The following is a 999228-nucleotide window of genomic DNA, read 5'->3' as shown; positions in this document are numbered from 1 at the left end:
ATAGGCTACAAAGTGTGGTCCCCAAATCAACAGCATCTGCACTACGGGGACAGCTCTGTTCGAAATACAGATTATCAGGCCCCACCCAAATCTACAGATCCCAGACTCGGGATGGAGCTCAGGAATCTAGTTTCACAAGCCTGGCGGGTGATTCTGACCCCTGCTAAAGTTTGAAAACCACTGCGTAGGATGTGCTAAACAGATAATGAGGAAAGAGTATCCCCTTCAATTTACAATGTTTATTGAAACAGTGCTCAGGATTTAAAAACAAATTAAATGAACTAACAGGCAAAACCCAAAAAAATCAAAATATCCAAGAAAAAGGAGCTTGTTTAAATAAATTAGGGCATATCTATAAAAACAGAAAGTCATGTAACCAGTAAAAATACTGATGAGGATGAATTTTCTTTTAATTAAAAGAAATAACAAATCCACTCTTATTTTTAAAAAGTATTAATAGTGATTACCTCTGTAGAGGTGAGATTTTAGATATTTTAAAAAATGAGTATATACTTACGACTATTGTTGTAAGATCACTATTGTGAGAAGAAAAGTTTAAAAAAAATGTCTCTAAATCCATTCATAAGACTGAGACTAGTTTTTCACCATCAAGTGACTACATTGGTTAATATATGAAATCCCAAAGAAAGGGACAACGGACGTTGTAAAATTAACTAGGTAGAAAAGAAAAAAAATAAATAAAGGGCAAAACAGCCAAAAATGTGTGGGGAGATCATAACCACGAGTGCCCTGTTTGATCCTCAACCAGTTGCCTCCCCTTTTGGAGAGTTTCCCATCTGAACACTGAAGAGTTGCACTTTCCAAAATGGATCTGAAATTTTAGTGCCAACAATTGAAATCGGTGGCTTGGGCTGGTGGGTAGGAACTAGGAAGGCAAATTCTATTCCTGGAGCCTCTGTTCTCAAGAGCTCCTGCCTCCAGCTTCTTTGAGCTTCCTGGGAGACCCGGGCTCAGATTTCCCACTTTCATACAACAACTGGCTTTTTGGTGATATGCTTTAAAGCTCCTGTCTAAGAAAAAACTCTAAAGAGGTGGGGTTTTTTTTTTGTTTTTTGTTTTTTTTTTTAAAGTAACTTGAGTTTGAGTAAGTGGCTAATGATATGTTCAGTGGTTGATGCACCAGTCAGGTTAGGTTAGGTTTTGCTGAGGTAACGTAACATCAAATATGCAGTGACTTATCATGAGGGAAGCTAAGTTTTGCTCCCACTACATGTCCAGCATGGGGAGGCAGGGGACTCTGCTGCACACAGGCATTCTACACCAGCCTGTGAAGCACGCATCTCTGCACTAGGCCTTCAAGTTTTGCCAGGGCACCAGAAGAGCGTGTACAGAGAGTGATGCAAAGGGTCTAAAATGCGTCCACTCAGAGGTGACACACATTAAGTCCACTCACATTTATTGGCCAAAGCAAGTCACATGGTCATGCTCAACGTAAAGGGGATGGGAAAGGACCATGTGTACCCAGAAGGAGAGGAGAACGAGAAACACTGGTGAACAGCAGCAATGTCTACCATAGTGAGCCATCAACAAGCAGGTACAATGCGCCCATCTCTTGGGCAGGGAGGGTGACTGACTCATCCTGGTTTGCTCAGGATTTCTGCACTTTTAGCTCTGAAAGTCCCATGTCTCCTCAGTCCTGGGTCCACTGGGATGATTGGTCACCCTTTGGGCAAGGCATGGTGAAAGTACAAGGGAAAGAGACTCAGTTCTTGCCCTTGAATTAGTTATAATCTGCTTCCCCCCCCTACATTAGACCTATACATAGAAAAAGAGGGGGAATAATACAAAACAGATTATAAAGCTAATGTTAAGTTATGGTAAGTATTAGTATTAAAAGAAGAAAAGAAACCATGGTGGATAGAGTTAGGGAAGGAGGACTTCCTGGAGGAATACCAGTGCCAAAGGATGTTCATGCTGAAAGGAATCCTACAATCACAGGTTGGCTTCTGTTGCTTGTAACTAAGACAAATTTCTATAATAATTTCCCTTCTAGGTGTTTGTGCAGTCTATGTTTTTGTCTTACCAGAAATGGGGAGATCACTACCCATCTTCCCATATCTAGGGGAAGAGGAGAAGCAGAAAGGAGCAATTACAAGGGGGAGGAAGAGCATGAGTCCAGTCAGGGTAGAGGGTGGAGGCTGGGGAGCTGGGGGATGAGGAATTAGAGCTGGTGGCTAGGTTGTGTGTAAGGGGACAAAAGTCGGGGATGGGGCGGGATCTGTGCCACCCTTCTCTGTGGTTATAGTTCCACTTAACACCAAGCAGCAGCTCAAATGCCCTCTCCTCCCGAAAGCCTGTGGCACCTGTTCCACAGGTCTCTTGGCACACGCATGGTTTTCCTCCAAGTTATACTTGTTTGCGGGCTCTGTGTGTCCTCCCTCGTAGACTAAGGGTGACACAGCTCCCCCCTCCTTACCCACCCGGTACTTAGTAGATTGTGGCAGAGACTTCCATTCTTCCCTCTTCCTTAGTTATAGAACCATCCTATTCTCCGGGCAGCAATGTGTGGACTAACGGGGTACTTGCCCAGCTTCCCTTGCATCTAGGGTCTAGGGTGGCTGGTGATATGTAAAGGGAAATTACTGGCGGGGGCTTCCAGGAAAACTTATTTTTTTTAAGTGAGAGAGAGAGAGGAGAGGCAGAAGGAGAGGTAGAGGTAGACAGAGAATCCCAAGCAGGCTCCATGCCCAGCACAGAGCCCAACACGGGGCGGATCCCAGGATCCCAAGATCACAACCAGAGCTGAAATCAAGAGTTAGAGGCTCAACCCACTGAGCCACCCAGGCGCCCCTCCAGGAAAATTTCTAATAAGGAAATGACTCAGCTGGGAAGAGGGCTCCCCCTTTTCCTTGACCCCACCCCTTTTTCCTGCCTGGAATACAGACATGATGGCTGACTTCCAGCAGCCATGTTATTACCCAGAGCAAAAAGATAGGAGCCTGGATCTCTGACGAATTTATCGAGCCCGCATAGCAGCCTTGATCAGTTACTTCCTAATTTTTTCGCACAATAGAATAAAAAACAAATTTGTTTAAGCCACTGCCACTGAGATTCTGTCACTAGCAGCAGAAGGCAATTTCTAACCAATTCATAGGTCACTAATTAAGGTTTATTATATGGAACTTAATTAGAATATTTTCCTTTTGGAGACCCCAACTTCAGTTCTGAAGGTAGGAAGTGAGACTCTGCTGAGGAAGGTTTGCCAGAACTTTGATGGAAATATTGGTTTTGATAGCTTCCTCTTAAAATTATATATAAGAGAAAAAAATGAGAGAAAACATAAATTTTTGAGCCTTTAGGCTTTTTGTTGTTGTTAAGTAAGGTCTACCCCAAGGTGGGCTTGAACTCATGACTCTGGGGTCCTGTGTAGCATGTTCTACTGACTGAGCCGACCAGGCACCCTGAGTCTTTGGGCTTCTACTGAAGTATTTCTCAAGGCATGGGCACGCTCATGCACTTTGGAATCCTCTGGAGTCCTCCCTCCTTTCCTCCCTCTTTTTATGTATCAGGAACTGGCGAATCGAGTCTAAGGAATTTTCATACTAAAGTTTGAGCCTTATGGCTCCAGTGGTTGTGGTGGGTCATCATCTCACCAGGGAGTCGAGTTGCTACCTTAATTATATTGGATTGTGTTGAACTGAATTAATGGGGAAGTTTTTGGAAAGGAGAACGGAGCCTGAGTAATGCTAATTAGCGAGAAGCCACCTCTGCCCGTTTTCCCAGGAGCCCTGTGGCTTGGGATTTGGGGCTGTCTTGGGAGAGCAGGCAGGTAAGAGTCACTTTACCATTTCTTTATCAAGAGTTGATGCATATCAGTAATCTGGTTAGTGCTCTCTCTGTCGGATGAAGTTCAGATGGAAGTTCTCAAGGATCTTAGATGTAACACAGACTAGCAGAGGCGTAACATCCCGCAGGGATTTTCTCCAAGGAAAACTGCCCAGCACTTTAAGTGGGTTCTAGGGTCTGCAAACTACTAGTAATGAACAGGAGTGGACATGTCTTCACATCAGTGGTTCTTAAATGTGGTTCAGGGATTGGCGGCACCCCATCTCCTGGGAAATTGTTAGAAATTCTTGTCCCCACCCCCAACCAGCTGAATCAGAAACGCTGGGTGCGGCGCGCAGGCATCTGTGTTGTACAAGTCCTTCAGGTCAGTTGGCTGTGGGCTTATGTTTGAGTAGCTTTGACCTTTATGTCCTCTTCATGACTGATGGCGATTTTTTAAAAAATGGGTAGAGGGATGAGGTAGAGAGGGAGGTCCAGGGCTCAGTGAGTCTATGTGTGAGCCCCATTTTCCATGTTTGGGACATCCTTGGCTGGGCTGGTGTCTAGGTCTCCCCTTCCTATAACCTCCATGTGAAACTCAGGGGACTGTGCTGTGGGTTCTGAGCCAGGCCCTGAGTCATTTCACCTCTAGAACTAAGAGTGAGTCCTTCTGGAGGGAGTCCTCTGATGACCAGTTTGCTGATTTAAATGTAACTGAAACGAGCAGGACTGCAGCCCTAGCTGGGGGCTTTCCGGATCAGAGATGGATATTCACATGTCTGGCGCGCCTAAGTCTGAAATGGACATTCCCTCCCACGTGCCCCGTTGTCCCCCTTATCAGAGGATGGCTCGTACCTTCTGCAGGTTTCTACCCGATATCATGTTCTTGATTCCATTCCATTTCAGACATATTTACTGTATCCTTGTTGGTGGGATCACAGTTTGTCACAGCCCACCTCATTCTTCAGTTTGGAAAATGAGCACTTGTCCACCTATGTCAGTCGCTATGTATTCACAACTTAAGCCACCCTTTCCCAACAGATGACTGCCCCATCCCCGCCTCCCAGTCCTCCTAGCCCTGATGCCACCCTCCTTGCTCCATCCCAACGAGAGCATCTTACCTGTGGGAAAGTAACTGGAATGAGAGTCAGAAGATGGTGAAGACGACACTCGGCTTCCCAAGACCAAAACTGGAACACGTGATTTGACAAATGAATTTGTGACATTTATATATTTTTTATTGACTGGATTCTATTCATTCATTTACTCTTTAGCAATATATTGGAATTTCTGGGATACCTAAACAGTTTACAGGGACAAGGAAATCAAATATTGGTAAATGGGAGGGGCCCAGAACACATGTGAGAAATGATGCAGGGCCAAGGCTTAAAACCTAAATGTCTACAGGGCGGGATAGGTACATGAATGAGGAGGGGGCCAGCAGGAGATGGGGGTGGGGTGCAAACTGGGGATAGCCATCTAAAAGGAGCACTGGTGGGTGTGCTGCAGTGGATGGGGGTTGGAAGGTTGTGAAGGCCCAGGCTGGCCTGGCTTTCCAATTGTTCCAGAGAAACTAGAAATCCGTCTTTGTTTTATTTTGGTTTTTAATGTAAAATCTGCCCCCTCAAACCATCATGCAAACTAAACAAAATACTTGCAGAAGGTTACGTTACAGGGGTGCCTGGTGGCTCAGGTCATGATCCCAGGGTCCCGGGATCGAGCCCTGCGTCAGGCTCTCTGCTCAGCAGAGAGCCTGTTTCTCTCTCTGTTCCTCACCCACTTGTGCTCTCTCTCTCTCTTTCAAATAAAATAAACAAAATCTTAAAAAAAAATAAAAAGGTTACCCTGCCCCCGGTATACAAGTAATGTAACAAGGGGTATGAAAAAATACCATGAAGCAGGAGGAGTAACAAATTCTGTCTGGGAGAGAGCAGCGCAGGACTGGCTTCCCCAAGGGTGTGATGTTTGAGGGGGGCTGGGCAGATTAAGTAGGGGTTCTTCTTGTCAAGAAAGTGATGGATGTAGCTAACCTTACTGTGGTGGTAATTTTGCGATATATACATGTATAAAATTAAAATTAAAAAAAAGAAAGAAAGAGTAGGGAAGAGCTTTCAGGCCTGGTGCTATGTGGGTTTTCAGGGGGGCTCAGTGGCTCAGTGTGGCTGGAGGGCTGGCGAATGCGGGGAGCGAGGGAGGTGCAGATAGGTAGGAGAGACCTTGAAGGCCCAGCTTTTACCTTGCCCTGTGGGCAGTGGGAGCGGCATGATGAGACTGGTGTTATTAATGGTCACTGGGGGCTCTGGAGGAGGGTAGACAGAGCGCTCTGGCCTAGAGCTGTCAAATATCTACCGGAATGGTTCAGGAGAAAACTGGTGCTGACCCAACAGGCACTTCAGTCCAAGAGGACAGCAGCCCCCAGGTCCAGCTCAGGCCCTGCCCTCTCTGAGCTCCCAGCCTGATATAATATGGTAACTACGGTGGGCAGGCGCTGCAGAGTATGGGGCGCCCGCCGGGTAGGCGGAGAGCAGTTTCCTCCCCTCTTAGCCTGGGAGGTGGCAGCCAGCAGCCAGCAGCCAGCAGTGTTGTGGTTACCAGGGCCTTGGGTTACAACACATGTTTGTTTTTTTAAAAAAACGTTGCAATACCTTTTAAATCAGGGCCCTGGACAGGATCCAAGGACAGTAGCAAGGACCAGCCCCTTGGCACTCCTTAAAGAAGCAGCCGCAGAGGTGGTAGCCTCAGGAGCCTGGATTTCTGGAAGAGCCTGAGTCCAGGCAGGACTTGGAAGCTGGGGCAAGCCTGGAAGCAGATCATATCTCCAGCTCACCCCATTCCCCCTCTTCCTTCCTCAAGGCACTTTTGCATCCACAAGGCATTTGAAGATGACCGGTCTCCCAAGCTGTCTTGAAAAACCAGAGGCAGTGGGTGGAGGCATCCAGGAATGTAAAGTCCATCTCTTTGGGAGGAAAGACCTTCCCACTGGTCCAAGATTCAGGGGTCTAGTTTTTTTTTGTTTTTGTTTTTTAAGATTTTATTTATTTATTTGACAGAGAGAGAGACGGCCAGATAGAGAGGGAACACAAGCAGGGGGAGTGGGAGAGGAAGAAGCAGGCTCCCAGTGGAGGAGCCTGATGTGGGGCTCGATCCCATAATGCCAGGATCACGCCCTGAGCCGAAGGCAGACGCTTAACAACTGAGCCACCCAGGCACCCCTCAGGGGTCTAGTTTGACAGGAAGTGAGTGCCCCATGGCAAGAGGTATGCAAACAGTGGTGCCCATTGGTAGGGCATGTTAGAGAAGGCATGCAAGGATCTGCTGGGGTAGAGATCCTGAAACAAGGGATGCTCCGATCCATTCTCATTACCACGGGAAGAGATCTTTGTTGTGGTCCCTTTTCAGAGACAGAACTTATTCCTCAAACGAGTCGATACTGGGATTCAAGACACTTTCATTCTGGTGCACTGTTGGTGGGAACGTAAAATGGTGCAATCACTATGGAAAACAGTGTGGAATTTCCTTTCAAAATTAAAAATACGGTAATATGATCCAGTAATCTCACTTCTGGATATATATCCAAAAGAACTGAAATCAGGTGTCTGATGTCTGCACACCCATGTTTATTGCAACATTATTCACAATAGTTAAGATATGGAAACAACCCAAATGTCCACCGACAGAATAGGTAAAGAAAATGTGGTACGTGCATACAGTGGACTACGAGCCTGGAGAAAGAAGGACATTCTGCCGCTTGTGCCAACACGGATGGCCCTGAAGGACATCGCGCTGAGTGAAATAAACCAGTCACAGAGGGACAGGTCCTGCAGGATTCTGCTTCTCTGTGGAGCCTCAGCTAGGCAAACGCAGAAGCAGAGAGTAGCGAGGTGGTTCTCGAGATCTGGGGTGCAACACCGTGCCTAGAGTTAGCAACTCTCAATGGTGCACGTCAACGTTTGTTAACAGCGGGGCTCTTACGCTAAGTGTTCTCACCACAAAAACAAAAGGAAAAATAAACGAGCACAAGGAGACTTTGGGAAGTGATGGATATGTTTCTCACCTTGACTGTGGTGATGGTTTCAGGGGTATGTGCATATGCCCAAACTCATGGAATTGTACACATTAAAAATGTGCAGTTCTTTCTGCATGGATTATACCTCAAGAAAGTTGTTTTTATTTATTTTATTTAAAGATTTTATTTATTAGAGAGAGAGCACAAACATCAGTCAGAGGGAGAAGCCAGCCCTCTCCCCCCCCCCGCCCCGAACAAGGAGCCCAATGAGGACTCAATCCCAGGACCCTGGGATCATGACCTGAGCTGAAGACAGATGCTTAACCGACTGAGCCACCCAGGCATCCCAAGAAAGTTGTGTTTTTTTTTTTTTTTTAAAGAGACTTTCATTCTGATCCTTGGCTTGCTACTGATTTGCATTTTGACCGTGGATTAATTCACATGCATTCACTTCTCTGGCCTCACATCCCTGCCCCATGTTTGACCCAGTGCCTGGCATGGAGTGAACTCAAGCAAAGATTTGTTGAACACATGATGAATGGATTAATTGATTGGATTGGGTCTGAAGTTGGATCGGGATCCATGGGCTTCAGAGGTTACGCGAACCTCTTGAAATTTCATTCACAATTGTGTATGTATGAATGGTCCCATTTTTTCCTGGATACGGTCAATCGCTTTAGTCACCATTACTATCATTTATTGATGATTTATGACGATACGCTGAAGTCTACATCCTTTATCACATGTAATCATCAGGAGCCACCCACTGTATGAAACTGAAAACCCAGGTTCGAGGAGTGTTAAGGACTTGCTTAGGGTCATATGCCGGATCAGACAGTTGTCAGCCAGACTTCCCAACCTGAGCTCTAAACCACTGTGAAGAATCACTCCAGCTTCTCAAAGAAATATGTGACCCAGAAGGCCAAGAGAAAACATTCTAAGACCCCCAAGAGCTTTATTTCTTTGCAGGACTGTGGGGAATGGGGGACAAAGGGTGGAGGTGGAGGACAGAAGCAACCAGCGGGAGCAGGACAGCGCCCACGCCAGCAAGTCTGCTATTTAGAGCAGCCCCAGAGCCCCCAGAAAGGATGATAAGGGGGCAGGCAGGGGAAAGCAGTTGTAAAAGGAGCCCGAGGAGGGGGAGGGGGCTATCTCCTCCCCCGCCCCTGCTGCCTCCAGCTCACTCTGTCGCCTGATGTCTAAATAAGGCTTACAGGCACATTCTAGGCAGCTAAAAATAAACTCCTGCTCCCCCTCCTGCCCTTGGGCTCTGGCGACCTCCCCAGCCCCGTCAGGGTTCCCCTGGGCAGGACGAGCTCTCCGGAGCACGCCCTCTGAGCTATAGAATCGTGCTCCGCTGGGGACCCTGGGGTTCTGATGGGTGTTCTTCCTGCTGCAAGAGAGATCCTACACGTCGGGATTCCTGAGTCCTACTCTTGGCTCTGCCCTAACAAACCTGGACAAGTCCCTCTTTTCTCTGAACTCAGTCTTCACTCAGATAAAATGCGGGCATTGGAATAATGATATAAAACCCTGGCATTTTTGAATGAAGTCGGGATCCCACACTCTGGGGTTAAAGTTCAGTTTGTCCACGGAGGTTCTTTAGGGTACATCTGTCTGGCAGACTTATTTTTAGCTCACGCGGTATTTTATAACGATCTGAATTAGCTGCCCACACTTAACGATTTGAAGAATTCACATAAAGTTTTGTCTTTCCAGCTTCCCTTGAAAAATCAGATCTGTCCACACTGGGCTGGCTCGTAGGCCAACAAAAGCTCGAATTGGGTAACGGCCGCCCCCTGCCGGCTGGATGGATGTACTACAGATGGCCGCCTACAGGCTCACCCAGGTTTCCGCCCAGCCCTGCAAGCAGCAAGACCGTGTGAGGAGCTCTGGAGCGCTGGCGGTGAGTACTCAGAGCGCGGGCCCATTCAGTTTTGCTTCGCCAGGCACGAGACCCTTTCATTGCTCTACCCGGTAAACACTTGTTGAATGAATGTGCGAGACAGCTAATGGAATGCTTTGAAAACTGTAAAGGACTCGTGTAGAGGTTGGGACGATGGTCCTGGCTAGCAGAAGTCTGGTGCCAGCCAGGGCTTTGCTAGCCCCTGCCCCAGAGTCCAGGTCCCAGGTTCTAATGATGTGGGAAACAAAGGCAGAAGGAAATGTTGATAAAATTAAATGTCCTTATAACCTGCAGCGCATGGACAAATACTTGAGGCAGGCAGAGTATAACCTTCTTCCTGGAAGCTCCCAGCAGTCTTAAAGCCTTGCTAGAGGGAAAAAAACCTTGGTTTGACTATAACAAGGCTTCAGGTTTCCTGCATCTTCTTTTAGCATATGAAAATCCTTTTGGAACTTCCCTTATCTTTATTTCCCTCAGCCCCAAAGTATATCATCCGTTGCTCTTTACAATCCTGGGGCGGCAGCTGCTCTTTCTGCCCGTGGGTCCTGTCCCTGGGCTTTAATAAAACCACCTTTTTGCGCCAAAGAAGTCTCAAGAATTTTTTCTTGGTCTTCGGGTCCGGACCCCACCAACCTCACCTGTATTCCAAAACTACATCACTAAGAAGCTGCAAGATTCTTATACTCCCACCCCCAACCCCCAACCCTGTTGGGAGTTACCAGACAATTAAGGTTCTTTTAAAGACATTGCCTGGACCTCCTGAGAAATCAGGGGGATTGTCCTTGGTTGGAAAATTACTGACAGAAACAGCCAAGGTCTGTTAGACTCAATCTTTCAGAGCTACCTCGGAGACAAGTGCAGGGGAGCAGAGAAAGCAGCAGGAGGGACGAAGGGTAGGAAAGGTAGAGCAGAGCTTTTTAAAGAACAGGCTTCTGGTCAGCCTGCTTGGATTCACCCAACTCACTGGAGCTGGACGCTGCTTCTGGACTGACCCTCAGACGTCATGAAAGCCATCTCGCCTCAACATGCAGTAGCGTAATGTGCAGAGAAGAGAACCCAGGAACGCCAGGCTGTGTCTTTCCTGCTCTGTCTCAGTAAACCAGGAGGAGTCACCCGACACCTTCCTTGGAAGGAAGCAGTGACTCTGTATCCTATCTCTGCCACTCAATGGTGGAGGAAAGTCAGTCAGTCTGGACCCTTGCTACTCTCATTGTGGTCCTCAGACCAGCAGCGTTGGCTTCAAGGGGAGTTTGTTAGAAATGCACATTCTTGGGCTCCACCTCAGACCTGGGGAATCATAATCTCCATTTTAACAAGATCCCAGGTGTTCTGCGTGCATTTTACCGTTAGGTAAAAGCAGCTTTAGACCAGTGGTTCTCAGTGTTGGCTTCACCTTAGAATCCCCTCGGGGGACTTTTAAAAATGCTGATGTCTGGGATGCCTGGGTGGCTCAGTTGGTTAGGCATTCAGCTCTTGATTTCGGCTCAGGTCATGATCTCAGGGTCGTGAGATTGAGCCCTCCATTGGGCTCCACCCTCAGTGGAGAGTCTGCTTGAGATTCTCTCCTTCTCCCTCTGCCTCTCCCCCACAAAATCAATCAATCAATCAATCAATTTTTTTTAAATGCTGGTGTCTGGGTCCCACCCTCGGGGGCAGCCTGGGCATGGGCTCTCAGGTAATTTGTTAAAGCTCCTCGGGTGATCTCAGTGTGTGCCAGTACTGAGACCACAGCTCTAGGCAAAGGCTCTAAGGCGATGAGAATCTTTCGGAGTCAGAGCCATGCAAATTTGTACAGGGGCCTCCCACCCTGGACCCTCAGACTCAGGCTGGTGGGGGAGGTCAGGTCGGCCTGGCTGGTGCTCAGAGGCACCTTCCCCTAGCAGCCAGACCAGGCCAACCCCTGCCCCCCAGGTCATTGTCAGGCTACCAGGTGTTCAGGTTTCAGACGGGTGGGGTGAGAAGCAGGTGGTGCTCCTCTGAGCTCCGCAATCCCGCCCAGCGGTGTGGCTCTGACCCGGGAGACTAGAAGGCATTGCCTAAAGTCAGAAATACCACTTACCATTTAGAGAAAAATTTTTGGCTTCAATGTGAAACTGTTCATTGCCTAGAGCATCCCCTTCCAATATGTGCTTGTGATTCTATGGGCGGCGGCCTGTCCCTTTCATTGCCTCTGAAGTTGGAGATAACGCATGACACTGGAAAATCCTCTTGCTTCGGGACATGTAAATGCTTGTCCTGCGGAGGTTAAATCGACTTCTCTCATCTACCGTGGAAGAGGCAGCTTTGCCTCCATTTGCACATTTACCTCAATATTCCTGATCTACAAATGGGTTTATTCTTTAGACTTTCCTTTGCACGGGTTGCAGCATCCGTATCCCTCACTGAAGAAGTTAAATAAAATCTCTCACGTGTGCTCATTTTCTATCTGTATGAGAGCTACGATTTTACCTTCTTTTTGACAATGACCCTTTACTAACAAGCATAGCCACATTTAAAACCAGATGTCCAGACTGCACCTGGGCAGAAATGAGAGTTGAGAACCACCTACCCACCGGGGCTGTGGAGACTGTGGAGCTCAGATCCCCCAGAAGGGGGCGATGACAGACAGCTCAGTTTCAATGCACTGTTGCCCATGGGAGCACAGGCTGGTGTGTCCAGATTCTCTGATTTTTTCAGAAAAAGTTGGAAATCCACAATTTAAGGAGGAATCACTGGTTTTTATTATGCATTGGCAACTACGTACATTTCTAAGAAACACCATACAAACAAATCGTGAGTTTGAGGCTGGTGTTGCCTGTCTGGTGACTTCTGATCTGACTCAGTGCCTGCTTCATATGCATTTAAAGTGGTAAGCACTCCTCATTGCACTCTGGGCACTCACCATTCCAGCCTCTGCACATGCAGGGCCTCCAGCAACACTGACTCACCGCACAGGGGCACGGCTGGCAGGTCATGCTGGGCCATGTTATTCCAGGGCTCAGGTCCAGTCACTCCTCTAGGAAGCCCATGACCAAGAACGTTAGAGCGATAACAATTTCCAGTTTTCCAACCCGTCACTCCTAGGATGTGATTTCTTTAAGGACAGGAGCGTTGTTTTAATAATTGCCATTTTTATGTATGTGTACAACTCTCATTGGCCAGGTGCTTCTCATCACCGGATGTCACTCTTGGCTACATATTTGCATTGTCTGGAATTAAACAATGTACTGAGGCCAGATATTTAGATGTAACTGGTCTGGAGTGTGGGCGTGGGGGTAGGGATTTTTAAAAGCTCCCTCGATGATGGTGGTGTGCAGCCCCCGCTGGGAAGCACAGCCTGCCTGATGGTCTTGACCATATTTACGTTTCCCACTGGCTTTTACCCCAGATGTTTTTCAATTCTCCCAAGGATGATCAAAGACTGTCCCCGCAGAGAATTCCTACCCGACTCAAGAAGTCCAGCCTGCCATACTTGGTATTTGTTGTCTTCCGGTATAATTACTCTTAGATAGTATCTTGTTTATGTCCTTACTTGCCGACTGCCTTTCTGGAATGGACTTCGTTGGGGGTGGGGCTGGGATTATAACAGTGGGGGCAGGACCTTTATATAGCTCAAATCTTTCTATAGTTTAAATCTGTAAGTATTTGTTGAATGAGTAAATAGTTTAGCACTGACAAGTAGTTGTTTATTATTATTATCATTATTATTTTAATCTTTGTTTTGTTTTCCAAATGAGGAAGCTAAGGCCAGAGAGGATAAGGCCCCTTCCTAGGCTCTCACTGGACAAAGGCCTGGGTCCACCTGCTGTGGAGCAAGTGCTCTGAACAAGATAGTGTCCTTGTAGTTTCACCTGCCACCTTGGTTATGGTCTTTGTTTCCAGTCACTGTGTCTGTGGCTTTCCAGCATCTCCTCCAAGGCCCTTCAGATGGAGGTCAAATACTCTCATCCACAAGGAATGTGCCAGCTCACTGAGAGATCCTCCAAGATGGCTGGGAGCATTAACCTTTGATGTCCAAGATCAATAGGGCTTGTGTGAAGGAGTGTACCTGAGGCTCAGAGACTGGAGTGGGGAGGAAGTGGGTAAAGGGGTTGAAGGGCCTTGGCAGGTGCAAAGATGGAGAAAGAATGATGCTGCAAGGGAGTCAGTGCAGCCCCCTTCCTATTTCCCAGTGAGGTTCCAGGGCAGACTAGCACTGGCTTCCAGTTCCCCTATCTACCACCCACACAGCCACCAAGGAGTATAGCCACATGGGCATCTCTCATCCCACTGTGGGATTAGCTTCAGGAGAAGTGAGTTCAAATTTTTCTTTTGCTCTGGGTCATTGGACAAATCCTCTACCTCAAGGAGCCTGAAAATGTGCTTGCATATAATGAAGAGGCTGTTCTAGATGAGAGAAGGAAGAGCTTGTCAGAATAGGAAGAAGGTATGCAATTTAAAAAGCATATCAACTTTAGCCATTCTGACAGGTGTGAGGTGGTATCTTATTGTAGTTCTGATTTGTATTTCCCTGATGATGAGTGATGTTGAGCATCTTTTCATGTGTCTGTTGGACATCTGGATGTCTTCTTTGGAAAAATGTCTATTCATGTCTTCTGCCCATTTTTAATTGGATTATTTGTTTTGGGGGTGTTGAGTTTGATAAGTTCTTTAGATATTTTGACTACTAACCTTTTATCAGATAACTCTCTTGCAAATATCTTCTCCCATTCTGTAGGTTGCCTTTTAGTTTTGTTGATTGTTTCCTTCACTGCACAGAATTTTTTTATTTTGACGTAGTCTCAATAGTTTATTTTTGTTTTTGTTTCCCTTGCCTCAGGAGACATATCTAGAAAGAAGTTGCTATGGCTGGTGTCAAAGAGGTTGCTGCCTGTGTTCTCCTCTAGGATTTTGGCAGTTTCCTGTCTTACATTTAGGCCTTTCATCCATTTTGAATTTATCTTTGTGTACGATGTAAGAAAGTGGTCCAGTTTCATTCTTCTACATGTTTCTGTCCAGTTTTCCCAACACCATCTGTTGAAGAGACTGTCTTTTCCCATTGGATATTTTTTTCTGTTTTGTTGAAGATTAACTGACTATATAGTTATGGGTTTATTTCTGGGTTTTCTGTTCTGTTCTGTTGATCTGTGTGTCTATTTTTGTGCCAGTACCATACTGTTTTGATTACTACGGCTTCATAATATAGGTTGGAATCTGGAATTGTGATGCTGCCAGCTTTGCTTTTCCTTTTCAAGATTGCTTTGGCTGTTTGGAGTGTTTGTGGTTCCACACAAATGTTAGGATTGTTTGTTCTATCTCTGTGAAAAATGCTAAACAACAGGTGCTGGCGAGGATGTGGAGAAAGAGGAACCCTCCTACACTGTTGGGAATGCAAACTGGTGCAGCCACTCTGGAAAAAAGTGTGGAGTTTCCTCAAGACATTAAAAACAGAACTACCCTATGATCAGCAGTTGTACTACTAGGTATTTACCCAAAGAATACAAAAATACTAATTCAAAGGGATACATGCACCCTGATGTTTATAGTAGCATTATCTGCAATAGCCAAATCATGGAAACAGCTCAAGTGTCCATTGACTGATGACTGGATAAAGATGTGGTAGATATACACAATGGAATATTACTCAGCCACGAAAAAGAATGGAATCTTGCCATTTGCGATGATATGGATGGAGCTAGTGTGTATTATGTTAAGCAAAGTAAGTAAGTCAGAGAAAGGCAAATACCATATAATTTCCCTCATATGTGGAATTTAAGAAACAAAACAAACAAGCGAAGGGGGAAAAAAAGAGAGACAGTTAAGAAACAGACTCTGATGGGGATTAAGAAGGACACCTGCTGTGATGAGCACTGGGTGATATATGGAAGTGATGAATTACTATATTGTACATCTGAAAGTAATATTATACTATGTTAACTAACTGGAATTTAAACAAAAACTTAACAAAAGCATATTAAACAATCAGGTAAAGTCTGGAGCTGAGTTAATAGTAAGGTGCCAATGCCAATTTCTTAGTTTTTATAAAAATACCCTGATCTTTTTTTAAAATTTAAAATTAATTAGTTAAGGCTGAAGAGTCCAAGATGGTGAAGGAGTAAGAGAACTTAATTTTGTCTGGTCCCAAGAACTCAGCGAGATAGCTATCAAATCATTCCGAACACCTGAGAACTCAACCAGAGATCTAAGAAAAGGATAGCTGCAAGTGTGTACGATTAGAAAAGTGACTTCTGCAAGAATGACAAGACAGAAAAACTCACCTCAAAAACGAGAACAAGAGGCAGTACTGACTGCCAGGGACCTAATCAGTATAGACATACGTAAGATGTCGGGACTAGAGTTCAGAATAACAATTATAAAGATACTAGCTGGGCTTGAAAAAAGCATAGAAGACTAGAGAATCGCTTTCTGGAGAAAAAAGAACTAAAATCTAACCAAGCCAATATCAAAAAGGCTATTAATGAGATGCGGTAAAAAATGAAGGCTCTAACTGCTGGGATAAATGAGGCAGAAAAGAGAATGTGATATAGAAGACAAAATGATGGAGAATAGAAAGCTGAGAAAAAGAGAGAGAAACAAATACTGGATCATGAGGGGAGAACTCAAGAGAAAAATCTTTGACAAAGCAGGAAAGAATATCCAATGGAAAAAAGACAGTCTCTTCAACAAATGGTGCTGGGAAAATTGGACAGCCACATGCAGAAGAATGAAACTGGACCATTTCCTTACACCATACAAAAAAATAGACTCAAAATGGATAAAAGACCTAAATGTGAGACAGGAATCCATCAAATCCCAGAGGAGAACACAGGCAGCAACCTCTTCAACCTCAGCCACAGCAACTTCTTCCTGGACACATCGCCAAAGGCAAGGGAAACAGGGGCAAAAATGAACTATTGGGACTTAATCAAGATAAAAAGCTTTGCACAGCAAAGGAACCAGTTGACAAAACCAAAAGACAACCGACAGAATGGGAGGAAGATATTTGCAAATGACATATCAGATAAAGGTATCCAAAATCTATAAAGAACTTATCAAACTCAACACCCAAAGAACAAATAATCCGATCAAGAAGTGGGCAGAAGACATGAACAGACATTTCTGCAAAGAAGACACGCAAATGGCAAAGTGCTCAACTTCACTTGGCATAAGGGAAATACAAATCAAAACCACAATGAGATACCACCTCACACCAGTCAGAATTGCTAACGAGAGATGTTGTTGAGGATGAGGAAAAAGGGGAACCCTCCTACACTGTTGGTGGGAATGCAAACTGGTGCAGCCACTCTGGAAAACAGTATGGAGGTTCCTCAAAAATTGAAAATAGAGATACCCTATGACTCAGCAATTGCATTACTGGGTATTTACCCCAAAGATACAAATGTAGTGATCTGAAGGGGCACCTGCACCCCAATGTTTATAGCAGCAATGTCCACAATAGCCAAACTATGGAAAGAGCCCAGATGTCCATCGACAGATGAATGGACAAAGAAGATGTGAGATATATATATATATATATATATATATATATATATATATATATATATATATATACACATATACATATATATATATATAATCTAACATATATATGTATATATATTAGAATACTACTCAGCCATCAAAAAAAGAAATCTTGGGTATTGTGCTAAGCGAAATAAGTCAATCAGAGAAAGACAATTATCACATGATCTCACCGATATGTGGAATTTGAGAAACAAGGTAGAGGATCATAGGGGAAGAGAGGAAACAATGAAACAAGATGAAACCAGAGAGGAAGACAAACCATAAGAGAGACTCTTAACCATAAGAAACCTAAGAAACCGTAAGAGGGTTGCTGGAGGGGAGGAGGGTTAGGGATGGAGTAACTGAGTGACGGACATTAAGGAGGGCATGTGATGTAATGAGCACTGGGTATTATGTAAGACTGATGAATCACAGGCCTGTATGTCTGAAAGCAATAATATGTTATGTTAATTGATTGAATTTAAATAAAAAATGTTTAAAAAATACGACAATGCTTTTAAAATAAGATTTTTTAAAAAGCGAATTAGTTAACTTCTAGTAGAGTTTAGTGATTTATCAGTTGTGTATAACACCCCGTGCTCATTACATCAAGTGATAAAAATACCCTGATATCTTAATGTTAACAATGGGGAAATTGGTAGAGTTCTGTACTAGTTTTGCAACTTTTCTGTAAATTTAAAATTAATTCCAAAATTAAAAAAAATGTATAAAAAGAGATGATGAGTTAAGTTTTAAATTCTACTCATGCGTTCATTTATTCAACCAAGATAGGTTGCTTATTATGTGTGAGGTCCTAAGTACATGTTAATGACCAAAAGTCATGAACAGACATTTCTTCAAAGAAGACACACAAATGGCAAACCCCGCTGTGGGGTTTACCATCTAGTGGTGATTTGGCGGGAATAATATATCCCTATGGCTTTTTTAAAAAGCAAAACTCAACTACAAAGCGTTAGAGCTTAACAAAATCTTGGTTGTGGGCTATATAAGCAGAACCCTTGCTCTATCACTCCCTAGCTTTGTGACCTTGGCAAAGCTAACCTCACCGCCTGCGTTTTCCTCAGTGTTAAGATGGGGCAAAAAAAAAAGAGATTCCCTCATAGGTGTTTAACAGTGCTTAGCATGCATTAAAGCACTTACTCTCGGTTATTACAATTATGATTACAATCATTAAAAAGACACAGTGATTCGTAGCATGGATACAGGAGAGCATAATATGAACAGGGAGCGTGACATTTGGTCAAAGAATGCACCCGGGTTTAAAACAAAAAAGCTTTTCAGGCAGCGACTGGCCGCGTGACTTTAGACAGGGCAGCTCCTCCCCGCCCCCACGCTCCGCCCCTGCGCTCCGGCCCCGCCCCTTTCGGCCTCAGGCTCCGCCGTCGCGGGTCAGAAGCTGGGGCTTGATGCCCACGCCCAGAGGGAGGGGCTGAATCCGGAGGGACAGCCCGGCTGGAGTCCCGAGAGGTCTGTCTGACACCAGGCCCCGAAATCTCACAGCCCCCGCCGGGCGGAGCAAACCCGGAAGCGGCCGCGCTCAGTTTTGCATAGCAATGACCAGCTTTGCATAACCAGTGAAGGCAAGCATTTAAAGGCGCCGCCGCTGCCACAGACCTGGTAGTCTCGCGCAGACCCACTGTTCGCGATGATCCCACAGATGCAGGCTCTGCTCCTGATGGCCTTGGGCCTGCTGCTCGCCGGCCCTGCGGCCCAGGCACACGTCGTCTTTAACCAGGTGAGCCCCCGTCTCCTTTCGGCCGTCGGCTTCCAGCTTACCGGCCCAGTTGGGGTGGGATTATGGGGGCGGCTACTCCGGTTTCTAGAATTCCTTCTCCTCAATAGAGCCTCCCAGAGTCACTAACTGTGGGACTCTGAGTGGGTCCTTTTCTCTGTCTGAGTTTCGGTTAAGTCATCTGTACAGCGAAGGTGGGCGTTAGGCCTTGTCTGCTCCAGACTTTCGGGGCAGGGGTGATCTCCCTCAGGTCTCTCTTGGCCTCGTCTTTCTGAACATCTGAGTGAGATCTGGCGGCACTGCAAGGCTAAGGAACTGCTCCCAGGCCCAGAGACTCAGCCTTGTTTACCTGCCCCCCCTTACACCCCCTATAAGAAGGCCTGACACCTGTCTCTTCCCCTTCTGTACTGCTCTGTGGCTCAGCTCGTCCTGATGGGTGGGCGGGTTTGAGAGGCTTGTTCTTCTGGTGATAGAGATCCAGCCCTGTGACCTACTGCTTCTATTTAAGGTCACGAAGAGTCTCCAGCTTCTTCCTTCACTTTTCACTCACCCCACGCTCCACATGCTTGGAAAAGGGAAGTTCTGTCGTCTGAGACCTGGAAAAGCCTACTTCCACTGCCTTTTTGCTGCACAGCTGTGGGCACGACACAGATGGTCTCTTCATCTGTAAAATGGGCATGATGATACCAACCTGCCTTTCTCAGATGGGTGTGGATGAAGGGAAATGCTTTTATGGGTAGAAAGGCTCTAAAATTTTAAACAAGTCAAGTGATACAAGCCAGTAGGCTTGGCCTCACCCTGCCCCAGGGGCAAGGGGTCCATTTTATTTTTCCTGTTGAATGAAGGCATAAGGACCTCTTGGCCTTATTTGCTCAGAGAATTCCCAGTTTGTCCCTGAGTGGAGGTTGAGAATGTTTCTCTTGGTTCCAGGGCTGCCCGCTATGAGGTGGAGTCTGGCTAGAGCTCTACATCCCCATTCTCTTATATGTCTTGGCCATGGATACTATCCCAGACCAGAGGGCTTTAGATAGATCAGCAGTTTTGGGGAGGCCCTGAGACATCATAGAGTTCACCCACCTCGCTCAGGCCCCTTTCTCTTATATGTCTTGGCCATGGATACTATCCCAGACCAGAGGGCTTTAGATAGATCAGCAGTTTTGGGGAGGCCCTGAGACATCATAGAGTTCACCCACCTCGCTCAGGCCCCTAGAGGATATGGGCTTTCCTACCATTGTATAGCAAGAGGCACTTTGTTTCCTCTGGGACCATGGGCCAGATAAAGGCAGTGGGGTGATAGTGATCATTTAAGCATCTAGAAACTTGAGTTTTATTTCCTTTTCTAGCATTAACCAGTCTCTTGTCACTGGGCTGTGGCCAGCATTAGACAGTGGGGAGAATGTCTAATCCCGTGCTAGGCATACAGTAGGTGCTTAATAGACTCTGTGACACTGTGTAATGACTGTCATTTATTGTACACATACTCTGTGCTTTGTGTTGAGTTGTGTGCTCTTTTTTCTAATAAGCTTTTTTGGGGGAATACTTTTATTTATTTATTTTTAAGATTTTATTTATTTATTTGTCAGAGAAAGAACAAGAGAGAGAGCACAAGCGGGGGGAGTATCAGGCAGAGGGAGAAGCAGACTCCCCGCTGAGCAAGGAGCCCAATGCAAGACTCCATCCCAGGACCCTGAGATCATGACCTGAGCTGAAGGCAGATGCTTAACTGACCAAGCCACCCAGGCGTCCCTGGGGGAATAATTTTAGATTTACAGAAAAGTTGTGGAGATAGTGTAGAGTTCTCATATACGCCTCACCCAGTTTCCCCTAGCGTTAACATCTCCTATTACCGTTGTGCGTTTGTTCGAACTGAGAAACTAACATTGGTTCATCACCATGAACTAAACTCTAGACTTCATTTGGATTTTACCAGTTTTCCCATGAATGTCCTCTTTCTGTTCCAGGATCCAGTCCAGGGTGCCACAGTGCCTTTGTCATCAGGTCTCTCCAGCTTCCTCTGGTCTGTGGCAGCTTCTCAGTCTTGTGTTTTCATGGTTTGACAGTCTTGAGGAGTGGTGACCTGTACTTTCTGTACAGACTTCTCTTTTTCCCAGTAGCCCTGTGAGAAGATATAATTATGCCCATTTAATAGATTGAGGAAACTGAACCTCAAGAGGGTAACTTCACCCAATGTTTTCAGCTGGTATGAGCAGCTGAGGTATGATTGGAACCCAGGTCTGTGACGTATACCCATATTTTTGCCTCCAGAGTTCTACCTTTCCCCTCTGCCCTATGTTGCCTCTTCCCACGTGTTGGCCTATACTGGGGATGGTAAATACAGTAGTCTCCCCCTTTTCTGTGGTTTTGCTCTCTGTGGCCTGGAAGCCCAGTATGGAAGCGGAGGATCCTCCTTCTGACATCATCGGAAGGCTAGTAGTAGCCTAATGTTATATCACAATGCCTGTGTCATTCCCCTCCCCTCATCTCAACAGACAGGCACTTTCTCGTCTCACGTCATCAACAAGAAAAAGGGTGAGTGCAGTATAGTGGATACTTAGAGAGGCCACATTCACATAACTTTTATTACAGTACATTATAATTGTTCTACTTTATATTAGTTATGGTTCTTAATCTCTCACTGTGCCCAATTTATAAACTAAACTTGATCATAGGTATGTATAAAAAGAAAGTATGCATAGAAAACAAACATAGAATATATAGGGTTCAGTGCTATCTCTGGTTTCAGGCATACACTGGGGATCTTGGGACATATCCTACACAGATAAGAATAACTGCTCTGCCAGGTCTGGCCCCTACTGGGCATTGCTAATCCTTCATGCCTCCTTTTCCAGATGAGACTGGACCCAGCTGCAGAAATCATTGCCACAGAAACCTCTGGTCAGGCAATGGGAAACCATGTTGTTTTGCCTCCCTCAGGGCCTGAAGGAAAGGGAGCTTGGGGGAAGGGAGGGAATTCTTCATCTCCAACAGGACATTCAAGAGAGCTGCCCCAGCCTGGAATGAGTCCTCGATGTGAAGCAGGTTGCCTCAGCACCTGTGAAAGCAGCCCCAGAAAATGGCTAGTCCTCCTACCAACCCTCCAGCCCACCTCTTAAGTCCAGGCATTCTTTCATTTGACAGTGGCCTCTGAACTGGTCTCCCCCTTCCAGACTTGTCCCTCTCCAATCCATTCTCAACCATAAACCGGAGCATGGCACTCTCTTGCAGTGGGGTTCCATTGCATTATAGTAAATCCAGGGTCCCAATTATGACCTGCGAGGTCATACATTAAATGACCTTGCCACGCCTCCAGCCTCATCCGTGTCAGTCATCTGCTACACCTAGCCCAATGGCCTTGTAGTGCCCAGACCAGCTAAGCTTCCTACCACAGGGCCTTTGCCCATGTTGTCTCTGCCTGGAGAGAACATTCTTTCTCTCTGTGCTTACATGGCTAACTCCTCATCCTGCAGGAGTCCAGCTTAAGTATCGTTTCCTTACCACCTTATTTAAGCAAGCCCTTTGTTGCTGTCAACATGACCTCTGTGCATTTCTTTTCTGGCACTCAGAAATCATGGTGCGTAATACTTATTGGCATTAGACTCTAAGCTCCTCAAGGCAGGGCAAGAACATTTCTAATTGTTTACCACTACTAACACAGACTTAACCCAGGGCTTGCCATCATTGCTCCCTAAATATTTGTGGGATGAATACTGAAGGAAACATTTATTGGTACCTACCCTGGGTAAGGGGCTGTGGGGCATGAGGGCATGAATCAGACCCTGTCTTGTTTTTCTTACTCATGTCATGACATTTCATTCCAAGGGACAGAAACCCATTCCAAGAAGCTCAAGTAAAGGGAAGTTTACTCCAGGTATACAAGGAATCTCATGGAACTAATGGCAGGAAGTGGAGGCTGGGCCATATAATGGCTTTCATTCTGTGAGCCAGCCCATGCTTTGGGCCTGGCATCGTGCGAAGAGCTTCACATGCACGCTCTCATCCTCACAATCGCCCTAAGAGGAAAGTATAAAGCCTTCACTTCAAAGATGTGCCAAGGGGAAACTGACCTATAGAATCATGTGATATGGTGGCTGTGCCACGCTTGTTGACTCAAGTTCTGATTTACCCTCTGTCTCACTCCAGAGTCATGCCTTTCACTGCTACCTCATACTGCCTATTTAGACGGGAGTGGGGGTGGGGAGGGGACACTTCTGTTCTCTCTTCCAGAGACCAGCAGAGCCCGTAGTTCTTGCCTCTTCCCAAACTTTGGCTTGGTCGTGGGTCACAGGTCTAGGTGTTGTGGCCTCATCCCAAAGGTTATGACTCAGTGACAGCACAAAGTCCTCTAAGTGATTTTTGCTTCAACCTCCATTTCGCAGAGGCAGAGAGAATCTGTCAGCCTAGCTTGGGTTAGGTGTTTTCTTTCAGCCCAGTTAGCTATGTTGATGATGGGGTCAGCTTGGGGGTGTAGGGCTGGCTGGTTTTCCTTCTAAGATGGGATGTGCATGGTGGGAATGCCTAAAGTGTCTCTTAGATGGCCTTCAGGGGGGCTGGGAAAGGGGTGAGTGGGCGGGCAGAGTCTGCACAATATACCAAGTTGTTAAAGATCATAGACAAGTAGGCAGGGTTCTGTGGGAGTGGGGAGTAAGTGGTATTGTGTAGCCGGACAAGATGGTGGAATCCGGAGACCTCTGGGGGATGTGGATGAAGAAGAGGGAGTGGCTCAGCAGAGGTGAGGAAGGTGATTCAGATGGGGCAGGGCATGGACAATAGGCTGGGAGGCAGGAAGCACTGGTTAGGATTGGGGAAGCTTGTTCACTAGGGTTCATCAACAAGTCCCCTCTGGGGGTCTCTCTAAGGGTGTCCTATTCCCTCCCTGGGCTGATTGCATACCCCTTAACAGTGGGGTTTTCCACTGTGTTAAGTTTCCTATTGTTCCTGGCCCTGGATTGGGCATGGGGTGTGACATGAATAAGATCCTGGGTGTGGAGCTGCAAAGGTGAATCCTCCAGGAGCTTCTCTCTAAGGAGATACCAGAACTGGCTGGAGAGGGGTTGGGGGCTGGGAGTGGGAGGTCAGAGAAGGTACACACCAAGGGCAGATGTGGCTAGTCACCTGTTTTAAAGCTCAAGGTCTGGTATATTGTGCTTTATAGATTACAGCACACTTTGGGGAGATTGTATCTTTTGGGTCTTTTAGTATAGTACTACCTAGGAAAAGGGTACCACAAGGGTTATCCTGGGCTTACAGATACGGAGTTGCAGATAAAGCTCAGGGAGGGGAGGTACCTTGCCCAATATCACACCATCAGTAGCCTGTTCTGTTGATGCTTCTGACCTGTGAGGGTTCCTTTTGTCAATGTTTCTTTTCTTTCTGCCGGATTTTTCCTTGGCCATCCCAGCTGGGTAGCTTTTCCTGGGAGAACTGCGATGTTGAGAAGGACCCTGTGGTGCTCAGAAGCTTGACTCTGGAACCTGACCCTATTGCCCTTCCTGGGAACATAACCGTCAGCTCCGAGATCCAGATCGGTGTCCCCCTCAGAAGTCCTCAGAAGGTGAGCCTGGGTGTGGGCAGGGTTGGGGAGGTGCTGGAGGGGAGGTGCCGGGGGCCAGCTGGCAGGGGCCCTGTGGGATGTATGTTCGGGCACCTGTGAGTAATTTTGCAATCCTGGATTTCCCAGATAGATTCATAGACTGTCTAAGAGCTCCAGTTGGGCAATGTTGTTGTGGTGCTGTTGTTAATTATAAAACAGACACATCACTTAGTAAGTATCGTATAGTCACTTTAGAAATCACAAATTGTCAAAAGGCGGGGAGAAATATATCACCTGAAATCTCACTACCCAGTGATAAGGGGTAAGCACTTTTAACATTTGGTAGGTGAGGCTTTGGAACTGTCCCCCATATAATCACATATAACACACATATTAATTTTTGAATGGATATGTATGAAAAAAAGAAGCAGTGCTCCTTGTAAATGTCCTGCAATGTCACTTCTCAGGAGATAGTCATGGTTAGCTATTTACATGATTGTCAGAATGTTTTCTACATTTGTAAATATATGTACATTTATACTTGTGGGTTTTTATGGCATGTGCTATTAAACTTACTTCTTTTGGCATCATCCTATAGGTTCTATACCTCTTTCTATGGCATTTGGCATCAATCTACCTAATTTTTTTTTTTTTTAAGATTTCATTTATTTATTTGACAGAGAGAGAGCACAAGCAGGGAGAGTGGCAGGCAGAGGGAGAGGGAGAAGCAGGCTCCCCGCTGAGCACAGAGCCTGACACGACACTGGGCTCCATCCCAGGACCCTGGGATCATGACCTGAACCAAAGGTGGACACTTAACCTACTAAACCACCCAGGCGCCCCTACCTAATTCTTTTTAATGGCGGAAATATTCTGTTGTAGATCTGTCCTCGTGTACTTAACAAATCTATTGTCAGACATTTAGTTTGTTTCTGTGGTAGCTTTTTGTCTGTTTGGCTTTGTTTATTTTTTGGCTGTTAGAAATACCTTTGCTGAAATTATCCTTGCAGTGTATCTTTTTGTCCTTCTCTGACTATCTAGACACAGACTTTTTAGGTCTTTAGATACAGATTGCCAGAGTGCCTTCAGATGTTTGAACCCATGTATCCTCTCCAACAGATTGGCCAGCAACAGGTTTGCCTTTTTCCATAAATTTGTTGATTCTGAGCATTTTCTAATAATGTTTTCCACTATTTTATGTCATCCCTAGTGAGGTTCGATGTCTTTTCATTAATTCTGTTGCCTTTTGTATTTACTTTGGGATTGGCCAGTTCGATCATGTCTGTTTCCTCTTTTGGGGGTGGCTATTTACATGCTTTTCAACAGAACCATAAAGGCTTTCCACTTATCTATTGTAACACCATGCATTGTAGTCCTTCTCACTACTTTGAATTGCTGCCTTATAACATATTCTTATATGCCCTTCAGCTTGTCTTGGTGCAGATCTATTCTGGCACGAGTTTTATTCTGATTCTTTACAAGGTTTCTGGTTTGGAATCTATCCCTGTAACTACCCTTCCACCTGGTCAAATCACAGCCTCTACCGCATAGGTTGCTTGTGGACAATTACTGAGTTAATAATGTGGAAAGTGCTGTGCACAGGACCTGGCCCACAAGACCTGCTCAGAACACATTAACTCTTGTTAATAGTTCAATTACTGTCAGTCTTTCCCTGCAGCCCCTGGGACCCGGACAGAAGCCCCGGATATATGTGGACTGCTCTCGGGCCCTGCCTTCCTCGGTACCTCCTTCCAAGTCTTCTCCAGACGAGATCCTTGCATTTTGTTTAGCTGAACTTCAACTGATAATGTAGCAGGGTCCCACAAATGCCATTTCCGTGCTCCTTCTGCTGAGCCCAGGGTGCAGGACTCTCTGACAGGTGCTCTCCTGCCACTGTTACGCAAAACGCTGGCATTTCCATGACACCGTGCATCTGTCTTGGAAGGAAAAAACTGGCGATCTCCTGCCCTCAGCCTGCTTTCCTTGGCTTCTTTGAAGGCCATTAAGATGGACACCCCCCCTTTCCTATTATTTAATTACCTGTCATAAATTTGGGCCATTGCACTTTTTAAAAACTGCGCTCCGATTCCCTCTGTTCATTCCCTTCCCCCTACAATTCTCTTCTATATTTTTGGTTTAGTTCTTTTACTTCTCAGGTAATGTGCGTATTAGCTATTAAATGAAAGCCTCTGAACACTGTAGGAGAAGAGATGATTAGCCTCGTTTTACAGATAAAGGACACTGAGGCTCATAGAAGGGTGCAGTTTGCCCCAGGTCCCATGGTTATTAGCACATTCAAGGCTGGGTGTCTTTATGTTGTGTTGTCCCCTGTTCCTGAACTCTTTCAGGCAGGGAGGTGGACTTAGTGCTTGGTGTGTTTGTAGGAGAGTGCTCCAGAACTTTCCCTTGCTCAGCAGAGACCCCTCGGGAGAGTGCCCGGACTCCAGCCCCCATACGAGCCTGGAGGCCTCAATGGTTCCAACTCTTGTTACTGAGGCCCAGAGAGCAGAGTGAGTGGTCCAGGCCCACAGCCTGTTAGCAAGAGAGCCAGCCCATTCTCTCTTCCTCTGACCTTGCTGAAGTGGAATTTTTTTAAATCCAGATCTCATCTCGGACCTGGATGGACTTAATCCCAGCTGCAATGTTGAGAAGCTGGATGCCCTGGATTCCATGAGCCATGGGCAAGACTGGGGCCACCCAGGAGCTCCTCTTTTCCTCTTTTCACTTGTTTTGTAGGATTCGGCATAATTTATAACTCCCTTTTGCAGGCAGTCTCTCAAGTTCCAGTCTCTGGGACCCTGGTTTTCCCATCCTCAGGAATCCTAAATCGCTGCTTTATTCGGCATATACGCTTATTTGGGGCTTTTAGACGTGGCTTTCAGGCCTGATGGTTTGGACTTCCCCCCTCTAAAATCATGTACCTGCAGTGCCCCTGCCTGAGGCCTGTGGCCTTTATAACTGCCCCCTTCCCAATGCCTCACATGGCTCCCCTTCAGTTGCTATCAGTGTGTCTTTATCTAGAGGCCCTGTGTGCCTATCCATGTGGGAGAGGCCAAGAGAAATCATTTCAACCTGTAAGAAATTTTAACTCTTAGGATGTCAGAATGGGTAGGTGTCTTGGAGATCATGAGGTCCAAATATTCCATTGTCAGGATGGAGGAGTGGAGACCTGATGGGGAAGGGACTTGCTTACGGGCCCTGGCAGGTGCAGGGCTCCTGTCCTGATTACCTGTCAGTGCTTCTGTCTGTCTTGTTGTGGGGACAGGTCCCGTGACAGAAGTTTATTTAGATCGAGCTACCTAATTGCCACAGAAGTCTTGGGCTAGAGATATTGACAGTACCTTATTATCTAGCCTTGCTTGCTTTCCTGAGCCATAGGACCAAGTAGGTTGAAAACAAGGGCTGGGAAATGAGCCATGGTTTGCAGTCCCCAAATGGTAGGCATGGCTGTTGCCTCAAAAGTGTCTGTTGCCTTACATTCCGTGCACCCCCACTGAGTACCTCTGATGCTGTGCTTGTCCTATGTGGGGGAGGCATGGCTCCTGGTAGATACAGCCCCACAGGCTTCTAGCCTGATGGGAGGACCCTAGGCAGGACTTGACCCCCACTGGTCCCCTCATCTGGGCGTTTCTGCTCAGGGCATAACTGACTCAACCATTTTTCTTGGGATATTGGTGAAACGAGGGGAGGGGAGACGGTATTGGCTGAGGGAGAAGGTAGGACAGAAGGTCCTGCAGGAATTAATGTTTGGATTTCAGGCACTGTGCCAAGTGTTTCATGGGCACTGTCTCACTTGATGGGATCTTGTGAGAGAGATAGGCATGTCCTGCTTTTGGAGATAAGGGAACGGAAACTGAGAGAAGGAGCTCCAGGCAAAGGCGCAGTACTAGGATGTGACAGGATTAGCTTTCCAACCCAGGCCCTGTGGTTCTTCCTAGCCAAAGGGGCTGGAGCAGGCTTGGCAGGAGAGCAGAGAGGATGCCTGGGAGGGGACTGTGTGTGAGTAGGGGTGAGGGATGCTGTGTGTGTCAGCAGAGCGAGATGAGGTCAGCAAGGGAGGCCATTTGAGTTTGTCCACCCAGGATCCAGAGTATACTAAAGTCTCCCTTCCTCCTGGACCTGGATCCTGACATCTAGGGCAGTTGGAAGACTGAGTCCACAACCTGGGGAGCCAGCCCGAGCCCAGCAGGCTCTAGGGGGGAATAAGCACCTATCCAGGATTTGTCTCTTAAACACAAAAGTCCTAAATCAAGTGAGCCTGGAGGCTGGGAAACATGGAATTGCTAAGATGTCAGAACTGAAAGGGATCTTAACATTGTGGTTTCCCTGCCATAACATCCACAAGGAATCAGATGCTTGAGTGAGCTAACTTCCTCCTGCCCTTTCCTTACTGTTTTCCCTTGATACATTTTGGGGAGTTGAGGGCACGAACATGGTCGAGAGAGACAACTCACTTAGTGAATGCCTGGCACACACCAGGCACAACTGGGACTGTCTGCCTTGAAGTCCCGGCCACTTCTGGGTCGGCTGCAACTTCTAGAACAGGAATAGCATCATGATGGCATGGAGGTGTGAAGCACATCATAGATCTTCTCGTCCAGCTTCTCTCTGGATGTAGGGCTCCTTTGGTGGCTTCCCCGACTGAGTCCAGGGAGCCCACAACTTCTTGGAGTAGTTCTGTCTGTGGCAACCTAGCTATCTGTAATGGTTAAGAAGACCTTCCTTTATATCAATCCCAAAGTGATCTCCCTATAAATTCCTATTGTTTTGAATTCTGTCTTGGGGCGCCTGAGTGGCTCAGTCAGTTAAGCGTCTGCCTTTGGCTCAGGTCATGATCTCAGGGTCCTGGAATTGAGCCCCACATCAGGCTCCCTGCTCAGTGGTGAGTCTGCTGCTCCCTCTCTCTCTGTAATCTTTCTTGCTCTCACTCTCTCTCAAGTAAATAAATTAAAAAATCTTAAAAAAAATAAATTCTGTGCTTGATGGCTATACAGAGAAAATTTGATCCAAGGATAGAAAATAGGTTTCTGTTCCAATCGGCTGGCAGGAGCTGAGATCCTACACAGACAAGGGCTCTGAAGCCAAGACTGGGCTGAGAAGGGAAGTCTAGGAAGTGATGCTAGTTAGCCAATTAGCAGTTAGATGACAAGTTCATTTCAAATCCAGTGTTACCTTCCACTGATGGTAGTAACACCATAAAGAATTCCAAGACTGTGGTTCAGTGAAGGGGAAAAAAAAAAATCACAGCAATGATTAATACCTGCCACGGTCACAGGGAAAGTTACCATTGGGATACGTGCCACCTTATTGTCACTTCTGGATCAGAGTATCTCCAAGACCCCATCCGATGAAAAATTCTGTGATTAAAATAAAATGCTGATCTTTTAAGAGGTAGAAGGGCTGTGATGTTTGCCTTGGAATTCATACTGATTCAAACTCTTTCTCACTAGCTGGAATTACATATAGAGAAGGAAGTGGGCGGCTTCTGGGCCAAAGTCCCATGTGTGGAACAACTTGGTAGCTGCAGCTATGAAGACTTCTGCCAAACACTTGATTCTTTAATTCCCCCTGGACAGTCCTGCCCAGAGCCCCTGCACACCTATGGGCTTCCCTGCCACTGTGGCGTCCAAGCAGTAAGTACTTAGGAAAGGAGAGTATTATTTCTGTGGCTGGCGTAAAGACATGGGGTTTGGAGAGAAGGGTTCTTGCATTCTCCTCCTGCAGATCTGGATGTCTGTGGGTGTACATTGGTGTGATCTATCCCGAATTGCTTATGTCGGGGGGCCTTGGTTTATCCATCTGTGAATTGGGAGACTTGAACTGCATTGTGACCTCCAGTGCCCGTGAGCTGTAACATTCCATGCCCTGTAGTACTCTGGCAATCTCTAATCTCCTGTGGCTCTCAGGAGAGTGGGAAGAGGGGCAGTTCATGGCTGCCGTCTTACAGGAGAGTTCCAGGAGAGTCCCATCAGTAGGCTCCCACTGACCTGTGATCCATTGGTTTTCCCGCAGGGCATCTATTCACTGCCCCGGACCGAGTTCACCCTGCCCAAGATGGAGCTGCCCAGCTGGCTCAGCTCCGGGTCCTACCGCATCAAGAGCATCCTCAGCAGTGATGGGGAACGTCTGGGCTGTGTCAAGATCTTTGCCTCTCTGAAGGGCAAATAATGTGGTGGCACCAGCCACAGCAGAATGAAGGGGTATGAGGAAGATGTCCCTCTTCTTCTGTCTTGCATTTGCCAAGGTGAAATTCTGTCCCCCTTCAAGCCCCTTTCTACAATGATGTCACTTCCCTCACTGAAAATCATTTTGTGCCACCGATGTTTTAGGCATGGGCAGGCAGCCCTAGCCTCAGGAGGAGCTCGGCAGTTCTAGATGGCCCACTACACCTGCCAGGCCGGCCGCTTCATTTTCCTCCTCCAACCTATGATTTTCTGTCTTAACACCTTAACTTGTTTTCTGAATAATCGAGGAATGGGACTAATATATTTTGAGACCCCAAGTTCAGACTGACCCAGTCTTGGTTTCCTGAAGTACCTTCATGATTTTCTTGAATTTTTTTTTTTTTTTTTTTTTTTGGTCATGGAGTTAAAAGCAGAATGAGAGTATTAACAGTTTTTGTTTTACTCCAGTCCCCTCTTACAATGAAGGGACTGAAGTAATTCACCTTAGTCTCTTCCTCCATTAACGTCTGTGATTAATTCAGTTTTCTTTTCTAGATTTGCCCAATGAACAGTGAGGCATAGCGTATCCTGGGGAGGTAGGGCACGTGGTGGAGGGCTTCACTGGGAGAGGTATTTAATAATGCTCTATGTATTGCAACTAATGAATCATTGAACTTTACATAAAAAACCAGGGATGTACTGTATGGTTACTAACATAATATAATAAAAAAATATTTAAAAAAAATAAGGAATCTTTAAAATAACCAGAAGACAAATGACACCAAATTAATAAAAGTGTAGATCAAAAAAAAAAAAAAAAAAAAGAATGCTCTATGTATTTAAGATAGTTTACAAACTCTCATGCTTCCTGGGCCAAGCATGAGACCTAAACGAGTGAGGATGACCACAAGGAACATATTACTTCCAGACATGTCCTTTTCCCCCTTTGTGTAGCAGCTCTTATCCACTGTTACTAGGCAGCTGAGGTCCAGTCTTGAGCTTGGGCTATTATCAGGGATGATGGGGCCTGAGTTGAATAGAGAGGGTGCCTGCATTCAGCCCTTAGGGGCAGCTGCTATGTAGTGGTGGCAGCTGGTGCCACATGAGAATGCTGTGGGCCCAGTATTACCAAATAGTCTCAACTTTTTTTCCTTGGAGAAGCCAGAAATCCAGACTTTTATATGAAATCTTACAGTTTTTAGATATTGACAACTAATTATTTTTTAAAACACTATGCAGGCCAAAAGGGCCAAACAGACTTGTCAGGGGGGAAATCTGGCCCAGTGTGGCCAGTTTGCCACCTCTGATGTAAGAACGTGCATTTCTTCTCCTTTCGGTCTTGAGACAACTCCTCCAATGCCGTTTCTTCCTCCCTAGGGCCAAATCCATAGTGTCTGACCCACAGAGCAGGCTCTTCCAGGGCTCGGGGAGGGGGAGGCAGCCTCTCAGAGATGTGAGCTGCCCCAGCCTAGGAATGTTGTCGGGGTGAATGGGGTAACCACTGAAGAGTTGGAACCCACCAGCAGCTGCTCTGTGGAGCAAGGATCCCACGAAAAGGGGTAAACTCACATCAGGTGCCTGGGTTTGTCCATCATCCTGTCCTCCACGACAGCCTACTGACCCATGGATCGCTCCCAGCTTCTGGGCTCATTTGAAGCCTGGAATGGCAATAAAGCTTTTTAACTTCCTGAGAATTCCTCCTTGTCTTGGCTGCCTATTTGTCCGTCTTGGGATTTTAGGAGCTTGTTTGCGGTGGGCTGTTCCTGCTGGAAGGGTTGGTTATGGCGGCACAGATGAGCCGAGGTGATTCCAGGGACTGTCTCTTCTGTTTCCACCTTGTGAGCTGCTTGTTATCCCTGCTTCATTCGGCCTCGCCACTGTCCGGTGTCCTGGGTTTGCTTTTTTGCTTTCCTATTACTCTGTGACCATGCCAGTCTTTACCCCTTTTGGCTTTTTTGGCTTGATTCTCAGAGTTGTTCTCAGTTCATATCCTAGAATGGAATCTCATTAGCTCAGTCTATCTTTCCATGTCATGCCAGGCTCTTGGGTCAAATGTTCCCCCAGGTCTCATTGGGGAGGGGACAAAAAAAATCTCAATTCACAGGCAAAATAGACTTTAAGGAATGGTACTGAGCCAACTCAAAGCCATTTAGAAAAAGTTGAAAATAGATTCATACTTCACACCATATGCAGAATAAACTCCAAATGGATCCAGGGTCTAAATGTCAGAAAATGAAACCATACAAGTACTAAAAGAAAACAGGTGAAAAACCCAGAGGTGATAAAAGATTGATACATTTGACTACATTAAAAGAAAAAAAGTTGCTGCTTAAGAAATACCATAAAGTCAAAAGACTGGAAGAAAACATTTACAGCACATATCATAGACAAAGTGTTAATATTTCTAAATTATAAAAGAATGAAACATTCAAGGGAATAAAAACCTAATAGAAAAACTGAGAAAAAACATGAGTAGACAACTCTCCTCTCTCTCACACACACTCACACTAACATGTAAAAATGGCCCTTCAACATGAAAAATGTACAAACTTACCCATGATTAGAGAAATGTCAATTGAAACAATAGAGAGAATGTCACATCTCAGACTGGTGAACAATGGAAGTACAACCACACAGCTAGGCAAGGCTATAGGGAGACAGACATCCCTACACCGCTGGTGGGAATGCAAAGTGGTACAATTCTTGACAGGATTTTGTCAGTACCTAACCAAACTTCAAAAACGCTTACTCTTTGACCCAACATTCCACCACTGGGAATTCCCTCTGAAGACACACTTCCAGCAATACAAAAACACGCCCGCACATGATTATTCATTGCAGCACTGTGACCACAAAGACTGGAAATGTAAATGTCTATAAGAAAGTGAGTGAATAAACCACAGTATGTCCACACTGAGTACTTTAGCTATAAAAAAGAATGTGGAAGAGGCTCAGAGAACCCCCCTCAAAATCAATAAAAATAAGTCAACACCCCAACATCTAATAGTAAAACTTACAAATCTCAGACACAAAGAGAAAATCCTGAAAGCAGCTTGAGACAAGAGGTCTGTAACCTACAACGGTAGAAGCATTAGATTGGTAGCAGACCTATCCACAGAGACCTGGCAGACCAGAAAGGACTGGCATGATATATTCAGGGTACAATAACAAGAAAAATATGCAGCCAAGAATGCTTTATCCAGCTAGGCTGTCATTGAAAATAGGAGGAGAGATAAAAAGCTTCCAGGATAAACAAACTAAAAGAATTTGCAATCACCAAACCAGCCCTACAATAATATTGAAAGGGGTCCTCTAAACAGAGAGCCCCAGGGTAACATAGACCAGAAATATACAGTAACAGTCACCTTACAGGCAATACGATGGCACTAAATTCATATCTTTCAAAAGTTACCTTGAATGTAAATGGGCTAAATGCCCCAATCAAAAGACACAGGGTATCAGATTGGATAAAAAAGCAAGACCCATCCATATGCTGTCTGCAAGTCACTCATTTTAGACCCAAAGACACCTCCAGATTTAAAGTGAGGGGGTGGAAAATCATTTGTCACGCTAATGAATATCAAAAGAAAGCTGGGGGTGGCAATCCTTACATCAGACAAATTAGATTTTAAACCAAAGACTGCAATAAGAGATGAGGAAGGACATGATATCATACTTAAAGGGTCTATCCAACAAGAAGATCTAATAAGTGTAAATATTTATGGCCCTAACATGGGAGCACCCAAATATATAAGCCAATTAATAACAAAATCAAAGAAACACATCGATAATAATATGATAATAGTAGGGGACTTTAACACCCCCCTCGGTGCAATGGACAGGTCATCTAAGCAAAAGATCAACAAGGAAATAAGGGCTTTAAATAACACACTGGTTGAGATGGACCTCACAGATATATTCAGAACATTCTATCCCAAAGGTACAGAATACAAATTCTTCTCCACTGCACATGGAACATTCTCCAGAATAGACCACATCCTGGGTCACAAATCAGGTCTCAATTGTTACCAAAAGATTGGCATCATTCCCTGCATATTTTTGGACAACGATGCTTTGAAACTGGAACTCAATCACAAGAGGAAAGTTGGAAAGAACTCAAATACGTCGAGGCTAAAGAGCATCCTACTAAAGAATGAATGGGTCAACCAAGAAATTAAAGAAGAATTTAAAAAATTCATGGAAACAAATGAAACTGAAAATACAACTGTTCAAAATCTTTGGGATGCACAAAGGCAGTCCTAAGAGGGAAGTATATAGTAATACAAGCCTTTCTCAAGAAACAAGAAAGATCTCAAATATGTAACCTAACCCTACACCTAAAGGAGCTGGAGAAAGAACAGCAAATAAGGCCTAAACCTAGTAGTAGTAGAGAAATAATAAAGATCAGGGCAGAAATCAATGAAACAGAAACCAAAAGAATAATAGAACAGATCTACAAAAGTAGGAGCCGGTTCTTTGAAAGAATTAATAAGATTGATGAACCCCTGGCCAGAGTTATCAAAATGAAAAGAGAAAGGACCCAAATAAACAAAATCATGAATGAAAGAGGAGAGATCACAACCAATGCCAAAGAAATACAAACAATTATAAGAACATATTATGAGAAATTATATGCCAATAAATTAGACAATCTAGAAGGAACGGGAGCGTTTCTAGAGATGTATAAACTACCAAAACTGAAGCAGGAAGGAAAAGAAAACCTGAGCGGACCCATAACCAGCAAGGAAATTGAAGCAGTAATCAAAAATCTCCCAACAAACAAGAGCACAGGGCCAGATGGCTTCCCAGGGGAATTCTACCAAATATTGACAGACGAATTAATACCTATTCTTCCGAAACTGTTCCAAAAAATAGAAACGGAAGGAAAACTTTCAAACTCATTTTATGAGAGCAGTATTACCTTGATCCCCAAACCAGACAAAGACCCCACCAAAAAGGAGAATTACAGACCAATATCCCTGATGAACGTGGATGCAAATATTCTCACCAAGATTCTAGCCAATAGGACCCAACAGTACATTAAAAGGATTATTCACCATGACCAAGTGGGATTTATGCCTGGGCTGCAAGGTTGGCTCAACATCCGCAAATCAATCAATGTGATACACTACATTAATAAAAGAAAGTACAAGAACCATATGATCCTCTCAATAGATGCAGAAAAAACATTTGACAAAGTACAGCATCCTTTCTTGATTAAAACTCTTCACAGTGTAGGGATAGAGGGTATATACCTCAATATCATGAAAGCCATGTATAAAAAACCCACAGCAAATATAATTCTCAATGGGGAAAAACTGAGAGCTTTTCCCCTAAAGTCAGGAACATGGCCGGGATGTCCACTATCACCACTTTTGTTCAACATAGTACTGGAAGTCTTAGCCTCAGCAATCAAACAACAAAAAGAAATAAAAGACATTGAAATCAGCAAAGAAGTCGTCAAACTCTCACTCTTTGCAGAGGATATGATACTCTATGTGGAAAACACAAAAGACTCCACCCCAAAATTGCTAGAACTCATACAGGAATTCAGCAAAGTGGCAGGATATAAAATCAATGCACAGAAATCAGTTGCATTTCTATACACCAACAATGAGACAGAAGAACGAGAAATTAAGGAGTTGATCCCATTTACATTTGCACCAAAAACCATAAGATACCTAAGAATAAATCTAACCAAAGAGGCGAAGAATCTGTACTCAGAAAACTATAGAATACTCATGAAAGAAATTGAGGAAGACACAAAGAAGTGGAAAAACGTTCCATGCTCACAGATTGGAAGAACAAATATTGTGAAAATGTGTATGTTACCTGGAGCAATCTACACATTCAATGCAATCCCTATCAAAATACCATCATTTTTTTTCACAGAGCTGAAACAAATAATCCTAAAATTTGTATGGAACCAGAAAAGACCCCGAATAGCAGAGGAATGTTGAAAAAGAAAACCAAGCTGTGGCATCACAATGCCAGACTTCAAGCTCTATTACAAAGCTGTAATCATCTAGACAATATGGTACTGGGACAAAAACAGACACATAGATCAATGGAACAGCATAGAGAGCCCAGAAATGGACCCTAAACTCTATGGTCAACTAATCTTTGACAAAGCAGTAAAGAATATCCAATGGGGAAAAGACAGTCTCTTCAACAAATGGTATTGGGAAAATTGGACAGCCACATGCGGAAGAATGAAACTGGACCATTTCCTTACATCATACACAAAAATATACTCAAAATGGATGAAAGACCTATTGTGAGACAGGAATCCATCAAAATCCTTGAGGAGAACTCAAGCAGCAACCTCTTTGACCTTGGCCACAGCAACTTCTTCCTGGACACATCACCAAAGGCAAGGGAAGCAAGGGTAAAAATGAACTGTATACACAATGGAATATTATGCTGCCATCAAAAATGAAGTCTAACCATTTGCAATGACATGGATGGAACTAGAGGGTATTATGCTAAGCGAAATAAGTCAATTAGAGAAAGACAATTATCATATGATCTCTCTGGTATGTGGAATTTGAGAAACAAGGCAGAGGATCATAGGGGAAGAGAGGAAAAAATGAAACAAGAAGAAATCGGAGAGGGAGACAAACCATAAGAGACTCTTAATCTCGGGAAACAAACTGAGGGATGTTGGAGTGGAGGAGACGGGAGGGATGGGGTGGCTGGGTGATGGACATTGAGGAGGGTATGTGTTGTGATGAGTGCTGTGTATTGTGTAAGACTGAGAAATCACAGACCTGGACCCCTGGAGCAAAAAATACATTATATGTTAATAAAACAAAAGAATGAGGAAGATCTTTGAATTGATATGGAGTTATTTCCAGGATATAGTGTTACGTGCAAAGTTCAGAGAAGTGTAATGTGCTACTTTTCACGTAAGACAGAAGGGGTGGATATAAATAAATATATGTGCATTTGCTCATTAGTAAATATGAGCCAGGACCAATGAGATTGTTTTGTGTAACTGTGACTCTTAGAACCATAACAATGTTCCTCACACCCAGAACATGATTAAGATCATCCAGGAGATGAGGGAAATTCAATATGGAATACAAACAATAACAAACGAATTGTATTTCAAATGAACTCAACTGCATTGAAGGAGGTGAGTAAGAAAGGTAACTAACTGAAGTTATAGTATTTCAATGGGATACTATAAAGCTAAAGACCAATGGATCTGCACACAAATATTGGGCTCGAATTAGTCAATCTGTTTTTCACAGGAGTAGGGGTCAGCAATTCTGAAAATATGTGTATGTTAGGATTGAAAAAATAAATATATTGTGGGTAATGAGAGCATCGGGGCATACTGAAAGGGCACGGGAGCCAACTTGAAGGAGTTTTCAATGGTCAAATCTTGGACATTTTGAGCAATAAAATAAATAATGACAGTAATGCATTCTAATCCATTGAATTAAAGAAAAATCCATGAGTCTATTCACAATAGAATCACAGTTAAATGTAGAAGGAATGTCAGGAAAAGAAAAAAAAAATCACCCTTAGGTAAATAACATTGTAATAACAAGGAATACCTATGGATACTAAAATCATTGGGTCAAAGTATGATTAAAAACAGGATTTTGCAGGGTGCCTGGGTGGCTCAGTTGGTTAAGCAACCGACCCTTATTTGGGCTCAGGTCATGATCTCAGGGTCAAATCGAGCTCCCCATTGGGCTCCACACTCAGCAGGGATGTGCTTGAGATTCTGTCTCTCCCCATCTCCTCCCACTCTCCCCATCCCAGCTCGTGTGTTCATGCCCTCTCTTTCTCTCTAAAACAAAACAAAACAAAACAAAACAAAACAAAAAAGGATTTTCATGGTTTCAAGGTGTTTCCTTACAAGATACGAAGTGCAAAGGGGAAAACAGTCACTTTTTAGTGAGAAAACTGGCAGACGCCATCTTAACCAAATGTACATCACTAAGTTAACATCACTAGTAATAAGACATTGACCGTGTGCACCTCCTGATATGGTGCACTGATGAAGCACAATGAAACTGCTGTGGTCTTGTCAAAAATGGGTTAACCTCAGTGAGAAGAAAAGAGGAGACAAACCCAAATTGAGAGACACTACAAAGTGAATGGCAGTGTTCTTCAAAAGTGTGGGGCCATGAACAATAAGGAAAGACTGAGGAACAGTCACAGATTAGAGAGAATAAAGAAACTGTGGGCTCTTGAATTGGATGCTGGATTAGAAAAAGGCCCAGAAACAGGATTTCACCTATGTTACTTACTTGGCTTTGACCCTTGTATTAGGGTTCTGTAAGATGTTAACATTAGAAAGCTAGGTGAAAGGTATATTGGGAACTTTGTATTATTTTTGCCACCTTGAATTTTTTTCAAAGGAAAAAGTTGTAAAAATATATTGCTGAAGTTCCCATTTGGAGGGACAAAAAGGTTATGCGCTAGCTCTCATGCAACTTCAGTCCAGGAAGGGAGACAAACAAATAAATACCGCAACTGTGATGTGTTACAAAATAGTAGTTCCTGGGGACTGCAGAGTCTGGGTGGGTGCGTGAAGTCAGAGAGGGTTTTCTTGAGGAAGTGGTAGCTGACATCTGAGAAATGAGGAGGAATGAATCAGGGAAAGAGAGGAATAGTGTATGTGGAAGCTCCGCAGCTAGGGGGAACATGGTGTTTTAGGAAACTCGACAAGGGCTGTTAAGACTGGAAGGAAAAGGTGCTGCTGCTGCTGCAGGAAGAAGCTGGAGAGGTGGAGAGGCACCAGATCACCCAGGGCCTTGCAATTGGGTTTTTGCCAGTTTTTGCCAAAGCGGCACAGACAGTGGAGAATTTATCCTCCATTGTTGCAACTAGACTGATCAGTTTGGGTCCTGTCGGTGATCTTCAGAGTGCTGATTGCCATCAGAGAGTGTAAGCAGTACCGGTCACCTGGTGCCTGAGGTTCCTTGTCTGGTAGCTTAACAGCCTGACCTGTAAGTCCAGCTTCTTAAGTTGGAGTCCTCCTGAAGATCTTCCCTTCTAAGAGTCCTATCACCTCAATTTCACTTTCAAGTGGTATTGGCATACCAGGCAGAAGTTCTGCCCCCTCACCCATTTTCTTTATCTTTGAACTCAGGGACTTGCTTGAGGCTCTCCTGTGTAGGTTTGAGTCAGCCTGGACATTGTTTGTCAAGAACAAATTTTGTGCGTCCCTAGGAATTTGCCTTTCAGTTTCGTTGCCAGGGACACTGTGACTTATAAACCGTTGCACTTGTGTCACTAATGTACACTTGGAGTCAAGTGACTCTGAATGCCTCCATTTCACGTAGGTGACTTCTGTTGCCCAACAGCCCCCCCGCCCCAGGCAGGGCTTGTGTTGCCTGAGCAATCTCAACATGAGTTCTGTAGCAACCCCAGTTCTCTTATTGCTCCTTCTTTCAGTGGGCTTGCCGAAGACCAAAGAAACCTCTCTTTAAAATGATTTTGTGTATCATTCCACTCTACACCCCAACCGTAGTCCAGCTCTATCATTTTAAGGCCGATCACATTTGTCCAGCAGAGAACTGCAATGGGAAATATTTCTGAAGGTCTTGGGCAGGGGCAGGAATCCCCCTCCATCCTCAGTATCCTCTAAAATATCTCTATTCCAGCTCCTGGGTCCCAGTTTTTGCCAAAGAAGCACGTAGCCGCAGAGAATTCAGCCTACATCGTTGCAACTGGAATGGCCAGTTCGGGTCCTATCAGTGATCTTCAGAACGTAAGTTGCAATCAGATAGTGTGTGTCGCGCCAGTCATATGGTGCCTGACGTTCATTGTCTGGTGGCTTACTTCCCTAATCTGATTTTGCATTGCTTTATTTTGCATGCAAACCTTAGTGCCAAAGTAGGTTATCCACTATCTGTAGATTGTTCAATGCTATGAGAAGCGGAGATTCTTGCATTCCTTTTTCCAGAGCTTCTTTTGCAATCCAGGGTCTATTAACTTCATGGACTTTGTGATTGCTCTCGAAATTGCACATAAAACTTAGCACGTGTGCATATATGTGAATTTTATGAAGGAGGATCTATGGCTTCCATTAGAATCTCAACAAGGTGTATGACCATCCCCTACCCTAAAGTCATAAACCATACTGTCTTATCTGCATTTTATCGCTCTATATTCTATAAGAAGGCTTCATGTATTTCTCAAAGCCTCACTTTTTCCACGCTTGTGGTCTGGGTCTCCAAAGAGCAAAGATTTTATTATTGGGTTAAAGCTTTCTTATCTAGTAATAGGATGCTCCGCTCTACCTCCCTTTCTTTCATAGCTACTTAACATCTCCTCCAAGAGCTTGTTGCTTGACATCTGACCATTGGTAAATGGATGATGATGCACTGTGAATGAGAACTCTGCTAATTCCAGCTGGGATTCCTGGTGTTTCATAGCATCAATCATGTTATAGAAGGGGGGGCTGAAAAGTGACATTACCTAGAAGTATTCATTATACTGTACATTTGTGCTTTATGTACTTTCCCATATGAGTTAAAAATAAATTTTGTTAACATTGTATTTCCATAATAGTGAAACAAATCATTACAATTTCTCCTCACATGAAGTTTCTTTAATTGTGAATTAATACATTACTGTTAAAAATACAGTAACACAGGCAAGCAAAAAAAAAAAAAAGCATTGAATTTCACTCCTAACTCAATCAACTTGGTGAAAATAACGTTTTATGTTCTGCATACCCTTCAAAAGTGCTTGACTATATATGCAAATGACTTCTTTTTAAAAAAGAACCAAAATTGAATCATGCTTCACATTTTTAGCAGCTGTATTGGGGTACAGTTAATATTAGACTGCACATATCTAAAGTGTATAATTGGTAAGTTTTGAAATATATACACACCCCTGGGAAACCATCCTCACAATCAAAATTATGAACACATTATCCATAACATTCAATAGTTTCCTCATGCCCCTCTGTAATACCTCCCACTCACTCTACCCACCCCTTCCCCTTTCAGAAACCAGATTTGCTTTCTGTCGCTACAGAACAGGTTGCATTTTCTACTATGCTAAAGCTACCATGAACATTTATGTACAAGTCTTTTCATAGGTATTTGCTTCCTTTTATGGGAGTTCCGGTTCCTCCACATCTTTGCCAACACTAGTATGGTCAATCTTTTAAATTTTATGTATACAGTGGTATCTCATCATGGCTTTTATTTGGATTTCCCTAATTACTAATGATGTTGAAAATATTCTCATATGCGTATTTCCCATCCATATATCTCCTTTGGTAATGGGTCTATTCAAACCTTTGCCTATTAAAAAAAATAAGTTGTTTCCTTATCACTGGGCTTTGAGAGTTCTTCATGTATTCTGGGTATGAGTGTTTCAATAGACATAACTTTGCAACAATTTTCTCTCAGACTGTGGCTTTTCCTTCCATCCTTTCAACAGTGTCTTTTGAAGAGCAAAAGTTTTAATTTTGATGAAGTCCACTTTAGTGATTTGTTCTTTAATGGATTGTGCTTTGGGTGTTGTAGCTAAGAAATCTTTGCTTAACCCAAGGTCACAAAATTTTTCTCCTATGATTTCTTCTAAAAATTCTATAGTTTTAGGTTTTATATTTAGGCCTAATATCCATAGGTCTATTTTGAGTTGATTAATATATATAATGTAAAGTATGGATTTTTTTTGGCATATTGATATCCAATTTTTGTAGTTCCATTTCTTGAAAAGGCAGTCCTTTCCTACTACTTTGCCTCTGCACCTTTGTCAAAAATCAGTTGCCCACATATGGGTAGAATTTATTCTGGGCTCTATTCTGGTCTATTCATCTATTTGTCTGTCTTGGCACCAACACTATGCAGTTTTGCTTACTATAGCTTTGTTATAATTCTTGAAATCAGACAGTGTTAGCTCTTGATCTTTGTTCTTTTTTTCAAAGATATTTTGGCTATTCTAGGTCCTTTACATTTTCATGTGAATTTTAGAATCAGTTCGTCAACTTAAAAAAAAAAAAAAGCCTGCTGAATTTGGTGAGAATTGATCTTAACCACAAAGAGTCTTCTGAGTCATTAACAAAGTGTACCTCTCCATTTATTTAATTTCCTTTAGCAATATATTATTGTCTTTATGAAGATTGTATAGTCTTTAACAGATGTTTCATATCTTTCATCAGATTTATCCCCCATTATTGCACATTTTTGATGTAATTATAAGTGCAATTTCTGATTGTTCTCAGCTAGTACAGAGAAATACAACTGGATTTTGTATATTGACCCTGTGTCCTGAAGCTTTGCAAACCAATTAGTAGTAGCTTCTTTTGTAGATTCCATTTGGTTTTCTATATTGGTATCATGCCATCTTCATAAAGACATAAAGACAGTTCTTTCTTTCTTTGATCTGGATGCCATTTATTTCATTTTCTTGCCTAATTTCATTGTCTAGATATCTGGCACAATATTGAATAGAAGCGGTGAGAGTAGATGTCTCTGATTTGCTTCTGATCTTTCTTACAGGGAAAGCATTCAATTTTTTCCATCAAGTATGACATTAGCTGTAGGTTTTCATAGATGCTTTTTACCAGTTGTGAAAGTTCCCTTCTATTCCTAGGTGCTGGGAGTTTTATATTAAGAATAGATGTTGGATTTTGCCAAATTCTTTTCTGTGTCTATTGAGATAATTATTTATTTCTCTTTTTTAGTTTGTTAATAATGGTGAATTACACTGATTTCAAATATTAAACCAACCCTTTATTCCTAGGACAAATCCAATTCTGCCCTGATGCATTACCCTTTTAATATATTGTTGAATTTGATTTGCTAAAATTTCATTTGCAATTTTTACATGTATGTCCATGAAACATTTTGATCTGTAACTTTATTTTCTCCTAATGTCTTTGTCTAGTTTTAGTCTGCATACTGTTTTTAATAAACCAGCCTTTTCCCACTGATCAATCACAAATATATTTGCCTATCAATAGATGTATTTTTGCAATGTGTGGGGACATCGCACCATTTTATTTTGGATGAGTCATAATTTAACCTAACGTTGGATTTGTGTTTCCAACTTTTTAACATTATAAAAAATACAAGCTCTCCTTTTGCATAAATTTTTGCAAACACAAAACATACTTAGGATAAATTCCCAGGATTAGTGGGTCAGAGCGCCACATATTTAAAAACTTATGTATTATAAAATTGTCCCTCAGAAAAGCCATAACAATGTATACTCCCAACTGCAGAGTACGAGGTTGTCTGTTTTTCAAAACCCTTTCTAAAACTAGGTATAATTTTTTTTAAGTAGGTCAGTAGTCCTTGCACACGATGAAATCCTTCTCTCTCACACAAATTGCACAGCCTCTTCAGCCTAAACAGTTCTAAGTGGCCTTCAGATATGAGAGAAAAAAGAGAGAGAAAGAGATAATGTCCTTCTAGGTAGGGAAGTCACCATAATGACAGATTGCTAAGAAATATGTTGGTATCCTTTACCCTACTTCTGGTAGGCCCACATCTCCAGGGCAATAGTATGGCTTGCTAGATGGCAAACATTTTGATTTTCACACATGTGGTTGAAGGATAAATTAATTTCTTTTTTTCACTTTCAGAATGTTAGATCTAGATGAACCCTTAACAACCAATTAGTCCAGTCCCTCATTTCATAGATGCGAAAACTGAGACAGAGAGGGAAGAACTTGCCCAGGATCCCATAGGGAATTAGTGGCAGAGCCAAATGGTTGGATAAAATTACTGCTAAGTTCTGTTTTTGTTCTGTCTGTGACTCTTCCACTTAGAAGAACATTCAAATAGAAAACCCTACTTCCCCCAACATCCACTTCTCTAACTCTTGCACTCTAAGGGAAGCAACTGCAGAAGGTAGAAAACAATTGCTTTTGCATTTACATTTATGCTTGGTCTGTTTCCAGGGATATCATGGGCAAATGACATCACTTTTCCTAGTAAATGAGGCTGATGATACAAATGGTTGAATGTGGTTTTGGTTCATAGGTACAAAAGACCTCTGAGGAAAGCCAAAACCAAAAAACGCATGGTCTGAGAGGAATGAGTACTGACGTGTGTCACGTACATTTCTCTTAGAAAGACGAAGAAGTCGCTAATTAATATAGAGATGTTGGGGTTTGATGAATGTATATAACACCCACAATGGAAGTCAAGTTGGGGAGGGAAGGGAGCGTTATTAGAATAAAAATATATAATTATGCATAGACACCTGTGGAGTTGGTTATGGAATGGTTGATGGGTTGGATCAACTCATAGAGGGCTTGGTATGTTCCAAATACACACCCCAAAAGGCCCAGGATGCTGATTATGATGTCCTTTGTAATGGTGACACAGCTCATGTCTTCAGCATAAAAGGTGATGAGCTCCAGGAGGGGTGGGATGATGAGGGCCAGGGCACTGCTGCTCACAGAGCCCACAAAGGAGATGACCAGGTCCAGGCGGGGGATGAGGATGGCTGAGACACCTGCAGAGAGAGAAGAAATTTAGAATCACTGATTGTTCCTGCAAGAAAGAAGTTCAGAAACCAACCATTTCTTTGGAGCCTTATAATCCCACGGATGCCAGACCATTTTGGAAATGTGGGAAAGAGTCCCATTGCAGATATGAGCAGTAGGTCAGGCACTGTGGTTCTGGACTCCCCCCTCTGTTTTAAAAGCCAATATAGGGGCGCCTGGGTGGCTCAGTCGTTAAGCGTGTGCGTTCGGCTCAGGGCGTGATACCAGAGTCCTGGGATCGAGCCCTACATCAGGCTCCTTCACTGGGAACCTGCTTCTTCCTCTCCCACTCCCCCTGCTTGTGTTCCCTCTCTCACTGGCTGTCTCTCTCTGTGTCAAATAAATAAATAAAATCTTTAAAAAAAAATAAAAGCCAATATAGATGCTCTCCTTTTATGTTCTATCTATTCGGTTTTTCACATATAATCGTTATTAGAAAGGCTCCTCTACCACCTATTATCACCTTCTCATTAAAAAGATGGGAGAATCTAGAGTTCTGGAGGGAATGGGATGTGGCCAAGGTCACACATTCTCTGAGATGGGAATCCATCGAACACCTGTCTAAGGCTCTTTCCACTCTCCTATGCTGCATCCCTTGTATATGAAAGAACTTGTACATCATAGGAGCTCTCACCCAGACATGGAATCTACTGTGAATTTGTACTACTCTACAAAATACAAACACTGTCTAGAAGCAAGAATGAATAAAAAACGAGAGATGGCTTTGTTGTCAGAATCTCAGCTACTTGTTTTCTTACTCCTAGAATGATTCTGGTAATTAAAAAGAACATAAAACATGAAGACAGCAATAGCTGCCCCCTCCGCATCTCTTCTAAAACACCATCTTCTTAAATCTTTTATACAGATGATGAACATACATCATGAATTTTCCAGGGGCGTCCAATTTCAATAATGTATGAATGAATATACTACTTCTGTGATTTCACTTTGCATAACTGTATGATTTTCCTATGAACAAATTAGGGAAAAACTGTCCTGGAAAGCACTCATACTAGCTCGCTGGATTTGAAGAAAACCTCACCTCTCTCTGAAATTGCTGCAACAAATCCAATCAGAGAATGAGAGAAACTCATCAACTCTCGCAGTTGAGAATTTGTCACCCCCTCTGATGGGATGGTTCCATCTACAGCTTTCCCTTCTCAGATATTTAATAAATTGTGCCTGGAGGAGGCACAGAGAAGAATCTGTTCTCCAGGAGATCTCACACTGACAGGGCAGAGAAAATATTTTAAAGGAAAGCTATAATGCAAGGTAGACTGGAGGAGTTCTCTATCAAGATCCTATTTGGTCATGCCAACTCACTGCTCACAGACTTTCCATGGCTCTCCATTTCCTGATCTCCTTAGATCAAGGTCTCTGACAACTTGGGCACTGCCAGGTCCTCTGGCTTCATGTTTTATCACTGCCCACTGTTTTTAGTTCTCCAAAGAGGCCATACGTAAGTACTTGCCTCAGATCTGTGCACAGCCTACTTCCTACACGTGGTACATTCTTCATTCTTCCTTCTACCTTCTACTTATGTCTAAGGTCTATTTTATTTTATTTTATTTTATTTTATTTTATTTTATTTTATTTTATTTATTTGAGAGAGAGGGAAAGAGAGAGAGAGAGAGAGAGAGCACAAGCAGGTGGAGGGGCAGAGGGAGAGAGAGAAACAGACCCACTGCTGAGGAGGTAGCCTGATGCGGGGCTCCATCCCAGAAACCTGGGATCATGAGCTAAACTGAAGGCAGACGCTCAACCAACTGAGCCACCAGGCGCCCCTATCTCTTAGGTCTTAACTGAAATATCTCTCCACTGGAGAGGACTCCCTGACCTGGCCTCAGCTAAAGTATAGGACCTTCTAATGTGTTCTCAGAGCACCCTCTTCTTATCTTAACCATCATAGGGTACATCATTAGGTACCATCTTAACATTCATCACAATGTGTTTAATTATTTCCTTGCATATATTTCTTACTCAACATGTCTTCTTTATTATTCATTATGGTATCCCCAGTGCCTGGCACAATGCCAGACATACAGTAGGTGCTCAGCAAATGACTGTTGAATGAAGGAAGGATAATGGAATTGACAGCCAAATAAAGGAGGAGGAAGGGGTCATCCGGCATATAACAGAAGCAGGGCCTGTCATTAGACGGTCAGCTCTGTCTAGCACTGCCTTTCCTGATCTCAGGTGGCCTGAACTACTCAGGTTTTCTCTTCAACTCAGACCCTTCTTATTAGGAATGATCTCAAAACAATAGAGCTACAGGTCCTTAATGTCTTGGTACAGACCGGAAACTCTGTAATACCTTAAGCCAGCAGGTGTGTTGTTTCTGCTTCTAGAAATCCACTGACGTGCAGCATAACATCTGATAGCATATTCTCCTGCTGGAAGGCTCCAACAATCACACAGTTTCTCCTGACCTTGAACCGAAACTGCATTTCCTCAACTTTAAACTCTGACTCCTGGAATCTTTAAGACTAAATTTTCTCTCTCTCTTGCACAATATACCACAGGTGTTTGAGGACAGATAAAGAAGTTCCCCAAGCCTTTGCTTCTCCAGGCAGAACGTCCCTAGTTCTTTCCCTCTTTCCTCATGGGGTACCTTTTCTGATGTTCTTTCTCTGGACATGCTTCAGAGAAAAAAGTCCCCAGCCCTGTTCATGATGTTTCCCAAACATCTACAACAGTGCCTAATGTAGAATGAATGAGTGAATCAATGAATGAAGAAAGCGTTAAGGAAGGAAGATGGGAGGAGGAGAGGAAAAAAGATTGCACCCAAAAAATGATCTCCAAGACTTTAACAATCAGCCCCTTGTTTTCTCCTACAGTTCAAGGCCACTTTATGATAAGGGACTTGATCTTAATTTATGACAGGAAGGAATACGGCACACGATGGAAAACAGGCTTAGGTGCTATACAACTTGTGCTCAATTCCCAGCTCTGTCACTTAGCAGCTATATGATTTGAGTGTGTTACCTAAACTCTCTAGGCCATTTTTCCTCAAGTTGGTAATATTATGTTGCTAGGCTGCCATGAGCAATGTCAGTATGGCGCCTGGCATCCAGCAGTCACATAAGAATATGATTGAATGAATGGTACTTCTTTCTCCTATAAACCAGCCAATGGATACTTCCATGTGTAAGCCCATTTTTCAGGTGGAAAGTTGAGGTTCAGGGAGGTGAAGTACCTTGGCCAAGGTCACAAAGAAGGTAAGTGGCAAAGCCAGTGACAGGGGAGTAGATGCCAATGTGACTAGCAGACACAGCTTGGGGAAAAGAGTGCCCTTTTATCCTACTCACAGGTCAGACAGACCAAGGCTGTGCGGACAGACAGGTCTATAAACAGTGTCCAGCTCTCTGACACCTGGGAGATGACAAAGGGGATGATGATCTCGGCTGGCACCTGGAACTGGAGGGCGTAGGTGAAGAAGATGCCGATGGAGTACATCAGCTTGACCGACTGGTACAGCCTGCAGGCAGATGGATAGGACGTGAAATTTGATGTGGCTCCTGGGCAGGGCCATTCAGGACTCATTCAATGCTCAGAAGCTGGTACCTGCCACTGAGTTACAGAACTGGCTCAGGCCTGACCTGCCATCAGAGCCACCTGGGAAGCTCATTAAAAGTACACATTCCCGGAGATTTGGATCCAATAGGCCTGTACAGGCCTATTATTCTTTTACTTTCTGGGTATTTATTCTTTTACTTTATTCTTTATTTACCTTATTCTTTTACTTTATTTTTTTTACTTTTACTTTTAGTCTTTAACTTTCTTAAAAAGTTCTATCTACATAGAGTAAAATTCCTAGTTCAAAAGTCATAGTGAAAATCTTCCCTCCCACCCTTGATTCCCATTCTTCTTTCCATAGGCAGCTCCTCTAATAATTTTCTTGTAGCGCTTTCAGAAAGAATTAGTGTATATAAAAGCTTATACCGAATGTAGGTAGACCTATACACACACCATAACATCCTCTACACACTACTAAGCTCCATTTTTGTTCATTCAATATTTCTTGGAGATTGTTTCTTATCAGTGACCTTGGCCAAGATACTTCACCTCCCTGAACCTCAACTTTCCACCTGAAAAATGGGCTTACACACACAGAGATTTGGCTTTTCTATTTATTAGCCGCTTGGTATTCCAATTGCATAGATACTCTATAATTTTTTTTGACCAGTCCCCAATTAATGGGTATTTAGATTATTCCCAGTCTTTTGCTAGTAAACAATGCTGCAAAATACATTCTGTTACTTAGGTATCTATGCACATTAAACATACAACCTGAGAGGTAAAAATGCTGGCTAAAAGTATCTGTGATTTAAACTTTGGATAGCTATTGACATATTTCCCCTTTGTTGTCATAGCATATTGGAATGCTTGCTTCCCCGTGTCCTTGTCAAAACACAATGTGTGAACGCGTGTTGGTCTTTGCCATTCTGTTTTTTCTGGCATTTTATTGTGAGGGAAACAAAGTATTTTTTCAAATATATAAAATGGCATTTAAAAAATCTGCTTGTGAACTGTGTGCTCATGCCCATTTTTTTCTTGGGTTGTTGGTCTTTTTCTTATTGGGAAGGGGTATTTATCTAAGGCTCCTCTGGGGAATCTGGTGGCCAGCCAGGTTCAGAGCAGATGTGAAGTTCTCATGCTACCTGATGCCCAGGTTTTCCAGCTGATGTCCCCCACAAGGAAAGTGCCCTGTCCAAGGTAGCCAATGGCAGCTTGAATGGCCCAGAATAGGAACAGCATATTAGAATGATATCCTACTTGCATAAAGTAAATTATGACTTCAAAGAAATTCCACATTATTACCCCACCTAGTCATTACCACAACACAATGAGGTGGGTTGAGCTGGTGGTATTTTTCTTATTTTATAGCTGTGGCCTTGTGGGAAATGAATACCCTACCACTCTACTCACCTCTGAAAGAACCAGGCTGTGGGGAGACATAACAATGACAATAGCTAATACTTGACAAGTACTTACTATGTGCCAGGCATTTTTCTTTTCTTTTTTTTTTTTAAGCAGGCTCCAAACCCAGCATGGAGCCCAATGTGGGTCTTGAACTCGTGACCCTGAGATCAAGACCTAAGCTGAGATCAACAGTTGGACGCTTAACCAACTGAGCCACCTAGTTGCCCCTGTGCCGAACACTTTTCTAAGCAATATGTATATATTAAGCCAGTTAATCCTCACAGTCACTCCCCGAGATAACTCGACAGTCATTTATTTATGCTCTTCATTAATACTTCCCGTTCTTCCACGCAGTGGTAGAATTTCACTTCCTTGCCCTTTGGATGAGATGTGGCCATGGACTTCCTCTGACCGATGAATTGCAAGCAGAGGAGATGTATGTCACTTCCCAGGGAAACCATTAGCAGCTTCACGGTGAGGGGCATGATTCACTGCGCTCTCTGCCATGGCAACATTTGAGGGAGTGGCTGTCTCATCATTCTGTGTCCTTGAGTGGGGATGGTGCAGAGCCGAGCCCCATCCACCCCATAATGGGCATGTAGCACAGGATTAAGCATTTGTGTGTGTTCAGCCATTGAGATTTTGGAGTCGTTTATTACTGAAGCATAACCAACCCTATACACATAGGCGTTAGTATAATCTCCATTTTCCTGACGATGGAAATGAGGTCTGCAAGATTAGGTAGCTTGTCCAAGGTCACGTAAGAACCAGGATGTGAATGCCTTTATTTAGCTTTAGAACCTGTGCTCTTCAACACTTGGCGCTACTGACTGCTTAGTCGCAACGCACTCACTATCCTGACAGAATAACGATAATAGCTAACACTCGATGAATGCTGCGTGCCAGCCCCCCAGATGTTAGCTGGATGAATGAGTGGATGAGTAAATGAATGAGTGATCAAATGTAAGAACTCCAAACTAAATTCCAACTGGGGCATAACAATGGCAGCCTAGGTCCATTTCTGGAACTGGGGGCCTGAGTAGTGGTCCATCTGCAGGACCCTCGATCATTATTCTGGAGTTATACTTTTTGTTGTTGCTGTTTATGTTTCCCAAACACTCCCAGATCATTCTGTTTTAGGGTATTTGAACCATAGAGTCAGACAGGTTCAGTGTTAAGTTTCAGCTTCTCACAAACAATGTGAGCTGGGAAAGCTCCATACAGCCTCTCCAAATAGCAACTTCTTCATCTAGTGAATGGACTTGATAATAATTATGCTAACTCATAGGGCTATTGTGAGGGCTTAACCAGATAATGCACAATGCCTGGATTAGTAAACCTACTAATAATCATCCTACTAATACTGGCAGTTAATATATGGTGCTAGTGACAATGCAAAGGAAAGCCACATTCTGTTGCTAACGCTCAGATCCCATGACTCTACTCCCCTCATCACCCCAGGCAGGCAGGGACATACCAGCAATTGGGCAAGTTGAGGGTGATGCTGGCCTGGGTGTTGGACCCAAACTTCATGTAGCCCAGTGTCCCCAGGCAGATGTAGAGGATGATGACAACGGACATCCCCAAGTACAGAACAAAAGAAAACTGTTGTGGATGCTTCATCTGATTTTTGAGAGGCAGAACCTAAAGGTAAAAAGGAGGTTGAGAAAGAAAAGGTAGTCAGAGATGTGGCCCCTCGTGAAGGAGAAGGCTTCCCCTGTGGGCACAGATGTCCTTGTCCAGGTGGCCCAGGGTCAGGAAGGGCCACACTCCTTTTTATTTTCTTTCACTCTCTATTGCCAGGAGTGCCCTACTCCGGCTGGACTAATGAGTACATTTGCACTCAGTCTTCAAGGCTGAGTGGTGCATGGAGTGGTTGGTGCCCAGGACAGGTCCTGATTTTCCCTTCTACCAGGAAAAGATCATATGCTACACTTTTCATAAATACTTTCAGACATCTGGAACCACTGGCTTCCCCAGAGGGCACCAGGGACCATTCACCAAACCCCATATCCATCTTACCGTACCAACGCCTTCAAATGTGAAGATGGCTGTACCAAAAAACAGCAAGAAGGTCTTCCAGCTTGCCATCAAGGGGAGGCTGCTGGGATCTGGAATCTCCTAAAAGGAAGTAGAAGGGCATTGGTTTTGCCATGGTTTTAGATTTGTCCTCTAACTTTTCCTGGTAGAAAGTTGGCCCACACCTGCCATCAGCAGAGACAGTCATGAGCACCTGTGAGATAGCTAGAGCTGAATCAACCTTCTTATCTTTAAAAAAGTTCTTGGGGTGCCTGGGTGGCTCAGTCGGTTAAGCATCCAAAGATTTTATTTATTTATTTATTTGACAGAGAGAGAGAGAGCGAGAGAGAGAGAGAGCGCGCGCGCATGAGAATGGGGAGCAGCAGCAGGAGAGGGAGAAGCAGGCTCCCCGCCAAGCTGGAAGCCTGATGTGGGGCTCCATCCCTGGACTCTGGGATCATGACCTGAGCCAAAGGCAGGTGGCCAACCAGCTGAGCTACCCAGGTTCCCAAGCATCCAACTCTCGAGTGTAGACCAGAAGTTCATTCCTTCTTAAGGAAACCATGGCATGTATTTACCACATTTTGATTTACCACATTTTTACATGTAGGCCAAGTGGAACCCAGGGAGGAGAAGGGAGTTGCTTGAGGCTACTCTGCAAGGTAGTGGCCCAGCCCAGATGAGAATTCAGGTCTCCTGTCTTCCCATTCTCCAATGCCTCTTTCTCATTACTTCTACTACAGCAGCAATGTGCATGCAGAGAGAATGGTTCTTTTAATAGACTCCTGTGGTGGGCAAAATAATGGCTCTTTCCCAGAGATGTCAGTGTCCTAGTCCCTGGAACCTGTGAATCTGTTATGTTACATGGCAAGGGAGAATTAAGTTTTCAGACTGAATTCAGGTTGCTAATCAGCTGACCTTAAAAGAAGGAGATTATCTTGGGTCATCTGGGTGGGTCCAATGTATTAACAAGGGCCTTTAAAAGTGGAAGAGGGGATCAAAAGAGAGAACTAGAGAGATGGTGGCATGGGAAAGACTCAGCCTTGTATTGCTGACTTTGGAGATGGAAAGTCGCCATAAGCCAAAGCATGTGATCGGCCTCTAGAACCTGGAACAGGCAAGAAAATAGATTCCCCCATAAGCTTCCAGAAAGAAACCCAGCCCTGCTGACACCTCAACTTTATCCCAGTGAGACCTCCAGAACTGTAAGATAAATTTGTGTTGTTTTAAATGGCTAGATTTATGATAATTTGTTACAGCAGCAATAGGAAACTAATATAGCCCCAAAGACTTTCAGATTCAAAGAAATGAAGATATAATGGTGGAATTTCAGGGCCTGTGATAATAGCAAAGCACGGGCTTGGGAGGCAAACTGATGGGAATTAGTGAAAAAATTAATTTCTGCTTATCAGTTTCCTTGTCTATAAGCTGAGTACTTACAAAATATAAAACATAAAATAGTATCACTGGAAAGATTCAATGAGTTAATGTATGTTAAGAACTTGACACCAAGTAAATAAAATTTCTTTATCATATATGCATCCCTTGTCAACCTACCACTGTTACAACTTTTGTTGGTTATTAGTTGAGGTTTATTTCCCCGAGTGAATGTGACCTCTATGAGAGCAGATATGCCACCAGTTTCACCTACCGCCGAATCCCAGGGCCTTGCACCATGCCTGGATCACAGAAAGTATTCAATAACTAATTGTCAAATGACTCACTGTTATCCAGCGTGACGACAATGATGATGATGTCAATTAGCTCTTATAGCTTGTGGGGCCAAAGCGTTACGGATGTCACTTTAGCAGGTGCTGCTCAGAGCTGGTCACCTTCCTCACCTTCACCTGCCCATAATGATACTAACCTTCCCCAGGTGTCTTAGAACCCCTTCTGTAGTCGGTTTCAGGCACAGACCTGTATAATATACTCAAAGATGAGAGCCATGCTCCCCAGGGTGGTGACGTTGGCCAGCGTCGAGAAGATGGACAGCATCCTGAGGTTCTGGATAAACACCAACAGGACCAGGAAGGGCAAGATTGTCAGCATGTAGAAGCGAATGTCCAGGATGGGGGTCAGCACCAGGATCTTCCTGGGTTGGCAGTTGTTGGAGGTCATGTGGGCTTCTTCCACCATCTGATGTAGACATAATGAGGGGCAGTGGAGTTAGAGTTGTCAGATTAAATACAAAATGCCCAGTTAAGTTTCTATCTCAGATAATTAACAAGTAACTTTTTAGTAAAGTACGTCCCAAATATTCCGTAAGACATACTCATAGTTAAAAAAAAAATTGTTCTGTACCTGAAATTCCAATTTAACTGGGCATTGTGTGTGTGTGTGTGTGTTTTTTGTTTTTTTTTTGTTTTTTGCCAAATCTGGTGACCCCAACTGTGGTGCCCATGACTGTGACAATAAGAAACCCTCAGAATCTAAAAATCTCCTTTTGTCATCTTACCCAACCTCTTCTTCCCTGTCAGATGATTTCCTTTCATATACTCAGAGAATGGAAGTTGATTACACAAGAATATCTTCTCTAACTTTAGATAGCCCTTAAAGTTAGAAAGCTCTGAATACTGAGCAAAATCTATCTGCTTGAATATTTCATCCACAACACTTGTCATAGTTCTGGCTGTTTGAATGCACAAAACCAATTATGTTCCCTTTATTCCATGAAGCCGAGAAAGAACGCTATGATTGATTCATAATGCCTCTTGGGAATGCAATGAGGGCAAGATTGCAGCTTGTTTGTCTCATATTTAGTTGGTTGTCTTCTATGTGACAACCTGAGATACCAAAAGTGAATCTCACCAACACTTTTCAGGCTAAAAATTCTCAATTATTTCTGATTGGACATGATTACAAGCCTCTCTTTCCATCCTGGCTACCCTCCTCAGATGTTGCTTTGGCTTCTCAATAATCCTCTTAATAAGTGATTTCCAGGACTGAGAGAACTCCCAAGTAGTCTGATGCGGAATGACAAATGAAACCATCTCCTCCCAAGATCTGAATGCTATGATTTTGCTAATGCAGCCCTAGCAGCGGAATGTCTGCTTTTCTCCCACTCTGCCCAGAAGAGTCCTCTTCACCTGTTGTAAGTTGTCTGCCATAAACATAAAATAAACACTGCAGAATCCCAGCTGGGTGGTGATTAGTAAGAAGCTGACAGTGTACCTGAACAGGAAAAGAAGAGACAGCCAGAGGGAGAAAACAAATTAGTTTTTTAAATGTATTTCTTTTTATTTTTTGAAATGATTATTTCTGTTGTTATTATTTTTAATACTTAGCTACATTTTCTTATTTTGAAAATTTTCAAGCCTACAGAAACAATTGAAAGACTGGTATAATTAACATCCATATGTCCTTTAACTAAATATGCTAATTGTTAACTTTTGGCCCTGATTATATAAATATGTACGTGTATGCGAATGCATGTATTCATCCACACACACATCCATTCTTTTTCAGACCCACCTGAAGGTCAATTGCAGATATTATAATACTTCAACCTTAACTCCCTCAGCATATCCCTCTTGAGGCTATGATATCCAGAAAATCAACTTTAATGTCCTCAAATATATAGTCCATATTTTAAATGACCCAATTGTCTCCAAAATATCTTTTAAGGTGTTATTTATTTTTTGGATCAGGATTTAATCGAGGTTTATATATTGCATGTAGCTATGTCTCTAGTCTTTATCCATGTAGACAAGCCCTGTGAACATCCACATTCTTTGGTTTTCCATGACATTGGTTTTTTGGGCAAGAATTCAGGCCAATTGTCTTGTAGAATGTCCCACACCGTGGACTTGGTGATTGCTTCCTCATGATTAGATTCAGGTAAGTATATTTGGCAAGCATACCACATAGGTGATTTTTGGTACTTTTCCCATCATATTGGGATGCCCATGGTGTCCTGTGGCTCCACTGCGATGACAAGTGTCAGACATCTCTATTGCAAATGCACATTTCCCTCATTATAATTTGGAAGTAAACTTTGAGATGGCATGAATATCCTGTTCCTCTCCAACCAAGGGTTTTAACATTCCTTGGTGATCCTTGTCTGAATCAGTTATTTCATCGGTGACAGGGTGATGGTTTTCTTATTCTATCTGACATTTTTTCTAAATTTATCAGTTGGCATTTAAGAAAGATACATTCTTCCTCTTTTTTGGTATCACAAAAAAAAATCCCACATTAATTTTTAAAATTTAGCATATTATACTCTATTATTGTCATTATTGTTTTGTGTTCTTCAATTGTCCCAAATTTGGAGATGCATTTGTTGTTTAAGAGAACAAAAATATGTTCCTCTACTTAGATTGGTTTAGACGAGATTGGGTGCGTTCAGGGTAGTATGGCCTTAGATCAGTGGTTTTCAAAGTTGGGTAGCAGTACCACTTGCATCAGAATTACCTGAGGTTTATGCAAAAAATACAGATTCCTGATTCTCGTCAGGAACCTATCAAATCAGAGGCTCGGTGGTATCATGTGAGACCAGGATAGAGATGTTTTCTCTCTTTATTATGGAATTTTTCAAACATATACAAAAGAAATGACAATAATCCATGACTCCTCATCTGCCAATCCCAGCTTCAACAATTATTAACTTTTTGCCAGTCCTCTTCTATTCCTTTACCCCTACCACACACATGCTTATTTGTTGGAGTATTGGTAGCAAACTAGAGAATTAAAAGCACTTCATCTGTAAATAACTCCATACGCAACTCTAATAGATAAGGACATATATATATTATGTATACAGCATGCCATTATCACCCCTTGCAAAATTAGTAATAATTTCTTTATATCATTTAATAATAGTCCATATTCAGATTTCTCTAATTGTCTTAAAAATATCTCTTTTACTGCTGGTTTCTAAACAAGTCTATACATTGCATTTTGTTATTACTGCTATATCTCTTAAGTTTTTAAAACTGCTACATTCCCCTTGCTCTGCTTTCTTTTTTTCCCTTGCAGCTTTTAACTTTTTAGGGGGTGTTGATGATACCAGATAATTTATCCTATAGTATGTTCCACTTCCTGGATTTGGTTGATGACTTCTTCATAATGTCAGTTAATGTGTTTCTCTATCCCCCGTGTTGCCTGTAAACTGATATTAGATCTAGCATCTTGACTAGGTTGAAGTTCTTTATTTATCTCTCTGGCAAGGATATTTCCGTGATGACACTCTGTACTCCGTACTGTATCCCATTAAAAGACACACTGTGTCTGGCAATCGCATGTCTAGACATGAGATGCTATGATTACCCGCGGTCAGGTGGTGTCAGTGTTGTCTTCCTTTATAAAGTTTCCCAGTGACTTTTCACTTACTGGCTTGAACATCCGTTGATGATTGTTGCCTATATCAAGCTCCCAGGTATCCCTTAGCATGCTAAAAATTACAAGTCATTGTTTAAAATATGTTCCCAACTCTTTTTCAGTTACTGGGCCTCCCAAGAAATGGTACAATGTAATGGGTGGGAGCTAGATGCTCAGGATTCTAGTTCTTGCTCTGCCACTAAATTCCCATGTAACGTTGGGCAGTTTTATTGCCCTATCTGGGCTTTATATTTCTCCATTGAATAGGCGTGGATATAGTGGCCTCTAAGGACCCTTCTTACCCAAAAGTTTTATTCAGGGGGTCATAGAAACATAAACCTTGGTGAGAAAGGATGAGCGCTTGTGAGTCATTCATTATTACTGCCCCATGACCTCACCTGTCTGATAATCAGTGTCTCCTGATCAAGAGAGTGATGACCTACTCAGAGTCCCAAGAGAGGAGCTGCAGAAGGGATTTTGGCAGCCACAATACTGACTCACTACCACCTGAAGGGCTCTGCTGGGAAAGGCTGAAATGTTAGGTTTGGGTCAAATTTCTGTGCAACCACTATCTATACTTGTTTGTGTACATGTTATTTTTTTTTTTCCTTATGAGCCTTGGTCATCTCATATTTCCAGGACAATGAAGACCCTCCCTGCCTATCTACAAAGTCAAGGAGATGATTAGAGGAGCTAAGACACAGAAAGCATCTTGTATATGAGACACTTTTTATCAAGCAAGGGAGCAAGCCTGAATGTTCACCATTAGAGGAAGGCTTAAATGAAACTATGGCACATGTCCCCACTGAGGAACATCGTGAGCCTTAAAAAATAATCAGGTAAGCCCAGCACCATCCTTAGCTGCCACAGGACACCATGAAGCTGCTGCCAGTCTTGGAGCCTAGAGACAAGTCCAAGGAAGCAACATGATACACCTTGACCAACCCCTGCCCCCAACCCCGAGACAGCTCCTGTGCTCAGGTTGGCCACAGTCACTCATATTTACCCCCAGTTAGTGATGCCAAAAGAGGGAAGCTCTTCATTGTTGGGGGAGCAGATCCAAGCAAGAGCTTCTCAGATTTGCACAGCACAGGTCCAGGAACACACCAGTGGGATGTAGCCACCCTGGAGGGCCTCTTGCCCCATTATAAGCATGCCAGCTTATGCACCTCATAGCATCTGAGTGTTTGGAGGTGTTGACTAGTCAGGAGACTGAAATTGCCTACAAGTTCTGAATCCTGAAACTAGGACTTTGGGACCATGTCGGAGGAAAGCAGCAACCCCCTCCCCTGCACCATCCCCAAGAACATTCCACACATCATCTGCAGCCATTAGAAACCAGTTGTATGTCTTTGTGGGTGGAGAGAGAGGTGCCCAGCCCATGCGAGCTGTGAAGTATGTGTTTCACACAGACACTCTGACCTGGTCACAGGCAGACACACTTGGAAAACCTCCATCCCTGTGGCATGGTCATGTGATGGAGGCAGCAGGGGACAAAGCTCTTCATCCGTGGAGGCTTGGCAGGGGACAAATTCTATGACAACGTCCATTGTACTGATATAAGTGACATGAAGTGGCAGAAGCTAAGTCCCACTGGGGCACCTCCCATAGGCTGTGCTGCCCACTCAGCTGAGGTTGTGGGGAAACACCTGTATATCTTTGGAGAGGTGATGCCCCTAGGGGCACTGGACACTATGTACCAGTATCACGTAGGGAAGCAGCACTGGATGAACCTTGCTTAAATATGAAATTTTCTACCACCTGGATGTTCCGATCATTCTATGTGTGTCATTCCATGGCCAGTGATGTGTACTTCTGAGAAAGAAGATTCAAATTCTCTCACTCTGAACTGTGATACTGAGAAAGGGGCTTCCGCTGACAAAGGAATGACCCAAGGTGGTGACTCGCATGAAGAAAGTCAGACTCACACAGCTCTGTTTTGCATTTGGTGGGATGAATACAGAAGGGGAGATCTATAGTGATTGCATTGACCATAGTTGACTAATAAATCCCATATTCTTATTAAATGACAAAAAAAATAATCAGGTAGATTTCTATGTCCCAGTGTGGAGAGAAATTAGAGACATATTGTTAGATGAAAGGGCAAATTTCAAAAACAAAATTATAATTAGTGTACAAGAAAATGCAAAATGAAGTCTGTATTTCCACTCACACACGTATTTTCACATAAATGCAGAGACAAAGAGTATTTACTAACTAGGTATCGGTGGTTACTTATTGGGTGAAGAGTGGGATGGGGATGGAGTTATCAGAGAAGATTCTCTGTATTGTTCGAAGGTTTGTAATAACAACACACACCCTTAACCCTGTGTAACTAGGAACAAAGGAAGATCAGGTGAGGATTATTATTGTTCTTACTACTCCCACCACTACTACTACAACATCTATGAATACTACCTGCCCCACACCGAGTGGGTCCTCAGCCAGGCGTTTGGGCAGGTTTCCAGGCTGTACATCATGGCCTCTCCGTAGTTCACAAACGTCTTTTGCAATCTAGGGAAAGTGCAAACAATGTATAACTTAAAACATTTTTGTTAAAGGTATACTTTACTACCAAAGTGAGTCATTATTATATATTCCGTGTGTTAGCACGGAACATTCTGGAAATTTTCTAGCAATGGTATTCACAAGATAATATTTTATAACACACTTTTACAACTTTCAGGAGACTGCCTTTTTTTCTTTTTTGTAGTTGCTTTCTTAAACACCAGTATTTAAGTGAAAAAAGATTTTTAAGGACACAGTAGCTTTGCATTGACTTTAGTCTACAAACCAAGAAAGAGTGGTCATGAAAGGTGTGAGGTGTGCAAACTTAGTCAGGGGGAGGAGGAAGTAGAAGAAAGGGAATGGGTATTGCCAAGCTAGTGATGGTTGTTCTTGGACTTTATTCCCTCCTTCCCACTGCTGAAGGTGTTGGAACATTTGAGATGCCTGCCTCAGACCAGGTCCCATGCAAACATGGTACATAGGCTCCTGCCTAGCACTCCCGTAGGAAGTGACACCCAAGTTGCATTCTGTCTTGTCCCTCTGCCTTAGATGGCCCTTCCTAAGGGTGGGGAAGGCCCTACTGAGGAACCGTCTGTGAACAGTGGGAGCAGCAGCAGGTGGCTGAGGGATGGATCCCCACTGCTAACTGCGTGCTTGAGGGGAGTAGTTGGGAGAGGGAAAGAGACCCAGACTTGGGTCTTGGTTTTAAATCCCAAACCGCCCCCCCCACCTTAAAAGGCTGAGAGACCTTGAGCAAGTCTCTTTAGACTTCTGAGCCTCAGCATTTTTCACACACAGTCTGGGTTTGGGGGAGGAGACGGTGAGCAATGAATATGGAGACATGCTGGAAACATGGCATAATTCTATTTTTATTATTGTTCATTGTGCTTGGCATTCCCATAGAAATGAGGTCACATTGCATAGGAGTGGCAAATTCATTAGTCTGAGGGTTACAAATTCAAAAGATATGGGGCCAGTGAGGTATCAGTGATATGGGGAGAAGGGCTGGTGTACCACAGAAGGGGGAGGAGTAGAGACCATGGCAAGCCCCTGGCACACATCCTGTTGTAAGAGGGATTGACCAGGACTCGGTTCCCCCTGAGCAATGAAGGAATGAGATCCCAAAGATGCCAGATTGTCTAATTGGCAAGGAGAAGGTGGAGTTTGGTTTTTTTCCTAATGTGAAACCTCCAGGTTTTTAAACATAGGCTAGAACAAAAACAAAACAAAAATTGCGAAGCTCTTGGGTCATCAGTCGGTAACCTCTACATTAGAAAAAAATGAAAACAAAAACAAGTCATCAAAAAAAAAAATCAGGGGGCACCTGGGTGGCTCAGCCAGTTAAGCATCTGCCTTCAGCTCAGGTCATGATTTTGGGGTCCTGGGATTGAGTCCTGCATCAGGTTCCTTGCTCAGTGGGGAGTCTGCTTCTCCCTCTGCTCCCCTCCAACCCCTCATGCTCTCTCTCTCCTGAATAAATAAAATCTTTAAAAAAAATCAGGAAAAAACTTATCAAGAATGGCTTAGGCATCAGAAACATACAAGGTGATATAATTGTCCCAGCAAATGTGAAGGGAGAGAAGATTTGCAGAATGGTTGGAATGGATCCCACAGGCCTTAGAATACTGGCTCGGCCACTTCCTAGCTGTGTGACCCTGAGCAAGGCATTTAATCCACCTAGGTCTCAGTTTACTCATGTGTAAGATTGGGATAATAATAGTGCCTGCCATAAAATTTTACTGTAAGGAGTAAATAAAAGAAGGCTTGTAAACTCTGGCCATGCACCTCGCACATGTAATCGTGCAATACATTTAATTGTTGAATAAGTAAATGCTCTTAAAAGTGTTTTGCAAGCTGGAAAGTGCCCTACAAGTTAGGTGTGACTGATGTATATTCCAGGTACACCTGTTTGGGTTTGATAATTTGGCTTTATGAGGAATTTCAATTACTATCTCTACTTTGACCTATGGGGAGTTCCTGCATATCTACAAGGACCCCTTTCGATTTGCGTGCTTCCGGAGCAGCTAAGTGTTGCAGATAGAGAGCCACCAGGCAGTTTACTGTAAGGTATTACTAATCACCCATGAATTGTTGGTTTGTAAATACGAAACTCTCAGCAATGTTTGTCTTCATTGGATTTTGTCTTCTCTTTCAGGATTTTTTTTTTTTTTTGCGTTTAAGTTTCCGATATGGAAACACTGAGTATTGTATGTATGCTTTATTAATGACTGGAGTCATTGTGAATTATTCATTTCAACTATGTTTTTTGCTGTTACCGAGTGGTTCCAGAAAGGGCTTACCTGGAACAAATTACCCTTACAAGGTGTGTGTCTTGGAGTTGGGGGGAGGGTGGGCGTGGGGAGATAAGAGGGGAAGAAGGGCATCCTAAGTATCTCGCATATTCACAGTAGTTTACAGAGCATGCTTCAATCTTTTATCACTATTGATCTTTCCAGGTACAGCCATTTAGGGTCAGAGGGTGCAGGAACTTGACAGTCATCCAGCAGGTTAGCAGAGTTGAGCTGGGACCTAGGAGTTTCCAGTTGGGATTGTAACACCCTCTCCACCACCTCTACAGAACCTAGAGCAGTAAGTGCGGTGGCTGGAGAAGTGGCTGGTTAATTGGGTCAGCGGCCAAAGGAAACTCAACACAGATGGGACCTGGCATTGGGGGGAGAGAGAGGCGGGATTCTCACCTCTGACTGAGGTGATGGGCGCAGTTCAACAGGATGACCATGCAGTGCACAGTGAGGATCCCGATGGCCAGCAGGCTGATAGGACCCACCTGGAGGGAAAGAGACGTAGGGACAGTGAGCCATACACTGGTCCTTCCCATAACTGGCCCTCTCCCAGTCTGAGAGCTAGGGCCCCTCTCATCATAAAGCTGCCTCTGGGATGGAGGTCCTTGCCTGAATGTCCTTGTGCCCCTAAACACTCTAGTTCGAATGCCCTTCTTAACATCACTGCAAAGTAGTTGGCCAATCTCTGCTAGGGTGCTTCCCATGACTACCCCACCACCTCCACAGACAGCCCATGCCTTTCCTCATCTGCCTTGGGTTCTGCCTTCTAGATGCTTCTTTCCTTTTTCACACTCCAATCCTCACCTCCTCCAAGATACTTGAAGACCAAGGTTTCTCTTAGGACTTGGTTCTCTTCCTCTAGCATAGAGTTGCCAACGGGGACATTAGTGATATTTTGGACCAGATGATTCTTTGTTGCGGAGGCCTTCTTGTGCATTGTAGGATGTTCAGCATATTCGTTGGCCTTTATTCAAGGGTCAGCAGCAATCCCTTTCCCCATGAGTTGTGACAACTGAGAATGCCTCTAGACACTGTAAATGTCTTGGGAGGTGTGTGTGCAAAATTCCCCAGTTGAGAATCATTGCTCTAGTATGTCTAATTTGTCATTAGCCCTATTATTTTTTAAAGATTGTACATATTTAAGGTGTACAACATGACAATTTGACATACATATACATAGTGAAATGCTTACTGCTGTCAAGCTAATAAAACTATCTTATCCTCACATAGTTTCCATTTTTTGTGTGATGAGATTAAAAAACAGAACTCATTATTAATCCTAATCTCTCAGATATGATCAGAGGAACATAGAGTAAAGGGGACTCCCTCATCTCCTCTGTGCTGGACACTTGTGCCTTTATAGATGTGACCCGATGTAACATTACCACAAAGTTACAAATGAGAGATCAAGAGCACCCCTAGATTTTGCTAGACCATAGCCTCCATATAACAGAGACTTCTGACCTTGTTACTTCTATATTCCCAAGGCCTAAGAATGCACATAGTAGGTGCTCAGTATGTATTTCTCAAATAAATTATGGTCAGAAGTTCTGGTGGGAGATGAAGGGCAGAGAAATCATTGAATGATTCTTAGGAAGCAAAAATGAGAGGACAACAGAGCTATCTTCAACAGCTAATTCCACAGTGGCAAAGACAGTTTGGCTGAGGGCCATGTGGTAATAATACTCTTCAGAGGTTCTAGAACCCTGAGGATTTCAAAAGGGGAGAGTCTCATCTAGTGGGGTCGTAACTGCCACAGATTGCAAGTCTCGTCAGGAGAAGCCAGAGTCTTGTCATGCCTTCTTTTGACATGCGGGCCACTTACCAGGCCTGGAGAGAAGGAGAAATTAGCATCATCTAAATGGAAATCATATATTTGGCATCAAGTCAATTCCATAGACATGAATTGGGACTTCCTGTGTGTCAGTCTCTATAGCACATACTGTGAGGAGGTGTAAAAATACATCAGAGAGTTCCTGCCCTCAGGGCTTTCAGGTAAGTGAGGAAGGTTGGTATTCAAAAAATTGTGTCTCTTTGTAAGAATTCTGTAAGAATTCTGGGTGAGGTAGATATAAGTTCTAGAAAAACACAAGGGGAAGGTGGGATTAATTTTAATAGGAAACAGTTAAAGTTTCACAAAGGAGGCAGATTTCAAAAGACAGAAACAAGGGAGAAGGAACAGAAGCCGAGAGAGAGGCGGGATGACACAGGGTGTCAGGGGACTGGAAAGGCCTTCACTACCCTCCTCTTCTCTGTCTCTCCTCCTCTCCCAGCCACTTTCTTGGTTAACCTCATGGTTTGAAACAAGAGCCAGTGCTCACATGTCTGCAGGGACCAGGCTGCTAAGGTAAATGAATGAAATGGGACGGGTACAGTTCTAGGGACTGGGGTGGACTATGGCGAAGTGGATTGCATACCAGTATGTGAGTATGGTGGATCTTTAAGAATAGTGCTGATGTGGGGGAACTGGATGAAGAGGGTCAAGAGGTACAAACTTCTGGTTATGAGATAAACAGGTACAACGTGATGACCATAGTTAATACTGCTGTATGGTATGCCTGAAAGTTGCAAAGTACATGATAAATAGTATATATACATGTAGGTGAAGAGATGGATGTTAACCAAACTTATTGTGGTAATCATTTTGCAATATATGTATACCAAGTCATTATGTGGTACACCTTAAGCTTATATGGTACTGTATGTCATTTATATCTCAATAAAACTGGGGAGGGGAATAAGAGTAATGACCTGTCTCCTCTAGGAACACTCCCTTTGGCTCCAGGCTGGCTCCAGTAAATTGATGCCAAGAGGCACGTTTCTTATTGCAGAGGGTACCCCCAAATTGCTCATTGATAAACAGTGCAGAGGTCTTAGGGGCCCACTACCTCTTTCCTTCTTTCCCCCAAATGGGTAAACCTAGTTTCCATTGCACAGGTCCCTCTTACCAATAAGCCGGCATTTTTCATGGCCAACGGAAGCCCCAGGAGCCCTGTGCCAATGTTGCATTTCAATAAATGGATCAATGTTTGCATGATCCTATAGGGGGAGAGTAGGGAGACAAGAGGGTATGTTAGTGGACAGGAAAAGTGACCCAAAGCTCAGGTCCTTCCAGCATCTCCAGCACACTCTGTTGGGAAGAGGGACAAAACCAAATGAAGTGGACCCTGGAACATCTGATTCAGGGCTGGTGCTAATTTAGGTGACCTACCAAATATTTAACACACAATAGACTCTAATGAAAAGATTAACAATTGCTACCATTCTGGATAACTCCCTAGGAGCCGTTTATGCATTAATTCATCCAATGATCTCTTTCATAACTCATTCACTCACATAATATTTATTGAGACCTACTAGCTGCTTGGATTTTAGATGAACAGTGAACAAAATTAATAGTAATTTTCTCAATTTCTAGAGTAATTCTTGATGCCAGGTCATTTATTAATTTCACTCACTGGTTTTAGTTCACTTCATCCATTTACTCAACCAACATTCCATGAACTATTTCCATGCTCTGCATTGGATACAACTTAATAAGAATTGTTACTGTGCCTACAGAATGCTTATTATGTGCCTGGCAGGGTGCTGGGTACCAGGGTTCTAAACACTCTCCATGCCCGTGCTCCTGCCCAGGCACCACCCATCCACTGGGAAGGGGGAAGGTGGGACAGGATCAGGAAAAAATATTCAAGAAGGAACTGAAAGAAATGAAAATCTGAGTGCAAGAGCAATGAACTCAGGGTAAGGAGCCCTGAGTTCTGAGTTCTAGCTCTGCCATTAACCTATGAAGTTTGGTCACTTCTTTGGAAAGACCCTTAGCTGCTTACATCTTCTGTCTCTTCATCTGCCAAAAGAGAGAGAGAAGAAAGGAATAATTCTTGCCCTTACTTCCAGGGAAGTGGTTAAGAATCTGAAGAGGTAATGACATGCTAAATCTTGGAATCATGAAGTACTTCTAAGATGTGAGGCAATCATCACCACCACCACCATCATCACCATCCTCTTCACCATCTGCATCACTACCACCTTCGGTCTGACCTTATGGTGCTCACCTCCTAGAATGACTCCCTTGAAGGGGAAGCTGAGCTGGGTTGATAGAAAAAAGGCAAGTAAGGGCTGGTTTAAGCAGGTAGAGGTGTCCCCTCCTCCTGGAATAAAAGGGACCTTGAGGAGGCCATTGAAGGTACCTCCTTGTGCAGTCTTAAAACTGTCTAGAGGAAGCCTACCTTTGGTCACAGAGCGAGTCCCTTAGAGACCGTGCTCATGTCTCCAGGCCTTTGTCCCATTGGTTAGGGAGTTAGGGCTGTGTCCAATTTTACTGTTCAAAACCGACCTGGGAGAGGGTTGGGGCTAAGAGAACAGGGTAGGCTGTTAGGACCCCCTGACTTCCCGAATCTTCATTATTTTGGTCTATTCACCTGAGGATGGCGGGAGGGGCACCTGTTTTCCCTTCACTCCAAGAGGCCATTTTTATGGCTTTATTTCTTTGTAACTGCAATTACTGGAAAATATCTCAAAGCAAAAAACAAAACAAAACACTACTTTTTATGTTTTGTCAATTTCTTGGTAGTGATTTCTCCAACAGATGTGCTCTTCTCCCCCCTTCCTGCCCTCTGTCCTTCCATTCCTTACTTCTTGCCCACAGCAGTGTCTTGTCCAAGTTGGATCAGATCTCCTGGAAAAGATGAGACCAACTTTTGGAGAAGCCAGGTGCACTAGCTAATTGCATTATAGATCAGGGCCTTGGAGAGTAAAACACAGGTTAGGATTTAAAAAAAAATAACTTTTTTTTCCTTGAGAAATGACACATTCCCATCATAAAACAAAATACCAAAATTTCACTAATTGGAAATAACCACTGTTAGCATTTTGACTAGCATTCCTCTGGGCATTTGTTTTTAAAGGTACACACTTTGACACATGCAGAACCATTATAATACTGTATCCTAAATTAATTTTCTTTATGAATAGTATGTCCTACACATTTTCCACAAACAGATTTCCTTCATCACTTGCAATGACCGTATTGCATTCTACTGTATGTGTGTACCATACTTTATTTAAATAATGTCTTATCATTTCCAAATTGTCAATAGTATAACCCATGCTTCAGTAAAATTGTCATGCATGCATACCTGTGTTATTCTCTCATTAGGAAAAATTCCTAGAAGTGGTATTTATTGATCAAAGGATATACGTATTTGTATCTGTGCTTAAGAAATACCTAAGTAACACACAGTATGAAATTCAAAAGGTAAAACAAAAACAAGAACCAAAAACCATATCAGTGAATATAAATCTCTCTGCCTCTCGGTCTCCCAATTCTCTTACCCCCAAACCGCCACTGCTTACAGCTCTGTGTGTGTATATGTGTATACTTTCAAAGGAAGCATATGCCAAGTAAGTATTTGTGTATTTTATATAAATAGGTGTTTGGATTTGACATACATTACAACATTGCCATTTGGAAAGGTACCAGTTTAATTCTTCCTAGAAGGACAAGCGAGGGCATTTCATGATGTCCTTATCCACACTGGCTATTGCCATTTACAATCTCATTACACCCAAGGTTATTATCTGATCTGATTACTGGATAATAGTCTTATTGGCAATAAAGTTCTAAGAAAAAGTTCCATGTGTCTGAGTTTATAGCAGTAAAAGTGAGGACATGGGCCTAGGTGGTGACCTTTTGTTCCCTGGGTAGGTTTGTAGGAAGGAGGGAGGGAGGGAAGATGAATAATAGCAGATGCAGAGAGAGAGGACAGCAGTCTAAAACTATGAAAGGGCAAGCAGCCAGCCTATGATAAAAATTGTCCCTAGAATCAAGCTCATGTTGGGATGGCTACTCTATTTGGGTTCTCTGCAAAAACTAGGAGATAAGCCCATAGCCACATGATCAACCTTCTTAGATTTGGCTTTCATCTTTCCTCCATGCATCTCCTGTTCAGTGGGGCTAAGGGTGTAAGGAAGAGAGAAGTAGGCAGATGTGGCCCAGAGCTGTGATGGCAGCAGCACCTGACCTCAGGTCTGGAAGGACAATGCGGCCACTTACGACAATCCATTGGCTTCCTCAGCAGGATGGATGTTCTCTGAAGCAACACGGCCCCTACTCTCCGAGAGTGACTTGGACCCATTGTCCAAGGAGCTGGGACCACTGCTGAAGTCCTTTCCAAGCAGTGACGTCTTCAACATGGTGGGTAGGGGGTGGCAGCTCAGGGCGAAGGCCTGTAACAGCCCTGAACCAGCCTCCCATGGGTTTTTCTCCAGAGAAATCAGGGCTGCAGGCCCAAGATGCTGGTTCCTGTTTCCCGAGGCTGCCTGATCCAGACTGAAGCCCAAATGTGCAGATCAGTGGAGCGCTGGTGGCAGGGCAAGCTGATGTTGACTATGCCTCACCTGGCTTTTGGGGGACTTAAGAGAGTCTCATCTCAGCATGACCCTCAGTGCCCCTCACAATTGGACGACCACACGCCAGGACTCACCTGGGCTTCCAGTTCCTCCCAGGTCAGGGCAAAGCCCTCCCAGGGCTACAGGGCAAAGTGAACAGTGTGACTGGGAGGAGGAAGTCACCATTGGACTGCAGGTCCTGGTGCCTGGATGTGGGGCCAGGCTCAGCGCTTGTCTACCTCTGCGAGGAGGAAGCCAGAGCTACCTCACAATGAAGGCTGCCCGGCCAATAAGGTGCTGCAGAATCTCAGGATGCAGGTGTGGCCCAACCAAGACTGACCCATCCACCACCTTCCCTCGGTGGGAATGAAGAGCAGCTTTTAAGGCCCAGTTCAAATGCTGCTTGCTCAGAATTTCTGTACAGAAAGGGTGTATGTTCTGTACCTACTTGGAAGGGAGTACAAGCAAACTTTTAAAAAAATCATTGGTTCAACAAATATCTATTGAGCACCTAAGATACCCTTGGCACTGTTCTCCCTGATGGGAATACGTTAGGGTAGGAACTTATTACAATCTCATGGAACTACAGTCTAGTGAGGAGACAGACAATAAACAAATATGTCAAGTTGTGTTAGTTGGTAGTAAGTACTACAGAGAAAAATAAAGGAATAAAGGGGAATGGGAAGTGTTGGCTGGGGGGAGGGTTGCAATCCTAGATGGGGTAGTCAGAGAGAGCCTCACTGAGAAAGTGACTTCTGAGTAAAAGGCTGAATGGAATGAGGGACATGTCTTGTGTATGTCTTGGGTAAGAAACTTAAAGCAGAGGAAACAGTAAGTGCAAAGGTCCTGAGGTAGAAGAGGGCTTGCGAATTTTGGGAATGGTAAAAGGCCATGTGGCTGGCTCAGCATGCGCAAAGGAGAGGGGAGATGAGTAGAGTGGACATATGTCTGGTTTGCCCAGGACTGTGCTGGTGTGTTTGTTGCCCTGGCATAATTACCAACAGTGCCTCTTTTCATTATCGAAAGTGTCCTCGTTCAGATGATAAATTACATGGTCACACTAGAGATGCAGTTAATGTAAGAAGAAGTAAAAGGAAGATGGATGGAACGGGATGGGTAGGATCTTATAGGTCACTATAATGCCTTTAATTTTTACCCTGAGATGAGGAATCATGGAAGGGTTGAGAAGAGAAGTGACATGACTTGCATTTTAACAGGATCTCTCAGGGCCATTGGGTTGGGAGCAGACTGAAGGAGGGCAAGGGCCAATGCAGGGAGATAATCAGGAGACTACTGCGATGAGCCAGGTGCCCGTCAACAGTGGTTTAGACTGGGGTGGTAGCTAAAGAGATGGTGAGAAGCGCCTAAAGTCTGGGTACTTTAAAAGGTAAAGCCAAGAGGATGTGCTGAGGGATGGACGTGAGGCAGGGTATAGAAGAGATGGAGGGGTCAAGATGATGCCAAGAATTTAGACATAAAGGGAAGGATGGTGCTGGCGCACACAAGCCTTGTCTTGAAGATGTCTTTGCAGAGAAAGCCCGGGTACACCGTACTTGGCCTGCATGTTCATTTGGGATCTAGACAGGCTACTACTTATGAAGATTATGGGAGCCATGTGCTGCCCATGTTAACTCAGTACTGCTGCAAAATCTGCTCCCAGAGTCGCCTCCTTCCCCAGAATGTCCAATGAGACCTCTCCTTCCTCTGATGACCCAAAGGCTTTTTCTCAAGTTGGAAAGAGTTTCCCCTCCCCTGCTGCATTTAGTCACTGCCTTAATACTTTCTAGTGAAATGTCTACTCCACATTAGGCACTGCAGGCTTAGCAACAAACACTTTCAGGGAGTCTACACTTGAGTGGAAAGTAGGAAGATGATACTGCACATGTAAGCTAGACAGTGAGAGATGGTAATGAGTCCCCAATCACCCAGGGAGGACAACTGTGAACATTTGGACGTGCTTCCGTATTTGCACACATCCCACCACTGAATTACCGTGTAATAAAAATAATTGTGTTACACATAACATAAAATTGATCATCTTAACCATTTTTAAGTGTGCAGTTCAGTAATGTTAAATAATCCCCAATGTTGGGCAACCAATCTCCAGCCCTCTTTTCTTCTTGCAAAACTGAACCTCTGTCTCCATTAAACTGCAGCCTGCTCCCCTCTCTCACTCCCACCATTCTATGTTTCTAGGAGTCTGACTACCCCAGGTACCTCATAAAACTGGAATAATGCATTATTTGTCTTTTTGTGACTGGCTTATTTCACTGGACACATTTTTCCTCTTTTTCACTTTGACCATACCATTTGAGGTCCCTCTTGGGCCCTACAAAGTGAGGGGTGTTGGTGCACAACTGTGTGAGTCTTGAACCCAACTATATGTTTAATCATCAGCAACTTATTTCCTATCTTTCAGCCTGTTTCCTTATCTGAAAATAGGGACAATGACAGTACATATCTCCTAGTGTGGTTGGAAGGATTAAGTGAGATAATCCCATGCAAAACACAGTAAGTGCTCGGTGAGGGAAGGAAGAAAGGATTTTCCAATTCTTGATTCAAGAGCAAGCTCCACAAGTTAAAGAATCAGATGGGATGGGGTGGGGGTGGAGGGCGTGTGTGTGTGTGTGTGTGTGTGTGTGTGTGTGTGTGTGTATAAACCAGTGCCAAACAAAAAAAAAAATTTAATATCCTTACCACTCAAGCACAATTCTAGCAATTGGTATTTCTTTAGTGTTGCTGATAATTACTAATGAGTCTCCCCAGCTTACTTTTCTTGGTCACACCTATATTACTAAATTTATTTTTTCTTTTCAAAATTGAACTTTAGCCAGATTAGTCTAAATGATAAGACTGACCTGAGCATCTTACACAGTAGGGGCTTGTCCCTGGCCAATGAGTGTGACCATTTTTTAATAACAGAGGACAATCTTAAACTGAGCAAGGCTGGTTGAGGTGATGGTGGAATAGGCTATGAATGCCCTGCATCCCAGCAGGTACTCTGCAGTCTATGGGATCTGGGTGTGGTCTGCTGGCCCTTCACTTACCTGAGTGGGGCTGATATGCATGAAGTACCTTTTTGAAGTCTAGCAGGTAGAAAGTAAAACACAAAAGGAGCAGACCAGGATTTAGGAATTAGGGCAGACACTCTCCCCCAACATCTTCCCTAGGCCATACAGGAAGGATCATGGTTGAAAATAAGGAGGAAAAGGGCTTTTTCAAATATTCTCTTAAAATGAAGGTAGAGACAAGCATGGGACATTCCCATAAATTACAGGAAGTATGATGAGAAACTCTCTCCCCTGGGAATATAGATCTGCCTATAATATCTACTCGGTTATTTGGGGGCGTTTTCCTAATTCTAGTGATTTTAGGGAGGAAGGAGAAACACTACCTGGAAGGTTGAGATGGTGTTTCAGGTTGGCTGGCTCCAGCTACCAGCCAAGCTCAGACATGAGAAAAGGCCCAGGACTGTCAAGGAAGCAGGTCGGAGTGGAAGGAGGGCAAGATTCAGTGTCAGGAGACCCAAGTTCTACTCGACATCCAGGTCAATGGCGCCACCTGTGGAAAGCCATACTTAGTACTCCAGAGCAATTAGTGTCCCTCTGCCCTTATAAGGACCAATGATGCTATCAGTTTAGTAGATTACCTGTAATTCTTCCCCAGTGGATAGTGAACTAGCTTTTTGAGGGCAGGGATGCTTGTCTCATTGGTTTATCTCCTTTAGAGTGAGTATCAGTTAACTTTTCCTGCATAAAAACTCCCACACTTTTTGGCTTAAAACCACATTTATTATTTCTCACAATTCTGTGGATCATCTGGGCAATTCTTATGAGCTGGGTCAGCCTGGCTGGGGCTGGGTGTAGTCTACGCGGCTTCCCTTGTGTGTCTTGAAGTGGGCAGGCTGTTTGATCTGAGGGATGGGTTCAACCGGGATGATTCACTTCTGCTCCACGTGGCCTCTCGTCCTCCAGGAGGCTAGCTCAGGCTTCTTCACCTGGTGGTCATGGCTCCTCAGCACAGTGAGAAACGAAAGTCCTGATGCACAAGCTATCACCAAACCTCTGCTTGCATCACAGTTGGCCCAAATAAGTCACAAGGGCAAGACCAGATTCAAGGGGCAGAGACACAGGTTTCACCTCTTGCTGAGAGGAGATGCAAAGTCATGTTGTCAAGAGGAATTTGTGGCCATTTTTGCAACCCACTCTAAGAACCTTGAACTATGCTTGACAAACAGTAGGCAGAATGCTTGTTGCAAGAATTAAGAGGTAAGTAATGTCAGATACTGTAATAGTATTGCCCACTCCCCTCCCCTCTGCCACTGACACATCTACTTCCACATCTATTTACTGTTGGCATCTTTGAACTGGGCCAAAACTTTATCCAGTGTTTAGAAAGTTTATTGCCCTTGACTTAAATATGATGGCTCCTTTCTGAGAGTTGCAGCTCACACTGGACCTCTTTGCCCTATCTATTTTGTCATAGGAGTTGTGTATACCTTGTTGGATTATAGGTTATGTCCCCTAGTCTATGTTCTCCGAATAGATCTGGAAAAGAAGAAACCCTTTGTCTACCAGATCCGAGTCAGCATTAGCCAGCTGCACCTCCTTCTGCCAGTTGCTGTCACTTGCTTTCCCCCTGGTGGCCCCTTCTTGCATAGCACCACCCAAGGTACAAAGTCCACCTTCTGAATTGCCAAGAAATTGGATGAATCAAGAGCCTTCCATGGGAGACTCCCAACTTAAGGGAAAGCTAAAGATGGAAAGAAAAGTAATAAAACAAATTTGTAAATGATCATCTAGACCCTGTAGCTGGTGAGTCCTTGCTTGCTTCACCGTGACTTGGCCCAGAAAAAAGATAAAGAGGCAAAATAAAGGTAAAGCATACAAAAGATATCCATATCAGTAAAAGTCAGGTGCTGGCGGGTTAGGAGCAGTGCCATTCTCACTGAATAAAAGCGGTGGAGTTGGAAAAGGTGAGGGGGTGTCCCGAGAGGATCAGCTCGTCCAGGGCCTGGTAGGTCCCCGTCACAAAGCCCACGAAGCCCAGGATGCTGATCAGGGTGTCCTTGGCGATGGTGAGGGGGCTCATGCCCTCCGAGTAGTAGGTGGTGATCTCTAGGAGGGGCGGGATGATGAGGGCCAGGGCACTGCTGCTCACGGAGCCTACCAGGGAGAGGACCAGGTCCAGGCGGGGGATGAGGATGGCCAAGGCACCTGTGGAAGATGATATGGGACACATGGATCTTCGAGACTTAGTTAAGCTTTCCAAGCTTGGTTTTAGAATCCTTTTCTTAAAACATAAATGAGTTGTTTCTCATTTTTAGTTACGTAAGGAAAAACTGTAAGTCCTATAATACTCCAATCATGTTCACTAGAGGCTATGCATTAAAAATTTGGTGTGTCTCCTAATAAATTCTCCAAAATATGCATTCATATTGTTGGGAAGAGAAATCTTCCCTCTCCCTACTTTTAGGTTCAATGATTGGAGGAGCGGGGACTGGGGATTTATTGACAGTAGACAAAATTAACAGGACAAAAGACAGAGTTTACTTAGGGCTAGGGAGCCTTCAGAGGAGTTGGCTCCCAGAACAGCCAAAGATAGGGGTTCACATGCCCATTACATAAGGGGAAAGGCGGAGGCAGAAACAGCATATGTAAGAACAAGTGGAAGTTATGACTGGTTCAGATAGTTTATTTAGGGAATTACTCGGTCTGTGATGATGGTTAGTCTCCTTTCTGGCCGAAAACCTTCCAGAGAGGGGATTTATGGAGGCTGTACTTTGTCAGAAGGTCTTGCTTAATTCAGCAAAGGAAGTTCAGGTAAGGATTTGCTTTTCCCCTCCCTGTAGCTGCTGTTTGTTCAAATGTTTTTAGCTTAAAGTAATTTTTATGCCTCTGGGGCACACTTCAAATCCCCACATTATTCAATAATGATTAAGGGGTACCTGGGGGGCTCAGTCGGTTGAGTGTCCAACTCTTAGTTTCAGCTCAGGTTGTGGTCTCGGGGTGGTGGGATCCAGCCCCATATCGGCCTCCCTGCTCAGCAGGAGTCTGCTTGTCCCTCTCCCTCTGATCTTCCCCCCACTCTTTCTCTCAAATAAATAAATAGAATATTTTTCAAAAGACAATGATTAAGCTCTTAATAAATAACATTAAATAACAGTTCTGGGAACTGTCCCATCTGTTTGGGACATATCAACGTACAAAAGATGCAAAACTTTTTAAAAACGCCTTCATAGAGTTAACACTTTAGTGATTAACACGACGACACGCACCTCTTACTTGCAAATGATTAGACTGTGAAATTATTTATAGGAGAAGGGTCTTCAGTTGGAACAAGATTGCAGGGTCTCATTAAAAGAATGTCTTCTCCAGGTTTTAGTACATGTCAGAAAACAAACAAACACCAGAAGCTAAAGATTTTGAAATTATCTATTTTTTCATAGGATGCTTTATAGGCCTGGGCTTCCATATTTTTTATTTGACTTGTTGGAAGATTTTCACCAAGAAAGCCTTGGAAGCCTCTCCAGGCTTCCTGTGGAGGAGAAGTGTGGTATATCAGAACCAAAACAGGTCTGGGAGGCAGGATTCTGGCTTCCCCTTGTGTGGCCTTGGGTTAGGTCCCTACATCTTCCTCAGCTTGTTTCCTCCTCTGCAAAATGGGCATAAATGCTATATTTATCCTTTTAGGTGTTATGGTTCACATTGCAAATGGTGTTCAAGTTTTAAACGCACTATAACTCAGAAAAGTTATCTTTATTGTTATTTCAATTTATTTCCTCATTTGTCTGGATTGGGGCAATGCATGCAGAAGCTATAGGCTTCAGGAATTATTATCTTCATATTTAGGACAAATGCCTCGATCTCTCTGGAGTCTCTAAGGTTCCGAATGGCAGTGTCCCTGCTTCCTGGGGTAAACTGGGAACAAATCATTTCAAAGAAGGAAAACTGGTGTCCACTGAACTGCATGGGTTGGTCTGGTCCAGCAAGAAGCAAGAATCTCCCTAAGGAGGAGTCTTAGGATCACAATTAAAAGGAGCCTTAAGGAGAGTCAGGGAACACCACACTCTGTACAGGAATCTCTATCCTCTTTCACCGCTGCTATAACACTTGCAGAAGCGGGGCACCCTGGATCATGGGGCCTGGGGCATGAGGAGGACTGTGAGGGGTGAGCGGGGCCAGCTGAAGCCCAGGGGGCAAGTCCGGCTCACTGCTGCCGGTGGGGAATGTGATCCTAGGCTTGCCAAACCATTTTAATTGCTCCCCCCCACTGCAAAACATTAGAAATTTGGATTTGTATGTGAGATCTCGAACATTTTAAATGTTGGCACAAGTTTATACAACACTCTGAGGCTCGGAAACACACCTCTACTATCAGATTAGACTAAATGGCCACTGACCTCTGTCTCAGGGGTGAAGGGTGCTGACTCCAGACTCAGATGATGTGGGTTCAAATCCAAGATCTGGCACTTCCTGGCCAATTACTTATCGCTCCCTGCTTCAGTTTTCTCATTTGTAAAGGGAAGCTTATCATAGTCCTACCTCATAAGAGTTCCTGCAGGGCTGAAGGAAATACTATGAAATTCAGTCTAAAAAGAGCACAGTGGCTGGTACACAGTAGGTATTTAATAAATATCAGGTCTTATCCTTATGATTATTATTCAACCAGCTGTGTCACTCCCTCAGGCTGGACACCTGTGAATCTGACTAATTAGGTACATGGAAGAATTAGGTTGTCCCAGAGGCTTACATGAATTAATACTTGTAAAGCTTTAGTAGAGTTCTTGAAATACAATTAGTGCTCAATCAATGCTGGTTATCAGGACTACCCGTCACCATCTGGCGGACTCCTGACAGCCCTCAGCAAAAGAGCAACATTTGGCTCAGCTGTGTACTCACATGTCAGGCAGACCATGGCGAGGCGGATAGACAAGTCCAGAGGCAGTGCCCAGCGCTTTGACACCTGTGAGGTGGCAAAGGGGATGATGATTTCTGCAGGGACATAGAACTGCAGGGCGTAGGTGCACAGGATCCCAACGACATACAGGAGCTTGACCGACTGGTACAGCCTGCAGGACAAACCAGAGCAATGCTCGCTAAGGCCATCACGCTCAGGCACCTGGCCTCCTTGGAACATTAACCTTTGACCTCAGGATCGTCCCTTGGTCTCCAGTTTCCTTGTCCGAAAACAATGGGCAGGGATTTCCCAGAGCCAAGAGGGAGTCACTGCAGAGCACCAGGTGAAAACAGAGTAAGGTATCATGGATTCGAATGGCAACAGAGGGTCATCTCTAAAGAAAAACAATCTTGAGTGTGGCTACATGTGACACCTTCACAAACCACTTATCACTTGATGGTCAATTTTAGATTTGAGGAACTAGAGGCTCAGGCCAGCTACTTTGCCCAGGGAGACACAAGTGGTAAGTAGTGAAGACCAAAAAACCTGGCTCTAAAACATAGCAATCCCTTGTGATCTAATGTCAGTCCTTAGCAATTCTCTGGATTCCCCCAAGGCTCTTGGCACATAACAGGCCTTCAGCACATGCTTCTAGTAGGTTGAGAGAACTGCAGAGTCCTGAATCCTTGGGGGGAAGAAGCAGTCTACAAATAGGGTTGGGTGGGGGTTGGGAGGTAAAAGGAGAGGCCGGGTTACTTGCAGGCCTTGGACTAGGGGCAGAGACAGGGTGTGATGGGGGGTGTTGAGTTTTACCAAAGCCTTTTTTGACTTATGGAGTTAGGACTTTTTCCTTTATTCCATTAATGTGGTAGCTGCATCTCACATGTTTAGTAAACCTGTGTGTGTGTGTGTGTGTGTGTATGGGGGCTGGGGAGCCATTCCTTAGAAAGATTAACTTCCACATTTCTGAGTTCCTTGCTCACACTAGTCCTGCTGCCTGAAACACCACTTCACTCCATTTCTGTCCCATCTTTTGAGGTGGACTGCATGCTTGATGAATGACATCTACCACCTTGGGAAAGGAGCCCCATTTAGGCAAATTAAGCCTCCAAGTGACCGTTAAAAAGACAGGCATCCTGTAATTAATGACATGCCTCGATGTGGGAGACAGTGCTGCACAATGCAATATGGGTTCATGTGTCCATTTAAATGTGGTACTGTTGAAGTCTGGGTCAGCTCACTGTTGCATGAATTAGGTGCATTTGAACATAGAATTTTTACAGTGGTCTTCCCAAATTGTTTCTTGCTTTACTACTTTTTCATCCTAGCTACTCTAACTCGGAAGATGTGAACCCTTGGCTGTGGCAAGCAAGGCTTGTAGCACAGGCCTTGGGAAATGTAATCCCAGATGAGTGTTGCCACCCACCAACTCCTCTTTCTGTCTCTTGTTCTCCCTGAGGGCCCCTCCCTTCTCTCCTTAGGTGACCAAGAACTGTCACTTCTCTCTCTTCCTAAATCATGTCCTTCTTCATACTGAGCTATCAAGGCCTCACTCAAAATGGCAGGCTATTGAAGGAGAAGCTCCTTGGACAGAGAAACCAGAGCCCAGGGTTTTAAAGACAGCTCTGCTTCTCACTGTGAAGGCCCTCTAGACCTTAGTTTGCCATCTATGGAAGGGAGGAGGGAGTCACCCACACATTCCCACCAAGCCCTGAGTCCCCACCACATGGGAGCCTGTGAAGTTACCAGCAGTTGGGTAGGTTAAGGGTTATGCTGGCCTTGATGTCATCTCCAAACCGCAGGTAGCCCAGAGACCCAATGCCGATGTATAGGGCAGTGATGATGGACATTCCCAGTGACAGGATGGCTGGGAAGCGGCGGGCATCCTTCATCTTGTTTTCTAGGGGCAGAACCTACAGAAGGATCATAGTGTAAAAAGAGAGAAGGAGAAAGAGGAACATGAACAAAAGAAAGGCATGCCACTTCTGAGTATATCATAAAAGAATTGGAAGTAGGGACTTGAATAGGTATTTGTACAACTATGTTCATAGCAGCATCATTTACAATAGCCAAAAGGCAGAAGCAACCCAAGTGTCCACTGATGGATAAATGGATACACGAAGATGGTATATACTTATAATAGATATTAACCAGCCTTTAAAAAGAAGGAAATTCTGACACATGCCATAACATGGATGAACACTGAGGTCATTACACTCAGTGAAATAAGCCAGTCACAAAATGACACGTACTGCATGATCCCATTTACATGAGGTACCTGAAGTTGTCAAATTCAGAGAGTCAAAGAGGAGCATGGTGGTTTCCAGGGACTCAGGGAGGGGCAAATGAACAGTTATTGTTCAATGGGTACAGAGTTTTGCAGGACCAAAAGATGGATGGTGGTGATGGTTGCACAATAATGGGCGTGTACTTAACGTCACTGAACTGTATGCTTAAAAATGGTTGAGATGGTAAATTTTATGTTAGGTATATTTTACCACAATAGATGAGAAAAAAGGGAAGAAAGGAAGGAAGACCTGGAATCACAAGATGAGCCCTGGACCATCAGAGCTGGAAGGGCCCTTCTTCAGGTTGTGCAGACCAAGGAGCTCAGCCCCTGACACAGCCTGATCTGGCCAGCAGATGCATTTTGTTTGGCCAGCATAGGCTTTTAGACAATTGAAGGTGAATGCCTTTGGGCAAACTATTCTTACCCCATTCACCCGGCCCACATCTCCCCCTCATACGGACATACACCTGGTTTCTTCACTCACATTGCCTTCTAAAGGCATTTGAGTTTGAGACTTCCAATTCTAGTGCATTCGCTGCTCTCTGCTCAGATAGGAAGGCTGCGACTCAGGTTACACAGCGGACTGTGGCAGAGCTGGGACTGGAGGTTCCTGGTTCCCCAGTAGGACATTTCCCTATACAACCTGTTCTCGGGTTCCTTCTTCCCCAGATGTATACCTGGCTCTGAGAGAATCCAAGTTGAGACAGACTACCAGGAGCCTGCTGGGCATCCCAAGGTCACTTCTGTTTTTGGAACCAACCTTTTGGCTTCTCATACCATAAATTCCTCCTTAGGCTTCTATTGGCTGACAGCCCCCCTCCACCTTCTCCTTCTCCTTGATCAGGCCATGGGCTAAAGCACACTTTGCATGCATCATTAGGCTGATCTGTGCCTCAGTTTCTTTATCTGAAAATTTAGCTATTGGAATTTTTTTGAGATTTATATGAGCACCAATGGCATACAGTAAGGGCTTAGTAAATGTCAACCATTCCTATTTTTTAATACTGTGAAGACTACATCTCTATGAAGATGGTGCTTGTATAATTCTTATTTTACAGACAAGGAAAACAAGACTCTGAAGATGGAGTAACTTGCCCCAAGTTACAGAGCTTGAAAGTTGCAGAGTGAGGCTGCAGACTGGGGCTGTCCTCCGAAGTTCAAGTACTTGCTTCTTCCCAATCTCCAGCATTGGATATATTTATTACTCAGTTGGACCTGAGCGTCTACTCCCTTGTACCGTTAACTCCTTTTTTGTCCTATATGCATGTCAACCCCCATGCAAATGGAAAATACTTGAAGGGAACGCCATGTCAAGGTCATCATTGTGCCTTTCGACTTTCCTCCAGATTAAGGGCAATTTCCTAGTAGCAGTTGGTGCTCAGGAAAACGTCCAGGGGATTATGTGGAGAGTGAAAAATCCAACCTGAGCTTTCCTACCCTGCAATACATTTTCACTGCATAAATTCTCTAGGCTAAAAATTACCTTTTTTACCCGGTAGCTGGCTTTCTCCTTTTCTCCTCCCACAGTCAATCAAATTGATAAATGGCCATTTACAAAAAGTGCTAAAGTCCCTGGAGTGGGAGTAAGGAGCACCTGGTTTTAGCCACAGCTGCTGCTGTTCCCAGCTGGTGACCTGGCTCGAGTCCCTTTCCTCCTCAGGGCTTAGGCTCTTCTTCTGTAAAGTTGGGAGACTGGGCTAGAAGATTTCTAGAGCTAATGTGAACTGATACTAATCATCATTAGTACATAGTAGGTGTTCAATACTTACTGAACAATTACTACCATCATTTAGTTGGGGAATTAGAGTTCAGAGAGTAACTCATGGCCAAAATAAGATTCCAACATATCCTGCTTCCAAAGTCATTTGCTCAACCACTGCACTCTGCTTTTTGCCATGACTATCCGGAATTCTAAATATAAAGAGCTTGCACTTTCATTAAGATGGTGTAGGCACATTCCACCATAGCTCTCTCACTGATTAAAATTAAAAGCCCTGGGAAGAATACATAAAACAACTAGCTATGGACTCTGAAAAGTATATGATAGCATGTGGATTGATCAAAACCAGTAAAAATGACCATTATGGTACCGGGTTTCTTGATTTTTTTTCTTCCTGTATCTCCCAATTTAGACTCAAGAGGACCTCAAATCCTAGAATCCTATGCAGTGGATGGAGACAGAAAAAAGTCCAAGAGAAACCCTCTTTCTGGCCAGAGGACATAGAATAGAGGCCCCTGTGAGAGAGACAGTACGGAGGGGGCCCCTAGTTTTTTTGTTTCCTTTCTTACTCTCAAGACCACACTCCCAAGGCAAGTCCCAGTCACAAAGCAGCATCCTGGTATATCAGTGACTGTGGTGGTCACACAGGCACCTAAAAATCCAACACAAATTTTTCTCTTTGAGCAAAAGAACTAGCAAAGGGGGCTTTGGGAGTCCAAAGAATGTGGGGCTAAATCAGCTCTGGTACATAATTTTCAGGATCCAATGCAAAATGAAAATGCAGGGCCTCTCGTTCAAAAATTAAGAATTTCAAGATGATGAAAGCAGAGTATTAAACCTTGTGGGACCCTTCCAAAGGCAGGTCTCTTTGTGACTGCATAGGTTGCATATCTATGAAGCAGGCCCTGGAAGGAATCGCTGTTCATTCACTCATTCATTCATTCATTCATTCATTCATTCATTCATTTATTTTTATTTTAGTTTTTCCCTCTCTCTTTCCTCTCAGTGCTTAACCCCAGTCAGACTCAGTCACAGGAAGTGCATAGCACTATAGGGAGGCTATAACTCTGGCTTTCTAGCCAGAAAACCAGAAAACTAGAAGCCCCTGGAAGCTGGTGAGTATACAGGAAAACATGGATAAGAGGATGCTGGAGAAAGTGGTCCCCTAAATCTGTGAGTGAAGTCCTGGGCTCTGCCCTAAGTTGTGAATGTGTGGGAGTGATGTGAAGCATCAAAGCATTGTTTAAAACCACATTGAGTTACCACCTTACACCAGTTAGAATGGCAAAAATGGACAAGGCAAGAAACAACAAATGTTGGAGAGGATGTGGAGAAAGGGGAACGCTCTTACAATGTTGGTGGGAATGCAAGCTGGTACAGCCACTTTGGAAAAAAATGTGGAGGTTCCTCAAAAAGTTAAAAAATAGAGCTACCCTATGACCCAGCAATTGTACTACTGGGTATTTACCCCAAAGATACAGATATAGTGAAAAGAAGGGCCATATGCACTCCAATGTTTACAGCAGCAATGTCCACAATAGCCAAATTGTGGAAGGAGCCAAGATGCCCTTCAACAGAGGAATGGATAAAGAAGATGTGGTCCATATATACAATGGAATATTACTCAGCCATCAGAAAGGATGATTACACAACATTTGCATCAATGTGGATGGGACTGGAGGAGATTACACTAAGTGAAATAAGTCAAGCAGAGAAAGACAATTATCATATGGTTTCACTTATTTGTGGAACATAAGGAATAGCAGGGAGATCATTCGGAGAAGGAAGGGAAAAATGAAGGGGGGGAATTCAGAGGGGGAGATGAACCACGAGAGACTATGGACTTTGGGAAACAAACTGAGGGTTTTAGAGGGGAGGGGAGTGGGGGGATGGGCTAGCCCCGTGAAGGGTATTAAGAAGCGCACGTACTATATGCAGCACTGGGTGTTATACACAAGCAATGAATCATGGAACATTACATCAAAAGCTAATGATGTACTGTATGGTGACTAACATATCATAATAATTAAAAAAAAATAAAGAAATGAAAGAAGACCCAAATAAATGGAAAGACATTCCATGTTCATGGATTGAAAGACAACACTGTTAAAGTTTTTACAAAGATGCAAAGGCAATTCAACAGAAAATAGACAGTCTCTTCAACAGATGATGCTGGAACAATTGGGCAACCTATTAAAAAAAGAACTACAACATACAAACACCTTTATCAAAAATTAACTCAGAATGGATCGTAGATCTAAATGTACAATGAAAACTACAAAATATTTAGAAGAAAACATAGGAGAAAATCTTTGTGAACTTGGGTCAGGCAAAGTGTTTTTAGATAAAACACTAAAAGCAGGATCCATAAAATGAAAATTTTGATATATTGGACTTCATCAAATTTAAAACATTTGCTCCATGAAAGGCACTGTTAAGAGAACAAAAAGACAAGCTACAGACTACAGAAAATATTTGCAATTATATATCCAATAAAGGACTTGCGTTTGTAATATATAAAGAATTCTTAAAACTCAACAGCTCAGTTTTTTAAAAGTGTGCAAGAGACTGGAACAGATACTTCACCAAAGAGGATATACAGATGACAAGCCCACAAAATGATGATCAAAATCATTGGTCATTAATAAAATGCAAATTAAGATCACAATCAAATACTACTACGAACCTATTAGAATAGCAGAATAAAAAAAACGCTGACAGGACATTGAAGAACTAGCAATGATGCAGAACAAGTAGAATGTTCATCCATTCCAGCGGGAAAGCAAAATGGTACAGCCATTATGAAACCCTGTGTGGCAGTGTGTTATAAAGTTAAACAACACACATTAATATGTGACTAGCAAACCTACTCCTAGAAATGAAAACATAGGTTCACACAAAATCCTGTACACAAATGCTTGCTTATAAGCATTATTCATAATTGTCAAAAACTAGAAACAACCTAACTGTTCTTCAGCAGGTGAGTTGATAAGCAAATCATGGTGTTGCCGGTACAGCGGGCACTCAGCAATAGAAAGCAAGGAGCTACCGATGCATGCAACAACACAGGTGATCTTACACGCGGTCTCAAAAGGTTACATCCTGCATGATCCCAGGTATGTGACATTCTGGAAAAGACAGAACGATAGAGACAGAACAGAAGGTGGTTCCCAGGGGTTAGTGGGAGGTGAGAAACTGACTACAACGGGACAGCACGAGGGAATTTTTGTTGGTGAGGGAGCTGTTCTGTGTCCTGACTGTGGCACATCTATGACTTTACTCATTTCAAAAACTTACAGAAATGTACACCCTCCCCCCCACCAAAGTGAATTGTACTATATGCAAATTAAAAGTAAACAAAATTACATACACAGCACTATCCTTCCTCAAGTGTGAAACACAAACTATGTAATAAACCATTGTAAATATATCGTACTTCCCAGCTTAAAACTCCTTTTGTTTGTTTCATTAAATCCTGTAAATTGTATACCTCCATTTGCCTTGAATTTAAAGGATTAGGAAACACATGTTGGTATGAAGATAAATGTCTAATAGATGTATTGGGACAAGAGGTTACTTTCTCCTGTGTGCACACGGAAACAAAGAAACCCAGAGTTCCCGGCTCCTGTTCAGAAGGCCACCCACAGCACAGGGGAAAGATTACCCAATTCAAACCTTACCACACCAATGCTTTCAAATGAAAAAATGGCTGTTCCAAAGAAGAGAGGGTAGGTCTTCCAACTTGCTATCAGCGGCAACTGGCTGGGGTCTGGAATTTCCTACAGGAAAGAGAAGTGAAATAAGACCTTAACTCTCAAAGGTGCTTTGGTTCATTTAAGAGGAGAGTATTCCAAGAGTAGACCTAAATTAAAACAAAACAAAACAAAAGGAATGCCAAGAATTCAGAAAACTTCAAAATGAAGTAGGCATCAAAGTTGATTTGAACACGTACAACATGGAAGAGCCAGAGGACAGAAACATTGAGGTATTGTCAAAGTACTGAAGGGTCAGTACCTCATGGGGGGATTACCAGAATCCTCCAGAAGAAAACCTTACACACCACAGGTTGGTACCAGCCTAAAGTGCCCATGGACACTTGGAATGTACCAGTGGTTATGGGTGACAGAAACTGCTGTGACTGTAGTTAGTCATATTCTTGGGAGTCCAAAGTAATTAGATATGAAAGTCCCCTTTTCTTCAATGAGCTATAAACTGAAGGGAAAGAAAGTGTGTGGAATAAATATGTTATATACCCTGTGACCTGAATGGGACAGTAATTACCGAGCCATTTCTCTAACTGGGCGACTTCAGGAATGGTCCAAAAATGAATCGAAGGTAGCTGTCTTATTAGGAAATTCAATTTTGTAGAATTTATCGATGTTGCCTTAAGGAAGATAAGACCTATTTGTAGTTACCATAAAATATTTGACTAATTTGTTATTTTTACTAAATTCCATGGACAAGATAACTTTTTTCTTGTGACTTCTGAAAGATAAAAACATCTGAATGGTATGAGAGATATGCTAAGGGCCTTCTGGGTTTAATTTCTGTGTAGTCTTGTCCAGCAAACAAACATTAGAAAGGATACAAAAGTAGGAAATTGAGAGAAAATCAAAATCCACAACTCAACCTTGAAGGTGTTGTAATTTGCATTATGATAGGTTTGCTTTCCTCTGAGACTATGCCTCTGTGACTAAGTATTATTATTGTTCTCTCTTGAGTTCCTATGGGTAATTTTGGACACCTGAAATTGTAGCCTAGAGGATGTGAGACTACGGGTAACTTGGTAAGTTTCAGCTTTAGTAGGAGATCCTGCTTTTCATTTGCCTTTTGCTGCTATCCAACCATTATAGGAATGGTCTGTGGTTCACCAATTGAGATGTTTTCCTTGCAAAGCAAAATTTCTTTCAAAGGTCAGAATTTGACAAGGGTTGGAGGAGCAACATAAAAGAGGACCTATCCAGAAGAATGAGATTGCACAGAGACATCTTTGTGGAAATAGTGGTACGACGGTAGGAGACCGAAGAGTGAGGTACACACCTACCCTCGGGACTGGCCCTAGGGAGGTATCAGGCTATTCTTGATAAAAGGCTCTGCCCAGTGGGGGAGTCAGGTGTGTGGTGTGCACTAACCTGGACGATGTACTGGGTGATGATCATCAAGCTGACCAGCATGCTGATGTTGGCCAACATGGAGAAGATGGTCAAGACCCTGAGGTTCCGGATGAGGACCAGCAGCACCAGGAAGGGCAGGAAGGACAGCATGTAGAGTCGAGAGTCCATGGTGGGCGTCAGAATCACTGTCTCGTTATAATGGCAGTTGTTGGTGGTCCCATTAACTGCTTCCACTACCTGAGGAAGGAATGGGAAAAGCAAGGGGAACATTCAATACATCTACCGGCGACTTGATTAGCTTAGTGCCTGGCCCATAATCAAACTCCCTCACAAAAAGCTTGTCTCACATGCCAGGGCCTCACAGTGAGTTAGTTAGACTTTCTTTTGGTTATAACCAAAAAACCCATCACTTACTGTTCCTTAATTGGACTGATGCTGGCATTTGAGTGGGAGAATTATTCCTTGTGAGGACTGGACCATTCAGTGAAGGGTATTTAGCATCCCTGGACCCCCTAGTAAGAGCTATTTGCATCCCCCAATCTTTGTGATAAACAAGAAACACCCCTCTGCACACAGTACAAACACCCCCTGGCAAAGTCAGGCGGGATGGGGTAGGAGAGGGATGGTACTACCCTTATTTAGAATCAGCCTGACTTAATGGGTACAGTCTTACTGTGCAAGCAATACTGCAGAACACCGCAGAACAATTAGACACTAGAATTGGGCAAGAAGATGATATAAAAACAGTGATGATCTCAGTACACATTGGTAGTCAGGGTAATGTCCTGGAATATATTCATCTATGCGTTTTCTGTACCATATTACAAATTACATGTATTATACTCATCCTTTTCTTTTTTACACAAGACTGCAACTACAGCATATGCTCTTATTTTGAAATCTCCTTTTCACTTAAGAACACACCACGATTACTTAAATGAACCATTAAGTCTTATTTCTTTCTGATTCCTTACCTTCTGATTCCTTGCAATAGGAAAAGTACTTGAAACATTAGCCGGCATTCATGGCCCTCCATCATGGGCCCCATTCAACCTTGAAGGCTCTTCCTCTCCCAAAGTCCACACCTTCTTCTACAACCAATTTTATTGCCTCTCCTGAGCCAGGCCTGTACATTCCTATCTCCATGTGTTCACTCCTCCCTTCCTGGCTGCCACCCCTTCTTCTCGAACCTGTCCTTCAACACCCAGCTTGGACAAACCTCTGCAAGGGAGCCTTCCCTTGCTGCAATGATCTTTCCCGGCCCCCACACATTTCTGTCCCTTAAGTTCACCATGAAGCGGTCTTGCCTTCAGAGTGTTGTTAGTGGTGTCCTGACCCAGCACCAAAATATATTCAGAGCTAACTCGTTTGCTTTAGAACACATCCTACTTAGCCTGCGAACTCTTGGAGAGAATGCTTGCCTTGTCTCTAGACAGATGACAACGTTCTACTGATAGTAGATTGATTTCCAAGCGGCAATCTGGTGACATGTTTTTAGAGCTTTTAAACAATCACTCTTTGACCCAGTAATTTTACTTTAAGGAATATATGCCAAAGAAATAAAGGGGTGTACAAAGACTTCCACAGATTATAGTAGAAAAACAAAGGGAAACCAATAAAATATCCAACGTTGGAGACTACGTCCTGGCCAGTCTGTGTGATGAAATATTATGAAACTGGTAAAAATTACATTAAAAAATGTAAGGACAAAAAAAATGTAAGGACATTATAAAATGCTAACCAGCTAATTCTAACTTAAAACAATAACCATGAGTGGTTGAATTAATAATAATTTCCTTCCTTCCTTCCTCCCTCCCTTCCTTCCTTCCTTCCTTCCTTCCTTCCTTCCTTCCTTCCTTCCTTCCATATTTTTTTAAGTAGGCTCCGTGCCCAGCATGGAGTCCAACAGGGGCTTGAACTCGCAACCCTGAGATCAAGACATGAGCTGAGATCAAGAGTCAGATGTTTATCTAACTGAGCCACCCAGGTGCCCCAATTTTGTTTCATTTTGAAAAGTAATATAGCATAGTGTTCAAGAACTTGAGCTCTGATGTCAAAAGGCCTGGATTTTTAACCTTGGCTCTGTGATCTTCTATACATTACAAAGTTTATAGCTTCAGTTTTCTCATCTGCAAAACAGGAATAGCCACAGTGCCTACAGTGATACGGCCACGGAGAGAAATAAATGGGGGAAAGCATTATGTAATGCTCCCTGTTTCTGACACACAATAGCAGCTAACTCTGAATGCATGTTTTTTCCCTTTTTTCTCATTTCTTTACATTTCTAAATTTCTGGTATTACTATAAGCAAAAAAAAAAAAAAGAGCTCTAAAAAATAATTTCTTTTTTAAGCTTACTGATTGACTAAGGATGGCCTTTGTTATTACCCACAATATTTTGCTTAAATTGCTACAAGATAACTTCTGGGCTAGATCAAAACAACTTCCTGGAGACCACAACTGTTAAACCAGAGGTTAAGCAGCTAAAGGTAGATAAAGATGGTCCAAGATTAGGTATCATCCCAAAAGAGCCCATATCAGTCTTAGGAGAGTTAAGGATGATTAGGACGCAAGGCAAGACAACTGACAAAATCCAAGGTTTCTTTCAGCTCAGTTTTAGTGACGGGCTTTGAGAACAGGTCCAAGATACTGGGAAAAAGTAACCACTTGTAGAACAGATAAGTGAACTGGGGAAGTCTGGATTCTTTCATAACATCTAGTTTAACTTCCTTTGTTGTACTGATGAGGACTCTAGGAGCCCAAAAGAAGGAGCCAGATTTGCTGAACAACGAACAGAGGACCCTCCTTTTCCACATCCTTTCCCCTTCCACCTTCTCTAGAAGACTCTACCTGTTTTAAATTATCAGCCAGAAACACAACGTACACACAGCAGAAGCCCAGCTGGGTGACTATAAGGAAGAAGCTCACGATACTCCTGGAAGAGAGGAGAGAGAAAGAAAACATGTTATAAAAGAAGAGTTGGTTTGTCATTTCTATTTCTGTCCCCAGGGGTTGGTGACCCTGTACCAGCATCCTGGCTTCTGCTAACGCAATCGACAATGGGGCAGTAAGAAGCGAGGTAACAGTAGTTCTTTAAAAAAAAAAAAAGTTTCTCAACCACCCTCACACTCCCAGCTCAGCAAGTGGAGGAATTCTTCATGGTCGGGAACTTCCCCCTACACCTGGCTCTGTGGCATTCCTCATAATTGATACTAATTGATGGAGGGAAGTAGGCACGCCATTTTTATTAGCTATCATTAACATGAAAATTTTTTCTACCATCTGCCAGACACCATATTAGGCTCTGAGGAAACACAAATAACATATAGTCTCCTCCTTGAGTGGTTCATAGATTAGTGACCAAACAAGAATATGGCACTAAGGGCCACGGTGAAAAGGACATTTTATCCTAATTAGAGAACAGATAGCCTTCATAGAAAAACAGGTACCCGAGCGGGAGTCCCTTGGGAAGGGGAAGAAACAGAGACATTTTTTAAAAGACGAGGAGGAGGAGATGGAGAGGAAGGAGTGAGGAAGGCATTTCAGCAGAGGAGGATTCGGCAGATTTCTCTGGCTGTGGGGAATCCACTGAAGGGGCAAGACTCAGGATGGGTAGACCGCATAGCAGATTCCTACAATAACAGAGGTGTCCAGCAGCCTGGACAAAGACATGGTCATTAGGAGAAGAGAATTAAAGCACTTTAAGAGGTACTAGGAAGCTAGAACTTAACATAACTTGGTAACCACTAACATCTGGGGGAAAGGAAAAGAAATGATCGAAGGTTCCTGATAGGCTTTGGCTCGGACAATGAAATGAACCGGAGGGAAGGAACAGGTTTTAGGGGAAGGGGAAGAACTGACACATTTAGTATCTGAATTGTTGAGCCTGAGGCACCTACAGGAGATGACTATGTATGAGGGTCAAGAACTGTTGGTTTGTCAGTAATGGAGAAAGCCTTGAGAAGGCAGGTCAGTGGTGGGGAGTGTGCAGAGGGAGAAGAAGAGAAGGCCATGTTCCAAACCCTAGAGAACACCAATGTTTAAAGGGCAGACAGGAACAAAGGAGCCTGCAATGAAAGCAAAGGGCTGGCCACAAAGGTAGGTGGGAAACCAGGGGTGGGGAAGGGTTTAACTGGAGCCAAGGGAGGAGAAAACATCAGAAGAAGAGAATAGTCAATTGTACCCACACTGTTGAGAGGTTCTCCAGGGCAAAGAAGGTGCAATAAGGAGGTCTTTTAGGACACTGGTGGAAAGAACTTCAACAGAAGTCTAAGGACAGAAAAGCCAGGTGACCCACGGAAGAGGTGTGAACCAGATGAACAGAAGTCAAGTCAGAGGGTGTGCTGTTCTTTCACAGAGTTCAGTGTGAGCTCCAGTCTTGATGGTGCCCATTCTGTTCATCATCATAGAGCCATTGTCACAACCTGTCCTGACACACTGCGGGTGTTCAGTGGCTAGCTGCTGAATAAGCAGCTGCTGAACAGGAGATAGGATGGTGGCTAGAGGACAGTGCAAGGTCCAGGAAATTTTATGAGTTTATTTTACTATTTTCAAGATAGAGATATGTGAACAATTTAAATGTTAAGAGGAAGAGCCCATAGATCCCAAAAGAAGTTCAAGTTATAGGAGAGGAGATGATTAGTGGAGCTAGGTCCCTAAAAAGAGCAGGAAAAGCTGCTTTATATGTCGAATGATGGGTAGAAGGATTCGAAGAGTAAGTGACAGGCAAAGCTTCCTCTTGGGTCACACACTGGGAAAATTCTGGTTATTGTCCCAAAGGCTTCCTAGTCTGCTCAGAGGCCGTATTTATTGATTCAGTACATGAATGGGCTTTGGGCCAAGGGAGGTGTCAGAGCCACACTGCTCTGCAGACTATATTTCGTGAGAGGGCACACAGCAGGGCTGTAATGGTTTAGAGTATCACAATTCAAGAGAGACTTTGACCTAGATGGTACTCAGAAAAAAGTATATAGATGGGGTGGGCCCAGGCCTGAAAACGAAGAGCAGATTTAGTCCCAAGTACCGAGGATGGAGGGGCTTGACTTGTTCTGTGTCAGCCCTGAAAGCAAAAGGCAGGAGTCGCGGGAGGAGGACGTCAGCTCAGCAAAGGGTCCTAAACATCTTGTGTTATTTTTACACTTTTCTTCTTACTATAAACTCTCTCCCTAAGGAACGTCTTCTGCCCCCTGGCTTCGTGGCTGATGACTTCAGGTCTGTATGCCCTGCATGAAGACAGGTTCAAACCTATACATATCACTACCCACTTGACATCTCCACTTGAACCTCAAACCCAATTTGTCTAAACTAAAAGTCATCAGAAATCTGAGTCAACCTTGACTTTCCTTTTTCCCACCGTCCTGGGACCCAAAGCATAACCAAATTTGCTTGTCTCCATTCCCACTGCTACCAGTTTGGTCCCAGCTGTCATGGCTATCTGCGTGGACGTTGCCAATAGCCCCCATGGGTCTGACTTAATCTACGATTGCTCGCTTACAATGTATTCTCCTAACAGAAGCCGGAAAGATCTTTAAACAATGCAAATATGATCACTTGCCTGATTAAAACCCTCAGTGGCTTCTTCTTTGTTTTAAAGAAAGAAACAAAAACTTTTAGGAGGGTCTAAAATGTACAGGTTGCATGGACCCCTGGATCCTTCTTCAGCTTCATCTCCTTGACTCTGCCCTCAAGCTCCCCGTCACTCTATCTTGAAACTGTCATGCCTTCTGTCTTGCTTCAGACCTTCACGCTCTGCTCTTTCATTTTCCTGGAAGGCTGTCCAGGCTCCTGCCCACTTTCCCCTGGGTCATTCCTTACCCTTAAGAATTCCTTCTCTCAGGGCTCATCTCAACTGTCGTGTCCTAGGAAGCCCACATGAGCCCACACATGTAGCCTTACCTGCTCGATAGCAGCTAGTAATTCCTTCCTTCATCACACTCATCCCAGTGGTTATTAAGTGACTGTCTCCTAAACCGTGTAATGCTTGTCTTTCCCACTGGATTATGTGTGCTGTGAGAACAAAGCCTGTTTGCCTTGCTCCCCACAGTATTTCCAGGGCCTGGTCCATAGTACGACAGGATAAATATAGTTTAATAAGTAAGTGAATACTATTAAAGCTGCATAACAAAGGAATGAGCACGCTGTCACTGGGAGGATACAAGGAGGGGGACTGGATCAGGAAGTTTGCCAGTGAACCCCTTCCATGTGGAAAGCCCAACATTCTGTGCCACCTGAGCCAGCTTTCCAGGGAAGAAGGCATCCCTGCCAGCCGCATTTCCTCCTCCTGTCGCTCACTCCTCTTCGGGCAGAGCAAGAACAAGGTACCTTCCCCAGCGGGCGTGGGTCCGCAGCCAGGTGCTGGGGCTGGCTTCCAGTCCGTACATCACCGTGTCGCCATAGTCCATGAAGGGCTTGTTTAGCCTGTAGGAGAAAGTTCATACATAGTTACCAAGATGGGGTTTAACTTCAGGTCCTGTACTAAAAAGTCAGGAGACACACAGCAAGGCAGGACCCAGCTGGAGTAGAAAAAACACTGGGCAGAGACCCAAGTTCTGGTTCAGACTTAGACACCTGGCAGTATTTCCCGGATGGCTTGTTTTCCTTACCTGTCAAGTGGGGTGGTTACTACATAACCAGGGTAATAAAGCACACTTTGCATGGCTACAGTAGTTTTCACATCCATGATCCCCAATGGATTCTCATCACAATTATCTGAGACAAGGTGAGGCATGGATTGTTTGTGGCCGATTTACAGATGAGCCAAGCAGATAATCACAGTGGCCTGATTGAGATCACCTAACGAGTCACGTGGCAGAGCCTCACCTTAGGTCTCTGTCCCAAATGATTTTCTCTTTTTCTTAGCCTTGTTGGAAGAAAGAAGTACACTCTTGTTTTATGTAGGATGTTTCTGGGACATCCCTGAGAACTGAGTACCAAAACAATCGACATGAAGATGCTGTTTTCCTCACCTGTGGCAGAAGCGCTGGGCACACCGGACCAGGATGTGCATACAGTGGCAGGAGATGAACCCCATGGCCAGCAAACTGAGCGGGCCCATCTGAAGGCAGGGGGAGCCAAGGGAAATGGGAAGAGAGAAGAGAATGGGTTTATGAAGAACACTTCAAGGAGAGATTTGGTAGCACAGATACCATTTAGCACTCAAGGAACTTTCTGGCAAACTGGTTTGCAAGTCCTTTTTGGCAGCAGCAACTATTCTTTCAAATATAATGTCAAGTAGTATGCCAGTAAAGTACATAAAGCAGTTACAATGGGTATTGTGGTGGGAGTGGAGGACTAGGGATTCTGACCCCTGGTGGCCTCTGAGGTGCCCCTGAGAACTAGTGCTTCATTGGGCACAACCGGAAAACTCGTCATCATCCAACCCCTGCATTCTACAAGGGAGAAAACTGAGCCCCAGAGAAGGGACAAATGACTCACCAGGACCACTCAAAGTCTGTGGCCGAGCCAGAACTCAAACCGTGGCTAGATGTCTAGACTTCAAGTCTGGACCAAGCTGCCTCCCAGAACGACTGCTTCTTGCTAGTCATTATAAACTCTGAGAGCTTCTCCTCCCACTTCCCCTGCTACAACCCAGTCATGCTGGCCCCACCTGCGGCAGCCCCTCTTACCAGGATGCCTGCATTCTTCACAGCCAGGGGTAGTCCCAGGATCCCTGTACCCATGTTGCCTTTCACCAGGTGAACCAAGGTCTGGAATGCTCTAAAGGAGAGGAAGGAGACACGAGGGTGTAGGTGCATGAAGGTGAGGAGGTCCAATAGGCATTCCCTCATGGCATGCCAGTGATGGGGTTTTGCACCTGAGTTCAGCTGGATAACTGGGCTCCTGGCCATCTCTCAGTCCTCGTAGCCTTGACTGGCACCCAGAACCTCTGGGTCTCCTATAGGGTGACCAACCATCTCAGTTTGCCAAAACTGTCCCGGTTTTAGCAGCTAACACTCGACGTATGCCATGCTAGTATTTACTATATAATAGATACTATGCTAAGTACTTTACCTGTATTACCTCATTTAATCCTCTTGTCAAGACTAGGAAGTAGCTTATTGCCTTTATTTTGCTGATGAGAAAACTGAGGCATAGAGATTTTTTTTTAAATGACTTGTCCAAAGATATACTGGGGTGTCATGATTTGAACTCAGAAATGCCTCACAGACCCTGTTCTTCACCCCACGTCTATGGGACCACCTCCCAGAAATAGGCCCAGAGAGATACATAAAGGGAAAAAATCCCATTTTGTAACGAAGGAAATGGAAACTCAGAAAGGGGATGGCCCAAGATCATAAAACTAGTAGCTGAGACAGGATTGAACTCAAAGAAAAGAGAAAGGGCCAGCAGCAAAGAGACTTCATGGTGATTCTGAATTAAAAAGGTCAGATGACTTGGGTCCCCTGATGGGGTCTGTTGAGACAGGGTCATTTGGGGATTGGCTCCAGAGGAATTTTTTGGCCCTCAGGCCAGGACCTCAAGCTGGGGAAAGGCATGTCTTCTCCCAACAAAAACAAAAATAAAAACTTAGACCCCCTCTTTAAGACAGATGGGAAGGTGGTCAGAAGGACACCTTCAGGGACAAGTTCCAGGGAGGTACCCTCTGTGTTGATGAATCCCAGAACAATCTATTACTATACCTCTTTGTACCTGGACCGGGTTCAAGCAAGGTGAGTGTTGGGTTTATATCCACAACTTTAGACACATCGGAAATTCCCTGGGAGAGCCTTTCAGTGAGGACACTGACTATGAGGGGCACCAGAGGTATTCTGGAAGGAGCCTGGTCTCTGAGGTTGGACGAACCAGGGATTAAATCCCAAGGCCACTATTTAACTAGCTGTGTCATCTTGGGCAACAGGTCTACTTTTCTGAGCCTCTGTAAATGTTGGGAGGAATGATATTTTGAGGATTGCCCCAACCACCCTTATCTTTATGTTAATCCCTAGATGCTCTAGCTTTCTGAGGATCTGCCCATCAATTTGTTATGGGTTAAAGAGAACAATTGAGGGAGAAAGTGGGTGGAGACTCCCGGGCCCTTCTCTCTCCCTGTGGGTGTCAACATCACTGACAGAGCACTTGTGCCCTACGGCCCTCCAATAATGGGCTTGTTTTGCAACAAGGAGAGGGTCAACAGGTCACTTTAGAAATTTCTAAACAAAGGACTCAGGAAATCAGAATTTAACTTTGGGCCATACAGCCAACTTAAAAACTTAGTGTGGTGAGCTGGGCAGAGCACTGGGCTGGGAGGCAGGAGACCCGTATTTTAGCCCCAACTCCTTTGGTGACCTTGGACCTTCAAGGTATTCGCAGTGGCCAGCTTGTAAGGGTGCTGTGTTTGGGGGCTTTATGCGCAAATCACCTTTGCGGCCATCCTGGGAGGAGTGAAATATCATTTCACAGAGGAGAAACTGGGGCAGACAGTTCTGCTACTTGCTTGAGCCGGTTAGCCGCTAAGTGGGCTTCTGAACCCGGGTGAGCTGACCTGAGTTCCATGCTTGCCCAACTTGTTTCTCTTCAGCGCCAAACTGGGAGGGCCCCTCTAGTTCTCTCATGCTTTATGTCTTTGATTCTTCAGTAGTTGAAATTGCCACCAAATCACATGTCAGTTTAGGACACAAGAGCTAGTTGGTTCCCCCAAGGCCTCTGATTGAGAAATATCCCTGCTCCTTAGTGGATGGCCCCAAGGCCTGGAGAGTTCATTCTCAGTGTCAGGAATTCACAGCCCCCAGGACTAGCTCCCGAGGGCAACTGAACCCTGTTAGGTGTGCTGACAATGGAAAGGGACTTCGCCAGCCCTTGTGGTAACTTCTCCCTCCTTGCTGCACACCCCTCCTGACAGATGTAATTCCCACAGGCGGCCTCTTTAAATTCGCACTGCCACCTGTTTCCCCCTGTTTTGCATATGGGGGACACCAAGGCTGGGGGAAGGGAAGGTGCAGAATCACTAGTTGAGTGCAGGTGTTCTCTCTACCAGTGCTGTCAACATTTTCTTCTTAAAGCAGCAGCACTCTCCAGCAGGCCACTCACCCACATTTCCTAAGTGAATCGGCCACTCTGCTTAAGGGGTCGAGGTGGAGGTTGCTGAGCCCTGTAGCGTGGCTTCCCCACCTAAACTGCTTCTGCAGACCCTTCCTGCTCATGGTTTGCAAGCCTCTCCCACCCCCCCACACCCCAGGGAGGTGGAAGAAAGTCTTCCACATGCTGTGCTTTTGATGTCCTCACAACTGAAGTACAGGCCAAAGTAGAGGCCAGAGTAACTGGAGGAAGGAGGCAGAGAGGAGTCAATGCCTGGTTGTCAGTGAGGTCCAGTTTTAAGCTCAGATCTCACCTGCTTGGAGAAGGTAGGGATTCTGCCAATGATCAGGATTGCCCAGGAACAAAACTGACTTAGGGCCAGCACTGGATTCCAGCGCCCATCCTGCCAATGACCCAGTGCGTGGCCTGGGGTAACTGGGCCTTAGTGTTCCCATCCGCACCTGTTGAGTGCAGGACCATGAGAGCCTAGGACTTTCTGAGTCACCGCTCCTGCCTCTGTAAGCTCTCAGCCTGACTCAGTCTCTGCCTGCACTTTTCTTAACCTTGGTTTTCCCCTCTGCATAATGGGTTGGAGGTCAGACACAGCCACGCCAGGGTTTTGTCAGTGCAAGCTTGCAGGCTCGGAGGCAGAAATTGGGGTGGCAGAAAAAAACACTCACGTTATGCCCTTGGTCTTCTCTAAGCCTGGTGACTCGGAAGGGCGTCCATCCCAGAAACTGGAGTCCTTGCTCTGCAGCTTCTTGGCACTTTTGGGAGGGGACCTGAGGTCCAGTTTGAGGTCAACAGTGCCCTGGGGTTCCCTGGCACTCTTTGTCACAGGCATGACTGCTTCCGAGAAAGGGCCCTGGGTGTTGAGGAGGTCTGCTCTGGAAGGAGGCAAGCAGGAAGGTGTCCGTCAGGTGCAAAGCCCAGATCAGCAGCCCAGGCCGCAGCATGCTCTGGCCGAGCTGGAATGAGGCCCCGCCTACCTCCCCCAGAGTATGCTCCTCCTGCCCAAAGAAGCAGCTCCGTGCAAGAGAAGGGGGAGCAGAAGAGGCAGGAAGGGATTTGAGAGGGGAGTCACCCACCTCACCTCATAGCAGTGACTGCCATACCCCTCCTTTTCATAACTAACACGTATGAAGCACTTCACTAAGGAACAGACATTCTCCTGAGTGCTTTACCTGTATTTTCTCATTTAATCCTATAAATTAAATAATGAAAAAATCAGATTCTGTACTAAAGGGACCTGCCCAAGTTCACACAACTAGAAAGTGACAGAGTAGGGATCGGTGCCCAACTCGGCAGGCTTTTTAACTAACACCCTATTTCTGTCTCCAAGAGAATACCTCCATACCCCATCTCCTTATTCATCCCAAGTCAGGGGCTCCACTTCCCACTGGCTGACATCTGTTATAAGGCATCCTTCTGGGAGATCCCCTTCCCTGGGAAAAGTTGGGGGAAAACGGAGCAAGCACTCACTCACCTCCAGCTGCTTCTTAGCTTTTGTGAGGCTCCAGGGAGAAAGCAGTGGGAGTTCTTTGGCAAAACGGCAGAGATTGTACAACCCCCAGCCACATTTCACTGGGTAGGACACTGACACCAGGAGAGCACGTGATTTGCCTAAGGTCGCACATGACATTCAGGATAGAACTCCGCAGCTAAAGAAGGCCTTGCGGGGGTTTCTCTAGTGTTTCATTCTCTGTCATTATCTCTGCTTCAGTGACAGATGAACGGGCCAAGATTTCCTCCTTCCTCAAAATTATAGCATTTTACTCAAGCCAGACCTCTCTCCGTACCATCATCTCGAGTGCCAAGAGCTTTACTCCAATGATCTCTCAGCTAACTAGCATCCAAGACAGATTTGTCCGGCCCCTCCCTTACATGGGACCTCTTCCAAGGTCCTGTGTGCAATTTTGAATTTGTAATTTTGTATTCCTTTTCTTAAAGAGGCCCTCTCCACCCCTTACCAGTAACCCCCACCCCCACCCAAGTGATACAAGCTTCAGGCTCCAAAAAGCCTGGCTCCTTCTCTGGGTAGCGTTGTCATTCTGTTTTTACAGATGTGGAAACTGAGGCTTAGGGAGGTATAGAATAGCTTGCCCGAGGTCGCCGCTCACCTTTGGCAGAGACCCAAATCTACCCCAGCCAGATCTTTCTGTCTCTGAAGTCTGTGGCTGTGACCACCACACTGACCTCTTGGTTTGAATCCTGGCCCCACCCTTCAAGTTTCTTGCCCTGAATTGACTGAGACATTTGCGTGGTTTGAGGAATGTCCTCTCTTCACTCATCTGGCAGCATTACGTGGCAGCATTCCTGGTCTGTTGGGCGGCAGGCTTCATCCTCGGTCTGCTCATTTGCAGCGCTGAGATTCAGTAATTCAATTCTAATCTCGGCTCTCATCCCACCAACAGATCTTTGTTCCCGCTTAGGCAACAAGATGGATGAGTAAGATTGTTAAGGAGCTTGAGATGTTTAGATATGGGGCTATCTCCTGTTTTCCTCCCCAGGTTGTGAGAAGCCTGAGTTAATCTTCAGACCTTTGAGAAAGGAGCTGCTGGAATATGGGAATTTGCTAGGGCTGTTCCCAGACGTCCTCAGCTACAAGGAAACTTGCAAAGCACTGCCTGCAGACATCCCACATGTCATACCACCTGTCAGCAGGCAAGAGGGCTCCTTCCAGGTGGGGGCCTCCCAAGCAAGCCCTTTAAGACTGGCCCAGGCATCGGTAGCTCTCGGTTCCACTGCGGCTCTTACATGAAGCTGGGAAAGGTATGGTTTCTCTTTCCCCCAACTTTGTGAAATGGGTGCTAGGTTGTAGGGGACTTCAGAAGCACTGAGGACCCTAGGGCCTGTGCTTTTCATCTCCCCTGGCCACTGAGCTGCAGGCCCAGCCTCCCTTGGGTTGGAGTACACAGCTCTTGTGTGAGCACAGCCTACTCACTTGGCATTGCCCTGGTGGGTGGAACAAATGGGATTTAAATAATGATAATAATCTTTTATGACCCTTTAGAGTAAACAGAGGGCCTTGTTTCTTTCACTCTCTGACGGCCCTTTTGAAAGCTAGCGTGTATCAGAATCATCTGGGGAGGTAAGAAGGCACAGAGAGCCTCTGACTCATTGAAGTAGGGGGGAATCTGGGCCTTTGCATTTTGACCAAGTTCCCCAGGTGGTTCGGACGCTGGCCAGAGTTTGAGTTCCACTGGGCTATGGGGTAAAAGTCATTGTCCGCTTTTAATAGATTAGAGGCTGGAAAGTGCTTTGCCTGACATTGTAGGACTTGGCGGGAACGAACACAAAGCTTTCCTTCAGGTAGGAAGTTGGAGACTGTAGAAGCAACACTAAAACCCCTACCCAGATGGGAATTCATTGCCCATCCTTGTTCCCCCAGGGTAGGTCTTCACAGCCTGTGGCTGATTACTATGACTCTCTCTGCACAACAGTGGCAATAATCATAACTCACTACAGTGAGTCTCTTCTGTGTGCTAACTCGAGACTAAGTGCATTACACGAGGAAGGCACCATTATCACCCCCACTTTACAGATGAGGAAATGAGGCTTAAGGAGGTTACTTGACTTGCCTAAGGCACTAAAGGCTGAGCTCTGATGTGAATCCAGGCCTCTTGGAATGTGCCTCTGGAGCTGTAATTTATCCCCGTGTGCCTTGATGATGCTTAATGTGTACCAGAAACTCCAAAATAAAAACAGTAACAATAACAAATCCTTCCATGCACATAATTTATGTGGTTGAAGACTTCGGGATTTCATGCAGCTATCAAATTTCCAGATGAATTTTAGGGACTGGCATAGATAGCCAAATTCTCATTTTTCTATGTAAGTATCTCAAAAGAGTCATTTCTTGGGGCACCTGGGTGGCTCAGTTAGTTAAGCATTTGCCTTTGGCTCAGGTCATGATCCTGGAGTTCCAGGATCAAGCCCCACATCGGGCTTCCTGCTCAGTGGGGAGTCTGCTTCTCGACCTCTCCCTCTGCCTGACGCTTGTGTTCTCTCTCTCACTCTCTATGTCTCTTTCTCAAATAAATAAATAAATAAATAAATAAAATCTTTAAAAAAAAAAAGGTCATTTCTTAAAAGAAAGAATATTTCAATCCCCAAAAGCTGGAAGGATACAATCCCAGGATAAAGGACAATGTTTTTAATGCTAAAAGTACTCCTCCCCCTTTCTGGCGGGTCACTGTTCTGGACCTTGGTGAAATGCTGACAAGGGTGTCTCTACCTCTCTAGGCAGGAGTGAGAAAAGGGACAAGTACAGTGCCTAGATCACCATCAGTGCCCCAGATAGGAGAGCTAGCTTTTTTTTTTTTTGAGAGAGAGAGAGAACGCATGCGCGCGCGCGCACACACACACACACACACACACACACACACACACACACACACGCACGAGCTGGGGGAGGGGCAGAGAGAGAGGGAAAGAATCTTAAGCAGACTCTGAGCGCAGAACCCAAAGCAAGGCTCGATCCCACAACCCTGAGATCATGACCTGAGCTGAAATCAAGAGTCGCTGACTGAGCCACCCAGGTGCCCCTAGGGGAGCTACTTTTCTTCTACCATTTTATCACTAGAGGGAACTCGAAAGGTCATCTGGCTGAGTTGTACTATCTTGCCCCTCAGGGAACTGAGGCCCAGAGAGGGAAGGGACACGGTGAATTAATGGTGGGGCCATGGCGGGGCCAAGACTATGACCCAGTTCAGGTCCCCTGATTTCCCAGTGCTGCAGCTTTCACCATTTCCCAGACTCCTTGAAACACAGCACAGATGAGAAGTTTCATTCATTCATTTAACCAATAATTACCAAGCCCCTGCCATGTGCCAAGTGCTATGGCCCTAATGGGAAGAAGGTAATGAACAAACACAACAAGCGCCTATGTCTCAGTGAAAGCCGCACCACAAAATACGACAGGCCGGGTGGCTTCAACACAGACATTTACCTCCTCGCAGCTCTGGACGCTGAAGTCCCAGATCAAGGCCTGGCAGGCTCAGGTCCTGGGGAAAGCTCTCCTGCTGGCTTGCAGAAAGCTGCTTTCCCTGTGTTCTCACATGGTCTTCCTTGGTGTGCGTGCATGGAGAGAGAGTGCGTTCCCTCTCCAGTGTCTCTTAATAAGAACATTAATCCTATTGGATCAGGGACCCACCCTTGTGACTCCATTTCACCTAAACTACTGCCTTGGAGGCCCCATCTCCGAATACAGCCATGCTGGGAGGGAGGGGGGTTAGGGTTTCAAAATCTGAATGTTGGGGGACCCAAACATTCAGTCCATGACAACCTGCCAGATGACTCACGGTCTAGTGTGGGAGCCAGAGGACGGAGTGCAGGGGACGGAGGCCAGAGGAGGGCAGAGGCAGGCGGGGGCCATGCAGGTCATGTAAAGAGTCTGGATGTTATTTGAAGTGTGCTCTGCAAGATCTGTGTGGAGAATGGGTCACCCAAGAGCAAGAGATGAGGCAGGGAGACCTCTGAGGAAGTGACTACAGACTGAGAGATTGGATCTGGGCCTGGGCTGCTGGGGTGCTGGTGGAGATGTAGAGAAGTGTGCATGTGTGTGCAAACACGCACGCATGCACACGTGTGTGTGTGTGTGTGTGTGTGTGTGTAGAGAGAGAGAGATAAGGACAGACAAAGGCCCGGGCAATGATACCATGAGTTTTCATGAAAATACTGTATCAGGTCTAATCTCCAAAGGTCCACCAGCCTTACCATGCCATTTTGAACATTTAAAACTATCCCTCAGAACTCCTAGATGGCCTAAAAATGTATTTGTGTCAGCAGGCATGGATTCTGACACATTTCTAGGTTTCTGAACTTGAGGGGGCGTGCGAATCAGGGAGGGGGAGAAGGTCAGAGGCTTCAGCAAGTGGCTTCTGGTGGGCAGGAATGAGGACACAATGGGGCCTCTTTCCCCTGCTGCAGGTGTCAGCTCTGCTCACACTACCCTACCCAGTGTGAGGTGTGTTCAGCCCAGTTTGTTTTCAGTAGCTCATAATGATAATGATGGTGATGGTGGTGGTAATAATAATACCATAATGAGAGCTTCCGCTTATTGGCCATTTCCTACGTGCCAGGTACTTAACACTCATGTTACTTAATACTTATAGCAGTCCTTCACCCCCGTGGCCCTCTCCCTCATCCAGGCCAGCACCGCCTCTCACTTGGAAGACAGCAAGAGCACCCTAAGGAGTTTCCTTGCCTCCCTCTTTCCCACCTAAAAATCTACGTCCTCATAGTAACTAGTGATGACACCACTTCCCTGCCTAAACTTCCCACTGCTCCGAATTGCCCTGAGAATATAATCTAGACTCCACACCATGGCTCGCAAGGCCCCTGCTGCCCTCCTAAAGTCCCCTTGTTCGTCCCTCTCCCTAGAACAGGCCACCCCCCCACACACACACCAACTGCCGTTCTGTTCTCCAGAACTCTGTCCTTTCCTCCACTTGCTCCTCCCTGTGCCTGCACTGATCCTCTGCATTTTGCGTTGCTGGTCTTAGCTGGAGTTTCTTCTCCTCCAAGGGCCTCCCCTGACCTCCCTCTGCCACCTAGTTATTGAATCCCGCACCCACTGTTTACCCTCATGTTGTTTTACACAATCTGCAACTGTCTTGCTTATGTACTCGCTTCCTCTCACTAGAATTTCAGCTCTGTAAAGTGGGAAGGCCTTGGTCCCCTGCAGTCCCCACTGCTTAGGGCTGGTCCATGGTAGGCTCTCAAAAAATATCTGATGAATGAATGTATTATTGTTCCTATTCAACAGATGGAATAGGGCTTGCAGAGGTAAAGTTCCTTGCGCCTGCCTATATTAGTTTCCTTTGGCTGCCTTAAGACATTGCCAACAAACTTAGTGGCTTAAAACATCACAATCTTACGCTCTTAGAGTTCTGGATGCCAGCCTAAAATTAGTTTCAGTGAACTAAAGTCAAGGTGTCAGCAGGGCCACGTACCCTCCAGAGGGTCTAGGAGAATCCATTTCCTTGTCTTTCCCAGCTTCTAGAGCTGCATTGCTTGCCTTCCTGGACCTTCCTGCATCTTCATGTGGTGGCTGCTCTTTCTGACTCAGCCTCTATCACATGCTTTTCTTCTCTTTTGCCCGTCATCAAATCTCCCCCTACCTCCCTCTTAGAAAGATACTTGTGATTCATTTAGGGCCACCTAGATAATCAGGATAATCTCATCTTGAGTATCTTAATTTAACCATGTCTGCAAAGTGCCATATAAAGGAGCATTCACAGATTCTGGGATTTGGAGGTGGATATCTTTGGGGCCATTATTCACCTGATTACCTTATACAGCCAATCACCAAATTCAGATCTGTCTGACTTCAGAAGCAAACTGTTGACCTTAAGTTGTAGTGTTTACATAGAGGCATTTCTTTTCCCTGGCTGGGTTAGTGTACCTAGCACAGCGTTGTACATACAATTACCTCTCACTTACTGCTCATCAAATAAATGTAACAGTCTCCCTTGGGGCATTAGAGCTTTTCTCATTCAGGTAAGACTAAAGACTCAGATGTGGCTTCTGGGCCAACCCATTTTCCTTGTCTATCTACCCAAAGCAGATACTACTGATGAATCTGGCTCAATTTGCCTTCTTCCTTAGTTCCTTATCTACCACTTGATGACTTTGTGGTTGTTTTGTCCCATTTTCCTTCCCCTTTCCCTCCTCTTGCTACCTCCCCTTTCATCTTCTGCCCGTTTCTCACTCCCTCTCTTTCCTTCGGTCCTTCCTCCCTTTTTATTCTTAGATGTTACAGACTTGTAGAACCCGAAGCACAGACGAGTTTCTTCATTCTATAGATCATGAAACTGAGGCTCAGAGAGAGGAAACGATCATACACAAAGACACACTGTGTTTGGGATGGAGCCAAGAGAAGAACCTAAAATATGGGTCTCAGTTCAGGAACTGTCTACCCAAACCTGATACTGTCTTGAAAATAATTTTTTTATCATTAATACACTTTATGTTTTAAAGTAGTTTAAGGTTCACAGTAAAACTGAGTAGAAAGCAGAGTTCTCATTATAACCCCTGACCTCAAACACTCAAAGCTTCCAGCCTTCCCCACTATCAACATCCCCCACCAGGGGGGTACATTTGTTACAATTGATGAACTTACAGTGACACATCATTATCACCCCAAATCCATAGATCACATTAGAGTTTAATCTTGGTGTTGTACATTCTGTGGGTTTGGACAAATGTATAATGACAAGTAGCCACCATTATATTATCATACAGGAGAGTTTTTCTGTCCTAAAGATCCTCTGCCTATTCCTCCCTCCCTCCCCCTAACCCCTGGCAACCACTGATCTTTTTACCGTCTCCATAGTTTTGCCTTTCCCAGAATGCATGTAATTGAAATCATTCAGTATATAGACTTTACAGACTGTCTTCTTTCCCCAAGTAATACTTAAGGTTCCTCCATGTCTTTTCATGGCTTGATAGACCATTTCTTTTTAGTACTGAATAATATTGCACTATCTGGATGAATTACAGTTTATCTACCCATTCACCTACTGAAGGGCATTTTGATTGCTTCCAAGCTCTTGCAATTATGAATACACCTGTGTGGATGTTATAAACATCTGTGTGGATGTTTTTGTGTGGACCTAAGTTTTCAACTGATTTGGGTAAATACTCTCATCATGAAATGATGTCCTTGTTTTATTAGGTCTGGTTTGAGGAACAGCTATTCTGGAGGAAATGATTTCTTACCTAGATAAATACCTGCACTTCAGACAAGTCCCTGTGCTTCTCTGTGCATAATCACGTGAGCTAAAATGACCTTGGAGAACACAGAGTCCAACCTCCTTATTTATATACGGGGAAACAGGCCCAGGCAGATGGATTCTGCCCTGAATCTGGGGCCCGACCTTTCAGCTGGGGTTGGAGGTCACTGGACTGAGCTCTACTTTGGTAGGAGGACAGGAAGGAGGGATGATCCTAGGGCTACTTCCCTTTTTTCTCAGTCACTCTATCAATAGTCCTGGCACTAGCTGCTATTGACCAGATTGGGACACATGCACAGGCCTGAACCAGCTCCTGTAACTCTGATGGCCCAGGATTGGGTTATCTGTTCACCCCTGGAGTGGGGGACAGTGTCAGCCTTGGAACTATGTACGTGGGGGGGGGGGGTGGCAGAAGTGGTTTTCCCAAGGAAAATCAGGAAATAACTACCAGAAGAAGGGAGGATGGCTGCTGGGCAGCAGAAAGAAATGCTCATCACACAGGAGAAATAAAACTTGAACATTAGGAGCCATAATGCAAGGGACACCGTTGTAAGACCTCTCTATTGATCAAAGATAGGCTCACTAAAATAACAGTGACATAGCACTGGAAGTTAACTTGGTGATATTTATTGAAACTTTGAAAAGCACATTCCCTTTAACTTAGCAATTCAATTTCTAAGAGTCTATCCTGCAGAGACTCACGCACAGCTGTACACCACAGTGTTTACTGTAACATTATCTGTCCCAGCAAAAGATCAGAGACATCCTGCATGTACATCAAGGGGATTGTGATTAAATAAACTATTGTAATTCTATCAAGTAAAATGTTGCTGCAGCTGTTAAAAAGATTCAAGTACATCTGTACATACTAATGTGGAGGGATGTCCAGGGTATATTATTGTGAAATAGGAAATGTTCACCTAAGTATAACATAATCCCTTTTTTCTAAAAATAAGAAGTCACATACACATACAAACACAAATACCCACCCACACATAGAAAAACACACATGCATACACACACACTGCTATGGTCTGTATGTGTCCCCCTGAAATTCATATGTTGAAATCCTAATGGCCAGTGTGGTGGTGTTAAGAGGTGAGGCCGTTGGGAGGTGATTAGGTCATGAGGGTGGAGCCCTTCTGAGTGAGATTAGTGCCCTTATAATAGACACCCCAGAGAGCTCCCTTGTCCCTTCTACCACATGAGGATACAATGAGAAGTCTGCAGCCTGGACGAAGGCCCTCAGCTGATCATGCCACTACCCTGGTCTTGGACTTCTAGCCTCCAGAAGTGTGAAAAATGAAGTTCTGTCATTTATAAGTCACCTACTCTGTGGTATTTTTGTTACAGCAGCATGCATGGACTAAGACCCACACATCCCACACCATGTTTGTATGTGCTGGTGAAGGTCTGGAAGAATTGATAATAGTAGCCATGTAAGTGGAGACACAGGGCTAGAAGCAGGGGTGGGAACTTCACGTTTTAATTTCAATGCTTTAATTTTTAAAGACATATATGTTATTTTTGCAACAAAAACCAAACTTGAAAAGGATATGTTAAAGTACAGGGTGGCTCTGATGAAGTGCTGGAAGAAAAAGAGGTGTGAGAAGTCTACTGAATACTCACATCCCATCAGAGCAGGAGACGATCAGCTCTAGGGGGAGCAGGGCTGTGTGTTGGTGGTGAGCTCTGCATTCCTTTCCGTTCTGAGTGCCGCGTCCCACACGTAGTAGATACCTCTGCTGCACTCTCTTCCCTGCAGTTCCCCTCTCAGGATGGGCTCTCCTCCTGCACTTCTGCAAGGAGAAATGCACATACTAAAGTCTAACTTCAAGCCACTCTCCCATCCATTCAGACAAAGAAGGAAGCAGGTCGACAAAATCCTCCCATAGTGAGGTTAACTGCTGGGTTTTAGGTTGTGGTTAACCCGTCTTCTTGGATGCAGTTCTCTGCTATAAATTCAATAAAAAATGTGTTGCAGAACTGGGGACAAGTTTCTTTCTCAAATTTAACTTCAGAGGTATCTTTTCCCCTCTACCCGCTTGTGATTCCTTGTTCAAAGGTGAGGATCATTAAGGACGAAAAAAAGAGGAAGGTAATTAGGGTCCAAGGAGAGAGATCCAGCAGCTAGTATTTACCCAGGCAGGGTGCTCCTGTGGGGACAGGACTATGCAGTTCCCCAGGAAGTAACCCATCCAGAATCCTGTTGATGTCAACACATGTTCCCTGAGAAATATCGCCATTCCCACCTAATTAATAGCCATTAGTGACTGTGGTCCTCAAGCTTCAATGGGCAGGCAACCACTTCAGAAGCTGGTTAACATACTGATTCGCGGGGCCCACCCCTTAATGTTGATGTAGGAAGCTACGTTTTTACAAGTGCCTCAATGATTCGAATGCAGTCATGTGAGAGATGGTATGTGTGACATTACTCAGTCTTAGAGCTATAAAACACATGTCAAACTGATGATTTCCTTTCTCCAGAGCAATGGCAGCTGTTTAAACCACGATGCCTTCAGCTTCAAACATTTCCACACCTTCCTGAGTTGGTTAACTTGGACACAACATCCTTGAATGTTCTAGATCTCTCCTGGCCATCCCGCTCAACCTACATCTCTAATGCATCGTTTCCTGATGCAAAAAAAGAGTTGCAAGAAAAATGTAAACTTAAAAGGACATTTTTGAGCTTTAATTTTTAAGATTTCTTTATTCATTTGAGAGACACAGAGAGAGTGCGAGCGAGAGCACCGCATGGAGGAGGGTCAGAAGGAGAGGGAGAAGCAGGGAGTCTGGCTCAATTCCAGGACCCCAGGATCATGACCTGAGCTGAAGGCAAACACTTAACTGACTGAGCCACCCATGCATCCATAAAAGGAAATTTTTAAGAGGCAATTTCTGGAGGAGGCATCTTTCTCTCCTATTCTAATGTTCCTGTGAGAGACTAACCAAGGAATCCCATTTTCAAATAGCTTCATTGTTATAATTTACATAATTTACATATAAAATTCATCCATTGCAAGTGTACAAATAAATGATTTTAGTAAATCTATAGTTGTACAATCATCACCACAAGCCAGTCTGGAACGTTTCCATCACCCCAGAAAGTCTCCTCCTGTCCATTTGCAGCTAATCCTCAGTTCTACCTCCCTGAGCCCTAGCCAACTATTTACCTGCTCTTTGTCTCTATAAATTTGCCTTTTCTAGACATCTCACATAAATGGATTCACACAATATGTAGTCTTTTGCATTTGGCTTCTTTCACTTAGCATAATATTTTTGAGGTTTATCCATGGTGTAGCGTGTATCAATAGTCTGTTCCTTTGCATTGTTGAATGATACCCCGTTTCATGCACATGCCACATGGTTTATCCATTTACCAATTGATGGACATTTGGACTGTATCCAGTTTGAGTCTATTATGAGTAATGCTGCTATGAACATTTGCAAATACATCACTGTGTGGACACATGTGTTTTCATTTTTCTTGGATTAATACTTCTTAAAAATTTATTTATTTGACAGAGAGAGAGAACAAATAAGCAGCAGAGGGCGAGGGAGAAGCAGGAGGGAGTCTGATGCTGGCTCGATCCCAGGACCCTGAGATCATGACCTGAGCCAAAGCAGACACTTAACCAGCTGAGGCACCCAAGTGCCCCTTGGATTAATACTTAGAGCTGTAGAATTTCTAGGTTGTATGGTGAGTATAGGTTTCACTTTATCAAAACTACCAAACTGTTTTTCAAAGTGATTGCAACTATTTTACATTCCCATTAGCAGTTCACAAGAGTTCCAGTTTCTCCACATCCTCATCAATACTTGGTACTGTCCGTCTTTTCAATTATGGTCATTCTGATGGATGGATAGTGAGATTCCATTTTAATTATAATATAGAATTATACACTGTTGATGCTATTATGGATCTTAGAGTTTCAATTCTCTCATTTTAGGTAAGACAACCCAGAAAGAAGTGAAAGAACTTGCTCAAGGTTACTGAGAGACCCAGTCAGGGTTCTTTAGTTGTGAATGTCAGAAAACTAGTCTAATGTGACTTAAACAAAAAGAAAACTGGCCCAGGGAACTGGGAAGTACAAGGTGCACCTGCATCAGGCACCCATGGAAGAAGGCACTCCAGTGGTATCAACAGGCTTCTCCATCTCTTGAAACTTCATTTTCTTCTGCTTGAGATGTGCTTCTGCTGAGCATCTGGGTTTAGTAATGCCAGCACAAAGATCCCCCTTTCCTGGTATCACTGATCAAAGCCCCTGGATCACATGACCACCTTGGAACAAAAAACTATGTGCAGGGGAGTGACCACACTGACTACCAAGCTTGGGTCATGTGCCCACTCCTGGAGTCAAGGTGGAGACTGTCCTTCTGAACTCACCATGGACTGGGAGAGAAAGGGTGGTTCCTTAAGGCAAAATAAGGGCATTGTTTCTAGTACGAGGGAAAGGATGCTGGGTAGGCAGACCTTCCACATATTCACTCCCCTACAGAGCTGAAAGTAGTCCTGGAACTAAAAACCCAGTTCTATTCGAATCTCCACTCAGTGCAGTTCCCCTGAGTCAAGCTGCTGCTCATGTTATTTAGATGTTAAGCTAGTGCTCAGCTCCATCTTCATCTGGCTGAAGTGACCAATGATTGCAAACCCATTATCATTCCTGTCTCTACTTGATAGGCTCAGGGAAAGCAACTAGTTCAGGGGGCTACAGAAGGCTGAAGGCTGAAGACAAGGCCCCAACTGGCCCCAACAACTGGGGGCAGGAGAGGTGGAGGCCAGCCTCTTGTTAAGAAGACTGAGTGTGCAGAGCAAAGAGGGCTTAGAATGGGTACTCAGAGATCTAGCCAACCCTCCCATTTTACAGATGGGGAAATTGAGTCCCAGAGAAAAATCACTGAAGTCATGCAGCTGAGGTAGTTTCAGGGTGTAATGGTTCTGAGCATGGGCTTCAGTGCCTATTAGGCCAGTGTTTAAATTCTGGCTCTGCCACTTACTAACCATATGACTTAGACCATAACCTAAGCGTTCTCTCTTATAAAATGGAGGAGATACCATTTACTTTATGGGGTTCTGAGGATGACTTAATGAGATAATGTGTGGGATGCATTTTGTACATTGCCTGGCCCGCAGCAAGCCTGGATCAATGGTGCCTGCTCCTGGGGTTGCTACAACCAGGTCTCCTGGATCACAGTTCAGTGTCTTGTCAGCTATTAGGACAAGAGATAAGTTAGCCTGGCTCGAAGAAAAGTAGGTTCCCATCCTGCCTTTCTGGCCCTTGGAGGAGGAAACAGCAAAACAGTAAGAATCACTGACATTGGTAGAGCACTTTATCTTTTCAAAGTATGCTTGCCCACATTCCTTCACTTGTTTTCCACAACATTCTGAGGTGGGTGATGCTGGATTCTTTAACCACATTTGTAAAATGGAGGCACCTGAGGGTATGTGGCCTGGCCCAGATCAGGTGGGAGTAAATGACAGAGCTGAGGATTAAAACACAGATCTTCTGACCCCATTTCTGCCCAGTGCCATGGAGGTCTCATAAAAATAGCTACTAGCAATGAAAGGAGGATCTTTGCTCAAACAAGTCTAGAATGTCAGTTTAAGGAGTGAAGGGAAAAGTGTCAAGTTGAAAACTAGTCACTCTTCCACAGTGCCAGTGGAGCTGGGAAAGGTGAGAGTGTCTCCTGGCTGGATCAGCTTGTCTGGGGCTTGGCTGGTCCCTACCACAAAGCTCACAAAGCCCAGGATGCTGATCAGGGTGTCCCTGGTGATGATAAGGCGCTCACCCTCTCTGAGTAGTAGGTGGTGATCTCTAGGAGGGGTAGAATGAGGAGGACCAGGGCACTGCTGTTCACGGACCTGACTGGGTCCAGCTTGGGGATCAGGATGACCACAGAATCCCGTAGCTGAAGAAGATACCTGATTTCCAACGTCCCTAGAGAGAACTCACCTATAGTAACAGAATCCTAGCGTGGCAGAGTGTTAGAAAACATTTCACTGGACCGCAGAGAGGATCTCTTCATCCTGCTTATAATACTTTATGGGCACAGGTTATTTTCGTGGGACAACTTCAGTGTGGCTATATTGAGGCTGCAATTCGATAAAGCCTGAAATACAAATCAATAAACTTCTGGTCTTTTGCAAAATTACCAAGTTATGTAGAAAATACTTCTCACCCTGTTCTTTAGCTTTATTTCCTCTTCCCCATACTTTTCTCCTATACTCCCTGGGGTAGACCTGGGAGTGAGACACACTCAGGAATGAGGAAAGAAACAAGTCTCTTCAACCATCACATGGAAAGAAAAGCTGATGTTTGTGGGTTTTGATGTATTAATAACAAAATGTCCTCTGAGTCAAAATGACTACAGAATATTTGGGGTTTTTTTGTTTTACGAAATATAATTGACATATAGCACTACATAAGTTTAAGGTAAAGAACATAATGATTTGATTTACATATCATAAAATGATTACCACAATAAGTAAAGATGAAGGTTTTGTATCTTATATAGATACAAAAAAAAAAAAAGAAAAAGAAAAAGTATTTTTTTCCTTTATAATGAGAACTCTTAGGATTTATTCTCTTAACAGCTTTCACATATACCACACAGCAGTGTTATCTATGGTCACCATGCTGTATATCACATCCCCAGTACTCACCTACCTAAAACTGGAAATCTGTACCTTTTGACAACCTTCACTCAATTCCCCACCCCCTGCTTCTGGTAACCACAAATCTGATCTCTTTTCGATAAGTTTGTTTTTTGTTGTTGCTGTTGTTGTTTGGATTCCACATATAGGTGGGATCGCAGAGTATTTCTTTTTCTGTCTGACTTATTTCACTTAGCATAATGTCCTCAAGGTCCATCTGCATTGTCATAAATGCCAGAACTTCCTCCATTTTTATGGCTGAATATATTCTATTCTATATACGTACAACATATACCAAATATACATATATATATATATATATATATATATATATATATATATACACACACACACACACACCCTACATATACACATATATGTTATTTTTGTTGCAAAAGGGAGCAGGGATCACCTCTGATTGAGAATCACTGGTATAAGTAAAAAGGGAAGATAAATAAATTCAGTTCAGGGAGGGGCTCTGCATGGACCAATGACAATCATTCCTTATATTTGTATAGAACTTTTGAGTTTTTATGTAATCTGGCTTTCTAAAAAATCTATTCAATGTAGAAAAATTGGAAAATATACATAGAAAGTGTATACACAATTCTACCACCTAGAGATCAACTGTTATCCTCCTCTCGGGACACACACATACAAAACACACACACTCACCAATTCACACACACACACACCCACACACCCACACACATTCATTTTTTACAAATGGCACTGCATAATATACATTGTCTTACTATATGTTTTTCTCAGTTAATATATCATTAGCATTTTTAAAGTTTACATTATGGCGTTTTAAAGCCTAAAAAGGAAACAGAACAGGAATGGATTCCACTTCAGAGATGAGATCACTGAGGTTTAGTGAGGTTAAAATAACCTCTAGTTAATAATAATAATCTGCCTTATTATTGGCTCCAACTATCAACAAAGACTTGGAAAAGCAAATTTAATAAAAAGAGATGTTCAAGAAGGTTAGGGAATAGACTTGTTTTTTATCCCTTCCTTTTGAGAAGGAACTAAGACTCCATACCCAGTAACATTATCTGACACTTTAGAGAAGACAAGTGTTTACTGATCTTCCTTAGATTCTCTTCTTTCAATCAGTGGCTATGTCATTCCTGGTATATGTGGGGGTGAAGGTCAGGGAGAGGAGAGACCCTACTTTTTTGTGACTGACACTTTGATCAGGGACTGGCCTCCCTCTACTGGTGCATTAACACCATCATCCCTCCTGAGGGAGGACAGCATCTTCCCTTTGAACTCAGCGGCCTTGTGAGCTGGTGAATGCCCTTCCCTGGAGGTATTCAAGTTCTAAAGTTCAACTCTAAAATCCTATGAATTTTTTTTGAACCCTAGTGTCCAAGATTCCATGATGATAAGCTTCTAGAATTCTGAGATTCTGTGACTCTAGCAGAGAATCTCTAGGTTGTTATCCTGGTTGTCCTCTACAAAAGGCTACTCTCACAAACTGATTCAGCTCCAAGACTGCTCTCCACCATCCCAGAAGGCCAAAAGAATTGAGAGCATGACTATTTCTGAGTACTTCATGGCATTTCTGAAATCGATTTGGACAAAATGTGTGAACAAATGGAGAATTCAGTGGAGAGATGGAAACTATAAAAATAGTAAAAAAAATACTATGAAGAATTTTTGATAGGATATAAAGAATTTTTTTTATAGGATTAGCAGTAGACTCAAAAGAGCCAAGGAAAGAGTCTGTGAACTTGAGGATAGGTCCATGAGAATTATCCAAATTGAAATACAAAAAGAAAAAAGAGTGAAAAAAACCCTGGAACATCAAAGAACTATGAGACAATATAAAACAGTCTAACATATCAGTAATTGGAATCCCAGAGGGAGAGGAAAGAATGTGGCAACAGAAATATTTGAAGAAATCATGGCCAAGAATTTTCATAAAATAATTAAAGACATACAACTGCAGATCAAGAAATTCAGAGAAAATCACCAAGACAGAATAGGATAAACACCAACAGCCCCTGCTCCTCCACACACACTCTCACTCCCTTAGACACACCATATTCTAACTAATAAAAACCAAAAATAAAGAGAAAACCTGAAAGCAGCCAGGGGAAAAAGACATGTACCTACTGAGGATGAAATATAAGAAATGTAGCATCCTCATCAGAAATCATACAAACCAGAAGACAATGAATGACATCTTGAAAGTGCTAACACATAAACAGTCTCAACTCAGAGAAAATATTTTTCAAAAATGAAGGAGAAATAAAGACTTTTTTTTGGACAAGGAAAAACTGAGATAATTCATTACCAGTGGATCTGTGCTATAAGAAGTGTTAAAAGAAATTCTTCGGGAAGAAGGAATATGATGACAGGAAGTTATGGATCTACAAAAAAGAAATAAAGATCTCTGGAAATAGTTAAAGGAAAGGTAAATACAAAAGATATTTTTTCCTTATTTTTAAAGAGACTGGATTATCTAAAGCAGGGATCAGCAAACTATGGCCTGTGGGCTATTTTCATGCACAAACTTTTATTGGAACACAGCCATGCCCATTAATTTATGTATTGTCTATGGCTGCTCTGAGTTACAATGGCTGAGTTAAATAGTTGAGGTATAGGCTATATGGGCTGAAAGCCTAAAATATCTACCATCAGGCCTTTAAAAAAAAAAAAGTCTGGCTATCCCTGGTTTAAAGCAAAACCAGTAGCAATATATTATGGTTTTATAGCATATATAAAAACAAATATATAACAAAACAGCACAAAAATGGGAGGAAGGACTTGGTGGTACACTATTATCAGGTTCTTATACTACACATGAAATGGTATAATATTATTTGAAAAAAACCTGTGATTAATTAAAGATGTATATTACAAAACCTAGGGCAACTCCTAAAAAAGTTGAAAGAGGTAAATATAATAAGGTGAAATCTTAAAAAATACTCAATCCAAAAGCAAGTGGAAAGAAGAAAAAGCAAACAAAGAGCAGATGGAATAGAAAACAATTAGCAAGATGGCAGGATGGATTTTAATCCAACCATATCAATAATTAAATAAAAATGGTCTACACACACCAATTGTAAGAGATAGCCAAACTGACTCTACAAGCAAGATCCAACTAACTGCTGTCTACAAGAAACCCACTTAATTGTAAAGACAGAAATCTGTTAAAATTAAGGGGAAAAATGTATTCCATGCAAACACCAATTTAAAGAAACCTGGAGTGGCTGTATTAATATTAGACAAAGTAGATTCTGAACAAAGAATATTGCCAGAGATAAAGAGAGACATTATATAGTGATGAGGGTGTCAGTTCATCAAGACAAATCTAAATGGCGGGGCGCCTGGGTGGCTATGTTAGTTAAGCATCTGCCTTCGGCTCAGATCATGATCTCAGGGTCCTGGGATGGAGCCCTGCATCAGGCTCCCTGCTCATCGGGGAGCCTGCTTCTCCTTCTCCCACTCTTGCTCTCTCTGTCAAATAAATAAATAAAATCTTAAAAAAAAGAGACAAATCTAAATGATATAAATGAGCACATATCTAACAATGACTCTTCCAAATATGTGAAGCCAAAACTGATGGATTTGAAAGAACAGACAAATCCACAAGAGTATTTGGAGACTTCAATACTCCTCTCCCAGTAATTGACAGAATAAAGGTGGAAAATCAGTAAGGATTTACAAGACCTGAACAACACCACCCATCACGTTGACCTACTTAATATTTATAGAATGTTCCATTTAACACTGGCAGAATACACATTCTTGTCAAGTGCGCATGGAGCACAGACCAAGATAAACTATATTCTCGGCTGTAAAACAAACCCACATATTGGAATCACACAGAAAGAATGTTCTCTGACAAAAATGGAATTAAATTATAAATCAATAACAGAAAGATAGCAGAAAAACCACCAAATATTTGGAAATTGAACAACACACTTCTAAATAACCCATGCATCGAAGAGAAAGTTGTAAGGATAATCAGAACCCTATTTCTGCTTTGATGTGCCATCCCTCTCTCACTGCATGGGGGTCTTGGAGGCACTGTCAATCAGAATGCCCCAACCTCCCTCATCCAATGAATGGGCTTGTGTGATTGAACTCTATCTCCATAGAATTTGCATCTTAAGCAGAGAGCACAGGATAGGAAAGGGTTGAAGGAAATTCATCCCAGAGGCATTCTCTTAATTCCTCTGACTTTAATCTCAGGCTCTCCCTGGTTTCTGTCTTCTTCAAGGTTTGCTTCTCCAAATCCCTTTGTTTCAGTTTAAGTCATCCAGAGTTGTATTTTGTTTCTTACCACCAAAGCTCCCCTTAGGTTTGGCTTAATTCCACAGACATGTTCTCTGCCTGAAATGTCATACTGTCCTGGGGAAGCTCTGGGAGCCTGACTTCTGGAAACTTTCAGGGCCTGCAAGGCTTCCTGCCTTTTACTCACATATCAGACAGACCACAGCAGTGAGGGTGCCTGGGTCTACTGTGAAGGCCCAGAGCTTCAGTGAAGGGCACATGATCTCCACAGTTGTGTGTCCTGCAGGGGTATGAGGCAGATACTCCCCAGAGAGAGGAACCTGACAGACTGGTACAACCTTTGAAAGGCAAAGGGGATCAGGAGAGATCTATCTGTAGATACCAGCAGCCTCTGGAGAGCGTGCTGCCGGACAGCAGGGAAACCAGTTTTGCCAGATTGAGGGGCAGAAATGGGGAATTGTCAAAACTGCTCTGAATAATCCCTTAAACACCCTAAAATACAGCAATGTGTTTAGAGGCCATATAATACAAATATATCTAGGCATTAAAGTCCTACTCAAGAAAGAGAAGCAAGAGCCTCAGTCTATGAAGGGACTGAGACCTACAGAGAAAGTGCAGGATTCATATTTCCCATCTCACCTTCTTCAGGGCCATCTATCCAATGAGTGGGGATGATGGGTGAAACGGCCAGCCTTGTAAAAATAGAACTCTCCCTCTTTCATAATCAAATTTGCATGAGGTCAGAGTATATGATGTGGATGTTTGAAAAACTAGGTAGAGTTGCAGGAGCTCTAAAACCTAATTCATCCTCTATCATTAACTACTTAAAAAAAACTTTTTTTTAAGTATAGGTCACTTTACTTCTGAACTTCACTGGCCTCATCTGTAAAATGGGGATATACTCTGTACCTGCTAAAAGGCAGGGGCTGGATCTGATGGTCTCTGACCATAAAATGTTAAACACATGGGACTTCTTTTTATCAAGAATAGAAAAAAAAAACACACTACTTTTTAGTGGACATAAGGCAGAGAAAAGATGAGTGATTATGTTACTATAATGCTCAAAAAGACCTTAATGGTATCTCATTGACGATAAGAAAGAGTGTCAAACTGAGCCTGAGATTAAAAGCCATCATATTTCAAGTGCGATTTCCCACCGCCTCATCTCAAACAGTCCCTGCCTTGGTCCCCACCCCCCATGCTCAACACTGCAACTGTACCAGACAATGAGAGCCAGCCCCTGAGTGAGCGTGAGACATACCCTTGGCAACAGTGCCTCTGCACGCACTCTTCCCTCCACCAAGAATGCCTTTTCCTCCATTCCTAATCTGTCACATTCCTGCTCATCGTTCAAGTGTCAGAGGCCCCTGTGAAGCCTCTCTGCTCCCTGGTCAAGATTAACTGTCCTTTTGAGTTCTCATAACACTTGGTGCTCATCCAGGTCCCAAAGCCTCTCACATGGAATACGAATTGGTTGTGTGTGTGTGTCAGCCTTTCCACAAGGCTAGATAATGTGGCCAAATGGTGTCAGGACTCCTTGACCTGGTACTGTTATCTCCCTTGGCACATGGGGCTATGTTAAGGACAAATGAGATCATGCCTGTAAACCACTTGGGAAACGCTCAGTAAATTCCTGTATTCTTTCTTTTCATTGTATTAATGATGAGTGTGAATTACTCATTCAAAATGAAATCCAAGCTATCGCATCACGTTTCTAAATTTTTATTATTTATACGTTAGATTAAGCATGTGAATTCTTGTTTTTCGTTTTTTTTTTTTTTTTTTTTTTTTAGAGAGAGTGCAAGTGGGGGTGGGGGCAGAGGGAGAGGGAGAGAATTTTAAGTAGGCTCCACATCCAGCACAGAGCCCAACAGGCAGGGGTGGGGGAGAGGCTCAGTCTTGTGACCCTGAGATAATGACCTGAGCCAAAATCAATAGTCGGACACTTAACTGACTGAGCCACGCAGGTGTCCCTTAATTTCTGTTCTTTAGGGCCATAACTTACAGTAGCCAAAAATCAATTAGAGGTCACGCACAAAGAAAAAAATGTATCTTGGTTAGCTTTTTTTTTTTTTTAAGGGAATCACATGCATGGGATTGTATTTACAGGGGAAGATAATAATAATGAAAATTTATTGAGTTGCTTCTGTGTGATCATCACTGTGCTAAGTTCTTTATTAAATTTATATAGAATATTCCTGAGGATGTTATTGCAAGGGTAAAGCAGGGAGCAGAATCCAAGGCGGGGTCTAAGTACCTGAGAACCTGAGCACTTCTGGGAAGTCAAGATGGCAAGCAAAAGAGAAAAGAAGCTGTTAACCACCCTCTAGTGATATCCCATTTACCACCTTTGTAATGATCACCTTCTCTGGGTTTTAAGAATGTCTCTCAAATAATCTGTGGTCCTCAGATCTGACTGTGATTCTGATCTGTGTTAATGTGCCTTGGATGGATTAACTGATCCAGCAGGCAGCACCCCATCAGTTAGCAGCGGTCACCCCATCCCCACTCTCAGTCCGCTAGGTTCAGGGTGCTCCTGACCCACTCTGGCAAGGCACAGGATCCAGGCCAGCCAGTCAGTATATTTCATCTACTGACCATGGGATTGGTTCAGAACGGACATATGACTCCAGCTGCAGGGATCAGAATTCATTCCAAGGACTTTATGGACCTTTTGGAAAAGAAGAAATTCTCTTTACATGGGTCTGATGGGAGAATGGCCTATAACCGAGAGGCTGTCAGCAGTTATCTGCTACTGTATACGGTAATGTGAACAGTCTACTTGATAAAGCCCATGCAGAGGAAAACAAACTGAGAGATAAAAGACAGGCAGAGTTCTGCTGATACCACTTAAACAGCTGGATCCAGCTGTGCCTGAAATTAGCTATAAGCATGGACTTCTCTTCTCTTTTTTTAAAACTTGGGCCAGACTGGATTGGTTTTCAGTCACTTGCAAATGAAAGAGATCGGGTTAATACAACAGTCGAAGTTGGGAGGGCACTTAGAAAGCATTTAGTCTAATCCCTGTGTTGGGTAGATGGGGAAACTGAAGTACATAGGAAGAGGAAAATACCCTGTCCAGAACATAAGAGAATTAATGGCTGTGCTGGACAAGAATCCAGATCTCTTGATCTACCCATTCCACCTCTCTCCAGGGTGCAGGTTCCTGGCATCTCTTCTCCACGCTGAAGACCGGATCCACATTCATGCTCTTGCTACTCCCCTCTGGTAAGGGGAAGCTAGGCCAGGCCCACCCTGCACATCATCCTTTTGGCTCTGAAGCCTGAACTCATTCACCGGCAGTTGGAGAGGTTGAGGGTGATGCTTGCCTGGGTGGTGGCCCCAAACTTGAGGTAGCCCACGGCTATGTCCAGGGTGGTGATGTCGAACATCCTTCCACAGAGGATGAGTGGGAACTGAGTATGGTTCTGCATCTTGTTCTCCAGAGGCAAAACCTGTGAACACAGGGGCCATAATTACACAGTGGCCCCCAGTTATGTAGAGAACCCATTTACCCACTGTTTCTTATTCTAAATTCCTTCATCGTAGCCAAAATAAAGCTTGAGAGAGAAAAACAAACTCAAAGACATGGCACCACTAGGTACAAGGAACTACTGAATTCCAACAGTATCAGTTACTGAAAAGACCTGAAAGGTCTTCTAGTCCAGCCATCCATACTTGAGTGTCCTCTTCCATGCTCAGGAAAGGCTCTACCTCTGAGCAGCTTTGTGGCCCATGGATGATGATGATGATGATGATGATGATGATGATGATGATGATGGTGATTGCCATTACAGAAAAATCTCAGAATGTACAAGCTGGTGTCTTTGCAGGAGTTGTGCTTCTGCACACAGCCCACTAGGGAGAGCACCATCCCTAATTTCAGGTCTGGAAGGTGACCTTCCAGCAAGAACAGGTGTATGGCCTGCAGGATAATTTTGGATTTCTTTTGCTTGGAGTGTAGAGGGGAGACTACCTTACACACCATAATAGGCAACTCCTGACTGAAGGATGGAAAAAGAATATAGATTTTACTGAAGAAATGTTTCCTAATTTGTGGTGTTTGTGTCTAGAAAAATCTGTACACAGTCTTGCTTTATTACAGTTCCAGCTCTCTGTGACCTGTGATTCTGTGTCTCAGAGTAGCAACATGGGGGCATAAGCCCTGGACAAGAGTTCAGGAAGTGTGTGTGTGTGTGTGTGTGTGTGTGTGTGTGTGTGTGTGTGTGTAGGGAAGGAGGGAACAGTGGAGGAGTTGGTAGCAGGGAGACCCAGTGACATTCCTGTCAAAGGAGAACTAACGGAGATACTGTTTGGAAGAAAAGAGGAAGATGAGAAGTGGCATCTGAGAGGAGAAATGCATTGATCGGTAGGCTGGAAGGGGAGGACTTAAGCCTTGGCTTTGGAATTTCAGTGCCTTATGTGCTTAGACAAGCCTTGTCACTTCTAGTCCCTGGTTTCATTATCTTTGAATGGATGTGAGCACCACTTCAAGTGGGGGATAAAATTCTGATCTGTATCTTTATTTGGAAGTATTTCAGGCTTATGAAAAAGTTGCAAGAATATAGCCTTATACCCTACCCATATACCCTTCACCAGATTCCCCAAAGGTTAGCACTTTACTTTATCACCATCTTCTCTCTATATGTGGGTGTGGGATATATATATTCCCACACATAGATATATGTATGTATGTGTGTGTGTATAATTTTTTCTGAGGTATATGATGTAGCTGGTTTGTATTAAGTACTGTGTTCCTCTTGTGATTTCATTCACAGGGTTCTGAGGATAAAAAATATATTTGAAAACCATTGCTAAATTCCCTTGTAGTGCTGGCTTTTTAAGTAATTTTTCTCAGGCTGCATTAAAATATTCTAGCACCCAAAAGTGTGGATGAAGGACATAGCAAAGTAAATAGTAAATGTTTAATATGGAGACCATGTGTTTAAGTAGGTTGACTTGTTGGCTGGGATTGTCATAAAGAGATTTTCAGTTCTCTTATTTTACAGATGGGTAAAAAAAGGCTCATTGAAAAGAGAAGATTTGCCCAACATCCCACAGCTTTCTGTCAGATGTTTTTCTCTAGCATGTTAGTATTCTCTCACTCACATTTGGTGAAGGACTGGTGAAACAAGGTAATAATGATGGTGACTTACTTTGTGCCAACAACATGCTATTTTACCTACATTATCTCACTGAGCCCTTATAACATCCTTGCTTTGCAGGTATTATAAGCCCATTTTACAGATGAGGAAACTGAGGCTCACAGAGGTGTTAAATAGTTTGCCCAGGATCACACAGCTTGAAAAGACGAAGCCAGCCTCAAACCCATGTGTGTTGACTCCACAGCCAGTGCCCCTCACCTAGACTATCCTGCTTCCTCACTCTCATCGGGGTGGGGATCCTCACTCCATCTCCAACCTTACCACCCCAATAATTTGGAAAGCAAAGATGGCTGTCCTGAAGAACAAAGGGTGGGTCTTTCAGTTTGCCACTAGGGGTCTGGGATTTCCTGGCAGAGAAACCCAGGAGGGGTCGGGGGGGGGGGGAGGGATGATAACGGTTATGATCAAACTGTCCTTGAGAAAACACAATGGAAATCTAGCACACAGAGAGCCAGCCAGCCTGCAGAGTTCTACACTGTGTTCAACCTTCTGCTGGCCCACACCCTTGGTGGATGGACTTTGTTTAAGAGGACGGAGGCAGTAGGAAATTCAGGACAGAATTGAGAGCAAGGGGGGCTGAGTTCTAGAGCAGAAATCACCAGGCAAGTGTCTGGGACTCAGTTTCTCCATGTGTAAAGTGTGCCAGGGAACTGGGTGGAGTGGGGGTAGAAGTTGGCCTTCTGCCCTCAGCCACTGTAACCAATAACCTGGGGTCAGTGAGAGAATGAGGGAGTTGGAAGGGCACAGATGCCAAGCCCTCTGATCTGATGTCCTAACGATACAGATGGTGAGCCTGAGGCTCCGAGAAGTGATCCTATGACGAAGGTTCCTCTCTAACACAGATGTGAGCCGCTAATATTTCTTAGTTCTTTATAAGGTGCCAGGCACATGCTAAATTCTTTAAATGTACTGTGTAATTCTCACCATGACCCTACAGATTAGGGATTATTATCTTCATTTTAAAGATAAGAAAATCCAGGCTTGGCACCTCTCTAGCTTTGGTTTCTCCTTCCATTAAGCAAGGAAGTTGAACTAAAACAGCATGTCTGAAACTTCAGTCATTCATCATACGTGTGTTCCACCTATTTAATTTTTCTCCATAAGTCAATGTTTTAAAACAAAATTGATTTTAAAAAGTATTATAATGCAATTCTAAATTGCTATGAGTAGAAGAGGATGCATTAATACAAATACATAATTAAGAAAATGAACAAGTATCACCTAATCCTCTCCCCCCTAAACTCATGACACACACCACCAGAAGTATGGAAACATGTTTTAAAAAACCAGTGAATTAAATGATCTCTACGTCCAGTCCTGTCTCTGCCTCTGTAAGAACACGGAATCCTGGAGTCTGGTGAGGCCTGACAGCTTAAGAACAATGCTCTTCAAGAGACACCAGCCATGAAAAGGAACACCTTAAAAATGCAATTGCAAACAAGATGATCTCTAGGTTATTTACAGCAAACTGGTCTCCAGGAGCCTCTGAAGGTACTTTATTCTTTCTGGGAGCAGAGAGACCTTCCAGACAGGGCGACCTGAAGAGGTGAGTAGGGGCTTTCACTGTTGCTCAGGCATGGGGGCGGGGAGGGTGGTCCACAAGAGATAGAGACCATCTGGAGTTCACATGCAGTAACCTTTCCTTATCTTGCTTTTGGTTACTGAAAAAAAGAAACAGGGGCAGCTATCTGAGCTCAGTCCCGATTGGGATTTGACAGGCTTTGCATCTACTATAGGGCTCAGACCCCATAACATGCATGTATATAAGGTGTTTTGGAGCTTTGTGACTCAGAGTGTGGTCGGAGGCCCAGCAGCATTGGCCTCACCTCCTCATGTAGGGAGCATGTTAGGAGTACAGATTCTCAGGCCCCACTCAGATCCCCTGAATCAGAACCCGCACTGTCACAAGGTCCCTAGCTGGTTTGTACGCACACTGGAGTTTGCACGGCCCTGCTCTGAGAGGCTGCTAATGCTGCTGGTCCCAAGACCATGGGCATAGCAGTGCTTCAGAGCAGTCACCCCAATGCTTGGCCCATCATCACTATCAGCTGGGTAATTAAAGACAAAACACAAAAAACAAAAAGTCCCAAAGATTCCTGGACTCTAATTCCAAAGATTCAGATCCACTACAACTAAAGGAGGGCCTGGGAATCTGTAATTAAACAGGATTGCAAGGTGATTCTGCTGCTTAGCCAGGTTTGGGGGAGGTAACAGCTTACATTTAATGGTACTAAGTTCCAGACAGGGGCCCAAGCTCTTCACATCTCTTAATCTGTTTGACCCTCAGAATAGCCTTAGGAGATGGGTACTAGTATCACTCCCATTTCCCAGATGGGAAAACTGAGGCACAAAAAAGTGAGATAACTTTTCAAAATTGAAATGGGGGAGCTATAAATAGAATTCAGGTCACCTGTCCTGAGTACTGGCAGATGATTAACAGCACCCCTGGTTTCTATCTCCTAGCTACCAGTAGACAGAACCGTCCTAGTTGTGACATCCAAAAATGTCTCCATGAACTGCCAAATGTCCCTGGGGGGCAAATTGCCCCCACTTCAGAACCACTGCTCTAGAGTCTATACCTGAACCCTCTTAACTTGCTCTGCTGCCTGTCTGAGAACCACTGGGTTTTCACAAAGTAGTTTTATATCATAACAGCCTAATAAGGTAAGAACTGTTAGCTTGATTTTAAAAAAGCATTTTATTCAGGGTCACATGGCTTGTGAGTTGCAAAGCTAGGACTCAAATCCACATTTCAGGCCTTTCCTTGATTGACTCTACACATGCTGGATGTCTGGGGGAAGGTTTTGTGCCTTGTGGGTGAGCGAAATTGAAGGCTAGGGACAGACTACGCCCAATCTTTATTCTCCATTTCCTTTTTCTTTCTTCAAGGTTGTCGAGGATATCTATGGGATTATCTGCTCAGCAACCCTCCTTCCACACTCTGAAGTGGCCTGACCCCTTTGTATCAGTTACAGTTTCCATGAGTGCTTCTCCCCACTACAGTTAATTGGTTCAGGGGTGACATCTGACCCAAGCTGAACCAGTGAATTCTTTCCCTGGATTTTTGGGATCAGCGAGAACTCAGATTTGTTTCCTTCCAGTGCCAGAAATGGTAAAATCTAAAACCTAAGACCTGTGGACAGAGCTGGTTCGCATCAAGAGAAAGAAAGCCAATACACAGAGCCAACCAGAGCAGAGGCCTCAGAAGCCCTGAGTGGCCTGACTCCTGGGTTTGTGCTACTCCCAAAGCCTGACTGCCTTGGGGTCCTTCTTGGGGCCTGGCTATTCCATGAAAGTTCCCTGTAGGATCATTCTCCTACACTCTCCTTTTCCCCCCAGTTACTTAGTTGAGTTGAATAAGAGTCCTTATTAGTTTGTCCCTGATAACAAAATACCTACTTGCTGGGGGGGGGGGACCCCTTCTTGGTATCAGTAATCTGCTCCTAAAATTTCATGATCTGTGCAAACATGCTAAAAATCAAGTTCCTATTATTTTGAATGGGAAAAGCTATGTCACATGACACAACAACAGCAAACACGTGACCAATTTTTGAAACGTAAGTAAAACTCAGTAAAATGTCTATATGTAAGCAACGAACTATGATGTTTGGCTATAAATGTTTACAATGTGATACTCAGCACAAATTAATGTGGCTGTTACAGAAAGTTGCTGTATTTACAGTTAACATCTTCCACATCCTCTTTGTGGACATTTGTTCCGCTTTCTAAGCTGTGTGGGATTCTAACATTTGATTGTGTCTGCAATATGAAACACTGTAAGAGATGCCTCAAGACTTCTCACAGATTGTTTGGTAAATCTGCTATATTGAGTTTGGGGACATAAATGTAAATGTTACCTATATAAACAGAGTACAGAAAAGTTGGAGTGGCAGAAATACATTCATTCTATGCAGTTTGGGCTTAAAAAAAATAAAGAGGTGTTCTCTTAAGAAAACAGTGGAAAAAATGTTCTGAGAGACGATCCTGTATATATGTCAAACAGTGCAGACACAAAAAACACATCCCAACCTGAAATTTCCTTCTGAGAGGAAATCATCTACAGTCTGTAGAGTATGTTTCCAGAATTTTGTTCCACACACACCTGTGCATGCGTGTGCGCACGCCCCCCACCCCCCATCTACTAAGAGGATGGCTTGGGGTGGGGCACCTGCCTGGGAGAGCTGCTGGAAGATGAGGACGAGGATTCCGAGCAGGAGAGAGCTGGCCAGCATGGAGAAGGTCCGAAGGCCAGGGAAGTTCAGGATGAACACCAGGGACACCAGGAAAAGGGAGTGTCCACACTGCGCAGATGCGGACGTCCAGCCACGGTGGGCATGGGAGGCAAGAGCGCTCTGCCCTGCAGTCCCTGTGGTCCCATTGGCTGTTGATAAGCTACAGAGAAGAAAGGATGACGTGAACTTCAGCTAGACCAGCCAGTCCCCGCCCCCATGCCCTCCGGCCTTTCCCGCCAACCTTCAGCCCTCAGAAGGGCCAAGCCACTGGAGGTTTCTTTTGTAGAACATTCCCCTTCTCTCTCAACCTTCTCTTAGTGACTGCTCAGCCTTCAGACACAATGCCCCGCAAACCCGATCAAGCCTCTCCACTAGATAAGAGCACCTAGTCCATTTCCTCAATAGGGTTTATCACAGGCTGTGATTTTACACTGGCTTAGTATGGTTAAATGTTGATCTTTCCCACTAGATGTAGGTGTCCAGTTTGCTTAGGGCCGTATTGTTGGCACAGTGACCAGCACATGGTTGATAGTTAAGATCTATTTGTTGAATGAATGAATAAATTGAAAGAGAGCATTTAATGAAATTCTGAACAGAGACAGAGAGGTAGCCCAGATACTTCACTTTTTTAAAATAAAGGTTTTATTTTATGATGATAGAAAATATTTGTGGTTAAAAATTTAGAAAACAAAGAAACAAAGCAAAATTATCTCTAAAGATTCTCTGTCTTGTTTATAAGAGCAATAACATAAACTAAAATAGACATAACCCAAATGTCAATAACGACTTGGTAAATAAATCATCTATGATGAATTTAGAGTGGATCATTAAGCAAGAAAAAAAAGTAAATGGTACATCAATATCATAGTTTGAAAAGAATGATTACTACATAGGATACTTGAATATTCATAAAAAAAACCTTGAAAAACGATTCACATAACTTTTAATGGTGTGTTTTTGCAGGGGAGAGATTTATAGGGATCTTTAACTCGATAATGTTTAGGTTACCATTTGATTTTGTTTAAGAAAGAGCTGTGCTGGTTTTGTGTTCTGAAGGGATAAAATCAACCATAATGATTTAAAAATGAAGATAAGGGACGCCTGGGTGGCTCAGTTGGTTAAGCGTCTGCCTTTAGCGTGGGTCATGATCCCCGGGTTCTGGGATTGAATCCCGCATCATTGGGCCCCTTGCTCAGCGGGGGTCCTGCTTCTCCCTCTGCCTGCCACTCGTCCTGCTTGCGTGCTCTCTCTCTCTGACAAATAAATGAATAAAATCTTTTAAAAAAATAAAAATGAAGATAAAATATACACCTGTAGGTTCATCTCAGAGAGGTAACTGCTGTTACTATTTTAGACACTATATATAGTTAGGCACTTGTATGTATACACAGGCAGACATAGATATTTACAAAAGTGGAACTAAATGTACGCAGTACCTTGTAGCTGCCATTATAGCAGGCTGTATCACTGAAGTTTGTTTCAGCACCAGGGCCTGAAGAACTATTGCTGAAAATACACACCTAACAAATATTTATAAGCAAATACTTTGCTTTAATAGTGCCAGAGGAAATATTCTAATCTCAGTGAGCTCACAAGCTAGTTATAAAAAAGGAATGTGGACACATAACTATATTTAAGAGAAGCTATATATGTATATATACACATATATATGTATATATAGATACATACATATGTATATATAGATGTGTATATATTTATATATGTGTGTGTATATATACATATATATAGTTTTATATATATATATATATATATATATATATATAGTTGAATTAAGAAGGGAAAAATAAGGTAGCAATTCTGCTATGTGGATCAGGGAATGATACCCAGAGGAGGATGGGTGTTTAGATGCCTGGAGATGTGTGGAGGAGGAAGGATATTGCATGTGGGAAGAATAGCATAAGTAATTACTCAGGGGTGGGAAAAGACAGGATATATTTGGGAACAATAGATAGCACAGCTGTGTTTGAGCATAGGACACATATAGAAGAGAAGTGGAAGGTTGGGCTGGAGGGTAGGTGAGTGCCAGGTGACCCAGAGTCTTGTGAGCCAGATGAAGGTCTCCAAGAGAGAGAATATTTTCAAGGTGTGCTTGGTTTTATCTGCCGCTGCTCTGAGGTAGGGACCTGGAAGTTCCAAAGCAAAGGCTGAATTATTTAAGCTTTCACTAACTTGGTTGATTTGGAGAAAGCTGCTCAAAGCTTAAGCTGGGCTATCTCTGCCATCTGTGTTTTTGCTCCAGGGCTCTGCTTACTTACAGGTATCTGTCACAAACATAAGGAACACACAGAAGCCCAGGTGATCCACAACCAGGAAGAAGAACACGATGTACCCAGGTGTTGGGAGGAGATTATTTGTTATAAAAAGAAGGACGGCAGAGAGAATATGGGGCCACCTAATGTGCTGTGTTATCCTCCCCTACCTCACCTCTCCTACGTGGGTGCCCTTGCTACCCTGCAGCCATGGCGAGGAAGCCTTGTGATAGCCTCAATTCTCCTCCAGCTCCAGAAGGGACAGGAATGACCCTGGCAGGCTCATTACACCTTTGTCCAGGTATGTTTTCAGCCAGAACCTTTGTGTCCACATAGTTATGGAGTCAAGAGGACTTGCCTTGTCCTCCCTATCCCAACACCTGCTGTCCAATCTCATGTGCTTGGAGAAGGAAGGCTCTGTCCCCCTGCAAATTCCAACTGACTTGACTTGGACACTGAAGATTTGCTCAGCATGGGCCGTCCCTTCCCCCATGAAATGAATCTGCTTCCATTCTTACCCCTCCAATCTGTGCTCCACACAGCGGCTCAAGTGTTCTTTATAAAATTTCTTGGTTCTATCATGCCCTTCCTCTGCTTAAGGAGGGGGCTTTTCTCTGTTCTTGAAATAACATTCTAACACATGATTGGCTCCTGCCTGCCTTTCCATTCTTTCCCTCTATATCTCTTCCTCCTCGGAATGTTTCACCAGCTTCTGGACTCTGAGCTCTTCCCACTTTGCTGCCATTTGTGATACCATTCCCTAAGGAAGCTCTTCCCACGCCTCTTCAAGTGGTTGCTTTTACTTGTACTTTAGATCTTGGCTTAAACCTTACCTCTTTAGACAGGTTTTCCCCAACCCACTATAGCTCTTATCCTAATTCATAATTATACTTCTTTTTTGCTAGGTCATAAAACTCCATCAAGGTAGGGATCACGACTGTGTTCTTCATCCCCGTCTCCTTAGCACCTAGCATGTTTCCTGGGTCTAGAGTGGGTACTCGGCTGATACTTGTTCAGTGAGAGAGTGAATGAATGAATGAGTGAATGGGACCCTGATTTCTCAGTGAATGGACTTATCTTCTAGAAAGTAGATGGAGTCCACCTGACTTTGAGTCACTGCACGCTGGCTGGCATCCCCTGGTGTTCAGGGTCATGAGCCATCTCAGACTCGCCCAAGGCCTCCTCAGCCTGACCCTTTCTGCTTACACGCACCTTCTATTTTCTGAGCCCTGGCTACTGCACAGCCACTGGAGCTTGCGGGTCTCCACCACCCATGTCCTACACTCTGGTCCCAGCTTGCCTTGCACCTTTGCTCTTTCTGTTTAACCAAGTCCACGATTAACAGAACGAGTAGCTTTGCGTAAAGATGTTCACAGAGTACCCCAAATCACAACTACATCAAAATGGGATATCAAAATGTATTTCTTACAAATGATTGCCGGTAAATGTTTTACCCCAGCATAATATCCACTGAATTGAGAGTGATTTATTTCACACTGTGAAAGCAGTATATAATAGCTTCATCATTTAATCTTTTGAAATCTAATGACTACAGAATAGTGGGCAGTGGGGTGAGGGGGAGGAAGAAGAGCTGGCAAAGACACCATAGCCCTGCTATCAAAATGTCCCCTGACTGCCAGGAGAGGTGACTGCAAACTCTAGCCACCAAGAATCAGTTCATCTACACTCAGAGTAACTAGCAGTTATTCTTTTTTCCGGGAGCACTAGGAGCTGACAGCATTTATATAACATGTTTGCCCAGAGTTGTGACTTTCAGCCTGTTAGGATTCACTGTGTACCTTTGGGCAAGTCGTTCCCTGTCTGGAAGGATCAGTTTCTCCATCTGCTCTTTTAGGGTGCTGGGTTATAGAAGCTCCTGGCTCTGACCCTGTAAGAATCCATCTGGACCCGTGTGCAAGCCTTGAGTCTTGGTTATTGTTCCATTGCTGTCTTCCTTTTAGGATTAAAGAAAATTCTCCAGTTAAGCACAGGAAATGTCAATTTTTTATATATTAATTTGCTCCTAGAAGCTTTTACAGTCAACACGGCACAGTCATTTCTTTAGGGAAGTGTTTTGCAAAGTTTTACATGCATCAGAACTATCTGGAGGTCTTGTTAAAATACAGATTGCTGGGCCCCATCTCCAGAGTTTCTGATTTAGTAGGTCTTGGATGGGGCCAAAAAATGTGCATTTCTAACAAGTTCCCAGGTGACACTGATACAGCAGCTGGATTGGGGACCAACTTTGAGAACTGCTTTAGGACATCCAAAAGTGTTGATATTAATTAGGTATATGTTTCCAGAGGGACAGATATCAACATTGGGCCAGAGGCTCTCTGGGACCTCATTGGGACTCACCATCCTATCCTATTCCAAGCAAGGAAAGGACAATGTACCACTCCCGGGGGCATGGTCCCAGAGCCAGGTACAGGGGCTGGCCGCCAGTGTTGCATCATCATACCCCCATGGTTCCTAAAGGGCTCATTAAGTCTAAGGGAGAGAATGCAGGAAATGGGTCTTTGTTGGGTTCAGAAGTATATTATGGGGAGAAAGCAAGGTCTTTCTTTAGCACAAGGCTGAACGGAAAGATGAATGGTAGATGTATGGCAGAAATGATAGGTGCCAACACACACTGGTGCCCACTCTGCCTCCTCCTTTTCCCTGAAGGGTTCCAAAAATTGTTTACAACTCACTAAACATTTAGTGAGGCCACTGAGTGTTTGCAGCTGTGCAAGGCACTAGGGTACATGTTATTGAATAAGAGACACAGGGCACCATCCTCCTGGAGCTGTTGGCCAAAGTGGATTAATGAGTCACATGTACTCACTGAACGCATGGGGACACTCAGTCCCAGAGGGGGCGGGGCACATGTCCAAAGCCACACATCTAGCTGGGGCAGCGTCAAGACTTGACCTCAGGTATCCTGGCTCCCACCACAGTGATTTTCCTTTTATACCCTGCTGCTTCCTTGAGAGCACACAAATTGCTGGTCTTTGTGCTAGTGATTAAGATTATCATGCATGCTACCCCTTGGTACAGTGATTTTTACCAGGAGTACAGGGGCTCATACTCCTATAGGCTAATCAGAATTTCAGGGAAATATAACAAGGAATATGACTTTCTTTCCATTTAATTAAAAAATACAGCAGTGATGAACACATATTATAAAAAGGTTAAATGGTACAGATAAAAGGAACATCCCTATTCATATCCTCCCCTGCCACATCCCATTTTAATTCTCCTTACTTCTTTCCTCTAAAGTAGCTACTTTTAACAGTGTGGTATGCTCAAATCCAGACCTTTTGTATGTATTTGTAAATATTATATACTTTATAAACATTGTATGTATGGTTTGTAAAAACGAATTTTGAAAAGCATACTTAATATTATTTTTAAAATTGTGTGTGGAAAGTGACAAAGGACACTACTTTTGTGATAGAAACTGCAAAGAGAAAAAACAAATAAGTTCTTGGCTGGTGGGGCATGACTGAGTGGCCTTGTTCTGGGATGCACATAAAGAAAGTGGCAGTACACTGGACAAAACATGGCAGTGGAACTGTAGCAAAGGATGTCTTGTTCACAAGGAGGTTTGAAGGCTCTCACTTGTGGCAGAAGTGATGGGCACAGCTACCAGGATACCCATACAGTACATGGCCACAAGGCCTATTACTAGCAGGCTGACAGGACCTAGCTTCAGATGGGGATGTGAGCAGAAGGAAGAGAGTTGAGTAGGTATGTTAGGATGAAAACACAAGACAAAAATTGATATATATATATTTTTTTTTTTTTGAGAGAGAGAGAGCCTGCGTGGGTGGGGAGGGGTGGAGGGAGAAGGAGAGAGACAATCCCAAGCAGGCTCCATGCACAGCATGGAGTCTGATAAGGGGCTTGATCTCATGACACTGAGATCATGACCTGAGTTGAAATCAAGAGTTGAACACTTGACTGACTGAGCCACTGAGGTGTCCCCAAAATGCATTTGTCAAGAGAATGGGAAGACAAGCCACGGATGGGGAGAAAATATTTGCAAAAGACATAATGGAAAAAGGACTGTTATTTCCATTAAAACTTAATAAAAAAGAGAACAACCCAATTAACAAATGGGCAAACGACCTGAACAGATACCACACCAAGAAAGATAAACAGCAGGCAAATAAGCATAGGAAAGATATTCCACATCCTCTATCATCTGGGAATTGCAAACTTAAACATGGCGGTACCACTACACACCTATTAGAATGGCCAAAATCCAGAACACTGACAACATCAAATTTTAGCAAGGATGTGGGGCAATAGGAACTCTCATTGCTGGTGGGAATGCAAAGCAGTACAGCCACTTTGGAATACAGTTTGGGAGTTTCTCACAAAACTAAATATATTCTTAATATATGATTCAGCAATCATGTTTCTTGGTATTTACTCAAATGAGCTACAAACTTCTGTCAACACAAAGATCTATACATGGATACTTATAGCAGCTTTATTCCTAATTGTCAAAACTTGGAAGCAACCATTATGTCCTCCAGTAGGTGAATAGATAAACTGTGGTACATCCAGACACTGGAATATTATTCAGCACTATTAAAAAATGAGCTTTTGGGGTACCTGGATGGCTCAGTCAGTTGAGCATCTGGCTAGTAATTTCAGCTCAGGTCATGATCTCACGGTCCTGCGATTAAGCCGTGTCAGGCTCCCCATTTAGCAGGAAGTCTGCTTGGGATTCTCTCCCTCTGCCTCAACCCCTGCTGTGCACTCTCTCTCTCTAAAAAATAAGTAAATCTTTCAAAGAAATGAGCTATCAAACCATAAAAGACATGGGAGAAACTTAAATGTGTATTACTAAGTGAAAAAGCCAATATGAGAAGATTAGTTACTGTATGATTCCAACTATATCACATTCTGGAAAAGGCAAAACTAAGGGGACAGTAAAAAGATCATTGTTTGCTAGGAGTGAGGGGGAGGGAGGGTTAGGTAGAACACAGAGGATTTCTAACACAATGATATTATTTTGTGTGATAACACAGTGGTGGACACCTGTCATACATTTATTCAAACCCATAGAACATACCACACCAAGTTTACTAATGTAAACTATGGATTTTGGGTAACACATGGTAACTCTGGTTGAGGATGCTGATAGTGGAGAGACTGAGAATGTGTTATGGCAGGGGGTATATGGGAACTCTGTACTTTCTGCTCAATACGGCTATGAACTTAAAACTGCTCTAAAAAAATTAAGTCTATGAAAACAAAACAAAACAAAAAACCTGAATATTTAAGAAATGTATACAGAGGGATTATGAATTCTACAGTTTGATATTATTATTGATACGAGTATATAATTAGTCTCACGTGGACCGAAATAAAACACTAGAGAGTAGACCAGATCTGGAGCAGTTAAGTGGCCAGGAGGAAAGCAGAAATATGATAAGGAAGGGGCCCTAACCCCTCTGTCATGGGCTCCATCAGAACACTGGAGACTCACAGGATACTAGACAGCTATATACATTTGCGTTTCTGGTAACTGCAAATAAAATTATGTTAACCATTTTTTTTAAAGTGGGAGGGTGAGTCTAGGATTTGTAACCCCACCCCCACCCCCACCCCCACCCCCGTGCGGCTTGTGGGTCAATGGAATGGACCCTGTGTTGGAAACTCAGTGCCTGGTCTCCATCCTGGCACTGCCTCTAGTTTCCTGAGTCAGGTGAGGTGATGCTGGTGGGAGCAGGGGGTGGCCTAGCTCCTACTTCACTCTCTGGGCTGTGTCTCCAGGCTCTGGCTGGCACAAGCAGAAGTGAGTTTGATGTGCATTGACTCTCCTGAATCCATTGTTCATTCTTGTTTCCTTGGCACAGATGGCAACCCTGGATCTAATTGTACCCAGGGTTCCAGGACAGGAGGCCTGATCTTAACTTGGAGTGTTTTGGGGACAGGTGATAAAGAACATTTCCTCTGCCTTCCTTGTGATCTCATAAAATGGGTCAGGTTGTGACAGAAAACCCATGGGAAGCCAGCACCAGACTCAGACCTGCCCTGCACAGGCTCTGAGGGAGAAATCCCAGGTGTAAGTGCTACCCACATGATGCTTAATAACCAGTGTGTCATGTACCTATTCAACACCTCCAAAAGCAATAGGATTTATTCTGACAATTCCACTTACAGCTCAGAGATGGGAGAGCTTGCCCAAGGTCACATAGCTACCCTGGAAATAGCAGAGCCGGGATAGGAGTGAGTGCATTTTTCTATTGTCTTCGCACAGGTCGTCTGGCAAGCTCAGAGGTCATCTAGCTCAACGTTCTCTTCCCTCACATAAAATGCTTTAATTGCTCCTACTACAGTCAATGCTCAAACACTCTAGAGACAAACCTTAGGCCGACAAGTGCCTTAAAGGACAGATGATAGTTTATCTTCTTTAAAAACCTTTGGCACTAACACAACCTTCTTTAAAACTCCTTCTAAGATTCAACCACACTCATTCCCCTAAAAATCTTCCCTCACCTGCAATTTAAGAGATTGATAAAGAGGCTATTTCCTCTGTCCAATCATTCATTCTGAAAACATTTACTGGCTCCTTGTGCCCAGGATTAGGCTTGGGAGGATTCAGAGGTAATTGAGGCCTGGTGATGGTCCTCAGGCTACTTACTGTCTGGGCAGCCGGTCAGACCCATGCTAGAATTAGCTAACCTTTTCAGCAAACGATTACTATGTGCCAGGCACTGTGTTAAGTGCTTTGCATGGCTTAACTTAATTGGTCCTTAACAACAATCATCTGAAGTAGAAACTACTGTTATACCCATTTGACAGATCAGAAAATTGAGGCTAAGACAGGTTTAGTAACTTGTCCCAGGTTACACAGCTAGTAAGTGGCAGAGCTGGGATCTGGAGTCATTTTCATCTGACTCCAAAACAGGTGCTCATTTCCACAGTGTTCTACTGACTCAGATCAAAGTCAAACCTGAGATTCTTTGATTCTGCTGGAAAGGCTTGGTCTGTCTTCTTCAGTGTCCTCACTGGCAACACCATTTCTCCAAAGAGTAGCTTAGATGCTACCTCTAACACAAGCTTTCCCTGCTTTCACCATCTGGAAAGAATACCTTACTCTTCTGAACCCTTGTAGAACACTGACTTCACTCATGCCATTCTCTGTGGGATTTTGGCTATATCTTCCTCCATGAACTCTGAGAGCCTTAGAAGCAGGGACATAATGGTGTCTCATGTTCATTGTTGTAACCCCATGATGCCTGGGTCCTCAATAATGTTGAATGAAAGGATCCCTACAAAATTATGCTTATAATTGAAAGCATTGTCTTCTGCCCCTAACACAACTTCCCTACACCTCTCTTTGCCTGTCTGAAATGGAGAAGAGCTCAGATTTCGCTCTTTGAGTTACTGAAAAGAAGGAAAGAATTCTCACAAAAGTCTCGAGGTACAAGATCCTAGACCCAGGAGCTCCTTTTGGGGAGGAAGGGATACTTACGAGATCCCACTGGTCTCCTCCAGACAACAGGAGTCCTGGTGGGAGAGTGGCTGAGCCCTGCCTGGGAGCCCCGGGGGCATTCCTTGGGCTGCACCATTCAGGGACTGGCTGCTGGTGGAAGTGGCCCGAGCCTCAGGCGGGTGAACACCTCACTCTTTAGCTCCAAACGCTATTGTGGGTGTGGGGTTAGGAGCCTCCACGACTTTGGCAGAAGCTTGAGCAAGAATAGCTTTGGCACGTAGGAGCTGCAAGGCCCAGCTCTTGGCTGCTTGAGCCTTAGCAGCCTCAGGAACCTAAATACAGCTGCACCCCCTGGCCTGGGGTGATGCCGGCTCTCTGCTCCTTTGGAAGAACAGAAGACCAAAGACATGAATGGGAGGATGAATGCACTTCTCCACTCACACGGAGACTCCCCACAGTTGCTCTAAGAGTCTGTTGTTCTTTTCTTTCTTCCTTCCCGCCACCAATACTGGTTGACTACCCATGTGCCAGGCACTTTGCTGGATGCTAAGAACCCACTGGTTCCAGGCAGTGTGGTGCCTGCTTTCCATGAGCTTAGTTGGACATCATGAATATTTATCAGGGCTTCTCATAAATAAGTAAAACATTTCAACTGTAGTCAGTGCTCTGAAGACTTCTGTGTAATAAAGCAGATACTCTTGCAAAGGGGTCAGCAAAGGTTTTCCTGAGGAAGAGGGAAGTCCCCTGCGTGGCAATATTCTTTTCACTTCTTTGCCCTAATTAAAATGTGGCTCTGCTGAGGTCGCCACTTCCTCTGCAGGTCACTGCTTCTAAATAGTTTGCCCTCCACCCTGCCTTAGACACCCACTGCCCTCATCATACCCTAGACTTTGTCGTCACCAAAGATTGGACCACCTTCAAAATCTCTACTGTAAGCATCCTGTTCTTTGGGTGGCTTACGCACTCCTATTGGTCCATCTTACGTCCACTAGCTTGCAGACTGTACCAGATCTTTATCATCAGGGCCTCTAGTCTGCCGGGGCTGTTTTGCTACCTATCTGCCCCTAGTCCTCTCGTATCCTCACTCCCATTTTTACCTAGTGATTGGACAGTCATTGCTGTCACTTCTGCTACACACTCACACCGATCTTGTCCCTCTCCTTGTATTGTGTCTAACTTTCAAAGCCATGACACATCTAACACTGGTTAAATGCACCTTTGCCTCTACTTTGAGATTGTACTCAAGCAGTTGAATGTGGTGAGAGAAAAATACACAGATTTGCCAACTGGTTGCATCTCAAATTTATGAACACAAACCTCAAGTAGGTCCTAGCACTGCTGGGGAAATCTATAACTTGTTTATGTTCCTCTCCCATTCTTCAGGAGGACTATTTCTTATCTCTTCTCACAATGACTCCCAGCTGTTGGCATTGTTCTTACTTCATTGAGGAAGTAGAAGCAATCAGAAGAGAACTTCCTTATCCTCTGGCCGTTAAATCTATCCACTGACTGTGTCTGAATCCATATACCGGATTTTCTCCCATGAAAATAAGAGAGCCATCCTCATCTGTCTTAAGTCTCTACCTTGAACACTGATCTCATCCCCTTTCCTTTACTTACACAAGCTTTGATTTGACATGATCCTTCCCTCTCTCGGACCATTAAAATTTCCCTTCCTATTGCCTTGTTCTAATGAACATATAAACAGAGTAAATTTTCTCTCATCTCTGTTCTCTTTCATAGCAAAACTCCTTGAAAAAGTTATTTCTACTCACTCTCTCCAATTTCTCATTTTCCATTCTCCTGAATCTACTGTGGCAGACTTTGATCCTTATTACTTCACTGAAACTGTTCTTGTCAAGGGTAACAATACCTCCCGTTCCAAAATCCAATGGCTCAACCTTAGTTCTCTTTTTGTCTTAGCAGGAGTAGAAATTTCAGTCCTCTCTACACTTATCTACCTGGTGGATAAACTCTGAGGTGCCACCTCTCTTGATATGGCATTTGTGCTCTTGTATATCCCCTCTCCAGTGTGGGTCAGATCTGTTCTGGCTTCTGACCAATAGAATGTGACAAGGGTGATGGGATGTCACTTTTCTGATTACATTATGTCGTATACGATTTTACCTTACTAGCAGACTCTCTCTAGAGGCCTCAAAGTCTAGCTGGCTTCGGGGAAGTGACACTGTTAGAAGGCCCACATGGCTAGGTGCTGAGGGCCAGCAAGAAGCTGACAGCCAATGAGAGGCTGGGTCCTTCAGTCCTATAATAGCAAGTAAATTAAATGTGCCAACAGCCTGAGTGAGCTTGGAGGAAGATTCTTTGCCAATTGTGCTTCCAGATGAGAATGCAGCACAGCTAACACCTGCCTGCAGCCTTGCGATCCCTGTAAGCAGAAGACCTATTTAAGCTATGCATGAACTCCTGATGCACAGAAACCATGAGACAATAAATGTAAGTTATTTTAAGCCACTAAGCTTGTGATAATTTACTACACAGCAATAGAAAACTAATATAACCACTCATCTTTTATATACGGTTGTTGCTATGTTTTTTTCCATAATGGCATTTTATATTGGGTTTTTTAAGAACTCAGATACAATTTGTTTGCATATTAAACAGGTACCATTCTGTGCCTTCATATGGCAAATGATAACCACAGAACACTAGGGTCTAAGTGAGGAGTCATAGGAGAACCTAGAGGTTCTCACACTTACTACCAAGTGTAACCTTGAACAAATAATTTTGTCTCTCTGCGGCTGATTTCCCATGTGTAAAATGAATGGGTTGTAGCAGACCATGTCAAAGAAACTCTGAAACTCTGAGGTGTGATAACTGATGACTCTGTGGCTGACCTAGGACCCGCCCAGTCATCTTTGGAAGGAGGAAGACAGCTGAAGCAGGGTAAAGGACTCACAGAGCTGGAAGATTTAGGAGATGAACTTCCTTCCCCTATTCATTTCATTAGTGAGAAGCTGAAGCCCAGACCGAAAGGAACTTGCTAGTCAATGGCAGAGCTGGCCCCAGCCTTTTCCTTTGGGCTCCTATGCCAATGCTTTTTCAGTAGCAACAGGAGGCCTTTCTCTCTTCTAAGCTCTACCAGGCCCTTTGTTAGCATTGTGAGGTAAACCCAAGGTCTGCCCGCCCTACAGATGGGGCTTGAGGGTGTTCTCCAGATCTCTTAAAGTGCCTGGGCCCAATCCTGGGAATATTCCTCGTCCAACAGTGCTTTCTCCTGCCTTATTTCAGGAGGACCTACCAGTTGGCCCTGTCTTGTGCCAAGGAGGCTGTTGGAGAGTAAAAGGTTAGGGGAGGGTCTGTGGGTGAGGTGGAATCTGTGAGCAGGTAAGAGTGGGGGCTACAGCTTTGGAGAACCTGAGCTCAATAAGCTCTTGGAGGCTTCCCCCAACACAAGCTTACTTTAAAAATTAAAACTCAAAATAAAATATACGTGCCCAGGCAGGGTTAAATTATTAGTTTTTTAACCAAAGTATTTATAATAAAAAAACTAGAGTCTCCTTATCTAACCCTCTCCATGCCGAGTCCCTCTTTCTGGGGCTAAACTTTTTTAAATCAGTTTTTTGTTCCAGTTCTTTAGTTTTCCATCTCTCTGTATGATATACTTTAATATCTTTCAACTTATCAATATGATGTTAGATGAAAATTTATACCTGTTTTAGTTATTATTTACCTTTGTAACTTGAAATTATATAAGCATAAATAGAAATTTATTGTAAATTATAAATATTTGTATCGGTTTCCTTTTGCTGTTGCAACAAATTACCATAAACACAGTGGATTAAAACAACACAAACTTATTCTCGTATAGTTCTGGAGGTCAGAAGTCCTAAAATCAAGATGTTGGCAAGGCTCTGTTCTTTCTGGAGGCTCTAAGAAGAGTTTGCTTCCTTGTTTTCCCGGCTTCTAGAGGCCTCCCATGTTCCCTTGGCATGTAGCTCCTTCCTTCATCTCCAAACCCAGTAGAATAGCATCTTCTCTCTTCTCTGACCTTCCTGCCTCCCTCTTTTAAGAACCCTTGTAATTACATTAGGTCCACCCAGAGAATCCAGGATAATCTCCTCACCTCAAGATCCTTAATTTAATCAAATCTACAAAGTCCTTTTTGCTATCCAAGGTAATATATTCTCAGGTTGTGCAGATTAGGATGTGGACATATCTGGGGGCCATAATTCTGCCTTCTCTACCATACATCCCAGTTTCCCTGGGACAGTCCCACTATATGCCTATTGTCCTGATGCAAATATTAATACAACTCTTTTCATTCTCAAAAGTGTCTCCATTTCAAACGATACAACACCCTACTTAACCAGTGTTTCCCCATCTCTTTTTATATTATAACACATGTAGAAAGTGATAGCATTTTATAGATCCTCAAGATAAAAGAACAAGCCTGCTTATGGCTAGAGGTAACTGTCTCAGGAGCTCCAGCCACCTTAGGACCTGCCTGGCTGCTTCAAGGGGTAGCAGGATCAATACCTCAGCACCCTATAACCCATTTATGGTACCCCATTGGCCATCAAACACCATTGGGAAAGTCTTCCTTACCTTAAAACAATATGTTTAAAGTCTATTCTTGCGATGCCCTCCTGTGCGAGCAGCATTTGGTTCCAATGAGTATAGCTGGGGCTCACGCACATGATTGATGCTCCTGTCATTGTAATCCCGCTGGTTAATTCAGGTTGTCAGACTGATGGACCCCTTGCCATCTTTTCACATATGCCTCCCAGTTCTGTGCCTGCAGAATTTGCTGTCCCTCAAATGCTCTCCCTCAAATGCTCTCCCAGGCATCAGAGTGTTGGCATTGGTGGCACAACAGTCCTACTGGACTCATAGGAGGGGCTTTTGAAGAGCTTGCACAATTTTTCTCTGGTACTCCAGAGTGCATAAGTCTCTTAGCTTTGTGGCATATTTTTCTTCTTTAAACATACTTTGTTTACCATAGAAATATTAGAGGTAAACATCTTATCATCATTACTGCCTTTGGGATCATAAAAAAAACAAAAACGCAATAGCTTGGCAAAGAGGCACATTACAGTGTGTTGACTGGGCACCAGCACTTTTCCTACATACTTAGGCTGATATTTGTTTACTCAGCAGGGTCCTTGCTTTAATTGCTGCCTTTCATTTCCACTCTGTTTCTCATTTACTTGGTGGGATGTACTCTCCTTAGTCATCAGCGTGTCATGTCATGATGGTGTTTGGTCTTTGTTACAGAAATTTTATCTCTTCTAATATACCCAAATTAAGGATTTTAAAATTAATTTTCAGCACTTGTGCCACTTAACGAATCCTTGAATTGTATTGTTATGGCTTACAGAACATTTTAAATTATACTGATGATGAATGCTTATATTACAGCTAATAATTACCCATACCACCCACGGAAGTTCCATGTGACCAGTGGCATTTCTTTCTGGATTCTCACAGGAGTGGGTGGGGACCTCTGTGTCCCAGCCGAGGTGGCCACTGTGTGGCAGTAACAGTGTAACACACATTATAGCTTCCTTCTGAGCATCAGTCTGGCTATTATGAGATACTTTGTAGAATGTTAGATTTGGGTGGGATTCTAATGTTGTAAAGTCTGCATACAAAGTGGAACTTTACTACTATTTTCATATCCTGCTATCTTAAATTCATGTAATTCAGATACGTATACAGACTGTGTTGTGTGTATATGCACCCTGTTTTATTTTTCTTAACAAAATGTGATCATTCTCTGTTATTTTATTGTCCTTTTATGAGGTGGGGGCCAAGGGCTCGGAAGCTGGAGTGAAGAGACACATGATGTGTGTGTGACTCTGGGCGCCTCTTTCCTCAATTCCTCTACCAAAGGGTGAGGGACCAGACTCACTGATCCCTAGAGGCCTGCTCTTGCCATTGTCTTCCTGGTCTAGTAGAAGGCGGCATATTCTTCCTGTGGTTCAGGCCAAAATATTTGTTTCCCCTCTCTCATAGTCCATTTCCTATCCATCGACATTTGACATTTCCAATCTACCATAAAAATATTTTCAGAAACCGACCACTTCTCACCACCTTCACTGTGGTTTTTCTTGTCAAATCACCACACTCTTATTCCAGATTATAGCAACGGCCTCCAGACTGGTCTCCCCCTTCTGCCCTTGCCTATATCAACCCAACAGACAGAGCATCCTTCTAAACCCAAGTCAGATCACAGCATTCCTCTGCTCAAATTCCTCCAGTATCTTCCCATTCAACTCAGAGTAAAAGCAAAGTCCTTAAAATGGCTCACAGAGCTTTACAGAGCTTTCACCCACTTGTTCTTGCTCTGACCTAATTTACTTTTTTTCCAGTAGCATACTCTGCTATGGCCACACTGACCTCCTTGTATTCATTTAATTCCAGTATAGTTAATGTACACTGAGTACAGGATTAGTCTCAGGTGTACAGTATAGTGAATCAACACCTCCATACATGACTCAGTGCTCATCATGGTAAGTGTGCTCTTAATCCCCTTCACCTATTTCACGCATCACCTCACCTACCTCCCTTTTGGTAATTATCAGTTTGTTCTCTATGGTTAAGAATCTGTTTATTGGCTTGTCTCTTTTTTCCTTTGTTCATTTGTTTTGTTTCTTAAATTGCACATATAAGTGAAATCATCATATGGTATCTGTCTTTCTCTGGCTTATTTCATTTAGCAATATATCCTCTAGATCCATCCATGTTGCCACAAATGGCCATATTTCATTCTTTTTCATGGCTGAGTAATATTCCATTATATATGCATATGTATATGTGTGTGTGTGTGTGTATATATATATATATATATATACATACACACACACACACACACACACACGCACACACACATACATCACATCTTCTTTTTCCATTCATCTATCAATGGACACTTGGGCTGCTACCATAATTAGGCTATTGGAAATTATGTTATAATAAACATAGGGGTGCATATGTCTTTTCAAATTAGTGTTTTTGTATTCTTTGGGAAAATACCCAGTAGTAGAATTACTGGACCATATGGTGATTCTATTTTTAATTTTTGAAGAGCCTTTCCACAGTGGATGTGCCAGTTTGCATTCCTACCAACAGTGCATGACAGTTCTGCTTTCTCCAAATTCTCACCAACAGTTGTCGTTTCTTGTGTTTTTGATTTTAGCCATTCTATCCAGTGTGAGGTGATATCTCATTGTGGTTTTGATTTGCATTTCCCTGATGATGAGTGATGTTAAGCATCTTTTCATAAGTCTGTGGGCCATCTGTATGTCTTCTTTGGAGATCTGTCTGTTCATGTTATCTGACCATTTTTAAATTGGATTTCTTAAATGGTGTTGAGTTGATGTGTTCTTTATATATTTCAGATACTGACCCGTTATTGAACATACCATTTGCAAATATCTTCTCCCATTCAGTAGGTTGTCTTTTAGTTTTGTTGATTGTTTCCTTTGCTGTGCAGAAGCTTTTTATTTTGATGTAGTCCCAAAAAGTTTATTTTTGCTTTTATTTCTCTTGCCTCAGGAGACAGAACTAGAAAAATATTGCTACAAGCAGATGTCAGAGAAATTACTGCCTGTGCTCTCTTCTAGGATTTTTATGGTTTCAGGTCTCACATTTAGGTCTTTAATCCAGTTTGAGTTTATTTTTGTGTATGGTGTAAGAAAGCGGTCCAGTTTCATTCTTTTGCTTGTAGCTCTCCAGTTTTCCCAGCACCATTTTTGGAAGAGACTATCTTTTCCCCACTGGATATTCTTGCCTCCTTTGTCATAGATTAGTTGACCATATAATCTTGGGTTGATTTCTGGGCTCTTTATTCTGTTCCATTGATCTATGTGTCTAATTTTGTGCCAGTACCAACCATCTTGATTACTACAGCTTTGTAGTACATCTTGAAAACTGGGATTGTGATACCTCCAGTTTTGTTCTTCCTTTTTAAGACTATTTTGGCTATTTGAGGTCTTTTGTGATTCCATACAAATTTTAGGATTTTAGGACTTTTTGTTCTAGTTCTGTAAAAAATACCGCTGGTATTTTGATAGGAACAAATAACAATATTTGTTCTCCCAATCCATGAGCATGGGATGGTTTTCCGTTTCTTTGTGTCATCTTTAATTTCTTTTACCAATGTCTTATAGTTTTCAGAGTACAGATCTTTCACCTCCTTGGTCAGGTTTATTTCTAGGTATTTTATGCTTTTTGGTGCAATTGAAAATGGGATTATTTTCTTAATTTCCCTTTTTGCTACTTCATTATTAGTGTAGAGAAATGCAACAGATTTCTATATATTGATTTTGTGTCCTGTGACCTTACTGAATTCATTTATCAGTTCTAGTAGTTTTTTGGTGGAGTCTCTAGGGTTTTCTATATACAGTATCATACATACTGACCTCCTTTTAACTTTTCAAATAGGCTAGGCACATTCCCTCCTGGGGCCTTAGCCCTTGCTATTCTCTCTGCCCAGAATGCTCTTCTCAAAGAAATGCACAGGGCTTGTTTCCTCACCTACTTTAGGGCTTTGTTTAGATACCACCAGTGGTATCTTCCCTGACTATTTAAAGAGACTGAAATCCCTCCTCTCTGCCCCCAGACACCCTCTCCCACTTTCCTGATTTTTCTCCATAATAGGTATACCTGCTGACATGGTATGTATATTACTTATTTATTTGTGTTGTCTATCTCCCCTCAATCAAATGTAAGCTTCACAAGGGCAGGGATTTTTGTTAATTTTGTTCACTGTTCTAGTCCCAGGGCCCAGCACAGAGATAATAAATATTTATTAATGAAAAATAATGCATTTCCTTATCCTTATCTTCTTACTCTTCCATTTGATTCTTCATTTTAGTCATTACATTTTTAACTTCCAAGAGCTGTTTTTTTCCCCTCAGAATATTTTTTTAAAAGCAGCATTTTTGCTGTTCTTCTCATGCCATGATTGCAACAACTTATCTCTCTTTGATTATTCTTTTATCTTAGAGATTTTCCTTGGATGTCTGGTAATCTCATTAACACTTTATTTTATTTTTTTAAATAATTTTTTATTAGGTTATGTTAGTCATTAACACTTTAAAACCAACCTTTAGGGGTACAATTTATTTACAATCAAGTTAACATATTTTAATTGTCCAGGTAATGGCTTTTGACAAATGTATAAACCCACATAACCAGCATCCCAATCAATAAATAGAATATTAGTGTCACTCCAGAAAGTTCTCTGTGTCCCTTTGAATCCAATCCCCACTCCACACATCCCAAGCAACCATTGTTCAGCTTTCTGTCACTAGACTTGGTCTTGCTCATTCTATAAATTTATATAAATCGAATCATATAGTATGCAGTTTTTTGTATCTGGCTTCTTCCATTGAGCATAATGAGATTCATCCACATTTTTGCATATATCAATGGTTCCTTTCTGCTCTATATGCCATGGTTTGCTTATCAGTTCACCTATTGATAAATATGTAGGTTTTTACTAATTTAGCTTTATTGAGCTGTCTGCTGTGAAAATACAAGTCTGTGTGGACAACAGCCTGGACAAAGGTGAGGCAAGCCAAGAAACCTAGGTCACAAAATTTAAGGAGGCACTCATTCTTGGGCTCATGTAAGTACCAACCCTGCACCTGTACAACTCTGAAAGTGAGTGCCTCCTTAAATTTCCCACTTGAGTCACTTCGCTTCCCTCACCCTAGTCCAGGCCCTGGTGTGGATAAACATTTTGATTTTTCCTCGGTAAATACTTAGGAGTGGAATCGCTGGATCATAGGAGAGTTACGTGTTTAACTTCGTAAAAAAGGAAACTGTCAGACAGCTTTCCAAAGTGGTTGCATCATTGTACACTCCTACCAGCAGCTGATGAGACTTCCAGTTGCTCTACATCCTCACCAACAAGTGTATTTCCAGTCTTTTCTGTTCTGCTGCCACAGAACAATTGCTTCTTGTAAATATGGCTCATACCTGTGATTCTTGTTGTCATCCTCATCTTCTTTGCTTCCCTAATCCAAACCAGATTCAGGAGAGCTTTTGCTGAACTGTTTCCATGCCCACTGTTGCAAACAAAAGAAATAGAGCCCTGCAGCTCTAAGTGAGCTCTTCATCTTCAGGAAGAGTGTTTTCAATGGTGCATTTCTGAGATCTGCCCCCACTGGGTCCCTTAACTTCTCTCTGAGTTTCTGTTCCATTCTCCTTCACAGCACCTGTCTGATCTCAGCTGCTTTTGTTAGCCTTTACACGTATTTTGGTACCTGTGGATTCTATCTTCTACCTTTGCTGAAAATAGAGTTTTCAAAGTTTTTCCTTTTTGCTTTTGCATAGTTTTCTAAGAGTAAAAGAGTTAAAGTGCTTCTTTATGTATTCATATAAACTTTATTTGCATTTCTGAGTAAACTGTGGAAGCAGAGGTAGAGATATATATAGTTGGAAGGAGATATAATCGTGTTAATTTCTAATTAGGACTGCCTAATGATAAGGTTGATCGAATCCTAACAGTATCTGAAAATGATGCGACCTTTTTTCAAGAGACTCTCTAGTAAGACTGTGGTGGCCAGGTATAACAAAGAATCCTTATTATAGTCAATGCATCTCAGGAGCAAATTGGGGAAGGCAAATTCCCACTTGCATCAGTAATTCCAACAGAGAGTTCTGTGGTTCTCATAGGATCTGGCTTTCTTGACTAAGACATTAGAAAGGGCCATAGAATCAATGAAATGGAGGTGACATGGGCTCAGAAGCATTCCAAGCATAGTTCCTGCCACCCAGAAATGAACTGGTGGGTTCTTCCAGGAATGGAATGAACTCACTGCCCTTCCGATTTAAACTGAGTGTGAACCTGCGTTTTTTTCTCTTCCCTGGTGAAATGAACCAACTGGGGTATAGTTTTAAAAACATATGCACAGGTTCTAGAACATACAAAGATTTTAAATGTATGTATAAAAGTAATGTATGTTTATAAAATAATTTAGACAGTATAGACAGTGAAGAGTAAAAGTAAGTACTGTTATTCATGATTCTAGATTTTAACACCACAAATCTCTGTATATCTCTCTATACAAATATTCCTATAAATACATAATTATAGGGTATAGAGAACAACACTCACATGCTGGTAACTGTAATTCTTTGGAGAAGAGAGTGAATTTGGGAGAAGGGAAATCTTCACTATTTATATACTTACATATTGTCTAACATTTCTAATACTAAGAATATATCCGTGTATTATATAATTTTTACTATATTATCAGCTTTATAGAGGCATAATTGACATAAAATAAACTGCATATATTTTTAAAATTTTATGTATTTATTTTAACTGCATGTATTGAATGTGTATAATTTGATAACTTAAAATCTATATTCACTTGTGAAACCATCACCACAATCAAGGTAATGAAAATATTTGTCACCTGAAAGTTTCCTTACAACTTTTCATAATCTCTCCTCTCCTGACCTCCCCACCCACTCCCAGGCAACCACTGATATGTTTTCTATCACTGAAGATTATTTAACATCTAGTATATGAGATAAGTGGAATATGTTTCCTAACTTCTTTTACTCAGCATAATTATTTTAAGATTTATCCATCTTGTAGCTGTATCAGTGGTTTATTCTTTTTTGTGTCTGAGTAGTTATGTAATTTTAATTTTATTTATTTATTTTTTAGTTACATAATTTTTAAAGGAAAAATTCAGGGAGAAGGAGGTAAGAGAAGGCTAGATAACACATACGCCTCAAACACTGAAGTGTTGCCATCCATTTTAAAATGTTACTTAAATTTTTAAATATATTAAAAAGATAATGTTGCCTTACCTCACAGTCCCATTTCCAGGAGCAACCACGAATGAATTTGTGTAAGCTTCGAAAAACCTGACTGGGTGATTTTCTAAAAGATGCATCTTTTTAAATTATAAAAGCAACATATGCTCCCCGCGACGTGTTAAGGAAAACACCGCGTGCGTAGACAGGAGCCCAGAGCTCAGGGGGCAGAGCTGACGGGAGTCGCCGGCCGCGCTCTGAGATCAACGCCCCGCCCAGTTGCCCCAGGCCCCGGACCCCGGGAGCACGGCCCTGACTGCAGTGGCAGCAACAGGTCGCCAGGTGGTGCTGCGGCGCCGGGCTCCGGAGCTTCGTGACTGGAGGGGAGCCACCGCGCGCGGGAGCACGTGATCCGGGTCTCCTGCTCGGGCTCCCGGATCACGTGACGAGGCCCGGAAGCCGCGGGTCCCGGCAGCTGAGGGGGATGGCTGGGGCTCCGCGCTGAGGCGAGGACAGGTGGGCTGCGCCGAAGCGGGAGCCAGAGTCGGAGCGGAGCCCGAGCCGGAGCTCGAGGGGTGAGTCCGCGCGCTGACGGGTCGGGGCTGGGGGCGAGTCACCGCCTAAGGCGGGACCCACGTCGCCTTCCTCTGGGGCGCAGCGGATGCTCCGGGTCAGGCACTGACCGGCTTGGGGTGCGGGTCCGAGTCTCCTCGGCTCCGCCGCCTCAGCCGCGGTAAGATGCGGGCACCCCCCCGGGATGAGGCGAACTGGAGGCACTGTCTCCCTTGACCTCCTCTTGCTGTTTGACAGGTGGGGAAACTGAGGTACCGAGGTGCGAAGGGTCACCCAGACGATCAGGCAGGGCTTCTTCCACGCTTCCCAAAGGAGCCCAGTCTCCTCGGGCAAGTCGCCGCCCTCTGTGGGAGCCCTGTTGGGGACTTGCGAATAGTGGGTCTTTGGGTCAGAGAATACCAGAACTGGGACCTCCCCCCGCCCTGGGAAGTCATCTGGTGCAACCCCCTTCCAGGACAGTTGGGGAAATAGAGGCTCGGTGCTTGCCTAAGGTCACCCAGTGAGCTAGTGGCATCCCTGCGACTAGAATCCAAGTCTCCCCACGCTCCAGCAGCTGTTCGCTTTTCCCCACACTGCCTCCTGCGGACGACTTGACACGTGAAAAGGCACCGTTTTCCTGTCTTCTCTTCTGGCGCTCCCTTTTTTAGCTCCGCATTCTCCATCTCTCGGATTGGCTTGGCTCTGGGTGTGGTTCCCTGTTTCAGTGTTCAGGATTTTTTCTGCAGCCTCATCATTCTGTAGGTTTTCCTTATACCGTCCTGCAATTTTGTGTAAATGGTGCTGAAATATGAAAAAGGAATTGGGAATATGCTCCTGGGAGGGTAGGTGGCTGGCTCCCAGCAGGGGTTGTGGAGAGCCCTGGCATTAACTTGAAGAATGTAAAGCCCTGGGCTGTAGTTTTTCAGTAACTTGTCTCATTTGGGGAATGTTGGTTATTTGGATGCAGTCATTTGAGGCTTGCTGAAATGAGATAGCAGCATGGGGTAATGGAAGGAACCGAGATTGGGGAATTGGTGGATTTTGTTCTAACTCTGACACTTGCTTTGCAGCCTTGGGTGACTCCCATCCTGGAGTGGGTTTAGGTTTCCCAGCCTGTACAGTGATGGATCCCTAAGGACGTTTTCTGCTCTGACATTCTGTGCATCTAGCTCTGTTTGTCTTCTAATCCAAGTGAGTTTTCCCCTGTGTACATTACTGTCGCCTTGCGACAAGGGTTAATCCAGTTGTCCAGGAAGCAGTCTCCTTACTTCACGTATTTCTAGGTTACCATGAAATCCTCCTCTGTCTTCTTTTTTTTTTTTTTTAAAGATTTTTTATTTATTTATTTGACAGAGATAGAGACAGCCAGCGAGAGAGGGAACACAAGTAGGGGGAGTGGGAGAGGAAGAAGCAGGCTCATAGAGGAGGAACCTGACGTGGGGCTCGATCCCGGAACGCCGGGATCACGCCCTGAGCCGAAGGCAGACGCTTTAACCGCTGTGCCACCCAGGCGCCCCCCTCCTCTGTCTTTTTATCTCTATATTAAGTTCAATCTAAATGTTGACAGCTGAAAATGATTTTGACTGTCTCTAATTACTTTAAACATGATCAAGGCCCTCTTGACTCTTGTCGAGAGCCTAGTCTACAGTAATTAACTTGTACATTTAGAGTATGTTTTCTTTAAAGATGTTTTTGTGGAGGAAGTAAAGGGACACAAAGGATGGTCTTTTGCTCTGAGTTTGAGACTGTGGGGTGGAGGCTGTATGAAGAAGAGGCTGTTATGATGCCGGTATTAAGTCTCTCTTCTTTTGTTTTCTGATTGTGCCATTTATAATGACCTGCTGTTGAGTCCTTATTTTCCCTTTAAACCATGTAGCTGTTCATTCAGCCTCATCTCTCTGGCAGCTTGAAGTGCTCAGAGCTGTCTTTTGTCTATTTTAAAGGCAGATTCTGTTTCTTCTGCAATATTCCAGAGAATACGACAAGGACCAATGGATGCAAGTCCCAAAAGGGGAGTGGTTTTTGGGTGAGCATAAGAACTTTCAAAGAATAAGAGCTCTTTCATGTTGCAGCAAGGAGCATGGAGGTCCATGTCACTGGAGATAATTGTCGTTGGGCAGTTGCTTTTGGAAATGGTATAGATTACATTATTGTGTTGGATAGAGCTTTGGACTAGATAAAGTTTGAGGTTTTCTTCCAACTCAGGAGTTCCGTGAAATTCTAGGACTGGACTTGTTAGCATGTAGACTGTGAAGTAGAGTGGGTGTCCACTTCTGTGACTGCTTTATTTTTCCCCTTGCCTCAGACAACTACTTTCTCTTATGTTAAGTACTCTTGTTGTTGTTGTTTTTAATTCCTCCTCCTTTCTCCAGGGAGTGTCTCGATTCTTCAAATGCTTGCTCTCTCTTCCAAGGTCAGATGCTGAAGAGTCATTGTGCTGTTAATGATACATTTCTTCTTTCCACCGTGACCGGAAAGCAAGATCCTAGAACTGGGCTGAGTGAATGGACTTTGGTTTCTACTTGGCTGGCGTAGCTCTGATAACCCCTTCCAGAAGTCTGTGACTGACTGACCACTAACACGTAGGCTAGCTTTTCTCTTTGTTCCGCAGAGGAGACTCACACTGAGCCTTTTTACCTCAACGTAGGCCTTGGAGGAATCCTGATCTTCCCTCCTTAAAGCCTTACTGGATCTAAGCACACAAAGCTAGCTCTGTTTTATGTGTGTGGGGTCCCATGGATGAGACATTTTGAATGTGTCAAAACAGAAACCACATGATGTTGCATTTGGTGCCATCTCTTCTTTTATCTCCCAAATATTTCTCTTGGAAGCCTTGACACCCAGGGCCAGTTCTCAATGGCCCTCTCTAGTAGGAAATACTCCTCTGTGCTTCCCTATTCCGTGGAATGTGTCTATCTGTGTTACTGGGATGCTCATGGCACATAGACCACCATTTCCAAGGTGGAGACCTAGCTCAGCTCTCTAGGGTGATGAAATGGAGAAGAACTGCAGAACTGCAAGTTTGCATAGTGAACTTTCTGACTTCCTGCTCTTGAACTTCTCTATGGTGATAATTGCATCTAGCTCTGAACTCATGTACTTTTTATTATGCAGAATTCTTCCTGCACACCTGATCTTGCCCCTGTCTTGTTCCAAGGGAGATTGCAGGGAGGATAGATAATTTATGGTGTGATAGAAACATGGACTGAGAATCTGGTATGTTGTATTCTTATCCCACATCTTTAACCAGCTGGGCCTTGGTTTTCTCACCTTTGAATGAGAAGCTGGGGCTTTAGATCTTCTGTAGGTCATGCCTGGTCCTAACGTTAGTGGTTTTTATGATTGTGAGTAAAAAGTGAGCGTGTTTGTCTCATCAGCCCCTCCTGTGGAGAGCCTGCTGAGGTCAGCAGCTGCTTTGCGGCTGCCCTCTCACCAGACTCTTTTCTGCAGGAGTCAAATTATGGAATGTACTTCTGTGGTAGGTTAAATGGAGTTTTATCTGATGCCGTTTAAAAACAAATCTTGTGGAAATTAGAAATTTTCACTTTCCTCCTTGTAGACCACACATAGCAACACAGTCTGTGTCCTTGTTCATGACTTTGGAATTCCAGCAATAGAGAAGAGAAAAATGCATCTAGAGAATTTGCTGTTTCTCTGGGTTCCAAAGTCTAACCCAATGTAATTGTTTCAGAATAATGGGTGGCACTTGTAGTCTGCAGATATCACCAATCCATGAACTCTGGTAGGAGGTGAGGCCTGGCATGTACCTATCATAATAAGATCATATGTATTTTTCTAGTGCCTAGTATAAATCCACCTGTAATCAAGATCATTTAGGAAGCTGGTTAAAAATAAAAATGCTCAGAGTGAATCAGATTGGGCTGAGAAGTCTGTTTGGTTTTTTTAAGCGGTTTTATTGAGATATAATTCACATGGCATGGCATACAGTTCAGCCATTTAAAATGTACAATTCAGTGGTTTTTAGTATATTCACAGAGGAGTGTGACTATCACCAAAATCAATTTTAGAACCTTTCCATCACCCCAAAAGAAACTGTTCTTAGGTGTCACCTGCTAATTCCCTACCCCAAACCCTAGGCAACTACTACTCTGTTTTGTGTTCTGGACTTTCATATGAACAAAGTCGTATAATATATGGTGCTCTGTGACTGACTTTTTTCGATTAGAATAATATTTTCAAGGTTCACCCATGTGGCCCCATGTATCAGTATTTAATTTCTTTTTATTGCTAAGTAATATTTTATCAATATACCACGTTTCATTTATCCATTCATCAGGTTTGTTTTTACATTTTGGCTCTTAGGAATAATGCTGCTGTGAACATTTGTGTACCACGTTTTTCTGTGGACATACATTTTCATTTCAGGATATACCTAGGAGTAGAGTTGCTGGGTCATATGGTAAGTATGTTTTGAGGAACTGCAAGACTGTTGTCCATAGTGGCTGCACCATTTTACATTCCCACCAACTGTGTTAGAGTGTTCTCATTTCTCCACAGCTTCACCAGTATTTATTATTATCTGTCTTTGATTTTAGCCATCTTGATGGATATGAAGTAGTTTTGATTTGCATTTACCTGATGGCTAATGATATTGGGTATCTTTTCGTGTGATTATTGGACATTTTGACATCTTTGGCAAAATGATTATTCAGATGCTTTGCCTATTTTTTAATTGGATTGACTTTTTATTATTGAGTTGTAATAGTTCTTTATATTTTCTGGATATAAGTCTCTTCTCAGAAATATGATTTGCAGAAATTTTCTCCCATTGTGTGGGTTTTCACTCTCCTGATGGTGTCTTTTGAGGCACAAACATTTTTAATTTCGATAATCTCTAATTTACCTATTTTTTTCTTATTTTTGCTTGCGCCTTTTCTGTCATATGTAAGAAACCATTACGTAATCCGAGGTCATGAAGATTTATGCTTATGTTTTTTCCTAAGAGTTTTATAGTTTAACTCCTGTGTTTAGGTCTTGGATCCATTTTGAGTTAATTTTTGCCTATGGTGTGAGGTAGAGTTCCAACTTCATTCTTTGTATATGAATATCCAGTAGTCCCAGCATGATTTGTTGAAAAGACAGTTCGTTCCCCATTGAATTATCTTGTCACCCTTGTCAAAAATCAGTTGACCCATAGATGTGAGGGTTTATTTCTGGACTCTCAATTCTGTTCCATTGATCTATGTGTCTATCCTTATGCTAGTACCATATCGTCTTGATTACTATAGTTTTGTACTGAGTTTTGAAATTGGGAAGTCCTCCAACTTTGTTCTTCTTTTCCAAAATTGTTTTGGCTAATGTGAGCCTCTTGAATTTCCACGTGAATTTTTAGACTCAGCATGTCAATTTCTGCAAAAAAGCAACTGGGATTTGGATAGGAATTCAGCCGAATCTGTAGGTCAGTTTGGGGAATATTGCCATCTTAACAACATTGAATCTTCTAATTCGTGAACATTGGGATATTTTTTCAATTTTTTAGGCCTTTAATTTCTTTCAACAATATTTCATAGTTTTCATGTGCAAGTCTTACACATGCTTGGTTTAAATTTATTCCTAAGAATTTTATTCTTTTTGACGCTATTATAAACAGAACTGTTTTCTCAATTTAATTTTCAGATTGTTCATTGCAAGTGCATAGAAACAAACTGGTTTTTGTATACTGATCTTGTGTCTTACAACTCTGCTTAATTTACTAATTCTCCTAGTTTTCAGTGGATAATTTTTTATATGTTTACAAGTCACCCTTAAAAGTATTGTTTAGTTTTTGGTGATGAAGCTGAATAGTACTTTAGTAGTGCCTCTCCCTCTCTCCATTCCTTTTTCCTCCCCTGACCTTCCCATATGCCCCCAAAGAGAGCTATAAATATATATAAATAGATTCTCTTTCCCTTGTTGGAATTGTCCTTGTTTATTGTACTGAATTTGGAATAGAAACCAATCAGTAAACTCTTAGATGGTTATTTTGAGAACATTTTATGTATTTTCAAAAGTGAGTAAATATGAGGCTGTTAGGTGGATGAAAGATGCTCAGTTTTTATTTTGCTGGAAATTAAAGAAATGTAAAATAAAACAGTACAAGGAACAACCTGTCCGTTTAAAAGAACAAAAATTAAAATGATAAAAGCCAACATTGGCAAGAGTTATGAAGAAACAGTCATGTCCATATATTGCTAGTGATGCTGTAGGTTAGTTCAACTGTTTGTATGTCAGGAACCATAAAAATGAACTTATTCACCTAGTTCTAGGCCAAAGATATGTCTCAAAAATTAAAAACTATTTGTATGAATTCTTAATTAGCTGTGATATAAGAGATTAAAAAAAAGAAAGCATAAGCCTCAAATCAACAGTTGGGAGCTAGTGAAGCAAATAATTATATCAGTATAATGATGGACCATTATATTGCAACAAAACATAATTAGTATGTGTACTGTACGGATTCAAGGAAGGATAGATATGAAATAAGCGGGAAAACCTTAAAATAATGAGGATATTGATAACTAAAAAAATAGGTTATGTAAGAAAAAAGAAAATTTGTTAAGGTTATACATATAGCTGATATTTCAGTGCAATTGTGGTTGAATGTATACTTGAAAAAAAATATTTTTCCACCAAACATGCTTTTCTTAGTTTGTAGTGGTTCACCCTTTTGGGTCTAAATATCTAACAAAAATTTTGACTTTGTGTTGATGGGCCACATGTATAAACTCTCTTCTTTGTCCTCCAGAACCTGAAGGACAAGCTTGTCCTGAATTGTCACATATTATGTCCCTCATGTTAACAGTTAGCAGGTGCTATTAAAATCTCCCACAGGGCAGGACTCACAATTGCACAAGAGATTTGGAAACCAGGTTTCATCAAAGGGAGCCCAGCGCAGGGTGGCCTTGGAGGCCAACACTCAGTGGGGACAGCTAGAGTGCAAGAGAAGGTAGCCTTTGTTGCAGAAAGAGCCACAGAAGGAATTCCAGGAGGGACTGCACCTACTCCCTCTATAGTGCTTGGATCCCTACTTCACAGCTTTGAGAAAGGCCTTCTTCTTGGACTTTCCTAGGAATGGGGAGCACGTTGTCTTCCAGATCAGTCTGTTCCATTGGACAACTCCTTTTGATGAAGATTCTTCCTTGTGTCTAGCCAAAGACCTGCCTCCCTCTACTTTCCACCTACTGATCCTATTTCTGACTCATCTTCGCTGTCCCACAGGACAAGTCTTATCCATAGGACAGCTTTTAAAAGCAGTTTTTATACCTGCCAAGTTGTCATTTCTCAATGTTGAACCTTCTCAGTGCCTCTAGTCATCCCCCCTCAGGCTGGTCTTGAGCCCTGGCTATGCCACAGTTGCTTATTCCCTTACTAGTGTACTGCCTGGAACAGAATACAGTGCACGGCAAAAACAAGCGGTGCTATCATCTACCTGCGGTTCTGACGCTTGTGCAACCTAGAATTAGCTGATTTGGCATCTATTATGAAATCATTGACTTCTGTCAAGCTTATCATCAGCTAAAACTCATAAGTAGTGTTATTTTTTTCTTTTCAACATGCATAGAGTTGCCAAGCCACATCTGCCACATCCTGCAGTTGTTTCTCAGACTTTAGATCTATAGATTCTAGCTTCTATTGGAGCAGTTTCTTAGCAATATTCTGCTGGGGGGGTGGATAACTTTTTATACACAATGTAAAGAAGCCTCTTTACAGTATTTGAAATAAATTGAGCGTCTGGGCCAAGTAAGCAATAAAGTGGTTTCTTGGTTGTTGGGAGGGGTAGGGGAACTTGTCAGTCCCTGTATCCTGTCCCTTCTCCCTCAGTAATGTGCAGGATTCATCTGGAAGGCCCTATTCCTCAGACACTTTGGTATGTTGGAAAAGACTAGAAATTAACTGTTGTTTGCCTAGATGATTACATTGGTCGATTCCTGGAGTATTAGTACTAGAGAGATACTGAGAGGTCTTTCAGTTCATTGCCCCTTACCCCTTGCTGCACATTTGGGGGTAAATAAAGAGAACTGTTCCATGTTACTAAGGAAACTGGCGATAAAGTCAGCCTCAGAACCCAGGCCTTCTGACATACATAGACACTGACCTATTAGCTTTGCTTGGATAGCATCTTTCAACTGCTCATGTTAAGATACTTTATAGATATTTTTCCTCCTAGCCCTCTTATGAGTTTAATTGCCCCAGAGCTAGATGACTTCTTTGAATCCTTCCAATATGTGAGTAAATGATGCCCTCTTAGATATTTAACGAAGTCACTCTGCTGGTAAAGCTGGGCAGGATCCTTTCTGGGACTTCCAGAGCCTTTACTTGCTTTCTGCCAGGCACTTTCCCTGTGGGATTATGTGGGTCCACTCTTCGTTACGGTCAGTGGGAGAAAATGAGAGACCCTTAAGGGTCTCTTAAGGGTCAGAGTAGGGCCAGTTTCCAAAGAGTCTCCTGGGACTTGACCTGGGGGAGCACTCAGCACAGAGCTATCCTCTGGCAGCGAGTGTTGGGGGTTGGACAGGATGGAGTGTTTTGATGACTGACAGAGATCCTGCGTCTTCACCAGGTGTCTGAGACAGTGCATCAGACTCACGGTGGGCTTCAGCCGCATGCTGGGGGAGAGCCCGCTTATAGGCAGGCAGTTGTGCCAGTCTGCCAAGTGTCAGGAGGATTTTTATTTGTAATTTTTAAGGTACATGTACTTTTCTTTCCTCACTTGCTTGCAGATTCTTGGGGGGCAGGAAGTTGACTCTGTTTCATTATAATATTCCCTCGTTGCAAGTGGCAGTGCCTTCAGTAGACTTCTAGGTTCAGGCAGGGCAGCAGGATATATGTTTATTGCTTTGCTGCTACCTGCTTTTAGTAGAGCAGGTTCCTTCATCGTTTGGGGGGTTGAGTCTTCATTTGTAAAATGATCAGTTTGGAGTGACCGCTGAGGGCTCTTTTAGCAATAGTGTCTAGGGTTCTGTGGGCTTACAGAACTCCCAAAATGTATCCTTATTGTGTGGCTCAGAGAAGTTGTTGTTCTTCTCTATTCTGCAGTAGCATTACTGAGAAGGTTCACCCTGGAGACAATACCCTCACCATCCTTCCCCAGCACACAACAGAAAGGGTTTCTTTTTTCACGGTCTTTACAAAGTTGGCGAATCCATAAAAATAAAAAAGAAGGGGAGGAGGGGAGGTGTTGAAATGAGGGCCAGTGGTGAGCCCTCTCATGCTCCTGCTCTTCCCTCTGAGCTGCTTGCAATTCTGGTTTATTGCAAGATAAGAGTCCTTGGGCCAGGGGAGGAGGTTCACTGGTGACCTCCAAAGAATACAGGATGGGCCAGAGGTCATGGTGGAGAGAGAGAGGAGGTGATCTGTGGCTCTGGAACCTGGTGGGGAATCTGAGAAGAAATGGATGATATGGAGGGGATTTCTTGAATGCAACAAGGTCCTTTTTCTAATGCATGCAGGAGAAAAATAAGATGCTGCGAGGACTATTCAGGTTCTCATCCTCTGAGAGCTTCACTCTGGGGAAGATGGACATAGATACAATCTAACTGTTGTTCAGTGTTCAAAGAAATCAGCTCAAAGGAGAATATAGTTACTCCCAACCTAAGGAACAGGGAAGGCTTCCTGGAAGCACCTGTCTGCATCTTCCCCCACCCATCCCACGCAGTGCCTCACCTTTGCTCTGTCCAGGTGTGTGGTGGCAAATTTAGAAATTTATGAGTGGGGCACTGAGAAGGTTGGGAGACAGAAGCCAAGTGAGCTCAGCCCGCCCTTGTGTACTTTGCACTTTTCCCATTTCCCTTGGTATCAGGCACTGTCACTGTACTTAACTCATAGTGCAGCTGTCACTGAGCTGCTGTGACAATGGCTGCTTCTGCCCCAGAGCCCACCACAGACTTGGAGCTAAAGGCCCCAGCAACTGGTGGTCTTAGCACTGACCCTGTCCCCCCAGCTACCATGTCCACGCAGAGACTTCGGAATGAGGACTACCATGACTACAGCTCCACGGATGTGAGCCCAGAGGAAAGCCCATCTGAAGGCCTAAACAACTTCTCTTCCCAGGGCTCCTACCAGCGGTTTGGGGAAAGCAACAGCACAACGTGAGTAGCTATTTCTTCTTCCCTCCTGGGTGTGATTGATGTTTTTGTGTTCTGTATTAGTAAGATAGTCTCCCTTAGAGGTATTTTTGCTTCCCCATTTTATCAATTCCCCATTTTAAAAATGGAAGGAAGATATAAAGAGATTGGGTGAGTAACAGCTCTGAGACTTGAGTTCCTTGCTGGCCACTCTCCCTCCCATCTGTTTTATATTCTTTGCTCCTTCCAGCTGTGTTGGTCCCAGAAGGCTGGTGCTGAACATAAGAGAAACTTCTAGAGAGAACATTCTCTTAATTCAGAACCATGGATCATCTATGCTAGAACCGCAAATACCTCCTGGGCTCTATTGGAAGCTTCATTTGCAGGGTCTCACCCAGACCTCTGTCCCCATCACCAAACAGCCAGTTCATTTGGCTGAAGAAGTGGTAAGAGGAAGGAAGGAATAATTTCTCCTGCACTTAAAAAATTCAAGAGGTCGAGGGGTGCTTGGGTGGCTCAGTCAGTTAAGCATCCAACTCTTGATTTTAGCTCTGGGTCATGATCTCAGGGTTGTGAGATAGAGCCTCACATTGGGCTCCACACTGGGCATGGAGCCTGCTTAAGATTCTCTCTTTCCCTCTCCCTCTGCTCCTCCCCTCCCCACTCTCTCTCTTTCCCCCTTCTCTCTTAAAAAAAAAATTCAAGAGGTTGAGAAGATGTCTGCTTTGCATTCCCTAGGGAAGGGTAAGTCTTACCTCTGGAAACTGAATCCCATGACTTATCTGGGTGGAATTTGGCCCCTTCTGGGCCTTTGTTTCCCCAAATGTAAGAGAAAATTAAGAACCCCACTGTGAAGCTATGCTGACTGCTACTGACCCGCTTGACTTAGAAGATTCAGAGGAGGGTTTTCTACCCCTTTGAGTTCTCTGACTCAGTCCTGAATCTCAACAGACCCCTGATATTTTCTCTAAATCCCAGCATTCCATCTTTTTTGGCCCTTCTGTTTATTCCCCAAGCTTAACTGTTATCCTCTCTGTGTTCCCTTGTGGGTTGGGTGTGACTTATCGAGGGATCCTTTATGTGCTAGACTTATGATGTCCCGTGTGACTGCCCAATCCAACTATTGAAGCTTCTGTTGGAGGTCATTACTGGTGAAGCTCCCACTGGCTGCAGTCTCTCCTAGAGCAGGGCATTTTCTCTTGTGAACTGGGATAGAGCTAGAGGATATGGTATGTCCACATTAACACTAGCTGATTTCTGCTCCTAAAGATTCAGTCTCTATAGCTTATTTCTCATGGGACATGCTTTTGTAGATTCCCCCATTTGCTTACAGTGTTGGCTGATGGGAAAGATGGCATAGAGAACAACTGGCAGCAGTGAGGACCATCTTTCCCCTGTTTTCCCTGACCTGTCCATCCAGTTGGCTTCCCCCAGCCAGAAGGAGCTCCAGGTGCACCCAATGGCATGTGATAGCTTCCCTTCAGAAGTCATACTCATTGTGAAATACTTTTCTGAGCTGCTCTCTCTATAGTTTCCCTTTCTGTTTTTGCTCCTTCTTGTTCTCAGGCATCAGCTTGTCTGTGCAATGCTTGCCATATGGGGTCTAAATTTTCATTTTTAAGGGACCTCTCTGAAGTTCAAAAGCAACCACTAGCAACTTCAGGATGGTAGTTCATAGGTTTTGTATGTATTGAAAGTAATATGTGCCTATTAGCTATTCTGATGATCTTTTTTTCACATTGGGTTATAACTAGTAGTCAACCTAAAATTATTTCTCCTTGCTTGTTAAGAATTGAGAAAATCAGGAGATACCTTCCTTGGGCTTGTATTGGGATGTTTTCCAGGGTATGGTTTGTTGTGAGGGCCCATCCTGCCCTAATACTGTGGTATACGGGTCAAGGAAAGCCCATCTGTAAATGAGGTCAGGTATCACAAGTGACCTAGGGAAAGTACTCCCTTGGACTTGGAGGGTTGGTTGAGTACTTGCCTGGAGCCCGGATCCACATAAGCATTTATGTGTAGAAAACGTGCCAGGTGTATTTCAGGTGTAAGCTGATTCAGGTGACTGTGTTAGCTCTCGTGAATCTCTGATATGTCAGAGTGTTAAGAGATAAGCTTTTGAGCTGGATTTCTTGTCTACTGTGCCTTGCCCCACCCTGTTATCTACTTTGCAAAGGAGCAAAGAATGCAGAACAGAGTACAAGGAACAAAATACAAGGAATAAAGTACATGCATGCGCATAACAGGCTCTTCTAAGGGTTAGAGGTTCAGTGAAAGTCTCTATTCGAGGGTGCAAATAGGAACTCCAGACACATCTATAATGGTGTGTTTAGTGAGGTTATTTCCTAACACTTGATATTGTCAAGCTATTGACTGCTTTGACAACAGCCTCATTTTATTCTATTGGGCAAGTTTTTCTTATTGTTGCCCTGTTGGGTCACGTTATACCAGCTGTTGATTGAGCTTTGGTACTTTTTCCCCGAGCTGGCAGGCTGAGAAACCAGTTAACTGAAACTGGCTTTCTCTAGGTTATCTAGGGCAGCCGTTTGCAAAGTGTGGTCTTCAGATCCTTTGGGGTTTCCGAGACCATTTCAAGAAGTCTGTGAAATTGAAGCTATTTTCATAATAATGCTAAGATGTTATTTGTCTTTCACTGTGTTGACATTTACACGGATGGGTCAGCAGCAGTGGTGGGTAAAATTGCTGGTACAATAGCATAAACTGGGGCAGCGCCACCAACTTACGCTGGTCATCATCTTTTTTTGCTGCCACGCGTGTACAAAGAATCAGCCAGTTTCACTTAAGCAGGTCCTTGGTGAAGCAGTCAAATTACTCATTTTATTACTTAATGCTTCAGTACAGGGTTTTAAGTAATCTGCGTGACCAAATGGGAAGTAGACATGAAATACTTCTGCGTACCAAATATGATACTTGTCGCAAGGACAAGACCTTGAGTGATTATTGGAATTGTGAACTGAACTAGCTGCTTTTTTTTTCGTAGAACACTATTTTTGCTAGGAAGAACTAGTGAACAATAGGTTATTCAGACCTGAGTATTTGACAGTACTGAGTACTTCATTTCTTGAAAATGAAAGGAATGAGACCATCACCTCAAGAAAAACAGTCAGTGGTATTTGTTGCCCACAATAAAATTTGAGCTTTCAAACAAAACTAGAAGAAAACTAGTATCCAGCACTGTGAGCTTGACACCTTCCCTCTACTTAAAGACTTCTGATAAGATCAGTGATATGAATAAATGTGATTTTTTTCAGATATTGTATAATGAAACGTGCCAGCATTTGGAAGATCTGCATAATTCAGGGAACCAGTATCTTCCAAATGGCCAGTGTGATACTAGAAAATTGTGCATGAGGGGCGCCTGGGTGGCTCAGTCGTTAAGCATCTGCCTTCAGCTCAGGGCGTGATCCCAGGGTCCTGGGATCGAGCCCCACATCGGCTCCTCCGCTAGGAGCCTGCTTCTTTCTCTCCCATCCCCCTGCTTGTGTTCCCTCTCTCACCAGCTGTCTCTCTCTCTCTGTCAAATAAATAAATAAATCTTTAAAAAAAAAGAAAGAAAGAAAATTGTGCATGAGTAAAAGATCCATTTGAAGGCAAGATCACAAGTATGTTTTAATGTGATAGGATATCGGAAAGTTCAGACTGCACATCATCACTAACTTCTAAGAAACAGCCTGTGTCGAATTTCAATGTAGTATCAAAGGAAAATTACAATTGTCTAAAGAGACTATTAAAACACGTTCCTACTGCATGTCTGTATGAGGACAGATTTTCTTCATGTACTTCAACCAAAACAACATATCACAACAAATTGAATGCAGAAGTAGATAATCCTGCTGTCAAGGAAGACATTAAACAGGTTTGCAGAAAAAGTAAATTAGCGCCAGTTTTTATTTTGTAAAATAGAATTACTTTTCATTAAAAATCTGTTATTTTAAAAAATAATAACAATTTAAGGGGCGCGTGGGTTGCTCAGTTGGTTAAGTGTCTGTCTTTGGCTTGGGTTGTGATCCCAGCGTCCTGGGATCAAGCCCCTTGTTGGACTCAGTGTTGTACCTGCGTCTCCCTCTCCCTCTGCCCTTCCACCCCTTATGCTCTTTCACTTACTCTCTCTTGCTGTCTCAAATAAATGGATAAAAATCTTTAAAAAATAATAGTTTTTAAAATCCGTTATATTTGCATGTAATTTTGTTATTTTAATTAATTCTTTTAAAAAATTTTTCAATTTTAACTTGCAGTAGGTATCACCAGACATAATTCATATAAGCAAAAGCTATTTGGTATCCTCAATAATTTATAAGTGTATAAAGGGCTTCCAAGATGAAAAAGTGTAAAAACTACTGATTTCGAACATAAACAGAGCTATAGAGATTTTCAAGGTTCCCTTCCTATACACCCCCTAGTTAAGACTTTGTAGTCCATGGAGTTGATTTTGTGATACTCTGTGGTTTTGGGTGATCCAAGCTTGAGGCCATTGATTAAAAAGAATAATGTTGGCCAGTTGCCTAGAATCCTGGTGTTTTAGAGCTGAAGAGACGTTGGAAAGTATGCTGTCCTATCCAGTCCCCTACTCTACAGCTGAGACAAAGGTCCAGACAAGGGAGGGGAATTGTTATACGGGGTTACTGGCAGAGCCAGGGCTAGAAGGGACCTGATCCCCTACAAAACACAGCTCAGAGGCATTTTGGGGAGGCCTCTAGTAGGGAAGTGAGTTTGCTACAATGCTTACCTTTGCCTGAAGTGGATTAAACATTTGCTCAGATAGACATTTGATTGGCCCATCATCCTGCCCATAATCTCTTGGTCACTTGGCTGCTGATAATGGAGGAGTCACCCCTGTACCCTTGCAGTCCTTAAGCTATTTCTTCAGCATAGTCCAGGAGAGTGCTTAGCCTCTTCTCATTTAGATTCAAAGATACTTTCTTGATCCTTCCTGAAAAGCTTGGGAATGGTAAGAAGGTCAAGAGGTTTTCTTCCTGGAGGTAGGAGAAAGGTTACCAAAAGTAAAATTCCATTCCAGAGAGCATAGATAGGTCATATTTATTATGGTCTTTACGAGTTAACACATGTTATTTGCTTTCAGTTTCTACTGAATTGCAGATGTGAAGAAATATATGGAAGCATCATCTAGGAGTGATTTAGGGTATTTGTGCAGAAGAATTTCCAGACAGTGCCAGGGGCCAAACCTTGAATGAGTCTGTGATTGGGGGCAAAGTGATGCTGTATTTGACCTGTTTTGTATCCTGGAGGTAACAGGATAGAAAATGTGGCAGATGAGGATACTTCTCTGCTGCCAGTCCTTTGAGGAGTTCCCATTCTCTACAGGATGCTCACCGTCACCCCACCCAAGTGACCACAAAACTGACACACTCCTCTGTGTTGGTGCCCCAAGTCTCTCCCTAGACTTGTGTTCCCAGGCCTTTCTTCCCCACAGGCACACTGGCAAGCTCTGCCTATCCTGCTGGGCTCAGCTTGGTCTCCCCTAGAACCCTCACCTGCCTCCCCCTCCCTGAGCACTGTTCCTGGGCACTTCTTAAGAAGACATCTTTCTATCTGGGTGGTTATTAATGTATCTGCCTTATTTTCATTGAGACATTATTAATTTTTAGAGACTGAGGTCTGTATCTGATTCATATTTACTTCTACCACTGTATTAACACAATGTTTTACATATAACAGTATTTGCTGAGTGAAAAAATGAATGAGGATGCATGAGAGGCTTTATAATTACAGCTTGAGGTGGACAGTCTGTATAACAGGTGAGGGGAAAATCTGTCCTCGAGGCGATAAACTAGGTGACATTTGAAGAGGGCTTCTCCAATCCTAGGACTCTGGCATTTGACTTTTTTTGAATACAAAGTACACCAGGGACTGGCCGATTGTGATACCATATTCCTTTTAATCTGTTTACTTTGCATAAAATTTTCTGTTATGGATTCTAGTCTTCTATTTTTTATTTCCCTCATCCTCTCACACCAGTGTCTGTCCTTCACACTTATGCTTGTCGTCCTCTGTTGCAGTTTTGAATCTGAGTCTTTACAGTGGACAGCTTTGGTGAAACCCGGGCCAGAGCCACTAGGAAAGGATGAAGTGCCTACAGAGAGCCCTGGTGTCCCTCTGTTCTAATCTCCAAAAAGCTGGGGTTCTTGGAGATGCCTCAGGGCACAGAGCTTACAGCTTACAGAGCTTACAGAGGCCACGAGAGGGCTCGGGGGTCAAACTGCCTGGGCTTGCATCCTGGGTTTTGAAATGAAACTCTTTACTGGGTGTGTGACCTTGAGCAAGTGTCTTCTTCCTCATCCATAAAATAAAATGAATACATATCTCATAGGGTTGTTGTTGAAATTGAATGAGATAATGCATGAAAGCACTTAGCACAGTGTTATATGATTAATAAATGTTAGCTATCATTATTGTTAACATGCCCTTCTCTACTTTCTTCCCACTTCAGATGGTTCCAGACTTTGATCCACCTGTTAAAAGGCAACATTGGCACAGGACTCCTGGGGCTGCCTCTGGCAGTGAAAAATGCTGGCATCTTGGTAAGGGTCTGCATTGGCGGAGGGAAGTATCATGACAAATTTTAAGAGATGGTGTGTGTTTTTTTAAATCTATTTCATTTAAAACTTTTAAAAATGGAAAGCTTTTTAAATTCAGCTGAGAAAGAGCAAAATTCAGGTGTTTATTCACTTAAACATATTTATTGAGGGCCTTCTGTGTGTTGGATGTTGTTCTAGGCTCTGAATATTATTGGTGAATAAAAAAGAGAGAGATTCTTGCCCTCACGGAGCTTACCTTGTGGTGAGGAGGATGTATTTAAAATGTCTATCAATAATATTAACTAATGAATTAGTAACAGAAGTCTGTTAGTTTTCTACGTAGTCCTTCCACACCCCACCGCTAGGAGGCCAACTCTAAAAATTTTACTTTTTCCTTTATGATTCATCCCCTATAGCCTATAATCTAAAGCCATTTGGTTTCTCTTAGAACAAGAGATAGCTCAGAGCTGTGGATTGCCCTTAGCTAAGGGCTGTTTTCCCTGATCTGGCATTGCTCTAATGAGAACTTTCCCCTTCCCTCCACCCCTTCACCTGTCTCATCTTCCCAGATCACAGGAGCCTTCTGTTCGGCTGATTTATAGCTGTCTTGGAACAGCCTTATCTTGTGTCATTCTTCTCCATGAGGTTAACTCTTTTGAAGGCATGCTAAGGTTCAGGTGGTGCCCTTCTCACCAGGCTAATCTCCACTATCACATTTCTTTCTCTAGTGCTGTGTCACTGGAAGGTGCCTTAGTAGCATTTTGATCATTCCCAAATCCAGTCTCCCTTGGGCTCACTTCTAATTCTACCTGCTTGTCTCTCTCTCTCTTGTCCGCAACACCTGTCTCCAGATGGGTCCCCTCAGCCTGCTGGTGATAGGCATCGTAGCTGTGCACTGCATGAGTATCCTGGTGAAATGTGCTCACCACTTCTGCCGCAGGTGAGAGCCCTCTGGGCTGCCGAATTGTCCCTTTGGGTTCTGTTACCAGCACTGAAAGAGAGGACTTAGGCAGAACACTCTAAATTCTTTGTGCCAGCCGAAGGTGGCTGCTAATGATTGCAGCAGTCCTTTTCCCTGGTTATTTTTGTGTTCTTTTTCAGTTTGTTGTCATCTGTCATATTTACTTATGTCCAGTGGACAGAGACCACATTCTACTTCCATGTGCTTTGTAGTATTTACCCCACTGAAATGATTCTACCAGATGGTTGTTAATTATAAGAAAGTAACTGGCCTGTCAACATTTTCTGGTCCTTGACAGCATTAGATACAGGACTCAGTGGTTTCTCCAGGGTAACAGGTGGGGAACTGGCCCAGGTCTCGGTGAGTTACCTTTGTTCTGTCACTTATTGTCAAACCCACACACTCTGCCCTTCCTCCCAGACTAAACAAGCCCTTTGTGGACTATGGGGAGACAGTGATGTACGGACTGGAATCCAGCCCCAGCTCCTGGCTCCGGAACCACGCACACTGGGGAAGGTAACCAGTTTTCTTTTTCGTTACTGCTGTGAACTCCCAGAGCAGAGGCCTTCAGACAGGGTGGTGAGATGTGGCAGATGGTGTGAGCAGTGGAAAGAGCATTGGGTCTGTGGGTTTGGCATCTAGCTCAGATCTGCCAGCAATCATCTGGTGACCTTGGCTCTGTGACCCCTTTCTTCTCTGGTCCTCGGTTTCCTCATTGATAAACTGGCTGTTCCAGCTTTGGCAGTCTATGACCAGTGATTATTTTTTAATTCACTCATATGTTCAGTAAAGGTTTTTAAGCCCTCTCTTATAAGTGGTGCAGAACAATTCTACATATTGGGAGGGGGCATCCTCCTGGGGTAGATTTTGTGGTCCTGGCCCTCTAGGGATTTGTAGTCTCTATAAGGAGAAGGATGTGTGGGAGACATGAGGACAAGAGATCAGGAATAGTCTATACCAGTAGAGAGAATATCACGAGCTAGAAGTGTATCCTAGGAGCTCAGACAGGGAGGAGATTTAAGTACTGTTGCCTGTTGCAGATGAGAAGTGCACATGATAGGTGTTTTAAGGGCAGGACACTGGGCAGGAGAAAGAAGTCTTCAAGGAAGAGATGAGGTGAGCTAGAACCAATGGTTTATTGGGAAAAGACACATTTCAAGAGGTGGGGAGTGTTTGGAAATTTCTCCTTATGGTAACTTTTCAGATGCCTAGAGGGAAATAGTCTAATTTTTGTTTCCTGTTTGAGGAAATGATATGTTTATAGATAGAGAATTGATATCATCAGGGGCCGAATCCTTTTCTATTCTTTTTTCTTTTTTTTTTTAAAGATTTATTTATTTATTGGAGAAAGAGGTAGAAAGAGAGTGCATTTGTGTGCATGAGGGTGGACAGAGGGAAAGAAAGGATCTCAAGCAGACTCCCCGCTGAGCATGGAGCCCGATGCGGGGCTTCATCTCATGACCCTGAGATCATGACCTGTGCCGAAATCAAGAGTTGGATGCTAACCGACTGGGCCACCCAGACACCCCTCTGTTCTTTTTAAATTGAACTACATTAAAGCTCTGTTTTCCAGGAAAACTCCTTCTTGTGGTCATTGGGAGGCTTTTATAGTTCACACATAGTCAATTTCCTCCTGCGATGCAGGTTTATTTTGCGATTCTTTCAGCAGGATCATTCTCTGTGACTGGGAGAAGCCGTTGTGCCAAGTGGCCACCATTGGTTGGCTGTTGGCTGTTTGGTTGTTGATTGATTCTTTCTTCCCTACCTCCCTCCCTCCCTCCTTTCTATCCTTTCTTCTCTTCTCTCCTATCTTCCCCTCTGTTTTTCTCTCTTTCTCCCTAACTCCCACCCCTCTCTCCCCATCCCTCCACCTTCCTTCCTTATTCCCTTACTTCCTTTCTTTAATGAAGTTAATGTGTGTTCATGGTAAAAAAAAATTTTTTTGAGCAAAATAGATATTCATAAAGTGAAAAATAAAAATATATGCTGGTCACAGTTGCATGGGTATACTTCTGGAATTTTCTGTATGTCTGCAAACATACACATGTTCTTAATCTTTTTTTACACAAATTGACCATACTATGCATACTGTTTGGAATTTTTTTTTTTTCTGTTAAAGGTCCTAGACATATCTATCAGCACATATAATTTTAACAAATTCTTTTTCCCTGCTGTATACTGCTCCATTTAAGAATGGTCTTTCATTTAATCATTTTCCTTTTGATGACCCTTTAGGTTATCACCAACTATTGTTGTAACAGTGCTTCCACCAGCAATCTGTTCTGGTACATCTATTACTGTGTACTTATGTGAGCGTAGGTTGGTTCTTGGGTCCAAGTTAATAGAAAGAGATCGTGAAGGGGTCTACTTCCTAGGTTTTATGCTGAGGGTTCCCTATAGCTTTAGAACAAACAGTGTGCAGATGGCATAGTCAGGCTGTGGGAAGGGAGAGGCCAAGGAACTGGTCTGTGGTCGTGGTATGTGTGCTCCACTCTGGCCATTCTGATTTCGGGATTGCGTGACCCCATGCAGCATTCTACATAAGACATAGGAAGGGAGATACCACACAGATAGGACCTTCTTCACCTTCCTCCAAAGCTGCAGACTGGTGGCACCTAGCACAATTTTCCTTTTATCAGGGTGTACTCATCCTTGTCACCCGGTGGGTAGGGTCTGTGATGACCTGGGAAAACCTGGGAAAAAGCACTGTTCACACACCTATCTCTCTGGGAATCTTGTTTTTTATCCTCCTGATCTTTGTATTCTTCCCTTCCCCATCTTGCAGGCACATTGTGGACTTCTTCCTGATCGTCACACAGCTGGGATTCTGCTGTGTCTATTTTGTCTTTCTGGCTGACAACTTTAAACAGGTAGAGCCCTGGTTTAAAGAAAAAAATGAGATGAGTGGACTTTTAGTTTAGGGTTCCTTCTAAGCCAGTTTTGGTCAACAAAAGAAATAAAATTTTAACATTTTACATAGAAGAGTGTCTTTTAATTTCATCTAAAGACCTAGGGCATTGAGAAACTTCAAGATATCTTGTCTATCCTCCTGTCTTTAGGTAAGTTATGATCAAACTCAGCTGAGACAGTTGGGTTGCTGATACAGTCATGAAGATCTCAGAAGATGGTTTACTGACTACGAACTTCTCTATGGCCTTCAGTTAGGAGTCCCTTTTGGTGGAAGGTCCACTGGCCTTTGCCATTCTTGAGGCTTTTTCTGTTGTATTTCTTCCCCTCAATTTAGGTGATAGAAGCAGCCAATGGGACCACCAACAACTGCCACAACAATGAGACAGTGATTCTGACGCCCACCATGGACTCGCGACTCTACATGCTCTCCTTCCTGCCCTTCTTGGTGCTGCTGGTTTTTGTCAGGAACCTCCGAGTCCTGTCCATCTTCTCTCTGTTGGCCAACATCACCATGCTGGTTAGCCTGGTTATGCTCTACCAGTTCATTGTCCAGGTAAGAGCCAAGGTTCTCCCTCTGCCTGTTATATAATCAAAGAAGCAAACAAAAGAAGTAATTGGGACATAAATAGGGATTTGTTACTTATGCATGGTATATTTAGATTAGGGGTTCTCAGCTTTGGCACTAGTGACATTTTGGGCCAGATAATTTTTTGTCACAGGGGGTTATCCTGTGCAACATGGCATGTTTAGCAGCATCCCTTGTTTCTACCTACTAGGTGCTAGTAGCTGCCATGCCCCAAGTTATGACAACCAAAAATGTCCCCATTGGAAAATGTTCTGGGGGGGCGGGGGCGGTGGTGTATGTGTGTGCAAAATCATCCCCATTGAGATCACTGATTAGTCTTTTCTCCAATTGGATAGTTAATACATGAATCATTGTATAATAGGAAAATAGAAGAATATTAAGGTGAAAACAAAAATCAACTTCTCTAACTTAATATTTAGATAAAATAATTCCTTACTACTCCAGTCATATATTTATTTGTCAGAATTAAAAATCCAGTTATTGTCCCCCCCCCTTACATAGCCCATGGGGGCAGGTGTGTAGGTAGTACAAGAGACGACATCTGTAAGTTGATGGGTAGAAGACCAGGCTGAGAAAAATGTGCCCTCAAACACTGTGGCTCTTTATGGATGAGACAGTGCATTTTGCCAAGACTTGAGAAAAGGATAAGAGTGAAAGCCGGTGAATAAAAGCATAACTTTAAAAAAGGTATTTAAATTTAATCCCTAAAGAACTCATCAGTACTTATTCATTAAAATGCAGACAGGGGCGGGGCGCCTGGGTGGCACAGCGGTTAAGCGGCTGCCTTCAGCTCAGGGCGTGATCCCAGCGTTATGGGATCGAGCCCCACATCAGGTTCCTCTGCTATGAGCCTGCTTCTTCCTCTCCCACTCCCCCTGCTTGTGTTCCCTCTCTTGCTGGCTGTCTCTATCTCTGTCGAATAAATAAATAAAACCTTTAAAAAAAAAATGCAGATGGGGAGCCTGGGTGGCACAGCGGTTAAGCGTCTGCCTTTGGCTCAGGATGTGATCCCAGCGTTGTGGGATCGAGCCCCACATCAAGCTCTTCCGCTATGAGCCTGCTGCTTCCTCTCCCACTCCCCCTGCTTGTGTTCCCTCTCTCACTGGCTGTCTCTATCTCTGTTGAATAAATAAATAAAATCTTTTAAAAAAATAAAAATAAAAAAATAAAATAAAATGCAGACAACACAAGTGTTGAAAACCACATGTCCACCCTGAGTCTCTTTCTCTCAGGGACTTAAGGTATGTGATTGGTCTGTTTCTGTCTAGGTCTTACGAATGTATCTACAAATTATATTAGTATGCAGAGAAGTATATAAAACAAAAGTATGTCTTGTTTTGTTTTTAACATAGTTCAAAAATTACTAGATGTATTATTCATCTACCTTGCTTTTTTACCCTTGACAATGCCTCAGGGAGCTTTCCATGTTGATACACATAGTTTTACCTCATTCTTTTTAATTGCTGCATAGTATTTCAGAGAATAGATGTGCCATTGTTTATTGAACCAGTCCCCAATCAGTGGACTGTCAGGTCATATATAATTTTTAATGTTATATTAGTGTTATGACAGTGAGTATTCTTAGGCCTTCCTTTTTGTAGACATGTATAAATACTTCTCCAAGGTGTTTATCTAGAGGTGTAGCTGCTAAAGAGTGTGCACTTTTGAGTTTTTATCTTGCCGGGTTGCTTTTTCAAAAGCTGTTTAGCAATATAGACTCCCTTCCATGTGCATAAGTAGTCAGCACTAGATGTATCAATCTTTTTAATTTCGGCCAGTCTGACAGGTGAACATTGACTCATTTTCACATGGTCTGCTTAACCGTGACGCAGTCACTCACTGATACGGTTTCTAGGAATACGGTGCATTGTAAAATAACACTTCCTGCACTGAGGATATGACATAATGAGTTTAGATTAACATTGTACTCAGTGAGCATTTACTGGTTTTCCTCTGGCTTAGGAAGTCAGATAGGTGGCAGATATTGACTCTTCTTCTGCAGAACTGATTTTTAAAAACAAAATTAACTGCTGTCCATAACCTGTTTTTTATGGGAATGGAAGGAGGGCCCGTGAATGCATGATTGACCATTTCCAGAGAGTTTCTTTCTCTGCCTCTGGCAAATTAAATTAAAACAAGGAAGGGTAAATAAACGCATGATTTAACTTTGTAATTAGAGATCTCAATCAGTGCCGGGGACACAACACACTGGACATTAAAGGGAGCAAGGCCACCTCACACAGACGCGCACACGTGCTGCGTTTAGTTTGAAAGCACTGCGGTGGTTGCTGTGAACAGAGGGCTGGGATGGGAGTGTGGGTTCCGACAGTGTCTCAGTCCCAGGTGAAGGCGGTGTCCGTTCAGAGCATTGTCTGCGTCATGCAACCGGCACCTGCGGATGAGGCAGCCCTGCTGATTTCTTAAAAGCGAGTGTGAGCCTGCCTCTGGGCTCAGGCAGGAGCCATGTGTGATCACGCAGTGCTCTCTGCTCTGGGGGAAGCTGGGGAGGATGGTGGTTTGGCTCTGCATCAAGTAGCTTCATTTTGATGTGGTGTATAGGTGTGTAAGATGCTCCCTTTGGGTCACTTTTGTTGCCATTGCTGTTGTTACTGCTGTCTTGTCTTGGCATTTTCTCCCGCTGTCCGGTGTTTCTGAATTTTTTCCCAGCTCCGAGCATGTGTGTGACTGGTGCTCTTGCTCCTCATGCACACGCCAGCCCAGGAAGCTGACTGAGGCCTTTCACCTGTGCAGGTTTCCCCATATCTTGATCACCTGGACTGACAGATGGCACCCAGAGGGGGCTCCCAGTAAATGTATTTATCACTGCATTTCCTTAATTCTGAAATGCAGTTCTTTCACATTTATGTTTCCAAAATTGGAGTACATCTTGCATCCTCATGTACATTGAACAGAATTTTCTCAAAAAGCTATTATCACTGAAATTAATAGTATCATAAAATTGAGGAGACAATATGTTGATAATGAGCTGATTTTAATGTGTTTCTTTGCACATTAAACTTTTTTCGTTTAATGGGTTGGGCTCCAGGTCAGTAGCAATCATTAAGTATGTAGAATTATAAATTTTTTCTGCTGGTCTCATTCACACTAGTATCCCCAGACATGTATTCTGAAATTCCCTCTCTGATACCTCAGCCAGATCTGATGTATAAACCTGGGCAATAGTCACCCACTAATCAATAGATCGTTCCTGTTTCCAGGAACTTAAGTTGCACTGTGATTCAGGAATAATTACAGGGCAATTTCACTCTTTGTCTCATTGTAGAGCAAAAATATTTCTTAGTCTGTCTTCATTCCATGTATTGAAATAGTTCTTATAAAGAGATCTTTATTAGCAGGGCCTCAGGAAAAAAAAAAGATTTTTTAAATTATTTATATTTTAGGGAAAATATAGTGGAATTGCTTTGAAAACATTCAAAGAGAAGCCTATTACAGAGATCTTAGTAGATCTTTTTCACTGATATTATTCTGTTATACTGTTAGAGCGTGCCCCATATTTATCTACCTCTTTAGTTTTTAACCTCTGTAGTTAAATCAGTTTTAAAACATGGTAAAGGCAGTTTTAAAATCACTTCTTATTTAATGTAAGCAGTGTATGCACGTGGTTGAAAAAGTCACATTCTGAAAGGACAGAAGCTTCTGTCCCATTCTGAGTCCTGTTCCTTACTGTCCCATTACTGGATGTTATTGTTCAGTGTTGAGCCAGGGAGGATTCTTTGTCTGCACCTCCTTGCTTGTGCATCTTTACATTGTACCGGCAATTAACAATTTCCTTGCTTTTTATTTGCCTCTATTTTTAAATGCTCTTTTTTTTGCTATTTTGTCCTTAAATGTTCCAGTACTCCTGTTACGTGTTTATTAGTACAATTTTTCAAGTGTCCAAACTCATTCACAAGAATTAAGAGAAGAAAGAAAGAAAAAGAGAAAGGAAGAAAGAAAAGCAGAGAAAAAAAGGAAAAGAGCTCTTTTAAAAATCTTCCACCTTTCCTTCCAGCTTTATCTGTGTGGAGTGTTTATGTAGTTGTATTATAGTGAATATGTAAATTTAAAACGTTAATGTTCTCTCTATTATTTCATAAACAGTTTTTCATGTGCTACTTAGTTATTTCAATTTTTACTTTTAAAATAGTGCATAATATTCTATGGTATGGTTGATGTGCAGTAAGCTAACTAGTTTCACTTGTTTGGGAATATTTAGGTTGTTTTTAATTACTATTAAATAACTTTGCTCTAATTTTTTTATATTTTGATTTTTTTTCCTACTTGGATTAAATTTCTGGGTATGGGATTACCTGATGAAAGAATGTAACTATTTTTATGCAAGCTTCAACATTTGAGTTTTTTATAGTACACTGGGCTATAGTCTTTTTATAGTACACTGGGCTAAAGCAGGTAGGGTTTTCTCAGCCTGAAGGGAAAAAAATACAAAAGCTAAATGTCCCCCAAATCATCTCTCAGATGTCAGACTTTCTCCATTCAAAGGATCTTGGATTTAGGAAGAGGTATGACATCTGACGTTGGAGTTCAAATCTCGAATCTCTGTATAACCTTTACTTGGTTTTATTTTCTCTTTCAGAATATCCCAGACCCCAGCGGCCTCCCCTTGGTGGCACCCTGGAAGACCTACCCTTTGTTTTTTGGCACGGCCATTTTTGCATTTGAAGGCATTGGGATGGTAAGAGTTGCACTGTGATGAGCTGTTGTCCTTGGTGTCCTTGAGGTCTGTTTGATGGAAGGCTGAGGAAATGCTATTAGCAATTATCTTCTGAAACTTACTGGCCAGTTAATCAACAGCATTTCAGGGATTCCACTGGAGTTTCCCAGCTCTAGCTTTTGAAAATAAATTGTATGTGATTTAAGAACATTTACATTCAAACCCCCTGTGTTGTACAGTCATCCCCTATGTGTGCAGTAAGCAGTAATACATGGCAACTGGGAATGCAGGGTCTAGAGTCAGACTGACTTGGGAGAAGTTCTGGCTCTGCCAAGGAGTAGCTGTGTCACCTTTGTAAGGACGAAACTTCTCTGAGCCTTCATTGTTTGATTCTGAAAAGTGAACTTAATGATTAATAGTTGTTAGGATTAAATAAGATATGTATGGCTTTGCTTAGTCCCTGACACATAGCGAGTGTTAAATAATTTTTATTTTTGTTAATAATGCTATTGATTTTATTATTAAATTAATAAATATGCAAATTATCTCTCTGTCCTGGAACATTGATGTGTCATATTTTTTTGTGTGTAGATAAATAGGCTTAGCTTTCACTCCTGGCTTAGCTTCCCCCATTGTTGCTGTGATTTTACCCAATTCTTCTCCTTAAGGAGAGGAATTTGCCACTTAGTTGTACCTAATTTGATTTTTATTTATGTTTTTCATAGTAAAGGTCCAGAATTCTTCTCTGAAGAAAATTATTAGTTCTGCTGGTCAAGAGCTTAGAAAAGGGAAGACACTTTTCGTTTTGTGGAATATCTTTTTTCCCTCTTTTGATTTCTCTATCACTTTATATTCTTTTAAGAAAACCTAGAAGCTGGACAGATTTTTTTGTCAAAATACTAAGAAATTGCCCCAGTAATATTGATGGAATGAGTTAAGGCTCTAACATCATAGGGGAGGCTTTCTAAGTGATCAGTGTGTAAGTTGTTGTCCTGACTTTTAACACTTTTCCCTTTGCTCTTTTTTGGGGCTTCTCGAATGTTCCTCTGCTGCTGGGTCTGAGGCCTGAAATGGCCCGTGTTGTAGCAGTGAGAAAGAGGCCCCAAGTACATGGGACTGGAAAGAAGAGATTGAATTAAGTGTGGAAAGCTGCCTGGAGACCCTGGGTTCTTAAGCATTGTACTGAATATATCACTTTTCCCTAACAGCGTAGTGCAGAAGTTGCTTTTTGCATCATTTCATCAGCCAAGGCTTGGAAATGGAGTTATTCTGTAATCATCATTATCTGTTACTTCAAGATTTCTCTGTGTTTTCTATTTTTATAAGGGAGAAAACACAGCTGTTTTGACTCTTAGTTTGGACTTGAGGGTTGTTGAGTGTGTCCGGTGAAGGGCCCCTGCTCACTGTTTTTTCATTGCACTCTCTCTGTGTTTGTGCCACTGGCCCAGGCCTGACAGACATGCAGGAGATGGGCTGCCTGCCCTCTGGCTCTCTAGACTCCATAAAAGGTAATGGAAGGAAAGCTTACAAACTTTATAATTGGATGTGGACCAATTGCAGCTTGAGACCCCTGAGCTGGGAGGGGGTACAATGCTGAGGCCCAGTTGGAAGTGCGGAGCTGTGGCGCCCCTCACAGCACTGGGCCTGCAGCAGGCCCTTGGCGTCTGCCAGGGTGTGTCTGGCACAGACCCACGCTGCCTCATGGCCGCAGGTGGTTGAGGAAACGCTGTGTCATGACAAGATCAAAGATGGTTTGTGGGGCAGCTAGACATTGCCCTGCATTGCTTTTCCTTGTCAGCCATGCCAGATGCAGTAGATAGCCGGTTGTGAAGCTTGTCAATCACACCTTCTGTTTTCCCTGTGCCTAAAAGAACCAGTCTTCAAAGGGGCCTTTGCTTTGCTTTGGAATGTCCTCTGCTGTGAGGGAAAGGGCAGCAAGGTCAGTGGTTTGGAATAGGAATATGGAAAGTGTGTTTTGTTGTATATTTTGCGAGCCTGAATCTCTCCATCCTGTAATTTGTGACTCCCTCAGCACCCCCGCTTCTCTAAGTCAGAGGTTTAATGTCACTGCTGGCACCTGCCCTTTTGGAGGTAAGGAAACAGTTTCCAGGAACTAGAGTGGCAGTTTTCCCTGACCTATGTTTTGCATTCTTTGGACAGGTTAGCAGAGCTGTGATCTCAGACGATGTCTGTTCTCCATTGTGCTGGGTGGGCATGACACAGCTGCCGTGTGGCTGTGCCAAGGGGCAGAGAGCACCCCCAGCCCATGGGGACCCTGGAGCAGGATTTCAGAGTGCTGGCCTGGGCAGGAGTCCCGGGGCCCAATCCTGCCTGCCCTTGCCCTCAGGACTTCCCCACTTCCACACGGAAAGCAGGGTATCCCCTCCAGCTCTGAGGAAATGCCTTTGTTTATCTGTCTAGTAAAGGATAGATGTGCTTTTGGGGAATCCTAGAGATAAAGCAGTTACTTTTTCTGAGAAGATTACAATTTATTTTGGCCACTAATGTTACTTTTTCCTCTGTTTTCCCTTCTCTCTTACTACTCTAATAGGTTCTGCCCCTTGAAAACAAAATGAAGGATCCCCAGAAATTTCCGCTCATCCTGTACGTGGGAATGGCCATCGTCACTGCCCTCTACATCAGTCTGGGGTGTCTGGGGTACCTGCAATTTGGAGCTAATATCCAAGGGAGCATAACCCTCAACCTGCCCAATTGCTGGTATGTGGGGGAAGATGGAAGTCTGGCAACACTGGATTTTTTTTTTTTTTAATTAATGGGTCAGAATGTGGGTTTTCCTCTACTTAGACCTTAAATTAGCTCACTTCACTTTAGCCCACTGCTGCCACCCCCACCCCACCCCCAGGCTAGCACCGTCCCTCCTTGGCTTCCCACTGAGCCTTTTGACTCATCCACCTATCTCAGTCTTACTCCTTCTTCATACCTGTTCTCCCATTACCTGTATGAGCCATCTCAGACTCAAGTCAGTTGTGCATCCCCTTGTTGAGAGCCCTGAGGGGCTTCCCTTTGCTCCTCTGAGAGGCGAAACCTTTACAGTGCCTGTCAGTCCCACTCTGGCTCTAGCTCTACCTGTACCTCATTCCTACTTGGCCAGGAAGACTTAGTCTAGGAGTCAGTCTTTTTTGAGAAACTGTTTCTGCTGTCTTACCCACAACTTCCAGTCTAGGTCAGATGCTCCTTTCTTCTGCTCTTCTGGGATCCCATTCGGACCCTAGCCTAAACCTTATTCCATAGTACTGTAATTGTCCATTTACCCAAACTGTGATCTCCCTACACGGTAAGCTCTGGGAGGGCAGGGCTCCTTTGCACCCCAGCACTTGACACAGTGCCTGGTACATGATCATTACCCAGGGGATGACTTTTGAATGAAAAGGAGGACTAAATGCGGGGACTGAGCATCTTATGAATGAGGAGATGTTCTCAGGAAGCAGCTGGTGCGCAGAGGATAGAGGCGATCTGCCATGTCCAGCTCTGTGGCTTTGGGCACGTCACAGCTGTTCACCGCCTCAGCTCCCACTTCTGGGAACAGGGAATAGTCATTTCTTCCTGCCAGGATTGTCACAAAGACCAAATGTTATGCATAAGAAAGCACTTTGTAATCCTATTCTGGTGCTATCAGAAGGAGGACACTGCGCTGAGCTGCTGCTTTGTTTGGAGGAGGAATTCCTGTGGAGGTACATGCCAAATGGATTCATTATCAAGTGACCGATACTCCATTCCTCCCTGGAAATCTGAGCCTGGAAAGGCCAAGTATCCCATCAGTTTACCTTAAACATTCCAAATGGGCAGGGAGAGAGGAGCGCGAAATGAGTAGGTTCCCAACTTCTGCTGTGCCTCTCCCCTGTGGCAGTCACTGACTGGATGGCGTGCAGGTGGAGGCCTGTCACCATGGATGAGGGCTTGGGGGGAGCCCTTCTGTATCTCACTTTGCTTAGCTCTTGGTTACTGTATTGCACGGCAACACTGAGACATATTGAAATGCTAACTAAAAAGGTAGCTGTCGCGGTACCTTAGTAGCTCAGTTGGTTTAACATCTGCCTTTAGCTCAACTCATGATCTCAGTGTCCTGGGTTTGAGTCACATGACAGGCTCCCTGCTCAGCGGGGAGTCTGCTTCTCCTTCTCCCTTTGCCCCTCCCCACCAGTCATGCGCTCACGCGCACATGCACGCGCTCTCACTCTCTCTCTCTCAAATAAATAAATAAATAAATAAATAAATAAATAAATAAATAAATAAAACCTTTAAGAAAAATAAAAAAGTAGCTGTCACAGGGTGTGTCTGAAGCAACATTTCTCTTTTGGAGATTAGAATTTCATTCTGGAGGGCAGCTGAGCAGACACTAAGCTTGTTGAGTGCTCTGGGGATCAGAAGGACCTTTCAGGCTGGCCTGGTTGACCTGCCCGTGCATGTTTTTAGAGCTCCAATCAGTAAGGCATTGTGCAAGGACAGGCGGAGAAAATTGAGGAAAACATTTATTCAGCAGTGCTGTTGGTGTTTAGCACAGGACACCCTAACCAGCAGGGGTCTGGGGACAAGATCTGTGGGGTGGCCAGCCAAGTGGTATCCTTGCAATAGGCTATTGTTTTCAGAAAGTCTTTCTCTTTCACTCTGATGCCTGCTTTTAAATTTCCAAATGTTCCTGCCCTTTCAAGAGCCAGGTGGTAGCTTGGCATAACTGAAGATAAATGGATCAGCAGGAACAAAAGCAGTCCACATAATCCGAAGCCATAGATAAGCACCTGTCTTCTTTCCTCTGATACTCCAAACCCAGCTACTCTAATCTTTCCGCCTCCATTCGGGTGCAATTTATTTAGCTGTCCCTGCAGGTGACTGTCCTGCTTCCAGACTTCCCGGCACTCCAGAAGGCTTTGGTGTTGTACTGAGTTTAATTATAGAGCCACCAGCTGATTTTTCCAAAGCCTTTTTATTTTCTATTCTTGGAGCAAGTAAGACCCTTTGTCAAACTCAGTCTCTCTGAGGGTGTTCTCCTGTTTATAGCATAAGAATATATTCTAGGTATTAAGTTCAACCACAGAGAAATTCAGTGCACATTATACACAATATAATTACTACTTTTAAATAGATTTCCAACGAGGTGGGAGAGGCCTGTGTTTCTTGCTGCCTAATGCATGAGGGTCCTGTTTGAAGTGGAACTTTGCTAAGGGGCAGGGTGGCCTTCCCTTTTAATATTTGTGTCAGATCCATGAGTACTTATGGGGATCAGACTTGTTTTCTACCCTGCACAGTCCTGTCATGAGATGAGATAGAGATATTGGATGATGACATAATGGTCTCCCCGGGAAGCCTCATGTGAAGCTGCGGTAGGGAGACAGCCACAGTGGAGTGGAAAGATGGGTTTTGTTCCTGCTTCTTGGCTGTGTGGTCGCTGTCTCATTCTGGGGAACACTGAATTGGAGGGGAAGGATATAAAAAGACCTGTTATATTTTAATTTTTGAAAGGACATATGTCCCTGGTAAAGATTCCAGATGTTCAGAGTGTATACAGAATATGTTTGTTTTCATTTGCCTCCCCCAAAGTCCCCAGTGTTACAGTTGCCCATTTTAGAGGCAGCCATATTACCAGTTTCTTGTATTTCCTTTTGGAAATACTTAGAGTATGTAAGAATGTCATATGTATGTGTATGTGAGGGGAAATGTTTTTCCCTTCTTTTTCCTTTTCCTTTTTTTTTTTTTTTTTTTTTGGACAATTTGTAGCACACTGTAGACACTGTTTCTTCACCCGTTTTTCACTTACTATTCTATCACAGAGCTAGCTCCATACCAGCACCTATAGTTCTGCCTCATACTTTTTAAAAGCTGTATGGGACACCATGATTTATTTAGCTAGTTCCCCACTGGTTAACATTTAATCTGCTTTCAGTCTTTCTTACTTAAATAATGCTGCAGTGACATATTTTGAGTGTAAATTTTTTGTGCACATGTGCAAACATATCTGCAGGATAAATCCCTAGACTTGAAATTGCTGGGTCCAAAGGACCACATGCATTTGTGACTTGGATAGATATGGCCTCTTCACCGTGACACTGTTTTGCCCTCTCACTGCTTGTGCACGTGGAAGCAGAGTAGGCCTTTGAACCTGTCTTGGCTCTCTCCCCAGGCTGTACCAGTCGGTCAAGCTGCTATATTCCATTGGCATCTTCTTCACCTATGCCCTCCAGTTCTACGTCCCAGCTGAGATCATCATCCCTTTCTTCGTGTCCCGCGTTCCCGAGCATTGGGAGCTGGTGGTAGACCTGTTCGTGCGCACCGTGCTGGTCTGCCTGACCTGTGAGTAGAAGACAAGATACTTGCTTTGTTTGTTTGCTTTCCCAAAGGGCATCCGGTCCCCAGGGCTTTCTTGAACGAGAGCCTATTGGAGTGAAACAGTTGTAGTGTGTCAGCAGGAAACTTGGCCTGCTGTCTCAGGTGCAGAGTTGAGGCCTGGCTAGGTGGTGAAGTGAATTGATTATCTATGTGCTCTAAAGGACATGGGAATGAGAACAGTAGTTTGTTTGTGGACACAGCATAAAATAGTACGGTGATGGTCATAATTCATAATAAATATATAAAATTACTATCCCATGTCCTTGGGATAAAATAAGGTAAAAGTCTAAAGAGAGCCATTTAACTCATATGCATATGAGTGTAGGTTACCTTAATAGCAGCTGCGTGTTTATTTGTGTTTTCAAATAATCATTTTCCATTGTGACAGTCTATTCCCTTAGATTTCATTTTGAGCCTACATGATACTATACTAGACATTTACTAAATGTGTTTCTTAGAAAATCTGTATGGATTAACCTAGGTGTTTCATTTTTTACTTTGTGTTTTATTCCTCCTCCCTGACCACACACCCAGGAGTGTGAGTTAAGAGACAAGATATTATTCTATTTTCTGTTGGTTGAAACCAGTATACATTTTAAAATAAAAATAAATACTTCTTTTTTTCTTTTTCTTTTTCTTTTTGGTAGCTTCTATGAGTTGATAAGAATAGAGAACCTCTGAATAGATTGGTCTATAACATCTAATTTAAATTTCTAGGAGATTTGCAACTTCTTTCCAGATTGAAGTGCTGGAATCTAGGTTTCACTTTTTGGCTATGTTTGGCTTTTTATTTTATTTTTTAAAATTGTATTGTTTTGGGGAAAGAAATGTCTTGGTTTATTATATTGAGACTTCCCTGGGAATTTCTTAAATTATCCAGTCCAAGCCTCTATCTTTGGAATAAAGATAGGTCTCTATGATTTTTAAATTGAACCAGAATGGAGTGTTTTAGGGATAAATGGTGTGAAAGTTGTCTTGCATTTGACCATAGTCTGGAAAATCAGAAATGACTTTATGGGTTGACTACTAGCAAGAGGAGGGCAGTAGAGGTTAGACATGGGAAATAGACTTGTGCCTATTCCAGAATGGACCTCCTCAGGGAATAGCCTAGTGCCTGTCCCAGAATAAGCCTCTTCAAGGTAACAGATGAGTGCCTATCCAAGAATGGACTTCTTCCAAGGAACGGAATAATAGCTATCCCAGATGGGCCTCCTCAAGGAAACACACTAGTGCCTATCCCAGAAACAACCTCCTCAGAGAATAGACTAGTGCCTATCCTGAAAAGGCCTTCTTTAGTGCCTGTTCCAGAATGGACCTCCTTACGGGAACAAACTAGTGCCTATCCCAGAATGGTCCTTCTCCAGAAAATAGCCTAGTGCCTGTTCCAGAATGGACCTTCTCAGGGAACAGCCTAATGCCTATCTCAGAATGAACCTCTTCAAGGGGATAGACTGGTGGCTATACCAGATAGGACCTCCTCAAGGGAACTGAATAGTGCCTATCGCAGAATGCATCTCCTCAAGAAACAGACTAGTTCCTATCCCGAAATGAACTTCCTCAAGGGAACGGACTAATGCCTGTCCTGGAATAGAGTTCTTCAAGCCACTTGCAGTTCTCTTTCTCATTGTACTTCAAGGGTGTGGGTCAAGCTCAGTGTCCTGGATCTTTGTATGGAAGGAACTCCCTAGAGCTAAGGAACTGAATGCCTTCCCAGGACCTTGTGATTTAATGTTTGGCAGCATTCTATCTAAGGATTTGTTACAGGATGGGTCTGGGTAGGAGCCAGACAGAGGGTGGACCACTTGGATTTGCCAACTCCAGCAAGCTGATGGCAACAAAGAATCTCACTTCTCCTTGTATGTAGCCTCTGTTTGGCAGACCTTCTGGCCCTGTCTAGTCCAGCCTATAGGAAAAGCCCACTCAGCAGCTAATCCAGTGCCCAGAGCTACCTATAGGCCACTGTTGCCCCAGAGCAACTGAAGAGGAAAGAATGTGACGTATCTTGCTTTTACAGTAATTTGCCTTAATATGTGCTAAGGTACTCTGGATTTTGCTCCTGTCTTCTGCCTGCAACTCCCAATGCTTTGACGCAGATGTATATGTTTCTCTGTGGATGGATTTCCTCTAAGTGTTGAAGAGACAGCTTTCATGTGTGCAGTGTTTATGATGTCAACTTTCAGTGCTCCCATTCTGGAATCCAAAGGGCGTTGGAAGAAAGAGTGGGGATGGTTCAGATAATTGGCTTTTTTCAAAGTGGTTCCTCTAGAAAAGGTAGGTCTGTCTAGGTAAAATGTGTTCTAACTGCCTAAACACCAACTTCTCCCTGCCTGAAGAGCTGGGGCAGTGATGCTGGGCCTGATTCCTCTCCTGGCCCCATTTTCTTCTCAAGCCTGGCTTAGCCTCCGGTAGCATATGTCTTGCTTCCTGCCAGGTTTCTTTCCACTGCACCCCACAGGAGCCACCAGTCTCTGATTCACAGACCTCGTGCTATCCTTAGATGTCTCTTGGTTTTTGCTTCGCTTTTCCTGACTGTGTCTGGGGGTTTCATCTCTCTTAGAAAGCGTGATGCTCAAAGGATACAAGCTGGTTTTGATCTTCAAGCTCACTCAGTTATTTTCCCCTTCTGTGATCTGTTGTGACTTAGCATTGCACGGTCAGCCTATTAAATGATGCAGCCTCTTCATCTCTGAGCACTCGGGCTTCTCTTACTTCCCTGGAGACTTTGAAGTGATTGTGGGATTGAGGAGAGGCATTTCACTGTAACTCCAACTTAAATATATTTATGTGAGTTTATTTTGTTTTTGTTTTTTTCTGTACTTTCAGATCTTTTCTGCTTAAGGTTAATTGGTTTATGATTTTAGAACTTTGCTAGAACTGATTGTTTTCAGTTATACCCATAAATTTTAATAGCAGATTGTTTTATTGCTATTTATGGTGTTTTCTTGTCCTTTCCCCCAACTTTTCCTCCTCTTCCTCACCCTCCAGCCCCCCAAGGGGAACAGGGGAATTTGGTCCAGAGTCATTTTTTTTCCATTTGTAATTTACCTTTCTCACCACTCTTCTGCATTCCCCAAAGACTGCTGTGTCTACTTTTTGGTGCTTAATTTCAGACTGTTGGAGAGGAGGGGAAGGGGGAATATGTGTGTCAGGGAATGGTGCTCATTTTGTTGTGATTGCATATGGAACAGTGTTTATTTCTGGCCCATATGTTTGAATTGCACTTAGCAGGTCACCTATGTGCAGAGTTTGTGTAGGAGGAGAGGCTGGAAGACGCTGGCTCCAGAGGGAGTTCAGAGGTATAGGAAGAGTGGTTTCTTCAGGTTCCATGAGGCATTAACCTGTCCTTCAGGGGTTTGTGCTAATTCTCTGTGGCATTTGCCACGTGAAACATCTTACTTCAGTGAAGTGTGAACATTTCAAAAACCTATTGTTGAAGATGTTATAACATAAAGCCGTATCAATTAAAAGGCCTGTTTGGACTGGAATGCATAGCTGTAGAACATTCCAAACAGCCAGACCCTATCGAATATGAATCTTCCAGGTCCAAACAGAGTGGCTTCTTGGCACCTTTTGGCCTCTCACACTTCTCCATCCTGCAGCTGCAGAGACAAAGGGCAGCAGTGTTAATGAGCTGTGCACCCTGCCCCCCCCCCCCCGCCCCCAGCGAACCCTCCTGAGCTAGGCCTCAGGTTCCTCAGCTGTAAGACGTGCAGGGTATCTGATTGCTAAGGCTTCTCTCAAGTCTAAACTGTGATTCTGCACAACTGCTTCAAGCCTGATTTTAAATTCCTACCAAAATATTGCTCAAAAAAAGAAAGTTAATGTAAAAACATTTCAAGAATGTCTAGATATGGGGTTATTGAAAAAGAAATTCTAAATATCCCACTGACTTAAAATGATTTTTTTTTTGCATTTTCTCTTCTGTGTTACTCCTCATGGGTGCATGTTGCAATCATAGTATACACAGAACTTTGTCTTTTGCTTTTTATTTGATATATCATGAATATGCATATCCTTCATAAATATTTTCACGACCACATGATATTCCATTATATTGGTGTATTGTATTTTCTAAGCTGCTCCTTTAGTGTTGGACATGTAGATTGTTTTCCTTGCTTTTATACTTTTAATTTATACTCCCACTAAGTGAGATTATGTATTGTGTTCAAGACTGTTGTTAATTTTCAAGGTAGCTTTCTAGACATTTTAGAGTAACACAGGTAGGCTTCACCAGCATCAATCGCAGTGAAACAGCAGAAAGAGCTTCTGGGCACAGGGCTGTAGGTGTCCAACGTATTTCTGTAAGTGTGTTTGTTCTCTTAAGTGTTTTCTCTTCTCTAGTGCATAAGTCAGCTTTTCTGTTGCTGGTCTAAAACCACAGGCTCCAGAAACCCAATCAGTTACTTCTCTGAACATGGTCATTTGCCTCGTGTTACTTCAGCAGTTAAAAGATCATATTTTTAGTGTCTCTTAACCCAAAGGGAAGATGTTTTGTAATACCATTGGGCTAATCACGTGGGCTAGCTGAGTTGTCCTCAGTCCCCCATTGCTGTACATGCCACAGCCAGGCTGCTGCAGAGGGTGGTGACTTGCCAGTTAGGAGTGTGCTATCTTCCTCTTTGTATGGGATGCTCTTGTGAGGGAGCAAGGAGGGAGTAGGGGCAGGATATTCCTGGTTGGCTGCTTCCTGAGGTCTCTACCTTCTTTCTCTTTCTAGAGGGCTTTAACTCAGAGTAAAGACGTTTAATGCTAGAAGAGGTTTTGGTTGCTCCCACATCTTTTCTAAATACCTGATTCCTGTCTCTGGAATTAGCTAAAACTAGTTTGCCGCAGTTTGCGTGGGGACAAAACAGGTACCCCTGCAATTTGAGCCCTTGGGGCTATTTGTGCTAATTTGGTTGGGTCCTCTTCTTCCCCCGGCATATTAGTCGGAGGCTCACAATTCTTGCCTTCTCCCCATCCCTTCCCCATTATCTATCTCCAGTGTCAGGCTTTATTTGGGGTTCAGTTGTGGTGTCTGGTCCAGTTAGGACAGGAGGAGGGCCTTCCCTTTGCAGCCCTGTGATCCTGGCTTTAAGAGAAGAGAAAAGTGTAGCCGCTTTTAAAAGAGATTTTTGTTAAGCAAGCTTATCTCGTATGTCCTCTGTAGTAAAAACAAAGACAAGTTTTTAGATTGCTTTTAAAATGTCATGATGAAGTAGAACATCTCTGTCTAATCTGAGAAAAGATTACAATCACACAAGCTTCTGTTGCTGTTTCCACTTAATTCTTATCATAGAGTTGAGCACATCTGACCTCACTTAAGTCGTATTGCAAAGTACCATATGTCCTCCAGGTTAATGGGAGGGAGGGGGGATGGCAGACTCAGAGCCGGGAGGAACTGGGGAGGTCATCTGACTTCTCTCCTCCTCGGGCTCATTGTCTCTGATGAAGGTCTCCTTTCTCTTGAGTGGACTGGAGCATTCATGGAGACCAGGGGCTGGCACCGGAAGAATAACTCACACTCCTTTCATGGCAGAAAACCAGGCAGGCTGGTGGCTGTGTTTTTGGCACAACCATGTGTCCTAGGAGAGGAATCCCATTGCTTTGCTGTGCTACCATTGAGTGGTACATGGTGCTTCCCAGTTGACAGTGAGCTGAGGGACATATCCCAGAACACATTCCTAAGTGACTAAACCTGCATTGTTTAGTTCCTTAACATTTCAGAGCTGGATGAGACTCGAGTGACCATTCAGTGGTACAGTCATGGGTGACCGAGCTGAGACTCCAAATGGTGAGCTTATTTGTGCTAGGACTGGTGGTTGCATTAGCTCACATTTATGAAGCATTCATTGTGCGCTTAGTGCTCTAAGTTCTTTATGTGAATGATCTCATTTGACTATCCCTATTCAGCAGTAGTTTAAGTAGCTGGCTGGTTAGTGGTAGAACTGAGATTGGAGCCCAGGTTCTGAATCCAGAGCCTACACTCTTAACCACCTTCCTGTACCAGCTTCTCCTAGGGCTCAGTTCTGATTGCTGCCTCAGTGCTATTGCCACCCCACTACTCACTTGAATTGGAACCATGGGAGCCATCACCATGAGGTTGACATTAGGCAGATGCAGACCGAGACCCCAGAGAGGGCAGGTGTCCTTTTCTGGGTCACATAGCAGATCAACTCTTACTGAGCATTTGGTTGTGATGAGAAAGCTATTTTGTCATCAGCTTTCTATATTTTTAACTTTCCTCCAGATTCAACTCTGAAGATCTGAGGGATATCACCAACTCTATTTAGAAAGAGCTAAGAGCCGAAGCAGACTATTTTTAACTTGGAGGGCAAGTTAAAAGCCTATACTTTCTGTGGACTTTCTGAAGGCTTCAGAACAGTGAAGGTGTTAATGGATACTTGCCATTATGGTTGGACACTAGAATAAGGAAAGAGGAAGGGATTGCCCCCAGGCTGTAAAACCATGGCAGAGGCAGATCTGAGACTCAGTATCCTTGTATTCCCTTTTGTCATCAGGCTTCAAAACCCTTGTCTTACTTCTTTAACAAAGCAGAGAGAGGTCAGGGCTGATTATATACCAATTCTCTGCTAAACGATTGCAGTGTATCCCTGTGAGTGTTAACCCAGCATCTGACTCCTCCCGTTCTTCACAGACAGGATCTTTCTGCTGATCAGCCAGCTCCCCTCTTCTCCCTCCTGCGGGTATCATTCTGCATTTTCTTAATTGTCAGCTCTGTGATGTGACTGTACCAGGGACTTGAAGTCCTGGATTCTAGTCTCAGGTCTGTCACTTTCTATCATTTAACCTCTCTGGGAACAATAGTAATGTTGTAAAGTTGTACCCATGGACCCAAGGCAGATTCGGCCAATGAGTGGCTGCTTCACAATGCTATCTACCAGACGCTAGATGTTCTGCTGTGATGGAAGTGTTCTGGGTCTGTGCTGTCCAGGATGGTAGCCATTAGGCACAGGTAGCTGTTAAATCCTTGAAAGGTGGCCAGTGTGAACAAGGAACTGAATTCATTTAAGTTGACATAGCTTCAGAATAAATATGAGACAGGAGATGAATTTGTCCCTCCCCTGGTAAGTCTTGGACCCACATGCCTCTCCTCTTACTGCAGGGAGTGCTATTCCCATTTAAAAGCAAGCACTTCTCATCAAACCTGGCTTCTAAATGCAACCCAGTCCTTTTGTCTGTAGCTCAGCCAAAGAAGAAGTGATCAATGCAGACAGTCCATCAGAGGAGTAAAATTGACCTGATGGAAGATTGGCTGCCTTGGACTGAGGTGTTCTGGCAATCTCACCACTGTGGTGCCTTCCTCAGAACGACTTGGCTACATTGCTTTATGAAATGGAGTTGGAATGGAAGCCCCCATATAAGATATAACTGATGGGAATCAGGTCAGGGATGTGCTCTGGATCCCAGTCTCAATGCTAAGGACCTCCAGTTGTGGGGAAGACTATTTGTCAAAATACATTTGATTGCTAATGAGTTAATGATGCACTTTTCATGGGCAACAATATATATACTAGCAATGATTATATGAACTGTATCAGGAGCCTGTTGTATGCCAAGCCTTGTGTTAAGTCCCTGTGTCAGCTCACTTCATCATCATCATATCTCTGTGATGCAGGAGCCATTTGTATCCTCATTTTGCCAACAAGAAAACCAGGGAATATACAGGGGCTGTAACTTCCCCCAGTGTCAAGTAGGCAGAGTCAGGATTCAAACACAAGAGCCTAATTCCAGAGCCCATAATCCTCCATAAATTTGTGAAACATTGGCCTTCATTCCCCACCTCCAGTGGAAAGCTGAGTCAGATGGGAATGGTGGGATCAGTGGGCACTGGAGTAAGTGCAGTCAGTGAAGCCTCCTTCCGTATTGGGATAGCAGGGCAGCCATGGCTGGGGTATGAAAGCTGATGGGATTTCCTAATGCAGCGTACCATTCTTCATCACTTCCACCTCCTTCACATACACCCGTGCCTAAGTTTCAGGTGTGGGAGCCACTACCTTGTCCTGGCACAGGCATGTAGTCATTGTGTGGGGCCTGGCTCCTCAGGTCAGCCTGCACATGGAACTGCTTCTACTTGCCCTATAGGGAAATGCTCTGTGAAATGGGGTTTATCACATTGTTCCAGAAGGACGGCTTTTTTCCCCCTATTTTATTCCTTGTCCGTTGAGTAGAGATGTTTGTGTTGGAGGGACCCTCAGTGGTACGAAAATGACCAGTTGCTCAGAAATAGTCCACCTCCCTTTCTGCTCCAGCCTCTCTCCTCTGATAGGGACCAGACCACCCTGGAATGTAATTTTGTTCCTTTGCTTCAGAAAGATGGAAGTCATGTCCTGTAGCAGGAAAAGCTGAAAGCCAGGAGATCTGGGTTCCAGTCCCAGTTCTGCCAGCCTTGCAGTGAGACCCAGGTTGTTCCACACCTGTGGGCATTTGTTTTCTCTTCTGTGGAATGAGAGATTGGACTGGATAATGTCTGTTTCTACAGAGCTCTCCATTCGAGAGGAAGGACACTTGCTAAATTTGCTCAACAGTGAGGAGGTCTCTTCCAGCTCTAGGCAGTCTTGAACAGGTGTGTCCTCTCTCCTGCAGGCATCTTGGCCATCCTCATCCCCCGCCTGGACCTGGTCATCTCCCTGGTGGGGTCCGTGAGCAGCAGTGCCCTGGCCCTCATCATCCCACCCCTCCTGGAGATCACCACCTACTACTCGGAGGGCATGAGCCCCCTCACCATCGCCAAGGACGCCCTGATCAGCATCCTGGGCTTCGTGGGCTTTGTGGTGGGGACCTATGAGGCCCTCTACGAGCTGATCCAGCCAAGCAGTGCTCCCATCTTCATCAACTCCACCAGTGCCTTTGTATAGTGATCTGGGTGCATTCCCTGCAGCTGCCCACCCCACCCCTGTATGTTCCCTAGCACCTGGCCCCAGAGCCTTAGGTAGGGGTCAGGCTCTGGGGAAAGGCAAGGTTGCTGTCGGGGAACCCCTCTACCTGACACCTCGGTACCCTGGGCCAGGTGGGGCTGAGGGCAGGGGAGGGAGTGGGTAGCAGATATGCAGAAGTCCCTCTTAGTGGCCGTGCCATCCCTGTTCATTTGTACTTAATTTAACCCAGAACTTTTCAACTTTTTTCCCTCATCATGTCTCCTCCCTTACTGCCCCCCCTCCTTCTGACCCACCTCACCCAAATTATTCCTATTGCACAGCTCACTTTATTTAAAAATCTTAGCATCCCCCACCTCATGTTTTCTCGTTTCCAGGCCCAGGCCTGGATTAAATGAGTGGGAACCCCCTCTCCTTATAAGGCTGGGCCTATCTCTTTCTCAGACCTCTCCCAAATATTTTACCTCAGTATCCTCCTACCTATTTAAGTCTCCAGGAGGTGTCTGGACCTACCTAGTAGTTTAAAACCAGTCCCCAAAGCTGGAGCTTTTAATCTTACTCTCTCTGGCTTGTGACCCTGGACAACACCTTCTCAGAATTCCTCATGTGGGTCACAATGTTGTATTCTTAGTTGCTTTAGCTTCTGAAAGATATCAAGTGCTGCCTAAATTGAAAATATTTATATTTTATTTAAAATTAGCTTCTGTTTTTAGACTCTGTCTCTAGATCTGGGGTTATTGTGAATTGTTCCTTCCTCAGTAAACTTTTACTAGGCTTCTCCTGCTGAAGAGAAACTTGCTCCAGGAAATGTGTGCTTAGGTCCTCAGCACTGTTGGCTGAGTACCTCAAAGGTTTTAATCAGGATCATCTAAATGTGTACCTCTGTAGGGAGGCATGCGCTTTGCCTCCCACTGACCAGCCTGATTTCACGTTGAGAAGTTATGAAGGACTCAGGATACGTTTGCCAGTGCATGAGGCCAAGGAAAAGGTGGCCAAGTGCGATGTGGTCCTGTCCACAGGAGGCTTATTAAATGGTCGCTTTGTGCATTCAGACCTGTTTTTCAGCCTCAGCCCCTGATAGGCACAGGGCCCAGTAACGTTTTGTTGCCAGCATGTCAGGAAGACACCCACACTTTGCCATGGATGAGAAGATGAGGCCAGTGTGCACAGAAAGCATGAAATTCAGTTCATAGAATTAAGAAGCAGCTGGTCTGACACTATGTGTGGTGCTTGGTTGTTTACAATCAACGAGGGCCAGGGCAGAAGCAGTGCCCCGCCCCAAGCTGCCTCCATGACCTAGACTTCTTTTTTTTTTTTTTTAAAGATTTATTTATTTATTCGATAGAGATAGAGACAGCCAGCGAGAGAGGGAACACAAGCAGGGGAAGTGGGAGAGGAAGCAGCAGGCTCATAGCGGAGGAGCCCGATGTGGGGCTCGATCCCATAACGCCGGGATCACGCCCTGAGCCGAAGGCAGACACCTAACCGCTGTGCCACCCAGGTGCCCCATGACCTAGACTTCTAAAGGGAATCACTTGGTAGGGACTTAGGTCCCCTGTGTTCTAAACACTAATTGTGACCCCGCCCCTCCCCTGCATGCCTCCCTGAGTGCCAGAAATAGCCTCAGGGTTGGCTCACCTCAAGGTCAGCCTTCAGATTTGGGAACAAACTGCAGAGAAAGATGCGTTGCCTTGGTTTTGGCTGCTGCTTCTGCCCTCTTGGTGTGAGAACTATTTCAGGAGGGCATTCATTAGCTCTCCATCCCCTGGGCTGTGTGTGTGTGTGTGTGTGTGTGTGTACGCGTGCACACGCGTGTGTATTCATGCACGTGGAATGGGGGCGTGCTGTCCTCCACTGCTCTCCCCAGGCTCTTGCTTCCTTGGAGATGCAGTTTGCCCTGCAAATTAGAGAGCAGCACAACTTCATCAGGGGTCTTGTTTTTCTGTGTTTCACCAAAGCTCATAAGGGCTGTGACCCCCCACACCCCAGCCCTAGCTTTTTCTTTCTCTTCTTTTCCAAAGCCACATTCTCATTGCAGTGACTCCTAACCTACTAATAATTTATTAACTTAGGGAGATGTGATCAGTTGTGACTTGGTCTCCCTTAGGAGAATGATACTTTTCACCCACCCTTTCTGTGGTCACCAGCAGGTGCTTATATGACTGAGGCTCTAGCTGGATGTGGCAGCGGTCCTGCCCTGTGAAGCCTCAGGCCTAGAAGTCACCAAAGTGGGTTCAAGGATTGTCCTCTTCTTTGTGCAAGCTCCAGGCTCCAGCCATCTTTCCACGGCAGTCCTGAGAGTTGTTTGCAGTAAGAAGGCGTTTGCCAGTAGAAAGATCAGATGTGTGTCCTGCCCACAGCTTCTGTGCTGGAAGCTTCTGTGAGTTGGGGAACTGCTAGAGGTTGTTTCTTGTCCAGGTGGGAATTAAGACTGAACCTGAGGACTAGGCAGTACAAAACTGTGGTCCCCTGGCCCCAGGTCTTTGCAAAATGCAAATTATTGCTTCAGGGCTCCTGGCCTGGAAAATGTGGTGTGTAGGAGTGATGGCACTAGCCTTGGGGCTTCTGGAAGCTAATTTGGCATGGCTGTCTCCTTTTTGGTTCTTTTTCCTGTGCTCCTGCTGCTTCAGAAGACCTAGGCAGGGTGGATCCTGTCAGAGGGCCTTTCCGGTTGTGCACTTAGGTGTCAAGTAAAGAGTCAGCCAGAAGATGGAAGTGAGAGGAAGCCCCCTTTCTTCTCCTAGAAGCAGCCCTCTGAGCCAGCTCAGGGAAGTTTAATCTTCTGCCCACGAGGCTTCTTCAGTCAGGGAGCCTGCCCTGGTTTCTTCCCATTGCTCGTTAGGAACCAGCTGCCCAGCTTCTCCCTGCACCCTGCTCTGGTGCCTGGTAAAAAGGGCCCAGCATAAGCAGAAGTCTGATCAAGAACAACAGAGCAAGGCTCTCTGAAGTGTGAGGATGCATCTGCGGGACCAGAGGCAAAACATGGGACTTTTTGGCCCTATACTGTTAGGCACTGTGTCCTTCCCCCAGGCTCCCCAGTGCAGCCTCAGATTTCCATTAGCCCTGAGGTAGCTTCTCCAAGCCCCTTGTTCCCTCCTGTAAATGCTGCTGTTGGGAGATTTCCAACTCTCTTTTGGCAGCGTACCTCCTCTTATATGCAGGTATTTGCTGGGAAGAGCATGATCTGGCATCTTCTGTTTAATTTTCCTAGAAGTTGTCACCGTTCACAAGTGTCATTATTTATATTGTGCTGCTGTCTGTCTGCTGTGAGCCCTTCAGCTGCACAAACACTGGCCAGGTGTATGTGAATGTATGGCGTGTCTTAGCTCAGAACCCACAGCTCACGCCCTCCCTTTCTGCCCCTCACCTCTTCAGCCAAATTTATTGGCTGGTGCTCACTGCTTCCTCTACCCTCATGAAAGGTATACTTCACCATTTTTTCAGTTGTCTTTAAGTGATGATCCCAGAAAGGAACCTTAGGAAATCTGTCCCCCTTCCCTATTCTCCTGGCTTACTTTTTTCTTCATAAATGTCTCCCTTCCGAAATTGTAGCATATCATCTTTGTTTAACACTACATATTCACTGCATGTTTTTTAGAAGTGTAAAATCTCACTTTATGTCTGTTTACAGCTCTCTCTGTTCACTCATCACTCACAGCCAAGGGGTCCATATCAGTGGGTTTTATTTCGTAGCTGATTGGATGTTAAGGCGGGCCCCAGCATCTGCCCTGATCGGAACACAAAGCTACTTCCTGACAGCAGAGACACAAAGTGCCAGTGGCATGATGTGATTAGGGAGTTGGCTCCAAGTCTGCCTTAGAATTAAATTTTCCGAAGTACATTACAAATCTCCAAGACCATTAGGGGAAAAGGAGAGGGTGTGGTTTGTCTTTGAAATCATGGTCAGTACTTTTAGACAATTTAATTAGTCCTGCTGTTTGCAAGGCTATTTGCTTTGACAGCATCAGCTTGTCATATTTCTTCCCTGTTCTTTGTACCACTGGGCCATTCTCAGGCCAGGGGATGTAAGTGGTGCTGATATGTGGTTACCAGAGTGGGAAGTGGGGGATGAGGGTGCAGGGTGCCTATTTTAAGCCGTGTTCTTTTGTTTAAATCAGGGTGATGCTGGGGAAGCTGTTCTGTTTTAGTGAACAAGAAAATTATGTAACTCTCTTGTAAACCATGTCAATGAATGTGTGAATAAGACAAATATGAGAAACTGCCATCCCTAGGTCTTGGTAACCAGACAGTACTGCGTATATTATCCTGTGTATGTGCCTACATGGATGTCTATTTCTCGCATGGTATGTGTAGAGATGTAGACCATGCAGGAGCTCACAGAAGAATTTGTTTTGGGTTCTGCACATGGATTATGTGTTAAACTTTTCTTTTATCAATAAATGAGTTTTATTTTTTATTTTTGAGAGGTTGCGGTCTGCATCTTTGTTTTTGCCTTTTTTTCTTTTTAAATATCACTCAGATCTCTTTGGTAGATATTACTAGGTCAAAATGTTTGTAGTTTATGTCACAGCACTCCTCCAGGGGAGTAGTGCAAACAGTAAAACCACCTATGGAATTGAGAGCTCCCAAGAAAGGGGCCAGGTAGTTGTTTTTCTGTTAGACAATCCTGCTTTTCTTGAAAACTTGAGTAGGAGCTCTCAACCCTGTCTGTGTATATCAGATGACTGTACTTGAAAGGGACGATGGTTAGTTTCACCTGTTAACATGGCTGGGCTATAATGTTGAATAACCCAATTATTCAATCAAACACTAAGTGCAGCTCTGAAGTTATTTTGTAGATGTGGTTGATGTCTACAATCAGTTACCTTTAAATAAAAGTTTATTCACAAAATGTGGGTGGGCCTCATCCAATCAGTTGAAGGGCCTTAAGAAGAAAACTGAGGTTTCAGTGAGGAAGAAGAAATTCTGCCTCAAGACTGCAGCATCAGCTCTTGTACAAGAGTTGCTAGCCTGCTAGCCTGCCCTATAAATCTTGGACTTGCCAGCCCTGACCATCACTTAAGCCAATTCCTTGAATTCCCACCCCCTCCATGTATATACGTATGTATATTTGAAGTGGAGAGATTGATTTCAGGACAGTGGAACAGATGACTCCTGTCCCCTGTTGTCACATTAAGAGGGAAAACAAGACCATATGAGCTGCCTCTTAGGTGATCTGAAAACCAATCTTGGGTGGCTACTGAATTAGACTCATTGAAAAGCAGAGGCCTCAAGGTACACTACTGAAGTATAACACTTTACAGAGAGAGGAAGACAGGGAACATATTATGACTACTTTGGATTATCAATATTATTTCTGGAACTGGGGGGTCACAGGGATTCAGTGACTGTTCCAAGTCACCAACCAGTAAGTGGCAGAATTAGGATACACACCATAGCAAGCCCTATGATTCCAGAAGCCAAATGCTTCTGAAAGGCACTGACTGCCTCCCCCTCTTTGTTACAGCTCAAGAGGGAGGTCCATCTTTAGGGATTATTGTGAGGGTTAGAGAGAATGTTCTAAATTTCCTGGCATGAGAGCTTATAAAGCATTTTCTGAAATATTAGCCAAATTGAAGAAAACCAAGACTCAGAAGCAGTTTTACTGGTTTTGTGGGTTTGCATCCATTCATTATAGTTATATCTTTCTCACTTCCTTTGTGGAGAGCATTCAAAACTTTTTAGATTGTTCACCTCTTCACATGTTTGTTCCTGCTCATGTTTACTCTTAATGGCTATAACCCCTCCTTCCAGGTAACAAGGGCCCTCGAGGTGAGCCCAACTGCCCTGCTGGAGGCATAAATTGAGTGACAGTGGGCTGAATTTGGACCCTAAACTTGGGGCTCTTTGCTAAGCAGGCTTGCTTCCTCAGACTCTGCCTGTTGCAGATGTATGCAAGAAACTGGGTGTATCTTTAACTGGTGCACTTTACTGGACCCTTGGTCATTGGTCTCTGCCCCACCCCCCATTTAGGGGGAAAAATTGGAGTATTATCTACATGTAATAAAATTCACCTGTTTCCTAAGTGTACAGTTTAATGAATTTTGACAAGTGCATTTGACTACCATTTCAATCAAGATATGAATGTTTATTTTACTCTAAAAAGTTCCCTTGTGCTCCTTTGCAGTCAGTTCCATTACCATGCCCACTTGGCCCTTGGCAACAACTGATCTGATTTTTCCATCTCTAGTTTTGCCTTTTCTAGAATATCATATAAATGCAACCATTAAGTATGGAGTCCTTTCTGCGTGGCTTCTTTGACTTAGCATAATGCTTTCTATATTCATCTGTATCATCCCTTGTATCATTAGGTTTATTTCTTTTCATTGCTGAATAATATCCCATTGTATGAATGAACCATAACTTGTTTATTCATTCACCAATTATTGGACATTTGGGTTGCTTCCAGTTTTCAGCTATGATGAATAAAGCTGCTATAAATATTTGTGTACAGACCTTTGTGGGGACATATGTTTTCATTTCTCTTGGGTAAATACCTAGGAGTGGAATTGTGGGTTTGTATGGTAAGTGTATACTAACTTTATAAGAAATTGGAAAATTGTTTTTCCAGAGTGACTCTGCTGTTTTGGATTCCTACCAACAATTTTAAAAAGCTCCAGTTGCTGCATATGCTCACCAATACTTCATATTATGGTCTTTTAAATTTTAGCCGGCTTAATGGGTATATAGTAGTACCTCTTTGTGGTTTTAATGACTAATGATGTCCTGCACCTTTTCCTGACTTATTTGCCATTGGTCTTCTTTAATGATGTATTTTAAAATTTAGCCTTCTTAAAAATTTTAAAGCTTTTTGTTTTGAAGTAATTATGGATTCACGGGTACAAAGTAATGTATGGGGAGGTCCAGCACACCCTTCTTCCAGTCTCCCCCAGTGTTAAAATCTTGTATAACTATAGTACATGACCAAAACCAGGAAACTGACATTGGCACAATATATAGAGCTCATTCAGATTTCTCCAGTCACATATGCACTCATTTGCCTGTGTGTGTTTGCATGTTTGCATGTGCAGCTGTAAGCACTTTTATCATATGTGTAGCTTCCACCACCACTAAGTCAAGATGCTTACCTGTGCCATCACCACAAGACTCCTTCATGCTGCCCCTATAGAGACACACTCACCTCCTGTGCTCCCCCCCACATCCCAACCTTGGGCAACCACTAATCTGTTCTTCATCTCTATGTTACTTCACAAATGTCATATAAATTGAATTACACAGTATTGTATCCTTTTGAGATTAGCTTCTTCCACTTAGTATAATTTCCTTGATGATAGTTCAAGTTGCTGCCTATATTAATAGTTTGTCTTTTTTTATTGCAAAGTCATATTCCATGGTATGGATGTACCACAGTTGGTTAAACCATTCACCCATGGAAAGAAATCTGCATCATTTCCAGGTCTGGCTCTTACAGATAAAGCTGCTATAAATATTCATTCGGGTACAAGTTACTGCATGAAAATAAGTTTTTATTTCTGTGGCATATATATCCAAGAATGCAATTGCTGAGTTGTATGTAAGCCCATTTTTAGTTTTAAAAGGAACTTCCAAACCATTTTCCAGAGTGGCCGTACCATTTTACATTTCTACCAGCAATGTGTGAGTGACTCAGTTTCTCCACATCCTAGTCAGCATTTGGTATTGTCATTATTTTTTATTTTAGCCATTTATCAGATCTTGTAAATGCTTTGTTGGATGTACACCTAAGTATTTAATTTTCTTTGGAGCAGTTATAAGTGGTAATGTGTTTTTAATTTCGATTTCCATGTGTTCATTGGTAGTCTGTAGAAATGCAACTGATTTTTGCATGTTAATCTTGTGTCCTATAGCTTGTCTATACTCAGTAGTTCTATGAGTTCTTGTCTAGATTTCTTGGGATGTTCTGTGCAGACAGTCATGTTGTTTGCATATAGAGGTAGTTGCATTTCCTTTTTTCCCCATTCTGTATACTTTTTTTTTTTCTTACTGCAATGGCTACAATTTCTGGCATTATGTTAAAAAAAGAATTGGTGACAGTAAACATTCTAGTCTTGTCTCTGATCTTACAGAGAGGACATTCAGTCTCTCACCCTTAAGTATGATATAAGCTCTAAGATTTTTATGGAAGTTTCTGTCTATTTCTGTCCTGAGAGATTTAAAAAAAAAATCATGAATAGGTGAATTTTGTCAAGTTTTTTTCTTCATCAACTGACATGGTCTTTCAATTTCTCTTTTTTCACTTACTGATATGTGGGTTAAATTGATTTTTCAGTATCAAACCAGACTTGCTTACCTGGATTAAGTCCTCCTTAGTCATGTTGTATTTTTCTCTTTATATATTGTTGGATTATCTACTGTTTTGTTCTCATGCTGATATTTACTCTGACAAATGTAGACTCCAGAATGGTGCCTTTTGGTAAATGAGCAAAACCATATGCCATAACTGCTATTCTTGGCATAAGTGTACTTTTGCCTCAGGCCAGGTTCCCAGCTGCTGTAGTGCTCCATAAAGCCTGCATGTGTTTCCTTAGGACAGTTTCTCAACTTTGGTATTATGTACATTTTGGGGTAAATAAATGTTGTGGAGAATGTCCTGTGAATTGTAGGAAGTTTAGCAACATCCCTGGTCTCTAGCCACTAAATGCCAGTTGTGGCAATCCAAAGTATCTCCAGACATTGCCAAAGGTACCCTTGTGTGGGGGGTGGGGGTGGGAATCATCCCCCGCTCCTATTGAGAACTACTGCATTAATACATTTAGGCTCCTTCTTACCTCTAGCTGGAGGGATGTTTTTTTTATCTTGGCCATGGAACGAAGGTAAGTGTGTGGTAATGGATACTGCAAAAAGATCTGCCTTTTTAATAGTAGTGATAAAATATATAACATCTTTTGAGCCTTAACAATGCCAACTATGCTAGGCACATTACCTATATCATCTCTTCTAGTACTTACATCCAGTGAGGAAAGGTGCTGGTAATATCCCCACTTTGCAGACTGAGGCATAAAAGGTTAAATAACCAAGATCACACATTTTCTAAGTGGTGGAGCCGGGTCTGTCTGACTGCAAACTTCGTACTGCCCCTGAGATCTGCCTTCCTGCCACTAACTCTGTCACTCACAACCCTCAGTGGACAGGGGACATTTCCGGGCCCCAGGCTGGATGCCTAAGTCCTCCCATACTCCAACCCCAACATATCAGGACTACCCACCATTGTCCAATACTTAAAACCTCTAGGCTTTTGTTCTGGGCTTTTCCCTTAGCCTGGCTGGCCCTTCTCTCTGAGCTAAATCTGAAGCTCAATTTTAAGATCCAGCTCAGATGGCTGCTCCTCTTTAGAACCTTCCCTGGCTACGTTAGTCATAACTTATCCCTCCTCAGCAGAGCAGTAACATCCCTTCTCTGGTTAGCCTCCTCTCTACTTAGCTAGAGAGCTGTGACTACTTGGCCACTCTCTAGATCATGGGCAGCTTGAGGCATTGATCAGATTGGGCTTGATCTCCCAGTGCTTGTTTGTGAGGGCTAATCTTGTATCTGGAATTAGCGGGTTACTAAATTCACTGCGGTTTCCTTTAGTAGGGAATGGAGCCTGGCCTCTAAGGAGTGGACATTGCTACATATTCTTTTAGTTTTGTATCAGTCTAACCAAGCAGTTTCCTTGGTTGGACCCTGTAGATTTGTTGAGGAATCTTAAGAAAATTCTAAAGGCTTGTCTTTTCCCAGTTGGGTCCTTGAGAAAGTTCCTGCTCTTTACTCGGTGAGACCTCCTGTGCCTCTCCTCAAGACAGAGCTAGCAGAGGCTGCCCGAGATCTTCTAAAGTCTGTCCTTAGACACTGAAGTGTGGGTTGTTGTCCAGCACCTGCGCCCAGATGCCCTCGTAGGCTGGCATTCACCAGTTCACCAAGGGATATCAGGATGCACCAGCTGTTTTATACCAAACTAGCCATGGGCCTTGGGCAAATCACTCTGTATCTCCAAACTTTATAGACTGTATTTTTCTCCTTCTATCTTCTAGAATCTCTATTATCTTTAGTCTGAAAGAGAATGGTTTCCCTCCCCAAGGCCTTGGGCTCTGCCCTTCTTTACCCAGATACTCATTTTGAGGTTCTAGCCATGGCCTAAGTCCTCCCCCCAAGATCTCATGTGTCCCCCGCAGAGCACTGTTCTAATTTCTCTGTTAGGCCTTGATAAACCCATGTGATGGTGTAGTTGTGCAGGCCTCCTCCACAGCCCTCTGAATGAGTGGGCTCACAACTCCTTTGCTGTTGTCCAGTGAATTCCAGCTGCCCTTCCACCCTGGATGTGGTTGTAAGTCCTCCCTTCCACCTGTTCTGGTTGCTCTCTAGCAATGCTCAAGGTTGCTATAGCACTCTTAATGTCCAGCCTTAGAACTAGATACAGGATCACACAAGTGGCTTGGGATTGAGCCCCAGGTTTGAGCTGATTCCATCTCCCAGGATCCAGACACTTTGGCTATTCATACCACTTAGAATTATGGTGACGCTCTTGGCCTGTGAACTCATTAGATTAAGCCCTCTCAGTCCTCCTTGCTGCTTTTCCTCCATCCCCTGATGTCCTGTGTCTACAGTTTGTCTCATGAACCCAAATGTAAAGCAAAGATAGGAAGTCACACAGCCCCAGATTAAATCCTGGCCCTGTCACCCGTGAACTGGGTGACCTCACTTTGTCACTAACATAAGTTACAAGCCACTTAATTTATGTGTGTCTCTGTCCCTCCACCTGTGAATGGAGATGACAGTACTTACCTCATGGGGTTTTTGTGAGGATTAAATGAGACAAGACCTGTCAAGGGCTTGTACAGCACCTGTCATATAGCAAGTACCAGTGAGTGGTGGTAGTGAAGATGATTATGGTGAACTGTAAAAATGCCCAGCCTGGAAGTCAGGAAACTTGTGTCTCTGCCTTTCTTTGCCACTGTTACTCTGTGTAAGACTCGGGACGTTTGGAACCAGAGCCGCAGGGACTTGAGATGGGAGAACTTCCCTGAAAACCTTTGAATCTATCACAGCCCAGTAGGCTGAGTCTTGATCCCAGCGCGCCCTCTGGTGCTTGACATGTGAAGGTGCAGGCTCGGGAAGACAAAGGGAAGGAGGGGCCTGTCCTGGAAAGATGGGCTGGGTGGAGAGAGGTTCCCCCTTCCAGAAGAAGGAAAGCAAGTTGTGTTGTAGGGCGATAACCAGGCTGGGTGCAGACCTGAATGTGGGTCTCATCTCTGTGAAGTTCCACCTGTAGGACTTCAGACAAACCCTTCTCCTCTGTGGGTCTTGGGATGAGGAAAGTCCGGAATGAAGATACACTAGATCAGCATTTCCCAAAGATGATTTAGCAGACCCTGGACAGTCATTTTAAAAGTTTGAATGTTCCCACCAGCAATGTAGGAGGGATCCCCTTTCTCCACATCCTCTCCAACACTTGTTGTTTCCTGCCTTGTCAATTTTTGCCATTCTAACTGGTGTAAGGTGGTATCTCAGTGTGGTTTTGATTTGAATTTCCCTGATGGCCAATGATTTTGAACATTTTACATGTGTCTGTTAGCCATTTGTATGTCTTCATTGGAAAAGTGTCTGTTCATATCTTCTGCCCATTTTTTGATTTGTTTATTTGTTTCTTGTGTATTGAGTTTGAGAAGTTCTTTGTAGATCTTGGATACCAGTCTTTTATCTGTAGTGTCATTTGCAAATATATTCTCCCATTCTGTGGGCTGCCTCTTAGTTTTTTTGACTGTTTCCTTGGCTGTGCAGAAGTTTTATCTTGATAAAGTCCCACAAGTTCATTTTTTCTTTTGTTTTCTTGCTTTTGGAGATGTGTCATGAAAAAAGTTGCTGTGGCCAATGTCAAAGAGGTTGCAGCCTATGTTCTCCTCCAGGATTTTGATGGATTCCTGTCTCACATCGAGGTCTTTCATCCATTTGGAGTTTATCTTTGTGTATGGTGTGAGAGAGTGGTCAAATTTCATTCTTTTGCATGTAGCTGTCCAATTTTCCCAGCACCATTTGTTGAAGAGACTGTCTTTTTTCCACTGGATGTTTTTTCCTGCTTTGTCAAAGATTAGTTGCCCAAAGAGCCGAGGGTCCATTTCTGGGTTCTCTATTCTGTTCCATTGGTCTGTCTGTTTTTGTGCCAGTACCATGCTGTCTTTGTGATCACAGCTTTGTAGTACAGCTTAAAATCCAGCAACATGATGCCCCCCGCTTTGTTTTTCCTTTTCAACAATTCCTTGGCAATTCGGGGTCTTTTCTGGTTCCACACAAATTTAAGGGCTGTTTGTTCCAGTTCTTTGAAAAATATCATTGGTATTTTGATTGGGATGGCATTGAAAGTGTAGATTGTTCTGGGTAGCATAGACATTTTAACTATATTAATTCTTCTGATCCATGAGCATGGAATATTTTTCCATCTTTTTATGTCTTCTTCAGTGTCTTTCAAGAGTGATTTGTAGTTTCTAGAATATAGATCCTTTACATCTCTGGTTAAGTTAATTCTGAGATAACGTATGATTTTTGGTGCTATTGTAAATGGAATGGATTCCCTGATTTCTGTTTCTTCAGTCTCATAGTTCGTGTATAGAAATGCAACTGATTTCTGAGCATTGATTTTGTATCCCGCCACATTACTGAATTGCTCTATAATTTCTAGTAGTTTGGGGGGTGGATTCTTTTGGGTTTTCTATATAGAGTATCATGTCATCTGCGAAGAGAGACAGTTTGACTTCTTTGCCGATTTTTATCCCTTTTTGTTGTCTGATTGCTGTTGCAAGGACTTCTAGTACTATGTTGAATAATAATGGCAAGAGTGGGCATCCTTGTCGTGTTCCTGATCTTGAGGGAAAGTCTTCCAGCTTTTCCCCATTGAGAATGATATCTGATGTAGGCTTTTCATAGATGGTTTTTATGAAATTGAGGAATGTACCCTCTATCCCTACACTCTGAAGGGTTTTAATCAGGAAAGGATGATGTATTTTGTCAAATGCTTTTTCTTTTTTTTTTTCTTTTAATGTTTTTTTATTATATTATGTTAGTCACCATACAGTACATCCCTGGTTTCCGATGTAAAGATGCTTCATTAATTGCGTATAATGTCAAATGCTTTTTCTGCATCAGTTGAGAGGATCGTATGGTTCTTGACTCTTTTTTTGTTGATAAGATCTATCACACTGATCGATTTGCGAATGTTGAACCACCCTTGCATCCCAGGGATGAATCCCACTTGGTTGTGATGGATAATCCTTTTAATGTACTGTTGGATCCTATTAGCTAGGATCTTGTTGAGAATTTTGGCGTCCATATTCATCAGTGATATCGGTCTGTAATTCTCCTTTTTGATGGGGTCTTTGCCTGGTTTGGGAATCAAGGTAATACTGGCCTCATAGAATGAGGTTGGTAGTTTTCCTTCTATTTTTTGAAACAGCTTCAGGAGAATAGGTATCATTTCTTCTTTGAATGTTTGGTAGCATTCCCTGGGGAATCCGTCAGGCCCTGGACTCTTATTTTTGAGATAATGCTAAGCGAAATAAGTCAAGCAGAGAAAGACAATTATCATATGGTTTCACTCATTTATGGAACATAAGAAGTAGGAAGATCGGTAGGAGAAGAAAGGGAAGAAGAAAGGGGGGCGGTAAACAGAAGGGGGAATGAACCATGAGAGACTATGGACTCTGGGAAACAAACTGAGGGCTTCAGAGGGAAGGGGGGTGGGGGAATGGGATAGCCCGGTGATGGGTAGTAAGGAGGGCATGTATTGCATGGTGCACTGGGTGTTATATGCAGGTAATGAATCATGGAACTTTACATCAAAAACTAGGGATGTACTGTATGGTGACTAACATAATACAATAAAAAATATTATTATAAAAAAATAAAAATAAAAAAACTGAGACCCAAAAAAATAAAAAATAAAAAAAAGTCTGAATGTTTATGTGTTTCCATGTGTTCTAGAAAAAAATAGTAACTTTCAAGTCCTTTAGTTTATGGATATGTCATTTTAAGGTGAATAAAAATATTTATTAAAAATTGGAATGCACTAAAAGAAAATTAGTAAGTAAATAACTATACAGGTGGTATTAGGACAAAATTATAAAAACGGTAAGCAAAACAACAGAAGTCTGGGTAACACTGGACTAGCTTATGTGTGATTTCCTGCACGGTTCTGATAAGTTAATCTTATCTACACACTATCTGGTATTATTTCCTAGTACAATGGTCACCATTTATTGTTTATGCTTCTAAACAACAGGAAGCCAACTCACACCTGCCCGAGGCCCCATTGGTGCATGGCAGAGGGGTTTGGAACCGAGCCTGTCTGGCCCCAGAGCCACAGTGTGCTGTGGTGCCTCTCATGGATGTGCCTTCTCTGCCCACCTGCCCTGGGAACTCAGTGCAGGGACTGGGCTTTCCAGTTTCGGTGTCACCTGCAAGACCTGTGTCACAGTTGCCCAGTGATGTTTACGTCCAGCTAGGCCTCAGGAGGGAGCTGTGGAGCAGCAGCCGCAGGATGGCTCTGGGCACTAGGAGGGCTGGCTTCCCAAGGCCTGTGCTATAAAGCTTATTCTCCCCATCCAGTGCAAGGTGTTGTAGAGGGTGCTGGCCAGGGTCACCAGCCCTGAAGTTTTGTCCCAGGCCATTCACTCACCTGCTGATTAGTGGTCTTGTCCACTAACTGCAGGCAGTTGTGTTGGAATTAGAGGTGTTTTCCCTGAAGAGTGTTCTGGGCCCTGCCCCCAGAGGTTCTGATTTTCTGTCTGGCTTTGGGACTCACAGATCTATATTTTAGCCATTTTGCTAGGTTTGGGAATCATGATGCTTGATGACCTTAGCAGTCCCTTCTAGCCCCCAAATTCCATGAACCTCAGCTTGGAAAGGCCCATAGACCCTCGTGCCCTTCCCCAACCCAACCCCAAACAGGATAAATGACGTACAAAATAACCGTAAAAAAAAAGACACTTTATTATTAAAAAAAAAAAAAAAACACACACACACAAATGTCCAGTGAAACTGTGTGTCCGGTCACTCACACACGCAGTTACACACAGCTGCAGGCTACTCCACAAATATGCCCTCACCCACACAGCTCCCTGTCTTAAGCAATAGCCCTGTGGGTGAGAGTCTCTATTGCTCTTTTTTTTGACTTTTGCTTCCAGAAATAACACAAATGAAAAGTCAGTGGACCGGAGAAAGGAACTGGTAGGGGTGGGAGTGGCAAGGCCACCAGAATTCTCCGGTCCCTGCCACTCCTGGCTACATACACTCTACACGTGGACACACATACTATACATGAGGTGCCCACATGTGCAGACACGTGCCCACATTGACCCTCCATGCATAGGGTTGAGTCACTGTAGGTAACACTTAGATTCGCAGGCATCTGAGATGGAGGGGGAGGAAAAGGCAGAGTGTCCAGCCTGGACACTGATGTCCAGCTCCACGTCTCCACCCTGCCCTGATGCCCTGAACAGGGAGCTCTTGGTTCCTTGTGTCTAGGGAAGAAAAATCCCTTTGGGGCAACTCATCCAGACAGCAAGGTTGAAAAGTGCCTAAGAATTTTAAAAATGAAGAATCATGTCCTTCTTGCCTTTGGCCCAAAGTGCTTGAGAAACTTGGGGTGAAGAACCCAGAGTTCCATGAGGTCTGAATTCTTTAACAAAGAAGGTTCAGGGCTGCAGGAATCCTGGCAGGCCCTGGCTGGTGGACAGTCATAGGACTTAAAGAGGTGGAGCAAGTTCCTTGGACTCTGAACGAGAGGAGTGGGGCCCCAGGAGACTGAGGCCAAGTGACGCTCCTCAGGAGCCCTTGTCGCCCCAGGTCTAGCACAGTGCCTCACACAGAGCAGATGCTGCAATTATGTGTGAATGAGGCAGGTGACTTGGTGACCTGCTCACCTGCTGCTCACCTCTCAGCCCCTAGAGGATACCTTGTGGCCCTCCAGGGTCAGAGGACAAGCTACCTTGTCTCTGTAGCTGATGTAGTAGTTGCCTGTTGAGTGAACTTGCCTCTGCCTCCAGAATGGAGCTGTGGGCAGGTGTAAGAATGCTCCCTGACAGAGCTGCCTCCCTGGGGACTGAGAGATGGCAGTCAATGAGATATGCTGCCTCTTGCCCATCCCAGGAATCAGTTAGTCCTGGTTTTCCAGGGTTAACTGTTCTGTACATCCCCTTCCTGCTGGGGGCCCTCGTGCTGTTTTTGGAGCTCCACCCTCAGCTTCCCTCCATCCTCAGTGACTCACTGGGGGTCTGCAAGAGCACATTTCAAGGTATGGCAGCCTGGACTGGGAATGGGGGCCTCCCTCCCAGTTTGTCAGCCATGCTCAACTCACTCCTACAAGACAGGAGAAAGGTGCCAAGTCCTTGGCCTCCTACCTGCCTTCCTCTGAGGACAGCTAGAACATAACCTCCTCACAGCTTCCATAATCACTCTCCACCATGTCAGAGCCCTCATAGTTGGGGGGAGCCTGGGTCTGGCCCCGCCCTGTGGAATGCCCACCCCCAACCTCACAGTCAGCATAAGAGGGCCCAGCCCGGCTAAGGCGCATACTCACCCCTTTGTAGCCCCCCTCTGCCAGGCAGGGCCCTCCCCCTGCCTGCTGGAACTGTGAGTGGTAGTAGCTGATGGCCGTGTACTCGTTGAGACAGGGGGCCAGCAGGTGTTCCCGGGGACTGGGGGGCCGTGGGGGCATCAGATCTTCTAGGTTCTGGTTGCTGTAACGGGGTGGGAGGGGTGCCCTCTTGTTTTCCAGCTCCAGTGGGAAGGGGAAGCCGCCATAGAGGCCAGTGGGGTCCGGCATCACAGGTGGGATCTGGTGGTGGTGAGGCGATGGCGAAAGAGGGCCAGGGGTCACTTCAGAGTGGGGGTATTCCCAGCGTTCCTTCCTGGAGTAAGTAGGGGGCCAGACTGTAGTTCCACCTGGGCACACTGAAAATGACAAGATAGGGTGAGCACTGAGTTTCCCTGGTGAAGGTTTCAGTGGGCCTTATAGCTGCTATATATAACTCAGCATGTGGTAGAAACGGGCAAAAGAGTGGGTGGGTATGTGGCCATCAATGTGTGTTGTCTCTGGCAGCTTGGATTGATATCTAGAATTCAACGGGGCCAACTTCAAGGCCAGAGGTTTAACCCAAAGCCAGCTCATATTGCAAATCTGTGCCAGTGATCTAAGAGTCAGTGAATAAGGGAAGAATGTGGATGACTCCATGCAACCTGTTCGCCTCTGCTGGAGACAGCAACTCCATCCCAACTCCTACTGGTGACTTCTTTCTCCTTAACTGAAGGAAACAGACACACAATTTGGACTGGGGAGTGTGATGGCATCTGTTACAGAGGGTGATTAAATGAGATGTGGCTTGGAAGATTGGAGACCAGGCATCCTTGGTCCTTGCTCTGTCCCTGCTACTGAATAGTTGGGTGAGTTAGAACAAGTTACTGTGTCTTTATGGGCCCCAATTACCCAATCAGCAAAAAGTTTATGAAAATACCTTCTTTAACTATTGGTGAATAAGCCAGAAAATATAAAGTGCTTTACAAATTCACCTCCTTTTGAGCCAAAGATGAGAGTGAGGTGAAGACCCCTCCTCTAGGTCAGTCAGGTCTGGCCCAAGGCTGCCATACCTCCAGATTGGGTGACCAGACGCTTGGACTACTGCTCTTTCCTTTCCTGGAAAAGCACAAAGGAACAGAAGCCCCCCCCCCCCTTTCACCCCAGGGATCCCATTTACCCCTATCTAGGGTCTACAGGTCTGCCATAGAAACCAATCCTGTGGAGTGAGTTGGAATTGAGAGGAGGGGATCATGGTGCGGTGTAATGAGCCACAGATTCTGATTTCAGAGACCTGGCATTTGGTCCAGCCCACCAGTGCACTGTGACCTTGAGCACATCCCTTCATATCCTATCCCAAGGGATTGGACTGGATGGTGGTCTCACATAATGGAGTATTTAGGTCTATCACCCTATTCCATCAATTCCAGAGGCTAAGGGCCTCTGGCTATACTGACCTGTCTCTTCTCCTGACCATGTCCTCTTAATGATGGACTCGTTGTCAGAGTGGGAAGGGACTGCAGCTGGCGGGAGTCTGGGAGGCACACTGCAAACCACTGGCCGCTGCTTAGAGCTGGGTCCAAAAGTGACAAGTTCATTTGGAACTGAGGTCTTGCTGGGCTCCAGTTGGTTCAGGTTGTTGCAGGAGCTGGTGCTCAGCGGGTTGAGCTCGATGGCAGGCATAGTTTGGGTGTCAACACCAACACTCCTGGCCAGGAGGTCTGGATCCTCCATGGCCACGGGCTTGTGGGACTTGCAACGGCGGCAGTAGAAGAGGAGACCAATGGTGCTTAAAATGATAAACAGCAAGGCCACTATGATGATCAGAATCTCCTGCTGCCCCCAGTCGCCCCTTGTGATCTCAGGGGTGACTAGGCAGTGTCCTTCTGAGCAGCCCCTTGCTTCCATTTCACATCTGCAGAGAGAGAAGTAGTTGGGGGTTTGAGTCACCATACTTCCCTTTCCATGTCCCCTCTCACAAAGATTTATAGGCCCTTGAACTCAAGCCTACCTTCTCTAATTTTCCACAAACACACACACACACACACACACACACACACACACACACACACCCAGGAAAAGAAAATGGATGATAACGATCACACAATCAACATCAGAGCCTTGCATCTTCCACTAGGAAGGTGTGGGTCAGTTACAACTTCATTCATAACCATTTGGAATCTAGGCTCTAGGCACATCCGTTATTTCCCATTCCTGTGATCTAGGCATCGGATATATGCTCCACCACTGAGGTGAGAGTTATAGCCACATACTGTGGTGGAGGCAGCCAACGTACCCAGCTGTCCTCAGCAATAATATCAGAATCCCAGATACAAGTCAGCAGCACCCAGCCATGGCAGCTGGGCACCAGTGTTGCCCGCTGTTCTCCAGGAGGTCACAGGAACCCAGTGTGGTCTTGCATAGACCCTCCATTGGACAACGGTTCAGAGTGAGCACTTGGAATTGTATGACCTCCCAGGTCACCGTCAGCTTGGCATTCCATGGTGTAAGGCCTAGGAGGCTTCCGTGGCCAGTTTCATCCATGTTTGAGGGATATTAAGAAAGGCTCCCTTCATCCTACTTGAGTCCCAGTGTCTAAAATTTCACCACCAACACTTTGTCCTTTTGAGTTAGACATCGTCCTCCCCACGTTCCTCTTTTAAATTGCAGATACCACCACTTTCAGCCAGGAAGTATCCTGCTAACAGACCTACTGCAGAGTGAGGTGTGCAGTGGCGCCAGAAATGCCAGGTGCTGAGAGAAAGGACTTGGGTCATAAACACAAAGGGGGATTTGGACAAGCCCTTTCCTTCTCTGGGCCTCAGTTTCCCCATCTGTAAACTGAGTGGGTGAACTACATCATTGGCTCTCTTATGCACACGCTGACAGCAAGGAGATCCCTTGGGAGCTTGTTATAGATAGAATCTCAGGCCTCATTCCTTGGAGATTGTGATATAGTTGGTCCAGAAATCTGTATTTTTCACAAGTATCCCTGATGATTTTTTAAAGGCTCCCAAAGTGGAGAGCCATAAAACCAGGTAATTACCAAGCCTCTTTACCTCTAGGATTCTAGGGATCTAAGGATTCTTGCAGTCCCCCAGGCCAGCATAATACAAGGCATAGGTAGCTTGCAGTGGGGTTTGAGACCCAGAGCAGTGTTTGTACCTAGTGGAGTCATTGTCCCCAGGCCACTGTCTGGGGAGTAAGAACCCTCCTTCCCTGAGTGTTCTGTTGCAGGCGGTTAGAGGGAGAAGCTTCGGCACATGGAAAAGGCCGAGACGCCAGGTTGCTGGAGCACTCAGCTCCCGGTCTCCCATTGGCTTCTCTGGAGATCAGAGTGCGGAGGTCGTTCCCTAATGGTGCCAAACCAAGGGTGAGGAGCCAAAGGCAGGTGGCTTCACCTGTGCTTACCTGTCTCCCATATAAGGGTGAGGACAGTTACAGGAGGCACCTTCAGGGGACGAGATGCAAGTGCCACCTTCCAGGCAGGGTGTTGAAGTGCAGTTCTCCTTTCTTTGTTCACAGTGCCTCCCCAAGAACTGGGGGGGACACTTGCAGACATAGCCTGGGAGGGAGGGCAAGAGGGAAGAGAGTCAGGCAGCTGCAGGGTGAGAGGCCCTCCAGGACAGAGGGGAGGCCTCAGTGTGGCTGCAGAGGCGCATGTCCATGTTTAGTTATTGAGTGCCTCCTTCTGTGACAAGCACTGGTGCCCTGCTGGACAAGAAGACGTGATCCCGGCCTCCAACGACATATAGTCTACAGAGAACAGGCATCTAAAGAACAGTAATCATCCTAGACAACACTTATTCAGTGCTAGTCACCGTGCTAACAATCTGCATGTATCAGCCCATTTGAGCCTCATGACAAATCTGAAATTATTTACTGTTATCCTCATCAGTGAACCAGGTACAAGTTGATGGCAGGTGAGGAGATGAGGCACAGAGAATGCATGACATTTGCTCAAGATCACCCAGCAAGTAAATGGCAAATTTGGGATTCAGACCTATCGAACCAGTTGTGTATAGTATCAGTATATTAGTAATTATCATAAAACGACAGAAACGTTTTATGTACAGAGCCTAGCAAGCCAAGGGAGAGTAGAGACTGCAAGGCCAGGGAGGTGGGAAGGGTCAGAACATCCCTATGAGCCAGATGCAGGAATTAAGAATTAGGACTCTATCTTAACAGCAAGGGGAAGCCGCCGCAAGGTTCCAAGCAGGAAAGTGATGCACTCAGACCTGCTTTGCATAAAGGTCACTCTGGTGCCCTGCTGGAAGGCACGGGTGAAGGGAGAGAAGGGAGAGAGAAGGAAGAGAGCAGGGAGATAGCTGGCCCAAGGGTGAGAGATGACAGCTGCCTGGTAGTATGGACAGACAGAAGTGATGGACCTCTTAGATATTCTGCAGATGGAAACGACAGTACTATTACCAGGCAAAAATGAGAACAGGGGATAATGCCGAGTGTTGACAGAGACACAGGATCCTCGTGCACTCCTGGTGGAAGTGCAGCTGCTGTGGCCATGCTGAGGAAAAGTTTGGCCCTAGTTAGTCAAAATAATGATTTATGTTCTCTGGGTATGTGAATTTTATCCCTGGGCATGGTGTGTGTGTGTGTGTGTGTGTGTGTGTGTGTGTGTGTGTGAAGGAAGTTCTCGTACAGGTTCACAAGAAGATATGTATGAGGATATTCGTGCAGCATTGTTGACGGAAGTGGGGTGTTGAAGCTCCCAGGGTATTCCTTGCTAGCTGAGTAGAGAGGGAAGGTGTGAGTGCATGCACACACACCGGGGTACGGAGCCACAATAAAAGCAATGAATATGAATTGTGGCAGCGTGGACGGAAAACTGTAAAAAAAATTATATATCACATATAATTAGAAATTCAAGTATGTGTAAAACCAGTAATACACATTTTGCAAAAACTCATTTAAAAACTTTATTTGCCTATGGATTTGAGGAGGGGGAAAGGCAGCTGAGCATAGAGTAAAGGGGAATATAAAAGAGAAACTTGGCACGGACCGATCATAACACGAAGGTGTGTGATGAACTCAACCTGTGGCATCAGAGGTCCCTGTTCATGCTGGTCCCCCATCCAAACAAGTAGAAAGAAAGTTAGTCCTTGTTGAGGGAGAACAAAGACTCTTGGCTTCCATTAGTGTAAACCTAGTGGATCCCAACCTGTCACTCATGAGATAGTAAGGGAAAGGGAGAGTCATTTGGTATCAGGGGGAGGAGTGCTGCACTGAGATCTGCACCCCAAATGCATCTCTCTCACTTAATAGCCATGTGACCTTGGGTGAGTTCCTTCACCCATCTGGGTATCCCTTACATAGACCAGCAGTTTCCTGTGCTGTAAAATGGAGGCACTGACATCTTTCTTTCAACCCCTCTCTCCCTCATGGGGCTATGCTGAAGGAATATACTTTGTAAACTCTCCAGTGATATATGATTGCTAGTTCAACTTGCTGGGGTGTTCTGAAGAGCCTCCTGGGATAAGCCTTGGAATCATTTCCAGCCCTTACCTGCCCCGCGGGTCTGTGAGCACTTGCCACCATTGAGACATGGGTTTTGGCTGCAGTCATCACTGTACGAGCAGCACTGGGTGAGGGCCTGCCTCTCTTGCAAGCCTGATGCTTTCTTGCCATGGACCAGAAGCTCCAGTTCCTCTCCATTGATCATGACCCCATCCAGGCAGCCTTCAAAACCCTGGGACACAATTGGGGAAGAATGCAAGAGAACAAGGCCGCCCAGAAAGAGGTCTCCTTCAGGCCTGAGACCCTGGCAGTTCTCTGGGAGTACAAGGGAGGCGTTGCCTGAGCTGTCAGCCAACAAGCGAATGGAAGTGTCTGTCTCCTCCACCACAATGGAGTGCCACTCTTGATCATTCACGTGGAGCCAGGAGGAAAGCTTTCCATAGAAACCACCTGGGCAACGGTATTCCAGCTGGACCACTCCATCAGCCAGCTGCAAAGAAAACCCAAATGTCCATCAGCAAAGCCAAGAAGTCCTTATAAAAAGCACTGCTAACAGGCTACCAGTGCAAAGCACATTGGTTGTATTTTCATGGGTGGGAGAGGTAGTGTTTGAGGATTTTCAAGACTATTGTCTTTGTAGAGTTTAAAGGCCCTCAAAGTGCTGTTCTGTCTATGGTCTCATTTGGCCCTTACCATACTCCATGGGATGGTCTGGGCAGGGATGGCATCTCCATTTCACAGATAAGGAAACTGAGGCCCAGAGAAACCTTGCCGACTGAGACTGTTTCTTTGGATTCTTCTTTGTAGGCCTCTCCCATGTTCTACACCCCTCAAATTGGCCCTCAAGAACACCAAAACCCTCCCTCACTCCCACTCTCTTATTCAACAGTTCTGCAGTTCTCACAGCAGGTCTCCAAGACCTTTCCAGGGGACCCACAAGGGGAACCCCTTTTTATAATAATCCTAAAACATTATTTGCCTTTTCTATTCTCATTCTCTCACAAATACGCAGTTATTTCCAGACATGTGCTATCACAACAGATGAATGCAGAAGTAGATATGAAAATCCAGCTGTCTACTATAAAGCCATGCATAAGAGAGATTCGCAAAAATGTAAAACAGTGCCACCCTTTTCTTAATTTTGGAAAATGTAACTATTGTTCACAATAATATGGTATTTATGTCAACATGTAATAGGTTTCTTGCTTTTTTTAATGAATTAATAAATAAAGATTTTAACATTTCTCGGTTTTAATTTCTAATACTGAAAATATTGATAGCTCTAACCTACATTAACGAAACCTCCCTGTGATCTTCAATTATTTTTAAGAGTGTGAAAAGTCCGGAAATCAAGAAGTCTAAGAACCACTAGGTTAAATCACTTTAGTTTACTTCACCCCAAGAGGTAGGACAACTATTGTCTCTCTGGGTTGCATAGAGCTTTCTCTGGGTGAAATTGAAAATCCAATCCAATGTTTTACAGAAGTTAGCCATTTGTACATCACCTTCCCAATTTTGCCCTGGTTGAACACTACCTATACAGTTAGTTACTTAAAAGGAAACTTACTGTTACTACAGTATGTAGACTCAAAACATTGTCCTTAAATCACTCCTTTCACTTAGCTAGTACCACAAATCCATTGGTCGCACCATCTCTTCATTGTCTCTCAACCTCTATAAGGTTCTCACCCCTCTCCTCATCCAGCTTAAATTCCATAGCCAAACTCCTGCCCTCTCTTACTTGAAAGAACTCACTTGGGAAACCCACATAGCTGGAGGAAAACATGCAACCTTGATTATCGACCTCCCTTTAATTTCACGGCTGCAAGCTTCAAATGAGCCCTTCGTGGTCCCTAATTATGGTGCTCTCTTCCTTGGTTTACTCTCCCACTTGACTGTTTTCACAACTTCTCTCTCCTCGGACCCCTGATGCTCTCCTCCTCATCCTTGCTCTCAGCAATCAGGTGGGGACTTGCAGGCACTCTTACCACTACATCTCTCCACCTTGGTGGAAGCCAGTCTTTCCATTCATGCACTCGGCCCCACCCCCTTACCTCCTCAAGGACAAGTTTCCATTGACACTCCTTTCTCTTCCCTACATCTTTGTTTGTTCATTCTCTACCATTCCAGTCATCACACAAACATGCTGTTAAGGCTCTAATCTTAAGTTGTGTTGAACCCACTTCTACCACCAGAGATCACCTTCTTTCTTTGCTCCCTCTTTGCAGCAAAATTCCACCCCCCCTCACCCACCATGATACTGAAACCACTGGTGCCAGGTTATTTAGTGACCTCCATGTTGCCAAGTCCAATGATTAATATCACTTCCCATCTCACTTGACCTCTCAGTAGCACTTTATCAGCTGGTCACTCCTTCCTTCATGGTACGTGTTCTTCATTCAGCTTCCGGGATACAATACTCTTGGTTTTCCTCCAACATCAGTCGTTGCACCTTTTCAGTCTCCTTTGTTGTATCTTTCTTTTCCCCCAGACATCTCTATTTGGAGTGTCACAAGGATGAATCCTTGATCTACTTTTTTTTCAATCTACACTCCTTGGTGATTTCATCCAGTTTCATGGCTTTCCATACTAAGTATATGCTGAAGGCTCCCAGATTTTCATCTCTATCCCAGACCTTTCTCACAGACACTAGACTTGTTTATCCAGCTCCACTTGGAAGTCTAATAGGCATCTCAAACTTACATCTCCAAAACTGAACTTCTGATCTTCCAACCAAACCTGCTCTACCCATATCCTTCCCCAGGTCTGTTGGCAGCAACTCCATTCCTTCTAATTAATGAGACCCAAATCTTACTCCTTGCTTTCTCTCCCAGCCCTCATTCAATTCATCAGGAAATCCTGTTGGTTTTACCTTCAAAAATCTATCTAGAATCTCAGCTCTTCTTCCCAGTTCACTCATTACCCTGATCTAGACCACCACCATCTCTCACCTGAATTATCGCAGTAGCCTCGTGGGTGGGTCTCTGCTTTTATCCTTGTTTCTCTAAAGTTGTTTATCAACACAGGAGCCATGATGACCCTTTTCAGTATGTTGCATCATGTCAGTTCTCTGCTCAAACCTTCTCATGCCCTCCATTTTGCTCAGAATAAAAGCCAAAGTCCTTCAATGGCCTATGAGAACTTGCTATTCCCTCATCCCATTGTATCTCTGACCCCAACTCCTACTACTACTGTCTCCCTTGCTTACTTTACTCACGGCATATACACATCTGGGCTTTTCCTTAAACATGCAAAGCATTCTCCTACCAAAAGGTTTTTGCATTGCTATTCCCTCTACCTAGAATGCTGTTCCTCCAGATGTCTACCTAGCTAATTTCCTTACCCCCTTCATAGTATGGTTCAGTTGCCAACTCAGTGAAGCCTTCCCTGATCACCTTACTTAAAATTGCAACTTCCCACAGTCCTGATCCCCCTTAATCTTTCTTTTAAGCCAAAGCACTTACCACATTTAGACAAACTATAATTTCTGAGTTATTATGTTTATGTTTATTGTCAGTCTTCCCCTGTAGGGTGAAAGCTCTAAGAGGGATTTTTGTGTTATTCACTGATGAGACCCAAGCACCTAGAACAGTGCCTGTCACTTTGCAGATGCTCAATAAATATTTATTGAATAATTAATTTCTAACTAACTGCCAAAGTCTGCTTGTTCTTTGTCAGAATGGGAGACTGGCTTTTGTGTTGGAGGTGTTAAAATCAGGCAGGCAATCCCATTCCCCCCAGAGTCCATAGTCTCTCATGCTTCATTCCCCCTTCGGATTACCCCCCCTTTCTTTATCCCTTTCTTCTCCTACTGATCTTCCTAGTTCTTATGTTCCATAGATGAGAGAAACCATATGATAGTTGTCTTTCTCTGCTTGACTTATTTCACTTAGCATTATCTCCTCCAGTGCCATCCATGTTGCAGCAAATGTTGAGAAATCATTCTTTTTGATAGCTGAGTAATATTCCATTGTGTATATGGACCACATCTTCTTAATCCAGTCATCTGTTGAAGGGCATCTCGGCTCCTTCCACAATTTAGCTATTGTGGACAATGCTGCTATGAACATTGGGGTGCATATGGCCCTTCTCTTCACTACGTCTGTATCTTTGGGGTAAATACCCAGTAGTGCAATGGCTGGATCATATGGTAGCTCCATTTTCAACTTTTTAAGGGACCTCCACACTGTTTTCCAGAGTGGCTGTACCAACTTGCATTCCCACCAACAATGTAGGAGGGATCCCCTTTCTCCACATCCTCTCCAACAATTGTTGTTTCTTGCCTTGTCCATTTTTGCCATTCTCACTGGCATAAGGTGGTATCTCAGTGTGGTTTTGATTTGAATTTCCCTGATGGCTAATGATTTTGAACATTTTTTCATGTGTCTGTTAGCCATTTGTATGTCTTCATTGGAAAAGTGTCTATTCATATCTTCTGCCCATTTTATGATTTGTTTATTTGTTTCTTGTGTATTGAGTTTGAGTTCTTTGTAGATCTTGGATACCAGTCTTTTATCTGTAGTGTCATTTCCAAATATATTCTCCCATTCCGTGGGCTGCCTCTTAGTTTTTTTGACTGTTTCCTTGGCAGTGCAGAAGCTTTTTATCTTGATGAAGTCCCACAAGTTCATTTTATCTTTTTTTTAATGTTTTTTTATTATGTTAGTCACCATACAGTACATCCGTGGTTTCTGATATAAATTTCAATGATTCATTAGTTGCATATAACACCCAGTGCACCATGCAATACGTGCCCTCCTTACTACCCATCACCAGTCTATCCCATTCCCCCCACCCCCCTCCCCTCTGAAGCCCTCAGTTTGTTTCTCATAGTCCATAGTCTCTCATGCTTCATTCTTTTGTTTCTCTTGCCTTTGGAGATGTGTCATGGGATAGGCTGGTGATGGGTAGTAAGGAGGGCACGTATTGCATGGTGCACTGGGTGTTACACACAACTAATGAGTCATCAAACTTTACATCAAAAACCAGGGATGTACTGTATGGTGACTAATATAATATAATAAAAAATATAATAAAAAAATGAAAATAAACATAAATTTGATTCATTAAAAAAAATAAAATAAAATCAGGCAGGCAAACCGAGACGTTCTACAAGATGTAATCAGGACTAAAAGACCATGAGAAAGGAAATTCATTTTAAGTTACATGTGATTCCATGTAACTTAATGCCAGGTTTGTAGTCTTGAGCACCCCAGTGGTAGCCAGCCTCCCACCCATCTTGGAAAACACTGGTCTGTTACTCGGCAAAAGAACTCTGAGAAACAAACTGAGGGCTTCAGAGGGGAGGGGGGTGGGGGAATGGGATAGGCTGGTGATGGGTACTAAGGAGGGTGTTATACGCAACTAATGAATCAGGGAACTTCACATCAAAAACCAGGGATGTACTGTATGGTGACTAACATAATATAATAAAAAATATTATTATATAAAAAAAAAGATTCACATACACACACACACACACACACACACACACACAAAGGTAATAAAACAAAAAACAAACCCACCATGACTAGGTGGCCTCCCATTTCTCCCTCTGTCTTTAGGCTCTCTCTCCTCCCACAGAGCAGCCCAACTCGTTGTCTTTGGCTGTATATCTCCGGGTGGGGGCTTGGGCCATCACAACTGGGAAGTCTTGTGTCTTGTGTCTTAACCCCATAGTCACACACAGCATCCCTGAAAACCACGCAGGGTTTTCTTTGCCAGAAATTGGGTTTCATGGCTGTTCCTCAGGCTGTCCACACCTCCCTAGCCTGGCATGCCCACATGAAATCTCTCAGGCTGGCAGTGCCTTACCTTCAGGGAGACATACACTGTCTCATTGCTGAACAGAAGAATAGCCTGTGATTGGAGTGTTTTCAGGCGGAAACGGATATGCCAGCTCTCTGCCTCTGGAAGACTGTACCGCCCAAAGCTTCGTCCGCTGAATCTTGTGGCAGTACCTGTAGAAGCAACCAGAGATGTCAGCTCCACATGAAGAGGTCCCCACAGAGTCCTTGAACTGACTTTGTCTCATTCAATCCTTGGGTGACTTGCTCACATTTTATAGATGAAGAAGTGAGGCTTCTTGGCGGGCGGTGCAAGGAGGGGATAACCTGTCTAGGGTCATGCAGCCAGACAGAGGCCATCACCCTGCACACCTTCTTTTGGCCCCAGAGACCCTTGGCTTGGGTCCCAGCTTGAGTCAGAACTATGAGCTCAAACCATTAAGAAAGCAAGAATCAAGCCAGAAATGTTACCAATGAAATGTGTGGAAATCAAAATTTCTATCCTACATAGTTTCTGTGTCATTTCTGACATCACTGGGGGGAAGAAGGAGGCAGAATTGGAGAGGATTCTGCATATATGTGTGATTTCAAGAATACCACAAAGGTCATTTGCCTCAAGATCTCCCTTCATCATTTGGAGTGTAACCGTTGGAGAAGCGCATAACCAGGTAAAGCGCTGCTGAGAGGTCGAGAGTCACTGTGATCAAGAAAGGGGTGCAAAGTTCTGTGAAGTCCCGCATGTGCACCCCCTGTAGCAACTGCTAGCACATATTTGCAGAGTCAGGAGGCTCCACTTCAACTTGACGTTCTCCAGCTTACTTGGCCATGGGACCCTCTTATGTGGACCACCTCTTCCAAGCCCTAGGAAATAGCATTCTGCAGGCCCGCCTTGGGAAATGCTGTGTTATATATATTAAGCACTACCCTCCCCAGAAGTGAGTTCAGTTGTTAAATCCCTAAAACCTCAATGTGAATAGGCTTATCAATGGTAAGGCAAGAGGAGGAGCTGTATAGGCCCCAGATAGCCCAGATTGTTGAAGAGAGGGAACAAAAGCCAAGAAGAGAAGGAAGAGCCAAGAAGCCCAAGGCGCATGGGATTTCAAGATCCTAAGAGTCTGTCCTACATTAGATCTAAAATTCTCTGCTGTGGGGCGCCTGGGTGGCACAGCGGTTAAGCGTCTGCCTTCAGCTCAGGGCGTGATCCCGGCGATCTGGGATCGAGCCCCACATCAGGCTCTTCCACTATGAGCCTGCTTCTTCCTCTCCCACTCCCCCTGCTTGTGTTCCCTCTCTCGCTGGCTGTCTCTATCTCTGTCGAATAAATAAATAAGATCTTTAAAAAAAATAAAATAAAATTCTCTGCTGTGGGCAATTCCATTGTAGTAGGTCATCACTGGATGGGATATTGAAGATGATCTGGATCATCTAGGAATTCCCAGACCTGGCTGAATATCAGCTGGAGAGAATTTTAAGATACAGAATGCCAGGCTCTACCCTCTGAGAGTATGACTCAGTAGTTCTGGAGGCGCATGAGAATCTGCATTTTAAAAATCTCCCTACAGTGGGTGTAGCAACTGGAAGCGAGACCCAGGGGAGCTCCTGAGAAGCTGGTCATGTTGTAACCCTTGGTATAGGTGCCAGTTACACGGGTGTATTTGGTTTGTGAAAACTAGTTGAGCTGTACACTATGGCACATGGGCCTTTCTGCATGCTGTATTTCACCAAAATGTTTTTAAAAACAACAAAACCCTCTCCTCCAAGTGATTCTGGTGATTGGAGAGCCAGCCTCTCTAGTATTTCTCAAAGTGCAGCCCTTGGACCACTTGCTTCAGAATTGCCTGAGGTGCTGGTTAAAAAATGCCAATTCCAAGGAGACAAAGAGTGAGAGAGAGGGAGAGGGAGAGAGACCAAGAAACAGACTGTCAACTATAGAGAACAAACTGATGGTTACCAGAGGGGAGTGGATGGGGGATGGGTGAAATAGGTGAAGGGGATTAAGAGTACAATTATTGTGGGGCGCCTGGGTAGCGCAGTTGTTAAAGCGTCTGCCTTCGGCTCAGGGCGTGATCCCAGCGTTATGGGATCGAGCCCCACATCTGGCTCCTCTGCTATGAGCCTGCTTCTTCCTCTCCCACTCCCCCTGCTGTGTTCCCTCTCTCGCTGGCTGTCTCTGTCAAATAAATAAATAAAATCTTTAAAAAAAAAAAAAAAGTACAATTATCGTGATGAGCACGGAGTGAGGTACAGAATTGTTGAATCGCTATATTGTATACCTGAAACTAATACAACACTGTATGCTATAATACTGGGATTAAAATAAAAACTTCATAAAAAATGCCAATTCTAGGCCTCCCCCAAGACCTTCTAAATAATACACTCTGGAGGTGACACACAGGAGCAAGTCTCTTTAAAACCACACTCCCCAGATGATGTGGCACAAGCATGGATTTTAGACTCTCTGGTGTCTTTTGCCAGGTGACCAAGAGAGAACCTTCAGCCATCACAGCTTTCCTTGTGGGCAACTCTGGAGCAAGAGACACTGAAGGGAAACACCCCCACCCCCCGCCCCATAAACACACACACACCAAGAGCAACTCACCCAACCTAAATACAGTGGGACTGGAGAAAGTGCACAAATCTTTAGAGAAAGAACAGGGGGAACCCATAAAGGGTAGGCCAGGCCAGGCAGGGGGTGATGATGAACTGGAGACAATGTCATTTTCCTTTTGCCAATGCTCCTGAGCTGGTCCAGGGTATGGATTCTTGATGCCAGGGTTGTTGGGGTGAATCTGCAGGAAGAAACTGACTCCCTATGGAGTGCAGCGAAGAGCTCAGGCTTTAGCGTGGGACACACAGGTATTTAGATAACAAGCCCTTCACTGGAGCCCGTGCAGTTTCAGGTAAACCAAAAGAATCCCCATCCCTCAGTTTCAACTGTAGTTGGAACTAATAACCCTGCTTCGTACGGTGTTGGTGACAATCAGTTTAGGTAACATATATAATGCCTGGCACATGGCAGAGTCCTAGCAATGACTGCTACCATGTGAATGACAGCCATCACGGACAGGTCCTTATGGGCCAGACAAAGGTTAAGTGCTTTTATATCCATTAAGTAATTTACTCCCCAAACCAACTCCAGAAGGCAGATGATAATATTTTCATTATTTTATAGATGAGAATCTACAGCTCAGAGGATTTAGTAACCAACCCAAGGTTACACAGCTAGTAAGAGGTGGAGCTGGAGTTAAAATCTGAGCTAAGTCTTGAGGTTATAGCCATATGGCTATAGTAATAATAGTAGTACTATTAGTAACTCATGTTAGTGACCGCTTCCTCTCTTTGTATCAGGCACTTTTCTAAACAAGTCCTTGATATTTAACACTCGTTTAATCCCTATAACAGTCCAAAGACACAGAGAGGCTAGATAATTTTCCCAGGTCACTTGGCTAGCAAGTGGCAGAGCTGGGATTTAAACCCAGGCAGTCTGATGCCGGACTCTGGGGTTTCAGTCATCATGCTAACTGCCTCTTGTATCCTTACCGTTATTTTTGGAACCCCAGAAAGTGGCCAGGAGTAGGGTGCTATTCCATGACTAGATTTTGTGAGGCCAATACCTATCCCGTGGTGGCCTGTGGCCTTTAGCCCTGCTAAAACTCCCCTGTAACTACCTCATAGGGCCTCCCTGGGATCTCCATCCCTACAGTCAGTCTGGCTGAGCCCTACAGTGCTGATTGTCTTGGGGAAGCCCGTTCCTCACCATTGCAGGAGCAGCTCCTCTCCAGGCGGTGCCGTGGGGTCAGGATGCTGAGCCTGGCTGTGCTGTATGTGGGCCCCACCCTGGGGTCCAGGTGCACCGTCTCTTGGCACATTTGACCCTGGCAGCTGGGGCCCTGGCAGGGCACCACAGGCATGGCTGACCTCATCTGAATTCCCACCAAGTGCTCCATCTCCTTGGCTGAACGAGTGATGATGGATGCCAGCTCCTGGAGCTTGTAGAAGGTTCCAGAATGCCCCTCAAAGACCAGGAGCACATCTACCCCAGCTGTGGCCTCTGCAGGCTGAAGGCTGGCCAGGTGGATGTTAGCTCGTTTGATGTCCAGTTTGTTGCTGAGGAACCTCTGCAGGTTCCTCCAGTGGTCGCTCACCAGCTCCTCCGGGGTGAGGTGGTGGAAGCCCATCCACATGGCCTGCTGCAGAGCCTCTCGCCCCACATGCCACACATGGACGTGGACCCCAGCAGTGGCGGTAAAGGTCCCATCACTAACTGTGACGTTGAATGCATAGCGGCCACGAGGCAAGCCCTGGGCGGCGATAATCTTGCCATCAGGTGCGCCCACTGAGAAGTGCCTGGCCAGGGTGTCCTCTTGTGCCAGGCTGTAGGTCAGTGTGTCCTGTGGGTCTCGGTCTGTGGCATGGATTTTGCCTACCATACCACCCTGGAACTCCTCCTCCCCGATGGTGATGAAGATCTCCAGCGGTAGGGCAGAGGGTGGGTAGTGGCTCTGCTCCGTGACATGCACTCTGACGGACGTCGAAGACGAGAGGGGAGGGATGCCACTGTCTGACACCTGTGGGCAAAACAAGCACTGCCATTACCACAGGACTGCAGCTGTCTGTGGCCCAAACAAGTCCGGGCCTCCTGGGGCAGCCACGTTTCTCTGCTTGAGACATCACAATCGAAAAAGAGAACAGTAACTCCAAAGCACTGACGGTCTTGTGGAGGCAGTTATATTCCATACCACACAGTAAAACTTAACTCCATTTCGTCATCTTGACAGCTCTCTGAGCCTCTTCCTAAATCTCTCCAGCCACTCACACTCACACCTCCTTCCTCTCCAATGTACCTCATTCTGTCTCTTTCTTTAAGTGAGTCATCAAATGTCTCTTCATGATTCCAGTATGCATTCTTTGTGGCCCCTGTCAGCCTAAGGAGGTTGTCTTTGGGATCCCCCTTTACTGTGTGATTGGGGTCAGGGTGTGCATTTCTTCCTCAGGCTAGCCAACAAGTACTTAGTGCTTTCTACAGGCCAGGCCCTCTGCTGTGATCGGGAGAAAAGAGACCATCAGTACATTACTAAATAAACAAGAGAATGTCAGACATGGATAAAGTGCTGTAAAGGAGATACATGGAGCATAGGACAGAGATCTGAAGAGTGAAAGGGTCCTAACTCAGATCAGGTAGGAGGGAAGTCATGACACTTGAGGATGAGGTGACACTTGAACTGAGTCCTCAGGGATGAGAAGAGGTGAGGAGCGGAGGTGACAAAAGGAACAGCAAGTGTCAAGCCCCAGAGTAGAAAGAATGTGGTGAGCTCGATGGGGCAGAAGGGCCACGGCTGCTGGAGCGAGTGGGCAGGGCTGAGGGCCAGAGTGGGGCACAAGGGAGGCCGCCCCGTCACTGATGGGCTGAGGAGCACAAGGTCGGGTTTTATGTCAGAGCCATGAAAAGCCATGGAAGGTTTTAACAAGGCCATGCTATGACCTCAGTTAAGCAAGGAAAAGAATGTAAATAAAAAATGCCTTTTCCTTTCATATTTTGCCAAGCGTCCCTGCAACTTTCCAGATTAGCAAGGACGAAGTTTTCTTCAGTGACTTTATCACTTTCACAGCTGTCACCAGGGGTCTCCACAACTTTCCGTACAGTAATACCTTGTTCACGTGTATTGCAGTGCTTTGAGTGAGTGAACAAGTTGTGAAATTACACCTAGTGCTGGGATTTGTGTATAACAAAGGTGGGATAGCAATAGCAGCAACAGTAATTAATACTGCTGCTAAGTATAACATATAGCTGGCATCATCTGAGTGCAGACTGTATGCCTGGTCACTTCTAATGCTTCTGATGCATGATACGAGATATCATATCAACCCTAACCCTAACCTTTATTATGAGATAGATACCACAAAGTCTCCCATTTTACAAAAGCTATCACTGAGGCTCAGAGGTCAAGTAACTAGCCTAAGGTCATACAGCAGATAAGGCCAGAGCAGAATCTGAGCCTGTGTCCATAGTCCGTTTCTTTGCTGGCGTCTAGTGCCTCCCAGTGAACAAAAGCAGACATACAAGCCAAATGCAAGAGACGGTGATGCCAATAGTTATGTCTGGATCAGGAGACAGAGTTCATCGTTTCCTAAGCAATCATGTCCATGCCCTTAGCTTTGAGAACCCTCTGTGTTAGCCCACACCTGTCCCCTGAGCTGCAGACTCCCATTCCCAACTACCTACTGGACACCTTCATGTCGATGTCTCATGGGCACCTAAAAGGTGACATGTGTGAAACGGAGTCCTCATTTTACCCCATAAACGTGTCCTTTCCCCACCTCACCATCCTTCCAGCCTCAGCAATGGCTCTACCGCACAGTCTTCACTAGAGTCTGGAACCTGGGAATCACCCCTGATTCTTCTCTCTCTCCCCATATCCAGTCTATCACCGACTCCTGGTTATTTCCATGCAGAGCTTGTCCCTAGTCTGTCCACTTCTTGCATCTTCATTATCAGCTCAAGGTTTCTGCACCACTCTCTCCAGCTGGAATTGGAAGTAATACTAAAAGTTTTAGCAAGGCTTATAATTAGGGTGGCTGTACATCCTGGTTTGCCCAGATCAGTCTTGATTTTTTTTTTAAATGATTTTTTATTATATTATGTTAGTCACCATACAGTACATCCCCGGTTTCCGATGTAAGGCTCGATGATTCATTAGTTGTGTATAACACCCAGTGCACCATGCAATACGTGCCCTCCTTACTACCCATCACCGGTCTATCCCATTCCCCCACCCCCCTCCCCTCTGAAGTCCTCAGTTTGTTTCTCATAGCAGTCTTGATTTTTTACCGATTGATCCTGTTGTGGCTTGGTGATCGCCAAACTTTTTTTAGTGCTTCTCTCCCTCTCAAGTGTGACGCAGTGTAGACCTCAAGTAGTATGGTCACCCAAGCTATGAGGCCTCCATGATCCACACAACCCATTTCTTCAGCTTTATTCCTATTAAGATCACTATGATGACCATATTGGCCCCATCTCAATCCACTTCAAGCTCCTTCCCAACTCAAGATGTTGGCTTATCTTGTTCCTGCTTGTGACATTCTCCTGTATGTTTTTCAAACGGCTGGCTCCGCAGGTCCCAGCTCAAATGTCCCTTCCTCATGATGGCAGCCACACTCTGAATATGGCTCCCTTGTGCCTTATGAGCCTCTCATCGCTTTCTTTCTTCATCTGCTTATTGTTTATCTCCATGACTAGAATCAAAAGCCCACATGGACAGGGATCATCCCCTCACTTCCCCTTGCTATATGACTAGCAGCAAGCATAGGGCCTGGCACAGGATGGGTGCTCAATATTTGTTGAAAGACTTAGCAAATCACTGACTGGCTAGCTGGATGAATGAATAGATATATCATCCTGAGCCCAGAGAAGTTCACAGAATAACAGGATTCACTAGGACTTGAGATTTAGGAAAGGGATTTTGAAACAATAAAATGAAGAACAAATGTTTAAATACCATTTGACCACTTACCTTTGGCTATTCTCACTCTACCCTTTGCAATACCACCACGACCCCTAAACATGTATATATCTTCTCCATTTTGGACCACACACCAGTTCCTGTGAGGTTCAGAGAGCTGTCCTGGCCAAACTCAAGGAGTTAGAGCCAGGGTGAGGATATTGTTCTGCCCAGAAGCTGTGCAGGAATTCAGAGGTTAGGCTCCAGGGTCAGAGTATTTGGTCTGAAGCAACCCACCTCTGCCACTTATTGGTAGTATTACTACCAGTCACTCAACCTCCCTGTGCCTCAGTTACCACATCTCTAAAGTGGGGGTGCTAACTGCCCCTCCCTAAAGCATGTTGTGAGGGTTTAATACAGTAATGCATGTGATGCACTTAGCCCAGTCCCCAGCACCTAGGAAGAGCTCTGTACATTTTCTCCTAATAATACAAGCACTGGTAGTGCTTTCGCCAGCACATTACTGTCCCCGTGGTTACCAGCAGTGGCCCAACCCAGCTCTTACCTTGATCTGAAGCTGATACCATTCCTGGACTCTCCTGCTTAGGCCCACAGTGGTCACTAGCCATCCATCAGGGGTCACTCGGAAGGCAGAGCCATCATTCCCGTTGGTGATTCGGAATGAGTAGGGGGGACCATTCTCTGGGGAGTCCGGGTCACTCAGGATCAGCTGCAGAACTTTGCTGCCAATGGGTGAGTTCTCCTGAGACAGAGCGTGCCAGGAAATCAAAGAGCAAAATGAGCTCCAGTCTTTCCTTTCGCATCTTTCTGGATCCCCTTATCTGTGATGAGTCCTCAGCACTGTGGCTGCTCTCAGGCTATGTCTGAACTTCGAGCTATCATTCATTCATTCTGCCAGCCTGTGAATTTGTTGTTAGCTTCGCCAGTCTAAATCAGGAGCTTCCTGAGGGCAGTGCTGGGTCTTAGAAACAAAGCCCATTAAGGCAGGAAGGGTCCTTAGAGTCCCTTTATGCTATAGAAGGTGACTTGCTCAAGGTCACATAGCTGATAATTCTTGTATATAAATTAGTTAGTGCCTGGGATCTATGCGGAACTTTTGTGATTCATAGGGTCAACTGAACACCTATAAATGGTTTCCTGCTTAGAAGACCAATGGAACACACAACTCAACGAAAAAAATTAAAAATGAGTAAGCATTCAACTAAGAAAAATTGATTCCCTGGGTACTGTTCAAGTCTCTGTTCTATAGTGTGGGAATTAAGTATCTATAACACAGTGGTTGTTAACTGTCTTTTTTGCAACAAAATTTTATCTACAAACAATCTTATGGACAGAAACTAATGGTTGCCTATCCAACAGACATTCCTCTCTTCCTTTCTTACAAAACCCGACTTTTGTTCAGGTGTGGGGTAACAATATCCTCAGAAAAGATATGCCCTCATTAAGAAGAGATGGACTGGGGCACCTGGGAGGCTCAAGGCGGTTAAGTGTCCAACTCTTGATTTCAGCTCAGGTCCTGATCTCAGGGTTGTGAGATTGAGCCCTGCCTCAGTCTCTGCTCACTGGGCATGGAGGCTGCTTAAGATTCTCTCTCTCCTTCTGCCTCTCCCCACTCATGCTCTCTCCCTCTCCCTCTCAAAAAAAAAAAAAAAAAAGGAGAGAGATGGAGATTATAATTGGTCTAAGTCAGTTATAAAATCTGGTTCCCTGTGCCAGTTTTTGGTTTAATGGTGATCATGTAATCTGGTTCTGATCACTGGAGAAGTCAACCAGGTGAGGGTTCTGAGAAGCTTTCTTCTTTGATAAAAATAGATCCTGGGGCCGGGGTGGGGGACGGGAGTCCTTTTCTGTTTGCCTTTGAAGATGGTTAGACAAGGATATGATGCTGGAGCTGCAGCAGCCATTTTTTAACCATGAGAATGAAGGTGGGGGAATTTCAGAGAAGCTAGCCCAAAGCTGTGATACTGTTTTTCTGCCAAAATAACCAGTTCTGGAATAGAACTTAATACCATCACACCTTTTGTTATATGAAATAATAAACCCTTATTATTTAATGACATTTTAGTCAGATAATCTGTTATTGGCAGCCAAAGAATCCTAACTAACTAATACTCATAATATACAAAGAAGTAAAAGTGAAGTGACTCTGGCTGATACATAGCAGGACCCAGGATTCTCCCTTCCTATCCTCTTCCTCAACTCCCTCACATCTTATGGTCACAATTCCTATTGAATCCCTAGGCAATCTCCAGATCCCATTTGTAAACCATTGGTATGATGGAAATAGCTCAGGGATCTGGAAAATCATCTGGTTTAAATCCCAAGTTTGCCACATTTTAGCTATGGTACATTTCTTTTTTTTTTTTTTAAGATTTTATTTATTTATTTGACAGAGATAGAGACAGCCAGCGAGAGAGGGAACACAAGCAGGGGGAATGGGAGAGGAAGAAGCAGGCTTCCAGCAGAGGACCTTAAGTGGGGCTCGATCCCAGAACGCCAGGATCACACCCTGAGCCGAAGGCAGACACTTAACGACTGAGCCACCCAGGCGCCCCTAGGTATGGTACATTTCTGTACCTCCATTTAAAAAATCCGTAAAGTGGGCAGAGTAGGCCCCCTTATCCACAGTGATATGTTCTAAGACTCCCAGTGGATACCTGAAACCATGAATAGTATCACATCATTTATACTGAGTTTTCTATACATACATCTCTATGATAAAGTTTAATTTATCAATTAGTCACAGTAAGAGATTAACAGCAATAACTAATGATAAAATAGAAAATTATAACAATATACTATAATAATAGTTATGTGAGTGTGATCTCCCTTTCTCAAAATATCTGTACTCCCCCATTCTTCTTGTGATGATGTGCAGATGATAAGATGCCTATGTGGTGAGATGAAGTGAGATGAGTGACATAGGCACACAGAATGTGTGATGTACATTAGGCTACTATGGACCTTGTGATGATATGTTAGAGAGGGAACATCAGCTTCTGGAATGTGGTTGATGAGGCGTCAGCCTGACTGAAACCACAGAAAGCAAAACCACAGATAAGGGGGGACTACTGTACTACCTGATTCATGTAGCTGGGTGAGTCGCAAATGAGGTAATGGATGTGGAAGTGCCTAGCACAGTGCCTGATTATTTTTAATTCCGTAATTCATAGTCCCCTTTAGCAGGCTGTGTTGCCATTAGGGATATCAGTGTCAAGGTCACAGCCACTGTAGACTGATAGCGGTGGTGAGCACCATCCATTAGGAGGGAAACGAAGGGAGGAAGGCTTCAGGATGTCTTTGGAAGCTCAAGTGTACCTGGACAGAGGTGCTGTAGTTGAGCTGGAAGAATCTCGGTGGGTTATCATTGACATCAACCACTTGGATAGCAATGTCTGTGTCCTCATGCAGTGGAGGCCGCCCGTTGTCTGTGGCTCGGAGCCTCAGGGAATAGCTAGGAGTCTATAGCAAGATGGCAGTGGAGAGTTAGCAATAAGACCCCTCAGTTCTGCCCCAACTAATGTTTTCAGAAAAATAAGATGGAGACACTCCCCTATGCCCGACTCCATTACCCACCCATGCTATTTTAGGGTCCAGGTTTTGGACCAGGAAGAAATAGGTTTGATTTCCAGTTCCACCGCTTACCACCTGTGAGAACTTGGGAAGATGACTAAACATCTGTGAGGATATCAGGACCCACCCACTAGGATTAATTTAAGTACCAAATGGCATAATGTATACAAAGCACTTAGCAAAGTTCCTGGCACAGATCCTGTGCTCAATAAATGATAATTTACTATAATGATCTAATGATTCCTGGTCAATAGTAAGCAGCTAGCCTGAGCTCTTCCAGTCAAGGTTAAGGGTCACTTAGTCCTCTCCTGCCTCTGGCCTCACAGACCACAGAGACCACACAGGGAAAACAAGTGTGGGACACTGAGTACAAGTCTGGAGAAGTCAGCAGGGGTGTTGACCACAGTTCATCCTCTGGACCTGCATCAGGGCCATATCTCTGCTCTGATAAACTTAGATTGTGCCCCTCCCACATGACTCACCTGTTCCCAATCCAGGGCCTTGGCCACCTGTAGCTCCCCCTTCTTGGGGTGGACAGAGAAGTGCCCAAGCTGGTTCCCTCCTATCAGGCTGTAGGTGATGACACTATTTGCAGGTCCATCTTCATCAGTCGCTGACACCTGCAGCAGAGGGAGGGTAGTTGTTAATCGAGGGCAAGAGGGACCAGAAAGGAATATTGGCCCCTAGGAGTACAAGGAGACAGCTATGTCCCCACTCCAATGACTCCCATTAGGCGGGCAGTCCCTGGACCACAGTCATCCCTACCAAAGGAATGTCTTCATTTTCTATCCCAGTATAGATTTCAGCATGCCATGGTTCATTCATTTACTCATTCACTCATACTGGCAGGGTGCTAGGTCCTGAAGTAGTAGGTGAGGGATGTGCCAAAATGAATATGCACACAGGAAGTTTAATGTCTAATTTTATTGGTAATTCTAATTTGGGGCAAAGTATGATCAGCCTTAAGAGAGCACAGAGAATGAGGTGGTAAATTCTACCTGGGAAGATTAGCAAAGCATTCATAAGCCTCAGAAGGATAAGGAGGGCTTCTGGGAATGGAGCCAATATTCCAGGCTTGAACCCAGAATGTGTGAAAGTGCAGAGACTGTTTAAAGAAAGGCTCAACTTCCTGTGTGGTTGGAGCATAGGATGCGTGTCAGAGAGTAGAAGGAGATAAGACCAGAAGGCAGAATAAAGAGGGGTCATAGAGAACCTTAAATATGGGCATACAGAGTTTGTTTTCACTCTATGTAGTGGGGAGCAATTACATGTTTAAATGCAAAGAGGTGTTATTTGGTGCTTCTCCCCCTACACAACACTAATACTCCAGGCCCTTCCCAGACCTTGGAGCCTCCGGTAGTCCTCTGGGGTCTCTCCTATGCCCCGTTCTATCAATACCTGATCTAGACCTTATCAAACATAGCCCTGAGACCCTCTGTCATGAGAAACAGTTTGGCCAAGTGGCTGCAAGTCAGAGTTAAGTGTATTGTGTATAAATTGATAAACTAACCCATGCTTGTAGACATGTGGGGGGGATAAAAACCCATCCAAGTCCATGCCCCCCAAAGGGCAAAGTTGTGGGTCCTTACTGTGAGCACGACGTCACCTACGATGGCATTCTCTAAGACCCTTGTGCTGTACAGATCCTGAAGGAATCTGGGTCGGTGTTCATTGACATCAGTGATGTTGACCACGATTGTGGTCATGTCACTGAGAGAGGAAGAGCCTTTCCGGGTGCATTCTATGGATAGGAAGAACTTGGGGCTTGTCTCAAAGTCCAGGCTCTTGTTGACATACAGGATCCCTGAGGAAACAAGAGATGATGGGAGCAATGAAGCATTTGGGACTGCAAAGGCAGAGGTCTGAGGGGTCTTGAGCCAAACCCCAGGAGAGGCAGCTCAACAGGGTTGGGACAGACAGATCTCCTCCATCATCTCCTCTATCTCCTCCATAATCTCTTCCATTTTCTCCTCCACCATCTCCATCATCTCCACCATGTCCTCCATCATCTCTTTCATCTCCTCCATCATCTTATCCTTCATCTTTTACATCACCCTCTTTGTTTTGTTTCCCCATTACCTTCCCCCTCCTCCATCTCCTCTCATCTTCGTTATTGCCATCTCAACAGTAGTGTTTCCATCATTTATTTCTATAATATTTCGTTGAAGTCTCCTTTAAATCTATAATATTAAATCTTTCTCATGTAGATCAATAATAATTCTGTAGAGTAGGAACAACTGTGGTTCACATTTTCTAAGTGAGTCAACTGATGCTCCCAACAGGTAAGTGACCTGCCCAAGTTCACCCAGCTAGTAAATGACAAAACTTAGATTATAAAGAGTATTATAATACCCAAAATTGTTGAATGAACTGCTAGGGCATAGATTTATTTTTCTGAAATTTGGAAAAAAATAAGGATTTATCATACTGTTCCTGGATAACCAAATATTTAATGGTAGAAAACTCTTCTTTATGAAAGAGTTTCAGTTAGTAAATAAATGAGGAATGATAAAATCAGAAGATCACCATTTTGCCCCCCTAATGAAATAATGTATCTAGGAAATAATCATCTAAGGTTGCTAAAACCATGAGAAGGACAGCTGATGAAGAACTCTATAATGGATGGCTCAGGCTGACAACATGCAAGCCCATTGTCAATCTTAACCTCAGGAAAACCTATCAGTTTTTATATGCCTCCCAACAGAGTGCCAACTACAACCCAGCATCATCCATGAAGCACTGTTGCCATGAAATTAAGCTTGAACCTGATCAAGGTCTTTAATCCAAATGTCATTTATAAGAAATATAGGGGCTAGAGAGATATATGACATCAAAAAGATAAAGCTACTAGTCAATCCAAAATAGAAAAAATTCTGCCTGACACATAACCCAAGTTTCATTAGTTAGGTGTGGGGGAGAATAGAAAGGGAGAGGAAAATGTTAGAAATTAACTTAAAATACTGCCTGTCAACCAAATGCAATATGTATGCGTGGGGGTGGTGGCAAAGGGCAAATGTGAAATCAGACGGGCATACGTTGACAATTACAGAAGCTGGGTGATGGGAACATAGGGTTCATGACACTGTCCTCTCTATTTTTTTTATATGTTTAGAGTCTCCATAGTAAACCATTAAAAAATACTGCTTGACAATAAGACAGCTGCTCTAGGAGGTAGAGAGTATGATTGCAAGGGTGCTTTGGGAAGGAATCTGACCTGGGCAGCCTCTGAGGCCCTTCCACGAGGTTCTGTGAGTCTGACTTAGACTCTTCTGTGGCTAAGAGGAAAGAAGAGACCGTTTCCTAGTTCTCTTCATGAGAATAAGGGGAGAATCGGGGGTGCTGGGATAATTGGGGAGGGCTGTAGGAGGGAAGCAGGTAGCCCTGCCCTGGGAAGCTTATGCCCCAGATTCCAGCAAGTGCTTCGTCAGCCAAGGACAGAGAGTGGCCTCAGCCTCCAAGGGCTGGGCCTGAGCTGGGACCATGAAACTACAAACTGTAAGAGGAGAGTGCATTGCTGAACATCCTGGATGGGGACGTGAAGGAATAAAGGGGTTCCCCACATAAGCTGGCCCCATGGTGGAAGAGGGACGTGGGACCTGGAGAGATACAGCATGAAGAACGAACCAAAGGGTTTTGCCCTGGGAGGGTCTGCATGGGGTACACACACCCCATATGTGAAGAAGTCAGTGTTCCCCAAGACCCTGTGTGTGCAGGTGCATGTAGGGGGTGGGGCTGCCTCAGGCACTGGCTCACCTGTGCGGGCATCCAGGCGGAACCTCCCCTGCTCGTTCCCGCTGACCACACGGTAGCCAGTCTTCTCGGCGCTGGGGCGAGTGAGGGTGGCCAGCTGCAGCACCTCTGTGCCAAGCTGGGCGTCCTCGGGTACCTGCACACTATGCTCAGTGTTCAGGAACACAGGCAGATAGTCATCAAGGCCTACCACTGAGACAGTGACTGTGCCCAGAGTGGACAGTGGTATCGGGGTTCCCAGGTCAGAGGCACGGACAGTGAGCTCCAGTGCTTCCTGTGGCCTGACCCGTAGTGGCTTCTCCAGCCGAATCACACCCGTGGTGGCCTCAATGGAAAAATGGCCTTCAGCAGAGTCCGTCAGAGAGTAAACCACCTGGGCATTGGCACCTGTTGGGGAGACCAAGGGCATGGTTCATATTGAGAGACCCTCCTCTGGCCCCACCTGCAGTGAGCTTTCTAGCCGCAGGAGGGCCTGGGGTCCCCATAAAGGCTAATATGCTCAGGCTGTGTTAAGAGTGAGAATCTTTCAGTGGGAGATTCTTCACCAGGGGGTTCAAGGCCTCATAGAAAGCTTCTGGGGCTGGGGCATCTGCAAACCTATAAAATTATCTGAAAATGTTTACGTGGGGATTAGAGTCCAGGGCCAGCTCATAAAATGAAACTTGTGCGAGGTCAAAACCATCAATAGAGAGTTAGTTCCTCGGTTTGATAGAACAATTCTATATCTTGATGGTGGTGGTGGTTACACGACGCTCTATGTGAGTTAAAATTGAATAAAATTGAATAGATCTATACACACAGACATGTGCTCACATGCACACATTCAAATGAGTGCATATAAAAACTAGTGAAATCTGAATAAGGCTTATAGTCTGGTTACCAGTAATGTCCCATTACCAGTTTCCTGCGACAGCTAAAATGCCACCATTGGGGGAAGCTGGCTGAGCGGTGCAGGGGCCTCTCAGTACTATTTTTGCAACTTCCTAGGAGTCTATAATTATGTCAAAATAAAAAGTTAAGGAAACACACATACCCATGGAAAGGTCTTGGCTCAGATTCTGTTATGTTCTTTGGTTGTGTACGAGATGAAGCAGTAGGGGCCATTGTGTATGAAGAACACCAGTACTGAATGCTTAGCAGTGAGATCCTCACCCAGTGGGAGGAAGGCATGCCCGGAGGCTGAGGGTCTCACATCTCATATAGACATGGAGATACACACCCTTGTGGTGGAATGGTGGCAGGAACTGCCAATTAGAATAGTGGAATTTACATAAATTAAATGTGCATACCATGCAATTCCCCCATATATACATTTTTCTGGAAAGACCATAATTTTTCTAGAGAAAGGGAGCTTCTGGTCAGGCGACATTGGAATATCTGGGTGGAATATTTGGAGTAGAATAATAACACTTTTGAAGGATTAGTGGTAAACTGGTACAAGGCCACTGGATGTGTCCTAGAAAGAAGGTGTGAGTAGAAGCATGTTATTGAAGAAACTAGGTCTCCTGTACCCAGAAAGGAAAGCTTGGGGCTGGAGCAGATAATCACCACCTCCCAGCCTTGGAAGGGCCATCGTGGGTGGAAGTCTAGAAGATGTATATGACTACAAAGGGCCGGACCAGGACTGATGGGTGCCAGCTCAAAATAGGTAGCACTTGATAATTATCTGAGGTACCACAGAAGGTCAGTAGGGAGCTGCTAGGAAGTAGGGAGGTACCATGGAAGGTAGGTGAGTAGTTGCCTATGGAGTAGGGAGCCTCCTGTCCCTGGAAGTGTTCAAGTACTAGCTAGTGAGCACTATAGGGCCTAATAGCCTTAGATGCCTCTGCTCTATTTGCCCTCTCTAGAACCCCTACATCCCTCCAAAAATCTCACATCTCCTTCAATGCCAAGCTAAAACTCAAGAAAATTGGACATATGTGCTGTATATATATAAATATATATACACGTATATATGCACACACAAAAAAATGCTTTATGGTAGCAGAAGTTATAATTGGTACAATATGGAACAAATACCTAATTTGCCTTATAAATTCTAAAGAAAAGGAATTAACTCTAGTGCAAATAATGTCATTAAAATTCAAATGGAAAATACTGAAAATGATGCTGCTTTATTGTATAGAAAATGGATTAAAACTTAATAGGCTTAGTAGAGTTTGTGCCAAAAATTCCTTTCTTGTGGCAAATTAATTGGAGTTGAATAGTTCTGATTGGTGTATTTCAGATTAGATGTTGTATTTAAAATGTCCTTGAGGGCAAATGGCAGAATTGAAAGGGCTCCAGGCCTGAGAGCCAGTGAGAAACAATGAGGCTGAAAGGCCCTGTACCAGCCTCAAAACATTGCCCAAATCTTTTGTCACCTAGCACTTAGGTATGTGGTTTGTGGGCAAACATTTTCTTCTTGTGAGTGTTCATAGACTCAGGAAGGAGGCAGAGTCCTTGCTGCATCCCAGATCAATACACAAAGAACCAAACCCTCACCCCAGGTGACCCTGTGAGCGAATGGCCTCCAATCCTTCTCCTCACCTTGGTCAGGATCCCGGGCCAACACCACAGCCACAGGGGTCTTAACTGTGGTGTTGTCGAAGACAGCCACAGCACAGTGGCTGGGGAAGAAATGGGGGGCGTTGTCATTCACATCCTCCACATGGAGAATCACGTCTGCCTGGCATGATTGGCCACCTCCATCCGTTGCCTTGGCAACAAGGCTGTACGTATCCTTCTTCTCTCGGTCCAGGGGTGTAAGGGTGGTCAGCTCCCCTGGCCGGAGAAACGACAGCAGGTGAGCTTTCCCTGGGGGACATTACTCCAGCACTTGCCTTGTAGGTATCTATGCAAGACAACCACAGGCACACAGGGTTTTGTCACTCTGTGACAAAAAGGGGTCAGAGAAAAAGGGTCAGTCCTGCCTACATACAGTTAGGAAAGGAGTTCAGTGAACCACACCTGCCTACCTCCCTAATTCTCCAGATGCGCTCCACCACCATATCATCAATTTAAGATCCTCACCAACAAGTTACAAAGAGGCACAACATTTTTATAGGGCAAGGAGGCAATTTCTAACAAAACATAAAATGTGTTTATCCTTTGGTCCACAATTACACATCTAGGAGTATATCCTACGGAATAATCCACCCAAGGATAAAAATATGTATATAAAGATATTCTCTGCAGCATTGTTTATAATAGCAGCATACTGAAAAGACCCTGTATGTCTTTCTCAAAAAGGGACTGGTTGAATATATTATGGTTTAGCCATACAGTAAAATACTGTGCAGCCCAGAAGGAATTACAATAGAGTTTTATGTAATGCCTTGTTATTACTTCCAAGGTGTTGCTATGTGAAGAAAAAAAAAAAAGTCACAAAATAGTATTCTAGAGTGCTTATCTTTGAGGAGGGGCTGGTTATCATATAGACTTTCCAATTTCTGCATAATACACACCTACAGTGTTTGTATTTTTGTACAACGAGCATGTATTATTTCTATATTGAGAAAAACCACCCAGTTTTTTTTTTTTTAAGACCCCACCAATCATCCTGCAGCTGAAAAAACAGCATCAGAGAGAGATTAGGTAACCTACCTGGGGTGACTCAGCATGCCCATGCTGGAATGAGAAAGGACAATGTTGTCTCTTATCTGTCCAGACAGCTTCCTGGGACACCACTCTCACCTGCCACCTCCCAGCTCAGGAATCTCCAAGCCATCCTTTGAGCTACTGGTTCTAAGCCAAGTTCAGCAGCTGGCCCTCTGTGACCTTGGCCTTCTGAGTTGCCTGTCCCCACGCCCTCCCCCATAGCAGCAAGACAGGGATCCCACTGTGGGGCTGCTCTTCCAAAGGAAGCAGACTCACGCTGTCTTCTCCACCAGACTCTCACAGCCCAACCTCTCCTAGGCATTGGTGGTCTACCCTGCAGGGCTCTCTGCTTCCACCTCTGTGCTTTGTCCTCTAATAATAATGACAATGGCAACCATATCTACTGAACTTTTATTATGTGCCAGATCTGAGCTAGACTTCTATATACTTCATCTCTTGGGATTTTTACAATAATACATTGAGGTCTGCAACATATGCATCTTGAGATCATGTCCTTGACCATGAAGCTCACCTGCCTAAATTCTCTAATGGCTCTAAAGGAGGGATTTGCACCCCCACCCCCACCCCTTGGCCTCTCTCCTCCCCTTTGTGCACCAGTTTCTGGCCTTCCATCAGGACCTCAGATGTATATACTCTTCCCTAAAACAAAGTCCGTGTATAAATTCTCTTTCTGCCTTAAGTATCCATCCCTAGTACTCCCTTAACTCTGCTCCCAAGCCTCCCTCCCCACTCCTGTCAAACCTCCCCTTAGCATCCTGCATTTTTTCTTAACTCAGCAAATTTCAAACCACTGATTCAATGACTACCTTTCCCACAGACCCAGTTCTTATCTGTCTGTTGATTACGTCCCCACCATCTAGTACAATGCTTGGTACATGGTGCCAGTATGTTTGCTGAGTGAATGGATAGATGGATAGGTGAATCCCTGTTTCTTCTCCAAGGAACCTAGCATGGTATTGGGCACTGTTATTCATTAATAAGTTCTTAGTTTGATCCTGAAGCTCAGGAAACCCACCTGTATGAGGATCCAGCTTAAATTCATCTGCCCCAGGACCATGCAGAGAATATGTGATCTGAGCATTGGTATCAGAATCCAAGTCTGTTGCAGAAACTTTCAAAATGAAGTGTCCTGGAGATGTATCTTCACTGACTTTGCCAGTGTAGAGAAGCTGGAAATGGAAAACAAAGAAGGAGATTGTGGGAGATACATCTAGATCGAGAGAGAAGCCAAATGATAGAGAGGGAGACAGAAGCAGAGAGAGAGAGAGATCAGAGAGCAAGATGGGGAGAGGGAAAGAGAGAGAAACAGGGCAGGGGTGAAACAGAGAGAATAAGATGAAACATGCAAGGAAATGGAGATTAAAAACAAGGAGCAGGATGACAAGAGGACTAGTCAGAAAAGACAGAATGAGAGAAATTCCACCACTGAAAACCCACACTAGAAGGACAAGCTACCACCTACTCCACAGGGACTCTTTGAGGCTTCTGGGTGAGTTTGATGAGATGGGCCCGATATGAGGCATTCTGGAAGGTGTCAGGCCAAGCCACTCACTCCAGGCCAGGCATCCTGGTCTCTGTGGTGAGGCCATGCTGTCAGGCTCACCCCCTGCCTACACCCCAAGACAGACCCTTGACTGTTTAAGTCAGGTCTGGACCCCAATGGCCCACAGGGCCTGACCCACCCTCCAAAGTGCTGCAGGTACTTTCATAGCAGGGGATGTGGCACAGGGAAAAGGCTGGAGCTCCCTGGAAGCCCAGTGTTTCTATAGCTGCTGTCTCTGGGCACAGGCTCCAAGCAAACTGATTTCCCCCACTGTAGGGTGTGGGTGAGTATGAACCCCTGTATGTCCTCTGGATGGAGGCTTTGGGCCTGGGTAGGCTGTGTAGAGAAAGACTCCCCAGGTCTCTTTTTCCTGGCTCTAGTGATGCTGTTGACCACCCCTGGGAAGGCCAGGGTAGGTTTGATCCCGGCCTCTTCCAGCATGGGGAGGATGCAGGCTGGTTATAAGGATGGCTAAGGGGAAAGGATGGCCACCCTCCTCCCCAAAAACGCTGCTCTTCTGAGACCACCCAAAAGGTGGTCATCTTGGATCCTGCAAAGGCATTTTCCATGCATCCTGATAACATAGGTTCTGTTTTTCTACTATGATTTTATGTGGTTGGAGTGTAAAAGACAGAGGAAGAAAAGGTGATGGGACATATGTATTTTTTTGTGTTATAAGGTCTGTGTTGCATATATCTGTGCAAATAAGTGAAGTGTATATATGCAATGCACGTGTAAGTATGTTTGTGTGAGTCATATATGTATACTTCCATATATGGATGGGTATACAGATGGATGAATGTTGTGAGTATGTAGGTGTATGCTTATGGATCTGTGTGTATATACATATTGGTATCTGCATGTATATATAGAGTTATAGATGATCCTCTGTGTATGTGTATATGGGGGAGTGTGTGTAAGTTTGCATTTATGTATATATACTGAATGGCTGGATTTTACATAAATTTGAATTATTGTTATTTAAAATGTTACAAGAGTAAAATGTTAATAGTTTAACTTTATCTGAAAATTTTGAGGTAATGCAAATCTCCCAAAGTTAAAAATTATTTACTGTGTTTTTAAAAATATGTTTAAACGCAAAGCCTCCGGGACAATGATTGTTCATTTATGTCCTCTAAGAACACAGTTCCTTTCCTAACACACACAGACAAGCACACACATACCACCACCACCATTCAACATTTGTTTTCACGGGAAATTTAGGGTTGCAAAGGAAGCAAAAACGGTAACTGCCTGTCTGCATGTTTGTGTGTACATATAACCTCAAGGAGGCATCTGTGGTGGTTTGTTTTACCCATGTAGATGTGGGGATGTGCATAATATGGGCATGGGGTTAGTGTGAGCTGTCTCTGGGGGCAGTTCTCTTTGGATGTATTTGATAATGAGCTATGCTAACAAGCTGAGTGGTGGTGGGGTTTCCCACTGGGCACAGCAGACTGGAGAATGAAGAAGTTACTTTACTTCTGGATGTATTTTGTAGAGAAGTAGACTTTTGAAGGGAGTGTAGGGGGAGAAGTATGGACCAAGCGTTCTAAAGAGCTTGGTGACATCCTTATGCCAGGGGTGGAGGGGAAGAATTGCCTAGAATGCCTGCCTAGGGCACTAGTCTGAGGCTAGCTGGGGAGAAGCCAGGGCTGATCAGTGATGCCCAGCCTCAGAGATGCCCAGCCTTTCTCCTTCCTCTTGGCCTTCACTCCAGCTTCTTTGCCTCCAATGCCACCTCATCCTCACAAGGCTCTCACCTGTGAGCACTGCGGGCTGTTATCATTGATGTCCAGGACAAAGATCTCTACAAGGACCGAAGCTTGGAACTTGCCATCGGAAGCAGTGATTCTGAGCAAGTACTTGGCCATGTGCTCACGGTCCAGGGTCTTCCTTGAGAAAATCCTCCACTTATCTCCAGCTTGGCTGATGCCAAACTGGCCCAAGGGATCTCCCTCTAAAAAGATAGAACAGAGCTTCCAGAAGTCAAGGAATAGGAATGAACCAGGTTTGTTCCATAGGTGGCTGCCCACAGGACACTTTTTTTAGGATTGCTAGGAAAGACAGAAATCTCCTGCCTTAACTAGGGACCCACCGTTCTATATTGAGTCAGTTATTTGGTGTTTTGAAGGTTCTTCTGACTTCAAAGGCCTCCTATTAAATGGAATTATCACTGTGAGAAACTCCACTCTAAAATATATAGCTCAGGAGCAGGTTTCTTATTTTTTTGTTCTTTGGAAAGCACTGGGGGAACTTAAAAGGAAGCACATTTCAATTTTATACAAGAACCTTCTGATATCTAGTATCTGTTCAACAGTGGAGGAGTGGGAAGTGATTGACAACACTAAGCTCTCTGAGGTTTTAATTTGCAAATGAGGACACAGACTAAGTGGAGGTTCCCATGAATCACTAGGTTTGCTTCTGAGTCATCTTTCCTTGACACCAATCACTGATAGAGGAGATGGATTTATGAGATTCCAAGATTCCAGAGTTCCAAGACTCAACTATTCCAGGAATTGATGATCTATTGATATTTATTCTATTACTCAAAGATGTTAAGACTTTGTGTTTTTTAGAGTCTGGTTTTATTAGATGATAAAAGTCTATCTCCCTAAGTTTCCATATTTCAAATGACTCTGATCCAGGATCTGTTTCCATAGGAGTCTATGATTCTTGGTTGGAACTTCAGGTTCATTAACTTCCTGTTAGAGAGCTGTGATAGCAGAAGGAGCCATGTCTATGGGGATGGGATGACATGGCACCCGGGAGAGGGAGAAAGGGACATTGAGAAGTAAAGAAACTCTTTTTTGGCCACTGGCTAGCTGGTTCAGCCACTGGACAGGGGTTGGGGTGATTTAGGTTTGCAATAGGTATCCACTGGGGAAAATAGCTCATAGGGTGTGGTTTTAATCCCAGATCTGACTCAAGCTTGGAGGGTGACCTTGGTTGAGTTTCTGCACCTATCTGCGCTTTGGTTTTCCTGTGTTTGAAATGAGGGGATTGAGCTGGAATCATATCTATAGAAGTGTTTTCACTCTAACACTTAAATCTTGTGATTGACTTAAGGAGTGTTTCTAGTATCCACAGCTTGCTCTAGGCAGAATACGCTCCACAAGGACAGTCAAATGACAGAGTTTTCAGGGATCACACCATTATTGATGTCTTCTTCATCCTCTAGAAGCTAACTGAGAGCATTTATAGTATCTCCCTTCTATTCTGTCTACTCCACCTAAAGAAATAAGAAATCCTCTCTACAAAACACTTTCCAATTTATAGGAGGCTCTCAAGAGCCTTTTCAAGTTAGATCTTAGCAGCATCATCGTAAGGTGAATGAGAACAGGCATGCAAAGTCTATAGATGAAGCAGCTGAGGTCCTGGGAGGTTAATCGATTTACCCAAGGTCACATTGCTAATAGGTGGCAGAACCAGAACTTAAGCCCATGTCTTAGGGCACCTCTTACTATACTTTTTTCAATGTACCCCAGTGCTTCCATTCCAAGACAGTTATCCTTACCTGTGATATAGCAGGTGACCTGTCTGTTCTGCTCAGAGATATCAGCATCCAAGGTTTGAAGAGTGACCACAAGTTCACCAGGTTCACTATTCTCAACCACAGATCCTCTGTAGTCTTCAGAAGCAAATCGGGGAGCATTGTCATTCTCATCTGTAATGGAGACTTCAACCAGAACAGAAGAAGACAGCTGGATGGTCCTTCCATGGTCATAGGCCACCACATAAAAGTGGTAGGTCTGGTGGGTCTCACAGTCAAGTTCCTGGAGTGTGGTGATCCAGCCAGTCTCACTGTCAATGGCAAAGAGCTCATGGATATTGCTACCAGGGTCCACTGGCAGCCTGTAGCTCACCTGGCCATCATTGCCAGTGTCCTGGTCATTGGCAGTCACCTGAATGACTGAGGTCCCCACTGGCATATTCTCAGTGAGAACAGCCTTATAGGGATCAGCCTCAAATATAGGCCTATTGTCATTGACATCCTTCACTTGGATATTGACAGAGACCAAGGAAACCAAGTGAGTGTCATTATGGGGACAATGTGCCATTAAATCAATCTGGTACCATTTGGTGGACTCATAGTCCATGGCCTTTCTCACCTTTAGAACTCCTGTGTTTCGGTCCAAGGAGAAGACACCATCCTTGTTGCTCTCTGGTGTGGTGCCCTGTACTAGACTATAGATGACTGGATCTTGAGCAGCCACAGCTTTAACAGAACCAATTTCAGACCCTTCTGGAAGATCTTCAGATGCAGAAAAAGTATACAGAGGTTCAGAAAATTTGGGCAAGGACACTTCATTAGGAACTACCTGAAGCCGTAACAGCACCAGGGAGTTCCAGTGAGGAGGGCCCCCATCTTGGGCTTTGATTTTTAAGTCAAAGGCCCGATTTTCCAATCCCACCAAGCTCTCCTTCACCTTGACAACACCAGTAGTTGGGTTGACTTCAATGACCTCTTCATCCAAGTCTTCCATTGAGTCCACTGAGTAGGTGACATCTGCATTCTGACCCTCATCTGCATCATAGGCCAACACCTGGATAACTGGGGAATCTTTACTGACATTGGATTGAATGGACACTGTGTACTCAGATGCTTTAAATTGTGGAGGGTTGTCATTTTCATCTGTCAGGATGATCTTCACAGTGCAGAAGGCCACTCTTCCTCCTCCATCCTGAGCCATGACTTTAATAGCAATAACTCTTTCTGTTGAATTTTCCCGATCCAGTTTCTGCAGAGTGGTGATCTGGCCATTGGGGTTTATGGAGAACTTCTCACCTGCTAGTTTATTGATGATGGTATAATCTACAGTGCCATAGGGACCACTGTCTTTGTCTATGGCTAGCAACTCAATGACCTTCGTTCCCACCTTTGCATTCTCTGCTAATTCTGCCTCGTAAACATGCTGCTGGAACTCTGGGCTATACTTGTTGGCATTTGTAGTGTTGATATACACTGGCACAGTTGCTTGGAAGACCCCATCAGAAGCACCTATCCTCAAATTGTAAGAAGAGTCCAGGTGCTTTTTGCAAAGGTTGAACATAGAAATTATTCCTGATGAGCTGTTAATGGAGAAGTGCCTGTCCTGATTGCCAGAAAGAATCAGGTACTCCAGATGGGAGGTGTCCCTGCTGTCGGGGTCAAGAGCTTGGACTTTAAGAACCAGGTGTCCACAGGTTGCCAGCTCACTGACATTGGCTTCATACTGAGGTTGCCTGAACTCTGGGGGGTTATCATTGATGTCAGATACATTAACAACCACAAGGGTTTCACCAGTGAGTGGGGGGTCTCCTCTATCCATGGCCCTGACCTTCACATGAAAGTGTTGTTGAGTTTCATAATCCAGCTCTTGAACTGTGGACATCTCCCCTGTGCTCCCATTGATCTGGAAGAATTTGGAAATATCTGAACCATCCTCTACGATCTGATAGGAAACATCACGGTTCTGCCCTGAATCCTGATCAGAAGCCAACAGTTGGATCACAGGGGTCTGAGCAGGCAAGCCTTCTGAGATTGAAGTAGTGTAGACCAATTGAGAGAAAGTGGGAGGATTATCATTGATGTCCTCCACCAGGACTTCCACTGTGGCTTCAGAAAATGACCCCAGAGCTGTGTCTGTGGCTCTGACTGTGAACACATGTTTGGTCTTAGACTCATAGTCCAAAGGGCCTGTTACTGTTAGAACACCAGTCTTAAAGTCAGTGGTGAACAGCATCAAGGGCTCTTCCTCCACAATGTTGTAAATGAGTCGGAGTCCCTCTGGACTTCGGGCCTGGGTGTGGAGAATTGGCGTATAGAGTGTGATATTTTCAGGCACTCTTACTTTGTAGTAAGGACTCTGAAATAGTGGGTTGGATTTATTTCTCACGGTGACAAGTACTTCTCCCTCAGTCTGGAGGGATGGGGTTCCTCCATCCTGAGCAATGACTTTGAGGTGATACTTATTTAAAGCTTGATAATCAAAGGGTTTCTTCAGTGATATGTCCCCAAGATAGGGGTCAATTCGAAAATATGCATAATCTTCTGCAAATGCATATGTGACCGCACCGTTTACCCCCAAGTCCTGGTCAGTGGCAGATACCTGAAAGAGGACATCCCCTGGCTCTGTGCCATCTTGGATAATCGTATAGTAGGGCAGATGCTTAAATCGAGGGGGATTGTCATTGACATCCTCAACAGAGACTCTGACCAGAGCCTGAGCCACCCGCTGAGGGGTCCGATTGTCCCTCAATTCCACTGCCACCTCATAAGTGTCCTGCTCTTCTCTGTCAAACACCACACCTCTTGTCTGCAACACACCTGCTGACTTGACCATATGAAACATGTCTGTGCCATTCAATAGGAAGTAGGAAAGAGTGTCATTCAAATGATTGCCCTGGGCACCAAGAATCACCAGTGCCTTTCTATCCTGTAAATTCTCCTTCACTCTTGCCCTATAGACAATCTGATCAAACTGTAAGCTTGTGTTAAGGGCTTGTGTCAAAAAAATTTTTACGATTGCAGTATCTTGATACAGGCCATCAGAAGCTCTGATGGTGAGCTCCCGAGAGACCCCCAGGAAAGCAGGATTCAACACAGATATACGACCTGTGATTGGATGGATGGCAACAGCTTCATCAACATTGCCAGTTTTGATGCTATAATTGACTTCTGAGTCATCATCGCTGGCCCGCACGACGAGGAGCTCCATACCCTGATGAATGGGCTTCACTACGGCTACTTCATATACATGGTCTGAGAACCTGGGAGGAGAGTCATTTACATCTCTGATATTGATGATGACCTGGACAGGCCTGGAGGCAAACAAGATAGGGTTTCCTTGGTCATGGACATAGACACTGAATTGGAAAGAGGGCATGCTCTCATAATCCATCTCTGATATGATGATTAGAGTTCCCATGCTGGGATCAATCTTGAAAAGCTTCAAAGCCTCTGGCTCCAAAATTTCATAGACCAACAAGGAATTAGCTCCTTCGTCACTGTCAGAGGCACGAATCACAAGGGGGTTGTTGGTTTCATCCATGATCATGCTGTACAGTGGAGCTGCTTCACTAACTTGGCCCACAAAATTGGACTTTAAGAACATGGGAGCATTGTCATTTTCATCAATGATGTAAACAAGAGCCATGACATCAGTAAATGCACCTGCCATATTGCTGCCTCGGATTTTCAGCTGGTAAGATGAAATTTTCTCATGGTCCAGTTTCTTCTGGGTGGAAATGAGGCCAGAATATGAGTTCATGGAGAATACACCATCCTTGTTTCCCTCTCTTAACTCATAGGTAACTTCTGAGGAGCTTATAGCTGATACAAGGAGGATTGGGGAGCCAACAGGGATTGATTCAGGGATCTCTACAAAGTACTCAGCTTTGGAGAAGATGGGGGCACTGCTATCTGAGGGGTAGACATTAATGATCACTGTAGCCAGGTCATGCCACTGTGGGGAGCCTTGATCTTCTGCCTTGACTGTCAGACTATACCGGGCATGATTTGCCTGATCAAGTTTCTGGGCCAGAGTGATGATGCCTAGCAGGGCATTGATGTTGAAGAAACCCTCGCTGTTCCCTGAAACAAAAGACAAGACAAACTGAAATTTACCACATGTTCAAGAGATACTTTCCAGATCAGTAAAGAGGCTATCACACAAAACTTGTACAGGACAAAATCTACATCCCTTGTTACCCTGAATTTAGTTATGATATAGTATATATGGAAGATACTGTTTTATAAAATACCCTACATCATGCACATGGTACGTACTCCATAAATGGCAGTTTCAGTGATCACTCAGTTTTGGGGTCACAACTTAAGCTGCAAACCAAAGCTGCAGAAGGTCTTGAAAGCAAAGAAAGGAAACATATGCTTTGTAGGAAAAGCACACTCCTCTCTGTATTTCAGCGGTCAGACTTTAAAACACTACTCTCTCTGTTCCCTGGGTAGTCTATGGTGGAAAGATCTGTCCGTGTCAGGCTTGGGGGTTGAATGGGACGAGGTAAATGGGGAGGGAATGGATAGAACACCCAGACCTTGAGGCTCCTGATCAAATGCCCTTTCTACCACACCTGGATTTCCTAAACTTTAGGCATTCTCACATTGTCTTTACAAGTTTTTTCAATACCCAGCTTCTACCTTTACTATTTTGTACAATTATTGAATGGATATTTTCCTTTAAATTGACTCATTTTCTTAAATTTAAAATATTTTAACAGGCAACTTTTGTATTGCTACTTTAAAAAAGAAAATCATTATTGCTTGCCGTAAATCAGAGGTTACCATAGCTACAAGTCAGTAGGAAAAAATATCTTATTAAAATCTAGGTAAAATCTATTTCTTGCTAAAGGATGTAAGCCTGAGACCTATCCTCTTTCTGTGGTAAAAACAAAGAGTAGCAAGTATTAGGGAAGAATTAAAGAGTTTCTATTATCCAGGAAAGCTTCGTCCTTGACTAATCAGGAAGCCCAAATGAGAATCAAGGGGGAGTACTTTCTCCACATCTGATCGCCTATTTTTTGTAGGCCTTTTAAAATTTAGTATTTATTTTGATACATGCATAATAACATTTCAAATTTAAGTTTTAAAGAAAGTTATGGTTATACAACATTATATGATTCACAAAAAATAATGTTGAAAATTAATTGTATTTCCCTAAAAAATAGTGTCTCGAAATTTATTACAGTTTTTTAAGCCTGACCTTATTTAGACAGCAACAGTTCGTTCGTTCGTTCCTTCCTTCCTCCCTCCCTCCCTCTCTCTTTCTTTTTATGGTAAGAACAGATAATATATCTACCTCTTAACAAATGTTTAAGGATATAGCACAGTATTGTTAACTATAAGCACAATGTCATACAGCAGGTCTCTAGAATTTCATCTTTCATAACTGACACTCCCCCCAGTTTTATTGAGATATAATTGACATATAATGTTGTGTTGGTTTAAGGTGTACAACATAATGATTTCATATTGCAAAGTGATTGCCAAAGTAAGTTAGCTAACATCCATCATCTCACATAGGCACATTTTTTTTTCTTGTGATGAGATGATTACCTATTTAATGCCATGACTCAGTAACATCTGAATAATTCTGCTCACCACCAGGGGTACAGGTCTTCCACCCAGGGAAGTATTGCTCTTTACCATTCTTATGCTGTTTATGACTGGTGCGTATTTTATTATTTCAATGGGTAACAAATAGCCAGGCTTCATCATAAAACATTCCATCTCATTCCCCCCCCACTCATGGAAGCCATTCTCCAGCTGACTAGTGAGGTGATCTCCCAATTTGCCCATGTGATACAAACCCTAAGTTCTGTTAAAGAACACAGTTTCAATAGGTAGACTGCAGTTTAAAAGTAGTTCTATTAAAAGTAGCCAAGTAGACTACCCAAGCATAATTATAATTTATGTTATACTGCTGAGAGAAAAAATCGGGGCACAAAATTATATATTCACTTCAATCTTACTATGGCAAAAATATGCACCAAAAAGATAAGAGGGAAATACACGAAATTATTTTGTCTGTGCTGAAAACTGTGGCCGAGTGCTATTTTCTTCTTTATATATTCCTGCTTCTCTCATGTTTTAAAAAATGAGCATGTGTTACTTCTATAATCAGAAGAATATTTGAAAACGAATCTTAACTTATCTGGAAAATAAAATTAGTACCTCCATCAGTGGGGTTGTCAATGAGATAAAAGATGTGAATATGCTTCATAAATCACAAAAAGTAAGAAATTAATGAGTTAATTTGTATTATTGTTCTTCAGTGATGCATAGATTTCTGCTGCATGGCAAGGTATAACAACTTCTGTTTCTTAAAAAAAATACAAAAGCTCTGATTTCTGGAAAGTATATAAGCAATAAATGAACATTATGCTCTGTGAGAGCAGAAAGCAAGTCATATTCACTTTGTCTCTCCACAACATCTAGCTCTAAGGAATATTAACTTTATTAAAGATAATAATTATTAACTGTCATTAATTATGAATTATCAAACATTAAAAGTATCATTAATAATTAGTTGGTACTAGATATTGCCCTTTTTGTTTCTTTAAATATGTATAATTAACACTTATCAATGAAAACAATAAACCCTTGGCATTCATACAATATTTTACAGTTTACAACATATATTAACATACATTTTCTCTTTTAATCTTTACAAAGACTTTCTGGCACAGGGAATATTGCTCCCATTTTTGAGAGGGGAAAACCATAAAACATATGAAATCATGATACGGCCTTAATGAAAATGTTACCCCTAAATGTAATTCCTACAGCTGTGCCATACATCGTATAAGGTATCTATAGGTCCCTTCTATTGTAAAGACACAAAGATACTACATTTTAAAATGTTATGTGGACTTCATAAGCATCCTTTACAAATACGGTTGTTGGTATATATAATATGTATATAAATTCTTCCATAACTTAAGTAGGCCCTTAGTTACTATTCTTACCATCTTTGGAAGTGCATTAAGTTAGGTTATTATAATCCCAGAGAACACTCTAGAAATGGTATTTGCCAAAGCTTAGAGAACCTGGCATTTGATTAACTTGCAAATTCATGCCTCTGGTGCTTTTTCTTATTGTCAGAGACTCTTCCCTCTTGCTCCGGACTCATGGCCAAGCCTCTCACCTTTGAGGAGGGAGTAGTGGACCTCAGCATTGGCTCCCCGGTCACCATCCATGGCTCGGACCTGGAGCAGCTCTGTGCCAGGGGCTGTGGTGTCAGGAACACTTGCCTCATAGTGGAGCTGGGTAAAGTGGGGTGGGTGGAGGTTTCCATCCTCCACGTAAATGGACACCCACACAAAGTTCCTCTTGATGGGCATCTCCTGGTCTCGGACCTATGGGCCCAAGGGGATAATGCCATGAGCAGCAAATAGAATGGGAGGAGGCAGGGTTAAATTAAGGCCAATGAAATAGAATACCAGTGAAAAATATACCTAATTGTAACTCTCTGTATCCGTTTAAATTTTGCACTCATTTATGCTCTCTTTTTTAAAAAAAAATTATAAATTAGTGATTATTAGGCTTAGCTATTGTCATGGATAATCCCACTTTAGAAGAAAGGTAGAAATAAGCACAGAAACAGTATTTTCCAAATTAGGTCTCAGAGACTATTAGTTCTTCAAGATGTTAACATGTTACACAGCAGGAAAAATTCTATGGTCAACTAAATTTAGGGGGCACTGAATTAAATGAAGTTAAAGTTTTCTTTGCTGCAGGACTTTGCAGAGCCTTTAATGTGTATTTATGTGGCCAGAGGTTGATAAACTAGCACATAAAACCCTGCACCTTGAATCAGGGAGACTGGCTTTGATTCTGGTTCCATCATTAAGAACTGTTGGTGAACAAGTCTCTGTCCCTCTGTGGGCCTCAGGTGTAAGATGAGAGAAGTGGGTTGGGTCAGGGCTGGGACACAGTGAGACACATGAGGCACACAGGGCGTAGACTGAAGGAGGCTACCTCTCGGGGTCACAAAAGTGTGGCACAGAACCCTGAAAGTGAGTCCTTCTTCAATGTTGTGCCCCACACACCTCACTTCCTCACCCCAGTGCTTGCTCTAGGGGGAGATAGTCTCTGGTCTCCTTCCCAGCTCTGATACCATGTCAGTCCACATTGTGGTCATGCAGTCATGGAGCAGGGAGAGAACTACTGGGGGTATTTGGAGTGAGCCCAGAGAAAGCTGGGGTTGCAGGAGCTTTCTTAGCAGCCGTCCCCTCTTCTTTACTCTCAGGCATCCCTTATGGATGGCACCCCTGGCCAGCTGTGAAATGTCACATCTCATGTCATGGGTCATCATGAGCATCAGTACACCTGGCTCGTCAGGGGAAAGGAAACCTTCAGCATGCCTCTGTGCATGTCCACCCCCACACATCCACATGCAAGTGCATCTTTCCCTGATTTCTCAGTTTACTCACCATAACTGTCAGCGTGTGCTGGGAGGGGCCCAAGCCCAGATCCAACTTCCCCACAGTTACCAGGACACCGCTGCTTGGATCCAGCTGGAAGAGACTGGCACTGCCAGGGTCTTGGCTACCATGTATGGTGTAGATGAGGCCCTTGCCCTTGTCTGGGTCTGTGGCGTGGACTCGAAGGAGCTCCACCCCAGGCAGTGTATCCTGGGGAACTCTGACTTCATAATGAGCCTCCAGAAACTGGGGCCGATGGTGGTTAACATTAGCAATCATGAAGATGTAGACCTAGGGAGGAGAATGAGAGAGAAGGTAGACTGTAAGCTCTAGGGGGTCAGCGACCTTGTCTGTCTAGTTCTTTACCATATCGTCTGTGCCTAGCACTGTGCTTGGCACACAGCCATCACTCAATAAATATTTGTTGAATGAATGGTAAGATTTCAAAATCACAAGGCTTTGAAATAACATTCGGTCTAGTGGTTTTCAAAAGCAATTCAGGTTCAAAGGGCCTTTTCTTCAAGTGAAATTTTTTGTGAAATTCCAACATCTGAAACAGATAAAACTCTGGCTGAAACCATGGTAGAAATCCAGGGCCCTACTTACCATCGTTCCTCATACCCATGGTAGCTCCTATGAAACTCTATCTTTAACTGAAAACTGCTCATTTAGACAAAGCCCTTCATTACACAGAGATCCACAGTGGAAACAAGAATTGTCCCAAGAGCACAGAAGTGGAAAGTGTATCAGGTAAGACTGGAAGGCAAAACCTTGATTCCAAATTCAGTGCCCTCTGAAGTACACCACATCCACTGAAAGCCTTCGGTAGCTTCATCCCAACCGAGGAGGCCTCCCATCCCCTCTCAGTTCAGCGGTCCCTGGGGAGGCCTCTAACCTGAGTGGCAATGGTGTGGGACCCATCAGTCACCTCCACGGTCAAGTTATAGCTCGACCTCCTCCTTGTGTCAAGAGGCTTGGCGATGATAATGCTGCCTGTGGTCTTCTCAATATCAAAGTCCATGTCTTTGTCACCACCTGGAGTGGGAGCAGGGGGAAAGCACACGCACCCTCAGTGATGGAGGCAGTAGTAGTACCCCAGGGTTCGGCTGGCTAATTTAGAGGAGGTGGTAGTATAGATCCTGTCAAGTTTTGTCAATTTTTTAAAGATCTAAGTGATGACACAGAAAAAGGTAAACTTATAAGGACTGAAGAGTGCCAGAGGAAGTTCAGTTTTTGCCATAGAATGTGTTCTGCTGTCAGGACTGAAGCAGACAGGAGTAATGGAGCTCTATCTCATGGCTTATAGGAGTGTTTGCAGAGTCTAAAGGTGCCTATATGCAGGAAAGAATGAATCTAACTTTGTTCAACAATACTGATTTCATAAAGTATAAGAATCTAAAATATAGCATTAACATGCAGCTATTTAAATGTGTATTAAATAGAGATCTGTTTAGTGGCATGGAAATATGTTCACATTATATTATAAGAGGTTATAAAACAATACTTTAATATAACCCTAAGTGTGTGTGTGTGTGTGTGTGTGTGTGTGTGTGTGTGTGTGTGTTTATGTGTAAAGGCAAGTGACTAAACAGAAAGACATCAATATTCTAGCAGTGGATTATCTTCTGACTGGTGGGAGTTTTGGTGATTTCAATTTTCTTCTCACACTCAGTGGTGTTTCCTAAATGATCTACCAAGTACACGTGTTAATTTTGTACAAAAGAAAAAAGCCAAACAAGAACAGTGAATCAGAATTGAAAGCAGATCCAGGAGGTCAAAAAGCTTGGGACAGGTGTACATCCAATCTCTGAACCAGGCTGAGAATCTCTATAATAGGACTCCATGGTTCATGTGGTACTGAAACTCTCAGAGATTCTTAACCTGGAACACCTGGTGCGTTTCAGAGAATCTATAAATCCTTATATTTGTATGCAAATGTGTGTGTGTGCATGTGTGTGTACATGCACATCTTTCTGGGAAGAGGGCCTGAACATTCGTTAGATTCCCAATGATTGATCAGATTCCCAAAGGGGTCTGTGATTCTCCTCTCCCTAGATATTTTAACAAAATCTTGGTTTAGAGACAGAAGGGAATTTCAGAGAAGACCATGAGAGCTTGGACCCAAGTGTCTCCTATAAAGAGAATGGACACTTTCCCCCGATTGTGAGGCTGGAACCTGGGATTAGAACATTAAGCGTGGCCCCAGGATACAGCAGTCCTCAGGCTCCTGGTGAATGAAGTCAGCTCTGCATGGATCTCACATTGAGGCAGGAGAGGAAACACAAAACTCATGCTTTCTCCTGAGTCTTCCAGGCCCTTGGAGTAACTGAGTAGAGTCTAACTCTAGCTGGGGGAGCACCAGTGAGGCCATGGAGGTACTCCCTGAGATCATAACTGGTGTGGAAGGCAAATTTGGCAGAAGTGGTTCTTCTGCTCACCTGCTGCCCTGGAGAATAAGGAAGAGACAGTCACCACTCATAGCCAAAGGTGGGGCTGCTGGGGAGCATGACCTGAATGAGAGTGCTCAGAAGGACTATGCTGTGAGGGCCAGGGCTGGGCTATAAGGATGGGAGGGGCTGCCCATCTAGGGCTCTCACCGGAGATGTTGAACCAGAAGAGACCGGGTCTGCCCTCCACACTGATGACGCCCACCATGTGGTTCACGGGGTCCGTCTCCATGACTGTAAAGCTGTAGTGGGGCTCGTCAAAGGCCAGTGGTATGGAGGAGGACCGGGGCTGGGGGATCCACTCGATGTGTAGCCGGACACTGGCTGAAAGTGGTGGCTGCCCACTGTCTGTTGCTTTGATCTAAAAAGAAGCCAAACCTGAAGTTGAGTCTTTGTCTGTAGGGTTGGGGCCAAGAAATAAGAAGACCCGGGTGGTCAGCCAGCAGATACAGCACGCTGTGAGTGGTGGAGCTGGACTTTTAGCCACTCGTCCATTCATTTACCACACGGCTAAAGGCTCACTGTAAACAGGCACCATGCTAGTTGCTGCAGGCACAGTGGTGAACAAAACAAATAACCTGTCTTCCAGAACTTCATGCATAGTGAAAAAATAATCAGAGCCACCATTAACTGAAGCCTTACTGTGTGCCTGTTCCTGAGCTAGACTTATCATATATGGGCCCTTCTTAACAACCATAAACATAAACCAAATAGAATTTATGGAGCTCTCACTAGTATCTGGCCTGCTGTAAGAGCAGTATGTGCAATATCTAATTTAATTCTCATGACAGCCCTGAGAGAGGTACCATTATATCTCCCTTTTGTAGGATGAAATGCACTCAGCATGGTGAATTCAGCTGCCTGGGATCATCCGCCTGCCCAGCAATGAGGCTGGGGCTGGATTCAGGCTGTCAGACATGAGAGTCCATGTCTTAGCAACTTGTTATGTTGGTTTCCTACAAGGAAAATGTTCTTATCCCCATTTTACAGGTGACAAAACAAAGTCTCAAAGAGGTTCAGTGACTTGTCCAAAGTCACACAGGTATAAAATGGCAGAACAAGGGTCGGGACCCCGGCTCACCTCCAAAGTCTATGCTACTCTCACCAAAATCCTTACCTCTAAGAAGAGAGATTTCCCAGGCAAAGAACCTTATTGCCTTCAAAGAGAAAGGCCCAGAATTCTGATGCTTTGGCTGATGTCAGGGCTCCCATTTCTCTCGGAGAAAGCCAGGGAGGGGAGTATCACCTCCACCATGCCTGATGGCTGTTTCCCTTCTCCTGTACCCTCAAAGAAAATCCCTAAGCAGTTATGACACCACCCCACCCCACCCCGCAGCCTCCATCCCCTCCTCACCGTGAGGATGTTGTACTCTCCGGCTGTGAAGGTGCTGCTGGATGACACCATGCCTGTGACTGGGTCAATACTGAAGCTCCCCTCATCACTCTCCTCGATATTGTAGGTGACCCTGCCATTGAGACCCTCATCAGGGTCTGAAGCCACCAGCCTGTACACAGGCCCGGGGGTGGCCGGGCTCAGCCTCTCTGGAAGGCGGACATTGAAGAGCTTATGGGAGAACACAGGGGGGTTGTCATTGACATCTAAGATGCGTACCACCACCCTGGAGGTGGACTTTAAGGAGGGTTCCCCGTTGTCCAGCACAGTCACCTGGGGACAGAATAGAGTATGAATTGCCAAATGCAAAGCAGTGAGTGTGCATTGTCACCCCCTGCAACCCTACCAGTACCCCTGCCTTCCACAGCCTGGAAATACTAGTCTGTTCTTTGGTATATGCTTGTGATTTTTATTATCATAACTTCACCTACTTGGAACCCAGCTCTCTGGTAAACTCGCCCACAGGAAAGCCAGCAAGAACAGAGAAGGAAACCAGAAAGAATTGGAAGAAAACAAAGCCACAGAGGCTCTAGAGAAAAGCTGGTACTCTTTACTCAGGGGGCCCATGGGCCATTTCTCGGAGACCATTTACTTTTTATTTGCTTGTAATTCTCATAAGCTTTGTTCTCCGGTTTCCTTAAGCTACTGGAGGTTAGAAAAAAACAAATGAGAAGATGTTTATGAAGGAGTGGATGGTACCTTTTGAGTCAGATATGTAGACCGATGCATGAAATGAAATCCAGAGGGAGAGAAAAGGCACTAAGACAATTTCAGAATCAGGGGCTATTACATGTAGTGGCAAATCATCCCATGCATCAATAGCCCCAAGGGCATCCTACAAGATAGGACATTTCCACTCTAAGTGGTTTTGAATTTTTAAAATATTTTGGTATTTAAAGAGAAGTACCTCTACTGAAATAGGGAGAATGCCTCAGTCCCTAGAAGGTCATGTAGTAGCTGCTTACTAGTAATACCTATTTCTGACAAAGGGAATGTGCAGACCTGGGAGCAGAGAAAGCCAATTTATTTCAGTTCTGCTGAAGAATGTGTGTCCCTCCCACTTGATGTCTTTAAGACTAGAAGAAATGCCTGTTCATCAGTTATGGATCTTTCCAGAGGGGGCATAACTAGATTCCTTCTGATTTACTCCCCTCTTATCTGATTTACTGACTCCTCTTGTCAGTCAGAAATGGGCACCGGGGATATTTACATGATTTTAGAAATATCCTAGAACCCACAGATCTAGAGAACAAAGGTTTGGGCTTTCATCTGGGCTCAGCTACTGACCTAGTGCTTGACCTGGGGTGACTCTCTCTCTGGCTGTAGGAATGGGCTGGAAACCAGACTCATAGCATGTGTGCACCACTCCCTCTTCCCACACTCACCACAGCCTTTACTAATCAATCAGTGCTTCCTGCCTAGCCCAGACGTGGTTTCAGATTCCTTCCCTTCCCAGTGCTGGAGAGCCAGGGAAGTCCCTGAGAGTCTTCACCACCAACCACACACGGCAAGACTCAGCTTAAGAAACTCCTCCGCCCTGAGCCCAGCACCCTCCTCAGCCACAGTGCTTGAAGTCGAGTGTGGCCCCAAAGCCTGGCTTAGCTTTCACTTGGACTGCTTCAGGAGGTTTTTGAATCCCGTGAATGAGTTCACACCATTACTCACCTCCAGGATATGTTCATCCTTGTTCTCTCTGTCCAGCTGCCGGGCTGTGGATAGGAGACCTGGGGGAGAGGTGGAAGGAGGGAGACCTGAGCAAAGGGTTCCCAGGGCCACTTTCTTGGGAGTGAGTTCGCAGATACATCCAAATCATAGGGCAGAATTTTTCTGGTCTTTGAAGAACAAGGACATTTAGGGGGAATGGGACTCTGGAGAAGGAGAAAGGGAAATGAGGAAGTGAGGAAGCGGGAGAGTACAGCAGAGATCATAGGATCAGCAGAGGTTACACCTACGTCCCGCCTTCACCATTAGGAGGAATGCTGTGCACAATGTACTAAGTGGGGGGAGGGGGAGGCAGCTTGTGTCCTCTGGGCTCCTCTCAGCTTGCCTGTAAATTGAGGAAGGTGGATTTGGTTATCTGTAGGTCTAGTTTTAATTTTCTGCAGCACTACAGCTATAAATTGAGGCCACCTGAGGCTGCAAAGGAGAGAAGGTGCCGGTTCTCTGCAGGCATCAGGGAAATCAAGATGGAGGTTATGCAAGAAGGGCATCTAAGCCCACATTCAAAGCGGTCAGGGCTGGGTAGGGAAGGTCTCTTAAATGAAAGCAGACAGATAGAGGTCAGTGGGTCATCTGAAACTTTCTGTAAGTTTTTAAAATCTTGTTTAGGCAATTAAATAATGGAGTAATGAAGTGTGGGGATGAGGGTTCAGTGAGGGGTGAGGGAGGGGGATTCGGTGTTGGGGTGGAGCCTCCAGTGCTGGAAATGGGAGCATGTGTGAGGAATGGCCTCTGTTAGTTAAGTGTTCTTGTCTTGGGCAGTAGAACCAAGTCACCAGTAGAACCAAGCTCCCTCTGTCCTCTGAGCACTCTCGGCCTGACTTTATCTTCCCTGACTGAGGGCACGGCATGGGGGGAAGCAGAGAAGGTCTCTGGAAAGCCCACAGCCAGAGGCCCTTCCAGTCAGAGAAGAAAGACACATTCTGCTGGGACAGTGTGAATATTGTCCCAGGTAACCCCACCTAGCTCATCCCCAAGATGAGGGACCTGACAAGGAAGGACCCAGGATCTAGGGAGCCCCCCAGAGGAGTGCAGGGACGAGAGGGCCTCACCTGGTAAACCTTCCCTCTGGCTCCGTGCTGGCTTTCCTCCCAGTACCTTCTCTCTCTCCATCCCCTCTTATCCTTTTCTCTCCTATCTCTCTCTGTCTCTCCCTCACCATCATCCTTCTCTCTTCCTTACTCTGCTCTTCCGCTCTCCCTTCCCCCTGTTTACCTCTCTGAATCTCACACATTCTTTCTCTGTCTCTCTGGTTTTTCTTCTCTCTCTCCTTTCTCTCACCACCATATCCCCTGACCTTCTAAAAGCCAGTGTCCCTGGAATTGCTGTCCATGGCTTCTGGGTCATTGCCTCTGTTGTCAGCCTGTTTCCCCTTTCTGAGGTCAGTGTCCGGATTCTCAGGAAGTGCTGTGTAGAACGGGGACGTGGCAGAGCCACCCCACAGTGCTGTGTGAGGGCCCACTGAGTGCCCTTCCTGGCATGAGGTGGGCCCTCATCATTTTTCTCTCCAAACAGATGTTTCCCGTTATCCATCTCAGGCCCATCTTTGACTTTTCCTCATCCAGTGATTTTCCAACCACTTTCAATTCCACTTCTAATGGATTCCAGATTCTTCTACGCCATTCACCCTGACCCACCACAGTTTAGGTCTTACCCCAACCACCTGCCCAGCTCCCTCTCCCTCAGGATCCTAACATCCAACACTCGTGGAGCTCCTGCTTGTCCAGATGTTCCTCCAAGCTCTTTCTCTCTCTCTTTCTCAACTCATCGAATCTTCACAACCACGCAGGAGGGGGCCATTATCATCTGCACTTCACTGGTGGGAAAACTCAGGCATAGAGCAACTGAGTAACTGTCTGGAGATCTCACAGTGAATAAGTGAGAGGAATGGGATCTGCCTGTAGACAACTGACCTACTTGCTGGCTCGTCCTCCCTGCTGGCTATTGCTCGCGTGGCTCTCCCTGCCCAGGTACCCTCGCAGGCTGCTGCCTGTCAGTCCTCCTCACCCTTTGGCTCAGCATGACCACCCCTGCTCCATGCAGCCCTTGCTACTCCATCACACTGAGCAGCTCCTTCTCTCCTCTGAGCACTCGTGGCACCGTGTCTACGTGTATTTTATAACGGGCTCCTTTGCACTGACTCGTTCATTTTTTTTATATACAAATCTTGATGGTCATGATGGATCGAATTCCTCCAGGCCTGAAACTGTGTTCGTTATCTTCACGTCTCAACATAGCGCATAGTTTAAATGCTTCATAAGAGCAGACACCTTTAAACATTTGCTGAATGAATGAATGAAGCTCAGGCTTCCCTAGAGATTGTAGATGCTGGTAGAGATCCATTCATTCATTTCCCTCTTATTTATTGAGGTGCTATTGGCGCCAGGTACTGAAGATATTATAGAAGGCAAAAATAGTCAAGGTTCCTTTTCTAGAAAGCCTTTGAAGGTTAGTGAAGGACAGGGACAGTTAATGAAATAATCATATGAATGAATACAATGTTCTATGTGATAAGTGTTTAAAAAAGAAAGGAGTGGATGGTGCTAGGAGATGTATTGTAGTATCAGGAAAAACTCCTCTCAAGAAAGAACAGCTGGGCTAGGATCCAAAAGAAGGGCAGGAGTTAGCCAGACAAAAGGAGAGGAGAAGAAACTTCTGGAATAAAGTACAGCGTGTGCAAAGGCCGTGTGCCAGGACAAGCATGGAAACAGGCCATGTGGCTGAAAGCAGAGATTGGCAGGGTGAGAAAGGCAAGATGAAGCCCAAAAGGTCAGCACAGGCCATGTCAGACACAAGTGTGTGAGACATGATAGGACCTGACTTTATCTTAAGGATATGGGGAAACCATCCAAGGTATCCAAGCAAGGAATGGGACAATATAATGGTGGTGATAAGAAAGGTGGGCTGGGGGCTCCACTGCTGACTTATTATTTTGTTTTTAAATATTCATGCTGGTTAAAATTTCTTCTCCTCAACTGCGGGAAGACTAAGAACATCTCTGCTCTCTGGGGCATTTTGCCAGACCCTGTGTCAGGGAACTCTTGACAGGGGCACATATTGCATGGTGCACTGGGTGTTATACGCAAGTAATGAATCATGGAACATTACATCAAAACTATGGATATACTGTATGGTGACTAACATAACATAATAAAAAATTATTGTAAAAAAAAAAGACAGTAAACAGAATAGGGATTTGGAAGTTGCTGAGAAGCCAGTGCCTTGGGTGAGAGATCTCTTCTTTCTTCTTTAAGGGGAAGGATAGGATGGGCCCAGGTAAAGAGCCAGCTTAAGCCTATTTTCCAGGGTGAAAGGGTCCTTCTGAGGTCAAAAGTTAACAGGAAAGGCTCCAAACAAATGTCCCTGTGCAAATAGACACTCATGTCCTCCACCCACAGTCTGTCCCAGGATTTCCAGTCTCATGCTCCTCTTCATTTCCTTTTGTCTTAAAGATGGGGGACTAATTTTCTCCCTTTCTACCTCCTCCAATCTCGCCAGGGTTCTGTCTTTCCAAGAGTCAATTGTTGGAGGGGAGCCTGGGGGCTCAGCTGGTAGAGTATCCGCTCTTGGTTTCAGCTCAGGTCATGATCTCGGATGGGATCGAGCCCTGAGTTGGGCTCTGCGCTCAGTGGAGAGTCCTCTTGAGATTCTCTCTCTTTCCCTCAGCCCCTCCCCGTGCTCACGTGTGCTCCCGCTCGTGCTCTCTCGCTCTCTCAAATAAATAAATAAATCTTAAAAAAAAAAAAAAAGGAGTGCATTGTTGGAGCCAGAGAATAGGATCTTGGGTTCGGAGGAGAAAGCATCAGCCTCCTCTACTATAGGATTGTTGTTCATCCTCTAGGAGGAAGATACGGCCTTGGAGACGTATCCACAGTAGTGGGAGCTAGCTCTCAGATTCCAATACCAACGGGAGCCAGGCCAATAGCATAGATTCAGGGAGCAGGCTGGGAATAGTACAACGGGGAGTGAAGCAACCGTGGGGACCAGAGGACATGCACCTGCTCTGCATAGAAAGCTGCTGTTGGCTCCAGGCAGTTGCAGCCCTGTACAAATGTGGGGTCAGTGTGGCCAGATCTCCTAGTTTTTTATGAACAACCAGAAATCTGGAGTGTTTTATGGAATTTTCTAATATTTAAATGCTGGCAACAACTTGAAAGGTCATTGTTTAAAACTTGTGCAAGCCAAATAAAGCACCTCTGTGGGCTATGTCTGGCTCACTGCTGCAAGCTTGTGGCCTCTGGATTCCTCTAGACCATCCAGTGTCCTTGCCCCAGATGGCCTTGGCCCAAGAATAGACATTTGTGGGATGGTTGACACCAGCGAAGTGACTCTCCATTGCCACCACTCTGTGGGCAGGCTTGAGATCAGTTTAGAATGAGGGTTAAGAGATTCAATCTGTGGCTGTGACTCAGGGGAGGGGTGGGTTTGGGAGCACTCAGAGGTCTGAAGTAGTCCCAGCTTGACCACCAGGCAACCTGTCTACCTTCCCTAGGCCCTGAGGAAAGAAAGGCAACATAGAAAGAGACAAACTTTATAAAGCAGTAGTTCTCAAACTTAGCACACATAAGAATCCTCTGGATATTTTGTTATATAAAATATGGATTTCTGGGCCCCACCCTGTGTTCTGATTCAGTAGGTGTAAGGTGGGGCCTCAGAATTTGAATTTCTAACAAGTTCATAGGTGATGCTGATGATGATGCTGGTCTAGGACCAAACTTTGAAAAGCACCCAATTCACCCAGATTTCTGAGATCCTTACCTGTGAGAGGATGAATAACAAAGAATCCCATGTTGTTCCCACTGGTGATGTTGAAGGTCAGCTTCCCTTTGGAGCTGGAGTCTGGGTCCCGGGCATCCAGCTGAAGCACAGAGGTGTGCAAGGGTGCATCCTCCCGGACGGAGGGGTAGAACACGGGTCTGGACATCTGGGGTGGGTTGTCATTGACATCCGTAACCTCAATGTAGACTTCAGTTACAGATGAGAGAGGTATGGAACCCCTGTCCACTGCCAGTACCGTCAGCCAGTAGCAGGACACAAATTCTCGGTCCAGGGGTGCCAGAGTCTGAATCATACCTAGGGACAGTTGATCACCAAACCCAAAATATTTTAGAGCCCACAATAGCTTTAGAAATCACCTTACTTAATAGTCCCCAAATGGTACTATGGAAATAGGAATTCCACAAGAAAAGGGGACTGTTCCTAAATTGTCGTGGGAGCTGCTGAGTCAAACTCGGGCCATTCATATCCTTTTGTAGAGCCTCTTGGAGCCTTTCTCTGCTAAAATAGGCCCATGGAAATTGTCCTTAAACCAGTTCCTTCAAGTTTCAGGTATTATAGGTACCAATTTAAGAGTTAGGGATTTGATGAATAAATTGCTGTCCCCCTTTCCAGCATCTTCATGATTTCAGAGTCTTCATGTGTTCACTCACTCCACAAATTGCCTACTACAGGCCAGCACTGTTCTAGAGGTCAAGGGTCCAATAGTGAGCAAAAGAGGCTTGCGCCCTTAGTTCTCATGGGTCACACTCAGCTGGAAAGACTTGTGTGGAGAGGACAGGGCACAGGCTCATAACCATAGCGTGTCAAAGCTGAAGGAACCTCGTTCCTTTTCAGGTGGGGAGATAGAGGCCCAGAGAGAGGATGTGATTTGATCAAGATCATGTAGCAAGTGGGCAGAAGAGCCGGGTCTATCACTGACTCTTTGTCTAATGGTCTTTCTACCATATCACCCTGCCCTTCACCCTGGAAATAAATTGCCCATCAGATTGTAAGCTCTTGAGGACAGTGACCTACCTTTATTCACCTGGGATCTCCCCCAAAGTGCTTATCTCCAGAACCTCACAAGCAGAGGGTGCTTGCAAGTATTTGTTGAGTTGTACTTATTTTCTATGAAGCTTAAACGGAATAAATAAGTTGGTGCCACCTTTTTGGAGGGCAATTTGGAATTATCTGTTAACATTGAAAATACGCATTAACCTTTGACCCAGCAACTGCATTTTTAAGTTTTTCCTATAGAGACTGTGCATATGAGCAAAAGTATATGATCAAGGATGTTATATCTATATGACAGAATAAAATGCAGCCATTAAAAAAGAAGGGAAAATATTTATATGCACTGATATATAAGATATCCTGATGTTATGTTATGGGGAAAAAAGTGTTGCAGACTTAGTGTCTTTTGTATTATTTTCTCACATAATAAAATAAACAGCGATGATATAATAGATTCAAAGAAAAATTTACAAGATTATAGACCAAATTGTTAATAAAGACTATATCCAGGGAGGTGGGACACAAAAAAATGCATCCATTTTTAAATTATATATAAAAATTTATAACCATGATGCATTACTTCTATAAGCATATACATATATGTCATATACATAATAATTATATAATATATAATGTGTAATATGTAATATATCTGTGTATATAAATATATACATAGATGCCAATGAGATGGGTGATTTGACTTAAATGGACACACACACACACATACACACACCTCCAGTATGATAAAGATAAATTTAAAATAAAATAAAAGGGACAAGAAGGAGAGTCCCTATTTATTGCCTTTCTTTTTAGCCTGTAGCCTGCCTTCTTTCAGGACAGCCCCGGATCTCCTTAGGCCCATTGTCTCCCGCACCTGGCATTCCCATCCACCCCACTCCCAGTACCTGTGTCCTGGTTGATGGCAAAGGCTGCAAGGCTGGTGCCAGCCCTCAGGAAGTACTGGAGCTCCCCATCCAAGCCACTGTCATCATCGTGGGCAGCCACTACCATCACCTGAGTGCCTGAGGGGCTATTTTCCTGCACCTGGCCCTGGTGCACAAAGGAGACAAAGCGGGGAGGGTGGAGATTCTCATTCACATCCAGGACTATCACTTCCACGTGGCAGAGGGTCCTGCGGGCCAGGGGCCTCCCACTGTCACTGGCCCACAGGCTCAGATTGTATCCAGCCCGCCTCTCAAAATCCAGCTCTCTCTCCAGACTGAGTGCACCGGTCATTAGGTCCACGTGGAAGGTCCCATGGGCATCATCCAACAGGACATAACGCACTTCTCCTGCAGGGCCCTCATCAGGATCAGAGGCATCCAGAAATGTTAAAACAGTTCCTGGAGGCATGTCCTCTGGGACTTTCAGCCTGCTGAGTTCTGTGATGCATTGAGGAGAGTTGTCATTGGCATCTTCCAATGTGATTGTCAGGTCAGTGACAGAGAAGAGCTGGTGGCCCTTCCTGGGCTGATCCCTGGCCTCCACCTTGAGTATATATTGTGGTTCTGATTCCCGGTCCAGGTGTCCTGTGACAGCCAGTTCCCCAGTGAGGGGATGAAGGGAAAACTTCTCTGTAGGGCTTAGCAGGGTGTAGCGAACCCTCCCATTGTCATCTGAGTCAGCATCTTTTGCTTTCAATTCTGCAATTGTGGTTCCAACTTCTGTGTCCTCTGAGATGGTTATCTGGTACCCACCAGGAGGAAATCTGGGTGCGTTGTCATTCCAGTCTTTCACATTCACTGTTAGCAGCTTCCAGGATGACTTCCGGGGAGTACCCAGGTCATACACTGTTACATTGAGGATGTAGAAACTGGTGGCTTCATAGTCCAAAGGGGCAGCTACAGTTAGGAGCCCTGTCTCCAGCTCCATGTCAAAGCAGCCCTCCTCATTGCCATCTGCAATCACATAGACCAGCTTGCCATTAAAACCAGTATCAGAGTCAATGGCTGCTAGGTGGGCCAGGGAGGTATTGACAGGAACCCGCTCAAGGATGTCAATGGACTGTGGGAAGTGGTCCTCAAACTGGGGGGTATGATGATTGATCTGATATGCACTTAAGGAAATGAAGTCCTCATCATTAGAGTCCTGGTTCTGAAAACCAACAGAATGGAGGATGGTTTTTGTGAAATGTGTCAATACTCCTGTTTTATCACATGTTATAGGGACCTCAAAACGAGGGTCTTTTATTACAGTAACATTCAAAGTTGTGGGCGAGGCATAGTGTTTCCCATCTGAGGCTGTAATTTTCAGGTAATAATTGATGGGTTGACCAGTAGTGTGATTCATAAAAGAGCGTTTGAGGGATATCACTCCAGAGAAATGATTTAGATCAAAGTACTCTAATTCATTGCCTGACACAAACTCATATTTAAGGTTCTGAAGCTCATCCACATCTATAGCTGACACGGTCATTACAGATTTTCCTACTGGCCAGTCTTCACGGATAGACCCAGTGCAGTTGACTTGCTCAAACATAGGCTTGTTGTCATTCAAGTTCTTGAGCCTAAGAGATACAGATACTTCCTTTTCTTGGCGAAATGGGGATCCCCAATCTGATGCCCGTACCCGGAAGGTATAAATTCTTTTCATGAGCTCATAGTCCATGGGTTTGGAGGTGGAGATGATCCCCAGGTAAGGGTCGATAGAAAAGGGCACAGATTTTGGATGAGTGATGGAATAGGTAACATATCCATTCTCTCCATGATCCTGGTCTGTGGCAGTAACTGTCAGAATGCTGGTGCCTGGCGGGATATTCTCATCAAAGGTACCCTCATAGGAGGACCTGTTGAAAATGGGGGCATGGTTGTTACAGTCGACAATATTGATGACCACGGTGGTGGAGGCCAGGCCTGGTGAGGTTCTGATGTGTAGCTGGTAGTGGGCTCGGTCATGGAAGTCTATGAGCTTCGTGGTGGTGATGAGTCCAGTGCGAGCATTAAGTCTAAACCCCGCACTCTCTGAGGATGGCTTTAGAACATACTGCAGGTTGGGGAAGGCTCGGGTTACTTTCACCATCACCACGCGGCTCCCAGGAGGGGAAAACTCGCTAAGCTGCACTCTGTAAACAGCCTTCTCAAATTTAAGGGAAGTCAGTTTGGAAGGGGGTAGGTGAAAGCCCCTGATCTGGGAATAAACAAAAGGCCTGCTCCCACTCCTGGCCTGCAGGCTGAGGTTGAATCCATGAAGGTGCTCCAGCCAGTTGATGTCTTTGACCAACACCAAACTGAACTCATTGCTGTGGGCGTAAGACTTGGTGGTTTTGAAGTACTTTCCAGGGTCACCACCAACAATTTCAAGTGAGTCCACTTCAGCACCTGAGCTGTTTGCATCTACCATTACAATGGCATAGGTGGTACCCTCATTGCTGTCTGGTGGAGCCACCACCACCGAGGTGATGGCTGGGGGCTTCCTGAAGGCAGGCTCCACGTGGATGACGAGTGCAGCCAGATTACCAAAGCCATTGCCCTCTGAGATTTTCCTCATGCGGTCCACAGCCAGCACCTGGAGCTCATACCTCCCTCGCCAGGTGACGTTGAGCTTCCCAGCCAAGGTGACCACACCGCTAGTGGGATGGATGGCAAACATCTCAGACCTTGTGTTAAAGGCATAATAGAACTTGGCATTCTGGCCCAGATCAGCATCTGTTGCGGTCACCTTACAGATGGGGCTCTTGAGGGGCATGTCTTCAGAGATGGTGACTCGGTATGAAGGCGGGGAGAAGAGGGGCTTCAGGTCATTCTGGTCCAGGATGTGAACCACCACGCGGGTCAAAGCTTCTAACTCCAAGGTCTTCTCCGTGGCTTGGATGATGAGGGTGTAGCTGTCTCGCACCTCCCTGTTCAGAAGGGCCGTGTTGCTGCTCTTTGTCCTTATTCTCAGAAAACAGAAGTTACCCACCACATACTCCTCTGTTTTAAACACATTGGCCACGTCCCCGGAGATAATCCGGTATCTCACTGCCCACTGGGGCTCGGCCAAGTAAATGCCCATTTTCACAGAGCTCTCCACATAGGTCTTGGGGGCAGAGTTTTCATAGATGGTTGCATTATAGAGAGAGTGTGTGAAGCGCCAGGCGGAGGAGGAGACGAGACCTTCTCGGGGCTTCTCACAGGTTGTACAATGAAACAAGAAAATGAGAAAGCCCAAGAAGGCAATAATCATGATGGAAAAACTCCCGAAGCCCTAGGCAAAAAAAAAAAAAAAAAAAAAGGAAGAGTCTAAGTTAGGAAAGAAATGGCTCCTACTACTGTGGTTCTTAGCTGGGGTGATTTTGCCCCTCAGGGGACACTTGGCAATGTCTGAAGACATTTTCAGCTATCCCAGCTTGTGGGGGAGGGGGAGCTACTGGCATCTAGTGGATAGAGGCTGGGGTGCTGCTAAACATCCTACATCACACCGGACAGCCCCCCAACAACAAAAACTGATCCAGCCCCAAATGTCAATAGTGCTGAGGTTGAGAAACCCTGTATTTGAAGACTAATAGACTAGTTTAAGTGCTTTCTCAGGGGTATCTGGCAGATACAACACAGTCCTGACCACTTGACTCCTTTTCCCAAAAAACCTTCAATGGCTGCCCAGTGATGGTGGAATAGTTTCAACCAGGTACCCAAGCTTAGCAATCTGGCTCTAGGTACTTCCTACAGGACCCCTCCATCAAGGCTGAGGTCCAGCCAAACTGAGCTGCAGAAAAGCAAAGTGACCAAGATCATAGGCCTGGCATCAGGCCACTTGGCCATCAGCCCTGGCTCCACCACTTACTAGCTGGGTGACTTTTTGGGCAGGTTATTTAACCTCTGTGAGCCTTGATGTCCTCTTCTGTAGAATAGGGATAAGGATATTATCTACCTCATTGGACTTTCGTGAAAATTAAATGAAATAACAAAGGTAAATGACCCAGCAGAGTGCCTGGGACGTAGAAGTTCTAACTTAATATTGGCTATTATTAGTAATAGGAAACTCAGTTTCATAAAAGGAAGGGACCCATCCAGGGCCTTACAGCTAGGTAGAGGCAAAGCAAGAATTAGACCTGGGGCTCCTTGCATCATAGGCCAGGACCATTCCCCTATCCCAGGCTTACCTGCACCTGTCCCACCGCTAGTCCCTTTGGATAGGGCCTGATTCTGACTCATCCTGTAACTTTGAATCTCCTGGAATGTCAGAGCTACAATGGACCTTTGAGACATGGAGTTCTGACCCCACTCCTCATGTACAGATGGAGAAATAGAGCCCCAGAATGGGGATGAGGCTTGCCCCATTTCACATTGTGGGTGGCCAGGAAAGAACTAGTCCCTGGGAGTTGTTGAACTAGCCATGAATGAGTACTTCTCCCCCTAAGACCTGCTGTGGCTCCCATTCTCTCCTGTGCCATTTTCCACATGGCTTATCCCTGAACTACAGCCTGGGTTAAAGCTCCAGCCTGGGTTAAAAGTCCAACCTCAGGGTTAAGGACAGGGAGAAGATATAAGGGGAGTAGGGGAGGGCAGAGTTTGGTTGCCAAACTAGGCCTTCCAAAAGTAAAGCATGAGGCTGGTGCCTCACCTGCCCGTGAGAGTCTTGACTCCAAGGAGCTTGGCTGTCAGCCAGATGTGTGGAGCATTCCTGGATGAAACAGGCAAGACTTGTTTTTCCGGTTGCCTGGTTCTTCAAAGGCAAGGAAGAGTTAAACTCCTGGGGCAAGAGGGGAAAGGAGAGGCTTGCATCCTTGTGTTTCCAGAGTCCGAGGGAGCTGAATGCAGCTTCTTTAAAACCTTGCAGGGAGCATCCCAGCAAGGGAGGCAGGAGTGGAAAAGTCTGCCTAACTTGGGATCTACAAGCCTGTGACAGAAAAGAATTTGATTATGCCCCATCCTTCCAGCCTCCTATGGATGGCGTCCCAGGTCCAGCACTTCAGAGAAGAGGGAGCAGGAATGGAGGCAGATTCCACACTTGGGGTGTCTATTCCCCATCCTTCCTGCCCTCTACTCTTACCCCTCACAGCTGCAGCTCACAATGGAGCTGGCCCCAGGCAAAAGCCATATTCCCTCCATTCCACTCACCCCATCCCTGAAACAGTCTCCTGCAAGAGGGGGTGGACCTCTGAGTCACATGGACCCCAACCCCCCAGAGTGGCATTGTGTTGGAAGTTGAAGCCCCGAGGAAAAATGTGTTCTTACCCCAGTCCCAGGTCCACTCACTTTGCAGCCCAGCTAGCCTAGGGTGCATGCAGCTTCCCTGCTCGGCCTGCCCTGCTTTGCAGAAAGCTTCCTGCTCACCAGGTCAGCACCCGTGTAGGGCAGGCCCCAACAAGACACACCACTCAGCTGCTGCACCGGTGTCTTGCAGAGATGAGCTTAGGGAAGGGCGCAGGGGCAGGGTCTCCCTGGAAGGGGATAAGAAGCAAAGATAATGCACCTTTTGATGACGGTTGGTGAGCAGGGCTGTGTTCAAGCTGTAGGACCCACAGACCAGGCGAGTGGTTTGCTGAGGAAGGGTCTGTGTCTGGACATTTGTTTCTTGGCGCTATGCCTGGGCAAGTGAACAGGTTTGCAAGGTGCGGAGGCATGTCGGGTTCCCTGGGCTGCCCTCCCAGCCTACAGTACTTAGGACCATTATTTTGAAACATCTTATGAGGGGCGCCTGAGTGGCTCAGTCAGTTAAGCATCAGCCTTTGACTCAGGTCGTGATCCCGCAGACCTAGAATCGACCCCCACGTCCTGACTCTCTGCTCAGTGTAGAGTCTGCTTCTCCCTCTGCCCATCCCCCCCACTTGTGCTTGCTCTCTGTCTCTAATTCCTCTGTCAGATGAATAAATAAAATATTTTTTAAAAAATGAAAGAAATATCTTGTGAAAATATTAATCAATTCAGATCAATTTCCTTCTTAAAATTTTCCAGTGGCTTCGCATAGCATTCAGATTAAAATCTAAAGTCCTTACCATGGCCTACGAGGCCATGTGGGCCCACATGCCTGCCTGATTTTCTAATGATACCTCCCAGCACTCTCCCCATTGTTCATCAAGCTGCAGCCACCTGGGCCTCCTTTCTCCTCCACAAACATGCCAAACCAGGATCTGCCTCAGGGCCTTTGAACTTGCTGTTTCTCTTTACTTAAGATTCTCACATGGCTGGCTCCTTCTTGTTATCCTTCTTCCTGGCTCAGCTCTCAAATGTCACAATCTAACACCCAGTTTGATGTAACCTCCTTCCTAGCACCCTTCTTTATCATACCACCCCATTTTCTCCATGGCACTTAGCACCACTGGTATGTTCTTGCTAGTTTGTTTAGTGACTGTCTACTGCACTAGACACTGGGCTCTATGAAGACAAGAGCTTTGTATATCTTATTCGTGCATGAATTCCCAGTGCCTAGTACATAACCCTACTCAACAGTTGAAAAATGGAAGGATCTGGACTTAGGAAAGGCAATGACAGAATAAAAACTGAAAGAACCTTTAGTGATTAGCCTTTCCTTTCTGAAGCTGGAATATGAAGTCCCCCCAAAAGAAAGGAACTTGCATGGGATGCCTGGATGGCTCAGTCAGTTAAGCGTCTGCCTTCAGCTCAGGTCATGATCCCAGGGTCCTGGGATCAAGTTCCGCATCAGGCTCCCTGCTCAGTGGTGAGTCTGCTTTTCCCTCTCCCTCTGCCTGCCGCTCCCCCTGCTTGTGCTCATTTTCTCTCTCTCTGACAAATAAATAAATAAAATAAAATCTTAAAAAATAAAAAAGAAAGAAAGGGATTTGCCCAAAGTCACAGGGTAGGAACCAGAGCCAGGTTCTTTCCTCCAGACCACACTGCCAGAAAGAGAAGCTGTGGCTCTTTGTGAATCCGACCCCAACTACATAACCTTGGGTAAGCTAACCTCTTCAAACCTCTGTTTTCTCATCTGTAAGATGGGGCTATTAAGAGTACTGCTTTCCTAGGGTTTTATAAAGACTAAATAAATAAGATCATGCCCATTAATGTACTTAGCACAGTTCCTGGCCCATGGAAAAGCACTCAATAAATATTAGTTATTATGAGTTTGCAAAGCCAAGGCAGAATCAAAGCCTAAGGTTGGGGTGAGGGTGGGGTCCACGGAACCCTCTGGAGAAGGTCCAGGCTGTGCCCCAGCAGAGCAGGAAGCCGCTGGTCTCTGGTCGAGTCTAAGCTTGCTGGCCCAGCCACAGGCTGTTCTGCTAAGCTGCGAGCAGGCGCTTGTCTGGGGTGGGGCCTCCCGTTCTTGGCTCCTCAGACTCAGAGGAAAATCTGGATGTGGGTAAATGTGCACATTTGCAAGAGAGCACACACATACTTAGGTGGCAATTTTTTTTTTAACAAAATTAGGTGGCAATTTTTGGAGAGTTGTATGGATACATTAATGGTGTATGCCTGCTTGACAGAATGAATATGATATGAGCAAATAAGTTGGTAGCTATGGGGCTTGTGTGTGCACAGGTATGAGCAAGTGCAGGGGTGAGGGTTCATGAATGGACCCTTTTAGGATATATGTCTGAATCAAATAGGCCTCCTTGGAGCTCCCAGACCCCTCTCATAGATGGGGAAGAGAGCAGAAAGTGGTTCATAATGCAGTTTCTGGCTGTGTGACCTTGGGCAAGTGGCTTACCGTCTCTGGTTTTCATTTCTCTCCTTCATAATACCATTTTGAGAATGAAACCAGTTAATGTACATAAATGCTAAATATAGGATGTGACACAGTTTTCAACAAATATTACCAAGTATTATTACTTTTAGCAGCCAGCTCATACTACTGACCGCTGAGTTTGCAAATAATGAAAACTCTCAGATGTATTATCACGCGATCCCCCATCTGTTCTTCACGAGCTGATTTCCTCCAACTCAGTGCTGTAGGGCTTTAATGAGACCATGATGCACTTCACCCTGTGTTTCACCTCAGGGCTCCTGCTTCTCAGAATCTGGATTCCAACATTCAGAAACTTGGTGGTTGTGACATCCATGTCTTTATCCAAGTCACTGATAAAATGTCTACGCACAAGTGGGAGGAGCAATGGTCTGAGATCTTTCCTCATTCTTTTGGTTAGTGACCTCAAGTGCAATTCTGGAATGAGTCATCTCAGAATACAGAGGAGCCGTCACCGAGGAGCCCGGGCAGAGTCTGGGTGGCCACCTGTGAAGGATGGTGCTACTCTAGGGGGATACTTGCCCTTGGGGGAGATGAGAAGAGTTCTAGTAAGTCCCTTCCAACTCATACAGATATGATTCTTTGGCCTGTGCAGGCCTGTGGTCTCTATTACCCTAAAAGAGCCCTCAAAGGCAGGGAATGGATTTCCGCTGGCTGTTAATCAGGCTTGCACATGCACCAATGCTTGCTCAATGGTCCTTGTGGCAAGCTACCCTGGCTCTTGGGAGACCTGGATCAAAAGTCATTTGTTCTCTGGTGGCCTTGGTCAAGTCAGTCACCTAAGTCCTGTGAATGTCTTTCCTCCTCTGTAAGTGATATTCTGTCTGTTGGGTGAAGGGGCTGGAATGGATCCATGAATTCAGACCCCTCTATTGTTTTCAGGGGCAGAATCTCTTTTTTCCTAATGAAATTGTAAATAGATTAAAGCAGAGCTACACTATTAGGAGCAGGGGTGGAAAGCTAGGGCCCTGCCCACAGGCTTGCCCCTCACCCCACTGGGAAGCACAGGTTTGAAAAACTAGATAGTTGGTCTCTAGGAGCCCCTCCAGTTCTGACAAGCTGGGGCTCTGCTACTCTAACGTCCTTGTCCTGTCATAAAAAAGTCCTAAGACACACAGGTGGATGTGCTAGGATTCTAATGCACTATGATCTGTATTTGTAATGGCCCGTGTGCAGTGACTTTAGTCTTTAGTCCTAGAAGTCTGTGACTAATTCTGTTCCTTCCATGGAGAACCAGATGTACTTGGAGGAATTCAAAGCCAAATCAAACTCCCACTAAAGAAGCTTTTATCATATTTCTTCAAACTGTTAGGCTTTGTTTCTGGCAATGAATTCCTCCTCGTCACTCCCAGAAGTACCCAGGCACAGACCAGTGATGACATTCTCCCTTATGGCCCAACGCCTTTCCTTTTCCTAAGTATGTCCCAGATGTTCATTAGTAGCCCACATAATACTCCTAGGAAGCACATCTGCCCTTACTCCCACTTCTCAGATAAGGGACACTGAGATTTGCACAGCATACCCAAGGCCACCCAGAAAGGTGGTGGCTGAACTGAAAACACGCAACCAGACTTCCTGAACCTGGGTGCTCTGGATTTCCTAGGCTGTAGGAAGAAGCAATGAGATAGGATATTATTTAAAGTTTGGAGAGCCTTTCATGAAAGAAAGAGTCCCTTGATTCATTTTTCTGGATTGGAGAATGTCCACACTCCCCTCAAAATCCAAATGTAAATTTACCATGGATTTGGGTGCCCTCCGTAAGTATTTCCTGATCCCACTCACCTCCCCTCCATGGTGTCTGCCTCAGGCATCAGTGTTAGGGCTGGCTCTTGCTCCCTTTCAAGAAAGAATCCTAAATACATTCTATTTGTGACAATAGCTGAAAGGCGGGGAGGGACAGGAGGGATTGTGCCTTTGAACCAGAATTAAAATCATCAGTGAAAGAATACTGACATTCCAGGTAATTGCTAGTCATGAAGTCTTTAGCTACTGAAGTTATTTTTCCTCTTAGTAGTAGGGAGCCACTGAAGATTTTTGAGAAGAAGCAGGACCAGAAGAGAACTACATGCTGAGATCTTAAATCAGATCAACAGGGAGATTTTTTTCCATTGAAGACTCCCACTCTGGTATGGACTGGGCTTGAACAGCAACCCTACTGGGTTAAGCCAACTGAAATTCCCTGTGGGGAAAGAGGCTTGATTTACTTCTCAGAAACTTGGATGAACCCTTGAGTCATTTGCTAGTTTGTAGGCAGTCCCTGCCGGGTCCTCCTGTAACAAAACATGTCGAAGAACTGGACAGAAGCAGGAAAGGAGCCAGTGGCTTGAGCCCTTGATGGGTCGTATGACTTTGGGAAGGCCACAGAACCTCTTCTGAACCTCACTTTATCTGTCTGTAAACTGCAGGTAATAATAGCTACTCCTACCTACTTCCCAGGGCTGCAGGGGAGACAGACAACATGATAGGTGAACACACAGGGAGGAAAAGACGCAGAGGAACACCTTATTAGGACCAATAATGGCTTGGTAAATGGCAGCCCAAACCTCCAGCGGACTGAGAGGCTCTCAAGAGAGCTGTCAAAGGCCGGGTCTGCCCACACCTGAAATTAGAAGGCAGAGATGACTGACAAAGGAAGTCCTCACCTAGGACATGGGGGAAAGGGAGCTGGGACTGGGGGGCCCCTTCATCATTAGTATTCTGATATTATTGTTGATGGAGTATACTGTCATACCTACATGTAATCTGTAAATTCAAAAAAATCTGCATGCATTATCTCACTTGGTTTTGAGGGAGGGGGTGCAACACTGGGTAGAATTGATAGTCAAGAAAGTGGGCTCTGGAGTCAGATAGACCTGGTTTCAGATCCCAGCTCTACAGTTCACCAGCTGTGTGACCTTGGGCAGTTATGTCACCTCTCTGGTCCCAGTAAAAGGGATATGGTCTAAGTACTTATCTCACAGAGTTGCTGAGAAGGCTAAATGAGTCAATGCCTGACAAATAGCCAGGACTGGAATACACTCTGCGAGTTAATTATTGTACCAACATCACCATTATTATGACACTTATTATGAACCTCATTTTGTAAATGAGAAACTGAGGCTCAGGTAATTTGAAGGCTCTGCCTAGGTTCATCCACCTAATAGGTGATGGATTCAAGTGCCAGCCAAGAACTGGAATCCATACTCCAAGAAGGGAGACTCAGAGAGTGCTGGTGTAGCTGGAGCCAATTATTTAAAACAAGACTCTCCAAAAGAACTTTCTACAATGGTGGGAATGTTCTATATCGAAGTCCAGTATGGGAGCCACTAGCCATGTGTGGCTATCAAGGACTTGAAATGTGGCTGGTACAACTGAGGAACTGAGTTTATAATTTTATTTGATTTAAATAGCCACATGTGACTCCTGGCTACTGTATTGACCAGCTCAGCTCTAGAAAACATGGCACAGGAACCAGGAACCAGGGATGCTTGGGATTCAGAGAAGGATGAGGGGTCCACCTATCTAGTTGGCACAGTAGGCACACCCAGAGTCCATGGTACTTTTAGGGACCCCTGAAATATTTTAATTTCTATTAAATTCAGAAGAAAGAAAACAAACTTTTGGGTTGAAGAAAATATTTTCATATAGAAAAATATATTTACCATATATACCAACATTACCATAAGATATAACTTCTAATATTTTTTCATGGATGAAGGGGCTATAATGCTTAGGATCCTTGAACATCTTAATGGGACCCTGGGGAGATGGATATGTAAAGGAAACAAAGGGCTTCCAGGCACATGGGTTTTGAAGAAACAAAGGGACAAAGTGGGGAAGGATGAGAAAATGTTTTGTTATTGGGTCTCCTCTGCCAAAGTAATTCATTCATTCATTTATTCATTCAATACTTATTTACTGAGGGCCTACCCTGTGAGGGCATTCCAGAACAGAAAATAAGACAGATGAGGGCCTACTCTCATGGGGATTCTCTTCTAGTAGCAGAAAGAAAGAGATGATAAATCAGGGTGGTCAGGGGAGCCTTACATGACAAGGAGACTTTCGAGCAGGGCAAGGGCCAGAAGGTCTTCTTGAGAAGGAGTTTCAGGCAAAAAAGAACAGGCAGTGCAGAGCCCCCAAGGCAGGAACAAGGAGGTCGTGCACATAGACCAGAGGGAGCAAGCAGTCTCTGAAGTGTTGAGAGTGCTTCCCAGACACAGAGGGTCTTTCAGCTACTGTTTATCAGCAAGGTCAATTTTCTAATGGAAGAGAAACCTCTTCCACACTGTGAGGACGATAGCTGTAGGCATTCTAGTTCACAGACCCTGACACTCAGTGAGGCCCAGACAGAGCAAGATCTCTTCCTCTTGGGATCCCATATGGATCCACGGCCTTTGCATTTGGAGGTGTTATTACTATTATTAAATTATTACTGTTGTAAAAATACAGTAATGTTAACTACTATTCCACTAGGTGTTCAAAAAGTATGTGTGGAAAGAGGGAACTAGTCTCTGTATGTGTGCTGATCCCAGCCTATGTCCCAGGAGCTCCTTGCCAAAGCACCCTTCTACACACACACACACACACACACACACACACACACACACACACACACACACACATCCCTGGGTCTTTGTGACATCCCTTCTTTCCTTGCAATGATCTGTAACAAAGCTCAAGCAGCAGCTTGAACAACATCAATATAATAAACATAATTTCTATTCTGGGGCGCCTGAGTGGCTCAGTCAGTTAAGTGTCCAACTCTTGGTTTCGGCTCAAGTCATAATCTTGGGGTCATGAGATCAAGCCCTGCTTCAGGCTCTACACTGGGTGTGGAGCCTGCTTAAGACTCTCTCTCTGTCTCACTGCCTCTGCCCCTCCCCCGACTTGTGTGCACAAGCACTCTCTCTTTCTCTCTCTCAAAAAAGAAAAAAAAGGGAGTGATTTCTATTCCATAATTTGTATTACTGTCACCCTTTCCCCAGCAGTGGGTGCAGAGAGCTAACTGATGTGATGTCATTCAGAGGCTGAGGGGGGCAGTGCGGTGGGTGTGAGGTGGCAGGGAAGACAGAAGGTGGAGAATGCTGTGGACGCACCCCAACAACATGAATTTCCTGATCTTTTTCTATTCTGACACTGGCATGCTGGGCTGACTTCTCCGGGTCCCATCCTATGTGATCTGTATAATGAGGCCATCCAGCACAGCACCCCTCTCTATCCAGGCACAACAAGCTGCCTTCCCAGGAGCTAGCAGGCCCCAGAGCCACCAGTCAAGTGGACCCTGTTCCTCTTATCTGGCTCTGAGAAGCTTCTGGAATGGAAGCTTCCCATTGTTCCTTGTGCACGATACCATCGGCCACCCGTGGCCACTCCCGGTCAGGTCTACCTCTAACTCAGGCACCCCGGGGGTGGGGAGGCTACTATCAGCCACATCACATGGTGGTCGCCAGCTCAGGCTCGGGCCTAAGGCAGCCTGCTTTTGAGTTCCGCCTGGTTTGATGACCGTTGCTGGCTGTATGACCTGGAGTAAACTATTGAACCTGACTGAGTTTCAGCCTCTTCACATATAAATAGGAGAAGATAGTCATCAGGGTGTAGTGAGGCTCAGTTAAGATGAAGTGCCTAAGTCCTCACAATGGCTCACACATGAGCTGTCACCTGCAGACACTGTGATGAAGATGAGCCCCATTCCTTTGGTGTCAAGGGTCCTCGTTCACCCATCAGAGGGCCAGGCAGGAGACCCAGTGGGAGCTGAGCAAAACCCCCTCATTTTATGGGACCTCCACTTGCTTATCTGGGAATTGGGACTGGTACCTGCTCTCCTGCCTTAGTGCAGCTCACCCTCCACTGAGCTATTGTCGAGTGATGCCCTGAGCATGGTGAGGTTTGGGGAATGTGAAATGTTTACAGAGGTACAGACACTGGTCACAGCTGACATTTATTGAACTTTTACTATGTGCAGAGGCCCCATAGTAAGCACTTGGGATGCATTATAACTTTTAACCTTGCTCACAGCAACCCTATAATTATCCTCATTTTGCAGATGAGGTAAATAAGACTCAGAGAGGTTACCTAACTTTCAACGCACAGAGTGAGCATGTGGCCAAGGCAGGATTAAAATTCAGATCACCTGTGTGTGATCTGATCACGTGCCTCTCCATCCCCGGGGGTTGGAAATAGCACTTGGGAGAGAAGGATCATATAACCATGTGTTCTCTCAGCCCCACAAACACAGATTCTCAGCAAAGGCTCTATCTCCAGCCCTCCCTCTCCATCCCATTCCCTCTGGCCTGGTGCAGCCTAGCCATGCTGTCTGTCCAGCCAAGTCCAAACCCCTCTGAGCAGAACTGCCTAGGACAAAGCCAGCAGGCGGGCAGGCCTGGGCAGGCAGGGAGCGGCATTCTAGCAGTGGGGCACGGCAGGCAGTTCCGTTCTCTGAGGCCCCTGTCAGCAGTGCAGCTGGCTGAACCTGACTGCTGGGCTGGAGGCACGAAAGGGTTAGGGATGATTGCAAGCAGCAAGGTGCATACTAATGAGATGTAAACCAGCCCCTGCTGGTAGGCTCTGGGCCAAAGCCTAGAGTTCCACACTCAAGCCCCCTGAGCTCAGTTCATACCGATTTCCTCCTTCCGGAAGTAACTCTGTGCTCCACTCCTCCATGGCAGACACAGAACAGAACCACTGGGCCCCCTGTGTTCTTACTGGACAGGGCTGGCCATCGATTGGAACCAGTGGTTCCCACCATTGGGAATTCCCTGAGGGGGTGGGGGCGAGGGTTAAAAATACATATTTGCCAGCTCCACCCCAGATCTAGGAAACAAAATCATTAGGCGTGGGGCTTAGGAATAGAGTTCCCAGGGTGATTTTGGTGGGACTGGTGTTTGGGATCTGCTAAACAAGGTCATCTCTTCCTTTAGGATCCTGTGTTCTACCATGCCTCCTTTCAAAGTGGATATCCCATAGGTGGCTCTCTCCTAGGCCCTAGTGGAGAGGGGTGGGGAAGGGAGGAAAAGACTGCAAGCTCCTAGGAAGTGCTTCTCGAAAGTCAGTGTGTTAAAACTCACAGCCTCATCTCAGGAAGTCTGACTGAGTAGGGCTGCAGTGCACTCAAGTGCTCCCTGTCCCCTGTAGGTGGTCTGCTGACCACTGTGGGGGGAACACTGGCCCTCGGGCAAAGCAGACACAAGGTTATCTCTAGAGTCAATTAGAAGAGCAGACAAGAAAGGGAAAGTGACAGGTGTGATTCCCGTGTCCGACATTCACCTGAGAGTCTCTGAATCTGCAGATCTCTCTGTCCGTCAGCATCTCAGACCCCGGAGGCGATTGTTTATCTTGCTGTGGTCAGGCCTATCTATCTTCCGGATAGACACTCAGCCCCATGAACCATGTTCTACTTGCAGTAAATAGAACTGAACCGGACAATAAAAGGGTTTCCATCCACATGCATATACCTCATGACCCAGCAGACCCACTCTTAGGAGACACAACAGAAGCGTGCGTGCATACTCACCAAAGACTCACACAGAATCATCAGAGAAGCACTATGGTAATAGCCCCACAGTGGAAACACCCTGAACATCCACCAAGAGCAGAATGCAGGATGCTCATCTAAGGGAATACGAAGTCCCAACAGAAATGAAGTATTGCTCTAGGCAACAATAGAGATGAATCCCACTGACATAGTGTGGAGCAAAAGCAGCCATACGCAAAAGACTACATACTGTACTCTTCCAACTAGATAAAGGCAAACTTATCTGTGGATTGGAATAAGATAAAGCTGCCCTTGTGAGGGTGTTAGTGACTGGAAGGGGCACTAAGGGGCACAAAGGTGGTAATATTCTGTTTCATCTGGGAGCTTGGTTAGTTTCTGGAAAGTTCATTGAGCCATACACTTATGATTTGTGCATTTCTTGTATGCATATTATACTTCATTAAAAAGTTTTCTGAAAATGCTAGTAAAGGACTTCAAAGAACTTTTAATAAAAGGCAAGACACTGAAATAATAAAAGCATTCTGACTATAGCACATTGCACGGGATTTCATTACTTATGGGATCTTGGACTCTTCCTGCCCCAGGACCAGGAAGGAGAGAGTTCTCAGAAACCAAGAAGCACGGGAGCTGTGCCAGGACTTACCAGGACCATGCAACACCAAGGACTTAGCAGCTCCCTCTCCCACCCCTACTCGGCCCGCCCTCCACAGAACCGCAAGGTCAAGGCAAGCCCACTTTCCACCAGGTTCCCAGGCTCAGCTGGGTCCCCATTCACTGGGACTTACTTCCTGAAGCATTTTTCTATCCTCAGACCAGTTTTCTGGTCCGCTCTCTCATTTGATCCCCTCAAAGACCCTATGAGGGGAACAAAGAGTATTTTCATTTTATAGATAAGAAAGTTGAGACCCGGGGCGGGGGTGTGGTCAGAAGATTTGACCAAGGTCATACTGCCAGCAGTGGCCCAGTCAGGACTCAAATACAAGTCTTCAGATACCAAGCCCAACATTCCTTTGGCTACACCACAGATGGGCTCTTCTCAGGAATAGCCATGCTGACTGTAGCTTCATCACTTAGTGAGTACTTGCCTGTGGATGTCAGAGTCCTTCAACAACCCAAGGACGGAGGTACTATCATTGTATCCCCATTTTACAGATGAAAAAATTGAGAGTCAAGAAGTCCAAGTGCCTTGTCCCAGGTTAAGGGCCAGTAAGATGGCACGTGGATTGGAAAGATGGCCTCTCCAGAGTCCCAGCTCTGAAACACTAGTTTAGTGGTTCCCAAACCCAGCTGGACCTCACCTGGAGTTCCACTGGAGCTTGTGAAAATACAGATTCCCTGGCCCCACACCCAGATCCTACATTCTAGTGCTATAGACTCAGGATGGGGCTGAGGAATCTGTATTTTTTAAAAACAGCTCTAGGCATTTGGGTAGCTCAGCCCTAAACTAGGCTGCCACTGAAATAGGACAGTAAAAATAAAACAACTTAAAAGGTGAAGTTGCATTTACAACTTCCAAATTAACTCACTGAGGCTCTCTAACAATTAGAGTTCTCCTAACGATGGTACACAACCCCACAAGAAGGTATTTGACAACCGCCCAGCTGGCTGGGTAATCACTATGTTTGTGTGTGTGAGGGGGCGGGGGAGTGACTAGCAAGGAGCATCAGGAGGGCTCTTGGGGAGCTGGGGGTGTCTGCTTTGCTCTGGTTGCTGGTTAGCCACTGTTGTGTTCACTTGGTAAAATTCATCAAGTTGTAACTTACAACTGATGCACGTTGTTCTTGAATGTTTACAAGAAGGAAAAAATAGCACACAGTCAGAGACACTGTATAAGGAATCTTTACAGAGTAGAAACTTACAGGAGGGATCCAATAGGGTTCTTCTAAATTATGTGCTTCCAAGAGTTTGATTCTAGGATTTGAATTTTCCAAGATGCTGTGATTCTTTTGAATCAATTCCCAAGACTTCAGAAGCCCCCAAATCTGTCAGAGTGGCTAATGTTTAGCGAGCTTTTAATATGTGCTGGCTACTATGCTAACACCTTCTGTGAGGTAGATAGCGCTATATGCCCTGCACCCTCAGAGAGGTGAAGTGATATGTCCAAGGTCACAGACATGGACCCTGGCTCCAGAGCTCATGTGCCCAAGCCTGGCGCAATACTGGTATCAAGCTCTGCCACTTTCCAAGGCTAAGCTAGTAGGCATCTAAGATACTGCATTTTGTGCCACGCAGTCCTGTATTTGCTGAGAGGATCCAGAGGAAGGAAAGAGGGTGCTGCAGGTACAGACAGCAGCCCTGACCTGGGACACGTGAGCACAGGCACACTAACGTTACCCCACAGCTGGCAAGTACAGTCCTGCCCAGCTTGCACCCCGGCCAGCTGCTGTGGGCATTAGAGCCAAATGGGAGCTGGGAAATGGAGAATTCTCCACTGTGGGCTCCCTGCCCCCAGCAAGGGGATGGACAGGTGCCTCACAGGGGCCACTCCAGTCCCAGGAACGGGAAAAGACTCAGGACTGAGAGGTGGGAAGGGATTTCTCTTTTCCACAGGCTCCAAACTGGAAAATGTGTAAGGCATCACCTCTTTCAGAAGGAGATGAAATTTAGGAGATGATTTGTTAATCAGTGGGAATATCAGACATGTGCTTGCCCAAGGGGGAGAAAACAACATAACATTCTACTCCAATCCCCTTCCTTAAATTCCTGCTCCTCCCCACAGCCACGCACACCTACCCAAGGCACCCTCAACTTAACCTACCTCAACACAGTCCTCCAATATTTACAAAATAAAGGCCATGCTTCTACGATGATTTTCTGAAGTCCTTATGTTTTAAACAGACATATGAAAATATTTTCAGATGCAACTATATATCTAGGATTTGCTTCAGAATAATCTGATGATGGAAGAATTAGTGGAGGAAACACAATTGTCGAAGCTGAGTGGTTTTTTTATACTATTCTAACTTTTGTGTATTTCTGTAATTTCCCATTAATAAAGAAAATCATATAAATTACATTGAAAAAAAGCTATACTCCGTGGCCTGTCACATAAGGCCTTCAATGACCTGGCCCCATCCTACCTCTCAGTGCACGCCTCCAACTGTTCTCCACCCAGCTGATAATTTCCTGCACACACCGGCCATGCCTTGACACATGCTACTTTCTCTTTCTGAATTGCCTTTCCTACTTTTCGTTATTCAGACGTGAAAACTGACATTTAGTGCCAGCTCCTCCAAGAAGCCTTCCTTCATTGACTCTATAACTGGGCTGACTATCACTCCTCTGGGTCCCCAGGCCAGTCCCAGTTTGCCTTTATTTTACTACCTCCCTCAAGGTACTAAACCGTCCATTTATAGGCCTGCCTCCCCCAACCGTGAATCTCCGGGGGGTCTGACACACCTTCGCGCTCATTAGGTGTAGTGAAGTAAGTGCCCAGAGGACAGAAGCTGTGGGACGGAAGCTAAGTGGCTGAGCCTCGCCGAGTGTCTCCTGTCTCTACAAGGAGAACAGCACCGGCAGCAGCAGAGGAAGCTACTGGGTCACGCCTGCTGGCCTGCAGGGCAGTTATACAGAACAGAAGGGCCTTGTGAAATGGTCTAACCTGGCAACAGGCAGGTTAGTTATACAGAACAGAAGGGCCGGTGAATGAGAGCTCCCCTTTCCAGGTTTAAATCCCGTGCTCAGCAATGGCTCCCTGTCGGCTGCAAACGACCCAGGACACCATTACAAACTGGTCCGATTGATGAGGTTTATGTCCCTTGTCCCCTGTCCCCTGCCCCCTGAAGTGCGACTCAGCCTGGTTGTGGATCCCAAATTGCGTTCTGAGGCTGTGGAGATGATCCGCCAGCCTCCTCGATGGAGGGGCCGGAGGAGCCGACTAAGAAGCTATACCTTCCCGGCAGCGAGACGCGGAGGCAGGTGAAAAGGTGTGGGGAGTAGTCCTGCCTTCCCCGCTCACTTGCTGTGTGACCTCAGCCAAGTACTCAGCGTGCTCTGGCCAGGCTGCGGTGTCTCCATCTGTCTGATTCGATTATCACTAAGGATCCTTCTGCGCCCCGCTCTTATTGATCTGTGATTGGGTAGGCTAATGCTTAGTCCCTCGAAGTGACAGTTCTCATCTATGAATTAGAAATGAAGATTCATTCGTTCCCTCAGCAGCTATGCAATGAGCATCTTTGATGGGCCAGGCGCTGTGCTGGACATGGGGGCCAGAGCAGTGAGCAACACTTAGTAAGAGAGACAGTATCTGGAAAAAACTCTCAAATAATTATAACTGCAACTCTGATTTGTCTTACGAAGGAAAACCTGAGGGCGCCGTGCGCGGGTCTCCACCCGGGGGAAGCAGAGGGAGCTGGTTAATTGATGACCGTGAGCCTAATGAGTACGACCCTTGTGCTACATGCATGACCTCATTTAGATGTCACATCCATCTCTGAGAAAAGGACTATCACTAGTCCTCTTTCTCAAATTAGGAGACTGAGGTGTAGAGAAGTTGAGGCCCAGGTCACACAACTAATAATATCCAGGATTTGGAGCCACACGTGTCTTTGTAAGCCTGTCTAGAAACCCCCATTATACATGTAAGCATTAATACCATTAGCCATAGAAATAGTAGCACTGAGATTCTGAGCCAACTCAGCTTGTGCTGGGAACCCAGGAAGTATGGGAAACTTCCAGAGGCTCTGCCCTGTCCAGTTACAAAGGACTCCAAAAGGCAGGGCCCATTCAGGGGGCACAGAAGGTCCCTGATTGTACCGACATCATTGCCTGGTTTTCCTTGCCTCACATTCTACCCTGCCTGGTCCCACCTGGCCAGCAGGAGTGCCAGCACCATGGCCTGTCGTGGGACAGCTGGAAGGAGAACTTCTAGCCTGAGGTGAGTTCATTTGTACCCAGGGAAGAACGGGCAGGGAGCGGAGCATGGTGGCCCAACTCACAGAGGACTGGTGTAGAGCGAGCCTGGCCGCCCCTCCCTGTAGAAGGCACAGCCACAGCTGACTCGGAGGGGCTGGAGAATGTCCGTGCTCTTCTGGGTCTGTCTCCTGAGTCTTTAAGAAGACCACTAAGAGTCTTGGAGTCAGAGGGGGGTTCTAGGAAGAACTTGACTCCCTGTAGCTCCTCTTCCATTTTACAGATGAGAAACCTGAGGCCCAGGGGGCTCCTGGCTGAGGGGGTGTCACTGTTGCACTCTGTCAGGCTAGCCAGTGTCATGGACCGAGCACCTCCCTGCTACAGCATAACCTGTGGTCCGTGGAGAACACTGGGGGAAACCTGAGCTTGCCCCTGGGTTCTTCACCTGCAAAATAGACAGCCATTCCTGCTTTGCCTACCCAACAGGCTACTGGGGTGAATCAGTTAAGAATGGATCATAATATTAATCTAGCCACCTTTATTTTATATATAGGGAAATAGGCCCAAAGAGGTATGGACCCATCTTAGACCACACAGGCTGGGAGTTACAGAGACATGAATAATGAAATTCTCTTTCCATCCTCCTTCAAAAACTCACAATTTTCAAATGACCAGGCATACTCAGCCCAGTCCCTGAGCACAGGCAGCATCCAGCCAGTATCGACAGTAATAGTAACTATCAGTAGTGTTCTGCATTGAAGGCTCTGTTAATCTGCCCAGGCTCAGCTCTCCATCTGTAAAAGGAGCCCCGAGCCTGCTTCTCTACCTCCCTCCTCTCTCCTGAGCTGAGGCCACCAGTGCCAGAGTGTGGCAGGGGACAGAGGCAGCCCTTCTGAGCCCTTGGCAAACCCCAGCATGCTCTGCTGCTCCCCACATGGGGGCATATAGCACACCCTCTCTCCAGTGGAGGGCTGAACTCTGGCCTGGTGGCTCTGTTCAGCGTTCCACTCCAGCTCACCTGCCTCCAAAGATATGCATCAGATTCCTGCTTCCCCCAAGACAGGGGAACAGAACTGCTCCCACTCACCCCACCCCAGGGCTGCCTCTGGTGCCTCTCAGACTCACAGTCTTTTACAGTCCTTAGAGATAGTGAGCACCCCCATTTTATAGCCAGGAAAGCTGAGGTTCTAATCAGGGTACCTCAAGAGCCACACAAGAACCAGGGCTGGCCAAGTTTTCTGACTGTCCCTCAGGCCCTCCTTCCCTCCTCCACACCAGGTGGCTTTTCTGTAATAGGACTCCTTTGCCCCCCTGGACACACACAAGAAGCCAGCACCTCTTGTTTCCCTAGCCCCAGCACTTCCCCCCTAAAACCATGTAGGAAAATGTCACCACATCCCCCCGGAAGGCTCATCCCCAGAAAGCCCATAATAGACTTTCATTCTTCCAAGGACACGACTCCAACTTTTCACACGTGCAAATATGACCTTGCTCCTTCATGAAATCAAAATCCTGGCCTTGTCCATTGCTGGGCCCCAATCCCCAGCCCCCAGTCTGGGCTGGCTACATCTGTGGCTTCATTCAGTGTACCTAGGCACCTCGGGCCCAGGTGTCCCTGCCCTACCCCCACCATGCCCGCCCCTCTGAAATCCTGGTCCCGTCACCACCTTCCAAGAGCCTTGGAACGCCCCCACCTGCTCTGGAACAAGGCACAAGAATGGATTCGCTTTGCAGCCCCCTCCCCCAACCTCCCATCCTCCAGCAGTCCTTACCTATGCCCTTCAGGTAGGGGAGGGTGCCCCAGGGTGGGCTGCTGGGCTGGAGCCCTTTCCACGCACACCAGGCTGACAGGCTCCCGAGGGAGGTGCAGAGACTCAGAGCAGGAAAGCCGGACGCACTCGCACTCCGAAGAGGCTGCTGAGAAAGTTGGAGTAGGTGTGTCCCAGCCCAGGAGGAGGAGGAGGAAAAAGGAGGTGGGAGAATTGAGGCGGATCATCCCCTCCTGCCAGCTCTCTGTCTCACGGAGAGGGAGGGAGGAAGCCAACTGGTTTGTGGCCCAGAACTCACAGTGGGGAATCGAGTCATGGAAAATGATGGCTGGAAAGTTGCTGAGAAATCAGGCCCATCTCCACCTCCCTCCTGGGTTTGAAGGAGGGATAAACTGAGGCCCTAAACAGGTAGTACTCTCGGGGGGCACACAGAGACCATGAGGGGACTGGGGAAGGACCCGGGTTGCTAAGCTCTCGGCCAGTGTTCCCTCCACATTTCTCCCTGACACTGCAGATCTGAGACCACCCCCCCCACCCTCCCAGGCCCAGTTCAAAACCCTGGCGCTGCCACCTACGAGCTCAGTAACCTTAGGTAAGATACTGAGTTTAAGCCTCAGTTTCCTTTTTTGAAAAGATGGGGATAATAATAACTCTTACCTCATGAGGATTAAATGAGATAAAGATTAAATGGAAGTCACTTAGCAGAGAAAGTCTCCCACAAGAGGTAATTCTTCTTCTTACTGTTACTAGCGGTGACTTTCTCCATAAGCGGCTTAATGTCTCCAAGCTCTGGCTGCCCCTTCCGTGAAATGGGAGTAACAAGAATCCTGGCTTCATAAGGTTGTGCAGATTCACGGGATAGATAATGTGTGTAAAGTGCCAAGCACAGCGCCTGCATCTCACTGGGAAGCAAGACATCTTAGTTTTGGTACGATTTATGGGGTACCTCTCTGCTCTGGCTCTCCAAATGACTCTAATGTGCTCCCTGTGTTGAGAACCAGTGTTTTAAGGGAAGGGAAGAAAAGTCAGACAGGAATTAGCCCTCCTCTCGCTGCTGTGCTTTTTAGTTACAGAATGCATTCATTTGCTTGTTTTGTGTGAGGCTCTATACATACATTTTTCCAGGGACGGTACGTGGTGCTGGGGACATAGAGGTAAATGATACAGTTCCTGCTGCCCGCCCCCCAGAGCTGAAAATGGCTCTACAACCATCCTATCCAATCCATTCCCCGCTCCCCAGGACTTGCAGCCCCTCTGCAGCTTTCCTGGCAAATAAGAGAATCTTTGCTTGCATACCTCTAATTATAGGGAGCTCACTACCTCTCCCAGAAGTCAGTTCTGACTCTTGGCATCTTTGTCTGATGTTCAGCTGAGCCCCAACCCTTGAACCTGACAATAAACAAGAATTATACATGTCTTTATTATTACCGTTATTATAAGTTATGTGACCCAAGGCAGATGATTTAAATTTGCTAAGTCTCTGTTTCCTCGATTGTTAAATGGGCTGACAATTCCTGGGGCTGCTCAGAACAGATCTACTTTCTCTGCCATGTGACCACAACTGAGGGCTGGTTCCGTGGCTAAGACACCGTTTTCTAGAAGTTCAGGCTGGACCCTAAGCATAACTGGAAGTATTAAGGTTCTGGTCTTGGTGCTTATGAAGGAGTAATGAGGCTCTTGGCTATTTCCCAGCTCTTGGGAGCTATTCATTCAAACAGCCACTGTGGGCCGCATGCTTGGGGATCTGTCACCAGAGTCAGGGATGGCCATGGTACCAAGCAGGCTGCTGTGGTATGTTGCCCAAGACTTCCAGAGGATCTCCCCAGCTGGGGTGGGGGGATCCCCTAGGCCTCTCCCCTGGGCTGCCTCAGCCCTGGACGAGAGGCCTGGGGATATGCAGTGTGAGGGGAGCTCCAGTGGGAGGACTAACATGGGCAATTATCCACTTGACTGATTGCCACCCAAGTCTCCGAGTCTGGGCCGATTAGGCATTAACCCGAGGGAAGGTGGCTGAGTGGCCCCATGAGCCCTTTGACTAGTCATGTGTGGAGTGGCAGGTGGCTGTCTTCTGTCAGGTCCCTATCTGGGCCAAGGCTGGCCTCCAGCCTGTCCAGTGCAGGGACAGGCTGCAGCCTAGGGAGGGAAGGGAGGATGAATATTGGTATGGTTTGCAAAACCCCATAATGCCACTGACATTCATCCCCTCTCCACTTCCCCTGTCACTCCTGATCCAGGCCCTGGTCCTTCCTTCTGGCCCCAAGACCTGACTGCAGCGTCTGCTGGCCTCCAGTGACCCATGCACCAGGGAAGTTGGACTCCTCAGTGTCCCTCGAGCATACCTGGAGACTTCTCGTTCCTGAGCTCCTGCTCACAGCTTCCTGGACATCTCAGATTGTCCCTATCCATCTTGGTACAGCCCATAGGCCACCTGCCCTCCATGAGTTCCCCTGTCCATGCCCCAGACCTGAGTGAGAAGTATTAATAATAACAATAACAGCTAATCTTTGTGTCAGGCATTCAACTCAGCACTCTGCAGGGATTATCTCATTTTTCTGAATACCACCACAGTGGATTAGGCACTGTTATCATGTTCTACTTTTCAGATGAAGAAACTGAAGCTCAGAAAAGCTTTAATTACTTGCCCAAGGTCACAGGTCTAGACTAAGCTAAGTTTCAAGCTCCCATCTGTCTGCACTCCTGAACCACTGGGCTGCACTGTCCTGGGTCTGTCCCTCCCCCTGCAGCCCTCTGACTGAACCTCCTGTGTGACCCTCTGCTTTGGGTTCTACTTCTGTGTATGTCTCTCTTCACTTTAACCTCTGGCCCGCTCCACTGTAAGCTCCTTAGGGATGGATCTCTGTCGAACTCACTGGTTCTCAACCAAGACTGCATGTTGGCATCCCCGGCATCAGCTGGGTGGGCCCAGCACACCAGTGTTCCTACACAGCGCCAGGCACGTTGTAGGCAGTAAAAGGAATTACATCTGATCTGAATCTTCTGTAGGGACCTGTTTCCCTATGTCAACAAAGCAGGTGTTGAGCTCAGATCTTTAACTCCTAGCTCTGACGTTGTAAAATTCTAATATTCTTTACAGGGATGTTGTCGGCTTCTAAAGAGAGACCTATTGAATAGTCTCTGTCCACTTTCCCCCTACCTGCCTGAGGAAAGCCGTGTTACCCCTGTGGACAGGATGGGATCTTTCTCCTCCCTCCTAGATTTTCCTTTCCAGAGCAATCTGTCCACATTTGCCATGGGGCCGAGAGTATAAGGGCAGGGGAGGGGGTTTGCTGAGAAGTGATGAAAACTGACTAGGTGGCCAACTTCAGGGCGCGCATAAAGTCTGAAAGCACAGATCGTATTATTTTCGTTTTCAACAGACTGTACCCTTTCGATTCCTTTTGGGGCAGGCTAAAGTCTCAGGTTTCTTAAGTGAAAATCAGACACAAATCATCAGAGACAGATAGCATATCACAAATGCGTGTGCAGGGTCAGCTGACCAGCATCTAGGCTGGCCCAGGGTTGAAGGGTTCCCAGGGATCGGGACTTCCAGTGCTATGACCAGGACAGTCCCAAGGAAACAGGAATGGCGGTCACCCAGGTGGAGAGAACTACTGTATTCCTACGTTACCCGTGTGTGTTGCATACCCCGAGTAGGTGCCCAGTGAGTGGGGTCCAGCTGGGAAGACGAGCCTCGGGAGAAGATTCAGCTCACTGGGGACAGTTGGCTGAGGAACTGGCTACTTTGAGACAGTGTGTCAATGAACTTGAAATGCAGCTGTCATTTCCAGGGTGGGGGTGTCTTCCATCACTCCAGGGTGCCTTCTGTGTGACCCTGGAGAGGGTCACACAGCAGGATGGGAGTGAGGCTGGGAGACAGGTACAGAACAGAGACCCTGGAGTCTGGGCTGTGGACCTGTAGGCCTGAAAGGCTCCAGAGGCCTGGCTGTCAAAGGGACATGATGCCTTTAAGGAGGATGAAGTCATCGGGGGCCGAGGCCACCTGGCCCTGTGAGGGCTGCAGCCTGCAGCCGAGAGGGAGAAGCAGAAGGTGGAAGGCAGGTGGGCCATGGGGGCCGAGCCTGGGATGTCAGCTTCACAGCGGACAGACGGGACCCAGCAGGAGTTGGAACAGCCAGCCCTGGCGTTGCCTGGGGTGCTTGGGAATGTAATCAAACACTCAGCAGACCTGCTGGCCATGGGCATCTGGGCACCACCGGGCCCTCCAGCTCATCCTGACCCCCCGTTGGCAGTTCTGACGGGCTCCTGCCAGGAGAAGCGTCCGGCCTTGTTGGCCAGGCCGGTGAGCATGAGCTCATCTGCTGCCAATCCAGCCCTCAGTCGGCCTGCCCCAGGCTGGTGCTGGCAGGTGGGGCTCTGGTGCTGAGAGCTACTGGAGCCAGGCTGGCTGGTTCAGTGGCCTTGGTTAGGTCACCCCAATAAGAAGCTGGGATGGGGGGAGTCACTCTGAGGCCTTGAAACAGAGCCTCTGCTGTTATCCCCACCTTTACCTGCCCCCAGACTTGAGGCTCGGATGTGGTTCTGGCCAGGGAACCAGTACCTCTCCTATGTCCCCTTTTCCACAACCATGTACTACATTTCCAGCCTCATCTCCCCTTTCTCCCTCTTGTGTAGTAACAACAGCAATAATAATAATTGTGGTAATAATAACTGACGTTTGTTATAATTTATTAAGTGCTAGGCTAAGCATCATCTCCTAGGATCCTCAAATAAATCTTCCTGACGAGATACTATTATTTTCATTCTCATTTTGCAGAGGAAGGACCTGAGATTCAGAGTTTAAAGTGACTTGTCCAAGGTCACCATACCCTTAAACGGGAGAGCGAGAATTTGAGCTCAGTTTATGTAGTTCTAAAACCCATGCTTCTATCATGGAAATAATTTAACCAAGTGTGAAAGTAAACACTGAGGCCACTTCATCAACCATGAAAGTGGGATGTGTCCTCACTTCAGGCATGAGTCTGTTGATGGATCTTTTGCTGCTGCTGCTGCTGCTGCTGCTGCTGCTGGTGGTGGTGATAATGGCTGGGTTTTTTTTCTTCTCGTTATTTGTTTTAATTTTTAAACTGTTTCTAGGAAATAATTGTTGGCTGATGGCTTTATTTAATTCTAGAAGGCAAAGGGACATAACTGAGGACCCTTCCCAAGGCATATTTTAAGATCTCTATGTCAACATTTTATGGAATGACTTTATATACTTTTCTGTTAAAAGTTCTTCAAGGAAAACAACTTTATTTATTTAAACACACACACACACACACACACACACACACACACACACACACACACACATACATGCTTCTAGCCTCCCCCCTTATGTGATGCTCCAACCAAAACACAGGATTTGGATCTAAGGACTTGCCACCCACATTCAGAAAGGCCTCTCACTTAATTCAATGCTCTGCTGTCTCTGTCTCGGAATCTTGATAATTTGGCATCAGGGCCCAGCAGGTAATGCAGCCAGTTCAGCACATCGGCCAGCCTGCTGCTCCCCAGCCTTGACCCAGCACCCTCCCTTTGCTCATGCTGGGCCTCTGTCCAGACTGCCCTCCCCACTGCATCTACCTGGTTGTGCACCTACCTGGCCCATCAAAAGGCTGCCTGCTCATGGACATCTCTTAATCTCCCCCAACTGCTAGGGTTCCTGGGCCCTTGTGGAGCAGGCTGCCCTGTTCAGGTCTCACAGTGAGGTCAGGGCAGGAGATCACTGTGTGGTCCTCATCCCCCTTGCCGTATTTGTTGGGAGTGTGGAGCACAGGGTGAGGTTTGGACTTGAAATTAGACAGATGGATTCAATCCTAGCGTTGTCATCTGTGTGTGCAGCTGTGGCCTAGGACAAGTTACTTAGCCTCTCTGGGTAGCAATGTCCTCATCTGCCATATGGAGGTAGTAGTGATTATTATCTTGCAGGGCTTGTCAGGATTAAATAAGGGATGAATCAGTAAAACACTAAGCAGGGTGCCTGAGGCAACAAGTGGTCTTTTTCTGGATCAGTCTGGTGTCTAATTCATCTACGAATTTCCCATAGCTCTTTACATGGTGCTAAGGAAATGTGTGAGGTGCAGAGGATGGATAGATGCAAAATTGCTTTGGAAGTGCTGCAATGCCATGCATGTCGAGAAGTAGGATGTGATTTTACAGATGAAGAAACTGAGGCCCAGAGAGCTTTGCTAGCCTCCCTTCCTCCCCAACCTTGGTGCCTGGGTCCTCTGGGTCACTTGAAGGGCAGCAGGGCAGAGGCCCTCAGGGGCAGGAGTTTGCTCTCTGCTGCCTGAATTCCAGAGGCCGCTCTGGCAGCCCAGGCAGCCCTATCTCCCTCAGCAGCCACATTCCAGACATTCTGCCCAGGTTAGGAAGAGAGCGGCCCTGAGGCCTGGAACCCTGAGAACCCAGGCCTAGACAGAGGCCGCAGGATCTCCTGGAATCAGGGATCACTGGCCACACTGGCTTCCTCAGCACCCCAGGCCCTCCTCACAGGCCAGGCCTCAGGACTGGTTGTCCAGGGAAGGCTGCTCAGGGAAGACAGACTAGTAGCCCACTAGTTTTCTAACTTCAGACGTGTGGGAATCATCTGGTGGGAGGGGGACTTGTAGGAATCATCTGGTACCTTAAAAAGGCACATTCCAGGCCCCACCCCACCCCCATTACGGAGGGGCCCAGGATTCTGCTTCTTAAATGAGCCTCCAAGAGGGTGCGCAGCCAGGTTTAACAGCCGCTGATTCAGTCCCCTGCACAGGTGATCGATGATGAAGCTGAGGTCAGGAGGCAGAAGGGGTTGCTTAAAGTCATTGGCTCCAAGGCCGTCCTCACCAGAGCCACTGCTCCTTCTGGAAACAGGAAGCCCTCAGACACAAACCGCACAAGGGCCAGGGAATGCACAAGGGTGAAGGGCTGGAACAGGGCAGTTCAAAGAAAAGTTAGAAAGATGGGCAATATTTGCTCTTCTCACTCCACCACTGTCCTTCTGTTCCCTCCCCCCAACCAGAGGCTGCCAACTGGCCTGACACAGAACCCCAGTACCTCCCACTTTAATCTGGAAATACGTCTACCCCACCTGCATGTCTGCTCTCCTGGTGGCTTTCCTTCTCCTGTCACTGTGTATAAGAGAGAGCACCGCCTTGGAGTAAAACATCCCGAGCTCAGGTTCCAACTCAATCACTGCCATGCTGTGTGGTTTTAGACAAGTTCCTTACCCTCTCTGACTCCCAAGTTACCCATGTGTACAATGGTGGGCTAGACTAGCTTTTCTCAAAGTGCACTTCATGGATCAGCTGCACAGAAGCCCCCAGAAACCTGGCTAAAATGCAGATTCTCACACTTCCAATCAGATAAAATGGGCAAAAAAATTTGGAGACACCTTATTTAAATTTTGCATTTACACAAATAAAATATGATACATTTTCCTTGTGGAATAATAAAACATTACACTGAAGGTTAAAGCCCTCTTTGCCACCACCACAAATACCTTCTCCAAAGGCAACCAATATAATTATTTAGGTGTGTAATCTTTGTAGATATTTATATTCATACATAAATATACCAAAAGGAAATATACAGCATTTGGAGGTTTTTGTTTGTTTGGAGAAGGAGGGTGGCTGTTAACATAGCATCCTGTGTGTCATCCTGCAACATATTCACTCAACACTTTGTCTTGGGGTCTTTTCATGGAGTACACCTAGATCCACCCACACTTGGAGCTCTCCAGGTCATTCTGGGGCTCATTCAAGTTTGAGAACTTCTGAGCTAGATAAACACTGACATCACATCCTGTGAGTCTGATTTTAACATAGAGAAGGGGCAAAGTTAGCAGGATATTTCCCAGGAATGATCGAAAGTCTGGCCTAAATGGAGTGTCCTTGGAACTGGACTCCACCACTCAGATAGGGCCCTCTACTTCCCTTCCCTTCCCTTCCTCCTATTTCCTTTCCCTTCCCTTCCACTTCCCTCAGGGCCACACCCTCCTTCCCTTGACAGCCCCTGGTCACCCTGATGTCATCTGTGCAGGCGAGGACTGACTCAGGCTCTCCCTGCCACCCAGAAGGCAGCTCCCTATGGCTCCTGATGAGGCCTGACTGGTTTGACTTGGTAAGATAGTTCGTGGTTTCCCAACACCTCCTCTCTAGCGACTTTCAAGCACACACCGTCTGTCTCTGTGGGGAACTCGGGAGCTGTCTGGGTCTAGAGTAGCGACAGTCTCTTCACTGTCCTCAAGGCTCTGCCATAGCTGTGGGACCTTGAGCAAGCCCCTGTCCTTCTCAGAGCTTCCCTCTCCCCAACTGTAAAATAAGGCTGTAGTCCGTAATCTCTGTGCCTGACAAGTACATCTAGCAAGCAAATCTATGCAAGTTTTTTCGAATGAATAAAAAATGAAAAGTCCTTTCTAACTCCCAAGGACTAAGAATTCAAGGCAATCATTATGAGTAAAATACTTACCGTGTGCATAGCCCTAGACTAGGAACTGAGGGAGACAGAACCCTGGAAAAGAAATGATGCAAACAGCCTAGTTGGGGGTCCAGTTAGCCAGTCAATCAGTATTTCCCTGGAGTCTAGCATGGGGCAGGAATGGACGAGCCAAGTCAAAGCAGTCCAGAAAGGACCAGGGGTCTACTCACAAGCCATCGAGGAAGAGTGGGGGTCAGGAGAGAGGCAAATGGAAATTATGGTCACAAAGATGATGGGTCCTGCAGAAAGGTCAAAGGAGAAAGCATTCAGGGAGAAGATGAGGTATATAGAGAATGAAAGCAGGAGATAGAAGTAGGGAAAGTATGTGACACACGACAGGTTCTGAATAAATGTTTGCTAAATTGAATAGTTATAGAGACCAACTCATGATAAATGGATACATAGAAATAGATGAGTGCATTAAATAGATGACAGAAATAAGCAGATGAAAGTAAGTTAGCAATGCATGGATAGATGGACACACAGATCATGGATGGATGGATGGATGGATGGATGAGTGGGTGGGTGGATGGGCAAGCAGAGAGATAAATAATCACGGTCCAGGATTATTGGATTTTGGACCAGGTATCTAAGTTTAGATTTGGGCCCCTCTGCTTATTGACTCTTACTGGCCATGTAACCAATGAGGGTTTTGTGCTACAAACAGAGATGATCAGTCCAGTCGGCCACCTACCCCAGGGAATTATGAGAATTGCCTGAAATACTAGATGACAGCTCTGCATAAAGCTGCTTGCAATTGTCAGAGGATGGTGGTTAGAAGTGAATCTAAAGGACTTCTCAGCCCTAGTTTTACCTAAATAGGACAATGTGAGAGATTCATAAGGAACATAGTCGAAGATATTGTAACAACATTGTATGGTGGCAGATGGTAGTTATACTGGTGGTGAGCATAGTATAATGTATAGAGAAGTTGAATCACTATGTTGTACCACTGAAAATAATGTGACATTGTGTGTCATCTATACTCAAATTTTAAAAATTAAAAAAAAAAGAGTGACTGATAGAGGAACAGATGTGGGACCTGGAATTTATATTACACCCAGTAGGTCCTACTCCATCAAGTAACAGTTGAGCAAACCAAGGGCCTGGTGTTTTGGGACTGCTTGAGGTCAGCATCTGGCTTACACATTCTGTCTCACCATCCAAAGCATGCCACCCTCCCTGACACAGCCCCTCTGCTTCACTTCTTCAGAATTACCCTGATAAGCCAGCCTCGGGGGCAGTATGCAGAGCCCAGAAGTATCAGGATCACCTGGGTGCCCACGGACAAGCACAGATTATAGGGTCCCTCCCCTGTCCTCTAAATCAGAGTACTTGGATGTGCCCAGGTTGAGGATACCAAGCTGCTGTGGCTTGCCCAGTTTCACTGGTTGGTGTCTGGCAGAGTTGAGACTTGAACCCAGATCTCCTGCTGCCTATTCCAGGGCCCCTGCCAGTGCCTCCTGCCCAAGGGCCAGGAAAAGGCCCAAAGACCTCTCGATGGCCCTAAGCTCTGAGATTTCAGACCCCTCAGCAACTACCAGATATACGCTGCTCCAATTGCCTATGGCTTTTGAGCTAAGCCCACTGGCTTTCTCGAGGCTGCTGGTGGGATCCTTGAAAACCCAGGGATAAGGGAGGCCTAAGGGAGATAAGTGGTTCTTGTTCCTCCTCCCATCTGGCTGCTGCCCAGATGAAGGCCACTCTAATGCCTATAGTAAAGTCCCAGGCATGGAGCCACAGAGCCTTGCAGGAGAGGTACTCGCAGAACCCCCAGAGTGGTTTCCCACAGTGGTCTCAGCCATGGGTGCTCATTACAATAACCACCTGGGGGAGGCGCAGGGCGGGGGTGGGGGGGGAGTGGTGGCACTTTACAAAGTATCCGTGCCTGGGCCCAACCCAGAGAATCTGAATGCATCAGGATGAGGTGCAAGCCTGGGCATCAGACTGTGAGGACTCACCCTATGGTGCCAGTGTGGGGCCAGAACTGGGAAGCAGGGCTCAGAGGCATCTCCTCCCCAGGGACTTGCTGTGTTTCCAGCTGGAGTGCTAAGCAAGGAATCTCTATTTTCCAGATGGAGAAAATAAGACTCAGACATGTTAGGCAACATGTCTGAGAGCACATTTAAAAGGTGCAGAAATAGGGGCACCTGGGTGGTTCAGTTGGTTAAGCATTCGACTCTTGATTCTGGCTCAGGTCATGATCTCAGGGTTTTGAGATCCATGCCAGGCATGGAGCCTTTTTAAGATTCTCTCTCTCCTTCTCCCTCTGCCCCTCCACCCCTACTCCCCCAACTCACATTTCTCTCTCTAAAAAAAAAGAAAAAAGGTACAAAAATCAACCCTGGTTGGTATGAGCGGCACAGAGAATGAATGAGAGTGCAGGAGTTACAGTTAGACCTCCCCAAAGGAGAAAAACCAGGAAGGAGTGGGCAATCCACTCAGGCTGTCATCCCCAGAAGGACAGATGCCCCTCCTCTCAAGATCCAGATTGCTTAAGGGGGCCAGAGCTGGCTGAGCTTGGGTACCTTGCAGGGCTGGGATGAAGGGAGACTGACCCTGTGTTTGTTTGACCCTGAGAGGGGACGCATCCTTAAATTTTGCACCCTAGGGTGTCCTTCACCCTAGTGCTGAGCCAGGTCCCAGGCCTGCACCTTGTCCCAGGGTGGAGGGCACTTAGAGGGACAGCCCACTGAGACTGCATCAAATAGCACTGGATGCCTCCCCAAAGGACATTGGGATGCTGTTACTGAGAGGAAAGAAATAGATTCTGGGCAGGTGAAAATACAGGGGCTCACACCCAGGCTTTAGAGCAAAGCAGTTAAAAACATGAGTCTGGAGTTGACTGACTCTGGATTTAAATGCAGGGTCTCCCCTTACTATTTACTTGACTTCAGACAAATCCGCTTGCTCTCTGAGCCTCTGTGTGGTTATCTATAGATGCTAATAATGGTACTACCTGTTGATCTCTGTCTTCTGGCCCTTCATTCCATGTCCTCACCCCTATACCAGTGTTTTCCAATTTTCCAGTGAGATCATCTAACTGCAAGGGAGAGTGCATGTGGGTCCCTGGGTGTTTGGGAATAGAGTCTGAAACTACTCACAGCAAGTACTACCTTCTTTGAGACACAGAGCAGCCACACCACCAGCAAGTCCACGTGGGGCATATACCCCAGGAAGCCAGCGCCTATGTCCACAAATCATCATAGCAATGTCACTCATAACATCCAAAAACTGGACACAAGTCAAATATCCATTGGTAGTAAAATAGGTAAATGGACCAATACTGCATGACCAGGAAAAATAGCAACCCCCGCCACGGAGACATGGATGCCTCTCAGACAACATGCGGAGGGAAGGAAGCCAGACCCCAGACAGCATATGCTCTATCATACGTGGAGTTCAGCAACGGGCAACACTAATATTTGAGCTGTACTATAAAGATCAGTGAACTTTATTGTATGGTAACGCCAATTAAAAATTTTTTTAATTTAAAAAAAAGGAAAAGTATGTAATTTTTGCAATCTATCCAAATGTGTTTGTGCTTACTTTAACAATGATTTCTTCTGAAACATCTCAGTAAAATGGACTCTCCTGGCATATAGTTCTTGTTTGTTGGGTGTATGTCAGTCCCCCTTCCGGGTGCCCACCTGCCCTTGTAGGCACACTCCCCGATTAAGAAGCTCCTCTCCTCCACTCCAGTTTGCATGATTTCCATAAACCTAGGAAGCCACGAGTTGCAAACTAATGGTCCATGAGCCACAATCACCCCCCACCATGTTCTGTTTGACCCACTCTGTTTTTTTTTTTAATTTTTAATTTTTAATTTCAAAAAAAGCTTTAATTCATTGCCATTTTTAAAAATTGGGAATTTTTACAGAAAAACGCAGGCTCCTCTTGAAAGTTTGGATGATCTAAAAAGGGGGCATGTTGGCAGCAAAGCGCTAGAGCTCAGATGCTGCACATTTTCGATAGGATTCTAACGCATGAATCCCCCCCAGTCCCACCCGGCCTGCCTCACTCATTCTCTTGGCTTCTTCCCTGGCTCCTGCTAGTGTTTGAGTGTGTGTCCTTGCTCTCACCTCTGACTCAAACCTCTGCTACTCCCCATCCAAGTCCTTCCCGGGCTTCCATGTCCCTCCTTCAGAAAGCTTCCCAGAAAGGCCACCCAACACTGTCCTCTCCCTTCTAGTTCAGGGGTCCATAAACTACAGACTGTGGGCCAGTCCACCCCCACCTGTTTGTGTACTGCCTGTAAGCTAAGCATGGTGTTACATTTTTAAATGATTGAAGAACTCGAATCAAGGGTGATATTTTCTAATGTTGTAGTTGAAACCTCTGCATCTAATACTTAGTTTTATTGGAACGTAGTCACGATTGTTCATTATGGATTGTCTGTAACTGCTGTTGGGGTACCCCGGCAGAGGTGAGGAGCTGCCACAGAGACAAGGGTAAAATGCTTGCTATCTGGCTTTTTACAGAAGAAGTGAGCCGAACCCTGATCTGACTCCAGCCTTCCACAGGACTGTTGCTAGCTCGCCTTTACATACTTTGCTATTCGGATAATGTGATAATTTGCCCTGTCTTGTATTCTTTAATGAGATTGTGTCATAGGTCTCCTTCGTACCACTCCCTCCATGGTCTTCCCTCTGGTGGAGCCAATTGTTTTCTGCCTTAGGGGGTGGGACAGCAGGAAGAGCCTGAACCTCTGGAAGTGGGTTCAGAAAGGCTCTGAGGAAGTTGTCCAAGGAAAATGCCAAAGGAGACACCCGAATACCTACTTCCTCTTTCCATTGTCCCTGCTTATAGGAACCCTAGAACCCTAAGTTACTCGTCCTGGAAGGAACTTCAGAGCATCTTTCTTTCTCTTTTTTTAAGATTTTATTTATTTATTTGGGAGAGAGAGAGCACACAGGGAGAGGACCAGAGGGAGAGGGACAAGCAGACTGGACACTCCTCACGAAGCCAAACGGAGTGCTCCATCCCCGACCCTGAGATCATGACCTGAGCTGAAACCAAGAGGCAGACACTTAACTGACTGAGCCACCCAGGTGCCCCTTCAGAGCACCTTTCATCCATCCATCCATCCATCCATCCACTCACTCGCCCAACACTATTAGTTGCCACTGTATGTGGGGCATGGTGCTGGTTTGGACTGCAGGCTAAAACTTGGTTTCTGTCCCCAAGGAACATAGAGCTCAGTAGGTGAGACAGATGTCTCAAGACAAAGTTGTATTTTGGTGTGAAAATCCTTATAGCGAGATGTGAGCACACAGCCAAAAGAGATGCTAACTCTAATTCTTTAACTTCGTAACTGAAGAAAATGAGGTTAACCAGAGAAGGCAAGAAGCTTGCCTACAGTCACACTGCAAGTTAGTGACAGAACTGGAATTAGATCTTTCCCCAACTTCCACTTCTTGGCACTTGACTTTTTCATTCCTTCTTCCAGTCACTCAGTCAACAAATAGTATGGAGTTCCTCCCAAATGCCAAACACTACTTTGGGTGCTGGGCATGCGGTAGTGAGCAAGACAGACACATGTCCTGCCTGCCAAAGCTTCTGCTGGGGGCTGGAGACAGAAAATAAACACATCAGCAAATCAGTCAGTCAGATGGTTTTAGTGAGCTGTGTGCTTTAAAGAAAATAAAGCAGAGGGGTGCTCAGGTTGTGATCTCGGGGTCCTGGGATCCAGCCCCGCATCAGGCTCCCTGCTCAGCAGTAGCCTGCTTCTCCCACTGTCCCTCTCCCCGGCACCCCTGCCCCCTCTGCCTTGTGCTCTCTCTCTCTCAAATAAATAAATAAGTAAAATCTTTAAAAGAAAAAAAAAAAAGAAAGGAAGGAAGAAAATAAAGCAGAGCCAGGGCTAGAGTAGCTTGGAACTGCTCGGGTAAGATGGCCAGGGAAGGCTGCTCTGACCAGAGGACCCGTGAGGGGCCCCGGAGTGAGAAGGTGCCAGCGGCACAGATCTGAGAGGTGGTATTCTGGGCAGAAGGAGGAGCAACAGCCAGGCCTTGTCTTGTGCCACCTCCAAGATTCAACCCTTACTCCACTCTGACTAAAGAGAACCAAAAACTGGAAGAGTATTTCTCTTTTTGGGTTTTTCTTCAGTTTTTGCTTGTTTGGTGTCTGACTGCTATACTAGATGGTAGCCCCACAAAAGGGGGTACTGTGTGGGTCTTGGTCACCACTTTGTCCCCATGACATGACGGGGGGTGTTGATGTGAACAGAAGGGGAACATGGAGGGGAGGAAACACTGGTGAAGACGTGGAAAGTCGGAGGGTTTATGTCTAAGTACTCCACTGACAGCAAATGAGACTCTGCAAGATGCCAGTTGGTTACAAAAAAGTAACAAAGCCTCCTTCTCCCCTCCCATAATTGCCCCACTTAATTCATTAAAGGATTATCCCTGAGACTGGGGGAGGGGAGGGAGCCCAACCTGGGAGTTCTGGCAGCAGCACAACCTTTGTGAGGCAGCAGGGAGACCTGGGGACTCCCCACTGGGGCAGCAACAACCGGGTTGGGATCAGGGAGCCAAGGGTCTAACCCTAGCTCTGCCCCTGAGTGACTGTGTGACCTTGGGCAGGTATCCTCCCCTTTCTGGACCTCAATGCTCTCATCTGCACAATGAATAAGGATGGGGTAAGAAGAGCACCTTCAAACTATGCTTCGAGGAGCCCTAGGGTCCCAAAGAGGGGTTCTTAGGGTCCACTTTGCAGGGAGGGGCAGCAGAAGATAGACAGGACAGATTGAAGTGGGACACCCCCTTTTCAACCAGAACAGCCCGACTATAATCTGTTTCTCCCTCTGGGTTTCCTCATAAGGAGGTGATATGTGGAGTGATAATGAAAGCAAACATTGAGCCCTCACACCTTGTTGGGTGGATTCCATGCGATAATGCATGCCAAGGGCTTAGCGGAGTAACACGGCACAGTACCTGTATCATGAGGACGCACATGAGGACGCTGTTAGATAACTTGTCCAGGATCTGAACGAGGATGCAAACACTTACAGTCAGGCCCCTTTTAACTGCCCCTTGATCAAGAGGATGGATGTTTGGTATTAAGCTGGCAGGCTCTTGAGGGCTCCACTACTGACCAACACTGTGGCCCAGAGTACCTCGAGGGTTATTAAGGAGAGGATACGTGTGAGACGCTTACCATCATACTTGTGGCACAGGCTCAAGAATCATTAGCCATTATTATGATTATTAGTATCTTAATGTCATATGAAGACTGATTGCATTCCTAAAATGTGTTTGGAACCTACAGCTCTTCCAGCCCTGGCAGTCTCCTGCTCAGGGGGAGGGATGATGCTGTGGGTGGGTGGCACCCTGCCCTCCCAGGGGGAGAGGGGGGAGGGGAAGGGGTGGGTGGTGCCGGCCAGTAAAGAAGCATTCACTAGATTTTACAAAATGAGAAAAAGGACAAGCCAGTGAGATTTTCGTAAAGCTCACTTTATTTCATTTAAAGGACTGTGCTTGAATCAGAGATGAAGGCCTATCTAACACCAAATATGTCTGGTGAGCTTTGAGCACTCACCAAGTCCCAGACCTGTGTCACCTGACACAGATGTTCTTGTTTATTCTTCACCATATCCCCACATAACTGAGGAAACTGAGGTCACAGTCACTAATTTCCCCGAGATCCCGCAGCTGAAAAGCAGAAGAGCTGGGACTCACACTGAAGACCTCAGGACGCCAGAGCTCTGCACGCCTCTCTAATATGCTGTCCAACCTCAGGCCTGCTCTTATGTTTAACAGCTGTATTGAGACATAATTTATATCAAATTCACCTGTTTAAAGGGTGCAAGTCAGTGGTTTTCAGTTTATTTACAGAGTGATGCAACAATCCCCATAATCAAAGTTTCAAATATTTTCATCACCCTAAAAAGAAATCTCATACCCATTAGCAGTCTCCCTGATCCCCATCCTTCATCTCCAGCCCCTGCCAACCACTCATCTATGTTCTGTCTTTGCAGATTTGCCTATCCAGACATTGCAGATAAATGGAATCCTATTGTATGTGTTCTTTTGTTACTGGCTTATTTCACGGAGCAGGTTTTTGAGGTTCATCCGTGTGGTAGCATGTATCACTACTTCATTCCTTTCTATGGTGAAATAAAACTCCATTGTACGGGTATACCCTACTTTGTTTATCCACTCATCAGTTGATGGACATCTGGACTTATTCTACTTTTTCTACTTTTCCTACATTAGGAACAATGCTGCTATGAACATTTGTGTATGAGGCTTTTTGGTTTTTTGGAGGGTGTTTGTTTGTTTGTTTTTGAAGTAGGGTCATGCCCAGCTCATGCCCAACACGGGGCTTGAACTCACGACCCTGAGATCAAGACCTGAGCTGAGGTCAAGAGTCAGATGCTTAACCAACTGAGCCACCCAGGCACCCCTTTGTGTTTGTTTTTTATGGGGTTTTTTGTGGACATATGTTTTCATTTCTTGTGGGTAGATACCTAAGAATAGAATGGCTGTGTCATATGGTAATTCTGTCCTTAACATTTATCCTGCCAAACTGTTTCTCAAAGCAGCCATTTTCATTCCCACCAGCAGAATATAACGGTCCAATTCCTCTACAACATCCTTATCAACACTTGTTAATAACTGTCTTCTTGATCATCGCCAACCCAGTGGATGTGAAATAGTATCTTATTGCGGGTCTGATTTGTATTTCCCCAGTAATTAAAGATGCTGAGCATCTTTTCATGTACTTATTGACAATTTGTATTTCTTCTTTGGAGAAATGTCTGTTCAAATCCCTTGCCCATTTTTTAGTTAAGCTTTTCGTCTTTATGTTGTTGAGTTGTAAGAGTTCTTTATATATTCTGGATACAAGTCCCTCATCAGATATACAGTTTGCAAATATTTTTCCCAGTCTGTGGCTTGTCCTTTCACTTCTCAATCGTGTCATTTACAACACAAAAGTTTTCACTTTCATGATGTCCAATTTATCATTATTTTCCTTTATGATTTATGCTTTAGGGGTCGTATCTAGGAATCCATTGCCTAATCCACAATTGCAGAGATTTACCCCTATATTTTCTAAGAGCTAATAGCTCTTTAATTTAGGTCAAGGGTCCGTATTGAGCTAAGGTTTGTGTATATGAGATACAGGGGTGCAGATTCATTCTTTTATATTTGCATATCCAATCATCTCAGCACCATTTGTTGAAAAGGCTATTCTTTCCACATGGAATTGTCTTGGCACCCTCGTCACAATCAATGGACCATAAATGTCAGGGTTTATTTCTGGACTCTCCATTTTCTTCCATTGCTCCAGGTGCCTATTCTTAGCCAGTACCACACTGTCTTGATTACTATAGCTTTGTAAGTTTTAAAATCGGGAAGTATGAGTCCTTCACTTTTGCTCTTCTTTTTCAAGATTGTTTTTGGGTTTTCTGGGTCCTTCACATTTTTATATGAATTTTAGAATTAACTTGTCAAACTCTGCAAAAAAAAAAAAACAAAAAAACAAAAACAAAAAAACGGCTCCTACTTTTTAAAGTGTTCTCTTATGAAATATGGTGATAGGAAACAGTAATTTAAAAAAAAAATTTAATAACCCTATTTGGAGGGAAAAAAAAAAAGCAACCCTGTATTAGGTCCTCAAAATTGTGGGGGCATTTTTACCAATCTGTGAAATCCAAAAGTGACTCAGAAAGTCCTGGAGCATTGATCAGATTTTGAGGTAAGGCAGAATGTATGGTCCTGGGGAGGAGGAGGGAGATAGAAAACAGATGACATCAAGTGGAGTGGTGAGAGGCCCCTGAGCCCCTGTTTGTAATAGATCTAGGAGTGTCCTAAGGACAAGAGGTGGGACATGGAAGGTCCTGTTTGCATAAAAGGCCCACAAGGCTCCTGGGAAAAGTCACTGTCAGCAAAGGGAAAGGAGTGATCTGGGGTCCCGCCCAACATCTGATGGTCAGATGTATTTAACACTGACTGAGTACTTCTCCTGAACGAAGCCCTTCCTATGCAGCATCGCATTTACTGCTCCCCACAATCCTGGGAGTCATAGTTGCCCATTGAGGTGTCGAACACAGCACTGTCCAGCAGGAAGATCCTGTAAACCGCATATGTGATCTTAAATTGCCACCAGCCATGTTTAGAAAGTAAAAGGAAACAGATGAAAATTCATTCTGGTAATATATTTTTATTTAACTCTATGTATCCAAAATGTTATTTCCAACATGTAATCAATATCCAAACATTTATTAGTGGAGTATTTTTTGTTCCTACTTTCTTACTGACACTTTATTTTTTTTTTTTTTTAAAGATTTATTTATTTATTTATTTGACAGAGATAGAGACAGCCAGTGAGAGAGGGAACACAAGCAGGGGGAGTGGGAGAGGAAGAAGCAGGCTCATAGAGGAGGAGCCTGACGTGGGGCTCGAACCCGGAACGCCGGGATCACGCCCTGAGCCGAAGGCAGACGCTTTAACCGCTGTGCCACCCAGGCGCCCCTCTTACTGACACTTTAAAATCCAATGTGTTTTTATACATGTCCAGCACATCTTGACTTAAATGCTAAATATTTGATCTGTATTCGAATTTCACAAAATTTACACTTGAAAAGTAGCTTCACATTCCCATTATTTTAAGCACACTTAAAAGCAAACCAAATATCCGTTTTTAAATTTAAATTAATAAAAATTAAATAAAATTTAAAATCGTCCTCGGTCACACCAGCCAGATGTCAAATGCTTGATAGCCACACGTTAGTGGCTCCCCCATTGGACACACAGGCTGGCATTCCTGTGACACCATATGATGAGGGCAGTGACGAAGTCAGCTTGTCGAACACTGTATCCCTTGTTGTGTGGGCACATAGTAGGTAGTCTTAAACATTTATTAAATAATGCATAAATGGGTGAGTCAACAAGCAGACTGAGCTAATGAGCAAATGAAATAATGAGTAAAAAGCAAGCAAACTAGGCCAAATGCCTACAACAAGTAAATGGCAAGGAAGGAATTCAAAGCCAGGTCTGACTCATTCCGAAATCTATTGGCTGCAAGAAACATATGTGGACATAGGAAAGGAAAGCGGAAGCTTAGGCCATCGAGCCAAGGATCATCAGGGTGTCCTCCAGGCCCTGCCAGCCCTCCATAGGCCCCCTTTGGTCCACCTATCCTCCCTAACCTGCTGCACCACCTTTCTCCTGGCCAAGCTCTGGGGATGCTCCAGGAGCCCAGAGGATGAAAGGCTGGTAGGGGCAGGTGATACCATGAGCATGGTGACAGCCGGCTGCACCAAGCACAAGGACAGGGCTCTGGCCACGGGAAATGGGCACCAGCTGCACAGACAGAGCCCTCACTTGTCTTGAAATCAGCAAGACTGACCTCATATCTGGTCACAAGTCCTGGTGCTGATCCAAAACCAGAAGGAGAAGCCAAGGGAGACTTTAGTTTCAATCACAGGACTTCAGAGCTAGAAAGAATTGGAGGCACCATCTCATCCAGGACATTTATTTTGTAGATAGGAAACTGAGGCCCCGGAAAGGCAAAGTCCCATGCACGGTTGCACAATGAATGGTCTCTTTAAAAAGAAAGGCCTCGTCTTACTCTTGCTATTGCTGATGGTACCATTATTTCTTTTCTCTAAAATGATACCAGTTCCGGGTTCTCTTCCAGCCCCTGGCAGTTCTTCAGCTCCTTGCATCATGCTGGACCCCAGTGCTCTTAAGGGAGTAGCCACAGTGCCAGAAATCTCAACTGTTCCTGCTTTGAGCTTTTGCTGATGATTTTCTCTGCCTAAAATGCCTGTCCTCCCTTGCTCTTTACCACTGCCCCTCCTCCAAGAGTCTCAGCTTGGCTAGATAATACCCACCCCCAAGCCTGGGCTCTAATGTCTCTGACTCAATGCAGCTCCCTCTGTCCTCCTGAACTAATGCATCTCCTCCTGCCCGTATTCCATAAGACTGTCTACGGCAGCTGTTAGAAAATGGAGAAATCCCTGTGGCTTTACCTCCTTCGTCCAGGAGGGTGTCTGTGGCTGAGACCCTAAGTCTGGGAGGAAGTTGTGGAAATAAAGATTGGAAAGCAAGGTTGTGGCCAGATGGGAGAATGGGGCATGTTGTGAACAGTGAGAAGGGAGGAACTGGAGGCCCCGCGGTGTCTGTCTGGAGGGGGAGTCTGGAGATCCGGTCCTATAACGAGGACATTCTTTGGGGGCTTTCTTGATCCCATTTCATAAGAGACGGAAAACAACATCGTTGAAGACAGGCTCCCTGGCCTCCAAGCTTCAGATGTAGTAGAGGAGACTCACTTATTCATCCGTTCATTTAACAAGTGCTAACTGAGAGTTTCCCTTGTGCCAGCCACTGCCATAGGCACAGAGAGTAAAAGTAGGTTTGTGAGAGTGTGTGTGTGTGTTTGCAGAGGGGAAAGGATAAACACGTAGCTATTAATTCTTTCAATGTGCTAAGCACTGTTCTACATGCTAGGGATACAACTGTGGATAGGCAAGTATGTTCCTGCCTCGGGAAGTTCCTGTTCTGGTGTGAGAAGACAGATATTGAATAAGTCATGACAAGTTTGACAAGTTCAGTGCATTTTATGAAAGGAGTGTAAGGAGCACCATGGGAACACACAGCAGGGGAACCGATCTTGATCCAGTGCCCCAATGACGAAGCGACATTTCATCTACACCTCAGAGATGAACTACAAAGATTTCACAGACGAAATGTGAAACGTAAAGTGCAGGGTGCTTTGGGAGTGCGGCAGGAGGGCACAGAACTTCTACAGGGTTGAAAGGAAGGCCCCTTGGAGGAAGTGGCATCCAGTGATCACCTACACAGATATAATGATAATGGAATGTAGATCTAAGGAACAATGAAAACCGGTCACAGCAGATCTGAGCTTTCCCAAGGAAGTGATTTTTAAGATCTGAAACCTACATGGCAGTTAACTGGTGAGAAGTGAAAGACAGTGCAAGTGTTCCCAGCAATGGGACGGGCATATGCCAAAGCCCTGAGGTGGAGGGAGGACAGCTCTCTGGGAACTGTTTCTCTCCAAGCCCTTTGATGGGGATACACAGGTCCAAACTGTCAGTGAGAGCCAAGGGCTGCTCTCTGTACCCAGAGAGTGTTTGCGGTGCTCTGTCCACGGGGCTTTCCAGGCACTTAGAGGCATCTCCCTTGGGCCTAATCCTGGGTTAAGGTCATCCCTCCCTCTCTTGAAAGGGAGTTGAGACTCACAGAAAAAGCAAGGGACTTACCAAGGTTAGAGATAATCATGCTAATTAATCACTTACTAGGTTCCAGCTACTAGCTACTGTGCTCAGCTCTTTACTGTCAACACGAAGTAGAGACAATCATTGGTCTCATGTGACCAATGGGGAAACTGAGGCTCACAGAGGACATCTTGTCTAGGGTCACATGGCTAGATATCCCCAGAAATTTGGAACCCAGGTAGCTGACCCCAGAGAATATGCTCCTCTCCCGTGAGACTCTTTGGCAGAAGATGGCCAGAGTCCAGGTTCCCTGACACTCAGCCTTGTGCTTCTGCCATCGGGAGGCCTCCATATCCCTGTGACAAGACGGACTGACTTCAGGCAGGGCACTAAGCAAGAGTGTCAATGGAGGGTCCCAGGGCTTCAGTCCACCTGCCTTCCCTCCCTGCCCCTTGCTCTTCCACAAGGAAGGTGCTTACACCTCCTAGCTCAAGCTCCACCCACACCACCCTAACTCCTGCCAGCAAACAGCACCAATTTACCCCCCACATACCCTTTAGGGGTGCACAGCCTGCCCTTGGAGGAAGATGCCTGGTAGAGGCTCGCTGCACAGGCCTAAGAAAATAGCTGGGGGTCTTTGAACAAGAACTCCAGATCCTGGGTGCCCAGAATGTGATCAGGAAGTGGGGGTCATAGGCTTGGGGTGAACCATCCCATTGGCTCCACAGACTCTCGATTCCACGGGGAGAATGCAGCTGCAGGAGGGGCAGGCAGAGCCCAGCAGCTCCAGGGTAAGGGAAACCCTAACTGCAGACAATCCTGGGGTTACTGCTAAGTTCCCTCTTTGCTCCTATAAGGCAACTTTCCAGCAGGACGGATTGGTACACATTCCTTGTGCCCCTACAAGACACACAGCCCATACCCATACTTCCTCCAGGGCCCTTACGTAACAGTGACCCCCACCCCACACCAAAATCACCCCATCCCCGCCTCAGGTCATGCCCCAGCTTGTACAAACCACAGGCCTCATACTGCGCTAAGGCAGGATGAGTCAGGGGCAGAACTCAAGGTGCCAAGCCTGAGAAGCTGCTCAGAGCAAGGAAGAGGAAGCTCTGTGGCCCAGAGAGGAGTGAATCAGGCAGGAGTGGTTCAGATCCTGGTTTCCAGCCTCTACTCAGCAAATACCTGTAACAGCAAGGGATGTGGGAGAGGGACCCAGGCACACCTGGTTTGGGGTCAGTCATTGTTGAGGAAATGTTTTACCAGGAAAGTATGTAGATGGCGTCTCCAAAGTTGCTAAAACTGCAATTTGCTCATGGGGGGCAGGGAGGAATGGAAGAGAGCTTTGTTTGTGTGCATACGTGTGTGCCTTTGTGTGTGTACATATATGCATGTGTCTGTGTGTGATATGTGTGTGTGTGTGTCTGTCTGATGGGGGTACATGTCTATACATATGTCAGTGTATGCATATCTGTGGGCTTACAGTGTGGGGGGGGAGGTCTAGGTCACTCTGCCTATGCCTGTGTGGCTGTCCTGTAGGTCTATTTGTAGGTCTTTGCCTCTGTAATTTAGGTTGCATCTAAGTGCAGCTAGCAAGGGGCCCCCAATCTTGGTGCCTGGCAAACGATACTAGAACCTATCATCTCAACTACTACATTTGACTGCTTGCCCCTTGAGGACAGGCACCACTCGTGATTTTTCTCACTATTATGAGAACATATTAGACACAAAATACATATTTGTTGAATTAAAACTCAGAGAGGCCCCCACGTGGTTCACCTGCCTGGGAAGCCCCGGAAATCCCAAAGTCTCCCAGGGTGGGAGAGGAACGTCAGCCAGGCTGATCCCATTCCTAGCTCAGGACACAAGTCTCAGAGGACCCCTCCAACCTTCAGACTTTTGTTTGGTGTTCCCCTCTGGTCCAAAGGGGACCAGGGAACAGGGATCTAAGCTCTGCGGTAACCTTGCTGTGTGAACTTGAGAAGTCCCTTCCCCTCTCTGGACCTCAGGTTCCTCATCTGTTCACAGAGCAGGTTGGATTACAAACATCGAAGGCCACATCCAGTCTCAGCATGGTGTGGTTTTTACCTTCAAGCCCTTTGTTCAGTGGTCCCTGCCCAGCTAGACACTGGGTCCATGTAATTGCCTCTCAGAGCCTATTCTTGCTCCTTGTGTGGCCTCCCATGGTCCCCGCTCAGGCAGCAGGCAGAGGTCCTAACAAGTGCTGCTCTCCAAGGCTTCACACTGCTGCTGCGCTCTCTGCTATGTGTGCCCATGGGTCACCCCCAGGCATTAGAATTAAGAACACCTTTGCTAGAAACACACAGGTTGACATTTATAGGCTTGAGGAGGGAACATCTTGGGACAGTGGTGATGAAAACTGTAGTCCCCTAACACCTTGGCCTCTGGGCCTCTAGGGGAGGAAGCATTCTGTGAGCTCATTTTTCCAGAAAGTTGGGTTGGGGAGGGGGGAAGTGGGAGGTACCGCTGATGAAAATGCTAAAATTATCTTTTGTTTTAAGTGTTTCAGGTAGGAACCTTCCCTAGATGTATTACATGCTTCCCTGCCTTCTCAAACAAGAGGTGAAGCCTCATTTCATCTTCCCTTGATGACTCAGGGCCATTATAAAACATTAGTGATTGAATTGAGTTTTAATACAGCCGTGTCCTCAGGGCCATGCAGGTCTGTTAGGCTATTTTCACCTACACTGAAAAAGCCAGGCTTTCCTTTTTTGTATTTTATTATTGCTCAGTGACAGAGTGTTAGCTGTCACTTATTTCAGGGGCCCTTCTCTCTCCATTCTTTACAACAGTAAGTCTGTTAGATAAGTACATGCCTACACTGTGTAGAAAATGAGTCTCTCAACTCCAGGCCGTGGGGTTCTTTTATGAATAAAATACATGGTAGAATCCACTGTGACTACTCAGAAGCCTTTTTGTATCCAGCATTTCTTAGCCAAGTGACCCTAAAAAATATCTTTCTGTGGCTCAGCTTTCTGATCTATAAATAATAATATCTGCCTATAAAGATATTGCAACTGAACCTAAGGTTATATGCTACTAAAGCACTTAACACACAGCCTGGCAATAGTAACTACTCAATAAATATTATTTGCTTTTCTCTTTTTCCTTTTTTCCTTTTTTTTTTCTCCTAAGGAGCAAAAACAGGCTGGGTTGTTTTACTCTTAAGTAGGATTCTTGTCTGAGTTTTGGAAATCAGTGACATTGCTGGAGAGCTACTTGAGTGCTGTGTGAGTGAAATGACTCACTCCTAAAGAATGCTTTGAGCTGCAAATAACAGAAAATCCAACTAACAGTGGCTTAAACAAATAGGTGTTTGCTTTTATTCTATTACAAGAAACATACAGGCAGATACCTGTTGGCATTAGTTTAGTGGCTTAATAATGTGAGGACAGGTCCTCTGTAATTCTTTTGGCCTCTGCCTCATGGTCACAATGTGGCTGCTGCAATTCCAGTCATCACATCCTTTTTCAAGACAGGAAGAAGGAGAGAGGGTGATGCTGTCTACTTTCCCAAACACCTACCATCCAGCAGATTTCCCTTTGTTTTATGGTCTAGAACTGGGTCACATGGTCACTGTTAAGGCAAGGATTCTGAAAAACAAGAAACAGGGTTGTCACAATTAACTTAGATCAAACATCACATCTCTCATGGGACTTAACCACATTCTCTCCCTGCTCCTATCCCCCATCCAGGGTTCTGCTAGTAAGAAAGAAGGGGAAATGGAAATTGGGTCAACAGCTAACATTGTTTTTTCCAGTGAGTATCATAATTCTTTCATTGTCTTAATTAGGAAATTTTGATTGCAAGTGACAGAAAGCCAAATCAGACCAACTTAAGCAAAAATAATTGGATAGAGAGAGCAATTAATAGAAACAGGAATGAAAGAAGGAAAGGACATAATATTTTATTATTATAGATTGTTATATTTATTACACATAAATAAATTGACTTATATTCCTGAGAAGTCTAGGAATAGTTTGACTTTCGGGAAGTCTAGGACTGAATGTGCAAATAACACTGGCAGAAGTTTGCCCTTCTCTGCCTTTTGTCTGTTCTGCTTTTCATTTGCTTAATGATCAGGTAGATTCTCCTGACACCTGATGGTGCCTGAGAGCTCCAAATTCTCATTCTCCCAGGCTCTTGCCCAGTAGAAAAAAGAGTGAGTCATTTCTCCCTGTCGCTGTAAGCCAAAGTTCCAGGATAAATGTTAGTTGGCTGTGATTGGATCACAGGCCCATCCCTGAACCAATCACAGTGACCATAGGGAGTTCAGGGCTCTGATTGGTAAGGCAGGTCTCAGACCTAACACTGGAGCAGAGGTTGGGTCAGCTGCCCCAAACCACTGTTCAAAATTGGAGGTCAGAATGGGCTGGATGTTTCTTGGAAATCAGGTGTGGAACCAGAGGAAGAGGGAATGAACACAGAGCAGGCAGAGAGCTTTGCAGTTTCCATCATAGATCTATGAATTGGAAAAACAGGAATTCTGGCCTCGTCTTACAGTGGGCAAAACGGCCTTAGAAAGGCAAAATGACATGCCCAGAGCCATTTAGCTCATGGATGGTTAGGATGAATCCGGTGCATCTCGGCCCCCAGTGTTTCTCCTACACCACATCCTGAGCTGATGGACAACTGATCAACCCAGGGATTGTTCAGGGGCCATGGGACAAACTAGTCAGAGGAACCACCGAGAGAGACCACTGGTTCCGCATAGTGCTTTACGAAGCTCTTTTACCTCCATTGTCTTATTAGAGCTTCACACTACCCTGTGAGGAGGGCAGGCCCAGAGATAGATCCATTCTACGGAAAGAGAGGACAAGAAAGATGGTGATAGAGCACCCAGAGCAGAGGACTGCTAGTAACCCCTGCCATTTCTCCAGCACTTAGTTTGCGCCTGGCCCTGCATTATCTCATTCATCTCTCCACAGTGCTGTGAAGAAGGTACTATTAGCATTGTCTTTTGACAGACAGGTAGCTCAGATTCAGAAAAGTGAAACAACTTGCCCAAGATCACACAGTTAATAAGAAGAGAAGCTGGGGCTGGAAGCAAGTCTGTTTTAAAAAACTGGGCCCTAAATAAATAAAGGAGGCTCCACCCAAGCTGGGTTCTTAGTAAAAACAAACTGGCCTACGATCTAAGGATCGAAGGGGTAGACATTTGGGGTGCCTGGAAAGCCTGGCATAGGCAGGATGAGTATCAGGAAGGCAGCCCCAAAAAGCATCAACAAGGAGTCCCTTTTTCCTGCTTCATGACACCTGGAGTTATGCCCCCTCTGCTTTCCTTCTGTTCCTCCCCCCAACATTATCTATTCATGACAGCTTCAGCCCAAAGGTCTGTCCCCCAAAGTCCAGGGATCAGCTCAAGAGAGAGGATTTGGCTGGGAATCTTGGAACCTGCATTTGCGTCTATCCCTAGCTCGCTGGATGAACCTAAGAAAAGCCCCCTCTCTGGGCCTCAGTTTCCCCACCGGCAAAAGGAGCCAGTTGGACTCTGTAATCTCCAAAGGCACGTCCAGCTCCAGCCAGAATCATTGTCTCAGGTTCCAAGATTTCTCCACCCCTCATGGTAGCTTCAGATTTCTTGCCTGAGGGAAGAGCCCGGGCAAGTTGCTACAATTCAGCTCTCTCACAGCAGAGGCAGAGAGGCATGGCTCCCAGCCCAGCAAGGAGTTTTACCTAACCTCAGCAAGCTGAGCAAATCCCTGAGAACAAAAAGGGGAGAGGACCCGGAGAGGGAGGGGATTGGGAGAGTCTATTCCTGCCTTGCTGAGCCAACTTTAACCCCTTCCACCCTCCCCCAGCAGCGGGAAGGCGAGGAGGGATTCGGGGCAGGGCGTGCTTGGGCTTCTAGGAACTGCTCTGCGCCCAAAGCCAACTTTCCCTAAGGGAGGCCTCCCAGAGAGCAGCTGCAGCTGAAGATCTCATTTGTCCTTCATAGACCCAGACACAGGATGTCACAGTTGGAAAGAGCTGGGAAGGGCTGCACTCCCTCATTTGCAAGTCAGGAGGCAGAGGCCCAAAGAGGGGGAATAACTTGCTGGGGATCACCTAGCTTTAGACTCAGAGGGAGGAGCCTGGATCAGCACAGTGCCAAACACATAGATTAATAAAATTTGTTGAATGTCAGGAACCTAGGCCTCCTTGACTATACCATATTGCCTTTTAGGATTCTTAAAGTTTCCATCCCAAAATTAGAAGCAGATTGTTGAGGCCTGTCTATAAATTCCTCACTTGAACCTGCAGTGACTAATTCGCCCAGGAGTGTGGGATCAAACCCACTGTGGCTATTAAAATTTAATACAAAGTCCCAGTGCCTTGGGGCTGTGCTTTTTTATTAGCCCTGGAACAGGGTGAAGCCTGCATGATCAGTCAGGCTGAGCCAAGAATGCTCAAGAGTCCCATCCCTGAGAAGCTCTGGGGGAGTACTCTTCCCCTCTGGAGGCATCCTGGGGAAGACCTTCTGAAAAAGAAATATCTTTTTCCTGTATCAGCCTTAATCATAGGCAAAGCGGGGATCTCTGCAGCCGAGAGAAGTATGTACTAATACAGATCACTCCCCTGCCCCTACCATTTCCCCCCATACAACTGACATTCCACCCTTCATATGAGGCAGACTCTCAGGTCTCCCAAAAGCCTCTGTGAATGTATGTGTAACCCACAAGGGAAGAAGGGGATGGGGGTCCAGACTGTTGGTGAATTGTAAGCAGGGGGCATATTTTTGAGCTGGGAAAGCAGCCAGACTGCATAGAAATTGGGATTCTGGGCTCCTGCAGCCAGTGAGGGTGCACAGGCCAGGAGAAGGCTCTGGGTGACCTGAGCATGGCAGTGGGGATGCAGCATAGCTGCCTTACCTACACTGATTGGTTAATTGTGGGACTGATAGGACTATGGGATAGCAGGTGGCTTGTGAGCCCAGGGATGCCTTCTTGGCCCAGCCTCCCTGGGAGGTCCTTGGGAGAAGCACAAGCTCTAGGGACTATTCCTGACCATTATGAGCATCGCTTTGTGCCTGGCATTGTGCTAGGCATCAGGGGTGAAGCAACAAAACCCACATGGTTCCTGTCCTCGAAGACAATGATGAGTAGGAAACACAAAGGTCACCCTACTATATTTCAGATGTGCTCAAAAGCCAATGCTGAGCTCTTTGGCAAACTAGCCCCCACAGGGATCACTGAGCATGTTTAGTATTTATCGCTTATTAATTGTATCCCACATGCCTCTCCCTCTCTCACAAGCACATCCAGTCCATCAATGAGCCGTCTCAGCTCTACGTCCAAAACACACCCCTGAGCTCCACCTGCCCCTCACCCTAGATCCAGATGTCCTCTCTCCTCCTATGGATGGCCGTTCTTTCTGCCTCCTCTCTTGTCTCCCTTAACCTGGTCTCCAAGAAGCAGCCAGAATGACTTGTTCTAAGATGTAAGTCACTCTCCTCCTAAAACCTTCCACGGACGTCCCATAGCCCCTATAATGAAGTGCACACTGTGTACCAGAGCCCCTGGAGAAGACCTTCGTCCCCTATCTCCTGCCCACCAGACACTCTCCCCTTCTGACAGGCCTTCTTTCTGCTCCTTGAAGATAACACACTCGTTTCTTTCTCTGCACCCCTGCACTTGCTGCTCCTCCTTGGAATGTTGGTCTCAGCTCACTGTCACTCAGATCTCAACTCAAAAGTCACCTCCTCAGAGAGGCTCCCTTGACTACTCTAACCAAAGCCGCTGCCGTGGCTCACTCTGTCACATTCCCTTATTTTTATTGCTACAGTACTTACCAGTAACTGGAATCATCTTGTTTCTATGTTTATTGCCTGCCAATCACCATCCACTAGAAAGTATGCCCCTTCAGGGCAGGATTTCTATCTTATTTTTTCACAACAATTTACATAGCCCCTAGAACCCAGTGCCCAGTAGAGTCTTCAAAAATTTTTGTGGCCTCAGGGCACCTACGTGGCTCAGTCGGTTAAGTGTCCGACTCTTGATCTCAACTCAGGTCTTGATCTCAGGGTCCTGAGATTGAGTCCCTCACTGGGCTCCAGGCTGGGTGTGGACCCCACTTAAAAAAAAAAAATTCCAAAAAAAGAATTTTGTGGCCTCATTAAATGACTTGCCCAATGCTCAGACATACATTTTGGAAAGGAACGTAGAACTTAAATCCGTCTACCTATTTATCAGATGGGGAAATGAAGAAACAGAGAGAGACCAGGATTTGCCCAGTCATATGATCCATTCAGTCATTCCTATAAACTACTACATAGATAAGAGGAGGCAGCTGCAAGGATAGGAGAGGTACAGGTAGTGCCAATGGCCTGAGGCAGGACCTGTATAGGGAAGCAGGTAACAGATGAGTGAGGAGGAGAGACATGTGAGGTGAGGTGGCCAGGCAGGCAAAAGCCAGGCCAGGCAGATGCAGCTTGGAGGTTATTCCTCCTGAAGCGGGGAGGGGAATTATTCCTCCCCCTTGGGTAGGGTGCAGAGAGAGCCTGGAGACCAAGCAGGCACCCTCAAGAAGCCCAGAGTGAAGATCCCGGGGCTGAGCAAGTCCCCCGACATGTCTGCCAGGACATCAAAGGTGCTGTGGGCAGTGGAAGCCGCCTGTCTGAGCTCCGCTCGGCAGAGGGCTGCACCCAGAGCCCAGTTAGTGTGAAGGCAGCGGCGTCTGCGCAACGCCATCGGTGCTGCTGGTGTGCCGCGTGCCAAATTGCTACACGCTTAGTTACTCATGCCACAGGCTTTGAACCAATTTAGTGAGCAAAGAGGGTGGTTAACAAGGAGTAAACAATCTAAATGCCCATAATTACACTGGGGCTTTGCTGTAATACATCTAAGCCAAGAGGTGGGAGTGGGAGCAGGAGGAAACATGGGGTCTCCTCTTCTTTGTTCTCTGTGGTCTGCCCGGCTGAAATTTCTTCCAGCCAGCCTGCCCTGTCTCATAGTCTGATACGGCAGTCTGCAATTTTCTTGCCTTTTTATTTTCTATTGCTTTTTTCTGGTGGAGGAGGGGGTGCATGCTGGGTTCTAAGCATTACGATTACAGCAGAACAAAGCGAAGGGCCGTCTGTTGTGGAACTGACACTGTAGTCAGATCATCGACAGGTAAACAAATAACTATAAAATGCATACGTGAGACAAAGAACACTAATGTGATATAAGGGGAATAGGAGGGTTCCTGGGGGTCAGACGCAGTGTGTCCAGAGAAGTCATTCCTGCTAAGGGGACACTTGAACAGAGATGGGAAGGAAATCAGGGCTCAGCCATGCAGTTACCCTAGGGAAGAACATTCATGTAAAGGGTGTAACAAGTATGAAGGCACTGAAACGGACTTGTGGGCCTGGGCCAGCACGGCTGCCGCAGAGCGAGGCACGTTGTAGGACCCTTTGGGGTTACACAGCTACAGGGCCAGAGCGGGTTCCAGGTAGGCAGAACGGCATGTGGGAATTCCTCCAGAGAGAGAGAAGCACTCTCTGTTTTTCAAGGTATTTACCTTATTTGATCCCTAGAACAAAACTGTAAGGGTAAGAAGGGTCGATTTCTTTTTCCATTTCACAGCCGAAGACCTGAAGCTCTAGAATGTCCACCTGCTCAGCCAGGATCGCTAGCTTGCAGGTCAGATCTGAGGCTCTGCACATTCGTGAGCTTCCAAAACAAAAGCAGCTCTCAGGCAAGGCTCTGCCTGGGTTACAAAGTTCAGAGAAGAGCTAGGTGAACCAAACTGCCACACATGATACAGAGTGCTCTGTGGTGCGTCTGTGTAGAGTAGTCACACATCCCATAAGACTGGCGTAATTTAACCAACATGGCTGAAAAACATAGCTCCCATCTTTTGAAGAAACCTTTATAGAAACACTGAAAGTTAGAATCATGTTCATGTCAGATCCAAACTTAACATTTCTGGAATGAAATTCTTCTCAGGCGTATTTGTCCTTCGGAATTACTCCAAAAAGTTTCCCGCAGAGTTCCAGATAAAAGGCAATATGAAAGATTAAATTCAGATCGCCATCCAGAAGACCAGATTCCCCTGCAAGAGACATGTATACAGATCTTGCAAACATTTCCAGAAAGTTTTCTCTAGATCTGCCGTGATTGGGCATTTGTCTCCATGCCATCCGTGTTTACTGAATTTCTGATATTATTGTTACCGTCATTTTCATTATTTGGTTTCTATTTGTCACCATAGCGAGCGAGAACAACTAAATGGGTGGTCATGAAATTTGGCGGAAATGTTTGTGAGCTTCTTGTGTAAAATATAGGCTGTGTAGGAAACAACATTTTTTGGCAGGGCTCAAGTGGGGTGGGGGGAGAATCTCGAAGAGCCTTAGGGAGTCATCTTAGGCAATGGCAGAGTTACTGATCAAGAGCGACAAAGCCACAGACCTCAGGAAGCTGTAGAAAGAGAAATACAAGGAGGGATTTACAATTTAACCCCCATATTGCAAGTCACAAGGGCGGATGCTCTGAATCGCAGGCATTGATCTGTGATAGCGCTGGTTCTGCCATGGGCCACTCCACGTAGCGTGATCCAAGGATCTATTTCTTAATAATGCTAATGATACTGGCAAGCAGCCCCAGGACCACATCCCGAGGAGGCCTCCCTTGGAGCGTTATACCCATGTTACAATGATGGGGAAGCATTTCTGTTTAGTGAGTACAGTGGTTCTCAAGCTTTGTGGTCTCTGGACCCCTTTATACTCTTACCTTATTAAAACCGAGAAGAACATTCTAAGCATTTATGTGGCGATGTATTTAAAAAGTAACAATAAGCTTACCACATATTCATATAAGTATCCCTATGAAAATATTTTCAAAATTAAAGAAATAAGGAGAAGAGTGGCATTGTTGTACATTTTTTTTTAACAACTACAAGAGACACTTGGTTCTCCTCTCTGCTTGCTGTGATATCACAAATCATGTAGTTTCTGGAAAACTCTACAGTGCACTCATGAGAAAATGAGAGTAAAAAAGGCAAACAGGTTCTTAGTAATACTGAAATTTATGTTGACCTTATGGACCATGTCCAAGGGTCTCTGGGACCCCAGGGGTCCCCAGACCACTCCATGATGATCTCTGGTGTAGCAGTTGAAGCCAAACTTCTGGGACTTTGGGCGAGGCATCTAACTTCTCCATGCCTCAAGTTTCTTCCCTACAAAATGTGGATAATATTAGCTGTCGTCGTAAGGCTCTTATGACAATAAAGTGACTTACTATGGGTAAGTCAGTGCCAGCTCTGTAAACACTGGCTGTTCCTATCAGCCTCTCAAGAGCTGAGTGCATGAATTCATTGGTCCTCCAGCACAGAGCACAGAGTAGGCACTCGAAGACTCTGTCGTGAGTAAAAGACATACGCGAACCATTCTCTCATGTGAGAGGTCTCTGCGGCCCTTCCTGGGACTGAGGAAAGTCGGTTTTCTTGCCCCAATGAAATGAGCTAAACAGATCAGAGAGGCCAAGTGACTTAGTCACTTAGCAGTCACTTAGCAAATCCCACTGTACCCCTGTCACAGCCCAGCGAGGTCCTCCTCCATCCACACCTGGCCACCTGGAGAGGCCCCAGCGCACACTTGGAATGGAGATCCCTGTGGTATCTGATTTTGTCCTGATGTGAGATGTGCCCCCTCTGGAACCTCGTGGGCCAAAGCACACCTGCAGAGGGCCTCAGTTTAAGATGCCCAGGCTCTCTCCTCCCTCTGCTGTGCCATTCAGAGAGTGCTTCTGGTTATAATTACTTACTAACTTATCTGAGGGGATGGTCTCTTTTGTTTTGATGGTTGTCATGTCTGGGATGTGAGAGGGCCTCTTATAAATATTTGGGTGTTTGTTGAAGGAAAGAAGGAATAAAACTGTGTCTTTTTATTGACAAAAAGAGACAACTTGGATAGTTTTTCTAGATAAGTAGATGTTAGGGATAGTGGAGAGAGGAGGAGAGAATGGTAAAACATTAAAACAGAAAGAAAATTAAGCAAAGATATAGAGTCTCAAGAGTTAAGGTGGTGTCTACCCAGAGCCCGGGCTCTGCTTAGCTTTTAAAGCAATAATGATAATAATTGCAAGAATGGCTTACGGGTATTGAGAGCTTGCTGTGTGCCTGGCACCATGCTAAGCACTCTGCATGTCTTGTCTCACTGAATGCTCTCAAAGCCCTAGTCAGCAGATAATGCTGTTATTTCCCCTTAACACACTCAGGGAGCCTGAGTGCTCGAGTGACTCGCCTGACGTCCCCCAGCCAGCGAGTGGCACAGCATCGCAGTGGTATGTCTTGCAAGTCTTCGGGAATAGAATGCAGACTGGAGCGGGTGGAAGGAGGCTGGCATGAGAGGGCAGCAGGTTGGGGCACTAGGCAGCAGAGGAGACCCCATTGCAGGTGCTAGAAGTTCAATGTCTCTGGCTCTGCGCACAGGTGAGCCAAAGGGAGATGCTGCTGACATCTTAATTCTGCGACTCTGACACTGACTCAGGGCACCAGGTGCAGAGTCTGGGCATATCTCATTTTATAAGAGAGAACACTGAGCCTCAGAGAGGGAAAAGGACTTACCCAAGGTCACACAGCAAGTTCAAGCCCAGCCCAGTCACTTCTTCACCCCTGTGATTTTGGCACTCTGCCAAGTGCTCCTCTTCTGACTAAGACTCACACATTTGCCCCAGCCACCAGCTCTCCTGAGTCCCTGCCTCTCTGCAGAGAGGGTGGCGTGGGAAGAAGCAAAGCATGGCCTTCACTCTAGGCTTCCCCTCCCAGGGCCGGAAGGAGAGAGTGGTGGGGGCATGACCAGGCCTGCAGTGGCCGCCTGGGGTTCTCCACCACTGCTCCCCCCGCCCCCCAGAACAAAGCACTGTTAATGAGAGCAAATTACAAGCGCTCTGAGAATGGAAGGGGCCCTTTGATGGCTGGGGTAAGAGCGGGGATGAGAAGAGCCCCTTCTGTGTGCTCTCGTGCACACCCTTTCACCAGGGAGCAGGCTCGCACAGGACAATGCCCACAGAAGAATCCATCATTGTGGTCAGTGCTAGGGCTCCAGGTTGGACTTCTATCCCCCAGTTCCCAAGCCCAGCTACCATAAAAACAACAATTGGTGGTGGCCAGGCAGCTTGCAGAGTTCCCCAGTCATCCCAGACTTCAGTCTTAAAGCAGATTTGGGGGACAAGCTTCAGCATACCCCTAAACCCCTGAAGAATGGATCAGGGCTCTGAGGATTGCTATGCATCATCCCTTTGTCTGGTTAACTTTTCTCTCTGCGATGAGGGGGCCAATACAGTAATAATCACTAAGATGTATTAAGTTCTTAGTCTGGTACTAGCACAGTGCTAAGGGGCTACATATCTTAATCCCCACATACACCTATGAGATGGGAATTGCCAGAGCCCCCATTTTTGTAGCTTAACATAGTGGTTATCAAAGTACAGTCCCCATGCCAGTATCTCATGGAAACTTGTTAGAAATGCAAATTCCCAGGCCCCACTGCCTTACAGAGACTGAGCACCGGGTCAAGGCAGCAGGGTGGCAGGTGGTAGAGCCAGGAGTCAGACCCCGTTCTGGCTGCTCTGAGGCTCCCACGTCTCACCTCCAGCTGCACTGCCTGTGTCCTGCCATCCCCATGTCCCTTTGGTGAGACATTATGGCTGAGAGAGGCTGAAAGGAATTTCAGAAAGACAGCGTATTCCCTGGGGCACCGTCTCTAACTGGAAAAGATTACCAACAGCCTAAATGCCCCCTAGGACCCGGCTGGTTAAATCAGCTATGAGGCGTCCATGTGACGGAACATTGTACAGCTTTTTATAGAAATTGAATGGGAAAGTGTTTTATATACACTATGGAATGACCTCCATATTACAGTATTAAATAGTAAAAAGCTAAATGCTGAACTATATATGGGGGGGAAGCTACCATTTGTGTAAAAGGAGAGAATTTGTAAACCGATTTGTTGATACATACACACAAGTCTCTGAAAGAGAGAAAAGAACAGGCAACATAAGATCCCTTGGAGGTGAAGAAAACAGGGTTGTAGGAGGGGATTTTTCACATATGCTTTTATATGGATTGTCTGCACATATGATCACTAGAACACAATTCCTATGGAAAAGAAATAAGAGAGCATGGGGAGGGGACTGTGAGAAGACAGAGCAAGGACCAGGAAGGCTGAGGGCTTATAAAATGCCAGGCACTGGGCTATCTCTTTACATGCATTACCTCCTCTCATCCCCTCAACAAACCTGTGAGGTCGTTACTCTTCTTATCCCCATTTTGACATGAAAACAGAGTCACAGAGCTGGTTAGTAATGGAACTGGGATTTGAACGTCCATCTGTGTGACTCCAGAGCCCAAGCTTTAAATTACTTTATTCTATAAACATATACATTTTATTTATTTTAATGTAAATATTGAATATTTATATTTATTTTTTATATATGTTCACTTAAAACTCCCAACTCCCTTTCGAGAAAGTTATGATTTTTCCCCTTTATCAATAAGGAAATAGGGGCCCAGACAGGTGAAGTGCCTTGCCCAAGGTCACACAGCCAAAGCATGACTAACCAGAAAGAGAATCCCTAGAAAGGATGAACAACCTTGGGGCTGGTAGTCCAAGTTCCCAGGGGAAGAGACTCCTCCCCAATAAATTACAGGTGAAAGATTGTGATGTCCCTGTTAATAAAGGTAGGGAGTGCCCATCTCGTTAGCTCTTTCCCCAGTTCCAGGCACAGCGCCCAGTGTGTGCTGAGCACCTGAAACGTTGGGAGGAAGCAAGGAAATGAGGGATAACAATGCTGACCGGTGATCACCTCGGAAGAGGTTCTGTAGGTCAGCTGGGCCAGGTGGGCAAATCCAGGTCTAGAGATGCAGGGGCACTTGCTTACACTGGTTCAGTAAGGAATTCTAAGGAGACTGGACCTAAGGGTTGATGACGTTTCTTCATGATCCACTTACATTTAGCATTGTCGCAATCTTCTTCTGCCCTTCTCCTCTGCCCCAGTGAGGATAGGAGGGGAAAGGAATTGGGCATTTTGATTGGGGCAGGAGGAAATAAGCCATCATAAGGTTTGAGCCTGTGGGGAGGAGGGTCCCTCAGCAACTGTGGGGTAAAGGGAGGCAGTGAGTATAAATAAGAAGCTCAAAGGAGGCAGCTGAGATACAGACAAAGGCCAGTGGATTAGAAACCAAGGGACCTGGTTCTAGTGTCAGCTCTGTCTTTCACTAGCTGTGTGGTATGGGCGGGTCACTTCACCTCGGACCCTCAGTGTCTTCTGTTCGTGAAGGAGGCAGACAAGGAATGTACTAAGTGTGGCCCTGGGGGAAGGGAGGTCAGCAAAAGCCTCACAAGATAGGACAGTTTATTTCCCTTTAAGAAGTAAGGGACATCCACATGGATTTGGCTCCACACTATATTTGGAATGAAAAGAATAGCTGTTGGTAAGAAGCAAGTTGTCCAACATGCACCGACTGTCAGCAGCACCATTCTGCATCCTTAATAACTCTGCATGTTAAACTTTTGCTTTCTTTATTTTGAAGCATGCTTTCTTATGCACCCTCATTTGGGTCCCACAGCTGATGGAGGGCAGTGATCATGCAGTATTCATTACTTAATCCTTAAACCTAGGACACAGTGGTAGGTGGTGGATAAATGGATGGATGGATAGATGGGTGGATGGATGGATGGATGGATGGATGGATGGATGGACAGTTGAATATTTTCAAAACCCAAAGGAAAAATAATTCGGGTTCTAAGATAATACTTCTTAGAGAAGATAGATTTGGACTGTCTTCCAGGGTGGGTAGGATTTCAGCTAGGGAAGAACAAGGATGTTAGAGAGGAGGTGGTGTTTGGGGAGGTGAGAATAACCCAAGCTGAGGCATGGGGCAGGAGAGTTCAGGTGCTTGGCAACAATTATTGGCGGTCTGGGGTTGATGGAGCACAAAGAGGGCTGTGGTCCGAGATGCAGCTGAGAAAACAGAACCAGGCTAGGGCAGATCCTGAAAGTTGGGCAGAAGTGTCTGGACTCCTCCACCCTACAGGCAATGGAGCTCCACGGGAGTTTTTGTAAGGGAGGAGGGACCTGCTGGACCTGAGCTCCCTTCCCTGGCCTCATGTGAAAGGACAGGCTCCAGGCCAGGGCTGGAGTGGGCCTCACCGCTCGCTGGTGTTGGCCAGGCCTTCCTGAAGAGCTGCCCAGAACCAGGGTGAGAAGGGTTCCTGGCCAGGCCACACAGCTGCACACGGGCACCTGTGCCTCCCCATGCCGTGGGGCCAGACGCAGGGGGCTGTGGATCCTCCCACAGGGAAGGCCTCCCCCTAAGGAATGGCTGAAGTCATACCACATCACCTAGGTGCCCCCGGGCATCCACCCATCTGGCAAGTCTTACCCTCCCCATTCCCCCAAAGCACACCAGTAGGGCTGTCTGGGCTCCAGGGTCCCGTCTTGACTCGGAGTGGCTGGGTGATTTGGGCTAGTCTCTGCCTCTCTTTCAGTGGCCCTGCATTTCACAACTCCCAGGCATAATTGTCACGTGGAACACAATGAAAGGATGCCCCCAGAGTTGTGCGAGCCAACTGTTTCCTCAACTGTGCAAGCAAGGACAAAGTTCGGCATTCAAGTCTCACCGTGCCGCAGCCTGAGCAGGGCTTTGGGACAGGAGGAGGGATGGAGCCATGGCCTTTCCCGGATGCCAAAGATGGTGAGCAAGAAGAAGGTCTAGAAGCTGGTGGATAGCCAGTTCCTGAGAGCAACAGTGACCTCCTCCTCCAAAAGCCAGACCTGGATTTGTGTCCTTGACTCCATCCCTTCTCCTCTTTCCAACTACATATAACCTCTCTAGCCAAGTTTCCTGCAAGAATAAACCAGGGAGAAGAAAATGCACTTCATGAGGTCATTGTGAGCATTCATGTAAGTAACGCAAGTCAAGCGCCTAGCAGAGTGCCTAGCCCAGAATAGCAGCTCAATAAGCATTATGTTTGCCACTATTGTTGTTTTGTAAGACACCTTAAATGTATCCACCCTCAGGCATTCTCACTTTGACCTACCTAAGGTTCACAATAAGGTCCATCAGGGATGGGTCCAGAGCAGAACTCAGATGTGTGCTCAGGAAAAGCACAAAAGGGGTTCTAGGGAGTGAGAAAAAGAAAAGCAGGACACCTCCCCTCCCCACAAACAGAATGACCCCAATCTCCTGATGAACTCTAGAGGTAAACATAGCTACCCATGGAATTTGGCCAAAATTTAAGTTAAAGGAATGAAGCACTACTGTGAAATTCCAGGTAAGACAATGCAAAGAGGTTTTATTGTGCTTGCCCCCCAAAGTCAGGTTCTGGGAGTGGTACCCAGTCCTTGGGCTAGCCCCGACTCAACCTTCCATGGGGGTATGAGAAGGAATCAGCAGGAAAAACTGAGGGCCTTGGTGCTTTGCTGATTGCCATAGGCAAGCCGCTAACACCCTGCTGAGGAGCAGAGTCAAACCGTGCCCTGCCTTGCCCTGCCCTGCCCTGCCCCAGCTGCTGGGTGGAAGAAAGGGCCAGGTGTGGGGCCCAAAGGCAGAGAGGAGAGCTCCATCTGGTCTCTGGAGATTCTTAGAGTAGGAAAATCAGCAAGCAAATCCACCAGATATGACCCCTCAGACTTTTCTGTATTTTTAAATCTTTGGCATTTTTTACGTAATTAGAGAAAATAGTATTATATGTTACAAAACAATATTGGGCTGGTCTGAAATTCACAACACATGGTCTCTAATCCTGACCCTGCCATCAGGGGGCATCTTTGTAGTGTTAAACAAGTCACCCCCAACCCCCCACCTCACCCCATCCCCGCTTTGAGCCTTAGTTTTCCCCGCTATTTGGTAAGTGGGGATTCCCTCCTATTCTAATGGCCTGTACCTGTCAAACTGGTGTCAACATTAGGGAAGTGGGATTATAGATGCCTTTGCTTTTTCTTGTCATTTTCTTATTTTCCATACTTAAAATTTTTCTATTACTACTTTAAATCTGGAAGAAAGGCAACCACTAGAGAGTCACCACCTCCCCTCTCTTCCTCCTCTGTAGGAAACAAACCCCATATCGCTGGGTATTTGATAAAAATGGGTAGATTAAAACAGAGAGACCCCACACTTTGTCAGCCACTCAATGGGTCACCTGATTGGTCCCGTGATTCCACAAACCCAGAGCTCCAGGTTTCCAGAAAGCCAGAAGTGCTCTCTCACAAAGTCCATCTGGTACCCAGTTTCCTCACCTACAGCCTTAGGACCAAAGAGACAGGAAACTGCTCCAGATCGTGAGCGGACACATCCAAAACCCAGGCAGGTCTCAGACACCATTACGTTCTGTCACTCTGTGTCTCGCTGTCATTTCGAACTTACCCCCAAAAGTTGAAAGAATAGTGCAAGACATTCAAATAAACCTCTACCCAGATTCATCATTTGTTTACAGCCCCACTTTCTCTACCATTCCCTCCCCTGCACACACACACACACACACACACACACACACACACACACACACGTCTATTTGTATCTGAACCATTGAAGAGTAAGTCAAACATAGCAGTGTTTCAGTGTGTATTTTCTAAGTAAGAACATTCTCTGATATAACCACAGTATAGTGATCAAAATCAGGAAATTTAACTTGGATATAATACCATTATTTAATCCATGGTCCATATTTGAATTTCCTCACTCATTCCCCACTCAACCCCATCTCTACCTCAGAACCGGTTCGTATTTTTACTCAGTACCCCTGTGCCCAGGCACCCCTCCTTTCCACCCCAGGCAACATGAATAAGGCCTTTCATCCTTTCTATCCATCCTCTACCTCCGGCTTACTGCCCCTTTCCACTGCCCTCTCCACTAGGGCATGCCCAGACCAGACAGAACGGGAGGTGCTGCTGTGAGCCCTTCAGCTTGCCTCCTCTGTCCTGGGAGTGCAGACACTTAAGCCTCTGCCTCCAGCATGCCCAGCTGGGAGAGGTGAGTGGAAGGTCCCATGGAGCACATTCCAGTGCTCAGTAATGCTCACTGGCCTGGCCTGTCTGTCCCAAGGGACAAGGTAGGCAAGGCACATTGTCTGTGCTGAGAGCTTAAGTTCTATCTAGTTCTAGAGACAAAATCCACTCCTGTGAAAAATCCACACACTCCAAAATGTGTTTCAGTTAAGAGGGGTCTGAGACTGGAGAAAGAGCAAGAAGGAACTTTCTGGGTACCAGAAATGTTCTGTATGTGAGTGATGGTTACAGGGAAATTTTGCAATTTATGGAAAAATTGGTCAAGCTGTTATCATGAGGTGTTGACCCCTCGCTCTATGTATATCTCAATAAATAGTCTTATCTATATAAATCATGTGTGTGTGTGTGTGAGAGAGAGAGAGAGAGAGATATTAAGAATCTACAAGGTAGGACGCCTGGGTGACTCAGTCGGTTGAGCATCCCACTCTTGGTTTTGGCCCAGGTTGTGATCTCAGGGTGGTGAGATCGAGCCCTGCGTCAGGCTCCCCGCTCAGCGTGGAGTCCACTTGGGAGTCTCTCTCCCTCTCCCCCTGCCCCTCCTTCCCGTGCTCTCTCTCTCAAATAAATAAATCTTAAAAACAAAAAACAAAAACACCGAGTCTACAAGGTGGCACACGGCACAGTAGAGCAATGAAGCAGAGCTCCAAGAGGAAGGGGTAGCTTCTAGTGGTGTCCAGCCCACCTGGAGTGGCTCAACTCTGTCACTGTTTAGACACCAAATAAACTGTTGAATACACACATGAATTAATCTGGTACTATGACCATATTTCTTAGCATGGGAGGATGTTTATGATATTTTGTTAAATGGAATAAACAGGTTATGGAAGAGTATGTGAGAATGATCCTATTTGGGGGAATACTTGTGTTCACATATTTTTAAAATAGCTGGTCTGGAAGAGTGTACCAATTTTCTAATAAGGGTTCTCTCTGAGTAAAAAGATAAGGACAATTTCTTTTTTATTCCTTTTTTTTTTTTTGGTCACTTTGTACTTAAATTTTTTTTCACAGCAAATATGAACTATTTGAGTGAAAAAGCAAATACTTTTTAAAAATGATCCATAAAAAAGTGCCAGGGCAGCAGTGCAGGCCCCGAGCACGCTGGGGTTGCATGTGAGTCCATCTCTAAAGGGGGGTTATAGGAGGTAGTATGGCCCAAATTTATCTGACCAAAGACTTTGGGGAAATGCTGCCCTAAAAAGAAAAAGATAGGAGGATTCCGGATCCCTGATAATTGCACAGCACCATCACATCAATATGGAACCCATTGTGTCAAACGTCTGTATAAACAAGAAAAACAAACCTATGTGTAAGCTATGGATACTTGGCGTTTTTGCTATGCAGTGGAGCTGAATTTCGGTTGACAGGAGTTCACACAGGGCCAGGCACGTAGGAAGTGGTCAAAGACCCAACTGCTGATGTTTTCAGCTCTCCAGGGGGACACTGGCATCTTACCCCCAAACAGAAGCTACTCTCCCAGGCCTTCTGCACAGGGTTCCTGGGGCAGCTACGGGGAGCACAGAGCTCCTCCTCTGTCTCTGAGCTCCCAGTGAACAAGTTAGGGATGGAGTCGAGCTCTGGGGCTGCAAGTGGAAAGCCTGGAAGAAATCCCAGGCCAGGCATGTCAGAACCAAATGCATGTGGACTTGCCAGAGCCTGGAGAGTTTCTGCAACCACAGTGTCCAGCTCACCTGGGGCTGGCCCCCACTAAGGGCTGACAGCCCCTGGCTTCCGAGCAAGAGGAGAACTTAAAAGGCAACCACTCCAACCTCCAGCTGAGTGCCTATGCCCTCCCTAGCAGCCCCTCCAAGCAGTCCCCCACTCTCCATCTGAGTTCAGTGATGGGTAACTCCCTAGACTACTTCCCCAGACAGCCTGGCCCTCCTTCAAAGGATCCAGAGAAAGTTCTTTCTCATGTTGAGCTGTGGCTTCCCAGCTTTGGGCCCTGGCTCTGTTCTCCAGGACTGCACGAAGTGAGTTGTCCCTTCAAAATCACTCAGGTGTTGTAGGTGTTTCTCCATAATTAAAATAACAGTAACAAAAGCTACTGTGAATGTGGTATTTGCTGTGTGCCAGACACCATGCTAAGCACGTTACGTGTCTGATCTCATTTATTGCTCATAAGAGTCCCATGAGGGAGGGCTTACTTTTGTCCCCATTTTACAGATGAGGAGTCTGAGTCTCAGGAGAGATGGAGAGCCTTACCTAAGGTTGCTTTGCACAGCTGGGCCAGGAACTCAGACTTTTCAGAGCTTAACCGCTGTACTCAGCTACCTCCTATGCAAGCGCGTGCGCGCGCGCGCACACACACACACACACACACACACACACACACACACACACTCCTTCTCCAGCTGTATCCATAATGACAACTCTGCAATGCAGCCACAAAAAATCCTCATGTGGCTCAGAAGGGCCCAGAACCTTTCAAACAATTCTGTCTGCCTCTCCTCTGGCTCACCCACCTCTCCCTACCCTCAGTGCCTCCTAATCCAGCCTTCGGTTTCTCCTCACATCACTCCAAATAGCCCCTACTGTAGGGTAGGTGTGCCGTTTTTACCTCTCCAGCTGGCCTCCATCTCTCCGTATCGGGTGATTCTTTTTTTTTTTTTAAAGATTTTATTTATTTATTTATTCGACAGAGATAGAGACAGCCAGCGAGAGAGGGAACACAAGCAGGGGGAGTGGGAAAGGAAGAAGCAGGCTCACAGCGGAGGAGCCTGATGTGGGGCTCGATCCCATAACGCCAGGATCACGCCCTGAGCCGAAGGCAGACGCCCAACCGCTGTGCCACCCAGGTGCCCCCGTATCGGGTGATTCTAAGGGACCTGTGGGTCACAGTGCGCCCACCCAAACCACCAGCACACACAGCTCAGGCTAAGCCGGCTTTCTCACTTGCCTGTTGTGGCTCCAGTGATTGCTACACCAGTCCCATGACCTGACTGTGGCCGAGGAGAATCTTTGGCAGTCTCCTGGGGACTTTGGGAGGAAGAAACTTTCTCCGCCCCCATAGACTACTTGGATTAGTACATAAGATACAAACCTGGAGACACAAGCCCATTGTATTAATTTCCTATTGCTGTGGTAACAAGTTCCCACAAACTTGGTGGCTTAAAAGAACATGCATTTATTGTCTTATAGTTCTGGAGGTCAGAAGTCCTAAAACTAAGATGTTGGCTGGGTCACATTCCTTCTGGAAGCCTTAGGGAGTGATTCATTTCCTTGACTTTGCCAGCTTCTAGGGGCTATCTCCATTCCTTGGCTTATGGCTTGCTTATTCCTCTATCTTCAAGGCCAGTAGAGTGGCATCTTCAAAACACTCTCTTTCTCTGACCTCTGCTCCTGGCATCACATTTTCTTCTTCTATTGTGACCCTCCTGCCCACCTCTTATAAGACTTTCATGATTGCATTGGACTTACCTGGATAACCCATGATCATCTCCCCATCTCAAGATCCTTAACTTAATGATATATATAAAATCACTTTTACCATGTAAGGTAACACATTCACAAGTTGAGGATTAGGAATGGACATCTTTAAGAGGCTGTCATTCAGCCCACCACACCCATCCATGCAGAGGAAGCTTAGCAGCAACAAAAAAAAGAAGTCAACACCAACAGGCAAAGAGAGAAAAGCTAAGGGACAGAGAGAAAAGAGCCCTTGATCCAGCCGTACCTGAAATCCCAACTTGTGGGTTACATGAGCCAATGAATTCCCTTTTTGCTTAAGTGCATTTGATCTCAGTTTCTGTCACTTGCAACCTAATTTATTCCAACGCTATGCATGCTACTGACCAAGATTTCCCTAGCCAATTCAGTTCTTCAAGGGCAAGCTTGCTGAGTTATTGTCACAATAACCTTTCTTCACAAATCAAAATTGACACCCTAGTACAAGTACACATAGATGTTTGGGGAGGAAGGAGGACAGAATAGAAAAATTGAACAGAATTACCCTGGGAACCGAGGTGGAAGAGTACAAACAGCACTGCACTGGGAGTCAAAAGACTTGGGTTGTATCTGCATTCTGGTGGGAGAGATCTCAGGACAACATTACTGCTCTGCTCTTCCCCACGCTGTGCATATGAAGGATTACGTGGTTGAACATTACAGCTGCATCCCATTCTAACTTCTTTGTTTTCTAGTACATGATCCTGTTGACAGAGACCTTAGTGGTCAGAATACCCTTGTTGCTCTGTGTTTCTATCACACACAAAGGCATCACACCAAAAATGAAGGAGAATGCTGGGCTTTTGTGGTACATAGCCCGGGGCAATCGCTCTATCTCTTTCCCATCTCCTTCTCTTCCAGCTTTTGGCAGCAAAACAATGACTTTGAGAGAAAGCCAAGGAGGAGGAAAGGGAAAGAGGCAGCTGTTAAAAAAAAATTACACATATACACACATATAAAGCCCATCTACCATGCAGCCACCTGTACCCCTGACTGATTCACAATCCAGATGAGGGAATATTCTATGCTTGCTTAGTATGTTTCTCCATTTTTAGAATTGTTTTTTTTTTTTTTTTTTTGCAGTAACAACTCACTAATGTAGGGAATTTTAAGAATAAAGTTTTGTAGGGTTTCTTTCTTTTCCTTCTTTCTTTCTTTACTTTTCTTTTGTTCCTTCCTTCCTTCCATCTGTCCTTCCTTCCTTTCCTTCCTTCCTTCCCTCCTTCCTTTCTTCCTTTTCTCTCTCTCTCTTTCCTTCCTTCCTTCCTTCCTTCCTTCCTTCCTTCCTTCCTCCCTCCTTCTCTTTCTTTCTTTCTTTCTTTCTTTCTTTTTTCTTTCTTTCATCTTCCTTCCTTCCTTCCTTCCTTCCTTCCTTCCTTCCTTCCTTCCTCCCTCCCCCCTCCTTCCTCTTCCCCTTCTTTCTTTCTTTCTTTCTTTCTTTCTTTCTTTCTTTCTTCTTTCTTTCTTTCTTTCTTTCTTTCTTTCTTTCTTTCTTTCTTTTCTTTCGCGTGTGTTGTCAGGGGGAGAGGCCAGGCAGAATCCTGGGAATGGCCAGGGTGTAGCAACAATCCCACAAAGAGCAAGCACAGCCCATGCCCTGACTTCAGCACCATCCAGGCAGAGGAGAATTAGGGGCCTGGACTGTTCCGCTCCATAGGTGCTTGTGGTGGCACCATAGGGGGTGTGTTCTGTGCAAGAGATGTTGCACTTCCGACTCTACAAGGTGGCAGCCGAGCATTGCACTTTATTGTCTTGGGACAGTCATTTTCCCTGTTGGGCCTTAGTTTTCTCTTCTGCAAAATGAAAATATTGGACCAGAAATCAGTAAGAGTCTTTCCAGGAGACACAAAGGGACTTGTGGAGAGCTGGTAATGTTCTGTTTCTGGAACTGGGTACTGATCATATGGATGTGTTCAATTTGTGAAAATTCGTTGAGTTGTACATGTATGATTTGTGCACTTTTCTGTATTTATATTTTGCTTCAATAAAAAGCTTACATAAACAATAAAAAAGAGGGAACTGGGTGTGAGTAGATATGAAGCAAATGTAAGTGAATTGTGTAAGAATGCAGAAGAAAGGATGAAGGCAAGTCACAGCTCCCCACTTCGAGTGAAGCATGTTGGGAAAGAGAAGGAATATGGCCAAAACAGTCATTGTAACAGAAATGAGAAGTGTTGTGCCCTTTGGACACAGCCATTTGTTTCCTTTTGTCCAGTTTCAGATATGGTTTGATATCTTCATGTTTGATAGGGCAAATGAACAGAGAGAGTTTTGAGACATGCCTCTTTATTTAAGGTCTCCTTAAGAATGCTAGTGAGGTCTGGCGCTGGATAGATTCTGGGTTATCACAGCCTACGCACAGTCGGCTCCCTTGTTCCGGCCCCATTGCGCCAGGTCTGCTGGTGGCAAGAAGTAGGGGAAAAGGCAAGTCCCATAGAGCCTCTGGAGTTTGACTTGACCTTCAAGCAGTGGTTGCAATGTCACCATCACACTTAAAGGGGTCATGAATAGGGGTGCCTGGCTGGCTCAGTCAGTACAGCATGTAACTCTTGACCTTGGGGTTGTGAGTTTGAGCCCCACACTGGGAGTAGAGTTTACTTTAAAAATTAAAAAAAATAAAAATAAAGGGGTTGTGAATAAATCATCAGTGCAAAGTGGCTAGGGTTCACTCACTCCCTAAACATGTCCTGAGCACCTGCTCCATGCCAGGCACTCTTCTAGGGGCAAGGGACACAGCAGTGCATAAAACAGATTTAAAAAAAAATCCCTGCCCTTGGGGAGCATCCACAATTCACTATGTCACTTAATAGCTTTAAAGACTTATTTAATTTTTTTAGTTTGTGATAAAATAGTATAATATAAAATTCACCATTTTAACCATTTTTGAGTATAACCAGTTCAGGAGCGGTGAGTATATTTACACTGTTATGCAGCCAGTCTCCATAACTTTTTCATCTTGCAGGACTGAAGCTCTGTACCCATTAGACAGCAACTCCCCTTTGCCCCCTTCTCCCAGCCTCTGGCAAGTCCCACGTTACTCTTCTGCATCTGTAACACGAGGGAAATAGACAATCATGGTGACGTGGGTGGGGATCCAATAAGCAGTGGAGGTATGGGGCCACCTGTACAAAGTGCCAAGGGAGGAAAACAGCCCTTGCAGCTCAAAGGAAAGAAGCTGCCGGGGACCAGAATGGATTTTAGCTGAGCCTTTTGGAACAGATAGGCTTTGAATAGGGAGAGAAGAAGGAAAAACACTATGCACTTTGGAAACCTATTCAGCCAACCTCAACTAAGCCCTGGAGGCAGTTCCTGGCTTCATTTCCCTGCCTGGAGCAGCAAAGGCTGAATGGAACAAACCTCAACTACAGAACCAAGGGATGCTCAGGCCCAGGTCTACTGGTGACATTATTCTGTTCCATTGCGCTTCTCGGAGGTGTTTCTAGTTGTTGACTGCAGGGAGTAGGGTGTGGACAGTTCTGAGCCTTTTAGCTAGAATATCAGAGTCTTGCTGAACTTGCTTGTTTTCTGCCTGTTCCAGCTGTCCAAGCACTCTAGGTAGACCCCCGGGGTCTCCTTCACCTCATGCTCCAGGAGGGCAGGATGAATGAATGGGAGATTTGATGGGGTGGTGCAGCCCCCGGGGTGATGCAGACTGTTCCCCAGGCACAGGGGTGATAGCCAGGGTGGCCTGGGGAAACAGGGGATGGCCTCTCCCTCCTCAGCTTTCTAAATGCTGTCTGTCCCAAAACCTGAGCCTCGCTTTCCGCTACACCCAAACCACCCGTGGGACTGGTTCTCCCCAGCACAAAACAGCTCTTTGTTTGCTGCTTGTATTCATTTGTTGGCATCTGAACAGTTCTCTGTGGTTCCCATTTGAGGCCAGCCTGAGGCAAAATGAGATTGGCGGAGGTTGGCAGGGGTTCCACACCTCGCTTCCACTCTCCTGCCCCCGAGCCTAGACCCCCAAACTTCTCCCTTTACCACAAATGCCCCCACCACCACCCATGGAATTTTCTCGCCTCTCAGGGTCCCATCCTTCACTTTTCCACATCTGCTTACCTAAGAAACAAATCTCTTCTAAGGGATGAGATGTTGATAAAGTATTTCTGTTTTCATAGGAGTCTTCTACAGACACACTACCCTGACCCAGATGAAAGAAAAATGGTTAGGAATTTCAGGCATTGTAACGGGTTTCTCAGGGCAGATCAGACTGCCCCTCAAAGTACATTACCCACTCAGTTCTTTGTCTATACAACGGACACCGGGGCACACTGGCCTAGCAATTCTTAGTCTCAGCTCAACTACTAATGTCTGTGTCTTCTTCTTCTTTGGGAAAGTCTCAGTTTCCCCATCATTACAGTAGGAGCTGGATTGGGTCATTACTACCAGCCCCACCATTTATAAGCCTGTGCAGGCAGGGAGGGATAAAATGATACACTGACCCCAAAGAAAAGTTCTCTGTTTTTTAAGAACTCATGAAACTAGGGGACACTAAGTTTCCCCTGACTCTGTTTGCTCTCAGCTACTTGGGATGGCTTTCATCCAAGTACAACACTTTACAGTTTCAAAGGTGTCTTCCCTGCCCTGACTCAAGTCAATATTTATTGAACAAATAACTAAACCAGTCTATAAGGTCCCATGCACTGTGCTGACTCTATGGATATAAGCTTAATCTGTCAGCTGCTGGAAAATGGAAGAGATATTCAAAAGGAGCATTGCTCCTTGCGAATGGGACTTCGAATGTTAAGATGGGAGTGAACAGAAAGAGCCCATGCCTGAAAATAAGATGAATATTCAATAACAAGAAGCAGCCAACCTTGGGAAGGTCTAAAGGCAGCCTGTGCCAAGGCCCTGAGGCAGGAGCTAAGGCCACTAGACCTGTCTGGGGATCAGCAAGGTCAGTGTGTTTGCAACTTAGTAAGCCAGGCTGATGGTAGGACATAAAGTTAGAGAGGAAAATGAGGCTGGATCATGCAGAGAGATTTATGGGTTTTATTTTGGGTATTACAAGAAATAATTAGTTGTTTGTTGTGGGGGTTTTTTGTTTTGTTTTTTACGTTTTAAAAAGATCATACATGCAGCTTAGAATGGGCATCAGCACCGCTTTGTATCCCTCCTGGGCACCATTCACAGCACGAGCAGTGTAAAAGAGCCCCCCCACCCCGGAGTTGTGCAAGATAAAGCAGCCCTGCTTCTCCTCCCCAATCCCCATGAAACTTCAGGCACTCACGATCCCCCATGCTAAGTGGCTCTGGGATGGAAAGAGTCCGAGTCTTCCTCGGGGCTTTGATGGTGTCAATCCTCTGTCATCTTTGAGAAGCAGAGGGGAACTCTGGCCCCTCCAGTGTGTCTGCCCTGATCCCTGTAAGCACTCGCTTCTCCCAAACCCTTTCATGTGAGAGGTCGAGCCAAGTGGCAGCAGACGCTCCCTCACTCTCTCCTCCCTTCAAGCTGACACCCTCTAAGCCTTTAAGCAGCATGTAACCCCCTCGTCTCAGCGCCCCTTGGAAGGGAGCAGCCAGCAGATTAAGCGATTCTGGGATCCAGGCGCTGAGGAATTCGGGGCCTCTCAGGTTTCTTGGCAGGAGTTACAAGTACATGCAGAGACTCTTCTTCAGAACAAGTGAAAATAATTCCTTCCAGGGGCAGAAAAAGGCGTGCTTTTGGCAAAGGCCTGCATAAGATGTTATCTCAAGAGACCCTCATAGGAGCCCCTGGGAGGGAAGGCAGAAGTTGCTAAACCAGGTGGGAAAATGGATGGGCAGGCGGGGAAGGACTTACAAGGTTCCCACAGTGACTCGGGAACTGGAACTGGGGCGCCCTCACGTGAAGGGGCATTTAACTGTGGGACATTTGTAGCAGGGAATGGGGTACAGGCACGAAAGGAAGGAAGGAGGCAAATACACATCATTGCTGTGGAAAGATTACTAGTGATACTTTAAATTACAAGCAAAGCACATAATGAAATGTATAATATAATCCAATCTGTGTAACAAAAAGTATATATACAGGGGTGCCTGGCTGGCTCAGTCAGGACAGCATGGGACCCCACAATAGGTGTTGAGATTACTTAAATAAAACTTTTTTAAAAAGTATACACACACACACATACACACAAATATCTTTACATATTATATTACAGTATTTCTCCGGAGGGATGCCTGGGTGGCTCAGTCAGTTAAGCACATACCTTTGGCTCAGGTCATGGTCCCACAAGGTCCTGGGATCAAGACCCACATCGGGCTCCTTGCTCAGCAGGGAGTCTGCTTCTCCGTCTGCCCCTCCCCCCTGCTTGTGGTCTCGCTCTCTCACGTGCTCTCTCTCTCTCTCTCTCTCTCAAATAAATAAATAAAATTTAAAAAAAATAATAATAATGTTTCTCAGAGCACAGGGATGATGGCATTATAGGGCTTTGGGCTTCTCCTTCTTGAATCCCTTCACAGACTGCCACTGAAGTAGATGTGGAGGAAATCTCCAATCCCTCTTCCTCTCTGAGACTCAGTTTCCCTCACCTGTAGAATGGTGTGCCCCGCCTGGGGGGCGTGTGGTGGAGCAGAAGATCCCTCAGCGTCCTGAGAAAGGACAGGCCAGGCGGCTCCTGACAGACCTGGGAGGAGTCAGCGGCAAGACCTGGGACTTCCCATTTCTTGAGTCAGGCTTCCCCCTGCTGGTGTCAGGTAATACACAGCAAGCTTCCAAGAAACCGCTTCTCAGTGCTGGGGTAGTGCGCCCCCAACCCCAGGGGGGTCCTTTTGGAGTTGTGGGGTCAGCCACAGTTTCGGAGCACAGCCTGCATTTAGCGGGCAGTGGGAGAGACCAGGCGTCCTGCAGGGCACGCGACAGTCCCGCTCCATGAAGAATTATCTCATGAGCCGCATAACTTTCGAATTAACAAATGAAGGAATCCTGTTTCTAATGATCTGAGCCCGGAATCTAGCTCTCCTTGCATACATTAACAAAGCTGTTTGGGTTTTTGTTTGTCCTTGTTTTGTTTTGCTCTGCCTTAAGATATACTGAAGCGCAGCGACCCTAGGGGTTGATGGACGCTTGCACTTTGCTCTGCCTGGCACTTCACCAGGCTCCTTCCCTGCCGCATAAACTCCCGTCGTCAGCGGCCCTTGCGCGTTGTTACCATCTTGACCTACTCCTACCACTGGCTTTTGTAGCCCTGCCCTCGGCAAATGCGCGACCAAAGAGATCTGAGACTTCTTCTAACAGGTGGAGAACTGTGTATTACTAAATTAGCAGAGATCTAGGAAGTGCAGAGATTTCATCTTGTTTTGTTTTGTTTTTCCCAGCTTTGTTGAGATAGACAAATAACATAGGTAAGTTTAAGGTGTACAATAGGGATGATCTGATGCACGTATACATTGCAAAATGCATCCCCTCACAAAATTACCTCTATTTTGTGTGTGGCAGTAACATTTAAGATCTCTCTGAATAACTTTCAAGTATATCGCACAGTATTGTTAATTATAGTCACTGTGCTGTACATTAGATCCCCAGACCTTATTCATCATATAGCTTGGCATTTATAGTTTTTGACCAACATCTCTCCATTTCCCCCACTCCCCTGACCTGGGGGCAACCACCATTCTACTCTCAATTTCTTTGAGTTCGGCCTTTTTAGATCCCAGATATAAGCAAGCACCTACAATGTTTCTCCTTCGTCAGATTTATTTCACTTAACATAATGCCCTCAAGGTCCATCCATGTTGTCACAAAGAGCAGGATTTCCTTCTTTCTGTGGCTGAATAGTATCCCATCGTATATATAAACTACACATTCTTTATCCGTTGGCCCATTGATGGACACTTGGTTGTCTCCAGGCTTGGCTACTGTGAATAATGCTGCAATGAACATGGGGATGCAGATACCTCTTCAGGGTGGTGTTTCCATTTCCTTCAGATATATACCCGGAAGTGGATCATCTGGATCACGTGGTAGTTCTCTTCTTAATTTTTCAAGAAGTCCCCACACTGTCTTCCATAGTGGCTGCACCAACTTACATTCCCACTACCAGTGCACAAGGGTTTCCTGTTCTTCACCTTCTCGCTGATGCTTGTTACCTCCTGTCCTTCTGAGGACAGCCGTTCTAACAGGCGTGAGGTGGTATCTTTGTGCTATTGATTTGCATTTCCCTGATGATGAGTGATGTGGAGCACCTTTTCATGTACCTGTTGGCCACTTGAATATCTTCTTTGGAAAATTGTCTGTTCAAGTACTTTGCCCATTTTTAAGTCAGGTTGTTGGGGTTTTTGCTATTGAGTTGTATGCGTTTCTGATATATTTGGGGTTTTAATACCTTATCAGATGGACACTTTGCAGATATTTTCGCTTATTCTGTACGTTCCCTTTTCATTTTGCTGATTGTTTCCTTTGCTGTGCCGAAGCTTTTTAGTTTGATGAAGTCCCACTTATTTATTTTTGGTTCTGTCGCTTGTACTTTTGGTGTCAAATCTAAAAAATCTTTACCAAGACCAATATCAAGGAGTTTTTCCCCTGTATTTTCTCAGACCCTGATGTCTGCTTGCCTTTTTCCTCATTCCAAAGGCTTTCCCTACTCATGCCTTGCCCCGCCTCTCATTCATTCATTCATTCATTCACTCATTTAACAAATATTGACAGGGAGAACTTACTATGTTCCAAGACATGTGCTCAGGGCTAGGGGCACAACAGTGAGCAAAAGAGATCAGGTGCCCGTGTTCACAGACCTTGTATTTTGCATTGGGATGAGGGGGCCAGGGAACAAAAGTGAATAAACAAGATAATAATTACAGGTTGTGATTGTTGATATGAGGAGAGAAAATGGGAGTAAGAAGGGTAGACAAGCAAAGGTCTCTCTGAGGAGGCAGCATTTGAACTGAGACCTGAGAATGATGAAGAGGCAGGCACTAAGGAAAAGCTGGGGAAAGAGTGTAGTTCCAACAGAAGGCACAGCAAATGCAAAGGCCCTGAGGCAGGGCAGCACTTGTCATGTTTCAGGAACACAAGGAAGGCCACTGTGGCTAAAGTATAGTGACTGAGGGGTAGTGATAGGAGGCGGGGCTGAAGAGGTCATTTATTAGACACCAGCTGTGAACAAGACACAATCCTAGTCTCCCGGCACTTACTCTCCCATTTGCTCAGACTACTTACTCCCTGACTGTGATACTTACCCCTGCTTCTCTGAATCTTTCCCACCCTTCAAGACCAGGCCCTGTCCAGCTCACCCCAGAAATTTCCCTGATTCTCCCAACTCTTAGACATGGAGGGCAACCAATATGTATTTGGAAGTGGGCAGCTCTGTCCACTCTCTTGCCTCCTAAGCCAGTGTTTCTCAAACAGTGGTCTTCAGACCACCTGCATCAGAGTCCCCTAAAATGCTCCTAAGTTTTACAAGTATTTTTAGTGAAATATTTATGTTACAGCAAATAGAATAATGTATGTATTCCCATACTCACTATCTACTTTTTAAAACCTTATCGTTCATCTATATTTGCCTCAGTTCTGTTTTTGTTTCTTAAGAAATAAAATACAGGGGTGCCTGGGTGGCTCAGTAGGTTAAATGTCTGTCTTCAACTCAGGTCATGATCCCAGGGTCCTGGAATTGAGCCCCATGTCAGGCTCCCTGCTCAGCGGGGAGTCTGCTTCTCCCTCTGCCTGCCGCTCCCCCTGCTTGTGCTCTCTCACTCGCTCGCTCTCTCTCAAATAAATAAATAAATAAAATCTTAAGACAAAAGAAAGAAAGAAAGAAAGAAAGAAAGAAAGAAAGAAAGAAAGAAAGAGAAAGAAAGAAAGAAAGAAAGAAAGAAAGAAAATACATTACAAATACAGGTGAAGCCAAGTGTTTGTCAAAAGGGAAGATTCCAGGGCCCCAGACTAGATCTACTCAATGAGAATCTCTGGAAGTTCAGCTGGGAATGTGCATTTTTAACAACCCACCCTGCCTCATCTACCTATGCATCGAGAAGATAAACAATTGCTGATACGTACCAGTTAAAATCTGCCCCATCTCAGCAGCTTCCTGTTCTTCCTTATAGCCATCCCAGAGGGTCTCATCTTTGCTTTGTATCAGAATTACCTAGGGAATGTTTGTTTGTTTATTTATTTATTTATTTATTTATTTATTTATAATTGAAGTATAATTAGTATATAATGTCATATTAGTTTCAGGTGTAGAACATATTGATTCGACAATTCTACACATTATTCAATGCTCACCACAATAAGCATAGCTGGGGAATTTTGGAAATGCAGATTTCTTCCTAACCCAGGTTCCTCCCAACCTTGTAAATCAGATCGGGACAGGGATGTCAGGCATTTCTGTTACCAGAACATCAAAGGTGGGTTTTTGATGGTAGCAGGAATTGGGAATGACCCATCTCCCTTCTTCTGTTTGAAACACTCCTAGAATCATTGAAGACAGGATTCATATATCCTTTCACTCGCTCTCTCCCAGAATAATGTCAACAAACATTTCCCATGCCCCTGCTGAGTGCTGGGCAGAGCAGCAAGCAGAAGATGTTGGTCAGGGATGATGGTGAAGAAGTCCTGAACCATGTCTGGGTTGAAGTCCGAGCTCAGACGTTAGCACAGTGGATGGACTTGGAGGTCAAGTTGCCAGGTTTAGAAAAAAAGAAAAAAAAGAAAAGATAAGACACCTGGTTAAACTTGAAGTTCAGGTGCCTAACAAATCATTTATTAATAGAAATACGTCCTAGAGGGGGCATCTGGGTGGCTCAGTCAGTTAAGCGTCCGCTTTTGGCTCAGGTCATGATCCCAAAGTCCCGCGCTGGGCTCTCTGCTCAGCGAGGAGCCTGCTTCTCCCTCTCCCTCTGCCACTCCCCCTGCTTGTGCTCTCTCTCATGTCAAATAAGTGAATAAAATATTTTTTAAAAAAAAGAAAAAGAAGAAGAAGTGTGTCCTAAATGTTGCACGGGATGTACTCATACCAAAAAAAAAAAAAAGAAAGAAGAATCATCGTTTATCTGAAAGCAAAAGTAACTGGGAATCCTGTGTTTTATCTGACAACTCTACCCGAGGGAGTATCTTTCACTCCTGTGAGCCTCAGTTTCCCAATTTGGAAAATGAGGGGGTCGGGCTAGATGACTTCTATGGGTCCTTATGGCTTGGATGCTCCTGCAGTCAATTCAGACCCATTCCACAGCTCTGAGAGACTTTCTCCCCAGTCCCGCTAGGAGGCGCCCTTACCCTCCTCAAAGGCCTGGCGGCCTGTGACTCCTCCCGGAGACAAATGGGTCCCGCTGGCTCTGGGGAGCCGTCTGGAGACCAGGTTGTGAGGCCTCCATGGCCCTGGGGCCTTACTCATCCCTAGGACAGCCTGTTCACAAGGAAAGAAGGGGAAATCTCATAGACTCTCTGAAGATAAGGACTATCTCATCCAGCTCCCCTCTACCCTTATTTAGAAGCAGAGACTGGAGAAGGCACTGGTCCAAGCCCAAACCACAGGTCCAGAAACTAGACTCCTGTCTCCCTGACCAGGGCCCCTTTACCTCCTTAGGGGGCCTCATTTTTCTGTTTCCTGCTGGACGCATTTAACCCTTGCAGTCCTGTTGCAAAAACCATTACAGACACCAAGCAGTCCAGCACAGCCTAACAACAGGGAACCCTCAGAGCCCCTTCACAAAAGGAGTGTGGCCTTGAAGCAGGAGCTCTTACAACTGAGAGAGGACCAGAAACAAAGGATCAGTCGGGAGTGGGGGGGACATGGGGAAGGGTGGGCACCTCACATTTAAGTAGGAAGTATTAGTCTTTTTATTATCATTTGCTTCCTCTGTGTCAGACGCAATGACCTATGAGAGACCACTATTTTCAGACAAGAAACAAGCTCAAAGTTAGGTCATTGGACAGAAGGGTTCAACCCAGTTCTACAGCAGATATTCAGAAGGAAGGAGCCTTCTGTTACCAGGGACTCAGATGGTCTCCAAAGGACCCACACTGCTTTCACTGTGGAAATGATTTGCCCAAAGGGAGGGAGACCCCCCCACCCAAACTCTGGCCCAGGAGATGATTTTAGGAGAGTTACAGATTTGGCATTGCTTAACATTGAGTTAATTATAATTCAATTCTTTTGGGGCCATCTGCTTATCAAAGAGAAAAGCTCTTAGATTTTTTTCTTTTAATAAGAAACAGACCACCCTTCAAGCATGGGCCACATTCATAATTGCATAACATTGTTTTTTCACTGTATTTATATTTTTATTGTATTTATCTCTAAGGTTTATCTCTAGTTATGGTAAATCATGTTGATTTTCTACCTGAGGTAATGAAATAATTTCCTTTAAATATTAAGTTGTCTTGTTTTGTTTTGTTTTTTTTTTTTTAAAGATTTTATTTATTTATTTTGACAGAGATAGAGACAGCCAGCGAGAGAGGGAACACAAGCAGGGGGAGTGGGAGAGGAAGAAGCAGGCTCATAGCGGAGGAGCCTGATGTGGGGCTCGATCCCAGAACACCGGGATCACGCCCTGAGCCGAAGGCAGATGCTTAACCGCTGTGCCACCCAGGCGCCCCTGTCTTGTTTTGTTTTAAGTGATTTGATTTAAAGATAGGAAAGCACAAATAGGAGGCTATAGAAACACTGCCTTGAAGGATTCCAGATTCTGAGGGCCCCTGTTAACTGAGCAGATCAGTGGTTCTGCAGCCAGCAGGGGTGCAGCCCTGCCCTCCCAGGGCCCTGGGCTGATTCATGCCTCATGCCCCTCTGATGCTGCCTTGCCCTTGAGAAGCTCCCAGAGAGAGGCATTTCAATATGGGGGAGAAAGCTCTGGGGTCCAGTTTCCTCCTTTTCTCATTGTCTTATCACATGACCAAGTCACTCAACTTCCCTGAACCTCTTTGCTTGTCTGTAAGTTGGTGGCAGAGCGGTTATAATCATGCGTGCCATGCAGCCCACAGATAATCTGCCCTGGGCTAATCAAGGCATAAGGAGTTCATCCTGAGGTCCTGAGGTAAGAGGTCACATCTCCCTCCTTACCCAAACACTCTGTAAAGCCATGCTCCATCACATCTCCCTGCTCTATTTCCTTTATAGCTGGTGTTTCTACCTGAAATGGTATCATTCCTTAACTTGTGCCCTGTCTGCCTAGCCAGAAGGAAAGCTCCAAGGCAGCAGGGACCAGCACCTGCCCTACTCATGAGCATGTAGGACATGCTTTGCAAGCTGCAGACACCTGATAAATACCATCGAATGAATGAATGAGTGAGCCAATGCCAGAATTGACTTTAATCCGTCTCTGCTTGGATCCCTAGAGATTGAGACTACCAATTCTGAGCTTGCATTCCTCAAATGGCCAAGACCAAGCCAGTCAATTCCTCTCTCTTGAAAAAAGAGAACACCAGAATACAATTTGATTTTTTTTTATGAGTTGGTATTATTTTAGTGGTTTGAAAATCATTTGAAATAAAGGCGGGGGTGGGGGGAAACAACTTGGCGCCTGAAGACTCAGCTCTGTGGCCCATTGCAGCGGAGCATACTTTTTGAGCCTGTTTTTCCATCTCTAACGGGAGTCTTGAATTACTAGCCTGAGCCATCACACTAGCACCATGAACATGCGTGAACTTCGAAAAGTGCTCTGTGGATTTACAAGGTCATTAACTCTTTCCCAAATCAGAGTGCTCTTTTCAAAGCAAATCTACTCCTGTTTTTCTCTCTGGTTTAAAACCCTCCAATGACTTGCCAGTGCACAAAAAAAATCCAAACTCCTTACCATGGCTTATGAGACTGCACGGTCTGGCCTCTGCCCACCTCTTCAGCTTCATCCAATATGAACTACCCCTGACTTTGTGCACCAGCCATACCAGCTTGGGACTCACGTTGCTCCCCATTTACCTCAAAGCTTTTGCCCATCCTGTTCCCTCTGCCTGGAATGCTCTTTCCCTGCCCTTTCCCTGCTCTCTCCCTACTCCACACACTTAATCCCTTCTTTTCCTTTGTGGTTCAGCTCCGATTTTCTCAAGGAAGCCATGGAACAGCCCTGTCCAATAGAACTTTCCACAATGATGAAAACGTCTAGATCTACCCTGTTCAATAGGTAACCACTATTCACACGTGGCTAATGAGCCCTTGCAGTATCTAATGTGACTAAGGAACTGAAGTCTTAATTTTAATAAATTTAAACTTGAACCTAAATGGCCACACATGGTGGTGGCTCCCATGCGGACAGCGCTCTAGAGTAGTGCTCCGTCGCCCCTCGCACGTACCCATGCAGTGCTCTAGAGTAGTGCTCCGTCGCCCCTCGCACGTACCCATGCAGTGCTCTAGAGTAGTGCTCCGTCGCCCCTCGCACTTACTCATGCTTTCTCTTACTCTTCCTTTACTGCACTGCCCACTTCTTACCATTTATATTAAGTTGTGCAATTGCTTTTTTTTTAAGGTTTTTTAAAAATTTTGTTTCTAAGTAATCTCCTTACCCAACATGGGGCTTGAACTCACAACCCCAAGGTCAAGAGTTGCATGCTCTTACCAACCAAGCCAACCAGGCACCCCTAGTTGTGAAATTGTTCAATCTATTCCCCACTAGACTAGAAGTTCTAGAACAAATACTTTGTCTGCTTTGCCACAATGGAGTCTATCACCTGGCATGGGACCTGGTGTATAGTAGGTATATCATAAACATTTGTTTACTAAATGGATGGATGGATGGATGGATGGATGGATGGATGGATGGATGGACAAACTGTAAGAGACTCTAGAGAACAAACTGAGAGTTGATGGAGGGAGGTGGGTGGGAGATGGGCTAGGTGGGTGATGGGTATTAAGGAGGGCACTTGTTCTGAGGGACACAGGGTGCTGTATATAAGTAATGCATCACTGAATTCTACTCCTGAAACCAATAACACACTGTATGTTAACTAACTAAAACTTAAATAAAAATTTAAATAAATAAATAAATCGGTATGAGGGGGGAAAAAGAGGATGGATGGATGGTGGAAGGAGATAGTTGCTTAGCCCGGTGCTTCTGATAATGAAGTGCAGTGCTGAAAAACGTTCAGCACACAGTTCATAAAATTAAAAGTAAGTTTGGTGCACCTGGGAAGCACAGTCGGTTAAGCATCGAACTCCTGGTTTCGGCTCAGGTCGTGATCTCAGGGTCTTGAAATCAAGCCCTGGGTCAAGCTCCATGCTCAGGGGGAGTCTCCTTGAGAGTCTCTCACTCCCTCTCCCTCCACCCATCCCCGTGCTCTCTCTCTTCCTCTCAATAAATAAATAAAATCTTAAAAGTAAGCTAAACTTGTGCTTGTAGGAACCATACATTCCCTGTGTACAAATACGTCCCTTGTGTATAAAGACGCCTGTGTGTGCACTAAAGCATAGTAATGTGTTTGCAAAGGTTTGCAGTTGTGCAGTTGTGTGTAGACGTGCCCATCCGTGTATCTGTGTTGTCAGGGTAATGAGGTGTGTAAGACTGAGACACATGCAAAATCACACAGGAAGGGGCGCCTGGGTGGCTCAGCCATTAAGCGTCTGCCTTCGGCTCGGGGCATGATCCCAGGGTCCTGGGATCGAGCCCCACATCAGGCTCCCTGCTCTGCTGGAAGCCTGCTTCTTTCTCTCCCACTCCCTCTGCTTGTGTTCCCTCTCTCGCTGGCTATCTCTCTCTCTCTCAAATAAATAAATAAAATCTTAAAAAAAAAAAATCACACAGGAAGGCAGTTTCTAAGTCGTTACTTTTTATTTTGAAAGATTTGTCAAACTCCCCATGTCATGGTGAGAGTTTGTACGATTAATAAGAAGCAGCTTTTTCATGAAATGCTTGGAGGTGAACGAGTTCTCAGCCTGTGAGATCCGACCATCCCATTGACTTTGAAGTTTCTCTTGATTAACAGAAGAAAAAAAGGTGGGGAGAGGGAGAAAAGGAGGAACGTGCTAGAAACCGAGGGAAAGACCTCTTATGACAGCTATCCAAATGTGAAAAAAACAAAACAAAACAAAACCAATTCACCGACTCCACTTTTTCTACTTTACAATTTTCCACACCTCGCTCTTGATGTTGGCCTTTCTAGTCGAAACAGCCTCCCAGTCCCACATTTCCCAAAGACAGCTAGGAGGGGAGAAGCCCTGCAGGGTGTGGTGATCCACCTCCCAGGGGCCTGGCGGATTCCAGAGAGCTGATGATCCACCCCGGCTCCCAAAAGTTTGGACAAACAGCCTAACATGAAAAGAAAGGGCACTGAAAAATGAGCGGGTGGGGAATAGTGAGGAACTGGGCTTATGTGAGAATTGATATGTTTTCCTAACACAGACTCAGGTCTTTTCTCTGGGTGACAGCCTTGTTATCTGTGGTTCTGGCTGGTGGCTTCCGCAGGGCTTTCTCCCACTAGTCCCCTAGTCCCAGAAACATCCTTGCCAGCATCATGTGCCTGTTACTTCCCTTTGCCCACCTTCAGGCCATGCGGGGATGACCCCCTGGCAGCCAATACCTTGAAATAAAATGAACACAAAGACTAACTTGGTGAGTATTAGTTTCAAACCGAGAAATGGAGAGAAAATCTGAGGATGCAGGGTGTGTTGAAGGCAGACTTGAGCAGATCAAAGTTCCCACCCATACGCCACTAGGACACGAGGCAGCACAGCAAATGGCGAGAGAAAAATGAGACCGTTAGTGGGTGAGCAAGAGGCGTCGACAGCTGTGTTACCGCTAAGCTGTGTTACCGCTAAGAATGTCACGACTTGGGTTACAATGTCCATTTTTAGCACCGTTAATGTATTCGTGTAAATCTATATTAGCACCTTGTCCCCAGGCAGAACAACAAACCATCCAAACATTTTAAACATTGGGGGAAACAGGAAGGGGAAGATCAAAGAGGGAGGATCCGGTACTGCGGAAGGAGGCGTGGATTTAGATCACCAGATCCTTGTCGATATCCTCTGCAAAGCAAGACAAGGAAACAGAATCAGAAATGAGCCCTCCATGGGGGAAGACACGCTTCCCCAGCAGTCGGTGGGTCCCACCCATCCCCGGGCCAAGGGTCAGGGGACCAGCCCAAGGTCACCCAGGAAGTTGAAGACTGAGGACCTCGGTCTCCCTGCCCCTGGCCTGTTCCTGTCACTTGCACACGCTGCCAAGTTACACTTCCGTCCCCTCTCTAGGTACCTGCCAGCTCCCAAAATAGTGCTAGGCACAGACTGAGCGCTATGCTTGAGGAAGGGAAAGAGAAAGCAGATGAACAAGAAGCCACCGGACAGAGTGAGGCCCACCCAGACAGGGAGAGCAGAAAAAGGAGTTAACTAGGCACAGAGAACAGAGCTGGGCCAAGAGGATGGACACACAGACGACAGAGAGAATAGAGGGGAGGTGGGGAGAAGAAGGTGGCCCCTTTGCTCAGACACTCACTCTCCTTGATGCCGAAGCACCCGGCCCACTCGTCCAGGGCGATGTACTTGTCATGGTCCAGGTCACAGGTCTCAAAGAAGCGGGTGGTGCAGTGCTCCATGGGGATGAGGGGCGCACGCAGTGGGGCCAGCTCCGTGTGGGACAGGTACCTGCAGGCAAGAGGGAGAGGGCCTAAGGACACTCCACGAGAGACGGGGGAGTGAGCCTGCCCCGCGGGGTGGCAGGACAGGGCATGAAAGCAGAACAGGAAGCCAGGATCCTGGTCTACCCCCTCGCTGTACTGCTGACCTGCTATGGGACTTAGAGCAGACACTGCCCCACTCTGGGCCTCAGTTTCCCCACCATCAAAGGGTGGAGAGTTGACCATAATTTCTAAGAGCTCTTCCTGTTCTGAGATCCCATGGATTCATAAGAAAGGTCTCTTGGTGCATTTAACTGTTTCCTAATTGGCTGAGAATCGGGGCGAAGAAACTTAAAATAAAAATATTCTGCTATTGGTAGATCAAAATCTGCTATGAAACAACAATGCGTGCTTCTGGTGGACACACATTTATATAGCTACAAATGCATAGAAAAAAGTCTAAGGGCACCTGGGTGGCACAGTCGGTTAAGCATCGGACTCTTGATTTTGGCTAAGGTTACGATCTCAGGGTTGTGAGCTCCAACCCCACATCGGCTCCGTGCTGGGCGTGGAACCTGCTTAAGATTCTCTCTCTCCCTCTGCCCCTCCCCACCCCATGCTCTCTTTAAAAAAAAAAAAAAAAAAAAAAAAAAAAAACTCTGAAAAGAGATACTTCAAAATGATAACAGTGCTGCCTTCTGGGGAGAAGTGGGAAAGGACTGGGATTGGCAAGTGGGTCAAAAGAACTGAAACCTTCATAGAGCTTAAATTTTTGTATATCATCATGTGCAAGAGGGAGGCCTTCTCATTTCTCTCCCACTGTCCTTCATTCCTGTTCCTCCAGCCAGCTTTGACTCCAGAGCACATGTATGAATTTTTTCCTCATTTCCCAGAGCCCTCAACTAGTTGTCCTTAAAACACTCTTCCCCAAGGGCCACGCCATGACTCCAATTTTCTCCTAGCCCCCAGACCCCCTCACCCCACCCAACTTATGGAAGGAATCACACAATGTTTGAACTAGAAGGAATACTCCCTCCCCTTACATAGTATATCATTGGAAAAACTGAGGTCCCAAGAGGGGCAGGGACTCAGGCAAGGTCACCATGTAGCTCTGGGACAAGAAGAGGGGGCAAATGGATCCCCTGGCCTAGGCTGGAGCACTTTCCCAGATGCACAGTCCCTCTAGCCCCAGCTGGAAGCCTCTCTCCTGGTCCTTCCTTTGATGGGATCCAGTTGCTCAGCCTAAGCTCCAGATGTCCCCCTGACTTTTCCTCCCTCTCCCCAGTGAGTGACTCAGTTGGATCCCAGCCATGGAAAGAGCCTGGGAGAGCAGCAGCAGGGAGTTTCCCAGAGCTCAGGAGACCCCAGCCCCGAGGGATTGCCGACAGGGTGGGCGGGCTCCAGGCCATAGCCTGGACCAAGACCAAGGGGTGAGCCTCCAGAGAGGAGGACCCCTGTACAGAATGTGCTCCCCCAGGCACGTAAACAGGGTGGCCCGCCTTTCTATGCTCCTCCAAGAACGCACAGCAAGAGGAGATCAGAAAGCTGCGGCAAGGGTCGTGACAACCACTGCAGCTTCTGGGAGCCTTTTCACTTTTTCCTTCGATTGTGAGAAGCAGATCATCACCCACAGTGTGAGCGTCCCAGGGACAGGGACCGTGTCAGTTTTGATTACTGTTCAATCCCCCGCCTAGAACAGCGCTGGGCACATAATAGATGCTCAGTAAGTGTTCGTTCGCTGATAGCGCCTGCCTGCTCTTCCGTGGAGTTGCACGGCACTTCAGAACCATTTGGACAAGAGGCAAGAACAATTAAACCAAGGGCTTGCAGTGAGGATGTGATCGGCTCTGCGGATTTTTTAAGAACTCCCAGGGCCCATTTGCCCTGTTGGGGCTGGGTCTCCGGTCTTGCCGGAGGACCGCGAGCATGCAGGCTGCCCCACCTCGGCCCCACTGCCCCATGGAGTCTGCCCTCCTTCCTAGCTCGCTCTCCCTCAACTCATGGATACCCAAGGCCAGCATGCGCAGGGGTAAGGGGGGACTTTCAGTTCCTGCTGACTTCTGCTGCTTCTGGTGTGAAAATGCATTGTGGCTTTCTTCCCCTCGGGTGTGCATCTTTTCTCCTATGCCCGGCCCTTCCTGTCTCGGCCCCCACACAGACTGTGGGCTCCAGGGCTGGGAGCAGCAGAGGCTGCTGAGACGTTTTCCGGCCAGACCCGGTGCGCCTACCAGCCCTGATCTGTGACTCCGTCTACTCCAGTGACAAGCCAGAGCAGCCCCCCGTGATCCTGAGGGCCAGAGGTCTTACCCATCGATGGGGTGCTGGTCCAGCTGGCCAAACTGCCAGTGCACAGGGAAGATGTACATGTTGTAGTTCTTCTCGAAGTCCCGTGCCAGCAGCTCCACAGGGTGGTCTCCGGCCTCCAGGCGCTTCTCGTTCTCATGGATCTTCTTCACCTATGAGAGCAGACGCCATGTGACAAAGGGTCCAGGGGAGACGGTCCAGGCCAGTCAGGGCCCCTCCACCTTGGACAGTAGGCCAGAGCAGGAAGAGACCAGCCAAGACCCCTTGGTTCAAAGTAAGGGAAGGAAGTGGCGGAGACGGGTAGCAGCATCTCATCCACAAAAGTGGAGGCCCAGGGTGATCTCAAAGGGTTCTATCTCCATTGAGCTGCCTCATCAAACTCAGCTGGGGAGTGTGTTAAAATGCAGCTTCCTGGGCCTGGTTTCATGGGGACGCTGATTCTGTAGGCCCGAGGTGGGGCTCAGGAATCTGCACTTTATCAGTCCTCCCAGTGCTTGATAGATTCAGTAAAGTTTAAGATCCACAGACTCAGGGGCGCCTGGATGGCACAGTCGTTAAGCGTCTGCCTTCAGCTCAGGGCGTGATCCTGGCGTTCCGGGATCGAGCCCTACATCAGGCTCCTCCGCTAGGAGCCTGCTTCTTCCTCTCCCACTCCCCCTGCTTGTGTTCCCTCTCTTGCTGGCTGTCTCTGTCTCTGTCAAATAAATAAATAAAATCTTAAAAAAAAAAAAAAAAAAAAGATCCACAGACTCAGAAGGAAAAAGGAATAGGGCTGTTTGTGCCCCTTTTGTTTGACACTGGGCTAAACAAAGTCAGCAGGTCTCTTCATTACAGGACTTCTCAGAGTCTTCAAGAAGTGAATGTGTACTCTTGGCCTCCAAAGGCAGTGAGAAGTCTGTGTCCAGCACCCAGGATAAGGGTACTCGTCAGAGCTGGGGTGTAGGCTTACCCTCAGGGGCCTAGTTCTAGGAATGGGACTATGGATCTCAGCCAGCCTGGGGCCAGGAGCCATCTCGTTCAGTGCTAGGCAGCGACCCTGGAACAGGCTGGAAAGAGAGCACTTACTCGCAGCTTCTGCTTCTCATTCAGAAGGTTGTTGTCCTCATCCCTTTCATACAGAGTGACCAGGACGTTCTTGAGCCAGTCCCGCATGCGCAGGGGGAATTCAGTCAGCTCAGAGTCCAGGCAGGGAGGGATGTCTAGGGTCCAAAACATGAGCGTTGTCAGCACAGACCCGGACTCTCCATGCCTGAGGGCCAACATACTGGCTAGGCCACACTTCCCACCCCGGGGCCTCCTCCTACAGCCGTCTCAATCAGGCCTTGGCACAGTGAGTGGCTCGGCCTTTCTGGGCCAGTTTCTTCACACCACAGTGAGCACAGCAGACTGTGTGGAGGGAAGAATGCTCTGCAAATGGAGACGCAAAGACATGTCTGCTCTTCCCTTAGCCTGATCTGGCCTGCTGAGGAAATGGGTCACCCCAGAGACTCCTGCATCTCTCTGTGTGATGAGGCCTGAAAATAAAGGCCCCCAGGTCCCGTGCTGGTGATGCCAACCTTTGGGAGGAGTTCGAAGCTGTGAGGCTGAGGAACAAGATCTATCCATAGGCCCAGCTCAGCTGGGGTGGGGAGGTCAGGACTGCTTACCCACCAGAACCTTCTTTGTGATAATGATTCTATCCTAATCTTTGGAATTTAGAATCCCAGAATGTCAGACCAAGTCCACCCTCTTGTTGGACTTATTAAAGGTCAGCTTGGGGAGATGAGGCTTGCTCAAGGCCACATTATCAGAGCTCATCCACCATCCAGGGCATGTGGTTGTCCAAGGGCTTAGAGGCCTGTCCTTCCCTCATCCTAAGTCTAGGGACACTTCCCTCTGTGGTTAGGACCACCTTCTCCACTACCAGCTGGGGAATGGAAGGGAGCATCTGTGGGCGGCACACTAGGAGTTGGAGCAAGTGAGCAATATGCTGCAGAGGACAGCAAGAGCCACCTGGTAAAAGGCCCCTTGGCAGTCTCACGGCCCAAAGACTACCACCATTCCTCCCCCGGCCTCCTTCCTGTGCCTTATTTCACACCCTCGGCCCTATAACCAGGAGAGTGGGGCTGACCACAGGAGAACCTGGTTTTCTCCTCCACCGTTCTGCAGTCTGCACACCTGCAGCAGGTGAGTGACTCTCCCCAGTGCCATCTGGTGCCAGAATGTACCAGACACACAACATGAGTGTTATCTTGGGGGAGGACCGGCTGTGGCCTTGGGTGTTTCAAATGATAAGGAGACTGCCAGCACTAAAGGACTCACCTGGGCCAGTGGAATCTGCAGCTGGCATCACCAACAAAGCTAGACAGTATCCTGGCATCCCTTCCCCCAAACCCCTGACTCCTAGGTTTCTAGAAGAGGGCGATTAATCACAGGTCTCAAGGGGGCAGGTAGGAATGTGATGGGGTGAAAAGGCCAAGGACATGGCAACGCCGAGTAAGCACTGCGCCTAAGGGAACCGACAGGCATGCCCCATATTTTAAAGCATTCAAATTCAAATATTTTAAAAATAAACTTTATAGATCCAAGGGCTGCCTGGCTGGCTCAGTCAGAAGAGCACGTGACTCTTGATCTCAGGGTCATGAGTTCGAGCCCCACATTGGGTCTACGTAGAGATTACTTAAATAAATAAAAGTTAAAAACAAAAACCACTTTATAAGTCCAGATAGAACATCATTTTTGCTTTACAGTGTTGAAGCAGTAAAGATTTGGGTTAGCCGTATAGAAGAACATCCCCCTCATTAAAGAAAAAGAGTGAGTTGTCTTGGATGCTAGTGAGAGGCTCCAAAAATCCTCCCTGATCTTGTGCTTCCACAACTGCTCAGTCCTTCCTGGAAGGTGTCCTGAACGCAGAGTTGAGAGGAAGCTACTCATAGACAATCCTCTCATTTTATAAATGGCAATCCTGAGGCTCAGAGAGAAGACACTTGCCCAATGTCACACAGCATGGAGGGCGGCAGAGCCAGCATCAGTGCCAGCTCAGTGCTCTCTCCGTGAGCTGGGAGGCTGGAAGTACCCAAGGACAGACTCACATTTGCAAGGCCCGATGTAGTCCAGGTGGAGTTTGTGGCCCTTCTTGGTGCCCTCCAGAGTGCACTTGGTGGCAAAGAAGTGGCAGGAAGAGTCGAAGGTCTTGTTGTCATTGCTGCATACCTGTCGGGAAAGCAGAGATCTCCCCTTCATTCCCAAAGCCCTTCACTGGTACCACCATCTTTGCCCATTTCACAGATGGGGACACAAAGGGCCAAGCAAGGAATGTGATAAGCCCAAGATCAGACAGAGAGTTAGTGGTGGAGCTACAACAAGAACCCACTCTTGGGGCTCCCAGACCAATGTTCAGCCCATGCTGAGAGCCACTGTGGGTCTCTGAGCAGAGGTACGACTGAATCAGGCCGAGATTGGGAAAAACAAACCTGGCAGATCTGGAAAGGATGAATTAAAGATGGGAATGGCAGAAAGGCAGAGTGTACAGGAAAAATTAACACAAAAAGCCTGGGATTGTTATGCTTCGAAAGGCCTGCTTGTGCTGTTGGCCCTTGGCTGGCACCCAGGAACTTGGCTGGTAAACAAGTCCCTGCACTGCTATAAAACTTTCCACAGACAATAAGGACGCCTCACTGTGCCTAGACCGCTTGTACAAACAACACAGTTTATGCTGAACGTCTGCTTTCCTTCTGGGAGTCTGGAATTTGAGTACGTGGTAGGCAGCACTCAATGAAAACTTGGAGTGCTAAGTCGCTAATGGGCTTCCCTGAGCAGAAACGTTGCTCCCATGTGGCTGCATCTTCGTAGCTGGGAAAAAAGTGCATTTTGCGAGACCCCTCGTGGAGGTGGAGAAAGTAAGCAAGCCTGTACATGGATTCCTCCAGACTCTCCCTATGTCTTGTTCCATTACTATTTAGCTGTGTATGTTTAACATGTCACTGTAAGAAGTCTTTGCTGTGAGTACAACCCTACACTGAGTCATGTGAGTCCTCCTAATGAATCTCTGTACATGGGGGTGGCCAAGCAGAGGTGCCAAGGGCTGAACAATACAGTGGCAGTAAGTATCTGTGTTAGGAGGCAGGGAGCCTTGTATCACATCTCCTGTACCTACTTCCTTAGAATTGCTTATATATCACTGCCGAGGGAGAGTTGATGGGCACTGGTGACTAGTGGGATGGGCGTAAAGGGGTAAGGAGGAGGGAAGAATTGACAATGATGCTAAAATTTGGAGCCCAGAGGAGAAGTTGTATTAGAGAGAGACTAAAGATGAAGAACCCAGATAGGAGGTTGTGGGAACAATGCTGCTACCAGATTTGCTGTTCTGACAAAGGTCATCACTAGCATATTGGTTGCCATGAGTGCACACTCAATAAATAATTACACGGATGGGTAGATGGATGGATGGTTGGATAAATGAGTCCTATTGGAGGCAGAATGGATGGGTTTGAAAGGTTTTTTTAAATAGCGTATATTGGGGGGCACCTGGGTGGCTCAGTTGGTTAAGTGTCTGCCTTCGGCTCAGGTCATGATCCCAGGGTCCTGGGATCGAGCCCCTCATCGAGCTCACCTCTCAGTGAGGAGTCTGCTTCTCCCTCTGTCCCTCCCCCTACTCATGCTCTCTCTCTCTCAAGTAAATAAAATCTTTTAAAGAAATAAATAAATAGCATATATTGGGTAATAAGTACTACCTAACAAATCCCCACAACAGTCCTAAGAAATAAAGACTATTTCTATCCCCACTTTAGAGATGAGAAAGCTGAGACTTGGAAATGTTCTGCATTTGGCTAAGATCTCACAGCTAACAAGGGCGGAGATGGAGTCAACCTTCAGTCTGACCCCAGAACCCACGTTTTTGGACCTGATGCTTTGCTAGGCTGCTCCCAAGCAGAGAAAGCCCCTATCTCAGTGTCTGATGTTCTTGATGTATTCCTTTCTGGATCTGGTGTGGAGCTGGGAACCTGCTGGTGCTGAATAAATTCTTGCTGGTTGCTGGAGAAACCCAGTGACAGGCAGAGCCTTACCTGTACCTTCCTTCAGTGACTATCTAAAGAGGGGAATTTGAGACTGGAGCTGCCCCACAGAGCCACCAAGCCACCAGTGTTCTGGGCAGCCATTCCATGTTTGCAAGGGCCCGAGCCCCCAGCCCCCGGCCCTTACCTTCTCAAACTCGCCAATGGGGGCAGGGCAGCTGGTAGGGTCCTGGCACACGCACATGGGAGTGTTGTTCTCATCCAGCTCACACACTTTGCCATGTTTGCAGTGGTGGTTCTGGCAGGGGTCTGGTAGAGTACAAGGACATGTAGTTAGCACCACCGGGTCCACCCCAACCCACCCAGATGGATCCTTGGGCAGAACGCCTCCCCTGTGCCCCCACTCTGGGCTCCAGGCAGCCCCGAGTCCTCCTTTCTCTTCTGCTGAGCCCAGCAGTTGGCACTTAAAGGAGACATTGGCTCAGTCTGGGAATTAGAGATTCAGTGGGAGGTCAGAGTCAGGCACATTTTGGGGAGCTGAGGCTTAATCTGGGACCCAAGAGCACTGGATACCATATAACTCCCTTGAGGATTGAAGTAACCACTGTGTTCTCAGCTCTCTGTTCCTCAGTGACAGTGAGGCATTTTTGGATTATAAAATAAACTTTCAAGAATAAATAAAATAAACTTTCTAGAATGACTTGGAAAATCAGCTGTTGTCAGGGAGCCAGCTGCCAGGCCAAGCAAAACAGATTTAAGTGTCCCTGAGGGAAAAGGGAGAAGCGCCCTGAGGCCCACACTGAACAATAGAGCCCGGCTGTGTCTGGTAAACACCGGATGAGGGTGGGCCTGGAGGAGGGAAGGAACAGACTCAGTAGATGACCGTCTGCTCCAACAAAAACTCCGTGCCCTCAGGATGACAGCTCAATCTGGCCGTTTCCTCCTGAGGCATGATTTGGGGTATTTGAGTCATTCTTTGTTGGATGCCTGCCCTGCCAGGCACTGGGCCAAGAGCTCTTGTGCCTCAACTCATAACCCTCCAACAGCCATGGGATGAGGGTCTACCGTTTTCATCAGTCCTGTGTTAGAGATGAGGAAGCGGGGCTCAGAGAACTAAGCAGGCTGTCGGAGTGCACTCTCAGCAGGAGTCAACAAGTTTAGAGGCAAACATAGGTTGCTTTGCCTCCCAAGTCCATGCTGTTAACACCCCCTTGGGTATGATGCCTCTCTACGCTGTGGGATGGAGATGCCGGCACGGTGGTGGGGGTGGAGGTGGAGGCCCTAAGACATTTCTCTCTTTCTGGCACCAACTCCGAGCGTAGCATTCTATGAGCTCTGTTGGATTCCCAGGCCTTATTTCCTCACAGCTGTGTGCAAATCAAATAAGCTAATGAGTGTAAAACTCTTGGAGTTCCTTCAGGTCTGCACCCACTTGGGACATGGGCCAAGACAGAGGTCCTCGAGGAGTGCCGTGATCACATGGGACCTGTGACCTCAGTGGGAACATGAAATCCAACTTTGGCATCAGGGCAAATAACTGTAAGGGGGAGAAAGCCATCTCTAGCTTAGAAACATCCCTTCCTGACTCAGAGCATAGACAGCCTGGCTATACATAGATCATGCCCAGATTCCGGAGAAGATTCCCAACCTTTCAGTCAACACTTTCTCCTCCACAGCCCACCCTGCAGGGGGAAGCCCACCCTGAATTTCCTGGGGAAGGAACCTCACATAGACTGTCCCCATGCCCCAGGCTCAAGCAGCGGAGGGCAAAGCCTGGATACGACAAGACACGAGAAAGGGACCTACTTTCAGCCACCACCTCTTCTTCAGTTTCCTCAGCACCTTCATCAAATTCTCCTACTTCCACCTGCACGGGGTTGGCTCCCACAGGTCCCTGGGGTGGAGGGAGAAGGGTGAGTCAAATGGCCCCCACTCTCAGGGGGTAAACACTGGAGGGGACTTGCCTGGAGCTTTAGGTCCCACAAGAGGAGAGACAAGCTGGAAAGGTGTGCCAGGCCCAGGGCACAGGGAGCACAAATGCCAGAATCCAGAATTTCGATGGATTCTTACAGTCCCACCAAGATGCCTCAGAGGCCACCAGGGGTGTTAGGATAGGAGGGGTACTAAGCCCACCACCCCCGCCAGCTGTACCACAGCAGCTCCCCCTTTATGTTTAATGTATGGGGAGACTGTGGGTGATCACCTAAGAAAAACTGTCCCACAGCTTAAAAATAAAATATTTCAAAATCATAGTTCCCAACTCTAGGGTGCCATGGGAGGTTTGGGAAGCATTCAGGAATGCGTCAGGATTGGGGGACAGACGGGATTCACATCTGTGCTGTGTGTGCCCTGTGTGTGCAAATGCCCCGTTCCTGGGTCGAGACCCCACAGCACCCATCCGGTTTTCTTCAGGGAATGAATGTGGAGGTCTGTGCTCCCCACCCACCTACCTCTGCCACCTCAGCCACGGTTTCCTCTACCACCTCTGTCTCATCAGGCAGGGCTTCCTGTTGCTGTTGGGAAGAGAAAATGGGCTTCAGAGAGGTCAGGGCCAAGGCCAGCTTTGCCTCCGAAGTGCCTCCAGCCGGGAGAGCTAGGAGAGCAGCTCACTGGAGATCCCCAAGGCTGTGCCTCAGGGACTACCATGGGTGGGGTGGTGAGGGCAAAAGAGAAGCCGAACACAGAGGTCCTATAGAACTCTGGAGCACCCCCCTCCCTTTATATATTTTATATCTGAGGCATCTATCGAAGATTTAGCTTGGAAAAGCATTTCCATTGCTTTCAACTCCTATGAATCTGAAAACCACTGATGCAGACCAAGTCCTTTCAGCTTAGAGTGGGAAAACAGAGACCCACGGGGCAGGAATATCATGCATTTTAATAGATGCCACTATCTTCCCCATAAGTATGATATTATTATTATGATTTTGTGATTCCTTCTTGCCATGTCAACTTGGAGTAGGAAGAAGCAAGATAACATACAACTTTGAGGTGCCTGGCTACCTGGGGCTTCTTCTAAAAGTAAGGCTAACCCTGCCCAATCTTTTGGCAGACTCTTCCTGCCAGAATCTACCATCACTCACACCTCCTAGTGGAGAGAGGATGAGGGAATCAAGGGTTGAGAGAAACTGCCCCATGCTGCTTCCTCTCTCCTCCGGTAATGGCTTAGGGTTTAGGGTTGGATGACTACTACTGGCCCCCTGCCGGTAAGTCTTGGAGGGACTGGCTGTCCGTCAGGGTGCTCCACACTCCCCCGGCCAAGAAGCAGGGCCAGGACCCAAGCTCAACCAGATCAGTTCTCCTTGAATTGTTTTTAGATCTTCTTGGCACGTTTTTGCAAGATGTGAAACTGCTGGAGCAGATCCACTCAGATGGCAACATCTCCAAGACCGTCTATTTGTTCTTACCTCCCAGATCTTGAACCTGCCCTTTTCCAGTCCTGCCCAACACCTTTGATTTTATAATTTGCCCCTGTCTCCCTTCCCCCACTAATTTGGCCAGATTGGAGCCTGTTGCTTGCAACCAAACAGTCCTCACTGATTTGGAAACTAACCAGCCCTCTCTGTTCACTTTCTCCTTACATGGAAATCTCTCTTCCCCATACTCTCCATCCAGTGTCCTCAATTTTTCTCCTGTGCTTATTAGTGTAAGAAAAAACCTTTTTTAAAAAGAAGGCAAATAATGAGATAGGAAGTCCCTGACCCCTCCAAGCAGCCAGGGCCGGCAAATTTGGTGCCAGGGCTGGCGGTGGGAGGAAGACCAAGCAGATATGCTCCTGAGGTACTTACAGGGGCTGCCAAGGCCCTCCCGGCCAGGCAAAGGAGAAAGAAGATCCAGGCCCTCATGGTGCTGGGAACCCTGTGGGGGGACAGAGATTGAGAGTTGAGTGAACGGGGGTCTTCTTGATGGAGAACTCCTTCTGACTCTGAATTCCTGTCATGTGCAAGGTAATTTTAGATGGTGCATGTTAAGTTATAGTGAAAGATGCAAGAAAAATTTGCTTCTACTCAATTCTCTTCCAATTCCAACTGTACAAACAGAAAGCCTCAGTTTGGTGCTAGATGTCTTTAATACCTTTCTAGCACTCATCTATCTCCTTTGTAACAGAGCAGGCCTCTGGCTCAGAGCCCCCACAGGAAACTATATGCAGCTGGAATTCAATGAAGTTGTTTTGACTTCTTTGTGTTTATTTTTGTAGCTTCCTTCCATTTATGACAGAAGACTAAGATTTTTCCATTTATGGTAAAGATATAAAGTCTCTTTTGTCAGTATATTTATTGAAGTTTTTAAATAGTGGTTCAACAAAGGTGGTTGGCTAACTAGTCAAGCTTGGGCGACCCTGAGCCAGATCATCTTCAAGGGCCCTTAAATCCCTAATGTTCTAGGATTCTCTTTTTTTTTTCCCTCATCCCCCTAACCCTCCTCCTCTTCCTTTTCCTCCTCCTTCCTACCCCCTCTGAAAGAAGGGGGGGAAGTTAATAGGCAGAAACCTCCTGCCAGTTTGAGACAATGAGATCTACCTTCTAAAACAAAGAACAGTAGTCTTGGAGTGTGACCAGTGGAAACTCGAGGGTAGCCACATTTTTCTGTGCTCTACTCAGAAGGGACAGCACTTATCTGAATCCTCTAGGCAAACTATCCAAATACTTGCATGTGTTCATGTTTTCTCCTCTTTCCCCTTCACAGCTAAAGGATGTTGTTTGAGATCTAGAACATTCTTCTGCCCTGGTCACTGTTGAGACCTCACTCTCCAGATGCTGAGCTCTTCGCTCCAGAAATCTCATGACTGCAAGGGATTTGGGAATAGAATCTTCTCTGATGGTTCACTGCCATCTCTCACAGAAGAACTGTAGTGAGGACATTTTATTTCGTGTTCTCAGTAGATGGACTTCTATTTCCAAATAACTTTAGAAAGCTATCCCTTGTATGGATCTAAATGTGCTTCCCTCAAACTTCTGGTCTACTCTGTGCCTCCTCCTGTGGCTACACAAAACAAGAGTGCACCCTTGGCCCCGGAGAAGCATTTTGTCAAGGTGACCAGTGGCCATATCTTCCCTCTTTTGCCCCCACAAACTTCTATATTGGGCTCATCATCCCTAGTTCTTTTCAAGACTATTCAACTGACCAAGCACCTTGGTGGTACCCTGGCATCATGGAAAAAAACACTCGGCTTGGAATTAAATGCCAGGTGTCCCTGACCCGCCTCAAAACTGTCTGGGTGTATTGGTTAAATCACTTGTCCTCTCTAGACCTTGTCCCCCTTCCACTATTGTGAGGGTTAGACTAGGTAAACTTTGAGGTTGTAGGCTGGGTTCTTAAAATGCCTTTAAAATGTTGCAGGCACATGCTGGTATTGGCATGTATCATCGCCTGTGGCATAACCCTTCTTCACTTGGGTTATAGTATTTGAACAGTAGAAACAGGCAGAGGAAGAGTAGACTTCATACTGGCCCTTTATTGAATTAAAATAGACACAAAACCTCACCTCCTATTTCATGGCATGTGTATGAAATGAAACTAACAGAAATTGAGAGGAATCAGCCTGGGGGCCTGTCCTTGCTTCACCTTGGCTCCAAATCCCAGAGGAGTCCAGTCTTCCCTTTCTAGGCAGTTGTTCGAATGTTCCTGTTCCACACAGTTGTCTGCTTGTTCACTCCCGGGCCTAGAGGTGGAAAAATCTCCCTGCTTGCTTTCCCATTTGGAAGATATAAGCAAGACAACCCGGGCCTATGATTTTATGAATGGAACAGGAGAGAGAGCATCAATGGAGGACTTGTCTGAGACTGATTGAAGTCAAAGGGGCAGAGTGAGACTGGTAGCTAGATACACAAAAAGGTGTTGTCTGGGCTTCAATGACAGAAGTCATGTCATGGACTTGACTAGTCCCCTGCTAGGACTGGAAATGTAATAAGCTTCCGGTTGAAGAGCCAGGAAGACCAACATCACCAGAGTCTGTGTCCTTCATCTGAGCAGAGCAACCTTGCTCCCCCCTCTGACCATGCTACCCCCTCTCTGGCCAGCTCTGGTCAGCTTTTTTGTATGTCCTTTCTCCCCCTGCTTCCTGCCCTTCTTTTCCAGTGACACACTCACCCTTCCCACTGCTGGTTTTGCAGCCAGAACCAAAAAATAATTCTAAATCTTGTAGTGTTTTTCGTGTCTAAAGGCCTCACATACATGCTGTCCTCATGGAACCTCTGACACACTGGCAGACAAGGCAAGGGAGGGCCTTTAGTCCCACTTTCCCGATGAGACTGTGGTTGAGAGCAGGAAATCGTGCAACATTCAGGCCTCTTGCAAGTCAAACTGCCTTGACAAACTCCCTTCTCATGGAATTGGGTTGGGCCTAATAGGGATTATGTTCCATCTGGTGTGGGAGTGAAGGAGAAGGCAGAAAGCGACAGTGTTAAGAAAATGAGCCGAAATCTTAGAGAAAGAGTTATTTTCCAAATCTGGGGTTCTGCCCAGTGCCCAATGCCCCATTACCAGTCCCAGAACCCTTTCCCTCCATATGATGGGATGAGAGTCAAGGGGAACAGCTAGATGGTTCTTCTTGCACGGACATACTTCCTACACATGTGTAGGATCCCTCCTGAGGCTCTCTGAAACAGGTCTGGCACCCATCCGGCACAGCTCAGGGGGTGCAACAACAACCCCCGAGAGCTCAGAACATGGAGTCAAACCCCAGCATTTGGAACACATTGCCAATCAAACATAGATCTGGTATGCCTAGTGAAAATTTCAACAGCTTTGTAGAAATGACTAGTATTAAATGAAAACTCCCTCCTTTGTATCCCTTTAGCTCGTGATGATGCCTATGTCTATCCTTTCCAAAGTGTTTTGACAATTGAGCATCCCACTGGAGGCTCAAGGAGTGTCTTGTTGTTCCATAGAGCAGGTGGGAAGACTGAGGCCCAGAGAGGGGAGGAAATCTTCCGAGAGCCCCAGGGAGTGAGAGGCAGGGCTGAATGAGGTCCCGGGCAGCCCTGTTGCACCACTGGCCAGCTCTTCATCTCACACAGTTTCTCTTGGCGGCTGCTCCCTCTCAGGTGCTCACCTGAATGGAGCCCCGTTGGGCTGTGAACTGGCCCGAGGTGCAGGGAAAGTAGCCTGGGCCAGGGGAGGAACACGAGGTGTGTTTCCCTTGGCTTGGTGGTCATCAAACGCAGACACTGCTCACCCCCACCCCACCACCGCCTCCTCCCCCTGTTCCGTACATCAAGTCCCTTCCTTTTGCCTTTATTTGCTCTGGAGACGGCTGAAAACCCATCCTTGGCTGCCAGCAGGACCCGAAGCCGAGGTCACTTCTCTCTCTTTAGAAAGACTCTGGGGATGGAAAAGTACAGCCAGCCCCCCAGTTCATCTCCCTCAAAATATAAAGGGCCTCCTTCGGGCTTTCCCTGGACACGGAAAAGTCCCTTGTCAGAACTGGGGGAAATCTCAGAATTATGGAATTTTGTATTGCAAATCTTGCAATCGTAGGCTCTTACGAGCGTGAAGCACAGAATCTGAGTTGTAATCGTCAAATCCAATTTGAGTAGAAAGAGGTTTACGGAGCAGTGCAGTCTAATAGAACCCTTTGGAGATGATGAAATTATTCAATATCTGCATCGTCTATATATGGTAGCTACTGGCCACATGTTGTTGCCCAACACTTGAAATATTGCTAGTGTAAATGAACTGAATTTTTAATTAGATTTCATTTTAATTAATTTAAATTTAAGTAGCCACATGTGGGTAATGGCTACCACATCAGAGTAGTTATAAAGGTAACCAGTGGTTATGCAGAATGGTTATGCAATGTAGCATAAAGGTAAGCACATGGGCTCTGGAGACAGAATGTCCAGGTTCAAATCCTCGCTCTGCCAATTAGCAACCATGTGATCTTTAGAAAGTGACTCTCCCTCTCTGGGCCTCAATTCATTTCTCCATCTGTAAAATGGAAATAATACACCTACCTTGAAAGGCTCACGGGTGATTTATTTGAGAAAATACAAGAAGTAAACAATGTTGTTTGGAAGAGCATCTTAAAATCTGCAGATCCCAGAATCTCCATCCCCCTCAAGGATCCAGGGCAAGAATCCCAGCTCTTTGTCTGTGGCCCAGGGAGAAAGGGTGTTGGGGTGGAACAAAGGAGACATTGCTCCTCTTGGGGAAGGGGACACCCTCCCAGCCTCCAGAGAACACAGTGACGAAGGCTGGGCCCCAGGCTGGCCTCTTCGTTGGGCTGCTGGCGCAAACCAAGCATCCCTCTCCCACTGTTTGGCTTGGAAACAAGGGTTCCAAAAACACACGTTCCTGGTAAACAAGCCCAAAGAGAGAAAAACAAGTCTGGAAGCTAATAAAGGAACCCCCTCTGTGAGCCAGGCTCACCAGGGAGCTGGGACTTGGAAGGAGGTCCGAGCCAGGCCAGAGAGGCGCCACCGCAGCTGGTGCGACCACACTGGCACTCGTCGGGTAGCAAGCACAGCCTGCTCGGAGGTGGTCTCGTGACATGGACATCGTGAGTCCATGGGATGCAGTCTTGGCAACGCTGCTCCCAGCTCACTGTGCAAACTTCGGGAAGGCTCCTCTTCTCCCGGGACCACACCTGGCCCTGCCCCTCTGCACAATTAGGAGGTTGTTTTAGATCAGTGGTGTTCAAAATTATGTAAGCCCTCTCTTTCAGTGAGGTCTTCTGCGAAGTCCAATATTTGAAGCAGCTAAAAGCCTACTGCATTTGTTGAAACATGAATTCATTATAATCTGTTCAACGAATCAGCTTGAAATTAAAAAAACAAAAGCAGGTACAAGGCGAGTTGAGATGAGGCTGAAAGTCCTCCATACTCAGACACCCCTGAGAGGCTTGGAGCATCTCTAGGTTCTCCTGTGAATACAGTTTGAAGACCCTGGGGCAAGGTGGTCCCTGAGGTTTCTTGCAACCCTGACTTTCTAAGTCGGGTCAGGCAGAAGCCTTTCAGAGTATCACCACTCCCAACCTGTCCCTTGACTCTGCTTCCAATTTTAGCATTTCTTGCCAGAAGGGAAGAAGCTAAGGGAAAGTTTTAGGGTGTTATGGGTGCTCAAGCCTAGGAGTGAAGAAGTTCTGGGGCAACTCCAAGGCAGCCCTGGAGTTTGGGACTAGGATCAGCTTAACTGAGGTTCCATACAGGCATCTAAGCTGCCACGTTTCACTATTTCACAGTGGTTAGGAGAGGCCCAGGGTGGAGCTTCAGGCTTTCCTCCTTGGCTCCCTCTAGGGGCCACTGCTGCATCGGGGTGACCAGAAATGGAGGGGATGAGAAAGAACATCAGAATCCAGGCTGTCACATACCAAAGATAGCAACTACATGGTGAAAATTTCTCCACCTGCTCCTGCAGTGCATGTGGCAGACATTACTAATCGATCACATGACCTTTTCCCCTAAAGTGCGGGGTGGCATCTGAATCCTGAACGCGGCTCTTCTCGTAGCCACTACCAATGGACTGGTCTTGTCCAGCCAGGTAAAACCTCTTTGCCATGCTCCCAATTTTGGAGATAGAGGAATTAAGGCTCAGAGAGGGAAATAACTCACTCAACGGTCACACAGGAGGCTGGTATCAGTGCTAAACTTCCAGATGTTCAGAAACATCCAGATGTTCACCTTGTTTTGCTCTGTTTCTTTTCTCTTCTGATCAGTCTGGGGTCCTAATGCCATAACTAATATAAGATGACCCAGAGGGATCCCCAGATGAGATAGGTTACTATCAAGAAAGAACCCAGTTCTGGATAGAGTTGGTATCTCCATCCATAATTTTTTCTATAGACACCAAGCTCTATGTCTTGAGAAGTTAGGGTAGAGCTAATTTCCTGTCTAAGACATCTCTTCCTCCTGGATAAGAGGAGGCTGCTTTTCTAAATAATTCTGCCAAGTCACTGCTTGCTGGCTCTGGCTCTGCCCAGCCCAGCCATCCCTGAGTTCAGGGTTGGGGTCAGGATCCAGGCTCTGTGCTGTACAGAAAAGGTAGTAGCTTCATTAATCCCCAGGTTAGGCTGAAAGCTCAGCTCTAGCCCTCTCTTTCCTCCTTTAAAGACGGGTGAGGGGAAGAGCAGAGGAAGCATACCAGCAGCCACCTATGAGCCGGCATCGTGCTGCCCTCATGGCAAAGCTCTGCGGGCTGGGATAGGCCACACTGACCAGCAAAGAGAGAGAAAGTACTACTGTCACTGACCATCCACAGGCCTCGTCGCCTATAGACAGAAGTGTACAGGCGTGCAACCGAAGCGACCAGATGAAAATCATCAAAAAAAGAAAAAAAAAGTGAACATGTGGACATTTCTGAACATCTGGAAGTTAGGTTCAGACAGCAGTTGGCTGTGTGACCTTCAGTGATTATCCTCCCTCTCTGATCCTCAGTTTCTCTATCTGTAAAGCACAGCCAGTGATTTGGTCCTGTGTGTGTACAACACGTCTACCTCCTCGTCGTAACCTGCAGTTATGTCTGGCTCTGCACATCTGCGTGTGGCTACAAACGGCAGTCGCGTCTGTGCACCTGGTAGTGTGTCTATCACAGTGACCTATGGCCTTGAGGACCTCTGCATGAAGCCTCGTATCTGTCTTTGAGTGTCCACCTGGCTCAGCATCTGTCTGTCTGGGCCCATGCAAGTCAGCCCCAGGGTTTGTATGTGCATCAAGACGTATACCTGGAACTTGTCTGTGAGTCAACGTATGGCTCAGGGGGAGGCGTGTGAGAGCGTGACCTTCTGCGTTGACGCTCGTATGGAGGCATTTATTTTTAGCTGTGCTAGTGGGTGCCTGTTGGTAAAATCAATGTTTACAGTCTACATCCTTGTGGGTTTGCGTCCGTCCCCGTTGATCTCTGCACACTTGGCTACCTATCTAAGTAACCTTGAAAACCAAATAGTCTCCTGTTTACCTCACATCCTGAGCTCTTGCCTTTTCTCCACCATCCTTTCCTATTTATAGCTTATTTGCTATTGGTTGACAAATCTCTACAGATGGATAAAGATTTTAGCAGGACTGTTACACAACCCAAGATCCCTTAGCCCCTCCTCTCTCCTTTCCTTTCCAACTAGGGGGGCAGGGGCTAAAAACATGGGCCAGCTATTTCTTCTCATGAAAGCAACCTCTGGGATTTCAGTTTGCAGGACTTCAGACCTAAAGGACCCCTGGAGACCATCTAGATTCCCCATTTAACAGATTAGGAAACGGAGACCCAGAAAGGGGAAGGGTCTTACCCAATGTCACTCACTGTGAGTTATGACTTGCCTCTACCATCGCCTTTGCCAATGCTCTTTTCACACTGGAGGGTATAACACCCTTGGGAAATACGAAGGTGCCCGCGTCAAAATGGATTTAAACAACATTTATTTTGTTTAAATGTGCCTGTTAGCACTTTCAATAAAGAGAAGTTATACACAAACCCCAAGATGATAGAGCTGCCAGACGAAAAAGCTAGAAATGATTTCACCAAGTCTTTGGATGCCTTAAATTTATCAGTTCTAAAAACCCACTGCATGGGGGGGTTGGGGGCCACGATGTGCCAAGTGCTTCCTGCGTATCATCCCATTTCTTCCATACCCCTTCAAGCTGACGGTTGTTATTGCTCTTTAACCAAGGAATAAACTGGGGCTCAGAAAGCAGAATAGATTAGTTCAAGGTCAAATGGCACCTCCCAAACAGCAGTGCAACTAAAACTTAGGTCTTCAAACACCGGGTCAGGGAGGCTTATCACAGCCCCACGGCTGCCCCTGGGATCCTGGGAGATCAGCAGGGCAGGACCTAGAGTTTGCCATCCTGGTATTTGGGGATCGAGTGGGGTGGGGAACATTCAGACTGAGCCTGAGGTCTGAGAGTTTCCGTGTCCCCTCCCAGCCAGCAGGCAGAGACCCTGAAAAAAAGGTTACCGTGGCAACTCACATTCCTCCCAGAGTGAGTCATGGCAAAGAAGAGCCTTTCTGTGGGTGGGACTTGGAGAAAGTTTCAAAAGTTGATTCCTTCTCCAGGCACCCCTTCCCCCCTTCCCCCTCCCTTTGCTTCAGGCTTTGTCGATGTGGCAGCTGAGCCCTGTGAGTTAACCCTCTCTTCCCCCAACCACTCCCTTTCAAACTTGTTTATCCTCCTGCAAATATACATCTGCTTCCAGTCCCACACTCCATCTCCCACATCGTCATGCCCTCTGGCTCTTTGGGAAGTACATCCATTTGAGTATATCTTAAGACTAAAGGCTGTGAATACCTCTTGTTCTCGTTCCCTCCCTCTCTCTCTCATACACACACACACACACACACACACACACTACTACTACTACTACTACTACTATTACTACTATACACACAATTTTAAGTGGCTTGCAGATGTCTTAAAGCCCATTCAAAGGCCAGTCTGGATTCTGGTTTAAGAGACTTTCCCTTGAAAGTTTCAGATGACGTCAGGCTCCCCAAAGACCATCAAGTCCAACCTTCTTCCTTTATAGATAGGGAAACTAAGTTCGAAGGACTTCCTTACCTAAGACAGCACATAGAATGTGTGCCTTAAGTCGGCCAACCTACTTCTTATTTGTTTCTCACTCTCCCATCAGCACTTGCAAAAGATAGAAATTTAACCGTAGAGAATTGCTAGCAATAACATGTTCCCTGTGTTCTGTGTAGAATGCTGTCCTTTCTGGAGGAAAATGTGAACCTCTCTGTTCTCTCTTGGGCAGACTGGGCTTCCTTGAGGACATGCTTCATCTCAGTCCCCCCTTCTCCCTTGGTGTCCCTCAGACTCCAGGAAGTCCACTCACCAACCAGCCAAAGGAGCCAACGAAGGTAAAGACAGGAAAGAGTGTGTCCAAAGAGGACTTAATATCCTAAGAGGCTAGACACCATTTCCATGTAGAGTTTAGGCTTTCTAAACAAGGAGGTGTGAGAAGGTTGTCCTGGGACTCTCTCTGGCCTGCCTTCCCCCTTCTCTCCTTCTTGGAACATCCTCCACCACACCCAGCATCCCAGAGGACCCAGAGCCTTGGTTGAATGATTTCAGATGTTTGGGGTTTTCAGATCTACATACACTAAGCGCTACTGCCAGTGAGTTCCTGTGCTTACACCCAGGCAGCCCCGGCTGGGGACAATGCCTAACCTAGGAGTGACTGTCTGACGGTGCTATTTCAGAGTGCGTGTGTTGGAGGGGGAGGGGTCAGTGGGGGAGAATTCCAGGGAAACAGGAGCCTTCCCAGGGGTGCTGATTCAAGGGAGACCCCCCATTGGCCTTCCAGAGATCAATTTATCATTCATGTGAAGTTCCTTTTGGAAAACAGAACCCCCGACTGAAAACCAAGTCTAGGAAGTCTTCTCCTAGAATGCGGAGCACGACAGACGCTGGCTACCAGCCGTCCCCGTGCAGCTGTGACCTAATCAGATTCCTAGGAAAGCAGGCTGCCACATTTGCGCAAGGGAGCCCAGAGGCTAAGCCGGCAGCCTCTGAAACCAGAGAGGTGGGCACAGAGAGAGACAGAGAGAGAGAAAACACTCTCCCAAAAACACAATGAGATGATTTTCTGCAAACCTAAAAGGGAGACCAAGTCATACCACCTGAAAAGCAACAGGCAGTGGGTCCGTGGCTCCTGCCCTTAGTGGGAGCGGTGATGGAGCCCAAGGAGATGAGCACCCGTCCCTAACCCAGAGACCTCCCAGCACAGCTCCTCTTTCTGTACACAAACTGCAGGAGTGAACTAGGGGGTCGGGGCGGAGCAACCAGAGAAGGGAAAGGCCGGGCAGGGCTTGTGCATACCTCAGTGGCAGGCAGGCGGCTGGCGGAGTGCGCTCTGGGCAGTGTGAAGGTCTGCAGGAATGTGGAGGGTTTAGAGCCGGGCAACAGGAAACCACTCGGAGCTCTGGGCTGGGTCTGTCTCCCCTCCACCCCTCGGTCCCTCCTCCTGCTCCTCTGTCTCCTCCTTCTCCCCCTCCCCCTTCTCTCCACTGCCAAAGCAGGCTAGGTCTTCCATTTCTCTCCTCCTCTCCTTGTGGTGGGCTGTCCTGACCAGGCTCCCCAACCCTGCCTGCCTCATGGGTTCTGGGGCTGCTGCCAACACAGACTCATGGAGCGCCAGGGCTGGAAGGGTCCACAGGAATCATCTGGAACAACCTCTTCCTTGTTCAGAGGGGAACTGAAGCTTGGAAGGGGTAAGGGATTACCCAAAGGCCCCCAGGGGCAGAGCCAGGCCCAAGTGTCCTGACTTCATGACCAGTGATCTTTACAAGATGAGGCAATGTTGAGGAGGGCATTGCCAGTTCCAGGGGACTGTGACAAAGGCAAAGCCAAGACTCGCCTCTGTACAGACAAGAGAAGCTGCCTCTGGTGGCATCATCGCTGATGATGGGGGATGTGATCTAAAAATAACAACTCTGACTCTAGTTGCACCACGAATAGACATTTAAGAGATTTGCTTTCTAGCTGGGGAGTCTGTGTCATCAATAGAGAACAGATACGGTGACCAATGATAGTAATCATAGAAGTAACAATAGCCGAGGCTTACTGAGACTTCATATTCTTCACCAGCAACCCCTTGACTTAGATATTGTTATTGTGCCCATTTTACTAATAAGGAAACACGCTCAGTGAGGCTAAGTCGCTTGCCCAAGATCACCTGGTTTAAAGGGTCTAGGCAAGCTGAGTCTACCACAATTCAACTTGGTTCATTCTTATGCTGCATGAACTTCTTGGTGCAACAGGTCTTGGTTGAAACTTTATGAGAATATTGATGAATGTATGAATGTTTGTGAGTGCATTCCTAGAACTTTGTGAGACATGAGAATTCATATCTGGTCCTTGTCCTGCAGGAGCTTTGGATCTTGCCAAGAGGGCACGCCTTATGCATACACCCACTCACACGAGTGGTACAGACTCTGATGTTTATCCCAGGGTTCAGAGTGGAGGGATGCCTGGATTGGAGCAGTGGAGAAGGCTTGCTGGAATAGGTGGCTCTGGAAGCATGATTTGGCTTGAACAACATGGAAAGGGGAAGACAGAGAACGCTCTCATAAATTTCCACATGGTATGGCCTCTGCCTCTTGCCATCCTCTCCTCCTTGCTCTCTCTACTTCAGGTCACTGGCCTCTGTTCAGTTTTTCAACAACCCCAACCTGGTTCCTACCCCTGGTTCTTTGCACTTGCTCTTACCTCTGCCAAGACCAGTAGTTTATCTGAATGTCCTGTGCCTGGTCTCTCCTCATCATTCAGGTCTCTGTTATTATGTCATCTCCTAGAAGAGCACACCCTTTTCCCGACCACCCAACCAGAATCAGCCTCCTTGCTTCTCTCACGGGCAGAGTTTCACCAACTTACACAGGTCTTTCTTTCCTCCTGGCATTTGTCATGCTCAGAAACTGTCTCCCCCACCAGACGAATGATCCACAAGAGCAGGGAATCACATGTCATATTTGCTGCAATGCTCGAAGTGTCTAGAACAGCGGTCAACACAGAGCTGGCATTCACTCAATGAGGGGGTTGTCTTCTAATAGCATTCCAGCCTGGAATAGTGCCCAACACTAGTCTTCCAAAGACCCTCAAACCTACAAAAATTGATCATGAAAGTTTGGGTGTCTGCACATTTTTCTGCAGAGAAGGCCCATGGCTTTCTTCAGATTCTCAAAGGCACTAGTCAGGAATCCAAGAAAGGACCTCTGCTCCTCGTGCTCCCCAAAGCCTCTCCCTGATCCAGGGGCCAAGAGCTGATGCTCTGCCTTGGCTGCTCAATCCAGGCTGCCAGGCAGACTCCTCAGATATGTTTCGCCATCTGGACAGCTGCATATTTTTATACGATCGGTTGCTATAGCTCCCAAGCATCGTGGGGACTAAAATTAACTTAAGTGTTGTGTTTTTTCTTTATAAACTAAGATAATGTTTCTGATGAGAATGAGCCAATGGAACCATTCCCATGTGGCCTGTGCTTCAGGAACTGGAAAGCTGGCTGGAGCTAGGCTAACACTCCAGAACAGAGGTCCCATTCAGGGGCCACTCATAGGCACCCGTGGGGTTACCTTGAGCCAGGATCCCCCCGAGGAAAACTAGGTAGATTTTATGTCTAGGGTAAGAGCACCCTTGGGGAAGCAGGAGTCTCTGAAGCAGGAATGACTTTGACCTAGGAAGGGAAACTGCTAGGACTGAGACTGGTGGTCCTGTCACCACCAAGGGCTTTAGAGGAAGGGAAAGAAGTGCAACTGGGCCGGGTGTGGCCAACCTGGGTGTGAGTCCCTGCTCTGCCACTGAGTCAGTGAATGACTTTGGGCTCATCTCCTCCCCCACCTGAGCTACACCTTTTCTGTTTGTAAATAGATTGGACGGCATAATAGTAGTTTACAAACCAGAATTTATTAAACACACTGAACTAAGTCCTTTGTATATATTTTCAGATCTAACCTTTATGACATAGGAACTTTTATCCTCCCCATTTTATAGATGTGGAAAATGAGGTTCAGATCAGCTCAATAGTATACCCAAGCCCAGGTACCCAGCACGTGACAGTTCAGAGATTCAAAGCCAGGGTTGAGGGACACCAGACCCCAAGTGCTCAACCACAACACTACCTCCTCCTAAATTTCCCTCCAGCTCTGACATCTGTGGACCCTAGACCACACAATTTGGTACCCCTCTTCTTAGTTGAGAATGCTGCTTACTCAACATCAGCTTGAAAAATGACCTTGGGGTCCTCGCTGCCTCCCCTCCCACCCCGTCCAGCCATTCTCCAGCTTTGCTTTCTAGGTATTACCTACTCCACCTTGACCTTGCCCTTCCTGACCCAAGCACCCAGTTACAGCCTAAGAAGTCGAGGGTGTTTTACTAGCCACTGCCTTGGGAAAACCCACAGGGTGCCTGACATTCAGGCTCTCTATATGTCCAGAACTTCAGCTTATCAGCTCCCTCCCTCATCTGTTTATTGACTCCACTGCACTGGGGAAACAGCAGTAAGTAGGACAGAGACATTCTAACAGCTAAGGCGGGTAATGAACCTGTTTCAGGTTGTGATCAATTCTATGAAGGAGAGAAAGAGGATAAAATGAAAACAAAAACGTAATGGGGGGACTACTTCAGATAGCATAGTTAGGGTAGGCCTCTTGGAAGAGGCAAACTTGGAGAGAAAAGTTGATGGTGAGTCAGTGCGAAGGGCTGCAGGAGGAACATTGCCAGCAAGGGGAGAATAAATGCCAAGACCCTGGGGCAGGGAGAGGTTGGCCTCTTCAAGTAACTGAAAGTGTGCCTAGAACTGCCAATCATTGGAGATCCCCCTTTTCCTCCTGTTCCTCTTTCTTTTCTCCTTCCTCTTTCTCCTCTTCATTCCTACCATTTTTATACCCTTTCAGCCATTCTAAGTTTATTTCTTCGTGTAATATCTCAGTGAGTGACAGAGCAGTCCGGTGAGGAAGTCAGGGTAGGGCTTACAACTTATACTGTAGGTATGGGTAAACTGAGGGGAGCTGGAGCTCAGAGCCAGGTCTCCTGACCCCTGACCCAGAGGCAGATTCTCAACCCCACCAAGAACTTGCTTGTCTTTCTGCCAGACTCCAAAGTCTCTGTCACCTGCACCACCTGGGAGACCATCTCTGGAGCTGGACTAGGGCCAAGTGAGCAACCAGCGTTCCCACGTATGAACAGCAGTACCTGGACAGGGAGCAAGAGGTCTGAACTCTGGAAATAGATCAGGGTGTCTGTTGATTTGGTTTCTGGTAAGAAGGAAAGAGACCAAGCAGAAAGTTAAGTAAATAAAAACTGTGCCAAGAAACATCCCCTAAGGCCTTACATCAGAAACAGGGTCAGAAGCTCAGTGCTTCAGATCTCCAGGCCATAAATCCTGAATGAGCCTTCCAGGTAGGAAGATTGACAAATTGTGTGTGTGGAAACCCAAAGACCCCTGGGGGACCAGGTCCTGAAGGAAAAATTATGACTAAACGAGGAAGAAAGATAATAATTCCAGTAAGACTGAGCAAACACTGGGCCAAACATTTTCTATCCATTATCCCATTTAATTTTCACTTAATATAGACACTTAGGTAGTGTATTCATTTCCTCTTATTGCTGTAATAAATTACCACAAACTTGGTGACTTAAAACACACATTCATTACTTTAACAGTTCTGGAGGTCAGAGGTCCTAAAATCGAAGCGTTGAAGGCATAAGGGAAGGACCACTTCTTTGCCTTTTTCAGCTTCTAGAGGCTACTTGCTTTCCTTAGCTGGTGTCCTATCCAATGACACTCCAACCTCCCTTCCTTATCGCATCTGTTTCTGGACTTTGCCTCTCTTGCCTCCCTCTTACAAAGACTTGGGATTACATTGGGCCCATCGGATCATCTGTGGTAATCTTCCCATCTCACAACCCTTAATCCTCAAAGTCCCCTTGCTCATGTAAAATAACATATTTGCTGTTATGGGGACTGGGACACGGACACCTCTGGGGGGCTGTTATTTGGTCCACCTGCAGTAAATGCAATTACTATTCCCATTTCAAAGAGAAGGAGACAGGGGCGCCTGGGGGGCTCAGTCGGTTAAGCATCTACCTTCGGCTCAGGTCATGATCCTAAGGTCCTGGGATGGATCCCGGGCCCCTGCTCAGCAGGAAGCCTGCTTCTCCCTCTGCCTGCCGCTCCCCCTGCTTGTGCTCACTTTCTCTCTCTGATTAAAAAACAAAATTCAAAGATGAGGAAACAAAGGTTCAGAGAACTAAATCACTTGTTCAGAGCCCCACAGCTGGGGCTTAACTCCAGACCCCCTACTCTCCATTGCTTCTGTACGCACACCTCTGCCCACGCCACACTTTCAGTGAGGCTGCCTCCCTTCCCCCATCTGCCCCAAACCTACCCATCCTTCAAGATCAGGCTGCATCTCTCCTATTCTTCAAAGCTTAGAGCTGATAAACCTAGAAGCCCTGCTCAATCCTACACCTTCCCTACAAGGCTGAGGAATTTGAGGCTCATAGAGCCCAGGGTCAGTGTGAACGGCCGGGCTGGAGCCCTGGTCTCCCAACTCCAGGCCCAGGCTGAGGCCAGCTCTGACTGCTCCCAGTCTCTGGAGGCAGGGGCTGGACTTGCTGATCCCTTTGGGCTGAGGATTATGTATCAAAACTCTGAAATGCCCTCTTTGTGCTTCCAGCTCAAGGTCAAGGGTGCCGAGCTAGCAAGGCCTGGGTGCGTAAAGACTGACTCAGCCCGTCGTCTTGTTACTGTAGCTATCCCCAGGAAGGCCCTCCATTGGCTGAAGGGCACAAAAACCCCATTATCATCTGGCCTTCCGTCCCCTGGGCAGAGTGGCTGCTGACCCGGGCAAGGCTAAATAGAGAGGGGATGGAATTTCACTTCAGCCCTCTCCCCACTTATAATACTCCCCCCGAGCGTCTTCAGATTTTTTCCCTCAGCTCTTCACAGTTCACAAAGGACTTTCAAATTTTCTTCAAAGATTTTATTCATTCATTCATTCATTCATTCATTCATTTAGAGAGCATGAGCATGGGAAGGGCAGAGGGAGAGGAGAGAGAGAATCTCCAGCAGACTCCCTGCTGAGTGCAGACCTGGGCTCCATCTCATGACCCTGAGATCATGACCTGAGTGAAATCAAGAGCCGGACCCTTAACCAACTGAGCCACCCAGGCACCCCCACAGAGGACTTTCTACCCACAACCTTATCGAGCGGCACGGTTAGGCTGTAAGGTAGAAAAGTCAGGATGTGCTAAGCATGTGTTAGGCTGGAGCAGACGGTGTCACTCCAGGGCTTGCCCAAGATCACGAAGCTGGCCCATGGTGGAGCTGAAATGAAAAGTCCCAACTTAACAGCCTCCCCAAGTTTCCTTCCAGTGCACCTGCTGCCTCCACCCAGGGTTCCAGGGAGAGCTTGCTGAGGCATACCTCACAGAGCCCCATCCTTCACTGAGGTGACACATGGCTGCACTTTCTCATGTTGACACAAATCCACCCGAGGAGAAGTGCTAACCCAAGTTCCCGGGTGAATTCTGCCCTTAGTAGGGCCAGTGCTCTCAGGCCCTGCCCACAGTCTGTCCTGAAGCAGCTCATCTGTCCTCTCCACCTGGCTTTCCTTATCTGTAAAATGAGCATGATTACACTTGACCTTCCTGGGTACAAGGTCGGCATAACATTCAGGTGGGCATGGGTTTTAGAGAGCCGGTAAGAGGCCCAGCTTTGGAGTCAGATCTCTGGGCTTGGGTTCTATGGCAAGTCATTGAACTCTGGACACTTGGGGCACAGGATCTAACCTCCAGCTGCAGTTCCTCAAGGGTACAGGGTAAGCCCCCACTTACTAGGGTTCTTGTGAGGAGTCATGAGATCATCTGTGTCATACATTTGGCTCACCATGGCATATCCTGAGCTGCTCATAAATGTTCACTTTCTTATCATTAGAGCATGAGATTACTCAACATTTCCTGAAGTGTCTTCCACAAAATATTCGTCCTCTGGAAAAAGGGGGACCCTGGCTCCAGCAAGTTCGGGAAATGTGGTCTTTGCCTCCTTGCTCACGGATATTCCTGAGGCACATCGGAACATTAAAGCCTCTGAGAAGTTCTGCAGAAGAGAAACTGGTTGAACTCTGTTGAACCCATCCCAGAGCCCTCTTTTTCATGAATTTGTGAATGCGTCCCACAGAGCTTGTGCTCCATGAAGAACTCCTTAGGAAGTGTTTATTTGATCCAACGCCCTTGCCCTTTTTTTTTTTAAGATTTTATTTATTTATTTATTTGAGAGAGAGAGAGAGAGAGAGCATGAGAAGGGGGGAGGGACAGCGGGAGAGGGAGAAGCAGACTCCCGGCTGAGCAGTGAGCCCAATGCAGGACTTGATCCCAGGACCCCAGGATCATGACCTGAGCCGAAGGCAGATGCTCAACCGACTGAGCCACCCAGGCACTCCTTCCAACACCCTTGTCTTAAAAAGAAACTAAAGTCCTTGAAGGTGAAGTGACTTGTCCTGGCCAGTAAATGCAGAGCTGGGGCTCGACCCAACCTAATGAATTCTTTGGCCTCTTGCTCTTTCTATTAAACCACACTGAGAAAAATGCCTTCTGCTACTGATGTGTATGTGCACTCCCCAAATGTCAAAGATTTGTACAGTATTGTGTGGAACTGGCAGGTCCTTCAGCCTTTCTCCGGGGTTCTGTTTCCCTGACTGTCGGTGTGGGGCTCCCTCTGGCCTGGGCGGGGTTGGAGGAGCTCCGCAGTGGATTGGTTCTGTCTCCTCCCATCCCTGGCTCTGTCCTGTTGCAGCTGCTGGTCCAGGTCCAGGGAACACTCACACGCAGGCACCAATTTTCTTCTGAAACCCCACACGCCTGGAAGTCTTTTCTGAAGGAGGGGGAAAGCCCAATAACCCAACCCTCCAACGTGGCAGCTCCTAACTGTTGCCTGACGTGGCCCACAAACCAAACCTCTCTTCACTTTTAGTAGCTGTGTAACCAGGAGTGCGAAGGGCCCGCCAGCCCAGCGACGTGGCAGCGGTGACTCAGCCAACCTAGGGAACAGCCTGGGGGATGAGGAGGGAGAGCTGGACTAAGCGACTGAGCCCCTACCCCTCTTCTCCGATGATGGTCTCTTTTTTCCCACCATTTCCAAGGCTGAGGCCTCATTGTCCTCTTCTGAGGCTGATCCAGCACTGCCTCATGATGTCCTCTCTCCCCACTCCTGGATCTGACACCTTTCCTCAAGCAGGAGCTTCTAGTAAGGAATCTTCGTGATGTTCCATGTCGGTGGTGTTCAGACCGCCTTCTGTGCAGCTCTAGGAGCTCTGAGAAGGAGGGGGCAGATCTCTAGGCTCCCAGCCCATCCCTGCTTACACCAGAACTGCTATTTTTCATCTGACATATTGGACTTTTGCCTAAGATTTCATTTCTTTAAATTGTTTCACTCCTTAAGAAAAAAAAAAACTGAAATGCACAAATTTATTTTCAGCCCAACGGCTCTACCAGTGAAGAAAAAATGAACATGGAGAGAGAGGGTTATCTGCCCAAGAATACAGAGTATCACAAACACAAACTGTACTGGGCACCATGGGAAGGGGCAGGTTCCAAGAGCCATGTGTGAGCCCCGGAGGATGTCAGACCCACTCCCCAGAAGCTTGCAGTCTGCTTACCCTGGGTAGACAGCTGGTAGTGCCTACCTCCTCCCAGAAGCAGGAGAAAGGGTCTCTATCCCCTAGCCGGGTACATCCCTGGGGGACAAACCGGGGTTACTAGGCAGGCAAGCTCAGTGTCTTCAGGGACAGGCAAATGACAGATGTGAACATCCCTTCTAAGAAATACACCAGGACTAAACCAATAGGGCCTGAGCCACCTGGAGAGAATAAGCCCCACCCAGAGGCTTTCAGATCCCTCCTTCCCCCTTTTAAAGGTTTTCTCCTCAAGCAAAATTCATGTGCTGGAGAAATATCCACTTGGGCCACCAGTTTGGTACCTTCACTTATGGGGGCTGGATTCACCTTTCTTTAAGGGAATTAACCATCCCTCTTCTGTATTCTTCTGGGAGAAAGGCTAGCATCTAACCTCCTGGTTTGGAAAACTTGAAGGAGACCAAGTCTCTTGCTTCCTTCTCTTTCCTAATCTGTTCCTCTTCTCTTTCATCTTCTCATATCTCTTCTCTCTTTCCTTTTTTGTCTGGACCCTTCCTCTTTCTATCCTCCCCATCCTTTCAAAAAGAGCACTGGGCAAGGAGTCAAGAGACCTGGGCTCTTCACCCACTCCGTAAATGTCTTGGGCGAGTCTTCTCCCCTCTCTGGGTCTGAGTTTGCTCATTTGTAAAAGGACGGTGTTTCATAAGGTCATAATTTCCACACAGTGAGTGATGAGGACCAAGAGGACGAAGAGGCTCAGGTTCTTCCCCTAGAAGTCCCAGAGGCAGCTGGTGCTCAGCTGTTTTAGTAGGGGTCCATCATGTGAGCTAAGGGTTCTGCAGCCACTACAACTGGAAATTCCCTAGGTCATTTAATTGAAGGCCTTCCTGTCTTTAGATTCAGTGTTTCCTCTTCTTTTTCTCTTCCGTCTCCTGCTTCTCTCCCCCAACCGCCCCTGGATCCCTTGCTCAGTTCCTATGGTTTGCTAGCAGAGCTTATGATCCTTCAGGGTTGCAACCCTGAGTCTAACCTGCTATCTCTCTCAAGGCCGGGCTCTGTGATTTCACTTGCAACATAAAAGAAGAAAACATTTCTTTTCTGAAATCCTAGAACAATGAGGGACAGCCAAGGGCCACGATGAGTTGTAGCCAGCCACCTATCTCGGCCCCTGGTCCCAACACCGATCTCCAGCCCCCACTCGCCCCACTCCACTGCCTGCCTCCCAGCTGCATCCCAAGTTGGGTTATTCTCCTGATTCAGACATTTTTGTGGTGTGAAATCATCTCCGCCCCAGCCAGCTGAAACCGGGAGCTTGCTCACAGCCCACGGCAGCTGGCGGGCCCTCCCTTCCCCGCCACGTCCCACACCCTCAGCTCCTCTCCTCCAAGTGCTCAGAATTTCCACTTGATTTTCTTCCAGTCTTGAAATGAAATGCAGACAGAGTGCAAGGGCTTGTCGGACTCGGCTCTGTCCTCTCCCCATAGCTGCCGGTGCAGTTCCTGGCACATAGTTCACTCCAGGGTCCAAGTGGCTAAAATGAGCTGGTGAGATCAAGAGAGAAAAATAGAGCCAAAGGGAGAAAGAGACACTGACAGTCTGTCATGATCGGGAGGGAGACAGAGACAAGGAGGTAGACACGGGAAGAGACAGACACAGACACAGGTGTGGGGGAAACTTACCCCCAACTTAGCAGTAAGACAGAAAGGTGACTGCTTGTCCTTTCCACATCAGCCTGGAGCATGGTCTGATAGGCCCATCCAGGGACCACCTGCCCCTCTCAGAGACGCATTGTTGTTTGGCTCGCTGCTTACTACTGATGAGGACTCTGATTCTGTAGGTACATATTAACCTATAGGTTTCTGTCCAGTTAAAGGAAGAAGCTCAGAGGTGACAGTTTTGGTGCCTTTCAGGACATAACCCATTTTGTAGATGAATTCACTTTGAACCAGGTTTACCATCCTTACTCCCTCTTCAACAGGGTAAAGAAATCATTGAAACGTGCTCATTTTTCATCTAAGAGTTGCGTTTTTAACTTAAAAAAAACCCAATATTTTGGCAAGAGAGGCAGAAGTAGAATGAGACAGGAGAATGAGAACACTGACAGACACTGAGAGAGAGCAGGAGAAAGAGACAGAGACACAGAGAGGGGCGGCAGGCATGAGATCCAGTCAAACCCACATGCAGAGTCAGAGAGAAGATGGGGCGGCCACGCACAGGTGCACAACCGGAAGTAGCAGCAGCCTCTGGAGAGGGGAGGGGATGGAGTGGAAAACAGAGGTGAGAGGGGGACCTTCAAATTCATTTCTTATGAGTATTTATGCTTTTAAAATAGAGAATCAGACATAGAGGGAAAGGCAAAGAGCCTGGGAGAGAAGAAACCACCAAAGAGAGACAACATCAAGAGTCAGAGAAGCAGAGGAAGCCAGATTCTGATGGAAGGCTCCTGAGGGCAGGGACCATGCCTGGTTCCTGTTGGAGGCTGGCACAGTGCCGGAGGCAGAGAGGAAGACAGAGGAAGCAGAGGGGGCAAACATGGAGAAGGCAGGCAGAGGCGGACACGGACAGAGCAGGAACAAACAGGGCCAGGGGCAGGTGGAGGGACAGACAGGGGCCCTCTTTGATATTCTTCCCACTCTCGCCTTATTACTGTCCATTTTACACATTGCAGCTAGAATGATCCTTTTAAAATGCAAATCGCTTCATGTCCCTGCCCTGCTTAGAACACTTGCAGAATCCTATCCCCCCAATATCCATTTTCTAGCCAGTGAGATGTGTGGAGCTAGAGAGGGACCCTTTCAGGAATGTGAATCCCTTATGAAGTCCATCTTTTTTTTTTTTCTTTTTTCCTTTAAATCAAATTGTTGGGATGTCTGGGTGGTTCAGTTTTTAAGCGTCTGCCTTAGGCTCAGGTCATGATCCCAGGGTCATGGGATCAAGTCCCACATTGGGCTCCTTGCTCAGAGGGGAGCCTGCTTCTCCCTCTGCCTGCTAGCAGCTCCCCCTGCTTGTGCTCGCTCTATGACAAATAAATAAATTAAATATTTTAAAAAAATAAAAATAACTGTTTAAAAAGGTAATAAAATAAAATAAATCAAATTGTTTATATAGATAGGGGCCCCACTCCTCCCACCAAAAAATTTGGCCAAGGCTGTGTACACCCTAAAGGCAGCTCTGCCTCTGGCTAAATCCAAATGTCTCATGTGTTGTGAACTCTCCTCCTCGGATTCCTCATGTTCATTCTTGGCAGGCAGAGCAAACTAAGCTGGCCTCTTCATCTCTACTCCTTCCCAAGATGGCAGAAACTCACTTCTGGTGGATGAAAAGGGATGCCAAACAACAGAATTATTGTTAATTTCAGTAATACTTTGATTAGCATGTGGAAGTCCACCTCTTTTGCCCTTTCTTTCTTCCTTTTTCCTGCTGTCTGGAATTCAGATGCAATGGCTGGAGCACCAGCAGCTATTGTGGATCACAAAGCGACCTTAAGGATGGAAGCCATTAGCTAAGGTGATAGAGCAGAAAAAAAACAACAACAGCTTGGTGCCTGATGACTAAGGAGCTGCCATATCAACCCTGGAATTTTACCTGAGAAAGAAATAATTTTTATCTTGTTTAAGTCACTATTATTTTGAGGTTTTCTATTACATGCAGCCAAACTTAGTTCTAACTGATTTACCCTTAGTGCTTCCTATTCCATTAGAATAAAACCCAGATACTTTCTCTTGACCCTCAAAGCCTTATGTAAGCTGGTGCCAGCGTCCAGCTGCTCTCTCCCTTGCTTCATACTCTTTACATACCTTCTCTATGCCAAACATGATGGTTGTTTCCTACCTCAGGGACTTGACACTTGCTATTCCCCTGCCTGGAATGTTCCTAGCTCATATCTTCACAGACAAGCTACAACCCCCTCCCTCCCAGCCATCTGATCTCAGCTTGACTAATTCTTGAGAGAAACCTTCACTAGGCACCTAATCTCAATGGAATTCATTACCCACCCACAATCTCCAGTCATTCTACTATACCACCCTGGGGTATTTTCTTTATAGCACTAATCAGAAGATCAAATGAATTTGTGTGTTTATTTATGGGCTTGTTCTCTAGCTCACACTCCCCAGAATCTAAGCACCACCTGAGAAGGGACCTTTTCTGTCTTGGTCACTGATATAGTCCTTGTGCTTCACACAATACGTTGGTTTGACAGTGATGATTTTTCCATTATCAGGAACTAAACATATAAATTTTATGTTATGTTTGTTTTATCACCATTTAACAAAATCGGTCTTTGTCGATGCAAAGGTTAGAAATTTTAAGGCTTAATACTACAATTAGTATCAGAAAATTTACACTAATAGGTGTTAGAGTTAATTTTATTTTGATGTTTAACTACTGGCAAGGTCACACAATGTAATCTTTCCTAAGAACAATACATTAATTTTTTTAATGTACTTTTTTCCTCCTAAATAAAGGAGGAAATAACATTGAAAATGATTTCACAGAAAAATGAATTCACTATACAGAAGCCATGTGCTATGGACAGTAAAGGCATGACTCAGACATGAATTGTGCCCATGGTGACTGATCTTTGTATAGTTTAAAGATGCTAAGGAAAGTAGTCCCACCAAACCGTGAAAGCATTATGCTTAAGTGAAAGAGGCTGTCACAAAAGACCATATATTGCATGGTACCATGTATATGAAATGTCCAGAATAGGCAAATCTATAGAGAGAGAAGGAAGGTTAGTGGTTGCCTGGGAAGGGGGTGGGGGGCGTGGTCCTAGGGGGGATGGGAAATTGCTGCTAAAGGGTATGGGGTTTCTTTTTGAGGAGGAAAATATCCTAAAGCTGACTGTGGTGACGGTGGCACAACTCTGTGAATATGCACTGAATTATACACTTTAAATGGGTAAATTGTATGATGTATTACTTTGCCGGGGCTGCCACTACAAAGTACCACAGACTGGGGGGGCTTAAACAACAGAAATGTATTTTCTGCTAATTCTGGAGGCTAGATGTCTGAGATCAAGGTGTTGGCAGGCTTGGTTTCTTCTGAGGGCTCTCTCCTTGGCTTGTAGATGGCCGTCTTCTCCCTGTGTCTTCTCTCGGTCTTCCCGCCAAATTTCCTCTTAGAAAGACACCAGTTGTGTGCGATTAGAGCCCACCATAATGATCTCATTTTAACTTAACTATGTCTTTAAATACTCTGTCTCCAAGTAAGATCATATTCTGAGGTACTAAAGGTTAGGATTTCAACATATGGATTTGGGGGGACATAATTCAGCCTATAGCTATGATATGTGAATTATATATCACTAAAACAAGAAGGAAGGAAAGAAAGAAAGAAAGAAAGAAAGAAGAAAAAAAGAAGAAAGAAAGAAAAAAAGAGGGAGAAAGAGAGAGAGAAAGAAGGGAGGGAGGGAGGAAGGAAGGAGGGAGGAAGGAAGAAAAGGGGGCGAGAGAAACAAGGGAAGGATAGATTCACCTAGAGCAGAGGCACAGCATGCTGGGGGATTCAGGAGGGAGAGCTTGCTATTGCCTAGGTCCAGGGAATGACAGTAAGGATAGAAATGTGGGGACAAGCTGAGAGCTACCTCCAGGGTACTATGAGGAGTCTCTTGAACACAAATCTGATTATGTCACTCCCCTGCCTATACATTTCATTCCCTGCAGGCTATCCTACAAGCTCCATCAGGTGGCTGCAAGTCCCCGCATAACCTGGCCTCTCCAGCCTCCCAAGTGCTGGGTCAGGCACCTCCCCTACGGGCTCTGTAACTGTTTACTCACCTGTCTTCCCCACTGTACTGGGAGTTTCCAGAGGGAGAAACAGACCTTGTCTCCATTGTGTCCCTAGCATTTGCATGGCACCCAGCACAGAAGAAGGGCCCAGTCACTCATGGGAGTGAGTGTGATTGTATCTAGAGGTGGAGGCATGGACAGGCAGGGGGAATGCCTCCCTTTAGAACTGTCTCTTTTATCCCTCCCACCCCGCCAGTGGCACAGCTTTCTGCCTCCCTGGGTTCTTGGAGAGAAACTGAAGCTTCTCTGAGGTCATTGCTCAGCCCTTAGGCCCTGACTGGCCTGGGAGCCAGGGCCAGGGAGGGCTGGGACTGAACACAGGCAGGGACTCTTCCTCCATGTAAGGTCCTTCTCCAGTTTTCAACCCAGACGTTCAGCCCCAGTGACAGGCAGCGTCTCAGCTGGCCAAGGAATAAGAAAGAGGTGCCTGTGCTCCCTGGGAAGGTGTCCAAGGGTGTGGGTTGCAAGGTGGGGGAAGCAGTCGGTAGAATGCCCAGGAGAGCATGGGTCCGTTTCAGGGACTCTCAAACCCCTTCACCCCGTGACCTCCCAGGGCCTCTCCTGCTCTTTCCAATTAAAAATATCCTTTCCCTAACATTTCTCAGCAACTCTCAAAGGTCCAGAGGAAAGGCAGCCAGGGAGGGGCCAGGAGAGGGAAGAGGCCGTTACCTAAAATACAAGAGGGCAGGGGCGCCTGGGTGGCCTAGTCTTTAAGCATCTGCCTTTGGCTCAGGGTGTGATCCCAGCGTTCTGGGATCGAGCCCCGCATCAGGTTCCTCTGTTAAGAGCCTGCTTCTTCCTCTCCCACTCCCGCTGCTTGTGTTCCCTCTCTCGCTGCCTGTCTCTTTCTCCACCAAATAAATAAATAAAAATTCTTTAAAAAATAAAAATAAAATAAAATAAAATAAAATAAAATAAAATAAAATAAAATAAAATAAAATAAAATACAAGAGGGCAGTGCGGACCTTAGGAAGACTCCCAGACTTCTGTCACCTGGCACCATGTTCCCCTTTCTGCCACAGCCTCATAACACCTATCGTATTATTTGCTTTACTTCAACTTATTTTTTTTTAAACCTAAATATGTTGAATTTAGAGGAAAGTTTTGATCACTATTAAGTGGAAAAATAATCACTTGCTGGGCCGGCTGTGTCCATTCCTGTCTGCTCTGGGGCCGAGAGGTGGACCTGAAGCAGTGGTCTCCCATGGTCTCTGCTGCCATTTGGGATTGGTCAACGGGGAGCATCAGTGGGAGATTGGATAGTGAAAGAAGAGTGTGGTTGGAGTATTTGTTCCCCCAGCTCGTCCCTTGGGATCAGCAGAGACTGGCTGTGCTCCTCAGCCCCAGGGCCCGGCTCCTGTGGGAAGGCTCCTCTCTGGGTTCGAGAAACCACTTCTCCCCTTACCCCTCAGGCGCCTTGCATTTGCTGGCCCAGAGAAACTGCACCATCGCTGTGCTTTACCTCCATGGGGCCCGCATCTGTATGAATAGTCCCTTGATTCACTTATCAGGTTACTCATTTTGAAGTGCCATCTGTTCCTGGCAGCCACCTGACTGATACACCCTTCATCAATAGAACACAGTTGACACAGTGCTAATAAAAGTATGCTATCAAATTCTAATTCAACGTAAGAAGGAATGAAGAAGAATTTCTCCATAATGTTATAAAATGATCTTCAGGACATTTTAGGTGGAAAACAAACCAGCAACAACAAAAAACAAGTTGCAGAACAATGTTTAGAATGCAAGGGAGTAAGAAGTAAAAATATGCACAGTTGATCCTGGAACAGCACAGGTTTGAACTGCGCGTGTCCACTCACACATGGATTTTTCTCGATAAATACGGTGTAGCACTGTAAATGTACTTTCTCTTCTTTATAGTTTTCTTAAAAACATTTTCTTTTCTCTAGCTTACTTTATTGGAAGAATACAGTATACAATACATACAACATGAAAAATACGTGTTATTCAACTGTCTATGTTATTGGCAAGGTTTCCTGTCAAAGGCAGGGTATTTATAGTGAAATCTAGGGGAAAGTCAAAACTTATACTCGGATTTTCGACTCTGTGGGGGTGGGTGCCCTTAATCCCCACGTTGTTCAAGGGTTGACCGTCTATGTATTTCCTTATATTTTCAAAGAGAAACAAAAATTAATAGTATAGTTCCCTGACAGGGAGGGAAGAAAAAGGGTGTTGATAAAAGCTAGTTTTCTGAATATATCTTATTATATAGTTTTAACTTTGGAACTTTCAAATGTTTTATGTAATTAAAAAATACTAAAGCATATCAAAGACAAAAGAAAATTCTAAAAAAAGTATAGAAGCAAATAAGCCTAATTATATACCAAGTTGGTAGCATAACCATCCTGAGAATCATTATTTCAGGTAAATTTAAACCGTGTTTTAGCCACTCATCCTTAGTGAGATATATATTAAGGAATTTATATATTTAATAGTCTTATTCTTAGTATTAACTTCAGTATTTTGAAACTTAATAGGATAAACTAATTATATATGATAAACACATTATGTTAGTATCATTAGCAATCAACATATACAGCTTGAGAGATTGATTTTAAAATAAAAAACTAGGGGCACCTGGGTGGCACAGCGGTTGAGCGTCTGCCTTCAGCTCAGTGCGTGATCCCGGCGTTCTGGGATCGAGCCCCACATCAGGCTCCTCCACTATCAGCCTGCTTCTTCCTCTCCCACTCCCCCTGCTTGTGTTCCCTCTCTCGCTGGCTGTCTCTCTCTGTCGAATAAATAAATAAAATCTTTAAAAAATAAATAAATAAAAAATAAAAAACTAAATGAAAGGCTCCAGTCATCTGAGCTGGGAAATCAGCAGCCCTGAGCTCAGGATTTTCTTTCCCTCCCTTCTCCAGCACCCTTAGAGCAACCAATCCACTCCATTACTCTCCTTATTCTCACCAAGACATTCTAGGACAGCAAATGTTCAGTCACTCAGAGCCTTGCCTTCTGTAGGTACTTGATTACAGGAATCTGTAGCTAGTAGTTTGAGTAACTGTTTTGCCACCACATGCCAGGGACCACGGGTGTCCCCTTTAGCACTGGAAACAAGGTCATGAGTGCCTTTAAATCTTAGCTGACCAGATAATCAACTCAGAAAACCCATCGCTGAGATTCTGTTTCTCAGGAGCCACTTTCAGTACCAATCTGAATCTGACTGTACAGGAAATAGAAAGGGATAGAGGAACATATTTAAAATCACCACAAGGGGCGCCTGCTGGCTCAGTCAGTAAAGCCTGCAACCCTTAGTCTCAGGGTTGTGAGTTTAAACCCCATGTTGGGTGTGGAGATCACTTACAAATAAAATCTTTAAAAAAGATAATAAAATAAAATCACCACAAGATCCAACCACCACTAGTATCTGACCAGGCAAATCAAGAATGTGGGAAATTCTACAGGATAAATAACATAGTTTCTTTATTAAATAAATGGCATGAAAAGGGGGGGGCAATGTGTGGCCAGGAGGAACTCCAACAGATTAAATGAGACATAAGAATGAAGTGTAGGGGCGCCTGGGTGGCTCAGTTGGTTGAGGGTCCAACTCTTGATTTCGGCTCAGGTCATGATCTTGGGGTTGTGGGATGGAGCCCCAAGTCTGGCTCCGTGCTCAGTGGGGAATCTGCTTGGGATTCTCTCTCTCCCCCTCCTTCTGCCCCTCCCCCTGCTTGCATGCTCTCTCTAAATAAAATAAATAAAATCTAAAAAAATAATAATAAAGTGAAGTGTGTGGGTTTCTTTGTACCTTGATCACATCAACCAAATATAAATAAACATTTTTGAGATAATCTAGAAAAGTTGAACATAGGCTGGGTATTGGGTGATATTAAGAAGTTACTTTCAACAGTGTTTGGTGAGCTGAGGAATTGTAGCGAATTTGAAAAGAAAGTCCTTATCTGCTAGTGACACATACTGAACTATTTATGGGTGTAATGATATCATGTACGAGTTTTGTTTTGAAATACTCCTGAAAAACAGTGTGTGACGGGGTTGGTACGTAAAATAAGCCTGATAAAATGTTGAGAGTCACTGAAGCCGGGTGATGGGCACGTGGGAGGCTAGAGATTATTCTCCTTTTGCTTTGAAGCGTGCTTGAACATTTTCATGAAACTTTAAGATAACAATATTAAATTAAATTAATTGTTACTTGTGAAGTCCCTGAGCTTAAGTTTGTCTCCCTTGCTGTTAAGATTAGCAGGTGCTAGAGAGGCGGTAGCAATTCAATAGCTCCCAACTAAGACTTTCTCCTAGATGTGACTGGAAGGCTTGGAAAAGGTATTTAAAGGAGGTAATTTACTTATCTGTGGATTTAGTGCAATTTCAAGCTAAAATACTCTTCGGGAACAAAATGTGGTAAACCAGACCTTGAGAAGCTCTGGTGTTATAAAGTCAGCCCTGGACCCAATTCTCACTCAGTGCTGGTCTCACCGGGAATTCTCTTGCCGTGGTTTCTTCTTCTGCGAGATGAGAGCATCCGACTACAAGAGCTCTGGGATCCCTCCCGCCAGGTCAAGCTGTGACCCAGTAAGTGAGCAAGGTGAATAACAGCTCATCCAGGCGACTAGCAGTCATCTCCTAAACACCTAGGGGGCTGTGCTCCGTGCTACGGTCTAGCTGTAATTCGCCATTTCCAAAAGCGTGTCAGCTCTTCGGAAAATAGACACTGGCCTAGTGGTACATTTTGGAAGGAATATGAGGCCGTTTTCTCCCAGAGTTCCTGCTTTCTCAGTGTCCTGACCTCCTCCCCAGACTGCCCCACACTTTAGAACAGCTGAGGGAGCAACTGTTGCCTCCATTTGTGCAACCAGGGCATGCAGTGCTCTGATGGGCCGCTCTGAGGGGCATCCTGCAGCTGGCGGAGGGCCTTCCCACCCCGCCCAGGTGCTAGGAGTGGGAGGAGGGGTCCCCCGGGGGGAAACTCGGATGCTGTAACTGGAGAAGCAGTCAGTGGATGCTGAAAGACGAGATGCAGCAGCCCCGCTGCCTTGCCTATCTCACTGCCAGTACTAGAATAAACACATGGAACTTTTCTATTTCCTCTGAGGAGAGACAACATAAAGAATTTCAGTTATGCTTTTTAACTAACCCCATTAATAGGAATCAGTCCAAAAACACTGTGTTGGCCTATTTGTTTTCTCCTCTGTAGAAAGGGATAATGCTCTCTCCCCCCGTATAGCAATTAAGAAGATTCAGGGAGATAACTCACGTAAAAGGCTTAGCACAATGCCTGGTATATGAAAAAGGTTCAATAAATGTCAATTGTTTCAGTATCTCTTGTCCGCCCAGTCCAGCTCAAGGGACCCAGAAAGCAACTCCCCGGCTTGCCCTGGAGGGTGACCTTCTTGTTGATTATCTGTGACCCCTGCTCCCAGCCTTCCCAGAAGACCCAGCAAACCCAACAGTGCCTTTGCTCGTTCAATTTTTGGTTCCTGAGTCATGCTCTAGGTTGAATGCCCAAGCAGCTTTGCTTAGAACTCTCAAGAAACCAATCAAATTCTTGTTTATGTGTGTTCATTGAAATACTAATGGCCATCCCCGGCAGATGCTGGGATAGATCTGCCCCATTGTTTTTCTTGAAGAGTTTCCTAGTCCCTTGGCAGACACACCCAGCTCTTCTCTCCATTAGTACTAACCTCAGGCTAGTCCTATCTGCCTTGTTTTAAAGTGCTCTATTCTCAGCCCAGAACAGATTATTTCACCCTTGGATTTAAAGAGGCCTGCCCCAGAACCTCCCTAACAATTCTAAACTCTTTAAAATTCAACATCAGTGGTTTTCCATCACCCACGTGGTCAAGGCCAGTATTCTCAGCTCACCTCTAAAACTCTCCAACACCTCACCTGACTTCAACCTCCACCATTATCTTTTTATATGACCTGTGCCTGATTCATACTTTCGTGATTATTTTTTGTAAGATCACTTCCCCACTTCTTGGTCTCTCCCAAGTTCAACAAATCATTGCTGGACTTTAACTTTCTCTTTCTTTCTTTCTTTCTTTCTTTCTTTCTTTCTTTCTTTCTTTCTTTCTTTTTCTTTCTTTCTTTCTTTCTTTCTTTCTTTCTTTCTTTCTTTCTTCCTCTTTCTTTCTTTCTTTCTTTCTTTCTTTCTTCTTTCTTTCTTTTTCTTCCTTTCTTACTATTTCTTTTTTATCCCTTTCTTTCTTTTTTTTTTAGTAGGCTCCATGCCTACCTCATGACCCTGAGGTCGAGAGTCACATGCTCTACCCACTGAGCCAGCCAGGCCCCTCTCCTTTTTGAACTTTAAGCAAGTCCTTTCCTTCTGTGTTATAATCTGATAGGCATTTCATTTGCCTCCAGAAATCAGGCAAAAGTTAAGATTTTGGTGAAGTAGAAAGTTTAACTCGCGAGGGGTGGGATGGAGCCTGTGGTGAAGCGGAGAGTACCTGGCCTGTCTCAAGCCATCCAAATTCAAAATGCTGAAGAATACATCACTTCTTGGCCTTTTGGCTAAGATCAAGTGCAAAATGCTTAAGAATACAGTGATAGCTAGGCAAAATACATCTCCTGCCCTGGGATCTTCAGAAGATCGTTGTTATCAAACTCTTTAATAATATGCCCCAATTCCAAATGAAATTAGTCACAGGTTCCCATTATAAAAAAATAAATAAAGGTAGTTGGGTTTTTTTTCAAAGTAAGTTTATTTTATGATTTTAAACATACTGCTTTATTTTTGTTTTAAAACCAGCCAAAGGGAAGAATAGGCATTGATGATCACAAAAACTTGGAACTGAAGCTAGGTTTTGGATGATAATTGTAGACTTGAATCAGCCTCAGCAGCCAATTCATTGAATAGTAATTTATTGCCTGATATTGAGAAAAATACCAACTTAAAGAGATATAGTTGTATATGGTCACTGTTTTTAAACAGCTCACTTGGAAATGGAGGATATTTTGCAATTAAGCAGAGAATAAAGGAGAAATTGTATTCCAAGGTCTGCACAAACAAGTTAACTCACAGCTGACCCCTGATATTTTATATACTTTTCTTTGTTGGGAATAAAAACTCCGATTTTAACTGGGTGATTGACGAACAGAATTTGAAAAAACCAGATTTCTCAGACTCTTTCGCAGGTAGGCAGCATGACTACGTTCTAGCCAGAAGAGTATAAGTGGTGGTGCTATATGCAATTTCTGGAGATGTCGTGCTGACAGAATGTAATTGGGGTAGATGGAGTTTCAGCAGCTATATGGACATGAGGTTTAACCCCCAAGCTGAGTGTGGCAGAGCAACAAAATAGAGTAAATCTAGGTCTCAGCCACAGTCCCAGCCCTTGATCGCTTGCTTCCACATTTTGTTTATATGAGAGCAAGACAAATTTTTACATAAGACCTTGCCACTTTTGGTTTTCTGTCACTCACAGCTAAACCTGACTAAAGGAAAAGTTTAATCGATGAGGGCCTAGAATGTGCTACAACTTGTTATGGAGGGGTGCCTGGGTGGTTCAGTTGGTTGGGCGTCTGCGTTTGGCTCAGGTCATGGTCCCAGGATCCTGGGATCGAGTCCCGCATCAGGCTCCTTGCTCCGCAGGGAGCCTGCTTCTCCCTCTGCCTGCCGCTCCCTGTGCTTATGCTCTCTCTGTCCTATAAATAAATAAATAACTTTTAAAAAACCAAACAAACAAAAAAGAAAACTTGTTTTGTAACATTGCTTAAGATTTAAGAGTGTCTTATTTGGGATTTTCAAGTAAACTTTAGATCTCAAACAGCTAAAGGGTAGCAGAAATATGCTACTTCAAAATAGGCCACAGTGACGCGGGGTGGTGTGTTCTGCTACCCTTCACAATGGTTCTCAAACCTTTGGTCTCAGGACCACTTTATTTTCTTAAAAATTATTGTGGCCCTTAAAGAACTTCCATTTAGTAAGCTATAAACATCAATATTTACTGTACTAGAAATTAAAGGTAAAAGATCTTTTTAAAACACAAGAATATACAAACACATCAGGTGTCAGAGCTGCGTGTCCTGTAACCTCTGGAAAACTCCTGTGGACACTTGTGAGAGAATGAGAGTGAAGAAGGCAAAAGACATCTTAGTAGTTATTATGAAAATAGTTTGGACCTTCAAAGGGACCCCAGTTACCTCAGACCACACACTTTGAGAACCACCCATCTAAAACATGAAATTTTAATCAAATGTTTAGGAAGTTCTCCCACATCTTCATGATTTAAGAATCTCTGACATAAGGGTGCCTGAGGTTTTCAGGACAATATGATTTGTTGGGTTTGATTTGGAGCCAACAGCATCCATTTCTCCTTCCTTGGGAACTACGCCTCGATTTCCTTCTCGAGGAATACCTCTCCTGCACTCTTAGTCCAGCTTAGAAAAAGAGCATGGGACGAGGCTAAGCCATCCCATTCTCCACGGCCACAGGAGCTGTTTCAGGGAGGAACACGAGGTGGAATGCAGCACAGAATCTGGCCTTTGCCTTCTGGGCTGGACTAGGAGTGCACGTCAGACCCAAAGTAGCAGCACCCTTCCTGAGAGCACACGGAGGCCTGCGTGAGCAGGAAGCCCATGTGAAGGAGAACAAAGTGGAGAGAGACAGAGACAGAGACTGCCCTGGGACAGTGGCCTGAGCCCCTAAACCAGCCTGGGGCAGACACTGCTACTTGTCTGCTCTTTTGACTCATCAATAGGCCCTCGGTTTTGCTCAGGGAGCTCTATGTCCAGCCCCAAATACTCCGCTTCCTAGACTCCGTGGCAGTGCTGTGACCTGCTTCTGGCCAATGACTTGCAGCAGAATTCAGTGCCTGGGTCTTCTGGGAAAGCATGTGGACGGAGGGAAACTTCGTCTGCTGTCCCCTTCCTCCTGGGGTTGCCGACAGGAGCACGCCAGCCACCAGGACCGGCCGACAGAAGGAACTGCAGCAGCGCCGTGGACTGCTCCTACTCTGCGCATCCCAAGATGGCCAGAGTGCTTCACAAAGTGAGATAAAAGCTTTTGGAATCAAGTTTCTGTGACACACAGCCGAGGGCAATACTTATGTGGTAGACAGCCCTGTTCCTCAACTTCTTGCTAACAGGAGCCAACGAGTCCCTTTTTGCTTCCGCTCTTTTGGGTTGGGTTTTCTGGTGCTTTCAAGAGAAGAAACCAGATTTCTGGCTCTCAGGAGGTCCCACATTATTCAGCAGGCATATTTCTCATGTCTATGAGCCACGGTAAGCCACAGTCAGCCCTTTAAGAGAAAGGACATGACATTACGTGGCAGAGGAGACTCACCCTCCAGCTTCGGAGAAACATCAAAGCAAGCAGGGGAGAGAGGAAGAAAGACACCAGGCAAAGAGCAGCCTTCAGGGGAGGAGAAAATTTGTTCCAGCTTTGGAAAGGGGCTGAAGCAGTGTCTGGTGCAGCTGTCTGGGTCACAGGCATAATTTGATGACTCTACAGCCAAGCTATGTAGGGGAGGCTCCTTCAACTTTTAGCAAACTCTGGCCCTTACTCTTCTGAGGCATGTGAAGAGCTGCATTCCTTCGGGGGCTGGGCCTCTAGAATTGTTCCTTTCCTGCAGAGACTCAGGAGGGAGGGAATAGGGGAAGAATAAGAATTATTGTAGAGGCACCTGGGAGGCTCAGTCGGTTAAGTGTCCAGCTCTTGGTTTCAGCTCAGGTCATGATCTCAGGGTCATGAGATCCAGCCCCATGTTGGACTCCGTGCTAAGTGTGGAGCCTGCTTAAGACTCTCTCTCTCGGGGCGCCTGGGTGGCACAGCGGTTGGGCGTCTGTCTGCCTTCAGCTCAGGGCGTGATCCCAGCGTGATGGGGTCGAGCCCCACATCAGGCTCTTCTGCTATGAGCCTGCTTCTTCCTCTCCCACTCCCCCTGCTTGTGTTCCCTCTCTCGCTGGCTGTCTCTATCTCTGTCGAATAAATAAATAAAATCTTAAAAAAAAAAAAGACTCTCTCTCTCTTCCTCTCTCTCTCCCTCTCTCCCTCCTCCACTGATGTGCGTGCTCTCTCTCTAAAAAAAAAAAAAAAGAAGAAGAAGAAGAAGAAGAAAAAGAATTAATGTAAGCACGGACAAACTTTGGAGTCAAGAAATCTGACTCTAAGTCCTAATTCTGTGCCAAATTTCTGGGGATCTTGAACAATGTATTTAATTTTTCTGGGACTCAGTTTCTTCTTATGTAAAATGGTCATGAGAATAGTGATCTCATGGAGTTGTTGCAAGGATTAGATGAGTTATTAAAATTTAATAGGAAAGAATTATGTGAGATGTAACCATTGTGGGAAACTAGGGAACGTGTACATGGGACCTCTGAGTACTACTGTCTTTTCAACTACTTATGAATCTATGGCTAGTTCAAAATAAGAAGTTCTAAAGAGATGTTTTTTTTTACTTAATAGGAAAGAAGGAAGAGATAAAAATCCACAGGTCCTAGGTATGGGGTTTTGCAGTTTCCTGGCAGTTAAGCAATAGGAATGAGGAGATGAAGGAACAGAAATGGAGTTTTGTGTGGATTATTAATTAGATCCCTTTTAATGCTCTTAGAGATATAGAAGTAAAGATTATAAAGCTTCTAAATGACTTGTGACAGTAGGACTTTGTTTTCTCCCATTGGGACTCTGCGCAGACTGGGCCGTGTGAAGCTCTGGGATTTTCCAGGGTTATGCTCTGGACAGAGGCAGGTCAGTGATGCTGATAGTCTTTCACTGTCTCGACCCTGCTGTCCTCTGAACGGGCTGCCCAGCGTGCCCAACCCCCACCAGCATTCCTCTCAGAAAGATGGTCAGCATAAGGACAAAAACAATACCTTAGGCCCCTGGGCCTTTGTTGAACCTTCTCTAAGATAAAGTCTCTCAGGCCCATTACCTCATCCCATCATCCTTCCTTGGCCTTTGGAACGGATTAAAAGTTCCTGTGCTGGAGGACAAGGAGAAACCTGAAGAGCTGGGGTGAGCTAAATAGCTCAGGTCTCCACAGCAGCTCCATGGTGCTCCTCATCCTGAGAGCTTCCTACTATCCATTAGGCCAGACAATTCCTCAGCTCCTTTGCCCAGGGGAGAAGTGAGTGATAGCAGGCAGGAAGGCGTTGGGGCTGTGGTGCCCCTGTATACACACAGAATGCTGTCACAAAGGCAGACCTGCTGCAGGTGCTCAGGCAAGGTCCAGAGACAGTCCGGAGATGGGGGAGGTCATGAGATGTGTCCCCACATCTAGGGTCAGGACATTTGCAGGTCCTGATGCTCTATTTGGTCATCTTTGCAGTGTTAGAGGATGGCCTCACACAGACAGCGTAGGACAGATAGGACAGGTGCTTGTGATAAATCTGAGGAACAGGCTCTTGCGCTGGTGGAAAGTTTGGTGTCCACACCTCAGGGCATGTTATTCCCTGTGCCGAGACATCTTGAATTAGACATCAAGCTGCTGATGATGGAGCAGAAATTTGGGGCAAAGGGGGTCTGAACGGCTATGATACCCAAGTGGCTTCATCCAGGTGATGAAGTGCTCCTGTTCCATAGTAATCTGTCCTCCTCACTCCAAGAGCATTAGTGGAAGGCAGTCATTCTTAGCATAGAGGTCAAAGACCAGGCTCCGCAGGTCTAGGTTCAAATTCTGATCCAACACCAAGTAATAGTGAGGCCTCGGGCAAATCGAGGTTGCAGTTTCCTGGTCTGTAAGATGACCAAAAAAGAAAAAAAAAAAATTGTACCCATCCCTCAGGGCTTTCATGAGGATTAAATGAGATCTTGCATGTGACGTGCTTAGCCCACAGCCTGGCACATAGGACATGTACATGAAATTCAAGCTATTGTAATTAGTTGTGATGGGAAGCATAGGGACAAGTCAGTACACGGCCCCACCCTGCTCTAAATTGCTGGTGACTTCAGATAATCTTCTCAACCTCTGTGGATCTGTGCCTCTTCCTCTGAAAATAATGAGAGTTGAACCAAAGCTAGGCCCTTCTAGTGTAACGATCTCTGAAAATCTGGAGGGGAAATCTGAGCCACTCCCAACTAAGACACAGGCCGGGCTTTGAATGCCTCGGTAAACTACACCTCCTCTGGGAAACTCTGCTGAATGACAGAGCGCTTTTTGAGATACTTGGCCAGGGAGTGCTGACTCAGGAGAAACAATGAGCGCAGTTCTCAGTCCTGAAGGTAACGGAGAAGTCCCCTTTCAGTCCCCAGAGAGAAAGCCCTTTATAAGCTCATGGAAGGGGGCAGGGCTTTCATAGAACTCTAGAATGTCAAAGCTGGAAAAGCTCTTAGGGAGTTTCTAGTTCAGGGGGTTTGAAGCTGCGCTCTGTGAGTGCTTCTTCAGTGCCTTAAACTACTAATATTCATCTCATTTTGTATACCTCAAGGTATATTTACAGGTGTGACTGAGAAACAGCAAAGACACCCACATTAGTCACCCTTTAATTTCAACCCATCAGGAACCCTAATCCATTATTAATATGTTGTGGCGGATTCTGCTGGTTGTCCCCTAAATCTACTCTTTCTTTTTTTACCTTTGTTGTGGAAACTACAGTTGGGTGGGTTCCTGGCCATGCAGACCAAAGACTGCATTTCCCAGCCTCCCTTGCAACTAGATAAGGCTTTGTAATTAAGGTTTGGCCAATGGGGTGTAAGCAGAGGTTGTGAGTGCTACTTCTGGGGGTCAAAGTGAGAAGGCATGCCCTTCTTCTCATCCCTCTTCTTGATGGATTTAATGTGGACGTGATGGTGGAGGTCAGTCAGCCATCTTGGACTCTGGATTGGAAGTTTTGTGTTGAAGATGGTGGGCAAAGAGAGAAAGAGCCTTGGGTCCTTGGTGATCATTGAGCTCTTCCCTGTTCATATTGAGTGCCTTGGATGGCTCACCCCAGACTTCATTTACATGAAGGAAACATAAACATCTATCTTGTTAAGCCACTTTTACTTTGGAGTTTTTGCCTTTTGCAGCTAAACCTAATTGACACAGTTGTGGTCTCAGTGATCGACTTTATAACATATTAGTCATATTTTTATAGTTTACTGAAAGATTCTAAGGAAAACACCACTTGTAACTCCCACTCAGGTCAAGAAATCTGCAGCCACTCAGATGCCCTCTTTGTGCCTTGACCCAATCACAACTACCTACTTGCTCCTAAAAGCACCTCTATCCAGATTTTTATAGTAAATACTTCCATGATATGATGATGTAGTATTACCTTAAAAACACTTCCGTTAAAGAGCACTTTTATCTGTTTTAGATGACTCTTAAGACTTTGTTTGACGGAAGTCTTCCTCTGATCAGAAAGTTAGAAAATGATTGGGGCGCCTGGGTGGCACAGCGGTTAAGCGTCTGCCTTCGGCTCAGGGCGTGATCCTGGTGTTCTGGGATCGAGCCCCACATCAGGCTCCTCTGCTATGAGCCTGCTTCTTCCTCTCCCACTCCCCCTGCTTGTGTTCCCTCTCTCGCTGGCTGTCTCTATCTCTGTCAAATAAATAAATAAAATCTTTAAAAAAAAAAAAAGAAAGTTAGAAAATGATTCAAATAGTCTGACCACCTCATTTTACAGAGGAAGACTGTAAGGCTTGGGAAGAGGAAAAACGTTCTAGTATCAATCAGCAAATTAGTGGCAGAGTGAACTAAGACTCAGGTTCTCTCTAACTCTTTAGCATTTCATTTTCTAGTTCTTTCCAGGAGAAAGGACCCTAGATACAAGGTACTGGCCTTATCCAGTAACTCAAAGATGGGAAAGAATTGCCAGCAAAGCCTCTACTACAGGACATTCCATTCTCCAACACCAAAACTGGCTCTTTCCACATAGATCTCAGGGCAGAGAGGCTACAAAGGACCTTGGCAATGGTTCTTTCCAGTTGGCTTTGCCTTTTAACCTAGAAAAATACACCAGCAGAGGTCACAGAGGAGTCATAGACAGAGGCCATGCAGTGGAGATGATAATTGGATGAAGTGGGGCATCTCTCCCATGGCGCTCTGTGTGCTGAGCTTGACACACAGAAGCCCCAGAGATCACTGTGGTGAAGTGATGCTGAGTCTCTGGGACCAGAAGTGAGGGGCAGAGATGCAGGCGGGAGCAAGCCTGGGCTCTTCTGCCATATCCACTCAACTGTTCTCACCAGCATGGGGCTGCTCCTAACTCGATTCCAGGGGATTCCCTCATGCTACTGAAAGTCAATTATTTTACACTGTGAAAGATGCCCATCACACTTCTTTGTAGGACACTGCAGAACCCAATAGCTCTCACTGGCCAGATTCCATGGCCCCCTCTGTCCCGGATTCTTGGAGGGTTTACAAGTGGGCCTGTTGTCTCCTGCCTTTTCCTATGGACTAGAGTTAGCAAACACCACTTAGTAAAGATGTTATTATGTGTTCCCTGAGGGGGCAGGGGATGTTCCAAGGACTCAACGTTTAGGAAACAATGTATACTTTATCTCCTTTTTGAAGAGTCAGGAAGTACAGTGTTAGCATAGCAAAGGTTCTGAGAATTTGCATAGTGAAGAATTTGGCTTGATTTTGACTGACTTGCCATTTCCAGAACTTTTTTGACTTTTGGATCTGGTGTTTCGCTAATAGCATCCTGCATAGAACATTTTGGCAAGTGATGCTACAGCCCCTTTGAAGGATAAAGGATGCATTGATACTCATGTATCATACACACCCCTTTACTAGAAAATCACCTTTCGGGCCCAGGTAGCCCATCTCTCTGGAAAAGTACTGAATTATCCCCTACTCCATAAAACTCCATTCCTTATAGCCCCAAGAAGCAATTGCAGAACTGACCTAACCCTGCCCAGACTGGGGTGGGATCCCGGGGGACGGCTGGCTGGGCCTCACCACCTGGCACTGGCCTTGTTGTACCAAGAGCCCTGGCCAGCCGGCAGCCACCCAGTGTGTGTCTGGGCTTGTTTTTCCTTCCTCTCCCTGCTCTTTTTGGAACACAGCTGAATGGCTCCAGTCTCTCAGCCCTACTCCTGGCCAACACTGGACCCCTCGAAGTCTGGCCAACTCCTCTCCCACTGGCCTTGATAAACACCCCCTCCACGCTGGGAAGCACAGCACTGGGCTGTTTTTCTCCCTCGTGCACCCCAGGAAGCCTCTCCTGTGCCTGGGCTTTTTTCCCAGACCTTGGCTGCCAACCCATTTTAAACTCATCCTTAGCCCAGTCAGTCACCTGAAGAAAAAGAGACTCACAGAGAGCCCAAGATGAAAGAATCTTTCATCTTGGGGCTTTTTGAGTTTTGTTTTTAGCAGGAAAGTCTTATTTTCAAAATAAATTATCATGTGGAATTTACCAGTTTATAGAACAAATAGGCAAGGACATTTATGGAAGACTTGTTTGTTCCAGCAAAACTCTAGAAAGAAACAAAATGTCATTAGTAGCAAGCAGGCTTAATACAATTATGATAAAGTCATACCCTGGAATACTACACAGCCACCTAAAAGCATGAGGCAACCCCCAACACTAGCAAAAGTCTAGGAAAATCCATATTCTAGATGGACAATATTTGGTTAATGATTTCATTTTAGGACAAAAGTGAAGAGGGGCTTCCAGGACACAGGACTTTAAATGATAAAATTGAGAAAAATCCCTTGGGGCACATGGGTGGCTCAGTCGTTAAGCGTCTGCCTTCCGCTCAGGGCAGGATCCCAGGGTCCTGGGATCGAGCCCTGCATCGGGCTCCTCCTCTGGGAGCTTGCTTCTTCCTCTCCCACTCCCTGTGTTCTCTCTCTCACTGGCTGTTTATCTCTCTGTCAAATAAATAAATAAAATCTTTAAAAAAAATTTTGAGAAAAATCCCAGGCAAAAAGATGAGTTGGTCACCCTACACTTAACAGAAATTAAGACTTTATTTTAGAAAGAAAAGATACAAGTTTATTTGTGTATTCACAAATGAAATTGAACCAGTATTTATACTGCAAATACAAAGGCAAAACTGTGAGGACTGATAGGAAACAAAAAACCATCTCAAGATGCAGAGATAAGTAAGAAAGAAAGGCAAGGTACAGGGGCGCCTGGGTGGCACAGTCATTGAGCGTCTGCCTTCGGCTCAGGGCGTGATCCTGGCGTTATGGGATTGAGCCCCACATCAGGCTCCTCCCTTCTTCCTCTCCCACTCCCCCTGCTTGTGTTTTCTCTCTCTCTGGCTGTCTCTGTCAAATAAATAAATAAAATCTTTAGAAAAAAAAAAAGAAAGAAAGGCAAGGTACAAAAGTCAAGTGTGCTCTCATTTTGTAAGTTTTTTTTCCCTCTCTCTCTCTTTCTTTCTCTCTCTCTTTTCCCCTCAAGGTCAGAGTGGGGAGATTTATTCATGTAATAAAGTGAAGTTTCTGACTTCTTGTCTACTGTGTACTGTATCATAAGAAAATGGCTGGACTGATTTTCACCAAATTCTAAGGACATGTTTGGGACGATCTGATTTAAAATATGGGTTGTTTGGCATATGAAAAGAAAACCTCATTCTAAGAGGAGCCTGAGGAGGACACTTCAAAGAGATAAGCAGTCATTCTCCAGAGAAGCTGACCCTAGTTAATAAGAAAGGCCCACGTAATCACCAATTGGGAAAGACACACAAGATGGGTTCAGGTCCGCTGACAGAGAAAACAAAGAGTGGTTTATAGTGAGTGTCCAAAATAAAGGGTCACAAGATAGACTTTTCAAATGGAAGGCCTCAGTGTGCAGGCCTGCTTCCCACACAGGTGAGTGGAGTCAGACATCCAGATGTGCCAGGATGTAGGTATGTGTGCAGGTATGCCTCCCAGTGGAGCAGCTCTTCTGGATATTAAAGCTGGCATTTGCATACCCCCGAAACTAACAATACACTATATGTTAACTAACTCGAATTTAAATTGAAAAAAAAAAAAGATTGCTTTTGTAGACCCCTGAAAGATGCATACGAAATTGGTAATAATCAGGGTCTCAGAGGGGGTGCCTGGGTGGCGCAGTCGTTAAGTGTCTGCCTCTGGCTCAGGGCGTGATCCCGGCGTTCTGGGATTGAGATCCGCATCAGGCTCCTCCACTAGGAGCCTGCTTCTTCCTCTCCCACTCCCCATGCTTGTGTTCCCTCTCTCGCTGGCTGTCTCTCTGTCTGCCAAATAAATAAATAAAATCTTAAAAAAAAAATAATCAGGGTCTCGGAGGAGGGGAATCACAGATCTAAATGAACGGGTACTTATTTTTCATTGTATAGCCTTTTGAACTGTTGGCAGTGTTTTCCATTTTTACATATCAAGTCCTTTTTCTTTTAATTTATGAAATAGTTCAAGTGTACAAAAAAGATACAGAGGATAATAACGTTAATATTTTTATAGTGGGGCACCTGGATGTCTCAGTTGGCTAAGCGTCTGACACTTGATCTCAGCTCAGGTCTCAGGGTTGTGAGTCCAAGCCCAGCTGGCATGGAGCCTGCTTAAAAAAACAAAACACAGGGGCGCCTGGGTGGCACAGCGGTTAAGGCGTCTGCCTTCGGCTCAGGGCGTGATCCCGGCGTTCCGGGGTCGAGCCCCACATCAGGCTCCTCCGCTATGAGCCTGCTTCTTCCTCTCCCACTCCCCCTGCTTGTGTTCCCTCTCTCGCTGGCTATCTCTGTCAAATAAATAAAAAACAAAACAAAAAAAAAAAAACACAAACAAAAACCTTTGTATCTACCTGCAGGTTTGATAAATCTTAACATTTTGCCATATATGGTTGTACTGGAAAACCCTACAGCTCCCTTCTTGTGTCTTCCTCCTCTACTTTCACACATAACACTTTGGACACTTCTGGTCATCAAATGTGTGGGGTGTTGTGTTTTCTGGTTCCCCCCACACACACAGCAAGCAATTTTGTGACAGCAGCTGTGTCCTCCAATGTCACTCAATTCTGACATTGTCGATCTGGAGATAGTATCCGATCCCGCAGCTGAAAGCCTCAGCCCCACAAGACTCCCCCCACTCAAACGCCAGTCCCAAGCAGTAGATCTGTGGTAGACCCCCCAGGTTACCCACAACTTCTCTCTGACTTGGCTACAAATTGGAGGTTCTCATTACTCCCTCCCCTTGGGTGTCATTCTTTACTACAACAGGAAATTCAGGGAAAAACGTAACATTTACCAGCTTATTAAAGGAAATGATAAAGGATGCATTTGAATAGCCAGATGAAGAGATACATAGGTTAAGGCCTGGGAGAGTCCCAAGCACAGGTGCTCTGTCCCTGTGGGGTTGGGGTGTACCACCTTCCAGTACATGGTTGTGTTCACCAGCCTGAAGCTGTCTGAACACCAACTCTTTTGGATTTCCTACATGGATGATCATTCGTCTGCAAAGACAATTATATTTGTTCCTTCCCAATCTGTGAACCTTTTATTTCCTTTTCTTGCCTTATAGCATTATCAAGAACTTCCTGTACAATGGTGAAAAGCACTGGTGAGAGGGGATATCCCTATCTTGTACCTGATCTTAGCGGGAAAGTTTTAAGTTTCTCACTGTTAAGTAGGATGTTTGCTGTAGGTTTTTGGTAAGATATTATTTATCAAGTGGGGGTGTTCCCTCTCTTCTAGTCTACTGACAGTTTTTATCATGAAAGGGTGTTGGGTTTTGTCAAATGCTTTTTCTGCATCTACTGATATGATCATGTGATTTTTCTTTTTTAGCCTAATGATATGTTGGATTACATTAAGTGATTTTCAAATGTTGAACCAGGCTCTCATACCTAGAATAAATCCCATTTGGTTATGGTATGCAATTCTTTTTATGCATCATTGGCTTTGATTTGCTAGTATTTTGTTGAGGATCTTTGCATCTGTGTTCATAAGAGATATTGGTCCATAGTTTTCTTTCCTTGTAATGTCTGTCTGGTCTTGGTGTTAGGGTATTGCTGGCCTATAGTATGAATTAGTATTCCTTCTGTTTTCATCCTCTAAGAGAGATTGTAGCGAACTGGTGTAATTTCTTCCTTAAGTGTTTGGTAGAACAGCTAGTTTATTTTAATAAATAAAAGGATTAGTCTTGATAGAAAGATGCCCCACCATCTACTGCTCTCTTTTTCCTGAGGTTCCTGCATGGAACCTTAGATTTCCATAGAACACAGCTTGAAATCACTGCGCTAGATCATGAATGAACAGATTTTTCTATGGAGGGCTAGATGGTAAATATTTTAGGCTTTGTGGGTCATATGGTGTCTGTTGCAACTCTTCAACTCTGCCAGTGCAGTGCAGAACCAGCCCCAGATAACAGGCATTAGATGTGCAGGTGTGGCCATGCACAACTTAGTGAAAGAAGGTTTCAAAAATACTAATAAAATGGTTAATGCTTGTTGAATGCCTACCACACACTAGCCGCTGTAGTAAATGATTTACCTGGATTATCTTGTTTAATTCTTAGCACTGCCCTGTGGTATAAACGTAATGATCTCTAATTTACTGATGGGGAAACCATTTTTGTTTTCTTATATATACAGCTGACTGTGAACAGCATGGGGGTTGGGGCACCGACCCCCTGCATGCCCTGACACCCTGCACAGTTGAAAAATCTTCATATAATTTTTTTTAAGATTGATTTATTTATTTTAGAGAGAGCACGTGGCAAGGAGGGGCAGAGGGAGAGAGAAATTCAAGGAGACTCTGTGCTGAGCATGCAGCCTGACGCAGGGCTGGACCCCACGACCCCCAGATCAGACCCGAGCTGAAACCAAGAGTCTGATGCTCAACCGACTGTGCCACCCAAGCGCCCTGAAAGTCTTCGTGTAACTTTTGACTCTCCAAAAACTTAACTATTAATAGCCGGCTGTTGACCGGAAGACTTCTCCTCTCCCTCCCTCTAGCCCTTCCTACCATCTCAATGGCTTTTCTGGCCTCTCTAATTACCAGGAACACAGAGGGAACAACAACTTCTGTTTAGAGCAAAAAAGGAGTTAGATACCCACAAACGACTGCCTGGGTGAGGGCTATTTCCAAATTGGATCCTGGGAGGGGCAGCGACCGAGCACAGTCAGGGCCAGGTCTGCTGGTGGGTGTGGCCTGACGGGGCAGGCCTGGTCCTTTCGCAGAATGGCAGGATTCAGGGACACGTCCTCAAAAATGTAAATGTTGAGGTGCACTGATTGAACATCTACCGCGCACTGGGCACTCTGTGCGCATTACCTGTGTGTTCGGTGCCCCCTGGAGCCGCATCGCCCAGATGAAGAGAGATGGATTAACTTGCCCAGGTTCCCTCCGTTTGAGGAACTCGTCCAGCTCTTTCCATGCTGAGCCAGGAACCGTGTGGGCTGGCTGGCGTAAGATCGGGGGGTCCAGAACTGCTTGGCCTTTTCCATGTTTTCTCAGCTCCCACTATCAAGAAGGCATCAACAAGGAGGCTAGTGACCAGGTGGTCCATTAACTCCAGCTGTGTCCCTGAGGAAAGGCTGAGGAGGGAATTTGGGATACTCTCTGTGAGGTAGGCCAGGGAGGGGTGATAGGCCTAGGAAAGGAAAAGCATGTTCTGCCTCTGAGGAACCACCACAGGAAAGGGCTAGGCTGAGGTCCCACGTGGCAGGACTAACCCAGCCCCATCATGAGAAGTGCCAGGGACATAAGGATGGGTTCGACACCAGAACCTTCCCTCACAGAGCTGTCCAGGGCAGAGCAAGCTGCTAGTGGTGCTCCCTCTTAGGGGTGATGTACAGGCCAAGGCTTGGGCCCACCCATCAAAGGAAGGGGACGTGGACATTGGGTTGGATGACCACCCAGGTCTTCTCCTTCCCTAGGGTCCCGCAATGATAACGATAGCCAAGCTGAGCATCCTTTGTGTGTGTGCATTACTCACGTCACTCTAAGAAAAAGGTATCATTGTTATTATTCCTATTTTACAGATGAGAAAACTGAGATCCTGGGCAGTTAAGCAACTTGCCCAAGTTCACCCAGCCAGGCTGGGACTGAACCCGTTTGTCCGCAGAGCCTGTGTTCTTATCCAAGATACAACCTGCTTCTAGGAGTCTGGGGATCTACCATTCTGAAAGGATTAGGGTGCTAAGAACCCCTGACAAGCAGACCAAGGGGAGATAGATCCTTATTTCCAGAGACTTCGGTATTTTATTTCAAGGCAGTCATGAGATTTGCAGACCTCCCCCATCTTAGGTAGCAGATTAGGAAACTCATTTTGTCCACTTAAACTAAGTAGCCACAGCCTCTAAGGACATGGAAATCTAAAATCAGCTCTGACAGACACTCCCTAGAAATTGCAGACTTGAGGTTTTTAAGCGACTGGCACTAATTAAAGGAGAACACAAGAGAGGACCGCGACCTGAACCAACGGCTCACACCCACACAGTGCAATGCTGAGATTTCATTTTTACTTTTTGTAGTCTGCCACAGCCAAAAGGATGGAGATCGGATGTTTTTCAAATTTCAGTTTTCAAACTTCACATTGTGTAATGGTGAAACCTCTTGTTCAGACAAAACCTTCACTTGTGGAATGCCATCATCAAGCATTTGGCATGTGATGATGTTAAGGCTCACGATAGCCACAAGGGGTACGTACTATTATGACCCCCATTTTACAGGTGAGGAAACTCAGTTGCACAAAAGAATCAGTAGCTTTCCCAAGGTTCGTGGTTATTAGGTGGTGAAGGAAGAATTTGAATCCAGAGCTGCTGAAGTTCAGAGGTTGTAGGACTGGGCTGAAGGAGAAAGCCAAGTTGATAAAGCTATCAGCTGAGCTGCCTTGGTTTGGGTCTGGGTGTGTTGGTTTGGAAGAGTCCAGCCCGCTGAGACTCTTGGGGAGTCTTCAGAGCCCTTGGGGAAACTTGCCAGCACCAGAGAGCAGAATAAAACACTGGAAACAACTCAAATGTCCATCAAGGAGTGAATGAATAACCATTCATGGCTTGTGGGACAGCCATACAGTGGAATACTTACTACTCGGTGATAAAGAGAAATGAATTGTTGATGCCTATAATAACTGATGAATTTCAAAATAATCATGTTGAGTGAGAAAAAAACAGACAGAAATGAGTACTGTATGATTGCACTTATGTAAAAGTCTAGAACATTTAAACTAATTGTGACAGCAGAATGGTAGTTGCTTGGGGTGGAGGGAGGGGTGGGAAGGATTCCCAAGGGACCTGAGGAAACCTTCTGAGGTGATCTAGTCACTGTCTTGATTGTGGTGATTGTTTCAAGAGCGTGTGTTTGTGTCTTAAAAAATCATACACTAAAATGTGTGCTATTTATTGAATGGAAGGAATCATATCCCAGTAAAGCTGTTTTAAAAAAAAAAAACAATACACAAAAATAAAAATCTTGTATTTAACAGCAGATCAAGGCAGGAGGTGACTAGCTTAAGCTCACTCAGCACATGGAGGGACTCTGGGGCCCTCCCCATCGTGGGGGATGCAGCCGCGCTCAAGTCCAGCCCCCAGGCTCTACCTCCAGCACCTTGAGGGCCAGATGGCTTCTCTGTAGCCGTGGGCTCTGTCAGCACTGGACAAAGCAAGGCTTTGGCCACAGGATGGGTTGGTCAACAGAGGCAAAGTGGCTGGGAGCTTTACCCCATCAGGCCCAGAAACAATGACAATGACAATGACGATTATTGGGAACACCCCAGAGGTCACTCTAGGCTGCTGTACTCACAACCAGGGAACTTTGACAAAAAACCTGCTGTAAGGATTAGACCAGGCAGTCTCCTCCTCTGAAAGATTAGCCCAACAGACATCCACTGTGCACCTACCAGGCACCAGGGTCTGTCTTCGTCCACTGTCTCATGGGGACCAGATAGGATGGAATGACATTAATGTAGGGGCATGACCCACGATCAACACCCCCCAAATGGCACCTATTACACAGCCATCAAATATTCCCTCGGTGCCTGTTCAGTGCTTGGCCTGATGCTTGAGGACAGGAAAGACACGTGGACAAAGAGCTTTGTCCTAACCCTGAAGCCAGTGGGAACAATGCTGTGAGGGCCAGGAGAAGAAATAAATTACTTCCAGTTGTAGAGAGGTTTCATGGAAGCTGTGGTATGTAAGGGAGGGAAAGGAATTTGTACATGGAGACAGGGTGGTGGTGGGAAGGCAGGCAGAGAACATTCCAGCTATAGGGGGTAGCGTGACCAAAAGCACGATACCTAGGGGACACGGGAGTGGTCTGGCTGCAGCGAGGGCTGGCTCAGGGCCTCAGGAAGCCCCGAGTAGTACGTGGACACATGGGCTCCCCACTCCCACCCCCACAGAAGCCCGCACGCTGCCTGCTGTGTGATCTCACACACTCCGTGGGCGGCCAGCTGCGCTGCTGGCAGGCGTGGTAGCTTCCCCAGCCCCTCTGGAGCCTCAAAGAGCAGAACCAAGGGTCTCAGCTGGAAACTCGGATGGGGGGCAGGGGGTGGGGAAGAACTCCTTCAAGGCTCACTCATCTCACTCATCCCACTCGTCCCAAGCGGCACTGGTGCCTCAAGCCTGGGGCGTTCTCAATGGGCCAGCCAGCCTGAACCAGGCCTCCTGGGAGGCTCTGAAAATGGAAAAACCCTCAAGTTCATCCTTTCAGAAGCTACAGGACTGGTCTTTTAGAACTTTTCCAGATAGTCAAACCCAAAGGACACTGCCATCTGGTGGCCAAGAAAGCCAGACAGCAGGAGGGTTGGGAGCGTCCCTAGTGCTGAGGGCCACAAAGGCAGAAACGGTTGAGTTACTAATTTCAGAAGGGGACCAAAATTATGCTAGCACACAGCTTAGGGTTGAAACGAAGTCTTATTTCTGGCTGCCATGCTCCCTGAGGTCCCGGCATTATCCCTGTACAGAGGAGGAAACTGCCCCTGGGGAGATTAGATGCCAGAGCTAAGGTCACAGCTGGGTCACAGCTGCAGAGTGGGTCATATACGAGCCCAGCAGCACTGGTCCCCCATCAGTGCCCATGAATGGCCAAAGTGATTCTCAGTGTGTGGTACCCAAAACCTTTCAGAAGGTAAAGGGGGGGGGGATTTCATAAGATGCCTTTTCCTTTCCCTTATAATCATACAGTGAAAATTTCCAGACTAAACAGTGTGCACTGGCTTCATCTAGTCCCGACGGCCAATGGGATGTGTGGTCGTGTGTTCCCTGTGTTTCAAAAATTTAATTTCCAGTAAGGCATAGCCTACATAACCAAAAGCTCTTTGAGATACACAATAATAACTTTTAAGAGTGTAAGAGGGTCCTAAGACAATAAAAGTTTGAGAACTTCTGATTTAAAGAAACATTATTTTTTAATAAAACAAAGCTACACACAGTAAAACATTCCCTTTGTTCTGACATAATTGAATGAACTCTGTAAGACACTAATTTTTAGGCTGACCGGAATTCTAACTGCCATTTCTATGGACCTACGATTAATGAAATACACACAAGTGAGTGAATAAAGAATGTTGACTATCTACCTGGTAAGCACAACTTGGAGCGATTTATTTGTGTCACCTCATTTAATCCACACAGCCACGGTTTGTAGCAGACGCTATTATTACATTTTATGCCTGTGCACACCAAGAAATTGAGTGGCCCAGCTGGGAGGTACTGGAGCTTGGACTCTGTCCCAGGCAGTCTGTCTTCAAGCCTCTCTACCCACTATCCTAACTGCTGTAAGATTTAACACCCCTTCAATGCAATGTACTTGATGAGAGACAGAAGTCTTTCAAAATACTGACAACAGAGGGGATCACCAGTGTCGCCCAACATCTTCACTTTGTAGACGGGAAAAGTGAAGTGCAGAGAGGGGAAGTGACTTGCCGAAGATCACAGAGCAAAGACTCACCATCGGCTGGGCGTGGTGCTCCTGCGGAGGAGCCCTTAGAACTCCAGCGCAAGGAAGCCTTGTAATTACTCCTTCAGAGCCTGTGAGCAAGCAACATCCAGACATGACAAGAGACAACACCTCCAACAAAAGTGGCTCAACTTTATTGCAGGGAAGCTAGGGAGGAGGAGGGCACGTGAGGGTCTCCGCAAGAACTGCCATGGCTGAGCAGGACTGCCTGGCCTCGGGTGTGTCTGGAGGCAGGAGAAGATCAGCGTCCTGGAAGAGACGAGAAGTTAGACGGAGCGAAAGCACCACCTGCTGTGCACACGAAGGCACTGCAAAAGGAGCAGAGGTTCACGAAGAGGCAGCTGTGGGCGGTGAAGTGGGAAACCCAGGTAACCAAGCGGAACCAGCCCTGCAGTATTCAGCCCTGCACTCTACTCCCACCACGTCTGTTACAGTTGGGTTGGCTGGAACCCATGAGTCTCGCTACAGCCAATCTCCGCCAACACCTGCTGGGGAACTTCCCGGGCTTCTGGGATGGTATTCCCCGTCCTGTTTCAACTCACACTGGGGAGGCAATGAACAAAATCACAAGCAAACAATCTGCTGATGAACAGGTCGTCGAGGTGACTTCATAACCCAGAAACACTCAAACCTGGCTTCAAATTGGTCACTGGGGAGCATCTTAAAACAGACGGAGCAAGATGCTGCAGGGATGTGTGGGGGAAAGCTCATCTCACCAAGCTCTGTGCATCTCAATCTGCAGGAGCCTCTCCACTACACATGCCTGCTGACATGCTTGTCCAAACACAGCAGCTGGTATCGAGAATGTGCTTCAAAATAATGGGCAAAGATGAAACGAAAGAATGACGGCAATCACTTATCAGTGAATCTGGGTAATGGGTACGTAGAGATTCATTTTACTGCTCATATGTTTTAAAGCTTCCATAATAAAAAAGCAAAGAAAAATAAATTAATTAAAAACTATGCGAATTATTCAGCTGGAGAAAGGAATAAAGTGTTGATCTGTGGTACAGCTTGGATGAATCCTGAAAACATTATGCTAAGTGAAATTGTATGGTTCCTTTTAAATGAACCACCCAGAAGAGGCAAATCGAGAGGCCAAATGCAGATTAGTGGCTCCCAGGGGCGGTGCAGTGGAGAGTGACCACTTAATGGGTTCGGGGCATTTTTCTGGGGTGATAATGCTTTGAAACCAGAGTTGCACAACATTGGGAATGCAATGACTCTACTAAGTAGTACACTTTAATTGTATGTTATGTGAATTTCGCCTCAATAAATTTAAAAACTACTACGAGAAGAACACACATCAAGTTACCCATGGTTTACAACTGGCAGGCATGGCTTTTTAGTTGAACAAGATTCACATGCTCAGGACAGGAGTCTCCAATGCGAGGGGTCTATGTCGGGGCTCCCCCATGTGGTTCGCCTCCTCAGGAAATGCTGGCTCTTCCCTGACTCCATCCTTTCTTGTCAGAGCACTTTAATCAACCACAATCTTATAATCAGACACGGAGGCCCAGTATGAAACAGGGCGACCGGGTATAGATGGAGGGCCCCAGAAGGCCACCCATCACTCTCCTCCAAAACCCCTAGGGGTGGCAGGACCCATAGGAGCAACACTGATCCGCAGCATGGTGGAAACGTATCTCTTTGAGGACCATCCTGCATTTTCAGAGGGCTTTCCCAGTAAACCCCACACAGCAGGAAAACAGGATAGAGGTTGTGGCCCCATTTTAGAGAGGAAAGGCCTAAGTCTCTAGAATGGAAGAAGTATTCGAAGTCACAGTGTGAAATGAGGACACCGTTATTCATCCTAGGCTCATTCCTGATCACAGCTGTGTCCATGGACAGAAAGGGGATGAGGAACACAGGTGCATCTGACATTTGCATGTGACGTCACCTCATACACAGGACACGGCCACAGCCCACCAGTCAGTTGTAGCTGGCCTCTGCCCGGGAGCTCTCGCGGGCCCATTCACAGGGACGAGGCCACCGGCCACGACGGAACTCTGATTCGGGACGCCTCTCATTCTGCCTCTGCCCCTTGCCTGTGTGGGGCTTGGGTCAAGTCCCCTCCCCTCTCCAGGCCTCAAGTTTCTCAATGGCACTGAACACTGATCCACGTCAGGGATGTGGCAGTCACTGTAATTCAAGCATGACAAGGGCAGTGACAGCCAGGGAGGGCTGTGCCATGAAGGATGCTGGAGCTGGGCACAGAGGGAAGGAGCGTTGAATCGGTAAGTGAGGTCTGTCCTGGATCCACAGTGCACAGTCCAGCACAGTGCCACACTTTCGTGCCTCTCTGGATTGTGGACCATTAAAGGGGACATCTAGCTTGGACATGAGGATTGTTTTTATACCAGTCAGGGCAGAGGGCATGCTCGGGAAGCTGACAGCGTTCTGAGTGGGGAGAGAGGCCAAGCTGAATTAACTTACCTGGTCAGTGCGCAGGCGCATGGGGCCAGGGCATAGGGCCCTCTCGGATGGGACAGTTTATCAAAGTATTGCTCAGGCTCATACACTCTATACTTAAACCCTGTTGATCATGAGATGCGCTCCCCGAGTCATAAAAGGGAGCCTGGGAGACATAACACAGTGCTCTGTGTACTCTCAGGGGGCTGTAAGGATTCCCTGAACTCGGGATTTGCATTAGATAATGAAATATTTTGTACAAGGGCTGGGGCCTCACCCACCTGCTCCCTTTGGTCCATCCTGGGCCCAGGGGTCTAGGCCCTTGCTACTTGGGGCCAAGGTAGGAAACAGCCTTTCCTGTTTTCTCCAGAGTCTCCAGCAGAAGGTCCACGCTGTGCTCAGAGTTGATGCAAACCTTCTTGTTGGGCAGGTCAATGTCAAACTCAACTCCTGCAGGAAAAGGAAGTGGGGTGTGTGGGGAGGAAGCAGAGACCCTCCCAGTCAGAGCCAGAGAGTTCAGGCTCCAGAATTCTTATTTACAACCACCTTCCCCTTTCCTCCATGCCAGGGATCAGCAAACTCTTCCTATAAAGCGCCAGAGTCATGTTTTACGCACTGGGGGCCACATGGACTCAGCTGCATATTCTTCTCCTCGTATTGTTTTTACGCCCCTTTAAAAATGTAAAAACCATTCTCCGCTGCACAAAAACAGACTGTGGGCTAGATCTGGCCCATAGACCATAGTTTGCCAATCCCTGCTCGAGACTGGGGCTCCTTTTAAGTTTTCTCTTCTTTTTCATTTCAAAAGTAATTGATACAGACACACCATTAAAAAAAAAAAAGCAAATATTTCTGAATAAAACTAGAGAGTGGCAGGCCTCCAGAAGTCACTACAAACAGCATGGCATCCACACAGGCTTTCTCCCAGACTGACAAATGGAAAGTCAGTCCCCTAAAAAGCATCATCCGCTATAAACAGGTCTTGCTATATTTCACTTTCCAGTGTCCAGGGTGTCTTGCCATCTCAGCATATACAGATGTACCTCATTCCCTTTTTAACAGCTACACTGCCTTCCACAGTGTGGAAGCCCCGTAGCTACTCGATCCCCTGCCGCAATGCTACAGTAAACATACCTGAACACAAAACTTGTGAAAATATTTCTGTACCATGAATCTACAGAATGGAAATTGGGGAGCAACAGACTGGCACATTTTAAATGTGGATATTGTAAAACCACCCTCCTAAAAGGGCTCTGCTAATTTCAAGCCACCCTCCCTTTCCCCCAGAGCAGTCCATGGAAATACCTAGAATGTCTTGTTGAAACAATGGAATGCAGAGGGAAAGCCCTTGATAGGTTCTAGACCTGGCTTCACCAATGACTTGTTGGATGACTACAGGCGGGTCCTGCCCATTCCAGGCCTCAGTTTCCCCATCTTTACATGAAGGAATTGGGGGTGGCCAGGCCCTGTGGTTCACATATGGTATCAGCTATGCTTCCTCAGGCCCAGTACTGCTCATCTAAGGCCCCAACTCAGAAAATCCTTCTGAGCCACCTCAAGAGGCCACCCAAGCAGAGATAGGAGTGAAAGATGGGGAGAAACCCGTCCAAGTTCAAAGGGAGATCCCCAAACATCAAAAAGTCTTAAAAAGCCCACGGCATAGGATTATCATAACGCCTGAATTTGTATCTGACGGATACTGAGGGAGAAAAGACTGCAACGTGTCCTTGCTGCACACTGGATTTTTGTCTTTTGGTTCAGAAGTGTCTCCCTCCTCTTTGGAATAAGTATTTTGGTAGCATCATAGACCTGGAAGAAACTCTGGGATCATCTAACCCAGTGGGTTTCAAACTGTGTTCCTTGCAGCCCAGCTTCCTGGTCGGGTGTCCTCAAGCCGTCAAGGGTGAAGGCAGGCGCGCCCTCACCCCTCAGTTCATCCAGAACGTGCCATGTCACATTGGAGGGGCTTCCGAGCAGTTTCACTCTGACGGGATCCACAGCAGAAGCTGACGTAGGCTGACACGCCCATACACAGCCAGGGAGACGCCGGCCCCAGGAAGAAGAGGCCACAGTCACACGGCAAGTCAGCAGCCAGGTTTTTCCTACTGCTTCAGACTCTTTCAAATTAAGATTCCAGTTTCCAGGACTAGAAACCAGCCACTGACTCACTTTGGGCAAGTCCCTTCCCCTCCTGGGCTCTGGTGTCAACATCCCCATTTCACAGATGGAAAAGCCAGCTCAGAGGAACGCTCCAAGTGTAATGGGATCACATCCACGTGGAAGCCCTTTGAAATCTGGGTATCATCTAGGGCTTTATTTTTATTTTTTTAAAGATTTTATTTATTTATTTGACACAGAGAGAGAGAGCCAGCGAGAGACGGAACACAAGCGGGGGGAGTGGGAGAGGAAGAAGCAGGGTCCCAGCGGAGAAGCCTGATGTGGGGCTCGATCCCAGAACGCCGAAATCACGCCCTGAGCCGAAGGCAGAGGCTTAACGACTGAGCCACCCAGGCGCCCCAGAATAACAGTTTTCTAAATATGTCCAGAAGAGGCGCTTTAGGAGTTCTGCACATGACTCGAGTCAAAGTTCGTTTTTTGTTTTTTTTTTAAATATTACAATTTTCTAAAGGTTAATAGAAAATGATACTCCACTGAATCATTTGCAGAATGACCACACTGAAGCTCACCAACATATTAACTAGTGCTGTCAGAACTGTGAGCTAGACTGTGTGGCCGAATCCCAGCTCTGCCACTTACTGACCGTGTGAGCTCAGCGAAGTCGCTCAACCTCTCTGAACTTCAGTTCCTCCTCCTTATAATGGAGACGGTTCAAGAAGCCACCTAAATGGCTCTGGTGAGGAACAGATGATGTGGTCCACAGAAGCCACCAAGCAGAGTACTGGGCACATGTTAAACACTGAGCTCAACACATTTTAGTTTTCCTGTTATTATCAGCTTCAGCTCAAGCTTCTCCTGCTCCACGTCTGCAGGCATTGGAACACAATTTAAGTGCATCGGCCTCCCCGACCTCACCCCTGTTCGAGGGCCACTCACTCACCTCCCAGCTTGTTGAGCACCCGGCTGACCGCATTAGAACAGCCTTCACAGGTCATGTCCACGGAGAACTCGTGCTTCTAAAACAAACAAAGGGGACCATGAGCCAGTCCTGCAGCAGGACCCACACGCCCCACCAGCACGCAGGCCCACGCAGGGGCCAAGACAGAGCACAGAGAGACAGGGCAAGATCTGGCTGTCGTCAGACTCACCAGTCGCCTGTTTCTGAGCCTCGCTCTATTAGACTGTAAAGTGGAGCGAAGTAAGGGTTTCTCCATCTCACAGGCTGTTGTACTGAATGAGATAATCCCTATAAATCCTCTAGCGGTGTCTAGCACACAATGTGTAGAATCACCTGGGAAGCTAGTTTAAAACGCTGATTTCTAGTCTTACCTTCAAAATCTTGATTCTTGAGCTATGGGTTTGTCTCGAGACCACCGATAACCCTGACATGGGTGGGCCCATGGCCTCTGAACAATGCTGATCTGTTGGTCTCATTTACGCATCAGAAGATAATCTGCAATACAATCACCTGGGAACTCGCAAAAACTACAAATTCTGATCAAGAAGTGTGGGCTGGGGCATCTACTCTGGCTAATAAGAGTCTCTGGTATTCTGATACACGGAGCTCTCTGTTCTCATCCACGTGCCTCACTGTCAGAGGCAACACCTGAGTCCTGGGAAGGGAAGGGATTTGCCTGGGCTCCCAGTGGGTTGGAGGCTGGGTCAGTAAGGGGACCCAGACTCCCGGACTCTTCATTCGGGCTCAACATCCTGTAGTCTCCAAGGGCCTGAAGGCAAGCTTTGTTCAGTTCACTAATGCAACCTGATCCTTGAACAGCGCCTGGCACACAGTAGGTGCTTACTACTTTTTGTTGAGTGAGCAGATGATTGACACAGCTGGCTGAGGACCTCTGGGTCCCTCCTTAGCTTTCAGACAAAGATTACTATACCAATACATCTTCTATTTTAAAATCTCTGGAGGGACGCCTGGGTGGCTCAGTTGGTTAAGCTTCTGCCTTCGGATCAGGTCATGATCCCAGGTCCTGTGCGATCGAGTCCCACAACGGGCTCCTTGCTCAGCAGGAGCCTGCTTCTCCCTCTACCCATTGCTCCCCCTGCTTGTACACTCTCTCCCCCCCTCTCTCTGACAAATAAATAAATATAATTTAATTAAATAAATAAATAAAATCTCCAGAAGACAGACCAGCCTCAGTTCCCAGCTCTGGCACTTACAAGCTGTATGACCACGAATAAGTTATTTAACTCCTCATGCCTTGGTTTCTACAGCTGCAAAATGGGTATGAGAGTCCCTTCTCCAGGTTAGTGAATGAGATAATCATTTTAAGTGTGGGAGCCAGCATGCAAGATGGCCCCAGTGGCCTCCACCTCCTGAGTATTTATGTCCTGGAGAAGTCCCCTTTCCACAATGTCTCAGGGTTGGTCTGTGTGTCCAGCAGAATATGGCTGAAGTGATGTTATGTGACTTCTGAGACCAGGTCATGAAAAACATCGTGGCTTCTTTCTCGCTCTCTCTCTGGAGGAAGCTGGCTGCAACATCTTAAAGACCCTCAAGCAACCCTATGGAGAGGTGCTCATGGTGAGCAACTGGGTGTCCAGCCAACAGCTATGTGAGGGAGCCACTGTGGAGGCCGACGCTCCTTCAGATGACTAAGCCCCCGCAGACACCTTCGCTGCAGCTTCATCAGACGCCCCGCGCCAGGGACACCGCGCAAAGCTGCCCCCAGATTCCCAACTCTCAGAAACTAAGAATTAATAAACGTTTACCCTTTTCAAGGCCTCTGGGTGGCTCAGTCAGTTAAGCATCTGCCTTCGGCTCAGGTCATGATCCCGGGATCCTGCAATCGAGGCTCACATTGGGCTCCTGGCTCAGTAGGGAGTCTGCTTCGCCCTCTACCCTTCCCCCCTGCTAGTGATCTCTTTCTCTCTCTCCCTCAAATAAATAAATAACATCTTTAAAATAAAATAAACGTTTTCATTTTCAACCACCAAGGTCTGGGGTCATTCCTCAGGAACAACAGGTAACTAAAACATTAAGAGATTGGAGCCTACTGGTAGTCTCCAGTGAGTGAAAAATTAGCCATTGAGTTATTATTAGTTTATTCCACAGCTCTCTTTTCTTTCACTTCAGAAAACAATGGCTACTTTCATTCCAAAATATTTTTTTAAGATTTTATTTATTTATTTATTTGAGAGAGAGAGAGAGACTGAGAGGGAGAGTATGTGTGAGCACGAGCCGGGGGAGGGGCAGAGGGAGAAGGAGAAGCAGACTCCCTGCTCGGCAGGGAGCCTGAACTTGGGGCTCGATCCCCAATCCCAAGACCCTGGGATCATGACCTGAGCCGAAGGCAGATGCTTAACCAACTGAGCCACCCAGGTGCCCAGGCATCCAAGCATTCCAAAATATTTCAAATTTGTTATCTCAATTGGAATTCTGGACATAGCAATGTTTGTTGCTGGAAGACCTCAGGCAAAAATCCCTGTGCCCCTTAAAAAAAAAAAAAAAAAAAAAAATCCCTGTGCCTTAAGGGCCCAGTCATCTTATCTTACCAAAAAGGTATTAGCCAACTCAAGCTTTCTCAACCTCAGTGCACAGAAGAATGACTTGGGGACTTGAGGACGTGCAACTCTGCAAGCAGCTGCTCCTATTAGCTCTGAGGCTCTGGACTAGGCCCTGGGACTCTCTCCATTTTTAACCCACTGGGGAGACACAGGGAGGCAAGACCACACACCTGAGAAAAACTGGACTAATGGTTTCTCAAGCTCTTTCCAAGTCTCAGAACATGTTTGGGTCTGGCTTATCATCATGCCGTCCAGGGGAAACTAAGACCAAGAGTTAAGAGTTTGGGGGGCGCCTGGGTAGCGCAGTCGTTAAGCGTCTGCTTTCGGCTCAGGGCGTGATCCCTGCGTTCCGGGATCGAGTCCCACATCGGGCTCCTCGGCTAGGAGCCTGCTTCTTCCTCTCCCACTCCCCCTGCTTGTGTTCCCTCTCTCGCTGGCTGTCTGTCACATAAATAAATAAAAAAATCTTAAAAAAAAAAAAAAAGAGTTAAGAGTTTGGTTTTCCACTATTTTCCTGAGGCCAAATCTGCAAAACCTGCCTTAAAGAAAACGGTTATTTTTTCTTTTCTTCTAAACACCCCTGATTCCTTTAGCTTGTTGTATGACTACTTAACAACAACCACAACAAATTCTGGAAAACAGGATTTGCAGCAAGTATTTCAAACTCTTGTCTGTAAGGTGTGCTCCTCAGACCAACAGTATCAGCTTGCAAAATGCAAGATCTTAGGTCCCACCCCAGGCCTCCTGAATCAGAATCCTCATTTTAACAAGAAACCCAGGAGGTGCCTGGCTAGCTCAGTCCGAGCAGCGTGCAACTCTTGATACCAGGGCTGTGAGCTCAAGCCCCACGTTGGGTGGAGAGAGAGCTTAAAAAAATAAAATCTTAAAAAAAACAACAACAAAAAACACAAAAAAACCCAAGAGACCCAGTTTATTCCTGCCCACATTACGGTTTGAGATGCTGTTCTAGAATGTGAACTGGCAAACTACAGCCTGCCTGTGAGCTGGTTTTATACAGTTTTACTGGAACACTGCTAAGCCCACTGGCTTACTTTCACACTGGAATGGCAGTGTTGAGTGTTGTAAAGGGACCACATGGTCCGTGAGGCCTAAAGCATTTCAAGTATTCACCTGGCCCTTTCAGGAAAAAGTGTGCTGACTCCTGCTCTAGAATAACCAACAGACAACCCAGATTTGTCAACAGCTTGCACTTGTATACCCACCCACCCAAAGACTCAGAGTTTGCACGACCCATGTAAGACCTAAATCTATGGAGTGCCCTATGGGCCAAATGCTCTGTACACAGTATCTTAAGTTAGTTCTCACTGGGCTTGGAAAGGGAGCTAGAGACCCTATTTTACTCCAGAGGAAACGGAAGTTCCCAGGCGTTCACTGAGCCGCCCACAGTCATGAGGCGAGTCTGGGCCAAGGCTGGGATGTGAACCCAGGCCTTCCGGGCTCCAGGGACATATTGCTAGCTGTGGAACAGCCAACAGTACTGAGAGCTGCCACCGTGACCCTGACTCTCAGCAAGAGCTCTGGAAGTGGGACACCTTGTGAAGAACAAGTTTATGCTGCCCAAGAACCTAAAGTCAACAGATACGTGAAGCTTTCTGCTGCTGCCTACAGAAAGGGTCTCCTTTCATCCTCCCCAGCACAGAGGTCAGAAGCCAGGAGGCAGCTTCTGGGTGGCAAACGCGACAATTCAGTGCTCTTCCCCTCAACTCGGGAGTTGCACAAGTCAGTTTGGGGGTGGTAGAAAATCTACTTCACGGACAGAGTAATCCATGCTTTACAGAGAATCCCAAGATCAGCCCTCTTTTGCTTCAGCCCCTCAGAGCCTCAGACAGGTCTGTCACCTCTTAAGACAGGTCCTTTAAAACAATGAAAACGTCCAGGAAACTGCAATTCTTTAACAGAATCTCAGAACTGGAAGGGCAGAAATGCAGTGGGGTTACCTTGTCCAGCGCCCTCCCAGAGAAGGAAGTCTTTCTCAAATATCCAGGATATTTCGTCTTTGAACACAATGTCGATTAGGAGTTTACGAATACTAATATTTGAATGCGGACTACATGCCAGGCATTGTTCTCGACACTTTGCACACATTACCTTGTTTAATCATCACAAGGTTCCCATGAGATGGCCATTATTATCCTTTCTTGACAGACAAGGGAGCTGAGATTCAGAGGGTAGGTCACTCAGGGTGACACAGCTAGTGAGGAACAGAGCCCAGACTGAAAATGTCTTCAAAGCCTAAACTCTTAACCACTATGGTCCTTGTTAGAATGGGGTTCACACCTGCCTGCCTTTAGTTCTACCCCACTTGTCCTAGGTCGACACAAGAGCTGCCATTTCTTGGGGACTAGCGATGTCAGTGGCTAGGCTACGTATTCTACTGGCATTTTTCCAGGTAATACTAACAACAGTCCTTTGAGATCACATTTTATCCCCATTTTACAGATGAGGAAATAAAGGCACAGGGAGGTAAAGCGGCTTGCCCAAGGTCACCCAGTTGATAAGCAAGGGCACAGATTTTTCAAAGAGGCTTCTGAGATTCCAAGTTTTTGTCTGAGAAACCTCTCAGGTGATACATGCACCAGTTTTGACCACAGGCCCTTGACTAATACCCTCCTCTCTTCTGCTGCTCAGCTTGTAATATGGTGCCACATGCCCTCTTCATTCTGACCACCTCCTCTGGAGGGTCTTTTGTTTGTCGAAATCTCCAGAAGTGAACACAGGATAGAGTGATCCTCAAGCCGGCCTTCCCTTCACCGCCACCCTCTACAAAAACCTGGTGACCCTGACTATCCCAGTCCCAGCGTGTTTAATGCTGTCCTCTTAACATTGCCACAGGCATCTGATTTACTCCAGTAGGAGGGCTGATAATGTCAGGTTCTTTGTCCATACTTTGTGCTGTCTGAGGATTTGTCTCAAGGCACCTGGCAAGACCCAAGGGAAATGACACCTGAGATGTTTGTGACTTGGCCCAGGCGGCCTCTGGCTTACCTGCCAGCTCCCCAAAGCTAGGCTGCTAAGACACAGGGCATCTGTGGGACACCTCTGGGTACCCACTTGAAGCACAGCCATAAACTAGGCACCCTGGGGGAAACTGCTAAACACCACGTGACCCCAACCAGGATCTACAGGACGCACTTGGCATCACAGCGTACTCTCAATCCGGTGTAACTGCTTTTGTCTGGCGTTTATTTCCCAAGTGGTCAGGTCAGGAGAGACTGGGAGCCTGAAGATAAGGGACTTAATCCTGCCTCCACCCAACGCCTAAAGGCGTCTCCTCCAGTTAAGTTACTGGGCTTTTTCTCTTTTTATCTGCCAAAGTCTTAATTTCTTCTCTACAAAATGAGACCCTGAGCAACCACGTATGGGCATTAAGATGGAGTGGCAAAGGCGCCTAAGACCCGCTCATTCCTCCCCAAACTCTGAGCAACTGGCAACTTTGAGCAGGTCCCTTAACCTTTCATGGGCTCCTGGGTTCAGGTTCAGAAAGTGATCGGTAGGAAAGGTTAAAAGCACTGTTGTCTCCATTCAGTGTCGCCCAGGGCTGAACTGAAAATGGGCCAGAGTGCGCAGGGGGAAGGAAAGAAAATCACGGATCTCTGAAAACCTGCCCCGTCCAGGAAGCAACAGCCACCCCACCCCCACCGCCATTCCCCCTTTCATGCCAGCTCCGCAGTCAGGGGCAAACAGAGGGAAGGCGCAGGGACTAGACGTCCCAGTTCCAGCTCGCCACCCGCTCCCTGGGTGAGCTCGGCGACTCTGCCCTTCCCTGGGTCTCAGTTTCCCCGTCTATGCAGGGACGGGTTGGGCTTGTAACCACTGGAGGCCTTACAGCTCCGATGCTCTGAGGCTTAACTCCGACATAAAACCCCTTTCGGATCGGATTTTCTGGAGGGTCACAGAAGCTGGAAGTAGATGGGGAGGAATTGAGAAGGCAGGCAAAAAAGCTCCGGCTGCGGCCTGAGCACTTGAAGACCGACGTGTGGCCGATCGACGGGCGGTGCAGCCGAGGCGCAAGCCTGGGGTCCGGGTCTGCGCGGGGAGGGAGCGAGCAGGCACTCACCGGCATGACTATGGATGTGCTGGCGGCGGCGGTGGCGGTGACGGCGGCTGCGGCAGGACGCTTCTGCCCGCTCGGAGCGCTAGCCCGGCTGTGCTTCCGGGGCTGGGCGCCGGCAAGAGCCGCCCCTCCCGCCAGGCCCCGCCCCCACCCGGCCCGCTGGCAGTTAGGCCCTGCCCCCTGGCCCCGCGGGCCGAGAGCCACCTGACCTTCGTTGGCCGCCCCGCCTCCTTTCGGCGGGCGGGGCGGCAGACTCCCCACTCGCCTGGGCCAGCCTCCAACGCCTACTGGTCATTCTTAGACCACCTGCTCTGTGTCAGGCGTGTATTAGGGGAAGGGAATAAGCTCCCCCCCCCCCCCCGCAGTGAAGACGACAGACTCCGCCCCTCCCTAAAGGGACAATCACATTTACTGATGTAAATGAGTCCCAACCTTGAGCCTGCACCGCGTTAGGTATCCAAGGTGCACCAGTGAAAAAGACGTCACGCAGTCGGGAGCCAAGGAAGCAGGTGGCGAAAAGGCGGTGTTAGAGGGGCTGTATCACGGGGGCAGAGAAAGGAGCTCTCACACTGGAGTGGGCTGGGGGCGGGAGAGAGGTTCTGGGTGAGGTTTCCGGATGAGGTAATCTGAGTCACGGGTGGAGGGTCCACGTTCATCTGATGAAGGAAGAGGAGCTATTTGGGAAGGAGGGAGGCAGAGGGAACAGCAAGCACAGAAGTGGGAAGACAAGAGTGGGCTTGAGAGGCAGGCACAAAGAGAGGTGGAGAAAGGAAGCGACAAGGATGAGATCCACAGCCATGGGTGAAGACAGATGAAGGCAGAGGCGCTCTAGGACACTAACAGAGAAACAGGCCTGCGGGACTGGGAACTTCAGCCACACACACACACCCCTCTACATAGACACAAGCATGGGGGGGGCTCCCCTTGGAATACCCAAGGAACCTGGCCAGAGGGGCCCAGTCTGAGTAGTTTCAAGGAGCTCTCATCAACAGAACTGCTTGGACAGCTTATTAACAACCCAGATTTCTAGGCTTCGGGCTAGATGCACTTCCCCTCGATCTCAAGGCATACTTTTAGTACTCCTCCTCTGCTTGGTTTGGGGAACCACTGGTTGAGGAAAACTAGTCTTAATACATGAAACCTTTCCGAGAAAGTGTGATTATTGATTTCTTTTCTCACCTCCATTTCATTTTTTTTTGTTTGCTCTATGAAAATAGATCTAGACTCTAATTTTTTTTTTTTTTTAAGATTTTATCTGACAGCAAGCACAAGCAGGGGGAGCTGCAGAGAGAAAGGGAGAAGCAGACTCCTCACTGAGCAAGGAGACTGATGCGGGGCTGGCAGCGCTTGATCCCAGGACCCTGAGAGCATGACCTGGGCTGAAGGCAGAACTTAACTGCTTAACCGACTGAGCCACCCAGGTGCCCTGATCTGGAGCCTTTAAATATTTTTTCCTTCACCACTGGCAGGATGTTAAGCCTTGTCAGTAAAGGTTCTGGAGACACACTGAAAGGGGAAAGGTTTTCCTTCCAGGTTCTGGTGTGCTCAGGAGCCAGGCCCTTGCCCTTCTGAGGATGGCTTCCGGAGCACCGGGCTCCTGCTGTGTACAGGGACTGGCAGCACCTAGCAGCCAGCAGCTTCCTCCAGTGTCCTATCCTCCCTTGTGTACTTTCATAGCAGAGTGCTTTCAGTGAAGTGTCGTGAATAGCTTTTTCCAGCACCCTAGAGGGAAATTTTCCAGCCTAGAGGGTGGATTTCCAATAAGTTCCACCAGCATGGCATCATAGCCACTTCTCTGCCATTAGGTGGGCCACAAGGCCTGGATCCCAGCCTAGCGTGGGGGTTGGGGGATTCTTCCTTGGATGCTGTATGTTACTATCTTGGCCCTACCAGCAGAGGCTGCTTCTTGTATCTGCTGTTTCTATATTCCTTAGGGTTCTCTTTACTTGTTACTAGCCAATGCCTCATTATCACAGACTCATTATAATCTTTAAACTCTTCTTGTTCAAGTGATGGTGTGGTTTCTCTCTCCTGATTAGACCCACACTGATACAGGGAGTGACCACAAGCTGCCTACTTCTAGGGAAGAGGCTAATGGATCCACCCTTGGCCTAGGTTCAGGGAACACGAAATGGAAGGGATAAATCTAGGCCAGGACCAGTAACTGACTCACACTGGCCCTGAATGAGGGGGCCCACCTTCAGCACGGTGAGCGGAAGGAGCATGGGAATGAGAGCCTGTCTTAGTCTGCTCAGGCCGCTGTAACAAAATATCACAGACTGGGTGCTTTAAACAACACTTCTTTCTCGCAGTTCTCAGAGTTCTGGAAGCCAGAAAGTCCAAGATCAAAGTGCTCGCTGATTCGGTTCTTGGTGAGATTTCTCCTCCTGGCTTGCAGATGGCTGCGTTCTTGCTGTGTCCTCCCATGGCAGAGAGAGCTAGCTCTGGTATCACTTCCTCCTTTTATAAGGGCACTGGCCCTATTGGATTAGGGCCCCACTCTTAAGACTCCATTTAACCTTTATCAACTCCTCAAAGGCCCATCTCCAAACACAATCACATTGGAGGTTAGGGCCTCAACATTTCAGTCCATATACACCATATAGAGCCATATAGACCAGAGTTTGAATTGTAGCCCTATCATTTGCCAGCTGTATAACCTTGGGCAGATTACTTTACCTCTCTAAGCCTTAATATCCTCACTTATAGAACAGGGATAGTTAAGGTGACTATACAATTTTTATCCAAACCTTCTGAGAGTGAAAGGGAATGCCAGGACAGTAGGCATACACCATGAGTGTTACAGGCAAACCAGGACATATGGATTCCTCAAAGAAATCTATTTTGTGGTATCATTGGGAAGAATGTATAGGATACTATATGCAAACTTCCCAGCACATTACTTGGCACAGGATAGACATCAAAAAGTATTAGAATTCTTCTTCTAATTGCTGGAATGGCTCCTGGACTCCCTGGGACTGGCTCCTCCCCTACTGGCAAAATGCTCAACCCTTAACGCTTCACACCTTTTTTCCACCTGCCAGGCATTTCCTTAGGTCCAGTGAAGGCAAGGCTCAACATTTGGTAGCAATGGTCACAACTGTATACTGGAAAGCAAGGGAAAGCAAGATCACTGCACGGTGTACGGGGTGCGGGGCATTAAAGGAAAGGCAGAGGAGAGACTAGGTTAGAGAATTGGGGAAGAGGGGACGTGCATCAGAGAGAGCACAACTTAGTGAGAGGCACTGTTATGGAAACTCATTAGATAGGACAGATGAAGAGAGGAAACTGTGCAGGATTATAGTTCCTGTATGTAAATATCTGCATAAATTCCAGTTATTTACATACAAATAAGCCTGAAATGAACTATAGCAAGTGTTATATAAGTTATCTGAAGGGATGCAGGATTACAGGCTCCCAATGGACATACTGTTTAAAAAATTTCAAATAGCACAGAAGGGTGTACAGGGAAAAGTAAGTCTCCCTCCTACCCTGACTGCCACTGCTTTTTAAACAAAAGGTGTCTATACCCAATTTTGCACCTTGCTTTCCTCACTTCACAAAATATTGTAGAGCTTATTTACTTGTACAGATCCCCTTCATTCTTTTTAGTGATTACATAATGCTATATTATGCAGTGGTACCATAGTTTATTTCACCAGGCCCTATGGCAGAAACCAGTGGTTGGCTGATCCAACCCTCATTCCCAGACTTTTTACTCTTGCTCCTGTAGAGGCCAGATCCCTTAGTACCCTCAATATTTGCTTTCCCATCTTCCCTTGCAGCCAAGTGTGCCCATATGATATGGTTCTGGCCAGTGAGTCAGAAGCAGAAGTCTGCTACAAGGTTTCTGGAAAGCTCTTGCGTTCTTCACAAGGGGAACAGATCCCACTCCTTTCCCCTGCCTGCTGAGAATAGCGATGTGATATCTAGAGTACAACTATGAGGGAAATGCCAAGGGAATCACAGAGATGCCGGTTCTGTGTGCTCACCGAGCCGATGCCAGCTGCAGCTTGTCTGTAGACTTGGTAGGTGAGAAATGTAAGCCCCTCTTCATTTCAGCGACTGCTGCTCAGACTTCCTGGTACTTGCCCCTGACACGGTCTTGATACAGTCCCCCACTGATAGACATACACGTAGCTTCCAATCTTTTAATGCTAAGAATGATGATGTAATGACAGTCCATATACGCCGACCTTTGCTTAAAAGTTTACGTAGAATAAATTGCTATTCATTTTCAATTTTGATAGACTGCCTCTCAAAGAAGACTTATTAACTATGTTTTCATATCTTCAGATCTATGTGTACTACCTGACCCATTCTAATATTATAGGTGGTTTTTAATTTTGTTTTTCTACTTTTCTTTGGCATATTTTCTATAATAAATATGTACCGAGAATCACGGAGAAAAATATTTTTAAAAAGCAGAATTCAGGAATTCTCAGTTCCAGACTACCCAGCAGTTTCCTTACTACTCTTTTAAACTTGGGTAAGTCAATTTATCACTGAACCAGCAGGCTTGGGAAATGGGCCTTTTCTGGCTGACGGTGTTGTGAGGATAGGAATGTATAGACTGTAGTCATGTGTAGATGACAGGTTCCCAGACAAAGGGCTGGAGCCTTCTCCCTGGTATACCTGACCTCTGGACCTCACCTACTGGAGTGACCCTTCTGCAGATGCTGGGGTCAGACTTTGCAAAGAAAGGCCTTTGTAGCTGTTGTCTATTCCCTCCAGAAGGCCAAGTGTCTGTTTTTTGTGTTATAGCCCAGGTACACACAGCTGTCTCACTGCTTTATCCACCAGGGAACCCTCAGCTTGGGAGCAAAGGTTCTGAGCTGAAAGGGCCCTCAGAGAAGCCCATGCAAGGGAAGAGGGGGCTGCAAAGCATGGGGGGCTTGGGGTGCAGGCTTAGCACAGGCAGCCTGGCATCAGGAAGAGTTGCAGACTGGGTGAAGCTGGTCTGCAGACATATTTTATTTAGTTCCTAAAGTGCTCAAAATATTTTTCAATTAGTTGATAACATTTACAAATGCGGAGTGGTGGCACAACAGTGTGAATGTACTTTGAATGCCACGGAACTGTTCACTTAAAAATGGCTAAAATGGTCAGTTTTATGTTCTGTGTATTTTACTACGATTTAAAATCTATTTATAGACTGACATGTAAGTATAGTCGGTCCTATAAGACCAAGAAAAGCATTTTTTAAGAAAAGCATGTTTATGAATAACAACTCCAAATAAAGTTAAAAAAAAGAATAAATTCAACTATAGTCCTCTCGTTTATTTTTTTTAAGGATTTTATTTATTTATTTGACAGAGAGCACACAAGCAGGGGGACCAGCAGCAAGAGAGGGAGAAGCAGGTTCTTGGCTGAGCAAGAAGCTCTATTCGGGGCTCGATCCCCAGACCCCGGGATCATGACCTGAGCTGAAGGTAGACGCTTAACCGCCTGAGCCACCCAGGCACCCCAAGTAGAGTCCTCTTAGAAAGAATATTTTCATTAGAAAATATTTAAAAGTGAGAACCAAAGGGCATGTGGGTGGCTCAGTCGGTTGAATGACCCATTCTTGGTTTCAGCTCAGTTCATGATCTCAGGTGGTGAGACCAAGCCCACATCAGGCTCCATGCTGGGCATGGAGTCTGCTTGAGATTCTCTCCCCCTCCCCCACCCATGTACATGCTCTCTCTCTCTCTCTCAAATAAATAAAATCTTTAAAAAAAAAAGTGAGGACCAAACACTTTTATACCATTAGTAAAAAGTTAAAAAAGAACGGTGAGTAATCCAGATTTGAGTGTCTGCTGAAACACTGGAAGATCTAGAAACTTACCTGTAACTGGCAAGAAAGGCCAGGTAACGCTATTGCAGCAAACCATCACAAAACCTCAATGGCTTAAAACAACAGATTTCCTCCTTGTTTATGTCCTATGACCATTGCAGTTTGGGCAGTTTGGAGGAGTGGCTCTGTGCAAATGATTTTTGCTCTGGGACCCAGGTCGAGGGAGATTCCCCAAATTGCATGATATTGAATATGGGGGTGGTATGGGGAGGGAAGACCTCATCAAATAATCACTAGCTCCAAAGCCTTCTCTTCCTGGAAAAGATACGTGTCCCTTCTGCTCTCGGTGGGTTGGCCAAAGCAGGGCATGTGGTCATGCCTGTCTATAAGGGGGCAGGATAGAATAATCCTTCCAGGCACCTGGAAGAAGGGGAAACAGCTATGTCAGAAAACGATATAATAAGTCATAAAAATGAAAATTACAGCATAGGGAATACAGTCAATAATATTGTAATAATGTCGTATGGTGACAGATGGTGACGACATTTATCATGGTGAGCACTGAGTAATGTATAGAACTGCTGAAGCCCTATGTGGTACATCTGAAATCAATATAACATTGCCTGTCAATTATACTTTGATTCAAAAAAGAAAAAAAAAATATATACAAATGACCACTCAGGACTCTTCAGATAAGGCATGAGCTCTTTGGGCGACCACAGTCCCCACCACCTTAGGGTGCTCCCAGCACCGCAGCCAAAGATCAGAGGACATGTGTCATGCTGTCTTCTGGCTCCTTTTTTCTCTGTCAGACTTCTCTAGGCGTCAGGGACGTAAAGCTGTGTTTAATAAGAGATACTAGACAAACCTGTGTTCAATTCCTGGGTGTTTTGAGCAATAAATCTCTCTGAACCTCAGTTTCTTTCCCTGTAAGACAAAGATAATAATTAGACCTATCTCAATAATTAGCATTATTGTGAGAAATAAGACAATGTTCATAAAATTTTCAGTTCAGTGCCTGGTATATAGTAAGTACTCAGAAGCCACTCTTAGGGATATGCCAAGTTAATTTCTTTTTTTTTTTTAATTTTATTTATTTGAGAGACGCAGAGAAAGAGATCAGGGGGAGGGGCAGAGGGAGAGGGAGAGAGAGTCTCAAGCAGACTCTGCACTGAGCATGGAGCCCGATACGGGGCTCAATCTCACAATCTTGAGATCATGACCTGTGGTGAGATCAGGAGTCTGGTACTTAACCGACTGAGCCACCCCAGTGCCCCCCAAGTTACTCTTTAAATTATATAATACATGGAAAGTTTCTTTTGTTTTTTAAAGATTTTATTTATTTATTTCAGAGAGAGAGAGAGAGAGGGAGCACGAGCAGGGACAGAGGCAGAGGGAGAAGCAGACTCCCCACTGAGTAGGGAGCCTGACATGGGGCTCAATCCCAGGACCCTGGGATCATGACCTGAGCTGAAAGCAGACACTTAACCCACTGAGCCACCCAAGCGCCCCTATGTGGAAAGTTTCTTAATGTAAAAAATTTTAAACAATCGAGATAAGGTGAAAGTTTCCTTCAAACACTTATTATCCATGTCTTCCACAGAGGAAGTAACTACTATTGGATTGCTGTACATTCTTTCTTTCTTTATTTAAAGATTTTATTTATTTGAGAGCGAGAGAGAGCACAAGCCAGGAAGAGAGGCAGAGGGAGAGGGAGAAGCAGACTCCCCACTGAGCAGGGAGCCTGACATGGGACTCAATCCTAGGACCCTGGGATCATGACCTGAACCGTGGGCAAGATGCTCAGCTGACTGAGCCACCCAGGTGCCCCAGATTGCTGTACATTCTTTCGAGACCTTGTTCTATAGTTTCACAAACACTGATAAACACATATGCATATATCATTTTGGGTATTTTTTTTAACCATGCATGACATAATTTGCAAGATGCTCTTTTTAATAAACTACATGCTCTGAGGATTTATGTTATATATGGGTACTATTGTTACATATGTTTTTAAATTTTTAAAATCCTGCAGATTACTAGGATTTGCCATGGATCCCAGAATTCTCAAATCACCTGGAAAACTGTCTCTGTAGCATTACCTGATGGCATGCTTGAGGGCATGAAAGAATATTCCAGCCTTTCTGGGATTTCTGAGGAGGCCAAACCCCTTTTCTTACTTGGGGCTATATTCTTCTTCCCTGGGCAGTATTGACAAGTAGGTAAATGAACATGGGCTTGAAGTCAGAGAGTCCTAGTTTCCAGCCCCAGCTGTGTGACCTTGGGCTAGTTGTTTACCCTCTCTGAGCCTGTTTCTGAGAAATGAGAACTATGGTTGTTGTGAACATTAAATGAGATCCTCTTTATAGAGAATATTCACAAGGTTGCCTGGCTTATGGCCAGCATTCCACAGAGTTTCAGGAGGTGATATGTTTGCAGACAGTCAATGCCAAAAATGAAGGAATCCAATTAGGCATGCGTTTCTGAGCCGGTAAAGGGTCTCTTTAGATTTTTGTATGGTAAGGAGCAAAAGGAAAAGATGGTAGTCTGGTGTGCAAGCCGAATAAAGCTTTGATGCTTCATTTTCAAAATCCCTCATATGTGTAAAGGAATAATTTTTTAAAAATTTACTTTAATTTATTTTTACTAAAGATTTTAAGTAATCTCCACACCCAATGTGGGGTTCTCACAACCCTGAGATCTAGAGTCACATGCTCCACCAACTGAGCCAGCCAGGTGCCCCTATTTTATTTTAATTCCAGAGTAGTTAACAAACAGTGTTATATTAGGTTCAGGTGTACAATATAGTGATTCAACAAATCTATACATCACTCAGTGCTCATCAAGGGTGCTCTTAATCCCTATTCCGTTTGTTGTTTTAAAGATCAAAGTTTCCATATTTATAGTTCCTACACTTAACATCTATACTTAACATTGAATTTCTTTTGAAAAATAATACATGCACATGTTTAAAAAAATGATCAGTACCAAAGCATACTTTGGATGAATGAAAACGAAGCTGTTCTCTTACCCTGGCCCGAGTTCCCTAACCCATTAACAATCATTAACAGTTTCTTGTGACTCCTTCCAGACATGACCTGTGCATGCACAGCAAAACCATCTAGGAATGTGCAGAGATAACTAGAGCAATACAGTATACCTTAATAGAAATAACTGCCTCATGACATTGCTCCCGCTTTTTTACTCTTTCCATGATTCTGCACTGTGCAGATTGCTCTGTAACTGTGCACACAGATCTGCCTCGTTTTCTCTATGGTTGCATGACAGTCCACTGTAAGAGTAGTTCCATATAGCTCCTTATTTGGGTCGTTTCCTGTCTCTTTCTAGTACAAGCTGTGCTGTTGTGAATATTATACTAGATCTTTGTTCACAGGTGAGAGTTTAATAGACACATACAGGCACGTTTTTAAGCATCCTGCATAAATGACTAGCTATGTTTGGAGAACACTGATAGAGTAGATATTCTTAGGATCATTCCTTACCTAATATCCCTTGTCCCCCCAACCCTCCCCCCCATAAACTGTGTTTTCTGGGGTGTTGGCCGTGTTTCTTCCCACCCTGATTCTTATAGCTTTGGGGAGAATTGGCAGGAAGAGAAGGGAGTAAAGTAGTGTACAGGAGGGGTGCGCAGACTTTGCTTGCCAGTGGAGAGAAGGACGAGCGGGAGGCTAGGGACTCTCTCCTATGTGACTCAGGAAGCCAGATCAGGGTCTCTCAGCTTTGGCACTGTTGACTTTTTGGCCGGAAGCTGCTTTGTCATGGCCGGGGTGTGGGGATAGTGGAGGGTGTCTCTCCTGTGCATGTCTGCATCCTGGCCCCTGCCCACTAGATGCCTGTGGTCCCTCTACCCAGTTGTGACTGAAGCCCTAAGTCTCCTGGGAAATCTCCCTTGACTCTCCTGCCTTAGAACCAGTGCTCCAGACAATTCGTTGGTGGTGAATTACCCCCTGAACATTTACTAAGTATCCAGCTCTCGAGTCCTGAGGGTTTTATGATCTGAGTGGGTAAGCTACCACAGGAGAATGCCAACTCGTTCTTTCCTGTGGAAGATAGCAATGGCCACGTGAGGGTTCTTGTCGACGTTCTCTCTCTGGTAATCCAATTCCCCTTCCTTCCTTTCTTTCTTCCTACCTCCCATACACAACACGGGACATGAACATAGTCTTGTTGTACAACTTTCAAATAATACATTATCCTCATCTTTTAACATACAGAAATCAGGAGTTTTGTTTTTTTGCTTTTTTAACATAAATGGGAATTCACTGATTTTTTTTTTTCAATTAACAATCCAAATAACAAACGGAGACGCCGTCCATATCTGTATAGTTCTCATTCCTATTTAAACTGCTGCATGGTATTCTATATTATATGCACATCACTGGTTAATCAGTTTGCCAATTGATGAGCAATTACATTTTCAGTTTTTAAGTATTCTTTTTAAATTTTTAATCATTTTAAAAAATGATCTTATTTATTTATCTGACAGAGAGAGCAAGCACACAAACAGGGGGAGTAGCAGAGGGAGAGAGAGAAGCAGGCCTTCTGCTGAGCAGGGAGCCTGATGCAGGGCTCGATCCCATGACCCTGGGATCATGACCTGAGCAGAAGGCTGACGCTTAACTGACTGAGCCACCCAGGCGTCCCTTAAGTATTCTTTTTTTTTTTTTTAAAGATTTTATTTATTTATTTGACAGAGATAGAGACAGCCAGCAAGAGAGGGAACACAAGCAGGAAGAGCGGGAGAGGAAGAAGCAGGCTCATAGCAGAGGAGCCTGATGCGGGACTCGATCCCACAACGCCGGAATCACGCCCTGAGCCGAAGGCAGACGCTTAACCGCTGTGCCACCCAGGCGCCCCCCTTAAGTATTCTTTTTAAAAACGATTTTATTTATTCATTTGGGAGAGAGAGAGCACAAGCATGGGGAGTGGCAGAGAGAGAGGGAGAAGCTGACTCCCCACTGAGCTGGGAGCGAGACATGGGGTTCCATCCCAGGACCTGGAGATCATGACCTGAGCAGAAGGCAGATGCTTAACCATCTGAGCCACCCAGGCGCCCCACTTTTTAAGTATTCTAACAAGGCTGACAATTCTGCAGTTGCACACGCCAGTATATGCTTCTTTGTTAAAAAAAAAAAGTGTGGCTATAAACCAAGAAGTACTATTATTGTTTTGGATGATGCACACAATTTTAGTAGTGACTGCCAAATAGCCTTGCAAAGAGAGCCAAATGTGGAGCTTAAAATTCGCTCCAAATGTTATTAAGAATAGTCTTGACTCTTATCACAGGCCATCTGGGTTAAATTACCAGTCTGTAAATGTAAAGTTTTGCAAATCTGCTCTCATTAGCATTTCTATTTGGAGAGTGGACTTGTAAAAGGTAATTTCCGAGTCCACCCTTTAAGAACCCTTCCAAGGGCTCTTCCCTGCCATCAGAATAAACTCCAAATTCCTTAGCATAGCGGGCCGGATCTTGGTTGGGGGCTGGTGTCCTTACTCCAAAAAACTTTAGCGGATTCTCTCCTCTGAATTTAGTTCCATCCGGTGCCCTCATAGTCCCAGACGCCTGTTCCCCTCTTTGTGGGACTCCCGACCCAGCAAAGTGCCCCGGTCCATTCAACTGGTGACGGGAAACAGAGACGGCATCCAGATCATCTCTGATCCCAGCCCCTAACAGGAGTTTCATAAACGTTGAATGGGCTGGGCCAATGGGGCAGTGGGACCTGGGGGGGGGGGGGGGCAGAGGGACGCTCTCACTAGGCTCCTGGGGGCGGCCGCGAGTCTCGTCTGGGGCCAGACCCCGCGCAGGGAGAGGGGACGCGCCCGGGTCCCAGCAGGCTGCTGCCGGCGCCCCTTCTCCCCCAACAGAGACGGTCCAGGTGCTTCATTCCCAAATTCTCTGCAAAACTTAACGGTAGTACATGCCTGGAAAGAGAACCGACCGAGGCATCTATGTATTTCCTTACAAAATGCTCATGATGACCAACAGAGGGCCCAATAAAGCCCTGAGAGACGTGTACAGGACGGGGCTGGAGCGCCACTTAGCCCCTGAAGTGCCTCGGGAAACCTCTGGGGTGTCCGTGTAGGAGTTTGACAAATTACCTTTTAAAGACGTAACAACGCGAAAGCAGCCCCCACACCCCCAGCTATACACTGAGTGGCAATGCTGGTGACGCACAAGATGTTGCATTAAGGACCAACCAGAACGGAGACTTTATAGACTACGGTTCCTTGGCAGCAACAGAAGGGGAAGACCTCAGCGAGCTCCCACGAGCCGGCCATCCGGCCAGCCTGCAGCGGCACTTGCCACGAAGAGCAGGGTAGAAATCTGTGTTCTCCAACTCAACAGCGCTTTTCACGTGCGACCTTTTTACAAGATCTTAGGTACACGATCTTAAGTACACGATGGGCGCTGCTTTCCCCTCTCGCTTTCTCTTAAACTGTTGTCTAACAGTAGTGCTGACTAATGGTGAGAGCCAGCAAGTGCCCTTAGGCGGCCGCATGGAAATAAAAAAGTTGCTATAAGAAAAAAAACCAAACAACGGGAACTTTCCCACTTGGTTTCCCTGGTACTAAACTGGGCAGAAAAGGCGGGAGAGGGGCCTCAGGGGCTAGACCCAACAAGTGAGGGGAAGAAAGGAAAGAGGACGGAAGCCCGGGCCAGAAGAACCTCTGAACCTCCCCAGAGGGCACGGCGGCCCTGGGGCTCGGTCTCCTTGGCGTAGTTCAACCCCCGCGTCAATCAGATCCTTCTCGCTTTGCGATTGGCCGGGGTCTCCCTTGGCCTCCCTGGCGCCCACCTCCTGGTTGCTTGGGGTTTACTTCTCCAAAGTACACGGGCCCCACCTTGTGGAGCAACCGCTCCTGTATGGAAAACGGATCTCCGCCCAAGGGAACCCATTTTAACGAATGGGAACGGCCCCACGCATTTACTGGCTACCGTGGGTATCGGTCAAAGAACTTCCCACCCTCTTTTCCGACGTACCTTTAAGTAATTGGTCTCTCTCAGTGCCAATCCGTTACTAGGGAAACGAGATCCTCACAGTCTCATAGGCATGAGTCAAAGCCAATCAAGAGCCACGCCTTCATCCTGAGTCAGTACCCAATTGCTGCTCGAAGAGCCCAGAGGACGCAGTCGGGATTGGTCACTAGCCTGCTCGACCTGGCCGTAACAAGTTAGGCTGAGTCGCTGTTATATAGACCGGCGACGGAGCACGCGTGTGTGCGGACGCAGTTGCGTGAGGGGATTTTGCCTTCTGCTGTGCTGTGGAGCAAAGCTTGTTCCTCTCCCGCTCAGCCGCGCAGGTACGCCGGGGTGTGGGCGGGGCGGGACGGCCCAGGGACGAGGACGAGTTGGGACGCTTGTGAGAGAGAGAAGTCGGAGCGGCGGCGGTGGCCGTCGCGCGAGGCGTGCACCCCACCCCCCCCAACGGCCGCAGGCGGGGGCACGGGCGCGCGGAGTTTCCCCGCCCCCTCCTCGCCGCGCTCCCACCGGCCGGCGCGCGTGGCCGTGTCCGCGTCCGCCGCGTGCGCGTGCCACGCCCAACGGCCGCGCGGGGCGAGAGCGAGCCGCGGCCGCCGCCCGGGCCCCAGGGCGATCTCGGGAACCCGGGGCCCCGCGCGGCCCGCTCCCCGGCCTTTCCCGCCCGTCTGTCTCCTCTCCGCGCGCCCGCAGAGCCTTTCCTGCCCCGGCGAGGGTCTCCAGCTTGGCCCGGACCGGAGGAGGCATTTATTTAGCGGCGGGGGCGACCAGAAAACGCGAGGAGGTTTTTGGCTCGGGAAGCAGAAGTGCAGCTTTTACAGGGAGTAAAGGGGGAGCAGCGAAGGCACGGATGAGTGGAAGTAATAATTACTGTTTTTTTCTGAGCCCTCGCTGTGTGCCAAGCACTGTGCTGAGCAACTTGTGTGGCTCTCTGTACTCCCACAACGGTCCGGCGAGGTAGGTACGGCGATTTTCTTTTTTACAGTGGATTCGGACGCCCAGAGGTGCAGAGACGTAGTCAAAGGCACGCCGACGGTAAGAGGCCGCTATCGGGTGGAACCCAGGCCGTGTGACTGCTAGGCCCCCAGCCTGTTTCCGTCCTTGTGCCTGCGCGGCTCCAGGGCGCCGTTGCTACCGGAGCACGGGTCCCCGGGGGCAGCAGCATCAGCCCGGGGAGGCCAGCTGCGGGGCAGCGTGCGGCGGCATTTATGTTTGAGCCACTTGTGGGCTTCCAGGGAGACGCGGCTTGGAAGTGGGGTTGTGACAAAGGACACGAAGGGCTTTAGGCTTCCTTTCTATGTGTGTTCGCACGGAGAGCTGATGGATGTGCCGCCCGCAGAGCTTCCGGAAAAAGTAGAGACAAAGACGAATAAGTGCAAATGAACGTGAACGGTGTTCCTCCTCCGTTTTGATGCTCAGGGCGGGATGGGGCAAAATTCCCGGCAGCCGAGAGTTAGGCTCTGCTCTTAGACCTTGAAACCCTTTTTTGTCTTTTCTTAACCGGGGCAGACTTTTGAGAAAGACCTTCGGGAAGATAGTTTAACTTCCTCGTTTTGTAGTTGGAGAAAATGCGGGTCAGAGCGATGAGTTTCAGATCTCGCCCGCATGTGTGTGTTGAAATGTGAAGTTGGAATGGAAAGGATGGTGCCCAGTTAAAATATAAATTTAACCACTGGAGCTTATGCTAGGTGAATTACGGGTGACTGAGGCGTGTAGGAAATCTTGCCCTTAGGGCAGTCGGGATCTTCTGTGGATGAAAGCCTCTCTCTTCATTCTCTCTCTACATTCAGTTCATTTATTTCGCGTTTACTGTTAGGCTCCTGTGTATATTTGAGTATGGAAGATACCGTCAAAGACGAGCATGCATTTGCGATTTTTAAAAGCCAGTATGCTCCCTGGCTTTATAAAATGGTTGCAGGTCCAGACCATTACTTGACACCACAAATGTCTTGAGATAAAACTAGTAAGTTTTGGCACTACCTCTTCTGAACTAATTTTCTTGGAATGGCTTACAACCTTTTTTTTTTTTTTTTTAAAGAGCCTTTAGGATTAGTCTTTTAAGAAGTTTTTGCAGTCAGAGGAACACAATATTTCCATCCTTGCAAGTAAATTAAAAAACTACAAGAAAGCTTAATATTTGTAAGTGTTTCCATTTACACCCAGTACTTTCCATGTTTCTTAACAGAAAGTAACAATAAAGGATCAAAATACTGTATGGCCCAAGTTCTTTAGTTGGTGTTGCCATAACTAACAGATCGCTTTAGAATATAACATTGTTTTACTTAGAACGTGCCTTCATGTAGCAATTCTAGTTACATTTATTTAGATGGCGTTACCTTATTGAGTTACTGGCATTTTAGGTTTCAAATTTTAGAAGATAATGACATACATTTAAACTGTTAACTTGGAGTCCAGCTAATGGTGTTATTGCTCAGAGTAAAATATATCAGAATGAAATTTCCTTGTGCATTAATTGAGAGAGAACTTTGATTCCCTTTCAAATATTTTTTAGCCTGTTCTTTCGCTCAGGCAAGTGGTTATCAGTTGGGTAGGAATTTGAAAACTGGTAGTTTACAGTTAGTAGCCTGGCATATCTCTTGTGCATGCATTTATTAAGAACAAATGAAGCAGATTGTAATAATAGAAGACCGGTGTGCCTTCCTTCTGCCCAGCCAAGTCAGGTTACTTTTGTTGTTAAATCCTTTCTAAGTTTTTGTACTTCTGACTGATAGAAAAATAGGCAGTCTTTGTTCTTTATTTAACTCACATTCAGTTTGCTGTTCTCAGCTGACGGTCTGCTAAGGGTGCATCAGAAGATTTGGTAATGGTTGCTGACCTTTCTCGCAGTAGCTATTTTTCTTGTAATTTTCATTATTTTACTTGTTTTACTTTGCCTTGAAAGTAAAGGGTAGAGGTTAGTTTAGGTTTTTATAGGTTTGTGAATTGTATGTGGTTCATAGGGTGGATGGGGCAATGTTAAAAGATGAATTTAATATAAAGCCTGAATTTGTGACAGAAACCAATTTTTTTGCTACTTTAATAAAATTACCTCTATGATCTTTCAAGATTTTGTATAAGATTTTTAAAAAATGATATTTTAGAATTCAGATATGCATTATATATTCGTTTGCAGAGGGAGAGAATTGTTGGAGTAGGTGGGTTTAAAAAAAAAATGCCCTCTTACCCCCCCCCCCAGTGGGAAAAACCTTTAGTTGCAACACTGTTCTTCCAGCCACAGAGTTAAATTTAGACTCAACAATTGTAGTCTCACTTGTAGTTGGTGGTCACACTGGTGGTTAATTAGGTTTATATGTTTTTAAATCTCAAAAATCAGCTTTTTCCTTTTTTATTTAAGTATTTTTGGACACCCTGTTTGGCCTTGGTGGGGAAGGCTGAATTGCAAGCCAGGTGATATGGTAAAGAGCTAGGAATAATCTGCCATGAAGAGGGGGCTTTATAAAACAGAAAATAATTCAAAAAATTTTTACAAGTTGTGGCCTTAGTAAATGTCTTTAGATGACTTTGATTTCTTCTTTTGTCCTCTGGCAGTCAGTCAATCATGTAATATTTAGCTGTTCAGCTTGCTGTATTTCAGTTATTTAATAATAATTACTTTTTAGAGATTTACTTTAGAGAGAGTGCCAGTGAGCTGGGGGGGGTGGGGGGGGGAGGGGGGAGGGAGAGAGAGTCACAAGCAGACTCTAGTGAGTGGAGCCCCATTCAGGCTTGATCTCACAGTCTTGAGATCAGGAACTGAGCCAAAACCCGAGAGTCAGCCGCTTAACTGACTGAGCCATCCAGGTGCCCCAGGTATTTAATAATTATTAAAGTAAATGTTAGAGGTGGTTCAAAGAAAGGGGCTTCCTAGATGGGACAGACTTCTACTCTGTAGGGATGTCATCCTTGGTGGCTGTTAATTTAAGTGGGTGTGTAACAGCATCATTGTGTATTTGTATAGCCCTTTTATCTTCTATAAGTGCTCTTACATAGCTTAGTATTCTTATGTTTTTGCTTATAAAGAGAACTGAAGCTCTGAAACTCATTTTCTTATTCAAAAAAGTCAGAAAGATTCAGAGTCTGGAGGGTATGAGTGTGACAACTACTTAACTTTCAGGCTTTTTTAGGCTGTTCCTCAAGTATACCCTCTGTGGACTGAGCTTGCACAATACTGCCTCATCTATGTATGAAGTCATGGATATTTTATTCTTGGGTTGTAATTCAGTGTTATCTAGCTTTGCTTTTTTACTTATTTTATTGCTCACGTTGTTCCAGTTTTGGCCCTTGTGTCCTTTTAATGGTCCCCTGTTTTGTTTTGTTTTTTTAAAAGCATTTTCTTAATCAGGCATTTAAGGCTCACCTTGTATTTTGCCTCTCCCAGCCCTAGAGTCAACCATTTCTCCAAGGAGCTACAACTGAGAATTTTGAAGGGAAATGACAGGTGATAAATGTGAAGAGTTTAGAAAGTAGATTGAGTGGTAGATCCAGTGATGGTGATATGAGCGAGTGCATGGGCAAGGGCGAAGACAGAGGGACGAGCAGACTCCCTGCTGAGTGACTCCTCGGGCTCTTGGGACGCAATCCCAGGACCCTGAGATCATGCCCTGAGCTGAGGTCAGCCACTTAACTGACTGAGCCACCCAGGCACCCCATTGAGTTAAATTTTAATATGATGTGATGCATGAACTGAGGCTCATTTTTTCCCTATATATGGATGTGTAATTGTTCCACCAGTTGTTGAACAGAGTATCCTTTTTCTGTTGAATTATCTGCACTTAACGTTGAAAATCCCAGTTTTCCATTTATGTGTCAGTATATCTCATAACTGTTCTGTTCTGTGGATCTATTTGTCTGTTTTTACATCTAGACTATTTTAAAAATAAATGTACCTATGAACAATATCTGATGTTTTTGTGTATACTAAAAACACTTCTAAACATGTTCAAAAGCATACAGTACATATTCAGCGACTGACTTCTCATTTTAGTATTGTTTTTGAGATCTATTTCATGCTGACTTTGACTGCTATAAATAGGATGACTTTATGTCTTGGTTTTCCAGGGACAGCCCTAATTCACTCCAGTTAACCTGACATAATTATAAATAGTACTGCTTTTTAATCTTTTAAGTGCCCCATATTATCTTAGATACAGAGGTTTGAATGATATGCATAAACTGCAACTTAGTCCATTTCCCGTTTGACAGACACATAGGTTGTTGTCGTTTTAGAAATAAGGTGGCAGTTCATTTCTCAGTCTTGTGCACGTGGGTGAGTTTCTCATATATACATGTAGAAGAGAATTGCTGGATTCATTGGAACATTTTGGATTTTATTAGATAACTGCAAAATTGTTCTTCACTGCGGTGGTAGCAGTTGACACTCCCTTCATTCACAGGTTCTCTTCCTGACTTCCATGCCTGTGTTTGATATTGACTGATATATTTTTTTTAAAGATTTTATTTGAGAGAGCGATATCGAGAGAGAGCCCTAGCTGGGAGGAGAGGGAGAATCAGGCTCCTCGCTGAGCAGGGAGCCCTATTCAGGGCTCAATCCCAGGACCCCAGGATCGTTGCCTGAGCTGAAGGCAGACACTAACCAACTGACCCACCCAGGCAGTCCATGTATTTACTGATATTTTAATACCTCTGGAGCTCTTCTGTGAGAGGTGATAGATTTTATTTTTCTTTAAAAAATTTTAAATTTATTTTTAAAGATTTATTTATTTAGAGCATGTGCGAGTGCAGGGGAGGGGCAAAAGGAGAGGGAGAAAGAATCTCAAGCAGACTCCGCACTTAGCCAGAGAGGAGACTGAATGGAAGACCGACTCTCGGTTGGATTCCATAACCCCGAACTCATCAATTTTGCCAGAGTAAGCTCTACTGTTAATTCAGGTGGATTGTGGTTGGTCTTCATGCTCCCCTGCTCTTGGAACATAAATGCTCACAGCTTTTTAGACTCAATTAAAGGAAGCACACTTAACATTCTTTGTGAACTTTAGCAAAATTATTGATGGAAATTTCTTTAAAGTTGTCATGAATCTAGTAATTGGGATTAAGTAGACATTTTGAAATTTAAGAGTATTTCAGAAATCAGGGTCAGTCCACAAAAAAATAAATCTGATTATGTTAATCTGTGAGCGATCATTGACATTTCCATTGAATGTTATTTTAGAATAACAGTTATTGATGATGTTATGTGCTTTTCAAATTAGGTAAGAAAAGGATGAAAATTACACTTTTCATTCCATGTGGGCAACTAATAATTGATTCTGTTGCCTCAGACATTTTTTTTTTTCCTGTACTGTACCTTCATCATGCTTTCATTGTTTGCTCTGAGGGATCTGAACGCCAACACAAAATGGTACTGTTGGAAAAATGATAAGTGTTACAAGCCAAAAGTGAATTCTTTCCTACAATTGGAAAACTTCAACAGAAAGTATTCTGCTACAGTCCTTTAAAAAAGCAAAATAAATAGATATTGAAGACCAATTTGAAGGTGAAACTACGAGCTTTTTAGGAGAATGCTTAGCTCTTGGACCTTAGCCCTGAAAGTTCTGAGAAAGTAACTGGATGAAACTTCCTGCACATGAAAAATTTGAAATTGGATCATCCATACCAGCTGCTAGTAAATTACAGGGAGATGTTGTATGGTCCTCAGATTTATGGAAGTATCCCACTCATACTAATTAAAATCACAGAGTGGAGTTAGTTTATGGAATTATAAGTCTAACATTTTAAAGATCTGTTCAAGAGAGCTGAAATATGTAAGATAACATACCACTAGTTACTGGATGTTGGTACCCTTCATTGCATTTTTCTTTTTCTTTTGAAAATAATGCACCTTCTCCCCAGGACATTCTAGCAATACAGAGGTGTATGAATTTTATTGTTTTTAATATACCATTCCATTGTATAAATTACATAGAACATAACTTTCCATAACAGTGCAAAGGTGAGTACTTTTTATACCTTTCATTTATATGTGTTTTTATATCTGTTTGTTTTGCATATTTACACCTTGTTATTTTTTAATATAATTTTTGCATGGACAGTTCCATAATATAAAATTAACCCTTCCCAGGGAGAAAAAAGTGGTTAGTGCTCTATTTTTAGTTTGTTATTGTTGGGAATAAAGTTAGATGAACATTTTGACTTACTTTCTAGTAGCTTTTCTTAAGAGAAATACTCCTCATAGCTTTGATGAATAAAGATTGTTTCAGAAATCTTTCAGTTCAACAAACTTGTTTACCTATAAGAATAAAATAGCATCGTTTAAAAGAAAAATAGAACTTAAATGCTTTGTTTAATTTTAATTTGTATTTTTTTTAAGATTTGTCAGAGAGACATCTCACAAGCCAGGGGAGTGGCAGGCAGAGGGAGAAGCAGGCTCCCCGCTGAGCAAGGAACCCAATGTGGGATTTGATCCCAGAACCCTGGGATCATTGTTTAATTTTTAAAAAGAGCAGAAGGGACACCTGGGTGGCTCAGTTGGTTAGGTGTCTGCCTTTGGCTCAGGTCATGACCCTGGGATTGAGTCCCGCATCAGGCTCCTTCTGTCTTCTGCTCCCCCTGCTTGTGCTCCCTCTCTCTGAGAAATAAGTAAATAAAATCTTAAAAAAAAAAAAGAGAGCAGAAATTTTTATACCTAACAGCATGCACATACCTAAGACTATTGTAGCTTCATGATGCATGTTTTAAGAGTCAAGATATTAAGGTGTGCACTTGATTTGGTTTTACAGTTTGAGCAGTTACATCCTGTGGGCACACAGGCAAGGCAAGTCTTCCTATGTAACATTCATAGATGGACTACAACAATCATAAAGTCTAGGGGCGCCTGGGTGGCTCAGTCGGTTAAGCATCTGCCTTCAGCTCAGGTCATGATCCCAGGGTCCTGGGATTGAGCCCCATGTTGGGCTCTCTGCTTAGCAGGGACCCTGCTGCTTCTCTCTCTCCCTCTGCCTGCCCCTCTGCCTGCTTGTGCGTGCTCTCTCTTCTCTGTCAAATTAATAAAATCTTGAAAAAAATTATAAAGTCAACTTACAAGTTCTCTGAAAAGTTAGTGTTACATTAAGTGCTTGGGCTTCTATAATCCAAGGTACTCTGTACAAAAATTCTTACTCTCACAGGAATCCTTTATTTTAGTACTGCTAGCAGAGTACTTAGTCTTCTGGGGACAGAAAAGGGTGGAATGTGGAAATGCTTTCCTTAATTAGAGTTAGTTAATAATTATATTAATAGTAGTAACAGCTAACATTCAGTGCTTACTATTTAATAGATAATTTTTGCAGTTCATGATTTCAGTTTTACAGATGAAAAAACTGGGGGCACAGAGATTAAGTTACTAGCCCAGGAGCGCAGCAAGTGAATGATATTGGAGAATTTTTCACAGTGAGAATTGGTTAAAGAAAATTTGGGAGGTTCTTTTTATTGCATTTCAAATACTTTTTCACTGTTCTACACTAGAGCACTCAGTTTTAGATTTGCCTTAGATTTGGAGGGTTCAGTGAAAACTGGTAAACTGAAGGTCATGTTCAGTGTCTTTCCCTCCTTAAGGATTTTTCTTTTTTAAATTTTATTTATTTATCAGAGGGAGGGGAAGGGCAGAGGGAGAGAATCTCAAGCAGACCCTGCACTGAGTGGGGAGCCTGATGTGGGCCTCGATCTCACCACCCTGAGGGCATGACCTGAGCCAAAATCAAGAGTTGGACGCTTAACCACCCAGGCATCCCTGAAAGCATTTTTTATATAGAATTTTGGAGGTGTAATTTACAAACGATGAAATCATAGAATTTAAGGACTCAGTTTGAAAAGGTTTTCCTATTGAATATTCATAATCATCACCCCAGAACAGTTGACTCTTGAATAAGAAGAATTTGAACTCTGGGGTCCACTTGTACATGGATTTTTTTTTTTTTTTAATATAGAATGATGCTGGAAATGTAATGTCTCTTTATGATTTTCTTAATATTTTCATTTCTCTAGCTTTATTGTAAGAATACAGTATATAATACATGTAATATACAAAACATGTATCGTTTGTTAACTGGTAAGGCTTCTGGTCAGCAGTAGGCTAAGTTTTTGGGGAGTCACAAGTTACGTGGATTTTCAGCTGTGAGTTGGGTGGGTATTTGAGGGTTAACTTTACATACATTTCTCTAACCCACCCCCTCCCTCAGTTTCCCTATGGGCCTTTCCAGTCACGTCCCTCTCAGGTAACTACTTTCTGGTTTGTAGCACCTTAGGTTACTTTTCTCTTGGGCCTTTTCTTAGTCATTAAAGAAACAGTGTTGTGTCTGTTATCTTCATCTAACTTCTGAAAAACCTAACAGAGGGATGATCAGAAATCCGTTTTTTGCTTGTATAGAATTCTCATTTTTTGTGTGAGAATGTTGAACGAGAGAAAACTTTCTATTTTTTGTCACTTAAGTTTTGGGGATAGAAAGTTATAAGAAATGGTCTCTCTTAAGAAACTTAACATTTGGGAAGAAGCTTGCATTCTTTTTTCAAAATGTTTTATCTGACCTTGACTAATGTAGAATTCTTGAAATTTTTGGCTGTTTTAATTTAGAAATCAGTCTTTTTTTTTTTTCCGCAGTGAAACAATATAGTTTCTTTTTAATAAAATGCTGTGCATATTTAGTTACATGGAATGTTTTTTTTTGTTTTATTGATATGTAATTGATGGGATTATTTTTCTTTCTTTTTTTTTTTTAACAGGAATATTCTTTTTAAATAGTGCTATTATTTCCTTTTGAATTCATTGGTTCCTATTATAGAAGAGCTAAAGGAGAGACTGTTAAGAGCCAGAGCTTCTACGTTAATGGAATTATATAGTGCTTGTAGTGTAAACATAAGCCTTAGGAGTCTGCAGGGGTATTTAAGGCAATGCTGATGACAGTCATTAAAACTTGTAACTTGAGTAGTAGAGTATTGAAAATTTGGTTTCAACATAGCTATTGCATGTTTCTGAAGTTGAAAATTTCAGTCCTAAATAAAGTACCATCTATTTGGAAAAAATAAAAAATGCTAATTGAGAACCTAAAATATTCGATTATATTAAACCATTAATAAAGAAAATGTTGGAAACTTGGTAAATGATATGGATTTTAGTATTGGCTTCAGAATTAATAATTTAAGAAAAACCCACAAATGAGATGAAGATCAATTTAGCATATAAATGTTTAGCTTTACTTTTTTCTTGGCTTTAGGGGGATGACCTGAAATAAAATATTTATAATGGTGTAATCAAACCAAAATGAGCTTTCTTTATTCTTTTAATTTGAATTATATAGGTAATCTCGAAGAAAGGGAAAAGAGAAGTTCTAGAGGTGGTCTACAGATTATAATTTTTCTTACCTGTGATATATAATCTAGAGGCTTTTTATCATTGCATAGGAATATTGGATATGAGAAAGTAGTATTTGGTAAAATGATTTTTAGTAATCTATATTCTAATGATACTACTTGGCAGCATCAAAGGATCCAGTTAGGTTGATATTACTGGTCTAGTAATCACATTTGTAATATTGACAGTAATAAGAGCGGACGGTACTCAAGAGAAGCGAGTGCAACTACAATAGAAAAATAGGGGATTGCTTACTGTGTACTGTTTTCTTTGATCTGTCCCATTGTGAAGGTTCCCTTTAAATTGCTTTTTATATTGTGGATGTATTAAATACTTTGGATAATAGAGGGAATCAGAGCTTTCTCTTCAGCCTCTTTGTGTATCAGAAAATATGCAAGTACAGTTTAATGGCGTGAAGGTGAGATTAACTACCAGTTTCTGTGGATTTGGGAGAGCTGTCTTCCATTTGTGAAACTAGTTGTGAGATCTGGGAATGTGATGGAATCGCATTGGATTTTTCCTTTTATTTGAGGTTCGGTCAGATGTTCGTGATTTTCGAAGACCGTAGCTAAGCCCAAAGAAAGGAAAAGTTTATATGGGAACTGTAATACATAAAAAAGTGCAGTTGCTGTGGTTTAAATAAAGTAATGGGAAATCTTAAAACTTGAAAACCACAAGCTAGATGACTGTTAATATCTTCTAGTGTCCAGCTATAACTTTGAAGTTCTGAAAAATTTAGGATCAGTAAGAACATCTGAAATCATCTTTTTTTTTTAAGACTGTGAACCACGAAAGGAAAACAACAATTTCTCATTCTGCCTTAGTCTAAGTGCATTAGTTTAAGACTCAAGATCCAGAGTCTTGTTATTGATATTCTCTTAACCGTGCCTGCAGGTAAACTACTCTCCAGTATGCCTGGGAAGGTATTCTGTATTGGTCTAGTGCCTGTAATCTGGAGAAAATGCAGACCGGCCTTGAACTAATTTCTTAGGTTTTGGTGAAGAATAATGCAGATGGACTAGAAAAGGATAAACAGATCTCCACAAATTGTTGAGAATTGACCAGTCTGTTTTGCCCAACGTTTGAGAAAAGTGAAATAAAATTTCTTGCCTTTTATACTGTAATTGATCTGTACATGTCTGTCTGTTTGCCTGTATGTTTAACTTCAGGATAATTATCTCCTCAAATGAAAAGTTGGATTATCTCATGCCAAATATTTTTTCCAAAAAGTTTTATTTTGATAATAACTGACAGTAATTGAGGGCTTACTGTGTGCCAGCTGCCTTTAATATTCAAAGATACTAAAGATACTAACTTTATTATTTTTTTTATTTTAATTTTTTTTAAAGGTTTTATTTATTTATTTGACAGACACAGCCAGCGAGAGAGGGAACACAAGCAGGGGGAGTGGGAGAGGAAGAAGCAGGCTCCTAGCGGAGAAGCCTGATGTGGGGCTCGATCCCATAACGCTGGGATCACGCCCTGAGCCGAAGGCAGACGCTTAACGACTACGCCACCCAGGCGCCCCTAAAGATACTAACTTTAAATCATCATGATTTTGAAGCGTTAAGATCATTTTGTTGAGTAAAAACATTTTAAGTTGCCCATTTCCAGATTATTTTTGGTTTCATCATAAAGTAAGCTTAGAATTTTTAGATTTTGTGGTTCTCTATTAAAGGTACTAAAAATTTTCCTGATTTAGTTTGACTAAAAATGTGATCATATGTGCGTATGTGTCAAAGCTATATTTATTTATCACCCTTGAATCTAATATTGCCACAAATGAGATTGTGTTTGGAATCTTAGAACTGGAACACTCTTAATTGGGTTTAAAAATAGAGAGAAGTTATGATAGGGTGATTGCTGGAAACATGGACCTTTGACGTTCTTATATTCATTTTAAAGAAATTGGGAATAATGATGAATTCTTTATCATGACGACCCCCCCCCCCCCCGCCATTCAGCTTGTTGCAATAAATTTGACTAAAAATCTCACCTGGTCTGTGTGGGTTTTATTTGTTCTTATGGTCTTTATTTTTTAAAACCAAAAACTGTTGATGTGCCTTGTCTTACTTTGAGTTGGTTTTAGTTAAATAATTCAGTTTTCTCCCGTGCTACTTTCCCCCCTTGTACTTGGTATTTCACGTTGAACATAGTTGACTTTTTTTTTTTCCAGGTTGAATTGACCAAAGCAATGGTTATGGAGAAGCCTAGTCCCCTGCTGGTCGGGCGGGAATTTGTGAGACAGTATTACACGCTGCTGAACCAGGCCCCAGACATGCTACACAGGTAAAACGTTGTGGTTTTTTGCCCTGCATCATCTGAAGTTTTTTAGCATGTGGGTACTTAATACTTTAGGGTCTCTTATGCATCATGCACCTTGTAGGGTGTTGAATAATAGGGCTTGGTACCTAAGAACCAGTAAATGATTTCTGTTAAAATTATAATTTTATTTTTTTAAAAGATTTTTAAAGATTTATTTATTTGAGAGAGCGAGCATGCACATGCGCTACCAAGGGTGGGGGCAGAGGGTGAGGGAGAAGAAATCTCACGCAGATTCCCTGCTGAGCGTCCAGCCTGTGGTAGGACTATCCCCGAGATCATGACCTGAGCTGAAATCAGGAGTCAAATGCTTAATTGAGTCGCCCAGGTGTCCCTAAAATTATAATTTTTTTTTTTAAGATTTTATTTATTTGACAGAGAAAGAGACAGCCAGTGAGAGAGGGAACACAAGCAGGGGGAGTGGGAGAGGAAGAAGCAGGCTCATAGCGGAAGAGCCTGATGTGGGACTCGATCCCATAATGCCGGGATCACGCCCTGAGCCGAAGGCAGACGCTTAACCGCTGTGCCACCCAGGCGCCCCCCTAAAATTATAATTTTAAATAGAATATACAAGTAGAAAGAAATTAGACTAAGTTATCTAAACTTACACATTAAATAGTGTCTGAAAATGTAAAGGTATAGTATTTATGCTTTTGTTTCTGTTTTTTTGTGCTGTTTTTTGGTGAATCATGAATATTTAGTAAGAATGTGTTGAAGATTATTCCTGTAATATTTTTGTGTTGATGTTTTTAAAAATTGGGGAAACTTCAGTGCAAATGGTATAGGCTTACAAATTTAGTTATGAAATAAACGTGGAAAGCTTTAGTAAAACATGTTTACAATTTTTTTCTGTATATGCAAACATTTTTTACATACTGTCTTTTAGCTTTTTTTTTTTTTTAAGATTTTATTTACTTATTTGAGAGAGAGCTAGCGAGTACAAACTGGGGGAGAGGGAGAAGCAGACTCCCTGCTGAGCAGGGAGCCTCATGTGGTGCTCGATTCTAGGACCCTGAGATGAGATGATGACCTGAGTCAAAAGCAGAACAGACAGTTAACCGACTGAGCCACCTAGGCGTCCCACTTGTAGCTTTTTTACTTGATGATCTGGGATCCTCTTTAAGGGTACTACATGTATCACATTAATTTTAGTATCCACATAGTTTTTATTTTATAGAGATATAGCATACTTTAACCCCCAGTGATGAATTTGTTGGTTGCTTTCATTATTTCCTCTTAGAAACAGTCCTGCGTTATACAGGACTATAAATATGTCTGTTTATGTGGACTTTGAATAAGTTCTTTTTTTTTAAAGATGTATTTTATTAGAGTGAGAGTGTGCACATGCATGCAGGGGCGTTGGCGGGGGTGCGGGGGAGTCCTAAGCAGACTCCGAGCTGAGTGTGGCACTGGATTCAGGGCTCGATTTCATGACCCTGAGATCACAACCTGGGCTGAAACCAAGAGTTGGACGTTTACCGACTGTGCCATCTAGGCGCTCCTAGAATATTGCTTAGAGATTCTAAAATGTGTATTTGCTGGACCAGACTATTTTCCTCTATACTTTGATCAACTTGCATATTGGACATTATATGCTCATTGGGTGCAAAAGAAAAATTAAAAATTTGTTTTGAGTCCTTGCTCCGAAAATGGAAAACACCTTGTGTGTTTTTTTTTTAAGGCTTTACAATTTTCCAAATGCTTTCACCTGTTTCCTATTGATCTTTACAAAAACCTTTAGTAAGACTTTCTTAGGATAACTTTACTTTGTAGATAAAGATGGTAAGGGGTTAAAAATTTGCTGGTGTTGACATTATTAAGTGATTGAACAGGTTTTCATTCAGCCTTTTCCCTTTTTTCTTATTTTTGTGTTTTATGTCAAAATTTGATTCTGTGTCCTCAGAGGTTAGGTAAGTTTGGAATTTGAAAAGGAGCAGGAGTTGAAAGATAACTAAGTGAATTAATGTATTTCTCGTCAATACTGGTATTTATTGACTCCAACACCTCTTTTTTTTTTTTTTTTTTTACATTTTATCTCAAGTACAGCTTAGATATACAAGCATATCTCATTTTATTGTGTTTTGCTTTAAGGTGCTTTGCAGATATTTTTTGCAAATTACAGGTTTGTGGTAATCTTAGGTGGAGCAAGTTTATTGGTGCCATTTTTCCAACATTTGCTTACTTTGTATCTTTGTCACATTTTGGTAATTCTCACAATATTTCAAACTTTTTCATTATTATATTTGTTAATGGTAATCTGTGATCAGTAATCTCTGTTGTTACAATTATATTGGGGCTCATACTCATCCATATAAGACTGTGAACTTAATGTTCATTAAATGTTTCATGTCTTCTGACTCCTCCACCGCCAGGCTGTACCCCATCTCTCTCCCTATTCCGAGACACGACAATATTGAAATTAGGCCAGTTATTTAACCTTATTACAATGGCTTTTAACTGTTAAGTGAAAGGAAGAGTCCCATGTCTCTTCCTTCACATCAAAAGCTGGAAGTAAGCTTAATGAGGAGGGAATGTTGAAAGCTGGAATAGGCCAAAAGCTAGGCCTCTTGGGCCAGTTAGCTAAGTTCTTGAGTGCAAAGAAAAGTTTTTGAAATTAAAACTGCTACTCGAATGAACAAACCGAGTGGATGAAAAGCAGAGCAGCTTTATTGTGGATATGGAGAAAGTTTGAGTAGTTTGAAGATTGAACAAGCCACAACATTCCATTAAGCCAAAGCCTAATCCAGAGCAGGGCCCTCACTCTTCAATTCTGTGAAGGCTGGCAGAGGTGAAGCAGCAGCTGCAGTAGAGTTTGAAGCTACCAGACAAGTTGATTCCTGAGGTTTAAGGGAAGAAGCTGTCTCCATAAAATAAAGTGCAAGGTGAAGCAGCAAGTACTGATGTGGAAGCTGCAGCAAGTTCTTCAGAAGATCTAGCTAAGTAATTCATGACGGTGGCTACATTACACAACAGATTTTCAGTGTAGGTGAAACAGCCTTGTATTGTTGGAAGTGATTCGTAGGAACATGTCAAAATATCAAGATGAACAGGAGTTGAGAAGAAGTTGATTCCAGCCCTCATGGATGATTTTGAGGGGTCCAAAACTTCAGTGGAGGAAGTAACTGCAGATGAGGTAGAAATAGCAAGAGAACAAGAATGAGAAATGGAGTCTGAAGATGGGACTGAATTGCTGTGATCTCATGGTAAGACTTTAACAGATGAGGAATTGCTTACGGATGAGCAAAGAAAGTGGTTTCTTGAAATGGAATCTATTGGTGAAGACGCTGTGAAGATTGTTGAAATGACAACATGATAGGATATTACATAGATTGAGTTGTTAAAACAGTGTCAGGGTTAACTGAGAGGATTAACTCCTAATTTTGAAAGAAGTTCTCTGAATAAAATGCTGTCAAACAGCATCATATGCTATAGAGAAATTGTTAGTGAAAGGACGAGTCAATCGATGGGGGGAAAGCTTCATTGTTGTCTTTAAGAAATTGGCATGGCCACCCCAGACTTCTGCATCCACCACCCTGATCAGTCAGCAGCCATCCACACTGAGGTAAGACCCTCCACCAGCAAAAAAGATTAGGACTCCCTGAAAGCTCAAGTGAGGGTTAGCTTTTTTTTTTTTTTTTTTTTTTTTTTTAGCAATTAAGTGTTTTTTAATTAAGTTATGTACACTGTTTTTATAGAAATGCTATTGCAGGGGCGCCTGGGTGGCACAGCGGTTAAGCATCTGCCTTCGGCTCAGGGCATTATGGGATCGAGTCCCACATCAGGCTCTTCCGCTATGAGCCTGCTTCTTCCTCTCCCACTCCCCCTGCTTGTGTTCCCTCTCTCGCTGGCTGTCTGTATCTCTATCGAATAAATAAATAAAATCTTTAAAAAAAATGCTAATTCACACTTAACAGACTATAGTGTAGACATAACTTTTATATGCATTGGAAAACCAAAAAAATTTTTGACTCCATTTATGTCAGTATTCTTTTTATTGCGTGGGTCTGGAACCGAACTTACGTGTCTCTGAGGTATACCTGTGATAAAAAGTGGATTAGCCAGCAGTGAACTGATTCACTGGCTGACATGCAGCCTTTCAATAACTTTAAAATTTGCAGGGTACCCTTGGGGTATCTGTGGGTCAGGCGGGGCAGGTAGAATCGGGATGTCGAATGACATGTATAGATTGATCTGTGAAAAGTTGTATACCTGTAGTATAGTTATCAAGAAATTCTAATAGCAGTTATCTGTGCGTTGGGGCACTTTGGTTTTGTCTGTGCCAGGTTTTCTGACGCAGTATTAAAATGAAAACAAAACACTTGAGGGAATAGGTGGATTAAAGCTATGGGGAATTAAAGTTTGAAGCTCTTAATGCATCAGTAGAAATTTTTAAAAATTACTCTTAAAACCTCACCTGCATGAGTTACTGAGTTTTTATTTTAAGTAGGCTCCGTGCCCAGCATGGAGCCCAGTGTGGGGCTTGAACTCTCATGACCCTGAGATCAAGACCTGAGCTGAGATCAATAGTCAGACTTAAATGAGCCACCCAGGCTCCCCTGTTACTGGGTTTTTAATGGAAACCCCTCATGTGCATTCTTAGATACATAAAAGGATTGGATTCTCCAAGCCAATGGGGAGAGTATAGATACCCTTACCTGTATCAAAACTGCCTGTTTTCTTCTAGAGTGAAAACAGGAACTTCTGTTTCATTCTAAGAAGCCTTCCTGACATGAACTACAAGATCTTTCCCAACACAATCATCCTTCTCTGAAATCTGGAGCTTATGTCTTATAAAATAAGTGTTCTGCCTCATTGACCAAATCTATTTCCGTTCAGCAAATATTGAGTGACATGAAGTGGGTAGATCTATGATTGCATACAGAAATGAAAAAACTCATCTTGCTTCCGGGAGTCTGTCAGTGAAGCAAGTGGATACCAAACATGAAAAGTAAGTATCTAGTCTTAGGCTACTTGAAAGTGACAAATTATCTCTCTGTTTTTCAGATTTTATGGAAAGAACTCTTCATATGTCCATGGGGGATTGGATTCAAATGGAAAGCCAGCAGATGCTGTCTATGGACAGAAAGTAAGCATCCCAAGCTTTCTGTAGGTTGTTATGCAGCTAGAAAATAATCCATGCAATTGGGGCAGATACATATTTAGTAAATTTACTGATACTTAAAGATCACATTTTTTATTTCTTTTTTAGAAATTTTGGTATTCAGTAACTGTAAATACTATAGCCCTTGGAAAGCTTAGGGTGGTGTCACGTTTTAGAAATTTTGGTATTCAGTAACTGTAAATACTATAGCCCTTGGAAAGCTTAGGGTGGTGTCACGTTTGTTCATTTTGAGTGATGTATTCTGAAAGTTTTTTGTTTAGGAGGTAATTTGTTTTAGCATGGGGATCATTTACTGTAAACATTTTTTAGGTATGTCAATTCAGGACAGTTTTAAAAAGCTCAAGGTGGTCACTGGGAATAAACTGTTCTAAGGCAAATTAGAGTAGGGGCTGTGTAGTTTGTAATTTAAACAAGCAAAATCTCTCTACTTGTGTTGTATTAGGAAGTTCTTTGTTGTTGGAGATTGTGTCAATTTTACGTCATTAACTCTTGCCTTGATTCCTTAGGAGATCCATAGGAAAGTGATGTCACAAAACTTTACCAATTGCCACACTAAGATTCGCCATGTTGATGCTCATGCCACTCTGAATGATGGTGTAGTGGTCCAGGTGATGGGGTTGCTCTCTAATAACAACCAGGCTTTGAGGAGATTCATGCAGACATTTGTGCTTGCTCCTGAGGTATGATAAAAGAAAGGTTATGCATATCTTTTTAGAAACTATTCATTTGAGACTTCAGACTTAAAGAAAAGTTGTAATAATAGAACAATAATTCATACTCCTTACCTAGAACCACTGCCAACAGTTTTTCTGTTTACCTGTCATTTTAATTCAGAACCATTTGAAAATAGGTTGGAGACATCATGCCTGGTCATCCGTAGGTACTTCAGTGAGCATTTCCTAAGTGTAAGGAATACTCTTTCATAACACAGTACAGGTATCAAATTTAGAAAGTACTGATGTTAATGCAGTTAGCAATCTGTAGCCCATATTTTTGGTGATTGTCCCAATAATGTATTATGGTATTTTTTTTTTTTCCTGGTTCAAGATTAAATCCAGGATTACATGTAATATAATACAGCTGTCATGTCTCTTCAGTCTCCTTTAATGTGCAGTAATTCTCTAATTTTTGTTTTTTCACGGCATTGACATTTTTGAAGAGCACAATCAAAGTACTTTGTAGAATATCTCAGTTTGAATTGTCTGATATTTCTTAATGATTAGATTCAGATTATACACACATTAGTCCTTCACTGCCTCACATTAGGAGGGCGCTAGATGTCATTTTGTCAGTCCTGTCTATTAGTGATGTTAACAATTGATTATTTAGTTAAGGTGATGGTCACCATGTTTTGCCACTGTGAAATTAGCATTTTTATTTTTCTTAATTGTAAATAGTGGTTGCTGTCTTTGAGACTGTGCAAAAACTTTGGTAGTTTTTGCATTCTTGCTGGAGTGATGGTTAGAAATGGTGATTATTTCTATCATTTGGTATTCATTAGTTGACATTTTACAGTAAAGTACTCCACTTTGTATCTGCTGTTATTTTTGGAGTCTTTGTCTATTTAATGGATTTAACTCACTAATTAACTTCATGTCTAAAATGTCCCAGATCTGTTAAGTCTGAGCTCCTTCAAGCTGGCTTCTGTTGTTTTTGGCAAAGGGAGCACTTTATAACTTTTGTGTACCAAGATGTTTCAGGCTCATCTTGGTCTTTCCTTGCTCTAGCCCCAGCCCCTGTTCTGGAATCTATTGTTTCCTCAAGGAGCCCTGGTTCTTCTTAGTTACCATGCTCATCATGAAAGGGCCACAGGTTTATGTTGAATAATTATATTTGTACTCTCTGACTAGTGCAGACTGAACAGAGTCAGGACTATCTGCATAAGCATGTGGAAATGGCTCAGTAGCGATTAGATGTGTCTCTAACATTATCCTTAAGATAATTTCTGTTCAGAATGATGAATCTAAAACCCCTATCCTTTTACTCTTAGAATAACTTGATTGTCTTTTTGAAAAATATGTTTCATTTTAGTCATGAGTTTTAGAGGATGGCTTAGATTATCTGTAGTGTAAAACTTGATGGACTTCTAACTATACAAAGAGTCATGTGGGATATGATTATCAGTTTCCAGTTTGCTTAAAGTTCCTTTTCCCATTAAAGGGGAAGAATCTAACATTACCTTAGTATGATGCATTGTTAATGAGCTGTCTCAAAGCAAATACTAACACTCAAAGCTGTAAGGTGGTAACATTTTTTTTTTTTAAAGATGGGGAGACAAGCTAGTTAATGACATAGTTGAATTTATACTCCGTGTGTCTTCTACCTAGTGTGGGCAGACCTTTTCAGCTCTACCACTGTTGGGTGCTCGTATCAATATTGTTGGATACAGATTAAGGGAATTTTAAATACCTGCTGCAATTGATAATATATACTGTTCAAAAAATGATTGGAGGTGTGCGTCATCTTACATATTTAGATCTTTACCAGTGTTTGGATATCTGTCTGCTGGTATTTTAAGGAAGCAGTATATTTGAGTGTAGTTTTTAATGGCTGTAATGTAGAGCAGGGTTTTTCATCCTTGGTGTTACTAACATTTTGGGCTGAATAATTTTCTTGTGGCTGGCTGTTCTGTGCATTGTGGGTTGTTTCGCAGCATCCCTGCCCTCTTCTCAATAGGATCAGTTGCACTCCCCCATGTGAAAAGTGAAATCTCTCCAGATACTGCCAGATGTCTTCTCATGGTGCAGTATTTTCCTTAGTTGAGAACCACCGGTGTAGGGTGATTTGGCTTTTTGAAAGTCTGCTGAATAAATAAAAAGTTTTTGTTGGCATTTCAGGGCTCTGTTGCAAATAAGTTCTACGTTCACAATGATATCTTCAGATACCAAGATGAGGTCTTTGGTGGCTTTGTCACTGAGCCTCAGGAGGGTAAGTTACTTGTCTAAATTTATTTTTGATGGCATCAGGTTGACTTGAAGAGAGTATGGATTTCTTGAATGTTTTTATTATACTCTGTATTCTTCATTAATAACTTCTAATTGTCAAAGACTGAGCAAGGGTCTGAGTTTTTAACCTACCTGGAGCTAATAGGTTAGCCTGTTTCATGGAAGACCTAAAACTCCTAAGTCAGTAGTACATAGTTACTCACTGCAACAGTGTTAAGCATTATTGTCATAATTTCCACAGGACACAACGAAGTCCAGATGATACCTGCGTTGGAGTGGGGTGCATTGTAGGGGTGGAACCCTAAGTTTAAGGAATCAAAATCTTTTATAACGGGCAGTAAACATACCTGACCTTTGCCCTGGAGGGAGACACTATTTTTCTGAGGCTGTTTGCTCCATAGATTTTTGAAAGAAAGGGTAGCCATTGCCTTAGTTGTAAGATGTGCAGATACATGAGAAACCCATGACAAATTGTCTCTAAACACTAATAATAATTAGTATATTAGTGTTTTCTCTATGGCTGAAATGATTCTAAGTGCTTTATGTTTATTGTGTAATACAGCAGGCTTATAAATAAGTACTTTAAGTACTATTCTCATTTAATGGATTAGGGCACTGAGACACAGAGAAGAAATTTGCCTGATACTGTATAGCTACTTAGGTGGTAGAGCCTGCACTGGATTATGGGCGGTATCACCTCAGACGCCTGTGTTTTTAACCCAAACACTATAATAGTCTTAATTCTGTCCTTAAAAGCCTTTGCCGTGATACTACCAAATTGCTGTGCTTTATTTATATATATGTGTGTGTGTGTGCGCGCGCGTGCGCTTATTTCATTACTTTTTTTTTAGTTTCGTGTATAAGATAAAGTGATTCTACACTTCCGTACAACACCTAGTGCTTATCACAACAAGTACACATCTTAATCCCCAACACGTATTTAACCCATACCTCCACCCACCTCATTACTTTTTTGATCATGATGAGCATTGTGAAAGTGAATATAAAACTGACCTTTGAACAACATGGGGTTTAGGGGCACTCACCCCCCCCCCCCACGCAGTTGAAAATCCCTGTATAGCTTTTGACTGTACAAAAACTTAATTACTAATAGTCTACTGTTGACTGGAAGCTTTACTGATACTATAAATGGTCAGTTAACACATATTTTGTATATGTATTATATACTGTATTTTTTTTTTTTTTTTAAGATTTTATTTTTATTTGACAGAGATAGGGACAGCCAGCGAGAGAGGGAACACAAGCAGGGGGAGTGGGAGAGGAAGAAGCAGGCTCATAGCAGAGGAGCCCGATGTGGGGCTCCATCCCAGAACGCCAGGATCACGCCCTGAGCCGAAGGCAGACGCTTAACCGCTGTGCCATCCAGGCGCCCCTATATACTGTATTCTTTAAGCTAGAGAAAAGGAGGAGGAAATACTATTAAAATTATAAGGGAGAGAAAATACATTTACAAAACTGTACTGTATTTATCAAGAAAACTCTGCATATAAGCGGTCTTGTACAGTTCAGACCCTCTTGTTCAGGGGTCATCTGTATTTGAGAATTAAGCACTAATTACTTGAAAAATTTTTTTTTTTTTTAATACAGAATCTGAGGAAGAGGTAGAGGAACCTGAAGAAAGACAGCAGACACCTGAGGTGGTACCTGATGATTCTGGAACTTTCTATGATCAGACTGTCAGGTAAGAAAAACTTTGTTCATCTGTCCAGAGCTGCATGAGAATTTGGGTTGTGTCATCTTTCCCTTTGTTGGAGGGCAGTCGTATATTCTCTCAGAATTATCTCAGAATATAACAGTAATTTCCTAGAAGAAAGGTTTTGCTTTTGATATCTCTGAGTTAAGAAAAATATTATAATTTGGTTGGCAGTAAGTGAAAAATAGATTTTGGGATTTCTTATCAAGTATTTAATACATCAGGGCATTGCATTAAGTGCTTTGGGGGGGAAATAAATATGTTCAAGGACTTCTTTAAAAATCAGGCATAAATGGATAGAAATTCAGACATGAATTAAATAGCAGTTAATTTCAATAATTAACTCAGACCTAAAGGTGTGACTGTCTTAAGCTGTGTTTTTTCCTCCGTTTCCAGAACAGAAATCTGTTTGATAGGAATAGAAATGAATATTTACTTGTTGCCATGTGATACGACACCCTTAGTGTTAGTATTTAGTGCTTAAAGGATATTTTCATGTGTTTCTCAAGATGTGGCGATGGACTAACCCACATTATTCACCTGGGTTGCTGGTTGAAAATAATCTGTTGTCCCACCACAAACATGCCAAGTTAGAATTTCGGGGGGAGGGGAGCTGCAACATTAACCAACATTTCTTGTGATTCATGTGGAAGTTTTAAGAGCTAGTATTCTGGGGACGCCTGGGTAGTGCAGTTGTTAGGCAGCTGCCTTCGGCTCAGGGCGTGATCCTGGCGTTCTGGGATCGAGTCCCACATCGGGCTCCTCCGCTGGAAGCCTGCTTCTTCCTCTCCCACTCCCCCTGCTTGTGTTCCCTCTCTCGCTGGCTGTCTCTCTGTCACATAAATAAATAAACTCTTTAAAAAAAAAAAAAAAGCTAGTATTCTGAATCGTAACTAATGTCTTTTTTTCTCTAAAATTATTTGTGATTTCTTTATTATGAGGAGCTTTTTGATGGTAAAAATTGCGTAACATAAAATTTACCTCCTTAACCATTTTCAAGTGCACTGTGTGGTAATGTTTATATGCACATAGTCGTGCAACAAATCTCTAGAACTTTTCATCTTGCAAAACTAAAACTGTACCCATTGAAAAACTCTTCCTCCCCTTCCCCGCAGCCCATTAGTCTTTTGTTGTGTGTGGTAGGTAAATTATGAGTTTTGGGATTGTAACAGAAACCATGATTTGGTTCATTTTGATCTATTTTGATGTATTTGCTTATCAGAATTTAGCAAATCTGATTGCAGCTAAGATTTGCTCCTCGAGTGCTCTTCTAAAAAATCCTGTTTTAATATTCAGAGATGGAATTCCTGGATCTTTTTTTGGAGAGAGGGAGCTATTTTTTGGTTCAGATCTCTATAGTTAATAAGTACTTGGGAATTTCTTGCTAAATCAGTAGAGGCAGAATGATATTTCTCAAATTTTCCCATGAAAGCAATGACTTGGAAGAACATTTAGAGGAACCTGTTGCTGAACCAGAGCCAGATCCTGAACCCGAACCCGAGCAAGAACCTGTGTCTGAAATCCAAGAGGAAAAGTCTGAGCCAGTGTTGGAAGACACTGCTCCCGAGGATGCGCAGAAGAGTTCTTCCCCAGCACCTACGGACATCGCGCAGACAGTACAGGAAGACTTGAGGGTATGTAGTATGTCTTTATTGTTGCTGTTTCTGGTTGATTTTTTAAGATCTTTTCCTTTATTATTGTTATGTTGACTTTTGTAGGTACATTTTTTTGGTTCAGGGAAACCTGTTACATTTTGAGCCATACCTCAGATAAGAAGTAAGATGCATGTTCTTTTCTAGAAGTAACTCTCCTCCTCTCCCAAGGAAACTTAAATACTTTTTATTAGACCAGAAATTTCAGGTGTTATTTTATCACCATATTAATAACCCCTCATTTTTAAAATATTTTGTTTCAAATTACGACATGCTTGTTACAACCAATAAGTGATCGTCTATATAGATTTCTTCCTGCTTTTTTTTCCTGAAATCTAATTGAGGATAACTTTACAGTAGAAGTAGAAAGAAACTATTGAAATATAGCTACTCTTTTAATTAGAACGCTTGATTTCAAAAGTTTGAAGCTTTTCAGTTAGTCCTGAGTCTCATCAGGGTGATGTTAACTGAAATCACAGAATCTTTACGTTTGCTCTGTGAAGGAATATGTTTTAATGTGTTATTTATGGGGTCAGGGTTCCTGTGTCATTTATGTAATAGTTAATTCAAGTGCTTCTGTGCTAGGCATTGTTCTAGGTATGGGGACTATTGGTTAAACAGTGTTCTTGGTGTCTCTCTGGCAGTGATTAGGTGAGTAGGAAAGAGAAATGTGAAATAACTTCAGCTAGCAGATAGAAAGTAGGTTGGCTGGATTGGGAAGGAATGACTAATTAAGTGGCTATTGTAGTAGTCCTGGAGAGAAATACTGATAACCTGGGATTAGGGTTGTGGCAGTGAAGATAATGAGGTAAATAGCAAGATTTGGTAAGTTTGATAATGGGTTGAAAAAGTGTCCAAGGTAATTCTAAAGTTGATGTTACTGAATTGATGTTTGTACCATCAGTTGGGGGAAACATAGGAAGAGCTGATTTTGGAGGAGAGAATTTTCTTTGATTCACAAACTTGAAATTGAGTGAAAGGAGCTTCTTAAGATTCTAAACCTTTCGTATTTTGCTGTACTTGATGACTAGTCCCAGGGAATTTTAGTACTAAATTTGTAAGTAGGGGGAGAAAAGGAATCTCGAGATACTTACAAACTCTATCCTGTGAAAATGTGATTCATATGTACAAGAAATGAAGAATTAATAGCATTTATATTGTTTTGATATGGGTAATCAACTAATGTTGTTGTTTCCTTAGACATTTTCTTGGGCATCTGTGACCAGTAAAAACCTTCCACCCAGTGGAGCTGTTCCAGTTACTGGGATACCACCTCATGTTGTTAAAGTACCAGCTTCACAGGTGAGTTTCTAAGCTTGTATATTAGGCACATTTACTTGTATTTCATGTAATTTGGTTTCACACAGGTTTAGAGAATGTGGGAGCTGGTACATCTTGCAGAGAGGAGTATAAGGTGGTTTTAACAATTTCTTTTGTGAGAGAATCATCATTTTCTCTTCTAGATTTATTTATTTGAGAGAGAACGCTAGCATGCACTTGCGCAAGGGAAGGGACAGGGACAAGCCCACTCTGCACTGAGTGCAGAGCCCCACATCAGGCTCGATCGCAGGACCCTGAGATCATGACCTGAACTAAAATCAAGAGTCAGATGCTCAGCCGACAGCCACCCAGGCGCCCCTGTCATTTTCTCTTTTAAATCTTACTGTTAGCTGAGAAACTACAAGAAAAAAGATAAGCTTGCTTCGTTTTTACACAGAAGTTGACTTACAAATTTTTCAGCCTCGTCCGGAGTCTAAGCCTGAATCTCAGATTCCACCGCAGAGGCCTCAGAGGGATCAAAGAGTGCGAGAACAACGAATAAATATTCCTCCCCAGAGGGGCCCTAGACCAAGTAAGAGCTCAGAAGGGTGACTTCTTTAGTTTGGGGGAATTTGAGGTGAGAGCTTGTTTCTGAGGGGTGGTTGATATTTTCTACTTTAAACAATTCTGGAGCTAATGGAATTACCTGGGTTGAGGGGTGGGGAAAAAATTATTGAATGAAATAGTCACTGAAAAATGTCTTTCTCTGTCTTTCATTGCTGTTTTTGTTTAAGTCCGTGAGGCTGGTGAGCAAGGTGATGTTGAACCCCGAAGAATTGTGAGACACCCTGATAGTCACCAACTTTTCATTGGCAATCTGCCACATGAAGTGGACAAATCGGAGCTTAAAGATTTTTTTCAGAGTGGGTTGAGATTTATTTATTTAAAATTTATACATTTTTTTAAAGACTTTATTTGAGAGCAAGAACAAGAGTGATTTTCGAGAACGAGTGGGAGGTGAGGGAGGGGGAGAAGCAGACTCCCTGCAGAGCAGGGAGCCTGGCATGGGACTGTATCCTAGGACCCTGGGATCCTGACCTGAGCCGAAGGCAGACGCTTAACCTACTGAGCAACCCAGGTGCCCTAAGTAGGTTGAGTTTTAAACACTAGATTCATCTAATGCAGTGCTGTCCAATAGAGATACATTAGCCACATGTGTAATTTTAAGTTTTCTAGTGGCCACATTTTATTTTTTTAGTGGTCACATTTTAAAAAGTAAAAAGAAACTGGAGAATTTAATTTTAATATTTTATTTAACCCAGTGTATCTAAAACATCATTTCAACACATAAAAATGAGAGAGATTTTATGTTTTTCTCTACTAAGTCTTTGAAGTCCAGTGTGTATTACACTTAATGGCACTTCTTATTTTGGAATTGCCACACTTCAGGTGGTCTATATCCACATGTGACTAGTGGCTATCAGTGGATCCTGTGCATGTAATATTTAAAGGAAATGTTCTGATCAGTTATCTGAGAGTCTGTGGTTCACTTGCAGGTTATGGGAATGTGGTGGAGCTACGCATTAACAGTGGCGGGAAATTACCCAATTTTGGTTTTGTTGTGTTTGATGATTCTGAGCCGGTTCAGAAGGTCCTTAGCAATAGGGTAAGCAGTTTTTCATCTTGATTTCTTTCTTTCTTTTTCTTTCTTTTTCTTTCTTTTTCTTCTTTCTTTCTTTCTTTCTTTCTTTCTTCCTTTCTTCCTTTCTTCCTTTCTTCCTTTCTTCCTTTCTTCCTTTCTTCCTTTCTTCCTTTCTTCCTTTCCTTTCCTTTCCTTTCCTTTCCTTTCCTTTCCTTTTTTCTTTTCTTTTCTTTTCTTTTCTTTTCTTTTCTTTTTCTTTCCAAGAGTATCTTAGATCTTTGAATGTATTCATCCTTAAAACTGTGTTTTATGAGTAAAGTACAATTGATTCCAACATGTTTGGGGTAATATATTCCATGGTGACTGGCCATTACTGTTGAAAGACTTGACTGGGAGTTTAACAAAACATCTGTCTAAATAACTTAGTTTTGGAGCCATTGAATGAAGAGATTGAAATAACTAATAGTTACCAATGCACTGAAATTGATGCAGATTTCTTTCCTTGGGGGGTGGGGTGGGGCGGGTTCTGGTTTAGGAGATGAAATACAATGTTAACTTTTAGCTGAGATAATTTAAGAGCCAATTTCCCCCGAGCAGGTTTGATTATTACCTGGGACTAACTATGAGGAGCCTTCTCCTTTTATTTTATAAGTTGTCTAGGTTTGGAGTCACCCTGCCTGGAACCACTTTTATTAACAGATCTCTTTTTACCAGTACTTTCTAATAATAAGAGGGATTTTGTAGAATTGGAATCTTACTACTGTGTAGTTCTTAAGGAACCCTTCCCTTCCCCCACATCTTTCATTAGCAAAAAAATCACTTTTTAGTAGTAGTAGTAGAGAAGAACAAAAGTGTAAATATTTACTGAGATGGATCTGGGAGTTTAAAAATCTCACTTTAAAAAAAAAATTGAGGTGAAATTCACCTAACATAAAATTAACCATTTTAAGGTGTAAAATTTAGTGGCTTTTACTATACTTTGTGTAACCATCACCTATCTGCTTACAAAACATTTTCATCAAAAGTAAACCCTTTATCCATTAAGTAGTCCTTTTCCATATCCTCTGTCCTCAGCCCTTGGCAAAAACTGATATTTCAGTCTCTGCAGATTAAAACTACGGATTAAAACTACATTTCCATGTAATGGAAATGTTGTAGATCATTATTTCCTGAGGTTCTGTAGAATCTCTGATGTTTTTCACAGTGTTGATGGCTATACTGTAAAGTTTAATGTTGTGGTTCTAACGTTATGTGAGCCTTAATCTGCAAATCTGTATTTAATCTTTCAAACTATTTGACCACTGTTTTTATGAAGCATCTCCTGCAAAACATTTAGAAATGAGAGAACAGTGGCTTATCTTAGCATAGCCACTGAATACCGAACCTGGAAGTGTCCCATAGGCTTTGTGCATAAATCCATCATTCAGCATGTAAAAAGGATCCAGTGGCCAGCCTTCTTGGTGCAGCCTTGAATTCATCCTTAGAGGGTCTGATATTCCCAGTGGGCCAAAAGAGGTCAGACCTGATAACTGGCTTCTTAGTTTTCCAAGGTAAGGGTTTTGTTTCATTTAATGCACACAGATAAGCCATGGCATCTTTATGTGCAAGAATATTTTGAAATAAAATTTCCTCAGAAAGGAGCTGTATGTTTGGTACATTTTTCTCATTCAAATTGCTTCTACTCTTCTGATAACTCCTCAGAGATGTCTTCAGTTACTACCTTTAAAAACATACCCAACCCCAACCTCTCTTCCCTTACCTTTCAGACTTTAATATGGTTTTGTTTTTCTCATTGTATGCAGAACAGGGCTTCAGATTACTGTGTTTGAAGAGGTTTATATAGTGTGAATATTAAAAAGTTATATATGTATTTTAAATATTTTAGTGTTAAATAATGTATGAATGTACAAATACAAATATGTATTTAATCAATTTTATTATTTTTAAAGATTTTATTCATTTGAGAGTGTGAGAGGGCATGAACAGGGGGAGGGGCAGACGGAGAAGCAAAGAGATGTGGGGCTCAATCCCAGGACCCCGGGATCATGACCTGAGCCGAAGGCAGATACTTAACTGAGCACCCAGGCACCACCAATCAAAATTTTAAATATGTTATAATTAGAGTTCCAAAGAGACCTTTCCTGGGTGCCTGGGTGGCTCAGTTGGTTAAGCGTCTGCCTTCAGCTCAGGTCATGATTCCAGGGTCCTGGGATCGAGCTCTATGTCAGGCTCCCTGCTCGGTGGGGAGCTTGCTTCTTCCTCTGCCTACCATTCCCCCTGCTTGTGAGATCTCCCTCTCTGACAAATAAATAAATGAAATCTTTAAAAAAAAATGTAATAAAGAGGGCTTCTCTACCCCTCCCCCCAGGCCCAATGCAGGTTTCTTCATGTGTACTTTCATATCACCCCTTTGTCCTTTGGGAGTTTCAGATGGAGCTTGTCTTTCCCTCTTCTCACTGTGATGGTGCTTCTACCATACTCTTTTCAGTAATTTTTTATGAGTACAGAAATAGCTTCCGTAAGACTGATGACCATGGTGTCTGACAGGCTGTAGTGTAGCGTTGTGTCTTAAAGTGTATACTTGGCTGTCAGGATGCCTTCATTTACGTTCTGCTTCCATCGCTCATGATGTTGTGACCTGTGAGTTAGTAGTTCCTTAACCTTCCTGGCCCTTAGTTTGCTGGTCTCTCAAGTAGGTGAGATGACAGCCCTCAGATGGTTGTGATGTTAAATGAGATAATAGGTGCAAAGCACACAGAACACATCTTTGCATAGTAAGCACTGTTAGATACTTATCTAAAAAAAATATGTCACTTAGAAAACTAGTGCGTGCCAGTGAGGAGCATAAATTGAATTCGTTGGCTCTTGAGTAACCCTTTTTCTACTTTAGATCTGTTGGGCTAAAAAGAAGGCCCAAGACGTAGTGTGGTGGATGTATCTTTTTTTCCTTTGCTAAGCTGTTATCTTTATTATCTTCAGTATTTTCCAAAATTTCTTTAAGGCAAATAACATTTTGTTACAGTTCTGTTTAGATGAAATGAATGATGTTTTTGAGATGGGTATGTACTTTGCATAAATAATGTGCAGCACAGTCTTTCCACATTAGGTGATGATGGAAGATTATTCTAAGCCTTCACATCCATGGGGAGGGTGGCCATTCTTATTTACATTATTCTATTTATGTAATTCTATGGGAAAATAAGATTTGCTCTAAGAAGTACAGTGAGAGTTATTTGTGCTGCTGTGTTGTGTTTTTTTGAACTCGCTTGCATATCTAACTCCCACCTTTGCATGTATTTGGTAATTGGGAGAATTACGTGTTCTGAGTTGGAAATAAAAACTGAACTGAGAATGTAGCTGATATATAAGCTGCTGGTTCTTTATGATGGCTTTGTTTCTTTTATATTTGGTAGTTGGTAGCCCATAAGCACTATGTAAGTCTGCTTACCTTGATTCCTGCAGCCCATCATGTTCAGAGGTGAGGTCCGTCTGAACGTGGAAGAGAAGAAGACTCGAGCTGCCCGGGAAGGGGACCGTCGAGATAACCGCCTGCGGGGACCTGGAGGCCCTCGAGGTGGGCTGGGTGGTGGAATGAGAGGCCCTCCCCGCGGAGGCATGGTGCAGAAACCAGGATTTGGAGTGGGAAGGGGAATTGCTCCAAGGCAGTGAATTGCTCTTCATTGATCTTCACGCAGCAGTACAAATCTTCTAGCTCCTGCAGAATGGTGAATTTCTTACACCAGCGTTTGGTATCCTGGAGTTTGACCCTAGTCTATTATAAACTGCTTAAGTTTGTACAATTTTACTTTTTGTGTTAATGATGTGTGCTCCCTCTCCCGCCCTTTCCCCTCCTCACGTTTTAGTCCTTCACTTCCAATTTTGTGGAATGATATTTTAGGAAAAACAGATTTTTAAAGAAGAGAAAAAGACTGAATTTCCTTGCTTTACTTTTGCATATACAGACTGGATTTTTTTTTAACCGCCGTTTCCCCAAAGGAATGTGTCTTGCTTATTACTGACATTTGGTATGTTTCATTCATTAGAATATTTCTTATTTTCTATGTGTTTCAAAAGCCTGTGAGAAACACAGGATTTGATAAAACATTTTGAAGCCAGGAAAAATCCAAATCGTTTCTTCTTTGAGAGTCATGACTACCTTCTGGTGTGTAGAAATTGCCATTGGAAAAATTGACATTTTGATTCTTTCTGGTATGGTTAAAAACTGAATAAAAGGTGTTAGTAGAGTTTTTTTTTTCTTTTGATATGTGATCACAAAACAATTATAAGCCTGTTTTTACCATTTAAATTGTGAGATAGGTTTTAAATGTCTAGAATGCAACTGATTTAGATTTCTTTTGAAGTAGTTTTTTCATGTTTAATTTGTATTTGTAAAAAAAAAAAAACAAAAACCAAAAAAAACCCCCAAAACAAAAAAGAAACCCCAAAATCCAAATAACACAAAACCAGAGCAAAACTGTTGTGCCTTCTATTTATCTTTGATTCCAGCCTTGGCAGTTGTTTAAAGAAAAATTAAAAAAAAAAATAGATTTGTTTTATCAGGTGTAGAGTATGTTGGGAATTGAAGAATCCCTCTTCACCTGGTATGTCTTCTGTTCATTTGTTATGCCTTATTCTTAAAATTGAGTCTCAAACTGGAATGCCTTTAAGGACAGATTTGCTTCTATAGAGGTCCTTTGACCTAAATAGTCCAGCATTTGTATTAAGTTTTATTTCGGTATCTATTCAGAATCCTAATCATAGCCCATAAAAAGGAATCTGACTTTAATATTGGACTTTGTGCTTGAGTGTCTGCCCGTTTTTTCTTTTTTTTCTTTAAATCATAGCCATATGGTAAATTTTCTATTTTGTTATGGTTCTCTTTTATTGATGGGCATGCAGTGGGTGTTTCTTGGAAATGGCCAATTTTTATTAAAATATTTCTGGAAGAAAATTTAATCTGGCAATATAGCTTAATATTCGTTTTACATAGTATGTTAATTTTTTGAGTGCCGTGTGTGAGGTGGGTGAAGGTTTTGTTTACACATTTACACAGTTGTGAAGCAAGCCTTTGTGTGATAACTTGTCATACTAGTTGGAAGGGCAACGAGGTTGTCAAATTTAACTTATTTATTTTCTTAGCAGTGTTCATCATTAGGACTCTTTGAGGATAGTATATGAGTAGGAATAGGAATGTTTGTTTTGTTGTTACTAGGAAACTCTAGGTTTGCTGAAGGGTGTAGTCTTAAACTAAAATGAAGTTTGATATTATCGGTCCTCAGTACCTGAAATATTTGAAAATTGGCAACATCTCCTGCATAAAGAAACTTACATAACTGAGTCACATGGCTGTTTTGGGTCAGCTTAAATAACTATTTGGTAACCACTTCATTTGGCCCAGACCAGTGATAATTGGAAGACAGCTTGTACTTTTGTAGCTTATATTAAGCCTGTGGTGGAAATAAAAAAACTTAGCTGGAGTGGTTTTTGAAAAATATTAAGTTGTAGTAACTATAAGGTCATAAATTATGGATAATGTAGAAATCATTTTTCAAAGTAAATGCTAATCCATATATTTCATTAAGCATTTTTCCTACTCAGTAGTTTAAGGGCACCAACTGGATGCAGTGATTCTCAACCCAGGCTGTTAATACATCCTAGAGGACGTTTGGAAATGTGTGAGATTTGGGGAGGAGGGAAGAGGAGACACCACATCTGGCATTTAGTGGGTGGGGCCAACAATGCCAAATGTTCAATAAAAATAAAGCAAACCCCATTGAGATCATGGCTCTTCCTCATTCCCTGTAATACATGGAGGATGGAGGAGTGGGTGAGGACAACTGGAGTAAAGACAGTCCTCTGAGAAATAGCCTCGGATAAATGAATTAGTAAATAGAAATCTCTTTTAGGAATTATAGTAACATCTGCAGGGAATTGATAATCTCACTTTCCTTTATTTGTACCTATGTGTGGTTTTTAAAGAAATATTTGGAGAGGTAGTAACAGTATGCTACATGCTTCTTGTAACTTGTTGCATAAGCTTAGAAAACAAAGGGTTGCTTCCGTAATTTCAAGTCATCAGAATGGGATGATTGCGGAGTTTTAAATAGCATTGGACTTTATATGTCAGATTTAGCATCATGGTTAACACTATGAGGAATCCCAATATCATTGTTTACATTATTGCTGATAGAATAAACAGGATACCCTAGATACTATATATTCACACAGGTAGAAAGTGAAAATAGGACGAGATTTTTTATAGGGAGCATCAGTTCATCACATTCAACCTTTTCGGGTTTAAAATACAACTTTTCATCTGTAAGAATGGCCCAGTATGCAGTTCTTTTCTGCTGAGCTTTCAATCCTTCACCCATGAGTATTTTAGCTAAGTAAGATTGGATTGGTTCAGTGGTCTTAGTCTTTTAAGATCTTGGGCCTTACAAAAATACAGTTGTTTTCTTTTGCGGTGAGGTTGGGCTTTACTTGTGTATTCCTATGTTTTCAACTTTTTGAGCTATTGCTGGGAGCAGTGAAATGGCTAATCCAAAAATCATTATTTGGCTGGTGGGTAGGTTACGACCACAGTATTCGTTTGAACTGCACTTTTGGTCTTAGGTTAGAAAACTAATTTTCACAATTACCCTGTGGATTAGGTGCTATTTTCCCAAAGCTTTCCCAAAGTAATAGATGAAGAAGAAATTGCATCAGAGCAGTTAAATTTTAGGCCTCTAAGTCATCCATGTAGCAAGGAGCAGATTGGCATCCAAAAATTGATGCTTTTTCTCTAGAACCCTAATGCCATGTATTTACATTTGAGTGATATACTGAAGAACAGGACATGACCATAATAAGTTACTACAGTACAGAGACCCGAGTCCGTAAAACATTCAGAGAAAGGTTAACATTACTCTTCTCCATTTCCTTTAAGGTAAACAAGATAGGGAAACATTGATTTTGCAGGGCTCCTTTTGATTTGTATAGACTGTGGTAACACGGGAACAATGACTTGTTCTTAGGTTATTTTCTCATCTGGTATTTTAATACATGTAGTACAACCTTGAAATCGATGTGGAAGGTAACAATATTTTTATAATACCTTAATCCAGGTGGGTTTATAGCTGTTGTGTTTTGTGCTTATAACTGCCATCCTTTGATACTTTTTTTTCATCCCTTTATTTGAAAACCCTTGTAGAGTTAATAATTTAGTGGGAAACGTGGCACTTTATAGAAAACAATTTGTTAGAATCTATATGGAAATAATCTTTCTATGAGGTTTAAATTTATAGACCATTGTTTATGCTGAGTGGCTTTTTCCTTTTAAGTAAATGGTTGCATTTGTCAAATCTACTGATCTAAAGAAGACTTCTAATATTGAAGTTTTATTTTTGTGCTACTTAAAAGAATCTTCAGGAACTGCATACAAATGAGATGATTGTTGACCCTTTCGTTAGCAGTTTTGAACCTTTTGGGGGGAAAAAAAGCAACTTCAACATTTATTTGAATATGGGATTTTAGATAACTGCCTATTACACCACAGATGGGCAGTGGACAGTTAGACATAGTCCACAAATGTTTTAGAAATCTTGAAGAATGTGCTAGAAACTTAGCAACATTTTACATGGGAAGTTGCTGATCAAGTAATGGCCATGTGGCACTAGATCAATAAAGATTTCTGGTTTTAAGGTAGTAATACCTTTTGGAATTTGTATTTGTTTACTGTGATATTGAGGTTCTGGGGACCATAGGTAGGCTTGTGAACTCTTAGGAGACTATATTAAAAGAGGAATGGTAGCACATGTGAGATAAAACTTATTTACTTCTTAATGGATATGTAGCTAGCTCAGGATAATGCTGAAATTAGTCTGCTTTGCTCATGCTTTCATGAAACATTCTTATTATGGCCTGACTGAGTAAAAAGTTGATTAGCAGTGGTCTAAAAAACCCGTGGTCTTGGTTTTGATTATATTTACGTATTGGCTTAGAATTAAGCTTGTTCACTTTCTGATTATATGACTTGCTTTGAAAACCTTGGACAGTCTCTGCTTCTCCAGTTTCCACTTGAACCTGGTAGTTTTTGTTTTGTTTTTTTTAGTTCCCTACAAGAGGAAAATAGTATTGGAAATCAGTTCCATGGTTACTTCCATAGACCACGTGACCTGGCCAATTACAGAAATCTGTACACATTGAGTACTTTGGAATATGGCCAGTGGCACAGAATCCTAAGGGACTTATAGCCATCCAGTGTGTCTTCATCTTTTTTAAAAAAGCAAATTAAGGGATGTTTACCAAAAATTCACTATTGAATTTAACAAGTATTTATTTTTCAGAAGCCTGCTTATGGGACATTTGCCTGTATTTTTGGTAGTAATTAGATGATTATATCTCTTACTCTGGTTGTAAAATAGTTTTAACTATTGCTGTAATTAACCAGTTACTGATTTTTAGTTACCGATTTTTTTTCCCCCAAGCTTTGATGTCACCTGTTGGACTTCGGATTTGGTTTAAATTCTTAAATGTTTTTATGAAGTGTATATACACTGGGCCCTTTTAAATGAAGACCTTAAACCAAAAAATTGGCATAAAGAAGTTAGGGGAGAAGAAGAGAATAACAGGTCTTCCTTTCTTTTAAGATTCAGTGTATGCTTGAGTAGGTTATGTGGAATACATCATGTTACAAATATGTTCATATAGGTAGGTGTTAGATTTTGAAGGATGGGTGGAGGTGGAACTTAGCTGGTGGGATAGCAACCATTTGTGATTTATATGGAAAAAATGATAATTCTAAGTGAGAAACATCAGAATATTTAAAGTTTTGCTTCCCATTCTGATTATTAAACATAAGAGGCAGGAGAGACTGTTAGAATTCTTTGAATCCTAGAATGTTAGTGCTGGAAACAACTAAAGAGTTTGTACATCCCCTTCATTTTTCAAAAGCTAGACGGCTCAGAGAATGGATTATTAGCACAGAGTCCCAAATTGGCTTGTAGAAGTAACATGGAGCACCTTCAGGGTCTCCACTCTGCCCTAGGTTCACTGTAGGAAGCCAGAACTGTTAGAGGTCAGGATGTGGGGAGAAAAGGGAAGGAGCCACATTTTATATGCTTATTCAGTTGCTTCTATAGCTCAGTTTTCATACCCAGTTTTTCTCTGTTTTCTTAGAACTGTCTTAATGCCCAGTTCTACCAGGGCCTGTTGTCTAAGGACATTACCTTGTGCTCCCCTCAGGGATGGGTGTACTACTAGCTGTCAGAAAGCTATTGGGTATCCTAATGTGTTAATAGCTGAAACTCAGCTGTAATTTTCTCCTAAATCCTTCAGCATTTTGCATTCTGTACATTGTGGTGCTTTTCCCACCTTGTATTGTTATAACTGTAAGCTCCTAAGGGGCAGCAATTTGGTCTTAGGCATGTGCCCTGTTCAGTGCCTGGCAGCGCCATGTCCGTATCAGGGTCCTAATCTTCCTTTCCAGTGATTTCTCCCATTCTTCATGGAGGTGATGCTCCAGCCATGCTAAACTATTTAGGATTTTTCTAATAAGCCTGGCTTTGCTGATTTTGTGGCTTCAAGTGCCTTCTTTCTTCCCTGAAGATAGACTTGCATCCCCAAATCTCTTGCCATCAGAATTAACTTTTTTCAAGACCCAGTTCAAGAGCATTTTTCTTTTCCCTAAGAGAAAAGATTTGCATCAGGAGTGGGGAGTCCCTTTTTGGGGGGTCGATTTGGCGAATTTGAAGTGGGGAGTAAATTCATTCTTGTCTACTTCCCTTCTACATTGTCCTTGCTGTTTGAGATTCTGTCCCAACCTTCATTTTTTAAAATATGTGTTCATAGAGCACTTTATACCTTTCTCCTAGCTCATAATTTACCCCCTCGACCTCCAATTAGAATGACCTGTATCTGTTTTACTACCTTATTAGACCATAAGCTCCTAGAGGAAAAGGACTGGGGGATTATCCCTGTATTTCACCAGAAGGTACAGTGACTTCCATGAAAGGAGTCCTTAAAAGATGACTCATTGGGTTGAATAAATTAATGTATTTCTGTTTTCATTCTCACAAGTGAGGCATGCCTAGAGATAGGACTTAATAAATTGTAAGGCACTATGACAATTCATAGTGGAGGGATTTGTTGGGGAATTTTGAGGGATGGGCAGAGGAGGGAGGAAGTCACCGATCATTCAGAGGTACTTCCATCCTCGGTCTGGGTGATAGGCCATTTCTTTCTGTGCCCAGTATATCCCAGACACTTTGTTCTATGCAGAAGAATTTTATGTGCCAACTTTGATTTCTTTTCACAAACAGAGTCCATTGTTCTCTCAGTTCATGTCATCACCCATGCCACAAGTCTAAGTCCTCTGCTGCTTTTGTTCTTACTCCAGCTAAGTCCTGTCAGTGCTACCTCAAGTCTTCACATCTCTTTCCTCCTCACTCAGATAATCTCACTGGCCTCTCAACTTCCTTTACCTGTTCTGACCCCCAGCCTACCTTATACACAATATTAGATTCATCTTACTGAAACATAGCTCTGACCATGTATCCCATGTATGTGTTCTATCTCCCCTACTAGACTGTAAGCTCCTTATGGGCAGGATCTGTGTCGGAGTCGTCTTTGTATCTCCCATAGTACCTATCAATAAATATTTCTTGAATGAACCAACGTAAAGCCTTGTCTTAAGTGAAATGATGTTTTCCAGATTAAATGTAGGTTCCTCTCTGAGGTAATCACAGTACTTCAGAAGTTTTTTCACATACAAAGTTGGTTAAACAGTAACAACTATTATGAATTAACCACAGAGAAAATTTCAGAAAACTTTAATTTTTTTCCATTGGAATCAGCATGGATATGTGTATATGGATGGTTCAATAAATATATTTTTATATACATGTATCACAGAAATTTTACATTACATCTTCAAACTGCAGAAATAGATTTTTTTTGTAAGCCAAAAAATAACTGCCATAACTTTTATGACTTCATGCAAAAAAAGGGGAAAGAGTAAGGGGTAAAAGGGAGTTGGTTGTTTCGGGTTAAGAGTCCAATAAGTAAAAATGTTACATTAAGGAAGCGATTGCTTAACGCGCTGCTTAAGGTGGTAGCCAAACAAATCCTTAACTGCAGCATTAAGGCCGTACCAAGTTTATACATATATACCAAGAAATTTCCATATAAAAGACATACTATCACATTTTCTTCTGGGAAAGGATGAGGAGCTTTGTGAGTAATTCTGACCCAGTTTTCCAGGCCAATTAAGATGTCCCTAGGCTCCTTCTAAATCTCTTCTACTTTGGCTAGCTGTCAGTTGCTGCTTTGTGGGCTTGTGATTTTTGTAGTCTCTTACATGGAAGTATGAATCATCTTGAACCTTTTCCATTATGGGTGATGAAGCACTTTGTAGTTTAACTCACACTGCCCAGCCCAGCGTATTTTTTTACATCTCCCAAAAGTATTAGAATCACAGTTGGAATTGTAACTTGCAGTCGTCTTACCTGTAACAGACTCCACAGCCAATACTGGCATTGTGACCTGAAGTATTACACAGTGCCTGTTCTTCAGGGTTAAAATAACTTTTTGAGTAAAGTTTAATGTGAGGTTTCAAGGTAACATCCCCTGGACCTGTTGAAAATTTAACACTTTTACCCCCTTTATGTCATGACATATTTAAGTTCCTTTTTGGAAAAAAGTGTAAAATCACTTGCAGAATAATAACGTGGGGTTTGTTCTTCTGTCTAAACATCAAATCAGGCAACTTTTAAGACAAAGTGTAGGTCTGTTGTGCAAATATCTAAATGCGTGAAATGGAGAAAATCTAAGGGCAAGTCCTTTGGAGATGACTTCCAGTTAGGCAGAAGTCATTTGCTTTGGCAAGGTTGGGGTATGACCCTTGAGAGTGCACACTCTGGTTCTCTTGGCAGAAATTGGCCCATCTTGATGAATCTTGAGTAAAAAGGAAGGTTACTAAGTCTAAGATAAATTATGTAAATAAGATACCCTTTTCCCCAGTGACTGAGTCTTTATTTGATAATGTTTTAACTCCTTTAGAATGTTTCAAATCAGTCTAATACTGCTTTTTCATTAATGTTGTCTTAGCTGTGCATTGGAAATCCCTAGTAGTCCTGTTTGTCCCCATTTTCCAAATATGGCTCCAGCGTGTTTACAGCAGTTATGGCTGCAAGGTAATTCATTCTCCTCCTATGGGTTCCCTGGGCCAGTCAAGTTTGAGAATGAGGTCTCTGGAAATGGCCTATCTTGAGAAGACCAAAGAATTGTGATTTGGAAGGTAGTACGTTTGAACACTTAGAAAGTGAGCACTCACTGTCCTTCCCAATCATGCACCGGCCGCTCTTAACCCAAAATGATGCTAGCTATTTCCATTGCAATGATTTCATCAGTTTTGGATAGAGTGATCTTAGCCAACAGGTCAGTCGTGATCCTGATCGGCACAGTGAGACGCGGACATCCTTTGGCAGTCGTGTTCTTACCTAGAGGGCTTAAAAGTGTTAAGGATTTTGTCTTGGTCACTTTGTGGTCCACTTTGTACATTTCAATTCTAATTATAGCAGTTGAAGACATGTATTGTGTCCAGGTTTAAAACTTATTTGGAGGCCTCTGAGGTACCTACTATATTTTAGTCTTGGGAGTAGAACTTGGCTGTTCAGGTTCTTTTTTTCTTTAGGTAGCCATTTTATCTGTGCCCAATATGCTAAGTAGCAAGATGCCCCACTGGGGATTTACACGCATCTCATTTAACTGTCATTAGTGCTGAAAATACTATAGTAGATTAAGTACTGGAAGATTGGACCATGAAAGTACGAAATATGAACTTTAAGTGTTCTGAAGTGCATTGTGGGAACATCAATTTTTTAGCTTTTTACATGCCATTCAGGCATGTTGAGCATGGTACACCTTTAAATGAGGTAGAAATAAACCGAATATGGAAACAGTTGAGTTTAGCAAACTGCTTATTTGATACTTAAGGACTAATTTTTAAATAAGATTTGGGGAAGTTTCATTTGCAGGGTAGGTAATACCTATTGCCCCACAATATTCTTTCTAAAGAACTACCTTGCCTAAGAAAGGTAAATTGTTCTGAAAAAAACAAAAATCTATTCCTTCTACATAATTCCAGTAGCAATGACTTGATTAAAAACCAGTGATATTTCGTTCCTTATTTTTTTCTATTCATATTTGGCTTCTCCCCTGCCCCCCATACCCTTTTTTCTTGTGGACATGATCTCATGGTTTGAATAGGGAAGTTCTCTCTAGGTTGGGAGGAGTTGTTTCAGATGCAGCTAAGAAATAAAAAGAACATACTAGACTGTATTTTCCTTCTAGGTCAGCTCTGTTTAATATTTCAGATCACAAAAGGTAATAGTATTTGGACCACAAGCTCTCCTTTAGAAGCATGTTCATTGTATTAAGTATTGGCTTGATAGTAGACAAAGCTACAACTTTAGCAGTGACTTTTTAGAATCACTATAGAATAGTGAATTCACTGCAGAACCATGACTTTACCATACCTCTGTTACCCCTTTCTAGTGCGTACCTAGCACAACTAAATGCTTAATACTTGGGTTGAATTGATGCCCTTGAAGATGCGAATATCTAGTGGGTGCCATATCTGCCTCTTAGATGAAGGGAAAGATAAGTTCTCCCAAAATAAGTACAGGAAATCTGAATTAGGCTGGAAGTGTCTGGAAGAAGATAGAATGAGCTGCGCTGCCCATGAAGGGATACTGTGTTGATTGGTCTTTTAGAACTGCCATGTTCCAGAGTCCTGATCCCTTATTCTTCTTTTAAGGTGGTTATGATGTACTCCAAATCCATCTTTTCAAACATGCCTACCATTCATTACAATTCAGCCAAACAGATAATCACTGTACCTTGTATATGCCCCTTATTTTTTACCTCCATGTTTTTACTCACATTGTTCCTTTTGCTGAAGTACTCTTCCCCATCCATCAAAGCCTCCTCTTTAAGGTACTACTGCTCAAATGGCCCGTAAGCCTTGAAATGTTCCCTGGTTTATTTTCTGCCTGCTCCACGGCACCCTCCTTTCTCTGTTACTATTTTCTGCCCTCATTAGTGATTATTTTGGCATTGTATCATCCCCTCCTATATTGAAGGAAAAGAGGCTGTGTTTTATTCGGATGCCCTGCTTTTAAGGCATACTGCCCAGCCATACTAGATTTAATAGGCAGGTGCAAGGGAGGTTAAAAACAAAGCTGATAGACCGGAAGGAGGATACATATTCTAGTCCTGACTGACACCAGTTGAGACCTGTTCCCTGAGCTTCCACTTGTTACTCAAACCTTGAAAGGCTGAGCTGCTTTCTCCAGGCTGGGACATTTCAAAATGTCATCTAAAAGCAGGTCTATAGCAGTGACCTGGAGACTCACTGAATCTGACTTGAGGTCACTAAATAGGGTCCATTCAGAGTGCCCCTTTCCTCACCAGCGTCCAAAGCTGCACAGAAGGAGCTGCCCTGGTCCTCAGAGGAATAGCTAAGACATTCCTGGTGTCACTGCTGTAGCTTCTGGATACAACTGAAGAGACGTAGATGAAGCCAGGTGGGACCTAGGAAATGTAGTAAGCAGAGGCCTTGTCCCGTGAGCTCCTGTCTGGCTAATTAGCACACATCAGTTATGCAGGGGATTAAGTCAGGAACAAAAGGACTTGGAGACAAGCTGCAGTTTCTACTTAGAATAATTTTTTGTGGGGGAGGTGTATGTTCATATATTTCCCTATAATTTCATTTTCCCACTTTATTTCCAGAGACTGGATGGGAATAAAGAACCATTAGAAGGCCCTCCTTTACTGGAACATTGGTCAGCCTGCCATTTTCCATACTCTTGTTGCAATGGTATCTCATACGAAGAGATGCTCCCACTTTACCTGAATACCTGCCTGAAGGAAGTGGTTTACCTGTGTTAACCCTTTGAAAGGTGGGTGAGACCACGGTTATGTAAATCCAGGTAGCAAACTGCTGTGGAAAATAACCCTTTGTTTTAGGGTTTTAGCTCAAATGTCCTGTTCCGCATGAGAACTTGGATTGTCCCTGTGAGATACCATTTTTCTGAATTCTGTCTGCCTCCGTTGTCACTGTATCTTCCCTTGAATGAGTCACTGCACTAAATTTTTAGTAAGTTCTTTAGTTAGGGACGGTGTTTATAGTCTTGTTCCTGTGCCTCGGCATTGTCTGTAGTAGGCTCTTAGTCAAGTGGATGTTTTAAAGGAATTCCGAACTTACGAAAGACTTCCAGAAAAAGTCTAGTCCCTACTCTTGATTCTGGCCAAATCCAAGCCATTCCAGGCACCTAGTGCTCTCATGCAGGACTACAAACCAGCGTTTTCTCACTATCCTCCAAATGGCATATATTCTGTCCTGCCTCGTTGCTTACTCATTTTATTCTATTCCACAGTTCTACCGCCAGAAAATAGCCCCATATCAACTCTAAATCCCTCATAAGCCCAAAACTAGATTAGTAGGCTCTCAACTTTTAAGGTGGGCTGATAGATTTGTATTGTTTATATCCATGTTCTCAGAAGAGGAAGGCCACGATTGTCTTGTTTGTTTTCCCTCTCTCGCTGGCTGGCCCTCTCTCTGTCAAATAAATAAACAAAATCTTTTTTTTTTTAAAAAAAAAGATCGTATTCCTTGGCATTTAAACAGATTATAGGAGCGTAAATTTTTGTATAAGTAGAATGTACCAAGGCAAAAGGGTCCATATTTCTTAGCAGTTAAAAGATTCATTTAAGTTAAAATGAACTAATAAACACCTATATACTTTTTTTTTTTTAATGACAGAGTAAATGACCACATCAATCACCTGATTTTGTACTCAATAATTTGGGAAGATAGAGCTTTTTACAGGGGAGGGGTGACTAAGGTCACAGAGGGCCAAATAATTTGTTGAAGGTCAAAAACAGGTAAGTGAAAAAGGTAAACACATATGCCTACTTCCAAAAGTTAGCTTCCTGTTGTCTATAGAATCATATCTGAACTTTGGCAAGACTTCGACTTGGGCTAATAAACTTTCTGAGCCTCGGTTTCCTCATCTATAAATTGAGATCTGGGCCATTGTGGGAATTACATTATGTAATTTAGCAGATTGGATATAGTAGGGGCTCAATAGCTGCCTTGTGATATTCAGGGTTCATTCACAGTCTTTTACTAATCTACATGTAAGTGACAACTGTTTGCAGATCTGTATGTGCTTTCTATGTAGGCAGTATTCAAATGATACTTGGGTGAAAGGGATGTAGATGCTTGATGAGTGGAATCAGGGCTAGAATTTAGTTCTCTTCAGTGCGTGTATAAGCTCTGAGGTAAGCACAGAGGGGCTAGTCCTGAAATGTCAGTGAATAGGCTGCCCTGTGGATTTGGCTTTTGGGGAGACAGCCTCAATTCTGAAAGCAAGCTCTTGGATGACCTCTTCTGGCAAACAGAAGCAGATGTAAGAATTTCTGGGAGGGGCGCCTGAGTGGCTCAGTCGTTAAACCTCTGCCTTTGGCTCAGGGCCTGATCCCGGAGTTCTGGGATTGAGCCCCACGTCGGGCTCTTCCACTGGGAGCCTGCTTCTTCCTCTCCTACTCCCCCGTTTGTGTTCCCTCTCTCGCTGGCTGTCTCTCTCTGTCAAATGAATAAAATCTTAAAAAAAAAAAAAAAAGAATTTCGGGGAGACTGAGATAATGACAATGCTTTACATTGTTTACAGTGGGGGGTGGGGTTAATACCTATGATGTCATTTTATCCAGCCAGTGGACCTGTGACGTGGGTGTTATTGTCCCCAAATACATAAAGAAGCTGATTGCGTGCCTATAGTGGTTGCATCTTCACCTTCTTGGAAGCTAGTGCCCTTTCTGCTGCACCAGAAAACCACGAATGGGTATAGAGAGGAAAACGGGGAGGGTAATATGACAAGTGGGACCCCCTTAAGTCTAGGGGAAGTGCTCTTGTTTTTTTTTTCAGCAGCTAAAAGACAACTGGAGAAGTGGCTTTAAAAGAAAACTGCTGCTGGGGGAAACCCTTCAAGGTTGACGAATTCAGTGCTTCTGTTGTACAGATAGGAAAGCTGAAGCTTGAAGGGGAAAATATGTAAGAATTTTACAGGGACCCTGTAGTAGCCATCATATACAATCACCATTTCACTGTACTTGCGTCATCACACATGTATCTATTCTACCGTAGGATAGGAAATGACGGGTTTACAGTGTGGTTTCTATGTTATTATGGGAAATCAAAACTTGTCTTTTTTTTTTTAAGTCTATTAATTCTTAAATCTGGAAACAAGAAAAAAAGTTTCCGTCTGTGATATTCTCATTAATTCCAGGGCCAGATGAAGAGAGAGTGAAGATCATTTGTCATAATGTCAACCTATAAACGTTTTGAAGAGATTCCATTGATATAAAGCATAAATATATCCTTGCTGGGAAAAATAGGAGCAGTGTTTTCTGGTTATAAGGAGTGTTTGTTGGAGCTACAGGAGTGTGGAAGCAATTTCAGAAGCATCATTGCCAGGGTGAGGTTTTGTTTGGGGGTGCGGCATGGAGTAAGCTAGCCCACGTCCAGCCACATCTGCTATAATCTTTTTTCTTTTTATTAGTATAGCCTAGCTAATGATATGAATTGAGATGAATCTCTCTTGTGGTCTGGAGCAGTCCCACATGTTCTGCCTATAACTGCAGCTAGCATAATGGACAAATAGGGGGAAATATTCTTAAATCTTGCTGGAAGTTTCTTGTTATGATTAAATTGTATGTGTGGGGAAGCAGACTGGGAGGGGACTTGGAGTCATTGGAGTTACTTTCCTAGGGGTAGCTCACAAGTTCTGCTCTGATGTGTTTCTCTTTGATTCTTCCAGAGGCTCTTGCAGAGAGAACTCAGCTGCTATGGGAAATGGGTTAAGCCTTCACAGGACATACATGCTAAAGTACCAGAGTGGAATGTTGTCCTGGTGTTTGATGGGATGCTCAGGTGAGAAGCCGGTCTGAGAGGCAAGTCCATCAGCGCTGTGAAACACCTTGTCTTTCATGGCCAAAAACCCCACCAAAACAAAACAATTAAGATTGTAATCTCCTTGAGGGCCAAGACTTTCCTCTTTCTTAACCTCTCCCTACCTGCCCACCAAAAGGCCTGGGATGGGGTTCCAAACTTGACCCCAAAACGGGGAAATAATGAAACCTTCTCTAACACATGGTATATACCCTTCTCTTTAGCCCATCAAAGTATCCAGGGTTTGCCTTTGAAAAATCTCCTTCAGCTTCCTCTTTTTACAGGGTAGTGGGCAGGCCAAGAAAGGCCAAGTAGCTTACCTGTGTTCCCGTGGTGAGCCTGAGGGAACACCAGAACAAGGACTCACTTCCTACTGAACTCCGTCTACCTCAGAAGGTAGGTGTGTTTAAAGAGGATACTGAGTTTCTGAAATTGCTTAAGAAAGCAGTGGAATCTGAAGAAAGGCAGGCCAAAAACCAGGCCATGCAGGGAATCGTGCAGCAGGGCACATGTAGGAACGGGAGGCCCATTATGCCTGCATCTGTGAGAAAGCAAATGCCTTCTGTCCCCATGTTAGTTAGTGGGTACTGCTCTGTAGCTGGTTAATGGCCTTATGTAGAACGTACTTTTCACCACTGGGCTCTTGAAGGGTATATTTTTGGCTTGCCATTCTTTAGACTCTGACTTTCCGACCCAATGTTCCAATGGAAATTTTCCAGAACAATGAAATTTCAAAATGCACAGGCAAGAGGAAGAATAGACATCGCAGCCTTAAAACAAATGAGACAGGAGCTACTATGTCCATTCCAGCCCTCCCACCCTCCGCCCCCTCAGAAATAACCCAGCACCTTCTGGAAGCGTTCCGTTTCACAAAATGAGATGCACAAACTGATGAGACAGGATGTGCTGGCAGGGGGGCAGTGGGAGGAGGTAGGGGAGAGCACAAGAGGGAGAAGTAATGGTCTGGATGCTAGCTGAAGAAGCCTTAATGATTCTAAAAATTATTAGGCAATAATTTCTACTTTGGAACTCATTTTGCTGTTCTAAAGAATGATAAAGCACCTTAATTATTGCTTTAAATAACCACACAGCTCCATCAAAACAGCATGTAGTAGCACCCACGTTTGAGCAAATCTATCGCCTGCCATTGCTGTCCTTACAGCTTGAGAAATCCTGAAGGCAGCAGCGGGAGAATAAGTTGGTAGCGGCATCATCTATTCTGGGCCCTCCAGCTTCTAGATTAACTTGGGCGGGGAGGGCAGCAGTTCAGGATTTTTCAAAGTTCTCTATTTCTGCCAGGATTTCAACCTGTCCAAGGATATTCTTATTCTTTGGGATTTCAGGATCCTGTGAAACCAAAGCCTTTCCAACACGTCCTTTTCCTTATACCGATAAAAGTAGTTAAACAAGCCGGCTCAAACAAAACAAGGCGAATTTCTTTTACTCCTTCCTTTGGTCAGGATAAGCTCCTGTTTCTGGCTTCGTAGAGCTGCAGGAAAGTCAGAAGGTTCTCAATTCAAATTTCTGGAGTTGGTTTCTGAGAGAAGGGGCTTAGTGGAGGAAGAAAAGATATTCTGTTTTAAGAACATGCTTGTTTAGCGAATTTTTGGTCTGGTCGGTTCCTGAATTAAAGATGCTTTATATCAGAGAGTAGAGGCCCATTTGACCTTCCTCAGCAGACCTTACCAGCCCCTCAGAGTGCAAGCTTTCTAGTCGGTCTGAGAAACACAGCCCGTAGAGAAAACCTGATCTTGCCCGCCTCTTCGGAGTTGGGGTGGGGGGTGGGCAGAAGGTACAGAAGGTGCTTGTGGAATAAATCTTATAACTTCCAGAGTGGTACTCATTGTCCCTGGGCTGGGATTCCAGTCAGACGGGGGGCGGAGTGGCTCGACCCCAGTCCTCGAGCCGACACACACTGCACCTCAAGCCCTTCTCTTGCCCGCTGAGTCTACTAAGGAGGCAGTTACGCACGTGACGAGAGCTCCGCTCCCTTCAGTTTCAGCGTGTGGCAGTTACCTAAGGAGTGTCGTTTTCACAAAAGACTGACTTCTCCCTGATGCGGGCAGCTTAGCTGGGGCACTGGTGTCGCAATCTGATATCATGGAGCCTCACAAAACACAGTCTCTTTTTAATGATGCCTGTAACAACGTGTACTTAAAAAAAAAAAAAGTGTGTACTTTGAAGGAAAGGCACCAGCTCCTGTCATACTTATTTTCTCCCTAGTATGAAAAAATAGTCTGTGAAAAATATTGATAGGTCTCTTACAGGGATACATTTCTTACTTATTGACAGCTTAAAGGAAGAAGTAATTTGGATCAGATGACCGTCTTTAATCTTTCTCTCTCTGTCTCTCACACACAGACTCCACATCTTTCTATTCACTGCTGTCCTTGGTCACTCTTTATAGCCTTAGCCAAGAATGGACTCTCAGTGTTTGAAAGGACCAGAGGGTGGCAGAGCTGAGCCATGTCTTTGGGCTGCTCTTGAAACTAACGTAGGTGAGAAGTCACTGGTGTCAGTATCTATCTGCTTAGTGAATATTTCTTAAATCTGACTCCTAGGAATAGCTGCGGTTTTGGAGGTGGGTGAGCTCACCTGATCTGCTCTGTACCAGTATCCAGTTCCATCTCCCTGCATAAATACGGGGCTAGCCATGTAGAGCTTGAAAACCACTAACCCACCCATGACGCCTCCTTCAGTTTTCCCCCTACCGTAACGTTTGGCCTATGTAGTCCCAAAGTGTGATACCCTCTGTGCACAAACTGAAAAGGAAATTAAGAAAGCATTGTCCTGTATTTTGGAGCCACCTAGAAAATGTTTTGGCCTAAATTATCTAGTTTGATTTTGTAAATAATGATAAGATCCGTGTAATTTATTGCTAAACCCTTCCTACATTATACATTAATGACGATGCCTTCTCTTTGAGCATGCTCCATTTCTAATTCACAGTGGTATTTTTGACTTTATCATTGATGTTTTTTTCCCACCACTGCTCATCTTTAATAAAGTAGAGCAAAAAGAAAAACAAATATGCAAATGTTCCAGAGAAGAAAGACTGTTGACGAGGATTGTGTGGGTCCATGTACATGTGCATATATATACGTGCACGCCTATCTAGAGGGTTCAGAAATCAAAGTGACATTAAACTTTTCATTGTGTAAACCCCGTTCAAGCACGGGGGACAGTTAGAGCTGGAAGGGGTTAGAGATCTGTACCACTCTCCCCATTGTTTTTGTAGAGGAACTAAAGCTAAATCATTTACCAAAGGTTCCCCAACACATTAGTGATAGGACTAAAATTCAGATTCTTTTCCACTATAATGTACCATTCACATTTATTTTCCATGAGGAATACCAAGTCTGGAATAGTTGGAGCAAAGATTTCAGTGACCTTCCCCCTCTGTGTCTCAAAAAGATGATTCTATTGTCTGTTAGATACTTTCGACTAGACCTGGCAGCTCCCAGTGGGCCCACAAGTTGAATATGGTGGCAGAAGTTCAAGGACCCAGCAGAGGTTGGGCAAATGGCCCAGTGATTTCTCTGTTTCGGAGAGATTCCAGACACCTCATACGAGGAGCCCAGTTTGAAATCTGCAGCTACTGCTGTTCGAATGGAGGCAGAATGTCTTGGAACAATTGGTACCGTCTTTAGTCCCTGACAGAGGCCTTTGCTGCCTGGTCACCTAGACTTCAGACATTCTGAATTTAGTCCAGTAATGAGTAAACTAGAGAAAAGGGCTTTAATTTTTTTTTTTTAATTAAAAAACGATTTTCCCCTTAAAGTGAATAAAGTGCTAGTGATAGGGGCAAATAGCTTCTCCAGTGGCTCCTGTGCCATTGCAGAATCGTGGATTTCCTCCCTTAAATAAAGTGAATGTCGTGCTGATAGCAGTTGAGAGACTGATACTCCAGGCTTGAACTGCCTGTACTTGTTCAGATCCCTCTGTTTCACTTTTCCTCCTTTAGACAGTTTGTGGTGGGGAAAAGGATAAAAAGGATAGTCGTGGATGAGAGATTCCCACTCAGGATTCCAGGTTCCATCCCACATCATCCAAGGCTATTATTATACAATTTAATTTTCTGGTCTACACAGGCCAAGAGAAGGGAAGGCAGTGACTTACTAACCTTGACCCTGGATGTAAACAGTTTTTTCATCTAAGCCTCAAAGCTAAATCCTTTTTTGGCTGCACAGTGCATTTTCTTCACCCAAATCGCGCTAGGTCCCTGGCTTGGCTTGGTGCTTTGGGCCTCTAGAGGTATTAGATATTGTGCCACAGGGAATGGGAGAAATTCCCCTAGGGGATGGGGCTTTAGGGAAGAGTTAGGCTCCCAGTGTCTCTGTTCTCTCCTCCCCCACACTGGGGATACTCTAAAAGCCCCCGTGAAACCCCAAGCTTCAGGACAAACCAACTGTCCACTGTGCCCCACCATCTACCACTACTTTGATCCTAAGCCAAGACACTAAAGTGCAAAGGAAGAGATGCAATCCAGTATACTGGTCACAGGCCACAGCAGGGGGCATGCCCCAGACAGCAGTGCCATCATTTCAGGCATGGTGCTGTTGGCAGAGGACACAGGCTACTGGAGGCTACTCCTGTCTTTAGTACTATGGTCCCCATTGCAGACCTTCCATCAGTGAACATCTGTGTCCTTCAGCAGGGTCCCCCACCCCTCACAATTTATTTCATAGTCCCTCTCCTTTTTTCTGGAGTGCCCTAGCTAACCTGGGATAGTTCTGGCACTTCAGAGTTGGAAAGAAATATTTGTTTAACTTTCCTAAATGTTAAAGCTAAGCAAAGCACCAAAAAGGAAAACAAAAAAGAGTTATAAAAATATAATGGGGTCATTCCCCCCACGCTTCCCACATTATTTGTAGCATATGAAATGTCAAAATATAATGAACAGACTTCCTAAACATCACTCTGTCTTCCCCCCCGTATATATCTGAGCTGCAACAGCCTCATTACTACCCTTTCGCCTCTCAAAACTTCACTCTGTAGAACCACTGTATAATAAATCTACTTCATCCCACTGACCCCACCTTCCCAATTATATACCCACTTGCAATTCCAAAGAGACTCTCCAAAAAAATAGACATTTGAAAAAAGTGCATCTGTTCATACTCAGTCTATCTGCATATTATTTCTTGAGATTATTACTTTTTTTTTTAACCATAAAAAAGATTGCATATTGGCAATATAATGGGAACACCGTGGCGGCCATTTCTGGGTGGCAGTGGAGGGTAAGTGGGGTGGGTGTTGAAGCACAGAAGTGAGAGGGCTCAGAGAGGGGCAGGTGTGGTCCTTAGCCTTGAGACCTGAGGATTGAGGTGGAGTTATCTTGATTATCAATCCTTGGGCCTCTGAGATGTCCCATCTCCTTAGTCCTTCCCTCTCTTCTCTCCACCTTTCCACATTTCCACTACCCATGGCCAGGCCGTATAACCCTCTTGGAGCAGAGGTGGGATGGCTTTTTGGCATGTGTCCACCCGGGCCAGTTTGAAGACAGGAATGGCATTTGGAGGGCTGTGATATGGGACACACGCCAGAGCAAGCTTATTTGTGACTGTTTCCACTCTGGGAAAAATTGTCCATCACTTCTGTGACTTTAAAAATTTAAGCAGTTACTAGGTTGGTAGGTTTAGAAACAAATCTTTTGTTCTTGCAGTTTTGCATTAATATTAAGCATGAATATATATATCATATATTACATTGCTTTCCTTCTGCTCTGGGGCAGACTGCACTCTCCTTCCAAATAGGAAAACTGCACAGCCCATGGACTTGAATTTCTGAAAGCTGTTATTCCCCCACTCCCTACCCCCCCACCCCTAACCCTCCCCTTCCTCCCGACCCCTCAGCTCCTATATTAGAAAAGCCCCTCCCTCCCCCCCTCCCCGCAGCCCACCCACGGTTAAATAGATAGTGCCACATTCTAAGATTCATGCATCACTGCATTTTGCTATTGCACATAGTGCAGAGAAAGAGGGAATTGTGTGTGTGTGCCCTCTCCCTCTCTTCTCCTCCGCCTCCTTAGGCTCTCAGATTCCTGTGCTGTTCCCACCCCGCCCTCTCCCAGCCCCCCCCCTCCATCCCAGACCCGTCACTGGTTGTGGACATCCTCCCTGCGGACGATCTTGTAGATGATCCAGTAGAACATGTTGAAGATGAGGAAGGCCATGGGGAAGCCAATGCGGGATATTTTGTCGATCTTCTTGGCCCTCTGGATGAAGAGTTTTCGCATCTCCTCCGGGGACTTAGATGGTGCGGGAGGGGGGTTGGTGGTGGTGTTGTTGTTGGCGCCTTTGACCGAGATGCCATCTTTGGCCTGCAGACAGGCTGGGCCCATCCCGTAGGCAGAGAAGTTGAAGCGGCCCTCTCCGGCCTCATCCTCCTGGAATAGATTCAGCATGGGGCTCTACTTAAAATAAGACAGGGGCTGGGCACCCTCCCTGCAAGGCACTCCCCTGGGGGCCAGGCCGGGCCCATCTGGTTCTCCCTGCCTCCCTGCCTCTACCATTCCAGGTTTCTGAAGGCTCTTAGGCTGGCTGGGGAGTTATGCCTTATAGAGGGGCGCCACTTGCACGCTGAAACAGATGCAAACCAGGGGATAGGAATGTGGCCTAGCATCTGCAGACCTATGTTCAAGTCTGGGTGGGTCACTTGCTGTCCGTGTGGCCTTAGGCAAGTCACTTCTCTCTTTGAGTCTCAGGTTTTTTTACTTTTCCTATAAATGGGGAAAGAGTCACCCCACTACATCAAAACGTTCTTTTGACCCTCAGAGGTTATAGATGAGCAGACATTCTAAATGATGTTTTGTTAGAAATCGAGGTGAGATCCCCTGCTTTGCCTCTGTTGCTTCCTTGCCCTCTTCCCCCACCCTATTCCCCAGTTGGTGTGTTCTCGGGCATGGTTTGGGGGGAGGGGGCGCACAGCCCAGGAGAGAGCAGATACTGTGGGCCTTGGCTCTGTTTCACACGCCGTCAGGGAAGCCACAGCTGCTTTCTCCCTCCATGTTCCTGCAGCCCGGGCACTTGTGACCTCAGACATAGCTCCGGATTAAGTTACTGTTCAAAGCCTTTCATCATTTGGCTCCAGTTTACCTTTACAGGCTTTTGCCCTTCTCCTTACCTTATGCTTTGCACACCTGCCAGTTTGGTTGCACTTTGCCAGTCACCCCTGGTGCATTTCTCTCTCTCACTGCCTTACGCTCACTACCAACATGCCTGCTGCCCATATTCTTCTAATTTCTCCCTTTCTCAGCTCATGGTGATCTTCTCCTGATCTGACTAATGGACGCGACACCGTTGTCCACTCTTATCATGTCTAACTTTGTGATCTTCCCATGTGAGCTCTGCGGTGGCACCGAGAGGCTCCGCTGAGCTGTGGATGCAGTGTGTGGCTCTGGGAAATTTGTATCGGCTCTCACTGTCCTCCTAAGGAGTGAGAGCCTATCTTCTGCTTGTTCCTGTGTAGGACAGGGCTGACAGAGAACAGGAGACACCGTGTAGGAGCCCCTTTCCTGCTCTGCTCCTGCCACCCTTGTTTGGGCCACCCCACGGGCTTGTTGTGACAACTTCCAGCCCAGTCTTTCTCCTGTCTCTGGGCTGGCCCCCTCAACCCAGCTGAGTTGTCATAACACACATCTCATTGGTCATCTTTTGCTTGAACTCTTTAATAGGCTGCCATTGGCTTCAGGATAATTAGCATCCTTATGTGGTGACCAAGGCCTTAGATGACCAGAACTCTGCCGGCCTCTCCAGTCTCATCTGTGCCATTCTCTCTCTGGCATTCTGTGCACCAGTCACCCTGAAATATTTACATATATTCAGAAGTGCCATGCTCCTTTTTTAACTGTGGGCCTCTGCTCAAATTGTTCTCTCTTCCTGGAACATACTCCTAACCTCTGCTTCTAATGCCTTCTCTTTCACTGAACTGATGTCTTATTCAGAAGTCTTCCCTGAGGGTAAGGGTGGACAAGGTGCTCCTGCTGTGCACTCCATGAGCTCCCTGTACATCCCTCTCTGTTGTTTTTTTAAAGCTCTTATCACATTATGTTTCTTTAAAAAAAAGATACATATATATATATATATATATGTATATATATGTATCTTTATCTCTTGCAAACCTTTTTAATTTTAATTTTTGTTTTTTAGAGAGCAGGAGTGGGGGAAGGGCAGAGAGAGAGGAAGAGAGAGAATCTTAAGCAGGCTCCACACCCAGTGTGAAGCTGGATGTGGGGCTTGATCTCAGGACCCTGAGGCCGTGACCTGAGCCGAAATCAAGAGTCAGACTTGTAACCAGCTGAGCCACTCAGCCTTTCCACATTATGTTTCTTGATTAATGTCTGTTTCTCCCATTAGACTCTAAGCTCCATGAAGGCAAAGTCTTATTCATGTTCATTGCACCTTTAACATATGAACAGGGTTTCTGGACATAAGCTCAAAGCTCAGTAAATATTTGTTGAATAAGTAAATGTTTACGGTATATCTTCACTACTCCTAGCTTTCTTTCTTTTCTTTTTTTTTTTTTAAATGGGGTTGTATTTCTGGCACCAGGAGGATTTGAGATGTGAAAAATGCTCAAGAAATCTTTGGCAAAGGGTTGAATCTGGTCCAACACCCTCATTGCAGAAAGAGGGAAAGAACATGTGCTTGGCAAATAGATCTCAATAAATATTTGTCTATGAGTCGGGCAACAGTAGAGGGTTGGTGCCAGAACCAAGAAAAGGAGTTGGGGGCAGCTTGTCCAAATTACTGGACCTTGTGCCTGGAAGGGGGTCCAGGTCCAACTGTACTGCTTAGTCCTTGCTGCAGGATGGGGTGCTTGAACATGTTTTCTCGCCGGGCTCTAGTTATGCAAGGGAAGCACCAAATTAATTTTATATACAGCTTTGGGCGAACTATTCTCTGCCTTCCTCATCAATTAAACATGGGAGTGGAAGGGGTGGAGGTGTGGCCTGGAGGCCCCATCTACTTAGATGATCATCAATTTCACACTGTAGCCAGGAGAAAGGAAATTCCCTAGAAATGACAGGCGAGAGGCTTGCTATTCCTCTTCTCCCCAGCAGATGGCAGGGAATGAAAGCGTGGGGATGGAGCGGGGGCAATCTGGTAGTCTCTAGAACCCAGGGAGGTTGGGAGTGTGCCTGCCCAGTCAGGCTCGCAGATTTCCTAATAATCTGACTAATGAGGCCGGCCAGGGAATTTGAGGACCAGATGCTTTGTGCCCAACAAATGAGGTAACATGGGAGGATGGTGGGATTTGAGGAGCCCGGCCAAGATCACAGGCTTTGAGAAACTCAGGGATGGAGCTAGTTCCTTTTCACTCACCATCTGGGGCTGAAAACCCCCTCAGCAAATTTCCTGCTGAAGGGAGGTTTCTGCAGCCCCAGCTTATACACTGCTGATGCACAAGCCACGTCCAGAGGGGTTTACTCCAAAGGAAGCAGTGCTTTACGGTGAACCCAATTCTGTGTCCTTGCAGTTTCTGACATTTGAGCCAATTTTCAGAGCCCTTAGGAACAAGGTCACACTGATTCAGCCACACACAAGGGGCCACGCAGAAGAAATGTGAGTGCAGAAATGAGCCAGGGCTGAAAAAATCTCCAGTCAGAAGGGAGGGTGGCAAAGCAGAGAATGCATTCCCTACCCCAGGGCAGTTCCAGTGCCCCAGTATCAGGCGGGATGTGAATCCAGTGGGACCAGAGGCTGCGACTTTTGGAGTGAAGATAAAAGTGTGATTTTTAAAATCTGGCACCTTATTCTAGACTTCTAAGACACTGCTAGTGAAATTAAAGACAGTTGCATGTTGAATTTGATCTCTGGGTACTGGTTTTTGACCTCTGCCTTCGGCTTCGTTCTTATTTGTGATCTAATAATTCGCAGGGCTATTTTTATCTGCTCCAGGATGGCAACATTGGTGAACAGATAAGCAACTTACAGTGTATGGTCAGTGGGAGCCATGGGACCTCCAGCACCTCCCCTGCTTTTGCCACCAGCACCTCTGTGATCCTAGTGACTTGCTCCTCCTTGCTGTTGTCATCGGCATGGGAGGAGTGAACAGGATGCCCTCTAAAGGGCTCTTTCAGCACTAACATGCTGTGAGAAAGCGAGGAGGGAACTGAGCCGGGATATCTGATCAAATCTGATAGAGGCTTTATTTACATTTCCCTTGGCCCTAGAGAAACTTTAGTTTTCCTCTGGTGTGTAGAACTGGTAGGGAGTTGGTGAGGCTGGAGGTACTGTAGGCTCACCATACTGCACGTCTGCAGGGGCTCCATTTACATTTTAGTCTCTGCAAATAGTGCCCCCTGGAGTTGTGCAGTGCACAATCTAGTGGCCTGATGCTAGTCAAATGTTATGGACATAGTCTCCCCAAATAAGTGTCTCTTCAACAAATGTATTTACCCTCCTTCAGCAGAGGAAAATGTAAAAAGCAGCTAGCTAGTGGGAAAAAAGTTATAATAAATTCCCAAGATTGTTATATTTGGTCAGTTCCTTGCTTAGATTATTTTAATAGTCAGAGGCTAAGTATCCATTGGGCACTAAGGACTAACACTAGAAGTCTTTTGAGAAATTCTGTCTGGCTTGCTGCACCTAAGATAGTTTTCTCTTCCAGTGCAGATTTAGAAAGGTGGTTATACCTGAGCTCCCATGGACATCTTCTGTCTTGAAATGTCTGCCTCGTGCCTATGGTAAACTGCTAGAAGTTAATTGAATCAGATTGCTGATGTTTAAGAAACACTGCGCTGATGGAAATCTGTGCATGTATAATCATTTTATTCCTTGGCACTTGTGTGGCAGGAATAAAACTTAAAGCTACTTCGTAATCTGATTTAATCCTCACCATAATCCCCCATTGTGCCAATTTAGTCCACTTTACAGATGGAAAAACTGGGCCCAGAAAAAGGTGAGCTTGAGGGGCGCCTGGGTGGCACAGCGGTTAAGCGTCTGCCTTCGGCTCAGGGCGTGATCCCGGCGTTACGGGATCGAGCCCCACATCAGGCTCCTCTGCTATGAGCCTGCTTCTTCCTCTCCCACTCCCCCTGCTTGTGTTCCCTCTCTCGCTGGCTGTCTCTGTCTCTGTCAAATAAATAAATAAAATCTTTAAAAAAAAAAAAGAAAAAAAAAAGAAAAAGGTGAGCTTGAAGTCACATACTAAGTAGTGATAGAGAAACAGGGTCCTCTGATATAGCACTTGGTAGCTGGGTAGACAGCTGTTTGAAGTAGGTCCGCCTAAAGCTTGTAGGGCCTTGGTGTGTGGCAGGTATGTGGTATGGCCTGACAGGTCATAGTGTATGGCTTCTTCTTTGCCCTAATCTGTTGCTGGAAAAACTTCTGAGTAGGCTGTGACTGGAAGGGCTCCTCTTTGTTCATTAGTTTATCCCTTTGTCCATCGGTTCAGTAAATGCCTATAGCATGTTCACTGTGTGTCAGGCATTGTGTTAGGCACCAGAGACATAGCACTGAGCAAAAGTAGACCTGGTCTCCACCCTTACAGAGCTTATAATTCAGTGGAAGAGATAAGCACAAAACAACTACATCTTTGAATGTGCAATTATAAATCACAGTGAATGTTCAGAAGGAAGGAAACGGAGTTTTATTAGAGCATAACCTTTGCTAGCTCACACAGCATCCTTGTGCAGAATAGAAAAATGGCATCCCTCTTTTCTAGACATATGAATTAGAATCCCTTCCTCTGGCTGATGCAGTCCGTGCCAAGGCAGGACTTGGAGAAAAGTGCCTCGTAGGTGAGGGGGTCCGTGTAGGATACAGTCTGGATGGCCATACTTGACAGCTTTGCCTGAAAACCTCACTATAGGACCTATACCTTGACCTGGGTGTCAGGGAAGATGCCTCAGCTGAGAACTGGAAAATTAGTGGTTGGTTAACACTAAGCAAAGTGCACTGGGAGGGCATTCCAGGAAAGAACAAGACATCTGAAGTCCTATGTGTATGTTTGAGCAACAAGGGAAAAACTAGGGTGGTTGGTGCTCAGAGAGCAAAGGAGAAAGTGAAGATGAGGCTAGACAGAAAAGTGGGTTCTCTGATCTCCAGGGGAGAGGTCTTTTGGGGGAAATTATTTACAGACCAAGGTGTGCAACCAGTTTTTTCCCCGCAGATGGCACTCTCCCCAATGGCATTTGCTGGTTGGAAAACAGCCTCTGAGTTAGCAGAGGTTGGTGACTTTGTATAGCTGGTCAGCCAAGTAGTTCTTGATTCACACCCTCATAAAGTGAGAGAACCCACTCTGGGGGAACATCTTGCGTGATGCTCCTTTCTTGCAAGTAGGAAGCAAAGGCCTGGCAGCTGGACATTCTACTCAAAGATCTTACCTTTTGTGGTACAATTCCCTTCTGGAACCAAACCCTTGGAAATAATGCAGCCTTGCAGAAAACACCAATAAACGTCTTTCAGCCTGCCAAGCTTCAGGGTCACAGCTAGTTATTATCTTAGCCCCGTCAGGGTTTGCTCCATCAGTTCTGTCTCAAGGTGTAACTGATCATTTCCATAGTGTTATGGGTGGAAGAGTAACTGCCTACAGACCCAACAAGATATTATTTATGGGAGGGAAAGTTAGGAGTTCTAGGACTTCAATCCTTATTTTATGTCTGCCTCACCCACTAAGAAGGATGGTCCAGTGAAACAAGTATCACAAGACAAGTCTGCCTGGAACTCTTTTGTTTACCACCAGCTATCCCTCCTTAGGTAGCTATCCAAAGGCCTACCTTGTGATGTCTTCGCTTCCTCCTGAATCGGAGCAGCTCTTTGTGCTGCCGAGACACAAAGTTGACAGCAGCATACTCAAGCAGGGCTGAGAACACGAAGAGCAGGCACACTGCCATCCAAATGTCAATGGCTTTCACATAGGACACCTGGAGTGGGGGTGGGGAAGAACACCGGGGCATGAGGGCAGGAAAGAATGAAATATCTCAATATTTCTGCTCCTCAGTAACTCCCCCATCACCCCCTGCTATTCCCTCCTCAACTGGGATATTAGGAAAGTACAGAGGAAAACAAGAAAAATGCACCAAGAAGACTGTACAAAACATTGGAGAAAATAGCATATGGTACCTAGAAGAGTAGCAAGGAGAGGTGGATGGTGTATCTAGCATCATCATTGAGTAAAACAGAATGTTGCGTTTAGTCTAAGGGTATTAGGAACAGAAGGGTGTGCCTAACATTAAAAGTAAACAGAGGATGTTAGCAAAAGTAGCAGAGTAAGATCTTCAAAAACTCTCTCCTCCATAACAGCAACGAGGACAACAGCAAAAATGGTCGGAATCAACTTTCTCAGAAGCTCTGTTAACCAAAGGCTAACAGCAATCTTGAAAGCATTTACTTAAAAAGTCAGCTGAATGCCAGTAAGAGCATCAAACTTTGTGGCATTAAAAAAAAAAAAAACAGCTTCATTGAGATAAAATTCATATACCATACAATTCACACACTTAGAGTGTACATTTCAGTAGTTTTTAATACATTCAAGATATGTGCAACATCATCACAGTCAATTTTGGAATGTTTTCATCACCTCCAAAAGAAATCTAGTAACTTTTAGCCATCATTCTTCTCCCTGTTCCCCCGATTCCTGTCCCCTCTCCACCATCCCAAGCAACCATTAATCTACATTCTGTCTCTATAGATTTCCCCATTCTGGGCATTTCCTATGAATGGAATCATACACCATGTGGCCTTTTATGACTAGCTTCTTTCACTTAGAGTAATGGTTTTAAGATTCATCCATGTCTATATATATATTTCATTCTTTTTTTAAAAAAGATTTATTTATTTATTTGAGAGAAAGAGAAAGCGTGCAAGTGGGGAAGGAGCAGAAGGAGAGGGAGAAAATCCCAAGCAGACTCCCCACTGAGCACAGAGCCTGCCTCATGGCTTGATCCCATGGCCCTGAGATCATGATCTGAGCTGAAACCAAGAGTTGGACGCTTAACTGACTCAGCCACCCAGGTGCCCCTATATTTCATTCTTATGGCCAAATAATATTTCATTGTATGGATCTACCACATTTTGTTGATCCAGTCATCACTTGATGGACATTTGGGTTGTTTTTATCTTTTGGCTCTTATGAGTAATGTTGCTATGAACATCTCTGTACAGGTTTTTGTATGGACATATGTTTTCATTTCTCCTGGGGCCTTGTGGTGTTTTAACTTGCCGAATTCCCATTCTCCTGTCCCCAATTCTGTGCTAGCCTTGAAAACCAACAGCCTGCAAGCAGAGTGAAAACCAGTATCCAGGCAATCAGTGGGTGGGGCAGAACAGAGTTGGAGCTTCTTTAAAGCCCCATTCCCAGAGAACTGTCATTATTTGGCCTGTCTTGTGGTTCGCTGGAAGACCTTACTCACAAGGAAGGCTGTCTTTATTTGACCTGACTTGGAACTGGCCCGGTGTGAACAGCCTTTTCGCTGGGGGCATCTGTTGAAAACAGTCAGTGACAATTGTTGAACATCACATCAGCCTGAGGCGTTACGTAAAGTTGAGGCAAAAAATAGGTTGATTAAAAAGCTTAAAAGGAAAGTCTGGGGGAATGAGAATTCCATAGGCGGCTTTAGAAAGCTTTGGCGTATTTCTGGGAATTGGTGTGCATGCTTAGGCCTGCTGCTCAGGAAAGACCTAAGAAGGCCCCTTAGCTCTCAGCTCTGGCTCACCTTGACATACTGAGCAAGCTGCAAGTGAAGGGTAAGGCAGAACTGTAAACTGCCTCACTGAGGTGTGTCCTAATACATCCATAGAGCCCTAGGAAAAGGTTGGGAGATTTCTAGGTTCCGTGCATTTAAACAAATCTCTGTCTGATTTTAGCTAACCACCAAACTTAAGCGGAGACTTCAGTGACCCCACACAACAAAGAATACAGACCTTACAGCGTTAGTTCACAAGAGTTACTAAACAAACAGCAACAACAAATCTTGAGGAGGGAGAATCTGATTTCCAGAGATGCCACATTACATTATGTAAAACATGTAATTTGCAACCAAAACTTTTAAGATATGCAAAGAAATAAAGGGTGGCCCTGCAATGGACTAAATGTGTCCCCACCCCCATCCCCCATTCATAGATTGAAATCCTAATTCCACTGTGATGGTATTTGGAGGTGGGGCTGTTGGGATGTAATTAGATCATAAGAGCGGAACCCTTGTGAAGGGATTAGTGCCTTTATAAGAGGCCAGCCCACTGGCTAATTCTCTTTCCACCCTGTGAGGATATAATAATAATTTGATAGTTTGCAACTGGAAGAGGGTCCTTACCAGAACCCTGCTCTGCTGGCACCTGATCTCAGACTTCAAGCCTCCAGAACTGTGAAGAATAAATTTCTTTTATTTATAAGCCACCCAAGCTATGGTACTTGGTTATAGCAGCCCAAATTGACCAAGACAGGCCCATCCATAGAAAAAAAAAAGTAGTCCAAAGAAGCTGCCCCTCAGGAAGCCCAGGTGTTGGACTTAATAAAGGCTTTTTTTTTTTTCCAAATTTTTATTTTTTAAATTATTTTATTTTATTATTATTTTTTAAAGATTTTATTTATTTGTTAGAGAGAGTGCAAACAGTGGGAGCAGCAGGCAGAGGGAGAAGCAGGCTCCCTGCTGAGCAAGGAACCCAATGTGGGACTCCATCCCAGGACCCTGGGATCATGACCGGAGCCAAAGGCAGACGTTTAATGCAGGCGTCCCTTAATAAAGGCTTTAAATCAATTATTTTAAATGTGTTCAAAGAACTAAAGGAGACCTGTATAAACATCTAAAGGAAAGCATGAGAACAAAGTCTCACCAAACAGAACACAAGATAGAAATGATAAAGAACCAAATAGAAATTCTAGAGTGGAAAGATAACTGATTTGAAGAGTTCACTAAGGAGGATAAATAGCATATTTGAGCAGACAGAAGAAAGAATCAGTGAAGTTGAAGAAGAATCCGTGAACTCGAGGTTATCTTGTCAGAGGAACAGAATGAAGAAAAATGAGCAGAGCCTCAGAGACCTGTGGGGGACCATCAAGTACACTAACGTATGTTTAATGAGTGTGCCTGAAGGAGAGAGAGAAAGAAGCAGAAAGGGTATTTGAAGAAATAATTCCCCCAATTCCCCCAAATTTGAGGAAAAACACTAATGTGCACATCTAAGAAGTTCATGAACTCTTAGCAAAACTAAGGGCTCCACACCTACATACTTCATAATCAACTGTCAGAAGACAAAGAATCTTGAAAGTTGCAAGAGAGAAGCAACTCTTTATGTACAAGGGGTCCTCAATAAGAATGAAAACTGATTTTTCACTAGACTGATTATATACTTTTAATGGGGGGGGCGGGTAGAGATTATTAAAGCATAGGGACAGGACCCGTGGACATAAAGAGCTGCATTGTGATTGTAAGGAGTGAGATTTCTCATTAGAATCCAAGCAGTCTAATACAAATGGCTGACAGACACATGAGAGAATGCTCAACATCACTCATTATGAGGGAAATAAAAACCAAAACCACAATGAGATAGCACCTCACATCTGTCAGAATGGCTAAAATTAACAACTCAGGAAACAACAGATGTTGGCAAAGATGCGGAGAAAGGGGAACCCTCTTACACTGTTGGTGGGAGTGCAAACTGGTGTGGCCACTCTGGAAAACAGTATGGAGATTCCTCAGAAAGTTAAAAGTAGATATACCATATGACCAAGCTATTTATCCAAAGGATACAAAGATAGTGATTCGAAGGGACACCTGTACCCCAGTGTTTATAGCAGCATTATCAACAAGAGCGAAACTATGGAAAAAGCCCAAATGTCCACCAATTGATGAATGGATAAAGAAGAAGTGGTGTATACACACACACACACACACACACACACACACACACACACACACACACACACCAGAATATTACTCAGCCATCAAAAAGAAATGAAATCTTGCCATTTGCAATGATATGGGTGGAACTACAGGGTATTATGCTAAGGAAAATAAGTCAGAGAAAGACAAACACCATATGATTTCACTCGTGTGGAATTTAAGAAACAAAGCAGAGGAAAAGAGAGGAAGGGAAGGAAAAAGAAAGTAAGATAAAAACAGGGAGGCAAACCATAAGAGACTCTTAACTACAGAGAATAGACTGAGGGTTGCTGGCAGGAGGTGGGTGGGGGGCTGGATGATGAGCATTAAGGAGGGCACTTGTGATGAGCAATGGCTGTTATATGTAAGTGATGAATCACTAAATTCTACTCCTGAAACTAATACTACACTATATGTTAACTAACTTGAATTTAAGTAAAATCTTGAAAGAAAAAAGAAAGAAAGAAAGAAACCAAGCAGTCTAGAAGGCAGTGGGATGGCCTATATAAATGAGAAGACATCCTGTGTTTATGGATTGGAAGACTTGATATCATGAAGATGGCAACACTCTCCAAATTCATCCATAGACTCAGTGCATTTTTTAAAAAAAATTTTTGGTGGGCAGCAAAGGAAGATTTATTGAGTGATAGCAAAGTGATAGTACAAAGCTCCCAAGGAGGAGGGGACACGAAGGGGTTGCCCCAGACTCAGTGCATTTTTAATCTAACTTCCTTTGAATGGAACTTAAAATTCATATTCAGGTTCATATGGAAATGCCAGAGACCCAGAATAGCCAAACCAATCTTTAAAAAGAACAAAGTTGGAGGACTCACACTTCCCAATTTTAAAACTTACTACAAAGCAATGGTAATCAACAGTGTGGTACTGACATAAGGCTAAATGTATAGATCAGTGGAACAGAACCGAGAGTCCAGAAATAAACCCATACATTTATGGTCAGTTGATTTTTGACAAGGATGTAAATTCAATGCAGGCAAAGGATAGTCCTCTCAACCAATGGTGCTGCAGTAACTGGACATACACATGCAAGAGAATGATATCCCTCCCTCATACCATATGCAAAACGCAAAATGGATTAAAGGCCAAATTTAGGGCTAAACTACAAAACTCTTAGGAAAGAACATAGGTATAAATTTTTGTGACTTTGGATTAGGCATTCGTTTCTTAAATATGATACCAAAGCCCAAGCAACAAAAGAAAAAATAGATAAATTTTACTTCATCAAAATTAAAAACTTTTGTATATTAAAGGACGCTATCAACCAAGTGAAAAGACAGCCCACAAAGTGGAAGGAAATATTTGCAAATCATATCTTTGATAAGGGATTAAAATCCACAATGCACAAAGAACTATTAAAGCTCAACAATAAAAAGAGAAATACTTTTATTATAAATTGGGCAAAAGATTAGAATAGACATCTCTCCTAAGAATATATAGAAATGGCCAATAAGCACATGAAAAGAATGCTCAACATTATTAATCACTAGGAAAACGCAAACCAAAACCACAGTGAGGCAGATACTGCTTCACATCCATTAAGATGTTTATAATAAAAAAAAAGACATCAGATGATAAGAAGCATTGGTGAGGAAGTGGAGAAATTGGAACCCCGGTGAGATTATGAAGTGGTGTAGCCATTTTGGGAAATGGTTTGGCAGTTCCTCACAAAGTTAAGCATATAGTTACCATATGACCCAACATTTCCACTCCTAGGTAAGTACCTATGAGAGTTGAAAACATATGTCCACACAAAAACTTGTACACAAATGTTCAAAGCAGCATTATTTATAATAATCAAAAGTGGAAATAACCAAATGCCTGTCAATTGATGAATAGATAAGCAAAATGTGATTGTCCCATATAATGGAAGTATTATTCAGCCACAAAAGGGAATGAAGTACTGATACAATGTGCAACACAGATGAACCTTGAAAACATTATGCTAAATGGAAGTGCACATATTATATGATTCCATTTATATGAGATGTCCAGAATAAGCAGGTTCATGGAGGTTAAAAATAGAGTAGGGGTTGCCAGAAGCTGGTTAGAGTGGGGAATGAGGAATGAGTGTTGATGAGTTATGGGGGTTTGTTTTTGGGGTGATGAAAACGTCCTGGAATTAGATAGTGGTGAGGGTGTGCAACTATGTTAATTGCCACTGAATTTTATGCTTTAAAAAAAGTGAATAGAGAAAAACGTGAGGTTGAGTGTTAATAGCGTATGGAGCCAAATACTGGGTCTGGTGTTAACAATGAGTGGAGCAGAATGTTGAGTCTAGTGTGAATCATAAGTGAAAGAGGATGTAGCATCAACTCTTAATAGACAGTGAGGCAGGATGTTGAGTCTAACATAAGGAAAAGGAAGCAGATACATCTGCTGTTACAGTTGCACAAAGCAGAATGTGTTGTCAAGTGGTAACAGTAAATGGGGTTTGGTTTCAAGCATTTATAGTGAATCCAGCAGAATGCAAAGTCTAGTGTTAACAGTGCAAAGGGCAGATTATTGAGTTTTGTGTAAGAGTGAATAGAGGAGAGAGTGGTGTCTAGTGTTGATGGCGGATGAAGCCGAATGTCATCTCTCACATTAAAAGTTAATGGAACATGAAGTATCATGAAAACAAAAAACAGTGGTGAAATTGTTCTAGATTAAAAGAGTAGCCAAATACAGGGGCTCCTGGGTGGCTCACTTGATTAAGTGGCTGCCTTCTGCTCAGAGCATGATCCCAGGGTCCTTGGATCGAGCCCCATGTGGGGCTCCCTGCTTAGTGGGGAGCCTGCTTCTCCCTCTCCCTTTCCAGCTCTCCCTGCTTGTGCTCTCTCTCTCTCTGTCAAATAAATAAGTAATCTTAAAAAAATTAAAAAAAAAGAGTAACCATATACAATATGAATCTTGAGTGGATCCTTGATTGGATCCCTCACCATATTTACTGATGATGTTTTCTGACAATTGGGAAAATGTAAGGTTTATGTATTAATTGATATTATGGAATTATTTCTAATTCAATAATTATTGATATAAAATTGGTATATAATATATAAATATAATAGATATAGATATAATTATTATTGAATTAATGTTAACTTTTTTAGATGTGACAAATATCATTGTGGTCCTTATTCCTTATTTAGAGATGGCTTGTCATGATGTCTGTAACCATCAAATGATTCAGCAAAAATTGTGTCTATCTACCTACCTCCCTACTTACCTACCTACCTACCCACCAACCTATCTATACAGAGAGAGAACTAAAATAAGTGTGGCAAGATGATAACAGTTGGAATCCAGGTGAGGGATATTAGAGTGATCATTGTATGGTCTTCTTTTTCTATATCAAAACAGAATGTTAAATGAAGCCTTAACTGGAAATGGTACAGGATGTTGTATTTAGCATAAGGCTGAAGGGAGCAGAATATGGAGTCTGGCATTAACGGGAGAGCTGAATGTTGTGTCTGCTGTTGAGTGATTAAAGCAGAATGTGGCTCAAATGGTAGTCGTGAGCATAGTAGAACACAGGGCCTAACATTAAAAGAGAGTAAAGCAGAATGAGGCGTCAGGCATCCATAGTGAAGGCAGCAGAATGTTGTACCTCACATATGGGTGAATGGAGGAGTATGTGGTGTCTGGCATCAATAGTAAATGAAGCAGAACGTTATGTCTAGTGTTAAAAGTGAATTAAGCAGAATGTGAGGTCTGGTGTTAACAGTCAAAGGAACAGAACATTGCATTTATTGTAAGGGTGACTGGTAGAGAATTAGTGTCTGATGTCAGTAATGAATAAAGTGGAATGCTGTGTCTGGTGTTCGAAGAATGGAGCAGAATGTTGTGTCTAGCGCAGAGTGAATGGAGCAGAATGTGTATCTGGCTTTGATAGTGAATGGAGTGAAATGCTGTGTCTAGTGTTAATAGTGAATGGAGCAGAGTATGGTTCAAGAGTGAATAGTGAAAGTAGCAAAATGTGTGTTGAATATTAGAAATGTGAAAGAAGATTGAGGTATGGGCAGAAAGGGTTCACGTATGATGTTTGGAATGAGATTGCTATCTTACAAAGGACCTGCTTGCAAGCTTGGTCCTTGGTTGGCAGCTGGGAACTTGGATTTTGGGAATGTTCCCACTTTCCCTAACTGATAAGGATGCCTCACTGTGCCTAGACTCCCGGTACAAGCAATATGGATTGTGCTGAATGTTTGCTCTCCTTCTGGGAATCTGGAGTTTTGGTATGTGCCAGGTGCAGGGTGCCTATGTGACCAGCACCCAATAAAAACCATCCATACTGAATCTTAAATGAATCTCAAAACAATGTCTTTATCTCCCTGGGCAGAAATATCCCACCCATGTGATTGCCTTTTTACTGTTAGGGTCAGAATGTGCTCTGTGTGGTCCCTCATGGGTGGGAAAAAATAAGGAAGCCTGTAGATGGCTTTCTCCAGACCCTGCCTGTGTCTTTTTACTTTATCGCCTAGCTGTGTATTCTTTTTTTAAAGTTTTATTTATTTATTTTTAGATATTTTTATTTTTATATATTTTTTCAAGGATTTCTTTATTCATTTTGGAGAGAGAGAAAGTGAGAGAGAGATCGCTCGAGCAGGGTGAGGAGCAGAGGGAGGGGGAGAGGGGAAGAAGACTCTGTGCTGTGCGTGGAGCCCGATGTGGGGCTCCATCCCATGACCCTGAGATCATGACTTGAGTGAAACCAAGAGTCCCACACTGACCTGACTGTGCCCCCCAGGCCCCCCCCCCCCGAGCTGTGTATCCTTAATGCAACACTATAAGAAATCTTAGCCATGAGTACAATGATATGCTGAGTCCTACGAGTTGTAACAGATCTCTGAACGTGGGGTGGTCTTGGAGACCCCCACCACAAAGCATCTACTGTTAGTGGTGAAAGGAGCGGGGTGTTGTATTTAGCACTAAAAGTGAATGAATGAGGAGGTGGAGTTGAGTGTGAATAGTAAGTGAAGCAGGATGTGTGTGTAATGTTGGTAGAAGATGGAGCAAAATGTGGGGTTTGGCAACTGTATACAATATAGTGTTCAGTCTGGAGGCAAGGTTTGATGGGTCAGGACGCTGGAGCCTGCCAAGTGTAGTAGATGAAGAAACAGTGACCATTTCCTTGTGCTCCCTTTATCTCAGGCAGGGTAGGCAGGGCACAAAGTGTCCTTCTTTGTCCAGGTGTTCTGTGCTCTTGGGCAGGACTTACCTTGGGCAGGGATGCTCGGGAGCCAGAGCTCTGGGTGGTCATGGTGAGCACAGTGGTGATGCCCAGGCCCACACGGGCGGGTGCAGCATCCATGTTGATCCAGAAGGAAATCCACGAGAGGATGACTATGAGCAGGCTGGGAATGTACATCTGGATCAGGTAGTAGCCCATCTGTCGCTCCAGGTGGAACCGGGCCTCAATGCAGGTGAATTTACCTGCAAGAAGGCAAAGTAGCCTGATGGATAGGAATAAGACTTTGAGGTAGGAACAACCTCAGGGGAGTCCTGGTTCAGCCTCTCACTAGCTGTGTCCTCAGGCAAGTGACTGAATCTGTGTGTGTCAGTGTCCTCATCTGTGGTACATTGGGGATGCCAATCATGATGACTCCTACCTCATATGGTTACTTGTATGGTTACTGCGGGGATAAAATGAGATGATGCCTATAAAGAGCTTAGCACGGTGCTCACGTCATTTATGCTCAGGAATGTCAGTTGCCGTCATCCTCATCAGCCCTGTCTTGTTGCTAAGACTGGGCCTCAGTGGACCATTCTTTATCCTTCTGCCAGTTATCTCCCCAAAACATGACTTGATCCTGTTACTTCCTCTTGTAAAAACTTTTTTCCCTCCTTCTCTCCTCATACCAGAAAGTCCCTATTATCTATAGGGAAAAGTTCAAACTTTTCAGTCTGCTCTTCAGATCATGCTCTGGCCTGTGTTTCCATCTCTCTTCCCTTCTTTCTTCACCCTAATCATGACCCCCTTCAGTCTATCCCTTGCCTTGAGCATGTCCTGCACTTTGACCCTTCTGAGCACTGGCTCGTGCTAATCCTCTGCCTGGCATGCCAGGACTCCTCCCCACAACCAGCCGAAGCATCCCTTCAGCTCCTCCATGGTGCTTTGAATGTGAAGTCTGTCCAGGCACAATGATTCTTCTCCTAGCGAGTTCCTTCAGTTCTGTTCATGCAGTCTTTGGGCCTGAGGGCATAATACAGTGAGGGCGTGAGCACATCGGTCTCTCTCTCTGTCCTCTGCACTGGACTGCGGGTGGCTGGTCTCCTCCCCATCTGTGCTTGCCTGGAATGGGAACGGGGCCAGTCCCATGGAGGGGGGCTGGTTCTCAGCTCCAGCCCACTTCAGCGCCCTTACTAGGGGATTTCCTAGAGCTCCCTGGACTGTCTGCTCCGTGTGTGCAGGGCCTTGTCAGCCTCTCCCCCTTGTATCTACAGGGCCTAGCACAGAACTCAGCTCTCACTGAAATGGGAATAGCGAAGAGCAAATGAGATAACGAATGAGAAAACGCCGTGTAAACCGTGTTGGGCTGTGGTATGCGAGTCAGTGTCATTATGTGATTCGTGGGAAGTCCCTGCTCTCATGGCTGCTAACGGGAGCACCGTTACCTCTCTGTGTCGCAGCGTGCCCAGGGATCAGGAGAGTATCTCTGGAGGTTCTGGGACATCTCAGAGGTGACCCAGGAAGGGGCAGCCGGCCTCAACAGACCAGAGCCCAGGCTGCCTGCCCTTGCTCTGGGCCTTCTACTTGCAGCAGAGCACACAGTGATTTCTCTCAACCCCCCTGCTTCACTTCCTCCCCTCCCTGGCCCCTGTCAGCAGTCTATTCCTTGCCTCCACTCTCCTCCGCTGGGCCCGGACAGCAGCCCCCTTCCCAGCCCTCCAGCTGCCATACTGACTGACTGCCTTTCTTCCGCTGCCTCCGTGAGCTCCTTCCCAGCCTGCGGTAGGGCAGGAGAGGCCAGCCTTGGTCCGACATTCCCTTTCTTCCCACAAAGGCTGTGCTATGCCTGGCAGAGCTGAGCAGAACAGCCATGGCTTTTTCCCCGGAGCTCTTGCCGCTCGCAGTCTAGGGGGATGCTTTCCAACTGCACTGTTCATGAACCTCAGTGCCACCTCTCAGCTCCCTCCTGCTGAGGCCTGATGAGAGCATTCTGTGTACTGTGTCCTGTCAGAAATGCCATTTCCCCCGTGACAGACACTGCTAGATGTCCTAGTATCACCTCCTCCCTTCCGCCCTAGGAACAGGATTCATTTTGAACTGGGCATGCTGCTACCTGATGAAGACTGTATCTCCCAGCTTCCCTTGCAGTGAGCTGTGGCCTGAGCTTCACTTATGTGCCCCAGGACATCCACAAAGAAAGTGTCAATCACTTCTCGGCCTTTTTGCTAAGGTCAAGTGTAGGAAGAAAGTGTCGGAGCCACTTTCTTGGTTTCAAAGACTATTCTTTTAACCACTATGTGATAAACACAGAACCATGTCCACCACGGGCAGCTCATAAGATCTGTTAAATCAAAGGTTGATTGAATGTTTGGAGTACTTCTGGCCTGGTTGGGGGTGGGACCTGAGGAGGATTCCTCGCACTTACCTGTGTTGTAATGCTTCGTGCAGTACCTCAAGTCCTTCTCCTCTTTCAGGATGAACTGGGGTAGAGTTAGTCCGTCTGCCACCTGCACAGCTCCCTGCTCCTGCCACTCGAAGATCAGGTCATTCATGGTATATCCAACTGGAATGGGGGGTCAGAAGAAGGGGCGGTCACCACCCAGAAGCACTTATTTGAAGCATGTTGGAGTTGGTTTGGGTTAGAGACTGAGAGGCATCACGCACTAGAGGGAACACATGAGACCATGTTGCCTCCCCACCACCCCCTCCCCACTACCCCCTCCCCACGCCTCTTCCACCCCTCTCCTTGCCTCCCCTGGAACCAAGGAGGTTCAAACTGGTTTCATGGTTTATATCTACCCCGTGCTCTTCTCCCTCACTTCCTACCCCTCTCACCATCCTACATTGGCTTGTCCTTGCGCCTCCACCTCCTACCGCCGTGGCACTAGTCAGTTCACATCTGCTATTTGGCCTGCGTACCATCTTTGCAAGCTCCCTCCTCTGCTCACAGCAGCTCTTCCTCAGGGGAACAACTCCATAGAATGCTGTTCTGGGACTATCAGCTGGGAGCCAAGGTGTTAGATAAAGACTCAAGTAGACCAGTCAGATGCTCTGTGCCAGGACTTGACTCTTGAGTCAGGTGACACAAGGTTCAGAGTTGGCTGGCGCCAGTTCCCCTCAGAGGTGCTGCCCCACCTAAACCCGCAGCCTACATCCTCTGCCCCGTACATGTACTTTCAGCCTCTTTTTCAAGTCCATGGGGAAGCTCTATGTCCTTCCATTTAATTCTACGTTTTAAATTGGATCTATTTCTGTTGGCAGTGAAAGAAGTCAGCTCCCACCTCCAGTAGGTTCACTTGTGACCTCCTACATAAAGCCCTCTCCAATGCCCCCTCTCTTTCCCAGTCAGAAGGAAGCACTCTTTCTGCCAGGAGGCCACAACATTTGGACTTCCAGCAACACACTTACCACTTGCTGCCCTGTGTTAGAGCTATTTGTGCAGCTAGCTGTCTATCTCCCCAGCTGCAGGGAGCATCCCTGTGAGTTCAAGGACCATGACTTATCCAAGCACTTTCTCCTCCATTCCCGGAGAGCGTATTCACAAGGGACATGGAACAGCGCCTCTTGGGAGAATACTGCTGGCTCCAAAGCTGGGCCTCGGCCAGCCAGTAAGGGGAGGGGTGCTTAGATTTCCAATGCATTTTCTATAGCAAAGCCCCGCCCCCCCATCTGGTATTTTGGGCTCATACAGTCATCTCTTGGGTCCAGCAGTTAGGAGCAGCTGTGTGGGAATTTCTGCAGGTCCCATGGGTAAAGGGAAGTCTGCATGCAAGGGACTCACAGCTTTCCAGTTGCATGATACATGTCTGGACGTCCATGGGGAAATTCTTCAAGTCCATGGGGCAGGCCAGTGTTAGGGTGATTCTGAGAAGAGAAGGGAGTTGAATGATGCTAGAGCCACGGACCAGGGAAGCTGTGCCTCTGTTCTAGTAATTACCAGAAAATCAGTTATCTCAGAGTGGTCAAGGAGGTCAGGGCACTAGTGTCTATTGAAATAATACATGTATATTTCTACATTCCAGATATGGGAATGGAGGCTCAGAGAGATACAGTATGTTGCCTAAAGTCACACAGTCAGTGAAACTTCTGGGTTTCTTTGGAGTCTGTTTGGCTTCTAGACATCTGCCTTCAGCAAGTGGCCTAAAGGCCTGGAGGCCTGGAGCTACCCCTGATCCCTACTCTTCTGCAGAGGCTAAATTCCAAGTTGAGCAGCCCTAGGCCTCAGGCATCCAGGTGTACCTGTAGCAGGGGCTTCAAGTGGTTCTTTGCTGCCTCCCTTCAGACACTGGACTCATCAAACGTTATTTTAAAGAGGGCCTTGCCTTCTGGGTGTCCAAACAGAGCTGGCTCACATCTGTGGGCTCATGCTAGGGTCAGTTGGGAAGTGGTGGGTGCCCCAGGCTTCTGGGAGAGCTGTCTATTTTGGGTTGTCAACCCTTGTGGAGGCTGAGCCTTAGAACCAGAGGGATTCCCCTTACAGAAGCAAAGTCCAGTTCAGGCTAGGATGCAAGGCTTCAGCTTGAAAGGCTGTGCCCACATCCGAGTACCTGCTGCAGAGAATAGAGAGGAAAGGCTCTCAGAGCCCAAAGAGGCTTAGATCATCAGGCCAACTCCTTCATTTGACATTTGAGAAAACTGAGGTACAGAGAAGGATTGGTTGGGACTCCTGCAAGGTCACCCAGTGTGTGATGGCTCGAAGGCAGGATTCAAAACTATGTCTCCTGGCTGTTGGGTTCTGAGCTCATGTGTTTACTTTCCGCCACTGCTATTCTGGAAAGCACCTCACTGGTGGTGGTCTAGTGACATTTGGTCACTGGCACCTCGGCTGTACATGGTGAGTGCACGGCCCTGTGTCAGCTTCCTCCCTCCAGCTCACCCCCACTGCTCTGGATCTGGGCCCCATTTAAGCACAAGGTTGAAGCAAGAGAGGGAAAAGGGAAGGGAGAGGGAGGGGGAAAGTGAAGAGAAAGTGAACAGAGTTGAATTTCTGAAGATAAAAGCTGCAAAGTGGGGCAGCTGTCACACTAGGTTAATTTTCTGAAGTTGAATGACCTTGGGAACATCACTTTCTGCTGATTTGTCCCTCTGTCATGCTGCATGGGGCTTAGCTTTGTAGAGATACCAAACCAGCCTGGCAGCAGCAAAATCCAAGCAGGGTAACCTCTCCAGCCGCAGCCAGTCAGGGCACTGGTGGCCATCCTGAGCCCATCACCCTTCCTTCTGGGTGTGCACCGCAGGACGGGCTCCAGGGTGAGGAAGGCCACGTCTGCCTCTGGCTCCTCCCAGCCATCCCTTCCTCTGTGCCTTCTTTCCTTGCTGAGGTTCTTAAGTCCCTTCTCCCACCTGGCCTGCTCTCAGGAGTCAGCCTGAGTCCAGTCACATCTGAAGGTTAGGACGGTTGCAACCTCTCCTATAGGCCTAGACATTTAAAGCTCATCTCTTAATGGAAGCAGAGAGATTTATTCCCCCAAAGACCTGGAGGGGGAGGAGGAGTCATTTAGGGCCAGTGTCCCTTTGAAGCTCTTGGAAATAAACACATACTCATTCATTCATCAAACGAGTGCCTACTGAATGCTGTTTGATGTTCTGCTAGGCACTGAGTGGGCGTGGGAAGCTCATTAACAAATTGGAATCTGGCGGTGCTGCTAGGTGGCTGGGGAAACTTTGGCAAGTCACTTAAATGTTCAGATCTTTCCTGTCTAATCTGCAAAATGGGCATAATAGAAACTATTTCATGGGATTGTTAGGAGGATTACAAATAGTGTATGTAAAATACCCAGCCTAGTCCGTAAACTCTCAGTGAATGCTACGTATGTAAGAATCTAGCATGGGCATTGGTCATGTTCTCCATGACTTGGGGGAGGAGATGGGGAATTATATGGGGAGAGTTGGCAGGAGACTCTGAAAGTTTGCCCCTAACCAGTATCTCTGTAGGATACCTCCCATCTGGGAACGGGGTCCCAGCTTCGTAGACTCAGTGCAAGGTATGGAGGATGGAACGGGTTTGAAAAAGGGAGGGAGCAGGCCTGGCTTGTTTGTACCTGTGAGAGGCCTGGCAGGCCCATTCTTGTTGAAGTTGCTATGACTTTTCAGGCTTTGTGCCTTTGCTCCTGCTATTTTGTTTTTTAATTGTGATAAGAACATTTAACATGAGATCTAGCCTTTAAACAAATGTTTATGTGTACAATACAGTATTGTTAACTCTAGGTACAATGTTGAACAGCAGCTCTCTAGAACTTACTCATCCTGAGTAACTGAACACCCCTGCTGCTGAGCACTGTCTTTGAATTCTCTTTTCCCTTCTTGTTTTATTGCAATGCTGGGTAAGTTTAGGGGCCTAACTTCAGCCCTTCTGTCTCTAAGATGCTTCCTCGGTTCCCCTGGTTATAACAAACCGCTCACCCCTAGGACTTTGCCCCGTGTGTTATTCTTACTCCGTGAGTATAATTTACAGAACCATGCAGAGGTGTGAGGTTGCCCTTGTCCGGGCCTGTGCAGCCCTGCTGGGCCCACCTCGTAGCGTCTGCTCCCTGAAGTCCGTGGGACCAGGTGCACCCTGAGGAGGATGGCGGGGGTGAATGGTGTGGAGCTTACCTGATGCTGTAGAGGACATTTCCGTTCCGGGAGATCCTCAGCAGCTTGTTGTCGGTGGTGATCTCGTGGAAGTGGGCCCCCTTCTCGTTGGCGAAGAACAGGTCAGGTTTCCAGATGGAATCCAACATGGATGGGTCCAGGTCCAGGGAGTCATCTGGGTATTCATTGTAGGCCAGCCGGGGGTCGTTCCACTGTTGCCGCAGGAAGATGTTGACCCTATAGTCCTATAGCCAGGAGGTAAGGAGGTAGTCAGGTTAGGCCCTGGGATGCCAACTCTCGGAGGGCCTGGGTGCTTTCATTCAGTGCTCCCCAAAGTCCCTTCTGGAGAATTCTGAGTATGGTTGCATCTTCTGTGGGTGAGACATGAAGTCTGTGCCTCAGGAAAAAAGTCAGGGGCGTCATCGCTGAACATCCTCTCAATGCCCTATTAAGTATATTCAGCTCTGAACTGAGATTATTTAAATGGTATTCTTTTGAAAATTTTTAAAAATAAAGCTCCACCTGACATAATAAACACCTGTTTTCACCCTGTTGACACTTCGTCACATTTGCTTCATTTTTTTGACAAGAGAAATAGCACATTACAGATAAAGTTGAAGTCCCCCTTTTTATTATCGAGGCTGTCAGGACAGCAATTCCCATGCACAGGAAAGTTTGAGAATCACTATTCCAGATAGACTGACGGAGCAAAAGGAGAGGCTAAAATCTGCTGCTTGAGCATTCAGACTGTTCTGCCTGAAGAGAACAATTAATTCCCAAGTGGTGAAGGAAGGACGAGTGAATTCCGAGGTGCTCCTGCTAGTCCTGGGGTTCATACCACTCTGTTTCAATCCCAGCCTTCTGCAACCTTCTATCACACATGCTGACTTACTTGTTTGGAGAGGATTTTCTTTTTAATTTTTTTTTTCTAATGCAAGCTCACCACTCAACGTGGGGCTTGAACTCATGCCCTCGAGTTCAAGAGTTGCATGCTCTGCCGATGGAGCCAGCCAGGCGCCCCGGGGGAGGATTCATAGATGTTGTAGAGTCACATCTGACTGGGTTCTAAACTCAGTGCTAAGTCTAATGCCTCTCTGATGGGCCTGTAGTGTGGCTATTCTGCTGAAAACCAAAGTCATGATTGAACTGATTAGGGAAATGTTCCACTAAACCAAATGCAACTGATTATTTATTGTGGGACTTCTCGGAGACCTTAATTATTTGTATGTATGCTAATTATTTGTATGTATCTCCAAGAGGGGAATAGAGTATACATTTCCCTGATTTATTTTGGGCACGGAAGTCTTGCATTTTGTACATGATGCATGTTAGGAATTGCCATCCTAGCTGAAATTCCCTCTCCCCGCCCCGCACCTTCGTTTCTTTTCTGGATGCAGAAACTGAAGTCCAGAGAGTTAAGACTGACCCAGTATCACTCTAAAAAAGGCAGGTCAGAGTTGGTTCTGGAGTGCAAGAATCCTGACTCCTAGTTGAGGATTTGTTCAACTGGTCCTGGGATTTCTGAAAGAGTCCATTCAGCAACCAATCACAGCCCGAGAAGCAGTTCATGGTCTGGGTGGTTCTTCGTGCCAGGAAAGTGGGTCAGGAAGTTAAGAAATATTTCCGTGAAGAAATGTTTTTAGTTTTGTCAAGGAGGCACTGTAAACCTGGGACCCATGAATATTACGATACTGCAAGTAGAATTTGGGGTTTATTTGTGTTTTCCCAGGAAGAAGAACATGGCTGTCTATGTTGGATTCTCAAAAGGGTGTATAGTTCCCCAAAAGATTAATAACCTCGGTTCAAGTCCAGCTCTGAATGCTGTCCTTCCAGGAATAATCTCCACACAGGAACACCTGCTGCTGCTTTCCCTGAAGGTGCTGGAGAAATGAGATCATGCTACATTTTCTTTTCGTAATCACTCTTGATCTGTCATCAGCAGGGATGGACTAAAACAAACGACCCTTCTCGTCACCCTCACCCTCACCTCCGCCAGTTCCTCCCATAGTACATGCCTCATTCTGTTTGCCTCCAGAAATATCAATAGCTTCATAAAGTGTTCCAAGGTATTTTATAGGATCGTTCTATAATTTAATTGAAGCCTCTCCCTCAAGCCCCATAGAAAATGACATTTGATCTCATAATCTCATGTCTTATAAGTCCCATGGTAGAGGGGGAACTCTAGGCCAGAGCTGGATGTTGATAGTTTGTTTTTCCTGCTGACGGTAATGGACAGCTCCCAATCTGGCCTCCTCTGATCAGGAAATTAAGAAGTAGCCTCTCTTTCTCTCTTGGATTTTATGTGAAGTGTGTGCATTTGTTTATGTGCGTGTATTTGCGTGTGTGATGGGACACTGGGCAAATCATGTCAGAGGAAACAGACTATGAGTGGTTGGGCAGGAAAAGCCTCCAGTCCCCAAACCCCAGCTGCACTTTCGAGATTCTTGCCAGTGACATGTCAATCCTGTTTACGTGGCTGGAAGGAAGGAAAGAGAGTGGCGTTTCTTAAAATGGTCTGTTAGGCACCAGGCGCTGTTCTAGATACTGTCACACATATTTAATCCTTGCAAAACCCCTGCAAGCTAGACATCCAAGTTCCCATAGTGAGGGGAAGGGGCCTGAGGTTTGGAAAGGTTGTGGAACTTGTCCAAGGCCCAGAGCTAGTAAGTGGCAGGGCTGGGCTCTGAGGGCATGTCAGCCCCACCCACTGTTCTGTCCCACAGAGGCGGGTAGCCAGTTGTGCGCCAGGGATACTCCTCTCTCGTCCTCACTGCCTCCGTGAATTCTGCCTGCTCAGCTTAAGTGCTGTCTCCCGCAGGAGCCTCGATGCCCCCAGGCTTCCATGGCCTCTTCCTTTTCTGATCTCCTAGCAAAAGAGAATCCCTGGAAACATGTCATTTAGCACTGCGTGTGTCTTATCTTCTTCACTTGATCCGCAACAGGTTGAGAGGATGAACCCGACCTTACATTTCTCCTGCACCATCTCACCTTCCCCCCCAGTCAGTGCACCGAGGAGCTACCCAACACTCAGAAGGAGGAGGAGGCAAAGCCAGAAAAAGTTCGAGCAGGAACAGCTTTCCTCATTTAGAGTGGAGAGACAGAGACCTAGAGAGGGAAGGCATTTTCTAAGGTCACAGAGCAATTCAGTAAAGGACCTACGATTGGAACCTGAATTTTCTTCTCTAGTGTTAAAGGGAGTTAGTTAGATGAGAACCCTTCCGAACTGAATAACTAATTGTTACTAGTTTAATTTTTCCGGGCACAGTTAACTGAGCATCCACTGAGTGCCAGGCACTGATCTAGGCACTGGGGGATCTGCTGAGACCAAGAGAGACACATTCTTGCAACCACAGAGCCCAAGCGTAATGTTGATACCACACGGAGACAAGGGCTCCCATGGGGATTAAGTACAGCGTGCCAGGGAGGTGCAGAAGATAGGAGCTCCGGCTAGACTGGGGACTAGTGGTCAGGGAAGGCTCCAGAAGTGATATTTAAGGTGAGACCAAATATAGTTGAGCCAAAGAGGACAAGCGCTTTGGGGCAGTAGGAGCTGCATTTTGGAAGGCCTAGCAGCAAAGGAGGGCGTGGCCCTTCGGAAAGAAGAGCAAGGAGCTGAGTCAGGGGAGGATGCTTGCAGGGCCTTGCTAACTGTCCTGAGGAATTTGGACTTCATCCTGAGAGGCATGTGGAGCTTTCGAAGAATTTTAACTAGGGGAGGGCATTATGACATTTGCATTTTATAACTGATATTTTTAAAGTATTGTATTTTTTCTTATTATAAAAGTAAATGCATGTTGATGGTAAAAAAGGTAAAGGCATATCCCTTAAAAGAAGAAAAACCAAATAAAAGCCATAGGGTCTCGATGAAATGGCTAATGAAAAGTGAGAGCCGGAGACCCGGACCATGTATTTGGTGTCCTCGGGCAGCTTGACTCCTCCTCCCGGCAGCCCCCGCTCTGCCCCGCAGCAGCTGCTGCCCAAACAAGCTGTTGCATCGATTTCCTCCTCTCTGGTTGGGAAACAGCAGTAGGAAATGCAGTTTGGAGGAGATCGATGTAATTGGTGTACTAGGCTGAGAGCCAAAGGCTGTTTTGCTTCCTTAGCCCTGCAATCACACTGGTCTGTGCTTGACATGCCAGGGGGCCCTGTTCAGGTTCGGGGGCCAGAGGAACTACGTTTGAGTTCTCCACCCTAGAACCTCCGGTTCCAGCTCCGGCAGTTGGCTTCCAGGGCTCTAGCTCTCCAGGGTGACCCATCGAAGTCTGAGGTGGGAGGGATTTCCAGAGCTCCAGCTCAGTCGTCTTTACCATCAACTCACCCATCCTCCCTGTGAGAGTCCCTGATGGCCTGCTTTCCGGTAACTGGGCAACCGCCTTGCTTCTAAGACCAAGGGAGAGCAGTAATCCCTTCATTCGCTCATTCTGTCATTCAGTAAACAGTATTGGCGGCTTCCTGTGTGCCACCTGCAGTGGGATCTGCCCCCTGCTGCCACCGCCACCGTGTCTAATTTCAGATTCTAACCTTTTCCAGTAAACTCCTCAAAACTCTGTACTGTGGCAAAAGAGGAAGCATGGAGTGTTTTAGTAGGAAAGAGCCCGCGTGAGCGTGGTGGTGAGAAGGGGATGTAGGTGGGCAGGATGTTGTTACCATTGCAGTCAGAGCCAAGAGACAGCGCCCAAGCCCTGGATAAAAAACCAGATTCCTAGACCTTCCTAGGTCCTAGCATTCCGGCTCTCAAGGGGTGTCTCTTCTCTACACTCATTTCTACTCTATAAACATATATTAGGCCTGGAATGGTGAGGATGGGGGCATAAGGTCTTGATTAATACCCTCAGACAGTTCAAATTATCTAGCAGGTGAGGCGAGATATGGACACAAATATCTACCATACAAAACTGACAGGGATAGAGGTCTAAGAGGTTCTAAAACTTTGCTATTAGATATTGCTCTCAAGCCATTGAGATCATTTCCAGCCAGGCTGGATGAATCTGAAACAGCTTTCAGGGAGAACGTGACATTGGAAATAGCCCCTTTCAGTTTGCTCCGTCCTACTGAAGTTAGCATCTCTAGGTCTGGTGTTGCTCTGAGACGGGAACTCTACCTAATTTCAGCTGGAAGGGAGGCCAGGGATGTGTGAGAAGTCCAGAGGTGAGGAGGCAGGCTCAGAGCAGGACGGGACTTGAGGACTGGGGTGTGGCCTTGGAGTGTTTAGATTGGGATGTATATAGTTGCAGGTCAAAGGGATCTCATGTAGAAGGAAGAGCACAGGCAGAGGTGTGGAGGTAGGGGCATTCAGACCGTTCGGCTTCACTCAACCACTAGCTGTATAAGTAATAAAAGTTCCCCCTTATTGAGGACCTACTGTGTTCTAGGCATTGTGCTAAGCATGCCACACATTTCATCTCATTTTATCTTTAAAACAATCCTATAACAGGTATTTTCAACTTAAGTTATAGACAAAGATTCAGAGAGGTTAAGTAATTTGTCCGGACTTACACAGTAATCAGTAAGGTTGGAATTCAGATCTGGTTTGTCTGATTATACAAGTTCATGCTCTCAACTCCTCTGCTGTGATAAGGCTGTGAAATGGTTTGATTTGAGACTGTGGATATCTTTAACTGCCAAACCAAGGGGTTTGGATATCTTTAACTGCCAAACCAAGGGGTTTGGATTTTATTGTGTAGTCAGTTGGGCACCGCTGGGGTCTTAAGCCGTGGAGCAATATCTCTGTTTGACTTCAGGAAGGTATGCCAGGAATGACCATGAAGTCTTGGAAGTCAGAGAAACAGGAACAGGGAGCCCTGCTTTGAGGCATTTGTGGCAGTCCAATATGGGCCAGTAGGAATGGAGAGTGGGGTAGAAGAGAGAATCATCACCACCATCGTCAAACATTACAGTTAGAAAGAACCTTTGGAGAATTCTGTCTCAACTTTTTCATTTTACACATGGCCCAGAGAGGGAAAGGGACTCTCCCTGGGCCACACAGCAATTCAGTGACTAAGGTGGGACTTGCATACAGACATCTTGACCCCATCCCACTTCTTTTCTATCTCCTTGTACACCTTTGAGGGCAGGAGAAGGAGAACCAAGTTGAAGGTGCCATTGAGCAGGCTCTGCTCTCTTTGGAGAAGCTCGAATGTGAACTTGGCTCTGATGGAATTTGGGATTAGCATGAGAGCTGGACCAGTCTGCTGAAAGCCAGGGACCAGGGGCATCAGAGTAGAAGATGCCCAGGCTTGGTTCATGAGCTGCTGCTTCCTTTCCCATCTGCTGCCCTTCAAGCACTTCCTCAGACCTCTGAGAAGCACTGTGGAACCAAAGTCATAGACTTTGTCAGACAAGTCAACCCCAGCGGTCCCCAGTTCTGTGAGAGTAAGGACCTGGCTCATTGGTACCTGCAGAGTTTACGAAATTCTGACCAAGTGCGAGGTCCTGTGCTCAGAGCTTTAGTGAACACTCTCTCCAAATTCTCACAGTAATGCCATTTTACAGACAAACTGAGACCTGGGGATATCAAGGGCTTTGTGTAAAGTTAGTGACTGAGCCGAGGCGTGAATCCAAGACTGGCTGACTCCAAAGTCTGCTTTTAAGTAGTACACGGCATTGGCTTCTTTTTATTAATAATGCATCCTCTTTAGTTTCTGCTTTTTACCCTTCAGACACCCTCACTGTAATTCTGTTCTTTTTTTTTTTTTTTAAGATTTTATTTATTTATTTGACAGAGATAGAGACAGCCAGCGAGAGAGGGAACACAAGCAGGGGGAGTGGGAGAGGAAGAAGCAGGCTCATAGCGGAGGAGCCTGATGTGGGGCTCGATCCCATAACGCCGGGATCACGCCCTGAGCCGAAGGCAGACGCTTAACCGCTGTGCCACCCAGGCGCCCCTCACTGTAATTCTGTTCTATGACATTTGGCATGAAGAGAAGATTCTTCTCCCCACTGGACAGATGTGGAAACTAAAGCCCTGAAGTCTCAAGCTCCCACCACGCATTACTGGTAGATCCAGAATTGATAACAATGGTGCAAATAATACTAATATTGGAGACTGAGACTTTGCCACATGTAAGGAATGATGCCAAGAGCGTGATGTGTGTTATTTTATCTTCATAATAATCCTGTGATGTAGGTTCTATTATCATTCCCATTTTACAGTTGGATAAATCAAGGCACACAGAGGTGAAAGTACTGTTTCTGCCATCACACAGCGAATAAGTGCCGAAGCTGACATCCGGACCCAAGACGCTCACGCCAGAGCCCACGCACTTAAGTCCTAGACTACACTGCCCAGGATCTCCTAGCATTGCCCCGAGTGAGAGTTTCAGGACACCTTAATGCCATCGGATGCTGCCTGTGGCTGTGGTTTGCAGATACCCGCAAATATCAGGAAGTATTAAAAGGGGCAACAGACCCAAAGCTTCTGCCCCGGGTCCAGCAGTCCACTAGGGCTCCTACCTCATTCCTGATGTGACCCTTACATTTGACCCATCGTCCACTCTACACTCAAGTCTGGTGCTGGCAGACTCCCCAGATCCCGACCCATTGACTCCTTGGCTCCAGATGCCGGCTCTGTGGCTTGAACCTCTCCCAAGTCACCACCCTGCCTGGTGCATTCTCATTCGGATCCTATGCAACCAGAGACACATGTATTGTAAAGAACTGTAGATGGTTTGGACCAGTGAAGCTAAGCATCTTTGTTTGTCTTTAGGGGATCACTAAAACACAGCGTGAGTTTAATAATTACATAAAAATGCTAATAGCAGCTACTTTTATTGGGAGTCTAGCATTTGCTAGAACTTTATATGCATTGTATCTCTAAACCTTTCATCAACCTAGCACATTGGGTATTCTTATCCTCATTTTACAGGGGAGGAAACTGAAATGCAGAGAGGTCAAATAGAGGTTAAATGTCTGGCCTATGCTTGCATAGCTAGTCAGTGCTAGAACAGGGATATGAATCCAGGACTGTTTGGCTCCTAATTTCACGTTCTTTTCATGATTGCATGCTTCCTCTCAGTTCCTTTTTTTTTTTTTTTAAACCAAGTTCCTACATGGGTAGGTGAAAGAAATATAGTAGATGTAGTATACTGGGATGCCACTGAGCCCACGTGACAGGTTGGCTCATGCATATCCTTATAGTCAGTAGCAGGTGGAGAACTTTGAATTGGGATATTAGACAGTGAGGTGGCATCATAACTGGTTGCCAAAGGGTGCAAATTGGGGGTGGATGTTAAGCTGGAAAGAGGAAGGAGGACAGTGTTGGCAGCATGGGGCGCAGTGGTGAGACATGCCGCTAGCACATTTGGAAATATGGGAACCAGGTTGCTCTGTGTGGGATAAACTAACAGTAGAGAAGAATTTTCGGTAGAGGAGTTTGGCAAGGCCCAGCATCAGTCACAATGTCCCACGTGTAATCCTGATGATTTAGGACAGGACTGTGCTTGTAATTTAATAACTGGAACCCTAATTTACTGTACTCTGTCTCATTTAGAGAACGGTTTTATAAACATATGGGAGATACTCATTCGGTAGTATGAGAAAGGGTGTTTGAGGAGCAGGAGTTTGGCAACTGGTAATCTAGCATCATGTGGAGGGGGGAACACCAACATTTTCAATCTTGCAGAGAGGGTTTCTGTGTGGTGAGGCAGGGATGCTTTCTTAGATCTCTTTCTGGCCTGGATGAAATTTCCCTTGAGACTGTCTGTCTTCTTTTCCTCCAGTTTCACGTATGTCTAATGGGACTCCTGATTGGCTTCCCCAATATTCAAAGAGTGGCAAGGGAGTGCTTTCATGGAGGACATGAGCATTCTTATTACTTGAGTGGAAAGCCCCACTGTAAATTAAATAACGTGGCAGTCTTATTTACCCACTTCAGTCTTTTGTGGGTTTGATTGTCATGAGTCAGCCTTTCTGAATTCAATGATAGGGAGCCAACTCTGAGCTGTCCTAAATTCCCGATTGCAATGCCCCCCTCGGTGGTGTGCTGGGAGAGAAGCATCCTGCCCTGTTTTCTGTCTGTAACAGACTCTAATGGCATTTATGAGCCTTCTCTCCTTGGCCTTCTTTTAATATTCAGTTTACCAAGGTTTTGGGGAGTGCTGAGCCGTATCTAATTGGAAGACATTTAATAGACTTTCTCTTGGATCCCCCAAACCCAAGAGTATAAAAAATGACCTAGCATTAGCTATGTAGAAAGACTGAAAGTGTAATGGAAAAAAGCAACAACAACAAAAAGGATCTCATCTAAAATAGCAGCCAACCTCACAAAATGTCCACGAATAAACCTAATAAGAAATATGTGACTCATAGATACTTAGGAACCCCCCCCAAATTCTAAAACTTTACTGAAAGTCATAAAGGGATACCTAGATAAATGGGGAGACGTACCATGGTTTATATAATATTGTAAAATGTCAGTTCCACCCAAATTAATCTATAAATGCAATGCAATTCCAACAAAAACCTGAGGCGATTTTTATTAGCCTCAACAAGCTGATTCTAAAGTTCATATGGAAGGGAAAATCATAAAAGAAGAACAACATAAAAGAACAATCATAAAAGAAGAATCAACAAGCTGAGTCTAAAGTTCATATGGAAGGGAAAATCATAAAAGAAGAACAACAGAGAATTTTTTCTACTAGACATAGAAACATAACCTTAAGCCATAGTAATTAAAATAGTGTGGTATTGGTGCAGAAACAGACAAATAGAGCAACAGAACAACACCCTGAGACTGGAAACAGGCCTAGGTCTATATGGGGATTTAGTTTATGAGAAGGAAAGCATTTCACAGTAGAGAAATACTGACCACTTAAGAATAATGACGGGAAAATTACTATCTAATCAGAGAGAAATAGAGTTGAACCCACCACCAAATACTTTATAGAAAAGTGAAACCAACTGTATTAAGGAGGTACATGTAAAAAGGGAAACCTATAATATTATTGATAATGCCCAGTATGCAAAGAATATGCAAAGATGCTCAAATTCACTAGAAGTCTGGAGTGAAAATTAAAAATGACAATGAGATACCATTAAAAAAAATCCCATTTGGTAAAATGAAAAGGCTTGATAATATCTTGGGTTGGCAAGGATAAAGAGTGATGAACACTTTTGTGGGGACAGTAAATTAGAAGCTTCTTTGGAAGTGAGCTGGGCAATGTGTCTGTCAAAATCACAAAAAAGTTGCATGTCCTTTGATCAAGTCATTCTGCTTCTGGAACATATCCTGAGGAAACGTGCAGAGTTATGTACGAGAATACTCTTTGTGGCATTGTTTTTAATAGTAAAAAGCTGCATAAATGTCAAAGGTCCATCAGGAAAAGAGTGTTTTTGTTTTTTAAAAATCTTATTTATTTATTTGAGAGAGAGAGAGAGCACAAGCAGACAGAGGGGCAAAGGAAGAGGGACAAGCAGGCTCCCCGATGAGCAGGGAGCCTGTCACGGGACCCCATCCCAGGACCCTGGGATCATGGCCTGAGCCAAAGGCAGACCCTTAACCGACTGAGCTGCCCAGGTGTCCTGAGAAAAGTGGTTCAATACCACAGAACGATGGCCTGTCCTGAGCATGGGATTTTAGCTTTTAAAGATTTATTTATTTATTTATTTGAGAGGGAGAGAGAGAGTGCAGGGGGAGGGGCAGAGGAAGAGAGAGAATGTCAAGCAGACTCCCCACCGAGTATGGAGCCCCATATGATTCAGGGCTCCACCTTACAACCCTGAGATCATAACCTGAGCCGAAATCAAGAGTTGGGCACTTAACTGACTGAGCCACCCAGGTGCCCCATGGGGCATGGGATTTTACAGGTAGGCCATAAAGCTTGGAACCCGATGAAAATTATGTGCCATATCTGGCATGTGGTAATAATAAACCACCTCTTACGTTGCAAGTCGGCATTGTGCAGAGAACTAGGAATGAGTTAGACCGGTATGTAGTGATGGGGAGAAACTCCAAGACACGGTGGGAAGGGAAAGAGCACAGTCCTATTTATACAACAGTTGTGCATATGTACGTAAATGTATGCACGATTGAGCAAGGTAGTAAGATGTACATGACTTGTTTCTCTGTAGTGCTTAACTCAGGATAGGACAGTGGGAATTAGGGGAGGGAAGCAGGGGGCATTCCTGTTTTCTTTCTCTCTTTTCTTTTTTATTGGACTTACTACAAAAGCTTGTTTTCATCTATTACTCATGTACTTAAACAAATGTTCCAGAGTTCAGCTGTCGTAGCATAGTGTGAGTCAACACTGGGACATGGCTACCTAACAGGAAATGTCTTTGAAGTGACATGCATAGAAATGATTTTAGGGTTCTGAGGAGGTTCCCTGGGGTGGCCTTGGGGAGGCAGGGATTGAGGGAAAAACCAAGGGAATGAGATTCCGGGCCTCTGCTCCACTTCATCCAGAATAACCTGGTTTTGTTTTGTTTAATCACTTTGTCGAAGTGCTACATAAGATTTAGCTTAAAACTGAACTGATCGGGATAGCATTGAAAGTGTAGATTGCTATGGGTAGCATGGACATTTTAACTATGTTAATTCTTCCGATCCATGAGTGTGGAATATTTTTCCATCTTTTTGTGTCTTCCTCAATGTCTTTCAAGAGTAATTTATAGTTTCTAGAATGTAGATCCTTTACGTCTTGGGTTAAGTTAATTTTAAGGTAACGTATGGTTTTTGGTGCTATTGTAAATGGGATGGATTCCCTAATTTCTCTTTCTTCAGTCTCATTATTCGTGTATAGAAATGCAGCTGATTTCTGAGCATTGATTTTGTATCCCGCCACATTACTGAATTGCTCTATAACTTTTAATAATTTGGGAGTGGATTCTTTTGGGTTTTCCATATAGAGTATCATGTCATCTGCGAAGAGAGACAGTTTGACTTCTTCTTTGCCGATTTGGATACCTTTTATCCCTTTTTGTTGTCTGATTGCTGTTGCAATGACTTCTAGTACTATGTTGAATAACAGTGGCGAGAGTGGGCATCCTTGTCGTGTTCCTGATCTTAAGGGAAAGGCTTCCAGCTTTTCCCCATTGAGAATGATATTTGCTGTAGGCTTTTCATAGATGGCTTTTATGAGATTGAGGAATGTACCCTCTATCCCTACACTCTGAAGGGTTTTAATCAGGAAAGGATGCTGTATTTTGTCAAATGCTTTTTCTGCATCTATTGAGAGAATCATATGATTTTTGAATTTTTCTTTCTGGATAAAACCTAAGACACCGATCGATTTGCGAATGTTGAACCATGCTTGCATCCCAGGGATGAATCCCACTTGGTCATGATGGATAATCCTTTTAATATACTGTTGGATTCTATTAGCCAGGATCTTGTTGAGGATTTTGGCGTCCATATTCATTAGGGAAATCGGTCTGTAATTCTCCTTTTTGATGGGGTCTTTGCCTGGTTTGGGGATCAAGGTAATATTGGGCTCATAGAATGAGTTTGGTAGCTTTCCTTCTGTTTCTATTTTTTGAAATAGCTTTAGGAGAACAGGTATTATTTCTTCTTTGAATGTTTGGTAGAATTCCCCAGGAAAACCATCCGGGCCTGGAGTTTTGTTTTTTGGAAGGTTGTTTATCACTGACTCAATCTCTTCATAATTAATTGGCCTGTTTAAAAAATCAATTTCTTCCTGTTTCAGTCTTGGTAGTTTATAGGTTTCCAGGAAGGCCTCCATCTCTTCCAGATTGCTTAATTTATTGGCATAAAGCTGTTGATAAAAGTTTCTAATAATCCTTCCAATTTCATTGGTGTGGGTTGTGACCTCTCCTTTTTCATTCATAATTTTATTAATTTGGGTCCTTTCTCTATTCTTTTGGATAAGTCTTGCCAGTGGTCTGTCAATTTTATTGATTCTCTCAAAGAACGAGCTTCAATCATTAGCCATCAGGGAAATTCAAATCAAAACCACACTAAGATACCACCTTACGCCAGTTAGAATGGCAAAAATTGACAAGGCAAGAAACAAAAATTGCTGGAGAGGATGTGGAGAAAGGGGATCCCTCCTACATTGTTGGTGGGAATGCAAGTTGGTACAGCCACTCTGGAAAACAGTGTGGAGGTCCCTTAAAAAGTTAAAAATTAGCTACCTACGACCTAGCCATTGCACTACTGGGTATTTACCCCAAAGATACAGATGTAGTGAAGAGAAGGGCCATATACACCCCAATGTTCATAGCAGCATTGTCCACAATAGCTAAATTGTGGAAGGAACCCAGATGCCCTTCAACAGATGACTGGATTAAGAAGTTGTAGTCCATATACACAATGGAATATTACTCAGCTCTCAGAAAGAACGAGTTCTCAACATTTGCTGCAACATGGACGGCACTGGAGGAGATAATGCTAAGTGAAATAAGTCAAGCAGAGAACGACAATTATTATATGATTTCTCTCATCTATGGAACATAAGAACTGGGAAGATCGGTAGGGGAAGAAAGGGATAAAGAAAGGGGGGTAATCAGAAGGGGGAATGAAGCATGAGAGACTATGGACTATGAGAAACAAACTGAGGGCTTCAGAGGGAAGGGGGGTGGGGGAATGGGATAGACTGGTGATGGGTAGTAAGGAGGGCACGTATTGCATGGTGCACTGGGTGTTATACGCAACTAATGAATCATTGAATTTTACATCAGAAACCAGGGATGTACTGTATGGTGACTAACATAATATAATAAAAAAACATTAAAAAAAATAAAACTGAACTGAGCTGCTGTTAGAAGCAATGCTTTGAAGCCCACTAATCCAGAATTGGGATGGCAGTGGCCTCACCTTGCTCTGCTCTGAGCACTCCTGGGGGCTGGGGTTCATTTTTTTGGCCTTTCATCTCAAGATGGAAGTCGATGGCCCTGGATAAGCTTGGCGAGCACCATGATGGTAAACGGACTGGGTGCCAGGGGGGATGGTGGAAGAGGCCAGGAGTGGGCAGGGGGCAAGAGGACTGACCTCAGTTATTGGAAGGGCTGTCAGGTGAATAGATTGGTTCTCTGTGGCCCTAGGAGCAAAATGAAGTAAATGGTGATTTCAGAGTTTTCCAAAGGTTGAATGGGCTGCCTTGAGAGATAGGGAGCTCCCTGTCTCTGGAGGTATACAAGCAGAAACTGCTTGGCCACAATGTTTGTGGCAGAGATTCTGACAACAGATGGCCGTTCAACTAGAGGACCTCCAAGGTTAATTCTTTTCGAATATTGATTGAGCTCCTATGGTTTAGGCAATATGTTGGGCACTGGATATATGGAGACGATTGAGAGAGACAAGAACCCCCTTCCAATAAAGGGGGGTCATTTTTAGATAAGGAGTCAGAAAAGAGCACCCTGAAGAGATATCTGAGCTGAGCCCTGCAGGATGAGGAGTGTCCTGGGCAAACCTCTGTGATCTCTCTCATCGCACTGTGTTGTCACCTTTGGTTTTGTTCGCCATCTCCAGTAGAGAAAGCAGAGACCTAGTATTCCCGTTTACTCCTGAGGACGTGGGGGGATCATACTTTTCTCTAGGCAGGGCCACGCGACTTCCTTTGGAGTGAGGTATGAGCAGATGTGGTGAATGTCACCTCTGGGAAGAAAGCGTTGACTTGCTGGTGCTCAAGCCTTCAGTGCTTCCTTCCCTTGCCTGGCAAGTGTGAAATCACATATTGATATGGAAATGCAGTGCTCAGCCACAACATGGAGGACAGTAGTCTTGGAGAGCCCCCTGGATCTGTAGCAGACTTGAGATGAGTGGTAAATCAATCTTTGCTCTTTTAGACTTTGAGTTTGGGGGGTTGTTTGTTGCAGTAGGAAAGCCCAGATTAATATGAATAAAACAGAACTCTGTTCCTAGAGTTTAATGCCATGTTCAACATGTACAGGACCTTAATAAATGGAGGTGGAAAGCATAAATGAATAAACAGGCAACAGAAGAAGAAAACCCAAGAAGGCATCTCCTTAGGCTTATGTATTGGAGTCCCTGGCTGATTGGTTCAGCAGTCAGCAATCCTTTACCTTTCTGTAGCATTCATGAAAGGCTTTCATACCTGTTACTCATGTGTTCTACACACCTTCTTGGAGCCAGATACCTCACAGGGACTGAGTCTCCATGGCATGAAGTGGTGGTAGAGTTAGAACTCAATTCCCCGTCTCTTGATTTCTGGGTCAGAATTCTGTCCATTGCTCCTTAATATCTACAAACAAGGCCAGACTTGGGGACTAAGTTGGATAGGCTGTCACCAATCACTGGGGGTCCTGGACACAGTGTGCCTGTCTCTATGCCAGGCTAGCCCAAGCCTTGGCAAGAGAGGCCGGAGCACATGTCCTAATAATGGTAATACTGGGATTCATGCCCAAAGGCCGTCAGTACACAAGCACACAGACACACATGTGCACACACACATGCATATACTGTCTCTCTCTCCCATTTGTTTACACATGAATTCCAGCTCTCAGTGTGTCCCCACGTGTGCACACTCACACGTGCACCTGCACACATGCATACACATACTCGTACCCACATACTGATACACATTTAAATACTCTTTCACTTATTCACATGTAATTGTGTGTACAACATTCACACGCACGTGCATACACACTCATATAAATGTGCTCACTCAAATGCTGACACACTTAAATATGTGCTCATCTAGTCACAAATCCCCATCTATAATTGTGTGACTGAAGATGAGACACTTCATGTACGTTCACTAAGTACTTTTACATTTTCTTACGCACATGTGTGCACACAGAAGCGTGCAATCACAGTTATTTACATGGACATTTATAACCACAGAAGCAGACATACTTATGTTCATGCCTCTACTTGGTCATACACATTTCTCTTTGAGGTGACCGGTTTCGGTATCTTTAAGCTAGCACGCACATGTACACACGCCTATGTGCATTCACATTTGCACAAACACACAGTCCCACAATACACACATGTGCATACACACTACACAGACACATAGATGCCGCAGTATGAGCACTTAATGCACACTTCCGTGGGTCCAGACCAGCTGGTTGGATCCCTCTGGGTTCTAGCTCCAGATCTTTCTCGTGTAGCCTGCCAAAGGGGCTGCTCTAGTTCAGGGCCCCTCCCCTCTTCTCTCTTTTCCATTCCTGTTCCAACCCTACCTTCATTTTCTGCATCGCCTCAATGAAAGTCCCTGGAAAGTTCAGATGAAGGGCTGGCAGCTTCAGCCCTCCCCTCGTCGGGAATGGATAGAGACCCCCGTTGCTTTTCTGGCTGCCTTTCTCTGCTCTCAGGTCTGTTAGCTCCGGTGAATAAAGCCAGGCCTTGGGAAGCAGACAGTCAGGCCTGGGGACTCCAGCTGTTTATAGAGCTGCTCTGCACTCCTGCTGCTCTTGGAGAACAAACACAGCCTGGAAAGTTTCTGGCACTAGGACTATGTCCATATTACCGTGGGCCCAGGAGGCACAGCCAGCTCTTTGCGTGGTCGGTGAGGCCAAGTCCTGGGCTGGGAGTCTATTCAGTGATGTTCCCTTTCATCTCTGGTTTCCTTATGATGAAAGGAAACAAGCAAGGGTTGGGGAATTCCAAACATCCAGGAATTAAATATTTATATTTGGCTCAGGAGAAGGCAGGCTTTGGGGGGGGAGATAAGATCTGAGTTCAAATTCCACCTCTGCCACCGATCAGCTGTGTGACTTTATCCAAGTGACTTAACCTTTCTGGGCCTCAGCTTTTCTGTAAAATGGGGATAACATTTCGTGCCTCATGGAGGTTGTCGTGAGCTGTGGATGAGATGACATATGCAGAAGCTCTCTGCACGCTGCCTGGCCCACAGTGGCATTAAAGCGTGATTGTGGCTCTTGGTATTAATATGAGTCCAGTCTTGCTCTCCAAGCGTATTCTGAGTGACAAGGAAAGAGGCTTGAATGGGAAGGTGGTCCGAACGGTTTGATTGGTGGGATCTAGGTGAGAAAGAAGCTGAGGGGGATGGGAGGCCTTGGCTACGAGAAGAGCATTAGACCAGGGTTTCTGTCACACCTGCTCCGTGCTGTGTGACCTTGCTCAAGTGATACCCACACTCTAGCTGTCAGATCCCTCTCTGTAAAATGAAGGACTGCCTCAGACAATTTCTTAGGGTTTTTTTCTAGTTCTGAGATATTAGGTTCTGTTTTTCTGAAATCATCTGCAAAGTAAGCGCATATAGGTAACTAAGGACCCAATGGAGGAAAAAAAATCACAGTATCATGAAATGTACAAGCTGAGAATGGTAACTCCTATTTTGGATTAACATTATCAAGAAGGAGAAAACGATGTCACCTGTGGGCCACTCCCAAGGAGGCGCGTCATTGCCAATTCTTCACTCTTTGTCTGTGGGTTCTGTATCTCCACCGCAGGGGCCGTGTCCCCCGGGCTCCCCTTGCGGGCTCCCTGGCACTAGGAGGTACTATTTCCCCTGAGGAGTGCTGAGCCTCGCACGAAGTGAGGTTGCAATTCCACTTCTGATACTACTCAGGCGCTTGCTGAAGCGTGCTCTGCGCGTCTGTGGTCCCTCGACTTCCCGAGTCTTTGCCCTTTGATGTAACGGCAGTGTGGTGCACAGCAAACCCCTTCTATGGGTCAGGAGACCTGGGTCCTGATCCCTGCCTGGTAGCTAACTAGTTCCGTGAGGCGATGTGTCCGCATCTGTTTCCTCAGCTTGCTCACTGGGGGACCTAGTGTCTACTTGTCTACTTTGTAGAGTGGTTAGAAGACCAAGTGTTTAGTGAAGGAGTCAGATGAGAGAGTGGGCGTGAAATGTGTTGAAAATTATGAGTGGTATTTAATAATAATAGCTGATCTTCACTGCGTGTATACTTTGCGTCAAGCACTGTGCTTAGCATTTTCTATGCGTTGTCTCTTAATCCTCACAGCACGTGGCAAGGTGGAGGCTACTGGTACCCCACCCTACAGAGGACGAGGCTGACTCGGGCTACCCTGCCCAGGGTCGCAGAGCTGAACCTCAAGTTTTGTCTGGCCATGGAAGATTGTGTCCTAATTGCTACACTGTCTCTATAGAGAGCAAAATGCAGCAGAGGTGAAGTAGGGAAAGGTAGACAGGAGACATGGGGGAGGGGAAATGGAGGCTCAAGATCGTACAGCTGATCAGCAATAGCTTTGGGGTCTCCATTATCGTCATCATCAGCGTTATCGTGGGAAACATTAAGAGCACTGACAAAAAGCATTTACTGTGATAAAAACTTTCTTGCACATAATTTCCACCCATGATACCTCGATGAAGTCAGTATGTTAGTCACCACTGGGATTTTACAGTTGGGGAAACAGAGGCTTAAAGACATGAAGCAAACCAGCTCCTCATATATAGTGAGTGAGGCTGGGTCTCTGTGATGCCAGAGCCTGGCTTGTAACCACCACACAAAAGAAGGGCAAACTGCTATTCTTTTAGGAGGAATCTGTGTCAAGGAGATAGGTCTCCATGCGGCCATTGTAGGGAAACAAGTTGGGATGGGCTTGGAGAGCAGGTATGTATACCTGTCCTCAAATAAGCAAGTTCTTTACATAGCTGCGAGGTCCCTGACTTGATCGGACGACTATTTACCGTTCCAGAAGAAGAGTGCAAGTGCCCACACTCACCACACAGAGAGTATGAATAATGCAGGGAGGGACATGAAGAAGGCATTAGGAGCTCTCAAGATACCCGTTTGAATTGTGGAAAAACTTGGCTTTTTGACCTGCATACCCAATGAAAAGCAGCCATATTTGTTCCTAGTCAACAGGTGGGATCATCTCTGTTCGGAGATAACAGGCCTGTTCATTTTAGGGAGTCTGATCAGTTGTCCTTTGGACGCAAGCAGGGTCTACTTAACCCTATCAAGACAGGCCTTTTTGCAAAAGGACAGATTTTGGACCATTTGCCCCATGACCTATAGAGCTCAGTGATTTTTTCCAGTCTGGGATTGAAAGATTAGATCTTATCTCCATAAATGTTTAGGACCAAATGATTGTGTGAATTAACAGACAATATACTTAATGTTTGGTTTATTTATTTCAAAAAGTTACCGAGTGCCCGTTATTAAGTCACTATGCCAGCTGCTGAGGTTAGCACAGGAAATGTGACAAGATTCCACCCCAGAAATGGCTTACATTATAGCGAGAGCAGGGATGAATAAGCAGGTGGTTGGTAAGTGCTATTACGGCCACTGTAAAGTGTGTCATGAGAATGGCTGGAAAGAACTCATCGTAGCCTTGCGTCAAGTACGCAGGTGAGCTCACACGTGTACACGTGTGTGACAGTGTGCAGGCTGCCTCTGCAGCTAATTCCACATAGATTTAAAGAACAATGAGAAGGAGTCAGCAATGGAAGGGGGGCTGGCGTGGTGCTCTCGGCAGAGTCCTCAATGGCACCAGCACAGAGACACACCTGTCGGGAGGACTCTAGGCGTTTCCATTATCCAGGAGAGGAAGTGAGACAGAGAAGAGATGAAGCAGGGCAGAATCACCAAGGGCCTTCTATGCTTCGCAAAGGAATTGGGGTTAATGCTGAAGCTGAGGGGAAGCCCCCAGGGAGGGTTGAAGCCGGGCAATGGTGTGGTTGGACGTGTAGTTTAGAAAGACCCGTGTGTGAGGAAGAAGGCTCGGCGTGCGGCAGGATGAGAGTTAAGACTCTTCTGCAGTAATGTGAGCGAGCCCCGTGGAAGCCTGCACTAGGCTATGGGCAGGGGGATATCCAGCAATGGGTGGTTTAGAGGATTTCCTGGCAGTAAGCTCTGTCTGTAGGACTCAGAGATCGGCTGGCTGCTCTCACTTGGCTCATAAAGGGATGACTTTAGGCTGCTTTAATTATTTTCTCACGAGCTAGATCACCCCTTCAAAACAAGTACAATTGATTTTTTTTTCATTTTCAAGGATTGAGAAAAAAACTTTAAAGTATCATTGCATTTATTTATAATCACAAATGTAATATTTGCTCCTTGCAGAAATTCAAAAAATAGGGAAAGACTGAAAGAAGAAAATTAAAAATTATCTGTAAGTCTGCAGTCCAGGGATAATTGCTATTAGCGTTTTGGTATTTTTTCCTTCTGGTCTTTTTTTCCAGTATAGTAATTTATTCTAAACTTTTTACTATGAGAATGTTGAAATATACACAAAAGCAGAGAGAGGAGTCGAATCAATCCAATAGACCCACTGAGGCTTCTAGAAGCAGTCTTCTGCTCTTGCACAGTTGAATTGTAAACTTACAAGCAGCTCTTTACATTTTCTTTCTTTTTTTTTTTAAATTTTATTTATTTATTTGTCAGAGAGAGAGAGAGAAAGAATGAGCAGGGGGAGTGGCAGGCAGAGGGAGAAGCAGACTGCCTGCTGAGCAAGGAGCCTGATGTGGGACTCGATCCCAGGACCCTGAGATCATGACCTGAGCCGAAGGCAGACACTTAACCGACCGAGCCACCCAGGCGCCCCTCTACCTTTTCTTTTCATCTAAAACTTCAGCCTATTGCTATAATTTTGTTTCTGTCATCCTGGGTATTTGGCATACGCTAGCCCTGCTGGTTCTTTGGCCATTTGCAGATGTATGTCTTCACCCAAAACATTGAATAGGACAGTAAAAATGCCCAAGTCGCACGGTATGCACTGGAGATCTGAAAAAACACCAGATTCCCCACCTCCTGCGGGAAACCCAATGCAGAGGGTACATATTTCTGGGAGCGAGACATTCCCAGCAGGAAATAGCCTGTATTTTGACTCACTCACCATAGTTGTCTCAGCAATGGAACCGAAGCTGTTGATGAAAATGTTGCAGCTCACATTCACCGGGGGACCTGCCAATTAAGAGAGATACCCTGCTTAGCTCCGTGGCCAGGAAGAAACCCAAAGGCTAGGACCCCTTCCTGGAACACTAACTTCAGGGATGGATCCCTCTTAGTGGAGGAGACCCTTGCTTGCCCTCCAGCCCACCCCCGAGCAGCAGGGACTCCCAGCCACATCACTACGCCAGATTCCCTGGTCCCCAAGTGAGCAGCAGGTACAGAACACCAGAGGCTGAGCTAGGATGTACTTTCATTAACACAGGATGATTCCTCATCCTGCCATATGGCTGAAATCCCTTGCCCAAACCCCATAGGCTGCCTTCTAATTTGTGGCTGAAATGTATTTACGGCTCCAACATTTGGGGGCCATCTTGGGAATCGCAAGGAACAGCAAGTTCTTTGCCTTGAACTTATGAACCAAGGATGATTGCCTGAAAGGGCGTTGATGGGAATTACCAGCTGAGGAATCCAGAGGGAACCTCAAGGGAAGTCCATAAGTCTTTATTAGATACTTTCCAGGCAAGGTTTTCGAATGCTACTGCAAAGGATAAGAAAGACATGGAGGAATATTTGCTCTTTGGGTTCTCATTGTTAGGGGATCTCTGTCCAGTTGAAACCCAATCTCTTCATTTTATACTATTCATTGTAGCAGTTACCTTCTACTGAGCATTACAGGGTTTGCTGCTGTGCTGAGAGTGTTACTGATACTCTCTCATTATATCCTCTCAGCAACTCTGGAAGAAGATATGGTTGTTACCTCCATTTTGCAGATGAGGAAACAGAGGCTCACAGAGGTTATTTGTTCATGACCACACAGCTAATAAGTGATTGAGCCAGAGTTGGAGTTCAGATTTCTCTAATTCCAAAGCTGGTGACTAGCTGTACTTGGAGGAAAGAGGTTCAGAGAAAAGAAGGGGCACGTTCAAGGTCACAGAGTGGTAGAATGAAGGATTTTAAGCACTGGGCTTCCCCATGAGCTAACAAGGGGGCCAATATAAAATAACCAGAGAAGAGTGTGAGACTATGGGTAAGATTGCTATAAACAGAAGTCTAGGTATAAGAGAGGTCTGGGGAGCAAGACATTAGAAAAGACCTCGTGAAGGTGATAAACCTTGAGCTGACCTTGAAGGCCATAAGACTTGGATAATAGCTCGTAATACTTCACATGAGGATTGCAATGTGCAGATCTGTGAATTTTTTCAGGTCTGCTTTCTTGTGATCCTCACAGGGTCCTGAGGGAGCCAGGACGAAGTCACTGTCCCTGCTGTGGAGCTGAGAGTTTTAATAACTTACTTGGGCATATTTAGCCAGCAGGTGGTGGAACCAGCACCCACACCCAAGTACTCTGATTGTGGAAAGAAGGAAGCAGATATCTTTATGTCCTCTGTTACCCACTCCTCTCTGTCCCTCTTTAAAAAGTAGCCCAAACATTTTACCCAAACTCAAAGTTTCCTTCTTTTCAGAATTTTTGCTGTGCAGGAAAGGACCCAGACTTGTGGTGGGAATCCAGGTGCTCCCTCCAAGGCAGTGCCGGGTGCCTGGGTTTTGGACACAGTTCCAGTACTCACTGGCTGTTTGATTCTGGCATGCCCCTTCCTGTTCCTGGGTTACAATTTCCCCATCGATCTGGGAGAGTAGCTCTTGATCTGGGTAGACACTCTGAGCTCCTTTGGTTTGGAATTCCCTTATGGAAGCTATCCATGTGAACGACAAGGTTACAGGATTTGAGGGCTGGGAGGTTTCTTAAGGGTCACCTCATCAATTTCTTCCCAAACTGCTGTCTGCAGTAGAATCACCTGGGGAATGATTTAAACTGCAGATTCCTCAGCCCAACCCCAACCCAGCGAAGCCGAATCACTGGAGCTTCCCCCAGAATGTATTGTTTAACAGGCTATCCGGGAATATTCTCAAGCACAGCCAGGTTTAGGGACCACTGCTATAGTGGCAGAAGCTGCCCACTGAAGGCTGAGTGCTTGAACACCTCTGAAAGTGGGGAGCTCACTTTGTCGTCAGCAGCTCTTTCCATAGCTGGATACTTCTGTGTGCTAAAAAATTTCCCTTATGCTGAGTGGGAATCTGCCTCCTTGTCACTTCCACCTAAACAAAGACCCATTAAAATATTTTTTTCTTCCTCATTTAGACTTAGACCCAGACTTTTCATTTAGTCTCATACCATTAAGATGCCCCAAAGAGTTACTGCCCGTGCCTTGAAATGACGCACTTAGAGTTCCCACCCAGGCCCTGCAAGTGTCTGCTGCTGTGACTCCCATAAAAATTAGTTCTTGATTTATGTGTGTGAGAGGGCGCCAGCCAAAGGGACCCCATGGGGAGGTGCCATTCATTGATATAAATCTGAAATTAAATTATCCTCGAGAAAATTACAATCTGGATGCCTTTGGCAGCAGGATAATGTATATATTTCATTAAATATTAAAGTTTAATTTTGGTTTTGTGTATGTGTTTGTATTAGGCTGTGCCCCTGATCCTGGGAGCCATTATCCTGCACAACGTCTTAAAGAAGATTCAGACTATCAGTTCTAGAAGGGCCTAGGTCCTACTGGATCATTTTACAGATGCAGAAACAGAGGCCCAGGTATGTCAAGTGCTGGCCTTCGGGTTACACTATCTGGTCAGCAGTGGGAGGACTAGACTCCAGTTTTCGCGCACGTTCTTTCTGTATTCTGATTTGTACTGCCACTTTGTTCTGAAGAATGAGCCTGCTGTCCCTGCCACCCCATCTTCAGGAGAGTCGAGAGCAGGCAAGTTTTCTGGTGCTTGAAGGGAACTGCTGAGTGACTAATCACTCTGTGGAGTTTTCGAACAACGCAAGCCTCTTCCTCTTGTGTTAGGGCCACAGGAGGCCTTATCTACACGCCCTTTTCAGGAGCTCAGTGGTTTGTATGGGGCTTTCGGAAATCCTGTTTGTGCCTTGAGTGGAAGTGTGAGGGGACCAGAGGACTCAGGGGCAGGAGAACCCTCATGCCAACATTTCAGCTCTTACCTCGAGGGAGAGCAGAGAAACCTTGCTTCCCAGGTGGGTGGGATGGGGTGTGGGGTTGGGGGAGGGGAGTGTTCCAGAAAGATGTACCTTGCTTAGAGCCTGACTTGGAGGGGACTGAAGGGGGTAGAGACACTGCAGGTTTGGGAAAAGTCTAAGACATTATCTAGTCCTGACGATTTGGGGCCCAGATGTTTAAGGTAAGGCTCTCAGACTGGGAAGGAGAAGGGCCCTGAGTCAATAATTTTATAGTCTGGATGAAAGTTTATTTCTTAAAACTGTCCACTGCTAAGCAAATAGGTAAGTAAAATAAATGAGTGAATAAACAAATCAACAACTCACTAGCATCAAAGAACTGAGTAAATGTAGCTGAATGAAAATCCCTAGTCTTGACGACATCCCTTGGGAAAATCACTTAACTGCTCTAAGCCTTAGCATATATTTTGGTTCATTCATTCATTCATTCATTCATTTTTGAAAGGTTTATCGAGGGCCATCCATGTGCCAAGTGCAGTGCTATGCATAAAGGATAACTAATACATGAACTCTGGATGTATATACATTCAACAAACGAGTTCCTCCTTTGTCAGGAGAGCTAGACTGCGGCACTCAGGATGGAGTTCCGAGAGAGCCCACCAGGGGGCGTGGTGGGCCGGAATTCCGGAAAACGGCCAGTGGCGCCTGAGGCAACCTGGTGGTCAGGTCTTGAACGTGTTCAATTTGGTCAATGGTGTTTCTAAAAGAAGTCATTTAGCTGCCAACCTGGAAGATTTCACACAAAACCCCAGACTCAAATCTTAACTCGGAAAGGCTGCTGCCCTGGGCCTGCATTCCTACCTCACAGCTCCCTCTGGACCTGAGAGGTGGCCGCCCTTGGATGAGCCAGTGCTTTCTGGTTTTCTCTTATTCCCCTCCTGCTTCTCTCATGTGTCATACCTGACCCCTCTGGGTGTCTGAGATTGTGACCCTGGTGAAGGGCTGGGGCCCACACACTATGGCAGCAACCTTGGTCCTGACTTACCTGTCCTTGAGGGAACCAAGGTCATGCTAAAGATACTGGAAGATAGCGCCTCGGGAGAAGGGGCCAGGGGAGCCTGGTGGTAAACAGGAGTGTGAGGCGGGCCCCACACGGCCAACCCCAGTGCATCTCACAGGCCACTTTCCATTTGCAGAGCACTCTGAGAAGGGTACTTAGAGAATGGGGAGCAAGGTAAGCAAATATCAGGAAGCTGTTACCAGCTGTCACATCCCTTGTTTCGTCCTGGACTTGAGCCAAAAGGAACAGTGAGGAAGGGCATCTGGAATCAAGAATTGATTAGGAGGCTGCCAGTTGGTCCTTGAAATAAGATTTCTGCAGGCATCCTGGGAGCAAGGTTGGAGTGCACAGGATCCCAAGGAGCTCCCTAAGACCGCACCTGCAGAACTCTGCTCAGCGGTTTGAGATGGCTGCAACTTCTGGGGCTTCCATGGACAAAGGGAACCCAGCTTCTCTCATAACAGACGTCAGGATCTCGTAGGACTCTGAGAGCTAAAAGAAGCTTCTTAGAGCACTCTGGCGAGGATTTGTAAATTGGTCACCCACAGGGCATATCTGGCTCATGAACATGTTTTGCTTGAATTTACATATTTTCAGAATCAGGAAATTTCACATAAATCTTGATTTCTGGCTCTTCTTAGAATTCTGGATGATCTCACAACGTGGGGCCTTGATTCCTGCAGGGTAACTGGGGGTGGGGGCTAAGGAGAGGCTGTCCCCTTTCCAGGGGCCTGCACCTCTATTTCTCTACAGTCGCTACAACTCCCTTTGGCCTTACTTCTGGCCCACCTCACTCATTTAAGTTGCCTGCCTAATGCCTGTAGCCATTTGAAATTGTGACTCTGAGTTAGACTAGAACATTTCAAAAATATTAATCCCTGAGAACTTTCAGCAGATGAATTTTAGTTGGAAGTTTCTGCTCTAAAACAAATAAAAGTAGCATGGCTTGGGGGAGAAGCGAGGGTGGGCTTGCTCATTATTCCCTTGGCTCCCTTTCCGGGCACATGGTGGAAGGCTGAGAGCTCCATGAAGTGTAGCTTAAAACCCACAGCTACAGCCAACCCTACCCCACAGAGATGAGGAGCCAAAGCCCAGAGAAAGGAAGAGGCTTTTCAAAGTTGAGAGCGTAGTTTGTGCCTGAAGCAAAACGTGGACCCATTTCTCCTCATTCTGTGTTTGTCTCTCTGTCCATTATACCAGAGGGAGCAAATAGGTTTTAATTCACCTACTGACTCCTGGCAACCAGTGGTGCTGCTGAGGGGGATTCTCTGAGGCTTTGTTTGGGCTTGGTGGGGAGAAGACAGAACTGACTCACATACTGTCTGCCTCTGGGAGAGGAAAGAGTCATGGGATTCATGCTGTGTGTTTACCATCTGCGTGCAATACCGTGCTGCATGCTTCTATAATCTAGGAAAGCAGATCCCTGAGCATCTGGAAGGAAGGTTTTCTCTACCTTTGAAGTTGGGCCTGATCCTGGCGTCATATCCAGAGGTTCTCCCCATTAGCTTATCCAGGAAATCCGAGGGTGACATAGGCTTGGGCGCGGAGCGGGCAGCTTCAGCCTCCTTGGAAGCAGCAAGGCTGAGGAAGGAGAGAGGAAAGCAGGGGGTTAATGGTGGCCCTGTGCTCATATCCCAGCCTTGTCCAGACCCAAGGACCACCAGACGGTTCTCAGCCTGAGATAGAGGCAGCATGGGTCCTTAATGAGGGAAGGCCAGGTTATATTGTGTGCTCGGCCAGGTATCAGCCACCGTGGGATCCTGGCAGGCCGCTGCGTGTCTGATGCTATGGGGAAGCTGCTGTCTCTTCAGGCTGCATCTCCGGGGTTTTGTGCAATCACACTCGGCTGCTGGGCCTCCTTGGGGAGGAGATAGAAAGGTTAACTTCCCAGGAGGCCCAACCCTGTGTTCTAGGTGTCTTACTCTCATGGGTCTGGGGAATAGCACATCCAGAGACAATGTTAGAGATCTAATAGTCCAGCCTTTCCCCCAAAGTTTCTCTTCAGAATCAGTCACTAATTAAAAAAAAAAATGTTGCCCGAGTCAAATACATTCGGGAACAGAAATTTAATCAGGCGTCTTTACCTCGAGTCTTCTCAGAAGCTTTAACAAGCTTAGAGGCCTATACTTAGGGGACTACCATTTCATGAAACGTACACTTTAGAAAATGCTCAGTTGGGAACATTGAGGTACCCTTAGTGGCAGAGACTGACGTAGGTCCCAGAGTAAATCAGTCTGCCTCAGTGTGTCAAGGCTGGGGGATCTGAGATCTGACTGGGGTGCTTCACACTGTTTCTGTCACGGCCCCCACCCCCCACTCCTATGTGACAAAGTGGTTTCAGCCCCTCATTCATGCCATAGCATGAATTACTGCTGTCTAAGAACAGTGGCTGTCCCCCTGCCACACTCTCAAAGGGGTGCAGATTTCTAAGAAGAGTCAGGATTGGAAGCTGAAGGGTTAAAGAACAGTCATTTCGGTTGCTTTGGGCAACTGAGCTTTCCTAGTCCTGAAACTATACCAGGAGATAGCTGGGAGCACGTGCAACCATGGTGTGTGGTGCTGTCAGGAACTGGAACGTTGCAGGACGTGCATGCAAAGAGGGATGAGTGTGTGCCTGGATGTGTGTGTGTGTGTGTGTGTGTGTGTGTGTGTGTGTGTGTGTGTGTATTGCATAAGATGGGAGCTTCTGTCACCTAGCCAAGTAGGACATCATGTTCCCCAAGGATCTGCACTCAACCTCTCTTGTTCTTCGCCTTGGCTTGCTTCTGATCTCACAGTTGTAATGGTTTAAGTGATCACCTCTAATGGATGACTCTCAAATCCGTCTCCACCGGGCTGCTCCGGAAGCCCCCTTTCCTCATTTGCAAACACCCGCAGGGCGCATCTAGCTAGCGGTCCTGCCTATGCCTCAAACTCATCTCTCTGCACCTGCTGCTCAGAGCCCGCTTCCCTAGACAGCACCAGCACTTGCCGCTGTCTAGGTCTGCAACTCCAGAGCCGTCTTGTCTCCTTGTCCCCCTCTCCTGTCACATCCCTCACTCACCAGGTCCTGGCCCATGCTACCTGGTAATATAGTTACTTCTGTTTGTGTTTGAAGACCGGGAATCATGGTGTTTTTATTTATAGTTTATTTGTTCTTTTAATCCCCTGCTGTGTCTACCACGGTGTCTCAGACATAATTGACACGTAGTGATTGCACAGTGAAAGAATGAATGAATACGATGCTACTTTAATTAATCAAATATTCTGGTTAGCAGGGTATTCATAAATATTCATGTGCAGATTAACAATTCTGAAGTAATTAGACTATTATTTCCAGTAATGAAGAATACTGGTATTCCTGTGCAGGTCCAGGAGGTGTTTCAGGATTATTTAGACACTCAGGTTGCGTAACCTGAAGATCCCTGATCCATATACTCAAGAGCTCGTTCTGATTGACAAGATGAGGGACAAACGCACTTTACTGTTTTTTTTGTGTGTGAGTCTGGATGTTCGTGAGTGGGTGTGATGTGGGCAGGTTTTTAGGTGTAATGTGTACAAGTGGGAGGATGTGTATGGATGTGTGGGGGACCGGGATGTGATGCGGTGTTTGTGGGTGTGTGGTGGGTTGTGTTACATAGATACGTACATGAGTTCGTGTGGAAGTGTGTTAAGTATGGCATCTGTGCGTGTATGTGTGGGGTGGGTGTACATGTGGGGCATAGGGCGTGAGTGTGGAAGCCTTGCGTGGAGGTATGTATGCCGTATGTATATTGCAGGTATGTGCTTCCGAAATGTACTGTGAGATATAATAGAGGATAGTGCAAAAAGAGTGAAAAAACGTGACTGGAATTTATCCTGTTTCACTTGGTTACAAGCTGTGTGACCTTGGGGGAAGTTACTCAGCCTCTTTGAACTTGAGTTGCTTCATAGGTCAAATTAGTTTTACACGAGCAGTAACCAAGGTAGCGCAGCTAAAAAACACCTAGGACAGTTCTTGGGACATAGTGGGCAGTCAGTATATGGTCTTGCTCTTGTCTTGCTGTGTGTGTGTGTGTGTGTGTGTGTGTGTGTGTGTGTGTGTGTGTTTAAAGCAGTTCAGAGCCCATCTGGGGCCTTCTTCTGGTCTCACTGCCGCTTTCAGCTGCACCATAGGCCCCACGTCGCTGGGGTGTCCTGCCAGATGCCTTCCGTGGCCCACAGTTAGTACCGCAGTCCCAGCCTTTTCCCCATTCAGCCCCAGGCTCATGGCTGCTCTGTGGCTCTGGTGTGAGCAAAAGGGACCACAGGCATGCAACTGGTGATTTACGACTTTTCTGCTGCTATAATTCACTTCTAGAACCTTTCTAGGAGTGGCGGTTATGAAGCTTTCATAAGCTCCTGTTCTCTCTCCAGCCCCTCCTCTCAGATAATAAGATTTGGGAACACGGTGCTCCCTCCCAGCAGCCACTAGAGCACCGGCCATCTCTTTCATAAAACTGAATCCTATTATGCCATATGGGGAGAGAATGAATTCGCCCCAAATTATCCCCTGCCATTTGCTATTAGCAAAATGTGCCATTTAATACCTGAATCCTCCCCCAAGCTGAGGAGTCCTCTGGTCACCCTAGCTCTCATGTCTGCAGCATTTGCGGTCCAGTTTCCTGGCCACTGACTCACTATAAGCTCTGGCACGGGGACCTGAATTGAGTTCACGGAGACTCTGAGAGGTTAAGTAACTGCCCTCAGGTCACACAGCGCTTTAACGACAGAAGGGTTTAGAACTCATATTTTAAAGCGTTGCTTCATCCAAAAGCCACCGTGTATGGGAAAGACTTATAAATTGTGAAGAGTATCCAATACCTCGCTGCTATTATTACTATTTGTTTTTGAAGCTTGTGATATTCTGTGACATCCAGGAACATCGGAGCAGGAGTCTGACTCCAGAAATTCTGAGATACACAACTGCACTCACCACACTGAAACACGGAGAAGAGAGTTGTGGGTCACCCCACGATCTCGTTCCTCAAGTGATTCATCGCAGGATTCTTTGAAATTCTGAGATTCGCTAGTTCCAACTTTCCCACGTATCCCGTACCAGTAGTTTTTTGGGGATTGCTTTCACATTTTCAGGCCTGTTTCTGCACCACCTCTCTTAGTCAGCTACTAAATTGCCTCACTTCTTTCAAACTTACTCTTTTTAGGCACCCACCTTGATACTTCACAAATAGAAAAGCAGTATTATTTGCCATTATAGACGTAACCCCAAAAGGGAAAGCAGTGAAAACAAAACAAAAAGAGAAGTTTAAAATTCCAGTTACCGGCCATTGATTACCAACGCTGGGAACCCAAGGCCTGCCCGGAGTCCCAGGGGAAGACCAGCAAGGACTGCGAAAAGGTTGGAGACACATTAACACCTGACTGAGACTTATTTCTCGAGATAATGAGAACTGAAAGAGAAATATCTCAATCATAATTCACTGGTATTACGTGTGAACCGCCCCCAACCATCCCCCATCTCTTACTGCCCTAGACCAAAATTTCCCTAATTCTTTTTCAAATACAAAGGCTCCATTAGAATGTCAAAATAGCCATGCCTCTCCACGTGGTAATCACTGTACATTTCTGTCTATATTTAGAAAGCACATTTTGCACAGAATTGGTTCAAGGGCCCCCTCTAGTAAATCTGTGCTCTGTGCTTTTGCGCAGAGTCAATATGCACCAAGGAGCCCTTGGTGCCCATTTAGAGCCACCAGCTCTGGTGAACTTGAACATTTGCTTAGAGATGGGGAGCTACTGAGCAGAGAAGCTGGGGCTGAATCTGAGAATTGAGACATTTGATTGTTAGGATTTGCTGCCTTATGAAAGTATTTGGAAATGAGGCAAATTGTTTTAGGGATTACGGCAATGTAATGGAGTGAGTCAGACGCAGCTGAGACAGATTTGATTAATAGTAATTTCAGAAAGACAGTGAGGTCTTGTGGGACCATGTGTTCTGTCCCTCGCTGGGAAGGCTTTATGGCAAAAGTGCAGTGACTGGACAGAGTGTTAAACTCTCTGTCACCTTTTAGTCAGGAGATTTGTCACATGGGGACGCTTTGGTACTTAAAGGACCTCAGTTTTGACTCCTAATGAAAGAGACCATGGAAAGATCCAGGAGTGGGTTTCCAAGCAGGGAGTAGGGGGACGGAGGCAGGGGGGCATGGTGAAGTGGGGGTGATCTTCAGAGAGTCACTCCCCTTTGTGGCTTTCAGTTTCCCAAGCTATAAAATAAGGGGGTTAGAATAATCTCTAAGAGTGCTTCTGGCCCTAAACTATCATTTTATTAGTCTGTAATATCCCCCCGCCGCGCCCCCGCCGACACACACATCTGGTCTTGGCATCTACATTTGTCTGGAATCTTTTGAGGGAATGTGAGCATGTTTGTGACTTGGTTTTTCCCAATCCAGTCTCGAGATTTCTCTCCAATGGAACAACTCATTTTTCAGGGATTTGTTGGAAGAAAGGCCAGATCAATGCTCAGATTCTCATTCTTCTGTTGCAACATTGATTGGAAATAGGGAATCAATATGGAGCTGTCAATCCAAATTTCAAGTGAGCTGGGGTTGGCAACAATACTGGGGAAAAACAGTTTTCAGTTATACCCTGTGGTGGCACCACACCACCAAGAACCGTCCTGGGTCAGCAGAGGGAGTGCCCCCGACAGAGTCCCTCTCCTTGGTTCAACATGGGTAGACAAGTTGGGAGGTCCAGGGTGGGAAACGGGGAGGAAGGACAAGGTGAGGGGCAGAAGGGAGACTAATAGGCAGAGGGTAACCTAGGGAGATGTGCAAAGGGCTGCAGGAGAAGCTGCAGCTGCGGGCTGAGAAGGGAAGGGGGGGAGCGGGGAGAGGAGAATGTGAACGTGAAGGTGCCTGAGGTGCGGCCAGGGTTATAATCCAGGAGTTCAGTGAGCACGAGAGAGGGGCCCTCGACTGCACTTAGTGGGAGGGTGGGGGCTTTCCAAGAGGCTTTGTGAAGAAAGCAATTTTCACAGTAGAGCTTGAAGGTGGGGTATGGGGTTGACCTGGAAGAAATAGGGGAGAAGGAATGCTTTGAGTAGAAGGAAGAGCACGTGTTCAGTTTAGAGGTGAGAGAGGACTTGGAGAACTGAAAGAAGTTTAGTGGGTGTGAGGAGGGAAGGGGGGGAAGAGAGAGAGAGAGAGAGAGAGAGAGAGAGAACAATGACAGGAGTTCCCTCAACAGTGACAAAACATTGAGTCTGTGAGGTTGGGAGAAATAGGGATTGGCCCCCCTGGTCTGTGTGCTTACGGTGGGTCTAAAAGTTAAGGGAAGATTACTTCTCCCTAATCCCTTTACAGTAAAATGATCCATCCTGATTTCTCAGCTGTTTCTGGTTATACTGAATTGTGTTCTGGCGAAGCTTGGGAAATGGGCCCTTCAAAGACTTCTCTAAGTGGGGGGTGTCCAACTTGGCATCCAGGCAACTTGCCTCTGACTTGGGCCAGAATATCTCTCCCTTTGTCTTGGCAGGGAGGTGATCCAATGAGAGGGTATTGATTCTGTGCAGAAAGCACCTGGTCAACTAGTCAAAGGTTGTTTGAAAGTCTGCTCTGTGCTTCCCTAGGTATTTACTCTGACACAGTGTTGAAGGTCACTGTGGAGCAGAGGAAAGCACATTAAGGTGGGAGCTGGGGAACAGGGGTGTGGATGTGGCTCCAGCTCCAACTTCCTGTGTGGTCTCGGGCTCATTCTTTCTCCTTGGTGGCCCTCAGTTTCCTTCTCTGTGGAATGGCAGGTTGGCATGAGATCAGGCATCATGAACTGTCCTGTGTGGAGTGCCCACCTCCATTTAGCTGGTGGTGTCTGCTCAGAGAGCGGTTCTGGGGTTTAGGGAAGGTTGCAGGATGGATTGTCCGTCTGTCTTGTCAGTCTGTTGAGGGGCTAGACTGGGGAGTGCTAGTTTGTCTCAATTTTGCAGGCCCTCTTGCTGTGAAATCCTCTCATCCTTCTGATTTATAAATCAGCCACTATGGGGGAGACGCAGAGGAACATGCCACTGCTGACAGAAAAAGCCCTCCATGTGGGCAGAGTCTGTGTCTTTCTCCTTCAGTGCTTGGCGCGTGGTAGCAATCAATAATCATTTGTGGATGAATGGCCTTTGCCCTCTTGTTGTTTATAGCTGAGCAGATAGAACAGTCAGGTCCATAAACAATTATCGGAGGCTGCCGTCCAGCTCAGGTGGCAGGACTGGATTGCTGTGGTGGTTCAGAGAAGGAAGACAGTGTTTAGGGGAAGGTGGGGACATGAATCAGGGAATTTTTCTGAGTTTTATTAATTTTAGACTCTGCATTTTCAGAGAGAACCAACATTTGCCATTGTCCATGTTGTGCACTTTGGGGGGGAAACTTTCTTTCTTCCGACTGTGGGCTGTCGGGGGGAGGGGAAGGGGGAGAGGTGCTGGGGAGGGCTCCATGTCCTAGGCTCCTGGGAAGAGGTGAGGCTGGCACTCTGTGGCCTTCTGGACTGGACCAGTTGCCTGTCCCCTGGCTCTGACATCTGGGAACCTGGGGGTTGCTGTGCAGTGTGGGCCCTGCTGGTCGCCCTCATCTTGGCCTGGGTTGCATCCTTAGGTCAACATCTGGCTTTTCATGGCCAGCTGTGCAATTCTAATTTTATTTGATTGCAGTAAGGGGCTTAGGCTGGCCAGGGAGGGCCTGACATCTTATTACTCTCGCTTCACGATCTGCTAAACACCCCTGGGAGCACAGTGTCACAGTTGGCATGCTCGGGGCCCAGTTCTCCCCAGGGACTTATGGAACAACATCTCTTTCTCCCTTCCTGACCCACCTCCCCCGGCTGTATCTGCTTCCTATAAGAAAACCTTATCTGTGTCAGAAAGCACGTGTATTTGAATATGATTCTCTTGTGCAGGAAGATAAGATCTTGGATCCTTGGAGCTGGAAGGAACCTTGAGACTCCATCTGGTTCTTCCCCTGCCCCTAGAGAAGTGGGAATCTCTAGGGATCTTTCATATACCTTATCATTGCTTCTGGTCTGTCCCTCTGGATAACCTTCCATCTACTAACTCTCCTGCTTTACTTTCTGTATCTCTACAAAGCAGGCTGGCAGTGGGGGGAGGCTCCTCGGGAAACTGAAGGAGGCCCTCACTCTCAGGGTTGTGTTGTCCTTCCAGGGGCCTGACAGTGAGCCCCTCTTTAAATTTGGTGTCCTGGGTGCCTCACTTGCCTCACCCTAGTCCTGGCCCTGCTATGGCATCGTAGAGAGCCTCAAACCCAGTCCACCCAGGGTAGAATTTCCTGTAGGTAATCAAATTCTATAGGTAATCTCCTGTAGGAGACGGCGTCTGTTCTTCCTGCAGCCTCTCATTTTATTTCCAAAAAGCTGTGTTTTTATTTTCCTTGTTTGGTGGTGAGAAGCAGCATTACATATTTTATTTCATTTTATCCTGCCAACAGCCTGAGCGGGAAGATGTCTGTCCCATTTTACAAGTAAGACAACTAAGGCTTAAGACTCGCACGGCCATCTAGCTGTGGCGCGTCACACTGTATTTGCCTAACTGGCGTCAAGGTCCTCCTTCCCCTCGCCCCTCTCCTCCTCACTCCACGTGTCGGGTGCAAGGCTGGAATCACAGCAGCCCTTGGTGTTTTCTGGTTCAAACTCAACCTTCCACTCTGTAGCCTTCCTTTTCCTAGGGACTGGGGCAATCGACAGGTTATGTAGGCAAGACCCTGCAAGAATGGTGTTTGCACATTTCCTTCCAGGCTCTTAATAAGTATGGTTTCCATGAGGCACAGAGCCTGGCCCATGGTCGGGGCTCAATAGATATTTGTTAAGTGGGTGATAAGCACCTGGCATTCCAGGGGAAGCAGAATTTAGCTGTGCAGGTTCTGGGCCTCAGTGATGTGATTTGACTGCAGTAAAAAAAGTCCCGAATTCTGGCCCTGTTACCTTTAGTCAGTCCCTGGGGAAAATACTTGATGTCCTCTGGGAAAATCCAAGGCAGGAAAATAGGAGAAGGCATCCTTTTCTTCTGGGAGTGTCCACAGCCCTCCCATGGCTTGACTCAGGCCGGTGGCCTAGGCCAAACCCATGTCTGTGCATAAACCTCGCATTTCTTCGCATGTAGGTCCCTAATTACAATTCTACAACAACCATCTCACCGGCTGTCCCTCTGTGTCTCACTTGGGAACATTTTCCCGGGCCTCTGACCATCAGTGTCATTCTGCAATGAGTTACAGTGTGAGGAATCCAGGGGGATCCTTCAGAGACTCGAGTGCTAAAGAACAGGCCTATGGGCTTTGCTTTGCCAGAGTCTGAGCTCTTAGCAGGCCCTGCGTAATCAGCATGCGTCCCACGGGCTGGACAGGAGAGCAAATGGCCCTTATTACTTTTGATGCAGCTTTCTTTTTAATCAGATAAATCTCACTGGAAAAGTATGTCTTTCCAGAGAATGGAACTCAGGGCTTCTGGACAAAAAGTTTTGGGAAGAAAAATTGTACTGATCAGCAGGGCTTGGTCATTTGAGGTTGCCAGGACCTGGGAGTGTAAATGTTGAGGAGAAATAATAATAGGCTAAAAACAGATGAAGACGTGATATTAGCTCATGGTAGCGAAAGCTCCCAATCACTTAGCACTTAGTATGTGTGGGATACCTTACATGTGTCACTGGATTTAATCTTCTCAACAATCCTATGAAGATGACAGCATTACCTCCAGTTTACAGGTGGGGAAGCTGACGCTTGCATTGTCAGAAATGGAGCCAGGTTGTATAGCTTATAAGGGGCACCGCCCCCAGTCAGCTGGCCTCTGAACCCCACGCTATTAACTGCTACACTCTGTAGACGCTTCCAAGTGATAGTGATTGCAGCCCCTCTGAGGAGCCACTGTGGTTCATGACCAACTGCATGACTCTCGGAACTACCAGTGGGAATTCTGGAACTCTGCGAATTGGAAAGTATGGATTGAGAATAATACATACGAATAACGCTTTCCATGTATATGGCACTTCCAAATCTGTCACTGCATTTGCTTCTTGTCCCATGCCCAGGACAGCGTCTCCGTGTACAGGTGATGACCTGGAGGCTCCACTGGAAGGTTGAGGGACCTGCTCAGGGTCTCAGATGACAGAGCCATAATGTGACCAGGATCTCCAGGTGTGGTCTGGGGCATCCTGACTATTTGGCCATTCACAAAAGACAGGAAGGGGTTGGGCGAACCCTTCTCGGCTGTTCATTAAATTGTTCCTCAGAATTTCTCTGGCATTAGCTTGACTTTCATTTAATTTTTCCATCTCAATCCACTCATCTTTAAAATATAACCTGCCTTTGGCAACTGCAGGGGTTGCTTGAATGGCCAAAGGCCCTGTGCTTTTACAGATGCTGTGGCAACAAGCTCTTCTCCTTCACAGGGCGATCAGCCTTTTTCATTCACTAGGCACTTTGGCGTCATCATTGTCTCATTTGAGGTAGCATTGATTTATTATTCATTTGTTTGCTTATTTATCCCAAATCATTTATGAAGTGCCTACTGTAAGTCAGAGATTGTACCAGGTGATTGAGCAAAATATGAATAATATAATAATAACAGCTGGCCCACGTGGAGTAATTATAAAGTACCAGGCATTACACTAAGAGCTTTATTTTTGATATTTAGTCCTTAATCTCCTATAGGTTGGGGTCATTATTTCCATTTTACTGATGAGGAAAATGAGGTTCACAGAGGTTAAGTAACTTTTCCAGGTACACCTGACCCGACAAACTTCTCTCTTAACTGTATCAGTAGTGAATACGCCTTAGCCCTTACTTTGCACTAACTCCCAAACTAAAAGAGGAAGGCCTACGTGAAGACACGTAAGTGCTTGAATATCTGGGTCTATTAGAAAAAACATCATTTTCCCTCCCAAGTCTATACTAGTTCAGGTCTGTAGTGGAAAGTAAGCCACTTTGCAATGAAACCAGAGGAAATGCATTAACAAAAAGGGGCTCTTTATTCCCAGAGAAAATAGAAGTTTTCATGAGTGGAGCTTGGATGTGTGGCCCTCAAGCATCCGGGAGACTGATGTCAAAGGAGGGTGTTGAGAAAATAAACAATCCTCGCTGAACTCCAAGGAAGAATGACCTTAAATTGTAGAAAGAGCAACTTGGATTCAAATGTGAGGCTGCCTTTAATCAGCTGAGTGACTGGTCTTCAGAAAGAGACCACTTAACTGTGAGTTGAGAGGGTTTTGTTGAAGTGGGTATTTGTATGTAAATACAGAGTTTTCCGGAACCCCCAGGGCTCTAATACTTCTCTAAATAGCCCTTGTTCATTCCCCTGAATCTTCTAAGACTGAGATCACAGCTCTGCTCAGTGGGGTGGAGCTTCTTTGTCTCACTCAGCAGGTTGCAAAGTGCTGGGGAAGACAAAGAAGGGGGTCCTAGAATTGTGGGACCTGGTCATCTTGTGCATTAAAAAAAAGACATTGAACACCTGTTGTAAGTTAATGACCATCTATTATGATTCTACAAAATCAGTAGGGATGACCATCTCCACCTTATAGAGAAGGAAACAGACTCAGAGGTCAGCTAACAATGATAGCAATTGCTGTCAGTGCTTGACCACTTTCTAGGTGCCTCGTACAGACCCGAAAGCTTTTCCATACATGCTTTCTAATCCATCCAGCAACTCTGTGAAGTAGGTACCAGTTTCTCCTCCATTTTTCAGATGAGGAAACGAAGGCTTGGAGAGCTTAAATGACCTAATCAAGGTGCTCTGATGGCGGAATTGGTACATGACTCTAACTGAGGTGGAATTTTGGCGTAAGTTTTGGAGCAGTTGTTCATGTGTGCTAAAACAGCTCACTCAACTGCAGTATGCATCAGGTTAAGTCTCTGCTCCTCTGCGGTTTAGTATAAGCTTCTGTAAGAAACACCGACTGAGGAGAATTCAGCGTTACGTGTCAGTGAAGCCTGTGGGACCCAGTGAGACGGAAGGAAGATAGATGGACGATGAGGGAACGACAAGGTGCCCCCTTCCTGGTTTGAGGATGAAGGAGAGCTAACGGCAGAAGGAACGCAGGGTCACTGCTGAGTCTTTCTTTTCCTTCTGGGGTTTCTTTCCTTTCTACCCCATGGGATCCCCCAGTAGGGAGGGATCTCTTCATAACTCACAGGGGGACCACCCAGGGGGCAATTCCATTGCCTTGCCCTTCTTGCTGCAGGTCTCAGAGGCAGAGAGAAGCCGCCCCGGGGATGGAGCAAGCTACTGATGTGGAGTCAGAAATCCCGGGTTTGACTTCTGCCTGTTCCTTTCTTGGGTGACCTTGAGCCAGCCCTTCATCATACTTAAGCATCAGTTTCCTCATCCAAAGAGTGCAGATACCTTCTGTCCTAACTTATAAAGTACTATTTGAAACCATGTTGAAGAAAGCAGAAGGTGCTACCCAAATAAGAAGTCCCTTCTGGACTGAAACAGTGGCATGCTTCATGGGCTTTGCCATCACACTCAGGCTCTGCCATCTACCAGCTGTGTTGCCTTGGACACACCACTTATCCTGTCTTTGTTTCTGCATCTGTAAAATGGGGGAAATACTATTTGCTGCTCATAGGGTTGTTGTGAAGAGTAATTCTTTTACAGTGTTTATTTTGGTACCTGGCACATCATAATTGTCCAGTACAATTTTTATTGATTCAGAGAGAATTGGTTGATCTAGGCTCTTTGAGAGGAATAAATAGATGGACTTCTAGAAGCTTCTTTGTGCTTTGTGCTTGAATGTTCAAGGACCACCCACTGTCACACCTAAAGGAGCACTTTGGGGGATCCTTCTCCTATGCTCCTAGTAATTTATCTGTTAAGTAGTAAATTAATAGCATTACTTTGGCATTTCAATCAATAGGATTAAGATGATCTGATGGTAACAGAGTAGTAATTGCTGCTGCACAGGTGGAAACTGTCCAGTGGCAAAACCTGTTCTTCACAAGCTGGCTGGCTGCCCCAAGACCAGATTCTTTCAGCCCTTTTAAAAAATACCATTGTCATCTGATGATTGAAACAATAAATGCACATTGGAAAAATACAATGAGGTTCAAAGAAAAAAATAAAACACCCCTGGAAATCCCATTATCTAGATACCTACTGTTACCATATTAGTACATTTCTTCTGGGTTTTCCTTTTTCCTCTGTAGATTATAATCGGTTTCGTTTCCTGCTTTTTTTTAAACTGAGGATTCTAAATGAGCATTTTTCTCTTGTTATTAAACCTTTAGAAACATGATTATAAATGCCTGTGCCAGAGTGTGGCTGTATTAGCATTCACTTAGCTATCCCTCTACTGATGGGCATTTGTATTATTTTCAATTTTTAGCTATTATAAGTGATGCTGTGAAAACCTCCCCTGGTCACAAACCTCTGTTTATGTCCTAGAAGCAAAATTGCTGAGTCAAAGAGTATGACTCTTTCTAAGGCAGAAAAACCCCATCAGTGTAAAGGAGGTTTGGTCTCCCCCAACCCCAGGACCAGCAGGCTCCTCATTGAAAATTCTTTGTAAGGTGGAATCTGCTAGGGGCAAGGGTTGAAGGAAATGGTGGGACAGTGAAAATTAAAAGAAGAGAGATGACCACTTTTATCTTTTTCCTTTTTCTCCATTAACTCAGATTGCCCAAGAAGCCATGGACATTGGCGTGTGCTAGAGGGGAGAAGGAGAGACCTTTGTGACAGTGTAGGTCACGAGTCCAATGTTGCAGGTGCAAGACATTTCTTTTTTTTATATTAAATTGCCCCTGCCTATGTCTTCTGCCTGGATCACATCCAATTTTTTGATTGCTGAAAGTACTTAGATGTAATAAGCCTCCCATAAGTGCTTGATTTGAGAGGTAGGATGGCACAGTGGACTCAAATCTGTCACACAGCTGTGGGATCTTGGGCAAGTCACTTAACCTCTTCAAATCTATTTCTTTATCAGAAAAAGGAGGGCAGTAGTGTGCTCCTAGGATTGTTGGGGTTGAAGGAGAAAACGCATGTCAGGTGTGGAGGTGGCGTCAGACACAGAGCGACCACTTGGTGTGTCCGCTACTATTACAAATACAAATTAAAGTTTTTGTGAGATTCTTTACTAACGTTTTATGCCAGTCTAGGTTACACCTAATAATTCTGAAGAGCTTCAGGAAAATATGAAGAGTAAGAGAGGCAGGGATGGCAAGAAGTAAGGGATGTGGGCTGCGCTTCAAAGCTTGGCCCATTTATTATATTCCATCGTAGGCCCTGCATTTTAAGAGGGACATTAACAGGTTGGAGCAGGTCCAGAAAGGAACAGCCCAGCTGGTAAACAAACTTGAAATTGACCTGTAAGGAATAATTAAAGACTCTGTGGTTGTTTGGCTCAGAGAAGATTTAGGCAGAGAGATCATTTTTTACAAATCTCTGTCAGGTTGTCGTGGGGAAGAGGGACTCCGTAAAATAATATTCTCGAATATTGACTGTTTGCCAGGCACTGAGTTCAGCCCTGTGCAAGTATTATTTATTTTTTCCTCCCCCAAACACTAGATGACCATATTTGTGTTCCTCTCGCACAGATGGCAGAAGATGGCTGAAGTGCCTTGGTTGAAAGTGACATGGCTGGTAGGTGGTAGGTAGGAATAGAACCAGATTTTTCTGATTCCATAGCTGAGGTACCTTTTACAGCCCACTGACTTGTGCCAGGTGCCAGGAAAGGCGGATGGGACTTTCGGAGTCGGAAAGACCGTGTTGACCATGAGGACCGCCCAATAGCGGAGGAGGCAGCGTCAGGAGGGACATGTTTCTTGTTGCCGGAAGTGTTCACGGATTAGGCTGAACCCTAGGCAACATACTGTAAGGATGAGTCAGCTGAAGAATGGACTAGAATTGTGACTTTACCACTTACTTGATGACCTTGAGAGTTGCTTAACATTTCTGAGCCTCAGTTTCTTCTTCTGTAAGCGAGGAATACTTAATTTTAATTTTAGGATTGTTGGGAAGAATACAAAATTCAGATCAATTGCTTAGCCAAGAACCTGGCATACAGAAGTTGCTCATTGTGTGTTAAGTGAACAATTATCTATGGTCTTTTCCTTTGCACCTGTGGTTCTCATTTATATAATGTCTCTGTCTATTCACGTCTTCCCTGGGGTCAAGTCCGGATTCGGCGATGTCACCTGCAGAGTGGGTATTCTCCCTCACTTCTACAGAGGCCTATATCTGCCAGGTTCTGTCCTCTCAGGCAAATGACAGGTTGGACTTTGAAACAGGGGCAGTGGAATAAACAAAAAGAAAGCTTAGACTGAAATGTTAGGCAACAAAATAGATATTATTGGAAGACAGAAGAGAACCATTTCACCTACTGATCAATTATCGGAGAGCCCACCACGTGCCCAGCACTGTGCCGTGTGCATTAAGGGTGTATTCAATCAGTCAGAGGTACTGTCTTTGTCTTCAAGGGCCTCAGGGCCTGGGATGGCTCAGACAACTCTGAAAACTGGAGAATAGGACTGAGTGTCACTCTGTGCTAACTCCCTTGGCACAGGGCTATTAGGGAAGGGATGCTTAGAGGCAGGAGGTTGAAGATGACCTTGGAAGATCTGTTGCTGGCCTGGGATTTTCTCTGTTGGGTGGTTCCCAGGATTGCATCCTTGCAGACACAATGTGATAATGTTGCAGCTGTAGCTCCCTTGGGCGCATCCTCTCGTTTCCCCAGGACATCCCTCACACCTGGGAATATGCTAATCATCATTGTCCATTGTCAGGCCCTGAGGAGGAGGCGCTGCCCTCCTTCCTAGACAGGGACAACCAGGCAGCCCCCATCCCACCTCCTAGGGCTGCTTCAGGCCCCTGTTCTTCAGACATCAGCCCTGGCCCCCACCACTCCAGCCATGGCCCCCACCAGGGGGAGGCATGGCATTGACTGCCTGAGAATAAAGCTTTTATTGCTTTAATTCTTGATACAAGGGTCCTTTCTTCTCTTTCAAAGAGAAGCAGACTCCTCTCTTCTTTCTCCTCTTGTGTCCTCCCCCTTTCATCATTCCTCATTAGCATTCGCTTCTTCCTGCCTACACTTCTCTCCCCTTCTGGTCTTCTACCTTCTTCTTTTTCCTTCATTTGTTTCTGAATCCTAGAATGATGGAGCTGAGAGAGATCTTAAAAGTCAACAAGTCCAGTCTGTCCATCCATTTTACAGATGAGAATACTGTGGTTCAGGGAGGGAGGCTCACACGGAATGGTCTTGGCTGAACCCAGAGGAGACTCTTCCCTCTTGATTACTCTGCTTGTCTCCCCTTTTCTCCACCCCCTCATCTTGTCCTCCCTCTTTTTGTCTTGCCCCACATTGTTTCTTATTCTCTTTTGTCTCTTCATTAATTCATGGGGACAGATGGAAAGGAAATCAGGACTTTGGGTGCAGACCTGAAGGGAGTGTGTTGTCAAGTTCTCCCCATCTCCTTTCCTCACTGAAAAGGACTGGGATTTGTGTGAGTCCCTCAGTTTTCTTCCTCAGAGACTCTAGTCCCTCCATTCTGCCCCAACACATCTCTGAATGTGAGGTTTGTACAAAGAGTCTTTCTGCATATGAAGACTTTGAACTGGATTGGTCTTAAGGTGTCCCAGATTGGTAGAATCACTGCTTTGGCACAACCTGGCATCATCCCCAAAATGGGGATGATAATAGTACCTACTTCATAGAGTTGCTTTAAAGATTACATAGTTAATGCATATGGAACTTTCAGAAAAGTTCCTGGCATTTAATAGATTCTAAATACATGTTATCTGGTAATATTATAAATATTATTAAGAGGAATTTCTGTTCATAGGCAAAGGATTGGGAGTCACCAATGTTTTAACATGAGAAGAAAACAGAAAACTACGAATATAGTTTCAATAGATACTTGTTGGTGACCTTGTCCCTGCTATGCCCTGTCTGCTGAATGTGCCTACTTTTTACCCAAATGTGCCATCTTTCCTCCAACTATTTGAATTCGTATAGCAGCCCATGTCCATGACTCACATTGAGAAGCCATTTGAGATTTTAAGGTACAGTTAGGCTTTGCTCAGAACTGAGTTTCACAAGTCCTTCTGGTATTTTCCATTCAATCCAATGGCAGTGTCTAAGATGGACTGGTGGAGTACAGCATTCTTCGAACCCAAATTGCCTGTATATCACATGACAAATTTTGCCCAATTCATAAAATGTTATTTAATTCACCCTTAATTTGACTTTTTAACTTAACAGAAACTACCAGTATTACAATAAAATTGGTAAATTCCAGTACCTAGTAAAATAAAATTCATGGTAAGTAAAATAAAAGAAAATTATTCTGTACCATTGAAATTTGTCTTGCATCCTACCAGTGGAACAATCTTTAGGGTTAAGGGAAAATTGTCATGGTGATAAGAGACTTAGAGTCCTCAGTCCTTGTCTGGGCTGGGCATTAATTCACTGTTGATTTCAGACAAATTCCTTTCCTTCTGTTCTCTGTTCCCCCATGGGAATTGAAAGGATTGGGTCAGATAATTCTTTCCATCTCTAACTTTTTTTTTTTTTTTAATGACTAGGAGGATTTTATGAAATTGCAAAAAGAATTGGGTACAGCTTCATTTACCCTGGTGAAAATACATTCCATCCCTCACTTGTTCTAAAAACCCAAGTCTATAATATAACTCTGGCCTTTCATTTTCCAATGACATCTCACTTCTAGCACTATGACTTCAGTGGGGAAAGCAGCTTCCATTTGCTCAGAAAATTCCTTCAAACACATCACACGGCCTTAGCCTCTACGTTTATTTACTCGGAGAAACCAATCAATGGGGCGTTGGATCAGACCACTCCAAATGTCTTTATTCCCTACCTGGTGCATGTGTCTTTTATGTAGGTGGGCTCCAAGTTTGATTGTGTTCCCATGCTCTCTGACACCCTCTTTTGAAAAAAATCTATTTTTTCAGCTTTCAAAAGTAATATATATTGTGAAACATTCAAGCATTACCAAAATATTTAATGTAGGAAATAAAAGTCCCCCATAGTCTCATTCTCAAGAGATAAAACAACTATAAACAGTTTTAGGACCATTTCTCTAGACTTCTTTTTCTCCATATAAAAACAATAAAACATTAAAAAAATAGAAATGGGATCTTACCGTACATACTGTTTTGCTACTGGCTCTCTGCATTCCCCCTCCATTTTAATCTTTTGTCCTGGATATTTTTGACTTTTCTGCATGGAATGAGGTCACCTGCCTGTGGCACTTATTGGCCATGAGATTTTGGATGAATCACTGCTCCTCTCAGGGTTTCAGTTTCCTCATCAGTAAAAAGAAAAGGATTTTCCTCATCTGCCCATCTCCCTATAATATGTCTTTTTTGGTAAGATTTTATGTATTTATTTTAGAGAGAGAGAGAGCACGAGTGGGGCAAGGGGCAGAGGGAGAGGGAGGGAGAGAATCTCCACCGAGTGCGGAGCCCAACGCGGGGCTCGATCCCATGACCCTGAGATCATGACCTGAGCTAAAATCAAGAGTTGGACGCTTAACTGACTGAGCCACCCAGGTGCCCCCTATGATATAGTCTTAAGGGAGATGATGTGTGCATGTGCAAGTGTAGGCAGCCTGGGGTGGACTCCAATGGACTAGTCTCTGTTCCGTCATCTGATTTGCTGGGTTTGTAGCAGTGCCAATGACCTGAAAATCTATAGTTTCCCAAGTTGTTTGTTTGTAGACCCCTCTAGAAGTTAAGCTGCATGAGAGTAGGGACTACATCTGCTCTGTTCATCACTGTGTCTATCCCCAGAACGTAGAACAATTACTGGCTTATAGTAGGAATTCAATAAATATTTTTGGGATAATGAGCAAATTGTCCACTCTCAGATGGGCTTCCACTTGATAAAAGGCGCATTGGGAGGGAACGGAGCAGAGCAGGACTGGGCTGAGCCTGGGTGACAGTGGATGGCTGGCCCCTCCAGGGTCCTTGAGCTCCCCATCCTCCAGCTTGCCTGTTCCACAAGCCTTCTCCCTCTGCCTGCAACATTCTCTCTTGGCACTCGTTGTCACCTGGTGAATTAGTCATTCTTTGTGGCCCAGTTTAAGTGTCCTGGCTCCTTCAACTTTGTGCTGTCTCCCCACCTCCAGGCAGAGTTAAACAGACTCTTCTTGATGCTCCCATAATGCTCTGCACCTAGTCCCTTTTAATAATAGTCCTCATGGTTTTCCTGCTTTGCGTGATGTCTTTGTGCCATGTGTATGGGTACTACTCGATACACCTTCTCCATTTAATCCTTAGGGTGATTTTTTGGGGGCAAGGGGAGTGGATACTAATCATTGCCATTTTACAGATAAGGAAAACTGAGGCTTAGGAATCTTAAAAACAATCTTTGTCCAGGACATACAGTTATCAATCAAGTGGTATAACCAGGATTCTGGAATATATTTGACTGATTCACGAGAGTTTTTAACTCCTGGGTCCTCTATGAGCCAGCTTAATTTAAGAATTATTCAATGACAGCTAAAAAGACCCATAGTCTTTATTTACACAGTCCAGTCTTATTATAGGGGTGGAAAAACTGAGACTCGGTTACAAAGTCAGAGCAGGAATTGCAGGGGGAGGAAAAGCTTGTTCTAATCTCCAGGATGTTCAATTTTGAGGCAGCATGGGGGTTACACCTTTTATTGAACCTTGTCACCCTCTTTTCCAGGAAGTGTAGCTTTTTATATTCCAAGGCATGTTCAACAAAGTCCTCCAAGCCCCTTCTTGCTGGATATGATGCAGTCTTTTCTTGGCTTCTGTCGAGAGTTTTTCTTTTCTACTTTATGTTTTAGGTCACACCAAGAAAACGATCTCTAATGAAGTTCATGCTTTCTGCACAATTAAAAACCATTATAGGAAGTTTGCCTTGTCCTGTGGAAGGGGCCTCCATGCAGCTTTACCTGTGATGGCTCAGATGTTTTGAAAGGCCCAGAGTTTGAACATGCTCAGCCAGACGGCAAGGATAAAGCTGAGCCACTCACCTCAATGGCTACTGAGCCAGGGCCGAGCTACCATGTCCAGCTCACTCTCCCTGTGACTCATGTCTTGGAGCAAAAAGGGGTCACAGTGAGATACAGCAGTGCTTTGGGGTTGGCTCGTTGGAAGCCTTCCGATCCTGGGCTTCTGCAGAGTCAGTAAGATGATGGGGGAGCCAGCTTCTGGGGACCAAGTCATTCAAGTAATTCAACCTAATATAGTAATTCAACCTAATATACACGAACCGCAGGGACAATGCTATGTACGAGGTGGTAGAACAAGTTGGAAACTCTGGGAAGCACCAGAGGATGTTCTTTATCTTCTTGTTCCCCTTCCACACATCCCACAACATTCATTAAGTTCCTGGCTGTGGAAGGACTTACACCCCGTAGGGAAATTAGAAGGGCACCCAAATGCTCGTAAGGCCACTGTGAGTGACCTGAGTGCCAAGGGTCATGCCTACATCTCCAAGGGGATTTAGGAAGGCGAGTCTGTGGCCAGTTGGGGGATGGTGGAGGTCCAGGGACTGCCTCGCAGAGGACGTGAGGCTAGAGCTCGACTTAAGTTATGGGTAGGATCCCAGAGAAGTGGAGAAGAAATTGCCGTTTGTTAAGGGCTTATGCTCTTCGAGGGAAAAGTGCATGAAAGGTAACTTCATTGATCTATTGATGAAGCTCTTATCTTCAGTTTTTAAGATGAGTGAACTGCCAAGATCATACAGCAAGGAAGTGACCGAGGCAGGATTCAAAGTCAAATGAGCTCAATCTGGAGCTGGTTGGTGTGCCTTTCAGGGCAGAAATGAGGGGAGGGTTTTTTCTGAATTTATGGAGAGATAGGGAACAGTGTGAGAACGGTACAGGGATAAGAATAATGGGCATACTACAGAGACCAATGAGAAGTTCAGTTTGGGCTGGAATTTGGTTTGTGTGAGGGAAAAGAGCTGGACATGGAGGTGGGGGCTATACGTTGGCATGCCGAGTTGTGTCCGGCTAAAACCTGGCACACTCAGCAAAGGGCAGCACAAATGCAAACAGAAATGAGATAAATCTGCATGCACACCGACAACGTATTGCTGAGTGAAAAAAGGAAGTTGTAGAACGTGGTGTTTTGTATAATCCTATTTCTGTAAAACAGAAACAGCTCCCTACTGTAGCCTGGTGGTTAAAGGCTCTCTGAAGCCAGACTGCTTGGATTTCAGTCCGGCACTGCCATTTCCAAGGCGGGTAACCCGTGGAGAATGATTTAACCTCTCTGTTTCCTCATCTGTAACCTCATCTCTACAATGGGATGAACAGTGCTTTGTAGGATTGTTCTGAAGCTTACGTGGCTTAGTACATAGCTTGTAGAAAGATGTCAGGCGTGTAGTACGCACTCATGGGTTTGTCATTATATTATTAAAATCATCTGGAAGGCTGCATATCATTGTTACATGATTTACCCCAGGGGGTAAGATTTCTGTGGATTTTAGTTTGAATCATATTTCCCTATGTGGTTTAAATATTTTATAGCAAACCTGTAATGCTTATAATGTAAACAAATCAGCAAGTTTATTTCAAGAGTTGATACTAGGAGACTTTGTTTTTATTGTATTTTTTCTTCTCTTAGCAGCAGGCCTGCTATGGATACACTTGGAGAAGTCTCTGGTGTCACTCCGAGAGCTATTGAAAACAGGTGTCTGAGACAGCATTGTTCGGGCTTCCTGCAGGCCAGGTCTGGAGTGCTGCTCATGATTTCAGAGGAGAGCTGGCCCAGTCCTTGCTTCCTGTCCCCATCCTGCTCCTGCCACCCTCATCAGGCCTGGGCCTGGTTTTCCGGACTAGAGATGTTCTGAGAAGCCCTTTGGCCGTGCTTTGGGAATGGCAAATCTGGAGTCTGTGGCGAGACCTCCAATGCTGGAGGTTGGGCTCCCTGTCCAACCTCCCTCCCCGGAGATAAAGGGAAACAGTATTCTCAGTCTTGTGTGTCTGGGAGTTAGGATGTGAGGCTTTGGTCTGAGGACTAAGGACTGGCAATTAAAAATTTTTAGGGGCACCTCGGTGGCTCAGTCAGTTAAGCATCTGACTCTTGATTTTAGCTCAGGTCATGATCTCAGGGTTGTGAGATCGAGCCCCACACCAGGCTCTGTGCTGAACGTTGAACCTGCTGAAGATTCTCTCTCTCCCTCTGCCCCTCCCTGCCCCTGCTCACGCACACACACTCTCTCTCTTTTTCTCTCTCTCTAAAATAAAAAAAAAATTTCTTTAAATGGGCTGCAGATTATGCTGCCCTTCTTCCTGGCCTCCCAGCCCAGGCAGAAATTGTCTTCCAGAACTCTCGACAGCTCTTTCAATCGAGCACTTTTGTTCATAATGCAGGTGGGATGAAGAAGAAAGGTACTGGAGTGACCTGTCCGCCCTTAGAGCCCTGACCACGTCCATCTGTGATGGGGGCGGGAGTCAGCGCCATTCCCCCGCTCTGTGAAGGGTGGAAACTGAAAATTCACATCTATTTATAAATGTACTTTAACTTTATGATTATCTAGAACCATCGAAAGAGATTAGCCCTTGATTATCTAGAGAGGGAAATTAATCTTCTTTCTACCTCTGTCTTCCTCATCCACTTCAGTCCCCTCTCTTCTCCTCGCTGGTTCATTCTTGGAGTAACAATATCAGTGCGATGGTTAAAAGAATGTTTTCTGGAGTCAGCCTGGTTTTGAATCCTGACTTTGCCTCTTACTAGTTGTCTTACCTTGGGCAAATTACATAACCTCTTTATGCCTCAGTTTTATCACCTGTAAATGGGAATATAATAGTACTTACGTCTAAGGGTTTTTGTGGGGTTATGAGATGAGGCACATGATGTTGTTAGCACCAGACCTGGCATTCAATAAATGCTCAGTAAATAGTAACAACTATTATTACTGCATTGTTGCAGCCCAGGTTGAGAGGGAGCATCATGGGGGAGGAAGAAGGGAAGATTAGGGAAGAAAGGAACGTTAGCCTGCAGAATCTATTAGCATAAAAGATGCACGTACTCTGTGCCCCAGCAATTCCATTTCTTGTTCTTGTTATCTGCCTGGAAAACCATCACATGTGTTCACGAAGATGTAGGTACACTGGGACTACTGCAGCACTGATGGCAGTGGGAAATTCAGAAGGAAGTATAAACACCCATCAGTAGTGGGATGGCTGGAAAACAATGGGATATACGGAACATGAAATGCTATGCAATAGTTAAGAGAGTGAGGTGAGCTGTATGCCTCCACAGGCAAAGCTTCCCAAGACGTGGTGTTACGTGCACAAAACAAATTGCAGAATGATATAGGCAATGTGATTCCTCAGAATGATAGTATATTTGTACTTCAGTAGTTACACGTGTGTGTATGTATCCATATACATGTACGCATACATAGATGAATAAAAATGATGAAGTACAATGCCCCTTAACCAAAAGCTGGGCAGACCTGGAGATCCTATCGAAGGGGATTTTTAGTATTAGATTTTTTAAAAAGGGGAGCGCCTGGGTGGCTCAGTCGTTAAGCGTCTGCCTTCGGCTCAGGGCATGATCCCAGAGTCCTGGGATGGAGCCTCACATCAGGCTCCTCCACTGGGAGCCTGCTTCTCCCTCTCCCACTCCCCCTGCTTGTGTTCCCTCTCTCACTAGCTGTCTCTCTCTCTGTCAAATAAATAAAATCTTTAAAAAGAAAGATTTTTTAAAAAGGAATGTATGCATATATTGTACAATTAAAAACGATCAAGAACAGAGAAAGAAATACCTACCTGGCTAAGAATCAGAAGAACATGGCTGTCAAACTAAAGGCCTGATGGAGAATTCCCAGCTCTTCTCTCATAGGCTTCTTTCCATCCTGCCACTGTGGCCCACTGGCAGAAGGTGGGGGGCTCTTAGCCTGAGACCTGAGCCAGCTCACTGGACCTGCAGCTTTAGGAAGGTATGTATATGTATGTGTCTATATATAGAGTCTTAGGCAAGTCATTTCCCCAAACCTCAGTTTTCTTGACTTTAAAATGGGGATAGTAACCACTGTCTTGTATCTATTTTTTAAAGTGACTGGGAAGCTCATATGGGAGCGTGAGTGTGAAACACTTGATAAGCTGCCACGTGCTCGTGTAAGAGAGAACTGCAAGTCCGCCTGGCCACCGGGGCTGCTGCGGCCGTGACGCATTCCTCCGGAGCTGGGCAGTGTTGCAGAACTGAGCACACAGCAATAAACACGCAGCTCTCAAAGGCCAAAGCCCATAGCGGTTACTTGATTTAATGTCTAAGATAATAATGTGCTTTGTGGGAAGGATACTCGGTCGAAGGGGGTAGAGAAGAGGGAGGGACGTGATCCCGAGGTCAGACAGATGGTAGCATGGGGCAACACTCTCTGAACATCTGGGAGTCCAAAATGGTATGCTCGTTATGTGGGGCTGATAGTGCGATGTGCACAGGGGGACGGGTCATGGGAAACCACAGATCTCCTCCTTCTGGTTGCCTTGATCTGCCTCCTCTATCAGTCCTGACAGGACATCACTGCTGTGTCCCGGGCCCTCTCTGGGGCTGGGATTCAAAGCCCATTCCTCAGGTGCCCCTTCTCGTTACCAGCATCGCATGGTCGGAGTTCCCAGGTCGCTAGGACTCCAGGGCCTAGGCCCCCAGTGTGGGAATGTGGATAGGTCTCTGAGGAAGCCTTCTTGAGGTGTGTGTCTGTGTTTATGAGCCAACAGAAGGCAGGGAAATCAGTTTGGGGGATGAATAGAATTGTGCAGGACCTGGGGAGCTCCGCCGTTCACTCTATAACCTGAGGGAAGTCATTTGTCCTCTCCTCATCTGCAAAATCAAAGAGCTGATCTATGTCAGGGGTCCCCAGCCAGAATCATTTAGAGCCCTACTCCTCAAAGCTTTGGTCCATGGAAACATCAGCCTTCCCTGGGGGCTGTTGGAAATGCAGCCTCTCTGGCCCCACCCCAGACCTCCTGAGTCTGAGTCAGCATCTCAGTGAGATTTTCAGGTGATTCATACACACACTGAAGTTTGAAAAGCACTGACTCTTGCTAACATTACCGGTTTCTGGGTCCCCCTCCTGAGAGATTCTGATTCAGTAGTCTTGTATGGTGGTGGGGACACTCTGTGTTGGACAAGCCCCTTATAGCTAGATTTGAAAGCTGCTCAATTATAGGACTGCCTTAAGTCTCCACTATTCTGTTGGTACTTAAAAGACTCTGAAGGAACCTGGGATTCTGTGGGGGTGAATGGGTGGGAAATAGAGGAGGACCTCACCGGGGAGGGAGCAGAGGCTCTTACTCCAGGTGCCTGTGGGTTTCCCAGTATGCGAGGCAAAGAGAGAACGCTGCCCATTTCATGTCTGGGATTAATGACTGTCAGCAGATCCCTGTTAAGACGGTAAACTCATTTAGCGACGGACACTGAGAAACAGCCGAATCCAAAGGCAGAGAGTGGTAATCTAATTGCACTGAATTAGCCTCAGGAGACTCGGACAATATCAACTTCAGAAGACCACAAAGGGATCCTTTATAAGGACTTTCAAAAGCTTTGGGGCTGCAGCACCCCTCAACAGGGCTCACATTACAAAGAGAGGCCCTGTGCAGATAAGCCCCTCTCCTCAGCATCTCAGGGCATTGTTCCCTTCCAGTGTGCTTTCTGCGTGAAATTTGCTGGCTGGCCCCACGGTGTTTTCAGTTGTGTGTTAGGCTTAATGGGGTTGGTTCAGAAGGGACAGCTGGAGTTCAGGGCTGAGAGGCCTTCAGCCATACCAGCCACCGGTCCTGTGAACACTGTCCGTGCCCATGTCTGGAGACCAGTGCACTTTCTAGTGGTCTTTCTGGCTCTGACATTTTCTTAGTCTGAGGTCCTTCTCATTTCTTAACACCAGCCTCTTACATAACCAGGTGATTTCCTTTTAATAATCCTTTGTTGCATCGTGTGCGTGCGTGTGTGTGCTTGTGTTCACTGCCCAGTTTATGCATCACCGATCCATTTTAAAGAAGGAAAGGGGTGAGTGCAGCTGTGTTTATGGCATGACCCAGAGAGCTTACAAAGATCGAATTGTAATTTGGGGGGTCAGGAGAGGAGGGAATAGAAGTATCGTGAAGATTTGTCTCTGACCTGCATTCATTTACTTTAATGCAGTAAATTATAAATCTCAACCCACAAAAGCAGCTTGAATTTCTACTACATCCTTCCCGGGAGGTGGATTTCTCTGATTTCATACTTCCAGTGACAGGGACCCTTACTACCACTGAGGCAGCCCATCACACCCCTTGACAGATCTGCCAGAGAGTTCCAAATTACGTTGAACTAGAATTTGCGTGTGTACTTTAAAATAATTATCCATCAATTTGCTCCAATTCTTCTCTTGGAGCTATATAGAATAAATCAAATTTAATGTTTCCCAAATGGGGTCCCTGGATATCTAGGGGGTTCATGAAATAGTAATGAGGATTCAGCATCCATTTTAAACATATCAGAGACACTAACAAATTGTGTATTTATTTCTGACAAATCTCTATAGCCTCACTAAAAAGCATCACATGTCTTTACTTTTGATTTCTCTTAGGTCAACTCAGTGTGGTGACATGGCTTATCCCATAATGTTCAGTATTTCTGACAGTTATGTATGCCTTTGATTAATAAAGATGGGGAAAATAAGTTAATGATGAATAGGATTTGGCAAACAAATTTTTAAAAATATAGCTTTTATGTGGGAGGGAAAAAATCAAACAGAATTCCTGGTGAAAGTATAGAAACTTTTGGTCTCTTTCTCATGCCACTCTTCAGCTCTATGGGGATAGTAATGAAGCACCATGTTTTCTCATCATCCGAAGCGCTTCCTGGGGAAACGGACATATTTATGCTATTTGTCAATAATCTAGGGTATCACTATCTAGGGGCAGAAAACCCTCCAGAGTGAAGTTGGTTAATGAGGTCCTCAATTCTTTAGACTTTTGAGCCTGAATAGCAACATTACTATTTCTTTTAACAATTGAAATATGCAGCAATATTTGTAATCAAAACCGTTCTATCATGAAGGAGTTTGGAAGAAGATAATCTGTAACTGACACAGTTAAAAATGATTTTAGGAAGAGTGATTTGTGGATTCCCTTCATTTTACAGCTGGGGAAACTGAGGGCCAGAAAGGTCATGGAACCCTCTCAAGGTCATGGTACTAGCTAAATTCTGGATCCCGGGTCTCCTGCCCTTTGGGCCAAGACCACTTTGCCTAAAGCAGCAGAAAACCTGCAGAACAGCGTCAAGATGGCCAAGCAGTAGACGGTGCCATCCATCTTAAAAATCACTCTGGCTTCTGCCAGCTGATGAAGGAAATGGAGTTAATGACGCCCACATAAATGTGATGCTGTCGTAAGACGCGTACACAGGCTGTCTGGAGAGGAGCTCTGTGGGGCCCCTGAAGAAGGAAATGTGGCTTTAATGTAGCTTTCAAGGGAGCAGTGTCTCCCCTTTCTGCAAGGACGGGGACTCTGGCATCTGCTACCTCTGTCCCGCCGCAGAGTGCCTGGTTTGGGACCGGACACTTCCACACATGATAAATGCCTGGTGAAGAAACGAAGACAGTGTTGGCACTGAAGCAAATTCATTTTGAGCCTTTGTGGGCATGAGCCTCTGTCTTTTATAAAGACCTTATCCCAGGCTGAAGGGAACTTAGAGGTGTTGGAATCAGTCATTTGAGTTGATTGGTGAACAGATTGAGTCCCCATGACGCATAGAGACTTGTCGAAGCCATGCTGCAGGATGGGGGCAGAGCTGACTTTAGAACAGGGGTTTTTCAAATCACAGCCCAACGGCTCCCTCCACTGCGCCACATGTTTGCAACCTCTTTCATAACAAATTAGTCTCAAGAATAAATTTCCTAAATATCCCCTGATAGGTCATCACAGGTTTGTGAATATGCAGAAGTTATGTGCTGATTCATAAGTCTATTTACCCACCTAGGGTACTTTTCTAAGCTGTCCTTTGGGAATAAAACACGCGATGCTTTCTTTTCTCTTACTCAAGGTTCCTAAGCTCCCAGAAGAGGGTAGACCGACATTTTGATTGGCCTTGGTGCAAACTTGCCCAAGAAACTTTCCTTAGGAAAAAATCCTTGGCCCATTTCAGAAGCTTTTAGATACTTTCTGCAGTGCCCAAAATGCAGTGGATAAGATTTGAGGGAAAATACAGCCATGCTACCAGGAGGAAGAGACTGAGGTGGTGATCTGCCCCCCTTGGCCAGCTTGGAGACTGAGAAGCCAGAGGGGCCACCTCAAAGGAAAACTCATTCACCTGGTTTTCCAGGATGATATGAAACAATCTATTGGCCATGTTCCTTTTCACCTGAGTGTGAGTAGAAACATCTTTCCTTCAAGGTTTTAGTGACCTTTCTTAGTAAATGAGTGCCATATTCAAACAAAACCCTGTGCAAGGAAGCATGTACTGAGACGGCAGGTGGAAGAGGCACATGAAGAGAAGCTGATCATCTTCTGAGAAAACCCGCCATGGATTAGACTTGGTTTATCTCCTCTATCTTTATTCCCTTTGCGAGCATGAGCTAGGTCCCTTTTTGCTTCATTGCGGTGCTTTGTGTGTTTCTTAAGAAGCATTTTCTCAAGGAAACTAGACTTTTTTCTTCATTATAATTAGTACATCAGAACAGCATATTAAATATTTGGTCATTCTGTACTGGTGGTTCTCAACTGCAGATAGTTTTTATACCCCAACCCTCACCACAGGATTTTTGGCAAGGTCTGGAGACATTTTTGATTGTCATGACTGGGGAGAGGGGCATCACTGGGGCCACAGTACTGCTAAACATCTTGCAATGCACAGGACAGCCCTCCTAATAAAGATTATCTGGTTCAAAATGTCAGTAGTGCTGAGACTGAGAAACACATTGTATGCTGTGAATCTATGTGAATTGCTCAGCAGATAAAAAATTTGGGGGTCTTCCTGGGCCATTCTAGCCTTAAGGCACCGTAAAGGCTCTGGGAATCAAAGCAAAGTTCCCTTTGGCTTGAAAAGGAGGTTTGAAAGGAATGTGCTTCTACCATAAAAAAAACAAAACAAACAAACAAAAAACCCATATCTTTGCCTATTATTTTGACCAGTCTGGGTATAAAGCCCCATCTCCAACTGAAAATAAAGAGACAAAATTTAGGTTATTGAATCCTAGAATGTCACTCATGGAATTTTAGAACCATAGGCTTTTAAAATACCAGAGCAGGAACTTCAGCCAAATCACCTCATTTCACTTATGGGGTCACAGTTGATGAGCACTGCAATGCTGTGTGCCTCCCAGTACCCTACGTCCCTCTCCCCTCAGCTCTGTCTAAGGCCTCGATTTGTTCTCTGTGTTGGCACCATCTGAGATTTCTGGCTCACTTCGATTGTTGTTTTGTTCTACCGACATTATTGCGATTTTCCTGGTTATGTACTGATGCAGCGGTACTTCCGTTATTGATGGCCTTTCCTTTTCCAGCCCCCAGATTTCCCCAACAAGGTGAGCAGCTGGCATCATTTAATCTAAGGAGTACCTGGGTGCCTGAGATGATTGGACTGGCTCATTCCAACACGGGTGCCTGTCCCTTGGGGGGAGAAAGGGTTATTCACATGGAACCTGCTAGGGAGCTGCCCGTCTCCATTTACCCCCACATACAATTCTACTGAGTCCCCAGACTTTAATACTTCAGTATTTTCACCTAAAATTTAAAAAATGAGAGTTAGAAATGAAAGTGCCAATTACACAAAGACAATACTTTCCCTCCTTTTGACCTTTTTTCCCCATCTCTCTGAAAAAATTCCTGAGGGTATTTCCCTAGTTCAATTCCTAGTTTTATTACTTTATGTTTCAGAATATTTCTGAAACAACATTTACTCCTCAGATGATGTAGCCATTCCTGTATTTTGAAAGTGCAATAGTACCAATCCCTTCCCAGCTCTCCGGAGTCATTACTCTTCTTTCCTTATAAACACAGAATCCCATACACATTGTAGCTCAGATATGCCTTGACACATGTAGTGGAAGGAGATGTAGAGTGAGGCTTCCTGACAGGCCACCACCAGTTTACTTAAAGAATTAACACGGTGGATTCATACTATTATCAAAATGATTACAATGCAAACCTTTTAGACTGTGTCTCCCTTTTGTGAAAGACAATGTCGGGGAGAAGAAAATCAAGCATACTGTTCATCAAGAAGAAAGGAATCGAGTGTGTGTGTGTGTGTGGGGGGGTGATGTGCTTCGTCCTATTAATTTGCTCTTTAATCTTTCTGGTTCGCTTCTGTCTCCGTAAGCTAGAGAATCAATTTGCATACAAATGTTACCAAGTACCCCACCTCCACAGCATTTTCCAGTTCTATATGTATGTAGGGGAGAAAGGATTTGATATTGTTAAGAGGATACTTCCTGCTCTTTCCCCCATTAAGTAGCCACATTTCACTACAATTCACAAGGCCCTGGATTGTTGCACTTTTTTCATTCTATCTGACTCCCTGACTATTTGCATTCTGAGCTGTGGGCAGGACTATGGCCTATCAAAGAATTGTTTGAACTGGAGATTAGAAGCTTTAGCGTTGGGTATTTTAGGGAAGGAGGGGGTCTTTTCTTCGTCTCAAGAGAAAGACATTAAGAGTGGTTCACATATAGACCTTTACAATCTGGGGTCTGGGGGAGGTGTCATTCATTTAATAAACCAATCGACAGGTTAGTCAAACCAACAATTCATATGCAGAATTCTCTACAATGTTAAAAAGAAAACTAAGAATTAGTTGCTAGTTTACGGTGGGAGACAATAATATTTGGAGTTACTTATTTTTAGAAATAACCTAGAATGGGTTTTTCCAAATGGCTGTTAATACAATGCCATGGTAAAACATGAGAGGCAGGTATTTTGAATGAGGAAGATTAATGATCCCTGTGGGTCATAGAAGAAGAAAAATTTTTTTCAATTCATATATATCATAACCATCTCTGATGATGGGTGATTTACCCACTTACAAAAGGACTATCTATTTCAATGCTTCCTGAAGAGGTAATTTTTCACTTTCACTTGTACTAACAGAATGCTAAGCCTGTAGGCAGAAAATTTTAACCTGGGAGAGAACGGTTGAGGGAACTCAGCTCCAGACTGAGGGATAGACATAAATTAAACAAAACAAACAAGAATTGTCCATCAGTTCAGGATCTGCAGCTAACAAAGTAGAGTTTGAAAAGGTGAGTGGGTGAGAGGAGGGAGTCAAAGTTTCAAAAGGAAAATGTTTCCCAGGATCTCTTCCTAAGTAGATCCACTCTGCACCCAAGTTCAGGGCTTTACAACCTGAGGTCATAACGCTATTGTTTCCAAGCACTAAGCCTCAGCACCCCCCCCCCCCCGCAGAAAAAGAAAACAACAAAAAACGAGAGAAAATAAAATGTTCTGTGTCCAGCAAGTTCGAGTGCAACCTTCCCCGTCACCGCTAGTTGTCACTTGGCTCCCAGACGGGAGAGCTGAGGTTTTCGGCACTGCGGTTAGAGAGAATGCAGTCCTAATTAAACTGAGTAACTCCTAAAGCTTCTCCTTAAAGTCCTCAGCCCAGTGAGAGCCAATATGCAGAGGGGCTGGGGACCAGTAATAGGGCGGGGGTATAGCAGGTGGAAGGACAAACAAATCACAAAAAACAGGCAAACAGCTGCCAGAGCGGCGACTGTCTCAGACCTCCACGCACAAGCCAGACACCCTGCGGGCGGGGTGGGGTGGGGGAGCGGGGGATGGAAAGACCCGATTGCAGCGGTATACAACAGCCCCCTCCCCCCAAATGAGGGGATCACGGACAGAGTCAGCCTCAGTGCTCCTTTCCCCCATTTCCATTACAGTGATGTGGTCAGTAGAAAATTGCATACCTGAAGAATACAATGGTCTCCCAAAGGTAGAGTCGAAGAGTATTGAAGCTGTACATTTTTCAGGTCCTTGTGCTTTGTAGTCCACGAGTTATGGGGGCAAAAATGTTTCAAATTGGCACTTACAAAACCAGCGAGCGCTATTGAAAAAATAATCCAGATGCTAAGGGGAGGTGGAGAACAGGGGCGCGGAGGAAGAGCCCCAGGGGAAATTGGAACGAGGGGTCTGTAGGTACCACGGACAGAGGCAGCCGCGAAGCGTTTCAGCACCACGGAGAGCGTCCAGCCCCGCTTTTCAGGAGCGCGAAGAGTATTGCTGTTTGTTAAACTCCAGGTTGTCTGTTGTCTCCCTGCGGCGCTGGGGAGGCACGTTTGGGGGTGGGTATATTTTCTTTTTTACCCCTGTTTTTCTGTTTAAACGGCCAGCTCCATGCAAGAAAAAAAAAATCTTCTGTGGCGATCAGAGCGCTGGCCTCGGACCGTTAGGTTGGGCGAGCATCTTGGGTAGAGAGAGCTGGGCTTAATGCCCCTGGGCTGGCCTGAGGGGGTTAGGGGCGAGGGGAAGCGATTGACGGTGCTGCCTTCAGTTAAATCCCGGAGAATGTGCCAGGCTGGCGCATCGCGACCGAGTCCCGGAATCTCGTTCCCCTGCCTGCGTGCCGGTCTGCTGTCGCCTTGCGATCCCTGTTCTTTGGTCCCCGACGAATAAGTTATGATCGCTGCAGGAAAGGTGTCCCATTGCTTGGGGCTGCAGGCGTGAGAGAGCTCAGGGCAAGTTTCAGGGGCTGCCGGGGTCCATGGCGACCCCGCGGGGCTCAGTAGCCCAAGGCTTCAGATGCATCTCGATTTTCTGAGCTCGCCCATCTTCCTTTGGCCAGGACTCCTTCAGATCTTCAGACTTTCTTACTGCATTAATTTAACAAACTGGCGGCATAGGGGTTGGGGGGGGGCGGGCGAAGGCCGATGGGAGGGGGTGGAGAGGAAAAAAGGGGGGAAAAAACTCCTTAGTATCTTCAAACCCTCCCACTCGAGGTGCTCATTGGCCCGCGGCTGCGAAAACCAGATCTTTTCTCAGTGTTTGGCCAATCGTGTATTAGACTCTGTGTTGAGTTTAACGCTTAAAGTGCTGGACGAGATCCGCGTCTCTCCTCTCCTTTGCAAGCAGGCGGTGGGGTAAGGGAGATTATGGAATTAATCTCTCGAGGTCTCTCAAAATATTGCCACAATATTTAAAGAATGTAGTTGTATGTGAGTAAAACAAACACCGCGGGTCTCAGTTGGAACCTGCCAATGGGATCAGTACATTATCTTTAAAGGGAAGAATTGAACCAGATCCCTGAGTTTCTTTAGAGCTCTGAAGTTAAAATATTTGGTACAGAAGTAAAGGAGAGGTTTCAAGAAGTCTGGTCCATAAAAGTTCCCACCTCTTCCCCTGGGCCACTACAACAGGAAAATGCAGGAGAAATTCTTTGAGCACTGTCCAGGGTCAAGAGGGAGAAGTCCTGGCCTTGCTGTGGGCACCCTTTGGGGAGATAAGGAAGATATGCCCTCTTCCAACTGAACAGGAGACAGTTTTATTTACGTGTCACCAGCTGGGGCAACAGAGCCTAAGAGAGCTGTGTCTTGTTCCCAAATAATGATTGAGCCAAGCTTTACACACAGGTATCTAGTACTTAACCACTTCTACTCTTTAGCTTTACACACAGGTATCTAGTACTTAACCACTTCTACCCCCACCCCCACTTCTCTGTTTCCCACCTTATTTGAGTCTCAGATACCAGCTATATATTTCACTGTAGAGCCCAGCTGGGGAGGTGGAGTTAATCAGATTTTCTCCAAGCTACCAGACTTTGGTGGATTAATAGCCTCTGCAGGATTTTCTGGCTGTTTTGAACTGGCTGGGACCCTGGGGCCTCCCTCCCAGTCTACTGAGTGGGGACAACCCTTCCCTCTTTCTCAGCAGCATTAGGAACTCCTTCTTTTGAGGTTTTGGAGGTTGGTTCTCCCTAGAATAGTTCTTAACAGCGCAGCTGTCTCCAAGCCCAGGTCTTCTCCCCAAAGAATTATGGAAAGCTTTGTTCATCAGTCTCCTACCAGCAAGAATCCCCCATCTCCAACCTCCACGCCACTGTTATGACACACCCACATTACTCTCCTTTATTGGCTTCCACACACCAGAACAGTGATGGGCTGCTTAGAATTTCCATGAGTTTCTGAGTAGTGACTGAAAAGGAAATTTAGCTTTGAAGGTAGTTATTCATAGAAGTCTTATACACATTTATAGTGTCTATCTGTATCTATTGCTAACCTTTATTAGCATGCCTTTTTATCTATCAGACACTAGTGTGCACTTCACATAATCTCATTTACTTCTCATGGTAATAACTTGAGGTAAATATTATCTTTGTGAATGTGTTTGTATACATGTGTGTGTACATTTGTGAGTAGGTTGGGCAAGACAAACATGTATATTTCTCTCTATATAAATTGATTTGTGATATGGTATCCACCCTAATTCTGAAGCGAATGGGCAGTACACATGTGTGTTAGTACATTTGTGCTTGTAAATGGGTCTCTGTCCACATGGGCATATATGTATGCATCTATTTGTGTCATTGTTGTATCCTGAAGATTCTAAAACAAACTGTGATATCACAACTTTGTCCTTGCTCCTTACCGGGCTAGGAAGCACCTGGATGCAGTGTGTAGAAGTTACTTTTTCTTTTCCTTCAAGGGACTCTGTGTGTGTATGTGTGTGTGTATGTGTGTGTGTGTGTGTTTGTGCGTGCACGTGTGCGTGTGTGTGTTGTTGTTGTTGTTGTTGTTGTTGCTGATGTAGGTGTGACTGGCTCCAAGACTTTGGGCTATGCAGGAGAGGAGAATATTTACTACCTGGGGGCCCCTGTTTTCTAGCAGGCTTCTGTTTACTCTGAGGCTGCTACTTTTATTTAATCAACATACATGAAGTAAGAGTGTGCCAAGCACTGGGGATCTGCCAATGTGTAAGATGAACAGTACTTTGAACCTCCAGACATAAAATCACTTCAGAGGTTCAGTGGGAAAAGCTCCTCATTGTGAATCTACACTTTTTACCCCAGACCTCACATATTTCTTATGCCTATAAGCAGTATACTTGGATCTTTCTGTCTTGTGTGGGTCACTATTGAAAATCCCTGTAGGTTTGGAGGTCAGAGATTTATGTCCTTATTTTAACTCTGCCTCAAAAAGTCTGGATGATGTTGGATAAATGACTGAATCTCTTTGGGCCTAAGTCATGCAGGGAGAGTAGCATTCATTCTCATCACAAGAAGCTGCATGGAAGATATGGCATTCTGGTCTAATCTTATTGTGACTACTGTGCTTTGAAACAGAAATCTCAACGGAATGGAAGGGACTGGCTCCAGCAGATGGTCCATTTTGTAATGGTAACTATTCTGTGTAGTCTAATTCCAATCCTTGAGTGGCCCCTTATAGATAGCCAGATTTGAGCTCTTCTAAGTATGAATACATTTTTTTAAATTATAAGAGTAATGCATGTTTCTTTTCTTTTTTTATAATAATTTTTTTATTATATTATGTTAGTCACCATACAGTACATCCCTAGTTTTTGATGTAAAGTTCCATGATTCATTATTTGCGTATAACACCCAGCGCACCATGCAATACGTGCCCTCCTTAATACCCATCACCGGGGTATCCCATTCCCCCACCCCCCTTCCCTCTGAAGCCCTCAGTTTGTTTCCCAGAGTCCATAGTCTCTCATGGTTCATTCCCCCTTCTGATTACCACCCCCTTTCTTCTTCCCTTTCTTCTCCTACCGATCTTCCTACTTCTTATGTTCCATAAATGAGTGAAACCATATGATAATTGTCTTTCTCTCCTTGACTTATTTAAGTATGAATACATTTTGACCTACACTGAGACTTATTTTATTCCTAGAGGTGATTCATTCTTTAATTTCATTTGTTCATTCCTTCATTTATTCATTCAGTGTTTACTATGTGTCAGTTATTATTCTAGGCACTGGGGATATAACAGGGAACAAAACATTCTAATGGAGTGCATCTTCCAGTGGAGGGGAGAGAAGATAAAAAGGTAAATTATGACGTATTAGGCAATCATAAGGGTTAAAGCGAAGAAAGCAGTCTAAGGGCAGAAAGTGATATAGAGATACGATTTAACAGAGGGTGGTCAGATTAGGGAGTGCTTTCTGAAAAGAAGACATTTGAACAGAAGACGGAAGGAAGTGAGGGAATGAGCCATGTAAACCTCGGGGAGGGGAAGGAGAGCTTTCCAGGCAGTGGAAGAGCGAACGTAAAGACCCTGAGAGGGGAGTATGCTTAGAGTGTACAGGAAACAGCGAGGAGGCCAGCATGGCTGGGTGGAATGAGTGAAGGTGAGAGTGCGAGTAGAGGAGGTTAGAGAAGTGCTTGGGGGCGAGGCCATGTACTGCCTCCAGGTCATAGTCAGGACTTGGGGTTTTATTTTGAGTGAAACCCTTTGGAGGGTTTGTGGGAACAAGATCTGACTTAACATTTTAACAAGATTAGTCTGGCTACTGTGTTTAGAGTAAAATGTGTGGGGATGGGAGGGAAAAATGAAAACAGGGAGACTAATTAGAAGCTATTGAAAAAAGTCCATGTGAGAGATTCTTAGAGACTGTTCTTGTTCAACACTTTTATTTACAGAAGAGGAAAATGATATCCAAAGAGGTTAAGTGACTTACCCCTTAGACTAGTAGTAGAGTTGGGACAAGAATGCAGATACCTAATTATAGCTAACAGGTCTTTCCACTATTTTTTGGTCCAACTAAAATGAAGGGCATGGAGAGAGAAGGTAAAGGAAATCTGCAAAGGAAGGGACTTCACCTGGCTTGTTACTGATGTATGTCTAGCACCTGGCACAGTGCTCGGCACATAGGAGGAACTCAGTAAATATTTCTTGCAAGGATGAATGAGTGATTAAATGAAAGAAGAACTAAAAGATTCAGGCAGAGGGCCTGAAGAGAGAAAGAGGAAGGAATAGTGTTAATCAGGTGAGATTATGCAGGCCTGAACCCGCTAATGTAATTAACACAATGCCAAACCTCTGACCATAATGACATCCACAGAGGAGAGTGCTGGATGTTTCAATACTGCTTTGACAGGCTTCAATGATACTTTGTAAAGAGAGATGGATATTCTGAGCAACTGAGCAGCTTGCCTAATTGTGCTGAAGTATTTTGATGAATATGGGTCTTCAAATGATACCATGGAAGAGCCTTTCCTCCAAGGAGCGGGAGGCTTACTGCCAGCCTTTCCTAACCCAATTTAGAGAATGAACTTGCTACTTTTTTTTTTTTTAATTGCAAAGCAATAGTATGCCCTCTGTGCTTTAAAGAAGAGACCTCAGAACTTCTTGGGAAATCTCAGTGGCACTAGGGGAATTTTTAGTCCTAAGCAGTGGATGCTTAAAATATTGAGGGACCTTTCCTCCCATTTTTCTGGTTAGTCACCAGGAAGCCCGGAAATCGGAATGACTGGCTTAAGGTTTCCCTACAAAGCTGAGTCTGGAACTCAGGACTCCTGTCTTTCAAGTCCTGGCTCCCAACACCTTCATTTGGAGACCTAAAATAAAGAAGAGGAGGTAGGATCAGTGAAGAAGAAATGCCTCATATCAAGACTGATCAGCCCCTGGCTTTCCGCCCAGAGACTCCCCCAGTTTAGTTTCATAGCCAAGTCTATACTTGTGTGCTGGGCTCTGGTGGCTTGATGCCCATGTGTGGCTTTTCATGATCCCCTTGTGCTGATTTCCCATCTTTCCTTCAAACCATCTCTGTCGCTTTTTTCTTACTTTCTTCTTAGCCTGTCCTTCATTCTTATTGCATGTTTATTCAGTCAGTTCCTCTTATTGGGTCTCTCACTGCCTCCACAAGGAGTTTTGGCATTAAGAAGGTTTGGTAGAGGATATATATATATATTCTCTTCTGGGTTTTCACTCAGTGGTTCATTCGTTTAAAAAGTACATATATTTTGAATACCAGCTGTGTGTCTGACACTGTGCTGAGGTTTTACAACTCTAATAAAAGAGTTGTTCATTTGGTTTTTAACAAATGTTTATTAACTACCTTCTCTGAACTAGGAACTATGGCAAGTGGGTCATAATCAGTGTTGGTTGAAGGAAGGAGGTGATGCAAAGAGATTCTTGTATTGCATATTTAAAAACCAGTTAAAATGGAAATACACATATATTAAATGCATAAGTTTTGTTAAGTTACTTACAAAATGGATGCTATCTATATCACGACACAAAACATGGCCCGCGTTCTAGAAGCCTGCCTCAGATCCCCTCCCAGTCATTATATGCCAAAGATATCAATGATTCTAATTTTTATTACTCCCATTTTGCTTGTTTTTTGGCAAAATGAAATAATCTTTGTTCGTGAGAAGGATTAACCTAGAACTTAAAAATGTCTTTTTCAGGTTTTGGTATAAAGATAGTGGTGGCCTCATCACCAATATTTTCTCTTTTCTATTCTTTTGAAACATCTATTTAAGATTGGTGTTATTTCTTTTTTAAATGTTTGGAAATGTTCATTGATGAAGGCATTTGGGCCTGGAAGTTTCTTAGAAGAAAGTTTTTCTTTACAGATTCAATTTATTTAATAGATATAGGACTGTTAAGATTGCATATTTCTTCTTGTGGTGGTTTTAGTAAGTTGTACTTTTCTAGGCACTTGTCCATTTAATATAAATTTTCACATTTATTTGCATAAAATTGCCATAATACTCTTACTTTGTTAGTCTATAGAATCTGTAGTGATGTCTTCTCTTCTATTTGTCATAGGATAATTTGTGCTTTCTTTTTTCTTGATTATTATTTCTAGGGGCTCAGCCATTTTATTGGTCACTTCAAATTACCAGCTTTAAATTTTTTTCTATATTATAAATTTGTTTTCTATGCTTTCTTCCCTTTTTTCCCCTCTCAACTTATGCATTTTTTGCTTGTTTAATTTGTTTCTTTTTTTCTGGCTTCTTGAAATGGATGCTTAGATAATTGATTTTTTTTTAAAGATTTTATTTATTTATTCGACAGAGATAGAGACAGCCAGTGAGAGAGGGAACACAAGCAGGGGGAGTGGGAGAGGAAGAAGCAGGCTCATAGCAGAGGAGCCCGATGTGGGGCTCGATCCCATAACGCCGGGATCACGCCCTGAGCCGAAGGCAGGCACTTAACCGCTGTGCCACCCAGGCGCCCCTAGATAATTGATTTTTAACCTTTCTTCTTTTCTTTCTTTCTTTCTTTTTTTTTTTTTAAAGATTTTATTTATTTATTTGACACAGAGAGAGAGACAGCCAGAGAGAGGGAACCCAAGCAGGGGGAATGGGAGAGGAAGAAGCAGGCTCCCAGCGGAGGAGCCTGATGTGGGGCTCGATCCCAGAATGCCAGGATCACGCCCTGAGCCGAAGGCAGACACTTAATGACTGAGCCACCCAGGCGCCCCATTACCTTTCTTATTTTCTAATATACATTTAAGACTTTCTCTTTTCTCCAGAGCTTTACTTGAGATGCATCCCACAAGTTATGTTTTCAATATTATTCAGTTCAAACTATTTTCTAGTATCCTCTCTGCTTTAGACTTTGATTCTTAGAGGTATTTGGAAGTTGATTATGTCATTCCATTCTTTTCTGCCTGATAAAATATCTTTGAAAAGTCAGCTATCGGCCATGTTTTTGATCCTTTAAAGATAGTGCATCTTTGTTTTCTGGTGGTTTTTAATATTTTACTGACTTTGGTTTTATCAGTTTTATATCATGTGCCTCTGTTTGTTTGTTTGTTTTTTTCCTAAGGAGTCAAACACTATTTTAATTAATTATTTTGTGTGGGCATGTGTATATATATTTTTTTATTGAAGTATATTTGACACAAAATGTTACATTAGTTTCAAGTGTAGGACATAGTGATTCAATATAAGTCTATATGTTATGCTGTGCTCACAAGTGTAGCTACCGTTTTTCGCCACACAACGCTGTTACAATACCATTGACTGTATTCCCGATGCTGTACATTTCTTCCCTGTCGAACACTATTTTAGAACTACACAGGGAAGAGTGAATAAAGTTTTATGCTGAACTTTCCGATAGACATTTTCTCATTGGGCTCTATGTAATGGCTTTTATCAGTCCCATCAGCCACATTTATACCATTCACAAAGGATGTACAAATTGTGTCATTTGGTTGAAGAGTCAAGTTTGAAAATAATAATCTTCTATTCTTCTTGCTTTTAGAACAATTCTCAAAACACATTTATTATGCTCCCAGCCCATAATTGTTCAATTAAGTGTTTCTTCTAAAAATAACTTAGAGCAAAGGAATCATTTACTTTACACTTACTAAAAAACAGAACTTATCCATTTTCTCCAGTGTTCCATGGAGGGGAAGAACTGGTTTAACCAAACAGATATAGTAGGAAGTATATTTTACATTTTGGCTTCTCTGTCTTAATGAGCAGAGAAAATCCTCTGTCATTTTCACCTTGTTTCGACACAGTGGTATCAATATCCTTTTCTTCCTTTGAATCTTGATCTGGCATCCAACACTGATAATTTACATCCAAAGAATGAATATTTCAAAGCTTGCAGGGTCCTTCCTTCCAACACTGCTGATGGGATTTCCCTTCCTGGAGCACAGACTCTGACCAAGCAGACGTGTCCAGGCCCTCTTCCAGGCCCACGGGGCACCACCCTCTGCTGGGTCCTAGCGATCCGCAGACCAAGCCTCCCACCTGCTGCCTTCACACCGGCAGTCCACAGTGGGTGCCGAGGTTCCATGTTCTCTGTGAATATCCTGCTGAGACGCACAGAGCTCTTTCAAATTCGTGTCTTGATGTAGTTCAATAGTCAGTATTTCTTTCATTATTGTTCCTTCATTCTCTCCTCTCTACTAGAATCCCAATTACACATAGGCTAAGAGCTTTTTGTGATGTTTCCATGCCACTTATGCCTGTTTCTGCATTTTCTATTCCATTTCCCCCCCTTTCTCTGAATCTATCTGAATCTTGTCTACTCTTTTCACTGACTGTCTCTTCTGCTGTGTTTAAACTGGTTTTACATTTATATACTGAATTAATTTCAATTGTTTTAATTTTCAGGCTAGCACTTTCACTTCTTTTTTCTTTTTAAAAAATAGATTGCAGCACTCTGGAGAAATTCCCCATCTTTTCATCTATTTTCTGGGACATAATCATCATGATTATTTTAAAATTCCTGCCTGAGAATTCTAGAATCTGGGCTATCTACTGGTATCTCTGTATTGCCTGATATTTTAAAATTAGATTTTGATCATTTGTATCTGTTTACTATCATGCCTGGTATTTTTGCTGTAAATACTTTAAATTATATATGAAAAATTACACTGGCTCTGAATCATGTTATCTTCTAGAAAGGATTACGTTTCCTTCAGGCTGGCAGAGTGTGGACAGATCACCTTGATTCGAGCATGCACTGAGATGATTTCAAGCTTTGTTTCAGGCTTTGTAAGGAGTGTCTATTTCCTCCCCCTTCTTTTTTTTTCAGTGTAACTTTTTTGGGCATAAAATTGGTATGTAACATTATATAAATTTCCGTGTACATATTATAATTTGACATCTGTATGCACTACAAAGCGATCACCACCAAAAGGCTAGTTACCATCCATCACCATATGAGGGGTGTCTATTTCTGATTTGCTTTACTCCTTGAGCCCATCAGGGTTCTTGGCTGAAAGCCAGAACATTCCCTTTGGTGGGTCCTGACAACTCTGGTTTTTGTTTCCACAACTCTATGGGACTGTCAAAATCATTACTTAGTGTTTTCACCTCTTAGCAGCTGCTTTTTCAAAAATAATCTTCTAAAATTTTGTTTTGTAACGAAGCCCTTCCTGACCACCCTCCCTGAAGTACTGCCCCCATCACTATCATTCATTTTGTTCTATTTTGGAATTTACAGAAAAGTTCCCATATACCCTTCACACAGTTTTCCCTAATGTTAACATCTTACATAATATGATACATTTGTCAGAAGTAAGGAAGCAATATTGACATATTGCTATTTGATGAACTGTAAACTTTATTTGGATTTTTCCAGTTTTTCCCTTTTTTGTCCTTTTCCTGTTGCAGACCCCAATCCAGGATACCAGGATACCACATTACTTATCATATCTCTTTAGTCTCCTCTTTATTGTGCCAGATTCTCAGTCTTCTCTTGTTTTTTTTCATGACCTTATTGGTCTGAGGAGTGCTGGTCAGGTATTTTATAGAAGGCCACTCAATCTGAGTTTGTCTGATTTTTTCTCATGATTAGATGGAGGTTACAAGGTTTTGAAAGAACATCATAGTGGTGAGGTGACCTCCTTGTCATGTGATCTCAGTGGGTACCTGATATTTCATGACTTATCATTATTGATGTTGACCTTGGTCATTTAGTTTAGATAGTGTCTGGCAGTTTCTCCACCGCAGAGTTACTATTTTTCCATTCCCGTATTCTGTTCTCTCCCTGTGTCATTAAGTCCTGTTCTCCCTCTTAGGAGAGTGAAATTATCTCCACCTTCTGGAGGACGTTACCAGCTATGTTCCCTTGACTACTTAGGCTCTTACCACCTACATGCACATCTGGGAATTTGGCAGACACTGATGAGAAATTATACACAGGATGTTGGTCTCACTTCTCTGTTGTTCCTTTTTCTCTAGGGTCTTGGCTCTTCAATTTCTGGCAGATGATAACTTTTTTTTTTTTTTTTTGGCCTTGTACCCCAGTGAAACTGCTAGGCCACTGTTTTCTGTTTCGCCATTTTGTTCTGCAGTGAGAATCAGAAAGTGCCCTGAGTAGAGAAAGCACAATTCAGCCCTTCAAGTTGGTGGCTCCCACTTGCCTTGAAACGCTCAATTTTATTTTTGTTCCAGTTTTTGTAGTTTTTCTCAGTAGGAGAGTTTGTCAGACACAGATTACTTCTTCATAGTAAGGAAACAGTAAGGAGCCACCGAAGGGTTCCCACCACTACTCTGCACCGTGCTCATGGCTCCCTCTACTGGCTCCCTGATGGCCCCTCTTTATCTCTGTCTTACCTTATTTTTTCTTCAGGGATTGCTGTTACTTTTTCACTCTATTCTTCCATCAAGCATTTTTCCTTCTCTAGTTCTCACTTTTACTTTGACACCCAAGCCATAGTCCATTCTTTATGGAAGCCAGAGTAATCTCTAACATATTAAACCTTTGCATTGAATTCTCTTTGTAATTAGAATGAAATACAATTCCTCAGCATGGACATATGGTTAGTCCTGACTCCCCTCTGTGACCATACCTCATCCCACTCTCCCCTTATCTCACCAAGCTATCCCGATTGAGTCCAGATCTTCACATAATTAGTTCTTTTTGTCGTTCATATCTCCATTAAAATGCTACTCCTCAACAAAGCCTTCTCTGACCATTCTTCCTGAAGTACCTCTCTCCCATCACTATCGTTCATTTTGTTTTCTTTTTCTTCATGGCAGTTACCCTTATCTAAATTTTTTTGTTCATTTATATATTTACTTTTTCATTTTAGAATGTAAGCAGCACAATAATAGGAGCTTTCTTCTTCACTGTATTGCCAGTGCCTATAGTAGTTCTTGGCACATAGTAAGCATTGAATGAATGAATCAAGTCCTATAAGATTTTTTTACTATGTGACATGCACTGTGCTTCATGCTTCTGATAACTCTCTTATTAAATTATCACAATGACCCTATGAAGTAGAGTCTATTATTGCCCCCATTTTACAGAGAAATGATGTTTAAGGCACAGAGAGATCAAGTGTCTTGCTCAGTTATAGCAGCCAACGTCGTTTTCCAGACTTACGATCTATAATGTACGCTTGAGGTTATTTGTTATAATCAGTTAGGTTTTCCATTAATTTTACATGTGACAACTTTCCCTCAACTGAAGAATGGTTTCCTTGATGAAAAAATATGGCATTGTTGTGGATTTCCTTTTTGGATTTCCACCAGAAGAGTTCTGAGAATAGACGTCTGTTGTTTTTGCCCAACTGGCATCCATTTGTCATTCTTCTGCTAACAGCACCTGGGTTTTCCTTGAGGAATACCCCTTACCTCACCCACTTTCAGTCTAGGTGGTTTGGGTGGCATTAGCCCAAGATCCAGGGGTGGGAGGGTCTGACAGGACTGCTTCCTCAATACGCTCCAGCCCCTAAAACACAGACTTGCTCGGGGATAAACATATGACCCAAATCTATCCAATCACAGCCAATTAGACTTAGTGCTTTGAGGATGTGACTAGGAGGGCCCACTCCCCCTTCCTCCCACCAAAACAAAACAAAGACAATGAAGCCAGTTTGAGGCAATCAGAATCGAGAGTGGGAGAAAGCCAGTTTCCCAGTAATATTGTTTGAGTGCCTGCATCCAGCCAGCCTCAAATCATGATCTCCTCTGGCTTTTTTAGTTAAATGGACCAATTAATTGATTTTGTGCTTAAGCCAGTTATAGTTGGATTTCTTTTTCCTTTGCACCTGAAAGAGCCCTGATTCATATAGTGCTCAATATATGCCTCTTGATGGTTGATAGACTATGTACACGTGCAGCTTGTACCCAACCCAAGTGTGTGTCCATGTAGCCGGATTAGAGGCTAAAGGGTGTCTCATGGGACCTTGTGGAAAATCTCACCATGCACCTTTCTCTGCTTCGGGCCCTTGAGTCTGCGTGAGGGCGGGCTTTCCTTTCTCAGGTGGAGGTAATAACGAGCCAGGCAGCATGGTTGCCAATGCTTGGGTGTCAATTAGTGAAGCTCTAACTGCAGGAAAGCCTCTCAGACATGTCCTAAGTGTCTTAATCTCTCAGTGGGCCTTCTCCTCTCAAGGCTTAGGTGGCTGATAATATGTTTGAGCTGCTGATCCTTTCTTTGATCATGCCTTATAGGATTATTCTGTAATGAGGTGGTGCCGAGGAGCTGAGATTTTTATTGGTTGCTTTGCTTCACCACAGGCCATGTTGCTTCTCTCTGGAGTTTGGTTTTCCTTCTACTCCTTCTGCTTGTGCTGGACTAGCAGCCCCTCAATGGGGCTGTCACCAAAGCACATGTCTTCTGATTCTTCTAGCTCTCACCAAACTGTGGAAGTATCAGAGTCATCTCCAAATAAGAAAATAGGGCTTATCAATTCCTTGCATACTCGGGGCATTTTCCTCTCATTGTCGTCCTGTTTCAAAACCCTTGCACCTGACCCTCGTGGCAGCTCGGGAGGATAGTCAGGGCAGGTGCTATCCATTCCATTTTGTAGATCCTCGTCTGAATGAGGAGCTGGGCGATAGCTGCCGTGCAGTAGGTCTGTTCCCAGCCCGAGGCTCTTGTTGTCACGCCACCCCAGGACCCTCTGTCCACTCAGTTCTTTGCAACGGCAGATGGTCAGTAACACTTCTCAGTCTTCAAGACCAGGCTCAAAGAGCATCTCTGTGTCATCTTCACTACCCAGCTGGAAAAGCTCCCTCTCTCTTCTGAACCCATACAGCTATCCTTCAGGTATTCTTATAGTTTCATAATTTTCTACCTTGTAATGTAATCATTTGTGGGTATTTTTATCTTCTCTCCTAGAATTTAAGCTCCATGGTTCCCTCGGCACATAAATAGCAGAGTGTTTGATCTGTGGTGGGTATTCAGGCAGTGTTTATTGAGAGTGTGAACAAGTAAATAAATGCCTTAATTTTTTTTTTTTCCTGCAGCGATAGGGAGAGACGGGGGTGGTATATGTGAAGGGACCAGAATTGTTGTTTTCAAAGTACCCAGAGGGCTGTTAGGTGGAAAAAGGGCTGAATTGGCTCTGCAACATCTCAAAGGGCAGAAATAGGACCAGTGGGTAGACATTTCAGTGAGACATTTCAGCTCAATGTAGGATTTCCTGTAGCCAGAGCTCCTGAAGGGCAAAGGGGCTACCGCATAAGTTAAAGCTTGTGTCATTGAACGTGTGAAAGCCGGTCTTGGGTGATCTCTTGGCAAAGATAGTGCAGAGGAGATCCAAGTACCTGAGGAGGGATGGGGCTTCTAGGTTCCCTTCCTATTCACACAGTAGTATTCAAGAGGTCTTCAGTGTAGTTGGCTGTGGAATGCTCTTGGGCGCAAAGCTTATACTCAAGAGGTAAATCCTTACTCATTTAATATACACACAGGCAGTAGCGACAGTGACTAAGAGTGTGGGCTCCAGGGTTCCAGTTCTGGCTCCCTTAGTTACTAATGTGTGACCTTGGCAAAGCTACTTAACCTCTCTGAACCTGTTTCCTTCTCTGTAAAGCGGTGTTCCCAGCACAGCACCTACCTCACGGGGATAATGCACAAAGAGCACCTAGCCTGGCCTGGGGAAAGTGCCCCAGCGTCATTGTTACCATTACCCACCACTTCCCTCTCCTGCCGCTTTGATCCTAAGTCTGGGTCTGTGAACTGCGTTTCCTGGGGGCTGGCTCAGTCCTTCCCTCTGGTACTATCTCATGTCTCAGGCAGGAGAGGTCTGAGCAGGTGCCCCAGGGACCCCAGAGCTTGTGCCCCTGAGCACTCAGTGGACAGCTGACTGCAAGTCTAGAGATCCAGGCCTATCCAAGGCCAAAAATGCGAGATGAGAACACAGTATCGTTTCTCCAATCTCTTCTGGGATCCTGGTTGCCGGCATTCACTAAAGACAGTTTTCTCCTGAATTTCAGAAGCAAGGGGTCTTTTTGTTTGTTTTAAAAGCTTAAAAAGTCTAAAATCAGGTTTCCAAAAGATTGATGGCAGTTTTTCCAGTTTCCCCAAATCCCTGACCTGACTTTCCAGTGTCTGGGTTATATTAGTGCATCAACAAAACCTGTGGCCTGGGAACAGAAAATCTGTTCTTGTCCTTTGGTCATTGAGAGAACAGCAAGAGGAGATCTCAAGTTCTCACCCACCCCTTGGTTGAGAGCAAAATTGCTCCCAGCGTATTTCTCTGTCCTTCAAATTTTGAGATTTAATAAAAGTGGAACAAAATTGACTCAAAGATTCTTGTATAAATTCTTCTTTTATATAAGCTCCTTGATAAGAAATTATTATATAGGTAGGTACTTGAATATGTTTTATCTAATATCATCTCCATTTTAAAGAAGAGAAAATTTCACTTCTGCCTTAAAGATAAACACAGGCGTGCTAACTCCCCCCGCCCAGCTAATAAGGCATAGAGTTGAGAGGCCAAGGCAGATCTGACCCCAAAGTTTGGACCACTGATGGAGACTCATGTTGCCTTCTGTTAGGACTATAGGAGAGGACTTCTCACTTCTATAATAAACTTAACAAATTAGCAAAAACGGTCGTAAAACTCTCAGACAAGAGAACATACACGTACAACGAGCCACTGTTCCATCTTCACATTAAGCAGTCAGGCCAACCACGAGAGGCTGATGTTCGTATCCTTGATTTATAAATAGGGAAAACAGGTGCCAGGAAGGTAAGGGGTTTGCTCAAGGAAGCAAATCTAGGATACCAACCCTCCTCTGGGAACAACTGGGGGGGATGCATCTTCCATCGTCATGGTTGTTGCCCTGCAAGAAATCTATTTAACAAACCATGCTCAAAATATGCCTTGTTTAATTTTTTTTTAAAGCACATTAAGGAATCTTCTTGTAGTCTCTCAGTGATTCAGCCAGCTTGCCAAGGCAGGCTTACCTGGTTTCTGTAATGACGGGCCTGAGGCTACAATGTTTGCCTAAAGTCAAACAACAAGACCAGGGAGCAAGATGGGTTTGAACCAGCTGTTCTCACTTACGGCAGGCTCTGCTTTGGTCCTCCTTTGTCTTATGTTTTGTCCTCCCTGCCTTCCCAATTCCCTGAGTTGTTAAGTTTCCCTTGACCACTCAGGGTCTCCAATCTGCTGCTTCTTTGAGTCGCCTCTTCCTGTCTTTCATTCACCACACGTCGAATGCCAGGTAGTTGCCAAGGGGAGAGGTGACCTGAAAACCTGTCAGCCTACTTTCCCCCTCGCTTCTCCACTCCTTCTCTCTCTCCCCAGCCCCATTTGCTGGTACCTGTCCTACCCCTCAGGGACCTCAGACCCCATGAATAAATTGTGTTTTATAGATGTTAATGTAAACTTAAGTGTGACTTTTGTGTAACAGGTCAGCGTGAGGATGGGAAAAGGTCAATGGCAAATTCTTAGAGAAAAGAAGAGAGCTTGGTATTGAGAGACCAGTCTGAAAATGTGTGTTCAATGTCTGTTTGGTCCCTTGTTAGCCATGTGACTTTAGGCAAGTTAATTAACTCTTTTCAGCCTTGTTCCCTAATCTGTTAAATGAGCCTAATTTATAAGGTTATTGCGACGATCACAGGAGATAATTAATATGAACTGTTTAGCACAAAGCATGAGCTCTTTTATTATTATAGTAAGTGCTGAATAAATGGGTCGATAAGACTTATATAAATTAATTAAAATACAAAGCAGGGACTGTATTTTAATGACTGCAGAACCCCAGTGCCTGTTTCAGGGTTTGGCATAAAGTCAAGGATCTAGGTCTCTGGCTGTGGGTGCCGTTTATTGAATGCTTTTCTTGCTCCAGGCATGTGCTAAGAGTTTAGCATGCATTATGTCATTTAATCCTTCCAGCAACCCCTGGGGAGGGTAGTCTGGTTCTCTTACAGGTGTTAGAGATGATGAAGCTTGAAGAGTTTAGGTGACTCACCCACTGTCGTGTGCGTTATGCTAAATCCCGGGTTTGAGGTCAGTTATATCTGACTCCCAAGCCTGTGCTCATTTGTTTATTCCATGAGTGATTTATTCATTCAGGCAGCGTTCTTTGAGTATCTCCCCTGGGGAGGTCCTAGATCTTGTGCTGGGAATGCAGTGTGGATGACGGTAGAGTTCCTGCCCAGGAATTCATCATCTGGGAAACAGACCCCTGGAGAGTTGAAGTGACTCACCCACTGGGAAGGGGAGGACCGCTGTCATGAAGAGGGCATGTGGGGACTGTGGACACACTCTGGAGGGACTTGTTGCCTTCTGAAGGAGGTGGACTTCAAACTTTGGGGAGGGCCAATGGTAGATCAATGAGGGGAGAGTATTCTAGAGAGTGAGCTGAGCGGGAGCCAAGGGTTGGGAGAACACTCTTGGAAGGTGGCCTGTGAGTCTCAGCCACGGACATGGAGGAGCCCAGTGGGGAAGAAAGCTGACAGGAAACTCGAGGTCCAAGCTGTGAAAGTGCTAAAGAACAGTTTAAGGATGGTGAAGGGGAGGTAGGCAAAGCTGAGGTAGACGTGAACTGGGACTGGGTTCCATGGGAGCTCGCACACTCAGGAAGCATCTACCAGAACGTGAGAAGGCTATGATGAGTCTGTCATGTTTTTGTTTTTCATGAGAAAATATTCCAGGCCAGAGTTGGAGGCTGTGAATTTCAGGTAGGTGGGCGAGGTCAGAAAGGCCATTTAAGACAATGAGAGTTTGGGGATCATCTCACATCAGGTACTGGGATTCAGCTGTCCACTTCTTTTTCAGAAGTTGTGAGCATGGAAGGAGATGAGGTGAGCTTTTTGCCAGCCCCAAAAGCCTGTGCTCACTGGGGGTTGACTATCACTCAGGAGGTGTGAGGGTGGGCCTTGCTTCTCTGCTGACCCTGCTGGGGCCAGTCCTGCTGCTTCTGTGGAGCTCCCTGGAGAGGCCCCGCTGGGCATTTTCTGCAGCTGCACTGCAGCCACGTTGCCTTATGCTGCTATTCCACTGGCTGCTCATGAGGTTATCGAGTTACCCGACGCTCCGGGAGCGCTGCAGGTGGGAGGCAGCTCCAACAAACTGCATTTGCTTCTCGGTGATTACATTGCAGTCTATAAAGGAAGACCAGTTCCCATATTAATGTATGGGTTTCCAGAGGAATGTGAAGGCAATCAATTGAACATAGGATGCTCTGTTTTCTTCCTTTGTTTGTTTCTTTGTTTCTTTCTATTTATTAAAAATTTTAAAAATCGAAGTATAGTTGACATACACGGTTCTGTTAGTTTCAGGTATGCAAACAGTGATGTAACAATCCTATACATTAAACAATGCTTACCACGATAAGTGTAGTTACCATCTGTCACCATACAAAGTTATTACAATATTATTGACTGTATTTCCTATGTTGTACTTTTCATCTCCATGACTTATTTATTTTATAACTGGAAGTTTGTACTTTTTTCTTTTTAAGATTTGTTTTAGAGAGAGAACAAGTGAACAGGGGGAGGAGGGGCAGAGGGTGAGGGAGAGAGAGAGAATCCCAAGCACACCCTACACTGAACATGGAGCCCAATACGGGGCTCGATCCTAGGACCCTGACGTCATGACTTGACTTGAAATGAAGAGTCAGATGCTCACTGACAGAGCCATCCAGGCGCCCCTGGACGTTTGTGCTTCTTAATCTCCTTCGTCTATTTCACCCATTCTTCTCTCCAAGCTTCAGTTTTCCATTTATAAAATGGAGCCGATACTAGTAGACACCATTGGGCCGTTGTGAGAATTGGATGCGTGTTCACCCACTTCATAGATATGAAAGCATTAGAAAACCTAGATATTTTTATTTCCCTCCATAGTTGTAACCTTTGTCTTGTGAGAGACAGTGTGTGCTCATAAATACCAGCTCCATCCAGTCCCTCATATTTTCTAGTGGAATCTGGGAGCCTCTTCTATTTTTAAGGTAAGGAGAGATGATTCTCTCCTTGCTTTCCTGCTTCTAACATTCATTACCTTTCTGTTTTCCACATTTTTCTTCCCTGCCCCCCTCCCCCCGCTGGTGACTAAGAAGCATTCCCTCTGCACGTTTCCCTTTGACCGTCGCCATCTTGGCCATTGTAATCAACTCCACTCCAACCCCAGGATTCTTCCTCCAGAGCAAACTGTACGTAAGGAAATACCATCAGATCAGAAGCAAGAATATATTTCTATTCAGTATTGTTCTAGATCTATGTGCTATAAGAGCATACTGACTTCTCTTCACCTTTTCAAATAAAATTTGCTCTGATCAGGGAGGGATATTTGAATGAAATTTCAAGTGTGTATGTGTGTGTAAGAGACAGGCCTTGGGTGAAAGATGCTGAAGGAAATTATTTGGCACGTATTGAGGATTTACTGTGTGCTGGGCACTGTGGCAAAGCATTTTACCCTTCTTGTCTCATTTAATCCTCTCAATAATATTAAGAGGGAGAGAAAGTTATTATCCCTACTTCACAGAGTAGGAAACTGAGGCTGAGGGTTGAAGTCCCTTGCCCGGGGTCCCCTAGCAGGAGAGAGATGGTGCTGGATGTCTCCATATCTGACGACACTGGAGCGGCTACCTTGCCCGGCAAGCTCTCCCTGAGCCTGATTTGTGCTCCCAGTGTCCCGTGGTCCCGGCTCCAGTCCTCGTGACCCTGTGTTGCAGCTGTGCTCGGTCTCCCCATCTAGCTTGTAAGCCTGAGGAAGGCAGAGACCTGTTCGTTGCTGTATCAGGGCGCCTGGCGCGGGACTGGTACAGAGCAGGTGCCCACGAATGTTTACTGAGTGGATGAATGAATACGTGAGTATCATGAGCATTTCTATAGCTCAAAGCATTCACCTGGAAGTTAAGGGGAAGGAAGATGATGTACTCCTGCGGCTCACCAGCCGCAAACACTGCTGCTGCTGAGGAAGCCTTGGGGCAAGAAAGGAGAAAGGAAGCGGGAGAGGCCAAGTTTTCATTTCAGTTGGAAGAACGAGGCAACAAGATGTATTATTTAATTATTACATAATTTGAGAGTGGAGGAAAAACACTGCATGTCATCTCCTCCTTTCCAGCTCACCCAGTGCTTCGCCAATTTTAAGTTTTTGTATACCATCTTTGTGGTTTTTGCTATACCTATGTGCCAGCTGTATTATTTACTTAATATTAAGTGAACAAATTAGTCCACTTTAAAAATCATACATATATTTATATTAAAAAGAACATTCATAACACTCCAATAAATGGAAAGCTATTACCACTTGCTTTAAAAAGTAGGTGATATGAAAATAAATACAACAAACATAAAAGTAATTATATTCTAGCAGGTACTGTTGCCTGCTGAAGGACCCGGGCCAGGGCGTGCTTTTCGTTGGAAAGAATGATTCAGAAGTGAGAGAACAGGGTTAAAGACACATTGGTACCAGACAGAGGCTTTCTTCTTCATAATGAGAAGAATGTAGGGAGAGTTGGGAAGGAGATAACCTCCTTATGGAATGAGTCACTGTGATTTAATGTTGTGTCCACCTTTTGCCTAAAGTCATCTGCACCGTGGAAAGGCCGTGTCACACTGGTTGGCATATGCCAAATCCGTGGAAGCAGGCCTCTCTTTCCGGGTGTGAGATCTTAGACAAGTCTGCCAAAAGCTCTGGAAAGAATCACCATAGTTTATTTCTTCCTGTCTCCACATACAGCTCTGTCCTGAGGTGGGGAAGAGGGTAGAGGGCAGGCTGGCAATGGTCAGAGCCCTTCCGTCCAGAGCCACCTGCACTTCAGGCCCTCAGAGGCTCACCCCAGGCCACATGGGAGGGCCTGGAGGCCAGCCGCGGTGCCAGGTTGGAGCCCGCAACAGAGGGGGTCTGGGAGCCTCTGCCGACAAAGCAGATCTACTTCCAGTCACCTCTTTAGCCTGTAACGTTTTATTCTAGTGAAATCTCCTGCCCCAATTCACTCACTGCAAAAACCAACATAATTTATCTTCAGCTTGGTGGTTCCTTTTTTTTGGCTCCAGCAACAGCTCAGCCTAAGTCCTTTGAAGAAGAAGGTGGGAAAAGGCTAGAGCAGGTTGCCAAATTGCAAGTTTGAAAATAAAAGCCCACATGGACATCATCTCAAAGGTTGGAGAGAAGATTGCCTTAGCGTTCTGGAGAGGTGGGAAAGGAGGTTTCCATATCCATGTTTTGTTTGACCTATTTCTGTTGGAATCACCGACTTTTAGCAATTTTAGGAACCTTAGGACAAGGGGATCTTGGAATTCTGTATATTCCGTTAGAGGGAGAGAGGGAGGGAGCTGATGCTCGCTGAGTCCCTACGTGCCTGGCAGGAGGCACCGCGTGATTACCCAAAGAGGTAGAAGAAGGGTCAGGCACATTCTCCATTTCAGGAACGCTTTGCCCGAGGTCATCCATCTCTAATAGCAGAGCCAGGACTGAGCTGCATTATCCTTATCCTAAAATCTATGCTGTTTATACTGCTGCCCTCCATGAATCATGGGAATAGAACCTGAGATTTGGAAGGACCTTCAAGGCTTCTATTTAATGTTCTACCCACATAGGATCTGCCTCAGATTCAGCCTCCACCTGACTCATTGTCCCCTAGAGCCTTACCATTCCACTGACAAAGGACATTAGTTGTTAGTGGGCTTTTGCTTAAGTCCGAATCCTCTCCCTTCTCTGCTTTGCCCTACGACCTCCTTATTCTTCATGGACATCTCATCAAAGATCCTTAGAGCAGGGCTACCATCCTTAACTTCCATAGCAGAGGGCTCCCAAGGGACTGGGCATTTTGGAATCACCTTTTGTATAAAGAGACACCAAGATATGATTGTTTTCCTTTCAAACCTATAAACCCTACAAGATTCATTTCCTTCTTTTCTTGCCGTCAGGATTTTTAAAAAGTATTTTCCTGACCAAGGAAGCTATTCATTATAGAGCAGATGAGAGGAGTCGAAGGTGATTTACTTAGGCCGTGCAGGGGCTAAAGGCCTGTGTTAGATTAGGCCAAAGGTGCTCACTTTCTGGGACTGGCACACAGCTTGGCCAAGACACCAAGAAATCACAGTCCTCTCATTAAGGCTCTGCAGATGGTGGCACCCAACCTTCTTGCACATGGTGTGTTTGTCTGCAGAGGCTGGGGACACATGGGGACAGAGGCCAGATGGCTGGGGTTTCCTAGGCTGCCTGTCCAGTGAGTGACAGTCCCCTGCCCAGGGCTGCTGGGTGCTGCAGGTGGGGTTTCTGGTGAAGAAAGGCTAACGGGAGGATCTCAGGGTTGGTTCCTTGTGCCAATTTACTCTGTTGTCAACACCTTCTCCTCTCTGGGCCTTGGTTTTATTTTCTCTAGGAGGGGAGTGACTGTATTGGCTCTTTGGGATCATAGAGTCCCTGCAAAAGAAAAACACATACACTAAGTGTCCTTCACGGGAGACTTGGGATGGCTGGGCAGCCCCAAGCTAAGCCCAGCAGCCTCGTCCCTTCCACTGGGGTGAACAGGGTCATCAACATTTGCTGTCCCGGGACCTACCACCTCCTTTTCTCTAGATCCTGACTTTGGGCTATAGTTTCCTGGCCACACTCTGGTCTCCTCCATGGTCCCTGGTTGTGGCCCCTAACTATAGTTCTTTGGTCCTGGTCGTGCCACTGGGAGATGTCCTGGTGTTGGTTGTAAGTGTCTTGGACGAATGCGGCTGGGAGTCTGTCAGCCTGGAGTCCTGGAGTGGTCACCTTCTGAGTGTCTCACTCTGGCGAGTCCCCTGACAGATGGCTCTGTTGCCATCTTATAAGATTCTTCCCTTTTTACATTTGAGGGTTGTTATGAGTCTGAGCAGGAGCAGGAGAGCGAGAAGGCCGTTTGTAAAGCAGCATGGAAGCAGGAGGCAGGGCAGTGGGGTGATAGGGAGGGAGCCCCGGCTGGGACTGACTGCCCGAGTTTGGGTCCTGTCCCCATGGCTGGAGCATGTGACCTGGGAAGGTGGCCTGACTTGCTGTGGTTGGGAGGTGCTTCTGGGACTCGGCTCGCAGGGCTGTTGTAAGGAAGATGTTTTATGTCGGTGAAACACTGAGAACCGAGCCTGGTATTTTAATAAAAATTATTGCTGAGACGGTCTTCATAGTTTTATTGTTAGTGTTCGCTACAAACTGTTTAGAGAGACTTCAAGTGGGGGCAGAAAGGGATGAATCAGCAAGACTTCCTGGAGGAGGGAGGCTCTAACTGGTCCTTGGAGCCTGGCTAGAGGAAAATTCTAGGCAAAGACAAGGGTGAAGTCAAATACCAAAAATGGAAATGGTGATGGTGGTGGAGAAGTCAAATGCTAAAAAATGGAAATGGTGGTGGTGGAGAAGAGAGTAAGATGACCTAGAGGGAAAGCTAGCTCTGAAATGCTAAGTTGTTGAGCCTATCTATTCTACTGTGTGTGTGTGTGTGTGTGTATTTATGTGCTGGGGGGGGGTGCCTTTTTGTTTTGCTCAGTCAGGGCCAGGCTGACCCCACTGGGGGAGATGAGGAGGAGGAAGAGGGCAAGGGCTTCTCATTCACACAGGCCTGGGTTGGCATCCCGGCTCTGCTCCTCATTGGCAGAGGGACTTTGAGCTGAATTATTTCACCTCCTTGAGTCTCTGTTTTCTCACTTGCAAGGATATTGGGAAATGATTTAAATGAAGAGATCTCTTGGGGTACCTGGGTGGCTCAGTTGTTAAGCGTCTGCCTTCAGCTCAGGGCGTGATCCCGGGTTCTGGGATCGAGCCCCACATCGGGCTCCCTGCTCTGCTGGGAGCCTGCTTCTTCCTCTCCCACTCCCCCTGCTTGTGTTCCCTCTCTCGCTGGCTGTCTCTCTGTCAAATAAAGAAAAAAACCTTTTAAAAAAAAAAAAAGAGAGAGATCTCTTTTCTCCCCACCCCTCCCCCCGACCCCGTCCACTCTTTAGGGAAGGGAATCTCTTGGACCACTCCTACAGCTGCCTCCCATGAGTGTGTCTAGTTGCCAACTGTGGCAGGGTGCCATGGGGTTGGTGCCATGGGAGAAACTGGTACGTACCACAGAAACAAGCAGCTGAGAATTCCATAGAATTAGAAAGGTCCTAAATGGCTCTTTAGTGTGGATCACAAACAAGGAGACACATGAGAGTTTTGTTTTGCTGTGTTTTTGTTCTGCCCTTCCAGAGTTTCAGTCAGGTGACAGTATAAGCAGCTTAGCACCATTGCCATCTGCCCACTCATTCCATGTATGGACGTGAACTGCCTCCCCCGCACCAAAGCACTGAAATGTGTGCACTCTGATCTCATCCACATTTTTCTTTTTAGAGATGAGGAAACTGTGGTCAAGAGGACAGAAGCAACTTGCCCAAGGTCACATACTGGTTGGGCTAGACCACTTGGGTCTTAACTCCGAGCTCTTTCCCTTGCACAGAGGACGGTGTCCAAAGCTCTTGGTATGAGGAGATGCTTTGTAGGAAAAGGGGAAGCTGTCATATAGGTGAGGTCAGTTTTTCTTAGATGATTTTGACTGTTCAGACTAGGATGGGTATTCCTTTTGGTTCATGCTTGTAGAATCCTGTGGATTGGATGTTTCTCACCATCCTTTTAGGCTTGGTGAAAAAAGAAAAGAAAAATGATCACAAGCCCTGAATTTCTCTGAGAACCTGCGGCTTTGGCTCCCCTGCCTCCTTCTAGGGCCCCTCCCTCGGGCAGGTTTTTAAACATGATGAATTGCCGTGGTCAGCCACGGCAGTGCGCTGTGCCCAGGGGAGCCAGCCCTCGGCTCCTCGGCCAGCCTGCATCTCTCCAGCAGGCCAGCCTGCTGCATGCGTCCCCGCGTAGACAATGTCGCTGCTGCTGCATTCCCTCTGTCCCAACGGAGGCTTCACAAATCACCGAGAGGGATGCGTCCACTCCCAGGCCCGGCACAGCAGAGAGAAGAGGTGGGTGTTGCAGTCGGGAGAAATTGCTTCGGGTCACTTGGGACTGGAATGACCCCCACAGGACTGAGGTTTTGCTGTGTTTCTTGTAGGAATGAACTCAACTGGAGGCTGGGTTATGAACACGCCTGGGGCCCTGGACACTCTGTCCCAGACACAGCCAACACTTCTCTGCTCAGTTAGCTATTTCAGCAAGTGTTCGTTGAGCCTCTAATCTTATACTGCATGAAATGGGGGTTACAGAATTGAAAGACAACTTCTAGCCTTTGGTTTACATTCTAGTTAAGAAGCATGTATAAAATTAATGTTATAAGCCTGTGGGAGAGACATCAGGTAGCATATTGATACATAGTGTAGATGTTTATTGATGGCCTACTGTGTGCCAGACATTGGCTTATTATATTTGAAATTCACTGGTTAATGAGCTCAGGGGGTCTGGAAGAAGGAAAAAATCTCAGCAGGGTAAATGTCCTCACCTAATAGCAACTAATGTTTATCACCTGTGTGGTGTTAAACACATTATGTGGAAACCTTTCATCCCATTTTACAGATGGATCCAAGGCAAAGAGAGTCTAAAAATCCACCAGTCCTCTCCCAGAGTCCACTAGCTGGTAAGTAGTGAGCTAAGATTGAACCCCATGTCACTTGACTCCAAGGCCTCAATCCCTAAAGACTTCGCTCTCTAAAGATCAAAGACTAGGCAGGGCCAGGGAGGAAGGATTCTCATGGGTTAAGCATTTTTGGAGGTTTGTACTTTCCTGAATGTTTCCAGCTTCCTGTTCCAAAGATAAAAGAAAGCTGGTACTAGTATAATCTTCTCAGTGGCCCCTGCACCCTCCAGGCTGCCCATTTGTTCAAAGCAATGGCATTAACTTGTCCATCATTAAACTTACCCCTGTAGAGGAACAAGCAGGACTGACTCCATCTTCCCAGGGATATTTTCTCCCTATGTCTTGCGATGGCTCTGGGTTGCCTGGCTCCTCCACTTGCTACCTGCATGACTTTAGGTGAGTTACTTGACTTTATCAAGACTCATTTTTTTTTTAATAAGTGGGGATAATAGCAGCTACCTTTAAAGGTTGTGAGGATTCAATTAGGTAATATTAAATGGTTAGTTTCTAGAGTAGGGGCTCAACAAGTTAGTTTTTAATTTTTTATTATTATTATTATTTTTTTTTTTAGAGAGGGAGATGGGGCAGGGCAGAGGGAGAGAGAGAATCTTTTTTTTTTTTTTAAAGATTTTATTTATTTATTTGAGAGAAGGAGAGAAAGAGCAAGTGCACAAGCAGGGGGAGGGGCAGAGGGAGAAGCAGACTCCCAGCTGAGCAGAGAGCCCAATGTTAAGCTCTATCCCAGGACCTTGGGATCAGAATCTGAGCTCAAGGCAGATGCTTAACTGACTGAGCCACCCAGGCACGCCGGAGAGAGAGAGTCTTAAGCAGGTTCCATACCCAGCCGGACACAGGGCTTGATCTCACGACCCTGAGTTTATGACCTGAGCTGATATCAAGAGTTGGACACCCAATTGACCGAGCCACACAGATGCTCCACAAGTTACCTTCTCTTAATTATTATTCTATGCATTCTATTTTGCTTCAATTTTGATTGCCCTACTAGACTCTCATCTCCCCAAGGTCCTCCTTACCTCACAGAACCTAATATCGGGCCTGAAACACAGCACGAAGCAAAAATGGTTGAACATCTAAAGGGGTGTTTTCATTTTTTTTTTAAAAGATTTTATTTATTTGACAGAAAGACAGCCAGCAAGAGAGGGAACACAGCAGGGGGAGTGGGAGGGGAAGAAGCAGGCTCCCAGCGGAGCCCAATGCGGGGCTCAATCCCAGGACCATGGGATCACGCCCTGAGCCGAAGGCAGACACTTAATGACTGAGCCACCCACGCGCCCCTAAAGGGGTGTTTTCATATTTATTTCAGGTGATGCTGGGCAGTAGCTCAGTTAGCCATTAGCCTCCCATGCTTTCATCAGTTATAGTTTTAATTTGCTTGTTCACTTGCCCACTCACCAATCATGGACTCATTTCCTACCAGGGACACATAGTAAGTGCCAGGAATTAATTTTTTTTTCTGTAATGGAGATGTTTAAAAGTACAAAAAAAGTGGAGTGAGTGATATGATAAACTCATTGCCCAGTTCTGAAGTTACTGATATTTTGCTAATCTCGCTTTAACTATCCCTCCACTTTTTTTTTTTTTTTATACTGGAGCATTTTAAAGTAAACACCAGAAACCTGTCTTTTTTTGCTGTCATTACTTCATATCTAGCTTTAACTGAGAAGGACTTAATTATTGCTCCTAACAACATTTATAATAACCCCTTAATATCATCTATAGCAAATCATATTTAAATTTCCCAGATGGTCTCAAAAATTGCCTTCTAATAGTTGATTTACTGAAATCAGGATTTAAATAAGGTTCACACCTTGTATTTGGTAATTACATCTCTTTTCTAATAGTGTCCTCTTCTTCCCAGCTTTTAATACCACTGACTTAGCTAGAGAAACTGGGTCTTTTGTTGATTATCCCACTTTACGGAGGTAGCTGATTACTTCTTCCTGGTGTTGTTCAAGTTGATTTTTATTCCCAGTATTTCCTATGAAGTGGTTTTAAGTCTGTAATATAATTACATTCAGGCTCTTTTTTAGGCTAGCTGACCTTGTGGGCATGGTGACAGTATTCTGGCTTTTCTGCCACATCTTGGGCATCTCGTGTCAGGCTGACCTAATCTCTGCGGTGTCAGCCTGGTCCCACCATGACAGCGTTCTCCCTCAGCTTTTCACCTACTGGGTTTAGCACCCAACGATCATCTTGTCTAGATCCATTCTTTCATCAGTGGTTGCAAATGGTGACTTTTTCATTCTTTCATTCCTTTTAGGCCCTCTTTTGTATCCTTTTCCTACCCTAATCTTTGCAATAGCGTCCAGCAACCTTCAAATGTGGACATGCTTGGGGGTCCCCTAATTTAGTTAATAGATTGGAGTTGGCCTGGCTGCATAAAAATCAACAGGGATCTTTATAAAAATGCAGATGCCATTGTTCCATGACTAGTTTCTGACTCAAAAGGTCTGGAGAAAGATCAGGAAGTGTTCTTAGTTTTTAAACCAACTTGCTAATTTGCCACCATGTATGCATGCCCTTGTTTGATGGGGCACAATGTTGCAAGGGCAAGAGAAGCTGAAGTGACCCGGGAAAGTTCCAGAGATTCTGTGGCTCTCCCATGCTGCCCCTCCCTTGGAATTTGTGGTTGTACTTTCCTTTGTCGATCGTGGTCTCCTTCGTTGCATGAACCTTGGAAACTTCAAATTGCATTAATATCTTATTCCTTTGTGCCTCTCCCCAGTCTAGATCTAATTACTCTGAGCTATTGGGACTTGAGCATGATGACAGAGGATTTTCTAGGATTTTGCTCAACATGTGACATTCAATTACTACTCCCCTGGAGGGCAGGGGTTAGCCAGGCAGGGAGCTGGTAGGGATAGATAGGATTTCCAAACAAGAATAGCAAGGGGCTCAATTTCTGGAGGGAGTCTAGAGTAGTGCCGCCTAAACTTTGGAGCAAACTTGTTAAAAAGCACAGACCTAACAGTAGGTTTTGGTAGGTCTGGGTTGGAGCCCAGGAGTTAGCATTTTTATTTTTATTTTAAAAAATTTTTAAAAATATATTTTATTTATTTATTTGAGAGAGAGAGAGACAGCCAGAGAGAGAGGGAACACAAGCAGGGGGAGTGGGAGAGGAAGAAGCAGGCTCCCAGCGGAGCAGGGAGCCCAAAGCGGGGCTCAATCCCAGGACTCCGGGATCACACCCTGAGCCGAAGGCGGACGCTTAATGACTGAGCCACCCAGGTGCCCTGTGGAGTAGCATTTTTAATAAGCTCCTAGATGATTTTCATATTTGAGGCTCATGAACTTTAGAACCTCACTGCAGTGGGCCCTCAAAAACCTTTGGAGACTGGAGGCTCAAAAGCATCCAGAAAAGCAGAGAGCAGTTTAGAGCATGTATAAACCTGGACTTTAGGAAACCAAGTCCTAACCTAGCTGCGTCAGTGACACTGAGCAAGCCTTCTTTCCCCCCAGGCCGAACTTGCCCTTGTGTAAAATAAGGGAGTTGGTTGGATCTCTGATTTAATTTTTTTAAAGCACTAGGCTGTTTTTGCACTGTCAATATTTCGATGGGTTATGTGGGGGCTACTCTGGTAGAACCAGGGGTAAGGGGTTAGTTCACTCAGCATATGCACTTAACTCTCTCATTAGACCCTGAGAGTCTTGCCTGCCAACATCCACACACAGCGCTAGACTTTGTAGATCCAGTTTGAAAACCACTGGACTGGGTGATGGCTGAAGTTTCTTCTCACTCTAGCATTTGATCCTTCCATACATGAACACGGACCTAAATCCCAGACAGTGCTCTTATGAACTTCATGAGAGAGTGAGAATGCTCTCAATGCTAGCTCCTCTGCTGGGGAAGGGTGGGCGGGGAGGGGCGGGGCTTTCTAAGTTCCTTCTTTGAACAAGGCATGTGGTGCTCGACATCATGGAATGAGGTAGACCTAGCTCCTTCTTTCAAGGAACTTTTATTTGGGAGTTTATTTTATTTTTTTTGATTGAAATATATTAGGCATATAACATTGTGAAAATTTAAGGTATGCAACATGTTGATTTGATACATTTATATATTATGATTGACATTTAGAGATAATGAGCACCTCTACCCTGTCACATAATTATCATTTCTTTCTGTGGTTGGAATAATTAGGATCTTGTCTTTTAGCAAATTTGATGCTTATAATACAATATTGTTGTCTATATTCACTCTACAGTGTATTAGATCTCTAGGATTTATTTATTACTCATTGCATGTTTGCACTTTTTTTTTTAAGATTTTATTAATTTATTAGAGAGAGAGAGAGCGAGCCAGCGAGAGAGGGAACACAAGCAGGGGGAGTGGGAGAGGAAGAAGCAGGCTCCCAGCGGAGGAGCCTGATGTGGGGCTCGATCCCAGAATGCCAGGATCACGCCCTGAGCCGAAGGCAGACACTTAATGACTGAGCCACCCAGGCGCCCCAACATGTCTGCACTCTTAAACACCTCTTTAATTCCCCTGCCCTCCCCCATCCTCCCACTCATGATAACCACCATTTTGCTTCCTGTTATAAGTTTGGCTTTTTTAGATCCCACATAGAAGTGATATAGTATTTGTCTTCCTCTGACTTACTGCACTTAGCATACTGTCCACAAAGTCCATCCATGTTATTGCAAATGGCAGGATGTCCATCTTTCTCATGGCTAAATAATATTCCATTTATATATATTTATCTTATTTATTGTCTTTATTCATTCATCTGTTTATAGGCATTTAAGTTGTTTCCATTTCTTGGCTATAATTCAATAAACATGGAAGAGCACAGGATCTTTTCCATATTGTGTTTTCATTTCCTCTGGGTATAGTTCCAGAAGTGCAATTGCTGGATCATATGGTAGTTCTATTTTTAATTTTTGGAGGAACCTCCACATTGTTTTCCATAGCAGCTGGGTTAATAGACATTTCCACCAGCTGTGCACAAGTTTTTCCCTTTTCTCCACATTCTCACCAACATTTCTTCTTTGTGTTCTTGGTGATAACCACTTGAACAGGTATGAGGTGATATCTCATTGTGGTTTTGCTTTGCATTTCCCTGATAATTAGTAATGTTGAGCATCTTTTCATGTACCTGTTGGCCATTTGGATGTATTCTTTGGAGAAATGTGTATATAGTTCCTCTACCCACTTTTTAATTGGATTAACATATGAAAAATGAACTAATTAACAATATGTGAGAATATGGAGTGCAAAATTGGTGCTATAAAATGAGAGAAGAGAGCTTTGAGCAACACACTGATAGCTTAAAGAATGATTGGGTTCATTCTTACACTGTTGGTGGAAATGCAAGCTGGTACAGCCACTCCGGAAAACAGTATAGTGAGTCCACAAGAAGTTAAAAATAGAGCTACCCTGAGACCCAGCAATTGCATTACTGGAGATTTACCCCAAAGATACAAACGTAGTGATCCGAACGGGCACCTGCACCCCAGTGTTTATAGCAGCAACGTCCACAATAGCCAAACTATGGAAAGAGCCCAGATGTCCATCGACAGATAAATGGATAAAGAAGATGTGGTTCATATATACAATGGAATATTACTCAGCCATCAGAAAGGATGAAATCTTACCATTTACATTGATGTTGATGGAACTGGAGGGTATTATGCTGAGCAAAATAAGTCAATCAGAGAAAGATAATTATATGGTTTCTCTCATATGAGGAATATAAGAAATAGTGCAGAGGATCATGGCAGAGGGGAAGGGAGGGAAAATAGAACGGGAAGAAATCAGAGAGGGAGACAAACCATGAGAGACTCTTAACTATGGGAAAGAGACTGAGGGTTGCTGGAAGATGGGTGGAGGGATGGGATAACTGGGTGACAGACATTAGGAGGGCATGTGATATGATGAGCACTGGGTGTTATATACAACTGGTGAATTACTGAACTCTACATCTGAAACGAATGATGTGCTATATGTTGGCTAATTGAACTTAAATTACAAAAGAATGGGTTTATTTACCATTGTTCATAAAAAGCAATATAACACGTATGGTTATTTATTAGAAAACATACATATTAGGTCTATTATGGAAATTCAATTCACATTAGTTTAAGAAGGGATCCATTGGATGACATGGTTAGGAATTTCAGGCAGCAGCATGATTGGATCCAGAAGCTCAAACCATGTCATTAGGGCTCTTTCTCCACTTTTTGGCTCTACTTTCTGGTCTGTCTTACCTTCACTTTAAGGCATAGTTTCTGCCTTAAATATTATGAAAACAGGAAAATAATTCTCCCAGCAATTTTTGGCTTATTATGATATTTTCAGCTTGAAATTCTGGAGGAAAGGCAAGGCTCTTTCTCTTACAATGTTCGGATATTAAGTCTTAGAGGCTCAGGCTGGGCCATGAGCTCTCTCTGACCTATCCATTATGCGCAGGGAAACAGAGAACTTTGCTTGGCTAGCCTGAGTCATGTGACAGTCTTGGGGGTAGAGTGGAGATGATGGGGGTGGAGATAAGAGCACCATGATTGCCCTCCCACAACTGTTTGGGCATGATGGGCTGTTCCCCAAAGGGGAAGGAGAATGTGGGTGTGCTAAATCAACAGCTGTCCACCAGAACTATGGAAATAAGAAAGAACAAAATCACTGGTAATTAACACTGAGGAGGTTCATGCACGCAGATGTGTGTGCATGTACAGAAAGATGTTTATGCTACTTTAAGGGAAAAAAATCATGATAGAAAAGAGTTCATACAATAACATCCCATTTTTAATTTTTTAAAGTATGTATATTCTATTTGTATATGCATAAATACGTATGCTTTGACAGTATAATAATGAAATGTGCTATTTTTTGTTTTGTTTCTTAAATATTTTTTTAAGAGAGAGAGAGAGAGAGAACAAGCGGGAGGGGCAGAGGGAGAGAATCCTCAAGCAGACTCCGTGCTGAATGCAGAGTCTGATGCGGCACTTGATCCTAGGACCCTGAGATCATGACCTGAGCCAAAATCAAGAGTCAGCCACCTAAACAACTGAGCCACTCAGGTGTCCCTGTTATGTTTTGTATTGTTTTGTTTTTAAATCATGAGCACCATTCCATGTCCTTAAGTATCACCCTTATATCCTTTTTGCTGGTATATTTTGTAATATGGTTGTAGAACGATCCAGCTGATACCCGAGTTTTTTTGGAGAGCTGGACAGCACAGATAGAGCTGGTGTTGGAATCTGCTGTCCCAGCTCTCCCTGCTAACTTGTGTTTCAGGTCAGAGGATGTCTACCTAACGTCTCCTTTTTGGGTCCTTTCCAATGGGACACAGTCACTCAGGTCCCAAGCAGACTTGGTGAGTTGAGTGGGACCTTTAAGCAGGAGTGTATCGACTACGTCTGAAATAGGAATGTCAGGGTCCAGGCATTTATATATAGCTTTTGTCTCAGTAGCCTTGTGCAGAGCTGGCACTTTTCGGGTCAAGGCAGGAAAGATCAGAGACAAGTAAAAGCTGCAGGAATTGGTTGGTGGAAATAGGTTGTTCCAAGGCTGAGGTTTGGGTTTGGCCTTGACTGTCACTTAAAGAAGTCGCATGCACATCTCATGTGCCTTGTAGAACCATCAAAGACGAGTCAGCTAGCTGCAGATGAAGTGGGGGGAGGGAAGGGAAGCACGGACTAGGCTGAATAACTGCCATTTGCTTTGGGCTCTCAGGAGCCCTGACTGGACTTGGTGGTGGCTTTGGTGGCAGTGGAAGACCCATCAGGTCACTAGCATGTATCAGGGTGGTGGAGGGCACCATGTTGGTGGGACCCTCCACTGGTGGCCCTGTAAAAGACCCCTCGCTTCACTTTTGGGAAGAGGTAGACCTGTTATCTGACTGACTCACCCAAGACATAGGTGAGAAGCTTGGAGAGAAGAGAAGTCAACTGCTCCTCTGTCTCAGGGCAGGGCCTTTCAAACTGTGGGCCCCCTTCTTCAAAGGAAGTGACACTTGGGTAGGAGAGCCTAGGGATTGTCAGTATAGGCCCTGTGGATTTGACTTTGGCTCTACTTCTTGCTGGCTGTATGGCCTTGAACAAGTTACTTAATTTTTCTAATCCCCAGTTTCCTGTGGAATGAAAACAACAGCTATCTTACAGGCTCCTTGGGAGTATTAAATGAGATAACATATGTAAAAATGCTTAGCATAGGACCTGGTGCATAGTAAGTGCTCAATAACTATTAGCTGATGCTATTAACAGATAGTAGAGATAAAGGTGAACTTGCTTTGATTGAAGCAGAGGTGAGAGATATCACCTTCTAGAATATCATATTTAATATCATACACATATAGTTACACAGAAGCAAAAGAATGAACATCCCAGGACGTTGTAGATAGTGCACTCAATTGCAACTCTTGTGATTCCTGCATGCTAGCTGGGATTTTGACCCAAGCTCATGTTGAGACTTCGAGTTAATTCACTTCTGTGGGCCTCAGTCTCCCCATTTGTAAAATGGGCTCTTAGATGGCTGTTCTCTTAGTTTGCTGCTCTTCAGACTGTTCTCTGGTGTGTTCAGGTTTCAGAGAGGTGCTGATGATTGCTTGGGTGGGGGTGGGGAGCTCCACACCACCAACTCTGTAACAACCAGAGCAGTAGTCCAAATTTTATCAGTTTGACATATCGGGGTTCTACATAAGATTCCTTCTGAAAATAGGGTTCCACCACTTATAACCTGTGTTGCTGGTTGCTTTCTGAGTGTTCTTGGGGCTCCAGCCCTGTGCATCATGAGACTAGAAATCTAAGGGCAAGTCCGTCTACTTATTACAGCATTGTTGTGACAGTGGCTCACATAACTTCTTATTTTAGAAATGAGCAAACTGAAACACAAGGGGTTCAAGCAATGGGTCCAAAGACCAGCACCTGATGCCAAGGTTTTATATATATTCTGGGCTCTCTGCTCCTATCCCAGTGTTCATTTCAGTCCTTTCCTCTGCCTTTTGTAACCCTAGACACTACATTTTATAAAATGGGACCACCACAGGCTAGGTAACTTCAGTGTTCCCGATAAGCTACCCATCTTAAAATACTGCCATCTCACTGTGCTCACATCTCAGACACATTTGTCATGAAAGAAGGGCAGATAGACATCCAGCCTTCATTTGACCTTTAAATTACCTTTCTCTTATCAGCTGTGGCTGATCAGCTGCTCTTTTTGAGAGCAGGTGGGTTGACATGAGATTGATTGGTTTTCTCTGCAGGGGATGTGACTTGGCTCTCTCCAACCCTCTGACCTGCAGAGGTACTCGGAGCTCTGAGAGCTTAGCCAGAAACAAGAGCATGGATTAATGAGGTGGGTTGGTGGGGGTCCTCTGTGCCTGGATCTGGGACAAAGAGTGACTAGCTAATGAAAAAAGAAAGAAGACCCGTCCTTAGGACCTTGGACAAGTCCCTTGGTCTCTCCCTTCCCAGAATTTAGGATCCTTAGGATCCCTGTGATAATTAACTGAGAAGTTAGACAAGTGGACAAACTCAGCAGCCCAGGATGGGCCAATGCAGGAATTTTGAACTCAGAAGCCACTGTGCTCTGGTGGAAAAAGTGGGAGCTTTGGATCTAGCAGATCTGGATTTGAATCCTAGACCTGGTGCTTATAAGAGGGAAAGCGGTAAGGTGGGCTGTGAAAACCTTGGGCAGGTCACCAAACTCTGTGGTTTCAATTTTTTCATCTGGAAAAAAGAATCATGCCAAACTTGCCTGGTGCCCACCTAATAGTAAGTACTCAAAATGGTAGTGTTGTTGATGTGAAGTGTTTTATAAAATAAAGCCCGAGGGGCTTATGAGGGGTGGTGATTATTTTATTGGTTAACAGGATAACTTGTTCCTATTGGACCAACTGATAGCCATTAGTCACCTCACAAAGAGAAAAGATTTTGAGTGGGCCAGAACACATGAACTTCCTTGGTGCTTTTGTCTGGTGGGATGTTTGGTTGCATTCTGCTATGAACCAACTAGTTGTTGAACTGTGGAGCTGAGTCCTGCACTGGCTAAAGAAGGCCACATTGGAAAAGACTTAGAGACATCATAGCCCTTTGGGAGCAAGTCCATCCTGAGCCAGTATGTGATCTGGCTGCCAATACAGGTAATAGGCTGTTGGAGTACATTAACAGAAGTAGCATGCCTAGAATGAGGGAGGAGATGGTCCTTCTTCATTCTCTTCTGGCTGGGATACACTTAGAAATCTGGGTTCAGTTCTGTAAGAGTCTCATTGACAAACTTGAATGTGTCCTGAAGAAGGTGGTTGAGATCAGAAGGGCCTGGAAACCTTGCCAAATGGGGGAACAAAGGAAAGAGCTGGAGATATTTATCCTCGGGAAGAATAGTATCAGGGTGATCAATGACTTTAAATCTCTGAAGGGCTACTGTGAGGAAAAGGGAGCTGTTTGGTTCTGTGGGACACCAGGGTCCCAGGGCTGGGGGTGAGGGGGTGGCAGAGTCAGTATCTTTTGGACGAAGTCACAAGGAGGTATGTTCAGCTCAATTTAAGAAGCAAAGAGACCTCTCGCATGGAACTGGGCCACCTTATGAGGTGGTGTGTACCCTGGCAATAGAAACATTCGAACAGAGGCCAGCCAGGGTGAAGCAGTACGGTGTAGAGTTTTGAGAACAAGATTTGACATCAGATCCTGGTTTGAAGTGTGGCTCTGCAATTGCTTAGCTGGACAAGGAAACAAGCCCTCTCTAGATACAGTTTCCTTAGCAAAAAGAGGGAGATAGTGCTTATAGTCCTGGACTGTGAGGATTAAATGAGATAATATATGTAAAGCCTTTAATCGTCCCTCTTACTATTATTTGGTTACTTGCGGAGAATGTCGTGCTCATCGGGGTTTCCTTCCCGCTCCACAATCCTGGGATTCTATGAATAAATAGGCCACTGCTTCCTCTTTGGTTGTTCTTTGTTCTCCACTTTGAACCAATTGCTGTTTCATCACATTTTGTTAATAATATAATTCTAGTGAAAGCTGGCCTGACGTGATTGTTTTTTAGCGTTTCTTCCTCATTAATTTAGATCTTCTTCCCCAGTTGATGAATATTTTTGCTTAGCAGAAGTTCATTACCACTCCCCTCCTCCACCCATTCCAGCGGCACAATTGAAACAACATTAATCCGGTGTTTAGTGAGAAAATGGAGTTTTATAATGGCAAACACTCACTTTGAGAGTTAATCTTTTTTTTTTTCTCGAACAACATTTTTTCTTAATCCTAATTTAATGACAAATTACCATCCGTTGTCTTGGAGGAAGCTTTGAGAGGGGATAAGAGACGAGTATTATGGAATTGTACAGCCAGACAGACTGTCATCGAGCCCCCTCGTCTTCCAGATGAGGAAATTGGGCCTCAGGGAGGTTGAGTTACGGACTCCAGACCACCACAGAGTAAATGGCGGAGCCGCTGGGACGAGAATCTCTTCCTGCTGTAGCAAGCTGTGTTTGTCTGCTGTGGTGTGGCAGGCTTGGATCCTGTTCCTCCACTGTCTAGCCTGCACTTGGCAAGTTGTTAACTGCACTAAAGCTCAGTGCTTTGATCCGTAAACTGCTGGTGTGGTGATAGTTCCGTCCTTGTAAGTATTATGGGTAGGATCTTGCAAGTAAAGCTGTTACAAAATTGCTGGTGCCGCTTATGCATGAAGGAGTATTTGTGGAATGAAGAGGTAATAATTTAAGGTGGTTACTATTCATGCTTTTTTTATTATTAACATATAATGTATTACTTGTTTCAGCCACAGGTCTGTGATTCATCAGTCTTACATAGTACACAGTGCTCACCACAACACATACCCTCCCCAGTGTCCATCACACTGTCACCCCGTCCCACCCCCCACCCCCCACTCCAGCAACCTTCAGTTTGTTTCCTGAGACTTAGAGTCTCTTATGGTTTGTCTCCCTCTCTGGTTTTATCTTGTCTCATTTTTTCCTCTCTTCCCCTGTGATCCTCTGCCTTTTTTCTCAAATTCCACATATCAGTGAGATCATATAATAATTGTCTTTCTGTGATTGACTTATTTTGCTTAGCATAATACCCTCTAGTTTGATCTACGTTGTTGCAAATGGCAAGATTTAATTTTTTGATGGCTGCATAATATTCCATTGTATATAAATACCACATCTTCTTTATCCATTCATCTGTCAATGGACATCTAGGCTCTTTCCATAATTTGGCTATCATGGATGTTGCTGCTATAAACATTGGGGTGCATGTACCCCTTCGGATTACTACATTTGTATCTTTGGGGTAAATACCCAGTATTGCAATTGCTGGGTCATAGGATAGCTCTATTTTCAACTTTTTGAGGTACCATCATACTGTTTTCAGAGTGGCTGCACCAGCTTGCATTTCCACCAACGGTGTAGGATGGTTCCCCTTTCTCCACATCCTCGCCAACATCTGTTGTTTCCTGACTTGTTAATTTTAGCCATTCTGACCAGTGTGAGGTGGTATCTCATTGTGGTTTTGATTTGTATTTCCCTGATGGCAAGTGATGTGGAGCATTTTTTCATGTGTCTGTTGGCCATTTGGATGTCCTTTTTGTGGAAATGTCTGTTCATGTCTTTTGCCCATTTTTTGATTGGATTATTTGTTCTTTGGGTGTTGAGTTTGGTAAGTTCTTTATAGATTTTGGATACTAGCCACTTTATCAGATATGTCATTTGCAAATATCTTCTCCCATTCTATCAGTTGTCTTTTGGTTTTGTTGACTGTTTCCTTTGCTGTGCAAAAGCTTTTTATCCTGATGAAGTCCGAATAGTTCATTTTTGCCCTTGCTTCCCTTGCCTTTGGCGATGTGTCTAGGAAGAAGTTGCTGTGGCTGAGGTTGAAGAGGTTGCTGCCTGTGTTTTCCTCAAGGATTTTGATGGATTTCTGTCTCACATTTAGGTCTTTCATCCATTTTGAGTCTATTTTTGTGTGTGGTATAAGGAAATGGTCCAGTTTCATTCTTCTGCATGTGGCTGTCCAATTTTCCCAGCACCATTTGTTGAAGAGACCATCTTTTTTCCATTGGACATTCTTTTCTGCTTTGTCAAAGATTAGTTGGCCATAGAGTTAAGGGTCCATTTTTGGGCTCTCTATGCTGTTCCATTGATCTATGTGTCTGTTTTTGTGCCAGTACCATACTGTCTTGATGATCACAGCTTTGTAATGGAGCTTGAAGTCTGGCATTGTGATGCCACCAGCTTTGGTTTTCTTTTTCAGCATTCCTCTGGCTGTTCAGGGTCTTTTCTGGTTCCATACAAATTTTAGGATTATATGTTCCATTTCTGTGAAAAAGTTGATGGTGTTTTGATAGGGATTGCATTAAATGTGTAGATTGCTCTAGGTAGCATAGACATTTTCAAAATATTTGTTCTTCCAATCCATGAGCATGGAATGTTTTTCCATTTCTTTGTGTCTTCTTCAATTTCTTTCATGAGTATTCTATAATTTTCTGAGTACAGATTCTTTGCCTCTTTGGTTAGATTTATTCTTAGGTATCTTATGGTTTTGGGTGCAATTGTAAATGGGATTGACTCCTTAATTTCTCTTTCTTCTGTGTCATTGTTCATGTATAGAAATGCAACTTATTTCTGTGCACTGATTTTATATCCTGCCCCTTCGCTAAATTCCTGTATGAGCTCTAGCAGTTTTAGAGTAGAGTCTTTTGGGTTTTCCACATAGAGTATTGTATCATCTGCAAAGAGTAAGAGTTTGACTTCTTTGCTGATTCGGATGTCTTTTATTTCTTTTTGTTTTCTGATTGCTGAGGCTAAGACTTCTAGTACTATGTTGAATAGCAGTGGTGATAGTGGACATCCTTGCCGTGTTCCTGACGTTAGGGGAAAAGCTCTCAGTTTTCCCCATTGAGAATGATATTTGCTGTGGGTTTTTCATAGATGGCTTTTATGATACTGAGGTATGTACCATCTATCCCTATACTGTGAAGAGTTTTAATCAAGAAAGGATGCTGTACTTTTTCAAATGTTTTTTCTGCATCAATTGAGAGGATCATATGGTTCTTGTCCTTTCTTTTATTAATGTAGTGTATCACATTGATTGATTTGCAGATGTTGAACCAAACTTGTAGCCCAGGAATAAATCCCACTTGGTCATGGTGAATAATCATTTTAATGTACTGTTGGATCCTATTGGCTAGTATTTACGTGAGAATTTTTGCATCCATGTTTATCAGGGATATTGGTCTGCAATTCCCCTTTTTGGTGGGAACTTTGTCTGGTTTTGGGATCAAGGTAATGCTGGCCTCATAAAATGAGTTTGGAAGTTTTCCTTCCATTTCTATTTTTTGAAGCAGTTTCAGAAGAATAGGTATTAGTTTTTTCAATGCTTGTACAATTCCCCTGGGATGCCATCTGGCCCTGGGCTCTTGTTGGGAGATTTTTTGATTACTGCTTCAATTTCTGTGCTGGTTATGGGTCCGTTCAGGTTTTCTATTTCTTCTCGGTTCAGTTTTGGTAGTTTATACATTTCTAGGAATGCATTAATTTCTTCCAGATTGTCTAATTTGTTGGCATAGAGTTACTCATAATATGTTCTTATAATTGTTTGTATTTCTTTGGTGTTGGTTGTGATCTCTCCTCTTTCATTCATGATTCTATTTATTTGGGTCCTTTCTCTTTTCTTTTTGATAAGCCTGGCTAGGGGTTTATTGATCTTATTAATTCTTTCAAAGAAGCAGCTCCTAGTTTTGTTGATCTGTTCTACTGTTCTTTTGGTTTCTATTTCATTGATTTCTGCTCTGATCTTTATTATTTCTCTTCTCCTGCTGAGTTTAGTATTTATTTGCTGTTCTTTCTTCAGCTCCTTTAGGTGTAGGGTTAGGTTGTGTATTTGACACCTTTCTTGTTTCTTGAGAAAGGCTTGTATTGTTGTATACTTTCCTCTTAGGACCACCTTTGCTGCATCCCAAAGATTTTGGACAGTTGTGTTTTCATTTTCATTTGTTTCCATGAATTTTAAAAATTCTTCTTTAATTTCCTGGTTGACCCATTCATTCTTTAGTAGGATGTTCTTTAACCACCATGTATTTGAGTTCTTTCCAACTTTCTTCCTGTGATCGAGTTCCAGTTTCAAAGCATTGTGGTCCAAAAATATGCAGGGAATGATCCCAATCTTTTGATACTGGTTGAGACCTGATTTGTGACCCAGTATGTGATCTATTCTGGAGAATGTTCCATGTGCACTAGAGAAGAATGTGTATTCTGTTGCTTTAGGATGGAGTGTTCTGAATATATCTGTGAAGTCCATCTGGTCCAGTGTGTCATTCAAAGCCCTTATTTCCTTGTTGATCTTCTGCTTAGATGATCTGTCCATTGCAGTGAGGGGGGGCGTTAAAGTCCCCTACTATTATTGTATTATTATCAATGTGTTTCTTCAATTTGGTTATTAATTGGCTTATATATTTGGCTGCTCCCAAGTTAGGAGCATAAATGTTTATAATTGTTTGATTTTCTTGTTGGATAGACCCTTTAAGTATGGCATAATGTCCTTCTTCATCCCTTACTACAGTCTTTGGTTTAAATTCTAATTTATCTGATATAAGGATTGCTATCCCAGCTTTCTTTTGGTGTCCACTGACATGATAAATTGTTCTCCACCCCCTCACTTTCAGTCTGGTGGTGTCTTTAGGTCTAAAATCAGTCTCTTATAGAAAGCATATCAATGAGTCTTGCCTTTTTTTAAATCCAATCTGATACCCTATGGCTTTTGATTGGAGCATTTGGTCCATTTACATTCAGAGTAACTATTGAAAGATATGAGTTTAGTGCCATTGTATTACTTGTAAAATCACTATTTCTGTGTATTGTCTCTGTTCCTTTCTGGTCTATGTTATTTTTAGGCTTTCTCTTTGCTTAGAGGACCCCTTTCAATATATCTTGTAGGGCCGGTTTGGTGATTGCAAATTCTTTTAGTTTGTTTGTCCTGGAAGCTTTTTATCTCTCCTTCTGTTTTCAATGACAGCCTAGCTGGATATAGTATTCTTGGCTGCATATTTTTCTCATTTAGTGCCCTGAATATATCATGCCAGTCCTTTCTGGCCTGCCAGGTCTCTGTGGATAGGTCTACTGCCAGTCTAATGTTTCTATCATTGTAGGTTACAGACCTTTTGTCCTGAGTTGCTTTCAGGATTTTCTCTTTGTCTCTGAGATTTGTAAGTTCTATTAGATGTCGAGGTGTTGGCCTATTGTTATTGATTTTGAGGGGCGGTTCTTTGTGCATTCTGCATTTTGATGTCCGTTTCCTTCCCCAAATTAGGGAAGTTCTTTGCTATAATTTACTCCAATATACCTTCTGCCCCTCTCTCTCCCTCTTCTTCTTCTGGGATCCCAAATATTCTAATATTGTTTCACTTTATGGTACCACTTATCTCTCAAATTCTCCCCTCATGATCCAGTAGTAGTTTATTTCTCCTTTCTCAGCTTCTTTATTCTCCATTATTTGGTCTTCTGTATCACTAATTCTCTCCTCTGCCTCATTTATCCTAGTAGTTAGTACCTCCATTTTGATTGCACCTCATTAATAGCCTTTTTGATTTCGACTTGGTTCGATTTTATTTTTCTAGAAAGGGATTCTCTAGTATTTTCTATTGTTTTTTCAAGCCCAGCTAGTATCTTTATAATCGTCAACCTGAACTCTAGTTCCAACATCTTACTAATGTCCATGTTGATTAGGTCCTTGGCAGTCGGTACTGCCTCTTTTTCTTTTTTCTTTTTTTTTTTGAGGTGAGTTTTTCCATTTTGTCATTTTTTCCCAAGAGAGAACAAAATGCTAAAAGGGTAACAACACCTCCAGAAAAATATACACTAAACAAATCAGAAGAGACCCAAAATCAGGGGAAAAGAAAAGAAAACAAAAAAAAAGAATATGATCAGGCTGGTGAATAGAACACAACTACACACTAGATTTTGGTGTATTTTGGTCTGTTAGAAGAAACTGCCTCCCAAAATTTTAGAGAAAGAAAAACATATATATATACAAAAAATAAGGTTAAATACAATGACGGGATAGAATATGACTGTAAAAAAGAAAATTAAAAAATTTTAAAAAAGGAATTGATAAACGGTTGAAAAAAGAAAGAAGACAAATTCAAAAAAATAGAAAAAGAAAAAAATAAAAATTAAAAAGAATTAACTTTGAAAGACTTGAGAATCATGGGAAAAAAGCCATGAATTCTATATGCTTGTATTCCCCTAGCACTGGAGTTTTGCAGCTCTCTTTGATCGGTAAACTTGGTCTTGGCTGCAGGTTCTTGCTGATCTTCTGGGGGAGGGGCCTGTTGTAATGATTCTTGAGTGTCTTTGCCCCATGCCCCCTGAGGAATTGCACCGCCCTTGCCGGGGGCCAGGGTAAGTAACCAGCTCGGGTTTGCTCTCTGTAGCTTTTCTTCCCTGAAGGCTTTTCCGCACAGCTTTAGAGGATGAGAATGAAAATGGCGGCCTCCCAATCTCTGGCTCCGGAGGAGCTGAGAGCTCGGGACCCCCCTCCTCAGTGCGCCCTCAGAGAAAAGCGGTTACTCACGCCTGTCTCCCTAGTCTCTGGCCGCACTTGCTGCTCACCCGGCCTGTGACCGAGCGTTTCTAACTCTGGCTCGTGGCCCGTTCGCAGTCTCCAAACCCAGCAGATTCCTGCGTCGCTCCTGTACCGCTCCTCCCTGGGGAGGAAGGTGAGTCTCCCGGGAACTGCCGCTTGGTGGGCCCCCGCTCAGAGAGCAGTGACCCGACTGGGCCGCGGGTTGCGGTTTATGGCCACCCCAAGCTGAGAGCCCACTCCTCGGCTCACTCATTGAGGCTGGCTTCCCCGCTCAGGTACCTGAGAGCTCTGCCGCACTCAGGCACCCCGTCTTCCTGTGACCCCGAGGTTCCTGAGACCACGCTGTCCCAGCAAGGGTCCCAGCCCCGCTTAGCCATCGGAGCAACGTCCCTCATGGGAGCAGACTCTACAAGTTCTGATTTTGTGCTCGCTGCTCTATCGCTTGTTGGCAGCCGGCTGATGGCGGCTCCCTCCCCGTGAGGTCTCTCTTCCCGTGTATCGCCTCAGATTCACTTCTCTGCACATCCGACCTTGCAGTAAGAGTTGCTGCTCTTCTTCTCTTCGATCTCCTATTGAGTTTGTATGTGTTCAGAGTGGTTTGATAGCTATCTAGCTGAATTCCTGGGACCAGACGCAACTTAGATCGCCGCCATCTTGCTAGCCCTCTCTAGTCACGCTTGTTATCTACCTGAGTGGTTCCCACAGCCTTGCTGAGTTCCCCAAACAACCCTATGAGGTAGGTTTTATAATCTGTCTCCACTGTTGGGAGAACTCCGGAACTTCTGTTATTCCCCGTTCTGTCTTGTTTGTTACTAGGCAGAGAGGCAGCTCCTGGAGAGATGTCTCTTATTCCACAGTCCGGCCGACACTCCTCAGTGCAGGGTGGGGCTTGGCAGTGCCGGGAAGCAGGGGGAAGCAGGGTGAATCACTCTTCGTCTGCGAGGAGGAATTTGACTAATTATACCTTACACATGGAGCTCACCCAGGGAGAGTTTTGTCCCCCAGGGGATATCTGGCAATGTGTGAAGACATTTTTTCTTGTTGCAGCTGGCAAGAGGGGGATGGTTGACTGTGCTACTAGTGTCTGGTGGGGCGAGACCAGGGTTGCTGCTAACCATCCTGCAGTGCCTAGGACAGCTCCCCACAGCAAAGAATCATCCAGCCCCAAATGTCAGTAGTGCTGAGGTTGAGATATCCTTCCTTATACGCATCTTACGATTGGCTCTTCGCAGCAGCTTGCAAAGTCTGAGAGGAGGGAAGCTAATGTTTAATGGGGGTCATGGGATCTCTTTGGTGCCAGGCATTGGAGCAGGTTAGAGTGGGGGGAAATAGATTTTAAACTGCATGCCAGCTTGGTCCATTGGAAGGCTTTCTTGGATCAGTTTACTGACATGGATTCTGAGGCTCAGCAGGAAGGAAGGTTGTAATCGATTGGCTCCCATTTCTGCCACTATGTAGCTGTGCAGCCCTGGGCAATTACTTAACCTTTTTGTGCCTTAGTTTTCAAATTTACAAAATGTTAATGGTAATAGGATCTACCTCATTGGATTGCCATGAGGATTAAATTAATTAGTATGCCTAATATCCAGCAGTGCCTGGCATGCCGTTTGTTTTCAGCATCATCTTCATTGTTGGGGACAAAACAATCTTGCTGTACATGTACTTGTTTTATTCAAATTATATGCAGTATCTTATTTAGGTAGACAAGACATGTATAATTGGTTCCATTTTTAGGATGAGGAAGTTGTGTTTCAAATTGGTTAGAGAGTTCAGGGAAATGATTCAGAGCATTGGAGAGGAGAGACTTTACAGAGAGTGCCATCCTAATGCATGAAGTGTTTTCTTAGCCAGCTTTATCTCTTGCCCAATTCCGAAATGTGTGTCCAGATTCTCAGGGGCTAGTCTTGGCTGTGCATTTCTGTCGTTCAGGTTTGTCGTGAGCTGTGTTCTTGCCATCAGGCAATAAAGGGAACTCTGGCACTCACTGATATGACCTGCCCATAGGGCTTCCAGAAAAGGGGAGATGTGGAGTCCTTGAGACCAGAAGTTGACATATAAGTAGCCCATATATAACATTATTTTGTTTGTCTCTCACAACTGAATAGTTTGAATTTGTGGTCAACATTTAAAAATCAAAAGACAGCACATAACATAATAAAAAAATAGGGCATAAAAATTTAAGTCCCAGTGCCCTTGAGAATGAGAATATCTGGTTAAACTAAGCTTATATTACTACACAGCAATACTTAGCCGGGGAAGCTACTCTCCTTCCTGCAGATGCCAAACTTGCTAATTTTCCCCACTCCCCACCATGCCTCATTACATTCGCAACACTGAGACTGAGTGGCCACCTGTTCACTCACACTTGGCCTCCTTCACTTGTTTCCACTGCCTGCCTGCCCTGTGGGCATTGGACTTTGTAGCTGTTTGCACAGAGCTGATGATAATAATCCCTTACATTCAAAACACTTTCACATATGTTGACCCCTACCACCTGGAAGAAGTCAGGGCAGGAAATTATTGTGCCCATTTTCTAGATGGGGAAATAGAGGCCGAAAGGTAAGCAATTTGCCCAGGATCACATAGCAACTGTAGTGCTGAGGTGGGAGTAGTTTTATGGATGCTCAAGATTGGGTTTGGTTTGTAATAGACTGTGAAAACTGTTGACCAAGAGAAAACAAAAATGTATGCATTTATTTGGGGTCTTGACGACTGCAAACCAGGAGATACAGAGTTGACCAAAATCAAAAATGTACTTGGAAGAGACAAAGGAGGTTAAGGTTTTAAAGAGGAAAGAGGAAATTTACATAAGTTTTTTGAACGAAATGTGATTGGTGCTAGTTACGCTAACGCTGGGCTGTTAGGACATGATTGGATAGTCACATGCAATGGTTGGAAAAGAGTTGTTCTGGCCTTCTGGCCAAAGTGCATGGATGTTTTCCAGGATGTCTTTCCCACAGTCCTTGGGTTCAGGTTCCATCCAAGGGGGGATGTGCTTAAGGCTCACTTTCCAATGGCTCCTGGCTCTATTCTATGGCCCCTTAACATGTCTGACTCCATTTTAGGAATTTCTTTCACAGAACACAAAACAGTTTATTTTTCTAGGGCCCTCTGGTATCACAACTGTAAAAAGAGAAGCCTGGTATAGATCAGTGGTTTCCAGACTTCTTGGATTTCTAAAATTTCCCCAAAATTAGGGTACCCAAACACAGGGCTGTCAGCTTTGTTGTCAATTTTCATTTTGCTGGTAAGAATATTAAAAACAAAACCCCAAACCATGTACCATCTACTGTCACCACCATTTTATAAAAGCAGTGATATATAGTGACTATAAAGGAAAGAAGAGCATAGTATCAAGATAGATGGTCTTTCTCAGAAAAGGTGTCTGTGCATATATACAAACATCATTAAACATCTCCTGTTTTTTCACTTCATCATGGCAGACTCAGGAACTAGTTTTTGGAGAATCACAGGATCAAGAGATGTTTAAGGTTCTTTCCAGCTTACTCATTCCAGAGCTGCCTTTTCCCCAGTGTGGGAGGGAGGGCTGGTTCACCGACCCAGCCTCCAAACATGCAGCAGAATGTCAGAGAGTATCAGGGGTAGGTCATTTGGGCACATGCCCTTTCGGTCTCTGTACTGCTCCTGTCTCCAGAGTCTCTGGCTTGAATGACAGGAAAGAAATCACCTGGTCCTTGTGAAAAAGTTTTTAAGGGTTGAAAGTTAATTTCTAGCCACAAGTGGAGTTTCCACCAAGTAGAGCCATGCTAAAGGCTCTCCGTGGGGGTGATACAAGAGAAGCTGGGCACACAGGGCTTGTGTGAACTCAGAGAGCACCAACTCTGAGAAAGCAGTCTTGGAAAATTTTCAAAAAATAAGGTTTAAATAAGAGGTTGGGCGGCGACAGGTTGAGTTCCAATCTGGTACCAATTTACTGTGCAGCCTCAGACAAGCTACCACCCCTCTCTGTGTCCGAGTTTCCCTCCCTATAAAGCAAAGGGATAGGATGGAATAGTATTTAAGTTCCCTCCTAGTTCCGACATGCAGCGATTCAATCTAATTCAATTCATAAAATCAAAATATAAATGGGGAAGGCTCTCAAAGGGCACCTAGTAGAAGTATCCTTCTGCTTATTCAGTTAAATGCAAAAGAACACTGTTCTAGCCCTGGGAGGAACGCCCAGAGTCCCTTCTGTCACTCTGAGTGGCACTTGTTCTGGGAGGGGCAGGGCAGCTGCAGCAGTAGGCTTGGCCCAGGGGGCTGAGGCGGAGGTTGGAGGGGAGGTGAGCAGAGGACTTCCTTGTTTCACCAGCTTTCCTCGCTCACTGGGCTGCCAGGCTCTTGTCACGGCACAGCAGGGTGGAGGTCTTCTCCCTTTTGGATCGTATTTTGGATTGTATTTGTTAGAACTCCAGTCAGCTTTTTATTCTCCGGAGCAAATTATGACAACCATGATGGATTTACTTTCCTGCTGAAATGCTCTCTTTGGAGCCTCTGGGAATGAAGGGTAAGAAGGGGGTGGGTGGGCCCTTAGAATATCAGGGTTGGAGGGACACAGTGGGACCTCCGGTTTGGATCCCCATCTGGAGCACTGGGCTCTTCAGGAACCATCCTATCAAACACTTACCCAGCCTTTGCCTGACTACCTAAAGGAAGCCGTCTATATTCTTTCTGTGTTTTTGTTGTTGTTTTCTTTTTTACCAGTTATTTCTGGCTCTGTCTTCTGTAGCCTCTCAGAAGAAATCGGTTTCCCTCTCAATTTTAGGTTGGCCCTGCATCTTTTTCTCAGCTCAGCGTCCTCTCAACCGTATCCATTTCTCTTGTGATATAATTTGTAGATTTCTTATAATTCCTTGGGCCCCACCCTAATCTACTCATTCAATTACTCATTCAACAGATATTTACTAAGTGCCTGCCATGTGCCAGGCATCGTGCCAGGTGCTGGTAATGGAGAGGTCCATAGGACCTGCTTCCTGTCTTCTGGAGTATGGTGGGAAAAACCATTGAGCCAAGAATTCTGGGGTTAGATTGCGTTGGTTTGAACTTGAGCTCCACTACTTACCATTTGGTGGCACTGGGCAAGTTTTTCCACCTTTCTGGTCCACAGTTTCCATCTGTTGAATGGGGGAAAATAATAATAGTAACTTCTTCATTAGGGTTATTAGTAGGACTTAATAAATGAAAAGTGCTTAGACTCAAGGGTGGCACATTTTTAAAAAATATTTTATTTGTCTATTCATGAGAGACAGAGAGAGAGGCAGAGGGAGAAGCAGGCTCCCTGCTAAGCAAGGAGCCCGATGTGGAACTCAATCCCAGGACCCTGGGATCATGACCCCAGCCAAAGGCAGATGCTTAGCCAACTGAGTCACCCACGCACCCAAGCGTGGCACATTTTAAATGCTGAGAAAATGTTTACTGTCATTACTGCTACTACAGTGGAGCAGAAGACGACACTCAGATGTGTTGCCTGAGGAATTGTGGAGTCACAGAAAAGTCTGGTAAGGAAGTAGCATTTGGTTGAGACTTGCCGGGTGAGCAGGGGCTGGCTAGGTGAAGAGGGAGAGGAGAGGAAAGAGCATGTGCAAAGGTTCTGAGGAGGACAAGGTGCTGGGCATGTGGCAGGAGCTGAAAGGAAGTCAGCGTGGATGGAGCTTAGTTGGTGAGGGCGAGGACAGTGGGAGCTAGGGGCTGGAGGGGTGGCTGGGGCCGTGCTGTGAAGGACTTCTCAGGTTGCTGGAAGGACTTTGGTCTTCTAACAGCGATGAAAATCACTCTGGCCGCTCTGTGGACTCTGAATATATGGAAATCTTTGGGGTCATCATCTCTCTTAATTTGTACCCTCTACTTTTATTAGCACAACCAAGGGTCACCTTTGTTCGTCAGGTGGTTTTATAAAACTAGTGGCTCACATCGAAGTCTCATTCCAGAGGCCTTGCTTTCACTTACTGGTCTACAAACTCCCCAAAGAATTACATGATAAAAGCTTAAAGTATTATCCCGTACAGAAGACTGAAAATCCTTTAGGCTGGAAATCACTGGATTACAAGAGCACATTAGATTCCAATAGTGTGGGTTCAGGCCTCGTAGCAGGTGGGGGGGCGATAGCTTTGGGCAGGGGCCCTTCATGTTGTCCTGAAATCCTGAGGTGGGCCTAGCCCTCTGCTCTCCAGGCACAGACACCTACAATTATGTGCCATTTGGGGCACCCATGGAGTACAGCGAGGCCTCTGAACCAAGACTTGGGTGGGGAGACAATTCTTTGACCTCATTCCTTTCCAAGAAGTCGAAGCCCTGCTCCAAGGATCTCTTCTTCTCTTTTGTCAGTGGCACTAAAAAAACAGGGCAAGAATTGGGTAGATTGTCAGTGACCTGCTGACATCAGAGTGACAGATCAAATAATTTATTTTCTTCTAAATCCGGATTATGCTGCTGTCACTCCCAGGAACTATTTTTAGTGCCCATCAGTCTTGTTGGGGTTGTGAGCATTTGTTGAGGTGTGCACACAGATGCACATACACACTGCTCAAAGAAATGCACACACTCGGATGGAAGTAGGTGTGAGCATATGTACATGGACCACCTCAATCCCAATAGCACACGCAGGCCCCTGGCTTACCATGTCTCAACTTCACCTACAGTCCCATCCCATGTATCAGTAAACATACCCACACAGGCCTGCCTTTAGTTCTGGAGAGGTCGTTTGGCCATCCCTGTGTTCTCGAGGTCTGGTTAACTGCCTGATTAGTGGTTAGCATCTTGCTGCTCATAGCGATGTTGGTGGACCAGCAGCTTCGGCATCACCTGGGGGCTGGTAGACATGCAGAATCTTGGGCCGCACTCCAGGCCTCCTGAGTCAGAATCAGCCTTTTAACAAGATCCCTGGGTGACTTGTATGTGTGTTGACGTTGAGAAGCCCTGGGCTAAAATACTTGCCTTCCTTGGCAAACGCAGCAGTGGCTTCAACCAGAGTAGCTCTCCTTTTATGTTTTACATTAATGGCTTCCACAGAGGATTTTACTGTAAGAAAGAGCTCCCCTACTAGGGTGTGTGTGAAGACGGCTACACCACACTGCGCTCGTTGGCTTTCAGGCTTGGAAAATCTGTCCTCTGTGGCCGCGTTTTTCCATCTGGGGCCTTCTAGTAGACTTTTCCTGTTTCCTTGAACTTTCTGTCCCACATCCCATTCCTTTGCATGGCTACACCCCATCCAGCTTTCTGAGCTCTCAGCTTTAACTCATCCGTCTAGAAGGCTCCCAGTACACAATGAATGTCTCTTTCCTCTTAGCACACTTGGAATTATGTGCTTAATATCTGCCTTCTCCAAGAGATTGCAAAGTCCATCAGGTGAGGAATCACTTGTCTTTTTTTTTTTTTAAAGATTTTATTTATTTTTGTGTGAAAAAGAGAGAGGGAACACACATGAGTGGGGAGGGGAGGGGCAAGGGAGAAGCAGATTCCCCACCAGGCAGGGAGTCTGATATGGTATTTGATCCCAGGATCCTGGGATCATGACCTGAACCGAAGGCAGACGCTTAACCAATTGAGCCACCCAGGCATCCAGGAATCACTCGTCTTGTTACCTGTATAGGGATAGTAAATATGCACTGAAAGAATGAATGATTTAGGTAGCTTACTCAAAGAGGAGTAAAAGTCATTCATTCATTCATGCAGAAAACATTTGTTAAAGATTTTATTTATTTATTAGAGAGAGAGTGAATGGGTGAGGGACAGAGGGAGACGTAGAGAGAGAATCTCAAGCAGACACCATGCTGAGCACGATGTGGGGCTCAACCTCATGACCCTGAGATCATGACCTGAGCCAAAACCAAGAGTTGGATGTTCAACTGACTGAGCCACCCAGGCACCCCATGCAGAAAACATTTCTTGGGCAGCTACTGTGTGCCAGGCAGTGTACTGAGTCCTGAGGGGGACACACAGTTCAGGCCTGGGTCCTCATTTCAGTTGCTCATGGTCTAGCAGGTGGAGATGGACACGTAGATTCCTAATTACAGGTGGGAGCTCTATTGATTGCCATGAGACACAAAGAAGAAGGGGGTTATTATACTTCGTCCCTGAGATGATTTGTTTTTTTTTTTTTAATAATTTTTTTATTATGTTATGTTAGTTGAGATCATTTGTTAGTATCTCAGCCAGGACATTGGGCTCCTCTGTTTCTCTCTCTGTGAGGAATTGCCTGTTGCAGGGATCTTTCTCAGAAGGAACCCTTTGTTCAGAGGGACATTCTGAATCTTGATTCTGAATTTTTCTTAATTTCCACGGGTACATTTTTTACAGATACTGATTTTCTTAAAGAATAAATCTTTGATTTAACTTCTCTTTTTAACAATGCTCCTCTATTTCGGTTTGTTGGGGATGGTTCCTTATCCTTCATTTCTTCCCAGAGGTCAGATGAAGAATAAAGACAAAGCAAAGGCCTGAATAGGGAAAGCCTTGGATACGGAAGGCAGTTTCTTTTCCCTTTCCCGCCTTTTCTCCTTCTATCTGTCCTTCCTTCCCTCTCTTTTCTTAGGTTCCTGGGATTCAGTATCATCTGTCTCCACACATGACTTAATTTTCTAGTGGATCAAACAAATAAACAAGCAATTGCAGCACAATGTGGCATATGCTCTGAAGGGAGAGAGAAGTTGCTCTGGGAGCACGTAGCAGAAGTTCCTGTCCTAGCCTCCAGTCAGGAAAGGCTCCTGGAGGACGTAACATTTCAGCTGAGAGCTGCGGAATGAATAAGTGTTGAGGGAAGAGTCAAAGGTTGAGGTCAGTGTGTGTGTGGGGGGCAGTTAGGGTGTGGGAGTGTTCCAGGTTGGGCACAGCATGTGCAAAGGCCCAGAAACAGAGGGGGCCCAAGATACTGGGAGAGCTGGGAGGAGAGCATCATGGCTGGACCAGAGAGAGTTTGGAGAGTAGGGTTTGGGGCTGACGGAGAGAGACAGCGGCCTTACCATCAGCACTCAGTAAAGCCACTTTAAATTGTTTGGACTTGTGGGCAAATGGGGGGCTACTGAAGGGTTTTCAGGTGGTATGAGAGTGGTATGATCAGCCTGGAGTAAGATTGTTAGTGTGGAGAACATGTCATGGGATGTTTGAAGTCAGGGCAAGGGGTAGGGGTCATTTGTAGTTTCTGGAGACTGGGTCTAATGGTGCTTCAGGCCACCTAGACCCGCACCGCCGCTCAGGGAGCCCTGATCTGGCATCATGACTCTGCTAAGCGCTTTGTAATTTGACTTCATTCGACCGTTGCATCATCATGCCAAGCATGTTCACCCTCAGCTGTCAAAGGGGACAAGGATCCATGCCTTGTGTTTCTCTGGGGGGTCTGGCAACTACCACAATAAGACGCCCTTTAGGAGAGGGCTTTGAAAATGTAAGCTGCACTCACATGGAGGATTATAGCTGGGAAGTGAATTAATGACATGTTATGACTCCTGTCCCGGCATAGGCAAATTGGGGGTGAGTGATGTGTAGGGATTTCAGAGACCTCCAAAGGCCTTCAGCCCCAAACTGCTTTCCCTGACATCTGCAGATACCCAAATTCTACCATGAAGCCTCAAGTCCAAAGGCAAGGCTGCTGTTAAGGGGCTGTGAAGGTATCCATGTTGTAGAAGAGCGCTGTGCACGTGTGACATTGGTACTGCCGTCTTCCTCGGGCCTCAATTTCTTTATCCTGAAGGATGGATTTTCATGCATTTTCTTTCATTCACCTACAGTCCTCCTAAAACCCAGAAGAGGTAGGTGGGATTACTGTTCCCACTTAACAGATGGGGAAACAGAGGAAGGCACTGGAAAGGAAGTGACTTGCCGGAGGTCAACAGCAGCGCTGGCTATAGAGCCTGGGGCCTTCCCAGCGCTGGCAGTCCAACGTCCAAGTCCACCTTAGCTGAGACAACCTGATGTGGGAGGTAGGAGTGAGCAAGGGCCAGGGGAGAGAATGAAGGCAGGGAGGGCATAGGTGTCCTCCTGGTGGGAGCCCACCTGCCTGAGACTTCCTGGCACTGCTTTCAGCTGCAATCTGTTTGGGGTGATGGGCTCTCCTTCTACCAGCCTTGGGGCTGTTGTCTGTGCTCATTCATCATATCTGCCTTCTGCTTTGCCATCAGGATGGGGAAGTCAAGAAGCATTTGCTTTAATTTTGTATATTTACTTTTTAGACGAGTGAGAAATGGAGGTGGATCGGGGGACGTGTCAGGGCAGAAGAGGGGAGGCAGGGAATGTCACTGATAGAATATTAGCAAAGCCTTGTCACCAGGCCTGGTAGTTAAAGGAGGCCAGTGATGATGACATTCAAGATATCTTGTGGCAGGAGAGTTCTCTGTGGCTCAGAAAATGCTTCTATCTCCATCATCTCACTTTACCCCTTTCTGGTACTTTCCTGGTAGGTTTGTTGTAGGGACAAAATGTTATGAAGTATACAGAAGTGCCTAGCTATCATGAGCAACTCCTGTCCTCCTCTCCCTCCTTCATCCCTGCCTTGTACCGGGTACGATCTGAGTACTAATGCTCAAAATTGCTTGTATTTATGGAGCTGTCACTATAAGCCAAACACTATGCTGAACTTGCATAGGTGAGTCATCCCATGTAACCTTCAGAACAACCCTCCCAGGAAGGGACTCTCACTCTCCTTTTGTAGATGAAAACACAGAGGCCCAGAGAAGTAAGCTTGCAAGTTAAGATAGGATGTGAAAGAGCAAGATTTTGAATCCAAGGTGTCTCCAAACTCCTTGCTACCGCTCAGCACCCCCCAAGGATCATCTCCTTTCTCACCCTCAAATGTGTCTGAGTTTCCTCTACTGGCACCCAACGTTGGCCACATGTTGGAATCACCAGGGGAGTTCTAAACCCATGGATGTCCGGCTCCTACCCCAGAGGTGCTGATGTAATTGGTCTGGACCTTGGGATTCTGAAAAGCCCCCAGGTGATTCCAATGTGCAGTCAGGGTTTGACTTGGAGATGGAAAGCCCTAGTAGCAGCATATACCACCCCCCTCCCAGTTTTCACGTCGACTAGGTGTTTGCTTAATCACAGGATCTCAGACTCAAATACCTACAGGGACCAGGCAGGGAAGGTAAAACAGTTTGGTTCAAAATGTAAAAAAACAACAGAGATAGTGTGCTTGTATAGGCAATTGGCTTTGACTTCAGTGTTAGGAGGACATCAGGGGGTGGTGGGGGCAGTTGTAAACTCAAGAGCTCGTGCCCATCTATGGAGGAGCGGGTCTATTATAATCAGTTACTGCCATCTGGGGCCAGTGTGGCCAGATCTTATTTTTCTCAAGAGAAGATGAAAGTCAGTATTTATTATGGGAAATTTCCCAATTTTTTTTTTTTTTAAAGATTTTATTTATTTATTTGACAGAGATAGAGACAGCCAGCGAGAGAGGGAACACAAGCAGGGGGAGTGGGAGAGGAAGAAGCAGGCTCCTAGCGGAAGAGCCTGATGTGGGGCTTGATCCCACAACGCCGGGATCATGCCCTGAGCCGAAGGCAGACGCTTAACCGCTGTGCCACCCAGGTGCCCCTTCCCAATTTTTAAATGTTGACAATCACTTTTAAAATATTAAAACACCGTCTGGATTACAGAGGCCTAGGATTCAGATGTAAGTTGCGGACTACCAGTTCATGTTCTCTGCCTTAATTTTTTTTTTTTTTTCCCTACAAACTCTCAGAAACATGGTCCTTAGGGCTTTTTTATCTGACCACAAACCACCTTGTGTGGTTAATTTACATTAAACTTAGAATTTTTAAATTGATGAATGTAATACATGTATTCATTATAGAAAATGCAAAACATGTACATCAAGGACAAATGAAAATTATCTATATTCTTTCTACCCAGAAATAAATATGTTTTATACACTTTTATGTACAGATCTTTATACGTGGAGCATGTTGAAAATACGGATTCCTGGGTCCACACTTGGACTGATTGAGGCCTGAGTGAGGCCTGGGAATCTGAATGTGTAACATGTTTGGCGATGATTATGATGTCCATCTGGAATTGTGATGCTCTTTTCTTTAAAAAAAAAAATGACCTTTAGAGACAAGCTGGGGTGGTGCCCGAGTGGCTCAGTCAGTTAAATGTCTGACTCTTGATCTTAGCTCAGGTTTCAATCTCAGGGTTGTGAGTTCAAGCCCCGTATTGGGGTCTACATTGGGCATGGAGCCTAATTAAAAAAACAAAACAAAACAACAAAAGGGGTGCCTGGGTGGTTCAGTCAGTTAAGCATCTGCCTTCGGCTCAGATCATGATCCCAGGGTCCTGGGATCGAGCCCTGTGTCGGGTTCCCTGCTTGTTGGGGAGCCTGCTTCTCCCTCTCCCTGACACCCACTCGTGTTCTCTTGTTATCTCTCTCTCAAATAATTAAATAAAATCTTTAAAAAAAGCACCAAAAAAACCAAAACTTAAGCTGTAATAAAACTTTTAAAATGACATCTAGTACTCTATATAATTTGTGCTTGTATACTATTCCATCATTCAGACATATCACATTATTCTTTATCATTGGACATTTACAAGATAAATAATATTTTATGTAATAAATAGTAGTAACATGAACATTTCTCTAAATAAATTTTCTTGTATACCCATTTCATTAGGATAAATTCCTACAAGTAGAATCATTGGCTCAAAGGATATGTATATTTTCTGACTTTTTTTTTTAAAGATTATATTTATTTATTTGTGTGGGGGGGGCACAGAGGGAGAGGGAGAGGGAGAAGGAGACTCCCAGCTGAGCAGGGAGCCCTATGTGGTACTCGATCGCATGATCTGAGCTGAAGGCAGACGCTTAACCAACTGAGCCAACCAGGTGCCCCTATTTTCAGGCTTTTGATATAAATGGCCAAATTGCTTTCCAGAAAGGACTTAAAAAGTTAAATATCCATTTTTTTGTAGAGAGCATCTGTCTCTCTTCACTTTTATTAAACCTGGGAATGATCATTTAAAAGATTCGTAGAAGCAAATTGATCTTATTTTTATTTAATTTGCTTATTGCATGCCAGAGAGATTGAACATTTTTTCTTTTTTTACATTTTATATGTGTTAATTATTGTCCCTTTCTTATTTTTGTTTATATTAAGGGTATCATGTTTTTGTTTTTGTTTTTTTTGGTTATGTGTTGAAGGTACTGTCTTTAGGTTTTAAATTTGCCTCTTAATATTAAAGATGTAATTCATACTGAAATTCTAATTCAGTGTAGTCGAATCTGCAGATTTTTTTCTTTACATAGATGTTTTTTTATGTGTATGAGGGTTGATACAATTTCAAGTTAAGAAACATTTGCTTCTCAAGAATTACATTTTAAGTTTCATTCTTAAACCCATTGCAAATTATTTTTGGCATGTAATGCAAAATGAAGTTCAAATTTTTATTTTAGTTTCTTCCTTTGCTACTGGAAAGTTTTTAAAAGTCACATTTTTAAATAGTCACTCTTTTTGAGTGAATTTTGTTGATAGATTTTTTCCTAGAATACAATCTATTTTAATGAGATTTAAAAAATTTATTAGCCTGAGTTACACAAAGTGTTGTTTATAGTGAAAATCTTTCTCATTTCTAATATTTTATATTTAAAATAGTTTAGCTTTTGTCTCAGATTTTCTAGAACTATTTTTATTTTTTTTATTAAAAATTTTTTATGTTTTTATTTACATTCTAGTGAGTTAACATACAGTGTAATATTAGTTTCAAGTGTACAATATAGTGATTCAATACTTCCATACAACACCCAGTGCTGATCACAAGTGCCCTCCTTAATCCTTATCAACTGTTTCACCCATACCCCCCCCCACCTCCCCTCTGGTAACCATCAGTTTGTTCTCCATAGTTAAGAGTCTGTTTGTTGGTTTGCCTTTCTTTTTCCCCCCTATGCTCACTTGTTTCTTAAATTCCACATGTGAGTGAAGTCATATGGTATTTGTCTTTCTTTGACTTTTTTTCAGTTAGCATAATACTCTCTACCTCCATCCATGTTGTTGCAATCCACTTAAAAAAATGGACAGAAAACATGAACAGACGTTTCTCCAAAGAAAACATCCAGATGGCCAACAGACACGTGAAAAGACACTCACCATCACTCATCATCAGGGAAATACCAATCAAAACTACAATGAGATGTCACTTCTAGAAGTACTTCAAAAAAAATTAATTGTCCCTTGGGTAATTTATCAAGTCAATTTATCAAATTCATTGGTTTTTGCTTTTATATTTATTCTTCTTACCTTAAAACTAAGGTCTTTTTCAAACATCTTGTCTTCAATGCTTAATCTATTCATTTCTACCTTTCTTGTTGAATAATGACACATGTGAAGTGATACAGTTTAATATATGTACTGATTTGGCTGCTGCATCTCAGATATTTCAATATGCAGAAGTATTAAATTTTATTATTTTCGAAATAATGTGTAGTAATGATTTTGACTTTCACTTCGATTCAAGTTATGTAAGAGAATGTTAGTAATTTCTAAGAAGTTGGTATTTTAAATGGAATATTACTCAGCCATCAGAATGGATGAATACCCACCATTTGCATTGACATGGATGGAACTGGAGGGGATTATGCTAAGTGAAATAAGTCAAGGAGAGAAAGACAATTGTCATATGGTCTCACTTACATGTGGAACGTAAGGAATAGTATGGAGGACATTAGGAGAAGGAAGGGAAAAAGGAAGGGGGGGAGTCAGAGGGGGAGATGAACCATGAGAGACTATGGACTCCGGGAAACAAACTGAGGGTTTCAGAGGGGAGGGGGGTAGGGGGATGGGATAGCCCAGTGATGGGTATTAAGGAGGGGATGTATTGCACTGAGCACTGGGTGTTATACGCGAACAATGAATCATGGAACACTACATCAGAAACTAATGATGTTCTGTATGGTGACTAATATAACATAAAAAAAAAGTTGGTATTTTAAAAACAGAAACTCTGGTTTCTAATTGTATTGCTTTATAATCTAGAATGTGTTCTATACATCTGTTTTTGCAGCTTATTGAGCTCATCATTGTGGCTTAATAAATGATAACTTTTTATGACTTTCTTGAGTGCTAGAAGGAAACCACATTTCCTTATTGTACCATACCCAGTTTGTTAAAGCAACATAATTAATTGATATTATTCATATCCTTCTTGTCCTAATTTTTGTTCATTTTCCCAAAGATTTAAAGTGTATTTAATTATCTCACTACTAATTTTTCTCCTCAATATTTGTATAACAATTTACTTCAAAGAAATTTCTTGGTGCGTAGAAATCTAATATTTTTCATTATGCATTTTATCCTTTATAACATGATTTGCTTTATCTTCTTAAAGACTTCTTTTTTGAACTTTGAGCTCTACTTTTCTGGTAACAATATTGTGATCCTAATTTTTTCTTAAGTTGCCCATCCTGTATTTCTCCATTTCTTTCATTTTTAAACTTTTTTTGGGTGTGTGTTTCTCGGTTTCAGAGCTCTCTCTTTTCAGTACCGTGGAATTTAGTTGTGTGAGTGGGAGAGTTTACTCATTTTTGAGAGTCTTTGTCATTAAGAGAATTGTTAAACTCATTTGAACTTATGCTTTAATGCCTAGCATGATATTTTATTGTCTGCTATTTTACAATTTCTTGTTTTATTTTCTGTGTTTTGTAGAGTATATGTTGGTATTTGTTCTTAGGTGTTTTTGAACAGTAATATTAGTTATATTCTTCTTTTGAGAGAGAGAGAGAGACACGGCACATATGCAAGCGGCAGGGGGAGGGCCAGATGGAGACAGAGAGGATCTTAAGCAGTATGGAGCCCGACCCAGGCTGGATCTCACAACCCTGAGATCACGACCTGAACTGAATTAAGTCAGGTGCTTAACTGACTGAGCCATCCAGATGTCCTGCTTTAAGGAATTTTTAAAAGAAGGGAACACAGGGAACACCTGGCTGGCTCAGTTGGTAGACTGTGGGACTCCTGATTTGGGGTTGTCAGTTCAAGCCCCACGTTGGGGGCTGAGATGACTTAAAAATAAAATCTTTAAAAATAAAAAAATAAAGGAAGTGAACGTGGATAGCATGGTTTTTTTTGGGTTTTTTTTGTTTCTCTTTTTGTTTTTTCTGAGCCCTTGCCTATTAAGTATAGATTGGCTGAGTATAAATTTTTGGTTTTAACTCATTTCAGAGCAGAAGTATGATTTTTGTTCCTTCATAAGAACCCCATTTTTTCTTTTCAAAATCACTTCATACATGTAGCATTGTTCTCTCTATGCAATGCTATTTTTTTAATATGAGGGTGGCTTTTAATTGAGTTGATTTGCAAACCACTGGACATTTTCAGCGTGTATATATTCATGAGTCTTTTCCATCTAAGCACATTTAATTTTTATTTTATCTTTGATTATTGCTTCTATTTCTTTTGCTCTAATGCCATTTTCAGAAATGCTTACTATCTGCATATTCACCTTTTATACTCTTCTCCCAGTTTTCTCGTGGTTTTTATCTTTCCCTTTCTCTTGGCAGTCTGGGATAGCATCTCACATTACTGTTGTGATTTTCTGCTTTATCAGTTCTGTTTACTGACTGCCTCACCTGTGTATTTTAATTCTGTGATGATGTTTTCAGTTTTTGTTAAATCTTAAAAGAAATTTCATCCATTTGAATTTGATGTGATCCTTTTATCTCATCGGACAATATCGTATTTGTTACCTTTCTGTATTGCCTGTCTGTCCTAATGGCTTCCTGCTTATTTCATGGATGACAGATCTTTGTGCTCTCTAGCAAGACCACAAAATAATTTTCTGGAATTTTCTTCTGTATCTTGCAGTGGATCATTTCTGGGGTCTTTAGGATAATCTTCCTTTTGTTGTTCTGCAATATTTTTTCCCCCTAAAGCTTGTAACTCTTGTCCACACTAGTTTCCCACACTTAGTTATCCTTCCAAGTATCTCTGAAACTTCAGTCTGTCAGTATTCAAGGGTGCAGTGTTCTACTGGCTCTCGTCCAGGCATATTGGTGTGGTGACCAGTCAGCTTTACAACTCATGGGCAATGTAATGTGAAGAGCTCAACAAAAAATTTGTAGTTCCTTAAACATTCATCTATGACAGTGCTTCTCAACGGATGGTGACGTTGTCTCCCAAGGGACAGATGCTAATGTCTGGAGACATTTTTGGTTGTTGCAAATTGGGGAGGGGTGTGTGTGCTACTGGTATCTAGTGGACAAAGGCCAGGGATGCTGCTGACTATACTGAGATGCACAAGGAACTCTCAGAAAAGAATGATGTGGCTCCCAGTGTTGACAGTGCCCAAACTGAGAAATTCCAAGTTAAGATACTCTGTTCTGCTAAGCATTTCATCCTAGTCCTTCTACCTTTTTCCCCCTGATCCTCTGAATCAATGGAACACATGTAAAATCCAATTTTCAGTATACATTGCTACCAGAAATAATTTTTTCCTTTTCTAGATTGAATTACTTTACGTGTAAGAAAGATATGTTCCAGGGTGCAGTTTACCATTTCCGGCCCTCCCTGCTTCATGCCCACAGAACTGCTGTCTCTCAAAGGGTGTAGCACTCAGGGCATTAGGAGTAGCAGTGTGAGAATGGGTGGGTCGGGCAAGGGCTTGTTCATTCACTCAGTCATTGCAGATATTCAATTACCACGTACCGTGTCCTAAGCGCTGTGTGCCAGCCTCCTCAGAAGGCTGTGTCCATGTAATAGCAAGGTGACTATTTGGTCATTAGCTTGAGTCTCTGAGCGGGGCAGACAGTGGTGAGATCCTTGTTGGGGTTTCTTGAGAAGAAACCTGGGTGGCTTGAGGCTCTGGTATATTTTTTTTTCTAGCAACATCAGCTGCCTCACAATTAGTAAATCTTTCTGTCAGATTCTGTTTTTTTTTTTTTCTGTCCTTTTTCATGATGAATATTTCTGTGTCTTCCTCTGTCTTCTGAACATTTTAGTGGAAAGTTGACAAAGGCTGCATCAGGGGCTAATAAGCAGATGCATTTTAGAGTTTTGTTTGATTTTTAATAAGTACCTATTGTGTGTCCCCAAACTCTAAGCTCCTTGGAAGGAGGAACTACATTTTATTTGTCTTTGCAACCCTTATGGAATCCTGTAGTGATGTTTGGCAATCACTTGTTCAATGATTAGATTTTATCTGCATTCATAACATAAGGATCAGAGAGAATTTCCCCCATATCTCTTTGGAATTTATAATGAGCTGATGTAAGGGCTAGTGGTTTGGCTCTAAAGGTGAGGTTTGTAGAGAACCTGGGCAGTGTTGCCTGTAGGTCTAATGTGAACATTTTGATAGTCATGGCTGCAGAATGTTTTAAGCTGCTTTCCCCAACATCATCTGCAGAAAAGCCTGTATGAGTGTCAACAGCAGCAGCAGTGAGAGCTGCTTTCTTTTGGTATTTTATTGGATAGAAATATATTAACTCCAGGACCATCTGGCCAATAAGAGGAAGCCAAAGCAGGTATCATGAATATGGGGATAGGTCATCTTTTGATAGCCACAGGGTAACCTTTTTCTTTGCCTTGTAGCTGTGTTGGAAGCTCCCCTCCCCTCTTTCTGGGTGAGCCCTGCAGCAATTATACCAATGGCATGGACATCTGGAGCCCCTCGGGGAAGCATGGTATGGAGATATTATATAATTCAATGGGTTAGACAATCTTCAGGGCATGTCTGCAGAGCACTGGAGCACAGAAGCTGAGGAACAGCACAGGGAGGGTGAAGTGCAGAGGAACCTCTCTTCACCCGATGGAGGGGACAGGGCACACCTGGTTATCCCAAACACCACTCTCCTGGCCATTTCTCTCTAAGAAGACCTGTTTTAGAGCTGCTGGGTCACTTCGCTGTGTCATCATTTCCATCTCTAAGCACCTGACCTAGTGGATATAATCTTGGATTTGAGTTTAGAAATCCCGGTTTAGAACTGATGGCCACTCATCAGCTGTGTGATTTTGGGTAAGCCCCTTTCCCTCTCTGGGTCTCAAGCGCCTCATGTGTAAGTAAGAGATTAGATAGAGAATGCACAAAATTGTGATTCTATGACTGGAGAGGCATCTCTTCTCATTGTATAGAAGTGTTTTTTGGTCAGCAACTCTGGCTGGCTGTTGAGAGCTTTGCTACATGCTAAGTAGATGTAAGCAGGGGGTTGCTCCCGCTGCAGAATTCATGTAGGAGAGTGAAGCTGCTTCTCTTGCTTTCTGTCTCTCTTTTTGCACCTCCCTTCCTTCTTTCTTTTTTTTTTTTTTTAAAGATTTTATTTATTTATTTAACAGAGATAGAGACAGCCAGCGAGAGAGGGAACACAAGCAGGGGGAGTGGGAGAGGAAGAAGCAGGCTCATAGCGGAGGAGCCTGATGCGGGGCTCGATCCCATAACGCCGGGATCACGCCCTGAGCCGAAGGCAGGCGCTTAACCGCTGTGCCACCCAGGCGCCCCTCCTTCCTTATTTCTACCCCTAGCATATCGTGCATGTGACTGAGTCTCCCCACCACTCCTTAAGCACTGCCCTGCAAGTCACTAGAAGTCTTTTTTTTTTTTTTTTAAAGATTTTATTTATTTATTTGACAGAGAGTGAGCACAAGCAGGGGGAGTGGCAGGCAGAGGGAGAGGGAGAAGCAGGCTCCCTGTTCAGTGACGTGGGTCTTGATCCCAGGACTCTGGGATTATGACTTGAGCTGAAGGCAAATGCTTAACCGACAGAGCCACCCAGGTGACCCTAAAGGTCTTAAGTATGCCTCAGTCCCACCCTGTCCCTTTCATTTTTAAGGACCAGAGTCCTTCTCACACGGCAGGTGGCAGGGGCAGAAAGATAACACTACAAGGATGAGATTGTTTTGTATTTGGATATTATAGTAAAGAGAATCATTTATTGAGTACTTATTATGGGTCAGGAATGGTACCAAGTGCTTTACTTAAATAACACTGATAATAGTTAATACTTACTAATGCTTATTATGTGCCAGTGGCAAGTACTATTGTAAATACTTCACATATATATTAAATCGCTGAATTCTCATAATTCTCAATTGCAATACATGCTGTAGCATTTTATAGATGATAAAGAAAAGCACAGAGAGGGTAAGTGACTTTTCCAAGATCACGCAGCTAGTGAATAGCAGAGCTGGTCTTAAACCCACATAATCTGAATATAGAGCCCATACTTTTAACTACCACATTAAACAGGCTCCATTGTCTTTTTTTTTTTTTTTTTTAGTTCTCTCAACCCTGTGAAGCATCTAAAATTTAATTGCCCTAGAATGACTGATGGACGAGCTGGGCCTTAGAGTAGGTAATTTGCTTTAGGTCACACAGCTAGAGCTAGTATTTAAACTCAGGTATGAGTGACTTAAGCCCAGAATTCTAATCACTGGATCTTGTTAACAAATTCTCCTTGAATGAAACAACCCTATAAGATAGTCTATCTGATCTTATCATGCCCACTGGTCAGAAGAGAGTGTGGAGGCTCAGAGAAGTGAAGTATTTTCTTTCAAGTCACACAGGACCCCATACTTCCTTCTCTGGTCCCTCGTCATTCACCCACACCTCATCGCATGCCTCCACCCCCCACCCCCAAAATGACCACCTTCCATTCTACAGTGAGAGATGAGGAAAGATGTGGAAATATCCAGAGCAGAGCAAACACAGTGACTGACATTCTCGCTCTGCCGGAAAGGACAGCTAGGAGATGTCTTTTCTGAAAGCAGTCTTTGATAAAGGGAGAGGAGGAAAACACGAAGATATTACGTCCCTGGGTGGGAGGAGAGGGCATGATGGATTGCAGAGAGTTTGCACTGAAGGGAAAGCGGAGGCTGAGGTGGTTGACGTCAAACCTGCAGCTACGCAGTTTTAACTAGAACTGGCTTCATTTAATGCACACCTTTTCTGCATTGAATCAATTTTCTCTCTGTAAATTTAGGTTTCTTGCAGCATAGATACATTTCCAACCCAGCCTCATTGCCAGGAGTCCAGTTTCCATCCAGGAAGGGGGAGGGGCTGGCTCTCCACGCGTGGGGCGGAGGGCTAGTGAGCAGCCCCACAGCAGCGCCGAGACAGCCACGCACGTGCGTGGGAGGGGACGCGTGGGTTGGGTGGCTGCGGATAGGGAGGTTGGGGGGTTGTCGTTGGGGCCGAGTGCCCCCCCCCCCCCACCATTTGCCACCCCTAGCCTTGCCTGGCAGCCTTATACCCTTCGGTCTGGGCAGCCGGGAGTGCTCCGCACTGCTGCTCCCAGGGATGCGTGGACTGGGAGAAGGCGAGCGAGGACCGACGCATTGCGGAGGCTGCGGAGCAGTCCTCAGGGCTCTCTCCTGCTGGGGCAGAGGGAGGTGGAACAGAGAGGGTGGGTGACTTTTCAGGAGCTGGACAACTGGTCAGCCAAAGGCAATCGTTCAACTCGTTTTCTTTTATGGGGTAGAAGGCAGGTGGTGGTGGGGGTGTGTGGACAGAACATTATTCCCAGAGATATGATGCAGAATGAGCAGAGGTCAGGGATCAGGCAAGAGCTGAGGATGTCAGGAATGAGTGACCCCATGACTTGGGTTATTGGGCATTTTCCAGTCACCATAGAGACCCTGAGGTATTTTGGACTGAAGGCTGGGGGTAGGGGGGGATCCTTTGTGTTTGGTGGCTGGGAAAACAAAGAACTAAATTTAGAATGACGAGAATGGAGTTTGTCTTTTTGCCGCTGCACTCGTTTGCTCTGTAACCTGTGTGATCACATCCTTGGGCCATCTGTGATGGGGATACTGGTTGCGCTGCTTCCCTTGCAGGGTTGACACAAGGATCAAGCAAAGTGCATCACAGAGATTTGTGATAACCTCACGAACATGGCAAATCCCACACCGTGCACTCTGTGGACTGCTGTAAAATGGGCTGGGGTCAGAGATATTTCTGAAATAGAGAGCTGGGGTCAGAAAAATTTCATAGCTCCCCAACCTGGGATTCATCCGTGCCCCTCATGCAGCATTGCATGGAAAGTTGTATATAGGTAAGGACTAACCAGAGTGAGATATCCAGGTCACACTTTGTGATGGGCAGTGACCAGAATCCAGACTTCCAATTCTTTGCGGTGGAGCTGTACCCATTAGATGAGATTGCCATCCTGAGCTTTTGACTGGGGTATTCTAGTTCAAGGCAAAAGTTTCCTTGCTGCCCCTGACACTATTAACAATTTCCCTTAGATATTAGTCTGGGCACGTAATTGATTATCAATGACATTTGATGCTGATCTACAGTCGACAAACATGATTGACCAGAAAATGGGCAGTAGACCTGGGGAAGTGTGGAGCGAGAGACTTAGGGGTCAGCTGGCCCAACTCTTTCATTTTATCCTAACACTGGCTTCTGTAACTCACTTTGTTCATGCGCTGCTTGTGTTCTTTCCATGGGTTAATCTTATATAATTCTGTGAAGTCGGACCTGTATTCTGTCTCCTCTATCTTGGAGGAATTTGAATCATAGAAGAGGTTAAATAGAGCAGGAAGTCACATAGCTAGAAGAGGAGGACTTAGAATTTGAGCCCAGGTAAGGGAAACTGGCGGCCACGGTTATCCAGCCAGTGGCAGAGTTGGGCCAGAAGCACAGAGTTTCAGAACTGGAAAGAAAAGCAGGGTCCTTCAGCATTAATCTCCTCCTTGTGTGGCTAGAGATGTTATGTGTCGAGAGGGTGAGGCTGCCCCACGTGTCCCTTATGAGTCTCAGCAGAACTGGGATGTGACCTCAAGTCTCCTATCGTCCAACACCCTTTCTTTTCCTTAGGCGCTCCAAGTCCAGATACCTCCAGATTCAGTGACTTCTCCAAGAAACTAGGGAGTAAAAGAAGACTGACAAATTCTCTCCTCTAAAGACCCATCGAGGCAGATCATGAAGGTGACTTTTAAAAACAAGCGAGTCCTGTGAGCACAAACCCATAACCCACTTATCAGTGTGGAATTGTAGCAGGGACACATCTTAATCAGAACTGTGCCTTTCCAAAACGGAATAATCCAAACAGTAACAACAGAGGCATGCATGAGAAAAAAATTTAAATTATAAAGGCCTTTCTGCCTACCATTCCCTCCCAGGATGGAAAGCTCCAGAGTAGACACAAGATGGGAGACCTGAAAGATGGGCTCAGTTGGTCTTGATTTCTGCAGTGTCTTTTATTGGGAACATTTTTGTCACATTGAGTGATATGCCAGTGTTTCAAGATTTGAATTTTTACGTATAGCATGGCTGCTGTCTCTATATATAGCCGTCCAGTGCTGATATAAAAGATCATGTTTACTGTATTCTACTTGTGAGAGATTTATGGGCTTTTCAAAGATAACTTTGGGCGTTATTTTCACTCTTTGCTCTCACTTCAGAAATTAACTCCATCTGTGAGCATACCTGAAAGGCTTTTTCTGCCGCCCAAATGGCTCCAGAGCCAGACTGCCATCTTGTCTGATATTATTCACTTGTTTAAGGCAGGGAAGACTCATGTTAAGAAAAATCTCAGTAAGTCATTAATGCTTTAGTGTGGACAAATTTTCAAAAGAACTCTAAGCCAGTGACCAAGGGATATGGTACAGATATATTTCGATTATTGGGGATGAATGAAAAAAGGAGCTACTCTATCACCCAGCAATTGTACTACTAGGTATTTACCCAAAGGATACAAACATAGTGATTTGAAGGGGAACCTGCACCCCAATGTTATAGCAGCAATGTCCACAAAAGCCAAACTATGGGAAGAGCCCAGATGTCCATCAACAGATGAATGGGAAAAGATATGTGTGTGTGTGTGTGTGTGTGTGTGTGTGTGTGTGTGTGTGTGTACATATACATACACGTAATGGAATATTACTCAGCCATCGGAAAGGATAAATACTTACAATTTACATTGATGTGGTTGGAACTGAAGGGTATTATGCTGAGCGAGATAAGTCGATTAGAGAAAGACAATTATATGATTTCACTCACATATGGAATTCAAGAAACAAAACAGAGGATCATATGGGAAGGGAGGGAAAAATAAAATAAGGTGAAATCAGAGGGAGAGACAAACCATAAGAGACTCTTAATTCTAGGAAATAAACCAGGAGTTGCTGGAGGGGAGGTCGGTGGGAGGAAGGGCTAACTGGGTGATGGGCTTTAAGGAGGGCATGTGATGTAATGAGCACTGGGTGTTACATGCAACTGATGAATCACTAAACTCTACCTCTGAAATTAATGATACACTATATGTTATTTAATTGAATATAAATAAAGTAGAATTAAAGAGAAAAGGGATAAGGAATATGGCAGACTAGATTAAGGACAGCAAGCTAGAAGATTAGATGCAAGTATACAAAACCAGTATCCCCCATCTCCTAGTTTCCCTCAGGACAGTCCTCCCAGTGCCCCCTCCTCCAAATACTTCATTTATTTGTTTTTCCCTCTGTCTCTATAACTGGTAGCTGATATTTGAGTCCAACTTCTTTCTGCCATTCCTTCTGCTTTGGGAACTGAATTACTCCCTGTTGTGGGCAATGATTTTTAATATTCATTATCTATTCCCTTGATTATGTAATGAAAACCATGGAACCTCTTCTGGGAAGCATGCACGTCTTTCTGAAGCTTTTTTTTTTTTTTTTTTACCTAGAAATTCAGAGGGCCCTCTGACCCTAAGGTTAGATGCCTATAGTCCATCTAGTGGAATGTATAATGGATGTGAAGGGAAGAGGGTTAGGTATTTGGAAGAGTTTGTTCTGTAAGCATGAATTTTGTCATTTACAGGATTGGAATAGGGTGACCCCCGAGACTATGTGGACAGTGCGGTTCAAATTCTAATCTTCAGAAAAGCCCTGGGAGAAGGAATTGGGGCAGAGGTAGAGTGCTGGTGGTGATGCTCGCTCTCCATTCTTGAATCTGAGCAACCTCTGACCAGTAGGGTTCTGTCTGATTAACATTGGAAATCCAAAAGGCTCACTGTTATCTGGCTGGTCCTCTTAGCTCTTTATGGAGTGGGAGTGGGTAGTCAGGCTTCCCTTTGGGGTAAGTGGTTCTCTGTGCCCCTGAACATGTTTGAATATTCATGTGCTTGCTTCTGCCCACCATATTGTTCACTCTTCCCAGCTGGCTTCTCTCCTGTGGCTGAGCCCCCAGCTCTTTTAGAAGAAGGTCAGGCTCTATTACTGCTGGGTGGAACAGCTTGGTTTTGTTTGACGCCTAAAGAAGAATGGTGCCCAGGTTGAAGAGGCAGGAGGCGGGGAGAGGCTGGGGGAGGGGTGCTCTAGCTCAGCTGTAGCTCTTTTGAGAGGTGAAAGGAAGATTTATGATGCTGTTTGTCAACCGAAAGATGGATGGAGATACCCAGACTGTGAACTCCATGTTTGAAATGAGAGGTTATGGTAATAAATGGGGCCCCTGGAGATGGAGCTGTTGGTGGTGGGGATTGCTTCTCTTAACAGAGATGGTTCCCAAGCCCCTCCTTTCTCTTGCTCCCCTAATGGGCATTCTTTGTTCTTCTGCGGAGTCTGTCACTCTGTTTTGAGCATAGTCAACTACTGATTGATTATCTGTGTTCATGAAGGGGAGTGTCATCATGCTGAGAAGAGATCTTTCATGTTGGTGTCCTGGAAAAATGAAACAATGGAAAATGCAAAAGCAGCTTATTTTTGGCTTCAGAATTCTCATGCTTTGCTTGAACTATTGGGAACAACCTATATGCATATGATCCCCCGTATTTTATGTCTATCTTTGATCTCCCCTCATTTAGCACCATCCAGGGAGCTGGAGGACAGGGAGGAGCTGGAAATGCTCTCAAAAAATGCCTCTGGAATGCTACATGCAATACTTCTCCTGGGAAAAGGTCTTTGAAAACCAGGACTCTGTGATCAAATACTTTTGGAAAATGCTGTATACATGTGATGGCCTTACAGAGTTAAAATTAAAATGCACACTGGCATATGAAAAGGTTGGGAAAGTTCTGTAGTAAAGAATACAGTTTTTGTTTAAAGTTTTCCATCATTTTTGATCACAGAACTTTCTTAAAATTCTGTAACACTTACTAAACCCCTACAGACGTAGTGTTATTCAGAGCTTCCTTTGGGAAGCTTTGATGGTAAAAAGAGGAATGGACAGTAACTAATGTCCAAGGCAGCTGTGGAGCAGAGATTAGATGTTTTTCAGCCCAGCATTACTGCAGACTTGATGCATGACTTTTGTAAACTTTCCATATCTTGTTTTTGAAATAATCTCTGTACATATAGTTGATCCCGCTTAAAATGGGCCCCTACAGAGTGTGGTTATAAATGGATTTGTTGCAGTAAAACTTTTGTTTAAAATCTCTTCATTGAGGTACAACTGACATTGAATAAGCTGCACGTATTTAAAGTGTACAATTGAATACATTTTGGTATGTGTGCACATCTACGAAAAGGTACTGACATCTCTGACTGTAATTGTGAATTTCTGTCTTTCTTCTTGCAGTTCTATCTGTTTTTGTTTCATGCACTTTGAAGTTCTGTTACTAAATGCATAAACATTTAGGATTGTTATGTTCTTTTAATGAATCCACCCCTCTATCATTTTGAAGTGATCCTCTTTGTCCCTGCACATATTTTTTGCTCTAGAATATATTTTGCCTGTTATTAGTAACCATTCCAGGTTTCTTTTGATTCATATTGGTGGGATATATCTTTATCCATTCTTTTACTTTTAACCCATCTATGTCTTCATATTTAAGAAGGTTTCTTGTAGGCAGCATATAGTAGGTCATGCTTTTTTTTTTTAATCCGACCTGATAATTGCTGCCTTTTAATTAGGAATTTAGACTTTTTATGCTTAATATGAATATTGATCTGGTCAGGTTTAAATACACTTTGTTATTTGATTTGTCGCATCTGTTATTTGTTCTCCTTCCCCTTTTTTTTTTTTTTTAAATCTTCTTTTGGGTTAATTATTTTTTATATCTTCATTGGTTTGTAAGCCATACCTCTTCATTATTTTAGAGGTTGCTTAGGGATTATAGTATACATCTTAAACTTATCCTTAGTCTACCTTCCGGTGAGATTGTGTTACTTCATATACGGTATAAGAAGCTTACCATAGTATGCTTCCATTTCTCCCCTCAGGCTTTGTGCTAATGTTGTCATATTTGACTTTTCCTTGTTATAAGCTCCACAATTATTTTTGTTTGCAAAATCAACTATCTTTTAAAGAGATTTAAATAATAACATCTCCGATATTTATCTACATAATCACTATTTCCAGGGCTCTGTAGTGTTTAGTATTGACCCATTTTCCCATTTGCTATTACTGTTCTCTTGTGTGAAAGACTTCTTTTAACATGTCTTGTAGGGCAGGTCTGTTGATAATAAATTCCTTCAGGTTTTGTGTGTCTGGAAAAGTCTTTATTTTATCTCCATTTTTAAAAAGATCTTTTTGCTGGGATTAAAATTCTAGATTGGCCATTTTTCCCCCCATCACTTTAAACTTGCTTTCATTGCTTCTGGGGGAAAAATCTGCTATTGTCCTTACTTCTGTTTCTGTGTATGTGATGTTTCTTTTTTCTTTTGGCTGCTTTTAAGACTTTTCTTTTTATCATTGTTTTGGGCAATTTGATTCTGATATGCCTTAGTGTAGTTTTCTTAATTTTTTTTGTACTTAGGGTTTGTTGAACTTCCTGGGGACTGTGGGTGTTATAGGTTGAATTGAATACTTCCAAAATTAATAGGCTAATTAAATTTATGTTAATTTGTTAAGTCCTAACTCCCAGTACATCAGAATATGACTTTCATTGGAAATAAGGTTGTTGTAAATGTTGTTATTTGCTGTTGATGTTCTGAGGGTAGGCCCTAATAATATGACTAGTGTCCTATAAATGCGGGAAATTTGGACACAGATATACATGCACAGGGAAAATTTCATGTGAAGATGAAGGCAGAGATTGAGGTAATGCTTCTACAAGCCAAGAAATGGCAAAGATTGGCAACAAACACTAGAAGCTAGGAGAGAGGCATGGAACAGATTCTTCCTCACAGCTCTCAGAAAGAATTAATCCTGCCAGTGACTTGATTTCAGACATTTAGACTTCAGATCTGTGAGATAATAAATTTGTTTTTTTTTTTTTAAGATTTATTTATTCATTTTAGAGAGAGAGAGCATGTACGGCACGGTGGGGCAGAGGGAGAGAGAGTCTTAAGCAGACCCAATGCTGAGCGTGGAGCCCGACTCAGGGCTCAGTCTCACAACTCTGAGATCACAATCTGAGCCAAAACCAAGAGTTGGATGCTTAACCAATTAAACCACCCAGGCACCCCTAATTTCTTTCTTTTAAATTTAAATCCAATTAGACAACATCATTAGTTTCAGATGTAGAGTTCAGTAATTCATCAGTTGTGTATATAGCACCCAATGCTCGTTACATCATGTGCCCTCCTTAATGCCCATCACCCAGTTACCCCATCTCCCCACCCACCTCTCCTCCAGCAACCTTCAGTTTGTTTCCTATAGTTAAGAGTCTCTCATGGTTTGTCACCCTCACTGATGACTTCCATTCAGTTTTCCCTCCCTCCCCATGATCCTCTGTCCTGTTTCTTAAATTCCACATAGGAGTGAAACTATATGATTGTGTTTCTCTGATTGACCTATTTCACTCAGCACAATACCCTCCAGTTCCATCCACATCAATGTAAATGAAAAGATTTCATCCTTTCTTATGGCTGCATGACATTCCATTGTATATACATACCACATCTTCTTTATCCATTCATCTGTCAGTGCACATCTGGGCTCTTTCCATAGTTTGGCTATTATGGACATTGCTGCTATAAACATTGGGGTGCACATGCCCCTTTGGATCACTACATTTGTATCTTTGGGATAAATACCCAGGAGTGCAATTGCTGGGTCATAGGGTAGCTCTATTTTCAACTTTTTGAGGTACTGTCATACTGTTTTCAGAGTGGCTGCACCAGCTTGCATTCCCACCAACAGTGTAGGAGGGTTCCCCTTTCTCCGCATCCTCTCCAGCATAGGTTGTTTCCTGACTTGTTAATTTTAACCATTCTGACCAGTGTGAGGTGGTATCTCATTGTGGTTTTGATTTGTATTTCCCTGATGCCAAGGGATGTGGAGCATTTTTTCATGTGTCTGTTGGCTATTTGTATATCTTTGAGGAAATGTCTTTTCATGTCTTCAGCCCATTTCTTGACTGGATTATTTGTTTTTTTGGGTGAGTTTGGTAAGTTCTTTAAAAGATCTTGGATACTAGCCCTTTGTCTGATATGTCATTTGCAAATATCTTCTCCCATTCTATCAGTTGTCTTTTGGTTTTGTTGACTGTTTCCTTTGCTGTGCAGAAGATTTTCATCTTGGTGAAGCCCAAGAGTTCATTTTTGCTTTTGTTTCCCTTGCCCTTGGAGACATGTCTAGTAAGAAGTTGCTGTGGCTGAGGTTGAAGAGGTTGCTGCCTGTGTTCTCCTCAAGGATTTAGGTGGATTCCTGTCTCACATTTCGGTCTTTCATCATTTTGAGTTTATCTTTATGTATGGTGTAAGGAAACAGTCCAGTTTCATTCTTCTGCATGTGGTTGTCCAATTTTCCCAATACCATTTGTTGAAGAGACCATCTTTTTTCCATTGGACATTCTTTTCTGCTTTGTCAAAGATTAGTTGGCCATAGAGTTAAGGGTCCATTTCTGGGCTCTCTATGCTGTTCCATTGATCTATGTGTCTGTTTTTGTGCCAGTACCATACTGTCTTGATGATTACAGCTTTGTAATAGAGCTTGAAGTCTGGCATTGTGATGCCACCAGCTTTGGTTTTCTTTTTCAGCATTCCTCTGGCTGTTCAGGGTCTTTTCTGGTTCCATACAAATTTTAGGATTATTTGTTTCAGCTCTGTGAAATAAAATGATGGTATTTTGATAGGGATTGCATTGAATGTGTAGATTGCCCTGGGAAGCATAGACATTTTAACAATATTTATTCTTCCAATCCATGAGCATGGAATGTTTTTCCATTTCTTTGTGTCTTCTTCAATTTATTTCAAAGTGTTCTCTAGTTTTTAGAGTACAGATTCTTTACCTCTTTGGTTAGGTTTATTCCTAGGTATCTTATGGGTTTTGGTACAATTGTAAATGGGTTCGATTCCTTAATTTCTCTTTCTTCTGTCTCATTGTTAGTGTATAGATACAACTGATTTCTGTGCATTGATTTTATATCCTGCCATGTTGCTGAATTCCTGTGTGAGTTCTAGCAATTTTGCGGTGGAATCTTTTGGGTTTTCCACATAAAGTATCATGTCATCTGATGATATGAGTGAAAGAGTGAGAGTTTGACTTCTTCTTTGCCGATTTGAATGCCTTTTATTTCTTTTTGTTGTCTGATTGCTGAGGCTAGGACTTCTAGTATGATGTTGAACAGCAGTGGTGAGAGTGGGCATCCCTGTAGTGTTCCTGACATTAGGGGGAAAACTCTCAGTTTTTCCCCATTGAAAATGTTATTTGCTGTTGGCTTTTCATATGGCTTTTTATGAAATTGAGGTATGTTCGCTCTATCCCTACACTCTGGAGAGTTTTAATCAAGAACGGATGCTGTATTTTGTCAAATGCCTTTTCTGCATCAATTGAGAGGATCATATGGTTCTTGTCCTTTCTTTTATTACTGTGATGTATCATGTTGATTGATTTGTGAATGTTGAACCAAACTTGTAGCCCAGGAATAAAGCCCACTTGGTTGTAGTGAATAATCTTTTTAATGTACTGTTAGATCCTATGGCCTAGTATTTTGGTGAAAATTTTTGCATCCATGTTCATCAGGGATATTGGTCTGTAATTCTCCTTTTTGATGGGGTCTTTGTCTGGTTTTGGGATCAAGGTAATGCTGGCCTTATAGAACAAGTTTGGAAGTTTTCCTTCCATTTCTATTTTTTTTGAAACAGCTTCAGTAGAATAGGTATTCATTCTTCTTTAAATGTTTGGTAGAATTCCCTTGGGATGCCATCTGGCCCTGGGCTCTTGTTTGTTGGGAGATTTTTGATTACTGCTTCAATTTCTGTGCTGGTTATGGGTCTGTTCAGGTTTTCTATTTCTTCCCAGTTCAGTTTTGGTAGTTTATACATTTCTAGGAATGCATCAGTTTTTTCCAGATTGTCTAATTTGTTGGCATAGAGTTACTTATAATATGTTCTTATAATTGTTTGTATTTCTTTGGTGTTGGTTGTGATCTCTCCTCTTTAATTCATGATTCTTTTTATTTGGGTCCTTTCTCTTTTCTTTTTGATAAGATCAATAAACCCCTAGCCAGGCTTATTAATTCTTTCAATGAAGCAGCTCCTAGTTTTGTTGATCTGTTCTACTGTTCTTTTGGTTTCTATTTCATTGATTTCTGCTCTGATCTTTATTATTTCTCTTCTCCTGCTGAGTTTAGGCTTTATTTGCTGTTCTTTTTCCAGCTCCTTTAGGTGTAGGGTTAGGTTGTGTATTTGAGACCTTTCTTGTTTCTTGAGAAAGGCTCATGTTGCTGTATACTTTCCTCTTAGGACCACCTTTGCTGCATCCCAAAGATTTTGGACAGTTGTGTTTTCATTTTCATTTGTTTCCATGAATTTTAAAAATTCTTCTTTAACTTCCTGATTGACCCATTCATTCTTCAGTAGGATGCTCTTTAGCCTCCATATATTTGAATTCTTTCCAACTTTCCTCTTGTGATTGAGTTCTGGTTTCAAAGCATTGTGGTCTTAAAATCTTTTGGTACCAGTTGAGACCTGATCTGTGACCTAGTATGTGATCTATTCTGGAGAATGTTCCATGTGCACTAGAGAAGAATGTGTATTCTGTTGCTTTAGGATGGAATGTTCTGAATATATCTGTGAAGTCCATCTGGTCCAGTGTGTCATTCAAACCTTTATTTCCTTGTTGATCTTCTGCTTAGATGATCTGTCCATTTCAGTGAGGTGGGTGTTAAAGTCCCCTGCTACTATTGTGTTATTGTCAATGTATTTCTTCAATTTGGTTATTAATTGGCTTATATATTTGGCTGCTCCCAAGTTAGGAGCATAAATGTTTATAATTGTTTGATTTTCTTGTTGGATAGACCCTTTAAGTATGGTATAGTGTCCTCCTTCATCCCTTACTACAGTCTTTGGTTTAAATTCTAATTTGTCTGATATAAGGATTGCTACCCTGGCTTTCTTTTGATGTCCATTGACATGATAAATATTTCTCCACGTCCTCACTTTCAGTCTGGTGGTGTCTTTGGGTCTAAAATCAGTCTCTTATAGACAGCATATCAATAAGTCTTGCTTTTTTATCCAATTCGATACCCTGTGTCTTTTGATTGGAGCATTTGGCTCATTTACATTCAGAGTATCTGTTGAAAGATAGGAATTTAGTGCCATCATATTACTTGTAAAATTATTGTTTCTGTGTATTGTCTCTGTTCCTTTCTGGTCTATGTTACTTTTAGGCTCTCTCTTCGCTTAGAGGATCCCGTTTAATATTTCTTGCAGGGCTGGTTTAGTGATCACAAATTCTTTTAGTTTCTGTTTGTCCTGGAAGTTCTTTATCTCTTCTTCCATTCTGAATGACAGCCTTACTGGATAAAGTATTCTTGGCTGCGTGTTTTTCTCATTTAGTACGCTGAACATATGATGTCAGCCATTTCTGGCCTGCCAGGTCTCTGTGGATAGGTCTGTTGCCAGTCTAATGTTCCTACCCTTGTAGGGTAAAGACCTCTTGCCTCGAGCTGTTTTCAGGATTTTATCTTTATCTCTGAGATTTACATGCTTCACTCTTATATGTTGTGATGTTGATCTAATTTTATTTATTTTGATGGGGGTTCTCTGTGCCTCCTGGACTTGAATGCCTACTTCCTTCCCCAGATTAGGGAAGTTCTCACCTATAATTTGCTCAAATATACCTTCTGCCACCCTCTCTCTCTCTCTTTCCTCTCCCTCTAGGACTCTAATAATTCTAATATTATTCCACCTTATGGTATTGCTGATCCCTTGAATTCTCCCCTCATTGTCCAGTAATTGTTTATCTCTCTTTGTCTCAGTTTCTTTATTCTCCATAATTTTATCTTCTATATCACTTATTCTCTCTTCCGCCTCATTTATCCTAGCAGTAAGAGCCTCTGTTGTTGATTGCACCTCAGCAATACCCTTTCTGATTTCAACCTGATTAGATCTTAGGTCTTTTATTTCTCCAGAAAGGGATTCTCTGGTGTCTTCTATGTTTTTTTTTCAAGCCCAGTTAGTATCTTTATAATTGTTGTTCTGAATTCTAGCTTTACATTTTACCAATATCCATATTTATTAAGTCTCTGGCAGTGAGTAATGCCTCTTATTCTTTTGTCTGAAATTTTTCCTTCTGGTCATTTTGTCCAGAGAAGAATAAATGAATGAGAGAACAGAAAAGAAATAAAAAAATAAAAAATTAAAATATCAACCATGACCCCAGTGAAATATACACTACGTAAATCAGAAGAGATCAGAAAACCAAAAAAGAAAAAAAAAGAGAAAATAATCAAACAGGTAGACAGAACAGGGTGATACACTTGGTCCTGGGTGTATTTTGGTCTCTTTGTTAGAAGACACTTGATCCCAAAATTGTAAAGAAAGAAAAATGTGTGTGTGTGTGTGTATCTATATCTATATCTATATCTATATCTATATCTATATCTATATCTATATCATCTATATCATCTATATCTACATTCAAAAATAAAATTGAATACAGTGAAATGAAGCCAAAAATAAAGACTATATCTATGAAATGTAAATGTAAAAATGAAAATTTAAAAAAGATTTAAAAAAAGAGTTGATAAAATAAGCTATCTGAAAAGGAAAGAAAGGGAAAAAAAACCCAGAAAACTATAAACTGAAAGACTAAAGACTCATGAGAAAAAACCCTCAAATTCTATATACTATTTTCCCCTAGTGCAAGATTTTTTTCAGTTCTCTGTGATCCATAAACTTGGTATTAACCTGATGTTCCTGCTGGTCTTCTGGGGGAGGCGCCAGTTCTGCTGATTCTCCGGTGTCTATGCCTGGGTGGAGTTGTACCGCCCCTTGCCAGGGGGGTGGGCTCAGTGTAAGCTGCTTTGGGTTACTCTATGTGGCTTTTGTTCCCTGAAGGCTTTTCACACAGCTTTAGAGGATGAATAAAAAAATAAAAATGGTGGTACCCCGATCTCCAGCCCAGGAACTGTAGAATTATGACCCCCACTCTTCAGTGCACCCTCATGGAAAAAGAGTTACTCACTTTTGTGTGCGCCCAACTCTGCAGACTCCTGTATTGCACACCCACACCAATCCTCCCAGGGGAGTGAGGGAGGTCTCACTGCAGCCTCACTGCTTTCTGGGCTCCTTCTCGGGAGTGGTTGCCCCGATCATGCACACACCCAGGCTGCCTTCTGGGAGAAGAAGCAGGTTCTCACAGCGTTTTTGCTGCTTCTTGGACCCCTGCTCGGAGGGTGGGTTGCCTGATCCTGCTGTGATGTGCGGTTTATGGCAACACCAAGCTGAGTCCACTCCTGGGCTCACTGTTTACAGCTGGCTTCCCTACTCCAGTGCTTAGGAAGTCTTCCACACTCAGGCACCCCTATTCTTTCTGTGACCCTGACAATCCTGAGGCCACACTGTCCCACCTAGGATTTTGCCCCACTTCACCACCTGACCACCTTTCAGGCAGGGATGACCCTCACAGAAGCAGATTTCTAAAAGTTCCAATTTTGCTCTCTGCTGCTGTATCACTTTCTGGTAGCTGGCTTATGGAGGCTCCCTCCCCCCACAGTTTATCTTCCGATATATCCCCTCAGATTCACTTCTCCACACCTCCTACCTTGCAAAAAGTGGTCAATTTTCTATTTGTAGAATTGCAGCAATTCTTTTCTTAGATCTCCAGTTGAAATCACAGGTGTTCAGAATGATTAGGGAGATATCTAGCTGAATTCAAAGGACCAGATGAAACAGGGTCCCCCACTCTTCTGCCATCTTCCCCCGAGCCCTAAATTTCTGGTGTTTAAGCTGCCTAGTTTGTGGAACTTTGTTATGGCAGCCTTTGCCAACTAATATAGTGGGTTTATAGCTTTAATAAAATTTTAGATATATTTTGGCCATTTTTCAAAATTCTTTTCTGTCTCCTCCATCCCATCCCCCTTCCAGGAACCCTCAGCACATGGATGTTAGGCCACCTCAAATTTTGTTTTGTTTTTGTGTCTTTTTTTCTGTGGTTCATTTTGAATCATTGCTATCAAATACAAGTTTAATAATATTTTCTTCCGCAATGCCTAATCTGCCATTAATCCCAGTTTATTTTATATCTCAAGTATTGTAGTTTTCATTTCAAGAAGTGTGATTTTAGTCTTTTAAACATTTTTCCACATTACTAATTAACATCAAATTTCCTCTAGCTTTGTGCCTATATAGAATATGGTTATAATGGTTCAACATTCCGGTCTGCTAATTCTAACATCTGGGTCAATACTGGGTTGGTTTTGATTGGTTGATTTTTCTCTGCATTATGGGTCATGTTCTGCTTATTTCCATGTCTGGTGATTTTTGATCAGATGATAGACACTGTGAGTTTTACTTTAAGTGCTAAATATTTTTTGTATTCCTATAAATATTCTTGAGCTTTGCTTTAGGAGACTGTTAAGTTACTTGGAAACAGTTTGATACCTTTGAGTCTTACTGTTGAGATTTGTCAGGTGAGACCAGAGCAACTTTTAATCTAGGGCTTATTATTCCCCACTATGGAAGCATAACTCTTCTGAGTTATCTACTCAATGCCTCATAAATTGTGAGCTTTTCCAGTCTTTTCCATGAATTATGAGTTCTTTTCCAGAATGACTCTATTCCCGGCCCTTGGTGAAAGCCTTTCAGGTGGCTCCCTGGCCTTCCACAATTTCATCACACCCATGTGCTAATCAGTACTCTGCTGAATAATTGAGGAGGGCCATTTGCCTAGCTCTGAGATTCCCTCTCTCTAGCTTTCTCCTTTCCAATTCTCTGACCTATGAACTCTAGGCACCTTGGTCTGCGAATTTCTCCACTAAGTTTCCTAAATCAGGAAGCGTCCTGGGTTCTGCCTGCCTTGCCTATGACATGGTCTAGAAACTCTTCAAGGCAATAAGCAGGGGAATTATAGGGCTAATGTTTATTTTCCATTTCTTGAGGATTATTGTTCTTTATTGCTTAATATTCAGTGACTTGAAAACCATTCTTTTCACGTATTTGTCAAGTGTTTTAGTTCAGGCGAAGGAGTAAATCCAGGCTCTGTTACTCCATTCTGGATGGAAGCAGAAGTTGGTAACACTTTCCAATCAGTAATAATCATATCTTGAGTGATTATTGTGGTCTAAGACCTGGTCACTGCACCAGACCCATAAGAAAGATGATTTCTTAAAAAAAAAGAGATTGCAGTAATTCTGAACTAAAGACTTACTGATGGCATGAGGATGTTGGAAAAGTTGCTATGGATCTGAGGTTTATAACTGTAGTATGAAAGGCCAATATCCTTGGTGGTTTGGGCATGAGATATAAGTGAATAAGGTTATAAACTGAAGTCCCATATAAACTGGCATATGCACTTTTCACTCTCCATGGAAGTGGACTGTAGCCCTGACTCTAGCTGCCTATCTCAATTAAGTGGATTAGGGTGAACCGATGTGGTGTATTAGAAAAAGAACAAATCAAAGAATTGTGAGTCAGAAGGCATGATTTTGAGTCCCAACTCTCTTAGTTACTAGCTCTGTGACCTTAGATGAGTACCTTATCATTTGCTAAACTGTTTGCTGATCTGTGTGATGGGAATACTCATTTAAGCTTCTGTAATTCTCAGTTGATATGAGCATCCTGTGAGACACGGGATGTAAAAGTGCTTTGTTTGCAATAAACCACTAGGGTATATGTTATCATTAAAAATCAGAAATCTGACTGCATCCTACTTGTATAATAAAGTTCAAAGGCACAATCTTTGGAGAGGGGTACAAACCTCATGAGTCATCTTCAAATCCCTCCACTGCATCCAGCACAATGCTTTGCGCACAGCACATTTCTTCAATGAGGGCTCAGGCTCAATTGCATAGTACCATGCTATGCGAGGATGCAAATTTCAGAAGAACCCTGGATAACACTCCTCCTCTACTTCAATCTTGAGTAAAGAAATTCACTGCATGTCAGAGTTGGAAAAATTTTAGAAAAGAAATTACAAACTTGCACTCTGTCGGCTACATATTGATAGACATTTTGGTTTGGTTTGTATGGTTATTTTCTTCCAGTTTGAGATATAATTGACATACAACACTGTATAAGTTTAAGGTGTGTGGCATATAATGATTAGATGTAAACATGTATCTGAAAATGATGACCACAATAAGTTTAGTTAATATCTACTGCCTCATATAGTTACAAAAAGTGTTTTCTTCCTTTTGCTGAGAACTTCCAGGATCTATTTTCTTAGCAATTTTCAAATATGCCATATAGCATTGTTGGTATATGGTACTGTACTGTGGTTATCATGTTGTACATTGTACCCCTAGTAATGATCTTCTAACTGGAAATTTGTTCCTTTTGATGACCTTTATCCAGTGTACAAGTTGGTCTTGCCAACATTGAGGCCAAGTGGTGATGTTTATTATTTTGCATGTGCCTTTTTTTTTCTATTAGAGTTAAAAAGAAAATAGCACATTTCTTACTTTTTTTTTTTTTTACCAAAGTGGGAAAATTAATGATGAACTTGGGAGGGTCTTAATTTTCAAGAAAAATGGGAGAACATACATTATTTATGGGAACACAGAGAAAATATTTAATTTGTATTAGAAAAAATATAACAAGATATCTTTGCAATAAAACTTGCCTACTTTATTCATGTGTACTACCTAGGTATTTGAGTTTGAACCATGCACTTTAGAGACTATATAGTCCTATTTCCTTATTCTTCAAGGAAAGAAACTAGACTCCAAGGTCCATGAACAGTTGAGACTAGGGTTCAGTTGTAGACCTTTAACACTTATAAAATATAATTAATATTTGATGACTATCATGTTTCTAATATTTGCAATCTAAATGTTCATTAGTAGTAATGACCCTCCACCTTGTAAAAGGGAACTGAACCGGAGTGGTATAACAGTTCACAATAAAGACAGGCATAAAAGCTATGTTTTCTCACCAAGGACTGATACACCAATTTTCTCTGCTGATCTATACTTCTATGCAGGCACTGTTTCTAGGGATTCAATTTGTATTTCATTGGAAGTGCTGGGCAATATGCTCAGCATTATGGAGGATATAAAACATAAGACCTGATCTCTTCTTTTGGGAACTTATGTCTGGTTGAGAAGAAACAGTACATGATGAGTGCATGATGAATGGAACTGACATCACATATTGCCCTGAATGGAGAGCTGTCAATGAGCTTCAGTGGGCTGGCAAGCCTTGCTATAGAAAGAGGTGGATGTGTAGGCAGAAAAAAGAGAGTCACATGAATAAGTTATGGGTGGAAATTTTAGGGATAATGAAATGATCTCTGATATAACCTAGTTTAATATGTTCAATTTAGCGATAAACCAAGGCCCAGAGAAAGTGTTTCTCATGGATGAACAGTAAGTTAATGCTAGAAACCAGATCTCCTAATTCCTGCTTCAGACAAAGCCATGGATTGTTGCAATCACAGAACCTGCCAGTCTAAGCTCTGTTTTTATTTTTGTCCTTTTCATTTTCTTATTCACCATGCATATGCTCTGACAAAAGGGACCTTGTTGATCTCAGTTACTACTGTATTCCCAGACCCTAAAATACCCTTCTTCCCTACCCCAACACAAACACACTTCTTAAGGCTCAAAGGCAGAATCCAGAGAACTAAATTCCTTGATAAATTCTGAAATTAATATGTGAAAAGGCTTAGCTATGAATAAAAATTTTAGGGAGAGGAGAAGAAGATAGATTTTAGGTCACCGTAGTGCAACTCAGTTAAGGCAAATTAATAGCCAGTCAAGTTGTTCTTTGGGGATACACTCAAACAATCTCATCATCTCAAGTGTATAAGAATGCAAGGAGTCAAGATTTGTGGGTGCCTGTTGGGAAAAAAATGTAGCCCATGAAATGATGAATCAAAATAATGAAATTGTCTGTAGAGAAGCTCTGGTTAAAGGACAAGTGGTGAACATGTAGAATGAAGACTAAGTAACTGAAAATTGTGATTGCAAATTAGAACAGAAATGTTGCACTCCTTGACAATATGAAACAATAAAACTAACAAAAAACTTGAATGTGCAGGGAGAGAATAAAATATAAGGGTATGAATTCTGACTTTTTAATCATAGAAACCCAGATGACACTATCCAAAATTAAACATGGTGGGGGAAAAAAAAGGACTGTAGCTGCTGCTGCTTCTTCCTCTTCTCCTTCTCCTTCTCCTTCTCCTTCTCCTTCTCCTTCTCCTTCTTCTTCAGAGAGAAGGTGCATTTGACTGGTTGTTTGGATGGAGAGGGAGAGAGAGAATCTTAAGCAGGGCTTGATCTCACAACCTTGAGATCATGACCTGAGCTGAAATGAAGAGTCAGATGGTTAACCAACTGAGCCACCTAGTGCCCTGACTGTGGCTTCTTAGAGATCTTTCATACTTTCCCTTTTAAGAGATACCATTTCTTGGAGTAAAAATACCTGTTTTCTATAGTTGAATAGTTCTAATTGCCTATTTTTTTCTGTTAAATTCAAGTATGAATATACTTATTACATTTAATTTTAAAGGTAGATCTATATTATAATCATTTTTGTTACATATATTTTGTAACCATATACAAAGTCATATATACATGAAATATCTGGAATCATGTTCATCTAATGTTAATGATAATATGTTGGAATAGTGGAGTTTAGGTGACTGTTTTTTCTGTAATTTATGTTTACAATATACCTTAGATTTTCATCATCATAATTATTGTTTTAGTAAAAATAATAAAATTATTTTTTTAAAACTGCAACCCGGAGAAAATTAGAGTATTTCCTACCATTATCATTTATATTCTTGTACATATATTTTATCCATTCTGAATCTTATCATATGTATGTATACCCTCATTTTTTGTACACTTATTTTTCTATGTGTTCTATTGTACTCATATTCTGCTATTATGATTTTAAAAATATAAATATTACTTTTGTATGCAGTAATTTAATTTCTTTATTTGGAGGCATTTACATTGCTTATAAAATTTTGCTATTGTAAATATTATATTAGGCATATATATTTGCCTATATCTTTATTTTTTAATATAAATTCCTTGAAGAAAATTTATTGTGTAAAAATGTATGAAGAAATTTCAAGTTCTTGAAATAATTACTGAATTGTCTATAATGGTAGTAAAGAGAAAATGTCTGGAAATATAGAAGAGAGCCTTTTAAGCAGAAATGAATCAGGTAAACAATATCACGGGAGTTTAAAAAATTAGGGCTTTACAGAGGAATTGATTCTGTATGGCTAGTTATATTTTTGGGGAAATAAAATTTGATAGCAGAATGGAGACATGTACTCATGAGGGACAAGTCAAATGATATCTTGACAGTTACAAAAGTAAGTTAAATGATAATATCTAAGATTGCTAATTTGTTCTTCACTTGAGTGAAGTCGGTCAATCAGTAAGTGTGTATTAAATTCACTTCCCCCAGAACTTTGTGTATCTTCTGACTTTGGATGGTGCATTAGTCTTACTGGGTTCGGATTCTCCATTCATGTCTTCATTGGTTGGATTTAATTTTGCAGTAGTTTTTTTCAAGAAGAATTTTTAGGTTTTGTACTCCCTGAATTCTGTCATGTTAAAGAAAATGTCTCTGGATGATTTGGTAGGAGATAGTATTCTTTGGTCATATTTTGTTTCTCTTAGAACTTTGTGCATATCTTTTTGTTATCTTCTGCCAGTGGATTTTCCTGAGGAGCACTATTAGACCAGGTTGACTTTTTGCCTTATAGAAGAAAAAATATAGAAAATATATGTATTACATAATATTTTATTTATTATATAATTTAGGTGCATATATACACACATACATTAACACCTGGGTTTTGATACTTGTGGATCAATTTTTATTTTAGTATGGTGTACTTTTTTATTATACAGATAGAGCTCTTCATTTTAAGGATAGTTTCTGTTTTTACTGTGTTTTTATAGTTGACTATTTTTGTAGGGGTACTGGTTATCTTTAAGTTAGGTCATCTTTGTCCTCCATATTGATTATCTTGTAATTGTTTTGATTTTGTTCTTTATTCTTTTGTTACAATTATATTAAGCCTGTTTCATGTCAATAATTCATTTTGCAGCTGTGTCTGATTTCTTTTGTATGTAATTTACTTAGTTTTATAACAATGGTATCTTGGATCTTAATTTACTCTTTTATCATTTGGCGTCTGAATTTTTGTTTTATTCTTACTAAAATTTTAAGTAGGGGGAGCATTTGTGGGGAATTTTCCTTTGTTCTGTAGAGCATCTTTCCTTCCAGATGGGGTTCTTCAACTCTTCTTTGCACACCACTTTCCATTCTTTTAATATTTTACTAGAGCATGTTTGCATACTTGCCATGATATATTTTATTTTTTTAATTTTGCTTACGCTTAGTGTGAGAAGTTCTAGTTAGTCTTCTGGTTCTTTGATAGAATACGAATGAATTTTCCATGACTTCTTATATATATTTGTCTTATTGGAGTAGTGGTAGAACCAATATTTTGAAATTGAATTGCCTTAGGTGTGACAGAAGATTGGAAGCTGGGGCTAAGGGAGTTGCTCATACTCAGATTTTACTTAGATATACTCTTGGGAAGCTTGGGTGGCCTAGTCAGTTGAGCGTCTGCCTTTGGCTCAGATCATAACCCCAGGGTCCTGGGATCAAGCCCCACATCAGGCTCCTTGCTCAGCAGGGAGCTTGCTTCTCCTTCTGCCTGCCACTCCCCCTGCTTGTGCTCTCTCTCTCTCTCTCTCTCTCTCTGATAAATAAATAAATAAAGTCTTAGAATATACTCTTGAAACTGAAATTGTTTCCCCATTTCTTCATGGAAACTTGAACAATTTTTCTGGAAAAGGAAATTAACTCAGTTTCACCCTCACTTTCCATCAATCCTTTATATTAATTCCCTCAACACTGTTTAAATCTGAAGGAGGAAAATAAGAATACTCTTCCACAATTTACTGCTCATCAAATTGGAGATATTCATGAGAAATATTAGGATGGTGTTCGTTAACTTTCCTGGGGCTGGGACTTAGGTATCACAGGATGTGGGAATTAGAATTTTTTCTCTTCTTTACCACCTCACAGGCCTGGATGCTACTGGTATCTTTTACGTTTTAATTGATTTTTACAATAAAAATTTGAAAATAAAATATATTTAAAAATAAAGATTTGGGGAGACATGTATTAGGTATTGGGAGAGAGAATGTCAGTGAACCCTTTTCCTGCCATATTCATCTAGACTTCTTGGTGGTTATATTTATGAATAATTTAAACATTAAAAACAGTCTTATGTGTCTAGTTATTTCAAGATAAGCTTATATTACTTTTATAAGTAAAAAGTCACTTTATAAATTTTATTTTCTCTTTTTTAAGTTTCTTTTATTTTCTATCTCTGAAGGTCTATTTCAATTAGCAATTCTCAGAAATCTCTGATATCCCCAGCCAAAATAGCTTCTTTTTTCACTGAATTTTCACAACATCTATTTATTTAAAAAATATTTTATTAACTGTTATCATGGGCCAGCACATTTTTAGTCACTCGGAATATAATATGTAGAATACAATTTCTGTCTTCACGATACTACTATTTCAGTGATTGGATGTGCTAGGTGGACTGATCTATCGTCTATTTTAATTGTTGGTTCTATATATTTTAGCTTAGTTAGAGCATTTTATTCACTGACATCCCGCAAACAATCTCATACAAAGTATGGTACACAAACGAGCTGATAAATGTGTGTTGAATTAATGAATGCAAAATGAATGTCTTATTAGCTGGGATATGGGAAGGCAATGTTTAAGTGAGAGAGGCAGATAAGATTTTAGACTTATTTGGCTGAGGAGATGTTTTATAAAGGGAATTTTAATAGCCTCTCAGTGGTATAGGCATGTGAAAATAACAAAAATAAGCTCAGGTGAGTGGCCAAGCCTAAGAAATGGTGGACACAGAGAATATCAATAATTTTTGGAGTGGGAGGAGCCAGACCAGTATCACTGCAAGGGCCCCTGGAACCTGGAGTAGTAAGGTTAAGCCATATTTCAGTGTTCTATTCCCCCTCCATGCTGTGAATTTTTTTTTTTTTTTTACCACATTACTCATCACAGAAAGTGCAAAATCATTTATAACTAACTCTCAGAGGGAAGCCATAAGGGCCCAGAGACTCAGAAAGAGTTGAATTCTCACAATTAATTTCAATCTGAAAAGGCTAAGCTGGGAACTTTTTCCTTTTCTTGTTAGGAGGCTGCCACATGACGAGTTTTTGGCAAGATGCAGTTGACATTTTTCCAAAATAGGGATCTTTGCAGGCATCTCATTTAGAGCATTAAGTAATGAAATATTCTTTGTAATTATATGATTAAGAGCTGAAAGGTACCAGGCATGGGAACTAAAGAAACCCATGACACTAGGCTAGTATAAATGTTTCCTTATATTTTGCTTAAAAAAATATAGTATCTAGGCTTTATGTAAAGCACTTTTGTGGGACCTAGCATATAGTTACTGTTCAATAAATGTTGTTATTTTTTATTGTTAAGGAATCTGAGTGTTTCATCTATAGGGATTTGTCAATATAGAGAACAAGAGAAGGTTTAAGGGAAGAAGAAGACATCAACAAGACCTTGAAAGAAGTGAAGAGAGTGACTCAGACTTTTGGAGTGAATGAGATGTTGAATAAGCTAATATATTTTGAAGACTGTTTGACCACAGAGTTGGAAGGGTTATCTAGTCCAGCGTTTTGACAAATGTGGTAATTTTAGTTAGCCTACAGTTGAATAACATTTTAAAAATTGTGCGTATAGTCTAATGAAAAAGTAGTCTAATGTAAAGGAAATATTGACTAAATAACAGTACTGGCAAAAATTTAAAAGTGGGTCTTGAATTAAATATAAAAAATAGGATTTATACCAAAACCATTTTCAGTGTGGGAAGATGGTAAGCAGGGAGTTGGGGGGGGGTGGATGGGAAGTAAGCTCACCTCCTTACAATATAAATCACCTCATTATTAGACAACTCTAGCCTTGTTACAGTATCTGGTTGTGTTTTACACCTTTGGATCAAACATTCCTAATTCTCACTACCATTTCTCATTTGAAATTATCTTAATTTTTTTTTGATATCTAGAGATATCATCATAGAAAGCTAATGATAGAAAGAAACTTAGAGATCATCTTGTCTGGAGTTTATAAGACAAATAGCACCAGAACTCCCTTTTTAAATCTTTTTCCTCCTCTTCTTCTCCTCCTCCTTTCCCTCCCCTCCCCTCTTCCTTTTAAAGAAATTCTTTGTAGGACTGCAATTATAAGAGATAAGGATGGAGCTTTCCTGGCTGAAGGGGGTGATGAGGAAAGCATAGAGCCTACAAGTCAGTCTATTTCCCAACAGGGGTTTTCCTGGGAATTCTACAGTTCTACCAATCACAGTCTGAAAAATATTGGTTTCAGTTATCTATTGCTTGTTGTTTCTGATTGGTACATAAGCCATCCAATTTTTGGTAGCTTCAAACAATAATTTATTATTATCTCTTGTATTTTTGTATGTTGACCAGGTTCAGCTGAGTAGTTCTTTTTTGAGGACTCTCATAAAGTTGAATTCAGATGACATTTATTCCTGACTCATTGGGAAACTTTTTCAAATATCCTGCCTGAGCTGTGATGGTGTGAGGCATTGGGGGTTGATTGGATAGCTGTCTTTTAACCTGGCCTCTCCACATGACAAGATTTTGCTTCCTTAAAGCATGGTAGTCTTATATGGTGGCTGGCTCCCCCCAGAGTGAGCTTTCCAAGAGACCCAGACAGAAGCTGCAAGACTTCTAATGACCTATCTTTAGCAATTAGCATGATATTAATTTCACCATTTCTGTTTGCCAAAGAAATAGTAGACCAGTCCAAATTCAAGGTGGGTGGGTGTGGAGGAATATATTCCAATGGGGAAATAACGTGTATAGAAACGGAACGTATCACTGGCAGGCATTTTGAGGTAAGTTATCACAGGTAATATTCAGCTCAGAGAAGGCAAGGACTTAACTCACGACCACAAAGTCAATAATGGCAGGTCCAAGATTAGAGCCAAAAATCATAAAGGTGAAATCCACCTTCTGAGAAATTTTCAGTTCCGGATCTTCCTGTGCATTACTGAAAATTAAAAACTTTCCCTTGCTGATTATAGTTCAGTCAGGCTTTGTATTAAAAACTGTCACTATAATTGGCATGAATTTAGATTTTTAAAAAAGTTATAACATACATTCCACCTGTGAATGAAACCATATGATAATTGTCTTTCAACCATGAGAGACTCTGAACTATAGGAAACAAACTGAGGGTTGCTGAAGGGGAGGTGGGTGGGGGGATGGGGTAGTTGGGTGATGGGCATTAAGGAGGGCATGTGATGTGATGAGCACTGGGTGTTATATACAACTGATGAATTATCAAACGTTATATCTGAAACTTACTATGTACTAAATGTTGGCTAATTGAATCTAAATTTAAAAATTATACAAACTGATAAAAAAAAGAAGCCATTTATGCTTGTATTAGAGAATACTGAGGGCCTGGAAACATAGCTAACAAAATATGTGTAAGAATTATAACAAGAAAAATATAAAACTTATTAAAGAGATAGTAAAGAGTATGAGATATTTATCTCAGAGATATATGACATTTATGGATAGGAATTCTTTTTTTTAATGTTCAGTTAGCCACTGTACAGTACATCATTAGGTTTTTTTATTATTATTAATTTTTTATAATTTTTATTATGTTAGTCACCCTACAGTACATCCCCAGTTTTTGATGTAAAGTTCCATGATTCATTACTTGCGTATAACACCCAGTGCACCATGCAATATGTGCCCTCCTTAATACCCATCACCAGCCTATCCCATTCCCCCCTCCCCTGAAGCCCTCAGTTTGTTTCCCAGAGTCCATAGTCTCTCATGGTTCATAGTGTTCAGTGATTCATTAGTTGTGTATAAAACAGTGTATAACACAGTGCTCATTATGACACATTCCCTCTTTAATACCCATCACCTGGCTACCCAATTCCCCAACCCCCTTCACCTCTGAAACCCTCAGATTGTTTCCTGGAGTCCATAATCTCTCGTGGTTCATCTCCCTCTCTGATTTCTCCCTCTTCAGTTTTCCCTCCCTTCCCCTATGGTCCTCCATGTTATTCCGAGTGTTCCACATATGAGTGAAACCATATGATAAATTGCTTTTCTCTGCTTGACTTATTTCACTTAGCATAATCCCCTCCAGTTCCATCCATGTCAATGCAAATGGTGGGTATTCATCCTTTCTGATGGTTGAGTAATATTCCATTGTATATATGGTCCACATCTTCTTTATCCATTCATCCGTTGAAGGGCACATGGATAGGAATTCTTAATATCATGGAGTCATTTATCCTAAACTTGTTCTATAGGTTCATTGGATTTCCAATGAAAATTACAACCAATTTTTTTTGCCCCCCATAGAACTTAAGGTAATTCTAAAATTTATGTGAAACAGCAAAGGGCTGACAATAAACAAGACAATTTTATAGAATAAGAGCAAAAAGATATGTAAAACAACGTTCACAGCAACACTGTTCATAATGACAAAAACCTGGAAATGGTCCAAATGCCTATTTGAGGGAGTGTGTATGAGTAAATGGAGTTATAGTCACACAATTGAATTTTATACAACAGTCAAAGCAATGAAGTACAGAGACATGCAACAGTATGGATGAATCTCAGCAACTTGATACATAGGATTTGAAACACAATACTCACATTTCAGCCAACTTCTAATCCTTTTATAAAATAAAAACTACAATAAAAAACTTTAAAATAGTTCATAGAGATATAGCAACACTATGCAAAAAAGGAAAGCAAGTGACTTATAAACAGAAGATTTAGAATTATGCTTATCTCTGATGGGGGATAACAGTGGAATGAGAAGAGGGCTCATATGATTAGAAGTGATATATTATTAAAGGTGTATCTGGAAACAGCCCAAGAGTCCATGGACTGATGAATGTATAAAGGATGGATATATATATATATATATATATATATAATGGTATATTACTCAGCCATAAAAAAGAATGAAATCTTGCCATTTGAAGTGACTTGGATGGTGCTAGAGAGTATTATGCTAGGCAAAATAAGTCAGAGAAAGACAAATGCCATATGATTGCACTCATGTGGAATTTAAGAAACAAAGGAGCAAAGGGGAAAAAAGGAGAGGCAAATCAGAAACATATTTTCTTTTTTTAAATTAGTTTCAGAGATAGAATTCAGTGAGTCATCAGTTGCATATAACACTCAGTGCTCATTACATCAGGTGCCCTTCTTAATGCCCATCACCCAATTATCCCTTCCCTCCACCCACCTCTCCTCCAGCAACCCTCAGTTTGTTTCCTAGAATTCAGCATCTCTTATGGTTTGCTTTCCCCCAAGAAACATATTCTTAGCTGTAGAGAACTGATGGTTGCTAGAATGGAGGGGGGTAGAGCGATGGGTAAAATAGGTGATAGAGATTGAGGAGTGCATTTGCTGTGATGAGCCCCAGGTGCTTCATGGAAGTGTTGAATCACTATGCTGTACACCTGAAACTAATATTACACTGTATGTTAACTAACAGGAATTTAAATAAAAACCTTAAAAAATTAAATACTAAAAAAATAACCAAATATGTGTCCTTAGCCTGTTTTAACGTATTGCATGGTGCACTGGGTGTTATACGCAACTAATGAATCATCGAACTTTACATCAGAAACCAGGGATGTACTGTATGGTGACTAACATAATAAAAAAAACATTAAAAAAATAAAATAAAATTGAATTTTTTATTGAGTTGTATGCATTCCTTATTATTTTGGATGTTAACTCTCTTATTAGCTATATAGCACACAGATAATTTCTCCCATTCCCGAATAGACATTTTCCCAAAGAAGACATACAAGTGGCCAATAGGTATATGAAAAGGTAATCAATCATAAATCATCAGGGAAATGCAAATCAAAACCACAATGACACCTCACACTGTTAGAATGACCATTACCAAAAAGACAAGAGACCACTGTTGGTGAGGATGTGGAGAAAAGAGAACTGTTGATGGGAATGTAAATTGGTGTAGGCACTATGAAAACAGTATGGAGATTCCTAAAAAAATTAAAAATAGAACTACTGTATGATCCAGCCATTCCACTCATAGATATATGTCCAAAGGAAACAAGATCAGTATCTCAAGGATGTATCTGTATGCTCTGTTCATTGCAGTATTATTGTATAGCTAACATATAGAGAGAACTTAAGTATTGATAGATGAATGGATAAAGAAAATGTGATATATATACTCAGTGGAATATTATTCAGCCATAAAAAGAAAGAAATCCTACCATTTACAATGATATGGATGAATGTGGAAGGAATTATGCTAAGTTAAATAAGCCAGAGAAAGACAAATATTGCATGGTTTCTCTTACATGTGGAATCTTTAAAAAAAAAAAGCTGATTTCATAGAAATATAATGGTGATTGCTAAGGTCTAGAGGTGAGGGGAGCATGGGGAGATGTAGGTCAAAGGATACAAATTTCAGCTTTAGGAAGAATAAGTTCTGAGGATCTAATACATAGCATGGTGGCTATGATTAATAATTGGTATTGTATACTTGAAATTTGCTGAGAGAGTAGACCTTAAGTGTTCTCACCACATACCTTAAGTGTTCTCACCACAGAGTTAACTGTAAGAGATGATGGATGAGTTAATTATCTTGAGGCAATAATTTCATAATACAATAAACATGTATATTGAATCATCATGTTGTATAGTTTGAATATATACAATTATATTTGTCAATTATTCCTCAATAAAGCCAGAAAAAATTTACCAAATACTCAAAAACAAGTCATGCTGGGGCCAGTAATGAGATCAGGTATTATGATTAATTATTTGCACTTAAGTCCAACCAACCAACCAACCAACCAACCAACCAACCAACCAACTTAACCTTGATAAGTATTGCTTAACCTAGGTATTCCATTGCCTGGGTTAAAGAAGATGAGTTGGTCTTTGGCAAAGTTATGAGTTTGGGTAGGTTTCTCTTTGTTACAAGCCCATTGGCAGAGATTGTGCCTCTTTTTTTTCCCCCCCAGATTGTATTTATTTATTCATCAGAGAGAGAGTGAGAGCAAGCATAAGTAGGGGTGGCAGGAAAGGGAGAGTCAGGCTCCCCGCTGAGCAGGGAGCCCGATGTGGGGCTCAATCCTAGAACCCTGGGATCGTGACCTGAGCCGAAGGCAGATGCTTAACCAACTGAGCCATCCAGGTGTCCCAAGTGCCTCTTTTTTTTGTATCTCACAGGATGTAGAATGACTGACATTTGGAGTTGGAAATCTTCCAGTTACACTCCTTGTTCTTATGAGGAGTAAACCAAGGATGGGAGAAGTTATGTGGCAGTATGAGTCAATCAAGCCAGGAAAAGAACATATATTACTCCTTGCCTCACTTCATTGTTTTCTTATTAATCAAGTTGTAAGTTGATGACATACCATCATACAATTAATCCTGTCAATTCTATGTACTTATCTGTAGCAGATAATGACTTTATTTGCTGGTATACTTTCTTGGGGTCAAATTCTAGTGTATCTTTAAAGTTATAATTGGAGTACCTCAATCCTCTTTCACTCTTTCTTTACATACACACATTTTAATTTTTTTTTTTTTTTGAGAGAGAGAGAGTGTGCGAGCAGGGCGAGGGGCAGAGGGAGAGAGAGAATCTTAAGCAGGCTCCACGCCCAGCATGGATCCCAATACAGGGCTCAGTTGCATGACCCTGAGATCATGACCTGAACCGAAATCAAGAATCAGACACTTAACCGACTGAACCACCCAGGCACTCTGTCACACACACACACATTTTAAAGACTGATTAATTACTTATTTGAAAGCTTCAGTACAAGCACAATCAAACTTGATAGGACCCATATTTATTTCTCCCCCTCGCCCCTCCCTGGCCCATAGCCCATATTTAAAGAGGTGATAAAATTTAGAAGCATAGCTGTTCTGTAGAGATCGAGATGTTACCGTTTGTTCATGATGTTCATTAAAGCATGATACTATATGATTTCACTTGCACGTGGAATTTAAGAAACAAAACACATGAACAAAAAACTCCCCCAAACCAGACTTTTAACTATAGAGAACAAACTGGTGGTTACCAATTTGGTAAGGGGGAATGGGGGGATGGGTGAAACAGGTGATGGAGATTTAGAGTACATTTATCACAATGAGCACTGAGTAATGTATAGGATTGTTGAATCACTATATTATATACCTGAAACTAACACTGTATGTTAATTATACTTGAATTTAAAAAAAAAGCATAATTGCAGTCTAAAACAGAGAAGGCCAGTATTTGTGTTGACGTTTCTAGTTTATCTGTTTCTAGGTTTCATCAGTTTGGAAGGAGAAAGTCAGGTTTACATTTAATAGAAGGAATCTGAGAAATAATTTTCTCCTTCTGTAACTGAAGCAGGCCACAGGAGGAGATTATCTTGGGGGTAGTCTGGGTATAGTTCTAATCAATTAATTAATCATGGGAAGGATGGTGGCCTTACTTGCTGTGACAGTTTTGTGTGTCTAGGCTCAATATGCGTGTCTACTCAGTTATTGGCTAGACTGTGATACTCAGTTATCTAGTCAAATACCAATCTGGGTATTGCTATGAAGGTATTTTGTAACTGTGGTTAACATCTATAATCATTTGACTTTAAGACACTTTGACAGTGTAGAAGGTTGAAGGTCTTAAGAGCAAAAACAGGTTTCCAGAAGAGGAAAAACTCTAGCCTTAAGAAAAATACATGTAGCCTCAGGACCACAACTCAGTCTCTGCCTGAGTTTCCAGCCTGCTGGCCCGCCCTACAGGTTTAGGACCTGCCAGCCCCAATAATTGCACAAGCCAATTCCTTAAAATTAATCCATATATATATATTTTCCATATATATATATTATATGTACATATAATATACTTATACATATTATATACATATTATGTGTGTATATTATGTGTATATTATATACATATTATGTGTGTATATATTATGTGTGTACATATAATATACTTATACATATTATATACATATTATGTGTGTATATATATGTATACACACACACACATACACACACACACACACACACACACACACACACACACACACGCCCCATTGGCTCTGTTTCTCTGGATAACCCTGAATGATACCTTCGCCTAGCAAAGGAGAGTACTGGGAAACTGGAGTTGTCCTGACTTTGCCATTAACCAATTCGGTGAAATTGGTCAGTCTATAGACTCCTTGAGGGCAGGGATTTCATTTTCCTTACACTTGTTTCCCTGCCACCCATGTAGTGCCTGGCATGCTGGGATGGTCAGTGAGTATTTGATGGGTGAATGAATGAATAAATGAATGCCCTTTTCTGGGGTTCAGTTGTCACCTCTATAAAATGAGGAGGTTGGTCTAAGTTATCTGAGACTCTTCCAGAAATGTAGAAAGGCAGTTAAGAGCTTGGGCTTCTGGACTTAGGCCTCATGGGTTCTGATCCTAGCCATACCACTTAATGACCTTGGTCAAATTACTTTAACCAGTTTGGGCCTCCAGTTCCTCATCTGGGAAACTGGAGTTTTAACAATGCATATATCATTAGATTTGTGGTGAGGATTAAATGAGGTAACACTTGGTGCTGGGTGCTCTGCCTGGCACAGAGAATGTATCACTGAGCTGTTAGACACCGTCCCACCACCACCACCGTCTCCATCACTATCATGTCGTCTACCTATGTGATTCACCATCTTTTAGGCATCTTTCTGGGGGTCTTTGATTTTCTGGAGAATGTTCTGTCTGGGATATAAGTGGTATATATACAACTACCAAACATTGGAAATAGAGTCAGAGGGCTGGTATGAAGCCCAGTGGCCTGAGGAAGTTGGCACTCAGTGTCTTAGAAATCTGGAGATATATTCTGGTAGTGTTGGATTTTTTTTATGTTCCTGCCCTAGAGGGAATTCAACTCATGGTGTGGTTGGCTCTGAGCCTGCAGATGCAGAAACACCTGGATGGGGAGGAGTCTGAGCGATCTCAGTGGTTTGCCTCGGAGATTGGGCTTTGTCTGACGAGACCTCGCAGTCTTAGGGAAGTTTCACCATAGTCCCTGGCCATTTCTATGGGAGGTAGAGAATCTGGGTGTAGAGGAGCCACCTTGCCTGCCTCTGGTTACACAGCAAGAACAGCTGGGGCTTTACAGACTGTGCTGGCTTTATGTAGCCTGTGTGTCTGAAGCCATTCACTGCAAGGCCGGGCCCTCTCTTTTTGGAGAAGTTCTAGGAAGGCAAGCTGACATGTAGGAGCCAAGGGTGGAAGGTGTTTGTCCCGGGTGTCCCCTTGCCTAGCTCTGGATAATACCTTCCCATCTCTGGACCTCAGTTTCCCATCTGTTCAGTGAAGATGTGGGAATAGGTATTCCATAAATTTCTCTCTAGCTCCAAAGTCTAAGCTCTTGGGTGACACGTGTGACTCTTAAATGCAAACTGTACAGATTAGGGATATGTATTAGGGATATGTATTAGTCCCATTGCATTGGTGAAGAACCTAGGTTTAAGGGGTTAAATGACTTGCTTGAGGTCACACAGCTGATTAGTGGCAGGGCCAGGTCTCAAACCCAGATTTGATGTCCAAGTCCATATTTATAAATATAGTTACCCCAGGAGATTATCTAACATAGGTGTGAAGAACTGTGGGGCGGAGTTGCCTGAGCTCTTTAGGGCAGAACATTATTGTGTGTATTCTCCCTGGAGCCCATCCTGCTCTATCCCACTATACTTCAAACCTTCTTTTCTGGGCAAAGCAGATAGATGGCAGGAGCATGTGTGAGTGTTCAACACAGCAGCGATGTCAGTGCCTCCTCCTGTTCTCCTGGCTGGTCTGGGTCACAGCCAAGTGTGCTGCCAGACACGTTTGCCTAACTTCCAGCTCAGTTAGGTGTATAAAGACTAAGTCAGTTGCTTACTGGGACAACATCACAAGGTCAAACACGTGGGCTCTGCCCTCATAGATATATTGTACTCTGTGCAATGGGATTTGGCATGAAGTGGAGTCAGGGACATAACGGGTCACAAGTAGGAGCTGGGCCTCAGGCTTGGTTTCTTATCTGTGAAGTGAGTCAGGTTGGGTTAAAGCATTCCAGTGATTTCCCTCAAGGAGGCACTGAGTACTATTCCAAGGGGAGAACTGTAAAATCTGTCTAGATTAGAGACTAAGTCAGAACCAGAGCTGGAAACTGGGTATCTGAAATTGATCCAGAAGTCTGGGGCTGTCTCACTCAGAGCTGCATGCTCTGAACCACATTGTCCTATTTTATTGTCTTCACACCATCTAACATTACCCGACATTATTTTGTTCATTTATTTATTTACTTATTTATTATCTGTCTCTCTAACCAGAATGTAAGCATTTGAGAGCATGCCTCTGGGTGGCTCAGTCGGTTAAGCATCTACCTTCAGCTCGGGTCATGATCCCCTGGTCCTGGGGGTGGAGGTCCACTTTGGGGTCCCTGCTTCTCCTTCACCCTCTGCCCCTCCACCCTGCTCGTGTGTGCTCTGTCACTCTCTCTATCTCAAATAAATAAATAAAATCTTTAAAATAAAATAATTTCAGCTGTTTTATTTACTGTTGGATCATCAGCTTCTAGAATAGTTGGTTCAATCTGTATTTGTCAAATGAATGAACAAATGAAAAACAATCTTTTCTGCAGGGGCATCTCAAAGGCACCAGGTAACTGGTAGAGATGTAGATTAGTTTTGTTTTTTGTCTTGGCTACTGACCAGACACATTTCAAGATCATGAGATTAGGGGAAACAGAGAAGGTTGGATTAAAAATGACTATGGTCCTTCCCAATCTAAGCTCTAGTACACTATGATTTGTCTTATAAATTTTCCCTTCTTGTGCTGGTCAATGATTTTTACATGCTTGAAGTTTCATGCTTAAAGTTTATAGAGTTATGGACAGTGGCCAAGGAAAAGAGGGTTACATTGAGCATGGGTGGTTTTATTCAGCCTACCTGTTCCTCCCCCTGCAATAGCTGGGACACAAAACAACCAACCTTGAGTGTCTGGTTAAGAAATGTGAGCTCAAAGGGTGCCTGGGTGGCTCAGTTGTTAAGTATCTGCCTTCAGCTTAGGGTGTGATCCCAGCGTTCTGGGATCAAGCCCCACATCAGGCTCCTCTGCTGGGAGCCTGCTTCTTCCTCTCTCACTCCCCCTACTTGTGTTCCCCCTCTTGCTGGTTGTCTCTCTCTCTCTCTCTCTGTCAAATAAATCAATAAAATCTTAAAAAAAAAAAGAAAAAGAAAAAAGAAATCTGACCTTAAGCCTTGTTTCTGTCACCAGCTCTCTGGATGACCTTGGGGAGCTTACTTTGCCTCTCTGGATCTTGGTTTATATTCATCCCATAAACATTTGTTGAACACTTACTAGATGATGTATTTCAATCTAGGTGATTGGGAATACATCAATGTGTGTGTGTCTTGGGGTGGGGGGATCCAGTTTTGCCTTTATTGTGTTTATCTGGCCGGGTTTGGGGATGGGTGAAATAGAAAGTAGAAATGTAAAGAAATAAAATTTAGGATAATGATGTTCATAGATAGTTAAGTAAACCAAGATAAAGAAACATGTGGGCTGGTAGGAGTAGGCTCTGGAATGCTTCTCCATGGAAGCAACATAAAATCTCTGACACTTGAGAGATAAGTCAGTGGTAAAGTCGGAAAGAAGATCTCCCTGGGCAAGTCCAAAGCTTTGAATGAAGAGTGAGTTTCACTTATTTTAGGGACAAGATGAAGTTCCTTGTGGCTGGTGCTTAGTGAACAAGGGAGAAGGCAGGGGATGAAGTTGGAGAGAGAGAAGGGGGGTAGATTACCTAAGACCCGTTGACAAGGTGTTGAGTTGTTTTCTCCTGTGTTGGGAAGTTATCCATCTTCTTTCTCATTGATTCTTCTTTTCTTCAACATCTCTTAACTTTACAGTATCTCAGAGCCCAATCTGTGAACCTCCCTCTTCTCTTTTCTAGCCAGGCTTCCTCTCCAGGTGATCTTATTCAGTCCTCTGACTTTAAATATCACTCCTGTGCTGATTATCCCCTATTTTATACCATAGAGCAGACTTCTTCCCTGCATTTCAGGCTTGCACACACAATTGCCAACTCAGTGTCTCCATTTTGAAGTCTTAAAGGAAGCTCAAACTTAACATGTAAATCTGAATTCCTGATCTTCTCCTACTGTCCCACAGATCTACTTCACCCAGTCTCTCCTATTTCTGGGAAGAGTGAATCCACCTGTCTAGTTTCTTGGGCCATAATACCTAGGCTTGTCCTTCATGTCCCAGCCCCCAGACATCCACTCCATCAGTAAACTCTGATTGTTCTGCCTTCAAATTATATGTAGGGCCCCACTGGTCTTCACTCTTCTTATAGCTACCCCTTAGTTCAAGCCTCATAGTTCATCTGTTGCCTGGCTTATTGCGTGAAGCTCTTACCTGATCTTTCTGCTGTACCTTTTTTCACTGTATTTTTAACACAGCAACCAGGGTGTAAGCCAGATCATGTCACTCTCAATCAATACCCTCCAGGTTCTCCCCATCTCACTCGGGGTAAAGGTCAGAGTCCTCACAGTGGCCAACATGGTCCTATGGGACCTGATCTTCTGTTACCTTCCTGAGCTCATCTCTGACTGCTCTCTCTTCCTTGCTCGCTTTGCTCCAGCCGCCTTGGGTTCTCCTCGCCCTTTATGAATGTGCCACACCTGCTCCTGCTTTCAGACCTTTGCCCTGGCATTTCCTCCGTCTAGAAAGCTTTCCCGAGATATCCACGTGGCTCATTCCCCAACTCCTGCCCAGGGTTTTGCTCAGATGCTGCCTTCTCCTTAAGGCTATTCCTAACTGCCCATGTAAAAATGATACCCCCAGCACAACCCCTTCTCTGCTTATTGTCTGCTTCCCTGAGTCGGTTGTACGCCTAACAGCAGGCGTGTTTATTCAGTGAGTTCACTATTACTATATTCATACCAGCTCAGACATACACCCCATATGCTGACTCTTGAGTGAATGAGTTTTAAGCAGGGGAGTTATATGATATATTTTACAAAGATTGGCTGTTGAATGACAAGTGGACTGTGAGGGAGGATGGGAGGAAGCCAGGACCTCTGTTAGCAGCTACTGTAGGAGTCAAGGAACGAGAGGATGGTAGCTTATTCTAAGATGCTTTAGGGGGAACTCCTGAGAAATGGGTACACTTGGAATATATTTCGGAGAGTGGACAGGACTTGCTGATGGATTGAATGTAGATTGATGATGAAGAACCAAGATGACTCTTAAGTTTTTAACCTAAACATTTAGCTCAGGGTGGTACTATTATCCGAGATGAGAAATATTGGAGGCAGGACTGGCTTTTATTACTCACTTATTTGAGGGCATATGAAGAGTTCTTTGAGGGGCATATTCAGGTTTGTTTGCCTATCTATTTATATTAAACACCTAGGTGAAAATACAGAGTAGGCAGCTGGATATACAAATTTAGAGCTCAGGAGTGAGATCCCAGCTGGAGATAGAAATTTGGGAACAGGAACATGTTTAAGATAAAGGAAAGTGGATGAGTGTGTCATCGTGTCTCTGGAGGAGCTTATGTTCTTGGGGGAGAGAGCTGGGTTTGGGGAGTAAAAACTAAAAAGTAAAGTAAGTGACAGAGAAATGGTACTGTGAGTCCATCAGGTAGGGACTTACTTATGGAGCACCTGTAACATGCCACGCACTGCCCAGTGTGGCTGTTCATGGGGCAAATGAGATGGACATGACCCCAATCTCCTGCTTACTCCTAGTTCAAGAACTATGAGGGGATAAGGGACAATAAGGCTCTCTCACTTATTTTGATAGAATGAATGGATTTTCTTCCCACCCTCCTAGGCAAGAGAATCTTGATAATTAAGTTTGGAGTATATCCAAAATTTATCTCCGCCTAGATGCATGTGGATATGCAGTGATTGTAGCCAGGATGAGGGTTGTACTCAAGAAATGGGATAAAATCCTGGGGTCATCCAGATTTCTCTTAGGTCAAGGCCGTGGTCTGGAGTCTTTGTCCTTTATCCTTTGGATAGAGAAAGAACATTTACTGAACCCTTAGTGTGTACCATGTAGTAAATACCTTTTACTTACATTAATTTAACCCTTCCTGTAATGCATGAGATAGGTGGCACTATCTCCGTTTCACAGGCCAGAAAACTGAGGCTGAGAGGCCCAGTAAATCTTCTAATGTCAGAGGGTGAGGCACTGGCAGATTCCTTACCTGAAGTCTGACAGGAAACATTGTGTTCTTTCAACTCAAAAGCTCAAAGAAACACAAAATAAAGTTAGTATTTCTTTCACATGAGAGCACATATTTAAATTCAGTTTACTTTTCCTTCCCAAGCTGCCTTTCCTTGGGCCAAAACATCTTCAGTTCTTTCAACTAATCTACATGTGACATGTTAATTATTAAAGTGCTTGGCACAGTGCCTGGTACATGCTAAGTGCTTAACAATTACTAGTTAATATGATCATGCCATTGGCAGTTAAGGAAACTGAGTCTCAAGAAGGGAAGAACTTGCCCAGTGTCCCACACTTAATCATTTGTTCTACTTCCAAGTTCTAGGACCCTGAGATCATGACCTGAGCTGAAATCAAGAGTTAGATGCTTAACAGACTGACCCACCGAGGTGCCCCATATCAGTGTTTATTCCTTAAATGTAGTCCAGCTGGAATAAAGCCATTCCTCTCTCTCCTCCTTTATTTAGGCCTCTATACTTCTTTTAATATGATCCTGATTGTTTTAGCTTTCAGAGAACTCTCCTTGTATCCAAGGCTTGTGTCTCCTCTTATGGTTTAGCACAGCAGTTTATTTATTCATTCACGTTCTGCAACTGGAGCTGGCTGGCTGGCAGAATTTAATCAGAAGATTGTGTAACCATGGCAAGAGGCTGCCCAAATCCATAACTAAAATGAGAGAATGGATGACAGGAGAATTGGATGAAAAGGCAGCTTGCTTTGCAAGGGAGAAACTCTAACTCCCTCCTCCCTTCCACTCCTTACTCCCCACCTATGAGAAGAAGAGCTCAAACCACAGTTACAAGTATGGTGTGAGATTAGCCCCGAGTGATCCCGGGGAATTTCTAAGTGAGGGTGTTAATTAGACACGGGGAGCATGTCTTGTTTGAATGGTGGAGTCTCTGAAAGAAAAGAGCTGGGTATTTGAGTCAGATTCCAGAGAAGTGGAATCAAGAACCAGCGAAACCCAGGATGCTCTGAGAAGAACCCGCACTCCTCCCTGCCTGCTCCCAGCTGCTCTGATACCTGCAGTGGACCCCTTTGGCACTCGTTGCTTTAGTTAAAGAGCTGCGGCTGTATTACACTACATTTAGGGTTTTGAAGAGATTTTCTTACTTGAATCTCACAGAAGTTCTGTGAGGGGTGCAGGGCAAGGAGACATGGTCTGGTGCAGGGGATATGCACAGAAGTTCGGGGTCTAGAGGATCAACTTGTTCTGGGAGTCTTGCCATGGCATTGAGCCTCTCCACGTTCTGGTTTTCTCATCTGTAAATTGGATATAATCGTCCATTTAGCTTGGGGCTTTGGTGAGGATTCGTAACAATAAAAGTGATAGTGCCTGGCGTATATTAAGTACTCAGTTCATATTTGATATTACTGTTATCCCCATTGGATGGAGGAGAAAACTGAGAATCAGCTTCTGAAAGTGCCTTGCTCAAGGCTGCCGGAGCTGGATGGGCTTGCATGCCTTCTGACCTGTAGTCAGCTCTGCCTGCCCCAGCACGCTGAAGAGCATCAGCTTGTCTCCCTCTGCAGTCAGGAGAGCTCCCTTGGCGGGAGGATGCTGTCAGGTTAGAAGGTAAAAGTTTGTGGGTTTTTTTTTTTTTTTCCCTAAACAAGATTTTACTTCAGGGTCATTAAAATGCTGCTATGGTTTGTAAGATCTGTTGCAGTTTTTCAGTATCTTTTAATTGCTAAGGTTGCTTGAGGTTCTAGGACAAAGGTATTTGGGTTTCTTTGTTTTAAACAAGATGAATAAGCAAACAAGTAGGAACATGATGTGGGAGGAAGAGGTTGGCCTGGCTGGGGCTGAGGTCCTTTACACACTGACACGCTGTTTGTCTTACTGCTCATCTGTCACTTCCCACCAGAAACCCGGTGGGGAATTGATAAGTACCCTCAGCCACACCTTTGTGTCCCCAGACATCCCAGAGAAGTAAGCATATCTTGGGGCCAGGTGGCAAGTTGGCTTTTGGACTGCACTCACGTCTCAGTAGGGTCCTGTCAGGGGGATGCAGGCGGTCCGGAGTGGTTTGACTAAGATCACACAGAGAGGAAGGTGCGGAGGCAAGGCTAGAAGGCAGGTCTGAATTCTCAGGTGTGTGCTATCCGCTGCACCTCACAAATGTCCCAAGAACCCTCAGAAGAGTTGAGTGTGCGTGTGCGTGTGTATGTATGTATGTGTGTATATGTGTGTATGAGGGAGGTACTGGCATAGGAGTGGGAGAAGAATATCACATTGTGGGCTCTCTCCTGCTCTCCCTTCTAGTATCTGTGTGTTCAAGTGAACAACACATCTAGGAGGCATTGGTGGCAGCTTTGGGACAGGATTGATGTTCCTAAGGGGAAATCCAACCCGAGGCTCACACGCACAGGGAGGTGGGGCATCTCCATCACATCACCTAGGAACTTGTTCCCCAAAGTGTGGTCCATTGACCAAAAGCAACAGTAGCACCTGACACCTGACAGCTAGGTAGAAAGGTGGCATCTTGGGCCCAGCATGGACCTACTGAATGAGAATCTGGATTTTAACAAGATGCCAAAGGTGACTCATGGGCAGATTAAAGTTTGAGATGCACAGACTAGGGGATAATAGGAACTTCTGGTCTATGTGGGAGAAAATAAAGAGTTTGTTCCATGTGCAGCTTTGATTGAGAGCTCATTGGTGCACCCTGTGGAGAAGTATTTTTAGACTCATCATGGTCAGTTAGTGATATCTACCATAGGTGTGGGATGGGGAATTGGGTGCTGAGGACTAGGTATTAGCCATCACCAACTAGATGACTTCAGAAGGCTCTTTCCGCTCTGACATTCTCTAACCTTAATGCTGCCAAACCCTCTTGGACCAGATACTGGGTGATGTGTTTTGTAAGTCACATTGATTCTTCCATTAACTAGCTCTGTGACCTTGGGGAAGTCACTTATGCACCTGGAGCCTCCAATTTGACATTTGCCCCTGCCTAATTCTAGGGTGTTGGGAAGCTTACATGAGAGAGAGAGTACCAAAGAGCTTCGTGAACCAAAGTACGCTGTAGAAATAAAAGGTATTTTTATAATAATGATGAGAATAATGAAGACAATTAAAAAGGCCCAGAGAATATCAGTGACAGAATGCAGTGAGTCAATGGCTTAGTCAGGGTCCAGATTCAAGTTTCCTGCTTCCAGTCCTCAGTTCCATTCCTGAGCTTTTGAGCAAAGAAATCACGTATGTGAACACATCCACACTTAGTGATGGCGATGCTTGAGTGGTAACTGCTACTATTTATTGGGTATGTATTTTGTACCAAGCACTCTGATAAGTCTATTAAGTGTATCCTCTTCATTCTCAAATCAACGCCTTGAAGAGGGTGTTCTGCAGACCCCCACTCCACATGAAGAGACTAAGGCTGAGTGTGTTACTTCTCTTTGAACGTTTTGCTTTTAATGGGGATGATGCTTTAAAAGTCAAAGGGATATGCTCATAATGGCAGAAGTTCAGGCCCCATGATAGGCCGACCAGTTGGGGATGGGAGGAGAGGTATGTTTTGGGTAGACAGCAGATTGGGTTATTTCCAGTGCTCCTGAAATTGCACCACAAAAGTGCTGGCTGGCTCTGCCAAGAAGGCTTGGCATGAGCTAAGTTTGTCACCTTGTAGTGATGAGTGCTTTCTTGGCCCCTCTCAGCCTGGAGACTGTGGCTGGCCATTCTGGGGCAGGGGGGTGTCCAGCCAAGTTGGAAGGCAAGACCTAAGATGAGGTGACTGGCAAAGGTGAGGCCATGGAGCTGGGTACAACCAGCCTGCTGTGCTTCGTGTTCACAGAACAGAGCCCATCTCCAAATTAAATCTCCTGGAATTCTCACTTGGGAAGAGGTGAAGGAGAGCAAATCAACAGAACAGAGGTGAGAGAACATGAACCTTTTTTCCATTCTCGTTAGCCAGAGGCCCAAGTAATCCTGGGAACAGTGCATTAGTTCTGAGTTTAATCTAATAAGTACGGTCCATAAATGGATTTTCTCCCACTTTGAAGCCAAGTAGCATAGTGGTGAAGTGTTTGGGCCCTGAATCATTGACCGGGGTTCAAGTCCTCTCCTACCATTTGCTAGTTATGTGATAGTGGGCATGTTTATTACTTGCTAAATTTCAAGTTTTCTCATCTGTAATGTTGAGATGACAATAGAACCGGCCTTATAGATGTGTCTGGAAGATTCAGTAGGATAACGCATTTAAATTAATCACAGTGCCTGACACAGCTACTATTTAAAACACGATCGCTTAAAAATTTTGCTGCTGTTGGTCATTATCACCATCACGACTGTTGGCATTATGAGGAGGTCCAATATGTAACGATCCTTTTTCCTGCTTGAGTTCTGAGTCAGGTAAGAAATAATATAAGGGGATGGGAATAAAAGGTACAGCATAAAAAAAAAATAAAGGTGCAGCATAGGGAATCAAATAAAAAAAAAAAAAAACAGGTTCATGGGGAAAAAAAAAAGAAATAAGATAAAGGAGCAAACAAGATGAGAGACCAAAATGTCACCTTTATCACTGAAAAGCTGACACTGGAGGCTGAGGCTTGGGTATACTGGATTCCAGAGCCCTTCTGCCCCATCCTGACCAGCACAAGCCATCTTGGGGAAACCTACTTCTGTATGTTGGGGACAAGACACCTTGGGGAAACCTTCTTCTGTACGGTGGGGCAAGCCATCTTGGGGAAACTGACTTCGGCCAAGAGGATGGGAGTGAGCTCCCTACAGGTCACCTGGCTCTCAACAAGGGAGAGAGAAAAGCTAGAACTTTGTATACCTTCCCCTCAAAGTGGTCCTCAGATGAGCCACTCCTTCTTGGAGGTGGAGATTAGGTTGGGGAAGAGAGGTGAGGAAAATCCTGGGATTTTACAGTAACAGAGGCTGCCCCAGATGGAAGGAATGTTAGGAGTGGACAGGAAGGGTTCCCCCAAACTACAGCACATAATGAGAACAGTGTTGTACTTGGCATATTTGACACTTGGAGAAGATCATTTAATACGGCCCCGACCCTTAGACAACAGAATTAATTTCAGTGATAACTATGTAATGATCAGAAAAAATCATTATTTTCTTGACTCAATATTTAGTTTTAAACAGTTAAGAAACAAAAGAGCAGAATTTTGTTTTCCGCGGCGTTATTCAAGCTCAATAAATATTTCACATTTGAACTGAACTTTCACTTACCAAGCAAAAATATTACGCTTTGCATTTTATCACCGTTTCGCTGTTTTAAATTTTAAGCCCAGACAAAAGCTTTAAGTGGTCACGTAGAATGACAGAACTGGATTAGCTCAAATGCTATTCCTCCTTCACTGTAATCACTGTGCTATCTTTGTTTATTTCTGATCTGCTGTTCAAACGCAGGGGTCTGTAATACAGCAGGGCTTGGAGGCAGCAATGGTGCCTGCAGTGAGCCCGAATGATTTCATGCACTCGGGCTGGAAATTAGTGGGCGAAGCTGAGCCCATATTTCACACTTACATATTATCCAAATCCAGCAATAACCTCAGCAGTTGTTTAGAACTTAGACCAACCAAGGTTTTTTTTTTTTGTTTGTTTGTTTGTTTTTGGGAAAGGGGTGTATATTTTATTATGGGCATTGTTTGGAATTTAAGGCACGTGGTCATGATGAAAAGCAGACTGATTTCTGATTACTTTAAAAATTACTGTTTTAAATTCCCTGCAGACAATGCCCGTCCTTATTACCCACACCGGCCACACCATTTGCCCCCATCGTCTGGCCCGTGTTACACCACCGAGTAAAAACTACTCTGGGTGGGGAGGTAGGGTTTCTGGGCGCTCATCTTGTTCCTGCCTGTAACTGGTGATTCGCATTTGCTCATGGGGCAAATCTCATTTTCTTTTGGGCCTCAGTTTTCCTAACTGTAAATTAAGGGGACTGGACTGGGTCATCTCTACATTTTTTTCTCTGCTCCAAACTCTGGCTTGAAAAGTCATCTTTCACCAGGGAGAGGGAGACTGGAGAACACATTTGGAATCTGAATGTGTCTCTGTTCAGGGAGCTGTGCTGATTTATGGGGACGAGTCAGTGAAAGGAGATCATCTGCCTTTGATTTATGTCAGAGGCATGCTGTGCTCTTGGCTTCTGCTCTTCTGGAGGAGCTGGGGCTGAAGTAGAGGAAGTTTCTGGGATGGCTATGAGAGGGGTGGAGAGGAGGAGGCTGTAGCCTGGTGGGGGCAGCAGTGATGGGGCCACCACACATTTACTGAGTGCTTATTACCTGCTGGGTGCGGCAATTGTCCTAATGTCCTAATGTCATCTTGGAGAAGAATCTACTATTTACTCCTACCTTACAGATGAAGAGATTGGAGCTGTGCTCCAAGTCCTACAGGGTAAATAGAGGTTGTAGGATTTGAACCCAGGTTGTCTGGCTTCAGATTCCATCTTTTACGCAGTGTGGTAGAGTGTTAGGGCTGGGGGTTGCTGTTCTCCCCTAGATCATTGTGTCTCTGTTCCCAGCTGGCCGTGTCCCAGGCACTCTGTTCCTGTCCTGGCATTATAGGAAGGGCACAGGAGACTCTGCGGAGGGTGGGGTTTCGCTTTGTTTCAGGCCTTTCCTGTTCCTGGCGCCGTGTATGACCCCTCATTGTTAATGTCCAGAGGGAGCTTTGAGTCTGATCTTGAGTCTGATTTGGCTCTGACCTGAGGCTAGAGAGATCGACGCTCCAAGCAGGATGAGTGACTTGTTGAAGCTCACTGGGACTTCAGTGCACAGGTGGGTCGTCAGCCTGCCTTCAGGCCACCTGGTCCCTGTGTGCCCCGAGGGTCTGGCCTGGCTTCTTCCCATCATCCCCATCTTGGACTTTAAGGTTTCCAGGCCACATCCAGGAGTTATCCAGGCTTACATCCTGATGTGGCCCTTGGCTACCCTCATGGGTGGTCTCTACTGTTGTAGTGCGAAACCGTATTTCACGAGGATTTTGAAATTTATCTATTTTACAAAGCATTATTTCTCCCTGTGAAGAGCCTGAGTGTGGATGTATTACACGTGAGGATTTCATTTGTTCAGCAAATACTTGAGCATTTATTGTGTCTCTTCTAGACCCTGAAGCCATAGACACATCCAGTCCCTGCCTTTGTGGAGCTTATAGTCAAGTGAGGGACAGACGCTACATAAGCCACGAAATAGTGATTTAATTACACTTGCCATAACGTAATTCACATCTACATGTGAGCGTATGGAGGCTTATTTTCTGAGTGTTACAGGTAGTCCAAAAAGGACTATGAGCTCTTTTCTAATCATAGCTTTCCCCTGAAATCTTATATTTCATTTTTATTATATCTCACTTTGTTTAAAAAATGTGGCATATTTTACAGTACATTGTCAAAAATGTCACATTGTTCTTTATCCAAAACAAATGAAATTTACCTTGTAACCAGGTCTCTTTCTGAAATAGCTATAGATCTGAGCAGACAACAATAGAAGGTAATACATCTTCTACTGTAATTGCCCTAGCATTCATCATCTTCCCTCAATATATTTTTTTATTAAAAACGAAAGGTTAGAAAGTCCATTTTGTTTGTATTGGCACTCAAAATTTGTTGAAGATTACAACCAACTGGGGGTTCTCCTCTGCATCTGTGTGTAATAAGTAGTAATACCTGGTATAGGAGATAGAACTTTCTGTTTTCTCTCGGGGTGTTTCAGGTGTGGCACACCGACTTTGCAATCCAGCCTCACTGTACACCATGGAAATGCCACGTGGCAGAGTAAAACAGGTGAGGTGATGCTTCTCATGTCACACAACCGAGAGCAGAAATGCTGACCAGAAGTGTGAGAATCTTCTCACAGATGCTGTTTTTCCTGAAACCTGAGTTAGTATTCCACCATCTCCACTTCTACCCACTCATTCATCCACCAAATATGCCTCAAGCCTCTTCTACAAGCCTGATGCTGTAGGTACTAGGTGCTGAGAACACACAAAACAGACCAAATCTCAGCTTCCATGGAGACTGTATTCTAGCTGAGTTGACTCCCATGAATAAGTAAATAAATGAACAAGGTAACTTCAAATTGCGATAAGGACAATGGAAGAAAATACCAGGGTTATGGGAACAAGACTAACTTGGTGGTGGCAGTAGTGAGGGGCAGAGCGTATTTGAGAAAATGACTTTTAAATGGCATCTCAAAGGACAAAGAAGAAACTGGCCTGGCAAGGACCGGACTGAGAGCATTACAACGCATGCAGAGGCTCTGAGGCAGGAAATGGCTTGTATGTTTGAAGACTGGAGGAAAACCAAAACACATGGATCCCAGAGAGCAGAGGTGGTAGTGGGGAGAGTGATGAGAGGGGAGAGTGAAGAAGAAGCAGGTCGGACCATCTGGGGTCTTTAGGGCAAGGTAGAGAGTTTGGACTTGATTCTAAGTATAGTTGGGAGGCCAAGGAAGGTTTGACAAGTGAGTGATGATTACATTTTAGGAAGTTCATTCCATGTGACCATTCACCCTGAGAGCAGCATTGAAAGGAGCGAGGCTGTCACAGTGGTCCAGGCAGAGATGATGGTGGCCCGGCCTACAATGGTCGAATGGAAATGGTGGGACAGAAAGTTTCAAAATAAACTGGGAAGTGGGGGCCAGGGGGAGAGAATCAATGCTGTCTCCCTGTTTTCTGGCATGGGCAATTTATTAGTTGTGTGGTCTTGGGAAAGAGCCTTACCTTCTCTGAGCCTGAGTATTGGCTGGGGCATGGCAGGAGACTCTGGACTGAGCCTGAAGACCTAGGTGAGTTAAGTCCAGGGGATAGTGAAAGAAAAATGGGGAATGATGCGTGTGTCTGTGGTGTACAGTGAATCACTCCCTCCACCAAGAATCTCCAAATGTTGCTACCTGACAAAACCTTAAAATACCAATAGTATAAATTACCCGGACAAAATGACTGATATATATTGCTTCTGCTTACACCCACAGTGCCTGGTTAAGAGAAATTTAAAAAGACTTGTTTTCTTTTTTTTTTTTTAAAGATTTTATTTATTTATTTGACAGAGACAGCGAGAGAGGGAACACAAGCAGGGGGAGTGGGAGTGGGAGTGGGAGAAACAGGCTTCCTGCTGAACAGGGAGCCATGCGGGGCTTGATCCCAGGACCCTAGGATCATGACCTGAGCTGAAGGCAGACACTTAATGACTGAGCCACCCAGGTGCCCCCCAAAAAGACTTGTTTTCTGACTACAATATGTATTATTCAAGACTTTTTGGGTTACAAATGAAAGAAATGCAGCTTGGACTCATCAAAGCAAAAAGAAAAATTGGCTGGGATAATGAAAAGATGAGAGTGTAGCTGAATGAACTTCAGACATGGTGAGATCTAGGTGCTCATGTCTTGTGATTAGTCATCTGATTTTCTCTGAGTATGGGATCTGCCTTCCTTTGTGTTAGCTGCTTTCTCAGATAAGTTTTCCTGAAGTAGTAGAAAAGATGTCAACCCCTACTTCCAGGTTTATATCCTAGCAGCTCCAACAGAAGGTAAGCACCTGTGTGATAGTAGTTACAACAAATATGGGCATAGATTCTGTTTGACCTGGTTTGGATTGCCTGTTCATCTCTGAAACAAGCTCAGTGGTCAGAGGTTGGATGGGCCAAGGTCTGCCTGATGAATAGAGTCACCCCCGCCTAAACCATATGGAGAGAAAGTGAGCAATTCCCAAAGGAAAACTGGGCTGCTCTTGTTGCAGTATATAATGCATGCTGGGAAGGCAAAAACAATAGACCCCAAAGAATCAGCCCCTTGAAATCCATGTCGGAATCTTACCTGTCAAACACGTAACCCTCATAGCTCCATTTGCCCATTGCTTTCCTTGGAGGTGGTCAGAATGGGGAAGCATACAACCTTACAACTCTCAGACGGCAGAAGCAGTGCTTTTCATTGTATCTTGTGGTTTCAAACCTGCAGGAAAGGCAGGGAGAAGCTATGGAAATCAAGCCAGGTATGGGAACCTTTGGAACAAGTTGGGTAGCCCAACTTTTTTGGCGTGTGGGAGCAGGTAGCGGTGAATGGCACTGAGGCACTTGTACTCAGCTCTTTTCCAACACAGGCATTTCTTAAATCTTCCCAGTGCTTGTCAGGTTCCTTAGAAAGCATTTTATCACAGTATCATAGACTGTCAGAGCTGGAAGGCATCTTTCAGTCTTAGACATCTTTCAGTCCAAACTGGTCTCTCTATTCAGATAAGAATACTGAGGCCTGGAGCACTGAATCGAGAGAAAGATCTTGAATCCCAGGCTTTGTGGTTTTATTTCTGTGAATAGTGTACTAAGTTTCTTATTGCTTCCCTCAGTGAATGTGCTTCACACATGAGCTGTCTTCTCTTTTTTCCTATAAAGAGAGTCTGTTCAGTTTCCCATGGGAAAACTCTTGGCCCAGATTTCACTTGGTTTTGTAATTCTTGAGTTTAAAAATCCCTCTGAGAACCACAGGCTCTTTGGAAGATGGTGGGTAGGTGACCTAAGTCGCCCTTGAGGTACTTTGTGCCCAAAGAACATAAGACCATGGATAGCCCTCTTGATTCAGTGACAGACCCAGTCCCTGTCTGACTCCATCAGCCCCCAGAATTCATGTACATCTGAACCTCTGGGAATGTCTTCCTTTGAATTGTCTGCTCCTTTGGCTCATGATGGAGCATCTACTCCTGAATGAGGACTTGCCAGGATGGAGGAGAAACCTGAATAAGCGTCCTGATAAAAATTCTGAATGCTGGACTCAAATAGCTTCGCATGCACATCCAGGCTCTAACCTTTATAAGTTGTGGGAGCACGACCAAATCACTAAACGCTGCTGAGCCTCAGTTCCTTTATTTAGAATAAACAAGCTCATGCAAGTTTACCTCATTAGGTTGAAAGGACGAAATGAGAGTAATGCATAAGAGTCCTCAGCCCAGTGCCTGGGACAGTCTAAGCACTCAGTGTGTGTGTGTGAGCTGGGGGTGGTGTTATTAATCTTATGATTACAGGTAATAGTGGAGGAGAGCTTGAAATACTCTGTAACTCCAGGTAAGTGGGCATTCAGAGGGAAGTATGTGCCATGTGGATTCACTCAAAGATGAACTCCACTTGGTCCAACTCCCACTCCATACACCTCTCTTTAGCGTCCCCCAAATGTAGACATTCTGCCCTTTCTACAGAACACCCCTTTATTTATCACTTAGTTTTGGTGACTTGTACATGATTCCCTGAATTCACTGACAAATTTTGGTACCTTTCTCTCCTTCAGTGCCATAGATTTCTCCTCTGATCAATACCTCTCACTCAACAAGGACTCCATGAAATAACACGCATGAAACACCTAGCCCACAATGGCTGGCACATGGTAACTAATCAGTAAAATGTTGGTTACCAAGATTACTCTTCTGACCACTTCTGGGATTATTATCAAGTACCTGGCCCAGGAAGAGTGATGAGGCCATGAACGGTAAGGGATGTCTGGGGCCACCAGGACACACTTCTTGTCCTTTTAAAAAGGCTAAGCCTTATTCACATTCATCATCCTATTTTTTTTTTTTCTGGCAGGAGAAATAATTTATTAGGTCAACTTCTTCTCATCCCTCTTTTTAAGGTCAATTCATGTCAATTATTTTTTTAAAAAACGTTTTCTCATAGATCCCATTCATTACCTGCTGTTCCCAATCATTTCCTCTTCACTAATCTGTTTTGGTGCTTGGAATGGATCTGAGAGGCCAAAAGGCATCTATTACAGAGACAAAATTTGCCACATAAGAGTTTGATTTCATCATCATTGTCAGTTTGCAGGGCGCTTTCTCAAACATCCTCTCATTTAATCCTCAAAATAACCCAGGGTGGAAGCATATTACTGTCTCTGTTTTTCAATGATGGTGTCAGTGAGGAGTTAATTTAACTTGTCTAGTGCCAAACAGAAGGAAGTGTTCAATCTTTGGATTGAAATTTGTTCTGCTGCCTCACAGGGGCCCTCATGGGGTTTGGTGTCACTTGTTTCTTATGATAGGTCAGCATGGGGGTGAAGTCATTACATCCATCCTTCATATTGGCCTGGGGAAGCATGTGGGGAGGAAACAGGACATAGCAGAGACCCTGACGTTCACCAGCGGCTGAGCATGTGCGCTGGACCATTAGCTGTAGGAGTTTTGTTGGCATCTTTCATGGCTACCTCAAGGATGCTTCCGCTGGCTAAGCTCTCTGCCTTGGATTTGTCGGGTTCAGTGCTAATGGTACCTGTGGGTTGTGACTGTGATGGGCCCGGTGAGGGCAGACGATGTGAAGTATTTGGGAAATCTGAGATATCTAGGCGTGGAAGCAACGGTTTACTGGCTATGTGAATTTAAGCAAATATATATTCTAAACCTCCATCTCTGCATCTGTAAAGTGAAGACAAGAATGCTTGGGTCTTCTCACCTGTGTTGTGGAGAAGAGTAAGTTAAATGAGCCGATTTACCTAGAGTGCCTAGGAGATCATCAGGCTGAACAAGGGCAGCTTACCATCATCACCGGCTTTTTCATTTTAAAAAGGAGAGCCCTTCAAGCACAGAGTTGACTAGGGAAGTGTGAAGTTCTGCAAGCCCAGTCATAGGCCCTTACGTCCCACTGCTGTGTGATCTCGGCATGGCCCTCAGATTCAATTACTCATTTTACACTAATAATGTCCAAATGTATGTTTTGAGCTCCAGATAGGCATACACAGTTGCCTGATTAACATTTCTTCTCAGCTGCTTCAGATGCACTGCAAATTCAGTATGTCTAAAACAGAACTCATAATCTGCTCCAAACCTGATCTTCTTTAGGATTTTTTCTTTCTCAGAGAATGGCCACTCTGTCTGGCCAGTTTGCAGGCGAGAAGCCTGGGACTGTCCTTGAAACACCCTCCCTGATCTAGTCCATCAGAACGTCCTGTCTACGCAGCTGCTTCCATAAACATTGAAACTGCCCATTTCCTGCCATGCTCAGCACCGTCCAAGTCAAATAGACCATCATCTCTTGCATGGACTGCCACACTAGCTCCAGTTGGTTGTCCTAAATCTACTTGAGCCTCTTCTGGGCCATTCAGAGTGATTATTTTGGAAGGCAATGGTCCTGTGTCATCCTCCATCCTCATCCCACCCCCAAACACCTCTCTAGTGGTTTCCCATTGATTTTATGGTCAAATGTGCTCTGGGACATGGCTTGTAAGGTCCATTGTGATCTGGCCCCTGTCTGTCTTTCAGACTCATATTCCATCATACTGTCCCTTGAGTTTTCTCTGCTCAGATTTACCAACTGCCTGCCTGATTTCGCACTCACTGTGTTTCTACTGCAGGTGCTTTGTCCCTGGTCATCCTTCTGCTGGGAGTATCTTTCCATCCCATTTTCCTGTAAACTGAAACTACTTTTCCTTCAGACTCAGATTAAGCCTTCCCTGACCTCTGCAACGAGTTCCCATCTCACTTGTGTAGGTTTCCCTGTTACCCCGAATCTCTCTCTCATAACACGTAGTATGGTTGCAAGTATGCATTTGCTTGCATGATTTTTGTTTTATAGCTGCCTGCCCAGACTAGACTAGAGTCTTCATCTGCTCTGTGTGTTACCCTTTTTCAGCACTCAGCATAGTGGCTGGACACAGAACATGGTCAATGATTATTTGTCCCATGCATGAGAATCCTCAAGGAGGATTCCAGTTTCTGAACCATGGATCCAGAACCATCATTCTAGTTCATGGATTGCTAAGCAGCAGTTTATGAGTCATTAGCTAATTTGCCCTTGCTAGTAAGGGTCAAAGCTGGGATTTGAATCCAGGTCTTCTGTAGGAAAAAAAAAAAAACCAAAACAATTTTATGAGTCTGGCTTGCTCAGAGGGCTCCCTCTTGAATTCTGTTCAAACAGGGACAGAGAACTTGCCCTGGGAACAGTTCTGCTCCAAAGTCAGTGATCTAGAGCTGTAGGTTTAAGAATGTGGATGAGTAAATGATTCATTTGGAAATGACTCAGAGCCTTCTAAAAACCTTAGGAAACATATTCTTTTTACCCCTGGCTGGTCATGCATAGGACTAAGAAACCAATGGAATGATAAGGAACATATTTTCTACCCTTGTTTGACATCACCGGAGTTTCAGTGAAATCTTATCTTCTGTGATGGGAGGAAGTATGGTTTATAGAGTCAGGCATAGTCTGATCTCCTATTCCAACCCAGATGTGTGATGAGGAATGCCCTGAGTAGAACCTACATTATATGTTTCCTTCGTATTATCTTTTCTACTGCATTCTCACTGCTGTCATAAGATCCTTGTCACCTCAAGTATTGGTCCCGATTTGAATGTTGATAGTCTCTCCCTTAGTTGGTCTATTTCTCACCCTAATGTGAGAGTCTTCCTCTTGCAGGTGACCTCAACAACCTATGGCAACTTCCCAACACGAAGCTCTTCTTGGTCTTTAAGGGGCTTCTTGATAATGTTCCATTTGTCTTCTTTCCTTATCACATGCCATCGGGTTGTTTTTTTCCCATTGCCTATCAGTTATTTAACTCACATATTCAAAAAATACTTACTGAGCCCCTGCTATGTGCTAGGCACTCTATCACACACTGGAGTGGAGCAGGAGCAAGACAGTCATGGCACCTTCCCTTCTAGACCTGTGTCCCGTGAGGACAGACAGACGTTTAATTAACTCCATTCACCATCACTTGTGTGATGAAAATGAGGAAGTGCTCGGGGATGAGGGAGAGGTGTGTTGGAACACAACCGAGAGTGTGTTGGAAGGGACCCTCACTTAGTCAAGAGAAACATGGAAGGCTTCTTTGGGGGAAATGGGGCTGTTCAGTCTGAAATCATGCACTGTGTTCATTCCCATCTTCTTCCTTGTAGGAAAAACGTTCTTTCTTTTCTCTCCCTATTCAAAGGTATTCCATTTCTATTGTAGCAACCTGTTAGGCTAGAACAACATACTTTAGAGCACAGGTACTCAAATCAAATGGAATTGGAGTCAAATGCTAGCTCTACCAATTCCTGACTTGGTGTCTTCATGCAAATTATTCACTTTGCTATGCATAGTATTTGCTCAACTGTCAGATAAAGATTATAACACCTGGCTCTCAGGGTTATTCTGAGCGTGAAGTACTTAGCACAGTGCTGGCACTTAGTTAACTGCTCAGTTAATACGGCCAAGGTTATTATAAAGATGCATCACTGGATTGGCTGCCAGTACCTGCTTCCTTCTCTTTCAATCATTCTACAGACATCAGTTAGGTATTGTGTCAGATATTAGGAGTACATCAATAAATAAGGTGGCCCAGCCCTTATCCTTGAAAAATCCCTTCAATCTCAGTGCCACCCCCATCCTCAGGGCCACACCCACTCTCAGGTTTGGGTATGAGAGCAGTCCAGGCCCCAAAGTGTTGTGACCCGGCACCCATCCCCTCACCTGCTCTAGAGACTTGGTTCTGAGAACTGACACTGCCTGGAGCCCTCTATCTGGGTCCTTCCCAGGTTTACCCACCTCTGCCTGGATTTCTCCCAGCCTGGCAGCAGCCTTTTGCTTCCTGGCACCTCCCTGTATCACCCCCAGTGCACGGCTGGGCTCATAAAGGGTGCCCAGGAAAGGCTGGTTCACAAGTTGTATTAAAAGCTCCAACCAAGACTGACGTCGGACCTCAACCAGTGCTCCCTAGTTGAAGGATCTGTTTGATACATGAAACATTTGCCAAGCACCTTACGTTGACTTTGTTTTTTTTTGTTTGTTTGTTTATTTATTTTTTTTTAAAGATTTTATTTATTTATTTGACAGAAAAATAGCCAGTGAGAGAGGGAAAACAAGCAGGGGGAGTGGGAGAAGAGGAAGCAGGCTCATAGCGGAGGAGCCCGATGCGGGGCTCGATCCCAGATCATACCCTGAGTCAAAGGCAAATGCTTAATGACTAAACCACCCAGGAGCCCCTCACGTTGACTTTGTAGCTGTCACTCCCCAGGATGGGGGGCACCAAGGGGAAGCCAGGAGTGTGCCTTCTTGATTAGGCAAAATACAGTGTTCTGTTGTCCTGGCTTGGGCTGTTGTTCAGGTCCCTGGGCCTCCTCCTCATCCATGGACGAGAGCTAGCTCTGGGCTGAATCTTCCTTTGTGGGGGCAACGCCCATAGAGCCTCACTTGGAGTGCTGGATTCTGTAGGAGAAGCAAAAACACAGCAGACAAAATGACTTTGTTCTGAGTGAAGAAGGCAGATTCCACCTCTGGACTCCCAGATTCTCCCTCCCTTCCCAACCTTGGACCTGGATTTGAGACCCATCTTTGATATATGCTAACTTAGGACTCAGAAAAAAACATTTCCTTCTCACTTGACCTCAGATTTCTTGTCTGTGATGTGGGGATTCATTCATTCATTCAGCCATACTTTTTTTTTTTTTTTTTTTAAGTAGGTTCCACACCCAATGTGGGGCTTGAACTCACAATCCCCAAATCAAATGTTGCATGGTCTGTTGACTGAACCAGACGGGTGCCTCCATTCAGCCACACTCTTAACACCTGATATGTACCCGGCATCATGCTTGGGCTGGAAATTCTGTGATGTGCAAAGCAGACATGCTGCCCCCCGCCCCCCCCCGGGCTCACTGGGGCGAGGGAGGCGCAGACATGAAAATGAAATCCACGACAAACACAGTGAAGCGAGTTTGCCGTCCCAGGAGAGGTGTGGTGTGGCAGGGCGCTGGGCCTGCGGTGTGTGACAGAGCAGGCCCTGTAGGCCAAGGAACAGAGTCTTTGTCCTAACAGTTCAGACAGGGGCCAGCGATGCTTGTCCCCCTTCTTACCTTACACGTATCAGGTAGCTAAATGAGATGTTTGGGAAATTTTGGCTTCAGACACATGTAAAAACTGCCTCTCAGCTCAAATGCCCTTCCTGGAGACGGCTGTCCTTCATTCTACTTCATTCTACTTAGACCTCATCCTCTCGGCTCTCACGAGATCTGCCCTTTTCCTTTATGAATTAGTTATCTGTTTAGCCTCTGCTTCTTCTCCTGCATCAGAAGGACGGGAATTATGTCCGTCTCCTTTGTCCGTATAACCTCAGCCTGAGAAGATCTTCGGAGATACTCAATAAGCATGTATTGAGGGGTGCCTGGCTGGCTCGGTTGGGCATCTCCCTTAGGCTCAGGTGGTAATCTTGGGGTCCTGGGATTGAGCCCCTGCATGGGCTCCCTGCTCCGTGGAGAGCCTGCTTCTCCCTCTCCCTCTGCCCTTCCCCGCGGTTCATGCTCTCTCTCACATGTTCTCTCTCAGATAAATAAAATCTTAAAAAAAAAAGTTAGCACCTATTGAATGAATCAGTAAAATGACTGGAGGTGCTGCTGAAATCTAGCATACGAAAGTCAGAGTGTTCTGCAGATCTGTGAAGTGTCTCAGTGGGGATTTAGAGACCATGAAATCAACCTCATCTTAGGACTGGGGAAAATAAGACCCAGAGAGGGGAGGTGACTTAGCCAAGCGACAGAGCAAGTCACTAGCGGAGTCCAGGTCATTGTTCTCTTAGCTTGGACTCTTTTTTCCATCATTATGGCTGTTTTGTCTGAAGCCCTATGGGGTTTTAGCAGCAGTGTCTCTTAAAGTGCCTCCATATTTGGACTCAAGGCAAGCTGAAGAGCTACCCTTGGATCTCTCCCCCCACTGGGCTGCCATTAATGTCCGGAACGCTGCCATTAGGGATTCATCACATGGCATTCAGTTTTGCCCTCTACAACTGTCTGTTTGAGAAGGCATGTTTGATTGGGGGATGGGGCCAGAGCCTCATTTGGCAAAACATGTATCTAAGCTTGGAATACAGAGTTAATATTAATGTGAGTGTTTGTTTGGAGAATGCTAACACTAACGACAGCAGCACACAGAAACCGTCACGAATGGGGAGGGAGGAGGCCTGGAGTATGTGACCTTGAGGGGATGCAGACCGGGTGCTAAAGGGACACAAAGAACCGAGGGAAATGTTTGTAGAGATGAAAACTTGGCAAGCGACGTGTATTGCTTCAGGTTGAAGGAATTGCATGATGTGGAGGGAAAGGAGAGCTTGGATGAATCAGAGACAACTCAGTTATTTCATTTTTATACTCTCCAAATCATTATTTAATGTTACAAGGCCCCCAGTCCCTGTGCTAACTGCTGGGACTGTGGGGAGAGCACAAGAGGGCTGGTCTCTCTTCTTAGTGCTTGCGGAGCAAAGAGAGAGACAGATATTAAGCAAATAATGACTGTAATGAATGAGTAAATACAAATTGAGATAATTGCAATGAAAGAATCAATCTGGTCCTATGAAAGCAAATAGTAAGGGAAGTTACCCAAACTGTGTGTATAGGAGATGGAGGGGTAGGTGTGTGTCCATGTGTGTGTGGGGGAGTTGGAGGAATAGGTGTGTGTCCATGTGTGTGTGCGCGCGTGTGTGTGTGGAGGTGGAGGGGTAGGTGTGTGTGCGTGTGTGTGTGGAGATGGAGGGGTAGGTGTGTGTGCGTGTGCGTGTGGAGATGGAGGGGTAGGTGTGTGTGCATGTGTGTGTGTGTGTGTGTGTGTGTGTGTGTGTGTGAGATGGAGGGGTAGGTGTGTGTCCGTGTGTGTGTGTGTGTGGAGATGGAGGGGTAGGTGTGTGTGCATGTGTGTGTGCATGTGTGTGTGTGTGGAGATGGAGGTGTATGTGTGTGTCCGTGTGTGTGCGTGTGTGTGTGTGTGGAGATGGAGGTGTAGGTGTGTGTCCGTGTGTGTGTGTGTGTGTGTGTGGGGAGATGGAGGGGTAGGTGTGTGTCCATGTGTGTGTGTGCGCGTGTGTGGAGATGGAGGGGTAGGTGTGTGTGCGTGTGTGTGTGTGGAGATGGAGGGGTAGGTGTGTGTGCATGAGTGTGTGCGTGTGTGTGTGTGTGTGTGTGGAGATGGAGGGGTAGGTGTATGTCCGTGTGTGTGTGTGTGTGTGTGTGTGGAGATGGAGGGGTAGGTGCGTGTGCATGTGTGTGTGTGTGTGTGTGTGGAGATGGAGGGGTAGGTGCGTGTGCATGTGTGTGTGCATGTGTATGTGGGGGATGGAGAGGTGGGTACAGAACAGGCTTTCCTGAGGAAATAACATGTGAGCTGAAACCCGATGGGTGAATTGAAGCAAACTACGGGGAGGGAGTATGAGGGAGAGGGAGAGAGTTCTGGACAGAGGGAAGAGCGTGTTCAGAAGCCATGAGGCAGTGGGAAGCAGGTAGCAGGAAGCAGAGAAAGGTGAGTACAGTGGCTGTGAAGGGGGTGAGGGAGCGAGTCCTGTGGAATGGGGCTGGGGATGCCCGAGGATGGAAGGGGGTTAGATCTGCCCAGTCCTCGACGCCCAGTGCTCCCAAAGAGTGGTCTGTGCGCTGCGACTGCACCCAAGCTGTTAATTACAGATCTGTGACGAGAGCCACACAGAATGGAGAGTCAGCTTCTATTGCAAAGACTTGATGGTTATTTTATGTCTGTTGAATCTTGTAATTTGAATGTCTTTTTCATTCATTTTTTTCAAGAAATTCTTTTTTATATATTTTTTTATTTTTTTTTCAGTGGATCCGGGTGAGGAGGAATCTTGTTCATTGCAGGATTTTGGGTTTTATCTGAAAAGCATCTGAAAGAAGTTGCACAGGAGCAAGACAAAATTAGGTCTCAGGTTTTTTTTTTTTTTTTTTTTGGTTTTGTTTTGTTGTTTTTTTTTTAAAGATTTTATTTATTTATTTTGACAGAGAGAGACAGCCAGTGAGAGAGGGAACACAAGCAGGGGGAGTGGGAGAGGAAGAAGCAGGCTCCCAGCGGAGGAGCCCGATGTGGGACTCGATCCTGGAACGCCAGGATCACGCCCTGAGCCGAAGGCAGCCGCCTAACAACTGTGTTACCCAGGCGCCCCTAGGTCTCAGGTTTTGAAAGGATTCTTGTGGCTGCAGTGGGAGCCTGGGGAGGAGGGGCTGGGAGGCAGCGCAGGGCTGACCCAGGGGCTCAGGGCATTGCGGCCCCGAGGATGGATTTGGAATTTGAGCAGCCCTTGAAGCCAAGGGACATTTGTTGGCAGGATTTTTGTCAAGGCAGACGAAGAACACAGAGGGCTTTGCTTGGGAGAGTTTGGTGAGTTGGTAGCAGAAAGTATCATTGCTAGGGATACAGAGGGACCTGCATTTCCCAGAAAGAAAGAGCCTTATTCTCTCTCTGACGGGAGCGAGGGGAGGGCTGGGGATAGAAGCAGGTGAGCTGCCACTCTGGGCCCATCCAGAAGAGCTGCGTGCCGGCCCAGAGATGGCAGCAGGGAAATTTGGACCCTTGATGGAGCTCAGAGCTCTCTCCACACCCCTGCAGCTTCATTTCTTAACAAGCTTAGAGCCTTCTAGAACATGTGGGTGAGTGGGGTGTGCAGCAGACTAGGCTGTGAGAGTTGGGAAAGACCTTGTTCTGAAGACTGGGTGCTTTGAAGTCATCAGCAAGGAAGAAAAACCATGAGAGACTCTGAACTCTAGGAAACAAACTGAGGGTTGCTGGAGGGGAGGTGGGTGGGGGATGGGGTAACTGGGTGACAGGCATTAAGGAGGGCATGTGATGTGATGAGCACTGGGTGTTATATGCAACTGATAAATTATTCAACACTACATCTGAAACTAAGTATCTACTATATGTTGGCTAATTGAATTTAAATAATAATAAAAAGAAAAACCCAAAGACTGGGAGCGCTGGGTGAAGGGGGCACTCCACTCCAGCTTTGCCTATGAAGTGCCATCTCTGAGACCCTTCTCTGGGATCCCGGGTGCTGTTTAGCTGTGTTCTAACCAGAGTGCTGGGCAGAGGAGAGGCAGAAAAGGTGGGTACACCTGATGCCACTGGCCTGATCTGGACCCCTAAAAGGTTTCAGGAGATTGGCTTCCCTAAACCTTCCTCAGTGAAACATCAGCCCTTCTGTGGCTTCCACTCCACTCAAGATTTTTTATTTATCAACCATGTCACTGTTATAAATCATATTCACTTCTGGTCATAATCCTCAGGTAGTGGCAATTGGGAAACCAATTCAGTTTTTTTTCAGTTTGATCTCAGATCAGATTTGGTGACAGCAAAGCTAAGAGGGTGACAAAATCACGGGCCATCTCCAGAGCAGAGGGGGACTGGTCCTACTTGGGAGGATTTGGAGGCAGTGGTTTGGGGAAAGGCATGAGGCTCTGCCCACACTTCCCTGGTGCCAGGCCATTTACTCCTGGTAGGGCCTATGGATTTCGGATAATAGAATCATATATGATCAGGGCATTAAGATATCATAATGATTAAGTAAGGGATAGTTCTAGGAGGCCTGTGCTAGTCTCCTAGGGCCACCATAATAAAGTACCGCAAACCGGTGGCTTGAACAACAGAACTTTTTCTTCACAGTTCTGAAGACCGTAGCTTTGAAATCAAGGTGTTGGCAGAGCTATGTACTCTCTGATAGCTCTGGGAGAGACTTCTTTGCCTCTTCTGGCTTCTGGTGGTTTCTGGCAATCCTTGGTGTTACTTGGTTTGTAGATGACTCACTCTAGTCTCTGTCTTTATCTCCACGTGGCCTCCTTCCTTGTGTGTCTGTCTCTTTTAATTTTTTATTTTTTGAAGATTTCTCTACTTACTTGAGAGAAAGAGAGAGAGAGAGAGAGAGAGGGAGAGCACTGGGGAGGGGCAGAGGGAGAGGATCTCAAGCAAACTCCCTGCTAAGCATAGAGTCTGATATGGGGCTAGGACCCTGAGATCATGACCTGAGCCAAAATCAAGAGTCCACTCAGGTGACCCTGTCTCTTTTTATAAGGATACCAGCCACTAGATTAGGGCCCACCCTCATCCTGACCTCATCTTGACTATATCTGCAAAGACCCCATTTCCCAATAAAGTCATATTCACAGGGTCCAAGTGAGCATGGATTTTTTGGGCGGGGGGTGCTAGTCAAACTTGTATAAGACCTATTGCTACTTAGACCTCAGTCTAACTTCTTATTTTGTAGGTGAGAAATCTGAGGCCCAGAGAGGGGCAGAGACTTACTGTTACACATGGCTATTACTATACCACTTATTATTCCAAAATGAGAGTCTGGAATTCCAGACTCCCAGCCCAGTCTTTTGTGTAGTTGAATGAAGCATTAAAATCAGCATCTTTCCTTTTCCCTGTGAAACAAATAATCCAGTTTCATGGCTTGGTTCTGTGGATCTGTATCTTCAAGGATAACCCAGCTGAACCTGGAGAGATGGTGATTCTCGCTTTTAAGTCATGATGCATTCCGCGAGCCTGAGTTTTAAAGGGATTGCTATAAGGCCAAGTCCCGTGTGCTAAGTGTCCCTAGCCTGGTTCCCAGCCCCACTCTGGATATGCAGGAATAGATGTGCTCAACAGATTTTTGGTGAATTTGAAGTGTAACAAAGGTTTGATAAATGAAAAATCCATGCATCTGTTGCTTTCATCTATTTTGGGTACAAGTAGAGCTTTAGAATTAGAGAGCAGGTCCAGGAAAAGTGGGGAGAACTAGAAGTCTGTCTCAACAGACCGTGTTGAAGATGCAGATCGGAGAGACGTGAGGTGGCCAAAATGAGGATTTGCTTCTACTTATTTCACTCACTTTATGTGTACTATGATTCCAGTTCTCAGGAAGGAGGAAAGAGCTAATACAGAGCACTTTCCCTGGTGATTCAGGGCTTGTTTTGTGCCAGGCATCGTAATGGGTGTTTTATAAACACCACCAGTTGAACTCATCTCAGCGAGGTCAGTGTTATGCCCACTTTATGGGTTAGAAAAAAAAATAATTAATTTGTCATAATAAAGTCTTATAGCCAATAAACTTTGGGAACTGGATTGGAACTGATTCTTTCTGACCCAAACCCATTTTATTTTTAAAATTTATACTCAAGTGGAATGTGGGTCTTACCTTCACTGCAGGAGTAAGATATGTGGAGCTCTAACTTTGCAAAAAGTTTGGTTTATATGAAGCTGTTTCTTTTGGCCATCAGGAGTCATCAGAGTGTGTTTTAAGAACATTTTTATTTCCCTGTAACCCTTAGAAATTCTCATAAGACAGTTCTGTCATATAGCCTCCCACTTTCATTAGACATAGTGATTGTCAAAATCACATGGTGAGCCACATGGGTGGCTCAGTTGGTTAAGTGTCTGCCTTTAGCTCAGGTTGTGATCTCAGGGTCCTGGGATCAGGCCCTGCGTTGGGCTCCCTGCTCAGCAGGGGTCTGTTTCTCCCTCTGCCCCTCCCCCAACTCGTGCACGTGCTCTCTCTCTCTCTCTCTCAAATAAATAAATAAAATCTTTTAAAAAATCACATAGTGGAGAGCAGGACAGCAGGGACTTCAATGCCCATTCACAGATGAGTCAGTGGGACCTCAAAGAGTAGAGATAACATGGATGAGTTCACACTCGGAGATGGGGGCAAAGTGGACATTTGACCAAGTCATCTGATCTCTGTGCATCACCCTCTTATGTGATCAATGATGTCACCCTATACTTAGGTGTGTGCAATGGGATTATATCCCCTGGCCCCAGTGGGGCTGACCTTCACATTTTGGGGTAAATTACTCCTTTATTCCTTTGTTCTTTCTTCCTTTTATACACACAGACATGAATTAATCATCTAAGAAGATGGAGAGGTCACTCCAGGTACAAGGAATAAGTAAAGGTGTAGGGGTGAGGATGTAGAGGTTATATGGGAGGAGTGGATAGCCCCATCTAGCTGAGTATAAAATGAGTAAAAAGGGGAGAGAAATAATCCCAGAAAGAAATGATGACAATCACTTCCAGAGAGCCAGTGTGGTGGAGAGAGACCTGTTGACCAGGGTCAAGCTGGTAGGGCACAGAGGAGGGGTGGTTAGAGACATGATTCTCTGCTGCCCACTGTACTGCAGAGAGCACCCCTGCAGGACTCCCAGACCAGCTAGATGGGAGCCCTTTGCTGAATGATTGATTGGCCAGATGACCAGTTCATGGATCCGCTGAGGGTATTTTCTCTTGGCTTGCTTGGCTCTATCTGGGAATGGCGGTCTTTCTCCGATGAGAACTGTGCTGTCTCTTTCTGGTTTGTCACTTATCTCCCATCCCTGCTCCCTGTCTTCTGCCCCATGACCCTCCCTTCCTTGTCCCCCTGTATCTGCTCCTTCTGTCCACACTCTGGAGGTAAAACGGCAGTGGCCAACTTTCCTAGAGTGAGTTCAGGATTTGTCTGACAGCTGCGTGTAAATCAATCCTTTGCTGAATTGATTTTCAATGCATTGGCTCTTACCAATGGCTTTTGAGCCCATACAGTTGGCTTTGATGGATACCTTGCTGCTCTGTGATTTCTGCATTGACCTTCCAGTGCTTCCCTTCCCTGTGCATATAATGACAAAAGCCCTCCACTGTCTTCAGTGGGTCCTAGGTCTCGAGAAGGAAAAATTGTAATAACCACTGTGAACTTCTTTGGCCTCCTCCAATGGAAAGGGTGAGGTAAATGGAAGGCGTTGCTGTAGTTATTATGTGATACCATATATATTGGTTTTTCTCTCCAAATCATTGCCTGGGGCTCTGTTTTGAAATTGGTTTTTACCCTCCTTGCTTTTACTGCAGGCTTCGGGGCTCCCATTCCATATTTAACTTTTCTGCAATTCAGCACCTGCTCTGTTAGCACACTTCCCTTCCAGGCTTTTAGCACGAGGCACCCGCATGTAGATCAGCCTAAGCCGTGGGGGTCTCAGGGTGCCTTCACATCCAGGCCTTCTAGACTTCCTCTCACTCTAAGGAGAGTAGGTGTTGAGGAACCTGGATCCCAGGAAGACTACTCCTTCCACCCTATTTAATGGAGTGATTAGGAGCATGGACTCTAGAACCAGACTTCTGGTTTGAATCCTAGCTCTGCCACTTGCCTGCTGTGTGACTTCAGACAAATACCTTAACCTCTCTGTGCCTCAGTTCCCTCATCTGTAAAGTGGGGGCCACCCTAGAACTAACATCATAGGGTTGTAAGAAGGATTAAATGAGTTAATACATGGAAAACACTTAGAACAGTGTCTGGCATATAATTAGCACCATGGAGTGTCCATTAGTGTTGTGTTCCCTAGCTCTTTAGCCTTGGTTCCTTTTTGATGTATTGGACTGGCAGCACGGGACCTGGACTCCGTTCTAGGCACAATTATTAAGTGGCTGTGTGATTTGGGTATATCATTTCTCCAAAATTCAGCTTCTTCCTCAATTAAAGGAGACAGATAGTCTCAGGCCCACCCTGTTCACCACCTGGGGTTACTCTGGGGATGAAATTACATAATGGGCTTGTGTGGGGTTTGTAAATGTTGGGTGCTGCCTACAAGAATGGCAACAGGATGCTAGGTGTTCTGTGAAGGGTCAACTTTGTTAAGATCGTTTTTTGTTTTTTTTTATAGTATTTTTTTATTATTTTATGTTAGTCACCTGGTTTTTGATGTAAAGTTCCGTGATTCATTAGTTGCGTATAACACCCAGTGTACCATGCAATACGTGCCCTCCTTTTGGAAGAGTCGTCTTGCTCTCAGAGAATGATCTCAGCATGGAAACAGTGAGATGCTGGTGGTCTGAGCCCCAGCTGGCTTAGTCCTTATGTGCGTGCAGCACCATTTTGAGGTGTCCCCTTCCTGGGGCTTCCAGGGAGAACCGTGGTTGTCCTACCTGTTGGTATCAGGTTCTGGGTTGCAAACAACAGAAACCAGTTCTTGCTCATTTAGGTAGTAAGGGGATTTATTAAACAGCATTGGGTAGTGCTCAGAGTGTTCTGGAACATCAGAGAAACAGGAGGCTGTGCAGCCAGGATCAGTGTCCAAAATCACACAGCAGAACTGGTTCAGAAGGGAGGCCTTGGCAGCCACTGCTGCTCACACTCACATGGGGCAGGGCTGTAGCAGCGGGCACCTGAGTCTGGGAACTCATCATGGCCTAGAAATCTTTTCTTACTGCTGCTCTGCAGAATGGTTTCATTCTCTCCCACCCCGGACTAGCTCTTCTCTTGCTCAGGAATTGTGGCCTCAGAGAGCTCTGTACCCATGTCTTCCATCCTCTACCATCTTCTTCTGGTTCAAATTCAGAAAGATGTCCTAGGAAGGGTGCCTGGGTGGCTCAGTCGGTTGAACGTCTGACTCTTGATTTGGGCTCAGGTCATGATCTCAGGGTCATGAGATTGAGCGTGGCTTAAGGCTTCACACTGAGAGTGGAACCTGCTTAAGATCCTCTGCCCTTCCCCTCTGCTCACATGTATGCGTGCTCTCTCTCTCTTTTTAAAAAAATAAAATAAAAATAAAAATAATAAAAAAGAAAGATATCCTAGGAGAAGGATTGGCTATGATTGGCCAAGCTTTGGGTTATTGCCTGTTCTTGTACCAATCACTATAGACCTTGGTGGTGGGGTATCATTGTTGGCCCAGCTTGACTCCTACGCCCACCGTTGGGGAGGAAACCATGATTGGCAGCCCTCAATGGAGTACATTGTTGGAATGGTAGGAGGAGGAAGGTGGAATTCTCAGAGGCAAGGGTTAGGAATGAAAAAGACTAGTCTCAGTAATACTTCTACTTCTGGCTCTACTGGGAGATTTGTGTTCTGGTCTGTCACCTCTTTCTGTTCATACTGTGCTATTGCACTAGACCAAGCTTCATAACTCCATGTGATGATCATCTCCCTCTCTCCACTGGGATGCCTCATTGTGTCTCTCTTTGTGTAGAAATCTTACTTGCTTTCAGACTAGAGTCTGACACCTTGCTATAATACTTAAGGTACAACCATCCTTTTTTTTAAAAAAAATGTTTTTCTGTAAAAGTTTTGGTTTAGGATTTGAAACCTAAAGATAATAATGTATTATAGACATACAAATGCCCGTAAACCAGCTTTTACAGATCTTAACATTTTGCCTTCTTTGCTTCCAATTTTTTAAAAAAAAGAAGGAAAGGATTACAAACCTCTACCGCTCCAGAGACCTCTTCTTAATCTTTTTTTTTTTATTTTAATAATGATTTTTTATTATATTATGTTAGTCACCATACAGTACATCCCCGGTTTTCGATGTAAGGCTCGATGATTCATTAGTTGTGTATAACACCCAGTGCACCATGCAATATGTGCCCTCCTTACTACCCATCACCGGTCTATCCCATTCCCCCACCCCCCTCCCCTCTGTAGCCCTCAGTTTGTTTCTCATAGTCCATAGTCTCTCATGTTTCATTCCCCCTTCTGATTACCCCCCCTTTCTTTATCCCTTTCTTCCCCTACTGATCATTCTAGTTCTTATGTTCCATAGATGAGAGAAATCATATGATAGTTGTCTTTCTCTGCTTGACTTATTTCACTAAGCATTATCTCCTCCAGTGCCGTCCATGTTGTAGCAAATGTTGAGAACTCATTCTTTCTGATTGCTGAGTAATATTCCATTGTATATATGGACCACAACTTCTTAATCCAGTCATCTGTTGCAGGGCATCTCGGCTCCTTCCACGATTTAGCTATTGTGGACATAGCTGCTATGAACATTGGGGTGCATATGGCCCTTCTCTTCACTACGTCTGTATCTTTGGGGTAAACACCCAGTAGTGCAATGGCTGGATCATAGGGTAGCTCAATTTTTAACTTTTTAAGGGACCTCCACACGGTTTTCCAGAGTGGCTGTACCAACTTGCATTCCCCCCAACAATGTAGGAGGGATCCCCTTTCTCCACATCCTCTCCAACAATTGTTGTTTCTTGCCTTGTCTATTTTTGCCATTCTAACTGGCGTAAGGTGGTATCTCAGTGTGGTTTTGATTTGAATTTCCTTGATGGCTAATGATTTTGAACATTTTTTCATGTGTCTGTTAGCCATTTGTATGTCTTCATTGGAAAAGTGTCTGTTCATATCTTCTGCCCATTTTTTGATTTGTTTATTTGTTTCTCGTGTATTGAGTTTGAGAAGTTCTTTGTAGATCTTGGATACCAGTCCTTTATCTGTAGTGTCATTTGCAAATATATTCTCCCATTCCGTGGGCTGCCTCTTAGTTTTTCTGACTGTTTCCTTGGATGTGCAGAAACTTTTAATCTAGATGAAGTCCCATAAATTCATTTTATCTTTTGTTTCTCTTGCCTTTGGGGATGTGTCATGAAAAAGGTTGCTTTGGCTGATGTCGTAGAGGTTGCTGCCTATGTTCTCCTCTAGAATTTTGATGGATTCCTGTCTCACATCGAGGTCTTTCATCCATTTGGAGTTTATTTTTGTGTATGGTGTGAGAGAGTGGTCAAGTTTCATTCTTTTGCATGTAGCTGTCCAATTTTCCCAGCACCATTTATTGAAGAGACTGTCTTTTTCCCACCGGATGTTTTTTCCTGCTTTATCAAATATTAGTTGCCCAAAGAGCTGAGGGTCCATTTCTGGGCTCTCTATTCTGTTCCATTGGTCTATGTGTCTGTTTTTGTGCCAGTACCATGCTGTCTTTGTGATCACAGCTTTGTAGTACAGCTCGAAATCCGGCATTGTGATGCCCCCAGCTTTGTTTTTCCTTTTCAACAGTTCCTTGGAGATTCGGGGTCTTTTCTGGTTCCATACAAATTTAAGGACTATTTGTTCCAGTTCTTTGAAAAACGTTCTCGGTATTTTGATCGGGATAGCATTGAAAGTGTAGATTGCTCTGGGTAGCATGGACATTTTAACTATGTTAATTCTTCCGATCCATGAGCATGGAATATCTTTCCATCTTTTTATGTCTTCCTCAATGTCTTTTAAGAGTGATTTATAGTTTCTAGAATAAAGGTCCTTTACGTCTCTGGTTAAGTTAATTCCAAGGTAACGTATGGTTTTTGGTGCTATTGTAAATGGGATGGATTCCCTGATTTCTCTTTCTTCGTTCTCGTTATTCGTGTACAGAAATGCAACTGATTTCTGAGCATTGATTTTGTATCCCGCCACGTTACTGAATTGCTCTATAACTTCTAATAGTTTGGGAGTGGCTTCTTTGGGGTTTTCCATATAGAGTATCATGTCGTCTGCGAAGAGAGACATTTTGACTTCTTCTTTGCCGATTTGAATACCTTTGATCCCTTTTTGTTGTCTGATTGCTGTTGCAAGGACTTCTAGTACTATGTTGAATAATAGTGGCGAGAGTGGGCATCCTTGTCGTGTTCCTGATCTTAAGGGAAAGGCTTCCAGCTTTTCCCCATTGAGAATAATATTTGCAGTAGGCTTTTCATAGATGGCTTTTATGAGATTGAGAAATGTACCTTCTATTCCTACACTCTGAAGGGTTTTAATCAGGAAAGGATGCTGTATTTTGTCAAATGCTTTTTCGGCATCGATTGAGAGGATCATATGGTTCCTGAGTCTTTTCTTGTTGATATGATGTATCACGCTGATTGATTTGCGAATATTGAACCACGCTTGCATCCCAGGTATGAATCCCACTTGATCGTGGTGGATAATCCTCCTAATGAACTGTTGGATTCTATTAGCAAGTATCTTGTTGAGGATTTTGGCGTCCATATTCATTAGGGAAATCGGTCTGTAATTCTCCTTTTTGAGGGGGTCTTTGCCTGGTTTGGGGATCAAGGTAATATTGGCCTCATAGAATGAGTTTGGTAGCTTTCCTTCTGTTTCTATTTTTTGAAATAGCTTTAGGAGAATAGGTATTATTTCTTCTTTGAATGTTTGGTAGAATTCCCCAGGAAAACCGTCCGGGCCTGGAGTTTTGTTATTTGGAAGGTTGTTTATCACTGACTCAATTTCTTCATAATTAATTGGCCTGTTTAAGAAATCAATTTCTTCCTTTTTCAATCTTGGTAGTTTATAGGTTTCCAGGAAGGATTCCATCTCTTCCAGATTGCTTAGTTTATTGGCATATAGCTGTTGATAAAAATTTCTAATAATCCTTCCAATTTCAATGGTGTTCGTCGTGACCTCTCCTTTTTCATTCATAATTTTAATAATCTGGGTCCTTTCTCTTTTCTTTTGGATAAGTCTTGCCAGTGGTCTGTCAATTTTATTGATTCTCTCCAAGAACCAGCTTCTAGTCCTGTTGATCTGCTCTACTGTACTTCTGGTTTCTGCTTGATTGATTTCAGCTTTAATTTTGGTCAACTGCTTCCTTGTGTGTGGATTAGGCCTGTCCCTCTGTTGCTGTTCCAGCTTCTTGAGGTGAGAATATAAAAACTGCATTTTAGATTTTTCTATTCTTTTGAGTGAGGCTTGGATGGCTATGTATTTCCCCCTTAGGACTGCCTTTGCAGTATCCCATAGGTTTTGGACTGTTGTATTTTATTCTCATTGGCAGAGACCTCTTCTTAATCTTATTTCTTCTTTTTCTTCTCTGGAATTTACCACCATCTTAATTATAGTGGTTAGCATTTTCATGCACGACTTGATGAATTTTCTGTGTGTTTGAGTCCCTATGGAATCATGTTTTTAAACTTCATAGGAATATTGTCATATTATACATATCCTTTTACAGTTTGCTCTTTGCACTGAGCATTATTTTTGAGATTTACTCACATTGGTATGTGTAGCTCTAGTATATTCATTTTAACTGCTATATAGTGTTTTATTTTTCTCCTATTGGTAGATTTTTCTTTTCTCGCCACTATGAGCACCGCTGCAGTGAGCATTCCTGTGTAAACCCTGAGTGGTATACCTAGGAGTGGAATCACATTAGGGGGGAAGGACAGGGAAAAACAAAGTCATAGCCCAGCAACTTCCTCACTGTCCAGAGCTAGCAGGCGATTAAGCCCAGGAAATCCCTGGCAAGGCTGGTGAAATAGGATTTAGCCGCTTGTGAAATGGGACTTTATTTCTTTAACTAATCCCTTGCCCATAGAGATCTGGGATCTGACGTCAGCTTGGTCTGGACTAGAAGGGGCAGGCAAGCCTAGACCATTGAAAATACTTGCTGATTACAGGGCTGGGCCTTTTGGACAACAGGAGATTGACAGTATGGATCATTGCTCCCCTTTCTTTCCTTTGAGTCATGTCACAAGTGCTTGAGATAAAAGCCATGGTGAGGAAAAGCATGGAGGGTGGAGTCAGAGAAAGCCAGCTGTGTCCCTGGTTCTGCTACTCGCCAGCTGCGTGACCGTGTCCATTACTTACATTCTGTGCACCTCAATTTCCTTATCAATAGCGTGAAGCACAGTAATGTCTTCTTTTAGATCACCATCTTGAATTGTCTGAGCTGTGCTGGATCCAGGCCATGCCACGGGTCCTTGAGTCATGTCTCACTGGCTAAAGACCGTCTCGGCCTCTGAATCCAGTACTCCCTCTTCACCTAGGACTCACCCCACCTGCCAAGTGCTCTGGCTGTCTGCCAGGACCTGAGTCTTCCCTTGGGATTCTCTAGCATGACCGGATGCCTACCTGGTATTTGCTAGGCCTCTCCTTGGTGAGGTTGGACCTGATTCTTACATGGCTCTTTGCCTCCAGCCCCCACCTTTGGACTTGGGGCTGCCAGAAACCCAGATCCCATCCTCACCATCACGACCCACATATTGGCAGCTACATGCATGGAGCCCTTGCTCTAAAGCTGGCAGTGAACCACGCCTTCTATCTGTGTTTCCGTGGAGGTTGTAAAGGACGAGTTGGGAGTACGCTTTTCAGAGTCCCAGTCTCTTCAATTTTAAAAGGGTGATAATAGCAAGACATTTCTGTTGGGATTATTATAAAGAATATAGATATGATATGAGTCAAGCTTTTTGCGTAGTGTCCAAGCCATAGCCAGCACTCATTAAATTTTAAGTAAGTGCACTGCAGTGTGTCCAAGGCTCAGAGTAGAAGAGAGCGGAAATGATTGAGAATGTGGGCTCTGCAATCAGGTGGCCTGGGTTCAAATGCTGCGCCCTTCTCTTTTCTGATGTAATCTTGGGCAACCTCATCTAACCTTGCTATGCTCAGTTTATGCATCCCCCAAAGGGGATAGTAATAATATTGAGCCCATAGGCCTATTACTGTGAGAAAGAAATGATGTCATCTCTAGAAAGCTGTGAGAATAGTGCCTGGCACATGGGAAGCACTCAATCCATTTAGTTGCTACATTATTTTGATTATTGTTATTATTATTACTTTCAATATATATGTATGTGTGTAAATATATAAGTCTGTATGTCATGGACTCAGGTTACCAAAACATGATTTTCTTTATTTTCCTAAAATGAAATCAAATTTTATTTTATTTTATTTTATTTTTTAGCTTCTTTCCACCAGAAGGCAGAATGTGTATTCTAGTCACTTCCAGGAGAACTGAGCCATTTCAATTATTTGGGTCTTATGGGTTTAAACTTGGGAAAATTCAGGATTTCCCTGTCTCCTTCCTTTCCCTTGGAGTTGATGCTGAAAAGTGGCTCAGAGAGGCACTCTTGTCCTAACCCAGCTTCCGTCATGAGCACCAGTGTTGCCTGGCTGGTGGCACTGCCCCAGTCACTTGGTCCTCTTTGTCCTCTACCCCATAAAGCCCTCTCATTTCTGCTACTCTCTCATGGCATGGGGTTTGATCGGAGGGCTTTGCTATACCCCCGGAACCTCAGAGAAAAATCAGCAAAGGGGATGGGGATGGTCAGGCAGGGAGCACGGGGTTTGTCATTAGTGACTGAGATTTCTTTTCCTTCAGCTGTCCTCTTCCTCCTAGGCTCAGAGAACTCTGTAACATCATGGTAGGGTGTGTGTGTGTGTGTTGATTGACATTCTTCCCTTTCCTGTATTACACTTAAAACATAGCTAAAAGGGAAGAGTTTTGCTGTCTTTTTCTTTGAGTTCTTTTGTGATATTTCTCAGGCTTGGGACAGTCTTGGGCTCAGATGTTCTGACCCACTCGGTGGGTGAGGGAGGGTCCTGGACTTAGGGGAATGAAGCAGAAAAGCACATCACTCCTCACAGACCTTGAAGACATGTTTCACAGCAAGTTGGTTAACTAAGTACCGTTCCTGTTCATCCCATTTTCCAGCTGAGGAAACAAACTCAGAGAAGCGAAGGAACTTGCTTAAGGCCATCCAGCTAGAAGCCAGGTGTGTCTGGTCCAACCTGCACTCCACTGCCTCTCTGCTCCACAGTAAGTCATCTGAAGCATCCGTTCCTCCTGACTGTGGTCACTGCCACAGTCTTGAGCCTTCCTCGGCCATGACCTGCCACATGGCTCACCTCACTCCCCAACCAGAATTGGCTGAGCCATCCCTGAAATTGTGTGATGTGCTGGTCACTGAACGCTGGACGGTTCAACTGCTCTGTGGCCAAACAGCCAAACAAATGATGTAAATTTCCTCTTCTCTTGTTCCGGATTTCTCCATTTCCTGTTTGTTCAAGGTATCGAGGTCCTATCATGCGAAGCACATGGAAACATTCGAATTTTGTAAATCCCTGTTATGAATGAGGGAATGAGTCTCAAAGGTTAAAGGCCTTTAAAGGCGCTGGGCCTTCTGGGGTCTGTGGTGCAAAGGGGACTCCTTAGCTCCTGTCACCCCAGCCATCAGACTCCTGGACAGAGACCTCTCCAGTGATCTCGGCCACCCATGCTGCTCTTTCTGTGTGACCCAGAACAGAGCCCAGAATGAGGTTGTATTGATTTCATAGGAAGCCAGCCCTGCATTTTTCTTTCACTCTGGGTTTGCTGGCTCCTTCCTGAGAGATGGCTGAAGGCCATCGTTTTTGTGTGGAGGATTAATTAGAATAAATTCCTTTGACTCAGGCTGCCAATAAAACCTGCGGTCCTCAGCTCTGGATTTATGATGCTGAGCAGGAAACCATGGGTCCCCCAACAGGCCCCAGGAAAGTTGTGGTGACAGGCATCTTGACTCCCAGGCGGTTAACTGTGGCAAATGGGAATGAATAGAATGCATGAGGCTATTCGGGGTGTGGGGTAGGGAACCAGGGCCACCGTGATTCAGCAAATGAGAAGAGAATCTCATTTCCTATGAACGATGTGGCTGAGAAATTGAAAGGGACATTTGTGAACTTTGGAGGCCGAGATGATTGTGGGCAAATTAATAGCTAGATATCTGAGATGTTTGTTCTTATGCAGATAATTGAGTTCTGAAGAGAGAGGTCACTGGTCCTTCAACTTCCCCACCGTCTCAGAGACCAAATTATGATACAGTTCTAGCTCTTATCCACCAGATGACCTCTCAATTTAATTCAATTCAACAAACATTTATTAGCACCTGCTGTGGTGGTGAGAGGGATAGGGTGTAAGGGGTACACAGGAGCAGAAGGCACGTTCCATTCTCTTAAGGACTTCATCACGCACAAGGCAGACATTTTAAAAAATTGACTTTATGTTTCAGAGCAGTTTTAGGTTCACAGTAAAATTGGAGGGAGGTACAGAGATTTCCCATGTATCTCCTGCCCCCACACATGGCACAGTCTTCCTGACTATCAACTTCCCCCACCAGAGTGGGACATATGTTAGAGTTGATAAAGCTACATTGACCAACACATCATCATCACCCAAAGTCCATAATTCACATTAAGGCTCATGCTTGGTGTTGTACATCCTCTGTGTTTGGACAAATGTGTAATGACATGTGTCCATTATTATGGTAACCTTAAAAATAGTTTCATTGTCCTAAGAATCCTCTGTGCTCTGCCAATTCATCCCTCCCCTGTAACTCTTGGCAACTCTCATCTATATGGTCTCCACAGCTTTGACTTTTCCAGAGTGTCGTGTAGTTGAAATCATGTAGTATATAACCCTTTATACTGGCTTCTTTCACTTAGCAATATGCATTCAAGGTTCATCCGTATATTTTCATGGCTTCATATCTCATTTCTTTAGTACAGAGTAATAGTCCATTGTCTGGCTGTATTACAGTTTATTTATCCATTCACCTACTGAGGGACATCTTGGTTGCTTCCAAGTTTTGACAATTATAAATAAAGCTGCTGTAAACATGAGTGTGCATATTTTTGTGTGGACATAACTTTTCAGCTCCTTTGGGTAAATACCAAGGAGTGTGATGCTTGATTATATGATAAGAGTATGTTAGTTTTGTAAGAAATCAGGGGATGGACACTTTCACACATAGAGTACGGAATATAATACTCATGGGGGATGGGCAAAGTGTAGAAAGATTTAGACTGAGAGGTACATGAGGGAAGTTTTCATGATGCGTGGCATTTGAGTACAGCCTTAAAGGGGTCCAGTGGAGGAATCATCAGATAGAGCGGGTGCATAGGACTTTTTAGACTCTTTCCTTGGGCACTGTGGTGACTGGAGTGTAGCTGTACGTAGCAAAGGTAAGGCTCAAAGTGTATGCTGGGGCCAAGTCATGGAAGGATGGGAGAGCAGGCTGGGGAGTTGGGACTTGATGTCGTAAGTCATGGGAGCTATTGCAAGTCTCTGATGAGGAGAAAGTCGTGATCAGAACCGTGATCCAGGAAGCATAGTCCTGCATCCTGTGCAGACAGGATCAGAGCAGCAAAAGAAGGGAAGAAAGATGCCAGTGAAGAGGTTTTCATAGTAGGAGAAAAGACGATGTGATGGGGGAGGCAGTTCAGTGAGAAGACTGCTCAAATTTCAATTTTCTCATCAGTGAAATGGGCTTTATTATTATCATCTCTGGGGTTTGAAGACCGTAGGCTTAGGGGGTACAGGACAGGATGCATCAGATAAGTGTTAGATTTGCAGCAGACACAGTCGTTCTTTCTCAATCTTCTTCCTCCTCTGGCTGTTTCTTTCCCTAGGGAGTTTGTGGCTCTAAGTAAAATGTCTGGGACTCAGGGTACATGGCTGAGTGATCAGTTTGCAAAAGAAGACACGTGCTACTTTTCTTCATCAGTAACTGGGCGAGGAGTTACAGGAGAGCTAGGTGGTGTGGGGACAGAAAGGGGACATGTGGGCAGAGGACCAAGAGGCTCTGCCTCTGACCGTTAGGTGACTATGGATAAGTCATCCTCCTTCCTGACCATCTGTGCCAGTTTGTCATTTAGGGATAACTTCCTGGCCTCAGGAGACTTCTAAAAGAATGAAAAGAGATCATGTTCTTTTTTTAAGCATCTAAAATGTTAAAAAATTCAAGGGGTTGCTTTTGGGAGGTGATGTGCTGGAGCCAGTTAAGAGCACTGGCTTTGGAGCCAGACGGCCTGGGTTAGAGTCTTGCATCTGTTATTTACCAGCTTTGTGACGGTTATCTAACTTCTCTGTTCCTTCTTTTTCTCCTGAGACACATGGGCATAGTAATAGTCATTATCTGATAGGTCTGTTGTAAGGTGGCCTGAAATAATGTACAGAGTGGCTGGCACACTGCAGGTGCTGAATGCACATTGGCAATGATGGTAATGATGCCATCACTGACGCATGCACGGTTAATGATGGGCTCCCTGAATCCCCCTCGTGGACTTTGGCATCAGACAAGCCTAGCAAAACTAGGCTGCTCCCCCTTCCTCCTTTTAGCTTCTGCCCATGTTCACATTTAAGCTTGGAGTCTCATTGTATCACCAAACGTCACAGCAGTTTAGCCAAGAAGGACTTTTGGAGACATCTAGTCCAATACTTCATGTGTTCCTTGAACTACTATCCAGAAGTAATCTTACCTCCGTGTTAAAGGGAATGCCCTATTCTCTAGGCAGCCCAACCCATGTGTAGATACCTTTGATGGTTGGAGCCCAAGGGTATTAACTAATACCTTCGTGTGTGTGTGTGTGTGTGCGCGCGCGTGCGCTAAGCACACCGAAATAATTACTTCAGGGCTGTTTCTTTGGTATTTGCACTAATACAGGAGGAGGGTCCTTACTAAAGTGTTGACTGTTGAGGGGAAAACAGTGATAGAAAAAATAGTAAGATAAATATTCAAGATTTGGAAATGCAGACGAAGAAGTGAAATCCATTGAGAATAGCTACATCCAACTACGTCTTCTTTTTTTCCTCCCTCCTTAGCTGAGGGAACCTCCAAATTCAATGAGAAGGAGTGGGCTTCATGCAACAGGAAGGATCTGGACCACACCACCAGGAACTTCCTGCCTGGGAAGCAATCAGAGGAAGTCGAGGCTTCTCTTGGTCACTCACGTGTCTTCTTTCCGTGTGCCAGGCTCTCTCTGGTCTGAAGACAGAAGTGAATTGGAGGAAACTAGGAGGTGCTTTTATCCCAGGAATTTACTAATTGCAGGAAGGGAAGGGAGGAAGAAGTAAGGGAAGGGTCTGTTACATTCCACTCTGCTAAGGAGAGGTTCAACAGAGAGGTCGGCATCTTGCAATGACTTGTGCCCTATCTTGCTAGTGAGAGGGGCTTGGCTGCGTTGGGTCTCCCCCACCGGGGAGACCTCTGACTGGCTTCCAGATTGACCTGGTTAGCACCAATATCATCTACTGTTGGTTGTGAGAACTCTTTGGTAATAAAAATAATAACAATACAGTAAAAATCCTGGCTATCTAACATGCCTCAGGAAATGAAGCAATTCGGATAGTGGAATTTTCCATAAAGCTGAGAATTTTTCCATTTAGGTAGAGACTCTTATTATTATTATTTTTTAGATGGATTAAATCAACATAACCTAACATTTCTCATTTACTTGGAGACAACAAGTGAATGATAGTTGTTCTATGCCATTAATATAGTAGTTCCCTAAGGGGTTAATGAACGACACTGTTTGCCCTCATACCGAAAGCTGAAACCTTTGTGATTATTGAGTTCTGCCTGCTTTTTACTTTTCTGACCTTCCTTGCTTCAAGATATCTTTGCCTCTCATTTTCTTGCTGATATCCATGCATCTGACTCTAGTGGTCTCCTTTTTTCTTTCCATTTCTCTCTCTCTCATCTCCATTTACAGATCATGAACTGCTGTAAATGTTACATATCTTTGTCCAGTAATTGGTACCAGACCATTCAAAATAGAAGCTCCATATTTATATTTAAACAAATTTATTTCTTTAGGAAACAAGTGTTGAGCATCTATTCTGTGGCAGGCAACACGGTGAGTGCTTGGGGTACAATGATGAAGAGCACAGGTGAACTGCCTTTCTTATTTTCACCATCTGGCAGTTCACTTCGAAAGGATGCATTGCCTCAACCCTTCCTACAAGTCCCCTCTTCTCTTTGTTCTAGCCTAGTGGTTCTCTCACTTGAGCGTGCCCATAAGCCCCGGGAGGACTTGTTAAGTGCACGTGGCTGGGCTCCACACCCAGAGTCTCTGATGCTTGCATGAGACCCAGGGATGCTCATCTCTGACAAGTTCCCACGGGATGCTGGCGTTGCTGGTCTAGGGACCACACCTGAAACCCCACATGAGCCACAGGACCGTTACTCTGCTCCTCAACTGCCTGTCTTGCTTCTCTTTCCAGGTGTTTGCCTCTGCTGCCCCCTCTGTCTTGTCCAGGCCTGGCTGCCTCATTTCATCACCTCCTCAGAGAGGACTTCCCTGAGCCTCTTAGTTAATATTGCCCTCCTCTTCCCAGGCACTCAATGTCACATTCTTTGGTTTTGTTCCTTTCTTGACTTCTGTCACTCTCCAAAATTATCTGTGTATGGTTGTCTCGAGGGTGACTGTGATTGATGAAGAGATATTAACAGATCCAGGCAAAGGACACACGTTTCTTTAGTGTAATTAAAAGAACTAAGCATTTCAGTGCACGAAGCCAGTTCCACAAAGCAGGGGACAGAGGGGCACTTTTTCATTGGAAGTTCCAGCCCTTCAAGTCCCTGTGGCTGGTATGTCAGCCAATCGAGGTGAGGATCCCCTCTGTCTCCTGAGAGCTCCCACTCATCCATTCTCAGGTTTTTCTACCCTCTAGACCCCTGTTTACTGATCTGCAGACGCAGAGCGTTTCCTGCAAGGTCAGTTTCCCAGGTGGAACATCTAGGCAGGATGGAATTTCAGGCCTCCTGCATCTATTCCTGTGGTATATATGTATTTGTACTACAAATATCGCTTGGTCTACAAATATATATAATTTGGCCTACAATTATATATATGTGTATATACTGTGTATATATATGTGTGTATATATTATTATATATGTGTATATATACATATACACACACACACACACACACATATATATTTTACTGTCTTATCTGTCTTATTTATTTGTCTCTCTCACTAGTATATATGCAGCAGGAGAGCCAGAGCACTAGCTTTCTCCTTTATCAGTGTTTTGTCGGCACCCAGAGCAGAGCCTGGCAGAGAAGGGACATTTACTCTCTGTAAGCCCCCTCCTGCTTCCCTCACCTAATAGGGAACTAAGTGTGCGCCTCTTGAATGTAATGTCATTTTTCAGGGACCTGAACAGACGCATTCCCAGAGAAAGCCTCTTGAGTTGCCCTGCAGCTCGTTTCAGGGAGTGCCACAGAAGGAGAAAGGCAAATAGGAGAGGGATGGCCCCCTCCCTCTGTATCTTAATGTAGCGAGAGCGCTCTCAGGCAAGAAGCCGTCTGTTCACGTTCCGCTGTCTTTTCTCTTCCTCTCATTTCCCCTGCTCTCGCGTGTCGCCTGACTTCAGAGCTATAATAACAAACCTATTACTGCAATAAGACGCCAGAAGGGGAAAATGAGACGAAGTTACAGAGGAAGCAAGCGACGCAGCACCAACCCAGAGCCCAGCCCTAGAGCCTGCAGGCTGTTGAATAAGGGATGTCGGTTTAATTGCAGCTTTCCCCCCTCGGTGTGTAGATGTGTCTGTTCTTTTCCTCTCTGCGTTCTCCATAAAGTTCACAAATTATTTTGCCATAAAATGCTAACAGTGTCTATAAAGATGAAGTATACTTCTAGAGTTGCTGTTGTTTGAGCTTCTCCCTCTGCACCTCCCATCCCCGGCTCCTTATTTTAGCTGTCTCTCCAGCCAGATGAGAAGCTCGTGGAAGACAGGAACCACATCTTGCCGTAGGTTACCTGATGATGCTGTTTTCCTTTTAGAAGCATGCACAAGGGTGGCATATTATAAGCATCTGCAAATTCTCATGGAAGCAAGTTCTCCATTTCTTTTCCTAGCCCTTTCTCCTCCCTTTGCTGATTGCCTCAACTGAGAAAAGTAAAAAGCGATCCTGACTTTCCTTCCTAGCTTTTCCCAAGGGGGGCTGACAGGTAAGTGCCTAGATTGTAGTGACTCATTCATTTATCCAAATGTATTTATTGAGAACCCTGCTGGTGTTGGGCTCTGTGCCAGGCATGGGGAAGATAATGGTGATCAAGACAGACTTGGTCCTTATTCTCTTGGAGCTTATATTCTAGTAGGGGAAGTAGACAGAAGCAAGTTAGCTAATAAGTAATTAAAATTTGAGAAACAAACTGAGGGCCTCAGAGGGGAGAGGGGTGGGGGAATGGGATAGACCGGTGATGGGTAGTAAGGAGGGCACGTATAGCATGGTGCACTGGGTGTTATACGCAACTAATGAATCATCGAACTTTACATCAGAAACCGGGGATGTACTGTATGGTGACTAACATAATATAATAAAAAATCATTAAAAAAAAAATAAAATAAAAAAATTTGATAAAAGCTATGACTTAAAAACACGGTGATTAAGACAGTGCATAATGAGAGAGTTGACCTCCTTTTCGTGGGCCAGTCAGGGATGGACCCTCTGAGAGTTCCTCTGGGAACTAGAAACCGAGAAGCAGCCAGCTGTGTTGAAGAATGAATGATAGGACAGGCACATGCAAATGTCCGGAGGTGAGCAATGTGCTGTTGGAGGAAGTAAAAGGAGCTCAGTGTGGGAGAGATAGGAAATGGCATGAATCCAAGCTAGAGGGGCAGACAAGGGCTAGATCATGAGTTGTATGTTCATTTCGTTTAAATCCAGTATCCTGCTCTGTTTCCCTTTTTGTCATTTAGATCCTAAAGAAGTAATACTTTAATTCTCAAACTTTGGTATGCATCAGATTCTCCCAGGGAGCTTGTAAAAGTGAAACATTTGCACATAGTAATTAGGGCTCTTTCTGTTACAAGTAATAGAAATCCAACTCAAACCAACTTAAGCAAAAACAGAACAACAGTTAATGGCTCTCATACTTGGGAATCAGGGCTGGGGTGGCTTTAGGCATGGCTGGATCTAGCAGTTAAAATATTAAAGCTTCCTCTAGCTTGGCTTCATTTTCAGTAATGCTTTCTTGACTTGGTGGTAAAAATAGGTATGGGAATTCCAGGCTTATATTATTGATACAAGATATTGATCAGAGGTATTGATCCAGAGGAAAGAGTGCCACATTCTCTCTTTACATTTCATATCAAGCCCTAAAATGAACTCTGATTAGCCTTACCTGGATCAAGTGCCCACAATAGAGGTTCATAGGGAAGGGGTGCATAAGTTGGCTACCTGAGTGGCAGAGAAAACAGAGTCACGAGTGATAGCATCACCAGAATCACTTGGGGGTAGGAAAGGGAGTTTCCATAAACAATAAATGTAGAACCAGGGGCAGCAGATATTCACTCCAGAAGGCCTGGGCAGGACAGGATTCTGACTTCCCAACACTAACCCCGGTTGGTGCTTTGAAACAGACAATGCTTTGGAAAACACTGCTGGAGATCTCTTTGCAGATTGAGAAACTGAGACCATAGAGAATGGGGAATCATAACAATGACAGATACAGATGGTATGAAAATTAAGTCTTACAAGAGTCTTGTAGTCACTGTCCTCGTCTCTAGGTCTCCTTTCTTAACTTTTAGTATTGTCATACATGATACAGTTTTCTCCCCTTACTTATATGAACATAAACCAACTTGCTTATTTTTAGGAAGGGAAGAAGATTTATTTGAAGGATGTGATTTGTCAAATTTCTCAGGAAGTTCTACTGGAGTTTTAATTAGAATTGTACAGAGTTAATAGATAAATATAGGAAAATCAAGATAACCACAAATGTAAATTATTGCATCTGTGAACATGAATCTATTTTTTCAGGTCTTCCTTGATGCTATTATTGTATTTTAAAATAATGCTATTGCACATCTTTCCTTTATAGTTCCTAGCTATTTTATTATTTTTGTTACTGTTATGAATAAATTTCTGTTTTCTGTTGGTAATGCTGGTGCAGGTATGTGCTGTACCATTTTATACATTTATCTTAAATCTGGCAATCTTACGAAATTCCACTATTAGTTCTATTCATTCGTTTCTTGATGCTGTGGCTATTTTATGTATAGATGATTCTATCACTGCTAACAATGACCGTTTTGTTTCTTTCCTCCTGATGCTAGGCTTTTATGTTTTTTGTCTGATTAAATTGGGCAGTTCCCAGTATTATTTTGAATGGTACGGGTAATAGATGAGATCCTAGTTTATCCTTGATTTGAAGAAGATTTCAAGGTAGTATATCTAAAAGGTTTTTATTACGTTGAATATTGGATGTAGATTTATGGAGTATAGTTTTTATCAAGTTAAAAAAGTTCTTCAACTCCCAGTTTTCTAGGAGTTTTCGTAATTAGTATAAAATTTTATAAGATGTTTTTTCTGTGACTATGGAGATAACAATGCAAATTTTCTTCTCTTGTCCTTGATTGTAGAGAATTGCATAGTTTTTTTCTCATGTTAAGCCATACTTTTTTGAATAAATCCTACTTGATTACAATAGATAGTTTGGGGAAGAAAAGCTAACATTTTATTCACAACTTTAATATATGTGTTTGAATGAATAGGCATATAATGTTCCTTTACTTGTGATGTACTTGTCTAGTTTTTTGGTACAGTTTGTATAAGCGTCATAAAAGTCGATGGGGAATCTTTCCCTGTTCTTTCCTTCCTCCGTCTCCCTCCCATCTCTCCATCCTTCCTCCGTCTCCCTCCCATCTCTCCATCCTTCCTCTGTCTCCCTCCCATCTCTCCATCCTTCCTCCCTCTCCCTCCCTCTCTTCCTTCCTCCCTTTCTTCAAAGCAATTTGTATCAGAGAAGGATCATTATCTTTTTCTTGAAAGTTTGTGAGGCACCTGGGTGGCTCAGTTGGTAAGCATCTTCCTTTGGCTCAGGTCATGATACCAGAGTCCTGGATCCAGCGGCACTGGGCTCCCCACTCAGCAGGGAGTCTGCTTCTCCCTCTGATCTTCCTCTCTCTGGTCCTCCCTGCTCTCATGCTCTCTCTTAAATAAATGAATAAAAATCTTTTAATAATAATAATGATAATGATAATAATAATAATAATGTTTGTTAGAACTCTTCTGTAGAATTATCTGAGCCCCAGGATTTTTTTTTTGGAGAGATAGAAGGACTTTCATTATCATCTTAATTTCTTTAATGGCTGATTAGATGATTTATTTCCTCTTTGTACCAATTTTGGTAATTATATTTTAGGAAATTTACATATTTAGATTTTCTTGTTTTTTCACATATAATTTTCAATTTTTAAATAAGTTCTTTATCTGTTAAGAATCTATGGTTTTAACATGTAAAAAAAAGAATCTATGGTTTTAAAAATTGGCGTGCTATCTTTTAATTTTTTTGAAATATAATTAACATAGTGTTATATTAGTTTCAGGTGTACAATATAATGAATCAGCAATTCTAAACATTCCTCACTGCTATCTTTTTTGTCCATCTTACTGCTCTTTTCAAAAACTCACTTTTTGGAGTTTTTCATTTTTGGAATTTTTAAAATTTCTTTATTCCTTGGTTTCTGTATCTGATACTCTTTTATTTTCTTGAGTTGAACACTTAGCTTGGTTTTTAATTTTTATTTTTTTCTGTTAATATTTAAAGCTATAATTTTTCCTTTTTGTACTGCTTTTTGCCATTATCTACAAATTTCAATATATGTTGATTTCATTGCTTTTTAATTATAGGTGTTTTGTCATTTCATTCATGAATTTTTCTTTAACCCCAGCATTATGGAGTAATAATATTTTGTTTTAGTTTGCAGATATGTGGCATTTTTAAGTTGTAATAAAAATTATTAATTTTATTCTGCTGTGATCAATCTGTTACAGATATTGGGCTATTTGGAGCCTTCCTTTGTGTCCCTGAGTGCTTGAAAAGCTTTGATGTTCTTTATTTGATGGGTGTAAAGTTTCATATATTCTACTAGGTCTAGCTTATTAATCATATCAAGAAAATCTTTGTCCTTATTTTCTGTTTATTTGATCCATCCGTTTTGATAGGGGTATGTAAAATCACTCATATTCTCCACTTAGTTCTGCATGATCCAACAATGACATGTAATGTCTACTTTCAAACTTAATTTTTTTAAAGCAGCAGAATCCTGTTGTCACAGAAACTCTTGTGCAGGAGCCCAGTTTAAAAATGGATAAATGCAGAGCTACCCTGGCTGGAGGGGCAACATCTTAGAGGCACGATAGCCCCTGTTTCTTTCCTTCCATGTTCTGTAGGAACTTCCCCCAAGACTCAGCAAGACTCCAGCACTGCAGTTTGCAGGGTTTCATTAGGGAAGAGAAGGGAGAGCCAGACTTGAAGTTAACCCCAGTGTGGTTTCTAATTAGTTTTGTCCTTAACCTCTGTTTTAGCACCATAACCTCTATACTACGTCAAGTGCTTTAATTCCATTGTCTCACTTACTCCTCACATCAGCCATAGAAGATGTGCTGATGTCAGCAGGTGACCCCTGTCCAGAGATCTCTGGCTCCCACTCATTTGGAATACTTAGCAAAAAAAGACATGAAAACTTCGTAGTTGAGACAATGGGGCTCAGGCTCAAATTCAGTACCTGCTACTTATTAGCTGTGTGTCCTTGGGAAAGCTACTTAGGCACTCTGAGGCTGAGACTCATTTTCCTCATCTTTAAGATGGTGACGAAATGGCACCTGGCACTGTGCCTGACCCAGGGTAAATGGCCGATAAGTATTAAGGTGTCTTTCCTTCAGAACCAGAGATTCTAGCTTGGGAGAGAAGCAACTCTCATGAGCCTTGTGGCTTACAGGCTAGATGTGTACGTTTCACAAGTTTCCCTTGGGAAAACTTGGGCCTTCGTGTGTGTGAATCTCCCTCAGCTCTGAGGCCCGGGTTTTCATGGGTGGGAGAAATGGCACAGAAGCTCAGAGGCCCTGGCGGCAGGTCCCTGTGTGGGTCTGCTCACAGCACACCCCTGCTCAGGTTCATTGCGCAGTCATGAGGAGACTTCGCTAATGAGCTGACCTTGTTAGAATTAATGGATGGTGGGGTAATGGGTCTGTGTGACTCATTAGATATAGGAATGGGATCCAGCTTTCCTACATTTAGTTTAATTGAAACTCTAAAACATTTATTACTTTGGGCACATGACAGAAGCTTTCGTTTTTAAATATCAAAGTGATCATTTCAGCAGTTTCCAAGGAGGAAATTGGGGTCAAAGGGAACAAGGCAAGAAGCGACGAGACTCTAGGGAGGCAGTTCTGGGCCAGAGAAAGGGAATTTGGAGGCTTGGGGTCTGTTTCGCTTGAGTTCTGGTGAGTGACTTGGACTGGTCTTCACCTCTTAAAGCCACAGTTTACTCCCCGTGTGATGGAGACGCTGGGAAGGCCATGTCTTCACCGCAGCCAACACGCTTCACAGTTGCTGAGAACTTGTTAGGTGCAGCCATTCTCGCTGCCTGTGTGGTGTACGTACTCTGCCTTCTGCCAATTTACCTAGAGAGGTTTAATCACCTGCCTGGGGTCACCCCAGGAGTAAGAGTGCAGTCCGGACTTGAACCGGGTTGGTCTTATTCTCGAACCTTTGCTCCTCCCCCATCTCCTCTGATGCTTCTTCCTGCCTCAATGTTCTATGAGTTCTGTGGGCAGAGGGCTCTTCTGGGACCCCTGTTTTAGGAAACTATCACCTGCTTACTCCCTAAAAGTATATACACCTTGGAACTTATTGAACCCTTTTGAGATTTAGGTGTAGGAAGAAGGTATTAGCTAACACTTGGTTAGAATTTCTTCCAGGCTTCTCCACACCCCTGTGATTTTTTGACCACAGTTGAAAGTAGATGTGTATAATCTTGTATGCTTTCTACCTCCTAACTTAGGAACATGAGCATTTCCAAAAGTTATTAGAATTCCTCAGGATCATCGTTTTTAACTTCTGCAAAGTACTCAATCACATGGAGGCATCCTCATTTACCTAGTTAACCCCTTATTGTTGTACATTGGAATGATTTCCAATTTGTCACTATTCTAAATGAATATGCACATCTTGGGCATTAAGCATTTAAAAAAAATTTTAGATTGTTTCTTTAGGATTGACATCTATATTATAATTTTTTTCAGTTTAAATATAATGCAAAGATATTTTAGAAGGTTTAAAAAGCTAGGGAAAATTTTTTTATTTTAAAATTTTTACAAAAGATTTTATGTATTTGTGTGTGTGAGAGAGAGAACAAACAGCAGAGAAGAGGGGCAGAGGGAGAGGGAGAAGCAGACTCCCCGCTGAGCAGGGAGCCTGGCCCCAGGACCCTGGGATCATGACCTGAGCGAAAGGCAGGTGCTTAACCAACTGAGCCACCCTGGTGCCCCAAAAAGCTGGGGAAATTTAAGAGGGAAATAATAACTGTTATTAGTATTTGCTCATAGTTATACAGGGCTTTTTAGGTACCTGGAACTATTTTAAGCTCTTTACATGAATTAACTTATTCCCACAATAACCATAGGAGATACTTACATACATATTTTTGGTATTTCTTGATTACTTCTTAGAAAAAATATTGCTTAAAAGATATGAACATTTTGACACTCTTCAGACATGTTACCAAACTGCTCTTTGGAGAGGTGGTAGCTGTTTATCCTCAAGCCGGCAGGGGTCTGAGCATTCTCTTCTCTCTGTGTTTTCACCAGTACACTTTTTATCATTTTAAAAAGTGTTTGACTCCTAGGTGCTTTCTACTGCATCATTTCTACCTGCAAGGACCCTTGAAGCTGTCATCATTTCCAACTGGTAAAAGCTCAGCAGCTGCTGTGGAAGCTACTAAAATGTTTGCACTCTGCTGGTGTGGAACCTGGGAGCTGGGCTGTGGAAAGGCCAGGGTGCTGGGAGCCAATGCGTGTGCACCCGTCTCTGGTGTTGTGCTGGCCAAGGACTCAGAAATACAGGATCTCCCTGTGTCTGTTCTGGGGAAATCTCCAAAAAGCTCTAGGGGGTGAGAAACTCACAGGTAGAGAAAGAAAACAATGATACCAAAGGGGGCGCCTGGGTGGCTCAGTTGGTTAAGCGTCCGACTCTTGATTTTGGCTTAGGTCATGGTCTCAGGGTCATGAGATCGAGCCTCACATCGGGCTCCACGCTCAGTCTATTTCAGATTCTCTTTCTCCCTCCCCCCTCCTCTCTCTCTCCAAATAAATGAATCTTTAAAAAAAAGAAAAAGATGCTTCATTCCCCCTTCTGATTACCCCCCCTTTCTTTATCCCTTTCTTCCCCTACGGATCTTCCTAGTTCTTATGTTCCATAGATGAGAGAAATCGTATGATAATTGTCTTTCTCTGCTTGACTTATTTCACTTAGCATTATCTCCTCCAGTGCCGTCCATGTTGCAGCAAGTGTTAAGAATTCGTTCTTTCTGATAGCTGAGTAATATTCCATTGTATATATGGACCACAACTTCTTAATCCAGTCATCTGTCGAAGGGCATCTCAGTTCCTTCCATGCTTTGGCTATTGTGGACAATGCTGCTATGAACATTGGGGTGCATATGGCCCTTCTCTTCACTACGTCTGTATCTTTGGGGTAAATACCCAGCCTCAGAGGGGAGGGGGGTGGGGGAATGGGATAGACCAGTGATGGGTAGTAAGGAGGGCACGTATTGCATGGTGCACTGGGTGTTACACGCAACTAATGAATCATCGAACTTTACATCGGAAACCGGGGATGTACTGTATGGTCACTAACATAATATAATAAAAAAACATTAAAAAAATAAAATAGAATAAAATAAAAATAAAATAAAAAAATAAAAATAAAAATAAAAAAAAGAAAAAGATGATAACCAAAGGAATTTCACAGTTGAGATTCAAAGGAATTGTCTAGACGTTCAGCTTATTAGCAAATAGGAACTCCTGAGTTGGAACAACAAAGAAATTTCCTCTCTGGACCTCTAGAACTTGGCAGGGTGAAGATGGAGGAAAGAGGTGGTTTGAATGAGTCACGATCTATTAGGTCGGTGCCATGTCTGAAAGTCCTAATATCCATAAAGAAGCAGGCAGGATCCTGGAATCCTCGTAAGACCTATAAGGTGTTTTCTATACTTTGACCAAGGATCACAGATCTTTCTTTTTACCTCTCTTTCCCTTTCCTCCTCTCTCTTTGCTTCCTCCCTCTCTCCTTCCCTTCCCCCAGCTGTTAGTTTTTACACATTTTAAAAATAATACATATTTATTTTTCTGTGCCAAACAATTCAGAGATGCAGGAAGGAAACATTTATAATCTCCCTCTATCCTCGTTTAATCCCACCCTCCCCAGATAACTGATTTTTACAGTTTGGTATTTTCCGCACTTTTAAAAATGCTTCTATAAGTATAAAAATCTCTTCCTCTTTTTCTTTTTTTTTTAAATAAAGGAATAAACCCAAACTCTATATATTATTTGCTTTTCTGACTTAAAGATATATCAGGAAAAATGCTCTAGGTCAGGAAATCTAAGTCTAACACAAATAATAATAGTCTTATAATATTCCATTGTATGGATATACCACAAATTTATTTGTCCAACCCCCTATTGAAAGACAAATACTTTTTAGGTTTGTTTTCTTTTTCTGTCTCTCCTGCTTTCCTTCCTTCCCTCCCTCTCCTGTTCCTATACCAACTGAACTGTAATAAATATCCTCATTCATAATTCCCTTCATACAGATGCTTTTATCTTTGTAGAGCAGAGTTCCCCCAAAATGAGATTACTAGGACAGTGGAAATACAAATTTTAATTTTCAGTCTCCTCTTTTGCCTCTTTTAATTGCTTAGTTTTTGTTGAGCACTTTCACCTACATAATTTATCTGGACACTCACGACACCTTTGTGCAGTAGGAAAGGTGAAGGGCTGTACCTCCATTTTGCAGGTGAGCCTCAGTAGATTGAGCGACTTGTTCAGGGTCACAGCCAGCAAATGGCTGAGCTTATTCTTAAAGTTCTTGTGCCCTTGGGACTTGTGCTTGACCCATTAAATGTTTTCCTCTGCTTCTCTCATGCCAGCCAGCCAGCCAGTCTGTCTATATCTATCTATCTATCTATCTATCTATCTATCTATCTATCTATCTATCTATCGTCTGCTATCTCTCTCTCCATCTATCTGTCATCTGTCTATTTTTCTATCATCTACCTCCCTATCTACCTATTTTTTAAAATTCCCTAGGAAGAGAAAGTGAGGATCCACCACAAAAATGGCCACACTTACTTAACGAAGAAGATGATGATGGTGGTACTCGTGCTTAATGAAACATTTGCCAGAGAAAAGAGAGAAGAGGCTTCCTCACAGTTTGGTGTTGGGTTGTTAAAGTAGTTTTTAAGTTTTAAGACTTTTCAGTGGCCCTGTTGCTGTTAAGGTGGTCCCTGAATCTGGTCCTCTTAGCTTGAATGCTCAGCAGAATTAGGAGACAGAGGGTAGTCTCGGGTCTCCTTCCATCTCCTGTTTGGGGGCCCCTCTTCCTCTTGGTGCATTGCTAGTGTCTAATTCCTCACATTCGGGAGGCTGTTGATGGAGGCCTGGTCTCATCTGAAGGGCTGCAGCCTTCTGGAGATGCTCAGTTTCCAAGCGAGGGGTAATATGAGGCCCTCAGGGGAAACAAGCCTGGGTTCAACCCTGAGAAAAAGGGTGGAAAGTGAGCATGCCTCCATCCTCACAGATGTTCCTTTTCCCCCTAGATGTGGCCTGGCTTCCTTCCCCGCCTTCACACACCATTTGTGCCTTGGAACCCCTCCCCTTTCCGTCTATCAAAATCAGCCCTCAGAAGGGCATCTTTTCTTAGTCTTTATACCTGAGTATGATTGCCAGGCTGTGGTCCCCTCTCTGATGGATTTGCATTTTAAGATGTGTATCTCTTTGGGAAAACAGTCATTGTTAAAGGAAGAATCAACAAATAGATGAGGAAAGGATTTGAGGAGCAGGGGGCCTTTTTAGTGTTCCTGAAATAATTATTAGGATGGCTAATATTTACTGAGTGCTTAACTAGTGCCAGGCAACAATCCCCACATCCCCATGAGGTAGATAATATCCCCATTTTGCCAATGAGACAGCCAAGCCACACCACAGTTATGTGACCAGCTAAAAGCCATATACAACATTTTACCAATCCTGGTAAGTAATTAATGGTGTGCTAATTGTAAGATGCACCATTATTTTATTTATACTAAGAAAAAATGCTACCCATTGAACCAAGACACGTAGCTGACTTTAAGAAATGATAAATGTGAAAAAAATACATTTTAGAATCAATGGCTGTGCGTGACAGAGCTGGGATTTGAACCCAAGTAGATCTGCAGTGCTTACAGCTTATGACATAACGTAGAGTCTGTCTTGGCTACCAATGTTTTGAAAGGGTTGTAGATCTCATGGAGAAAAGTGTTCTGTGAACCAAGTAAAGTGAGAAAGTCTTCATTAAACAGAATATAATAGATTTTCCTACTGGCCTTTTTTTTTTTTTTTAACTGCAGGACTTCTGTTTATTTATTTATTTATTTGAGAGAGAGAGAGAGAAAGTGAGCACAAGTTGGGGGGGGGGGCGGATAAAGGGAGAGGGCAGGGAGCCTGTTGCGGGGCTTGATCCCAGGACCCTGAGATCATGACCTGAGCCGAAGGCAGACGCTCACCGACTGAACCACCCACGTGCCCCATATTGCAGGACTTCTTTAAGCCTTCAATATCCACATGCATTCTGTACCTCCAAGGAGGGAGACAGAATATGCATCATCTCCCGAACGTTTTCTGGTGGTGGAATATTTTATGGAACTTGTTCTTTGGAACACTTTTCTGAATGCTCAGTAGTAGGTCATTTCTCTAATCTTGCAACAAATGTGTACTGAAGGTCAGATTTCATTTTAGTTAATGACTCCAGTCTTTGGGGGGAATTACTGTGTATTAAGCACAATTGGTCTATGAAGACAAGTTTGAAATTAAACCTACAACTTCAGGCAGTTTTTTTTCCTGTGCCTGTCTTTCATTCAGTATTAATTTTTAAGAAGTGCATGTATTTAATACCTAGAATAGTGTTTCTCAATGCATACTTTATGGCAATGAACTCCAAATTTTTTTTAATAAAGCATGGCTACAGAAAAAAAGCCTTTTTTAAAAATAAAGGTCATCAAACTACTTTACTTTTATTGGAGTGTAGTTGACATACAATATTATTAGTTTCAGATGTACAGCATAGTGATTTGACAATTCTATATATTACTCTGTGCTCATCACAGTTAAGTGCAGTTACCATCTGTCACCATACAAAATTGTTGCAGTATTATTGACTTTATTCCTTATGCTGTGCATTATACCCATGACTTTATTTTATAACTGGAAGTTTGTACCTTTTGATCCCCTTCATCTGTTTCACCCATTTCCCCAACTCCCCTCCCCTCCAGCAACCACCGGACTGTTCTCTGTATCTGTAATTCTGTTTCTGTTTTTTTGTTTGTTTGTTCATTTGTTTTGTTTTTAAGCTTTCACATATAAGTGAAATTATATGGTATTTGTCTTTCTCTGTCTTACTTATTTCACTTAGTATAATACCCTCTGGAGCTGTCCATGTTGTCATGAGTGACAAGATTACATTCTTTTTTATGGTTAAGTAATATTCCTGTGTGTGTGTGTGTGTGTGTGTGTGTGTGTGTGTGTGTACACGTTACATCTTTTTTTCAAACTTATTTTATTTAAATTCAGTTATTTAACATATAGTGTATCATTAGCTTCAGATGTAGAGTTCAGTTATTCATTAGTTGAATATAACACCCAGTGCTCATTACATCACGTGCCCTCCTTAATGCCCATCACCCAGTTACCCCATCCCCCACCCACTTCCTCTCCAGCAACCCTCAGTTTGTTTCCTAGAGTTAAGAGTCTCTTACGGTTTGTCTCTCTCCCTCTGATTTCATCTTATTTTATTTTTCCCTCCCTTCCCCTGTGATCCTCTGTTTTGTTTCTTAAATTCCACAATTGAATGTAACCATATGATAATTGTCTTTCTCTGATTGACGTATTTCACTTAGCATAATACCCTCCATTTCCATCTGTATCATTGTAAATGGTATGATTTCATCCTTTTTGATGGCTGAGTAATATTCCATGTATATATGAACTGCATCGTCTTTATCCATTCATCTGTTGATGGACATCTGGGCTCTTAGGTATTTACCCAAAGGATACAAACATTGTGATCCGAAGGGGCACCTGCACCCCAGTATTCATAGCAGCAATGTCCATGATATCCAAACTATGGAAAGAGCCCAGATGTCCATTGACAGATGAATGGATAAAGATGTGTTATATATAGACACAGTACATCTTTATCCATCCATCTATCAATGATTGGACACTTAGGTTGCTTCCGTATCTTGGCTTTTTTTTTTTTAAAGATTTTATTTATTCATTTGAGAGAGAGAGACAGCCAGCGAGAGAGGAAACACAAGCAGGGGGAGTGGGAGAGGAAGAAGCAGGATCCCAGTGGAGGAGCCTGATGTGGGGCTCGATCCCAGAATGCCGGGATCACGCCCTGAGCCAAAGGCAGACGCTTAACGACTGGGCCACCCAGGCGCCCCTGTATCTTGGCTTTTGTAAATAATGCTGCAGTGAACATAGGGGAGTATATATCTTTTCAAATTAGTATTTTCATTTTCTTTGGATAAATACTGAGAAGGGAAACTTCTGGATCCTATGATAGTTCTATTTTTAATTTTTTGAGGAACCTTCATACCGTTTTCCATAGTGGCCTCCCAAATTTGCATTCCCACTAGCAGGGCACAAAAGCTCCTTTTTCTCAGTCTTGCTAACACTTGCTATGTTTTGTCTCTTTGATACTAGCCATTCTGACAGTTGTGAGGTGCTAGCTCATTGTGGTTTTGATTTGTATTTCCCTGATGATGAGTGGTGTTGAGCATCTTTTCATGTGTCTGTTGGCCATCTGGATGTCTTCTTTGGAGAAATGTCTATTCAGATCCTCTGCCCATTTAAATTGGATGGTTTGTTTTATTTGATATTGAATTGTGGGAGTTCTTTATATAGTTTGGATATTAACCCCTTATTGGATACGATCCAATAATTTCACTACTGCGTATTTACCCTAAGAAAACAAAACCACTAATTCGAAAAGATACATGCACCCCTGTGTTTATTGCAGCATTATTTATAATTATTTATGTAAAATTATTATTACAGTTATTTACAGTAGCCAAGATGGAAGCAACTCATGTGTCCATTGATAGACAAATGGGTAAGGAAGATAGGGTACACACAGACACACACACACACACACACACACACACACAGAGACACACACAATGGCATATTATGCAGCCATAAAAAAAAGATCAAGATTGTGCCATTTGTGACACTATAGATGGACCTAGAGGGTATTATGCTAAGTGAAGTTAAGTCAGCCTAGGAAAAAAAAAACTTTTAAATCCGACAACATAGTTACCCTGGGACTGAATGTACAAATGAATGTGAAGGTACATTTTGCATAATGAGAGGCACCAGTTTCCAGTGTTTGATTTTTTTGAAAAATTGTTTTGCAGAAACCTTTGGTATAGGTTACAGTTGCTTTTAACAGTCCACCTGACTAATGATGCTTAAGTAGTAAAGACATTTGGTTGCCTAACTTCCTAAGATTAAGATAAGACATTCGGAGGTAGTTGGTCCAGGACTAATGTGGGGGGCTCAAATATGTCACAAGCGATCCAGACTTTTCTTTTTTTGCCCTGCCGTCCTTCTCCCTACAGCGTTGTCTTGGTACCTCTTGGATGTAGGGTGAGTATTGCAGTCTCAGGCATCACTTCTCTGTCCAGAGCAGAACAAAGGGGATGGGATAGCACAAACCATACAGGTTTTTTTTTTATTATTATTAAGAAAGCAAAATGTTCCTGGAAGTCCCAGAAGCCTTCTCCTAACATCTTACTGGCCAAACTGCTGAGATCCGCAGCCGCACTTGGCTGCAGGGGACTTGGAGATCAGGGTTATCATGATTAGTTTCAGCCAGCTGTTCTCTAAGAGAGATCTTCACACCGGCAGCAGCCCCATCACCTAGGAACCTGCTGGACATGCAAATTCTTGGGCCCCATCCTAGACCTACTGAATCAGAAACCCTTGGAGTCAGGCTCGTGATCTGTGTTTTAATGAGCTTTCTGGGTGATTCTGATATGCTCAATTTTGAGAACTACTGGCCCAGACCAGTGATTTGTTGTCTGGAACTGGGCTTCTTATTGTCCTGAATAGAACTGATGTTCCATCTGTAACACAAAAGTAAGGGCTGGATATTGGGCAGGCATCCAAGTGTCTAACACAGCCATATTAGCCTTTGGCTATAATATATGTTGCAAACAGGAATTGTTACCATTAATGAAAAAGACTTGCATCAGAAGTCAGCATCCTTAGGCTTGAGAGCTGACACTTATTATCTATTTGCCATGTGATTTTGGGCAATCGCTGAGCCTCTCTTATTCTGCTTCCTTTAAGGAGAGCTATCCTTGCAGGGCTCCTCTAAGAACCACCCAATACAATATGTATGGGTGGACTCTGAAAACCCTACGGCTTCGTATGGTGTCTGTTCCCATGTGTGGGTGCATCACTGTCCCTCTGCTCCTTAAGCTTCTGTTCTGCTGCCCCACCCTGACAGACAGTCCCTGAGCAGTCCTAATAGAGGTCCTGCAGGCAGGAGCACACTGGACTTCATCACAAAGTCCAGGTCTCACACTTGCTTGAGGTAGGGGGTAATGTCTTGGGCAGCGATCAAGAAGGGGAGGGAAATTTTCTGTAATGTGCCAGGGTGAGTCTGTGGGGTTTTTTTGTTGCTGTTGCTGTGGTTGTTTTTCTCTTGGCTTCTTACATGAGTTCCTTGAATTTAACAACCTGGGGGCTTTCAGAATGGCTTGCCAGATAGCTCGCAGCCAAACGATGACAATCAAGAAGTTTGAGATGGGATACTGATGGTAGACATGGGTAGGTAATTCTCTCCTCCCTTCCAGCTCCCTGGCACTTTTGTGGTAAGAGGAGGCGGAGTGGGATTTCTTTAGGATGTGCTAAGCATTCAAATGGCAAGAAGCTGTTTCTCCCAGTCTTCATGCATATAACATCATCCACTGTACTGTAATCTCAAGCATGTTTACAAGCTTTGGAAGGATTATAACCATAAAGACCAACTGAGCATAGCTCTCCATGATTCAGTCAGTTCACCGGCAAGGATTTGTGTAGTGCCTGAGAGGGGAATATGAAGGAATCTAGGCCAAAAGGGGCACAGATGATGATTATTTTGGTACGTTGGCTGGTTGCTGATGAATCAATGGTCGCCTTCCCACTGGTTGTAAAGACCCATCCTTGCCTAACAACCATGGGTGGTAGGAAGTGGAGGAGAGGATGGCAGAGCTCTGAGCACCGGGGACTCTCCCCTATAGAAAGCCTTTGAAATACAACATGCCAATTTGAGACAAGGATTGCCTTGTCAGGCTGAGATGGGAGGTTGTTCTAGGAAGGAAGGTTGGTAAGTCCAATTCTCATAGCAGGAAGAAGCCCTTCATATGAAGCACTAAGTTATGATATCAAGAGGAAGCCCAAAATTGTGGAGCAAGGGCCACAATCATGAATTTTTGTAAGACTCTGAAATTCTTACAAATTTTGTTAACTCCTGAATATATCCACATAGCAACTAGCAGTTACCCTTAGGGAGAAAGGCTTCTGGGCTCTTTTTTCCTTCTCACTAGGAAAAGCTAGAGAAATAGCAAGGAATTAAGGAGAGGGTGAATTGGGGAGATGGTGGTAATTACTGATAGAGAACCATCTGGGAAAGCCTGGAGGAGTGCATGGGGGACCTGGTTTGTAGTGAAGAAGGATCCTTGAGTTTGAGCTGTAGAAAATCCTGGGAGGAGTCAGTGTCCCTTTCTTTTCTTGATGACTGCAACAGGCTAGGGATTGGAGATTTGTCTCATGCCATTCGCCAATGGTTGGGCCAACAATTCATGTATTCAATGACTATTTCATATTTTTAGGGTACCTACAAGTGCTGAGTGCCATATGTAGTGCTGGTGAGTAATGTGAAAAAACATGCAAAATTTTCTGCATCCTGGAGCTTATGTACTAATAAGGAAGACATACGAAAATTAAACAAATAAGTATAACTTATCAGAAGTGATGTGAAAGAACTAGAGTGGTGAGTGAGAGGGTTGCTGGTGAGGCCATGTTGAACAGGGTAATCACTGAGGTCCTTTTGAAGACGGTCATTTGAGCTGAGATTTGAAGGATGAAAATGAGCGAAACACATAGGAGTTATCAGGAGAATATTTCTGGTGGGAGAACACCCAACACAAAGGCCTGAAGGTGGGAGAGAGATTGGCAGGTTCAAGGAATGAAAAGGTAGCTGGGGGAGAGGAGTTAAGATGGCGGAGGAGTAGGGGACCCCTTTTTCAGCCGGTCCCCTGAGTCGAGCTGGATAGGTACCAGACCAGCCTAAATAACCACGGAATCAGCCTGAGACGCAGGATGATGCATCTGGATCTCTACAAATGAACATCTCCAGCGCTGAGTATTGAGGTACCAAGAGGGGAGCTGTAAACCGTGCACGGATATCGGAAGATAAACGGAAGGGGGAGGGAGCCGCCGCGTTTGGGCGCCGGGAAGCGGCAGCCACCTGCACGGGGGAGCGGGCGGACTCACAGAGGGCACCCGCGAGAGAGAGCGGACTGAGACCGGTGAGCCGTGAACGTGCGCCACCAGGCATCTCCCGGAACACCGGAATCCCGGTGTGCTCACGGGATCCAGACTGAGACCGGGAACTCTCGGAGCGCGCGCGGGGCGGCTGGCGGCTGGCGGGCCACCTGCACGGGGGAGCGGGCGGACTCGTGGTCGGCACCCGCGAAACAGCAGACTGAGACCCTGAACCGGGTGCGCGCGCCACCAGGCTTCTCACGAAACTCCGGAATCGAGGTGTGCTCACCGGGCATAGACTGAGACCGGGAGACCCGGGAGCGCGCAGGCGGCCGGTGGCTGGCGGCATTAGAAACACAAAGGACAGAGACGCGCCGGCCCTGGAAGTGAGGGCAGGGTCGCCGAGTTGGTGCGCACATCCCGGGACGCCGCAGGGTTGAGCAGCACCAACAGTAACAGAGTTAAAGTGGCCAGAACATCAGTGGAGAACGGGCCGCAATCCCTCTGTTCTGAGACAATGCAGCCTCTGCTGCTCTGACCCTCAGAAGAGGCATAGCCGGCCGCCAGGGAAAGCCGCCAGAGAACAAAAGCCTGGAAATACCGGCTCAGAGAGTGCCCATCCCCATCCTCCCTCGCAGGGGACACGGAGACTCTAACCAAACAGGGTTGCCTGAGTATCGGCGCGGCAGGCCCCTCCCCCAGAACACAGAAGGCAGGCTGAAAAATCAAGAAGCCCACAACCCGGGCGCCTGGGTGGCGCCGTCATTGAGCGCCTGTCTTCGGCTTAGGGCGTGATCCCAGCGTTCCGGAAAGGAGTCCCTCATCGGGCTCCTCCGCTGGGAGCCTGCTTCTTCCTCTCTCACTCCCCTGCTTCTGTTTCGTTCTTGCTGACTGTCTGTCTCCCTCTCTCAGATAAGTAAATAAATAAAATCTTTAAAGAAGAAGCCCACATCTCTAAGATCCCTATAAAACAAGGGGCACGGCCTGGGACCCAGTCAATAATTTTGGGCTCTGGAAACCCCGCAACCTCTCTTCATCAGAATGACAAGAAGGAGAAGCCCCCCCCCAGCAAAGAAAAGACAGTGAGTCAGTGGCCTCTGCCACAGAAGTAACGGATATGGATGTAACCAAATTATCAGAAATGGAATTCAGAGTAACAATGGTCAAGATAATGAGTAGACTTGAAAAAAGTATTCAGGAAAATATTACTGAGAATATAGAATCCCTAAGGGCGGAAATGAGAGCGAATTTGACAGAAATTAAAAATTCTATGAGCCAAATGCAGGCAAAACTAGAGGCTCTGACGGCCAGGGTCACGGAAGCGGAGGAAAGGGTTAGTGAATTGGAGGATGGGTTAATAGAGGAAAAAATAAAAATAGAAGATGGTCTTAAAAAAATCCACGCCCACGAATGTTGGCTACGGGAGATTACTGACTCAACGAAACGATCCAATGTTAGAATCATCGGCATCCCCGAGGGGGTGGAGAAAAACAGAGGTCTAGAAGAGATATTTGAACAAATTGTAGCTGAAAACTTCCCTAATCTAGCAAGGGAAACAAAAATTCGTGTCCAAGAGGCAGAGAGGACCCCTCCCAAGCTCAACCATGACAAACCTACGCCACGTCACGTCATAGTGCAATTCGCAAATATGAGATCCAAGGAAACAGTATTGAAAGCGGCCAGGGCAAAGAAATTTCTCACGTACCAAGGCAAAGGCATCAGAATTACATCAGACCTGTCTACACAGACCTGGAACGAGAGAAAGGGTTGGGGGAGCATTTTTAAAGCTCTTTCAGAGAAAAACATGCAGCCAAGGATCCTTTATCCAGCAAGGCTGTCATTCAGAATGCATGGAGAAATAAAGACATTTCAGAATCGACAGTCACTAGCCAATTTCGTAACCACGAAACCAGCCCTACAGGAGGTATTACGGGGGGTTCTATAAAAGTAAAAAGGCCCCAAGAGTGATACAAAACAGAAAGTCACAGCCAATACAAACAAAGACTTTACTGACAACATGGCAGAATTAAAAGCATATCTCTCAGTACTCAGCCTGAACATTAATGGTTTAAATTCTGGTTTCAAACGCCACAGGGTTGCAGATTGGATAAAAAGAAATGACCCATCCATTTGCTGTCTACAAGAGACTCATTTCGAACCCAAAGATGCATTCAGACTGAGAGTAAGGGGATGGAGTACCATCTTTCACGCAAATGGACCTCAAAAGAAAGCTGGGGTAGCAATTCTCATATCAGATAAATTGGATTTTAAACTACAGACTATAGTTAGAGATGCAGAAGGGCACTATATTATTCTTAAAGGAAGTATTCAACAAGTGGATATGACAATTATAAATATATATGCCCCCAACAGGGGAGCAGCAAGATACACAAGCCAACTCTTAACCAGAATAGAGAGACATATAGATAAAAATACATTAATAGTAGGGGACCTCAACACTCCACTCTCAGAAATAGACAGAACACCCTGGCAAAAACTAAGCAAAGAATCAAAGGCTTTGAATGCCATACTCGACGAGTTGGACCTCTTAGATATATATAGAACACTACACCCCAGAACCAAAGAATACTCATTCTATTCTAATGCCCATGGAACATTTTCAAGAATAGACCATGTTCTGGGACACAAAACAGGTCTCAGCCGATACCAAAAGATTGAAATTATCCCCTGCATATTCTCAGACCACAACGCTCTGAAATTGGAACTCAACCACAAGGAAAAATTTGGAAGAAACTCAAACACTTGGAGACTAAGAACCATCCTTCTCAGGAATGACTCGATAAACCAGGAAATCAAAAATCAAATTAAACAATTTATGGAGACCAATGAGAATGAAAATACAACAGTCCAAAACCTATGGGATACTGCAAAGGCAGTCCTAAGGGGGAAATACATAGCCATCCAAGCCTCACTCAAAAGAATAGAAAAATCTAAAATGCAGTTTTTATATTCTCACCTCAAGAAGCTGGAACAGCAACAGAGGGACAGGCCTAATCCACGCACAAGGAAGCAGTTGACCAAAATTAAAGCTGAAATCAATCAAGCAGAAACCAGAAGTACAGTAGAGCAGATCAACAGGACTAGAAGCTGGTTCTTGGAGAGAATCAATAAAATTGACAGACCACTGGCAAGACTTATCCAAAAGAAAAGAGAAAGGACCCAGATTATTAAAATTATGAATGAAAAAGGAGAGGTCACGACGAACACCATTGAAATTGGAAGGATTATTAGAAATTTTTATCAACAGCTATATGCCAATAAACTAAGCAATCTGGAAGAGATGGAATCCTTCCTGGAAACCTATAAACTACCAAGATTGAAACCGGAAGAAATTGATTTCTTAAACAGGCCAATTAATTATGAAGAAATTGAGTCAGTGATAAACAACCTTCCAAATAACAAAACTCCAGGCCCGGACGGTTTTCCTGGGGAATTCTACCAAACATTCAAAGAAGAAATAATACCTATTCTCCTAAAGCTATTTCAAAAAATAGAAACAGAAGGAAAGCTACCAAACTCATTCTATGAGGCCAATATTACCTTGATCCCCAAACCAGGCAAAGACCCCCTCAAAAAGGAGAATTACAGACCGATTTCCCTAATGAATATGGACGCCAAAATCCTCAACAAGATACTTGCTAATAGAATCCAACAGTTCATTAAAAGGATTATCCACCACGATCAAGTGGGATTCATACCTGGGATGCAAGCGTGGTTCAATATTCGCAAATCAATCAGCGTGATACATCATATCAACAAGAAAAGACTCAGGAACCATATGATCCTCTCAATCGATGCCGAAAAAGCATTTGACAAAATACAGCATCCTTTCCTGATTAAAACCCTTCAGAGTGTAGGAATAGAAGGTACATTTCTCAATCTCATAAAAGCCATCTATGAAAAGCCTACTGCAAATATTATTCTCAATGGGGAAAAGCTGGAAGCCTTTCCCTTAAGATCAGGAACACGACAAGGATGCCCACTCTCGCCACTATTATTCAACATAGTACTAGAAGTCCTTGCAACAGCAATCAGACAACAAAAAGGGATCAAAGGTATTCAAATCGGCAAAGAAGAAGTCAAAATGTCTCTCTTCGCAGACGACATGATACTCTATATGGAAAACCCCAAAGAAGCCACTCCCAAACTATTAGAAGTTATAGAGCAATTCAGTAACGTGGCGGGATACAAAATCAATGCTCAGAAATCAGTTGCATTTCTGTACACGAATAACGAGAACGAAGAAAGAGAAATCAGGGAATCCATCCCATTTACAATAGCACCAAAAACCATACGTTACCTTGGAATTAACTTAACCAGAGACGTAAAGGACCTTTATTCTAGAAACTATAAATCACTCTTAAAAGACATTGAGGAAGACATAAAAAGATGGAAAGATATTCCATGCTCATGGATCGGAAGAATTAACATAGTTAAAATGTCCATGCTACCCAGAGCAATCTACACTTTCAATGCTATCCCGATCAAAATACCGAGAACGTTTTTCAAAGAACTGGAACAAATAGTCCTTAAATTTGTATGGAACCAGAAAAGACCCCGAATCTCCAAGGAACTGTTGAAAAGGAAAAACAAAGCTGGGGGTATCACAATGCCGGATTTCGAGCTGTACTACAAAGCTGTGATCACAAAGACAGCATGGTACTGGCACAAAAACAGACACATAGACCAATGGAACAGAATAGAGAGCCCAGAAATGGACCCTCAGCTCTTTGGGCAACTAATATTTGATAAAGCAGGAAAAAACATCCGGTGGGAAAAAGACAGTCTCTTCAATAAATGGTGCTGGGAAAATTGGACAGCTACATGCAAAAGAATGAAACTTGACCACTATCTCACACCATACACAAAAATAAACTCCAAATGGATGAAAGACCTCGATGTGAGACAGGAATCCATCAAAATTCTAGAGGAGAACATAGGCAGCAACCTCTACGACATCAGCCAAAGCAACCTTTTTCATGACACATCCTCAAAGGCAAGAGAAACAAAAGATAAAATGAATTTATGGGACTTCATCAAGATTAAAATTTCTGCACATCCAAGGAAACAGTCAGAAAAACTAAGAGGCAGCCCACGGAATGGGAGAATATATTTGCAAATGACACTACAGATAAAGGACTGGTATCCAAGATCTACAAAGAACTTCTCAAACTCAATACACGAGAAACAAATAAACAAATCAAAAAATGGGCAGAAGATATGAACAGACACTTTTCCAATGAAGACATACAAATGGCTAACAGACACATGAAAAAATGTTCAAAATCATTAGCCATCAAGGAAATTCAAATCAAAACCACACTGAGATACCACCTTACGCCAGTTAGAATGGCAAAAATAGACAAGGCAAGGAACAACAATTGTTGGAGAGGATGTGGAGAAAGGGGATCCCTCCTACATTGTTGGTGGGAATGCAAGTTGGTACAGCCACTCTGGAAAACCGTGTGGAGGTCCCTTAAAAAGTTAAAAATTGAGCTACCCTATGATCCAGCCATTGCACTACTGGGTGTTTACCCCAAAGATACAGACGTAGTGAAGAGAAGGGCCATATGCACCCCAATGTTCATAGCAGCAATGTCCACAATAGCTAAATCGTGGAAGGAGCCGAGATGCCCTGCAACAGATGACTGGATTAAGAAGTTGTGGTCCATATATACAATGGAATATTACTCAGCAATCAGAAAGAATGAGTTCTCAACATTTGCTACAACATGGACGGCACTGGAGGAGATAATGCTTAGTGAAATAAGTCAAGCAGAGAAAGACAACTATCATATGATTTCTCTCATCTATGGAACATAAGAAGTAGAATGATCAGTAGGGGAAGAAAGGGATAAAGAAAGGGGGGGTAATCAGAAGGGGGAATGAAACATGAGAGACTATGGACTACGAGAAACAAACTGAGGGCTACAGAGGGGAGGGGGGTGGGGGAATGGGATAGACCGGTGATGGGTAGTAAGGAGGGCACATATTGCATGGTGCACTGGGTGTTATACACAACTAATGAATCATCGAGCCTTACACCGAAAACCGGGGATGTACTGTATGGTGACTAACATAATATAATAAAAAATCATTATTAATAAAAAAAAAAAAAAAAAAAAAAGAAAAGGTAGCTGGGATGTCTGAAGCATGGCCGGCAAGGGCAGCATGGGGCCGCTGCTGAAATAGGCTGGGGAGTTGGGGAGGGCCCAGATCACGGAGGACTTCGCACAGATGTTGAGGAGTTGGGTGTGTCTTCTATGAGAATGAGAAGAAAGAGATGAGAGTGAGAATTGAGAATGAGAAGAGAGAGTTGAGAATTTATTCTATGAGAATGAGAAGAGAGTGAGAATGGGAAGTCACTAAAGAAAGGACTTTGACCAGTGGGTTGACAAAGACCATTGACAAAGGTCAGTCTGGCTGCTCAGTGAAGAACAGATGTAAAGGTTCTCCAGGAAGAAGCTGAGACAAATCCTAAGTTGTGTAGCTGGGTATCAGAAAGTGTGGTGGCTTGGAATGGTGGGACAGCAAAGATGGAGAGACGTAGATATGAGTAGCTCTGCAGGTGGAATGGCAGGTGGACTGTAAGAAATGAAGCAGGTGGTGACAGCTCCTGAGAGAGTCGCTTTTGCTGTTGTTGTTTTGTTTTTTTGTGTGTGTTTTTTCTGACGGAGAGTCTTAAGACAGACACCATTAAGGGAGAACTGAAAGGAGATCTGAGGAAGTATCTGTACTTGAGAAAGGACCCTGGAGTCAGAAAGGCTAGGGTGGAATCCCCTCCTGAGTTCTACACTGTCTCCTCTCACTTCGATTGTGTCAGCTGTCAGTCCGGCGTCAGTGATGGATTGGCCGTACAAAAAGAATTCAGGCAATCGTTGAGCACTTACTTTGTCCAACAGTGTGCTAAAATCCTAAATTTTCATATCAAAACTATGGAATAGATCTCTTATTGATCCCTGTTTTCTAGTTGCAGAAGCTAACTCTCAGAGAGACAAAGAAACTTGTGTTGAGTCACCCAGGCAGGAAGGGGCAGAGCTGAGCCCTGAAGCCAGGGCTACCTGACTAGTTCCTGTGTGAATTACTACACTCTGTTTTACAGGCTGTGCTTGGCATATGATTAAGCGAACGGATGTTTCCTGTGAATACCTACTGTGCATAGTATCTAAACAAGAGGTGTGACGTTGAGTGAGAGGCAGGTCCTGTTTTAAAGAGCTGACACTAGAGCAGAGGGATCAAAAGTGGCCACAGTTGACTCTCGTGCCAACTAGAAAGTGAAGAGTAACACACAAGAAATAAAACAAAGGACTTTTCGAGTTCAAAGAGGCAGAGAATTTCTGCCGCCTGCGTGCAGGGGGATGCACAATCAGAGAGTGCTTCATGAAGGAGGAAACATTAAAGAAGGGCCTGGCTGTGCCACCCAGAGCAAAGCCCGAGGGGGCAGCACAGAAGCACTGGGTGTTATACGCAACTAATGAATCATTGAACTTTACATCAAAAACCAGGGATGTACTTACTGTATGGTGACTAGCATAATATAATTAAAAAATATTATTATAATAAAAAAAAACTAAACTAAAAAAAATAATAAGAAGCTCCTGGGGTATGTGTTATGGGATTGGCTTAGGGGAGACAATCCCCAAAGTATGGCCTGGGGACATTCTGATGTGTGAAATCAAAACTATTTTCATTATTTGCCTTTTTCACTCTCATTCTCTCATGAAGTTGCAGTTGAATTTCCAGAGGCACTATGACGTAGGCTGTGGCAACAGACTGAGTGCAGAAGTAGAATGAGAACCCAGCTGTCTTTGACCAAACCAAACGTTAAGGAGATGTGCTATGAAAGTAAAACATACCATGCTTCCCAGTATGTTTGTGTGTGTTTGCTTTGAGGAACAGTTATTTTTTATAAAAATGTTATTTTTATTAATGGGTTCATTGTCGATTGTGTTAAGTAATTTAAAAATTATTCTCAACTTTAATTTCTAATATAATAAATATCGACAGATAGAACCCGCATAAGCCAAAGTTCTTTGGGATTGTCAATGATTTTAAAGAGTGTTAAACTCATGCCCTGAGACCAAAAAGTTTATGATCTGGGGGCTCCTGGGTGGCTCTGTCGGTTTAAGTGTCTGACTCTTGATTTTGGCTCAGGTCCTGATCTCAGCATCGTGGGATGGGCTCCTTGCTCAGCAGAGAGTCTGCTTCTCTTCCTCTGCCCCTCCTGGCATGCATGTGTGTGAGTGCGTGCTCACTCTCTCTCTCAAATAAATAAATCTCAAAAAATTTATGATCTGTTGATCTGATGCAACAGTGTAACCACGGTCAGGGAGAAGTTAAAGGATCTTTTAGGTTGGAGTATGTGTTGGCTTTGCTGCTTCCAGGTGGGAGGAGAACCAGGCTCCTCTCTGGCCTTAGGATTTGGTAGGATTACACGCATCATAGTGTGGCAGGATTCTGTTCAGCTCCAGGCAGGATCCTCTGCCCCCATTCTACCTTGTGCAGAGTCCTGGAGGGTGGGGCCTCTCTGCGGGGGAGCTGTTGGAACTCTCACATACCACCTGCAGGCCTGGAGGGACAGTTGTGAAATGGATAGGTCTCACTGCCTTTCTGGTCTCACTTTGCTACGTGGAGTATTTTAAAAGCGCATGCTTTTTGCATGCCTTAGTTGAAATCACCAGTTGGATCTCTCCATTACAGCAGAGAGCTAAGGCCTCGTAGTCACTGGGATGAGGTATTGTGTAACCACATGGGCTTTTGTATTAGCAGTCCTGGTGTTTAGTCCAGACACTTCTACTTGTTGTTTTCTGTGCTAGTTATTAACCTCCCTTAACTTTTTTTTTTTTTTTTAAGATTTTATTTGTTCATTTTAAAGAGAGAGAGAGCACGAGCTTACGAGCGGGGAGGGGCAAAGGGAGAGGGAGAAGGAATCTGAAGCAGACTCCACACTGAGCACAGAGCCTGATGTGGGGCTTGATCCCACAACCACGAGATCATGACCTGAGCTGAAACCAAGAGTTGGATACTCAATTGAGCCACCCAGGCAGGCCTACCTCCCTTAACTTTATTGGTAAGTAGAGATGATGATATCTACTTCATAAGTTTGTTGAAGATACTACGTTTGAGAAGCTATGAAAGTATGCAGCATAGTACCAGGCACATAGCAAGGTCTCAGATGGCAGCTGTTAGGGTAGAGCTAGGACTAGTGTGTTGAAATCATAGGCAGGCAAATTGCAGCTCAATGACAATGCATGTCAAGGCATTAGCATAGTGCGTGGCATCTAATAATCGTTTGATAAGTGGTCGTTAGCTGTTACTGATGTAATTATTTTCAGTGTGAATTTTAAAGTTTTATGATGTAGAACTTCCTTCTGCTTAGAGCTGTCCTCTGAATAAATTCGGATATGTTGGATTTGATCATTTGTCATTTGTTCGTTTGTACATTCATTCATTCCACACACATGTTGAATGCATCACCAGATACCACTCTAGATGCTGAGGATTCAGAATTGATTTAAAAAACTGGAAGAATGTAAGTCAAGGGTAGGCAACGAATGAGTCATGGGATGCTGTCAAGGAGGTTCATGCATTAGACGAGCTGGAGTAGGACTTTGGGACTTATGGCAATTCCCGGGCCTGGTGACTTACGAAATTATATTCTGGTAAGACATTAGCAGTGTAGAATGTCAGAGCTGATATTCCACAATGACTTTCAGGCTTTCGAGATCACTTAGTCTGAGCAGTTCCTTACTCATGGAGAAATTGAGGCCCTACTTCTAGTCCAGATCCTGATAATGTTCCCTTTAATGCTAAGATCCCCCCAAAGAATTCTGGTTTAGTTGGAAAAACACAAGAAAGGGGGAGGATGATGAACTTTCGCCAGCTTTACAACAGCCAAATCAGTGGCTCAGTGAGTAGAAGTGTGTTGGACACAAAGTATCCAACGTAGGGGAACCAGTAAGGAAGAAGTGTAGCCTCCTGCTTAAGAATACTTGGTTACGCTCCCAGGTTTTATATGTAGTGACTGTGTGACCTTAGGAGGTCATTTGTTCTCTGGGGTTAAGTTTTCCCAACTGGAAAATGGGGATGTAGTTAGAAATTGCATTCAGGGGCACCTGGGTGGCACAGCGGTTAAGTGTCTGCCTTCGGCTCAGGGTGTGATCCTGGCGTTATGGGATCGAGCCCCACATCAGGCTCCTCCACTATGAGCCTGCTTCTTCCTCTCCCACTCCCCCTGCTTGTGTTCCCTCTCTCACTGGCTGTCTCTATCTCTGTCAAATAAATAAAATCTTTTAAAAAAAAAAAAGCTTAAAAAAAAAAAAAAGAAATTGCATTTAGCTGGTTGGAAGGAAAAAAATCTCTCAGTTACTTGAACATATTAGGTTTTTGTTTTGTTTTGTTTTGTTTTGTTGGTCCTCTCAAAGAAGTGAGGAGACCAAGGTTTGTAGGGCAGTTACACAGTTGCCCAGTGACTCAGGCTCCTTCCACCTTTCTTCTTTGCCATCCTTAGTACATGGCTCTTTTCTCCATTGTTAATGACTGCTCAAACATAGCTGTTCTGTTCCAACCACCACATCCAAGTTTTTGTAGGAATATAGTTTTTGTAGGAATATCTCTTCTCTTGGAAGAGAAAGAAGTCGCCTGTACATGGATCCAGGCTTCTTTTAAAGACTGATTCTCAGATATGCTGCTCACAAACGTTTTGCATCTTATGGCCAGAACTTGGCCATGTGACCCTCCTTACCTGCAAGAGATGTTGAGAGAGAAAGTGTTTTGTCTGGGTGCTCTGCAGCTGGAGTTTATTTACTTAGTAAGGAAGAAAGAGATAATGGATATTGACTAAGTAACTAGCAGTCTTTGCCGCAGGAACCCAATAAGGGGAACCCTGTCCCCTTCGGTTTGGGGAGAATTGAATGAGATAATGTATATAAAGCACTTAGTTCAGTGCCCAAGCATATAGAGAGTCTAGCTAAGAGAACGTGATAATCCCTGCCCTCAAGAAATTTCTCCCTCTACCAGGGGGATAGATAAATAATGAAGTAGCGATCAACTACCAGACAAATGTACAATTCAGTCGCTTCACAGGGTCAGCTCTACCGCAGCCCTTCTTTCCTCCTGCTACCTTAGGACCATGAAACAAAGATCATGATAGCAGACCTTTGTAGAGCACTTCTCATTAGATTCTTTCTTACTGCTGTTCAAGCATGATCTCTTCTGAGCCTCAAGGCAACCCAATGTAGGTGGATGATACAAAGTAGGTACTTTGATGGGGAGACAGAGGCTTTTTTTTAAAAAATGAGGTGTATTTGACATATTATATTAGTTTTTGTTAGTTTCAGTTGTACAACATAATGATTCAATACTTGTATCTATTGGAATGATGTTTATATTAATTTTAGTTGTACCATGTAATCATTTGATGTTTGTATATATTGTGAAATGATCACTATCATAAGCCTGGTTAATCCCTGTCACCACACATAGTTACAGAATTTTTTTCTTGTGTTGAGAACTTGTAAGATCTACTCTCGTAGCCACTTTGAAGCATACAATATGGTATTATTAAGTGTGGTTGCCATGATGTACATTACATCCCCATGATTTGTTTATTTTATAACTGGAAGTTTGTGCCTTTTGATTCCCTTCACTCGTTTTACCCACTCCCCCAGTCCCCCAGCCTCTGGAAACCACCAGTTTATTCTCCGTATCTATGAGCTTGGTTTCATTGTTGTTTTCAGATTCCACATGAGTGTGATCATATGGGTATTTGTCTCTCTCTGTCTGATTTATTTCACTTAGCATAGTGTCTTCAAGGACCAACCATATTGCTGCAAACGAAACAGGCTTTGTGAGGCAAGGGACTTGCCTGAGTTGTGCTTGTCAGGGACAAGTTGAGATAGGAGTCCACATTTGTGGGGCTGGCAGCCTGGTGTCATACACTGAACCAGGTGAGCTTGAAGGTGGTTTCCTCTCTGACAATGCAGGACTCTCTCTCCTATCGATTGTTAAAAGGAAATTAAAAATAAAAGATAAAATCATGATTCTCATACAGATATAAAAATGAACACACTTCATTTTACTGAACTTAATGAGGAAGCAGCTGTGATGTTTCAACCAGTTCAAAGGAGGATCCAAAGAACAGGAGCATTTAGAAATCAGGGCCATTGAAATAAATTTGCAAATGGAGACAAAACTCATTTTTTTCCCACAGGGCAGGGAGGGTTGCTCTCCCCTCAATGGGACAGAATTCATTTGCATGTCTGTAGACAAAAATTATTTTGCATTGCTATCAATTAACTACAAGTTACAGAATTAAATATTTCCCAAAGTCAGAATCAGGTAAGGTGGAAGGGTGTGCTGTAGACGGTGCATAATTTCCCATTGAAGTACACACATTGTCCCTGCAAAACCTTCAGGGAATTTCTAGTCCAGGCCCTCTGATCCTGTTTCCTGCCCAGGCCTTATGTTTCTGCCTCCCTCAAACATGACTATCCTCTTCTCTCTGCTACTTCATATGTTACAGTATTTGTGTCCCCTTAATGCCCGCGGTTCTTGGTCACGCTGCTTCAAAGACTGAAGGTAGACCAGACAAAGAGTGGTGGGCAGCAAACCAGGGTTTATTGAGCAAGAATACAAAGCTCCCGGAGAGGGAGGGGGATCCAAGGGGGTTGCCCTCTGAGTTTCTAAGTTTGTGGGTTTTCATGAACTCTTTTGTGGATCTTTCTTAAGCAACCAGGGTGTGCTGAGTTGTGCTAATCAGGGCTTTGGTCACGTATCTGTCTCCTTATCAGGTTCATGTCCACGTGCTGATGGTCTTTTTTTGCTGACATCTGAGGGCTTAGGTCTTAATGGTCCCTTGCCTGTGATATTGACAAATGCTTTGTGGTTAATTGTCTTATTTAAGGATGTTTTGCAGAAGTCCCTTCTGCAAGGGCTGCAAAGCAGAATGTCAGTGTGGTGCTGTCTAAGCTGTAGAACAGGATGTCAGTGCTGTTTTAGCTTAGCCGTCCTGACTTCGTATTTTCTTGTTGGGAACCCTGGCCCTGACTACCTAACTGTCCAATTAACTCCTCACAAATAGACCTCTGTTCCCTTCCGGTTTGGCTTAAGAGTTTGCTGCTTCCAGGGTGTTCACTGATTGAGCCTACTCTCCTTAAATGGGTGCCGGAGAGCCAATTGGAGGGCAATGGCTGGGATGGCCCTGGGAACCGACTGGATCCAGAAGCCTTTGAACAGGAAGCTTCTCCAGCCAGTTTGCTTCCAGGACTTGGCTCCCATGGAAGCGGTTCCTCAGACAGCCTAGCCCCCAACTCTGGCCACTGGACAGTTGTTAAGTAGCCTTGGGCAAGTCACTTGACTTTAGTCTCTATGAAATATTCCAGAACTTCCCCACACAGACTGAGCTCTCCTTGAGAGCTGAGGAGAGGTTTTTGTTTATTTGTTCTTTTCTTCTTTCTTTTTCAGAGGAGCATTTGGGAGGCCATGTGATCGAGTTGAAGTGTTCTGGATTTTGTGTTAAGATTTGGTTTCTATGTTGTCTCTGTTACTAGCTGGGTGACTGTGGGCAAGTCCTCCAACCTCAGCTTGCTTATCTGTAAAATGGCAGCAGTCATTCATGTCCGCAATAGGCGGAAAAAATGCCTCCCCCACCCCCGTAATCCCGGGAACCTATGAATGTTACCTTGTTTAGAAAAAGGGTCTTTGCGGAGGTAATTAAATTCTCTAGAAGCGATTATTCTGGATTATCCCAGTGTGCCCTAAATCCAATCACAATGTTCTCGTAAGAGAGGCTGGGGGAGATTACACACCCAGAGGAAGGCAGTGTGTGCAGGCAGAGCAGAGGCAGCAGCCTGGGAGTGCTGGCAGCCACCAGGAGCTCAAGGAGGCAGGGGACAGATTCTTTCCCAGAGCCCCCACACAGAGCGTGGCCCTGGCAGATTTCCAACTGCTGGCTTCCAGAATTGTGAGAAAGTAAGTTTAAGTCACCAAGTTTGTGGTCATTTGCTGCAACAGCCCCAGGAAATGAATCTGCTCTCCCACCAGCTTCACAGGTTTGCCCTGGAGCTCACAGGAGAAAGAATGCAACACTGCTCTATAAATGGTCACGCACATGTGAGGGGCCAACACAAATAATTGGTAAGTAACATGTAGATATCCATTCGTCTACTGCACACTTAGGCAGAACTCTGATAAGCTGCAATAAAAATTCCATGAGAAAAACAACTTTTCAAGTAAAAATAACATTTGGAGCAAATATTCCCGGTTGACCTCACTTTAGGTATTGGCCTCCTGCTGTCATGGTAAAGGACTGAGACCATGGTCTCTCCCTGCAGCTGCCCTGTGCTTGGAGTTGTGGGAGAGGATGTCTGAGGATGGATCAGTACATCCCAGACATTGTTTGCCGTACTGAAAATAGTGTTGTTACCATGAGGACGCTTCGAGTGACAGCAGGAACAAATGGCTATTGTTTGGTGGGTCCCATCTCAGGGTGAAAACTGGCACAGCGGAGAGACAGTTGGAGTGGGCTGCCTTTGCCCTGCCAGGGCTCAGTGCAGCAGACCACAGCAGCTGTAGTGCAGCCCGGCGGGACTGCAATGCAACAGTGAGGCACTGCCTGCCAACACTGACTGCATTCCAGAGGTGTGCATGCCAATCCGAGACGGCTGCTGTGCCAGCAGCAGGTGGAAGGACTCTGCTTTGCCAGAACAGAGCTGTGTCCACCTTCTTCTCCTAATCCACAATCACTGTCCAGCCAAGGTGCTGTGTCCAGGGTGCTGGCCCAGCTTTGCAAACGCATTCCCTTGGACCTTTTTGTGTTCATGTCTTGCTCTTATTACTCTCAGTATTTAAGCCAAGATGCTACTTGCCAGAACCTCTTCTTTGTCCACTAACCCTATCATATATTCAATTATCCATCTCTGGCATGTTCCCATCCATATGCTCTGGGAAATCACCATTGTCACACCATTCTTACAGTCTTTAATTAATTAACTACTTACTGAGCATTGCGCACCCACTGTAAGGCAGGCAGATACATGCTGGGGACATGTGGTAGACAAAACAGACAAGACCCCACCAGCCAGGGAGTATGTTAGTGGTGGGCAGTCTTTCAGCAAGCAATCACATAAGGAACTCTTTAATTATAAATTATGATATATGGTAGCTCCAGATAGCATTATTTTATTAAAAGCAAATACATGTCTGGCATATAGTAAGTGTACAATAAATGTTGGTTATCTGAATGGGGATAGTGATGATGATAACGTCGGTCTACTTAATCAAAGAGAGTATGTCCTTAAGGGGACAGAAGACTTCAAAATATAAGTCCTTTCAGAATAGTTACTTAATTTCACTTTTAATTAATCATTTCAATAAAGTTTATTGTGTGTCTACTATGTAGAAGCAAGGGTCTGTCCCAGGCACAATTCATGGCCCCAAGGTGTAAGAGGGGAGATAAGAGAAGTCCATAAATAATTCTAATACCATGTAGAAATCATGTCCCCTAGGAGAGATGTTAAGTAAAATGGAGGTTCAGTGACAGAGTTGTACCATCAAACTGTTGGAATTTTGAAAGTCTTATGAAGAAGATGGCTTCTGAAATGTGGTTTGGAGGATGGGTAGATTTTTATTCTTTTATGGAGTAGTTACCATTTTGGATATTTTCTTTTTTATCACCAAAGTTATACCTGACCTATTTAGAAAATTTAGAAAAAAAATCTGTAAGCAAAAGAAAGAAAATCAAATTCCCTGTGATCTCACCAGCTGAGATAACTAGTTATCACTGGGTTGTATAAAAACATTTCCCTGTGCAAGTATATACACACATGATTGTACTATTCTATAGTCAGTTTTTTCTTTTTAACTTTAAACACATTTTAAAATATTTTTTGTCCCCCCCAAGTGTTCTCTTTTGTGTTCTTTAATGAGTCAGGTGCTGCTGCAAGAGGGGACATGAGAGATTCAGGAAAACAAAGTTGATTATACTCATAGGTCCTTTAGAGAGTGTCCCCACACACCATGGGGACCACACATCGGGAAAATGCCAGGAGAGGGGGCTCATTCAGGCAGGTGGGGAGCTGATAGAGAGCAGGGACCTGTGGACAAGTGCCTTTATTGGGGGTCAGGGTGGAGTCCACAAGCCAAAGGCATGAGGACATGATTTCACTGGAGCACTTGGCTGTTGGTAGATCACAGGGCAGGGCAGGAAGGGAGCTGTGGCAGGGGTCAGCCCTTTCATTCACTGCTGCGCCTGGATGCCTGGTCAGGGTGCTCATGGAGGTGTTGGGGCAGCAGGGAAGCGCATTTTAAAATGTATAATACACGGTCTTAGATTTTGTGATGGTTGCTTATTATTGGACTCTTAGAAATACCATAGTATATATTTAGCCAAACTTTTATCATTGGATACATAAGGTATTTCCTCGTTGCTGTCTGGCTTATATTTTGCCTGTTACAAACAATACTACAATAAACATGGTTGTAGCTAAGTGATGCCATCACATGATGATTTCTTCAGGCTAATTTCTTAGTAATAGAATTTCTGGACCAAGGGGGCATGCACTTAAATTTTTTTTTTTCAAAGGTTATCTTCTAAGTTCTGGAAATGCATAGTGGGCATACACTTTAAAAGGGGATTTATAAAGTTGTATAACTTAAATTTTTATTAATCTGAGATATTACATTAGTAATAATTCATTACATTTTTGTGTCATCTTAAAATTGTGAAAGCATGTTTATATACATTTGATCGTTGGATTCTCATAACGACTCTGAAGGCCCACAGGTAGATACTGCTATTTCTCATTTTTCAGAGGAAGAAAGTAAGTCTCAGCCAGCTCAGTAATCTGCTTAGGATAACACGGCTAGCTAGCAAGTGACAGAGCCTTCTGACATGGGGTCCTGAGGCCCTTTGGCATTATACCCTGTGGCATGCTCTGCCTGCTCCCAGCATATTAATGACCATTTCATTTATCCATGATGTTAACCTGATAGAGACTCTTAGACCTATGATATTCACTAGACTTGGTTTTCCAAGTTTTATACCACTTTTCCCTAACATATTATTTAAGAAAATACAACCGTGAGACATTGTTTTTGGCATTGTGCTACTTTCTCAGGTTATGAATGGGTACGCTTTTAATAGGCAGTGGAGAAGGGGGGCACAGTATCTCAAGCAGTAGGAGTAAGTCTGTGTAGGAAGAAATTAGACAGTGGCTTCGAATGGGCCAATGTCAGGCTAGCACTGGCACAACAGAAATATCTTGTTTAGCTTGGTCCACATCCTACATCAGGATATTTCATACAGATCTGTGCACTGCCAGGCTCTCTTCGTTCAGGAGCTCTGGCAACCCTTAGCCTGACTTTAATCTGGGCCATGATTGTTTTCCAGCTTTATCGATATGTAATTGACATATAACATTGTATATATTTAAGGTGTACAAATGCTGATTTGATACACTTATATATTGCAAAATGATTACCACCATAGCATTAGCTAACATCTGAATCATGCCACGTAATTCTTTTCTGTGGTGATAATATTTAAGGTCTACTCTCTTAGCAACTTTCAGGTACAGTTGATCCTTGAGCAACATGGGGATTAGAGGCACTGACCCAGTGCATAGTGGAAAATCCACATATAATTTTGACTCCCCCAAAACGTTAACTATTAATAGCCTACTATTGACAAGAAGCCTTACTGATAACATAAACAGTTTATTAACACATGTTTTGTATGTTATACTAAGTACTGTATTTATAAAAAAAGATCCACATATCAGTGGACCCGTGCAGTTCAAACCAGTGTTTTTGTTCAAAGTCAACTCTATACGATAGAATATTATTAACTCTAATCACTATGCTGTACATTCGATCCCCAGAACTGATTCAGCTTATAACTGGAAGTTTGTACTCTTTGACCAACATCTCCCCTTTTCCCCTCACCTCCCACCCACTGTTAACCATGATTCTAGTCTGTTTCTATGGGTTTGGCTTTTTTAGATTGCACATACCAGCGATACCATACAGAATTTATCTTTGACTTACTTCACTTAGCATAATACTCTCCAGGTCCATCTGTGTCCTCATAAACAGCAGGATGTTCTTTCTCATGGCCGAATAATGTTCCATTGTATGAATATATACCACATCTTTATTCATCCATTGACAGACACTTAGGTCCTTTCCATATCCTCGCTGTTGTGAATAATGTTGCAATAAACAAGGGAGTGCAGATATCTCTTTCAGATCTTGTTTTCATTCCTTTGGATATACTCCTAGAAGTGGGATTGACGGATCATATGGTAGTTCTATTTTTTTTTTTTAGTAGTTCTATTTTTAATTTTTTGAGGAAACTCCATACTATTTTCCATAGTGGCTGCACCAGTTCACATTCCTACCAACAGTGCACAAGTGTGACTTTTTCCTACATCCTCTCTAAACTTGTTATCTCTTATCTTTTTGATGATATCTATCCGAACAGGTGTGAGGTGATACTTCACCGTATTTTTAATTTGCATTTCCCTGATGATTGGTATTGAGCACCTTTCATGTGCCTATTGGCTATTTGTATATCTTCTTTGGATTAATGTTTATTCAGATCCTCTGCCCATTTTTAAATTGGATTTTTAAAATATTGCACTGTATGAGTTCTTTACATATTTTGCATATTGACCCCTTATCAGATATATGATTTGCAAATATTTTCTCTCATTTTATAGGTTGCTTTTTCAATTTGTTGATGCTTTCCTTGGCTGTGCAGAATCTTTTTACTTTGATGTAGTCCCACTTGTTTATTTTTGCTTTTGTTGCCTATGCTTTTGGTGTCATCCAAAAAATAATTGCTTACATTCAAGTCTTTAATCAATTTTGAGTTGATTTTTGAGTATTATATAAGGGTCTAGTTTCATTCTTTTGCATGTGGCTATCAAGCTTTCCCAACACCATTTATTGAAGAGATTGTCCTTTCCTCATTATATATTCTTGGCTTCTTTTTGTAAATTAATTGACCATGTATGCATGGGTTTATTTCCGAGATCTGTATTCTGTTCCATTGATCTATGCATATGTTTTAACGCAAATATCATACTGTTTTGAGGACTATAGATTTTAAATATCCTTTGAAATGAAAAATTTGATACCTCTAGCTTTTTTTCTTTCTTAAGTTGTTTTGGCTCTTTGGGGTCTTTTGTAGTTTCATACATATTTTAGGATAGTTATATTTCTGTGAAAAATGCCATTGAAATTTTTTCGTTGGTACTATTCTAAAGTCTGTTTTTTTAAAGGTTTAATTTAAGTTCTAGGTAGTTAACATACAGTGTGATAATAATTTCAGATGTACAATATAGTGATTGAGTCAACACTTCCATACAGCACCAGTGCTCATCATAGCAAGTGCCCTCCTTAATCCTCATCACCTACTTGACCCATCCTGCCACCCACCTCCCTTCTGGTACCTATAAGGTTGTTCTCTATAGTTAAGTGTCTGTTTCTTGGTTTGCCTCTCTCTTTTTCCCCCCTTTGCTCATTTGTTTCTTAAATTCCAGTTATGAGTGAAGTCATATGGTATTTGTTTTTCTCTGACTGACTTATTTCATTTAGCATAATATTCTCTAGCTTTATCCACGTCTTTGGAAATGGCAAGATTTCATTCTTTTTTATGGCTGAGTAATATTGCATTATGTATACATACACACACATGCACACTCACCCCCCCCCCCCACATCTTTATCCATTCATCAGTCAATGGACAATGGACACTTGGGCTGTTTCCATAATTTGGCTATTGTAGGTAATATTGCAGAAGATATGAATAGACATTTTCCCAAAGAAGACATACACATGGCCAAGAGACACATGAAAAGGTGCTCAATGTCGCTGAATATCACGGAAATACAAATCAAAACTACAATGAGATGTTACCTCACACAAAATGGCTAAAATGAACAAGAGAAGAAAAACAGGTGTTGGCGAAGATGCGGAGAAAGGGGAACCCTCGTGCACTGTCAGTGGGAATGCACACTGGAAAATAGTATGAAGGTTCCTCAAGAAATTAAAAATAAAACTACCATATGATCCAGGAATTCCACTACTAGGTATTTACCCAAAGAATACAAAAATATGAATTCAAAGGAATACATGCACCCTGATGTTTATAGTAGCATTATCTACTATAGCCGCTGGAATTTTGATAGGATTGCATTTGAATATGTAGATTGCTGTGGGCAGTACTGACATTTTAACAATAGTAATTCTTCCAATCCATGAGCACAAGATATCTTTCCATTTATTTGTGTATTCTTCAATTTCTTTCATCAATGTCTTATAGTTTTCAGTGTACATATCTTTCACCTCCTTGGTTAAATTATTCCTAAGTATTTTATTCTTTTTGATGCTATTGTAGGTGGGATTGTTTTCTTAATTTCTCTTTCTAATAGTTTGTTGTAAGTATATAGAAGCACAACTGATTTTTGTATATTCATTTTGTATCTGGTAACTTTACTCAATTTGTTCTGTTTTTGGGTAGACATTTTAGGGTTTTCTATGTATAGAATCATGTCATCTGCAAATAGAGACAATTTTATTTTTTCCTTTTTGCTTTGGGTGATATTTATTTTTCTTGCCCAATTGATCTGGGTAGGACTTTCAATAATATATTGAATAAAAGTGGTGAGAGTGGGTACCTCGCCTTATTCCTGGTCTTAGAGGAAACTCTTCCAGCTTTTTACCGTGGAATATGATGTTAGCTGTAAGGCTTTTCATATATGGATGTTGAGTTATGTTCCCTCGGTATCCACTTTGTTGAGAGTTTTTATCATTGAAAGGATGTTGACTTTTGTCAAATGCTTTTTCTGCCTCTATTAAGATAATCGTATGATTTTTATCCTTTATTTTGTTGAGATGGTGCATCACATTGATTGCTTTGCAGATGTTGAGTTATTTTTGCGTCTCAGGAATAACTCTCACTTGATCATTGTGTATGATCTTTTTAATGTATTGTTAAATTCAGTTTGCTAATATTTTTTTGAGGTTTTCTGCATCTATGTTCATCAGGAATATTGACCTGCAATCTTATTTTCTTGTAGTGTCTTTGTCTGATTTTGGTATCAGGGTAATGCTGGCCTTGTAAAATGGGCTTGGAAGCACTCCCTCCTCTTCTATTTTTTTGTGGAAAAGTTTGAGAGAATTGGTAATCATTCTCTTTTAAACATTGGATATAATTCACCAGCGAGCCATTTGGTCATAGAATTTCCCTTGGCGGGAGGTTTTTGATTACTTCTTCAATCTCCTTGCTGGTAATTATTCTGTTCAGAGTTTGTATTCTTCATGATACAGTCACGGTAGCTGGTATGTTTCCAGGAATCGATCCATCTTTTCTGGGTTGTCCAATTTGTGGGTGTATAGTTGTTCATAGTACTCTCCTTGATCTTTCATATTTGTGTGGTAATCAGCTGTAATGTCTCCTCTTTCCAGTTTTACTTATTTGAGCCCTCTTTTTTTTCTCTTTGTGAGTGTAGCTACATATTTGTTTATTTTGTTTATCTTTTTTTAAAAAAAGCTCTGTTTGTGTCATTGGTCTTTTCTCTTATCTTTTTAGCCTTTATTTCTGCTCTGATCTTTGTTAGTTCCTTCCTTCTACTAACTTTGGGCTTACTTTGTTCTTTTGTTTCTAGTTCCTTGAGGAGTAAAGTGAAGTCATCTAAGCTGGGCCATGCCTGAGTGGGGATGGGTAATTTCTGCCCCCTTTAGATGGGACACAAATGTTCCAGTTTTTCTCAGGCTTTACTATTTTCTGTTGTTTTTCTGAGGGTCAGTAGTGATTAAAAATATACCTGTCATATTGTTTTTCTTACATCCAGCTGGTTTTACTCCATCACTTTGCTGGCTGGACCTTTCAGGCATCTGAGTAAACCCTTTGTTTTAGAGTATGTGCAGAACATAGCCCATTTCAGTTAGGGCCTAGAGAGGATCCAGGAGAGTAGTGGATCCAGAGAGGATCCAGAGAAAACTGCAAAGGCAGCTATGGTCAAGAGAGGGAGAGTATTAAAACCAGGAGAAGCACCTGGCCTTTATTTTTCAGACATAAGGAAGCTATCGAGGGATCTAGAACTTTTAATTGACATCCTTGTGCCCTGTCCTGGGACAGCTGCCTCCTGTTCTTTAAATGTTCTTTACTTTTGCTGCATTTTCTCTTTGCCATCTCTCTTCCCAATGGGGAGTGTTTTCAAAAGGCTAGACAGCTGTTTACATCTTCTTTTTAATGAAGGCGTTGTGGTTCTTCCCTCCCTCTGAGGACATCTTGTAAATTGCTTGCTCTTTGTGAGAAGAGCAGCCCGGGGCTGCTTGTTTCTGGGAGGCTCCGTGTCCCTGCATGGAGGCCAGGGCAAATAAACCAGGAGGATATCGCTGCCTCAGTGTCGGATTGATTCACCAGGATCCGGGGAGGAGAAGGAAGGCCTTCACTAACTATTGCAAGTGGTTCCTGTTGAAATCGATTTGTGTTGTGATTGGCTTGTGGGAAGTCTTTGCTTGTTCCTAGGTCAGGTCCTTGGATATAACCTGGATTTGATGGAGAGAAATGCTGATGAGGAATTTCAAAACTTGACTTCTATCCCTGGCTGTGTTGCTCATGGGCTCTGTGACCCTGTTCACCATCACCCTGGCGAGTCCTCCTTTTCTCATCTGTAAGATTGAGTAGGAGCACATACAAGAAGAGTGCTGGGGCGCCTGGGTAGCTCAGTCAGTTAAGCGTGTCTGCCTTCGGCTCAGGTCATGATCCCAGGGTTCTGGGATCGAGCTCCGCATTGGGCTCCTAGCTCGGTGGGGAACCTGCTTCTCTCTCTGCCTGCCGCTCCCCCTACTTGTGCCTTCTCTCTCTCTGACAAATAAATAAACAAAATTGTTAAAAAAAGAAGAAGAGCGCCAAGTGTTACACATACTCTAGCAAGGTTACCGTTAAGGGAAGAGAATTGTTTCCCTGGAAGAAAGTGAGTTCTGGCCAAGCATCTTTGCAGGGTGATGGGGAGTATGGCCTTGACTTGAAGCAGAGTAGATGATTCATGTGACTGAGATAATGCAGGCAGTTGATTCTGTGGGCTAGAAAAGCTCTTTAGGGCAATATGTCCCTGTCCGCTTGAACACGGTAGTCCTGGTTCAAATGAAAACTTCTAACAAAGTGCTTAAAAGCATGGGCTCTGGCCCTTGGCCTTACCTTTGCATCACACTCTTTCTAGACTTTGACATGTAGGCTGTGTTTTTCTGATCTGCAAAGCAAGTATCTTAACAATAGTACCTGTGTTATAAGTTTGTTGTGAAAATTTAAGTAAGGCAGCGCAGGTAAAGCCCTTAGCAAAGCGCATGGCCTGTCGCTGGTGTTAAGTAGAACTTGATGTTGGGAGTAGTTCTCGGTTGCTGTGGTTCACTATTGGAGGAGAGTGAAATAGGACCCGGTATGGGCCAGCTGGGGGGCAGACCTAGAAAAGCAGAGGCCCAGGCCTGGGGCAGGGCATGATCGGAGAGACCCTGGGAGCATGAGAAAGGACGCTGCACTGGGAGATGAATGTGGAGAACTCAGTTTCCACCATCTCCATGGTGTTGTCCTGGAAACCTATTAGAGGTGACAGATCACTGCAGTGTAACCCTCCTCCCTCCATCTCTGCAGGTGCTTTCCACCCTTGGTGATGATGATGAGGAGGAAGGTCATCAGGCGCTGGTGTGCGACCCGGCCGCAGTCTCTGGGGAGCTGGGACGGCTCTGGGCAGCTTGGCGTGGGAGGCAGGCTGGGCAGGCAAGTCATAGCAAGCTGGTGACGGGTTGTGGCGGCCGCTGGTCTTTTATGGTTGTGGCGGCTCAGGCTTGCTAGTTGCTGTTTGTGGAAGGCATTATCACTTGCCTTTTTATTACCTGCATCCCACACATTCTCTCTTTAGAGCTTGTGCCCTCAGCCCAAAGTCTCCCTCCCTTCTTCCCCGCTCTATCAGAGACATACAGACATTGCTGGAAGCTCAGAAAACATACGACACGTGTCATATACACATGCACCATATAACCCTTGTGACTTACCTGCTTCTGTATCTCTAGGACCCCCCCCCCCCGCCCCAGAACACAGGGAGTGGGCCCTGGGGGGACAAAAAAGAAGGCTTGCAGTTTAGCATGCTTCCCCTAGCTCAGCCTTTCCCTGACCTTTGGTCTTCTTTTCTCTTTCCTCCAAAGATCTGATAAAAAATGCAGACCCGGTGTGGGGGGTGGGGCGCCTGCGTGGCATGGTTGGTTAAGTGTCTGACTCTTGGTTTTGGCTCAGGTCGGGATCTTAGGGTCATAGGATCCATCCCTGGGTCCAGTTTTGCCCTCAGTGGGGAGTCTGCTTGGGATTCTCTCTACCTCTGCCTCTGCCCTCCCACTCCCCCCAGTGTCTCTCAAATAAATAAATAAATCTTTTTTAAAAATGCAGACATGGAAATAGTTGGCTTTGCTGTCTAAATCATTAATCCATGTAAATTTAGTCTGAATCTACAAATTCAAGGCCCAGCATGCTTATCACAAGAGCAATGCAGGTGACAGTCAACTTGGAGCTGTGGGACCCTCAGTGGGACAGGGGAGGGGGAGGTGCTGGACAGGGATCTTAGTCCTTTTGCGCCTACTTCTGCAGCTGTGTGACCTTGCCTCTGTCCCTGTCCCTCGCTGGGTTTTAGTGCCCGTTTAAACAAAAAGTATTTCATACTCAGTGATCTCTCTGTTCCATTGAGCCCCGACATTCTCTGATTCTGCAGAATTTGTCATTTTGGTTCCCCAGACCCCCTCACTCTCTCTTTAGAATGAAGCATTATTGGTAAGAGCCCATCTTGCAGTGCCTTTCGTCACCTGCTAATGCAGCGTCTCCAGCCCCCAGCAAGGCCCTTCAAGCTATTTCAGGGGGTCCCCAGGGAGAGTCCCATATGTGCTAACAAATAAATCTGGTCGGCTATTACCTGGCATCTGCCATTTTCCCTTCCAGATGCCCGCTATGATGCTCCTAGCTGATGTTCTGCAGTGTTCATTGGCCAGGGGATATTGCTTCCCCAATTCTCCCAGTGCCCAGAGGCATGCCACCTGCTGCCAGGCTCTAATATTTCCCCAGACCCTGAGGGCCTCCAAGGGAGTTCTGTGATACTACTGCCCCCACCACGCCCAACCAGAGCCAGGGCCACTATAGGAATCAATTCTAATTCTGTTAGTTACTGATTCTTTGGCTAGTGCAGTGAATGCTAGGGTCTAAAGGGCCATCCATTCCTATGTGGGGCTCTGGGGCAAGGTGGGGAAGAATGTACTCCATTTCCTTTAGCTCCTCAGCTGGGGTGTCTTCTGCTCTCCTTCCAACAGGTTCTGGAGTTTTTAGTTCTACACATAACCTGTGAGAAGCTGAGCTGAGGAAAACTTGGAGTCTGAGATATTGTACTGGACTCAAAATTACTCCACCTTCCAATAATAAAGGATTTGGCTAAGGGAGAACATTGAATTCGGAATGTTCTTATATAAATTTTGCTTATGGGACATAGGAATGTCTACACTGTAATCGTACCCTTCAGCCCTCGTGGCTCCCAAGGGACTTAGGGTTCTAGGGGACTGTGGGGATGGAAAGCAGGCATAACTCTACCCAGTGCAGGAGGCTAGGAAACTAGGCTGGAAGAGCTCAGCATGAGCCTGAGATCTAAGCAAACTCCTTCTTCCTCCTATTCCAAACCCAACCGTTGAAATCTGACTACCTGCACAGGTCAGGAGTGTGAGGTGACGGACCTTGCCCTGAGCACCGAGCACAGTACTTGACTTGCAGGAGACAAACAATCAGTACATAGTGGAGGCTGAGTGAGGGACTGAATAAGGGGGAGGAGAGAGAGGCGGAGATGGAGAAAGCTCAGGACAGATCAAGTCAGTCATCCAGTTAGACTGATGTGAACCTCTGGTTCTTTTCTCTTAGGCTGTCTCTCATTCCAGGCTTTCCTTTATAAGTGACTGATTTCTCAGCATATACACACACACGACATGTCCCTTCCTCCCCCAGTGGTAGCAGTGAGAATGCATCCTCTTAGCTTCCGGAAATGTGTATAAGTTAGATCAAGATTAAGAGCTGTGCTAATGATTGTAGTATATGACATTACCTCCATGCAAACCCCGTTAGCTTGTCTTGTATAGGTAAAGCTTCTATCTCTTAAAGGGCATTAAGTGGGCAGAGAAGACAGAAATACAGAATTCCATTCAAATATAAAAAAGCAATTTTTAAGAAAAGGTAGGTGGTCTTTGGGAGTAGTGAGTTCCCGTTACTGGAAGTATTAAATAGGAGACTGGTTGGCTCTTTGGTGAGAATATTATATGGGACACTCAGGCACCAAAAGGGAGTTAAACTAACCTCTAAATGTGGGAGTCTGTTTCTTAGTTTCTTATATACTATTCTCACTCTATGCCTGTTAAGGAGATATCATCCAAACCCATGGATTAGACTTCCTCTTTAAGCTTGATACACAGAGATGGGAAGGATGAAGGGAACCTGCATAGCCAGCAAACCATCTAATATCACTAATACGCTCAAAAAATGGGGTTAAGGGATTTTAGACTATCAACTCAAGCTTATAATCCCAGTTCAAATCTATTTTTTTTCATATCAGCTTTCCAATGGACACCCTCTTTTTTCTCGTATTGACCCCTTCATTGGTGAACTTATCATTGGTAAGACAGACTTTCTTTACACTATACTGTATGTAAGGTTCACAATAGTGGGAACTCTATCTCTTTGATATATGGGTGCATCTTGAGCTCCTAGTATGATTTTTGGCATGTAGTAGATAATAAATTTACTGAATCAATATATTGGTTGATAGAATACCAGACCTCTCCATTTAAGTCAAAATGTGCTGACTCCCTTGAATTCAAGGGCAGAAGGCCACGGACCAATACCAGAGGTAGGAGAAATACTTGCCACTGCATTTTAGCCTTTGACCTGGAACATCAGCTTCATCTTAAGACTAATGAAGGGCCAAGTTAAAGAGAGATGTGGATATATGCTTGAATAGCTGCTGGATCCTCTGAACGCAAGGGCCCTATTGCCTTTGGTAGCAAATGCAATGTATCAGTGCATTTGGGTTGGTGTGGCTGACTGGTGAAAGGAGAACATTTCCAAATAATGTGCATTTGAGAATGCTACCCTGGAGAGGAACCAGTTACCCCGAGCTTGTTAGCTAAGGAGGGTAAAGAACTGTGAGAGGGTCTAGTCTTCATTAAAAATTTCTTAGAAACCCTTCTTTCATAGCCAAGTATGTTTGCCTTAAACCTATCCCTCTCTCTTGCAAATGCATGTCTTTGATTCCAAAAGGATAGGCTCAGAGAGTAGCAGTGATTGCAAATACTCTATTGGTGACAATCTAGAATATAAGGCATTACCTATTTCTAGGTTTTCTATTTTATTTATTTTAGAGAGAGAGAGAGTGAGGAACGTGTGTGAGAGAGAAAAGAATGGGGGGGGGGCAGAGGGAGAGGGAGGGAGAGAATCTGAAGTGGACTCTGAGCTGAGGGCAGGGCCCCACTCATGACTCAATCCGAGGACCCTGAGATCAGGACCTGAGCTGAAAACGAGAGTCGCACACTCACGCAGTCGTTAAGCCTCTGCCTTCGGCTCAGGGCATGATCCCAGCCTTCTGGGATCAAGCCCCACATCAGGCTCTGCTGGGAGCCTGCTTCTTCCTCTCCCACTCCCCCTGCTTGTGTTCCCTCTCTCGCTGGCTGTCTCTCTATGTGTCAAATAAATAAATAAAATCTTTAAAAAAAAAAAAAAGTTCTATTAAAAAAAAAAAAAAGAGAGTCGCACACTCAACCCACTGAGCCACCCAGGCGCCCCTAGGGGTTTTGAATCTCAGTCGGATCCTCCATGCAGCTTGGTGATCCCTCCACAGGTTCTGAATCACATCCCTTCTCTGATTTTCTTCCATGATTCTTGCCCAATTTTAACCTTTCCTGAAAGTGCCCAGTTGTGTCATGTTTCTTTTTACACTCAGTGGATGACCTTAAATACTTCAGTGAGAAGACGGATTCCATCATTGTAGCTCCATCAACTGCCTCTCTTGATATCTTCCAGCTTATCTGCTTCCATATAACTTTCCCCCTTTCTCCCTATCTAAAGAAAGAGAAATTCTTTCCCCTGGTCAAGGGTAATGTCTTTGTCTTTCAAGCCCCTCCTCCATCACTCCCTTGCGAACCTTGGTCTGCCAGTCTGCCACTTTGTGGTCTTAACTTCAACTGTCACCTCTGTAATACTTGTTCTTTCCCTTCAGTATGTGAACATGAACAACCCCATGTTCCCCAGGAGCTATAATTTCTCTTCTGTTCTTAATGGTCACTTTTCCTCAAAACTAAACACTAGTTTTCAGCCAGTCTATCAGAACCCATGTACTCCTTTACCAATGTAATGCCCTGTCATCTACATATCAAAATTGCTCTGATAACTGGTAGTAGCCTTCATATTTTCAAGTTCTATGGGTGCTTCCTGCCCTTTTTCTTCTCAGCTTCTTTATGGCATTTGCCATTGACCATCTTCCTTGGTTTCCGTGGCATAACTGTCTCCTGATTTTCCTCCTCTCTGCCTCAGAGTCCTTCTTAACCAGGGATCCTCACCTGAGATACAAAACGCAAAATAAGGTTTTAGGGACTGCTCAATTCTTCTGTGGAAAGTACTTAACTACTACCGTTCTAGGTGCATAGGAGAGAAGTTAAATCATTAGATACAATGGAAGCCTTAGAGCATTTGTTTAATTTTTTCCATGCCTGAGAAAAGAGTGGCATCATTTCTACTTTTTTTCAGTTACTTTTTTCTTCCCTTCTCACTCTGTTCCCTTTATTTTTCTAACCCTAACCATTCTCCCTGGGAGTGACCTTCTCTAAGCCTATGGTAGGAACTATCAACTATAATCTGATGGCTCTGAAAACAAAACTCCAAACCACACCTCACACAACAAACTTCAACATAAATTCATCATCTTTTCTTTGGACTTTCTTAAGCCCCTGAATGGTGTCCTCATTCACCCAGGTACCGAGCCGTATCTGGGAGGTGCTTTAGAGTCTCTGTCTCATCTGTCCTATTCCAATGTAGTTATTTAAGAAATTCTTTAGTTCTTGCTTCTTTGATAACTTGTGATTTAATATCTTATTCTAAAATGAATTCAGGCCCTTAATTCCTAGATTTCAATCAGGTAGAAGCTTCCCAAGGGTCTCCCTGTTTCAAAGTGTACTGCCTTCCTCCTGTCTACCCTTAATAACCACAGAGTGATTAATATAATATTCAAATATGCTTATGCTTCTCCCTGTTTAAAGATTTTCAAGGTTCACCTCTCCCCCCACCCCATCACCATGGCTTTAATCTGTCAGAATGCATTTTGAATTTCTTATTTGTGTTAGGCAAGGTCATCCACGATTGGTGTCTGGCCTCATAGTCTTTCCACACAGCATTTATTCCAACCACTTTGTCTACTTACCCACTGCCTACTCTTTCCTGGGGTGCCTGTTCACTCTATTATTTTTTTTAAAGAATTATTTATTTATTTTAGAGTGAGAGCAAAAGAGCAAAAGAGAGAGAGAACAAGCACAAGCAGGAGGGGCAGAGGGAGAGAGAAACTGAAGCAGACCTTGTGCTGAGTGTAGAGCCCAAAGGGGGGCTCGATTTCACGACCCTGAGATTAGGACCTCAGCTGAAACCAAGAGTTGGCCACTGAAGTGACTGTGCCACAGAGATGCCCCTCACTCTATTTTTATTTACAAAAATTTTTAGCTTTATTGAGATTATAATTGACGTGTAAAATTGTATAAAATTCCTTATGTATTTGAGAGTTTAACCCCTTAGCAGATACACTGTTTGCACACATTTTCTCCCATCTTGTAGGTTGCCTGTAATCCGCTGATTGTTTCCTTTGCTATGCAGAAGATTTTTAATTTGATGTAGTCCTACTAGTTTACTTTCATTTTTATTGCCTGTGCTTTTGGTGTAATATTTATGAAATGATTGCAAAGACTTTTGTCATGAAGAGTTTCTTCAATGTTTTCTTCTAGGGCTTTCCAGTTTCATGTCTTAGTTTAAGTCTTTAATCCATTTTGAGTTGATTGTTTTGTGTGGTGGAAGATTAAAATCAATTCCTCCCTTCCTTCCTCTTCCCTCCCTCCCTCCCTTCCTGTGGATATCCAATGTTCTTAGCACCATTTGTTGGAAAGACAGCCTTTCCCCCCATTGTATATTCTTGGCATCCTCGTTAAAGATAGTTTGTTAGTGGAAATGCGACCAAGATTGTATGTTGGTTTGTATTTTGCAACTTTACTGAATATGTTTATTCTAACAGTTTTTTTAATAGAGTCTTTATAGTTTTCTATACATAAGATTATGTCATTTGCAAACAGGGAAGATTTTACTTCTTCCTTTCTGATTTGGATGCCTTTTATTTATTTATCTTGCCTAATTGCTCTGCCTAGGACTTCTAGTACTCTGTAAATAGAAGTGGCAAGAATGGGCCTCTTTGCTTTGTTCCTGATCTTAGAGGAATTTTTCGCTGTTGACCATGATGCTAACTGTTGCCTTGTGACAGGTAGCCTTTTTTATGTTGAGGTGTGTTTCTTTTATACCTAGTTTGTTTGAGAGCTGTGTCAGGAATGGGTGTAGAATTTTGTCAAATGCTTTTTCTATTCTATTGAGATAATTATGCGATTTTTGTTCTTTATTCTCTTAGTGTGGTGTATGACATTAATTGATTTTACATGTCAAACAATCCTTGCATCCCAAAGATAAATCCCATTTGTTCATGGTATACGATCCTTTTAATATGTTACTGGACTCAGTTTGTAAGTATTTTGTTGAGGATTTTGGCATTTATATTCATCAGAGATATTGACCTGTTTCTTCCCTCCCCTGGCTTTATTGAGACAAAATTGACATTTAACATTACGTAAGTTTAAGGTGTACAACATTATGATTTAATGTATTTATTTTGAAATGATTACCCCAATAAGGTTAGTTAATACATCCATCTGCTCACATAGTTATAATTTGTGTGTGTGTGTTGAGAACTTTATGAGACTTATTTTTTAATTCTCTGTCAGATAAATTGTATAACTTCATTTTATTAGGGTGAATTTCTGGAGATTTATCTTGTTCCTTTATTTGAAGCCTCTTTGATTCTCTCTCTCTCTCTCTTTCTTTTTCTTTTCTTTTTTTTTTTTTACTCCCTGTGTTGGTGGCTGTACATTGGACAAAGTAGACACCTTTCCCAGTCTTCACAGACTGTTCTCATACAGGAGAAGATCCCCACCAGCCTTCCCCAAGGAGAAGCAAATAGGTGTGGTTTTTATGTGCTCACTTTGCTGGGAGTGGGGCCAGGGAGCTATGGCATCCACCAGTCCAAGCTGTTGCCTCTGTTATTCGTTAGGAGGCTAGACTCTGCTGGGTCCATCAGACCTCTAGGATTGGTGAGACAGATGCTAGTTCTTTGGGAAGCCTTAGAGAAGTTGGGGTGTTGGTTCATGGATCAACTCTTTCCTTTCTCTGGAAGGAAGCTAGAAGCTGGGATTTTTTTAATCTACCTACTCTGCTGAGTTTGGGGTTGGAAAAGGGAATTAATGGCATCTACCAGCCTAAACGACAGCCTCTGTTTTCTCCCAGGACACTAGGCTGTGCTAGACTCATCAGAGCTTTAAGACTGGCAAGACCCTGGGAGCTCCCTTGGAAAAGTCAGGTTGCTGGATACATGAACCAACTACTTCCCTCTTTTGATTAAAATTGGGAGCTAGGAGATCTCTTCCTGATTATATGGCACTGTGCTAGGGGCAGGGTCAACATAAGTTGTTGTCCTGAATCTCTCTACTGGCTTTGATGTGTCTTGTTTCACATTCTCTTGGTGCGCGGGGGGGGGGGGGGGGGGTACGGGAGCCTTTGAATTAGTTTCTGATTTCTCACAAAGGAAGTTTGTCCAGGAGTTGTTGCTGAATTGGTATGTTTGTAGGGGGTGGGGAAAGGCAGGTTTCCTACTGACCACTTTGCTGGTGTCACTCTCTACCTGTCTGCTCCTCTTGCTACCCCAAGCTCTTTGACCCCACAGTTAATTGAGATCCTTCTCCTCTAAGTGTGCACCCCACTCTGATATCCACTATGATTACAGCACACAAATCATACTGTGAACTCCCTGGTAACAGAGATAATACTTTTTCAATATCTTCTTCCATACTTGGCACTGAATACATGCTCATTTCATGAGCAGTAAGTCTTAAGTATAATTTCCAAAGACAGAGTGGTGGATTATTTGTTTTAACTAATGGTGAAGAGAAGGGAGTCCTAGATTTAAAATCAGACCCCTGTGATCCCATTCTGGCATATTGCTAATTAGTGATCCATCCTTGGGGGATTAAATTCACTTATTTTAGCCTCATTTTCCTTACCTTTAAAGTGGGGCTAATACAGAGTACCTTCTGAGGAAGATCACCTAAAATAAAGGGTATGAAAGGGGCCATGGAAATGTAAAGGATTATTATTATTTTTCCATATTGAAGGTTTTGTCCATTTGAAGGTTTGGAGGTCATCCATCATCTGTGGTTAAAAAAGAGAAGAGTTGTGAGAAAAGATAACACCTCTCGGTTCAAGTTTTCTATATCTTGGTACATACATGTATGACTTCAGAGTTCTAGAAATACAAGAACAATCTAGCTAAGTGTCTTGCTAAAAACTGTCATCTATATATTCTGTTTTCTCCAGAAACCAGCCACAGCAGAGGACAAGGTGGCATCTATTCCTATAGTATAAATTAGTTCATTCATTCCATTCATCTTTATTGAGAAACGATGTAGAATCAGACGCTGGGTGATGGGGAAGAATTCCCTCAAACGGCATCAGCTCCACCTGTGGAGTTTCAGGAGCGTGTCAGGTTGATTCAAGTGAAGGTCATCAGAGAGGCAATGGAAAACAAATAGGAACAGTAAATTGGAATTGGATGCTTTAGGCTTATACTTGGATAAAATAGGTGCATGGGGGGTGTGGCCCTGTAGCTCTCTGTTGTTGGAATTTTCCTGTTTAAGAGAGTGAGAGACTGGGCAGCGCCCGAGAGGGGAGCCCAATATTTGCTCTGCAACTCTTGCTGGTGTTGTTCTGAACACTTCTGGTCTGACCTGACATTCAGTGTCATAACCCCCATTGTGGGACTGTTGGGTGAATGTAATAACACTTACCTTGCCTCTCAGGGGCGTCATGGAGTATAAATGAATATATCCCAGGCAAAGCATTAATTGGGTTCTTCAGGTAAAAGGTGCTCCGTCAGTGAAAATGCTAATGTTGTTATGAGTTTCCCCCTTGGCTGTCATCCTGGGAAGCAGAAACGATGTTTACACAGCTATGCAAAACCATCTTCTTCAGCACTTTAACCTTTCAGGAGGATAAAAATATGCGCAGTAATAACCATCAAGCTGGGTTTGAAGCATTGAGATAAAGGGCCTGCCTACCAGATGGTTCCCTGGGGTAGGTGACTGGTAAACCCTACTTTAATTTTCACCTGCAGAAGAAATGTTTGTTTCTTGGTGGTTCACAGTAAACCAAAGTAGACCCAGCCTTCTTTTGGCCCTGCTGATGTCTACCTGACTGTTTATTTTCGTACGAAGCTCTCCAGGTGCGTACAGAAGCACGAAGCGCTCATTCCCATCAGGAAGACCATTAGGCTACAGCTCTCCGTGGGTCTTTGGTAGTTCTGTCTGTCTTTGGTAGTTCTGTCTGTCTTTGAGTGAGAGACATTGACAGCTTTGTTCAGGACTGTCCTTTCAAGCAGCCTTGGAAGATCGAGATAGCCTCCCTCACTAGCGTGGAGGGAAGATTTCTTTCCTGATCAGAGAAATGAAGGGAACATCTCACTCTGGACAAAGTTTGGACAGGTTTGCTAAGTCCCTGCGCCTCCCCCCACCCCGCCCCTTAATGAGATTGGAGGTTTCCTCAGGTGTGGGTTCCTCAGCTACATTACAGACACCTGTGTCGGCTGCACCCCCCGGGCACATTTTTGTACTGCCCCACAAGACTCGAAGGACAAGGGAAATGGAAGCAAACATGGAGCTTATGCTGCCTGTTGTACTTTGAGTAATAAACTCCATTGTTTCAGACCCAGGAGTCTCAGGTCTTCTGTCAGCATCTGGAAATTGTGGCAGGCTGAATTATTATCCTATAGGACCTCGTACCCTTCCCAGTCCTTGATGACCTATTTCTTATAAAAGTGAAGAATTTAAAATGCTCTCACATCTACCTCCTTTCTTTTCTTTCTTCTCACAACCACGGGAACTACACACTGCCTTAAATCAGTGCCTTGTTATGGCACCCTGGGAGAGGTAATGCAGTAGCTTTCTGACTGCTTTCTTGCCTCCAGTCTTTCTCTACCCTGCATTCTTATCCTGCACAGTTGCCAGGCTCAAGTCCCTAAAGCCCAGCTTTGATCATGGCACTCCCTTACTCCAAAGTATCTAATGGCTCCCCATTGCCAGCATGAATGATAAATCCTTTGGACAAAAATAAATGCTTGCTGAAAGTCAGGCTTCACTATCTGTCTCCAGTCCTCAACTTTTACGACTCCTCTTTTAGCACTCTGTCCTTGAACCAAGCCAAGCCACCCCTGGCACTCACAGTCTGCCATTTTCTGCTTCATATCTCCTTCATGTTCATGTTTCCTTTCCCTGAAATATTCTTTTCACTCTTCAAGTCTGACCTTAAAATTTGATCACCTTTTCCTCCGTGCTTCAATACTAACTTTCCCAAGATGGCTTCTCAATTTCTACCCTGACCCAAACTGTGATTTTCTCATGGCGCTTTTCTTATTTGATTTTGTGTCATAATCATCCATATTAGTCTTACCTTCAGTTGAGGGCAAAGATCACATTGTGCTCTTCTTTGCATAACTTTATCTTGCTTATTAGTGTCTTTTAAATAGACATTCAATAAAAGTTGAGTTACATGGATTTGATAGATGATTCTACTGGAGTTCAGAGAGGTGAAGAGGTATGTTCAAGGTTGCACAGCAAGTTAGTGAGAATATGCTTGGACCAGAATCTCAGTCTTTTGATTTTAAGCCAAGGATGTTATGCTAGGAATGTTTCACTTCTTGAGAAGCCTGATTTTGGCATTAGACGCCTCAAGGGGTGGCAATTATATACTAGAGGGGAAATTGTTTATCACAAAGATCAGACACCAAAATCTAATCAAGAATTTTACTTTAGGGGCGCCTGGGTGGCACAGCGGTTAAGCGTCTGCCTTCGGCTCAGGGCGTGATCCAGGCGTTACGGGGATCGAGCCCCACATCAGGCTCCTCCGCTATGAGCCTGCTTCTTTCTCTCCCACTCCCCCTGCTTGTGTTCCCTCTCTCACTGGCTGTCTCTCTCTCTGTCAAAAAAAAAAAAAAAAATCTTAAAAAAAAAAAAAGAATTTTACTTTATACCAAAGCTATCAAATATTTCTTTTGATTCTACCTACAAATTAACAAAAGGAAACCACTGGTGTAATAATCAGTATGGACACATGTTTGTGGGAGGAGTGGTTTTCCAAAGGTTCCTAAAAGTCTACTCCAGAGATGGTTGCTTCAGCCCTTCCCGTAGATGACAGCCAGACTCTTAGAAAGTCAAATCCTTACTCTGTCTTCTTTGCCTGTTGGAGGTGAGGCTGGAGCAGTGGACAAAACTGCCCTGGGGGGCAGATCTGCTGACATCCTGGGCTGTTGAGGAGCAGGGAAGGGGGATGATTTCATCACATTGGTCTGCGGGAAGAGCGGGGTGTGGCCTTTCCTTGGTCTGTGCCTTCTCTGGGATGAAGACTGCCCAGCTCAGAGTTAGTCTTTCATTGCTGGATGTCCCTAACAGTGACGTGAGCAGATAATTCTCCTGAAGTGTAACATTCCTGGCCATCAGCATCTTTTGCAGTTGATTGAACAGAGAGCTAGTTCTCTGATGCTAACAGTCACTGGATGTTCATCATAAGCTGATCCACAGTCTATTAAAGAGGCAAGAAACCCTGGGGCCTGTCTAGCCCAACTCCCACCCTCTCCTGATGAGGAAACTGAGGTCCAGAGAAGTCTCTTGACTCTCACATCTTCTCTTCTCCCACCCCAAGGTCATGGGCTTTAGGGTGACCTTGAAAAGAGAATGTAACATTAATTTGGGCAATCATGGATAGAAGAAAACACTACAAAAATATTCCTAGAATCTGGGGAGTGTGTGCTGCAGGTGGACACACCTCTATTACAAGAAATGGAGTGCATTCCCAGCAGGGCAAAGACGAAGAAGTAAGTCTTAAAACAAAGGTGATTTATAGAACCTGTAACCTAGATAGGACAGTTTTTTTTTTTTTTTTTTTTCTTAAGAGCAAATGAAGAAGCACTTCCTGCCGTCCACACAAAAAGCTGGAAGGGGTGATAGGGTGAACATGAGGAACTGACTTTGCAGACTTATAAAAATTTAAGCACTACTCTGTGCTGTATTAGGTTTATTAGGGGACAGTCTGGGGGAGCTTTTGTCCGTGCCTTGCATCACGATGGAGCAGTAGAATCTCTGTCATTAAAATTTGAAGGAAGATAAACAGTAAATATTTCCAGGGATAATTACTTAGCGCTGGGCAAACCTCAAAGTGTTGGAAGTTGCAGCTCCTGTTGGATCAGTGCCATGGAAAGGGGGGTATTTATCTAAAGCTTATCTGAATCATCTGAGCAGCAGAACTGGGTGCAGTTTGGCAGGCACTCTTCACATGGTTCTGTTTGAGAGGCTTAATAATAACAGTTAAAAAAAAAACCCTTCCCTAAGGAGACATTTATTATTTCTACAGCGTCGCCACTGGCAGAATCACGCCTCCCTGCTCCCTTTGGCCTGCCCCTGCCACCCTACCTGCCCTCATTTACCAATCCCAACAAAATCAGTGCAGCCTGGTTTGCAAGATGAAAATCTGCCCTGGAATTTTGGAAGATTCTGTATCCGCTGGAATTTTGCATCAGTGGAGCCGGGGGCACGGCTGTTTGTTCTCGAGTATTTCAAATCTGAGTTGTATTTATTAAGTACTTTGTATTCTTAACATGGAAAACAATATAGAAAAAGTGAAAGATCTCTGACCGCCAGGAGGCCCTGGGTGCAGACCCCAGCTCTGCCATCACCTTCTGGGGGTCATTTTAAAACCTGTTTTAAAGTCTTGAAGAAGTCATTTTAAAACCTAAGCCTAAGCTTTCTCAGCTGTAAAAAGAAGGTGACAGATCAGATGATCATTAAGATATTTTCTGGTTCTAAAATATATGAAGCCACCACCAGAGCTGGCATGGATGTTAGACGTTTTCCAGTTCACTTTGCAGATAGGGAAACTGATTGATTGGAATAGTCAGTTTGCCTGCTTGGGTATCAAGCTTATCATCAAAGTGAGAAGAAATCTACACAGGAGATGGTTACATTACCACTCAGGACAGTAAATCCCTTATTGTCTAAATGTTTGGTCTGGAAGCAAAACAGCTCTTTAGGATTAAACCTTTCCAGAAAGGTCCATGAAGGAGAAATGGGACTGGCTAGAAGAAAGGAAGGGATGGTGGCATCATCAAGGGTACAGAGGTAGGGATGTGGCAGGACTGTCTGAGCAAAGATGTATGCCAAGGCGGCAGTTCCACATTATAGGCTGCGTTCTGTTCCCTGCTCATATGTCCACCATGGTTCTAGGGGCACATAGTCTCAGTATTGAGTAATGTGGACATGCACTGTGAGAAAGTTAATCCATCTGATCATGCCAGGGAGAAAGACTTGTGTTTGCACTAATATGTTTCTTTTTAAAGATTTATTTATTTGAGAGAGAGAGAGAGAGAGAGAGTGAGCACGTGTGCGCCTCTGAGTGGGGGGAGGGGCAGAGGGAGAGAGAATCTCAAGCAGACTCCCCCTGAACACAGAGACTGACACAGGGCTGGATCCCACGACCCTGAGATCACGACCTGAGCCAAAATCAAGAGTTGGCCACTTAACCGAGCCACCCAAGGACGTCTGCATTTTTAAGATCCTTGATAATTCCCTCCCACCTTTTTGGTCTTAATCAAAGGAAGACCAAGTCTTAACCACAGAATCATCATCAAGTAACAGCGTCTCTTAAATTTAATAATTTTATCCATTCTTCTTATATTTTTTGAAGTTTCCTTCTGTTTATGGCAAGTAATACACTTTTTCCATTTATGTGGTGATATAAAGCTTCCTTTTAAAATGATTTTGAATGGAAATGTGCCATTTAAAAATTAATATATTAAGTAAGAAACAATGCAGGTAGTATAAGGGTCTAGAAAAATCCAGAATGTGATATGGGATTGATGACATTTGGGAAGCCCTGAAGTATTTGCAAAGAGCTGGGGCTTCTGGTGGAAGACAGGCCTGGGTTCAAATCCTGCCTCTGCTATTTACCAGTGCTGTGACCTTGAGCCTGATCTTCAGGGTTACATGGAGGAAGAAGAATGAAGAAGCATAGTGATGACTCCAGAAAAGCACCTGCAGGATTTTCATGCAGTGAACATGGCCTGCTTTACACCTGTCCTTAGCATCAGCCTTGCCTCACGGGATCAAGTGCTTCCCCATAACCACTGGCCCACTACACCTTCAGGTCTGGCCTGTTTTTATTTCTGCCCCATTTTGTGCTGTTAGTACTTTAGTGAGCTCCCTCCATTCTGTGGAGGGAGAGCTACTGTGGCTTGGTGGAAGGGCCATTGAACTTGAAGCAGGAGACCAAACTTTGAATGTAGGATCTGCCACTTACTAACTTCGATGTCTTGGAAAAGTTATTAATCTCTCTAACTTTAATATCAATATTCATAAAATAGACATGAGTATACTGACTAGGACTATTGTGAGAGTGGACATCATGCACCAGAACATTCCGGGCACACAGTAGGTCTTCAGTAAATGGCTGTCACCTATCCTCAGGCACATATCATGTAAAACCTATCAGCATATCTGTTTAGAGCATTTGTTGACTTCATTAATGCTGTGATATCACAAGAGGCAGAAACTTCTCTTTAGGCGGCTAAATTTCTCAGGAGCAAACTGCAGTCTGTTAAAAATGCTCAGCACGATCAGACAAAAAGGCATTTCAGCCAACAGTTCTGCAACCCAGTCTGGCAGATTCTTGACTTTGGCATGAACTTGCCTCTACAATTCCCCCCCCTGCCCTTCTGACTCTTGACCTATAGAAAAGAAAACCTGTGGAGACATCTAAATCTAGCCTTATATTATGTGCTATATGTAGCAATCTCACTTTCTAGATAGATTGTGTATTCTCAGGTCTCTTTCAGTTATAAGTGATAGAAATGGAATGCAGTAGGATTAATTGAGACAGGGAACTTTTCAACCCCTGTAAGTTAAAAAAAGGAAAGTGGCTGATTCATCCAACTGGAAAATCTGGGGATTTTTGCCTTCAGGCATGGCTAGATCTAGGTGCTTAATGATCTTATCAGTACTGATGACTAATGCAAATGTAATCTTGCCCTTGATTGTCCAGGCAGAATAAACAGTGCTGCCGTTACACATGAGATATTAGGGTGTTGGCAACTCTTCTGTGAATATCCACTGTGTGGCCATCATTATTCCTAGTGGATGGCATTGACTAGCTACTCACCAAAATGCATTGCTATGGATTTAGGCTCCTCTAAAAACTTCTAGCCTGGCTCCAAGTGGACCTCTGCCCTAAGACAAGAGCAGTGGGCCAAGCAGAGCAGTGCTGAAAGGACAGACCCAGGCAGAGGCTTTGCTGTGGGGCACAGAGCACTCTCCAAGTTCTGACACCTCCATCCGCTGTAGGCCAGAGGCCCTGTGAACTGGTTTACTGGGATGGTTCTGGCAAATGCATATTGTGCTGGCTTAAGCGTTACTCATCCTGCTTATACTCTCATAAGTGTCCCCCATTAAACGGTACCCCTACTACAAGCCCATCTCCTGCAACTGTGTATATCTGGGCCCTAGTTCTGCTTTGCAAAACTCTTAGTAGTGCAGACTCCCAGAAGTTTGGCTCTGTTCTTTTTGACTCCTGGCATCAGAATTTGGACACTGATCTTTGAGGGATCACCTTGTCCGTTCTTTTTAATTACAGTGGAGGAAACCAGGCCTCAGATACTAAATGACTTGCTCAAGATCACCATTGATAAGGGATAGGTCTTCAGTCACATGTTCAGTCCTTTTTCCACTCGATCCTGCTACATATGTTTGTACCGTGGACCCTGATCCAGAAGACTTGTTCTGTCTAATCTGGAGCCTGCCTCATGTTTTGTCATTTTCTGGAAAGGACCAATCATGTGTGCACTGAGACCCATGGTCATCATTGTAATTCCTAGATTTCTAGAGCTGTGGCTACCTCTTCACACAGGGCTGCTATTCTGGAAGCAATGCCAATAGACTCAGGCATTTTGGTAAGTAGGTAATGTAGTGACAATGAGGGGCATGCAGTTTACAGCACAGCCACACCATAAGTGTGGTTCAGTTCTAAAGTCAACATGGAAGCAGAAAATTCTGCATTATCAAAGTTACCCTAGAAAATAATTTGTTTATAAAGTCTGAAATAATTCCATTTCGTCCTATGTGTGACACAGCCAGTTTGTCCTTGAGCACTGAAACAGATGGCTATCTGGTTGAGCCCCACATGAAATGGTTGCCTTGTGTTTAGAAACCAATTAATACCAAAATTAATACCACGTCTTTAAACAGAGCAATCACAATCATCTTACTAAGACGCCCATGCTCAGAGAGGGATGTGGGGACAGACGCCGCCCCAGGGACCAGCAGGCTGGTGTCTCTCACCTCATGCTCATGCAGGGACACCTCTCAACTCTTTAAATTATTTCTCTTTCTCTGCCAAATGCATGCCAATGAATTAATGTATATTAAATATGGATCCTGCATAAATCTACTCTACAAGATGGTAATAAGAAACAGCTAAGACATTTGGGGCCCATGATACTTTGACAGTTGAGTTAAAGGCTAAGAAGACAGCCACCTCCCTCAAGGAATTCTCCCTGAGCACCACGTATATCATACTTGCTCTCTGCACTCTTTTCTTCCATTTCTGTGAATGGAAGAAAAGCTTATTTTTCTCAGGGTACTGTAGGCCTCGTATGCCTGAAATTGTGTCCAAAGTGCCCCTCTCACCTCCACACGTGTGTCAGAAGGCTGAGCACACAGAGCACATCCCATAAATCCTGCAACAGCCTCATTGAAGGCGCTCTCCTAAAGCAAAAGGACGGTGGGCTTTGGGTTCAGGAAGTCCTGGTGGCAGATGCAACCACTAGAGCCGTTTCTAACTGTGATGAACTCTCCAAGATTTTGTCTCCTCAGCTGAGCATCAGATCAGATAACAACACCTTGTTTGAAAGTTTTGTGAGAGCTTAGACATGGTGTGTCAGGATCCACAGGGGTCGTGGTTGGTCTATGGCGGTTTTCAGTAACTGACGGACGCTCAGATTATGATTGCTGATTATGCTGGAAGAACTGCGGTCTCTCACGATTCTCTTAGATATGTTCTTAAGCATTTGGACTAGAACTCTGAGATTTGGGGATTCTGGTCTTTGTCACCTATTACTAGTATTAACTAAAACCTCACTAATGAGTTTGACAAACTCATTAGACTTCTTGAGGCTTCTGTTTTAACACTTGTCAAGAAGTGCTGATAACTCTTCATTTTCCTACCTGCTGGGATTTTTGTTAGGAAGTTTCACATAGGAGAAAACATCCACAAAAGTGTTTTACAAATGTGAGGGTGTGGGTCCATGCAGAGGTCCGGGTTTGAGCATTGGCACCTGACTAGCTCTCTGGGTGACCTCCCTCCTGCAAATGAGCCTCTGTCCTCACCCCCACCAATCCCTCCAAGTTATTTTGAAACACAAAAGAGGTGATGAATGTGAAAGTAGGTTATAACCTCTAAAATATATTCATGTAAGGAACAATTATGTCATTATTAATAAAAACATTAAATGCTCTAAAATACCAGGGACATTAGTAACATCATCTCTCAAAGGAAAAATGACCTCATGAAGCTCGCTGAACTGTTCAAAGATCTATTTGGACTTATTTTGTCCTAGGAGGAGAGAGGGATTTAGAAAGATCTCACTCGCTTTGGCTCCATGGAGCCTCCTCAGGTTGGGAGTGATGTTTTCATTTTTGTTTAGTTTTGTTTTCTGGAGAGTCAGCGGCGGGTCTAATTAATGCCATCAAAAGCATGACATTTAATTAACTAAATCACATGTTGAGCCTAATGATAACATATTTCAGTACCCAGCAGGCAGCGATGGTCTCTTGGGCCATTTCTAAGGAGGCTTGTGATTTGATAAGGAGAAACCCTTCTCAACAAAATCAGAGATCCCCCGAGAGTAGCCAGAGAAAGCACAGCAAGAGCACGTGCTACCACGTTCTCCCAGAAACAAAGACAAAGAATGGCAGAGAGGAGTGGGGCCACTGAATGGGCTCTTCATCTTTTAAAAAGGTTTGTTGGAAATCCAGAGGTATATAAGAACAAACCTAAGTGCCTAAATTGCCTATCCCATGTCTTGGTTCATTCCAATTACCACTGGAGCAGGGAAAACAAAGCGGGACAAACAAGGACCTCACAGGGGGCTGTCTGAAGCCAGACCCCGAAGTCCCTCCAAGCAGCCGAGTATGTGGACGTGGGTGCCCTCTGCTGGACACTGGCGAATCTACGATGATGCTTATCTGGATACTCCCCCAGGGAGCAAGCGCCTTTCCCTCTGGAGTTCAACATTCTGAGTAGAATTCCCAGGGACCATTAGTCACAATAGAGCCCACCAATTTGCCCCAAAGAAAATTGATTTCCACATCATTCTGTGCCTTGGTTTATGCACATCTCCCTCCTTTGCCGCCCTATTTCCATTATGTTCACTAAGACATTCATATCATGTTGACTCTGGCATGCATTTCTGTTTCCTTTCATCTCTTTGGTACGAAATCTGGATAAAATAACTTATGTATGGTGTTGTGAACTCCACTAAGCTGGGTCATCTAATTTAAACACTCATTTTAAAGAAGAGGGAAACAGAGGCTTGGAGAGGTGAAGTGCCCTGTCCAAAGTGCCCTACCACATCAGTGACAGACAAGATTGCCTGATTGCCATTCTGTCCTCTTTCCCTTGATATGCTGTCTCCACACTGGCCCCCAAGGTGTGGTGGGTGACTGAGATGTTCACTTACATGGAACCTCAGAGGAAGAGAGCATACCCTGGTGGTGAGGGTGTAGGCTCTGGAGACAGGGGTCCTGGGATTGAATCCTCGCTGTACCTGTGTTGGCTGTGTGTTGTTGGACAGGTTACGTGACCTCTTTGTGGCTCAGTGTTCTCATCTAATACAGAGGTTGTGAGGGTTGAATAATTGAAAGCAGGTAAAGCATTCAGTAAAGTGCTTGGTACATAATTGGTGTTCAATAAATGATGTTTATCATCGCTTCTATGATTGCATGGCACTGTTGGTTGGAAGATGTTATCAGTGGTTATATAATAGAACTGCTAGAACTGATATCAGGGGATTTTGCCTAAATCGTGTTGTGCATTAAACGTGAAAACATGCCGCCCTCCAAATGGAGGGCCATTCTAGGCAGAGTGAGCAACCTGGGAGCAGGGAGAGTTAAGGGAAAATACGTGATTGGTGTTCCTTGAAGGAATAGCATAGTTGAGGAGGAGACTGGAAATTGGTTGGTGCTAAAAGATGGGTGGACTTGAATGCCAGGAGCTTGGCTTCGTTTGGCGTTCGATGGGGACTCATGGCTGATTCTCGAGTAGGGCAGTTTTCCGTTTCTCTTGTATGACTCGCGTCTGCTGCTCCTGTGATGTGACGGCTGTCAGGAGCCTGACTGATTGCTGCCCCCATCACGTGTGCACGCGCACATACCCACAGGAACACACCCGCTGTGTGGTATTCAGTATTCCAGTCACCTTGAGGTTGTCGCCAAGGAGCCTAGTGTCGCTTGCAGCCACGTCAGAATGAAGAACGAGCCGGGCCGTCACGGTCGGCCGGTGGCAGGGGCTTGTCGCTTCTAGATTGAGTGCCTGTTTCCTTGCATGGAAATCTCTGGTGTGGGTACAAAGACGCTGAAGGTACTGGCAGAGGGGAAGGAGAGAGGGCGAGAGACTGTTGGCATGCAGAGAGAGGAGAGAGAAAGCCCTTCCCACAACTGCCCCCTGAAAAGCGTGGTCAGTCATTTTAGCAAATGGTGCCTCTACCTTGTGAGGGGCGCCTCATGTCCTGTGGCTGCTGCAGATCGCTGAAGTCCGTGCCTCCCCCCTTCTTTGCTTGGCACTCTCTTTCCTGCATGTTGCCAATTCTTATTTGCTGGGCTGAGCAGGAGATGGGGCCAAGAGAGAGGGGACTGGGACAATTCTGATGGGTGTTGCAAATAGAAGCTCAGTGGGGTTTGGCCTTTGGGTGAGGCAGCCCCTGGAGCCCCCATCAGGACTCCACCATGTGGAGCTGCACCTGTCTCTGTGACCCTCTTAGTTAGACGGTGGCAAACTGGCAGGCTTGTGTGGATTCAATTTGGCACCAGAATGGTTTTCTCCCCCCCCCCAATATTAGAATGAGATGGCAAGATTTTAAAATTGGATTTATTTAATATAAAGATATGAATTCTGGCTTCTCTTGAAAACCAGACCATTTGATGGCACCAGTCTGCATTCCCCCTTGGCAGCAACCTGTAGGTAAAAAGAAGAGTCAACCCTGCTTTGAACAGGGCCAGCGTTCTCAAGTTCCTCACTGTTCCCACCTGGTCCCTGATCCATTCACTTGACCAGCCTGGCCCTGTCAACATTAGTTTGTGACCCCCAATCTAGATTCACCTCTTCATCCTAGGAGTAAGAGCACCGAGGTTCAGAGAGGGCCTGTAATTTACCCAAGGTCACACAGTCTTTCCCATGGACAGAGTAGGTGCCATTTACATGATGGGATTTGAGAGGTGGTAGAAAAGTCTTACTTTTTTCCCATTTCCAGTGGAAAATTAACCTCCCACCCCTGCCATCTGCTCTGTAACATTCTGCAGTGTGTCCAGGAAGAGAAATCTTTGGCCATATTACATGTTTGTCCTCCTTCGGATCTTTTCCCATATATATCTTTGCTGCTCGTTCTTACGCCTGTAGGCAGCCCGGCTCTGCCCCTCAAGCTCAGGAACTCCAAACGGTTGTCACCATTGGGAGCTGAGTGGTGGAGCTGAAGTTCTAGAATCCTCAGCAGTAGTTCAGGCTTACAGGGTCTGAGCCCAAGTCTCCTTATTATAACCTCTGGAGGTTGTTGTCACAATTAGAAGGAAGAAAGTGTAGAATGTGCTTAGTATGGTAGTAGCCACAGTGGCAAGAAACAGCCACTCAAGGTTAGAGGTTATTATTCTAGAGAGACTCAGAGCTGCAGGTGTTTAAAGAGATCTTCTTGTCCAACTGGCTCGTTTTGATGACTAAGGTGATAACACGTGCTTCTGGTAAAAAAAAACAAAAACAAAAAACAAAGGGTAGAGAAGGAAATCAAGTAAAATTTAAGAGTCTTTCTATCACTAGCTCTAGATAGTCTCATCTCCCCAGAGGCAACCACTGTTACATTTCTCGTGTATCCTTCCAGAAATTTTATTTGCATCTGCATCATAAATAACTCGCATGCTGTATTTTGACACACATGTAATCAGACTACTCATGCTGTTCTGGTACTTGCAGTTTTATTTAGCAATATGTAGTAAGTCTCCTTTCAGGGCAGCACGTATGGGTCTCTTTTTTTCCCATTTTCAATGACTGCTCTTTCATAGGATGATTATAGGATAGCTTGCGGGTGAACAAACTGGTTCTGTCAGGAGCCAGTATCTTAGGTTTTGTGGGTTATAGGGTTTGTACCATCTCCTCCTACTTCTTGTTCTTTTAACAATTGCTTTAAAAATATAGAGACCATTCTTAGCTCATAAGCCATCCCCAAAACAGGTCAGATGTGGTCCCTGGCAGTAGCTCATCTAGCCAGTCTCTCGGGGGGACAGTTAGGGTGCTGCTGTAAACAGTGCCGCAAGGAGCATCTCTGTGCTGCGTCGTCCAGTGCGTGCCGAGTTTATCTGGAGGACGAATTCATGGCCGTGAAGTGGCTGGGTCATGTTTTTAAGTCATGGCAGATATTGTCCCAACCTCCTCATTTTATAGATAGTTCAACAAACCCAGTGAAAAGAAGATTCCAGTGTCCCCCAGCAAGCCAGTGGCAGGAGGAGGACTAGAAATGCTTTCCCAGCACTTGACCAGGGCTCTTTCCACTGTAGCGCAGGCTCTGTCCCTGGCTGAGGCCCTGCATGGAACTTGTTTTGGGACTTGGAGTAGGAAAGACTCAAGTGTCCTTGAACCACAGAGCAAGGCTGCAGAACCTGGAACTTGAATGCTCTTAGATCTCTTTTCTTTTCTGCCTCTTATTTCTGCTGGTTGTGGCCACTCTTGCTCCTGTTATAGACCAACTGGTTTCCAAGATGGAGGGCTGTTCTTGATGACTGCCAACATCTCCACGATCTGCACGGTGGAAAGGATAAGAAGCATGAATCACAAAGGAGGCTTTTGGCTGTGTTTCACAGAAGACCCAGGCACAAAGTAATTTAAATAAAAAAGAAAATTTATTTTGTTACATAACTGAAGTCCAAGAGGTCAGGCAGGCTCTCCTCAACATGGTTAGTGACTTGGTTAGTCCTCATGGACCCTGGGTCTTTCAATTTCATGTTTTTATTCTCAGTGTTGGCTTCATCTTCAAACTGTTTTTGCAGGGTGGTTGAACAAGTTCCCAGTGTCACATGCGGACCCAAGAACAGTCTGTAGCTTCTCCTCAGAAGAGAGGAAAATTTCCTAGGCACACTCCAAACACACTTCCCCTCATTGACCAGAATTGGGTCACATGCCAGTTACTGACTCAATTACTGATAAGGGGAATGAGGTTACTATCATTGGCTTATAAAAATTACCTGAGGTTCAATGGCTGTTGGGACCTCTACCATCCTATTTATGACAGAGTGTTATTTCTCAAATCAGCTATAGAAAATTGCAGAAAAGGATTTGTGTTGACTTGTCTTGGGTCATATTGTCTACCTCTCAGACCAATCCCTATGGTCAGTAAGATGGGGGAATTATCGTTGCTAAGCTTGAATGAGGTAGTTACTCCTAGATCAATTGCTCTGGTGTACGAATGGTACAAGTTTTGAGAATGGAGGGAGCATGAGGAGAATGTGCTTCCCCCAAAGAAATGCACCCCCATTGTGTCCACTACAACCTTCAAGAGATCTTAGGTCTTAAGAAGTGACCTAGGGAGTGGAGGAGCACTAGAATTCAGGCCAGACTTCTTGGATGAATGTCCTGGCTCTGTTACCCACTGGGCTCGACTCACTGTTTCTGCACTTGAGTCTTTCCACAGGGGATAATCATGCCTAGGCAGCTGATCTTATAGGTGCCTCATGAGGCTCAATGAGGACATGGTGAAACCAAAGTCAGGGAGCCTTCAGACACATGATAACCTAAGTGAGGAATCCTGGCTGGTTCCGTGGTGTCTCTGGGAGCAGGAGGGAGGGCTCTTTATCTCTTGGCTCTGTGTACTTCTAATGCAGGGCTGTGGCACAGGAATAGACTTGAGGGAGGCGAACTGGACAGGCCAGGTAGAGGTGTGCAGGGTGAGGCTTCCCTGATTCTTCGTTGTCCCCGCTTCCATTTCCCTGCAGAGCTGCTCCCGCCGTATTGCTTTGCCTTCTCTCCTCCCCATGTCCCTTTACTCTATTTGGGCACCTGAGTGCCCTTTTTGAGACTAGACTGCCAGTTCCCAGCAAATTGCTCTCCTGTCCTCCCTTTGTAATGGTCACTTTGTTAACATTTGAAAAGATATATTCAACCAAACTCTGCTTTGACCTTCTGACTTTCTGCTTATGTGTATGTGTGTGTGTGTGTGTGTGTGTGTGGTTAAAAGTTTCCTTCTCTTTTGGATGTTTTGAAATGTCTTTGGAACATAACTGGAGAGTTTAAACAGTTTCACTGTGCATTCATCTCATTCACTCATTGCCCCATTCCTTCATTCAGCAAATATTTATTGATGATCTGTGCCAGGTTTTAAGCATATAAGAGAGAGCAAACAGACATGGTTCTGAACATGTGGCGCTCACGTGCTAGTAATGTCACTGAGCGGAAGGCTGCTGCTATTCCTCCTGCTCCTGACCTAGAGACCTGGGTGTGCTTTTTGGAGCCAGTCTCTGGGACAGGGCAGTACACCCAGGGCTCCTCTCCCACAAAGGTTTCACAGGAAAGGTGGCAGTCCTAACTCTGCCACTTGCTTGCTGTGAAGCCCCGAGTAAGATACTTTCCTCCCTGAGTGTCAGCCTACCCGTCCTCCGAACGGAAACAGCAGGACTAGCTCATCAGGTCGCCGTGAAGATTACCTTAGACCATCCAAGGGAGGCTCTGCATTGCCCAGGTGAGGGCATACATTCCAGGGTCAGGCTGCCTCATTCACATCCTGGCTTTATTTCTCTCTAGCATTGTGACCCCACACAATTTAGTTTAGCTCCTTGCCTCAGGTTCCTGATCCGTAAAGTGGGAATAGTGATCATTTCCACCTCATTGGATTGTTGTAAGGATTAAGTAAGTCCTGTAAGGTCTTTGGTCCAGGCCTGGTATGTGGCAGTGCTCAACAAAGATTGTTATGTCTACCTGAAAGGTACTTTTCCTCCCAGATAGGACTCTTTCTTATAACTGGTAAGGCATTCATTATAATGGCATCTCTTTATTTTACTGTTTAGAAGAGGAGACCCACAGAAGATTATCACTCATAAGTGGGCCTTTTAGGGGTGCCTGGGTGGCGCGGTTGTTAAGCGTCTGCCTTCGGCTTAGGGCATGATCCCAGCGTTCTGGGATCAAGCCCCACGTCAGGCTCCTCCGCTGGGAGCCTGCTTCTTCCTCTCCCACTCCCCCTGCTTGTGTTCCCTCTCTCGCTGGCTGTCTCTCTGTCAAATAAATAAATAAAATCTTAAAAAAAAAATAAGTGGGCCTTTTAAAGCCTTGCCTTGTGCTGTCAGAGATGTGCTGTCTCTCTGCACTAGTCATTCACTGGGCATGTTATAATTGCACCCGCACTTCTCACACACACGGTCAATGCTGGGCAGAGAAAGACAAGGGAAATGGCTCTCAAAGAGAGAGAATACAAGCACATGTGACTATCCACAGCAGTAAAAGGCACCTTGGAGCTGCCCAAAGGAGGGTAGCAAAGGGCTTCTGCGAAGGGAAAGGAATACATTTCATTGTTAGCAACACTGACTGGTCATGTGGCTTTGGGCAACTCACTAGACTTCTCCGTGCCTCTACTTCCTCATGTGTTTAAAGACAGAGAGAGAGAATATCATACTTTATTAGAGATTCCAAATTGCTACCACAGATGAGTTTTGTTTGGCTTATAGAGGTTTTAAAATTCAGAATTAGTTATCAACACTTAAAATCTCAGAGATTTCATAGAAAACTTTAGACAGCCAGTTCTTTTGGAAAACTGGAGCAGCTGGCAATAGGTAGATGGAGTTGAGTATCAGCCTCCCACCTTCAGGTGAGGCATGCATGTTCTAAGCCTCCTACTCCAAATAAACTTGGTTTCTACCCACCCACCCTGCTCATTTAGGTTTGCGGCCGAGATCTTGTCAGCACTGGAGTTTGTGACACCTTGAACAGGTGATCTTCTTAGTATCTTTTTGTTCTGCCATGAGTTTACTAAGTAGGACCACAGTTACTATATCCTTTCAACTGAAGAGGAGTGAGTCAGAGAGATTGCCATTTGAATACACAGAGACGGGGAGCATTGGTGGCACTTGAAATCAGATCTCAATTCCTTGTTTATTACTTTTTTCTAGGTGCATTACTTTCTTCTGGACTCAAGGTGATCTAGTCACTTTTCTGATGATGATGATGATGTTAATAATAGCTATCATTCAGGGAGGATTTCATATGTCTTGGTTACCTTCTATCACTTAATTATTTTGAGCTATTGGTACTAATATCCGCATTTTGTAGAAGAGGAGACAGAGATCGAAGGAAGCCAAGTCATTTGTCTGTGGCTACACGTTTACTAAGTAGTGAAGCCAAGATCTGAGCTCGAGTCTTTCTCACACCAACCCCCTGTCCTTAACCTTGAGAGTCACGCAACTGCAAAGATAGGACCAAAGCCTTGTCTTGTTAAGTAACGCTGATCTGTGAGTTGTAGAGGGATTAATATTTTACCCCAAATGGATGCTCATTTCACTTGCTTTAAGCATGAGACCCTCTGAATACACAAATCATCAAATGTGGTGCTCACAGCAATACACTCACCAAGGAGGAATGAGAGCCCTCCGGAGAGGTCAGAGGGTCTCATTATGATGAGAAAGGAGCTTCTAGCTGTCAGGCCAGATATGGCAGCGGAGTAACATCACTCCCAATGTCAGGGAGAGGTGAAGGGAGAGCCAGGCTGGGCATCATTCGCAGAGTCCTGAGGCTGTGCTCCTGGCACCGTTTGACTCAGCGATCTCCCAAGAGAGGGGACTGGCCCGGCTTGTCATAACTTCACACATTTATAGGATCTGAGGTTGGAAGACACTGTGGAGGTCATCTGGACCCATTTTTATGTGGCATCTTTTCTATAAAGACCTCAACAGGCAGTTCTTACCCTATGCTGGAAGATTTCTAGTGATGGCAAGCTCAGCACTCTAAAAAACAGTCCTTTCCATATTTGTTAAAAATTTCTTTATATCGGGTTCAAGGCCACATACATGTTTGATCTATTCTTCATTGTGTCGTTATTCTCCATTTGTTCCTCCTCTCTGTACCCATTTCTACTGTATGCTTTCCTAGTAGATAGTATCCAAATTGAGCTGAATTCTTAGACGTCTTGCTGGTATCTGAGAATTGCTCGGTGTTATGTGGGCAGCTCCCCCAACACACACATTGCAATGGGTGCTCAGACACCAAAAGACAGTCTTTGAGCTAAACTGGCACTGTCATTTTAAGACTTAAGAAAGAGCATAAACATAATTTATAAATCCCTCAGTTCATAAACTTTAAAATTATGTGGTATTTGACCAACATGGGGAGGAGTGGAGATTGGTGTTCTATTACATTTTGTGCTTAAAGTGAGGTTTTATCTTTTTTCACAGTATTTCAAATATGTATGAAATGGGGCTGTCCTATCCTGAACTGTCCTGTTCCTTGCCTTGAGAGAGAGACCTGTCTGGGCTACTTCACCTGGTTTCCTTTGCTGACTCGGGCCATATTGGGGTTAGCCAGGAAGAAGGAGAGGTGGGTGCTTGGAAGGCGGGAGAGAGGACAAGATACTTTCCTGCACTCTTTCCCTGCTTCAGCCTGACTCTTGGGTTGTGACTATATCCCTCCATCTCTGAAGCTCTTGCTGGTGGTCCCTCCTGCAGGGATCTGGCTCTCACTGGAATCTGAAATCACTACTCCCTACCCTTGCCCTTTCAGCTCTATGGAGTTCATGGCTTTCCCCTGTTGCTAGTCTCCAAGTGTCTCAGCGTCCCTCCCTCGCTTGTTACTTACCCCGCCTGTGCTTCTATCCTGGTGTCTTCCCCTCCTTCAAGTTTTCCTTGTTGTGGATTCTGTTTCCTGCTGTGACCCTGAACTCTCTAAGTTGTGGATTCTGTCTCCTACTGCTAAGTTTATTCACGTGTGCTCTGTATGTGCTGTTCTTCTTGTTGATTTCTCAAATTACCAGGCCTGACACAGTTGCCGAGGTCACTGCATGTGCTGTTAACCACTGGCACACATTGCCGGCTCACCCTGGATTTAACTAAAATTGTTAGATCCTTTTTATGGGATCAGGTGTCAAGCCCGTCTTTGGAACCAGGTTATCTGGCTTCAGATCCTGATTCTGTATTAAATACTGTGTATGAGCAAGTTACTTTCCTCTCTGTTCCTCAATTTCTTCTCTGTAAAATGGGATGATAATAGCTTTCATCTCCAAAGAATTGTGAGGATTAAGTGATTTAATACACACAAAGCACTTAGAACAGTGCCTGATGCATGGACTGTTACTTTCATTATCAGGATAGCCATCTCTTACATATACAATTGGACATTTTAATATAAATGCAGAACTTTTCATCTTTACCTTCCTTTACCAGTACATCATTCTGAATGCCATTGGTATTGCAGTCTTGATACTGTCCCCTAAAACTTCGTTACTTAAAGGGTGGGCTACTGACCAGCAGTGTGGGCAGCACCCGAGAGCTGGTTAGAAATCAGGAGTCTCAGACCTCACTCCAGCCCTACTGATTCAGAATCTGCTGGTTCACAAGACACCAGGTGATTTTTGGGAAGCTCTGATCTCCCACATCTGCTGATTCTGAATCATTGCTCTCTGCTAGGATGGAGAATGTCCCCCCCCCCCCCCGACAGGGAAGGCACGCCATTCTCCAACTTCTAAGATTGCCAAAGACACTGGTACTGTAGCTCAGCCATGCCAGGCAATGCTTCCAGGAGCAAAACTCTCCCGGGAAGAAATCTGGAGTCATGTTTTTACTGCTGGGGTCCGGAGTCAGATTGAATAGGTTTTGATTTCTACTCAACCACCTTCTTTGTTGACATCCTTTCTCCTTTCCATGACTCACATGATTTATGTCCAAAGGGTGACCCATTCCTTGACAGAAAAACTACTTGACTTAACAGGAAAATTTGCTTCAAATAGATTGGGAAGTTTGGGTTCATTTCAAAGCTGCAGCAAATGCCTCACGGTGACATCAATGCCACTGCTCATTTCTCTGGCCATGTGTTTCTGAATAAATTGTATTTGACTTGATAACTGTAAATGGAAGCATAGTGTAATTAAGAAGTAAAGAAAAGATTACTGGTGTATAAATTTGAATTAAACACCAGTGGCATATATTGTATACATGTAAGTATTTGTGTTGTGGCTAAAGTCCCAAAGACGATAATGTTGAGGTTGATGATTAACCTTGACATTAATTAAAATGCACCAATAATAGAGGAAGTGAGATGGCTTTCTGTGATCAATAGCTGAAAGATGTTAATCTTGGACTCACCCTGATGCAGCTCAGAGGGCACTGTATAGCTGGCCTTACTTTTCTTCAGAAGCTGTGTTCCGGTCAGTCCAACTGTCTGGGTTCAAAAGCCATCTCCCTCTGGTTACTACTGGGTCTCTGGACAAGTTACCCCACATTTCTCAAGGCCTCAGTTTCCTTAACTGCAGAATGTGGAAAATAATAATTTTAGCTAAGGGATGCATTCCTGAAGACCGTGTACGCTCCAAAACTCACCTATTTCAAAATCAATTTTCCCGTAAGACTGACAAAGGAAGAGGAAGGTATTTCTGTCTGTGATACTACGATTTATAATAAGAAACCTACATTTGGTCTTGGTTCTGGCACAGAGCTTCTAAAACCGTTGGAATTTCTGCAGTGATGGGAGTTATAAAGGTATCTTTTGTTATATTAATGAGGCTACTTGTAGAGCCACCTGAGGATGATGGCTGGTTGCCAGTAGAGCCAGCTATGTGATTATAGGGTTGGAACTTTCGATCCCACTCCCAACCTCTTGAGAGGAGAGAGGGACTGGAGGATGAGACAATCACTAATGACCAATGATTTAATCACCCATTCCTATGTAATGGATTCTCCATAAAAAAACCCAAAAGGACTGGGTTCACAGAGCTTCCAGGCTGGTGAGCAGGCAGCAATGTTTGGAGAGTGGGGTGCTCTGGGAGGACATAGAAGCTCTGTGCCCCTTTCCTACACTTTTTCCTGAGTGTCCCTTCCATCTAGCTGTTCCTATGTTATTATCCTTTTATAATAAACCAGTAATCTAGGAAGCAAAATGTTTCTCTGAGTTCTGTGAGCTGCTCTGGCCAGTTAATCTAAACTGAGCAGGGGTTCTTGGGAATCTCTGATTTATAGCTGGTTGGTCATAAGTACAGATAACAATCTGAATTTGAAATTGGCACCCTTAGTTGTAACTTCCATTTGTATCCTTGGGTCAGAAGCTCAGGTAATTGTTGGAGAGGATGTGGAGAAAGGGGATCCCTCCTACACTGTTGGTGGGAATGCAAGTTGGTACAGCCACTCTGGAAAACAGTGTGGAGGTCCCTTAAAAAGTTAAAAATTGAGCTACCCCATGATCCAGCCATTGCACTACTGGGTATTCACCCCAAAGATACAGACGTAGTGAAGAGAAGGGCCATATGCACCCCAATGTTCATAGCAGCATTGTCCACAATAGCTAAATCACGGAAGGAACCGAGATGCCCTTCAACAGATGACTGGATTAAGAAGTTGTGGTCCATATATACAATGGAATATTACTCAGCTATCAAAAAGAACGATTTCTCAACATTTGCTGCAATTTGGACGGCACTAGAGGAGATAATGCTAAGTGAAATAAGTTAAGCAGAGAAAGACAATTATCATATGGTTTCTCATCTATGGAACATAAGAACTAGGAAGATCGGTAGGAGAAGAAAGGGATAAAGAAGGGGGTAATCGGGGGAATGAAGCATGAGAGACTATGGACTCAGAAAAAAACTGAGGGCTTCAGAGGGGAGGGGGAGGGGGGAATGGGATAGACCGGTGACGGGTAGTAAGGAGGGCACGTATTGCATGGTGCACTGGGTGTTATACACAACTAATGAGTCATTGAACTTTACATCAGAAACCAGGGATGTACTGTATGGTGACTAACATAATATAATAAAATAATATTATTATAAAAAATAAAGGAAAAGTTAATTATAGCAAAATATAGGAAGTATTGGAACAAAGAAGAAATAAAACTTTTAGTTAAGTTAGAAATATTTTAAAAATAGACTAAACTAAGAGCCTAATCTAGGAAATGATTTTTCTAAGTGAAAGAATGAGACACAATTAATATGCATTGTAGAGGGAAAATTGATGGGAGTTGGTGACCAGTTAAAAGTAAGAAGTAAGGAAATAAAATAATTTCATAGAAAAAAACAAAAAAGAAGCAGCTCAGGTAATAATAGCCTGGGCTTGCGACGGGCATCTGAAGCGGGTGGGAGTCTTGTAGGACTGATTCCTGTGGGATCTGATGCTTTCCCGGTAGATAGTATCCAAATTGAGCTGAATTCTTGGACGTCTTGCTGGTATCTGAGAATTGCTCGGTGTTATGTGGGCAGCTCCCCCAACACACACATTGCAATGGGTGCTCAGACACCAAAAGACAGTCTTTGAGCTAAACTGGCACTGTCATTTTAAGACTTAAGAAAGAGCATAAACATAATTTATAAATCCCTCAGTTCATAAACTTTAAAATTATGTGGTATTTGACCAACATGGGGAGGAGTGGAGATTGGTGTTCTATTACATTTTGTGCTTAAAGTGAGGTTTTATCTTTTTTCACAGTATTTCAAATATGTATGAAATGGGGCTGGGGCGCCTGGGTGGCTCAGTCGTTAAGCGTCTGCCTTTGGCTCAGGGCGTGATCCCAGCGTTATGGGATCGAGCCCCACATCAGGCTCCTCCACTGGGAGCCTGCTTCTTCCTTTCCCACTCCCCCTGCTTATGTTCCCTCTCTCGCTGGCTATCTCTCTCTCTCTGTCAAATAAATAAATAAAATCTTAAAAAAAAAAAAAAAGAAATGGGGCTGTCCTATACTGAACTCATTTGAGAGATAAATGAGATTGTACATATGAAATACTTTGCATGGAGTCTGACCCATAATATTAGCAAGCACTATTGTGTGTTAAGTGCCGAGCACTAAATGTTTCAGGTGTATCATCTCCTTTACTTTTCACAACAACGTAATGAGATGGGAGAATTAGTTATTTATTACTGGGTAACAAATTACCCCCGAACTTAGAATCTTTAAATGACAAACTTTTGTCACTTCTCACAGCTTCTAGGGTTTGGGAGATCAGGGGGGCTTAGCTGGGTGGTCCTGGCTTAGAATCTCCTGTCAGGTTGTAGGCAAGCTGCTGGTGGGACCTGTAGTCATCTCAAGGCTCAGCTGGGGCTGAGGAATCTACCTCCAAAGGTGCTCAGGTGGTTTTTGGCAGGTGTCAGTCTTCACTGTCTGTTGACAGGAAGCTTTGGTTTCTTGCCAGGTAGGCCTTTCCATATGGCTGCTCACAACATGGCAATTGCCTTCTTCCAGAGCAAGAGTTCTGAGAGAGAGGAGACAAGATAGTGTGTCCAAGATGGAAGCCAGTCTTTTATAACCAAATCTCTGACCCCATCCTTTCTGCTCTATGTTAGTGATAACACAGACCAACACTGATACGACATGTAATGGGACTTTAAAAGAGTGTGAATAGTGGAGCAGGTTGTCTTAGTCTGTGTGGTATAATGAAAATGCCATAAATCAGGTGGTTTAAATAACATTTATTTCTCAGTTCTGGAGACTAGGAAGTCCAAGATCGAGATGCTGGCAGATTTGGTGTTTAGTGATGGCCTGCTTCCTGATCACACACAGCTGTCTTTTTGCTATGTCCTCACATGGCAGAAGGGTAAGGGAACTCTCTGGGTTCTCTTTTGTAAGGTCACTAATCCTATTTGAAGGCTCCACCTTTCATGATCTAATCACCATCCAAAGGCCCATCTCCTAATACCATCATACTGGGGATTAAACCTCAACATATGAATTTTAGGAGGCCACAAACATTAAGTCCAGAGTACAGGTATTAGAGAATTATAATGGAGGATAGTTTCCATGGGTGGATACTGTTATTATCCACCCTCTTCAGAATGGGAAAACTGAGGCATACAGAGCTTATGCAAGTAATCCAGGGTTGCACATTAATAAGTGTATTAAAAAAAACCAAAATAAAACAACCCCACATTCCAAATTTAGGCATTTTCGTGCCAGGTCCCATATTCTTAACAGTACTATTCTGTCTACAGAGTAAGTAGCATATCGACATTAGCCACAACAACACTCCCAACAACCAGTCTGCAAATCCATGACTCTAGCCTTGGATTGCATTTGACTATTACTCCTTCCTTTTAAAGACAAGTCTGTAGTGAGCGTCTTTCTTCCCTCAGCCTCGTGGTCTGGATATGTACAGAGAAGCAGAAAACAGACTCATCTGTGTGAAGCATCCAGCCTTGCTGGGGTGGCAAGACCAGCAGAAATTTTTGCCCTCTGCAGTTCTATAACACTTGTTGCCTTTACAGTAATAATAATAATAATAATAATAACAACAACAATAACTATAGATATATATTTATCATAATAATTAATTATATGTATTATTATTATTGACACTATTATTGTCCTGTCCTGTTATTGACTTTTTCCACATGAATTTTTGCCTCCCAACTAGATTCAAATTCCTCGGGGGTTAGCCTCTGTCCTCTACTTTGTTGATTTTTACCCAGTGTCAAGTAGAGTTAGTTATTGATAATGGATATCCTCAACCAACAGTTACTAGTGAAGATTATGTAAAGTTATTGGGAAGCCAAGGCAATGTGTGATGAAGTGGCAAAAGCACATGGCAGAGACCATGATTGCTCTTTGATGTCAAAGAAGGGAGAATTTGGAGTTTCTTCTTGAAATACATTCTTTTTTGATGCCCCATCTCTGAGCTGTCTCTGAAGCACGCCCTTCTTTCATCTACAACATAACACACTCTTCTCTGAAAATATCCCAGCCCCTGACCCACCCATACCTCTCATTCCCACAATAGCCTTGGTATTCTTGAGTGTCTGTTCCATCAACGTAAAGGTTTTTGAAAGGGGTCCCTACTTATTGTTGCACAGAAGAACCTTCAAGTTTGGAAATCTGAAATGTCATGAAGATCCTTTGTTCCACTGCCTTTCCTTTGAGGTAAATGGGCATCCATGTCAAGGAACAAAGGCTTTTGATTCTATTGGCACATTTCCCCACAGATTTAAAGAGTATAATTTCTCTTTCTCTCTCATTTCAAAGTCAAATTGCCCTCAATTTCTTCCTTCTCTGGTTTGCCTTTGCTTCAGCATTATGTTCCAGATTTTGGTCATTGCTTGCAAAATCTTGGAAATCGACATAACTCATTTCTTTTCTCTCCGGTCTTTTCTTTTCCCTTGGCCCAGGTGAATTGTGCTATTTGAATGGCTACTTTCATTTTCTCCTTCTAGTGCTTCCCAAGGGTTACCATTCCCTCTTAAATCATTCTCCAAAGGTGGGATTTTGTTTGTTTGTTTTTGTATCTATTGTCTTCCCTCAGGAGGCAGAGACTCCTGCAAAGCAAAGTGAATAAGGACTCCAGTGATAGTTCCTTGGTGTGGCTCCTCTTTTCCTTCATCTGTCCCCTCCTAATTTCTGGTACTGGAACTTCAAGTGGAGGAATGATTCCCTTGAATAGTTCTGTCCCACTGTCTAAGTTCGGAGAATGTTACACAGCAAAGGTGGGAGGGAGACGATTGCATGTCACAGTTCCTTGTTGCCCAGCCTGACGTGGGTGATTAGTAGCAGAATTCAAGGGACCTAGGCCTTAGTCTTTCCAAAATGCCTACTTTCAAAAAAGTCCTCAGCTGTATTCTGGCTCAGCAAGCTGTGACATTTTTCTAGCTTCCTTTGTCTTGGTCATAGAATGGGCAGATCCATGTGTTGCACGAACAGGTACTTATATGAGCCATGACCAAGTTCAAGGCATGGTGTTCAGAGCTGTGGTCTGGCCTCTGATGTCCTCTCCAACCTCATGCCCATTGACTTCTCTCCTTAAGCTCTCTGTTCCATTCAGATTGTCAGTTCCCTAAGAAGCCAGTGTCTTTCTTCCCGTCTCCAGGACTTTGCACTATTTCTTATTAATTCTTCAGATTTTCTAAGCTTAGATGACACTTGGCCTGGAAATCTTTCCTTATTCCTAAGTCTGGATCAGGGTCTCTCCTCTTCTATGGTCCTTCATTGCCTGTATTTGGGTATTCACTTTGTATCACTTGTCGTTTCTGTAATCAGTCCTTTTCTTGTCTGTGCCCCTTATTACACTCAGAGGTTCTCAGAGTGGAGATCAGGTCTTGCTCACTTTTATGTTCCCAGCCCTAACACAACAATAATTGTAACTAATATTTAAAGATCACTTTCTGTGCTATTTGCTAAGCATTTCATATCTATGACCTCGATGAAAAGTCAGTCCTTTTAAGTAGGAACTGTTTTTACTTCATTTTACACATGCAGAAATTGAGACTCAGAGAAGTTACATTGCTTCTTGTGGATGCCTCAGCTAGAAAGAGGTAGAATGGGGATTCATACCCAGCAGTCTGGCAACAAAGTCTCTACAATATGGCTTAGGTGCATTATGGTTAGATGCTAAATGAATGAATGAATGAATGAATGAATGAATGTTTCAGTCAGTCTTAGGGATGGATGAAATAGCAATGAATTCTTGCTAAAGAAATGCATGATGTTGGAGTATGAGACATGAACACATTTAATCTCAGTGTCCTGTATAACAAGGTATGAATATATTTAATCTCTGTGTCCCATGTAATAAGACATGAACACATATCTTCTCAGGGTTAGCCTATGCTTAGAGCTCATAGCCCAGCCTAGCATCTTCTGTTCTGGGTGTCTGGTCAGGGGTAATACCCTTCCTCACACTGCCCCAGCTGTGTGACTGTGTTCTGTTCTCCCCTGGGGACTCAGAGGAACAGAGCTGTCACAGCCCAGCCCATCAGGAAACAGGGATGGTCAGGGAGGGGCAGAGGAGGAACTTGTGGGTACTGGGCATCTACCAGGCAAGTCTCCACCTGCGTTCTCCTTTGTTCTTTCCAATGGCCCTTTGGAGTAGTTGTTATTATCCAGATTTTGGAGATAAAGAACTTAAAGCTTATAAAAGAAAACTAACTTGTCTAAGATCTCACAGCCAGTGAGGGAGATGCTCTGGCCTTGAATTTGTGTTTCTCTAATTGCAAAGTAGATTTCAATTGTGTGTGTGTGTTGGGGAGCAGTGGCAGTGGTGATGTAATAGCAAGAAAAGACTAGTACCTAGTACTCCCTTCCACCCCACTCTCATCATCCACACTACCTGAAATTCTCTCCGTGCATTACTGGTTTTGAGATGTCTTTTTTTTTTTTCAAGTTACTGTTCCTTGGGTAAGAAATAAAAAATCTACCATTTTTTTCAGCAGAATTGGATTCTAATGGGAAGTGACCTGGAGCGGATGTATAGTTGTGAGAAGGACCTGCTTGGGTCTTTAGGGGAACCCCTGCAAAAATGAGGATAGGCATTCTGTCCAACTATCTTCCAAATCTGTTTCATTGGTTTGCTAATTCTCTAAGATAAGAAATCATACACAGTAGTCTCCCTACTCTGTAACTTCCCACATTTTCTCTGGATATCTAAAAGACTGAATTTGACAAGAAAAACCTAACTGTTAGGGAATTAGACCTGTGGTCTTCTCTTTGACAAAATGCAGCCCCAAAGTGATTAGGTTTAACAAGAAGTCTTGACCCCTAGGTTTCGGGGCCCCTCTCCCAGCCACGTGGTAGAGGAAGGATAGGCAGGTGGAAAGAGAAGAAGACTGTTATTCTCCTCTCCCTCATTTTAATTATGACTGAGATGTTACAACCGGAAGGAGGGATTTCCAGCTACCCAGCAATTAATTAATTTTCTGCCTCTCCAATAAGCACACATCCCCTAAGACTTGGATGTGTCTAATGGGCAGGGGGAATGCTTGGCCGGGACCAGCTGTGTGTGTCCATCATAATCCCCTTTGGTCCCCAACCTGATCTGAAAGTGGCAGCTCAGAGTTAGTAGTCTTGGCAGCTAGTGGAGTTGGTAGTGGGGAGAGAATGAAGGAAGAGAATGAGTAGCAGCAACACAAAAAAAATAAAATGTAGAAAAATTGTCCTTAGAGTGAACTTTAGAAATTCCATAATCTATGGCCTTTTAATTTTTAGCCCATGAGGGCTAAATTTTTAGCCCCTTCAAGGAATCTACCAGCCCCTCGAAATCATATGCAAAGCTCACTGTGTGTGGGCATTTTCCATGGGTTTCATTTGAGTCTCAAAATGCTTCATGATCCCCCAAAGTTCAAGGCCAGCGGGCTAATATACTTACTGTTCTTTACAGATGCAGGAACTAAGGCTGAGGAAGGGTTCGTATGATGTCCAAGGTCAGAGTATAAATTAGTGGTGGGTCGGAATTTGGACCATTATCTCCAAACACTTGATCCTATACTACTCCCACCGCATTTTCTCTTTGTCCTGGCTTTAGGTTTAGAACTTGAGTGGTATATTTGGTGGAGGTTTAAGGACAGGGGTGGCCCCAGAAATACAGTGCATTGGTATCATTGGTCTGTGATATCTGACCACGTCTCCTCTCTCTCACCCCACTCCTTTGAGGGTTTTACCCTACATTGGAACTCAGTGCTATTATTTAACCTTATAACACCTGGTATCATTACATTATTTGATCTACCTGAAGACACGGTCATTCTGAGACTGTGGGAGTCTGCAGCTGCAGAGAAGTGGCTATGGACAGTGGGGTAGGTCACAGTAACCCTTTTCTTCTGGAGAAATCTTTCCTCTTCTATCTTTAGATCAGCCTAATATCTTCATCAACCTTTGGTTATTTTTTCATTTACTTTTTTGTTGAAGTGGGGTAGGTCACAGTAACCCTTTTCTTCTGGAGAAATCTTTCCTCTTCTATCTTTAGATCAGCCTAATATCTTCATCAACCTTTGGTTATTTTTTCATTTACTTTTTTGTTGAAGTACAATTTTTCATACTAAAATATATAAATTATAAGTGTAGGGTCTGATGGATTTTTACATATGTATATATCTATGAGACCACCATCCAGATCAAGGAACAATACATTCACAGCAGCCCAGAAGGTTCCCTCTCTATGTTCCCAGTTAACATAACCCTTGACTCTCCTGTAGGCATGCACCGTTCTCACTCTTTATTTTGTCAGTTCTTTCCTGTCATATAAATAGAACCCTATAGTACATATTCTTTTATATCCAGCTTCTTTTGCTCAACATAATGTCTATGAAAGTCATTGATGTTTTTAAGTGTGGCAGCTGTTCATTCTTTTTCATTGCTGCATAGTGTTCCATTATCTCAATCTACCATGTTTCATTTATTCATTTTCTTGCTGTGCATCATTCGGATTGTTTCCAGCTTTTGACAATTGTGGAAAAAGTTGCTATGAATCTTCTTGTATGTGTCTTTTTTTGGACACAGGCATTCATTTCCCCTAAGGGATGGAACTGTTGGATCATTTTACACACATATGCTTAGATTCAGCAAATACTGCCTAAGTGTCTTCTAAAGTGGTTGTATCAAACTGCCTTGATTTTTAAGCCAGTCACCTTAGCACCTACCTCAGCCCTTCCCCAGATCAGCTGCCTGCATAGCTATCTGAACGCCATGCCTGCCCTAGTTTCTGCATTAACCCTTGCCCTAATTCCAAATTCTTTCACCTTGGCTTTACTGAGTCATAAGAATTTAGATCTAGAAGAGCATGCAGCAATCATGGGGTTCAACGTGAGGGTTTCAGAGGCAGACAAAATGAAGCCCAAGTGTGGCTGGGTGAGGAAGTTGTCCAGTATGCTGAAAATGTCTCAGCTGACCTGGGATGACAGAGTGTCGTTGTAAACTCTTTGATAGCAGCAGGGGACATTTCTTATTCATCTTTTTGATCTCCCAAGCTTAGTGAAGCACCAGCTACATGAAAGTACTCAAAGAATATTTGTAAAAAAAAAAAAAAAAAAAAAAGCAAATCTAAATGGAAGGATTCTTAGAGATCATTGAGCTTGGTGTTTGCCAGATTGTGAGACCTTATAAGCCTGGTGCACAAAGAAGATTCTAGGTGGTACACTTTTAAATATGAGTGACTCTGTTGTGAGAAGGGTTTTCCTCTTCCATCCTCTTTTAATCATTGCATTTAGTTCAAGGATGAGAATTTTGATTTGGTGCTGTATGTCACCTCATTAACACTTGCCAATCTCCCTTCCCAGAACAGAGAGAGCAAGAGGCTCTAGCTAGATTTTCGTGATTTTTTTAAAAAAGAGGTACAATTAACATATAATATGTTAATTTCTGGTGTATGACATGATTTGCTATTTATATTTATTGTGAAATGATCATGATAAGTCTAGTTAACATCTCACCATGATGCTTTGTTTTTGTGGCAGTTTTTCTTTACCTTTTACAGTCCTTACCTTCTGTTAGAGCTTTCCTATTCATGGCTGAGGTAGAAAGTTTCCTTCTTTTCAAATATATGTATTTAAGCACAAAACAAAAACACGTGGGTTCACTGAAGAGAAAGGTAAAGAAACAATAGTAAATGGCATATGTGGATGTGGCAAAAAACCATGAAAGTGCTCAGGAATTGACCGAAGGCTGATTGCCATTCAACTAACTCAAACTTGTTCTTGAGCAGAGAAGAACCAGAGCCCAGGTGGAAGAGCCTTGAATGGCCTTTGGAACCGGCTGCGAGGGCTTTCCGTACAGTGCTCCTTCGGTATAGGTCTAGTTGTGGCACCTGTTCCTGTGGGAGAGAAGGAGACAGCCCCATTTTACAGTAAAAGAGACTTGAAGGATCACCTGGGGGCATTTTAGAAGCACATCCCCTGAATAAACTTGTCCTTCCGCAGAGCCTCTGTAGGCAGTGTGTTGTCTCCGGAATAGACATCTATCTGGGAATGGGGTGTGCTGGGACACCGCTGCCTCTGTGTTTTAGCTGCTATGGCAGCTTTGCTCATCGATGCCAAGGGAGGCTCTGCTCTTGCCTCGCCCCAGCTCACACAGCTCAGGTGGCTCCCCACCGACTTGCCAGGTGTGTTCTACTTCCTCAGCCTGGCACTCAGAGTCCTCACAGCCAGGTTGCTTTCCCACTGTCATCTCCTGTTGGTCCCCAAACCATCCAGCCATCCCACATCCCAGCCTTGCCCGCTGTGCATCAACCCTGAGGATGTTCCCTGCTGTCCTTCCCTCGTGCATTCCTTTCTAGGATTCCCTATTTTTGGAATGCCCTTCCTTCATCTCTGACATTTAAGAAGACTGTAATGATTCTTCCAAGTGGGTGTGATTTCTCTGCCCTCTACTCGAAACGGGATCCATTCTTTGCTGAAAAGCCTACCCAAGTGTAATTCGTGAAGTCCCATTCAAATGGATTATCTCATTTAATTGTCACAGAATATCTATGAGCTATAAGCCATCCTATTAGCAACAGGATTGTCATTTTATAGCTGAGGAAATTAAGGTACAGAGAGGTTAAGTAACTTGTCCAAGGTCACGTTACTGAGAAGCAACAAAGCCAGGGCTTAGACTCGGGCCTTTTGGAGTCCAGACCTCACGCTCTTTCCCAGAATTCCCTCCTGACCACCCTTGCTGCCTGCCATGTTCTGCCTTAGAGTTGGCTAAAGGAATTCTAGGAAGCTCTCTGCTTAACTTGTCTGGAGATGCAGCCCTGGTCAGGCATCCATCTGAGGTGAAGATAGAGCCAGTAGAAATGCCTTTTTCTCGCCGTCACTGGTTTAGGAAGCTGGGTGTGGCAAAACTGTCTGTCTTACACCGGCTGGAGTTGTCCATGGGGTCACCGCACTAGCAGCTGTTGTGTCCTGATAAGAAAGCCATGGGGAGGGCACGAGGGTGTGTTCTTTCTGCTTTGATGCAGGGAGAGCTCCTGGCCCACGGAAGAGAAGATTCCAGCCTCAAAGAGAACAAGAGCTTGGCTCCTGTCCTTGGGCTGCGGCAGCAGCAGGCTTGCACAGACTGCTCCTGCCCAGGGACGTCGTAAATCGTTGGGCCATGGACTTGACAGCCAGAGTGATGTGATCAGAAAGCCAACAGGAGCCACGGCCAGGCCTTCGGTGACAGCTTCCTTCATGGTCCTCTCATCCATCATGCCAGACATAGTAGTCATTGGGACAGTCACCTTCTTTCCAAATGGGGACTCAGGGGTCAGACAGTCAAGTCCCAGGTGGGCAGAGAGCATTAACCCTTTCAAAGGAGTAATCCTTTCTCCCAGCGGAGCATTTCATAGGCATTATGTCCCTTACTGCACATTCACTTATTCCTTGAACAGACTGTGACAGCACCACCAGGTGCCAGGCATCTTTTTCTGACATCTGCTAAAGGAGAGGGAAGAAGAGTTGCCATTTTAGAGATTAGGGAATGGAAAGCAGAAGCTACAGAAAGCTCGCTAGTGTAGTCAAGGGCCTCACATTTCAGTTCCAGTTCCAGTTCAGTTGCTGTTATCATTTGAGTGATGTTAGGAAAACCACTTCAGTTATTCACCCACTGCTTTTCATGAATTATCTATCTTTAAATTTACTGTTTTAAAAATGTTATACTTGTATATGATTGGAATTCAAATTTTCTAAAAGGTATAAACCCAAGTAAATCTCTTCCTCATCTCTCTTCTTGAACTCTAGCTCTTCCTTCTGAAGATGACAGCTCCTTTTCCGGAAAACATTTGTGTGTGAAAGTATGCGTGTGTGTGTGTGTGTGTGTGTGTGTGTGTGTGTGTGTGTGTGTGTGTTAAAAACAAATGGGAATATAGGATGCTGAGCCTTGCTGTTTTAACTAAACATTATATCTTGTAAATCTTTCTATGTCAGCAAGATAGATCTAACTCATTGTTTTTAAAGGTTATTTATTATTACACTGCAGGGATATACAATTAATGATTTGACCAGTTTGCTATTTATAGATACTTGTTTTATTTTTTTCTTTTCTTGCTGTTTCATAAACAACGCCGCATTGAATGTCCTCATACATATCTCTTGGCATACTTTTGAGTAAATTCCTAGCAAAGAAACAGCTGAGTCAAAAGGTAAGTGAATTTTAATTTTTGAGAGCTGTTGCTACATTGTTTTCCAAAGTTTGCCCTGATTAATATTCCAACCAACAGTGTTAGAGGCCTATTCTTACATCTTCCCTTTTTCTTGGTCATTTTTTTGGGCCAACCTTATAAAACTTATTTTAGAATAGAAAAGCAGAACCTTATTACCTCTGAAATCCCCCTTTCAATTTGTATATTTGTTGTGGTTGCCTTCTGAGCTGTTACATATGTTCTATTAATGTTTGGCTTGTTTTTTTAAAAATTACATATGAAGCTAGAGAAAACATAATTGTTCATATGTGTAATAGCAAAGATTTATTTTTTTTTTAATTTATGTAACATGATAAGAAGAAAAGGTGAGTCCATATATGCAAACTTCTCTGTTATCCAAAGCAGTAATAGCCCGACTGTGTGAGGACAAAAGGGAGAGCATGGGGCCAGCGTGTCAGGGGTACTCGTCAAGAGTAAGTTCCTAGGGCACTTAGTTATGCTACCAGGGTTTGGCATGTGCAGGTCCTCATCCTCTGTAAGCTCCTAGAAGCAATGTTCAAGTCTCTTTTGGTGCTTGTCCTTACAGAACTCATTCAGAAATGATCAGAGCCCAGGGATTGTTTGGACAGACATGTGTATGAGCAGGGTGCAATAAACAAAAACTCTGTAAGTTTGTAAACTGTTCAAAGATCTAATTCTTGTATCAGTGCTGGTAACCTCGAGCCCCACCCCAGCACCCCCTCCCCCCGGCCCTGCGCCAGGGTGATTCTGGGCACATCGTTTCACTCCTATGGGTCTCAGATAATATTACCTGCAAAGGAGAATTAGAGATTTGACTGGATCAGCTGCATTATTTGAAGTGCTATATGTGACCCACTAATGTACCATAGCGTGATTTTTCTGTTTACTTTTATTTTTAATATAGTTTTTAATTTTAAATCAAAATTTAGAGTCAAATAATTATATCAAGTTTATTACAAAAGACATACCACCATGCCCAATAATTTTACGTATTTTTAGCTATTCAGAAATATATATCTCAAAGTAACATGTATATAGGGCCTCCCCCCCCATTTAGAACTATCTTTTAATATCGCACTATGGAAGATAAAAAGTTACCTGTCACCCCAAAACACCACCCTTGATGCACACACACACATTTTCTATTCCTCTACTCCCTAATGCAGTTACGGTGTAGTTAGTTGTGTGACTGTTCCGAGTTTACATTATATAAGTATTATTCGCTGCTAAGCCATGTAGACTACTGTGATGACTTTTCCTTTTCTCTCTAATTTTCTGTTTTCTGTGGAGCTAATGAATTCTCTCTTTTATTAGTTTAGTTTTTTAAGATGTAATTTTTCCAAAATTTGTGCCCAGGTGCCATACCCTGTCCTCCTTTGCTTGTCACAATCTCTTCTCATTATGTTTACCCATATTAGGTATTCTTCCTTTTTTAAAAAATATTTTATTTATTTATTTGAGAGAGAGATAGCAAGAGAGAACAGAGCAGGAGGGAGGGGCAGAGGGAGAAGCAGGCTGTCTGCTGAACAGGGACCCCAATTCGGGACTTGATCCCAGGACCTGAGCCAAAGGCAGACACTTAACTGACTGAGCCACCCAGGCTCCCCTTATTCTTCCTAGTTAAATATTTTTGGAGACATCACTCTTAGAAACTTCTGACTTGCTTTTGCCTGGATGGTATTCTCTGAGTCTGCTATATCACTCTCACTCTGGGGTTTTCATCGTGAGTTGTTCCTTCCCTTCTTTCTCACATTGAGTCCCGTGTCCTCCTCTTTCTGGTTTTACTCCCATATTTTCGTGAAGCACTTCATTCAACACTTTCTTACAAAGGATGCACAGGATGAAAATTAATTTACGTATCTGAAAATACCTCTAATTCATCTCTATAGTTATTTGACATTTTGGTTTGGTATAGAATTCTAGATTGGAAATTACTTTTCCTTATGATTTTGAAGGCATTGTTTCACTTTCTTTAAGCTTTTAGGTTTGCTATTGACAAATCTGGAACTTATCTGCTTATTGATTCCTAGTAGATAACCTGTTTTGTTTTTTTTTTTTTTTCTTTTTCTCTGTGGATCTCTCAGATCTTTATTCCCAGCATTCTATTGATATTCCTTGGTTTAGCAGTAATTTCACCTCTTGTGCTGGGTTTTTTAGTGAGTCTTACAATCTGGAAACTCAGTTTTTTTGGTTGTGGGAAATTATACTGAATTTATTCTTGGATGATTTTCTCTCTACTATTTTTTCTTTTCTCTGTTCCTAGAACCCCTCTTATATAGATGCTGCATCTTCTGGAGGGATTCCCTGTTTTTCTTATATTGTCTTCCCTGTTTTTCTTTTTGTCTTTTTGCTCCTTTGTTTGGGAGATGTCTTCAGCTTCATCTTTGAGTTCTTTCTTTAGCTTTTCATTTCTCTTACCAGAGTTTGACTTTCTAAGAGTTCTTTCATGTTTCCTAATTCTACCTTGAATAACATTGTGTTTTCCCTTTATGGATGCTTATCTTCCCTCCTCTTTTTCACAATATTAATGGCAGGCAGTGATGGTGATTGTTTAAGGTCTCATCTTCCTGAATAGTCTCTGTGGCACCAAGTTGCTTTTTTTCCTTATTTGTTTGCTGTCTTGTTGAGTGTCATTCATTTTAAAGGCTTTATTTAGGTACTTAGTCATTGCTAGCTATGTGGTCATATTTAAGGATGGGAACCAAAAAATGAATAGAAAGCCTCGTGTGTGTGTGTACACTTGCAATGTAAGGTTGCAGGTTGGGCTACTTTATGAGAAGTCCTGGTCTTGGTTTTTTCAAGCCTTTTGTTCTTGAGCTGGTTAGATTCCTCATGTAAGGTTCTTCCAAAATCTTGCTTGGAAAACATGACTGTCATTGTTTTGGTAGTCCAATTGGAGAGTAAGAGCTGGAAGTCACAGCATTTAGACTGTAACTATTTGCTTAGTACCCTTGCTTTGAGTATAATACCCTCTTTCTCATTTCTTCCGGTGCCTGCATAGTCAGAAATCTTGAGTTTATTCATTCCTCACAATGAATTTCTAGTTTTCTCTCAGGATCAGTTAGGGGTAGTTTCCCCACTATGCAGATTTGGGAGAAAATCTGGAAGCCTGTTTTTTAAACCCTCTATAATGGAAAGTTTCCAACATAAACCAAAATGGAGGGAAGAATATAACAACCTCCCATCTTCCCAACACCCAGCTTCAATACTTGTCAGTATTTTTTCAATTTCAATACTTCAGACATACTTATAGCTCACCATCCTATATTTGGTCCTGCCTTCCCCCTCTTTCTAGAGGTCCTGGTACTACCAGTCCCTGAGCTTTCTGGAGTTTCTTTAGTACAAACTGGGTTGCTTTCTGTGTTTTGTTTCCCTGCACAACCACCTTAGAATTCTGCTGGTGTAGTTTTGCTAGTGCAGTTTCACTTTTATTTCTGCTTTACTAGGTTTTTATCCTTGCTCCCCTCCATGTTTGGTCTCTTCGCCACACTGAAGTTTTAGTTCCCCCGTACAGATCACACCCTCTTTGACAGCTGAGATGTTAGATACCCTCCACCTGGAGCCTTCCTTCCCCACCTCCTTGATGGGCTCATATGTTGCATCTCATTGCAGCCTTCATGTTCTCCCAGAAACTCCCCTGGCCCCACAGTTATGGGCTCATGGCCCCTTCTCCTTCTCCTTTCCCTTCCACTTTAGCTCAGTAAAGTGATTCTCTTTACTGCACTGGGAATGCTGGTCTCCCTCTTTAGACAGTGAGTTTTGGGAAGACAGGTATATCTTCCAGTGCAAATTTTATATGCAGCAAGGCGTTATTAGGTATGTACCATATGCTGGAAATACCTGAGTGTTAATTCTCAGATGTAGGCGCTATTATCATCCCCACTTTATAGATGAGAAAATAAGGTGCTGTTTGTTATTCAGTAAGTTGGCCAGGTTCACATCACTAGTAGGTAGAGGAGGAGCCAGGAATAGAATCGAGGCTGTCTGCTTCCAGAACCTGCCAGGCAAAGGGTATTTCAGACCCAGTTGTAGAATAAATGTGCACACAAAGGTGTGATTGAACTGATCAGGCAGGCCCAGTGCAGCAAGGAGGTTAGGAAGCCCCATGTGACATCCTCACCAAAAACAATTCTGTCTTACCCTGCAGCGCTGGATATTTCCACTCTGTGATAAAAGGATTGAAGGTCATTGCTATTCATAATTGCAAATATTCATCTGCAGCCTGCCCTCTGGATGCCCAAAGAAGAGACCTTCGGAATCACAACATAGTAGTGTTGTGAGTTAGCATATGAGTAGAGTCTGTCCTCTCAAGAGTCTAGCAGAGTGCCTGGCATTTAATAGGTTTTCAGTATATGTTGAGGGTTGCAATAAATCAGTCAATATGTCAAATCAATTGAATAATCTATCCTTCAGTCTCTAAGTGCCAAGTTAAAAGGCATTGTCGTCTACCTCATACCTGGGAAATAAACGTTAAAAAAGTTATAAGTTCAGATTTTCTCTCTATCCTCCTGTTCCTGTTTAGTATCTACTCTTCCTTGTCCTGGTACCAGCCTCAAATATCTAGAACACTAATGCTGTCCATCCTGTGCCCTGCCCATTTCCTCAGGATAATTTCCCTGAAATATCTTCTCTGCATTATCAACTAGTCAACTAGTATTTATTTATTTAAAAAAATGTCTATAGAGTACCTACTAAAGGCTAGGAGTTGAGTGGTGAGAAAAAATAGCTGTGATTCATGGGGATCATCAAGTTCTTGAATTTCTGTTGTGTGCTTTGTCCTGGGCTTGGCTTTGTAAGATATTCAAAGAGGCAAAAGAACGTCTGTGCCCTTCAGGAACTTTTAGTCTGGATGAGAAAGCAGAACAGGCACACACACAAAATTACAGCACAGGTAGGAATTAAACTGTAGGAGACTGCATAGTGCAGTGGGCTCTCCCAGAAGGGAGATAGCGATGTGAGGTAGGGGTTAGCATGTACCACAGGAATGTGTAGAAGATGATTAAGGATGGGGAATCCAAGTCTAAAGGGTTTCTTTATAACTGTCTAACTTTTCCAGTAGACTTTCAAGACCTTACCTACTTGGGTTACACTGTATCACCAATGCCTAAGACAGTACTCAATAAATAGTTGTGGAGTGAATGAGTGAATGAGTTTTAGGGAAGAGGAGGAAATGAAGGTAGATGGATGAGAGATCCAGAGCATGGGCTGTGCTTTTCTCTCCTGAAGATATTGTTATGTTGTCCCAGATAAATTTTAGATAAATAGTATATTTTCCCATAAACTAACCTTTAAAAATCCCTTTCTGCCTTCAGAACCTTTGGTTCTGTGATTCTTATCCCTGCAGAAATGCTAATTGTTGGTAATGGCTTAATGTTGGATTCCTCCTGGAGCTATTTACATTTTAACACTGGACTCCAAAGATGCCTGCATTCCTAACTGGAGGAATTTCAGGCACTTAGAACCAGGGGTGGGAGAGATATTTATAGACTGCAAGGGATGTGTCCCTGAGTGTTAGCTTACATGGTGTTCTCTGCTCTATCTACCCATAAGGGTGACTCTGGAAGAATGGTTTTGGCAGCCACTTTCTTACCTCAGGGAAAGTGGGAACTTTATAAGTTTTTCCAGTTTCCTCTTCCTCTCTCCTGTCTTCCCTCCCCTTCCTTCTCCCTTCCTTCCTCCCTTTCTTTTCCTCTTATTCCTTTGTCTCTGAGTCAGCCAATGGGCATCTCATCTACTCAACCTTGTGGCCTCCCTACGTTATGTTTCCATAACTTGTCTGCCAGCTCTGATTTCCATCAGGGAAGGGCTTCTCCCCTAGCTCCTGGTTGCCAAGTGAGTCCCCAGGCTTATAAGAGAACAACTGGGCAGGTGGTCCTTTGTAAGTGTGTGTGTGTGTGTGTGTGTGTGTGTGTGTGTGTGTGTGTGTGTAAGAACACAGGCACAGGGGTGATATGGGGTGAGGAGAGAGAAAGAAGGAGATGTGGGATATAAATGGATAGATATATCAGTTGATTGATTGTCAAATTAATAATAATTTAGATCAGGGATTTGGGCTCTGTTGTATTAGGTCTCATCAATGTTTAAAACAACTTTCAGACCTCACTGGTCTTAGTGTATCATTCCTAGTGTATCTTCCCATGTTTCCTTTTACCATGAGCCATGAATGTCCACCATGGTCCCGAATGGGATCTCCACTTCTGCCATGTGCTTTAATTCATGCTGTTCTTTTCATTTGACATGCCCTCTCTGCCCTGATCTCTATATTATCAAATCCCACCTAGGGAGCTCTGATACCTTTTCTCATCCCCTCTTTTAGTAGAAACCTGAATCAACGGAAGAATAATCTATGCAAGAATCTGAAGAGAGAGGTTCTAGGCAGAGGAAGAGCAAAAGGGAAAGGTTCTGAATCTGGAACCTGCTAGGTGGACTTATAGACCAGCACAGAGACCGATGTTTGATTCATCTTTGTATTGCCATTGACAATGATAACATTTGGTTGAATGAATCAGTGTTATTTCAATGTTTTCAGAGTTGAGTTCTGAGTGAGAAAGAAGACATTTATTTGGTACTGCTGGGGCTCCAAGTATTCCTCATACCTTTTCTTCCTTATTCTTAAAATATCCCAATGAGTTAAATGTTATTCCCATTGTAGAGAAGGGGTAACTGAGGCCCAGTGGGGTTTAATGACTTAGTCGAGGTTACAGAGGCAGTAAGTGTTGAGGGGGCGATTCTCTTTGGTGGCAAAGTCAACAAGCTAGCCTTTTGTTATGTCATTTCCTTTGTTGCTTATATGTGGATTAAGACTCCGTCTGGTCCTTCAGCGTGCAGCAGAGATGACCTCAGTTTGCTGATGGCATTCTTAAAATCCACAGTTGCTTCTAGCAGACATCATCTCGAAATATAGGAAGTGTCAATCTGTGGGTGCATTGCCCAGCTTTCGAGCCCTCTTCCTTCACCAGCCCTCATCTTAGCCTCTCCGCCTGTCCCTAAGACTTTGCACTTGGGGGTGGGGAGGAAAGAAGAACAATGACCAAGGGACTAAGAGGCTTGGGTTCAAGCCCTGCTCAGCTACTTGTTTTTTTGTTTTGTTTTGTTTTGTTTTTTACTGTTCTGAGCCCCTTAAACTCTCTGGGCCTCAGTTTCCTTTCTGCAAGGCAGTTGCCCTATCTAGTTATATAATAAAAATATATTAATCACAGTAATATTCACAACTGCCACTTTTTGAGCAGTTACTGTGCAGATATTATTTTGCTAAACATTATGACAGATTTATAAGATAGGGATGATCAGTATCTACCCCATTTAACAGATAGAGCGACACTGGGGTTAAGTGACTTATTCAAGGTTATCTAGGTGCTGCCAATTAGAATAAATATTCAGATCCTTACCACCACCTCCAAGGCCCAGCATTATTTCCCTTTAAACCACTGCCCCTCCACCCCATGCCCCATACATCACTTTCTGTGCCTCAGCCACATTAGCCTTCCCATTATTCTCCAATATGTTGTGCTTTTTTTCCACTGGGCTTTTGTTTGAACAGGCTACTTACAGTAGATGTAATATCTCCCTTCCTCTTCTGCCTGCTTAAAACTCCCTACTCAGTCTCCAGATATTAGTTCAACTCTCATCTCCTAAGGAAGTCTGTGAAGGTTTATAAAAATAAGCCCTTACATTTTTTGACATCTTTTCCATTGAGAGGAGAAGGCTATATCCCTGCTCATGGATCTGGGCAGTTTGCTGGCTACTTTGACCAAGAGCAAGGTGGAAGTGATGCTATGTAACTTCTGGGGCGGGGGGAGGTCATACAATACCAGGCCGTTTCTACCTTGTTCATTGGAACAGTTGTCCTTGGAGCCCTGAGCCACCTCACAAGAACTCCACCTTTCCTGAGGCTCTGTGCTGCCAAAGCCATGCATTGGTGCTCTCCGGTCGGCAGCCAGCTGAGCGCCCATCAACCTGCAGCCTTGTGAGTAACCCATCTTAAATACCCAGCTCGGACCTTCAGATGACTGCAGGCTTAGCTGATATCTGATTGAAACCCTATGAGAGACACCAACAGAGAATTCCCAGCTAAGCCTTTCCAGGTTATCTGATGCACGAATTATGACCGAAATAAGATGATTGTCTTAAGCTAGTTAGTTTTGTGGTCATTTATTCTGTGGAAATAAACTTGAACAAAGTTTTCCATGGGTACTGCCTCCCCCTTTTGTAACCAACCTGGGTCAATTTCCTTGTTCTGTATTCTTCTATAACCAAATTCCTTTTTTCAGAGCACTTTTCTGAGTTTGCAGTTATATGCTCATTGGCATAATGATTTGGTCACCTGTCTCCCCCACTAGACTGGCTTCATGAAAAAAAAGAGTTGTAGTTGTTTTTGCTTGATTTTTGTATCAGGTAGGAGTGAATTTGGCTACAAGTAATGGTGTAGTGGGTGGTTCCTGGCAGTGGTTCCCACCGCTTCGGTCTTGTTACCCTCAGATGTAGAGGTAGGTGGCTGTTAGTGTTAGTTTAGATGCTCAGACTCTCAAGAACCCAGAAATGTTCCCCCTTATTTTTGGCCATATTCAACTGCTTGTGTGTTCCTTCTCATGCGTATCCCTCACTGTTGCAAGATTGATACCTTAGCTCCAGATATTATATCTTTACTCAACACCCCAATAAACAGGAAGTAATAAGACAGAGAAAAGGGATTTTTCCTCAGGCAGATCTATTTTTTTCCCAGAAAGAAGGTTTCCATCAGACATCTCTTGACGTCACATTGCTCAGAACTGAGTCATGTGTTATGCAGCAAAGAGTTAACATAGCAGGCCGTAGGCTGCGACTTTTAGAAGAGCCCGCTTGCAAGCTTGGCCCAGGGCTGGCATCTGAGAACTTAGTATTTGACCCATTCCCTAATGGATGAGGGTGGTTTATGGCTCCAACACTGTTTGTACAAATCATGTAATTAACGTTTAACACTGGCTTTTCTTAGAGTATGGAATTTTGGTACATGGTAAGCAAAGAGCGCTGATATGAACAAACCCCAGTAAAAACCTTGGATTTTGGGTTCAAATGGGCTTTTCTAGGTGGAAACATTGCAGACATGTTACTGATTTTTTTTTTTTTTAATTGCTGGTGAATGGAGCACATTCATGTGTCCTCTTATCAGAGGGAGATAGCAGAACATAACCTGTGCGTGGATTTGGCCAGATTCCACCTTTGCGTCTTTTCCCCTTGCTGATCCTATTGTGTATCTTTTTGCTGTAATAAGGTTTAGCCATCGAATGTTTGCATGGTCTTTGAGAGCCCCAGAGCATGTGCTCACTGTGAGACACATAACAATCAAAGGAAGGATGACAATGACTAGTGCAGATCAGCACAATTTACTGTTTTGTCCTAGGAAGGGACCTACTGCCCCCCTCCCCCAACCCCTGAACCTGAACACATATTTGAAATTCTGGGATTGATTGGGAGGGAGAATATGTATGTATGTTGGAGAGTGATGTTAAAGAACAGAAATAGAATAGACTAGAAAGTGTACATAGAAAGTGTATGGTATATACATTTTGGAAGAGGGGGAGGAAGAATGAACTGAACAGAGCCAGATTTTGGCTTCACACATCATTTATTCAAAAGCTCAGATCTGAATATTATGTCATATTGCCACTCCCTTTGTCCTCTTAGAGCCCTGCTGGAGGCGTCACATAAGAGGGCTTTCAGAAAGACCGCACGCTGTACAGCCGGGAATGTTCTCTGTCAGTCTCCATGCACGAGGCTCATGGCAAACTTGCTTTGTCTCCTTGGAAAATGGGTAAAGTGGCCCCTACTTCCTCTCCATCTGGTGTTGTGTCTGGAGTGGATTGATTTGTATGGGATTTTAGTCTGTTTCCTTAAATGAGTCCTGCATCAGCCAAAATAATTTCATTTTGAGAATCTTTGCTTTTAGCTTTTTAAATAGCTGGTTCTTCAAGAAAACACACAAACCAACCTGAGAACTTGCAGGTTGGGTTTTCTGTCTTGTGCTGAGGGGAGTGAGGTGGGCTGTCACCCAGGGGGGGACTTTCTGTAAGTGACAGATACTGCTCTGCACTGGGCACTCACAGGAGGGTCGCATGGCTCTTCCACTTCATTTGGTGTCGTCTCTGTCAACAATTTTTTTCTGTGTATGAAATAAAAACATATCATTTTTGATTCACAGAATATCAATTCCAAGAATTGGTTGACCTTTGGGGCGCCTGGGTAGCGCAGTCGTTAAAGCGTCTGCCTTCGGCTCAGGGCGTGATCCTGGCGTTCCGGGATCGAGTCTCACATCAGGCTCCTCCGCTGGCAGCCTGCTTCTTCCTCTCCCACTCCCCCTGCTGTGTTCCCTCTCTCACTGGCTGTCTCTCTGTCACATAAATAAATAAAATCTTTAAAAAAAAAAAAAAAAAAGAATTGGTTGACCTTAGATTAAACCCATCCAAGACCCTAATTTTGCTGATGGAGAAACTAGGATCTAGAGAAGGGAAGGGGCTTGTCTAATGTCACCAGAAAAATAAGTGTCAGAGCCACAGCAAAGAACCAGTTCTGCTGACTCTCAGCTAATGTGCTTTTCCTTGTATCTCAGGGATCACCAATGGCAGAGGGGACTAACAATATTCCTTTAAGTTCATATAGATCCTTATGACTTTTCAAATTTTCAGAGCTGTGTCTCTGTTTTAATAGTAAGGAAACAGGTGTAAGGTGTTTGAGGGAGTTACTAGGATTTGAGCCTTGTTCTAATGGACTTTTTGCTTTTTATACTACTCTGGATAGGAGAGTTGTAGCAATGAGGACAGCAGTTACTATGGCTGTTGCTCTTAGAAGGCTGTTGGCTACAATGAACAAAAACTGCACTAAAATTCATTTAACTAATAGTGACATATTTTCTCATCTAGCAGGAGCAAGCAGTCTGGGAATAGGACAGGTCTAGGGTTGGGAAGAATTTGGTGTCCTGATGACATCACCACTAACCCCAGGTTTCTTCTGTCTTTTTGCTCTGCCATACTTGGTCTCTAAGCAGGTTTTCCTCATGGGCACAGGATGGCTTGAATTAGCATAAAACTTTAATGAGCAAGAGGCTTCCAGATATCTCTTTTGCGTAGTGTTTGTTTGTTTGTTTGTTTGTTTGTTTGTTTTAGGAAGGAAAACTTCTCAGAAGTGACCCAGAAAAATTCTTCTCAGGTCTCAATAGCCATGAGTGGGTCACATGCCATTTACACATGCAATCACTGGCAAGGAGAAAAGGCCACACCACGGAGCCCCGTCAAGATGCGTTCCCTGGGACAGTGGGGCACCACTGAGAAACATGTTCAGAGATGGGAAGTGACATGACCAAGTTCACACAGCTAGAAAGTGGCAGAGGAAGGAACAGAGTGCAGATGTGTCTGATGCTACAACCGATGTTCTGAACCACTGCGCAAGTCTAGTTTTCCATATTCGCTGTCCCCTCCATAGTACTACTTGCCAAATTCCAGCCCTCATGCCTAAGTCACTTTGGCTGGTGCTTGCAGGATCGTCTCCTTGCCAGGTCAATGTCAGCAATCAATCCTCATCTCCCGGGCGTGAAAACCAGCCGATTAGAACTGTAAGTAGGTGTTTAACAACACGGAGACAGCCAGAGCGTCAGTCAGCAGTTTTTCCCCTGGCGGCTGGACATTAGCAAATATGCTGAGAGAAGCACCCATGGTCCATGGCTGCTGGGAGGAGGGAGTGTCACCAGAGCAGGTGATTTGAGAAAAGTAGAATGACACGATGTCAGAGCTGAAAGGTCTCTTACACTTGGTCTGGTCCGGCTCCATCCCTGTAGTGATGGGCAAACAGGCCTGGAGGAGGGAAGGGATTGCTTAGGATCACACAGAAAAGCACTGATAGATCCAAGAGGAGAGCATGCCTGGATTTATCCAATGGTATTTCCAAAGTTTTTTGAAGTCTAACTCCATATACCACTGCCTTACAATTCTCACTCATGAGATCAGTTCTTTATTAAAATGACATCTGAAAAACAAAGGCTTTTTGGACTCTATTGTCCAGTCCAGTCTAGAGGTCTCCTGGTGATCTCCGGAGAGAAGTGCTCATTGATATGCATTTGCGTGGGTTAATTGCTCCAGGTAAAGCCCTGCCAGGTTACTAGTCACAGACAGGCAGCCACCTGTAGCAAATCCCCATTCCTCTCCAACGTCTTCCTTTCCAGCCTCTCTGGTTTGATCATTCAGAACAAGTCCTGATACTGGAAAGATCTAAAGGCACGGGAACCTTGGGACCTCAAACCTTGAATGCAAATGTTTCCAGCTCGAGGAGAAAAAGTTAATCAGGTCAGAGTGCAGGAATTCCTTGTTACAATATGGGAGGGCTTGAGATTTCAACATTTCTAATAACATATATGTAGGTTTTAGGAAATCATAAGAATTTCAGCAGTATTTATTGAATGACCACAAAAGTAATAGTAGCAGCTGTTACTTACTGAGTCCTACTCTTGTGTCTAGCACTGTGCAGCATCCTTCACATTCATTTTTAACTCGAGTCTTCCCAATACATTTCTTATATTTATTTTTTTATGTCTCTCTCTCAAAACAAGAAAGTCTGATCCATAGTTGAAAGACCCTTTAATTTACTGCTATATTCTCAACTCCAACAGTGTCTGTCACATAGTTAGTAGGTGTTCAGTGAATATATACTGAATTAATAAAGTGACAGACTAAGTAGGTATGCTTGTTTTTCATTTTATAGGTATGACAACTGAGGCTTAGAGAAACTAATTTGTCCAAGGTAACTGTATCAGTTTTCCTTGGCTGCAATTAATATAAGAACAACTAATTCTTATTTAAACAAATGGGAGTGGTTTCTTCCTCAAACAAGAATTCTGGAGATGCTGTTGATACTGATTCCACTTCAATGATGTGGTTAAGGACCCAAGTTCTTCCTAACCTTTGGCTCTGCCTCTACCATCTTCACTGTATTGGCTTTTCTTCTTTATGCTTGTTTACTCCTGGCCACAAGATGGTTATGACCTGAAGTGCTTGCTTCAGGCAGCGAGTCTGTGTTAAAGAAAGAAGCAAGCAGATGGGGGCAGCACCAGCCATGTGTATTTCTTTAATCATAAAAAGAAAAAGCCTTCTCAAAAGCCCCTGGCTGATTTCTACTTACATTTCATTGGCCAGAGTCATGTCACATGATTACCCTTAGCTGCAAGGGATCCTGAGGAAATGAGTATTTGTCTTTCTTTGGCCCTACAGAGGAGGTAAGCAAGGGAGGTAGGGATTAGAAATAAATGTATGTTAGGAACAAATGTCTTTACCATAGTCAGACAGATAGTAGTGGTGAAGCCAGAATTAGAACACAGATTTGCCTCTAAACTCCCTGTTCTTACTGACTTAGCTAATTTGACTTTTACTCCTGATCTCAATAGAAAATGATCAGCTTGGGACATCTGGTTCTATTCTGAGTCCTTGTTCTGTTATGAGTCCTAGTGTCTTTATCTGCAGATTGAAGGAATGGCCTAAGTGAAGTCTGTACATTTTACTGTTTATAAGGCTGTATGCTTTCATGTCTCAGTCTGGCTGATGACCGCTTTTAAAAGTCTTATTCAAAACCAAATCAAAATGAAAGTTACCATGTCAGTGGAGTAATGTATTTTCCAGGATCCAAATTTATAAAATAGAATTGATTTTTTCGTGTTTGTTTTCGTAGATGGTGGTGTGTGTGTTTGTATGTGTTCCTTTGAGATATCTGATTCAGTTTTAGATGGTGAATAAAGATTGATTTTTGTCTCTTGTGACCTGTAAAGCCCAATTATTGTTGAGGTTCCTATTTAAATAGTTCTTCTTTTATCCTTTCATTTTTTTTTTTAAGATTTTATTTATTTATTTGACAGAGAGAGAGACAGCCAGCGAGAGAGGGAACACAAGCAGGGGGAGTGGGAGAGGAAGAAGCAGACTCATAGCAGAGGAGCCTGATGTGGGGCTCGATCTCACAACGCCGGGATCACGCTCTGAGCCGAAGGCAGACGCTCAGCCACTGTGCCACCCAGGCGCCCCTCTATCCTTTCATTTTTAACCTTCCTTAACAGCTCAGTCTGTGTAGTCTATATATTTCAGGGTTTGATTTTATTTATTTATTTATTTATTTATTTATTTATTTATTTGAGAGCACCAGCAGGGGGAGGGGCAAAGGGAGAGGGAAAGAGAGACTCTTAAGCAGGCTCCATGCCCATCATGGAGCCCATTGCGGGGCTTGATCTCATGACCCTGAAATCATGGCCTGAGCTGAAATCAAGTCAGTCACTCAATTGACTGACCCACCCAGGTGCCCCTCAGGGTTTGATTTGATTTACTATTGCATCTTGATAGTAATAATTTTCTCCCATAGAATTCAGAACCAGAAGGGGACATAAGTATTGGTCTCAAATCTTTAAATGACTAGCTCTGGGACGCCGAGGAAGTCCCTCTACTTCTCTAGGTCTCTGTTTCCTCATTTATGAAATGACCAGATCAGACAAGATGGTTTATATCTTAGGATCCCGCCAGCTTTGATATTTACATATTATCTGTGAGTATATGAGGACAAAGCAGATTCTGATTAATGAACAGACCATATTAGTTTTATTTCATTCATCTAACAAGTGGTTATAAAGATCAGAAGAGAAAATGGAAGATATTAAATAGATACATAAAATAGTAATTACTATTTTTGTAATCATTCTTAAAATTTCAGGCTAGACTTTTCTCATTTCCCTAAAAATAGCCTATTAGGGCATATTGGTAATCTTAGCAAAACGTGATTCACATTGATGTGGAAAGAGCATTGAATGTAGGGGCAGATCAGTCTGGGTTTTCATTCTAACTCTGTCATGTAGTAGCTTTTTGACTTGAGTCATATTATGTATTTCCATGGTCCCCAAGTTCCTTGTCTGCAAAATCAGGATTAAGGATATTTAAATTAAAAGGTTATGGTGAGGATAAAATAAATAGTCTTATGAACAACAGAGCACAATGGCTGGCACATGGGGAGGGTTCAGTGGAACTTACTATTCATCCTTCCTTCTTGCTGATGCACTTAGAAACAAACACAATTTTCATAATTGTCTATTTTCTGGGTGTAAATTTTTCTCTCTGGTGGTAGAGCCACTTTAGACTAGACGGGATATGCAGCCTATGCATCTTTAATATATCAGCCATCTGAGTATTGATCATTTCATAAGGGCTGGAAAGAGTGATTTCTTAGTCAGGACCCCTAGTTCTTTTCTCTTTTTTTTAGCTTATGAGACCTGGGGCACTGGGAACTTCATTTAATTTTTCCAGTCTTCAGTTTGCACATGTGCAAAATGTTAATACCCATTTCAGAGGGCTTTTATTAGCCCTCTAATAATTTGAAAATGCTTAGTAATCTCTAGAGCATTAGGAAAATATAAGACATCACTTCTATTATTAATTCATCTATGTGTCTTCAAACTGGTCCCTCTTTACCTGTTCAGATTCTTTCTGAACTTCAAGGTCAAAGTCATGCTGCCTGTTGTAGGAAAACTTCCAAAATCTCCCCCCTCACTAACTTTGCATGACCCTCACTTCTTGGGCCACTCTGTTGGCACTTAGAATACTGCTGCTGTATAATATTAGTGATTTCTCCCTGTTTGTAGATGATTTCCCCTGACTTGATATTGGTAATGGCTTTTGCACATCATTCTGACTCATAGCCCTTATCGTGCATCTCTCTTAGGGGACAGTTTAAAAAATACGTGGCAGTTGATTGTTCTCTGTGTTATGTTATTGTTCAGGCTTACCCATTTTCATTCTAGAGCAACTTATGTTTATTTTTAATTAAATTAATGATTTCTTTGGGGGCATGGTTGTAATACATGCACATGGCTTAAAATTCAAAGGGTGAAATGAAAAATGGGTCTCCCCTCCAATGTCTGCTCCCTGGTTCCCTCCCCAGAGACAACCATTATTGCTAGTTCCTTCCTTGTCCTATCCAGAGCTGGTCTACATATCCCCTTTCTCCTTATAATGGTAGTCTTTCTTACGTACCTTGTGTTTTTATTTACTATATCATGGATAAATGAAATCAGATAAATACCTGGTATCTTATTAGTATAAAAACAGCAGTCTCTCTTTTTTTATTTTTTGGTTTATTTAAACAATCATTTTTTAATTGAAAGTGTTAATGAGATCATTGTAGATTTGCATACAATTGTAAGAAATAATTTAGAGAGATTTCGGGTACTCTTTATCCACTTTCCACTGATGGTAGCACTTTGCACTTTTAGGATAATATCACATCCAGAATATTGCCATTGATTCGGTCTACTGATCTTATTCAGATTTCCCATTTTACTTGTATTCATTTGTGTGTGAGAGAGAGTATGAGTATTTGGTTCTATCCAATTTCATCATGTGTAGTTTCGTGTATCCCCTACCATAGTCAAGACACGGAACATTTCTACCACCACAGGATCCATTATAGTCCCCACCCACCTCCCTCCCACTTCTCTGTCCCTAGCTCTTGTCATTCACTATCTTTTCTCCATTTCCAAATATTTGTCATTTAGAAAAAGTGTTATGTAAATGGAATCATACAGTATGTTACCTTTTGGGATTGGCTTCTTTGTACTGAATGTTATTATTGGCTGTGTGTATATGCACTATGGTTTGTTTCCCTGTTTATCTGTTGAAGGACATCTGGGCTGTTTCCAGTTTTTTGTTATTATGAATAAAGCTTCTATGAATATTTATATACAGATTTTCATGTGAACATACGTTTTCAATTTTCTGTGATAAATGCCCAAGTGAATGATTGCTGGTTTGTATGGTAATTGCATGTTTAGTTTTATAAGAAACTGCCAAACTTCTCCACAGTGGCTGTACCATTTTACATTTCTATCAGTAGTGTGTAAGTGATCCAGGGTCTGTGGATCCAGGCCAGCATTTGGTGATGTCACCATTATTTATTTTAGCCATTTTGTTTGGTGTGTAATGATATCTCATTATGACTTTAATTTGCATTTCCCTGATGGCTAGTGATGTTGAACATCTTTTCATGAGCCTCTGTCATCTGCATATCCTCTATGTTGAAATGTCTGTTCATTGCCCATTTTCTAATTGGATTGTTTTATTTTTAATTGTTAAGTTTCGAGAGTTCCAAAATACATTTTAGATACCAGTCCTTTGTTGGCTATGTGGCTTGATAATATTTGCTTGTGGTCTGTAGCTTATCTTTTTGTCTTCTTCCCATGGACTTCTACAGAATGAGACTATATAATTTTGATGAGATCCAATATATCAATCTTTCTTTTTATGAACTGTGCTTTTAGAGTCAAGAACTCTTAGTCTAGCTCTGGATCCCAAAGATTTTCTACCATGCTTTTCCTGAAAGTTTTATTGTTTTACATTTTACCTTAAAGTCCTGACCCATTTCAAGTAAATTTTTGTATAAGATGTGAGGTTTAGGTTGAGGGTTGTTTTTTTGTTTTTTGTTTGTTTGTTTGTTTTTCTTCGCCTATTGGTATCCAATCACTCCAGCCTCACTTGCTTGAAGATGCTATCCTTCTTCCAGCAAATTGCTTTTGCATCTTTATCAAAAATCAATTGCACATATTTATGTGGGTCTAATTATGTGTTTTCTGTTCCATTGATCTATGTGTCTGTCTATCCACCAATAGCTCATTGTCTCAATGACTGTAATATGTAATGAGTCATGAAATCAGGCAGACTGATTCTTTCTACTTCATTCTTCTTTGTCAAGATTATTTTAGCTATCCTAGGGACTGTAACTTTCCACATTAATTTCAGAATAAGATCATCTACATTTACAAAATCATTGCTGGGGTTTTGATAGTGCAGTTGATCCTTGAACAATGTGAAAATCTGCTTATTACTTTTGACTCCCCTAAAGCTTATCTAGCAATAGCCTATTATTGACCAGAACCCTTACCAACACAGTTGATTAACACACATTTTGTATGTTATTATGTACTATATACTGCATTCTTACAATAAAGTGAGCTAGAGAAAATAAAATGTTATTTAAAATATCATAAGAGAAAATACATTTACAGTACTATACTCTATTTATCAAAAAAAATCTGTATATAAGTGGACCTGTGTAGTTCAAATATGTGTTGTTCAAAGATCAACTATAATTGCTTTATACCTGTAGATTAATTTAGGCAGAAGTGATATCTTTACTGTGTTGAATATTTGCTATACTCTCATTCATTAATTTATCTCATCAGCATTGTGTAACTTTCAGCAGACAGATATTCTCTACATGTTTGTAGCTAAGTTTTATTTATTTATTTATTTTGGAGTGGTTGTAAATAATACTGTGTAAATACTCTGCTTTATTGAGGGATGATTGGAAAATAAAAATTGCATACAATTTTTAAAAGTTGTACAATGTGATGATTTAATATATGTATACTTAGTGAAATGATTAATACAATGGTATTGTGTTTTTAATTTTAATTTCTACAGGTTCAGTGTTAGCATATAGAGATGTGTCTTTGTGTGTATGTATGTACTTTGGTCTTATATTCTGCAAGCCTGATGAACTTACTATTGCTTAAAAATTCTAGAATTTGTTCTTAATAAATTCTCTGGGGTTTTCTACATTAGACAGTCTGGTTGTCTGCAGATAGGGATAATTTTATTTCTCCTTATCTGTATGGCCTTTATTTCTTTTCCTTGCCTTATTGCAGTAGCTAGAACTTTCAGCACTGTATTGAGTAAGAGGGGTGAGAGTAGACATCCATGCCTTGTTTCTGACCTTAGAGGGAAAGTATTCAGTTTTTCACCATTAAGTATGATGGCAGCTGATTAGCAAAAGGTGGCTTCATTTTTTAAGCAGATTACCAAATATCATTCCACTGTAAGGTTGTACTATAATTACTTCTATAGCTCTTTATCAGTGGATTTTTATTGCTTTCAGTATTTTGCTTAATAATGTTCCTATGAATATTCTTATATATAGATACCTTTTTACATATCCATGAATGTATGGCCCTCTTTTCTGTTCTATCAAGACCTCCTCCCTAGAAGATCTTGCTTGATTTTGTGGTTTTAAGTGCCATTACAATGATGACTCCTAAATATATGTTCCCAGCCTGATGTCTGCTCTAAATATAGATTTGTGTATTCCTTTGCCCACTTAATTATCTCCACTTGAATGTCTAAAATGCTTCTCAATGTCAACAAGTGTAAAATTGAACTACTAATTTGCCTATATCCATCTTTCAAAACCTGTTCCTTTGATGCTTTCCCCATTTTAGTAAGTGGCATTCCAGCCTTCCAGTGGCTGAGACCAAAAACCTTGTATTCATCCTTGCTGCCTCTCTTTCTCTGACATCCAAACTATCAGCAAATCTGATCAGCAAATTCTGTCCCAACTATGATCAATTTTCATTCCATGGCTATTACTTTGGTCTAGACCACCATCTTATCTTCCCTGGGTTATGGCTTCCTAACTGGCCTCTCTCCTTCTGCGTTGCTCCCCTACAACTTATTCTTCATACAAGAAGTCACAGTAAAAAAAAAAAAAAGAAAGAAAGAAAAAGAAAAAAAAGTCATAGTGGTTGTCTAAAACACTACATTGTATACTCCTCTGTTCAGAACTTCCTAGTGGCTTCCCATCTCCCTTAGAGTAAAATCAAGGTCCTTACTCTGGCCTGGAGAAATGGTACAATCTGATTTCTAACTCCTGCATGCTTTGGGGCCTGCCATCTCTCTGATGTTTCTCACTCTGTTCTGGCCACACTAGCCTCACTTCTGCTCCTTCAAATGCGAAATGCATTCTGACCTCAGAGCACAGACTGTTCCCATGCCTGGAACATTCTTTCACCAGGTATCTACATAGTTCACTCCCTCATTCCCTTCAGGCATCTGCTTTGTTTTCACTTGATCAGAGTGGCTTTCCCTGAGTAACCTCATCCCACCTTGGCACTCTCTCTTCCTTTTAACCAGATTTATTTTTCAGCATATCATTTATTATTATCTGAAATATTATATGTTTACTTGTTTGCTGTATGTCTTTCTACCAATAGAATGTAAGTACCATGAGGGATGAAACCTTGTTTTCTTCACTGCTGTATCTCCAGCACCTCCAACAGTATGCAATAAATATTTGTTGAATGAGTTAATGAATGAACTGCTGGGTCAAATGGTATGTGCATTTAAAATCTGATAGATATTGGCAAGTTGCCCTATAAAGGGCTTATACTAAAATATATGAGAGTTACAGTCCCACTCTTGAAATATGAGAGCTCATTTCTTTTTGTACGCAACCCATTAAGAGTTTTTCTCAACTCTTAGTTTTCTACTCCAGCTCCCAGAGGCAGACACAGTAGATTCAACCTCCTTACATTTATCGGGACTCCAGGACAAATTTCAGAAACATCCCATATAGTGATGGTGGTTTCAACAAAACAACTTAAATAACTGGGCTCTCAAGCTTCGTATTTGTATGTTCACATAATTTCATAGATAAGAAGAATCTGGCAAAGCACGCACAGCTTCTGTGTCTTGTTTACATTGAAATGTCAATAGAACTAACCTTATTTTTCCATTGGATTTTCATTTTCTCTTAAATCAGGAGAGCCCGCTTCCTGGTGGCATTTTTGTTCTTTAGGATGATTCGTCGTTCTTTCCTCAGCGAAGATGAGGATGTTTTGGTGGGGATGGAAGTGGCGATAGGTGTGAAGATTAAACGACTTCAAGAATTAGACCAGGGAAAAGGGACCTTGTTGTTTGCTGTTCGATTCCTACTGCTGAACCCCTAGTAGGCACTATGTCAATAGTTCTTGAGTATTGACCTAACATTTGTATTATTGACACACCTGCCAGAACAGCCCTGAGTATCAGTATCATGCCTTACAACCCATAAAATGGCTTTATATGATTCCCAACAGTACTGATTTTTTGAGCAGAATCTCAAGAAGGTAGGGCAGGAAGGATGGAGGCAAAACTTGGTTATGTTTCCCAAAGTGAGTACTGTGGAATGTTAATATGTTAAACAGATTTCTTAGCAGCAGGGGCTTCATAAAGCCTCTTCAGGGCCTCTTGGTTGTAAATATGCTTTGTGAATACCTAAGAGGGGAATAGAATGTGTGGTGTTTGCTAACTTACTTGAATCAGTCTTCGATTCCCTAAAGCACATATGGTCTTGGGGTTTCAGGGAACAGGTTTTCAGGAAGATTAGCCTAGGGCCCTTCTGTCCAGGTTAAGTACTTGGAGACAGATGACCTCTTATTCCAGGCCTGATTCGTTGCTGGGGTTTCAGTTCAGAGACTTCATCTTAAGAGAGAATATTGACATTTTGCTTTGATTTTTCAGGACAAAGTGTAAAAGTACCAATCTAGAAGGCCCATGATTTATTTAGGACATCTGGAGCAGTGGGACATCTCCAGAAGGTCTGAATTACTCAGTTCTGTGGGTTGTTTGGTCTTCTAATTAACTGTCCTTCTTAATTCATTTTTCACTTGTTGGCACAGCCATCCAAGGTGCATGTTTGGCAGAACCTGTTCAGGTGAGATCAGCAGGAAAAAAGGAAGGAACTGGAAGCAGCTAATGAAATGCTGGGATCCTCACTTCACACTCATTTTCCTCTCACCCAACATTCCCGTTCCAGGTGCTGAGACCAGGAGAATAATAGAAGTTAACTCAAATGTGGGGCTGGCACTGAGGAGAAAGAAGATCAGGAAGAGGGTACTGACAAGAAGTAGCAATGTTTTGAGAGCAAGGGCTTATTTCCAGCTGCAGAAATCAGGGACTGCTTCAAGGAGAAGGTGGCCACTAATTTAAAATATCCATTTGGGAGAAGTTAGTATTGATTGAAGTTTTGAGGGCAATTTAACTATCAAATTTTAAATGTATATATCCTACTGTATGATTCTGAAGAATTCCATAACAATGCCACTTGTAGGACTTATTATATAGAAGTACACACAAAAGAACAAAAATGCATATTTATAAATAGTGAATGATGATATATTGCTATAATAGAATCCTGTGTACACAGGAAGAAAAATGAAATATCTCTATGTGAAAATATGTCCATTATATATTCCAAATGAAAAATCAAGACACTGAACATTTTGTGCATACCACTTTTATATAAAACAGTTACTAGCTTATAATACAGAATATAGACTAAATTCCATAGAGACTTAGAATATAAATTAAGCTGCTAGTAGTGTTTATCTCAGGGGGGTGGGAAACTGGGAAACATCTCATGCTCTACATTACATTTTTCTGTAATACTATTTTAAAAATAATCACATGTTATCTTTATAGTTAGAAAATAATGATAAGGATCTTTTAAAAAAGTACAGTTTGTTTAGTTTGTGACAAACTTTTTTCTCTTTATTTCTTGAGAGACTCTAGGCACATGGGAATCCCCAAACATAAAGGAAATGTATAGTTTCTCTTTCTCTTTTTCTACTTCTTTTAGTCCTCACTTCCCTTTCTAGAGCCCTCATTTCCACCTAACCTACTTTCTGTCTTGGACCCTCTCTGTCCTTCCAGCCCTCTCAAGCCCCCAGTAGAGATGCAGCCCATCTGCCTTCATCTGATGCCCGAGCTTGCTTCTCTATAGCTCCCTCTGGAGCTTGCCCATGTAATTGCACTTTAGACCACTGCAGCTTCCAGTATTTTCTCCAGTGCAGTGGGCAATAGGCCACCTTATGGGTGAATAGGAGGTAAACAGTCTGGCATACTCTGCTCTACAAATTCATCTATTTTGTGGCTTGGGGCACTGTTTTTTTCCTCATCTGTTTAAAATAATTGAATTATATTAAATAATCTCTAAGGATCTTTCCCAAGATGATATTTTATGATCACTTAAAATATATTTACTTTCTACTTTAAGGTTTCCCGACTTTGTGCCACTCTTACCTGCTAGAGGAGAGAAACTTGTATCACATTTCTTTAAAATGTGCTGGCAGTGAGGCGGCATTGGAGGTTAAAAAAAGAAAAAGTGCCAAGTCTTGACTTTGCCCCACTTTATTTTGTGGCCTTGGGCCATTTGCTTTCTTCCCTTGGGTCTCAGTTTTCTGAGCTTAACAGCGGGTGTGTCTATTGACATCCTCCTCATTATAAGGAAATATTTGGAGATGAATGTGGATATTGACCTGGCTTTTCTCCCAACGGCATGATAAGAATCAAATGGGTAAACAGATGTGCAAGTGCTTTTATCAGTGTACAGCAGGGTTTCTCAACCTAGGCACTACTGGCATTTTGGGAGGCTGTCCTGCGTGTTGTAGGATGTTCAGCAGTATCCTTAGCCCTACATACTAGAAGCTCTCTCTCCCCAATCTCTCCTCCCAAATTGTGACAACTAAAATTGTTTCAGATGTCACATGTCCCCTGGGGGGCAAAGCAACGCTGGTTTGAGAACCACTGACACAGAGTCATAGATTGACATCAACCATTGGTAATTACATAACCACTTTGAGAAGGAGCAAATAAAAAGAAGAAAAAGTCACATAAGTGGAATTCCAGAGAGTGCCAGAGATGTCTCCAGTGAGGAACAGATAATACACGAGTGAAGATAATGCCAAATACAGTGTCATTTCTGGGCAGTCATATTTCCTGTGGGAACAGTCTGTACCCTAAAGAAGGATGGAGAGATCAATCTTATTGAGGAACATTCTACCATGGCTCGGGAGAGTAGGGGTTTATAGATCTTGCCAACTTCTAGTTATAGATGGTGATAGAAGGGGTATCTAAAAGAAAAATGAAGGATACAGCTTATTCCACAAGGTCGGAAACATGCAGGATTTCATGGGTATTAAAGCATTTAGCCACATCTCCCATTCAAGTGCTACACTGCTCTGTGTAATATTCTTAATTCTGCTAGCTATTTGACCTTGAGCAACTTTTTTGTCTTCTCTGAGGGTTGGTTTCGTGCTTTCTTCTTTGACTCCAGAAGAATGTTCAATCTGTCCAGTTTCTTAATACCATGATAATAGTTGTGAGCAAGACTAATCATAATACTACACGGGGTTCACTGCACTTTAAATACAGTGACTCAGGCACATGGTAACCCTGTGCATCTTGTTATTGTCCCATTTTGTAGATGATGAAACTGAGGATGAAGAGAAGCTTTAAACCCCATTCTTCCTGTCTCCGTAGCTCACACTTTTGCTTTGTAGCAAAGAACTCGACACACAGCACAATATCCTGGGTCACTGTTCTTCATTTCTGTCTCATTTTCTAGACTGTAAACAACTTGAAACAACTTGTAAGTATTCTGAACAATCCCGGCACCTTTTCCTGGACTCCAAGGGCTACGTCATGTACACTGTACTATTCTCAGGCCACTATGCCCTAATCTCACGGAATAAAGAGCTAATAGTGGAATTTTCCACACCAGGACGCAACAGGGCAGCGGGAAGGCAAGAACCCAAATAAATCAGAACATGTCAGTCTTTCTAGTCAGCAAGGGATTAAAATCTATTCCTAGGTTTATTAAGTAGGAATAAGTGGAGACAGAAATCATCTTTCTAGTGCCTTGGAGTTTGAAATAAGACAGCACAGGAAGGTAAAGTAATTATGTATTCTCACACAGTGTGTTGGTAGCAAACCAGGGTTGAGACTGGGCTCTGGCTCCCCATCCAGTTTTAGTGGAATGCTGTGCAGGTTGATGGATCAGAATGCAGCATCTGGAGACATGTTACCTGCGCTGGGAACTGAGTTCAGAGCCAAGATACTTAACTTCTGTGACCGTCTGTTTTCCTTATCGGCAAATGGGAGTCATGGTGATTCCTACCTCAAAAGGTGATTGTGAGGATTAAATGAGATGAAGTACAAGCCCTTAGCCCAGTGTCTTTCCCATAAGTAAGGACTCAACAAGTGGTAGCAATTATTGTATTTTTAAAGATTTTTTAAAAATTTCTAGCTACATGTCTTTGTGGCTTTTCTTAGAATGTAACATATATCTACTTTAATTATTTTTTAGATTTATTTATTTATTTGAGAGAGAGAAAGAGAGTGTAGGGAGCAGGGGCAGAGGGAGAGGAACTGAGCATAGAGCCTGATGCGGGGCTCGATCTGACGACCTTGAGATCATCACCTGAGCCGAAACCAAGAGTCAGACTCTTAACTGTACCACTCAGGCATCCCTCCACTTTTAAATTCTACATGCAATCCACTTTCCTTTTTTTTGGCATATATTTCTTTGAGTTTTGACAAATTCATACACAATCAAGGTACAAAACAGTCCCATCATTCAAGAAATCCTCAACTTTTCCCTTTCTAGTCAACCCTGCACCTTCTCCTAGACCTGGCAAAAACAGATGTTTTCTGTTCCTGTAATTTTGTCTTTTTCAGAATGTCATTTAAAGGGAATCATGGGGCGCTTGGGTGGCACAGTGGTTAAGCGTCTGCCTTCGGCTCAGGACGTGATCCCGGCATTATGGGATCGAGCCCCACATCAGGCTTCTCTGCTATGAGCCTGCTTCTTCCTCTCCCACTCCCCCTGCTTGTGTTCCCTCTCTTGCTGTCTGTCTCTATCTCTGTCAAATAAATAAATAAAATCTTAAAAAAAAAAAGGGGGAATCATGTAGTAAATAGTTTTTGAGACTGTCTTCTTTTTCCTAGCATAATTCATGGGATTCATTCATGATGAATGACTATAGATATATACATATCTAGATAGATATATAGAGGGATCAATGTCTAGATTTATCTATATCTCAGTGTTTCTTTCCTTTTTATGGCTGAATAGTATTCCAGTGTACAGGTATATCACAGTTTATCCGCTCACCAGCTGAAAGACATGTGTGTTGTTTGCAGTGTGTACGGAGCAATTATGAATAGATGCCATAAACATCTGTGCACAAGGTTCGAGGTAAATATAAGGTGTCATTTCTTTTGGACAAATACCTACAAGTGTGATTGCTGGGTCATATGATAAATGTATGTTTGTAAGAGATTGTCAAACTGTTTTCCAAAGCAACTCTTAACAATTTGGGTTCCCATCTGTGATACATGAGGACTACAGTTTCTCCACTTCCTCTCCAGCCGTGGTATGGTCAGTCTTTTTAGTTGTAGCCATTTAAATAGGTGTGTCATGTCATCTCATTGTACTTGTCATTTGAATTTTCCTAATGACTAATGTTCTTGAGCATCTTTTCATGTGCTTTATTTCCATTTCTGGCTGAGTTTCTTTTCAAATCTTTTGTTCATTTTTTAAATTGGGTAATCTGGTTACTTAGTATTGAGTTTTGAGAATTCTTTATATATTCTGACATTCCGTCAGCTAGATGTTTTGCTAATATTTATCCCGGTCACACTTTATTCTTTCATTAATCTAAACAATATCTTTTGTAAAGTAGAAGTTTTGAATTTTGGAGGTGCCTAGGTAGCTCAGTTGGTTGAATGTCTGACTCTTGGTTTCAGCTCAGGTCATGATCTCATTGGTCATGAGATTGAGCCCCATGTGGGGCTCCACGCTCAGTGTGGAGTCTGCTTAAGATTCTCTCCCTCTGCCTCTCTCCTCCACTCCCACTCTCTCTTTCTCAAATAAATAAATACATCTTTTTAAAAACAAGTTTTGGATTTTGATGAAGTCAAAATTTTAATGGAGTCAAATTCCATTGATTTTTCTGGTGTAGATCACGCTGTAGAAGTTATACCTAAGAAATCTTTACCTTATCTAAAACCACAGAGATTTTCTTCCTTTGTTCATTTTGAGTAAATTTTTATGTGAGATGTATGGGTTGAGAGGTTTGTTTTGCACATGGATATCTACTTATTAAATTCATAATGCTAGTTACACGTAGACAGTTAAGGCCACCACTATGGATGATCTCTCACTTCTCAGTATCTTAGGAATATTGATAACTTCTATTACATGATTATGGTTATGATTATGATTATGATTATTCATCTGTCCATCTATCATCCTTCTTCCAACAAAGGAGTGAAAAGCATGTGACAGTCACTGTACTAGGTGAAGAATTGTCAATGTTATTGACTATTATCTCAAACAACCCAGGCTCATTAAGAAGGTCAGCTATAGGGAGCACACATTTAAAGTGATGATAAGCAAGATGCAATGTCTGTTTGTCTGATGAGGAGTTAATTTCTTGGGTCTGAGAAGGGAGGAAACATGAAACTTAACAAAGTCAATTCTCTTAATTTCATAGCTTACTTCAGAGCTTAGGGACAAAATAATCAGGTTTTAATTGAGCCAAAAGCATCTCCAGAGACTTTGAAAATGTCTTGTAAACAATTTTGCTAGTGGACCAAGTGCCCAGAGGCAGAGAGAGTTCTAGGAAGAAATTGTTTACTTATCTCACTTTTTCTCCCTTATTAGCAATGCATTGTCTCATTTGTCTCTTTGAATATCTACAAACAAAACTTTCCCACAGATAATTTAGAAAACCTACTTGAAATTTTCAGGCCCGTGGCACATCAATTTCTTAATATGTATGAAATAGTAGAAAGCACATGGGGATGAATTCATGGTCCATCTCTTAGTAGGCAAAACGTATGGTGCATGATGTTGTTTCTCTTTACCATGACCCTCTTGTCTGTAAAAATAAAACAGTGTGCCAACCTTCCAGGGTTTACTACGTTATAGGGTTTTCTTCATTGGACAGTGAAGGACTTAAGACAATGACTCTTTCTACAGTATCATACTGCAGATATGTTGGGTGGGATACTTCCCATGACATGAATTCATGCAAAAGCACCACATAGGTAGTGAGTGATTTCTATATGCCAGGGACTCTACTAGGTTTGGACATACAATGGTAAGTTCAAAACAAATATAATCCTTGCCCATATGGAGCTTGTGGTTTGATGGGGGGGGTGAGACTAAAGTAGATAATCGCAAACATAAACTGTACAAATTACAAACTGTATTACATCCTAAGAAGCTATATGATAAATTGACTATGCTGAAATAAGTCCCCAGATCATCTGACATATACCCAATAAATTTTACGGCTTATCTCTTCTAAAATAATTCTGTGGTCCCTAGGGAAGACGTGTTTCTCGCCTAGAAGTGAAGAATGTGTTCATCTAGTTAAAAGAGTCAGAAAATACAGTAAAGCAGCTTCGGTGAACAGTCTTTGATGGAAAGTCAATGGCATCTTGTTACCAAAAAAAAAATAATTTAACATTGTTAGAGCTCAAACATAATTTCTGTTTACATTTCTGTATTAAGATTTAAAGAGAAGGAGTTAATTTGTGTTAAAAATATTACATGTTCTCTCTAGAATTTTGATTCTCAAGCAGTGGAGTCTTCTGATGACTCAGAATCATCATCATGAGCTTGATCCTTTGCTGTGTAGGACTCATTCAGTGGGAAGGACTAATATGCCCCTTCTTTGAATGTCCCCTGGTTATAATTTTTTGACTTCTAATACCCACTTTTATAATGTTTTTATTTTTTCCATTATTGTCATCTGTCAACCTTCCTGTTCTCAGCATATTTGCTTTTAGTAGCTCCTCTATCCCTTTTGCTTTCTATTTCCAATCTGTTATGGTTTGGGAAACAATATAACTGCATTTATTAGAATCGTTTGTGAAATGGGAACAGGCTCAGAGGAAGAGCAAAAGTCCGCTTCTTTAGCACAGTGCCTCAGCTTTATGCATGAAGGATTTTGTATGTTTGAATGCCAATTCTAGATAGTTTTAATAATTCAGGTCACCACAAAAGTATCTTTAAACAAATGAAGTGATTTATGTAAACCAGAGAGAATGGTTGCCAATTAAAATCTATTATATTTGCACAGTGATTTTCACTTTTTAACGTTCTTTGTTTTGCCTTCTAGCTTAAGTTCATCCTCACTAAATCAGGATGGGGAGAGATAAGGTGAATATTATAAAGAAACCCAAGTACAGAGATGTGAAGTGATTTATCTCAAGTTTCTTGGTGAATTGTTGACACAATTATGTCCAGAACAGAGGTCTCTTGACTCTCGCTTGAAAGTTTTAGAAGGGCAGGAAAAATAAAGAGAATAGGACTCAAGAAGCAAACATTTTACATTAACCCATATTGGTGAATTTTACTGGATGAAATCTCAAGTGTTTGGGGAACAAACCTAAACTCATTTTGGGCAAATATGAGTTTCTAGACATGCTTGAATCACCCATAAATGCAGAGTGCTGGCTCTCTTGGCCCCTTGGATATTTTAAAGTCTTATTTTCTCTGTCAGAGCAAATTCATCAAGTGACTACCATGTGGGGAAGTTGACGAAATGTCAAAGAGAGGATGAAGAATGTGTATGAAAGTGAGAGCTTCAAAATTAGGTTGCCATATCTGATAAAGAGAAATGCAGCATGTCATAGTTTTGACATTAATTTTTTCCTTTCATTTATTTTTTATTTGTTCAACAAATACCTACTTGGTGACAGATGCTATGCTATGCCTTGAGGGTCTAAAGATCAACAAAACAGGGCATCTCCCTCAAGTTGCTCACACCCTAGGAAGAAGGGCGATAGGTCTGTCCTAAAACTAGATTGTGGGGATTATACTACAACTCTGTAAATACACCAAAATTCATTAAATTGTACACTTAGAATGAGTGGATTTTATCATGTGTGAATTACATCTCAATAAATCTGCTTAGAGAGAGCCAAATTGCAAACCAAGAAGAAAGATTCCTAACTATAGAGAACAAAAGGATGGTGACCAGAGGGGAGGTGGGTGGGGCATGGGTGAAATAGGTGATGGGGATTAAGGAGTATGCTTGTTGTGATGAGCACTAGATGGTGTATAAAAGTGTTGAAACACTATATTGCATACCTGAAACTAATATTACACTGTATGTTAACTAACTGGAATTTAAATAAAATTTTTTTAGAAAATAAAGAGAGCCAAACTGAAGCACGGAGTGATTCGTGCCATAATAGACATAAATTCAGGGGCTATGGGAACCCTTAAGAGGCACACTAATTCAAAGAGACAAAGGGCCTCTGGAAGAAGTGATATCTAAACAGAGATCTAAGGAATGCATAAGGGATACCTAGGCAAGGAGTGGGGAAAGATTGAACTGAGCAACAGAAAGAACATGCATAAACGTCTGAGGTTGAGTAAGAGCATGCATGGTCTATACACTGCAAGAGGTAGAGTGGCTTAGCTTTGCTAAAGCTCAGCTTCTGAGGGGGACTCCTAAGAACTGAGGCTGGAGAGATAAGCAGGAGTTAAGCATTACAATCTTCTACATCATGAAGAAGAATTTGGAATTTATTTTAAAGGTAATTTGGAGCCATAAAAGTGTCAAGCATGGAAATGTTATGAATACATTTGTGCTTTGGAAAAATCAGTCTAGTTGTAGTGAGGACACTTGCTTAGGAGGAGAAGTCTAGAGCTAAGAAGATCAGCAATGCAGGTAGTTTTGTAAACTTGGTGAGCGGATTTGAACGAAGTAGATGAATTTAGGAAAAGTAGAAAGGCTTCATGACAAACTAAATGTAGGAGGTGAGGAACTTGAAGATGTTGAGGAAGTTTCTAGTTTGTATTTGGGTGGCTACACTATTCACTAAAAGAATAAATGCTGGGTGTAGATCAAAACTGGAAAAAGTAGAAGGTAATGAATTCAGCTTTGGGCACTTTAAAATTAGGTGTTTGTAGAATATCTATCTACCATCTATCTATCTATAGAGAGAGTGAGTTTCAGGCTGGGGACACAGATTTTGGTGGTTCCCAGCACGTATGTGATAATTGAAGTCAAGTGGTTGAATGAAGTTTCTTAGAGAGAGAGGAATATATAGCAAGAAGAAAAGAGGACAAGAATAAAACACAAATGGACATAAAAATTTACTATGTGGGCAGAAGAAGAAGAAACTTAGAGTGAGATTTAGAAGAAGTATATGGATGACAAGGGAATTATAATGTCATAGATCTAAAAAAAAAGCCATTCAAGTATGAACAAATGTTCAATGTTGCACAGATGTTAAGGACTAATCTTAGAAATGCTCTAAAGTTTGTCCCTTGGACTTAGTGGCAAGGGCCATTCGTACCCTTGACAAGGGTAGTTTCAATGGAGTAATAGGGGAGCAGATCATATTACAAGATGATGAAGAGGGCGTGGGAGAATAGGAGGTAGAAGAGTAAAGATAGATAGTGTAGACAAATCCTTGATTCCAAAAGAGAAGGGAGAAATAAGATGTTTGATATGGGAGGATAGATTTTTGTTTGTTTTTAAAATAAGTTTGGAGAGACTTTTATATGTCTAAATTCAGCTGGGTGGATCTAGGAGAATGGAGGTGATAATCCAGAAGAGAGAGAGGTGTTACTCAATAGGAATATAGGAGAGGATGGAATCCAGAGGCCTCTGTTGTCTCTGTGATAGGTGATACAGTTGTCTACTTTGAGTAAGAGTCAGGAAGAGTGATGGGGTAGGTGATTTGGGAGGTCAAAGGAGGTTTGGAACCTCACCTGCATTAAATGGGAAAGAACACTGAACAAGGAAACATAGAAGAATTTCCAGGCAGCACTAGGGACAGTGGATTTATAGTGATTCTAAACTGGAATTTTTTCTAATAGATAGAGCTTCCTGGATGTAGGAGAAAAGAAGGCCAACCATTGGATAGCTCAGGGTTGAGGATTTGGGATAAGCAAAGATAATTTAGAATCTTGGTTGAAAATCAAGGTTTAAGTGATGAATCAAAGTCTTCATTGGGTATGTATAGAAGAGAATATAGGAAGAGACTGGCAGAGGGGATTGTAGGGGCCAGACATTTCAGAAGGAGGAGGAACAGGTGTGGATGGAGGCCATGGGGAGCTAGGGGGGAATCTAAGCATAGTGATGAATGATTGAATTTAATATCATTGGTGAAGCAGTTAGAAGAGACAGTGCTGGCATGGCCCAGAGTATGTGGCTGAAGGAGGGGAGATGAAAGTCATTGTAGTTAAGGAGATAAACACATTAAGAAGGCAGATTATTATTGGCTATAGTCCAAGCTCTGACCCTTTCCATATTATCTAAATCAAGGCAGTCAATCGACATGTATGACTTGTTTGTCTTCTCTGTGCAAGCACTGTGGGTGCAGCAGTGAACAAGATAGAGGCTCTGTCCTCAAGGCAGCAGAAATGAAAAAATATAAACATATAAATGAGTGAGACATGTCTGGTACTGTTATGGGCTTCGAAGAAAGTACCATAATAAATAACATGGAGAGGGGCTACTTGAGCTAATGTGGGAAGGGAAGGCCTCTCCTCAGGGAAGATGATGTTGAACCTCAGTGATGAGAGGGTGGTGGCCATGCCAGGAACTGAGGAAATAGTGTGCCAAGCAAAGGAACAGTGAGTGTACATATTCTCCTGCAGGGCTGAGTTCAGTGTGTTTCAGTGACAGGAAGACCAACATAGTTGAGCTGCGGTAAATGGGAGGGAGATCGTTGGGACTTGATGTCAAAGATTGGCCAATTGGGTCATGTAGGTGTTTTGATGGCCATTCCAGGGATTTACATTTTGTTCTATGTGCTATGGAAAGCCATAGGCAGGTTCTAATGGGGGATGTGCTTGTTGATGCTGGTATGTGAAGGATAAATTACAGGGTGCCAGGAGAGGAGAGATAGAGACCACTAAGGGGGAGGTTGCAATTTCTGAGGCAAGAGATGGTGGTGACCTGGGAATGAATCAGATCGCAGGAAGGAAGGATGACTCCTGGGTTGTTGACCTGAGAAATTAATGGATAGAAATATGGGGGCAAAATCCATATTTTGGCTAAAATAGTTCTATTTTAGCCATGATAAATGTGAGATGTCTATGACCTCATGTGCCTGTAGAGTAGGTAGTTAGATATTTAAGTCTGGATCACAAGGGAATAGTTAGAAGAACTAGAGTTGTAGATTTGGTGTCTTGGAACATTAGATTGTTTTTAAAGTCATGGCACTGGGTAATGTATGGCAATGTTGAATCACTATATTGTACACCTGAAACTAATATAACACCATATATTAACAGGAATTAAAACAGCAACTTAAAAGAATAAAAAATAAATAAAAAATACTTATATCTTCAAAAAAAAATAAAGTCATGGTACTGGATGAGATCACATAGGGAGGGAGAATAGGGAGAAATAAACAAAGGTCTGATGACTGAATCTTACAGTACTACATTTAGAAACTTGGAAGAGAAGGAAGATCATCAAAGGAGACTTAGAATAGCAAGTCAGTCTGGAAGAAACCAAGGAACATATAGTATCCCAGAAGCCAAAAGAAGATAATGTTTCAAAACTCCACAAATCAGATTAACTATTTCTCCTCTCTGGTTGGGAGTAGAGGTACAGGTTATGCAGAAAATCAGGGATTTGGGTTCTCCCCTTACATCCTTCTTTGCATTCTCTGTGAACCTGTTAAGCTTAATAGCCAAGGCTGTTAAGAGTGAGCCACACCTGTGGCCCTCACCTTTAGGAAGAAGATCAACGTATCTCAAGAACGTCTTGTATAGACATGAACAGAAATAATTCAAAGTGGAAAGTAATGTGTCATCAAAGAGCTTCAGGTGAAATATCCTGGGGGTTTTAGACTGTCCTTTTGAAAGAGATGTTAAGGAAATCTTCATGTAGGAGGTTATGCTCACATGTACATAGACACACACACACAAAGGCAGGGTCTCGAGAGCATGTGGAATTAGGCCGGGAAGGTATTTTAGCCAGAGGGACTAGCATAAGTAGGCCACAGAGGAAGAAACTTGCAGCCTGTGTGTCGAGGATCCCAATCAGTTCAGTTTGTTTGGCTCAGAAATAGGTTTGTTGATTGATTCTGTGCTCCACCCATGCCCAGAGCTCACACAAGAGACATGCAATGCGATGGTTCTTTGCCACAGATGAAAATATAGATAGAGCCAGAAACTCAAAAAATTAGCTTTCCGTTTCTAGACTCCTCCACTGGCATTGTTTCCTCTCCGACCCTTAATCCAAGTTTGTAAAAATCCCTGCAACTTCCCTGGTGTCCAAAGGGGAAGGATAGCAATGAGATTATATTGAGGTCCTAAATCCCCAATGGCCCAGCTTAATCGAATGGACATATTTCATTAAACAAATGCCTCTGCCATCTGCTATATTCTAATTAGGAATGCATGAGGAACATATTTCTCAATTATGTTGGAGAAGATGTCTGGGCTCAGAGGCCCTGGCAAACAGCCTTTTCTCAGGCAGCGCTCAATGGGGAGAGCTGCCTCCAGCTTGTAGTGGCCCTCATTTTTTTTCATGTCTTTTCTCAACTCCTCTAGTAATTTTGTACTATGACATTCCCTTCTGGTTTACAACTGATCTGATCCCACACCCCAAGTATGCCGCATGCTGGTTTCAAGTCATTGCATTTATTATAATAAATAATACTTGTTGAGGTTTTTGTTATGACCAGGTGCTATGCTCAACATTTTGCATGGATTACTTTATCTAAATCTTAAAACTTCTCTAGTAAGTAAATAGGATGCCCATTCTATTGATGAGGAAATAAAGGCCTTGCAGTCTTAAATAATTTTGCCAGGGTTCCACAGATTGTGAATGCTGGGGCTGGGGTTTGAATGCAGGCAGCTTGGCACCAGAGCCCGTGATCTTACCAGTAAGCATTACTAGAAGTGCCATATACCGACAATGTGCAGAGTGTGGTGTGGGTACTGGCCTACTTCCGGGGACCTCACAGTCTGATGTGGGTGAAACAAGAAAATTAATCAGGATGGGTGGAGTCAAAGGAAGGGCCGAGTATAGTCTGGAAGTGGAAGAAGTTACCCCCAGGACCAAGTCAAAACTCTGGTACAGTATATTCACAATTTTATATCCTAACTCATAATTGTTGACTGCAGAGCAACCAACTTTATCCACCTAATCCCTCAATTCCCAAACCTGTTTGTTATTTAACCGGTCAACTTTGCTAACTCCTAGGCCTGGCTCACGCCATTAGGGTTGATGATGATATAGGAGAAAAATTACACAGCACTGTGATTTTCTAGTTCTACAAATTTATGGGTGCCCATCTCAGATGCCTACCTCATACTACACAATGATCCTTCTACCTGTGCCTAGTCCCTCATTGCTTAGGGAAAATAGAAGCCATCATATGGTGATGTTTCTAGCTGCCGGTACTTCTGACCAGCTTCTACACCAGCTCATTCCCTGCCATCTCAGATGAATAAAAATTAAACATTCACATTTATTTAGCATATTTTATAAACTGGAAACCATTGAATGTCTACATGTATTAGCTCATTCAGTCAATCCTCATCACCAAACTATTTGGATCTTCATTTTACAGACAAGAAAAATAAGGCTCAGAAAGGTTAGGTAAGTGTTCCTCAGGATTATATTCTTACAGCTTTTGTCTTCTCATTATATACATATTGTCCCTACAAAACTGCATCTTCTTCTATGATGTTGGTCACCATCTATATATTCATGACCAAATCTATATTTCCAGTCTAGAATTCTCCTTGAGCTCCTGTTTACTCAGCTGCCCAATGGATGTCCACTGGCATCTCAAAAGGAAATTTAACCTCCACTGCCATTACCACCCATCACCAGAATTGTTCATTTTACTACATTTCTGATCTTCATGGATAATACCTCTATTAGAGGTCATGGTGAGATTAAGATAATAATATGATGGTGTTTGATTATATGGGTAAAGAAGAATCCTATCCTCAGTAGGCCACCAGTCCCTACAAGATTCTCAAAGGAGATTTATGCAAAGCAAACGGAATAATCTGATTATTAGCTGTGGTTTTGGACTCCATACTTGGCCTAAAACTGAAAGTAAATGAAGCTGGACTTGTGGAGGATTTGTTTCTCCATCTGATGAATTTGAGTGGTCTTGAAACAAGGCAGTTTGAAAGATTTGTTCTATTTCTAGCTCCAAGGCCCAACTGGAATCCCTCTTCTCACATGACAAGCCATATATAGGGTAGTGCACAAAGCTAGAGAGTGTGTGTAAAAATGTGTAGTCATTTGCCTTAGGCTCTTATAAGCTAGGTCCCAAATGTCTAAGAGACAGAGGAAGAAAAAAATACTAAATCTGGATTTTCTTCTAGAATAGTCTTCAGTAGATATTTCTTTCTATAGGCTCTTGGGCAAAAAGGGATTTAGCCAGACTCTGGCTGTGTGGAAGGAGACAGAAGGAGAAAGAGTCCACTTGTTTATATAGCAGCCTAGCCTATCATTTTGCAGGCTGACACTGGAGCACCATACGATGTCCTGGAATTTAGCAGAGCAGACTAGCGTTCCTCCTCTTTGGGGATGTACTAGCTCATTCCCGATCGCAACCCTATAGGAGAAGTAAGGTGGAGGTTTATGTGAGGAATTACAAGAGACTGAATTTCTTCTTTTAGAAATCCTTTTTTTTTTTTAATTAGCCTTGTGACCTGTTTTTTTTTTTTTTAACCTCCCCAAATGTCAGTTTCTTCATCTGTAAGATGGGGATAGTGACTCTACTTGGTGCATAGTAAACCATCAGTAACGGGATGTGTGGTGGTGTGGGGGAGTGGGAATGAAACTGTTGAGGTGCTGGTAGCAACTGCGGCAGTTGTGGTTGTAGTCAGGGTGTTGTAGACGTGATGGAAGTGGTCACAGTGGCGACAGTGATGGCCCTTGTGGTGGGTGATCATCATCTACTGGTTAGAATATGGAACTGTCTGATTTCTACTCCTCCCTCTTGCTTATCACATTTAACACATCAACATCTATAAATATTATTTTATTAATTTATTTTAGGTCTTATACTCATCATCCTAGTTGGGACCCAGCCATCATTTCTTTTGGCCCAACAGGTGAAATGACTTTCCCAGGGTCACACAGTGAAGATCCAGTGCTGGTCTAAGGTCTTCTTATTTCATGCTCTTTCCCCTCAATCAGGGGCAGTAGAACAGAATAGCAAAGAGCCAGGATGACTGGGTTTAACTCTGGCTCCTATTCTATTATCTGGACAAGTGACTTACTTTTCTACCCACCAGCAAAGTGGGCAATGATACTAGCACCTACCACGTAGGGTTGTTATGAGGATTAAATATGATAATGGATTCAAAGTATGCATTAGCTTCCTAAGGCTACTGTAACGAAGTACTGCGAGCAAGGTGGCTGAAAACAAGAGACATTTATTGTCTCACAATCCTGGAGGCTAGGAGTCCAAAACAAGGTGTTAGCAGAGCTATGCTCTTTCTGCTGGCTCTAGGGGAGAATCCGTTCTTGCCTCTTACAACTCTTGCTGTTGCCAGCAATCCTTGCCATCCCTTGGCTTGTAGGTGTCACATAGTTGTCTTCTCCCTATGTGTCTGTACATCATCTTCCCTTTGTGTGTGTCTGTCTCTGTGTCCAAATTCCATTTTTTGTAAAGTTCACCGGTCATACCGAATTCAGGTCCGCCCTAATTACATCATTTTTACTTGATCACCTCAATAAAGACCCTATTTCCAAATAAGATCACATTTTGAGGTACTTGGATTTAGGACTTCAACCTATCTTTTTTAGGAGGACACAATTCAGCCCATAACAGGGTATGTTACCAGTCTTGGATACAGAGTAAATCCTCAATAGATGGTTTTTTTTTTTTTTTTTTTTTCCCCCTTCTCACCAAGGAGCCTCTTCTGTCAAAGGAGAGCTCTGTGCTGAGGAACAAGACTGACAGCTTTGGCTCTGCAACTGCTCGCATTACACAATTACACATTCAGCTCTGGAGGCAGGCGGCCCCTGTGTTCCCTGGGAACAGCATCAGTATTGTGACACTGCGACACGTGTCAGCCACAGGGTTCTCCAGGTCTCCCTCTCTGGGGATTCTTATAAAGATGGAAACTTAGCCTCCAATCTTGGGCAGCCCAGAGGCGGGAGGGTGAGAGGGTCAGAGTATCAGAGCTGCCAGAGACCTCAGATCCAGTGCACCCAACCCCCTCGCTTGAGCGATGAGGAACCTGCAGCACCGCCCGGCGGAGACACTCATCTGGTGTGCATGGGGCAGAGCCAAGACCAGAGCCCCTATTTCCTAATTTCCACTCGATGCTCTTTCAACCATATCCATATCCCACTGCCAGCATTTTCTTTTTTATTTTGTGGTTTACTTTGTACAAAGATTCTCTCTTTGAATTTCTCCATCTGTACAATGGGAGAGTTGCTCCAGACAGCCCCGTCTAACAGAGATACAAGATGAGCCTCATAAGTGATTTTAAATTTTCCAGTGATTACACTAAAAAAGTGAAACAGGGAAGTTAAGTTTAATAATGTGTTTAACCCAGTATATCCAAAAGATTACTTTAATCTGCAATCACTGTCTGATAATTAATGAGATATTTAACACTTTTGTCTTACTGATTCTTTGCAATCTCGTGTATCTTACAGCACATCTTAATTTTAGCTCACTACATTTCAAGTGCTCAGGGGCCACACAGCCAGTGGCTACAGTATTGGACAACAGGGCTCTAGGTCACCGGTTTCCAGGGCTGGTCTGCCCGTCTACGGTGAAAATGTTGGTGTGAATGTGTCATTTCTTTTTTCTGAGGAAATATTATTCATTCTTAAGTTTATGTTCTTTCTTTCTTGAAATTTTTGGTCAAACTGTCTCCTCCCTCTTTCAATGCAGTGATGGTGATACACAGATGGAAATTTTTTTGTTTTTGTTTTTCAAATGTCTTTATTTGACAAAATAATAGCTGGGAATGCTAGACCAGTTAAGAAAATATATACATATATTAAGAGAAAATATACATATATGCATGTATGTGTACATACATGTGTGTATATATACACATGCATATGTCTATATATGTATATGTATAAAATGCTGGTCTATGAAATCATCATCATTAAGCCTTTAAGGTTTTTTTCCACTCTGGTCTTCTGTAATTGTCATTGAAAAATCCGGTAGAGGTAGGGGCTCCTGGGTGGCACAGTTGGTTAGGTGTCCAACTCTTGGTTTTGGCTCAGGTCGTGATATCTCAGGGTCTTGAGATCAAGTCCCACATGGGGCTCTTCGCTCAGTGCGGGCTCTGCTTGAGATTCTCCCTCCCTCTCCCTCTGCCCCTCCTGCTCGTGCCCTCTCTCTCAAATAAATAAGTAGATCTTTAAAAACAAAAAAAGTCAGGTAGAGGTAAAATGTCTGTGTCTTTGGGGATTAGGAACTGAAAGCAAAAGTACCAAGAAAGATCTACTTGGCTTTGGTTTTGTCAATTGCGGAACATTTGGACTTTGCATCACTGAATTGAGTGTATTTAAAGGCTCTTACTAGGTCAAGTCATCACATTGGACACTGGTTTTCTCTGGTTCTAGGAAAGATAATGATGGGGTACTGAGAAATCTTTCTTTCTCTCTTTCTTTCTTTTTCTTTCTTTCTCTTTCTCTCTTTTTCTTTTCCCTTTTCTTCCTTCCTTCTTTCCTTCTGAGAAATTATTTCTTCTATATTTTATCCTTGAGCACATGAACTCTAGTGCCTTCTAATCACTCCCTGGGGAATGCACCTGATGAGGGCTCAGGGCCTGGCTCATCCAGTTATTTCCATTTGGGGTGGGCGGGCTGATATTCCTTGGGAAGGCATAGTCATGATTAAAGCCCCCATCCTTTACTTCCTTTACTGTTAGCTTCTCAGTCATGCAAACTCTGTGTTCTTCATTATTGTCATCTCACCTCTCCACACCTCTACCCTGTTCTCCATCCATGAAGATCTACTTTCAATGTCTTAGTTTTTCCATGCTTCTTCATGCCTCAGGGGCTTTGTACATGTTGTTCCCTCTGCCTAGAAAGCTCTTTCCTCCTTCTGGCTTATCTCTCTGGGTTCAGCTTCAGTGTAACTTCCTCAGAGAAGCCCACCTTTATCCTCCAGACTTGGGCAGGTCTCCTGTTATCAACTCCCTTAGCTCCTATACTTTACAGCATTTAGCCCAACTATAGTTCAATAATTATTTGTGACTGTCTATTTGAAGCCTGCGTCTTTGACCAGACTATAAGCTCCAAGGGAAGCTTTTGTTCAAAGATGTTTGCCTGGCACCTAACACTGTACTCAATTCAATAAACAATAAATAAATATTGTTTGAACAACTGTAGGTATGTTCTCCATGTAGCATTTAATTTGGGGGTAGTTATTTTACATACTGAGAAAGGGACAAGTCAAGTCCATTTAGTCCTTTTTTATCTGAACGTTGGCTTCTACTAGGTCAATACTGGCCTCTCAGGCTTGTGATCCCTTGGTATTTGGAAGCTCTAGAAGATTCTGTGTGCTTTCTTCTGGGCACACCTAACAAAGAAGCTGTCAGGTGAGTCTGCCATTACCCTCACACTAGGAATCACATGGTATGTCCTGGTCATACCTGCACTACTCATTAGCTAAGAGATCTTGGGAAAGCCACTTAAATTTCAACTCAGTAGACTAATCAGTTCCAGGTTATATTTCTAGTTGGTAGCTTCAGCCTGAAATAGGTTTGTCAAAATCTGTCAAATGTAGAGGGCCCGGATCTGTTCTCTCTGGAGGGCTCATATAGGCGTTGGACAATGGGGAAATCTTGTCAGAAACTGTGTTGCTTGTGACTCTGGGTTTTGAGAAATGGAAACTTATCAGAGGAATAAAGTTTACCTCTTTTTTGTCCAAGGTCACCAGTGAGTCACTGTGCCTAGAATAGCAATTGGCTCAGGAATACAGTTCTGACCATTTTTGAATATCGCCCAGATATTTGTTAGACAATAAATATTTTTCCTATTTTATTATGTTTAAAAATGGATATGGGCTATTGGCACTGAGGAAAGAGGACCAAACAGTTGGGGAAGAAAGGTCCAAAGAAAACCTAGGAACATCTGGCTGGGTCTCTGGTCCCTCTGCCTGGGCGAACTGTGTTAGAGTGGAGGGAGCACTGGAATGGGGGGTCAGAAACCCTGGGATTTAGTTCTAATCCTAATGCTAATGAAATGTGAGGCCTAAGCTATCTGGACCCCATCCTCCTTTCCTGCAGGGTGGAAAGAGTCCCCTTTGATCACTCCAATGGGATGTGGCAAAGTTTCAACAGTGTTTGTGTTGATTTATTTCATAAATACAAAGCCCTCTACAAACAGGAGGACTCCAGTGATTGTTTTTCCTGCCAGTGAGGCTTTCCTGTGCTTTAGCTGGAGCCATGTATGCTGTGAGCCCTCTGCACTCAGTCATTCACTGTGAAGAGCAAGTCATTCACTTTTCTGGAACTCAACTTTCCCATCTGTGAAATGGGACAAACAAATCTTTCTCTGCAGGCTCACTGAGTTGCTATGAACATGAAATAAGCCATGTGATGTGAGAACACTCTGAAAAGTGTAAGGCCATTCTTCTCTTGCTTTCTAATCCTTTGCCTTCCTTTCTTCCTTTTCTCCCTCCCTGCTACCATCTTTACTGGACATCTGCTGTGTTTCAGGCACAGTATTAGTTATGGAGGACACATGTGTAAGACAATTGATTCATATCATGCCTTCAAGGGATATTAGAATTTATTTAGAGAGACATGGACATGCAAGAATGTAACAGAGTGTTTTATAACAACATGGAATGAACCCTTCCTAGGTGTAAGGCACTGTTCAGAGCACTTATATTAACTCTGATCCTCACACTAACTCAGTAGTACTCAAGGGCACTAATATTTTCTCTAGGTTCGAGGAGGAGGAAACCAGTGCTGAAAGAAGTTGGGTATCTTGCCCAAGGATGCAGAGCTATTATGACTCCAGGGGCTCTCACTCTAGAATGGGTTCCCTTACCCATCAAGCACAGTATGTACAAAGTATAGTAGAAGCAAGAAAGAGGAGGGCCGTTAGTTGAAACCTGAGGAAATCAGGGGAAGCTTTACAGAGGAAATTACAAAACCAAGTTTTCAAGGTGGCAGGAATGGGAAGGGCATTCCAGGCAGGTGGAAGAGCTAGAGGAAAGACATGGAGGTGTGAAATAACCTGAGAAAGCATGAGACCCTCCCTGATTGGTCTCCTGCCAATGCTTCTGACCTCATCTCCTTACTTCTGCCCTGTTGATTCTGCTGTAGCCTTACTGTCCTTCTTGCTGGCCCTGCTCTGCCAGACTTTTCTAGTTTCACATCTTCCGTGTTTGCTTTTCTTTTCTGGGACTCTCTTCCCCTTCTTTGCATGGCTGTTCTCCTGACGCAGAGGTCACCTCCTCAGGGGCACCTCTCCTGATCATCCTGCCAATTATAATCACTTCCCTTCCCTCACCTGACAGCTCACTTTTTTTTTTTTACTTCTTTAGCTTTTCCTGCTAACACATAGCATTCCCTGAAATAATCTATTTTTGAGTTCGCCTTATCTTTGCCTGCCTTTCCTGACTTCATTAGAATGTCCACAAGGGTGGGAACATTGTCTTTCCTGTTCACTGGTGTGTCTTTAGCACTTAGAATAGTGCCTGGCACAGGGTGACTGCTCAGTGAATGTGGAATGGGTAAGGGAGAGTAGGACCTGGGGTATGATGGGATAAGGCTCTTCCAATGCATGGGGGGCGGCCTGTGGTGAAGATCTTGAATAGCTTGTTAACCATTCTTATGCCTGTTGTCCTGGCGGGGTTCTTCGCCAGGGCATTATTGCCCCTCCCCATAGGGGGCATCTGGAATTGTTGGGGCCATTTGGTTGGTCACAACAGAGGGGGCGCTGCTGACATTTAGTAGACAAGAGGTCAGCGATGCCATTTCCTGTGATGTGTGGAATAATCCTGCGCCACCAACAACAAAAACAACCACAGGTTCCATCCAAAATGACAATACCCCCAACCCCCATTAAGAAACACAATGGATATTTAATAAGCATGGCCTTTAGGGCACTGGGCAAGCGCACTGCTCTAGTCTTAGTCTTTTAGCAAAAAGAAGGGTTTGAAGTAGAGTTTGGGTTTATTCATCTGTAAAGTACAAGTCTTTTCTTTGCCACTGGGTTACCTGTGCTAATGAAGGAGAGAGAGCATCACGAACTGCAGGCTGTTTTGGTTTTTAGTTAATTAGGGTCTCATATTAAGCGTCTCTTCACAGGTATAAGCTTATTATTATTACTGGTTGCATGAAAGGCATCTCAGCTATGATTTCATTTGAATCTGATGATTTCCCCTGTGAAGTGGTAGAGCAAAAAATAAAACACATGACATACCTGCAGGTCTGTTTCCTTCCTCCCTTCCCCACTTTCTCCCTCCCTCTCTCCCTTCCTCTCACCCTTCCCCTCCCTGCCTCCCTCCTTCCCTTCCCCATTCCATAATTGCCATGATGAAAATAAAATGGAAGCTGGTGTCTATGTGTGTCAGGAGGAGGAAGGACGCTGCTTTAGATTAATAGAACCCAGGCACTGGAAGTTGATTTTATGAGGATAGGAATAGAAGTTTATTCATTTTGAAGAACAATTTAGATGCTAGCAGGGAAAATATATAAATACATACATATTTTTAATTCAAACTAGGCATTAATGGGTAGAGCTTGTGCACTGAAATGAAGGTGGCCAAAGCATTTCTCCGCAGCCCAAAGAATCTTAACATTCACTCAGGATTTCAACAGGCTTTGGGTGAGATATTTTTAGTGAGTGAGGACCGTGTAATGGGCGCTACACTGCATGATAGGAGCAGGTGGAGGATAGCACAGAATATTGCTTTTTCCCTGCCCCCCCCGCCCCGCCCCTCTTGCTACCTCGAGTCTGGTCTCTCTCTGCAGTGCAGTGCGGGGAATTCCATCATCAGTGGTGCAAGGATAGACTCGTAGCCAGGATTTCATGCACAGTTCTTTTTTGTTTTATGTTAAATGTCATCAGATGATTTGAGATTCTCTCTCTCTCTTCTCTCTCTCTCAACAGAAAGGAATCAATTTTTACCTCCAAGGAGCTAGCATTTTAAGGTTTCGGGGTAGGGTCAGGACTTTGGGATGAACCTGGTTTAAACCTGGCTCTGCTGCTTAACTCAGGCACTTCACCTTCTAGGAAATCAGTTTTGTCATCTGTTCAGTGAGGCTCATTTGACCTCTGCTTTGGGTTCCCGGAAGAAGGAGTGAGGGGACACACGGAATGCTCTCACGCTATGTCTGGCAGAGGCAGGGTGACCAACCTTTCCAGTTTGTCCAGGACTATCTTGGGTTTTGGCAGTGGAAGTCCTCTATCTGAGAAACTCCCTAGTACTAGGCAATCTGGAACAATGGGTTTTCCTAGAGTAAGTAAGTGTTCAAACAAAGTTGTAGTTATTAATAGCAACCACAGTAATAATTTCTCTCCCAGAGAATGGGGATGAAATCTCCGAGGCCCTTGTTCTCTGTTTCCTGACCTCCCATGGATGGCCAGTGCTCTCATGCTCAATTGGGGCAAATTTCTTTTAAAATTTCTTTTCTAAAGCTGGTAAGTGAGTTTTGATACCTTCATAATACTGCCACATTGGGCAGGAATCATGTCTCTTGTTATTATGGAGTTTACAGCTTTTTGATTTAGGCTAACAGCAACATTAGGCCTGTCTCAACGTTTACTTTGGCTCTGATTTAACCCTCTGTAGCTTCGGTATTATCTGTAAAATGAGAATAATTTCCCTGTCCTTGCTGGTTGCAAGGGCAATAGTGAAGATCAAATGAGATCTTAGGAGTGAGTCTGCCGAGTAAACGGAAAAGCCTATTACAAAAATAAAGAATTATTTGGCTGTGATTTCAAACACCGGGACAGAGTCTATATTCTTGGGCCCTGGCACAGTTCTGTCTACAGGAGGTCTTCAGTGCGCTTACTTGGTAAATGAATGAATGAGTGAGTGAGCAAAGGTGTGAGGCAACACATGAGTCTCGTCTGGTGTCAGTTGCTCGCAGGAGGGGGGTGGACATGACCTTCTCCCTAACACCAGCTGGTGGGCACCAGTCCCGCAACAGCCCTGCCTCCCACCAAGAAGAAGTGTGTATCTCTGTGACCTGCTTGTCCCAGGGTGGGCAGAGGCAAATTCTCCTGAGGGTTAAAGCTGGATTAACAGCCCATGAACGTTTTATTTCTCTGCTGGCTGAGCACAGTAACAATTGATGGTAATATAATGTTCTTTCTCATTGAGGGGAGAGTGAGGGAAACAAGAAAGGAGGGATTGACCTTTTAGCTCTGAAAGAAAAGAATACTGGGGAGACAGTGGTCTATCTCACATGCATACTCACAACTGGAAACGCTTCTGGGGTAATCTTCTCTCGGTCAATCAGGGCTTTTTAACATTTTCTGGACCGGGGAGTTCCTTAAAAGAGTCTAATTGGAAACTCTGGAGCTCTCCCCAGGAAAACACATATGTGCACGTGCATATTAAGTTTGTCATATGTTGTCATGGAACTCTGAGACCCACTGAAGAGTTTTTCTGAGCTCAGTAAAGAAGTATCATGATGCACATTTTGAATTTAGTTTGCAGATGTATCTTGCTTGGCTTAAAGGTAACTTAAAATTGTACTGAATTAGTTGCTAAGAGCTAAAATCAGATTTCCATGTAAAAATCCAGGTATCTGTCTTCTCTTAACAAGCCAAAATTTCTGTCACTTTTGGGCTGATGTGGTCGTTATCAGCTGCGCTAAACTGGACTGTTTGTTTTAAACAGGGAAAGAGAACTTCTAGTTATTGACAGTCCTTTCTTCTCCCCCTTTTAGGCCTTTGAGTTTTGTCCCCTACTCTAGGAAGGGTTAAGATCAAGAACTCCTGCCTCATGGGGCGCTTGGGTGGCTCAGTCGTTAGGCATCTGCCTTCTGCTCAGGGCGTGATCCTGGCATTCTGGGATTGAGCCCCACATCAGGCTCCTCTGCTGGGAGTCTGCTTCTTCCTCTCCCACTCCCCCTGCTTGTGTTCCCTCTCTCATTGGCTGTCTTACCTCTCTGTCAAATAAATAAATAAAATCTTAAAAAAAAAAAAAAAAAGAACTCCTGCCTCTTAAAGGTTCATCTTTTGGCTTCCAGAAAGAGAGCTCTTCAGAAAACCATGAATTCAAGTGTTCTTGGAAACTGCCCTCAAAACAAATCCCACCCAGTGTGTAAAACCAATAAAGGAGAGGGTAGTCTGTTTAAATGGGGCACGTGAGCCCTACCTCCTGTCAGTTAATTTGGCCTGCCCCAGCTTTACTTCAGGGGCCCCCAAGGCCCCACTGGGGAACTTCCAGGACTCTACAGGGTGAGTCTGAGAACTTCTTTGTACCCGTCAGAATTCCTTCAGTCGCATGGGACACGAACTCGAGCTAGCTTTAGCTGAAAAGATAATTTAGAGGCTTAGACAACTTTGGGTGTTCATCCTCAAACAGGGCTGGATCTGGGAACCCAGATGATGTCATCAGGGATCCCCCATTTTTCTTTGCTTTCCTCTGAATTGGTGTCATTCTCAGGAAGCCTCTTCCCATGTGGGAGACAGATGACTACCCGGAAGACTCCAGGTTTGTATTATTGCTATGGTTTACAATCCTGTTAGGAAAAAAGTTTCTTCCTAAGAGTTCCAGCAGAATCTAGGATGGTTTCAGTGAACCATTTTGGGTGAATGCACCTCCCTGAGTTAATCACTATGGCCAGGAAAATGGAACCAGCATTGATCAGGCCTTGATCGTATGTTCCAGGGGTCATGGAGGTCCAGGGACTGGGGTTAGTGCCACATGGACCACATGGGTGAGGACTAGGGTAGGGCTAATTCTCCGAAAGAGCAGCGGGTAGTTATCACAGAAAGATGTTAGAGAGGCATAAACAACAAAGGTCTGTTCCACAGTGATTTAGCCCAAAAACTTTTCTTTTTACTCATGAAGATGTGGAGACTTGGAAAGAGAAAGGAACCGACCTAAGACAACAACCCTAGGGAGTGGCAAAGCTGATGTGAAAACCCAGAACTTATGGGCACTGGTCTTTCTTGTCTATTTTTCTGTGATCCTGACTGTGATATGTTGTGGGGGTAACAGTAATCATATTTGACAATAAATCAATCCTTAAACTATAGAATTTTAGTGATAAAAGGGGCCTAACTGGGTTTATTACTTAAATAAGAAAACAGGCCAAGAGAGACTAACTGACCTGTACAAGGTCAACTGACAGTTTATATAAGACTAACAAGGTGCTCTCACAGCTCTTATCTCATTTGACAGTAAGAATAATCCTATGACATGTTGAACTTGGGTTTCTTTTTTTCAAGTATTTTCTCATCAGCGAGATCATTTTATCCCCACAACAATCCTGTAAAGTAGGAGAGGGTAAGAATTATTCACATATGTTTATATAAGGCACAGGGTCATAGAGGGTAAGATACTAGCCCAAGGTCCTATAGACATGTGAGGGGCAGACCCAGTTCTAGAACTCATTTGTCTGGCTCTGGGTACTTTTTCTCTGTGACATTTGAATCGAATAGTGAATTTATACCCAAGGACATTCTACTTAAGTCATAAACTAAAGCAATTAGACAGACTGATAACTATTAAGGTTTTCAAATCTTACCATGTAAGTTATATTTGGCCTATACCAAAGACAAATATGAGAGCCATAGAGCTTTAGTTCATAAGAATAAAATTTAAATAAAAGAATTTGGGAAAAATAATATAAATGGCAAGATGAGATTAAATTTAGAGAATTTTAGATCTGGAAGGGATTATAGAATAAAAGAAAGAATAGTTCTCTTCTTAACAGGTAAGGACACTGAGGTTCAGAGACACCTGGCAGGCTCAGTTGGTAGAGCAGGTGACTCTTGATCTCAGGGCCATGAGTTCAAGCCCCACGTAACGTAAAAAAAAAAAAAGAAAGAAAGAAAGAAAAGAAAGAAACTGAGGTTCTATAATTTGTCTCAGATCCTATAGCTGGTGCATGGTAGAGACCAGACAACCATATGGGTCTCCCAACTTCCTGTCATCCTGAGGACTTTGGTCATGGTGACCGAGAGGGAATGTATTGTTGGTAAGACACTGCACAACTATCCAAAAGATTCTGTGGTACTTGAGCGTGTGAGGAACATCAGCCACTGGTGATTCTCAAGGTGAATTTTGGTGTCACCCAGACATGGAATTAGGTAACATTGATTTGAGCTCCAAAAAAGTAATTCTTTTTAATTTTTTTTCATTCTTCTGATCCCATTAAAGGAAAAGTCTCTGTTGGATTCTAATTTGACCTTAACACCTCTCTAGCACTTGCTTGTATCCCCTTTTTTAGCAGAATGTACGGGTCTCAAGGTCAGAGCTGTTGGTAGGCAAGAGTGCCTGGCCAGAACTTAATGACATTGTGTTTCTTTCCTTGTCTCTATTTTGCACGTATGACAAATGATACTCATTTTCAATTCATGAATTGATCTAAAGTGTCTTCAAAATTTTACTTCAGTTCTATTTAAAATTTATTCTAAAAAATGAATTGATTTATAAAAGAATCTTATGTCTATAATAGTGCAGATTATGGTAATGATACACAGATCCAGCAAAATCAAGATGACGACATGTAAATGAAGTTGGAGAATTACCTCTGCAGGAACTAGGTCCAAGGCTGTCAATGTGGGACATGTTGAAGAGTGCACCATTTTGACCTTAGAGGAACACAGATTTGACTCCTAGCCCTACCACCAAATAAGCTGTGTGACCTTGGGATAGACAGACACTTCACATCTCTGAGTCTTACAAGGTCAAAGTAAACAATAGGGCTTCCTTTGCAAGGCTGTCATGAAGGTGAAGAAATAGGTATGACAAGTACCAAGCACAGTGTCCAGCACTTGGTAGGCGCTAAAGGAAGGATAGTTCTGAGGAGCCCTGTGCTGTAGGTTGTAATGAATGAAAGAGGAGAAAGTTAAAGGATGGGGGAGGGTAATAAAGCAGCAAATACTGTCTGGATTTGAACCTCCCACCTCCTCTTTTGTTTTTCCGGAAGCAGCTAGGTAACATCACAGCTGGTTAAGGACATCTTTGCTCCAGGAGGTCTGTTTTGTCACTTTCTGAAAAGGCAAATTATAATTCTTGAGGCTCCTTGATCACTAGAAGACTGACTTCAAGTTTGCTTGATGGAAAAGCCGCCTTCAGGGCATGCTGGGAGGTGGATTCATTTGTTATGCCGGCATAGGAGGCCTTAGTTTCTCGGTTGTTAAAGAACAAACAAAAATATCCCTTAAAAAAATAGGCTATGGTTTGGTGAAGCTTGAAATGTAATCCCGTGGTTCAGCCCTGAGAGAAAATCTTCATTAAGCTTTTTAAGGTTTGCCCTGGGGGACTGTGGTTTGCTCTGCGGGCTGTAGTTTGCTTATTTGATTTCTGAGAATATCACGTGAAGATACTGTTTGTCTTGTTTACTGGGTTTTTGCCTCCTCTTTAGATAGGGCCCCTGAGGCAAGTGCCTCACCTACCTCAGCCTCATCCTAGCCCTGTTCACTGTTCCCGCATGGCCAACGGCAGGCACCCCTGCCATGAGGAAGAGAGTGTGTCATTATACTGTGAGGTCCCCTGGTAGGCCTAGACGTAAATATTAGAGAAAGGGATTTTTTGTTCAACCTAAGCTGGACAACAATGAAATAGTTTGCCTGAGGAAATGATAATTGTCCTGCTGTGGTGAAAGTACAACCCAGATTAGGTAACTTCATACAAGAAAGCTGAGAGCAGAGGGGTTTTTATGCATTGCATGGGTGGTTAGCATGGAAGACCTTCACTTGTAATTCTGATATTGCATGAATTGAATCCATTCATTCTTTCATTCAACAAATATCACTTGGAATGTCAGCATTATGCTAGACACTGAATGTGAATACGAATGTAAAGAGATCAGGGCACTTGGGTGGCTCAGTGGGTTAAGCGTCTGCCTTCGGCTGGCGTCATGATCCCAGGGTCCTGGGATTAAGCCCCGCATCGGGCTCTCTGCACAGTGGGGAGTCTGCCTCTTCCTCTGCTTTTCCCACAGCTCATGCTCTCTCTGGCTCTCAAATAAATAAGTAAAATCTTAAGAAAAAAAAAATACCAAAAAAGCAAATGTAAAGAGACCATGTCACTATCCCCAGGAGATCCCATTTCTCAGCTGTGAATGTGGCAGGGTAGACAACTCCAATAAAGCAGGTAGCATAAACTGAGTGCTAACTATGTCCAAAGCACAGTTGCTGAGTTTTCTACTGTGTGCATATTATATATTTGTTATGGAAATAAAACGTATGTATAGTGAAATCCCCAAATGATACGTGTACAATTTGATGTTTTGGTAAATACATATGTATTTACACGCATGTAACCATGATCCCAGTCAAGAAACAGAAAACATTTCCATCATCCCAGTGAGTTCCTGTGTACCGCATGCCAGACAATCTTAGTTTTTCTCAAACTCGGCCTCTGCTTCACTTTCTAATATCAGTGATAGTTTTGCCTGTTCAAAGACTAAATCTATGTGAAATCATACAGTACATTAGAATTTGAGTCTGGCCTTCTTAAATCAGCATTTTTTTAAAAAAAATTGTTTATTTTAGAGAGAGAGCATGAACAGGGGGAGGGGCAGAGGGAGAGGAAGAGAAGCAGATTCCCTGCTGAGCGCAGAGCCTGATGTGGGGCTCGATCCCATGACCCTGAGATCATGACCTGAGCTGAAATCAAGAGTGGGACACTTAACTAACTGAGCCACCCAGGTGCTCCTTAAATCAGCATGTTTTTAAGATTCATCCGTATTATTGTAGGTTTTAATACCTTTCTCTGGGTTCTCTATTCTGTTCCATTGGTCTATGTGTCTGTTTTTGTGCCAGTACCATGCTGTCTTTGTGATCACAGCTTTGTAGTACAGCTTAAAATCCGGCAACATGATGCCCCCAGCTTTGTTTTTCCTTTTCAAGAATTCCTTGGCGATTCAGGGCCTTTTCTAGTTCCACACAAATTTAAGGGCTCTTTGTTCCAGTTCTTTGAAAAATGTCATTGGTATTTTGATCGGGATGGCATTGAAAGTGTAGATTGCTCTGGGTAGCATAGACATTTTAACTTTGTTATTTCTTCCGATCCATGAACATGGAATATTTTTCCATCTTTTTGTGTCTTCTTCAAGATGTCTTTCAAGAGTGATTTGTAGTTTCTAGAATATAGATCCTTTACATCTCTGGTTAAGTTAATTCCAATATAACATATGATTATTGGTGCTATTGTAAATGGAATGGATTCCTAATTTCTCTTTCTTCAGTCTCATTGTTTGTGTATAGAAATGCAACTGATTTTTGAGTATTGATTTTGTATCCCGCCTCATTACTGAATTGCTCTATAATTTCTAGTAGTTTGGGGGTGGATTCTTTTGGGTTTTCCATATAGAGTATCATGTCATCTGCGAATAGAGACAGTTTGACTTCTTTGCCAATTTGGATACCTTTTATCCCTTTTTGTTGTCTGATTGCTGTTGCAAGGACTTCTAGTACTATGTTGAATAATAGTGGCAAGAGTGGGCATCCTTGTCGTGTTCCTGATCTTAAGGGAAAGGCTTCAGATCTTTAGGCAACTAATCTTTGACAAAGCGGGAAAAAACATCCAGTAGAAAAAAGACAGTCTCTTCAATAAATGGTGCTGGGAAAATTGGACAGCTACATGCAAAAGAATGAAACTTGACCACTCTCTCATATATGCAATGGAATATTACTCAGCCACCAAAAAGAACAATTTCTCAACATTTGCTGCAACATGGACGGGACTCAAGGAGATAATGCTAAGCGAAATAAGTCAAACAGAGAAAGACAATTATCATATGGTTTCACTCATTTATGGAACATAAGAACTAGGAAGATCGGTAGGAGAAGAAAGGTAAGAAGAAGGGGGGGTAAACAGAGGGGGGAAGGAACCATGAGAGACTGTGGACTCTGGGAATCAACTGATGGCTTTAGGGTGGGGGGGGATGGGATATGCTGGTGATGGGTATTAAGGAGGGCACGTATTGCATGGTGCACTGTGTGTTATACGCAAGTAATCATGGAACTTTAAAAAAATAATTAATTAAAAAAATAATACCTTTTTCTTATTGCTGAGTAGTATTCCACTGTATGAATATACCATATATTTTTTTTAAACCATTCACCTGTTGATAGTTGTTTCAGTTTTGAGGTATTAGAGATAATGTCACTTTGAAGATTTTTTTATATATATCTTTTGGTTCATATGTGGTTTCTTTTCTGCTGGGTCTTGACGTAAGACTAGTGTTGAATAGTTTTCCAGAGTGTTTGGACCATTTTATATTCCCACCAACAGTACATGAGAGTTTCATTGGTTCACATCATTGCCAATGTTTGGTGGTGGTGGTATTTTTAATTTTAGCCATACTAGTAGGTATGTACTGGTATCTAAATGTGTTTCTTTCTTTTTTTAAAATTATGTTTTAAAGTTGCATACAGTAAAGTTGACTTTTTTACTGGTGTATAGTTCTATGAATTTTAACTACTATAGATTTGTGTAGCCACCCCCACCCCACAATCAGGATATACAACAGTCCCATCACCTAAAAAAAATTCCTCTTGCTGCCCTCTTATAGCTGAATTCTCCTCTTACTCCAACCCTGGCAGCCTCCATATAGCTTTGCCTTTTCCAGAATGTTATATAAATGGCATCATATATTTAATTTTTGAGACCAGCTTCTCTCCTTGAGCAAAATACCTTTGAGATTCATCCGTATTATTGCATCAAGTGTTTTGCTTATTATGAATAAAGTTATTGTAAGCATTTCCATAGAGGTTTTGTGTCTGCATAAATATTCATTCTCTTGGGTGACTAAGAGTGGGTTGCTAGAGTCATATGGTAAGTGTATACCTAGCTTTATAAGAAACTGCCAAATTCTGTTGCAAAACGGTTGTACCATTTTGCATTAGAGTTGTCGTTGTTCTGTATTGCAGGTTGAATTGTGTCCCCCAAAAGATATGTTGACATCATAACTGCTGGTACTGATAAATATGACCTTATTTGGAAATAAGGTCTTTGCAGATACAATGAGGTGAGGTCAGACTGGAATAGGGTGGATCCTAAATCCAATGACCAGTATCCTCATAAGGAGAGATTTGGAGACACACAAATAGAAGGGAAGACAGTCATGTGAAGATGGAGGTAGAAATTGGAGTCACGCAGTGACAAGCCAGGAACACCAAGAATTGTCGGCAATGATCAGAAATTAGGAAGAAACAAGGAAGGATTCTTCCTGAGAGTCCTCAGAAGGGACATGTCTTTGTTAACACATTGATTTTGGACTTCTAGCCTCCAGACTGTGAGAGAACAGATTTCTGTGTTTTAAATCACCAAGTTGGTGGTAATTTGTTATGGCAGTCCTAGAGAATGAATACACTCCACATCCTCTCCAGCACCTGCCTCTTTTTGTTTTTTTTCTGGGGGAAGGTATCATTCTAATAGATGTGTAGTAGAATCTTCGTATAGTTTTAATTTACATTTCCTTAGTGGCTAATGATGTTGAGCCTGTTTTCATGTGATTAGTTGTCATCCACATGTCTTCTTTGTTGAAATGTCTATTCAAATCTTTTGCTCAATTAAAAAAAAATTGGCTTGTTTACTCTTATTGAGGTTTGAAAGTTCTTTATATATTCTGGAGAAAAGTCTCCTGTCAGGCATTATTTTGCAAATATTTTCCGTCTGTCCTCTTTCATTCGCTTGCTAGTGTCTCTTGCAGAGGAGACATTCTGAATTTTGATGAAGTCCAATTTATCTATTTTTTCTTTTATGTATCATGTTTCTTGTTGTATCAAAGAAATCTTTACCTAACTCAAGTTGCAAAGATTTTTTTCCAATATTATAGTTTAAAATATAAATCTAGAATTCATCAATTTTTCTTTTAAAGAAATTAGAAGAAGATAAATATCTAAATTTTATTTTGACCCACATATTTACCAGTCTGGTATTCTGTATTTCTATAAATCTAAGGTTTCATTCAGTCTTCATTTCCTCTGTCTTCAGCCTGAAAAAATTTCTTTACCACTTGTATGTACAGATGTACTAGCAATTAATTCTTTCAACATTTCTTTATCTGAATAGTGTGTTTTATTTTACCTTTAGTTTTGAAGGATGTTTTCACCAGATATAGATTTATACATTGACAATTTTATTTTTCTCAGCTTTAAAGATGCCATCCCATTAGCTTATAGTGTTTCTATTCTCTCTAATGAGAAATCAGCCATCATAATATTTTTATCTTCTGTATGTAATGTGCCTTTTGTCCTTGGTTGCTTTTAAGATTTTTATCTTTTACTTTTAGGAGTGTAACTCTGATATGTGGTTTTCTTTATACGATTGTACTTGGAGTTTGCTGTGATTTTTAAATCTCTGATTTGATCTTTTTTTCACAGTATTTGGAAAGTTTTCAACCATATTTCTTCAATTGTATTTTCTTCAGTTTTCTCTTTCATCTCCTTCTGAGTCTCTAATTATACACATTAGGCTGCTTAGGTCATCGAGACTCTGTTCATACTTTTCCCAATACTATGCTGTTTTTAAAATTGGGTAATTTCAATTGATCTCCTTCCAAGTTTGCCTGTAGTTTTCATTCTGCTGTTAATTTCATTTAATGAATATTTAATATTTAATATTACATGTGTCATTGTAGAATTATCACTTAGTTCTTTTCTATAACTTAAATTTGCCTTTTGATAATTCCCCCTCTTTATTCATTATGACTATATTTTTTCATTTAAGTTTTTGAACACATTTCTAATATTTGCATTAAAGTTCTTGTCTGATAATTACATCTAGGGCACTCTGGGGGTCTATTTCTATTACTTGCCTTTTCCCTTGATTTTGGGTCATGTTTTTCTCTTCTCACACATTGTGGATGATCCATTGTAGATACTTTATATTTAAAAATTTTTCCCCTACTAGGAAGTTACTGAGTGATCATGTTGAACTTGCGAAGGACTGATTTTATATCTTTAGAGTGTGTCTGTTTCTGATTTGCTCTTAATCCTTGTGAGAATCCCTTAATTCTGAGAGCCTTTACTGTATGTTATAGCTCTTCGGGAGCATTAATGGAAAGTCCAAGGTAATTATTTATTTTACTTATTTATTTTTTTTAAAGATTTTATTTATTCATTAGAGAGAGAGAGAGAATGTACATAAGCAGGGAGAGTGGCAGGCAGAAGGAGAAGCAGACTCCCTGCTGAGCAAGGAGTCCAATGTGGGACTTGATCCCAGGACTCTGGGATCATGACCTGAGCCGAAGGCAGATGCTTAACTGACTGAGCCACCCAGGAATCTCCCCAAAGTACTTATTAAGCATTTCTAACATGGTTAAACCCCCAAGCACTGTCTCCTCTGAAGTGGGCAGTAGCTGAAATCTCACTTTGGGCCTGTTGCCTTCCACTGTTGATTTCAGCTGGGTTCACTGAGCCTCTCCTCACATGTTCTATTCTGGAGTTGGCCGAAGATTGGAGAGATGTTTGTACCAAGGTTTTAGTGCTTCCCACTCTCTAGGTTTCTTCTTTCCTGGATCTTTTTCATCAGTTTTTAGCCACTCTGGTAGCACTGAAATCCTCTGGCACATTTAGCCAATAAGACTGCAGCTTTTTGCTGCACTACTAGAATCTGCACTGTGTGAACCAGAGATGCCCTCGGGAAAAAGCTAAATAAACATGGATCTTACTCCTGTAGTTTCCTTCTTTCATGGATTGAATACACTCCAGTTACTGCCTGCTTTTGATCACCGTCAGTGCCCTCAAATGGTTATGTTTTTTTAAGAAATATTTCATTCACAGTTAATTATTATTATTGTAGCTGGGTTAGTCCAATACAAGCCACTCTATTATTACCAGAATTAGAACTTCTCTTTACTCTATGAATTGTTATATTTTTCCTCATAATAGAATAATAATTAGCAGTTATTGTTACCACTGTTTTACTGATGAACAAAATAAGACCAAGAGAGATTAAATGACTTTCTCAAAATTATCCAGCTTATAAGGGTAGAGTCTGACTTTAAACCCTTTGGTTTTAGTTACAAATCTATGGTACTCAACATTTGCAGCAACATGGACGGGACTGGAGGAGATTATGTTAAGTCAGATAAGTCAGGCAGAGAAAGACAATTATCATGTGGTTTCACTCATTTATGGAACATAAAAAATAGCAGAAGTTCGGTAGGAGAAGGAAGGGAAGAATGAAGAGGGGGTGAACAGAAGGGGGAATGAACCATGAGAGACTATGGCCTCTGGGAAACAAACTGAGGGCTTCAGAGGGGTGGGGGATTGGGATAGGCCAGTGATGGGCATTAAGGAGGGCACATATTGCATGGTGCACTGGGTGTTATACACAAATAATGAATCATGGAACATTACATCAAAAACTGAGGATATACTGTATGGTGGCTAACATAACATAATAAAAAATTATTTTAAAAAATCTATGGTGCTGCATTTTTATAGGAATTTAGGGTAGAGAAGCAAAATGAAAATCACATGACCTCAGGGGAAAACCCTTCAGTATGTTGGTGGTAGGCACATTTTGTGCTTGTTTAGTCCATGCAATATCCAAAGAGGGAAGTTATCACAATGACACAGATATTTTACTCATGTCAGTATTGATAAAATACATGCACAGCTTGCAGACCTGGTGTCTTCCTGACTTCACTTACCTGGATGTGTTAAACCACTAGGCAGGTGAGCTAGCATTTGGTGACCCAGAGGTGGAATGGCATTTCATAGTCATCAAACAGAAAAATAAGTCCTGAAAGAAAGGAAAAGACCTTGAATATTCTATTGCTAATGTAGTCATCAGCATGGACTGCCATAACAAAATACCATAGACTAGTTGGCTTATACAACAGAAAGTTATTTTCTCACAGCTCTGGAGACCAGATGTCCAAGATCAAGGTTCTGGCCAATTTGATTTCTGGTAAGATCTCTTCCTGGCTTGCAGATTATTGCCTTTTTGCTATATCCTCATATAGCCTTTCCCTGATGCGTGCTTGTGTAGTGAAGGAGTTCTGGCATCTCTCCCTCTTCAAAGAGAGACACCAATCCCATCAGACCAGGGCCCTACCCTCATGACCTCACCTAACCCTAATTTACTTCCAAAGACCCTATCTCCAAATGCTATCACATTGGGGGTTAGGGCTTCAACATATGAATGTTGGGGAAGACAATCCAGCTAAACGTTGGTCTCCATGTAATACCTGAAATGACTGAGGCCACACAGCTAGAAGCAAATCTGAGAGAACTTCTCAACCTTGCTCAGTTCTTTCCTACCAGAGGGTAGTTCATTGACTGAGTTTGTTAATGAGGAGGACTCTTCCTTACCTGTTAAGTAGTGAGGAGACATATGTAAGAATTGTCCTTGCTTATGAGCAGAACAAGAGATTACCTTTCAAGAATAATTTGGCATGTCCCAAATACTCAAAAATATCCCTAACTTTGTCCCTGAAACTTCTATCATGAAAGGAATTCCACTGGATAAATGTATGGCCTTTAATAACATAGATAGCCTGGTTAGAGGTAAGTCATTTAACATTTTATTGTAAATTAGTTGATATAATCTTTTCTGATATGAGAGGCTTTATGGATAAATATTAATTGGAAACCTTCCACCATGTGTGTTCTCTTCATCATGTCATTAACTTGAATCTGTTTCTTCATTTGTCAATGGTAATAATGATAGCATGAATTTCTTAAATGCTATAAAGAGAAATTGAGAGGATGTACCTAAACTTCATTCTAGAATATCAGACACATTGTAAGCTTACAATAAGAGATAGCTGCTAATAATCATGATGATGATGATGATGATGATGATGATGATGATGATGATGATGATGGTGAAAGTAGCTGAACTAGGGGGCACTGATGCTATTAGGAAGACTCTTTAGGGCTTGTTGGGTATTCAGGGACTACTGTAAATGCATTGAGAATATGTGATCTGTGAGAGGAAAAGAGGAAGACAGGGGCATTAAAAATAAATCAGAAAGACAACCAGAATGGAAGAAAATATTTGCTAATCATATATCTATTAAAAGGTTAACATCCAGAATATGTAAAGAACTTCTACAACTTGACAACAAAACCAAAATAACCCAATTAAAAAATGGGCAACAGATTTGAATAGACATTTCTCCAAAGAAGATATATGAATGACCAATAAAGACAGAAAAAGATGTTCAACATCACTAATCATTAGGGCAATAAAAATGAAAACCATAATGAGATAGAGCATCACACCTGTTAGGATGGCTATTATAAAAACACAACAACAACAATAAAAGACCCAGAAATTAACAAGTGTTAGAGAGGATATGGAGTAACTGGAACCCTTGTGCTTTGCTGTTAAGAATGTAAAATGGTTCAGCTGCTGTGGAAGGCAATTTAGTAGTAGTTCCTCAAAAAGTCAAGCATAGATTTATCATATGGTTCAACAATTTCACTCCTAGGTGAAAATAATTAAAATCAGGCACTTGAACAGACACTTATATACCTGTGTTCGTAGCAGCATAATTCACAGTAGCCAGAAGGTAGAAACAACCCAAATTTCTATCAACAGATAAACAAAATGTACATGTATTGTACATACATACAATAGACTATTATTTAGCCATAAAAAGGAATGAAATTAAGGTATATGCTACAACATGGGGTTTATTTCTCCCAACCTTATAAACTTTGAAACATTATGCTAAGTGAAATAGGCCAGATACAAAGGACAAATATTGTAAGATTCCACTTGTATGACGTACCTAGAATAGGCAAATTCATAGAGACAGAAAATCAGTGAGAAGTTACTAGGGATTTCAGGGAGAGAAGAATGAGGGATTATTGTTTAATGGGTACAGAGTTTCTGTCTGGGATCATGAAAAATTCTGGAAATGCATAGTGGTGATGCACTGGATTGTGCACTTAAAGATAGTTAAAATGCTAAATTTTATGTTATTTACATTTACCACAATAAAATATTTTTAAACATAGATTGGAAATATTAGAGTTGAATTTTATCTGTACAATTTTGCCTAGGAGTATTATAGATTATTCAGAAATTTGAATTTCCACTTACAAGGTGAAATTACAAGAGGCCCAAGATAGCAGCACAGGATATTGGGGTAACCTAGAGAGAAGGGTGAGGCCAGTATCCATGTCACTGATATATGCATTGAGTCTTACTATCTAAGAGGTAGTGCTATCAATAACCCATTTTAGCAGATATTTTTTTGAGCTACCACTCTGTGCCAAGCTCTGTTCTGGGTATTTCTGGGGATTGTCTATAGAAATCTAAAAGCATAATTTTTAATCTCAAATATTTTACAATCTGGTTGGGAACAATAGTTTAATTACACATAAAATGACTTTTGAGAAATGCAAGATTAAAAATGTAAGAGCTGGGTTGGGTAATGTAAAACTGTGAGGATGAGATTCAGCAAGGGCTAGTGATGTCTGGGAAGTCTCTGACCCTGAGTGGGGTCTTGGTTTTGGTTAGTGTGTTGATAAGCCTGACAAGTGTCAGATCTCCTGCATTATTGATGGATATCCTCATGAATGCTGAGCTGTTCAGGGAACTCTGGTTCCAGCAAGAGGCTAAAGGATTTATCAAATCTCCCCATGAAAGCTGTACTAACTGGATTAGCTGCTAACATGGATTGAGGCTTTGAGTGGGATTAATCCCAATTGCAGTGAATTAGTTTCTCTTTTTTATCCTTTTCCTGGTTTTCTCTATATCTTGACTCTTTAGCAGAGCCAAGTGGGACGGTGGGTACAATATGCAAGGTGAGTTTCTTGGAGTTAAAGGAATCTGGGGAAGAAGCTTAGTAAGTGACCTTTCCCTGGTTTTTACACCCTGCTGGATTCAGTTCAGCAGTGAGGAAGACTTACCTCTCTTTCAACATTTCATCATGAGTTTCTCTATCCCCCAGCCTCATAGGCGCAACTACTGCTTTTGTAACCCTGAACATTTGGGATAGGGATGGAGGTCAAAACAACAACTCCAGATAGTTCCAATGCAGAGGCTGTAGAATTGCTTTTTATGAGAAAGTTCAAGGTTGTTTAATCAATGAAGTCTATTTTTAGAGTTTTCCACGTTTTTGATGGTACTGTCATGGATGGCTTCATTGATGGAGAATTATCAGCAGAAGCTTCTTACCATCTTCTTTTGCCTTTTTCTCTTGCTTGACTCCCCTTGTTCATGTTCCTTCCAAACTGAGTATTACTGAAAGATTAAGTTCTGGGCATATAAAATAAATAAAAAGGTCATAGCTGATCCTTAATAAATGTTTTCCAAACTGAGCTGAATGTATAAGCATATTCTCTTGCTATTGGGAGCCTCTGCCTGGTGTTTAAGTCTGGCCATAAAACGACCCCTCTCACTCTTCCATATGTACCTGCTCCCATAGTATCCTCTAATCTGAGCATGTCAATCTCATCTTTTAAACACAGTGTGAGCTTTCTATACTCTACAGCTTGACATGCTGATCTCTCTGTGTAGAATTTCTCTTCTTGATTGTTATTTTGATGCTTCAAATCTCATCACCTTCCTAGACAGTTTTTCAAGCATAACTCTGCCTCCTCTAGTTCTCTCTGTCCTCTTCCTCCATATCATTCTCTGTATTCTGTTAATAATTAGTGTGAACACAGCAGACTTTATCACCCACTCCTGGCCAATGCTTCTAAACTAGAGTATGTTTCCATGTGTGTCTGTCTGTCTCTGTCTGTTTCAATATCATTGAGAAATTTTATTGGTTTTTCTGCACATCACCACACACCGAATGATTGCTTTTGTAGCTTGTCAGGTCTTTATTGGGCACCTAATCCGAGTATTGTCTGAAGTGGTTCTAAGAAGCTCTTTCTATAATTCCTCCAAATTTTTAGTTGGCATAGATAATCAGTCTTGGCTCTGGCTCAGTTTGTGGCTGGAATTAAGACTCAGTTTGTGCCTGGGGATTATGAGTCAATCTGTGACTAGGTCTTGAGTTTATGTTGGAGTTATATCATCACAGTAAATACATAAAAAATTATAATTAATTGACTTTTTGTCTGTCTTGCATGGATATTTTATTACTTGCCATATCCCTATGGCTCAGCAGAGAGCATGGCACGTAGTAGGCACTTTAATAACTGTTGACCAAGAATTAATGAATAGCCTCACTCTGTGGCTGATGCACACCCAGTATTGGTTGGGGTTAGGGCTAGTTCTGTGCCCAGGGTTTAGATGGCAATCTGTGGCTGGTTTCAGGAGTAAGTCTGGTCATTTGTAGCTGCGGTCAGGTTTCATTCTGTTAGTGGGAGCAAGGCATAGCTCGTGGTCACATTCAGAGACCAAGTGGGAGGCTAGGGTTGGGAGGCAGTGCCCCATCAAGGGACATAGTAGGCATACTGGCTCAAATAGGATCAAATTCTTGATCTCAGACTCTTTGTCATTGAAAGCTAAACCCCAGCATTAGCTGTCCATTGGGAATGGGGAGTTTAACACTGGGCAAATCTGCTGGAACACACTACGTGATTGCACCCTAGGGCAGTAGATGGACTCTACAACATTTATACCATCTTCTGCATGGACTTCAGGGAATTTTCAACTCAATTTTACATGAGAAGATTTCTGACTTCATCATCTACTGAAGGCTTCATCTTCACAGTTTGGAAATGAATGGCCTGATTTCAAGACCTAGAATAGGGATTATCCTACAGGGATTGGGTAGGGAAGGAGTTGATGAATTATGATTTTAAATTGTTCAGCAGTCCTACGTGCTCACTTGCTCACTGTCCTATTTAAATGTCAGTCCCTGACACCTCTATTGAGGTGTCTCTCTGACTCTGCTGCTGTGTCTGTCTTGAGTTCCTCTGGCTGGCTGTCTCACTGCCCATCGCCAGTTTTCTTTTGTCCTCTCTTGAATTTTAGCAGTCACCTTGCTGGGTTCTTGCTGAGGCAGCACTGCTCCCAAATGATTAATAACTTGGAAAATGGCTCTGGGTCTGGTGATGGATTAATCCCAGTGGAGAAGGAATAGCTGGGAGGCCAGATGCCCTGGAAAGGAAATGACCACTGGAAGCTTTTTACCCAGATCTGGGCAAATTTTCTCCCCAACCAAGGCCATTGCTTGGATATACAGAAGCTTCTCTCTCACTCCTGTACCTTCCTATAGCACCTCAGCTTCCAGGTCCTATCACTATTTCATGATCAAAACCTACCAGTTTAGGGTCCTATGCTTTGATCCCTCCTTTGAGCCAAAATACCCAGATTTTGATCTTGGATTTTTCATAAATCGGCTGTTATACTTTATAAAAACCATTTCATCTTTCTAGACCTCAGTTTCCTCATTTGTGAAATGGAAATGATAGTCTGTGCAAGGATAAAAAGGAGAGATACATTTGTCAGTGCTTCAGAAATTGAAAACTTCTGTGCAAAGGTAAGAATCCGTTTCATGGATTATCCTCCTGTATAATTTTTTTTTCATCTTAGAAGAGAGATTTTAATATGATAACTTGGAGTCATGAAGAAATATGGGATATTACAGACACCAAGAGAGGTTAGGGAGATATCTATATATTTGGCTGGGATAATGGGCACTTTTCAGTTACTTTTATCAGAAACCAATTTTTGCCTACATGTGTAGATAGCTCCTCTCTTTTGGTTGAACACAAATATATTATTCATATATGTTTACACGCAAACACAATGCAGACTTATACATGTTGGAGGGAGTAATTTGAGGATAGAATCTTTGATCTTTCCTTGAGAATACCACGATTCTTAATGAGACACATTTTGGGGGGGATGGGCTAGAAATTAGTAGAAGGAAATACAGACCTATTTGGTTCTGCTCTGTCATTATTCTCTTTGAATCTATTATGAGCAAGATGTTTTGCCCACGCTTATTGATCAACCGTCTTGGATGAGGGGCACACAGAATGTCTTTCATGCTTGTGACCCATCATCTTGGATGAGGAATCTTTCTCAGAAACCTCATTCAGCTGATACTCTTGGAGCACCTACAATATCGCCATTGGGGACCAGCTAGAGCAAGATAGACACACTCTCTGCCCTCTTGAAGCTTAACTTTGCTATTCTGACTACTTGCTAGATGCTGTTCTAATCACTGTGAATGGAGTGGTAAACAAGATAGACAAGGTTCCTGTTCTCATGGAGACGGATAATCCACAAATAAAAATATATTAGATGAGTTTCATAAAGAGAATCAAACTTGGTGATGAAGCATAGGGTACGTAGAGGGCAACTCTAGACGGTTTGGTCAAGAAAGGCCACCTCTGAGCATGTGCCATTTAAGTCCAAGTTTGAATGACAAGAAGGAGCAAGTCATGCAAAGATTTAGGACAATGAAAAAACAAAACAAGGTCAGTGTAGCTGGTGCCTAAGGGGCAAGTGAAAGGGTAAGAGAGGATGAAATTCATAAGGTTAAAATTGTCTAGAACATTGGGGGCTGTTGATTCTAAGTGCATCAGGCAGGAATCTACTCATTTTAAGTGGTTAAAGTGATATGCTTTCATAGATGTTTTTAAAAAAGCAGTTGTTTATTCTGACTGTTTGTGCACAATGGATTATAGGATAGAAATGATAGCAAACTAAGGGAGATGGGGTAGGAGGTATTTCAGTAACCCAGACGAAAGGTGATAGATATTTGCCCTGGGGAATAAGTAGTGGAGATAGAGAGAGAAGGAAGAAGTAAAGTTATAATGTATGTTTAGTGGAAAATTAGATGTTGGGATTAAAGGGAGAAAGAGGAATTGCTGTCATTGTATTTTTATATGTTTACTTAGCCATCCCTGTAGACTTTAAGCTTCTTGAGGTCAGAAACTGGCTCTTTAAATATCCCTTGCACAGTGTTGGGTATAATGAGTATATGTTGAACGAATGAGTAAAGGCATGCATGCATGGACACAAGGATGCAAGTAGGAACAAGTTATCTTAAAAGTTATCCTTTTTCCTACTTAATTTTTAAAAGTTATCCTTTCCTACTTGAATTTTAAAAGTCCTGTATTTGTATTTGCTATGTCTTTTTTTGTTTGTTTTTCTTCTTTGTAATTGAATTTAGTAATACTAGAGCAGCAGGATGATATTTATATTAAAGTCAACTAACCAACGACTGTTCAGTAGGGATTTAAGAGCCTCAAACAGTGGCAACTTGACTTCACCAAGGTAGATTCCGTGAACTTCATTTTCCGTTTGTCTTTTATCCTGTTGAGGCCTGTTACTCCAAGAAGCCTAGCTTCTGGGCACAGGCCAGTTGTAATTGACTGCAATTGATTGCTCATTGAGAAATGAGGGCTAAGTAATCAAGACTGGAAATTCGAGCTGCAAGTTCCATCAAGTCAGACTTTCTGCAAAGACTCCTCAGCCTAGGGAGCTCAACTCATCCAACAGGGACTGGTGTGGAGGAAGATTTAAATTGGAGCTGCTTTTCCATACCCTTTGGAAAGCTGCTGATTCATCTTCTAAACTGGGCCAGATCAAAAGCAAAGCTGAAGCAACTTTCTCAGGCATTTGCCCTAGAAGAGGAATGAGAGTCTGGCCTTCCACATAGAAATAAAGTGATTTGTAGGTTGTGTCATCTCATTGGGAGTACAGAGATCCTACTGACTGCCTGTGGCCCAGCCAGGAACCTTGAAATGCCCATTTCTGCCTTGATTTAAAGCATCAGAGATTCCCTTGGAGATGCTAATGTTCTGATGAACTTCGATTAAATGGTCCGTCTGTGTCAATGCTGCTATTTCGGGATATTACAATTCTTAATCTCTGAATAGAAGTCCTTGGAATTGTAGACCTTTCTCCAAGTTAAAGTCAGACACAGGAGAATAAATCCATTCCAGGTTCTTTCAACACCAGCCATGGTTCTTCCACAGTCATGGTCCCGAAACAACTGTTCAGCCAGAGGAAGAAACCTGGTCTTCCTGAGATGTAGAGCTGATAGCACCTTGGAGGTTAGCTATGTTTATTCTTTATGTGTGCATTTATTCCAGCATTCATTCACAAAGTATCTATCAAACATCTCAACTGCTTTTATGGAAAAACCCTGGCCTAGAGAAAGGAAAGAGACTTGCCCGAAGTTGGCCATTTGGTGGCAGATCTAAGATGAACTAGAAACTAGATATCTTAATTCTGTTTTCTTTTCCCTGTTCTTACACTAGCAAAAAATGCCCCTTTGTTTAATAATGCACAGTTTAATCACCATGTAACCATCTTCCTAATCACAGAACAAGGATGTCCCAGCACTACTTTAATGAAGAAAAGACATTTTATAGTCAGTCCCCCATCATTGGCTTTTTAGAAGCTTGGAGAATTAACAGTAAATCACCTTTGTTTACATCTGGTGGGTTTAGGAATATCAGAGTAAGAAGTAGGAGAGACTCACAAATCTGGAACTAGCTAATTCAAATTAGTACCTTCCATGGACGTGTAAAGAATGTTTGCTAAGGCAGTGGACATCATATATTTAGTTCCAGGACTCTCCCTCCTCTGAAGATTTTTAGAGCAATTTCACACTAAATGAGAAGACTAGCCCGAATTAGGAAACACAGAGACTTGCAGTTTTCTATTACCTACTAAAACCAGTCTAAATAAGTGGATCTCCTTGGTTAATTTCATTGAAGTAACAGATGGGAATGTTATGGAATGAACATATAATTAAAAATATAAGTGCAGGTGCACCCAATATATATGAGAATGTGTGAAAAATAATTTTCTTTAAGGTTTCTTAAACATTTCCCCCCAAAACGTTAAAATGCTATTTTGTTTAATAAACTTGGCTTTTATATAGGAGGCATTTTAGCTTTTGACTTAAGTTAAACTGAAGTCAGAATGATTCTGTTCCAACACTTACCAGCTATTTAGCCCTAGGAAATTTTATCAGTTTTGTGGGGCCTCAGTTTTTTCAAGAGTAAAATCGGTGTAATAATACCAACTTTGGTATTTTAGGTATTTTACCAACTTTGTAGGATTGTTGTAAGATTTTAATTAGGCGATACATGGTGTTTAGTGCCCTGCCTCTCTCATAGGTGTGAAACAGTGGTCAATGAAAACCAGTATTATTATTATTATACCTATTAACACTTATATCAGATGTTTCAAATATTAACTTACCACTTTCACGTTATCACAAATTTCCTGTTAGCAGAAGATGACAAGAGCTAAGTAAGCGAAGGATGCCATTACGGTAGATATTGATAATGGTGAGCCTTGTTAGGAAAGTAACATACAACTCTCATATAATACCCTCTATCCCTAGCAAGGTCTGGAGCAGTACTAATTAAACACAAATATTTCTTAGCAGATTCAGATCCGACTCTTTAAGTGAGAGACTGAATTTTCACTCCCAGCAAAGCTTCTATGAATTTTGAATTATTTAAAACCACCTACCTGAAAGGACATGAGTCCCTCATTGACATCTTAGGTCGTTATTTTGATATACGGCTCTTTCCAAAGCTCTGTCTCAGTGTAACCTGTGTCCCAGCCGGGCTACAGGCTCGTCACACTCTCGCCCTGTTGACTTGCCAAGGGGAATAATTTATTTGGCACCGATTATATGCTCTGTACTGTGTGGCACGTGGTGAAAGTAATAGATTGGGTTTATTTGGTCCCTTTCCTCCTTGGAGTTGAGAGGACGTTCAGATGCAGAGATAAGCTGCCATATTGCTCCTCCTAACTTACAGCACTTGGCCTCCTACAAACCACTTCGGGGTGATGATAATGTGGAGATGTATGTTGGAGAAAAGGACAGTGGGAATGCAGATGAAGAACAGAGGAAGAGAAAGGAAGGAGAGAAGAAGAGCAGGGAAGAGACAAACAGTGAAAGAATTCTATTTTCATTGCTGCGGGGAGGCAAAATGTATTTTTCACTGATGTCACAGGGAACCTGCGGAGTAAGAGATACCTCAAAAATACGTCACCCATACTCCCTTTGGGAGCCAAATCCTCATCCTGGCATTCAAGTTTCATCCAACCTATATAACTTTCTCTCTTTCTCTTTTCTTCAAATTTTTATTTAAATTCTCGTTAGTTAACATACAGTGTGATATTGGTTTCAGGAGTAGAATTGGTGATTCATCACTTACGTACACACCCAGTGCTCATCATCACAAGTGCCCTCCTTAGTGCCCATGCCCCACCCACCTTCCTCCATCCACCCTGTTTGTTCTCTGTCTTTGAGTCTTTTATGGTTTGTTCCCCCCCCTTCTTCTTCCCCCCTCCCATATGTTCATCTGTTTTGTTTCCTTTTTTTAACCTGTTTTGTTCCTTAAATCCTACATATGTGTGAAATTATATGGTATTTGTCTTTCTCTGACTTATTTTGCTTAGCATAGTACTCATATATTTGCTTAGTATATATATATATATATATATATATATATATATATATATATATCATATCTTCTTATCTATTCATCAGTTGATGGACATTTGGGCTCTCTCCATAGTTTGGCTATTGTAGATAATGCTGCTATAAACATCGGGGTGCATGTACCCCTTCGAATCTTTATTTTTGTATCCTTTGGGTAAATACCTAGTAGTGCAATTGCTGGATTTTAGATAGTTCTATTTTTAAGGAACCTCCATACTGTTTTGAGGAACCTCCATACTGTTTTCCAGAGTGGCTACACCAGTTTGCATTCCCACCAACAGTACATCTCTTGCCACTTTTTAACTGGTGACATTCCCTTCCTTTTTAGCTATCAAAATCCCACTTACTTTTAAGTTTACCTTAAATCTTGATTCGTCTATGAAACCTTCTTTTGACTACCGCATTTGTGGTGGTCAGCTTTCTATTATGAGGCACCTCAGCAATGTAATTCTATAAAATTCTTAGGGCAGTTATCCATAAGATCATGCATCATGAAATCTCTTCTACAGTGAACTTAAAATTTATTTAAACATTATTTGATTACTTAGACTCATGGAATACCAGAAGCAGAAGAGACATAAGGGATAATAAAAATGACAGTAGTGGGTATTTATGAGTAATTACTATGAAAGATTACTCTAAGTGACTTACTTGCATTAATTCACTTAATCCAAACAACGCCTTGTGAAGTATGCACATATATTATATTCATTTTACAAATGGAAACAGAAATACAGAGATATTAGTTAAATTTCTTATGGTTAACAGCTACAGATTCAGTTGGTTAAGTCGAAACAAATTTGAAATGAACAGTTATTTTTTTGGGGGGCGCCTGTGATGAGGTTTTGGGATATAGGTGAGGTTCAGTGGGGTGGAGTCCAGAGCTGACGACCAAGAAAGAATTCTTGAGACGTCTTTGGTGCAAAATGGTGGTTTATTAAAGCACGGGGACAGGACCCGTGGGCAGAAAGAGTTTTGAGGGGTCGCTGATTATATACTATGGGGTTGGGGGAGGTAAGGAAAAAGGGAGGTTGAGAAAGTACTTTCATATGTTAAAGAAGACTCACAGGATACCAGAGGCCTTGCCATTGTCAAGTTAAGGTTGTTTACAGCTCTAGTAAGATATTAGCATTAAGATGGTTGAGGGCTTCTGGAAGAATGTCACACATGTCTCACCCAAGAAGGGGGGGGGTGTAGGTTGCAGGGTGTCAGCTTATGCTTTGTCTTTTTTTTTTTTTTCATTTTAAATACTTTTAATTAATTAAAATCAAAATTGAAATAGCTACACATAGCTAATGGCTGCCATATTAAGCAGTACAGATCTGAAAACATCAGAAGTAACCGGTGCACTTTAAAAAATCCAGCTGCCATAGATCCACTCAAGCAAACTAAGTCTGAGCTTCTTTTTTTTTTTTTTTAATGTTTTTTATTATATGCTTTGTCTTCAGCCAGCTTTATACTCCCTCATCACCTGGGTGGCTTGGTTGGTTAAGCGTCTACCTTCAGCTCAGGTCATGATCTCAGGGTCCTGGGATCAAGCCCCACGTGAGGCTCCCTGCTCAGTGAAGAGCCTGCTTCTCCCTCTCCCTCTGCCTGCTGCTCCCCCTGCTTGTTCTGTCTCTGTGTCAAATAAATAAATAAAATTCTTAAAAAAAAAAAAGAAAATTTATTTTTTTCTGAAATTTGTCAGCAAAACTTCATCTGACATGTAACTGATTTTGTGGCAAAGCTTGATCTGACCTGACATCAGACTATAATTATTTAATTTACTTAAGGTTAATATTCATATATTTTGCTGCAGAAATATTTGTGTTTTATTCTTGAGAGCGTCTCCAGACCTTGCTAGGGTTGGGGGGTTGTATTTGTATTTTACTTTCCTAACCCTGCCCCCACAGCCGCACATATATGATATTTGGAAACACATCTGCCCCTAAAGGCTTTTATTTTTTTTATTTTTTTTTATTTTTTTGCACAAAGGTGTTTTTATTAAAGCATGGGAACAGGACATGTGGGTAGAAAGAGCTGCACTGAGATTATGTGGAGCGATTGATTATGTAGTTTTAAGTTGGGGATGCGGATAGAGATAAAGGAAGTTTCTAAAAGGATTTCATATGTTAAAGAAGACTAACAGGATCCTGGAGGTGTGGCTATTGTTCAGCTAATGCCGCTTTTTGCCCCAAACGCTATTGCAGAAAGAATTTAGATCTGTAGTTGGTGGAAAAAGAGCCACGTTTCAGATCAAGACTATTAGATACTATTAGATACTGGATTCATAACAATGACACTAACTTTTTAACACTACCCTGAAAAATATAAGAAAACCAAAAGTCAAGGGAGAGCAGTGAATTGACTAATACATAGGTGATAAGTTATGTTTTTCATATTTCAGCAACCTTTCAAAGGGGATACTTTTTCTGTGTTCATGTCTTGTCTCCCAGCTGAACTCTTAGCTCTTTGGGAATGGAGGCAGTAATGGAGACACAGACATTTCCCTCTGGGACCCACCATGGCACAGTGGTTAGGGGAACCCAGGCTTTGTGGTCATAGGGACCTGTGGTTGGATGGCGGCTTCATCACTTACTGTCCACTTTGTGTGTGGGGCCATGTCCCTGATCATAAAACACAGTGAAGGCAACACTATAGGGGCTGAGGGAATGATGGATTTAAAATGTGGACAGAGCGAAAATTCAACAAATGGAAAATTTCCTTCTTAATAAATTTTTGATGATTGAGTGAACCTGACCACCTTGGGTATTCCCTGTCTTATACTCTCCTGGTATTAGCAGGGACAACCTGTGGGCCACACCTTTCACTACAGTGGGAAGGGCAAGACCTTCTGAGGGCTCTTTGTTTTGTTGCCAGCTAGCTGCTCAGGATCCTAATTCAGTGGGCCAAATGGAGTGAAAATTATTAATCTTCCATTCCAAAAAGCCTGAAGTTTGGAGCTTGACTTAAGAAACATCATTTTTGGGCTGTATAGCTAGAGGTTGTCCTCACAGAAGAATCATTCATGGTTATTTCACAGACAGTGAATATTCAGCCATTGATGAACTCATGACTATCCAGTTATTCTCAAAACAGAATTGATATTTATGTGAGATAATCCTTTCCTATCCTTTTAGGAAGGCCATCTCAAGATAGATTCGCATTAGCTGGACTAATGTACCTTTTGCTTTCCATTAGATAGAATGTACTAGATACGAACCAATGGTTTGGCTTAACCAGAATGATGAACGTCAATTGGAAGACTGCCTAAATTAGAATCACCAGGGAAGCTTTTTAAATATTGGTTCTTAGCCCACCCCTAGAGATTTTGGATCCAGTAACTCTGCTAGGATCAAGGCATTTATATTCCATGTTCTGAAGTGGTCTTGAAATATAACTAGGTTGTAAACGACTTCTCTAGACAAAATACTGGTCTAGGAATGAAAGCTGAGTTAGAATTTAACTTATTAATTTGCTATTGGGCCCTATTCAAGTCTCACCAGCTTTGGTCCTTAGGTTTCTCATTTATCAAATGGGAGATTAGTTAGCCTGTGTCTAAGTTTTTTCTAGTGTTGGTGGTTTATGATTTTATGCCTGAAAGGATAGCAATTGTAATATATGACTCTAGACTTCTTAGAAAGATAGCTTTTGTTGTTGTTGTTTGCCAAGATAGGCCTTGTACTTCAACACAAGACATAATAAAGTGTGGATAATTGATCACAAAATGAGAATAGCAGTGGAGAGAGCCTTGTTTTGTTTTGTTGTTTTTTGTTGCTATTCTTTTTTTAATGTGGTAAAAAGCACATGATATCTACTCTCTTGACTTTTAGAGGGACCAGTATTGTTAACCACAAATACAATGTTTTACAGATCTCTGTAACTTTCCATCTTGCATGATTGAACCTATATATCTACTGAACGTCATCGCCCCTTTTCTCCTTCCTCCCAGCCCCTGACAACCACATTCTACTTTCTGCCTCAATGAGTTTGTCTACTTCACATACCTCATATAAGTGGAATCATGTGTTATTCGTCCTTCTGGAAACTGGCTTTTTTCACTTAGCCTAATATCCTCAAGGGTCATCCATGTTGTAGCATGTAACAAGATTTCTTTCCTCTTATGGCTGAATAGTATTTCATCATGTGTGTTTGCCACATTTTCTTTATCCATTCATCTGTTGATAGACATGTTGGGTTGTTTCTAGCTCTTGGCTATTGTGAATCATCCTGTTATGAACATGAGAGTACATAGATCTTCTCAAGAACCTGTGTTTGGTTCTTCTGGATAAATACTCAGATGTGGGATTGCTGGATCTTATGGTAGATCTATTTTTAATTTTCTGAGGAATCTCCAGAATCTTTTTTTCATAGTAGCTATACCATTTTACATTCCTACCAACCATGCACAAGGATTTCCTATTGTCCACACCCCCACCAACACTGGTTATTGATTTTTTTTTCTGTTAATGCCCATTATAACAAGTATGAAGTGATACCTTATTGTGGTTTTGCCTTGCATTTCCTTGATGATTAGTGTTGATATTTTTTGTACAACTATTGACCATTGGAGAAATGTTTATTTAAGTCCTTTGCCCGTTTTTAAATTGGGTTGTTTTTTCACTGTTGAGTTGTAGGGGTTTTGAATATTAACCCCTTATTAGAGATGTGATTTGCAAATATTTTGTCCCATCCCATAAGTTACCTTTGAGGGAGTCCTGGTTTTGAAGCAAGAACACCTAATCTTTTCTTCCTTCTTTCTCTAAAACCTTGTGGTTAGTAGTCAAACCCTTAACCTCCGTTGCCTTAGTCTTTGTATCTGCCAAAAGGAATAATAACACCATTCTGAGCTGATTTGTTATCTTGCGAGTACCCCATGACTTAATATTTACTAAAATGCTCTGCACCATTCATTTAAATTATTGGCATTTTATTTACCATTATCACATTTCAACTCGTGTAGTAGAGTTTATAGAGAGCTAGTTTATCTCAGATTTCTCCATAACAAGAGTTACAGAGAAGATCTTTTCCTATTGTCTATTAGATGGTAGGGGAGGTGCTTGTGTGTGACTTTTGAGTGTCCTATCATCCATCTCTCCAATTATTCATCTGTGCATCCAACCACCCAGTTAAGAATATTTAACTTACCATAATTATTATCATAATAATCATAATGGAATTTTAAGTAATTATTATAATTGTAATAATGATTTACATGGATATGGTGCTTTACAGTTTACAAAGCACTTTAGTACGCATTATCATAGCAGTCTTGAGAGACAATGGTTTCTCACTATTATATGGCTCTTTACTGAAGGTGGCCTGCAGAGCCAAAGTTTTAGCTATTTCTTTGCTAATGAGAAGCAGAGACGGCTGTCTTAAGTAATTATTTATCTCTCTAACACATTTATCATCTAACTTGTATCCTCCTGTTAATATCATCTAGGTAGCTAGAGGAAGTGGTTAATTACTTAGGAGGTACCCAAGGCCCAGAGAAAGTCCACAACTTGACTAAAATTACATAGAAATTTCACTGCAAGGCTGGATCTCAAGTCTGAGTTTCCTGATACAGTCCCTCTCTAGACTCTGAACCCCTCTACTCCTGATGAACCCCAGCATCCCCCGTCGCATAGGCATCCATGTTTACCTCATGCCAGAGAGCTACCAACACTGGCTCCTCACCACCTCCTCCCCTGCAGTGCCTCAGATGAAAAAAACCATGTCACTCTTCTCCACGTCCTAACCCCATTCTGTCACTCTTGCCTGCATGCTGGTGAAATATGCTTTTGGCTGGGGGAAGAAAATTTGCAAGCTGCCAACCCAGAGATGGTCCTGTTGGGGGCTGGAGTCAGGCATTTGACCAGATTCCAGGGGGAGAAATTGTTCTCTGGGGAGAGCTGTTGCCTCAGTAGTTTCTGTACCGAGAAAGGTCGACCCTATTTTCTGTGATGGTTTCCTTAAATGCATTTGATAATGGATTATATAAACACACACAGTATTTATATATACTCACAGGTACAAAAGTCAGTGTAGTAAATACATAAGGATCATAATGTAATGAAGAGACCATCATGTGCATGAGTGCAGCCTCACCATTTCACAGATAGGCAAACTGAGGCCTCATAAGTCTGAAGGGACTTGCCCAGTAGAATAGTCGTACATATGATCCAGTGGCAGAGCCAGCTCAGACCTCAGGACAACCTTGCTTGATTCTGCATAGAAAACATACAACCACCAAACATTTTCCCAGCAGCTTTTGTCTCCTCCATAGCACTTATAAAAACTAAAACTGCATAATCATTCACATTTTGTTTATCATTTTTCTCTTCCACTGGGTGAGGAGCTCCTTGAGGGGATGAACTGTGTTGGTTTTGTTTACTGTACAATTCTTAGTGTTTAGCATGATGCCTAGCACATGGAGAGCTCTTGATAAATATTCGTTGACTGAATGAACAAATAGATGAATATATTAATGATAAATTAATAAACAAGCTAGGAATAGAGCCTGAGTTTGGAGATTTCAGAGTAGTAGTGTCCCCTTAGAGCAAGCTGTCCCTCCATATTTTATATCTTGTAAGATATTTTATATTTAACGATGGCACAAATGCATTTTTCATTCATTTTGTGTGCAAAAGCAGAAGGTCCCCTTGCTTTTAGGATGACAAATACAAAGTGATTTAAAATTATATAGTATATTCAGGACTGGAACAAGACTAAGGGTTGGCCCAAAACTGGTGACAGGGTCTGACAGCACAGCTGACTGACTCAGGAAAACTGGCTGTTTCCAAAGATTTTTTTCTATACTTTATAAAATTCTCCATCCCCACCTTTCTTCTATTCTCTGCATTTCATCCCTTCCTGTCCTCTTTATCCCACTCCTCTGCCACCCAGTTAGGCAGACCCTTTTTCCAATTTTCCACATAAAGGGCAGGAGGACTGATTACCAGAGCTTGGCTACACTCTCCACCACTGGGGATTACCTGGGTGTTGAACACTGGGTGTTAGAGTAATATTTGTCCAGCTGACTGAGTCAGAGGAATCCTTTTTAGAACCTACAGTCAAGCCTCTCCCCTTCCCCATCCCTAGATGTTTATGATCAAAGGCAGCCACATGGCCTGGTGACACTTTTCTGTTGTTTCGATCACTCCTAGGTCACTAGGTTAGGAACGGGAAGATCGTTCTGCTACGTTACTTAGTCCAGGTGGGCATCCTGGAGTAGCAGGCCTAAGAGCTATTTAGATAGTTTGTGAGAGACTGTCCGACCATTGGCCAAATTTTGTCTTTCCATCTTCTTGCTTGGGTCATGGACTGATAAACTCCTCTGGTTTAGATTCTTCTAAACTATGTGGCAACACTAGCCCTTACATCAAAGGGTACTGTCTTAATTTAAGCACTGGGATTTGAAAATTGGCTCATATCAGGCTGACATAATATCCTATTTCTGACCTAAACCTGCTTCTAGTTAGAGAGTAACAGACCAAGAAAAGAACTTGGGTTTCACTTTCCTTGCTGTAGGAAGAACAAACTCAGGTCCAGAAGAGGAATATGACTTTGCCAAGTCCCCACAGCAAGTTTCTCTTATTATTTCAATTTGTGATTTTCAAAGCCAGCCGTGAAAACAACAAATTGTCAGTAACAGGCAGGCATTTGGGAAGGTGGATAAGAATCACCTGGGAAGCTTGCTAATCTATTCTGTTTGGGTTGATCTGTGGGAGGGCCCAGGAATGTACACCCCCTGCCCCTAATGATTCTGTTGCAGATTATTCGAGGACCGCATCTGCTCTGGTTGCGGACCTCTTCGTTGACACAAAGAGGTGAGAGAACTCTCCCACGATCACTCAGCACGTGAGGGCACCCTGATTAGTAAAGCAGGAACAGCCAGGCAGAAAAGTGGCTATTGAGGCTGCTCGAGATGATTAAAGAAGAGCTGGACAAGGAGAGGATGAAGAAGGTTGCAGTAGTCATGGCGGGGGAGGAGGAGGGGGTGTTAGTGGTACATCTTGAATAGGATTCTTAAAAACAAGCAGCAGAAACCAGCTCAGGCTGCCTGTATTCGTTTGCCGGAGCTTCCCTAACACAGTACCCCAGAATGAGTGGCTTAAACAACAGAAATTTATTTCTCATGGTTCTGGAGCCTGGAAGTCCCAGATCGAGGTCAGCAGGGTTCATTTCATTCTGAGGCCTGTCTCTTGGGTTTGCAGACAGATGCCTTCCCACTGTGTCCTTACATGGTCTGTGTGTGTGTGTGTGTGTGTGTGTGTGTGTGTGTGTGTGTGCACGCACACACGCACACCCGTGGTATCTCTTTGTGTGTCCAAATTCCCTCTTGTTGAAAAGGCATCAATCAGATTGGGTTAGGGTTTACCCTAAATGCCTCATTTTAACCTAATCACCTTCTCAAAGATCTTATCTCCAAAGAGTTACATTCTGACGTACTGGGGGTTAGAACTAGTGATTTTTGTGGGGACATAATTCACCCTATAACACTGCTCTAGGCCCACGGGTTTAAGAGGGGGTTGAGAGAGCAGGCTCAGTAACGGGTAAATCTGAGTGGTAGAAGTAGAGAGGATGAAGAAGGTGGTCCTAGGGGTAGGAGAGCAGTCTTGCCTGCCGAATTTAAGGATTTTGTACTCTTCATTTCCCCTTCCTGGAATGATGGGCACACTTTTAGTCCTCCTGTGTTTCCATGAAATGAGATAGAATTAAATGTAAGCCTTTCATCCAAGGTCAAAAAAATCAGCTGCACAGATACATGTTGAAGACATGATTTAGCAATAGTGAGGATCATTACTGTTCTTTAACTTTCTCTGAGGCAGCCATGAATAGAACATAGGGGCATATACTGAGAAATCTAGACTTAAGTCTTTGCTTCTACTTTTTTACTGTGTTGTGGATACACAGAATGCTGAAAGAGGAGAGCAACCAAAAAATTAAAACCGATAATACAATAACTGACACTTAAATGTACCAAGTATGTGCCAGGCATTGTTTGAAGTGCTTTACATATACTCACTAATCTTCACAGCAACCCTGTGAGGTACACACTGTTATATATTCACTGTCCAATGAGGAAGTTGGTACAAAGAGGTTAAAGTCACTTTGCCATGATCATCCAGCTAATTCAGTAGTACAGCTGGGAGTTGACTCCAGGCAGGCTGACCCTAGAGCTCTGCACTATGATGTCTCCCAGTGAAGAGTTCAGGAAACTGGAGACTTTTCTAGAGCCATCCATTTTCAGATATGCCTTAAATTACTGTTTGGAACTGTGCTTATTCTGTATGAGGCATTGGAGTAGATCTAGACACAATGGCTGAGGAGATGTGGTGTTAAGCAGTTACAAACTCAATATTATGTGATGCTTTGAAATAATTCAACAAAGGATCGGGCTGCCATAGCAGATATAGTTGATTTCCTATACCTAATAGCCATGTGCCCTTTTCCTTTGCTCATAAAACTATCCTTTTTTCAAAGGCAGTGGGTCCAACTCTAAGGCATGGTTCATAATTGGTCAAGGCCAGTTTGACAATCCTATACCCCTTTGCCAGTGATTGGTTTAAGGATGGCATGTGATCCTTTTCTGACCTATGAGATGCTAGAGAAGTCTTCTGGGGCCTGGGGAAGCTTTTCTACTTTGATTAAAAGGGAGAGACACATGAGGAGAAAGCCTCTGGTGTGTACCACTTTTCTGTTTGCTTTGATAGCATCAGATGAAAAAAAGGTAAGTGAGTTTATGAAGAAAACCATCACTGATTTCTTGCAAAATGGAAAAGGCCTTGGCCCTTGGTGACTCTACCGAGCCACTAACCAGCCCTGGTGCTACCTCACTTCAGATTTCTTGTTAAGTGAGGTGTTAAAATTTGTAGTGCTTAAATATGTTGTTACTTGTGGCTCAAATCATCCTGATACAGCTGCCTTGGAAGATAATGAGCTCTATGTCCTTGGAGATATGCAAGCAGAATCTGGAGGCCCACTTATCACGGATATTGTCACAGGGCCTCAAGCTTTAGATGAGGTTTTTACTAGAGGACAATTAAGGTCACTTCCAGGCCTAATAGTCTGTGATTGTCTTCATGACCCTACCCAACCCTGGCACAAGTCACTCTGCGCGACGCCTTAAGTCTGTGTGTATTGAGCTGGGCTGGCAGCTACACTTGACATTCTCTATGAGTCACTTATAGTGCCAGGCCCTTGTAAAAAGGCAGAGGCTGTGATGTCACAGCTCCTCCAATGACACAGCATCAGGGGACAGCCAGAAATAGACATGTAGAAGCCCTTGCCACTGGCGCTCTCTTGTACTCTGACACAGTCACATTTCTCTTCGCTCAGACACCAGACTGCTGGAGAATGGGAGAACCAAAATAGACTGGATGTCCAGTCACCCTCCTAGAATTCCCCATCTGCTCTGACAAAGTTCTGGAGACACCCAAGGTGAAACTCATCCAGCAGAATGCTGAGAACGTGGCAGACGTTAGCTGGGCTTTGACTCCTAGTCATAGTGGCCTACTTCCTGAGAAAATCTCTTGAGTCAGCTTTGTCCTCAGTGCATTCCTGAGATCTGATGTTGGGAAGTTGGAGACCATGGTCAATCTCATCTCCGGCTTCTTGGTGCTGTGGGCTGTTGGTTGTCACTGCTGAATGGAGCAACCAAACCCTGTAGAATCAGGCCAACCATCTGATGGAATGCAAAGGCACTGTAGACCTCTGGCACTTCTACTTAGAAATAGTTTTTGCATAATACTTATAATCATGGCGGCAGCTAATATTGGGATTCTAGGGGGTCAATAGATAGTACCTATGTTCTTCCCAAAGGCTGAACCAACTAAGAGATAGAGGTAAGAATCAGAAAAATGGATCTCAAAATGTCATATCTATTATTGATAAAGTTAGTTTAGGGGATTTGGCTTAGGACACTGCACCCTAGAAGAGAACATTCCCAGAGTGGTGTGGTTGTATAATCACAGGCCTCCTATAAATAGAATGGGAATCTTCTTTGTAGAGCCTCATGCAGGGCTGAGAGCCGACCCCAAAGTACCGCTCCAAGTGCACTCTGATGAGTCTCTTCTCTCCCTTGGGAAGTGTAAGTGAGAGTGGGAAGAGAGGCCCAGAGCGTTGGTCTAGCTGAAGGCCCTGCACATGGAATCGTGATGCGTGAGAAGTGTTTCTCCCATCCATAATGGCTGAGTCCTCAGTATTTGCTAGGTACTGTGCCAAGTATCTGCAGAGCCGGTATAGTTTGACTGTCTTTCAACCTTATGGGGAAAGTACTTAGGATTATCTTCATCTTACAGATGAAAAAAAGATCAGGGGCTTTCCTCAGGTGATGCAGCTGGTAAGCGGTGAGATGGGATCCAGGCGGAGGTTGGGATGAGGCCAGACCTACCCCATCAGCACCATGCCCCAGCACCTCCTCCCCATTCCTGCTATGAGGAGACAGAGGAACATGGGGTTCTTGATCAGGAGATTTGGGTTCTGGCCCAGGCTCTGCCACTTCTTAGCCTCCACAGCTGTGGTGTTCTCCCCTGCAAAATAGGGACTGTGGTGCGTCTTCTGAGAAGCTCAGCAAGCCCCTATGAGGGTCAGGTGAGATCACGGGCATTAAAGCGTGTTGTGACCGGCCAGCCCAGAGCACAGATGTGCATCAGGGAGCAGGATAGCTGAGTTTCATTCCTGCCTCCCATAAAAACTTTCTCAGGGATGTGGTCCAACCACTTTACTTCCAGTACCTCAGTTTTGTCATCTGTAAAATGAGAGCTCTAGTCCTTAACTTACTCACCTTTTGGGTGTTGTGATGCTTAAAGGAAGTAAGGTAAAGAAAATGCTTTCTTTGTATAATGTAGAAATGCAGAAGAATGATGAGGGTTGTTATTTTGCGTGAGATGTGGTGTTGTGGACAGTTTTATTTTTGTGATAAAATTGTTTCTTAGATTCTCATAGACTCATTTGTCTAAAGAATTTAAATCTTGATACGTTTAGCTTTGCATCTCAGAAATTTATTATTTAAAATACTCAAACAAAAATCTTCAGCTAATTCAAATAATTCCACTTGGAAACAATAACAAATATCAGCTTTGTACTCAGTCTTATGAACTAAGGGGCATAAAGTAAAAATGCCAAACCCATGCAGTGCTTACCATGTGTCTAGTACTGTTTTAAGTGCTTTGAATATATTACTATATTAATGTATTTAATGTTCACAGCAAACTGTGAGTAGGCATATTACTATCTGCATTTTAGAAGCAGAGTGCAGGGGGAACAGAGGCTCAGGGAAGTTAAGTGACATTCCCAGGATCTCATAAGCAGCAGAACCACAATTTGAACCTAAGCGGTCTAGTTCACAATCTGTGGTCTTCACCACTAGAACAGGACTTTAAAAGCACAGTCCCTGCCTTCACACAGCTTGCAGAATGGCTCACGGACTAGCTGAGAGGCATGAGTTGCACAGAGAAATTAGAAAGCAAATACAAGACATTGCCGTATTAAATTATGTGTCAAAGGGTGCTGTCGGGACTACAGGTTAGTAAAAAGGATTAAAAATAGAGCAAGGTAGTGGAAGTGATATAGGAGAGGGGATGTGTGACCTGGGCCTTTTAGGGCCATCAGATCTGAATAGGTAGGTGAAATAGTAGGGGCCATCCCCCTGGTACTCAGCCCTAATGGGACTTGTTACTTGAGAAAGCATTGGTTAGAAAACATCACTAAACAAAGAAAAGAAATATGTATCATATAAAGAAGACAGCTCTAGCAATAAACAAAAGACACTATTCCAGGCCACTAACTAATCATATGGCAGTTTGTGCCTCTGTGTCTTCCTTTGTGAGATATGGCTAGTAATTCCTATTTTGCCTTCCTTACAAAGCAAACTCATTTTGGAAATCAGAACATATACATACATATACAATGGGGTGATATTTTAAATTATTCATATTTTTGTCTTCCCAGCATCATGAGCTTTGCCCTAGTTGCCCAGAGAAGGGAGGGGGGAGGTGAGGGCTGCCAGAGGAGGGATACTGACCAAAAGGAGCATCCACACCAAATCAGGCTGTGGTCTTTAAGGCGGATTGCCTAAATTCCTTTAGCTCCTGTTAGCATTTCAGGGACAAACTCGATCTCAGGAACACCACTGTGGAAGAGACTGCCCCTTTCTGGCTTCAAAGGTTAGGGGAATCCAGGAGAGTGAAGAGACAGGGTCCTAACCATCTCACCCCTGTGCTAGCTTTGGCACAGGGAGCAGGAGGCTCGTTAGATAAATTGGGGCAACGCTGAGAGTAGGTTTGCTTTGTCACCAGCCTGGGACACAAGATGGACCTGCTCGTCCTGCATGGTGCAGCTTGTTTCCCGAAAGTACCTGAGAGTGTTGGGGTCTTGCCCCAGTGGGTTATGGTGATTGGGGCCCGCTGGCCCTGCAATAAAGACTGCAGGTCAGACCCACCAGGTGGGGAGACTGGAGTTCCAGCCAAGCCTTAGAAATACCTGCTTCTAGCTGTAGGGAAGGGGAGGCCCAGGTGGGTAGGGTCCCCCAGTCTGTGTCCTGGTGGAGGCAAGAGAGCAAATGAAAGGGTCATGCCACCTTCCATTTCTACTGTGTTGACTGCAGGGGCAGGCAGAAACCACAAGGACACAGCATGTGATCCCTGGATAGGAGTGGGTGGGAGGCCATCCCCCTACCCCCTAAATCACCGTGAATACTTATAAATCACATATCCCTCTCTGTCTTCACACTTGCCTTATACCCAGAATTTATCTAGATGGAGAAGCAGGGAGAGGTTATTTGAGAGATTAAAAAATTTTTATTCTAGGGAGACTGACACTACCTGAAGTGACTGTTTAGATAATAAGAAAAGACAGAATTTAAACCAGATTGATCATTTAGTTCATTTTTCTACCGACTGTCAGATGGGAGTTATAGACCATTGAAAGCTCAGTTACAGACAAAATAAATTCATTTTCTGTCTTCATCTAGGTTGAAGTATGAACGGAATTGTGTGATCCAATTATGTACAATGTTATTGTTGTTAAACATTTCTGACTAAGAGTAGCAGGTCTATGTACTGTGTTTTTAAATATTTAAGGGACATTAACCTTTGCCTGGAACAAGATAATATATGTAAAAGTGCCTGGCACATATTAAGTGCTAGATGAATATTAATTATTTTAATGTTGCTTGGGGTCAATGTCAGGAACCATAACAAGCATGTTCTTTGGATCACAGCTCTTGGTTCTGCTTTTAGAGCCTGCATGCGGTGCAGGATGGACCCAGCATAGCATTGGTGCTTTTCCTCTGTGTAATGATGTAAGGAAGTGTGGTCCGGAGCAGAGGTTCCCAAACGTGGTTCTGCATCAGAATCATCTGGACAGCTTATTTAAAAATATAGATTATTTCTCCTCTGTTTCTCCTTGTGATTATGATTCAGTATTTCTGGGGAGGTGCCAAGGCATCTTTTGAAAACGATTAAAAATCTGTTCGGATGGCATTGCAAATGCCAAGAAGTGCTATGGTACACCTTCGGTTCTTTCTTCTTTGTCGTTGACTCTTACTGTATGGGTAGACTAGAGAAAGTCAGATTTGATTTTTTTTTTTTTTTTAGTTTCTGTGTATAGTAAAGTTATGTGTCTAACCAGCTCAGCTCTGTAAATTCCCCAAATTTCAAAACAAAACAGATGTGAGAGATGATGAGGGTTTTTGTTTTTTGGGTTTTTTTTTTTTTTGGTGGGGAAGGGGTCAGGTCAAAGAAAACGCCATCTCCTCTTTACTTGAGCAGAACATGAAGTCTCTATGCTAAGAACAAAGATGAGGTGGGAATGAAAATCCCTAATCTGGGCAGAGCCATTTTCTTATTTTCCTCTCCTTTTTATTCCTGTTTTCAGGTCCCAGAGGTATATTGCTCCTATCAACTCTCAAACAAGAGCATTTTTACTGCAGCAGAAACTGCAAAGCAGGCAAGGTGTGTGCTCGCATTCCTATAAGAAAAGCTTCTTTCTTTGGGGTCCTAGCACTTTTAGCCCACTTTTTGGGTGCTCTTGCCTTAATGGGGCCTCCCACTCAGCACTTTCTTTCTTTTTTTTTTTAGATTTTTTATTTATTTATTTGACAGAGATAGAGAGCCAGTGAGACAGGGAACGCAGCAGGGGGGATGGGAGAGGAAGAAGCAGGCTCCCAGCGGAGGAGTCCCATGTGGGACTCGATCCCGGAACGCCGGGATCATGCCCTGAGCTGAAGGCTGATGCCTAAGGACTGCGCTACCCAGGCGCCCCCCACTCAGCACTTTCTGAGTCATCCTTTTCTGTTGGTCACCTGACCAAATGATGCCCTGGCTGAAGCTGGCAAATGGCCCTTGTGCTGAACATAATCGTTCCAGTAAAACATGGCTGATTAGCATAGAAATCTCCATAAGCCCTTCTATTTTAATTTTGCTGTTAGAATTCTGGCCCCTCTCGGAGGTCATGCTAACCTAGTTAAGGCTCTTGGAGAAAATACTGCCGTTCTGGCTCATTGCATTTGCATTAAAATATATTGTCCTTCAGCTGACATGCTAACCAGCAACCCATCATCTGCAACTTTGTGCAGGACCTAAACTGCAGGGCATCGTCCATAGTTTAGGTTGGAATCCGGAAGGCTCAGTGGAAATGTATGACAGGCACCAGGACGTGAAGGTCCTTTAAGCTCTGGCTGTGCCTGCCTCACTCTGGATAAAGTGAAAAGATTTTGATGAAAAGCAGGTTATTGCAAAGTGAAGGATGCTGACTGCGGGGGTCCCTCTAGGGTCGCATCCCACACAGAAAACATGGTATTGTGAGCGCATGGATGCCAGAGTCGACTGCCTGGTTGAAATTCCTGCTTCACTGGGTGTGAAGTTTGGGGATTTGGGCAGGTTATTTAGCTTTTTCATGCCACAGTGTGTGTTTCTATGAAACAGGAGTGATAATAAAAGAGTGCATATCTCACTGGGTTTCCATGAGGCTTAGATGACATCATTTATGTACAGTGATACGTTATATATGCTCAATGTTAGCTGTTACTATGATTATTGTTAACTGTTAATATTACCTATATTCAATCAATGTTAATTATTTTTATCAATAACAAATAATAATAACAAATCTATGGGATGGTTAATCCTTCACATGTCTCATTGATTCAATTCTTAAAAATTTATTTGAGAAAAGATATCCAGGTGCTGGGACTACATTGGTAAATGAAAAGGGATGATTTCTACCTATGCAAATATTACATTCCAGGGAGAGCGCCTGGAAGTGAATGAGTTACCTATGACTGCAGGTCCAAGAAGAGGGTGGGAAATTGTTTTTCAACAATGTTATAGATTCGTTTTTATTGGTTGGGAGGTTGTAAATTGCTTAGAACAACACCGTATAATTGTGTAATAGTGTATTTTATATTGTTGTTATTATTACTATGATTTCTACCTGTACTAACTTGTATTATCATGCTTAAATCTCATGATGACCTTTTGAGAAAGGTATTTTGATTATCCCATATTACTGATGAGGAAATTAAGGCTGACAGAGGGTAGCTGACTTCTTCAGTGTCACATAGTTTATGTGTGGCAGAAGCACAGTTCAAACCAATTACATAGGCTCTAATTCTTATTTGCTTGACTTGATTTGTCATAACCTGTGTCTCTCAGAGCAGTTGCAGAGCTATGAAAAGTCTGTCGGTCAGTTGGTTGGTTTCTTTTGACTTGTACATGTGAGATCATTTTCTTCTTTTAAGGGAGATTTGGACCTCTCAGATGTTTAGACCTGGGCAGTGAGCTTTGGAAGGTCCTTGACTATGACACATTGCAGTGGACTGAATGTTTTTATCCCCCTCCTGCCCCATTTTCATTTGTTGTACTCTTAACCCTTGATATGATGGTATTTGGAAGGATCGAGTCTTTGTGAGCTGATTGGGTCACAAGGGTGGAGCCCTCATAAATGGACTTAGTGCCCTTAAAAGAGAGAAGCTGAGCACTCCCTTACTCCTTTAGCTACATGAGCTAATAGCAAGAAGACAGTTATCTATGAACTAGGAGATGGATTCTCACCAGACCTTGAATCCTCCTGTGTCTTTATCTTGGACTTTCCAGATTCCAGAACTATGAAAAATAAACATTTATCGCTAAGAGCCCAGTCTGTGGTATTTTGTTATAGTAGCCTGGACTGACTGAGGCATACAGCCTGGTCCCTAGGAATTCCCTCTGAGTTGAGCTATCACTCATGATTTCTTGACCTTGAGAAGGTAATTACCTCACTTCCAGTTTTAGGCAGGACTGTGTCTAGTCTTTCCTCAAGAAAACATCTAATTTAAAAATATTCTTGCAGAGGGGTGCTGGGTGGCTCAGTCAGTTAAGCATCTGACTCTTGAGTTCAGCTCAGGGCATGATCTCAGGGTCGTGGGATTGAGCCTCACATTGGGCTCCCTGCTGAGCATGGAGCCTGCTTAGAATTTCTCTCCCTCTGCCCCTTCCCTGATTGTGCACTCCCTCTCAAAAAAAATTAATAAATAAAAAATAAAATAACAAAACACATGTAAAAAGTATTCTTACAGAAAAGGGAAAAATCTATACTTTAAATAAAATTAGGCTAAAAAAAGATCAGAGTTGGAAGAAACTGTGAAGATCATGTAAATTAACACCTCCATTTTGTATTTGAGGCAGAGACCAAGGGAAAGGATGAGAATTGCCAACGTTTACTTGACTAACTATTGTCATGGTGGCTCAGAGTGTAGATGCTGGAGCCAAATGGCTTGAGTTTGAATTCCAGGTCTATTACTTCAAGCTTTGTAACATCCTTATGCCTCAGTTACCTCATCTGTAAAGTGGTGGTAATAACGGTCTTTACTCTTGGGGCCATGGTGAGGATTAAGTTGATAACACAAGAGACTGAGTCCAGATGGCTTAACTCCCTGACTAGTCCTCTTTTTATTTCCCTAAATTTTTTTTTCCATTAAGATCTTCTTTGTATCTATCTGAGGTTCATCTGGCTTTAGTTTGACCCAGGCCAACTTGTTCTGTTTTCAATCTGGCTGTATATGTAGTCACACATTATGATCATAGGACTCTGAGATCATGTAGACTGGGATTGAATTCCAACTTTACCACATAGGGTTACTTAGCCCCCTTGTACCTCTGTTCCTTTGTTTGTAGACTAGGGTTAGAAAGGCATATGTACCAAAGCTTCTGCACAGCAAAGGAAATAATCAACAAAATAAAAAGGCAACCTGCAGAATGGGGGAAAAACATTTACAAACCATATATTGGATAAGGGGTTATTATCCAAAATATATAAGGAACTCCTACAACTCAAGAGCAGAAAACACAAATAATCCTATTTAAAAATGAACAAAGGAACTGAATAGACATTTCTCCAAAGAAGACATACAAATAGCCAACAGGTACATGAAAATGAGTAGTCAACATTACTAGTTATCAGGAAAATGCAAATCAAAACCACAATGAGATATCACCTCATATCTGTTAGAATGGCAATTTTGTATATAAATATATAATTTACATATTAATAATTATGATATTAATATATAGTGGAGAAAAGGAAACCTTTGCACACTGTTGATGGGAATGTAAACTGGTACAGACACAATTTACAATAAATTTAGAAAACAACATGGAGGCTCCTCAAAAAATTAAAAATAGAAGTACTCCATGATCCAGCAATCCCTCTACTGAGCATATTCCCAAAGGAAATGAAATTAAGACTTCAAAATGATATTTGTGCTTGGATGTTCATCACAGCATTACTCACAAGAGCCAAGATATGGAAACAACCTAAATGTCTATCAACAGATAAGTGGATTTTTAAAAATGTGATGTATACAATGGAATATTATTCAGCCTTAAAAAAGATGGAAATCTTGTCATTTGTAACAATACAGATGAACCTTGAGGACATCATGCTAAGTGAAATAAGCCAATCACGGAAGGAAAATGCTACATGTTACCACTTATATGATGAATCTTAAAAAGTCAAACTCACAGAAGCAGAAGGTAGAATAGTGGTTGCCATGGGCTGCGGAGAAGTATTAGTCAAAGGGTATAAAGTTTCAATTATAGAAGGTGACTAAACCCTAGAGATCTGCTGTATAGCATTGCCCTGCCTTAGTCCCTTCAGGCTGCTTGAACAAAGCACCAAGGAGTGGGTAGCTTATAAGCCACAGAAATTTATTGGTCACGATTCTGGATGCTGAAATTCCGAGATCAGGGTGCCAACATGGTCAGGTTAGGGTTTTTTTCTGGGTCATGACTTCTTCTTGTAGTCTCATGTGGCAGAAAGGACTAGAGATCTCTGTGGCATCTATTTCTTGAGACTGCTAATCCTATTCACAAGGGCTCTGTCTTTATGACTTAATGACCTGCCCGAGGTCCCACCTACTAATACCATCACTTTTGGGGGTTAGGATATCAACAAATGAATTTTGAGGGGACACAAACATTCAGACCAAAACAGTTCTTATAGTTAATAATCTTGTGTTGTATACTTAAAAAATTATGAAGAGGGTAGATCATATATTATCTTTATCACAAAGAATAATTTGTTTTTAAGACAGTGGGAAACTTTTGGAGTTGATGGATATATTCATAAATATATAGATGGTGGTGATGGTTTTACAGCTGTATAATTATCTCCAAGTTCATCAAGTTGTATACACTTAATAGAAACAGCTTTTTGTGTGTCAGTCATACCTCAATAAAATTTTTTTTAACAAAACTCTTATTTGGTTGCTGATAGGATTAAATGAGCACATATTCATAAAAGGACTTAGCAAAATGCCCAATACTTGTTAAGTATTTAATACATGCCAGTACCTTATTAGTATTTATTACAGCTCCTTGTGGAAATTTCCAAGTTACAGGGGTATTTTCCTTTTGTAGGTTATTTGAGCCGTCAGTGAAAAGAGAGGTTTGGCATCTCGCAAATAGGATCCTGGAGAGTATGAAGCCAATGTGACACTCAGGTGAGTTAGATTTATAATTCGCAAGCAGATGTTTAGGCATCCTCTGGGGGATTCTGGGGGAAACTCATTAAAATATGGATTACTGGGTCCCATCTCATAACTGTCAAATCTGAATGCAATAAGGAAGCATATCCCAGGAACATGTATCTTTCAAAGCAGCCTGGGTATACTTTATGGGCTACCAGATTTGGGAACCACGGGATTAGGCAGCCACCTAAATGGGGTGACTCAAGGAGAGCCCAACGATTTTCTTTTATATGGATCTTTCCTCTCAGGACCTTCCATTTGTACATCTGTTCATCCATCTGTCCCCCCATCCACCAACCAAACACGTGTGAGTGCTCACTGTTTGCCTCCTGACCTGCTGCTGCGGGGATTGGTGCAATAGCGACTGATCAATGTTCTTAAAGAGCTGATAGTCTGAGAGAATGGATACAATAAGTATAAATAAGATGTGACGAGCTGCAGAGAGGGATGGGATGGGGAAAACGCAACACCTCTTGCAGGGTATGGTGGGAGAATCCGGAGAAGTTCCATTGTATCCAAGGGCATCACCTCCCCTTGCGATGCTTCTCCGATTCGAGCTGCTTTTGCTCCTGACTGTTTGCATCAGCTACCAATCCTATGGGTTTCTACAGCTTTCTGACTTACTCTTCACCTATTAGATTAGACCTCTGTGGTTGCTCGTATACTGTCTTAGGAGCTGAGAACTTGATGAAAGTGATGGCTGCATCTTAATCATCACCTCCCCCTGCCCTCCACCTTGTAGTGAGGTGCCTGGCCATGACTGAGCATCTGCAGTAAGTGTGCAGTCAACATGGGAGGGGTTGGGTTGTCGTACTGGTTAGGTAAAGAGAGGAAGCAGGGGGAGTAAGCCTGGAGGGGCAGGGCTGGGACCAGATCATGGAGCACGTGGAATTTGAATCAAGTCTGGGCTTTGGTTTTTAGGCAATGAGCCCAAGACCACGTGGGAAGCCATATGCGTTGTCTACAAAAAAGGTAAAAAAGGGCAAGAACTCTATCGCAAAGTGGGGGAAAGTACAGAGACAATTTCAAGTATAAACTATGATGGATGACGTCAGATTATGAAGTGAAACAATTATTTCCTTTCCAGTTCCTTTTCAATCCACCTGATTACCTCAATGAAACATTCTCAATTAGGTGCTAGCACTTAAAAATCTCTCTAAAACTCTCTAATCGGCCTTTTTAACAAAGAGAAAACACACTTCAGGCTCAGAACCTTGGCAGGCATTAGTTATCTATTGCCACATTACTGTATGTAATAAACACTCAGAAAACCTCTGTGCCTTTCGGCAATAAACCTTTATTTAGCTCAAGATCCTGCAAATCAGCCATTAAGGCCAGTGGTTCCGGTCTTGGACTGGATTTGCTGTCAAGGTTAGGGTTCGATTCTTAGCTGACCCTTAGCTGGGCTAAGTGGACTCTGCTTCGTTTATTTCTCACATTCTTCCAGCAGCGTAGCCTGGGCACATCTTCACTGCAGAGGGTTGATCTCAGTCGTACAAGAGCTTTTCATGCCTCTGTATATGTCAAGTACACAATGCAGTATTGGCCAGGGCAAGTCCTATGGCTGGATGCAGAATCAAAGAATAGAGAAATGGACTCTGCCTAGTTAGGGGAACTCAGTCTTGTGGCAAAGAGGCATGGAGACAGGAAGGGATGAAAGACTCATTAATGGTTTCAGTGTATCTAGTATAGCAGGCAAGATTATCCAGCTAGAATTTAGTAGCATGTTTTCCCTTATTATTTTTAAAAACTATCTTTTTGTGGCAAGTGATGCAAGTTTTCAGTGATGGTAGTGATATAAAGTTTTCTTTTAAAACAAATGTATTTGAGACAAATAGAAGCTGATGTAAAGAAAAAGTATTTTCTAAAAAGTAGCCCATATAGTACACAGCTATGGCGAAAATCATCAAAGGAAGTGGCAAGTTCCTAAAACTCTGAGCCAGGATGATTGCAGTTGGGACTCTGAACAGAAGATGCAGGCAGACTCAGCAAAAGAGATTTAATAAGCACATGCGTTCAGTCGAGTTCAGTTAAATAAGCATATGTTATACATGTCAGCAAGCTGCCTAGCACAATGGCAGGATCCAGAGATACAGAGATGAGAAACTCCAAGGCTTTGTTTTAAAGCAGTCCGTGACTGAGTGGGTGAGGGAGGTGTGACAGATAACTTGGACACCCTCGAGTAAATTACATAGTTAGTCGATGTGCTCTGGGTGCCCACAGAAAGGGCACTGTACTGAGGCTGGGGCTCCCAGCAAGCTCCCTGGAGGAGCCTCTGAAAGAATGAGTAGAGGTTCCCCTGGTAAGAAGGGTGAACAAAGGCATGGAGAGTATGAAATTCTCCTTGGAAAAGCTCATTCTTTTTTTTTTTTTTTTTTTAAGATTTTTTATTTATTTATTTGACAGAGAGAGAGACAGCCAGCGAGAGAGGGAACACAAGCAGGGGGAGTGGGAGAGGAAGAAGCAGGCTCCCAGTGGGGGAGCCTGATGTGGGGCTCGATCCCAGAACGCTGGGATCACGCCCTGAGCCGAAGGCAGACGCTTAACGACTGCGCCACCCAGGCGCCCTGGAAAAGCTCATTCTTATTGAAGCCTGATGTTCAAGACAGGAGATGAGACAGAGGAATTGGGGACAGCCAGGTTGTAGACAGCTCCACAAAGCTGGACAGTTTAGAACTTACCCTGCTATGGACAAGAGGGGCAGTCAGTGAAGGTTCTCAAGCAGAGAAAAGACATATGTATATATACGTATATACATGTATTTATATTTATACAATATACACACATTTTTTCTTCTCTACGGTAATTCCTGCCAGGTGGTTTTGCAGTTTCTGTCTGCAAACCTTCAGGGACAGAGGGCTCATTATTCCACAGTTGAGGCTGTTATAGACCTGATTATAACCAGATGCAGATAGACTGGAGGGACACACAACTGGAAATGGGAATCGTGCAGTAATATAGGTGAGGGACGCAAAGGGGCTGAATGAGTAGGGACAGTCCAGATGGAAAAACAAAGAACTTCTTTGGTTAATGCTAAGTGCTGTAAAAATGTGAACTGTGGTTGTGCTCACTTTAGCACCCAAGCTTAATGCATAAACAGCTCCCAAACCACCAAATATCTAATTTTCCTTATAATTGGACAAAGCAACGCTGACACCCAGTGGCTGGTTCAGACTACCCACAGCTCCCAGAGACAGGATCCCTAGGGAGGGAGATGGACATCAGCTTGCCCAGCCTGGCGGTCAGAGCATCCCAGGATCCTCAGCTCAAAGGGCAAGTCTAAATTCAGCTAGAAACTGCGACCATGTGATGTGTTTGGCACCACACAAAGGATAGTTCCCAGTGAGTTTAATGCAGACAAAAGAGCTAAATTAAACCTGCAGATGAGAACAGCATTGCATCAAAGTCAGCCCCTGCTAAAGCAGAGGCAAAAGCAATTACCCTCAGAGTTCCCCAGAGAGTTCTTATCCAAAGCACCAATAAGAACATGGAATATTTTAAGGTCAGTTTCTTAGTCAAATCAATACTGTATTTGTATGGCTGTGTCCCAAACTCCCTGCTTTGGATGGAAGTTACTCAGCCCCTATTTTGACAGGGTCACGACATGAGAGAACAACAAGGAACTTGACAGATCGTTTGAGCAGACAGATCCAGGGAGGAGAGGCAAGTTTCCCAGGTTTCAGAGCAAACTAATAGCAGAGCTGTCTGGCGAGACTTAATGGCTGGAGCTCCTGCAGCCATCCTGGACCACGTGATGGGCTACATTCCAAGGATGGTGGAAGGAATCTGGGTCATAGACAAATTCAGGGAGCTGCCATACCACCCTGGATTGCAGACCTTCAGAGTTTTGTGAATTCTCATTCATTCCTGTCTTAGTTCATTTGGGCTACTATAACAAAAACACCATAGACTGAGTGGGTTAAACATTTATTTCTCATAGTTCTTGAGGCTGGTAAGTCCAAGATTAAGGTGCCCTGATGAGGGCCTGCTTCCTGATTTGCAGATAGCTGTCTTCTCAATGTATCCTCACATGGTGGAAGGGGCAAGGGAGTTCTGGGGTTTCTTTTATGAGGGCACTCATCCCATTCATGAGGGCTCCACCCTTATGACATAATTACCTTCCAAAGACTCTGCCTCCCAATACCATCCATTGGGGGTTGGAATTTCAACATAGGAATTTTGGAGGCCTACAAGCATAGTCTATAACAATGCCCCAAACTTCAGTTACCATCTGTATGTTGTTGATGCCCATCATCGCCTCGATAGGACTATTTGAGCACCACAGAAAAATGAATGCTCAGAACCAAACTTAGGATCTTTTCCCCACAAACTTGGTTTTCCTACACTACCCCCCCATCTTAGTAAATGACACCTCCATATATTGCACAAACCAGAAAGAAGAGCTCTCCCCAACTCCTACCTTTTCCTTGTCCCCATAACTAAAGCATCACAAGGCTTGACTAGAGATTCCTTGTACTAACCCACCGCTTAACTCCCTTCCCACCATTGCTCCACCCCCTTCATGCTTTAGTTTTTCACTATAGTGCTTCTTACCGCTTGGTACATATTCTACTTGTTTGCTTGCTGTCTCTTTCCTTCCTACCAGAGTGTCAGCTTCCCTGTCTGCCCTAGTTTATGTCCCACTGTCCCTCTTCAAATACCCTCTGTTGTATTATACGCTATTATTTTCGTCCTAGCCTTTATCTGCTTCTGAAATTATATTTGTTTACTTATGAGAATAGGAAACTTGTCCGTCTTATTTGTAGTTGTTGACTATTTTAGCAAGAAAAGAGTGTTATCTGTTTGGTTCACTACCTTATCCCCAGTACTTAGACCAGGGCCCAGTACAAAGTGGGTGTTTAGTAAATGCTTGTTGAATGAGTGAATATGTGCATATGCATGCATCTCCCATCCCTGTAGTTCTTGGGTAGTGGCTGTTTCTAGCAGAGGATGGTTATTGCCTAAAACTCAGCTACCTGTGCTTTGTAATTTTTGTAGTTTATAATTATGAGAACAAATGTGGCCTATCTGACAAGGACTTAAAAAGACAATCTGGTCTGATGGAGAAAAAAAATTATTTCTTTTAAACCTGGCTTCTGAAAAGGGAGGTCAGTTATGCTCTGGAGGATATCATCTCCGGCGTTATAACCTTGTCTGCTACTTTTATTTCTGCTACTTTTCATTAGAGCCAACATCTGCAAGGAATGTGGTTGGTTATAGGTTCAGACCATAGTTTAGCTAGTCCTTGACTGTGTCCACTCATTTGCTTAAAAGAAATTACCCAACTCTATTCAAAACCCTGTGAGGGACATAGATGGGATTTCTCCTGCTTCCGCTGCTCATTATCTGACTCCGCATTCGTATTCTTCATGGATATGCAGGAATACTCTCCCTCCCACCCTCCCTCCCTCACTGGCGTGATAACCTAATGCTTATTTTTACTCTGTAACAATCCAACATTAGTGTTCCTGGTCCTGGACACCTATGAGGGACCCAGATACCTTCTGTCTTGTAACTCTGAGCCCTTCTAGGGCTCTAGGGACTTCGATAAATAGGGAAAGAACAGAAAGGATCATGCATGGGAGGTTTTAATAAGTCAAGTCCATGATCTCTTTAAAATGTAAATTATACAGTGTCTTACCCTGCCTAACACCTTCAGTGGCTTCCCACTTGCCTTAGAATAAATTCCAGACTGTGGCCTACAAGACCCTACATGATTAGACCCTGCCTGTTCTTTGATCTCATCTTCCATCCTTTCTCTCTCCTCACTTATTCTGCTCTGAGACACACAGGACTTCTTTTCTCCTTGTTTCTTAACGTACTAAGCTTTGATCTGCCTCAAGGCCTTTGTGTTTGTTATCCCCTCTGCCTGGATGCCCTCGTTCAGCATAGCTGTTTTCTTCCTTGACTTGGGAGAACTCAGCCTGGAGAGACCCTCCCCATCTGCCCCAGTGAATGTCCCTTTTACCCCTTCCTCAAAGACACTCTATTTTATTGCATTCTATTATTTTCTTCATAGCTCTTATGAGCATCTGAAATTATAACGTATTTGTTTATTAATGAGAGTAATGGATCTATCTGTGTTGAATATGATTGCCCATTCCTGTAGCTTTAAAGAGTGGCTGGCACCTGGTAGATGCGTGCTCCACGTCTACAGAGTGCTTCCCATGCAGCAAACACTCCTTTATATACCGCATAGGCATCAACGCATTTTATTCTCACAACACTATACTGTCGCTACTATTATAATCTCCATGTCACAGAAGAAATTGAAGCCCAGAGAGGTTAAGTAACTTGTATGGGGTGACACTGCTAAGAAGTTGGAAAGCTGGAATTCTGATTCTGTGAATGTAAAGCCAATCAGAAGTCCACCTTTGGAATAGAATTTGCTGTCGTCTGATTATCTCACCACCATCCAATGCGGAGATATGCTCTGTGACCTTTCATTGGGGGTTCCCTAACTTTTCTTGAGCATTCCGGGGCACAGTGCCCACCTGCTCTCGAGTGAACCCACTCCGTTATGGAATGTTAAGTGCCCTTTATGTTGACATACTATCTGCCTTCCTATAGATTCTCTTCAAATGTTCAGTTTCCACCTGCTCCCTGTGCCCAAGGGAAGCCCATCGGCAGTGATGAGGTCTTCTTTCTGAGCCTATTCTCCCCCCAGGTGGATAGTGCCAGGTTCTCTGGGCATGGTTCCTCTTTCTTTCCTTGCAAGGGAGTACAAAGCTTCTGTCTAGACAATGTATGGCAGAAACCATTGTTTGCTCCTGGACCTCTTCTGGGAAGCTGTGGGTCAGCTGTGAGTTAGCGGGGTTTCTAAACCCATCACATCTGATTTCTCTGAAGCTCATCTCACAGCCAGCATGGTAACAAAAAAAACCCCACCTGGCACAAAGGCAGTTCCTCTCTGGGACGTGGGAGCTGTTATCTGCTGCTCCTTGGATGATGCTATTAGCATTACTTACAGCTCCTGCTCCTCCTTCACAGCCTGAAATCACAAGCATGGGAGAGGCAGATAAAGAAACTGGCTTATAGATGCCGTTCCTTTCATTGCTGATAGATATGCTTGTCCCTTGCGGATTTCTTGCCAAATAATGGAATTGTGAAATGAGGAGAAAAGTTATCACTGGGTAGGGAGTATGGAGATCCATCGTGATGGACTTTCCGGGGGTTTCGTATTCAGGGGATGGAGGGGGGCAGCGTTTATAGGCAGAATAAAACATTTGCCAAAAAGACGGAACAAAACACAACAAAACAGTAACAGGGCCTAGGCGAGACTGGCTGACCTGTGTATAAACACCAGCTCCATTTATTTGTTGTATGACTCAGGCAAGTTACTTGACCGGGTCTCCTTAAACTAGGGAAACAATAACTGGCTGACACAGTTGTTATAAAGCACGTTCGTGCTTTATATGCCGTAGGTCCGGGATACGCATTAGTTCAGATCATTTGGGCTCAACTGAGGTTTCTTTTATTTGTCAAAAGTCTCTGTTCATGGAATTTAAATCTCTATTCCAGGCATCTGGCTAAATCTGCATATTAAACAGGGTGGCACTATAGAGCAGTAAGAAGAATTTCTAGTAACAGGAATTGAATATGCTCAGTGCTTTTCAGTTTTGTAAAATGCTTCCCCGTCTGCTATTTCTTTTCTTTTCTTTTTTTTTTTTAATTTTATTTATTTATTTGTCAGAGAGAGAACACAAGCAGGGGGAGCGGTAGGCAGTGGGAGAAGCAGGCTTCCTGCTGAGTAAGGAGCCCCATGCGGGACTCAATCTCAGGACTCTGGGATCATGACCTGAGCCGAAGGCAGACGCTCAACCGACTGAGGCACCCAGGCGCCCCTCCATATGCTATTTCATTTAATTCCTGTGGCAGCCCTACGAGGTGAAGATAATTCTACGTTTTGTAGATGAGGAAACTAGAACACAGGGAGGTTATTTAACTTGCCCAAGATCACAGTCAGCGATTGGTTGGTCACTATTGTTGGCTCAGAAGACCTGGATCAGCAATTTGCCTCGAACTCAGATTTTGATTTTTTTTTAATTTAAATTTTAGGCAGTTTACACACAGTGCAGTATTGGAGTAGAATTCAGTGATTCATCACTTACATACAACACCCAGTGCTCATCACAAGTGCCCTCCTTACTACCTATCATCTGTCTAGCCCATCCCCCACCCACCTCCCACCAGCAACCCTCAGTTTGTTCTCTATCAGTAAAAGTTTCTAATGGCTTATTTCCCTTTCTCCTTTTTTTCTTTTCCCCCTTCCCATATGTTCAGCTGCTTTCTTTCTTAAATTCCATGTATGAGTGAAATCATATGGTATTTGTCTTTCTCTGACCTATTTCACTTAGCATAATGCCCTCTAGCTCCATCCATGTCATTGCAAATGGCAAGGTTTCATTCTTTTTGAAGACTGAGTGATATTCCATTGTGCATATATACCACATCTTCTTTATCCATTTGTCTGTCAATGGACATTTGGGCTCTCTCCATAGTTTGTCTTTTGTTGATAATGCTGCTAATAACATTGGGGTGCATGTGCCCCCTCGAATCTGTCTTTTTGTATTCTTTGAGTAAATGCCTAGTAGTGCAATTGCTAGATTGTAGGTAGTTCTATTTTTAACGTTTTGAGGAACCTCCATACTGTTTTCCAGAGTGGCTGCACCAGTTTGCATTCCCACCAACAGTGCAAGAGGGTTCCCCTTTCTCTGCATCCTCGCCAACACCTTTTGGCTCTTGTGTTGTTAATTTTAGCCATCCTGACAAGTGTGTGACAGAATCCCATCATCAGGGAAGTGCAAATCAAGTTTTCTGATTTTAAACTCTTGCTCTGGATTTCTTTCACTGAACATCCTGGGCTTATAGAATTTTTTTTTTTTTAAGATTTTATTTATTTATTTGACAGAGAGAGAAACAGCCAGTGAGAGAGGGAACATAAGCAAGGGGAGTGGGAGAGGAAGAAGCAGGCTCCCAGTGGAGGAGCCCGATGCGGGGCTCGATCCCAGGATTCTGGGATCATGCCCTGAGCAGAAGGCAGATGCTTAACGACTGAGCCACCCAGGTGTCCCTGGGCTTATAGAAATTAACCTTGTGTTACTCTTCTCTGTATCTTCTGGTTTAGTGCCTGGCACACAAAGGGCACCAAACAGGCATTTATAGAATTTAAACAGTTTTAAGCAATTACAGATAACAAATGGATTTGCAGGAATGGAGCTTGATGGCCCTGGTGTACTAAATAAGACAACTTATAAATGAGCTCCTCTCCACCCACCCCACACTTTGTAAAGGTTAATTCTGCTCCCATTTCTTAGCTTATTTGTGTCTTGCACTGGAGCATTTTGAAACATCTACAATGACAACAATTAGGAGAAACAGTGTCTAGTCCAGAGAATCTGTGTTTTTACAAATAAAGGAAGAGAAATGCTGTGAGGATCAGACATTGCTTAGAGCAGTAACATGTAGTAACGGCAAAGGTGTAGGTTTGGGGACCAGTCCTGACCCAGGCCATATAGATCTTTATGGATTATCTATCTTTATGCATCTATCCATGACTTTAAGGCAGTCAGCCCACCCCCTGTACTGTGGGCCTAGCACACCCTTGGTTTATTATCTTAGTTATTTTATTTTTTCTTCTTGATCTTTCTGGCACTTTGCTTCCTTATCTGTTACTAATCTCCACAGCTCCTGACCCCTGGCCTCATCTCCCATTCTTCCCTGGACCTGGCCCTTGGCACTACTACAGAACTCTGGTTCTGACGTTTGGCTTCTCTCATTGGCTAGAATGAATTTTGTTGTGTTCTGTTTTGTTTTTCCTGGCTGCCCTGAGCAACACACACTTTCTTGAGGATAAGTCCCTTCAATTAGCCCTGTTACTTCAAGTAGGAATTGACCCCATAGAATCGGTTCATTCATTCCTGTACTCCTCCATTCCATCTTGGTCTGTTTGGGCTGTTATAAGAAAGTACCGCAGACTGGGTGGCTTATAAACAACAGAAATCGATTTCTCACAGTTCTGGAGTCTGGAGGTCCAAGCTTAGAGGGCCAGCGCATTCTGGTGAGGGTTCTCTTCTGAGCTGCAGGCTGCTGCCTTCTCTCTCTAACCTCACGTGAGGGAAAGGGCAAGGGAGCGATCTCAGGCCTCTCTTATAAGGGCACGAATCCCATGCCAAGGGTTCCATCCTCCTAATGCCACCATCCTGGGGATTAGGATTTCAACATCTACATTTTGGGGGGGACACAAACATTCAGTCTGTGGCATCTTTATTCAATCATCCTATACACCGTGAGGGTTACCCACCTGCCTGGCACAGCACTGCTGGAATATGGGAGTGGGACATGCTCTGGGCTCCATGGAGCCCAGCACGGAGCGGAGAGGTGAGGTAGCATGGCGGTTAAGGGCATGTGGGTGGATCCGGCTTCGAAATAACTCTGTCACTTGCTAGATGCATAACGTGTGTTGCCTTGGTCAAGATGCTGAAGTTCTCTGAGCCTGTTTCTCCATTTGTAAAACGGGGATATTACCTTATAGAATTATTGTGCCACTAAGTGAAATCCTATGTGTTAGATGCTTCGTGCGGCGCCTCACACATGTTCAATATTCAGTTGACATTGGCTGCTGTTTTTATTAGGGAAGGACAGATAAGTAAAGACACAATTTGAATATAATGTGATAGGTGCTGTGCTAGGGGAACTATAGGAAGCCCTTATGCAGATTTCAGAAGCCTTTCTGGAGGAAGTGACACCCAGCTCACACCTTACCGGTGAGTATGCATTAGTCATGTTAAGCAAATATGGAACATTCCAGGGGGGAGGAGCAGCATGTGCAAAGATCTGGATACAACCAACAAGTCGCTTAGTATGGCTGGAGAAAAAGTTCAAGAATGAGTGGTGAGAGATGAGTCAGCGTCCTGCTTACTTCCTTTTTCTTGACTCTCTTCCTCTAGTCCCTTTCCAAGTTACAGCCTCATCTCCTTACCTTACTTTTCCTCCTTGCACAGCTGTGATTTGCTAGGGGCAAAGGATGCCCGAGAGAAAGTTGCTTCCCCTCGGTGACTTACTTACAGAATTGCTGATGCAGGTACCCCATGGAAAACTTGGAGCCATATTCTATTTAGAGACATTTCAGCCTTACACAGCAGATCCAGCCACCGCTGTTTGCCTCAGTACCCATTAAGGGGACATTTGCATGGAAATAAATGGTTTCTTAAGTTTGTTCCCCAGGCAGATTTTGTCCTGCAGAGGGCAAGTTGGGGGAGTGAGCAAGAGGTCACTGAGGTGTGCTTCCAACTGGCCCCTGGTAGGAATGCCGGGCTGGGGGACACTTTATGAAGCATTTTGATTTTACTGTGACACAGAAAACTGTGAACATTCCTAGCCTCGACCCCTGGAATGACAGGGTGTAGGAAACAGGCGGGACTGGTAAGAACAGAGTGATGGTGATGTTGACACTGGGAGAGTAGGTGCAAGAAATTGGCCTCTCTGATCTGCCATCAGTGGCAAAGAGGTGGCGCATCCTTCTTGTCTTCATCCTTCCTTTATGCGTCCATGGCAGGCATTACTAGCTGATGGCAGCACTTTTCTTTTGAGCCCACATAGGGTCTCTGAATCCTCCTTTTTTTTTTTCTTACAATTTTTTAAAAGATTTTATTCATAGTAATTTCCTTTTTTAATTTTTAATTTTTAAATTAAAAAAATTTTTAAAGTCTACTAGCTTTATTGTATATAGACTTTGTGACATCTACCTTGAATATTCAGAAACACTTTTAACTTCCACATTTCTGGTTGTATTCAAAACTAGTTAGTTACCTGGACTACCGATCTTCATGAGTGAGTTGACATAGTTGATCTTCTCCATACATACATACATACATACATACATACATTTATTTATTTATTTATTTATTTATTTATTTATTTATTTATTATATTCAGTTAGCCACTGTATTACTAGTACATCATTAAATTTTGATGTAGTGTTCAGTGATTTATTAGTTATGTATAACACCCAGTGCTCATCACAACATGTGTCCTCCTTAATACCCATCACCCTGTTACCCCCTCCCCCACCCCCACCCCCATCTGAGACCCTCAATCGTTCTAAACATAGGGCTTTAGGGATCCACTGGTGAGTGTGGAGTCGGGACTAGGATGGAACATGCTAACTGCTCTCATTGCCTCTCATTTGATATGCAGGGAAGGTAAGCCAATCAAAGTGAAGCATTTTATCCAAGGTAAATCTGCAAATTAATGGCAGAGTTTAGCTTACAGTCCTGTGCTCCTGACCCAGACCCCTGAAAGGATTTGCTTTCCCTAAAGGCATCATGAAACCCAGTTAAGGAGCCTTCTTTCCAAAAATACGCTGTTATCATGCTATCTTCCGGCTTGGCATCCTTCAGTAGTTCCCTGTTGTTGTTGTTGTTGTTGTTGTTGTTGGTTCAAGGTCTAAACAACACAGTGAATCACTCTAAGTTTTCCATCTTCTGAGCCCAACTTCAGTCAAAATGGATTCCAGTACCTTCGTTTATATCTCCTCCATTCCGTTTGTCTGCATTTATCCTCCAAAGCTTGGGTCAAGCCTTTTGACCTCTCTGAAACCTGCCAATTTCAATCCTATTGATCTTCTTCCCTGAACAACTTTTAGAGTTATGGTTCAAGCCACATCACTTACTGGAGTTTTGGAGATTTTAATGGTGGAAAAATGACATCTGGCCATAGATCTCACTTACTCTGGCCCTAGACTAGAAAAGAGAAAGCTGTACATAAGTGCTGACCTTTTAATGTACATTGACTCTTTTTTATATGCAGACAGCCTTAGGCCAATCTGATTAAAGTTCCATTGGTTTGAGGCCCATTGAGAAGAGGTCTGGGGTGTGCAAGGGGCTTAGAGAAGTCCCTTTCTCCAGAGGACTTCATTTGTACACATCGTCTCTTCTTTTCCCTTTATGTTCTTTTTTTTTTTTCAGTCTATCTGTAAGGCAGTATCTCATTAATGAATTAGTTAATTAAATATTTATTAAGCGCCTTCTATTTGTCTGGCACTGTTTGGGGTTGGGAATATGAAAGTAAGACAAATTCCCTTCTCTCGTGGAACTGGTATTCAGATAGGGGAGACAAACAAGACACAAGTAACAAATAAATAATGCTTTTCTTGTCTAGCACATTCTAAGGGAACACAGTGTGTATTCAGCAAACAGTAGTTACCTTGGCTTCTTTGGTATCTGTCTGGTTCGGTGCCTACATGGTATACTTGGTGGATGTGTGTGCTCATTTATTCAAGTACATTTACTGAATGTTGAAATATCCAGGAAGAATCTCTTTAATTAGATCCCTGCCTGCAGTCAACCAAGATGGTCCAGAAACATGGACTGTGGGGTTATGTAGTCTTAGAGTTAGTACCATACTTCTAAATGCAACTGTATTTAGCGTACCGTGTCCCATGATGGACACCACATTGGAATCTAGAGAGTGACTGATGGAGGGTGCCTGATTTGGTGTGAGGTCTTGGCATCATGTTGCCAGAAAAAGCTTTGAAGTAACTGAAACTATTTTGGAGAATAGTCTAGGACTTTGGTTGAAAGGTAGGCAATGGTAATAATGTAAACATGCTGTAAACACTTGAAGGGCTGATGTATGTAAAAATGAAAATTTTTTTCTGTGCATCCCCAAAGATAAAATCAGGACCTGTGAAAATGCCAAGAGGCAGCTCTTAGTTCAATTTAAATTGTCCCCAAATACGCTATATAGTCTTTTGTGGAGGGAAGCTCCTTGACACTGGAGTAGTTCAAGGAGATGTCACCGCGTTTGTGCTGCGCATTCAAATATTAAGAAAATGTTTGTACCAGGCTATCTCCAATAGTTGTGTTGACTTTGTATCTAATAATTATTTATTATAGGGATCATTATTCTGTTTTATGGGCTAGAAAGCATTTTTATGTAAATTTTCTGATTTGACTGTCAGAAAGAAAAGATTTGTACTCTCCCCATTTTACAGATGAGCAATCAGACCTTAGGAATCCCGTTATCCCTGGACAAGCCAAAACTATGATGTATATGTCTCAGGACCCCACAAACGTATTCTTCCTACAAGGTTTAAACATACTTGTTGATTTATCTTATCAGAAATGATAGGATCATGGTTGACAATTCCTTTGTACCCCTTATATCCCTGTTTTGTTTTGTTTTTGAGACAGCCACTGTTGTACTATTTCTAATTTTCTCTTCTAATGCCTGCATGTTTCTTTTTTTTAACCACTCATTTTTTCTTAAGATTTTATTTATTAGAGAGAGCACAAGCAGGGGGAGCAGCAGGCAGAGGGAAAAGCAGTCTCCCTACTGAGCAAGGAGCCCGGTGCGGGACTGCCAATCCTAGGAACCTGGGATGATGCCCTGAGTAGAAGGCAGACACTTAACCAACTGAGCCACTCAGGCATCCTTAATGCCCATGTTTCTTGCTGCTTTTGACTTTTCCTTTCCACATTTGAAAAGTATATATACATATATATATACATATATATACACACATATATATACATATGTGTATGAATATACCTATTTCCTCTCTACAAGTTACCAGGTACATTAACTGGTTGATCTAAGAGGTAGTTCTTAAGGGACCTCACTGAAAAAAAAGCAGATTTTTAAATGTTGAGATGAGCTAGTGAAAAAATACTGAAGGGCATTAGAAGGAAGGCTGGTCGATGTGATTAGGTTATCTGTGTCTGCTAATCATTGCTAAAGATTATGGAATTATTTACATATTGCCTAGAGAATTTAATCTTTGTGTTTCTTCCCATGTTGTTACTCCAGTATCTTACTTATCTAATTTTAGCCCATCCTTCAAGGTCTGGCCTCAATCTTACTTTTTCTAGAAACCTTCTGTAACCTTCTCAGATCATGGAGTTTGTGGGTTGTTTTTGTTTGTTTGTTTGTTTTTTGCTTTTTGTTTTGCCTTATTTGCCCACATGTAGCATTTATTATGTATTCTGTTCATCTCATTCCTGTAAATTCTATTTTAAAATTGCTTTACATTTGTAAGTTACCTGTTCCTGCTTGGACTATGAAATCCTCAGTTGTATGTTTCCCTCTTGCTTTGCATACCCTGAATCTCATCACAATAATGGGTACCCAGGAGTGTTGAATAACTAACTACTTGATGATTTTGAAATCACCTTTGTGGGCATCAGTCTTCCCATTGATAAAATGTTAAAACATATTTTCCATTTGGCCCAAAACGGAGAAGTAACATATAGCTTTGACTCTAGGACCCAACGACCTTGAGTTAGAATCTTGGCTCTGTCACTTTTTAGAAATGGGAAAGTTTCTTCACTGGTCTAAGCCTTATCTGTAAAGCGGGGGTTGTGATATTATGTACCTTCAGGGGACATTGTGAAGGTTAAATCAAGGGATGAGCAAAATTCTGAAGCACAGTGCCCGGCACATCGTTAATGCACAATGAATGTTAGCAGTTATAGTAAACGCTGTTGTTATTCTTTTTAGCACAGGATCTGTCAGATAAAATGACCCGAATTTGTTTAAATGATTTGGTGCTCTGACTCTAGGGATATATACTAGTAAATCAAGAGCCCTATTTTAGGTATGTATGTATACATTTGTATGCTTGTACTTATTTATTTATACCTAGCCATGTCCTAAAAAGGATTTAAGGCAGCTTATTAAGATGCAGGGCATATAGCAAGGTAAAGTAAATTTTAAAATAAGAAAAATGATGCTCAAGGAAAACCAGGAAGGAGAAAATAAAAACTTAGAAATGAGGATCGCATATAAAATACATGCTGTGAAGTATTTTACCCCTGATGGAAGTGGGCTACAAATCTGGTTTAAGTTTCTGAGGAGCAAAGAGTAAAACAAAATCAGTTATCCAATTTACAGGGCCCAGGAGGTAAAAACAGTCAAACTGCTTATGAAAAGTGTCAGGATTTTTCCTGGTGGTGTTGGAGAAGATGCTCTTATGGCTTAGTTGGTGGCCATGCAGTGTAATGGACGATTTCCTTGTGGTGGTTTAAAATAGGCTCACAAATTTTTTGAGACTCTATTCTTCCGGGGGGGGGGGCACTAATTCTCCTCTTAAGTGTGAGACTTCTGACATGAGGACAGAGAAGTCATCCTGGTCTTCTTGCTCTCTCTCTCTCTCTCTCTCTCTCTCTGGGATGCTCACTCTCGGGGAAACCAGCTGCCATGTTGTGAGGACACTCAAGCAGCTGTGCCTGTGGAGACATCCTTGTGCTGAGGGACTGAGGCCTCCTGCCAACAGCCATGTGAGTGAGCCACCTTAGAATCAAACCTCTCAGCTTCTGTGAGGCCTTCTTGCATCTGCAGCTCTGCCTGATATCTTGACTACAGTCTTAGAGACCCCAAGCCAGAGCTGCCCGGCTCACCCGCTTCTACATTCACAGCCCTCAGACACTGGCGAGGTGACACGTGTGTTGTTTCAAGCTGCTAAATTGGGGGGGCTATTTTGTTCCACAGCAGTAGATAACTAATGTAGCTCTCAACACCTCCTGCAGAGAGCCCAGTGAGGAATTTCAGGAGGATACTTCTCATGGTGACCCTCAGTTTATGAGTGCACGTTATGTGAGCATGGTCAGTGAGACATAAAAAAGACTGAGAGCTGACAGTTGCACGAGGGGAGGTGGACACACAGACCATCAGCTGTAATGCGAGGAGGAATGGGTAAAGTTAACAAGTGATAAGATCTGGGAGCTTAGGGAGAAATACCTGTTGAGGGTTGTATGGAAGAGGTGGCATTCTGGTTGGTTGGTGTCAGATTGTATATTAGGTAGGATTCCTTTGGTCACAAATGCACAAACCCATTGTCTTAGATAATGTTCCCCAAGAAGCGGACTCTGAGATGTAGCCTTGCAGGCAAGGCATTTACTGGGGACTGTTCTTGGGGACAGAACCTGCAAGGGAGTGAGGGAAGTAGGACTAGGCACAGGGGGTGTTGAACTGCAATTTCAACAGCGGCCTTGACCAATTTCATTGGGAATTCTGGAGCTGGGCTAGCATTTCAGAATTGTCTCGAATTCAGACAGGGGTCTGCACCTGAGTACCTGGCATTGATCAATCATCAGGTGTGAGCTGCTTCTGGGGAGGAGCATAGCCTTGGGCGAGACAGTTTCACGCAGCTATGGGCAAGTGCTGGACCATCAGCAGGCAACACACATGACCACTGAAAGAACGAATGCCTCATTTCTAAAGAGGGGTAAGGGTAGCAATCATAGCATCCCGCTTAGGCAGACTTGGGCAGCCATCATTATCATCATCATCTTTAGCATCATCATTAGTGTCATTTATTGCCTCACAGATCTGAAGAGCCAGTGGCTATGGCTAGTTTCAAGCCATTTTCTTTCTGTTGGCCTCATTCACACTCCCAGGTCGTGGCAGAGAAATGTACTTAGGTCTAGGCTTACCTCCTGTTACTCACGCATCTCACTGGAAAATGCTGCCTTTCTCATCATTCCTAGCAAAAGTTCTGGGCTGTCATTAGCTTCCTTGAATCACCTGCACATCTATTATTAACCAATCATGGTGGCCAGGTGACACTAGGCTCTGACTGGCCAAGGCTGGATTATGTCCCTGTCCCAGAGCTGGAGTATGTGGTCACTCCCACACAAACCATGTGAACTCAGTCACATGAAAGAGTGGGATCTCAAGGGAAAATTGGAGTTTTGTTACCAAGGGCTGACAAATAGAAGTCTTCCATAGGTGGGTATGATGCCAATAGGAAGTAGAGGAAAAGAAGGTCCTTCTAAGCCAAGGGACTAGCTTGAGCAGTGACTTGGAAGTGTTAAAGTGTCTGGCTTGTTCAGTGACTGCCAGGTGGCATATATTTATACATAAAGACATTCAATATGTAAAAATCTTTGTCTCCCCTAACTCAGATCTAGACCCGTACCCCTTTAGTCAAGGGGGGAAGAATACATTGACAGTGATAAGTTATGCAGATAATATTTTCAGATGAACACAGAGCCCAACCACAAGAGACACTGTGCTCCCCTGGGAAACCTATCTGAAAGCCAGGGGGCCCGGAGAAGGAAGAGGGCAGGAAGAAAGAAGGACAATGAGGTCTGGCAGGTTTTGCTTGCAGTTGGAATAAGGCTGAATGAGCCAACGATTTTCCCTGAGGCTGTTCTGTCAGGACCAAAGTGGCTTGGGCTGGCTGTGGCAGCCTGGGCAGTCAGCTCTGAGGCACAGGATGACAGAGGGTGGACCTGATAGGAATTTGTGTTGCTCTCTGAAGCGTGGTAGCTTTGGTGATTACCACGGCAGCTGGGAGTGAGGAATTGATCGGCACGGTTAAAAGGCCACGGTGCCTAGGAGAGAGTACTGGGCAAAAAATGGGGCTACCTGTGCTGGGGGACTCACGTCTCATAACCATGTGGGCCAGTCATCTCAAAGACATCATTTGTGAAAAGACGGCAGGGCAGCCACAGATGGACGACCCCCTGAGTGTCTGGATATGAGGAGACATAGAAAGTGTGTTTGGATAGGTATCCAGGTGGCATACCTCTCAGGGGCAGTGCACAGAGTCCCCAAAGGGAGGGCATGGGCATTTAGTGGGGCAGTTTGAGTTCAGTTAAGTCGCTGGCCTGTTCTGACCTTGCTAGGAGAGATCAGAGAAACTTTCACCATGACACTGACTATACACATGGAGCTGGAAGGAGAGACGATCTGTTTATATCACATCATTTGAAAGATGAGAGAAAGGGTTGTTTTTTTTTAATGATTACAGTAAAGGATACTAACAAAGCTGGGGTTTTGCACTTGATCTTGTAATTCTGCTTTCCTTGATTTGAAAATCACTTTCCCCACTAGGGGATCAGACAGTACAGACCAACCAGGTTAAATCATACTTTCTGAACTACAGGAAGTGATAGAAGAAAAGTTACAGGGGAAAGAGCTAGAAAAATATGTGGGCTCTAAGAAGGTTTTCTGAGACAGGTACGAGGTGGGGCATGTCTAGCTCAGAAGATGCAGCTAATTCACTCAAGTGATGAAGGGCAGTGTGATCCAGGGACAGAACACTGGACACCAGTTTCCCGAAGTATTTCTCATGAAACAACAAACCCTAAACAAATTCTCTATTCCTTGCACAATATGTTCATTTCACTCTGGAAGATTTACATAGAACATGAGTTTATTAGAGGCTCTGAGAAGTCCTGCAGCAAACAAAGCTGCTTAACTATTTAATCAAGTGTTTATTAAAACGCATTTGAATCTTTTTTAGCTTTTTATTTTTATTGCAAAATACCTGTTAACATCCCGTAGAAAGTACTTCGAAAAATGCTATGACAGATAAATTGTATGACTTTGGGAATTTCTCTTAGGCTCAGCCTTTCCCTGTAAAATTACATGATTAGGTTAAATGTGTTCTCTCATTCCCTCTGAGCTCCTTTGATTCTAATTATTGCACATTAGTGGTGTGATTAAAACAAGCAGCCAGGAGGCGGGGTGATCTTCTCTAAGCTACTGTTACCTCTGGCCTGGATCACTTTACTAGTCTCCACCCAGGTCTGCCACTGCCAATCTTGTCCTCCCTAAAACATTCCTGCCACTGCAGCAGAGACACCTTCTAAAATGCAAATAAGATCATGTCACATCTCTGCCCCCAAACCTTCTACGTTTCCTTCCAAGCTCCAAGGCAGAAAGTCCCTAAGAAGGCATTATAACCAGACAGCCTTTGCTAAATGTCTCACTAGCCACCAAATACACAGTGAAATCAACCATTTTTTAGGTTAGAAACGATACTTATTGTTTAAACGAAATGGAGGACATCAGAAAGAAAAGTTTTCTTAGGCTGGATGCTGGATGCTGAATGTGGACGTGCAGTGTGCAGACCCCACGGCGGCTTGTTAGACATGCAGGACTCAGGCCCTCGCCCAGACCTTCCGAATCACAATTTGCATTTTAACAAGCTGATTTGTGTGAACAGTACAACTTGAGAGGCACTGTCCTAGAGATAATCCAAGTCACTGCACAGACCACAGTGAGGCCTCAGGGGTCAGGATAAAGGCAAAGGCTTGAGGATCAGGCCTGGATTTGAGTCCAAACTGTGTTGTGCCCTTGGGCAAGTTCTGTAGCACCTCCGAGCCTCTGTCTCCTTATCTGTAAAATGGGAGATAAAAATACTAGTGCCTAGCTCCCTAATTTATTACGAAGATTAAGTGACACAACATTAGAGACAGTCTTTATCAGTGCGTTGGCATACAAACCTTAATACAAGCTAGACTCATATACTGGGAAGCTTCCTATACTGGAAGCACTGAGAAGTGCCTTTCTCATAGAGGCCCTCCAGCCTGCAATGTTATGGTCTAGGGGTAAGAACGTAGTAGGGGTGAGACAAAAACAGGAAACAGGGATAAGATTCATGACCTTGTCCAGGGAGTAATGGAGCATGCACGGTGGGCTTGGAAGAAGCTGGGCTTACCCAGGGCTCGCCCTCATGGAGCCCACAGCCCGCGGAGCCAGGGACGATGTCAGCGGGGAACCTAAGTGCCACTGAAAATAGACCTGGCCATTCTTTGTCCTTGTTTGGCCCCAAGCTTGCTGCAGCAGAGCTCTGGTCCCAGCTGTTCCTTCTCCCTGGGGAATTCAAAAAAGTCTCATTTTCTCCTATTCCTCAAGGTATTATTTTGTCCGTTTGGAAGGGGAAAAACACCCATCAGCTGTTTTCGATGGAAAATATCTTTTTCTTTTTCCTGTATAAGATCATATTTTTTCAGGGTTTTCTGGGTCACTGAAACCTCAGCGTGTGTCTATTTATCTCAGACTCTTGGGTGACCCCTTCATTTGTCGAGCAATCTCTCCTGTTTACACGGGGCTTGGCAGCTTCTAGGATGATTTTTCTAATAAAGACATCTCTCTCTCCTAGTCTGGCGGAACTGGAGGCCTTCCTTGGTAAGGCTTGTGGCTTGACTACAATTGGAGAGTGAGGTAAACACAGGGATGAGGTAATTGTTGGATCTCCCCCACCCAGCTGCCGCCCTCCATATTACCTGCATATTCGAGAAAGTTCTGTGAGTGCTCCGAATGCAGCTTTGATACGATAATTCAAAGTACTGGTGTGGGGAGGCTTCAAAGAACCTGCTGGCTCGTTTCTATAATTGCGATGAAATTTAAGCAGTATTGTTGGTATAGGAGCTTTGTTGGAATTTTCCAGTAAATAGTTTCAGGAGAATAGGGACTGTACCTGTCAGTTGAAAATAGTGCTGGGGTGCCATCTGACTCTGGTGGTGGCAAGAAACAGCTCTCTGAGAAAGCCAGGAGAACAACAATCACTTGTCTGGGAGAAGGGCTACCCCCAGGCCAGAGAAATAAAATTCTGTTCTAAGTGAAGCCATCTTTCAAATTATCATCTGAGGAAATCCCGTGGAAGACTTGTGATCAATTAACACTAGCTACGTGTTCTTGTTCTCATAAAACAAAAGCAAGAACAGCGAGTACTGGTTTCAGAGACTGATCTGACTCGGTGACCTCTTGGAAACAGGGAGTCAGTGATTGTTCAGTTTACTGAGATGGAAAACACTAGGTATGTGAGTGTCCTGCACAGTGTCTGCCCAAATGTGTTTCTGTTCTTTTCTTCCCTTTTAATGTTTCTCTTAATTTTCTTAAATCTCTGGTTTGTCTTTTATTTATAAATGCTAATGGTACAAACTTCTTATTTGTGTAATTTTAGCTGTGAGATTTGAGAACAAATGCTTAATCTTTTAAGCCTTGGTTTCTCCATCTGTAAAATGATTAGTTTGGATCAGATTATTTCTAAAGCTTCTTCCGACCCAAAAGTCTGATTGCCAAAGACACTACATTATTTGATGATGACTTGCAACAAGTTGGCAATTAACAATTAGCTGGCAGCTAAAGCAAAGTGTGAAATAGAAGATATGGTAGCTGAGATCTTAAAAATACCTGTTACTTTTTAAAACAATGTGAGCCATGTTGCACTTTTATCTAGGGTGTGTGGGTGTGGGTATGCGCGCCAATGGGAGACACTGGTGAAAAGTCTGCCCGGAGTTAGGGATGATGATACAGCGATATAGGGCAGGAAGGGAGAATACCTGGCCTGATGCCATTATTCCTGTGGGCACTTCTGATGCCCAAGGGCAGACATTGCTAATCAACCTTATCACTTGGTTTAGTGCTTCAGGGAGCTGTTAACAAAGCTGTGATGGCATCTATTTGTCTCTCCTCCTAGAAGGCATAAAACCCGTTAACACTGGCCCTATCAGCGACATTCTCTATCTTTTAAGATACTGAAGGTTCTTTTCATTCGAATATTCTTTCATTTATTCATTCAACACATATTTTTAAAGCTCCTACTATGTGCCAAGCACAGTTCTTGGTAAAGGTTATAAGCAAATAGAAAAGCAGACAAGAAGTCCCTTTCTTCGTGGACCTGTCATTCTAGTGGGAGCAGGGGAGGAGAGATAGACAATAAATGAGTAAATAAATAAAATATACAGTGTGGTAGGTGTTAGTCAGTGCTATAAAGAAACCAAAGCAGGTGGCCCCTGGGTGGCTCGATCAGTTAGGTGTCTGCCTTTGGTTTAGGTCATGATCTCAGGGTCCTGGGATTGAGGAGCCCTGGTTGGGCTCCCTGCTCAGTGGGAAGTCTACTTCTTCTCTCTCTGCCCCTGCTCCCTGCTCATGCTCTCTTTCTCTCTCAAATCAATAAATAAAATATTAAAAAAAAAAAAGAAAAGAAACCAAAGCAGATAAAGGGTAAATGGAGTGAATTTGTATGGGTTGGAATTGCAATACATTTTTTTTTTTAAGATTTTATTTATTGATTTGAGAGAGGAAGCACACATGGCCGGGGGAGATGTAGGGGAGGGGCAGAGGCAGAGGCAGAGGGAGAGATGTGGGGCTCAGTCCCAGGACCCTGAGATCATGACCTGAGCCAAAGGCAGACGCTTAACTGACTGAGCCACCCAGGCGCCCCTGGACTACATTTTTAAATAAGATTGTCACCAGAGTCTTCATGGAGGGGACATTTGAGGAAAGACTTAAAGGGGATGAGAGAGGTCGGTGAGCATGATAGGTTAGCCAAGGCCATGTAGTGTTGAGGTTGTATAGAGAAGCAAAAATCATCTTAATGTGGAAATACTGATGAATGACTACTTGAAAAATTAGCTCCAGTCCAGCATTCCTCTCTGCTTAGCTATTTTTTTCCTGACTCATGATGTCAATATTTTGGTTGGCAAGTTGCTGGTAATTAATAGATATAAATATCAAATAATACAAACAAGAGTAATTCCAAGTAGTTGTAAGGTAAAATTACCAATTATAGTAAAGATGATGATTTTATGAAGCTGTTGGAAGTTACGTTGGAAAAGTGCTTGATTATAAGCAAATAGGATCTGAGTTTTTACAGTTTACAACTAAAGAAGAGAATCACTGAGGATTAAATGTGATTAGCTTTTTCAAAGAACACGTTTAATTGAAGGACTGTAAAAAGACTTTGGGACAATTTTTATTATTCTTAAGCATTTTTGAAAACATGACCCCATGAATGAACACCTGTGAACATCAAAGAAAAGGAGGTTGCATCTCGCCTTGCAATGTTTTTGAAAAAGTGTGCCCCAAACCCCACCACACTTGATTTACTCTTTGTTGCTTTTTAGAATTATCATGGAGTTTCAACAATATCCTAAACATGAGCTAGAAATAATTTACTTTAAATATTTTGGCTTTAGTTTTCAGTTGAAGTCCCAATAGTATCTCTTCTACCGTTTAGCATGACATTTGAGGATTTGTTTTAAGTGGATTCACTTTAAACTGGCTGATTTCCATCATTACCAGTACAATTCCCCCGATAAGACAAGTTAAGTTTGGAAGGATGAAGGAGCTCACTCAAGGTCACATGACTAGAAGGTGGCAGACACTAGGCAGTGCTTTTTGTGTGCTTCCCAGAGGAGATCAAAGTCATATTCAAGTAATCCTCTAGCTGATTTATGGTTTTGAACCCACATGGGAAATTAAGGCTTCTAGACAATTCATTGGAAAACCAGCATAGTGACTTTGTTTTTTTTGTTTTTTTTTTGAAAGAATTTTTTCCCTTTTAATACAAATTTATTGGCACCTAGAAACAAGTAAGTGTGGACATGATTCTGATTTAGAAGACATTCCTCATAGCTTATGGCAGTCTTGAAGAAGGAATGGTGGCTTATAAGGCCTGAGGAGGAGGAGGAAATGAACATCTGCAGAATGTTCTAGTGATGCCTTCCTCCCTTAGGGTATAGGTGGATTAAGGCCTCTAATTTTGAGTAGGAAACAGAGTACATACTGCACTAAATAATGGACAAGCAATTTTAGGAGCCGTATTTTTCCTTTTACTCTTGGGGGCTCTTAGGGGAGAAATAGATACTTTCCTGAGTTTCCAGCCTGTTTACTTTGGAAATACCCTGCATTTCTTCATTTGACCCCAGAGCTGGAGATCCTTGGTGTTTTGAGGAGTGCTAGGGAAGTTTTGAATTGGCATTTTGCTTAAATCCACATGAGGAGATACTTTAATTCACTTCTAAATCTAGATTTATAGGGGTACCTGGTTGGCTCAGTCAGTTAAGCAGCTGTTTTTGGTTCAGGTCATGATCCCAGGGTCCTAGGATTGAGTCCCGCATCAGGCTCCCTGCTCAGCAGGTAGCGTGCTCCTCCCTCTGCCTGTCACTCTGCCTACTTGTGCTCGCACATTGTCTCTCTGTCAAATAAATAAATACATAAAATCTTTAAAAATAAATAAATAAATATAGATGTACAGATGGCTAGGATTGGATTCCCACGAATACGTAAACACTTATGGAACTGACATTAGGAATCATCTCATTTCCTTTTTTCATTGTACCCTGAGGTTGTACACAAAGGGAAAGCAATGTCCCTGGGCCACACAGCAAGGCAGTGACAGATCGCACACCAGAACCGATATGTTCTGAATTATGGTTGGGTGCTCTAGTTCACCCCAATATGAATGTCATTCCTATACGTATTTATGCATGACTCGTCAGCATATCTGTATTAAAGATGTTGCTAGAACTATTTTTCTCTCCATTAGTCCCAGTACCCTAAGAAGAACACACCATGTTCTGCAGTTGCACCCAGAAAATTGGTCACATGGTGTTGAAGTTCAGAGTATGTCATATAAAGCAGTATTGAAAGACCTGACTAGCTGTGTGACTTTGGGTGAGTCTTTAAAGTCCTCGCTACCTTGGTTTCCTCATTTGCTAAATAAAAGTAAGAAAACTGCCTTCACAGGCTTGATTTAACAGTTAACCGGGGTAATTGATATAAAGCAGCAAAGTACTTGAAAATGCTTATAATCAGGTAGGACACAGCTCAAGAAATGCTAGCCGTCCTTGCGGTCGTCATCCTGAGCTCTGGTGGCCGCAGGGTCATCATCATTAGCTTTGCTATTGTTAACTGACACGTTGAAATCAAACCAGTGAACTGTCCTTTGAGCATATCCAGCCCAGCCTTGGTCTGATGACTTCATCTTCTTTCTAGCATCCCTGCCGTGGGACCAGCCAGTCTTAACTTGAATATCTCCAGTGCCAGGGAACTACTTTCTTCCTTAAGCAGGAAGTTCTAGTTCCAGAAAGGATTTTAAAAACAACTCAGTTGAGCCTTACAAGTCTCTAATATTGAAAATAAATTGCCTGTCCTGGTATCATTACTCACATCTGAAATGATTTATATACCAGTTATGTAAGGGATTTGTTTCTACTGTTTCTCATAAAGATTATGGATCAATTAGGGCCTTATTTTTTCCTTGTAAAAGCATGAAGATCCCAGGCCCAAACCTGGAAATTGGCTGACCAGAGGAGGAGGCAGAATGCCCCAGCAGTCTTCGTTTCCAACCTGACCTTTGTTACCAGTTGTCATCTGGGCTGAGGAGCCCTTACTGTTCTGCCAGGTCACCCTTCTCTGAGCCTGTCACTCTTCTCACTCCATTTGGCTGGCTGACGGTGGGGGTTTGTTATTACCTAAATCGTGCCCAATACTGCTTTTGATCCTAAGGATACAAAGGTGAACAAGATAGACAGACAAGCTATGTAGTCTCATAAAATGTACAACCTTATATGGAAGACACAGCAAATGAGTAAATATAGGAAGATGACAATTTCAGTGAGTGGTATGTGCTATGCAAAATTAAAACTGAGCAATAGGGCAGATGCAGTGAGGGAGTCAGACATTTCGATTGAGCAGTCAGTGAAAGGGGGACATTTAAGTGGAAGTCTTCATAATAAATAGGAGACAGCCATATGAACACCTAGGAGCACAGTGTTCCACGTGGAGGAAACATCAGGAAAAAATAAGCTTGGTGAGTTAATGAGCAGAGCAGTTGGAGGGAGCTTTCCAGGCATGAGGTTGGACAGGTAAACAGACCTGAAGACCATGGAGAGGAGGTTAGGTTCTCTTCTAATGCCATCGAGGTACAACAGTGGGTTTTAAGAAGTGGAGTGAGACTATATGATCGACGCTTTTCAAAGATTTTTTTGGCTGGTAGATGGATAAGAAAGGGTCAAGAGTGAAAGCAGGAGGTCAGTTAGGTTGTTGGAATCATCGAGGTTAGAGACAATGCCGACTTGACCTGGGGTCTTAACGGTGGTGATGGAAAGAAGAGGACAGACTCAGGGAATACTTTGGAGGTAGAGCTGACAGCAATTGCAGGGGTGAGGCAAAGTAAGAATGAAGGAGGCCTCTAGGTGTTGGGCTTCAGCAGTTGGATGCCTGGTGCCTGGTGGTACCATTTACCAAACTGGGCAAGTCTGGGGATAAACACGTTGGGAGATGAAAATGAAGAGTTCTGTTATGGGCGTGTTCCATTTGAGATGGGTCTTGGGCCGCTAAGAGGCTGGAGGATGCTATAGCCCAACATACAAGCCAGGGGTAAAAATACAAACTGAGAGTTATCAGCCCAGGATGGTATTGAAGGCCATAGGACTGGAGAGAGCATTGACAGTGTGCTATAGCAAAAATCCACTTATAAATGTTAGCTGATAGCACTCATTGCATTAGCAGGTACGCCATTCAAATTTTCTTACTTTGTCTTCCTTCAATTGAGAAAACACACCCAGAGGGCTATGAGGGTACAAGATGTTGACTGGGATCAATTACAGAGATGCTATCTCCTTTCAGCTCAGTGAACTTGAAATCATCAGATGAAAGAGAGATACACAAGTTGCTAATTACAAAACAGGGGAGGTTGAAAGGCGTATGAAGTGCAGGGATCAGCAAGCATTGGGCCAGGGGACCGGGAGGAGCAGTTAGTTTGTTGGTTATATCAGGAAAGACTCTCTACAGGGAATATGCAATTTGTAGGGAAACTGAAAGATAAAAACCATTTTAGAGGTTTGAAAAAAAGGGGTAACAGCACATTGTTGGCAGAGGGAGACTGGCAGAGAATGGATTGCCGGGGGGAGGGAGGTATGGAAAGGGGCACAGAGAAGGATCACATAGTAGGATCTCAAAACAGATTTGTGGAATGAATGCACAGTATCCCACTGATGCCGTGTGTGGGGCTGGCCATTTCTCCTCTGCCTGGTCAGCCCTTGAAATGGATTTGTTCCTGTGTTCTGAGATGTACATCTTGCATAGCCCAGGGAAAGTAGCAGGAGCCTTTCACCTTGTGCTGAAAATCGAAGGGCAGGGAAGAAACAAACTTCTCCCAGAAGGCCAATAATGATGACACTCAAGATTGTAGATGGCAGGCTTGTTCCAAAGGTACCATTGGGTATCCAGGCCGCCTTGCAGTAAATCACACTGCACCAGGTCTCACGGCACATTATGGGCTGGCTTGGCGCGTTCTCTCTGGGGGAACAAGGACAACAGATTCAGAAAGTGAAATGCAAGTCCTCAGGGAATGCCAGAGCCAGACAGGCACCCGGCAGTGCCCATACCCTCACTCACCAAATACGGGAACTGAGGTTCGAAGAGAACCATCTCCCACCTAGCTGACATAACAAATGAGTGGCTGTGCAAGCACCAAAACATGGTTCCTCTGATTCTCGACCTTGAATGAATTTTCCACTGTGCTTACCACTTGCTTCCTTTCTTTGAGGTTGGAAGTGTTTTGCAGCCTCAACTTGGCTGGTCTATGGCTACAAGACAGCAGCTATCGTCTGCCACTGTGGGGCCCTCCTCCCCAGCACAACCCCCTCTTGCCTTGCTCTCAGGAGGACGCAGATTGAATGGTGGTTAGAAGCTTAATTGTTTTCCCTCTGTGAGGAATCATGACAGTTTATGATAATGAAGATTGTCAGTACAGGGGCTGGTGGCCCTTCAGGTGTGGTCATTGTTGAGGGGTCTTTAAAGTCCCCATCTCTGGGCAAATCTTCTTCACGCCAAGTTTGGCTGGAAGGGACGGTAACTATCCTTGGAACTTGATCGATTTATTTTATGCCTCCCCAGAAGCCAGAGTATCCTTTCTCCCCCTTCCAAGCTGCTGTCTGAATTGCTTCCCAAATAACCCAAGGGCAGAGACTCTTGGCTTTGGCTCCTGCCCTCGCCCTGGGTCTCCCTTGGAACCTTCTTCTCTTGGGGCTGGCGTGATTCTTTGTCTTAGGAATGGAAAACTAAGATGCTGTCGGACCACAGGGAAGCTGAGGGTGGGGGCCTGTGTGGGAGAAATAGAAGGGGTATGGGTGAGGGCATGTGACGAGGATCATAGGGAGGATAGTGGTGGGAAGCTGGCAGAGAGTTAAATTTAAATGCAAGACAGTTAGGCTGATGTATGACTGTCGTAAATCCATGAGCAGCTTCTAGATGCCTGGAAGACTAGTTTCTTCAGTGTAAATGCCTTTTTTTTTTTTTTTATGAGTCTGAAATAGCGATCCTGCAATATATGACAGCAGGCCCTTTGTTTGCAGGCGAGTAAGGCACTGAGGGTGAGAAAGAAGGAAGAGAGTTGCTATTTCTGGGAGGTTCCAGCTCCGTGACACCTGGGATCCAACCCATCCTGCTTATTGCTCTCTCCTCACTAATACATTACATGGCACATAGTAGGTGCTCAGTAAGAATTTGTTGAATGAACAAATGATCTCTTAGAAGAGAATTACTCCCTAAAAGCACCCTACTTCCAGGCTTATTAACCCTGAAACTTCTAGCTCTCAGAAGCTTCAGCATATTATTATATGGAGTGGAAGGAGCTCAATAATAGTTTATATCCACATAGTATTTACCCAGGTGTCTCACGTTGATTACCCTTCTTGTGCTTCTCACTGAATCAATGGTTTTTTAAGATCAGGTGTCTTGTCCATTTCCTTTCTGTAGCCCTGGCACCCTCCTGTCACTGGATTTGTGAGGGACATTCACTGAGAACCCCCCAGGTGCTGGGGTTATAGTGGAGCCAATGTGACAATAGATGCACATAAAGTAACCTACCAAATAGACTGTGGTCAGTGCTAGGAGGGGCAAAGGCAGCCCTGAGAGAGAATGGCAATGGCTGTAATTTAGACTGAGACCGTGTCAGACAAGGTCTCTTTGGTTCTCTGAAATTTCACTTACCTGAGATTTATATCTTGTACCACCTTCTCATTCTCCTATCCTGTCCATAGCACCGGGAACTGAGAAGGTACACCCGCAAGGTGTTAGGACGTTGAATGAACCTCCCTGATTGGCGACCTGGCTTGTTGCCCTCTTCCCTCCCCACCCCCCTCCCATTTTTCATTCCTTGTATGCATTTGTTTACTCGTTTAATAAACCAATATCTATTCGGTACCTACAACTTTGACTGCACTGCACTGGTACTAGGAATATACCAATGAGCAAAATTGACATTGTTCCCACCTTTCTGAAGCTTATGATCTTCTAGGGAGAAGCACATGAGTCAAATAACTCCCAAATGTCCTATTATGGACAGTGACATTTCCTAGGAAGGCCGATTCCAAGGTTTAATGAGTGTGTTAACATGGAGACTTGATCCAGTTTAGGGATTCCAGAAGGGCCTCCCCAAGGAGGTGACATAGACTGAGGTCTAAACGGGACATTGGACATACACTAGACCACTATCAGGGGAGGATGGGGAGCACTACAGTCACTTGTAGTTAGGCCCTGAAATCAGGGTCGGGAGATCAGCGACCTTCATGTCAATCCCGTGAAGTGGGAAGGGCTGACCCTAGGATAGGAATATATTTGTATAGATGAGAAAGAACCGTGGCTTGAGAAAGGTTAATAAGGAGGCAGAACAAAATTGGGACTTGGGCCCAGGGGTGCAGACTCAAATTCTCTCTACCATTTTCCATACCTTCCTGGGCCATAGTCATCTGGCTTTAAAGCATCTGATGCCCAGCTGGTTCATCATCACGGTGCAGGCTTCAGGCATAGGCAACACATCCTGAATCATGGCTAGAAATGTTACCTTCAGGCTCCATTACCTTTTATCCAAATGAAGAAAGATAAGTAGTAGTAGTCTTACAAGTCCCAGAGCTGGCAGTCTAGCCCCTGACTGTTTGGTTTTTAAGTCTCTGTATCTTTTTTATTTTTTTTTAAGATTTTATTTATTTATTTGACAGAGATAGAGACAGCCAGCGAGAGAGGGAACACAAGCAGGGGGAGCGGGAGAGGAAGAAGCAGGCTCATAGCTGAAGAGCCTGATGTGGGGCTCGGTCCCGTAACACCTGGATCACGCCCTGAGCCGAAGGCAGGCGCTTAACCGCTGTGCCACCCAGGCGCCCCCATGTCTCTGTATCTTATCACTATATTAAGTGTCTTGTCCAAGGTCAAACTGATGGTAACACAGTTGAGAGTCTAGGCTCCTTAGAAGAACACTTCTTTCATCTGTTCTTGGACCTAGTAAATACTTGGGAAAAAAAACCGAGGCTTACTTAGTATCCCTGATCTCTTTCTGTAAAGTTAGGATGAGTATCTTGGGCAAGAGGGAACTCAACTTAAATAAAAGTATCTTATTCAGTTCCTTCTCTTTCCTACTCTTCCTTTCAGCTTTCTAGAAACATTATCTCCTAAAGGCTAATGTGTCCTCAAGGGTAAACTACATTTTCACAATGACACCTCCTGATCCTGTGGAAGTTTAGTCCCCACCCCCACCCACCAAATTCAGTATGTGGGTTTCCATGAGGACACGTGTTCAAACTGGAAAAGGCAGCAGGAGTGAGGGCTTTGAGGTCAGGCCCACCGCTGGCCTGCTCTGTGACCGCAGGCCTGTCACTGGGCCATCCAGAGCTTCACACCTGTCCTCTGTGCCACTGAAATGGTGAGGGATGAAAGGAAGAAACCTCTGCAAAGCACCTAGCTGAGGCCAGCCAGGGACACGGTCAGTTCTCACTGAACTTTGCTTATTATATCATCATTGTCTGCTGTCACAAATGAAGCCGTGTGGGGCCCAGAAAGCAAAGGGGACTTGCCTGGGGTTGCACAGCTGAGTTTGGGGGCAAATCCCATGTACCAGGCGCCCTGTACTCTATGTCTCCACTTCACCACAGATTCTGTCGTCAAAACACAAATCCAAAGTGTCACTGGGAAAACAGCCTTCGTCCCACTGCCTGCTTGTGACCTGAATCCCTGGGATCTCAAGTCCTTCTCCCTGCGCCCCAGCCCAGCCCCTCTCTGCTGCACCCGGCTGCAGAGGTCTGTGTGGCGCGCAGCGCTATTACCGGGGAGAACATGTTCCTTACATTTCCACTCTTCCTCCTCTCCTCTGGGGCAGCCCGTTTTCCTGAAAATAGGACAGGGAGGAGGAGGGTCCATGTGATTTTTATCATCATTTATCTGGAGCAAACTTGAATTGGTTTCTTTGAGAGGAAAACTTCCTCTGAAGACCGACAAGGAAGCAGGAGATAGTGCGGCTCCTCGGGCAGCTGGAGGGAGGCTGGAGATAATAAGAGTCCCTTACGTTCCTGCCGGCTAGCGAGCTCGCACAACTTTTCATTTATATCACCTAATTTGATCCTCTTGGCAATCCTGTGAGGCAGGCAGGAGAGGGAGCCTTTTTTCTTTTTTTTAGCTAGGTAAACTGAGTCACTGGGGAATCATGTAGGTCATATCACAACAAAACCATTTGTGCATGCATTCATTCAGCAGATATTTCTTGGGTAGCTCCTGCGTGCTGAGCTGACCTTAGGCATGGAGAAAGATACCAGATGTCAACCTCTGGCTTCAGGAAACACACATTAGTGGAGAAGACCAGTGTTGGCACATAACTAGGAAATTAAAATAGAGTATGGTGAGCACAGTGATAGAAACATGCCAGGAAATTAAATGGGGAAGAGGAATACCCAGGTAGCCTGAGGGGGAGTGGTTTCAGGGAAGGCTTCCTGGAGGCGGTGATGCCTGAGATTTGAAGGCTGTAGAGGTATAATTAGGTGAAGGGGTTGGGGAGACGCCACAAGCATGGCCCGGAGAAATGGCTTGAAAATAGAAACCCAGGAATGGGAAGTCAGGGAGATCACACAACTTGGATTTGGAAGTACACTGTGTGCCTTGCTAATGACCTTGATTTTATCCTCTGGTCAATGGGGCAGGGAGTGGGGGCAGGGTCATTGAAGGTGTTTAGGTCAGGGGATAACAGGCCTTGTGCTGCTTGCGCGATCTTTATTTTCTGGCACAACACTCTGGTGCTCCAACTCCGTCTCTGTACACTAAGGCCCCTTGTTCAGTCTTCAGCACTAGGCTAAGCCTTCCTCAGGCCCCTGGAACCCACCGGCCTCTAGTCAGAGAACCCAGTGTGGGCCCAGGCAGATGACAAGTCTCTAAGATCATGTATCCTCCCTCTGATCTTGTGCTTTGGTCTGCTTATTGGACCATCGTCTTCTGGGGAGCTAAGCTCAGCCCTCAGCAGAGCCCCCCCTGCACATCCAGTCCTTCTCATGCATCCGGCTTTGAGTGCCTGCTCTCCCACCTGCCATGGCAGCGGCCCTGCCACCGTGAGGCTCTGCTTTGACAGAGCCTCCCTTTCCTTTAGCCCCAGGGGTGCAAGGCCTGGAGCAAGGAGGCTTGCATCTCACCAGCCTGGACTCTGTACTTTTTGCAGATTTCCCTTCTCTCACTTTCTGGTTAACGCACAAATCCTGCTCCTCTAAACCCCCCGCCCTTGGGATGTGCTATCTGTGCTCTGTTGTGAAGAATGTGAGCTGCTCTTGGGTCTTAATGATTGCTAACGGCACAGCCTTATGAAACCTCTACAAGCCTCAGTTCCTCATCTGTAAATTGGAGTGTTATTAATACCTACATCAGATGATTGCTGTGAGGTTTAAATGAGATAATGCATGTGAAGTGCTCAGAAAGTACTTAACACAATAAATATTCAATAAATCATTGTGGGTTTTTTCCCCCTCATTATTGTACTGACTTCATAGGGCATCTGGCTCAGGCGGTAAGGAAAATGGAGCAGTAATCAGCCTCTCTTATTGCAGCAAGCACAAATACCATTTAATTCATCCAAAAGGGCTTTTAGGTAGGTAGAAGGGGAGGTGGGACAGCTTCAGGAAGAGGGGTGTGGACGTCAGTTGTCAGACAACCTGGGCTCTGATCCATGTTGGCCACTGACTTCTCTGTGACCTGGGCTGAGCAAAGCTCTTTCTCCCCATCTCATTTCTTTCTCCTGTAAATGGATGGAGCACTACTAGCTGAGCATCCAGCTCTCCTAGTCAATGACTCCACGACTGGAGTCTATACTAAGTCTACTTTCGCCTTCTGCAAGGTCTGGAGACATTCAGGGCTGAGACATCTGGAATCTGCGGTGTCCACCTGCCACTGCCCCGGAAGAGGAGCCGTCTGTCAGATACCACCCTTTGTCCCCAAGCTGGCGACCCCGTGCTGTCACTGGAGGCTGGCACTGGGGGTCTGGCTCTGTGGTCCTTTTTTGCAGTCCCAGATACTTTTCTTGAGCTCCAGACCAATCTGGGATATTTGCCATAAGTTTTGCTGGACTCAACACTCTTGTTCCTACTTTAGCTCCTTAGAGGGATTTTATGCCTGATCAGCCAGCAGCTGGCAGGGGCAGAAGATGGGCCAGGGTAGTGGCCTGAAGAGGGGTGTGGGAAGGGAGTAGAGGCTGAGTACATGCTGGATGGATGAATGGTGGGGTGGAGAGAGGTAAGGGAGAGGTAGTGGGGAAGACCAGCACCAACGCCTCTTACTGCAAGGCAATGAGTAAATATGTGCCAAGTCAGTGTTGAAGGAAGTCAGAATAGAAAAAAGAAGATGGAAGAATATAAAGAGAAAATAGAGTTGGGACAGAAAAGAAAAAGAGATTGGAGAGAAAGAAATACAAAGAAAGAAAGGAGGACAAAGAATAATGTTAGTAGGAGAGGAGGGAGAGGTAGAGGAGGGAGGGAGGGAGAGCAGGAAGAATAAAAGTGGCTTTGGTGGGCAATAGAATGAAAGACACAGATAAACTCTGGGAAGTGTCCTGCCTGTGGTTTCTCCCAGATCTTTCGCTAAAGCTGCTTGAGGTTCTAACATTAGAATTAGAAAGAGAGAGAGAGAGAGAGAGAGTGTGTGTGTGTGTGTGTGTGTGTGTGTGTAAGCACTCCCCTCTATTAAAATTCAGCATTTATTGAGCTGGGACAAAACAGGAAGCTGCTCTCCATCAGTCCTTCTCAGAACCCAGCTGAGAGCAAGGTTGGGATGGAGGTTCTCAGGAAAAGATAAGTAAGCAAGCCTAGGCCGACTCTGGCCTGCACAGCAGGGGAAGTGGTGGGAAAGGTGAGCCCAGCAGAGAACTAGACCCTGCAACCAGGAGGTGGGAACTTCAGAAGATTCTTGTATGTGTGAGGTGCCCTGACTTCTGCTCATTCCTAAGAACTGTAGTGTGTTGGAGCTGGAGCCCCAGAGATCATTTAGCCTGGAGATGGCATCGCTAAAGTTGGGGAAAAGCAGTTCTGGTTCAAACTCCTCATTTACAGATAGGTGAGTGGGGCCCAGGGAAGGGTAATAGATGGCTGGGAATCCGGGGTGGAATGGGACTAGAAACCCAGATCTCCTCCTTCCTAGTCACTGTGTTTTCTACCTGCCTGTACCGCTTCCATAATCCTCCTCTGATAATCCTTCTTAAAGTCCGCAGAAACTGATCTGTTAATTAAGGGTCTGCTTGACAAATTCTAAACCTCCTACTGCTTCCTTTCAAGAATGAAAATAATGTATTTACCTCATGCTTACTTGTCATGGTAGCTCCCTTGGAACTATACAGCAATTAGACATGGTGCGATTGCTGTGGGTTGTCCTGGATTTATAGAATGAGTAAATGTTGAGAAAAATGGCATATAAATCAAATTTGTACAAACAAATTCCATTTTTTATTGATTTACTTTATCTCAGGGGTGTTTTATCTTAGTTTTGGAACTCTTTTCAGTTGGTGATTGCTCCAAGACTTTTTCTTTTTTCTTTAAAGATTTATTTATTTATTTGAGAGAGAAAGAGAGAGAGTACAAGTGAGAGGAGGGGCAGAAGGAGATAGAGAGAGAGAATCTCAAGCAGACTCCTAGCTGAGTGCAGAGCCCAACACAGGGCTCCATCCCAGGACACTGAGATCATGACCTGAGCTGAAACCAAGAGTCAGATGCTTAACTGATTGTGCCATCCAGGTGCCCCTCTTTATTTTTTAATGTAAAGAAAAAAAAAAAAAACACTAGACTAAGGGCCTGGGTTCGAGAAGGACACCAGGCCCAACTCTGCCATAAACTTACAAAGTGATCTCAAAAACCCCTGAACCTCCTCATGCCTCACCTTCCCTGAATGGGAAAAAAAAAAAAAAAAATATATATATATATATATATATATATATATATATATATATATATATTTATATTTATATATTTATATATATATAAAAATATATTTATATATATAAATATATTATATATTATATATATTATAATATATTATATTATATATATATGGCAGGGTTTGAGGGAAAGGATCTCCACAAGTGTTTTCCTCTCTTTCTCTAAGATCAGAGGCTTCTCTGATTTTATGTCCTTGAACCTAGTTGGCTTTCTCTCCCCTTTAGCCTCTTCAGGGTCAAGAACACATAACAGTTGGACCACCAATGGGAGCAATTTCAAATCCAGTCCATGTCAGGATTAGAAACAAAGAAGTAAGGAGACCTGGGGAGGCCAAGGGATGGTGTGAGGGGATACAGTGGACAACTTTGGAACTGTCTGCTCAGCACCCCTTTGCAAGGGATGACTCCTTATCCAGCCAAAATCAGTGTGGAAAGATTAACTGTATTCTAGTATGATCTCACCTCTAAGACACGGTTGATTGAGGGGCAGGCGATCACCTGCCTGAAGTTGAGCTTTTCAGAGTGTCTCACAGGAAGTTTGATTGGAAAGAACTTTCGGTATCTGTGTGGATAGGACATAAAGCTTGAGAGCTACGTGGTCATTCTTGTTTTAGAGAATACTGTGGTACTTCAAGAAAGGAAAGAACAGGGCAGGACTAAAGCAGGCACACAGGAAAAAAAAGAGAAAAGGAAGAGAATATGACCTCTGATGGCACATGAGACATCTCCTTTATTTCTGAGGCTTAATTATGTTTTATGCTTATCCTTAGGAGACACCCCAGTAGTCTTCGACATTGGTCCCCCGACTTACTTTATTGTTGCCAGGTGGAGTTGAGTTGGTCTGTCACTTGCCACCAAGGGGATTCTAATAAATTATAGGGGCCCCAACCCAGACCCACTGAATCCTAATCCCTGGTGCTACGTTATAGATACTGGTATTTAAAATAAAACCTCCTTAGCCGATTTTCATGTGCAGGTGGGCTTGAGAACCTGGCTTAAGTACAAAGCAGAGAAAGCAGGTAGCCAGATCGAGTAGAGCATGTGAGAAGTCTCATTTCATCCTTTTTTTAAAATAAATTAATTTATTTTTTTAAAGTTCCATGATTCATTATTTGCGTATAACACCCAGTGCACCATGCAATACGTGCCCTCCTTAATACCCATCACCAGTCTATCCCATTCCCCCACCCCCCCCTCCCCTTTGAAGCCCTCAGTTTGTTTCCCAGAGTCCATAGTCTCTCATGGTTCATTCCCCCTTCTGTTTACTCCCCCTTTCTTCTTCCCTTTCTTCTCCTACCGATCTTCTTAGGTTCCATAAATGAGTGAAACCATATGATAATTGTCTTTCTCCGCTTGACTTATTTCGCTTAGCATTATCTCCTCCAGTCCTGTCCATGTTGCAGCAAATGTTGAGAAATCGTTCTTTTTGATGGCTGAGTAATATTCCGTTGTATATATGGACCACATCTTCTTAATCCAGTCATCTGTTGCAGGGCATCTCGGCTCCTTCCACGATTTAGCTATTGTGGACAATGCTGCTATGAACATTGGGGTGCATATGGCCCTTCTCTTCACTACGTCTGTATCTTTGGGGTAAATCCCCAGTAGTTCAATTGCTGGATCATAGGGTAGCCCAATTTTTAACTTTTTAAGGGACCTCCACACTGTTTTCCAATGTGGCTGTACCAACTTGCATTCCCACCAACAATGTAGGAGGGATCCCCTTTCTCCACATCCTCTCCAACATTTGTTGTTTCCTGCCTTGTCCATTTTTGCCATTTCATCCTTAACGACCCAGGCGCTCTTGAGCACAACTTCAGGTCTGGTCCTCAGTCTCCTCATCTGTTCAACAGAGATCATTATCCTTATCCTGCACTCCTCCAAGAGCTGTTGCGCTGAGTAACAGAAACATACAGAATGTGCTCCTCAGGGAGCAGATGCTGAGGAGGAGGTCAGCAGGCAGGGCGTTCACGAGGGAGTGCTCTCTGATCCACTGCTGTGAAAGGAAGGAAGGGAGGGAAGCAGGTCGGGCGAGGGAAGACAGGAGCCCACAGGGGGCTCGCAGCTGAGAAGACCCTCCAGAGTTTTTCCATGTTGGCCTAACTGAGGTGGCCCGTATTCCCATCAGTCATGGGTTTAGGCAAGACACATCTCTTCAGGCAGTTATCTAAAAGGACCATAGCCCTGGACCTCATTCCTGGAGGGGAAGCTAAGTAGCCCTTTCAGTGTTAGCCAAGCCCAATGTGAAATGCCCTTTATTTGATAAAGGGAACTCCTCATCCTGCCCCAGAAACTTTGTCCACCCCTAGTGTTTCCTGCTAGTGTGAAGGGCCCTATGATATACTTAGACATCCAGCTAGAAACCTCCAGTCAACCTCTCCCTCAACCTCAATCATTCTTCACATGTCTTAGATTTACTTTTAAATATTTTTGTTAGGGGCACCTGGGTGGCTCAATCGGTTAAGTGTCTGACTCTTGATTTTGGCTCAGGTCATGATCTCAGGGTTGAGAGATGGAGCCCCACGTAGGGCTCTGTGCTCAGTGCAGAGTCTGCTTGAGATTCTCTCCCCTCTCTCTGCCCTTCCTCCTACTCACACATGAGCATGTGTGCACTCTCTCTCTCTCTCAAATAAATAAATCTTTAAAAAAATAAATAGTGGGGCACCTGCGTGGCACAGTCGTTAAGCGTCTGCCTTCGGCTCAGGGCATGATCCCAGCATTCTGGGATCGAGCCCCACATCAGGCTCCTCCGCTGGGAGCCTGCTTCTCCCTCTTCCACTCCCCCTGCTTGTATTCCCTCTCTCGCTGGCTGTCTCTGTCAAAGAAAGAAATAAAATCTTTAAAAATCAATCAATCAATATTTTTAATTTTACTTTTAAAAAAACTGTTGTTTGTCTTTGTCTTTGCTACCATTGCCTTAGTTCAGTTTGCCATTGTCATCTGAATTATTCCAACAGCTTCCTAACTGGTCTCCCTGCTTCCTGAATTCTCCTTCTGAAATCCATCCTGCACATAACTGCCAGAGGGATCTTTCTGGAATGCAGAACAGAATAAGTCACTCGCCTTCTCAGAACCTTCCAGTGGTCCCCTCACTGCACTCAGGATATAAGCTGGATGGTGGTATGGCCCCCGGGATCTGTCCTTATCTGGTTCTGCTGCTCTTACTTCCCACTCCCTCACACCAAGCTGCTTACAGCCTCTGACATACAGTGCATTGCTCTGTGCCTTCTTGCCTTTGCTTATGCTGTTCACTCCTCTTGGAATGACTGTGTCGTCTCTATCTGCCTAACTCATACTTATCCTTAAAGATGTGGCTCCCTCCAGAAAACAGTATTGCACTCTTGGGCTTCCAGAACTTTTGTCCCACAAAACTCATCTCCATGTGTCCTTGCATTTGCTTTTTATTATTAAAAGTCATGTTATAATTCTATCTAACGTTTTTTTGACAGCTGTCTTGGTACACTGTGCTGAATATCTTATATAGACGATCTCATTTAATTCTCACAATTACCCTATGAAGTTAGTATTGTCATCTCTATTACATAGATGGGCAAGTTGAGCCTTTGTAGAATAACCTGTTTGAAGTCATGCGGTTAGTGTAGTTGGATTTTGAAATCAAGGCAGTCTGATTATGATATTATCTTTTTTTAAGATTTATTTATTTGAGAGAGAGAGAGCATGCACATGCAAGTCAGGGAAGGGGCAGAGGGAGAGGGACAAGCAGATGCCCTGCTGAGCGCGGAACCTGATGCAGGGCTGGATCCCAGAGCTGAGATCATGACCTGAGCCGAAGGCAGCCATTTAACTGACTGAGCCACCCAGATGCCCCAATATTCTCTTGTTAATCTTTTAACCTCAGTACTCAGAATGGTGCTTAGCATATAGAAAAATACCTTTTGAACTAAACCTGGCACAGTGACTAGATCATGGTTTGTTTTGATAATTGATTTTTTCCACTGTATAAAGTATGTTGAAGTAGGTTGAGAGTTATTATAATAGCAGTAACTAGTGTTTGATATAATTTTAACCAGTATAAAGGAAAGCAAATGGAGGCTTTTAATTTGATTAAAAGAAAAAGCCTGGGCGAGAGACAACAGAGAGGAAGGAAACTAAGATTTGACCTGAAATTTACTACATTTGTGTTTCATCTCAGCAGAGGTGACATGATGCCTGTTTGTTTCTTCACATGGTCAAGATAGATCCTTATCATTTCTCTTAATTTCCAGATCATGAGCAGATTGTAGCATTTCCCAAGTTGGCAGGGATCCAAAAATGAAAGAAATAGCAAACACATGTTGAGTGTCTCCTCTAATCCCTTTATACCTCCCCCAACCTCAGCAAGGTATATAGGTTTTATCATCTTGGTTTTACATTTTTGAAAACAGAGGCTCAGGAAGGTCGAGTGGCTGGATCCAGGTCACGTGGCCAATATGTGGAGGAGTCAAGATTCAAATTCGGGTCTGTCCAACTCCAAGCTCTTTGCTTGTCCCACAGCATCACCCTGCAGTCCTGCCCACCTTTGTTTCTGAAAAGCCAGGCTTGTCCCCAGAGATCTGGAGAGCTTCTAATGGGCACTGATGTTCTCAGGCACATTCAGTTGCTGGTGCAATGGCTCCCCTGGGGAAGCAGCTGCCCAGTTGCTCACTGGCTCCTGTGCTGTTCAGTTAGGTAATTAGCAGGTAGCTCCCCAGGGAGCCAGGTGAAAATGCTGTGGCAGAGCCTTGGGTAGAAAGGGCGCTGCTGTTTTCTTTCTTTCTTTCTTTCTTTCTTTCTTTCTTTCTTTCTTTCTTTCTTTCTTTCTTTCTTTCTTTCTAAATTTTATTTATTTATTTTAGAGAGAAAGAGTATGTGAGCTGGGAGAGCAAGGGGGGAAGGAGAGGGAGAATCTGAAGCAGACTCTACCCAGAGCGCAGGGAGACCTACACAAGGCTGGACCCTACAACTTCGAGATCATGACTAAGCCAAATTCAAGAGTTAGATGCTCAAGTGACGGGGCCACTCAGGTGCCCCGGGAGCTGCTGTTCTGAAACAGCAATCTTTCAAGGGTCTTGTTCAAGTACATTATGCAAGAGGAAACTAAGAGTTAAATCCAAAGGGATACAAGTAGACTGAGGGTTAACAGTAGATGAGTGGAGCTCTGGGAGGGTCCTGGGGAGTGATTGCTTAATGGGTACTATGGGGTCTTCTTTGGGGGTGATGGAAATGTGCTAGAACTAGGTAGGGGTGATGGTTGTACAACATTGTGAATGTACTAAGTGCCACAGAATTGTACATTTTTAAATGGTTAAAATGGTAAATTTTGTGTCATGTGTATTTTACCACAATAAAGAAACATGTCTGTAAACATCCAGGCCAGATTTGTGGACCATTTGCAAACAGGTGCAGTTTTCCCACCCATCGCTGTGTCTAGGATGATTTCTTACAGCTGTTTTGGTAGTAAAATACAACAGTGACATCCCACTGTAAATGTGCCTGCTGCCCGTGTGTTGGTGTGGCTGGCTTTTACTCTCCACTCCTGCTCAGAGACTTTTTCCATTCGTCAAGGGAGGTAGTGTGGCATGGGAGAAAAAGCAGGGTCTTTGGAGTCAAGTGGACCCAGGTCTGACATCCAGCTTGCTGTTTACTGACCGCGCTGTGTGAGAGCATTACTTTCTTTCTCTCTGAGCCTCGGTTTTCTCATCTATAAAACAGGAATGAAAACAGGAGTTTCCTCCTAGGAAGTTGCTGAATTACTGTCTATAGAGTCTGGCTGACAGATGACGATTGCTCACGGGTAGCTGCTTCTCCTCTTCTTTTTCTTCTTATCCACCCCCTCCTCCTCCTTTTCGTCTTTTTTCCTTTTTTTTTTTCCCTCTTAATTTCTTCTTCTCATCTTCCTCATTATTATTAAACAAAAACATCTAGGGCTAGGAGAAAATGAAGGGTTTGGTAAAACAGAATACTCTATAAATCCCAAAACTGATGGAAGCAACAGTATTAATGCTTCCGACGGACACAGCACTGGGAGGTCTTGAAATCCTCCTTCCACTACTAGCTCCTTTAGTCCTCACTTTACTCGAGTAATATTTAGCATAGACTTCTCATCCCCATTTGGCAGGTGAGGACACTGAGATGCAGGCAGCTCTGATCAGTGGCTCCGAATTTCACCAGAAATGGTACAGGCAGAATCAAAACAAGAGTGAGTAGCTCTTGGCTTCCAGCTTGCTGCTTTTGGTAGCCAAAAAAGCCGTCAGAGCTGTGAAAGTGTTCACAACGTCTTTCATAAAACACAGTTGTTGAGTTTTGTCTTACTAGGAGTCAGCCTTCATGGGGCGCCAAGAGATTCTGTGGGAATATCACACACGGCCCTGAGTCCCTTCACCGAGTGGCATAATCTGAGTAGAGATTATTAGCATTGTCATCAGGAGTCCTGAGTTCTGGTCCTGGCTTGGCCATTAACCCAGCCTTGTCCTAAAGCTTCCAAAAAGACAGCTCAAAGTCATGGCAATGTCATCCACTTTAATTCATTCATTCTTTAGTTCCGTCAACAATTCTTTAATAAACAGGTATTCAGCTAGGTGCCAGGAATAAATACAACAATGAACAAGCCAGATGCATTTTTTTTTCCTTCCCTTGTGGAGCTCATATTCTACTGGAGGAGAAAAAGAAAAAAGAAAATAAATCAATACATGAATGAAATAATTAAATGTGGTATTAAATGTTAGGAAATAAAAGGAGCCAAGATTGAACATGAGAGGGAGAGATCTGTATGTAGGGTGATCAGAGGAAAGAGACAAGAGCCCTTTAAGCTGGGAGCTGAAGATCCACAAAGAACTAGCCAAGTGAAAGGAGCCAGGGTGGGGGTAGGGGTTCAGGTAGAAAACATCATAGGTAGAAGTGCTGGGGCTGGAGAGGATTCAGAAACCAGCATGGCCAAGCTTAGTGAGTAGGTGGACAGTGGCCTGAGCTGAGGTTGGAGAGCAACAGAGCCTAGACCATTCAGAGCCTATTGTCCTCAGTACGGAGTTTGAATTTTTTTTAAAAAAAGATTTTATTTATTTGACAGAGAGAGAAGAAGAGAGAGAACAAGCAGGGGGCATGGCAGGAAGAGGGAGAGGGAGAAGCAGGCTCCCCACTGAGCAGGGAGCCTGATGTGGGACTTGATCCCAGGACGGTGAGATCATGACCTGAGCCGAAGGCAGATGCTTCACCGACTGAGCCACCCAGGTGGCCCAGGATTTTGAATTTTAAGTGCAATAGGAACCCTTTGAAATCTTTTCTAAGCAAGGAAGCTACATGATCCAATTTGCATTTTAAGAATGCCAATCCAGCTGCCATGTTCTTGGAGAATGGACTGGAGAGAAAAGCCAGGAGCCTAGCTGAGAGACTACAACAATGACTCAAGGAAGAGTCAAGTGGCTCTGAATAGGAGCAATGCTAAGAAAGATGGCAAGATGTGGGCAGGGTGAGGAAATATTTTGGAGATAGAATCTAAAGGACTTGCTGCTGGGTTGGCTGTAGAGAGGCAAGGGCACAGAGAAATCAAGGATGACTACTGTAATTTTGGATAAGACCACTGGGAGTTGGGGGAGACAAGGGTGGGAGTAGAGGAAGAACTAGTTCCACTCTGGACATGTTGGGTCCCAAAGAAAGAGCAGAGTGACAGTGAGGGACAGTGAAACCAATAGAGGGACATGGGTTTGAGGCTCTAGTACCACCATCAATTCACTGAGGGGCTGTAAGTTCTTTTCTCTCTCTGGGTCCCAGGTTCTCCATCCATAAGTTGGATTAGATGATGTGCTGATGTCTTTTGCTTGTCCTAGTTTTGACATTCCATGATCCTGATAACACGTTTACTTGTCATTCGTGGGTCTATCTAAAGTTATATAAATCTATTTATATTTGGAGTCTCTTCTCCCTCTTAGAAATTGGTGAATTCCTGGTGTAAGTAAGTATCACTTCCTTTAATTTGTCCTGAAAAATTTTTTGAGGTCTTTACATGGGGGCCCTTCATTTGACTTTGCCAGGATTGGGTGAATGCTGCACAGAGTTATAAGCCAGAACTTTGGTGCTGGTACCCCACCTTTTTGTTATTTCTGTGTTTCTGGCACCACCTCCATTCTCGCTTACTTAGATATTAGCTCAGTGGTTCCCAAACTTTGCACATTGGAACCACCTGAGGATCTTTTTTTTTTAATGCTTTATTTATTTATTTATTTATTTATTTATTTATTTATTTAAGATTTTATTTATTTATTCGACAGAGAGAGAGACAGCCAGCGAGAGAGGGAACACAAGCAGGGGGAATGGGAGAGGAAGAAGCAGGCTCCCAGTGGAGGAGCCTGATGTGGGGATCGATCCCAGGACTCTGTGATCATGCCCTGAGCCGAAGGCAGACACTTAACGACCGAGCCACCCAGGCACCCCCCACCTGAGGATCTTTTAAAACCAGTGACGCCTATCTCCTACCCACAGTCATTCTGATGTCCTTGGCATGTGACCTGGGCTTTGAGAGTTCTAAAAGCTCCCCGAATGATTGTAATGCACAGCCATGTTTGAGGACGCCTGTGTTACTGATACTTAAGATATTAGCTGATAATTAAAGAATGAATAAATGGCACACTGACAGGAAAAGAACCAAAGCAATCACTCTTCTCTCCAGAATTTAGAACTTCCCCAAAGTCCTAGGGGTTCAAAGTAAAGAACAAAAATGGGGGATGGTAGGACGAGGAAGTCATTATTGTAGGGAAGGGAGCCTGCCGTGTGCCTTGTTCGCATGTCAAGTTGGAACCTCCTCAGGAGCTTCCCAGGTATAATCTGAAACTGGGCCCCAAAGCAGAGGGCACGGAGAGACTGAGGAAAGAGGTAGGCCACTCCAGATTGATAGATGGCAGGTTTTGTAAGCAGGGGCATTTACTTACAAGGCTTCTCTTCGGTGGCTATGAGAACAGCAGATCGCTATACCTGCCCCCCAGAATCTTAAAAATTTATATAGAGGCCACAACTGGGTTCAGTCATATATCTTGTCCAGATGGTCTCAACCACCACATCACTATCTTGAGGCTATGTCCTTGGGGCAGTTTCTAGGAGTGAGGAATGCCTTGGGATGCACGTTCTAGGGATGGGGGAGAGGGGAGAAGCCTTCTGTTTCTGGGGTCCAACTCACTCTGTCAACCAGCTGTTATGACCTCCCCCATAATGGTGATGATCAACTATGCAAGTCTACTTTTCTGTTGTTTTCTCTCCCTTGACTCTTAATGGATCTGAGACTCTGATCTTTATCTATTTTGAATCAAGAATCTTGCTGTATTACTCAACACATACTCAAAATATATTCCATCACTCCTGTGGCCACAGAAAACAGTCGGAATCACACAGGAGCTCTTCCTGCTGGACTCCCAAGCTGTCACTACTCAGTGATTCCGATAGTCATTGCAACAGTGGGTCAAAGTTGGCAGGAAGATACCTATTTGTTATCTTGACTCTAAACTAAGGAATACACATTTGTGCATATATGCTCATTTTGGGGGGGAAAGGGGATGTTTTCATATTAGAAGTCGCTGTCTTCCTAATGGTAATTTTGAGAAAATACCTCTACCCTCTGGTTTTAAGTTTTCTTATCTGAAATAGGATATTTGGATCCTTTAGTCTACTAGTTGGGAAAGCACAAGAGGCTTGTCACTGCAGTGGAATTTTCTGCGGCTCAAATGAATGAGAGACGAATCACAGATTCAATCGAAAGCTGCACACAGAAAATTCAATATTTGAGAAAAGGGAACCTTGAGGCCATTCATTCTCACCTCATAGGAATGAAGCAGAAATAAAAACCACCTTTCAAGAGGAGAGCTATAACTTCCAGCTTTTGGAGGTGGGTTTCAGATTTTTTTCTTCTTATTCAACTCAGTTTCTTTATGGAACACAAATAAACCTTAAGGAGTAGACGCATTGGAGAGGAGTGAAATGTGATTGCATTTTCTCTCCACCAGTTTTGGAGTTTAAAAATCATAATTGCTTTCTTCTTTTTATTTATCAAAAACAATAAACTTCCAAAGCTTGGTAAAAGCAACGAGAGGTATGAACTGTGTCTAGTGAAGGGTGAAGTCTCAACACCCCCCATGCATCCCTAAGGTTCCTTCTTGGTCTCCAGGCTCTCCTCTTTGGAGGGGATGGTGCTGCCTAGAAAGACCAAGGCAAACATCTTGATCCAAGCCCTTGGGATTCTGGGCCTTGCCACATCCGAGTCTGGAAAGCATCCCTGGTCCTTTACTCGGTTAGTACAGAGTACAATGAATAGGGTCAGACTTTGGAGCCAAATAAATGTGTGTTCAAATCCCAGCTTTACTTTTACTCACTCTGTGGCCTTGAATAGCTCATTTAGCCTTTTTGAGCCTTGGTTCTCACCTGTACAGAAGGGGTTAACAATGCTTTCTCGGAAGTTGGAAAGATGTTCTACTGGGAAAAAACTACACAGGCAAATCTGCTCATACCATGACAGTGATGACCTAATTATTTCAGGCTTGAGAGGGCAAACTCTAATCCTTTTCCCTTCATATTAACTGGTAGACAAAATCTCACAGTGGCTATGCCTTCTTGGTAGAAGTTGAATTTGTCCAGTGGGCATCAGGCTACAGAGGGACTCTCTTTTGTTGGCCTCTGGAGGACCAAACGCCTCTCCTTCATATGGCTTTGGTCAAGCTGCAGATCAGAGGACCCTCTGCTTCCCTCCCAGAGTGGACAGGTGGTCAAGACAGACCAATCAGATTCTCTTTCCTCAGAGTTTAAGTCTTGGTGGAGAAATGTAAGAAAGGCAAGAAGCTGGAGCCAAGCCATCTTAAGGCTGCATGGGAGAAAGACAGTACGCAGATTCTTGCCATGGAGAACCCCACACTCTCCTTCCCTGACTTCACAAAGCCATAACATTTATGATATTCACTATACTCCTTTTATTCTGAACATTACCCAGTGCTGATCTATTTAATTTTTTTTTCCTGTGCAAGAGTTGGAGCAGTGTCTTTCATTGGCAAAGAATCCAACTGGTGTATGATAGAAATGTCCCAACATGGATTGGGGGGGTCTCCACTTTTTTTTTTTTTAAGATTTTATTTATTTATTTGACAGAGAGAGAGACACAGCGAGAGGGAACACAAGCAGGTGGAGTGGGAGAGGAAGAAGCAGGCTTCCCAGCAGAGCAGGGAGCCTGATGCAGGGCTCGATCCCAGCACCCTGGGACCATGTCCTGAGCCAAAGGCAGACGCTTAATGACTGAGCCACCCAAGTGCCCCAGGGTCTCCACTTTTAATGTAATACAACTGTTTGCTAATTAACTCATCTTGAAGAGCAAGTGACTTTCTTAGCTTTTTAAATTATTTTTTAAAAGATTTTGGGGCGCCTGGGTGGCGCAGCGGTTGGGCGTCTGCCTTCGGCTCAGGGAGTGATCCCGGCCTTATGGGATCGAGCCCCACATCAGGCTCCTCCGCTATGAGCCTGCTTCTTCCTCTCCCACTCCCCCTGCTTGTGTTCCCTCTCTCGCTGGCTGTCTCTATCTCTGTCAAATAAATGGGTAAAATCTTAAAAAAAAAAAAAAAGATTTTATTTATTTATTTATTTATTTATTTATTTATTTATTTATTTATTTATTTATTTGATACAGAGAGAGAGAGAGAGCTCGTGTGCGCAAGTAGGCAGAGTGGCAGGTAGAGGGAGAGGTAGAAGCAGGCTCCCACTGAGCAGAGAGCCCGACGTGGGGCTCTGTATGCCAGGACACTGGGATCATGACCTGAGCTGAAGGCAGGTGCTTAACCCCCTGAGCCACCCAGACGCCCGTCAAGTGACTTTTATACAAGCTTTGGATTCACAAATATAGACACACAATTTGGGGGCCAAAAGGGGCCTCCGAGGGAGTCCAATCTACTGTCTTCATTTAATATCCAAGAAACCTGAGGCCAAGAGATGAAGTGTGACTTGGTCATTATTCCATGGTCGTGTGATGGCTCAGTACAGAATTCAAATCCAGTGACACTGAGCCTGGTGTTATACTGCCTCTCCCCTTCCGCCACCCTTAACTTGTGCTTGTGGACTTAATGCATTGAGCTCGGCCTCTGTAAGGCCATGAGAGTAGTCTTCATCCTCACAAAAGCAAATGGGATTTCTCATGTGTCACCGTCCCTACCTGCAGCCCTGACCAGGTCTCTGGCATTGCTGGCTACTGGTCGAGAAGAGGAGATGGGGTGCGTGAGAGAGAGGCTGGATCCCTGCAGCCCGGGTCCACTACTCAACAGCCAGACCCCAAGCCCCACCAAAGCACCAGCTTTTCATGAGGGAGCTGCACACTTTGCTTTTCTTCTTCACCATGGAGATTCTGACTCAAATCAATTACTTCTCTACCTTAGAAGGGTGGAAGAGTTCCACTCGTGAAATAACAAAAACTAGGAGAAGCCCATTGAACACTGAAGGATATAGAGAAAACGATTTGCTTTCCCCTCTAAAGATTTCAGAGAATCCTGAAACAAAGCAAAAGAACAAAAAATACAAGCACAAAGACAAACACTAGTCCTTTGTGAGAAGCAGGAAAGAGGAAGGAAAATAGCTTGGGTGGTCCTTGTTCTTAAAGAGTGAGATGAAGTTCTTAATGGGGCTTCTGTTACCCAGGGAAAAGAAGAAAAATACTGACTAAGGTACACCGAGAGTTTCCTGTGGGCAGGGACTGGATTCCATTATTTAAGCCTGACAGCCTCCTTGGAAGGAAGTATTCTTGTTCTATAGAGGAGGAAACATGTTGAGAAAGGGGAGTCCATTTGTCCAGTGTCACACAGGTAGTAAGTAGGGGCGCCATGGTTTAAGCCAAGGTGATTTGAACCCCAGACCCTTATTCAGTATGCTTTAGAGACTCCTACCCACAGAAGGAATGAGTCCCTAACGCAGGTTTGAAGTCTGCAGCAAGCCGCACACTTCCTTCTTTCTGCGTATACAAATTGGGAGAGAGACACGACTTTGAGCATTTAATCGTTCCTTTTTCCTCCTCCCCTGAACCAACCTTTACCAAGTGCTTGGAAAGGGCCACTTAAATCCATAGCCCAAGAAAAATGTATCTTTGTGATTAATATGTGTTAAAATGAGGAGTGACACGGTAATAAAATGGGAAAGGTTTGGGGGCCTTTGGGGAAATCCATCTGACTCCAGGCTGTGGTTCCAGTAATGAGGCTGATACTTTGCGGTCAAGGAGGTAATGTTTTCTGATGCAGGTAGAATGATTAACAAGGTGAATGTATCTGCCTTTAGGAGGGAGGGGTGGAGAGGAAGTGCCTGTGGGAGAATGAACGGCTCAGGCTGGAAGGCTACATGCCTTTCCTTCTTTGTTTCTGGAAACTCTGAGAATTTCAAGTAAGCTTAGATGCCAGGAGTTGATAGTTCCCTCGTTTCTCATTTGCTTTCAATCTAATTCATTCAGTGGGGTGTGGGATGGGTAGAGAGGGGGAAGGGGAAGGAAAGGGGGCAAGAAGGATGCAAGAAAAGAGGCAAGAAGAAACAGAGGAATGCATTTCCTTGATCCATTGTTCCCATTGTCTGGAAGTTTAGGTCAGGTAATTCTTCCTCTATTTACTTGTAGGGCTGGCTTGCCTGGCAAGGGGAGTATAGCTGTTAGGGGATACTGGGGTGTCATTAAGGGCAGTTGCTATGATTATATTTGGCCAGGGGACCCAGGAGTACACAAATCCTGCTTTGGTGCAGCTATTCTTCTTCTCATGACCTTCCTAAAAAAGATATTGGCAAAAGTACCAGGTGGGCTTTGGCCTTAAACCCCAAAGTAAGGATAGGCTGGGTTAAGTGTTAAGCCTTTTCTTATTGAGGCCAGAGGCAGTCCAAAGAGCAAGTGACATCCAAATGGCCTACTCTGCCCCCAAATTTAGATACCTGTCAGTTCACACTGCAATACCTCACACCTGCTGATAACGAAGAGGAAGGAGATGAGAGAGATGGAAAGATGGCATCCTGCTCCCCTTGTCTCCTCCAGCTATTCCAGGCTAGATAAAGCTAAGGCCTGGCTCCTGTGCTGGAGGGAGAGAGAACATCCTGAAGTAGAAGTGGCTGACCAGAGGTCCCCCAGGAAACGGGGAAGCCTGAGTGTCTTTTGGAGAGCACTAATTCTAGAAAAAGCAGCCCAATCGGTTTTCTGGACTCTGACCAACCATATAATCATGACTCTTCTCTGTATATATGTGGGGGTGCACTGGGGGAGTGGAGATGATCCTGTGTTCATACCATTCATCTTGATTCATCCTGGAAGGTTGACAGCAGCTGTGGAGGCACCCAAAAAACCAAAAGGAACAAAGTTACTGATGCTGCCTGTGTTCATCATCCTCTGCTTCAGTTATGTCTGTCTAGATGAATGCCCAGTCATTCCTCATCATGCTCTTCTCTATTTGCTATCACAGTGATTTTCCTGAAGCACAGCTCTCACTGTGGCAATAAATACTCAAAAACATTCCATGGTCTCACTGTCTAGAGCAGCAGTGGGCAATCTGGCCCACATTCTGTTTTTGTAAATAAAGTTTTATTGGAAAAGTCACACTCCTCCATTTATAGATTATTTATGGCTGCGTTTATGCTGCAATGCCAGTCGGGTGGTTGCAGCAGAGAGCTTATGGCCTACAAAACTTAAAATATTTACCGTCTGGCTCTTTACTTAAGGATCTTGCCACATCTTAGTGTAGACAAAGGTGCCAAACATCTTCTCCTGGCATTTGAGGTCCTTTTCAATACGGTCCCGGCCAATTGTTGTTTCATCTACTTTTACTCCCCTTGAAGCACCTCATGTTCCTGCCAAAAAGGCATTCCCTACTTCATAATTTTTGGTTAGTTTTTGAACTTTTTATTGAATTATTACATGCCTATAAATATCAAAATTCTAAGTGTATAGCTTGATGAATTTTTAAAACATCATCATATCCTTTTAACTGACACCTATGTTCTATAACTAGACACCTATGTTCTGTGACTAGAACATTAATTACCAATAGTCCAGAGGCCCCAGAGGCCCTGTTCATGCTCTCTTTTATCCTGATTTCTAACATTATCAATCACTTTTAGCTCTTTATGAGTTCAGTATACGTACACAAGTAAGTACTCCTTTTGTCTGGGTTCTTATGCTCAAATTACATTCATGAAATTCAACCATGTCATTGCATATACTTGTAGTTTGTTTATTCTCATTGCTAAAATCCATTTTGTATATTATACTACAACTTATTAATTCTACTGGTGATAGGCACCTAGGGTTTCCACTTTGAAACTATTAGGAATAATGCTGCTATGAATATCCTTTTGCTGGTTTTCTGGTTAACTTATGTATGCACTGCTGTTAATACCTAAGTATATCATTGTTGAATCATAGGGTATGTGTTACCTAATCATTTTCCAATGTACTTATACTGGTAGATACTTTTATCAAGAGTGAGAATTCCAATTGCTACTAAATATTCTTGTCAACACTTGGATTTTGTCAATGCTGATGGTTTGTTTTTTTTTCCTTAGTAATTCTGGTAGGTATAATGGTGGAATCTCGTTGTGGTTTAAATCTGTATTTCCTTAATGACTAAGAGGTAGAGCACAATTTCATACATTTATTGGCTATTCAGGTGTCTTCTTTTGTGATGTGCTTGTTTTAGTGTTTTGTCTTTTTTCCTATTGAATCATCTGTTTCTAGTTTTTTTGTAGAAGTTCTTTATATATTCCGGGTATGAATCTTGTGTCAGATATGTATCTGTGAATTTCATTTTTTACTCTTTGTTTTGTTTTAAAGATTTATTTTATTTATTTGAGAGAGAGAGAGAGAAACCATGAGCGAGGGAGGGGCAGAGGGGGAGGGAGAATCAGACTCCCCGATGACCTGAGAGCCCAACGCAGGGCTCACTTTGGATGGCTTTTTCATTTAAGAGTTTTGCTTGATGAACAGAGATTTCTAAGCTTACTGTATTCCAATTCATTATTTTTTTCTCCATAGTTAGCACTTTATATGAGCCCTATTTCAGAACTCCTTGTCATCTGTAAAATTATAAAGATGTTCTTGTAAATGTCCTTCTATAAACTTTATTGTTTCTTTTTTCCTACTTTAGATCTAAATCTATCTGGAAATGATTTTGTGTGTGTGCATATGGTATGTATAAGTAGGGACCAAGATTTGTTTTTTCCCTGTATGGTTATCCAGTTGATCGACTTTTTCTTTAATTAAAAAAATTCTTTGCACACTAACCTGCAGTGTCACCATTGTGCTCTATTAGTTTGCTATTTCTTGCTTAAAGACTGTGCAAGGAAATCGCTATGTGTATATTAAAAGAGTACAGCATTTATGATAGCATCAAAACCCATCCAATTTCTAGGAAGAAATGTAACAAAAGTATGCAACCCTCTGCAGTAAAAACTTTAAGCAAAAGGTAAGAGAAAAACAAAATTGTAGTAGAGGTGTATGTACGTATTTTTCCTATTCTTATGTCTTTTTTTCCCCCTTGCTTTATTACAGTAGCCAGGACGAATACAGTGTTGGATAAAAGTGGTCATAGTGGGCAGCCAGTTTCTTCCTTGCTTAGGGCATGTGTCACTCAAACCAATATGACTTATTTTACTGATTTGCTCTCCATAAATCATAGAGTGAAAAGAATTAATGGTCTGGTAACTGCTTACAAGAGTCTCTTATGGCTGGGCAGAATTATTTGTTTTCTTTTCCCATACTGTATTTTGGAACTATTCTTCAGCTATAGAGGAAGGACCAAAATCTGCTTACTAGATTTTCTGGGTTAAGTGAGTGTAAAGCTCTTTTATTGGCCTACAAAACAAAGATATAATCCTAACTAATATGTATTGAATATTTATTAAGTGTTGATGGCTTTGCTTGCATTAGTTTATTTGGTGGTACCAACAGTCCTGTAAGGTAGCCATCATCATTTCTTCTGTACAGGCAAGTAGTCTGGGGATTAGAAATTACAAATTTGACCCAAGTCACCCAGTTTGGAAGTAGCAGAGCTGGTTTTGAACCTAATCAGTTTGATTCTAGAGCCCTTTACCACTGTGCAGTACAGATTAGGTCATATCAAGTTGATATGTGCCTTTTTATAATGCCTTTGTGGTCACACAGCACAAGTGTGCCTTCTTTTTCCTATGACTCTTCTTCAGTTACATGAAGATAGCTTTTATCAGCCTTCTGAGTGTTCTCCAGATTCAACATTCCTGGTTTCTGTCATTCCCTGTTGACAAGGTTTAAAAATCTCCTTTGCTTTTCCAGTTAGCAATTTTCTTGAAACTCCTCTTCAGGCGTGGGGAGCACATTGCTGTGTTTGAATGATTAGCACTGTACCAATAGCGAACTTTACCCTTCTTTATTATGAGCCTTATACCCCTTCTAATGCATCCAAAGGCTGAAGCAACTTGGTACAGACTTGGAGTTCGGATAGCCCATTCTAATCTTGGCAGAGCTGTTTACCAGCTGTGTGACATTGGGCAGGTCACTAGATCTCCCCAAGCCTGTTTTCCTACATAGAAAATATGGGGCCATAACTGGTTACCCCCCAGAGAATGGTAAGAGACTCATTTGAGATAATGGATGGGAATGTTATTTGCAAACTATGAAGAGCTCCATCATTGCCAGTTATTTTTAGCAGACTCATCATGCTGTTGACACATACGGAGTATTTGTACAGAGTGAAGCTGAATTCAGCCATTAAAAAAGTGAACAAAAGGGAATGTTAGTGGCATTCAGCCAACATTAGGAAATGCTAGTTGGGCTGCTTAGGAGAGAGACGGGGCTGGGGGGTGGGGAGGAGTTAACCCCAGAAAAGGAGATACAGACCAGAATGTTCCACCGAGATTTGGGAGAAGCTGCCATGGTCCTTAAGGTTAGTGGGGACCAGGAAATCATAATCAGATGGTGTGACCTGTGATGCTGATTGTGTTTTTCCTTCCAATGAAATCATGAGGCAGTGCCATCCCCTGTCTCCCTCCCCACCCCCCATCCCACAAGGCTAATTATTATAAAAATTCTCTGTCATTGCTTTGTAACGGTCCACAGCCTAACTAATTTAAAAATGCAAATGAATGCTAAATTACAGTCAGGTTTGGAGCTCATTTCCTGCCTGTGCACCTAGAGATGGTAGGTGTCATGTCTACAGCTGGAAATCAATCTCAGGCACCCTGGGTGATTTGATAACAGCCACTGGCATCGCTGCTGATGTCACAAGATCCTCAGTTGATGGTGGGTTTCAACAGCACTGTGTACTATCAATCTTAAGCCTGTCTCTGCCTCTGCAGTGGCATACTGCAGCACTGTGTTTTTCCTCCTGAAAACCAAGGGGCCCTCCCTCGGCCATCTGTCAGCTCCATGATGGGCCAAGTGATGAGCCTGAGTCTGGTCGTTGCACAGCTCTGCCTTACCACCTAGCTGTGAGCTTGGGGTCTGAAAGCCTGTTTGGTGATTATGATGATGATGAGAGATTGAGTCCTGCCTGTCAGCTAATCCTTAGATTAGAGTGTCTCACAGTGCAAGCCTAGGACCTGTGGTGGTTTAAATGCAGATTCCTGGGTCCCATAGAATTGGAATCCCTACACATGGACCCTAGAAATGTATTTTTTTTAAGTCAGCCTTCCCAGGTGATTCTTATGCATATTAACATTTGAGAACTACTATCTTACATTGTACAATTATAGTAGATTGGGGCTGGAAGAAGCCCTATAGATTTCCTAGCCCAGTGGTTTTCAAACATGGATGTTGTACATTAGAATTATTTGGGGAAATTTTAAAACTCCCAGTTCTAGAGGGCTTACTCCTCACAAATGTCATCACAGTCTCTGGAATTGGGGCCAGGCTATCAGTGCTTTTTCCTTCTTCCTTTATTTATTTATTTATTTTGGCTTGTTTGTTTATGTAAAGCTCCCCCAGAATTCCAACATTCAGCCGAGGTTGACAATCACTGTTGCACAGTCCAGCCCATTGGTTTTACAGCTGGGGACACATGGCTTTCCACAGGCGTACTATCTCAGAGGGGAAGTAGGAACCCAGGAAAGGCAGTGGCCCAGGCAGGATAGGAACTCAGATTTCCTGACTCCTAATTGGTGCTGCTTCTACCATATCAGATGGTTTTTCTTTGTTGAGCCAGTGGCAACCCTGTTTCCCCATGTTCTATTTTATCCTATAAAAAGTAAAATAACACCAAGGGGTTTGATTTCCTGATAAGCCAGAAATGAAGCCAGAGATCATTCCTGTTCTCACAAGGTGAGCTTGTGGCTCCAGCCAGATTAATTGCTGGTTCAAGCGATGACCTAAAGCCCAGCCCCAGCTGCAGACCCAACCTCACGTCACTCTAAGTATGCCGAGTCACCTCTGTCAGCAGGAGGAAGTTTGCTGTTTGCCAGGAAAACAGGCTTCTAGCTCTGGCATTAGCGATGCACATGTGACTTCTGAGCAAGCAACCAAACATCATTGGATGTTGTTTCCTTGCCTTATACAGAGTGCACATAACCAAAACAAAGCACTTTGCTGAAAAAGGAACTGTGTTTCAATAACATAGCCTCGTGCTAGACACAGAGCAGACATCCAGTAAATACTTGATGAATTAAGTAATTAATTCAGAAATGCAGGTAGAAACATCACATAATCATTTCCCCCAGCTTATCTTCTCTCAAAATGATTTACATATGAAATCTTATTTCAAAAGATTAGGTTGCAGTGAAAATTTCTCAGGGCGCATCTATTTCCAACCCTGGTAAATGGCTTAATGATACCTAAGACAGGTTTCCCCACTCACTGAAAATTTGCTTCATGCCACTTTGCTTTTATAAAAGATCTACATCAGTGCCCGTTTTCGCTAACTGAAAGAAATCCAAAGAGGATTCTCACTTTTACAAAATGGTAGTTGATTCTTGGCTTTACGTCATTTTGGCTTTCAAAAGGTTTCATAGGAATACTCTATTTTCAGATAGTGGGGCAAACCTCTATTTGTCTTCCACGACAGAACTTTGGTGAACAAAATAATTTTGACTATCCCTTACAATTCTGTATAATGGAATTTCTTTTAGGCAGGTTGTAAAGCAATCTTGTCTTTACTTACCAGAAGTCCTTTTGACATTACATAAGAAGAGTGGAAACAAAATTTAAAGAATGAGGAGGAGTATGCCAAACCAGTGGAAATATCTCCAGGGTTCCATCAATACACGAGTTGAAGTTCTAGATTTTTTTTTTAAGATTTTATTTATTTATTTGACAGAGAGACAGCCAGCGAGAGAGGGAACACAAGCGGGGGGAGTGGAAGAGGGAGAAGCAGGCTCCCAGTGGAGGAGCCTGATGTGGGGCTCGATCCCAGAATGCTGGGATCACGCCCTGACCGAAGGCAGACACTTAATGACTGAGCCACCCAGGCGCCCCCTGAAGTTCTAGATTTTTTTAACCTAGTAATAACATACTGTCCTTCATTTAGAAAAATCATTCACTATCAGTAGGACCTATACCTTGAATCATTTCATGATTTTTGAACTTTTAGTCAACTGTACCAACATGCTTATGTGTGAGCTTTGAACCATTGGAGTTTCCAGTTTGGGGCCAGGGTGAAAGTTCTGTGACTGTGATTAGGGTGTGGTCTAGACATTCACTGACAAATGTTTACTGACATAAGGCAGGTGCTGCTCAAGATACTGGAGATTCACTGTTGTCCTGCAAGAGACACACCCCCTTCAGTCCTGGAACATACGGTCTGGCAGGGGAGACAGGTATGAATGACCGAATGGTAGCAGATGGAGATGAAATAGAGATGTGGCTCTGGAAGAGTGTTTAGTAGAGAAACCTAAACCAGACCAGAGGGTCTGGAAGGCACCCCCAAGCAAGTGACGGCTGAATTGATACTTAGGTGAAGAGGTGCAGAGACATGACTCAGGCAGGAGGCACAGCCTTTGCAAAGGCCCTGGGGGTAGAACAAGCTTGAGTTTGAGCTGTGAAAAGAAGGGTTTTCAGTGGGGCTGGGTCACAGGATAAGATACACGGAGGGTGGTGAAGAGTCGGCCTCGGACTGGAATCAGGTGGTCGCCTGACCTGGAGGGTCGGTCTAAAGCTGTGATTTGGGTTATGTGATCCAGATTAGGGCTTAATCTGTGCATAGGGGACAGACTATGGCCCACATTGGGAGTAAATATGAGGTCTTTCAGTCATTCATTTCTTTAACAAACATTTAATGAGTGTCTACTATGTTCCAGGTAGGTTAGAGGTAGGCCAGGTGAGTGGAGTCAAAGTCAGTTTCCAATAGTGGTTAAACATGTCACCTGTGGGGAGACAGCCTTGGGATTGCATTGGGACTACAAAGTATGAGAATTTGTTCACGTCATTTCATTTCCCTGAGTTTCTGCTGGCTTACCCATTAGATAAAGGGTAATAACAGACTTTTCAAAGGATGGTCATGAGGATCAAATGAGTTACCGTATAAAAAAGCACCTAACACAGTGCTGGGCACATCATACATATATAATGAATATTTGCTATATGCAAACAAGCTAGAAAGGATAAGAAAAAAAATCGGTCTTTGTTTTTAAGTCCAGGCTTTAGACACTGAGCAAACCTCTGGAGCATCTCAGCGGACGGTTGTGGGGACAAGGAGTGGTTTCCTGCCAGCTGCATCAGTCACCCAAGAGACTCAGCTGGAACCTCTCTTGTCCCTTTAGACAGCTTGCTGCTGGCTGCGATGGTGGCAGTGGGCCAGTCACTGAGTTTAAATAGAATTTTCTTTGCAAATTGACATAGCAATGAAATTACCAAACTGCTGTGTTTATCTTTCCAAATAAAAGCCAGATTTTAAGTACATTATACCAGTGTAATTAAAAATCAGAAGCAAATGGGGGGGGGGTGCTGTACGTTCTGCGCTGGAGAAGGTGTGCTTGCCATATCCCTGTGCTCAGAACTGTTCAGATGAGCTGGATTCTTGGCCTGATAGTGACTCACCATTTGGGGAACCTGAAGGCCCCAGGTTCTCTCTACGGTTGAAAACATAGCAACTTGGGTTTCAATTAAGGTCCTGCTATCCCCTACACAGGTCCTCTTAATCCTTCTTCAGAGGTGCTCCAGGTTGCAGGTGGTTTTCCTGACCTGCACTTCACTGCCAGAGCTCTCAGAGACAGGCTCGCCTGCTGGGAATCCCCATGCCACCTCTATTGTCTGCCTGTGGAGAACTGCAGTGCCTCCGCGTGGTGTGGGAAGCGGGCTGAGAAGTACAAAGTACAAAACTTCATGGGGCATCCCAGGACAGGCTGGCCACCTGGCTTCATGGTTTGGGTCTTTTCCCTTCGCCTTAGTGCTTGCGACCTGACTGTGGCCACGAGGGAGGTGAAGGTGAGCTTCTCTCCCTAAAACCCCATCTGCCCCCCACTCAAGTTACCCCAAATTAAAATAATTTTTTTTTTATGTGAACAACTGCCAATATATTTCCTCAACTTTAAAAATGTGGAAGAAAGCAGCATCTTTTTTTTTTCTTTGCTTTTTAAAAAAATATTAGTCATGCACAAGCTCGGTAAGATGAATGTAATTTAAGTCAAGTGCTGGGCAGGTTACCACCCTAAGCCTCTCCTATGTTGATTCTTCCCCACTGATACCTGTTCACTCTTCTTTGCTTATTCAACAGCATCCCGTATCTAACTGCTAAGCAAAGAGGGGGTACAGTTAGGTCTAGAGATACAGATCATCCTCACATCAAGGCAGAGAATAGGCTGAAAAATGAGTATCTGTGACAGAGGGTTGGTAACAGTGTGCCGTCTAAAGAGAGTGCGTAATAGAGTTTTGCTTGAAGGACATTGGCAACTGAGTATGATTTGCAGACTACTGACAGTCAGGTGATGTTAAGGCGGCTTTGAAATAGAATGGTTTGGTGCAGCTCATCTTTGTGCTTTCACGGTGGACTGTCACTTGGGTTTTTCTCCCAAGTCAGAAGGTGCTGACTTAGGGTGCCTTTGGATTCCCCTGTCATTTCCACATTGAGTTGAAATTCTCCACCCTGCTTGTTCTCACTTAATGAGGACGTCAGGGTGACCTAGAGAATCAAGCGTGTCTGTTTTTATTGGGGACCACGTGGGAGTAAAATAATAGTCAAGATGAGGCTCTTACTGCAAAATGCCTTTGGTGCTGAAAGAAGTCAAATGATGTCGGTGTTATCATCCATGATATGGGTTGGATGGTCTCAGCACAGAAACGCGATAAATAATATTTCCTTTTTTCTTCAATGAAAAGCAATGGTAATGAACCTTCATCTTTGTAACGAGCACCCCTGGGTTGGGTGACCTGCTCTCTTTGTGCCTCAGTTAGCTCAACTATAAATGAGGTGTTGGACCAGATGATCTCTGAAATTCAAATGTCATGGAGAGGGGCTTGGAGTCCTGGAGCCTGGGCTGGAATCCCATATTTAGCATTGACTGGGAAGGTCCTTTCCCGTCTCTGGGCCTCAGCTTCCCAGAAGACAGAGAATTTGGACAAGATGTCTTTATGATCCCTCTCAGTTCTGAGGAGTAGAGGGCCCATCTCTCAAGCAGGAAGGCAATGACTAGCCCTTGAAACACAGCTATGCCATGATGAGAATCTGATAGAATGAAGTTAACTTGTAACAGAGAGGCTGGTTCACCAGTAGGCACTTTTCCCTCTATTTCCTTGGACTACTTGGGGCACCCTCAGAAGCTCAGCCCACACTCACTGCTCAGTACACCAGAGCAAATGCAGACAGATGAAATGGCACTGGGAGCGCTCTTTCTGCCCGCACCAGAAGATGTTTTGAAGTTACCATATCCTGCAGGAGAGGAAGGGGATGTGTACAGAGGGAGACAGATGTGATAAAGGCAACCTAGTTTGATAGCTGATCAAATGAAAACATTTTGGGATGAGGTGGCAAGCTCATAGAAATGCATTATGAAAATAGTTAATGGGGTCTCAGCTAGATTTACCTGTATCAGTAGAGAGAGGGATGGTTACACCTCCTTGTAGGAGGGAGGAGGTGCCTAACTCTAAACAGGTGTCCCCGGAGATGGGCTTCAGTTTTGTTTGGAAGGGGGAGTATTAATGTAGTAGGGCACATCTAGGAAAAGAGTTGAGAAAGGACGTTGGTTACAAACACATGTCGTATGAGGAATAATTGAAGATCCTGGGGGAGGGAGGAAGACAAGCTGAAAGTCGTGGGGGAAAAAACCGATGAGGAGGAGGGGTCGTGTGGCTGCTAAGAGAAGGGAGAAGATTTAAGATAAAACAGTAGTCAGTTGTGAGGAGGCAAATACTGGCTCAGGACAAGGAAAATCATTTGAGTTTTACAATGGTGGAAGGGGTTTTTGTGTCAGCATGGAGCTCCTTATCACTGGGGGGGCTTAAGGAGAGCCTGGGTGGTCTACCTTCAGAAGTGCTGTGTTAGATGGGCGGTTTAGCAAGGAAAATTTTTCCAGTTCTGCTATTTTGTGGTGATCATCACTGTGATCAAACCTTGAAGTTCTCATTGTGGTGCCTCTGCTAACTTGCTGTGTGACCATGACCAGGTCATTTAAATTTTCTGGACTTCAGTTTACTCATCTGTAAAATGGAGACAATAACACCGATCCAACAGTGTCCAGAGACACTGTTACAGAGAAACCTTGCAAGAGGGGAATAATGCATGGGAAAGTGCTTTGAAGAACGGGATACGCTGTGTGTAAATGCTACAAGATCATTCTCCAGCTGTTGTCTGGCCTGGCAGTGCATCATGGTTGTGGAGAATGGAGGCTCAAGGGCTCAACTCCCTGGGTTAGCATCCTGGCACTGCCCCTCGTTGGATATGTGATTTTTGGCAAGGTATTAAACTTGCTGTGACTCAGTTTTCTAGTCTAAATAATGGGGATGATAAGGATAATACTGATTTTAGAGGACTGTGAGGATGAAAGACATAATACATGTGAAGTGATTTCTACAGAGCCTGGCAGAGTATTCCTACCCCCCCCGCCCCCCGCCAATGGCTCTGTTCTCCTCACCGTTACTGTTGGCCTCAGGCAGTACTTATGCCTATTGCAGTGGACTGTGACAACAGCTGGCTGAGTTGCTGGGATATGTTCCAGACATGTCTTAGAGGGACGTTAGCCCATTTCCAATGTCCAAGGCTGCAGAGAATGCCCTCATGGGAGATCTAAGCACAGCTACCAAAGTTTGTCAATTTGGCGACCCCAAATGTTTTCTTTTATTTGGAAGCTCATAATATTCCATCATAAATGTTTCATAATTACCCTCATGAATTATTCACCTGCAACTTAATAACCTTAAATTTTATGGGATTATGGTTTTATGGGAGAAAAACATTACCAACCTGGGACCCAGCTGTGAAGAGAAAGTGCTGACGTTACCAATTTATTTTCACTATGCTGTAGAAGATTTTTTTGTAACTATGAAATATAGAATATTAATAAAAGAGCAAATAAACTAAAAGAGAAGGAAAAACTCCTTACATTGCTCTTTCTAAAAAATTTAATCTCAAACTTGCGTTTGCAATATTTTTCCTATTGCCAAGAGGCTGATCCACCTCTGTTATGGTTGGTGTCATTTTCTTCGGGGGAAACCAAAGGAAAATTATTCTTTGTTTCCCTTGCTTTCTTACCTGGCCTTTGGCCTTCCTGTATTTTTATCCATTACACAATTAATTTTTTAGTCTGTATTCATTAGTAATTTTTTAATTAGTATCACAGTTTCCTTACCCCAGACTGTTAGAATATTAGTTTTGGGATGTCCCTGGAGTTGTCTAAGCAGAGTGTGGTAATAGACTGGAAAGAGCAGTGGGTGAGAGATTTAAGCGTGGGTCTAGACTACCATTTAATTGATGTATATATAACATTAGCAATTCAGTTTTCCCCACCTCACTTCCTTACAGGCAAAATGAGAATAATCGTGTCCATTCTGCCTACCTCCCAGAAACTTTGGGGAAGTTAATGGGTGAGGCAGCCTTTTATTTTTTATATTTTTAAGCTTTTATTTTAATTCCAGTTAATTAACATAAGTGATATTAGTTTCAGGTGTACTATCTCATCATTTAACACTTCTATACATCACCCTGTGCTCATCACAAGTGCACTCCTTAATCCCCAATAGTTGAGGCAGCCTTTTAGAGAACAAAGCGCTATATGAATGTAAGGAACTGGGGGGGGGGACGGCCAGCGTGTCGACAGCACTGTGCCCTGTGGAAGGATGAGCAGGAAGGTCCTAAGAAAAGCTGGTTCGTATCAAGCAGCTGGAAAAGAAGCTTATTCCTTTATTCCTTTATTCAGGTTTCCCTGGGAGCAGAAGATAATAAAGCAAGATCATCTTGTCCTTTAATGCTATGTAGGGGTACAGCTGTTATTCAAACTCTTTCGTTACAAATCATGGGGTATGAATACACTTTTTAGAATCAAAGACCAGTAGAGATAACGAAAGGTCCAATGTCCCCATTTTACAGATGGGACTTAGTGGGGAATGTAGATTTTGATCAAAGTTCCACAGTGGATTAAAGGCAGAAGCTGAGACCAAATTCCGGGTTCTCTGATTTCTAATACCCTTGTCGGAAAGTGCCATGGATGTGCTGTAAGTAGGGCCCTCTGCAAGAGAGGACAGGGGATCGCTAATAAAATTGGGACAGGGCAGGTGTTGGGTATGGTGGGGACTGAAGGAAAACAGCTAAGAAACGTGATTCTGCTGTAGGCAAATGAGCCCGACAAGCAAACCCTAGCAATCAGTGGGGCATTTTTTTAGACCAGCTAGACCTGAGTCATCGAATTAAAACAGGAATAGGTGCCCCAGAAACTGCATCTCCTCTCCTCCCCACAGTTTGTGCTGACTTCTAATAACATTTTATTAAAATTTTCTGGGTCCTGATTAATTTTCTTGGCTGCTTTCTTTATTATTGCTCTCCTGGCCATGAGATAAGAACAGTGAGTGCTCTAATGAATGGAGTGAACAGTTGGGCTCAACTCATTTGGTTGGTATGGCTCTCTGTCCTCTGCCTAATGAAGCTTTGGGGGATATCTCCCCTTGCATTTTGAGTGGATGATGGGACATGACACCTGCTGGTGTCTGAGAAGACAAGCATTGCCTAGAATTTACCCTCTAGGGCATTGTCTGTAAAAAGATTGTTGATTTGGTTACTGGAGGGTCTACCTGTCGGCTAAGGAAGAGAAGTCACGTTTGCCGAGTGCCTGCTGTGTGCTAAGCATTTTTCTAAGTGTCTCTTCTGTGGGTTCCTAGAGCATCCTGTGTATTCTTCTAACACAGAGTTGCCAAGATATGTTTTCCCAAAAGCACTGTGAGCAATTTGAGGGCAGACGCTGTATCTTTCCTTCAGATGCATTTTCAACCTCACCATGATGGTCAACTCACAGCAAGTTCTTAGTAAACAGATGTTCAGTTGATGAATGACTGCTGGTGATAAACATAGGCTTTCTTCTTTTGGTGTTCACCACCACACTTACTCTCATTCTTAGGTCCGTTTTACAGATGACTAAGGCAAGGCTCAGAGGACTTGCATAAGGTCACCCATCTATAATATATATAAGTCTTCGTGGCCTGAAAAAGGCCGTGATCTTTCCACTGATTAAACATGCAATATACTTTTACAGACAGTGCCTTATCACTGGGGACCTGTTAAATTTCAGCTAAATTTTGGACGTATCTTTATGGCAGACAGGATGCTATAGTTTCAAGCTTGCCCTGTCCTGAAAGTATCCTTATGAACTGAGAGGTGCCTTTAGAAATGGCAAAAGTGAAATGGTGGCATGTAAATTAGAGGTGAAGAAATTGTGGTTGTTAGAAGGGGAGATAATTCAGGATCTTCTCTGTACAGTATTACAGTTCCCTCTAGCACTGCCAATGTATACTTAAAATGTATGTTCCCAATTATTTTGATTCTTAGTGGTTATGGGGGTTTACATTGGATGAAGAGCTATGTTTGTTAATAAGGGATTGGAAGCAGGCAAGACGGGGATGCTGAGAAACCCTTGCATGTAGAAAGAATCAGAGAAAATGGGGGAGATCAAAATGGAACGGGAGAGGCAGGGCTCTGGGAGCCAAATCATGGATGGACAAACTGAAATGGAAGGCAAAGAGTTGCAGGCTGGTGGGCATGGCCAAGGATGGGCTTCACAGGTCAAGGTAGTCCCCTGAAAAATAGATGTAAATTTGCATATGTATATTTCACTGGAAATAGGGTATATAGCTTTCACTTTCCAAGAGGAGCAGTAACTTTTCCAAAGATTAGGAACCACTGGTTTGGGTTAAATACAAGCAAGCCTGGGTGATGGGCATTAAGGAGAGCATGTGATGTGGTGAGCACTGGGTGTTATACGCAACTAATGAATCATTGAATACTACATCAAAAACTAATGATGTACTATATGTTGGCCAATTGAATTTAAATTAAAAAAATATATAAGCAAGTCAAGGAGTTCTAGGACCAGAATTACAGAATGGGAGGATGGGACCCAATAATTTCCTAAAAGTTACACTTGGAGGATGGTCAGGCTGTAACAGTTAATATATATAATATATTAATATAATATATTTATGATAATATAATATATTAAATATAATATGTAAATATATATGATACATAATAATATAATATATAATTATATATTATATAATATAATTATATGATATAATATAATATAATATATATTATATATAATTAATATATATTATATATTATAATATATAATTATAAATAATATATATATTATATATACAATATATATAATTATATATAATTACATTATATATTACATATTATAATATATAATTATATATATATGTGTGTATATATATATTTGGGAGGGGGAGGGGCAGGTAGAGAGGGAGAGAGAGAATCTTTTTTTTTTTTTTTAAAGATTTTATTTATTTATTTGACAGAGATAGAGACAGCCAGCGAGAGAGAGAACACAAGCAGGGGGAGTGGGAGAGGAAGAAACAGGCTCATAGCGGAGGAGCCTGATGTGGGGCTCGATCCCATAACACCGGGATCACGCCCTGAGCCGAAGGCAGACGCTTAACCGCTGTGCCACCCAGGCACCCCATGGGAGAGAGAGAATCTTAAGCAGGGTCCACACCCAGTGTGTGAGCCTGACATGGGGCTTACTTAATCTCACAATCCTGAAGTCACGACCTGAGTCAAAATCAAGGGTTGGATGCTTAACTGACTGAGCCACCCAGGTGCCCCGAGTGTGTTATACTTTTACAATATTACTTTAATCCCCCTTTAAGGCCTATTTTGATATTATTTTATTGAGTCTTCATGACAGTACTTTGAAGGGGACCCTGTATCATTTCCATTTTATAGATGAGGAAACTGAAGCACATGGAAATTATGTAAATTGCCCAAAGTCACATCGTTAACAAATGACAGAGCCATAATTGGAACTGAACAATCTAATTCCTAAAACTAGTATCCTAATTTATGCCCATAGAGTCTCTCTAGAGTAATAAAAGGAGAATGTCCATCAGGGATGGTGACAGACTTAGCTTTTTTTGCATGGCTTCCTAGGTCATGTGACTATATGATTTTATGGGTGCAGTTTCCCTAAATGACCTCAAGTTGGGCACTTGAACTTGCTCTGTGGGAAGGACTCTAGTGGATAAAGGGCAGAGGATATTGATAGTCCAAGAGAACCATCGTGGCGAAGTAACCCCACAGGGCAACCGCAGAAAGGTCCTGGAGTTTTGGGTGGCTGGGGGAGGCTTGTGTTCATGGAGCAGCTTAAAGGATTCATCCATGAAGGGGCTTTCTGGAGCAGGCTGTGGAAAAGAGTGTGGATGTCAAAGACCTACCTTTAGAATTTACCCAAGAGAGTTCCAAGGACGTCCCTTTCCACCCTTACAATGACCCAAGTGCCTTCCCAGGGTGTTTCTCTGTTGTGTGAATACCAGCACAGAGAAGTGGGAAGAAGTCACACAGGCCTAGGCTCTGCTTTCCGGTCCTGCCCTTCCTGTTTTCTATTCCTAGACAGACTTGGTATATCTTGGAGCCCCCTTTCCCTCTTTGTGAACCTGGGGCAAGGACCACCTAGGACCCCCTACCTCAAAGGGCTGTTGTGAGGATTACAGGAAAGCATGGGGATAAAGCACTTGGCATGTAATGAGCACTCCATGTGTGATCGCTGCTGATTTCCACTTACCCCAGGGAAGATCCATGTCTACCGCTTGCAGAAAACTCTTGTCCCAAACAGATTCCATTCTTTTACCAGCTTTTCTGAAACTCTTTCCGAACCCATTTCCTCTAACAGAATATGAGCTTGGCTTCTCTCAATTTTACACGAGCTCCACTCCTTCAAGGGACCAGGAAGACATCTGCGGGCCATCTTCAGTTAGCACTGAATGACCGGGGCTTTAATATAGAGCTATGCTGGAGCCAGCTTGTATCGTCTCAGGAAAGCTGACTGTTAAGTTTTTAGGAATTTTGTGAGCTGCTTGGCTTTACTTGGATAGCTTGACATTGGCCAAGATGGCATTTATACCACAGAAAGTGTCTAATACTATAATTAGAGCTTATTTTGCTCCTTCAGGAGCTGGTTTTAAGACGTAGACCAGCATGCTACTGAAGAGGTAACTGTTATGAAGTATATTACTTGTCATCTGTTGTTTGAGGACCTTTCTGTGTACTAACTCAATCCTCGCAACAACCTTTGGAGGCTTTTACTGTTATCCCCTTTCACAGACTAGGAAACTGAGAAAGTGGGTTGCCGGAGGTCATGTAGCTAGTACGTGACAGAACTGGGATATCAAGTGAGTCAGGCTGGCTCCGCAGCTTGCATTCATAGTCGGCGATCCTGCCTCTGGAGAGTTCTTGTGAGGATCCGATGATTTACATGAAGCGCTTGGTCCAGTGCTTGGTACCTAGTAATTGCCTGATAAATATTAGCTATTATTATTTCTATCAAGTATTCTTATGTTTTTTGTTGTCCGATGAGAATCTGATGAAAGCTGTGATTCTTGTCCCTTAAAAGATGCACAGTATGTACAATCACACACACACACACACACACACACACACACACACACACACACACACACACACAGTGAGGAAACCATATTGAATACAATATTCATGGACTCTCCAGCACTCAGTGATCCTAAGTCTACCTTCTTGGCAAGGGAATCAAATTCCCTTTGTGTTTCTCTTTCTAATGAATCATTTCACATTGTTTCAACTCACTTTAGCCTTTGCCTTCATCTTCGCCTTGCAGCAGCTGTTTGTGTACTCTTCCCAAGCCACTCCCCACCCCATGTGCTCTGTTTTGCTTTGTGTCTCGCACAGCATGGGGTCCAGAGTTGGGTAGCCTTGTTGTCTTCCTCCTGTTTCCTGTTCTCTGTACCAACTGATATTTTTTCTAGTCTCATTTTGCCTCTGGTGTCCTGCCTGCAGGGACTTTACATCTGGGATCTGGGATATAAATCTGAGCTATAGTTTTAACACCACTAATATTACACACAGACCCCATTACACACCCTAAAAACACACAACAGGAAAAGAAGTCTGAATATGAGCACAGGCATGTCAGGGTTTCTTGACTTGCTTTGTCTGGATGCTGATGAACTAGAGACATCTACTTGGTACCTCCTGCCTTTTAACTTTCCTTGTACTCTTATTCCTCTTCTTAAACTCCCAACCCCCACCACTATGTTTGTTCTCCAGGCCTTAAGTTCAGCTCCTACTTTGACCCGAGGAAAGAATGATAACTAATAAAAATTACTTACTCTGTGTATATGTGCAAAATTTTATATATGTCATCTCATTTAACTAAACTCATTCAACAAGCCCGTGAGGTAGGGGATTTAAAGGATACTGAAACTCAGGTTAAGTAACTTGCTCAAGTCTTCATAGCTAGTAACTGGCTAACCTAAAATTCAAACCCACATCTGGGAACTCCAGGTTTGCATGCCTTCCCTTGTTGTCCTCCGATTTCTTTTTCTGCATAACAGCATTTAATAGCAGGCCCCCCATGTGGTCCCCTCCCTGGATATCCACATAAATCAGTGGGCTTTGGAGGTTTACAGTATATATAAGACTTAAAGGGATTCCAGTCACTGGGCACTGGGGACATTCTTGCACGTGGAGGCTCTCCCTGGATTTCACAAATGCTACCACACAGGTGTTTTTTTCCTGACCAGCCTTGTGGCTCACTGACTAGGTAGGAGCAGGCTATGGCCCATCTTCCTTTCCCTTCAGGAAGGAACCTCAGGAGGAAATGAGGCTCACACCCTTATAGAGAATAAAGCCATCGCACCTTGCAAGGGTCCCTGAGCTAGATTTCTGATAACTCAGGAAACCCTTAAAATAAGACATACAGTGTTTCAAATCTGACAGGTAGGCATCCTTCCAGCTTTCTGTGGCTTACCAACGGCCTCTAGTGGCCAGTGACTCTAAGTGCCAGAGCTGCAAGCCTTGCCTTCTTCCAGGGATCCTTTGGCTGGGTGCCCTACAGAGTTTTAAAACACTGCATTAATTCCTGATCAGCATGTTTTGCAATACTGGGGCAGAAAAAAAAAATGGTTGAGTTGAAAACTCCGGGTAAAGAGAGTATTACAATGGGTGATTGAATCCATAAAATCCAGAGCCAGGCTGTCAGTAAAGCCTCTCTCTTTTTAATATTCCAGGCTACAAGCCCTAGGAGGTAGATGATACTATTATCTCTGTTTAGCTGCTAGGTAAACGGAAATTCAGAGAGGTTACATAACTAAGCTACGCACTGGTTGGTGGGAAGAACACCCAGGTTTGTGTGGGCACAGGTCTGCATATGCACAAGCTCTAACCTTGGCCAAGCGGGCTGAAGGCAGCATGTGTGGAGTTGATTGGCACGACAGTGGTCTGGTCTTAAGAATAGTAATAGCAGCTAGCATTTAAGAATTCGTTCTGTGCCAGGCAGGTGCCCAATGCTCTTATGTGGAATACCCCATTCACTCATTCTAGCCACCACGTGAGAAAAACATCTCCAATTTACAAATGAGAATGTAGACTCTTAGCAAGGTCAAAACTGCCAGAGGTCATACAACTTAAAGGAGGAGCTGGGAGTTAGGACCCAGTTTGTTCAAATCCGAAGCAATTGTTTTAATTTGTCTGAATGTATTGCATGTGTGTCCTCGTAGCAAGGCTAACTTGTTGGTCTTTAGTACTCACTCACCTGAAATATTCTCTTCTCCTGCCTCACCTGGCTACGTGCTAATGAGAGTTTTGACCAATAGTAGTGTGAGGTACTGTGGTCAGTGTCCCTCAGAACAAAGGCTGACTGCTGGCAGGTGGTAGGTGGAGTGGGACTCTCATTTCCTGGAGATTTGGAGGGTTTCAGTAGATGGAGACAATATAGTGTAGTGGTCATGAGACAGGCTTTAGAGTCAGGAGACATTACAACAGTTACTCAAGCATTCAAGACTCAGTTTCCTCATCCATGAAATGGACACAATAGTGCCTACCTCATAGGGCCACTGGCAGTATTAAATAAGACAAATGCTTACAATGTTTTTAGTTTAGCACCTGACTCAGGGTTGGTCTTGTTCCTGTGTTATGAGGAAGGGAATGCGTGGTGACTTGCTATGGTTCTCTAGGAAGGTTATCACCAACAGCACTAACCATCGAGGACCTGGCCCTTTGTTAAGTCTTAGCAGGTGCAATCAGGTTGTTTCCCTTACAACATAAGCAATTCACTTAGCGCTTGAAGCAAGAACAATGTGTTGATGGAAGACGGCCAAAGCAATGAAGTCCCCCTCCCCTAGGGATAAAATGGGGGGAGAAGAGGTCACGAAGGCTCTATAGACAGCCATGCTAACTGAATCCCTTGCCAGGAAAATATTGAGTCTTGGGAGCCACAGGGGACACGGCCACAGAGGAATTAATTTACCTCAAAAGAAATCGCCATGACTTAATGGCTTTATTGAATCCATGGTTTTTAGTCCATTGATTCCCGTTTACTTGAATTCAGGGCTGTGTGGGAGCTCTGCCATTACTTTGACTGTTCATATCGATTAGCCAGTATCCCTCCTCCTCTGGCCTTGCATCCGTCCTTCTTCACATATGTCTTTCCTGCCCCCTGCCTTCTGTCCTCATTGCCCCCATCCCAGTGACTGGTCTGGACATACGCACATGGTCCAGGCGAACCCTCTGGATTCCTTGCTAACTGGAAATATGGCATCAGGCAGATCAATGGCCTTAGGGCATTAGGGCTTTCTGTGCTAGTTATAACCATGCTATTGCTCTAGGATTTGCTTTCTTACAGTTGAACTTTGGAAAACAAAACAAAACCTTAACTTTTGGGTCCTTTCAGATGATTGTCTTATTTAGCCATCCTGGGAGATTTTAAGGAACATTTTCAAACATTAGTGTACACCAGGATCCCCTGGGATCTTGTACAAAAGGACATTTCTGAGCCCAAATATTTCGACTCAGTAGGTGGTTGCTCCCCCTTCTTTTTTAATGGAGGCAAACTTCACATGACATAAAATTAACCATCCTGAAGTGAACAATCTAGAGGTATTTAGTCCATTCACAGTGTTGTGCAACCATCTCCTCCGTCTCGTTCCAAGACATTCTCATCACCCTCAACGGAGACACTGTGCCCAGTAAGCAGTCACTCCCTATCCCCCAGCTCCTCCTCAGATCTTGATGCTCACTAATCTGCTTTCTGTCTTTGCGGATCTGCCTACTCTGGATATTTCATACAGATGGAGTCATCCAGTATTTGTCCTTTTGCATCTGGCCTGTTTCACTTTGCATGGTGTTTTGAGGTTCATCCACGTTGTAGCATATCTCAGTACTACATTTCTTTTATGGCCGAATAACATTTTATTGTAGGCACGAACCGTATTTTGCTTATTCATTTAAACAAGGACTTCCCTTTGTTCTGCAGCAGATGACCTTCGTTCCACACTTTGGGAATCACTGGCAGCAGAGATTACTGGGTTTGCCCCCAGGCAGTTTGATACCTTGTCAAGTAGTTTGGAAAGTGCCAGGCCCCAGCTGCCCTTTGCCTTTGGAGAGGGTCCTAGCAGTGGATGACCAGGGAATGCCTCATCAGGCAGGACAAAGCATTGTAGCAGGGCACAGACAGAGACCCAGGCAAACAGTATAGTGAATTACAGGTAAGAGATTTGTATTTCTGTCCTGGCTCTGCTGTCTGACTGTTAAAAATTCTTGGATCCTCCTGTTCCTTATTTGTAGATCAGAATAACAACAGTTATCACTCCCACTGCATTGTTGTTTGGATTAAATGAAATAATTTATATTAAGTGCCTGGTATAAGGCCTGCCACAGAGTGAGTAAAGTGAGGCCCAAAGTGGTCATGATTTTTATTACTTTTCCAGCAAAAGAATAATGTGCAGCTGGAGTCTGGCTCAAATAACTTGCACAGACACAAGGAAATGCTCTCAGCTGGGTTGGCTGCTGTTCCGATACCCTGTAGCATCTCCAGGAGAACTCATGAGAAAAAGACTCTGGTATGGGAAACTAAGAAGACCCAGCATGGGACGCTTAAGCTTAGTCCCAACCATAAGGCGGAGACCTTGTTTTTAAAATGAGACATGGTGTTGGAATGGAAGCAGTAATAGGGCTAAACTGGTCACTATTGTCATTGCTGGTCTGATTTCTCTACTAGGATGTGAGTACAGGGAGCGCAGGAGTTACGTTCGTCTTTTTTACCACTCTGTCCATAGCACATGTGTAGAGTACACACTCAATAAATATTTGTTGCATGCATGGCTGGTTGGATGGGTGGCTGGCTAGATGGTTGGATGGATAGATGGATACTGCGTTATCTCTATGAGTTTAGGATTCCTTAAATTCTTCTGAATCAGTCTCAGGTACCGTTGGAGGAAATACTCTGCCCAAGGTACCCTTCTATGAGACTATTTGGAAATCAGCTCCAAAGTTCTTAAAAATATGCACATCTTTTGATCCAGCTGTTCCACATCTTAGTATTTAACCTAAGAAATCCCTGGAGGCACAGAAAGATGATGGCTCAAGAACATTAATTGTGAGACTATTTAGAATCGCAAAAACAGTGGAAATAACTTGCTATCCAACAAAAGGGGGATTGGTTAAATATATTGTGATTCTCCCGTTCAGTAGAGATTTCAAAGGCATAAAAAAAATGTAGGAGATTTTTTATAACATGAGAGAAGGCTCAAATTATGTAGTTAGTGAAAAAAGCAAGTCACACCACCATATTTTGATATACTACCACTGTGTGTATATATGTTTGTATGTGAGAATGTCACACTGGAAAAATATATACTTACATGCTATCCTTTGTTTTAAGTGATTTAATTGGAGATAATTTTAGTTTTGAGCTTTTTGAGCTTTTCTGTAATTTCCATTGTTTTTACATTGAACATGTAATCAAATACAATAATATTAAATATTATTAAGGATTATTTCTGATAAGAATTTGAGTCTTAGATCTCTTACAAGTGTTTGAACCTGTGCAGGATATGGAATGGTTTTAGTTATGGGGATTGGAAAGCTATGGGAAAGGGCTGGGGACAGCAAAGCATCAGGCAGGACTTCTGCAACATTCCAAGAATAGGGCATGTTGTTCTCGTTTCGCTGGAAGAGAGGATGTTCTGCACACCCTTTCATGCCGTGTACTCTATTATTGACTATAGGTTACTATCAGAGGTAAACTGAAGCAAGCTCAAATGACCAGAAATTTAGTTTATTTGGAAATAGCAGAGGAGTTGCAATTCGAGGAAGACATGCAGTAGCAGGCTACAAGCTAGTCCATTGAGGGTTTGGGGCAGGCTGTATCTATGGGCAAGGAGTACAAAGAGAAGAAAGTCCAGCCAGAGTCCAAGCTGCAAGTTTATTGGCTTGAGGAAGGGCAGAGATTCTTGGTAGGTGGTCATTGGTCAGGAGGTAAGTCTCAGTCTTCTGTAAATCAGGCATTCATGAGAAATGAGACACTTAGTTCTTAAATTCTGTTCTTCTGAGTGTACATGCACGACATTCTCCATTTTATATCCTCTGGTTCCATTTTAGATTGACATCCCTTCGCGTTAGCTTTGAATACAACCAGGCTATAATTTTTTGGTCTTCATGGAGACTGGATCCATGTTGTGAGCTTATAACTACTGAGATAACCAGCCACACACTGGTTTCAAGAAGGTAAGTTAAAGCTTTGTGTGGTCTGAATTGGTCATGCAAATTAATTTTGTCCCATGTTCCAGGAAGCTAAAAGAAGAAAATCTGGGCGAGAAAGTACAAATGGAATAAGTATTTCTAAGGAAAGTAAGGGAAATAAGATGATAGCTCTTGACCACTGGCTTTTTAGATTTTTAAGTAAGTATTCAGTTAATTGTAATACCCTCCTATCCAGGCCCGGCTTTGTTCCTGGGTCATCTTCTTTGAGGTTGGGTTCTCCCCAGAGGCTTGTGGGTCCCTTACACTAGCATGGCCCCCGGGTGCTCTTCCAGAATTCCTCAATGTGTTGGCATCCTAGATAGGGATGATTTGGACTCATGCTGGGACCTCTACAGGATTTGAAAACCATCAGTGATGTTGGACTATGGAGTGTGCTGTAAAGGCGAAGGAAAGGTGCTAAAGGGAACATGTGCAGGGGAGCATCTGAAATCATACAGGATGAAGTTTGACAGATGACTAGGAGATTTTCAGGAATACAAAGAGAACACATCATCAGAAGCAGAGGTGTGGTGTCTGAAAGCCCACCAAGGTGGGAGGGAACTCAGCATGCGACAGGAAAAGACCATGTCACCATGACATGCAAAGGTATTGCAAGGACTAGATAAGGAAGGGGCTTGTATTCCACACTCAGGAATCAGCTGTTCTATCCTGTAGCTCATAGGTGGCCATTGAAGGATTTTAAGCAAGGGAATAACATTTAGTAATATGCACACCCTATCATTTCTATTAATCTGTGAGTTCCCTGCAGACAAATGTTTGATTTTGAGTCATCTTGGTGGTGGCCTCCTCTGATGCCTAGTATAGTCCCTTATTTATAAATAATTGCTATCCTTGAATTAGGTGCTCAGTATGAGTCTGACACTGTACTAAATGCTTTATGTACTGTATTATTAGAGTTCTCCAGAGAAACAGAACCAATAGGGTGGCCTCTAGATCGATCGATCGATCGATCGATCTATCTATCTATCTATCTGTCCATCCTATCTATCCATCTGTCCACACTGATTTATTATAAGGAATCAGATCATGCAGTTATGGCAGCTGAGATGTCCCAGATCTGCAGTCAGCAAGCTGTGGAGACCCGAGAAAGTCGATGTGTTACTCCAGTCCTATCCCAAACTCTGAGAACTAGGTAAGCTGATGATGGAAGTGTCAGTGTGCCAGCTGGCAGTCTTGAGAACCAAGAAGAGCAGATGCTTCAGGCCAAGTCTGAAGGCCAAACAAGACCAATGTCCCAGCTCAAGTAGGTTTTGTTTTGTTTCGTTTTGTTTTGTTTTGTTTTGTTTTGTTTTCAGGCAGAAGGAGTTCCCTCTTATTTGAGGGAGGGTCAGCCATTTTTTCTAATCAGGCCTTCAACTGATTAGATGAGGGCTACCCACATAAGGGAGAGCAGTCTGTTTTACCCAATCTCCTGATTGACATGTTAATCTCATCCAAAAACATACTCTCAGACATACCCGGAATAATGTTTGTTAAACTATCTGGGTACCCCCTTCCCTCCCTCCACTACCATGGCTCAGTCAAGCTGATGCACAAAATTAACCAGCACACATGAATATCATTCACAAGTGATCTTGCCAGGTTATTTCTATTTTCATTCCTATTTTAGGGATGAGGAAACCAAACCTTAGAAGGTTTGTGTCATATCCATGAATAACAACAGCTGGTGAGTGAAAAGGCTAGAATTAAAAACCCAGGCAACTGACTCCTGAGGCCACATCCTTAACCACTCTGCTATAGCAAATGTTTTCAAGTTGTTTCTAGAACTCTCATACAGAAATTTAACGAACACATAATCACTGATAATAGGTTAATTATATTAAACATCCATTAATCCCTATGTAATAAGTAAATAAATGTACTGTTAACACCTGCCTCCCAAAAATTCCATATTTTAAAACTTTTTTCTGGTTCTGGAGAAGAAAGACAAGATACAGCGAGGAGGGTGTTGCTCAACAAACACTGGTGAGTCTGGTGGAGCGGTCAGGTTCCTTGTCAACGAGTGTCCTAGGTCGTCCTAGCTGCATTTCAGTAAAGAAAGAAATCCGTACAGTAAGAGGTGGAGGCAGCCAGGATTCTCAGCATGAAGTCAGCTGTGTTGTAAAAAGAGGAGACAAATGTAACCAGCTCACAGTAAGACTTGAGCCTTGGAAAGAATAACGCTGTGAAATCATTTCCTGGGGATTGTGTTGAGTGTGTTTGAATGAGATTAGTCAGCTAAACTCATTCCAGAGTCTCAGGAGTCCTAGACTCTGTAGGTTGACCATCACTAATAAGTGGCATACCCTGGAAATCTATGCAAATAAAATCCTGCTTTCCTATTGATTTTCATGAATTATGAAGATATCAGTGGGCGGTACTCTAATTCTCCCTCTGCCACTCCTGTTTTCCTGAGTAGTTCTTATCTTTGAAATACATTTTTACACGTAGGAGAGTGCTCTGAATTTGAAGAGTTGCTCTGGAAAAGCAAATTTACCCTCATCGTTTATTATAAGTTGCAATGTTTGTTGTTATAAATTTCCTTAAATCAGGGCACATATGGATTTATATGAAAGCATGGTGGAAAATTCTCAATGAAGGTGCTAGGATGTATTTAAATATTCTGTTTACCCAACTCTTTAATACTTTGTCAAATAGATATTGACTGATTGTTTTAATACTTTTCCTTTCAAAAGTAGCAAAAGAATAATAAAGCTATTTCAATTTTAAGAGTAGGACAAAATACAAAGTAAAAGCAAACATAATCTTGTTGAATTATTGGCATAATTAGTGTTTGGGAGGACATTGCCAACATGACAACATGGGAAGCTCCTGAATTTCCCTTCTTACATGGTTTCACTGAATATATAGCTATGCAGGTCAATTTCCTCTGAGAGAAATTTAGAAACCAGTTGAACGACTCCTACACATCAAGAATCTGAGAAAATACCCACATCGAAATGCATAGGAAAAGTTAAAACAGACTCTTGCCATAAACCTCACCCCTAGCATGGCATTCTATAATAGGAGAGAAATCACCAACTCCCAGCTTCTCCCTGAGGAACAAGAATGTGGACCATACATCTAGCACCCTAATTTTAAGACTACCACCAGAGGCACAGGTCCCCAAATTACCTACTTCTGAGAAACATGGGGGCTTGCATTCATGAGCCCCATGGAACTATAGAAAACAAGCAACTGCTAAGTGGGTGCACAGGCACTCCCCACAGCTATCCCCTCTAGGCTCAGTGAAGACAGAGCAGGCAAAAAATGCAGATTCAGTGCAATTCTTATAAAAATTTCAATGGCATTTGTCAGAGAAATAGAAAAAAAATATTAAAATTCATATGTAACTACAAAAGACCCTGAATAGCCAAAGTCATCTTGAAAAAGAACAACAAAGCTAGGGGCATCACGCTTTATGATAGCAAGCTGTGAAATAAAAGAAAAAATTTATATTGGTCTCTGTCCCTGGTTCTTGGCACAGAGATCCTAAAAGCTTCTTGGGGGGGGGGCTCCTGAATAACTTCAGGATGAGGGCCAGTCCCCAGAAAGACCAAATCATGATTAGAAGGTCAGAACTTTCATCCCTATCCCCATTCTTCAGGAAAGGGAAAGAGTCTGGAGACTGAGCTAATGATTAATCATGCTTTTGTGAGGTAGCCTTCATAGAAATCCCGAAAGTACTAGGTTCAGAGAGCTTCTGGGTTGGTGAACATGTGGCGATTGAGGGAGACTGGTGTATGGGGAGAGAGCATGGAAGCTTCTCACATCTTTTCCTATACACCTTGCTCTATGTATATCTTCCATCTTGCTGTTCCTGAGTTACATCATTTTTAATAAGCCAGTAATTGCATTAAATAAACTGTTTTCTTGAGTTTTGTGAACACTTCTGGCAAATTAGTATCATGGGAACCTCTGATTTATAGCCATGGGTCAGAAGCATAAGTAAAAACTTGGACTTGGAATTGGCATCTAAAGTAGGAGGACAGTCTTGTGGGAAAGAATTCTTCACCTGTGGGATCTGATGCTCTCTCCAGGTAGATAGTATCAGCATTTAAACTGTAGACTACCCAGCTGGTGTCACTTAGAATTGCTTGATGTGTGGAAAATCAACACATTTGGTATCAGAAGCAAAGTGTAGTAGTGTGAGAGTAAAGGAGAAACACAGAAGGAATGTGTTTTTTCTACTCAGAAACCAAATTACAAAGCTATAGTAATCAAAATGGTATGGTATTGACATAAAACCAGACACAGAGCTTACTGGAACAGGATAGAGAGCCCAGAACTAAACCCACACATATATGGTCAATTAATTTTTGACAAAGCCACCAAAATTAAACAATGAAGAAAGGATAGTGTCTTCAATAAATGGTGTTGGGAAAACTGGATATATCCACGCAAAAGAATAAAACTGGGCCCTTGTTTTATACCACACACACAGATTAACTCAAAATATATTAAAGACTTAAACTAAGACCTGAAACCCTAAAACTCCTAGAAGACAACGTAATGGGTAAACTCCTTGGCTTTGGTCTTGGCAATAGTTTTTTGGATTTGACACCTAAATCAAAGGCAACAAAGGAAAGAATAAGCAAGTTGGGACTAGGTCAAACTAAAAAGCTTCTGTTCAACAACAACAACAACAAAAAAAACCCATAAATAAAATGAAAAGTCAACCTATGGAATCAGAGAAAATATTTGCAAACCACATATCTGATAAGAGGTTAATATCCAAAATACATAAGAAATCCATACAAGTCAATACCAAAAACCAAATAATCCAATCACAAAGGAACAGAGGACCAGAATAGACATTTTTTCCCCAAAGAATATACACAAATGGTGAACAAGTACTTGAAAAAGTGCTCAACATCACTAATCATGAGTGAAATACAAGTCAAACAACAATGAGATATCACTTCACACCTGTTCATTGTCACATTATTCACAATAGCCAAGACATAAAAACAAATAAATCTTAGTGTCCCTCAATGGATGAATGGATAAAGAAAATGTCATACACACACATATATATACCTACATATATATACCAGTAAGGTGTGTGTGTATTCCACACAATGGAGTATTATTCAGTCATAAAAAAGAAGAAAATTCTGCCATTTGCAACAACATGATGAACCCAAAGGACATTATTTATACTAAGTAAAATAAGCTGGATGGAGAAAGACAAATAATGCATGGTATTACTTATATGTGGAATCTAAAAAAAAAAGAGAGAGAGAATTTGACTTTATAAAAAGAGTAGAATGGTGGTTGCCGGGGGCTAGGGGGTGGGGAATATGGGGAGAAGTTAGTAAAAGTGCACAAACTTACAGTTATAAGATGTATAAGGTCTGAGGATCTAATGTACTACATGGTGACTATGGATGATAATACTGTATTGTGTAATTGAAATTTGCTAAGGAAATAGAGCGTAAGTGTTCTCAACATTAAAAAAAAAGATAAATATGTGTGGTTATGCGTGTGTTAATTAGCTGGTTGGTGTGAACCCCTCCTGACATTCAAATCATCACATTGTATACTTTCAATATGTTACAATTTTGTCAATCATGCCTCAATAAAGCTAGGAAAAAAGAAATATTTGCATAATTAAGGCTGACTCAGCTGGGAGTAATTTTTGGGCTTTACTGGCCCAAGCTGGTAGGGCAGGATGTCCTAAGTCTGGGTAGTAGTCTAGTTTGTCACACCCAAAAGGCAGCTCCAGGCTAGAACAAGACCAGTGTTCAGCAGTTAAGGGAATTCAGCACAGGAGATGTTTTTCTTTGCAAAGAACTGAACTCATTCTAGTGGGTTCAGGTAAAGGAGAGTTCTGAAAGTTTATAGGGACATTTCACAAAAAGGAAAGACAACTATGTACTTTGCTTCAGAGGAGCATATGCTTTGCTGTAAAGGTCCCAAGGATTGAGTTTTCTCTTGTGTCTGTATTTTTATTCTCCAGCTGCACTTAAAAATGTTGATTGGTTTTTCTCAGTAATACCACTTTCTAAGACAACTTGTCTGTACGTGCATGGCTAAACATGACCATCCCATCCATGACTCACATGACCTTTCAGTTTAAACATATATGTGTCTGGTATACCCCCCTTTTTTCTCTTTGTTCAAACTCTCAAGGAAGAGCATTGATTATTTCCTAGCCAATTAATGGATTGGCTTTGCTTGTGTTGCCTTTTTGTGTGTGTTAGGTGTGTAGTTGGCTATGGCTTACAGTGGATCACATGCTAGAACAGGCTCCCCCCGCAAGAGGTGTGGGGAAGAAACTTTCCTGAGAAGGCAATGTGGGCTTACTGGTATCCTAACACTATATCCCAAAGTGAGTCCCAGCAGGACCTCTTTTTAAGCAGTGATATTGCCCTGAATCACAGAGGTATCAAGTGTCTGTCCCCTGTCATCTCTGTTTAGCAGAACTCTAACCAGTGGCTGGGAGTTTGGCTGACGGGACTCAGATACAAGAACAAAGGGATTGGCATGTGGGTGGTCAAGGCTCCAGCCCAGTAAGCTTAGGTTCAGAACAGAATCCCCATCTCAGAACAGGTGTAGGTATGCAAATCAGGAACCAAGGTACAGGTACCGTCAAATGGATGGGACAACATGACGTGTGTATGAGATGGCTTATGACTTCTAGCAATGTCTGCGTAAGCTACGTGATGCAGTGAAATCAGCTGAGGAGCTTAATTTCGGTGCACCTGCCCAGCTCTAGTGATATGCCAAGAGAATTCTTTTGACAGTATCAGGTGGTGAATGTGGTGGAGGGTTAAGTTTGGAAACCTGTGATGTACTGGGCTCTTAGATGCCTGCATGTACCTGATTCTGAGCCAACCTACAATGGCAGCAAGGACCTACGTCCTCTTACTTCCAGGCTCAGGCACTTTCCATTGTATCCCGCTGCTGCCTTTATAGTTGAAAGAGATCACAACACTCTTCTGTATCCTAGAAACAGGATTTGTCTTGCTGTGACTATTAGATTTTATTTTACATGATCAGGGTAGGTAGGATTTAGGTGGGTAACATGAGAGATTGAATTTTGAATATATGTGTTTATAACAACTGGATTCTCTCAGTCAGAAAATGATAAATTTTAATATTTTTTTTCAGTGACATACAATAACATAAAAGTGTTACATATCTATACTGAATCTTCTGGGGGCTCTCCTCTGAGCTTTTCTAACTCTAGGATCTAGGCTAGTTACTGAGGCAGAGGGAAAGGACAACATGGCAAAGTGTACCTTGACTTTTAAGCTTCCACCTCAAAGTGATACATGTCCGTAAGTTCATATTTCATTGGCCAAATCGAGCCCTTACTTTACATAGGCAGGGAAATGTAATCTTACCATAGCCTGGAAGAAGAGACCCATTCATAACTTCTAGCATGGGGACTTTTGACTTGTTAACCACTACATCCTCAGCATTTACAACAGTGTCTGGCACATGGTAGGTATTTAAAAATATGCATTGATGTAGTGTTCCATGATTCATTATTTGCATATAACACCCAGTGCTCCATGCAATATGTACCCTCCTTAATACCTATCACCGGCCTATCCCAATCCCCCACCCGCCCCCCTACATCAAAAACTAAGGATGTACTGTATGGTGACTAACATAACATAATAAAAAATTATTATAAAAAAATAATAAATAAATAAATAAATAAATAAATAAATAAATAAATAAATAAAATATGTATTGAATGAACAAAGGAAAAAATGGATATATGAAAGTAAAATAGCAATTCGTATCACCCAGGATTATCCTTGGTTCCTGGACACAGTCCTGAAATTATCTTTGCTAGAACCTTGTAGGGAAATAACTACAGAAAATCTATATTTGGGAAAATTGTCTTCAATATAGATTATTCATGATTGGGAAGCCCTGAGCTGCATGAGTCCCTACCTGCATTTTATTTTGGTAGAGGGGGTCATCTTTTCATGTTTTTTTTAAAGGGTGTTTGGCAGGTCAGTTTGAATAGTTGTCTGATTCTCAGGATATAAAACTGCGGGATGTGGAATTGGGGGATGATTCAGAGATTTCACTACAGAGTTGAGAGTAAAACCACCATATTGACAATTAACTTTGCAGAGGATGTCATGGGGATTCCCTTTTCTCCAAAATTATGGCTCCTCTTGGGGTTAACATTGCTTCTTACATGAAATGGCCAGAAGACTGCACTTAAGTGGCTGTCCTGGGAGGTCTGGCTCCCAGATCTGCAGGCACATTAAGATTAATGGCCACTTCCATTTCCCTGCTTTGTCCTCAGGAAGCATGGGTCCTTAGAGCCACTTTATGCCAAAAGAACAAATGTCTGCAAGTGCCCCTTCCATTTCTGGGAAATCTAAAACCTGCCCATAATTTGGCTAATTTGTAGTTGATCATGGGGAAGATAAAGAGTAGGGAAAATTGAGGGAGCAGGGGACAGAGTTGCTAGGAAACAGATTTACTTCTTACATCTAGACAAATAAACTAAAAAAAATGGTGTTAATGGGTCCAGTTACGGACAATCTCAGTTCCAAGGAAGCACAAATATGGAAACAGTGTTCCCATGAAAAAGTACCAGGCAGAGGCAGAAGCTCTGGGGAAAGGAGTGGAATGGAGATTCAGCACAGAATAGTACTTCTTAGAGTAGATTTGATGAGTCAGTGAGGTACTTGATGGAAAGAGGTTAGCACACTATCTTCATAGAGGAGGTGGTCAATAAATGTTAGTCAAAATAATTGTTGGTATTATAAATATATGTGGCATATATTTAAGTTAGTATTAGTCTCATCATCTTCGTATGGGTTCTTCTGGTTCTATGCTTTCCACCAACTGCGAACATGTCTTCCACTACTAGTTAAACAATTTCTGAGTCTTCATCTCCTCATTTCACCTCCTGTGCATCGACTGGTGGAAGGGCCAATGAGGGAAGGTGTGTGTGAGCAATTCATAAACGTCAAGGAATTATGTCTGCAAAGGGCCTTTGCCTGCTTCATTATTGCTAACAGCAACTCCCTGGACCCAAGAGGGATTTTGACATAGATCTTTGGTGGTTTGTTTCTGCTCTTCTCTCCTTTCTCTGCACTTCAAATCCCAGTCATTTTAGCAGCTGTGAACTCTGTTTCCCCAACCCAGCCGAGCTGCTGCTGTCTGCTTGACTCTATTTTTCTGCATCATGATTTGGGAAATGCCCTCACAAAGAACGCTGGTGTGTGAATTGGGAGGGTTTTTATCTCACGTGCTTCCCTTCCTTTGAGGCTCATAGCCTAACAGTGCTTATTGTTCAATATCTGAAAACAGTTGTTTTATATGTTTTCTTTCGCTTTTAGAGCAGAGACTAAATCTGATAGCTGCTACTCCATAAAGGCTGGAACTAGAAGTTATTGCAGCTTTCTTAAAGCTTTTACTTTATTTTGCTGGGTGAGAAAACAAACAAAAATCCTTCAAGTAAACCAATTAACAAAATAAGTACAAATTGTGATACATTCTATGAAGAAAAACAAAGGCACTGAACTAGAGGTGAAAAATGGGGAGGAAGGGCAGGACTGGGGGTATGGTGGTCAGAGGAGCTGCTTTGAGGAGTCTGAAGTTGAGATATAAAGGATGAGTAGGAAAAAAAAATAAAGGATGAGTAGGACCTTACTTACGTGAAGCAGATGTAGGAGGGGAGAAAAAGGAGAATTCTAAATAAAAGTATGGATTCTGAATAAATGATCCTTGCCAAAATGTATGCCTCACAGACAAGAGCCAGAGTATTGCATTAAACCTGAGCATTGCATTAAACCTTTAAAGCAGATAACTTGTAAGTGTTGTTAGGCTGGAGGTCTTCGGAGACCCTGAAAGGGGAGAAACAAAGAAGTCAAGGCTATAGCTAGGGATTGGGTATGGGGCAGTGTTTGGGGGTATGCTACTGTGAGTGCTTTCTTCAAATACCCAAAGAGCTGTCATAAAGAGGATAAGCAACACTCAGCACATGGGTTAGCAAGCTACAGCCCAGGGGCCAAATCAGCCACACGGCCTGCAAACCAAGGATAGATTTTTTACACTTTTAAATTATTACATTTGAAGTGGTTGTATTAGTACCTATATAATTGCTTTGATTTTGTTGCTTGACCCACAAAACTTAAACTCTTTATCTGGCCTTTTAGCAAAAAGTTTGTTGACCCTCGCTCTAGAACAATTGCAGGAAATTAATTTCCTGTAGCAAAGGAAATGAGCAGCAGATTTGGAATACTAATTCTTTAAGGGAAAAGTATTTCCTGGTTGGGGTCCTGGAGGGCTCTTCCTCATAGGCCTGCTACTTATCCCTCATTTCACACTGGCTAGTTTTCCACCTACTCAGCCGATGCCTGAGAGGACGTTATTTGGCTTCTTGAGAAAAATGAGGAGGTGCTGGACCAATTGGCTAAGAATTGGATTCTGTGAAATTGGATGGTTTTCTATTTAGCTGAGACAATAGTTTGATTTGGAAACACCCAGTTAGTGACTGTAACTAATACATTGTTTCACTAAATTAAATTATTTTATCATCCCTCCAACTGATTTAAAACATAAAGTCCTTGAGTAACAGATTAGTGTCTGAAATTAATCTGTCGTAAGTCATCAACAACCAGGGGAAGACTAGTTCATAGTATAATAAACCAGTCTAATTCTCCAGAAACTTGGCTCTGGGCCCAGGTACTTCAAAAGGAAAATACTAATTTCAGAGAAGTGTTCCCTAGCAAAAACCAAACAGGTGATGGAATATCCTGAAATACAGTATAGGTATTGTTCCTTTACCTAAGAAGGAGTATAGTGTGATGGGGAAATAGAAAATAATAGGATATAAATAGGGCATTCACTTAGTTTTTCTATGTATAGTGTTATGTCCATAGTGCTATAAAATGTAGACCAGACATATAGCTTGGCTTTGAAGGAAGTTAAAGACAGTTTTTTAGAGAAGATGACACCTAGGTGAAAAATGTTCCCTCTGTTTTATGGAGAAAGAATTGACATATATCATTATATAAGTTTAAGGTATACAGTATGATGGCTCAATCTACATATACTGTGAAATGATCACCTCAATAAGTTCAGCTAACATCTATCTTCTCATATGGATAAAATAAAAAGAAAAGAATAAAGGAAAAAGAAATCTCTCCGTGATGAGAACTCTTAGGATTTACTGTTAACTTTCCTGTTTATCATACAGCAGTGTTAACTAGATGGTCATCACATTGTACATTACATCCCCAGTACTTATTGATCTTATAACTGGAAGTTTGTACCCTTTGACCCCCTTTCTCCAGTTTCCCCCTCCCTGCACCCCATGCCTCTGGTAACCACAAGTCTGATCTCTTTTTCTATGATTTTTTTTTAGATTCCACTTATAGGTGAGATCATATAGTGTTTGTCTTTCTCTGATTTATTTCACTTAGCATAGTACCTTCAGGATCCATTCATATTGCAACTGATATTAGGATTTCCTCATTTTTATGGCTGAGTAATATTCCACTGTGTATATATACCACAACTTCTTCACCCACTCCTCCATCAATGGACCTTTAGGTTGTTTCCATGTGTTGCCTATTATAAATAATGCTGCTATGAACATGGGGCGCAGATATCTTTTTGAGTTAGAATTTTCATTACTTTTGGATGTAATCCCAGAAGTGGAATTTCTGAATTATATGGTAGTTCCATTTTTCATATTTTGAGGATCCTCTATACTGTTTTCCATGGTGGCTGCACAAATGTACAGTCCCGCAAAGAGGGTACAGGATTCCCTGTTCTCCAAATCCATGCCAGCATTTGTTATCTCTCATCTTTTTTTATGATTAGCACTCTAACAGGCACGAGGTGATATCTCATTGTGGTTTTAATTTACATTTCCCCATTGACTAGTGATGTCGAGCATCATTTTACGTACCTGTTGGAGAAATATCTATTCAAGTTCTCTGCTCATTTTTTAATTGGGTTCTTATTTATATTTTGCTACTGAGCTGTATGAATTCTTTATGTCTTTTGGAATTAATCCCTTAGTCAGATATATGGCTTGCAAATATTTCTTTTCCTATGGTATAGATTGTCTTTTCACTTTGTTTATGGTTTCCTTTGTTGAACAGACACTTTTTAGTTTGATGTGGTCCCACTTGTTTATTTTTGCTTTAGTCGGCTCATGCTTTAGATGTCATATCCAAAAACTCATTACCAAGACCATGTCAAGAAGCTTTGTTGCTGGGATGCCTGGGTGGCTCAGTCATTAAGTGTCTGCCTTCGGCTCAGGGCGTGATCCCAGGGTCCTGGGATCAAGCCCCGCATCAGGCTCCCGCTCTGCCAGGAGCCTGCTTCTTCCTCTCCCACTCCCTGGTGTGTTCCCTTTCTCGCTGGCTACCTCTCTCTCTGTCAAATAACTAAACAAAAATGTTAAAAAAAAAAAAAAGAAGCTTTGTTGCTGTGTTTTTGGATTTTCATATCTTCAGGTCTTACATTTATATCTTTAATCCATTTCAATTTAATTTTTGTCAGTGGTGCAAGATATGGATCCAGTTTTATTCCTTTACAGACGAATATCCAATTATCCCAGTACCATTTATTAAAGAGACTATTTTTTTCTCCACTGAATATTCATGGCTCCTTTTTCAAGTATTGGTTGATCATATATACTTGGGTTTATTTCTGGGCTCTTGATTCTGTTTCATTGGTCTGTTTGTTTCTGTGCCACCATCACACTATATTGTTGACAAAGCAAACAAAAAAATGGCAGGGCCATTCTATACTGAGGAGTTTGAATTTCATTCTGAGGGCAGTGGGGAACTACTGAAAGTTATTAACCATGACATGATTGTATTTGAATTTTAGATCATTCTGGTAGCACATTGGGGAGTTGAGTGGAACAGAGTAAGACCAGAGCTTGGGGGTATGTTAAAATTACTGTTGCAGTTACCCAAGTGACAAGTGACAGTGATGGGGAGGCAGTGGTAGGGGCCACAGGAAGAGGGGGATGGAATACCAAGGAAGTGAAATTACAGGATTAATTATTGCTTGGATGTGTGCAGTTAAGTGAGGGAAGAGAGGTCGAGAATACCATTTAGATATCTCTTGAATGAGATGACCACTGCAGGAAAGATGCATAGAAAATTAAATGCCAAGGAAGGAATGATTAGCAGTACAAAAAAGTACTAAGAACTATGAGAGTATTGACTTGAAAATTGGGGAAGGCTTCATGGAGGAAGTGCTATTTGAGATAAGCTTTGAAAGATGGCTAAGTTTTTATATTATTTTATTTTTTTAATTTCTTGTTTATTATTATTATGTTATGTTAGTCACCATACAGTACTTCATTAGTTTTTGATGTAGTGTTCCATGATTCATTATTTGCATGTAATACCCAGTGCTCATTGCAATATGTGCCCTCCTTAATACCCATTACCAGACTAACCCATCCTCCCACCTCCCTCCCCTCTGAAGGGTAAGTTTTTATAAGGAGAGTTGGTTGTGCTCCTTATGGGGAGGATGACAGTGTTCGAAAATGCTTGGAAGAGAGTGATGTGTCTAAGAGAGTCATTCTTTACTTTCATAGTCAGGTAACTGTAGTTCAGTGTTACTGCCATCCATCTTCATATTTGACTGTGACAATGTTCTCATGAGAAAGCCATGGTAAGTAAAATGATCTCCTTTTCAGAAGTAAGACACCAACTCTGGGGTAAAATGATGCTTCCATGCCCCCCACTTTGTAAGGACAAGAACTGTGGCTTGAACCCACATGGTATTGAGTACAAGGCAACATGAAGCTGGATCCAAATGGAAACCCAATCAGTTGCTGCTCACCTGTCAGGTAAGGACCTGAACAGAAATAGCTCTCAAACAAGAGACATTTTATGGAATCCAGTCATGCTTGAGCTGTGTATCTGGGAGGAACAAACCCTGAAACTGGGATAGCTGTGTGGGAGTTTTAGAGGAAACTTCAAGGACACTGTGAACCAAACAAAACCACTGAAGGGCTTGAGTGACTCTTCTGTTTTTGTTTTTGTTTTTTTTTAAAGATTTTATTTATTTGACAGAGAGAGAGACACAGCGAGAGAGGGAACACAAGCAGAGGGAGAGGGAAACGGAGGCTTCCCTCCAAGCAGGGAGCCTGACATGGGGCTTGATCTCAGGACCCTGGGATCATGACCTGAGCCGAAAGCAGCCGCTTAACGGCTGAGCTACCCAGGTGCCCCTTGAGTGACCATTCTTTTGCTTCCGGAAAGCAGCAGCTTGCATATGACCATTGGAAAGATATACCATGAATCCAGGTATTATAACTATAATTATTATTATAATTAATCATAGTACAATATGATTTTATTTTATTGATCAAATTATTCCACCTTTGGCCATTAGGAACTTTTCAAATTGTCTTCTGTGTTCTTTTGACATACCTTCATTGTTGTGGGTATTTATTTTTTTAGTACTTTCTTACATTCGGGCACTACAGGATAATTCAGGCTCATCTTATAGATTTCCAGCCCCCGTCCTAGAATCAGTCATGTTTACAAGTACGCTTGATTCTTTTTTGTTTGTTCATTTGGTTGGTTGGTTTTGGGTTTTTATTTGTTTGTTTGTTTTTGGTGAATGATATTAGAAACCCAGATCTGGGTGCTACATGCTAGATGTGTTTTGGCAGCAAGGGTGCCATAGCTTCCAGGCACTCTCTGCTGACAGAGCAAGGAAATACATGTGTGCATACCAATTGTTATATATATATAACAGATATAGATATAGATATATATCTATGAATACTTCTATTTTGTACCATCTGTATCTATATTAAACTGAATAAAAGTTCATACTGATGTCTCTTATGCTAATCCATTACCACATGGATTATTTTACCCTCCTCCCCTTGATTATGTGTAATTTCTGATTTCAACCATGAAAAACCTGGCTCCCACCATCTACCACTCAGTTATTTAATTGTTCAAATCCAGTATACCTGCTTAATGGTTTCAGGGTTGACTTGTATCCCCGTGGCTGGGGCAGGTTGGGGGGGCTGGAACTATCAAGTAGAGGACAGTGCTTAAGTATGTAGTTTCTTTTGCCTTTGCTTTTATAGACTCCACTAATTTCTAGTTAAGTTTTTCCCACCTTCATACATTTGTACCACAGCTAGATTCCTTGGCCACATTATGCATTCCATCCTGAGATTCCCTGATCCTAAATCATTTTTAAAATTTGCATATGAGAGTTTCATTCTTTGTCCTATAAAGTTTTATAGGTTTTGACAAATGCATAATAACACATATCCACCATTGCTGTATAATACAGAAGAGTTTCACTGCCCTAAAAAAAAAAAAAAAATCCACTGTGTTTTAACCCTCCTCCCCAAACTTCAGGAAGGAAACAACTTCTGTGTTTACCAACTCAATGATTTTGCCTTTCCAGAATGTAATATGTATTGGTATCTCTTGGACCATCCCCAGGTTTGATGATTCACTAGGAAGACTCATGGGACTTAGCAACTAGCACTCATAGCTAAGATTTATTACAAAATAAAGTCAGCAAAAGGAAAAGGCACGTGGGGGCAAAGTCAGGATAAAAGGCACAAAACTCCCAGAGTTCTCTCCCAGTGGAGTCACACAGGATGTGCTTAATTTCCTCAGCAGTGAGTTACAACAACATGCATAAAATGTTGTCCACCAGGAAAACTCATTAATGACTCAGCGCCCAGGGTTGTTTTTTTTTTTTAAAGATTTTATTCATTCATTCGACAGAGAGACAGCCAGCGAGAGAGGGAACACAAGCAGGGGGAGTGGGAGAGGAAGAAGCAGGCTCATAGCGGAGGAGCCTGATGTGGAGCTCGATCCCATAACGCCGGGATCACGCCCTGAGCCGAAGGCAGACACTTAACCGCTGTGCCACCCAGGCGCCCCAGCGCCCAGGGTTTTTATCAGAGGTTGGTCATATAGGTACACTCTGCATAGCATATACCAAAATCCCAGGCTTCTGGAAGAAAAGGTGTCCAGCTTACATCATATAGTTTGCACAAGAAGTTTAGACACAGTGATCCACTCTTACGAATTCTTGGAAGGGTGGGAACCCCCCTGAAATCCAAGTCCTCAAACACCAGCCAAGAAGCAACCTTGCAAGCAGGCCTTTCCAAGGAGAGGAGTCTCGGGCCTTCTTTGTTAACTCATGTACATCACGTGAATGAGGTCATACAGTATGTAGGCTTTTTAGACCGACTTCTCTCACTTAGCAATAAGCATTTGAAATTCATTCATGTCTTTACATGGTTTGATAGCTTATCCTTTTTTATCACTGAATAGTATTCCATTGTTTGGACATATCATAGTTTGCTTACCCATTCACCTATTGAAGGATATTTAGGTTGCTTCCAGCTTTTAGAGATAATTACCAAAGCTTCTCTAAACAGTTGTGTATAAGTTTTTATATGGACATAAGTTTTCTAACCAGCTGTGTACCTAGGAATGTGATTGCTTGGTTGTATGATAAGACTATGCTTAATGTTACAAAAAACTACCATACCGTTTTCTGAAATATGTAGCATTTAGCTTTTTTGCTAGCAATCAATGAGAGTTCCATTGGCTCTGCATCCTTGCTAGCAATTGGTATTATGTATTTTCAAATTTTTATTTTAGCTATTTTAATAGTGCATAGTAGTAACTCCTTGTTTTAATTTACACTTCCTTAATGACACGTGATGTTGAACATCTTCTCTTGTCATTCTATACCTTCTTTGGTGAAGTGTATAGTCACACATTTTGCTCATTTTTAAATTAGGTTGTTTGTTTTTTTATTGTTGAGTTTTTAAAATCTTTATGTGTTTTGAATACAAGTCCTTTACAAATATATTCTCCTACTCTGTGGCTTCTCTTCTATTATCTTAACAATGGCTTTCATGGACCGAAAGGTTTTAATTTTGATAAAATCCAACTTATCAATTTTTCTCTTTTCTAGAACATACTCTTGGTGTTGTATCTAAAAAGTCATCACCAGACTCAAAGTCCCCTATATTTTCTTTTAGAAGTTTTATAGTTTTTCTTTTACATTTTTATGATCCATTTTGAGTTAATTCTTATGTAAGGTGTAAGGTTGTAAGGTCTACATGTAGGTTTTTGTTTTTGTTTTTGTTGTTTTTTTACGTATAGGTTTCCAGTTGTTCCGGCATCATTAGTTGAAAATACTATCCTTGCTCCATTGAACTGCCTTTGTGCCTTTGTCAAAAATCAGTTGACAATGTTTATTTGGGTTTATTTCTAAGCACTCTATTCTGTTCCATTGATCTGTGTTTCTATTCTTTCACAAATAGCATACCATCTTGATTACTATAGTTTATAATAAATCTTGAAATAAGGTAGTATGTCTTGTAGATGTTCTTCAGTACTGTGTTGGCTACTCTAGGTCTGTTGTCTGTCCATGTAAACTTGAAAATTAGTTCGTTGATATCTAAAAAAATACCTTGCATAAGTATGTTTTTTATTACAGAACCATTAGTATACTAATGTGAATTCTGAATATCTAAGAAGGGTATATACTTTGCAGCATTTCCCAAACTTATTTGACTTCAATATTCTTTTTTTTCTAGACTTACGTTGCATGACCTCAATGATAATTCCCTTCTTTTGACAAAAGGAAATACTGAAGCTCATACAGGAGAAAGTGTCTTGCTCTACACTAGGATAATAATTTTATTAGGATCAAGGCCTGGACTAGGCACCTTTTTTTTTTTTAATTTTGTGGCTATAATTATATTTTGGTCACATCCATACATGACATACATCTCTATCTTCAGATAATTTTGTAGTAAGGATAAAAGCTCAGAGAAGCATAATATAGATATTCTCTGTCTTGAAAGATTTCAATGCTTCATGCTAGATGAAATTTTTTTTAAAGAGTTTATTTATTTATTTGAGAGAGAGAGAGCAAGAGAGAGCACAAGCGGGGGCCTGGAAGAAGGAGAAGTAGGCTCCCCGCTGAGCAGGGAGCCCAATGTGGCCTCGACCCCAGGACTTGGGGATCATGACCTGAGCCAAAGACAGACACTTAACTGACTGAGCCACCCAGGCGCCCCATAGATGAATGGGTTTTCATTCAATTTATTCTCTCAAATAATAGTGAGTAAATGTGATTACATATTAAATATAATATTTTTTCTCATTCAGATTATTTAAAATTGTACAATTTAATAATAGGGATAATAATAACAAATCTTAGTATCCCATGCTTTTAATGTCTATTGATACCTGTCCAATAAACATGGTGGGATTGGGGGCACACTCTGAAAGTCATAAATGGTAGTGGATTGAAAATACTAAAGTGGGTCCGAAGCCCACCAATCTCACAGAGCCTTTATTGGCTTTGAAATTCATTCTATTGACACTTCTCACTCTCCTCAGGGTCATGGGTTATGTTTTGTTCCTTTGTTTACTTAAGTAGAGCTCTACTAATGAGTGATTCTGAAAGGCTTTCTCTAAAAGGATTAAATTTTTGGCCCCTCAGTTAAATATTGCTTTTTTTCTAAAGCTCCATCAGCTTGTTCAAGTGCTTCTGAAGGGTCACTGAATTGATCCTCAAGGTCCATGGGCTGAGTGGTTTACAGAAATGACCAAGTGTGTACCTCTTTAATACCTCAGCTCTCTGCTTGGTTTTTGTCTTTTTGCATTATGTTTTGGGAGCAACTGGGATGGTACCAATCATTGGTTCTGTTGATGGACTTGTAGCTTTATTTATATAATAGGATTAACAGTACCTAATCATATTCTGAGCAAGTGTTCTGTCATAAACTGGATGGTAGCTCCAAAAAAAAAGGTATGTCCAAGTCTAAACACTTGGTACCTGTGAATGTGAAAGAGGAAAAAGGGTCTTTGCAAATGTAATTAAGTTAAGGAGTTTAAAATGGGATCATCCTGGATTATCCCAGCGGGCCCTAAATTCAATGATAAGAGTCGTTACAAGAGATAGAAAAGGAGAAGGCACTGGGGAAGGTCATGTGAAGATAATGGCAGAGGTTAGAGTTATATGTCCATAAGCCATCGAATGTCTGCAGTCAACAGAAGCTGGAAGAGGCAAGGAAGGATTCTTTTCTGGAGGCTAAGGAGGGAGCCTGGCTCTGCTGACACCTTGATTTTGGGCCCTGGCTTCTAGAACTGTGAGAGAATAAATGTCTGTCGTTTAAAACCACCAAATCTGTAGCAATTTGTGACATCAGTCACAGGAAATATACCTCCTCTTCCAAGATTTCCAACTTAAATTTTGAAATATTCAGGACATCTTTCTGGTAGTTTAAGGTTTGTCAACCCACAAGGATCATAAGGTGAGAGTCAGAGCTCTGTGGGGGCAACAACATCTGCATCATGCCTACATGCCTGGGTAGATCTCGGTATCATCATAGGTGCAATATTATGATTTTCAAGAAATATATATTTGGTCAGTCAGATGACCAAAATACTTGGTATTTGTCCATAGTCCCTGGCTCACAGATCCTAAAACACTTGGAATTTTTCCTGCAGTAAGAATGGTGAGGTGACCAAAGTCACCTAAAAGCCCTCAACTAACCTAAGGATGGGAGTCTGGCTGACAGGAGAACAAATCTTGTGATTAGAAGATTGGAACTTTCAGTCCCTTTGCCCCTACCTCTGGGGAGAGGAGAGGGTTTGGAGATTGTGTTCAAATGCCAATGGCCAATGATTTAATCAACCATGCCTATGTAATGAAGCCAGCATAAAACCCAAAAAGGAGAGGGTGCAGAGAGCTTCAGGATTGGTGACTATGCAGAGGTGCAGGGAGAGTGGCGTGTCTAGGGACAGCAAGGACGCTCCCTACCCTTTCCCCACGCTTTGCCCTATGCATCTCTTCCATCTGGCTGCTCCTGAGTTATAGCCTTTTATAATAAACTGGGCGTCTAGGAAATAAGGTGTTTCTTTGAGTTCTCTGAGGTGCTCTAGCAAGTGACTTGAACCTGAGAAGGAGGTCTTGGGAACCTCTGATTTATAGCCAGTCAGTTAGAAGTACAGGTAACAACCTGGACTTGTGATTGGCATCAAAGTGTCTGTAGGAGGGACAGTCTTGTGGGACTTAACCTATGGAATCTGCTGCTATTTCGAGGTGGATTGAGTTGAATTATAAGACCTTGAGAATTTCCTATTGGTGTGGGGAAACACCCCCTTCCAGAAAGCAAACATGACTTACTATATGTTTTTAATCCATTTATTCATGTTGCCCAGTTCTTGGGTTTATTTATTTATTTCTTTTTAACTTCATCATTTTTGCAATGGAGAGTCACCCCTGGGTGATAAGATATCTGTGTCCATAAGTGGCTGATGACAGGTTTTACTTGTATATGTGACATGTATATATTATTTTACATATCCTTACCATTTAAAATTCTCCCCCCTAGCACTTTGGAAAGAGACTTAAGAGCACTCTGCTGATTTTAGCTCTCAGAGGCTGTAAAAAACTCTAACATCATAAGACAGTCTTGTGGTTTTTGTAAATATGCCGTTGAAATACAAAAATAGCATTAGATTTTATTCAGTACTTTCTTTTCATTTTATTGTCATGATACTATTTCCTGCACTTTTGCGATATCTTTTTCTAGTTTACTTTCAACAATCTGTTCTACACATAAACAACTGAATCTTTGTAAATCTCAGCTTTGATAAAGTAGTCCCTCCACTTAAATCCTTTATCCATCCTATCTTCAAATGTCTAGAAAGGAAAGCCTACCTAAACTGCTTAACCTGGCCCTAGCCAATCTTTTCAGCTTTATTCCCACCTGCTTATTAAAAGTGCAGAGAGATCCCCCTGACCCTTAGACAATGCCGCTCAAACTTCAATGCACATATGAGTCATCTGGGGAGATCTTGCTATAATGCAAATTCAGATTCAATGAGTCTGTAGTGGGGACCTGGGTTCTTGCCTTTCTAACAAGCTTTCAAGTGATGGTAATAAAGCTAGCCCAAGAACCACACTTTGAGGAGCAAGACTGTGACAATAGGCCCTTCTGCTATATGCAGTCATCATATTTCATTGTTATATATTTCATACTGTCTTTCCCTTACTGGTGATTATGTCCCAGAGGACCACAGACTATATCAGACCTGTTAGTCTCACTGTTAAATCCCTTGGCACCTATCAAAATCAGTCTGAGATTCTTAATATTTCTGCTTTGGACAGGACCTCATTTCCCCCTTTTCTTTACACTGCAGGCAGCGAATTGAATCCGGAGAAGGAAAGTGACCTCTCCAGGATAATACTGTGAATTGAGTGGCAAAGCTGGGATGAGTAACTGGTCTCTGAAATAAATACCTACTGTGGCAGAAAACTTCAAGTAAAGTTCTTAGGACAAGTAGCACATTATTCAGAACTTGCCCCCCAGGTATTGGATACTTAACATAGAAACTCCCACTGCAAGCCCTTTGGCAAATTGCAAATGTCTGAGAGAAGACAAGAAATACCTCTGGGGCATTTCTCAGAGTCCATGGAGGCTCTGCAATTAGACTAGCAGCTTAGAGGATAAGTAGAGTGTAGCCAATTGAGAAGGATTGACCTAGTTCTCCCTTTTTAATTACCTTAATTTTATGCATCAGATAATTAATTGAATGACTTAGTGATTACAAATGTTTTCTCTATCTCCAGCCAGGAATGAAAAAAGGTTGCATCAGAAACATGGGTGGGGGTAGGAAGAATGATCAGGGCATGGCCCACTTGATAGGAATCTGCGTGGACCCCATGCTGTAATAAAAAAAAAGATCACTGTTGTCTTTTATATCTGTCTGAGCAATGTACTTGAGGAGGAAATGATACAGGTAATGCCCAAAAATAGCTTCCAGGACTAGACCAGAGTTTCTCAACTTTGGGGCCAGATAACTCTTTGTTTTAGGGAGCTATCCTGTCCATAGGATATTTATCAGCATTCTTGACCTCTACCCGCTAGATTCCAGTAGCCATTCTCCCCTGCACATACACACCAAGTTACGGTACAAGGAAAAATGTCTCTAAACATTGCCGACTGTCTCCTGGGGGAGAAAAGAAAAAAAAAATCATCCCCTGCTGAGAACAACTGGACTAAAACATTGGTCAGGCTAAGTGTGTCTACAGAGCTGTTGCATACAGCTCCACACATTGTACAGTAATAATTCCACAGAGTGCCATTCTCACAGATTTCAAGAACATTTGGGGCAACTTTTTTTCAGATTTTGCTAATATCTGCAATCCAAGGTTTTGACCATTATTGATGAATCTTTATAGAATAAAAGCCTCCCATATTTGAATTCAGTGGGAAGAATTTGAAAACTATCTGCCTATCAGAATATCTGGTGATTTTAACGTCTAAGAAGATAATCCATTGGTCACCTTGATCTCCACAAATGTTCTTGTCTTCCACCTTACCTCGTCCTAGACCTTATTATCATCAGTAACTGTATCACCTCTGAAATTATCATTTCAAACATCTTTCTCTCCAACCACCAACCTTTGTGCTTTGGACTTATCATCTAATTCTCCCAACAATATTAAGACACCACCTGAGTCTTCAATTTGACATCACCATTTTGTTTCTTATGCTATTATGCTATCTGTCTCTTTACTCAGTTCAGACTTTCTTGTCCATCAAGGTAATCATTCCCTTGTAAAAACTCTCAATAACCTTGCCTTACCAACCCCTGCAATGTGTTTGCCTGGCTAAACCCAATGCATATTGAATCTAATTATTTACCTTGTCTGTATCTGTATCTAAACAGATAAACATCTGCACCTAAAAGGAAAAGACACACACAGTATAATACGAATCCACTGCAGTTTAAATTCAAGACCACAAACCTCAAAGGGGCAATTGCACTGCCTGGAATTCCCATCCTGATGACTTTGTTTTCTCCTCTCTGAGACAACCACACCTGTGCTCTAACTCTTATCTGATACTTTTGCCTGAAAAATAGAAGAAGCAGAGGGAACTCTCATACATATGTTATCAAATCTAGAACAGCTTTCTTTGGACCCCAGTTCTTTATCTTCTATCATTTGACTCCTCTGTCAAGGGCCAGTCTCCTCCTGTGCTCTCTGTACCAGCTCCTCTAACTTCCTTAAGCACATCCCTTTGGTAGTGCCCCCAACCCTGCATCACAGTTTCTTCCTTTTACCAAAATCATTCCCATTGCATATAAATACACTAGTTTCTCACATTTTACATTACCCTGTCACAATCCAAATTCTATTTCTTCCATCATCATCATCTCTCTCTCTTTTTCAACAGTAAATCTTGAAAGATTGGTCTAAACTCACCAGATCTGGGTTCTTATCTTCCACTACTTCTTCGTCTACACTACTACATCTACTAATGGCTTTTACCATTATTACTTCTCTAAAACCATTCCTGTCCATGGTCATCATGTTGCCAAAACTAATGGAAACTTCTCTGAACTTCTTACTCATCATTTACTGTAGCCAGTCTCTCCTTCGTGAAACTCTTCTCTTGGTGTCTAGGATATCACCCTCTCATAATATTATTCTTGACTCTTTATATATCCTCCTTTATTTTTATTTTTATTTTTATCTCTATTTTTTGTTTCAGTTCTACTTCTAATTGTTAGAGTTCTCTACTGATTGGTCCTGGATCATTCTCTGCCTTCACATTCTCCTACAGTGATCTCCTCCACCCCATGGCTTTAAATATCAAATGGTTAAAGATGACTCCCAAATCTTTATCTGTATCCGGTATTCTTTTCTGTGGTCCAGATTTATATATCCATCTGACTCTTACTATTTATAATTGAATGTATGATAGTCATGTCAAATAAGCATTTTCAAAACAGAGTTTTTGAATTTTTCCCTTCCTCTCCTTCCATGCCCCTCAAGACTTTCTCATATCATTAAATGGCACCCTTACATACCCAAGCCCACTCAGAATCCACTCAGGCCCCAACCCCAGTAGTCAGCCTTGATCTGTTCCTTACTTTCACTCCTGACTTGCAACGCTTCATCACGGTGTTTCATTCTGTTTCTGAAAAATACCTTCTTTTTCTGGTCAAAGAGCAACAGCACCAAAAACTTACTAAAGGTGGCAAGACAGAGTTTATTCAGGCTTTATTCAGTAGGGGTCAACTCTAGTAGAAACTGAGCTCAACTCCAATTAAGACAAAGGGAACAGATTTCTAAAGGGAAGATAGGGTGCAAGAAGGGACTATGGGGAAGTGAAAATGAGGGGGAAAAAAGGGACTGGGGGCTGTGGGAAATGGAAAATTACAGAAAAGAGTAAGTGGAGAATTACCGCAAATGATTTGGCAGCATGAACTGGAACAATGCACATTTTGTGGTTTGGCAGCATTGCACTTTTTTTTTATTTTATTTATTTATTTATTTATTTTTTATTTTTTTAGCAAATGCTCAGTGCTATGGCTAGGGTCACCTTTAGAGACATGGCCTAGTACACGCTAAAGTTTAGTCAAGTCTCTTAGCACAGTGTTTGTTCAAGTCTTGTGTGTGGCTGTTTATACTTCACACCCTCTTCATTATTACCACCTTGTCCATCATTTATAATTTGAACTTTTGAAGGAGGCTCTTCAATGGTCTCCTTGCATACATTTTGCCCAATGCCAATTAAATCATATGTTCGTTAGTCGTTAAGGACATGCAAGTCAAAACCACAATGACATACCCCTGCATACCCATTCCAGCGGTTATGAAAAAGATAGACAATAACATCTGTCAGTGAGGATGCAAAGAAATTGTAACCCACTGCTGGTGGGAACATAAAATGGTACTATCACTTTGGAAAAGTTGGGAAGTTTTGTAAAATGTTAAACATTGAGTCACCATATAAGTGAGCAGTTCTATTCCTAGATATTTACCCAAGAGAAATGAAAACATATGTCTACACAAAAAATGGACCTAAATGTTTTTATCTGTTCATTGTGGATCAGCAGAGGGGCTCTACTTCTTGCTGTACGTTCAGGGACAGAATGACAAAGCAGCCACCATTCCTACCAACAATTGTTAGTTGTTGTTCCAGAGGGAAAACATAACTCTAGCAGATCATCTATCAGTAATTAAGTGACACACATTACCTCTGCTTACAATTTAGAGGTTAGAATTAATCACAAGTCCCCACCTAACATAAGAACAAAGAAGTGCAATCCTGGGAAGTGGAGAACCAGAAGTGGTCAGCAAGCATACCAATGTGCCCTCGGCGTGGTGTGATTTTTCTTCGTCTCTGTGCAGAGCTGTTTCCTTCTCATCCTTTGGTTCCCAAGACTTCCCTGCGAGAACTTCTGTTAAGAAGTGCACCCCAAGCAGTACCTCTATCTCTTGCACAATCCTTTTAAGCTCTTTATCCCATCCCCCCAAAGTGTTTTGACACTGCTTATTTTATGGTCTGAAATTGTTTGGTATATTTCTTTGCCTATTTGAGTATTGACTAACGCTTCCCACTACAACATGAACTTTTGGAGGCTGTAATTTGTATTCTCTCTGTTTCATTCATTACTGAATCCCCAGCTTTTAGAACAATACCTAGCAAGCTCATAATAGAAAATCAATAAATGAATGAATCAACATGCTTTTTTTTTATACCTCCTTAGCATTTTTCATACTGTTCTTTCTTCTTCTTCTTTCAGACAAAATACTATGCATTCTCTAATGTTCAGCTTAATGTCATCTGCTCTCTAAAGCCTTTGCCTAATCAGAGGTAATTTCTAACTTACCCATGCTCTTAAAAAATTTTATGTGTTTCTTTTTTTTTTATAGCAGATACCCTGACTTATATCTTTGCAATCGTATGCATGACTCTCCATTATTTCCTATTCCATACTTCGAATTAGATTTAAGAACCTTATTAAAGCTAAGCATTAGGTCTTATAAGTAGTTTCTATCCCAATGCCCAGCCCATTTAACAAATATTTACTGAATACCTATGTTCTAAGCAGTGTTCTAGGTGCTGGGGATAGAGTAGTAAATAACAAGAATCCCTGCCCTCAAGACACTTATTTTCTACTGGGACAGACAGACCAACAAATAAACACATGACAGTATTAAGATGTGATAACCATTTTGAAGAAAATTAAAACAGAATAAGGGAGATAGACAGCAAAGGAGTGTTGGTCGGGGAAAGCTTTTCTGAAATATGATATTTGAATAGAGAACTGCATGAAGTGAAGATGTAAGCCATCAAAACATCTGTGAGAAGTATGCTATAGGCAGGGAGAACAGCAAGCACAAAGGCCATGAAATGGGAGTGAGCTGGAAGAAGACTATTATAATGTGGGTGGAGTGGGATTGGGATCACATTTTTTGCAGGGCTTCTGTAGACTGGGGTAGTATTTTGGGTTCTGTTCTAAGGGTGTTGGCATGCATAGTAGATTTTGAACAAACAGATCAAGACTTTTTTAAAGCATCTGATTGACTATCATTCCATCTTCTGTGTAGAGAATAGTCTGTGGGGGAGGAAAGCGGAACTAGGAAAACTGGGTAAGAAGCTATTTGATAGATCAGATAAGGGAGGATGGCTCGGATTAGAATGATAGTGAAGAAATGTTTGGTAAATGGCTGGAAGGTGAGTATAGCATCCAGGGAGCCAAGTGAAGAAAGTGCTTCGGTAAGGAACAGGACCAAATAAATCAATGCTTTGGAGAGGCTGAGCAAAAAGGCACTTGATAATTGACACCCAGAGTCATTGGTGGGCTTAATAAATGTAGTTTCCCTGGAGTAGGGTAGAGAAAATCCTGACCAGAGTGATTGCAAGAAAAGATGGAAGATGAGGAGTGGAGGCAGAGAATATAGACTGTGATGGAATTTTACTATGAAAGAGGAGCAGATAAATGGAGGGGAAGTATACACTTTGCATAAAAATGATTAATGATCAAAATTCAAAACCAACACTCAGGAAAGATAGAAGGGAATGGATTTATTTGTAATTATTGGTCACTCACTCTAATCTTAAGTGGAAGCTTGAGGTCTTCCATTTAAGAAGACCTTCCCTCTCTACTGTTTTCTCTCTCTGCTTCCTCTCTCTGTCCCCAGGAAGGGGAATGACCTCCCCTATAGGTCAGAGATGAAAGGGACCCTAAGGACCAGCCAGTCCATCTTGCTAATAGTAAAGGTTCTAGAGGAAAGCGTAAAGGGAAAACCTGTAGCTATGTCCTAGGCAAAGGCTTTCTTGTTCCTTTTAGAATTCCTCCTTCTTATGCCCATCCTTTCCTGGCCATGATATCTTTTCCTTTTGGGTTTCTGCCCAGTGTTTTTGAATTTCACTTTCCAGAAAGTCAGTTGTCCTGGCCAGAACTCTTAATTGAAGATTAAAAAAAAAAAAAAAGTGAGAGAGATAGAGAGGGGGGTGGTGGCGGGGGAGAGAGAATTAAAGCCATAAAAACAAATAAAAAAACCAACTGTAATTGATTTAGTCTAAAATGAGGAATCATTTCTTTTTGTTTTTTTTCCTCCAATATTTTTCCTCAGCAAAGAAATAAGACTTTAAAAAAACAGTATCAGGTTGTGGACCTAGGAGAAGATGCCAAAAAAAAAAAAAAAAAAGAAAAAAAAAGAAAAGAAAAGAAAAGAAAAGAAAAGAAAAGAAAAAATCCTTTGACTGTTTTTAGACTTTACCAGGGGTCAGCAAACGATAATTCATGGGCCAAATCTGGCTTATTGTTTTTGTAAATAAAGTTTGATTGGACCACAGCCATGTTAATCTGTTTACATATTGTCTATGGTTGCTTTGATTCTACAATGGCAGTGTTGGGGAGTTGTGAAAAAGAGTTAGTTTAAACTATTTTTTAGTTCCAAAGCCTAAAATATTTGCTATATGGCTTTTTTTTTTTTTTCAGAAAAAGATTGCTCATCCCCTGGTCTATACTAACATTTCCCAAAATTTGCCTTTAGTGACGTTACCTCAGTGGGATATGATGAACATACACGAATGGAAACTCCAAATTGGACAACATTAAGTTAATTTCTTCACTGCAGGACTTTATAGAGCCTTTAATACTTCACTATGAATGTGAGTCTCTAAAGGATAAAATGTGCTTGACAGGTTTAAGAATAAAATCCTAGAGAATTAAGATGGTATAATGGTTTTGATTTCTAAAAATGCCCAAATTCTAGCCTGAAAGATATCTCTTCTTTACATATGGTCCCTGGACAAGTAATATCTACAAGGAAAATGGAATGACTTCTTTGTAATATCTACAAAGAAAAATAGGTGCTCAAGTGTCTAATACCTCAATGTAGGGGCGTCCTGTAAATGGTCATGTTGAAACGCCCAATTTATAGCTTGAGGTACATAAAGTGCTTCCTATCCTCCCCCTGATTTAAATCTTGGGATATTACTGTCTCATGTCAGGCTTATGGACAAAGGGCGTTGAAGGGGATTGGTGGGGAGCAATATGGCGGATCTGCCGATCAGGACCTAGCCTAACTTACGTGCTTGGAAGAGGTGGAAAGAAGAGAGTATGATTACAGCCATGCCTGCACAGACGCAGCAGTTTGTAAATGGAAGTGTAGGGGCAGGAGTGGAATCTTGTTTGTACGTTTATGCTTTCAAGGCACGATGTTGGTGTCTGATAATAACAATGGTCCAGTCAATATTCCAGCACTCGGAATTATCTGATATGTAACCCCTCCCTACATGTAACTCCTCCTTCTTTGCTGTTGGGAGGGACAATTGAAAGTGCCTTGGCATGGTGAGAGGATGCTGTTGTGTGTCCTCTCTCTGTAATTTGCTGATTTTCCCTAACTTTTCTTTCATATTTTTTGTATTTTACAGAATTCATAGTGAGACCACTGTTCTAGGAAAGTTGGCCTGAGCCAGTGGTCCTCAGACTTTAGTAGGTATAAGAATTCTTGGAGATTCTTAATAATAATTCATATTCCTGTATTCCACCTCAGAAGTTCCATTTTAGCAGGTTTAGGAACCTGCATTGTCTTAACAAACTCCCCAGGTGGTTCCAAATAAGGTAGTCTGCTGGTCATATATATATTTTTTCCAAGATTTTGTTTAAATTCAAGTTAGTTAACATATAATGTAGTGTTAGTTTCAGGAGTAGAATTTAGTGATTCATCACTTACATATAACCCCCAGTGCTCATCCCAGCAAATCCCTCCTATACCCATCATCCACCAGCAACCCTGGGGCGGGAGGGGATGCGGTAACTGGGTGCTAGACTTTAAGGAGGGCACATGATGTAATGAGCACTGAGTATTATATAAGACTGATGAATCACTGACCTCTGCCTCTGAAACCAATAATACATTAGATGTTAATTAATTGAATTTAAATTAAAAAAAGAGAAAAATCAAAGTTTGAGAAGAAAAAAAAAGTCTCTTATGGTTTGCCTCCCTCTCTGTTTTTATCTTATCTAACTTTTCCTTCCATATTTTGAGGAACAACTGTCTTGACACTGGCTGGAGAAGCGAAAGAAGTCTTTTTTTCAACTTTGTTATTTTTTAAGTGGTTGCCTTAGAGTTTGCAATATAATTCACAATTAACCCAAGTACACTTTCACCCTTCTTTATCCCTGATTAACTTTCCTAACTTTGAAGTCTGTTCTGTGTGAAATTAATGTAGTTATTTTTCCTTTCTTTTGATTGGTGTTAGCATGGTGTATTTTTCTCCATCCATTTACTTTTAATTTACATGTGTCTTTACATTTAGCACGGGTTTCTTGTAGATCACATACAGTGGGGTCCTGTGTTCCGATTCACTCTGACAATCTCTTTTAATTGCATTTAGACCATTGACATTTAATGTGATTATTGATACAGTTGGGCTAATATCCACCATATTCCTATTGTTTTCTATTTCTTGTCCTTTTTCTTTGCTCCTGTTTTGGCTTCCATTCTTTTTTTTTTTTTTTTTTTTGCCTTTTGTTTAATTGAGCATCTTATATGATCCATTTTGGTTTTTTTAAAGCATATCAATTATATTTCTTTATTTTTTAAGATTTTATTTATTTATTTGACACAGAGAGAGAGCATGTGCACACAAGCAGGGGGATTGGCAGGCAGAGAAGAGGGAGAAGCAGGCTCCCCGCTGAGCAGGGAGCCTGATGCTGGGCCCTGGGATCATGACCTGAGCTGAAGGCAGCCACTTAACCAACTGAGCCACCCAGGCGCCCCTGAGTAATATTTCTTTTTTTACTTTTCTTAGTAGGTACAAAAGGAGAGTCCTTAAGCTGACATGTAGTCCTACCCAACTCAGCAGAGAGGGTTGGAGTAAAACTCCAGGCTGGGGGACTAAGCTTGAATTTTACTCCAAAATCCAAGATCATATTGGAAAACCTCTGACACAGGTAGGCAGTTGGTCTAGACTTGTAGTTTGAAATTTGGGCAAACTGAACTCTCAGAGATAGGATTAACAAATTGGACCTAGGAAGTTTTGAAAGTCTTAAAGGCTACAGTGGTTCTCTGTAGTTAGGAACGGTTGAGTCATTTTCCTTAAAAAACAAAAACAAAAACAAAAACAAAAACCCACAATATTTGGAGGAGTTTTGAGGGTAAGTCCTCAGAAGGCCTAAAATTCAGTTCTCTGGGTTCTTTGAATATGCTTTCTGGAAAGTTATAGCATCTCCTTTTCTGGAAATTATTAAGAACATTACCAATAGTGTAGACAACACAAGAGAGTTTGCTTGGTTTGCAGATTGTTTACAAGAGAAATGAAGATTTACTAGAACAACGAAAATGGAGCTGTCTGCAAAGACAATGAGCTGCCTTGGCAGGCAGCACACTTACATAACTAAAATGCACAAGTGTAAGATAGGTTGTGGAGGGAATTCAAATATCTCAGCAGTTCTAGGCCTTTAAACTTTAAAGTTCTAAATTTTAAAGCCCTCATCAACTCTGAGATCCTGAGTCTTATGGATAATCATTGCATGTCATTTTTTGTTGTTGTTGTTGGAAAACATGGCAATTTTATATTTTATTTCTGGAAAAATAATGTATGTGTCCACTTGGGGGTAGTAAAGTATTTTTTCAGTATCTCTAGGGAGTCTTCAGTATTTCCTCTGCAAATACATTAGATGTAGTGAGAACAGTACCAACTAGATGTTGTTTTATGTCTTTTAATTTGTAAATGACAGTGTCTTCTACTGTATAAACATACACAATAGGAATTATGAGCAAACACAGATTTTACTTCCTTTTTTCCCTGTAATACGCAGAGAGTTAAAAACATACAGATTAAAATTGTTTTATCAGCAACAAATATGCCCAGAGGCTAAATGTCATTTGAGTTAATTCTATAATGGTGGTTTCATTATGTTCAATTCAAGTCAATTCATTTCAATAAGATAGTCCCAAGATGGTTTGAAAATTCCTGGGTGCAAAGATATGCTAACACTTGAATTATTCTCTTCCTCTTAAACAATTTCAAGATTTTTACATTTTCGCTGTAATAACAGTAACATAACCATTTACTGTAAAACTGAGTGGATTAAAATAATGCATCTTTATTACCTCCTAGTTTCTGTGGGTCAAGAATCTGGGGTGCAGCTCAGCTGGATACCCCTGGCTCAGGATTTCTCATGAGGCTGCAATCAGGGTGTCCACAGGCCTACAGTCCCTTCAAGGCTTGACTGGGATAGCATCTGCTTCCAAACTCACTGGCAGCTGGCTTCTCCAGAGCATGCTCTCCAAAGAGAGAAGAAGAGCATGCCCAGCAGAGAAGCCAGAGTCTTTTTGTAACCTCCTCTTGGAAGTGACATCCGGTCATTTCTGTCATTTTCTATTTGTTAGAAGCAAGTCAGTAAAGTCCAGGCCACACTCAAAGGGAGTGGGATACATAGGACATGAGTTTCAAAAGATAGGGATCGTGGTAGGCGTCCATTTTATAGGCTGCCTAACACAGAGGTAGATGTCACATTTTAAATTATTTCTCTTGAAAAGTGACTCAACAGCATTCGGGAGTTAATCAGATTTCTATTTTATGGGTGGAGTAACCAGGGTCTGTCTGGCGTGTCAGTAGACATGGTTCTAGTCCTTCCTGTGTGCAGACCAGCTGTAGCACCTCAGGTGTTTAAATCCTGAATTGTGGGGCGCCTGGGTGGCTCAGTTGTTAAGTGTCTGCCTTCGGCTCAGGGCATGATCCCGGCATTCTGGGATCGAGCCCCACATCGGGCTCCTCCACTGGGAGCCTGCTTCTTCCTCTCCCACTCCCCCTGCTTGTGTTCCCTCTCGCTGGCTGTCTCTCTGTCAAATGAATAAATAAAACCTTTAAAAAAAAATCCTGAATTGTGGTTTCCTTGTCCACGAAAAGAGGCAGTTTAATCATACTCTTTAAGATCCTTTCTCGTTTAGACGTTCTTTCCCAGCAAATGATCAAATTCTGTTCTAAGGGGGTCCAACTCTCTTTTTCTTCAGACAAGAGTTTCTCAGCCTCAGCACTCTTGACATCTTGGGTCAGAGAATTCAGGGGCAAAGCTGTCTAGGACAGTATAGGATGTCCAACATCACCCTGGCCTCTACTCACTAGACGGCAGGAGCAGCCCCCTTTTGTGACAATCAAAAATGTCTCTGACTTTGAGGACCACAGATCTAAACAGAGCTATAGTTTATTTATCTTACAAAAATTATTTCCTTTTCTGTAATATCTTAATTTTTTCCCTTAAGGAAAAAAACACAAATTAATAAATACACAGGTGTTAATAACTTACTAAAATTTGTAATTTAAAAGAAAAGTGATCTTTTGCGGTAGAAATTTAAGACCTAGAGATAAGGTGTTTCTGGTGACTGTGTAAAAGGGTGGGTAGAGGACAGGGGGAGGACACTATTCATGCTAAGCATGAGTCATACTTATCCTACAGAAAAAATGAAACTACTAGGGAATAATTTCCAGAAACCACAGAGGTGATTGTGAGAAAGTGCTCATGAGTCCTGTGATGGCTAATTTTACGTGTCAAATTGACCGGCCATTCAGTGCCCAAACGTTTGGCCAAACATTCTGGGTATTGTCTATGAGGGTATTTCTGGATGATATTGACGTTTGGATCCATTTGAATGAGCAGAGTGAGGAAAGGAAATTGCCCTCTCTCATGTGGGTTGGCCTCATCCAATCCGCTGAAGACCTGAGTAGACCAAAAAGGCTGAGTAAGAGGAATTTTGCCTACTTGACTGATTGAGCTGGGCCCCTGGTCTTCAGCCCTTGGACTGGAAATTATGCCATTGGCTTGCCTCTCCTTGTTCGCAGGCCTTCAGACTTAGACTGCAGCTACACTACCAGCTCTCTTGGGTCTCCAGCTTGCTTACCACAGATCCTTAGCTGCTCAGTCTTCATAATAACATGAGCAATTCCGTATGATAAATCTCTCTCTCTCTCTCTCTCTCTCTTAATCTGTGTGTCTTTGCGTGTCCATCTTACCGGTTCTGTTTCTCTGGAGAACCCTAACTAATTCAAGTCCTGGGGAATTTATAATAAGAGAAAAGATGGTCAGGGGAAGACTTCCGGGAAAAGACTTGAAAAGAGGATGTAAGGGAGAATTTCAGACAAGTCACAACTTTTCTAAGCATTTATTCCAGGCCCCAGTACTATGTAACACTTGGGAAGTTTCTCTTTTTACCACAGGTTCCTCCTACTGCCATCCTTGAACTCCTAAGCACCACTGACAAGGGGTCTCTCCTTGACCAAACTTTAGTCAGGCTCCTTTGAGCCTTCTTTGTGATAAGGCCTTTCCTTGGCCCCCATATTTGGCCTGTTTGAGTCTAGTTTTAGCAGAGCATCCTGCCAACCCAGTTTATAGAACATCCTTCTTCCCATGGACATCCAATCAAGTTATTTTCCTCTGTCCTTTATCTAATCAAGTTCTGCTTCCCCTCCCTGACCCTTGATACCCAACCAAGTTCCTCTCAGTAATTTTGCATCCACGCCCTCACCCTGACCACTGGCCATAAATCCCCTCTGGGTCCTGTTATATTAGAGTTGAGTTCAATCTCCCTCCCCTATTACTGTAGTCTGTCCCTTATTACAAGGGTCTTGAGTAAAGTCATCCTTACCATTTTTAACTAGTGTCTGGTGCAATTTTTGTTTTACTTTATACCATAATGCAATGACAGCTTCAGTAAATAAAAATCACAGGGGACAGATTATGACTAGATTCTTAGACATTTCCTCAGTTTGAGTCAAAGTATGATTTAAAATTCTTTTTCTACTCAGCATGAACTATGTAACACTTACCTAGGTTTTTTTTTTTTAAGATTTTATTTATTTTAGAGAGAGAGAGAGAGAGAGAGAGCACGAGTGGGGGGAGGGGAAGAAGGAGAGGATCCCAAGCAGACTCTGTACTAAGCATGGATCACCATGTGGGGCTCGATCTCATGACCCTGAGATCATGACCTGAGCTGAAAATCAAGGGTCTGATGCTTAACCAACTGAGCCACCCAGGTGCCCCAACCTTGGTATGTTTTAAAGCTAGCCCTTCCTGTCAAGAATTGGTCTGTATGGAGGGAATATTAATTTTATAGCTAATAAAGTAGATAAAAACCTATTGATGAAGTCCTCTTTAGTGAGGCCCAAAGGCCAATATTTTGTGTTTAAGAATTATGCTGTTTTTAGATTATGCTTCATTTTCTGAATTATCCAGATTGTCAGTTCTCTTCTTTCATTCAAATGTAGTGAGATATAGGAAGAAATATGGGAGTCAGGAGAAATCAGTTCAAATATCAACACTGCCACTCATGGTTTTATCTTGGACAAGCCACATGTCCTTTTTGTGCTTTAGCCTGGTGGTATAGATTTGTAGCTAAGAGCTGGAGGTCTAAACTTAGAACTAAGTTAAACCTCATCTTCAACATTTCTTAGCTGCGTGACCTTGGGCAAGTTACTTAACTTTTCTGTTTCAATGTATTTTTCTTCTCTGCAGTGAGGATTACAATAGTGCCCATCTCTTGGGAAGTTCTTGGGAAGGTTAAATCAGATGATAAATGTAAAACCCTTAGTACAGTAGCTGGAAAAGTCTCAATAATTATTGATAGCTGAGAGGCACATTAGGCTAGATGATCTTGAAGACTTCTTCATTTTCTAAATTTATTTTTTTATTATAATAATATTTTTTTATTATATTATGTTAGTCACCATACAGTACATCCCTGGTTTTTGATGTAAAGTTCGATGATTCATTAGTTGCATATAACACCCAGTGCACCATGCAATACGTGTCCTCCTTACTACCCATGACCAGCCTATCCCATTCCCCCACCTCCCTCCCCTCTGAAGCCCGCAGTTTGTAAATTTCTATAAATTTGTAAGTTACATAGGCATTCTAAATAGGCTACACATCTCCATTCAGTCAGGGCCAGAGTTAAGAATAGGTGATGAAAGAATGAATATGAATTTCCTTTTAGTTCGTAAATCTGAATACCCATGGATTCAACAGACAGAGAATAAGGACATGCTTGTTATTGTCTGTGTTTTTAGATCTAGATCAATGTCGGCCAATTGGGATAGATTTTATATATATTGTATTTACTGGGAAGGAGAGTGGATAGAATATAGCACGTGGAGGAATTAAGAACAGGTTCCAGGTCAGACTTCATGCCTTGATCCCTAGTCCTCTCACTTACTTATTTGTATAAATGGCAACTCAGTTATCTCCTCAAGCTTCAATTATTTCATTTGTCAAAGGGGAATTGTTATAAGCTTTACTTGAGGAAAATGTCAAGCACATGGCCCACTATCTGCCTCATGTAAGTGTTTAATAAATAGCCAAATATGATCTAAATTTAATATTGAGTTTCAGGCACAGAATATAGCTAAACATTCATTTCTACATGTGCTGGAGACAATGTAACTGTCAGTAACCCTGAGGCTTGTCTCTTTGTTGTTCCTCTCTGAGTTTGGTATTTATGCTAGAATGATCCCTTTACTTGGATCCTTGGCCTCTGTCTTCTACTTCTGAGAGCCAAAAATCAGACATTTAATTCCCCAGATGAAGACATGCCAAAGGCCTTTTAAAACAATTAATATGTTTGGTCGTCCCTAGCAGCCTGGGAGCCTGTGGCTTTGGTGACTGTCCTATCATAATATTGATTAATCTTTCATGTAACAGATAAACACTCTTTAATACATATTCGTGCCTTCATTATTAATGAAATCCTACCAGTTGGTGATGGAATCTTGGGCAGCTTGTTTATCTGGTGGAAATGACTACAAAAAACTCCTGACACATTTCCTGGTACAGAACTCATTTAAATTATCTTACATTTGAATGCTGCCAGAGAGAGTAACATTCTCTAAAAACTGTAAACAAAGTGAAATGGTATTAAAAAAATCTACCTTTGTGAAGCAATAAATGCCTCCACTCGTATTTATCATTTTCCCACCAACACTTATTGTACTCTCTAGGTGTCAGGCACTATGCTAGAGTGTTACAAATAGTATAGCCACGTATTTAATCTTCACGTAACCACTGTGATACACATACATACTGCCGTTATGTCCATTACACAGATGGCCAAACAACTACAGAGAGATTAGGTAACTTGTCCAAGGTCACACAGTTAATTATGGTATAGCCAGGATTTGAACCTGGGCGTCGAGCTCTAGTGTCCTTGTTCTTGACTGCTGTGCTTGCTCTCCAATCTGTATTAATGATTTGGTGGGAAATAAGTGAAGAGGTAATATTGGGGGATGGCATTAAACCAAAGGCTTTTTTAGTGTGTCAATGAGATAAGAGTCCCATGTAGGTCCCATGGAGTCAAATGGGGACGCTCAGACTTTGGAGTCAGATAGTTCTGGCTTCAAACTCGCTGTACCATTCACTAGATGTGTCTTTAGTCTCAATACTCCATTACCTCTGGTAGTACTATACATCTCACCGCTGGTTGGGCCATGGCCTCATGGTGAGGGAAGTGTACTTCCAGGGCCCCCAGCTTTGGGATTGGCCATGTGACTTGCTTGGCACGGGAAGCACATACTGCATGTGGCCACTGTGTTTCCTGTGAGTGCCCCAGCCTGCGTGGAGTGGAGTTGCCCCAGCTAACCTGCAGGGATACCAGTAAGGTATAAATATTGCTGGGTGTCTCACTCAGACTTTGTGCTTGCTTGTCTATTTTCCCTGTAAAAGAGGACAAGTCTTATTCTGTCAACTGTAAAGTGGGAGGATGATAACTCCCTCTTAGCGAAGTTGTGAGAACTTTGTGAGATAATAGTGTGCATGATGTAAAACTTAGAGTTTCTGTTGTTAAAGAATTAGTAATACAGTTAGAATCAATAATATAATTTTTAACATTTACAAAGGAAAGCATGGAATTATGATAAGATATTCCTCCTGCTGGTATAATATTCAAATAAACAAGCTTTACCCAAACCTGGTTAAGACCTAATTTCAAAATATCTATATACTTACAAATCATTCTTAACCTATGCATTAACATAGGCTTCTTAACATACATTACTTTTTGTCTTTGAAAATAATGAATTGCTTTTCTTTTTAAATAGTATTTTGTTTACCAGCTCAGTCTAACCATTCCAGCCTACTAAATTCACAGTATATATTTTTCACAATGTATATATTTCACTGGCAATGGTATCATTTGGATATATGCAACAATTTCTGGGCCATGTATAGATTAGTTAAAACTTCCAAACATTGACATTACCTAGAAAATGTTTCCAAAGTATAACATACACATATGTCTAATGTAGAGTTCAAATGTGATTTAATGTTTTAAAGGGGATGAATAAAGGAAAGGAATAGATTGTTTATATTTGCTTGGCTTACATAAGTTAGTATGACCTCAAGCTTCTTTATAACGTTTATATGGTACACTTCTATATATTTAAAAAAATGAGGTCAGGGCCCCTGGGTGGCTCAGTTGGTTAAGTATCCAGCTCTTGATTTCAGCTCAGATCATGATCTCAGGGGTTGTGAGATTGAGCCCCTCATGGGTCTCTGCACTGAGCATGGAGCCTGCTTAAGATTCTCTGTCTCCCTCTGCCCACCCACCCAGCTCGTGCGGCCTCACTCACTTGTGTGCTCTCTCTCTTTAAAAGAAAAAAAAAAAAAAAAGAGGTAGGTCTCCAGCCAAGTAAAGAGAATGTGGAAATCTTGCATCTTTTTACAATGAATCCTGTGAGATGTTTAAAAACAGATGTATAGGGAAGATAACATGTAGAACTGTTACTATTTTCTGCACTGATATTAATGGACAGCATCCAAGGATAATTCCTCCATTCTAGGTTAATTATAAAATGCTGATGAGGCTTTCATGTCATAATTAGCATGCTTTAGCTTATTTTATCTCATACCTCTGGGTCAAAATCTGGTCCATCGACAATTTTTTTTTCAATGAATTAACCACAACTTTAAGTGGTCTGTAATTATAATGGTGTTATTGGGCATCTATTCTACAAACAAATCATGTATATTACAGTAGGATGGCAGACTGCCAGCATATTGATGGTTAGTGGTGTGCTGATAAGATGGTTCTCTGGGGGGAAAAAGAGCCCCGAGGTAAAATATTTGCCAATTTCTATGGTGTAAATATTCCCACTGTGGCCAATTTCACCTTACCAATCATATAACACCAGCCTCTCAAAATTCCTAAATATGTAATCATAAACTTTTGCAAGCCAGTCTGAGCTAACACCAGCACACCACTGAACTGCTAACTTATAAACACTAGATTCTTATGTTAGAATAATGAGACTTTTAAATTCTCCTACAATGCCTTAATTCAACTATAGCTCATTCACTAAGAGAGTGTCTTTATGTAAGACTGTTAAGTGTACTTTACAATAGTAATTATAATAATTTAAGTCATAGACTACTTTGAGCAGCTAATCAAAGCTATAAACCTTCTCTACAAAAAAGTACATGCTAAGAATTATGAGTACAGGGGCACCTGGGTGGCTCAGTTGGTTAAGCGTCTGCCTTTGGCTCAGGTCATGAACCCAGGGTCCTGAGATTGAGCCCCACATTGGGCTCCCTGCTCTGTGAGGAGTCTGCTTCCCCCCTGTCTCTGCCACTCCCCCTACTTGTGCTTGCTCTTTTTTTTTCTCTCTCTCTCTTTCTGTCAAATAGATAAAAAACAAATAAAATCTTTAAAAAAAGAATTATGAATACAATTTCAGGAGATTCTTGGACTTCCTGACACTTGTTCATGAGTCTCAGATTAAGAATCTCTGCTTTCTTTATGGGCTGGACAATTAATTTGGCAAGCATCATTCTGAACATCATTCCTTCAGTGCACTAAATTTATGAATTACCAGAGGGCTCAAAAGTCGCTGTTTAATTGCAAAAGAGTTAAATTACCAGTACTTTATTAATCATGTTTACTACCTGGCCTCTTCTGTCATTATTCCAAAATGCAGAGATCACACGGATTTCACAAGGACATGATGAGGTCAACTATTGAGTAGCATTGAGCTATTTAGTTTTAGTTTTTCCCTTTGTTCTACTAATTGTGTGTGAACCATTATATCAGCTAATGCTAAGACTTGGGACATTTATATATATATATATATATATATATATATATATATATATATATATATATATATATATAAAACTTTTATTTCAAAATGAATATATATATATTGAATGAATATATATATATATATATATATATATATATATATGCCTGTGTATATGGATATGTATATAGACAAAATCTCAGCACTCACTCTTTTTTTTCCCCTTCTTAAATGATAGGCTTAATTAAGTCTATTGCCCCTGACTTGACCAAACACCTTTTTTTATATAGTCCTATAGCACTTGTATGTGTATTTTGTAGCACACTTCACACACAAAAAATCATTTCTTCTATTAGATGTAAGTTCTCAAGGCCAGAAAAAGTCATAACCTGGCATAATACACATCACTTAATGGGTACTAAGTGATTTGTTGAAAGAAATAATTAATGAGTAAATGATAATTTTTATATACATTTTGAAGAGAAAAAAGGTAAATAAGGAGAAAACAAAAAAAGAGATCAAAGTTATAATCAAGCAGCAAAATTACTAGCTTCAACTTTAGTGTCATTTCTTTTTCTATCTGTCCACCTACAGCAGTGGCTTATTTAGTTCTGGCCACTAGGAGTTGACGTTAAGGCTGATGTCCTTAGTAGATCTTCATTCGAGAATGCCTCTAAAAGGTGAGAAGGAAATTCATTTCTCCTCTATTTCTGAGGTTTTGTTTTGCTGAGTCTTTTGTACTTAATCCTCAAATGACCCGAGGATTATGCACATCAACATAAACCATCACTGGAGGATTCTGATTCATTCAAGTTGGCTTATAATTAGCAAGGAGATTTAAAAATATATATATTTAATTACCGTTAAGATGATAGTTCAGTTAGGAAATAATGATGTCAGGGACCAATACCCCCATTGATCAATAGGATGGTTCATTCGGTTTAGGGAAAATTCAGAGACTGAAAGCTGGACCTTGTATGTTTCAGCATCAGTAAGAATCTGGGACTGGGAAGAGCCTTCTTGCATTGCAGGCACTGGAGACATGCTGTTATAATCATAACTGATTAAATGGCCAACTGAAGGTCAGATATCCCCGTGAGAAACAGAATCTTCGTCTTTTGGCTCTTAACGTGGTTCCATTTGGAGCTGTTCTTTGGCTCAGCACATTGGAATGTGAAGTCAACTCACTTACCACATATTTATTGAACATCTACCATTGTGACAGATATATTGCAGGGATTCCAGCAACAGCAAAAACGAACACAAGATACTTCATGCCTTTGACAAATTTACATTCTGACAAAACAAGAATATAAATCCCTGAAATACAAAGCAGAATGAGGAAAAAGCTTAGGAGAGAGACTGACAGAGAGGTCAGATACCACATCTATTGGAATAAATCAAGTAGGTTTTTATGGAGGTACAACACTGAGGTGGACATTGAGGGATGGGTAGGAGAGCAACAGATGGAGCCTGAAGATCAAGAGGGCATTTTCTAAGCAAATATGTGCAGCTGGGACAACTGGGGCATATTTTCACAAGAGCAAGTAATCCATTTTGAATAGAATATACATTACATGTGATGATATAATAGAAGATGAGTCTGGAAAGTTGATTTTTCCCATGTGTGTGAAGACTGTTATATAGGTAATGAAAGATTTAGTAAGTAAAAGTCATGGGTTTGAGACCAGTAGTTACTATTTGACTTGGGTTTTTTCCCATGATAGTAGACCATACCTCTATCTGTTTATGGAGAAAGACTTTAGAAATCCATTTCTAGAGCAAACTATGAAAACAGCTAAGTTTGTGTTTGAAATATTTTATGCCTCTTTTGACCCTCCACCATAGCCTTCTCCCTCTTCCTATTCCTCTCTAAGTAGGACTTGGCTCTGATCCCATTCCTGGTGAGGAATGACTGAGAATGACTTGAGGATCAGGAAGGTGAGAATAATAGTTCTAAGAAGCATCCCCATATTATCAGGAGGACTCTTCAAGTAACAGGCTTCAAAACCCTAATGAATCATAGTATAATGACAAAATATGACAATAGGATAAATACTTTGCTGTGGAAGGACACTGACCTGGATCACTCATACATGTAAAGTAGCATAGCATCTACATGTCTCCCTGTTATGTTGCACAGGGGCCATTGGTTGTGAGAGTTACAGCCTACCTTAGAGTGTGGATGACTCAGGACAAATTATTTCCCGAAGTGAAAATTACTCAAAGTATAAGTGTCATACTTTACTGGTCATGATTTTTTCTTTCCATGAACTAGTGCAGGGGCATGAGTCAGGAGAACGGAAAGGTAACTAAAAATCAGGAGGTTCTGGGTTTTAGATCCAGTTTTAGTAGCAATTTGTTTAAAAAAGAAAACCCATACAAATTAGAAATGGGTATATAAGTTCTAAGACTCATTTTACCTCCCTACTATCATGTAAGAAGCCATAAATTACGGGAGTCCTGCCCTACAGTATAGCAGCATAGAAGAATGTCAACTCTTTGAGCATTCCTTTTATGGTGCCTGTCTAGCACGGAGGTTTGCGGGGAGGTGAGAGCTGCTGATGGACAGCTGACAAGGGAACTGGGGACCTGCATCTTCAGTCAGGTCCACCAGGTGACATTCTGTCAGGAAGATGTTCCGCTGGGCAGGTGGCCCCTGTGGGTGGTGCTGGGAGTGCCCCTGTTTGCAAGGAGAGATCACATTCCAGAACGCTGCCCGGAAGCGGCGAGAGAGTAGGTTATAGATAATGGGGTTGACGGCTGAGCTCAGGTAGAAGAAGACACCTGGAACACAGGAGATTAAAAAAAAAGACACGCTGAGGAGAAATTGAGTGAGAGGCATGATAGAGAGAAGCATAAATATTTAACAAAGGCCTCAAATCCCTGCGACTGGCTCTTCTGGAAGTAATAATATATGCCAGACTCTAATTGAGAATACAAAATGCTCTGAACAGATCTACCACCTGTGTATTTAGGAATCAAACACAGAAAGATTAAAGAGTCTTGGAAAAATTTAGGCTGGCATGGGATCTCTCTGAGATGCTTGGCAATTTCCTTTGATCCCCACTTGTTTAATTAAAGAACATGCTCTCATAGCATTAACGAGAGATGCTTAAGTATCAGAGGAAGGAGAGACGTTTTTATCTCACTGGAGCTTTGCTTAAATCTATAATTTGAAACTGCAAGTAATAGAAGAATGGTAAATCAGTTAAGGCGTAGTTCCTGATGATATTTCTTATAATGCTAACTATCTCTTCAAAAAAATATTCCCCAATGCCCCTTTCCTACCTAGCCTTTCCCCTTGATGGTTCTTCCCACCTTCCAACTTCATTAAATAATTTTATTTTGCCATTTGTTTCCTCCACCAAATGCCTTGCACACTGCCATTTTCCTCTTTGGTATACACACATCTCTTATTACTATATCCTGTTTTATTTCCCCAAGCCCCAAGATGGGCCTAAGGTTGAGAATCAGAAGACTTTGTTTCTGATCTTGGCCCTTGCTTGTTCTGTGACCTTAATGGAACTGGCACTACAATTCTTTTCTCTGGAAAATGGGAATGAGAATATCATGCTAACCCACCTCCCCGAATTACTGTGAGGATAAAGTTGAGATGCTATCCACAGAGGGGATGAGAGTGGCTAAGAATATAAAACAAGTGATAGGTACTGTCATCAGCATATTCATGGTTGTCCTCATCTACCTTGTTCAGGACATACAGAGTGCCATATGCCCTATGCACAGAACTGGGCAGGGAGGAATATAGAAGAAGAATATTGCCATGGATGTTAATTCATTCAATAAATTCTTATTTTGTGCCAGAAACTTTGAGGCACCTGGGTAGGTAGTAGATTTAGAATTTGTTATCCAAGGACATGGGACAGTATTACAGAGGCAAAATCTATGCCTAACTTTAGCAGTTGACAAAAGAACAATACTAAACTATATCTGTTAAGAGCAAAATGTCTGATACTAACGGTCATCCTATGGAAATTCACATGATAGCATAAACACAAGGACTATGATGTTCACGAAGGATTTAATGGTGGCTAGTGACTGAATACTAGCCAGCCCCTGAAGCAGGCAGGAGAGAGTTGGGGAAGAGAGGAGAGAATACTGTAGGTAGAAGGCATAGCCTGCACAAATGTGCAGAGGCAGGAATGGTTATATTGGGCAGGAATAATGCAGAATGTGCAGAACTCTCTAATTAACCAGTTTGACAAATGTATGGTTTATGAATGGAAATACATAACTTGATTAAAAGGCAAGTGGAGACAGGTTTTTTGGTAGCACTTAAGAGTTTTAGACTTCTGGTTGGCAATGTGGGGAAGAGAGAGATGATATTTTAACCGAAAATGTTAATATAAATGCTGTAATTTGGAAATCTTAAAATGGTTGTCTTGATGCGTCTGGAGATGCAGAGTCAAGTAGTCAAGTCTCATGTGATCTCATGGTGTTTTCCAATTTATTTTATCACTTTCATTTTTCTCTGCTTAATCACAAAGATAAGCTAAGAACTATAAATATTTTTGAGATTTCACCCAGAATTCGTAATTAATTTAACATGGAGGAAAGTACTAACGTCCAGGTATAAACTGTTCACAAGGCCTGCTGAATACAAAAGAGAGGGTGTTTGAAAACACATAATATACATGGCAGTCAATACTCCCGTGAACAATGTGGGCTTTGCTTTATGCACACGAGGGGCTTACCGCGCACAAGCCGCTCTTCTCTCCCTTCTCTAGTGATGTCTTTGATAATCTAAAGAGCCCACAGAACCAGCCAGTGACTCGCCGAGGTAAAGGGACAAGGCGGTCTGCAGCTAAGTCTAGCAGTCACACTAGCTCAGAAAGATGGATGTGAGCAACCGTTCTCTGCTCCACTTTGGAGTAAAGAACCCTGAAGTTGAAGTTGGTGACTTGGGCTGGAACGCTGTTGTTACCATTTGCCAGCCAAGTGACTTTGGGCACGTGAGTTCTTTTCTTGTGGAATGGCGCTTTCCGCTGTAAAATGGTGATGAAAGCATCTACTTGTTGTGATGATTATAGAAAGATATGTAGTATTGTACAGCTTACAAGCTATTATTTCATTTACTTCTTACCATCAGGCCATGGGTTGTATAGGGCAGGCATTATTGCCATTTTAGAGTTGAGGACACTTTGATATGACGGAAGCCATATTCTTCAGATCACCCTGAATATTAATGATGGGAGTGAGATGCAAATCCATGTCCTCTGACTTAATGACCTTTCCACCACCCTTTCCACCAAATTCCATGGTATCCTTTACAAGCAGCATTAAAGTAGCCTAAAGCAGACTTTGATGCCTCATGAATAGACTTTTGTTGGCCTTCATGAGGATCTAACACTTGCTGAAGATAATATGAGATTTCAGGGATTAAACATGGATGTTTAATTAATAACAACCAATTCAATCATGCAGTCATTAGAAGCAAAACAAAGAAATCACCTCTTAGACCATTTTCCTGCTGTAATCATCATGCTTAGAGTTGAGGTCTTCAATAAAGTAGCATCTAAAATACTGATCTGGTATATTTCTTTTGGATCCATCACATACCTAATCAATATGTGAATAAAATAAAAATCAAATGTGTTCTTTATTATATGTATGGTGGGTCCCCATAATCATAGTATATCCAATAGAACCTACTAGTCTAAGCAAGATGAAGCAGCTGCAATTACCTGAACACTTGTGATACAACCAAACGAGCCAAAATTTTACCTGACACCACATGGATGAGATTGAACGCAGCAGCCAGGGATTCGGTCCACTCCTCCACAAAGCTGAAGAAGAGCCGGTCAATGTGGAATGGGGCCCAACAGAGAGCAAACACTAAGACCAAGACAACTGGAAAAGGGTGATGAATGAGAGAGCAAAAGACAATCAAAGCAAGGATAGGTATGCAATGCCCACCCTGAGTCCATCCGTTCCTTCTAACATCCTCCCCCCATCTTTCTTAAGCTATCATTGTAATGGACCATCTAGATCTTAAGGAGACTGTACATAGAATATTTACACATGAGAATGATTGTATAGGATCAGTTTTCCATATGATTGTACGAAATTTCTTATATAATTTAAGTTTACTTTGGAACACTTTAAATAGTATTGACTTTATTCAAAGTTCTAAAGACATTCTATTATGGAAAATATGTTGCAAGAAAGTTGTTGGAACCGCATAAGCTGCTTATAGAAATAAAGTGACTGGGTTCAAGCAATTGGTGTTTTTTAAAGTCATAGATTAATAACAAACTGTTAATGTAGGATGTAGTATAAATGTTGTATGAATTTATCTTGTTACTCTAGAAATAATTATAAACTTCTGCGAATTCAGTCACTCTGGGTGGGAGGGACAGAAAGAAAGAGAAGAATCATGAGCATAATAATATTGCTTTATAAGCATCTTTTGATCGGGATGGGGAGGTGTCTATCATATTATACCTTTCTAGAGTAAGATTTCCTTCCAATTTCTTTTTCTTTTTTCTTTTGAAATAATTATAGATTCACAGAAATATACTATTGCCCAGTTGTTTTGTTTTGGTTTTTTTGTTTGATTGTTTTTTGTTTTGTTTTGTTTTGTTTATTCTCAGCTCCTAAGACAGAGATTAGTGCTACCATAGTTTCTCCTTGGGGCATTCGATCTTCACCAATTTAAATATGTATTTTTTTTTTCTCCTCTGAAGTTATAAAATACTTTTATTTCCCAAGACATGATGCTTGAGATTTGCCTCAGAGCAATCTTGTAGGGGCTAAGGGAGAGATAGGAATATAGATGAAACAGGGGCGCCTGGGTGGCACAGCGGTTAAGCGTCTGCCTTCGGCTCAGGGCGTGATCCCGGCGTTCTGGGATCGAGCCCCGCATCAGGCTCCTCCGCTATGAGCCTGCTTCTTCCTCTCCCACTCCCCTGCTGTGTTCCCTCTCTCGCTGGCTGTCTCTATCTCTGTCGAATAAATAAATAAAATCTTTAAAAAAAAAAAAAGGAATATAGATGAAACAAGATTAGTTATGAGTTGATGTTTGAAGCTGGGTGATGGGTACATACATGGGTGTTTATTTTACAATTCTCTGAACTTGTGAGCACATTTGAAGTTTCCATAGTAAACGGACATATATTTCCTGTTGTCAGTAAACATATTCAGAGTAAGTGGTCTGCCTGTGTGGTGTAGTTTCAAGAATACCTGAAAGATTCTTTTGAATTTACCCCCCCCCCCAAGGAAAAGTCCCTAATCTGCTCACTACTGCCTACTATTCCCTTTAGTTAAAAATTTAATTAGTGTTGGGCCGCCTGGGTGAGCTCAGTAGGTTAAATGTCCAACTCTTGATTTCAGCTCAGGTAATGATCTCAGGGTCAGGAGGTCAAGGGAGCCCCTCATCACTCAGCGGGGAGTCTGCTCCAGATTCTCTCTCTCTCCACCCCTCCCCTCCCTAACCCCTCCCCAGTGCACCCTCTCTCTCTCTCTCAAATAAATAAATAAATCTTTAAAAAAAATGTAGTTACTATTAAAATTGAACACTCTACCCCCCAAATCAAATAAACATTTTACTGTATATTTTATCACTGTGACTTTAATGTGAGTGCACTTCAAGTCTTTTTGCGAGAGCAGATTATGATAAAGGAAAAAGGGAAGAGGGAGATAATGAAGACACGAGATTTCTTAATAGGGAAATTCAGATGCCAACAGGGAATAAACAATTTCCAAGAAGATGACTATTAGACAAACTTTAGTTTTAGTTTAGTTTAGTTTTTTTGTTCATAAACACCACATAGTTATAGTGAGTGCTTTATATGCATTAGCCTGAAGGATTTGTTTCTTCCAAACCTTAGGTTTTGACTTGGGAAGTTTATTATAAATCTCCTTTCTCATCAATATCTCTCATACCCTAGTGTAGGATCATATATTTTAATAATATTCTTTTGGGAGAGTGTAGATCAGTGTCTGGGGTTTTTTAACATCTTATCTATGCAAAAGAGTGTACTGTTTTATGTAAAATGAGACAATGTTATAGGTGGGAGGACTGCTTAGAGTTGCTCTTGGCCAGATGTTCTTAATCTGGAATTAAAAGGTCCCAGGGAGTCCAGTGATGGGTGTCAGGAGGTGCATGATCCCCTGAAATGGATTATAAAATGTTTTGTGTATGTGTATTTGTACATTTTCTGAGTGTAGAGTTCACAGCTTTCATCATATTTAAAAAAAAAAAAAACAACTCATAACTCAAAATAGGTTAAAAGTCACCTGCTCATTTTATTTTATTTTTTAAGACTTATTTATTTTAGAGAGAGAAGTGGGGGAAGAGCAGAAGGAGAGGGAAAGAGGATCTTAAGCAGACTCCTTGCTGAGCATGGAGCTGACTCCAGGCTCCATCTCATGACCTAAGCTGAGACCAAGAGTCGGACACTGAATGGACTGAGCCACCCAGGCATCCCTCACCTGCTCATTTTAGAGAGGAAAAGAAATGCTCAAAATCTCAGAGAGTGAGATTTACCAAATACAACACAGAGTGTATTACAATGATGCAATTTAGTGCACTGTTTAAGGGTTAAAAACTAAAATAGAAACAAAACAGACACGTTCTAGGAGCTTGAGAAAACCAAGGTTTCGATGTTGTGTTTCAGGAGAATTTTGATTCTGATACCAGCAGCACTTTCTCAGTACTAAATGCAACTCCTTTGCTTTCACAAACAAACAAACCTGAATGAAGTGCAGGACTTACACAGCATTTTGGTGACTGATTTTCTGGCAGGTCTTTGAATATTTGCAGTCACTTCATCTGCCCCAAGGAGTTGGTCTTTCTTTAGCTGCAAGGTAAGTGGAAAAAGATACTAAGGGAAGGAAACATTGTTTCCTTCTGTCAAGATCCCAGAATTGTAACTCTAACACTCATTTTGCAGACAAAAATCCAGGACTCAAAGAACTGTAAGAATTTGTCAGATGTTTAACAATAAATTGGAGGTGAAGTTGGACCCAAGTCACCTAACTCCACTGGATTGATGGTTGTGGCTACATTGCAAAGCTACCATGTATCATATGCTATTCTGTAGAACACTAGTTATGCAGTATATTAATAGGTATTCCATGAACAGTGTGAAATATAAAGTAAAAAAGAAAAGTTAGATAGGCTTTTTCATTCATTCATTCATTCATTCATTCATTCATTCATTCATTCAATCAGTAATTATTTGAATGGAATCCCTTTGCTACAGTGTGGGTAGGCAGTAGAAAACAAAATGGATATTGTTTCTGCTTCCTAAAGTTTATCATCTTTATTGTGGGTCTTCTCAGAGCCTTGATGTGCATGATGGACATCACGAACATCTTCATGGGGGTTTGTGTACCAACCTTCCCCCTTCCCCACCTTCCACACCCCACATCTCCCACCACAGCCTCAAGGGAGATAATGCTTCTTTGACTCAACAATATCCCCTCCGACCCAACCCTTTTCAGTGCAATACCTAGTATATCTTGAGGAGCACAATTTGGGAAAATCTCTGTTACTAATATTACTGATAAGAGTGCATGTGTTTCTGAGTTTAGATGTTGCAAGATGTGGTGGTTCTTGAAGAAGTATCTAAAAATATCAAATAGTAACCCTACCCATGCATGCAATTTTCCCTACCCTGTTCAAGTCCCATCTACTCTAGAAAACTCTCGTGGCCACTGGAGCCCCCTCTCCTCTCCTTCCTCTGGACTCCCATAGCACTGAAGATCTGCATCATTCACCTAGTTGTAGAACTTTCTTCTCTTTAACTCACATATTTTTAGTTTGCGGGGATATACAACCAGATAAAGAAGCTTTAAGGACTCATGATAAACTACCATCAAGTATCTAGAAGATAGTACAGTATGTATTTGTGATTGATTCTCTAGCATTTATTCTCTTCTTCTCCTACCAGTGGTACCCTGATTTTCCTTTAGGAAATTTAGTCCTTCCGCATTGTTAGTCATTACTTTGGATGGGAATGATCCCATCTCCAGTTCCAGGTTCAGTCCTTGAATAATGTAGCTACTATGCATCAGCCACAATGACTGCATAATTGGAATCGAAGTGATTTCAGATACTTGCTTATACTTCTAGGAATGGAACTTTTATTCCTCTTCCATTGGGAACCTTCTTATTCTCTGCATGTGAGTTCTGGAATACAAGAGCTATTTTTTTTTTCTCCCCACCATGAAGAAAGTGCTTGGAGCCACCAATGGCCTGCTGTGGGGATCTTGAGGTTAAAATCAATGGTGTAGAAAGAAGAGCAAAGAAATAGAAATAAAGCTAGGTCTTTGAGAACATTATGTGTTTTATGGGATTGATCTTCATCAAGAGCCAGCTCTATCTCTTGACTTCCCTTCATATTTTGCCAGATTGAGTTGGGGTTCCTTCATTAACACTGTAGAAAGCTCTGACACACTGATCAAGGGCATCAGGTGGAAGGAGAGTTCAACATACTCTATATAGTCTTGGGTAGAGAGGATCAATTTATTGGAAGATACATTCCAATTCAAGATTAAAAAAAAAAAAAGAAATTGGTGTGGTTATGTGCAATGGTGGAGCAAACTGCTCTAAGAATCCATGAGCTTCCTGGGCTGAATGGCATTTTTACAGAATACTTTAGAGAAGTTATTTAAAATCAAATAAGACTTAGACGGGAGGGTCATTAAAAGTTGCCTCCAAAGTTCCACAAAGGCATATCCTGTCTCTCTAACAAACATGTAAGCTCCTAGAAGTCAGGTAGCTCTCAGGACCACACAAGTCCTGAAGCACCCACTTGGATGATTAACAAACCTGACCACTTGTCTCTGAATATATTGGTTCTCTCGACATACACCTGTGTCTTCACAAAGTGAGGGATTAAAGTTCCTGTGAGATTTGACCCTTCAGAGGTCACCTAGAACTTGGAAAGAAAGAAGGGAAAATACTGTGCAGTTATTAGGAATAGATGGGAGGAGGCTGAGGGTAAGAGGTTATAAATGTAGTGGTAAAACAAAATGATGCGGGTGAAGCATTCATCTCAGTGCCTGGCATGTGATAATAAGTTATATACTACTATTGTCATTCTGATTATTGTCCTCCTTTTACTCGAAAGACATCATAAAACTGAATTTCGATGAAACAGGGTTATTTATTTATGTCTGTAGGCCCACTCATGTGGATTACTGAGTCCCTTCCAGAAATTCTCCTTCTTATGGTACTTGCTCACCCATAAGCAGTGCTTGTGTTGAGACAAAGAAGCAGCCAGATACAGAGACAAAAAACCTTGATGTTTAACATAAGAGTAATAAATCAAACTGCAAATCTTACTAACTCAATGTCAATTAAATCTACTAAAGTTTCTAATTATTTCATACCATTTTTAAAAAGGTGTCATTGTTACAAGATCGTTATCCCAGTATTTGATTTCAATCCAGAATTAAAAACAATGAAAAACTATTGAGATTTCTTAGTCCCTTCTGTGGGTGGGTTTAACAGTTTTAATTGGTAATTTCTCTACTTCAAGAAACAATTTCCTTAAACATAAAGCAAACAGTTCATACCGTTCTTTCAGGAACAGGCTTTCTGTACAGTATAATTTGCAATGAAAAGAAAATTATAAGTGTAGTAATCATCGCTTACTTTTCAGCTTCTGTAGGTTTTAGTGATACAACTAGCCGAAGAGGGGAAGAGTGAAAAACTGAATATTTATGCATTGTATACATTGTTTCAACAGAATCTGAAGGAGGTGATATAGTAGGATAGAATCCAAACAATTTGTCTAGCCAATATTAAATCCTGCTTTATGTTTGAATACTTTTATTTCCCTTCGGATGTTTAGCAAAGTAAATATTCAACCATTAGGTATTCTATCCACTTCTGAACTTCTATTTTAAAAGTGAAAATACAGGGGCACCCGGGTGGCTTCGATGGTTAAGCCTCTGCCTTCAGCTCAGGTCATGATCTCTAGGTCCTGGGATGGAGCCCCACATCAGGCTCCCAGCTCAGTGGGGAGTCTGCTTCTCCCTCCCCCTCTGCCTCTCCTCCTGCTTGTGCTCTCTCTCTCTCTCTCAAATGAATAAAATAAAATCTTTAAAAAAATAGTGATGATACAAAAAGAGTAAAAAATTGTGGTTACTGTATAGGAAGCTCAGAGGCCTTCCTACCCCACTCTTCTTAGCTGTGTAAGATAAAAGGTGAGGGGGAGGTCACTGGGGCTGATTCAGTTGTTTTGTTATTCTGCTGATCAGTTGTTTATATGATTATAATCATTCCAGCAGATGTTCATTTATATAGTGTGTGGAGACTAAGCTTCAGAATACCAAAATATCATCCTAGCTTTTGTGTAAATATTTCTACAATCTGAACAAAATCTGTTTATTTGAAAAAATTAGTGCAATTCTGTTTGGCATGGCTGATTTCTCCTATAATTCATAATCCATCTTCTTCAATTCAAGTGTCAATGCCGCATGCACAATTTACAAGTACTAGGTGGGAGCTCCAAAAGAACTTCCTCACAGAGGGAAAAAAACTTGCCCTGGGGTTGTCTGTTATCCATCTCTAACATGTTCTAACCTTGGAGAGCAGCTCAGGGGATACCCTCATCCTGAAATGGTGAAGCAGCCCTGAATGCTCAGCTTTGAGCATATATATGGGCTCCCCTCCTTCTTCCTTGGTCCTGGGATTTCATCAGTCTTAGACTTTTTTTTTTTTTTTTTTTTTTTTTTTTGCCTTCCAAAGGCAGTGAGTGCCAAAGTCAATCATAACTTTAGATTTGCCAAGGGAGTCAATACTTAATAATCACCGGAGTTGCTTAGTCTCTTTTAAATCTCTTAGATCAAAAACCTCTTTGAAATAATGTTTCCAACTCTCTTGCTTTCAAAGGTAGAAAAGCTGAAGTCCAGCAATGAGTGAAATAATTTAACTTCATTCATTTGTTCATTCATTCATTCATTCATTCATTCAGCTTACAGTCTAGTTGGAGAGAAATAAATTAAGGAACCCACAAGTATAGAATTACAAACTGTAATAAATGCAATGAAGGAAAATCACCAGAAAAATCATACCACATATACAGGGACCAGGTGCAGCTAGAGAGTCAGGGAGAGCTTCCCTGAGAAAGTGTGAGTGAAGTATGATTTAAAGGATAAGCTAGAGTTAGAAAAGCAAAAGGGATGGTGATGTTCAACAGTAGGAACATTTCAGGCAATGATAACAGCAAAAGGTACAGCATGTGCAAAGGCCCTGAGGCCAATGCCATAGACTAGGACCTATTTCTCCTGCCTCTTAGTCTACAGATCTATAAATTCCTCTAGCAGTGACTTACTAATCAGATAGTTCCTTCCCTGGTGTCCTTTGGGTAACAGTTCATCCTTCCTGAGAATAAGAATGTTATAAGTTGCACTATACACACAAAGCAAACTAGGTAGTTTCTAAACTGTTCTCTGAGCTGTCACTTAGCTCTTGATACAAGGTGGCTATAGGTTCATGACAATAAAACAAAGTGAAACACAAAGTAATGGGTTGGGTGTAGGGGATGTGTGTTTCCTACTCAAAGTTAAATACTTTATCCAAATTAACACAAGATAAATGATTGTTTGGTGTTGGACAGAATGGTATTGGTCAGTTTGGGGTGAAGATTTCTCATAGGGCTCATGATATTTGGAATCATGCAGAAGTCCTTTCCCTCCAGTGATCTACACAGAGTATCTTAAGACACTGCAAGCTAGTCTGGGGTGACATGTGTCTCTCGGTGTAGAGGGGCCAGCCCTCTAAGAGGAGATTGGCAAAACTCTTGCCTGATTAAATTTACTCCTATGTCCAGACATCTGTGGTTCTTGGAACTTGTTCTTCCTACTTGGACTCTGCTGCTCACCTTAGGCACAACAGATATGGAAAAGAAGGCACCTTTCTCAGAGATGCACTGAAATGGGAGTACAGAATACGTGGTGGCAGAGCCATCTTGAAGTAGATGATGTGAATGTCATGTTTGCTTTGTTTTCCCTTCATTTATAATTCACATTGCTCCTGCTCACATATTTTTTTTCTCCTTTTTTTAAGTTATCACAGACCGTTAGAGCTATCAGGAGCCTTGGATATGATCTAATGTAACCTTTTCATTTTATAAATGTGAAAACTCACTCCAGGGGAGAATTGTGTGGCTTGCCTAAAAGTGTATTTTATGTGAGCTTTTCCCAAGACTGTTTCCTACACAAGCTGCCTCCTTAAATGGGCATAAAGCTGTCACAGTTAGATTTCATCTCTATGAATTTGGATGCAGAATATACCAGGAGAGGAATTATATAGACTCACTTCTACCCTCACCAAAAGTAGTTTCTCTCAGCTAATTTAGATCCTAAAAAGGGGGGGGGTCAGTTTACCACCATGAGTACAGGAAAGGAAACTTTAATTACTAGGTATGTTGCAAACCAAGTGATAGTTTTTAATTCATCTCAGCTGTCATTTATTCCCACTTTCTTCTACTTCTAACGTCTTATGTGCTCTGTTCACTTCCTTGCCCCTCAATTTCCACCTGATCAAGAGAAATCCAAGTTGGTCCCACTTAAGCCATATTTTTGCATTTTAGCCTGATATTTCAATCAAAGGGTCAAAGCTACCATAAGGGACAGTCTGACTTTAAAATTGCATGTCTTGAAGTAGAAGATAGGCAGAGAGAGCTTATGTTATACTCTGACCAAGTTGGTCCAGAGGAAAATTTCAGTGCAGGCAGTAGATGGGGGCAGGAGACAACAGGATGTGGAAGGGTCCCTCCAGGGGTGGCCACCTTGCACTGTTTAAAATGAGGCCCCACCTCAGACCTACTGAATGGGAATCTCCAGGGGAGATTCCCACTGATACACATAGTAAGATTTCTAGGTGATTTGTAGGAACTCCTAGGTTTGAAAGCCACAGGCATAGGGAAAGAATGAAGGAAGGTGAATTGAAGGAAGTGGTTTATACTTGTGGTTAGTATTTGCCCAATTTTGTGGCTAGTCCTTTAACTTCTGTTTCCCCTGTAAGCTCATTCTGTTTTTCTCTATACTTCCTTCCAATTATGAATTTCTGCAATTTTAAATTTTTCCTCTGAACTCTGAGTCAATGAGAGAAGAAGGATGCTGCCCTAAGCCAGCGAGCTTGGATACTCACTTTGAGCCCCATGAGGTAGTAGAGGACACTGATGACAATCATGGGGAGGATGTAGAAGAGGAAGGAAGTGACCTGGATGACGAAATTGTAGATCCAAATGGGCTTGATGACCGCACAGGTGGCAGAGCCCGGGACCAGGGACCCATTGGGGAAGTAGTGGACCTTGATGCCATGAATGCTGGTGTTGGGCAGAGAGAAGAGAACAGAAAAGCTCCAGACGATGCCGAGGATCCTGAGAGCCCGCCGCCGGGTGCACTTCAGCTTGGCGCGTAACGGGTGGAGGACGGCCACGTAGCGCTCCACGCTCACCGTGGTGACGCTGAGGATGGAGGCAAAGCACACGGTCTCAAAGAGGGCCGTCTTGAAGTAGCAGCCCACGAGCCCAAACAGGAAGGGGTAGTTGCGCCACATCTCGTAGACTTCCAGGGGCATCCCAAGGAGCAGGACCAAGAGGTCGGAGACGGCCAAGCTGAAGAGGTAGTAGTTGGTGGGTGTCTTCATAGTCTGGTGCCGAAGAATCACCAGGCACACCAGGAAGTTGCCAACGACCCCCACTACAAAAATCAGTGCATACACTGCAGTCACTGGGAAGAAGAAGTGGCTGCGGGGAGGTCCATAGAGGAAGGCCAGGTAGTCCTCGGTGCTGTTCAGGTATTTCTCAGACGGATCTTCCAGTTCCTGCTGGTGGATCCAGGAATCATTCTTGTGTTTTTCCATCACTGACATTAAAATGCAAGACCCGAGACTCTTCTGATAGGAGCGTGTGTCCCAGGCTGAGCCAGAAAAGAAAGAGAAAGCAGGCAGGAAAGCACAGACTCAGAGAAAGAGGGTGGTAGAGTGTGAGTACTTCAATAAGGTTGGGCTGTTCAGACCCCGATCCCTTTTGAAGAGATAGAGGCCCCGCCCCTCCACAGGCTGTGGCCCAATGAGTGTGTGTCAGACTCTCAGCCAGAGGACCGCTGGGTCGGAGAGCTGGCTTTGAAGCAGGGAGCTGGAGAGGAGGAGGAGACATTTCTCTGAATTGGAAGGAGCTGGAAAAAGCTGACAGGAACAGTGATACTCTACCTTAAATAAGCTGTGGGCACTTTGAGCAGTGCATTTTGCAGAGTTGTGGGAATCGGGGTGGAAATACAAATTAAAGTTGCAGGGTCTTGGGCAGGAGAGTACACATTTCCATTGATCCTTGTCACCTGCACAGCATGACAAAAATGGGAGATCAATAGATTTCTCAAGTTATCTTGTTCCATTGGAAATTCAGGGCTCTCTGGGGAAAGCATGATCAATGTGCCTTTTTTTCTTTTTTGGTTCGATTGCATCCACAATAGAATACAAAATCTGAAAGAACACTTGCCCATCACCTAGCCCTGCTTGCTGTTTGTCGGTTCAGTGTCTTTTGGCAGTGCCTTGCTGTCCCAAAAGGCACTGGGGTTTAGAATCAGGCACATCCATAGAAATCCTGTAAGACACTGGGAACATTACTCCAAGTCTGGCAGCCTCATTTCATTATCTATAAATTGTAGATTCATTCTCTCTATTTCATTCAACAAATACTTCCTGAGGACTCACCATGTACCGGGCAATGTTCTAGGCTTTGTAGAAGCATCAGTGAACAAGTAAGACAAAAATCTCTGTCACATGGAGCTTTTCTTAAAGCAGGGAATTCTGAAAATATACAAGCAAGCTAGTAAATGAATAATATGATTAAAGATAATGATTTGTGTTGTGAGGAAAAAGGATATGGGGCGATACAAACATAAGGCTGGAGGTGTTCTCTTATCAAGGGTAGTCAAAGAAAACTTATCTCAGGAGATGTTATTTGGGCTGAATTCTGAATGATGAAAAATCAGTCATAAAAGAGTTAAGGGAAGTGCATTCCCAGCAAAAGTAATAGCAAGTCCACAAGTCCTGAGGTAGTCACAAGCCTGATGTACCTCAGAAACATCAAGAAGGCAAATGTAGATGGGACTTAATGAGTAGACAGGAGAGTATGAGTGATGAGCTTGAAGTGACAGGTGGGGACCAGACCATGTAAATTTTTCTAGGATGATACAGAGTTTCAGTCTGATTCAGACTGCAGAGAGAAATCTTTGGAAAGCTTTGAGCAGAATTAAGAAGGGTGAAGTTTTAACAGGATATAGGCAGGAGGCTGGTGCAGTATTCTAAGAAATAGTAATGCCTTGGATTATGGCTTGGATTACTATGGTAGCAGTAGATTTGGGAGATATCTGAGTTTGGGAATATTTTTGCAAGGGATGGTACCTTATATGGTTGTTGAGAAGATTAAATGAGAGTACTTATATTAAAGCATCTTACACTTAAGAGATGTTAATAGTTTTTCCCCTTTATTTGTTAAATTGAATGATAAAATGGAGACTAAAGAGGTCAAGAGGTCGAGTCCAGGAATAATCTGTTGGTCAAGATGGGGCAGTTAATGCTGCTGTAAGAAATGATATCTCAGTGGTTTAAAAGAGTAAGGATTTATTTCTCACTCACACTACAGATTTATCATTGGCCAGCAGGAGGGTCTGTCCTGTGCTGTACTCACTCTAGGATCCAGGCTGGTGGTGTGGTCACTATCTGGGACTTTGCTGATCATTGCGATAGAAAGTGAGCTCTGGAAGGTCTCAGTTAGGTAATCATAAACTCCAGCCCAGAACTAAGTAATACGTGCCACCTTTGCTCAGAGCTCCCAGCTCTTTGTCCAGGGCTGATCATGTGTGTCCACTCAAACACAACAGGAGCAGGGAGTGCTCTCTTGCCACACTCACAGAAGATGGAGAACCAGGAAAATTTGCTGAACAGCCTTAACAATGACATACATAGAAAGTCATGGCAGAGCCAGAATTGGAGCCTTTCGTTCATGATGAGCTTCGATGCTGCGATCACTATTAACAAACTTTAATATATATTTCTGATTAAGTGTAAGTATTGGGATGCAGTACCTCATCGAGGTGGAGGGCCATTAAAATTACAAGGGTGGACAGTAGCAGATGTGAACTCGAGGCTGGGAGAGATACACAATATATGGTACAACAAGTTAAAGATTCAAAGGCATCTCTCTATTGTGACAGGGGAGGTTAATCAACTAGAACAGTGTCTAGTAAGGGATGCAGTAACAGGCTTGGTGCAGGGTGATGATGTAGAAGTGATAAAGGCGTGGATTCTAGTGCAGGTGTGGGGTTCACATCCTGGGCGTCCCTCTTACTCGCTGTGTAACCACGAGGAACTTATTTAACCTCTGTGAGTCTCGGTTATCCCATCAGCAAAATGAGTAAATTAGCAGTACTGCCTTATGGGATTGTTAGTAGAGTGAAATAGCTTCTGATGAAATGTTCGAGACATATTATTTAAAATGGTACAGTATTTTAAATAAGGAT

The 999228-nt window shown here is 43.5% G+C and overlaps 11 protein-coding genes, 1 long non-coding RNA gene and 1 pseudogene across 18 annotated transcripts; 5 read left to right on the top strand and 8 right to left on the bottom strand.

Moving 5' to 3' along the window:
• The first annotated feature begins 9545 nt into the window (after positions 1-9545).
• On the top strand, positions 9546-31454 carry GM2A (ganglioside GM2 activator). Of its 2 annotated transcripts, none has more exons than XM_087867846.1 (4): positions 9546-9698; positions 24332-24484; positions 29914-30096; positions 30476-31454. In XM_087867846.1, exons 1-4 carry the CDS (start codon positions 9603-9605, stop codon positions 30629-30631), a joined length of 588 nt encoding a protein of 195 aa, XP_087723972.1. In that variant the 5' UTR covers positions 9546-9602; the 3' UTR covers positions 30632-31454. The 2 variants fall into 2 exon arrangements, with proteins under 2 accessions (XP_087723972.1, XP_045671285.1); XM_045815329.2 differs by lacking the exon at positions 9546-9698 and adding an exon at positions 18612-18936.
• Positions 31455-41192: 9738 nt separating this feature from the next.
• LOC123803676 (proton-coupled amino acid transporter 3) lies at positions 41193-65288 on the bottom strand. Its single transcript, XM_087867845.1, has 8 exons — positions 65127-65288; positions 62575-62663; positions 59789-59884; positions 53969-54187; positions 52055-52153; positions 51510-51676; positions 48418-48587; positions 41193-45078 (listed from the first exon to the last, which is right to left on the bottom strand). Exons 1-8 carry the CDS (start codon positions 65185-65187, stop codon positions 44810-44812), a joined length of 1170 nt encoding a protein of 389 aa, XP_087723971.1. The 5' UTR covers positions 65188-65288; the 3' UTR covers positions 41193-44809.
• On the top strand, positions 58016-59563 carry LOC123803689 (rab9 effector protein with kelch motifs-like; annotated as a pseudogene).
• A 6679-nt stretch (positions 65289-71967) lies between the features above and the next one.
• SLC36A2 (solute carrier family 36 member 2) lies at positions 71968-99129 on the bottom strand. The gene is made up of 12 exons (XM_045815340.2): positions 97091-99129; positions 96285-96491; positions 93216-93306; positions 92556-92644; positions 91912-92007; positions 88441-88525; positions 85610-85828; positions 84158-84256; positions 78214-78380; positions 76470-76639; positions 72218-73784; positions 71968-72129 (listed from the first exon to the last, which is right to left on the bottom strand). Exons 2-11 carry the CDS (start codon positions 96446-96448, stop codon positions 73513-73515), a joined length of 1452 nt encoding a protein of 483 aa, XP_045671296.1. The 5' UTR covers positions 96449-96491; positions 97091-99129; the 3' UTR covers positions 71968-72129; positions 72218-73512.
• Positions 99130-117304: 18175 nt separating this feature from the next.
• Positions 117305-146342, bottom strand: LOC148108854 (proton-coupled amino acid transporter 2-like). 2 transcript variants are annotated; one of them, XM_087867844.1, is made up of 4 exons: positions 146153-146342; positions 128718-128872; positions 124589-124808; positions 117305-118706 (listed from the first exon to the last, which is right to left on the bottom strand). In XM_087867844.1, the coding sequence occupies exons 2-4, from the start codon at positions 128759-128761 to the stop codon at positions 118545-118547; spliced, it is 426 nt and encodes a 141-aa protein (XP_087723970.1). In that variant the 5' UTR covers positions 128762-128872; positions 146153-146342; the 3' UTR covers positions 117305-118544. The 2 variants fall into 2 exon arrangements, with proteins under 2 accessions (XP_087723970.1, XP_087723969.1); XM_087867843.1 differs by lacking the exon at positions 128718-128872.
• A 195-nt stretch (positions 146343-146537) lies between these two features.
• Positions 146538-194071, top strand: SLC36A1 (solute carrier family 36 member 1). Of its 3 annotated transcripts, XM_087867842.1 has the most exons (12): positions 146544-146673; positions 147721-147841; positions 156591-156738; positions 163184-163274; positions 164123-164211; positions 164653-164748; positions 167018-167102; positions 167477-167695; positions 172323-172421; positions 174952-175118; positions 178537-178706; positions 187329-194071. In XM_087867842.1, exons 3-12 carry the CDS (start codon positions 156596-156598, stop codon positions 187598-187600), a joined length of 1431 nt encoding a protein of 476 aa, XP_087723968.1. In that variant the 5' UTR covers positions 146544-146673; positions 147721-147841; positions 156591-156595; the 3' UTR covers positions 187601-194071. The 3 variants fall into 3 exon arrangements, with proteins under 3 accessions (XP_045671323.1, XP_087723968.1, XP_087723967.1); XM_045815367.2 differs by lacking the exon at positions 147721-147841 and having other exon boundaries at positions 146538-146673; XM_087867841.1 differs by lacking the exons at positions 146544-146673; positions 147721-147841 and having other exon boundaries at positions 147849-156738.
• Positions 194072-202552: 8481 nt separating this feature from the next.
• FAT2 (FAT atypical cadherin 2) lies at positions 202553-262777 on the bottom strand. The gene is made up of 23 exons (XM_045815369.2): positions 259504-262777; positions 257585-257899; positions 252773-252831; positions 251069-251380; positions 249865-250075; positions 248163-248302; positions 247277-247558; positions 245989-246199; positions 238860-242918; positions 237106-237302; positions 234815-234968; positions 232729-232962; positions 230203-230586; positions 228039-228253; positions 226932-227069; positions 226195-226338; positions 223421-223618; positions 219174-219984; positions 215445-215590; positions 209679-210120; positions 207570-207723; positions 205616-206073; positions 202553-204538 (listed from the first exon to the last, which is right to left on the bottom strand). Exons 1-23 carry the CDS (start codon positions 262760-262762, stop codon positions 204006-204008), a joined length of 13056 nt encoding a protein of 4351 aa, XP_045671325.2. The 5' UTR covers positions 262763-262777; the 3' UTR covers positions 202553-204005.
• A 78267-nt stretch (positions 262778-341044) lies between these two features.
• SPARC (secreted protein acidic and cysteine rich) lies at positions 341045-364049 on the bottom strand. Its single transcript, XM_045815279.2, has 10 exons — positions 363897-364049; positions 353937-354006; positions 352599-352661; positions 351955-352042; positions 350336-350457; positions 348226-348346; positions 346220-346353; positions 345158-345306; positions 342730-342878; positions 341045-342263 (listed from the first exon to the last, which is right to left on the bottom strand). The coding sequence occupies exons 2-10, from the start codon at positions 353991-353993 to the stop codon at positions 342235-342237; spliced, it is 912 nt and encodes a 303-aa protein (XP_045671235.1). The 5' UTR covers positions 353994-354006; positions 363897-364049; the 3' UTR covers positions 341045-342234.
• A 38775-nt stretch (positions 364050-402824) lies between these two features.
• ATOX1 (antioxidant 1 copper chaperone) lies at positions 402825-414978 on the bottom strand. The gene is made up of 4 exons (XM_045815331.2): positions 414840-414978; positions 408183-408258; positions 405406-405574; positions 402825-402961 (listed from the first exon to the last, which is right to left on the bottom strand). The coding sequence occupies exons 1-3, from the start codon at positions 414843-414845 to the stop codon at positions 405450-405452; spliced, it is 207 nt and encodes a 68-aa protein (XP_045671287.1). The 5' UTR covers positions 414846-414978; the 3' UTR covers positions 402825-402961; positions 405406-405449.
• Positions 414979-427783: 12805 nt separating this feature from the next.
• Positions 427784-465276, top strand: G3BP1 (G3BP stress granule assembly factor 1). Of its 3 annotated transcripts, none has more exons than XM_045815356.2 (12): positions 427784-427938; positions 440134-440246; positions 445284-445365; positions 445908-446081; positions 448239-448329; positions 449955-450048; positions 451493-451694; positions 452913-453014; positions 453453-453564; positions 453767-453895; positions 454529-454638; positions 458077-465276. In XM_045815356.2, exons 2-12 carry the CDS (start codon positions 440152-440154, stop codon positions 458281-458283), a joined length of 1398 nt encoding a protein of 465 aa, XP_045671312.2. In that variant the 5' UTR covers positions 427784-427938; positions 440134-440151; the 3' UTR covers positions 458284-465276. The 3 variants fall into 3 exon arrangements, with proteins under 3 accessions (XP_045671312.2, XP_045671311.2, XP_087723965.1); XM_045815355.2 differs by lacking the exon at positions 427784-427938 and adding an exon at positions 428223-428572; XM_087867839.1 differs by lacking the exon at positions 427784-427938 and adding an exon at positions 428629-428650.
• A 6863-nt stretch (positions 465277-472139) lies between these two features.
• On the top strand, positions 472140-948972 carry LOC123788516 (uncharacterized). Its single transcript, XR_015726851.1, has 7 exons — positions 472140-472588; positions 472891-473002; positions 524396-524518; positions 691930-692034; positions 863348-863424; positions 868369-868451; positions 941214-948972. It is a non-coding gene; the product is annotated as an uncharacterized LOC123788516 (long non-coding RNA).
• GLRA1 (glycine receptor alpha 1) lies at positions 478704-558842 on the bottom strand. The gene is made up of 9 exons (XM_087867840.1): positions 558787-558842; positions 527413-527540; positions 521870-521937; positions 501199-501422; positions 498386-498468; positions 497030-497167; positions 494653-494867; positions 485331-485477; positions 478704-479018 (listed from the first exon to the last, which is right to left on the bottom strand). Exons 1-9 carry the CDS (start codon positions 558840-558842, stop codon positions 478704-478706), a joined length of 1374 nt encoding a protein of 457 aa, XP_087723966.1.
• Positions 948973-982884: 33912 nt separating the features above from the next.
• Positions 982885-996692, bottom strand: NMUR2 (neuromedin U receptor 2). The gene is made up of 4 exons (XM_045792133.2): positions 995852-996692; positions 989459-989543; positions 986467-986592; positions 982885-983508 (listed from the first exon to the last, which is right to left on the bottom strand). Exons 1-4 carry the CDS (start codon positions 996575-996577, stop codon positions 983237-983239), a joined length of 1209 nt encoding a protein of 402 aa, XP_045648089.1. The 5' UTR covers positions 996578-996692; the 3' UTR covers positions 982885-983236.
• Positions 996693-999228: the final 2536 nt, after the last annotated feature.

The sequence above is a fragment of the Ursus americanus genome, chromosome 15 (genome assembly GCF_024610735.1).
Source record: "Ursus americanus isolate L20-20 chromosome 15, mUrsAme1.1.p, whole genome shotgun sequence".
Taxonomy (NCBI): domain Eukaryota; kingdom Metazoa; phylum Chordata; class Mammalia; order Carnivora; family Ursidae; genus Ursus; species Ursus americanus.
This window is presented reverse-complemented; position numbering and strand designations above follow the sequence as displayed.

Bases quoted from the DNA above. Each gene is read 5' to 3' on its own strand.
- NMUR2 (XM_045792133.2), bottom strand. From the start codon at position 996,577: ATGTCAGTGATGGAAAAACACAAGAATGATTCCTGGATCCACCAGCAG. The intron at 986,593-989,458 runs GTAAGTCCTGCA...ACCCTTTTCCAG, and splicing joins ATCAGTCACCAAAATGCTGT to TTGTCTTGGTCTTAGTGTTT. The intron at 983,509-986,466 runs GTAAAATTTTGG...CCTGTGTTCCAG, and splicing joins TCTCATCCATGTGGTGTCAG to GTGTCTTCTTCTACCTGAGC.
- SLC36A1 (XM_087867841.1), top strand. From the start codon at position 156,503: ATGGCTGCTTCTGCCCCAGAGCCCACCACAGACTTGGAGCTAAAGGCC. The intron at 156,739-163,183 runs GTGAGTAGCTAT...TTCCCACTTCAG, and splicing joins GGGGAAAGCAACAGCACAAC to ATGGTTCCAGACTTTGATCC. The intron at 167,696-172,322 runs GTAAGAGCCAAG...TTTCTCTTTCAG, and splicing joins TCTACCAGTTCATTGTCCAG to AATATCCCAGACCCCAGCGG.
- LOC148108854 (XM_087867843.1), bottom strand. From the start codon at position 146,238: ATGCATCTTTTAGAAAATCACCCAGTCAGGTTTTTCGAAGCTTACACA. The intron at 124,809-146,152 runs GTAAGGCAACAT...TCTTCTCTGTAG, and splicing joins CCTGGAAATGGGACTGTGAG to CTTATCAACAGCCAATGGGA. The intron at 118,707-124,588 runs GCAGGTGCCCCA...CTGTGTTCACAG, and splicing joins TCTTCCAGCAGCTCTCCCAG to GTTTTGCCTCTGGAGAACAA.
- GLRA1 (XM_087867840.1), bottom strand. From the start codon at position 558,842: ATGTACAGCTTCAATACTCTTCGACTCTACCTTTGGGAGACCATTGTA. The intron at 497,168-498,385 runs GTGAGTCCCTTG...CCCCCATTCCAG, and splicing joins TATCATGCAACTGGAAAGCT to TTGGATATACCATGAATGAC. The intron at 494,868-497,029 runs GTAAGTGCGAGG...GCCTTCTTGCAG, and splicing joins CACGAAGCATTACAACACAG to GTAAATTCACCTGCATTGAG.
- ATOX1 (XM_045815331.2), bottom strand. The intron at 405,575-408,182 runs GTGAGTGAGTGG...CTTTTCCTGCAG, and splicing joins GGTGCTCAACAAGCTGGGAG to GAGTTGAGTTTGACATTGAC.
- SLC36A2 (XM_045815340.2), bottom strand. From the start codon at position 96,448: ATGCCTGTGACAAAGAGTGCCAGGGAACCCCAGGGCACTGTTGACCTC. The intron at 84,257-85,609 runs GTTAGTGCACAC...TCTTTCCTGTAG, and splicing joins TCACCCAGTACATCGTCCAG to GAAATTCCAGACCCCAGCCA. The intron at 76,640-78,213 runs GTAACTTCACAG...TTTGTCCTGCAG, and splicing joins CTTAACCTACCCAACTGCTG to GCTGTACCAGTCGGTCAAGC.
- SPARC (XM_045815279.2), bottom strand. From the start codon at position 353,993: ATGAGGGCCTGGATCTTCTTTCTCCTTTGCCTGGCCGGGAGGGCCTTG. The intron at 350,458-351,954 runs GTAGGTCCCTTT...GTACTCTACCAG, and splicing joins AGAAGAGGTGGTGGCTGAAA to ACCCCTGCCAGAACCACCAC. The intron at 345,307-346,219 runs GTAAGTGCTCTC...CTGCTCTCATAG, and splicing joins ATGAGAAGCAGAAGCTGCGA to GTGAAGAAGATCCATGAGAA.
- LOC123803676 (XM_087867845.1), bottom strand. From the start codon at position 65,187: ATGCAACATTGGCACAGGGCTCCTGGGGCTTCCGTTGGCCATGAAAAA. The intron at 48,588-51,509 runs GTATGTCCCTGC...ATCTGCCTGCAG, and splicing joins CTCAACTTGCCCAATTGCTG to GCTGTACCAGTCGGTCAAGC. The intron at 45,079-48,417 runs GTGAGTAGGATA...CTCTCTCTGCAG, and splicing joins AGCCTTGGTCTGTCTGACCT to GTGTCTCAGCCATCCTCATC.
- G3BP1 (XM_045815356.2), top strand. From the start codon at position 440,152: ATGGTTATGGAGAAGCCTAGTCCCCTGCTGGTCGGGCGGGAATTTGTG. The intron at 448,330-449,954 runs GTAAGTTACTTG...TTTTTAATACAG, and splicing joins TGTCACTGAGCCTCAGGAGG to AATCTGAGGAAGAGGTAGAG. The intron at 451,695-452,912 runs GTATGTAGTATG...TTGTTTCCTTAG, and splicing joins CAGTACAGGAAGACTTGAGG to ACATTTTCTTGGGCATCTGT.
- FAT2 (XM_045815369.2), bottom strand. From the start codon at position 262,762: ATGATTATTGCCTTCTTGGGCTTTCTCATTTTCTTGTTTCATTGTACA. The intron at 257,900-259,503 runs GTACTGGGAGTG...AACTGTCCCTAG, and splicing joins TGCCATCAACCAGGACACAG to GTATGATTCAGACTCTGGCA. The intron at 250,076-251,068 runs GTGAGGAGGGGA...GCTTCTTTTTAG, and splicing joins GAGAGTACAACATCCTCACG to ATCAAAGCAACAGACAGTGG.
- GM2A (XM_087867846.1), top strand. From the start codon at position 9,603: ATGGATGTACTACAGATGGCCGCCTACAGGCTCACCCAGGTTTCCGCC. The intron at 9,699-24,331 runs GTGAGTACTCAG...TGGCCATCCCAG, and splicing joins GGAGCTCTGGAGCGCTGGCG to CTGGGTAGCTTTTCCTGGGA. The intron at 30,097-30,475 runs GTAAGTACTTAG...GTTTTCCCGCAG, and splicing joins GCCACTGTGGCGTCCAAGCA to GGCATCTATTCACTGCCCCG.